At 36.7% G+C, this 918,077-nt stretch overlaps 2 protein-coding genes across 5 annotated transcripts; both read right to left on the minus strand.

Moving 5' to 3' along the window:
- Nucleotides 1-82,149: 82,149 nt before the first annotated feature.
- On the minus strand, nt 82,150-846,520 carry Grm8 (glutamate metabotropic receptor 8). 3 transcript variants are annotated; one of them, XM_058572136.1, is made up of 11 exons: nt 846,421-846,520; nt 836,383-837,205; nt 690,475-690,691; nt 487,628-487,763; nt 486,640-486,794; nt 485,360-485,497; nt 347,590-347,790; nt 217,832-217,962; nt 165,773-166,714; nt 88,590-88,836; nt 82,150-82,722 (listed from the first exon to the last, which is right to left on the minus strand). In XM_058572136.1, the coding sequence occupies exons 2-11, from the start codon at nt 836,890-836,892 to the stop codon at nt 82,673-82,675; spliced, it is 2,727 nt and encodes a 908-aa protein (XP_058428119.1). In that variant the 5' UTR covers nt 836,893-837,205; nt 846,421-846,520; the 3' UTR covers nt 82,150-82,672. The 3 variants fall into 3 exon arrangements, with proteins under 3 accessions (XP_058428119.1, XP_058428118.1, XP_058428120.1); XM_058572135.1 differs by having other exon boundaries at nt 88,535-88,836; XM_058572137.1 differs by lacking the exon at nt 846,421-846,520 and adding an exon at nt 845,749-846,026 and having other exon boundaries at nt 88,535-88,836.
- Nucleotides 642,347-643,904, minus strand: LOC124077949 (heterogeneous nuclear ribonucleoprotein A3). 2 transcript variants are annotated; one of them, XM_046422519.2, is made up of 2 exons: nt 643,856-643,904; nt 642,347-643,798 (listed from the first exon to the last, which is right to left on the minus strand). In XM_046422519.2, the coding sequence occupies exons 1-2, from the start codon at nt 643,859-643,861 to the stop codon at nt 642,734-642,736; spliced, it is 1,071 nt and encodes a 356-aa protein (XP_046278475.1). In that variant the 5' UTR covers nt 643,862-643,904; the 3' UTR covers nt 642,347-642,733. The 2 variants fall into 2 exon arrangements, with proteins under 2 accessions (XP_046278475.1, XP_046278473.1); XM_046422517.2 differs by having other exon boundaries at nt 642,347-643,861.
- Nucleotides 846,521-918,077: the final 71,557 nt, after the last annotated feature.

The raw sequence follows: 918,077 nt of genomic DNA on the forward strand, positions 1-918,077 counted from the left end.
TAGGATATTACTGATTCACTTTTTGATTACAGTACTGGCATCATATCATTTTTAAAATTATAACACAGTAATAATGCATAATGTATTACACAAATGCATAATGTTTTAAAACATGCATGCTGTGCACTACATTTTTATCATCACATTAAATATTTATTATTATTACTATTATAATAGATGAAAATTCACAAAGAAAAGTCCTTCTTCTCGGTCTTCCCCAGAAATATTCATATAATTTGAGGAAATACATATAATATTTTAAGATTAGCTGGGAATGGTGGCACACACCTGTAATCCCAGTGGCTTAGGAGGGTGAGGCAGTAATTGCAAGTTCAAAGCTAGCCTCAGCAATGGCGAGGTGCTGAGCAACTTAATGAAATCCTGACTCTAAATAAAATACAAAATAGAGCTGGGGATGTGGCTCAGTGGCTGAGTGCCGTGAATTCAATCCCCAATGTCAAAAAAAAAAAATCCAATTACCTATACTTATTAAAAAGTGAATATAATATAATGCAGCAAAATTTTATAGTTTTTCATAAAAATACTTGATAACTCTTTTTTAACTTTACTAAAACATTAAAATTTACTATGAATTGTTTTGCATCTATCAAAGACTAAGGACATGCTAATCTTTCTTTTTCATATTACATTTTTGTATATTTATTTCTACTGATTTCTATAATTCAATTTTACTATGCAAGAAAGTTCATTAAATTAATTGATTTTTAATTGTGTTGGAAAAAAAATCTGTTTTAAAGCATTTTGCCCTGAATTCAACTTTTTCATAAATTATGATCATCATGTATGCATTTGGCTTATAGTTTCCCGAATAATCTTTGTATACCCTTTAATTTCCATCTAACTATTCTAGGTGTCTTTCTTATGAGCAGTCAATATAGTTGGATATTTTTAAACACCAGCATACATTGAATTTTTATAGAGATTTCCATAACCTAAAAAATTCTATCTTCTATTTTTATTTATTGCTATTTTCTCTTTAATTTGTTTTTCTATTTTACTGTGGTTTGATTCCATAATGATTTGGAATTCATGCACTTGTAATCTTCAAATGTTCTCCCTTAAATTACTCAAAAAACATTACTCAGTGTGTAATTTTAAAATCAATAACAAGTCATCTTTTGCCTAATCTTCATACAAGTCTAAAAAATTAGAATCCTTTATTCTTATCCGTTACTTTCCATCTTCTACTTTTCTCCCTCTGTCAAACAAAATTAGTCTTTCATATGATAGAATAATCTATTTTACACAAATAATTACTATCAAATTATACTAAATTTTGTATTTCTTTTCAATTGTCCCATTTCGTAACCATAATTATGACAATTATTTCAATCTTATGTTGAATCAGTTATAATATCCTCCGTCTGCCATTTATCTCACAATGTTTCAATTCTTGTGCTTTTAATCTTAGTTCACGTTTGCATTGGCTGAAGTTAAGTTTTTCTAAGGTCACTGCAAGCATATATCTCTGAAACATTCATGCCCATGATTGTCTTCTCAATCTTACATGAAAACAATCGGCAAGGGTATAAAATTCCTTTTCATCTTGAATTTATACTGATCCATAGTTCTGAACATTTTTTTGGCTTTAAACATCTGAAAGAATTCAGTAAAAGCTGTGGGCCTCTACACGGAAAACAAGCATTTTTCCTTTCAAAATAATCACAAAGTTTTGTCTGGACTTTTATATTCAAGCACTGCCTAAAACCCACACATCAATCTTCAAGAATCTCTAGAAAGACATTTTCTAAGGGACATATAAAATTAATCTTCCAGTCCTTATAGGCCCTATACTTTATATCCTTACATATGTATTTGCCAGTTTTTTAAAAAATTTTCCTGCATCACAATAATTCAGACTTTTACCTTACTTATGAAGAGCTGAAGCTGCACTTTGTTTTGTATTTAACTTCTCCAGCCCAGAAGGCTGACCTAACTTACATGAACCATGTTAATAGCTCTCTTGTCCTCTGGCTTTATCTGTTTTCTATCTAATGAAGGAGACAGTAGAAGATTGGAAGACAAAGGGGACAAATGACTCCAGGAGTTCATTCCTCAGGCCTGGAAGCTGTGTTGCTAAAGGCTGGCTGCCTCTCCCACTCAGCACATGGCTCTGGGCAGGCCCCCTCCTCAGACAGCTCCTGCCTCTAGGTTCTGACAGTCACTACCTCCCTGCCCTTCAGGTCTGAAATGTCTACCCTAGTAACCAAAGGATTCCCCTGATTCTCTTCTCTATCTCATTATTTCTACTAGTTTGTATCTTTCTGACTTTTTATGCTTTCTGCTTAACATTTTCTTTGCCTATATTTAACTTCTACCTTTCCTTCTGCCTATTTCCTTCCTAAGCCTCATAAAGGTCAACTAGAACTGTCAGTCGATATCCAGCATGGAGTCACCTCCTGTACTCCAACAGCCTGTAAATGGCCAATGCTGGATACAGGCAGGGATCACTGACCTAATCTAAACACAACAGGTGAGTGGAGTCATATGATAGGGTAAAATGTTTAATAAGGAATGCCCTCACAGGTGACCTAAAAGGATGGAATAGCACCAAATAAGACTACAGGGTAGTATCACATAACTTTTTAATTTTCTAATGCATCACCTTGGATTGATCTAGAAGCTTCTGCACTGCAGTTCTGGGGGTGGCTGCTGATGTTACTTAATTCTGTTCTCTATACTTCCAATCACACAAATCATACTTTTACTTCATGGATGCACACACATACATAGGAGCCCACATATTACCTCCAAGGTGGAAAGACCTCCTCTCTTAATCTAATCCTGTGACCTAAGTTTCACAACTTTTATTTTCCTGTCCCAAGGAAAATAATCTTTGGGATCAGAGTCTGGGAATGATGGTGATATATGATTTTTTTTCTATTGATTTTGTACTAAAACCAAAGAAGAGACTTTTAAAAAAAATATATTTGAGTCATTTTGGTTTGATCCCTTTGTGATTTGCAATAAGACTGTTCTAATAACTTGATTATTGCTTTTATCTAAACCTTTGTCTCTTCCTCCAGAAAACATATTATTCTTAGTTTTATTCATATTATCTGTCCTTCAAAATAAAATTTTGTCCTTCTTATTATTTTCTTCTTTAATTCTTGATGAATTTCAATTTCTTTAATTTTCTCTTTGTGGTTGTTGCCGTTGCTGATTTTTTTTGCTTCATGTCTACTTTTCTTCAAAAGAGAAATTTATAATACTCAAAATTTACCAGCTGAGATGAAATGTGGATTGCCTGTGGTCCTGCTCTTTTTCCACTTGGGGTTGATGAAATCCTGTTCTTGTGTTCATAGCCATGCTAAACCAGTTCATCTCTTACACCTTTGCTGGACTTCAACAAAGTCTTTCTCAGAGATGTTTTTCTCCACCTTGTTACAGGAAACCAGAGAAACAAATTCAGGGATCTTTAACATCCAAGTCTTGAGAAGATATAGAAGTAGAAGAAGGGAACATGGAAATATATCCCACTTAATAGATGGATGACTAAACAGATTGCTCATTGATACAAATCTTTTCCTCTGAATTGCACTGGGAAGAAAGTAGAGAAGGCTAAGTTGTCTTTTCTATATTCCTCATAGATGGGTGGAGAATAGTCAGAACACAGATTATTTTGCTCAAGACATTCATCACTTAGGGTTAGTAAAATTCCTCTGAAATTGTAGGCATTTGGTTAGCTTCCATAGTTAGTTGATACTTAATTTTCTTTTCATTCATCTTGAAGTCCAAACAAAAATGAGAAGTTTTTAAAACTGAAGTTGAAGTTGTTAACTGGACATCATTGTAAAAAGGAATTTAACTGAAATTCTTTCATGAAAACAAAGTATTTGTTTAGAAGCAAATAAAAATGTATATCTGTTTCTTTCCCTTGTTGTCAGCCACTTTTATTTAAATTGTATTTGGCTCCAAAAATTGTTATTTATCATAGAAGAGTAGATTTTGAACCTGGTGTAGGATGTGCTATCTGGCTGGAAGAGCGAATGACTTTTAGAGTTCTATGCCATAGACAAAAATATAACCCAATGAAGTCATTGGTATATAGTAGTATGGTAATAGGTTTGATATGTAAATTTAATTTAAAAGATTATCATAAAAACTGCATGTAACTTATACTGAATAATCTGAAGATACATGTTTTTGTTCTGGTTTATCATATATAAATTTTTCAGTTTCCCCCACAGAAAAATAAAAATATCTCCTGAAATTATTTTCCAAAATTGTGATTACACACACACAAAGTAAAAAATAGTTGTTCAGTGGTACTTGTTAATGCTCATTATAGCAGACTTTATTCAGGGACATGACAATAGGTACAGGGACACTTTCTAAACACTGCATGAAAAGTAGGAATTTATAGCTAAAGAATAGCATGGGGTCAGTGGATGGGAAATTACTAAGAGGAAAGAGCCATCATGGATAAAGGTTATTCTGACTACACAGACCTAACAGGATTCTTGGGGTAGACAGGCTAGGTGATTGGGCATCACCTGGAGGATAGATGATGAAGGCCGAGGAACCTTGTTAGACATCAAGGATAATCAGATAAAGAGAATGGTGCACGGGGCAGGGGTTGGAGGGTGTTCTTGCCAAACTGGCTTAGCAGGATTCTTTGCTTAAAGTCATTTTAGAAAGGTCATGGGTAGACCTGTCAGAAGATTCAGAAGCCTAACTAAAATTTGGTCTAGCAATGACTCTTTCCTCAATAGTGTCTCAACAATCATTTATTGCAAGTATATCTAAGTGACATTATGTGCGTATATGTTGATTTATTTTGTAATGCTTATCTTTCCTGACTAAAATTTAAACTCTAAAGTCTCGGTCTTTTTGGGTATCCTAAGACCTAAGAATAGTTTGTGGACCATAGTGAGCGCTGAATATTTGTAGAAAGAATAAATAAAGCCCACAGGATACTGGGGATATAAACATGGTTTACAGTTCTTGACCTGTTGGGTCTCACATTAACACTAATTCTTGAATTGTAATTTAGGATATTTTATGTAAATGTATCCAAATTAAATTTCATAAAGACAGGGTAAAACATGCTAGGTAAGAACAAATTCAAATCCTAACAAGTAAGAGACCCAACGTGCAGGGAGCCATCCATGAACTGTGCATGAACTAAAGTGATGTTGAAGCCATTTGTCAGGAAAGCCTGGTATCTGGAACTCCCTGTAGCAATCCTGCTGTTTGAGAATGCCTGGTTCATGTAGCATCCTGCCTAACTCCATCTCAAGTTGAGCACAGCACCAGAGATGGTGTGATCTGCTGGAGCCACACAGCCTCTTGGAGATGGGTGTGGCTTTCCAAAAGCCAATGACCCAGTTTGCAGCAAGACCCCTGCCACACTGAGAAGCAAGCCCTGAACCAAGACTCTTCCCACTGAAACTTATCCCTGCCTTTGATGTACTTCCCCTTAAATAAAGAATGGGAGCCTTTTTTCAGTTGTTCATTCCAGCTTTTATCAGGACTGGAAGACCCAGCAGTCACTCCTTGTTGAATCTAATTTCTGGCTCTATCTTCTTTCGTTTTTTTCTTTTTTTCTTTTTATTTGTCTTAATTAGTTACACATGATTATTTCAGATTATTACTAATTATTTCAGACTTTTTATTTCCCAGGCAGCTCACACCTCCTGAGCACAAACCTACTCTGTCAAATGCCAGTCTCTCCCATATCAAGGTAGTTAAGCCAACTTTCTTTCTTTCTTTCTTTCTTTCTTTCTTTCTTCCTTCCTTCCTTCCTTTCTTTCTTTCTTGGAATAATTTTACTTTAATACAGCTTCTTGTCTAAAAGCCCATCCAACTACTTCTTATTTAATAGAAATACATTTGACTGGTTCTTATAAAATTTACTTAACATACTGATTTCTTAACACATATGATTCTTTCATGCTATAAATCAAAGAAAAGCTTAAAGATGAATACCATACTTTACTCTCACAATATTTCACTTTAAGCCCAGATTTAAAAGAATGTTTTGATCTGGATCTATTTCTCCTTAAATGCAAATAGCTTATTGTCGTTAATATTATGGGAAATTTAGGACAGTCCTTCTAATCCCATCAATTTGCCAACAGATTTGTATTTGTTACATATATAAAGGTTTAACAGTTTGATATGGAAAATTAATCAAATTTTATAAAAAGTCTGTATTGATTATACAAACATAATGTATCATTAGAATAAATATTGGAAACCAATGCTATCTTAGAGTCAAAATGCAGAGTTTTTAACCACTGAGCTTCCTTTCACACAGTTATTTATGGACTCTAAGCCTCAATTCCCTTATCTGCAATTGAAAAATAATGTTAATACTTACTTCAGAGTTTTACATGGCTCATATGAGAAAATACAGGTTAAGAATTATAGCTCACAGTAATTATATTTTGGAGTGCTTACTTCCTGCCAGGCCTTCTCTGTGTGTATATATCCATTTAATCCTCATGACCATATTCAGTAGATACTACTTCTATAATCCTCAATTTACACATGAAGAATTTGAAGCACAAAAGGTCATGGAGTTCGCCCAAGGTTAAATAGTAAGTATTAGAATGTGGACATCTTTAGACCTACTTATTCTGCCTATTGTATGTAGGATAAAATGCTAAGAATCTGATGACAGGTTAGATGAGGAAAGAGAAAATGGGAGTCATGGACAAGTTCTAGGTTTGTAGCTGATAGAAATAAGTGGGCTATTATACATGTCTAAAATGCTGTGCATCCAGCCATGAACAAAAGAATGTGGCATGTTGGACTAAGAAACTGCCTGTGAAGCCTGAAGAAGTCTTCACAAAAGAAACGGACATTTACTTAGGTCTCAAAATGTTACCCGAAGCTTCTAGGCAAAACGTGTAAAATAATGAATGTGGAACCCAGTGGATAATGCCAAGGACCACAATGCAAAGTACCAGTTCCCTCTGCAATTCTAATTTTCTGTTTAATCTGATTATTCGTGCGCTATGTTAAAATGGGGTTTAGCTGTCTTGAATTCAAATAGTGAGCTATTCTAGGGACACCAAGTCTAACATTTCACATTCCATATGCTCAATTTCACTACAAATGAGCAGCTTTACGACCTGACTCCCTTGAGAGTCTTCAAATAGAGATTTAATTAGAAAGCATTAGGAAAACCCATCCTGAAATAACAAAGGCAGTGGTAGCTGTAGGAAGACATTGCCCTGTTGAGAACTTGCAGGATTCACTGCAGGTAATATTAGGTAAATAGGCAAAGGAGAAAGATACCTCTGAGGGCAGTAATTTTGCAACATCACAAAAAGTATTGGAATGTGTAAACTTACCAGAAGATGATAAATATTTTTTTAAAGTAGTTTCATTCATTTAAACCTTTAATGATTTCTGCATTATCTATGGAAATACATCAGAAAGATTATAGTGGATATAGTAGAACAAAGGAGAGCTCTCTGAAAATGGAGACACCTCCTTCTATAATTATGGGTACTTTTTTATCATGAAGAATTTGCATTATATTAAATCATCAGTGTTTATAATAAATATTTATAAATGTAATCCAAGTTTTCTGATTGGTAAGTGGCTGATACTTCTATTGATAATTTGATCCTTACTTTAATACTATGATATAATTTTCTAAGTTTATGTGATCTCTTCAGAGCCAAGTATTCATTATGCAAAGAGTTCTAAAATACATATATGCATGAAGCTGTAATTATAATCTATTGCAGAATCATAGATAAGCTCTATTTTGGGAATAACTGATTTTTATTTAACAGGAGAGATGAGAGATAATTAATTGTTTAAATCACTCATCCTCACTTACATGGTAAAACTTATATTTGAGCTGCACCATTGTTCAGTCCTAGTGCTAAATAGTTCTTACCAAGAATTTTTAATTCCTAGGTATATTTATGTGAATCTCTAAGTCTTTCATTGCCCATATTTGAAGTGGAAGTTTCTCACTCCCGGGTTTAGCAATGACAGGAAATTGGTAGAGAAAGTGAATTAGGGTAAGAGTAAAAATTATGGATAATGAAAAGTTGTTTGTAGATTAAGAATCATAATGAATAAGAAAAAAAAGGAAGAGGAAGAGGGAAAGGAGTAGTGTTCGTGAACGAACACACACTCACATACACACACACAACCCACATACATACGGGGCCTCTTTATATTTAGAAGCTTTAAATGAGCTTCCATATGAGGTAAATGAGCACCTGCAGTTTTCCAGGCCCTGTAGACATCACAGTGAGCATATAATCCTGCTATAGTGTTTGCATTCTAGTGCCAGGAGAACAACGATAATGGGAAAAATAAAACAGGATAAGAACAAGAAGGAAGAATGGAGTAGCAATAGTCAGGGAAGCTCTCATTTCCAAACACACATGTAAACAAAGATGAAATAGCAAGGCCAACCCAGGAGGATATTTGAGGCAAAAAACCAGAACAGCTAATAGCAAGGTCCTGGGGAGCCTTCCCTGTTCCAGAAAGAGAAGGAAGTTACAGTGCTGAGAGTACATGTGCAGAATAATGGTGGAAAAAACATGAGGTCACAGAGTTCATGGGGACCCGATCATGTATGAACTTGCTGATTGTACCCTAAGCTTTATACCTGTGCTGAATGGGTACCATGCCCACTGGCCAAATGTAGCTATTGATCACTTGAAATGTGGCTAGAATGATTAAATTTTTATTTTAATTTAATTTAAATTGACTTGAATTTAAATTTTAAAATTGATACCTGATTTGGTTATTGGGGAACTTTTAGTATGTTTCAAGTGTCCTGGATATGTGACTAGACTTTTAAATTGTAACATTACCGATTTTAATCAAATCTAGACATGAATCAAGTTTTTTCAACAGTGGATATATATAAAATGCATACTGAATATAAATGAGTTAAATTTGATACTGGAGGTATAGCTCAGTGATAACATGCTTTCCTAGTAAGAACAATGTCCTTGGTTTGATAACAGAACTCTTAAAAAAGTTAATTTTCGTATTGATTACATTTTGAAATTATATGAAATCTGGTTATAAACTGACCTCATAGGCAAAAAAATATATTATTAAATATATGATAAATGAACACTTATGGTACCATATGTTGGGAGATTGGGAGTGTATATAGGAAAATTTTCTGGATGATATTCTTGGGAATATATATGAGTTTACTTAATCTGGATTGTCAAGTTGATTGGAGAACTCTAACACAGATTTTACAAAATAATAATTTTTTTGTATAAGTTATATAATGCAGAAATGAATATCACAAAAATATGAACATACATATTTCAACTTGTTTAAAATAGAATAAAAGTAAATATGCCCCAATAAAGAAATATTAAATTAATTATAGCATATTAATAAAACTAAATGCAAAGAAGTTGTTAAGACTTTAAATTTATGTGTATTAGTATGTGAAGGTATTCATCATTATTAAGTTGGAAAATAATTATCAAACAGTCTGCACATATAATATCATAAAATTTACTTGATACTTATAATTTCATAGAAATGTTTAGCTAAATATATCTATCTTTCTGAAGAATAGATGATAGAAATTAAGCTGAATAAGTGTATTTATCAAAATTTTAAAAGGGTTTCTAATGGATTATAGTAGTACAGGTAATTTTTATTTTCTACAGTTTGTTAGGCTCTTTTTACATACATCCTTGCAGTATGGAGATTTTTGAAACACAGTGATAATCAGTAATGTGAAAACCAAGTGTTTATTGTTGAAATTGCACTTTAAATGTACAATTTGAAAGATAATGTATACTGCATATGTTTCAAAATCATAGATCATTGTTAAAGTTTAATGGCCTCCTTTCAGTCTGGGAGATGAAATTTTAATAGGTGCCATCAATGGTAATGATCCCATTTTTTATAGTTGAATGAGTTTTAAAACACATTTTGTTAAATAACTTTTGGATCTATGTCAATGAAGTACTAAGGAAATACTTCTAAAATAATAATACATAAGCAATGATGTGGTTATATAGGTTTTATAAAAAAGAAATCAGAATAATAGGAAAAAATCACAGGTTTTAGTTCAGCAGAATGCAATGGTATCTTGCATTCAAACTTCAGTGAATATACCTATTGCTAGTCTTGAATAAACTGTTGTATTTATGGCCCATTATGTTAGCTATTGCTGGCTAGGCTAGCTCTGATTTTTAGATGAGTAAAATATCATTCAGATATTTTTAGTAGAAAATAAAAAGACAAGGTATGGAGAATACTGTTGAAGATTATAAGAGGCAAAAACGAGCCCAGAACAGGGAAAGAACATCAGTGAGTCCTGCCGGAAAATTTAGAGTGAGAGAGAGTGTATGGATGAAGCAAATCAGTAAGTGGAGACTCTTGAGGCCCAGCTCTAAGGAACCTAATTACAAGGACTCCAATAAGATCATCATACAAAAACTGTGAAGGATACAGGCCTGGGAAAGAGAAATGATGATCTCTTTGACAATCCTTGGGAGACTGACCATTACCAGAGGCATTTAAATTAATGAGCCTTAATGACCTCTTTAGACCTTGGATTTTACATTTCTTTATATATGAACATACATGTACATGCTCATTTCCTATCCAAGTTACAGATGCAGCAACTAGTAACACAATAATCTAGGAATTAATTTTTTTTAATTACAGTAAAGCCTTTCAATTGTGTTGGGGATATGAGTCAAGTAGCATAATAGTGATAGGTTTGCAATAAAGGAAATACATTACATATTTTGTATATATAAAACTGATACAGTGACATGCTGCTTAACCCGAGACAGTGGGACAGAGAGATTGCTTATATTGGGATGTAATTTTTCATTTTCCTTAAGTAAACACTAATGTCCATCTCCTAGGAAAAATCCTCAGAGATTTTACTTTAGCCCTCTTGATCTGCTTTGCTTTAGTGATCTTTTTTTTTTTTTTTTTTTACAAGAGAACATTGCCTTTTTAATAGTACATTATCCTCAACCTTAGTTTCCATTTCTAAAGTTACATAAGGACATTCATTTTGGAATTTATTTATTTTTTTTGTATTAATGGAATAAATTTATTATCTATTATGGTGTCAGCTAACATTTTTTTTAATTTTTTATTGTTGGTTGTTCAAAACATTACAAATTTCTTGACATATCATATTCCACACTTTGATTCAAGTGGGTTATGAACTCCCACCTTCACCCCATATACAGATTGCAGAATCACATCAGTTACACATCCATTGATTTACATATTGCCATACTAGTGTCTGTTGTGCTCCGCTGCCTTTCCCATCTTCCACCATCCCCCTCCCCACCTCTCCCCTCCCCTCCCCTCCTCTCTCTCTACCCCCTCCACTGTATAACACTGAGGGTCTCCTTCCATTACCATACAATTTCCCTTCTCTCTCCCTTTCCCTCCCACCTCTCATCCCTGTTAAATGTTAATCTTCTACTCCTGCTCTTCGTCCCTACTCTGATCTTAGTTACTCTCCTTATATCAAAGAAGACATTTGGCATTTGTTTTTTAGGGATTGGCTAGCTTCACTTAGCATAATCTGCTCTAATGCCATCCATTTCCCTGCAAATTCTATGACTTTGTCATTTTTTAATGCAGAGTAATACTCCATTGTGTATAAATGCCACATTTTTTTATCCATTCGTCTATTGAAGGGCATCTAGGTTGGTTCCACAGTCTTGCTATTGTGAATTGTGCTGCTATGAACATTGATGTAGCAGTGTCCCTGTAGCATGCTCTTTTTAGGTCTTTAGGGAATAGACCAAGAAGGGGAATAGCTGGGTCAAATGGTGGCTCCATTTCCCGCTTTCCAAGAAATCTCCATACTGCTTTCCAAATTGGCTGCACCATTCTGCAGTCCCACCAGCAATGTACAAGTGTACCCCTTTCCCCACATCCTCGCCAGCACTTGTTGTTGTTTGACTTCATAATGGCTGCCAATCTTACTGGAGTGAGATGGTATCTTAGGGTGGTTTTGATTTGCATTTCTCTGACAGCTAGAGATGGTGAGCATTTTTTCATGTACTTGTTGATTGACTGTATGTCCTCCTCTGAGAAGTGTCTGTTCAGGTCCTTGGCCCATTTGTTGATTGGGTTGTTTGTTCTCTTATTGTCTAATTTTTGGAGTTCTTTGTATACTCTGGATATTAGGGCTCTATCTGAAGTGTGAGGAGTAAAGATTTGTTCCCAGGGTGTAGGCTCCCTATTTACCTCTCTTATTGTTTCTTTTGCTGAGAAAAAACTTTTTAGTTTGAGTAAGTCCCATTTGTTGATTCTAGTTATTAACTTTTGTGCTATGGGTGTCCTATTGAGGAATTTGGAGCCCGACCCCACCGAATGTAGATCGTAGCCAACTTTTTCTTCTATCAGACAGCGTGTCTCTGATTTGATATCAAGCTTCTTGATCCATTTTGAATTCACTTTTGTGCATGGCGAGCGAAAGGGATTCAGTTTCATTTTGTAGCATATGGATTTCCAGTTTTCCCAGCACCATTTGTTGAAGATGCTATCCTTCCTCCATTGCATGCTTTTAGCCCCTTTATCAAATATAAGATAGTTGTAGTTTTGTGGATTGGTTTCTGTGTCCTCTATTCTGTACCATTGGTCCACCTGCCTGTTTTGGTACCAGTACCATGCTGTTTTTGTTACTATTGCTCTGTAGTATAGTTTGAAGTCTGGTATCACTATACCGCCTGATTCACACTTCCTGCTTAGCATTGTTTTTGCTATTCTGGGTCTTTTGTTTTTCCATATGAATTTCATGATTGCTTTCTCCATTTCTACAAGAAATGCCGTTGGGATTTTGATTGGCATTGCATTAAACCTATAGAGAACTTTTGGTAATATCACCATTTTGATGATGTTAGTTCTGCCTATCCATGAACAGGGTATATTTTTCCATCTTCTAAGATCTTCTTCTATTTCTCTCTTTAGGGTTCTGTAGTTTTCATTGTATAAGTCTTTCACCTCTTTTGTTAGGTTGATTCCCAAGTATTTTATTTTTTTTAAGATATTGTGAATGGAGTGGTTGTCCTCATTTCCATTTCAGAGGATTTGTCGCTGATATACAGAAATGCCTTTGATTTATGCGTGTTGATTTTATATCCTGCCACTTTGCTGAATTCATTTATTAGCTCTAATAGTTTCTTTGTAGAGCCTTTTGGGTCTGCTAGGTATAGAATCATATCATCTGCAAATAGTGATAATTTAAGTTCTTCTTTTCCTATTTTGATGCCTTTAATTTCTTTCGTCTGTCTCATTGCTCTGGCCAGTGTTTCGAGAACTATGTTGAAGAGAAGTGGAGAGAGAGGGCATCCCTGTCTTGTTCCAGATTTTAGAGGGAATGCCTTCAGTTTTTCTCCATTCAGAATGATGCTAGCCTGAGGCTTAGCATAGATTGCTTTTACAATATTGAGGTATGTTCCTGTTATCCCTAGTTTTTCTAGAGTTTTGAACATAAAGGGATGCTGTACTTTGTCGAATGCTTTTTCTGCATCTATCGAGATGATCATATGGTTCTTATTTTTAAGTCTATTGATGTGGTGAATAACATTTATTGATTTCCGTATATTGAACCAGCCTTGCATCCCAGGGATGAATCCTACTTGATCATGGTGCACAATTTTTTTGATATGTTTTTGTATCCGATTCGCCAGAATTTTATTGAGGATTTTTGCATCTAGGTTGATTAGAGATATTGGTCTGTAGTTTTCTTTCTTTGAAGTGTCTTTGTCTGGTTTAGGTATCAGGGTGATGTTGGCCTCATAGAATGAATTTGGAAGTTCTCCCTCTTTTTCTATTTCCTGAAGTAGCTTGAAAATATTGGTATTAGTTCTTCTTTAAAGGTTTTGTAAAATTCTGCTGTATACCCATCCGGTCCTGGGCTTTTCTTAGTTGGTAGTCTTTTGATGGTTTCTTCTATTTCCTCAATTGATATTGGTCTGTTTAGGTTGTCTATATTCTCCTGACTCAATCTGGGCAGATCATATGACTTAAGAAATTTATCTATGCCTTCACTATCTTCTAATTTATTGGAGTATAAGGATTCAAAATAGTTTTTGATTATCTTCTGTATTTCTGAAGTGTCTGTTGTGATATTGCCTTTTTCATCCCGTATGCTAGTAATTTGAGTTCTCTCTCTTCTTCTCTTTGCTAGCATGGCTAAGGGTCTGTCGATTTTGTTTATTTTTTCAAAGAACCAACTTTTAGTTTTGTCAATTTTTTCAATTGTTTCTTTTGTTTCGATTTCATTAATTTCAGCTCTGATTTTCATTATTTCTTGCCTTCTACTTCTTTTGCTGTTGTTTTGCTCTTCTTTTGCTAGGATTTTGATATGAAGTATGAGATCATTTATTTGTTGGTTTTTTCTTTTTTTAAGGAATGAACTCCAAGCAATGAATTTTCCTCTTAGAACTGCTTTCAATGTGTCCCATAGATTCCAATATGTTGTGTCTGTGTTTTCATTTATCTCTAAGAATTTTTTAATTTCCTCCTTGATGTCTTCTATAAACCATTGATCATTCAGTAACCTATTGTTCATTCTCCAAGTGATGTATGCTTTTTCCTTCCTTCTTTTATCGTTGATTTTCAGTTTCATTCCATTATGATCAGATAAGATGCATGGTATTATCTCTACTCCTTTATATTGTCTAAGAGTTGCCCTGTGACATAATATATGATCTATTTTTGAGAAGGATCCATGTGCTGCTGAGAAAAAAGTGTAAATGCTTGATGTTGGGTGGTATTCTCTATATATGTCAGTTAAGTCTAGGTTATTGTGTTATTGAGTTCTTTAGTTTCCTTATTCAACTTTTGTTTGGAAGATCTGTCCAGTGGCGAGAGAGGTGTGTTGAAGTCTCCCATGATTATGGTATGGTGGTCTATTAGACTCTTGAACTTGAGAAGAGTTTGTTTGACAAACATAGCTGCACCATTGTTTGGGGCATAAATATTTATGATTGTTATGTCTTGTTGGTGTATGGTTCCCTTAAGCAGTATGTAGTGTCCCTCTTTATCCCTTTTGATTAACTTTGGCTTGAAATCTATTTTATTTGATATGAGTATGGACACTCCTGCTTGTTTCCAAAGTCCATATGAGTGATATGATTTTTCCCAACCTTTCACCTTCAGCCTATGTATGTCTTTTCCTATCAAATGCATCTCCTGTAGGCAGCATATTGTTGGGTCTTGTTTTGTGATCCATTCTACTAGCCTGTGTCTCTTAATTGGTGAGTTTAAGCCATTAACATTTAGGGTTATTATTGAGATATGGGTTGTTCTTCCAGCCATATTTGTTTATTTCTGTTACTAAACATGGTTCGTTTTCCTCTTTGATTATTTCCCCCCGTTTACTGTCCTACCTCCCACTGTTGGTTTTCATTGTTATTTTCCATTTCCTCTTCCTGTAATGTTTTGGCGAGGATGTTTTGAAGAGATGGTTTTCTAGCTGCATATTCTTTTAACTTTTGTTTATCATGGAAGGTTTTAATTTCATCTTCCATCCTGAAGCTTAATTTCGCTGGATACACAATTCTTGGTTGGAACCCATTTTCTTTCAGTGTTTGAAATATGTTATTCCAGGATCTTCTAGCTTTCAGAGTCTGTGTTGAAAGATCAGCTGTTATCCTGATTGGCTTACCCCTAAATGTAATCTGCTTCCTTTCTCTTGTAGCTTTTAAAATTCTCTCCTTATTCTGTATGTTGGGCATCTTCATTATAATGTGTCTAGGTGTGGATCTCTTATGATTTTGCACATTCGGCGTCCTGTAGGCTTCTAGGATTTGGGATTCTGTCTCATTCTTCAAGTCTGGGAAGTTTTCTCGTATTATTTCATTGAATAGACTGTTCATTCCTTTGGTTTGGAGCTCTGTACCTTCCTGTATCCCAATGACTCTTAAGTTTGGTCTCTTAATGTTATCCCATATTTCTTGGATGTTCTGCTCATGGTTTCTTAACAGTCTTGCTGAGCTGTCTATGTTCTTTTCCAGTTGAAATACTTTGTCTTCATTGTCTGATGTTCTATCTTCTAAGTGTTCTACTCTGCTGGTAGTATTCTCCATTGAGTTTTTAAGTTGGTTTATTGCTTCCTGCATTTCTAGGATTTCTGTTTGTTTGTTTTTTTATAACCTCTATCTCCCTGTATAGTTGATCCTTTGCTTCCTGGATTTGTTTGCGTAATTCATTGTCGAAGTGATCTTTCATTGTCTGATTTTGCTGTCTAATGTCTTCCTTGATACTCCAGATCATCTGAAGCATGTATATCCTGAATTCTTTATCTGACATTCCATCTGCTGCAGCTGTTACCTCTTCTAAAGTTGCGTTGACCTGCATTGCTTGTGGTCCTTTCTTTCCTTGTCTTTTCATACTGCTTGCGTATCTTTCCTGCAGGCACGGGCGGCGGCTCTGCTCTCTCCTTATTCCAATTGGGGTGTCGTGGCTACCACGCCGGCAGGTCACTGGGCCTGTTCTGGGTGCTGGCGGCGGCTCTGTTCTGCCCCTACTCCAATTGGGGTGACGAGTGTACCACGCCGGCAGGCCACCGGGCCTGATCCGCCAGTCGGTTGTAGGTTTGCCTACCCTGCAGGCGCGGGCGGCGGCTCTACTCTGCCCCTACTCCAAATGGGGTGACGTGTCTGTCATACCGGCAGGCCACTGGGCCTGTCCCACTGGTCGGTCGCAGATCTGCCCACCTTTCGGGCACGGGTGGTGGCTCTGCTCTGCCCCTACTTCAATTGGGGTGTCGTGACTACCCCGCCTGCAGGTTGCTGGGCCTGTTCCTGGCGCGGGCGGCGACTCTGCTCTGCCCCTACTCCAATTAGGGTGGTGTGTGTACCATGCCGGCAGGCTCCTGGGCCTGATCTGCCGGTCTGTCGCAGGTCTGCCTACCTTGCAGGCGCAGGCGGCGGATCTGCCCTGCCCCTCCTACCATGCCTGCGGACCCCTGGGCCTGATTTGCAGGTTGGTCACAGGCCTGCTCACCCTACGGGCACGGGTGGCGGTTCCCCTCAGCCCCCACTCCAATTGGGGGTCACGTGACCACCACACCGGCAGGGCCTGATCCGGGCGCAGGCGAAGGATCTGCTCTGCCCCTACTCCAGTTGGGGTGACGTGTGTACCACACTGGCAGGCCACTGGGCCTGACCCGCCAGTCTGTCACAGGTCTGTTTACCTTGCAATCGCGGGCGGTGGCTCTGCCCTGCCCCTCCTACCACACCCATGTACCACTGGGTCGCGGGTCTGCCCACCTTGCGGGTGCGAGTGGCGGCTCCGCTCCGCCCCCTCTCCAATTGGGGTCACGCGGTCACCACGCTGGCGAGCCGCTGGGCCTGCTCCGGGCGCTGGCAGTGGCCCGGCTCCTCCCCTCTGGCTCGACAACAAATCGAGGAGACTCGGGTGTCTGTGCCTAACCCCCCCTACCAGGAGACCAACTGTATCTGTCGCCTCTGGTATTGATGAAGTTCTCTCCTCCGCCGCTTTCTGATGACATCAGATCTCTGCCATGTTGGTATCCTATGTGAATGGCAGCATTTCGTTCCCCTTGCCGGGCAACCAATGCAATGGGTGAGTCCTGACGGGCCCTCAGCAGGACCTGGACCGAGAAGCAGTTTCCGCGGGCTCCTAGCCCTGGGCCAGGGCAGTTCCGGGAGCTGGAACTCGGCCGCTCCGTGCTCGGTGTATGCTCTGATAGGAGCAGGGTCCAAGAAGTAGCCTCCGCAGGCTCCCCAGCCCTGGGCCAGGGCGGTTCCGGGAGCCGGAACTCGGCCGCCCCGCGCTCGGTGTTCGCTCCGATAAGATCATGTTCTAAGAAGCACCCAGGCACTGAACCCTAGCAATCTGTCTGCAAGCCGCAGGCGAATGGCAGCCTGAAATTACCTGTTCTATGGCTGAATGAGCTGCGGTCAGTCGAAAACAGGGATGGTGACGTCAGCTTTCCAACATGGTGGCCGCTGGCCTCCTCTGTGGTCTGACCGGTGTGGAGAACCGAGATGGACCGCTTCCTTCCCCCGTCTCGAACCCAGAATTCAGCCCTGAGTACGGTGCTTGCACGGCTGGCAGAAACTGCAGCGCTGTATCCCTGCGTCGCTATCTCCTCGTTTCCCAGCGCGCACTGCAGACTCTAGTCGCGGGGCGATTTGCTGAATGCTTTAGTGATCTTGTGGGGGGAAAAATCACTCTCTTTGAAGCATTCCTGGTGATTACATAAACCACATTTAAGTGTAGGACCAGTTACAGGATGTATGAATCACACTAAGCACACATCTTAATCTGTCAACCTACCTATTTATTTTTGAAGGTTAATAAATTTGATGGCACAGATTCCAGTCAAACAAATAAGAATGTTTAATCTCCCATATTCAAATTTGATCTTGTTCCATGATATTTTCTACACAACTGTACAAGACAGAGAAGGGAGAGAAAAAAAAATTAAATTTTAATCTGGAGCATGCTTATGTCATTTGTATGTAAAATGCAGAATAATATTGGGGTCTAAGACCCAAAAGAAACAGTATTTGCTGAAGTTTTGGTTATAACATAATGAAGCATTAAAATAAATGACTTTGTCTAAAACTGAGCCATAGCACAACCCTCACCAAAGAAAACAGGAAATTGCTCAAATGATCAAAAGACCCAAGCACCAAAGATCATTGAAAGACAAGTCAGAGTGGTCAGAAAGGCCAAGGAGATGCTTCCATTTTTAGCCTATAATATTAAAAATTATTCCTGTCCTTGCAAGCTCTAGAAGTCTGTGGATTCAATTCTGTGGCAGAACAACCTTGTTAGCTGCTTGAGAGAGTCAGGTCAGAATTCTCACCCAATCCACTATTAACTTTTGCCATCACCATGACAACTTAGTGCTGGTTAAAAGGGCTCAAAAGACCTATTGGCAGAAAATTAAGCTAATGAGTTCTTCATTTTCCATGTTGAAGTAGTTCCTAATCAGTTCTTTCAACTATGACCACTCAATCATAATATAGTTTTAAATAGATTGACTGTCTCACTTAGTAGCAAAATGGGAGTTCAAGTGAACTCTATTCCTGTTCAGACCATTAATAACAATAAATCCACTGCAATATCAGAGACTTGATATAAATCCTTCTTGTGGAGAAGCACAATGCAATTCACGTTCATTGAAAAACATATCAGCAAAGGATTTGCTCAGAAGTAGTTAAGAAGCCAACATCATTAACATTGTGGTACTCAGTATAATCATTTCATATATACATCCTCTCTAGCTATTGCCCTTCTCGTTTAGTACATAAGTTTTAATCAGGCCAAATATATTCTCTGTATCCATTTTACTCAATATTTTCCAACATGAGATTTTATTAAATTTTATTTGTCAATCCATGTCAATTGTTTTATCCTTCTTCCTCCCCTCCTGAGAATTTCTGATATATTCTCTTAGACAACTATTCTCTTATAAAAGAATCTCTCTTCTGTTCCTACTATCTCTTTACTTATAACTCAACTGTTTTAAATGGTCAAAGTCACTGATAATCTCCGTAAGCTAAATTTTTCCCTTTAATCTCTAACATTCCCTCAGCAGACTTTCCTCCTCTTAGATTTGGTAAAATTTCCCTTACCACACAAGTTTTGATCCTGAGCATAATTGGTTTCCCACCCAATTGCCATGAGTGGCTTCTATTCTGACATTATTCAACATTAGCTTCCACACCCCTTGCAAACTGAATTGTGACCTCCACAAATCCCCTTGTGGTGGGACCAGCACATAAACCCATCTAGAATATTCCATTTATTTTTAGGCTTTACACAATCTTCTGACTTTGAGCCAGGCATTAGTTTCTATGAACAGAGTTTCAGGAACAGATTTTCAAGGAAAAATTTAAAACACTCAAACCATTTCACTGGTTTACAGTGAATAATTCTAATTCTATCATTTTCAGGTAATTGACAGTCTAATGTGTTCTCCACATTTTAGGCAAACCATGTGCTCAGTTTGAAATATCAACTTCCAAATGCTTTCTCACATATTTATACTGAAATGTGATTCTACAAATTTACACATGACTATAAAACCCTTATTTGTTCTTTAACATACACAGAGAATACACAGTACTAAAGCTATCAAATATATTTAAAAGTAACCATGTGTTAAAACAATAACATAACTTTCAAAATGAACAAGATGCTTGTTTTTAAAATAATAATTAATGTTTACATCACATGCACTTGAATCACTATGACCAGTTATTCAGGCTTCTCTCTGAGGATCTTCCTTGATGACTAAAATCTTTCTCAAGTGTCTCTCTAGTATTCTTGATGGTTTCCTAACTTCCAACAATGTGCAATTTATCAAAAGGTCCATACAGACATGTGGATCATGTGTTGGGGAGGCAAGGGAAAGTCTCCAAAATACAGACGTTTTTCTGCAAAAGAACAGGAATATAAACGCTTTTGTTTGGTCTTGTATGTAGTTTAAGGTCCATGTATATATTTCTTGTTTATTAAGTTATAGGTGATCTTTCGGTGGTCTACTTAAAGATATTTGTCAACCCAAGTCAGGACAGCCCATAGTTATAACTCGTCCTTTAGTTGCACTGTGAGCAGAATTGAAGATGGCTTTTAGCATCACTGTGGTCACAGTCTGTTTGCTCCTTTCATGTGGTCCTACCATTACCTGCTCCTTCTCTTATGCCTTCCTCAAGAACATCTCATACATATTTTTCAATTCAAATCTATAATTGGAGAAGTTTTAAGTGCTCTTTGTCATGCTGATAATAATGTTTTACCTAATATAAAATATAGAACTTACAAAAATGACCAAGGACTTCACCTAGAATAAGGTCATTTTAAGAGAGAAATCTCAAGTTTTAAAGGATTCGAAGAGAGGGTATTAAACAGAGGAATATCTCCCATCTTTAGAATAAGGAATCCTACTACATATGTACCTAAAGTCAATCTTAATCCTAGAATCATTGAATCAAACACTGTTTTATGATAATACCTGAAGGAAATTATTTCACTCCAAACCTATTTTTAATCTCATGAAAAGATATTGCTCATTAAACCATGTCAAGGATTTCAAATATCTCAATTTCACATCATATGTTTTCATTTGTGAAATGATGATAAACATATATGTATGGTATATGTATTCTGGTTGAGGATGGCAGCATATTTCTGTAATCCCAGCAACTCAGGTGGCTGAGGTAGGAGGTTTGCAAGTTTGAGGCCAGTCCGGGCAATTTAAAGAGAACCTGTCTCAAAAAAGGGCACTGGGATATGGCTCAGTGGTACAACATCTCAGGTTCTATCCACAATGCTGAAAAAAAAGTATGTATTCTGTTGTTGTAAATATTTTATAAATAAATTTATGGTTCCATGATACATAAATGGCAACAAGGCATTATTTACCTGAATTAAACATCTTACTAGCATAGTAATTATTTGCTCAGCTATGAAAGTATTTGTATTTTTAAAAGTTTTCTTCCTTTTATTTGTCTTACTATAATTATCATCTCATCATATAGTTCCATGTTCTCTCTCTCTCTCTCTCTCTCTCTCTCTCTCTCTCTCTCTCTGTCTCTCTCTCTTGTGTGTGTGTGTGTGTGTCATTTCTCTCCACTTCACTCTTCTAAGGATGCAGGTCATTGATGTCTTGCTCTTTTAAGGATGCAGCACACCCATCTCAAGATTTTTAACCTCATGTACAAGTATCCTTTTTCTTTTTTAACATGTAAGGTTCTAGAGATTAGGATATGGATACCATTTGGGGGCAGAAGTGTATTTTTTTCAGTTCATCACCAAGATGTACATTGTCCCCCTATTTCATATGAAACTGTAAGTCTCAGGTTTCTGAAGTAAAATCTTAATTATTGCTCTCATTTCACTCTTCTTTCCTTAGTAGTTACTCCTATTTCCTGTAGGTTAAGAGGGAAAAGTAAGAAGTTCCACCTTACTCTTTTTTCTCCAGTAAGGAGAAACAGCACCACATACATGATGTGCAACCATCTCCATTCTTTGCTAAAGGGATCCCAGTTGGTTTCTAGATATGATGGACCTGGTCCCAGAAAACTGATCATGATTTGTCTAAGCCAAGTGAGGTACTGCCACCCTCCACCTTTCCCAGACCTCATGCAGCCACATTGACCACCAAAACGAGGCAGCCTGTGATGGTCACTTCAGAAAAGGGTAGCACTTTCCTAAGAGTAGCTTCCAGCTCTCACATGTGGAGAGGAAAGGTAAGAGGTAGGCAAAACAGGAGGATCTGAAGGGACATCTTCACTGGTTAACATTTTAAGTTTATGGTTCAGGGGCATATTATCAACTTACTGCCAATGAATTCATTTTGCTTTTTTTTTCTAAATTATCCCAGTTTTATTTGAATTAAGACACTATGACTTTAGTTTTACACCTCCTTTACATTTAGCTGGAAGAGTCTGCTTTGACTTTAAATAGATGTGTTTGCTACAGTTTATAGTGAGGGGGAAAAAAGCTGTGTATCTGTGATTTTAAACATTTACACATTTCCAAAAATCACCCAGTTTGGGGAATATAGTACAATAGTGCAATCTCTGCCTATAAGAACAATGTATATCTACATGAACACATGCAACTGTGATCAATAAAAGAAAAGGTAAGGAAATTTGACTTGGGTGCTCAAAGAACTTTTTAAAAATCAACTCTTACAAATCTTACAAGAATCTAAGATGATACTAAAAAAGTTAAATACTGCCTAAACAGAAAGATGAATTTCTAAAGAATGATACAAAGTTTGAATATTTACAAAGAAATGTGATCTTAATTGTCACTTTCAGAAATAAAATCAAGCAATCAAAAACTAAAAGCTGAACTCAAAGTTACAATGGGGCAGTCTAAGGAAAATCTAAAAAGCACATATATTTTTATATGCATGTGTATGTGTGTGTGTGTGTGTACACACGAGAAGTGAAGATAGAGATAGAGAGATAGATACATACATAGATAGATACAAAGATTTCTAACTGCTTTGCATTATCTGTCACAAGACAGTGAATTCCTTCCATTGATCTAAATTGTGGCTGTAGTTTGTATAACTGAAGAACTACATCTAATTGAACATGTTTGTTTTAGTTTCTGTTGCTTTTAAAACAATAAAAATCACCAGAATCACTGTCCCTAATGGGAAAAAAAAATCAGGTGCTGCTGACCAAGCAAGACTGAAAGGACTGGGGAAGTTCAGAAACTGCAAGTGAAATTCAGAAGGATTTGCATTTGCTGTGTAAGTTGGCTGATGTGGCAAATCACATTTAATGCTGACAACTGTTAAAAATAATGATAAATGGAGAGCAAAAATAAGCAGGTAAATGAAGCAAGCAAACCAGAGTCAGTAAGCTCCTAATAGATGACAAAAAGTTCTGACATGGGTTGAAGTCCTTTTGATAGAGAGAAATAGGGTGGGAGCAGGAAACATGGAGGGCATTAATTTACAAACTTCATGCATTCGAATCCTGAGTGTGCATATTGTTTCCACATTAATATTTTATCTATCTACTGCTGAATAAAGTTCTGGATGAAGTGAAATTACAATACAAACCATGTGGTTTTTTACATGAAGAATGTTTAAACTTAGAAACTAGTGGATAAAATCAGGTGTGAAAGAGAAATCGTTTACTCAGATTTTTTTTTTTTTTTTTTAGGGCAAAGTTTCCAAAATAATTGGCAAATTGTTAACGCTTTTCCCACTCCTTAAAACTGCTTAATGTTAGCCAAATACTGATTTTAGAAATCTTATCTTTCAGGTTCTGAGGTTAATAGAATTTTAATCCTGATTCATTGTGAACTGACCACTATACCAGGCCTGAACATTGTCTTACTTATACTGGGTGAAAAGAAAGATATTAAGGGAGGCAAATGGTTGGTTTTAAGACTTAATTCAATATTACAACGGAAATAAGCTGTAAGATTTTTCAATCAGTTCTAAATATTCTGTGTTGCCAGAATAATCTATCAATTGACTGTGTGTATATATATAAACTATACACAACTAATCACTATTTTAATCAGGTCTATTAAAAATAGCTACATTGGAGATGACTTCACATTTCTACTTGCTACATCAAAGGTCTACAAGTTTTCTAAATTTCAAGTTGGTTTAACAGTGTAAAGAGCATATGCCATGAATGAGTCTAGGCTGTTTTGCACTGGTCAGAAGCAGCCTTGTCCACTTACCCTAAGTTGCTAAACAAATATTATTGTTTTTTTTTAATACTCGTCATGATCTAAGAGTCAGAGAAACAATGAATAACTCAACATAAAATTGCAAGATGAGTCAACTGTCAACAGACAACAGACATCAAGTCCAAGATTTGGCAGAAAGTACAAGATGATCATTGTCCCTTCTAGGGATAAATGCAAATTTATTTTTGGATTTTGCTCTTATAATCACTAATCTAGCCAAAAATGCTAATTCTATTTTTAAGTTTTTAGTTGTAAATGAACACAATACCTTTATTTAATTTATTTATTTTTATGTGATGGTAAGAATCGAACCCTGCTTCACACATACCAGGCAAGCTCTGTACCACTGAGCCAACATCCCTAGCCTCCAAACATGATAATTCTGATAATGTTCTCTAACTGATCTTTTGTTGTCTATTAAAATAATTCAATCAAACATGATAATTACAGTTTGAAAGTTTTTTTGTTTCTTTAACTTAAGTTGCTGCTGTTTGCTAATGTTGCCAGTAAGATATGAAGTAGAAGTAGTGATAGTGGGCACTGTTAATTGTTCCTGATTGAATGAGAAAGATTTCAACAGTAAGCATATTTTTACTGTAGAATATTGTAGTTAATTCAACAATTAACGACATGACATTCTTGTCTTCCTAATTACTAACATTTTCATCATGAACAGGTGTTGAAATTTATCAAAAATTTATCTGCACCTTTTGAAGTATCAGAGTGTTTTTCTCTTATCTGTTATCTGTTATTATGATGGATAGAAATAATAGTATTTTTTTAAAATAATTGTCCTTATATTCCAAGAATTTACCTGGTCAAGTCAAGACACTTGATCTTGTTTTCTGTAAATTCCTGGATTAATTGTCTTCATGTTTTGCTAAGGAGTTGAAGACACAAACTAATGTGTTCTATTTTTTTAGTTTTTGTATCTCATCCTTGCCTATTTTCAAGTATGTGATTTGAATCACATACTGAGTACAGGAATGATTCTTCTGTTTTCCCTTCTCCAGAATAACCTATATAATACTCACCGCCTAGATTTCTTGCTTGCTTTATGGTCATGCACATTACCAATTTTTTTTGTATTTATTAAAAGCTCACGAGAATATGGGCTCTCTGTATACATGCAATGTTCTGCATAGGTCCACTGAGTCTTACTTACTGGTTTTCCTGTCCCATCATTCAGTTTTATTAATTTGTGCTACTAATTGAAAGGCAGTTCTTATTAGGATGATGACAATTGATTTAGCAATTTCTCTTTGGAGTTTCCTTAATTTTAGCTGTATATATTTTGCTTTTGTTAGCTGACTTCAAGTTTAGAATATATCTACTGAGTTGAATGTTTTATCATCATGTGAATTATATCTTCTTTGTACAAAGTTCATTGCACATTGGGCCACAAACTTGTGTGGATAGTTAACTCAGAGATCCAGATTCTATAATATGTTAGTGATGATTCTGAATATACAGCTTCACTGTCATTCCTTTAAAAGGTAGTAGAGAGGGATACAGAAGGCTCACTCTTATCAGCATGAAAGGAACTTATGCCATTTCTTCTCGTATTTCATTGCCAGAAAACATCAAGTGGACAATGAGGATCAATTAGAGTGCAGTTCCATGTCATTCTTACTAGACAAGGCAGAAAAAAAAATCTATCTCTAAACTTCTTTAGTTGAGAAGACCAAAAAATGGAAAGGGATGCCAATTTTATATTGACTAACAAAGTTTCTACCTGGGAATAATGTACATCATTTCTACTCACATTTTATTGGCCATGAAAGCCACCTGTCCATGCCAAATAGAAGGTAGCAGATACAATCTTGACATGCTTCTAGAATCACAAACTTCAAAATATTTAAGGCACATAACTATTAATGAGTATATTAGTTATGAAATGATTATAGGGACTGACATGGCAGAGATGGTCAAGGTGAATTTTAATATGTTTGCACATATATGCAACAGAATCTGCTGAGTGATTAGATAATGAGATAAGTGACTATTCCCTCATGACCAGCTGAGTGAGGGATAGTGTAATGTGGATGTGATTTCACTGTATGGATATTAACTGTCCCCCAAAGGTTGTGTATTGAAGGTGCTAGGTCACCAGCCTGTAGTGTTATTGGGAGGTGATAGAAATTTTAGGAGGTGGACCCTACTGGAAGGAAGTTAGGTCATAGGGGCATGCCTTCATAGGGGATATCGAGAGTCCTACTTCTCTCTGTGTTTCTTGGCTGCCCTGAGATGGACAGTTTTGATGTTCTGCATCACCCCAGACCAAAAGCAACAGGGCAAAGTGACCATGACTGAAACCTCTGAAACCCTGAGTCAAAATAAAGTTTGCCTTCCTTTAAATTGTTTATCTCAAGTAGTATTTTGTCACAGAAGTATAAATCTGACGAACCCAAGTCATGAGAAGCAAAATTCATTCTCAACATCAAGGCAAGGAAAAGATTCATCTCTAAATATAGCAAATAGAGTTCAAATAATGTGTGATATAATCCTGTATCTATTTTTTTATTCTTTTTTCCCCCATTGAGGTAAAGGGAGCATCAGATTCATTTTTAATTCTAGAAAGTAAAACTAAGATAATGGATTATGCAGCTACATACACATTTTAAGTTTATTATACCTGCATTCAGCAGTTTGGACACCTAATACTCTCTAAGAAGAAAAATCCTGATTTCTTAAATATATATATGGGAAAGAAGATGTGCAAAAAGGGGAAACTTCCCTCATTGAGCCCAGGTCCACACCATTGTCTCCTGGTTGCACTCCTAGTTCAAAGTCCACTCTTGCTATGACTTTTTAAAGAGGCTCTTGTCAGTTTAAATTTCTTAACTGTCAGGTACAATGGTGATGTGTTTCATCTGCCTGTGTCAAGCACATCACTTTATTTCTGTTCACAGTGAACAAAAAATGTCAGTCGGAAAGGCAAGCTTTGGGGGAAGACTTCAAACCAACTAAAAGCCAGACTTACCTTGTAAAAAGATTCAAATGAAGTTTGACATGAAGTATGGCATCCTGGACATTCAGATTGCAGCTAATCTTGACAATGTGCAATTAATTACACCTTTCATTATGATTATACAGAGACTATTTCACATATTATAATTTTCAGGATGTTAGCAATTCAAAATTTAGGTCTCTTTTATCTCCAACTGCAGAAGTGCATAATTTGACATTTGTCATAAAAAAATTGTTCCTCACATAAAAAAAATCATATATCCAAAATGCTTAGAGGATAAAGACCAAAACTTCAGTAAATTCACAATTATTAATTTTTTCAGCTCAAATGTTTCTCCCTAGCCTTATTTCCTCCCAAACCACCACAGAGACAGACCCTTACCCTTCTTAATTTCAACTAAACTTACTTAACTCATGGTAACATTGTAACCTATCATTCAGTAGGAAAACATCTCCTCCAAAAGGAAATAATCTTACATTAGACAAATATCCAAATAACATACTTAGTTTATTTTACTTAAACAAAATCACATGTTTATTTATTAACCATTTGCTGTGATTGTGACTGTGTTTGGCTATATCTAATTAGTCACTTTCAGGAACAGAGAATGGGGATGATTTGGGTCAATTTCACCATAAAGTCATGACTTGAATGGAGCCCAGGTTTCACAAAGGTGATTCGACTACAGGGACTACATATTAGTCATTTTTACATCTCACTAAGTGGTGTTCATAGATACTCAACAAAAATATGAAAGACAGAAGAATTGTGTGGTCCTTTACCTTTAATAGTATAGTAGCAGGTTTAAAATATAGGAGAAATAAAAAAGATAATAACCATTACCACTGAGATTATACTAATAAAACTGAGAACTTGTATTCAACAAATTTTTCTGTTTTGTTTTTCTGAATGCCACTTCCCTATTTTTTGGTGCAGGGCTTTGTGTGCAACTTTCTATTTCTTCATAATTTCCCTATTTTCACTAAAGCTTTCTTCCGGGTACATGGTGACTATTGGCTCATGAGGCGATTTGTATGAATTAGAAAATATTTCCATTCCACTAGGGTAATCCAGCCCCACTCTGAATATTTTCTAAGCTTCATGGATCAGGAACCACAGCACTCGCCAGATTTTAGCCTCACTACACCTCTTCCAGGCCCCTTGTACAACCAGCACTCCACACAGACATCATGTTTTAGAAAAGTAACTAGAGTACTTATTTCTGCCATGATATTTCCATTTTGGAAAACAAGGTGATACCAGATTAAAACCCATTATATATTTTATAATTACAGAAAAAAAGAAATAAAATGCTTTTATACCCAGATCTTGTAGGTAGAACTCTTAAGGATTCTATCAATACACTATTAGAAAGTATAAGCAATTTTATCATTTGCAAAGCATAAGGTTAATACACAAAAGTCAATTGCATCTTCATTTTTTTTGTTTCTTTTCTTAACAGCTTTACCCAGGTATATTTACTGCACATATTTAATGCACATAATTGAATGAGTCTGGACATATAAAACATCTATAAAAGTATCATACTAATCAAAATAATAGCCATATCCATCATACCCAGAATGTTTCTTGTATGCCTTTTTTTTTCTTTTTGTAGTAAGAACACTTATTATGAGATCCACTGTTTTAAAGATGTTTAAGTGCTTGACAATGTCTTGTTGAATGAAGCTCTGGAACTAATTTCTCTAGCATAAATGAAACTTTATATCAATTGAACAATGACTCACCATTTCTCAGATACTCTACACCCTGGCAACTACTCACTATTCTATTCTTTGTTAAGATGAATAGTTGTAACTTTATAAACGAGCAACAAATAATTGGAAAATTAAAGTATAAATATGTCATTTGAAGTTTCATCAAAATATTATGGATAAACAGAAATATACAAGGCCTCACCTCCAAAAATATTGTTGAAAGAAATGATAAAAACAAAAACCACATAAATGGTAAGTCAACTTGTTCTTAGATGGAGAAGATTTGATATGTTATGATGTTCTTTCTTCAAAATATAGTTCTATATTTTCTCTGTGGTCCCAGCAGACTGTATTTGACAAGGAGAAAACTGAAAAACTGATTATGAAGTTTCTAAATAAGTACAAAGGATCTAGAGCAGCTAAAACAACCCTGTAAAAGAGTGGAGTTTGAGAACTTATACCAAGTCATTTCCAGACCTGTTCTAATTGGTGAAGGTAGTGCAAAAATAGACAATATGATAGAAAAACCTAGAAATAACCATGCCTGTACTAGCAATTGATTCTCATCAAAGTAGCCCAATTAATAAAAGGGAAAGTAAAAGATTTTCAATAGAAGTTGTTACCAGTTAACCATATGAAAAAATTGACCTTTGGCCCCTATTTCGAACCATCTCAAATTGTAAATTCTCTATGGAAAATAGATCTAATCTTCAATGCTCAATTGTAAGCTTCTAGAATGATAAGGAGAAGAAATATTAGGCATTATCTTCACAACATTGGAGTAGCACTGGATTTCTGGGAGAGTTAAAAGAAAAATGCTAACTATAAAAAGAGTGAATATGCTGAACTTGATTGGATTTAAATTTCTAAAGACAGACAGGGCTATCTTGACTGTGTATGAATGGGGTTATCTCATAGCTACACAGGGCACTTCTATGCTTCTATCTAGTATGTCTAAAAGTATGGTAGTGACATGTGGTCAAGGTAAGGATGAGGTACTAGTGACTGAGTTATGATATGCTATTCAAACTTGGAAACACCTCTGGAGACACCAGGTACTAGCTTGTCTGTTGTTCACAGATATCTGGTGACATTCCCCTGGTTTAATCAGTGACCTCGCCTAGCTTTAGTTACTTGTCAGGTTAACTCTATCACTCTAAAAGAAGCTTAGGCCTGGACTTTCCTGACACTGAGCTACCTTATGCATATCTTGGTGGTTCACGACACAAAGAAACAAAGCACCTAAGGGGTTGCACCTGTGGGTTTTCAGATTTCTATGTGGTTGTCTATGCTTTCTCCCTATTGTGCTTTATTGGATAGTATGAAATAGTGCTAAGACGTTATTTCTTCCCACATGATTACCTAGCTATGACCCCATAGTTGGTTGAAATACTTTCTTTTCCCATCCTTTTATTACTGCATTCCATGAGGACAAACTATAATGTCTTGTGAGTCCTTTTTATTTGTTTGATTCTGAGTCAGGTACTCTGTCTTATTGAACAACTGAAGAATGCTGTGACTTAGGCCACAATTTCTAATTTTTAAATCTTCATTATTCCACAACTAGATGGGCATTTGAAAGTCAGTTATTAAAAACTATGAGCTTCATTTTCCTCATCAATTTAGTGAGAGCAATTATAATGTCAATCTCATGAGGTTGTCACAAGGACTAAATGAGTAATAAGATGTAAGGAACATATAGTTATAGTCAATAAGTCTTATTATTTATCACGACCATCATCACCAACCTAACTACCACTGTTACTGGTATTTCTATCAATACTATTATGACTATTATCATAACCATTATACTTAATAGAATACAGTAGAATTTGTAGAAGTTGATACATATGCTAATTCTCCACTCTGACACCAACTTGTATTTAAGAAATAATTTGCCACTCGCTCTAAATGCAAATAAAGTTCCATTTTAAGAAGAAATTACCGTAGCTAGTAAAATGTATCTCAGCTTTTATCTCCTTACAGTGACATATCAAAGTTTTTATTCAGTATACACACAATTTATTTTAGACTGTCCATATCTTTATTTCCACCATAGTTTAGAACACAGCTCCATTTATAGAAGGACAAGCTCTGGATACCTTAAAATGGAGAAGATTTCAATATGCACAAAACTAAACTTAAAAAGGAAAAGATAAAATATCTTAAACTGAATTTTAATTATTAATGGTTCAAAGGGCATTTTCCCCCATAGATGCTGATAGAAAATGCTTTTTTTATTTTGAAAATCTAGTAAGAACACTTTGTATTCCAAAATTAAAGGTTTGATTCAAAGTTCACTTTATTAAATAATAGTTTTTAATAACTGTCATAGGTGAAAAAGACATCTCATGATGATATTATGTCCAAACAAAAATACTGTCAACTATACTTATTAGATTCTGATGCTAATATTTCAGTCACATTAAAAAATTCCCTGAAAGATTTTATTGAAATGATCTGGCAAAATTCCACTTTTCTGAATGCCTATTACTTCTTTAAACTAATCAGATGATGCCGCTTTTTAATAGTTTTAACAAAGAGATTTAACTACCATGGAAATATCATTCATAAAGAAGATTAATAAATATGTTAGAAAGGTTGTTTCCTATTTTTGAAAATGTGAATTATTTTTAGGTGGAATGCATTTTTGTTTAGCCACCAAAATTATTGTAAAATAGTGAAACATTGCTGAGAAGTCATCAAAAATTTTCATTCAATAGTTCAAGTTTCTTTCAAAAACTCAGTAATTTCTCCAATTACTGTTAATGTGCTATTCTACTTTGAAGGGTCAGATTGTTTACCTCAACACTTGCCTGAAACCATATGAGAAAATTTTCTCATATTTAGATTTTTTTCTTCTAAAATAAAAAGTGTGTTGATCATATTTAAATCCAACTTTTAAGACTTTCACTGATAATTGGAGGCATAGTTCTAAATAATACATCCTCAAAGTCATATCTCTTTATTGTAATGCATTTTAAATATTATTTATAAAGATTTTAATTTTTAACTTATTTGTATCATAGAGTAAAGCATTTTGTGCACTGTTAGCTTAATTTGTCTTGCTATAATAGCTTTCCTAAAAATAATGCAAAAAGTGCAGCCCACATTTAATGTTATTTTCTGAAACTTATAAAATGGAGTATAAGTTTGAAAAAAATGGAATCAAGGTAATTCACTGTGGTTACATTTACATAATCTTTTAAAGCTTTGTTTTTTTTTTATTTAAAAGAATCCTGCTTTCATAATTGAATCCAGTGCCTCTTATTTTGAGTGGTTCATTGAGAATCAACTTGAGTATTTAATCATTTATCAAATTGCTTAAGGCAAAATTTTTTTAAATTATTTTCATCCAACAGTATTCACACTAAGTAAATTCATCTATTAGCTGGTATTTCAAATCTTCAGCAATATTTTCCATGTATACTTTGCTAATAGCAGTAATTTCTGATAAGAATAAATTTTGGCTTGTGGTAGTATTATTGTTTTTCCTCTATTACCTTAGCAAGTTTTACTGTGGAAGGATTAATAAGTATTTCTCCAATAATATCTGATTGTTGCCTTTTAAGACTAATATTCTCAAAAAAAATCCTTCTTAGTAATTGCCATTGTATTTGAATTAGGTGACATTTTATAATGTAATATACTGAGCATTATTCTCAAAAAAACTAAAAACACTGAAACTATTGTCATTTTTCTTCTTGTTTTGGATGATTATTTTAAAATGTATGTTGTAATAGTTAATATCTAAAGTTAAAATAGTTGCTCCAGGTGCTGGTTATTTTAAGAATTACAAATGCAAATCCATGTTACAAATGTTTTCAATATTTTCAAAAGTTCAGGAGAAATGTACTATCATATCAAACAAGTTTATGATTATTTTAGCCTGGTATTATGAATAATGAATGTACATATAAGAAGCAGAAATTCCAGGTCTGCCATTTTCATTTTTGCTTATTCTTATAATATTAATTTTAAAGGATATATTTTCTTTTTAGGGATCTTTTAGGTCACATTTCTATTTTTTGATAATGACTTTGTTAAAACTATATAATGCTATCTGCAAGTTTTATTGTGCACTGGAAATTAATACTGTCAACCTTTTCACAATCTCTTATTCTATTCTTTCACTCAAATCACTGTAATTCTTTCTTATTATATTCTTAAATCACCTTAAGAATTAATGAATTATCATCTATATTTCAACAAGATCCTCATGTGACTGTTATGCACATTAAAATGTGAGAAACAGATAAAAACTAACATTTCCTTTGTGGTTAAGGAAAATTTACATTCAATTTTTCTTGTAAGAGCTTCAAACCATGGTGTGTCTTTGTTCTCAATTCTTTTATTCTCAAAGATTTGTCAGAGAATGTATGGTTTGGATATGAAGTGCCTCTACCCCAAGCTCTTGTGCTAATGTAGGAATGTTCAGAAGTAAAACAATTGGATTGTGAGAGCTGTAGTGGAATCAATCATCCTACTTTGAATGAAGTAAGTGGTAACTACAAACAGGTGGGGCATGGCCACAGGTTGGTCACTGAAAGCATGCCTTGAAAAGATTAATCTTTCCTGTGGCCCTCTTCCCTTTCTCTATCTGTTCCTGGTCACTGTGAATGGAATACCACATCTTTCTGCCATGATGTTCTACCTCACCTTAGACCCAGAGCAATGGAGTGAGCTCACTTTGGACTGAACCTCTGAAACCATGAGCCAAAATAAGCTTTTCTTCCTATAAGTTGCCTCATCAGATATTTTGATCACAGCAATGAAAATCTGACTAACACATGGGGTATAGGAAGCAAGCTAAAGCTTTTTAATATTTAACATATATTTATACATAACTTCACTGAAGAGACCCTGGATTGCCACAGGGCAGAACAGAACAATAAAAGATTTCTAATAAAAAACAATCAAGAGTGAGATGAAATAAAATGAAAGAGTTAAGATTCTTCAGAAGTCTATCTCTTCATAAAATTAAACACTGGCAAATGTGGTCAGAAAGAACTTCTTCACAACTAAGGAAACTAACCAAAAGCTTGCAGCAACACGGGGAACATTCATTTAGGAAAAACAACTGAATCTCAGTAACAACAGCAAGTTTTGTGTTATTTCATTCCCCCACCTGCAGCACAGTGGCTGTCTTGAAAATAGTAGCCCTTATTCTTAGTTGTGTTACTACAGGAAGGTAAAAAGATCTTACTTAATAAAAATTGCAATGATTTGTTTTGATCTCTAGGGTGGTACTTAGAAGACCCACTAAAAAGGCTTGCTTTATCTTATGTAGCTCAGAATTCACCCAGAACTAACCCACTACCCAGGCAGCATTTGTTACAAACATTTACAGGCAAGTATTTTAGTACTGATACCTGAAGCAAAGGATAACAGCTGGGAAAACACTAGACTAACCAAAATCCTTACATGAAAGTTTGAGGAAGTGGATGGTTTGAAAATAAGGACTCTGAAAACCTTTGCCCTGCCCTGGGAATTTAGAAAGCAAATGCACTGAACTGTTTAGACGCTCAGGAAAGACATGAGATGATACTAAACTGGTTATTTTAAATTTCTGAAAGAAGCTAAGAAAGGTGATATTTAAAGAGTTAAATTATAGCACATTAATGATGTCTCACAATTAAGCAGAGTATTAATAAAGAGATAGAAATTATGAAAAAAAAAACAAATTTTAATTCTGGAGTTGAAACTAAAGGAAGAAAAGAAAAATATTTATTAGAAAGTGTCAATCACAAATATATCATGTGGAAAAAAATATACAACAACTTGAAGATAGGCCAATTTTTATGATCTAGTATGAAAAATAGAAAGTAAAAAGAATAAAATTGAACAGAACCTGAGAGATCTGTAGAACACCATCAAGCATAGACATAATGGAAGGAAAGGAAGTTCCAAAAGGAAGGAGGAACCAGAACCCATCAGAAATAATAATTGAAAAAAATGGCCAGATTTTATGAACATTCATCAATACGTATAACCAAGAAACTCAATGAATTTCAAGCAGGATAAACTTAAAGACATCTACACACATGACAATAAAATTGATGAAACTCAAAAACAATCTTGAAAAATACCAAGGGAGAAGTAGAGGGGATCCATGATAAAGAACAACAGTTGCTTTCTCATTAGAAACAACAAAGGACTGAAGGCAGTGGGTTGGCATAAATAAAATTGTCAATGGAGAATTCTATATCCAGCACAACTACCCTTTAAACATGCAAGAATTAGTCCTAGGTCCTTCACATGAGACTTGGATGTTTTCAGATAAAAACAATAAGAGAGTCAAAAAACAAACAAAAGAAATCCTGTAGGAATATTAGACATACCCTGCAGGGAATGCAAAAGGGACTTCTATAGAATAAAGTGAAAGGACACTAATCACTAAGGTAGATACACAAGCTACCTATAAACAGTTATTTACACTACTGAAATCAAGGTGAAACTGATCCAAATTTTTAAGGTTAAGGCAGTGACTATAATTTCCAAGGCAATCAATAAGAAATTAACTCAAAATATGCAATATTAAAGAAGAAATGGAGAATTTTAAATTGATAAATGACAAATATCTGTTTACCACAATAAGGCAGCAGCGGAGGGATGAAATGCAATAATGGATTTGATGGAGAACAAATATTAAAGTGACAAAAGTAAATTCAGCCTTATCAGTAATTACTTCAAATGTAAATGAATTAACATCTCAAATGAAAAGGCAGATTGTTCAAAAAGAAACAAACAGAAGTAAGTTAATCATCTTGTCATGTGTTGACTACAAGTGACTTACTCTAAATTTATAGATACAAGTAGATTGAAAGTAAAAGGAACAGAAAATTCTGTTCTATGTAAACAGTTGTCAAGAGGTGGGGTTCTACTCAAAAATCTTAACACCAAAAAAAAAAAAAAAAACACAAATAATTCAAGAAATAAATGGGCCAAGGAACTAAACAGACAATCCTCAGAAGATGATATACAATCAATCAACAAATATATGGAAAAAAATGTTCATTATCTCTAGCAATCAGAGAAATGCAAATCAAAAGTACTCTAAGATTTCCTCTCATTCCAGTCAGAATGGCAGCTATTAAGAATACAAACAACAATGAATGTTGGAGAGGATGTGGGGATAAGGGCACACTCTTACAATGCTGGTGGGACTGCAAATTAGTGCAACTAATCTGGAAAGCAGTGTGGAGATTCCTTGGAAAATTAGGAATAGAACCATCATTTGACCCAGGTATCCCACTCCTTGGTTTATACCCAATGGACTTAAAAACAGCAAACTACAGGGACACAGCCACACAATGTTTATAGCAGCATAATTTACAATAGCTAAATTGTGGATCCAACCTAGTGTAGATGAATGGATAAAAAAATGTGGTATATATACACAATGGAATATTACTCAGCATTAAAAGAGAATAAAATAATGGAATTTGCAGATAAATGGATGGAGTTGGAGAATATAATGTTAAGTGAAGTAAGCCAATCTCCCCCCCCCCCCAAAAAAAAAAAACAACTGCCAAATGTCTTCTCTGATATAAGGATGCTGATTCATAATGGGGATAGGGGAGCATGGGAGGAATGGAAGAACTTTAGATAGGGCAAAGTTGAGAGAGGGGAAGGGGGCAGGTATCGGGGTAGGAAAGATGTTAGAATGAGATGGACATCATTACTCTAAGTACATCTATGGAAACATGAATGGTGTACTCTACTTTGTGTTAAACCAGAAACATGAAAAATTCTGCTTTATTTGTGTAATATGAATTGAGCTGCATTCTGCTGTCATATATAACTAATTAGAATAAATAAAAATTTAAAAAAGAGTTGGGGTACTACACAATTATAAAATAATACAGGCTTCAGAACTAAAAAAAAATGTTACCAGCGACCAAAAAATTATATAATGATAAATGTATCAATTCATGAAGAATATACCAGAAGAAAATATGAAAAATTCACACTGATGTGCAATTTAAATAATAAAAAACAATAACTCAAAGATACCATGACATTTTTAAAAGTAACTTGAGATGAATGATAATAGAATATCCCAAAATTTTATGGAGTGCAGCAACAGTTATGCTCAAAGGAAAATTTATAGATTTAATTACCTATATTAGAAAAAAAGAAAGACTATATATCTACAATTTAATTTTTCACTTTTAGAAACCAAGCAAAGAATAGCAGATGTAACCCAAAGCAAGAAGAAAGATAGAAATAACAAAGATAACTGGAAAAATAAATGAAATAGAGAATAGAAAAAAAAGAATTTGAACAAATCAAAAGTTAGTCCTTGGAAAGATTTAAAACATTAGCAATTCTTTGGCTAAGGAAAGTAAAAATACTAAAGTTACTAAAATCAAAAATGAGGACATTATTATCAACCATAGTGAAATTGAAAGAATAATAAAATGATACAATGTACAACAGAATCCTAACAAATTATGTAATTTACAAAGGGAATGAATTCCTGAAACATAGAAATTACTGACACTCACTAAAAAGAAAAAAACAAAAGAAACCCTAAGCAAACCTATAGCAAATAAAGAAATTGAGTTAATAAGATTTTTGGGTTTTGTTTTTAAAAAGCAAATAATAACAAAAGCTATGCAGAATGAGAAGTATAGGTCTGGAGGGCTTCACTGGTGAATTTAAAATTGTAAAGTTTAAAGATAACTTAACACCAATCTTTCTCAAATAATTCCAAAATATAGAAGAGTATCAAACACTTCCAACAAAATACTAGAGAAGTTAATCTAGAATACTATTAACAGAGTTACCCTCTATGATGAAGTGGATTTTATACAAGGAATGAGAATGATTCAACAGATGAAAATCAATCAATGTATTGATAGAAAAAAGGGGAATACAGAATCTTCTCAATGGACTCAGAAATAACTTCCTGACAAAAATCCAACATGAATTCATGATGGAAAATAAATAAACAAAACTAAAAATAGATGAGAACTTCCTCAATGTAATGAAGGGCACTTAAGAAAAGTCCATAACTAATATCATACCTAATGTGAATGACTAAGATGTTCCTCTTAAGATGAGGAAAGTCAAATGTCTGTGGTCAGCACTTTTATTCAACATTGTATTGGAAGTCTAGCTAGAAAACATATACAAGGAAAATAAAATAAAGACATCCATATTGGAAAGTAATAACAAACAATTTCCAGAAGACATTGTTTTATGTAAAGAAAATTCTGAAGAATTCACTAAAAAAATGTATTGTTAATGGAAAAAAATTTATCAAAATTGGAGGATACAGGTTAATATAGAAAATGAGTTATATTTCCATATAGTAAAAGTAAATGGCCCCAAATCAAAATTAATAAAACTGTAGTATTTTTAATAGCATCAAAAAGAATTTAATAAATTCAACTAAGGAAGTGAAAGATTAATTAAATGGAAACTATAAAACATTATTGAAAAAAAACATGAAAGAACTAAATAAATAGAAAGATATCCCCATGTTTATGGATTGAGAAGCTTAAAATTGCCAAGAAGCCAGTGTTCTCTATATTGGTCTGTCTTTTTTATTCCTAATGGGGGAAGTTGGTTCTAAACTTCATATGGAAATATAAGGGAAGCAAAATACCTTAAATCATCTTGAAGTAGAACAAAGTTAGAAGACTCATATTTCAAACATAACACAATAGTAGTAAAAACATCAAAGTACTGACCTAAGCACAGACGTTTGGATCAATGGAATAGAATTAAAATATCAGAAATAACCCAGCTATACTCAATTGATTTTATACCTTGAAAAGCCACTTCAATGGAAAAAGAATAGTCATTTTTTAACAAATGAGTCAACTGTAAAATCAAAAAAATTATAGATTTGGACCCCTACCTCACACTACATATAAAAATTAACTCATAATGAATTAAAGACTTCAATATAAGATTCCAAGCTATTTGTTTAATCCTTTTCATTGCTGTGACCAAATGACTTGACAAGAATAATTTTAGAGGAGCAAAAGTTAATTTGGTTCTCATGGTTTCAGTCCATAGACAGCCAACTACATTGCTATGCCCTAGGCATGTTAGATTATTATGACACAAGAGTGTGGTAGAGGAAAGTGTCTCAAGACATGGCTTCAGGGAAATAAAGACAGCTCCATTTTCCAGGGACAAAATATATACCACAAAGGCATAGCCTCAATTACCTACTCTTCCAGTCATACCCTACGGGCCTACAGTTACCACCCAGTTAATCCCTACCAGGGGATAAATGCACTCATTAGATTAAAGCTCTCATAACTCAATCATTTCATCTCTAAACTTTCTTGCATTGTCTCACATGTGAGTTTTTGGCATACACCTAATATCTAAACCATAACGGCTATAAAACATTAGAAGGAAACATTAAATAGATCATCATAAATTTGGATCAGGCAACCATTTTTAAATATACCATCAAAAATTTGTTAAATTGATTAGTAAAATGTGGTATATCCATATAGTAAAATATTATTAATACATAAAAAAGGAGTGAAGGAAGAACTGATATACGTATGCTGTCAGGGATGAAACATGAAGAAACCTATTATAAACAAAAGATACTAGACACAAAAGACCACATATTATATGATTCCACTTATGTGAACTATACACAATAGATATATATGAACAGACAGAAAGTAGATTAGTCAACATCAGAAAAGGGGGTGAGAGATTGATTGGGAGGGTCAGTATTTTGGGGAATGTATCAGAAAGATTCTGAATTTAGATACCAGTGAGGATTTCACAATATTGCAAATTGAACACTTTAAAATGTTTGTGTTTTAAAGTCCTATCTACTCAATTAGAATCTCATCCCCTGAAATGCATTCTCATGGTCTTTGGAAGGTATACCTCTCTAAAAGAACACTATCAGCATGAAGGTTCCTGATGTATAATAAACAGTCTATTCAATTAGTCCATTGCAAATAGCAATTAGTCAATTGCCTAGAGTTAGACAGCCTATGACAGTTGCTATGAGGGTGCAGAAATGTAGACGTAGTTAGCTTCAGACATGTAATCAGTTAACCTCTGCACATAGAAACAAAATAATTCCAGGCACTGAGACAAAACCAAAGAGCTGCAGAAAGAAGGCTGTATACTAAAAGCAGCATTTAAATGGACCTTAACATTTAAGAGAACTTTGTATGCAAAGAGAAGAGAAGGATGATGAAAGTGGAACCAACAACATGAACAAACATGGAAGAATGACACAGTATGACAAAAGGGATCTGATACCAAGGGTATATACTAAGATGAAGCAGGAAGGGTATGGCTTCTCAGGATGGACAATGGGCATGAGAAAAGAACAAACTCATAATAAATTTATATTAAGCTATTATTTTTACTATCTTAAGTTTTATATTAAGCAAAGAATAGAGACTATCTTGACAGTAGCTCTATTTCCCTCCTGACATGTCACTTATTGTCTCTGAGGTGTGACGGGGGGGCGGGTGATATTCAACAGCTCACGAGCTCAAGATCTGTCCAAGAAAGCTAGTATCTTTTTGGATTGCAGAATTATTTTCTGTTGTATTCTAGGACTTTGATAATTAGGATTCTCATCAGTTTCAGGAGAAACGCATTCAATTATACTTTCAAGAGAAAAAATTGCAGACAGCTGGGCTTTCTTACCTCATGCTCAACCTAACATCAACAAGACCATATTCTTTTCTTTGGAAAAAGCAAATTCAGTGCTTGCCTTGCATCACTATTTTTTTTCATTTTCTACTACCCAGATGTCCAAACTTCCAGAAAACTATTTATCTTCAAAATCAGAATGAAGCCAAATGTCTGAACACCTTGAGTTGTTTTCCTTATAAAACAATATTCAAGGAGATTCCAGAAGATAGAAATTGTTATAATTCCGCATGTGATAAGAATAACTTAATGTTGTGATAACTAATTGGATGCTTCCGACTGTTTCTGTTCCTCAAGAGAACCTGGCTAATACTCTGTGGTTTGTTGTTTGGGAAATGATTTAGGAACATGGTTTTAAATTTAAGAAAATTCATTATAGACTCAATATTAAAGTCTATGATAGTAGATGAGAACTTTTAGGACAATAATCCAATAAAAAAAGTAAAAGAGTATATCATTCCTGATACTATTTCCAAACCAACTTTCTATAAGTGTTTCATAAACCTTTCAAACAATGAATGTGAGTCCCAGAACTATAGAAATATTTCAATCAAAAACCCTAAATGACTTCTTGATTGATTAGATCTTACTCTCATTTCTATCCTCTTTCCCTATAGATCTAGTCTAGATGTTCCAAACATAATCTACAAAGGTTTGGTGGAGGTTTACCTTACTGCATCAGCAGCATGGACTGCCTCCCTGATTTCCTTCAAGAATTTAGCTCCATCTTCCCCTAACAGCAGCTCCTTCTTCAGTGTAATATTTACACCTCATTTCTCTCCTTTATACTGTCATTCATTCCACACTGATTATTGTCTCTTGAAACCACACCGAGCAAGCTTTGCTTTTGTTTCCAACATTTAATCAAAACTATTCTTGTCAAGGTCACGAATGACTGCATATTGCCAAATTCAAAAGTGAATTATAAGTGTTCATCTTTTTTACCTTCTGAAGCACTTCATACCATTCACTGGCATACTTTCTTTGCCTGGCCTCTAGCATGGACTCTTTTATTGTTCTGTTGTTTTTATCCTCTATTAACCTCTGTTTTCAATAGCTTTTGCTATATTCTCCTTTTTCCAAACAGTATTTAGTTTAGATAACTCTTTTCTCTCTTCTTTATTTATCCTCAATCTCTGGTTATTCGCTCCAGACCTTAAAATATTTTTTATAAACTGAATACTCCCACAGTTACAATTACAGACCTGAATCTTCCCATAATGCAACACTTTTATTCAACATCCCATTTCATATCTCCACTTGTCATTCAAAACAACTCAAATGTATCTGAAACTAAGTTCTTTATTCTCCCCCACTCTATACACAAAGCCAATCCTGTTGCTAACTCACTTTTTATATGTAAGCAGATGTCACCCACATTTATCAAGTTGCTCAGGGCAAAGGCATTGAAATAACATTGTTGCCTCTTTTTCACATTCTTCATTTATTCCATTAAAGCATATTCTTAAATCTGATCTTCCTAACCACACCTGTTGCACCTGTCCTAGTCTAGGCCACCACAGTAACTAATATGGATTAGTGATATCATATTCTACCTGCTTTTCCAGCTTCTAGTCTTGCTACATTAACTGCACACACACACACAAACACACACACACAAACACACACAGAGACACATACACATACACACTCTTACATGCAGATGCACATAGCAGCCAATGACATTTCTCTAAATGTTTCTTATGAAAACCATAACTCTTCCTAGATTAAAAAAGCTTCCCATAGGTTTTCATGTAGAAATAAAAACTTACTATGGCCTCATGGTCTTTGATCCACTGATATGGATTAACTGGTGATAACTGTAGGAAGGTGGGGAGTGGCTGGCAGAAGTAGGTCACTAGGGGCATTCCTTTGGGTTTATATTTTGTCCTTGAAAACAGAACTGTCTCTGCTTCCTGTTGACATGTCCTGAGCTGCTTTCGTCCATCCAGCCCTTCCACCATGATGTTCTGCTTCATCTTGGACCCAGAGCTATGGAGTCTGCCAGTCATGGACTAAACCATTAAAACCATGAGCAAAATAAACTTTACCTCCTCTCAGTGGTTGCTGTCAGGGATTTTGGTCAGAAAGATGAAAAGCTAATGCAAACAGCCCTATAAAATCCAAATCTAATTTTCAACCGCTCTCTCAGACTTGTATAACTAGCTTCCCAAAATATACATTCCTATTACTATTGTTGGTACTGTTGCCTAAAAATATCTTCCTCCAAGTATTCATACTACTCAATTCCAAACAATTCATGTCCTTGATCAGAATAATCTAGAATCCTCCCCTCAGAATACCATCTGTAGCCTCTCCCTTTGTTTAGCATGATTTTTTCCCAGAGCACTTATTAATATCTGATATTTTATTATGAAGGGTTTTTTCCCCTTGTCTTCTTAGTCTTTAAGCATTCTGAGGGCTGATAATTTTTTTGTTTGGTCTATACTTTTTCAATCATGCCCAGAATCACATTTGTTACAGGAGGGCACTAAAAAATTTGTTGAAAAAATGAATTTAACAAGAGAAGATTATTAACAGTGTGAATTTGTTATCAGCAGAGAGTCCAGTTGAGATCCACATCTCTTGTAATCAAGTCTCTAGGACCCTCCCATATCACCAAAACTAAGTCATAACCCCCAATCACCTCAATAGCCAAACCATCTAGACCTTCACAAAGAAAACTTGATGGGGGCATTCAAAGTGTAATAAATTATTATGGTGTAGATGTGAGGAGTTCCCCAAAAGCTCATGTTTTAGGAGTCCCACAAAAGCTCATGTGTTAGGAGTCCCCCAAAAGCTCATGCAAGAAGGTTTAGAGGTGGGTAAAATGATTGGGTTATAAGAGCTCTAATCCAACCAGTGAATTAATACCCAGATAGGAATTAATCAGGGGGTAACTGAAGGCAGATATGGTGTGACTAGAGGATGTGTCCACTGGGGGCATGTCTTCAGGGTGTATATTTTGTATCTGGCAGATGGAGTCTGACTCTCTCTCTCTCTCTCTCTCTCTCCTTCCTCTTTCATGACCCAAGCTACTTTCTTCCACCACACCTTTCCAATATGCTGTCCTGACTAACCTCAGACCCGAGCTATGGAATCAGCCATCTATCGACTAAGAACTTCAAAACTATCATCCCCAAATAAACTGTTATTCCCCTAATTGTTCTTGTCATGTCTTTCAGTCACAGTCACAAAACAAAACAAAATAAAACAAAACTGACTAAAACATAAATCTACTAAGGGGGCAGGAAATCGAAGCAAAACTTGATAACAAACCCATTAAAGGAACCAGAAATTGAAACAAAAACAGAAAGGACTCAATTTCCTTAAAAAACTCCAACTCTGAACACTACCCCATTCTCTCTTAGAGATGATCCATGCAGCTCCTAGGATATGAATCAAAAGTCAGAAAGTCCCAGTCTACCTTCTGACTCGGGAATGGGATTCTGGAAGCTTCCCTAAGACTCCCAATAAAACTGGAGGCCAGTTGGGAGCACAGTCTCTCTCTCTGCTCTCTGACAGGACCCATTTTTCTCCCTTGAAAGTGTCCCCTTTCCCCATTTCCTACCCTTTCTAATAAATTCATGTCTGTAACTCTGAGACACATCTGAAATCTTTCTGACCTGATCCCAAGAATCTGGTTGGTGTTAGGGGCAGGGGAAGACTTCACACTGCCTTAGTTTCCCCAAAAAGCCCCTGTAACACATCTTTCTTCTCCTACACATGCACCTACCACTAATATTACCAAGAAAAATCTTTAGTGTTATAGTTGCATTGAGGTAAACAAATAGTGACTTAAAAATACTTTACCAAAGCATGTTTCAAGTGAAGTCCAAAGTACCTGGTGACTTTGTTTGAATTTTGCTTCTTGTAAAAACATTATCATGGTTAGTACTGACTTAGGGGATCTTTATTTCTCACTATCACCAACTGTTTTAATCTGGAACTATAAATGTAGGTATATCTAAGGCAACTTTGTCAGCTAAAAGACATTTTGAGTCTTCTTCCATGACAAGAGTATTGCTGTACTATTTTTGTATGTTAATCAGGAACTTCAGATCACAATATTAAGAGATCATGCTATAGCAAAAACTTGTCATTTGGGGACAGGGGAAGCAAATAACATTATAATTCAATGCAGCCTGACAGGTTTTAGATCAAAGACTGGTTCCTGGCAATTTTTGTAATTAAGAAAGTATCTATAAACATGAGGCTTGCAGTACTTCATTTGAATTCAACATGGACTACTTTCTCCTAGTGCATGTAGAAATGTGTCACTTACTCTTAAATGAATAAACATGACTTTGGCAACTTAGTTCTTGCATTAAAGAAAACATAGTGATTATTCTTCTAAAAGTTGTTTGTATTTCAATAAGTTCAGTTGGCTGGATGATGGTGTGCTTCAGAGTCAGGTACCAAATATGAACCAGTTCCTCCTTACTCTGTGGTCTCAGTAAACATGCCTAACTCCAGCTTTTTATTACAAATAATTATCACTGGTCCCAAAGAGAACCAGACAAAACTTTACATCCTTTAGTTTACTCTCACCTCCATGAAAGGGAGAAAGAATAAAAGTCTCCATGAAAAGCCAATTCATAACCCTAACCCAAATAAAGTTCTTATCTTGTCCCCTCTTGGTCTTCATTTTTGCTTTTCGTGTTTTATTGGAATGGAACTTTAATCGAGCTCAGCCATATGACTTGCTTTGACTAAGAAGAGAAAAGCAAATGGGACTCAAGCAGAGACTTAATGAATACCTGCCCATAGAGACTTGTCATATCTTGTTGCTCTTTGGAATGTTCTAACCACTCTGATGATATCTGGGCCAGTCTGCAGGAGATGATAGACCCCTGAGTCAGTCCTTGATATCACCCCAGTCAATGCACCAAGAGCCAGATGCATAAATGACACTCCCACTAGCCTCCTATGGGGTAATTTGAATTCTAATAAAGATAATGATAGCAAGAGATTGAAATCCATCAAGCATGTTTAAATCCATTTGTTCAGAATGCTGCAAAAAAGAAAAGAACTGATTGGTGACTCAGAAGATGACTGGGGACAAATTTATTATTGTGAGAAGTATAAAAGAATGAAATGTTTATATTACCTTGCCAATATTATTGGGTATCGAATTTCTATTTGGAGGAGTGCCATTTTTATAAAATTATTGTAGCCAATAAATGAAAAACAATTGACAGCAGTACAGAACCAGCATTTTAGAGCACCCTCTGAATCCATGGATCTTGTCACAGAGTCCACAGTGACCAATACCATGAAGAGAAGGACAACCAAGCAATACAAACCTACAAATACAATAACACAATACAATTTGCAGTGTTGCCAAAGGGGCTGCGATTGAGTCTCCTCAAATTTCTGCTTGAGCTGCCAAATTGTGGGAATCACAGAAGACAGAGAAATAATCAAAATTTCAGGTCAAATAAACCCACTTCTTCAATGAATAAATTATAATAAAAACTAACGGATGGAGAAATACACTGTAATAGTGACCTAAGAGACACATCCAAAATTCACCAAAAAATAAGAAATGTTTGAAAGCCACAAATGAGCAAAATTGAATATAAACTAGAATGCATTATTAATGACAACCCATGTCAGAGGTTAATTGAGTCACTGCTGTTTTCAAGACTCTATTCTAGCTAACTGGACTACTTATAAAGAAATGGGGAAAGGTGATTACTAAAAGAAAGTAGTTACTTATATAGAGAGAAGGAATACAAGATAGGCAGATGCCTGGTACAGTGATATACAATCCTAGGAATTTGACAGGCTGAGGCAGAAGGATCACAAGTTCAAGGACAGTCTCAGAAACTTAGTGAGACCCTGTCTCAAAATATAAAGGAAGGATCCAGGTGTGGTGGTGTATGCCTGTAATCCCAGCAGCTCAGGAGGCTGAGGCAGAGGATCAGGAGTTCAAAGCCAGCCTGAGCAATTTAGTGAGGCCCTAAGCAACTTTGTGAGACCCTGTCTCAAAAAAAAAAAAAAAAAAAAAAAAAAAAAAAAAAAGACTGGGAATGTGTGTGGCCCAGTGGTTGAACACACCTGGTTTCAATCCCTGGTACCAAAAAAGAAATAAAATTAAAAGTAGGGCCTGGGAGATGGGGATATAGCTCAGTGGTAGCATGTCCCTGGATTCAGTTCCCAGCACCACACACACACAAAGGAAATAAAAACAAATGGCATAAAATATGAAATATATACACTGATAAATATAAACTTTATTCCTTTAGTTGCCCACACTGAAACCTAGACTCAGAAAAAAATGATAAGAGATTTCAAATGAAGTATATGCACTCACTAGTAGCTTCTATCATATACAAAGTTTCAATTTCCCACTTTTTACAAATAATGAAACAAGGGCATAAATGAAAGTTATGAAAAAAAAAGTGAATGTCAAAAAACATCTTGTCTTAAAAGATTAGGGAAAAAAAGGGAACAACAAAACAAGAAGTTACAGGCAAGGTTTTTAAAATCACTAGAGCTGTTCAAAAAACAATTATGGTAGATGATATCCTGAGGGGAAGAAAGGATCTGAGGAGTAAAGAAAGTAAACCTCTAGAGTCTGAGTGATCCTCAGGAGTTAAGCTTTCTCTTATTCTTCCAAAGGTTCATTTGTATTTAGATATAGGCTACAGTGTTAGTCCACATATCAGGTACATAAATTTTACTCTCTACAGTGAAGAACACACAGCACAAGAAAATAATTAAAACATACATAAAAAGCCTTAAAGTGAGCTGGATGACTTATAGTTGCCCCAAAATAAAAATAAATATAAAAAAAGTCCTGCAAAAGCTGAGGATAAGACTGTGACCTTAAATAGTTGCTAGACTTTGATTTTAAGTGAATTTTTCTTGCAATAGTAATGTAAAAATGATAGACTCACAGATGGAACTGTGAAGAACCATTCACATTCCCCTAGATGACTGATCCATTTAGGAATTTTCAGCTGACTGTATCAGATTGTGCATCTTATGGGACAGAAAGCTGCTCCTCAACCTCCCCGGGTGCCTAACCTATGTTTCAAATCTATTAGAATCTCAATTTGGGGGCTTCAGTTTCAAACATATTAGAATCTCAATTTGGGGGCTTCAGTAAAAGCACTTGCCTAGTATGTGTGAGGCCCTGGGTTTGATTCTCAGCACCTCATATAAATAAATTAATAAAATAAAGGTCCGTCAAAATCTAAAAAAAAAAAAAAAACCTTAAAGAAAAAGAATCTCACTTTTTCTGATGTCTGATACCCATAAGTCTAGAGGCAAAGCATTCGAGGTGCAAGTGCATCCTCAGCGAGGATACTGTAACTTCTGATTGATGGCTTTTAGTGCATGACTCTTGTAATTTAGTAATGATGAGCAAGGTGGCATGACATATTGACCTCTCCTTGTTGATTTCTTCCTGGATTATTTGCTACTTATGAAATAATGTGACCAGAAATCTATTTTGAAAATTGTTAATGTGTTTTATTTACTATGTCCCTATTTGAGGGGACTTCCTTATGTTTCCCTAAGAATGCTTGAAGTAAGAAATGAAGTAATATTTTGCCCTGGACATTCAAAATAGGATTTTGCAGTGAGACAATGTACCTGAAGAAAGAACCATGCTCTGGGGATAAACTTGTGTTTAATATATTAAGGGTTAAGTCTGTTCACAGAATCCTCTAGTAATGAAGATGTGGGTTGGGACCATGAAGTCAGGTGGCCTGCTGATCAAATGGAAGAGGAGCCTAATGGGTATGTAAAAGGCAGGAAAATAAAAGATAAAACAGCCTATCATTTCCCTGGCCCTCAGACACAGTACAGAGGGGATTGAAGAGGAAGAGGGGAGAATATAGGCCTGTCACATGCATCTGGGCATCTGGCTTTGGCTTGGATAGGCAGATGTAATGATTAAGTAACTGGGGAAAGAAGAGGACACGTGACCTATTCCCGTATCTGGTACCTTAACAAGATGCAGTCTTCATCAGTTTAAGACCAGAGGGTCAGGTTTTGGTATAAGATAATGGTACATTCTATCTCAGTCTTCCTTGTCTTTCTCACTGAATCTCAAGTGAGGCAAACACCCTGCAACTTGTTGTACTATGAATCAATATCTTGGGGCAAATACTTGAATATATCAGTTTCTACTCTGGTAAAATAAGAGCATGGGTGAATCCTCATTAATATCTTCTGCAACTTTAAAGTCTGATAATGTCTTTACATTAAAAAATATTCTGAGTTGAGCAACTAATTTTGTTGGAGTCTCTCTTGATGCAAATGGAAAGAAATCAAGAGTCACTCAAGTTGCAGACAACCAAGCACCATGTCTCTTGCCCTAAGTTCAGGTGTAAGGAGTGAAGGATCCAGAGTTAAAGGAAGCTGTATCATAGTGAGAGAACCAACAGGTGGTTCCAAATGAGCCTCCAGTCCTGGAAAGATCTGAAATGGAGGGAATCCAAACAAAAAGAGAATCGAGTTCAGAAAGGAAGAAAGGTAGAGACAAGGCCTCAAGGAATTAAAAATCTATGATGGTCAACCCATCACTTCTGAGGTCCCTACTATTTGACATCTGTTGTTAACTGGAGGACAGTCATTCAATTCCTCTCTTCAAATGTCCTCCACTTGTTAATCTATTGACTGCATATCCTCATCTGTAAAATGGATTAGCATTTACTATTCCTCCTAACCCATAGAGTTGTAATAAGGAGCAAATAAAATCATGACTATGAAGTTGAAAAAAAATATTCTGTGGCCTTAGAATGCTATTCAAAGAAATATTTCTGCTACACCCATGTTTCTTTTTCTGCCGTCCCCTTGTACATACCTTTTAACAAACAATGGAAGTTAGCTGCATATACTGAACTGTAGTTTCATTTTGTAATAAAGGAAAGATTTATGAAACTTACAGAATCACATAGTAATAAAGCAAACAACATTTCTTCAAGAGTCTTATAAAGTATAAAAGTAGAGATGGGTCAACAAATCATATAGGTTGCAGAGAAATAAAATAGGATCTGAGCAAAAATTATATAGATTAAGAAAAATGTGCATGTCTAAACATGTTTATGTCTTACCATCAGTAATGGTTTTCCACTATAAACTACATCTTCTTTCCATTTGGGGGAAAATTTATTTCACAAGAGCTTTCTGACCATAGGAAAGAAATGGGTTTCTACCTTTTCTTAAAATTACTCTATTTCCATGAAAACAAGAGAAATCGGAAAATCAAATACTATTCAGTATTGGGTTGTTTTCCCCTAGTCTAATACATTTTCTTAGCTAGAGCAGCAACTCTCATTTTTCTTAAATTTCCACATGATTGGATTGCCATAAGTCTGCCTCCTCATCTATACAAAGTAAGTGACATATTTCACAAAATCTAAAGGATTCTTCTGCAAATATATGATTTTCATTTAATGTTATATAAATATTTGACTTAGCCACAACAAAGTATGGTTTCTTGATGGCCATTCAAATGAGAAACAACTCTAAATCTTGCCTCTACCAGGAAGCATGGTTTTCATTCTAATAATTCTATTTGTCCTTCTTTTGGTCCTTGGACTTTCAAGGAGAATAAAAAGACAAAAGCTTTCCCGGGGCCACAGTTATCTGACTCATACTTACTTAAAATAGCACTGTTATCCACCACTTGTCCTGGTCACAGCAAACATTGATAGAGATATATTTAATTGAAGAAACTGCAGGCTAATTAAGATAAATGTATTGACAAAGTAAATGAAAATTTTATGGACAAGATAAAGTGGGATTTAAACAGGAAAATCAAGGTCACAATCTATGTGTGGTGATCAAAATTATTTATACTAATAAGATGAAGAAAGTAAAAACATCAGATAATTGAAATGATAAATATTTTATGGGGGGAAAAATCACATCACAGGGACAATTTTTGGATGACCACAAACAAAGGCAGATCACATGATAAAAATTTTTCAGAAATGAAATCCTTAACTTATGGAGACAAATAAGTCAAGAAAATTGATTCACACAAGCAGAGTACAACAGTTAATTCAATTATTCGAATGATTAAAAATAATTACATACAAAAATATTTGCTATTGAGGAAAATTAAAATATTTCCCCCAGATTATCCAGGTTGACTGGTTACATTAATCTAATTCATTAGATTGATGAATCTCTTAGCTTTGTTTTTATCAGCATTGCTTTGATGTCCTAAAGCCTTAAGCCCTGTGGGGCATATTTTATTCTCATCCTTTTTAAACTGAATCTTTGAATCAATTAATCATACAATGCTTATTAATGTGCTCCATGTAGCTCTGTCTCACAGATAGTATCATTTGTGATCAAAATGCATTTTTTGCATAAATAAGTTTACTAAAACTTAAGATTATTATTTTTCAAAAATAGCTTGATACAAAATGACATGTTTATTAAGCACCTACTATATATTAGTTCTTGACCTTTTTCAGAAATTAATAGTTTAGTTCAATGTAAATAATTTGTCTGTTTAACCAGATATTCCTGAATAACCCATACTCAAGTTCTCTAGCCTTTAGGAATCATCTTTTCATATCCAAGTTGTCCGTCATATTTAGTCAGAGGGAGCCAAGTTTTGCTCTTTCCTATTTTTGAGAAGCCTCAATAATCTGTGATCATTACACCTGGTGACCACTTGGTCCCCTGCTCTCCTATAGCCCTCTCCTCAACTCTCAAGTCTAGTTTATCTACTGCCTCTTTCTCGTACTGCTACATCCTAAAAGCCAACACAAATCCTTCTCTTAGTTGTCCACAGATATTCTCAGACCTGGATATTACTTCTAGCAAAAAATCATCAAAAGCTTGTAGATAACAGAATTTTTTTAAAAAATGCAGATAGAACAGTAGATTAACAAGAAAAGAAAAATGAATCCTCCCAGTCATGTACTGCCACAGGATCTCCTTACTGGATAGCAGTGGCTACAACTCTTGCCTTCTAGCTCACCAACCACATAGGAGACACCCCCCTCCCATCAGATTGCCCTATCTAAAGGTCAGACCCTCACCCTTTCTGAAGTTTCTAGCAAAGAGTCAAAAGCTGTCTCCTACTGTTTTGTGTTCTACTATTGTTTATTGTCCTAAAAGTAAACCACCTCACAGATGCAACTAAAAGCAAGCAAACCTTTCATTATTATGTACCAATATTTGGCTTCTCATAACCTCCAAATGTTTCCTTTTGGACTAGGATATTGACCTTTACATTAGAAAATTAAAAACAAAATCCATTCTGCATCTCTCCAAAGTTAAGGTGCAATCTGCTCTCAAATTGATTTCAAATGTCATATTATAAAGGACATGGAAGAACAATCAACAACCCTAAAACTGTGTTTTCTCCCTTAATACTGATGATTTATGCTTCAATAACTTCTTGGATCTTGTCTAGCTAGTTACCTAGTTATTCCTAAACTTACTAATTGTGCAAATGAAATTAGCAGATAATTTCTAAACCAATTTATATGTGGAATGTAGTACTTATGAGCTTATTGATGTTTGAGAGTGCCCTTTCTTAGCTGCTACAATTTTGAAATCTGAAAAACACAGGTTACCTGAATTGGTTTTAGTTCAATGTTGCTGGACTCTATGGAGCTATGTCAAATTATCTATTATCTCACCTGTAAAATACCAGGTTGGAATTATGTAGAAGATCTTAATTATTTGAAAGAAGCAAAAACATCACTATACACACATGGTATTGTTTATTTAATCCATACTTTCCCCTAAAAAGGAAAAAGTCATCCATAATTCTTCATATAAGATAGAAGAGCACAATTCTTCTAAAACCTTGAATATTTTTGGAAAAAAAGCCCAATATATTGTCTTGTTTCCTGGAAATAACACCCATCCCATACAATTCAAAATTTCTAATTTGCATGAAAATGAAGTATGGGTTATTCATTGGGCAAAAACTACAATGTAATTAGGTTCTAATCCTAAATTTGGAAGTAATATTTGGTTCAAAATTCCTTTACAATTAGCAGATGATATGATGGTCAAGCCACTAAAACTATGAAAATACTCATGATTCCTAAGAGACCTAAATAGGTCTTGTGCAAAAATAATAGAACAGTTTATAAAGCACTTGTTCTCACCATCATTATTAAAAGGTATTTCTTATAAATCAGATTGGGAAATGAAGAGACTAAGATACTAATAACAAGAGAGAAATTGTACAAAGAGCAATTTATTTCAATAGTGAAGAGTTAAAAACTACTTTCTTATTTGCTAAATACAAACGGATTTTTTCTAAATATCTAGTAGTTTGTTTTAATTGATTCTCCCCCATAAATTAGTTTGTTTTTAGACATAGCCTAACTCCAACTTTTCTCCTTTAACTACCTGTGATAAACTGATGACAAATTTACAATGGATGACTAATTTACAATGGTTTTCTCTATGGAGAGTCCTTTTATCTCCTTAAATCCCAATTTCCCTGGAAAATAATTATCCAACCCTGCACCACAATAAAGGGTTTATTCTATTATAAAACACACTGTAATTGCAATATGCTTGGTAATAGAGAGGGAGTTTCTGTCTCTGCCATTCACTTTCATGATGTATACATTTATTTATTCAGTCAACAAAAGTTCAATGAATGGAAACAATAACACTGTTTAGCTTGTTTTCTGCACTCAGAAAATGAACATGAAAAGAACACACCCAAATCTACTAGATAGTGGTCATCATTTACTGAAGGATTATTATGGGCCTCAATTTTTAGATTATTATGTATTAATTAGACAGAGAATATTGAAAACCTATCATTAGAGGTCCTAACAATATAAAACCTTAAGTTAGGAGACATATCTATTTCTAATTAGAAGAGTGAAATGTTAAAATAGAGGTTGAGGTATAAGTCTTGTCATGAAATGATCAAAATCACAAATGAGGGATATTTGTCACAGATGAAAAAGATAGTGTGGGTCACTCTGATAAGGATGCTATGGGGAAGTTTTCCAGGGACCAGTAGCACTTGCTGATATTGGCCACCTTGTTTGAAAGACAGACACAGAGCAATTTATCCTAAATGCCATCATGGAGATATGATATTCTTTGGAATGAGGTCAGTTGTCTTAATTACATTCTACTAAAAAAATGATTGAGTACCTATTTTAAAATGATAAAATATTGCTGGTGCAGTTGCACATGCCTATAATTCTAGAGGCTCTGGAGGCTAGGGTAGGAGGATCACAAATTCAAAGCCAGCCTCAGCAAATTGGTGAGGTCCTAAGCAACTTTGTAAGACTCTGTCTCAAAATATAAAAATAAATAAATAAAATATTAAAAAGGACTGGGGATGTAGCTTGGTGGTTAAGTGCCCCTAGTTTAATTCCTGGTACCAAAAAAAAGTGAGAAAATGGTAAACTTATTAAATGTATGAAAGATGATGTTCTGGGTCTGGGTGCATTAACATATATGTCATAAAATATTGCCTTCTTCTAGAGCCAAGTAGTTACTCAGCCTCAAGTGGAGTTAGATTCACATAGGGTAAGAATCTATGAGGTCTTGGTCTTCGATGCCATAGAAGTTTCAGTGGTGGTGCTATATGTTCAGAAGAAAGGAAGACCAAAAGTGAAAACCCAAAGCAAATAAATATATAAAACCAAATCCTACGTATGGTTGTTTAATTCAGCATAGCCTTGACCATAAATGTTATTTATTTATTAATCTGTTAATAAAATTATATTTGATATAATATTACATATCACACATAATTGCATTTCATTTTTTTCTTACATATTAACAAACAATTAATATTTGTTATTTTTAGATTGGTTAAGATTAAGTTCAAAATAAATATGATACCAGCAAGATGTGTATGAAGAAGATCACTTGTACACACACAGGACCCCAGGGGCTACTATGATGGCCCCACAATTATCAGAGACACATGCTTTCTGTCTTGTCACTTCCTATGAAGGAAGCTTTCAACTTCTAGTCCAAGAAACCATGTCTAACTCTAGCATTACATCTGGATTTTGCCTGTTTTTTTCCTTTTGAAATGAATTTCTATTTTATTAATAATATCATCTGCATAATTGAAGACAGTAGCATCACAAGTACTTGTGTGATAAGGGAATTAATATAATTGTGTGTTTGACTATTTCCAATCCTTTTAATAAAAGTGTCTTACTTAAACTTTTTATTTTGAAATAAGTATAGACTCAGATTCAGAGAAGTTGCAAAAATAGTATCTAATGACTTTTAATGTCTTTAGAGCACTATCAAATTCAGGGAATGAATTGTAACAGCACAATTATGTAGACAGCAGATTATTAGTCAGAATTGGTTTTTTTTTGCATTCACTTGTTTTGCATAGGGTTTTGTGGTTGATTCTCTTGACAATTATCACATTCCAGAACCATCATTAAAAGCTGTTATAGATTTGTTCCATCATCACAAGGTTCTTCTTTCATGTTACACCAGTATATTTACACCCTGCTTCCTCTTCTGTAACTCGTGGTAACCACTAATATATTCTCTATATCTGGAGCTCTGCCATTTTAAGAATGCTAGATTAATGGAATCATACAGTATAGAATCTTTTGATTCTGGATATTTTTCTCAAAGCACAATACCCTTCAGATTAAACCAAGTCACCACATTTACCAATCATTTATTCCTTTCTATTACCCATAGTATTTCATTGTCTGGATGCAACACTGTTGGTTTACCCATTCATGTAGAAGGATGCTTGGGTCATTTCCAAATTTTTGCTGCATAAATAAAGCTTCTATGAATATTCATGTACAGATTTTTGTATAAACAAGAGTTTTTCTTTCTCTAGGACAAATGCCAGGATTCTTAAATGCTGGGTCATATAGGAAGTAAAAGTTCAGCGGTGGAAACTGCCAGACTCATTTCCTAAGTGGTCATATCATTTACATTTTCACCAGCAATATATGACAGGTACAGTTTTTGTTGTTGTTGTTGTTGTTTGCTTTTACAGTTTTCCCAGCACTAAACAGTATTGATTTTATTTTCATCCACTTTAATAGATAATAGTTGTATTTCTTATGGAGGTGTTAATTTGGATTTCCTAATAGCTAATATTGTTAAATATCCTTTCTATGTTTATTTATCAGTTGTATGTTTTCTTGGATGAAATTGCTAATTTTCTGATTGGATTGTCAGTTTGCTTACATTATAGTCTAGAGTTCTATATGTATTCTGCATATGAGTACATAATTTTGAATATGAATAAGATGTCTGATAATTGATTTCCAATAGTTCCATAAATGAATATCTTCTCATTTTTTAACATAGTCTTTCACAGAGGAAAGTATTTAATTCTGATGGAGGCCAATAATTGAATTTTTCTCATAAAATTCAACTTTGGTGTCTTATCTAAAAACCTGTTGCCTAAACCTAGGTAGTGAATGTTTTCTATTTTTTAAGTTTCATAGTTTTATTTTAAAATATATGTTTATTATCCATTTTGAGATATTTTGTGTAAAATTTGGTTTGTTTTTTGTGTTGGAAATTGATAGAAATTATTCCAGCACCGTTTTTAAAAAGACTCTCATTGAATTAGATTTGTTCCTTTTTCAGAAATCAGCTAGGCATTTATGTGTACTTTTGTGTATTAACCAGCATAAAAATGAAAAAAAGATAAATTTTATGTCATACCAGTCAAATGAAAAAGATAAAATTCTTTAAATTTGTTCTTAACCAATAGATAAAAGCATGAGTATTATACACATTAATGGGACACCTTGTAGTGATTATATACACTGTATAATACTTAAATCAGGTTAAACATTCCTATTTCTTCAAAAATGTATTATTTAATTTTGGCAAAAACTTTCGAACTCCTTGCTTTTAGCTTTTGGAAATGTATATTATTGTTATTTATGATCACCCAACTCAATACTTCACCAGAACTTCTTGCTCCTATCTGATTAATCTTACCCATATCTTCCTCCTCCTACTGCCTCAAGCTCTGACAGCCATCATTTTACTCTCAACTTCTACCAGATCAACTTTTCAGATTCCACTTATGAGTGAGATCATGGGTACCTGGCTTATTTCCCTTAACATAATGATCTCTAGTTCCTCCAAGTTGTTATGAATGATAGAATTTAATTAATTTTTCTGGCCAAGTCATACTCTGTAGTGTATATATGTGTATATATATGTGAATACAGACAATGTGATATATATCCATTCACAAGTTGATGGGCACTTTGGTCATCTCCACCTCTTGGCTGTTGTGACTAGTGCTGTGATAAACATATGAGTACAAATTTACAGATTCTTCTCCACATTCTGATTTCAAGGAAAAAAAATTGATTTTTGTTTGGTACTACAGATTGAACCCAGAGACACTTTACCACTGAGCTACATCCCCAGTTCTTTTTATCTTTTGAGACAGGATCTCACAAAGTTGCTGTGGGTCTCTGTAAATTGCTGAGGCCAGCCTTGGACTTTCTTTTCCTGCCTCAGTCTTTTGAGTGGCTAGGATTACAGGTGTTCACCACAGCATCTGACTTGGAAACAGGATCTTTATTACAGGTAAGCAAGCATTCAGCTAAACAACTGAATTTTCTATTACACATAAGAAGAGAATAATGAGTATCCAGGGACAATTGGAAGTCTTCACAAACAGCTAGCATTACAAAATCAAAAAGCATGAGTCAGCAGTTTGGCAAATTTTCCTTTCCATCAAAATCTGGCAGAGGAGTGCCATAGCTAATGTGTCTGTCTGGGTGCTGAAGGTCCCCAAGCCCTTTCTGCATGCTTTAATATTTAATGCCAACCCTTTGTCTGCCTCCCTCTTAATTAGATGCTTACTGCAATAGTCTACATTTGAGTTTGGTAAATCACCCTTGACTTCTTGTGGGTGCCTCTGCTGTGTGCATGGTTTGGGATCAATTTCTGACTCAACTCTGGTAAATTTCAGGTGATATATTAGCTATTGATTCAAATAAAATGCAATAAAGCTACTCAAGTGGAAGAGCACAGTCCCTTTCCCCAAACGTTGAAAGTTATGGAAGAGAAATGAATGACAGAATTGGAAAGTGGAGCTGGATTGAATTTTTGGGCAAGTACACGTTTGCACTAAAAAATCTCAGGCCAAAGTTATTAGGGCATTGGAGAGAAAGAGTAGGAAATTGCCTTATCTCATCTTTATTGGTACTGGTTGCGTATCGCTTGGTGCTTAAATAGTGCCCAAGGGATTGCTGACATTTTTCACTCAGACGAGGAACTAAACATTATCAGAAAATTTGCCCTGTTTAATCATATGCTGAGCTCTTTCTAGTTCCAGGGGAGGATTAGGCTGGTTGGCATCCAGTAGACTTGGCCTCAGGTTGCAGCTGGAATGGGAGCTTGGCTAGAAAAGGGAATGAATGTCATCAAAAGATGAAGCAGATTGCCTGAAACCCACTATGTGAGAAACTGTCATTCCCGTTACTTTACTATGTTTGTTTCTTCTAAAACTGTTGAATTTTGTAAGTATAAACAAGGCTTTCACTTGAGTGACAAATAGAAAGGTGGATCAACACTTAGAATTCTCAAGGCTGCCCTAGAAAGATGATTACACTTCTCTTTTTCAGAATTGCAAATATAATATTTAAGGTCCCAAATCTTTTTTAAAGTGAAGAAAACCGAGAAATTAGATCAACCAATAATAACCATATCAGCTTCAATGCTGGTTTGTATGAATGTCAGGAAACTTACACAGCTACCAGCAGCAGGAGTTAAGCCTAATCATTAATGGCAGATGATGGTGACACATTCATCATTGAGCTTTGACATATGTACAGAGAGGATTTTTAACAATCAAATGACTTACATTTAATTGTTCTGAAAAAGGAGTTTTAGGTAAACGGAAGTAACATAAACACTATGGGGTGGTTAATCGTTCAGAGAGTGACCTTTAAGTTAGAGGACTGTTCTAACCTTAGCAACATTATTTAATAGGAGGTTATCTCAGGTGAATTACTTAAACTCTCTGTGCCTCAGTTTCTTCACATCTAAATGAAGATGTTATAGGATTAGTATATAAATGGAGATAATCCATATAAATTGTTATGATAATTTTGAATGTTTTATTCCTGTCACATTCTCTATTATTCCTTAAGTATTTATTCACTTATTCACTCATATTTAAGTACATAATTACCTACCATGCATTTACTATTCTAATCCTTCATAATTTATCTGTGTCTAAAACGAATGAAAATCTTTGCCTTGAGAAAATATTTTTGTGCCTAAAATTATATTGCACATCCAAAATTGTTGCCTGATTATTGTAAAATGGTTCATTTTTATTGCATCTGAAACATTTGAACTTCAACTTCTGTGTTACTAATCATAATCACAGTTTTGGCTTTTTAGAGATAGTCCAGAGAAGTTAGTCTCAATTCTATTACTTATTTTATTTAGTAGAAGAACACCCATTTTACCAAAGAATGCTTATATATTATATAATTGAAAATTTCTAAGAAGATAGTTGTTCTAATCATAAAATTATGCATATGCCCAGTGAGGTGGCGCATGCCTGTAATCCCAGCAGCTCAGGAAAGCTGAGACACAAGGACCACAAGTTCAAAACAATTCAGTGAGATCCTGTCTCGAAATAAAATCCAAAATAGGGACGGGAATGTGGGTCAGTGGTTAATTTTCCCTGAGTTCAATCCCCAGTACAAAAAAAAAAAAGTGAGTATATGAAGTAATGTGTTTATTAATTAGCTTGACAGCCCCTTTATAATATATACATCTATTAAAACATTATGGTGTACACCATAAATATGTACATTTTAATTATGAATTAAAATAAATTTAAAAACCAATGTAAGAACTTCAAAGGCCTTCGGAATGCTGCTTTTCTCTGTGCATTTTGATAGACACAGGTAGTAATACTAAATCTCATTTCTTAGCCTTCAGCTCTGCAATAACTCTTTTCTTCTTTCAACAAGTTTTTAAAGAAAATAGGACAACATGTCTCTAGCTACATTCCCTGCTGCCATTTATCTCATGTTGGGTGGGAGTAAACAAACTTGCAACTTTTCTTTAAAAAATTAAGAACAAAAAGTTTTCTGTAGAATAAGAACTATTCAAATGCACAGTGTTTGCTACATCTAACTCTTTGTATTCAAGTGACTTTTTTCGACAAAATATTACATATATTGTTCCATTTTGATAAAAACAAGTTCTTCTAAGATTATTCTACTGACAAAATTTAGCAACTTTATACAGCACTGACATCTATAGTAATAGCTTTCTTTTCCTTTTAACATTGATAATTTTTTTCTTTCTTTTGTTTTTGTTTGTTTGTTTGTTTTCCTTTTATTTGCTGTGCTGGAGATTGAACCCAGGGTATCCCACATGATAGCAAGGACACACTTAGGTCTAGGTCACTTTTTAAATAAAGAGTAAAAAAAAAAAAAATCATTTAATCACCATAGCTCTAACAAACTTTAGAACACCTTTAAATCATTGTTACTTTTCATGAAGTTTCAATGTGTCATTGAAATAATCAAAATATTTGACAGGGCACCTTTCTTGATTGTTGTTTCTGAGCTGCACATGTATTTTAAGATAGGGTTAAAAAATGGAGAGTACTCCTTACTGTAAAGTTTTAATTTCTTCAGGTTGAATAAAATCATTCACAGGTGCCCCACACTTTGGCTTATCCTCTTGTCTGATCTATTTTTCTCATATCAATTGTTCTTTCTTTCCCTTTTCCTTGCCTTCCAGCTGGTTACCCTCCACATAGAATATAAAATAAAGAATCAGGTACGCTTAAAGGTTAATCAGAGGAGAAATTTTCCTTTTTCTTTTATCTAACTCCCCACAAAGCAGTCATGTCTGTGACTGCCTATCAATTTTAGAATTGCTTTGTAAACTATTCATTTATCTGTTTATATCTTAATGATATGCTACCCAATACAGGGACCACGTACTATCCAACATTCATTCATAATTAATTTGCACAGCAACCTCTTCTTTGCTGACGGCTTAAGGAATTATATTACTGTTCTGAAAAGCAATGTAAGGTTTTGCCTTTCACTAGCAAAGCAAAATGGAATCTATCAAATTCACAATAATTCAATTCATTAATTTATGTATCTTTGATCCAAGACTTGTTTTTGTTTTTTCCTGGGCCATCTAGATTGGCTGTATCCATAGCTTGGGAGTGGCTAAAAAATTGGACTGCTTTCTATTTTGACAGAGTAATATTGACAAATGTTAGTATTGCTGATAGTCTTAAGATGTTTTAATTTGGCAGGGGGCAAGAGGACTGGGAGATCAGTGGAGTCTGTAATTATATGCTCATTCAGATTGGCAAATCATTTTCTGTGAAATAAAGATTTAGTCTGAACTCAGCCACACCAATTTCCTTGGATGTCTTCCTCTAGCATAGACCAACAGGGAATAAAGTAACACAGGTGGTTGACCTTATTAGATCAGATTTTATGGGTTATGGAGACAGAGCTGGCTTCAACCTTCCAGGCTCCTTTCTTAATCTACAAACTCACTTAGGAAAAGGGTCAGATAACCCACTGCTACCTTTTTAACAGAAAAATGATTCAGCAAGTAGTGTTTTCATTTGCATTTGAAGATGTTCTGCTGTGAGAGCCAAAGAGGAATTTGGACAAAAATACTGGAGTCACTGTGACCATCTATTACCAAAACTGTCTCCTGTTGTCACTGTTCCATTCGACCTCAAGCCCGAGAAGCAGGTATCTTGTCTGGTGAGATCATAAGCAGAGCAGCCGGAACTCAACTTTGTTAGCATCTTCCACACAGTTCCACTTTGAAAAAATAAGTATTTAATATTGTCATGAACCTGCAGTTAGAAGTTGAAAAATAAATACATGTTGAATGTATTAGATTTACGTCATTGTGTTTAGATTTGTATTCCTTGAAAAACTGAAGCTAAAATGGGCTTTAGAAATTCTTTTTCCTCTTTGAAAACTAGGTATTATAGCTTTGAAAAGTATTATTGGCATTTGCTACTAATGTGAAGAGAAATATACAGTCAATTTTACTTGAATTTGTTTTGACCTTGCCGTGTGTTTTGTGGGGTTTCTCTCTCTCTCTCTCTCTCTCTCTCTCTCTCTCTCTCTCTCTCTCTCTCTCTCTCTCTCTCTTCCTTCTTCTTTGGCCTTCTGCCATTTTCAAGAAACAGTTAATTTTCTTAAATGAAGAAAGAGATTCAGAGAAGCAGTCATTCCAAACAATCTCCAAAACACAATTTCCAGCTTCTGGCCTAAAGTATTTGGCACTTTTAGGCAATAATTTATAATCCCTCCATCAGACCCTGCCATTTGAAATAATCACAGTTTTGTTATTTTATCTTGAAAATTGTGTTCTCTGGGACTGCCATTCAAAGAAAAATATACCCAAATATAGATAAAACCAATCATTCTGTCATCCCCTGTTCTGCATCTTAGTGGAGATGATGGTGACAGATGAAAATTCCTTGGAAGAAGGATTGCCTCTGTATATCAACCCAAACGTAACTTGTTTTGCATTGTCAGATAACAATGCTGACTGGAGCAATGGAAAAATAAACATGGACAGGAGCATCAGTGGAAAAGTCCATCACTCAATTTCCACCAATAATAAATAAATGGAGAAAAAATATATATTCATTACATGGTTGAAAGACTCGAAGCCCATAACATTTAGAAATGCAATTTCCAAACATCCTGTGAGCATTTTCAGAAGCCATAGCTGAATTTCAATAGGATATATTTGTTCATCCTCAAAGCCATGTTGTCATTTTTTTCTTCCCTGTGTTTCAATGTGGCAAGCTTCCTTTACTGATCCAGTTACACATACACCTTGACAAGGTCGAGGGTCAGACCTACTATAAAAAGGATAAGCGCATCAGAGAAGAGACACCCTAGTGAAACAAGTTATTGATCATGGGGGGACTCCCTGCACATAGTTGATACCATTTTCAAACTTTCCAAATAAAATAAGTTTTACATTTCTCAGCTGAAATTAAGTCGAGATTCCCAAAGTTTTTCAGTCATGATAATAGGATGCCCTCAAGTGTCCTAGAATGATGAATGTCAAATAAAGGGTCATAAAATCACTGAAAATAGTAGCTTGCATTTTGAGGATCATATCCTGGATCTAAAAATATAATTTAAGTGGATTTTTGACTAATCTGACAGGACTGACCAGCTGGTATTCAGTTACCCTTTGTGAATTGGATCCAGTTGTCTTCCAAATCTGGCAGGTAAGTGACACATGGTTGCAGAAAAATTAGCAGACAATGGATATGCTTTATATTTTTACCTAAAACGAATTTATTTACTCTTCTTCCTGTTTCTTTGTCCTCAAAAAAGCAATCACCTGACTTTTAGGATATACATGGGATAAATAACTCTTTCAATCTTAGTATTTAAAGTATCATTCTAAGAATATATTTAGGATTTTTGTTTGTTTTGTGATATGGAGCAAAAGAAAAAAATCTTAAGCATTCTTATTCTCTAGAGAAGTCAACTGGATTTAGGCAATAGCCAAGATGCTATATTTTGTTATATGATTTTGTGAGTTTTTTCTTTTTTATTGAGCACCACAAATATTCTATTTAATTTGGATGTAATTGTGTTTCCCTTAATTCATATGTTGAGCCCTAACCCCCTATGTGATGGTATTTGGAAATGGGAACTTTAGAAATAAATAAGTTTAGATGTGATTACAATGCCAGGGCTCTCATATTGGAATTAGTGTCTTTATGAGAAGAAACCAGATTACTGAAGTTTTCTTTCTCCCCCAGTGGTATGAGTGTACATCAAGAATAAAGACAGCATTCCCTAGGAGCCAAATCAGCCAACATCTTGATCTTGAAATTTCTAAATCCAGACCTAAGAAATAAACGCTGATTAAGCCCTGTTTTCTGGTACTGGTTATAGCATCCAGAGCCAACTAAGACAAACTCCCACTGATGCTGAAAAGCTCAACATTAGGACAGGTATGACAAGGGCCACCAAATTTGTCATTAGGTTTTCCCAGGAAATGTACATTTAGCATTCATCTCTCCAGTGGCCTGCTGAAAGATCCTTGGCTTCTGGTTTTGTTCTTGCCACACACTGTGTCTGGTCAATTAGCAATGAGAGCATCCCAGAGTATTTTTGTGTGCTATTTTCATGAAGTACACAATTGAAAGACCAAAATGAAAGCACTTTTCAGAGTAGATAAAAAAAAATCAGATTTCAGTCACTACAATGATAGGGAAAAAAAAAAAAGCTCAAGAATTTTGCAGACAAGTTTGCTGTCTTTGTCTTTGCAGACAAGTTTGAGTCTTTTTGTGTGCTATTTTCATGAAGTACACAATTGAAAGACCAAAATGAAAGCACTTTTCAGAGTAGATAAAAAAAAAATCAGATTTCAGTCACTACAATGATAGGGAAAAAAAAAAAAAAGCTCAAGAATTTTGCAGACAAGTTTGCTGTCTTTGGGGTCTAAAGCAAAAGCAGCTCAATTTAATAAAAAATAAATAAACTCCGATCCCGAAATTCCTTTGGATTAAAGTCATGTGTCATAGAGATTGTGAGTAAACTAAAACAGTAAATTGAACAACTGAAGGCAGACAAAGAAGGATGCTAAGATACAACAGGTTTTAAGGTTACTGGGGTCAGAGAGGTTTTTAAGCAGTCCCTGGAAGCTGGGACTCAACCATGTCTTTGTTCTCAAGGATCCAAATGGAAGTGATTCTCCAGACAAGAATGTTATTAATTCAGATTCCATTATGGCGACATGTGACATCATTTGGCCTGCTCTGTATGTAGTTCAGTGTTATATTCTCTCTCTAAAAGCAAACTATAAAGAATGGTATAGAAAATATGTGTAAGGTATTTGAAAGAAATGTGTTTAACTGCTTTATCACATTAATTAGTTTTATATAACTAGGTGCTGCTACTTAGAGACCTTGAAATCACAGGTCATGCTCTGGGAAGATTCTGAAAATTTATCTGATTTAGCTCCCTGACTCCTAACCAATGAAATTCTCCTCTATTCATTTTGCAATAAAATATGTTGATTTAAAAAGGTCAGCCAGTAGCTGGAAATATTTTGTGAGCAATTAGTTCTGCTGCCGTCATTGTTGTTTCTCTAGCTACAGCAAGATTGCCTTCTTACCATAACATATTCTAGAATTTGGATTTCCTCCCAGATTTGATTATCCCATCTCCCAATTAGTTAAATTTGGAGGTCTTTCTATATATGTACCTGCTTTTACTCAATTTTTGCATACACAATTAGACTTTAACTGGTATAATTCATCATTGCTATACTTTGTCTATTGCATTAAAAATTGCACAAATTTTGGCTTTATAAATGATCAAGGTATTTTAATTTTCATCTCATATATTCCTAGACCATGCAGTTAAAATACTTTATACTCCATATGAATGACAAGTAATATAATTCTGACAAGGAATATATCTGTTATTTATAAGATACAACTATTTTTAATAAGAATTGGGTGTGTAACTTGGGAACTCAGTTTTATGATTTTATAACCACCCTTGAAATGATTATACATTCACTTTTTCTCAAAGAAGTTAATATTTACAAGGAAAACCATCCTTCAATGTTTTCAAAAACAGAGTTTCTGACAAATAAATTCAGAAATATAGCACTGCATAATGCTTCACTACCATCCTATTCCAGAAGAAAATACTGTAAATTGAGCTGAATTTGTAGAACTCACAGAAGTCCATCAAGAGGTCCTGGCAGAGGGTAAAAACAAAGCACACAACTCCCCAGGGGAGCTAAGGACACTTTCCAAATACTATGTCACTTGCTATTTTACATATAAAATTGGTCCCATTACTCAGTCACTTCTCCTCTACTGTGCTCATTGGATAGTTAGAGAAAACAACCATCATCTATCCCTCAATCATAGAAAACACAAAGTCTAGTTATACATCAAAGGGGAATTCACTGTGATACAGTCATATGTATACATAGCATAATTTGGTCAATTTCATTCGTGTTCCCCCATTTTCCTGTCCTTTCCTCCCTCTCCCTCTATCCCATTTCTCTTCTCCTCCGATCACCCCTCCATTTTCACAGAATTTCCCCCCAGCCTTCCCCCTACTTCCTTTGGCCCAGCTTTCACATATGAGAGAAAACATTCAACCCTTGATTTTCTGAGTTTGACTTATGTCACTTAGCATGATGTTCTCTAGTGCTATCCTTTTATCAGAAAATGCCATAATTTTATTCTTCTTTATGACTACATAAAGCTCCATTGTGTGTGAATGCATATATATATATATATATATATATATATATATATATATATATATATATCACATATAGATCACATATAAATATCACATTTCTTTATTCATTCATCTGTTGACTTTAAAGTACCAATTAAAAAAAATAACTCTAAATTAATAGAAGGAAGGCCAGTAGAGTAGAAGAAGGAGAGTGTGGGCAGGGAAGAAAGAAAAGGAAAGAGGAAGCATCAGAGACTGAAGTGAAGCAAATTATATTCCATATAGGATGATATAAAAATAAAACCCCAATATTATGTGTAACTATATAATACACTAATAAGGACATTTAAAAAATACAATGACAAGTAGGAATTTAGAAATGCACATTTTTATGCTTATCCTCTTTTTATAATTTATTACCTTGAAACAATGGTTACCGAAAAAATGGCAATTGTTTTAGATGATAAACATTACTCTCACATAACAGTAGGAAGTAGGGTTGGGGGAGGACGCTGCTGCTGGCACCATTAGTCCTATTGTCCACTGTGATCTAATCACTCTGACCCCAAAGAGATTTGTGAAAGAAACTTGTAAGAAATGCTGTATAGTTTGGATCTAGAATATTCCCTACAGGTTTATGTGTTGAAGAGTTGGTCCCCAGTACAGCAGTGTTCAGAGATGGGGATTATGGAAGTGAATGGATCATGGGGCTCTGACTTCATCAACAGATTAATCCATCCATGCTTTATCGTACCATAGGCCCATAGGGATCTCTGAAACCATGAACCAAAATACACCTTTACTCCTTTATGTTTCTCAAGTATTTTGTCACAGTGATGAAAAGCTGACTAGCACACATGTCAATCAAGCACAAGGCTCTTGCTGTACAAAACAATTTGGAGTGATGTTTGGGAAAACAAAGAACACCATAAATACAACCAAGGTGGAGTAAATAGGGATTTCAGGCTGTTGCTTAGTTATATTGGTTTATTTGAGTTTGTAAAGAAGAGAATAACTACAGATAGTTGCATGAGGAGTAGGTTGGTGGGGAAAGAGAGTCAATGGTTCTCTTGTGTGATGATAGGACAGAACATGGGGAAAGACTTGGTCATAGAGAGACTATATACAAAGCTGGTGTCCAGCATACTCAATGGCCTAGTATGCGGTATAGTATTTCCTTCTAAGTGGCTTTCTCCTAAGAAGCACTTACTCTGTGTTCTGAGACATTAATTGGAATCCCTTTCAGTGTTGCTTTCCTAGTCTGTGACTTATTCTTGTTAATATTAAGTCACCACCACATCCTTATCTGTTTTAGTCAGTTTTTTTGTTTGTTTGTTTGTTTTTTCTTTTTGCTGCTAGGACTAAAAGGGCCTGATCAAAACAACCGTAGAGGAGGAAAAGTTTGTTTGAGGCTCACAGTTTCAGAAGTCTCAGTCCACAGAAGGCTGGCTTCATTCCTCAGAGCTGGAAGTGAGGCAGAACAACGTGGCAGAACGGTGTGGCAGAGGAAAGCAGCTCAAGTGGTGATCAGAGAAAGAAAGAAACTCCACTCTCCAGAAACAAAATATATACCCCATAGCCACGCCCACAAGAACCACTTCCTCCAGCCACACCACACCTGCCTCCATTACCTCCCAGTTAATCCCATTAGGGATTAATTCACTGATTGGTTTAAAGGTGTAACCCAATCATTTCTCCTCCAAACCTTCTTGCATTGTCTCACATGTGAAATTTTGGGGGACACCTCACATCCAAACCATAACATCAGATTTAGTAGGTCTAGGGTGGGGCAAGAGACTGAGTGTTTCTAACAAGTTTCCAGGTGATACTTAGGGTGCTGGTTTTATGACTATACATTGAGAATGAATATTTTATGTCTTGCTTTGGAATTTTGGCTCTGAATTATATCTGGCAATGATTATAATTCCTCCTTTGCAACTCATGTGTGTGTGTGTGTGTGTGTGTGTGTTTACACAGAATTCAGAGAAGCAGTGGCAGCTGAGGGCAAGATTCAGCACTTTGAATTCCCCTGAACAAATTTCAACTTTAAAATACTCTGAATGCTACCCAAAAGCTAGACCCAAATATTGCTTCTAGTTTCTGCTCTCTACTCCTTTCTGTGTTGCCATTTTTCATTCACCCCACTCTATCTTGGTGATCCTCTCATTTTTCCTTATTTGTATTTCAAAGTCAAGGATATTTTCCTAAATAGGAACTGGCTAACTAATGGCTTCCATCACTATTTTTTTTATGCCATTCTGTGCCCATGGGAAAGGCAGAGCATGAGATGGGGGTTGTTATGTCCACGATACGTCTTTACAACCATGCTTCCTTTTTTTGGCACGGAGGAGTTAAGTTTGAAGTGACGATATTAAGAGGTTTTAGAGAAAGGACGTGTGACTGTGTGGTACCATTTGATAAGCAGAATAATTTATGAAATATTCTGTGAGCTTCACTTGCTCTGATAGAGCTCTTCTACGAATGGACTTCTCATCAGAGTCCCCTATGGGGCTTTTTCAGCATATACCAGGGTCTGGTTCAGTGGATCTCATTTCATAAATGAAGGATCTGGGAAGATGTATTTGCTATCATTACATTCTACATAGTTGGGTTTGAAATTCAGTTGCCTGAAACAACCTGTGTTGGTTCCACTTCAAAGGTTTTGTTGATGATTCTCCCAATAAACAGAAAAATACTTCAACTTTTCACTTAAAAGTAGCAGCATGAATCTGAGTATGGTGGTGCACTCCTGTAATCCAAGCTACTCAGAAGACTGAGGCAGGACAGTAGAAAATTCATGGCCACACTGGGGAAATGAATAAGAAGATCCCATTGCAAAATAAAGAGTTTATGAGGGGGTGGGATATAGCTCAGAACCAGAATACACCTGGGTTCAATCCCAGTACCATACAGGCACAAAAATGCAAAGTAAAACAAAATAAAAACATGGCAACTTGTGGCTAAAACTGCAGGGAAAATGGAATTTTATCCCATGCTGCCCCTACCATAATGCTAAAAAGTTCAAAAACAGAAGGGTGTATTATGCTTACCTGTTCTCCGAGAAACAGTCTACTTCTCCAAATAGTCCACGTATCTTGGGGCACCAAAGACACACTTTATAAAAGTCCAGATGTTCACAGACACTCTGCAATCAATTTTAACCTTGGATGATTGCATTCTTCCTATCCAAGGGCAGTTTCAACAGGATATGATATTTTTTGTTTTTGGTTGCTGTAAGTACCAATAGCTCAAGAAGTGCTGTTATAATAATCCACTTTATCCTGGCTAGTAGCTGACCTCCAGGGAGCTCAAGACATTTTATTATTAGTTTCTTATTAGTTATCAAAATTGAGGTCTTCTGCAGGAAATAGAAAGTCTTATTACTTCCATTTTACAGATAAAGCAGTCAAGGCCCAAAGGCTAAATGATTGTTTTCTAGCCTCACAGACTCCAAAACGTTTGTTTCTGGGGTCAGGGACCTAAGATCCAGAAATAAAAACAAAAACAAAATCCTGCTGTGTGAAATATCTGCCTTGTCATCTCTTACCTAAAAGGGAGAAGAGTTCTCTTTCTGGTAAATTCTTCAAACTTACACTTTATTTATGAAGCAACAAAGGATTTTTTTTTCTTTCTCACCTCATATTTTTTGCTATTGAATTTTAGCAGTTTAGTCGTAATAATATTAAACATCAACTTTTTAAAAGTTTAACCAATATTTTTATTTTGCATAAATAATTATCAGTGTTCAGACAAATCTTTCTATATCTGGAGCTTTGTCAAAACAGAGACAGATCTTAGAAACTCCATACTACTCCATTTACTTCATCTTTATCCTGTAGTGTCTTTGTGGCCACTTGGTTTATATAAATACAGACAGTCCATAGGAGAGGAAGCAGCCACAGGTAGGTTTCCTCTAGAACTTCCCATGCTGACTTCTAGCGTTATGCTCATCAGATAATTCTGAAGTTAACTATTCACTTGTCTGAGTTTCTGGAAGGAGGAAATGTCTCTCTTTTATTTATTTAATTATTTTTTCTTTTTCAGAGCTGGGAATTGAACCCAACGTCTTATGCATGCTGGGCAAGCAATCTGTCACTGAGTTGCTTCCCCACAACGAAAAGTATCCTCTTTATCACTGTACTCCAAATACATAGAAGGCAGCCGTACATGTAATAAGTGTGTGTGCCTAATATATCCCATTTGCCTCTCTAGAAGTACTCCCTGTCTTTGTAAGGTATGCTCTGTGCCAAGTAGACTGACAAATGGAAGCCATCAAGGTGCTTCCTTGAGTTCAGCTAGGAGAAGGCATTCTAGGGGATTTGAGGGCAGAGGCAGATTACAATTGGGATAGGTGTTCCTCTAAGTATTTCCTTGGGTTTGCCATGGTTAGTGTTACCATGTATCAGAAATCTCATAACAGTGTTCAAAAGCATTTCATGAAATTGGGTACAGAAATGAAAACCATGAATTTAAGAAAAGGAAAAGAGAAGAAAACAAATAAATTTAAAAAATCATTTAAATGACATTTTCAGACAACTAAAATATTTATTAGGCTGAATATGAGAAAGCTATTTAAAGTGATTAATTGGTTTTGCTGTTAAAATAAAGATAGGTGAGACTATAGTTTTTAAAATAAATTCTAATATGCTCATGTTTTTATTTTCACAATGTTTATTTGTATTCATTGATAAATATTGATTATACAGATCCATACCTGAAAGACCTGTTTCATGTTGCTATGTGATTAGACATTCTTAGCAATTTTTAAAAAATTGTTCTTTAGAAACACCCTATAGTCAACCACATACACCCATTGTCACCTCTGTGTCATAATTTGTTAGAGTCACAGGGACTTCTCTACAATCTAAGATGATTTAGGTTTCATTCAGAAGATTTTGAATGTTAGTGCAACGTTAATAACTGCATGATGAATCTCAAAAGGCACACACAAATCAGATAGTCCTAGAGATGAAATATATCCCTACTTTGAAAGCCCAGAGCAGTTTTTAGATTTTCTTCTAATGTCTATCACAGTTGAAAACACAGATGGTGTCTTTGCTCCTCTGTGCTCCTTGCAGTCCACAGCAGGGTGATTGGCATATTGTAGGTACTCAGCACATAATTTCTGGAAAAAGACTAAGAGGTCATCTAGTCCTACCTTAGGTTTAAAGCAAGACACTTCTGCACATTTCTGAGAGATGCTCACATACTGTCCATTTGAAACCTTGCTACAATGCAAAGTAGTTTAATTCTGCCTTATAACTTGACCAAATGCAATCCTTCTTCTAAGTAGCCCATCTGTCCCCTATCTGGATTCAAAGACCCGGCCTTTGCTCTTAAGTCTTCTCTTCTATCTTAATACCCTTAGTGATTTTTCCCCATAAAACTTTAACACAGCCCATTCATTCTGATCTGGAATCAGTTATCATGATTTTGTTACTTGAGTTTTCTATTTTATTGCACTTAATTATTTTTTTCAATAAAACTTCCTACTGTATAATCATTGCAGTTTATGCTCATCTGATTATATTCCAATTTGTCATTGTCTCTCTTCAAATATGATGCCAAGTATAAAAAGCACAGATTTAGCTGGATTACTATAGAAGGTGACACATTATTGCTCTTGTGTCTATGCACTATACTTATTTTAATGCTGAACGAGTTCCATTATCTTCAAAGTGTATTATTCCATCATGCCATCCTAAATTAAAAGAGGGTTTATTGAGTCTCACTTCCCAACAGATATTATGTTGCCTCAATAACCTTCACTCCATGGCACAGAGAGGCAAAGTGCTGAAAAAAACATATCATGAATACATAAGTATTTTTTTATTTGTGCAAAAATGCATTCCATAGACTATTTTAAAAAGAAAAAAAAGAAGAAATAGAAAAAAATATTGGTAACAGGAGTAAAGAATATGGACCAATAAGAGACATGACATTAAACCTAGGTGTGCATGCAAGTCAACATTTGAAGAATTCTTGAAGAATAATGTGTATTTTTCATGAAGTAGACTTACTATATATTACTGTTATCACTGATAAAATTTCACAGATTTTGCATGCTAACCTTACTCCTGAGGAACCATGACATGGTAAATGATGTTTACTTCATTTTTGTCCCTTGTTTCAATGGCATGACCAACATATTGGTGGAGGATGATCCATGTTATTCATGTGTGCATATTTAAATCAAATTCTACTGATAGGGAGTGAGGGAAGGAAGGAGGACAGTAGCAATAGAGGAAGTCTTTACAAGTTTACCAAAATGTGGAGTAGTAATGTTCACCTTACAATTTATTAAATAAAGAAAGGCAAATTCTTAATACATAGTAAAGACTTTTCATTTAGATTAAGGGAAAAGCAACATAGAGTCTTCATATAGGAACTATAAATGGTGTTAGCCATTTAAAACTCTTTAATTTCAATCAGATAAAGTATTCACATACTTAAAAGTAATTATAATGAAGTACAAAGAACTGATGGAAGTAGGTCTAGAAAACAGCACAATTTGACACACAGAATGCTCAAATCATGAATACTGAGCATGGATACTCAATATCATGGGTGCTCAATTTCATGGAACATATTTTTAGGATCAAGTTTCTCCAACTCATTCTTCCAAAACAGCTGTTCTTAAATTTCTGGAGTACCAAAGACTCACACAGGAACTAACATAAAGAATGCAGATTCCCAAACCCTACACCATGAAATTCTAATTCATTAGGTCAAACTTAGTAGGACTTCATGATCTACACTTAAAACCTATATGCTCATTGTTCCTGATATTGTTCCTGATGTTCAGATGACTCTTGGACAAATACAGAATGAAAAACATCTTTAAAGTGTTCCATTTTATGTGGTTTATGACATATGTGTGTCCTATTTTATGCTCATGGCAACCTGTTGGGATCAGAGTGTACTAATCATACAAGACAAGAAGTAAATTTACAGATTGTTTTAAAGACTTTTTATTTTGAACTAATTTCAGACTTAACGGATTTATAAATTATTGAAATGGGCTAATTGTTGTGGTCCTTCTATGACAGTGAGCAAGGTGAAATGAAAACGTATTTGTGTATTGGAGAAGCAAGAGAACTAAGCTGCCTACTTTTTACCTGTCTTGTAAATTGACTTGCTCTCTTATATTTACGTTGGTTTCTCATACTTCAGATAATCATCACCACATATTGATATTTATTGACTGCGTATTTTATGGTTCAAAATATGGTGCTAGTCAGCTAAGTAGGTGAAGAGGCTATACCATACTTGTGGCAAAATTAAACCTTAAAAATTGGACAATTATAGAACATACCATGAATATTTGCTGCTAAGTGTTCCATTGAAAAGAAGTATCTGTAATCTCTGCAATTGTAAATGAATATTATCCACATATGAAAAGTTTTACAAAATTAGTATGTAGGGGTGCAAGTGACCTGTGCACAACCTTAAAACAAAATGCCTCCATTAAATATTCCAATTCCATGGTATGGCTGAACTTTTTCATTACTGCATGTTCAAAAGTGATTTTAAATATTTATTTAGCTTAATTCAGCATGAGTCATTTCATCCTTGATTTTAATGCTAACCTCAGAACATATAATGACTGAAAGAAGGAATCATTATTATGTATTAATGGGGAAAATTAAGTTAAAATATATTTTAACATACTTGCAAATTTCTAAAGCTGACAGCAATAAGGAATACACTAAGAGGACATTTTCTCTTTATTATTCATATTAAATATACTGCTTTTATGTTATGTATGCAGAATGAAACCCATAAATATGGTAATTGTATTTGAATGCTATGAAATAAATATATTTAGAAATTAAATACATTGAAGCAGCCAAATTCTTTGCTTATTGGTAAACTCCTCAATGGGAGACAGCTACTGCTGTTAGTTAAAAATCCCTACTGTGTAAATTAGTATTCAGGTATTTTCTGAAAAGTGGTTTTTGCTGCAATTGGTTATTATATCTTCTTCATAATTGTTAAGGCCTAACACATAAACCCTTCTGTGTTCTGGTTCACTAACCCAGTCCATAAAATTATTATGGACTATTATGATTGTCCGGTAGCCTCAGGGGCCCATTAAACATCTATTTCAGATTCACAATCTTTGCTGATGCATGTTCTAAAATCCCAACTATAAGATGTTAATGATTTATAACAAAATGAGAAACTGAGTCTAGTTTTTGCTCCTTAAAAATCTTGTGTGTGTGTGTGTGTGTGTGTATGTAGAGGGGAGATGACCGGATAGGACCCAGACTTACACAACTTTAAAGCATCTTGAAAATCTTTTCACCAGTTGATAGCTGGATCCAGTATAGTTGCAGTAAAGGTGAGTGTCAGTAGAGTATATCTAAACACCTTTCCCTCCCTTGTAGCCTTGAAGATTTTTAAGTGCCAGAAAAATGCCACAAGATCACTGCCAATTCTTCTTGTTTTTATTTTTACTCTCTTCCACGTGTTTACATTATGATATACTTCAGCAATGCAGACAGCTTTTATTAAGAACAATATTAAGGTTGTGAGTCCAACAAATATTCATTAGGGAATAACTGTTCAAGACTAAAGGGCAATGGATGAAGTCAATGTGATCTAGAAGAAGGGTATTAGCCTTGCCTGGTGGATTGTAGGTTCTATTCTTGGCCATATCTAATGGATGATTTGATATTGAGCTTAATAATCATTGGGCCTGATCTTTCTGTGTGGAAAACATAATAATAATGAGCTGTATCTCATGAAAGAGTTCATGCAAAAGTTGCATGCCAAAAAACTCTTGTGTAAAATAATCATAGCTTGCTATCCTATGGCATGGTAATAGCACATTTACAAATAAGTTGGTTGAACTTCTGAATAAAGTTACCCTAAATATAGCAAACAATATAACAAGCTTAACTTTTGTGTACTTAAGACTAAGTTGTAAATATGACCCTCAGGTCCTTCAAGTAGACTTGTCAGTTTTTCTGATTTCTTTCATTACTTGGAAAATTTCAAATGTGGTATAAAAACAGTTATGACCATAAGAGAAAAGGTCTGCATGTGATCTCATCTTGCGATGTGCTTGGCACCTCTTAAAACCTTCACATTAGGGACAATGGAATAAAAATTAAAATATTTCCCAAAGCTAAGAAAAGTTGAATTACTCTTCTAGAAACAGATTGTAATGTGTGGCACATGGGTATCAAAAATCAAATCAAAGAATTCCAGGAACTTCTTTCACATATTTGTGCATAATTTTCCTAGCTGAGTGTGATCCGGTTTTCATAACATTTTGTCCTGACTCTTGGTTGACACATTCTGTCTCATACTGCAGCTCTGCACCTATATGTTTTCTGAACTCCAATCAAGTTAGCTAATCAATCTTTGCCTCCATCTCATCATCTATGAAAAAGGTAAAGAATAGGACCTTCTCCACAAGGGTCCTGTAAGATTTACTCTACTATAGTACTTAACAAGGTGTCTGAATATAATAAGTATCTTATGATCTTAGCTATCATACTGGTCTATATCATTAATATGCAAATGTTATTATCAGGTGTCTTATCATCCTTCCCAGTTAGTAAGCTCTTTGTATCCTTATTCAAATGAAAGAATTAGTACATAATCTTTCACATTGCTCTTTTTGTAAGAAAGAAAAAGTGAATGATTAAATGAATGAAATATAGATTTTAAAAAAGTAAGCCCTTGAAATATAGAAAACTTTTATACAAGAAGACAACATAGTAACTAAAATAGTATATTCCTGTTGCCTCTGAATATTTGGGACCTCAGTCAATCTCCCCTTTACTTATTTATTCTATGTTACAAGCAGAGCTGCTCATTGAAAAACAGTTGACCTTTCCGGTAGATGATAAAGAAAGAATCTTGATTAGAATAAAAGATTGAGGATAAGGGATAATTTTCCCAGGGTAGATTCTGAGGAGCACCATTCACTTTTGAACAACTCAGAAGCTAAGAAAATAGAAATTTTGAAATTAAATTTGATCCAAAGACTCAGGCACTTCAGAAAAAACAATGGCACAATGATAATAACAACTACAACAGTAATAAAACAAGTATGTGGATAATCACAAAAGAATGGAGATAGGAATCAGGAGGTAGATAATGTTACCAATAGGAGTTAAGATGAAAGAAAAAAATCAGCTCAGAATTTAGCCTGGGAGAGAGTGAGGGTTGAGCATACTGGGAATGGTCTAGTCACATAGGAATATGATCCAAGATCCTGATAAAAATATCTCAGAGGGAACAAATGCTTGCCCTCGTGTTGTTTTGGGGTTTTTTTGTTTTTTTGGGTTTTTTGCCCCAAAATTGGTCCCAGGATTTCAGAATAAATTCAAATGAATAATTTATCTTAAAAAAATACAAATGAAAAGAGCATAAGTGGGAAAAGATATTAGACATTCATCCTTTAGTATGAATTCTATTGCCCTGAATTCATTCTGCTTATAGTCCACCCCGGTTACTCAGATCAAAAGTCCTGAAATCATCCTTCTCTCTCAGTGCATTTCTAATCCATCAGCAAATAAGTAGGATCTTTGGCCAAAATTTACACAGTTCAACCACTTCACTCATTGCCACTGGTTTACTTAGTTCAAGTCAGAATCATTTCCAACCTAGACCACTGAAGAGTTTTTGACTGGAAGCCTGTGCTTCTGCCATTGCCTCATAGAGGATAAACTCATCTTGTTGTAGAAATCAGAAAGAAAATTCAAGAATCATCACATCATTTCTTGGCTTAAATTCTTGTAACAGGTCTTCATCCCTAAGGGTAAAAGTTAAAGGTCTTTCAATGACCTAAGAGCCCCTACAAAATCTTATTATCCTCTCCCAATCCCCTTTCCCTGGTCTAGACAAGCTCTTGTCTCAGTACATGTCTCCTTTCTTTTCTCCCTGCCTGAAATTCTCTTCCTCTGGCATGACACAAATCAACCCTCATATTTTTAAAGCTTTACTCACATATCGTCTTCCCTGGCCATCTTGACCAAAATTTCAACTCTGCCCTTCATGTCACAATGTTTTTAACATATTTCCTATCCACTTTCCCTATTTTTTTCCTCAGCACTTTTTACCATCTACCACCTCTTATAGGTATATATTTATCTAATTTGCTTTTCTCTTCTACAGAAATATAAATACTACATTGCAGAGACTCTTTATTTGCCTATTGTTAAGTCTCAGCACCTATATAATGTCTGCAACAGAGCAGGAACTCAATGGTTTCTGAATAAAATGATGATGAAACTAGTTAAATTATTTGGTTTATCATTTAAAATCCAGCTGCAGCAGCTTCCCTAGGGGCCTTTGATATGCCTCTTCATGATATATGTGTATCTTGGGAAGAAAAAATGTTTGGCAGAGGAAAGTTATTTGTGGTTGAGTTATTGGAACAGAGGAAAGTACTAGTGAGTCAGAAGATGGAAGGTAGGAAAGGGGATCTCTGAGTACACTGAGAATATTGGTCACTTGGGTGACATAGGCAAGAGGTATGATGAAGTTGGAGAGCATCATGAGAAAAAAAACAGAAATAAGTTAAAAAACAAATTTTGTCTTCTTTATACTTTTGTCACATTAGGCTTCCTCTCATTCCTTCTTCCAGGACAATAGTAAAGATCCTCCAAGGGACCATTGAGCTCCAGAGTTGCTAGTGCTCCATTTAAAATATGGGTTCCATGTAAGAAGAGAGCACATAAGCCTACACTCAAAATTCCCCTGCTCTGCAGGGCCAAAGTTACCAGACAGAAGTGAGGGATATAAGGGCTTATTAAATTCCAGAATGTTTGTGGAAAAGCTGAGCCTTCTTACCATACCTGTTTCTCCTCCCACCTTTGCTTTGGAAGGCTTCCTTCATTCTCTCTTCCTCTGCCTGCAAGGTGCCAAGGGGCAAGATCCAAGAGAAGGCTTTGTGGGAAGGGGAGGGTTAACAGTAAATAGAAAGAACTCATGGGCACAGGATAAAACATCCAGTGTTCATCATCTTCAGGAACACTCTTGAAAAGCTGATTCCCCCTTTAGGGCAACAGACTACAAAAAGAGAGAGGAAAAATGCCCCTATAAATGATAGTACCCTGGGGACAAAAGAAAGAAGTCACATTTTCTTCCACAGATTATTTGTGAAACTGCCAAATAGGAATCTGTAATCTGAAGGCAACTATGCCTTTTGCTCTTCACATCATCTTACACAATTCTGCTTTTTACATGGAAATGGAGTTGAGTTGGAAAAGAATAATTAAAATAGTCACATCCCAGATCCCCTCCATTATTAACTTGGGATATCTTCATAGAATTTTCAGGTGTGTTTATGATCTTTATTTCAGATATTGCTAATTAATGCTTATAATTATTTTTAAATAATTTTATTTATTTTTATGTAGTGCTATGGATTGAGCCCAGGGCCTTCCACGTGCAAGGCAAGCACTCTACCGCTGAGCTACAACCCTAGCCCCTGAAATATCACTGTTATCAGAGAAATTAGCCAAAATGTGAAAACAGGCAAAATTACATCAATGGTGTTCTTTTAGGATATGGCTGAATATGAATTTCTGTCAGTGCAGCTACTGTGTAACTCAAAAAATATGGGTTAATTCATGGAGTTTTATCTACTAGATATTTGAATAAGGTCTGTCCAGTGGGATAACCTTAATGGTTATGATTTTTCATATTGCAAGACAGAAAAGCGATCTTGAATCTAATCCTATGATTTATCTCAATATTTATTTATATATAATGCATATAAATTACTACTTCTTGAATGTTCTTCAAACTAGTTCTAACATATTTTAGTTCCCTCTTTAGGTACTGAGTTGAGTGAAATCCTCAAATTGTTCATTTTACCTTTGTTATGAAAGTTATTTTTATCATTTTTGAAATTATACTTTAATACTCTAGTATTTTTCATTGACCCTCAAAACCATGCCATGGTCTGGTGAATTTACTTAATGGGACTTAATTCATTAGCTACTTACGCCTTCACAACCTGAATCCTTACACTGATCACTAGCTCTCCAGTTGTTGAAAATCACATCATCTCCACCTCCCTTCTGTGTCTTTTCATGCTTCATTCTTAGCTTTTCATAGGTCTCAGTTCACACTTGGCATATTATAACTTTGTAACAAGTTATTTCAAAGTTAGCTATATCAAATTCACTTAAATAGTAGGCAAATAGGGAAAAAAATTAATAGGCAAAATTTGTTTTTCTCCATCCTTTATCAGTTTGAATGCAGATACTCATGCCTAAATGTGATATGGGACTTTACACTGATAAACTGAGAAAAGGGCACTATGAAAATCCTGCGAAGGTTAGTTAAAGAGAAAATAATGGGCCTGAAAGTTACAATACCATTAGTGATTATGCTATGAAAACATTTTTAGAACACCATAGAAAATTAAATTATATACTATTTTTCTCATTACTCCTGAAATATGACACTGTCTAAGTAGCAGTCAGTAAGTTTCTGAGAATTCATTGACATAATAATTTCTCCTTAAGAAAAATCTTTTCTAAGAACTGTGGTCCATTTTTTCTTCATTAGTCTTATATTCATTAAATGAGAACCATAAAATCAAAAAGAAACATTTCTAGTGATTATGAGGTGTGCTTTTACAAAATTTGGTATTTTTTTCACTCTTTTCATGCAGTTGATCCTTTTGACTACTTCTTTTTAAAAGACGGATGAATATATTGATAATAAAAACAACAAAATGATACAAATTAGTGTGATTACATAATTGTAAAAGTACCATTTCTTCTACTTGCTGGCTGAATTAAATATCAATGCTGATTAATACAGTTTAGAAAATTAGCAATATTATTTCTAGATTGTTAAGAAGTATTGGTAAATAATGTAGAATATTGATTTAAAAGGGAAAGAAATAAATGACAATACTTTTGTTCCTAGATTCTTTTTAATATGATTATTTAAATTTTAAAAGTAAGATAATGTTTCAAATTCTCCATAAAAAATTCTGATAAGTACAAAAAATGATTTAATTAATCTTTCAGTTTCTATTCATATTCCAATGGTCATCCTCAAGTTTAAATTTATGAGTAGTTTTGCTTAAAAATTAAAAAAATAGTATTTTAAAGATCAACAATCATCAAGGTAGACAACTTTAAGTATTAACAATTATCAGCTAATTTTTTTTTAAACACTGAGATCCAATTTGGCCCAAGGTCACACTGATACATCTCTCATTGTCTACAAGTGACATTTGCTGAATATTACCTTAGGCTACATTTTTAGCATTCCCTCTGGCATGCTGAGATTAGATGTGACATTTCTTGTCCAGAATAAAACACAAGGTCAATTCTACAGAATATAATATTATATTTTTTGTGCAACTTTGCATTTGCTTATCTATACAACACAGGCAGTTCATTTTAAAGCACAGGACTTATGAACCACCACCCAGCATTTGCTAAAATCCTTCTCACAGGATGCCACCATTGTCCCAGCCTATCTGACTACCTCCCTGAGCCCTCAGCAAAATCCCTGAGAAAATAGCCACAGTGGAGGAGATAATTCTTCAGCTCCTGCTATAAAGAGGTTGAGGAAGATTCCTCCCACTTCCTGGGGAGGGTGATGGTTTCATCAGCAGAGTTTCCCTCTGAGACAATATTATAAAGGATGATTGACTTACGCAAATCCACAAGAGCTATCATTCAATTCTGTTATATGAGTTAAATAAGATTTTGCATAACACCAAACAAGTTGAATTATTTATAAAAAATATTTGGGAAAAACAACCCATTGGTAAGTTTGTAATAGGAAGAACAAGTTTGAAATGTCACAAATCATGCTTGGTATTTTATTCTTCTTCCTAAAATCTTAAATTTAAAAAAAATTAATAATAATAATAATAATAATAACCCACAATTGGCCTGAGAGCTAGCTTTGCTCTCATATTAACCCTGTCACACCTACTTACCCTGATTAGAGTCAATTAATACATAAAAATATACTTGAGTTTTGTTTTCAGAATGAAATGCAAGGCTTGTAAAATTCAAACAGTTTTATAACCTAAACACGTGGATACTTAAAATCAGGTCAAAATATTTTATAAACTACCAATAATCTCTAATAAGAAGAAAACTGTCAATTTAAAAGTTAAAATTATGATTTTAATTATTTCTTGGTATGGCTATTGGTACTGAACTACATGGTACAATAAATATGCAGTTTATTTTGCTTAGTCTAGGTCTTTTTTAGAAAGGCACACCTAGAGGTGGGTTTAGGATTCTGATTACAAGATTGTATTATCAGTATTGTATTATCAGTAATTCAGATTATCTGAGGATGTGAAAATGACACCTCTACTCTTTGACTTAAATATTATCTAAAAGAATAAATACTATTAGAAGAAACTCAATAAAAGGTCAATTAATACTCATTTCCTTCTACCTGTTGCAGTATGTCTTCCTAGGTATCTAGGACATGTGGTTATATTTGGAAGGAGCCTGTGCTATGCTATTTCAACCATCTCTATTAAATAAAGTGACTGTTAATATCTGGGTTGAAGCTACAAAGCACAGATAGCTCTTTATATCTATAAGAGGTGCAATGAGCCATCCAAGCTAACTCAGCAGAGAGAACATTTACTAACAAAATGATTGTAGAGACCCATTGATTTGATGGATGACTGGGATTGTATGGAATAGAGGAGCCCATGACAAAAATGGTAACAGATTTGAGAGCCATTAACAGGCTCCTTTTATCTATCCTGGCACGGTTTATTAGTATGAGACAGGCTCCCTGTTTTCTCTCTCTTTAATGATACTGTTCTATGAACCAATGAATGTTTTCATTTGGAAAATAAGAAAGCATTGACATGTTACTTGAACTGTGGTTTCTTTAGTGATGCCAAGGGAATAAATATGCTAATTCCGTGCTTCAGAAAATGCACTGGGTAAGGCCCATTACTTCACTGATTTCAGCAACTACCAAGCCCAGGTGAGAAAAGGTTAACACCACATACCAGGGAGCATTTCACTATGCAGAAGCTTTGAATTAGAAATGTAATGTAGAATTTCAGTGATGCTTTGATATTCTTCTACGTGGGAATTTTTCATATCAGATTCTATGAAGGAAAGTTTAACTCATCATTTGTTAATTATAATAACTTGAAGCAATTTACCTCAAGCTATTACTTGATTCTTCATAAAAGAAGGAGTTACTATGAAAAGCTATCACAGAAATGTGGAAATATTCACAAAATCTTACACAAACAATGTCTTTTCATCTAGAAATAAAAGACAATTTTCCCCATATATATGTACAAACATACAAAAACACATTCCTTCAGGAAATGGCAATTCCTTGGACACCAGGAAGGGGCTAAATACCAATAGAAGTGCCAACTGGAAAGAAGAGCTTGCCTTAGCTTTAAAACTGGAACGAAACAACTCTCAACATTTGCAAAACATTCCTTTATTATTAGAAATAAATTATTTGTATAAAAAATTGCATGCGTCAATCATTGCATTTATTTTTTAGCACAACCCAGGGCTTCAATCCGGTCAGCCATTACAAGAAACAGACTCATCTTATACAAGTTGAACAATGAGGGACAGGAACGGGAGTTCTCACAATCACAGAAAAATACTTACAAGAATAACATCAGACATGGTTTATTTCAACAGCATTTTTTTTTCACAAGCTAACATTAGTTTTCCTTTTGTGATTTTTTTTTTAACTTCTCATGAGGAAGCAATACTTTAGTTTGACACTCATTGGTTGTGTTTTATAAAGCAGGGTTCTTCATTCCCCGTTATTGATACTTTTGGCTCATGGCTAATTTTTGTTCCTTACGAGACTGAATATTGATTTGATTGGTTGTAGTCTATGGAGATCTCCAGGAGTTAGTTTTTGTGGTCTCATGTTCATTGTTTAAGATCACATACCATATTTCTTCAGATTGTCATTTCCCTGTTTCAGATTGAATGATTGCTGTAGCTGATATATGTTGTCTTGGTAGAGGAAGCTGTTGGGATAAATTAGGACAAATTAATAGCATACTAATAAATTATTTTATTGATATAATTTTAAAATGCAAATCTGTGATGATAGTTTTGTGATATCCAGTTCTTAAATCATATTATTCATTATTTTTAAACTACCTACTAGGAATTCAATTATCATCTAGATAAAAAGACAAAGAGAAATTTCAGTCTGTAAAAACTACTAGTTTCATTTCTCCTTTCCTGGAGAATTAGCAGAAAAGTAAAAATGTAAAATGGTAATTTTTAATAAGTTTAGGTAAAATTATATTTAACTATAAATTTTGACTAACAAAGATTCACATGTATGTAAAATAAAAGTACAGATAACTTATCTGTCCTACCAAATAAAAAAAAAAGTTTTTATAGTCTACACCAAAGACCTCAATTCCTTGGGTCTGATCTGATAACCAAGTAAAGGTTAAATAAAAATAACCCATTATGAAATTCCTAACATATCCTATTCCCCACTACTCATTCTTTTTTAATTTTAAAATACTTTTTTAGTTGTAGATGGACATAATAGCTTTATTTTATTTTTTATTTATTTTTATGTAGTACTGGGGATTGAAACCAATGCCTCACACAGGCTAGGCAAACATTCTAACACTGAGCTATAACCACAGCCCCACCAACAATTCACTCTTTTATTAAATAACAGAAGCTCATTCCTATTGAACACAAATATAGTACGATATGGAATATTAGAGGAAAAGCCTTTTTATCCTGCTTTTCTGCTTGGAATACACATTCGATCACAATTATTTGTAAACAACATCTTTCCTACATTTTTAATTTTAACAAATACAAATTTAGTTCCTTAAAACTTGAAAACAAACAAAAAAAGAGAAATCAGTTTGTGAAATTGTACCTCATTTCTGGAAAATACTTTATATCTGCCCATCTGTTCTACGGAAATACAATTTCTAGCAGTTCAAAGTTTAAGTTTTAATAGAGTATCAGATTATGTAAAATTAAATTTGTGAAGGATGTATAGAATCTCTAACACAGATCACAAATAAGCTGCTTTGTTGTAACACACACACACACACACAGAGATTAACTAACTGTGCCTTGATCATGAATATATCTTCCATTTAAAAATAAACAATAATTTTATACTCTAGAGGTGAATGTGATAAAATGACAAGTACATACAGTATTTGTAAACTTTGAAATAAGGATGTGCTTTGGCAGTACATATTTTTGGTTTGTTTTGGTTTTATCCAAAGTATACAAATGGAGATGTTTAGAAAATAAATAGACTCAAAGAAGGACATTAATATTTAATTGTTCTATTACTGACTTTCTCTGAAGTAAAACTCATTATTGTAAGACTATTAGATATTGATAACAAAATATCCTGTATCAAATTTGTACTCATGTTTAAATCACCAGTGAAAATAAATCTACATACATAAATTCTTTTGTATTTTTGAATGCTATAATGAAATGAAATCTGGATCCTAAAACTCAAACATGATGACCTATTATTTTTCACTGAAATTTAGGAATGAATAATTGTATAAAAAAGTAAAACATGTTTGTATTTCAATATATAAATCCAATCCAGGGGGAAACAGACTTTTAGAAAATAATTTAGTTCCTGAACAATGAAAATGATTAGAAATCACATAGCTAATCCTCTGAAATAATGGATAATCACTCCTCATTTCTTCACCAGTGATTGACCTGACAAGTTCTTATAGACATCAAGGTCCTACAATGTCCACAGTCACTGAAATTAACACAGAGAGCCCAAGGAGTGCAAATCGTAGACATTCTCACTGATTTTTGTCATTGAATATTGTGAGTTATACAACAAAAACAGCCATAATTATCTACATTGCTCATGCCTCAAGGTTGTTATTGCGATGCTATAGAAATGAAGTAGACATAAACCTGATTTTATGTTATCTTCTATTTTCTACAAAATGAATAATGCATTGGGTGTTTGTGAGTAGGCAGGAAAATGGTATCTAAAGGGGAACAGAAGTAGTTTAGAAGAACCAATGTGGAGTCCTATTTTTCAACTCACCCTGCCCAAAAGGTAGGATCTATTAGACTTGTTTGACATGAAGGGAAGCAAAATGATTTTTATATTTGTTGACTTTTTAATTTTTTTTTAATTTATATAATGCTCTCATGTGCTTCCAAATTTCCTTGAGCTCTGTTTTGAAGGACTTTCATATAACCTTTGTAGACAAAGTAGAAAATAATGATCATATATTAGAAAAAAAATCATTGAAAGTATTCTTCATCTTCTCTACTATTCAATATTATCAACAATATCTGAAAATGAAGAACACATAATTATACAATTTGTAGAAGACAGAAAGGAAATATCATGATTAATGCAGAGGAACAAGAACAAGAAAGACCTTGAAAAGGATGATATTTGAAGATGTCATTCAACCTATGATATTGTGGGTCACACCGTCTTTAAGGATAATTCTAATTTGGAAGTTCTGTAGCTAATCATTGATTCGTTCTTTATTTTTTGAACATCAAAGTAATTTTAAAAAGAAACATGGTATAATTCTATTGAGAATGAGATGATAATTCATAGGAAATTGGTGTTAATTTTTCCATTGGCTCTAAAAATTAAGTTCTGGAAAAATTTTTGTCAAATTTTTGTCAACATGAAAGCAATGACAAGGAACCAACTATGATTAGCAAATTCCTGCATGCATCTTTATTTCAGATGTTTTAAAAAACAAAATGGATTAAAGATGCACAGATGAATTAATAAGTAGACTTTTTACAGTGGCAACAAATACGCGTATGTGAAAATCAATTTCTCAGTACAGCAATGATAACTCTCCTTGTGTGTACCACACTGTGTTCAAATGCTAGAGAAAGCAAAATCTACCTCCAGTAGCAGCTGTTTTCATAACTTATTCATGAACACAGCTTAAGGAATACCACATAGAGCATTGGTTAATTGGGTAGAATTAGCAAAATTCATATTTACCAACTTGGTTTCTAACTCCCTTCACACCCTGTACTGAAACAACATGTCCTTTTTTTTTTTCTCCATAAAGTGTAGTAGATTGCAAATTCAGCAAATTGATTTTCTTTCCAGTTTCATATTACTTATGTTTATTCCATGAATTTTGAAAACTTAAATCTTGAACATGTGACCAGAATTTCGGACATGAACAAGTCACATTTAAGATGAGTTTTTGAAATTTGAGGACTCATATGGCTCTGTGACCATGAAAGAAAAGTATTTTTTATATGTCTAAAAACACAACTATTTGGTGAGAAAGAAAAAAAATCCCAACAATGGAATTGTAGCCATAATCATAAAAATCTTCCACATATTTACAAAAGAAAAAGGGCTGTCAAAAAATAGTTATTGAGTTCCAAGATACTCTTTCCTATTAAGTGCAGAACAATGTACAGTTTTAAGGCAGCAGTGATACCATTACATTTATCCTCTGGTTGCTTTATAGTTTACAAAACCATTTTTTGTGTGTTGTAATTTCATTGTAGTATTGATGACTTAACAGAAGTTTGGCAGCAGAAAGTGTGAGGACACGGCAACATGGATACGGTTCTGCGGATCGTTGAGAACAGACTCTACTTCTTTTGAGAGGAAGTATTCTAAATGTGAGGAGGTGAGGGGCTTGTTACCCATAATCCAATTTCTCATGTAGATTCCCATATACTGAATTACAAGCTTGGTTTTAAAACACACTAATCCACCCTTTTATCATAGGATGGTCATGTAAGTACACAAAGGCAGACCATGATGACCTGAGGTGGGACTATGGGAAGATGTGAAGGTTTCATACACTGTATCTCCTGAATGTTCAAATTATTATCACTTTAACCCAATTTACTTCAACCTAAACCACTCCCATAAAAAAAAGACCATGCTAAAGTCTCCAAAATACCATTTGCCTTTGTCCAGTAAGTCACTATGTCTTGATCTATCCTTTCCACTTTTTCTTACCATACAGCTCATTACAGGCTTACCCTCCAAACAGACCTCATGTTTGAAATCTTTCACATTTATTTTAGAGAAAGTAGAGAAATGATTGCAGGCTATATAATTTCCATTTCAACATAAAGAGAAAATAACACAAAGAAAACAGGAAATGTTGGAGATTTATTTTTCTTTTTAAGAATCTATTTATTCTTTTTTTCTTCACCATTTTCCATAGGTGAGTCTGGGATGATTGGTATTTATGTCACTGGAAGTTTGATGGTACCTATTTAAAACTATGTTGCATCAGTCTCTGGGTAGTTACTGAAATACAGGTACAATGGACTCTGAGAAGTCCCACTGAGAGGTGCCAGTGTTCTAGTGTGTCTTTGCCAACAGCAGTTTATTGGCATCCTGCAATAGGTTTTAACTTCCTATACTGTTGCTTTCCAGGTAGAAAAACAGATAAAATTCTGCCCTCAAATCACAAGCATTCTACTCTGATGCCTTTAATAGTAGTCATAATAGTAGTTATAATACATTTTTGCTAAGAGCCAAAAGAAGCCCATTATTAGCAAATTGCCTAGCTCTAATGAGAGATGATTATAACAATTTGTCACTAAAATCCATCCTCATTGCACCTTCTCTCCCAGTTTCTCAAGGTTGCATGTTGACAAGCGAGTACTGGGGGAGTATTTGTGGAATTCTTATAAGTTTCCTTTCTCTAAAAGTGACTGAATTTGGTATTAGTGATCCATAGGTAATCTTCCTAGAGCCAATCTGGCCAATAATTCCAGGTCAATGAGTTTAATTAAGCAATACTAATAATCTGATGCTAGTTTTATGTATGGGACATTGAAGTGAGCAATGCTCACCTGCAAATCTTAATACAAGGGGAGGAAACCATTGAAGATCATGAATTGCTAGAGTAATTAAGCCAAATAAAACCAACTCTTAGTCTTCTATATTCAGTGTCAACAGTACAGTGAGCAGGGGATACAGCCTGCTGAATGAAACTGAGAGGAACAGAGTATTTTTGCATATTAAATACTGATGTTGTATTCTCAAAAGACTGGAGGCCACTCTAATGTAAAGACCTCAGCTTTCCTTTTTTGATGGACATCTATAGAACCTAGTAATATAAAGTTTACAATTTTTAATTTACTTTTTGCAATACAGATCTTCAATCTATTTGCTACTCTCCCACAGATATGAAGATGGACTTTCATGGATGAGTTAAATCCTACTAGATCAGCCTGAAAATCAGTATATTGTCATCACGTGCTCCTTCTAGGGTGGTAGAAGGAAGGAGAAGCAGAAGGTAGGTGAGGAAAGGAGAACAGGGTGTGGTTGTAGCAAGGATTCATTTTTCATGGTCATTGACTTTCAGAGAAGAGCTCTAATTCTCAAAACCTATCCAAGAAAGGAAATTGAGGGATGCTAAAAGAAGAGGCAAGACAAGTACTAACTGTGATTTAATTAAACATATTGACTAACTAGTTTTCTCATATCCCTAAGGATCCAGATGACATCATTTATTTGTGGAAGGTCTGCTGGAGTATGTTCCTTTCAAAATGTAAAGAGCAGCCAATATTGAACCCCCCCAAAAAGAGTAAAATATTCCTAAATGTCAAAAGATCATTTAAAAATGGAAGATAGTTCCAAACATCAGGCTCTGTAACTCCTCAAAAGAAACATCTGAGTACCATGCTTTGCATTCTAGTGATAGCCAATCTGCTGGCAATCATTCGTTTCTCAAATGGTTCTGACCATTGTGGTGGTCTCATGGTGTGTGGCTACCTTCATGCCCCCAGAACCATGTAGCACAGTCCCCAAGACTAGTAAAAGAATATTCAACGTACATCTATCAAGGAGTGCTCCCGCTCTTGACCATCTGAAAGTCTACGGATGACTTACTGTTGGTTTCAAGACTCTCACAGAGTTCACTTTTCACCTCGCCATTTGGTCTGTCATTTCCTTTTTGGATCAGTTTGCTTTGCATGGTGGCAGCTGTCACCACGGCCTTGAAGCTCCTCTTGCGTTTTTGAACATTCTGCTCTGGATGAAAAATTATAATATAAACCTTGGGCATATAGAGCATCCCCAGAGACACAGAAGCACTTAAGCTCATGGAAACAGTAAGTGTTGTTGTCTGGATGTACATCTGAGGGGAGAAAAAGAAAAAGAGAGAGAGAGAATCACTGTAGTTAAGCTTGACTAATAGGAGATAAAGCCAATAGCATACCATTTTCTAAAAATTACTCCAGCTTCTTTGTTAAAAGTGCTTAGAAACTACTTATTGAAATTTCATATCTATATGCCATCCTGCAAGTGTGTGAGTAAGTATGTGTGTAAAGTTTATTAAAACAAATAGACCAACAACCAAGACCCTGGAGCTTTATTTCCTTTTGGGATCATAAATAAGCTACCTAAGGAAAGGGACAAAATCAGTCTGACATAACACTAGCACTTTATTTCACATGGTCTTACTCAGGAGATACCAGTGAGTCAAATCCTATTCTTGCAGCAGTACTTACCCCAAAGGGTAAATTGCATAGAATGAAAACAGAGACTGGGAGTAGAGAGTTCTAGAATATCATCACTGTACACCCTTGCTTAAAAAAACATTCGTGTTTCATTTTCACATCATTACTTAATTCCAACCAGCAAACCTGATAAATCACAGGTAAGCTGTTAGGACCTGACACTGTAACAGCCCCTCTAAAGAACACAGAACTTCAGAGGTTTCTCAATGATCACATCATATCAAAATAAATGCAGGTGTTTTTACAAAGTATATAAGACCGTCTTTCTCTAAGAAGATCTTAGAAGATGGAAAAATATACCCTGTTCATGGATAGGCAGAACTAACATCATCAAAATGGCGATATTACCAAAAGTTCTCTATAGGTTTAATGCAATGCCAATCAAAATCCCAAAGGCATTTCTTGTAGAAATAGAGAAAGCAATCATGAAATTCATATGGAAAAATAAAAGACCTAGAATAGCAAAAACAATGCTAAGCAGGAAGTGTGAATCAGGCGGTATAGCGATACCAGACTTCAAACTATACTACAGAGCAATAGTAACAAAATCAGCATGGTACTGGTACCAAAACAGGCGGGTGGACCAATGGTACAGAATAGAGGACACAGAAACCAATCCACAAAACTACAACTATCTTATATTTGATAAAGGGGCTAAAAGCATGCAATGGAGGAAGGATAGCATCTTCAACAAATGGTGCTGGGAAAACTGGAAATCCATATGCAACAAAATGAAACTGAATCCCTTTCTCTCGCCATGCACAAAAGTTAATTCAAAATGGATCAAGGAGCTTGATATCAAATCAGAGACACGCCGACTGATAGAAGAAAAAGTTGGCTACGATCTACATACTGTGGGGTCAGGCTCCAAATTCCTCAGTAGGACACCCATAGCACAAAAGTTAATAACTAGAATCAACAAATGGGACTTACTCAAACTAAAAAGTTTTTTCTCAGCTAAAGAAACAATAAGAGAGGTAAATAGAGAGCCTACATCCTGGGAACAAATCTTTACTCCTCACACTTCAGACAGAGCCCTAATATCCAGAGTATACAAAGAACTCCAAAAATTAGACAATAAGATAACTAACAACCCAATCAACAAATGGGCCAAGGACCTGAACAGACACTTTTCAGAGGAGGACATACAATCAATCAACAAGTACATGAAAAAATGTTCACCATCTCTAGCAGTCAGAGAAATGCAAATCAAAACCACCCTAAGATACCATCTCACTCCAGTAAGATTGGCAGCCATTAGGAAGTCAAACAACAACAAGTGCTGGCGAGGATGTGGGGAAAAGGGTACACTTGTACATTGCTGGTGGGACTGCAAATTGGTGCAGCCAATTTGGAAAGCAGTATGGAGATTTCTTGGAAAGCTGGGAATGGAGCCACCATTTGACCCAGCTATTCCCCTTCTTGGTCTATTCCCTAAAGACCTAAAAAGAGCATGCTACAGGGACACTGCTACATCGATGTTCATAGCAGCTCAATTCACAATAGCAAGACTTTGGAACCAACCCAGATGCCCTTCAATAGACGAATGGATTAAAAAAATGTGGCATTTATACACAATGGAGTATTACTCTGCATTAAAAAATGACAAAATCATACAATTTGCAGGGAAATGGATGGCACTAGAGCAGATTATGCTAAGTGAAGCTAGCCAATCCCTAAAAAACAAATGCCAAATGTCTTCTTTGATATAAGGAGAGTAACTAAGAACAGAGTAGGGACGAAGAGCAGGAGAAGAAGATTAACATTAAACAGAGATGAGAGGTGGGAGGGAAAGGGAGAGAAAAGGGAAATTGCATGGAAATGGAAGGAGACCCTCAGGGTTATACAAAAGTACATACAAGAGGAAGTGAGGGGAAAGGGAAAAATAATACAAGGGGGAGAAATGAAGGTCAGTAGAGGGGGTAGAGAGAGAAGAGGGGTGGGGAGGGGAGGGGAGGGGGGATAGTAGAGGATAGGAAAGGTAGCAGAACATGACAGTCACTAGTATGGCAATATGTAAATCAATGGATGTGTAATTGATGTGATTCTGCAATCTGTATATGGGCTAAAAATGGGAGTTCATAACCCACTTGAAGCAAAGTGTGAAAGATGATATATCAAGAACTATGTAATGTTTTGAACAACCAACAATAAAAAAAAAAGAAAAAAAAAAAAAGATTTGACATGTACTCTGGGGATAGGGTCCTGGTTACGGTGTTTGAAAATTCTCTCTCTGTGTTCATTCCCACTGAAATCACCTGCTCTCATGCCCACAAGAAGTCTCTGGAAATTTTTTCTTTGTATAGCCTGGAGGTTAAGAAGCTGAAACAAGCTTAAAATCACTGCTTTGGGTTTTTCTCTCTGGTGTGGAAAGAAACATGACAATATTTTAATCTTTAAAAACCAAAACAGAAAATCTTTATTCCGCATTCATTTTTCATGTCCTGAGCTCAAAATGTAAATTACCCCCCAAAACTTAGGACATTGAGTCAACAGAGAAACCAGGTCCTAAGTCAGTGAAAAAGACCTCCTTTTCTCATGTCTTCAATCCTCATTAATAGATTCACTCACTTGAATACCTTAAAAAATGAAAAGTAGCCAATTTTCATCTGGCCATCCTGAAAGCCAACCTAATTGTTTCCTTTTCAATAAAGTATTTTAAAAATTTACTCCTAAAGATAGCTATCTGAATCAATATTAGTGGTTCCTTTTTTCCTAGAGGTGATGGTTTCTCTTAACAGATGTGGCCTTGAGGTCAAAACTATCTAAAATATGAGGAAAAATTCCTGCAATAGTAAAAATACTATCCTTGTCTGTGAAATTATACTATGCATATCTTTGAGTTTGCTCATCAATTATCTACCAGCAATGCTCTCCTCTGTGAGGATGGGAATACCTTACCGTAAGGTGATTCTGATTGAACTGTTTCAAAATTCACCTACTCCAGGAAATACTCCAAGATAAGTTGTATCTCAATCATAATATTTCATTTTATTCCTAAGCACTAATGCATTAAAGTAAAAATAATGGAACACTTGCTAATTATAATTATATCTGTTTATATGAACTTCATTATTAATTTATATGAAATGTATAATCAAAATATAAAATTCTTTAATACAGGTAGCCTGTATTTCTTCCTTCTATATCCCCAAGAAACTATGCAAGATTCTAGAATAAGTAGTTGTTCAGAAATTTCTCACTAATTTTAGGTATATGAAAATCTTTAAGAGTCCCTTGATATACACAAATTATAGAAAATAGGCTTCCTATAATGTCCCTCTCTATCATATGGACATCAGTAATGGTTACCACAGAGAGTTGTGACATTTTGAGGAAGAAACAAAGTTATAAGGTGTAAATCCCAGACTCTATGGTAGGCTCACAGATACCAGCCCTAGTAGAGACCTAATTCAAATACATCCCTCACCAAGTAGAAAATTACTAGTTATGACATCCCATGCTACCTGCCAATAAGTGAAATCCCATATCAAATTCGTGTCAATTAAGAAGGTCAAATGGAATGCAGATGTGTTCCTTTAAAGCACATCAGTCTCCCTAAGGTTTGCTGTATACTATTAAGTAACCTATTAAAATGAGTATTCCTAAGCTTCTCGTGTGCTTGTTAATCTTTGAACTTCAAGGCAGCAGTGCTGTAAAAAACAATCTATGCAGAGGGAGGGCATGAAAATAAGGAAAGAGTGCTGAACCCACACACATAAATATCCCAAAGCCCCTTGAATGGGTAGACATCAGTTTTGTCCCATCAGACCCCGCCACATCAATTTAGCCTAAAAACAACAACAAACAAAATTTACAGGTGAAATGGTGATGAAATGATGGGAAAAGTCATACTGAATTTTTTATATCTTAATTGGTTAGTCTTCCTAAAAAATATGTAGTACTAGTGCAAATAGTGCATAAATATTTTCATATTTTTAAAATCTAATAAATTTTCCATATTCAGAATAATTTTGGGAATATATGGTAAACTTTAATCTTGCTAAGTATTAGGAATGAAAAAGATTCTAGAATGCTAGCTTCCTCATTAAATGCATTACTGCAGTCTACTTTTTTGGCAAGCCAACTCTGTGGAAAAAAAAAGCAATAAACATGACATGAGAATCAAGCAGTACTATACTAACTATACCAAGCTCTGCATTAAACACTATACTTATAAATTACACCAAAATGCTGATCTTAATTATGTGATTAAACTCTAAAACTTTTTAATGTAAGTTTAATACAAGGAAGTCATCTATGCAAAATCATACCTTAAACTCTAAAACATTATGGTGTCCTAGCCTTTGTCATAAGGCCTTGAACCATTAACAGAGTGAGTTTTTGAACTTCATCTTTAAATACTTAATGAAACGAAAAACTCACATATGTTGTAAACCCCAGTGAAAGCAACAACATCAAAACTAACAACACAATAAAAGTGCCTCCTATCACCATTCTAGACAGACTAAATCCTTCCTAGCATGAATGATAGGATTCTGATGGTCTTCCATATTAAACAATGGAGGAATTATATTAAAAAAATTGAAAATGAGCACTGACAAAAAAACTCCCAGAAAACTGTATACCTTTAAAAAAATTCTAATTACTTGAATCATGAAGTGAAATAGCATTTTACAACAGACTTGCCTAGGTTTAAATCCCAGCACCATCCCTTACAAAAATTTTAAAGAAGTTTACAGATATATTGTAAACTTGCAGGTGATAAAAGCCTAAGCTGACCAACCAAGCTATCATACAAACTCTAATAAAGCTTTCCAGGTAATTGGACAAATCTGTGATTTTATTTTTCTCTCTGGCGCTTAATTTAATATCTATACAATGGGGTAGGGTAATACTTTATTTTTAGAGGATTTACATGGTGGGATGACAGAATCTTTCTAAAATCTCTTGTAAGTACAAAATAGTAGCTCAACAAAGACTACTTACCCTTTAACTTTGAATCTGAAAACACAGTAACAAAACAGTCTTCCAGGTATGTAGGCAAAAAGAGGGACCAATTAGCCAATGATCCAAACCAGACAGGTTTGTTTAATGATAGCTAATTTCTAACTGATGTCTAGGAAAGGCCTTTTTAATCTCACTTCAAAGTAGACAGAATAAAATTTTGTCCAAGTGCCAACTCCATTTGCTTATGACAATGCCATAGTTAGTAGAGGCTATATTCCTAGAATTATACAACAGCTCTCTGTCTCAGAATAACAGGCCAGCAGGATGCAGAGGAGGGGATCATATCAACTCTTCTAACTCACATAAATTCATCAGGACACACTGAGGAAGGAATCTTCTCTCTTTTTTTAAATATATATTTTATTTTTTTATATATGACAGTGGAATGCATTACAATTCTTATTATACAGATAGAAAACAAGTTTTCATATCTCTGATTGTATACACAGTATATTCACACCAATTCATGTCTTTATACCTGTACTTTGGATAATAATTATCATCACATTCCACCCTCATTAATAACCCCATGCCACCTTCCTTCCCCTTCACCCGCTCTGCCCTATCTAGAGTTCCTCTATTCCATTCTTCTTTATGAGCCTCCTCCTGCCCTATAACTCCAAAACACTCATATGCAGAGAAAGAGGAATATCTGTTCTATCACATCCTTTGTGGCCTGTCATTTCTTCTGCCTTCATGCCCCATGGACATTTTGAAGCAGTCAAATGCACTGAAGCAGATTTAAGAAATCTTTAGATAAGACAGAGAGGAGTTGGCACAATGGAGCATACAAACCTGACATCTTTTCTGGGACCTATTACAGCTCCCTCTTCATTCCATAAACGGGTCATTTGCACACATCCAGGGTATACTGAATATGGGTCGTGACCTGAAATCATTAAAGGCTCCCAGAAGAGTAAGGAGTGAAGAGATGCTATTTCTCTAGGATAAAGGTCAGTCTTTACTTTCTCTGAGCCGCATGAACGCACAGACTCCATAGACTCTGATATTTTACCTGGTACAATGTCAACATGTCAGTAGCTATAGTAGCCTATTATGAATCCTGAGACACAAAGCAGCTTCGTGCCATGTGATAAACACATCCATTACTTATTCCAGAGCATTTCTGCCTTGTCCTAGACGGTTTAATCTCGCTTCTTTACTACAGTCAGCCAGGTTCTATTTGGCTGCTTTGCACACAGACTGAGCAGTTAGAAATCTACATTAACACAGCCTGACTTGCTCTGTCTCTGTTATCTATTTCCTCATCTGTTTACCAAAGTGACACTTGCCTAGAAAAATGGATTTTCTTCTACTTTTTAGCAAGACTTTGCCAGTGAACTTCAAAATCTCATTTATTATTAGAACTGACTCCAATGTTCATGCCAAATTTCCAGAAACACTCAAGTTATGCCTTGTGGGTGGTAAAGCCATATAGGAACCCATTGTGCCACAAGCCAGACTAACCAAACTGCTGTGGAAAATGAGAAGCAGCAAAAAGAGAGGTAAACACTCAAATTTTCTGGCTGAGCTGGACACCAAAGATCTGTCAACAAGCCCATATCAAATATTTTACCATTGTTTCTGATTTGTTTAGTTAAAATTCCTTCCTGGCTTCTTCCTTTCAGTCAATTCTAAGATATTCTTCTTGTATGTTTGAACATGTTCACCTCAAAGTCCCCAGATCTCAGTATTTGAACATTTGTCCAACCATTCTCCATCTCATCTATCCACCCATCCCCTCCATCCATCTACCTAACTCCATCTGCATTCACCATATTCATTCTCATCCCGCCCTCCACCCCAATCCCCTGATCCCAAGAATCAGCTTCTTGGGTGAGCACTATACACAGGGTCTCATACTCAAGAAAGGCCCTATTTCTGGACTTATGCTCTATTGTCCATGTTTTAAATTTTAAATAATTTCTGAATGGAAAGGCCTACATTTTCATTTTTCACTAGACCACACAAATTATATAGTTTGTCCTTTGGAAAAAAAATCATTCGTATGTCCACATGTTCCAGGCTTCTTTCAGGAAATTCCATTGCCCTGGATGTCCGACAGACTCTAACAATTAACAAGCTCTGATTCTCACCTTCCACCCTTAAACTCACTTTTTCAATGATCTCCCCCATATTGTTAATTCTACCTTTCTACTGCTTGGGACCAAAAAAATTGAAACTGTTCTCAACTCTACTTTCAAACCTCCACTCTGTGACCAAATTTGATTGATTCTGTTTTTAAAACTTTCCCAGACAGGTCATTGTCTGTTATTTCCATAAATTTTACATTGTTTGAGTCATGGTCATCTCTCATTGGATCATCAGTACTGCTGTTCTTGGGATTTCTTCTGCCTGTGCTCTCTTCCAGCGGTTCTAGCTGATTAAGAAGTTAGAATAATCCCATTATTCATAAATCAGGTTAGGTCACTCTTACTCTAAAACTCTGCAATGACTTCCCATTGATGGTGTCCTTGCAGTGACCACAGGAGCTCTGAACTCATCTGGCTTTTACTCTGTCCTTTACTTGTCCTCTTTCAGTCACATTGGCCTGTGGCTGGTTCTGGAACAGACCAATCATGCTTCTGCTTTCAGGCTTTTATATTTATTCATAATTGATGGCTTGCTCTTTCACTTCCTTCAGGTCTTTACTAGAATGTTCTTTCTCCAAGAGAGCTTTTCTGAATGTACCATAAAATTGCCACCATCGCCTCTCCACTAGCATTTCTTACCTTTATTTTACTTCTTAGCATTTAACATTTTTATCAAAAGTCTGTATATTTTTCTTATTTAATTTCTATATTATCTACTTTCCCTAACTGGAATAAAGTTTCCACACATACAAATATTTTTCCCTGTGCTTTTTAGTGCTCCAAACTCAGCACCTCAAACACTGTCTGGATCACATAAATTTTCTATTTTCTTTGAGCTGCTATGGGTTCTTGCTCTTAAGTTAGGCATTTAAAGGAAATAACCCATGCAGTTCCAAAAAGGAAACAATAAATCAGAGACAGACTAAAGCTAGAAAATTGGGGGCCCTATTTCCTCTCAAATCAATCTCTAGGCTAGCAAAGAAGAATAGAAAAACATGATGCTCTTTTATACTGTAAATTTGACAATGGACCATTCTGCTTCCAATGTAGCAAAGGTCAGTATTAATTAAAAGTCATTGGTCTCCACTTCGGGAAAATGAGAGCTTTGGGCGCTCCACTTTGGGAGATCCCTTCCCCACTTAACTTATAACTGAGGGTAATGCACTCAACACTGTTCTTAAGCTTCTGCAGCCCTAACTCAAAGCATGTAATGAGACAACCTACATAACACATTGTCACAGAACCTGGCCTATAGTGACCAATAAGCGGTGACTCTTATTGTCATTTAAACTTGATCCTGTTCTTTATTCATCTTCCTTCATTCTTCACGCCATAAATCCTGAACAGCGCTACCCTCTCAAAACCAGCTTCAACAGTTTAGCCTTATTCATAAGAATACACAGACAAAAATATGTATTTGTAAAGAAATAAACTTTATGTTTGTGGGAAACTCTAGGTTCATCACATTTATAAAATCATAGTTGCCTGGAAAGAATCACTAGCCTGAGTATTGTTTTTCTTCTATCAGGGAAATCGTAGTGTTGAAGACCCATCAACAGGTTAGAGAAAGTACATTGTGTTCTCATTAGTGACTATGGAAATCAGTTTGCTCTGATGTTTTTGCTGACTCTCATCACATCCCCTTTCACACTGACCACATGTTTGCAAAATAAATCAAAGATTACAACTGCAAAATTATGAATGAAGACTGTGTCTTCAGCACTGGGCTGGTTCACACATGAACTCTGAATCCTTGACCTCGGGTTATTGGTAATGGTGGTAACAGCTGCAGAGACATAGTAGCATCAAACAACAAGTAGAAAAGCAACTTTTCTAAGGATAAGAAAGAACATTTTTAAGGAAACCCAAGATCTTCTAGAGGAATAAAAACAGATTTTAGATTTACAATGGCAATTTATAATTAAATGTGATAGTTAATATTTGCATTACTAATTTATTTTTATTAAAGCCTGAAAGGAATGTTATAAACAAAGTGCTTTAAAGCATAGCATTATTAAATAAAATGTAGTATTTAACTTTCAATTATTCTATATGAGAATTTTTTATAGAAACATAATAAAAATAATTTATTGAACAATTGTGTTGCATTTTCTACTGGAGTATATGCAAATAATATGAAGCATCTAGTTTTCAAGTGTTTATTCATTTCTCCTTTACAGGTGTTTTTCTCCATGTTTCTCTCAATGGATTCATGCTTCCCTATCAACTTCTAGCCCTTTGTCATGTTGCAGCAGCATGGTGAGTACTGAGAATAAAAATAATGGAAATATTTATCATGTTTTGAACAGATATAAAAATATGAGAGAATATTCACAACAACAGAACAAATAAAAGTTTAATTTGCTTTAGCAATAAGCAAGGGAAAGAAAATTATCACAAGTAAAAAATTTATCTTGTAATTAAATTATATATAACATGTGTGTGTGTGTGTGTGTGTGTATAGAAATAGAAAGAGTGTATGTTCTGGCAACAAGGGAAAAAGAAAACATTTGGGGGATTTTATCATTGTTTAGAGATGGAAACTTTGCTGAAATTTAAGTTTTAAGAAAAATTTATTATTTAGATTTTATTATTTAAAGAAATGTAACATTTTGAAAATGGATTCAATGATAACTTTATAATAGGCTCTAAATCACTGTTCAAACAGATGCTACTTTCTAGAAGGCAAAAGAATTACATCAGTAACTTAGGGCAGGTACTTGTGTGGCGCTGAATTGTTCTATAAACTGTCAAACGTTATTGCATACCACATAGATAGAGATGTGAGACATCAGGATCAGCGTGATGTGAGGCATCCACAAAACAGAAGATCATCCTCTTTCAAGTAGAGTTGGGCCAACTGTCTTAAAAATAACACAGACTCAGATAAAACACTGAAACTTTAAGAATTTAGAGAGGTTTTGCTATTAATAATCAGCTCTTTTCTTCATTACAAACTTCCCTATAGGTCCCAGAGCAGTTCTAACTTTCTTTCTTTCAGTTGAACTTTGCAGGATAATCATGGTGAAAACACGGGCCCAAAGAGCTAAATAAGGTAAACTTTTGAGTGAAGGAGTTCATCACAAAGTTTACACAGGGTTGGGGCAGTAAAGTACCTGAGGGAACCACTGAAAGCAAAAAGACAAATACTGTCTACACTGGGAAGACAAATAGCCAGCAGCACATGGTTTCCGCATGGGCACCATTCCATCTCCTCAGATGCTAAAGACAAGAAGAGGCAGCATAGATAGCAGCTACACTGGGATTCACAAATACAGGTGAATGAACCACCAGGACTTAGCATCATGAAACCATTTCAAATACAATACAAAAAATAAAAATTAAAAAACCTGAGTAGATACAATACAGCTAATGGAAAAAAATCCTTACAGTAGATGATAGATAGATAGATAGATAGATAGATCAAACTATATATAAATATTCTGAAAGAATAATGCATTATAAAAAATAGCAAAAATTATCATGGAAACCATTATTTTTGTCATTAAATTTAAAATCTCAATAGATAAAGGACTTGCAATTCTGAGTCTGAAAGACTAGTCCTAAGCAAACCTTAAGAATAACCAAGAAAAACATAAAGCTGTTTTTCTAATTTTTTAAAAAAAATTATTTAAAGGAGACCATTTTAGAAGTCTCGGAGAAGAATAAGACAGCCAGGATTCAGGGGGGCCAAGATCCTAGGAAAGAAAATATATATGCATAGATATAAGCCAGGTATTCTCTACTGCTATAATTTCACAGGAATTGTGCTGATTCTGTATATGAAAATTAGAATGTAGAAATCTGTAGACAGAATGTTATTGATTGAATCTGGAACATCCCCCAAAAGGCTCCTATGTTGAAAGTGTGGTGCCCAATGAAGCAAGGTTCACAGGTGGTGCTTTCAGGCAATGACTAGATCATGAGGGCTCTGGCTTTAAAAGCAAATAATCCTCTTGGAATCTGAATGAACTACTGGGAAGTGAGTCCTAATTGGAGGAAGTAGGTCACTGGGACACACCATGGAAGGCTTTATCTTCTCCCTGCCTGGATACCAGTCATGGCTGAAGTATTCAGGGAAGTTAAAACTTCATCTGTAAACATGGTGAACTCTGTAAGTCATTGTACCTATCCATGGTGAAGCCATGCTGCTCCTATCAGACCAACAATCTGCTCCAGTATATATTTATCACACAAAGGTCACTAATATCCTTATGTTGGAGATCTAGTCATTATGGTAATTGCAACTTATTTTAAGAAAAGACAAAATTATTATGGGTCCAAACATCTGGAAAGACCCAGATATCTCAGCCTATAGAAGTTGTAGATCTCAAATAGCAACCAGTGAAAGGTACAGAATGCCTTGCCCAGTGCTCACACTTTTAGATCTCAGTTAAGAGTTCTCTTCTGACACATTCTTCTATAAACTCAATGACATGAAAGAGGGCCTGATTCCGCCATTAAATAAATCCTATTTAAATCTGAAGGGTTTCGTCCATCTTTCACAGGGGAATATACTCTGAACAGAGCACCTAGCAGGACTTGAAGATTGCTATGATGGGGCAACTGAAAGAGCCAACTACAAGAGAGGGAAAGAGAGGAGCCTTCTGTAAAATCTTCAATGAGAAGTTGGCCCAAAGTCCTTCCCACAAAAGTTCAAGTCAGTCATAAAAGTCATTTAATAACCTTCATATTATCCTACATGTCTTTCATATTATAAGACTTCTGAAATATGAGCTAGAACCAAGAAACTCATAAAGAATAATCTAGGACCATATTAATCAGAAATTACAAGCAACTAAATCTGGGAGAGTGAGCCCAGACTTCCCTCCTTTCAATGAGAATAGTACCATGATAGGCTTCACCAATATCCCAGTTGCCAATGATTCAGGCATCCACACACAGTGGCACCATGCTTAGGCCCTGAAGGTGTTACCCATTGGCTATTCAAGTAAGTCTTTCCTCACTGATGCTGTCATTCTGTTCAGAGCAAATGCAGAGGATTACTGCTGTGGTCATCAATGAACTCCCAAAATTACCCTGGTAGTCTGTTGAGCCATGGATCAGAGTTATCTGAATTTTCTTGAAACTCACCTGGCTCCTTACACTTCCCTCACCTATAAATCTTATTTTACAACAAACTCCTCCATATCCCCAGCCTATTCTCCCTGCCTCTGCCCTGTGATCTGAACTGAAACTCTGCTTTTCTCAAGAGTATTATTTCCCCTGCAGTCTTTCAAGTGATGGTTGTTTTTATTCTTTTAATCCATATCCTTCAGGGAAGATGATACAGTAGAGCATTTCTTATGATCTTTTGCTGTCTCTGGATCATTAACTCAGGGTTTTTCTTAAATATTTTGCCTTTTAAATTATCATATCATATACTGTATATCCCCTTTCAAGCTTCTTTCTGAACCTGCAATCATTTGTCCTCATTCATTTGAGATCCTGGCTCTGGCCCACAGTCTTGTTCTCTGTCCTTCATGATGTAGATGAACTTCACATCCATGTACATGGGAGTTCTAGCCGTCTGACCTCTCCATTCCTCAGCCTCCTCATTTCCAGTGATGTTGTCCTTTACCTCATGTCAGTCCTTACTCTCATGATCATGGTCTGTATTTTAACACATGTTCATTATCTAGTTATAAATTCTGTAAAATATGCCTTTTTTAACATATTATTTTTGTAAGAGATTATTTACATTATATTGTATTTTCCATAAGTCATTCTATTTTTCACTTCAAATAAATATAAAGAGTTATGTTCACAGACTTCAATGATCTGAGCACCATTGCCCAGGAATGATAAGTAGCTCATGCATAGGAGGGATGGGCACTCCTCATGTCTCATAATGCATATTCTATGTAGAAATGCCTTGTAGACAGTCTACTAGGGTACCAGAATTAATATATATGTTTATAGGGATCTTTTTTTCAATAAAACTTGTCCAGGTATTTGAAAATTGGGGCTGCTGGACCAAACTTTTTTATGATAGGATCAAATTTTTTTTAAAATGTGAAACTACAAGTATTAAATAGTATTACTTGTGTTTTTCCAGATAATAAAAAGTAAACTCAGCTATTATTGGATAATGTTCAGTTATCATAGCTGGTTTATACATAATAGCGTCAAATTTATTTAAATGTTTTATATTCAAAACCAGACTTTTCATCTCTAGGATTTTTATGGTGTAACCAACATCCCAACAGTGTTTATGAAGTTTTCATTGCAAAAGTCCCGTGTTTCAGTAAAAGTCATTAGTTAAATAGACTTTTACGGATGGCATAAAGACAGCCATCACATGCAATATATATATATAAAATAACACACAAATTCCACAAACCAATTCTATTTAAATAAATAGAATTTTGAAACATAAACTATTTTTAAGCTGGAGGACAAACTGGGCATTTCTGATGGTGTAATGCTAATAAAACTGTATTCCAAGGAGTTGGGATAAAGAATTATGTGGATAAGTTAATCCATTGGTAAATATGATAGACTGAGATACAACTACGTTCAAAGTACTGATGCTTCTTTCATTTGCATAATAACTGCAATCAAGTGAAATCTTTAATTGCTACACAGGGAATATTGAGTATTCTTTCTTTCAATATTATAGAAAAAAATGGTTTTATACTTTTCACCCTTTTATTACTTTTATTCAGAATTTTTAAAATGTAGCAGCTGATCAAGGAAAAAATTGTGAGATAAAGTCAGACATTCTTAGTAGGAAAAAGGAGTGTGGCACAGGAAGCTAGCAGTCCACCAAAATGTGTGTAGATTTAATTCTGGGGAGGACCTGATCAGTGGTGGAGTACTCTGATCACTTGTAACATGGTCTCATTGATAAATTTTAAACCAATATAAACAAAATGGAACAAAATGATAAATGTCACCAGTGTTTTATAGAATTCAAAGCAATATACCAAGAATGTGTGAACTTTCACTATATTCTTTGCTCTTTTTTCACTAACTCTATATTTAAGAAAATTAGGCATTAGAAGATACCAAAGCAAAGGGAGGAAGAAATGGTCCTGAATGCATATTAAATTGTTTTTCTACAAGTGGAAGAATGCATCAAATAAATGGTTAGTCAGCCCCTCTGACTAGTGTGAGATGAATGAGCAGGATAAAGAATTGTTTCTATGGCTGTGGTAGAAAAATGAAGTTCCAGTATTCTCAGATGCATTGTAATGATTGACCTTGTTCACATTATTACCATGTTCTAACAAAGTGTCCATTCTATCAAACATAATCCCAGGCCATTAAGTTTATTCCTAGGTTCAGTGACCTTAGTCTTTGGTTAGGGAAAGTACTGAGATATATTTCCTATTAAATTTTCAAGGAAGAATCACTTCAAATTTTTGAATAGCTAAGAAAAAAGAAAACTATTGCTTGATCTTCTCTTTGCATTAAACTTTTTCCAAACTCTGGAACTACTTATTTCCTTTCTTTGAATGTTAATACTTCCTTGGTATCGTGTGATGTTTTAGAAAATGAGCTGAGAGCAAATATAACTTACACAGCATGGGGCAGAATCTTTAAGTATCTCTGAATGACTGATTGGTCCTTGCTTTTTACTTTTGTCTAAAGAAGGTACAGTTTAGATGAGAACTGTCCTTTAGCAGTCAAACTGTAAGCCCTGACATGCAATGCAGATGACAAATGATACATTGTTCTTTTGCAAACTACTGATTATCAGGTTATTTATTAAACAGAACACACTAGCAAAAGCTGATTAATATATTCTAGAGACTCCATTTGGTGCCGTTGAAAGATCGTTCTACTGAGAGAACCAGAAACCAAAGTTACATGCTAAATTTTGCCATCCCTGAATATGGCAAACCCAGGCCAAAAAGTTAACTTCTGTGAGTCTTGTCCCTCATATGTAAAACAGGAAAAATTATTCCTGACCTGATAAATTCACAGGGTTAGGTGTGAATAATGAATAAAAATGTGTTTTGAATGTACTGAAATAACACACAACTGTTGGTGTTAATGTTATTCAGTATCAATATCTTCCCTTAAGCATTTCTGCCTTTAGCTTTTATGTCAAATATAAAGGATTCAGGAACTCCTTGATTTCACTCTATGTTGATAGGGGTAAGAAGGCTGTAACAGACACAACCAAGCTAGATAAAGGCAATAATCAGGTCATCTGGCTAAGTTCAGGATCCAGTTAGAAACTCAGAAAACCCTAATTAGGGTAGTAAAAATGAGACTTTTCTGCTTGATCCACTATAGCAAAACCCAAGATACAGAATATCAGAAAGGAGGACAACACTTAAAAACTAGGATAATAAGAAACTATATTTGCAACAATTTATTATATAACAGGCCCTTTATAAGCATTTTACATGCATTTCTACTTTATGCAAATTCACACAACTCTTTGAGGGATGTTCTCTGCTTATAACATTTTGAAGAAGAAATTGAGGCACAGAAATATTAGGCTGCTTGTTCAAGGTCATAAGGCAAGGAAGGAACAGAATTGGGCTTCCAGCCCAAATAATATGGCTAGAGTCTGTAGTCTTTTGACTGGAACAGTAAGTGCATGGCCCTACTGTTTATTGTAGCATTATTCACAGTAACCAAGGTATGGAATCAAGCTGAATGTTCCCAAATGGAAGAATAGGTCAAGAATATGTGGTAATATGCACAATAGAATTCTCTACGGCTGTAAAAATAGGGAAATCCCATCATTTGCAACAACATAGATGGAAATGAAAAACATTAAGTGAAATAAGCCAGGCATAGGAAGGCAAGTACTCCATGATCTCACTCATGTGTAGACTCTAAAACACTGATAATGTAATAGAAGCAAAAAGTAGAAAAGAGTTTATCATGGACACAGGTAGATAAATGTGGAAGGTAAGGAAGGTTTTGATCAAGGGGTACAAAATTTTAGTTAAATAGGAGGAATAAGTTCAGAGATCAGATGTACAACATGGTGACTACATTTAATAGCAACATATTGTATTCTTGATTAATGGGAAAAAAAATCACACATAAGCATTGTCCTGAGAGTAATTTGCAAAGATTTAATTTTTCATAATATAAATATTTAAATGCAATCAGCAGGAAATACCATTATTTGTAACTGCATGAATAAAACTAGAGGACATTATGTTAAGAGAAATGAGCCAGGGACAGAAAGACAAATGCTTTAGGAGCTCACTTGGTTGTGCAATCTAAAAAAGTTAACCTCATAGAAGCAGAGAATAGAATGGTGGTTACTAGGGTCTGGGATAGAATAGGGTAGGTTGGGGGGTTATTAATCAAGAATACAAAATTTCAATTCAAGAGATGTAATGTATTACACAGTGACTTATAGTTAAAAATGTATAGCATTCTTGAAAAATGCTAAGTAGATGTCAAATTATAAAACCTCTTGACTTCATAATAATAAAAGAAAATTGATAATAAATTAATGTAAAACTGTCTATTTCTTGTTAAGAAAACTTACTGGTGCACACCTGTAATCCTAGCGACTCAAGGTCAGCTTCAGCAATTTAGTGAGACCCTGTCTTAAAATAAAAAATAAAAATGGCTGGGGGTGTGGCTCAGTGACTCAGTGGCTCAAAGCACCCCCTTAGTTTCAATCCTAATACAAAAAAAAAAGAAAGGAAAAAAAACCTTTTTATTGACCCTCATAAAAGATGAAGGGAAATGGAAAATGTTAACCTGATAAATTATTGTTATTTGAGCCAGTAATTCCCTATTGGTAATTTATTCTACTTGAAATACATACAAATCAGATATGTAAGCAATATTTATGAATATGTTTACTAGAAATTGTTTGTAAAAAACTTAAAAATGGCAAAATCCACTTTCAAAAATTAAAAAAGCAGGTAAATAATGGCATATCAATGATTTGCATATGTGAAAAGATTTTAGCAACATGGGGAACAATACAATTTTTAAAAATAGACCAGAACTTAATGTACAGTATAATCCTAAAACAGGTATTTATTTCTAAAATCAATGTTGGAAGGAAATAAACTGAATTATTATCCCTGGCTGTTTATGTATGGTAGAATAATGGGCCATGTTTAATTGTTTTTGATCTAATTTTCTATAAGTACAAAAATAGTTGAATCTAAACGAAGAGATGTTTTATTTGTTTTTCAGATACACGTATATGTGCGCTTAAGTTTAAATATAGCAACAACAACTAGTTATAGAATATAAATGAGATCACCTTTTAATAGCTCCCTCTACCATGGATCAAGTCAACTAAGCAAGCCATAGTCATTCTTCAGCCCTCACTGGGCTAAGGGTGTTGCTTAGCATACAAGAGGCCCTGGGCTCAATTCTTCAAAAAAAAAAAAAAAGAAAGATTCTTCATCATTTTACAAAATCAAGAGGAATATTATTGTGGGCGGGTTGAGGTGATTCTTTAAACATTACTGAGATTAAAACTAACTGCCTATATTAGGAATTACTTCTGCTTTTAATATAGACATTATCCTACAAAGTTATAAAACAAAATTTAAAATAGTTGTGGGTTTCCACATAGGGATGCACTAATTGAATAACTCTTTGCAAATACATACCTATGGACATACATTTATTTGTTGTTAATTTTTCAATCCTTTTGAATACTAGTTTACCTCTGCTAATAGGTTTCCACAAGTTAATAGAATAATTCTTCATGAAAATGTATCTTATTTCAACAAAAGCAATACACATTACATTCATTCTGTCCATTAATATGTATGTGACCTATTTTTATGCTTATTTACATTTATTGCAAGACTGGGCAACATGAATTCAGAGTTTTATCGTGCTCACTCTTTGATGATTTTTTATGTGCCAAAAGATACAGAACATGTTGCCATATATTTTCTTTTTTTTTTGAAGAAATTATGATCCTTTCATGAGAAAAATTTTCTTTTGGGAACATTGGCTAACTATTTGCAAAATTTTTCAGTTGGTTTATTTTATATGATAAATGTTGTACGTTAACATGTTGTATTGGAAAGATCACATATTTTACATAATGAGGATAGTGTGAACATTAAGTATTTGATCATAGACTTTTAAAGGTAGATATTAGATGTCTTCCATGTTTATTAATCTACTTTTATAAATCTGAAAAAGTAAAATTTACTTCTGTGTTCTCTTATTAAAATTGCTTTTAGATTTTATATATAATATATTTAATTATTAAAAACAAAAATTATGCTTAAATTGAGGGTCAGATTAGTCTCCATAAATACATTATCACTAAAGGGTTTTGATAAACTTGATATATTTTCTGGACATTACAATCACAGAATTTTATAAAATAACCTAGTCAGTGAACTCAAAATCAAAACCAAAGAGAAGTTATTTTCAATATTTGCATAATTTCAATCCAATTAATAACATATATTAAAATAACATGCTGATATTATAATTTAGCTTTTTGTTTCTAATCTGAGGCCACATTATCTAAAATTACACCCTTCATTACTCTCCATTCTCCTTTTCTTCTTTACTTTTCTTATCACTCATAACTATCATATTTTTAAATTTCTATCTATTTTTTTATTATGAGGTTTGTAAAGACAAGTCTTTTTCTACTTTACTCACTGTTGTCTGTCTAGTGCCTATAATGATATCTTCATATACTATACACTCAACAATTCTCTCTGGTTATTAAAAAATGAGAGCAACACTGTATCATAATTAACACTTATTGAGTCCGTTAAATGCCAAGAACTGTTTAAACAACTTTTAAACAACTTATATTCATTACCTCATTTATTCTTCCCATCATCGCTACACGGTTGGAATCAGGCACAGGGTAAATAAATCTCACGTTAATACCCAAACTTTCATTCTCTCCTTCTTATATACCTTATACTTCCCTTCATAGTCCACGAATATCTTTTTCCCAGATTTTTTTTTAGCAAATATTTATTTACAACTATTCCCAGGAATGGATTTATTTGGCCAAAAATATTTATAAATTATATTAGATTCAACCAGAAATCAGAACCATTTCCTAGGTATATGCATATATCTTCATGTACCCTAATTTTATCTAATGACCTATTTGTCTGCATATCCTCTGCCTATAACTCTTTAATTTCTTACTCTGATTCTGAAATTGGTCATGTGACTTCTCCACTGAGATGGTAGCAAATTTTTATACAAGCAGAACCCCCATGTACATGTACACATCTCTATTTTCTCTTTATTCCATGTTAGTTTTAATTTGCAACCATTATAAATACCCTGTTTTTAATATCATTTGAGTCAAAAGTACACATCTTTATAAAAGACCACAAACTGAGCACACTTATATGACCAGCCCACAAATTAAGAAATATAATATTTCTGATACTTCAAAATACAACCTCATCCTCCTTTCTAGTTACTTATCCCAAAACAAACTAAACAGTTTTCCCTAGTTTGTACACAGAAACCGAATGATATGAACTTTTATTGTGTATGCTTCTTTTGTTCATCATTTTGTTTCTAAAATTCATCTCTATCATTGCATATAGTTGTAGTTTACTTGTTCTCACTTCTTTATCATTTTATTGAAAAAAAAAAAAAACAAACAAAACAATTTCTGTACCCATAGCACTACCATGAACATTACAGTACCTTTTTTTGGTGGGGGAGGGGGCAGAGGTTGACCCAATTGAAATTGCTGGAATACAGAGAATACTTATGCTTAACTTTAGTAGATATTCCCAAAGAGTTTTCTAAAGTAGTTAACTTACACTCCCTTCAGCAGACTAAGATAATTCTAAATACAGCACATCTTCACTAACAGATTCTCTAGACTTTTTCATTTTATCTCTTCTGATATATTTGTAGTGTTGTCTAGTTATAGTAGTAATTTGAAGTTTGTTATAATCAATGATGTTGAACACCTTTTCATATTTATTTACTGTTTGAGTATGAGTGTCCTCTTCTGTAAAGTTATAAATTTTTTTCCCATTTTCTTTGGAGTAGTTGGAGTCTTTCTTAATAACTTTTACTACTTCTTAACATATTCTGCATACAAGTTCCTTGCATGTGTGCTGTAAGTATCTACTACTGTGTGGCTTGCCTCATTGCTCCCTTATCAGTAATTTTTGAATTGCAATATGTTAGTCAGCTTTTCATTACTATGACCCAAATACCTGACAAGAACATTTTAGAGAAGGAAATGTTTATTTTGGCTCACAGTTCCAGAGGTTTTGTCCATGGTCAGGCAAGTCCATTGCTTTGGGACTAAGGTAAGACAGCATATCATGGCAGAAGGATGTGGTGAAGAAGGACAGCTCCATTCATGGGGTCAGGAAGCAGAGAGTTAGAGAAACCAGAAAGGCACCATAGGGAAGATGAACTCTTCTAGGACCTGCCTGTGGTCAGTCTCCTTCAGCTGTGCCCCATCTACTTACAGTTACCAACCAGTCAGTTCATCCAAACTAGGATAGACTTATTAGGTTACAGCTGTCATAATCAAATCACTTCACATCCAAACATTTCTGCATTAACATAGGATCTTTTGAGGGACACCTCATCAAAACCAGAACAATGAGAGATTCTCTGTTATAATTTTTTAATTGCTATAAGATTCATGTGTGTGCTTATGTGTGTATATGTTATGTTTAAGAAACTTATGCCTAACCCCTGCCTACAGAACTTTTTTATGGTTTCTTTTGAAAATATTTATTACTTTACATTTTATCTTAGATCTATGGTCAAAAATGAATGTTTTTTTTTCTATGTCATAAAAGGGATGAATCAATATTTATTTGCATATAAAATTGACTCCATATGATTTGTTTAAATAGTCTACAACTCACAGTTAATAACTTTTACTACTTAATAACTTTTACTTAACTTTAGTAGATATTCTCAAAGAGTTTCCAAAGTAGTTTACTGTCTCCTTTATCATGCATCAAATGTGTATAGGTCTGTTCTAGACTCTGTCGTGTTCCAATGGCCTATTTTTCCATCTTGTAATATAATTATACACACATACACACACACACACACACACACACACACACTGGACTGGGATGGAGCTCAGGGGTAAATCAATCCTATGTTCAATCACCAATACCCGCCCCCCCAAAAAAAGAATACATATTGAAAGTTTTTATGTTTTTTCCACCTAATCCATTGATAGTATCTTAACCCTTTTGTGATTAGATAAATTAATTTGGATTCTTGCATATGTATTACCTTCCCATTATTATAGGACTTCAATGTTGTGTTGAATTATTATTGTTCCCAATATTTTATTTACACTTTCATATTTATACTCTTAATTATGGTTTTCTAGCTCCCTATAAATATAGCGTATAATGTTAATGATATATTGTCTTGCAATAACTAAGGTATGTTCTGAATTATTATTTATGCTTTTTTGAAGTATTTAGTGCTTAAGGCAGAGTGTTTGATACTTAGGGAAGAATGCTTAATGCTGAAGGCAGAAAAATATTATGTATTCTGAAACCAATATAAAACATGTTTCAGAGGTGCCTAGCTAGCTCAGTTGATAGAACATAAATCTCTTAAAATGCATCTCAGAATTTTAAAATATTATATTTTCTTTATTTCTCTTGCATAAAAAATATTCAGCTAAAGATAAGGCTTTTATAAAAACTTCACAAATTAGGACAATAGATATGGATGTGATATTTTACAAATGTATTTTATTTACCATTCTCAAAATTCTATACATGTGGAATTTGTTCCCATGGAAGAATGCTATCATTTCTTAGTCATAGATTGGCAACTGATTTAATATGATCAAGCTTCAATTTCCTCATCTATAAACCTTTTATAACAATACTATCTCTAATTGTCTCACTAGATAACTATGAAAATGAAATAAGATAATGCATGTGAAATTGCTTCATAAACCACTAAGACCATAAAGTGCTGCAAGATGCTTTGGATATCTGGTATTGACCATAAAATTTCAATATATGCCTTTGTGATTTGCCTACAATCCAAGAGATGAAAAATGAAAGAGAAATAAAATGCTGTAATGTAGTGTTGACATATTATTGAAGGCTTAATGTCTGGATAAATATAGATCTCTTCCCTCCACTCTTCTTCCTGGTATCAACATCTACATTGATGAGCTATCTCTTAGACCTCTCAATTCATTGCATTTCTCACTTAAAATACTCATGTCATGAATCCCATTTATTTTAATAATAACTATACACGTTCCAAAGTCTCAGATTCAAGCATCCTAAACTCTTGACTAACACTCCACCTTTCAAATTTATTCCTTCTGGCACAACAACAATCCTTCAACTTTACAATGTCCTCTAACAAACCAAGACACAAACCTTTTCCTATTCATCCACTCCATTCTTCTTTGTCTTAGATTCCATTGCCTATCATTAAAAGCATTGCTCTGCAAATACATGGCACTTTATTGTCCCTATTTCCTGCTATTACCTTTGTTCAGAAAATAGAATTTCATCCCTATTTCAATCTCACTCACTACTGCTTCTATGGATGTACTTATCAGAAAGCTAAAATAGCTCATTGTAGTTAGTCCCATTTTCAATTGTTTAATGATAAACCTCACCTCAGCATGAAAGAGCCTCCTACATCCTTAGAGTGTCCTTGTCAATTTACTATCGTACTCTGCAAGAGTAAGACTAAAGCTAAGTACCCACTTTTCTTCTTACTTCTATTTAATAACTAATTTTTACTTCACTAAGTAAACAGAAAAGACAGGAACTTCTACTAACTTCTATACCATTGTTAGTAATGTACCAGCTTCCATAATCATTATTTCAGTCTTTGCTCTTGTTCCTATATAAGGCCAACCTACCATTTGTGCATAAAATCCTATCTCCTTTTCCTATGAAAGTACAATATTTGTGACATGTTCTTCTTTCACACTACATTTTAAGCTTTTCCATTTATACTGAATTATTCTAATCATAATAGGAACAACTTATCACATCCCATCTTATAAAAAAATTTCCATGACCTAATTTGCAAAATATTTTAAAAATTCATTTGCATTATTTTACAGTACAATTCAGTGAAATTTTGCCCATATTTTCTGAATCCACTTGCCTTGCTCCTATTCTCTTCTGAATCCACTCCCATTAGTCTTTTTCCTCCATCCCTCTTTTAAAATTTATATTGTCAAGTTATCCTTCATGTTACCAAAACAAAATGAGCACTTTTCAGTCTTTATTTTCACTTATCTTTTAGTACATTTGACACATTTAATCAACTCAATTAGTTTCAGTTTGTGTTCTAAGACAATTAGAAACATTTTATTTTCCACATTTCAAAGTAAAGCAACAAACTTTCAACTAAGAAGTTTTTGCAAAGGAGATGTTCAAAACATATATATATATATATATATATATATATATATATATATATATATATATATATATATATATATATGTTTTTTTCAATTCTTATGTGAGTGCCCATCTTCAACCTCAGAAGGATTTGTTTAAAAGGGGCTAAAGAGAGGCCCGATATTGAGTACAGAATTTTCTTGCACAAAACTCCTGCAGTACTACAGGTTTCTACAGCTTGGACCTTGTAGAGGAGGGTTTCCCTTCATGTGAGACTGGTACATAAGAATCCAATAGCCCATTAAAATAACCATGCAACATAACCAAGCAGTAATTATCCTCAATGCAAGGATAGTTCCACATCCACAAATCAGTGAATGTGATACACTGAATTAACAGAATGAAGGGTTAAAATACTATGAGCATCTCAGTGGATGCAGAAAAAAGTATCTGACAAAATTCAAAATCATGAATACCTAATTTGATATAATTATATACCTACTTTGATATTACTTATCAAAGTAGGTATATAAAGCTACTTAAATTAATAAAGGACATGTAAAAAGCCGATAGCATCATACTCAATGGTGAAAAGCTAAAAGTTCAGGAAAAAGACAGAATGTCAACTATAGATAGTTCTGTTCAACAGAGAATATTTTCATCTCCCTGTACCAATTAGCAATAAATCTCCATGACCCTTCCTTTAGCCCTGGGTGACCACTAATCTATTTGTTTCTGTGTATTTGCCTAATCTGGACATTTCATAAAACTACAGTCATGCAATATGCAATCTTTTGTGATTTCCTCTTTCATGTAGCATAATGTTTTCAAGATTTACTCATGTAATAGCATGCATCAGTACTTATTCCTTTTTTGTTGCCAAATAATACTTCATTGTATGGATAAGCTAAATTTGTTATCCATTTGTCAGATGATGTTCATTGGATTGCTTCTACTTTTTACCAATTATTAATAATGGCACCATGAACATTCATGTAAAAGTTTGTCTGAACTTAAATTTTATTTCGTATATAGATATAAAACATCTATCTATATGAATATATTTATATACATACATATCTGTGTGTGCATGAATATATATATCATTCCTGGGTTACATAGTAACTGTATGTTTAACATTTTGAGAAACTTCCTACAAAGTAAGAAGTTTCCTTTTTTTATCCTTGTCAAAATTTGTTTTGTGTCGTTTTCATGTCATTCATATTAGTAACAGTGGTACCCCAGTAGTAATGAACACACTTAGCATCCAGATTGTGATTTCTATACATTATTCTCCAAAAAAAAGGAAATGGTCTCCTTACAGAAGTTATTGATTCTGGGGTTCTAGCAGAAAAAGTATGAAATTAGCATAGAAAATCTTGGATTACAAAATTATAAGGGAATATTAAAAAAATAAAATATAAGTAATATCAAATCTGAACAGGATCCATCTTGAAAGAGCTCCCACTGGCCAAATGAGAAAATTTTGAGCAGCAAAATAAATGTTGATGAGGCTGGATTATAATCTAATTTTTTAAATATTCAAATTGTTACTATTATCCTGTGTCCAAACTGAATAAATATCTGAGTTTAAAAAAAGGAGGAGAAAAGATAACTCTACCTTGAAGAAAAATTCCAGTTAATGAAAGGAGAAGGAATGAGGAAAGTAGGAAATCACTACTAGAACAGCACAGTAATAATTATTTCAGACAATATTCTGTTATTGATGCTAAAATTAATGGATAAATGTTAAGAAGAAACTTCTATCTGCACACTGTCACAGTTTCTTTCTCTCAAAATTATTTATCAGTTTTATGTGCACAATTTCCAAGTATCTCTTGCTAAGTGAATATGGATCAGTTACAAAGGGAACAATCATAACTTTACAGTGGAGAAAACTAGAAGAAACCATATCAACCAAAGGAACAAGGTTAACTCACAAATACTAAGACATATTTCTGCATATCACTACATACATATAAGACACATATTCCTGGTATGGTGCAATGATACTAGCATATTATTGGGGGCATGATCTTTCCAAAATTGCGTAATTCAATTTATCAAGAGAAAAGTGAAGAATACTTCACAAAATAACTGACCATCACCATTCAAATCTTTAAAGTGGTAAAAGTTGAAGAAAGTGTGAGGAAATGTCTCAGATTAAAGAAACTATGGGGAACATGAGAACTAAAGGCAATGTGGGATCTGGAATTGACACTGGGGTGCAGAAAGGACACAAGAGGGAAAGCTGTGGAAGTCTGAAGGTCAGTTGTTAACTTGATGTTAATTTACTAGTTTTGATCATTTTACTCACAATGGTTATATAAGATATGAACATTAGAGGAAGATGGGGGAAGGCCTCTGGGAATTTTCTGTGCTATTTTTACAATGTTTCTGTATGTCTAAAATTATCTCAAATTAAAAACACATTAGAGGAAACAACAAAAGAACAAACAACTGCATTCAAAACTACCCAAGAATTGAAATAGTCATTTCTCCAAAGAAAATATGTGAATAGCTAATGAGCACATGAAAAATGACTGTTAGGAATACACAAATCCAAACTACAATGAGATACACCCTATACCCATCCACATGGGTACTCCTGCGGTTGGAATGTCTGCACCAACCTGGTCTTGAAATTCAATATCCATTATGAGATATTAAACGGTGGGACCAGGGAGGCCCATTAGAAGATGATTGGGTCATGGGGGGGGGGGGTTCTTATTTCCTGAATGAACTAACCCAATCTAGCACTAACAGATTAGCAGATCAATGGTTTTCTATCACAGGAGAGGCTTTGATGTCAAAGCAAGTTCTCTTTGGCTTGCCTGTGACATGTTAAGCCCCTCATGGCCCAGCAGTAGAGCCTCAACAGATGTCAAGCAGATGCTGGTTCCATGATCTTGGACTTCCAAAACTATGAGTTAAATAAACATATTTTCTTTATAAATCATATCACAAAAAGTGTTATTTTATAGCAACAGAAACCAAAGATAGCTACTATTTTAAAACAACAACAAAACAAAACAAAACAAAACAAAAAATCAGTGGGGCTGGAGATGAGGCTTAGTGGTAGAAAACTTGCCTAGCATGTATGAGCCCCAGAGCTCAATTCTCAGTGCCCCCACCCACAGCTCAAAAATGAAAAAATCAAAAACAAAAACAGAAAATAAGACATGTTGGCAAGGATGTGGAGAAACAGTGAACATTAGGCACACTATGGTTGGGAATGTAGAATAGTAAAGTTGCTGTGGAAAATAGGGTGGATTTAAAAAAATTAAAATAGAATTACTATATTATCCAGAAATTCCACTCATAGCTATGCACTCAAAACACTGAAAGATAGCTGGTCATGGTGTTGTACACCTGTAATCCCAGTGGCTTTAGGAGGCTAAGCAGGAGGAATGTAAGTTCAAAGCGAGCCTCAGCAAGTTAGCGAAGCCTTAAGCAACTTGGTGAAAACTTTTCTCAAAATAAAAAATGAAAAGAGCTATATATATATATGTGTGTGTGTGTGTGTGTGTGTGTGTGTATACACACACACCTATATATGTATATATACACTATATATATATATATATATACACACATAATACATATATATTCAATATATATAATATTTTCTCTATACACACACACATATATATACACACACACACACACACATATATATATATGTGTGTGTGTGTGTGTGTGTGTGTTCATCGGTAGATGAATGGATAAGCAAAATAAGGTAATAAATACCATGGGGTATTTTTCAGCCTTAACTAGAAGGGGAATTCTAGCATATGCAACACCATGAACAAACCTAGAGAACATTATGCTACGTGAAATAAGCAATCCACAAAAAGAATAAACATGATTTCACTTATCTGAGGTTCTTAGAGGAGACAAAATCATAGAGAAAGTGGAATAGTGGTTGACAGGGTGGGGAGCAGATGGAATGAGGAGAGAGATGTTTAATCGGCATTGAGGAGTTTCAGTTTTGCAGGAAGAAGAGCTCTGGAGATGGAAGATAGTGCAAATTGCACTACAATATGAATGTGCTTAGTACAACTGAAATGTATTGCTTAAAATTATTAAGATTAAAATTTTGATATTATGTGCATTTTAGCACTATAAAAGTAATTGGAAAAGAATGTTAAGGGAAAAATTATGAAGAAGGGTAGATATTTGTGAATGAGATTACAGGTGTATTTAGAAGTTTAAACTGTTAACTTCCATAAAATATTTATATAGTTGTGTGGTTAACTGGTTTCCAAACTTTCTGACAGAGGTTCTATAGTAGGAAAAACATTTATATTTGATCCAAGATGTACATGTATGTGTGTATGTGTGTGTATAACTAAAATTAAAATTTCATAAAACGAAACTTGTCCTTCTTACCCACTTTTTAAATTATCATTTTTGTTTCCTCTGTTCCCTCCCTGCTTTTCTCTTCCATGTGTCCTATTTCTCTTAATTTCTCCCATCCTCCCTTCCTCCTTTTCTTCCAATGCTATTAATGACCCAATGAAGAGATTTCATGATCTACTGAAGGGCTTCCTAAAACCACTAACGTATCTCTATCCAAAAATTGAAAGACAAAATTTGACTCATTCAGAGGGTCAACAACTACAACTTGTGACCTGTTTTATCAAATTTTCATTTCCTCAAAACCCTTCTATCCAGACTTGAACATCAGATACCACAATTTTTATTACAGGTACTTTAGAGTAGAGCTCTGCTTCAATAATAATTACCCCATCAGAAAGCTTCAATTTATAAAGCATTTAGTTACTTTTTTTTTTTTTTTTTTTTTTAATTTTTTATTGTGGGTTGTTCAAAACATTACAAATTTCTTGACATATCATATTCCACACTTTGATTCTAGTGGGTTATGAACTCCCACCTTCACCCCATACACGCATTTAGTTACTTAGTGCTCATGACGTAAATGTCACAGTTCAAGTACTTGATGGAGAAAAATATTAAATGAAGTGCACTTGTTTTGAAGATAATTTCATTTAACATCTCTAAAGTAGGGCATAATTAAGTTACTCTGTCATACAAAATGATGGAGGCTTTAAATAAGTAACAGCTGGTTACCCCAATGATGGAGCAACTGCAGGGAAGCCCTTGGCAAGGACAGCTGTGCAAACTCAGCCCATGCGGTATGCTAATAGACTTCCATTATGACTAAGGAAATAGCTGCAATGGAATGACATCTAAGGATGTAAACAATCAAACAAGTGCTTATAGCCCTTAGCATGAATTTCAACAAATTAATATGAACAAATATTAAAAATAAGTGCTTATTTTTCATTCCTGTGGTCAAATGCATTTCTTATGTCCAGATAAAGTTAGTATCACTATGGGGCAATGAGCACATTAGTAAGAAAGTGCCCTTACTCTTCAGTGTAGCTATTACTTATAGGCCAAACAAGAAATTAAGCTCAACTTATTCAATTTATTCAATCAACTTATTCATTCGGTTAACATAGTGATTTTTTAAAAAGTTAGGCGAAATAATTATTCCAAAAAAATGTGTTTTTTTTTCCTTAAAATCTCTTGCACAGATTTCATGACATCCAATTTGAAGGAATGACTTTAAGATGCTAAATTGAGCCTTTTTGAAACAAATATGCAGTAGAAAACATTAAATAATCTGTTCGTTTTGGGAAAACTAAGGCTGTGATTACATGGATCTATTGTTGAATGCTATTGTTGAAAATGTTATTGTGATTTGATCTTCATGTCAATAAAGAGAAAAAGTAAATTTGATTTATACAGAGCTTTGTTTGTCAAAAACTATTCTAAAGTTGTCTTGATGATCTTTTCAACTTGAAATCATTTTGAAGGTGGTTACCTAATTCTTCTAATTTGTATTTTTGTTACATTAGGTATTAAGAAAGCAAAATTAAATAAGCATTTTTTAAAGAGAGAGACAGAGAGAGAGAGAGAGAGAGAGAGAGAGAGAGAGGATTTTAATATTTATTTATTTTTATTTTAGTTTTCAGCGGACACAACATCTTTGTTTGTATGTGGTGCTGAGGATCGCCGGGCCGCAAACATGCCAGGTGAGCACGTTACCACTTGAGCCACATCCCCAGCCCAAATAAGCATTTTTAAATAACAACTGTATATTAGGTAAGTCTCTGTCCTCAGAAGGTATAATATCCACTAGCAGATATAGTTTCTGAGGCAGAAAATGTCATACTATACTAAATGCTAATTGGGGTACAGAAGTACAAAGAATTGAGCTATGACCAGAAGGGAGTTCAGCTAGTTTCCTAAGACAGAAAAACCCAAGCTAAGTCTCAATAGACAAGAAAGACAAAAACAAGTGGAAAAAGGCAGGAGGGCTTTCCAGATAAGTAAAACTGTGGAAGCCAAGGCATGATGACACGGAAGAGCATCGCCCAGGGTGTGCTCTGGACCTCCAAGAGTAACTCTGATATGTGAGAGGATGAGAGCTATCTGGGGAAGAAAGCCAGGGAAACTACATAGGGCTGTGTGTGAACTGTTGAAGAATGTTAAAGTGCTTTGTTTTCAAGGGAATTCAAGCAGAAATTAAAACCTAGCCGATAACAGTACAGAGTGGGTAAAAGGGATTTAACATTGAAGACTCAGAAATGCTCAGTGGTTATACCCTTGGCCAGATCTACAGTTACATTTTGGCCTCAAGAACACTTTGCCATCTGACAAATTTTTGTTCATGTGAGTGAGGTCTGCTGATACTTCTCATATTTGAAATTAAACCTGAAGAATTTAAATGAAACTTATTAATGAATTCATTTAAAATAATATTATTAAGAAGAGGTGTTTTTTTTTTACATTTTTGGAAATAGTTTTCCATTCCTGGTTTAATAGAAGATAACTGGATTAACTGGATTCTTTCTTCCAGATTCAATGTGCAATTCATTTTGGTTGAAGTATATAATGAAAACCAAGCTTCACATAATTAATATGGTTGGAATACGGGAGAGTATTTTAATAACCTTTTCAGATAATTGTATTCTTGATACTATCCCATTATTGTACGGTAATAGTCCTTAAAGATTAGATGCAATACTGAATTCAAAACAATATAAATGACCTTTCTATACACTGTTAGATTACAAGCCGTTTTGTAATTGGGACAGATATCATCTAGGCATCTATGTATTCATGATGATTTTGAAGCATCATGCATTTATCATCTGGTAAATACTGATTCACTGAGCTATATGTTTTTATTTTAACATATTTCATTATATAATACCAAAAATATTACATTTGTTAATATCTTCACTGATCTCATCAGATAAACCTTTAACAAATGAAAAGCTATCATGAGCAGGGTAGTGATGTAAGTTTTCCAAAAATCTACTTTTTACTTGAAAGCTCAAGTTTCATCATTGGCAACAAATGCCATCAGTTATTTTCCTGAAAGTGACTAGCTTACTCCATTCATTTCCAAGGAAATATCTGCCATATACTCAAGACAGATAAATAACCTTAATTTATCTGTCAGTCATTCCTAAAAATGTCATCCTGAAAAAAAGCAACTGTTTTACAGCTCACACTCAAGAGATTTCCCTTGAAACAACCATCACGTTTGGGTAAGTAGGAAAAGTGCTTCTTTTTCACGTAGAAATCTGGTAAATTAGACTTAGTAAAGTTAATAATTCTGACTGCTTTATCAATAGCACTCAAGTGAAACTGGATTGTTTAAAACACTCTAATTGCATGGTGGTGAAAAATACAATGACTAACAGCACAATTTTGGTGTTAAGTGTTTCGATTCATGTTAACATACCAGCAATTTTCCAAAACAACATTTATACCAATAGTGTAAACGTCAATTCAGTGGAAAAGACAAATGATATTTTAGTATAATTAGAAAAATATTTTTTACTTTACAGCTCCCTAAAATGTCTTTGAGTATCCCTAGATATCCAGTTTTATCACCATTCCACATCTCTGAAATTTTTTCTATATTATTGATTTAGGCAACTGATTATATACTATTTATGATTTTACTTTGGAAATTAGAATTGTTTCTAAAAACTAGATTATCAGGACTTCATGGAAAAGGATTGTCTTATAGTTCTTCTGGTCTTACTGTAATGTTTTTTAGAGTTTAGCATCTAATAATGATGATATTAATACTAACTTGAATTTTATAAATCTTAGTATTTTTAGAGTAGATTACATCATACAACATGCTTCTATGTATATAAATACCTTTATAGAGAAAACATTTTAATCTAACAGATCATTTTGTAATATTGATATTTATATAGAAATGGCTCACACAATTGTGAAGGCTGAGAATACCCACTATGTGCCATCTGAAAACTGGGGAATGCAGAAACCCATGGACATTGGAGGAACTCTCAGTCTGAGGCCAAAGACCTGAGAATTGGGTGCTGGGGTGAAACATATTGATGGGTGAGACTAGCATATACCAAAGTCCCTCGAGTCAGGAGAGGCCATGTGTGAGGGCAGGAGAAAAGGTTGTTCTAGATCAAGAAGAAACAAAGAGAGAATTTGCCCTTTGTTTGCCAAATTGGTGAGGGCAATGGACTTTATTCCATCTAAGGATTCAAATGTTGGCTGTTTTAGAGCACCTTCACAGAAACACTCAGAAGTCATGTTTTCCCAGCCATGTAGGCATCTCTTAGTCCAGTCAAGTTGACACATATTTAACTTTTAGAAAATGAAGGAGGCACTGTTTGAAGATAAAACTTTAAAAAGGAGAAAGAGAAGTCTTCAGATTTTTAGAGGACTTTCAGTGTGGTGCTCTTATAAATTCATAGCATCTCTGCAGAGTCATATTATTTGCTAGGTTTTCAGAGTCAGACTGCTAATTCTGGATCATAATGTCTCTTTGTGTAAAATGGTTACATATGAAATACATGCACAGGATATTTACCTATATGCAAGTCATTCTCTAAGTGGTGTGTTCTGGTTATTTGAATTGAATTCTCAAAGATGCCACAACAGTGTGTCTAAAGTCCCCCTAAGTGTTGTACTGCTGTTGTCATCTTAAAACTGATGTTGGTTTATAATTAGTGTGTAAAGTCTCAAGGCAATAGTTATACTAAAATACTGCATTTGAGCATTGTTTTTTGTAAAAGGCTGATTTTTAATTTTCTAAAAAAAAATTCTTATAAGATTCCTTATTTGAATATCACAGCAAGGGAGCATTTTGCTATTATAGGTAGGAAGACTCAGATTAGTTTTGTGGCTTGTTTAAATCCATTTGGTTCTCTAAGCACACACTATGTGGAGACTTGAATGTAGATTTTGTATCTCCTAGTTTTCCTTCCATTATACATAACTGTAGTTTGCATATGCTGAAAATTGTACATTGCTTTATAAATTGATATTCTTTATCAAATCTAAGCACATCTTTGATATGTACTGATATTCAAATAGATACATGTAGACATAGATATATTGATATTGATACAGATATGTCCTATTATATCTGTTTCTGTGGGAAGCTAATATATCACCCTTACCAATATGTGCATCCTTTTTAATTCCTCTTTCTCCCCCTGTTCAAGTTCCCTAACATGACCACCATCTTTACTTCAGCCAAATTCCTATGTAATGGCACTGTCCCACATGTTAACCATGATTTTCTTGAAAATAGTAGCAGGATTCTGTTGAATAAAGTCTGAGAGATCTTTGACAGTCAAAAATTACAACATCTTTACAAAAAAAGAAATAAATATATATTCCTTAAAATATATATATATATATATATATATATATATATATATATATATATATATATATATGTTCTTAAAAATAAATTAGAAGAAATAAATCTTTACAGAATACTAGATATGCTGTGGACAAATGCTCTAGCCTCCTGTTATTCAACATATGAATAATAGGGGAAGTAGTCTGTACATTTTCAGATGCCTTAGAAGAGTGAAGTCTCTGAGGACTATAGTCTACCCTTACATTCTTCCTGTCCTTACTCAGTTATGCTCCTCCCTCCTCCTTCTAGAATCCTCCCCCAAATACACAACTGGCACTCAAGTCTTCATCTCAGACTTCTAAATTTCAGAAAAACTCAAACTCAGACAATTACCACTTTTTATGGAGCACTCACTACATAATGTAGACTCTTTGAATAGATAATCTCTAACTCTAGAATAATCCTGCTGGATCTCCATTTTAAGAATGAGGGAAGGGTAATTTAGAGAAGTAACTAATATGTCCAAGACCACATACCTAGTTTAAGATGAGTCAATTTTGAACTACTCACCTCAAACATTATACTACGATAATGCCACAATAATTATTTATGCCACGATAATTATTTCAATAATTTCAAACAAGAATTGAATATCTCCTCTATGCTTTGTCTTTGGAAATAATATTTCAAATCATTTGAGGAGGTTCCTGAGAAACTTCTGAGGTTGAATTTTCTCACCAAACTGGCTTATCTTGAGATTTCAAAAGCAAGCATTATTCCACAAAAACTAGTATCATCTTAAGAATTTCACAAAGTTATACTATTTCACAGAAACACAATCTCCCTCTCATAGACCCTAGACAATTTACACAATGTGGCCCTAGACAATTTACTCAATGTAGCCCATCTTCTTTTATTATAATGAAATTTAGTCCAACATTGTTACAAATGTTCAAAAACTTAAACAGTGTGTTTCTATTATCTTCATTTTACTGGCATTTACAATGAAATGGATATTGTTGTTTGTCATTTACATTTTCATAAAAAGTTTATGTGCTTCTTCAAGTAACTTCAGTTTAAGAAAAGGATTACTCACAAATTTAGAGTGCTTTTCATTTTATAAGTATGTAAATATAAATGTACAGAACTTAACTTTGTCAAAGTTTCATCCTGTTAGAAGTCATGGTGCCTCGTATAATCAATGATGAACTAAAAAGAAAAGCATATGAATTTTCCTTTACTCCTTTCCTATAACTTCTATGAATCTTTAACCAAATTATGTTTCCTTAGCCACCTTAGCCAGGTTTCTTATTTGTAAAATAAGGTTAACAATGGAAAAGCTTTTGAAAGAATAAAATGAGATCATAGTTGGAAATAACTTTAACAATATAAGAAAATAATAAATTTGTAGGTGTGGACAGGATCTCACTATTTCCAGTCTAGCCTTCAATAAATTTCAGAAGACATTAATAATTCCTATAGATTTTATAGGTTTCTGCAAGATTTGTTCTTTATTAGTTTGTTTGTCTTTTAGTACCAATGTCTAAATTGGGAATTTGACTTCAGAGAAGAATAATGAAAGGAGCAAACATTCCTTTCATTGTATAGTATTAATTATACTGAGTTTCCACAAGTCTTAACAATCCCATAATTATATATTTAGCATTTATGAAGAATTTTTTTATGTACTAGGAACTGTGCTAAAAACCAAATATTCATTATCTTATTTTAATTTCATCCTAGACAATTGTGAGTTGGGTCTTATTATTCACATAATTTATTAGTGAAGAAATTTGAGATATAAAGGGGGTATCTAACTTGCTGAAGGCCAAAGTCACACAGCCAATGTTACAGCTGGTCCCTATCCTAGGATTTCTGCCCCCTGAAGCACTGTTCCTGATCCTCCATCTCATACCAGTTCTTTATTGATATGATTTGGTCACATCAACTATATTGTAACATAGAAATAAATAGATTTATTTTTATAAAATTAGACAACACATAATTATATTTTATTATGTTGCAAACACTGCCTTTATAGATAAAGGTATAGATAGCTTTATTTAAAAAGGTATTCTTTACACATAAAGTTCAAAATTAATCCTTTCCAGTGGACCTGTTTTTCTTGGTAAAGCTGATATACAATCAAAGAAGTAATATAAGCAGAGTTCACAAATGAATACATGATAAACCCATTTGAATATTTCCTGGAGAGCTTCTCCAAGTTCATTAAATTATTATTGCTAAGATAACTGTCAAACAGAGAATGGGCACCACCATGTGTGGAAAGAAAAATGGCATTGGGGTGGTGGGTTGTTTATTGAATTTCCTGGAAATGATTATTGAAGACATTTTGTTTGTTCAGTTTCATTTATCTTTCTTTTGGTAGGTGGGGTGAGGTGCTGGAGTAAAAGTCAGGCCTCCTTTATGCCATGCAAGCACTTGACCACCAAGCTATAACCCAGTCCCTGTTGTAGTTTTATTTTGAGACAGGGTCTTGCTAAGTTGCTCTGGGTGGCCTTGAACTTGCAAGCTTCTTGTTCCAGCCTGCTGAGTAGTGCATGTTTGTTTTTATTAGAGAGTAGAGTAGATAAAATATTCTCATAGTAAAACTGTTCTAGGAAATTTCCTTTCCCTCTTTTTGGGTTAATGATCTTAATTAATTTTAATATGCTACAGGAAGAAAATGGAGGTTAAAAAGGATCTAACCTTAACCCACCAGGAATGATGTTCAAAATGCAGATGCAGAGCTCACAGCAGGAGAGACAGAGAGAAATGTCCAGATAAAGAACAGAGAGTCCCACAGTGTGAGAGAAAACAGAACTAGAGGGGGGAAGCAGAGCTGAGGAAGGGGCAGGGTGGGGTAGGAGTGCAGGGATGGGAGGATCATGAGGCAAAGAATATCTGGGCTCAAAGAAATTGAGTAAAGTTTCTCCCAAAGAAAGTAGCACATACCAAAGGTTAGCAGGAATGTGCTAAGAGAGTAATTATCATCTTTCCCTAAAGAACAGACTTTAGCACAAGATGGGCCCTAGCTGTTGGAAACTCCTGTGGCAGACTCTCTGTGAGAAGTAAATGAGCAGATGTGCAGTTGCACAGGCTCACAGCCTGCTGCTGCCTTTGACTGAGGCAGCTTTACTGGGTAGGACATCTGAGGCTTTGCTCCATCAGTTACCAGACCTGCGACCTTGACTGACTCCCTAACCTCTACCAGGTTGCTTTTTCTTTTTCTAAGTTGGAAAAATGAATGGCTGCCTTAGAGTTTTCTACTACCAACTCTATACAGATGTTCACCTAATCTATTTCCTGCCCAGACATCTCTTATATGTTTGTTTCCCAATGGAAGAGGGAGTGATTTAGCTGATCACTAAAATGAGATGAAGACACAAAGGGAGTACCACTCAGCTCCTTCTAGGCTCTCTGTTTGGAACCAGCTGCTGTAGGAGACATGTTCTTCTCCCTGCTGCTGTTGTCATATGAAATGGCTTCTGATGGCATGACTGGCAGGGGAAGTTTCAGCTCTGCAGAGCTGTATCCCCTACCCCCTACTCATAATGAGTCTCAAGAACTAGACTCTGGTTATTAGGGAAGGGTGATGCATTGGGAAGCCAAAGTTTAGTTCTCAAATCCAAATTGGTTTTTCCAACACACATTTACTAGTAAAGAAGATGGTGATTTTCTTTTTTATTTATAACCCTATTAATTTTGTAATCAGTTTAGAATCTACAGGGAGAGAAGAGATTACTGTGATTCCCATGCACTAACAAATCTTTTGATATAAGTAGTATAAGATGTCATCATTTTTAAAGAGGCAGTCTCACCATTAGTTCAAATAGAAGGACACACTACTTGTAATTATGTAAACTAAGCCACATCTCAAACAATCTTAGGGAACATTTGCAAACCACATGCAGCTAGCTTAATAGTCAGTGTCAAACACTTGATTTCAATGACATTTTAGGCCAACATTAATAGCCTTGTCATTGATCACATCATAAAATCTCAAGTCTTTGCATTTGTGATTATATTTTTAAACAAATAAAATCAGTAAAATATAAACCCATGGTACAGGAAAGCAGCGTGGTAATTGCTGCCAGGGCTTACTTAGATGAACACTTGGAAAGCCAATGCATTCATGATACTCTACATTGTTTTCTTTTAATTTCAAAAAAAGTAAAAAAAAAAATACTCCAAGTCAGTCTACATAAAACTTTTCACATTTGAATGCCACTATCATTGATAATAATACAGAATTTTGAATCATGCTTTTATTGAAAACATATTGTTATTCTGCTGACTCAGGTTATTAAAATCATAAAACAAAATCTTTGAAGATATCCAAAATGCATTTCTTTTGAAGAAACTGAATATTGGGAAATATTATATATTTGGTTAAAGTAGATGACTGTTGATGAAAAATATGCCTAAGTTCACAGCATAAATAACTTTCTTATGAGCATTTACAGCTGGGCTTTTTATAATAAAAAACATTGAAAGTCAACTACATAAACAAGAAATGCAAACTTTATGTTATTAACTTTAATTTTTCAAGTGGATATGACTTGAAAAGTTAAAGTTCAAAATAAATATACTAATAAAATAAAATAAATAATATTAATAAAAACACTTGCAAATTTTGCTACAGCACTGCAGCAGAGGTTGTGGTCCAAGGCCAAGAAGTCAAGAGAGAAGTAAGAATATGACTATCCCATTGCAGGACTCTCAGCATGGTATCTGAAAACACAGGTGCTCCAAAACAGGCCAGGCCACGGAGGGCTCTAGAATACAAAGTTGGATTAGTGTCTGTTTAGCAAACCTGAGTCAGTTCTACCAGGCAAAGTCAAGGATTTGGGAGGAGGAACAAGGAAGACTCAGAACCTGTATATTCTATTTTATACTTGAGGTCTAATTAGAGATATTATTTTGAAAAGAAATTTTTTGTTACTAAAAAGAAAGGGAAAGGAAGGAAGGAAGGAACTAAAGGTGGAAGGAAGGAAGGAGGCAGAATACACAGATTTTACAGATTAGGCAAATGAGTTCTAGACATGTTAACTGGTATTTCATACTTTCCTAACACAGTCAGAACTAAATCTCAGGCTTCACAATTCTTTTGAGCAAGAACTATCCATAGTTACATCAGTACTTTTTAAAAGAAGAATTCTAGGGTTTTTGATCTGAAGATGTCAATGGTTCTCCAACTGTGAAACCAAAGTACTTCTGTTTTGTTCAATCAGAGATTGGCAGACTTTTGTGAATTAAGGAAGGTTTGGTGGGACTAATTATCTTGCAATGGCATTTTACTATATTATGTATGATTTTCCCACTTCTCCCTCTAAAATTAAAACCACCCAGAGGTCTGTTTTATTTATATCATGTGATTATCACTCACTGCCTCTGCAGCTGTGGAGGATTCACTCACCACTAACCTTTCTGTGGTATGCTTAGTAGGATAGTGGCAGGAGCAATTTGGGTACTGCAATTAAATAGACCAGAATTTATCAACTGCTTTTCCACACCCTGCCCCCTAAAAAGTCTTTTTAGGCATGTTTTCCTAATCTCCACTCCAATGAAATTTCAATACCATACATATTATGCAAATCTCCTTATATACTAAATGCACACCTATGCACCTATGCATTATTCATAGAGTGAGATTTTCCCAAACTGGCCCCATAATCAATTTCATCCCCCTAGAGGAAGTATACCTCCATTGAGAAGCATTAAATTGGGTCCTAATTAGTACTATATACATAGTAGAATTAAGAAGTATTGGGCACAGTGGTTGCAGGCCAATTTCAGTGTATGGAAAGAACAGGAACATCGATAGGATCCACATCCCTCCCAATATAAAATATATAGCAGCATATAGAAGGAAGGTAGAGGCCCATTTTGGGAGATGTGACTAATTATTACATAATTACATGCTATGTTTTTAACTTTACATCTGCTATTTTGTTTATTTTTCAAAGAACCTTAAAAAGATGAAATGAAGAAATTTGGGTGCTGCAAGTTTAAACAAGATGATTAAAGTAAAATAGTGCATATAGGAGTTGTCCTTCAAACCTGGGTATATCTGTCTCCCAAATCCAGGCTCCTTTCATTAGCATGCTGACATCTAACTTGGCATTTTAAGCTGTATCTGCCTGAATTTACTCATTTATAAACAGGGATTAAGCAGCTATTCTCACCAAATGACCAGCTGTGTGTGTATATATTAGACAGTCCCAGTAGGAATTGCCTAGCCTGGGCATTCTCTTTGGCCTGTTGATGCTATTGCCCCATTTTTATTATTTTAACAACTCAGGAGTTGGTTTGACCTTTTTATTTATTTGTTTTTTTCTGGGTGAAATGCTTTTTATTATCTCTGAATGGATCATAATCTTTCTATAATTGGTAGGTCTGAAACTGAAGGATTTCCTCCACAGTGTTAGGCTAAAGCCATATGCACTGACAGATCAATAGAAGCCTGAAATGATACACAACTTTAACCTATGAACCTGAGATTTTGCTGATGGAGGGAAGAAGGGACAATCAATGGAGCAGATATGAAAGTAAAGCATCCGGGGCATTCTTCAGTATAGTGTAGGTGAGGGCTTCCTTTTCCTGGGTAGAATGCAAAGGTCAAGTCAATGGTCACAGTGCAAAAGCAACAGATTTCCAGATAAGAACCAGGAAATCAAGGATAAGACAAGAAAATCCCTTGACCATGAAAGGTTTGCCAAAGAAGTCAGGAGATAGATTCCAGAAATTTAAGTAAGTCAGGCACAGGTCTCCAAGGGTTAGAGGAGTTCATGATGAGAATTGGGTTCTGAGGCCATAAAACTTCTCAGAATTTACCCCAGGAGAGAGCTGGGCTACTCGTCATTTGACCCCAGAGAACTGGTGGGGCCTCAGGAGATTTGACTTCCAGCAGGACTGCCTGGTGTCCAAGGCCCCATTCTCACTGACCTTGGTGTGGGGAGCCCCTTTCTGGCACAGAGGATAACTGAGAAGAGCTCTGCTGAAAACACTGATCCAACCCAACAGACATTGTGTCTCCAGAGAAGCCAGGGAAATGGCACTGCTGGCTGTCTCTGATGTTTTTGTCTGATTAATGAGCTGGAAATTGGTATTAAATATTTTATAGCATAATTTACTTCACTTTTTCACCTTCTTCTGTGCCCTGTTCTATACCAATGTGCAGGAGCTTTATTGGCACTACCTGTAAAAAAACCCAGCTTTTATGGACACAAGGTAGGCAAGGTGTCAAATTAGGTCTTTTGTTATATGATATCCGATTATGGATCATAAATTATGTATTTATCTTACATTAACTGATGAAAGTAACATGTTAATTAGAAAAAAATCAAAGTTATTGACCTAAAGTGAATCTCTTCACTGTTGACATAAAGTAGAATATCATGACATGAATACCAATGCATTTCTATCTTGTGACTAGACATACATCATCTTTTGAAAGTCCCTGGGAAAACAAATGTAGATCTTTCCTTCTTGGGAAAATTCATAAGAGATTTATTCAGAACTGAGACTTGTTATCTTTTCAGGTTATGAAGCTATTTTCTCTCAACCACCCTGTACAAATTTGGATCTCTTGAAATCCACCCTTCTATGTGCTCTGGTTTGTGATGATGGGGCAGGGTCCCTACAAGCAATGTTTCTTCTTTAAAATTTTTCTTTCATGTTTTATTTTTAATTGAATGGTGATAATTTTATACGTGTACTAGGTGATCTATACAAGTATGATCAAATCGGGCTAATTAGCATGTTTATCACCTCAAATCTATATTTTTTTCTGATGAGAACATTTAAAATCCACTCATCTATTTTGAAACATATAGTACCATATTATTAAGTATAGGCACCTTGTTCAATAGAACACCAGAACCTACTCCTCTCATCTGGCTGAAACCTTGTAGCCTTTGACCTATACCTTCCCTCTGTCTATCCACTCACTACTCCCATCTTTTCGTAATTGCCATTCTATTAATTCCACTACCAGTTCCACTTTTTCAGATTCTACAAATATAATTCTTGTTTAGCTGGATTTCTAATTTGTTCTATGAATAGAACCTACTACAGGGAGGTGGAGGACAAGAAGAGAAGAAAAGGGACACCCTTTCCTGAAAGTCGCCCAGCAATGACACTTACCCCAACCACAACACGTGGTTTTGGTCTCCCATTCCTGTTGTTACTTTTAGAGGAGCATCATGTAGCCCCTGATAAATACAAGATATCATTAGTCCTCTTCAGAGGACTGAGCTCTCAGTCCAGTACACCCTTCTCCAAGCTCCTCAAGTACCACCAGCAGCTAGATCCCCTAGCTCCTAATAGCCCTGAGTCCCAGTATTAACAAGAATCCCGCAGCACAGCAAAACCTTTCCACCCCTGCACATGGAGTCTCATCCTAAATCCTCAGGGCCTCTTCTCCCATCTTCAAGGTTCTGATAGGCCCAGTGTTTCTCCTTAATTTCCCCTGCCCCTGTGAATAGACTCTGCTTCATGAATTTACTACTGCATTTCTTCCCTTTTACTTTTTATTGTTGCAACACTTTCTTATCCCATTCTCATTTTAAAATTTTATCTAATATCTACTGCAAAAATTTAATATCTACAATTTTCCTGAATCAAACTGAACACAGTATGCATGCATAAAAAGCCCTTTGTATAATAATCTGACAAAACAATGGGACAAATTAACTTTGCCTTATTCCATATCTACGAGTATTTTTGGTTTGTTTCTTTAAATGGAATGGAACCTATCCCTGAAGTTGCTATCTTTAAAAACAGGCTTCTTTACATCTAGGAACTCTGGCATCTGAACTCCATGTCTTTCATTTCTCATTTTGAACTTTTTTTATTGAAGCAGAAAATAAATACCAAAATATGCATTAATCTTGGGTTTATAGCACATTCTTATATATGTACACATGCAAATCAAGATATAGCTCATTTTCATCACTAGAACCTTCATATTTTATAAGAATCCTCAACAGCAGATGGTTCTTTGGAGGCAAAGAAGAGAAGAAATTCATGTTAATGTCCATGAAAGAGCATCTGATATTTGGTGATGTCAATATAAGGTTAATATTTGCATCATTTTAAATTAAAATTAACAGACATCACTGATTTTCTATCCCCTCATTAAGTTAAACATTTTTTTCCTTTTTTTATAGCCCTAGCATTTAATTAGGTACACTAAAATGTATTATTAGGGGAAAGCATGAAATAACACACATTCATTTATTTAGGAAAGACATAAAATTCCTCTTTTGAGCCAAGTATCATGCTAAATATTAAGTATATCAAGATGAATCTAGCACAATCCTTGAACTGAATATGACTTCAGTGGAGTGGGAAATACATACACATAAAGGGCAGTGGAAATTATCTTTGATCAGGATAAGAAGAAGAAAAGGAACAAAGAATTTCTGGGGATACAGGTACAGTGTTTTCCAGGTAAAAATAATAGAGAATATGTCTTTCAGAGAAAGCACACTGAAAGCAGTAAAAGTTTAGGTTGTCTGAAGCCTAAGGAGGTTGTGTCTGAAGAGAAATGGTATGTTTTAAGAATTTGGGCTCTTCAGAAATCCATGAAGTTTTTTAATCTAAAAGATATCCTTTTCTTCTTCTCCTTCTTCCTTTCCTACTTTTTAAAATTTTTTTATTTATATATGGCAGGGGAATGTATTACAATTCTTATTACACGTATAGAGCACAATGTTTCATATCACTAGTTGTATACAAAGTATATTTACACCAATTCATGTCTTCATACATGTACTTTGGATAATAATGTTCATCACATTCCACTATTATTTATAACCCCATGTTCCCTCCCTTCCCCTGCAACCCCTCTAGCTCAGTTGGTAGAGTGCTTGCCTTGCATATATAAGGCCCTGAGTTCAATCCCCAGTACCACAGAAAAATTAAATTAAATTAAATGAAAAATTACCCTTCCTACTTTTATTCTATCTCTCTATCTATCTATCTACCTACCTACCTACCTACTTATCGCCTTCCCTTTTCTCTTTAGGAAGAATCACTGAATGGAAAGACTGACAGACTTTAGAGGCAGAGGTAGTTAGCAGTTAGGAGACTGATACAAAATTTTCGCCAATTTAAGTGAGAGAAAACGAACCCTTGAACTACTTGGAGGTGATTGCATTGAAGAAATAAGGGTAGATTGATGAGGATTCTGGAGAAATTTGGAACTCAGAGATTTTGGTGACAGAACACACATGGGAAATGAGAGGAATCAAAACCCCATTGGGGGCATGGTTATCAGGGACTAGAATCTGAAGGGAAAGCCATGGTTTCACTTCTGACTTGTTCTCCTTGAAATACCTTCCAGATAAAAGAGCTGAATGTTCAGTACCAACTAGAGCCTTGTGCTTAGATGAAAGGCCAAAGGCCAGCCTGGGCAACATAGTGAGACCCTCCCCATCTCAAAAAAAACAAGGAAGGAAGGAAATGAATAAATGATAGGTTTGAGAAACAACAGTAAGAAGAAATATAACTAATGAAAAACAGTTCAAATACTCAGCAAGTTAATGTGTAAAAGAATAGAATAGTTTTTGGCACAAAATAAGTGTAAATAAACATAACCAATTATTATAAGCATACACATAGCCTCTGCTGGTCATCTGACATCTTCCTTATATAGCTATTAATGCATTATAAATATGACTCATGAGATACTGTATCAACCCAAAAGGGATTCAACTTAATTTTATTTGCACTGCAGCAAATTACCATTGTATAAATGATGGCATATTTTGTAAACCATTCAGCTCTGTTTTGTCTGTTATGCTCTGCTAGTCTTTGTTGGTCAAATCATAATATTTAATTTTCCTGGCCCTTTAAAAATAAATCACATATGGGCTGGGGATATAGTTCAGTTGGTAGAGTGCTTGCCTCAAAAACACAGGGTCCTGGGTTCAATCCCCAGCACCACAAAAATGAATGAATGAATGAATGAATGAACGAATGAATAATAAATCATATAGTACCATACTTTATTCTTATAATTCATTTTTAAGTTCCTTCTATTGTGTTTATACCTAACTAGTAATAATACACTTTTTTGAATAACGATGAGACTTTGTACTTATATCACATACTTTATGAATGACTATCCAAAAGTTCTACATGGATCAATTATTTTTAAGTGAAGGGATAGTTACAAAACTAAATGCTAGCATTTCCCTTCTGCAGATTTTTTGAAAATGGGTTCTGTGAGTACAGACCAGAGATAGGACATATGTCTTGCATACTCCATACCCAGCAACACCAAAAACATTGAAAAGTAAAAAATAAATAAAAATGAGTATAGGGTTGGAAAATCATTTTTGAAAACTCATAGAAGAGCTGAAGGAGCATGGCTTCATTATTGAAGAGTGTTGAAATATTAGCTATCCAGGAATCTACTTTCCATAGCCATCATATTTCCAGAATGTTCAGACAATAGTTGGTGGAGGAAGTAAAAGTATTTGTCACATATCAGACTACCCATATGATCGCAGTGGAGAAGAACTGAAACTCCAAAAGTGACACTTGCTGCACTGGCATTTGTTAAACATGTGGAGCCTAATAAGTGTGGGAGAGTGGCAGTCAGGTGGTGGGGGGTGCAACGATAAGGAAAAGGGGGGAATGCTGACAAAGAAACAGCAGTGGTAGAGAAGACATTTGTTAGAAACAACAAGAAGTAAAGATTAAATAAAAGAGTAAGTGCTTGTCATCCGAGGACTTGGATAACTTTGGACCAGGTTAAATCAGGTTGGATAAGTTCAAAAGATCCAGTAAACTCATCAGGAGACCCAAATCCCAAGTCAGAGAGCAGGTTCAGGCAAGCTGCAGTTGGTGTATGAGAATATGACAATCAATGAAAGGAGAATGTGTGTCAGTGGTGTCCAGAAGAGCTGATAGCAGGCTTGAGCAGGCCAACTGTCAGAAGTATGGATTTTAATCAGCCAGGAGGACTTGGGTGCAGCAGCAGGGTGCCTGTTACAGGAAGGATCAATGCCTGGCAGATCCAGGTGCTCATAAAGTGTTTACTGGGGTTGATGACTAGATTTGATTTACTTTTAGAGCAAGACCAGCAGCCAGGCTGGATTGATTACAGTTACCATTTGACCTGTTGGGATTAATTATGAACTCTTTGTCTTAACGGGGAAGAACCTGCTATTAGAAGAGTGCCTGTACATATTTCGGCAGCAGGGGCTAGGACTGTTTCTTCCAAGAATGAAAAAATAAAATGTATTCATAATTTGATGATTACTTGGGAATGGGAGAAAATGAAAAACAGCTACCTGTCCTTATGCTATTGCAGTGAGAGGTATAGGCTATCCCTATAGCAACAAACCAAATAATGACCAAGTTCTGTTGCCTATGTGAAAGTCTTCCAAGGAAGTGCAATCAAATCCAGTGGAGTTTAGAAGCCTTCTTACAAGATCTGTTTGCAGAGGAGGAGGAGAGAGAAGTATCCAAAAGTATCTGCTGAAAGCATGAGAGATAGCCCAAATGTTTCTGTTTAATACGCAAATGAATATAATAGCATATGCAAAAAAATAGCAATTTTTAAAAGTAAATATTTGTTCTTGCCTTGAAAAGAAAATTTGGTGAAATACTGACGGAAGAAGAAAACATTGATTTGGGTACTAAGACCGCTTTAGTAAAACTCTTTGCAATTCCTTGTGTTTTAAAATGATGATAGTAATCCAAAATAGAGCTTTGGATTCTTATGCTTTATGAGTTACTCTTTGTAAAAGATTTGAGAGTGCTTTTATCTCCAGCTTACTGCTTAGTTAATACATTTTAAATATTAGAGACATAAAAATGCTGCTGACTGACTGCATATAAAAGATAATTTGGACTATCTAACATGGGCATAGAGTTAGAAGAGTAGGTGTAATTGCTAAACACAACACAGAGAACATATGGATGGGATCTCTCTATCTGTTGCTCTGGGAACAGTCTCTGGCCTCACATTCTGGATATTTCCAGTGGTGCTGTCAAGCAAAAACCGTTCCAATCATTAGACACAGCAATGATCTTAGATTCCATACCTTGCCTTCTTGTGTGTATGTTGTTCATTGATTTGGTACCAGGGGTTGAACTCAGGGCCAAAACCCTCTGAGCCACATCCCCAGCCCTATTTTTGTATTTTTATTAGAGACAGGGTCTCACTGAGTCGTTTAGTGTTTCACTAAGTTGCTAAGGGTTGCTTTGAACTCACGATCCTTCTGCCTCAGCTTCCCAAGCAGCTGGGATTACAGACATGAACCAATGTGCAAACCTTTCATAACTTGCATTCTTTTTTGTTTGTTTTTAGTTGTAAATGGAGTAGCTTCTGACTTTCGTTCTTCTGAGTTCCCTTTATTTATTTATTTATATGCAGTGCTGAGGATCCAACCCAGGGCCTCATGCATGCCAGGCAAGTGCTCTACCACTGAACCACAACTCCAGCCCCGTAACTTGCATTCTTATGGAAATTAGGATTGGTTAAAATTTAGGGAAGGAAACTGAAGTAGGATGAATCAGAGTAATTCCCAAAAAATGGAGGCATCATTTAATTTCTCTTTCTGCTGGGGTTGCTAAACTGAGTAATGACAAAGTTCTGTTGCCTATGTGAAAGTCTGCCAAGAAAGTGCAATCAAACCCAGTGGAGTTTCGAAGTGTGGGATTATAAACCTTCACCCTCCCCTTTCACAAAGAAGCACATCTGTATCTGAAGGAAGGTGAATGAGGATAAAGAAAGTCAGAATTCAAGAAAGAGAATGAATCAGAGCCCACAAGGGAAGATGAAAGTGTGCATCTCTGGAAAAGCCTGAATAGAAACTAAAATTTAAGAAAGCAAAGATAATTATGAATGCAATGCATTCCACTATTGTCATATATGCAATAAATTTAAAAAATAAATAAAGATATAAAATTTAAAAAAAGAAAGAAAGCAAAGATGTCAACCAAATTACATGTGTTTTACAAGTGGTAGTTTAGAATATGAACATGGGCATAGGGAACAGTTAACAAATCATGATATTTAGCATTTTGGGTTGGAGAAGAATTTTTTTAGCAAGTAGATATGGTGATAATTTGTCAATAAATATTCAAATTCTGGCATATTTTCACACTAGGGTTTAAAATATTTTACCTTAATGGGTATTTCAGAAATATGTAATATATACACTATTGGGAAAATTTTTAAAAGAGCATAAGTATTTAGAAACTGTTGTAAAGTTAACCATCATGGAAGAGTTCCACTCAACATACAGTGTGTGTGATAGGGCCACTATCCCCAGGCCCAATGTAGGAGGGAGACATGTGACCAGATCAGACAAGGGACATGTGCACATGAGTGGCATATGTCACCACTAGACTGAAGCATTCAGGAGCCAGTGCTTGATGCTCCAGCTCTAAGCTGTCATCTTCCAGGTGGAAACATTTTTGGTTGCTGTGTGACCACATAAATGACAGTGGCTCTGGAGGGCACCTAACTCACGGAAAGCTTTGCATGAATGGAAAATAATCATCTGGTCTCATGAGACACAAGAGATTAAAGGGTTATTTTGTCAACACAATATCACAGTCTCTGCCTTCACTAGTATTTATTTTTCTTTTCATTTTTTTTACAAAGTTTAGTTTGGTGACATTTGTGTAAGCAATTTTCAAAAAATAAAGTCCCTAAACTTTTCATATGAGTAACATTTTGGATATACAAATGTGATTTGTGAGAATTCTATTTTCAAGGAATCATATAGCTCCTTATAATTATCAAATGTTTCACAATTAATTAATCATCAAGCTATGAATATTATATTAATGAGATACAGCTTTATTAAATTTAAAATAAAACATTTTAACATTCTACGTTTCTGACTCTCACATTAATTTGGTAGTATAAATCAAGATTCTTCTTCCTTCACTTTTTAACTACTTATTTTTTCCTATTCACTACATTTGTAATGATGATATATATGTATAGTATCAGTGTACTGATGAATTTGCAGTTGACTGTCTTAGATTTTTATGTCTCAATAAACACACAAAACATTACATATGTAATCAATTTGTCAATTATTTTCCAATTATTATGTTGAAATCACATGTTAGTAATAAAAATAATCTATGGAGTCAATTGATTGTCCCTGATTTAATTTTATCCAAATATTTTATAATGTTATTCAAGAGAAATGGTTGTGTGATAGAAATTTCACAGACAAAAAAAGGGATGTCATGCAAATAGAAGGGATAGCAATGGAGTAGAGGATGGGGCTTGAGGGGGACAAGGAAGGATGCAACAGGAGAGAAGCTGCAGAAGGAAATTGACCAGATTATGCCACGTGTGTGTGAACATATCACAATGAACTTTATTTTTATGTGTAGGTATAAGGTACCCAATGACAAAAAAATAATAATAAAAGAAAAACCTATAAAATATAGGACATTATCAAGGAGAGGGAAGAGTGAGAGGAAGAGGAAGTACTGTGGGTTGAAATGGAGCAAATTATGTTATATGCATTTAAGAATATATGAAAATGAATTCCACTGTTAGGTGTGACTATAATACACTTATACAAATATCTTTTAAAAGGAATCTGGAAAAGTCTTCTTGCCCACTAATTTCTAAATAATCAAGTCTTTATTACAAACTATAGTGCAAAATAAATATCAAATTCACAAGCTACCAAGCAGTGATAACAGGTAGTGGAGTCAATTATAAGGTTCTTTCATACCAAGAAGAAAAAATGAAGGTCTTCAGTTGTGCAGGTGGAATCATTTTTCAGTTTCAGTGTCCACAATGGAGTAATGAACGGGAGAAGCAACTCGTCACCAATTAGGCTGTGGGTTGATGGATGCAAGCAAACCTGTTCCAGGACTGAAATGATGTGTTGTGTGAGCAGACTGCACAGATGTATGAACCCACGACCATTCTGCTCTCCTCCTATACTCACCAAATTTCCCTTAGTGTACTCCTTATTAATTGTGGAAGGTTAATAATTAATCTACATGTCAGTTAGCAAGAACATTGATAAGAGTGGTTCAAATTTAATACCTTCAGCATCTGCTTGAATACACAGTCAGACCTCAGGACTTTCATGGGAGTTGCACAGAATGTATAGATAGATAGTTTTTCCTAATCATACAACCCCCCAGCCTAAACATGTCCAGTTCAGACAGGTGATAGCCTGGAAACCCCACTGTATGTGGGAGAGGAAAAAGTGTTGCCCAAACTATTGAGCAGGAAAAAGCTAACTTCTATCTCTGCAAACTGATTGTATCCATACATAAATGAAATTGATAAAGTCAAACAAGGAAAAATTAAGAAAGCAAAGCTAAGACTTCATCTATGTGTCACCTGCTTCACTTCATTTTTTTCTTTAGATTTTAATCTGTCATGTTAAACAACTTACTGGTGTTTAGTTGACAAATAAAAATTTTACATATTTTATATGGGCAATTGATGCTTTGATATATACTGACATTATAAAATTATCACCATAATCAAGTTAATTAATAAATCCATCACCTCACACAGTTACTATTTTCATGGTGAAAACATTTACTATCTACACTTAGTACATTCTAAGATCAAGGTGCCAATATTTTATGAAGACCCTCTTGCAACATCACAGAAGGCAGAAGGCAGAAGAGGAGAGAAAACCATCTCCCAAATACTTTTGCATAATAATATTAACCCATTAATGAGAATGGAGACATCATGACCTCTACATCTTCCATTTGGCCCCACCTCTCAATACCATTATGTTGGCAATTAAATTTTGACATGAGTTTTCAAGGAGATAAACATTCAAATCATAGCAATTAAAAATGAATGAGATTAGTTTTACTGCAATTAAATTACTTTAATTACAGTTTTCAGTAATGTTTAGGCAGAAGTTTGTTTCAATGGATGCAATAAATGTGTTATTAATGATCCTTCTGAACAATTTAGACTCATGATTATCAAGTGCAGCCATTAACTAAGAGTTGACAGGTAAGTTGGTTAAGTCAAGTGGATTGCCTCTCAAACAAATGATCCAATATGTGTTCTGAAGAATGGGTGATGTATATAAAGAATAGCTTAAAAGATATTTACAACCCTAGAATGACATGAAATATATGAAGCTCTGTCCCTCTGCACAAATCTAGACAGTTGGCAAATACACATCAGACAATAATTGTATTGGCCAGAACCAACATGATAATATAAGGAGGGCATCAATGAAGGGGCCCTACACAGACCTGACCAAGTGTGGGATATCTCTCTGTAACACACCAGGATGTGATAGCTTAAACCTATTAAATGCTACTGAATTCCTAACTATTTTAGGGGACTAGGGGACAAATGAGGATCATAGATTACGGAAACATTCAGAACTCTTAAGACAGTGATGGGAAAATTCATATTTTGGAATAAAAGTTTTTCAGGATCTTTTGTTTGAATGTATGCTTAAATATTGGAATAGGTAATCCCTGTAAGGGAATAGTTGTATGCATAGATAATGTCATATAATGGCATTTTGATTTTGGCAATGTGGCTTATGATACCAGAAAGATGGACCCTTGAGGGGACAAAGTACATTATTCCGTGGGATTCAGAAAGTATATACTTATTCAAAGAATAGTTGATGTGCTTACATTAATTTAAACTGACATGGGAAGATGGAAAAAAAAACCCACATCAAGTTGTGAAATCAATTGCAAATTGCATATATTATGAAGATGAATTCAGTGTAGAAACTACAATATAACAAATTAATAATAAAATAAGTATTATTACCATTCATTGAATGCTGACTATTTCTCTGGCACTTGAAAGATGTGTGATTCCATGCTTCAATATCCCTTTGATGTAGGTAATTATTATGTCTATTACACAGATTTTAAAAAATGGGATTTCATTGATTTAAACCTTACTATAAATCTCAGGGCTAGCAACTAATAGAGATCTCATGTGAAATCAGGATCATATAACTACACAGTTCCCCATGGTCTCTAAAGATTTAAGGAGAAAACAGTGGGGGAAAAAAGGAGACATAAATTCTACATGACTTCAGACACTTCTATTCATAGGACACAGGTACTAAACATAATGAAATTGTGATGATGATACAGGTGAGAAATAGAACATCACAGGAACAAAAACGACTTGGAAAAATGGAACAATTATTCACACTTTTCCAGTAGGGTAATATTAGGACAGAAATCTTTAAAACAAATGCACAGGGTTGGAGATGTGACTCAGTGGCTCAGAAACTTGCCTAGCATGCATAGGGGCTTGGGTTCCATCACCAGGACTGTAATGAAAACAATCTCTCTCTCTCTCTCTCTCTCTCTCTCTCTCTCTCTCTCTCTCTCTCTCTCTCTCTCTCTCTCTCTCTCTCTCTCTCATGCACACACCCTGTCAGAAGAAAGAAAGGTGGAATCATCTCTATGTGACCATATGCACCTACAGCAATACTGAATTCTCCAGAGACAGAAGGACCCATACAAAGTGCTCATGGTACAATCTGAAGCTGGCACAGAAACACATATTTACTTATTTATTGTTGCATGTCTCATTCAGCAGAAGGCAGGTACTCTTCTTTCCTAAGCCCTGCAGCAGCCTTTGTAAGCTCCAATGGGGTATGCAAATGGCATTTTGTGACTCATAAAATAAATGCCTTAAAAAGATATGAGTTTTTGTTGAAAATACACTGAATATGATTCAAGAGTGGATTTGGCTTGCAAACAAAAGGTGATGTGATCTTAGTATTCATTAGCTATAGAATCTGATTCTTTCCTAGAACTGACCTCAGTTATTCCAATCCCTTGTGGGCACACTCTGCTCCTTCATTCTTACCCAAGACCTCAAAAGGGAAACACTGAACATTTAAGAATTGAATAAACAAAATATTTTAATGAATTATGAAAGAAATTAAAATATTTAAAAACAAAATTAAAAAGACCATGGTGGCTGTCCCCATGTATATAAAGGATTGAATGCTTGTAGGGTAGAAGGTTAGCCATGCCTGCCTCCCCATCCCTTTATAGTCCCATCAGTATAAGTTTTTTAATAAGATAAATATTAACTGTAGGAACAACTTAGACTTAATGCTGGCAACTATTCCATGGGTTAGCTTGAGAGACAAGAGCTCCTAATTACTGCAGGAGCTCAGGCATCATCTGGACATACAGGGTTTAGCATCAATTGTTGGGGTAACTGGAGGGTCCTTTAAGGTACAACTGAATGCTGAAACTGTGATCTGTACAGATTGCTTTATAGTCCCTCTTCTCACACTGGTACATAATTGTAAAATATTTTGACAAACAATAAGAAAACAGTCTTTAGTTATACCTCAAGGGTATGTCTTGAAGGTTTGCTTTAGAGTCTACATGGAGTTGTAACCTGTGATTCTGGGCTCTGTAGCACCACATCCTTTAAATCTGGCTTTTACAGAATCCTGATCAGGATGTTGGTAAAGAAGAAAAGAAATATGCTAACCCCAAACCAGGTAAGGTGAAGAGGGGAATAATACAAGTCGATTGGAACAGACAATGGGAAACAAAGGGAAGGAAGCAGGGAGGGGAATAGAAAAGATAGCAAAATTAATCAGAAATAACTTTCTTAGCCTTGTATTTGAATACACAACCACATCACGTGTAACCACAAGAGTGGGATCCTAAATAGAATCAGTTATACTCTATGTATGTATAATTTGCCAAAAATACATCTACTGTCGCGTATAACTAAAAAGAACAAATTTTTTAAAAAGCCATATGGAGATAGAATTCACACTCATTAATATATTGAGGAAACAGATTTTCCTTCCTAAGGAGATACCTACAAATGGGGTGCAGGGAGTAATGAGGTAAAAAAGCAGTAGAAGCTGCCTCATGGTCTCCATATACAAGGGAGTCTGAGGAAGCTCAGGGAAGTGCTGAGTACTTCAGGGCTGTGCTGTCTGCTCAATTCTGCTATGGCATGTTCCCCTGCCATTCCCCAGTTTATATATGTCACATTCTAATAGCTGAGGATGCCAACTGATGAATATCATAAACTTAGGCATGACTGAGGGAAAGTTAATTTTTATTCTGTCATCTCCACCAACACATGTCCTTAACAATCTTAGAGTGGAAACATCTTGGACAAAACTATGGACTACTAGGCAATTTTACATACCTCCTGTGTTTTTGAATCATTGACCCCCAAATGAGATTGTGATGAGAATGAAGCTATGAGTTCTGACTTATCCTATTGAGGGAACTTCTCACAAGGGCACCACAAAGATCATCAAGAAGATGTGCCTCAGAAAATGACTATGGTAACTGTGTGTTTATAGGATCAAATTCTGGGAAGAGTTGAAAATTTAAATGTGGGGAAAAGGACAAGGAATGCACTAATGTGAATTTAGAAAACTGTATGGAACATGGATATGATTAAAGCTAGAAAGAAATTTTCAGTCAATTTGTAGAACTCTAAGTGTTAATATTAGAATATAAGGCTAAGAAAGGTATTTCTGATATTCCAGTGGGATTATCCACTATAGCCCCTTGCTATACCCCATGAGCATGAGCAGATACTGTCAGATTTAAGTTCTACACAGTAGTGGGAATGATGAATACAAGCAATCACAGGAGACCACAGAGCCTGGAGTGGCCTGTGGTAAGGCCAGCTGTTAATATGGCCCAGATGGGCATGGGGACACTTTGTTAATCTTGCCCTCTTACATTGCTGTCATTTGAACCAACCTGTTAAGAGGATCCTATAGAGTCTGTACTAAGCCCATAGGGCCACCTGCAGTGGGATGTTCCAGTGGGAACATTCCAGGCTTTGGCTATGAGTTATAAAATACCTAAGAATGTCAGAAAGGCCAAGAAACAAAGGTAAAAGAATTCAGTGGCAAAATCATATTTAGGATGGGTGCAGCAGAAAGTTGAATGCACAGAAGAAAAACGGAGTTAAAATAAAAATTTAAGGTCTTAAGAAAGAAGAGAATTAGCCAACAGAAGAAGCCAAATCTTTAAAAAAAAATTCTTTATAATTCCACAGAAATTAGAAGTTAAGGAAGGGATTTTCTTTATATTGGTTGATAATGTGTATTGGAGGATGAGAAATGCAAAGGATTCACATCCATCTGTTCCTCTTCTTCCATAGCAGAGAGAAAAAGAATGGACTCATTTGATCTCTACAGCACTGTACTTCTCAGAGGAAGTTAGAGAGCAGGAATAAACAGATTGACACAGAAATCAAGTACTGCATGATCTCATTTATGTGTAGAGTATAAAACCTTGATCTCATGGAAATTGAGAGGAGAGATAGTAGTTACCAGAGCCTAGGAAAGCAGTGAGGGAAGGAGGGAAGGGGAAAGGTTGGTCAATGGCTACTAATTTGTAGGTAGGTAGGAATAAATTCTGTTCTGTTATTGCATAACAACATAACTAGAAATAGTGATGTTTGTACTATATATCTCAAAAAAAAAAAACAGAAGAAAAGATTTAGAATGTTTTTACAATAAAGAAGTGATAAATGTTCAATATGATCACACAGTGTGTGTATGTACTGAAACATCACATGGTACCCCACTGATATGTACAATTTTGTGGTTTTTGTATATCAGCTAAAAATAAATTTAATTCAAAAAATTTAAAGATAAATTCATACACAGCTGGCTCCCACTTAACTCAATTCTCATCTATTTGTGCCTGCTTTATGCAGGTGGCCCTATGGGCTTAGTACAGACTCTATAGTATCCTCTTAACAGGTTGATTCAAATGAGAACTCATAGCCACTGACAGCAACGTAAGAGGGCAAGATTAACAAAGTGTCCCCATGCCCATCTGGGCCATATTAACAGCTGGCCTTACCACAGGCCACTCCAGTCTCTGTGGTCTCCTATGATTGCTTGTATTCATCATTCCCACTACTGTGTAGAACTTAATCTGACAGTATCTGCTCATGCTCATGGGTTATAGCAGGGGCTATAGTAGATATTTAAAATGTTTTGACAATTGGAATATTAAAAAACTTTAGATTTCAAAGCCAAATTGGAGTTTAAATCCAATCTTCTGATGCCCACAGCTTGTAACACTGTGCTGACACCATAATCTACAGTTGAGATTCAGGTATAGGAGGTTTTGGGCAACTCCATGCTGTTTCAGCATTCCTTAGGAGCATAATAAAAGAATTTGAAAATGTGTATTCTGGTCAACCAAATTGTTTATTTGAACTTGACTGAAAATATTAGGGAATAATGCAGAAATGGCCAACTCTGAAGTGCTATACTCATTGGAGGCTCTTCCACTACAAGGTGTTTTATCAAACCAAGAAGGAAACTGCCCAGGATATAGGGACCATTGCAGCTGCCATCTCTTAAGCAGTAAAAAAAAAAAAAAAACCAAAAAAACAACAAAAAAAAAAACCAAACAAACAACAACAAAAAAAAAAACACCATTATTCCTATGCACAACAACTCCTCTAAACGTTACAAATGGAAGAGCTAATATGCCATTTTGTTTCAAAAGGTCAATTATAAAGAGCTTAGTGTTTTCCTATAGTTACCAGTTTTCTGTTTCTTATGTGTTTTAGACAATGAAATGATCTTTTCTCATTCTTTTTGGGCTTTTTAAAAGCTGGTATAATTTGATATAACCATGTCTAAGTTTTTCAATAAATAAGCTTTTCATTTAAAAAGGCAGCCTTAGGCTTCAAAACCCATGTTGGTCACTATAAGATCAAATTGTTTAGAATGTCAAACAATGGGTAAATTTCTATTTTAACAACCCCAGCACCAGTCTGTGCACCAGCTGATAAAACTCAGGGTAGCCAAACTCAATATCTCTAAGTTCTGTCACTGGTTCCACCGACTTAGAAGCTAGTATCAATATTACTTGATCCAGGGCTTCTTAGGGAAGTTCATTGGGGTACTAACAAACCGGAATCACATGAACCAGGAGTGGCTTGCTACCAGGCCACAGTCCCACCTGACCTAACACTGTCCACACATTGTGCTTTTTATTCTCCACCCCAAGTTCTTCTACTGACTGTTCCTGTCACCTTGTCACACCCTGATTTTTCCTTCACTGTAACCTTTCTTTTCCTCTCCTTACTTTTATCTTTAGATAAATGGAGCTGAATTCGGGTGAAGCTGATTTGAGGGGTTATAAAAGAAAGATAAAGGGTAGGAATGCTTAGAACATGGGTGTGAGAGAAGGGAGGGAGGGAGGGAGGGAGGATGAGATAGAGAGAGAGACCTGTTGGCTCTCCTTCACTCTCCGTCAACCTGAATAGATGAAGTATGGTTGCACTCAAAGGTGCATGATATAAAGCATTCAAATACTTTCATAAATTTAAACTGTCCTCATACAGTTTTTTCCAGATTTCTCTTTGAGTGTTGAAAGAACACAGTTTCAACCAAAAGGTTCTAAAGGGAAACAATGTGGGAGAGAAGAGTTGGCCTTTTTCCTACTCTCATGCATTGGTTCATTCCTGCAAAAACCCTTCTTGGATGCCCATTATATATGAAGTGCTGTGCTGGGTACAGTAAACAAAGCTGAAGAAAACAAGTATCCCAAGCCTCTGAAAGCTCAGCATCAGTGACTTAGTCCCAGCCAGCACAGCAGATGCTAGAGTTGTGGCCCATCTGTTTTCGTTTCTTCCAGTGACTTGCAATTGGGATACCAGCAAGCAATCTGATGTCAACCCACATGGATGAAAATGTGTTTCAATTCTATGTGATATTATATTAGCCCAGTTCAATAAAGCTATAGTGGATGTTTAAAATGCTTTGATGATTTGAATATTTAAAAAAAAAAAAAACTTTAGACTTCAAAGTCAAATTGGAGTTTAAATCCAAGTTTCAAACTTACAAAGTCCTATGAAACCAAGTTTGGCTGTAGGGAAAATGGGGTAACATTTATGAACTGACCTTTGCAGAACTGTGGTCAATTAAACTATGTAGGGCGCTGAGTCCTCAGCTCAGCGAAATAGGAACTCACTCAATAAATGTTAGCACAATTATTCTTCTCCATTCTAGGCTTCTACTCAAAACCTTTAAAATGGAAAATGCAAAGTTATATGAAACCAGGGCCCTGAAACAATGACATATGACAAAAAGAATGCTTTAGACCTGAGCAAAGATCAATTCCTATAAAATTAAATCTTAAAAAATAAAGACATGAATGAGATTTGTATTTAGATGATAAATTCTAAAGAAATTGGTATGTTTACCCATTGTATCTTATAATTTTCACTGAAATGGTAAAAATTCTACATATTATTTGGAAAGGATAATAATATTTCTGTTTCAACCAGGTTCTAAAAATTGGTTTAGTATGACATTAAATATTTGCTAGTGAATCCATTTTAAAATAGGTTTGGAAACAAGCAAGCAAACTCAATTTATACTGCATTGGTAAAATTAAATTATTATAACTACAATTACATTATAATTTTACTTGCCTTTTCTTAATTATTACATGGATGTCTCCCTTGATAATTCTCTAAATTCAATGCACACACATTCATTTTATTTGCATTTGAATTTGTTCTTTTGTTTTTATAAAACTCTGTCTTATTTCACCATATATCACAATTAAAATTTCCCCTCAATGTTCTGTAGTTTGATTTAATATGCACATATGATTAAAAGTGAATTAAGATGCTTAGTATATTGCATATTAGCTTAGTACATTGTTTGAAATCTGCATACATATTTTTTGAAAAAAAGTATTTTTAATGTTAAATATATTTACAAGGAACAAGATCTAAAAATGGTAGAAAATTATATAGGGAATCACCCAAAGCAATAATGTTATGATACTTATCTAATCTAAAAGATATCTATTCCATTTGACATCTCAACTCAGTATATATTACCAATATTTTTAAAACTTACTTTAAAAAAATACTAGGTGAAAGTTGTCTTTGCTGTTGTTAAAAAAAAAAAAAATCACCACAATCTCAGTCATTGAAAATAAAGCAAATGTGTTACCTTGTAATTCTAGAGGTCAAAAATTATAAATGGGTCTCACTAGGCAAAACTCAAGGTCCACGACAGAGCTGCATTCCTTTTGGAGGCTCAGGAACCACTCAGATCCTTATTTCAAGGTCAGGTGATTAGCAATCCTGATTCCACCCTGCTACCTTGATTCTCCTTTGCCAGGTAACATAACACATTCGCAGGTTTTAGTGACTAGAATATTCACATCTTTGGGAGGTCTTTAATCTGCTCACTACAACTACTAACCACTGAATTTTATGCCATCTAGTAATGAAATATTGATCTAGTTTACATTTTTCTAGTTTAAATTTTTCTTATAATATGAGCTTATTTATATTTGCACTGTTAATGTTTTTGTTCCCTAGACATATACATAAAGCATTATTAAATTCTTATAGCAAGTAATTTGAGGATTTACAACTTTTGTTATTAAATTCATCTCAGTTTTGTATCATCAATTTAGTATAGCATTGTATAATAAAATATAGGCACCCTGTTACAATTTCGTTTCAGATCAATAGCAAATATTTTTGGATGTGGTAAATAGTATACAGAACATACTTGCACAAAATAATTATCTGTAGTTTATCTGAAATTAAAATTTAATTGGCCATCTGTATTTTTATTCAATAAATAAGGCAACTTTCACCTAGTATTGTTTTAAAGTAAGTTTTTAAAATATTGATAATATATACTGAGTTGAGATGTCAAATGGAATAGATATCTTTTAATGGTACATAATACTGAACTAGAATATTTTATTATTATAAATATTTATAATTTTTCTTCTATGCATATTAACAATTTGCAATTTGCTTTAATATTTAAGGGCACTAAATATTAAATATTTGAAGATGCTATGAAGTCATTTCATTTTAAGATACAGCTATATACCTCATCTTTTGACCTTATGATGCATGTTGTATTACATTTCAATGAGATATAACTTGAAACAGACCAACTGTTCCTAAGTAGAGATACTGCAATTGAGGTATAAGACATTAAAAAAGGCATTTTAAGCAATTAAGAAAAATGAGGAATTAAGTTCCTTTGCTAATCTTCACTAAAACATGCACTAGTACAGAAAACTTTGAACATTGCTCCTTTGGAGAACTGGAAGAGAATTTGCAGGATCAGTTGGAGGGTTTCATGTTATTTGGGCATTGGAAATTGAAAGACCACCAGCTCACCATCATTGTCATCACCAACACTGGGATAAGAAGGGTCAGTAGTCTTACTCAATGCTCAAGCCAGTTCTGTGTGTTGAACAGGGCTTTCACCCCAATTTTATAGATGAAATCTGAGGCTGAGAGTCATCCCAGGCAGCATCACTGAGCACAGGATGAAAGCAGGGTTTCTACCAAGTATCCAGCCCCTTTATCCATTTCTGTAACTGCTGTACCATGCTGCCTCCATGCAATTAAACCGAATGCAATTTAATTGCTTGGGGTGTTATTTAAAATACTATAGTTTTAACTATTACACACTGTATTCAATTAGAATTGACTCTAAACTATTCTGTGTTAAAAATATGGCCATTATTTTTTTTAAATGAATGAAAATGCATATACAACTTCCCTAACATCTGCATAGAACATTTGTATAAGAAAAAACTTTTGAGGAATTACCATTTTGGAAAAAGCAACTGCTTTTGAAAGGTTTCAAGTCTAAGGGGGAAAAAAAAACTCTGTGTGTGTGTGTGTGTAGACGCAGACACATAATTTTGTATGTCTCTATATGTAGACATAAAATTATATATATGTGTGTATATATACACATAAACACACAAAAGTATATCCACACAAGACATGTACACTTGGATTAAACCTTAAATTACAATAATAGTTTTTCAAGAAAATAATAGCTTTCTTGTTCCCAGTTACAAAGAGACTTTCAAACATCAGCTTTTCCCAGTGTCTATAGGTTGAGTAACATCTGAAAGGAAAAAAAAATCAAATAAGAGAAAAATCAAAGGTGTACAAGAAACTTAACTGGTTCTTGTTACCAACACACTATAATTTGTCATGAGAGGATTGGTTAGTAGACATAATTCCCTCAGTCTTCCTTAGGCATTGTGGTGGAGCGATTTATGATACTGCATTAACTGGAAGTACAAGGAAAATGTGGTAGAAGAGGATAAGAAACTCACTAATGTGAAGTGAAATAAAAATCAATTTCTAGCAAGAGATTACTTTAGACATTAACTTCTCTGGGGTCACATCAAAGTCTTCTAGCCAGTGGTTCATGTATTCCTAGCAGAGAAAAAGTGATTTGAATGATAAACAAGGAAAATGATGAGTAAAATGTGTCAAAAGAAAGTTAGGTAATGTTAAACTAGCAAAATCTGATGAACTGGGGAATATCTGCTGTTAGCTATACCATTTTCTATCTTCCATCCTTCTTTCCTTCCTTTTTTAACTAGAAAGCGAGAAAGCTTATAAATTAATGTACTGAGTACCTTTTGCACTTTTCTGCCTAAGATAGCTCATAAAAGTGAAGGAAACATATGGTGTAAGGAGATACCCCATAGGACTCTTTGGAAAAGTAATTCAGACTCTGGATTCCATGTCTGCATCATGCTATGTTGATGTGAATGCCTTGATTAGGGTTTATGAGACTGATAATCTGCCTTAAGTACATTCATCTTCTAAAATGCTTTGTGCCCTCATTTGCATTCTTCACTGCATATGCACAGTAATCTCCAGGCACATTTGCTTAAAAATTAGGTCATGTCTGTGAGTGGTTGACCATTTCTTATGTAACTGGTAAATTTTCTTTATAATAAGAGCATTTGGAATTAGAGCCTTCGAGACTATAAGTCCTCATTTTACCTGAGGTGAGCAGACTAAGATTCAGGGAAGATAACTTGCTGATCAAAGCCACAGGGATGTTAATGAGACAAGAACCTCAATTTCTTGCCTCTCAGTTCAACTGTTTTCTCCACTTTTGTCTTTAACTTAATACATTGGCTCAATTGGCTTGAAAATGTTGACCACTTTCCTTTATATCCACTTCAACAACAATAACAATAAAATACTGTCACCTGAAACTATCTGCAAAGCACGTTGAGAGTCATTTTGTGACTAAGAAGTGAGAGTTCAGTTGGGAATAAATACAAAGGAATTATAATTATCATCTTTTCCTGAAGAGTTACTGAAACAAACCACACAGAAACAAATCTCAAAATGCAAAATAATAGACATCCACAGAAAGCATCTATCTGTTCTGAATTGGTAATATTCAATAAGTTAGAGAAGATGTCATGGATTAGTTCTTTTGGTAGGAAAGCTGATTTCATGAAAATGAAAGATGATCATGGAAAGACAGTTTGGAAAGTTTAGGTTTCGACTAATGCTAATAGAAAATAATTTTAGTTTTAAAAAAAGCCTTCATAGGACCACTGGTAGCACTTAGAACAATTTTTACTGATACCTGATTCTACAATTATCTACTGAAATCAGTCTCATCCTCTATTATAATTTAAGTTCCATGAAGACAAGCCATCTTTGGTTCAAACAATGCCATCAGTATTCAACAGAGCAAAGGTGTTAACTAAAAAGTGGTTCATTAAGTAGAACTATTTTAAAAAGTGCCAAAGTAGAAGTGCTGTAGAATAACTTTATAACAGAAATCTTGAAATCATTGTCAAACAGCAAGTCTAAGAAACTAGTTCTTGTATCCAAATAGTAGTAGCCTGGGTTATAAAAATTGGGAGTGGACTAGGGATTTGACCATGGATGTTGGGGGGTGGGGGAGTATGGATATAGAAAAAATTTGAAATGAACACTAAAATTTGTTGACAAAAGTTAAACAGGGGTACAAGGGAAAGAGAAGTTAATGCCAACATGCACATTTAGATCTTAGTAAAATAGAGATTTAACATAATGGAGAAATATGAAGTTGAAGTTAAAAGTCTGAGTCTGTGAACAACTGGAGTAAGTTAAACCTGAGGTCTATTAACAGTAGAAGGCAAAAATTCTCAACTTTCCAGCATCTGTAAATGTTTCTTCAGAGGCTTAATCTCTAAGGATTCATCTCTTAGAGATGGAAGAAGATGGTTTAAATATGAAGAATTTAGCTGTTTTTCAGTACATCTAATAAGAAACAACCATTTAAAATATGATTTTGTTTCTTAGGTAGCTTAATTTTGCAATCTGGGTTTTGGATTGCTTTCAGATTTCAGTTTTGGATTGTTACAGTCTACATCTTTGAGCATGTGAAAGGGCAGAGATTAAGAACACAGCTAGAAAAGCATGAATTGCAGCCTTTCTAGCAGAAACTGTGTGAATGATGAGCACTTCAAGGGAATGGCGTCTGGGAGAAATGCCAAAATCAGGGGCAACTTGAGCAGAAGGAAGATGAGATGAAAGAGACAAGAAACAAAAACAGATTCAAGGCAATGTGGTTTCCCAGAGCATAGAGGAAGGGACCATATAAAATGGAGGGCATCATTAGCAACCATAATGCATGCATGTACTGTATATAAAAACACTATAAATGATAAGCAAGGTGGAAAAAAGAAATTGAAGAGCCTTATTGGAAGACAAGTCCTTTATAATCCTGTAGAACTGACTGCCTCTGCTTATTGCTATTTTTGTTGCCACCTTCTATACATATGTGTTTGCATTCAGAATTTAATTATTTCATGCTTAACATTGTCAGTTCTTAGCCATAAGTATGCAGTATAACAAAGTGTGCAATAAATTGTGGTTTGATTGGACATTTCAGCATGGGGAAAGTGCTTTGTTGAAGAAAGGGCAGTGCTACAATGATAAGCTGCCTGCTGATAGAAACACTTGAAGGTTTTATGGCAGGTTTACAATCTACCAATAATATTTTCAGTTCAATTCAATTTGAGTAAAATAAGAATTTTAGAGGAAACAGCTGGCAGGAGAAATGCATGACATTTAATCTTGGCTAGGAACCTGAAATCTACAGAAGCTATATGCATAGATGTGTGATCAATGTGAGTGATTTTGCATACACTCACAAAGACTGCATAGGGATCTGTCCTCTATAGGGTTTGGACCAACAGACAGCAGAAAATATTACATTTATTGGTACTCTCCCAAAATACACTTAACTGAACAAATAACTCAGTGAATCCAAAATTCCAAGATGAAAATGTTAAATTAATTGAAATTTTTTTTGGGGGGTGTGGTACTGAACTCTACACCCTCAATCTTTATTTTTTTTTTAACAGGTCCTCACTAAATTGCACAGGCTGGCTCCCAATTTGCAATTCTCCTGCCTCAGCCTCCGAAGTCACTGGGATTTTCAATGTGTGCTACCACGTCCAGCCACAATTTTTTAATTAAACATTGTTTTTTCAAATTGGGATAATCTAACTCATCTTTAAACAAACAAAACTCAAAATTTACAATTAGTGTTAACATTATTGATTATTCACAGGATTCAGAACATGGCCAAAATGCAGAATCTTGTGGATTACCTTACGACTTTCAAACAGTGATCATAATGGGAAAGAATTTTTTGGTTTTATATGCAGGCACACAAAATTACACAAAAATGAGATAAAATGAAGAAAAAAACTGAGTAAATTTATCCCTACATAGCAATTAGAGAAAATTGAGATTATTCTAAACTTTGCCCAAATTCATTAGAGACTAAAATCCATTTAATTTTTAAATTTACACAGTAAAATGGTGATTATATAGTTAAATGTAATGCATCATTTAGAAGTTACTTTAATCTTATTTCTAAAGTGTTTGCTTTATTTCAACTATCAAAATGGATTTAAATATTATTCAGCAGATTTCTTTACTCAAAATCATAATCCACCAGGTATTCTTGGTTTCATCCACAGACACATTGACTTTTTTTTCCTACTGTGGGCCTGAGTATGCTTCTTCATTCTTGGCTAGTTTTAGTCATCAATTAAAAAGACTTGCTTCTCAGCAACACACACACACACACACACACACACACACGCTTAGAATGTAGCTCAGTGGTAGAGCACTTGCCCAGCATATGAGAGGCCCTGGGTTTTACCTCTACACAAAAAGAATTTATTTCTCTTCCTTAGCTCAGATCAGAGAGAAAAGTGGGGCTCTTGATGTTTTTATCCATACATTACAGTTATACATAATATGATTCATTTTGACATATTTATAGATGTAGATAACATAATTTGCTTCATTTCACTCACGAGTGCTTCCTCTTTCCCTTCCCTCCTCCCTTTCCCAGTTCTCTTTCTTCTACACTACTGGACTTCCTTCAATTATTTATTGCTTTTTAAATTGTGCCTTATAGTTACACATAAAAGTGGAATTCATTGCAATTATTTATACATAACAATAGCATAGTTTTGTCACTTTCCTTCTGTAGCTCCTCCCATTCACCATCCCTCCTCTCACCCCCTCAGTCCCCTCCTTATACTCCATTGTTCTCTTTTCTATTTTCATGAGATACCACCTTTTAAAAATTCCTTATTACTCTCTAGTTTCCATATATGAGAACAAAAAATTCAACCACTGACTTTCTGCATCTGGCTTATTTCACTTAAAATGATATTCTCTAGTTCCACCCATTCATCAGCAAATGACATAATTTTGTTCTTTTCATGGCTGAATAAAACTCCACTCTGCAAATAAATCATTTTTTTTGTATCCATTAACAGGCACCTAGACTGATTCCATTACTTGGCTATTGAGAGTTGTGCTGCCATAAACAAAATTTCTCAAAAGAAGAAATACAAATGGCCAACAAATATATGAAAAATATTCAACATCCTTAGTAATCATGGAAAAGCAAATCAAAACTACATCAAGATTTCATCTCACTCCAGTTAGAATGGCAGTCATCAAGAATACAAGCAATATCGGGAGGCTGAGACAAGAAGATCATGAGTTCAAAGCCAACCTCAGCAATGACAAGGTACTAAGCAACTCAGTGAGACCCTGTCTCTAAATAAAATACAAAATAGGGCTGGGGATGTGGTTCAGTGGTCAAGTGCCCCTGAGTTCAATCCCCAGTAACAAACAAATAAACAAACAAACAAAAAGAATACAAGCAATAATAACTGTTGGGGAAAATGTACACTCATACATTGCTGGTGGGACTGCAAGACAGACATTATTAGCTGATATACAAATATGATTACACTATTTATGTGACTTTGCACCATGTACAGCCAGAGGAATGAAAAGCTGTGCTCCATTTGTGTACAATGTGTCAAAATGTGTACTGCTGTCCTGTATAACTACTTAGAACAAATTAAAAAAAAATAGAAGGGACACCAGTAGACTAGAGGAAGGGGATCAGGAGGAAGGAAAGGGAGGTACTGGGGAATAAAATTAATCAAATTATACTGTTTTATTGCATGCATGTATAAACTTATCATAACTAATCCCACAGTGGTGTATAATTATAATGTACCAAGAAAAAAGAAAAAAAACCAAGAATACAAAAAACAACTGTGAAGATGTGGGGGAAAGATCACTAACACATTACTGGTAGGACTGCAAGTTGGTATAACCACTATGGACAGCAGTATGAAGATTTCTCAAAAGACTTGGATAGGAACCACTGTATTACCAAGCAATCCCACTCCTTGGTTTTTGGCCAAAAAACTATTGGTATTTATCCAAAGTCAGCAAACTATACTGATACATGCACAACAATTTTTATGGTGGACCTCTTTTTGAAGCTCAACTGAGTGGAACCCCCACAGCAAACAAAGAAAAATTTTGCCATCACAAGAAAAATTACAGAATATAAAATGCAATCACTTCACTTCCTGTTTTATCTTCTGCTCCCAATTCAATTTAAAATGAGTCCCCAATATTTCTTGCCTACATTTCTTAAATAAACTTGATTTTTTCCTTTTTGTTTTCGTTGTGCACAACAATTTGTCCAACTCACCACTGGCAAAGAAATCTCACAAAGAGTAATTTTATTGAGAACACATCCATGCTTAGAATGACTCAAATACACTCAAATTCCTAGCAAAAGAAGTACAAACTTGGCATCAGTCCCTCCATAGAATGCTTCCCAATTATCTGCCCAGCCATATTTTATGGGTAATAATGCAATTTACTGCCCACATTGGGAAACAGTTTTCACAGTAAAAAAAGGTCCTATTAGTAGAAGAAATAGGGATATATGATCACCCTACTCTCTATGGTTATCTTTAAGTTAAAACTGTTTTTAACTCACAGGTTTTTCAAATAATACCTGATCCCCCCTTTTCGGACTATTTAAACCCATTATTCCTATTTTTCAGAAGGCAAAATAGGAATATTTTCTATTCTGTCTTCTAGGCCTATTTTGATTTCTGCCTCCTTCAAGGAGACTTTCTTTATCCCCCCAAAAGACATGGTATTATTTTCCTTTCAGTAATCCCTTGCCCCAAGATTTCCACTATCTTACTCTGCCTTGTACTAGCCAATTTTATGCTAGGTATAGTCACTACTTAATGCTAATAAAAAAAAAATTCCTGATTAAAACTTCTTATTCACTTATGCATTTTAAAAAACACTCATCAAAGGTCTTTGTTTATAGAAAATATTTAATAAATATTTTTATGTAATGCCATTACCAGATATAAACTGATACTTAAATTATGGTCTCTGAAAAGTACTTATTTAAGCAATTGAATTAATCCTAAAGTTGAGGAAATTTATAGATCATTTGTAACCACCAAATATGTTGAGTCATTTTTACAAATTCAAAATCATTCATCCACTTTGCATCTGAAAGAATCTCTCAAAATATTATACACTAAAAGTCTATGAGATGTACATTCATATTGGAGATCTTCATTTAAATCCTTCAGTATGCAATTATTCACATTTGTATCATATAGATATATTTATTAAATAAAATTTAAGTATTTATTAGATAAAACTGTCCTTTATTTACCTATACATTCTCAATATTAATATTAATAATTAATAATTAATATTAATATTCTCAATATTAAGACTTTTGTTCTGTTTCATCTTTGCTGTTCAAATAATGTAATAGTATCTCTTGACTCAACAACTTTAGATCGTAACTGTTGTCTACTCACAGGAGAAGGTGAGTGATTTGGTGTTCTGGGACAACTCCCTTCTCCTGCATGTCCTCACAGACCTTCTTATTTTCTAAAGTTACATTAATGTTTTTAAAGTACAGGGTTAATAACATTTACATTCATGTTAGCAGATAAATTATTATTTCTGTGTTTTTTCCCCCAGGTTCTTTCTAAAAATGTAAAACGAATACAAAAAGCAATTTCTATGTATGGCTGGTAAATATTTAAGCAGCATAACTGGACTGGCATAGGAATAAGAATAATTATTAAAATTCTGGAGTTTTGTATGTATGTATGTATGGTTACCAGGGATTGAACTCTAGGGCATTTAACCACTGAAACATATCTCCAGCCCCCTTTTTATTTATTTATTTTTTTGAAACAAGTTCTCACTAGGTTGCTTACAGCCTCACTAGGTTGCTGAGGATGGCTTTGTACATGCAATCCTCCTGTCACAGCTTCCTGAGCTGCTTGGATTGCAAATATGCACCAATACACCTGTCACAATTCTGGATTTTAAAAAATAATTAGCCCTGATGATCTAATAGATCCGTTTGTAATTCCTTTTCCAATTTCCTTATTACTTTTAGATCATGTGCAGTTGTCACTGTTATCCATCTCATATCTGATAATGTCTCTTTTAATAGCTGAGTTACATCAAGAATAATCCATATATAAGATATGTAAGGCACAGACTTTCTAAGCCATTTATGTCTTTAGCCTCACATTGACTGATAGTTTGGCTGGCTATACAATTTTAAGCTTAAAATACTTTTTCCTCAAGAAAGTCTTTGCTCATTGCCATGCAGAATTCAGGGAGGAAGATGAGGTCTGATTTTCATTCCTTGTAGATAACTTTTTTCAACTCTGAAAGTTATTAAAATTTTTTTATCACTTAATGAAGTTTTAGTAAAGTAAAAAATTAAATCAAAAATTCTTTTTATTGTAAAGAATTAGCTTTCTTAAGCTTTTGGAAACTTTTCTTCTTTTTAAAGACTATTTCTTTACCTTCTTTGTCATTTCCTCTTCTTGGCTGTTTATTAGATACACCTTGGGATCTATCTCAGCATGTACCAACTTTTCTTCATATTATCCTTATTTTTTTAACATTTTTCTCTTTGCTTCTGCCTTTTATTTTACCCTCCACATCTCCATGCTGGTTCCCTGTTTCTATCTGTTCAGCTTTTTATTTTCACATTCATAATTTTAATTTCCAGTCATTTTCTTATTCCCTGGTTGATCTTTTCCATAGCAATAATAATTCACATTATGTATGTTTGTTCTCTTGGTTCTTAGAATGCTGATTTTTAAATTTTTTCATATTTTTTTAGGATTTTTTTCTTTGAGTCAGTTATTTTGTTTTGTTTTTTAGACTTTTAAATTTATATTCTCAGTTTTCTTCATCCTAGCATCTATGATTGCTAATGAAAATTATGATTGACAGACAAGGCTGACTGGTAAAGATTACTGGTTGAGCCCATTTTCTCTGTTTGACAGGACTGACTGTGGACTTGGAGTTAATGATCATTTAACCTGACTGGCCTCTCTTTAAAATATCTTCATATTGGCAAGTTATGGACCCACTCCAGAAGGAATAGAGTTGAGAAATTTATCTATCCTGAACAGAGTTGTATTTCCTATCCCCTCACCATCCATGTTTAAAATAAAATCACTTCAAATTCTTGTCCTTCTCTTTCAGTGGCACATATCCACATTAGAAGTCCTCCATCAGATTATTCTCATTCTTTAGACTTCATAATTTTAATATTCACTCTTCCTATGTGAAGTTGGGGCTAAAAGGGGAAGTGAGGGGTCTAACAGGCACAGCTATTCTCCAGTGTGATTCTTCAAGTATTTCCTTGATGCTCACAGCAATGTTTACTTAGGATTTTTGTTGAGCTTTCATTTGGGAATTATTTGGAAATTCCATAGTAAGACCCACTAGTGCCTCTTGGAGTGTGCTTCCATTCTTTTAATTTTTCCATAAATTAAACCCAATTGACTTATTTTTTCAATATTTTTTCCAAAATGTTTTTCATCTAATTTAGTGCTAACAATATTATGTCTCCCAACCACCTCTCTCTCTCTCTCTCTCTCTCTCTCTCTCTCTCTCTCTCTCTCTCTCTCTCTCTCTTCCCCCCGCCCCATCCCCACTGCCTCTCTTCCTCCTCTCTGCCTTATTTCTTTTCATTCCATTATTAGGGGGAGGAGATTTTTTTAATCAGCATTTATTTTGAGCCAGAAACAAGATTGTTTCCATTTTTATGGTATTTTAACATTCAAATACATCTGTTTTGCAGTTATTTTAGCTAGCCTGGTATTTATATAAATACTTAGTTAAATATTTTTTATACTTTAAGGTAGTTGGGACTAACCCATATGATACTACATTTAGATATATATATTTTTAATTTCCCAATATAAAAATGTATATATGGTTTCAGCCAAAAAAAAAAAAAAAAAAAAAAAACTATTTGCTTGCAATCTGCTCTTTCTGGCACCCTGTGTGCATAAGATATTAGAATCTAGCGAATCATGGAAAATGCAATTTGAAGTTACAATAGGTAAATTAGTCACTACATTCTATATTATCCAGCCTGGATGTCATTAAGATTTTGCCTGTATAGAAATAAGTCTATTTATATGACATCTCTCTAAACATTTTGAAATAAAACCATGGTCACTGTGGCTTTAAAAATAAATTTCAGTCTTAATGAAATCTAGTATCACAGCATTTTCAGTCATACAAAGTAAACAAAACTGTTTTCATGAGATGCACTAGCTTTAGAACCAAGTTCCCAGGTTGACTAACTAATGGTCTAGCTAATTAAATTAGTGTAATTTGGGCATAGGAAATTCAACTTTATGGAAATGCAATTTCAGTTTAAAAAACATGAGAAAATACTAGAATCTCACTAATAAATAAATGCTTACATTAAGTAGACCTAGTCCCCACTGTTCCCTCAGAGCCCACAAACATAGGATTTTGGAATCCAAATAAAGTTCATTGAGCAAATATTCTTTGTGCTGTCAAATCATAGGATCTTGGAATCTAAATAAAGTTCATTGAGCAAAAATTCTTTGTGCCTTGGTTTCACCTACCTCTTCAAATTAGCATTAAGTACTTAATATCAGATACAACATTTTTGGCTTGTTAGACCAGTAAGACATGTTTTTCCATTGGCCAAATGCAGCTGAAGAAGCAACTGTGAACAAACTAAACGCTGTGACATGAAGCATCTGATTTCCAAGTCTGAGTCAAATATCTAACTGGGCAAAAGGAATGACATCCATCATCCAAACAGGCTCACTTCCCCCAGCCCCCCAAATAAACAGTAGTTATAATAGCAAAGAATTTTTTTGTTGTTTTGGGGTTTTGTTTTTTTTTTTTGATTCTTTAGGGCCAACTGTGAAAGAGGTCAGCAATATATTAACAGCAGCAATGGACAAGGAAGAGCAAAATAGTGGATGAAAGAATCTTGCTGGACGTTTGTTTGTTCATATATATATATATATATATATATATATATATATATACATATATACATATATATATATATATATTTTTTGTTGTTGTTGTTGTTTGTTTGTTTGTTTGTTTGTTTGTTATTAGCCAGAAAACTGCAGCTGGCTTATTTGGAAATTTCAGGCACACGTCTCATCTCCTTAGATCCTTCACAGATTTAGAATTCAGTCTACCTGAGGGCTTTATAGCCAGGTAAGAAAGCTTTCTTTATCTAGCTTGGTGGCAGCCAAAACAGATTCCATGTCATTAAGGATGTCAGAACTCAGAGCTTCCTGAAGACTGGGCATCAACTCCTCTCCTTCTATGTTCATTCCATCTCCTTCCAGTGTTCCAAGGTCCACATTTGTCCCAGGAATGGCTTCAAGGTAGTCTGGGAAACGGTTCTGCTGTGAGGGCAGGGTGCTTTGGTTGATAGTATCACCTTCATCAACACTGTTCAGGAAGTCATCTGGGGTTCGAGGGACACTGTAGCTGCTCATGCTTAGTCCACTGTCTGTACTCTCATCTCGAGAGTGATAGGTGCCACTGTTAAGAAAGGGATCTGAGCTATTGGTCGTCATTGTTCTCAATTGCCGTCAAATCAGATGAGCATCCTCAAAAGAATTGCCTTTAATGTATAAAGATAAAAATTTTCTCTAGCAATAATACATAGCACAGTCAGAAAAACAAACAAACAAAAAAATATGGATAAGGCAGAATTCCCAAGGAAAGATACTTACCAGCCCTGCCTATGTGTGTTCCAGAATCTATCTCAACTTTCTCTTCTAAAAGTTTACAAGCACTTCATTTTAAAGTAACTATACAAATGAGATCATTCAGTTTCTTTTGTATTTTTATTGAATTTATTTTTCCCATTCCAGAGTGCATTGCAATATTCTGGTATAACTGGCACCTTTCAGAAACAGCATAACACAACCTGAAACATAATCTTCAACTTGGGACATCACTGAAGTCTTCAAAAGGATGTAAGATGATGAATGAAAATGCTTACAGTTCACCAACAAATGGCATGACACAGTCATAAGCATCGATGACAAACATGCAAAGTGGACACTGATCATTGCTGCTTCTTCCCTCCTTCCTAAGGAAAGGAGAAATATTGGAAAAAAGGTGTGGCTGGAGAATGACCTCTAGTCTGATCTATCCTGCAAATTTCTTCTGTGGTTTTCCATGTCATATGGACTTTTTAACCCCAGGTTTTTCTTGTCTCAACTGGGCTACACCTACAGCAGGAGTTTTATGACTAATCTCTAATCTCAGACCTACCTTTCCTAATTCGATAAGGCTACTCACTCACATTTCAAACTGTTACATCAAGATTTCAGCAACTGCTTTCTGAGGACACTTGCCGCTAAATATTTGAAGGCACTTACATATTGCCTCAAGAACACCTCTCTTTCTTCTGATCCTTCAGATGGCTATCTCCCTCACGGCCCTCTTTCACTGCTGTGATCTCATGATCTATACTCTCAGGCAAGCTTCCCAGAACACACTTCCAGTTGGGAAGCTGCACAGCCATGGAACAAATGGCTGGAGAAATTGAGACAATTACCTGAATAAATCAAATATCTGATCTCCCAATTCATTTAAATATATTCCAAGTCATTTAATCTCTTTTTAAGAACCTATTTCAGACCTGGTATTCTGCTAGGTGAGCAAAACCAATTAAGGTTCTCGTCCTCATGGCTAACAGCCTAACATTAAGTAATAATCCCCAACATTAATTCCTGCTTATTATGTGCTAAGCACCTTTCTTGACTCATAGGTTGTGTAAGTTTCTGCCAACTAGTATGAGGTATCTATTAGTATAAGAATCATATCATAATGATACAAAAGGAGTTTTTGCTTTTAACTCCACCATCTTCCTGCCTTTTTCCAGAATATGTAAACTTAAGTTTGCTCTAGATTGCAAAAAGGCCTGGGCACACGCAGCAGGTAACGTCTTTGCAGGGCTTGGGAGTCTAATTTGCATCCTCTGGGGGATCTTAACTTCTATCTGCCAAAGTATAGCCTCTTGCCTACGTGTTCTCAGCTAGCTTAGCAGATCCAGGAATCAAACCCAAGTCCTCATGCCACAGAGCTCAATGCTCTTCCTCACTGGACCCACTCCTTTTCCACACCTGCACTCTGCCTCTGCACAGAAAGAGACAGTGGAAGCAGCAGGGAGGGCAGGCAGGGGGAAAATATCAGTCACATCAATTCTCCTGTGCTTTGAGAATTGTAGATGCTTTCTTGTGCTTCTCCGTAAATGTTTAGTAGCCATATTTCAGAATCAGTGATAGTGTCAATGTTTTTTTAAGAACTGAATGTGGTGCATTGTGGAATGGGAAAAAATTTTCAAAAAAAAATATAGTTGTTGTAATGAGGATCATAGTAAGATATATATAGAAGATTCCTATTATGTCATATTCTCACCTAAATAAGCATTTATGCTATCACATTATGCCATTGTTGTGCAAGGCACTCCACTCATTCCATAGGCATTTATTGAAGCTGTAGTGTGTGAAGGGGTTTGTGTTGCAATGGATGCGTTCAGATATACATCAGATAGACAGAGATTTACACAGAAAACACTGAAAGGAGACAGGAGGAAATAATGGGGTGGGAATAAGAAAAGGGAGGAGTTGAAAATGAACCCCGGGTTTCTTACTTGAGCTACTAGATAGATGCTACACTGTAGAACCAGAGGGCAAAGAAAAATAAGCTGGTTCAGGATTTATTGTTTTCTTTCTTAAGCTTTAATTTTTCTCTTCCATTTTGAGGTTGTTTTTATTTGGTTTCCATTTGATACTCTGGTCAGAGCTCTGTGCTCCCTGGAGCTTGGCCGTGTCATAACCTTTCTCTGCTTATTTCCATTTTATGAGCCCAATTAGGGAGGATAAAATAGGTCTTTAAGAGATTGCTGCCATCCTAACAGCCCCTAACCATCCCTAAAGACTTTTTTCCTGACTATAAAGTTAATTACTTTTTAATTTTTTTGTCTTTTCCTGACAATCACATGCATTTCTATTCATCTATGGCTATGCCTCTATGTGTCCACCCTTCCTTTACACTACTTCTCTACAAAGAGAAAATACATTTGCACGCGATTTAGTAAAATCCAGCAGTAGACACATATGATGTGATGAAAATTTACTGGAAAAGAACATGATTGATCTTCATTTAAAAAATCTGAAAAAAAATTAAAATAAATTAAATGATGTTTCATTGATGAATGAAGGCACACTTCAGAGAACTGTCATTCTTCATGACTCTGTGACAAGTGTTATGATGTTATTCATGTTTTCCAAAATATCTGTCTAAATTATTCAACTAATTTTACTTTTTCTCACATTTCTTGTAATTTCAAAGCGACTGCGTAGATGAATTTTCTGCTACAGACATTACTCTGGTACAGCATAATCAAATACGTACAGGAAGAAATTTTGTTCTTCTGCTATTTCCCATGTTATAAATTCTGAATCACTAATGTAAAGTTGGAGGATGAACAGCTCTTTGCTTTCTCATCTCAGATCTGACCTCTCACCATCTTCCCCTGCCCTTGAGCCTGGCACCTCATAGGGCCTGGCAAACCTTAGGAAGGCATGGGCTGGGAGCCAGACTGAGCCTTACAGTGAAGGCTCAGGGAAGCAGACTGACATGGATTCAATAACTAGCACAATGCTGGACACAGTGCTCAATAAGAATCTGCTGACTTAATAGATGTGCGTGCTGCCTCGCTGTTGTAAAGGCTTCAGGTTGATAATGTGGGGCTAATTGGCTGAGCATTATAAATGAAAACGGAGGGCTGCCTAGCTCTTTGCTTCTCCAAAGTCAATACAACTGATTTAAAGACTTCTTCCAGAGATACAAAACTTTTATTTATTTTTAATATTCATGTCAGTAGTTTTGGCAATGTGGAAAAATAAATATACTCAAGCATTTTATGTATGGTTTCAAATATAAAATATATATTGACAGGAAGGAGCAGGAAGCAAATTTGAAGATAAGTTTTAGAATAACACATACTTCTATTATATAAAGTACCTTAGAAGCCAGATCTTAGTTATTTATAATATAATAGTTCTTCATGCAGAGCTGGTCTAAATTCAACAACTCCAAGGCTAAATAATTGGAGGACTCTACAATTAACTGAAAATTCCAAGAGTTAGTGTTCCCCACCAAATTCTTCTCTTGAATGCAAGTTTCATATTGAATAATAAATAAAATATGAAATGAATTCCAACAAACTTATATTATTATTTGTTTGTAAATTGCCTCTTAGACTTTCTTTATTCCACAAAGTTTAGATGGAAAAATAAATTTTGCTAACCACATTCTATCTCTAAAGGTGTGGATATTCCACACTCATAAATAAACAGAACGCACACGTTTTCAGGGGATGTGCATCTCTCAGGATAACAGCACAAAGCACCCTCCACCCTCTGGCATATTGGGGTGTCCTTTTCACCCCCAAATTTTTGTCTCCATCACTATTCTCAGCAGGCAGCTACAGCTCTGAAACATTAATGCTCTGAGAGAAAATAAGTAGTTATTCTTTTACTACCTTAAAAAAACTGCTAATAGGATTTATACTTGAACTACTATGATGATGTCCAACATCTTGTTGTAGGAGCATGTTTTTATTTAGTCTAAAAAAACTGAGACACTGAAAGAATTGTCTGAATAGAGAAAAACATCTTATTTGCATTGGTGTTTGCCCTGTTCCATCTGTGGATATCATTATATGAAAATAAGAATAGGTTATACTTCATAAAATATAAAGGAAGAGAAAATAGAAAAAAAGTGAGATGTCATCTCAGGAGATTTTGTTTAGTTCTAATATTTATTGTCCACCAGAAAGCAGAGTGAACTTATCATGGCCCTCTCCAGGTAAATCAATCTACAAAGAAACAGTTAAAATACAAATATAAGAACTGCTTAAGTTTTCTTTACTAATAATTCATACAGCTTAGACATTTCCAAATGCTGAAAAACATTATTTTTCTTTGACTAGTCCAATAAATCATATTAAAAAATAGACTTTGAGAGATTTGTTTCCACATTCTTTCATAATTTAGATTTACAAGTTTGATCCTAATAAATTCCCACTGACATATACCAAAATATGTGTTCTGACTCTTAGGCACTGGTCTTTGTTCAACAGATTGGTTTATTACTATCCCACTACCCAAATCTTATAATTTGGGGTTAACCTTACTTTTCTGTCTTACTGTATATAGAACTACATTCATCTAGTTCAACACATGTTCACTCTCATATGCAGATGTTCTTTATTAGCAATGTTTTATGTAGGAAAAGTTAATGGGAGATTAGTGACAAAGGAAATTACTTAAAGTTATAAACTGTTTTATATAATTTTCCATTGCTGTCTTCTTTATTCTTCACTATCATCTTTCACATATGGAAAGGTAATGAGAATAGGGGCTCAGAAATAATAAGAGGTTCAGATTGTACTTAACCATTTCAGTTTCTCTTTGTTTTAGTTGTTTTATTAAACTCTACTTCCATGACTAAAATCATCATAACGATGAAGGGATGGCTTCCCTCCCCTGAAACCCCCCAGAGTTACAGTAGAACAGGGAAGGAGGCATTTGTCATGCAGTAGGATATTCTGGGACAGCTCACTCCTGTGAGCCACATCTGCCCTTTTTTCCTCCCACTTTTAATTAACATTTGGAAAAAGAACTTCAATGTTAGTAGATAACAAAGCTGTTAAAAGAGACCAGGAAAGTGATGTGAGTTCTGTCAATCTTCTCCCTTGCCAAGGAGGATACAAGAGAGTGTTTTTCTTGGAAAATCAGCTCTAGTCAACACATACTCAAAGCAATGTGACCTTGAGCTATATATGTCTAAATAAGAATAGCACAGACTGAAGCATCTTGAGAGAATGTAAATGAACCAGGAAGAGGAAAAGCATCCTAAATGAAGAAGTTAAATCCAGAAAAAGGGTTGTCAAATGCATTTCCTGCCACTTACCTTTTCTGCTGACTGAGCTGTACCAAAAAAGATGGGAATAAAAGCTAACCAAATGATGCAGGTGGTATACATGGTAAATCCGATTGGTTTGGCTTCATTGAAAGTCTCTGGAACACCTCTCGTCTTAATGGCATAAACAGTACAAGTGACCATCAAGAGGATACTGTATCCAAGTGAACAAATGAGGGAGAGATCAGAAATGTCACACTTGAGCACTCCTCGGGCGTTTTCCGGATCCAGTGTCCGTTGTTCTCCATAGTCGATGATGGTGTGTGGTGGGTCCACAACAAACCAGACAAACACCCCAAGGAGCTGTATGGAGATGAGGCTGAAGGTGATCACCAGCTGGGATGCTGGACTAATAAACTTGGGTGCTGTGACAGATTTCTTCCCCTGCTCAAATATTCGGTGGATACGGTTTGTTTTGGTCAGAAGTGCTGCATAGCTGAAACACATACCAAGTCCCAAGAAGATCCGTCGGAAGGAGCATATAATTGTATCTGGTGCTGCAATCATTAAAAAGGTGATGGAATAACAGAGAAAAATCCCTGTTAGGAGCACATAACTAAGTTCCCGTCCTGAAGCCCTCACAATAGGTGTGTCATTATAGCGGACAAAGGTCACAATCACAAAGGTGGTGGCGATGATCCCCAGTATTGCAACAAACACAGGCACCACGGCCCAGGGAGAATGCCACTCCAGTTTGATGATGGGGATACGTTGGCAGCCTGTACGGTTGATGTTTGGTCTCTGATCCAAAGGGCAAAGTTCACAGGAGAGCTCATCTACCTGGTAGTTGTAACCTTCACAGCGCTCACAGTGCCAGCAGCAAGGGACCCCTTTCACGGTTTTCTTCCTTTCCCCAGGCTTGCAGGGCAGGCTGCAGACAGATGCTGGCTGAGTGTGTTCTCTATTAGCCCACTGCATGTCTTCCACCTGTGGGTATAAAAAATTAATGAGCCTTCCATTTTTCCCCATTTATAATATCCTAATCCTAGCCACAGGTTTGTAATAAATCACTGAATGCTGACAGTACAAATACAGTTTACCATAATAAGAGCCCAATCTCTTTCCCCGATATTGACTTTATGAAAGTGTTAAATGATTGGGTCCAATAAATCATTCACATCATCAACTTGATAAGTGTCATTAGTTTCCATTTACCTCTTCATTGCTGACCAATCTGACATTTGCAGAAAGATTTATTGGCCCAAACAGTTTTAACACGAAAAGAAAAAATAAATAAAAAGGTCCATAGGATATTTTAGAGCTAATCACAAGTATAAATGCCAAATTCTCTGAAACACTGGATTATGATGTAAACATATTTAAAAGATGATATATGTCTTTCTACTATACTGGGGGAAATTCAGTTCACACTGTAGCAATTTTGAAAGGAAATGGCAAAACAAGTTAACTTTAATCTTTGTCTCCTTATGTGTTCATGGAGATAAGAACACTTATGTGCTTTGTTCCTGTTTAGGTTTGAATCCACTTTTTCTTCTGGCGTGCATTTCCACATTATGCAAAAGACCATGCTGATTGAGATAGCTTAATGGTAATGTTTTCCACTGAACAAAAGTCATCCAACAGGTGATTTAAAACAGTGACATTAACTACAAATGAGGGAGTTTCCCTATACTGTGCAGAATATTTGCCTTACAGCTTTAAAGTTCTACCTTATAAATCACAGAATATTTTATTGAAATAAAAATATTTTTGAAGGGGACAGTGGCAATTGTAGTTCCAGTTCCTTACCTTGAATTTGTTCCTTATTAGATATACAATAATTTTAACAGAATGCTAGCAGTTAAAAACTCCTATAGATAAGAGGCCATTTGTTATGAAAACCAGCTGCTATGTAATAGGTCAGGGCTATGAAAGGAATGATCTGCTTACTGGTGTGAACCAACAGTGACTGACACACAATCTTGTCTTCAACAGATATTTGCTTAATTCTTGAGGAAGAAAGGGTAGAAAAGGTAGCACACAGAGACCTCAGGAATAAAGGCCAATTTGAGAGGCATGGAAAAGGGAAATGAAGGAATGTGTGAAAGGGAGAAACCCCTTATTTTCCCAAGACACAGCTTTATTAACAATCCTTAAGAATTATGATACTCTGTGCTGGTCACTTTCCAAGATTGGTCCCTGATAACCTCTCCTGAAATGCATCCACTCACCTGGTCCTCTCTCACTTTGAATAAGAGATGATCTACATAAACAAGAGTATATTCCAAAAATGATGGTATGTGATTTCTGAAGCTAGGTCATAAAAGACATTTTGGCCTATGCTTTGCTTTTTCTTGGATCTTTCACTCCAGGGGAAGCACCATAGTGTCAATTCCCTATGGAAAGGAAGAGAGGCCTGGGCCAATCACAATCACCAACTTGTGGTGCCTGTGATGGAGCCACCCACAAAAGCATCATCTGGTCCAAGTCAAACCTTTGAATGATGCATCTCTGATTGACATCTTGGCTACAAACTCAGGAGAGTCCTGAGGTGAAGCAGCCCAGCTAAGTTCTCCTGAATTTCTCATTTACAGAAAGCATGTGAAATTAGAAATGTTTGTTGTTTTAAAATGCTAAATTTTGGATTTTATTTTTATAGCAAAAGAAAATTAATGCAGCTTGGAAACTTACTCATTCTGGGTCCACTATCATTTTAATATTAGTAATGTATTGAGAAGCCACACCCAGGCACAGCTACAATACATCTTTAAAATATCAAGCGTGCAGTCTCAGAAATATTCCTTCATCACTTTTAAGGCTGCCCCCTCCCTTTGGCAACCAGGTGACTGAGATTGTTCTTATGCTTTTATTACTTAAAATGCTTTTCTTTCTTGAAAACTTCTTCGAATAGCTGAAGGCAGAGAATCATAATTCTTAAACTCAATTTTTGCAGAGGGCTATCTAACCCCCTCCAAGGTAGAGTAAAGAATTCATTTCAAACATCCTCCCTTGGGAAAGGACATGCTACTTCATATGTCATAAGTTCATACAAGACTATTAAATCTATTCTGTGAGCATAACACAAAGGTAAATTAATCTATCATAACTACTAATTCTCCATTAAGTTTTAATAACTTTAAGATTTTATTTACTTACACGATTATGATAAGAAAGAAAATAATGTTAAATCAGAAGCAGAGCTTTTCTAAAAAAAATTGAGAAAAAAATGAAATGTTCTACTGAGTAGCTGAAATATTGATTTTATACCATAATGGACTCATAAGATAATAAAATACTTTCTGAAGGTAAATTTTATGGTTCAAAACTAATTATTGTAAAACCAAAATTGCATTTTTTTCCTGGGACTTTTTTGGATTTATAATATTATAGTCCAAAAGAGTTAGCAAAAAAAAAAAAAAAAATCTCAGAAATGTTAAACATCAAACTTGATGGAAATTTAAATGATACTATTATGGTTTGAATATGAGGTGCCCCCACAGTGCCCCTGTGTTAATGCACAAATATTCAGAGATGAAATGATCAGATTATGAGAACCGTAACATAATCAGTCTATCCTAGTTTGAATGAACTAACTAGGTGGTAACTGTAGGTAGGTGGAGCTTGGCTGGAGGAAGTGGTTCATTGGGGGTGTGCCCTGGAAGAGTGCATTTCTCTATGGCCCCTCACCCTCCTTTTTCTGCTTCTTGGCTGCCATGAACAGAAAAGCAGTCTTCCACCATGCCCTTCTGCCATGTTCTGCCTTGTCTTGGGCCCAGAGAAATGGGCCCACCATGTGCTGAATCTCTAAAATCATGAGCCAAAATAATTTTTTCCTCCTCTAAGTTGTCAGGTATTTTTGTCACAAGGACAAAAAGCTGAGTAACACAGTTATCTCTGGTGACATGTCAGATGTTTTAAATCTCCACATGCCTTATTTTGTGAAAGGAAATATGATGCATTAACAAAGAAATATAACCATGTTGGATAAGTCTCAATACATAGGATGAATATGTGCCATTATAACCTAAATATGAAATTTTCCTTGATAAGTTTTCTGTGTATAGAATTAATGGATAAATCTTTTTTTGTAAATGTAAAATAAAGTTATGAAACTGTGGAAAATGCAACATTTCAATAGCTGTGAGGGTTTCTTTTAAATAAAAATATATTTAAATCATACATGCAATACTTTTTAATAAATGGAGATTAAGTTTGTTTTAGAAAACAAGCTTAGTATATGTGTCTCCATTTTCATCAAGAAATCTATTAATATATGACTATATTATGAATTGGTATTATACTTAAGGTCTGGAGACCAACTACTCACTATCCATCTCGAGGAAAGATAAATGACCTATGCTTGAATGAGGATCTTATAAATACATTGATATTTGAAACTAATGACATATTTTATATAGTTTCTAAATGATGATTTTAAACAATACTACTTGAATATAAATTAAACTGCCTCATTTCTATAACTTCCTTATTAAAAAATTAACAAGGATCATTGAATCAGTTTGATTGCTATATTAACAAATTATTCCATCTTTCATAATAAGTATGAAGAGAAGGCTTATCCAAGTATTTTTAAAATTGATCTCCCTACCATTGGTATTATTCAGATATTGCAATGTTTCTGTCTAAAACATGTAGCCTAACAAATGGATGATTGTTATATAGATAGACTTTCCACAGACAAAATGATAGCCCATTCCTATCTTGACATTATTTACCAACAATGATTCATTCAGTAGGTTTCAATCCAGTGCATTTCAGAACATGTAAGCCACCGGCTTGTTTCTGCTGCAAAATCCTGTTATTTCTACAGAAAACTACACCAGCAATCATACATTTAAAAAAATTTCTGGGTGACTATGCTTGCATTTTAAAATTTTTAATCTTTCCAGAACAGTCATATCAGAGTAATGTTACATATACTCTTTAAAGAGAACATCATTTTTAGAGAATAATTTTGTTCTGTAACAAAGAACTTCTGAAAAAAACATTACAAGAATGTTTCACAATTAAAAGCCCCATTGTAATTAATAATTTCTAGTATTTATTACAAATTTACTCAAAATTTACCTTTGTTAGAGATGATTCAAATATATTAAGTGTTATCTTCATTAATATGATTATCATAAAGTGAGTATATTTTAAACATACAATACAAAAGACTGATATCTAATCATAACACTGGTAACTTTTTTCACCCTTTGAAAATTGAATATGGTTGAGGTGATTACCAGATTGATGTCCTGGTTTTATGTGATGTTCCAAATCTATATAACCTTTTTTTTTTTTTTTTTTTTTTTTTAGAGAGAGAGAGAGAGAGAATCTTTTTTGTAGATGGACACAACACAATGACTTTATTTTTATGTGGTACTGAGGATCGAACCCACTACCCGTGCTAGGTGAGCGCTCTACTGCTGAGCCACAATCCCAGCCCAATATAACTTTTAAAAACACAAATTTCCTATTTTAAAGGACAATTTAAGATGAAATTGAGTAAAACAATTTCATTTATAATAGCATTGAAAAATAAGATATTTAAGAAAAAGCTTAGTAAAAGAAGTACAAGATTTAACTGGAAATTATGAAACATTATTGAGAAAAATAAAACAAGGCTCAAATAAATGAGAAGAAATCCCATGTTCACAGATCAGAAGAGGTACTATTGTTAAGATAGTAATATTCCCCAAACTTATCTACCGATTCAACACAATCCCTATCAAAATCAAGCTGGCTTCTTTATAAAAATTGACAAGGTCATCCTAAAATTTATTTGGAAAAATTAAGGGATCCAGAATTATACTACTGGCATAGAGATGAGTTAATAAAATAAAATTGAGAATGCCAAAACCTTTACATATGTGGCCATTGATTATTGACAAGTATAGCAAGAAAATTCAATGAGACTGAACAGTCTTCTTAAATGGTGCTAAGACAATTGGAGATTATATATATATATATATATATATATATATGAATGAAGTGAGATTCCTACTTCACATTCACATTACACAAAAATTAACTCAAAATTAATCAAAGACTTAATGTGAAAGCTGAAACCGAAAATAAAACAAAAAACTCTTAGAAGAAAACAAGGAAAACGAAATCACTGTGACCTGGAGTGCACTAATGGTTTGTCAGATATAACAACAAGAGTAGAAGCAACAAAAAGACAAACAAATAAATTGGACTATCAATGTTAAATACCTTTATGTTTCAACAGATAACATAAATGTGAAAAGATAGCCCCCAGAATGGGCAAAGAATTTTCAAATCATAGATCTGATAAGGTCTTTGTATCTAGAATATATACTTTAAAGAAAACTTCTAAAATTCAGCAGCTAAAACATAAATAATACAATTTAAAATAAGTTAACAAATTGAATAGCTTTTACTCCAGGAAGATACAGAAATTGCCAGTCGCACATGCAAACATATCCAACATCATTAACCATCAGAGAAATACAAATCTAAATACCAGCACCCACTAGGATGATTATAATAAAAATTAAGATAATTACAAATATCAAAGAGGATGTGGAGAAACTGGAACCCTTCACATGGCTGATGGCAATGTAAAATGATACTGTAGCTTTGTAAAATTATTTGAAAGTTCCTTGAAAACTCCGAGTTGCAGTATGATTTAGCAAATTGACTCCTAGGTGTATATCAGAAATAACTTAAAATATATATCAACAGAAAAATTCATGCATAAATGTTCATAGAATACTATTTATAATACAAAAAAAGAAACCCAGAAACAATCCAAATGTCCATTAACTGATAGATGGATAAACAAAATGTGGTATATACATACAATGAAACATTATTCAGCAATAAAAAAGGGACAAAGTACTGATGTATACAACAAAATGGTTGAACCTTAGAAACATTATACTAAGCCAAAGAAGTCTATCACAAAAGATTTTATGTTGTATGTTTTTATTTTATAAGCAATGTCCAGTGCAGGCAAATCCATAGAGACAGGAAGTAGCTTAGTGACTATTGGGTTAGGGAAAAAGAAAATAGAGAATGGTAGCTAAAAGAAATGGGCTTTCTTGGATAGTGATGAAAATGGCCTAAAGGCGGATATTAGTAAAAGATAAATAACACTGAATATATGAAAAACCACTGAATTGTGTACTTTACAAGGGAGAATTTCATGGTACAAATTGTCTTAAGTCTGTTATCTGTTGCTAAAACAAATAGTTGAAACTAGATAATGCATGAATAATAGAGGTTTGTTAATCCCACAATTCTAAGTCTGGGGAGCCCAAAACCATGGCTCTGGCATCCAGTGAGGGCCTTCTTTCTGCATCATAACATGGCAGAGGGCATTTTACAATGAAACAAAGCAAGTAGATTACCTTGGGTCTCTTCCTCTTCTTATAAAGTCACCCTTGCCATCACGGGGACTTAAACTTCATGACCTCATCTAAATCTAACTCCTAAAGGCCCACCTCCAAGTACCATTAACATGATTTTAAGATTAAATTTCTAATGCATAAATTGGGGCGGTACATATTCAAAGCATAGCATGATTTATCCCAATTAAACTGTTATCTTTAAAATACAGAGACTATTTGACATGATACATTCAGGCAGTTTTAACACTCAGTTCTTTATTATTATACAAAAAAATATATTCCATGCTCATTTTGCTATTTGGATCAAGCCACAAAGTTCAGTGTGAGCATTCAACAGTGATCAAGACATGGTTTCTACTCTCCAGATATGGTGTGAGTGAAGACAGAGATAAACAAAAGAGCCACAGCTTAGCTTTAGGCTCCTGGGTGAGTGTTAGAAAATGGTACTGGCCTGGGGGTGTCACTCAGTGGTGAAGCACTTGCCTGACATGTGCAAGGCCCTGGGTTTTACCCCAGTAATGTGAAAAGGAGAAGGAGAAGAACAGGAAGAAGAAGAAGGAAAAGGATGAGGAAGAGAGGGAGGAGGAAAAGAAGGAAGAGGAAGAGAAGCAGGAGGGAGGAAATAAATAGACAATATTGCTGCCAGAAGAGCATATGGCAGGACCACCTAGTCCAAGTTCAGGGTTCATGGATGTAGTTTGAAGAATGTGTAGAGAACATGAAAGAAGTCTCAAGAGCTCACCAAGCAAATACAAAGATATTGTCAGCAACAGCCATGAAAAACTGGAGAAACTAAAGGTAGTAAGTAAGAACATTAGGAGTGTGGTAGAAGGCAGTGGGTAGAGTGGCAAGAGAGGGTAGGGAAGAGTGTAGGCATTAGGTCATGAAGGGCCCTGGAAGACACAAAAAGGGATTAGGATATCACCTTGAAGTTAGGGTTCTAGCCAGAACAATTCTTGCTTTAGAAAGACTCTCTGGACTGCAGGGTAGAAGGAAAACAAGCCCAAGACTGGATAAAGATAAATATCAGATAATTTGAGGCTGATGCAGAATTCCAGCTGAGAGGTAATAACAATGGGAACCTGAAAAATGGCTGTGGCCATGGGGGTGGAGTAGTGAGGATTCTGCCAGCTGCTGCTTTAAGAGCCATCACCAGATTTGATAGATAGCAAGTTTCAGGCCCAAGGTTAGTTAGTAGGAAGGAATTCTTGAAGCCAAGAGGCACTTGGGATCAAGAAACTCCCACCACTAAATACCTCAGTGTGCTAAGAGGCTCTGTCCTGAGCTGAGTCTTGATGCCCCATATGTCTATCCTTCAATGCCACAGAATGCAACTATTTGTAGAAAGCATCTTTACAGATATCATTAATGTAAATGAAGTCACCAGGGTAGACCACTAGTCCAGTCACCCACTAGGATGACATAATAATGTTGTTGTTGTTTTTTTTTATATATATAAAAACAGGGAATTAGTATACAAATATGAATGGAGGGAAGACCATAAGAAGACACAGGGAGAAAACCACATCCATGAATGAAGGAAGGCCTCAGAAAAACAACTCCACCATCACCATGATCTTGAATTTCATGACTCCAGAACTGTGAGAAAATCCATTTCTGTTGTTTAAGTGGCTCAGTCTGTGGCACTTTCTTCTGGCAGCCCTACAAAACTAGCATAGACCCTAGGTGGGGCCTTCTCATGATGAGGCATGGTCATGAGGTCCCTCATCCATCAGCTTTATTAGCCCATCGATATATTACATGGCTTTGTACTTGGGATTCCACATGCAGAGAAGAATCAGATAGATTTTTTCACAGAGGGTAATGACTCTAAGCAACCTGGCATGATTGGAATGTGGTGTATACACACAGAGGGAAGAAGGACAGCCAGGGACCAAATGAGGAAAGGGTTCATAAGGAGTGTGAGGTTCTCAGGCATTATTCTCAAGGTTATGGGAAGGGATTGAAAGATTTTAAGCAAATATGTGACATGATAATGTTGTGTGTGTGTGTGTGTGTGTGTGTGTATTTTAAGGTTTTGGTGAGCTCACTGGGGTGACAGATCAGAGAAGACAGAGATACAGCAGCTAGAGTAAGAATTAGGGGAATGCTACCATGATACCAAGCAAGACAAGGGCCAGTGGGCATGTGAGAGGGGTGGTGACGAGGAAGATGAGATGAATTTAGATATAATAAAGATAACAGAAGTGAGGGCAGGAGAGGAACCAAAAGATGGCTTTGAGATTTCTGATCGGTCATTCATCCTTAGCATTCACTAACTTCCACTTCTCCTGATTCATCACTAACCTATCTGGTCATATATAATCTTATTCCTGTGTAATTCCCAGGTACTGGATGACATTTGTTTATTGAAACTCCTTAGTTCTTGTAGTGTACTTCCATGGCACTTTTATAATATGTACTTATGTATTTGTTTGCTTTTTTTAACTTAAAGAAATATTTGCTTAAAATTTTAGTTTATGTCTCTAAGAATCACTTATAGGGTTTACTTAAAATACATATTCCTGATTTTCTTAGAGCTTACAGCTCAGTAGGTTCTTGGAAGGAACACTAAGTTGAAATTTCAAAAAGAACTCCTCCTCCTTCTAGTGATTCTTACACAGTAATTCTGAGCCATATTTTAGTAAGCAATAATTTAGTTAGTTTATTTCTTCATAGTAGGGGCCAGATCTAATTTTCCACCATTGCATCAGACAGCCTAATAGTGACTAAGACCTAATAGGCATCAATAAATATTTGCTGAACAAATAGAGAAGGAATGAAAGCGAGTAAATAGAAAAGAATGACTGGTTTTAAAAAGCAGATCATGACTCGGTTCATGCCTCTGAGTCAGAATCGCCTGGAGGAAGATAATAAAAACACAGTTATACACAAGGCAGTTGAGGCCACAAATCTTCTTAAGGGAATATTCACTCATGGAAATGAAAGAAAGTACAAAGGGAAGATGCTACAAGTAGAACCTTGGACATTTAAGAATGTGAGAAGCAGATTTAGGAAGATCACTGAGGATGGATAATAAATAAATAAAGCCAGATGGAAAGTAGGGAAGAATCCAGATCAAAGTCCAAGAAATAATTGCACTGAAATAGTTAATTTCATAAATGAGGTAGTGGCTAGCAATGTCTAGAACAGCCACATTTCATGAGGAAAAGATGTGAACATCTAGAGTCCTGGTTACCTTTATGAAATAAAATGTACCTTTTTCTGTGAATTCCTCTCAGATCTACATTACTTCCCACAGGTAGATCTGTTCTTCCACAATGTTTCAACAGCCTCCAATACATACTTTTATTGTAGCTCTGGTATACTCTGATTATCTACTGATGTATTTATTTTCCCTTCAGATGGGGAATACATTCATCTCAGGGACATCTTATTTACTTTTACCCTCCATCACCTATATTAATAAAGAGGACTTGGCAGGAATTTCATATTTGACAAATATATAAATTGATTAGAAAATAGAATACACTGGAGACATGTCTACAATGATACATTTACTACTGCTCTCCTCTTGGTGTTTGAGGAGCCTGGCTTCAGGCAATAGGCAGATCTGAGTACTAAACTTGTTCTTTCTTAAATATCTAAGGTTTCTAGGTTATTTCATCCATAGCGTCAGAGAAACTGATTTTGAGGAGACAAAGCATCCCGACACATACCTTTGGGGGATGTTGGAAAGATCCAACACGTTAAGATCTTTGAAAGTGGTATGACAACAGAAAATGTAAATGACAGGCAGAAACTCTTCATATCTCTTGATTTGGGACTGACAGGCAGCACTAGAAAGAAGGTACTCATCTCTTCCTATAATTAAATACAGCTGGTCTATCTGAACATTGTCAGCAGCAACAAGTAAAAAGCCACTGTCTCTGGATTTCATCCAGATCTGCTTTTTTTTGCTTTTGTTTTCCCAGAATCTCAGCTCTTAATACTGGTTTTGGTAATTGCCACACCAGATGTGCCATCTTTCACTCTAGTTATATGCAGAGAAAGCCATGTAGCAATGTGCCCTTGCACCTTGACCAGAGTCAAGTTTGGGGATGGAGACATTAAAGTGTGAGTGGTGGAATGAGTGGCCTAAGGGAAGAGTGCAGAATGTCTGTCCTGTAGTATTTTTGATTCATGGGATACAATAATCCTAAAACAAAGTTTCCTCCCAACATAGCGGATATGCAAATGTGTGGTATTTATTGTGAGACTATTAACGCAGAATCATTACCTGACTTTATACATTTATTTATACATTTATGTATACGTTCTAATTTGAATACTATAGGATGATAATTTTAAATCATTAGCCATTGAGGTACGGTTGCATTACTATGTTCACGATTACTGTATTTTAGATGGCAAAAATTAGTTTCAAATAATCTTCTTCAATAAACTTTTCATGTAGGAATAATTCATCTAAATGTATTTGATGTAAACAACTACTTTAATTACTTAGTGTGTGACTGTTTTTTTCTGAATATTATTTAAACATTCACAATATTTATATTTTGAACTTAAAATTCAGCTAAATCTTAAAATATAACTTACATGTCATATATAAATAGCTATATTAAGTAAGTGATACCAACGCTTTATGGTAGCTAAATTTAATTAAATGGATTCTTCATTGCTAAAGGTAAGTAGAAGTTAATAGTATAAAAGTCATTTCAGGACTAAAATTCTCCAATGGCAATTGTGAAAACTTTCAGATTATTCCACTTAATTATTCATATTTCTTATTTTTCCTGCACTAATCTATTAATGCATGCAGAGACTGAGTTAGTTCATTATAAGATATTTTGAACAACATGATACATGTTTTGCTCAGTGAAAAACACTTCTCCATTTCAATCTTAGTCCATATGACTCAATGGACTTTATTCATAGAAGATTGCAGGAAGCAAATGCCTTCAGAGTGCTATAAGGGTTCTGGAAAGAATATTTTCAGATGCAAGTCACAAATATTGCTAAACAAACACTGTAAACATAACAACAACAATTATAAAAGCAACTAACATTTATTGATGGCATAATGTGTGTCAGAAAGTGTTCTAAAAACTTAACTTTAAATGCTATAGCAACCCAGTAAGTTAGGAATCTGTTCCCCCACTTCTCAGGGAATTTTATTTAAGGTGTCACAGGGAGTTAGGTAACATGCCTCACATCACACAGCTGTTTAATAGTTTAACACATACCAGTTCACATTTTATTGTGAGATCCACTTGCTCCCAGGGTAGTGCATGACACATAGTAGTTAAGTTGCTAACTATTTTTGAAAATTGTATAAGGAACATCCATAATAGGGAACAGGAAGATAGGAGGCAGTGCAGGAGGCATAAGGACTTAAAATAGTAGTCTAGGTGAAGGAAAAGTGGCCCCAGACAGGAGAAACTCTAGACAGTAACATACAGTAACAGACAAACTCTAGACAGTCATATCAGGAAGGTCAGTTCATTGGGAATGAAAAAGTAGGGTGAATCTAAAACAGATGAAGGGAGAAGAATCAATATGTTGATCATTTATTTTAAAAGTTCATTCACATGGGACATGCAATAGTTTGGATCTTGTGTATCACTCACACAAGGTTGGTCCCCTGCATGGCACTATTAGGAAGTGGTAGAAATTTTAAGAGGTGGAGTGGCAGGTCTCTAGATAATGGGAGGGTGTACCTTGGAAGGGGATTAGAAGGACCTGGGCCCTTCCTCTCTTTTACTTCCTGGCCATGAGGTGAGCAGATTTGCTCTGCCATGTCCTTTCCACCATTGCCATCTGGCACCCCCACCAGAGGTCTAAAACCAAAGAGTTCACCTGATCATGGGCTGGAACCTCTAAAAACCATGGGCCAAAATGAATCTTCTCCATTATAGGTTAATTATCTCAGGTATTTCACGTAACAGAACTGACTAACCTAAGACACTCACAATAAAATACAATTATGTTTTATGGTTTGAAAATATTGTATCCTTGTTATAATCCAGATCTGGAATGTTCTCATAAGCTCCTGTGTTGAAGTATTTGTCCCCAAAGCAGCAATGTCCAGGGGTAGTGCTTTTGGAAAGTGACTGGATCATGAGGACTTTAACCTTATCAGTGGATTAATCTATTTGAGGGGCTAAAATTTGAAAGGGCTACTGGCAGGAGGTGAAAACTAGTCAGGTGGGACATGGATAGAGTAAGTAGGTCACTGAAGGCATGCTCTGGGGGACCTTATCTTGTCTTTGTCCCCTTTATAACTCTCTATCTCTATCTCTATCTTTCTGTTTCCACACTGCCATGACTGAAACAGTTTTCCTTTACCCTTTGTCATATACTTCTGCCATGATGTTTCTGTCACGAAGCCAACTGACCATGAACTGAAACATGAGCCAAAATAAAACTTTCCTCCTCTAAGTTTTTTTATGTCAGATATTTTGGTCACACTGACAAAAAGCTCACTAATAGAACCCTTGTGATTCTACAACACTGTTTCTGGCTACGACAGTTCTAGCTATATCATTCCATGTAAGAGAATCATAAAGGTTACTGCATACATTTATCATGTCTTATTTAAAAATGCACTAAATGATACTCTTTCTGAAGGTAAACAATGGGTTTCTTGGATACAGAACAATAGGCACTCTTGGAATTGGAGTGTTGCACTGAAATTAGTTGTACCAAGTGAAAACAACATACTGTATTTTGAGTTTTTCAACCCCCTTATCCTGTTGGGTCATAGAATATTATCAGCTGGGTATTTGAAAATTCAACTTTGGAAATGCTTAGATTCAGCAACCTAAAAGACATTGGACATTAAATGATTTCTCAGGGAAGCTCACTGTCAAGAAACAAATCCATGTTTAGAGAATTTTAAATGAGTTAAAAAAATCTATCATTAAACATGAGTAGAAGTCAAGCATCTTTACTTGAAGAAATTTTCTACCATGAAAACAAATGTTAAATCATACAAATACAAACAATAAAAAAAAGCAATTTAGAGAAACAGAGGTGATGTGTGGCGAGGAAAGTATCTAAAAATTGTTCAAAACTTCAGAGATATTTTTAAATACAAAGCATGAATCAAGAAAAGTTGTAAAAAGAATACTCAGAGAGCATTAAAAGCTTGAAAGTTAATTATAATTGTAATTATTATTGTTAGTAATGTGTTTAGTTATATTATTAATAGTAATTATTAGTTATAATTCTAGATATCATAATTATAATTTTTGAACAGCATCTTCCTGATCATAATTATGTAATTTATGGTGTAACTCCATTGGGAATATGATAGGATAGGAAGTATAAATGGCCGTAGAGAATGGGTATAGGAAATAATTCCTGATATTTCATAGTATGAAGTCAATATAAACTGACATCACAGAAAAATAAGTAAAAAGAAAGTGTAAGCCAGTTATTTAGAAACAAGGATAAACACATAAAGAAATAAATAATTGAATGTAATTGCCTTGGACATTTGGAAAGAAAAACAGAAATTTGGAGGGCTCAGATTTTCCAGATAAGCCTTGTGGGACCAATGAATTTTAAATCATATTTACAAAAAGTTTAACATTTTTTTAAAAACAAGAATGAGTTGAAACAAAGGATAAAAAGCCAATGGGAAAACAAAACAAACAAAAAAACAGAAAAGTTCAGGGAGCTGGACATGAAATGTCAAATAAAAATCCACACAACAAATATTGTAGTACAGAATAGAATTTGCATAAAATCAAATTACTGATGTAGAGGACAACTATTTCATGAATCTCAAACAATGGAGGAAGAAAAGCATAGAGAGAAAAAAGTTAGAAAATATGAAAAAAAGTAAGACAGAGACTATTGAGAAAAATTTTAAAAAAGATAATTAACATTTCTCAAGGAGAAACCAACACAATTGTTAAGGAAAATAAGGTATGAAGAAAGAACACTTAAGCAATAGGAGACATTTGCAAAAACATAAGCTGTTTTGGGTAGGAGTTTATAAGTCAGAGAAGATCCTTATACAATTCAAACTTGACCAAAAATGGTTATCTAGGGGAAAACAATTAAATGATACCCTCAAAATCTCAACACAAATGCAGACTAAAGAGAAGCAAAACTATATTTTAGAAGAAACTCTTATGATCGCATAATTAACATGTCAAGCTACTTTACACATTTGAGGACAAGAAGAAAAACATATGCAATCACTAAGAAAACATAAGATATAAAAAAAACATTTTATTGTTAAAGTTTGCTTGAATATGTAATGCAGTCTGCCAAAAATTAAGGCAAACTTGAAAAATTCAGACACGAGCCATAATAAGACTGTGATCACTGAAGCATGTGAGAAATCTATGATACTGTGAGCAAACCTAATTACAAAACTGGACTCAACTATTCTTTTAGTCAGCTTTTTTGCTGCTGTGACCAAAAGACTTGACAAAAACAAGTTTAGAGGAGGAAAAGTTTACTTTGGGGCTCCTGGTTTCAGAAGTCTCAGTCCACAAATGGACAATTTCATTCCTTGGGTCTTTGAGGTAAGACAGAAAATTGTGGTGGAAGAATGTGGTGGAGGAAAGCAGCTCAAGGCATTATACCAGGAAGGAGAGACTCCACTGGCCAGACACAAGCAGGAGTCCCCACTGCTCATCTCCTCCTGCCATACCACTCAGTTACCACTCAGTTAATCCCAAGGAGGGTATTAATTCACTGATTGGGTTAAGACTCCCTTAGCCCAATCATTTCACATCTGAATGTTCTTGCATTGTCTCACACATAAGCTCTTGTGGGACACCTAATATCCAAACCATAAAAACTAACAAAAATAATTTTATAGGATCTATAAATCCAAAGGACAAAATTATAATGTGGATCCCAAACCTCAGACCTCAATTAAAATTTAATTTGCATGTCCTTTGGGGGTAATCAAACAAATAAGGAAAAAATGTCAGAAAAATAATAAATCAATAAATTCCAGAGCTCTGTGGAAATGTATCAAAAAGATGGATCATAAGGAAATGCTTTACAGTTTTTTTTTAAATAAATTGTTTAGGCCACATTTTCTGATGACAGCTTTTAGTAAAACTAGAAATAAATTAAGATCACATACATAAAACACAATGACTTGGAAATTAAACAGTTACTTTCTTCAATAAGTCAGTTCAAAACACAATTACAACCAATTAGAAATAAAATACAATGAGGAGACTACATACAAAACTTAAGTGATAAGGACAAATCTTACTTAAAAAATATTTGTGTCCTTCAATGTATTTAGAATGCAATATGAAGTGATGAAAACAAATTAATTTACTTTTCAATTCTAGAAGCAAGGCAAAAATAATGCATAAAGCTAATAAAAGTAGAAGAAAAATTAATAATATAAGACATAGAAGAGAGAATAATAATGAATTAGTAAGTAGTCATTAAAATTGCACATAGCTAGCAAATCTAATTGAGGAAAAAAGGGAAAAAAAAGAGACATGCACCCTCAGTTCTGAGATATTATAACCATAGATATAAAAAGGGGAAAATAGTAAGTATATATAAAAATAGTAATAAATAGTATATTTGCTATGTAACATAATAATATGAAATAATATTGCTATATTGCTCTTTAAATATATCCTAAATATATAAATATTTAAATATATCCTGAACTCCTAGACCTAAAAAATACTTTCTCCTCATTTTTACTTGACCTATCACTTGGAAACAATCATATATACCCTCTGCACCATCATGCCCATGCAAACTAGCTTTTGCTGTCTATTCATCTTCAACACTCAGGAGAAAGGCATCAGTATCCAAATGAAATGACCTATTCTCCATCCACCTCATTTTTGAAGTCCTACTTTTCTTGACATCTGAACACCATCACTACTGTTTCCTCTCCTCTTGTCATGGATGCTGCTTCTCACTTTTCTTTCTTGGTTCCATAGTTCTGCCCATGATTTTTCCCTTAATATTTTCTGACTTGTCTTTCTCTATCATAGATCCCAACAAGTCCCTGGCTTAAAACATCACTGCTGGACTTCAATCCTGATCTAGTAACTTACAAACTAGAACATTTCCAGTGGCCCTCTGACCAGGCACTGTGAAGCAGACATAATATGTGACATAAAGCTTAACGTTTGTGAATGATTCATCATCTGACCTATAGCATTTTCTTCTTGATTTTGTTAGTTTTTTTTTAAATCAATTTCATACTCTATATCAGCTACCACATATATATTTTCTTTTATCCATTCACAATTCTGCCCAGGCTTCCTAGAATCACTCATCATATTGCCATTCCTTGAATACCATAAAGAAATGGCACCAGCCATTCTTTCTCTTTCACTCCATCCTGCACATGTAAGTCAGAGTCAGATAAAAACAATACTCTAAGTTAGCATAATGCAGCCATCTTCATTTTCCCCACCTCCACTTGATGAATACTGTTCTTATTCCCAAGAAATAGAAACTAGCCCAAGATAAAACCTACTGGCCTGGAGATATGCCCATCTCTCCCTGTTCTCTCATTGAGAGATAGGAGACAATTTACTGGCCCCTGAGATGGAGATCTACTGGTTTCCTTGTTCACTCTTTGGGAAAATAAAGGGACATGCCAGTTTCCCTGTTCCCCCTTCTGAGAGATAGCAAAACTGCCTGTCTCAGTTCCCAAGAAACAAACTTGCCTTGCACAAGATCAGGGGATGCTTACTATGTCAGTCAAGACTAATCCCGCCCCTAGGGCATGACCATGATTCTAGCCTATAAAAGGTAAATTTCAAGGGGGAGTTGCTGCTGCTCTCCCTGCCTTCTGCTGCTGTCCCTCTTTTTGTGCAGAAAAGCCTTGTCAGGCTCCTGACAGTAAACCAACTTCCTATCCCAGGTGTGTGTGTGGTCAGTCCTGCCTCACTTTTCTTTTGCTCTACACAGCTCCTTTTGCTTCTATACTTCTGTGATAGAGAAGTACAATGACTTCTCACTGATTCTCACTTATTCTCAAAATAAAATTTAAAATTTATAACATGATTTCAAGCCCTCAGTTTGTCCCAATATATATCTTGAACATCATATAAAATGTCCCTACATGAATTATATGGTTCAAAAATGTTTGTATTAATATCTTCTTACAGAGATATCTGCTTTATTTCTATGGCTATTTAAACCTATTTCATCTCTGTCTTGAAAATCATTCTTTCATTCCCTTTCTCCCTCCATTTTTCCCTTCTTTCCTTCCTTCTTTCCTTTCTTGAATCAGAGGCACTCTGCCAGTAAGTTATACCTCTAGCCCTTTTTATTTTGAGATAGGGTCTCTCTAAATTACTGAGGTTGGCTTTGAACTTGCTAATCTATTGCCTCAGCTCTGGAGGTACTGGGATTATAGGCAAGCACCACCACATCCAGCTCTTCCAATCCTATCAAAACAATACTATTTCCTCAAGAGTTATTTCAAATGCTTCTTCCATTAATTGAGTCTGATTACTTAAACTATAAGTGGCCCATTTCTCCTCTAGCCTCATGCAATTTTGTTTGTAGCATTTATATGATAATTTCATTATGCTCCCACATTATAATTAACTATTTTATTAGCTTTTAATCTCTTTCAAGTCAGGGACGGTGTCTAATATGTGCCTTAAAAATGCCTTATACTTGAGATCTATATCAGGTTACTTAACCTAGTATTCCATAAAAAAAGGTGTTAATGATATTTTTAATGTACAATCTTGAGATAATCTAACTCACAATTTTATAGGCATTAGGAAATAATAGTAAAGTGTCCTCAAGTAAATATGCACTATCACCATTTGTGCATTTTTGAGAATTATATAATAAAAAATAATACTCCAAAATCCATTTCTGTACACTTTCTCTTCATTATACATGATTTCCAGGCTTGAATCTCCAGTTAACCTCACTCTAAAATATAAAACAAAATGTAAAATGACAGGATTTATGAGTTTTATTATGTCAGGTGTTATTCAAAGCATTTTGGCTGATTGCATATATTTAAAAATGGTTGTTTATGTTGTTAGTTTGGTTTATCTTTAAATATAAAAATCTGTTCAGTCTTTTGACATCATTTTAATTTTCTAGCTTCCAATAAAAAATCATACTTCATAACTTAAAAGTCATTTTAACTTAGGCATTTTGAAAATCTCTGTTTTCATCAGGATTTGATATCAGATCAGGATTTAAGTCTCTGTAATACAACTAACTATATGTGTTTCTCTGATAACAGCCCTGGTGCATCATTGGTATAGTTTCACTACTATGTGACTGACATTTCCTTTGTGTTGTATTCTTTTTTGTTATTTTAATTAGATATGTACAGTGATGCACCACTGAAATTATCTTTTTCACTTTAAAGATGGAAACAGAAAATTAAAATGTCAGTTTTGTTAACTTGAGTTCACTGAGACAATATTTTGTTTGACCAAGAGTTCTGAAAAGTAAATTTATCACATGGATAAATAAAATCATGAAATATGTTGCTTTCCATCGATTGTAATGTGTTTTTATCTCCAATGCATGACTTGAAGTCTAATACATCTGGTCCAACCTAGTAATCTGAACCCAGACTCAGACATTAAGCTCTTAGAGGTTATCCTAATTGTATTGATTGTTTATAAAATATGACTCCATTGTATTTAAGTATATGAGCTCTTTTTCCTATCTCCAGAGAATGTTTGTGAAAATTGCACACATGTAACTATGGATACAGCTGGAAAGCAAATCAATGACAGCTTATCAATCAAACTAAAAGAATACACGTACAATCAAGATGAAAGTTGAATGCATTTTGGATTTCCAGTGGCAGGACAGTTAGATTCATTACTCACCAAACCACAAATGATGTGAAATAATTTCTTCTCTCTCCCAGTGCGTGTGGTACTCTTTTGTGCTTGATTTTTTTCCCTTTAATTCCAAAGCTTATCTTCTGTATGATCACATATAATAACCTGACTATGCTTTATATCTGTGGAAATATTCTATATATTCAATCATTTCTCAAAGAAATAAGATTTAAATGATTTTAATTAGAGAACTCAAAAATGGTAAAAATTTATGGTTTCAGTTGGGAAAAAATGAAAAGTCACATAATTATAATCAATAAATGGGTGAATGCAGACATAACAATATAGGAAATTTTAGATAAAAATCAAAACATAAAGATAAGTTTGGACTAGTAAACAAGAAAATAAGTCAACCAAAGAGAGCTATGTGAAATGAAAGCACATTATAAAACAAACCCTAGAAATAGTTTTCTGTTTTTAAGGAGTCAGGATAGAAAGCACAGTTAAATACAATTATTTGTCTAAAAGTTTTTAGAAGTAGTTTTTAAATTCAGCCTTCCTTTTTATTGTTATTTTCTACAACTCTTAATTATAATAACTGATTTGAATACCTTAAAGAACATGACATGGCTAATGTTTATCATTGTTAAAGTCCTTATTTTCCATTTGGCAATTAATAGAATAGATACAAGATTGAATTTGAGCTTCCAATTGGTGGTACAGAGAATCCTTATTTTCAGAACATCATGGAAATGATTAATGTGTTCCCTACAATGCAAAATGAAGGGGGAAGAGCACTTAGAATAAATTATGATGTCAGAACCAAGGAAAACACTTTAACACAAAACAAATACAAAGAACACAAATTATATTATTTAGAACAGAAACACTAATAGAACAAAACAGATGCAATTTATCCTTTTGAAAGATTCATGGGAAGCTTAATCTGATCTATGTGAATACAGGAGAGTAAGGTACAAATTACAGCCTGATCCCATGACACAGTGCCAAACTAGGCTACAAAAAGCGCCCATAGCTGAATGTGAAGAGACAAGGTAGCAAAGGATGAAAGGAGCTTTCGATGAATCACTCAGGCTGAGGCATTATCTTCACATCCTCGGCTAAGAGCTAGGCAGACTCCAACAGGAGCTGGTGAAATTTATATGGCTCATCACTACCAGTCCAGATAAGGTTGGAAATAGCCATTAGCTAGAATCCCTACCTGGCCACACATAAATCAGGCTGTAGGCCCATCTATTAATTATCAGAAATGAACAATTACCACAAATACCTACTACATTCACTGTATTTGTTGTATTCTATATTCTTAGTTGCTCAAATTATAACAATAAATTCATTTATTGTTTGTAATTATAATTGCTTTTGATTTAAAACTATAATTAATTATTATGTCAATTTGAAGGCAAAATAATTTATTCAGAGGACTTCTGATATTTGTCCCCTGAATATTCAGTGATGGTCCTATGAGCATTTAGTGACTATTGTTCAGTTTTATAGTTTTTTGTGCATGGTATTAGAGATTGAACCTAGGACCTCATACAGGCTAGGCAAGTGCTCTACCACTGAGCTACATCCCTAGATCAGATGCTCAGTTTTTATATCTTTGTTTGGTTTTATATTTGGTGATTGTTTACTTGTATAGATGTAAATGCCCAGATATTTAGTTCTTCTTAGAATAAAGTAAGTATACAATGAATGCTCTTAGAATAAAGTAATTATACAATGAATGCTCTTAGAATAAATTCCACTTCAAACATTATATTTGAATCCTCTCTACTTAAAATTTGGTAATGCCCATGAAAAGCAATTGATTCACTGTGAAAAGACTATGCCAAGGAAAACTCATATCTCAGCATACAAAATGAAGTGCAGTATATATAAAGCACCAAAAACCTGGGTTGAAAAGTAAACATAGGAGTACAATGTCTCTGAAATGTCAAAAACCTAGCTTGAGTTCCTTCTTACTCTTACTTCTCCAAATAATTGTTTTGGAGTATGATACCTGCAGTTGGAGAGTTAGTCCTTTGTTTCTAGTTACTTGAATGAGAGACAAAATACTTTGCATTCATAAATGAAATGGCTCATGAGAGCAGATGCAGGTTTGAATAATTTTAAATTCAAAGCAAGGCAAGCAGTTAAGCCAATTATTGTTTTGTGTTTTTCAGATTGGCACCTATATGGGAAAGCCTCAAACCAGGCCAGGGTAATAGTGTAGCTAGAGTTAAAACGGAGAAGACTTCCTCTTTCGAAAATAAAAATTAAAAATGAACATGCTTTTACAAGTTAGAAACCTGTCTTCTTTTATAGAGGGAACCTCCAGCATTGCAAATGTCACCCCTTGTTGAGATTACTAAAAAAATAATAATGTAAACAAAAGAATATTTTATGTATTTCTGATAAAAAAACAGTATTTTTCCTCTAGAGAATGTTGTTCTCTTCCATTGTCCTCAGTTTCTTTCCCTAATCAAATACAGATGTTAAGGTTTCTTCACTGGTGTTTTTAGGTTTATTTAGGATCCATAAACTACTTGAAAAAAATATAGACATAGTAACAAGTATTGTTTTAACTGGGTGGAACAGAGGACAGAGGAAGAAACACAAAGGAAAACACAAGATGGAACTCTATTCTTACTCTGAAAAGTAAGCATCCTATCAGGGGATTTCTCCCCTAAAGAAGAGTTTGGGGGCCTTTTCCTAAGATGTTCATAGGGATACTGTCTCCCAACACTGCAGAACTCACTGGGAATCAAGAATTAAAATATGAAATGCTAGCTAGCACTAGTATAATGAGTTGATTTAAATAAAGTTCTAGGAGTTTTCTCAGTAAGAATCCCTGATTGACTCATTGCCATATCTGATGCATGCCTAAAATTATGGAAAAGTATATAAGCAGAAAATTCATAGGAAATGACAAAATGGCAAAGCTGAGTTTAAAGCCCAGTAGTTTAATCATAAAACTACCCTCTCACCTCTGAATGTTGTTTTCCAAGCAGCATCTTTCAAATAAGTGTTGTTGAAAGAACCTCAAGGATCTTAACACAGAGCAGCCAATCATTTTCAATATGGAAAAATGGTAAGAAATCAACAAAACAGAGAGAGATGCTATAAAGTTCACAGTGATGAACACAGAAACTAGGAGTAGTTTAGGAATAAGGAAGTCAAGAACTGAGGCAAGTAGAGAGAAAGCATCAACAATTTGTAAAGAGGGACAGATACTGAGGCAAGGCGCCTTTCCATGTATTTTGCCAGACAAGATCACAGCCAGTAAATGGTGCAAGTAATCTACACAAGGAAATAAGCTGCAGATAGCAGCAAAGTCACAACAAGTCCAGTACTGGTATTGAAGGAAGTGTCAGCTCTTGGTAATTTCAGCACCAGGTAAAGAGCTGCAGGAGCTCAGCAACTTGAACAAGGTTCAGACCCCATCTCAATTACTGTCACACTGGATAATTCTTGAACGGATCACATTATCTTGTGGTGCCCCAGTGCCTTCTAAAATGCCATTGAAATGGCTTAACAACTTACACTGAGACAAGAGTAGGGTAAAATGTGTTTAAAATCAGAAAGAAAAATTCTCAGTTGATTCAGTGAGTCTTCCAAACTGTATAGGAACATATGAGTATAAATTGCAACTTCCCAAACCCCACATGGTCTGAATGTAAACCATTATTTTAAATTGGAAGTGAAATTTTCAATCTTATTTTTCTGCTGTGTAGGCTCAGAGTAACAGTAGTGAGTTTACTGCCTGTGAAGGGACATGTGTCTCTCCTTGCAACTAGGTATATTATATTTTCTCTTTGAAATTCTCTTCAATCACTCTCCAGTCTTGAATAGCAGCATCTGTAATTGTGTCAACAGACATGATCAGTTTATGATCTCAGAAAGTTGAAGCAACAAATGCTTTGCCACTTGAAATCTAGCCCAAAGATAGAAAGTTGCATTGTTAGAGGGAAGGCTAATCTGTACTTACAAACCAGCAGCAATGAATGCTTCCATCCTGTGCTGACTTAGTTGCATCTTTAAAAGGCATGACTGAATTCCTACTTCAGCTGAAAGAACTTAAAAATGTAGAGCAGTAAGTTTTTTAAACCCACACAATTTTTAGTCTATATTAGTGATTATATGAAGTCATTGATTTTTTAACTGAAAGTTGAGTTAGTAGCAAGGCTTCTGAATGTAACTAATTATCAGTATTTCATCTTTTTTTTTTTAAAGAACAACATTGAACTATTTCATGGAAAGACAGAATGAGATAAAGAAAAATCCATAAAATTACTGTTTCCTGAATTCAGAAATTCTAGAAAAATATTTGTTTACCTTTTGAGATTTTAAACAGCCAGAGAAGTTAAGTCAGCTTTCTATTGTTACTTATAAATGAGTCTATAAATAAGTGGGAATCTCTGCATAGAGATGAAATGAGCCAGCAAAATACCAATGAGTACAATATAAAAAAGCAAAATAACACCATAGATAAGATTCATTGGTCAAAATATGTCTTTTTTGGATAAGAACACAGTGTGATAAGTTGTTAGGCCTGATACAATAAATAGATTACTTTCCATAATGGGTTTCTCCAAGACCCAAAATGCTATAAAGGAGCATGGCAAACATTCACAAGACACCATTATGGAATATTCACATTCCAGTTTCAAAATAGGATTAAGCAATTTTGCCATTGAAGAAATGGAATAGGGATAATATTGCTATTTAATAAAAATGAATCAAATGTATATTTACCAAGTTGGTTAACTAGGAATGCTAATAAAATACACATGTAACTAAAAGTCCTATAATTAATGTTATTATAGCAGCCTAAGAAACCATATGAGTTTTTTTCATATCTTCTTAATTTGATCCAATTGTAAGAAAATGGAAGTTCAATAGTAGGAATCAGCTCTTTTATGTAAGATTTTATTAGTTGACTCTTCCTCCCTGTGACAGACATGCTACATGATATATGACTCTCCTATGTCCATACACTGAAATATACATTCCTACCAATTCTTTAGTACCCTATACCTATCATAATTATTATTGGCACCTTCCATCTTGTACCTTTTTAGAAGGAAAAAAATCTACAAAAGTAAGAAAACAAAAGACAATTTAAGATGTTACATATAATGTTACCAAAATGATAATAGTCTGAACAATAGCAATGTCTATAGATGGATTCTTCCTCATCTATCCACGAATTATCTTTTACTTTATTCACTTCAAAATTCATTAACTCATTTCTTTAATTTTAAAATCGGTGTGTGATGTATAAAGAAGTTTCTTTTGAGCTTTATAAATAATATCTGATTGATTCAGCTTTACAAGTTTTGTATTTCCAAATCAGAGGGAAAATATAGAAAAGAGATAATAAAATAGCAAACTGTCAATCTGGATATATTGTTAAAAAGAGTGAACCAGCCAGGCATGGTAGCATACATTTTGTAATCCCTGTGACTCAGGCTGAGGCAGGAGGATCCTGAGTTCAAACCCAGCCTCAGCAAAGTCGAGGCACTAAGCAACTCAGTGAGACCCTGTCTCTAAATAAAATACAAAATAGGGCTGGGGATGTGGCTCAGTGGTCAAGTGCCCCTGAATTCAATCCCCAAGACCAAAAATAAATAAATAAAGTGTGGACCAACATTGAGAGGTAAATTATCTTGCTAAGATGATTTTCCTCTTTCTCAAGGAAAATTTGAGGAAAACTCTGGAAAAATAGAAGTGAGAATAGATTCCATTGGTGTGAAAGGCATCACCATGATTTTATAACTTCTTTGTGGTAAAAGGAATATGCACTCCAAATTTACCCCTAGCTTAACTGAGGAAGGAGTCCTGGTATTAGGAATGTTTATTATGTTAAATTTCATTCTTTCAGAGAAATACAATCTTAAGTATTTATTGTTGAAGAAATGCTCAGTTATTGTTGAAGAAATGCTCCGTTAATGTAAATTAAATAAGAATTTTTGATGTGGTATATAAACTTAAAAATTAAAATTAAGAAATAAAACTCAAGTGTAACATCTTAAAAATAAGCAAAAGCCTTAAATAAGTGATCTGTAAATATAAAAAAATGACTAAACAAAGAATTACTAAAATAATGTATGGTTAACTAAGTAGCTCATAAATGTTACTGAAGTGTTTCACTATTTCCTATTGCTCAGTATGTGGATATGATGTTTTAAAAGTGTAAACGCCATTATAATGGACATGGTCATTGTGTGGTCACCATGCCACTCAGGTGCACTTCTCTGTGTCATCTTGCATTCAGTGGGGCCTTTGGCCTTGTAGAATACATGGACATTGCATTCAACATTCAGTTAATAATTACAATGATTGTATTTTAAATACTTCTCTGTTCATAATATTTAACTTTTGCTTCCTCTGTGAAGTTAAAAGACGTGTACTTAACCAACAATGTTCGTTACATCTCATGCCACCAGTGAAAATACTAAGAAACCATTGTGTAACAGATTGTTTAGTGAGTATTTTCCTTTATCCAGAAGCCCAAGTAAGCCCTAAAGTGAAAGGTATGAGAAAAGCTGCCCAAAAGCTACCTTTAATTCCTTGCTAAAGAGGAGCCAAAGAACTATCCTGAAGCCACTCTCCTTCTCTGATTCCCCACTCTACCCTTCCTCTCACTTTACAGGGAGAGCATTGGTGGGGAAAGTGCTCAGAGGATAACAATCTAGGATTAGCCTCAAGGGAAGGGGTATTTCATGGCAGAGATAATTGTCTCCTTCCACAGGAGAGTTTTCCACCGAACCTCTTGTGGAGACTGCTAGTACCTGTATAAAATGAAGTTCTAGATAAATATTTTCTGAGCAATAGAATCCACAGGTATACCTGAGGCTACCACTACAGAGAAATTTGGTGAGAAAGCTTTTCAGAATCTCTTGAATTATGTCCATGTGAGAAAGCTTATTGCCAAGGAATCCTGGACATGGTGGAAATAAAATGTTATATTATAACAGAGTGTCTCATCCAATAAAAAGTAAAAAGTTAGAATAAAGGCTATCGCTATTTTTAGGTATAGCATATGGCTTCCAGGACTTTGGAGATGGGGAAGAAGACTAGCAGTTTGAGTACCTCTACCACCATGTGAAGCCAAACATAATTCAGATAACAGGTATCCCCAATAGGCTTTCTCAGCATCACTGAGATAAGAAATAAGACCTCTCTCCTAGTGAGAGATTTCACTGGTGACTTGTTCAATAGCATGGGCCAAGGAATTATATGGCTGCTGTTATCTGAAGGGATCCTCATCTAAGAAGACGTGGATTGAGACCAAATTTTATTCTAAGAAACCATACATACAACTGATTTAGAAACCATGTTAGCCCGAGGTCAGCAGCAGATGGAACCAGAATGAAGACAAAGAAATGTCTCCATTACAATTTATGCCACAAATAGGATCGTAAGAGAGCATTTATGAATGATTATAGATTAGTAAACTGGATAATCTAAAAGAAATGGAAAAATCATGAGAAACATATAACCTACAAAGATGGAATCAGGAAGAAATATAAGTTCTGAGCAGTCCCATAATTAGTAGGGAAGTGAACCAGTCATCAAAAATCTCCCAGAAAAGAAAAGCACAGTTCAAGATAGTTCCACTGGTGAATTCTACCAAAAAAAAAAAAAAAAAAAAAAAACTTTAAAAAGAATTAAAGCCAATCCTTCTCAAACTCTTCTAAATATTGAATAAGAGACGGTACTTCCAAACTCATTTTACAAGGCCAGTATTACTCTGCACTAAAGCCAAATAAATGTGACATAAGAAAAAAAGGAGGGGAAAAGTATTACCCAATCTCTCATAAACAAAGGAGGAACATTCCTAACAAAATACTAGCAAACCAAATATAACAGCACATTAAAAGGATCATACACTGTGACCATGTGGAATTTATCCTTTGAATGCAATGAGGGCTCAAGATATGACAATCAATTAATATACTGTATCTCATTAATAGAATTTAAAAAAAAAAACAGCTACAAAGCATCATACTGGATGGTAAAATGTTGAAAGACCAGGAGAAATAAGGGCACCCACTCCTGCCATTTCTATTCAACAGGTATCCTAGGCAGAACAATTAGTCAAGAGAAAAAAACTAAAATTTGTCCAGGAAAAGAAGTATAACTGTTTGTTAACAGACAACATGATTCCTACAGAATATCCTCAAGACTCCCTAGAAGAAATGTTAAATTAATATTAAAAATGAAATAAAGTTACAGGACACAGAGTCAACATACAAAAATCAATTGATATTTATTTCCAAGTCTAAAATAAATATTTCTACACATTCACAAAAAGGTAGCTGAAAAGTAAGAAAAGAAATTCCATTTACAATAGCACAAAAAAGAATTAAATACCTAGGAATAGACTTGACTAAGAAGGTAAAGGACATATATTGACAACTACAAAACATGTATGAAAGAAATAAGACACAAACAAATTGAAAAGACATCTGTGTCATTGAAAGGTGAACAGAAAAGAAAATATGGAACATAGATGCTATGAATACCATTTATCTTTTTAAATTTATTTTTTACATACATGACAATAGTGGAATGCATTACACTCATTATTACCCATTTACAGCACAAGTTTTCATAACTCTGTATATAAAGTATGTTCATGCCAAACTATGCCATTATACATGTACTCTCTCTTTTTTAATCTTTTTATAAAAAGACATTCTGTAATATGTAACAATATGCATGAACCTTGCTTCACATTATGCTAAAGGAAATAAGCCAGTCACAAAAAGATAAATATTATTATTCCACTTTTAGAAGTTATCTAAAAGAGTCAAAATTAGATAATCAATAGTAGAATGGTTGCTTTAGGGGCAGGGGGTGGGCAGGGAAATGGGAGATGCTTAATCAGTGGGCATAGAGCTTCAGTTAAACAAGACAAATAGACTCTAGACATCTACCACACAACTATAGTCAACAATATGCATTGACTGAGGGTAGATCTCATGTTAAAAGGATGCAATGAGTATTCTTACCACCAGAAGAAAAAAATACATTAAAAAAAAAAACTATGTAGATTTCTAAATGTCAATAAGTTAGCACTCTAGTAGGGAAAAAAAAAAGTGAGAGAGAAATATTTCCCCACTACAGGCAAGCCTCCACTTAGGTAAGAAGAACTGGGTCTCACAATGGCTCCTCCCTACCCCCTATCAGCTATTGAGAAGGGACTAAATGAGAACCCCACAGGGTGGACCTAGTACCATCCTTGCTCAAAAGCCTTCACTTGTACTTTCACAGATAATAGGTCTAGACTTTATTAGGGGATGTACAGGGTAAGTTTTAGATAAGAAATGAGATTGCATTCCTAAGTGTTGTGTATTATTTGTAATTGTCAAAAATTATCAGAAAACTGTAATCTGTACTCAGCTTTTCTTAAAGGCAGGAAAAAGGAAATAAACAATTTCTTGTAATATCCCAAAAGATCAAAATTGAGTAAACCAGTTACAGTAACAATAAAGGAAGAAATATAGTTGCTGTTTTATATCAATTTGAGGCTTTCAAAATTGGAATGAAGACTGGAGCAGGGGTGAATAAAATGGCAAAATAGGAGGGAAGCTTCAAAACTGCACATCTCCTCTTCACTTAGAACTTTCTGACATAAATCATTATTTTTAAGTATATTTTCAAAGCACAAATACATTTATTTTAACAGGAAAAAATATATTTCCAAAAATATAATGTTTCTAAATGACAAATTATTTTTATTTTAAATAGTTTTTTCTATTAACATTGGTAAATCAGTATTGATGTAAATCTTTAAATAACTTAAATTATCTGTTTAGCATACAAAACAACTATCTATGTATTTCCTAAGAAAACTGTTTATTGCTCAGTGCTCTCTCCCTCCTTCTCCTTCCCTTCTTTCCTCCCTCCCTCTCTAATCCTTTCTCCTCCCCTCTCTCACTCTCCTTGGGATACTATTATTTTAACTTTAATCTGTTGTCTGCTAAAAAAAAAAAAAGTACTATAAACATTTATGACACCTTCCTTCATTTTAGTTATAAATGGCTGTATTGAAGTTAAAAATGCCATCAGGTTAGAAAATAAATGGAACTCTTTGTCCATAAGATTTTTATAATATTAAAATTAAAGAAATTTGGTAGAACCTATTTGGCAGCTTCAGAATTGTGAGAATTGTTTGTAGCTCTCTGATGAGTTGGAAATCATTACAAAGGGATTTGAGATCCAGCTAGGAAGAAACATACTAAGCAAATGTAAAATCACCATTAAGGTTTACAGTATTCTAAGGGAGATCAAAGAGAAGAAAGACCAAATTGGGACATGTAATCCCTGAAAAATAAACCAGAGAAGAATAATGCCTTTGTAAATCAATTGCTAAATAGCAATGATTCAATCTAATATTCTGATGATTCTTCAAAATTCCCTTCTATTGTCCCTCTTAAAATTATTATTTTTAAAATATATGCCCTAAAGTTTAGTTGCTCCAAATGAACACACAAAAGATCCACAATTAACTAACAAGGAACATTTTATTTCTCTTCTCAAAACAGTGGGCCATCTAAAGACTGGGTAGTTTCTGAATCTGGCTTTGTTTTGTGTTTTACATAATGTAGCCACAAGCCAACATTTCTCTAATTTGCCTCATACAATGAAGTTGGCAAAAGTGCCAAGTAACTATTGTTCTCAAAAAGGTACTTTTCAACCTGGGTATTTAACAGTCACCATAGGCTCCATGTACTCGAATTTTTGTTCTCCAAAGAAATACTGAAATTTTTAAAAAAGAAACAAAAATGCTTGAAACTGAATTTTATTTTTAATTTAATTCTGACACAGGGAGACTACGACACTTTGTATTCAGATCAGAGCTGCCAGTCAAAGACTGACAGTCCGGTACTTTTCAGGCAGTGTTGGCATGCTGTCACTAAAATTGGAATGAAATTGCGTGGAGAACTCTCAGGGAAGTCTTCTGCAGCCACTGTCACCAGTTTTGCTGTGATGATGAATGGGGACAAGGGGCTTCTCCCAGTAATATGTGGTAATATTGTGGCTTCTCCCATATCATCTGACAACATAAATCATGCAAAATGCAGTCTCATCTGCTTAGGAATATCTACTCTATCATCAGCTGCAAGGTGTTAGCATACCAAGTTGAACACAGGAAGGCAAATTACAGGCACCTAAGTCCAACTTAGGTCTGCCAGTTTTTCAAATCAAAGAATATCAGTCTTAGAAATTCTCCTTTTAAAATCCTGGTCCTTAAAAATGCTTGGAGTTATCTATGAGGGCTTAAAGAACAATTTGCCCACGTAAGAAAAAAATTTGCCCTCAAAAGTCACCTGAAATAGGAATTCATTGTTTATTCACGTGTATTTCATAACCCCAGGACATTTTGATCTCCCTCTTAGCTCTTCTCTGGACTACATCACCTCATCCCAATCTCCTTGATTCCTAAGGCTAACTTGGTAGTTTCTGTTTGTGTCTACTGCATTTTCTTTTCCCTAGCTTTTTCTTTCTTATCTCATTTTTTCTCCATCAGTACTTTGCCACAAGCCTCTCTCAACATCACATATTCATATTTTTTGGCCCTCAGTTACTTTATATTTGATTTCAGTTCACCTGCACTCCCCCACTGGGAGACAGTATAGAATAGCATTGGATGAAAGATCTTTGCATCAGTGAGCATGAAGTACAATATGGGTCCTAGACATCTGTCAGGCAGGATATTTCTTAAATTATAATTTTAGAGTTCCAAGCATTAAGCCTCTCCAGCTGCAATGGCCAAAGCTATTGTATGAATATAATAAGAACTAGAAATTAGAAATTTGAAGTATCTCCTGTATTCCTTAGTAGAAGCTCTCCCACTCATAAGGGCTAGAAATATCTAAAGAAATTTTGAGAAGTGTAAAGATGAATTTAGTTTAACACTATTCCTATTATCCATTTATTGGAAAGTTGAAGAACTCTTGAAAAACACCTTTCTTTACCTGAATGCTGCTGACACTAAATTATAAAACTATTAATAAGTTCAGGAATATTCACTCATTCTCTTCAGTGCCCCCTCCCGTAAGTTACCATGACAACACCTCCTCTGACTACCCCATTCTAGGAAAGTTAGACATGGGGAAGAGGCAAGCCCATTCTAGAACTGTTTCTGGAAAGTAGATGTCCAGTTAATTTACATGTTCTTTCATAAATATCCCAACATTCTGGGATCTCCAGATCTTGGCTTTGAATAACATATTCAGATTTTCAATAGCATCAGTTGTGACCAGATTCAAATGTCATTTTTATGATGCTTGTCAATTTTTCCTAAATCTATCTGCAACAGGCAACCACCCTCTTCATAAGTGAAACACTTCATGAGATTGCTTTTAAATGCACATTCATATGGCCAGGCCAAAATTATACTCTGGCTCATGAATTTGCTATCCATTACCCCAAGACCCCTCCACAATAAAAGTTGTTAGGTGCAGGAGAGAATAAAGTGCTTACAGTCTATCGAATTACACAAAACATAGTGGAAATATTACCAACATAGAGTAGATTTTTAATAAATGCCCTGAATATGAGAAGTAGTTCTTAATTTGATAGATAAGAATAAGTAGAAAATCCACAATCTAAACTATAGTATAAGAAGGCTTCAAAAGAATGTGTTTTTCCCAAAGGAAACCCCATAGAGACAGAGCACATGGAGGCAGTAGTTAATTTGAATTTTATGAGATTAACAACTATACTGAAAACAGTCTACATACAGAACCATTGTAGTCTATTTCTAAGACCAGGATGGACACCCGTCTTTTTCAACTGGCATTCACCCCTAGATACGAAAGCACAGGACTTCTCTTAAAAGAATCCAAACAAAATTCTGGAAATATTAAGATTTCTAATATGTATACTATTCCTTCATATTAGGAAAAACTTCTCTTCTCCTGTCATCAGGTGTGTCCCACCCTCTCTTCACCTGCACAGCATTCCTGGCCTGGTTTCCCTTTCTGATCAGGAATCCAGTGAGAAAAATGTCCATTATCTTTCATAACAGCAGAGGCAAACTACTTCAACTCTCCAGAAATGTCTAAAACCAAGTAGGACCAATCAGCAGGAAAGAGAGACCATAAGAAAACAAACCAAAAACTCATGTCTTGGAGGAAACTGAGGTATTCCACAGAACAAAAATACTCCACTTTTTAAAAATGGTAAATACTATAGAGATTCAAGAGGAAAATACACCTACAGATATAAGATATTGTTAAAAGTCAACATGAGGGATTGGAGTGCTACTGAGTGAGATTAATGATATGGCTGGTGAAGTTGAAAAGATTGTAAAATAAAATTGGAATATGTAGAATGCATACAGCTAAAAGATGAATATGAGGAAAAAATGTAAGTAAGATAAAGAATCAGCCCACATAGCATAGCTGTTAATAGAATTTCAAAAAGATTAGAGAAGACTGAGGAGTGGCATAATATCTAATAAATAATACAAAGACATTTTCCAGGGCTAAAGAACATGAATCTTCACATTGACAGGGACCACTGGGTCCTCTGTATAAGGAACAACAAAATGATGATGAGTCACCCATGTGTAATTTCTTTCAAAGCTATTTGATTTCTTATCAAAAGCACTAGATATTAAAAACAACAAAGTAATTTCTTTTAAATTCTGCTAGAACATTTTCTATCAATGCTTCCATATCCAACCAAACTATCCATGCAATTGTAAGTCAGGTGAAAGGTATTTTTCAGATATTTTCTGAAATGGTTTTCCTCTCTTCTATCCTATCATAGGAACTTATTTGAGGATGCCTTCCAAACTGTAGTAAGGAAACTAGGATGGAGGAAAACATGAATCCATGAGATGAAATTCCATCCCAGCAGGATAGCAAAGGGAATTCAAGGGGCAGTTTTTGTGCAGCAAACTCAGAGAGCAATCAGCCAAGCTTGGAGCAGGGAGATAGAGAATCTCCATAGGGGAATGGAGTGGTTGTCCTCATTTCCATTTCAGAGGATTTGTCGCTGATATACAGGAATGCCTTTGATTTATGGGTGTTGATTTTATATCCTGCCACTTTGCTGAATTCATTTATTAGCTCTAATAGTTTCTTTGTAGAGCCTTTTGGGTCTGCTAGGTATAGAATCATATCATCTGCAAATAGTGATAATTTAAGTTCTTCTTTTCCTATTTTTATGCCTTTAATTTCTTTCGTCTGTCTAATTGCTGTGGCCAGTGTTTCGAGAACTATGTTGAACAGAAGTGGTGAGAAGTCGGGCTCCAAATTCCTCAATAGGACACCCATAGCACAAAAGTTAATAACTAGAATCAACAAATGGGACTTACTCAAACTAAAAAGTTTTTTCTCAGCTAAAGAAACAATAAGAGAGGTAAATAGAGAGCCTACATCCTGGGAACAAATCTTTACTCCTCACACTTCAGATACAGCCCTAATATCCAGAGTATACAAAGAACTCCAAAAATTAGACAATAAGATAACTAACAACCCAATCAACAAATGGGCCAAGGACCTGAACAGACACTTCTCAGAGGAGGACATACAATCAATCAACAAGTACATGAAAAAATGCTCACCATCTCTAGCAGTCAGAGAAATGCAAATCAAAACCACCCTAAGATACCATCTCACTCCAGTAAGATTGGCAGCCATTATGAAGTCAAACAACAACAAGTGCTGGCGAGGATGTGGGGAAAAGGGTACACTTGTACATTGCTGGTGGGACTGCAAATTGGTGCAGCCAATTTGGAAAGCAGTATGGAGATTTCTTGGAAAGCTGGGAATGGAGCCACCATTTGACCCAGCTATTCCCCTTCTTGGTCTATTCCCTAAAGACCTAAAAAGAGCATGCTACAGGGACACTGCTACATCGATGTTCATAGCAGCTCAATTCACAATAGCAAGACTTTGGAACCAACCCAGATGCCCTTCAATAGACGAATGGATTAAAAAAATGTGGCATTTATACACAATGGAGTATTACTCTGCATTAAAAAATGACAAAATCATAGAATTTGCAGGGAAATGGATGGCACTAGAGCAGATTATGCTAAGTGAAGCTAGCCAATCCCTAAAAAGCAAATGCCAAATGTCTCCTTTGATATAAGGAGAGTAACTAAGAACAGAGTAGGGACGAAGAGCATGAGAAGAAGATTAACATTAAACAGAGATGAGAGGTGGGAGGGAAAGGGAGAGAAAAGGGAAATTGCATGGAAATGGAAGGAGACCCTCAGGGTTATACAAAAGAACATACAAGAGGAAATGAGGGGAAAGGGAAAAATAATACAAGGGGGAGAAATGAAGGTCAATAGAGGGGGTAGAGAGAGAAGAGGGGTGGGGAGGGGAGGGGAGGGGGGATAGTAGAGGATAGGAAAGGTAGCAGAACATGACAGTCACTAGTATGGCAATATGTAAATCAATGGATGTGTAATTGATGTGATTCTGCAATCTGTATATGGGCTAAAAATGGGAGTTCATAACCCACTTGAAGCAAAGTGTGAAAGATGATATATCAAGAACTATGTAATGTTTTGAACAACCAACAATAAAAAAAAAAAAAAAAAAAAAGAATCTCCATAGGGAGTTGAAGGAAGACTCCTGAGGGCAATGAAGACAGAGGAGAGATGACAGGACACCACAGATATGCAAGGAAACACAAGCTGAACGATGACTGGAAACATCAGGATAAAATGGGTGGGGTGGGGGGCAGGTTTCATCTAAATATAAAGAAAGAAATAGGCACGGGAATGTTAACCAACAGACTGAGAATAAGAAAAAAGAATCCATCTGATCTTGATGCCAGCAATATTTTCCTCTGGGTGGCCCCAGGTTTGTGGCATCAGATCCTTTGGAGTAAAAAATGGAGTCAGCCCAGAAATTAATGTTTATATAATCAGAACAATGTAAATGTCTGTTTGCTTTCCATTTTGAGAGTCCACCAGGGACAAAGAAAGGAAAGGCTTGGTTGTCCTTCTAGGATACAATGTCAATGTTAACCTAACATTGTAGAAGTGAAAGTGTGGATCAAAAAGAAAAAGAAAATGGAGGTGTATGTACACCTGGGATGAAAGAACAAAGATAGTATGTTTTCATATATTTTTCTTAAAATATATAGTTGAGATATATATCATAGGGTATATGTTGAAAGGTTGGGATCAGAAATAAAGGTCTATTTTTCAGGGGGTCATAAAATTTACCTGAAGAAAACCCAGAATCCCAAAACAATCTCAAAGCAAGCACTGGGAAGAGATGAGAATGGGAAGGATAGCAAAAGCAAACGAATTCTTAGCTTTCGTCTCAAGTGAAAAATTTGAAATATAAAAATAATATCTGGAGTTAAAACAGAAATAATTATTTAAAAAATTAAAGGATGTTACTTCTCGGGAGTCTGGAAAGGAGATCAAAGAGTCTTGATTTCTATTTCAATTTTATTTTTTGATTTCTATTTCAATTTTATTTCTATTTCTATTTTATTTTCTAAAATAAAAAACTTTCTAAAATAAAAACTTCAAGAAAAATTAAAAGTGTTCAAGTGACATTGATAACATCATTAAGCACTGTAGGGACTCAATACCTTTTTCTAGACTCATCAAATGCCTTGTTCCGTGTGCCAGCTACTGGTATAATAAACTATTACCTTAAAAACATTACTATTGTTACTGGCAGAACACTGAACATAAACAAACCCACTAATTTTGGCAATGTGTTGATTTCTGGAATATATCAGCTCTTTAGCTTGATGGACAGAAGGCATGATACACAGTCAGGTCAGTCTTTGAATACAGACTGAAGGACAAATAAGAAAAAGATGTGAGGGACATGGAAAATCACCTATTCAGGAACACATTCCAAACCTGGATGTGAAAGTGTCTTTTTACAGAAGCCAGCGATTTTCCCCACGTATTACACTGTCAGAGGTGAGGCTCCTCTGACAGGACAGACCTTTGTTTGAAATCACAACTACCTGAATCTTTGGATGTGTTTTCCAGCTCTGTTTTCACTTTCCTTTTTTTTCTGCAAAGCTGTCTTTTAAGTGCTTCATGATCTAAAATCCCCCAAGGCAACCTGAGTTCCATTTCTTTCCTTTCTTTCTTTCTTTTTTAATTAGATACTCACAAAGTGCAGTGTCCTTTTCTTTTTCTTTTTTTAACACTCTATTTTTTTTTTTTTTACTTTTTGGGGGAGGGGAGACTGTTCTGCAAACTGACACAGAGACTACATCTATTGTCTGATGCTATTGATCGACCTGGATGTCAGGGTGTGGAACCAACACTTCCTGTGAAGAGGATCCCTGATGAATTCTGACTGTATTAGGCAAGGATAGCATAATATGACTCACAATCTTCTGTCAGCCCTATTGAATTCCAAGCTCTGTCACAAACCTGGCTGGCTAACCCCTTAAATTCTCAGGTGGTTCCTATTCCCCAGTTAACTTTGTTCTGATAAACCCTGTAAAGGTAGGTAACAGAGGCTTTAGGAAATGAGCTAAAAATCTGCTACTTGACCCATGAATTTTGTCTTCAAGCCTGAGGAAAGAAAGAAAATATTAAGCAAATCACCACAACTGAATAATCAGCTATCAATACAGGACTCAGGAAATTATACTTGTTTATAGACAACATATTTCTTGATAGTGTAAGCCTATGGTACTCACATTAATGAAGCACCAACTCCTTAAAACAACATTCTCTTTCCTAAGGGGCTACTATGTATCTTACTCAGGTAACTTAATTTCCAAGTGTGATTTTAAGGAATTTTTTTACACCTTTATTTTATTTATTTATTTTTTTTATGTGGTGCTGAGCATCAAACTCAGTGCAATACACATGGTAAGCAAGCACTCTACTACTGAACCACACCCCCAGCCCCAGATTTTAGGGGTTTTGCCCAAATATCTGTCATCACCCAACAAATGACCCTCTCTACTATCCTCCCAGCATAGTATATATTTAAGAAATATGACAGAAGCTGATAGGAGGCAGCCACTGTAGAATGCTACATGCTCTGAGCCTTTCCCAAGAACTGTAGCTGGAAACCCAGGGAGAACTACTTCTTTGTTATGAAGTAGTTCAGTCTCTTCATCTGTAATTATGCTTAACATTCGCAAAGCCAATATGTCATGTGGACCTGGCCCAAAATAGTGTAATATTTACAAAAAACAAATTTCTATGCAATGTCAATATTTTGTGACATGAATATTTCTTGACATTATTCACAAATACCAAAAAAGATTCAATTCATAGCATAAAGCAAAAATTATGAAAGTCATTCCCCCATCTTTTAATATTTCTGATACTTAAAACTATACCCAAGTCTCTTCCTTCCTTTAAAACTCTACAGAAATTTCTCCAAAATCATCCCAAATTCTCCTGTTACTTTTTCTGCCCCTCCCCGACCATATTTTTAAGAATTTCCTTTTTTATCCCTTCATAACTCAACAAGGATTCCAACCTTACATGCCCAGGGTGTGAATTCCCTCCAGTCTGAATGCAGAAGTGGATACTCCTTCCTTTATTATCAAAGACTAATTATAGATTAAACATAGACTCCCAGCCTCCCTCGATTCTGCTGTTTCCTTTCTAGATCAGGGTCTCTCCTTTCCAGGAGCACAGAATGAGCAGTCCTTGACTCCAGGAAAATATCCTAGAGCCAAACCCTGCGATCATTCACTCAACTGCTGAAAGTAAGGCCTCCACATCTTTGCACAGCTGTCCTCTTCCAGCAGATAACTCTATTCAAAACTCAGAACCCTGTGTCTTAGCCCTTCTCCATCAATTCCTTAACTTCCTGCAGCACTGGTTTCCCAGTTTAACATGTAGAAGTAGAATTTCAACTCAGAGCTCATCCAGCCACGGAAGTCATTCATCCCTCTCATTTCATAAGATACTTGATATCTTGGGAGGTAAAGTTAAAAAGCTATTTACTGATATGCAGTTACCAAGAGAATTTCCTATGCAGTCTGAATTACTGTGTTAAACTGAGTGTCAATTTTCTGAATTTTTAAAAGTAATCCAAATGAAGTAAAAGAAACCAAATAATAGATTAAGACATTATTCTAATCTCAGGGGAGAGGCAACGTTTCCCTCCAAATTTAGGATAGTATTCCAGGGACAATACTGATAACAATCTTCTAAATTTCTATGAAATTTCCAAACCATGAAATACTGTGAAATTCTACTCTATGTTCTAGATGATGATCTACTCCAAAAGACGCTAGATATGACATTTTACATTCTACTACTACAACAACAGAAAACTTCAGCTACCTCATGGAACTTAGTATATAAAGCCTATATAACAACAACAAAAAAAAAATTGTAAGAAACTTAAATATTCATCAAAATTTCTCAGCAATGTCAAAACATGAATCCTTGTGAAACCCATGTAAGCCAGTACAATTATCGAATCCTTTTCCCATCCCTTTTGAGCATGCTTACTCTCATGGAAGGTCTTTCAATTTCAAACACTGATTTTTCTCTCCCTTTCTTCTCCCTCTCTGTACATGTATCTTTTCCATTCTGTAGCTGCCCCAAAGCCTGTCTCTTATAACTCTCAAAGCCTCCCCCCAAACCCAACCCATGCTCCTTTCCCTATTTCCTGCTTTCTCTTGTCCTAGACACATTGCTTCTTGCTCTGCTCTTTTCACTGTAAATCAGTCAAAACAATTTCAATGATGCCTGATTTTTTTCTCATTCATCAACCTGATTCCCTTGAGAGTTTGATATTCAGATTTCTCCTATTACATATGAATAATAATACTCATCATAAAAGATTGGTTGTAAACTACAGGAAAAGATATATTTATGCATATCCTGGACACAGGTTTTTAAGAGTTTTTGCTTAAAGAAATAATAGTAGTGAGATGGGAAGCACAATACCATTAGGCAAGAATCCTGCACCCTTCTGGGTGCAACCTCTCAATCTCCCTATTGCATTCCCACTTAACACCTTGAAGTCAGAAGGGAGTAGGGGAAAGGAGAAGGCTAAGGATGACAGGAAAGAAATTAGCAGTTTGGGAGAGGAGTAAGGGTACAGAGAGGAACAGCGGGGCTTAGTGTGTCTGCTTGCTTCATGAGCTGAACTGTGTATTTGCCAGGTGGTGAGGAGGGCAGAGGCAGCCACTGAGCTCCAGAACAGCTGCTCCATTCTCTCCTTCCACTCAACATTTGAGAGTCTGGGCAGTTTGGGGGCAGCCACGAGGGAGCAGCAGCAGATGGCTGCCATGCTTTGGAGGTGTACTCTTGAATGGTGAGGGCTCCAGTTACAAAACGCAGCGATATTTATATGCCTTAAGTATAATCTATGAGAAGGCTGCAAAGAGACACATTCATGGAAAATTATCATTTTTAATTGGAATTTTTAATTTAGCTCTCTAATTTTAGTAGCAATTTTATATTATATATCAGCCATAGTACAGTTATTAATATTAAAGAAAAATAAAACTTTAAAAATATATTTTTGACTTCTCATCCAGGTCTTATGTATTTGAAGCAGGGGTAAATAATCAAGTGACAAAGTTTATGAGGGAATTTTTCAGATTCAATCCACAATGACTGTGAACTTGGACCATGTGCCAGTGAGAAGACCAGAATTTTCCATGGGCATTATCTTATGTGAAGCAGATGAAAGTCTTTTTTTCCAAGTAAGGGTGAAAGATCTCATTTAAAAAAAAAAAAAAAGACCCAGGAAACAAAACTCTAGACGTTCATTTCTGTTTAAATGGATGCCCATCCAATTCTGACCAAATTTTTACTCATTTCAAAATATGTCAGAAATTCTCCCAAAGAAAGGGACAGAATTGAGTTTTGGACTTTTTGTTTGTTTTTAATGTGGTTTTGTGTGGCTGGTATTTTCTATTCAAAATTATTACAGCCCTCACAAATAATAGCTTATAATTCCATGGCATTTTAAAGTTCACTAACTATTTTCACACACAAAACTCTTGACCTTTACATTTTTTTTTTATAAAATAAGAACCACTATATAATAGAAAACTTCAATTCATAGATGAGGAAAGATTTCAGAGCAGTAGTGTACTGGCTGGAGTTGGCTTCCATACTAGAGAAGCAACATGTTCATAATCCTACAGCTGGCAATAGACATTACAACTAGGCTTTGCTCTAATGCTGGCAGGACCACTGTCCAACTGTTTTATGGAAAGGGAAGAGTAGTCATTACTCCAGGAAAAAAAAAATTCCATTGCCTCTCTTACAGAGAGTACCCACCATCCATCAACCAAACTGAAGCTCAGCCTCTGTCTCCTGAATTCACCCACTAAATCATTCACTTATGAATTTTAAACTGTGGCATTGAAAGGATTAGTGAAGATTATTAACTTAAACAATGAGATAATTATTTGGTACTCTGCTATGAATCATTGTTACAGAACTAATTACTAAATAAAATTTTAATGTTGCTATCCCTGCCTCAAAGGTCCCTAAATTTCTTAAAATAAGATCAGCTCAATATTAAGTTCAAGAAAATACCACAACACAAATTAAGGTGTTTTATAAAATGAATACTAGCTTATTCCAAATAAAAAAAACTAAAGAAAAGACTATGGTTAGGATAAAAGATGAGGGTTTTTTGTTTATTTGTTTGTTTGTTTGTTTTCTTTTCTTTTTTTTCCAGTAAATAAGCTATAAGTTAAGGCATGCCTGCTCACTCATATTTTGAATGATCCAATAGTACTGGTAAATTGTGATTGTCTCTGAGGGTCATCTTTTCTAATAGACTGATACACTTAATCTTCTTAATGTGCAGTTGTCATTAGGTCATTTCTTTACAGTGACTGGGACCAGTTACAATGTAAAATCCACATTTAAAATTGAGATCAAATTCTAAAATTTGCTTCTTATAGAAACCTTCTAAGATTTTGGTTCCTGTGCTCTCTATTCCTCAGGGAAATTCTGACATTCCCTCCTTCTGCCTTGGTGCAATCTACTCCCTACCCCTGGTATGTCCTGCCTTCCTATACCTTATCCAGAACATTCTAGAGCCATCAAAACAAATCTGACTTCCTTGAACCTTTCCTTTCTTCTAAACCCCATTCCTCTTGTATTCTTACCTATTTGAAATTCATTGTGTTCACCATCTTCTACTGTCCAAACAGTCATGAACTTTTCCTTGATTCTAATTCTCTGATATTCCTAAAAGCATGCACACAGGAGTCATATACATATTTATATATATTCTTGAATTTCACCTGTGCTTCCGCCAGTCAAGTGAAACACAACAAGTAACTTATTGGTAATTTTAGTTTTCTATAAAATGGCCATTCTGAGAGTCCTTAACTCCCAGGGTTATGATTAGGATCAAATGGGTTAATAAGTTTATAAGTCAAGGTAGGTGGAAACTTCAACTTAAGCCAGCATTTCTCAAAGTAGATTTCAAGGAATATGAGTTCTGCAAAACATTGCTTGAATAAAAGGGAGTTTGAGGTTAATACATTAAATTGAATCCAGTACATCTAATGCACCCATCTCAGTCAGTTGCAATGTACATTAGCACTTTTCAGGCTCTAAACTGTCTCACAGGAAAACAAAGCAAAAAAAAAAAAATTGTCCTACCATCCCCTCACACAGCTTCTGTGTGCATATATAATAGCTATTTAAAAGCCAGCCGAATTGGTGTTCGAAAATGCTGACTTGGACAAGAACTATAGTTTTCATCTTGGAAAATATTTCAGACTCAGGTTTCTAACAGTTTTTTTTTTTTTTTTTTTTTGTTAAAGAGACCATCTCCAAATGTTCAGAGTCATCACAAACCCTGAAAATGAACCAAATTTTATCTCTTGGGTGGCTATGCTACAAGGTTAGCAGAATAGTACTGACTTTCCAAGGCTCATTATTTCTTAACAATAACTCAATAACTTTAAAGTTATGAAAATGTTATGTTTTTCATGTGATATTCAACAATTGCTTGTCCAGCCAGTAGCAGATGTAAAAAAAAAAACATCTCAGGAGACAAGTTCAACATAGAAATATGTGAAAATGTATAAAGAGTGGGTAGAAATTCTCAAGAGTCTCTAGAAATGGGTATGCATAGCTGGTAGTTCATGAAGGAGGCAGAACTGGGATGTGGTCACTAAACCTGTGTTCTACTACATCCATCTCCAAAAATCAAATTCTTTACTTCTTTACAGTATTCCAGGTAAAAGGGCAATAAACACTTGTGCACTGATTGTCTCAATGTCATAAGCTGAATGCAACCAAATCTGTGAGGGTACAGTGGGAATTCTGAATTCACTTTATTTTATTTTATTTTTTATGGGAACAAAAATAAGCTGAGCTCACCTTTATTGCCCATTCGTGGTTGGCTCTTCTCTAAGCTATCACATCCCCTAATTCCTCACAAATATAGACCTTAACTCTCCTTTTATTTTCATGGAATAGTGTTTTTCCAATAAATTAGTATTTCACAAATCACATTAGTCATTTCTACTTATCCTCATTTGAATTCAATATACCTAATAGGAAATCAAGCTTTCCTATGACAGAGCCCTATTTAAAAAAAAAAAATGTGTTACGAAATCATGCTTTTGTGAGAGCAAAAGTAATGTCAAAGTCCTTGCAACAATTTTTATATTTTTTTAAAAACAACTGTCAGCTAAATTATTAAGTCATTATTATTTTCTTCCATTTTAGTCTAGTTCTCTTAGGCTGGAAGTAGTCATATTTCTTTATAATAAATACCCCAAATTTTATCAACCATAAATGGAAGACCTCTGAATCCTTGAACACCATGAGGTGTAGCACCATCTACATAGATAAATGAGGTCATAAACATATTAGGATCCCTTTTAATTCTGAACAAAAAAATAAGCAGAGAATTACATTCTAACCTAAATCTTGATATCTAAAATATCCAATTAGGAAAAAAATAGATCTGGAAGAAATTTTAGTGAATAACTATAGCAAATTCCTGATTTTATAAACATGAAAATTGAAGCTCTAAATATTGAGTTACAGAGTATGAACCCATCTGAGGTTTAGTCTTCTAATTCTCAATTTTACCTTCCACATTTATCACAGAGCTCCCAAGGGTCTCTCTCTGAAGAGTGAGGTCTTGTTTCCAAACTGAACAAAGCTTTCAGAAGTGATGTTTAACCCTTATATTTAATGTAGAATATGTTTTAGAAAATAGAAAGGGTTGCAAATTTCTGCAACTTCACCTGGAGCCAAGGGATCTCGAACCTCAGTGAAATGGTATAGGGAACTGAAGAATTCCAACTTCTGGCTGTTTCCCTTCCCTCAGTCTTGAGGAAAGATGTCACATGTCACATTAGAGTTTTGGCTCAGTGGAGAGGTAGAGCAACTTTGTTTTGTGTAATTTCATGCTCTAACTAGTAGTAAAGGACTTCAACCTACAGCTGGGGGCTATATGCTTTATTCATATAATATTTCAGTTCTTAGTTATAATTCTTTTGTATTTTGTATATTTTATATAACACCGAAGAGCCCTCTGAGCTTTTAAAAGTACCCTAGGATATAGAGCTCACATATATTTTAGTAAATCTGCCATTTTAAAAAATTATTCTTTACCCACTATTTTTCCATTCTAGAGTATCATTTTATGTTTTTGACCTTATTTAAGCTACTTAGTCTACTCATCATGGCACAATTGTACTCACTTTGCTCCTCACAAGGTTAAAATTAGGATTAACATACCATTTATGCTTATTTTTATTCTTTATTATTCTCATAAAAGTCTAGAAGGACCATCTTCCTTTATCCTTCTTTGAAACTCATTTAAAGAGACATTTTCTAATTTATATTATTTTCTTCTTTAAGATACCTTATATTCTTTCATTTGTCTTTTCCAATTTGATCTCTATCATCTTTTTTTTTCAGATTTCTTTTTCTTTCTGAGTTATTTTTATTATTATTTATCCAATTAAGCTCTTTTCCCATTTTTGTACTACTAACAATTTTTAATATCCCATTTTTCCTTAATAAACCATCAAAGTCCCTCAATACTAGTAGATTACCCCAGGAAACTACCTCCATCTGGATCTAGATAACCAAATTTAGCTTCTCAATTACTAATTGGATTCAGATCTGATGTGACATAATTATGTATGTTTTTAAAATAGTGAAGCAATTATTTTACTTACTCTAATGAACAGTCTGGAAGAATCTATTGGTTATTATTCTTGATGAGAAAAATCAAATCTATTAACTGAAATTCACTAAATCTATTTCTTTTCCCCACTTTCTCACTTGTTTGTTCACTTTTTTTTCCTATTATGATAAATGTTCCATAGTAAATCCCTTTAAATAAGTTATGGAAGAAGTCTAGAACAAAGAAAATGACTAGATGAAGGAGAAGGAATCAGACAATTAGATAAAATAGAAATGAAGTTAATTCTTAATTACAGTCTAATTCTTAATTATAGCTAATTCTTAGTTACCAAATTCATGGATCCACTTTTTCTCCAGCCAATATTAACTATGCTGCCAGAAACATACTCCTAAAGTTTGAAGATAGGGCTATCTCTTGAAAAACTCATTGTATCTTAAAACATACTAAACATGTTTTCCTGGTTTTTGAGACCCTGTAAAATTTAACTTGGAGTCATTTCCCTTCATGTCCCACATGTTCTCTGATCAGATTATCCTCTGCTCTAGAGCATCTCAGGATCCCTTAGTTCACTAAAGAAATGGCATCTTTTTCACCTCCCTATGGAAAGCATAGACAACAGTGTTCAACCACATCATGGCACTTACATTTGCATTATGAAGTCCTTGAATAGGCAGGATAGTTCTGCCCATCCAATGGTACTGTTCCTCAATGATAAGAGGCTACTCAGAAACTCTAAGGCCCTCTGGAGAACAGAAAGTTCTGCAAATGGTGTGGACAGGAAGAAGAACCAGTGGTTACAGTACACCAACTCCTATAGAATTTTACCTGGCTCCATAGATCCATTCCCTTGCTCCCATGTATGATTTTGAACTTCCCTGAGTTTTTCATCTGGCTAGATTACATAGGCCTGGTCCTTGGATATCTTGATAATGTAACCATCATGTCACAGAGGACCTCCAATGGGTAGATCAATATTAAATCAAGTGGAAGCAGTATTTGAAAAGTTTGGTCTTTACTCTGATGTTCGGAACAGAGAATAGCTGTAAAAAGAGATGACTACACCAGGATAACTTTTCTGTGCCCATTCAGTAAACTCAAAATGTGTTTTTATATTTTAAAATGTTTGCTCTATGACTTATATGCTTTGGAAAAAAAACAGAAATTTAAGCAAATTTTCCAGCAGCATTTCACTTCATTAAATCAGTCTTTACCCCATACCTGTAATATAGTATCTACCACATGGAATTCTGATTACACGTTTGGCTTTTGCAGTAGAGGATCAATCAAATACATATATATTATATTGGGACTTCCTCGACTTGCTTGGAATGCAGAAAGAAATAATTCCCCAGGTTTCCCTTTTTTTTTTTTTTTTTTTAGGAATTTCTGTTCTGGATAAATGTCAACCGTTTTAAGCCAAAATCATTAGATTCACTAATTTAATAAAGGAACAGCTTTCATATGATGAAAGATAACAACATAGTCCTGAAGTAGTGATTGATTGAATGGAGTTGAAACTGTTTGAGGGAAGACCTGTTTACTTAGGAGTCATGCACTTTCTTTTTGCCTCTGTGTCCCTGTTTGCAGATTTGCTTGCATTTGAAAATACTTTCTTATATTATCTATCTATCTATCTATCTATCTATCTATCTATCTCTAAATCTATATTTATATCTATATCTATCTGTATATATATTTATCATCTATCTGTGTATAAAAGTCCACTGTGTGAAATAATAATTATAAAAATAACTCCCTTTCCTACAAGTATGAAAGTCGGTTCCCTGAGCTCTTTCTCTACATTCTGTTAGAACTTTAAATACTAAGTTAGCCTGCCTTTGTACTCTATCCTGAAAATCTTTTGTTTGCCTTCCTTTCCTGTAAGAAGACGATTAATCTTCAAAGCTGTGTTTTTGTTTATTAGATGCTAATTTATTCTTTTCAAAAAGTCATTTTGGTGTCATTATTTATATTTCTGTTTATGAGATAGCAGACATTTTGAATAAACATTAAGATGATTAAATTTTAACCACATTCTTGCCAAGTCCTAAGTAGACCCTTGGTAAGCACTAATTGAGCATATCGTGAATAATATCCTGATTCGAACCAAATTATGATTGTCATACTCATTTTACACTTAATATGTGTCAGGCTATGTTATAGGACATTTATAGATGCAATTGATTTATATCAAGAACATCATGAAGCAGATATGACAGTTTCTATGCAGATGAAGAATTTGAGACCAATAAAGGTAAAAACAACATGACTGGGGCCACACAACACAAGAAAGGAAGGTCAGAATTCATCTTTTGGACTTTGAGATCTTGTTCTTGGCTATTATATTATGATGCATTTAATATTTATAATAAGCCTATTATTTTACTTAGCAGATGGGAAAACTGAGGCTTAGCATTCTAGACTTCATCAAAAGTTACTTTTCTATGGAATGATCCAAGAAAAAGTTAAATCAAGTTCAAGGAAGCCCCTTTCCTACTTATCACTCTTCCAATTAACATTGTGCCAACTAATTGTGGTTGAGACACAATTGTGGAATTATTATTCTTCACTATTTTTATTTATCTCAAAATTATTTGCTAAAGAAAAAGAAAAAAATATAACTAATAACATTTAATGCGTGTCTCATTCCTACAATAATCCAGAAAAATTGGCTCTGGTTGAAAAGTATAAAAAGTGAGCCCTGAGTTATTTTCGGCCCATCCAGTAACCTCAATACACCTTCTCCCTGTGGACTCAGCAGCATATGGCTGTGCTTCTCATGGTTCAGACTCTGCTGTTTATTCTGAACCTCTAGGTTACAATATGTTTTGTAATCACTAATAAGGACCACCTGTCTCTTGAGAGATTACACCATATAAAAATAGAGACCTAATTGTTCAAATTCACTCTCAGGTAGACAATACGTACTTTGTGTGTGGACCAAGATTACTGAATAGAATACCTAAATGAAAATAAATTTTACTAACTGATTATAATTGCTAAATTAAAAATATATGTCCTTTATATAAAAAGAAAAAAGAGACAATAATATTTGGAACAATAAAGGCTATGCTTTGGAGGATATGAAATGCCTTAGACATTTTCTAGAGAAAAAGAATAATCTGCTGGTTTTAAAAATTTATTCAGTTTACTAAAATATATTCAGTCCAAATTTGCTGCATTCAAGTATGCTTAACCATATAGTCTCTTGTGTAAAATCATGTTTAAATTCAGCCTCACCCCCCCAAAAAAACAAACAAACAAACAACAACAACAACAAAAACCCTGGCTTTAAAAACAAGCAGAATTCAGTTCAGTAAATACAGCCATTTACTGAAATTAAATAATAATTTTAAATAATTTTATAATAAATATATTATACACAAAAAGTTTTATAATAAATAAATTAACACAAAATGTTAGCAAATGCTAACATTGAGAGTATAAAACCAATTGTAATTCTGGTTTAATAGAATAAGAAGAAATAATGTATATGGAGAATAAATTCTCCTTTCAGTACCTCGCTTTGCTCCCTACCACAATTCCCATCAGGCCACATAGGAACTTGTCCCTAGGCTGCCACTGCAAAACTATGTCCACACCTTCATCAGCACACCTTTCTTGCTACAGGAGAACTGTTGGTCTGAGGGTCTGTCTCCCCTTCTAATCTGGGACTGCCCTGTGAGCAGAGACCCACAGCCTCTAGTCTCAATCCCTAGCAACTTGTACAAGCACAGAATGAACTTAACAAGCCTGTTAAAAATAGCTGCCTGTGCCTCTTGTCTGCTTGAAACGTTATACTCTTTGATCACAGACTGGTGACTGCAATAAATAATGCTTCAGTGTGTACTTCAAAATTGCTGAAAGAGTAGATTTTAAGTGTTTTCACCACACACACACACAAAAATGACTAGTATGAGAGAGGATGGATTTGTTCATTAGCCTGCTTTAAAATCATTCCACATTGTAAACATACATCAAAATACCACATTGTACTATATATAATATTAGTCAAATAAAAATAAAATTGTAAATGTGTTTTAAGAAAGTATTGCATGGTTTAAACATAAAAACTTGAAAAATAACACACACACACACACATAACTGCCTAAGTGATAATTTCTATTCACAAAATACTATAGAAAAATAAACAATGTGTTTACATTATGTAAAGTTTACTTTTTAAGGTAAATATCAAATATCAAAGATAGGCAGAAACAACTAACTGTGGGGACAAAACATTAGCATTTAAATGGGAGATTCTTGGAACTTTATAAAGCAAACTCAAGTACTTCTTCTAAAAGGACCTTCACTTCCCTACTCAACACACTTATTGTCACATCTCTCACTGATCCCATAGAATCATGAGATACGGAGTAATTGTGTGCCAGGCCCTTATTGTGTGATTTGTTTTAATTCTTGTTATAACCATATAAGGTAGTTGCAATTACTATTTCCATTTTACTGATGATGCAACTCAGGTAAAGAAATTGGTGCCTCGCCTAAGATCTAAGCATGACTTTTAAAAACCAGTAGCTTTCCAGGCAGGTATCTGATCCATCTTCCAAGGATAGTTTGTTTGCAATGATAGTCCCCAAAATTCAATCCATGGTTTATAACTCTCTCCACAGCCTCATTCACTGTTCTCTTCTGAGAGTTGCATTTTCACAGTTTCATTGAAAGTAGCACTACGGTATAGTTACAAATGATCACAATCATGCACGAGAAATAATTCTTACAAACTGTTTTGATATATTTTATGAACGATAACATGATGGTAAACAAAACTTTCATGCATCATTAAATGTACATAAAAGAGCAGCTTGAGATTCAATATGAAGTTTTATAATAAATACATTATACCCATATAGATGTGTGTGTGGGCACTTTGTGAATAACTATTTTAGGTGTCTTATTACTATATACTAGTTCATGTATTTCTTAAACACTGAATTTTGTTATGGGAATCCTTAATCATAAGAATGTAATAGGCAATTTTGGCTTTGATAAAAGTCAGAGAAACGTAGCTTCCCTCTTTAAACCCTTGTCAAATTTCGTCATGTTGAATAATTTTACTTCACATAAATCTACTTCCAAATGAACATTTGACAAAAAGTTAATGATTTTCATGTAATTAACAACTTATGGAATTTTCTATGCATGTTTCAGTAAATCTGTTTGGATTCAGAACAATGTATGTTTCATGAAGCACTTACATGCAGTAAATTGTAGACACATTGTCTTACATACTCCAATAGTTGGAAACATGAGCTCTCTGCATGGCTGAATGCAGAGCTATGATAATTATCAAGAAGTCATTTCAAAGAAACTATAAATCATACTCTAGTTTTATTTTTTTCTCATTATCTACTTCTTTGCTGAGAATACCATGACAGATGCTGCCAAAATGTATTACTTCAGGAGACATATTTGGACCTACAGAAATAGAAATTTGTAAAATACTAACTGATGTCTTTTGAATGGGTTCAAACACTAGAAAGCCTATGCACCTCCCAACAGGATTACCATAGCTTAGAGAACCAAGAAGAGGAGACACATTTCATTAGAAGAAAGGGTGAATTATTTACACATTTGAACAACAGAACAATGGAAGATGTTCCTAGTTTAGTAGAAGCATTTTAAAAGCATCTTAATGTCTACAGAGGAAGCATTGCTGCTGTTGTAGTGATTCCTTGGCCACTTAAATGTCTGAAAACAGTCCTATGTTTCTGAGGAAGAGAGGCTATATGAATGAGTTCCCATTCTTAGCCAACACATCTGGGCACACTCTCTATACCCAAAGAAGCCACCTGCCCTGATATAGCAAGAGCTGTTAAAATGTGAAATAACTCTTAACCCATTGGTAAACAGATGCTGCTCCAATATTTCCCTCCACCTTAAACCCTCCCTACACTGCCATGCCCAATCCAGTGCTCTGCTCCCTGCGATTTCCGGAGCCTCCCTTATCCATCAAGTTCTTTATCCAGAGCACTTTAGAATTGGTTGGTACAAGTACCCGATGGTTCTCGCCCAAGTCCCTAAAGACAAATGCCCTCTAGGAGTACTTTTGGGCTGCCCACTAGACAGGCACACCTGCTGAAACTCCTCCCTGCTGCCATCCACTTGTGTCAACCACACTGGGTCCCTGCCAGACACCCACAGAAAGAGCTGGAGCCTCAGGAGGAGCATGGTTCTGTAGCACGCAAATGTCCAGCTACCTTTCACAACACCCAAAGGCCCTGGGATCCTGCTTAGGAAGCTTAGGCCAGGGTTCTCCAAGTTATCCTCGTATGGCTACTTACAGAGCTATAAAATTTGTGGTGCTTGGACTGAGATGTCTAAGGTACACAAAGGTACCAGGCAGCAGTAAGGGATGCATAATAATCTGAAGATCACCCTGTACACATCAATTTCCCCTAGTGTTGTAACTCAAAGAGGTAATACAAATATTGAGTATGATTTACTTCCATCCATCAGGTATAGCCATTAGGTGTCACCTTATGATGTGGCAAAGGTAATGAACACTTTTGTTAAAGTCCAGACTTGACAAATTCACTACACATTTTGCCACTCCCACCCTCTCTCTCTCTCTCTCTCTCTCTCTCTCTCTCTCTCTCTCTCTCTCTCTCTCACACACACACACACACACACACACAAACACAAACACACACACAAAGTGTGCAAAAGACATGAACTAGCAAGTTCAGAAAAGGGAAAATTTCTCTAAGCGTATAGCCAAAGAAAAGATTCACTAAATCTTTATAGATATTAGAAGATTTTTTTCTACAGAGGTTGAAGTTATGTATTTTAAAAGAAAGCATCCCTCTTTGAGAACCATATGTATTAATGCACGTTTACATTGATACTTGCTTTTAGATGAAGCTGATTGGTCCAGTGCCCGATGACTTTGTACTCTGTACTTTTGTTGGTTATTTGATACTGGAAGATATCATAACGTCCGGGAGCATCTCCGTTTTCATTAAAAGTGACAGGCGTACCAGCACTGCCTATAAACGTTTAGAAAACAGTGTTAATAAAGTTTGAATAATATAAACCATTGGGATTATATTTTCTCTAAAGAAGAATGGTAGATAAAATATATTATGTGTTTTAAGTGATACGAAGATTGTAATCCATACAAGGTCATTCTTGATAGCAATAATATCTTTTAAATGAAAATAAGCCAGATGTACGAATAGGAATCAGATGTGCTTTATTATGCACATTAGAAAGTAAATGATGAGCATCCAAGTTAGGCAATGTACAGAGAAGCTAAATAAATATAAGATGATAGACTGAATATTCATTGCTTGCTACACAGAACAGTAGTTAATAGAGAAAAATGTAAATGTCTTGAAGCGTGACAGCTATTGTACAATACGAACTTCAAACAGCAATTCCAAATTGGCAGGAGAAGATTCCAGCCAGAATCCTTGGAGTTTGATTTCATCTCAACTTCAAATCCACACTCAAGCTGTTGCCCTTTCTAATTCCTCTGCCTCTGCTACCTCTGCCCAAGAGAATATCAGCGTGGGCTGCTGCTGGGAACCTCTCAATGGGTGAGGCAGCAAGCCTTGGGAAATTCCATCTCTGTTCAGATCATAAAAGTCCCTTGATTCACAGGGATGAGTGTGACAGTATTAGAGCAGCATAGGATGCAAAAAATGCAGTCTTTCCTAAACTCCATTTCTCTCTGAAGCTTTCATCTTTCCTCTTAATAGCTTCGGCTCACTTTTACTTTCCATCTTATTGACTCTTCTATAATTACGGGTGTCTGAGTGGAAAGGGATCACCACCCCAGTGTTGTCTTGCTCCATCCAGCCTCACTCTACACAGACTTTCTGTTCCTTTAACAGCCTTTAGACCCCTTCATCTTCATGAATTATTCTTTCCTATCTCAACAAATTCACCTGACACCCATCCCTCTTCTTGCTGCCTATCTTCTCTCTACCGGCCCCTTCCCTGAATTTCTCCTTTGAAGATATTGGATTTAATTTCTCTTTTGTACTAGAAAGAAAGTTTCCTCTCCTTGTGATCTCTTTTTCATATTATATTCTCCAAAATCATATATTATTCTAAATACACCAACTTATATATTTCCATCTGATAATGAGTTTATTTTATATGTACAGTTGTTTACCTAATAATCAATAATTACAAAATTCTGAAACATTTATCAGGCTAAATAGGTAAAATTATCAAAAAAGATAGTAACTTTGCAAATAATTACCATCACAACAGCAATTAGAGTACTTAGCATTTAATGAAAATATTTAATATCTGTTTTCTTGATTTTTTCTAAAATTAGAAGATGAAGTCTCTAATGAAACCACAGATCCCTGATATTCTTAAATACTGCTGAGCCAACAAGAGGTAGCACAGCCTAGAGGAAAGGTCACTGATCTGAGGGCTAACTCCATTCCCCATTTACATTCACAATCTGTGTATGTCTCTTTTTTCATTTATAGTAGGAACTTAACAATGAATATAATATATTTTTGGAGTTGCTAGAGAACAGTACCCATGCACATCATCATTCTTTTTATTAATTCATGGAGGAATTGACTTTATGAATCAATGGAAGACTGAGGAATTAGGGGGGAAGCAGGAGCTCTCTAATCAACCAGTATCATCTTACCACTTCTAGATATTCAAGTGGAAACCCATTTGCTTTTCTTAACCAACACCTTTACCAACTTCTAATGTGACATTGAGGTGTTAACCTCTTAAATCCTCAGTTTCTTCATCTACAAAGTGGGAGTAATAGCACTTTTCTCATAGAAATGTTGGGAGAATTAAAAGAATCAATTCTTATGAAGTGTTTAAACCAATGAATGAGATAATTAAATATTTTTATTCAGTAAATATTTAGATTTAGATTCAGTAAACACCAGTGCGTGTGGATAAAAAGAACAGAGGCATCTTTAAGCGATGCCTCAACAAAAAATTATTGAAATTCCAATGGTGAAGATCTGACTAGAAAAACACACATTATGAATTTCACAGTATCATCAATTCCTGACATTTATATATCACTTTGAAATTTTTGAATGTCACATTCTCTACTGAATAAAATGATATTTAATTTTCTCTAAGCAGAATTCCCAATGTTGTCACCTCCTTGACCAAATGATTCCTCATCTCCTATAATAGCAGTTTCTGATTATTGTGCCACAATGATACTCAAGATGGAAGAAAGTTGCTTGTGTTATACACTCCCATGAATGTACTCTGGGTTCTACAAAATTTCTAGTGTGACAGCTGTTTCTATATCTCTTTTCTCCAATTCAAGAAAGGCTACTGGACAGCAAGTGAACAAAGACTACATTATCACAAAAATATAACTCCCAACTTTGATACTTTACATATCATTTGTAGCATCAAGTTACACTAAATTTGACATGGAATTTAGGGGAAATATAGGATTAGGAGTATGAGTTCTGGAATCATATTGTGGGGTACAAAGCCCCAGTTCTGCCACTTATTAGATGTTACTATTTTAAATTCTTAATTTCATTATATTGCACTTCAAAATGGGTTAATAGTAATTTCCACCTCAGAGGGATATGTAAGTATTAAATGAACCAATCTATGTAAAGAGTATTATATAAATATTTTATATAAATATTTATATAAATATTATATGAATATTATATAAATATAAATATTATGTAATTTTAACTGTATCTTTTCATTTTGTTGGTACATTATAATTATACATAATAGTAGAATTCACTGTTACATATTCAGACATGCAAATAATACACTTCGTTTAATTTCATTGCCTAGTACTACCCCTATAGTAAATAATTTTTTTTTCCCACACCAATGCTATTTGAACCCCCACACCCTTATTGATGTAAGAATACTTGAACTTCTCAGGGAGCAAATATGGTTTTCACGACATCTCTCTTACTAATCTTTATACTGTTTTAACAAAATGCCACATAACCTAAAATCCCATTCCCTGCATCACAATGCTCTACTTGCCATCCTGCCTTTGCATGTGCAGTTCTAAATCCCCTTCCTGCTTCTTCCTAATCATCTTGTTCATTCCATTCCTCTGAGATGTGGCTCAAGGGTCAAGCTCTTGTAGAGCATGATCTTCCAGACCTGAAGCCAAGACCCAAGTACCACTTCCATTCACTTTACTCTGCATATTTTTATTATTGATCACATACATAACTAACATCCATTCAACAGATATTTCTTGAGAGCCTACCTGGTGCTCAACACTGAGTTGATTCTGCCTTCCTCACAAAGCCATGGTCTCCTTAGTAAAGGTGGAATGTATCTGTTATCTTTGTAAGCACTGCACCAAAGACAGTGCTCAATATTGAGCAATCAATCAATAAATTACAGGCAAGCATAAAAGGGGCACTCCCTCATGCTCTCAATCAAAGCCATGCTCAACCTCTTCATGATATTATGAACTTCAAAATAATAAATATATAAATAGGGCTGGGGATATGGCTCAGTGCTTAAGTGTCCCTGCATTTAATCTTTGGTACCATAAATAAATAAATAATAGTGTGAGCTTCATTTGTATCACCTCTCTTCTTTTATATTCACAAATGAAGAGATCAAATCAGTCCTTTACTCATTGTTATCAATGTGACATTAGAAACCAAAGCAAAACTTTGGCATATCTCTAAATGAGCCCTGAATTAATTTCTGGTAGCTGAAGAAGTTTTCATTGCTTATTGCTTTAGCATCTTGTTTTTATAATATGTTTTTTGGTCATGGGCTAGACTTGCAGTTGAATTACATCAAGCCTCTCACATAGAGAACTGACTCTGTTGCATATTGATGTATCTCAAACTATTGCCCTGGTACTCTGGTCTATGTAACAAAGACATGCAAATAATATACTTTGTTCACCCTTGAATAGACATGAAGGACTCATTGATGGTTTACTACTTTATACATGTTTGTTGTCTTTTAAAAAGATGATCTTTTGTACTGAAATTAGTCACTCTGTGAAAAATAATTAAGGAAGATTTTGTCTAGGACAAAATCAAATGGTAAATGACTCTGAGTATATTTATTAATTTATCATAACTAAATTACATAAGTAAATATAAAAAATAAATTTGAACAGGGAATAATCATATAGATATAGTATATCATATATAGTTATATACATATAATATTATAAATCATGCTCCATCAAATTTTCTTGTTTTACTCCTTTCCATTCTATACTTTAAGAATCTCATTTTTAAGTGCATTAAATTTTTAAAATACTTTTTCATCCATGTATGCTAGTAAGAAATGGAAACAAACTCATGAAGTTGTGAAGTAATTTTTACTAGTCAGGTACTGCCCTCAGGGTTCACACATCTCCTGGAATATTTTCTGTACAATAAGAAATGTATGGGAAAATTATATTTTTATTACTAGGCATCTCAAGAACTTGTAATGTGGTTGTATAGGAAAAATTATACATCCAGTGAAGATTTTATTTGAAAATGCTGGGTCTTTTGAGTTTTATGTGGGGAGAGATTATGGGCTTGGGATTCAGGTACTAAAGTTTGATTTTTGGATCTGCCAATTACCTATGTGATCTTGGCAAGTTACCCTCATTAGGCCTCATTTTTCATCTGTCAAGTTTGCAAAATGACCCCAACCTCTCTGGGCTATTTCAAGGAATACATGAGATGACACATGTAAAGCATTTAATGTGGGCTTGCATGCAATAAGTCGCAATGAATGAAAACTATCATCATCGTTATCCTTTCCTTTGCCATTACATGTATGTTCCCTTGGTCTACATTTTCTTCCTTCCACAAAGCAAAAAGCAATACAAGAATAATTCATTCACCTCCCTGTGCAAAAATTACACTTTTATATATTTATAAGTGTAAGCTTCTCTATTTATTTTCAAATTTACTACTTTCCTCCCCCCCTTCTCTTTGCTACCCAAACTTCATCCATTAGCCCATCACCACCTCCAACATTAGACAAGCAGGAAAATGTAAGAAAATATAAGAAATGTGAGATCATTAATTTAGCATTTTTAGCAACCTTAGATAAAGAATGACTGTATGAAATTTAAGGCATTGACTAAAATGCAATGGAAAAGAGCAATTTTCAACAGAACCTCAGTTATTCATGTTCTTCTTTTCCTTATCTTCTCCATTTTGTCAAGTATTTATTACAACCAATAATCATTACTGTGTATTTGAAAAACACTTCCTAGTTTACTTATTTAGGAATCAGTCTGATTATTCTGACTCACATCCAGGACACAGCCCTATTCATTGAAGACTTGAGTTTCTGACTCACCGTATTCTTCATCCACATTCCTGCTATTCTTTCTGGAATTCTTACTACTCACCTGGGTGACTCAACATCCTGGCCTCTGCATTAACTGACTTCACTTAGAATTTTCTTTTCTTTTTTTTAATGTCTTATAATCTATGATCATGATCACTCTTAAAATTGCCCCATACAATAATGATGTCATTTACAAACTTTTCCTTCTGGACAACACTTTTTACCTCTACTACAAAAATTCTATGTGCCCCTAAACTTACCAATTCACAGATCACCCTTTTTGTCACTATACCTCACTACCTCACCCCCCATTATACTTTCTCTCCTCTTCTTTTACTACATGAGTTCCATGATCTTCCTTGTGTATACCTTTTGTTTTTATGTACTTCTCTCTATTCAATTTTGTTCTTCTATCAATCACAGTCATGGTTAAACTAAATTGTACTCAAGCAGCTGAATGTTGTTAAAGAAACAAAAACCCTACTGTCTGGAAGGACAAGACTCTGCTGAGGCAAGTGTTGTACCCAGGGCATGACAGAGGGTGTCTGTCTCCCTAAATTTTACATGCAGGTAACTGTATGCTTTAGCTAATGAGGAACCTACTATCTGATCTTACCTTAAATTTGCAACATCAGATTTCACATGTGCAATCAACATTGCTTTGTAGTCCTATCATACTTTGCCATTCAGACCCCTTCTTTCTGGATATTTGACTATTTAGCATCTTATTCTCACTCCTTACATGTTCAATACATTCCATTCCCTGTCATTTTAGCTTGTCTCACAAATTCTTACTGAGAAAAAACAGCAATAAGACAGAAATTCCCCTGTCACTCCACTAGAAAACCTGCATCCACACTGGTACCCTGTTTTCCCTGCTGTTGCAACACACCTTCCAGATCCAGTCAAAGGCACATTCCTTCCCTGGTGTCCGGCTTCATCTGCTTTCACCCTCTGCACCCTTAGGTCCATAGCTAGCTCTTTATTTTACATCAACAAATTTAGAATTTCTGTAGTATACCCTTAAATTTGGAAATGAGTTCTAATAGTTCTCCTCTTATTATGAATGCAAGCAAACAAATCCCATTACTCTAATCCCAGTCCCAGCTAGATACTGCCTTCATTTCCACCTCCTTCACAACAAAATGGTGCTTACTCTCCAGTTTCTTATTTCTAACTCTTCAACCCATTTTGATTCCAAATTTAACCTCCTACCTCCATTGATGAGTTTTGAATTGGAATGTCCATTTCTGAGTGCACTATTCCAACTATCTGCATTTCCACTGTGTTGTTTTATAATTATCTTAAACTTCACATTGCAATCTTCTTACTCAGATACCATACTTGATATTTACACATTCCCAAACATGAAGAGTCATGTAATCTGTCTCCTCTTAGTCAGCACCTATTGGCCATTCATTCAATCAAGTCAGAACATAAATCTATACCCCACGACTTATAGTACCACGTTTGGGGTGAAGTGTTGTGAACTCTGGACTTCAGTTTGTAACAATATATCCAAATTGGTTCTTTACCACACTCATGCAAAATGTTAACTGGAGAAACTATGTAAGAGGGTATACATTTACTGTATATTTTATCCACTCAGTTTTTCTATAAATTTAATTTCTCTTAAAATGTCTTAAAAAGTAAAAGAAAAAAGGAGAAATCAATTATTACAGTATATTTTTTATGAAAACCAATATATGCAAAATATCATGTCAAACTATAAATAATATATGAGTATTAATGAGGTAGCTTTCACCTTTTCTCCTAAGTCTCCAAAATCCTAAGCATATTTTATGCTTACAGCATATCACAATTTGAATGAGCCTCATTTCAAGTGCTCAGTTGCCACCCATGGCTACTGGTGACCATATTAAAACAGCACTTTAATACTGTCTACAGGGCAATTCAATTGGCCCCTACTCCAATTGTACTGAACCCTCTTCACTAGTTTTTCCCCTAAAAGTATATGGGTTCACCCAAGTCTGACCTAGGACTCAGAGGATGCAAGATCGCAGGAGTGAAAATTTTAAAAAGGCAAACAAACACATGCCATATCTGATATAAACAGATTCTGTCTCAAAAACATCCACAGTTTTCCCATTCCATTTCCTTTGCCACTAGCTCAGTCCAGACTACCATGCCATCTCTCCCTGCTCTAGCCAGTACCCTGCATTCATACTTATCAACAGCAAGGTAGTTACTCTCTACCCTGGAGCCCAAGTGATACTATGAAACAAATCAAATCATGTCACTCCTCTTCTTAAAAACCATTTGCCGATTGCCATTTCACTTATAATAAAATACAAAAGACTTATGATGGCCTTTAAGGCCCTCTCATTCTTTTATCTTTTGTATTGTATCCATCCCTGTTCTGCAAACATGTAAAGCTTGCTCTGTCTCAGGGAATTTGCATTTTCTGTTCTCTGTTCCAGTGTTCCTCCCCCTTGGATCACCTCACTGGCTTCTTCTCATGATTATATTCCAACTCAAATATCACAAAGAGAGGGCCTGTCAAATAATTATAAGTAATAAAGCCTGTCACTCACTATTACCCACATTATCTATTTCTTTCATAGTATTTGTGGGTATCCAAAATATATCATGGATTTAACTGATTATTAAGTATTGTTCAATTATATGCTTATGATTGTGGAGACATGTTGACCATCATATGTGTACCAAAGGCTATTGGATGAGCATCTCAATCTACAGTCTCTCCTGGGAACAGAGTTAGGCTATATGGCCACTCATTGTACTTAGATATAGCCAAATGATTAGTTATAGTCAATCAAATATGAGAGGTGATATGTACTACTTAGAAGGATCTTTAAAAGCCCCATAAGTGGTCCTCTGTGTTCATTTCTCCATCTGGGTGGCTAGAATAGAAATGGCATGCAGGATAACCTAGGGATCTGGTCTACCTGATAAAATGGCAGAGCTTGGCATTAGCCTGCATCCCAGTGTGTGTGCAGAAGGTCTGTGCTACTAGTTCATCCCCATTTACCCAGTGCTATTATGTGAGTTCAAAACAAACTTCTGATTGAGTCATTATAGGTCATGAATCTTCTTACAGCAGACAGCCATAACCTCTGAGTATCTAGTAAAGTAGAACCTCAATTAATAACTACTAAGTAAATCAATATAATTATACTAAGTCTGGAAATGAATGCTTCACTTATGGACACATTATAAAGTTTTAAGAACTCTGCAGAGTTTTATAACTGGCTAAAAAACACAGGAATGGATGAGTAATTAGCTTCCAATTCTTCTTAAGAGTTAAGACTGATTACTGCAATGTAGACACACACACACACACACAACAAGGTGGAATGAAGAATTTGCAGTCATATTCTACAATTGCAGGGAAAAAGTATCCATGTTTATTAACCATGGCTAAGGCACTCACACAATTGAATGTTTTCATAAAAACTACATATACAGATATTTAAAATATGTGTCAAATTTTAGTTTAAAATGACTTTATTTGACAATTTGGGTATGTAATGAAAGAAAAACAGAATGAGGTATATACTTGAATGGCATTTCTAATTCTCTGAGCTAACACTTCTTGATTTTTTTTCCATTCATAAATTGAGCTGAAAGCACTATTTCCTCTTGTGTAAGTCTCTTTTATGATTTGGGGATTAAAGGTGCTTTATGATTGCCAAGAGTCATCATCATTAATGAATAGCACCAGTTAGAAATAGAAATACAATCTATAATTGCATTTATAGTACTCACATAAGCTGATTGAACTTTCAAAATAAGAAAAAAAAATCCATTACATAGTGATACACATCTCAAGGAAGCAGATGAATTAAGAAGCTTAAATAAAATCTCTTGTAAGAATAGTGACCAAAGAGACTATTAAAATATCAAATGATTGAATAAAGAAAAGAATTGGGAAAGAACATATTGCAATTAGGCAAATTTTAGTAATACATTTTATCTTAAAAGGAATTGGGGAACAAACCAAAGTATCTTACAATTCCCTGAATTCAATATATCTTTATTTCCTAACAGAAATCCTTCCTTTATCTCGTGCAACTGAAGCCCTTTATTATTACTTTTGAGGGCATTAAACACTTTCTACATGAGAATTTTAATACATTACTTCCATTATAAGAAGGACTATGCTTCATGAATCACTGTATTTCTAATAGTGGTGAGTACATACATAAGAGGTGTGTGTGTGTATGTGTGTGTGTGCGCTCGTGCGTGAATGAGCATGCATGACCATACACAAATGCACATACACACATATATTCCAGCCTTTCAAATTTGCTATATTAGGAGGAGTGTCCACTGTGATGCTTGAAAACAGTTCACTGTTTTGCTAGCAAAAGATGTTCTTGCTATTTAAAAATATTCAAATTTATCAATTTTTACAATGAATGCTTTCAGGTGTGTGTAAGAATCTTTTTATTCAAATATCTAAAAATTGAAAGTTTATACTTTTTACTAAGAATTTTAAAATGTTTGCTTTTGATAAATGCATTTTTAGTTCACCTGCAGTTGATGTATGGTGCAATTCCACTTTTTTATAAACTGATAATCATTTTTCACTTTTTTATTAAATAATTTCCCTTTCAGTACTGACTGCATAGATGCTCTTGCTTTATACTTAAGATCTGTAGAGAAGTGAGACTACCTGTTTTTTCCTGTTCCAATAGCTCGTTTGTCCACCCTTGACCCAATGTCCTATTGTAGAAATTACTAAAATTCATAAGAAGACTGAAACTGGTATGACAAATCCCCTATTCTTTAACCTAAGTGTTCTGCCTTCTCTTTGGTTTATTCTTTCCTACATGAAATTTAGAGCCATTTTATTAAGTTCTGTCAACAATCTTGTTTGGATGATGATTGGAAAAATAATAAAGTCTTCAAACTAATTGGGAAAATTGTGTTATCTTCTTGTTATCTTCCTATCCAGTAGCACAGTTTGCTTCTCAGTGATTTAGATTTTCATTCAGAGGTCTTAAACTATTTTATTATTTTATTTTATTTTATTTCTTCTGTTTTTGCAGGGGAAGGAGAGAGTTCTTGTTGTTTGATGCTGGGGATTGGACCAGGGGACACACATATGCTAAGCACACTCATTCACTAAGCTACACTCCAGGCTCCAGTTTTAAAATCTTTTTTCCACAGCACTTCATCATTTTTTATGTGTATTTATTCCTAGGTTCTCAGTATTATCTTATTATTATTATCTGATTATCTGATATCATTATATATAGTTATAAGTACATAACTCTTAAGTATATATATATATATATATATATATATATGTGTGTGTGTGTGTGTGTGTGTGTGTGTGTGTGTATCTTAAATTGCACTATCTACTACTTTTCTGCTATTATTTAAAATGCACCTGACTCATTTCTGTGAGTCTTATATCTAACCCATTGGTTTTCTACTAGAGGTGATTCTTGTGCCCCAGAAGATATCTGGCAATACCTGGAGATATTTCTAATAGTTACAAGTGGTGAAGTGATGCTACTGGCAAATAGTGGAAGAGCCCAGGAGTGCTATTGAGCATCCTACAAAATACAGGACATCTCCCTACAACAAGAATTCATTCAGTACAAACATCAATAACTTCAAGATTGATAAACCCCTGAATAGCTGTCCTAATACACTTAGTAATTTATAATACTCAAAAGTAATAGGACTGGGCATGGTGGCACATGTCTGTAGTCCCAGCAACTTAGGAGGCTGAGGCAGGAGGATCGAGAGTTCAAAGCCAGCCTCAGCAGATTACTGAGGCATTTAGAAACTCAGCAAGTCTCTATCTCTAAATAAAATATTTAAAAGGGCTGGGGATGTGGTTCAGTGTTTAAGCATCCCTGGGTTCAATCCCTGGCACCAAAAAAAAAAAAAAGAGTATTATCGATCTATACTATTTTTTCTTATAATGGACTTTTTTAGGGTTATATTTACCTCAAATAATGATTTAGAAAATAGCTCCTCTTTTCTATTTTCTGCAGAATTCTACATAAAATTATGAAAACATATTCACTGAAAGTTTTATAGAATACATCTGGGATCCTATCAAATGCCCAGAGGAGAGTGAATAAATCAATTTTGGCATATGGCATATTCATACAATGAAGTATTACATTATAATCAAAATGAATGAACTGCTTTCCATAGTGTTTGCACCAATTTGCAGTTCCACCAGCAATGTATGGGTGTACCTTTTTCCCCATATCCTTACCAACAGTTATTATTACATGTAGTCATGATAATTGCCATTCTGACTGGAGTGTGATGAAATCTTAGAGTAGTCTTGCTTTAATTGCTAAAGATGATGAACATTTTTTCATGTTTATTGATTGTATTTTTTCTGTGACGTATCTGTTCAGTTTCGTAACCCACTTATTGATTGGGTTATTTTTTTTCTGGTGTTGAGCTTTATGAGTTCTTTATATATCCTGAAGATTAGTAATCTATCTGAGCTGTGTGGGGAAAAGATTCTCTCCCATTCTGTAGGCTCTCTCTTATTATTATTATTGTTTATTATTGTTTCCTTTGCTGAGAAGAAGCTTTTTAGTTTGCATCCATTTCATTTATTGATTCTTAAGTTTACTTCTTCTGCTTTAGGAGTCTTGTTAAGGAAGTTAGTTCCTAAAACAAGATGATGAATATGTGGGCCTACTTTTTCTTCTATTAGGCGTAGGATTTCTGGGACTGCAAATTGATGCAACCACTATGGAAAGCAGTATGGATAATCCTCAGAAAACTTGGAATGGAACCACCATTTGACCCATTTATCTCACTCTCTTTGGTTTATATCCAAAGGACTTAAAAATCAGCATACTACAATGATGTAGCCACATCAATGTTTATAGAAGTTCAATTCACAATAGCTAAACATGGAACTAGCCTAGATGTCCTTCCACGGATGAATGGGTAAAGAGAACATGGTACATATATACAATGGGATATTACTCAGTCCTAAAGAAGAATGAAATTATAGCATTTTCAGGTAAATGAATGGAGCTTGAGAAAATCATGCTAAGTGAAATAAGCCAAACTCAAAAAACCAAAGGATGAATGTTTTCTCTGATAAGTGGTTGTTGATCCATAATGAGGGGAATGGGGGCAGGGAGAATGAAAAAACTTTAGATTGTGCAGAGAGAAGTGAGGGGAGAGGAGGGGGTGTAGAGATGGGAAAGATGATGGAATGAGATGGACATTTTTACCCTATATACATGAATGACTATCCTACTGGTGTGACTCTGCACATGTACTGCCAGAGGAATGAGAAGTTGTGCTTCATCTGTGTACAATGTGTACACAAGATGCATTCTACTGTCATGTGTAACTAATTAGAACAAATTTTAAAAAATTTTTAAAATAATGAACCACAGAGATAGCCACAAATGTAGATGAACCTTAGCATTGCAGTATTGAGCAAGAAAATCTTAGCATTGCAGTACTGAGAAAAGGAAGTACACAAAATATAATTTACAAAAATATAAGCAAACATTTTTTATTTTATTCTTAGGGAAATATATACATATGAAACACAATGTGTTCTAAAAGGTGAAATAATGTTGTTGCTTGTTCAGCAGGAACAAGGATGGGCTGGTGATGGATATAGCTTTTCAAAATTCTAGATTTGGGGGCTGATATTGTGGCTGGGTGATAGAGTGCTTGCCTAGCATGTGTGAGGTACTTGGTTCAATCCTCAGGACAAACAAACAAACAAATAAAAAAATAAATAAATAAAGTTATAAAATATCTATATTTTGGCATTAGGAATATTTTCATTTTGTTCCTTAAAATAACCAAATAACTAAATAAAGTGAAGTTTGCATGGATGAATGATGAGTATGTATGATAAGCCAAGAAGGGGCAGGGGAGAGAGAGAAAGATAAAGTAGAAAATAAAGAAGGAGGAGGAGGAAGAGGCAGAGAAGGAGAAAAGAGGGAGGGTTTTAAAATGGGGGGGCGGGGAAAAGTGGAATAAGTTAGAGAAAGGGAATAAAGGTAGAAATAATGAATAAAAAAGAAATAAAAAAATTGAAAAGAGAGAAATCCACTATGGAAAAGAAAAGGGATATTAGAGACAGTGCTTTAACATTTGTATAATTCCATGAATTAACTGAATGCTAGCCTTATAGGCCTGTTATTATGGCATTGGAGAATGTGAATCCTCCCTGTAGGTCTATGAACCCAAACAAAATAGGTCACATACAGAATTTCCTTCACCCAGTTCTCCAAAGCAGCTATTTTATATATTTTTAGATTTTACATTTGTCAAACCTTTTGTCAGAATATCTAGTTTATGAACTATAACTGTCTGGGATTAAAATCACAATATAATTTTAAGCTACAAAGCCCATTTTTTTCATTATGAAGATTTTTAAATGAGTATAATAAGGCTAAAATTTACTTCTTCCCAGTTGATTCATTATTTCACTCCTGCTGAGTTTCAAATTGTTCTTTTATCACGGGTTAGGAATGACTCTGTAATAATTCATTGTTTGAAATATCACCAATGTACAGTCTTTTAGCATATTTCAGAATTAATATTTTGTTAATATTTGCAGAATTACTGTAAAGTTATCAAATACAAAGAATCTTAAGGAATAGATGCCAAAGTGTCTAAAGAAATGAATAAAATATCAAACTATCAGAGGATGACCCATCTCTGACAATAATTTATGGATTGAATTTTAAAAAGATATAAATCATTTTCTTATAATAGACTTGATTTTCTGTAATTATATGAACTGTCAATGCATATTAGGCCACTGTGATAAATGTAAATTATCTATGTTACTATGGTGATTTTAGATTCAACAGTAAATGCCTAATAATAAGGAGCATAATTAAAGGAAACAGAAAATATGAAGTTACTATACATTAAAAAATAAAAATATAGTGTGACTTTCACATATGCATTTCAGAATATGACCTGTCAAGTGACAATAATAATTATTGAATAACATTTTATTTTCAAATGTACATGAAGAATTTACCAATTATTTTTAATTTAATCATTTAATATGACTGTTTTCTGCCAAAAATAAAATGTTGGCCAACATCATAAATTAGACATCTAATTCATATTTTCCAAGCACTAGGACTCACAACTTGAAATTTTTAACAAAAACCTTAGAAATATTAAAAATTTTTATTTTAAAATGCTTAAAAAATCAACAATGTCTGAGAATTTTTTAAAAAATAAACATTTATTTAATTATTTAATCAAAGGGAAAATTTAAAACTACAATTATTATAGATTACTACTTAACAGTATATTTCAAAACATAAAGGATGGGGGGCTGGGGCTGAAGCTCAGTGGCAGAGTGCTTGCCTGGTTTGTGCAAGACTCTGGGTTCCATCCTTCACACCACATGAAAAAACTAAACAAATAAAATAAAGGCCAAAAACAAAAACAAAAAAAAAAACTAAAGTACTGGGCCAATGCTATTCTCAGAGAAAAATTTAAGGATATAAATGTGTTTTTTTTATGGTTAAACAAATGTGTATACACATACATGGACTCACAAAAAATATTGAAAAAAAAATGTTTTTAAAGCATGACACCAAATCAAAGATATGAGGGAAATAATAAGTGAATGACATAAATATGTAAAATTTCAGAATTTTATAAAATCAGTTGAAATAAGAATTGATTTCTAAAAAAATGCATCAAGGAATCAATATTCCTAACATACACAGAGCTCTTCTAAATCTTAAAAATTCAAACCTCCAACATATTTGGTGAACATGAAGAGAAAATTCTATGAAGATAATATAAGAATTTACAGTAAGTATACAGAAAATATTTACAATAAATAATAATATAACATCAATGAGTTGAGAATGTTCAAATTCAATCCAGGATTAAATGTTATAAGAGAAAGGGGGTAAAATGACACTTCCATTCTCCGCTGTTATAATTTAAATTCATACCACCATTCTTGAGGCAAATTTTCAATATGTATCAATGCTCATTTAAAAACATGCTTATTCTTTGATTTAATAATGAACATTTATGTTCTAAAAAATGGGCAGAGGACTATGACAGGTACAAAGATGTATACACAACCACTGTAATGAAAAAAAAATGGTTGAAAATCTATGTGGGATACAAACATAATCCCATTTTGCTGAAAATGAGAAAATAGAAAACAATATAAAAGTATCAATGGGTGCATGGATCGACTGTGAAATATCATACAATAGAATGCAATGGAGCCATTAAATTATGCTATAAATATATATTATTAATATGGAATACTTCATGGAACAGTTTTACTTTCCAAAGGATCATATACACCCACAAGGGTGGCTATATTTTAAACTTGGAGCCCATATACATTGCTAGTGAGAGTATAAAATTGTAGAGTCACTGTGGCAAAAGGTTTGCCTTTTCCACAAAACGTAAAATATAGCCATCTGTGCAGATGTTTTTGTGTGAACATGTGTTTTCAGTTCTCCTGGGCATATGCCTGGGATCTATGGTAAACAATACATATCATATCGATGGCTACTATACACAGATTTAGCAGATAGAAGAAGTAGCTCTTAAAGCTGCTAACTGCAGTATCAGCAGGGAGAGCCTACCTCCCTTACTCTGCTTCTGTAAAAAGAATTTCAATTCATCAGTGAGGTCTGTTCAGGCCAAACAGGTAGCTCATCTTTGATAAATCCTCCAAAAGCATGCCTGTATTTTTGTCTAAAAGATCCTAGCATCTAGAAAAGAGAGAAAGATGTGTGTTCAGTTATTGTTGCTAGCTAGTACTGATATTTCTGAAGATTGGTCTAGATATTATGCAATCTGAGTTTGTATCTACAAATATAAACTAATTGGAACATCTGGATGAGATAAACTTTTGATTAAATTAAAATAACTTTTGTAATAAAACAAGTGATTGAAATAGTTTTCATTTCAAAATATTCTTGTATAATTTAATATTATATTTTGAAGACCTTTAAATGGTTAAAAATGTATCAGTCTTTTGGAAAAGCATCAGTAATTTTTAAATCCATATTCAAAAATAAAAATTCTTTGTGTGTAAAAATGCCCTCTTCTTTTCAATAACTATATGGTATATAGAAGTGTTCATGCAACCAATTAGTTCAGTTTAACTTTTGTGTTATTTAAAACAGAACAAATATTTTGTCATATTTTCTAGTATGTTTATCACAGTATAGAAGAGAATGTGTATTTTATGTTAAACAGCTCTATTTTAAATCTACATTTATATGAGTTTTCAGACTTTTATTATTATTTACTTTGTAATACTATATAGAAATTAAATTCAATTAGAAATAAAGTTACTGGTTTCTTTTAGAAAGAGAAGGGGGTATTTTGCCTATGATTATTAAAGTAAATAACTTGTGATTTTAAAATTATGAAAACATCGAGTCTTAAAACCAAGAAATTGGGAGTAATGAGAAGTAGTTTTAAAGCAGTTTATAAATGTATCTGGAAAAAGAAATTTTTTTAAAAGCTCTATGCCTAAGCTATCATCAGGCATCCACTGTTGATTTTTCCTAGCATTCTCATATACCAGTCCACAGCACAACAAAGTCACAAGGAATATCTACCTCCCATGTGGAAATGTATGTAGGCCATGGCTAGTCAGTTCTTCTCATTCATCAACAGAATGGGTTTCTTGACTCCCCAGGTTGTGAATCCTGGTTTCTCATTTTCCTTGTTTCCTTTGCATTTCACAATTTACTTTTAGACTGTTTAATCTCAGTGTTGACTTAAACCCCTCTAGGGATCTACTTCTCCTATTTGCTACCGGCTGAAAACTCAAAATCAGTACTAGCATTGGCCTCTTGAACCCCTAGAATTAGCCCCTAGTCAGCCTTCTCCACCAGACTTTCTGTCTTAGAGTTGTACATTATCATCACCTCCATTAATACTATCACCAATATTACCAAACCATTATTGAGCCCCTGTTATTTGCTGAACATTGTGGATATACAGAGATATAAGTGCATCTTATACTTAAGATCATCCATGAGATGTTAGTGAATTTATCTTTAAGCAGTGATGTTAAAGCAAATGAATGTTAAAGGATGCCCTGAAGGTTATGACCAGACAACCCCCAGAAGGGTAAAGGGGTTAGCAGTAGAGAGAGCAGAGCCTTCAGAGTCAAACCTGCCATACGTGTGAGAGCTCTGAGAGGCTCCCATTGTGCCATTTCTCTCTTCTGATTGGGGAAAATAACCACCATATCATAAAGTGACTGATGGATTAAATAATAATAATTATAAAGTGGTATGCTGTCGATGGTTGTTATCGTCTTCATTCTTCTGTGCTATCTATGTCCATGAAAATAGAATAAATCAATAAATTTTAAATCCATAATTTTGTTCAGCTGAATAATTAACTCAAAAAACCAATTTTATCTTTTTTGTGTCCATTGATTTGATCAAGGGTGTAAAAAAATTCAACCAAGTTGATATTTCATTTTTGTCAACATGAATTCCCATTTGAAAAGCGTTAATGCCCTATAGCTATTTATGTTCATATTTGGTGATTAATGTCAACTACCAATATTCTCTCTTTAGCTAATTGAGAAATTGATCTGCTGAATTCAAACAAATTTCTGAAAACATAATAATCAAAAGCATTAAACCCTCATGACCCTCTACTTTGAGCTTCGTTGACTTCTGCTGGGGCCCAAGGTTAATGAAGTTTCAATGTAATTATTTGCTCCTGTGAATTAAACTAAAATTTGGGCATACCATGGAATATATTCTTTCAAATAGAAATAATTTTTAAAAACCAGATCCTCAGGGCTTTTTTTTTCTGTTAAGTGTCTCACAATTTTTAATCTACCTCTACCAAAGAACTCTGGCACTTTGTAGGCAAAGTAGCATAGCATGCATGAATGGCCTGCCTGTTTGTTATCCTATAGAGAGGAAATCTTGCCTCTTGTGTTGCTTAACAGCCACTAGGCTCACAGATTCCTGTTAGAGCCCTAGACAAATGTGATTCAGTTTAACCAGTTGATCACTCACTATAATAGTAAGATGGTAAAATAATGAATAATAATCACCTGAATACACACAAGCATTTACATGTCATAAATACACTAATGAAACCAGAAACCTTCCTCTTAGAAAGTTAACTCAGGTTAATGAAGACAGTTAACTCAGATTAATGAAGGTGATACTCCAAACACTTTTATTTTTTTTTAATTCAGAAGGTTATATCCTATATGTCCCAAAACAACTGTCTGAAAAGAATAACAAAATTATTCTTGGGAATGTTTATCAAGCTCTCTCTCCTTTTCTTCCTTTGAAATAGCTAAATGTTTTATGGTTTCTGATTTAAACGCCTTCTAAAATTGAGTTCTTGGAAGTTGACTGATGCTTTATTTTTATGACTAAAACACCCTTAGAATCTCATGTAAAAGATACTTTGTGTGTTTTTAAATCCTGATAATAGCCTAGGAGAAAGGTATATTTAAATAATTGCTAAAGAACAACATCCTGCATGGCCCTTTAACCAGAAGCCAAAACAAAATCAAAAGCCAAAATTGTGTGTTTATTTTACTTTCATATAAAGCTTATAGGAATTATATTTATTATATTATTAATTAATTTGTTCTAATACTTTAAATTCAAACACAAGATGGGAAATTAGAGAAAAATAACAGAAGTGCAATACTGAAAGCAACTTTAATAAGTGGGATGCCTTATGGCTTTTTGATCTTTTGGTTACATGATACTTTTATAACTATATTTCTGTTCATTCATTTTTCATTACCTTTAACTTTGATAGCACTAGTTTCTAAAGTTCATCATCTCAATAGTAATGATGTTATTGAAATAGTCATATCATATCTAAAGAGTAGGTTGCAATGTTACCTTGCAACAACCAATAATCAGATTATCTCATTAGGAAAGAAGGAAACATTAAAAGTCTTTCTCAATCCATCTAGTCCACTATGTATCAGGAGAAGAAAACTATATCCAAGGACATCCAATTAAGACATGTTCTATCTGTCTGTTGCCCTTTAAAGCCAAACTGATTTAATGCCCATCTTTATCATTGAAAATAGGAGGAAAGATAATATCATCAGATAATAGAAGAAAGGAGTTGAATTTTTTAGATTTAGAGCACAATGCTGTTCTTGTTTTAACTTAAAATATCATTAGAGATATTCATATTATAAAGTAAATTTAAATGTAGAGATAAGCAAAAGAATGTAGAATAAAAGGATAAAGAAAATACTTGTCTACCATCTTATTATTTTTTAATGCTTGAATCTTTTTATTTGTATTTGTTCATTATACATTTCAATGGCTATTTCTCCTATCATTGTTTAACGATAACCATTTTTATTGTTTGATCTACATTCTTTCTCATTGTATCTAGAGCTATGTAGTTTCTTTTACTTAGTCATGATTTTTTCCTTTATTTAAACAAATTATAATGTAGAAGTATATAAAAGTGTATAGTAGGTAAAATACACTTTTAGTCCTCCCCTCTAGTAACATCTTCCATATTCTCCAGAGGTATTCAGCTAACTATTTGGTGTGTACACTTTTGGACCAATTCACAAGCCTACAAATGACATATATTTACATACCTGTATAACTGAATAAATTTTCCTAATAAGTTCCTACCTGTTATCCATTAGAAACCTCCTTTCCCAAAAACTTACTCTGGTGTAGAGTAAATATAGTTTTTTAAAACAGGATCATATAGTTTATGCAATTTTAAATCCTTCCATTTTCAATTAACAGTGTAACTCTATATAGAAAACTCTATATGTCAATACATGAAGATTATTACTGTAACTTAATTGGCTACACATTATTTCTTGTATATATCATAATTTACTATACCAATCTCATAATGGTGGATACTTATGAGATTGCTAATTATTATATAAAAATAATGCCACAAAATCATCGCAATTTTTAAACACAATTTTTAATACTCCAAAAAATTAAGTGCTTTGATATATATCTAACAAAACATGTATAGATCTGTATATGTACATGTTTATATACAAAATACTGATGAAAAAAAATCAAGAAGGTCCAAGTAAATATTGGACATGTAATGTTCATTTCATGTCTATTCCTTTATCTAGTAGTCTGGTTTATTTTTATTTCTTCAGCTGGATTTGTTGACTGTGAGGGCAAATCCTGATGTAGATAATTTACTTTTGGGAATTCTATATCTAAATAGTAGCATCTATGTGAAAGTACAGATATTAAAATAATGTGAAAAAGATTTAAGAATTATTTCAGGATGTAAATTAAACACACAACACACACACACACACACACACACACACACTTTGCTTTATGGCCTATATGGGTATAGTTGATAACATGCATACAAATCATTGGGAACTTTTTTGTACATTTCAGAATAATAGTAAATTTGGAGTTTCTTTGATGTTTGTTCCCTATTGAATTGAGATTATGCATTTAAAAAAATTCAATCCACATTTTAATTTTTTATTGATGCATTATAAATACAGATAACACTGGGATTCATTGTGACACTCATACATGCACATGACATACTATGGTAAATTTCATTCTCCAGTACTTCCTATTCTACTATACTCCTTGCCCTTCCTCTTCCTCTTTCCTTACTCTAATAATCTTCCATCTATTTTCATTTTTTCCTTTCATATTTTTCTTTTTTGTAACCTCCACATATGAGAGAAAACACATGACCCATGACTTTCTGAGTCTGGCTTTTTTTGCCTAACACAATTCTCTTAAGTTCCATCCTTTTCCTATAAATGACATCAATTTTTTTCTTCTTTATGACTAAGTAAAACTCTCATTGTGGATCTTAAATTTTTTTTCTGTACTAGCCATTGAACCCAGGGTCACTCTACCACTGAGCTATATTCCAAGCCCTTCTTATTTTGAGACAGGGTCTCTTTAAGTTATGGAGGCTGACCTTGAACTTGTGGTCCTCCTACTGCAGCCTCCCAGGTAGCTAGGATTACAGACATGTGCCACTGTGTCTCACAAATCTGAAAATTTTTTAAAGGGCTAATTCTGTCTAGTGGGATCATCATGAAGCCCAAGTATGTGCATTTCTAATAAACTCCCAGGTGATGAAAATGTTGCTTATCTGCAGAGCATTATTTGAACAAGAACATACAAGTCTGAAATTATATCATTACAAGACCACTGAAAAAACTGATAGAGAACATACATTCTATTGACTCCTGGAGGATTCATAAATGAGTTTTATGAAATTTGTACACCACCTCTAACAGAAAACAGTGTACACATTGAGAACAGGATCTATAATCATGATAGGCAGACAGTCAGGACCTGGATTGCAACAATTCTATATACAAAGTGTCTGATGTGCCAGACCCCTCCTGGTCAATCATGGGAACAAACACATGAATAGCACATCATCAATATCCTGATGGGGGGAGTCATGATCACCCAATGTATCATTCTGATTGGATAAAGAAACTCTCTTCCCCCAAAGTCTTCAGCCAATAGCTTTAAAGGTCACTGCCAGCTACATCGGAGAAACACCTAGACAGTACTTTTAGGGGGCTCCTCCCTTTGTGGTATTTGCTCTTCCTCTCTAAGAAAAGAAATAAATTCTGTCACTTTACCCTCCATTGTCCGTGGGTCTCTTTTGGATTTGTGAGACAAAAATCTACACCTAAGTTGCTGTGCATCTTAATATGAGAACTTATTATTCTAGAGACCACAATTACTTTAATTCAAAACTCAAAGGGATCAAGATACTGAAAAGCTCATTGATTACTATTTTAATTTCCTCTGTGGAATGAATAGCAAAACTGACCAAGTTGAGCTCCATTTTCCCATCTACATTCTTCCCTCTCCTCCAAAAGTCTTTCCCAGAGAACACCTTCTCCCTTTATTCACTGCTGGAGATCTGGCTCACATAGGTAAGCATGTTACGTTTTCTCTAAGTGCATTTGTGTGGAAGGACACAGGTAATCTAAAGGGAGGTATTTATGTATTCGCCTAATAAAGGATTAAAATTGGAAGTCATGGTTTTACTTCTCCAGTAAGGAAGAATATCAATGATTTTAATGCAGCCCTACTGACACTGCTGGAAAGCAAGAGTTACTGGACTCAATGCTGTTAACTGGGAATTTCCTTGGGCATAAGAGACTCACAACTGAAGCAGCAGCCACTCAGTTCTGGAGAAGCCAGGAATTCCCCAACCCCTTTCATTTTTAAATTGGGATGCCATTCTGATTAGTGGAATGTGTGATTTATCTTCCTGAGAGAAAACACACTATAAATTGAAAACCTATTTTGGAAATAGTCATAAAATATGGGTGAGAGGAGAAGGTTGTGATAGTCACAAAAGGATAAAAATAAAATAAAAATAAAACCATGTTTCTTTGAGTATACAGAATCATATAAATAAGAGTGACTAGGAAACAAAAATAAGGACACTTGCTCTGGAGATGAGTGGTGTGGACGACCTTTAAAAATGATTAAAATGATACCTTTTGTAAGGTCTATTTTACCAAAATGTAAAAAGAAAGAAATAAATTCAGTACCAAAACAAATTCATATGTAAGCAAGGACTCCAGACATCTCCAGATAGCAAACAACTAAGGGGCAAATGCAAAAATGGTTTATAAACTGTTGCTGTGCTCAAAAATGCCTGTTTCTCCTTACACAGAAAATTACAATGTAGAACATTAATGTGTCCCCGAAACATGTGGCTAGAAAAGAAGCATTAGCCTGTTGTTTAGGCCAAATTTAATTTGGGTAATTATGTTCTAGCTGCCTGGAAGTCCCTGGAAGTCTCTGATAATCTGTGTCACTTCTAAACTTAATCTGTTTACAGCAGTCTATGCTCTTTCAAGTGGTCATTACCATCTGCCCCTGAGGTGGCTGCATTTCAGCAGGAGGGAACACAATTCCTGTACTGCACAAGTTTTCAACATGAACAATTTTACCCCTGAAGTTTGATGATGTGAATCTACCTGATAACATCAGTGGAAGGAACTGGAATCTTTATAAAAGCAGGTTATTGTTAGCAGTGATGACCTCCTGCTTCTTCTATCTCTTGAAGTTTGTTTTCATCGACAGTTTTTCAGGAAGGAAGTTGATTTTTTTTAAAGTAAAATAAATCAAAGCACTATATAACATACTTTCCTTTAACTTGAGAATATATCATATGACATTTTTTAAGAAAGCATGCATCTACATTCTGAAACTAAACTTTTGTCATGTATTAAAATATATTCCTTTTGTTTTGTAATCCTATGTTGCTTGAGTATCACTAACTGACCTTTAAAATATGTTCCTTTCCTGTTAGATCTCTAAAAAAAAAAAGAGAATTCCTTTCATAAACAGAAGGAAGGTACCTTGTATGACATAAAAGCCATCAGATATCTTCCTACTTCTCTGGATGAAGCAGAAGTCCCAGTATTCATGTGACCATTGGGATCAAGTGGGATTTTAGGAATAACGTGCAACAGAATTGCTCCTAGAGGTTTTCCTGGAACACACTAATATAGTAACATAGACAATCTTATCTGTTCATAAACTTAGCACAGAATTCCGGTGGTGTGGGGTAAATAGACAAATAGGTATTTTAGAAAGGAAGCTCAGAGTATTGGAAGAGAATCCTGGGTAGGCAGTTTTAAGACAGCCAGCATATAACAGAAAGAATGACAAGAGACACCATACCTGTTGTCAAGGTCAGAGAGCAATAGCCAAGTGCGGATGACTGCTGTGTGCCTAAGATAGCATTTTCCTGCCTCATCACTGAGCCCATTTTGCTTTTCTGCTGTATAGGTGCTAGAACACTGTAGAAAAAGTCAGCAGAATGCCAGTCTAGACCCCAGGATCACTCTTTTATATCAGATTCTTCACCATGTACAGCCTTCAACTTCTGAATGATTTCCCATAGAATATTTCCTTTATTCCATGACTTTAGTTCTTGTAACCTGATATAATATACAATCTTTGGAATCAAAATCTGTGGTCCTCCACCAACCCTAGTGATGGTTCTGAAGCACTCATGAAATTATATCGCTGAAAACCTCTGTTACCTCCCTGTGCCAATAGGGTAAAAGCCAGTCTTCTTCAGCTGGCATCCAGATATAGTCATCCCCTGTCCTATGCTGTACTCTGGCATCAATGTCTGTTTGCCTCACTTGCTACTGACTGTGCAGTCTCATTTAGCCACATATTCCACTTGAGCTACACACAAGATTCCCCAGGTCCACTAGCCAAAACTCCTAAAGCTCTTCAAACAACCCCAAAAGCATGTCCATCTTTTCTCCTGCGAACAAACTTTCAAATTCCTGTTCAGAGGCCAACTCTGGGGTTCATTTTCTTTTCCTGCCATTTGGAAATAACTTTAACACTTTGCTGTGTCTCTCTTACGGCGACATCTATCTCATTTTGCATGAAAGTGCATATACCAATCGTGTAGTCCATTATCTTTCACTATGAACTGCATGAGGTAATGTATTTTCCCATCATGTGGCACACTGCCTTAGCCAAAGCAGATGCTCAATGACCACTTATTGAATTTATTTCCAACATTAGAGACTCCAAAATTCCAGAGAGAAGTACCTTGAGTGTGTAAAAGGGGAAAAGAAGGGCCATAGAGATGATGTGTCTCAGGTATTCTGTAGATTTAGCTCTCACTTCTTTGTACCCCTCATGATAATTTTCTGAATATTCTCACTATATAAGTAAGGGGTTCAAAAAACTTCTAGAAGTCAGTATCCAGCAGAATCGAGTCATCCTGAAGTCATCCAAAGCAAGAGGGGCACAGTCAAGGAAAGATTCCTTTCCTTTCTAGCATAGAAAGTTGTTATGTGTTGTTCAAAAAGCAAAAGGTCAAATTAGGCTAAGCTAAAACAGTATGACAAGAGTACAGACAGGTCACACTACAGGGATTAATACCAATCATGATAAAATGAACTATGCAGCAATGTCTAAATTGTCATTAGCCGATTCCCATGGTAATAACTTTGTGTTCGGTAGCTCAGAAACTGGGGTGTGAATGAAGCCTTCCACCAGGAACTAAGCGCTCTCTGGGCTGGATGATGTGAAGGATCATTAACCACATCTTGCTGAAGAACATTACAGGTTATAAAAATGTCATCTAGACCATGCCGACAAGCCCATCTGTATTTAAGGCTGAATCCCTTTGAGATAAAAGCACTCCATGTGGCTCAAATGGGGCTGTTATTTCAGATGTCAGAAAACTATTAACACATAACCAGAGCACAGGAGCCATAATAGAGCAGTTGAAGAATGTGGGATATGAAATCTTTCCAACAGTCACACTTAGAGCCCAACTCATCAGAAGAACACATTTTACAGAGAGAGAGAGAGAGAGAGAGAGAGAGAGAGAGAGAGAGAGAGAGAGAGAGAGAAAAAACACTCTTTCATAACACATCAATACAATTAATAGGAATCTATGCAGGTATTTTGCAACTGATGGGTTTTACTTGGCAGAATGTTGGAGAGGCCAATATATTTTGATTGGCGTTGGATTCATTCTACCACATGTTGGGGTAGGAAGGCAATATTTTGTGAGGATAAATGAGAGTAACTGAAGAGAAAATATTATTTAAACTGGGAGGAAAAACAAGCTTGTTTGATTTTTAGAATACTATCAATGGAATAGACTGATGTTTGAGAGGAAACAACTTGAATAATCATACACACACACACACACAAATATATCCTAAGGTATATGTACATATATATTCTGCACTTTGGGAATCTAGAGGAATTCAGGAATTCTGACTTGATTTCTCACCAATAGGTGTCTCCTGGAACTGCTTCTATCCCTGTCATTTTCTGAAAGTGGAGAAACTGTTCTGGGCTACCCTTCTATACACTTTCCCCTTTCTCTTTCCTCCCCCCTCCCTCCTGTTCCCATCCTGCTGACTTCAGGTATACACAGGTGCGAACAGCTCATGAGAAAGGAGGCTCTGTTTGAATTATTATTTAGATCCTTCTTTCCACATGCTGTTGTTTTAATAGGGTTGTCCTCTCTAATTATGTGGGAATGTCATTGTCATTGTGTTGATGTTGGGTGGTGAGTCTTTTAAGAAGAGTTCATTGGATTTACATATTGCAAATCAATGAATGTGTAACTGATGTGATTCTGCAATCTGTATATGGGGTAAAAATGGGAGTTCATAACCCACTTGAATCAAAGTGTGAAATATGATATATCAAGAACTATGCAATGTTTTGAACAACCAACAATAAAAAATTAAAAAAAAAAGAAGAGTTCATTGGATGGTTAGAGGGATTAATGTCTTCCTCAAGGAAAGAGAGAGATCCTATTGCAAAAAAAAATTTTTTAAACAAAAATAGGGCTGGAGATGTTTCTCAGTGGTTAAGCCTCCTGGGTTCCTGGGTACCTGTGTGAATCCCAGGTACCAAAAAAATAAATGAATGAATAAATAAATAAGAAAGAAAGAAAGGTCTATAAACTGCTTCATTCTCTATATCATTGGTTTTGCCAAAAGACTATTATTAACTGGGTTAATTCGGTAGGTAGTTAGTGGGTTCTCTCTCACACAGGATTGGATTAGCCACTGCAAGAGCAGATTGTTATAAAGGAGGTCACTCCTCTGTTTGTTAGGTCTCCATCATGCTGGGTCTCAGGATGAGCCCCTGCCAGATGCAGCTGCTTGAGTTTGGACTTCCAGTCTCCTGAATCATGAGCAAAATACAGCTCTGTTATTCATAAATCACCTGGCCTCAGGTATATGGTAATATGGCAATTTCAAGTGTAATTACTTCTAACCAAGAGGGTTTTTCATTCTTTAGTGCAGATCAACATATTCTAATTCTGTTTTTTTTTTTTTTTTTTTTTTTTTTTTTTTTTTTTAGCAATTCTTATAGAACCAGTATGAATGTCCCTTAGAATGTCTATCAAGCCCAGTGTGGTAGCACATGCCTGTAATCCCAGTGGTTCAAGAGGCTAAGGCAGGAGGATCACAAGTTCAAAGCCAGCCTCAACAACTTAGCAAGGCCCTAAGCAACTTAGTGAGATCCTGTCACAAAATAACTTTTTTCTAAATGGGCTCAGTGGTTAAGCCCCCTGGGTCCCTGCATACCTGTGTGAATCCCAGGTACGGAAGGAAGGAAGGAAGGAAGGAAGGAAGGAAGGAAGGTCTATCAACTGCTTTTTTCTCTATATCTTTTGGTCTCTGCCAAAAGACTCTACTATCAATATCAACTTATATTTCATTTTTGCATCATACCCTTCAAGTATTCTGTTAGAATGGAAATACTTCACTTTTTTATATTTCATTTTGCAACATACCCTTCAAGTGTTCTGTTAGAATGGAAATACTTTACTTTTTCAGAGTTTCTCTAGCATAGACTATTTACTTGTTCTCTTTGTCTCTGGTGCAATGACCTGTAACTATTCAATAAAACCTTTTAAACTGACAGTCTACTGTTCTGAACCTAAAACAAAGAAAAAGTCTGCAAACCTGTGGAATTAATTCAGGTTGGCTTAAGCTGTAGACACATTTCTGGTCCAATTTTTATTATTAACTATTTTATTACTAACTACAAATACTAACTATGAGGAAGGTCAGTGGCCTCAAGGAGCTTTCCTTTCTTTGGTAAGAAAGATACAGATATTATTAATCAAAGAAAAAAATAGTATGTGATATGGGTAAGCATGGTACAGTTTCTCAGGGGAGGAAGGGCAAGACTATTTCTGCTGAGCATGTAACAAACCTCTTTGAGGAGCTACGCTTTTTTCCCAGTACCAGATAAGGCAACTTTCACATTCTTGTCCTTAACCCTCGTACCCCTAATAAGTAGGTAGTTTTGTTATTTTGCAGTGATAAAAATTAAGCTCAGCAAGATTCACTAATTTAACTAAAAAATAAAAAGTACCCAGGTCCATTAATCCACAGGCTGCTCTCTACTACTACATAAGATACTGCAGCCAGACTGGAAGGTGGCAGGGGGTGTGCAGAGGTGAACTGCATGGACTACAGAGCATTAGCTGAGCATAAGCTGAGGCTTAAAAGAAAGAGAATCCATGGCACCTTCAAGGAACTAGGATCTGTCCCTCTCATGGCAAAACTGACCTCCTTCCAGTTACACTTCATTGGCCAGAACTATAACAGAGAGGGCCATCTCTACCTGGAAGTTGAGTAACCACATTGCTACCCCAAACGTAGATGGGATTGATTGAAACTGAACATATTGGGTGTATATGAGTGGGCACTTGCACCATCTGTCATACTTCACTAGTCACATAGGAGACATTGAAAAAGGTAACTCTAAATATTCTGAATTATTGCTACTGCATATCATTGAGTCTTAGAAACACATTTTCACATACTAACATTTCTTCAATCAGTGTACACTTTAAAATGAAGGTTAGGGCAACCTTGCACAATTTGGCTTCCCAGTGAAGGTATTTGATGTTACATTGTGTCTCACCACAGTGTTGTCACTGGTAGTACCACACTTGCTTGGACTTTACATTTTTAATTCTACTTGTAATTGAAAACGGCATTTAAAAAGTTGGTGCAATGATGCAACTATCAAGCAAAGGATTGTATACAAAACAAAACAGAGAAAGGTAAAGGAAGCAAACATTTACTAAGAGGTAGTATTGCTAGTGGTCAAGAATACTGTTGGAATCAGAATGCTTCTTCTGGTTCTACCACTTAAGAGTTGTGTGACCATAGGGATGTCACTTTAACTCCTGTGGCTCATTTGTAAAATGAAGGTGACAATAGGGTCAGTGGGAGCTAATAGTAATAGTCATACGAATTCCTGAAACAGGAAGCATTTCATGTATGTTAGATATCATGATTATCAATCTTTATGAAACAATGTGTCACTATAAGAGAATAAATGCACTTCATAGTATCTTTTAAGGAAAAAAATCATCCAATTTTTAAGAAAGAATATGTGCATATGCAATTAAAATTCTATGTATGTTTATGTGTGTTTTTGGAATATCTATGTACATGTGTAGTTATTCAAATAATAAAATCACCTAAAACACATGTGAAAGGATCATTAAAGGCAATAGAAATTGTCAACTACCTTGGAATAGATTACAGGATTTTAAAAAGCAAAGAGAAGTTCCAGAGTTATATGAGACTAAAACTCAGTCACTGTCAAATAATTCTGGCCAATATTCAGGAGGAGTCTAATATCCAGCAAAAGATACTTCTATTGTGGAAAAATTGAAACTGAGAATTCAACCAAACAGCAAATGCAAACAAAACCTGGTGCTCTTTGATATGTTTCAAAAATTATTCTGTCAAACCTAAGGCAAGTGAAGAGGTCAAGATCATGAACACAGGCTTCGGGAGGTGGCACATTATTGTGCAGGCAAAGGCCAAAGGTGATATCAAATGTGCAGCCTGTGAAAACAATGAAGGCTCAGAACTTTTGATTGTGATCTACACAAGTCAAGTGAAATAAAATCATTGGAACAGATATACAGAAAGATGTGTTTGTTTGAAAAAAAAATGTAAATTCAATATATTGTCTCTTCTTTTCCAGAAATGTGTTTATTAATAGTGAATCTTACATTAGATGGTATCTTGGAACAATGTTACAATTCCAAAATTTTTCCATAAAAGCTAACTGCAAATGGACAAATTCAAACTTTACCTTTAGAATGAAATTCAATGTTAACATATTTTATGTGTGAATTGAAAGTTCTAATCCTAAGTCCCTCACATCAATAGCAGCTCATACTTGACCAATAAATGTTACCCCTCTTTTTAAAAAATGTTTGTTTAGTTGTAGATAGACACAATACCTTTATTTGTTTATTTTAATGTGGTGCTGAGGATCTAACCCAGTGCCTCACACATGTTAGGCAAGCGCTCTACCACTGAGCCACAACCCCAGCCCTAAATCTTCCCTTTATCATCATAATTTGGTTGGTTTTTGAAAGGAACATAGCCAGTGTGAGAATTTGCATCCTCCCATGGATTTTCTACTTTAAGATCTAATTTTCAAGGATTAAAAATGTCTGATATCATGGCCATATGGCAGTGTTTTCCACGGACAGAAACGATATCTCCCCAAGCACCTATGTCATGCTGCAAAAGATGTTTTTTTCACCCTTTTGAAAATTAGTCTATTCAATCAAAATCCCATGAAAACAGTGGTTAGTTTCCTCTGTGTAGCTCACACTTCAGTTGGAGCAAGCTATTACCTGAGTCTTCCCTATTCTAGGAGGCCAAACCTACCACCAAGTATTACATGCTATGACCAATATCAAAATGCCTTCTAACTCCTACAGCAGGGAAAGAACAATTGACAATCTAGTCTATGATTTCAGTTTAATATTCAGTCTCAGGACAAATAACTGGTTGTTAAAGGCAAACCTTCTAGATTGATACCAATCCTTAATAAATAAAAATTCACACCTATTGTCATTTTCATAGATACTTTATAGACAGTGAACAGTGATACTTCCTGACAGTGGACAGTTAAACCAGAATTTCTTGCTTAATTATCTCCACAAAAGGAAAAAATGTAACGTAATGGAAATATTTACTTATTTTTTTGCATTTTTTTCTCCTCTATCAGCAGTCACTCTTTATTTGCCATAATGTTTGCATTACATTGAGTTCTGTCTACTCAATCTATGTTTAAATACACCTGTATACACTCGACATAAATTAATTTCTCAAAGTGATGAAGAAATTAGATTGGTATACGGGTATATATTGGAAAATAGATAATGAGATAAACAAGGGGAGAATTTCAGAAAAAAAACAAAAAGCTCACTGGGCCTTTCTTAGCAAGACACACCTAGTTTATTGCATTATAAATGCCTCTGTATGTTTTTGTCTTTAGTTATCTCAGTGCCTAGGACATAAATTCTCTGGAATGTTAGCCATGACCAGTTTCCACATGATCACAGCCCTGTAGCCATTATCCCAAAGGGAAAGACCATTCTCAATGAGGATGCTAATGTCTCTCTGCTTTGAGCCTTATTCATTCTCCAATCTGTTCTCTATACTCCACCCAATATTAAGGTTTGAACATGTTTTTCTTGTGGAGAGAGAGAAGGAGAAATAAACCGCAGGACTTGCCCTGTTAGTATCACTTCTATTTCATGATCATTAACATCGGAAATACTTAAACACGGCTTGGAAATCTCACTATGTTTCTCAATAAGCTGGCTTTCTCTCATTCTGATCAACAAATATTGCCCAGCATCCTTCTACTAAATCTCCAGCTATCCCCACCTTCCTCTTGCCACAGCAGATATTCTTATCTCTATAATTCACTGGAAAAAAAATAGAAGTGATGAAGCATAGCCCCTAATGTATTCCTCAGCTGAATTTCAAAACCATTTGCTTATCCCTCCCTGCCTGTCTTCCCAGCTAAACAGAGAAAGTAGCCCTTGAAAAGTCAGCCTCCCCCATGCACCTTGGCCATCCCTCCATCCACATGCTCAGGGCCTCTCACATCACTCCATTCACCTCTTCTTCACCACTAATGCTTGGCTAGCTGTATTCAAATGTATGTTCAAATGTATACTAGCTTATTTTAGAACTAGCAGAAGAAAGAAATGAGTACAGAGAGGGAGAATGAGAGGAGCCAAGTGAAAACGTCCTTGTTACTTGATACTTCTTTAAGGACCACCTTATCTGTTGTGGCTTTTCTCAAAAAATCTTGAAAAAGTTACCTTAAAAAAGTCTCTCTCCACTCACCAACCTAGCTTCCTTTAGTCTGCAACTGCCCATAATCTCTGATCTCCCTCAGTGCTGAAGCTTACTTTGTGCTATAGTTTGGACCCTGAATGTCCCCCAAAGGCCCATGAGTTAAAGGCTTGGTGCAATTGGGAGGTGGTGGGATCTTTAAGAGGTGGAGCCTATGAAAAGGAAGTTAGGTGACTGGAGGCAAGCCCTTGAAGGTATTTAGGGAGGGGTTCCCTTTATCTATCTTTGCTTCCCTGTCTCTATAAGATTAACATCCTCCTCCACCACATGTTCTTGCCATCATGTACTGCTTCACCATAGGTCTAAAAGCATTGGCACCGACACACTATGTTCTGAAATTTCAAAAACCATGAGGAAAAAAAAAAATCAATCTTTTCCCGTTTTAAAGCGAATTAACCCAGGCATTTTGTCCCAGTGAATGCAAAGCTGATTTCCAAACTTGCAAAGATTGTAATTGTATCGATGTTGCCAAGTCAAGAGATACATCTCATTTTCATGGACCTTCAGCTGGATGATAACTACCCATATGCTTAAAAAAATGAATATTTGAACCTACAAGGCCCATAACATTTATTGATATCCTTTAATAAATCTCATTTTAGGGTGAATTAGCCATATTTGGCTTTTAATACTTGCAACTAAAATTCCTGAGAATGCATCCTAATAAATCAGTTTATATCTCTTCACATTTCAGATTCACATATTCAATTCTGCCCTTGACATCCCCATTCAGATATTTCGTAGCCATTCTAAACTTAACTCATATGGACACAAACTACAGATCTACTCCTTCCCCAATCCCAATCTGGTAACTCCGCCTACATTGCTTACATGAAGAAACTGGAACCATTACTGGATGCTCTCTTTAATATTTTCTAACTGACAGTTTTTGTCTTCACAATTTACCTTGAATTTGTCAACTCGTTTTATCTCCATTTATTACCACTAAACAAAATCACAATTATCTCACAAATGGAAGCAAAACAATTGCTTCTATAATTCCTCAATTTTTTTCCACTTTGATCCCTTCCAATGCTTTCCCATGGCAAAATAAACTTCTAGAAATAAAAATGTTATTATCACTCCACTCAAAATTTCTTAGTGGTGTCTTATTGCACACCGGAAAAATTTAAAAGCCTTACTATCATTTCCAGAAGAAAGAACAATTTGGATTCTGGCTACCTCTCCAGCTGCATCCCACGCTTATTTTCCCCTTGAGCTCACCAGTACCCTGCTTCGTTTCACCCCCTTAAAAGATGGGCTTTTCTGTTTCAGAACCTGCACACATGCTATCTCTCTGCAAGGAAGGCTCTGCCCAATATGACCTCAGTTTGAATTTCAAAGAGAGCTTTTCATCCTGCCAGTACAGTGTTCTTAAACTCTCTTGAGCCATGCTATCACACTTATCATAGTTGGAAATGACCTATTCTTGATGGGATTATTTATTAACTATCTTCCCTGATTGTGTGATTTTGATAAGGATGACAAGTGATGTCTTTTGTTTATTTCTGATATTCTATGCCTAATGTAGGGTCAGGCACTCTGAATCGCTGTTCAAAAATGTCTGCCCAGTGTTTGAATTAAACATTTTCCATGGTAACCCCCTTGATTGCTCTGCAGTCTGTGGTGATTGGTTTGGTTTGGTTCCTGTCTTAGTTCTAAATAGAAGAGTAGGAAAGCTAGCACTGTCCCACAGGAGAAGTTCCATAGCTGAACACCCCATACCAAAAGCCAAATCTGGCTGTTTTCTCATATGACTAGATGTAATTATGACTCTGGTTCAGGAATAAATATTTCTGTTTTTTACCAATAAGTTGGGAATGCAGAAATTCTATTACCTCAAACATACATATAATCTCAAACAGAAAACTGTAATATGATTAAAAGTCATCTTTAAGTTAACCAATGCTGAACAGTGACCCTGTTGTTTAAGATCTAACAGAAGCAGGCGATCCTCAGAAGGAGAGCATAGGGAGACACCATATACTCTCAAGAGTTAGAGAAGTGTTGTAGAGACACCATGATTGGTGGATTTCAATTGCAAATCACTGAGGAGAGGGCTGTGGGAAGACACCCTTGAGCTCAGAGACTCTGGATTATAGAAGTCATGTTAGCTCAGCACATTTCTTTCAAGTAAATCATATTGTGTTCATCTATGTCTAAAAATATGGATCCCAAATGTGAATATCCATATGTGATGGCAGAGAGGAAGGAGGAGACAAAGCTTAAGCAGGCTTACATTCTCTGTGTGCCACCTTTTCCCCAAGATCAAGAATCCCTGTAGCTTAGAAGGACAGTTTTCCTAAGTGATACATGCATCTCAGTTAATGACCAAGACCAGGAACACTGACCTGATTCTTACAGACTTCCTGAAGATGAAACTATTTCCAATTGTGTCAAAACATCTAGTTTTTCCTCAAATCATATTAAATAAGGGAAATCCAGCAGAAATAAGGAGACAATGACATTGATTCTACAGACAAGAGTGACAGCTTCTGAAAGCACATAAACCTCACCAATCAGAAACTGGTTCACTTTTCAGCTGCCTCTATGGCTTACAATTGAAAAAGCGATTACATCACATATGGAAATCTCAAAAGAAACAAAACACAAGTAAAAATGGTAGCCCAGAGAAAATCATTTGTAACAAGGATATTCATGAATATTCTATTTATTTTAATACCGTTCGATTCAAAAGCGTTGTTTTCTTTATAATTGAAGAGCATCTATTATTCTATTTATTTCCCTCAAAAGTAGCAAAAGATACAATTCTGATAATATATATTGTAGTAAGAAGAGGAAATAATTGGACCCAGGGCGAGCTCAGACAATGCAATCGTATCCTTTGATAATCAGTGATAGATCCTACCACACAGATTGTAAACAACTGCAGTTTAAAATTCAGAAAGGGTAGTCCTAGAGTTCATAACTGAGCATAAGAGGGTAGAACTTTCCCTCGAGCCAGGAGAAAATGTCATCCATTAGAATTAAAGTGAATTCTCTCCAGGATCATTTCTAGAAAGAACCAGAGCCCTCAGCAGGTGATAGCAGGTGATGTTTTTTGTTGTTGGTGTTTTTTTTTTTTTTTGTGTGTGTGTGTGTGTGTGTTTTATCCTTCCTGCACATCTCGACCTATGTTGGGGGGAGAATAATAAGACTGGTTTTCTAGATGATCTGGCAGGGTCACATGGCTTATGGTCAGAGTGAATACCTCTGGTGACCAGAGTGTGGACAGATCCCAAACCAGCCAGGTTTCTGGGTTTTCCTCAGGTTCTGCTGGTATCCAGCTCTGCAAACTTCACCTGTCTGGGCTTCAGTTCCTTTCTCTGTACACTGAATGGAAATAGGATACTTCATCTTTAAGATCAAATTTCATTTCCAAATTCTTAATCAGAAAAATTATGACAGGTTTAAGAAGATAATTAATGGTCTACAGAACTGAAATCAAAGAGACTTGCTGAAATAAGCAACAAAATGTGCAAAGAACAACGTAAGGTACATTTTCTTCTAGACTGGGTAAATTGTACTGAGTATTTATATGGACTTGAAAATCATACATGCTTTCAATAAATATAAAATGAAGGCATTTAAAATTATTAGCTGCTTATCAGCATGAAACACAAGGAACCCTGAAGTGTGGAAGTTTTGCAGCAAAATTCACCATTAACATCACGAACAACACCATCATTTCTTTTCCCCTATGTAATCACACCATCTCCAAGGCACAATTTTAGGTTTAGCGATCTTAAAACTGGGTAAGACTAGGGAAGCTGAGCAGGCAAATCAAATGATTAAGTTTAAAAAGTTTTACAGGTATTTAAGCCTTGGGAAAGCTTAATTAAAGTTAATGAAGAATTTAAAACAAGAGTGAAAATTAAAGCAGTAGGATATGTTAAAGAAAAAAAATAGTAAACCATTGAAAAAAATCCGGGGAAAGCCACAGGGAATGGATGCTAATTGTCATTGATTGGAGGCACTGGCTCTGGCAAATGCAGGGAGTGACCTGAAGAAACATTACTGAGGAAATGTAGCCAGAAACATAAAGGAGATAAATAAAATGGAAGGTGAAACACATATTTGATTTTTCACACAGATTAGTAACCCTATTAAATCTGCTTTTTGTAACTTTCGTATCACCTTAAAAATAATCATGATATCCTTAGCTCTTCATGTTCACTCACTATTCCACCCTTCAATCATTCATTCAACATCAGATTCAGAACTCAGTCTATCAGATCCTCTTAAGTTCTATATCACCATCTTCTCTATCTTCCTATCCTACGAGAATGAGAATAGGTCCCAATTGAATCATAATCTTATGAAGTAAAATAGAAAATTTAAAATATCTCCTTCTTCTTCATCACAAATACTGGTTATTCAACTTGAACCAGGCTCATCCCTGACTGAGAGAGACTACTACAAATGAACACAAGATGACATTTTCTTAGATATTTTATTGCAAACATATATTGGACATTTGATTTAGTGTTATGGTATCAATTTATCAGATAATGTCCCCATAATGTATAAATGATAGAAACCAAATAGTAATGTCCAGAATGTATAAATGATAGAAACCAAATAGCTGGTCCAAATCTAATGGTTATTTATCTTGCTTAATTACAAAAGGAATTATTCACCCATCCACATGTAATGTAACCAATTCCCAAGATAGATATGTTTCCAAGATAGATATGTGGGAAAAAATAAAGCATTAAAATAATTTTTCAGGGTAACAGTATTTATAGAAATAAATACACAGAAAAACTGTCTAACTTTGGCACTCTCTCCTACTGGGAAATAGGTAATGTGATTAGCCATTTCCTTGCAGTTGACAATGAAACATCAATAACAAAATCCATCTTAAAGAATCTACCAATTCTCAAATTCAAAGAACTTCCCACTGAACTTTTCGTATTGGCTTTTGGAAAATCATAAGAAATTATGCAAATTATAAAAAAAAAAATAATGGGGCATTAAATGCCAGAGCTTTGGGATTTGGAAAGAAGGATCAGTGAGTTACTAAGGGACTGTGGCACCATCCTGTCCTTTTCTGGTGATCAGACCAGTGACAATATGAAAGAGGAATGTTGCCTAAGGCCCTCTTAGATTGACTGACATGGGAACTGGTGAGAGCCCCTCCTCTTGTCATCATTTTGGAAGCAACACTTAAGAAGCAGAACACAACTGCAACTACTAGAAGGGGATTAGAGTTAACAGCTGGCACAGGGGTAGATAACTCTGTATTTTGGAGATGTTTGCTTTCACAAAAAAATCATGTTCATTATTAATAAAAAAAATTTAAATGTGCTGCCTCTCATTGGAAGGAGCATTGTCTTTGAAGGCTCTGAGTACCCAGGGAAACAAATTCATCTGCTTCTGTCATGGGTTTCAGAGTCTAACCTATGGCAACAAATTAATGCATTAACCAGGAACCCAAATGCAAAGTACTTAAGCACACAGCATGGTGGCTCTGATTTAGTAATGTTCACACAGAATTTATAGTTACTGAGTGCTACAATGGTTCCTATGATTTATTCTTGGAGGAAAATCCATGAGATATTACATCCATTTTATGGTTTTTTAGGTGAGAAAAGCAAGGCACAAGGGGTTAATACAGAGTCATAGAAATTGAGACAGGCTATAACATGCAAAAAAACACCTTTTGGAAAAGAAAACTGAGCCTAAGATGCTGCTTGACATTAAATAGAAAAGGGGCACTGAAATATTTTCTTAAAGTAAGTGTTTATACTCCTAAAAAATATTTCAATTCCAATTCATAAAGAAGATAAATTATATTGGTAGAAATTATAAATGTAAATGTGTGATATTTACTTAGGGCAATTAATGTGTTTGTGGATATAAACATTTGAATCAGAGAGTGGGCATGGATAATAGTTCCAGGTGTGTGTCACTCTCAGAATCTGTGAATTTCTTGGCCCATTTATTAATTTGGTTATTTGGGGTTTTTTGGTGTTAAAATTTTTGAGTTCTTTATATACCCTAGAGATTAGTGCTCTATCTGATGTGCATGTGGTAAAAATTTGCTATCAAAATGTAGGCTCTCTATTCACCTCACAGATTGTTTCTTTTGCTGAAAAGAAGTTTTTTAGTTTGAATCCATCCCATTTATTGATTCTTGATTTTAATTCTTGTACCACAGGAGTCTTATTAAGGAAGCTGGGGCCTAACCTGACACGATGGAGATTTAGGCCTACTTTTTCTTCTATTAGGCGCAGTGTCTCTGGTTTAATTCTTAAGTCCTTGATCCACTTTGAGTTAAAATTTGTGCATGGTAAGGGATAGGGGTTTAATTTCATTTTATTACATATGGATTTCCAGTTTTCTCAGCACCATTCGTTGAAGAGACTATCTTTTCTCCATGTTTTTGGCACTTTTGTCTATTATAAGATGACTGTAGTTATATGGGTTTGTCTCTGTGTCCTTTATTCTGAACCATTGATCTACAACTCTATTTGGGGGCCAATACCATTCTGTTTTTGTTACTATTGTTCTGTAACATAGTTTAAGATCTGGTATACTGATGCCACCTACTTCACTCTTCTTCCTAAGGATTGCTTTAGCTATTCTGGGTCTCTTATTTTTCCAGATGAATTTCATGAATTCTTTTTCTATTTCTATGAGGAATGTCATTGGGATTTTGATTGAAATTGCATTAAATCTGCCAAGAAACTGAACAAACACTTCTCAGAAGGTGATATACAATTAATCGACAAATATATGAACAAAATGTTCAACATCTCTAGCAATTAGAGAAATGCAAATCAAAACTACTCTAAGATTTCATCTCACTCCAGTCAGAATTGCAGCTTTCAAGAATACAAACAATAGTAAGTGTTGGTGAGGATGTGGGGAAAAAGGCACACTCATACATTGCTGGTGGGACTGCAAGTTGGTACAGTCAATATGGAAAGCAGTATGGAGATTCCTTGGAAAACTAGGAATGGAACCACCATTTGACCCAGCTATCCTACTCCTCAGTCCATACCCAAAGGACTTAAAAACAGCATACTACAGGGACACAGTCACATCAATGTTTATAGCAGCACAATTCACAATAGCTAAACTGTAGAACCAACCCAGATGCCCTTCAGTAGATGAATGGATAAAGAAAATGTGGCATATATACACAATGGAATATTACTCAGCAATAAAAGAGAATAAAAATAGCGCATTTGCAGGTAAATGGATAGAGTTAGAAAATATAATTCTACGTGAAGTGAGCCAATCAAAAAAAAAAAAACAGTGCCAAATGTTTTCTCTGATATAAGGATGCTGATTCATAAGCGGGTTGGGGCAGGGGAGCATGGTGGATTAGACGAACTGTAGATAGAGCAAAAAGGAAGGAAGGGGAATGGAGGGATCATGCAGGTAGGAAAGACGGTGGAGTGAGATGGACATTATTACCCTAAGTACTCGTATAAAGACATGAATGGTGTGTCTTTTGTTTGATCAGAGATATAAAAACTATTGTGCTCTGTTTGTGTAATATTAATTGTAATGCATTCTGCTGTCATACATAACAAATTAGAATTTAAAAAAAAGAATCTGTCCACAAACTGCTGGAAAACTAGCTATAGGGGAAACATTTACCTCAACTTAACAGTTAAAAAATACAAATGCAGTAAAATTGATCCGTGTTGCAAACATCATGTCACAGTGTGTGAGCTGGGAGTGCACCTGAATCCTTAAATTCAGTCCTTTATTCAGTGGATTGTCCAGTTGGGGTTGGGGGAACCTAGAGAACCATCAGAGGAGGTACCTTCACCAGTAATTTATAGGGTGCTTGTAGGGAAGGCTTGTAGCCTATGGGAAAGGAGTTCTTGGTCTTCATTATAGTTCTTTCACCTCTGAAGCCAGAAGCAAACTGAAATTAAGTGAAGAGATGCGAATGTTATATTATTTTTTAAAGAAAACCAATAGCTTGAAACAAATGACCTGGAGGCTAGAATAGTCTGCATTGTCTGAGAACAAATGTAAGGAAGTAAAGTTTTAAGAGATTTAGGAGCTCTAAGCAGAAACAGGAGAAAATTAAATAAGGAGAAGCACACAGAAAGAACAGGTGAGATTACACTGAGTGAGGCTTGTGGCATTATGTGTGCTGAGATCACAGAATCCCTGAGCCCAGTCCAAGAGCCATGGGCTGAGCTATGACTCAGGAGGTTACAGGAGGCAGGTCCCCACAGAAGCTAAACACGGTGAACTCAGATTCCAGAAAGGATAAGAGCAAGCTCCTTCAGGGACCTAAGAGAACATAAAGAAAGTGTCCTGTTTGTTAGACTGGAGGGAGGTAGTAAAATGAATTGCAAGGGACAGGAACTAGTGACTGGAACCAACGAGCAGGACCAAGTGAGCAGAGAACAAGACCAAAACTGTCAGACTTGGAAGGGACCTGAGAGAGTATCCAGTCCCAAAAGTAGAGGTGATCACTGGGACACTACCACCTGTTAGTCCTGCCCAGTCCACACCACACTGCAAACCTGGGCCAAGGCAAATAATGTGGCACTGGGTTGCTGAGCTTCTTTGTATGAAGGCTGAATTGCAGATTCCCTGGGGGGTTGATTGATGAGTTCCAGGGGGGACTATGGATGGCATGCTCTGTGGAACTGGAACAAAGGAACACCAGAATCCCCAAAATAGATTCTTTGGAAAAGACATCTCTAATATCCAAATTCGTGAAATATAAAATCAAGCTGTTTCATGTTTTTATATGTACCAGTTAAAATTAAATTGAAATTGAAAAAGGAAAATTAGTTTACAACAAGTGGCAGCAGAAACCTACCTGAGATTGTGATTCTGCTAAGAGGAAGTGTATAAGATTGAGCTTTGTAAACTAAAAATAACTAGAAAAGGTAAATAATACTCTGAAGTGGCTTTCATTTGGAGGCTTATTTTACCTACATACTTATATTTTTTTACTGATAACCTGGGCATTATAGAATATTTGGAAAAGAGGGAGGAAAGATTTAAAAAAATGAGAACTATCCAACCTTAAACTTTCCACTTAGAAATGATCATTGTCATGGTTTGGTATATTACACAACAGTTTTTATTCATCTGCACATCTATGTCTTGTTTATAAATCAAATTGGAACCCAGGTAGTTTCATTTTACTTGGTAATACATTGTATAATTTGCAATTTCATTATATTCTGAAAATGTCCTTTTAAAATCGATATTAAATTCTACTGCTCTTAATCTATTCCCTAAAGTTAAAAACTTAGGTCTCTAATTTCCACTATTTTAAATAAAATTGTGAATTATTTGTTTTCTTTTTGTTGTTGTTGTTTTGCACTTACTTGGTTACTAGTAAGACTGTCTTTTTGTTGTTGTTTTTGTTTTGTTTTGTAGTACTGGGATGGAACTCAGGGGCACTTGGTAACTGAGCTGCATCCCCAGTCCTTTTAATTTTTTATTTTTAAGAAAGGGCCTTGTTAAGTTGCTGAAGGAGGCCTGAAACCTGTGATCATCCTGCCTCAGCCTCCCAGGTCACTGAAATTACAGGTGTGCACCACAGCACCTGGCAAGACTGGTCATTTTTCATGTTTTGAGTCATCTATACTTTTTTTGTGAATAGCCCTCATTTCTGTCTACTTTTCTTCCAAGCTATTAAGCTTTTCTAATACCCTTCAATATGTTAAGTACATTAATCCATCCTCTGCCATACATATTTAAAATGACATTGATTTGTCTTATTTCCTTTATGACATTTTTCTTCAATCAAAAAAGCTTTAAATTTTTATATAGTTGAATATTTTCCTTCATACCTTTTTGCTTCATGACTTTTAACCTATTTGGTGCTTTAATTTCTTCATCGTAAAATGTGATTAATATTAGTATCTACCTTATGGGACAGTTAAAAAGTAATAAATGTAATAATCCATTGAAAGAATAGGGCATAATGTCTAGCACATAATAAATACTTGGTAAACATTAGTGATTATTTAACTCCTCACTACATAAAAATAATCTAAATTTAGACTTCTTCCAAATTCATTCTAATACTATATTTTAAATAATACTATTGTATCCCAGTAATTTAAAATGCCAGCTCCATTACATACTAAATGATTACAGGTGTTTGGATATGTTTCTAGACTTTTTATTGATCTGCCTGGCTAGTAGTGTAACACTGCTACAATATTAAAATCAGTATGGCTGAATAATGTTTTAATTACTTTTAGTGCAATTATCCTTCCATAATTATTCTTTTTTTTTTCAGAAAATACCCTTGACTAATCAGGCTGCCAAAACTACTGGTTAAAGTTCCAAGAGGGAATTAACAAAAGTATGTGAAAACATCACTCCTCTACAGAGCACTCCCAAATCTATTTTAGGGAAAGTCTAAGGTGAAATTTTCTGCCAGAATCCTGCCACACCCCTAATCCCTCCCTAAATTCTGTCCACTAGATTGTAAATGTACTATGTAGAGTATAATGTTGGCCCTTGCTATCAAAAAATCTTGAAAATCAGGTTTTAAAATGCATCCTTGTAAAGCAATTAAAGATCAAATTGGAGAATATATTGAACCTCCTAACCTGCTCCCTGAACCCAGAACTGAGAACTCTCAGGACCTTGACTTATCAGGATAGTGCTCAGGCTGAGCAGACTCGGAACAGACCCAGTTACCATAAGGAGGAAGAGACCAAACACCTACAAAGTCTGAGAATAGAGAGCCCAAGGTCTAACTCTTCCTGCAATGTCTCTGCCCCACAGAAATGGGCTGTGGGGCTTTTACCTCTCAGTCAGTGCTCCCTCCTTCTGTTGAGTAGGAAGATAAAATAGAAAGACAGAGGTACCATACGTGTACTGCTGTACTGCTCCTTCCAAGAGAGTAGATTTGAAATCCCCTCACAAAAATAAAAGAAAAAAGAAGCTCCTTAGCAACCTGTTTCAGATCAATATATGCCATTTTAATGAGAGATGGTTCCCATGTCTTCACAGTGGCCTGATTTCTGTCCTGTCTTATATTTAATGATTCTAAGACTCTGTGTGCAAAGCAGGCTTTGTTAGATTCCTGGAAAGGCATTGAAATTAACCGTTAAAATGCCATGCCCACATTCCTATACTGCTCAGTTCTTATTTCATAATAAATATCTTCAGATTTTCTGAATTGCTCTAAATTTCCACTTGGTAACAGGTTTTGGGGGGGTTTTATTTTTACTTTCTCCAGGGATTTGGAAGCTTAAAGGAAAATAAAACTGGAAAGGGACCTCTTAATAGAAACTTGTAAATTATGAAGACGATAATAGAGTAAGTAATGAGAAAAATGTCTGTTTTTCAAATTAATTCTAACCGTCAGGTACATTGGAAGTGAGAAAATTACAGAAACCACAGGAAAAAGTGTCTCTGACATCTCAAGCCTCTTGAGAGTTGGTGAGAGGAATGTTAAAGTTGCATCAGATGTGGGGAAGCCAGGAAGGGAAACTTCAAAAAGTCCCCATAAAGGGAAGAAAGAACCCACAGCTCAGATTCTGAAATGGAAGAAAGCTCTGGAGGGTTATTACAGTAGGCAGAAGGAAATTTCCATTTTTTTTTTCTCTGCAAATAATTCAGAAAACAAAGAAAAGGGTGGGAAGGCATATCTAAAGAGATCAATAGAAATCTCTGATGACCTCAAATATCATGAGGATTTGTGCAAATGATAGAAGGACAAATAGTAAAGAGGAGAATGTTAGTAAAATATAGTCAAGAAAGCTAAAGCCATAGTGAGCTAAGGCTTGAAAAAAATATACACAGAAGGAAAAACATTCCCCCTTGCCTACCCCTCCTATTTTTTAAAGTGCCACTCAATGCAAGAAGAACACAGAGGCAAGCATCTTCTGATTACCATGGAAGAGTCAATGAATCTGGGGATTGGTGAATGAATGTAGTGCTCATTTTCATTCTCTTCTGTCACAGAGGACAGCTATCAATTAAAGATGGCTGGGGACAATGCTGGCATAAAGCTGGCAGGTGAGGCAACTCTTCAATTCTGTTTTGTTTTGTTTTGGTACCAGGGATTGAACTCAGGGGCATTGGACCACTGAGTCACATCCCATCCCTATTTTGTATTAATTTAGAGACAGGGTCTCACTCTGTGGCTTAGCACCTCACTGTTGCTGAAGCTGGCTTTGAACTCTGGATCCAACTGCCTCAGCCTCCCAAGCTGCAGTGAGGCAATTCTAAAAGGGACTCTGAATGAATTGACGACTACAGGCCAGTTCATTTGTAGGTAACCATACGCCCTGGTTTGCCCAAGACAGTTCTGTTTTATGCCTGCCTTTTTAGTATAATTATTAACAGATCTCCTTTCCCTTTTAAAACTATCTTTATTTGGATAATAAAATATATGCTCATCTTTAACATTATATCTGCCTACTAAAATATAGCACATTATATTGTTTGCAACCATCTTTGAGACTACATAGAAAATAAAAGTGGTGCTGTAATAGGAAATGAATAGGACTTCTAATTTTCCTAAATGGAAAGAAGAACTATGTTGGTATATCTAGACTAAAAGATAAAGTCTTGATAATCTGAGGAACAGACAGTCATATGGGTTTCTGTGATGATTTTGAGATGAAGCAAGGACGAGAAGGAAACATGGGTTTATAAAACGAAATTAGGTGATCTCTATCTTAATTCCTTCTACAGTAGGGCTACTACAGTGCATGCCATCGGATTTCTATACATAATCAAAAGTGGATTTTAATAAGACCCCAGGCAAAGATACTCTGTATATTCTTATAGACAAAGATGGATACATGTGTTGGCATACACTTTGATGAATTTTAATAAATTGAATGACCATTTCAAATAGTGTTGACTAATGTTTGTCAATGGGCAATGTTATTTCTGCCCTTGGCACTGTCCTTTTCAATATTTTTCTCACCAAATTGGATTAAGATATGCTGATCAAAGTTACATCTGATGCATGGCAATAGTAAATAGATGACAGAGTCAGGATCCAAAATTATCTCATCAGATTGGAAAAATATGCCAAGCCTAAAAAATTAAATTTCATGGGGAAAAACAATTTCATAGGGACAAACTTATTTCCCTGAAAGAAGTAGCACAACAATAAAAGATATGATATTAAACATTAAGTAGTATATATGAAAAAGAAATAAAGATTTTGTTGATGGAAAAATCATAATGTGGTAAGGTGGCCACAAAATCATTAATATCAACAGTAAGAGGTTGACAGATAAATTCTACTGAACTCAGCACGTTATACGCAAAATAACATGTTTCATTCTGGGAATCTCAACATTAAGCAAGACAGTGGCAAACTGGAGCCATGTAGAGAATAATCAGAAGAGCAAATTGTTATGTCATTTTTTAAAAAGAAATAAACAATAATGCTGATTTGCCATCTTTTATGTGCAGTTCTGAAATTCAAAATGTTTGAATACCAGAAGATTTTTAATTCAATTGTTGCTGAATTCAGACCTAAACTAAGAGAAGAGAAGGTGTCCATAGTTTATCTATTCCAATTTATTCATAGGGCTGTTTGTAGAAATATTAAATTACTTGATTATGGAATTCTGCCCTGTGCATTAAAAAGACACTAAAAGGAATTTCAAAACAAATAGGATGTCAAGTGTTTAGAGGAAAGTATTGTTACCTAAATGTAATGGTAATAATAACAATAATGATAAAAATTAACACAAAAGCACTATGTGCCTATCACTAACCTTGGATATATGTATCACTATTATTATCCACACTTCAAAATGAAGTAGTCTGAAGCAGATATTTTTTTCCCAAAACCACATAGTAATAAGTGCAAATCTTCATCTTGGGAATATGAGATTGAATGGGAATATGACAGTTGATAGTTAATATTCAGGGTAAAAGATAATTAGTTAATCCCTATTAATTATTAATAGGGAAACCCACAAAGGTAGAGCTTGATTGGAATACCAGTATAGAATGTTCTTAAAATTTTTCCAGCTTTCAGAAATATATCTTGAAGTAGATATTTTTAACTTGAATGATCTCTCTTTGCAATTTTGGGCAAAAAGAAAAAAAAGGTGGCTGCCAATTGTTCAGGGAGAAGAAAAATTTATTATTATTTTCTGTTTTGATCAAACCACAACTTCTGACAGCTGCTATAATGCAAAACTGGAGCTTCAAGAGGAGAATGACAACTGACCTCCAGGAACCAAAGTAAAGAGATAATGGAAGGAAAGTACACCCTAATCCTAATTATAAAGGAAAGAGCTGGTATAAGCTGGTGACTCAGACAGGAATCTAAGGTCAAGGTTCTTAGGCACAGCTTCTGATTCATGCTAACAGGTATTCTGGATGAAAGACACTGTGGGGATATTTTGTGGCACAACAGAGGAACCTGTCTGAGGGAGGCTAGGGTCCACTGTGGTGTCACAGCATACTGGACCACCAAGGGCATCATTGTATCAGAGGATAGAAGAGGAGAGCAGTATGTGGCCATGAGAAGCAGCAAGAGTAGACTGTGAGACTTCAGCATCCTCTTCACCTGTTGTTGGAAGAAGAACCCACACTCTGTATATACCAGAGTACATCCCCAACATTCTTGGACAATTTATGTAAAAGACTTCAAGTAGGAGATTTATGGACTTATGGGATACACAGAGGTGTCCTACTAGGTGGGTCCCCCTAAAGGTAGCTATGTTATATACCAGGGTATGCAACAAATTCTATGGTATCACACAAGAAGTGGACTTCATTGGAGAAATGGGAAAGGTACAAAGACAGGTTCAGCAAGGAGACCATGCAGGTTGCCATTCTCCCACATCATCATAGAGAGATGAGTGGGGCCTGAAGAAGCTACTAGATACAGTGTGGGTTGCTATACATATTTTTTTTTCTTTTTAAGCAAGTTTGTGCTTATCAAATTTGTCATGATGGATGGTGAGTTTTAATAACCATTAATTTACTAGATATTATTTTGAGTATCATAATCCCTCTAATTATGCAGCTCCAAATTCTAACATTCAGAAGCATGTCTTCAACATAAAAGTTTAAGAAGACCTTACAGGAAAACGTAGACTGTATGACCTCTAAGAGACTTTCCAAATCAGAGGCTTTGGTTTATGAAACACTTTGGAAAAATATTAGATATTATTAATATTTCCCCTAATTTTAGTTGGCATTCTATTAGCCTTCTTCACTGATACTGCAAAGTGAATAGAGACCTTAAATGTATCAATATAGACCTTTGTCCTCAATTCTATTAACTGATTCAGAGCAATATAAACTGCATTCCAGTTGCACATCATTTCTACCTAACTCAAACACTACAATTCAATCTCTTCTGATTCTTATTCCATCTCTCAACCTGCTGGCCTCTTACCATTTATTTCCTTTTCTTCCTATGCAGCAGACCCAACAAAAATCCATACTCCAGCTCTTCTGCACTGTTTGCCAGAGATTTAATAATCCCCAAGTAGCAACAGAATAGATTTATAGCTGTCTGTATCATTCAACTAAGGAATATAAAAGGCATCGTGTTTTTCCCTAGTCATAATCTTTAATGCAGGTGACAACATTTTCTGTGATCTATTTAGGATTCTTTATCCCCTAAATAAGATGGCACATGTCTTCCTGAAGTGGGCACTCATATCCCCAAATCTGTATCTAAAGAAATGCTAAGTTTGTATCTATACTCTAGACACCTCCATAATGACAGGTTCATGTGAGTTGTTATGTTCAGTCAGACTGTTGAATGGATCAAACGTAAGGTTTCTAGGAAACTTACCATTTCCAATGAGCTATGAAAGATACTGGAGAAATAATCATATAAAATTCCTGACCTCCAAGAACTCAAAATGTGAAAATAAAGAATAGCTGTAATATAATGCCATAAGTATAATAAAGGAAAAAAAGTACAACTGGCTAATCCATAAGAACCATGTGGCCCTAGACAAGTGGGGAAAAAATTTGTGTAGAGTAAGTGACTATTGCAACAAGAAAGGCTGCTGCCCGTTTAGCCTGATACATAGGTGAAAGCCATCTAGCAATTGCCACTGGGTTTGTACAAAACAAAAACTAAGCACACAGTCCTAAGTATGGAAAAGTAATTGCAAATAAATAAGTAAATTAGAATTCTGGTCACATTTCTAGGTGGAGAGCTAAAGTACATACATATGTCATAAATGCAAGAATTAATATGGGCCAAGTTATTGATCCTTCAGTCTTTAGGGAGTGAAGTGAGACAAGGCCTGAAATAGTTTGTTATGTAATGAGTATTTGTGTTCTCCCCAAATTCATATGTTGGAATCTTAAGCCTGAATGAATGGTATGAGAAGGAAGGACCTTTGAAAAGTACATAAATCAAGATATTAGTGACTGTCTTTTGTTTGAAGCAACAGTATTAACGGAACCCAAACGTTAGCAACATCAGGATTTAATACTTTGGGACCAAAAACAATACGGTGATTTTATCATTATCTTTAGAAGCTGCTTCTAAGGATTAGGATTTATATAGATCTAAAAATAGATACTGATTTCTTTATGTTTTATTTTTGATTATTAAGGGTATGCATGTTATATGTTTAATATCTGATAAGTGGATACAGACTATTGTTCTGAGTTCAAGAGAAATAATCAAATAATGCCATGGAGCAATCTGATTCTGAAGTGTCTGGTTTATGTTGCAGCTGCTAAGTAGCTCAAGTTTTCTATCCATTAAGAGCCACAGAGTGTCATCTTTATATAAAGTTGGAAGGAAAAATGTGTTGGTTTTAAGTTTTAAGATTCTTTGGGCAAGAGGAGAAAAATGACAATAAAAGGGACACATTTTTATCTGAGCTACTTAAAGCATTTTCAAAGCATAAGCTCTCTCTGATAAACTAAAAGCACTCCTTAGAAGTCCTCCATCCAAAAAGAATAAGTTTATTGTGTAAAGGATCTTTCATTAAGAGGGACTTGGCTGTCTGGAGAACTTGATGCATCTGAGAGTGCTGCTGCCTCCCTTTTAATGAATGCCCAGGTCATAGAGATGGTTGCAGATCAAGAATGCATATCTCACTTTCAGGAAGAGACAGTTTTTCAAAATTGATTAAAACAGGGACCTGGGGAGGCGAGGGTCCAATCCAGCAGTAGCTTCTCTCCATTGTTTAAAGTTTACATTATAAAAAGCGCTATTCTAACTAGTCATTTGAAAACTGTTTTCAAATTCAGAAATATATTTATCTGAGACTCTGTAAATCATTAATAAGAAATCAAAACTTCCCATCTAAATACCTGTATCTATTCCTAGTTTTCCTTCAAATTCCTAAAGTGTCTGCTGGCAGAGCTTTCCTTGACAATGTTTCTTCCTGTTTTATTCATTTAATCTCTCTTATTAATTCAGTAAAGAGCATGTGCCATCTTCTGAGGTCTGGGGTAGAACTAGAATTAAAAACAAGAGTCAGCATGGTCTTTTTTTCCCATCAAGGGGCTTCTAGTCTATTAGCTCATTTTAAAATAAGTTCAATAGCTCATTTTTATACCACAAAAATTATTACATAAAATGTATATACTGCAGGAAATCTTTCCCAAATGGATATTTTACATTCTATTATTTTTTAGATGCATGAATGAACAATTTATGATTAAAAGCTAGAATTTCCTGTGACATGCAATTTTAAAAGAGGGATACATTAAAAGGAAATTAATACTGAATTTTAGGGAGGGAAGGACTCTGTAGAGATCTGTTAGCGGAATGTTCTCATCTTACTGATGGTAACTGACACCAAGAGAGTAAAATAACTTTTTTCATCAAAGATGATTGGAGCATCAACCATATCCCAGGCTGTAAGGTAGAAGCTGGAATCACAGTGATGAATGGGACCTATACTACTCTGCTGTAATTAACAAATAATTAAATTATAATTGTGGAATCTGGGGACATGAGAAGCATGGGTTGCTGAAAGAGTATAATAGACTGGTGAAACCCAATTCGTACATTCAAAAACAACTTCTCTCAGAGGGTCTCACATAAGGCCGACTTAATGAATAAGAGGCTTGTCCCAGACTGCATTAACTAGTGAGATGCACAACAGCAGTGAGCCAAGGTTTCTTTTTCTTTTATTTTAAATTGGTTTTTAGTTATACATGACAGTAGAATCCATTCTGATATGATATACAAGCATGGAATTTATCTTATTCTAGTTAAAACCCCATTCTTGTGGATGTATATTGCCAGGACCATCCATGAAATGTGCATGAACCCAATGGGCATGAAAGCCACTGGGTAGGAAAATAGGGTATCTAGGAACTCCCAGCCACACTCCTGCTGGTTTGAGACAGCCCAATACATGAGATATCCTACCTAGTTCTGCCAGGTTCAGCACTGCACTGGAGTTGGGGTGACCTGCTGGAGCCACCTAGCTGCACAACCTCTCAGAGATGCGTGTGGCTTGCCAAGATGCCAATCAACCTGTTGACTGCCAGACACCCTGAACCAAGACTCCACCCACTGAAACCCTATCCCTGCCTTTGATGTACTACTCTCCCTTAAATAAAGGACCTGAGCCATTTTCTAGTAGTTCTGTTCCAACTTCTATGTGAACTGGAGAAACTATTAGGCGCTCCTCTTTGAACCTAATTTCTGGCTCTAGCTCTTATTTCTTTACTAATTATCTCAGACTTTCATTTTCTCTGGTGGCTCACAACCTTCTAAGCAGAAAACTACCTTGGCCGGGTGCTGGCCGCCAAAGGATAGTGTACGACGGTATCAGATTCATTCCACTGTCTTTCCTTTTCTTATCCCCTCAATTCACAATAGTTAAGCTAAGGAGCCAACCAAGGAGCCAAGGTTTCTTAAAGCACGATGGGCATGCTCTCTGCTAGGGCAAGTTCCCAACTGGTGGTTATTTATGGTGCATCAGCAATGAGATTGTCAGTAGAAGACTGTCTACTTAGTTTATAAGCTCACCTCTTGTGCCGCCTGCCCAGTTTACTTGTCATTCAATAAAAGTGTTGACAATATATACAACTCATGTTTCTTTGATCAGGAACATGTATTATACTTGTTGAAGTTTCCAAATAACTAGGATTTGCTTTTTTAGCTTTCATATATCTTTAACGTATTTTAGGTCCAAGGCAAATTATTTTTAAAAATTTTTGTTTTATAATTGATGATATTAGAATTGAGAAAATGCAGTATATTAATATATATTAACTGTGTGTATGTGTTCTAATTATTTCTTTCTGATAGTTAAATTTTGCCCCTCAGTGCCATAGTATACATTCTACTTAATAATGCAAAGTAAGAAAGAAGAGTTTTAGATTTATAACTCTTGTAAGTAACCTATTTATCACTAATAGACACATTTTATCATTGTCTTTCTGCCATGGTATACTGTTGGCTAACATTATCAGCAGTTGCTTTGCTTAGGAGGATGTAAGGATAACTAACTCTGTACTGTTTTCCCAGAAATATTTGTTACTTCCAACTTTTTTGCAATATCCAGGTACCATCTGTGTTAATATGCAAATCCCTCAGTATTAATACCCCCCCCACACACACACACACGTGTGTGTGTGTGTGTGTGTGTGTGTGTTCATACTGGGTTACACTACAGATTTTCCTTCTTTCTTTCTACTGCATGGCTGCTTAAGATAAGGAAAAAAAACCATTTATTTTTAGAGTTTAATGAGAAGTTATTCTGGAACTTCAAATTTTTAGAAATATTGAGAAACAGAAAGTAGGTAGAGAAAATAAATGGCTTGGCAGTCAGTTCTTTGACTCCTTAATCCCAGTATTCATTATGTCTCATTTTCTATAGGGTCTTGTCTCTGTACGAATGTAGAACATCTAGGACCCCCTATTATTTTAGGATTCTCCACAAGTATCTCATTATTTAACAAAAGTTTCTATTGCTCTGTGTCAGCAGCATCTTCTCACCACCTCAGGTCCCCTTTAGAACGCAGTCCATCCCCTGCCCCCAACTCCCTCACAGCTGGTTCCCTCTGCCAGGCACTGGTGCTCATCAGAGAGCTGCACCTATTGAGGGTGCTGCTGGAGGACCTCCTCTGACAGCGATATGTTCACTGTTAATATAAGATGGCAAACCAGCCAGAAAGTGCTGCACATACCTTCACCCCAGTACCTATTCCTTATCAAGGAAAAGTTAAGGTGAAACTTAAGGTTTAGAGATGTGATGGGTTTCTCCAAACTGGGTCAATCGCCTGTGGCAGAGCAGGAAATTTGTATTGTTCTAGTTTTACAGACATCCAAGCATCACACTGATACATATTTACCTTCAATTGCTAGGTACCTATTTTTAAAGGCAGATATATGAAGGAGCCTGTGTCAGTCACATTTCTATTACTATAATAAATACCTGACATAATTAATTTATGAGGAGGAAAGGCTTATTTTGGCTCACAGTTTTACAGGCTTTGGTCCATGGTCAGTTGGCCCCATTGCTTTGGGCCTGAGGCAGCAGCACATCATGGTGGAGCTCAAGATGGAGCAAAACCACTCACCTCATAGCCAGGAAGCAAAAACGAGAGGTGGAGGAAAGGACCAGGGCCCCCAATTCCCTCCAATGGCAGCAGCCCCCAGTGACCCAAAGACCTCCTACTGGACCCCCTTCCCAGCAGCATTACACCAGGGACCAAGCCTTTACCATATGAACCTTTGGAGAAGGTTTAAGGCCCAAACTCTGGCAGTTCCTTCTTAGTGAGTATGTTCAAGGGTCTAGTAGCTTGAATGGTCTCCCCTTCTCCAAATCTATATTTTTAATTGAAAATGAATATGTATCAGATAAGTATTCAACACAGGAAAATTCATTTTTCTAACACTGGACATCATTTTTACCTTCCTAATTTATTCACTGTATTTATTATTTCTGACTAATGCTCATGGTAATCCTCTCCCCTTTTATGAATGTGTTTTACTTGTTTTTAAGAAGGACCCCAACCCAATATAATAAATTAACAACTGTTCTAAATATAAAGAGCATTATTCAAAGCCAGGAAACTTCAAAACCAAAATGGATATTTGTAAAGCACAATATCTTTCTTAGACTAACCCTTTTTCCCTATAAATGCTTATACATATGTTCATTTTTCACCTTCCTTCACTATGTTTTCCCTTAAATTAGGAGTAAATATTATACAGCATTTCATCTCCACCCTACCAAATGTCTGATGCACAATTAGCATTTATTAAATGTTGTTTGAATGAGTGAATGAATGAATGAATGGAAAATTAGAGATCAATGATAGCTGTACTTTATTAAAAACATAATTCATAACAGGGGCTATATAGGGCAATTTTCATGAATGATTTAATTTTCATGCTATTGTAAGGCAAGCATTATAATCCCAAATTTACAGATGAGAAAACAACTACTTAGAGAGGTTAAGTGGCTTGGAAAAGGTTATAAATCTTGTAAATGACAGCTTTAATCTAAACCCAGTGCTGTCCTCTTTAACACCTGCACTCTTATTCACTAAGACAAGAGTCAACAAAGTATGGTATGTACTGCTTTTGCCTGCCACTGTTTTAGCAAACAGTTTAATGGTAACACAAACTCACTTTGTGTTTACAGATTGTCTATGGCTGCTTCGGGGCTACAAAGAAAAGTTGAATAGATGCAACCAAGGTAATCTGTTCTACAAAGCTTAAAATATTTATTATATGGTGCTTTACAGAAAAAGCATGTGATCCTTGCCCTTGGATATACTGAAGGAGCAGAGGGGAGGGGAGCAATGAAGAAGCAGGAAATCTCCCCTGAGTACCTTGGGCTCCATGTTTCCTGAATCCAAAATTTTCTCATACATTGCACTCAAACAAGATGATGTTATTATGGGAAAAAACACCCAGGCAAGTCCCTAATTTAAAATCTGACCAGTCTTAGATTAACATTGGTCTTGTCTGTGCTGCCGCCTTATTTAATTTTTTCCCCTGTTTGGTGCCATGGCTAACTCATTCCTAGTGAGTCCTCTGATAGTTCAATCTGGGAGCAGCTAAAGAGATGAACCTCTTATTACATGATTAATTAGCCTTTCAAAGGGCAGACATAAGGTGATCACATTATTCTGCTCCCAGTATGACTAAAAAGCTAGTAAGTCTTTATCCTTTCCTGACTCCTCTTATTTCTTAGGTGTTTCTTCTCCCTTCCCTTCCTCCCCTCATATCTCCACCTAACTGCTCATATATAGACCTTATTGGATGTCAAGTATTGGTAGTATTAATTAAGTAGAATCCAATGCTCCCCTCAATCAAGTATTGAAATATGTCACATATGATACATGTTACCTAAACAAGATGTTTTTCCCAGACAGGTGCCTGGAGATAAGTTGCTTTTGTTGCAAAGGCATGGTCTCTATGATGGGCAGGACTTTCTAACCCACTGCTCTCTTCATCCATGAGGAATGAGTAAATATTAGATTAAAGGCCTCCTGGGAGAAAATAAATTTGGACTGCATTCCCTTTCTGTGAAATAGTTATTAAAACATTTCTGAGGTTCTTAGATAAGGCAAACTAAAGCCAGAAGACAGGAAATTATGACCTCCACCAGAAAAAAAAAAGAACAAGTCAAATTTTGTAATACTTCATTCTATATTGCCTAATGGTCCTGGTATGTACATATTATATTTGTGGACTAAAAAAGGTAATAAGAGGGAGGGAAGGTAGGAGAATGAGAGGAGAAAGAATAGGTGGATGGAAGGAAGATCAGAAAGGAAATTGTTTTAGTCAGCTTTTTTTTGCTGCTGTGACTCAACAACCCAACCAGAACAATTGTAGAAGAGGAAAAATTTATTTGAAGGCTCACAGTTTCAGGGGTCTTAGTCCACAGAAGGTTGGCTCCATTCTTTGGGGCTTGACATGAGGATGAATATCATGGCAACAGAATGTGGTAGAGTAAAGCAGTTCATGTCACGATCAGGAAACAGAGTGAAAAAGACTCCACTTGCCAGATACAAATATACACCCCAAAGCCACACCTCCAATGCCCCACCTCCTCTAGTCACACCCCACCTGCTTTCAGTTACCACTCAATTAATCCCATTTGGTGATTGATTCACTGATTGATTGGATTAAGGCTCTTGTAACCCAACCATTTCTTCTTTGAACCTTCTTGCATTGTCTCACATGAACTTTTGGGGGACACCTCAAATCCAAACCATAACAGAAACCAATAGGAGTTCTTTGGACACACTCACCATAATGGAGTGGGTGATACAGCTGACTTTCTGAACCAAGCACCTAGTTGTTGGCAGGGAAGGCTGAAGTTGAAATCCAAGAGCTCAGCTTGGGGAAATAGCCTCCTTGTGTATTATTATACTTGGTTCCTAGTGACTTTGGAGATAACTTGTTTCTTTCTGAAAATTTCATAAGAGAATATCCTTCTTTGTACCTTGATGGGCTAAGTGTTAGGGAGAGTATCAGAACTCTGCACTTGGTACATCAGTATCCAGAAGTGCCTGAAATTAGCAGCGGGGCAGGATGGGGGGAGAGGTTATTTGTCCACCATATTGTAGGCCTGCCAAACTCACACAGCAGTGGGACACCATCAGTGGCAGTAAGTGGCCTGCCTTAGGACAGTTTCTGTACAGTATAGCTTGAAGGGGTACATTGGGGCCTCTGCTTGACAGCACAGGGAAACAGATGTAGGGCAAGAGGGATAGGTTCATGGTTAAAGGTGACCAAGAAAATTACAGATTCTCAGGTTTATGTTGGTAAGGAAATCCCAGTAAAGCCTGGGTTTTCTACTATTCCAGGAATGAGAAGCCATGTACCTTCTTTTCAGTATATTTTGTTATCCATGTTTTTTTAGTTACAGATTATTAAAGACTGACAGTTTTGTACCCTTGGTTGTCTTTCCATACTGATTCATCTCAGAGGAAAATACTGTACCAACATCTGGATTACCATTTCCTTCCACTCAGAGATATGTTCAAAAACAGGCAGGGAATTATTGACCTATCTTATCCCTCTCAGGGTGCCTGTCACCTCCCAATTCTAGTACTCACTTCCACTTGTTTTTTTAATTGTTTTATATTTTTTAAAAAATGTGACATGAGATATACATAGAGAAAACTGAACAAAACTGAAGTATATACCTTAATGAATTACCATAAATTGACATCTGGGTAGATACCAAGCACAAAGATGACGCGCTGCTGGCACTTTCAGATGGCCCCTCTTGCCCATGTGCCTGCCCTGCTCTACCTGTCCCAATCATGGAGGCTGCCTCTTGTCTAAAGATGGCTACTCTGACTTTTAAGGTAATTGCTTTCTTGATTTAGTTTGGTTATCATTTTGGCCCAACTGTGCATCCCTCAGCTTTTAGTTTACTTTTACTAGTTTTTTTTTTAATTTACATAAAAGAAATCAAAATTTTTCTGCTTGAACACTATATAATAGAATATTATAGAATCTGTTCATCTGTATGGCTATTTTTGACTTTGCTTGTGAGAATTATCTTCATTGTTAGAGTTCTCTGTAATTCACTTATCTTCATTGCTGAATAGGATTCCATTGTACAGATATACTATAATTTATGCACCTATTTGTGCTGATGTACATATGGATTGCTTCTAGTGCTTACTATTATTTACATTAGTGTTATCAAAATTCTTTTATATATCCTTTTGTTCAGATTAATGTGTATTTCCATCAAATATATAACTAAGAATGTAATTAGTGGATCAGCTGGTACCCATCATCAAGTATTGCCAGTTGTACTCCTCCTAGCATGTTAGGGTCTGTAAACAAGTCAAGATGGCGCCTGGTATTTTGCCAGGGGGAGTGGTTTGTGAGCCATTAAGTGTGGAGATTCCTTATTGGTTGACTGCTGTACCTAGTTTATGTTAATTAAGATAAGCTGTGTGGAATGTATATATACACCCCTCCTGTCCTACAATAAACGGCTCCCACTCCTGCTGTATCAATGTACACAAGTTGTTCGTCACCCCCCAGTTATTTTGCTGTAGCCGGACTGTGGCACTAGCAGAGTCTAAAAATCCTCATAACTTCAGATCTTTATTGAGACCTGTTATTCTAGTTTTCTTTAAATTTAACTATTGTTTAAGTTAGATATTGCTTTCTTATTGTGGTTTAAAATTGCATTTCCTAGATATTAATGGGGTTTAGAACCATTTTAAATTTTCTTTTTTGTATTAGTGAAGTACATGTCCAAATCAATCAATACTCATATTTTCTTTTGGGTTGTCTTCCTCCTTCTCACCATTTTGTAGGTATGTCATTATCAGATAGGTTTTCCACAAACACTTCAATCTTATATATATTATAAATATCCTGTCCCATACTAGGGCTTCCCTTTCCACTCTCTGAACATTTCCATTTAAAAGAAGATGCATTTTAAACAGAATAATTGTGGCAAGTTCTCTGATAAACATATTTTCAAGGCATTGTAAAGTACACAAAAGGAATTTCCAATTAAACCCAAAAAGGATGGGAACTCAAAAAATGTCTTAGAAAGGTAAGCTGACTTGCAAACATATTCATATTTTCCAGGAAATTAAGGGAGCAGAATCTCAATGCAAAGAGCCTCTGACTCCTCTTGCCTTAGTCATGCAACTCAGTGGGAGAGCAGTACTCTTGGCTAGAGAAAGTTTCAAGGAACTTCAGTGATAAATAGAGCCCTAAGTATAAATAAGGAGAGATAAAAGATATCTCTAAGATTTAGAAGCATGGTTTTGCTTTAAATAAATATTCACAATGGTCTAAGAAAGTGAATGAACAGAAGGGAAGTGCAGTTGTCTTGGGGTGCAGAGCTGAGCTTGATGGCAGTGAGAGGGAGCATTGGGAGTTGCAGACAGAAGACAACAGTGAGGCAGGCATTGTAGGCGATAGATAATTTTATCAGCCTTGAAGTCCAGGAGATGTGGCTTTAACAACTCTTTCTGTACCCCCACAACCATGTGACTATAGTATATGAAGTAGAACCTTCTAAAAGTGACTGAAAACGCTTCCTTGTAGTTTGCTGGACAATAAATGAGCAGGCAGTAGGAGCTCTCGCTTTGCTAAGAGATGGTGCTACCATGTTCTCCTCACTCTTAGAACAAGAACATCATCCTCTCCCTGAGTTCCAAAGTCCCCAAATTCAGAGCAGCTGACTTCCTCAGAGAATAGGTACAGAATAGCTACTGGAAACCACTGAAAACTCTGCCTATCAACCAAATAACCTGCAGCGTTGTTACAGTGCACTGTCCCTTTAGTAGAACATAAACATGCTGTGTCTCCAGAAATAGCCTGGCCTGGCCCACCTCAGTGTGGGATGGAGAGAGGCATTCCTCCTTCATTGACCCTATCTTGGTAGTTTCACTAATAAATCATCTCCCTTAACCATGTGATCCTGTGGAATTCACCTTGAACCATGTTGCCAAATGGTGGCTTGGGCAGGTAACAACTATTCTTAGCCTTGGTATCCTCTTCCATAAGACAGGAATCACACCAACTACAAAAATGAGTTGTTGTGCAGGGTGATCCAGATTAATGTGTTTTAAGATACTCAACACTAGGTTAAAATAATTAAACCCAGGAAGTCTCAATTTCTCAAATGAATGATAATGTCACAGTGCTGACTTCAACAAAATGACTCTCTAGAGTATGAGGGGAGGTGCTGGGTAGAGCTAGAAAGGAGATCTGCAAAAAGTGAACTAGGTGGAAGTAGATGTACTGGGCAAATGTATCCCATTAACAATCAGAGATTGCATTTTCACTTACAATAATTATCCAGTGGCTATTTTGTTAGTGGAGATATATATATATATATATAATTTATGTATATACCAAATACATGTCCAAAAGTCTCTGCATGATGGTCAGTGGATTTGTGCTTATGTGACAAGACTCAGAGGGTTGTGAGTGTCTATAACAATTGTTGGATTAAATAAATACTCTTTGGATGGTCTGTTTTCCTTTGTTAGAACTATGAGGTAGTGCCGCAGTCTGGCTGGGCTCCTCCATGGTGTTGCTGGGTTCCTCCATTGCCCCGTGTATTTGTGGTCGTGGGTCCTGGAACATTGGGCCCCCCTGTCCGTTTTTTGGCAATGGAGCCCAATGCCTTTCTCCATGATATTGTGGAGACACCTGGTCCTTGTCCATTTTTTGATAACGGAGTATCCTCTATGGTGGTTTGAGAACGGCATTCATTAGCCCAATGTCTCCCTCTACGGCATCGTGGGCAAATACCCGGTATTCTACTCCTTTGATACCTAGTTTTGTTAAACCCTCCTTATATGAGGCAATTCCTTTTAAAATGTCCTGTTTGTTCACAATTGTAGCATGTTTTCGGCCCGGCATCCAAAGCCTGTTGTACTGCAGCTGCCAAGACTTGCCCTTGTTCATTAATGTCTCTACATAATTTAATATATGTGTTTAAATCTCCATGTTTCCATGGTCTAATGGCCTCTCTGCACCAACGATTTGCTTGCTCATAAGCCAGTTGTTTTATTAATGGCATTGCTTGTTCTGTATCCCCAAAAACTCTGGTAGCTGTTTGAATAAGCCTATCTATAAATTCAGCGTAAGGTTCATTAGTTCCTTGTATTATCTTAGATAATTGACCTTCTAAATCTCCATGTCCTTGTAAAGTCTTCCATGCCCTAACTGCATCTGCAGCAATTTGTGAATATATAGCAGGATCATATTCAATTTGTTGCCGTTGACCCTCATAACGTCCTTTTCCTAACAATATATCTAGATTTCTTTGAGGGTAACCGGCTGCTGCATTTTGCCCAGCTGTCTCCATGCAAAATTCCTCATTGGCAACCTTCCATAACAAATATTGCCCTCCATTTAGCACAGCTTTACACATGCTAGCCCAGTCTGCTGGCATCATGTCCAAGTTGGTAATGGATTTAACCATGCTTACAGTGAAGGGTGCTTGAGGACCGTAGGTTGTTACAGCCTCCTTTAACTGCTTCACTGTTTTGAAATCTAAAGCATGGTGAATTCGCTGCCCTCCTGCCTGCTCAAGTACAGGGCATGCTAATCTTTGAGGTCCTGTCTCAGGATCCCATCTATCAACTACGGGGGTTGAGGGCCACTCAGCTGTTTCCATAGGTGGAGCTGTTGGTTGAATTACACCCTCTGGTGATAGAACAGAGTTAGTAGCAGCCTCCTGTTGTAGCTTCCCCCCAATAGCTGTTTTTCCTCTAAGCTTTTTTCCTTTTAATTCTCTTCCTCTATCTGACTAGATCGAGAAGGTAGGAAGAGATTCTCTATAGAGCAGGTTTTAAAGAAGCTGGACAAATGAAAACATAAAAGATAAGCTCTAATTGTGCAAATAAAATAGTCAAAGAAATAGGAAATTCTAGTGCTAACCTTCTTGCATTGCAGCTGGGAATTGCTTCTGAATTTATTGCTACCACTTCTCAAGCTAGTCAGAGGACTAAAATTTGAGAAATGAGTTAAGACAATTTTGGAGTAATGAGACTCCACTTGGGACCACCCGAAGAGATAGGACTCAGGCTCAGGAAGGAGAGAAGTTAAACAGAAGTAAGAAAGTAAAAATGGACAGCTCAACATCTACATGAGCTTCCCGCCACTGAGACCAGTGCTGGCTGGATAGGAGGAAGAGGCTCTGACTCCTAAACGCACGGCAGATTTGATAGCTCAAGGAATTCAAATTTTATTCAATCCGAATTTACTTATGTAGAGGACTCAGATCTTTGGGTCCTTTTAAATGTAGGTAGAATCAAGAGTGATAGAAACCTTATAAATTAAGTGACTTTTAGGTCTGACTTTTAGGTTTTTTTTTTTCTCTCAATGGTAGTTATAGGATAGCATGATAGAGCTCTGGAACACTGAGGGGAAGAGCAACAGGCTATGAGGAAAGAGAATTAGAGAATTAGAAGTGAAAGACAGGCCTGGAAAAGACAAGGTTGTCTAATAGTGAGTTGGCTTTCCCTGTGACAAGGGCTTTGACTAAGGTAGAAGTGACAGAGCTGAGGAACACTGAACTACAATCTTGAAACTATGTCTTCCATAACAGAGGTCATCCTGGGAAGACCAGCAGCACTAACAGAAACATACCAGGGCTCTCAGAAATAAACTGAGAATATAGCAGGATCCCAGAGACTGCATCTGGCATCACCTCTCTTAATGGTAAAATATAGAATTTTATGCTCTTCTGAATGAAAAATAAATAATAAATAAAACCACCCCCCACCCCACCCCACACACTGCAATTTTCTCTTCCCTATTATAAATGAGTTCCTTGCTAACTTTGAATTCTAGAAAGGTTATTTTGACTTTAACTGAACTACTCCTTTAGGAGTTGATTCCTATCAAACTTAATTCCTGAAAAAGTTTTTTTTTAAACACCTTTCAAATATCTGTCTTGTGAAACAAATGCAAAATCAGAAAATTAGTAGGTCATACTTTATGGGAAAATTCTTTCAAAACCTAATGCTTTGTTTATTTAACTATCCATATTAAATCATCTCCTCACCAAGAATGGTGCCACCCCATCCCATTACCCAAACACTCAATAGGTAAGAGAGACATCATAATCACTGACAAAAATTAATTGGTGATGCCACTTCCCCTAAAGATTGCAGTCCTCATTTACTAGAATAACAAATGACAAGGCAGAAAACCAAACTGTCAACATGGGTAAAAGAAGCTACAAATTTACTGGAGGTTAGTGGATAATAGGCAGTGTTATATTAATATTATTCCCTTGTGAATCATTTCCAGTGGAATTCCTTTTATTAAAAATGTTTCCTTCCTGATTATGAAGTAACCAGTTCTCTTTTTGGAAAAGCAAGGAGACAGGGAAAAGTACAAGAAAACAATAATAATAATAAGACTGCCAACCACAGATATTCATTATAGTGGATTAGAATTCCTGTTAGTCTTGTGGTTATATGTAAGTAGCAGACATCATACCAAGTATGTGCTTTGAATTTGATATTTATATGTTTTAATTTTGTTAAATTGTGATAATCGTCAATCTTGATGCCCATATTATATTCAGTTTCATTAACATTTATGTATGTTTTTTCTAACATTAAAAATCTTTTAAAAATCCTTAAGCATAAATACTTTTTATTTTAAATATAACATTAGTTCTTAGAGTAAAATTCTTAGAAGTAATGTTTCTGAAGCAAAGGGCATTAAGAGAATGACTGCCAAATGATTTTATATTTTGCTTAATCTTTTGCTAAACACAGAGAAGAATACTCTGATTCTGTCCCTCTTATAAACCCAAAGTACATTTTCTGAAAATATTTTCTGATTCAGAAAGTGAAAAATGTGCCTCAAGTTATAGTGCTTCATTGATTACATTGTTGAAAATGTCTCACTCAAAAGTAGTTACTTTTGTGAATTGTTGGAATATGCTCTTGTAGATTGATATTTTAAGACTTAGGGAGATTAAAGAAAGTTGTTACAAATATATGTCATCATGGTGAATATTCAATATATGAAACATCTCTCTTATATTTGAAATAAATATTTCACCCTTCTACTTTTTTTCTGAATTCAATCATGATGTGTAAGCTTTTTACTTGGTTAAATCCATTTATAGTTCCCTGTGTAATTGTTTTTTAACTTTCCATAATTAAAAATAAATCCTCTCCTCCTACAGATTAGACCACTATCTTTAAAAAAATGCTCTTTAATTATTATTGTCAGAATTAAATGAAACTAAAACTTGTTAATGAAATTAGCTAACAAAATTTTCCACTGCTGACCAGATATTTAAAAAAACATGGAACCGTTCATGTTTAATGGTGTATAGATTTTCCCAAGCTGGATAACTGTGAAATAGAGTGTAACCAATGATTTGAATATAACTGTGATTAAACTTTCCAGTGTTGGAAGACACTTTTAATTGAAGCTATTATCTATATTTATAGCAGTTTCATTTTTTTACTTCAGCTGTTACTCAGTTTTTCCTAGGTTTTCTTTTTGTTGTTGTTTTTTTTTGCAATTGATTTGCAAAGTATTCCATTAATTGCCTCATAACTGTCATATCTGTGGAAAATTGTTAGCATGCCTTAGAGTAATCAGATAGCTTTTGAGCGTTGAAAGCTTATTTTAGATCTCGTTTCTCATCTGGGTTCTGCTTAGGCAAAACAAGTTAGATTTAATAATGCCTTTGTGTATTGCTTTTAAACTATAATAGTCTGGGTCAGTCACACCTTTGAAATATGTTTGTCCCTCTAGGCTCCTTGAAAAGTCTGGGCAGTTCTTGTCCAGCTCTATATTCTAACCAGAGGCATCTCATCTGGCCAACAATGGCTTCTTGCCTTGATAATACCATGTACTTGGTGGTCTGGGCTTAAGTTTGGAGAAACAGAATTTGTGTGGTCCTTTCCTTGCACCCTCCCTCTTGCCTCATGGGTCTCCTGCTAAAAATGCCGTGAGTTTTCAGAATCTTTGTTCTTACTAGGGTTACCAGAATGGGATGGGCTTTCCAATAAGGATGAACAAGAAGAGGAAAGATTGAGATGTGCATACTCAAGAATAACAGTCTTTAGGCAGATAAGTCATGACACATTTAAATACTAGGTTAGTAATATGTGAAGATGTTTTTAAAGGGAATACTGTTTTCTTTAGAAATAAAAGGAGAAAAAAAATGTTATCCAGACCAATGTCTTCTATAATTTGAGAAATACCTCTTTTCTGCCCAAAACTATCATGCACTAGCAACACAGGGCTAGAAGATACAATCCCTGCTCCCAAGTAACTCATAGCATGGTGAGCCGGCTGTCTAAGAAATAGTGTCAGAGCTATACAGAGGAAGTCCTAAATGCCAGGGAGCATATCTTATGGATGCTCATCTCAGATATTAACATCTGCAAGAATTGCTAAGGCATGTGCCCTCTAAACTGAGTTCTAAAGGAAGAAAATTTCAAGCAGCATGAATTTAAGATTAAAGGACCAAAGCTGCGAGGAAAATAGCCAATTTACTGTCCTGCAAGTATCTGAGCAAAAGTAATTGGTCAGGAGAAAGAAATGAAGATGAAAGGCTTACCAAGACCCAGTGGTTAAGGTTCTTACGTGGTGTGCTAAAGATTGTGGATTCTGTTCTAAGCCAATAAGTAGGTATTGAAGGATTTAACCAAGTCAGGGGGTATGATCAGATTTGCATTTTTGAAAGATTTCTGTGACTGCAACTGTGTGAATAAAAGTTTGGAGAAGGATGGGGGACACATTAGCATAAAACCTGAGTTAAGACATTCAGGAAAGAATTTATGAGGGATGTTAAGTAAAGACAGTGTTTCTGAAGAAAGTTATAAAAGAGGTAAAAGAAGTAAAATATGACAGTTGATTATTTGGTTGGGAAGATAGTGGGGTGTGTCTGAGATGCCCCAGACTTCTGGCTCAGCAACATGGTGAACCAGGAGCAACTTCAGGAGGAAAGATGGGATTGAAGGTAGACACAATTAGCTCCATTTACTATGAAAAGTACAAGAAGATATGCAGGGCCAGGAAAAAGATACAACTAGTTACATGAGTGTTGCATTTCACTGGGTACAAAATTTAAGGAATAAAAGAACCCAAAATGAACAACAGCTAAAATAAATAAGCAAAAAATCTCAGTAGCAAATACTACTGTAATGAACAAATTTTAATAGAGAGATGTATGTATGGAATCAAGACAAAACCTAAATAAACCCTTGTAGTTTCACCTGATTTTAGTTGACTTTAAAACTCACTAATTCTGGAGGTCATGCAAAGGAGCAACACATTATTAGTCTCTCATCAACTGTGCTGTAGATAATATCTCTGACACCATGGGTCATGATGATAATGGCCACCTAGGATATTTTTCAGGGACTTTAATTTGGCTTTTCTGAAAGCACTGATTCTTCACTTGGGCCTCCACATGTCTGATGAGTGAGTAAAAGAGGATGAAGGAGCCTGGCATTTGCACCTCTACCTTCACATCATATCTGTCTCCTTTGTAATCTTAACCCGTAGGTCAGATTTCTGCTCAACCCTGCATGTGGACATATTACTCATTTAAGAAATGACTAGTCTAGAACTATAATACAAGGTTGATTTGACCTAAACTTACCTCATCTCTTTCCTCCCCTTCCAAGGCTGAAGACAACAAGGTAATAGCAACAAAACAGGCCCCTGGAGCAGCACCTAGAAACTTCTAGTCATGGGTTTCCATGTTCATGGCCTCCCTGCTTCTCCACTCCCTTCCTACAAAAGCCCACTAACCCGAGTTCCCTAAGATGGCCTTTGTTGGCAACAGGCATCTCCCCAATCTAATTTGGTTTGCTGGCCTTCTGAATAAATCTTCCTCCTTGTCCAAAAACTTTGTCCTCAAGTCCCTGGCCTGTTCAAGCAACAGGCAGATGAACTTGGCTTAAGCAACATGTATGAAGTTGCAGTAATGTTAGAACAAGTCTAGAGATATACAGCGTGAGGAATTACGGTTAATAATATTGTATTATATGCTGGAAACTTGCTGAGAATAAAGTTAGGTGCCCTTGCCTCCCCCGCAAAAAGTCTGTGGATATGGAAATGTTAATTTGCTGGACTATAATAATCATTTAATTATATATATATGAAAAAGTGTAGTGTAACACCATTTTGCACAGTTGAAATACAGTGAAAGAGAAGGAAAGAAGTGTTATGGTTCGGATGGGAGGTGCCCCAAAAAAACTCACATGTGGAACGATACAAGAAGGTTCAGAGAAGAAATTATGGGGTTGTGAGAGTATTAACCAGTGAATTAATTCCCTGATAGGGATTAACTGAAATGGTAGGGTATGGCTGGAGGAGGTGGGAATTGGGAGTGTGGCTTTCGGGTATATATTTGTACCTGGCAAGTGGAGACCTCTCTTTGTGCTTCCTGATCATGATTTGAGCTGGTTTCCTCTGCCACACTCTTCCTCCATGATGTTCTGCCTCATCTTGAGCCCTGAGGAATGGAACCAGCCTTCTATGGACTGAGACCTCTGAAATGGAGCCCTCAAATAAACTTTTCTTCCCTAAAATTGTTCTGGTCAGATCTTTTAGTCATAGCAGCAAAAGAGCTGTCTAAAACAGGAAAGAAGAAAGGAAGAAAGGAAGGAAGGAGCAAAGAAATCAGAAGAGAAAAGGAAGAAAGTAAGGGAAGGGAAAGAAAATGAGCGCGCGAGAGAGAGAGAGAAGGGCAGGTAGAGAGAGAGAGGCCTTTGTTTTGTGAATAACATCAGCACAGTTCCCTCCTGTGGGTCATTTTTCTATTTCTTCTGAACTTTTTATAACATTTACTCACTTCTTTCCGCATTTCTCCCCATCCCCAAATTTAGAGGAATTAGTATGCAATGCTTATCTTCCTGCAATCCTCTCTTTTGAACATCAGTCAGCATTTACTAATGTGAAACTGTAACAAGGGAAGAACAAAGCAACATTAAAAACACTGTTTGCTGAAAATAAAAGAAGTGGTGCTTAAGTGATGCTCACATCATTTCAAAAATATTCTTATCCAACTGTCAGGTGGAAATTATACTCCAAGCCCGCCATAGCCGGATATCCAAGTTCACTCAAGTCTACACCTTGGAGCAATTTTTCCATAAAACACTTCTTTTCATTTCAGCAATAAAATACCTACCCAAATGGTGAGAAACAATGCAAACAAATGCAGTGAATGTTTGTTATTCATGGAAACCTGTTTTCCTTTTTGCTTTGCTATTGTTTGAGTGAAGTTGCAGAGGTCTATAATAATGGAATAGATTGCAGAACTGCCCTTGAGAACTACCTCTCAAACATGCTAAGTAACCAGCCTGTCAAATTAAAGGAGTCTCCGAGGCTGCCGCTTTTTTTGGTCATCTTTAATTAGGCAACCCTCTGGTGAAAACCTTACAATTAAAATAGGAGTTTCTTTTCTCCTAAAGTAAGTGGAAAGCGAATTTTTTAAAGTGTATGTAGTGGCTTGCTGTTTTGTTATACTTTATTTAGAGTGTTGTGGAAAGGCTGGAATATAACAAAACCAAATCATAAAATTGCAGCAAAAATAAGAATAATGGAAAGCCGAGAAAAAGAATGCTTTTCTTTGATAATGTAAGGTGTTTTACAAATATTAACTACATTAAAGTTGTTTCTGAGTCACACTTAGATCACAGAACAATCCAGGCACTTCAGTGTGTATGCTCTGTGCTAATCACTGCAATTCCTTGATTCCCTGGGATGTCCTGGGTAGGGAGAGTGTGTCATATTATATTCTATACCTACAAATACCCAGACTTCTGTGCCTGGTAACACTTCATTCATCTGATGCCACCTACACCATAAAAATGTTTCCAATCAAGCTACTTTTCTTTTCAAAAACTTAACAACCATTAGTGACTATCATAAATAAATGAATGAAACAATGAAAAACAACAATGTGGAAAGATTCTATGGGCTTCTTTGCAATCTCAAATAGAGCCTGCTAGAGGACCTGAACTATTATCAGGCCAAATAAATACTCACCAAACTATTAATTACACATGCCTTGCATAGTGGATTATATTTCCTCACGAAATTCTAAATTATGTTAGTTTCGAAGGAGAAAGAACATGGTCTAGCATCCGATATTTGAAAACTTCATACTTCCTCTGTAAAAGTATTCAAATTTCTTTTGAATGTGGAGGGAGGAATCAGTAGATAAATTTCTGAATGTCTGTTTGTATAATAAGGAGGGTTGCTGTCTAGGTTTAGCAATCACTAGAACCTGAGGGACTTTATCTAATCTTAATCCTGCACCTGACTGCCAAGCAGCGCTCATCACTTAACCTCTCAGGGAATTAATGGGTTCATCTGTAAAACAGGATTGCCATCAAAGGATTCGAAAGGAAAAGACTAATGACGGAATGAGGGTGGATTTAAAGATCTGACAAAGCTATCAGAATTCATGGCAAAGCCACTTCCCATTCTTTCCCTGGATTGTAACTGTACTGCTTTTATGAAGAGTGAATTCAATAAAAATAAGCTTCTAAGAGTTTTGTGGTGCTGGTTCGTACCTGCTGGGCTGATACTAAATGTAAAACCCACTTGCTTTAAAAATGTAGAATGGAAAGCACTTTGAAAATTCATGATGTTTTTATTTGATACCCAAGGAATTTTGACTCTGGTAGACAAAACACATACCCCATAATGTTGATTAGACAGATAAATAAAAAAGCAATTCATACATTTATTTTTATCACCTTCTTCCTTTTTTATTTTCACTTTCATTTTTCTGTTACACTTTGAATTTGACATTTATGTTTCTTTGCTTCCCCCCCCCCCATCCCTGAAGAAATCAAAAGATATTTTTCAGGCTCTGAGGTGCCATTTTCAGTCTCTGATGAGGTTTTCCCTTTGGTGTCTGTTGTTTCTGGGTTCCAGACAAAGACCCAGAGTGGTCCAGATATGCCTGAAGCCCACTAAGGGTTTGCTGGCCAGAGCCAGCTACATCTCTCTAGTTGCAATACATTTTTTCAGGACAACAATAAAAAGTGCATTTCTCTGTGATATAAGATCTAGGTTTCTATGGTTTGAATATGGTTTGAGTCTGTCCCACAAAGGTCCATATAGTAGGAGCTTAGTCCCTAGTGTGCTGGTGTTGGAACATTACAGAACATTTCAGAGATAGGGCCCAGTGGGAAGTAGCTAGGACACTAGGGAGTGGCACCCTAGAAGGGATTAATGTAGTTGTTATAAAAAATAATAAGCCTGGTCCCAGACTCTCTGTGGCTTTCTCTTTCACATGTGATCTCTTTCCACAAGTACACCCACCATTGTTATATCATATCATCTTCCATGAAGCCCTCAGCAGAGGCCAAACAGATGTGAAAGCCTCATCTTGGACTTTTAGTCTCCAGAATTGTGAGCTCAATAAGTTTCTTTCCTTTTTAAAGTATCTATCCTTATGGTATTTTGTTATAAGAACAGAAAGTGAACTAAGACACAGGTCTACTGATAGATAAACTTACATGTTTTTCTTTTTGCCAGGCACTACCATCTATTCAGGGCAAGGAGGTAAGCACTGCCTTCTGAGGGAATGAAGGATGTTAACTGAACTGCTATCGATGCCACAGTGTTACAGAAGAAATTCAGAACCAGAGCACATATTGTTCAGATCATTAATAGAGTTATCTTAATCATCCAGCTTTGCACAGTGATTGTATTAAGTAGGAGGTTGGCATAGCACAGATGGAACAACTGGAATTTCACAATTTCTAGACAACTAATGAACAGGAAAAGCTGTTTCATGTGCCATTATCTAACAGAGAGCATGCCGGACCTAAAGAAAACCAAGACATCAAGAATTTAGTATAATGAAAAAAAAAGGCTAAAGACTACCAGAATTGAATATAGCATGCCTCTGCATTCTATTAATAATTGATTTTTAAGAAACCCTCTTTCTGTAAGAATGTCAAATAATCTTTCTTTATATCTCAATTTTAATATTTCCAAGTACTTTCTCATTCATTAGTACACTTGATTCTCATAACAATGATTCACATTCATTAAGTCAGTTGATGCTCATATTCTAATAATGCTAAAATTTTAAAAAGTTACTATAATTTTCATATTAGAATTTAAAAAGTTGAAAGAAATGAAACATATAATTTAATAAGGGTGATGGAGGGGCCTCTCAAACTTCAGTCCTAATTTAGTTCATCCTGCTGAAAGTCTTTCTTACATCAACCTGTTATATCATCTAATGAAATGAAGTTGTCAATTACATTTATTTTTAATATTCAGTCAAAAATGCAATTACTCTAGCTTTCAGACACCTAAAATCCAGTCTAACAAAATTTCAAAATTTCATTTTTTAACTAGTCATACAAAACAAAGGAGGACATAATGTTGTCATTTCCCCAAGTGGAAACTCAGTTTTCTATGTTCTTAAATCAAAATTGCTTCCTAAGAATAGTTAATTCATTTTTCTGCTATTTTTCCTACAACATCTCATAGCTTGATTCCTCCTTCTCCTTCCCACTCCTTCCTTCCTTTCCTGTGTCTGTGTGTTTGTGTATCCTGGAATTACATTTCCAGCACAGGGGGCAGTGCTGGGCTCTCCATTGCAAATATTTCAAGATATAATAAGAGAACCCAGAAACAATAAAATGAGTCAGCTAGATTTGGAATCAAGTTTGTCACAACTGATCCCAGCCACAAGCCCAGAATGTTGGAGGTGGGCTGCCTTATATTGCAATTACACCCAATGCGGATGGTGGGAATACAGTGGCCTTATTGATTCATACTGCTGGCTCATTTGTAGCTATTATCTTACTTAATGTCAGTAATTATTATATGATAAGTTTATTTATTATTGTACCAAATATGGAAGGGATCTCAGAGCTGTCTAGTCTTATAGTTGTTAAATCTCAATTTTTATAAAGAAATGGATTCCTTAGTTCCCCCAACGAAATCAGTATATCCAAGAAGATTTTTTTATTTGTTTCTAGTATACTCTTCCAGTAATTTGTATAAAATGATATTGGAAGACCTTACAGTATAACCCTGATTTTTATTTTCATTATTATAAGATCTAGAATCAAGTCCAGAGAGTCCATATAAGGTTTTGTGAGATTTTATTGCAGTCAGAAATACTATAAGAGGTAGAAAATCGCTATCATTGTCCCTGTAACCAAAATCCCTGACCAATCACGGGAAGATAACTAAAAGAATATACCAGGTAGAGACAACTGGATCCCTCTGAGGCAACCTAAGAAGACCAGTCTGGCAGAGAACAGTGATAATAACAAGCAGGCTGACTGTCTCAATCTGTTTGGACAGTCCTATTCCATGCCTGATGTCTTATTATAATTATTAGTTGTGTTATCTGTTCCTCTCTTAAGTGTCCTTATTTGGGCAATTAGTTATATGGTCTTGCTCACCATACAGAAATCCTGTCAGAGACCAATGAGTATCCTCCAGTGAGCTTGGGGCAGAGCAATAACAGGTAGGCTCTATCTTCCACTCATTCATTCAATACAGCAATGTATTTGTGTCAGTTTTTACAGATGCCACGTCATGCATAAATAAAGAGAGCTTATTTCCGTATAGGGCTTATTAGGCTAGTAGTAGAATATTCATAATATTTAAATTAAAAATAAACAAAAAGATAGTTAGAGATTACAATAAAAATTTTTACAGGTAAAACCAGGGTGATATGTATGATACCATTTTATCAGAAGAACAGGTAAGATGGGGGATGACTTCTGGAAGACCATCATCTGCCTCAACCTCTTTTTATAAAACTTCTTGTACTCTATAGAAAACTAAAAGTTGTCTTTCTCACCCTCCTTAATAGAAAGGGTTCCATAATTAGCCCCTGCCAACCAGATATACCTGTGTAAGGCATCAATGAATTGAGGGAGGAAAAGGCATTGGCATATGAACATGTTCACTTTGCTTGTGTAGACACCTGGCCTCCTATCAGGTAGCACATAAGGTATTGCATTCCTGCAGCTAACAACCCTGACCCAACCTCCTAGTCTGCTGCCCATGGTTATGGTGGTACAACACTGAAGCCAGAAGATGGGATAGTGGTTTCCCAACTTCCCAATTTCTTGGTGAGGCAGATCTGGTGGATCAGTTCTGAGGTTGTTCTTGGAGTCAGTCTCAAAGCTCTGATCTGCAGCTATTCTCAAGCCCTTACCAATCATCATCATCATCATCATCATCACTAATTTGGTAAATATCTATACTAAAAATGGAGCACTTTCTGTTATCTGTCACAAAGTGATAAAGAGCTGAAAAAATGAAGAGGAAAAATGAGATAAATCGGGGAAAAGAATTCTAGGCAGATGCAAAGGTTCTTGAGATTGCAAAAGGTCTTGACATATTCAAGAAATAAAGGAAAGATATTTTTGCTGGAGCAGAGCTAAGATATGGGAATGGGAAGGAAGAGACATTGTAGGAGGCAGATCAAGGTCATGTCCATGACAGACAAATTCAAACTTTATCCTAAGTAAATTGGGAATTCAATTAGGCATGATATGGTTTTAAGAATGTTATTCTGGACACCTTGTGAACAAAGAATTGAGGAAAAAAGATTAGTTATACATTATGTTAGTAGCAATGATAGGGTAAAGGAAAAGAGGAATTCAAGATAAGTCCTCAGTTTTCAGCTGGATCAAAAGGTAGATGTGGTATAGTTCACAGAAATGGGATCAATTTTTTGTTTTGTTTTGTTATTTTATTTGTTGTTTTGTATAAATCTTATTTGAGATGCCAACTGGTCATCCAAAGAAATATGCCCAGGAGAAGGTAGTGACAAGAGTCTAAAAGAGAATAGATGAGGTTCTAGAGAACATCTTCTATACTAGATCAAGTTATTTTAGGATAAAAGTCAGAAAAAAAATTTTGACTAGGCACCCTGTATCCCAGTCACATTGACACCAAAATTGACCATCAAGTAGTTCAACATTCTTCTTTCAAGTTCAGGATCTTTTGTCTTTACTTAAACTTCATACCAAAGAAAAAAATGAATATGAATAGTAACAAACACAGAGAGAAGCTGAACCCTTTCAGGGCATGGCACTCAGTGATCCATCTCCTCCAGTCCTGCCCTACCTGCCTAAAGGTACCCTATAGTTACTACCCAGTCAGTCCATTCAAAGTAGGATGGACCAATTAGGCTATTGCTCTCAAAATCTAATCATTTCACCTTTAAATATTCCTGCATTAGCACAGGATCTTTTGGGAGATACCTCATATCCAAACCATAACTCCACATGATCTCTCTTTCTCATACACACTATTGTCATGATTCCATACACCACATGAGACATAGCCAGGGAAGCCCTTGCCAAAAATGGTGCCATACTGTTTTGACTTCCTAAACTCTAAAACTATGAGCCAAATAAACTTCTTTATCAGTTACTAAACCTGAAGCATTTTGTCATAGTAACATAACATGCATATCTTTTACACATTGAACATTTATTTGACAAATATTTTTATTTACTTATTTATTTTTAATTTTATTTATTTATTTTTTTGTTTTGGTGCTGCAGATTGAACCCAGGGCCTTATGCATGCAAGCCAAGCACTCTTCCAACTGAGCTACACCCCCAAGCCCTTGACAAATATTTTTAAATTAAATAAATAATGCCCAATCACTCACTTCATGGAGCTCAGAAACTAGCAGAAAGTAACTTAATGAGAGTATCTACTTACAGAGCACTTACTTTATGCTAGTTTTTGTGCTTAACATTTTTCATAGTTGTCATTTAATTTTGACAATCACCCTCCCAAGTAGTTTCTCTTATGGTCTCCAGTTTATGCATGAAAAAAACTAAACAATAGAATACTTGAATAATTTGTAACCAGGCTTTGCAAGCACACTCCGGCTCCAGAGCCTCTAACCATCAAATTCTACTATGAAATGTACTAAAGAAGCTTTGTCCAGAAGTGAATGAGGATCTAAATGAAGAGTGTTATAGGAATTAATATCATTAAAAGGTAACTCCCCTCTTTTTTATTTATCTGCTTGTCTCTATCCTTAATTCTCCAAGGCCAATATTCAAATACTGCAATAAGTAGACTAGGCTCCTATCCACGTTGCTATATCCTACATTTTTCTCTTCTAGGCTAAAATACCCTTCTCTCTCAAAATATTTTTCTATCCTTTCCAATGGCTTTTCTTTTCTACTTCCTTTTCAGATAATTCCTGCCAACACTGAACTTCTCTTTTTGAATCACAAGTAATTAACTAAGCATATATTTTCATAGTTGCTTAAAATCCAACTCTATTCTCTAATTTTTTCACATGCATAAATCCCTTCACCTGAAATACATTTTGTATTTGTCAGAAATACATTTGCATCCTCCAGAATATCTAGACTTATAGTAGATGTTTAATAATAAATTATTCCATAGGATTAAATTAAGGAACAGTTAAATTTAGGCATACAAATTGAATAATCACGTGAATTCTTTCTCTCTAAATGTCTAACCTGGATTCTTTTTCAAAATGGTATTTTTTCCTTCCTTACATACAGTTAGGGTTTAAGACTTCTGACTTTACAGTCTAATTGGCCTAATTTAAAAATCATGTTGGCAGCAACAATTTCTGTAACTATCAAGAGTTATGAAGCAGTTAGCCAGAGAAGTGTATTTGACACTGAATTATTTCTCTCCAGAAATGCACTGAAATTTGAAAAGGGCTCAGTTAGTCTTGTAATTTTTACTGTTTTTTTCTAATACCCTTTGCTCCCCATGGTATCTGCCTATATCATTCCCCTGGGATCCCAAACACAGACATTTCTATAAAGTACCTCATGATACATCATACCTAATATTTCAATAATCCTTTGTAAAATGTCTCTATGGAGTGCTGATTCTCACTTCCACCCTATTGTCTCACAGCCCCACTTTATTCAAAAATTTATATCACTGTCTAGTCCACCTGTGCCTGTGTCCAAATCTTCAAAAGCCAAGAACTTTCATCCTCCCTGAGGATGTTTGTAAGGATTACTCTGTTCTCATGCACACCAAGAATTATTTAGAATATTTGCAGAGTGAATTATCAGTGATAATGGAGAGATGCAGAAAATTAGAGTAATTGAAAAAGAGGAGCATGAGAGAGAAGAGGAAGGATCGTGGACATGAGTGGAAGGATCTTATAAAAGAAACCAGAGAATTCTTATGACATGAGTAAGAAGGGATAATTAAGGTATAAAAGAGAGCAGAAACAGGATAATGATTTCTTAAATTTTTTGAGGTGGAGAAAAGAAGCTACATTAAAAATGGCCATAGATAGCCTAACATTTTTCCTTAAAAGAAATTGGGAGTAAGATCACTTCCTTGGCGCGTTTGTCTAATATAAGATAACTGTTATAATGTGGGTTAGTCTCTGTGTCCTCTATTCTGTACCATTGGTCTAACTAGTCTATTTTGGTGCCAATACCATGCTGTTTTTGATAGTATTACTCTGTAGTACAGTTTAAGGCCTGTTATAGTGATGCCACCTGCTTCACTCTTCTTGCTAAGGATTGCTTTAGCTATTCTGGGTCTCTTATTTTTCCAGATGAATTTCATGACAGCTTTTTCTATTTCTATGAGGAATTTCATTGGGATTTTGATTACAATTGCATTAAATCTGTATAGTGTTTTGGTAATATGGTCATTTTGACAATATTAATTCTGCCTATCCAAGAACAAGGGAGATCTTTCCATCTTTAAAGGTCTTCTTTAATATTTTTCTTTAGTATTCTATATTGTTTGTTATAGAGGTCTTTCACCTCTTTTGTTAGGTTAATTCCCAAGTATTTTTTATGCTATTGTAAATGGGATAGTTTTCCTTGTTTCCCTTTCAGAGGATTTGTCCCTGAAATAGAGAAATGTCTTTGATTTACAGGTGTTGATTTTTGTGCCCTACTACTTTGTTGAATTCATTTACTAGTTCTAGAAGTTTTCTGATGGAAATTTTTGGGTCTTCTAGGTATAGAATCATATCATAAGCAAATAGTGCTAATTTGAGTTCTTCTTTTCCTATTTATATCCCTTTAATTTCTTTCGTCTAATTGTTCTGACCAGTGTTTCAAGAACTATTTTAAAAAGAAGTAGTGATCTTAGTTGCTCTCTTTATATCAAAGAAGACATTTGGCATTTGTTTTTTAAGGATTGGCTAGCTTCACTTAGCATAATCTGCTCTAATGCCATCCATTTCCCTGCAAAATCCATGATTTTGTCATTTTTAAGATCAGAACAGGGAAGAAGAGCATGAGGAAAAGATTAACATTAAACAGAGACGAGTGGGGGGAGAGAAAGGGAGAGAGAAGGGAAACTATGGAAATGGAAGGAGACCCTCATTGTTACACAAAATTACATATAAGAGTTTGTGAGGGGAAAGGGGAAAAAAAAAACAAGGGAGAGAATTAAACAACAGCAGATGGGGTAGAGAGGGAAGATGAGAGGGAAGGGGAGAGGGGATAGTAGGGGATAGGAAAGGCAGCAGAATACAACAGTCATTAATATGGTATTATGTAAAAATGTGGATGTGTAACCGATGTGATTCTGCAACTTGTATTTGGGGTAAAAAATGGGAGTTCATAACCCACTTGAATCAAATGTATGGAAGATGATATGTCATGAGCTTTGTAATGTTTTGAACAACAAATAAAAAAATAAAAAATAAATAAAATAAAATAAAATAAAATAAAAAAATAAAATACATATGGGATGGCCCATGTTAAAAAAAAAAAAAAAGAAGTAGTGAAAGAGGGCATCCCTGTCTTGTTCCAGTTTTTAGAGGAAATGCTTTCAATTTTTCTCCACTTAAAGGCATCAAAAACTATACATTGGAGAAAAGATAGCCTCTTCAACAAATGGTTCTGAGAAAACTGGAAATCCATATGCAACAAAATAAAATTAAACCCCTATCTCTCACCATGCGCAAAACTCAACTCAAAGTGGATGAAGGATGTAGGAATTAAACTAAGGATCTTTAGTTTAATAGAAGGAAAAGTAGGCTCAAATGTGGGATTAGGCCCCAACTTCCTTACTAAGACTTCTATAGCACAAAAATTAAAATCAAGAATCAATAAATGGGATGAATTCAAACTAAAAAGCTTCTTCTCAACAAAAGAAGTAATAAGTAATCAGTGAGTTGAATAGAGAGCCTATATCCTGGGAGCAAATTTTTACCACTCGCACATCAGAGCACTAATCTCTAGGGTATATAAAGAACTCAAAAAGCTAAACACCAAAAAAAAAAAAAAAAAAACCCGATCAATAAGTGGGGCAAGGAACTGAACAGACATTTCTCAGAAGATAATATACAACCTATACAACCAATCAACAAGTATATGAGAAAATGTTGAGCATCTCTAGCAATTAGAGAAATGCAAATCAAAACTACTCTTAAGATTTCATCTAATTCCAGATAGAATGGCAGCTATTAAGAATACCAACAATAATAAGTGTTGGTGAGGATGTGGAAAAAAAGGCACACTCATACATTGCTGGTGGGACTGCAAATTGGTGCAGCCAATATGGAAAGCAGTATTGAGATTCCTTAGAAAACTGGAAATGGAACCACTATTCTACCCAGCTATCCCACTCCTCAGTCTATACACAAAAAACTTAAAAACGGCATAATACAGGGCACAGCCATATCAGTGTTTATAGCAGCACAATTCACAAAAGCTAAACTGTAGAACCAACCTAGATGCCCTTCAGTAGATAAATGTATAAAGAAAATGAGGTATATATACTCAGTGGAATATTACTCAGCAATAAAAGAGAATAAAATCAGGGCATTTTCAGGTAAATGGATGGAGTTGAAGAATATAATGCTAAGTGAAGTTAGCCAATCCCAAAAAACCAAATGCCAAATGTTTTCTATGATATAAGGAGGCTGATTCATGGTGGGGTAGGAAGGGGAAACATGGGAGGATTAGATGAATTCTAGATAGGGCAGAGGGCTGGGAGAGGAAGGGGGGCATGGGGATAGAAAAGATGGTGGAGTGAGATGGACATCATTATCCTAAGTACATGTATGAAGATACGAATGATGTGAATATACTTTGTATACAACCAGAGATATGAAAAATTGTGCTCTATATTTGTATTATGAATTGTAATGCATTCTGTGGTCATATATAACAAATTAGAATAAAAAATGGCATCCCTGAAGTTTGATCGTTTCCAAGGCCAGTATCTACAATGGTTCTCCCACACCTGGAAGCTAATGAGTAATGAGCACTATTCAGGCTTATTTCAAATGTAAAAAACCTTGAGATAATGTACTAAATTGTTCAGAAGGTTGTTTTCTTAGCGCCTGCTGGAATACTACGGGATTTTCTTTAGCCATCCGGAGTTCCTGCCTTCGTCCCAGTGCCAGTGAAGACGAAGGTGGAAGAATTTCCAGTGTTGCTGAAAACCGGACGAGACTTCGGATCAAGCTAGCTGCCTGCAGAACTTACCTGGACTGTGATTTAAGCTAGCTGCCTGCAGAACTTACCTGGACTGTGCTTTACCTGGACTGTGAGTTAATCTATCGAGACACTGCTTTACCTGGACTTAGACAACAAACTGTAATCTACAACAAGTTGTAACTCGGTATCTTTGATAACGGTGTCATTGCTGGTATAATTTTTCCAAGGGCTTCTTGCATGGAGCCATCAATTGGCTTGGTATTGTGGCATTTTGTATCCTCCCCTTCTGCTTGTAGCAGATTATTTATGGTGTTTGTGTAAAAACCACTGGTGTGGTCGTTATTTAAATTAAACAAAAGGGGGAAATGTTAAGGTCTATAAACAAGTCAGGATGGCGCCTGGCAAATGTTAGAGTCTGTAAACAAGTCTGGATGGCGCCTGGCATTTTGCCAGAGGGAGTGGTTTATGAAGTAATGCCAGTGAGCCATTAAGTGTGGAGATTCCTTATTGGTTGACTGCTGTATCTAGTTTATGTTAATTAGATAAGCTGTGTGGAATGTATAAATACCTCTGTTGTCCTACAATAAATGGCTCCCACTCCTGCTGTATCAATCTACACGAGTTGTTCGTCACTCCCTGGTTATTTTGCTGCAGCCGGACTGCGGCAAGAGACAATTAGGAAAAACAGTGGAGGTCAATAACTATGCTTTCTACATACAGTTGAAAGAAGTTACATCTCTTAATATAATCTGTGTTTCTCCTTCAAACAACCGTGGGATCTAATATTTGAAAATATGTATTACTTGTGATTACATACTACTATTTTGTAAATAAAATTTACAAAATATTTAAATAAAATTTGCAAAATTATTTATTTAATCAAAATTACAACAGAACTTAAGTGACCAGCTCTTTTGGATAATATCTAAAGAATTTTATGGAAAAAACACAAAGAACATAAATTTAAGATCAAACTATTTACTTTTTCTGGATGTAACTCAAAAGAACATACTTAGGTGGGTTCTTTAGTTGGATCAATGATGCCTGTAATAACCTTAGTTTTTTGTGCTATTACTCAGTTTTCCACAGGGAAGGGTAAGCTTGTTCCATATTGTGAGGCTAAAAAAATGTATTCTTCAGAGACCAATTGTGTTTATACCTGATTATTTCAGGCTCAAGTTCTAGAACAGGGGAAAATACTTGATTCACAGAAGTTTAAGGTTTGATTCAACCTGGGATGAGTCAGAGTTATAGGATGTACTCATGGGCTTTGCCTCTATGCTGGTGACCTGCTTTTCTGATGTGTGGTAGAGGCCAGCACTTACCTCCACTGGCTACTTTGCAAGGGTGGTGGCCAAGGTAAGAGTCACAGCAGATGTAACCAGAAGTGAGCTTTAGATTCTCCAGTTACTTTCTATGTCCAACACTCCAGGATCATTTGCCTCTGGGGTCAGCTCTGTTACCTATGCTTTCTTTCTCTTTCTTTTTTCAGAATTCCCTGAAGGCCACAGAACTCCAGTGAGTTCATCATTACACATCTGTACAAGTGCATTTCCTTGGCCTCTCACCAAAATCACTAACTCCTTATGGATGCCCCACATATTTCTCATGAAGGTGACCCAAAGTCTTATATAATCTGCCAACCCTTCCAATCAAAAAGCCTCATCCCCTACTTCATTAAGGAAAAATCTTAGGCTCTCTATGGTCATCTTTCACGTACTTTTATCTACTTCAAAAAATCCTTAATGTGTAATCAATATTGTACATTGTGAGAGAATGGAAATGCTTGGGTTGTAAAGTCAATTAGATGTGAGTTCAACCTAAATTAGCTTCCTAAAAGGCAGGAGGATTTAAGAAAGTTATTTTACTTCTGTGAACCCCAAATCCGTGACCCAAAACATGGTAATTATAATAAGATATACTTAACAAAGCTAAGGACAGAATAGATTAATAAATAAGATAATTTATTAAAACATTTTGCAAAATTGTGGGAACATAATAAATTGTCACAATATATTAGTCATTTTTAAAACCTGATGAGTTCTTCAATATGGATATTTTTGAAAGCACTTGTTTTTAACATAAATGCAGATTTCATTTTCTAGCCTATATTAAATAATCAAAATGAAATATTTACTCAATAAAGCTCTGACTGGTATAAATATTTTAAACTCATAGGAATTCTACTATAATCTACTATAACCAGAAAATAAGAAGGAATGTTTCAGGAGTTGAATTAAAAGGAGTCATAAAAGAGGTTGTGGAGGATTTTTGTCAAGTTTTCATCCATTACCATGTATGCTATCATGGCCTGTGACAATCAACCTGTGTGACATGAGAAAATGGGCACTGGAATCACCCAGATACCTTATAGTTGTGTGGTATTAGGAAGCTGAGGCGCACTCAGGCTAAAACATGCTGTAGTTATTAGCTGGGCAATCTTTCTCTTGAAAAATGCCACACAATTCCCCAAGTCTCCAGGGAACTGGGAAATTACAAATAGACAGAGATTTGAGGAGTGGGCGGATTTTTTTTTTCTTCAAAGCAGCAGCTGTTAGGATAAAAGGCAATCTTGAGTCTTAAAGGAAAAAAAAAATCAAGAAATACAAGATGTTTACTGATTTCTATATCAAGTTCTATTTTTTCTCTTCCCTTCTAATCCCAATGTTGTTTTTTTAAAGCAACAGTCACAATTTTTACCCAGATCTTTGATTTATAATGCCCATAATAAAACTGAGTAGTTGTTATATCAATATATCATAAACATACCCCTTGTTACTTTCTCCTGTCTCTTCTTCTCTCCTGCCTCTTTCCTTCTCTCTCTCCTTTGTTTCCTTTTTTATAAATATTAACTCATGTGACCCTCAAAAGTGACCTTTTAAATGAATAGGCAGTTATTAAAAGAAGTAATCATTCTTATGACAAGTTATCTTCTTGATATGGGTACTGTATATAAATACAAAGCAAGCAAATATTGATGTTTACCCAGAACCATTCCTATACATTCACTTGAAGGAAATGACAGAAAGGATAAATAAATGATTTTTAGTATCCCCACCCCCAACGCACATACTGCCTTTAAAATTCCAATATTTCATAATTCTAATTCTAAGAAACATGCTGATAAAAATAAAAGCTTTAGCAGTTATAAATAAATTAGGAGAAGTACATTATGTATCTTTTATGCAAAACTTAATTTAATATAATGCAGCAAATATTCCTTGAACAAAGTTATTCCATTGTTGTTACAAATAAGAAAAAAACAAAGGACATTTTCCCTGGATGGTGTTGGGATTTTTATTAGCATCCCTGAGAGTCTGGGCAATAGCTTTATAGAAAGCTTTTTGTGTGTGTGTGAGTGTTTATTTTGCTGCCTTCCTTTGCTTTTTCCCTCTAGCAAACACAGGGATTAAAGATCAGTGTGTTGGTCATCCACTGTCATCACAACATAAAATGCTTTCTGCTCTCTTGAGCTGCTTCTCATCAGCACTAACAGTTTGACCCCATGCCCCAAACGGTATATAGCATATACCTGTCTTTAAAATGTGTGAACCGAATTTTATCTTCAGTGATTTTTCTTTTTATCCCTTGATCTGTCACTGTTTCCTCACAATGTCAAATGCCTCAGAGCTCGACTTGAATGATGATCAGACTCAAAGGCACACAATTTCGGGTTTGATCTAAATCTACCCAATCAAAAATCTTCTCAGTTCAGACTCAAACCCTGCACTTTGTCCTCAATAGTGAAGAGCAGCCATCACTAAAGCACATTCTCCTTTAAGCATTTTAGAAATGAACATAATGATGTCATAAAGAAAGGAAACAGATATATTTTGCCAGTACTATGATGTATGCATCCAAAGAAATGTTCATCTTTGACCCCTTTGCAGATCAAATACTTTCTTGATGGTATGGCTATAGTATAAAACATTTATGTTTTAATTCCTCTTTGGAAACGAATTCAAAAATAGTTTCCCAGGTTCATCAGAAAATCAACATCATTAATTTATTTTCCTAAGACATTCAATTTGCCTAATCTAGTCTCTTTCTCCCATGTTCTTTCTTCACCTCCCTCTAGTTAGACCTGAACCCTCCTGCACTCTACTGCTAGCTGATTCACTTTCATATAATATCATTCATTGAAAGCCAAGTTCTGTCTATGAACAGTGCTTCCCTGACCACGGAGCCTCTTTTTACCACATTTTGTAAATATCATTGCTATTATTTTGTGGTTGTTGTTGTTATTTGATTTTTGACATCAAGTTAGGACCAGACCTCCTGACCCTAGAATTTGAAGGGTGGAATTGTAGTTATGGGCATTTTAAGAGAAGGATATCAGGAGGTAGCTCACTGACACATGTGTATCTGATACAGTTATGACCCTGACTGGGTATTCTGACAATCAGAAGGCACTAGAGCATCAAATCTGTATTTAAACTATATTTACCTAACTCCTCTTCTAAACTTCATGCTTGTTTATCATATTTTCAACTGGACTTAAGCAGAATGGGGAATTCAACACAACATGTACAAAGCAAAATGCATTTTCTCTCCACTGATCTGCTACTCCTTTTATATTTATTTAATCAATAACCCTTCCATTGCCCAAAGAAAATGTGTTATCCTAAACTCCATTTTGTTTGTCCTTCCATCTAAGTAAGTGTTACCAAGTTGGTAAAGCCTGTCTCCTATATAGCCATGAAATCAGCACCAGCCTCTTCACCTGCCACCCATAATCATCGACACCCACTGGATGTTGGCCACAGCTTTTAGGACCTTTCTGCTTCCAAGATTATCTCATCATCATTCCCTCTTGGGGCTATGAGGATAATCATTCTCAAAGACTAACTGTTCACATCACTCTATTCCCTAAAAGTCTTTGCTCTCTCCTATAGTCTTCGAGATAATTTTCAAATACTTTAGTATTGCTGATCTTTTGATCCCAGCTAATCCTCCTACCTTTTCTCACTGAATCAATCAAGTTCAATCCAAAATGCATCTACAACAACATTTTACCTATTTTAGAAATTCTTTCAATTGATGGTTTCCTTTTGCTATTAAGTGGAGTCTTTGATTGAAAAGTTATTCCTGCAGACAGGAGAACACATATGGGAAACAGGGACCCCAAAACTTATCTAGGTTGAAGAGCAGTCAGCCAAACAATAAAGACTGCCATGATACTAGGAAATTGCATACCATGGAAAAGGAATGATGTCTCAGAAACTTGTGGTTACTAAGGCTTAGGGGTAAACTAAACCAGCCTCACTTTAGGCAAGAGGATAACAACAGACCCTAGAGATCAAGGGAAGCAGAGTTCATATCAATAGCAACACTTGGGACTTGGGGCAGCGTTGGACTCAGATATGTGCAAGTGAAAGTATAGTTATGCTGAAACCAACAGTCAGAGCACAGAGGTGCTCTGAATATGTGTAAGTGAGAAATAAAAATGTTAATGTCAAGGGATATTGCCATTTTGACATTTAGGCACTTTTTACAAATAACTATATCTTAATGTGAATTATCCATCTAAACAAATTAGTATTTTGCTTACCTCTACCTAAATTCATCCACTATGAGCAAAGAGTGAAAAAACAGAGCATTGAAGAATTTGGTGTCATGGTCAAAACAGAAATGATCAGAAATAACAAGAAGAAGAAGATAGAAAAAGGAAATGGTTCATTTTACTAAAGTCAGGGCCTATATATGAGATACCACCCCTAGCCTCCAGGGGCACATTTATATCAAAGGCATGCATGTTTAAACAGCAGCCTTAGGTCATTAAGAGAATATGTTCTCATGTTTTCTCTACATGGAGATACCTTCATTCACTAGAGACCTGTTCTCAAGGCTTAGAGGAGAGAGCTAACTCAACAACTCTGCAGTCAGAAGCTCTGAGGTCTCTGCAGTCAGAGGTATAAGATTAAACAATTGTTCACCAAAATATGTCACCAAAAGGGCAGGTAGGTCTTTCCCCAGCATCCCTTGCAGCTACGTGCAACCCTTACTGGGTTCTGGTCAATGAAATGGGATTGGAAGTGAGCATGACACTTCCACAGGCCTGGCTCTCAAAGACTTCCTGCTGTATCTCACCTGCCTTCACTCTTCCCTCATCAACTAGCCACATGCAAAGATCCAGAACCTTGAAGCTCTAGGATCCTGTGAAACAAACCTGAGTTCCCTAAAGGACTGCACTTACAGGAAAGTGCTCTCCCCTAGCCTTACCAACCTGCACTGGACTGTGATGTTTATAAAGAAATCAACCTTTCTCATGTTGATCCATTGAGACTCTAGCACTGCTTAGTACAACAATTGGTTATTCTGAACATAACACAGGTATCATAAAGATGGTTCATGGAGTTCCCTTTCTGTTGACTCCTTTTTGGTTGTGAAAATATATGATGTAAAGAATACTTCAAAAACTTGTCTGTCAAGAGACAGCTGAAATATTGTATATATGTATAATTAACTTCTATTTCATTAAAAAAATCTATTTGGGATTTTGATAATGTTAATACATGTCTCCTGTAATTCTCTTCAAACCTGATTTTAAGTAGCACTTTTAAAAAGAAATGAAAACATTGGTTTGGGGAAGAGAAAGGAGTGAAACAAAAGAGCTTTGCAAAGTTACTTAAATTGATGCACATTCTTGTGTGTAGAAATGGACGAGACCTCATGTCAGCTTTTACAGTATGTAGGTTCTTTCAGATGAGGTACATGCTGTGAAAGAGAATTGCAAAGTAAATGACAAGAACACATGTTTGCTCTAGATGACTGAAGATAAGTCTGAAAGCATCAAAACACCGAGTCTACAAGTTATCAACAGGCAGGTTGGCTACGCCAGCCTTCAGATCTGCATCTTCAGGCAAAGCTGGCCTCTCCAAGGGTAATCTTACTACACTCAATAATGAAGGAAAGTGATCTGTTTTCCATTACACCTTTAACTTAGATTCTTGAAGATCATCTGCATAAATACATATGATGCATGAGTATTTCAATCCATGACATTCCTCTTTATGGAACACAAAAATATATGCCCCACCTTGTGATGCTCAGACCTCAGACTGTGTGGCCCAAATTTCCACCAGCAGGAGTTCCTGTCTATCCCTTCTAAGTCTTATTCTACACTAGTCAAAGGTCATCAGTGCCTGTGTTGCTTAACAGAGAGACTGGAAGTGGGAAAAATACAGAAATAGCTAATCTGAACCCCTCCGAGCTTAATGCACTGTCTGCAATAGAAGGTCCACTAGTTTCTAATACAGACAGACATGACCTAGAGATGAGCTAATGAGGCACACTCAATCAATTTCCAGGTGGCACAATTAGGGGGACTCACTGTGCCTCATTTTATTCTTCTGTTAAATGGAAATAATAACACTTTCTCATAGCATTTTGTGAGAATATAATTAATACATGTTATACCCCTGTAGTAAACTTTGTAACAGCTATCATCATTATTAATTATAAATCATGGGGAAAATAGGGGAGGCCTGTCCCCTACTTCAGTGACAAGCACAGATACCTTGTTCTATGAGTCTTTGAGCGTAAGCAGGCTCCTGTTGCAGTTGCTTGCTATTGGACTGGCCAAGATATTCAGAGTCAACTTTGATACCCTAATCTAGACCATTTCATAGGCATATGGATCCAGACTCTGAAGGATATGTCACATCTCTGTGCCTATGGGGATGACTGGTTCCCCACTCTGACCTCTGATCTGAGCTACAGGGCTCCACTCAGGCAAGTTGCTCTCAATACTCCAAGTGCCTACCTATTCCTGTCACTCACGGTCCTGCCCCAGGACAAGGGCAAGTCCTAGTTCTATTGCCCTGACCTTCCTAAAACTCCTTTCAGGAGTTGATGACCTTGTCTTGCTACTGATTCTGAGTCCATTCTAATTTAGAACACAAAAGAGGAGCTGAAAAGTATTTGCCCCTACCTCCCAGAAAAATCTTCAGATTTTTATGTGAGTTTCACAGCAGAGCTCTACAAAAATAAAATAAATTGTTTAAAATATTTGTAAATACAAACCTAACAAAACTCTCATTCCAAGAAAATTCTGATAAAACTATGACAAACCATGTAAGATTTGTTCCAAGAGGTTTAGAAGTAACTAGTTTCTAATTAGCATGAGTAATGTGCCACCACTCATAAATATATTATCAAGCACTTAAAAATACAAATACATACACATGTATTCATTATTATTCTCCTCTTTAATAATATCCCAAGTATATCACAGTATTTGATTAGCTATATCACAATTACCATATAAAATAAACTCCTCATATAACTATATAAAGATATACATATGTACACTAATTAATCATATTTTTTTCAATTCAAAGAGTATCTAAATCTATGAAAATAAAATTATTAAATTCAGAATGATATATGTGGAATATATTTATATGTTAATTTTTAGCAATATATAAATTCAATAAGACAGGATTTAGAATATCCTATATACTTCTGTGGGGATGGTATGAGACATGTGAGTGCATTAATAAGAAATTACTTTAAAAAACTCTAATCATTGATATTCACAAATTAATGTATGAGATCTGTGTAAATGTAGAAAAAAATGATTTCAAGTTTTACTGCCTCAAAAAAATATAGATTTTTAAATACAATGTTGAAATTTGAAGCAATTTAAATTCATTATGCCACTGAACTGATACAATGAGTTCAAAACCCTCAATGAAATAAATCATCATTCAGGTGATGTCTTTTATATAGACTTTTCCAATTTCCCACTAACACAGCTATAAATACTAAGAAAAACAAAGAGAAAAGAAATATATCATCTAAAGCAAATACTAATAGTATTCCAGGATGAAAGAATTTTAAAATGACTTAAAGTGGATTTAAAAGCATACCCAGTGGTGCACCCAGCAGAAAGAACACCTGCTCACCTAAATGATGCAAAACAACAAAACCAAAACCAAAAACAAAACACCACAGGTTCTCCCATGCTGTTTGCCTCCCGACACTCCATCTCTGACCCCCACCCCACAACCTTTCAGACACAGATTTTTTGACAACAGGCAAAAAATGAGTAGCTGAGTACTGGGGCCAGCTGTGAGGTTTGCAGTATGTAGCTTCTTGGTAATGTGACTGCCATGTACACTTGAGCACAGTTATGTCTAAGATCCCATTTTAGGGCTTGCATTATGATACCATTTACTCATTGGAAAAGAAATGGATGGTATGCTACGTGGCTCTAGTACATCAGGAATTGCACAAACCCCTGTAGACGCAAAGCGCTGGGGTGGGGGAAGCAAGCACGGGAACATCCCTTTAAGAAATGCCAAAGAAGAAAATAGTCATGGAGAACCTATGTATTCCCCAACTGTTGCTCTTTGAGGCAGCACAAGTAATCTATGTCTGCCACTCCCTACCCTGCACTCCCGCCCCCACTGCCATCAGCGTGCCTCTTCACAGAGCCAGCCTGGCACTGCAGCATGTGACAGAAAATGAAGGAGGGGAGAAGTGTATGGCCAAAGGCCATTCTCACAGTGCTGTGCCCCTCCTGCCCCTGCCCTTAGCCTGAAGCACTGCTCAGGCTGCTGTCTGTGTATAACCACATTCCCCTCTGCTTCCTGAAGAAAGATGGACCCCAGCTGGCTGGCTGGCAGTGGGAGCAGGACAAAAGATCCCACTGAAGACCAGTGATACTGTGGGAAAGAAAAATCTCCTAGGTACTGGGAACCATGCTGTATGCATTCCCTGTTGCCTTCTCAATCTGTGAAAAGCCAAATAGAGAGAGAAAGAATCACAGAGAAGCAATACACCCACTGACTCAGGAGAGATTGCCCATTCTACACATATGCACAAAAACTATAACTACAGAGTGCCATTGGAAAACACCCCAAATCAAGGGGAAAGACTGGGTTTTGAAAAGTTATAGGAAGATATTTGGAAAAGTCTCAATTGGGGAGCTAGGTGAACACCTTAGAAAATCAATAAACTCAACAGGTGACAAGAGGAAACAGCATCAATAATTGAGGGACACAAGAAAGCTCACTGCTGGCTTCTGGACCTGTGTGATGTAGCCCCAGACACCTGTCCTTCCCATTCTTACCCCACTCTAGCTGTACCTTTAACACAGTGGGCACTTTCCTGAGACAATCCCTAGCCTTTCCTTCTTACTTCTTTGGGCCTCTCTTCATACATATCCTCTGCAGAAGGGCCTTTCCCTTTCCACCTGCTTACACAATAACTTCCTTCACTTTTCTTGCCTTAGTCTGCCATAAATCTTCGTAGTGCTTGAGTGCCATGGCTGTCTGTTACAGTGAGGGCCTGATTCTATCCCTCCTGGCTGTGCAACTTTGAGAAGATTATTTACCCACTCTGCTTCACTTTTCTCATTTGGCACCAGCTGTAGCCAACATAATTGATGCCTCCCCATCTCAGCACTCACTATGCCTGTGCCCTCCAATGGCTACACATCATAAGCACCTGCACTCTACAGCTATAAATGGTCCTCTGGCCCTGGGCACATGCTCAACCTCTGTGCAAGGCAGGCCAGAGTGCCAAGTTTACACTCTAGAGAACGGACGGTCTCCACACTCTGATGAGAGTTTGATGCTAAATATCTTCCTCACACCTCGATACAACAACTGAGGCCAATTCTACATCAGAGTCTGCAGCAGTCCCCAGTTGCTCAAAGATTATAAGCTTTATAGGAATGGTAATAATAACCAATGGACGGATAGGTTTAATATTAAAAAATAAGTTGGGGCCAAGTAGGCAGATCTACATTTCTAAGTATTTGTAAGAAAAAAAATGAGAAAACCTATTAAAGAGTTATTTCTATTTTCTTCAACCTCTTCAGAGCTCTCTAGAGAAAAGCCAACATCATCTGTGTGAACAGAGGACTTTTTCTGTCCATAATTTCCTCATGAGAAGAGAAGATTGTCTCCTGTGCCTTACAAGAAAGGAATCCCAGATTCTTATTTCCTACCTCCATGTAGTATGAGATTCACGGGGCTTGGCCCTCTGGGGCAGCTGCCAACACCTGTGTGGTGAGTGGGTAAACTCCAGCCTCCAGCACAAGGGCACAGTAAACAGGTAAGTTCACTAAGCCCCACGGCATAAGTTGTGTTTTTCAGGTTACAGTCCCACGTTCGGCCGATACGAAATGCCCAGACTATCCCTGAATAAAGTGGAACATCACTTTATTGTGCTGCACATAATCACCATGTTTCTTATATGATGTTTTTCTCTTCCAAGGTCTCACAGAGAAAACCTCAAGCCCTGAAATACCTTGAACCCCTAAAAACAGGCACTGAAAACATCCTGGCAATTATTTTGGATTTATAAAGATGAGAAATGAGAAAGTAAATATCTCTCAAGTTTAGAGGCAACGAAAAAAAAAAAAAAAAAGAAGCCCTTAGTTAAAGAGGATGTAGCTTTCAATGGAAGAGCATTTGCCTACCATATGTGAGGCCCTGGGTTCAATTCCCAGACCACCAAAAATAAATAAAACCCAAATTTTAAAAACCTAACTAATTAATTAAAAAGAGAAATCAAAGGTAAATTTGGAAAAATAAGTTTGAGGTGGACCATGGTGGACCATGGTAGGTGGACACCAGATTTCAATCCAGGAAATTTAGAATTTTGTGTGTTTGTGTGTGTGTGTGTGTGTGTGTGTGAATGAAACTGAATTGTCAAATATTTTTAACATAAAAGATGGAAGTAGCTAAGAGGTATTAATCTGTGCACTCATGAAAAAAAAGAGGCATAAATATATAAAAGATTTAAAAAGAGAAAGGGTAAAATGGAGAAAATAGTGTGACAGCAAAAATGAAAAATAGTTGGTAATTGCTTAAATGTGACACTCAACATGGAGAAAGACACTCTTCAGAAGGTTTCACTTTGATGAACTAGAATGAGCCCACACAGAGAAGCTGTTACTAAGTCTCATTCTTTGGCCACTCTCAGGAGATAGAAAAGAGTCACTAGATGTTCTGAGAATTATTGTATAACTAAGTTAAGTCAAGACCCAATTTCAACCTAAATACTTACCCTAGTGCTTAAATCATTTCAAAGTTTGAAGAATCATTTTATGGTTTTCTCATTTCCATTTCTACTTGCTCAGTTTATTTCTTTGACCCTTAGTTTTATAATTTTCCATAAGAAGAGATTAAAGAAATATTGACTGAATATTCCCAAAGATAGTAAAAAGAGGAGAAACAAGACCCCTTCAATAAACTGTTCATTCTTACTCATTCTCTGACATTTTGTTAATAATAAAGCCCAATTTTAGACATCCCAAATCTTGCACTCGTGACTCCATTGTATAACATATACTAATATTCCACTGCATCACTAGAAGCAAATGCTCAAATTCAGATTAGAATATTTTTAATAATATACTCACCATTATTGAAATAAATATTAATAAATGCACATATGTTTTCATATAAATTGTGTATATAAACATTCCCCAAAAGACAATGAGGAAATCTTATTTTATTATTTTCTAGAATGTCTATCTATAAGTAGAAAATAACAGATTAAAGTAATCAGGCATATGCTTGTATTATTAAAGTAATCAGGTATATGACTTGTATTATTAAAGAAATCAGGCATATTACTTGTATTTTTAAAAATAAAGTTTTCTTAGTGTAATGTTGTGAAAGCTTCTGCTAAATAAGAGATGTTACACATTTCATATTTGGGAGATCTAACCTCCTTTGATATTAAAACTGCCATAGGGCATAAAGCAGCTAGGAAAGACCATAATAACTAGTACTCAGTATGAAAGTACCACCAAAACCCTAATTAGTTAAATGTGCCAGCAGCTATTCCTTGTACACAGTCATTAACCAAATTTAGTCCATAGCCAGAACAAATATGATCATATGTTACTTTCCCATATTAGATGTTTAATATAATTTCAAATAAACTAATTTAAACTATGAAACTGAAAAACTGCAGACAGGTTATTAAGGATGATAAAAGACCAGTTATAAAAGAACATCTGTTGTAAAAACTAAAATGCACATTAGGAAATCTAAGAAATTATGTAATTAAGTCTTCTATATCCACTCATAGCAACAGCAAATGTCTCCAAATCATCTAAGAAAAATTCAAATTTTCCAATTAACAAATTCTTTTTATTCTTTTGAATTTTACATCTCATGTGAATGTCCTTTGAGAATTATTAGTAAAATCTATTGCTATCTTAATTTAATGGAAGACATTTTAGTGAAGTCATCCTATTTAGCAATGATCACCTACAGCATGAAAGAAAAAAGAAAATTTTTGTATGTTTCATAAAGAATATTAATATAGCATGCAGATAACTTCATAAAGCAGATTAAGAATTTCACTTATTTGACATTGAGAGACAGATGAAGGCCTGATAAAATATATTATAGCATATCTACTTAAGGAAAATAGGGATATAAGGAAATATTTTCCTTTTGCTTTATTGTTAATTTTTTATTTTTTTTATTTATTTTTTATTTTTTATTGTGGGTTGTTCAAAACATTACACAGTTCTTGACATATCATATTCCACACTTTGATTCAAGTGGGTTATGAACTCCCACCTTCACCCCATACACAGATTGCAGAATCACATCGGTTACACATCCATTGATTTACAAATTGCCATACTAGTGTCTGTTGTTAATTTTTTAAATGAGTAATACTTTCCATTGAATCACTGTATTCTGAATCAATAACTCATGGGATTAAAGATATGAATTTTTAAAGAATCATCCAGTTTATTTTGAAGGAATATTTAAGCAAAATCCATTATGTTTAGTTCATATAACTGACAATATTTTTCTTTTTCACTAATTCACTTTATAAAGGGCAATGTCCTTTCTAGTAAATGGAAACAAAATCATTAAGAAATATTAAAGGACATTTTTACATCAACTGGAAATTGCAATAAAAGAAAGATTAGCAAAATGTAATTTTTTTGCTTTTACTTCATTATATTTTTACTTTATATATAAAATTGATAACATAATAATGTGTTATGTCTTCTTCTAATTAAAAAAAATTACTTGCTAAGAAAAAGATTAAAAGAAAAAAGGCCTGTAACTAAGTCTCATTTATTAATATGAATGAAAAAATCCTTGATAAAATATTAAATATTAAGGATTATTAAATCTAGCATTATATTAAAAGAACAATATAACATATTAAAGAATCATTTAGTCCACAGATAGAAGAATGTTAAGATATTAAGAAAAGTTAGGACATTAAGAAATAAGTGTATTAATAAATTAAAGAAAAAATATGGCAATAGGTGAAAAAAGAGCAACTGACAAAATTCAGATTGAATCACTTTTTTAGAAGCACTCACAATTAGATGTAGTTTTTAGCATTGTCAACAGTAACTATTAGAAATCAACAACAGCATTATACAAAAATTTTGTCATTAATGTTACATCAAGGGTGTCTGGTATAATCATCATATTCCATGTCATTTGTGATGTCCCAACCAATGCAAATAAGACAAGTAAAAGAAATAAGAGATGAATATATGAAGGAACAGACAAGATTATCCTTTAAATATGACTGGTTACATAGGAAAAAAATAATTGAATCATCCAAAATTTCATTAGAAGTAGTTAGTAAATAAAAGTGCTATTGAAAATTCTTATTTTAAAATTATTGATAATTTTTCAGCATACCTACAATAATTAACTTAAAATATTATAGGAGAAATTCCATTAATAATAACATTAGCTTGGGCTGGGAATGTGGCTCAAGCAGTAGCGCGCTTGCCTGGCATGGGTGCGGCCTGGGTTGGATCCTCAGCACCACATACAAACAAAGATGTTGTGTCCGCCGAGAACTAAAAAATAAATAAATATTAAAATTCTCTCCCTCCCTCTCTCTCTCTCTCTCTCTCTCTCTCTCTCTTTAAAAAAATAATAATATTAGCTAATATAAAATGCTCATAAATAAACCTAAAGAAAATTTTTCAAAACTATATTAATAATTATAACATATTACTGAGCCATACATGTTGAATAAAGAACATACATATATCACTGTCCTGTATAGATGCAGTACTCTTTCCAAGTTGATCTGAAAATGGAGACTGTTTCTAAAAACAATAGTCCCAATTCATTGGGGAGGTGGGGGATTTTACAAAATGTTCCTAAATATGCAGGAAATTTTTGAAATACATTCTAAAGGTAGTGACTTATCTTGGTAGATATTAACATGCTGTAGAATTACAACATTTAAAAGAGTGCTCTACTAGCACTGTTCAGTAGAAGAGTAAATTCAAAAAACAGATCCAAAAAATATAATAAATAGTACATCATTAAAGTGGCATTTCGAATTAGTAACGAAAAATTAATGGCTTTTCAATAATAACAATAGATGCTGGCTATTTAGAAATTTAAAAGTTAGATATCAATTTCCAATCTTACAAAAAGGTGAAGAGTAATTGTAAAAAATTAAATCATGAAAAAACTACAAGAAAATATATATTTTTAATAATTCTGAAAGCGTATTATATCTGTTTTAGTTTAGTTTAAAACCAATTTCTATTTTAATGATCAAAATGTGAACAGGACATGATGAAGAACATAAATGCATTATATATGATTTTACAAAAGGATTTATTGATACCTGCATCCCTAGAAGCAGGGGTGGGAAATGAGAAGGGACTTCAGGAAATAGAAGCATATGTGGTTTTCAGTTCTCAAGGCAGAATTGTTGTATACCTGCTAGGGAGCGCTTGGGGACATGAAATGGGATGGTCTAGGACCAAAGCTGGGACGGACCACCTCACTTGATCAGAGGAGAAAGAGCATTCCGTCAGCTGAATCCAGATTATAGGAAACAATGCATTTTTGTGTGCTTGCATGCATGCCTGCCTGTGTCTCTGTCCAGAGACAAAAGCAGAGGACTGCTCCCCCATCTGCTAGAGTTAACATAGAGTGGCCACACTTCCTAAGAGGGATCATACATGCACAGTGTGACCCACAAAAGAACAAAGATGCACAAATCCCCTGAATGCATCACTGAAATCTAACTATATTCTTGGAATTCAAATGTAACATTAACCTTAATTGTACTAGAATAAATTGGAATCATTTGACTTTTAAATTCCAAATAATTAAGTGGTGAGTTTGGGGTATGAAAAAATAGTGCCTTATTCAAAGGTAATGTTTTTGGCAAATCCAGCCCCTCACAGGGGATTTTCCATGAAACTGTTAACTCATGTTTCTAGGCATAATACATTGACATAAAATACAAAGGAAAAGATGGATGGATGTGCCCTCCTCGTAATTTGTCTAAACTGATCTAGGACAAGTAACACCAAATATGAAAGAATGATTTACAGAAATAATGTGTATAATATTTGAGAGACAAAGGGTTGACATATTCAGTCTATAAGAGTTTCATACAAATCTATAGGCAACAGGAATACCCCACAAGAAAATGAGCAAAGTGATGAACAAGCTATTTACAATATAAAAAATACGGTTGCCTAATTAGTATTTAAATAATTTCAAGATCATTAGAAATAAATAATAATAAAATAAATTTTACTTTTGATATCAATAAAGGTAAAAATAATAAAGCCCAGTTTTGAGGAATGTATGGAAAAATAGGTAAACTTACCTACCACTACTATGTAACTATGATGGGCTTGATAATATCTCTCAAGAACTTAAAGACAGCAATTATCAACCCAAGAATCTTTACTAAAGAAAATAATTGAACAACTAAATGGATTGTTATCATCTCCTCCATATACAAAGGATACCATGTTATTACCGAGATTCTGATGAATTATTTATTTTTCCAGAATGAAAAGCTATTTCAGATTTTAAAGACCCTGTCCTCACAGTACATTAAAATCAAGTACACACAAAGATTTTTTAGATGGCACCCACAATTCAAAAGCTCTAATCACAAGAACAAAGAGAGGCACAAGAATAAAAGAGGCAGATGGAGACAATGTGAGTCCCATTTGTGCACCTGCGGGGAAGAAGTTTTCTGGAACATTAAAAAGCCGTAAGCAGAAACAGGGACACCTGGGCACTAACCATCTTTCTTTCCCTAGACGAGAATGAAGCCTTGATAATGCTACATTCGATTCAAGAACTAGAAGAGCCCAGTACTTATATACAATACCTTAAACAGAAGTGCACAGATTGTTAATGTTAAGTTCTTCCAGAAGCCTGGCATAAAATCTGGGTACAAAAGACTTGTGGCTCCGCACAAATTGAACATTTTCAAATATCAAGCACCTCTCTGCTTAGTATAGATAACATCAACAGCAACTCTGTGATGTATTTGGGAATGAGAGGCCAGGAAATCCTTCAACAAAATGTGCTGTGATAAATCAGAAACAGTCTAGCTTACAACTCGTGTTCATGTGTCAATCTCTTTTCACTAATTGGAAATGGGCAACACCTTTAACGACTATGAACCAATTGAAATTCTAGCCAATTTTCAATATCTTCAACTAAGTGTAAACATAACCCCCCCAAATAGGGATCAAAAATGTCCTAGAAGTTTTAAACATAACCTGCTGAACCAAGCAAAAACATTTCCATTTTTCATACTTGATACATTCAGGTTACCCTGTAATTTGGACAAGGTCATTCGTTAATTAGTTGTGTCAATATTATGAGTCTATAATTGCAATCTAGATTTTTTGTGTGCCTTTTACTATATTTATGGGGTGCTTTAAATATTTCTAACCTTTGCCACTATTTATCCTCTAAGGCTATATAGTGCCAGAATATCTTTAATAGAGATGGGAAAATGCCTTCAATCACTACTCAAAATAGCTATTCTATAAGAGGCCAAATATGCTTGTATTTCTGAATACCCAAAGATTTATCTTATTGTAAAAACTTTCAGTCAATGTTTTCAGCATTAAGGCAATGCTGTCAGGTTTCTTAAAGATTCAGAATTAGGTTTAATTTACTATCTTTTTAATATCATATAGACTTTCTCCTTTCCCCCTAAAAATAACCTCTCAGATGACATTAAATATAACACTAAACAAAAAATTCACAGCATATAATTTTTCCTGTCCATTCCTGACCAATGGCCAAACTTACAGAGTCATTTCAAAAGTCCACTAATTAATTTTTTTATTCAGAAAACATTTATTGAACACTACTTAGCTAAGTACTGCACAAAACCCTGAGAATATAATGTTATATAAGTCATGACTCCTGACCTCAAGAAAATTATAGTCTGGGTAGGAGTATACCAGTAAATTAGCAATTTAATTGCATTACAGTTAGCACTACTTACTGATGAAGGGCCATGCAGGTGGAGGGTGGAAATCAGATTAGCCCTAATGAGGATGATCTCATGTCAGAGAAGACTTTCTAGAGGGGACCCTTGAACTGAGATTTGAAAGATGAGGAAGAAAAGGTGGCATGTCAAAGACAGCAGGGAGAATTAGCCAGGAAAAGAAATAGAATGTGCATTATCAGAAAGGTCTGATGTAGCATGATCTATTTGCAGAATGACAAGTCCAGCATTGCCAGAGAATAAGGCACATGCAATAGAAAGACAGAAAATCAAAGCATTTTCAGGACAGGTGTGATTAAGCCAAGGAGTTGGGTCATGATGACGAAAGCCATAGAAGTAATTTCAGGACTTTAAGCAGAGGAAAATATGATGATACGAGCATTTTGAAAACAAGTCCTCTGATTGTTATTGAAGGGTACATTGAAAAGAAAAGAGCCAACTATAGAAAGGGAAATGGAATATCACTGCAATAATCCAAGCAAGAAATTGTATTAACTTCAGTTGAGATAGGAGCAATATATGGTACAGAACAGATTTGCAATATATTTCATTATTGATGACATACTGTAAATAGAAATAGTAGTCTAAACTGGTTTTTACTGCTGACTTGGAGGACCAGGTAGATGCTAATAATGAAGTAAGATAAGACATTCAAGTGAATGAATAGGTGTGGAGTTGGTAAGCTTAGTTTTGAACTTGTTGAGTTCAACATCCAAGTGGATCAGTACAGATTACAGTTGGTATGAGAAGTCTACTTCAGAAGTATGGGAATCATGTGCTATAGAAGTTGTAGCTGAAGTTATGACAGTGGTCAAGATTTCCAGGGTGGATAGAGAAGATGCAGAAAGAAGAATGGAGGAACCAGCATAGAACCCTATTAAACTCTGAACGGAGGGAGAAGAAGAGAGCTTATTGTCATTATCATTTACAGAAGTTAATGAAGAGCTCCAAGAAAGGTAAGAGTCTCAGATGCTACAGAGAAATCACTATGGATGAGCAAGACTGGTGTTCAGAGACTTTAACAATGAGAAAATCAGACCTGAAGGAAATAGTGGTAGAAGAAAGGGAAGGGGAAAGGACCAGATTCCAGAAGGCTAAGTAGGGTAACGGGGTGTGTGGATATAGTGTAGGTCAGTTTTCTTAATAACTTACCAAAGAAAAGGATAAAGATGTGCTCCTGATCAGCTACCAGTTTTACATGAACTATTATCACAACCAGTTTTTCCACAATACATAGTTTGGTAACATCCTTTTCAACTATAAATGAAGTCTTTTGGAAATAGTTTTAATGGAATAGAAAGTAATGTTTTCCTTTGAATTCTGATGCCAAAATCCCAATAAAATGGCAGCAATAGCAGGAGCAGCAGCTGGGAATTAGAATGAATCACCTTGAACTTTCTTCCAAAGGTACTCAAAATTGTGTTTGTATGCACATACATCGTAGCACAAAAACATAATTTATCCTATGAGTACAAATAAACCCATAATGTTCACTTCATTGCATATTATTTTTCTTTTAAGACCTCTCTGTTAATCACCTGATATTTAATGCCAGTGTTTTATATTGAAGGTGACATGCCACCTTTTCTTCCTGGAGATTTCTTCACCAGAGGTTGAAATCATTGCTTTCAATTTTCCTAATGCAGTATTCTCTATTATTTCATGGATTTTGGCAATCCTCCCTCTATCCCTCTGTATAGTTATTTTTATTTATTCCATGTCTTTGTATCTATATCTAATTGAACATCACCTTTAAATTATTAATAATTGTGATGATTTACATTTCTGCAGCATTGTTCAACCTGAGGGATCCCAAACACCTTCCCAATATCTACATTTATTACCTCAATAAATGCCATGCAGTGTTAAGAATGATGGAAACAACCAGGCCCACAATAAACATGTTGTTTACTTGGTTCCAAAAGATGCTTCACAAGACTCAAATCATCATCTATCACAGGAGATGCTCCACTGAAGAACACCTAATGAATTGATATCACCTCCCATTACTAATATGAGGCCATTTTTATTCTCTAGGATATAACTCCTATCAAGTCAAATTGAATCCATTTTTTCAAAAAGATCAATGGCCTTTAAAAAAGTCTTTAATAAACACAGGTACTTTATGAATACTTTTTACAAAAGCACAATTCTTTCTTCTACTAACTTTTACTGCTCAACAGGGAATTCTGAACTAATCATTGACATACACACACACACACACACACACACAAAATGGTTCCCAGGTCGCAAACTGAGACTCCAATAAGCACTCCTTCCCTGACCTTGAGCAAATCATTTACACTGCCTACTTTAGTTTCACAAGATTGGAAAGAAAATTCTATTATTTCTGACTTGAACTCTACAATTCTTGATTTGAAGGATCATGAAAGTATGTCAAAAGATTCCTCTAGCCACAGATGATTGTGTAGTGAAGTCCTGTTCTAAAGCCTCACATTATTTCAGGAATGTATGTCAAACAATCATAATAGTAACTTAGAATTTCAAAAAATATCAAAGGATAGGCATTCACCACCAGAGAAACCCTGGTTAATATCTTTCTTCAGGGATTGAGGATATAGTCAATAGTAGAGCATGTGTTTAGCATAGGTGGGGCCCTGTGTTCAATATTTAGAACTTAGATGTCAAATTAAAAAAATAGATAGATAAATAGATAGATAGATTTTATATATATTATATTCCATATATTTCTATATATATATATATATATATATATATGTATAAATGTCTACATATGTATGTGTGTATGCACATTTATATATATATATATATATATATATATATATATATATATTTCCTTCAATAAAACACATAGATGTTATTAACATAATTATCCAAACTTTATCCTCTTATTCAAAACTGATTTTATTGTGAAAATGACAAGTGGTAAAACTTAGGAATCAGCTATAAATAATATTAATAACAGTAACTGACTAATGCTTTACATAGTAAATGACAGCAAGTATAAAACCTATACTCTCTTATATGGTAAACCTTTGTTTATACAGATTAAATAAAGAAATAATAGCTATTAAGGACATCATATGCTAAATGTATTATTGTTTTTATCTCATGATCCTTATAACTATCAAGTGGCTACAGTAGAATCTTGCATTTGTTAGGAATATATATCCCCACTGCTAAATTTTCAAACATGGAAATTTTGGTGAATGTTTCTAGTCTTTAAAACCACATTCATGTTTAAATCAATTATGTCCCATATATCTATATCTATATGAAAGATATGTATCTATATCTATTCATATATATGATATGACATCTACATATATATGAATAGATATGTATCTATAACCATATAGAGATTATATATATCATATATATGATTTAGATATATACCTTTGGTGTAATCTACAGTTCAATTTGCATTAAAGCTTGATTTTCTTTGGGTTTTTGTTTGGGGGATATTTTGTTTCACTTGGTTTGGTTTTTTGCATTTACTGAAACAGTTTCAGGAATCACTTTCTCTAGTTTCTACACTTGGAACTTATGAAATAAGTACAAGTTATATCTTGGATCTGAACCAAGTGGAATTTGACATTCTAACTTTCATCCCAACTTCTATTTCCTAAGGACCATCACTTTTATTAGATAGCTACCATCCTTTTTTTTTCCCACCACCATCACCAACAGTTGCATTTCTTTTCAGTCATTATATATATATATATATATATATATATATATATATATATATATATATATATATACAGAGAGAGAGAGAGAGAGAGAGAGAGAGAGAGAGAGAGATTTTTAATCTTCAAGAGAAAATCTGCATAGTTGATTAAGCCTACTCATAGCCAAGGGAATCAATTACTCTGAAGCACTCACTTTGCTACATACCATGGAACTCTTAAAGTTGTTCTCAAATATACAAACATGTGAATACTAGACCCATGAATGCAAGGGTCAGTGTTATTCTATCTATATTCAAAGGAAAAGGAGACTGAAGCTTAGTAAAACTCAGCAGTCTACTCTAGTTACATATGCAGAGGAGGAGGAAGCCTGTCAACTGAGGTCTAAAGGCTTTAAATCCTGTGTTCTTACTTTTTCAACATAGCATCTCTCAGCCTATATATGGCACAGTAAGTGGTCAGAATTCAGTTTCTTTAATATAAATAATCTTTTCTATATCTTTGATCAAAACAAATAAAAATTAGATCAAATGCCCCTCAGGCAATTAGATTACAAAATTAATGTGCTTAACAAAGCACTAGTGCTATAAATAGTTTAAGAAGAAATGTTTGTTTAGTCCACATCTAAGTCATCCAGATTTCCATTTAATGAGGTCCAAACTAATGCTGTTTTGCTATAAAGTTTGAAAAACACATATTGTGGGAAACATATAAGTAGGACCCACAATTGAATTGTCCTAAATATACAGTTTTCTTTCCTTGCCCCTATGTACAAAAACGGTTCCTTGGATTCACAGGATTTTCTCACTTGTTCCTTAGACTTTCCTAAGTTATTGTTTACTCTAGTCCAGTAAGTCTCAAGTCAGAATGCATAAGATAGCCATAGTATATGTGGAATTCACAGGAAATTCACATACAGATTGATGATAAATTGATGCACAAAAAGGCTATTGAACTGACCAAGCTAAAATAGTTAAAAATAAAACCAATGAGCTCTGGCTTTATAGGCCATTTCACCATGGCAGCACTATGCTGCCTTAACCACAAAACTTTTAGGAAAGAGACTGCTGGGCATTACATCATCACCACCTGAGCTTTTAAATCAGAATACCAAGAATGTGTGTGTACACATAACAGTGTGTGTGTGTGTGTGTGTGTACACGCAGATTCAATGCTCCCATGTTGATCCTAATGAGGCTATTTCCAAAGGATGGAAATTATTAACCTAGACCACCTGCTAAAAATATAAATAAAAACTCTATTTACTACTCTAAGAAAGACATCATTTTATGATCCAAATATTTGGCCTTCTGTTGGGAAGATAACATGTAATTGCTTTGCTTAATTCAGAGATGCAGGTAATATGCCCATAAGGATGGCAGAGTTATGTAAGCATCACTTGCTCTCCTTTCTGCTTTCTCTTGGAACAGGACATGATTTTTTTTCTTGCAATTGATTGTGGGAGAAGAAATAAAATGTCCTCAGGAGGACCAGTGCAACATAAACTGACAGCATAGTGTAAAAAGAAGAACAAAAGTTTTGAGGGCCAAAGCAAATGAGGGTTAAAATCCTAGCTTGGCCTTTTTTGAAAAAGGGTAAGGATATAGGAAACTTATTTAATCTTCCTACATCTTAAGTTTCTTACATATAAAATGAAAGAATAGGAGCCACTTACACAAAGTTTAGGAGACAGTACAGCATGCTTCTCAGGAGTAGATTCAAATCAGAGCTCTATACCTACTTCTCAAAGATTAAGTTCTTCCTCCATAAAAAGGAGATTCCAAGAGTGCCCACCTCAGAAATTGATGAGGAGGATTAAGTGAGATAATATATGTGTTACTACTACTATTAGTAGTTATTAGTAGTAATGTGATGAAATTGGTCAATAAATTATTTTTAAATATATTTTTTCATATTTTTAACCTCATATCCAGGGGGAACAGCAGAAAAAAACATCCACACTAGATATGCTCCATGAGAGAGCATCAACCAGCAGAGAAAGTGAAAAATCAGGGAGGGAAAACAGTTCAAGGCCACGTTTTTGGATTGTAAAACTAAAACAGTGTCCTGCTTCTCTTGATTTGGGAGCATTTCAATGATTAACCCCTGCTTATGGTAATGGCCCCTTCCTAACCATACACGCCACTCCTCACAAGACGAGCCTTCTCAATCCACTGTATCCCACTGCCAACGACCATACTACCATGCTACCATACTGAGCATCTTGTCTTCAGTGCCTGGATCCCGACACTTCCTTCTGCCTAGAGTATAACCCACAGAGTACATCACCACCAGCAAAACCTATCTCACTCCTGTCAGACTGGCCAAATACTACTTCTTTTGTCTCTAAGTTTCTCAGTTGGAATGCACCATTCCTTTTACTGGCCTCCCATAAAACAATCAGATGTATAAACCTCCATTATTAATTCTAGTCAATAATTCATTCTGATAGATTTTAATAATTGCCTTTTATGGCACTGGATTTCCTCTAGATTTCAATTCTCCTGGGGAAAGACAGTCTATCTAACATACCTATATTTTTCCCCACAGAAGGTGGCCTGCTGCATTGAAGATAGCAAATATTCAACACAAATTTATTGAAATAATATTTGTGCACTGGAGGATGCCATGGCCACAAAAGGAGCCCAAGGAAAAACTCATCTTGACCATTTGGTACACATCATGATACCTTTAATTTGGTGTATGGTACATATTAAATCAAAGTGTACTCTGAAAAGTAAAGCATAAAGTCTTTAATATCTGAAAAATAGCCTAGTACATAACTGAACTTTGGACATGTGTTGTTAAGATTTCAGTGAAAGGGTGCAACTAATTGGTGGTTTAAAAAGTAATTCTCCCATATAAAGATATTATAGTTTAATGTACTGTGATGCAGATCCAATAAAACCTCCGTTTTTCATTTTTAGATATTTGAAGCCATGCATGCTAATGTCCTAGGACAGATTTTAAGTGTTTGTGCAATTAAAATTATGCACTTTTTATATCTCACCCTACACTAACCCACGTGACATTTTAAAAAATTATACTAAATTAGATTTCAATCAACTCATAAAAAAAGAAGAGAATATTCACCTCAAATGGAAATACAGTCATGGCTAATCATATGATTTTGTCTTCATATTCCTTAAAGAAATTATGCCAAATGAGGACACTGAAATTTTCAAATAATATTTAAGCAACTACTTCAACAATATAGTCTACCCACATGTTTTTATAATATAGTTTTATTTTCTTCCTCCTTCATACAAAAGTACTTTGGGAGAGATATTATCTAGAATAGTATTTCTCAATCTATTCCACAAGCCCCAAGAAGCCCCCCAAACCCTTTCAAGTAACCTGCAGGGTGAAAACCATTTTTATCGTAATATTAAAATTAGATTTGCCTCTTCCATTGTGTTGATATTAGCACATTTCACAACAAAGGCAGAGAGTGGTGCCAAACTATACTATTATTCTTTATATTTCTCACTATTACATACTTTCAGTGGAAAAAAAGCTAGTTTCACTTAAGAATGATTGTGATAAAACGGCAACATGTATTGATTTTAAAAATCCTTAAAATTAAAAACTTCTTAATATCCTGCATGATTAAATATCAGTACATATAAAACATTTCTGTTACAGACCAAAGGATGACAGTTGACTTGGAGGAATGGCAGGAGAATTCATGACTGAGTTAAAAGCTGAGCTAGCCACCCTGTTAATGGCACAATACTTTTATTGAAAAAAAAAATGACTGATAAACCATGATTACTAAGACTTGAGTGTTTGGAAGATTTTTCTAAAAAATGAACCAAGTGAACCTGTTAGCTCAAGAAAAACTTACAGCATTTTTTTTCTTTTAATCATGATAAAATCTGAACTCCAAGTGAAAGTAAATATTTTGGAAAATTCCTGTTTTCCTCAAGTCCAAGGCTTCTCTGGTCAGACTTTTCTGGTTACATTGGTTGGATATTAAAAAAAAAGAACTGCCTTGTTATTACTAGATAAAATATTCTGACATTTTAAAGAGATATATAACTCAATGAACCAATTATTTACAAACATTTCAAAAACATCTATGGTTAAAGGATCTATTCAAAGCACATCATAGATAAATGGAATCCAAGTTTATAGAAGAAACAGTCTCATTCTATCTTGGAACTTTATAAAACAATATTTGTAAGGTTTGGATATAGCATTACAGATTATCTGAAAAGGTGTTAAAATATTCTTTTATTTTACAACTGCATATATATTTGAGCCCAGATTTTCTCTGTATTCTTCAGGTAGACATTAATAGAACAAATTGCATATGTAGAATATATGAGAATAAGCTTTCTCCCACTAATCCAGACTTTAAAAAGATTGTAAAATATGTAATGCAATATCTTTCTTCTCACATTTTTTCTTTTGGAATATTTTTATTACAATGCTATTTGTCTTAACATATAATTGATTTAGAATTAGTATTTCAATCAACTAAATATTTTAAATTTTCCTCAACTTTAATTTGGAATGTAAATAATCAATATATAAAATGCACAAAAACAAAAGCTTTTTTGAGTCCTTAATAATTTTTAACTGTAAAAGTCTACTGGGATGAAAATGTTTGAGAACTGCTGACTTAGAAAATATGTTAGGATTTCCCACAATGTAATAGAAAAAAGTCATTCTCTGGCAATGCTATTTTTTATATTGTTGAGTTTGGTTCCTTATCTATACAGGTCCAATTATTTATATAACATTTACTCAACAACCATTTCTCAGTCCTATTTCTTCATAGGCCACAAACAGTGGAAGAAACCAAAAAATAAGATTTAGGTCCTGACAGAGTACTTACACTTCCCACTGTTAATCATATAAGGACATATTCATAAATGTATCCCCATCTCATCTTTCTTCTTCCTGGAAGTATGCCCACTGAGAGTTCTAATAGACCCAAAACAAACCACTGAATTGTACATGTGCTCACTTAATTGGAATTTCCCTCTCTGTGTTCTGAGGAGATCTTTCCTAATGTTAAGACTAGGCATAAAATATGAATACATTTTTCTTTTATAATAAGTCATAACTGTGAACTTCCTTCTTTTTTATTCAGTTCTACAATATGAACTCTGCTTATAAACTTATTCTCCCTAACTCATGATTATTCACTTTATTGTACACTGGATTTTCACAAGATTGTTTCTTTCATTCAGTGTTTCTTTCCTTCCAAATAGCATATGTGATCCTCACAATAAAAAGATTCAGAATCACATTGAGTATGTGTGTGCATTCCACTTAATGCTTCTCTCAGTTACTCAAAACTAACTCAGAAATAGATATATAAGAAATTTACATTTTTAAAATTCTCTTATTGATTAACATATATTAATTTGCCCCAAAGAAGGATAATGGAGTACTACTTATTAAAATGGAAAAGGGGATTTATCACAGAATACTACAATCAGATTGTAATGAGGTGATTTAAAACATATCATTTTAAAACTCAGTATGGAAAACACTAAAAGAATTGAGACACATTTATTTAAATACCAGACTCCATGTGAATCAGTAAAGAATGACAACAAAACTTGGAAGTATAGCCATAGTCAAGGAAATTCTTACATAATATACCATAATATTCATATTACTGAAATTATGTTAATAAATCATGAGAGTCATTGAATATTCTTCACTATTACAAATCTTTCATAATGAAAAGCTGGAGACTTAGGAGTAACAAGGAAAATTATTCACTGCTATCTAGAATATAAAAATAAAATTTTCTATATTAGACCTTATTATTGTTCTATTAAAACCACCTTCATATACTACCCTAAAATTTAAAAATATATAATTAGTTACAGAAAACTAAATTTAAACTTATGACATCTAAAGTTATTCAAGAAACCCTGGTAAATATCTTGGTCATCATCTTTCCTACAAGGTATCCATAATCTAAATCATCCTTAACTGGAAAAATGAGACACCAATGCCAATATTTATTGAGTCCTTCTAAATGTGTGAGGTCAATTTCTAAGCACAATTTGTACATTACCTTATTTAGTTTTCAAAATAACATAATGAGGTTGGGATAATTTTTATTCCTGTGTCTACAGATGAGGAAGCTGAAACACATACCTAGTTCACTTACCTGATTAAGTGATAGAGCCAGGATTTGAGGCCTTTAAGAATTACTTAGATTATAGCTGCAGTCCTAATTACTGTGGTGATTATGGTAATTACTACAATAATTAAGGTTTATCACCTCTAATGATAACACTATTGGAGAAGCAGGAGAAACTTGTAGTGAAAAACTATGCGTCTAAAAGAGAAAACAAAGAACCTTTATAATGTAGACAACACTGGGACTAATGGATTCAGATTAGTTCTCTTTAACTATGTAGCTCCTATGAAACAAAGTGGGAATGAGGCTGAGCACCAAAATCCCAGAATTGTTCTCAAGAGAGGGAAGGCAATGGAAAAAACAAATGTGGAGTCAAAGTAAATCCTTTCAAAGCTTATTACAGTCTTATAGGACCCTGAACACTAATATCCATGACCTTCTAAAGGCTGAGGAGGGGACATTAGGTTCCTTTCAGCTCAATCATTTTGTCTTAGTTTTATTAGGGTAAAATTATTGTGTGTGTGTGATTGTATACAGCAGTGGAATATACAGAGAATAAAATCCACCCATTTTAAGAAGAAAACTTGATGTGTTTTATACCAATATTATGGCCACCATCATAAGCATGACTTTGAACATTTTCTTTATTTTTAAAATTTGTTCTAATTAGTTATACATGACAGTAGAATGCATTTTGACACATCATGCATAAATGGAGAGAAGACATAAGTAAAATATTAAAGGAAGAGTAAAAGAGAGAATAATAGAGATTGGGTATTATCAGAAGAGAAAGAATCAAGGGAAAGAGGAGAAATAAGTATATATATATATAATGTAAAAATTTTTAGATAAAAATGAAAACAAAATTAAAATATACAAATCAAACATCCTAGTTCACAAAAAAAAACCTAATCCATGAAAAATAACTGGCTTCAAAAGTTCTAGAATTGAAAAAAAAAAGGGAAAATGTATAAATGTCCATGTACATTCAAAGTCACAATTCAACAGAGAATAATAATTTAAAAAGAAAAGAGAAGAAAAAAATCTTGATAAAAAGTTAAAGAATTCTTTCCTTTGGAGTTCAAATTATTCTCAGCTTCTCTTCTCAGCAACTTTAAGTGGGTTGTCAGGAGCATGATGCTCCACCCTCTAGATTGCTAGAATAAGAGAGGTAATCCCATAGACAACATTGGTAGAGATGGGGTTTAGGCTTAGGTAGGCTCCATGCTCTTCAATGAATGCCAACTGGTCTGGAGATTTTAAATCAGTGCACATCCAGCACCTAGTACTTGCTGGTCCATGCTGGAAGACTCTAACCCAAAGATCTCCCCAGGTTCCACTCATGTGGTATGGGAGCCAATTCTTAGTCCCCTACATCACCTGAGTACCCCATGTTTCCTGGTCTCAGGTTCAGTCTCCAAACAAACTTTCCCACTCTGGCCCTTCTGAGCTCCTGGCCAGATGCATCTCTCTGGTCCTGCAAGTAGCAGATTGGAGGAAGAGGATAGAGCTCGGGTGGGTTTCTGCAACCAATTGTCCCCTGTGTAAACCTCTCTCCACGTTTGATTTTTCTCCTGATCACTTAAGCAAACCTGTGTCCTGCAGTGTGTGTCTACTGGGCCTGTATTTCAGGCCAAATTCTGGTTTGCTGGGAATCAGCTTCCTCAGCTGCCAGTCCCCTCACCAAGGCTGCAAAACAGTTCCTTCCTTTGGCTCCCACATGCTGCCTGGAGAGATGAGAGCTTCTTTCCCCACACACACAGCACATCTTTCAGGTTTGTTGGGCAACGTCCTTGGTCTCTAAGTAGTCTGTATCTAGACACCTTGTTCCTTCCAACGTGGGTTCCTTAATTCTCTTATGCCTCTACGATGCTCACAGAGGGCACTTTCTTGCTGGTGCTTCTGGCCCAGATGTGGCAGTGGCTATGCCACTGATGATTTTTCCCTTATTTTATTATATCCAACCTCTTGTATCCCCAGTCTATTTGAATATCCAGTTTTAAATTCCAATAAAGTCCCCCCACACACCTTTTTGATCACCCAGCTTGCAGAGAAGCTGCCTGTCTGCTTTCTTGCTTTTATGCTATGGAGCAGCCAGGAACACAACCTCCTCTATTCCACCATCTTCCACCAGATCCCTTTCTTGGGAAACACTGAATTTGCCTTCTGTCCACAGATTTTCACTTAAAAAAAAAATTAATATGAATGAAAGCATACATTTTTTGTGTCTGGTTTGTTCTGTTTAGCACAAAATGCATCTGAAATTCATTTGTGTTGTTGGATCTATTAGTTCATTGCCCTTTTATGGTCATTAGTATATAAAAATTAAGCCGTTCACTAGTTGATGGACCTTTGGGTTGTTCTGTCTTTTTCCATTATGACTAAGGCATCTGTGAAGATTCAAGTACAATTCTTTGTAAAAACATGCTCTTGTTTTGCTTGGGTAAATACCTGGGAGTAGAATTTCTGGATTATATTGTAAAAATGTATTTAATCTTGTGAGACTCTCTCAAGTTATTTTCCAAAGTAGCTCTATCAGTTTGCATCCCTAACAGAAATATATAATAGTCTGAGTTACTTTACTCCTCTCCAAAATTCCCAGAGTACACAGTGATTTGTCATTGTGGCCTTAATTTGCATTTCTCTTATTGATAGTCCTTCTGCATATCTTTCTATATGCTTATTTGCCATTGCTATAGCTTCTTTGTCTCTTCAAATCAATCTCTTCAATCTCTTCATGATTGTATATAATATTTATTTTATACACAAATATGTAATAGTTCTTTTATATATATAGAACAAATAATTACTCTTTTCATAATTACATCTTTTGACAAATACTTTTAACTTTGATGAAGCCAATTCATCAACTTTTTCTTTTAGGAATCTTAATTTTTCTTATTTTTCTTGCATAGCTAACAAATATATGTCTAACCCAATAGTACAAGATTTTATCCAATGTTTTCTACTGAAAGTCTTACGGTTTCAGGTCTTACATTTAAATCTGTGGCCCCAAGAAACGTATTTTTTTTTTTATTATGGCATAAGGTGAGGGTTGAAGTTCATTTTTAAAATACAGATATCCAATTTTCGACCACCACTTTGTGGAAAGATTACCATTTCTCATTGGATTATTTTTATGTCATTTTATTGGGGAGAATTAGTTAAACACATGTCTATGAGTCTATTTCTGGAGTCACAGTCTTGCGCCAAAGATGTATATGTATATGCTATATTGTCTTTTTTACTATTGTGTTACATTAGGAATTCAAATTACCCAGGATTTTCTCTTTAAAAATTGCTTTGTTATTCTGACTTTTGGTCTAAATATCAATCTTAGAACTATTTAGTCAATTCATAAAAACAACAACAAAGAAAACAAAAACATAAGTATATATTTATATGTGTGTGTATGCATATATGTACACATGCATATATACATGTGTGTTTATGTATGAGTGATATCTATATATGTTTCAATTTGGAGTTAAGATACATTCATTTAAAACATGATAAGAATAGCAAAATAGCATGAAAACGTTAACATCTTAATAGTTGATTGTGTCCATAGTTTTTTAATATTCATTCAGTTACTACAAAATGTAGAAATGTAATTTTTAGTTCTGTATGACCTCTTCAATTTTTAATATTTTATATTATGTTATTGTTATATTCTTAAGTTTTTGGTAATGTCACAATAAAGAGAACAAGTAAACATTATGTCTTGGGAATAGACTTCTTATATCTGTTACAACTTTCTATATCCTGTATATGGGTTTCCATTGTATGTTTGTATATTTTACCTCAGTCTCACTTTATTTGGGGTACCTTTCGAGGATTTACATTCATTTGGGCCCCTATAGAAGACAGCATTATTGGACAGAAAAGCCAGAGACATCTGAGTCCAGTCTTGGGTTAGCCAATGCCCTTCTTATGGTGATCTCCAAGGAAACATACTTCTGGAGGTGGTGGAGAAAGGCATAATTGTACTTTAATCATCTGTGACTTTGGCTTCAAATTCCATGGTGGAAATTCATTAACTAGAGGAGACAATATGGAGGGCTAATTGTCCCTATGTTACATAGAAAAATGAACCAGTAAACACAAGCAAGGGCCTAATTCTGAGTTGAACCAGACAAACCTGTGTCATGGCTTCTCAGGCCAGGACAGCAATGTTTGGTCAGTGGCCAAACAGAAAAAAACACCTCCACGGGAAAAAAAAACTAGTATAGACCAGCCTGCTTCCAGACATTGCAATATTTGATTATTGCTTTTCCTTCTGGGAATCTTCTAATTAAGAGACGTGTTCTTGTGCTTTCAGCCAGAAGATGGTTCCACCAAGAAACAGAAGGGTCAAACCTTGAATGTGACCCAAGCAAACCACTCCCTTCCTCCTTTAGGAGGTGGAGGAGAGAAATCAATGAATAGGAGAGTTTACTTGCCCTAGAAGCCCGTGACAGCCATTAAACACGACTAACTATTACCTGATGTAGTTTGCTGTTCTATACTTACCACCAGCTATAATTATAATAGGGAAAGCATTTGCAAGACAAAACACTTCCTACACTTCCTCAGTCTTCAGTAGTATCATGTTCACAGTGTGAACTTCAACAAAAATGCTTACTTATTAAAATTAGTACTTCCCAAAACAGTAGGATGTAGCACAGGCTCACATGGAAGACATGCCTGGACGCTGACCACTATGACATCAGCTCACAGGTTTCTATGGGTTTCCACTGTGTTTACTAGATGATGTGCCATCTTGACCTTGAAAGAACAAAGTCATATACTGAGAATTTCAGGAAATAACATACATTTTAACAAAAAAGGAATCTGATTGCCTTGACAGAAGAATTTAGCATGATGTTTGAACAAATCTTTTCTATCTATAAAGGTTTTTTCCCGCCCCCACTCCACAATCATTTTGTTATTCCTAGGCTCTTATTGTTCTTGTGATTCAAGAAAAACTGATGGAATATTTTTTACCATTTTTAAAATTTGATCTTGCAAGTGAAAATCAATATTTTGGAAAACACATATGTTCCCCAAATCTAATTAGGCTTTTCTGTTCTAACTTTTCTAACTACATTGGTGTGGATAGTTGTAACAAAGCAACTGTAGTGTTATTATTTGATAAAATATTACAACATTTTAAAGAAAAACAGAACTCAATTAATTAATTCTAGTGACATTCATACTTACTCAGCCCTACTATCCTCTTCTCATAATCTTCTATATTTAATTATGGTAATACTTCTCATGCTGTTATTTGCTTTTTAACAAACTGCTGGCTTTATTCAACACCATTCTTCTGAGGGCAAGGTCTGTGTTATGCTCTACATCTGTAAGCCCATTCCCTTATGATATCAAATAGGATCACCTAAGCTTACATATGTCAATTAAACACAGGTTTCCTGGTTATCAAGAATGAAATATCTACAATATTTCATTGATAAAATATTACAACATTTTAAAGAAAAACAGGAGGATCGTGAGTTTCAGGCCACCCTGTCTCAAAATAAAAAACTTAAAAAGGCTGAGGGTGGGGGCTGGGGATGTGGCTCAAGCGGTAGCATGCTCGCCTGGCTTGCGTGTGGCCCGGGTTAGATCCTCAGCACCACATACAAAGAAAGATGTTGTGTCCACCGAAAGCTAAAAAATAAATATTAAAAAAATATTCTCTCTCTCTCTCTCTCTCTCTCTCTCTCTCTCTCAAAAAAAAAAAAAAAGGCTGAGGATGTAGTGTGGTGATAGAGTGTCCCTGGGTTCACTCCCCAGTACCACAAAAAATAAAAAGAAATAAAACCCTGCATACAGCACTATCATTTTAAAATAATGCATCCCATTGTCCTGCAATCATGTCACACCTATATTATGATTCTCTAAAAATGTACTATAGAAGGCGGATGTTGATTACAACCCTCCAAACATTCATGATTCCTGTTTTTGTTCAATTCTTTAGATTAAGAATGTAATAATATAGGTAGTGACTCTGGAAACATTTTCTGTAAATGCCAACCAAAAGTTAACAGAAGCTCAAATGTCATTTGGTTTATCAAATTGCTATTCAAAGATATGAAGCTTTAAAAATAGACAATATCTCTATAAAGTTAGAAAAATTTATCTTGACACTGTCTTTCTTTCTACATATTATTTTATTCCTCTATTTCTATATAGAGGTGTGTGGATATGTGTGTGTGTGTGTGTGTGTGTGTGTGTGTATCCATATTCACATTCCATTATATAAATATATAAAAGTTCTTATTATTAGAATTTCACTTTCTGCACAGACCTGTTTCAGAAGTTAAAGCTACTCTGCTGAAACCATCTTTGAGAGTGCTGTGTTATTTTATTTTCATAAACATTTTGTGTGTGGAGGCTGCTAGAAAATTTATGGACCAGTTATTTTCTGCCTCAGTACCAATGAAGCACATTGCTATCATGTTCAAAAACTAAAAGATGGTTTCAAGTAATGCTAAAAAGAAAAAAAATCCATCATGAAATGCTATTTGTTTATTCCTGTATTAGCACATCATTGTCCAAAGTACTGTCATTTAAATTTTGCTTCTGAAGCCCACTTTAAAGGCTCAGATGGTACAAAACTGATGAAGCACTCAACCTGTAAAAGTATATAAAGAGAGCATTATGCAAATATTGCAATAAAAATCTCATTACTTTTTTAACAATATCTGAAAGTTTGTGTCCATGTAGATAGACCATGTTTAAGAAGAAAAGAAAAACTTGCTCATCCAGATCTCCTAGTTCATTACAGGCTTTAGCAGTGAAGATACCTTTTGTGTCCCCCACCCTAAGGTAGTTCTATATATATATCACTTCTCTTTATGGTTTTGACTGAAGTTTAACAAAAAGATATGCCAAGCCAATTCTATTTAAATACTATCTTGAAAAAAATTCCTGAAGTGTCAATCTGACACTCTTTTACAGATGGAAAACAAATGTCATTTCTGGAGAAAACATGAAAACAGAAAAATGAAACCACACTTAATTTTTTAATGTACGTGGAAATGGGAGCAATTCACAATCAAGAACACCACAGTTTCCTCAAACACTTTTTTAGCACTCTAGAATTTATCGACTCCAGAATTGGTGACAATTCTGACATATTGTCATTAACAGCTAAGTTAAGGAAAGCAAATGTGTTTTCCTCCCTGGTAAAATGAAAATATTACAGACTAGAGAGAAAAAAAAAAGAAAAACTGTTGTCAAATCTTACACTGGTGTATTTGTTTGCAAATATCCTAGCAAATTAGCTGGAACAGTCTAATTTCCGTCTCTTCAATGCCTAGAACAAAGACTGATGGAACTAGGCAATCAAGAAGCATTTTTTTATGATGCTGATTAAAACTGAAATAGTCATGAAATGCTGTTTCCTACAAGGTGGAATGTATTTCAATAGTCACACTAAACGTCCATATGCATTAATCAGGTGCCCTTGTTATGGTTTGTGTATGTCCTATAAAGCAGTATTTTCACTGGACAGTTTTTAAGTTCAAATTTATTATTTTTTATCTTTTATCACTATTTATATAATATTGTATGCATGCCCCTTAAGTTCCAACAATCACAAAAACAACCACAATGATGACACACACACTCATATTCACACATGTAATGATATACTGGCTGCAAAGAATGAGTTCACTTCTAGTGACATATGAACAATTGAGTATGATTAAATATTTTAAGGAGCTATATGAAACTAATTTCTAGACACATTTTTCTCAGATTCATGAAAAATAAGACGAATATTATAGGACCTCAATTTTACTTATGCCAATTCTGAGAGAAAATCGCTAACTTTGTCAAGAAATGATGGGTGGCTGGGCAAGGTGGCACATGCCTAATAATCCCAGAAGTTGAGGCAGCTGAGACAGGAGGCTCACAAGTTCAAAGCCAGCCTTAGCAAAAGGAAGACACTAAGCAACTCAGTGAGACCCTGTCTCTAGATAAAATACAAAATAAGGCTGGGGCTGTGGCTCAGTGGTTGAGAGCCCCTGAGTTCAATCCCCAATACCCACCCACCCCAAAAAAGAAATGATGGGCAAATGATAAATTCACAAAGTGGTTGTTCTGGTTTGAATACGAGGTAACCCTGAAAGTTCGCACTTAGATAATGCAGGAATGTTCAAAGGTGGATTAATACAGTTGATAGAGTAATAATTTGAAATGACTATTGTGCTGCCTAATAACTGTGGTCAGGCAGGTATGGCTAAAGAAAGTAGGCTACCGGGGTGTGCCTTTGGGGTTTATATTTTATCCCTGGCTCCTTATGCATTACATTTCTCTCCCTCTCCCTCCCCCCTCTCTTTCTCTCCCTCCCCCCCCCTCTTTCCCCCATACGCCCTCCTTCACCACAGTCATAATCTGAGCAGCTTTCCTCAGCCTCACCCTTTGCCATGATGTTCCCACTGACCTAGGGCCCAGAGCAATGGAATCAGCCAACCATGGGTTGAGATCTCTGAAACTGTGAACTCCAAATAAACTTTTCCTCCTCTGAATTGCTCTTATCAGGTATTTTGGTCACAGCAGCAAAAAACTGACTAATATAGTGGTGGAACAAGTAAATATTCCCAAGCCAAAAAAAAAAAAAAGGAATGAATTTGGACATAAACTTTACACCCTTCATACAAATTAACTCTAAATGGAGGGTATGGAGGGTAGGCCTATTGGCTTTATCAATGAAATAACTATATTAAAAATGCTTATCAGATATCACTAGGGAACTACAAGTTAAATGAAAATGACATACTACTTATGAAATACCACACTGTAATGTACTTATTACAATGGCCAGAATCTGAAACACTGGCAACACCAAATCCCATCAAGCACGTAAAGCAACAGAACTCTAATTCATTACTGGAAGAAAGACAAAATGATAAGGCCCCTTTGGAAGACAGTTTGGCAATTTATTACAAAACTCAACATCCTTTTCCTGTATGATCCAGCAATTAAGCTCTTAGTACTTACCCAAAGAAGTTGAAAATTTGTCTCCACACAAAAAACTATCCCTGGATCTTTATAGAGGCTTTAGTCATAATAGCCAAAACTTAGAAGCAATCAAAGTGTCCTTTAGTAGGTTAACTGATGAACTGGAGCACATCCAGAAAACAGAATAATATTCTATGTTAAAAAAAAAGAACTACCATGCCATTTCAAGACTTGGAGAATGTCTAAATATACATTACTAAGTGAAAGAAGCCAATCTGAAAAGGCTACATATTGTATAATTTCAACTATATGACAAACTGGAAAAGTCAAACTATGGAGATAGTAAAAAGATCAGTGACTGTCAAAGGTTAATAGAGAGGAAGTGATGAACAAGGGGATAGAGGATTTTTAGGGCAGTGAAACTATTCCGTATTATAGTAGTGCATTTTGGCTTCATGTTATTTTACATTTGCCAAACCCCATAGAAAATACATCCATAATGAACTCTGATGTAAAGTATGGACACTCCTGTACTTTCCACTCGATTTTGCTGTTAACCTAAAATTTCTCTAAGAAACAAAGTTTATTATTTTAAAAGATGATGATAGCATGCCCAAGATGAGAAGGTTCTTGACAGTAATATTTTCTTTACTGATTTCACAGAAATTATAGGTATTACACTAAAAATTTAAGTCTGCATATATTCAAACCTCATTAATAGATACCAAATGTTATTATTTCATAAACTAATTTATTGGACTTTAAAACTTTAAATATTGAATATCCAACAGTCAATTTGAATAATTGAATCTAACATTAATAGATAGACATAATAATGGAAATGTGATTTACTTCCTCTATAGTAAAAATTGAAGTGAAATGAAGCCAGACATAAGAGCAATTTCATCTATGTAAGTATAAAAGCAGACAACCTCAGTCTGTGCTGTTCAAAGTCAGGAGAGTAACTTCCCAAAGAGGGATGTAATGATGGGAAGGGAACACAGAAGTCTGAAGTTTGGGAGTTTGGCTCAGTGTTCTGGATGCTGGTTGGGTGTGTTCTGAATTATGACCTGGAGGTTTTCAGTTTATTATGAAAATGCACTGAGCTGTAGACTCAACATGTGCATTTCTGTATGTAAGGTTTACTCCTTATAAAGTAAAAAAAAAAAAAGGTAGTAAGCATGATTTGTTGTTTTATTAAATGTTGATTAAAGCAAAGAGAAAATAGAGATAAAGGTATATAAAATTTCACACAATCCTCAGGTTTACATAAGAATAGACAGGAACATAAAGACACCAAGAGGGCTTCAAAAAAGTGAAAAGAAAACCCTTTTGAAATTATTTCCATGAAGGTCAGAATTTCTTGGCATTACTTATGAACTAATATAAACCACAGGGTCATCTGTATAACCACCACAGCCAGCAAAGAAAAACATAAGATCTGGGGAAAAGTGAGCTTCTTCAGTAGGATAAAGATTAAGTTAGAAATTAATGCCTTGTTGAAAGACTTGCACTACAACACCTTTACCTGCCTCTCTCTCTCTCTCTCTCTGTCTCTCTCTCTCTCTGTCTCTCTCTCTCTCTCTCTCTCTCTCTCTCTCTATATATATATATATATATATATATATATATATATATTCATTTCTATTTGAATGATTTTACAAAACAAACAGAGCTTATGACTTTTAACCAATCTTATCACGGGAGTTCAGTTTTCATTGCTCTGTGAGTATAGACACGATCATGCACTGGTGCAAGTTTTCTCTGTTGAAGTGGATGAGATCGAAGACCTCCAGTTACAGAGGTCATTCATTTCTGTTCAGTCCATGAATAGATGAGTTTACAAGGATATTCTGAACACGGGAAATGTGGTTCACTCTAGGACATTCCCTGAGCTCCACTTCAAGCAACAGTTTCTACCTCCTTACCTGCCCAGTTACTGAACTCTAGGAAAAATTGATTAGTATGAGTTTTATGCCTTCTTCTTCCCATATCTCACCTTAAGGTTCTAATAATAAATGAACAGTTCTGACAGCCACTGCAAGAGAAAAGGGAAAGGGAAAACTAAAATGCCTATGTAGTCTTGAGAACAAATGAATGAAACCTTGAGGAAATAATAAGTTAATATTAGACCACAATAATACTGATGAAGGAGATTTATCACATTCTGAAATCTATGTTGAAAAATTTATGCAAATGAGCACATATTTGGGAAGTGTTTATGTGTGTCTGTTTGAAATTCTGTAAATATATTCAGAGGTTTATGCCTCTCAGGGGCAGGAAAAAAAAGTAATCATTACTATTACCATTTATTGATTATTCACTACATACAGGCATTGGGCTAAGCCCTTAAGGAAGAATTAGCTCATTAAATGCTCACGTAACACTATACAGCAGTTATGATTATTATTGCTACCCAATGAAGGGAACACACAGGCTTGTAAAATCTAACTGACTGAACCAAAATGTCATGGCCTAAATGGAAGAGTCAGGATTTGCCCTCATGTCTATCTTTCCCAAGCTCATGGCCACTTGTCACCGTCTCGGTTACTGAAGGATCACAAAGCAAGTGGAGAAATATTGGGAATAAGGAAGAAAAGAGGGGAAAAAAGAAGGTTAAGATATAAAGGATAATAAAGAAAGTAAAAGAAGTGAGAAACAGAAAGGAATACAAAATACCAATGGCATAATTTAGATACATAATGAACACTGATAAATATTTGTTAAATGAACATGTTTGACATATTCATATAAATTCCATAAATATGCACTCATGATTTTTCTACAACAAAATTTGTTAATTGTTCACTTAGCTAGAGACAAAGGTAGTTCAAAAGCAAAGTTATTTTATAGTCATGGTTTTTAAACACATCCAAAAGACTAAGAAAGCAAAGTCCCCAAACTGTAATGATTTAACCATCAGCATTAACATGATTTTTTTCATTCATATCCCTCATTTTCAAACTAACTTTGTGATTAATCTTAATGCAATTATAAGAGTTAATAACCTTAAAGAGAAAAATAATCAAGGCTCCATTTTAATTTTCAGGTAGATTCTTTCTGAAGTGAAATATCACCAGAAAATAATTACCCCTAATAACATGGGAGCTATTCCATTAAATACCTTTCTTCATTTCAAAGAAAAGGTATGTACTTTTTGAAGAAAACAGAGGAAATAATGAAAGAATGAGCCTCATTTGGTCTACTCTAGACTCATCACATGCCCATCTCAATGGTAATGCATTTTCTCATTTGCTTTGAAAGTGGAAAAACATTCACACTCCTGTTCCTATATCCAAGAGGCTGGCACTGCTGGGAAAAAAAAAAAAAACTTGCTGATTGGAGCCATAGCAGAGGCATCCTTTCCAAAGTCTGTCCTGTTTTCACTTCCACTATTGGTCTTTCTATACGGTGCTTTTTAAGTCTGTATCTTTCTTAAGATGTTCAAGTCCTCAATCTCAGACTACCCATCTCATCAAACACTTACTTCATTGTAGGTCTATTGATGAAATATTCTCCATGTATTGTACAATTTGTCTATCTCTTTGTTAAGTATTAAGTATTAATCATCTTAAACTTATAGGAACCCTGAATATATATATATATATTCCTCCCCCAAGGTTACACACACACACACACACACACACACACAGTACATATACTATTATCACTATTATTTCCATCAGAGATGAGGAAATAAGATTTAGGGAGATTTGTTTCCTTGGCCAAGATCATAATATAGTAAGTAGTAAAACTGCATTCAAACTCTGAATATAAAGCCTGTGTTTCTGATCATTGTGAAAAGTACAAGCCATTACATGTGCACTCATTCAGAAATTTTTCCCATCACCTCAGATCCTCTCAGCTCCTTCATCTGTTTCCTCATCCTTTTTTTTTAGTATAGTTGATTTATTTTTTTTAAATACATGACAGCGAAATACATTGCAATTCTTATTTCACATATAGAGCACAGTTTTTCATATCTTTGTATATAAAATATGCTCATACCAATTCATGTCTTATACATGTACTTTTTTTGCAATTTTTATTACACATATGTACCACAATTTTTCATATCTCTGTTTGTATATAAAGTATGTTGACACCCAATTCGTGTCTTCATACATGTACTTTGTATAATGATGTCCATCATATTCCACCATTCTTGCTAAACCTCTGCCCCTTCCTTCCCCTCCCACCCCTCTGTCCTATCTAGAATTCATCTATTCTTCCCATGCTCCCCCTCCCTACCCCACTATGAGTCAGCCTCCTTATATTAGAGAAAACATTCCACATTTTTTTTTGGGTGGGGGGATTAGCTAACTTCACTTAGCATTATCTTCTCCAACACTATCCATTTATCTGCAAATGCCATGATTTTATTCTCTTTTATTACTTAGTAAAATTCCATTGTGATATATGCCACATTATTTTATCCATTCATTCATTGAAGTGTCCTCATCCTTCACTCAAGGCTCACCACAGCATCTCTATTTAGACCCATGGTTCAGCCCTCAGTTCTTAATACTGTGATCATGGCGTCCCATCTGTCTCTGGGATTTTCTTATCATTTATTCCTTTGTTTTTAGTATATTATGAAGATCATAAATAATAAGAATAAATGATGGGTAAAAGAAATCCAACCTAATGGGTGAAATTGAGCAATTCAAAAAAAACAACCAGAATATATCCATTGATTTGTTTCAAGCTTTTCTTCAAGGCTGGGAAAATCTTGGCATGTGTCTCTATTTTAAGGAAGGAAATGATAAAATAGTGAACTTCATCCTACATGACTATGAAAGATATTAGACATTAATTCCCCTATAGTCTATCACCCTACTCAGTTAGAAAACAGAAGCAGAAGTATAATTCCACTCCTAACTTTCATGATGACTTAATTTATAAGTTCAATACTTTATAACCAACTTGAAGTTCTTAATCAAAAACTAAAAAACTACTTAATTTCAAATCAGACTGCTTATTTATCTTTATGTATTCATTATTAATATATACTCTGTTAACTTTTCTTAAATGTATAAATATTTCCAGGAAATACATGTAAGCTCTTAGCTTTGAAAAATTAATCATATAAAATACCTTCAAATTATCGTTGACTTCCTCCATTTTATTTCAAATGAGGTGATTATCAAAAAAGATATTATTTTTAGGATCGTATAAATTTTAAGATTTTTTAAGTGATTCAATCGATACTTCAGCAAGTTTAACTTTGCTTTACCTATGTTTGTTAGATAAAAATTAATTATGAGAAAATTATGCATCATAAACTCAAGCAATGACATTTCATCAATTTTTCCACATACTGATCTAATTTTCTACTTACCAGAAGTAGATGAAACAAAGGCAGTGTCAATTTCATCAATGGTATATACACTAAAATAATGAATCAGTAATCACAGTTACAAAGAAAGATCACTTGAGGAAGTTAAGCTATTTCTCAACATCTCTTGGTTTCTGGCAAAGCACAGTGGTAGTACAGAGCCAGCTTTCAAACAGTTCTGAACCCCTTTCTCTGTAATTCACTTATCTCCATTTCATGTGTACTTTCATTTTCCCATTTCAGATGCTATTCTCTCACCAAGACTGTTGGAGCCCACTCTTAACTTACCATCTCCTGCCTTCAATCTCACTCCCTCCCATCTTTCAATTACTGCCATAGTTATTTTTCTAAAACACTTTCTTAGCACCTGCTTAGCACTTCATCATCCTGCTCAAAAAGCCTCCCTGGTTCCTTTTTGCTGGTTGTGTGGCATTCAAACAACAGGGCTTGGCAAGACTTCAAATGGGCCCAAGCTTACCTTCCTAGCTCATCTTCCAGCATGCACCCCTCTCCCCTCATCTCTGCAACCTATTATCATGCATTCTTCCACTATGGAAGCTTTACTTTCTTGCTCAGTGTGTGTTCTTCCCTGTCTTTCAATGATTATTAAACTGCTTTGTCTGCCAAGAATTTCTTATCCTCATCTCATCCACCTGATGAAATGTTACTTTCCATTTGTAACTCAAATCAGATATCATTTACTCTCTGTGTTGTATTCTTTATTCCTCTTTTATATTGTTTCCTAAATCTCAGCATTCTGTTGTTTGTGAAATCCATGTCTCTATCATATCACTGATCACTTGAATTATTGTTAGTGAAATGTTTCTGTACCTCTCTGTTAAGCTATGAAATTTGACAATTCACAGGTCCACATTTTATTAATCTTTGTGCTCTTGATGCTTAGCTCAGAGCTCTTTCATTAGGTTCCTTATAAGATTCCCAATAAAATGTATGTGGGATAAATGATTCATAAGAGATAAAAGTGAACATAAACAGGAAAGACAATAATAAAAAAATTGATAGACATATATGTTTTTAAAATATGCCTTCACCTTATAAAAATGATCTTTATCATAAAAAGGAATATGTAGACAATTTAGAGCTGGAAGAGAGCTCTAAGCTCAGATTCAATCATTTTATATAATGCTTCCTTTTAAAAGATGAGCTGAGAGACTGGGATGGGCTCACACCACAGGAAGAGGGTGGCAGAGCTAGGAAGTCCAGGATCCCAGTACCCAAAGTGCTGTGCCATAGTACAACATATCATTTGTAGGTTTTAATTAAACACAAAGCAAAAATATGTTTGGCTTCCTTGTTTCTTCAATAAGCATCTGAAAATACACTTATTTCAAATAATTTCCTTAGAATATATTCCTAGAATTAAGAAAATAAAGATTTAATATGCTATGATCAAATGATCATTGAAAAAAATCACACTAATGCTTACTCTTACCAAGCATATTTGGAATACCCAGGATAATCACCTTTTAATAATTACTATTTATTATTACTACTATTTTTATACTCAAGTCCCATTTGTTATAGTAAGATGCCATAACAAAGAGTTAGCACCACCATATGTATTAGAAACACTGTATTATACCTTGCACATGCCTGCTCACCCTTGGAAACTGGAATTCAACTGATAATTAGCATTAAATACCAGCTATCACCTGTTTTATCATTGATGATTGAATAAGACACCTATTGTTCTCTCTGTTAATTAATATCTAGTGATTAAATTTGAAGGCTGGGTGTCAGGCATCTGTGCTCTTGGCTAACTCCAGGGTAATGAACATGTTTCCCTGTTAGTTGACTTGTTTCTTAATCTTTTAAAAATGTTTTTATTAAAAGTGTATTATAGTTATACATAACAGTGTACAACATTTTGACAATAATTGTGCATTCATGGAATATAAATTGCTCCATTTCTATCCCCAGTACTTCCTCTTGCACTCCCCTCCTGCTTCCCCCTGCTCCCATTCCTCTCCTCTATTGACTGGCTTTTAAAATTATTGCTTTATAAGATATACATAAAGACAGAATGCCCTCTGCAATGAAAATTATTATTAAGTCTTTGCAAATTTGATATATGGAAAACTGTTTCTTTGTTGATTAATTGGTTTTTCTTTGATTATTCATGAGGCTTAACCTTTTCAAATATTTATTAACATTTATAAGTTTTGACAATTGGTACCTTGGAGATGTCATAATTTATATCAATCTATGCATCTGTTTTCTATTTGATATAGTAATTATTTGACATGCCTTCAATACATCATCCCTACTTTGTTTTAAAACTATGCTTATGATAATTTTTAATACTCATTTAGCACCTCGATATTTTACTATTTTAGGCTTACCCATTTAAATCAGATAAACTTTTCCACTTTTTTTTTTGTTTTTTAACTAAACCTAAAATAAACTCCATCTTATGTGAAGAAATTGTCTCCTTCAATTTCACTGAATTAAATAATAGAGAAAAAAATGTCCTTTCCCACTTTTTTCTTTTTTATTTATTGTTTTTAGATATACATGACATTAGGGTATATTTTTACATATTATACATATATGGGTGCAACCCATTACAATTTTGATCCATTCTTGTGGTTGAACAAATGTGAAGTTACACTGGTCATATATTCATATCAGAGCATGGGAAAGTTATGCCTGATTCCTTCTACTATCTTTCCTATTCCCCTCCCCTGTCCCTTCCCTTCATTCCCCTTTGTCTAATACAATGAACTTCTGTACTTCCCCTCCCTAGCTTTTCTCACTTATCTCTTTTATGGGGGGTCATGGAAACTTGACCATTAAACCATATCCCCAGCCCTATTCTGTATTTTATTTAGAGATAGGGTCTCACTGATTTGCTTAGTACCTCACTTTTGCTGGAGTTGGCTTTGTACTCATGATCCTCTTGTCTCAGCCTCCTGAGCCACTGGGAATACAGGAGTACACCACTAGGCCCAGCTTTTCCCACTTACTTCTAAAGCTATAACATGATAAATTCATATGTAGATGCATATGCATGTGTAAAATTATTTATTTAGTGTCATTATATACTTTGGGCTATTTCTTTCTGTTGTTGGGTGTTGTGTATGTCTGTGTGTGTGTGTGTGTGCGCGCACACACTGGGGATTGAACTCAGGGCCTCATGCATGCAAGGAAAGCATTCTACCAAATGAGCTATACCCCCAACCCTCTGGTTTCATTTTTATGTCTATTCTGGTACTAGTTAAATACTAGATTGATTGTTATAATTATTATAACTTAACATGTTGCTTAAATGTTAAATGTTTGGTAGGAATAGTGTTTTCTTCAAATTCATCTTTTTATGCACTTATTCTCATCATTAAAATTTAAAATAATATTTATCTAAAATTCCAGAACATACTCCTTTTTAATTTTTTTTAATTGCACTAAGCACAGATACAAATTTACTCAGAAAGGATTAACATTTTTTATATAATTAGCTCTGCATCCATCAACAAGGACTCTCTCTCCATTTTTCAAATGTGCTGCACATCTGTCAACAAAGCTGTCTTCATACAGGTCTTTCACATATTTCATTCAATTTGTTGCAAAATACTTTAAATATTTTCTGCAAAGGAAACAGAGCTCAATTACATATAAGTTAAGTCAATGACTTCTTACTGGTACATAAGAAAGTTCTTAATATTTTCATATTAATTTTAATATGGATTGGATTATCTTTCTAAAATAAGTAATTTTAATTTTTTTAAATTTATTATCCTTAGAGAAGATTATTTGAATATAATAATGATACTATTTTTCCTTTTTAGTGGTAATTTTTGTTATTTTTGTTTCATGCTTTATTATATTGGTTAAAATATATAGAATATTAATAATAGGGTTATAGTTATAATTCACCTATTTAATAGAAACAGCTATAAGTATATATTTATAGATGCAGATATACTTTATCATATTAAACCATTATTCCCTTCCTAGTTTGTTTTGTACTTATTACAGAAATGAGGGTTATATTTTAATCAAATGACTTTAAGTCATATTATGAAATGCTAATTATCTTATTTGACCCATTAGCATGGTTGTAGTACATTTCCCAATATGGAGCTATACTATTTCTTTAGATAGCTTAAGTGTATTTTATGCAAACATACTTCCTTGAGAATCAGACTAAAGTGTTCAGAGGACTCTCAAAATTGTATAACTCAACATTTTGAGCTAAGTTTTTAAAATCAAAAAGGTTTCTTAAGAAACAAAAAAAGCAAATGTTGATAAATGCCATCTTTGTACCAGTCCCTGGGGTCTAGAAGATTGAGCATTGAAATGATGGGACAGGATTTAGGGGCTACCTCACCTCACTTGGTGTCAGGAAGTTCAACGCATGTGAGGCTGACCTCACATACCCACAAAGATGATTGCTCTCTGGTGTTCTCACAGATATTCTGATTCTTAAAGGGGTTTTCATTAATCTTATGAAGCTCATAGGGCCTCTGACCCTCCTTGCTTCTGGTAGGTAGGTACCAGTCCTCTTAGTTTTCCACCTCTCTGCTCCATCTGTTATAACTTTCCCCATAAATTGCTTAGAGGAACTTCCAAAATAGCCTCTTCATCCTCAAGGCAGGACCCATGACAACCAAATTTGTACTACTTGCTCCTGGCCACTGATAATTTGGAGCAGAACTGATACCCAACCAAAGTTTATTAATGAGATTCAAGCTTCCACCTAGTTGGAATTGAGAGTTTGAAAAAAGTGCTTAGTGTCAGCAGGTGTCCTGAACCAAGAATGGCTAAATTCTAGCAGTGTAGGATGGCTCTGTGCGGCACCAGAGAGCTAAAAGTAGAGAGAATCAGTACAAAGAGAACCAGATGGTGCAGAGACACGTACAGAAAGATGTTTGAGTTTCTGTCAGGTTTACCTTTCCTAGAACCAGTTCTTTTCTTAGACCCTTTTATATTCTGCTATGGTTTTTCTTGACACATACTCATAAATTCTATCAGCATAATTAAGCAAGCTTAAATTGCTTTTTGTTACCTGCAATCAAACAAACCAAATTAATATGCCATTAGGCTTGACTCACTCCTGACATGAGCTCAACTATAGGTAAAAGGAATGGAGAGATATCTCAGGAATTCTGCCCAACACTTTTTATTTATGATAAATAAGGTTTTCGTAGCAACAGAAGAATCTTTGATTCCATACAAGATGTACAGTATTAATATTTTATTGCCTTGGAACAAGGAGTTGACATAGTTGCTTAAGTTCCTTAAAAAAAAAATCTGAACTCCTTTCTTTATGTTTTTCTTTTGATAGGTCTTAGGATTTAAAAAATTTATAGAAATAGCATTTTGTTCAAATAGTAGCAATAAAAGTAATCCTAAAAAGTCAAGTCGTTGTTTTCCTCTGGCTTCCCAAGTAGAGAAGAGAGGTTGAGAAAACTTGTAAGGAAAACGCGAGTGATTCTAAGCCTGTCATGATTCTGAATGTGCCTGCAATACAGATTCAGGAGATGGGAAAGTAAAATTTTCCAGCAATGATAAAAAAACAGTTTAAGTATTAAAAATCAATCAAACCTCCATTGTAGCTTATGTTTTTGTTGCCAAAAGTAACTTAATTTTTTGGTTTAGTAATCTGACTAAATATTTCACCTTTAGTAATTTCTGAGAGACAAATTTTGAACTGAAATACTAATGTTTTATCATTATAGTTCTCTTACGCTCTTCACATTGTCAAACAATACTCTGGAAGAAACATGATTTTTTAAACTGAGTGTCTTGAAACCACTGCTTAAGTAGGCATACCACATCCCTGCTAATAATCTCAGCAAGACTAAATTTTAAACATGATTCCCTTTTACACCAATGGCCTGTGTAGCATTCAGCAGCTTGTACTGCTTTATCTCCTGCTCTTATAAACTAGAAGTCTTCCTCGAAACATGACATAGTTTTACTATCTTGACTAGAAGGGACCACAAAAAAGCAATATATGTCCATATTAATGTCAAAAAGAAACAGTTTAAAGCCCTCATGTTAATGTGAAATAGTTTAACATCATCCACACAGAAATAGCACTTCAGCACAGTCACTATTCAATATTTAACTGGGCACTGCTAAATAATTTTATGCAATAGGTTAAGTTTTTTTGTTTTTGTCTTTTTCTTTTGAGAGAACATCATGTAGCTCACTGATCCTGAGAGGAACTGGAAGCCACATTGTACAACACTGGAAGTAGCCCTGGGAAGCCCATTGTTTGACAACTGATAACAGTATGCTAAGACCTTTCCAGTGTATAGTATATTTTTTGTATTATGTATGGTAAGCAGCGCTGGGTCTAGCTGAGCACCTCTGGGCTCTTCAGGAAATTAAAACTGGTCCTGAGGAATACGTGGTGTGGCCAAAAACCCCTGCATTTCCAATTTAGGAAATAAGCTGGCTGTCCCCCAGATGAGAACAATTGTTGTCACCAACACAACCAACTCCACAATGATCCAGTGAACATTGAAACATAGTTGTTTGCTAGATTTCCAAAAACAAATTACAAACATCTACTTACAGTACAATTCCTGCAAAGAGCAATGATATGTAAGTCTGCAGGACAGAAGTAAGTTCCTTATACAGCTACTGGGACCCTTCAAGGTAACACCAAGTCCAGCGAGTAAAACTGAGAAGTGTATTGGCCAGGGTTACACCAATCCCTTCAACCCAGCAGCTCTTACTTCAACTGATCAAAATGTCAGATTTATGAGTAGGAAGTTAAAATTGTTTTAAAAAGAGTATAAGGAAGATGTTCTTCATTTATTCTTCTCAGAGTATGGTTCATCCCACATCATCAGAGTGCAAAAGAGTTACAAATCTAGATCAAGAAAAGGTCTTCCTCCTCCTTGAAAACACCTTTAATGAAGTAGCTTTGGTTTTCCAAACATTACATTTCTCAGTTTTGATTATGGGTACAGGTGCAAAATAGCTGAAGAGAAGGTTTTGACTTTTGCTGTATGATTTTGTTAAATAGCATTGCTCACTTGACTGTCAAAACCCCATATGATACTTTTTCTTGTAGAAATAATTTCCAAGAAAATTTATTCTCTTTTGAAAAACAGATAGACTTGTTCTTATCACATAATTTTCATTGTAGGTCCCTTTGTGCTTTGACTGCGTAGGAAGCTCAGAACTAACACAGGCCCTTATTTGGGTTACAATATTCATTTCTTCCTCCTGTAATAGTTTTGATGATGGTATACTCCTATTCTCTTTCATTTTTAAATCATAAACAGGCAAAATATTAATGATGAATAAACATTAATAGATAAACCAATAATGAAATAAAATAATGATGAACATCCTGAAAATTGAGGAAAATCAAGAGAATTATATAGTCCATGATAATTTGCCTATGTTCAGGCCTCTCTCCCTTTATCATCAGCTATTGGAATACAGACAAGTCTAAAGCCTTGCAAAATAAATCTCTAAGAAGCTCAAAGAAATTCAAGTTCATACAGTAAAATTCAAGTATTTTCCATGACTCTTCTCCATAGTGTACTTAATATTGCATCAGACAGAGTACTGTTGTACTTCAGTAGGTTCCTATTATTTTTCAGATAAGAGCAAACATTAGGAATTGCCTAAAAGTCCTCACATAGTCTCATATCACTCTGTCTATGGCTCCACCTTAGACATGAAGCTCCTTAAGATTTCACCTGTTTATAACTCCCTAGATCAGAGAAATTTCCCTCACTATAAACACTAATTCCAGCACCTCTCCCTTTGCAGCATTCATTGTAGGTAATATAATTATAGTTTGGGGTTGTTTATTTGACTGGTTATCTAAGTTCACAAAAAAACTCTAAATCCCCTTGACTCACCAATAATATATGTTTAGCACCTATCATATTGCTGAGCAAAGTATATGTGCTCAATTAAACATCTTGACTGAACTAATGAAGTGTTATATTTGCTTCTCTGTCCATAGTGGATTGAAAAGAAAGCAGATTATGGAAGGAATCATGCCTAAAGGCAAGAACAGCAGCCAAATTCTGATAATCTAGCAGGGGAAATAAAACCTGTGCAAAGTGGACAGGAGAACTCAGAGATCATTGGTGTCTAGAGGCAAATTCTGTTAATAGCCATTAGACATGCAGACATTCTTTAATAGTCCATAATAGCACAATTATATTATAGTATGGTATAATAATTGGAGTCATCAAGGAAGGGTTAGGTTTTGATCTATGGTTAAGATAAAAGGGAAATTAGTAATTCACCTTTAGAATGTTTTCATCAGTGCTTCTTGAAAAGATTTCCCTTTCTGAAGGTGAGCCTCACTAATTGAGAAAATTTCCTCATTTTCATTCTACTTCCTACTTCCTAACACTAATGGATAAATGAAGTGTTCCCAACCTCACATTAGGGTAAATAACTTTACACTATAACAATCCTCCTGCTCAGTTTGATAACTGCATGAAAATTATTTTCAAACTTTTCCTTAGTGTTTATATTAACCAAAGAATTAATGCCATGTAATGATTCTCAAATATTTCTGCTAGAAAGGAGAATATTCTGTGTTGAATGGAAACCAAATTCTGCCTTATGTTGCTTGAGAAAAAGCAAAATAAGAAGTTTCCACTTGAATTCTAAATTGAAGATGACCTTGTGCTGTTTTGAGAAAGGCTGGCAGCTGAGGTCACTGGAGTGCATTGTGATAGACAGTGCCGCGCTGTGCGTGGCTCGGAGGCATGTCCATTGTGCGGATTACAGCCAAACTGAAAGAATTAGACAGCTCAGAGCATTCTATCATTTCATTTGAAAATAATGGTCAAAGTCATGGGCAGCAACCATTACAACTCTCATGAAAGAACAGCAGCATTCAATAATTCCATCACTTCAGACAGGGTAGTCTGGCTCTTCTCTACCTAATACTATGAAACCAGGACATTCTATAACAGCTTCTTGTGACAGTCGCAGAAGCAAGATTTCTTCTTCTACAGTAGAAAAATCCTATCTACACAGCATTGTATGCAGCTCTTTGCTTCCAACTGACTAAATCATTGAGAGAAACACAAGGAAAGAAAAGAAGTCACAGAAACTCAACACTCTTAAGAATATAAATATAGAGCCACTCCAGATCATCCTTTTTCTTCAAGTCAATTTACTGTTTAAAAACCTTAAAATGAGTTTCAAAACAAAACGTCTATAATCTTTTCTCTAATAATGGCACTAACAAAACATTTTCAAATAAATCTAATCTGTCCTCAATGGTTTTGAATGAGCCTTCTAAGTTGTTTCTGAAATAGCAATATTTAAGTAGAATATTTTGATTGATAGAGGCTTATTTTTAACTTTTGCTTCTTTCAGAAGCAGATTAATGGTAACATAAAAAAATATGTTGAGATTTAAAAGCAGGTGGAAAAACTCACACTTCTGATTAAAAAGGAGAACTGTTTCTAATCCTGTGCTTTCCACTCTGCCTGAGTATCTTCTATATATAGGGGGGACAAAAACATCCTGTCACTTCTAAAGCATTTAGAGACCACAAAAAAAAAAAAAAAAAAAAAAAGAGTTGCAACTTACCATTAAAATTTACAGCCCTAATATAACCAAGTAGCTCCTTCCCATCAATGGTGCTCATCCGTGGGCAAAGGCCAATGTATCCAGGACACAGATCTTTGTGCATATTGTGCAGGGCATAAGCCATGGAATACACCGCATCGATTACAAATTGGACTTTCCCTTCCTGTTCATAAGATGAATCCCGAGCAATTCGCTCTAGCCCTGCAAAATAAAAGGAAAACCATCACTTGACATTGACAGATTTCAATAAAAGATGGCATTAGCACAAACATTTCCATTGTCTGAGGTACTTAGTATATTTAACGAAATACAAACTATTAGATTTTACTTCTAATTAATTCCACATTATTGAGTTTTGTTTGTTTTGTTTTGTTTCAGTGCTGGGGATCAAATCCAGGGACCTGCACATGCTAAACAGCACTCTACCATGGAGTTGTATCCCCAGCCTCCCAGCCAGGTGGTTTGTTTTCTTTTATTGGTTTTGGTGCCAGGGATTGAACCCAATGGCCCTTAACCACTGAACCAAATCCCCAGTACTTTTTATTTTGAGAAAGGGTCTCCCTAAGTTGCTAAGGCTGACTTTGAACTTTGCAGTCCACCTGCCTCAGTCTCCTAACCCACTGGGATTATATATAGGTGGGCACCACTGCACCCAGCATCACATTCAGGTTTTTAAATTGGGTATTGAATTTGTTTCTTTAGAAAGAGCAGAAATTATTGCATTAGCAACAAAAAGATAAAATATAAGAGAAGTATAGTTTCACTATCTGTATTTCCACCTTATTAAATTCCATTATGTCATACATTGTAGTAATTATATAACATTTTGATAGTGACTAGATCTTTTAAGTAAAAGGTAGAGAATGTCATTCTTTTCATCTCTCTGAGCTCCAAGAGCATCATTTGATTAGCGGCTGAAACTAAGTTCTGGGGTTGTAGCTCAGCATTTGCTTCACGCATGTGAGGCACTGGGTTCAATCCTCAGCACCACATAAAAATAAGTAAACAAAATAAAAATGTTGTGTCCACCCATAACTAAATTTTTTTTTAAAAAGTAAGTTCTTCCCCCTTCAGATCTGTTCTTGTTTTGAATATGCTGTATTTGGGAGCTTTTTATAACTATTATATGACAATGTATTGTTAAGTGACTCCAGTTATCTTTAAAAGAATCATTCAATTTATTTTCTCTTTGAGCTCAATTTTCTATTTAAATTTTCTATTAAAAAGATGTAGATCTCTCAAAATGAATGTCAAAGTAATTGTGCCTACGTTTAGGCAAATTAAGGGCTGAGAATTGTCACTGGATAATACTTTTAGGCTGGTCTGGAAGCAGAGATTTTTTTTTTTTAAATGGAAAATAAATTAGAGCTCAACTATGGTTCAATGTTCTTATTTAGAAGATGAGGAAACTAAGACACATGGAGATTATACTTATAGTTCTATGGGTTACATAAAAATTCGTGAAACATCCCCAGGTATCAGACTGAAAACATAATATTCTCCCCTTCCCTAGGGGAAAACACATTAGTGGGTGAGAAGAATTGGGGGGCATTCAAGAAAGAATTACAATAAGACCTAAAGGGTTCTTTAAGAGAACAAAAACAGAGCTTCTTCCACATCCTTCCCAAAACTTATGCATCAGTAACATTTGGAGAAAGAAAAATCAACTTTCCCATGGATGTTAGTTCCTAATCTATAATAAATCCAACAAATATTTGTCATTTTAATAATGTAAAGATCTGCTAAATTTAGAGTTGAATTCAAATGGCTGTTTTATATTTGGTATTTATATTCTCATAAAACCAGTTACTTTCTTTAGTTATTCATTTTTATTCATCCAGCCAATCATTGGTATACCCCCCCACCACATCCATGATGCCCCATCTCAATCAATCACCTTTGACACTCTGTTCCTTTCAGTGCTGCTGACTGTGTTCTAGTCTCCACAGTCCATCATGATACTCTTCCCCTTTAACATGGATTTTCTGATTTTTCTCATGTCTCAACTACCCATTCTGCAAGGCTATTTCTAACCTTAGAATCTATTCATTTTCAACACTGTCAACTATTCCTATTTCTATGTCCTAGAAATATAAATTGGAATCCAAAATGTTGTTATGAGTCCAAAACAATAGAATCAATTTATGGTAATCAATTTAATTCATTTTGGAAATTAGTTCTTTGGAAGATTAGTTTTCTATGCCTTTCTTAGCACCTAATTGCCAGGCTCACATTTTCAATCACCTATCATATGTCTAGGTAGTCTGATTCTAAGTCACACTCAATGTCCAAACTCAGGCAATCATTGTAGGGAACTGCATTATTATTTCCCTGAAACTTCCTATTGAGACTTTTGTAAGTTTGGAGAAAAAGATGATCAGTTCACACAAAAAGCATCTTCAAAGTTTCAAAAGGCATGTTCTCTCCTTCAGTTTGCCCTAGTTGCATAATCTGAGCTCACATCTATGCAGAAATAGGAATGCTGTTCTGACCCTTTCACCCCTTTCAGCTCTTGCCTAAAATTTCTCTCTCACAATTTTAACCTTAAAATAGACTATTCGTAAGTAAATATTTAAGAATAGTTACAGACACTAAATAGATCCAGCTATTTTTAATAGACACTTATCTAGTTACCAACTGCTCTGGTAAATTTCAGGACTGAGCAGTTTCTCAGGACATGGCACTGAAACCTAAACAGACCTGAAAAAGCCAGGATGGTTACTTATAAAAAAAAAATTATAAGTACTTGTAAGGTGGATCCCTGAGTCTAGATGGATATCCCTGGGTGTCATTGACATTGCATCACTGAACCCAATGACTAAAAAGGAAGACAGTGAAGCCCAGAGCATTTGTTCCCATGCTCAGTCATCTACATACAGATTCCTGAGTACCACCACCCTAGATTGGCCACATCAGAACTTCCTGACTTGGGCATGAGGAGAATCTGTCATTTCAAACACTGCCCCAGACTAGTCTGAATCCCCAGATTCATCTAAAGATAAACTGGTATCACATATGAATCCATAGCTTTTGGAAACCACTGTCCTTCAATAGCCTATACTTTAAAATATCAATATAGATTTACTGTTTAGATATTACTTTTATGGTATTAGAGTATCAAGATGAAAATAATTCTTTCATGGTTGTGCAACTAGAAGAAAACCTCATCAAACCCCTCCCCACTTTTAGAAAAAGACCATGCAGCTGTCCCTCAGTTTCTCTGGGAAATTGGTTCCAGGACCCCAGCAGATACATTGTTCAGGGATGCCCAAGAACCTCTTATAAAATGGTGTAGTATTTATAAATACCCATCCTTTATATCATCTGTAGATTATTTGTGATATCTAATACAATATAAATGCTAAATGAACAGATATACTACAGTATTTAGGGGATAAAGACAAGAAAATCTAACCTGTATATTTTCTATATAGATGCATTTTAAAAAAATATTTTTGGGGATGGGGATGTGGCTCAAGCGGTAGTGTGCTTGCCTGGCATGTGCAGGGCGCTGGGTTTGATCCTCAGCACCACATAAATGTAAAATAAAAATGTTGTTTCCACCAAAAACTAAAAAATAAATATTAAAAAATTCTCTCTTTCTCTCTTTAAAAAAAATATATTTTTGATCCATGATTAATTCAATCTCCAGATGTAAAACATGTGGATAAGAAAGGTAATAGTATAATTCCCAGTATCTATATATTTCAAAACTTCTATCATGTCCTTAGACACACATGGAGGCCTGGAGCTGGTTTCAAATAGATGCTAGAAAGATATGAATGATCTATAAATTAAAAAAACTCTAAGGAAAGGAATAGAAAATGAAGAGATGGGTCGGTGGAGAACATAGGGAAAAGCTTAAGCACAAGGAGCAAAAAAAAAAAAAAAAAAAAAAAAACCCAAAAAACTGTGCAGGGACTTTTTTAAACAGAGATGTCTAACATTCCAGGTTAAAGCTAATTATATCACTGCTCTGTCAATCTCTCCACTATACACACACACACACTCTCTCTCCTCCTTTGTAAATATTGCTGTTTAATCTAATTTTTCTTTCTTCTGTTGGCTTTAAAGAAAAGGGAGGGTGAAGGATGTCTATGTTTCCATTTCTAAAGAGTGAAGTATGGACAACAAGCACAGAACTAGCAGAAAACACCTGAGTCAAACTGTTTCAAAGGAAGCAGTGACCGTGAGAACATGAAGGAATTTGGAAATTTCACAACATCCATGGGACACACATCAGAACTAGACAAATACAAATATTTTATATTTTTGAATTTTCTGTATCCCCAAAATGTCCTGGATTTAATATATTATAATTTTATTTTAATGCTATTATAATTTGTCCATCTATAAAGATATTCCTTATCATTTAATAATGAAGATAAATTTATATACAACACTTTCCTGATTAATTGTAATAAAGCAACCTCAACATAATAGACATAATGCTCTTCTTCAGCTCTTCTTTTTTAAAAAAAGGTTCAACTTCATATATAATGGATTTATATGCATTCTTAAATTCCACACCACTTTATTAAAGGAAATTATTTAATTTTCCCTATTCAAACCATTTATTTTCTTGGCTAGTTATAAAATCCAACTTGTTTGAGTGAAGATTTACTATTATATCCAAATTGTGCAGTTCCTAAAGTAAAAATTCAGAAGTCTGTCTAGTGACTGGTATCACATATGAATCCATAGACACCATGAATCATTTTATATAAGCCAATGTAAGCACATGGTCACAAATGGAAATGAGGTAGGACAGAAGACAGGACAGGTAGGAAGCAGGAATTCGGGGCAACACTAGAGTGGCCACAATTTAAATTCTAGATTTAAAGTCCACTTTTGTATGGACTTAAAGTCTCAATTTAAAAGTCACTTTCACATACCTTGACCAGAAAAAAAACACCATTAAATCATTTATTAGATCTTATCCACAGGTGCACTAATATATCAAAGAAGAAAAGAAACCACAGCCCAGTAATGGTCGACATGTCCAGTTACCTATGAAAGGAGAACTAAAAATACCCTTAGGTGATTTTACACATGTAAGTGTGGCTAACAGGCAGCTGATTCATTCCTCTCCAAAGCCTGTACTCCTCCTGCCTCTCAGATGTGTGCACTTCTTTCTTTCACTTAGTAAATTTAATCTGCACCTCACTTTGACCCATCCTTAAGTTCCTTTCTGCAAGGACATCAAGGACCCTCACTGAGTTGAGGTTCACCACCATTTTGGGAGAACTCCTCAGGTGTGATAAAGACTGAAAGAGACTTTTTAAATTAAAATAGAAATAGTATATTTCTCTTCAGATTCATCTAAAGATGAGGTATTTGTCTCTTCACTAAACATGAGTCTCATGAAAATACTTAAGATTTTACTGCAGCTAGAGGTGGATCTTCACTTCCTATATCTGATTCCCTTATTCATCCAAAAGAGGAGTTTAGGAAGCTGACAGGAACTTATCAACTTAATTTGCTGTAAACTTTCATTATGCCATAGTTTTTAAAGTTAGCATTAATGTATTGCTATAAAGTGCTAAATTTTGTCAAAGGCTGTAGGTCAGCCATCCATTGAAAACATCACTGATTGTAAAGTTGTGGTGTATTTTAGTGTATAGCTTAAAATTAACAACATATAGCAAAGCATTTGCACCATGGGAGATGGAGTCAGCCTCATAAATTTTACAGCAAGATTGCTTGATGCTTACATTAATGAAATCTCAAACTTCTCACTCTACCTCATGTTCCCAGAAAACATGGGAAATTCTTATTGGTCCAAGAAATACTACATGTACTTCAGTTTAGGTTTTCACATGCCACGGTGCATCTTCTTGGCTTTTGTTAGGTCTATATAAAATCAAACCAGCTCAAGATTGCAAAGCTTTGTATACAGTAAAATGTGAGTGCCTAAGAAGAGCTCAACAGGAATTTTAAACACTTTGATGCACACATTATTGTTGCAGAGCTCTGCTTTCTAAGAATTTCCCATTTCTTGGGCTGGTATTCAGTTTTCTAAACTGAAATGTCAGATGGCTGTTTTCATTTTCCTGAAATTAATCATACAAAATTTCCAATATTAATGTGGTAATGGTCTAATAAACAGCAGTCAATTCAGGGCTGCAAGAGGAGGAGGAGGAGGAGGAGGAGGAGGAGGAGGAGGAGGAGGAGGAGGAGGAGGAGGAGGAGGAGGAGAAACAGTCTTGTCAGTTGCTTAATTCACATGAAATCAAGCATCCAGTTGATTGCATTTTTTATTACTGACTCTGCTTGGGGTAGAAATAATCTCAGACTCTAAGTTACAATTGTAGGTTAGAAAATTTTTTTTCTTAACTTCTGACTTTTTCTTGAGTATGGAGCAATTGTTTTAAGCAATTACATCATTTTCTTGGAGTTGCTGTGGGGACAATGGTAAGTGGAAGAAGAGAATTTGTGAACTTTACGTGAATAAATACATTAATATGTAGGACTGGATTTAAAAGCCATTCTGAATTCTGCAAGAGTTCCATGACTAACTAGTGATAACCAAGAATAAGGCTTTCATGCTTCATCTGTGCTTTCCCAATACTGCACATACATGTTGTAATTGCACAGCACAGTGACACCTAAATCAGTGAGAGTCTTGCCAAAAAACTGTACTGTGAACTAAAGAGTAATTGCCATCAAGTAAGCAAACATAGCTCATTTTTTGCTGAATGCAATCTGATTTGAGTTCAAAGATATAATAAATGGAGCTTGGGGAAGGAACTTGAGCAGCATGCTCAATTACACAGGAATGTCTCCTGAGCACTAGGGTACCCACATAAATATGTACCCCACACACTGCAGGGGCATGAAATCATGGACCCTGGGATAAAGAAGAAAGATGAATTGATGGAAGCAGCTGGCCCTGACAGAGGACTGAACTGACAGTAGACCAGTTGGGGTCCAGTTGGGCCCCCACTGGACAACTTGAAACATATGTAGCACCAGACACATTCCTGAACCTCACTCTACCCGGTTTCACCTGGGAACATAGACTACTCAGGCCTCCATGATGGGGTTCTCCCTCTCTCAGCCTTTTCCACTGGTGCCAACCACCTATCTGTGCCACCATAAGGTTATTAACTATAGCATGAGGTCTCCAAACCACACGACCTCAATCAGCTGTCCACTCTGTCACTCTCCACACTAGTTCAGATGCTTCCTTCCCAGCTTCCAAGTCTCAAGTTACCAATTTTGTTTTTCAGTTTAACAACTTAGATTAGATCATGGAGTGTCTCTAAATGCTAGGCACAAATATTGAAATCACTTGAAACAAGAGCCATCGTCAACACCTAAGATTATTGCTGAGAATGAACTACACAGTGAATTGAAGTAAGCATAAGCTGAAGGTAGAGATGCAAATCAGGCAGACCACATAAACAATGGAAATAGGATGAGATAGCAGAAATTAAAAGTGCAGGAGTAAGAGAAAACATATTTCAGATATACATGTTTGTTAATATTTAAAGAGTGTACTAGCACAAGTAGCAAAAGTATAAAAGTATAAAAAATGTAAGCTTTTACAGAAATGCTAATAAAAATTAACAAATGACAATATTGGCTTGAAATGTACTGAAATACACTGCAAAAAAACTTTTGAGCAATTTTCCAAACTACAAAAAAAATTCATCTTGCTTGTGAATTTTGGCCATGCATTTGAGATAAAATCGGCATAAAAGGGCTGAAATTCACAAGCAAGATGATTGGGTATTTATGATGAAAGACAAAGATAATAAAGTTTATAAATTCATACTTACAAAATGATAATAGGGTATTTTAGCCTTGGAGGTATGTGTGTTTATGTCTCTATAGGATTTCTCTATGAAAATAACAAGTTCAAAGAAGAATTCCACACCTACAGTTTTGCTTTTTGGATTCTATGTAGGCTTTGTCAAGGACCTGTAGAGACAGGTGTTTTGGGCTAATGAATTCATTTGAGCCTCTGCCTTACCTATTTACAAAGGGCAGAGGAAATTGGAAGGTAAGGGTCCTTTGCTGAAAATCACCTGCCCTCTACCTTCTTCTGTAATTTAAATGCAGTAGCAAGAACTGAAGGCTCTCAACTGCTTGAGGACACATCAGGAAACACTTGTAAATCAACCACTGAAGAGCTCTAGATCAGCTCACAATAACTTCTCTCCTTTGTGCTGGCAGGAAGTGGAAAGTACTTTAGGCAGGTGCCAGGTGTCCCCTTCAGGTGTTAAAATATCCATGAAATGCCCTAGGGTTTCTAAAACACTGAGAAACCTAAAGTAAGTGGCAAATAAGATTAAGAGCTTATCTTCAGGCAAAACAACCAGTTTAAAAGAAATACTTTACAGGAGAGCAAGTTATTTCACAGATAGATCTCTAAGTCCCTAAAGAAAGAAAAGGCTGTTTGATTAAATCCTGTCATCTGCATTTTTCTACATAATCATCTTAGATCGTGCACATAAGAGACAAAGTATGATTCAAACAATGAATAAAACTATTGCTGATGGTGAAGTTTCTCTCTTTAAAGTATATTAAAGACATCCCTCTTGAGTTAGTCAGTTTTGAATCACTGTGACCAAAATACCTGACAAGGACAACTTAGAGGAGGGAAAGTTTATTTGGGGCTCAGGGTTTCAGTAGTCTCAGTCCATAAACAGCACATGCCATTGCTCGGGCCTAAGGTGAGGCAGCCCATCATGCCACAAGGGCATGGCAGAGGAAAGCTCAGGTGACGGAAAGAGAGCAGGAAGGGGCAACAGTAAAGATAAGCCCCCCAGGGCATGCCCTCAGTAACCCACCTCCTCAGGCCATGCTCCATCCGCCTACAGCTACCATCCAGTTAGTCCATTCAAACTAGGATGGACACATGAGATTTCAGCTCTCACAGTAATCATTTCACCTCTGAACATTCCTACATTAACACAGGAGCTTTTGAGGGTCAGCTCATATCTGTATCATAACACCCTTCTACAGATGAATTCAAATTTTCCTATTAGAATTTCCTGTCAGATGAGACTTGAAATGTTTCCCTATCCAATATGTTACAGTCACTATAGACCCTATGGTTTGGCTTAGGATTTGCCTTTCAAAAATAAATTTCTTTTTTTTTTTCCTAATTATAAAAGTAACACATGGTTTGACTAGAAAATAAACTTTTATAAAAAAGAAAGTAAAGAACATGCATTAGCTCCCATCTTAGCCACCATATGCACATCACTCTGGTGCCTTTCTACGTTTCTTTCTCTGCCTCTTTAAACATTGTGATATGCTCTTTTTTAAATGTTGTATTCACTTCGCTGATGGTAAGAACTTACCTATATTTTCCTGTAGGAAAACTATAATTTTTAATATTGTCTTTAATCTTTAAGATGCTCATATAACATTTAGTTATTTAATGGACTTAGATCTTTTCATTTAATTCTTTCTTGATTCTCAATGTGATATTTGGGGCAGGGAAGAGGTCCCAAATATTTTTCCAGATAATAAGCTAATTATCCCACTACTATTTGTTGAATGTATACTTTGTCCCATTAATGTATGTAAAGTCACTTTTAATACATATCAAATTCTTATAAATTCTGGGATATATATCTGGAGTCCCTGCTCTACCCATTTTTCTCTTGGTATGTCAATACTGTGATTTTATGATGTTAGATCACATCATTGGTTCATTGGTTCTATCATACTCTTATTTTAAAACATTTCTTGACTAGTCTTACTACTTCAAGAAATTGTATCTTTCATTAGGATTGTATCCATTTATAAAATTAATTGTAGGAGATTTGACAAACTTACAGTATTGAATTCCCATTTGAGAACATGAATTATCTGCTGAATATATTCAAATCTTGGAATCCTCAGTAACAATATATCACCCACATTATTTCTTTTTAAGTTATTGCCTTGATATTTCATATTTTGTAGCTCTACAAAAGAAGAATATTTGATTTGATTTGTAATTGGTTATTCTTGGCATAATTCATAAATTTTGATTCACTTTTAATTATCAAAACTTTATTCTCCTCTTCTTTAAATTCCATGCCTCCTGGAAGGCACAGATTAGGTCGTGTTTCTTCTATATGACAAAGGAAAAATGCAAAAGAGTAAGGGTTGCAGAATGAGACTGATCAAGATTTTAGACCCTGCTTCGGAATCTTATATTCTTCACTCATAAAATGAGAATTTCTACCATTTTTGTGTGTGATGGTTGTGAGAATTAAATGAGATAATATAGGATATCCAGGCCATTATGTAGTAAATAGTAACCATTATAAAGTGTTATATTTAACTTCTATAATGTGCAACATTTTTCAAACCACACAAATGTAAAAAATTGCAACAGAAAGTGAAACCAGGTATTCAGATTTGTATATTCTTCAATAAAGACGAAAAAAAGGTAATTTAGTTTAGTGGTTAGGAACACCCACACTGTATCCCATCTTCCTGGGTTCAGATCTTAGTTTCACCATTTACTAGTTATGGGACTCTGAGTAACTTGCTATGATTCAGTTTGCTTAACTGTAAAATGGGGATAATAGTGGTATCTCCTCCATAGGGTGGCTGTCATAATTAACTGAGTCAAAGTATATGACAGTCTAAAGAAGATGTGGAAAGCCACAGGCACTATATAAGAGGATGCCATTTTTCTTATAATCATCTTACTATCATCACTCATTAAGCTTTGTGATATACTAAGTACCGAGTGGGATACAATAGTAAACAAAAACTGACCTGTCCCTTGGGTCATAGAGTGACACCAGGGCTAAGATCTGGAGGATAAATGGGAGTGAATTAAGTAAGCAAGGTACATAGAAAGAGTACAAAAGCAGGTGACAGCAATGGCAAAAGCCCAGTAATGGGGACCAGAAAAGCACAAAGGGTCAAAACAAGGCCAAGGAGGCTGAGACTGAGGCAGCAGGCTCTCTCAGAGGAGGGCCAAGAGGAGGCCAGACAGAGCCCTGCCAGCTACACAGAGTCAATTTATCTTCTTCCTAAGAACAATGGAAGCCATAGAAAGGTGGCATAAGCTGATTCCCTATTCAGAAATAGCACTAGGTCTGGAGACCAGGTAAGAAGGAGGAAAGCATAGATGGGAAGGTCATTCGGGAGGTAATTTCATAGGTTGGACAGGAGTGTCCAGTGGCATGGGCTCAGGTGGTGATGAAGAAGGAGAAATATGAAAGCACTTGAGACTATTAGAAGATAAAATTAACAGGATTTGGATATAGGAGATGAAGCAAAGAGTGGTGCTAAAAGTGACTTCTAGGTTCCTGGTTTCTATATTTGCATCAGTCCTGATGCTGTTCAGTGAGCTGGGCAAAGCTGTCTACCCCAGAAACATGGTGTCCCAGTAAGAACTTCACACTGGCCTAATGGGCAATCAACACAGTGTGTCTCTTCCTATTGAGACAGGACAAAGAACTTCTACTAGCCTTCTCTTCCTAAAACTCTGGGTGCTCTCTTGACACTATGAGACTACTCTGTCTGACTTGCAGCATTTGTATGTTCAGATTTAAGGATCCAACATTGGGAGCCGCCCCCTCCCCCTGCGCCGGCAAAGTAGAGGGAACTGTGACCACGCACAGAGCAGGCCCAGCGGCCTGCTGAGGGGCAGAGCCGCCCCCCACCCCCCGCGCCTGCCAGGTAGGTGGAACTGTGACCACAGACAGAAAAGGCCCGGGGGCCCGCTGCGGGACAGAGCTTCCAATCACTCCTGCAAGGTAGGCAGGCCTGCGACCCACCGGCAGAAGAGGAGCAGCGACCTGCTGAGAGGCAGAGCCGCCCCCTCCCCCTGCACCGGCAAGGTAGAGGGAACTGTGACCACGCACAGAGCAGGCCCAGAGGCCTGCTGAGGGGCAGAGCCACCCCCCACCCCCTGCGCCTGCCAGGTGATCACCGACAGAAAAGGCCCAGTGGCCCGCGGTGGGACAGAGCTTCCAATCACTCCTGCAAGGTAGGCGGGCCTGGGACCCACCGGCAGAAGAGGAGCAGCGACCTGCTGAGAGGCAGAGCCGCCCCCTCCCCCTGCACCGGCAAGGTAGAGGGAACTGTGACCACGCACAGAGCAGGCCCAGCGGCCTGCTGAGGGGCAGAGCCACCCCCCACCCCCTGCGCCTGCCAGGTGACCACTGACAGAAAAGGCCCAGTGGCCCGCGGTGGGACAGAGCTTCCAATCACTCCTGCAAGGTAGGCGGGCCTGCGACCCACAGGCAGAATAGGAGCAGCGTCCTGCTGAGAGGCTGAGCCACCCCCTCCCCCTGCGCCGGCAAAGTAGAGGGAACTGTGACCACGCACAGAGCAGGCCCAGCGGCCTGCTGAGGGGCAGAGCTGCCCCCCACCACCCGCGCCTGCCAGGTAAGTGGAACTGTGACCACGGACAGAAAAGGCCCTGGGGCCCGCTGCGGGACACAGCTTCCAATCACTCCTGCAAGGTAGGCGGGCCTGCGACCCACCAGCAGAAGAGGAGCAGCGGCCTGCTGAGAGGCTGAGCCGCCCCCTCCCCTTGCGCCGGCAAGGTAGAGGGAACTGTGACCACGCACAGAGCAGGCCCAGCGGCCTGCTGAGGGGCAGAGCCGCCCCACACCCCCCGCGTCTGCCAGGTAGGGGAACTGTGACCACCGACAGAAAAGGCCCAGTGGCCCGCGGCGGGACAGAGCTTCCAATCACTCCTGCAAGGTAGGCGGGCCTGCAACCCACCGGCAGAAGAGGAGCAGCGACCTGCTGAGAGGCAGAGCCGCCCCCTCCCCCCAGCGCCTGCAAGGTAGACGGAACTGTGACCACCATCAGAGCAGGCCAGACCTGCAACCAAGAGACAGAACAGGCCCAGTGGCCTGAGGAAGGGTAGAGCGGCCCCCCCCCCCGCGCCTGCAAGGTAGGCGCACCTGCGACCCATTGGCAGTACAGCCCCAGAGGCCTGCAGAGGGGCAGTGCCGCTGCCTGCGCCTGCAGAGTAGACAGAACTGTGACCACCGACAGAACAAGCCTAGCGGCCCGCAGAGGGACAGAGCCGCCGCCCGCGCCTGCGAGGGAGACTTTGCAACTATACAAGACCAATATAAATATATAGGGGGAAAATTCAATAGCACAACAGTTTCACCAAGTAGAAAGGAACGCGAACAGTATGAAGAGACAAGGAAAGAAAGGACCACAAGCATTGCAGGTCAACTCAATGTTAGAAGAGGTAATAGCTGCAGCAGATGGAATGTCAGATAAAGAATTCAGGATATACATGCTTCAGATGATCTGGAGTCTCAAGGAAGACATCAGACAGCAAAATCAGACAATGAAAGATCACTTCAACAATGAATTACATAAACAAATCCAAGAAGCAAAAGATCAACTATACAGGGAAATAGAGGTTATAAAAAACAAACAAACAGAAATCCTAGAAATGCAGGAAGCAATAAGCCAACTTAAAAACTCAATTGAGAATACTACCAGCAGAGTAGAACACTTAGAAGACAGAACATCAGACAATGAAGATAAAGTATTTCATCTTGAAAAGAACATAGACAGCTCAGCAAGACTGTTAAGAAACCATGAGGAGAACATCCAAGAAATATGGGATAACATCAAGAGACCAAATTTAAGAGTCATTGGGATACAGTAAGGGACAGAGTTTCAAACCAAAGGAATGAGCAATCTATTCAATGAAATAATACGAGAAAACTTCCCAGACTTGAAGAATGAGACAGAACCCCAAATCCTAGAAGCCTACAGGACGCCGAATGTGCAAAATCATAAGAAATCCACATCTAGACACATTATAATGAAGATGCCCAACATACAGAATAAGGAGAGAATTTTAAAAGCTACAAGAGAAAGGAAGCAGATCACATTTAGGGGTAAGCCAATCAGGACAACAGCTGATCTTTCAACACAGACTCTGAAAGCTAGAAGATCCTGGAATAACATATTTCAAACACTGAAAGAAAATGGCTTCCAACCAAGAATTGTGTTTCCAGCGAAATTAAGCTTCAGGATGGAAGATGAAATTAAAACCTTCCATGATAAACAAAAGTTAAAAGAATTTGCAGCTAGAAAACCATCTCTTCAAAACATCCTTGGCAAAACATTACAGGAAGAGGAAATGGAAAATAACAATGAAAACCAACAGTGGGAGGTAGGACACTAAAGGGGGGAAAATAATCAAAGAGGAAAACAAACCATGTTTAGTAACATAAATAAACAAATATGGCTGGAAGAACAACCCATATCTCAATAATAACCCTAAATGTTAATGGCTTAAACTCATCAATCAAGAGACACAGGCTAGTAGAATGGATCACAAAACAAGACCCAACAATATGCTGCCTACAGGAGACGCATTTGATAGGAAAAGACATACATAGACTGAAGGTGAAAGGTTGGGAAAAATCATATCACTCATATGGACTTCGGAAACAAGCAGGAGTATCCATACTCATATCAAATAAAATAGATTTCAAGCCAAAGTTAATCAAAAGGGATAAAGAGGGACACTACATACTGCTCAAGGGAACCATACACCAACAAGACATAACAATCATAAATATATATGCCCCAAACAATGGTGCAGCTATGTTCATCAAACAAACTCTTCTCAAGTTCAAGAGTCTAATAGACCACCATACAATAATCATGGGAGACTTCAACACACCTCTATCACCACTGGACAGATCTTCCAAACAAAAGTTGAATAAGGAAACTATAGAACTCAATAACACAATTAATAACCTAGACTTAATTGACATATATAGAATATACCACCCAACATCAAGCAGTTACACTTTTTTCTCAGCAGCACATGGATCCTTCTCAAAAATAGATCATATATTATGTCACAGGGAATCTCTTAGACAATATAAAGGAGTAGAGATAATACCATGCATCCTATCTGATCATAATGGAATGGAACTGAAAATCAATGATAAAAGAAGGAAGGGAAAAGAATACATCACTTGGAGAATGAACAATAGGTTACTGAACGATCAATGGGTTATAGAAGACATCAAGGAAGAAATTAAAAAATTCTTAGAGATTAATGAAAACACAGACACAACATATCGGAATCTATGGGACACATTGAAAGCAGTTCTAAGAGGAAAATTCATTGCTTGGAGTTCATTCCTTAAAAAAAGAAAAAACCAACAAATAAATGATCTCATACTTCATCTCAAAATCCTAGCAAAAGAAGAGCAAAACAACAACAAGAAGTAGAAGGCAAGAAATAATGAAAATCAGAGCTGAAATTAATGAAATCGAAACAAAAGAAACAATTGAAAAAATTGACAAAACTAAAAGTTGGTTCTTTGAAAAAATAAACAAAATCGACAGACCCTTAGCCATGCTAGCGAAGAGAAGAAGAGAGAGAACTCAAATTACTAACATACGGGATGAAAGAGGCAATATCACAACAGACACTTCAGAAATACAGAAGATAATCAAAAATTATTTTGAATCCTTATACTCCAATAAATTAGAAGATAGTGAAGGCATAGATAAATTTCTTAAGTCATATGATCTGCCCAGATTGAGTCAGGAGGATATAGACAACCTAAACAGACCAATATCAATTGAGGAAATAGAAGAAACCATCAAAAGACTACCAACTAAGAAAAGCCCAGGACCGGATGGGTATACAGCAGAGTTTTACAAAACCTTTAAAGAGGAACTAATACCAATACTTTTCAAGCTACTTCGGGAAATAGAAAAAGAGGGAGAACTTCCAAATTCATTCTACGAGGCCAACATCACCCTGATACCTAAACCAGACAAAGACACTTCAAAGAAAGAAAACTACAGACCAATATCTCTAATGAACCTAGATGCAAAAATCCTCAATAAAATTCTGGCCACTCGGATACAAAAACTTATCAAAAAAATTGTGCACCATGATCAAGTAGGATTCATCCCTGGGATGCAAGGCTGGTTCAATATACGGAAATCAATAAATGTTATTCACCACATCAACAGACTTAAAAATAAGAATCATATGATCATCTCGATAGATGCGGAAAAAGCATTCGACAAAGTACAGCATCCCTTTATGTTCAAAACTCTAGAAAAACTAGGGATAACAGGAACATACCTCAATATTGTAAAAGCAATCTATGCTAAGCCTCAGGCTAGCATCATTCTGAATGGAGAAAAATTGAAGGCATTCCCTCTAAAATCTGGAACAAGACAGGGATGCCCTCTCTCACCACTTCTGTTCAACATAGTTCTCGAAACACTGGCCAGAGCAATTAGACAGACGAAAGAAATTAAAGGCATCAAAATAGGAAAAGAAGAACTTAAATTATCACTATTTGCAGATGACATGATTCTATACCTAGCAGACCCAAAAGGGTCTACAAAGAAACTATTAGAGCTAATAAATGAATTCAGCAAAGTGGCAGGATATAAAATCAACATGCATAAATCAAAGGCATTCCTGTATATCAGTGACAAATCCTCTGAAATGGAAATGAGGACAACCACTCCATTCACAATATCTTCAAAAAAAATAAAATACTTGGGAATCAACCTAACAAAAGAGGTGAAAGACTTATGCAATGAAAACTACAGAACCTTAAAGAGAGAAATAGAAGAAGATCTTAGAAGATGGAAAAATATACCCTGTTCATGGATAGGCAGAACTAACATCATCAAAATGGCGATATTACCAAAAGTTCTCTATAGGTTTAATGCAATGCCAATCAAAATCCCAACGGCATTTCTTGTAGAAATAGAGAAAGCAATCATGAAATTCATATGGAAAAACAAAAGACCCAGAATAGCAAAAACAATGCTAAGCAGGAAGTGTGAATCAGGCGGTATAGCGATACCAGACTTCAAACTATACTACAGAGCAATAGTAACAAAAACAGCATGGTACTGGTACCAAAACAGGCGGGTGGACCAATGGTACAGAATAGAGGACACAGAAACCAATCCACAAAACTACAACTACCTTATATTTGATAAAGGGGCTAAAAGCATGCAATGGAGGAAGGATAGCATCTTCAACAAATGGTGCTGGGAAAACTGGAAATCCATATGCAACAAAATGAAACTGAATCCCTTTCTCTCGCCATGCACAAAAGTTACTTCAAAATGGATCAAGGAGCTTGATATCAAATCAGAGACACGCCGTCTGATAGAAGAAAAAGTTGGCTACGATCTACATACTGTGGGGTCGGGCTCCAAATTCCTCAATAGGACACCCATAGCACAAAAGTTAATAACTAGAATCAACAAATGGGACTTACTCAAACTAAAAAGTTTTTTCTCAGCAAAAGATACAATAAGAGAGGTAAATAGAGAGCCTACATCCTGGGAACAAATCTTTACTCCTCACACTTCAGATAGAGCCCTAATATCCAGAGTATACAAAGAACTCAAAAAATTAGACAATAAGAGAACAAACAACCCAATCAACAAATGGGCCAAGGACCTGAACAGACACTTCTCAGAGGAGGACATACAATCAATCAACAAGTACATGAAAAAATGCTCACCATCTCTAGCAGTCAGAGAAATGCAAATCAAAACCACCCTAAGATACCATCTCACTCCAGTTAGATTGGCAGCCATTATGAAGTCAAACAACAACAAGTGCTGGCGAGGATGTGGGGAAAAGGGTACACTTGTACATTGCTGGTGGGACTGCAAATTGGTGCAGCCAATTTGGAAAGCAGTATGGACATTTCTTGGAAAGCTGGGAATGGAGCCACCATTTGACCCAGCTATTCCCCTTCTCGGTCTATTCCCTAAAGACCTAAAAAGAGCATGCTACAGGGACACTGCTACATCGATGTTCATAGCAGCACAATTCACAATAGCTAGACTGTGGAACCAACCTAGATGCCCTTCAATGGATGAATGGATAAAAAAAATGTGGCATTTATACACAATGGAGTATTACTCTGCATTAAAAAATGACAAAATCATAGAATTTACAGGGAAATGGATGGCATTAGAGCAGATTATGCTAAGTGAAGCTAGCCAATCCCTAAAAAACAAATGCCAAATGTCTTCTTTGATATAAGGAGAGTAACTAAGAACAGAGTAGGGTCGAAGAGCATGAGAAGAAGATTAACATTAAACAGGGATGAGAGGTGGGAGGGAAAGGGAGATAGAAGGGAAAATGCATGGAAATGGAAGGAGACCCTCAGAGTTATACAAAAGTACATACAAGAGGAAGTGAGGGGAAGGGGAAAAATAATATAAGGGGGACAAACGAATGTCAATAGAGGGAGCAGAGAGAGAAGAGGGGAGGGGAGGGGAGGGGAGGGAAGTGGGGATAGTAGAGGATAGGAAAGGCAGCAGAATACAACAGACACTAGTATGGCAATATGTAAATCAATGGATGTGTAACTGATGTGATTCTGCAATCTGTATATGGGGTAAAAATGGGAGCTCATAACCCACTTGAATCAAATTGTGAAATATGATATATCAAGAACTATGTAATGTTTTGAACAGCCAACAATAAAAAATTTAAAAAAAAAAAAAGGATCCAACATTGGGTTGTCCTTAGTCAATTATTAACAAACTTCTTGGATGTAGGGTATGGTGCAGGAACTGGGGAAGAAGGTGGCATAGGAGTTGTTTCCATGACAGACATGGTTCCATGGCTGACTTCAGGGTGGGGAGGCAGCTCAGTGATACAGCACTTGCCTACCATGCATGAGGCCCTGAGTCCAATCCCCAATGACACACACACACACACACACAGAAACAAAACTGACTTCAATCATCTCATTTTCACATTCCTAGTATCATTCTCTTACTAAATATGATAGTCTGCCTTTAATATAAATATAGGAAAATACAACTCTTCTCCTCTCCACTCTAATTCTACCTTCCGACTCCTCAACACTGTTGTTTGTTTTCAGATGTTGTCAACAATGAAGGAATATCAGTGCAGAAGACATGTTACCAGAACCTAGAACTGGTAATTCATAAAATAGGAATGCCTGTGAAAAATGACTTAGAAAACCATCCCCATCTGCTTTCTCTATACTTTGTGACATACTCTATGAGTGTTTCTTGAAATAATTGTATAATACATTTTCAAAATTAAGTGAAATCAAGCACATCACAAATAGTAACAGGAAGCAAGGTTTCTTAAAACCTTTATTTCAGTAATGAGATAGGTGTTCTGTGTTGTCATACACCATAAATTATTAACCTAGAAAGTAGTTTTAAAACATTTGAAACTCACTAACTTGTTTTAATTCTCTTATTTTACAAATGCTGAAACTTGGACCAAGAGACCAAGTGAGTTTCCCAGTTCCAGCAGATCATGGCAGAGCCAGGAAAGGACGCCCGAGTTACTTAATACCATGACTTTCCCTTTATGACATGGTGCTTCTTTTTGGCCACACTTTCTTTCGTGTTTTAATTACATTCCATCAATGATAAGCAAAATTCAAAGGAGTCTCTAAATGAGATTTCCCATGAGGAATTAAAAACCTTGAAGGAATAAGTGAATTATGGAGAGATGAATAACAGGAAGGTATAAGTTGTATGAAAATTGTCTCAATCCAATGGGAAACTGTATCAGGGAAAACCAACTGCAGAGAATCATGGTTTTTTTTTTTTTTTTTTTTTTGGTTGACATGGCAAAAATCAAAGAATTTTGTAATAAATACTTAAATTTTAAAAGAACACAGACTAAAAATAGATTAACTATAAGACGCATATACTTTAAATAAAAATTTGATAGTATCTATGTGTAGTACTGGAGCACTCAGATGAAACAGGAAAACAATTGTTGAATGTAGAGCACAGTCAAATCCTCTGGATGACTGACTAGGTCTTTCACTTTTCTTCCCAATTTTAGGGGTCACTGCACAGGCATAGGTATAATGCCAGCGCCTGATTAAAGCAGGTCGCAATCTGTCTGGGAGAGTTTCAGTGCCATCCTTCACAGGGACAGGGACCAGACAAGATGACCTCTCTTGTTGCCTTCCAATTAATTCAGGTGGCCTCTGCTTCTATCAGACATCTTCAGGGAGGATGCAAACTGAACCCTAACTCCAACTCCTCAACAGGGATCAGTCAACGCAGAGGCTGCAGACTATTTAGTGGATAAGCAGGATTCATCTTGCAGTTATAATTTTTTTTATTTATAGCTTGTTTCCAAGTATTAGTTCCCTAATAATCAAAACCCCATGGAGGACAGGGGCTGGATCTAACTCCTCTGAGCTCTTGCTGGTCCTGGTACAGCACCCTAATACATCTTAGACTAATGTCAATGTTTGTAAACTGACCTGAACTGAGTTTCTTGATAAAGAAGTATATATAAATAAGATAGCCCTAATTATCTTTCCATAGGCTCTTGTTCACTTCCAATATTCTATGAAGTACCATGCTAGGAAGCTATTATAAGACATATTAAAGTACAACTATAAAACATTGGTCAAATAAACTATATCTATACCTTCTATTTTTATTTTCATAAAAGGTAGTCAGAAGGAGTATTTATTTTTGTTTGTTCTTTTGCGGGGGGTGGGGGGGCAGGTGTTCCTCTTCAAATGGACTAGCAGGACAATTTCCATAATAGGGGAAATAGATCATCTGAGACTAACCGCCTTAGACAGTGTTGAAACAACAGATCCAAGATGAGGTGAGTGCTCACATGACAGCTCATTGCAAACGCTCATAAATCAGCAACCTGTGGTTGTATTTTAACACTTCCCAAATAATCAATAAAACATCAGTATTCATTAAGCAGAATACATACATAGCATTACCTATGATCAAAAAGTGAGGCTTTTGACTAAAAATTTAACTAACAATGGAAATGGAGTGAATTAATTTGATGAGTCTTTCCTAAAAGGAAACCTAACTAATATAAAATGTGATATTCTTCCACAGCACATATGAACTAAATTATAGCCCTTGGTTTACCTCTAGGTTCCATAAGGACCTAGAAAACATTCCAAAACAGAAGTAGAATTCTGGCCCAGGAAAAACTGAATGAACAACCCAGAATCTATTCTAACAACAAACTCTGTTTTCACCTTGAGAGATGGAACAAGACCTATGAGACTCTTTCATTATTACCCTTGTATGCAAATATGGAGAAAAAAATGAAAATATTTTCATCTTTAAACTTTTATACATGTAAATTCAAAAAAGAATTGAAAATATTTTCATCTTTTAACTTCCATCACATGCTTTGAAAATCAAAACATATTTTGTGAGAAAAAATTTTAAATAGAAATTTGATAAATTTAGAATTAATGTGAAAATCATAGCCCTAGATACACTTTAAATTTATTTCTAACAAATCTGTTTTCCTCAGTGATTTATTTTTGATACTGAAATTATGTTACTGGCACCAAGGACTAGATAGAAAATAGAGAAGGCTTGATAAAATTACATTTAGATATAAAGGCTCAAGTGTATAAATGTTCAGAAATAGCCTTCTTCTTAGAAGCTGAAAGAAGACCTATGATTTATAGGAATGTGTCATAAGCCAACCACCATACTAGACAAGTTGGAAATGTTGCTGCATAACTTGAAATAAGTCTGGGAGGCAAGATTTATTATTCCCATTTTTGTATAAGAAAACAGTCTCAGAAGAAAAAAAAAAACAACCTGCCCATTACCACAGACTTAGAAGACACACAGTCAAGTGTCCATATTGTATGTAGCTCTACTTCAATTGTTCTTCTTTTTCTTATTACAACTAATGTCTATATAAAGAATAAGCCTACAAATAATGTTCTGAATTTAGATGATGATATAACTGTGACCAGATCCTTGGATAGACACATCTCATTTAACACCAGTCCTTTAAGCATCTAGTAAACATTTGCCTTTAACATTCTATTACAGTCTTGTATATTCAGATTCCATATAAAGTGGTATTTTGTTTTTAATTTGTGAGTTTTCCAATAGTCAAATGCTTTTAGGAATGAGACAGCCTCAGGTATTGGAAACACCTGGTAAACCACTCACTGCTTCAGAGCCAGGCTTCTTAGAAGACAATTTGTGACCCTACTACATCATTGCAGTACACATTCTGACTCCTGCAACCTGACTTGAGCCCAATCACACAAACCGTGGCTACCTGGGTGGAGATCATTGGTTGTACCTTGATACCAATCCACCACTTCCTACAATGCATTGGGACACCATATAGCAGGTCTATAGCAGGTCTATAGCAGGACACAGTGCTGACCAGATCAAGGACTTCATTTTCCAGCTTCCTTTGCAGCTAATTTTAGCTGCCAATAGCTCATAGGCCAATGTATAATGTGGCAAATTTTGTGAACCTTTCTTGAAAGACACAGTTATATAGCCTTTGCCTCTTTATCCTTTTTCATCCTTTCCTCCATTCTGCCACCTAAAATCATGATGTGATCAATAGAAACTCACCTGATGTCTAGCACCAAGAGAAAAGCACTGGACCCTAGAGATGGCAAAGCAATGAACTAGAAGGAGCTGTGGTCCCTGAGGCCTGTTTAGGGCAGAACCACCTCAACATTCCTGGACGGCTTCCTCTGAATTGTACCAGGCAAAAAAATTAAGTTCTATCTTGTTGAAACAGGTGTCATTTCCACTCTGTTACCTATAGCTGGGCATAACCCTAAATGATGTAAAACCAAGCTCTTTCTTCATTTAAGCCCAAGGACAGTGACATGTTCATCCCCCCATTTTGACTTTTAATTCTGCTAGTCTCTTGAGGTTGCCTAGTACAGTAGGAAAAACTTTAAATTTATCATAAAAATTCCTCTGATATCTCTGTTATGTCTGACAAATAATGTAACCTCTCATAGTTTCAGTGTCATCTGTGAATGAGGGGATAAGGACCCCCTACTTCAAAATGCAAAAACTATGATTTCTACAGTATTCTTGACCTATTTTCATAAAAGTCACTTAAGACATTTAACTTTAAATGCCTTTTAACCTGAGTACCTCTATAATTTTGCCTCCTCACTGAATCAATGAACATTCTGAGTGCCTTCAAATAAACCAATTACTGTTCAACAGATGAATGGATAAAGAAAATGTGGTGCACATACACACTCGAATACTATTCAGCCTTAAAAAGAATAAGATAATGTCATTTGAGGCAACATGGATGGAACTGGAAATCATTACATTAAGCGAAATAAGCCAGGCACAGAAAGACAAGTACGACGTGATCTTACTTATATGTGGAATCTAAAAACATTAATCTCATAGAAGTTGAGAATCAAATGCTGGTTACCAGAATCCAGGGAGAGGAGGAGGAGGGAGGGAGAGATAGGAATTGTTGATTTATGGTACTGAGTTATAGTTAGATGGGAACCAGAAGCTTTGGGGTGCTATTGCACAGTAGAGTGTCTATAGATTACAAAAATGTACTACATATAGCAAGAAGCTAGAAGAAAGTGTTTTGAAATGTTTCATCATAAAGAAATGGTAAATGTTTGAGGACATAAATATGCTTAATTTGATTTAAACATTTCACAATGTTACTTGAATTGAAACATGATACCCCATTAAGATGTACTATCTTTATATTTTTGTATATGTTAATAAATAAATATATAAGGAAGAAAGAAAATAAAAACCTTTTGTTGAGAGCCACAGTTTAGTCAGAATGAGGCCTGGCATTTTTGCCAGAGGGAATGGTTGAAAGGTGACCCTGCTCAGGGATTAGGGCAGCTCCTGGATTAGGGCGGATCCTGCTGGGATTAGGGCAGATCCTGCTGCCTCAGGCGCCCGCTACTTTGGAGTTCCCAGTTGAGTTCTCGAGGGTTTCCCTGAGAATTGGCGCAAGGAGCCTGGTGGAGGGAGTGTGTTCCTGGAAAGTGTGTGTAGAGTGCCAGTGAGAATTCGGGAATAAAGAGTTGCTGTTTGAACCTACAAGGCTTTGTGGTGGCTCGGTTATTTGTGCCCAGCCAGACTGCGGCAACCTTTAAAGACACTCTCCCTTTTGTTTGTTTTTTTCAAAAGTTATCTTTGCATCCTATTTAATTCAAAGCAATGCCTTTAATGGTCCACAAGGACAGGGACTATGGTTATTTTAATTTGTTTCATCTCGAGTGCACACAGTAACATCTCACCAAATGTCAGTGCCCCCTCTCCAAACCTCCATGTTAGTCATTCCAGTGGCAAAGGGTCCTTCCCATTGCCACATAATGAAAAGCAACAGGTAGAGTTAGGTCTTACCTTTATAGGCCACCTCATAGCAACCTTTTGTCTTTTATTTTCCAACTATAATCCTAAAGCGACAAGTAGTTATTCTATTTCACACTCTTATAATCTCATAATAAATACAGTAAATAAATAAATAAGACTCAAAGTTCTCCAAAGTGGTTATAGTGGGCATGTATGGAATTTCAGTCTATTTGTTGGATGTGATACCCTAATTTAGAAGTAGATCAGTTGAGTTGACAAAGGTTTCTGAACTGTGTGACTATTTTCCACTCTTTTCTCAATTAACTTCATATGGTAATTTTCAGTGCCATATTTTTTTTTTCAATTTGTAAATGTTACTTTTTGACACAATATTGGCTCTTCCCTGACCCCATATTTAGTACATGTCTCACCCAGAGGAAACAAAGTTGGTCTTAGTGCCTCTTGCTTTTGTAATTCTAGCTCATTTTTCTCTTCTGAAGAATCATCATTCAGATACTCTCATTCTTGCCCAACAAGTGTCCCACACCAACAAGGCAGACTGCTTCACATAGAAGTTTGAATGATGGATGCTGCCCCAGGGTACCAACCAGAGAGTATTCTGTTAACACTTATTCACTTCTGGACTCTACACCATCAGGTCCAGAAGCTGTACATATTTAGGAAATAACAACCAAATATATATGGGCATGTAATTTAACTATGCTAAAGATGACTCTCTTCCCAGATTACTAGGAGTCAGCAGGAAGAGGAAAGAAAATGATTCTACAGTGTTCTCTTAATAATTGGATACCAGTCATTTTAAGTTAAGTGAGCACATTTAACTTTTAAGCAATTTGTTATGTTCTACTCTGCTAATGGAAAGTATCTTTCTTCAAAAATAAAATTTCACATGAAAAAAAAATATTATGAAATGAATTACTTTTCCCTCTCAAACTAAGAAAATGTCCCCCAAGATTCCTCTATTCACATTGCACTTATAAAATACTTACAAAATAATAGTTGCTATTCTGGCTGAGAAATTTATTAATTAAATTGGTATTTATTAAGGTTTTGCTCCATTTTAACTTCTTTATAAGCTTTCTTGTTTTGACTTACTGTAACATCGACTTGCATACCTCAATTTAATATTAACCTTTTATTTCTATTTTTGGATACTTGATAGTTTCATATATATATATATATATATATATATATATATATATATATATATATATATACCTCACTGTGTCTCAATTATACAACTTGTGCAACTAAGGAAAATTCCACTGGGATTCAATTTTTAGTTAATTTCATTAGTATTCAGAGAAATTTCTAAAATTTTTTGTTTCTGATCAGTTTTATTCTCTTAGACAAAAGATATCACCTGAAAAATTAAACATACCACAAATACCTAATGACAAGGGAAATCCCTCCACCTAATTCTTTCTATCTGAAAGTATCAGCCTTGAAAATGGACTTGCTTCTTAATTTCTGCCATGAAACTTCAGTCAAATCCAACAAAAACAGCAAGTTGCCTGAACATTATAACATTTAAAAATCTCCTTCAGCCAGGCACAGTGGCGTACACCTCAAATCCTAGTGGCTCCGGAGGATGAGGCAGGAGGATCGCAAATTCAAAACCAGCTTCAGCAAAAACTGAAGTGCTAAGCAACTCAGCGAAATCTTGTCTCTAAATAAATACAAAATAGGGCTAGGTATATGATCAGTGGTCGAGTGTCCCCGAGTTCAATTCCAAGTAACAACAACAACAAAGATAAAACTTCTTTCAAATATTCTTTGCATTTATTTTATTCATTCTCCACCATCTTCTTAGTATTTACATTATTTTAGTCTCATTTGATTAGCTCTTATGTCCTAGAATGTAGACAAAATTCATTCTCCCCCCTACCTATTACAATGATCAAAAAAGTACTATTACATTAAAAGACATAGAAAATCAATTATCTTTTACCCTACCAAGGGCTTTATCATAACTCTGCAGGTAAACATATAATTACTAGCATACCAAGAAAGCATTTGGACTAATTAGACATATACTGTAGTAGACGATTCACAGATTATGCCTTTGAGAAGGCAATCAGTTTGGTTAGGTCAATTTTTAAAGCATCAATTTAGAGAGAGAGAGAGAGAAAAAAAACACTCTGAAGCTTTGTTTTGTAAGCAACATAAATGCAGCCTTAGTGAAAGACAAGCTATTCTTCACACAGAAATAGATTTTTCCTATTGTCCAGAATATATGTGAAACCCGTAATATGTGGCATTCTAACTTTGAAACAGAGTTTTTCTGAGCTATCTACATATTATCAGGGAAGAGAGAAAAGTAGAACAAAGAGAAAACACATTCCGAATGACTACAGATGGAGAAACCAAACATTTTGTTTCAAGTATATGTGTCATGTCTCTACAATGATTTATAGCATGTAGTAGGATAATTGCTATAAACATCTTACATATATTACACTTATTTTGCATTTCTTCCTTGCCAGAAGCCATACTGAAATTTAAAATAGCCTAATAATATTTAAAAGACCAAAAAAAAAAAAAATCACAATGATCCACAAAAACAGAATAATTACTATTCAGAGGGGAGAACAACAGAGGGATTTTCTCCAGCTGTAATCAGTTTATAATTATGGCTCTGCAAACAAGGCAACATATAAAGAAACAGCAAGAAACTCCTAGTCAGCTTCAATGTTATAAATTTATGGCAGCTTCGAGCTTTTTATCTTCACGGCCCTGACAGATGATGGAAACTCTGCAGTTCTTAGGCGGCTGCTCTCTTCATCAGGACCAACATCCAGTTGTACAGGTTAATGTTCCACAGAAGTTAATTTATTTTTAAAAAATGTTGAAACCCCATAGAGTATGACAAATAACACAGGTTTAAAATATAAATAACTAAAACTGAGCATCAGGAGAAAGTAGTTCCTTATTTGTTGGTGACAAATAACAAGCTTGAAGAAATATGAAAAATGCTCTCCCTAAAATAGATGGATATTATCTGATATCATGACTTGTTAAAGTTATGCCATTCTAGTGGAACAGGAACTACAGGTCGCCTCTGCTATTCCAGCCAGTTACTTCTTCTACCCTGTGAGTGACTTTGGGGACCAAGTTTGCTATGTGAGTTACATCATATAGATCAGATCAATATCTCTGCAAAAGGAAGAAGATGAAGTGATTCAAAGACTTGAATCACTAAACTGCTTCCCAGCTGGCACTTTGTAATAGGAAATCCAAATATTTTATTTGTTTAATTCCAAAACTGGTCTGTATGAGAACATACACTGAAAGTCATTATAATGATAGACTACATTTTTTTAAAAAAGCAAACAAAAATGGATATTACTAGCATGGTAAGTATATATTAAGACCTCTTACTTAAGATATATTCTTAAGTGGATGTATTCTATTTCCTAAGGAGAAATTTATGTTTATGTCACTTCATAAGGATATGAAGTGACATAAACATAAATGATATGTTTATGATAGACAACACAGCCATTCACACCAAAAATTTAAATTATATGTTGGAAATAGTTTTGCATTAGTAATTATTCATATTGTTGTATTAGCCATTGTTTTAAACTATTACATTAGCATTTTATTTAAAAGTTTACTGTTTCCTTAAGGACTAAGTCCTAAAGGTAAATCAGCTACTTTCATATGACTGTGCTAAAAAAGTCAGAGAAGAGGTATTTGCCAAATCCAAGACCATCCTTGGACTCAGGACTGCACTAATGGTGGCAGGAACATATGGTGAGAACAGTCTAGATTCCAAACAGGTGAAGGTGAATGAGAAAGAGCAGCAGCAAGGTCCCATAAAGTGTGTATACAGACACAAATGCCTGGTGGCTCAGTTGGTGAGAATCTGGGGCTTGGAGTAGAATAACTTGCCATGTATGTCAGGGGGTGCCCGCTGCTTTGCTAGACTGCAATTGTATCAGATGCCTTTCCTGTGAGGGAGGAAATGTGAGATTCTCATTAACTCATTAACTCTGAGACCTCTAGGGTGCGATTTGATAAACAACAGTGCTGGACTTCTACATGGGATCTAAGCATCTGTTGAAATGAACATTCATGCTAAAGTGCTCATCTTACTAATATAGACTGTTACCCACCTGAACAATGTGAAACAATGACTTCTACATCTGATATATGCAGTTAGTGCACTAAATGGACAGAAAGCAAGAAAAAGACCTATTCAGATATGGCACATGGTTCTTCAGAAATATTACATGACTACATTTTTACTTTAAAAAAAAACAACAATAACCTTACATGGAGATGGCATGCTTAGATAATTAAATATCTTGGCTTGCCACCACCTTTCTTTGCCCACATGTACTTTATGACTTCTTTCAGAGTTACTATTATCTTTCTACCTTCTGCACTGTATTCAATCTTAAAATGCAAAGCGTTGTCTGTATTGTTTCACATGAGGCAGCTTTCCCAGATTGGGTTTTTTTTGAAGTCCTGGGAGGTTGCCAACTTGAGGTGGTGACTCACCCTTTGAGCTCTACATACATTCAGGCACAGAAGAATCAGAGCTCTCCTTTCTCCTTGCTCAGGAGTTCAGAGTGGTAATACAGTGTACAGGCCTAGGCTCAACAGCACAAGCCTTTAATGATATTCCCAAGTGTTTTGCCCATGATTATAATTTGTCTCCAACAAGTGAAAAATCGTCTTTTGGGCACAGCTTGTGGGTAAAAGAACGATAGGGTTGGTTAACTGAATTCCATGGAAATAAAAATGCAACTCTAAAACAGATAAGCATCTGTTTTAATCAGGCTATTAATCACTATCCTGAAATTAACATGTAATTGCAAATAAACAGGGTTCTTCTGGAAAGATGGAGAGATAGGAACAGAGGCTGAATAGGTACACCTGTGTATTCTCTGCTCCTTCTCATCGAGGGTGTAAGCTTGCTGATGCCGAGTTTGCCTCAGAAAACAGGAGTGTCTGGTATTTGTGAATATTCTTTCAATGAAAACCCATAGATTTTTTAAGTAAAAATTTCCAGAGGGGTGATTTAAAAGATTCATGGTACATGCAAAATGCTGTTCTTATTCCAGTATCTGGCAGACAGTACTCTACAGAGTAAAGTTCATAGCCTCAGGAACAAAGACTAAGTTCATGCCCCTAAGGAACAAAGACTATGGGAGGTCAGCAGGAGGATTATACTTTGTGCTGGTTCTGGGTCAGCATCTGTTTTCTTGATGGGAATTCAAAGAGCTTCAGAGTGAATGGTTGTGTTTCTTTTAACCAATATGCATTGCTCCTGGAAATCCAGTCATCAAAGCTATATTTAAACAGTAGTCAGCAATGTGTGGTCCTTGTACCAGAACAGCGGCAGCATCCTGACAGGGAACTTTAGGAAATTCTCAGGTCTTACACCAGCTCTACTAAATTAGAAGCTCTTGGCTAAAGTCCAGCAATCTGGATTTTTAGCAAAGTGATTCTGATGCACCCTTAAGTTTGAAGGCCAGTGGTTTCAAGGTAAACAATTAGGTGCAGTTATTCTAAATGACTCTCAGCTTTAATCATTGATTCATCTGAACCTGATTGTCTTCCCTGATGTTACTACCACAGCCCCTTTAATTCAAGTAGTTTCAGTCTGCAATACATCTACAGTTCTGGAAAACAGCCATTTTTCCAATTGAAACCAAAAAGTCTTCTACATAGGTTATCAGGTGCTTTTGTCTAAACTGTCTCAGTGGTCATGGGGAATCAAATGACCTGGACTTTCTACTGCTTTGGACAAGATTTGCGCCCCACCCATCAGCAGGAAGACAGGCTACAGTGAATGCCCATTCTGCACTGCCCTTCCACAATAAGAGATACAATATCCTTCCTAATCCTTCTCTCATCTTCCCTACTGAAGTCCATACTATAGAATTCACATCTTCTTCTAAAATATAATTTAAACCACCAAACACACTTTCACATCTGTGCCAATCCCTTTGTACCTTCTTTTACCTCCCAGAAACAGAAGTTGGAAGAATGTATTGAATATGATTGTGCTGCTATGTGACCTTTTTATCATGAGTTTTCCCATCAGCTTGCTTTCCAATCTTATTTTTTTTTCTGATTGACATAAAAAGTGTCTGCTTTTACTACTTTCTTTCTGATCAATACTTTTAAAAAATAAAGTAATAGTTTTCTCCGTAAGAGTAACCCACCCACTGTGCTTTTATATTATTTTGTCTGGTTTGGTCTGTTCTAATAAGAGCTGGTTAGGATGGTGTGAGAAGGGTGTGAGTCAGTGGGTTTGTAGTCAAGGGACAGTTCCAGTACTTACAAATTCATCAGCACATGCCACTTTGAACTCCTGAGCTAGAAAATGGGGTTGATAATTACCCCTGCCCTGCATACCCCATAACAACTCTTGAAATCAAACTTAAAAACTATGTAAAGCCACTGGTACTGCAGTAAAGATCTGCATAAACCTGACCTACTCATGTAGGTGAGAGAGTTTACTAGACTCAGAATTACACAAATAGAACTTAAGACCTGAAAGGGATCACAAGTTTTGTGATAGTAGCCATTTGGTGTACAGGTACAATGCCATAATTTAGACCAGTTGATCCAATTCACTAGCTAGTAAATGTTAGTAATAAAAGCAAATAGTAATTGTTCTGTTTTGCTAAAACAAAATTCTAAACAGAGATACTTAGAAAATATGGCCTAAATTATTTCCAGATTGAAGAAAAATTGAAACAAAAGGAGTGAATATGCCAAAGACCACACTACCAAAAAGAACCATGAAAGGGGTTCTTGGGGGATCAATGATCACGTATGAAAATGCTTACTCATAAAAAAAAAATGGGCTTTGGGGCTAATCAACAATGCCATGATAAATTATGAGAAATAGTTGTACCCACAAGGAATTACTTTGGATCATTAATAGCAGTATAGATTTCCATCAATTTAAATGACCCTTGAAAATAAAGCACAATATTTACTTCCCTGGCTTTTTTTTTAAGTCTTAGGAAAAATATCAATTTGGAACTCAGAAACCACCAAAACTAAAAGGCTAAAATAAGACAGAATGTCTTTGCTCTCTTTATTACCAAAACCACATAAGAAATGGGGGGGAAAAAAAAACAGCCCTCGGCACCAGCAGTGTTAATTATCTACATTCTTTTTCCTGGTATACAAACTTGAAAAAAAATCAGACTATTAACCTTGTAGAGTGTGTTTTCATAGACATTTTGCTCAGCATGAGTTCACAACCAGTCCCAAATTGTGTCAATTCCCCAGGCTCTGTGTCTTCAAAGGCCACTTCCTCCAGTTACTGAAGATTAGAGTCCTTAAAAAAGTGTAGCCTTTAAAGTTAACATTGTCACCACAAAGATCCCACTTTCCAATTCAGAAGATATACTCCTTTTATTCACTACATGAGAAATGATAGCAAACTACAGAACACAATCCATATTGATTTTTAATATTCTTCTGAAAAATATTTTACCAATCCATATCATTTGTTCTAGTATATGAAAATAAATGTTTATTCCTAACCAGTGTATTAGGCTATGTTCTGGGATTTTACTATTCTGTGATATTTTTTAAAATAATAACATAAAAGCAGCATAAGGCTAATGAGAGAGAGAGAGAGAGAGAGAGAGAGAGAGAGAGAGAGAGAGAGAGAGGTGCTTGCTAATTTGCCCTGAAACAGTGGTTGTCAAAGTGTGCTCCACAGACCTCCTGCAACCAGAATTAACTATGATGTTTGCCAAAGTTCTTCAACTTCATCCTAGTGAATTAGATGGGAGGGATGCTAGAAGCTGCACTTCACAGACTGCTGGGGACTTCTATGTACAGTGCACCATTGTATCAACCTAGCCTGGGGTTCCCAAATCCATCGTACTCACTTGGGGAATTTATGAAAACACCAGTGGCCAAACCACACGCTAGACCAATTACATCAGAAGCAAGATTACCAAAAAAACCACAGGTCATACTTTTTTTTTTTAACTTACTGACACTAAAATATTATTTGTCTGAAGTTTAAATTTAATCGGACATCTACATTTTTATTTATTAAATCTGCCAACCCAAGAACTGGGGCCCAGGCACAAGATTTTTATAAAGCTTCCATCTTTGCATCAACTGAGCATTTGGGATTGAGAATTATTGATTCTAAACCCAGGCTCTAAGGAGGTGGGAACATATCCCTCTTCAGAAACACTCAGGTAGTGCAGGTTGAGTTGAGATAATCTAGTTCAGAAGAAGGCAAAGGCAAATATAGTGAAGTTCCCACCCCTCCTTGATGATTTCATGATTTGTTTTCCAAAAAAAAAAAAAAAATCATAGGAGTGGACTGATTTTAAATTAAGTATATAATAACTGAGCAACATCAACATAAGACTTAAGCTTTATTTGTGGGATAATATATTTTTTTAAATTGAAACATAATACTTGTATGTATTTATGGAGGACAGTATGATAATTCATCTATGTGCTATGTAATGACCCAATCAGGGCAACCAGCATTTCTATCTCCTTATACATATATCATTGCTATATGTTTGGAACCTTTGTGCTCTTCTAGTCATTTTGAAATACATCATAAATTGTTTTAGGCTATTGTTACCCTATTATTGCACAGAAGGTTAATTAGAATAAACTTTTTAAAATAAAATATCCTCTTAGAAAACACTGAGAAAATGCTAACTGAAATGAGGACCTCCAAAAGATTTGTTCCATAATCAGCTAAATTTTTTTTCATAATTTATATATTGGCTTCTACATTCACAAACCCCTCTCTGAATTTCTGGGATTTCCAGCAGGAGAGGAGCAAAGTCAAAGCCTTCTCTCTCAGTGACATTCATTCTTTGCCTTTGAGAATTCATTATATTGGTGTTTTTATCTCAGTGGGTTCTTCAAAAGTGTCTCTGGGAATGATGATGGTTATTTGCTAATAATGAATATAGTATTCAGTGTGACAGTATTGTTCTCATGGAAGAGTGCTTTAACAGGAGAGTCGATGACTTGCATTCACAAAGGGTCTGTGCCCTCCTGGACCTGCAGGGAGAAATAGGAACACTGAACCTAAAGTAAGGTAGCCTCTTTTTACATAGTTTATTTTCTACTAATAGGAATTTGGGAATTGTCCAATGAATAGGGATTCAGGTAGAATAATCATGGACACACACAAAAAAAATCATTCACAGGTTTACACAACAAGGGACAAGATTCAGGTTACTAAATATATGTTGCTATAGCCACTGAGTTAGAACAGTAAGATTAACAAATAACAATCCAAACATTTCATATATATATATATATATATATATATATATATATATATTAGTTTTAGTTTTAGTTGGACATAATACCTTTATCTTATTTATTTATTTTTATGTGGTGCTGAGGATTGAACCTAGCACCTCACACGTGCTAAGTGAACACTCTACCATTGAGCCACAACCGCAGCCCCACCCTAAAATTTCTTGAAATGGTCAACTTCCCCCACTACTATATCACCCTATATTTACATATCAACCTAATCAATAGATGATAATAATTTACAAGAAAATAAAAATCAATATAGCCTTTAGGTAATATTTTCTTTAAAAGAATGTCAGCTTGCAAGAGTCCTCAACATGAATCCGTTAGGATTTTGAAGTCCAGAATTTAAACAAAGCTGAATTCTAAACAGATAACTGATTGAGAATTAAATTTTAATTAAAATTTAATTTAAATTTAAGTTTATTGCTAAATAAATTTTAGCAAGGTGTACTTTTGTAATGCAACTTTGTAAATGAAGAAAGAGCACAAATTGATCAGAATGGAAAGGCACAAACCCATTTGCAGCTTTCTTTCTCATAATTCATCTCTGTCTCCATGCTCTCACTATCCTATCAACACACTAGATCATATCAAACACATTGGGAAGCCATATTCCTGTTTCACAAAACAAAAATGGGATTTTAAAGTTATCCTGATATCTATTAGTATAGCTACAGATTTGGGGATAATTAACCCACTTCTTCAAGATATGGCATTTTCCTAAAGAGGGAAAGATAAATGATCAGTGAATGATTTAAATGATCTTCACTGAGTTGGGTCCATGATGATATTGATACAACTGGTAAGTAAGCTATCATAGTGACTCACACATCGCACAGGATTTGGTAGAACATAACAAGGCAATCCTAATGACCAATTATCATGGCCCCAATAAGTTATTTCCTGACTAGATGAAGCAACCTACTGATTTACTCTTTGTACCCCAAATTCCTATTACTTGAAAATAAACCATGTAAAAAGAGGCTACCTTACTTTAGGTTCAGTGTGCCCATTTCTCCCTGCAGGTCCAGGAGGGCACAGACCCTCTATGAATGCAAGTCATTGACTCTCCTGTTAAAGCACCCTTCCATGAGAACAACACTCTCAACAGGAATACTATATTTATTATTAGAAAATAAACACCATCATTCCCAGAGACACTTTTGAAGGACCCACCGGGGTTTACCTCTACTCTAGGCATTATAAAACCAAGTCTTATCTTCTTATCTCACCATCTTGTCTCTCTTCAGGTCAATTAAATCTGAATTGACAGATTTCACAAATAAAAATACAAGAATCCCAGTTACATTTAAATTTCAGGAACCATACAGAGGTGCTTCATTCTCTCCTAAACAGAAAAATCTAATTGGACATTTTTAAATTATAATTCATTGGCTGAAAATAAAGAGTTCTACTGTACTGTAGACTACATAAATGGTCATTAAAACTCTAGTTTCGTACCCCCACCCTGTGAGTTATTATCAGATTTGCAGTTCATTAATTCTCGAGATATCCACAGTTTATAATTCTCTTTTCTGTCAGTATAAAGATTTAATCACTTAGATCTCTTAATTTTTACAAATACTTCATCTGCATTTTGATTAGCATTAGTTTGAATAGCCTAACAACATCATTTGTGGTTTATCATCAATTATTTACATTGTTTATAGGTAATCTAGAACTAAAAGAATAATGTCACATATTCTTAATTTTAAGTTATTTTTAAAAAATATTTGACCACCAGTAACATTTCCAACTCTATTTAAATTTTTATAAAAATCACATTTGGATTCCTCTAAATATCAAGCCATGCTCCATGGTCCATGAATATATTCATCAGGACCACAGCCAGTGGTGTGCAAATTTATCAATAACTTGCAAGTAACAGAACTGAAAGATCGCCCCCATTTGAAGTCTACTGACAACTCTATGAAGCTAAAACCTTTCAGTCTATCAAGCATGGATTTATTCATGATTTTTGACCTTAAGAGATTTAGGGGAAAAACACTAAAAATTGAAAGGTCTAATTATTGGATAAAAACTACTCATAGAACTTAAATTATTCTTCTAAAATCCATAGCCAGCACTGATGGTATAAAACAATAAAGACATTGAAAAGTTGCTGTCCCCTTCCTTTTCCTTTAAATAGCAACATGGACTTTTTTCTGGCTAGACCTAATACTATCTAAAGGTACGTTTTTATGTCCCCACTAAAAGTAGGATTAAGGAGACCACAAATATTGGACAAGTCTATTATAGAAATATATCTAACCACCAAAGCACTTGGAAAAGATTCAAGATTATCTCCTTTGGGGATAAATTTATATCCCCAGAAACAGTACATGAAGAAAATGCCTCTGAGAAGTAGATGACATCATGGTACCCTAAATTCTTCATTAAACAAAATCTCAGATTTTTTTTCAGATTTATATAGAAACAAGTCCAGAGTTTTCAACTTGTCATACATTATATTGAGATTAATATTTTAGAACATTTTTCCCATTGTGCAGTGTGTTATCACCTTCATATCAGCAAAGAAAATGACCCAGGCAGATTCAAAACATATGACTAAGTATTAAGGGAAAGGGCTTTGGTGTTTCCATTTTACCAAGTATAACAAAGAAATCAAGGAAAGTCCTGATGGGGAAAATGTGGCTCCTGATAAGTTAGTCTGGAAATTTAAAGCAAAGGAAAGCTGGGTAAAACTATGAACATTTTCCTTTACTTCATGGTAAAAGAAAATACAGTTATTCCCACCTTCACATGTTCCCATGTCTACATCTAGGGTTTTATTCTGCATGATCAGTAAAAGTTAGAGATAACTACAGAGATGGACCAGACACCACATCCTATGAATAAACAGGGATAGTAAAGCAAACTCTGGCTTTTGAAATAGGGCCATGCAGTCTCCAAGTCAGCCTTGGCTCCTGCCTAATAGAAAATAAAAAAGACAAAAGAAGACAGCTTACTTCAACAAGACTAGTTTTACTTCACTGAACTTGTTACCCTGCATGGTGAAGTTGCAGGGTTTGCTGCCCCTGACATATTACCAAGGGCAGATGATTGGCATTCTTACAGGAAGCCAGAGAGGAGGGAGCTTTAGAAGGCTGGGGCTATGGGAAAAAGGCTCACCTAGGAGGTGACACAGGAATTGGAAGGACTACAGTGATGATAACTGGGAGCAAAAGTATGGAGGAAAGGCCTATGTGGCATTATAGAAGAACACTCCAGAAACTGAACTGCTTCAGAGATGTTATGTAGGGAGCTTAGCAGAGTCTATGGAAAGTTGAAAGAAGCCAGAAACACAGGACTAAAATGCCATAATAACTAGATTAGACACCCTAGACCCTTGCTACTTGAACTCTGATATATGGACCAGCAGCATCAACATCATCTGTATACCTGATTCAACAGACCTCTTGAATCAATTGTGCATTTTGACAAGAAAGCCATAGGAGTCTTACGTACACTTATATTGGAAAAGCACTGCCCTATTGCTTTACTTAGTTTTTTCTCTGCTGTGACTAAAAGACCCAACCAGAACACTATAGAAGAGGAAGTTTATTTGAGAGCTCATAGTTTCAGAGGTCTTAGTCCACAGAAGGCTGGCTCCATTCCTCAGGGCCTAAGGTGAGGCAGAACATTATGGCAGGAGATTGTGGCAGAGGGAACCAGCTCAGATGATGATCAGGAAGCAGAGAGACTCCACTCTCCAGATACAAAATATATACCCCATAGCCATGCACTTCCTCCAGCCACACCCCCCTGCATCCAGTTACAACTCAATTAATCCCATCAGGGATCAATTCACTGATTAAGTTAAGGCTACAACTCAATCATTTCTCCACCAAACCTTCTTTCATTTCATATATGTGAGCTTTGGGGAGACACCTCACATCCAAACCATAACACCCAGTATTTGGTTGAATCCCCAGGTACTAAAGCTGAAGGTAAGCTCTGAAATGTCTTTGAAAGAAACATCCCAAATTATACAAAAGAATGGAAAACACCAAGCAATAGTTAATAGACATTAACCTGAAGAAGATGAATAGGATGGATGTAAGAGAAAAGGAATGAACTTCAATCACTTGAAAGATAGTAACAATAAATGTAGACATGACTTTAAACAATCTCTTTGAATCCCAGTTTGATGCAAAGAAACAAAGGATGTATTAAGCATCAAGAATCTCTCCCTAAGGTTCTTCAAAAGACCAGGAATGGAACCACAATATGACCCCAGCTACACCACCCCTCAGCATTTATCCAGAAGAATTAAAATCAGCAAACTATAGAGATATAGGCATTCCCACGATTATAGCAGCACAATTCACAATAGCCAAATTATGGAACCAGCTGAGGTACATATCAGTAGATGAATGGATAAAGAAAAATACACACACACAAACACACACATATGCACACACACACACACACACACAATGGAGTTTTATTCAGCCCTAAGAACAGAATTATATCCTTTGCAGGAAAATATGTAGAACTTGAGAAGTAAGTGAAACAAGGCAAACTCAAAAAGTCAAAGGTCATATGTTTTCTCTCAGATATGGAAGTTTTAAAAAAGTTAGGAAAAAAGTGGGTACAGGAGTCTCATGAAAATACAAGGAAGACCTGTAGAGAAAGTGAACTGGTAAAGGAAGGAGTGAGGGGAATGGGGAGGTCCTGAGGAATGAAATTAACAAATTATGCTTGTGCATGTATGACTATATATATCAATGAATCCTAGTAATATGCATAATTTTAATGAACCAATAAAAAAATTTTAAAAATTAACCAGAAAGCTGGGCACAATGGCGCACATCTGTAATCCCAGCAACTCAGAAGGCTAAGGCAGGAGGATTGAGAGTTCAAAGCCAGCCTCAGCAAAAGCAAGGTACTGAGCAACTCAGTGAGACCCTGTCTCTAGATAAAATAAAAAATAGGGCTCGGGATGTGGTTCAGTGGTCGAGTATACCCCCAAGTTCAATCCCCAGTACAAAAAAAAAATCAACCAGAAAAAAAACAAACTCTCCTTGTGCAGTCACACACTGCATAATGACATTTTAGTCAACAGCTGACCACACATGGCAGTGATCTCATAAAATTATAATAAAGCTGAAAAAGTCCCTAGTGACATCATCATTAGCAGCAGAGCATCAAATCACATGCATTACTCATGGATTTGTGGAAATGTTGGTGTCAAACGTACTGCACGCAATGCCACTCACATAAAAGTACAGCACATATAACTATGTATAGTACATAAGACTTGATAATATTAATAAGTGACTATGTTAATAGTTTATGTGTCTAATATCACATTAAATCAATATACTAGAATGTATTCCCTATACTCAAAAAGGTACTTAACATAAAATAGCATGTTGCTTTATGCACCAGCCTCATATATCTTGTTTACGTCCTCTCTTGATTATATCAAGAGGCTACCGTGAGTGACTGACCTACGCTATCTGGGTTTATGAAAGGACACACAATAACAACATCACCTAACAATGCATTCCTCAAAACATGTTTATGCAAAGTAATGTGTGGCTGCACCTAGGAAATTCATTCCAAAAGTAGCTCCATCCCTTCTTCCTCCATCCCTGGACTACAGGAAGCAGAATCCCTGGCTGGGATATTTGGCCACTAGTAAATAGAGCTCTATATGAGGAATACTCCGAACCCTGGAAGATAGCAGGAATTCCACAAGTGTGGTTACTGTTGTTGTTATAATAAGAACAATTACTATTAAGAATTGTGACTGACTGTGCCTCTGACCTATCCAATCTGCTCCCTCCAGGCTGCGTTTTCTTAGCTCTTTGGGATCTTCAAGAACTTGAGTGAGACAGACCTGGACTTGAGGCAAACCAGCGGCAAACTGCAGAATCCAGCCATCTCCTTCCCCATCCAAGGAAAGTAAAGCCAGAGAAAGGAGCCAATGAGTCTTAATGTCTGTTTAAAAGATGTAGTTCAATCATCTCACTTTACAAAATTAGAAAATACAGGCATCCTCTTTGCTTAAGTTCAATAATACAATTATCATTAAACACAAAAACACATCTCTAACTTTCAAATAAATTGTCTTTTTTTTTAGAAGATGACAATGACGATAATGATGACTAATGCTGCTGAAAATATTCTACCCTGGCAAATTACTCTGTGGTACCTTAAAACCATAAGCTCTACAAATCTCATCCCATCCTAATGCATTGCTCTGTACAACCCAGGAAGGAGACGCGCCTTCATCATTCATCAGGCATCCTTTCTAATGCAGTCTGGGTTCCCTTTTCGAAGTCCCTCATCTGCACACTGGTCAGGCTGACTTCTCACATTTCTGCCCTTAGTAGATTTTTGCTACTGTTTTTCTCATTTAAATATTTATAAGCCTATGCAGTTATGTTCCAGTTCATCAATAGTAATTCTTCTTATATTTAATAGTGGAGAAATGTGAAACACTACATACTGAGCTAATGTTTCCATCTCTCTTGCTATGTACAAATTTCTTTCTTGTACCAGCCCCTGAGCCTGCAGCCCACATCATTCCCACTCTGACACTGAGTCAATATTTGGAAGGCATGAAGCTTCTTGGAATGCCCAGCTTCCTGTGATTTTCTATGTGATGTCCCAGCCAAAGGTTTGGGGGGAAAATGTGTTAAATCCTTTTCTCAAATCTACACGAAAATAAACTCTGATGAAGCAACAATTTACATTTTTACAAATAAAGTACTTAAAAGACGACAGAGTGCTGATATTATCCTGACTTTTTAAACCAATCAGAAACCTTAAAGACAATGAATATATAACTGAATAAAAATACAAAACCCATGAAATGAAAAATAGTAATATATTGTTAGTAATGTTAAATGGCAAATAAGTGGGGTAAAAACTTGTAACATGAACATTGAATGTGGATAAAGCTGTTTAAAATAAATAAAGGGTGCGGTAGCACACACCTGTAATCCCAGCAGCTTGGGAGGCTGAGACAGGAGAATCGCAAGTTCAAAACCAGCCTCAGCAACTGTGAGGCACTAAGCAACTCAGTGAGAACCTGTCTCTAGATAAAATACAAAATAGGGCTGGGGGTGTGGCTCAGTGGTTGAGTGCCCTGAGTTCAATCCCCAGTATTAAAAAAAAAAAAAAACACGGAGATACACTTGAAAAAACTTTTAAATGTTTAATGATAAAGATTATAAAAGGAATATTTGGGAAAATAAGGAATATAATCAATCGATATGCATATGAAAAGTATTTAATCTTCTTTGAATCAAACAAATACAAATCAAAGTCATGCTTATAGCACTGTATTTTTCACCAATTAACACCCATTTACTGATAGTAGTAGTATTGGTAGACCCACATTTTCTAAATAGCAATTTGCTGACATTTAAAACTGTGTTATGTTTCACTCAGAAATGCCACTTTTAGAAATATATCTTAATTAAATGCAAAGTTATTGGTTATTAAAGCAACCAACAATGGAGGGTATAGATAAAAAGGAATACAACTGCAGCCATGAAAATTAATGATTTAGCTCTGTAATTGTTAACTTAAAGGTTGTTCATGATATATTGCTATCTCAGGGGATGAAACAGGCTTCTACATGACAGCTTTTCTTATTTACTTTGTGTAAACTGAAATGATGATGTGCATCTGTTTGTGTAGGGAACAAAAATACAAAAGATTTTTTACTACATTTTATATAATTTTCTTATTGTAGAGTACTTATTCTACTATATGCTGATTATAATTAAAAATACATAAATATTTACAATTTGGAACTGAGGAAAGCAGGCGAGAGGCAGTACACAAAATATTCAGAAGAATGGGCTTCCTCTTAGTAAAAAAGTGAAATAGAGCCCCGTTCTTTCACAGTGGCTCATTATAGGGGGAAGAAAGATGAACTGCAGTACTGCTGTCTCCTTTGCTCTGAGGAGGATTCCATTGCTTGGTCCACTTTCTTAACTATTTGAGGAATTTTAAACATCAACATGGGTTATATTGGACTTCAAGCAAGCGAGAGTTTCCTAATGGTTTATTTAGCTAACATTGGCAATGTATGTCAATCTATTATTTATGAAAGATTTGAAAGAACTGTGCTAGTTCTATGTTTCTTTCATTATGTTAGAACTTTTTAATTGACAAATAAAAATTGTACCTATCTATGGTGTACAACATGACGCTGACGTTTTGACATGTATAGCTATTGTGGAATGGATAAATCAAGCTAACATATGCTTTCATTTCACACATGTTTTAAAGGTTAGAACACTTAAATCCAGTGGATTGGCAATTTTGAAGTATAAAAACAGATTTCTTAAATTTATTTCTCCTAATTTTACATCCTTGGACCAATGTCTCCCTGTTACCCCATCTTCTAGTAGTCACCACTTTGCTTTCTACTTCTCAGTGCAACTTTTGGGATTCCCCAGATGAGAAAGATCAGGCAGTATTCGTCTTTCTGTGCCTGGCTTATTTAACCAACCTAAAGGTGCATCAACAAATGAACAGATTAAAAAAAATGTGGTGTATGTACAATGGAATGCTATCAAGCCATAAAAAGGAAAAAAGACTCTGTCATTTGGAACCACAAGGAGCCTAGCAGACATTATATAAACAAAATAAGCTAAAAGAACTTTTGAGTGTGCCCCATACTGGTCATTTTTTCTGGCCAGCCTTTACATTGGCCTTTTCAGAATACCTATCCTAACCATGCCTATTTCGAGCTTAAGTATAATAACAGTATTACCAACATGTGCTACAAACCAGAAAAAATTGTAAAATTAAAATTTTAAGTTAGAAAATAAAAGCCTTCATCATTTGAAAATCAAAAAGATCAAAATGAGCAGAGACTATACTGAAGACCAGGACTACCTGCTTCAAGGAAGAAGGATGTTCATTTGCATAATTACAACAGCATCATGTGAATAAACTAATAGACTGTGGGCATAGACATGGACCTGCCATAAATTTTCAGGTAGCTTTTAGCAGGGTTTATTGGGGAGGAAGGAGAGTAAGAAGCAGTACACAAAATATTCTGACACTTTTTATAGAGGCATATCAAAGAGACAGGTTTCCAAAGGATCAATTAAATGAAAATCCTCTCTGAATGAATTGGTAGTTTTCTTGGTACTCAAGGGGCTCAATATTATTTTGGCTTTCATTTCAAATGTTTAGAGTGTCATGATTTCTTTGTCTTATTTATTTATTGGTTCTTTTTATTTACACATGACTTTAGAACTCATTTTTACATAAGTATACAAGCTTGGAATACATCTTATTCTAGTTGGGACCCCATTCTTGTGGATGTACATGTCGGTGGGATTCACTGTGATGTTTTCATATTTGTGCAAATGAAAATTATGTCAAATTCATTCAAATGTCTTTCCTTTTCTTATCCCCACTCCCTTCCCTCCATTCTCCATTGTTTAATTTACTGAACTTCTATTCTTCCCCTGGATCCTTATTGTGAGTGGGTTAGCTTCCACATATCAGAGAAAACATTCGGCCTTTGGCTTTTGAGGATTGGCTTATTTCACTTAGCATGGTAGTCTCTAGACCCATCCCTTTACTTGCAAATGTCACAAAGTCATTCTTATCTATGGCTGAGTAATACTCCATTGTGTATGTATACTACATTTTCTTCATTTATTCATCTGTTGAAGGGCACCTAGGTTGGTTCCATAGCTTAGCTATTATGATTTGAGCTGCTAAAAACATTGACATAGCTGTGTCACTGTAGCATGCTGATTTTGAATCCTTTGGAATATATACCAAGGAGTGGAATAACTGGGTGGTTTCATTCCTAGTTTTTTTGAAGAATCTCCATACTGCTTTGCAGTGTGGTTGCACCAGTTTGCAGTCCCAACAGCAATGTATGAGTGTGCTTTTTTGCCCACATCCTCACCGACATTTATTGTTACTTGTCTTCTCTATAATTGCCATTCTGACTGAGATTAAATCTCAGTGTAGTTTTGATTTGCATTTCTCTAATTGCTAGAGATGATGAACATTTTTTCATATATTCGTTGACCATTTGTAGTTCTGTGAAGTGTCTGTTCAGTTCCTTTGCCCAGTTTTTGACCAGAAATTCTGCACCTACTAGAAGAAAATGTAGGCCCAACTCTCCACATAATGGCTCAGGAAATGACTTCTTTACCAAGACTCCTAAAGCACAAGAAGTAAAATTAACACTCAATAAATGGCATCAAACTAAAAAGCTTCTTTATTCACAGCAAAGGAAATAATCAAGAGTGTGAAGAGAGAGACTACAGAATAGGAGAAAATCTTTGCCACCTGCATCTCAGATAGAGAATTAATTTCCAGGATATGTAAAGAACTCAAAAAACTTAACACCAAAACAAAACAAAAATTCCCAATTGATTCCTTTGCCTTTAAGTTTCCATCTCTAAGGTACAGGCCCTTAAATAGAAAGGACCCTGGAACCTTGTGCCTGCAGTTTAGAGAAGTAACCAGCAGATGGCAACATTGGCTTATTGAGTTATGTCACAGGACTCAGTCTCCATGCATGGGCTGTGACCAACCCCCTAGAGATTCTCCCTACTAACTTTTTCTTAAAAAAAAAAAAGAAAAAGAAAAAGAAAGAAAGAAAAGAAAAGAAAAAGAAGAAATTATGAAGACTCTGGAATTAGTGGAAATTAAGGACCCCTAATACCACTAAGTTTTTGTAAGTATTTTTAAAAGATTATAAGAAATGCATTTTCTTTTTCAAATTTTGAAATTTTGATCTATAGGTATTTTGAGTTTCATAGCTAATGTTACCAATTGATTTTTTTGTAAATTCTACAATAAGACTATATTTTTCTGCATCCTCACAGGTGGCTTTAGTTGCTTTCTTTGAGTCCTGCATATTCTAGTTATAGTGAGATTTCAGCATTGTTGTATGACCCTCACACTCAAGTAAACTGATATCTTTAATCATCTCTCAGCAAGGATGCTGACCACAGTGGTCAAGAGCTCTTGGTCCTGGTGTCAAAAGAGCTATGGGCTTAAATTGTTCACCCATTACTTGTTTTTTTTTTTTTTTTTTTTTTTTTTTTTTTTTTTTTTATTGTTGGTTGTTCAAAACATTACATAGTTCTTGATATATCATCTTTCACACTTTGCTTCAAGTGGGTTATGAACTCCCATTTTTAGCCCATATACAGATTGCAGAATCACATCAATTACACATCCATTGATTTACATATTGCCATACTTGTGACTGTCATGTTCTGCTACCTTTCCTATCGTCTACTATCCCCCCTCCCCTCCCCTCCCCACCCCTCTTCTCTCTCTACCCCCTCTATTGACCTTCATTTCTCCCCCTTGTATTATTTTTCCCTTTCCCCTCATTTCCTCTTGTATGTTCTTTTGTATAACCCTGAGGGTCTCCTTCCATTTCCATGCAATTTCCCTTTTCTCTCCCTTTCCCTCCCACCTCTCATCTCTGTTTAATGTTAATCTTCTTCTCATGCTCTTCGTCCCTACTCTGTTCTTAGTTACTCTCCTTATATCAAAGGAGACATTTGGCATTTGCTTTTTAGGGATTGGCTAGCTTCACTTAGCATAATCTGCTCTAGTGCCATCCATTTCCCTGCAAATTCTATGATTTTGTCATTTTTTAATGCAGAGTAATACTCCATTGTGTATAAATGCCACATTTTTTTAATCCATTCGTCTATTGAAGGGCATCTGGGTTGGTTCCAAAGTCTTGCTATTGTGAATTGAGCTGCTATGAACATCGATGTAGCAGTGTCCCTGTAGCATGCTCTTTTTAGGTCTTTAGGGAATAGACCAAGAAGGGGAACAGCTGGGTCAAATGGTGGCTCCATTCCCAGCTTTCCAAGAAATCTCCATACTGCTTTCCAAATTGGCTGCACCAATTTGCAGTCCCACCAGCAATGTACAAGTGTACCCTTTTCCCCACATCCTCGCCAGCACTTGTTGTTGTTTGACTTCATAATGGCTGCCAATCTTACTGGAGTGAGATGGTATCTTAGGGTGGTTTTGATTTGCATTTCTCTGACTGCTAGAGATGGTGAGCATTTTTTCATGTACTTGTTGATTGATTGTATGTCCTCCTCTGAGAAGTGTCTGTTCAGGTCCTTGGCCCATTTGTTGATTGGGTTGTTAGTTATCTTATTGTCTAATTTTTGGAGTTCTTTGTATACTCTGGATATTAGGGCTCTGTCTGAAGTGTGAGGAGTAAAGATTTGTTCCCAGGATGTAGGCTCTCTATTTACCTCTCTTATTGTTTCTTTAGCTGAGAAAAAACTTTTTAGTTTGAGTAAGTCCCATTTGTTGATTCTAGTTATTAACTTTTGTGCTATGGGTGTCCTATTGAGGAATTTGGAGCCCGACCCCACAGTATGTAGATCGTAGCCAACTTTTTCTTCTATCAGACGGCGTGTCTCTGATTTGATATCAAGCTCCTTGATCCATTTTGAATTAACTTTTGTGCATGGCGAGAGAAAGGGATTCAGTTTCATTTTGTTGCATATGGATTTCCAGTTTTCCCAGCACCATTTGTTGAAGATGCTATCCTTCCTCCATTGCATGCTTTTAGCCCCTTTATCAAATATAAGATAGTTGTAGTTTTGTGGATTGGTTTCTGTGTCCTCTATTCTGTACCATTGGTCCACCCGCCTCTTTTGGTACCAGTACCATGCTGTTTTTGTCACTATTGCTCTGTAGTATAGTTTGAAGTCTGGTATCCTATACCGCCTGATTCACACTTCCTGCTTAGCATTGTTTTTGCTATTCTAGGTCTTTTATTTTTCCATATGAATTTCATGATTGCTTTCTCTATTTCTACAAGAAATGCCTTTGGGATTTTGATTGGCATTGCATTAAACCTATAGAGAACTTTTGGTAATATCGCCATTTTGATGATGTTAGTTCTGCCTATCCATGAACAGGGTATATTTTTCCATCTTCTAAGATCTTCTTCTATTTCTCTCTTTAGGGTTCTGTAGTTTTCATTGTATAAGTCTTTCACCTCTTTTGTTAGGTTGATTCCCAAGTATTTTATTTTTTTTGAAGATATTGTGAATGGAGTTGTTGTCCTCATTTCCATTTCAGAGGATTTGTCGCTGATATACAGGAATGCCTTTGATTTATGCGTGTTGATTTTATATCCTGCCACTTTGCTGAATTCATTTATTAGCTCTAATAGTTTCTTTGTAGAGCCTTTTGGGTCTGCTAGGTATAGAATCATATCATCTGCAAATAGTGATAATTTAAGTTCTTCTTTTCCTATTTTTATGCCTTTAATTTCTTTCGTCTGTCTAATTGCTCTGGCCAGTGTTTCGAGAACTATGTTGAACAGAAGTGGTGAGAGAGGGCATCCCTGTCTTGTTCCAGATTTTAGAGGGAATGCCTTCAATTTTTCTCCATTCAGAATGATGCTAGCCTGAGGCTTAGCATAGATTGCTTTTACAATATTGAGGTATGTTCCTGTTATCCCTAGTTTTTCTAGAGTTTTGAACATAAAGGGATGCTGTACTTTGTCAAATGCTTTTTCCGCATCTATCGAGATGATCATATGGTTCTTATTTTTAAGTCTATTGATGTGGTGAATAACATTTATTGATTTCCGTATATTGAACCAGCCTTGCATCCCAGGGATGAATCCTACTTGATCATGGTGCACAATTTTTTTGATATGTTTTTGTATCCGATTCGCCAGAATTTTATTGAGGATTTTTGCATCTAGGTTCATTAGAGATATTGGTCTGAAGTTTTCTTTCTTTGAAGTGTCTTTGTCTGGTTTAGGTATCAGGGTGATGTTGGCCTCGTAGAATGAATTTGGAAGTTCTCCCTCTTTTTCTATTTCCTGAAGTAGCTTGAAAAGTATTGGTATTAGTTCCTCTTTAAAGGTTTTGTAAAATTCTGCTGTATACCCATCCGGTCCTGGGCTTTTCTTAGTTGGTAGTCTTTTGATGGTTTCTTCTATTTCCTCAATTGATATTGGTCTGTTTAGGTTGTCTATATCCTCCTGACTCAATCTGGGCAGATCATATGACTTCAGAAATTTATCGATGCCTTCACTATCTTCTAATTTATTGGAGTATAAGGATTCAAAATAATTTTTGATTATCTTCTGTATTTCTGAAGTGTCTGTTGTGATATTGCCTTTTTCATCCCGTATGCTAGTAATTTGAGTTCTCTCTCTTCTTCTCTTCGCTAGCATGGCTAAGGGTCTGTCGATTTTGTTTATTTTTTCAAAGAACCAACTTTTAGTTTTGTCAATTTTTTCAATTGTTTCTTTTGTTTCGATTTCATTAATTTCAGCTCTGATTTTAATTATTTCTTGCCTTCTACTTCTTTTGCTGTTGTTTTGCTCTTCTTTTTCTAGGATTTTGAGATGAAGCATGAGATCATTTATTTGTTGGTTTTTTCTTTTTTTAAGGAATGAACTCCAAGCAATGAATTTTCCTCTTAGAACTGCTTTCAATGTGTCCCATAGATTCCGATATGTTGTGTCTGTGTTTTCATTAATCTCTAAGAATTTTTTAATTTCCTCCTTGATGTCTTCTATAACCCATTGATCATTCAGTAACCTATTGTTCATTCTCCAAGTGATGTATGCTTTTTCCTTCCTTCTTTTATCGTTGATTTTCAGTTTCATTCCATTATGGTCAGATAGGATGCATGGTATTATCTCTACTCCTTTATATTGTCTAAGCGTTGCCCTGTGACATAATATATGATCTATTTTTGAGAAGGATCCATGTGCTGCTGAGAAAAAAGTGTAACTGCTTGATGTTGGGTGGTATATTCTATATATGTCAATTAAGTCTAGGTTATTAATTGTGTTATTGAGTTCTATAGTTTCCTTATTCAACTTTTGTTTGGAAGATCTGTCCAGTGGCGAGAGAGGTGTGTTGAAGTCTCCCATGATTATTGTATGGTGGTCTATTAGACTCTTGAACTTGAGAAGAGTTTGTTTGATGAACATAGCTGCACCATTGTTTGGGGCATATATATTTATGATTGTTATGTCTTGTTGGTGTATGGTTCCCTTAAGCAGTATGTAGTGTCCCTCTTTATCCCTTTTGATTAACTTTGGCTTGAAATCTATTTTATTTGATATGAGTATGGACACTCCTGCTTTTTTCCGAAGTCCATATGAGTGATATGATTTTTCCCAACCTTTCACCTTCAGCCTATGTATGTCTTTTCCTATCAAATGCGTCTCCTGTAGGCAGCATATTGTTGGGTCTTGTTTTGAGATCCATTCTACTAGCCTGTGTCTCTTAATTGGTGAGTTTAAGCCATTAACATTTAGGGTTGTTATTGAGATATGGGTTGTTGTTCCAGCCATATTTGTTTATTTATGTTACTAAACATGGTTTGTTTTCCTCTTTGATTATTCCGCCCCCCCTTTACTGTCCTACCTCCCACTGTTGGTTTTCATTGTTATTTTCCATTTCCTCTTCCTGTAATGTTTTGCTGAGGATGTTTTGAAGAGATGGTTTTCTAGCTGCATATTCTTTTAACTTTTGTTTGTCGTGGAAGGTTTTAATTTCATCTTCCATCCTGAAGTTTAATTTCGCTGGATACACAATTCTTGGTTGGAACCCATTTTCTTTCAGTGTTTGAAATATGTTATTCCAGGATCTTCTAGCTTTCAGAGTCTGTGTTGAAAGATCAGCTGTTATCCTGATTGGTTTGCCCCTAAATGTAATCTGTTTCCTTTCTCTTGTAGCTTTTAAAATTCTCTCCTTATTCTGTATGTTGGGCATCTTCATTATAATGTGTCTAGGTGTGGATCTCTTATAATGTTGCACATTCGGCGTCCTGTAGGCTTCTAGAATTTGGGATTCTGTCTCATTCTTCAAGTCTGGGAAGTTTTCTCGTATTATTTCATTGAATAAATTGCTCATTCCTTTGGTATGGAGTTCTATACCTTCCTGTATCCCAATGACTCTTAAGTTTGGTCTCTTAATGTTATCCCATATTTCTTGGATGTTCTGCTCATGGTTTCTTAACAGTCTTGCTGAGCTGTCTATGTTCTTTTCAAGTTGAAATACTTTGTCTTCATTGTCTGATGTTCTATCTTCTAAGTGTTCTACTCTGCTGGTAGTACTCTCAATTGAGTTTTTAAGTTGGTTTATTGCTTCCTGCATTTCTAGGATTTCTGTTTGTTTGTTTTTTATAACCTCTATCTCCCTGTATAGTTGATCCTTTGCTTCCTGGATTTGTTTGTGTAATTCCTTGTCGAAGTGATCTTTCATTGTCTGATTTTGCTGTCTAATTTCTTCCTTGATACTCCAGATCATCTGAAGCATATATATCCTGAATTCTTTATCTGACATTCCATCTGCCGCAGCTGTTACTTCTTCTAAAGTTGAGCTGACCTGCATTGCTTGTAGTCCTTTCTTTCCTTGTCTTTTCATACTGCTTGCGTTTCTTTCTTCTTGGTGAAACTGTTGTGTTTTTGAAATTTCCCCCCCCCCTATATATTTATGTTGCTCTTGTATAGTTGAAAATTCTCCCTTGCAGGTGCGGGCAGGGGCTCTGCTCTGCCCCTCCTCCAATTGGTGTGAGGTGTCTACCACGCCCGCGGACCCCTGGGCCTGATCCGCTGTTCTGTCGCAGGTCTGCCTACCTTGCAGGTGGGGGCGAAGGCTCTGCCCTGCCCCTCCTACCACGCCTGGGGACCGCTAGGCCTGATCTGCAGGTTGGTCGCAGGTCTGCCCACCTTGTGGGCAAGGGTGTCAGTTCCGCTCCGCCCCCACTCCAATTGGGGTCACTTGACCACCACACAGGCGAGCCGCTGGGCCTGATCTGGGCGCGGGCTAAGGCTCTGCTCTGCCCCTACTCCAGTTGGGGTGAAGTGTGTACCACGCTGGCAGGCTGCTGGGCCTGATCCACAGGTCTGTCGCAGGTCTGCTTACCTTGCCAGCGCGGGCGGTGGCTCTGCCCTGCCCCTCTTACCAAGCCTGCAGACCGCTGGGCCTGATCTGCAGGTTGGTCGCAGGTCTTCCTACCTTGCGGGCGCGGGCGGCGGCCCCTCTCCTCGCCTCTGGCTCGACGACAAAGCAAGAGAGACTCGGGTATCTGTGACTCACCCTCCCTACCAGGGGACCAACTGTTTCCGTCGCCGCTGGCACCGATGAAGTTTTCTCCTCGGCCGCTCTCCGATGACATCAGATCTCTGCCATGCTGGCATCCCCTGTTCTATGGCTGAATCCCATTTTCTTCTCTTCCAATAGGCGGAGCTGTGCCCTCTGAGCTGAGCTTCTGCCCTCTATGTGCTGACAGAAATCCCTGTACTGTGGCTCCTGGGAGTCTCTCAATCCTGTTAGTCCAGAGCCCTTTCACTTATCCGGCCCCTCCCCCTGTTCCTCCTCCCAGCCAGCCAGCCAGGTCCTGTTCACCAGAGGCGGTTCCCCAAGGATCTGATTACACTTGCAGCCCCACCGCGTGTCCTATATCCCGAACGATGAACACCCTCTCTGTCATTCAATTAAGCCCCAGTGCTGTGGTGGGGTGATCTGGGAACCAACAGTTAAATTTTTCAGGACCCCTTTGGTGGGCACGCCCCCAGAAACTGGCGGCTAAGATCTTGGGTGTCGCCGCTGGTGTTAAGGGGAGGTGGGGATCTGGAGTCCCCTCTGCTTCCCTACAGACACGCCCCCGGTGGTTTCCTGGCTGCTTGTATCTGGAGGGGGTGGGAGTCACACACCTGCTAATGTGGATTCCGCTGGGAAGGAATTCTGTTGGCGGAACTCTGGTGATGTCACCACTCTGCTATGGCAGGCCCCAGGCTCCTTGCCAGAGTGTCCGAAGGGAGGGGTGGGACTGGTCTGTCTCTGGTTGGTTTCAGCTCCCGGTTTGCTATTTCATGAAGGCTTGGCGAGAGACCTCTTCCTAGAGTCCCTGCACTGCTCCTGCTGCGCTGCGCCTCGGAGGCTATCCGCCCTGACGCGGGGGCCGCGTGCAGGCAGCCGACAGTCGCTGAGTCACGCGGGCAGCGGCTGGCGGGTCTGGACCTCTGCGCTGCGTGGCGGAGATTCACTCGTCTAGCGCAGACTGTCACCTCCAAAAATCCTTCCAATTCCTGGCCGGTCTCTCTTTAGTGGAATTTTGCTAGGAGTTTCTCAGCAGGTCATATCTAAGCGTATCCATGCGTCTCTCTGACCCCTTTGTTGAGGAGGTACTGAAAGCGCTGCCTCCCCTCTCGCCGCCATGTTGGATCCCCCCCATTACTTGTTAAACCTAAGTAAAATAGTGTTAATAATATACCTATCTCACAGAATTAAATAAGAGAACTTCTATTTAAAGTGCTAAATTTAAAGCACTGGGCCTGTCTCATTCATGCTATTAATCCTTATAACATGTCCTTGATTGGGCACTTTTTCCTCTGTTTATATGGTCAGATTAGGAAAAAATAAATAAAATGGAAGTAGCTAACTCACCATAGCTTCCTACCTTAATCACAAAAGAAGGACAAGGCCAACATATTGGCAGGGTGACTAGGTTTTCCTTTTATACCTGACTTCAATCTCCTCTCATGTCCTCTCAGGTTGCATCTTTGCAGAGAAAGAGCTCATCTGTGTTGTATCCCATAGTCCTACTTACCAGACCTGTAGCTTTTTCTATAGCTGTTTGGAAGGTTGGGTTTTGTTTGTTTGTTTTCTCTCTTTCCTCCATATCTACTATTTTAAAGAAATCTCTTACTTGGCAAGGTCACTTCTTTTAGTTTTCTTTACAAATATGTTCAGAACATGAGAAAGATTTACTAAAATGACGGGGCTTCATCATTTTATTTTCTACAAATTCCCTCCAACTCTACTACATTTCATTTTTCTCTTTCCTTACTTTATTCTCTTGTCATAACTGACCAAATTAGCAAGCGAGTTGCAGTAAACATTATGCCATTAACCTACTAACCTCAGAACATTCTGCATGATAAACCTAGGTGATGATCTCCCTGCCTCCTCCCTCTTATGCTCTCTCTTTCTCCCTCCCCAGCCTTTATCTCACAGTCACAGCTTACAGGGAACCTAGTTTAAAATTCCACTTCAAAATCCATTCAACAAAGACACCTGCATTTTGTTCTCACTGTGGATGAGTTGTTCAGTTTTATAAGCTGAAAACATTGCAGCATAACTAGGAAGAATGACCCTTTCTTTAGAGCCTCAGTTCAGCAATTCAGCTCTGGGAGCCAAATTGCCTCTATAAGGGAGATGAAATGACACTGCCTGCATCTAGTTTCCATTAAGGTCTACCCTATCTATGCTGAAGCTGGTTAATAATTTGCACATCTTTTAGAATCCTAACCAGTTCTATTCTATTCTGCTAGGAACCCTGACCCCTTACTTAACAAATAAGTAAATGGTACGAGGGAGTTCCTTGCCCACAAAGTGGTCCCTTCACCACTTGCTATCCAACAAAAACCCATTCCAATATTCAGCTTCCACTTAAGAGCCTGAGTTTCCAAGCAGTAATGGCCACACCATAAATGGCAGTAGAATTCTAGCTCACAATCCTCCCAGTAATCAGCCTAGGAATCCAAACCATAAACTTCTGCAAGAATCAGCAAAGAAAGTTCAGGACTTGACCAAGTCAATGACTGCCAGTTTCACTCTTTTTTTCTCCCTGCTCTCTTTCCAACTCAGGACCAAACAAAGAAAGCCAAATATGCTCCCCAAATGCCCCTCCTGTAATTAGCCTGCCTAGAGCTTCCTCAATGTCCAATCAGAGCATATCTGGATCTATTTATCTCTCTATAAAGTTTTCCCACTCTTCTGCCTTTCAGTCTCTGCAAGTGGTAGCTGCTGAGTGCCTTGCTGTGGTAAGCTCTAAACAAATACCTCTGCTTGATCTCACCTGCATAGTCTTTGTTACTTCCACAGTACTTCTGGAAGTTCCTGAGATAGGATTTGCATTATGTGTCTCCTCTGCTATTAGGTTTCAATCAGGTGCATTATCCATGCCTTGCTGCTTGTGACTTGTTGAGTCCACAAAAATGTGGTAAATCAGCAAATGTCTGAACTCTGCTCTCTTTTGAGTCCCCTGGCTATTTGTTCCTGGTTTGTTAAATAAATATTATTATAAGTTACCATTTGTTTGACCTTGTTGCCTGGCCATTCCTATCATTCCCTTTTGCTTTCTTTTGTGCTTCTGTTTGTATTACACTATTTAAAAGTGTTGTTTATCATGAAGAGGAGAATCACAGGAACACAGGCATGGGCGCTGTAATACTTCATGCCAGCCTCCCAGACTGCTGAGATTTGGGTTCTCACCAGACCAGTTTCCATTTGTACAAACTTTGCTGTGGGCCACTAATAAAACTGAATGACTTCTTGCTTCCAATTCAGTTTTTTGTGCTGAGAGTTTGGTTTTGATGCAGAGAGGGTTCTCTCTGCTTTTCTGCCTACCAAGGGGTACACATTGTCAACTCTGCATTTATAGGAAGCTGACTGTATGGGGACCTGAGACATGAATATCTATTTAAACATAACTTTTTTTTTTTTGGGGGGGGGTGGGCACTGAGGATTTAATCCAGGCCTTGTATAACATGCTAGGCAAACCCTCTGCCACTGAGAATTACATCCACGGCTTTTTTTTTTTTTTTTTGAGACAGGGTTTCACTAAATTGCTGAGGCTGGCCTCAAACTTGCCATCCTCCTGCCTCAGCTGGGATTATAGGCAGGCACCATCACAACCAGCCAAATGTCACTTTCCACCAATCATTGTCAGGCCTCATGGGTCATTAAGTCTGTCTTCTCCAAGAAAAACTCCTGATTCTTCTATGCACATTCACTAAAATCCCAATTCTTGAGCATATATTTTTAAATAGCACTAGCTGACCAAAATTGAATCTTCAAAGGTTACTCTGTGGAAGATTGGACTTGAGCAAAACTGTTCCGCTTGAGAGGGGCCTCTGGAAAAAAGGGAATGATTTCTCAGACCCAATGGGCAGTATTTTTTCTATTGATGTGCAGAGGGCTCCAAATGAAATTCTCATTAAAAAATTGCTTCACTAAAAGATCCTTTGGCCAAAACTAATGAAAAACTTGACAGACTTAAGCAAGTAAAGTTCATTTCCCTAGTAAATTCTCTCCTTCTTTATCCTTCAGTTCTCTTCATACATCCAGATTTTGCTATGTCCTTTCCTCACTCTCTCTTCTCTGTCTTATCCTCTCTCCTCTTGGCCTTGTCTAGACCTTTTCCAAATGACTCTCCTAAAACCCCAGAATGTTATTTGCCTCTAAGGACCCATTTTTCCCAGACTCAGGTATATAGGCAACATGAGAATTTAAACTTCTGATTTGAGCTGAATTATAAGCTACCATCAAAGATTTCCCTAAACCCAGAAAGGAACAGCAGGTACTCAGAAGAATTTATAATCATTTGAGTGAATACTTGACCTATGTTAACTTAGACACGTTGGTGGAATCTCAGATGCTAAATCCTTGATGGCAAATGCTGATTAGACCAACCAGAAAGAGAACTATAAGATTCCTCTTTTCACCATAAACCTAAGGATTGAAATAGGACTAAAAAGTAGTCCTGTACCTGAAACATTTCCAACAAAAATTGATTGGACTGTAATTCAATCATGCAAACAGGGAATAGATGAAACTGTACAATGTTTTCAGGAGAGAATAGAAAATTCCTTTTGGCAACATTTGAGAATTAAGAAGGTGTTGATGTAACACCAACCCTTCCATCTAATTTTGTCAATGAAGTTATACCTGAAAATGGAGACTCAATTTAGAGACAGAAATTAGAATGGGAAGTACCCCTTTACCTGAGTTACAGCATCCCAGAGAACAAAAGGGCTTTAGAACAAAAACAAGACAGAGCCCAAAATAAACTTATAGTTCTGCAGATCAAACAGCCAGGTATCTCTCTTTCTAACTGATCACAAACCGACAAGAACACTTGTGCACAGTAGCAGAAAAGACACTGAAAAAAAAAAACATAAAAAGATCTTACAAAAGAAATACCAATACAAAAAAATCCCTCAATGCATATTGGTGAGTGTGTTCTGAGGAAGAAGAATGCATCCAATATTCTGCCTTAAATCCTCAAGATGAATTCACTGCAGTATAGGTGGCCAACCTCCAGGCAGGTACAAAAGCTCTTCTCTCTTCACTGAACTCTGCCAACTTTGTATGGATTCTTCCTTGAAGTAATTATGTACATAAGTAGCAGGTCTTTCAAATAATGCTCAGATTTTCCCTCTCTCAGTAAAACTGTAACTCTTAGCCCTTGAATAAAGAAAGTCCCTACCCTAGGATGCCACCTTGCAAATTGACTAGAAAGAGACTTTGCAAATGAAATTGCAATATTAAATGCAAACCAGTTGGACTATTCTTGAGGTTCCAGAGAACTGCTTTAGTTGTATTTGTGTCCAACCAGGTATCTTTACTCCTTTACTGGGTCTCAAGCACATCCCAGAGAGAGACCTGGACATATGCATCAGTTCCCAAAGTGTCACAAATTTAGTGGCTTAAAACAATGCACATCTATTGCTTTACAGTTCTAGAGGTCATAGTGCAAAATGGGTCTTACTGGGATAAAATGCAGACTCAAAGGGAGAAGCCACTGGCTCTATTTTTCAGCTTTAGGGGCCATTTAAATTCCTTGGCTCATGGCCTCTTTTTTCCACCTTGAAATTGAACAGTGGGATATCTTGAAATCTCTAACTCTGACCTTCTTCTTATCCCCTTAAGGACCCCTGCGATTACACTGAGCACACCTGGACAATCTTGCATTATCTCCCCTTCTCTACGTTACCTGATAAGTAACTTTCATTCTACAGATAGACTTAACTCCCCTTCCTACAGAGCACAACACAGCCAGTTTCTGGAGAGTGAGATACAGGCTCTTGGGAAGAGAGATGGGGAACTATTGATTTTGTTTACCATAACATGATTCCTGACATTCTATGGACTAAAATTTTCGCTGACACAGGAAGTCACAGAGAAAGAACATAATAAAATTCAGATAGATTTATCTACCAAATACTTACCAAATTTATGTAATATCCCTTGAAGCCAGAAACAAAGGAAGAACTTGATCTTATGAGGAAAGCCTAATATCCAAAGCCCTCTCATATCCTGCACAAGTGTCTACCATATTCCTGACCTTCCAGTAAAGGAATCAAACAAGTAAGGATATTGATTTTTCAAGACTTCGGAGACATCAACAAGATTATTAAACTTCACTCCCCCACAGAACCCAGCCCAAATACTATTGACTCAATCCAAATTAAGCTGCTTGCTGAAATCTAGTGGATCTCTGCTCTGCCTTTTTCAGTGTATCTCTAGACCAGTGAAGTCAACACCTTTGCACCAGGTGAGACCTGGGGAGGACACCAGTACACCTGGACAGTCATGCCTTAGTCACGAAAGCCCTCCCGTTTTTCTGAAATGATCATATAAGGCTAAAAAGATGCTTTCCTTCTGATTCAGTTTTGTATACTATGTGAATAATCTGGAATATCTCATTCTGAATTGACTAAGGCTCAGGAAGTAATGCTCTCCTCTGAGACACCAATCATGAGCAGCCCTCCTGAACCCAAAGATGACTTCTCCTCCTTCCCCACCTCCACCCCCCAGAGCTGGGGATAACACTCAGGTCCTCTTGCATGCTAGGCAAGACAAGTACTCTATCATTGAGTCACATATCCAGTTCAAGAATGCTCTTTAAAAGCTTCCTTCTCCAGGCATCCTTGATTCTAAGAAGTCTTTTGCTGTGCCTAAGTGATCTGCACATGGTGAGGTTTGAACTCAACTTCAAGAGAAACATCAAAAATCTATTGCTTACTACAGCCTCACCCTTGGCATGGCCGCAAGGAGACATCAAAAGGTTTCTTAACTTACCATCCACTTTAATTGAAGTTTCAGTAGAGGTAAGAAACTCCTTTGGCTGAAGAGCTTTCCAAAGTCATTTACTACTCCAAAAGCAATCTAACATCTGTAATGTACATTTCATCTCTGGTTTTTAGCTAAACAGTAATCACCAGTGTCCTTGTCTCAGGACAGAAGCTACAGCTACAAAATTTATCAGTGTTTCAGAATTAGTTCTCAGCTTCCCACCTGATTTCATGGTTTCTCACACAATGATAGTACTATGGATTGAGAGCAAGCAACACTTTTTTAGTCAGTCAACCTCTTATGAGTCTGTTCCTCTCCTCATATTACTATCTTCCCTCAGTACCCTAAATCCTGCCACTCTCCCACTGCTACCTGAGAAAGGGAAACTTTATAAACATCTTACCTGAGTCAGGGAACCTTCTGTATTTCACTCAGGGTTACTGGAGATCCCCAGTGCAAACCTTATCTAATATTATTTACTATTAGATCAAATCTCAAGACAGAAAAAAGGAGGTTATCAAGCAGTGTGTCATCAACAATTAAAGTTATTCCTTTGAATGTTGTCTTCTAACTGAAGTAATATCAATTCAGGTGGCAGAATTTATTATACTTACTAGAGATTATAATTTAGCAAAAGACAAGAAGCTAAATGTACAGAGAGCATATTGCTTTGGGAGTAGTACATGATTTTGGAATACTCTGAAACCAGATTCTTTCCTTTACTGAAAGGTCCATCAAAATTGACAATAAGTTAAACTTTTCAATGACTCCTAAAGAGCTGGATATTATAAAGATTGAGTCCTGCCCACTCTATGAAAAAAAAAATTGAGATAATATAGAACCTATAAGAAATGCCATAGCAGTTAATTCTGCTAAATAAGTAGCCTTCACCAGGGTTATGATCATAATTAAATCTCAAAGGGTTTGACTCTCTAAGGGGATTCAAAAAAGGCCATTGAGAAATGCCAATATTAAGTCCCTGAAAAGGAATAATTGGAAAAAAAATTACTCATTCCATTTCTCTCAGATAGTCTCTGGCATTCTCAATAAGAATGCATGAAGGCACAAAATTGTTTTCAAATGTTTATTAGCTAAACTTTTTTATGAAGTTACTCCCCATGATATGGACAAATTGGTTACAACCCCAAGTCTACCTGGTTGTTGGGAAAATTCTACAGAAAGCTGAGGTTATTTTCAGGTCATGTGTCATCCAACCTGAAATGACATAATCAATAACATAATCCTGGAAAAAAAAATAAAGATGGGACATGGCCAGGAACCTCAAGAACCTTCTAAACATCTTCAGATGGATTTTATCCAGCTTCTGATCTCCATGAGATTTTAATTCATTTTAGTTATTGTAGGTGTTTATAGGGTGGGTTGAAACTGCCCCTTGCTATAGCTTTCATAGTCACTAAAAAAACTCCTTGTTATTATTATGTGTTTCTAACATGGTGCATATGGCTTTACCCACAAGTAATCAAAGCATGTACTTAATGGGAAACAGTATAAAATAAATTCTAGATGTAAGGCATGCTGTACTCAAAAATTATACTTTAATGCCTACAACCTTAGTTATTGCTTAATTTAAAGTGAAACATAAAAACATAAAAATTGCACATATTAAGGGGTTAATATGTAATGTTTTGATACATATATACATTGCATAATGCATAAGTGAGGTTATCCATATCTATCTTCTCAAACATTTAGTATTTAACTATGGTAAAAACTTTCAAAATCCTTTCTTCTAGATTTTTGAAATGTTTAGTACATTATTGTCATCTATATTCACCCTCCTGTATAATAGTATACCATAAGGGCTTGTTCCTATATAACTACAACTTAATACCCATTAATCAACTTTCTCCTCCTTCCCTCCCTCCCTCCCTTCCTCCTATTCTGCCTATTCTCTGTAACTACCATTTTTTACTCTCAAATTCTATGAGATCAACGTTTTTAGATTCCACATATGAGTGAGAACATGTATTAGTATCTGCGCCTGGCTTATTTTACTTCACATAATGATCTACAGTTTCATCCACATTGTCAGAAATGATAGGATGTCTTTTGCATGGCTGAATAGAATTCCATTGTGTATATGTTTCACCTTTTCTCTATCCTTTCATCAATCAATGGAAAATTAGTTGTTTCTACTTCTTGGCTATTGTGAATAGTCCAGCAATAAACATGGGAGTACAGTTTTCTCTTGAACATACTGATGTAATTGATTTTGTATACAGAACCAGGAGTGACCACCCACCATCACATTAAAAGTCTGGAAGAACCAATGGCATCCTTGAATTAAAATTAGCAAACATTTCAGAAGTCTATGAAAAGTAAGATCAAAATTATTTCCACTAGCCATTTTGACCACATTGTCCCTCCCTCAATGACAGAGCAGTTATCTACCTACGATATGGTAATTGGAAGGCCCATTCATTCAGGGTCTCCCCTCCAATACTAGGCTCTTTCCTGATGCACAAAGATGACAAAATATCACCAGGATTCATGCAATGTATCCAGTCTCATCACGAACAAGACTGAATTTTAACTTGTTCAATGCATCTTCCTCAACTGCCTCTTTGTATGTTCAAACCAAGAGATTCCAACTATTAGGGGGTGAAATCAGAATAAAATTAAAAGCAATTCGGAACCCTCATTGAAAGGAGTTACAATAAAACAGACACAAAACTCCAGGAAGTCAATCCTTGGGTCTGTGTTGAACAACTGAAAAAATCAATTTATTGTTCCACACAATTAGAAGACAGCTCCAACAGGGATCTCACACTGAGGATTCTCAGAGATACTAGAAAAGCTGTCACCAGTCTTCAAAACCAGATATCGGATATGAAACCTTCAGAAAAAGGAGAAATCTTAGATAGTAAACATCTTCTGCTCTATGCTTCTGACCAAAACCCCTGTCTAATTCCTATTCTCATGTCTTCATAGAGATGTTTGTCATCAACTCATGTCTTCTCTTTATTATAACTAAGTCAGAACCTACTCATTCTCTTGCCATACTAAAATTCTCTAAAATAGGAGCTATTGCCCTCAATTTTATCGACTTCTCTATATGTCATCAATAATCATGCCCTCAATCTTATCGACTGCTCTATATGCCATCAATAATCATGCCCTGATAAAAACTTCTGAGCAATCCTGATCTCATCAAATGATACCATAGAGAATTATAGCTGATGGCATTTCCACTTGCAACTCCATGGATGAGAGACCTTACACAAATCATCCTGTGACTTTTCTACTGCCCCTCCAACCCAGGAGGAGAACCAATTATTATCATCCATTCATTAGATAATTCTAAACTTGAATTCTAAAGTCATCGCTGGATGATGAGTAGATTACTTGCTACTTGGGAGACAGAAATAAAGTTTCAAATATTAAACCCAGCTAATATAAGACAATGGTTCCAACCTCGTGCCATAAAGATCCTTTGCTCATTTTCATGACTCTCCATATGCCCTTTTATTGTCTGATCTGGAATCACCCCCAAAGACTCATAAGTTTAGGATTTGTCCCAGCACCACAGTCAGAGGTAGGGCTCTTGGGAAGTGCTGGATCATGAGGGTTCTAACTTCATTAGTAAACTAATCCATTGATGGATTAATAATTTGGTGGCATTATTGGAAGGTGTATCTTGTCCCTGGCCCATTCCTTCCCCCATCTGCTTCTGCTGCCATGAGGTAAGCAACTCTCCTCCACCATGCCCTTATGTCATGATGTTCTGCTCACCTCGGGCCCAAAGTCATGGAGGCAACCAACCATGGACTGAAACCTCTGAAATCATGAGCCAAAATAATTTCTTCTTTTTTTTTTTTTTTCTCTCAGGTATTTGTCACTGTGATGAAAAGCAGACAAACACATGCTCCATTGGTTACTACTTCCTCTGTGACCAGGATGCCTGGTCCCCTTTGCCTCAGACTAATACCTCATGTATGTTAGGAGTAATATTTCAAGACTTTTCTATACAAAGAGACCTTGACTCTGTCCATCAGCAAGGCTGGAAATTCTAACTCAAACGCAGTGCAAAATGAGGCAGCCCTTGATTATTCAGATATTCTAACTGGGAGAACTACTGATTCATTGTTTATGTGAACAGTGTTCCCAACAATAGGAATCATCAATATAGAAACAACTGTAAGAAATTTACCACTAATTCTAATAGAAGTTATTAACAGTATCTGACCTAGATGTATACACATCAGTATCAATTCACTGGCAGTAGTAATGAAAATTCTACATTACTCTAAGCTTCTTGTTGGCTAGCTATGGTGGCATCTGTGCTGTTGCTAATACTGCTTGTTGTACATGGATCAATGAAGCAGGCAATGCACACCAGGTAATATTCTGCCTTAAGAGAAGACTACCTAGTTTCCTGTGGTGATCCTTATGCTCTGTGGAATTTGTTCTCGTGACCTGAGGTAGATCATTGTTGTTCCTGGCTGAGGTTCCTGGTCACAAAGCATCTTACAGGGACTATTATTCTTGTTTCTGTAATCCTGATCAAGATGCTAATCTGTTGCACTCTATCTTACAGGGACTATTAATTATTCTTGTTTCTGTAATCCTGATCAAGATGCTAATCTGTTGCACTCTATCTAGAGTCCTGAATGCTTCTGTGCAGTCATTTGCTCACAATATGATAGCCATGGTAATATAATAATAAAAAGGTCAGGAATACAGACACTATGCCAGCAACTGAACAACCTTTACCTGAAAGGTAAAGGTCTGGATCTCTAGCCATCTGTGAATTTGCTAACTTCTCACAATGAGAGAAAGACTTAAAGGTTGAACTGAGAGTCTGAATCTACAAATAGACAGTGGCCAGAGTTAATGACAACAGAGCACTGACTCACTGATGCTGTATTAAGCTACAGCCAGATTCCCTATTCTTCTTCCCACTTCCAACTCAGGACAAATCAGAAAAAGCCAAATAGGCTCCCTAGACCAATCACATAAGGCTCACCCCTTCTAGTTAGCCTACCTTCAGCTTCCCCATGCCTATGATGTCCAATCATAGCATCTTCAGTCTTTCCTTTTTTTTTCTTCAGTCTAATATTTTCTCACTCTTTTGTTTGTCTTTGAGTCTCAGACAGATATACATGATTATGGCTGGAGCTGTAACAAGTTCTGAATAAATGGTTTCTTCTCATTTTGTAGAACTTCATTTATTTTCACACATTCATACACTGCCTACAGGCAAAACTGCACACTGACCTCTACTGAGTATACTGACAGTGTAGAAAAGGCAATATGAACTTAGTTAATACTAGTTCTGCCATTCAGTGTATGTCTAATCTTGGAATAGTTAATATCTCTAAGTCTCTTTCTTCTTCTGACAAATCAGGATAATAATGTCATTTAGGGTACAAAGATTAAATGTGATTTAATGATTAATTATGATAAAATATGGAACATACTTATCCTATTGTCTGGAACATAGGTGGTAAATAAGCAATAACAATGACAATCATGATGATAATGGTGGTAGTAGTGATGATAATTTCTCACAGTTGCTTTGTTCTATAATCTGAATGGCAATTGTATCACTATTTGCTATCTCACAGTGATACTGACAAGTTGCACCTATGATCTACAGAGTGTGTGTGTGTGTATGTGTTTCATACATCTATAAAATTCATGCATAGACAGAGGTACATAGTATTATGAACCTTGATATATTCATCACACAGTTTCACCAATTATCAATTCAGACAATATTTTTTATCCGTAATTCCCCAATTCTCTCTTCTACTTCATTTTACTTGAAGAAAATTCCAAGCATCATTCTCATTTCATTAGTGATATTTCATTTTATATACATTTTTAAAGTAAGAACTCTTTTGTAAAATATAACCATAATATCATTATAACTCCTTAAAATTCCTTAATATTATCTACCCAATTGCTTGTGCTATGAATCTAATATATGGTAAGAAGTTCAATGCTGATTTTTGCATATTTCTATTGTTTCCACACATTTATGGCTCTTTTTTCATTTTTACTTTTCTTTTAAATGGTTTTCATAAAAATGAATGGTTACTAATTGAATCACTTATATATTTTTGTTAAGAAGAAGGATTTGAAATAGAACTGAATTTTGTCTCTATAAATATCTATCTTTACTACCTCTTGTGAGTTTCCTTTACAATTTCTTGTTATTTTAATTACAACCAACCTAGACTGGTCTATGTAATATTTGCTATTTAATTCACTTTAGTACAGTAAAGAGAATTACAGTGAAATGATAACATGGAGACTTTGCATGAGGCTTCACTTCATGCCATAAATATCTTTTCAAATATTTTCAAAATATTTGCCAGTACCCTCAGAAATAATTTACTTACGGGATGATAAGTTTTTGCTTGTCTGATTCACTTGTAAGGTTCGGTTTATTTACTGAGGATTATTGACGCACAGTTACCAGTAAATTTAGAAAATATCCTGTGGGTTGCATATTTACGAAAAGTCCTTCCCTTTCATTCATCATCTGTAAATATATCCTGACCACTTTTGCCATCATCAGTTTTGAGCAATTGATTTTCAGAAGCAGACATTTGAGGGGAAAAGATAAGGGGGAGGTCATTCGAAATGTTTCTGTTTTTATGCATCCATAACTCACTTCAATAAAAAGATTTAATTTTACTGAGGGTAGCAAACTATCCCTTTAAAAGGATAAATAGAAAATACCTTAGATTCATTCTAAATAATTTATCATTTAATTTCTTTTCTTTCCTCATGACACACTTATTTTCCCAAACTCTAATATGTACTATAGCAAACCTTCTCTGTTTTGCAGTACTGAACAAACACTACCACTGAGCTACTTTCGGTCTTTTTAAATTTTATTTTGAGACAGGGCTCCACTAAATTGCCAGCTCTGGCCTCAATCCTGTTGCTTCAGCCTCCCAAGTAGCTGGGGTGACAAGTGTGCACCCCTGCATCCACGCCAACCAAAATTTTCTTAAGTTTTATGGAAAAACAACACTTAGAACCAAAGGTAATTCAACTAGTGAATTACTGCACAAAAGTCTTAAACTTCATATTCTTTATGTCTTTCCAGAGAATAGAAACAACAGCTAAATAAAATAAGAAATCCTTAAGAGGCATCTTTTTCCAGATGAAAAAATTAAGGATGGTAAAGGGAAAATAATTATCTAAGTGTATCATCTTTACATCTTAATAGAAAATGAATTGGTCAGATGCCACAGTAACAGGAATGTCTAATTTTCACCTGTCAAATAATAAAATTGACATGAATGAGATGTTTGCCTTTTATGAATATTAAATATAACTCGAAGTGATTAGTGGGAGCATGCTCTAAAACCAGTGAAATCTAAATCTAATTTCTGTGGATTGGCTTAGGGCTTGATTATGTTCTTTAAGTGAATAGCATCAACTGCTCTGTTAAATACTTTTCCAAGAAGAAAAAACAGACCACATAATTGCAGGACACAAAGATAATCTCTTCTTGCTTACTGTCATTAAACTAACATTCAGATTCCTAGTGCCATTGGAAAATATCAAATGTCAAATCTCTCAACTGTAATAATTCAATTCTTGGCTGATTCAGTCTGCCTCAAATAATTTCTTTAAAATGCTCTGTCATACCCTCAATAATTTTTAAAATTTGTAACCACAACGTTCTTTTATATTTGAGAATATTTTCAAATACATACACTGTAAATTATTTCTTTTTAAGTACAGAAAAAGTCGAAGCTCTTGTAACTCAGTCCAGATACAATCACAATCAAAATAAGATCTATCTGTTTCCAGAAACCAACACATTATAAGAACAGGACATTTTCTATGGACGGTCCTATGGAATCCTTTGTTCAATTAAAGTGTGGTGGCCATCTTTCTTTCTACTACATCATCTTACCAGAATTCGTCTTGGCACTCTGGTAAGTACATATTTCCTCAGTATTAAGATACTCTTCTAAGCTAAATTTCAACTTTATCCAAACCTAGAAAATCAAACCTAGTTATTTAGAACTCTGACAAGCAAATGGTATTAATATGGTAAGGGCATATTGCCACATGTCAGTGGTCCTGGGCATTCTTGGCCACACCTGGGACATACATCAGTGCACAAGTATACCTTGGCATATCAATCAGAAATTCCCCCCAAATCCAGTAATGACCAACTCCTGTCAGTTCTACCTTCCAAGAGTCTCCCTAATTCACCCCACTGCTGATGCCTCAGTTCATTCAGGTCCTCTTCAGCTCTCAGCTGAATGTAACGGGAGTGGCCATCTGAGAGCCCGCCCTGATTCCACATCTACCCACTCAGTAACTGATGCTTAACTGAACAGACAGGAGATCTATATTCTCAGAGGATGGATTTTAGAATGGATCACAAGCCAGAGTGTCACTCACAAAATGTTGCACAATTTAACTCCACCACACTTGACCATGTTTTCTCCCCTCACTGTTCTCCTCTCCCCACAACTGACTGGACACACACACACACAAACACACACATGCACACACTGCATGAACCCTAATCTCTCCACAACTTCCAAAACACAGAGCCCATTTTAACAACCTTAAAAACCACACCAGACTTTGTCAGCCTCATATGAATATATTCGCACAGTATTATAAATATCTGTTCTATCTATTTCCTTCCTGCTAAACAACAAATTTCATGCGAGAGTAAATCATATCTTAGTTTTTTAAAATTAATCTCTTTGATAAATATTCATCAAAGCAAAATTAATTCTAACAGACAAACCAATGTAATATAATGAATATCCAATAAATAAACTATGAATATTTAAATACTCATTACATGTCATATCAACTTCATTTAACTTTTGGGGGATTTGTAATAAAAAATTTGAAAAAAGAACAAGACCTTAGCTCATTTAATCAGATATAGTACCAATGAATCTATAGGTAAATAACTTTTTTAAAATAACTATAGAAATATTAGAATTTTTAAAAATTATATCATGTTAGAAGACGGAAAAGACCTTTCCGAGCATAAATACAAAGGCAAATGTCAATAAGGAAAGTAGCACTGACTTTTCTAATTTTGAAAAATATTCTATAGCTTTGCTTTCTAATATAACTTTTATCCATGATCAATATATTTCATAGTTATACTACCTCACACAGTATCTACTAACTACACATAGCTACTGGGAACTTGAAACTTAATTAATGAAACTACAGAATTGTATTTTTACTTCTATTTAATATCAATCAATTTATAATTCAAATTATACTTAAACTTTATAGCCACTTGTAGTTAATGACTGATGTTTTAAACAGATAGTTCTATAAGTTCTAGAGACCCAAGTAAAATCTTCCATAAGAGGGGGCTGGGGTTGTGTCTCAGGGGTAGAGCACTTGCCTACCATGAGTGAGGCACTGGGTTCGATTCTCAGCAGCACATACAAATAAACAAAATAAAGGTCCATTGACAACTAAAACATTTTAAAAAATCTTCTGTAAGAAAGTAAAAATAAAACATTGAGAATAAAACATTTGAAATAAAACTGTTGATAAATTCATCATATTCTTAAAATGAAATTGCTCTATTTCTTACAAATTAGTAATGCTCTCTTTTGAGAAAAAAAATCACAGATGATATAATCTAGCTACATTTACTCCACCCCCATGTTGGGTTTCACCCTGGATTTTCTAGCCTCTCTCCCTTGTATTTTCTATTTCTCCTCATTTAAGAGCACCCATCCATCCAACATTTAAATATGCCTAATTCTTTCCCATTTTGAAAGAAAATGTAATAGTGACTTAAAAAGTCAGCTTCAAAACACTAGTTCTGTATTTACTATTATGCGATCGTGTTTAGCTTGGTACATGACTCCCTTACATGTAAAGTGGAACTGGCAACAAGAAAATGTTTCCTCCAGAGTATGGTCATGAACACAGAATGAAAAACTTCCACAAAGTACTGAACATTTTAACTAACATAATAACCAGAAATATTGTCAGTCATTTTATTGCTACAGTTCATTTTAAATTTCCTACAGCTTTCTATTCTTTCCAACCATCCCCCATCTCACTCCTTCCCCTTTAATCAAAGTGTTTTGGGAACCAATTTTAGACTCACAGAAGTTTCAAAGTAGTTCAGAGTTCCCATATACTCCTTCCCAACTTCCCCTAAAGTTATCACATGACATAATCCTGGGACAACTATCAAAACCAGGAAACTTTTTCATATTTCACCAATTTTTTCCACTAATCCCATTTTCTACTCCAGAGTCCAGTACAGAATTCCACATTGTAATCAGTTGCTATTTTCTCTTAGTGATCTATAATAGTTCCTTTGCCTTTCCTAGGCATGATCAACACTTTTGAAGAGAATCATTTATTTTGTAGAATGTCCTTCAGTTTGGCTTTGTCTCATATTTTTTCATGATTGAAATTCGAAAAATTCTTGAGTTTTAGCAAGAATACCACAGAAATGATATTGTGTCCTTCATAGAGGATCATATCAAGAGATTCATGATATCAATATGTCAGGCAAAACTTTTTCTAAGAATTATCTCCTCTGACTGACTCCCCTTTATCTCTTCCCTCCTTTTTTTTAATCCACTGTTCACTGGCTTCCGTTCCTATCAGCCCATCAGAACTGCTCTTGTAAAGAACATCATGACCTCTCTGGTTATTCAACATAAAATAAGCATCTTGACTCTTCACTCCTGGGCCACATGGTAGCCTTGACACTGCTGAGAACTCTCATAATTCTTATACCTGGACTCAGCTGCCACAATGCCACACTTTCCTACTTATCGCTAACTTTCTTCTCTTCAGTCTCAGCCTTTCTCTGGCTCCTTTTGTGATACATTACCTCTAAATGTCAGAGTACTTATTTCTAACCACACAATATTTCTGAACAAAATCATCTACATCTCAGGTTTTACTTGCCATCCTTATAGGGAAAATTCCCACATTGATATCTCCAACACATTTTCCTTTGCTAATCCTTAACTCATACGTACAACTGTATTCCCAACATCTCTGTGGTGCACATTAGAGGAATCATAAACTGAACATACCCCTCAACCAACAATAAAACCCTGACGTTTAGCCCTGTGACCCTGATTACAAGTACGGAGTACCCCCTAACCCTACTAACCCAACCTATATGTGAACCCACCAAAGTAGGGTAGTTCAAAAAGTAGTTCACAATGTCATAGGTTCTTTGTAATAAATTTTATTAATATAGTCTCAGATTGCATTAGATTCTGTGGTGACCATGTCGTAATTAACACTTACTGAACTATGAAAGAATAATCTCTCAATTTTCAATCTATATTGCTCTAGCTGTTTTCACAATCCTATAATTGAACAGATAAAATTTAGTCCACACCTTCCACTCTGTTAAATTTGTACTCTGTTAAATCATTGCAGTCTGATACATTTTGAGACCCAAGTGCAGTAATTCAATTAGTCATTAAATCAAGATACACTGAGCAAGTACTGGGTATGCAGCTCTTTGTGAAGTTCTGGAGAGAGAGTAGTGGGGTAGACAGATGATTGTCCCCTCAATCCTTTCTTTTCTTCTTCCATAGAATCACAGTTTTATTTGGTTCCTGTTCACCAGAGAGATGCAACACTATCTGACAGAAATATAATAGGAGCCTCATATGAAACTAGTTTTTTGGTACCACGTTGAATAAATTTAAAAGAGTTGAAAATAATTTAGGTGCATTTCTTGTTTATCCCAATACATCCAAAATATTATCTTTTCAAAATGTAATTGAGATAAAAAAAATAATGAAATAATGGGCCTTTTCATATCATTCTAAGTCTTTGAAATAAATGCATATGTTACACTTAGAGCACATCTTCATACAGAACAGACAAGCTTCAAGGGCTCGATAGCATTATTTGTCCAGTGGTTACTGTAATGGATAGTTTAGAGGTACAGAGTTTGCATTTCCCAGTAAGTTGCTCTTGCCAGTGGAAACTGGAAGCTAGTTACACTTGCAACTTATACGTCATTTACCTATAAGAAAACTACTTACATTTTGGAGTCTCTGGTAGAGCAGTTTAAACCTTTACCTAAAAAAACTAAGAATTGAATAAGCAACCCCACTCAGGGCCTAAAGTCTGCATTCCCTTCCATCTGTATGTTGATAAGCATGTCTTCTTTACCTTCATCTAAAACAAAGGATCCAAATATAGTCAAGAAAGAAAGGGGAGAGGAGAGGAGAGGAGAGGAGAGGAAGAAAGAAAGAAAGAATGAGCTCTGCCATACAATGCTGGAAACATATATGTCTGTGTGGTGGTCCATTAGTCAGCAGCCCTCTACAATTTCTCAAGACTGTCTTAGTTACGAGTCTTCACTCTTTTTGCATATACCACATAGTTCTTCAAACTGCCCTATCATAAGGTTGAGAAGTAAGGAGACATTTGTTTGGCTTACAGTGTCTCCAGCTTGTCTCTTGACATTTCTGTGCATCTTGTCCCACTTATTAAGGAGTTCATTCACAGAACTCCTCAATGGTATTCCCTGTGTCATGCTGTACCATCCAATGGCTTGAGGACATGTGATAGTGACTAAGCTATTGGGTCACTATCATAACAGCAGTAGGAGGGATATCAACCAAGATTTTTCAGGTTTCTCATCATCAGTGAATGGTAGATTCCCATAGTATATCATGTGTGTATATGTGTGTGTGTGTGTGTAGCAGGAGGGGGAGATACATGGAGATATACAAAGGAATCCATCTTAAATCTACATGTATAAAAAGAACTTCATTTTTTTGTTTAGAATGTAAATATAGTACATTTGGAAATGCTCTTATTAAATATTTTATATAAAACTGAAGAAACTATTATTCATATTAAACTATCATCATCACTGGTACTGTTATTTTTGGATAGTCATTGTCCATCCCTCCTTTAATCTTTCTCCAGGTGCAGACAATCCAGGTGTGACAACAGTCAGAGTGTGTTGCTGAGTTTATGTCAATCTCTGCCTCGGATTATTTTATGTATGTCACAAGTGCTCACGAGAAAAGAAAGGAGTCAGAGTCAATGGTTAAGAACAAACCAATAAATTGCAAACAATCTACTCTGAAAATTTGTTGACCCATTTCCCAGGAATTCATGAGTGTCAAATGGGTGTTAGCTTTCCCTCCCATTGCCTCCTTCCTGTTGACTGGAGGAAAAAGGGTGTCTTGTGAGTGGAGGAGAGGACATGCCACATAAAGGACCCTATGCAGGAATGCATGTTATCCTTAGAAGGGGATATCTGGGCCACAGACTGTGGCTTAACCCCTGACAGTTTCCAAGATGTGGGGTCATTCACTCTTTCTATTTGTCAGGTCATAATTATGACCATTAATGGCACCTGTCCAAAATATATATGATTCTTCATGAAGGGAAATATATCAATGGGAGTATCTTTATAAGCAAAAATAAGAGTATATGATGTTTGATTATTTCCTTACCTTGTTGGTTAGCAACTAAGAAATATTTTGAAATCTCTCAACCTGTGTGAAGTCTTAACAGTTCCATTATATTACCTCCTTCCTCCCTAACCCATATGTAGCAAAATTTAAGAAGAAAAAGTTGGTCACATGAGCATTAAGAATAAAAAGCCATGAAAGCCTCCATGCTACAACACTCTCAGAAGGGATCCTCTTCCTCAGGAAAGTAGTTGAGAAACAGCAGAAATTGGAAAGATCACTTAGGGTAACCCTTCATGTCTGTTGTTACATCAGATTTGATAATGCAATTTCCCAAATATGAGATTCCTAAAACATACACAAATTCAATGATATTATTTATTAGTATTGCTATGTCTCACTAACAAGTTAGGAAACCTAAGGTTTTGAGGCATTAAATGACTCATCTATGGCAGAAATTAATAAGTGGCAATTACCCGGTTTAGGTTATGTTTTGAAAGTATGCTTCCAGACTTTTGTAACTCTTAAAACAATATGATCACACCAAGAACAAACTCTGAATTTGTAACTTAAATTAATGGAAACCTAAACATTGATCTAAAAACTTTGAAATTGTTACACACAAATGACATGTTCATAGGTAAAATAATTTCTTGAGTCTTAAACATTTAAGTTGAATTTCCTTTCTCTTTCATTTAAATTTACATCTCCAGGATTTCTTGGAAAACTGGGAATGGAACCACCATTTGACCCAGCTATCCTTCTCCTCAGTCTATACCCAAAGGACTTAAAAACAGCATACTACAGGGACACAGCCATTTCAATGTTTATAGCAGCACAATTCACAACAGATAAACTGTGGAACCAACCTAGATGCCCTTCAATAGATGAATGGATTAAAAAAAAGTGGCATATAAACACAATAGAATATTATCAGCAATAAAAGAGAATAAAATCAGGGCATTTGCAGGTAAATGGATGGAGTTGGAGAATATAATACTAAGTGAAGTTAGACAATCCCAAAAAACCAAATGCTGAAAGTTTGTTCTGATATAAGGAAGCTGATTCACAGTGGGCTAAATAGGGAGGGGGAGCATGGGAGGAATAGATGAACTCTAGATAGGGCAGAGGGGTGCAAGGGAGGAGGCATGGGGTTAGAAATAATGGTGGAATGTGATGGACATTATTATCCAAAGTACATGCATGAAGACATGAATTGGTGTGAATATACTTTGTATACAACCAGAGATACGAAAAAATGTGCTCTATATGTGTAATGTGAATTGTAATGCATTCTGCTATCATATATAAATTTTAAAAATTAACTAAAAAATAAATTTACATCTCCAGAAATGTGATAGAACATATTCTGTTTTCCTTTTCAAATGTGAAAGCCATCTCAATAATTAAGCACAGACTTAACTTTACAAATCTATGCCCAAACATTTTTTTTATACCTATCATGTGCCACAGCCCAGTGAACCCCAGTGAACCAGATCCCTGGTCCACTGTATTTCACTGTATTTAGGCATGTATTTCATCATGAAGCAATGACTGTTTTATGATATAGTTTCATAAAGCTGGGAATGTGCATCAAATACTTCCAATTATCTTAATAATGTAGTCAATCTCTTTTCATTGAATTCATGTAAGCCATATATAAATCTATTTGTATATTCAGTGCCTAAACTTTTCCATTCAGTTAAGGCAAAAAGAAACATATATATAATCAAAAACTAAAAAGTTGAGTTGGTACAGCGAGTTATTTTTTCTTCACTTATAATAATTCATTTACCTAAAATTTTCAATTTTTAAATCTAGACACTGATGTGTTAGGCCATCAAACCTGGCTATTATATAATCTCAATTTGAAAATTCTATTATAAGAAAGGATCAGACAGTAGCTTTTAAGACTTTCAATTTTCTAAACCATGTGACTATTCTTCCCAGCAAAATTAAGGAAGAAACAGGCAATTTGGGCACTTTTATATTATATAAAACACTTTTCTGTTAGTTCCTTTCCACAACCATTTTGGAGTGATTCTCTAGCTAATAGTAATAACCCAAAATTGAAAGCTACAGCATATGTTGAATAGCTGCAGCACCCCATAAATCATATTTACTGCCATTTGTTAACATGCTGTTTTAATTTAAGAAAATTCAATGACAGTTCATAAATTTTGCAGAACCTCAAAAGATGACATGATTTTATGTTGAAGACTAAAGGGATATTGTCTATATTAATGTGTGCTAGGAGGTCACATGCTATTCTCAAATTTAATGCTAAAGAAAATTCAGTTAACTCTGCAGAAACATAAGGAGTCTTGCACAATCAGTCTTTTGGCTAGCCAAGGATTAGTGATGAGGACTTAGAGTTTAAACATCTGAGCTGTGCTTTGAAAACTTTTTTATACCAAATACAGCTGGTGGAAGGAAAGCCTAAAAGGGCAAGAAACGAAGGTTTTAGAGATATATATATTAATAGTCAATAGTCAGCAAATTTAAAAAAAATTTAAGATGACTATGCACAAGAACTAATAATCTCTGAGTAATCTTTATTTGGTCTTCATTCTCAAACTAAAGGATAAAACTATTTCAATGTCCAAATAGAGGGAGATTCCCTTAGGATGCTGGTTGTCTTTGTCAGTTTAGGCAGCAATAACAAAATAACAAAGAATAGATGGCTTAAACAAGAGTCATTTATTTCTCATAGTTCTGGATGCTGGAAAGCCTAAGATCAGGGTGCCAGTATGGTCAGGTTCTGGTGAGGGTCTTCTTCCTGGCTGACAGCTGCCTTCCTGCTGTACCCCATGATGGAGAGAGGAAGGCTTGCTATTTCTTTCTCTTCTTATAAAGACAATAATCCTACCATGGAGCTGACACTGTCATAACCTAAACTAAATCTAATCACTTCCCAAAGGTCCTCACCTCCTAACATGGTTACATTGGCAATGATGACTTTAATGCATGAATTTGGGGGGACACAAGCCTTCAGTCCATAATTGGTTATTAGTCTTCAGTATACCTAGGAACATTTTGTGGAGGCATAGAAAACTACAGATCATCAACCCTGCACCCTTCTGTTTCTGATTCATTCCATCTAGGAGGTAGCAGAAAATACTTTCAAAACCAGTCTGGGGAATTCTGAGGTAAGAGTCCACTGACCTCATTGTTAGAGATCCTGTCCTGAGGTGAAATTAGCTTAGAGAAGAAGGGATTGCAAACAAGTATCTATACCAGGAGAAGTCAGAGAGACGAGTCTGGAAATCAGACTGTTCTATGAATGATATCCGTGAGAACCAGGAGGTGCCACCATAGGCACATGTATTTTAGGGTCAGTCATCTAGTGGTTGAGCTGAGTAACCTACATGCAAGCACCATCCTATTCCCACCCCAATTTCCACTACAAAGGACCTTGGAAATCTATCTTTGAATAGTGAGAAAAGAAAATCTGACGAGCATCCTCCTACTCAATCTCAAAATGAATTTTTTTAAGATTGATTTAGGAGGGATAGTAGATGAAAACTGGCTGTCCCTTGGTGGGATACAGCTCTAGCCTGGTGGGGTAGGTCTGGCCAAGGAGAGCTCCTCTTGAGCAATAAGTCATCTCTCTTTACAAAGAAAACTCTCTTGAGGAAGACAACAACAAACCTGTGAGGATTATGTCTAATTACACATAATATTTTTCAATGTATTGAGTCCATTTTGTCTTATGGGCTATGATCATGAATAGTTCAAATAAACAAAACAACAATAACAGAACATGTCACAAGAACTGATAATTGTCCTGAAAAATAAAGCAGTGTAGCCAGATTAAAACCCCTGAATAGGGAGGCTTTAATAGAATTAACCACTGGAGATAATTTTTCAAATCTGAAATCATAAGCTTTAAAAGTATTTTGCAGCTTCAAAGTATTTTGCAACACACATATAATGATGATTTTAAAAATTATTATTGTTTATATGCATAAAACAAAAGCAGCAAAAGAAAGAGAATTATGATTCTGAAAAACTGAGAATTACTTTTAGTGTATTATATAGTTCCCTATACAAGTTCAAGCTGTCCTTTAAATACAGATGCATGAGACCATTGCTGTTTCTAGCAAAGGAAAAATGAGTGCCCTCATAGTGCTATTTGTTATTAAATTATTTATATAGTGGATTTGCATAGGCTATGTGTTAATAAAGGAAAAAGCAAGTGAAAATGAAGTATAACTCCTACAGAGCAATTCTCTTTAAAGATAAGGGTCTCTGTGCACTAAGTGAAATTGCTCTATTGATGAATCTGGTGAAATGTTCCTGGATAAACATGAGCCTCAGGAAATATAAAAAATCTCTTAGCCAACTTCCAAGTGCCTAGGAACTTTTATCACTTGCATACTGTGGAGCAGCTAGATAAGCATAAAAAATGTTGCAGTGATAGAGGATTAACTAATGTTAAATTAAACTGAATACTTCTATCTTTAAAATCCATTTAATTTCTTTGAAAACATGAAGTTTTCTAAAGATTAAAGTTTATTAATTGATTTTGCTCTCAGATGATTGGTAAGTACTGGTCCCAAAATGTCATTTAGTATACTGATATCCCCAGGAAAACAGAAATTATGTGAATAATCCCATTTATATGTCCTAACTGCTTCTGAAAAATTCAGGACATTAATTCAAAGGACAGATGTAGGTTATTTCAAAGAAAACTTCAAAGTGAATATATTTCCCTGCTTTAAAACACATACATACGCTCACCTCTGAAAGGGATAGGTTATCTTCAAGGGCGGAATACTCATTCAACATCTAGATGTACGCTGCAAAGACTGATGGATGAGAGCAGGGCAAGGAAACAGTTGGCAGTCAAGGGCAGCATCCCCTATCTTCAAAAAAAATCCTACTTTGGTCATCTCATTTTATGTATACATAAAATTTTAAAATATTTTATGTTTGATCAAAAGCACCATGCAACCACTTGTTTAACATAATGAAGAAAGTACGTCAAAATCCAAATTGAACTTCATTTTGGTGAAGTTCATAGAGAATTAAACAGAATTTCCCTAGAACCTCATATTAATTTCCTGGCCAGAATTATAGCCTCCCAAAAGGTAGAAGAAAAAAAAATACAAAACTAAAAATCTTTGCAAAAGTCACAGTCAATTATAATAGCCAATAGATGAAACACCCATATACTCACTAAATATAAGACAAGTGGTATATTTAAACATAAGTAAATAAATAAAGGTATTAAAAGAAGAATTCCACAAGAATACAAACTGAAGAATGAAATATCCTGGCAACAGTCACTGAAGTAGGAAGAAGACCTGGTTTAAGTCAGGTCATGTAATACCCCACCTCCAATTTTATCACTGTATTTACATGAAATTTAAAGTCCATGACATGGCCCACTACACCCTACATGAGTTGTCTTATGCCTTTCTCTCCAGTTTCTTGTGTGGGCTCCTCCTCAGCCTCATCACCCATTGTTCCCTCCAAGATCACACTGGCCTCCTTTGAAGTCCTCAGGTACACCAAGCTTCATCCTACTGACCCCAGTCTACTTAAATTTAGTCCTCTCCTAACCTACCTGTTGAATTGAGTGCCCTATTTGCTTTCTCATGCTCTACTCTTCCCCTGAAACATTTATCAACTTGTACAATTATATACATGTAAAATTATTTATTTAAGTTCTCTTTCCCACACTTGACCATAAGATTTCGGAAAGCTTACGTGATAACTAGCATTTACTAAAAACTAAGTCAACAATGCTAAGTTCTGCATTTACTAATTTTGTTAGCAGAGATCCACTACACTGATCTGTGCACAACACTCACATCATTCTCTCTTCCAATGGCCAGGTGAGAGGATCTATGTCCACATCACTTTTTATCAGAGTGAAGGGAACCAACAAGTGCCAGATGGAACATGACCGTGGTCTCATCTCTTCTCACCTTAACCTACTGGCCTAACGGGCCCAGACAGCAGGAGATTTATAATACTAAAAGAATTTACTCCTGCCTGGATATTTTAGGGATTTGACTCCTGTCAGGTATTGCAACAAAGTCAAGTGATTTCAATTTACCAAGCAAGGACAAGAAATGGTTTCAGGAAAAACCAAGGTGATGAACTATTGAGCATTCAGTTCATTAGCTGTCATCCATCTTGACATCTTCATCTTTCAAGCAGTACTGCAGAAAATCAAAGACTTGTGGTGCTTCCCTTAAAAAATCTGTGAAGGAAGCCATATCCTCTTAAAGTTAAAGGGACCATGAAGGATATTTCAAATGGATTATGAAAGATGACCATTGCCTCAAAAGTCAAAATCTTGATATATAATTGTAAATACTACCTGTATATTTAAACACACTAAACTTAAAAATAACACCACTAAAATATATACTAGGATGACTGCTGGAGTATTTTTAGTTTATTCTAATTTGATGCAGTCTACATTGTAATATGCAGTAATAGTAATAAGACATATAACTGAGCTTTTAGAAAAATCATCTTAAGGGGGAAAAAATCTCAGGATAAAAAGGTATTTTCCTGAAAATCCAGCCAATAAAACCTGGGCAGTAAGATTTCAGTGACTAGCCAAGTATTGAAGATATCTCCTTTCTTCTTTTGTTTCTCCTCTGTGCTTGCTCAGCATTGAGGTACTGAAATTCCAGATTTTTTGCAATTATATGAAGAGTGTTCTAGAATTACAGAGTAATGTAAGCAACCAAAGACACTAAAGAATTGGTTTATAACCTTCTCCAGCTACTATCCATTACTAAGGGGAAAGAAACTATTCTACTTCAATTTCCTTATCTCCCCAGAGATAAAGTAAGATGAGCTACATGCTTTACTTCTGTCTTCCAGGTAATATTTTATTATTGCTAAGAGGCATTGTAAGTTCCTTTGAATTCTCCCCTTCTTGAACACTCCTTGAAGATTTCTCCAAATCTGTAGATACGAACAAGCAAAGTAAAACAAAACCAAGACTCTTTCCCATGTATCCCCTTCCTGAATTTACTTCTTAAAACATGTAAGTCAGGCTGTAAGAGAAAAATGGTAACTCACAGCTGGTACTTTGTGGCAACAGGTCCACAGACCCTAAGACACTACCATGGGCTCACAAAAGCCTCTGAATTCTTAAGTTACTGGAAGACAACTGAAGGACTATCCAGGTACATACTTTGCCCTTTGGAGAAAACCCAAGGTAGCTGGGCGGGCTGCATCTGAAGGATGGCATCTAGTAGCTCAGTAAACTCCAACATATAAAAATTATTTTAAGATCTTTGTCCACAAATTCTCCAACATATAATTAAGGCTCTTGTCGCCATGATACCACCACCATCATCTCCACTTCTACTATCCATCACTTGATTTTTACACTTGGCACTTAATGTAGGGCAATTCACATAACACCTGAAACAACACCTGTAACACCTGTGTGGGACAGGCATTATTATTTTCAATTGTCAGGTGAGAAAACAGAACCAGGTAACATGTTTTAGATTTTTGCTACACAAAGTATGGTTCATGGAATAGTAGCTATGCATCACCCGGGAACTTGTTAGAAACAGAAGCCCAGGGCCAACCTCCAGATGACTAAAGAATCATCTGCATTTTAATAGGCTATTCAGGTGACTTATATGTACATGAATATTGAGAAGTGCTGCTCCAAGTAAACAAAATAACTCAGATTCCAACTTGTATGTCTCTAGCTCAAAGATTCAGACATGAAAATAGCAAGAGCTCTTCTTGATGATGCAGTGACACCTAAAGAATGAAAAACACAGAGTACATTTACACTTAGGCACGATTTTTTCTTCAGCTGACAAAATCTGAGACTAAGAATTTTACATTTTAGGGAAGAAAAGAGTGGCCTGAGAGTCACAGAGGAAATGCATGTCTGGTTGGGAAGTAGGAGAGAACCCTTGAAGAGGAAATTGGACTGAAAACACTATTTGTCCATTTCAGTTTGGCTCAGGACTAAGGGCTGACAGTTCTAGCTCAGTAGAAGTGGTCTTGATATCAGATAATCTTACAGAGAAGCTCAAGAGTGTTTAATTGAATTATGGCAATTTCACCTCATAAATTAAGCATGCCTTATCCCTTGATTAAGGACCTGGGATATTCCTTTGCTGAATACACATACTTAATCTTCATGTCCTTATATCAGACAATCAGCTCAATATTGAGCTTTCCAGAAATCACAACTATTTCACTAAGTCTGATAAATAGAAATACCTCTTTGGGTGAAACTTTTTTAAAAATCAGAGTGTTTTCTACTACATATAGTAAATCAAACTATATTAACCAACCAAGTGTTCATTTGAGATCTGTACTGATGGTATTCAAGCCTGATCATTAAAATGTGTTATTTTAATGCAAATTAGTGCCTGATTTAAAAAAAATCCCTTAAGTTTGGTTAAATAATTTTTTGCTATAGTCTTAACACTATTATATTCCCCAGGTTAATCTTCTTGATCCCAGAATAGAAAGGGAAACTTCAGGTCATCTATTTATTATTCAAGTTGTCAAAATTAATTAGGTTAAGATTTTTGCCTTTTTGTTAAAAACTAGTTGGATACGACTATTTTCCCTTCATATTCTTTTTGAAAATTTTAGCAAATGACTTTTTACTCTACAAAATTTTTCAACACTTTAATGAGATATTATTTCCATCTTTTCTTGGAGGAAAAGTTAGCATTATTTTTAAAAATTTTGGTTTTTATTGTTTTATATAACCATGTAGCCCAAGTAGATAATTATATTATGTCAATATCTATGACTTTGAGTTCCAATTTTAAAATCAATCTTTGGTCATGTGTTTTTCACAGTGAAAACTTCCAAGTTCTAGGCCATAGAATGACTGGCCGATTAATTCATTTATACCAAGAAAATAAATGAGCTTTGTTCACATTTCTAACATAAATGAAAGAGAATAGAAAACCACTCACTTTTGAAAGAAAGATGACAATTTTCCCTCAAACTTTGACTTTAATAGAGGAAGGTATAAACTAATATTATTTCACAGATAGGATTAGAGTTTTAGATTTTTTAATCAATATTTGTTAGATTACTCTGGACCCTATCCAAGGAAGAACTGAAATTTTAATAAAGAAGATATATTTCATTTTGTGTAAGTAGTTATGCATGTGAAGATTAAAGGCTCTGGCAGTGTCTAAAAATGAAGTCTTTTATTTTTTGTGCTAGAATAATGCATGCATTAGCATTGTAACAGCTTTAAAATCTCATATAAGGAGCCTGACATGGATTACATGATTCACTTTCAGGCCCTGAAAGCTATGAGTAATATTCTGGTCATCTGTTGCTACTAACAAATTACCGTCAAGTTTTGTGGCTTATCACAACAAACATTTGATCATTTGACCCAGCTATTCCCCTTCTCGGTCTATTCCCTAAAGACCTAAAAATAGCATGCTACAGGGACGCTGCTACATTGATGTTCATAGCAGCACAATTCACAATAGCAAGACTGTGGAACCAACCTAGATGCCCTTCAATAGACGAATGGATAAAAAAAATGTGGCATTTATACACAGTGGAGTATTACTCTGCATTAAAAAATGACAAAATCATAGAATTTGCAGGGAAATGGATGGCATTAGAGCAGATTATGCTAAGTGAAGCTAGCCAATCCCTAAAAAACAAATGCCAAATGTCTTCTTTGATATAAGGAGAGTAACTAAGAACAGAGTAGGGACGAAGAGCATGAGAAGAAGATTAACATTAAACAGGGATGAGAGGTGGGAGGGAAAGGGAGAGAGAAGGGAAATTGCATGGAAATGGAAGGAGACCCTCAGGGTTATACAAAAGTACATACAAGAGGAAGTGAGGGGAAAGGGAAAAATAATACAAGGGGGAGAAATGAATGACAGTAGAGGGGGTAGAGAGAGAAGAGGGGAGGGGAGGGGAGGGGAGGGGGGATAGTAGAGGATAGAAAAGGCAGCAGACACTAGTATGGCAATATGTAAATCAATGGATGTGTAACTGATGTAATTCTGCAATCTGTATATGGGGTAAAAATGGGAGTTCATAACTCACTTGAATCAAAGTGTGAAATATGATATATCAAGAAATTTGTAATGTTTTGAACAACCAACAATACAAAATTTAAAAAAAAAAAGGAATCAAGAAGGCTGGACACTGTGGTGCATACCTGCAATCTCAGCATTTTGAGAGGCTGAGGCAAGAAGATCACAAACTTGAAGCCAGAGAAAAGAAAAAAAAAAAAAAACATTCAGGAAAGGAATAATTGAGCAACTTTTCCATGTCAGATGGCACTGACAGAAGTCACTTGGTGGTCTTCAGCAAGAGTTGGTGGCTGGGCTGCTCCAGAGAGCCAGCTTCATTTATGTTTCTGGAATCATGGTGGGAATGGTGAGAAGAGTGGGCTCAGCTGGAAGCAGACTGCAGTACCACCTGTGGCCTCTCCGATGCAGTGGTTTCAGAGGACTGGGTATTTGATTTGGCAGCTCAGTGCTCCCAAAGGAAATATTCCAAGAAACCCATACAGAAGGTTTCTTCTGCATTCGTTTCAGAAATCCCAAAATGTCACTTCTACTACATTTGTTAACTAAGTAGAATATGGATCCCAGGACATTAAGTAAAACCAAAGAAGGTTGAATTGAAATGTGGTTTTTAGTTTAAAAAAAAAAGAAAGAAAGAAAAGAATATACATTTCTTATTTCTGGGTAGAATAAATGAGATCATTAATATGAAATAAAGGGGAAGCTCACACACCTACCTATAAGGGTAAATGTAAAAATGTTAACGATGATCAACAAATTGTTTAACCATTTTGTTACTCACTGCTAAAAAGAAATGACACAATAATTTGGAGAACTTTAAAACAGTTTATCTGTCTATATTGAGAAGGAAGAGAAAAGAGAATACTCTGAAGAGAACAAAAGGCTCTAAATGGGAAGGAGACTATAGTGGGGCAGCCAGTAGCAGACCAGGGCAGCTGTGTGCAGAAGGAAACCAGAACAGAAAAAGAATCAGAGTCACTGAAAAGGTTTAAGAGGTTATAAGATACTGAAATCCAGGATAGCCTTATATTCTTTTTAACCACAAGCAGGTGTTTTCTAAGTCACAAGTTACTGGAAAAAAAGAAATACTGCCACCAAAAACAATGTAATAAGAAGTCTTTATAAATAAGGTTTATTTAGGCTTTGCAAGGTGATTGAGAGCAAGAGAGGGTGCAAGGGAGAATGCCATGTATTTGTGGTAGGCAGAATAATAGGCAGATAGATGTTCATGTTCTACTCCTGAAACCTATGGATATGTTACATGAAGGAATTAATGTTGCAGAACAAGTGAATTTTAAATCAGGAGATCATCTTAGATTGTCTGGGATAATCATAAGGATCCTTAAATGCAGAAGGAGGATGAGCCAGATCCAGAAAGATGACATAATGAAAGACTCAAGGGAATATTGCTGGTTGTGAAGATAAAAGGTGACATAAACCAAGGAACACAAGCAGTCTGAGAGAGAGAGAGAGAGAGAGAGAGAGAGAGAGAGAGAGAGAGATTCTGACTCTTCCCTAAAGTCTCCAGAAAGGACTGCAGCCGGCTAGCACCCTGATTTTAGTCCAATGAGACCCATTTCAAGCTTCTGATTTCCAGAATTATAAGATAATACATGTCCATTTTAAGGCACTATTTGTGATAATTCATGACAGCAGCAATAGAAATTGTGAAAAATGTATGGGGAACTTGAAGGGGAAAACCAAAAGCATTTAAACACATTTGCATTTGCAAACAGTTGTTCAAGGATGATGAAAATGAGGCTAATAAATGCATTATAAAAGAAGATAACTGCTTGAAAGAAGGAAAGTCTCCATAAAACACAATGCTGGACAATCCTGTTGGGTTCATAACAAATGTGCTCCATATATAGTGTTTGAAAAATCAGCTTCCTGTTTTGTTTAATATTGATTTGATGGTTATGGACATCAAGAACTAGCTCAAGAAGAAATGAATCCAGTATATAAGTAAGCTAAACATGGCTATGAAATAACAAACTCATTATCACATATGGCTTGTTAGATTAGGTACCTTAGCAAAGGAAAGAAGAGAGAAGGGAGCTAAAATTATTTGGAATAAAAAAAGATATCAAATTGGATCCAGGTAAAAATGCAAATGCATTTCTAGTGAGACATTTTTAACCATTGACAGAGCTTCCGAGTTTCAGCTGAGTCTTCATAACATCTTGCAAAAATGCATGGCAAAGATACAGCTGAACACCCACCAGCTGAAGCTGGGCTATGATTGTTCTGGCAAACACATAACCCAGAGTAAATACTGTCTTGCACGAAGATGTGAGGAGGTGGATTAGGCATTGTAATTACCATTTGCTGGGTATTTGGCATTCTTTTTAAAGATTTAATCATTTAGATGAGACTTAGTATCACTAAAAAAGAAGTCAATATTTCTGTGAGCCAGGGAGGGAACATCACGGATGTTTTCCTTCTGTTTAGCTGTGACATGTGCCTACAGAAAGACAATTTCACCTGTTAGTTACTTGTTCAAGATAGCAGAGATATGGAATCATGAGTAAAAACTTCCTTCAGACCATTTTTTTCCTAAACACACTATGTTCTCATATATTATTGATCAGAAACTGATAGTTTAAAAGTGTGGCACAGTAGTCTTGTTATATTATCTTAATTAATTTTACAACGGTACTCTCCCACTGTCATTTGTGGTACATCTAAAGTATTTACACACAAATTAACACTAGCTAAGGCAAACTCTGATAGCAGCTTTCAGAGAGAGACTTCTGTTAATCTTCTCCTTGTCAGTGGGCATCTACTGTTTTAATCTGAGTTGCTGATATTAAGCATTTATAAAACAACATTTTGAGACACTGATTAGTTTACTAATCCTTCAAGATAGTGTCCCTAAATTTTAGTGTACCAAAGATCATCTGAAATTTGTAAAAGTCAGCTTAGAGAAACCAATTCTTTAGGTCTATGTAGAGCATAAAAATCTGTATTTTCAACAAACACTCTGGGAGACTCTGATCATAGGGTCAGGGATATGTAACCAGAGTGGTTTTGCAGTCATGTATTATCCTGGACAATACTGTCCCTCAAACCCTTTTCTTCTTTTCTTTAAATCTGTAAGTCCTTATACACATGATCTAAACAGTCTTCACAATCACCTGGTGAGGCAGGTATCATTATTATCTCCATTTGACAGAGAGACAAAGGATTACATCACTTGCAAGTAACTCAGGCTGCCAAACCAAAATACCATAGACTAGAAGGCTTAAAAAAAGAGAGAGAGAGAGAGAGAGAGGGAGATATTTATTTCTTGTGGTTCTGGAGGCTGAGGAGGCTGAGATGAGGGAGCCAGTGTGGTCAGCTTCTGGGCCCTCTTCCTGACTTGCAGGTGACTGCCTCCCTGCTGTGTGCTGAAAGATATCCAGTCAGTGTGTGTGTGTGTGTGTGTGTGTGTGCACGCGTGTGTGTGTGAAAAGATCTTTCTCTTCTTCTCAGAAGGTTACCAATCCCATTGGATTATCATCCCACTCTTAGAATGTCATTTACTCTTAATCACCTCCTAAAAGCCCTACCTCCAAATACAGCCACATCGGGAATTAGGGCTTCAACACATTAATCTGAAGGAGGGGGAACACAGCTCAGTCTATAGCACTTGTCTATTACAGTGAGTAAGTGGTACCCAGGACTGCACCCAAATTAGTCTGATTTCAGAACTTAACCATTTCTGCCTTCCCTCACTCTTACCCTCTATTCTGGACCATTGGAAAGGAATAGTGATTGGTCACCCGATGACTGGGACATAGAGGTTGGCCAGGAAGAATCATCAGTCTCCCATTAACTAGGAATAGACTTTAATATAGTCCAAGTTTCTTCATTAAACTTTGAGGGCTATGACTACTTTATTCCTGCAACTTTATTACTAGTGAAGTATTTGTGTTCATGGAGAACCATGGTTCAAAAGATCTCAATACGGGGTTTTCAGCAGTCTAAGAGAGGATGTCAGAAAAGGTTGAGGTGGTTGTGTTTGCCTTTGCAAATATTTCACATCCATCTTCTCTTCCAGAGCCAGAAGCCTTAGCTTGAAATTAATATTCTGTCTTATACTTCTTCTTATCCCAAATTGGTGAAAACAAAGTAGAAAAAGTCAGCATTTTTCCAATTCACAATCTATATATAAATGAGTCATTCACATCTCAACTTCCTTCACACACCATAGCCTGGTGAGGAAACAAGTAAGAATTAAAGAAAAAAATATAAAAACACATTTTTACAGACTTATATCAACATCCAAGCAAGATAAATGAAACTGTATTTAAAGAATCATTTATTACAATTGCATGACTATTTGTATTTTGTTGGGAATTTGTATACCAAAAAATATTAAGCATGCATTATAAAGATTGTATTATTCACATATGATAATTAATAGAAGGGAATTTCATTAAAAGAAAGAATTCAGTTCTTCTGTTTCTGTGTTAATGTCTAGATGTCATTTAAGGGTAGGTATGTGTTGAAGAGGGGAAAGCCCTTAATTTACTGTTGGGAGGGAGAGGGGAAGGAAGTGCAGAGTATCATCACTGATTCCACTCTTCCCCTTATGGAAAAAATGAAAATTATTGTTATTAATTTAATCTTCTAATTTATTCCCCAAACTATAAAACTTCATATATAATATTATAAGAATGTAGGTATAAAAATAGATGTGGCATATTTTATATATAGTGTATGTGAGTATGTGTGCGTGTGTGTGTGTATCCATCATGAAAATCCTGAGTATTGTGTAGATAATTGGTAAGAAAGATCAGTTAAGCTGCCCAAGCCATATAAATGTTAAATGTGGAAGCAAGAATTACAAAAAAAAATCTGGAAAAGCAGGGTATGATATTCTATGTTTGGGAATTTTTCAAGGAAACTTTGGAAATGCGCTATTAAAATTCAAACTCAAAATGAAGTTCCTTCTTTCAAAAATTTAACTACATAAGCAGTAACTCAGAGGCAAGGACATTTATTAATAAAACCTAAGGTAGGAAAAGGTAAATTTCTTTTCCATTGTAAACTACCACTTGAAGTGACAAAATCATTTCTTCCCCTCAAATAATCACATAGTGTAAACTTCAATGTAAAGGCATTTTATCTTTTAAAAGTTGTGTCTAAGCAACATTGTAGAAGGGAAATTTTGATTCCTGAAAGAAACAGCATAATGGGCTACATTATTCCAAGGAAATAACAATGATTTTCCGTAATGAGTGTTCTAGTAAGCAAAATTCTTTATAATTCTGGAATTGAATAGTAGGGACCATTCTTACATAGTTGAGATTCAAAAATTCAATAAGAGATTCTGCTTGATAAAAAATATTAACAAAACATCCCAACCTTCATGGTTAAATGCAACTGCAAAATATATATTTTTAAGAGTCTACCACCTGGGTAGAAATGAGATAGTTCATCCCTTTTCCACTCAGCATTAGCTGGGACATTCAGGTGTGTGAACCAGAGGCATCTGAAGCCTCAAACCACCAAGGCTGAAACAGCTGGGATCCTTGGACATCTGTGTCTATACGGCTTTTCCAAATGATCTCTCCTGCATAGTAGTTTCAGGATAAAGAGACATTTTATATGTTAGCTCGGGACTCTCAAGACTCAAGATTTTGTGCTCAAAAGAGACAACCAGGTGGAAGCCATGTTGCTTTTTATGACCTGGCTAAGGGTTATGCAACACTGTTTCTGTTTTGGTTCAAGCCTTTCCAGATTCAAGGGGAGAGAACATGGAACTTACCTCTATGTGGAGAAGTTTCAACAGACACTGTATGAAGAGAGTATGTGAGAGACATATATTGTTGGGTCCATTTTTGAAACTATAATCTGCACAGATGTCCTTTCATCAAGTCTTAGCAGGGAACAGGTACAAAAGCATTAATTTCAGATGGGAACATCCCATTTTCTGTCAGCCAAGAAGCCCATGGAACAAGAAAGGAATTTTAGTGGCCATATTAAATTTGTTTCCCAGTTCCCTTCTCTGGGAACTTCCACACTCCACCCACAGTTCTCTCATCCTAATGTTCACACATCTTCATAATTGTAAACCTCCTGACAGCTGTTTGCCCAGTTGGCTGCAGCCTCAGTTAATGGTCAAGCCTGGGTACCTGACTCATTGGATCCAGGAAAAATCCATTCTGTTTTTCACAGTAATAGGGAAAGAGAGCATTTATAAAGAAGGGAAAGAAAAGAAGGCGATGGGAAAAGGCAGATAATGGAGAAGTCCAAGAATAAGTGAAAAGAAGGGAACAAAGTGAACAGGAGTGCCACCTACAGGTTTATAGGCTCTGGTTCCTGTCTGTCCCTGGGGCCTGCTCCATCCTTAGGTTCAATTTACCACTATATCCTTAATAAAGTCCCTCTATTATTGCTTAAGCAACTTATTACTCATCAAAGCATAATGAGTTCAAATTTACACATGTATATGCATATAACCTTACAAATCTACATATACACATAATCTTATATCAGAGATTAATTATATAGGATGAACCATGTATGGAAGGCATTGGTTATATTTTAAGTTTTTCTGGGTCCAGAAAAGATCCTAACAGATTGATAGATTTCCTGTGTCTAGAAGGGGCCTCTTCAAGCCTCACCCACCAATCTCACCTTTTTTTTTTCCCCCTATGACCTGGATACTCTTAAAGTAAGAGGAAATCATGCGGGCACATTTTAACACAGTAAAGTAAAGGGAACTAGGAGTAAGAAAATAACCCTTCCCTCATCTGTTATTACATATGATAGATTTACAAAAAAAACCCACCAGACACTGATGAAGAGAAAAGCTAATATCAAATCCAAAGTGGTCTGTCTCTAGTGATCTGATTCCTTCAGCCCCAGAAACAGAGGAGGTAAATAGTACTAGAATTCCTACATGTGGTACATCCTTTTTCAAAAAGGTCTAAATTTACAAAACATCCCATCCATCAGAAAAGTATGTTCTCTAATATCTCAACTTGGAAAAACACCATGCAGGTGCTAGTAAAGTCAATCAGTTTACTTCTAAACTAGAGGCAATATTAGGTCGAAGTTAAATTAAAAATTGTTGGTCAGACATTATTGCAGTCAACTCAAAAATGTGTTCAACAAAGTAGAACTTTAATCTTTCATAAATGCACATATTTTAAAATATGTAAGCACAAATATATTTAAGCATAATTATATAAAACACACATATAAAAAATTCAAAGATTAACAATACAGGGGGGACTATGTACTGGGTAATGCACGTGTTTCTAGATTTTGAAAAACTAGTACTTGAAAATTGTTTCAACTAAAATACTCTCAACACACTTCAAGATTTCTCAGAAGGTTTATTAAATGTTACAATTTAGTACAAAAGCAAGTTCTGTTGTTTCTAGTTCAGTTCTACAAAACAATTTACTGTAAGCTCTTTCTTTTTATTTTTACCCTTCATTAGGGAGAACTGGGATAATTTAATTGGGGATAAAAGATACAAGTAATGTTTACTCATTGCCACCCTGCCCTGGGCAACTGTGGCCCTGCAAGCTGCTGACAGAGCAACTGCTACTGTCTTAGTTTATTTTTTCAGTAATATACTCTGCCAACTCTCTAGCTAAACTTTGTGTAATTATATCTAAAATAGAAAAACAAAAAGCCATGCACTGATGTCTAGTCAAAAATTTAAAAAAAAAATGTTGTAGGTCAAGCTGAGCTGCCTAGCATGCTGCCTAGGATCTGGGATATGTGGAAACAAGACCATAAAGTGCCTGGAGCACAGAGGGGGTGATTCAGACAGATACAGCCTCACTGGCCTGCACATACACCAGAGCTAGACATCTCCGTCCACATATGAGGAGGACACCAGAAAGGGGGCATAGTGCCACCTGCACTCCACTCCTGAGTACTAGCATCAACCCCACTGGTCTCTGGAGACATGGACCAGCTAACTCTTCCAGTCTGCCACCTTCCTCTGACTCCTCAGTTGCCCCAGTACCCACTGTCTCTGGCATGACACTATGGTACTCAGAACAACTACTTCTTGAGCATTCTTCTTGCAGCAGTTAAACAATGAGGAGCCAAACATTAACTTAAAACCGGTAAGTGCAATATATAGTATATTAGAGAGTGAGAGGGCTAAAGAAAAAAGCATAAGGCAAGAAATGTGGAGAGGAAATGTCAGGTGTAGGAGATTATAATTTTAGAGAGAAAAGTTAGGGAGAAACACATAAGATGACATTGGAGTAAAAACCCAAGGAAAGTGAAGAAATAATACATGGAGATAATGAAGGAGAGAGCATTTTAGGCAGAGAAGACTATTATAAAGTCCCTGAACAAAAAGTTAGTGATTTTCTACATGTTCAAAGGACAGCAAGGAAGTCAGTATAGGAGAATAGGGTGGAGAAGAGTGGAGGTAGAAACAGATGAGGTCAGAAGAATATCCAGATCCAATACATCACACAAAAAAAAATATCTTGGCTTTTACTCTGATATGGGAATCTATTCACGGGAAGCCATGGAATTCCTTTCTGCTGATGAACGCTATGATCTGACTTATTTTCTGACAGAATAACTCTGGTTGCCAAGTTGAGAACTGTCTGAAATATAGAAAGGTCAGCAACAGGGAAAACAGTCAGGAGCTAGTCCATAATCCAGGAGGGGGACAATGGTGACCTGGAGCAGAGGTATAGCCCTGGAGAGGTGACAAGTGGTCAGATTCTGGGTATATTCTATAAGTGCAGCCAAAGAGATTTGCTAAATATAAGATATGAGGTAGAAAAGAAAGATAAGGTATATAAAAGCAAAGAAAGGAGTGTTTTTTACATATGAACAAATAGAAAGGATGGAGTTATCTAAATGAAGATGAGGAAGTATACCACAAGACACAGACTTGGAAGGGATTATTAGGATCCCAGATTCAGGTATGTTCAGTATGAAAAGACTTCCAGGGGAAGCCTTTTTGGTTGTCATGTCAATTCATGACTCTATGAACTATGGATATAAACTTGAGAATAGTCAGGATATTAATGAAATTTAAAGTCATGTGATTAGATGTGAGCAGAAACAAAGCAGTCCCTGACATCCCCACGCCAGCCTCCTCCTACTAGCTAGGCCTTCTTGTTCTGACAGGCTGACGTGGCTATCAGGTAGCCTCTGGTGTTCACCTGTTAACCATAAACAATTTCACAGAACACTGATATCAGAAAAGGCCACACTTTGCTATGGGGGATACAAAAAAAAAAAAAAAAACATTCCACAGAGAGCTCTGAACACAGACAAAGCATGAACATTGTTCAAATAAAAAGAGTAACTCTCCTATGGCATCTAGTGACTGTGCTTCTGTACCTGTTAGAGATTTAGCCTTGCCCTAGTGTGCCCTTCTCTGTAGATGAGATTTATTGGGATGCTCAATCATACGTGTCTGATAGTGCCCAATCCAGAGTGAGCTTTCACTTCCTTGGACCCTCCCCTGAATCACCCAAACAAATCCCAATGCTAAAGGCTGGACCCTGGAGCACAATAACAGGTCAGGATCAGGAAGGTAAAAAGGGGCAATCAAGGAAACTGAGAATAGCCCAAGAAGTGGAAGGTAAACCAGGAGTAATCCTTCCCTGGAAGCCAAGGGCGGACCATAATGGACAACTATGTCAAGTGCTTTTGAGCAATCAAATGAGGACCAAGAAATGATTTTGAAACTTAGAAGTTTTTAGTGGCCTTGAAAAGGACAGGTGAACATTACAAGTGATGTAGATTCAGAAGTGAATAAGGTAGAGAAATTGAAGGCAGCCTGTGTAGGCAACCCTTTCATGATATTTTGATGTGAAGGGAAGCAACCATGGGAGAGTGAAGTAGGATCAAGAGAAGGTTTCATTAAGATAAAAGAAGGAGCAATTTTTCTATACTGATTGGAACTATCCAGTCAAGAAGAGGAAATTCTTATACAGGAGAGAAAAATCTGCTGGAGCCCTGTCCTGTGTTGAATGGACCTTATGTACAAGTGGAAGGGAGGAAAGATGGATCTGTGGGCATGCGGGCCAAATGAGATGAGTGGGGACAGAGCTGGGAAAGAAACTCCTCTTCTGATTGCTTCTAGTTCTCAGTGAAAGGGGGAAGCTAGGTCAGCAGCTCATAGTTGCAAGGGAGGATGGTGGAGGAAAGACTGTAAGTTAGAGGTTTGAGGAGACAGAAGGAAATTGTCTAGGAGGATGAAAGCAAATGATTGAGGGAAATAAAGTATGATTGGTGAGCAGCATGAAAAGTCCACTTGAAGGAGCAGATGTCAACTCATCTATCATTTTCCATGTACTTATTCTTTCAGAAAGTATTCACAGAGTAGAACAAATCCTAACAGTAAAGATGACAGATGAAGCCAAGAGCACCTCTCCTCTCACATTCCTACTTCTAATTGTAAGCATTCCCTGAACTTCTCTCCTCAGCTCCTCCTCTTTTCCTCTACATTCTCTGCCTTTGAGATGCCATCCAAGCCCATGCTTTGAAGCACAGCATACAGGTAAAGTACCTATGTATGCTGTATGTTTTCTCCCCTATAGACCGACTGCATAACAGGATTATAATGGGACCAAGTATCTGCCACTTTTAATTTTCTAATAGACACATTAGAAAAATGTAAAAAGATACAAGGTAAAATTGATTTTAATAATACATCTTATTTAACCCAACATGTCTGAAATATTGTAATTTCAAGAAATAATGGGATTGAGATATTTTATGTTTTTGTGCTGCATCTTCAAAATTCAGTGAGCATTTTATATGTATAACACACCTCAGTTCAATCCAGCCACATTTTAAATGCTCAGCAGTCTGGACAGAGCAGCTCTAGATTCTCACTCTCAGCTGAACTGAGATAATGTCCTACAAGAACAATGGGAAATTTTGCTCCTCACACTGCACTCTGCTGCCAGAGGAATACTTCTTGAAATCACGCTTAATAGCATCACTCTCCTACTCAACAGCGCTCAATGGCCCCCCTCTGCCAATGCAATAAAGCCAAAATTCCTTAATCTAGTTTAAGCATAGCATGGAAATTCTCCAGGATTATACCTACTCAGCTTTTACCTCTCACTATTGCCTCTTTTATAACATAAAGTCTAGAAAAATTATCTTTCATCCCTGAAATGGCTTCCTTTCCCACCTCTTACTTTCACTTGAATAGTTTAAACCAGTGGTCCTCAGTTTTAGTGTGCATCAGAATCACCTGGAAGGCTTGTTACACCACACATCACTGGAGTCATCTCCAGCATTTCCTATTTTGGGAGGTCTGGGGTGGAACCCAAGATTTTACATTTCTAATAAACTCCAAGATGATGAGGAGGTTGCAGACGGTCCTGGAATCACGCTTGAAAAATCACTAGTTTAATTTCTCAAGAAGACTCCTCTACCCACCTACACTATGTAAATACTAACTTCACTTGATTCTTTTTTTATTGGTGCATTACCATCATATATAATAGTGGTATTCATTATGTCATATTCGTACATAATTTGATCAATTTTATTCCTCAGTACCTTCACTTTTCCTTCCCTCCTCTTTCCCCCTGATCTGCTTGTTCTATAGATCTCCCTTCTAATATTAGTATCATTACTATTTTAATTAGTGCAATATAAACAATAAGATAACAAATAACCCAATCAACAAATGGGCCAAGGACCTGAACAGACACTTCTCAGAGGAGGACACACAATCAATCAATAAGTACATGAAAAAATGCTCACCATCTCTAGCAGTCAGAGAAATGCAAATCAAAACCACCCTAAGATACCATCTCACTCCAGTAAGATTGGCAGCCATTATGAAGTCAAACAACAATAAGTGCTGGTGAGGATGTGGGGAAAAGGGTACACTTGTACATTGCTGGTGGGACTGCAAACTGGTGAGGCCAATTTGGAAAGCAGTATGGAGATTTCTGGGAAAGCTGGGAATGGAACCACCATTTGACCCAGCTATCACCCTTCTCGGACTATTCCCTGAGGATCTTAAAAGAGCATACTATAGGGATACTGCTACATCGATGTTCATAGCAGCACAATTCACAATAGCTAGACTGTGGAACCAACCTAGATGCCCTTCAATAGATGAATGGATAAAAAAAAAATGTGGCATTTTTACACAATGGAGTATTACTCTGCACTAAAAAATGACAAAATCATGGAATTTGCAGGGAAATGGATGGCACTAGAGCAGATTATGCTAAGTGAAGCTAGCCAATCCCTAAAAAACAAATGCCAAATGTCTTCTTTGATATAAGGAGAGCAACTAAGAACAGAATAGGGAGGAAGAACATGAGAAGAAGATCACCATTAAACAGAGTCGAGAGGGGGGAGGGAAAGAGAGAGAGAAGGGAAATTGCATGTTTAAGGAAGGAAACCCTCATTGTTATACAAAATTACATATAAGAGGAAGTGAGGGGAAAGGGGAAAAAATAACAAGAGAGAGAAATGAATTATAGTAGATGGGGTAGAGAGAGAAGATGTGAGGGGAGGGGGGATAGTAGAGGATAGGAAGGGCAGCAGAATACAACAGACACTAGCATGGCAGTATGTAAAAAAGTGGATGTGGAACCCATGTGAATCTGCAATATGTATACGGGGTAAAAATAGGAGTTCATAATCTGCTTGAATCAAATGTATGAAATATGATATGTCAAGAGCTTTGTAATGTTTTGAACAACTAATAATAAAAAAATAAAATAAAATAAAAAATATATATATAACTATAGATAAAACAAGGATTAATTGTAGAAATATGTTCATACATGGACAAAGCATAATTTGGTAGATCTTGCTCCAATTACTTCCCCCTACCCTCCCTTCCACCACACCTCTAGATCTCCTACCTCTATTATATTGATGTCCCTTCTATTTTCATGAAACCCACACACACTTTTTCAAATACTGTTTTATTCCAAATCTTACCTCGTTATTAAGTCAAAAATAATTTATCTTCCTTCTGCACTTCTGTAGCTATATGAATGTCTCTTGAACCACTACCTTCCTTGCATGAGACTAGATTTGTAAATGAATGTTCCTTACAAGTAAAGACAATGATTTACTTATCTTTGCACCATCCATAGTTTCAAAGATATTTAATTCAAATTTTAATTGAATTAAATATGTAGACTATGCCCTTGAAAAATTTGAAACCCTTGGAAAAAGAGAATGAAATGTCTTTCTTTAAAGGAAAAAAAAGGCCTCAATGATTAAAAAGCATGGACTTTCACAGCTTTTGTTAGTTTTTCACAAGTATTGCTAAAATCTACATTTTTTCCAAAAGAAAATTCTCTCTAAAGTTTTTTTTTTCCTAAATTCAAATAATTAATGAAAGATCAGACTTATATGCAGAATTTTAGAGCTATGGACCTTACTGGTTCGAGTAATTACTTTAAGAAATATCATATCTTAAAATATTTTCAGCCAGTGCATCCTTTTTATTAACACTCTATAAATTTCCTGTCACTGTAATATCTGCAGGGAATGCCTGTAAATTAAAAAATCAACGAAAATAACATTGCAACCATTTTTTTCCCCAGCAATCTATTCTGAAGGATCTGAGTAGATGCAATTGAAATATGGGCTTGGAACTTGGGTGATTAAAACTTATAGAAGAAATGGTACTATTTCTATTTACATTTCATTTGCATTTATTTGTTATTCTCCTGATTTTGTCTAGGGTAGCTTCAGGGATGAGTTCTGTTCCATGTTGATATCTTCCTCGAGTCAGCTCAGTTTAGAGATCAATCAGACCACTGAATAAATTAATAATATGATGCAGATGAACTTGGAAACATTTTATCTATCTCATTTAGGGGTGACTTCTTAATACAAGGGTTTGAAAATGAGAACAAAAATGTAACACTGCTAAGCTATTACCTACACCAAACAGTGAAACTTCAAAGACTTTATTCAGTTCCATACTGCTGTTTAATTATTGTTGTGAGAATAACCATCAAATGTGACATACTATCCACTATAAGATTCACTCATTCTTTCATTCTGCCCTTGTAGAAGGAAGTCTTCATGGCTGGGTCTATTACCATAACTGCCCTAAGGTATGTGGTTAATTAGCATGTGTTTCCTCCAGTCCTTTGAGAAAGTTCTCTGCTACTACATTCCTGATTCAAAGAACTTAATAATAAAGAAGTTCTTTGTAATTACACAGAACATTTACTGTATGGCAAAAGCAGAATAAACTTTCTTTCCAGGAGGAAGAAAATCTTTACTCAAAGGATCTTGAAAATTGACCTAATTACTCACCAAAAAGAAACTGTACCTATTCTAGAAGGGACAAGGGAGAAATAAAAATAATAAGGAAAATTCTGCATGTTATCACAACAACTGCATGAGACGGTATCTTTGTTTTTTATTGGTGCCTAGAGAAGTCTCTGTAAGCTTTGTAAAGCACTGAACGAAATGGTGCTATTGCCTGTGCTTCTGCAAGCAGAGGTGGTGGTTGCATTTATAAGCAACCATTTCCCACTGAATTACCCAGGTAAAGAAAAGTAGTTGAATATGGAACCCTCTGAAAGAGGAAATGCCTTAGCCCTCAACTCTCAAAATAGTGGTGAGCCATCTTCTTTTGGCATTATCAACTACTCCCTAAAACTGAATGATTTCTATCCATATGCAAATGTTTTCTGAAATAGTTCATCTTAAGAAAAAGGTAGAAGAGAAGAAAAAAAATAAGCCTCCCAGGTTTGTCTCAAAATTCACCTCTACCTACAAAATCATTTCTGTGTTTTCCTTTTGTTTTCATCAGCTTTTTTTTTTTTTTTTTTTTTTTTTTTTTTTTTGCTGTTGTAGTTAAAAGACCTGACAAGAAGAATTCTAGAGTAGAAAGAGTTTATTTGAAGCTCGGCTTTCAGAGGTGTCTATACATAGACAGTAGACCCCATTCCTCGGGGGCTCAAGGTGAGGCAAAATATCATAGTGGAAGAGTATGGCAGAGGGAAGCAGCTCACATGATGATCAGGAAGCAGAGAGAGACTCCATGCACCAGATATAAAACATATACCCCAAAGGCATAGCCCCAATGATCTACTTCCTCCAGATACACCCTACCTACCTTCAGTTACTACTCAGTTAATCCCATCAGGGATTAATTCACTAATTGGGTTAAGGCTATAACCTAATCATTTTTCCTCTAAACCTTCTTGCATTTGTCTCAAACATAAGCTTTTGGGGAACACCTGATATCTAAACCAAAACACCTTTAGAGCAAAACTTATCAAGTGAGATTGCTACCTATGCAAGTCCTCTCTGCTTCTCTTATCAGTCCCATGGTTTAAATATCATTTGTGTACATCTGATTCTCAATTTTCATCCAAGGTCACACATTTCCTCTGTACTTTTGAATCCTCCATGCAATTCTACAACTGGAAGACTTCTCAGCACTTACAATTTACTATGTTCAAAATAGAATTTCCCATTCTCTACCCAGTCAAATCTGGACCTTCCAAGTCTCCATCAAAGAAAATAATACCCCCATTCACCTAGTTAATCAAGTAAAAAACTTAGTAACTAACCCTTTCCTTCAATCCCCGTGGCCAGTGAAGAGGCTGGATATAATGCACATTTTTGGAATTGATAAAACTTATCTTGGTGGTTTGAAGGTAGGAATCCCCCTGCATCTATTATTGGCTCCTACAATCCTTTTTCCAAGAAGCACCAGGAATCAGTTTAAACACTTAAATCAGGTTACTCTCCATCTCAAAATTCTTTAATTTTATATACATTCCTCTGACGGCAAAACCTTAATTTCTAATCCTGACCTGCATGTATTTGCATGATTGGACTCTTGCCTGCCCCTCTCACCCACCTCCTTCTCAACCAGGATGCTCAAGCCATATTTGCTCTTTTCTGTCCTTTTCCATATACCCAAGGCCTCTTCCTTGGATGGTCTTCCCGGTTTTCTTCATGGCTCAGTCTAGTGTCCCCATATCACTAGTCAGAGAGCAGATTCCCAGACCACCCCATCATAACCTCCCTTACAGCAGTAGCTCAGTTGTTTTTCATGGGGCACACAAACTTCTCACAACACGCTTCTATCCCCTTCCCAGAGCCCTGCCACTGTGATTTAGACTCTCTTGGGTTTCATTTGCTTCCTTCTTTCTTTGGTTCACCACAGCAGCACCAGAGCTTGGCACAGATTTTGACATAACAGTGAAACAAAACTGTACCATGACCAAATACAACCACATGAGGCCAACTCTATGTGAGTTGTGCATTAGAAATGTTAGCTAAGTTTCAGACAGCATGCAATCCTTACGAACTACTAAGAACAAATAACAGAATAGCTGTCTAGTATGAAATGAGAAAGACATGTCTTCACCACCCGCTCAGACTCCCAGTTAATCAACTTATACTGAGATAATAAATAACCTAGAGAAATCACACCTCCCAGAATGGAAGGGGGAGAGGAACTAATTTTTGTTTGTATATGTGCAATTAACATGTTAGAATTGGAGCCAAAAGTGTTCACCCAAATGTGAAAAGGTATCCCAGATGACCCTCAGCAACATTGCTATATAAAGGGTATTCCGCTCACTGAAGAATCAAGACATTTTAGTATTTGGAGAAATCATGGGTACTTTTGCGTTAAGAACCCTCTGGGAACAAAGGGAAGGCCCAACTCTGTTGTTGCTCTATGGTATAGAATACCGGATCAGAATTTATGTTACCACATGGGGGGGGGGAAGGGCTAACATAACAGGGGGACTAACAGAGGGTATGCAAAGCAATGCCCCCCTGTGTTCAGGGCTCTCAGCCTTTAGATACTAATCTATGAGGCCAGTGCTGGCACAAATGCCAGTTCCTGCTGAAAGCCTTGGTATCTCGTTTCTCTGTGTGAGAATCCCATAATACTTTGAGAGTCTGATGCAAATCTGGACTGAAATATGAAATGAAGTGCACTGCACAAAAAATTTACATACAATTTGAGTGGTGCCTGGAACCTCTGAATCCTATTCACTATGGACTCTGAAGGCCGGAGCCTAAATAAATGACCCTTTCATTTTATTACGTGAGCAACAAGATACCACTTTCTCCCATGGTAAATCCTGGGTGCCTCGTTTTGCTAAAGCAATTTGAACTCACCTGTTGTCCTAATAGATTGAAGAGAAAGAATATGTGAATAGTGTCCAATAAACATTAGTGTCTGACACAACTTCATGGAATTGAACTTCATTTTCCTATTTATTCATTACAGAATTAAATTCTCACATTTAATTACCAAAAGAGTCTTCTGAGGTGCTGTCTTTTTTTCATACTGGAAAACTGAGGAAAAGTCGCATCAAATAAGTTACATATAAGAAGCCTATAATGAAACCAATGTTCTTACACAGAATATAAATCCATGTTCTCTATGTTGGACTGTATAGTTATATTTTAAAAGTGGGACATTCATTCTTCTTTTAATCAATGGGCACTCCCCCCTTTAACTCTCTGACTTTACCTTCAGTTACTCTCCCCTGTGTTTACCTCCTCTGAGCCACACCAGCTTCCTCACTAGTTTCTCATATAAAGATCCTTAAGGAAAAATCAGCTATGAAAGTGATTTGTAGACTCTTGGTAACACAACCACGAAACACAATTATTTATACATATGAGTATCTATGCCTTCTTAAGAAATTTATTTTGCTAATAATATTATCTAGATGATTATCTCTATCAAGATACTTGCAATATAGATAGACTTGTGAAATCAAAGAATATTACATTTATGGAGAAAGAATTACTAATTAAAGTGATAGAAGAACAAATTATTTTATAATAAAAGCATAAACAAAACCTCATTAAAAAGTGGCTAATGTTTTACCCAATTTGTAGATATCAGCCGCATCTCTTTTAAACAGCAGCAGATTGATTTGTGGATAATCTGAGAATACTAGGTTCAAATATCCTGCTTCATTCTACATAACACATCTGATGACCAAAATATATTTCTACATTGGGAATATTGGGAAAACACACACACACATACACTTTTCACAATATATAATTTATTTATAGCTATTCTTTCACTTTTCAGTAAATAAAATTATAATCATGTGAGAAGACATATAAATAATGATGAATCCACTTAATATGGTGAACTTAATATTAAGATTGTTCTATGGGCTGGGTATATGGCTCAAGCAGTAGTGTGCTCACCTGGCATGCGCAGGGCGCTGGGTTTGATCCTCAGCACCACATAAAAATAAATAAATAAATAAATAAAGATGTTGTGTCCACCGAAAAACTAAAAAATAAATATTAAAAAATTCTCTCTCTCTCTCTCTCTAAAAAAAGATTATTCTATGGTTTGTGACTGCCACAATTATTATAAACCCTTTACTGGTGATTTTCCTCTGTGCCCTTTAGCACGCTCAGACATGTCTTTCTCATTTCATACCAGACAGCTATTCTGTTATTTGTTCTTAGTAGTTCATACGGATTGCATGCTGTCTGAAACTTAGCTAACATTTCTAATGCACAAAAGTATAGAATGAAGGTTTTATGAAATACTCACCACCAAGAATTAAGAATCCTATTCCCCTTACTTCCTCCCAGACATAACACTGAAATCACTAGGCATCCTTTCCTACCCTTATTTTTATTTCCCTTCATCTGTATCCATTCATAAAGAAAGCAAATATCACACCATCCCTTTATTCTTTTCAACATCACTATTATGTCTTCAAAATTCTGCCAACGTTGATACATGCCAATCTAGTTCATTTATTTTAATTAATAGGTTATAATTTATTTACCAGGTTCTTTACAATTGGCCATTTGTGTTGTTTCCAAATTCTCCATATTAAATTCAAGGCAGCAATGAACATCTATGGCACATACAAGAGACTCTCCCTCTAGTGCATGCTTAACAGTGAAATGACTAGTATAGAATGTAAATTTTCAACATCACTGGATATTTCTAAATCACCCTCTCAGGTGGTTTTGACAATCTATTCTGCTACCTAAAGTATTTGAGTCTCTAGTTTCTTACAGCCTCCCCAATATTTGCTAATGTCAGATAATTAAATTTTTCCTTATCTAATAGATATAAAATTATACTACCTCGATTTTTTTCGAAATTTGTGATATCTTGATTCCTTGTGAGCTTGAACATTTTCATGTTTGTTGGTCATATTCTTTTTTTAGAATATAATATTTGTTTTAATATTTATTGGTCATATTCTTATCTACTTTCTCTATGATCTATTCTCATTCTTAGTTTTTAATTCTACACAGTGAGTTGGTTTTCATTTCTCACTAATTTGTCCAGGTTACTTATAGAGCCTGGAGCTTATCTTTATTTTTGGCTTTGTTTGTTGCATAAGAAGACCAAACCATACATAACAATCATTTCTTGACCTGCAGCTGGGTTTTAACTTCTTTTAAGAATCTACAGTTTGTAAGTAGTTTTGGTGTAATCAAATTGAGCGATCTTTATAGTTTTCATTTTGGTTTAGGCTTTTTTGTGTTTTTTATTAGTTCTTTTTAGTTATAAATAACATTAGGATTCATTTTGACATAATTATAAAAGCATAGGATATAATTTGCTCTAATTCAGTTCCCAATTTTTCCCCTTTTCTTCCCCTCTTCCAGTCCCACATTCCCTTCCCTCTACTGAACTTTCTACTATTTACTTTTAGAATTTTCTTATGCTCAGTGTTTGTATGTTTTTAAATAAGTAACTTGCTACATCAAGACAGAATATATTTGTATGTGTTCCCTCACATTCACTACAATTTTTTTTTTAAAAAAATGTTTTCCACGAATTTTTAAATTTGTCTAGATTTTATTTTGTTTTAAATTCATGCTATGAACTCAATTTTGTTTCCCATTTATATAACAAATCACTTCAATACCATCAATACTCTATCGTCTTCTCACTGATTTTTGAACCACCTCATTAACTTGACTGCCCATATGGTCAGTTTCCAAGAGCTTTATCCTTTTTTGTAATAAAGGTAAAATAAAAATTAACAACTAGGTGTCTTATGGGCATCTCATAGCCATAACCACTATTTTGATTTTTTTCAGTGTAATGATATTTGTTTCTGTATTATAATAAGATTCTTAAATAATTCTTATATAAAATAAAACTATTGCTTCTGAAATCTGTCAGTAGATGTGCCTGGATTTTTTTACATGTACATTTATCTTCAGCAAGCAATAATTTTGTTACTCTTTTGTGATCCCTCTATCCTCTTTTCACCTTACTGCATAGGTCTAGGACTAAAGCTACGATAAATACTAATTGTCAGCACTCCTCTTCGAGGAAGAAAAGCAGCAGCTTTACAATCAATGAATGTTTTTAATTATTGTATTTAAGTTTTTTTCTTGTGTTGATACTGGGAATTCATATTTAGAAAGTTGTCCATTTAATCTAATATTGCAAGTCATTTGGCATAACACATTCACCTTATTCTAAAAAATATTCACCAAGACCAGATCATTTTTTATTCCTTACATTGCCTATATATGTTCACACGTTTCTTTCATTCATTAATCTTGCCCTGGTCTTGTCCATTTTAACATCTTTTTGAAAAACACATCTTTTATATCTTGTTAGTAACATTTTCCATTCTTTTTGTTTGCTATTTTATTAATTTGTGCCCATTTTTGTAAATGTTCACTATTTCCACTTTCTTGGGAGATTCTCTGCTGTTTGTTTTTTAATTGCTTGCATTGTGCCTTCATTCATTTATTTTCTTTTCCTTTTTTTTTTTTTTTTTGGAGGGGGGTGGTACCAGGGATTGAACTCGTACCCTCAACCACTGAACCACATCCCCAAACCATTTTTTTTTTTATTTAGAGACAGGGTCTCACTGAGTTGCTTAATGCCTTACCGTTCCGAGGCTGGCTTTGAACTCACGATCCTCCTGCCTCAGCCTCCTGAGCTGCTGGATTACAGGCATGCATCACCGTGTGCAGCCATTCATTTATTTTCAAATGATTTCTTTTCTAATATGTGTCTTAGAAATGTATATTTACTAGTCATATAGACTATAAATGTATACACTTATAATTAGAAACTTCTATTTAAGTGATTCCTGCATCCCATGAGTTTTTGTAGGTTCGCTGACTCAATTATAAATATTATATGATATCTATTTTACTTTCTTCATTAAATCATGAATTATTTAGAAGTTGATTTTCAGTTTCAAGCTATGTGGAAGTGTCAGGTTACTTTTATAATAGGTGTTTAATTTTATTCAATTTTGTGCATGAAATTGTGTGATATTTCTTTTGCAGTCTTATATAACAATCATACCAACTCACATTTGTCAAGTATTTACCATGAGTTAGGCACTCTATGGTTCACATATTTTAACTTGTTAAAACTCACAAAAGCCCCATTTACTATTATTACCTGTAATTTAAAAATGAGCAATCTGAGCCACAGCAACTTAAAGTAACTTAACTAAGGAACACAGTCTACAGAGTGTGCAGTTGTTACCTCCACAACAGACCCCTTCTGAATTCTGTGTGCCTAAAGGGAACAGAAGAGCTCATCAGTGGGGTGTGCAGCTGTACATACAGCTGTCAGATCAACTTTGATAATCAAGTTGTTGAAGTCTTCCATATCTTTTCTAAGTATTTTTATTTGATTAATTTATTAATCTAAGTATTTTATCTGGTTATTAATCTCTGAGATGTGTATTAATATTTCCCATTTGAATTATTATTTTGTTAATTTCATATCATTGTTGTTACTATTTTGCTTTTCAAATTCATTTCAATTCACAATTATCCTATGGTTTGATGAATGATTTTTTAAACATTGTTCTTTATCTCTGGGAATGCCATATAAGAAATATCTATTCCTTCTCATATCAATTTTCTATACCATCTTTTAAAATCTTGGTTCAAATTTGCCTGCTATATTATTTTTCATTTTAAATTATATACACATGTATACATGGTAAACATTCAAGTATGTGTGTTATACCCTCCTTTTCTCTTGGATTTTATCCAATCTGAGAGAGTCTGCATTTTAACAGTTGAATCTTACTGAAACTAATGACATTTTGTACCTATTTTACAAATTTATTTTTATTATTTATTTGTCATCCATTTGGCTGCTTCTATTTTTCTTTCACCCATCAGAATGATCAGCTTTTCAATACAACCTATTTTTATTTCTTCTAGTGATTTCTAAGCTAGAGCTTATACTTTTATTAGTTTATCTTTATTCTGAACTATTAAGCAGCTTAGCAGGCTTTTAATTCCAGTCTTTCAGAACAGAATTCTTAAATGACATATATATATAGAACTATTGTTATTTTTCCTCAATATTTATAAACTATGTTTGTGGTACCTCCTAGCACCTATTAAGCTAATTAGAATTTTGTCATTCTTCTTATCGATGTATCCTTTTGGATAATATGACTTTCCTTTATGGTATCTTTAAGGAGTTCCTTTTGGCCATGTATTTCACACTTCCACTGTGATGGTTCTGAGTGGGCCTGGCTGTTCCTTCAGTCTGGGGATCCATTTCTTTCTATAGGTCTGGATTATCCTCTATCACTATCTATTTGACTATTGTCTCCCCTTCATTCTTCCTATTCTCTTATTCTGGAATTTCTGCTTTAGATTATCTGTTTTATCCTGCACAACTCTTTTGTTATTTTCCATATTTTTCTCCCCATATGTTCCAATAATAGGTTATTTCCTTTATCTTCAAATCCACTAATTTCCTTATTTGCTATGTCTAACATTGTCCATCCAATCTACTGATAATTTTCTATGTTAGTTCCTTTTCATTATTGCCTTTTAATTTTGGTTCCTTCATTTACACCTTTTAAGATTTTATATTTAATTTTTATTAGGTTCAGATATTCTATATTTCTAGACTCTTTTGCTGATTCTACCTTACAATCATTGTTCTTGATTTTTTTACTATGAGCTGTATTCATTTTTTGATATTTTGGCAGTTGTTTTACATGAAACCATCCCTATAAGAAATTACCCCTGTAAGATAGTGATTCCTTCTGTAGGGACCCTTACATATTCTGTCAGAGCCAATAATTGCAATATTTCCTCAGTTTGGGATTCCTATACTATAATAGTAGTGGGAATTCAACTCTAATCCAGTGTGTGACATAGATGCCATCTTTCCAACCCAAGTCCTGAACTAATAGCTGACTCTACTTTCTGCTTCCTAGAGTTTGTGGAGACTGCCAGTACAATGTTTATAAACTAAGCAGACTCCTGGCTCCAGGATTTGTTCAGAGAGCTTGATTTCAATCCAAGCCCAGCTTCTGCATCCAGTATTGATTTCCTATATCCAGTTTTGATACTCCCTGAGCTCTCTTCACTGTTTCTTCTTTATTTATGGAACTTGGAGACTTATCTTAGTTTGAAGCTTTTCTGGGATTATTTTTACTATACTTTTTCCAGTGTCTACATGATTTTAGTATGGAAGAGCCCTCTATGTTACCTAACTCCTTCATATATTCCCTGGTTGTTTCCAAAGATATTTCTTGATTCCTCTCCCTGTAGGGGTACCTCCTTAGGCTTATATTCCTCTCAAGAAAAAGCTTTCTCACCACAATGGAATTTTGTGTGTGTGTATGTATTTTTCTTTGGTAACAATTTCATTGAGATAAAATTCATATCACACAATCCACCCATTTAAAGCATACAATTTAATGGCTTTTAATTCATTCACAACATCAATCTATCAGCACAATCGATTTTGAAACACTTCTATTACCTGCAAAATAATCCCTACTGTCATTGTCCACTGGTCTCCAATTATCCTGCTCCTTTCCCTCAAATCCCCAGCCCTGGGCAACTACTAACCTACTTTCTGCCTCTGCAAATTTGCCTATTCTGGACATTACACAAAAATGGACTCATATGATATGTGATTCTCTGTGATTGGCTTCTGTCCCTAAGTATAATGGCTTCAAGCTTCACTGTTGTTATTTTCTCTATCAGTAATTCATTTCCTTTTATTGCCAAACAGTATTCCATGGATATGCCATACCGTATTTAACTATTCATTAGTTGATGGACATTTGAGTTGTTTTTAGCTACTATGAATAATGACACTACCATCAAGTTTTCTTGTTGGCAAATAGTTTCATTTTGCTTGGGGAAGTAGCTAGGAGTAGAAAGAAGTGTGGTAATTTTATTTAATTGCTTGACAAATTGCCAGATTGCTTTCCACAGTGGGTACACTATCTTATGTTCCCACCAGTAATGTATGGGAATTCCTATTTCCCCACATTCTTGTCAATACTTGTTGTCTTTTTATATTACAGTCATCCCATGTGGGTATAACTGGTATCTAATTATGGTCTTGATTTGAATTTCCTAATGACTAATAGTGTTGAACGTCTTTTCATATTCTTATGGGCCATATTATTATATCTTGCACAAAATGTCTATTCTGATCTTTTGTCCATTTTTTAATTGAGTTGTATTTTATTATTGTGTTATAAATTTATTTTTTATTGTGGCCACAAATCCCTAATCATATATGTGACTTGCAAATATTTTCCTCATTTTGTGGGTTGTTTTTTCACTTTCTATTTTTTTGTTGGGGGGCGGTACTAGGGAAAGAACTCAGGGGTACTTGACCACTGAGCCACATTCCCAGCCCAATTTTTGCATTTTATTTAGAGACAGGGTGTCACTGAGTTGCATAGTGCCTCACTTTTGCTGAAGCTGGCTTTGAGCTCCCAATCCTCCTGCGTCAGCCTCCCTAGCTGCTGGGATTCCAGGCATGTGCCACTGTACTCGGCTTGTTTTTTCACTTTCTTTATGGTATCCTTAGAAATAATATTAAAGTTTTTAATTTTGATGATGGCTTAATTATTACTTTTTCCTTTTTTTTATAATATGTTTTGGTGTCATATCTAAGAAATCATTGCCCAATCCATGGTCACAAAGATTTACTTCTATTTTTCTAAGGTTTTTTATAATTTTAGAGCTTTGATCCATTTTGATTTAATATATTATGTGATATGAGCACAGTGGTAATTTTTAAAGCAGTTACCACCTAGAAAGATCTATCTAAGTATTACATATCTGACAAGAAAATGACATGATTGTGGATATATTATACATAATTGCTATCACAACAACAGTAGAGGATATGAGACATCAGCCTTCTTGATACCTTTATCTCTCTTAAGAGAGTGGAATTGCAAAATCTTACTTCAGAGGCACTGGTTCTCTTACATATGTCCAGGTATGTGTGCTTTTCCGCGGTTAACAGAACTAGAAGCCATTATCATTGCAATCTTGATATAAAATAAGGAGGCAATACTTCAGTTCCAGGAACTAAACAGTTCAGGAGTTTCTAAATAGTATGTTAAGGCCTAAGTAAATAGAAAAATTAATTTACATAGGCTGATTACATATTGTATCCTGATATAGTCTTGTTCCAAACATTCACTGTTGTGGTTTACAAAAATGAAGGAAAATAATAAATTGGACACTTTCTTACCAAAACCACTGGAGGTTTATTTGAAATTTAGATGTATTGACTAGGGACCTATAAATTTCTCGAAATTGATGTCAATATTTTCAAGTAATGAATCATTGGCAAAGAAGAAAGTATAGAAATTCCTTATGATATGGCAAATCCCAGTAAAGAATGCTTGACTACATTTCTCTGTGTATTGCAATATCAGAAAAATGAGAGATTAAACAGGAAACTGAAAAATAGATCATATCAAAAGTGTCAGTAGGAACAAAGAATAATAAGAATGCTAACAGAGAACTGAAAGGAGTGAAAGGAAGAGAGGAGAGCCAGAGAACTGAGCAAGACAGGATTCTGTCATCCACCTGTGATGAAAAGTCTGCTATGCTGAACCAGGGCCAAAATCTTACAAGGAATTCAAGAAAAGTAATCAATCAACAATTAATGCAAGTATTTATAAAATATAACAATATTAGTAACCATTTACAGGAGAAAAAATCATATAATCAGGACCTAAGGGTACTTATCCATCATAAACCATTAATCAGAGGAAAAATAAAATAGGAAAATTAAGGAGTGAGGCTGACAGTGCACAGTAAGAAACAGAACATGGCCCATACCTCCAGCAGACAGGTGAACGGAAGGTCCCAGGATGACCAGGCCAGGGATAGGCCCAAGTGCCAGGGTATCTTCAATTCCTGTCCTGCCTGCAACTTCTTTGAACCTCTTTATCTATGCCCCAGCTCTTCAGGCTGCAAGTGAGCCCCTACAAGGCCCTGAGGATGTTGCACTGTTGAACTGAGAGCATGGTGGGCTAAGGAGAATGGTGACCTTCCACACACCAAGAACAACATCTGGATCCCAAAATGGTGGCCCATGTGGACAGGAGCTTGGCCACCTCAGCCTCAGGCCATGGAGCCCCATAGATCCTGGACTTGGGATAATGTCCCTAGTGAAGAAGGCCCCTGAGCCCAGAAAATGATGGGAGACCAGAAATCTTGATTGGAGTAGTCAATATCCTTCCTGAGGGCAGCCTTCCTTCTACTGTACCTTAATATAGTAGAGATAAATAATAGAACAATAGGCCACATTTGGCCAGCAGGAAGTGCCCACCACTTTAAGGAAAGATTTACTGGCCATTAACAGAAGGCCTATGTATATAATATGTAACAACTGCTCTCAAATTTTCTCCATCTCTTTAAAATAAAACTTATTTTGCTACATATGGGCCATTTAGATATGAAAACATTCTGCCATGCTAATAAATCCTTCATTTTATAAATGCACTTTTCAATGAAGAAATCACAGGAAAGGAAGTCTTCTGGTGGGGAATGGTGGTGCACACCTGTAATCCCAGCTGCTTGGGAGGTGAAGGCAGAAAGATCCTAAGTTCAAAGCCAGCCTCAGCAATGTAGCAAGAATAAAATAAAAAGGGTTGGTATTGTGACTCATTGGTACAATACTTCTGTGTTCATCCCCTAGTACTGAAAAAACTAAATAAATTAAAATTTAAAAAATATCTTCTAAAAATGTTTTGGAAATGAAATTGTTAGTCCATTTCCTAAACCAATGACAGGAGCTGCAAAAAGGAGGTCCCAGTTTGTTCATTGGGTTTTAGAGGATATGGAACAAAAGGACATAAAGAAGAATAGAATGGTTCCCTGTGCCTGACCAGAATGCTCATATTTAGAAGACATTTCATATTATACATATTATTCTGTACGTGCACTCTTCACAACTGCACAGATATTTTATGAAAGTATTTTGCCTCATTAACTATCTTTTCATTGTTGAGTGTGAATGAATAAATGAACCTAGATGCCCTTCAATGGATGAATGGATAAAAAAATGTGGCATTTATACACAATGGAATATTACTCAGCACTAAAATAATAACAAGATCATGGCATTTGCAGGGAAATGGATGGCATTAGAGCAGATTAAGTGAAGTTAGCCAATCCCTAAAAAAACAAATGCCAAATGTCTTCTCTGATAGAAGGGGGGGTAACTTAAAATTGGGTAGGGAGGAAGAGCATGAGAAAAAGATTACCACTAAATACGGAAGAGAGGTAGGAGGGAAAGGGAGGGAGAAGAGGAATTGCATGGAAGATGGAAGGAGACCCTCATCGTTATACAGAATACATGTATGATGAAGTGTGTCACATTAGATTGGGTAGAGAGAAGTGATGGGAGGGGAGGGGAGGGGAAGGGGGAATAGGAAGGGCAGCAGAATAATACAGACATTATTATTGCTGTATGTATATACGTGACTGCATGACCAATGTGATTCTGCAACCTGTACACTCAGAAAAATGAGAAATTATACCCCATCTGATTCAAATGTATGAATTGTCAAGACCATTGTACTGTCATGTGTAACTAATTAAAACAAATAAAAAAATAAATATCTTTTCAGATATTCTGTAACTATCCTTTTACTAAAATTCATATGGAATTTGATTTTTGGCCATGGAATGACTAAGCTACCTCTCTGAGCTGCACATACTGTGCATGTGTACTGGCTCCAGGAATGAAGGAGAAGAATGTGCAAAGGCTTCATGTCAGATGTTTTATACTAAAGTCCTGTATATTCCATGCACTTTACTTTGCTTCGTATATAAACATACATAATTGAATAGAATAGAAATGAGTTCTAATTTTACAATGTCAGTCTTTCTAGATGTCAAAGAGGATGTCAATGTATTACGAAAGTAGAGCTCAAAAATAATTTTGTACTTGGAGAAGCACAACTAAACCAGTCTCTAAGCATCACAGATACTTACGCACACAGAAAACACGAGAAGTGTTAAATAAGGAATTTTAAGTAGAAGAGATACTTTTGTGGCTGATCACAATAAACTAAAATATTTTTAGTAGATATGATCCATAAGATGTTCTATATTCATAGGTCCAGATAATCATTTATCCATTTTTATCCTTTGCATAAAGTGTATTCCAACATTGCCAGCTCACATCCAAGGATATGTGTAGAGTAAACTTGCATATGTGTGCTAGTGACCGGGGTGCCTGGTCTGGGGCTTGGCATAGAAATTTGCTTCTGTCCTTGGTCTTTGTGCCTGCACAGGATGGATGAATGGAAAGCTTTCTTCAGGGAACTTCAATTCTCCATCTTTGCTTTTGAGGATGAGCAAATTCTCTTAAGTGTTGTGCTGCCCTCTCTCTTCTTTCCTGATCTCTCCCATTTTCTCCTTTTCATTCTGAAATGCTAAGGAGGTTGGGACAAAAAGCCATTCCTACTCCTTTGCTTCTTCAGTCCAAACAGGCTTTGTCTTACATAGAGGCCAATTTCAGAGTGAAAAGTGCTAAGATGTTCTTCAGGGCACACTAACTAGAAGCAATCTAAACCAGGGGATACACGTACTTTAACCATTTAGTTCAGTGTTGTTAAAGTTGTATGGAAGAAAAAAGAAAAAGCCCTCACCTTTTGGGAGGATTGAGCTAACGTTTTTGAAACTCTGCATTATTCTTTTCAGGGGATAAAACATTTAAGGTCAAAACCGTACTAGAATATCCAGAATCCCTGCAGTTGGTTCTCTGCCACTGAAACCTCAAAACCAGATATTCTCAGCAGTGTACTGCATATATTACACGGGTGCATCAAAGATTTATCACTCTTCTTGGTCCACCTCTCGGGAGCATTTCATCATCGAAGGAAAAAAACTAGACTCATTTGAGCCCCTCTTTAATTTTTAAAATGAAAATCTATACCCATCAGCCATATGTCATAGCTTCAGAGGGGAAAACTAAGATAACTTTCGTGAATACCTTTTTTTCCCCTGCCTACACAATTACAAAGCACTCATTATAAATAACTGCAAATTCATTTTATATTAATATAAAGAATCTACCATGTAATTACCAAGTTCCCAGAATTATGGGAGATATTTAGACTTCCTCTTGCAGTTTAAAACACACACAAAAACACATACGCATGCACATGCAAGCACAGTTCTACTAGTGTATTTTCCCTCTTTTAGCATGTATCACTATTGCTTCATTTTTTATAACTTTCAATTGAGGAACACTTTCCAATCTCAATTGCGTCTGCACAGTGTACTCAATTTGGCTTTCTGATGAAACTGACAGGTCAATTCAAAAACAACCATACTCATTGCAATTTTTTTCTTGTGTACATGACCCAATTCACTAAGCATATTAGTTTCCTTTAAAATAGAGAACTATCTTTATTTTAGTTTCATAAAGACAAAGCTTATTTTAATAACTGAGGGAGAAATACAGCTGATCCTTAAAAACTACATATTAGGTTTGGGCCTGTTTCATATATATTATCTAATTTAACTCTTGCAAACTCTTACAAGATAGGTACAATTAATTAATTTCCTATCTAGGGAAACCAACATTCAGAGAGTAAAATAACTTTCTTAAAGATAGAGAGCTATGTAAGTTACCTTAACCTAGGAAACCTACCTCCAAACTCAAATTCTCAACCACTACACTATACAACTTCTCTAAGTAGGAATGCATCTATAGAAGGATCAGCAGAGAAATATCACTGGTTCAAGTTAACTGGTAATTAACTGAAGATAATATGCTAAAATCACGAATCTCTGTCCCTGGTCTCACCTTTTCCAGAGTTTTCTTTTGTGCTGAGCAACAGTCTGTGTTCAAGTTACAACGTGGACTCACTGTGACACATAAAATTTCATCCATGATCTCGGAAAATAATTGGTCTCACCTATTTCAAATATGTCAAACATTTTCCAACTATCATCACAACAATACATGAAAATTGGAATTGTTTCACAGGAGTATATTCCTCTAAGTCACTGTTTTGTGAAAATTTTGCAATTAATAGTCTTAACTGAGCATTGGTTTCTTAATGGGTTACCCCTGCTGGGATTACTGAAAAAAATTAAAATGTGAAATTTGCCTGTTATATGTTTTTGTTTGCTTGTTTTTAAGGAACTATCAGTCATTTTCATCTTTTACATATCACTTGTGTTTTCGAAGTCTTTTGTTTTCTAAGTTCTACCTCTTTTCTGAGTTTCATCTTTAGCTATCTGATAGAAGGGGTGTGTGTGTGTGTGTGTGTGTGTGTGTGTGTGTGTTACTGGAGATTGAAACCAAGGCCATTCATATGCTAGGCAAGTGCTCCACCACTGAACCACATCTCTCATCCCATCCTCCTTTTAAAATTTTTATGTTGAGACAGGTCTGGCTAGATTGCCCAGGCTGGCCTTGAACCTGCAATCCTCCGGCCTCTGCCTCCCAAGTATTAGAGATCACAAGTGTGTATCCTGATATAATTCTTCACTTGGATACCTATCCACCATGTTTCCAAAATCAGCATGCCACCATTTCTTTCTTTCTTTCTTTTTTTTTTTTTTGACTTTTAAATCTGTTTAGACTGAATACATTTCATTCTTAATGCTAAGAAGCTCATGCGTTTGGGATACAATAAAACTTTTTAAATGATAAATTTTCTGGCACAAATTCAGATTTGATTCATATGAGTCATTGACTGCTGATCCCAGTCATCAAATTTAGAATTCACCCAATCCTTCTGCTTCATTTTACTGATAAGGAGGCTCAAGCCCTGAGAGAAATGATGATGTTTTCAAAATCATCATGAATTTGTAGCCACGCTACAAATAGAATCTTGAATCTTTTTTGTAATTTCTATTATTTTTACCCTTGGTGTGCTATGAGTCAGCCATTATACTGAATGTTTGCTTTGCATCATCCCATTTAATCCTTGGCCCAACCTTAAAAGGTAAGTATTATCATCCCACATTATAACTGAGGAAAGCAAAGCGAACCCATTCATCCATGTTCATACCCTGAAAGAATCAGAATCACTCCAAACTCCTGGCTTTCATCAGCTACTCTAGGCCAATGTTCCTTCTGTATGTCCCACTTCTTTCCTATAAATGCAAGCCATATAAACATAGAACTCTTTTGACCATTTTTAACTTGTTAACACTTTATGCCATAGGTTGTTTCAGAATAGAATCAAGGTACTACTAGAATCAAGATACTAAAATATGTTAATGACCACATATTTTATACAAATGTTATGATTAACAACCACATATTTTATACATATTTATGAAACCACAGGTTTTTTCCAACTTATAAAATTTATCTGTGAATCACAAAACAGCCAAGCATATTATGATGCTTTGTATTCTATTATGAGGTTTTGTTCTATTTGGAGGTCAGGTAGTTTGATTCTCTTTAGCTTTATTGAAATGTCCAGTGCCTCTTTTCTTGCTTCACCAAAAATATTGTCCCTATAAATAAGCACCTTTCCAATTTAGTTTCATGTCAACTCAAGACATCTTAAATATTTTAGATAGTGCCAATAAATCTCAAATATAATTCCTTTAGAGCACTTATCTTTAGGAAATTACATTTCATATATATTATTAATTTGAATTGGTAATAGGTTAAGGAAAGGATATAAATAAGTTTTTAAATAGTTTTATAACTTTAAGTAATGAAAAAGGGATAAACAAAAAGTACAAATTATTAAAGGGCCAGAAGCTGTATACACTTCCACAACTACATAAACTCAAAGAGTTTGAGATATAAATGGAAGCAACTATGATAACTTCTAGACCATCTTCCACTTTGAGTCTCCCTGAATTAGCAGGATAATAGTGGAAACTTTGTCCAATGGCAACAGTGTCCTTAAGCAGTGACTACATTTATGAAAAAGCAAACACTTATATTTCTTGTCATGCCCCAAATGTGTGACGTGATCCATCTACACAATCAATTATTCAGAAATCTAATTCATCTCATTATGACCACCTTAATAAAAGAATCAAGGGAACTATCATCTGATTGTGTCATGCTTAATAAATCATCAACTATTTCTCAAAAATGTCCTTTCCATTCTACTTTTATAGCTATTGTTTAAGGTTTGACACTAACACTTCTCACCTCAATTATCATATTAGGCTTTTGATCATTCTCCCTCTCTCCAATCTCACCAACTCCACATTATCCTTTTATGACTTCACAGCACCTTGGGAATAACTAGAAACTTCTTTTCGTGCTCTGGCCAGTGCCCTCCTCTTTTGCCACATGAGCTACTCTTTTATGGAAAACTTGTTTGCCCAGTGGTGTTGAATTTAATACTATTCCCACACCAAACATAATTTCTTTCCTTTTGATGTGATGTTTTCCTTGAACAGAGGGCTTCTCTTTCCTCTCTCCTCTGGTTTACTATCCACGAACAATCAAGCTTCACCTTCCCCCAGGAAAGCCCTCCATGCCCTCCCCAAGGCTGAACTGTTCCTCCTCTGTAATCTCTTTGTAACATCAACAAACCATTTATTCCACAATGGCATGTACTGTTTTTCTCAACCAGAACAATTTCTTAAGGTCATAGACAATCTTAGTCATCTTTATTCCCCAGTATCTAGCTGGAACATGGAAAAGGCTCAATTGATGTTTGTTGAAAGGATGAATAAATAAAATAAACAAAAATTATCTAAAAAATTACTGCTAATTAAAAATGCATATCCCTACGACAACACCCTGAAGATTCTTATAGACTGGCATTATGGTTGAGATATGAAGTGTCCCCCAAAAATTCATGTATGAGACAATGCAAGAATGTTCAAAGGTAAGATGATTATGAGAGTTGCAATTAGTGGATTAATCCACTGATAAGGATTAACTGGGTGGTAACTATAAGCAGGCAGATTATAGCTGGAGGAAGCAGGTCACTAGGGATGGGCCTTTGGGTTTTATATTTTGTCCCTGGAGCAGAGTTTTTTCTCTGCTTCCAGTCACCATGTCCTGAGTTACTTTCCTCTACCATGCCTTTCTACCATGATGCTATGTGTTTCCACCGTGATGCTTTGCCTCACCTATGTCCAGAGCCATGGAGTCAGCCAACCATGGACTGAACCTTGGAAACAGGAGCTAAAATAAACTCTTCCTTCTCTATGTTTTGTTCTTGTCAGATATACTGATCACAGCAAAACAAAGCTGACTAAAACAATTGGCCATTTTGAATGTGGACAAAAGATTCTGTGTGTTTATTAAGTTTTTCAAGTGATTTTTATAATGAGGACAGAGAAATATTGAGGTCATTTAATCAGGAGAGCTAGGGAAATCTGTCTTTATACAAAATCTCTCTGTCCATGGGATAGCTCTCTTCGAGGTATCCATGGCAATGTCCCTCTTCCTTTATCTGGTATCTACCTGTGCTGTGCAAGGAAACATAGTCTTTTGCCACATAAAAATAAGGGAATGAGGAAAATCTATCCTTAGCTCAGAATATAAACTCAGCAAGGGGCTTGGTTATAATTTGAACATTGTTTGTATTCTTTTCAGCTAGTGTTTTCAATGTGGCCTAAAAATGTCATGACTCAGAGTAGTTATTTGTAGAACTGCTTCAAAATTTTATCTAAACCACTATAATTTCACACCTGGCATTGAAACTACCTAGTTTGCCTGCAAGAACTCCACTTACTCGGCGATTATACAGTACTTGCTGAAACTAACTTAGTGTGTAGTGTTTTATTGTATAACTCTAGGAATAGAAACTTGTTCATAAAGAAGACTGTGCTCCACGTTGCTCCTACTCAACATACCTCACTGCTTAATCTTTACGAATAATCTTTGTACCTCCACCATTGGAAGGAAACTAATTTTGCAGGTCTCTAATAATCTCTCAATAGCCAAATCCAACACATTTTTCTATACCCATTGTCCTCTGAACTAATAGCACAAGGAAAGTCTTTCATTAATGCTCATTCTTTGGCTTCCTATTTCTCTTGCTGCTGCTTTTTAGTCTCCTTACAAATTTCTTCATCTTCTTTTTTTTTCTTGTTCCTAAGTATGTTTGGCTCCATTTTTGTAATCTAAATGTATTAGTCTAACAATTAAGTTCTTCCCAATTTACCAGATGTTTAGCTCTTAATACAATGACCTCTTCTCTATGTATAGCCTATTGTGCAGATTACCATTCATCACATATGACTTTTAGAAGTTGCAGTAATTAAAATTAAATGAAATTCAGAATCCAAATGCCGAGTCACACTATCTACATCAAGTACTCAAGAGCCACATGGGATTGGTGGCTACCACATTTACAGAATGTTTGCATCATGGCAAAACGTTCTATTGGGCAGTGACAGTCTAAAAAGCTGGACCACTCAAGTTTCTCACCTCTAAACTTTAGCTCATTCCATTCCCTCTACCTGGAATGCTAACCACCATTTCTATTGAAATCTGATCCTTTTCCAAGATTCATCCTAAATATTTACATCTCTCCAGTCTTTACTCATCATTCTAGTCGAAAGGGTCATAGCTCTACTCTGAATTCTTAAGTTCTTTGTGACACTTTTATCCATATTGCTTTGTTCTGTCCCTCTTGGTGTGAGTGCTCCTCTCCTGAACAGAAAGTCTCTGAAGAGTTGATAGTTGTCAACTCTCATCAGTGCTTTCAATTTGCTAAGCTAAGTGCTTGGTGATAGTTCTCACATCCTCATACCCCACCCGCTATGAAACATACAGTATTTACATTAACATTAAAGAAACTGGATTTGAAATGATGAAGTGACTGATCAAATAAAAGTCTAAGACAGGAGGCAATCACCCAGGGTCACAGTGAGTTGTAAGTCCTGGATCATTCCTGGGGAGTCTAACTCCATAAGCCCATGCCCTTAACCACAGAGACCCAAAGGATCCAGATTTCATCCACCATAAACCCACCCTACCAGCCTCATAATACCAGGCACCATTCCCCTGATGAATGTGTGAATAGATGACTAATGCCTTATATGTGCCTGAAAATTTATGGTTTATAACACTTGTTGAAAGCTATAATTTATCTCCTAATTATTCCCCAGACGGTCTGAGGCAGCTCCACAGGAAATGCATTCTCCAGAGGCTGAGAAGTTCAGAGGCCCCCTAAAGTTTACACTGCTCTTTAGTGACAAGGTAGGACTTTAGCCCATGTCTTCTGCCCTCAAGTTCCATTAGCCTTTCTTTTAAGTCCACTGATTTTTGAAATTCATTGAAAATCAATAAAAGATCAAAGGGTTATATCTCAATATATTGTCTTCTACTTGCTTTCTCCATGTTTAAAATTCATGATAATGAGACTTAATTTTTTACACCTATTGGAGGGAGAAAAGAAAGTTCCTCAAGTTTTCAGTGCTGATTAAAAAGCCACATATTTAGATCTTTTGTTTTTCTAAATATGTGGCTTTACATATATATCATATTGTTTTTCTTCCTAATGCTATTAAGATAACCTGCTTATGTTAAACAAAATTCTGTGAATAGCAAATTATCTTTGAATATGCATGATTATTTTTGTCTACTAATAATATTCATGAATCTTATCTGTAATTGAATCTGAATGTTGTTCGTCTTCTTTTCTTCTCCCTCCCTCTCTCTCCTTTAGGAAAGCCATTTGAAACATGTTTGGAAAATATTTGAAAAAAAAAAATTCTATTACTCTCATTTTCCAGAATTTCCTTAAATATTTTATGACTATAATTACACTTTCCTTCTCAAGGCAAAACAATACATCACTACATACATAATCATATTTGTTGACAAAAAATGAGATTTAAGGAATTGATTTTATACCAATTAAATACAAGAAGAAAATGTCATACTGTGTTTTTAGCATATTAATTTTCTCATATCCTTAAACTGAGTTGTGTATTGTCTTATATCTGCAATTGCATTTAAGTATGATTATCAAAATTCCATATATTTTGCATTAAACTTGGAGTTTGCTGTATTTTTGCATGTACATAAGGTTAGTCAGGTAAGAGTAAGAACTAGATTCATCTCTTTTGAGTGTCTTTTTGGCCTAACCTCTAAGGGAGTCTGAAAAATAATCTGTTCAAGACAACTCCACAAGTAAGTGGCAAAGGTATGTTTCAAACCCAGGCCCACTTTGTTCTAAAACCTATGACCTTTTCACTATGAAGGAATAAAGGGTTGAATGGCTGAGTATTCAGTGAAATGCCTCTTGGGTAAAACATAAATGTGCCTGAAACCTTTTCACTAAAATGTTTATTAGATGAATAAATAAGTAAACAAATTGGTGGTTGCAACTCAATACACATTAGTTCATTTACCTCCCCCACCAAAAAGAAACATTTTCAAATAAACATTTGAGGAGGAATACCTGATTAGGAAAATGTTCTAGCAATGATGTGGCTTTCATAGGATTGTTCTTCCCAAGTTCAATAGTCTTAATGCACATGCAATTTTCTAGCAGTCTATAATGCCCTTGAATTTCAAACTGAGACATCTGATCATCTGGAAACAGAAAATTAAGGATCTGAAATATTGTTAAATAAATAGATTGAACTGAAATTAGCCTCTTAGGACTTTAAGAGCTGCCACATAAAGTCCAAGACATAGAAACAAGAATGATGCTTCTTACAACCAAATATTGCCTCATTTCCTAATTTAACTTCTGCCATTTGATCTAATGTTATATCAAGGCATATGGCCCTCCACATGTGAGAAGCTTATACCAATTTAAAGCAAATACATCGCATGAGCAAAATGAAAACTCCAGAAGTAGCAATTTTTTCCTACTTTCATTCCTTATTTTTCATACCTGCAGCCAGTTATGAGCCTATCCCCAATCCAACTGGCTTATTTTGAAAGCAGTCAGCTTGTCTTCTCCACTGTGAACCTTTCTTCCACTTCCACTCTTTCTACAAATGACTGCTAGAAAAATTTTCCCCCAAGACTGCTTTTATCACAAGCTCAAAACCTAGCACCGTTCTCTAATGCTTGGTGTGTAGCAGGCTCTTAAAGTCTTTTCCTGTCTTACTACCCTACTTGCTCCCTGAGGCAGATTCTGTATTAGTAAGAAACAATTTTCCACTAGGCCCTATATTTTCTTGTCTTATTTTTTATCAGAAGCTTTTGGCATGTTAGTGATCCTAATTTAGAGCTTTCAAACATGACTTACAAATTGTCTATGACATTCCTTCATATGGGTGTATTATTGGCCTCTTTATCAGTCAGGGTCCCAGAAGGAAAAGAGAATGTATCCCAGATGGTTCAAATAAATAAAGAGATAGCAAATGAGATGGTGAGGCACCCAAAGAACAGCAGTAGTGAGAAGATGACACCACCTCTGGGGATGAGAGTAACAGGAGTGTGTTCTTAATAGCCCAGTTTAAGTGAAGGTCTGAAGGAGGGCAGGCTAAAGGGAATCAAAGTCAGAAAAGGCACTGCCAAGGGCAGCACACAGGGCCAAAGGAAGAGCTAAAGAAGAAATATCCTCACCTCTTTCTCTACCCACCCTCCAAAATCAATCTAGAGCTCTAGACTGATCCAAACCAAGATGAAAACAAAAAGAGTCCTGGTCCTATAATTGACAAAGGTCAGCTGCCCAGGACCCAGGGAGGACACAGAATGGGAGAGAATGGATGGAGGATGGTTTAGTCCCAAGCTAAGCTGTAGCCTTCTGGAGGGTGGCAACTGATCATTGCCTGCATTTGGAGTAAGAGAACAGCTTGCAGACCTCCGTGTGTCACTTTGAGAAATTTGCTTAGATAAAGGCTCAGTTTCTTTATCTTTAATAAGAATAATACTGTTTACAGAATTGCTCTGAACATAAAATGAAAAAAAATGCATATAATTTGTCGAGCCAAATAAACTCTAAATGATAGTTACTGTTGTTACAGACTGAACAAAAATTATATACATATGTGCATATGTGTATATGTACATATGTGTGTATAAACACACAGACAGCCTCCTATAAAACATCTCATAATAAAAAAGAATGAATCGTTAAAGACTAGAATCAATGAGTGTTAGTGGTCACCTTTTTTGTTCGCCTCTACCCCCCATCCCCTGGCCTTAAAACACATGGCAGAACATCTTCAGGACTTGGTAGGCAGAGTATTTTATTTACACTAGTGACTTGGATGCCATTCCTTTTCCTTCCTCTCAGTAACAGAAGGTGTCCTGGACAGCAGTGACATCTGCAGCCCCAAGGGAGAAGGGCCAGCACAAATTTTAATTTTGCTTTTGGTTTGGGGCTTTAAGTACACAAACAGATTTTTTTTTCTCCCTGTCAGTTTGCATTTAGCTTCGCATCTGACATTTTTTAATGCTTTATGTATTTGGAGTGACCCAGAAATTTATAGCTTCAGGTTTTTGCTTATTTTGCTCTATGTTTCTAATTCAACCTCTTCGATTTAAAAGGAAACAGAACCAAAAAAAAAAAAAAAAAAAGCAAAAGAAACATTAAAAAAAATATTCTAGCGTAAGGAAGAGGTTTTCTGTTCCTTTTAAGCTTCCTCATACTAAGAGATGCTAACATTTGAATATTTTAAACAAGAAACAAAAATTCCAGGGATAACCTATAAAAATCTGTGGGCAATTTGATTCATCTAGAAAAAGGAACTCAAAGCTGATGAAGAGCATTTATAAAAATTGTTATGTTGCATTCACTGGCAAGGAATGAGATTCTACACTGATTTCTGCTATGAGAGTAAAAATAAATACGTGCTTACACACACATATACATCCACATGTAAGTAAAGCTTCATTCTTAGAAGGGTCAAGGCTTTGCACTGAAAACTGATTTATCCTCCAGAGTTCAGTGTCAGGGGAATTTCTAAAATAGAAGACTGCTGATGTTTGTTGTATTCACATTTGGGGCCATCAAAATTTCCTACTCAGGCATCCCACAGAGGAAAAGCACCTATCTCTAAGCATATAAAGTAGTATCCTCATTACTGAGACACTATCAACCTCAATAGTATTTGTAATTTCCCTGTGCCCTGGGGCAGTTTTAAAAGGTCAAAGAAAACACTAAAGGCTGTGTCTCTGAGATAATTTGATCAAAAGAGAACCAAAGGCTAAAGGCTGTTCTCAGGTAGCTATTTGTCATGTGAGTCAATCATTGGACAATGACAACCACAATTCATGCCCAAATGTTCCCCTTGGTCAAGGGGATACTGCCTAGATTGAGTCAGAAACTCCTGGGTCATCTCTGATTGGCCTCCGTCCAGACAGTAGCACAACAAAACTCAAAAAGTTCCACAGACACATAATTACAGAGCTAATTTAGGTGTTTGGATTAGGTTAAATCATTCAAAGTCCACTTCATCTGCTTAGGCCTGATTTTTCTAAATTAGATAAACATTTTGAATTTATAAGAGAATGTTGAGTATCACTTGAGCTATGTAATTGGTAGAAGAAGAAAGTAAAACAAATTGGGTCTTCTTTTATTTTGATGCCAGAAAGTCAAATAGAACAGCACACATAAATCATTCAGACTCATAGAACAAATTAGGAGCAAGTCACTGTAAGATAAGGAGATCCATGGGATTTCTGGTCCTGGTTCCTTTCTCTGGCCCTTAGAAAAGTTATTCCAAATGATTCCAGATTTCCAATATGTCAAAAAAGGGATACAGTATAAATAAATTCTACAATTTCTTCCAAACCACAAAATAGCCACACTTTACATATCAAGAAGGATCCAAATATAATTTTGTGAATTGCAGACCAATGTTCCCATGAGGCTGCATTTTGGGCGGATCTGAAGCAGTCAGAAATATATTCAAAAACTCTCTAACACCAGATTAAATAAGAATTCAGCCAGAATCATAGAAAATTGAAGAATCCAATTCACAGAGACAGACCAAAGCCTTTAACCAAGACTACTACATCCACAATTATGTTTTTAGTACATTCCATACCCATTTGTTGGATATGTATCAAAATACTGGGTTTAAGGATAGATAATAAATAATCAATAGAGGGATGAAGAGATAGCATGTTCCAAAATATCATACACATAAAAATATGTATGGTAAAAGAAAAATAAAAATTAGACTAGAGACAATGGTTTAACAAGAAAAAAAACTGAGTGAATAATGATAATAAAATATACGTCATAACATCTTACAAAGCACAAAAATGGGTTATGATTTTTTTTTCCTTTGAGCTCCCTATGATACTTCAAATCAGCATTCTCATAAGCACTGGTTAACAATATGGTGTAAATCATCTATTGATTCTATAAATTAAAAACAAAAGGTAAAGCAAAAAAAAAAAAAAAACTGTATTAGAAATGACCAAGTCACAGGAACACCTCCTTAACAGGGTCATAGGATTATTTTCATCAAGTTAAGAACTGAATGCCATTCACCTGTGGCAGAAATAAAGGTGATCCAAGGAGAAAATATGAGCAGCCAGATTAATTAAATAAGCCAGATAGAAATATTTATATGGAAGTTTCATGACCAACCAAACTGAGAACCCAAATACTTTCTCAATCAACTATATCAATAGCTTCAATAAATCTTTCATTTGTCCTTTGTCTTTTTCACCCTCATCCTGGCTTTATAAAAGAAAATGAAGCATATTATTTGTCGAAGAGTTTGTGCATGTACTGAGTCACAAATCAATTTCTCAACCTCAGAGTCAACTTAGCAACTAGAAATAACATAGGAGGGAAAAAATAGATATTAAGTTCTATTAGGGAGAACTGTCTTTCATTGTAGTGTATACTTAATAAATGTATTGTCCCACCTCAAAGTATTTTGGGGTCCAAAGTTATTCATTCAAAAATATTTATCCACTACCTTCTATGGGTTAGGCACAGAGGACACAAAGATGAGCCAAGACACACTCCTTGTCCCAATGAAGCTTAAAATTTAATAGAGGATAAATATCAATCAAAAAATCCTATAAATAAATGTACAACCATAATAAGAGCTAAATTGGGCACACGTGTTCTGTGGACATCAGTGCGTTCTAACAGGAGATCTGACATAATCAGAAAGATAAGATGAGTTGGAGACTTTAAATTTTATTGCTAGAGCCTTGTTCATCCATAAACAGGGGAGGGTTGTCTTGGTAAGAATACCTTGTCCTTTTGACAATGCTGAAATCTGTACCTTTCCATCAGAAGCAAAAGCAAACTCTGCTTTTCACTGGTCTTGCTGACAGCCCAGTACATCAGGGCTTTATAACCTTCTTCAAACCAGAGCAGCTCATCCTCCAGCTTATCCATGGTATGGCTAAAGCAAAATGGATGGGGGATCCAGGCAAGACCTCCCGGGTATTTCCACAGTGATGTACTATAAGTTTAGGGGTTCTCTAGGAGAAGACTGGATACACTCAGAACTTCCTATAGGTGAGAAGTACACATCCAACCATGAATCAAATCCTAACTTAAAAATAGAAGCTCCTAACAAGAAATGGCTATTGATATCAAAAAGAGGCACAATGCAAACCTAAAATTACCTGACAGGCTCATCCTTCTCTTCCCCATCATCTGGGCTCTTACAGTAGACAAGGGTGTGCCCTGCCCTAGCCATACCTGTGTAACTCCTATTTGAATGTTTTCTATTGGTTTGGGAAATAAAAAAGAGCCTTAATCTTTTAGCATCAGGAAAATCTATTGATCTTTTCTATGGAAGAAAAGATCATGGTATGGTGAAGCCTAAAAAACAAAACAAAAAACAACAGAGAATGAACTTAAAATAACTGAGAAATTAGGTTTAGATGATTTCAATATAGTAAACATGATTTTTTTTGGACCATGGATTGAACTCAGTGGTACATGACCACTGAACCAAATGCCAAGCCCTATTTCGTATTTTATTTAGTGACAGGGTCTGAGTTGCTTGGCACTTTGCTTTTGCTGAGGCTGGCCTTGAACTCTCGATCCTCCTGCGTCAGCCTCCCAAGCCACTGGGAATACAGGCATGCACCACCACTTGAATTCATTTTTAACTTTTGAATCATTGACTAAATCAAGAATGGTTTCAAAACATTAGAAGGTGGAAGGGAGGGATGTTCTACCCATCCTGTATCTTCAAGTACAACTTTCCTGACATAAAAGGAGAAAAGCCAAACTGTATACACCAAAAAAAAAAAAAAAAAGGTTCTTATCTGAATGCAAAGGCAAGCTCATTTTTAAGCCTAGAAACAGAGGCTCCTGAAGGGCAGGGGACTGCAATTTCATATTCTCTGTGGCTCTTGGCATGGTACCATTTCTGTGAAGATGCCTTATAAATAGCCTCAGGTTCTTACAGTGGTGTCATTTTAATCCATGCTGTATAACCAATAACTCCATGCAGGTACAATGATGTTTTGCTTTACTTAAGTGGTATTGTTGCAAACAAGGCTCTATTATGATGCTAAATCAGGTATTAGAGCATAGAGACCCCAATGACCAGGGCATTCCACACACTAATATGCACTGCAAAATGAAGTCTGAGTTTCCCCACAATTACATATACTCTTAGTGTCATCTTAACACACCTTGAGACCAACCATTTAAGTACATAAGCCCGCAGATGAAGAAATCAGGGCAGTAAAATTCCTGACACGTTTTATACCTCTCATTCTATTTAGATTGCAGTTTTTACAAAGAAAAGTTTGCCTACTTCTGCACATTTTCATTTTCTCCTGTGCATTTTCTGTTGAAATTTCAAAATAATTTGGCCAGAGACCCAGAAGTATTCAAGTCCCTAAGTGTGTAATAATCACCAAAAAAAAAAAAAAATACAACTTGCAAGGGATGCAGCTGTGGGATTCACAACATCTTTTGTGATGCCAAGAAGACAAGAGAAGGGGGAAGGACTAATGAGAAAATCCATGGGATAAACGGGCTTCATTAATTTCTGAGCAGGCTGCACAAATGCATTAATGCCCACAGATTAATGACATGGTCATGTAAATGAAAGTCACTGAATATGCATTTTTCTAGGGAAAAAAAAAAAAAAGCTGTAACTAATTCATCTTACACAGTCCAGATTTCATTATCTGAAATGTATGTGTATTGAGATTTCTCATGAGTAATACTCCTCATTCTTAAGTAGTATAGTTGTAAAAGCAACCTTTATAATAAAATATGTAAGGTATAAAATAGAACCTTAGATGTTTGTCTAGTATTTATCCTGGGTGGCTATGAATTCATATTTTAGATAAAAATAAAGAGACAAAAGAGAGGCTGCATTTTGAAAAGGCAGAGAAACACTGTTCTAGAAATAGTCCAGACAAGGTGTGGATGTTAATAGCCAGGTAGACTAAGGCAGGGTCCATCCAGCTGTCTCAGTAAGGAAGTTGTCAATATGGAATCCAAGAGGAGGATGGATATGTGTGCAAGACAAACCAGGAGAAACTGCTAATTGAGGAACTAGGGCAAGAGAGAAAGAATCAACTGATAATAGATACACAAGACACAGGCAGTCTTACTCAGACTGCCTGGGCAATCAGTAGCCAATTTAAGATTCTGTGAAGACAGATTAATGAAATTGTGTGCAATTTACGAATGCATGCAGTATTTTTCTGGGGATGTCGTTAAAGTAAATCTACTCTTAAATTACACTTGCCATGTTAAAGATAATACAGGACTGCCCTGAGAGAGTCAAGGGCAAAAGCTCAGTGGCCATAGGGTGTGGTCCTTGAGAAGCACTGTGACTCTTGTGTGGTTAGAAAGTGACCAGCAGCAGAATCTGCGGTGTGCATCTGAGTATGAGAGTAAAGGAGGGAGCTTGTGATGAGGAACTGTGTTGTGTTTGCCCCTCTTTTGGCAAGTCTCACTCTATATCAAAATTATCATCATGCTCACCATCACCTTCATCTCCAATGATTACCCAAGTCTCTTGTTCAACTCTGTCTACACATATCCCAAATACACACTGAAGTTATTAAGAACAGGAAGAACAAATTGTTTGCCCATCCTCATAATCATCTCTCCTGAAAGGTCATTTAAACATTTAATCAAACCCAAGGCCCTTGGGGGAGAATGTGCATCACGCAGTTCACACAGCATGCAGAAGCTGCGCTTTGTGTCCGGCTTAGGGAGGATGCAGACCCAGCCCAGGAAGAAATCAGGAACAGGGACACTTTCTGTCATTAGAGAAGAGAAAGCTAGACAGTGTCCTGCACTATGCTGAACTAAATCTTCACCCTAATTAATGAAACCCCAATGCAACACATCACACCAGAATTCCCAGGATGTTGGTCATGTATTGAAATGTAAACGAACACTCCTAAAAAAGAAGGGATTAGGTGGGCATCCTAAATCAATATGATTTATTTGTTTTTCTGCTACTTTGGATCTGCTACACTGCTGTTCCCTTTCACAGGTATAAATACACAAAAGAGGGCTTCTGTTTCATAAAAATGGCTCAGACAAACGACTCTCCTCAGGGTGTCCAACCTGACCCTGGCAGCCAGCCCTTTCTCTGCCCTCCAATCTGCGGGTACTTTTCACTTCCACAGCTATCAGCCAGTTTCAGACCTAAGCCTTCCCTCTGATGAGGGACAAAGAAAAGATCACAGTGGAAATCCTTCTGTGTGCTGCTAATAAGCCTATTTAGAGTCAATGAGAAAGCCTCATTTTGCACCAATAAAAGGCTTCAAGAATTCTACTGAATCAGTAAAACTGAAATGTTTCTGTATACTCCCTGTCCTCATTTTACATCAGCCTGAGAGGTGAGGCTCAGCAAAACATCAGGCACAATGACCTCTAAGTTTCCTTCCTTCTCTCATGTCCTCTGATTCTCTGTTGGCTGGTGGGATTTGAATTTTTATTTAAATTATCTCATATTCTGATGGGATCCTGAGCCCTTCTTTGGTTTTAGATAATCTCACTGTGGTCTGCTGAATCGGCATATTTGGAGTCTCAGATCTCTCTTGGCAAAGAATTGAATATTTCCAATAGTTTAGCTAACACTGACTATTTTCTTTCTGAAAGTAATCTGGGTAGATACACTCATAGAGCATACTCTCACCTCTCACAGAAAAGCTAGGGAAAGCTTCGGGGTTCCTGAACCTTGAGCAAAGGGGGAATTCAAACCAGTGTTAATGTACTTAATGAAAGATATCAATCATTTCCTCAAACAAAATTCTATAATTCTAACCATTTGACCACAGGGATGTAAGCAGATAAACCTACAACTACAAGGTTAGGTATGGGTCAATGTACTTAAGTGGAAAGTATACATAGGTAGAATAACATCACCAATTTGTAAGAATACTCTCTTTTCTCCCAACAAATAGCCACATGCCATGTCATCCACCTTGTGTACTAGAGAGATGCACAAAGAGGAAAGTACCATTTCTAAAAGAAATGTAAGTTATACAGTTATGCCCAATATTTTGCCCATAGAATTTCCTGGTAACTTATGGAGAAATAGAGCAATCTGAGTGGCTTTTATGAAAAATAAACACACTGAAAACCACTATTATTACTACTAAAAGCTAAAAATAGGGAAAAAATAGGATTTAGCAAGGATTCTTGGAGGTTAAGTTACCAGCACAAAACCACCCAGCTATAATACAGCTACCAACAGGGTTGAATTTTACTAGACACAGAAAATGCAATGGAAAACAACTATTCTGTCTTAGGTCTTATGATCTAGTTGATAAAATTGCCAGCACTTTAAACAGGTTTTCACTTATACTGCAAAGAAAAATGCTTAGCTGAATTACTGTCTAACTGGGTGGTGACACACTACCACAAGCTGTAAAATATTTTGGTAGGATAAAGGGCATGTTGTTTAAGGAAACTCAAGGGTCAATTATCTTGATAAATTAAGGAATATTCTCTAATACGTGTGTTTTATAATTCTACAACTTACATAGAAATGTGTCTCAATAAAACACTGCTGACAAGCTGTATATCTTTTTAATTTTAATAAATCAAACACATCTTATATTCACTGGGAGGACAAATTTGAGATATTGGAATTGAATCCATTTATATAGTTTGTATTGCAAATACTCACCTTTGGATTCATTTTTAGAAGCATGGTGTTTGTATAAAAATAAACAATTTTATTTATAATTTTTCTCATATCTTCTTAAAATGAGTCATGTTTATGTCATGTTAAATAAATCATTTCCACTTATTTTTAATAAATCATTTTAGTCAGGATGCTTTCAGCTGCAAATAATGGAAAAATACAATGCAAAATGGCTTTAAAATTGAGAGGATTTATTGTTCATCCTACATAATGGAAATAGGAGGACATCCCAGCAAGGGTGTTCCAAGGCTGGCTAATTCAGAGGTTCAAAGATGTCGGCAGTGACTGAGTCTCCTTCTACTTGTCCATTGTGTTGTGCTCAGCATGATTTCTCTACTGCAGGTTCAGTCATCAACTCCAGATGTAACAATGTCCATAAGAACAAAAATGCACCCCTTCCAAAGGGTCTGAAAGACTTTCCATCTACTTCATTGACTAGAACCGACTACTCTATCATCTAAACACTTGGAAGCAGGATCATACCACTACCATTGGACTAGAGCAATCATAATTAACTGAGTTATACTGGGTGTCACATTGGGTGGAACAAAATTGTTTGACAAGTCTGTGAGCCTAGACATGTGGCTATTTACATTTAACTGTGAGGTTCTTACAATTAAACAAAACTTAAAATTCAGTTTCTGTATTTGAACTAGCCATATTTCAAGTCATCAACAGCCACATGTAGCTAGTGGCTACTCAATTCAATAATGTAGACACACAGAATTTTCCTCATCACAGAAAGTTCTATTAGACACTCTAGAGGAAAGGGAAATTGCCATTGAATCAGTAAAGCAAGAGTATCTATGGCATTCCCCATGTAGCAGACAATAAGCTCCATGCATATTATCTCCTTCAATCTTCCCCAAAGCCCTGTGAGGCAAGTACTGTTATGTGTTAGTCTGGACTCCAGGTTGCTAGCTGAGGATAAGAAAATGTAATTAGAAGGATCTTGAACAATCTCACATTCCTCACATACCTACAAGGAAGGGTATAATTAAAGTCTTGATCACGTAGCCCTGTCTGTCTTCTCTATTCTGCCTGCATATCAACATTATTCTTCCAGGCCAGTTTTCTCCTCACATCTCATAATTTCGAACCACTAACTCCTCTTTCCCCAAGAAAGAGTAATCTCACTCCTCCCATTCCAGTTGTAAATATTCCTTATAGGGGCTCTGATGGTCCAGTGTTGGTCGAACATCCAACTTCAAACCAATCAGTCTGTAGGTGAAAGGAGGAGGAGATTGTTGTAGATTCTAGATAGGACTATAGCCAGTCTCTCCACGGATACTGATGAAAATTACCAAAGAAATCAGAATTCCAGGGTCTTCTCCTTCAATACATTCCCAAGACTGAGTCCACTGAGGCTCTCAGAGGCCCTTCAATTTGCTCTCTACAGACTTTCTGGGTCTCGCATATTCCCATATGTAGTCTAGTGATGACCAACTACAGAAAGATCTCTTTTTCTCAGCTTCATAACCAACTAACTGCTTCCCAGACATCCAAAACTGTGTTTCTCATAGACTCCTCATATTCAGTGTATCCCAAACAGAATTTTCTATCTTCCTTTCTCCACCCCTTCCCCAATCACCCATTATGTCGGGAATGCTCTCTCAGTGATCCAAATTCCCAGTCCATGAATCAAGGTGTCACTCCTCATTTGTCATCTCCTTAAACACCCGATTAATTGAAAAGTTCTAACATATCTCTTAAAATGTCTTTCATTCCATCTACTTCTGTCCATCCTGGAGCCATGAGACATCATCACCCAGGTCACTCTCCTCCAGTGTTATGTCTGACCAATATATTCTCCACACTACAGCCAGAATTATCTTTCTAAAATGAAAATCCGATTATGTCACTGATCTGCTTAAAACCTTTTAGTGCCTGTTCATTGCCTTTCAAAACAAATCTCAACTCCCTCATGAGGCATGCAAAATCTTGCATGTTCTATCCTTACTTATTATTCCCCTATCTACATTCAGTTACAGCCATATTGAACTTGTTCAGCTTTTTGGACTGCTATCCTCTCTCTTGTCTGCTGGTCTTTGTTCTTTTCTTTACTTGAAATAATAATCCTACTGATGACCTTTTTGTTTTTTTCTAAATTCTGTTCATGTTTTAATCTCAACTTATATGGCACCGCTCCTTTCCCTTCATCTACATTAGTTTTCCCTGCAATATGCTCCTATTCTTCCATAACACATTTCCTTGCAAAGTCTTGGCTCAATTATTCATCTTACCCATTAGACTATAAGCCCCATGAGGGTAAGAACCATTTATTTCTACTTTGTTCATCGACATGTCATTTACATCTAGTACAAAGTGCTTGACAAAAAAAGTAGTTAATAAATCGGATGAATTGAATTCATTCATTCATTTCACAAATATTTTAAGAAAACCTATTTATGCCAAATACCACCCAAGGCACTAGATAACAGTGAAGAAAAAAATAAATCTCTGCCTCATAAAACTTATGTTCTTGGGGACAGGAGCGATAACGAGATTTAAAAAAAAAATACATGCTTAAGTTGAATAAACAAACACATTCTTAACTGATGTTTACCAAAGTCATCCTTTCATTATTCTGTTACTTCATTAGAGATAGTGTGGAAATAAAGTGCTATCCTCTCAAATAAAATAAATGCAATTAAAAAAATACACACTACAAAGTCAGGGCATTTATAATCGTGAAACTGAACATTCCAATTAAAAATCTGACCTGAGAATACAAGTCTATATGAGTTTCTAAAACCATATTTCCATCTATAATATCAATGTGGTAAGGACTTTCCAGATAAACTACCATAAGGGTCCACTTTCTTCTTAAATTACAATAAAAGCTTTTTATAATAATTTGTATTGAGCTTTTATTTATTTTAAGAATGTGTCCTTCCAACAAATAAAATACTTACCAAATACCTGCCAAATTAGATTCCACACACCTGATCTACAAAACTGTAATGTAGATAGAGCAGCAGGACTATTTGGCCATCATTATTAACCAATTAATTTAAGACATAATGCTAAGCACATACAAGGTTCTGAAGAAACAGGCCCTGCCTACTAGAAATGTATGGACTAATTGCTTCATTTCTCTAAATGTTGCCTTCATAAAGCATACTCTCCTTGAGAGGAGATATTTAGTGCAATATAGAATTTAACAAATGTCATAAGTAACCAAAAATTAATCAAGACACTCTAGTAGGTTTTCTCAATTAGCCTTACTAAACTGAGATCATACTTTATTTTTGGTATCCTTGGACTTAATATATCTAATTCTTTGTTCAACTAGAGAGTTCTTTTGTTTAGATATGTTTCTAAGAGTTTGAAGTAATTCTTTTAGTTCATCATAGTATCTATGAGATTGCCTCATTTCACTGGGGTTTAAAAATACTAAAAATAAGTACTTCTTGTGTAGAATAAATGATTAGCACCTTGTATTTATCTGCTTTGTACTTCATGGGGGGGAGGGGAAGACACATCAAATTATCCTAATATTGAACAACTTTATATTCTCTTTTCATGTGTTTGCTTTGGCTTGGTTTTAATAAATCAATTCATAGTTGAACCACTGACAGAAAGAGAGTTTTTTTAATTTCTGTTCTTTTCTAATCCCTTCTGTAATCCTCACTGGTCTGAGCCTTACTATGTTGTTTTGTTTTGTTTTGTTTATTCAAATAACTGATTCTGAGAAATGCCTAACTGGCATGTGGTTGCCTATGTTCTCTTCCATTTCTGAGACCTTCAGTGTAATATTCCAGAGATCATCCAAGTACATTCAACTCCCACTCAACCATGCTAATGCCAGAGTCTGCTGTGGGCTTTGCAGAAAGGAATTTCAAGATTTCTAAATTCACTTTTTTATTCTGAAGGATGGGCATTTTTCTATTTTAAGTTATATCTGAGAAATGTGAGAGTTTGTGTAACCTTGATGCTTACTCTATTGCTTCCTCAATTGTAGCAAGACCAGTGTTCCTACACTAAGGGCATCAATATGACCCCCTTAGCAGTCAAGGAGATTCACAAGGAGGAAAAACAATCTTGGATGGCCATTAGGAGCCATTCGGGCCACTATGCCAGGTAAAGAGTGGAACAAGTTAGCACTCAGCCTCATGCTGGGGAGGGTCTTCCAAGCAAGAAAGAACAAGGAAAGACTCAAACATCAAATCAGATTTCAGTTCTACCATCACCTTCAGATGGCTGAAGGCTTTAGACAACTCACCTAGGCCAAATGGGACTCAATTTATTCTTCTGCAAAACGAAGAATTGAGCTAAATAATCTTTATAGGCCTCTAACTCATTTAATCTATGTGTATTTATGACTGAAAGTACAGTTTCTTAAGTTTTCAGAATATTTTTGGTTCTTGACCTGACAAACTTTGCAATCTACTTTGCAGATTTGGGAGATACAGGTGCATCTTTGTACATTTCTTTAAATTTAGTAACTAAGCTTCCCACTTCAAAATTTCCTAATGAGAAAACACATACACACACAATGCATATACACCAGCACAAATTACTATGTCTGCGCACTTTACTGATCTAAATACTTATTGAAAATAGTATATAAAACACAGGCTACTGATTGCAGAGTTTTACATTTGATGATTTATATTTAAAGTCTTATTTAGATGATCCTATGTAAGATACCTTGAATTTATTAGTAATCCTTAGCACAGGTGAATATTTATTCTGCTAATTAAGTTTCAGGTGTTATTGCTATCACTGTAAGCTAACTCTCAAATCCCTTTTTATTGAAAGTGTTGTCCAAAGTTCATTGATATTCATTGATATCCAGGTCACCTAGGAACTGGTCAGAAATATGGAATGCTTTACCCAGACCAACAAAATAAAAATCTGCATTTTGACAAGGTATTTGGGTGATTTGTGTGTTCACTGAAGTTTTAGAAATGTTGTTATACATTATAGATTTTGCCAAACTATATTTTAAAATAAGATGGGATTTTTTTTCTTTAAGGTATTGAATAAATGAGTGAACTAACTAAAATTTAGCAAAGTGAATCGCTGTAATTCAGTGCCACTAAGAGCTTAGAAGCTTAAAGTTGATAGCTTCTCTATTTTTTTCCTTAATGTAGTCCTACACCTACCCTTAAATGGATTAAAAATTAAAAGTTTATGCTGTTCCAAGCTCACTAGCAAAAAAACACATATATAATTGAAAATCAATATGAAGAACATTAAAATATTTACTATTTTCTGTAGGATTAGGTAACTACCAACCAATATGTTGTTTTTGTTTTGCTTTATAGCTGGTGCTTTTCAAATCTTGCAACACATTGTGTCCTATATAAAGCAGCATAAAGAGCAAATAAAAAATTACTTTTAAACTAGGTGACAAAAATTCCGAAATATGTAAATGATAAAAATAAATTGAGGATATAAATGTCAAGGATGAATTCAGATCAAAGAAACCAGGATTCTAGTTGCATCTCTGAGACTAATAGTGCCTTTTTTTTTTTCCCCAATAATTCACTTCTCTGGTTTCTAGTTTCTTCATCTAGAAGATTAGAGAATGATTTTGATTTTATGTCCCAGCTCTAAATCTAGTGTGCCTGAAATCAATGCCTGTTTTGTCATCTCAGATGCACCTATTGAAATTCAAATTGGAATCCCAGAAATGGCATAAATAAGTCATTCTGGGGTTTTTTTGCTATTTTATTTGCCAAGATCAGGAGCATGTGGGCCAATGACTACCTCATAGTGCTAATATAAAGACAATTCCCCCAACAGTTTTACTCTAGGCAAGGAGACAAATGGAATGCCAGAACATATTTTAATTTAGGGAAGATTATCTTGATTTCCTTTCTTTCTGAATCACCAAATCAAGTTGTGGAAATCTATCCACATTGTTCAATTCATTCAAGGGTTGCCATGAGTCTGGGTAAATGGGAGACAAGTTCTACCTTTCACAGCTTTCCAAAGCAAACAGAGGTCTGCTGAGAGATAGTTATACCTGAAAAGTTATCTAGTTACTCTGGCACTAGAAAATAAACTGACAGGCCTTTCTAGGAGCTAATTATTGAGCCTGCTATTTGGTTCACTGACAAAATCGCTTGTTTGAGGGAAGAAACATATTTGTGCATTGCTTTTTCCATTACCATTATTTCTATCATCATAAATAAGAATCAATAGGCCATTTCATGTAGCATATGCTCACCACCATTTAGTATCTGAGTGTCAGCTATATACAGGCTAAGCTGCAGTGCCCCGGCCTCCTGGCTGAGGATGAAAACCCAATGGATCAGGAAAACAATTCAATTTCAATAAGACAGTGTGTACATCTTTGTGAGCTCCTTGAGAGCAAAGGGGGCTTGTTGTTTGTCTCTATAGTTTCAGCACATTGCCTGGCACAGGGCAAGCTGTTTAAATGAATCAACAAGTGATTGGATGATGAATGAATGGAAGGTGGATAGGCAAAACAAATGGAGGTTCTAAGGTCATATATGGGACTGATTGGGTTTGGATAAGGGCAGAGCTTTTTACAATTCATGGTAGAGAAAGGAAGGTAGAGACCTGGTGTGAGCCCAGAGGGAGCTCACACTCAGATCACATACTCAGATCCCTGCAATGTTCACTAGCTGGTGCTATTAGAGAAGACAAGAAATGTGATTGACAATAAGAATCAAGTGACACCTCTGAAGAAAAACTCTCCACTGCCAACAAGAGTCTTGCTGGACAAAACAATGTCAGATAAGGGACCATGAGAAAAAAAAAAACAGGAAGGAGGAGGGAAAAATAAATTTTAAATAAAAGGAGGGGACAGCGCAAGAGGAGCTGAGGCAGAGGCCTGTGAGGGAAAGAGGTGTTTGAAAAATGTGTGAATGCAAGGCATCCTGGGGGTGTCAGTTCTGGGGAATGGAGAGGCATTAAAGCTGAGGGTAGAATGAGGGATGAGGAGGGAGGGATAGGTCAGATAAACATCTATGAAACAAAACCCCCACCACAGATAACAAGTACAAAAGAGCCCATTTTTCTCTTCTTGAGAAAGACAAAGAGAATTTTAAACAGGATTAAGTCCTGGTAGCTTTCAGAACTCAGCAGTTCTCAGAAGCAATAATAACTACATAAATAGCTAAGTGGATGGTAGGAATTACCTCACTTGGAATTTGGCCAGAATATCAAAAGTTAGCACTACAATCACATCTTTCTGAAAGCTTTCCTGAGATTCTAGGGGGGAAGTCATCTCAGAAAACTGTCTGAACGGAATTAATGTTAGGAAGAGGATGCTCCTCACTGCTTGAAGATGTTCTGTCTCCCGAACATTAATAAGACAGAAGCCCTACCCTGCTGGGAAGCACTCTCTTATCCATGTAAATATGCTGCCAGCATTGCCCCCAATGGAAGCAAATAAGTACAATCACAGATTACAATGACCTAATGTAAAATCCTACTCAACAAATAAAACTACAAATGATGCTCCAAATGCAGAGGAAAAGGGCCTTGTAGACATCTTGTTCCCAGAGAGCTCCTTTTCCTGAGTATAAGTGGTTAAGCATGGACTTTTCCAGTTAAATTAACAATTATACCAACCTCAGGACACCTCTTCTAATAAATAGCCTATTTTTTTCTCTTAAGTGTGTATGTTTAAACACCAACATGCTAGATCATTTTCCCTCCTTCCCCCAAACAGAGATGAAAGTTAAGTGTGTTTTTTTAAAAGAAGAAGAGGAGGAGGAGGAGGAGGAGGAGGAGGAGGAGGGGAAATTGTTAGAACTTCCCATTATTCCTTTGTTTTCCACCCAGAGACAAGTTATTTTGGGCTCTTCCACAATGGAATTTGCATGAAAATCTGTTTACTGACCCAGTTCCCTAAGGGTGCCTTTGCTTTAGCACTTGCTGCAAACACCATTTTCATTGCACTGGAAACAGTTCTAATTGGACAAATTGTTACAATTACAGCAGCACCCAAATAAATCAAAGGAATCTAACATGGACCTGCCACCAAGTCCGAATCCTACAACAACCAGTTCAATATTTACACCTTAAATAAATATACAGTCAATGCCATTTGTAGATGCTACTGGTATAGTTATATACCTCACTTTCATGGAAAATATTAGTTTGAAGAAACTGATTATTCTGCAAATAGTCTATTAAAAAGTTAGGTGATTGTTTATAGCTAACTTCCTACAGTTACATATACACATATATAAGTTCATTCATACATACATGGTAGTTCATCCACTTCATGATCTGATATGGTTTCATTACTACAGTGTAAACTGCAGCATTTGAACTTGTAGGGGCCAAACAATACTAGTCAGAACTCAGAAGCACCATGTAAAAATATGTCTCAATGAAAAATACATGTTCCTCTTTGGTAAACTCTCATCACAAATCATCTACAAACTCACCTCTCTTTATTTTCCATTATTCCCTATTCTTCATCCTCTTCTCCAATATCTGGACCTCTTTGGTGTTTGCACACCTCCATGCCTGTGACCTGCAGACACACTTTCTCCTTCAACTTGGATACATTTTCCCACATCCTTCTTGTTATCAAATACCTCTTCCACAAAGCTTTGGATTTTACCACTTGAATTTACAGTTATATGTTTTCTGAACTTCCTTAATACTCAAGTCCAAATTTAGCATTTGATCATGGAATCTTCCCTCTGGTTAGGTATATATTTGCATGTATCTTTTCCCTCACCAAATTCCATCCTTTATAGGTAATATCACCCTCCCCAGCCCCACTATTCTGTTTTGTTTAGTTTTGTTTTTTGTTTTTCCTGACTCCTTCCTTTGAGGCTTCTGCCATCATTCCCCGCCTTTTCTCAGTCTCCTATGAAAATGACATCTCTGTTTTCATCTCTAATCTCCAAACCTCTTGCTTATGACTCCCTAATTTGAATTTTTAGTGAACTCTCTGTAAGGTCCCAGACTTTCTGCTGCCACCTGCTGGGCAGTTCCACAGGGCTGTGTGAGAACTAAATTCAAGCCAGTTTCCAAACATCTACAATTCATTCAGCTGTTTTCTCTGCTAATTAATCACATCACCATTTTCCTAGACTTCCCTGATAGAAGTCTAATGTTCAGAACCACCAACACTTACCATTCCCACCCCAGGGCTGATCACCCATGATGTACCATAAAGATCACCTACTAGAGCATATATCCTGGGTGTCCTATCCCACACCCACTCTCCTGGGCAGAGATCACCCATTGCAGGACTCCTGGAAGAGTCCTTCCTGACCTGCTCCTTCCCACCCCCAAAATCTTCCTCACACTTCTGCCAGAAATAGCTTCTTAAAATTATTTTTGAAATATTTATATATTGCTCAGGTATCTGAGTAGTTCTCTGGATGAAAAGCCCCAAGTTATTCTTTCTTACAGGTAGGATAAAGCCCAAACACCTCCACTCTAGAACTTCTAGGGAAAACAAACAAAAAGCCTTCAAGACCATTCATGACCTATTTCTTTAGCTTCACCTGTCATTAATCTCCCTTTCAATCAGGACTCACTCCAGCTTTCAGAACTGTTTTATCACTTTTCTTTGAACATGAGACTCCTTCCGGCTCTGGATCCTGGAATGTGCTGCCCTCATGTCTTCACATGGTAACAACGACTCAACTGTCACCTCTTAGGCCACCTTTGGAGCGCAGAAAATGATACCACCCTCTCTCCCAGTTCTATCTAGTCCCTTTTCATGTTTATTTTATTAACCTAAGCACATCTCAGCATCTGGAAGTATAATGTTTACATATTTAGTGTCTGTCTCCTCACATTCAAACACAATCCCCATGAGCACAAAACTTGTTTCTCTTCACTCACCTCTACCCCTGAACAGAACCTGGGACACAGGAAGCCTGAAGTCAGATTCCTTCGCTGTGTGACACCAATTTTTACATCTTCATCTTCTCTCTGATTACATGTCTCCTGTAGCATTTAGCTATGACCTCTTCCATTTGAACAGCTATTTCTAAATGGTAACTCTGGGCAGGGAGGGTGGGGAGGAGATGGGTTCCTAGTGGCATGATATCTGTCAACTAAGATCTCTGAAACTGTGAGCCCCCAAAATAAAACTTCCTCCTTTAATTGTTCTTGTCAATCCTTTTCGTTATAACAGTGAAAAAGCAGATTGAAACACGCTTCTTTGTTACAATTTTCCCTTTAGTTTCATGCTTTTTTATCCTACTATAAATAATATTCGTTATCATTTTCAATGTGTTAAGTTCTAACACATATTATAGATGGATGTTTACATTAATCTCACATCTGAAACCTGGCTAAATTTACTTCTTAGTGCTAAGTAATTCTTAAAATCTCATAGTTGCTTCCATGTATACAATCATATTCTCTGCAAATAAATACAGTTTCATTGTAACATTAAAAATGGACAGTGTCACTATTATTTTTAAGCACCAGCAATAGAAAATTAAAGTATCAAAATTTCATAGCTGTTCTAGGATTGCTGCTATGCTTGGATAGAAAATAACAGCCTTACATCATAGGGGGTGTGGATAAAAACAGTGGAAACCACTGTCCTATAGCAACTTATGGTCCATCATCCTCACTACATTTTGAACTCCTAGAGAGCAATTCCACATCTTATTTATGTGTTTATGGCCCATCAAACCTAACAGAGTGCTTTCCCCAAAGTCAACACTTAATAATGCTACTCGAATAGAACTGAAATACCCCAGAGCTGCACATGTGGAGTATGTTCAGTAAACACTTGTTGATGACAGTGAGAACCAGTAAGAAAATCTGAGCTTGCTGAACTACCAGCTCACACTCTGCTTTGCTGGGAAACGATTATGAGAGGGCACAAGGGAGCAGAAGACACTCTCTTCGTCATTCATACTAGAAAAAAAATTTCATTCCCCAGGTAATGCTAAAACAAATGCACTGAGGAAAATATCGAAGAGGCTACCTGTGCATTTCTTTATATGACTGTTCCTTTTTCCGTGTGATCCTAACTTGCATCCAAAATTCTCCTCCCAAAATTCTGCAAACCACACATTTCTTCGATTATTGGCAAGAGTTCGGCTTCTAAAATATCGGTCAAATCCTGTTTGAAAGAAAAAAGGTATGTTTTTAATATTCTTTCCAAATCAAAACTAGATACTGTCAGGATGTTTAAATAAATGAGATTGGGATTGATGCATGAAAAATTTTTATCTGAATATAACACATAAGGGAGAGCTAGTAGCCCAGACATAAGGATTCCCTATGGCAAAGGCCAAGGAGGATCAGTGGGCAATATCTCCATCTCTACCCTTAGCACCTGGCTCCAAGGATATCAGTACAACAGGAAAGCCTTCTGCTGTTGTCATCCTTATCACCTCTCCCACTACTCTACATTTCCTGGGGCCACAGCCAGTGGCCTAGTGCAGGATCATGAATGTTCCAAACCCAACTCAGACTTTTAAAATTCTTTCTCCTCTCTCCCCACCCTCTCCTAGCATGGATCAATGTTCAAGAGTTTCCTATGTCTCTACCCATTTCAAAATATCTCTCTCCTACATGGCCCACGTTCAGTCAATTCAGTAAAGCAATCAGTGCTAATGGGATCTTATGGAGTCACAGGAAAGTGTGCTGAAGTGTTAGTTTGGTCAGGTGACCACCTCATGGAAGGTAGACCACCTGTAAATAATGCTACCCTCCCAAGGATCATGATGGAATCGAAATTTTAGTCACAGTCGTCAAGGCCATTTGGAAAGATATTTGGGAGACAGACTCTATTTCAAGGATGCTCAAAATCGTTCCTGTTGAATTTATTTATCCATAGGGTCTAACTAGCAACTTGTATCTTTTTTTTTCTTTTAATCAATCAAACACTTTCCCTCAACATACTATAACTCTCATATATTCCCATAAAAATATGCAAACTTAAAAGTGTAATCACTAGCATGGAATCATCTAAGGATAACTGGTTCTGCTTCTTAAAAAAAAAGAAGAGAAAAAAGAAAATATAATGGGTACTGTTTTGTTCGAAGAAAAATACCTAGTGGTTAATGTTATCCATTAGAAACCAATCTAACAGCTACAGTAACTGTGAAGCTACTGTATTGACAATTCTGCTCTAAGAGCTAAACATTCTACTCAGAGTCATCAATAATGGGCACATTTCACTGTATTCTAATGCTCTGGCTTTGTCTTTGTGTTTTGATTCAATTGGAATAAAAGGAATGCTCTGTGGTGCATCCTTACCATCAATTGATGCTCTTTTGGGCAAAATTGTCACAGCCCCTTCTGCGATCTCCTCCTGCTGATAAACAGGTGCTATTTTGGATCCCCAGCTATCTGAGCCAATCCACAGAAAATGTCCACTTTGGTTTAATTTTTTGGCCGCTTCCAATATCCTCCTGTAGGAATACAAGGAAACAAATATACCACTTTTATAAAAAAAAAAAAAAACTACAATTATGAAGATTACAAGACTAGTGTTATAGTTTGAATGTGACCCCCAAATTTCAGGTATTGGAAACTAATGATTTGGAGGTAGGGTTTGGGGGAGGTAATCAGGGTTGTATGAGGTCATGATGGTATGGCTCGCACGATGGCATTATGGGATTTATAAGAAAAGAAGAGAGAGTCAAGCAAGAAGCTTCTCTGTCTTGCTACATAATGGCCTCCCCCATGTTATGACCCAACAGGAAGGCCCACACCAGATTTCACACAGATGCTTGTGTCATTCTCTTAGACTTCCAGAACCAAGAGCTAAATAAACCTCTTTTCTTTATAAACTACCCAATCTGTGGTATTCAGAAATAGCAACAGAAAGTTAAGAAAACCAGTCTGATGAAGCTAAATACGCTCAGGAGGTCAATGTTAAACAATTAGTCAATCATTCTAATTGTGTGAGTCTTATCATCTCCTAAAGAAAATATAGCAGAGACTTTAACTCCAGCACATGTGTTAATTAGCCTTATCTTCAACCTCATTCTCACTGCGCTTATCATCCTTATTTATCTCATCTCATTCAGTTCCAGGCTTTACTCTATGGGCATTTAAGATGTAGAAACTAGAAGCTTGTTGTCTGTAGCAAAAGGCAGTCTGTAATTAAAAGAGAACTTGACAATTCCTTTGAAATCCCAGTTTTGACACTGAACATAAAATATGGCGTCCCCAAATCCAAATATGAAAAGAATATGGAGCAGAAATCTGATTCTTCATACAAAAGAAAAGTAACCAGCACCTGATGTCATCCTCATTGGCAAACATGATCACTGCTCGAGCATTAGGTGTTTCTAGCAGGCGTTTGATAATTTTTTCAAATTCTCCAGGTCTTGGTTCACGTGGAATTTTCTGTGACTGAGCAATGCAAACACCACCTAATGGGGAAAAAAAGAGGTAATTCAGAAAGAGTGTGTATTTAATTAAACCTTAATTATGCCAACTACTTTATAGAAGCAAATGATTCAGTATAAGATGCTGTTTCTCAAAACACAAGTCATTTACCTATTAAAAGTAATTATGCTTGTATTATAATATGTGCATCAAATAAGGAGTATTAATTACTTAATCATATATGAATTTGAGTTTTTTTCTCCAAATGTAAACATTATTTTTGTGGTTGTAAATAAGAAAACCAAGGTGTTTATGATGCATGATAAGAGTCAAGGAGTGGAAGGGAGAGGGTTGTTTACGTTTACTCAACAGAAAGTCAAAGGACAGGTGACTGAATTAATAAAAAGTCTGAGTATGTTTTATAGGTGAGACCCCTATTAAGTATCAAGGTCCTTTTGCTACTTTTCTTTATTAGTAGACCTCATTGAAAGTTAATTTCATTTTATTGCTAATAGTATTGCAGCAAGATTCTCATGCATCAGTGTTATGATGTGTTATGAGACAACTAGTCTCCAAGGCTCTCTGAGACACAGACAAGTGGCATCTTGTCTGACAACACCAGAGAATCAAAGTGGCGGAGATTCCATCCAAACTGAAAGAAAGGGAGGGAGGAAGGAAGAGAGAAAGAGAAAGAGAAAGAAGGAAGGGAAGAAAAAGAAGGAACTTTTCTTTGGGTCTTTTTTCTAAGGCAATGAGAAGCCAAAGAGAAAACTTTTGAAGACCTCTCTTCCTCTGGAGGGGAAGAGGTTTCTCCAACTACCATGGAACAGAGAGAAAGCATACTCTGATATTAGAAAAGAAAGCAATACTAGCATAGGTTTCTACTGCATTATGGTTTAAACAGGATTTTTTTTTTAGTCAGTCAAGAATTAAATCACCATTTATACCATTGTTTCAGTGGGCAAAGACATTTTTACTTCCAAACAATTGACAATATATTTAGTCACCCAACATTGCTGAATGCCATTACACAATGAATTGGACTTGACACCGGAACAGTCCAGTCCAGTCCAGGAGGTGCCATCCAGTCTGGGAGATAAGTGTTTCATAAGTACTCTTGGATATATGGTAAAGCATAGAATTAACAGAGTATGCGATGCAATGGGAACACCAGAAGGAATTACAAAAAAAAGTCTGAAAAAGGAAGATTTTAAAAAGGAAACACATATCCATATAAAAACAGGACACTCATGGTAGAGCCCAAGGTAGGCAAAAACCTAGCTTGATTACAGCCTGTAGTAGAAACTGGCTGGAGTTGAGGTTAGTAAGAATAACCAGCTACAGATTAAGAATGACTTTTTAGTCATGCCAGATGCTATAGACTGAATATTCATATGTTGAAACTTAATTTTCACTGTGACTGGGAGGGAATTGGGTCATAAGAGTAAAATCCTCATGAATGGGATTGGTTCCCTGATCAAAAAGAGCCCAGAAAGCTCCCTTGCAGTGGCTGGCATGTGAGGACACAGCAAAAAGGCAGCTCTCTATGAACAAGAAAACAAATCTCCATCAGAATCCAACCACGCTGGCACCTAATTATGGACTTCCAGCCTCCAGAATCAGGAGAGATAAATTCCTGTTGTTATATGCCACCCACACCATGATCATTTGTTACAGTATCCTGAATGAACTAAGACATTAAATAATTTAGGCTTTATTTTAAAAACAATAATAACCTATTAAGCCAGGCTTGGTGGTGCAAACCTGTAATCCCAGCGGCTAGGGAGGCTGAGGCAGGAGGATTGTGAGTTCAAAGCCAGCCTCAGCAAAAGCAAGGCTCTAAGCAACTCAGTGAGACCCTGTCTCTAAATAAAATACAAAAAATAGGGCTGGGATGTGGCTCAGCAGTAGAGTGTCCCTGAGTTCAATCTTTAGTACGAGAGAGAGAGAGAGAGAGAGAGAGAGAGAGAGAGAAGAAAGAAAGAAAGAAAGAAAGAAAGAAAGAAAGAAAGAAAGAAAGAAAGAAAGAAAGAAAGAAAGAAAGAAAGAAAGAAGCTATTAAAAGGTCATAAGCAAGAGAATAACATACTGGACTTCACGCTTTAGGGAGAAACTGAGTTGGCTATATACAAGAAGAGTCTGGCAGCTGACATTGGATCCCCAGTGTGCATGATCAGACTTAATGTATATGGCAGTAATATATGACTTGCAGTGCTACATTACTGAAAGCTTATTTCTTAAAATAAGTTTGAGAGCATTCAAAAGTATTCCTATAATGGAACTACTCTTACTTACAATATGCTCTTTAGGGATAGGAATTGCTCATAACCCACAGATTGAGCCATGCTGTAGTGAACTAGCATACCATTAATAGTTGGGATGATTAATTCATTCCTTCAGTAAGTATTTATTGAGTATCCAGTATCTGCCTGGGACTGCATGAGGGCTGTGCATGCAATGGTGAATTAAATGGACTTGGTGTCTACCTTCATAAAGTTTAGAAATATTGTGTAACTCAGGCTTACTGCAAACAAAACTGTAATAGTTATTACATGGTTATGAATTAAGAAAAGCCCAATAAGGAGAAGCAAGGAAACTTAATTTAGATTGAAGAATGTTCAGGAAAAGTTACCCGAAAGTGATATAATATAGCTGAGGCCGAAAGGATGGAAGAATGATAGAGAACAGAGTTGGAAAGGGCAGGAAAGAGTTAGAGCCAGAAGAATTAATGAGTGGAGAGGAGAGAAGTATAAGAAAAAGGTAAAAGGAAGACAGAGGCCAAAGTATGAGGGGCTCTGTGAGTCTCTGGAATCCTATGAGTGAAGTGTGTCACTTCCTCACTGAATGTTACGCTCTCTCAACCCTGGAGTGGCCCCTATAAGAACATCATTATGAACATTGTGTTTCATGGCAGAAAAACGGATGAAGCCTGCTGATGTAAATGGAAACCCAAAGTGAAAAGGGCAGGAGGCAATGAGGAGGTGATTAGATTAGGTAGAGGGCAATGGTGACAGGCAACCCTGGCTACTGGATCCGGAGAGAAGCAGATGGAGCTCAAGGACAATTCCTGACTTAGAATCAATGGGTTTTGAATTGCTTTGATGTAAGTAGTGAAGCAAGGAGAAACTACCAAGTATGACTCCAAGTATTTGGCCTTTGTGACCAGTTATGTGATGACATCATTAAACAAACAGGAAACTAAGAGGATGAATGGTACACAGAGGAGAAAAGCAGCACTTTGATTCAAGACAGGTCATACCTATGGAAGTACCTATGGAAGAGCAAACTGGAAAAATGGGAATGGAGCTAAGGGAAGAAAAGGGAAATCTGATACATCACGTGACTGTAAAAATCCACACACAAATAGGGTGAGTGGAAACAGTAAGTAACTGCAGAAATGCAACACCAAAACTTTAGTGCTCTCTAAAGAACAATAGCTGTTTCAAAATATGATTTCCCTTTTAATTAAATTGCCATATTTACTGAAGTGCCGCATTAAAGACATATGATATCCTGAGTATCATTCTATGGCTATTCTGACTCCAGAACCAGAAGAAATGAAAATTGGAAAAATTTTATTATGACTATTTTAGATGAGGCAAACAGGCAATCCAGACCTATAGTTTTGTCTGAAGTCACTGATTGATTTATTCACTAAGGACCTATTTATTGGTCATTTTTTGTTTGCAGAAATTAGTTAGATTGAATTTATACTTAGTCTAAATCCATTTCACTGTTTTCTATTCATTTTCTTCACCTTATATTTGTTAGACTGGTCGGTTTGTATTTTCCTGAAAAAGGACACTACACAATTAATTTATATCAGCTGAACAAATAATTACAGTGAACCTTTGGCACACAGCATGCTGCTGTTGGGTGCCTTATGGATATTTTATTGGGTTTAGACTGATTACTTCTCAAGCGATTGGAGTTCGTAGATTAGGGTACTTTCTTTATCCCTGCAACTCATTCACACTTTCTATCTTTATATCAGTCAAAAGCCAGGCAGTTAATCCATTCACAAGCACTCATGGTCTACTGTGTTTCAGAAGCTACAGGCATTCAAAAGATCACCAGTCCCAGGCAGATAGCTAAAGGACAATATATGCGCATAAGAAGGGTCAGGCCAGAGTGTTAAATTAGATAACAAAACAAAATAACAGGGTAAGATCCACAGAAATCCATTAATAAATGACAAACAAGATATCCCTCAAAATAGTCCCATGACTTAATACAAATAAGGAGTCATATTATATACTGTTAGAATTTGTTTTAAAAATACAATGAAATCCAGCCACACATTTAGTCCTAATCAAAGATACATTTTCTATCTAATAAAGAAACTCTATCATGATTTAACTTCCTGGGATGGGTAGGAGGAAGAGAAGTTGCCCTTCATCAAAGGGGCAATTTGTATATTGCATCCATATCTGCATATCTCACTCTGAAAAATTACTGACTGTGAATAATTCAAGAGACACTGACTTTCCTATTCTGAAGGTGTGGCCAGTTCTGGGGCGGAGGGTGAGGGGAGCTGTTTTTATAGCTTAGCACTTAGGAAAAAAAAAAAAATTTGTATGGAGGAATTTATAATTGGTCGTTTTCCAGAATTTGTTGCATGGTTTCCTTGGAGGCTTGGAGCCTGTGTAATTTTTCTCCTTTTGATTATTAACAATAATTAAAGATCATTTGTTGAACTGAATACTTTGTCTGCTCTACAACACAAATCCTGGCTTCTTTCCAGTCCCATCCACCCCTGTACCACTGCTGTGTCTAATGGCAGCAATGTAAAGTTTGGCATTGTTACCATCTTTCTCATGAGGAGAAAGATGGTCTCAACCACTGGTGGGAGCTATTGGATTCACAGTCTATTCTAAGTCAGAGCTATCTGATTCTAAGTCTAGACTTTTCCCATCATGTAGCCCATTCATATCTGATTGTACCCGTAGCTTACTGGTTAAGTGGCAGCAAATGATTGATGAATAATATAAAGCAAATTTAAAGACTCATTTGAAAAACCCAGTAGGTTGTCCCATATAAATCTAATTGACAGATACATAAATACAGTATTTCTATTAAGTATTAAGAACTTAATTAAAATGCTTATGACTCATGCAGATTATAGAACTGACAAATTCTCCAGCATACAACCAGTCTAACTTCAAAACTTTCTAATCATTTCTGTAAATGCATGTCCTCAGAAGACTTTACTGAGGCCCTTTGTCTTCGACTTCACTTTTATACCACAGCAAGCTCAATGAGTGTATTGTTCATTTTATTATCTTTTCCTTTTCTCTTCCTCGATTAGAACTCCAAAACTACTGAACCTTGTCTTTCACATTGACTATCATGCCCACCCCATACCTAATACCGTGCTTGGTACATAGATACTTTAACAAATATTTGTTGAATGAATAAATGCAAGACTTGAGACAGGCGCTACTGGGATAGAGAAGTAGAAACGAGAGACAGTCTGGCTTTCACAGAGCTCTCAGTTGAGAAACAATTGGTTGCATATGTGTTTAAAAATGAATGTAATTAAAAAGAAAATGTGGACCATAATGATTTAAAGGAAATTACCATAAAATGGACTCTGTCTCCCAAAATAGTTTTATCAGGATGCCATGAGTAAGAATCCTACCCAGGCCTTAGTTTATTCATCTGTGGGGTGGCATTATAATTTGTTGTTACTGATGATGCAAGGGCAAATTTGCAAACAATGCTAATTCAGAATTTTTACCTCTTTAGGAAGTTCAGGCTCATCGGTGAGTGGTCTGGTATCTCTGGCCTGGGAAATGGAAGTTTTGTACATACTGATCTGCTAGTGCAGGGACACAGTAGAGTGGGGAAGAAAGCAGATTTGTTGTTAAAGGAATCCAAGGTGGGTCCTCAGTTGACCTTGAATAAGTCTCTGCTTTCTCAGTTTTATCTCTATGAAAAAGTTCATAATTTTCCAGGGATGTTGTGAGGATCTCACTAAAAATGATAAAGTTTCTGTACAGATGTGGCACATTATTATCAATGTTAATAATAATAAATTTAGCCAGATAAGCATCATTGCCCACATTAATGTTCAGACCCAAAATATGGGATTTTAAAAAACCCCATCCTTGAACCCTTCACTATTCTTTGTGTAATACTATCAAATATCCTAAATTCTGAAAAGTGATACTTGCTCATTTTTCTACATCAATAAACAAAATGACTATATTTGAGCAGGGCAATTTCAAGGTGAGAGAATGGAAAAGTTACCGACATTTTCTTCCTGACCCCTCAATTCCTATTCCAAAAATCCATGTGTGTGTGTGTGTGTGTGTGTGTGTGTGTGTGTGTATATATATATATATATATATATATATATATATATATATATATGTATATGCATGTATACACACAACACACACACACACACACACACACATTTGATCCATTTCTCTGGAGAACCCTGATCAATACAGTCAGTCATTGGATGTAGGCTATCCTGGAGGAGGGGAAGGTAATGTGTGCAAGGCAGATCTACACAGCCAGGGCAATCCCTCAGGGGTTTGAGAGTTATAGGCTGTCTTCCCAAGAAGTAGGGAAATCAGGTAGCTCACCGGGGATCTTGAAGGGGGGAATCATCATACATACAAATTGAAATTTATACAGAAATGAAGATACTGTATCTCTGAGATGATAACATAAGCCTAATAAATAATAGAATTTTATTATTTAACATGAAAACACTTCTTCCAAGAAGACCTACTACACAAAGAAAGGCAATCTCCACAAACAGCACAAGACTGGAATTATATCCAGCAGAGAAGGGAATCAAGACCATAAAACTCCTTGGAACTTCATAGAGAAGTTTTGTTAAAACAGTCTAAAAGGATAAAGAACTGTGTTTCAGTTGTTGTTTATTTTTAAGACAAAAATCTCAGTTAATAATGTTGTAGGAGGAAAAATAAAATAAGGAACAATGCCACAGCACAAAATTCCAACTGTGATGGAAATCGAGGATTAACTTATTAGGAAGAAATCACTCACAAAACTATGTGTAGAATATCAAATACATTTTTAGAAAAATAACATGACAATTATCAGTATTTCAAGTTGCTTCATGATTTCTATCAAATTAAGTCTTACATAAATCTGATCAAGTCTTTGTGTAAGTCATTTGATCTACGTGACAGACTTTTTGGTTTTAGTACACAAACAAATATGCAAACAAAATTACCATTTTACCAATTGTTAAAAATAATAACTAGACTATTGGTTAAAAATGCTTAGATAAAATTTTAGGCTAGCCATAAGACATTGCCTATATAATTGCCCATTTTGATCTAATAAAAACTATTATTTAGTTTATTTTTATGAACATACCTTCAGATGACAGCAATGTGCAAAACAAAATAACCATGTTTAGGGTTTTTTTTAAAGATAATAGAAGCACTGAACTCTCCACCCTAAATACCCTTGACATCATTTCTTTTCATTTTTCTGGAAACATAAGTAAAATAGCAATTTGACCTAATGTAATTGGTCCTTTAGTGATAGTTGGGTGAAATTTATTCTACGGTTCAAATAAGTGTAATCACACTTCCTGTAACAATATTTTCACCTCCTCATGTGATGCACAACTGGGACTTAGCAGGAAAATGCACAGTATGATGAAACCGTGTGTTTGTCAGCTCAAAGTACACTTTGCGAAAGAGAAGATTTATCTTGCACATCACTGTAAAGAAAAAGTGTTATGTTTACCAACATGGATTAAAGGAGGAAAATCACACTTAGAATCTGTGTTCATTTTCTCTCTTCACTCTCCATCTCAAACATTTTATGGTTTTTCTTCTATCAAATGCCACATAGACCCTTAAAGGGACTCTGAGAAGAAGTGCAATGGGGGAATGAAACTCCTTCTGCAGAGAGGCTGCATCCCTGTAATCACCCACACCTTCTGCTAATAGGGACAATCCACCATGGAAAGCACTGGCACAGAAGGCCTCCATACTGCCTGCCTCTGGGCTACTCTCAGAGAGATGCTGGTGTTCTGAAGGCAGATTTTGGTGGTTCCAGCTCACAGGGGCAGGGTTCACCATGGGCTCTCTAAGAGCAGCAGCTCATCACAGAGCCAAAGTTCTGCTCAGAGGAACAGAGTGGTACATGGTTACAGCTCTCTTCTTTGGGGTCAAACTTCTTGGCTCCAAATCCTGACCCTTCTTTTACTAGCTCTGTGACACTGCATAAGTTATGTGACTTCCCTGTACCTCTGTAACTCATCTGAAAATTAATGGATGCTGCCCAAATGGGTTATTGCAAAGGAGTTTAAAAGCACTCAATGTTTTTTCCCCTCATAAAATACATTAATTGTAACTTATTTAAAATTAAAATTGAGCAACAGTAACTCCCTTTGACCAATTTTTATTCACCTACATCATTAAGTTAGGAATTTCATTCCCCAGATGTACATGGGATGAACTCTTGCTAGAATTTCTGGTCAGTGGGGATGTTGAGTTTGCTGCAGAAGGTCTACAGCCACAAGGGAAATGCATGTCCACAGGCTGAACCTGGATTTCTGAGGTGCTGCCTCTTCCCGCTCCTATGAACTAGAAATGTCTGGAGAGACATGGGCACAGGAGGTGGGAAAGATTCAGGGAAAGAAAGAAAGCAAGGAATATAGAAGAAGAAACCAAGAAAAGAGAGAATGAGATGATAAATGGCCTGTGGAAAGAATGAGATGAGAAAAGAGAACAAGAGTAGAAAGATAGGAGATAAGAGAGCAGACTACCCAACGCAGAAGTATCTAGAGAACTGGGCACCAAGTGGATTGTCTGTGAGATCAAAGCAACAAGAAGGGCTTCACTAGGTTTAAATAAATTTCATTAATGTGTTATACATTTACATTTATATCAATGACTTTTGAAGAGTGTTTTAGGATTCTTATTTTGTTTTCTCTGTTTTTGACATTTTGAAGTTGGTTCCCAGACACTCAGATCAACAATAGGACAGGAAGATCTCAAATGCCCTCTACATGCTCAAATGCCCAATAGGAACAGACTCTGAGAGAAAAGAAAATTCATACTTTCCAGTGCATTGCTTGGAAAAATTATTATGACAAAGACAGTGCTAGATCAAAGTGAGTGCTGTTTAAATTTCTCATCCATTTTGGACTTTAAAAAAAAGTATTGAACTTTAAATTAAACCCATCCCAGAATCAGTAATTCAGTATAGGATCCACCACAGAATTACATCAACACAGTCAGGGAGAAGGGAGGAGATTCATTCATCATATTTATCCTCCTCCAATTATTTGACATGGTTTTTTTGTGTGTGCAGTTATGACACAAAATAAACTTTTAGAAAAGGGGTGACATCAGTGAACAACTTACAAAAGGCTCCTGACTTCAGAGTTCACATCTCAGCTTATCTCTAGTGTCCAATGAAGCTTGACCTATGGGCATTCATTGGATATGTGATAAACAAGTAAATAAATGAGAAGCTCCTCCTTCGTGATATAGTGGAATGATATAATAAAGAGATAAGCATACCCAACCTTAATATCACCATCATTCAGGAAAAGGCAAAGCATCCTGCATCTATGTTATGTGTGTGTAGAACATAAAGTCATTTCTAATGCCTAATGCAGATAAGCCACTCTATTATCTCAACAGCAGTCATCACAGTTTGCAAACCCTGAGTACTAAGTAATACCATATTCAGCACCAAGTAATATTCTTATTCTACTATGGTTTAGGTACTGGCTTTCAATCCGTGGTCTTTGTTCAAAGTAGCATTTCAACAGATACTCAAAAGGAACTGGCAAGCCAGGTGCAGTGGCACATGACTGTAATCCCAGCAACTCAGTAGCCTGAGGCAGGAGGATTTCGAGTTCAAAGCAAGCCTCAGTAGATTAGCAAGGCACTTAGCAATTTAGCGAGACCCTGTCTCTATATAAAATATTAAAAAGGGCTGGGAATGTGGTTCAGTGGCTAAGCATCCCTAGGTTCAATCCCTGGTGCCAAAATAACAATACAAAACAAAACAAAAGGAACTGGTATTCTCAATCCCAAGAAAGAAGAAATAAGAGCAGAAAGATCATTATTATTTTAGCCCAATAATCTGTTAGAGCAAGGCTCACTCCATGACCAATCTAAGTACTGACCTGACTAAGAAGTGAATGCCAGAGGGGAAAAAAGGGCCCCCAAAACACTTTAAAATCTAGTCTTTCAAGCAATACAAGTACCTTGAAGTGTTTCTCTAGGTAACATCAAGACTATTTTTCACAGCAGAACTTGATCTATGTGTTTGTGATATAAACAGGTTAAAAAGTACAATTCTGTATCTAATTTCTTGAGTTCAAATACTACAAAAAGAGAAGAGTGAATAGTTCTTACATTTGCATTCTTTAAAGGAACCTTGCTAAAATAAAGTTTGGACAAGGTTTTATTCAAATTAGTGTACAATTAGTAGTATGAGTGCAAAACAACCCTCTCCAACACAAGTGAAATTAACTCTACTACTTTTTACTTAATAAATACCCAGTTTTAGAATAAGCAGAAAATAACAAAATATTTGGATAGAAAATGCTAGTTCACAATGTTTTTGTATCATATTTCAGTGTAATGCCCCAGTGCTAATGAACAAGTAGGACAGACATTATATATATATATATATATATATATATATATATATATATATCATTGAAGTATCTCCCCAAAATCACAGAGTTAGTAAGGAATCGAATACAGACCCTGTGGACTTAATTCTTATAGCCAACTATATTTCCTGTACTTTGTAATTATCTCTCAATAATTGTCTCCCTTGTCATTAAGTCTCTTCAAATCTTAAAAATCTTGATTTAAGGATACAATGATACATAATTAAATAGAGAATCAACAGGAAAGGTAGTAAAATCAAAATGTGAATTCCAGAATTTTATAGCATGAAGGCTAAATAGTTTAGAGAAAATGGTTTTAAGTCTGGTTCAGGTTGTGTAGAAATTTCATTCACTACTATCCTCCCAAAAGAGTGTCCTGCAGGCTGCTTTTCCCCATAAACCCAGTCATGACTGCCATTACTCACAGAGCATGTTCTTACTCCATGCCGAGTGCTCTGCTGGAATCTGAAGTTACAAAATGAATAAGAAGACACAGCCCCTATTCTTTAGGAGCTTTCAGTGAACAACTCAATATGCAGATAAGTACAGTATTACAATTTGATATTAAATACTATAATGCAGGGCAGGTGAGGGACCGGGAACCAAGAAAAAGGAACCTGGTAACTAAGGAAGATTCACTGCCTCCTGTCAGTGACCTTGGAAACACATGGTTAGAAAAGCATTTTAAAAGCAGCTGTATGGTTGATACACACCAGGATCAACAAGTCAGAAAACATTTCAGAATTGAGGTTATCATTGATTTAGCTACCCAGAAACTAGCAAAATTTATTTCTAAGGTACGCAGCTGGTTAACAGACACATACTGCCATTTCCCATGAAAATATGTTGTACTAAACACCCTACATTTATGTATGAAAAGGGATTTAATCTCACTTTTCTACAATAAGAAATAGCAGCTCACCTTGAAGTAGAAGAAACAGAGAAGAAGAAATTTAACATAAAAATTAAAATGGCCACTTGAATAAGAAACAGCAAAGCAAGAATCCTAAGAACCAAGGATTTCAGCTGGATTCAATAAATGTAAACCACAACCAATCCAACAGTAGCATTCTTAGAAAAGAACGTAAAGTTTTTAACAACCCCTACATTATCCAAGCACAAAAACAAAAACTGATCAGAACTACAAATAAAAGGACAACTTGTTACCTCATGAGGTTCTGTGATATGATTTCTACAGTTTTGTTTCATGTAGTGATTCCCAGACAAAACTCATTATTATGAGGGCATTATAGCTTAGCCACATATAGCATGAGAAAAATCTATTAATGAAAAGCAGTTCAGCTGTAGGAAATGCCCTGGAATATAAATGGTGTAACAGGTGCACAAGTTCTGCCACAGTAACAAATTCACCCATGACAGGACATCAGGATATTTCTTTCTCATCCCTACCCTGGAGTATGCCTGCACTCCCTTCACCTGAGCAAGACACATAACCTCTCTATCAGTTTCTTCTTTTGTGGGAGGTGCTTGACAGAATGCCCTCAAAAGTCCTTTGAATTTCAACATTTTGTGTTCTATGAATACAACACATGCTCTGCCTCCCATGAGTACTGTGAACTATATCAGTTCTAATATGGGAATAAAACACCATGAAAACTATACTATATCACTTTTCTAAAAGCCCATAAAAGAACAAGAGAAAACATATGAAAGCTTGTCCAACTCAAAATTATGAATCCTGGCTTCATGAGTCAGAGCATGACTAGGTAACTGAACAAATAATTTTCATAAGAATATTAGAAACTCAGTCAGGTGTAAGGGTCTGGTGACCATAGACCATTGTCAGTTCTATAAACATGAAATGAGGTGGTGAATAGGCTGAAGATGGTTGTCCATCGATGGCTGTCATTTTGTTATTCCACAGTCTTCTCCTTCTCCTATCTTTTCATTTCCCTCTCATGTTTCTTTATCCTACTCCACCTTCTTACCCCAACTTAAAAATGGACTAAGTCACCTGACATAGGACTTTTTCAATTACTTCTGTTCTGTTACCCTGTGACTCATTAATAGGACAGCAGTAACAGAAAAACAAACAAAAAAACACGCCCTGGCCTCTGGTTAAGTGTGTAAAAAAAAATATATTTGTTTATTTCCACCTTAAAGATTGAATGTTTATGTCCTATTAAGATACATATGTTGATAACACCAATATCAAAGTATTTGCAGGTAAGAACTTTAATAGATAACTAGGTTTAGATTAAGTCATAAAGATGGGACCTCCGGGATGGGATTAGTGTCCTTGTAAGAACAGATAAGATTTCTGTTTCTCTCCTATGTATGGACACAGTAAAAAGACAGCCATCTGCAAGCCAGAAAGAGTGCCGTCAGCAAGAACTTGACCTTGCTGGGGCCCTTATGATGGACTTCCCAGCCTCAAGAACTATGAGAAATAAATGTTTGTTGTTTATGCCAACCAGTTTATGATATTTTGTTTTAGCAGCCCAAGCTATCTGAGACACTCTACTTCCTCTAAATATCCAACTAAATGGTCAAGTACAAAGAAAAGGAGGAAAATAGGAGAGAAATGTCATCAAAATCTGAAACACCATTGAAATCTGAAAAGCAGATGGTGACCAAGTTGTAACTGACTTACTAGAGTAGGAAAAAAAAAATGACACAAGAGCCCAGAAGGAGTGTGATGCAGAGAACAGAAAAAAACAGTTATTCTACTTCACAGAGACTCTACTAGGTGGAGTTGAAAATATATTTGGTTGAAAACCTTTGTGTTCTCCTTCTCCTAACTCTAGTCCCTGGGCATGGATGATCAGAGGTTCATATCCTGAAGACAGACGCAAGTACACTACACATGCTGATGATTCAACAAGGTTCCATAAAGGGTATTCTACACATGGAAAGGGAAATCCCAGGTGCCCTTTCCCATTTAGCACCCAGATTGCAGTACCTTAAATTGCACCCACAACTTGTAATTGTCTTCTTTAGAAACTTACCCAAAGATAATGACACATTGATACCCCAGCAGATGTCTCCCAAGTACATGACCAGGTCTACCGGTTCCATGCTAAACTCAAGTCCACAGGCTGATTAATTTGTCCACTATTTAAGAGCCTTTGAGCAGTAGGTCAGCACCACACTCTTAACATCAAGGCCTCTACTTGAAAAGAGCCTCTACTGTGAAAATCCAAAAAACAAAACAAACAGAAGAGATGAATTCAGAGAACACAGAAACAAGATGTAAGTGAAGATAACTTCAAGAATATTAATGTCCTCAGAGAGAAGACACTGAGTCCATGCAACAAGAATATGAGAATGAAAACAAAACAAAAAGAGAACACTCAGACAATGAGAAAGAGCTCCCAGAAATTGCAAAGGATGAAAGATAGGAATATCTCAATAAATAAGATGTAAGAGAAAGTTGGGGAAATATTTCAGAAAGCTAAACAAATGAAAAATGATCCTAGAATTACATGATTCATTCAGGAGGTTCAACATTCAAATTCTGAAGTTCCAAAGGAGAAAATAAAGGGAGACCATTACCAAAGAAATCATATATAGATATATATTTCTGAGAACATAAATTTTTAGACTTGAATTGCTTTTTAAAATACTAGCAAAAATGGGCTGAGGTTGTGGCTCAGTGGTAGAGCACTTGCCTAGCATGTGTGAGACACTTGGTTCGATTCTCAGCACCACATAAAATAAATAAATAAAATAAAGGCATTCAGTCCATCTACAACTAAAAATATATATTTAAAAAATACTAGTGAAAAGAAAAGAGAGGAAGAAGAAGCAGAAAGACTCACATAAAGGAAATGAAGCATAACATTTCAAAACCTTGAGAGTGAAAGCCGATTACAGAAACAGAATTAGGGCTCAGTATGGTTCCAGGAGTCTCAACAGCAACACTGCTAGTCAGAAGAAAACGGAGCAATACTTTCAAAATTAAGAAGAAAGATGAGCTTTATTCTAGATGAACAGAAAGCCAGATAAACTATGAATCATGTGGTGTGTGGGTAGAATGAAGTCTATTTCAGACATGCAGAAATGGCAAAATAATATTGACTTCCCATGCACTCTTCTTAGGAAGCTTCTAAAGTTGTATGCCATACAAACAAGAAAGGAAATGAGAAATAGGAAGACTCAGAATCCAAGTTACAAGTAATCCAACACGGGAGAGGTTAAAAGGTCTCTCAACGTCAGGATGAGGAGAGTTTAGAGTTAACAACCATGCAACTAGTCTACAGGTCATTCAATCCATATCAGAGCAGGAAGATGGAAGCCTCTGGGAATGTCTCCAGGGAAAAAAGAAAGAGAATTAATGAGGGTTTTTTTTTTAATGTGTTTAGATGTTCTGATAGAATATGTACAGCTCTGTCAGAGTTGGAGGATGAATTAATAATAGATAGAAAACCAAGAATATGACAAAACAAGAAAAAATTATAAGAAATAAAAAATGTTGTGAAGAAATGTTATTTTAGTACACTATCTAGATCAACTGTAACATCACATGCATAATCATAAAAAAATAAACATTGAATATTAATTAAACCAAAATTGTGACACAATCTCACTGCAAGCACTGGAGAAGAATGAGTATATGTGTATTTGTATGCACATCTGTATTGCAGGGAGCTGAGTCATCAAAGTAAGAAAACAATAAGATAAAAGGTAAAACAATAAGATAAAAGGTAAAACAATTGCAGGGTAAGGTGACGCACATTTATAATCCCAACAACTCTGGAGGCTGAGGCAGGAGGATCATGAGTTCAAAGCCAGCCTCAGTAGCAGCAATGTGCTGAGCCACTCAGTGAGATCCTGTCTCTAAATAAAAAATAAAAATAGCCGCTGGGGATGTGACTCAGTAGTGGAGTGCCCCTGAGTTCAATCCCCAGTACCCAAAAACTAGGTTTAAAAATCAAGAAATAACAGTATAAAATACAACATAAGGAAATATGGAAACAAATAACAAAAGTAGGTAACAGGGTTGAAAACAACTATATTTGGGAATCAAAATCCTAAGGCAGTGTGGGGTGGGATTTTTCTTAAGCCTGGTTGCATCATATACAATATCACTTAGATTAAAAAACATATTTGGGGCTCTGCTTTTTAAATGATAAGAGTTTCAAGATGGCAAAAATGTTTTTAATCCTATGAGTTAGGCAAGCATCTTTTATGAGTCAGTTGTCTTTAAAACTTGTCTGCATCTTTACACCTGCACCGGTATTATCTTACACCAATTTGTTTCAGGGGTATAATAGATGCTTGCTTAATCTTCTTAGGAACACAGTCCAGGCAATAACATATTGAATAAAATAAGAACCACATGACAATCTCCATTGCCATGGTTTAAAGCATCAGCTTTTCATGTTAATCAGTGGTAACCTCTCCTGTTGTTTTGTACCCAAATTCCAAAGATTCTTTTCAAATGTATCAGTAGTTGACTTTAGCAACATAAAAGACCTATCAAACAAAACCACACTTACACATTATCTGTATCCTATTTGCAATATAATATTACATTTGTTGTTAGAATAGTGAAAATAAGAGTTCTCTCTCATCTTTTGTAAGCAATTCAAGGACCACAAAGGAATGAATCTCATTGGGCAGAATGACTTCAGAGTTTTGGGGAACACAGGAGGAACCAGATGGGTATCTTTAGCCATGTATACTAGCGGCAGTTACTTTGGGATTCTAGCTATGAGGTACACTGGGTCATAGTTTGATAGGTGTTCAGAGGTTATTTTAAGAGAGAAAGGAGTGGAGGGATATATACCAGTGGTTATAATCCAAACCTCTTAAGACAGAAACTGAAACCCTAGTATGGGTGCTTTAGGAAGAGATGAGAAGACTGAAAAGAGCTTTTTGGCAAAATTTTAGCTAACTCATTCAGATCAAAACTTCATGAGTCCCATGTGAAAAATAAACCACAGATTTAATGAATCTGATTTGAATATATCTACATATTATATATATATATATATATATATATATGTATATATATATACATATATATATATATATGTATATATATATATATATACATATATATATATGTATATATATATATATATGGTATATATTATATAAAATAAATGGTATACATTAAGGAAATGGAGATTACCTCACACATCTCAAGGAAAGATTTGCAGTGATTTCTTTTCCAACAGCAAATGAGCCACCTGCCTCTAGACTACAAGGCAAATGAAGAGGCCCGTGTCCTCCAACACTAACAAGGATATGGAAGTATCAGACACCAGCAATAGGAGGAGTGTTTCACACAGACCACTAACGGGCAGCAGGTTTTCAAGGCCAGATCCTGCTTTTCAAACAAGCTGGAATTCATGTGATTCATAAGGTGTCCCTTCATTTTATTTATTTATTTGTTTGTTTAGTTTTGTTTTATTAATTTTATTTTCTTTAAAATACACGACAGCAGAATACATTACAGTTCTTATTACATATATAGAGTACAATTTTTATATCTTTGTATATAAAGTATGTTCACGCCAATTCATGCCTTTATACATGTACTTTGTTGTGTGTGTTTTTTTGCATTGCAATTCTTATTACACATATATTTTTTATATCTGTTTATATATAAAATATGTTGACACCCAATCTGAGTCTTCAAACATGTACTTTGGATAATGATGTCCATCACAATCAACCACCCTTACTAATCCCTGTTTCCTCCCTTTCCCTCCCACCACTCTTCCCTATCTAGAATTCATCTAATCCTCCCATGTTCCCCCTCCCTACCCCACTATGAGTAAGCCTCCTTATATCAGAGAAAACATTCGGCATTTTGTTTTTTTTGGGGGTTGGCTAACTTCACTTAGCATTATCTTTTCCAACGCCATCCATTTACCTGCAAATGCCATGATTTTATTCTTTTTTAATGTTGAATAAAATTCCATTCAACTTTTTTTTTTATCCATTCATCCACTGAAGAGCATCTAGGTTGGCTCCACAGTTTAGCTATTGTGAATTGTGCTGCTATAGACACTGATGTGGCTGTGTCCCTATAGTATGCTGTTTTTAAGTCCTTTGGGTATAGTCCGAGGAGAGGGATAGCTGGGTCAAATGGTGGTCCCATTCCAAGATTTCCAAGGAATCTCCATACTGCTTTCTATATTGGCTGTACCAATTTACAGTCCCACCAGCAATGTATGAGTGTACCTATTTCCCCACATCCTCGCCAACATTTATTGTTGTTTGTCTTCATAATAGCTGCCATTCTGACTGGAGTAAGATGATATCTTAGAGTAGTTTTGATTTGCATTTCTCTGATTGCTAGAGATGATGAGCATTTTTTCATATATTTGTTGACTGATTGTATATCCTCTTCTGAGAAGTGTCTGTTCAGGTCCTTGGCCCATTTGTTGATTGGCTATTTTGTTTTTTTGGTGCTTAGCTTTTTAAGTTCTTTATATACCCTAGAGATTAGTACTCTATCTAATGTGTGAGGGGTAAAAATTTGCTCCCAGGATATAGGCTCTCTATTCACCTCACAAATTGTTTCTTTTACCGAGAAGAGACTTTTTAGTTTGATTCCATCCCATTTATTGATTCTTGGTTTGACAAAATACAGCACCCCTTTATGTTCAAAAAAATTGAAAAACTAGGAATAACAGAAACACATCTCAACATCGTAAAGGCTATCTACGCTAAGCCTCAGGCCAACATCATTCTAAATGGAGAAAAATTGAAGGCATTCCCTCTAAAAACTGGAACAAGACAGGGTGCCCTCTTTTACCACTTCTATTCAACATAGTTCTTAAAACACTAGACAGAGCAATTAGACAAACGAAAGAAATTAAGGGATGTGTATAGGAAAAGAAGAACTTAAATTAGCACTATTTGCTGACAATATGATTCTATATCTAGAAGACCCAAAAAACTCCACCAGAAAATTTCTAGAACTAGTAAATGAATTCAGCAAAGTAGCAGGATATAAAATCAACACCCAAAAATCAAAGGCATTTCTATATATCAATGACAAAGCCTCTGAAAAGGAAATGAGGAAAACTACCTCATTCACAATAACCTTAAAAAAAAAATAAGATACTTGGGAATAAACTTAACAAAAGAGGTAAAAGATCTATACAATGAAAACTACAGAACCCTAAAGAGAGAAATCAAAGACCTTAGAAGATGGAAAGATCTACCTTGCTCTTGGATAGGTATAATTAATATTATCAAAATGACCATACTACCAAAAGCACTATACAGATTTAGTGCAATTCCAATCAAAATCCCAATGGCATTCCTCATAGAAATAGAGAAAGCAATCATGAAATACATCTGGAAAAATAATAGATCCAGAATAGCTAAAGCAATCCTTAGCAGGAAGAGTGAAGCAGGTGGCATCACTATACCAGACCTTTAACTATACTACAGAGCAATAGTAACAAAAACAGACTGGTAGACCAATGGTACAGAATAGAGAACACAGAGACAAACCCACAAAATTACAATTATCTTATATTAGACAAAAGTGCCAAAAATATGCACTGGAGAAAAGATAGCATCTTCAACAAATGGTGCTGGGAAAACTGGAAATCCATATGCAACAAAATAAAATTAAACCCCTCTCTCTCACCACGCACAAAACTTAAAATGGATCAAGGACCTAGGAATTAGACCAGAGATTCTGCGTCTAATATAAGAAAAAGTAGGCCCTAATCTCCATCATGTGGGGCTAGGCCCCAACTTCCTTAATAAGACTCCTATAGTGTTCCTTCATTTTAATACCAAATAATAAATATTCATTTTAAATCTCAGGGATTTTGTCACACCACTTGGGCATAAAATTTAAAACAATCATGTAACTCAAAATACGTCAGGTTCTTTTCCTGCATTATGTCACTTTACAACAGGGATTAAACTGCATAATCCCCTGGGTCTCATGGGTATCCCAGAGATAGCAGTGACTTATTTGAAATCAGGTTATCACATTGTCTGCTAATAACTAGATTTTTTTTCACTCTCCATCAACTCATATCCACAATCTTCATAAGGATAATGCTGATTCTCTCCCTCCCTTACTTCTTTCTGTTTTAGAAACAAGATTACCAATCTTCTTGGATGTTGATGCTATCAATAAGAATCAGGTCCTAATTGGACATAGCAAGGTACAAAGGAAACAAATGGACTTGGGAACCTCTCGAGAGTTTAAGATGTTTAATGAGGAGAACGAGAGAGAAAGAGGTCCCGGCCTTTTATAAGGACCAAATCCATAGCCAAATAAATGCCACTTCACAGCACTCCAGCAAAATAAATCTCCAGTGAATGTGAAAGTCAGTCAGTCAAAGCAAAGGAGAAAAGGAGGCAAATAGGATAGAGAAAGAAAGGTAAGAGGCCTTGCATCTGGAGGGAAAGAAAACAGTCCTCAGTAGCTCCAGGAGGAATGCCCAAGGGGGCCAGACTTCAACAACAGGGGCTTTTCCTTCCTTTTTTCCTTTTATCAGTAAGCATAAAAAAACTATCCAAAATAACATCTGGATCATCCTTTTTAGAGCTCATAATATACATTTCTTCTATTTTTTCTGCAGGATGTTTAGGATTCAATTTATTTTTGCATGGGTGCCATAGCACAACATGGGCATAAAACTGTAAAAAATTAAATAGCTCAAAAAGTGTAGGTGGCTTCTCTGGAATTTGTGCTGAATTAATTTTTAGAATGCAGTACTAGAATTGCTGCACATGTGTTCTATTATTAAATATCTAACTCTTCTAAATTGGGAAGGATAATAACAAGCAATCTTGTGGAAAGCTGAAGACATAACAATACAATTCTAAAACTAAAATAAAACTGGTGTTATTTTTTTTTACATTTATAATTGTTAAAATATCATTGTGGCATCAGAGCATAGAATCTTAAAGAAAAACTTCTAAAGGAAAACAGAAATAAATATTGTTATTTAAGCATTAAAACATTATGATTAATTTTAGTCTTTATTCACATAAACCCACAATTAGCAGATATTATGGATATGTGTATACTTTTTCAAGTTTGGTTTGCTACTGAGCATGTTATCGATAGTATTCTTTCATAAAACTACAAGAGAAACCACAAAAATAATATTCACATTGGAGCAAGATGATAAAATTAAGTGTTAACACAAGATTGTTCCTTGTGTTGTTGGGAGTCACCATTTTCTTAGATACCCCCTCTTCGCTGGCTTGATATAACAAATGTTACTTATTCTTTTTATTCTTAGGCATATAGGTCATGACTAATATGTCACAGGTCTAAATACCACTGCAATGTACACTTCCTTTATATAACTCTTTTCTTATGTTCCTTTTTCTATATTTCTGAAAAATCTTCAGGACAAGATGAAAATACTTACAGCTTTTGTTAAACAGTACCAAATTATTTTTCAAAAGATTTAGGAAAGATTTAGGCCAGATTATACTCACAAATATAATCCCAGTGGCTCTGGAGGTGGAGGCAGGAGGATCAAGAATTCAAAGCCAGCCTTAGCAAAAAAAAGGCTAAGCAACTGAGTGAAACCTCGTTTCTAAATAAAGGGTACAAAATAGGGTTGGAGATGTGGCTCGGTAGTAGAGTGCCCCTGAGTTCAATTCCCGGGACAAAAAAAAATACACACACACATACACACATATATATATAGCAATTTATACCTTTAGAAGCAATCTATGATTATTAAGCAGCCTTGTCAATATCAAATGCTATATTTTTAATGTTTTCCTAATCTAATATCTAAAAAAAGATATCCCGCCACACTTTAACATATAGATGTTAAATTTTAGGTTTACTATATTTTTTAATAATTAGCAGAAGCTGTAAGGAGACCTGAAAGTTAATAAAATTTTAAATTATGACTCATAGACTTGTGAAAGGACTATAGATAATATTTAACCTAGTCTTTCACCCATGGAGAAATTTTTATAGCAATATCTTTGATGGACACCTGGCAATCACCCTAGACTGCTGCTGTGCTTAATTGCCTTTGTCCAATGCATTACTAAGTCCTGCTGTTTCAAGCCCCAAACCCCTCATGTTTTGCCCTACCCTTCTATGGCCCCTGCCATGGCCTTAGTTCAAGCCCCCATCATCCTTGCACTTGGATTATCATAATAAACTTTTCTCCAACACGTCTGCCTCTAGTTTAGTGTATGATACTGCACTGTACATGGTCTAAAACATCAATCTAATGGTGGATAATACTCCTCTCCTTAAATATTTCAATAGCAGGCCATTTTGTTTAGGATAAAATCTGAACTTCATGGCAGAGCAAATAAAGCACCTTGTAAAATACTTCAGCTTTTAGTCTCACTTTGCACCACTAACTAAACACCCACTGAACACCCACAAAAGGTATGCACGTTCAAGCCTTTATCTGGACATGTCCTGAGACTCATGTCAGGATGTACTCCTCCAGAGGACTTTCCTGACTCCATATCCTCCTGGGGTGGGCTGGTCATCTATGAGCCCATCAGCAGGGATGAGAACCCTCCCATGGAGCATTTACTCCACTGCATCGTGGCTGCTTATTTAACTTTTTATCTTCCTAACCAGCCTCTTGTCTCCTTAAGGTTAAAGATGTACCTCCAACTCTGGGTTTTCAAAGCCCTGCAAAGTATATGCTCTTAGTGTGGGTAAACACTTGCTTGTTAGATGAAGGAATGATTCAGCCTCTAGTAAATGCCTTCTGGTGCCAGTATCTCACCAAACCTTCCATCCTGATTTTTCTATCTTCAAAAACTAAAGAGCTGCTTTTAAACTTCTGCAACCTCTGACTGGGCACGCAATCTGCTGAAATGTGCAAGACACTGTTAAAAGTATTTGTTGGCCTGGAAGACACATGAAATTGGTCCTCTCGAGTGACTTACTAAATAGAATACTGGATACCATCTCACACATATGCATTAAAAGTGAGGTCTACTTTACTACGAAACAAATAACAAGAGTGGGGAGAATTGCAAAACCAAACGAGAAAGAGGGAGGGAGGAAGGGAGGGAAAAGAAAGGATAGAAGAGAAGAAGAGAAAAGAAAGTGTGGATATTTCTAAGCAAAAATCATACTCATACGTGATGCAGGACCTCAAGTCCAAATAGGTTGTCTCAGAAAACCCTCCCACCCCTCGGAAAAGGCCCTCTGAAAGAAGCAAGTCTGGAAGCAGGCTGCCCAGAGGCAAAGGTGTTGATGCATTTAATGGGCTCTGGCAGCTGCTTTCACATTTATGCAGAATGGAGGAATGAGTTGAAGCAAGAGAAAGGGAGAGGAAAAGGAGTAAGTGCATTTGTTTAAAGTAATGGAAATAATAAGTAAGCAGGAGGATTAGGGAAGATGTCATACATTTATTCTATAAGCATAAAAATATTTAAAAATAAAATAGTCCAAACACTTAAAAGAATGGAATCACTCTGTTGCCTCATTTGAAAGGGAATACAAGTTCTTATAATCTATCCAGTGCTGGCCAGTAGAACTTTTTGTGCTAATGGCCATGTTCTATGGCTTCACTGTCCATACTATGGCCACAAGCAACATATGACTACTGGACATATGAAATGTGGCTAGAGTGATTACAAAACTAAATTTTTATTTGATTTAAAATTCTACAAGATTTTTAAAATAGTGAAACAAACTAAAGGAATTGGATGACTTAAAGAACAAGTTTACCTGTTTGGGGAATAGGAAATTAGTTTCATGGTCTGCACATTTATAATGTACTTTCATGTATTTTATTTAACAAGAGGATAAAAACTAAAGAGGAATGTGGACTCTCCATCAACAGAGGCAATAACAAAGAAATGAGGGTCCCTTGTCTTCTCATCTAATTAGAATGCAATTCTGTGGAGCAAGGAGCTCACTGAGTCATACTGAAAAGTGAGGGAACAAGAGTGATGCAGACTCCACAGCCAGACTGCCTGTGCTCAGAATACATTTCTGATTTACTACCTGGATGTCCTTAGTCAAGTTACTTAGCTTCTCTGAGCCTCAGCTTCTTCCTCATTTCAATGGGAATAGTAGTAATGTTAAACTCATAGGGTTGATATGAATTAACACATGCAAAATAGTTAGAGAAGTACCTGGCAGACACTAAATCGCTCAACATGGTTGGTAACTAACCGCAAGAACAGCAGTCCTATAAATGCACAAAGCAGTCTCTTTTGGGAAGGTACACTTCTCTGGTCATGACAAATTCCCTTTCTACTGTGATATGTCTTAGGCCATGAATGTTAGATGAGGTCTCAGGCAAGGTCCCAGACAAGAGAAAACATAATATGGAACAAAAGATAAAAAAGGGTCTTGAAGCAAGTCTCCACTTCCTCTGATAATCCAATTCCATCATCCTACCAGACAAATTTCAATTCTACTGTGTCTGCGGGGTTACTTTTCCTTCCAACTTCTAATGGGTCAGAAACAAAAGATTATGAGCTGATGATTTCTATTGATTATTACATGCCTTCATGGAGCCCAGCAATGTGAATAGTAGTTATAGAATTCCTGAAGCCCTCCTCCTTCACAGTTTGCAACTGGGATGTTCTTTGTATTCATAATCCTTGCTGCGGGGGGGGGGGGGGGGGGGAGTTCCACCCTGGCCTGCTCCTGAACTCACTCTCTCTGCTTTTCCAGCCTCCACTGTGCCCTTCCATTTGGTCCTCATACGCCCCTCATCTCTCTTTCCTCCTCTCTAGCCAGCTCAACACTTGGTGTAGCTGGATAGAGCTTTGAAAGTTTTTAGGGAAAACTCTCAAGGGCAGTAAAATCATTTGTAAGCAGAGCTGATTCTGAATGCATTGGAATGGAGATGAAATCCAGACTACCCAAAAAGAAAAGCATTAGTTAAAATAGAGATGATAAAAAATCATTTTTATGAGTAATATGAAATAAATTTAAGATTTTTAAGCTGTTACAGAGCTAACAAGCCAGGGCACGTGGCAAGAGCTCCAATAATTGCTAGGAAAGAAAACGCATGAATATTTTTTTAACTTCCCTCAAAATACAAATTCAATGATGTGCTCTGAATCAGTAGAAGAAAACACTCAGTTTGTGAAGATGCTATGAAAAATGATAATCTCTAAGGCTTTATGAATTAATCCTTACCTGGGGCATGCTTTTGCATGCCAAATGTGAATTATTCTCCATAAAATAACACTGAGCATAATAGGAAATGTAGCTTGTAACTAGGATAACAAACAATAGATTAATAGCACTTCATGTCAGCCAGAAATAACTAAAAAGTCAAAAGCCCAAAAATATATTTATCAAGAATTCATAAAACATTTGCTTTAAATAGAAGGAGCCAAATTCTAGTCATTTATTTTTTAGAAAATACTGATGATTGTTCCAATAATATCAGAGGGAAGAAGTCTCACCAGGACACCTGAATGATGTCAATAGGTATTCACAATTTTTCATTTTCTAATTTTAAATTGAAAAAAGAAAAACCCCATAAGAAGAAAAACAGTCTAATGAGTTCATGGCTTCCTCAATCTCACACAGTATCTACGCAAATGCTTCAGCAGGTGCTGCTTAAGTGACATCAGCTCACATTACAATACTTTATTCTCTGACGTGTGCAATAAATTACAAATACTTAATAATTTATTATGGTTGTTTTAAGAGCATCACACAGCATTTTGCATCTAACTCAAGAGAAAATAATTACTGACCTCAACAAATCCTAAGGACCATTTTTATACTCACTTTGCTAATATTTCTTTTAAGAATCTATAATTTCTCCTCTAAATTTTAAAATAGCATCTTGTTTAGGAACTAATTTAGAGATGAACCCTCCCAACTACTTTATTTAGTTTGACTTTCTGTGAGTCTTCTTTAATGTTCTTTGTAGTATTTGAATATTTATTTCTTTATCTATTTATTTATTTATTTTTAAGATGGACTCTCACTATATTGCCCAGGCTGGTCTCAAAGTCCTGGGCTCAGGTAATCTTTCTGTCTCAGACTCCCAGGTGACTGAGACTACAGGCAATGTAAGTTCCTGCCCAACCTGGACAGTTCTTGAAATATAGTAGAAAGCCACAATACACAAGCTAACATTCTTGATGCCAAAAGAAAGAAAATAAGAAAAGTCCCATTCATGAACATAATGTTTATCCTTAGCTAATCATAATGTTTATCCTTAGCTAATCAAATAAAGAATATATTTTTAGTTGACAAACTACAATTGAGATTGGCACCACACAGAAAATTTTGCAAACAACTGAATAAAGAATAAACACAGTACTAGTTATTTATGAAAATTTTTGAGTATTCACAGGTGGTCCACATACAGAACTTTGTGGAAGAATCATAGAGAAAAGGCAAAGCTTGGATCTTTGAATAAGATTCTAGGACCTACCCAGAGGAAATAAACAGGCACACACATAAAGGTATATTATTGAGTTCAAAAGATATCTTGTCAATAACATAAAAACATGCCTAGATATTTGGAATACTGTCTAATGAACTGAATTCAGCAAAAAAGAAAAGACTTTCTTGAAGTGTAGGTTTTACAAATTAGAATATGTGAAAAAAGAATAATCACTTCTTATATCTAGGCAGGAGAGAACATTATTAGGTTACATGAAGTACAGGGATTCAAAAGGAATATCAGAAATGAATCCATACAATTCAGGTTGGGGAAGTAAGAAGGAGAGGCAGAGATAGAGTCCTGACAATGCTTGAATTAAGACCAGATTGGCTATGAAATGAAGTAGAGAAAGAGAGTTCGGTTGTGGAGTTATTCAGTATAAAGGAGGAATAAACTAAGAGGTCTGTCAGAGTCCTAGAAATCCCCAACCTTATCCAGGAAATGAGAAACCCAGGAAGGGGATGACTCTCATAGTAAAATCTCTAGATTGTTTCACTAAGAAGTTACATTGTGATCTCTTAGAAAAAACTTAGTCAGAAAAATGAGGATCTCAGAATCACACCTAAGCCTGGAGCACAGATGCAATATGGATTTGTCCTCAGCAGGACACAATGAATGAACACGTCCCTCCCTCCTCTCAAGATAGCAGCTTAAAAGAGATGGGCTCTAAAGTTCAATGAAAGAAAGCAGAGGACTCCATGAGAGACTAGGCTCAGCCCAGTTCCCACTTCACTGACTCCACTGTCCCTTCACCGAACCCACATCCCTTGCACACCCCATTGGTTTCTCATAGCATCCCATATTCTTCTTAGCCCTTAACAGTTTACAGGTTGGTACCACTGCATATATTGGTTGATTACATAACAGGACAGTATGGAAGTCAAGGCTCTGGGCTATGGAAAGAGATAACAGGATTCAAATCTTGGTTCCAACATTTCCTAGTTATAAATCAACATATTCCATACTACTTAATGTTATTGTAAAGATCAAGAGTTAATATAGGTGAATGTTATGGTTTGGATGTGAGGTATACCTCCAAAAGCTCATGTGTGAGTCAATGCAAGAAGGTTGAGAGACGAAATGATTGGGTTATGAGAGCCTTAACCCAATCAGCGAACTAATCACCTAATGAGACTGAAGGTGGGTAGGGTGTAATTGGAGGAGGTGGGTCATTGGGGACATAGCTTTGGGGTATATATTTATATCTGGTAAGTAGAGCGCTCTCTCTCTCTCTCTCTCTCTCTCTCTCTCTCTCTCTCTCTCTCTCTCTCTCTCCTGCCTGATCATCATGTGAGCTGCCTCCCTCCACCACACTCTTCCACCATGATGCTCAGCCTCATCTCAAGCCTTAAGGAATGGAGCCTGATGTCTATGGATTGAGATCTCTGAAACCATGAAAACCCCAAATAAACTTTTCTCCCTCTACAATTGTCTGGTCAGGTCTTTCATTCACAGTGGCAAAAAAAGCTGACTAAAACAGTGAAGAATGCAGAAAAATACCTGACCTGTGAAAGTGCACGATAAATAGGAGGTATACTTACTGGATCCATGACAGCAGGGACCCACTGTCCCTCAGGGACATAGCCCAGCACTGGGGAAGTAGGAGAGCTCAGAGAACATGTGGAGTAAGGAGTATGTCATTGCTCTGCACTTTGTTACCCAGAAAGCACTTAATACATGTGTGAAGACATGATCACTCTGTCCCCTTGCTCTCGGGAAACTAGGGGCAAGATACCACTCCTCCTTCATGCCCTGTACAACTGCTCATCATGATAATATTTAAACTTAACCAGACAGTTTTTCAATATCTTAAGGAGGCAAATTTAGAGAAATGTGGGTGGAGACAAAATCCTCCGAATCTTCAAATATGCTATCAAAATGCTTTTACATTATAAATTTTATTTTTAAAATATGTAATTCTAGCATATATTTTAAAAAGGCAGAGAGACAGTTTATTCCTCTAACTTTATCAACTCAGTCTTCTAGCCACAAAATGTAATTACTTAGCCCCACTCTAAATCATTCATAAAAACATTGGTGATGGCTCTCCACAGCATGCTTATGACTTTTTAAAAATTGATATCAATAATAGTACACAGAGGTTAAACCACAGAGTTAAAAATGAACATACCAGTAATTTCTAGGCCAGAAAAAGCAGCAATACAAAAAAATTGAAAGGCAAATGAATAAAATGTATCTTCAGATAAATGACTGGAGATGTCAAAGTCAAAAGACCACTAAGCAGCTTGTTACTCTTAGGACCCAGGATAGAATTCTCGAGTCCTTTGTGCCTGCAGTTAAGGTCAGGAGAGATGCAATATACACGTACGTGGGTCAAAAAGATGTGGGCAGAAACTAGATCTCCTTAAGCTATGAGGAATAATCTTCTCTATGATATCATTTTTAGGTTTTTGAGAGAAACTTGCCCTTCAAAAACAGTATCCTTTAGCACAAATCCCACAGTTAGAGCTCAATTTCTTTGGCTAAAAAAATACATGTTCTCAAACTGGATACTTTGATTCCCTGGAGGTTTAGAGTTATGTGCTAAAAGATTGTGCCAAGTCGTGAGATAAATATGGCTTATTTTCTTGCAAATTAAGTTTTCTGGAAGATTGGAAGGAGAGGGAGATGAGTATTTTAACTGGGAGTAATTTAAACCATTCATTTATTTAAACAATTGGGTCCTATAGGATTCTAGACTTGTATGTATTTTAAAAAATAAAACATGTTATTACAAAGAAATATCATGCTTGTGGTAGATGACTTTAAGTCACCCTGGGTTTAGGCTAAAGGAGACTTCAATGGTAGAGATTCATAAAGAAAAGGGAAATAAAGAGGAGGGCCTGAAGGCAGAGTTCACAATGTGGCAGAGACAGCCTTGCTCAGAAGCAAGGGATGCATCAGCAAAGGTGGTAAAGACTGGAGGGAAATCCAAACATACCAGAACCTGCAATCCCTAATGCCCAAGCAGTAAGGCAGCATTGAAAATTGACAAAGTGCATTACCAGAGCCAAAAGGATGCTCTAAGGCAATGGGGAGAAGAGTGACAATCTCAAGGTCAGGAGGGGGCAAGGGCCAGAGCATCAGAATTGCAGCTATGTGTGGACTCAGCAAATGGAGGAGGCAGAGAGGCACACACACCACTCACATAGCCTCAGAAATGAATTTCAACAACTGTGTGTTAGGGATGATAACAGAGTTTAAATACAATAAAGAGGAAATTGCTTATGAGTATCCAGATGAATTTATAACCACATTAAACAATACACAGGTAGAGGTTCCAAACTACATTTCCCAGCCCAATTCACTTCTCCAGGTGGGATTCCTCTTCTGTGCTACCTTCTTCCCTCACCTTAAATAGCCCTCACTTGCCACAATAAATTTGGAAAGCAGTTGTGTCCACAGTTTCACTGTTTGCAGGGGTAAACGAGGTTCAGATCCCACAATCTCTTTATTTTGACATCTTTGCTCACCAGTGTAACACGCTTGCTTTCACATTAGAACACATTAACTGTCCATAGTACACGTCACTACCAAGCCCAAATCACTCCATCTGGGGTGGCAACAATATCTGTGTTAAGGAAAGATGAAAACTGTCTAAATCATGTCATTTGGAGTTGTTATAAGCACACCTTTCTATACAAAAAATAAGTTTCTGTGATGGAATTACAATGTGGTTGGCTGAAAGGAACTAAAAAATGATGAATATTTGGATTTAACACAGTTGACCGCTTGTCCTATGATAGTTTTTCTGAAAACTCAATTCACATTGTATTTGTAAGAACACTGGGAAAGAGCTGAATAAGTAATAGGACTGAGGGGACATTTTTCTTCCCTATCGCTTTTCATGATGGATGGGCTCCTTATGAAGGAGAAAGTATTTAAAGCCTACCAGGAGTCCAATCATGTTTTAACCTCATTTTATAATCAGTCAACAGGATTGTGGTACAGACTATCTGATCCCCCAGTGTCTACTCTCCACTCTTTTTAGTTGTAGAATCCTCTGAATTTTTTAGGCATATAGCTATCCCACTACACCTCCCCATTCCCTGCAGCATACCTAGCACCCTGGTATGGGTAAAGGACTGTCTTTACAATGAGTATAATTAAGAAGGGTGTGTGCACCCTCCATTTCATATTTTCATAAAAATATTGTTTATGCACCCACTCTCCCAGCTCCTGCAGACTGAAAAATGGCACAGTGGTGTGACCCAGCTTCTGTGCTGCAGCTGAGAGCCACCCCAGGGGACCTAACACAGTAAGAAACAGAAGGAACCTGGTCTCTAGTAGGTATTATAAAGGAGAGGCACCAACCCAGGCTGATCTACCTGCCCATCTGGAGGCTATTAGGTAAGAGTAAACTTCTCTCCTGTCTAAGCTACTTAGGTCTCTTCCTTATAGCAGTTTACTCTGTATGCTAATGTAGACTTGCTGCCTAAATGTGGGGTCTTGCTGTAACAAAACTGAAAATATCTGGCACTGGCTGAGAAACTAGGTCACAGGTGGTAAGGACACAGCTCCTACAGGGTAGAAAAAGTGGTGACCCCAGCTAGAAAAGCCACTGCTCTGGTCCCCAAGTAAAGTTAGATTGTGGCTCAGACCCTGTTTCAAGAACTTCCCAGGTAGGCATTTTTGCCCAGGACCACATAACAGGAGCCAATTCAGGTACAGCTGCAGATATTCAGACAGGGCAGCCACAGCTTTTCCATTCAAAACTACTGCCTCCAATGTCCTTAAGGTAGAAGCCCTGAAACTGAGGGCAGGGTTAGGAATGGATATGTACTGAAGCTGATAAACAAAAGGGTAGACTTAAGAACTATAGCTGAAGGTTACTTTCATATGGAATAGACTGGAATTTTTTAAGAAATTACATTGCCAAAGAAAACAAAAACCTGGGTAACAAATCCAGTGACTGCTCAGTTACTGAGCCAAATCTCAGCTCCCTGCACCTGCACCAACAGAAAACAGGCTATCAAAGGGGGCAGTTCCCAAGGAGACCATATCCTCCAAACCACCACAGATGTGGCCACAAAGTACAAGGACTACCAAGAACAATGCACAAGGGAGTTACAGCCAGAGAGTAAGTCCAGAATGGACAAGAGGGCCTAATCAGGGCTGCCACGCAATTCCTGCCAACAAAATATGATAACTGCTCCTGACCAGCCTCTGCAGGGTGCTTCCCATTGTATTCCTTTTCAAATGTGCATTTTGCAGCAGACAACATTGTGTTTAGTGCACAGGTCATTGGGAACACATATGGCCTGAAAAAGAATTGAACATCTCACAGACATCCTGGACTCTCAGCTGGGTGCAACAAATGGAAGGACTTTGGTTTGTCTCTATTAGGAAGAAAATGAATATGCCCTGTGTGTGGGATGAGAATTGGGAATAGATGCTTGGATGCTCCATGGGTGAATTGTGACTGTAAATTAACCCCAGGGTCAATTTTCCTCTTGTATTTAAGGAACTCCTAGATAGCTTGATGCCCTCAGCCAAAGCCTCCATTTCCAGTATCTCTTGTAGCTGATTGAACATAGCCACATGACCAGATTTTGCCAAAAGAGTTGTGGCTATTGACCAATGGAGTATATATTTATAAAGGAAAATTGCTTGTCCTCAACCTTCTCTCTCTCTTCCCCCTTCCCATGGTCAAGAATAAAAATACAATAGTACCCACATGAGTTTGAAACCCATTGGTTGTAAGGTTCACATTTTCTGCTATTTTTCTCACCATGATGATGGACCCCACTGACCATCCAAGCAATTCTCTCCCACTCTTCATTAATACCAAAACACTATTTTTGAGTGCCTGTTGTCCAGGGTTGGGGACAGATTTTTACCCTCTGTGAGTCTAAATGGCTTCCATGAAACTGTCAATGGTGTTTTGTCTTATGAGTGCCATGTTCTATCCACTTGAGGCTTGGCTAAGTAGCAATTACAACAGTGTGTGTGGTCTAGCATCTTCCAAGACAATGATTTCACAAAACTAAAATTAAATTGGTATGAAGAAAACTGCCCTCTTAGCCTTTAGGGAGCTGATTGGGGCAATTAGTGTCAATTAGCTTTCTTATTCACCCAAAAAAATGGAGATGAACCTGAAACTAAACAACATGCTTAAAACTGAAGGGGGAAATGAGCCTTTTCTTTTCTGGATTAAAATGGAACCTTTCCTTCTCCACCTGTAATTCTAATTCCTCAGCCCATTTCTATCAGGGCAAAAGACGTTTAGTATTACTTCATTGTTTCATCTTTATTTTTCGAAACCATTGATTTTTCCCAGGCTAACATGTTTATATGGCTTCTCCTTGCAGGTTTCTGATTATAGTCACCAACCCAGTCTGACCCAATTTTCTAAGCTGATTTTTCTCAGCTGTGGAGCTGCCTGCTGGGTGGCATCACACTTTATCTGTTTCCACTCCCTAATGCCACAAGCGCTGGAACCATCTTGACTGCATCTGGTGGGCACTCTGGGCACTTCATGAAAAAAAGTGGCCTTTCTCATGGAGGCCTCAGGGGAGGAGTATGCAGACTCAGGTGACACTGCTCTGTGGTTGCAGAACCAAGACCGGATCAGTTATCTGTGTTGTCATCATACAGACAGGGTCCTTGATCCTCTATAAATCAAAAATGAAAGTGAAGAAGAACTGAAGTTTTCCACTGGGTTGCTCCAGGTATGCAGGGTCTTATTGCAGGACTCCTGGCTATGAATATTTATCCCCTTGTAGTGTTTTGGCTGTCTTCTATGATTGTCATTTTGAGTTTGTCTGGTTTGTTTTGTCCTTTCTCTTCCTTTGAAGATGTTTTCAACTTTGTCCATTTGGACTATTTACTGCATGGCTGGCTGTGACTGTCCCAGCTAAGAGCCCAGAGCCTATGGTATAATCATACAGATTACATTATGAAAAGGGTATTCTGCATACCATTATTTGCTTGCTTGGCCAATTTTCCATTTGTTTTGATCTACCTTGAGACAAAGAAAATGATAATGGGGCAAAAATTTTAACATTTTAGTTCATCTTCTCCACTGAAGGATTTTATATGGGACTGTGACCCATGTTCCCATTTTAACTCCCCATTCAAATGGAGCTCATTTGTTCCCTGTTCCTCTGAGACTTTCTCCAAACATCCACACCACTACTCTTTAACTCTCCTGTTACAGGATTTCCAATCACATATTATAATGGTTTATATCATGTTTTTTTTTCTTCTCTACTTGGCCATAAGCCCTTGGAGAACAATCTCCATGCCCACTTCATCCACAGAGATTTTCTGGGACCCCACAACACATTTGTCATATGCTTAGAGGAAACTGGCCAAAGGACACACATATCTAGCAGATCTCTTCAATCTGAATACAAACAAATTCCAATTCTTCACTTTCTTAAATGGAATCTTGCTGCAACCAAAGCAAGCAAATTAAAGTCTTTCCTAGAGACCTAAGAAATTAAATGTATTTGAATCTGTTCCATTAGCAAGACAAATTCATGTGATTTTTAAATGGTTCATTTTTACTTCCATTAAAATAGCAAACAACATTCAAGTGTGACAGTAGTTACAAAAGCTATAAATGCAAAAGTTTGATAGATTTACAAATAATCTACATTAAAAACAAAAATCAAGTTTATCTAAAAATATATTTTAAATCAAAATCTGTTAGCTAGTCCCCCCACTCATATCAAGTAAGGAATAAATAGCTTCTTCCAAATATATAGGACTAACAAAATCTTTCCCTTTCTTTAATAAATGAAATTTAGGGCTGGGGTGGAGCTCAGTGGTAGAGAGCCTGCTTCACATGCAGAAGGCCCTTGGTTCAACCCCAGCACCACAAAAATAAATAAATAAATAAATTTAAAGATGATTAAAATAATAGTGAAGGAATCCAACATGGCGGCAGGCGGGGAAGCAGCGCTTTCAGTACCTCCTCAATAACAAGGTCAGAGAGACGCATTGATACGCTTAGATTCTACCTGCTGAGAAACTTCTAGCAAAATTCCACTGAAGAGAGACCAGCTGGGAATTAGTAGGATTTTTGGAAGTGACAGTTTGCCCCAGACGAGTGAATCTCCGCCACGCGGTGCGGAGGTCCAGACCCGCCAGCCGCCAGCCACTGCCCACACGACCCGGCGACCAGCGGCCCGCGCGACCCATCGAACAGAGGCCGCCTGCCCACGCGGCAGGCCCGCCCGCGAGGCGGCCCCAGCCCGCAGGACTCGGTGACTAGCCTCCGAGGCACAACTCAGCAGGAGCGGAGCAGGGACTCTAGGAAGAGGTCTCTAGCCAAGCCTTCATGAAATAGCGAACCGAGAACTCAAGCCAACCGAGATTGGGTCAGACCAGAGACAGACCAGTCCCACCCCTCCCTTCGGACACTCCGGGAAGGAGCCTGGGGCCCGCCATAGCAGAGAGGTGACGTCACCGGAGTTCGGCCGACAGAATTCCTTCCCAGCGGAATCCACTTTAGCAGGTGTGTGACTCCCACCCCCACCAGATACAAGCAGCCGGGAAACCTCGGGAATCTCTCCAGGGTCGTGACTGTAGGGGCCAAGGGACTCCCAACCCCCAACTCCCCCTACCACCAGCGGCGTGGGCGGTACTGTAGGGGTGGAGGGAAGCAGAGGGTATCCCAAACCCCAACTCCTCCTACCGCCAGCAGAGTGGACATGAAAGTAGGAGCCGAGGGAAGCAGAGGGGATTCCCGATCCCCAACTCCCCTTACCACCAGCGGCGACACCCAAGGTCTTAGCCTCCAGTTTCCGTGGACGTGCCCACCAAAGGGGACTGGAAAAATTAAACTGTTGGTTCCCAGATCACCGCTCCACAGCACTGGGGCTTAGATGAATGACAGAGAGAGTGCTCAGTCGTTCGGGAAATAGGGCACGCGGTGGGGCTGCAAGTGTAACCAGATCCTTGGGGAACTGCCTTTGGTGAACAGGAAGTGGCTGGCTGGCAGGAGGAAGGGGGGGAGGAGCCGGAGAAGTGAAACGGCGCTGGACTAACAGGATTGAGAGACTCCCAGGAGCCGCCTTACAGGGATTGCTGTCGGCACATAGAGGGCAGAAGCTCGGCTCGCCTACTGAAAGAGAAGAAAATAGATCTCTAAGACTTCAATTTTTTTTCTCTCTTTTTTCTTTTCTCCCCTTTTCCTTCTTTCTTTCTTTCTCATTTCAAGTTTTATTGTTCTTTCCATTCTCCTCTAATCTATCTCTCTCTCCTTCTTTCTTTTTAAGAGCACCTTCCTTCCCCTACTCCCCAACTTTCATCCCAAGCATTACATCTTCCATTATGTGTAATTGTCTAAATGCAAATAGGTGAATGTTTCGAGGCTGTCTATGGGGCTCCTAAATACCTAGCTACTACCAAACACCCTGATCCAATCGCCTGTTAATATCCCCCTTCAGTAGAGCAATCTTCTAAAGTAGCCAAGACATACTAACCCTCATACCATCATAGCACGTAACCTAAACATAAAGTCCTAAGAACAAACAAAATTTCACTATATGCATACAGAATCCAGAAGCCTTTTATGAATTGAATGAATCAGCTTTAAAGTACAATAAAGCCCAACATTTCTAGGCATAGTCTCCCACCACAAAGGAGAGACACCAGAGATACACAAAACCAAAACAAATTTATAGGAGAAAACAGAAACACAGCAGTCAAACAGAGCTGGAAAATAACGTGAACAACATGAAAAAATAAGGGAAAAAGGATTACAAACAATGCAGGACAACTTAAATCTACAGGAGGACCTAGAGGCATCAGAAAAATGGACAGAGAAAGAACTCAAGGCATACCTGACTCCGATGGAATGGAATCTTAGAGAAGTCATGAGACAGCAAGTCGAAACAATTAAAGAATACTTTGAAAAAGAATTTCATAAGCAAATACAAATTGCAAAGAAGGAATTTTACCAGGAGATAGAGATCCTAAAAAAAATCAAACAGTAATCCTAGAAATGCAGGAAACCATAAACCAAATCAAAAACTCAAACAAGAATATTACAAATAGACTAGATCAAATAGAAGTCAGAACATCAGATAATGAAGACAAAGTTTATCAACTTGAAAAGAATATAGTCAACGCAGAAAAGATGTTAAAAAATCACTAGCAATCCATGCAAGAGATATGGGATGTCATAAAAAAAACAAACTTGAGAGTCATTGGGATAGAAGAAGGTATAGAGGTTCAAACCAAAGGAATGAACAATCTGTTGAATGAAATAATCTTAGAAAACTTCCCAGATATGAAAGATGGAATGGATTGCCAAATCCTGGAAGCCTACAGGACCCCAAACATACAAAACCTTAATAGACCAACTCCAAGACACATAATTATGAAGATATCCAACATACAGAACAAGGAGAGAATATTAAAAACTACAAGAGAAAGGAGGCAGATTACATTCAGGGGTAAACCAATTAGGTTAATGGCTGATTTTTCATCACACACTTTGAAAGCGAGAAGATCCTGGAACAACGTATTTCAAACGCTGAAAAATAATGGATTCCAACCAAGAATACTGTATCCAGCAAAATTAAGCTTCAGATTTGACAATGAAATTAAAATATTTCACGATAAACAAAAGTTAAAAGAATTCGCAGCCAGAAAACCAGCACTGCAAGGCATTTTGAGCAAAACACTACAAGAAGAGGAATTGAAAAATAGCACCCAAAACTAACAGTGGGAGGTATCTCAGTAAAGGGGGAGAGAAATAACCAAAGAGGAAAAACTAGCCAATCTAGAATAAATAAATAAATAAATAAATAAACAAACATGACTGGAAGTACAAACCATATTTCAATAGTAACCTTAAATGTTAATGGCTTAAATTCACCAATCAAGAGACATAGGCTAGTAACCTGGATTAAAAAAACAGATCCAACAATATGCTGCCTTCAGGAGACTTATATGATAGGAAAAGACATACACAGGCTAAAGGTGAAAGGTTGGGAAAAATTATACCACTCACATGGCCCTCAGAAGCAAGCAGGAGTGGCCATACTCATATCGAATAAAATAAACTTCAAACCTAAGTTAATCAAAAGGGATAAAGAAGGACACTATATACTGTTAAAAGAAACCATCCACCAACAAGTCATAACAATTATCAATATGTATGCAGCAAACAATGGTGCTGCAACATACATTAAACAAACTCTCCTCAAGTTCAAGAGTCAAATAGACCACAAAACAATAATTATGGGTGACTTCAACACATTGCTCTCTCCATTAGACAGATCCTCCAGACAAAAGCTGAATAAAGAAACTATAGAACTCAATAACACAATCAATAACCTAGACTTAACCGACATATATAGAATATATCAACCATCATAAAGTGGATACAGGTTCTTCTCAGCAGCACATGGATCTTACTCGAAGAGAGACCATACATTATGCCATAGGGCAACTCTTAGTAAATATAAAGGTGTGGAGATAATACCATGCACCTTATCTGATCATAATGGAATGAAACTGGAAATCAATGATAAAAGAAGGAAGGAAAAATCCTGCATCACCTGGAAAATGAACAATATGTTACTAAATGATCAATGGGTTATAGAGGACATAAAGGAGGAAATAAAAAAATTCTTAGAGATAAATGACAATACAGACACAACATACCGGAATCTATGGGACACAATCAAATCAGTTTTAAGAGGGAAATTCATTTCCTGGAGTTCATTCCCCAAAAAAAGAAAAAAACAACAAATAAATGAACTCACACTTCATCTCAAAACCCTAGAAAAGGAAGAGCAAAACAACAGCAAATGTAGTAGAAGACAAGAAATAATTCAAATCACAGCGGAAATCAACGAAACTGAAACAAAAAAAAAAAACCATTGAAAAAACTGATAAAAATAAAAGTTGGTTCTTCGAAAAATAAATAAGATCGACAGACCCTTAGCCATACTAACGAAGAGAAGAAGAGAGAGAATTCAAATTATTAACATACGGGATGAAAAAGGCAACATCACAACGGATACTACAGAAATACAGAAGATAATTAGAAAGTATTTTGAAACCCTATATTCCAATAAAATAGAAGATAGTGAAGATATCGATAAATTTCTTAAGTCATATGATCTGCCCAGATTGAGTCAGGAAGACACACACAATTTAAACAGACCAATAACAAAGGAAGAAATAGAAGAAGCCATCAAAAGACTACCAACCAAGAAAAGCCCTGGACCGGATGGGTATACAGTGGAGTTTTACAAAACCTTCAAAGAAGAATTAATACCAATACTTTTCAAGCTATTTCAAGAAATAGAAAAAGAAGGAGCTCTTCCAAATTCATTCTATGAGGCCAACATCACCCTGATCCCGAAACCTGACAAAGACACTTCAAAGAAAGAAAACTACAGACCAATATCTCTAATGAACCTAGATGCAAAAATCCTCAATAAAATCCTGGCGAATCGAATACAAAAGCATATCAAAAAAATTGTGTACCATGATCAAGTAGGATTCATCCCTGGGATGCAAGGATGGTTCAATATATGGAAATCAATAAATGTTATTCACCACATCAATAGACTTAAAAATAAGAACCATATGATCATCTCGATAGACGCAGAAAAAGCATTCGACAAAGTACAGCATCCCTTTGTGTTCAAAACACTAGAAAAACTTGGGATAACAGGAACTTACCTCAACATTGTAAAAGCTATACATGCTAAGCCTCAGACTAGCATCATTCTAAATGGAGAAAAACTGAAGGCATTCCTTCTAAAATCTGGAACAAGACAGGGATGCCCTCTCTCACCACTTCTATCCAATTTAGTTCTCAAAATACTAGCCAGAGCAATTAGATAGACAAAAGAAATTAAAGGCATAAAAATAGGGAAAGAAGAACTTAAATTATCACTATTTGCGGAAGACATGATTCTATACCTAGAAGACCCAAAAGGGTATACAAAAAAACTAGTAGAACTAATAAATGAATTCAGCAAAGTGGCAGGATATAAAATCAACATGCATAAATCAAAGGCATTCCTGTATATCAGCAACAAAACTTCTGAAATGGAAATGAGGAAAACCACCCCATTCATAATATCCTCAAAAAAAAAAAAATAAAATACTTGGGAATCAACCTAACAAAAGAGGTGAAACATTTATACAATGAAAACTACAGAACCCTAAAGAGAGAAATAGAAGAAGATCTTAGAAGATGGAAAAATATACCCTGTTCATGGATAGGCAGAACTAACATCATCAAAATGGCGATATTACCCAAAGTTCTCTACAGGTTTAATGTAATGCCAATCAAAATCTCAACAGCATTTCTTGTAGAAATAGATAAAGCAATTATGAAATTCATATGGAGAAACAAAAGACCCAGAATAGCAAAAGCAATTCTAAGCAGGAAGTGTGAATCAGGAGGTATAGCGATACCAGATTTCAAACTGTACTACAGAGCAATAGTAACAAAAGCAGCATGGTACTGGTACCATAACAGGCGGGTGGACCAATGGTACAGAATAGAGGGCACAGAAACCAATCCAAAAAACTACAACTTTCTTATATTTGATAAAGGGGCTAAAAGCATGCAATGGAGGAAGGATAGCATCTTCAACAAATGGTGCTGGGAAAACTGGAAATCCATATGCAACAAAATGAAGCTGAATCCCTTTCTCTCACCATGCACAAAAGTTAACTCAAAATGGATCAAAGAGCTTAATATCAAATCAGAGACTCTTCATCTGATAGAAGAAAAAGTTGGCTCTGGTCTACATATTGTGGGGTCGGGCTCCAAATTCCTTAATAGGACGCCCATAGCCCAAGAGTTAATAACAAGAATCAACAAATGGGACTTACTTAAACTAAAAAGTTTTTTCTCAGCAAGAGAAACAATAAGAGAGGTAAATAGGGAGCCTACATCCTGGGAACAAATTTTTACTCCTCACACTTCAGATAGAGCCCTAATATCCAGAATATACAAAGAAATCAAAAAATTAATAAGATAACAAATAACCCAATCAACAAATGGGCCAAGGAACTGAACAGACACTTCTCAGAGGAGGACATACAATCAATCAACAAGTACATGAAAAAATGCTCACTATCTCTAGCAGTGAGAGAAATGCAAATCAAAAACACCCTAAGATACCATCTCACTCCAGTAAGATTGGCAGCCATTATGAAGTCAAACAACAATAAGTGCTGGCAAGGATGTGGGGAAAAGGGTACACTTGTACATTGCTGGTGGGACTGCAAATTGGTGCAGTCAATTTGGAAAGCAGTATGGAGATTCCTGGGAAAGCTGGGAATGGAACCACCATTTGACCCAGCTATTGCCCTTCTCGGACTATTCCCTGAGGACCTTAAAAGAGTGTACTATAGGGATAGTGCCACATCAATGATCATAGCAACACAATTCACAATAGCTAGACTGTGGAACCCAGATGCCCTTCAATAGATGAATGGATAAAAAAATGTGGCATTTATACACAATGGAGTATTACGCAGCACTAAAAAATGACAAAATCATGGAATTTGCAGGGAAATGGATGGCATTAGAGCAGATTATGCTAAGTGAAGCTAGCCAATCCTTAAAAAACAAATGCCAAATGTCTTCTTTGATATAAGGAGAGCAACTAAGAACAGAGCAGGGAGGAAGAGCATGAGGAAAAGATTAACATTAAACAGAGACGAGTGGTGGGAGGGAAAGGGAGAGAGAATGGAAATTGTATGGAAATGGAAGGAGACCCTCATTGTTACACAAAATTACATATAATAGGTTGTGAGGGGAAAGGGGGGAAAACAAGGGAGAGAACTTAACAACAGAAGATGGGGTAGAGAGGGAAGATGGGAGGGGAGGGGAGGGGTATAGTAGGGGATAGGAAAGGTAGCAGAATACAACAGTCACTAATATGTCATTATGTAAAAATGTGGATGTGTAACCCATGTGATTCTCCAATCTGTATTTGGGGTAAAAATGGGAGTTCATAGCCCACTTGAATCAAATGTATGAAAGATGATATATCAGGAGCTTTGTAATGTTTTGAACAACCAATTAAAAAATAAATAAAATAAAATAATAGTGAAAATAAAGATGAAATTTACTTCATAATTAAAGACTACTTAAGCATCTTTCTGCAATACTTTTTCTCATATGAGCCAGAATAAAAATTTGAGGAAAATCAATAAAGCCTGTTAACACCATGAGCTGTACTCTGGATAATGAACTTAAGGAGATCATTTCTCTGGACATTTAAAAATTTCAAACTGGAAAACTACTTTCTGGATAGTTTGATTATATGTGCAAACAAACAGCCAAGCACCTCCACTTGCAAAAAAGAAATAGCATGGAAGCCCATCTGTACTGTACTATGAATGTATCTGTTTTTTAAATGCCAAAACTTCCGGACAATGAACTAGTTGCCATGTGGTCCAAAGAACCACCTTGCAGACCTACATACTATATTTTTTTCTATGCTGCATGTCTTTTGTTCTTCCTTCTTTATATCATTTGCCCAGTTTAGACTGCACAAGTTGCTTGAGGGCTAAGACCATATTGCCAATAATTCATTATAATTGGAAGCAGTGGGTGCTTAAATACTCATTTCCCAACAACAACCATTGCAATAACAAGCTCAGTTTGGAGGTCAGTGCTAATAAGGCCAAGGTCCTGAACAAGGCACGGATGGACATTTGCTCTGCTCCACAACAATAAGCCAGATACCTGGACTGTGTGGCAGCTCACCCAGGGTGCAGTGGGGAAATGCAGACTTTGAGCAGATGTGAATATTCTGGAGCAAGTCCACAACACAACCAGGAATGGGGAGCTACAAGCAAATGTTTATCCAAAAAAAAAAAAAATCAGACTGTGGTTCAGATCTGAAGCAGGCCCAGTGAACTCATTAGTTCTCACCTTTGTTTCTTTCTCTGACGCACCCAAGTGAGAGCCCTGGTTCTACTCTAACAGATTCATAGGTACTAGTCATCAGAGAATATGCTCTCCTTGGGCGGGTAAGGAAGGCTAACCTCGTATGTTATGATACACATTATTTGAAGAAAGAACCTATCTGATATTGATATCTAGGAATGAGTTGAAATTTATATATGAGTCACATGGGACCTTATTAAAATGCAGATTACAATTTGATAGGTCTTAGGTAGGATCTGAGATTATGCATTTCTAATAAACTCTCAAACCATGCCAAAGTTGCTGAGTCCTTGACCTCACTTTATTTTTTTTTTTTTTTTTTTTTTCTTTATTTAATTTTTTATTGTGGGTTGTTCAAAACATTACAAATTTCTTGACATATCATATTCCACACTTTGATTCTAGTGGGTTATGAACTCCCACCTTCACCCCATACACAGATTGCAGATTCACATCAGTTACACATCCATTGATTTACAAATTGCCATACTAGTGTCTGTTTTGACCTCACTTTAAACAGTAAGATTCTGGAGTTTCTCAGAGGGACATGTACATACAATCCTGGATGTCATGAGTCCAGATGATCAGAAAAGTTTGAAGAAACTGACAAGCACTGAGTCAGAAAACCAAGTTTTCAGGAATCCAGATATCAGATTGGTCTCAATCACTCAGGAGGACAGGCCAGAACTCAGTCTCAGCCATACTCTAGGCTTCCAAGTCAAGTAGACAGGGACTGTGGGATACAAGGCAAAGGCCTGATCCATGGGCATTATCACAGAGAAGTGGCTGCAGATGGCATCAAAGAGTCAGGTGTGGGCTCACAGAAAGGACACAAGAAAGAAAAAGGTACACAGATCTTAGATCCCTACTATAGGGGTAAGATCAAAACTGGCAAGATTTATACATCACTTACACAAAAGCTGGTAGATGATTGGGGCATTGTAGGCAGTCCTCTCTTTCTCAAATACCTTATGTCATCACCCAGTTGACTTTCACAGGGTGAAGAACTCTTGAGAAAATTCAAGATGAAACCTGATCCATTTTTTCCCCTCTCTCTGGTTGAGGCTGTGTATTAGGAGAGTGTATATTTAGGTGATTAGGCTGCATATATTTAAGGTAGTGAGGCAGCTAAAAACAGGCCCACAGAGTTATGTTCACTGAATGGATACTGCAGAAGGGTGTGGATCAGCAAGGAACTCAGTAAAGAGTGAACAGATGGACAAATTTACCTGCATATATGGATTTAAAATTTTATCAAATATTTGCCAAAAGAGCTTTTAACTTGTTTGTGGAAAGCAAAGCTGAACATTTCCCTTTCTAAAGGACTCATTTTACTCATGAGTTTGGTAAAAGTTCAAATGTGAAATGCCCGATCTGAAAATGTTTATCAATAATACTTTCTGTATAGCTCAACTGACCCCTAGGTTCTATCTATTAACATGCCAATGAATCTCAGGTCCTTAGATCAGTAACACATCCAAGAGACACTAACAGTCCTCACTGGAATCACCAATGTAGATGTTAAGCCTCCCCAGAGAAGTCTCAGCAATAGGAGAGGCTAGTTGACATTCCTCTGACCAACATTAGAAATTGGATTGAAGATAACCAAAATAAATATTTTAATGTACTCTGAACTTGAAAGAGAGAGAGGAGGTTCTCAGAAGCCATAAATAAATAGAGAAGTAAAACTCAAGGATGTGTTCTAGGACTGTGTATAGCATCCTAAAGATGTATTATTCAAGAATATGGGCCCTGGAGGTTGGGCCTAGAGCCCTGCCTTTGCTCAGTGGAGAACTAGAACTAGATATATAGTCCCTCAGAGTTGCCCAGTCCTTGAAGAGAAAATTGGAATAAAAACACTCCTCCTCAGGGGGGCTGAAGCAAAGCTTGGTTTTCACCCAAAATGCAAAAATTATTAAAGATGTTAAAAGTGTAATAAATAGAAATTTAGAAGTGAGATTTTCCCTGATTCCATCTTAGATTCAAACTGTTCCAGAAAATAGAAAAATAAAAAGAAAATTAGCCAGAGTTTTTATTATGACCTTGATACCCAAAATATAATATAAAATAAGCTAAAAGACAAACCACAGCTGGACTCAGTGGTACACACTTGTAATCCTAGTGTCTCAGGACACTGAGGTAAGAGAATCACAAGTTCAAAACCAGTCTCGGAAACTTAAGGATGTCCTAACCAACTTAGTGAGACCCTGCCTCAAAATAAAATATTTTTTTAAAAAAGACTAGGGATGTGGTCCAGGGGTTGAGTGCCCCTGGGTTCAATCCCTCTTAACAACAACAACAACAAAAAAAAAGCTAAAAGACAAATTACAGACTCATTAGAGAATAAACAAATATAGATAAGACACAAAGAATTAGCAACAAAATATGTAAATAACTTATAAGGATCAATAAGGAAAAGCCAAACAATCCAATAGGAAAAGAAGGAAAAGAATTGATAATTTATTGCATAATAGATTCTAAAGGAAAGGAATATAAGAAGTTAGTTTACTTCATCTATAATTACAGAAAAATTAAATGATTAACAGTGTGATATCACTTCACATATAACAAGTCGAATAAATAATAAAAAGTTTGATACAAATTGTCAGTTGTAAAATATGGGGAAACTTTTACACCATAGTAGTAGGATAGGAAGTTGAGAAGCAATCTTTTGGGGAGCAAATCAGCACTATCCTATAAAGGTTAAGATGCACAGGCCTTGAGTCCCAGAAATTATACATGTAGGTATCCATCTAGACAGTCACTGACCCATGTGTCCAGGGAGACACATGTTTGTACACATGTGTACAAGGATATACCCTGAAGAAATGTTTGTAATGTTAAAAAAATAGAAAACCCAATGCTCATAAGAAAGGAACAAATAATAAATGATAGCATATTCCATTTATAGAATTTCATTTCTTCATAAAGGGAAAATATCTGATCCAATTATGTTACAAATGTTCCTATTAATCTGGGTGATGGTTATATAAGTTTTCACTTTATTTTCTGTGTGTACTACATTTTAAAGTTCTTTATATTAACATTGAAGTAAAAATATACTATACCATCTATCCAGATCTATGCATATATATCCCTATTCCTATCTATATTTACATACACAAAGGCCTGAAAAAATACAGATAATTATTAATAGTGTGAATTTTGGAAGAAAGTAGAATGTAAGAAGATGAAGGGGAAATTTTTCCCTTTCTCTACCTAATTCTATACTGCTCACAAATTTATGAACATACATTTATATGTCATAGTGAATTGATTTCATCAACACCCCAATTAATGTCCTTTCTACATCTATACCCTTTGCTCTATAACTATGTAGTATAGTGCTGTAACTTGGTTTGGCCAACAGAATGCAAATGAAATGAGGGTGTGCCAATGACTAGGTTAGGTCACAAGAGGCTGGTATTCTTCTTGCCCCCTCTCTTGCAGACTTGAACTTAAACATTCATAGAAAAAAATATTTAAAAAGCTACGCTAGTCTGTTGGAGAATGGTAAACCATCTGGAGGAGATGTTAGCTTTCCCAGTAAAACCTATTGTATACAAACCTTACAGAGTTAACCCTATCAAGATCAGCAGAGCTATCCACCTGTCCCAGAGACTTCAGAGACTTCACTGGGACCAAAGGAAATGTCCAGCTGACCACAAGCTCATACACAACACTGAATGCTTATTGTGTTAAGCCACTGAGTTTTGAGATGGTTTCCTTATGCTTCAATAGTTAACCAATATATATACGCCTCATACATGAAGTTTTTAAGACTGGACAAATGATCCATCCATTGTAGCAAAGGTGACCTGCTGGTCCACAGCTACATATAACATTCCAAGCCTCCATGATCAATGTCATCATTAGTCTTTGGCATTAGAACTTGCTCTATTTTTTCTATATATTGTCTAGTTTCTTATCTAGAAGATGTTTATTTCATCTTCCATGAAGCTGGGACCCCACTAACAGAGGCTCAAATGGAATTTTTAGCAAGATTATGTCATGCTAAAAAAGTACCCTTTGTGATGTTTCATTTACCCTCAGTGAGACTTCTCTAACTGATGCTTAAAAAAAAAAAAGCAACGAACTTTCATTAGCCTATGTTGCATTTGGCAATAGAGCCCATGCCAAATGAATATAAAGGCAAACCAAAATAACACATCATTGTCTATTCCAAACTGAGTTGACAATGAAACAGTAGCTTAGAGAATAATATTAATACTTTGCCCCTCATATATCTTAGCAGACAATCCATTCAACATCTTAATTTAGTTACAGAGATCAAATGCTGGCTATGACAGAAAGGCACAAACTAAGAATTCCAAGGCTGCATTTTACTACAAACTAGTGCCATGACTTTGAGCAAGTTACTTAAGCTTTCCAGATGTTTGTCTGCCTATATCTATCTGTGTCTGTGTCTGTTTCTCTCTCTCTCTCTCCCTCTCTCTCTCTCTCTCCCCCTCCCCCTCCCTCCCTCCCTCCCTCTCCCCCCCAGCTTGAAATAAGGAGATTCAGTAACTTATCTCTTAGATTCCTTCCAATTTAAACATTCCAAGATCCTGCAACAGTTAAATAGCCCTGAGGTCTTCCCATTATAAAAACAACCTTTTCATTCCACTCAGTCTCCATAGATTTTAGTATTTTTTTTCTCTCAGTCCAAATCACTCATTTGAAAAACTTGGACTGAAATAAAGATTTTATCCAAAAAGCAAACTAAAAATACTGGCCATCAGAAGGTCCTTAATAACTCATTATTAAACTGTCTAAATGTCCTCCAAGGCAGAGACATTATCTTATCTGAGATCAAGATCATCTCATGGATGAGGAAACTAAGGCTTGAGAGATCCTGTAATTCACTGACCATCAGCAGCATCTTCTCAGGGTAAGGTTCCACTTTATGTTTGCTGATCCCTGGTGTGCCTGTTCATGCACTCAAGCAAGAATTATCAGTCATTCACCAGACACTATGCTAGGCACTAGGGATGCCAGGAATACTAAAACCAACTCTTTACCTTCAGGGAGCTCACAGTCTGGTACAAGCGAAGGATGAGGACACAGGTGTGAAACCCTGCCACACATGCTAAGGCATGTGATCTTCAAGACCCCAGAGGACTGAATATCTTGCTCTGTTCAAACAGATAGAGAAAGCTTCATAAAGGAGAAGATTTAGCTGTATTTAGAAAAATAAGAAGTTTGTAAGATATACAGAGCATAGGAGCAATTGGCAGAGAACACAGCATTTGCAAAGGCATTTAAATACACACACATGCTAGAGAGAGAAAGAGACAGAGGGAGGGAGGGAGAGAGAGAGAGAGAGAGAGAGAGAGAGAGAGAGAGAGAGAGAGAGAGAGAGAGACTGACTATAAACAGCTGGGTAATTTTAAACCTGGGATACAAGTTGAAAATCTCATAAGACATAAAGGAAGAAATAGGCAAAAATAGATCATGCCAAGGAAAAGAGTTTTGATTTTTGCCTAAGGAATTAGCTACTAAAAGACCATAAGCAGATAAGAGACATGATTATCCTTGCTTTCAACAAAGAACACTCTCTTAAAGAAGAGGAGACAAGAAAACTCAGTGATTTAGAAAAAAAAAATTGATTGGGAAAGGAATGGGAGCAGTGGGAGGCTGGTCCCTGACTACTGCTCTTTCATCTAGACTCTGCTGGATTTCATTCTCTCTAGCCTCACAGTTCCACTCACCATGACCCAGTCCTCAAAGAAAACACTGAAGATGCTTGGGAGTCCAGGACCTAGGACCACAGCCCACTGCTGTTCCCAGTGGCTCTCTGAGATATGTACCATTCCTAAAGAAGCATGGTCTCAGGAATCCCAGAGACCTGTAAGACTTAACCACAATCGACACTGAGATAATAAGAGTTAAACAGACCCGCAATGAATCTTAGCAGGTGGTTTCTAATATAATGAAAGTGTGAGGAAGTGTACTTCACTTTTCCAAGATCAGGATCCTCACCTCTAAAAATGGAGATAACAATAACACCTATTTCACATCATGAATATACTAAATGAAATGATGCATGTGAGACATTTGGCACAGATCCTGGCTTGTGGTAAACACTCCATAACCTGTAATTATGATTACTTACACTTAGCATCATACAATCAAACACCTTGCCTATTCCTGAAGAAGCCTAGAACCTGAGACATGGTCCTAGAAGCACCCTCCTCAATATTTCAACCCCTATTTGTCCCCTTTTAGAGACCTCAGAGACAAACAATGCATTTGAAGAGTCTCATCCTTTCTCTAGAGAAGCCTTTCTTACATTCTTATTTAAGCCAAGATAAATAAAGGATCGTATCTACTCTTGGAATAGCCTTGAGAAGGCCTGATTTTTAAAGGTGTAAAGAATATTAGGATCAAAATATGTGTTACAGGTTTAAGTTTCAAATGGAAAATACAGCAAGAATGCCTATAACTCTATTCCCCCAAACTCACAGTGGCTTTGTAAGCTAAAACTTGAGATTAAGAGTGCCCTTTCAGATGGGAAAACTTCACTAGATTTTTATCCACTCACTCACTACACTCACAAATGAAAAAAATGAGGATAAAGCTCAATCAACCACATGGGTGGAAATTTTCATGTCTCAGCACCACCTAAAATTTTGGCAATATTAAAAGACCAGCAGTTTTTACATGATAGAGCTGGAGAAATGAAGAAAGGTGGAAAGGAAGAAGGGAAAAGAGGAGACCTTTCCAGAGCTTTTGCCTAATTAAATCTTCTTTTCCTACTCTTCAGTGTATAGCCAGAGGACTTAAAATCAGCAAACCACAGTGATGCAGCCACATCAATGTTTATAGCCACTCAATTCACAATACCTAAACTATGAAACCAACCTAGGTGCCCTTCCATAGATAAGTGGATAAAGAAAATGTGAGATATATGTTCCAATGAAATATAACTCAGCTTTAAAGAAGAATGAGATTATGGCATTTGCTGGTAAATGGATGGAGTTGGAGAACATCATAAGCAAAATAAGTCAATCGCCAAAAAATCAAAGACCAAATGTTTTCTCAGATATGTGTTTGCTAGTTCACAATGTGGGGGATGCTAGGGAAGAATAAAGTTACTTTTTTATCAGGTAGAAGAGAGTGAAGGGAGGGGAAGGAATATGGGGATAAAGAAGGATAGTAGAATGAAACAGATGTTATTACCTTATGCACATATTTGACTACATGACCGATGTGATTCTACAACATGTACAATCAGAAAAATGAGAAATTATATCTCATTTATGTATGATATATCAAAGTGCATAATACATTATACTGTCATGTGAAACTAATTAAAACAAAAATTATTTAAAAAACTATAAAACTTGACTTACAATTTGTAAAGCCATAGTTGTGATGAAAATACCTCCTTTAGAACCACAGTCTTAGAAGAAGCCTGGAGGCCTCTGTTGAGAATTGTTTGATCAAAGACATGGGTTTCAAGTTGAGGTTAATTCCCTCACTTAACAATACCACCAAAATGAACATCACAAATCCAAGTTCCAATAGCAGAAGATAGATTCCTTGGATACAACTATATCTTTTCTAGGTAACTGCTAGAAAAATGCTACACTTATAAAAACAGCTGGTAGAGTTGATGACCCAGGTCATTCCATCACCCAAGTTTACTGTGCTTGTTCAAATTGTTTCACATTTGATTGATCATGCCTAAAACTGAAATAACCAAATGATCTGATCAGGCTTTTTGGCAGGAAGAATAATACTGTGGAATATTCACAATAAAATTTTAAATGAATGATGTGTACATATGGAATATGGTAATAGTTTGGTTAAATTATATGTCTCTTGTTAAAAACATACTTTGTACATAAGTATGTAAAATTATCTGGAAGGGTTTTACTAATAGACTAGCAGTGACTTTCTCTGGTTAGTAAATTAATGATAATTTTCATTTTGTTTTTATCCATTTCTTCTCTCTCAGCATTGATATAAAAGCAACAATATATATTTTAAAATGCCAAGTTTTATCAATTGTGTATACAAACCAAACCATCAAAATTTCAGTTTAGATTATAAATTAGTGTAACATTTAAGAGCAACTGGCAACACAATAACGAATTTCATAATCAATTTTTAGCTTACAAAGTTACATAAACTGTCCCTAATGTTTTCCATGCCTTATCTTTAAAGCTATAAGGTAGGTATTCTTATTATTCCTATTTTATATGTAAGAGAAACTGAGGCATGAGTGATATTAAATAACTTGCTGAAATGTACATTAGCAGCAAATTGTACAGATATTTCATTTTCTTTTTTTGGGGGGGGGGTGGGGGGTGGGAGTGTAGTACTAGTGATTGAACCTAGGGATGCTTTATCATGGAGTTACATCCCCAGTCCCTTTTATGCTTTATTTTGAGACAGGGCCTTGTTTAGGTACTGAGGTTGGGCTTGAACTTGGACTTCAACTTGAGATCCTCCTGCCTCAGCCTCCCTAGTCACTGGAATTATAGGGATATGCCACTGTGCCTGGAAAGTCCAGAATTTTTGATGATCCAAACCAACTAATGGCAGAAACTTCTCTTACCCATCACTCTAAGATATTTCAAAAAAAAAAAAAAAATCAGACATGGGCCAAGACTTATCCTCAAAAATATAAAGTACTGACTTTTGTTTTATTCCACCTAGATTGACACTAAATATAGCAGCTACATGTGCCAACCTTTGTCCTGTTTTAGTTATATTTTTAAAGTTTTCTACTCTCTCTTCTTGTAATAATATTAAACTTCCTTAGTCTGATAAATGGCATGACTTTCCCACCCTGGGAAAGTTGTACATTAAAAAGATATTGTCATACATGCATGCAATGGAATATTGTCATACATACATGCATGCAATGGAATGATTAAGGAAGAGCTCTATGAACCATCATGGAAGGACTTCCAGGACATGCATCAGCAAAGTGAAAAAGAATATCTAGCATGATATTCTTCATGTAAGAAATTATAAGAAAACACAACTGTAAGTATTCTTTTTAATAAAGGAAATGTGGGAAGAATTCATCAGAAACTAAAACGATTTTTTTAAAGAGAGAGAGAGAAAGAGAGAGAGAGAGAGAGAGAGAGAGAGAGAGAGAGAGAGAGAGAGAGAGAGAGAGAATTTTTTTTTTTAAGTTTTCGGTGGACACAACATCTTTATTTTATTTTTTTTATGTGGTACTGAGGATTGAACCCAGTGCCCTGTGCATGCCAGGCGAGCGTGCTACCACTTGAGCCACATCCCATCCCTAAAAAGATTTTTTTAACCACGGGCAGTGGAACAAAAGAAAAAATGGGTCTGAGGTACCAGGACGAGGATGGAATTAACACTTCTTTGTGACTCTTAGAACCAGTTACAGTTCATAATTTTCATATATATCTAAGGAATAAGCAAAACTAAAAATGATAAGGGCCCCAAGTACAATATAAAAATTTACAGATGATCTGCTTATTACAAAAAAAATCACAAAACCACACTGAAGGAATGGGAATAATAAACCAACCTAAATACCTGCAGAAAAGAGTATCTTACCTGGATACTCTAAGACCACATATAAAAATGTAACTACATAAATGCTGTAATTTAGTCAGTAAATGTTTCTCACTAGCTGATGGTTTAACAGTTCTGAAAGTACATACAATAGAATTAAACAAATAAGTAAATACACCATGAAAAATAAGACCCAGATTTCTATTTAAGAAACAAGTTACAGATATAGACAGGAGGAAGCAAAAAATGAACCCTGAGGTTTAAGGCATGGGGTTAAATATATATACAGACCAATAGTATGGAAATACAGATGTACACATGTGTCAATGGATAGAGGCACAGGCTGATATAAATGCATATACTTCCTGCCTCTGTCCACTGAGAGAACTTAGAGCAAAAACATCCCTTAGAGCAATAACAATCCTGGCACCAAGATCTAGGTTCCTAAACACTATTCTCCAATAAAATAAAACCTGGACAAGTGACTGATTTCAGGACTAGGGTGGAAAAAATACAAATGAGTCTGGAACATAGCGTGAAGCAAAAAATAAGGCCATTCTCAAAAAAAAAAAAAAAAAGAATTAGATAAGGGCTTAACAAGACAAGCAACAAACTGAAGCTGTTTCTAACAGCAAAGGCTAAAACAAGCTGAGCAACAAATTAAATAATGACTATACTGGATTATGACCCATAGAATCAAATAAATATCCATGAGTCCATAGTGATGGAGGTAAAGAATCAATTATGTAGATAAACAGGAGAGAAGGAAAGTTCTTCCTCACTGTGGAATTCCAAATTAATAAATGTTAAAAGAAAGAGGGAAATGAAGATTCACCATTAAGCCAACGACATAGTAATTGTTACTAAAACCAAGGCCCACTTATGTAGACAAAAATCAGTAGGCTCAAGTCTGAAAACAAACAAGAATTGCACAGTCTCAAAGTATTTACCCCAAGATATTCATTGGCAATTAGGGAAAAACATAGTAACTGTAAAGCACAGAAATTCAACAGAAACCACCTTAACCAAGTGATCACGGTCAATTCCACCATTAACAGAACATATTGACATCGTGACCCCTATTATATGATGCACACAGAAGGGCACAGCATCATTTCTGTGGGAATCTTGCCCAAAAGTACATCACCTCAATCCAATTATGAGAAAACACCAGACAAACCCACACTGAGGGATTTTTGGCAAAATAACTGTTCTATGCTCTTCCAATGTGTAAGGGTCATAAAGGTTCAGGAAAGTTGAGGAACTATGCCAGATTTCAGGATAAAAACAAAATGCAATGTGAAGTCCTGAATGGAACCCAGGCAAAACAACAAGCCATTGATTAAAAAAAAAAAAAAAAAAAAACAGTGAGATTTGAATAAGAGCTTTAGTTTGTTTAATTACTAGTATTGCACCAATGTTAATTTCTTAGATCTGGGAAGACCAGATTTTTTGGGGGGAAAAAACCCTAATGTAAAAATAATACAAGGGAAACAAAATTTGGTTAAAATTTTCCAGTTTTGACAATGCTAAGTTAAGAATCTTATCAACAAGTCTATCCCTTCTACTCATCTACTAATGAATTTCTATTCCTCAGCCATAATAAACCTTGATTTTCCAATTTATATGGAGAGCCATCTTTCTCTTTTCCAAAGACAAGATCCTTCTAAGAAGCTTTTGTGATCTCTTTGTTTGCAACCCCCAAGTGCACAAAGCATTTGCTTTGGGCCTGACAGAGCCCCGACTCTGTGATGGACAATCACCCTGATGGACAAACACCCTGATGGCAGGGTGTTTCACTTCAGTCGGTCCAGGTGCTGCATTTATTTGCTTCCTCACATCCTGAATACAGCCAGGTTTTGTCTTTTGTATTTTCTGCCCCTCCACCCCCTTCTCTCCTATTTAACAGTGTCTGTCAGATGGAGAGCTATCAAGAGGAAGCTCTGCAAGTTAATCAGCCAGGGCCCAAGCGCACAGGAACTGTTTGTTACAACAGCAAAGGGAATGAAGCATATATAATGAAGCCTCCAAGCAACAGACTAATTAATACCTCTCTTTTCTTTGAAGAAAATGACCCACTATTGAACTCTGTGGATTATACAACATTTTAATTTACTATCTGCTAAAAGGATGACTACTTTATAAAATGCATTCCTATTTATTCATTCTAACACTAGGAGTCATTCATATTGGACCCCCCAGCTAAGGTCTAAAAGAAACTTGACTGGGACAAGTGGATATTAAATATATGCCATTAAACTTGTGCCTCTTGTTCTACCAAAGTGAGATGCCACATGGAAAGAATATTTGGCATTGCTGGCACACAGGAACAGCCAGTAACTTCTAACTTGTGGTTTCCTCTTTCCCTACCTCTACTTTTCCTCACAGTATTATTGGTAAAGTATTTGCCAGGATTGTCTCTTCATGCAACAATTTTGAGAATACAGAGAAGATGAACACTCTTAGAAGACCACAGGGGAAAACTTCCTTGGTAGTCAAATGAAGAACTGCTGAGGGGTTAAGAGAGGAAGCACAGCAAGATCCTAGAACTGGCCGTGTTGCCTGTGATGGGAACATGAAAATCTAAGACTCCGGAGCCTTTCTTCTACTGTATTCTTAGACAGTGGGGTTAGATAGCCAGCCTCCAAAGAACTTTGGGTCAAATTTGATTCTGGAAATAATCAGTTATTCATAGGGTTGCCAGATCTAGCAAATAACAGTACAGGATTTCCTTCTCCCATGCAATATTTAGGATATATGTACACAAAATTTATTCATTGTTTGTCTAAAATTCTAAGTCAACTGGGTGCCTGTACTTATTTTATCTAGTAACGCCTCTTCCTCCTCTTAGAAATGGAAAAGCAACACTACAATTCAACTTGTCCAGATTTAGATTTTTGGTAGAGACCTGTTACTTCCTGTCTGTGCTGCTCAAGTGACTTAATGTCCATCACTCTCCATTTCCTTATCTGTCAAATGGGAGGATAATTAATAATAACTTCCACACAGGGCTGTGGTGAGGAACAAATCTAATAACCTATATAGTGCCAAGCACAATACCCAAAATGATGATGCATTCAACACATGCTTGCTTTTATTATTATTACTTTATTGTTACTGTTTGCATTGAATTAACATTTGTTGCAAGAACAAATAAGTTAATAAGCCAGTTTAGATTTTATCAGGAAGACATAAAGTGTCTTTGCTCTAAGGTAGAAGAGTCTGTGAATAAATTGAGAGTCCCTAAATTACGCTGTAAGATTTTCCTGTAATCCCTTAATAATAATTACTGTCAGGCTTCAGAATGAGGAAAGCTTACAGAATTTCCTTGCAATGTTTCATACATTTCATTTTTCATTTCAATTCAGAATAAAAGGCAAAAGAATTAGAGTGAAACAACCAAGATAAGTCCAAACAAAAATGAGGAAAAGGTATATATGTAAATTAAAAACATACTTATTACTGGCCCTTAAAAAATGAAAAAGAATTGACAGTGACCTCTAGTAAAATATTTCCATGGAGTGGCTGGTTGACAGTCCCTTCCAAGATTACCTGTGCCTGGATAACAGCCAGCACTTAAGCCCTTCTCTCAGAAGTGTCCTATCTACCTCCTCCACCTTCACTTCCTCAGAAGCCACCCAAGAACCCATCAGCATCAACACAAAGGCTGTAAAATAACATTTTCCTCTTGGCTGGATGCAAAACCCAGAACTGCAGAAAGGTTCTCAATGAAAATTGTTTGAATCACTATCAACTCATTCTTCCTGCTGACTTGAAGGGTAAAAAAATAAATAAATAAGGGGATTCAAGTCTTCAGTTACACGAGTACTGTCCAAAGGCCATTTCTTCTTTCCTAGGAATCAGATGTGCATAAAAGATTCATTTTTTTATAGCTGATATTCATAGGTATTTGAGGGTATTCCATAGACTCATATGAGCTCTTTTTCTTTATCAGATCTCAAGAGATTAATTATTCCTGTCAATCCAGGTCTGTCTTCTTCCTGTTAACAAACCCCAATGGACCTTTTCCCTTATACAAGCATATAAACTTCAGATTCCGACATTTTAATAAAATTTTTTTTTTGCATTATTGCTGGTTAACTGCACGGTGTGTAAAGAATAGGTGCATCTCTGTAGGACCTTCCATTTCTTTCTAATTTCTTTAGTGAGAGAAAAAATCTGCCAACCTTGTCAATTTCTTGAATACACACTGATGTTTTGCTGTGGGGAATTTCCCCAAAGATTATAGGAATTTCATCCTAAACATCACATTCACATTTAATTTAAAAAGAAAGAGAGAAAGAAAGAAAGGAGGGAGAGGACTTGGTTACTTGAGTGCTCACATGGAGAGCTGAGTTAAATTAAATGGAAGCCTTCTCTTGTGTCCATGTGACATGTTCATAAAAAGAGCCAAAATCAGGAATTTTATTTATTTATTTATCTACTTATTTATTTATTTATTGGTACTGGGGATTGAACCCAGGGTTTTGTTCTGTGTCAGCCCAGTGCCCTATCACTGCACTACATTCCCCGTTCTATTTTTAAATTGTATTTTGAGATAATTTTGCTAAGTCCCCCAGGATGGCCTCAAACTTGTAATGCTTATGCTACAGCTGGGGGTATAGGTCACCATGCCTGACAGTGAGCTTTGATATATTATCAACTACCTAAAAATAAATGGAACTTAAAAGCTTTGGGAACCAAAAAAATGTGAATATGAAAATATTCTATAAAATCTAACTTTGGCACTCTAAAATTAAGAAAAAGGAAAAGAAATATGCATATATTGTCAACTTTGAGGTTTGCAAATCTTCAAAGACAAATGAGAGAAAACCTGTATTATACAGCTAGAAGGATCTCCCTCCATTACTTATTATTTTTTTGTCTCTCTGACCCTCACCTCATCTGTAATCTACCTAAGAGATGGTTTGATTAAACGTAATGTTATATATAACTCTAAGAATACTGTCTGACAGTAGGTATTCAAAAAATGCTAATGCCAGTGTACTCTTCTTTAGCATTCCTATTTGAAATGAAAATATAATTGAAGAGGCCACAACTTGATTTCTTTTTACTTCCTGATACTTTCCTGATTAACCTGACAGGATAATGAACCATGGGGTGTCCTCTCTTAAAAAAGAATCTACAGGAAAAAAAGCATGAATTTTATATTAAAGGTTTTTCCTATAAGCCAATCCCCCCCAAAAAAAACCAAGGCTGAGTGTCTACTCTGATGTGTGAATGCTAATTCACAATAGGGGAGTGCTATGAAAGAATAGAGTTACTTTAGATTAGGTAGAGGGGAGTGAAGGGAGGGGAGGGGCTATGGGAGTAGGGAGGCTAGTAGAATGAATCAGACATTATTAATCTATGTACATATATAACTATAAACCAGTGGGATTCTACATTGTGTATAACCAGAAGAATGAGAAATTATATTCCATATATATGATCTATCAAAGTGCACCTTACTGTCATGTATAACTAATTAAAATGAATTTAAAAAAAGAAAGGTTTTTTTCCCTACTTTTCCCCACCTCAATCCTGTGTGCTAAAAAAAATACCAGATAATCAACATTTCACCCAGTTTAGTGAAATAAATAAGTAAGTCCATTCAGTAAAGTTGTCTAATGTCTAAAACTATGAGGCAGTAACCAGCATGGAGGACATACTTGGATTCAGAATTTATTTTGCTGACTCCCTAACAAGCTTTAGAAATAGGGTGAAATTTAATGTGGGCAGATGGAAAGGGAGAGCTGGAAGATAAAAGGAGATGAGGCCAGTGATCATGTAAGAGTCACTCTGGGAAAAAAACTTTGAAGCAGAGAGTGGAGGCTGTTAGCTCTAATTCATAGGGTCTTGTGAATCCATAGAGTTTTAAGGACTGGCTTGATGTAATCTTTAATTGAGAGAAAAACACCACAATGATAAGAGGCAGTAAAGACAGTCTATAGAGAGAGGAGGCAGATGCTGGAAGAAAAAAACTATAATCAACTGTACCAGAGATGGAAACTTACTAAGCCAAAGCCATGTCAGAGGCCTGGAAGAGAGGGCAAGACAGGGTCTAGAGGCAAAATTTAGAAAAAGTGGGCTTGAGGAATAAAAGAGATCATTTAGTGAAAGTCTGTTTTTGATTTATTATTGAAAGAAGATAACATTGTACTAGGAATGGAAGAAAGCCATAGAAAGCTGTATCTCCATTATATGTAGGTAGAACCATTGGTCAGGGGACCCAGATTTTGTAGAGAAAGCTTCTATTTTCCAGGATTGATAGAAGCAAAGATTTTAAGCCAAAGGATTACCCCTGAGGTGAAAACCTAAAGCCCGCCTGTAAAATGTGCTTACAATTATCATTTAATTCATGGTGTATGTGTCCTTTTTCCTCCAAGGGATTCCATGTGGGTCTTTCATTCTCCATGTCTAGTAAAATGGTTGGCTCCTATATTTTGAATGTAATTTGATCATAAACCATCTGGTCTGGATTCTGAAGTTTGATAAACCTTGGGTGAAATCAGCTTCGTCATTTATTAGTGGTGTGGCATTGAATAAAGTAATTATCCTCTCTAAACTCAGCTTCCTCACCTATAAGATACAGTTATTAAAAGAGATTAAAAGGGAAAATGTGCATGAAGTACTTCCCACAATACCTAGGAAACTGTAAGCATTAACAAATGGTAGTCTTTATTATTTGTAATATTGAGCTCTTTAGTTTTCCTTCTTACAAACATAGTCCATGATACCTGATGCTACACATTCATCAGCCAGTGAGAAACCCGGGCAGATCAATGAAAAAGAAAAGGACACCAATCAATCTTCCAATTTTTCTACTCTGACAAGATCCTGGCAATGAGTGGTGAGGAAAAAAAATCCGCTGCAAAGATGTATCATCTTTGTCATCAAAAAAATCAGGTGATATCACAATTATATTTGAGAGAAAACCACAATAAGTATTTATGAAGATAATTTTCTAATATAGTGCTATTGATTTAGTGAATCTTCTTCAAAGATCCAATAAAAACTTTAAAAAAAACAAAAATATTCCTTCTAAAAGCAATTCATATATCTTGCCTTTTGAATAAATGTAGAAAATGAAAAAGTAGCATTAGTTATCAAAAAATACCTAATGTTTTATTAGAACAAGAACAAAAAAATAAACATATTATGCCCAAAGGCTACACGATCCTTAGGATGCTGGTTGAGACTTAAAGAAGAAATTATTTTATAGTTTATAAAGTTGTATGCTTAAGGAGATGCTATCAGGAGAGAAATCACCTTAATTTGTTTTAGGTGGACCCAAGGAAACAATATTGGGTCTTAGATTGGGACCCAGGTTTGACTTTGTTGTAAACCTGGAAAAATTACTTTTGCATGCTATTTCCAAGATCCACATGAAAAAAAAAGGAATTGAATTCAAATGTGTAAATGACATTAGACTATATCATTTCCCAACAGATAAATTTTAAAATCCAGACTATTCCTATGTTGAAAGAGCGCCATTTAAATGTATTCTTTCCCTGCTAGTGCCACTTCTTATATGAATTGAGTGATATCCCAAATCCCCTTGCTAAATGGTTTAGCAACACTTGAAATTCAGCAAAGAACATTGCCACCTCCAGGAAATACTTTTCCTTCATCATTATAGATGACTGACATATAAACAAATGTGATGCCCAGAAACGGAATCTGGTCAGATTCTGCAAATATTCACACATCAAACAATTCTTTTTTCCTCATTTTCATAAAGACACTTCTGACCATATTATCATAGCTACAGGACAAAATATATCGCTCTCAAATTTAATTGATCTTAGTTATCAAAGTCTTACTTTAAATGAAGATAACAGAAATCCTTTCTGTATATAAAAAGGTTAAGCTTAGGAAAAAAAGTGAAAGATTTTCTGGTTCATTCTAAACAGGCTTTGGAGAACAAATCAGTAAGTGTGAAACTCCTCACCTCCTGCATTTCATTGATCAAAGTATTTTGTAAAACAAGCAAATGCAGAATTTTGAGAGGTATTTAAAGTGCTTGTCTTTTGGAAGTTAATACCCTTTGCTTAATTTATCATTGATTTCCATTCTCTTTTCTTCTCTTATACCATCACCATATGTAAGGGAATATAACAAGCTTTTTCTGGAACAAAGCTTGAATTGTTCATGCTGCTGATACTCATGGGGCTTGAAAACTGCAGGACATGGGGATTTGCTTGGATCCTATCAACATTAGGCATCCCTACTCTGTGCCACTTTCTGGTTAAACAGGCTGGGGCTGCTCTACCCTAGCCTCTGAACACCCCAGTGCAGGTGCTCTCTGACATGTTCCATACTAAGCAAAGCCTAGGAATGGAAGTTTTGTTCATGTTCTGTTCACACACTATCAGGCACATGAGTAGAATCCCAAGAACCTGAATGAAAGCATTTGTCCTCAGCACGAGGTTTAGGGGAGGGGAGAGAGTAGTGTTTCCTTCTGCAGGCCTTTTTGCTTAGACATCTGCTGGTCTGGCATGGCTGAGCCCTGTAACTCAGTCAGAGGCAGCTCACCCAGCTCTGCTACACCTCCTCACTCATCTGTTCTGGTTCTAAGTAATTCTCTGCATCCTCCAGAGAGGACATTCACCTCCCCAAGGACTCCCCAAGAAATGGGGCATCTTTCTTCACTGATGCCATGTGCCCTCTTTCTCTCTTCTCCAGCCTTTCTACCCTACACCTCTTCTCCCTTCCTTCCATATGCTGGGGACTAAAAGCAATAATAATACTCTTCATACATAAAATACTCATCTTAATTAGAACTTTTTACTGCACAAAAACTAACTTTCCTACTCAGAATGCTTTTCAACCTTGTAATAATAGAACAATATCTATGGACACTATGTGCCAAGCAGTGCCTTTCACATTTCTTACCCTGAACTGCCTTCCGAAGTAGGCAAGGGTCAAGAAAATTGAAGGTGAGGTACATTAAGTGACCTGGCCAAGGTTGAATATAGTGAGTGATAGAAACAATATTCAAACGAGGTCTGTTGAGATGCCAAAGCCCAGCTTTTCCCAATGCTCCAACTGTTTCATAAGATCAGAATATGAGAAGCAAAGCAAAAATAAGATTATAACACCAGGAATTTGTTGAATATAAACGTGTTTCACTTCCAGCTTATTAGAAAAGAAGTATTTCATTTATTTCAACAAAAGACAAACATTGTAGAATAAGTTCAAGTAGCCTAAACCTTTGATTTATACTACTGTGATAGAATATACAGTAGTTTATGTTTAAATAAATGTTGGTAATGGAATAGAATATAATGTACCTTAATTGATTTATGGATACTGTGTCTCTTAATACCTCACAGTTAGCAATTTCCAATTTTAACCAATCCCCTTCAATAAGAGCTTGCTCAAAACATTTAACATCGTTTTCTTCGAATACCTGTGGTTAGAGCAAATGTTGCCCACCATGATAACAAGATCAACTCAGCCTGCAGTAAATGTTTCACTACTACTGCCCACATATTTGCTCTGCCCAGAGGTTTACCTTATAGGTCAGACTATTTCTGGGCCCACTTCCCTAGAACTAAGTTTTATGTTCAGAATTAAAGATGCTTATGTTCTCAAGTCTTCTATATAGTTATATCTCCACTTGTGGAAATCTCAGACATCTTTGCCCTTACCTTCTCTTCTTTTTTTCACTTTCAAATCTGTGAGCATACATATATGTTTACATATGCTTATATGAATTAATCTGTTTCTTCTAACCAAATAACCCACTGGGGTTTTTACTTGTTTTGTTTTTTAGCAAGGATAGTCACTAATCTAGGAAGATGATTTGTACTTATCCTATAACGAAATAGGAATGACAAAATAACACTCTATATTCTCAATTTCCCTTCATTTTGGTCAGTTTCAGGTGACTTCATTTCCAATAACTCTTGCTACAAAATATCTGATACCATACAATGCCTGGGTTATTTCTATTTGTATCAGAAGCATTCTCTTAGAATAGTATTTTCCACAACTTACACAATCAACAAATATTAATTGGATCTATTGTTTTAAATATGGATAGCAAGGAAGAAGAATCATGTGTGCCAAGCATTGCACAAAACATAGACGCTCAATTAACTTGTCCCAAGGCATATATTAAGCATTTGTTTGGTTAATTGAACATCTCTGACCCTTCTATTTAGAAACTTATCTATATTAGTGCTCTTCAGTAAAAACATAATGTAAATCACATCTGTGATTCTAAATTTTTAATGGGCTCTTTCAGATTTTCTATTAATCACATTTTCAAAAGGTAAAAAGAAACAGATTGAGTTAAATTTTTAATTTTTATTCATTAAAACTTAATATATTCAAATTAATTTTATTTGACTCAATATATCTGAAATGCTATCATTTCAGTGAGTGATAAATATGAGTGACTTCTAAATATAGTTGTACAAAGTGCTTTCCACATCTTCCCAAAGATTTTCTTAAATTTATCTTTGATCCCTTTTTTTTCTCAAAAAATGAGTTTCAAATGCTCCTCTTCAATGAAGTCTTTCCTGACACCCCCAATACTCATACATACACTGATCATCATCACCTGGTACACTGAGGGGAAAATGTCCATTAAACTGAAGTACATAATCAAAGAAACAGATAACTGGTTGTATTTTTTTTTCTTGCAAAACTGTGAACAACCTGAAGGCAAGTTTGTTTCTTTTTATCTTTCTATCTCCAGTCCCCAACACAATGTGTGGCACACATTAAGTACTCAAAAATGTCATTCCGATTACATAAAAACAGAAAATTGTCCTTTGTAGAAGCAAAGGAAAAATCAAAATGTATGTCTACAAAATAAAAGAAGGATTTATGCACAAGTATTGATGCACAGAGATTTTTTAAAGTAATTTGTGATCATTTCACCTTATTAAAAAAAATAGCAGGTGTCAACTTGTGTACTGGAAATTTTCCTAAGAAATAATGATTACCCCCCCAGGAAAGAGTGAAACATATATACCATGATTTCTACACTTAGGGTTTAGGGAGTAAACATGTTTTGTTCTAATAGCAAAATAATTGGAGATACTGTTGTACTGGTCAGTGTGACCCAGCCAGAAAACTTTTGATTTACTAAACTTGTCCTCTTAATAAAACAAAGCAAGCTGGTCAATAAAAATAGTAATCTTCTTCCCCAAGTTCTCCCTAGATGTTTAGAAAAAGTCAGTGAAAACTAGAATTGCTTTGGAGGAGATGGACCAGTGTAATTCTAGTCTGATCTGATGGACAAGAGCAAGACAAGAGCATGGAGGCACAACAAGTCAGGGAAGGTGAGAAGCATCCATCATTCACATTCTACATTTGTTGTTGGACTCATTCATCCTAGAGACAGAATGCCTATACCACAGCATATCATTTACTGGGGCCATGAGTGACAGGTGGATTTCTGTTAGCTGTCAGTGTTGCCTTATTTATTCACAATGCTTTGATCCAATCTCTAAATTTTGATTTAACAGCTTACACACACACACACATTCACATACACATGAGTCATGAATCACTTAATGATGGGGATATTTTTGTTTGTCAGATAATTTCATCATTGTGCAAATATCATAGTGTGTATTTACACAAAACTAAGATGACTATGATGTCACTAAGCAATATACTCTTATAGGACTATCATCATATATGCAGTCCATTGTTGACCAAAATGCTGTTATATGGTTCATGGCTATATGTATACCATGTAAAGATTACTATTGGACTCAATCAAATATATAGTTAGGTCAGAAAAGATACAGATTGAAATTTGACCTATAAATTTGACTTAAAGCAATTCAGAATCCATCCAGGAGCAATGCATGTTGGAATTCTTCTTCTACTTTTTACTGTGTTCATTTCAATTCAGACATATCACTGAATTATTAAAGCTAACTCCTATGGCTCATATCATCAAAGAGAAAATAATATAGACATATCTATAAAGTTTAATGGAGAAGAGTAATCTATGCTGGGATAAGAACCCACAAGCTAAGATCCTCTGCAAGCCTCTTAATTCTATCCGCACTAGGAAGAAAATAATACAGCACTGTCAGATGTATCATAAGGACCTTGATTCTGCTTCTTCACTTTTGTCTTTCATTAGGAAATCATCCGTTCACTTGATCCCCCAAACACAATGGCTTCTTCAAATGTGTCTTAAAGTATTTAGTCACCTAAAACAGAAAGCAGTCTTCATGCTTAGAAACTTATAGTACTTCATATGCTATTTCCTTATCCAATTTGTCAAGTCTTATATAGGTCTGAAATTCATATATAGTCCTAATAAACCTTGAAAATAATAGGTCTCACTTCAAAGTGAGCAGGACTACTAATATACAACTGGTTATGTTTAAACTAATAAATCATAATCAGGCAAATGTGGGTCTTGAGGAAAGTGCCTTAAGCCCCCATGATTTTACAATTCTAAATTCAGCACTCATAATAAATCCCAATTCATGTGTATAACTATATAAATATTCATGCAGGTTAAATGTATACCTGAAAATGTACAGGATGCATATGTAGGCATGAATGTGTTTTACGACTTCAGCTTATGAAATGTCTTCTAGACACACATTAGTCTTAGAGAAGCAACCACTTTGATATCCATTAGATGTAATATATGAGTTTATCACTGTGTCATCATCATGGTATGATGCCATTGTCTAAGTTATCTATTAGACAATTCAGAAGTTTGTAAAGGATCCAAAAATGAAAAGAATATTGTGAAGCCATTTACTTGTGGTCAATAAAACATTCCTGTGTCAGAAATAATCTAATCCTCCAAAGCTTATCAAGTTTCAACTGCAATGACTCCTAAACTCATTTACCATTTTGGGGTCTTCTTCTGCATCCTTGTTATAAGAATGACAAATTACTTAGATACACTGATTGTTAGTGCAATACAAAGCAAAAGCCAACTTGAAATCAAATCCAAGGATTTTATCTGTAGAGTCACCCTAATTAACAAGCAGGCAAGTCTAAGAATTAAAGGGTTAAACTATAGTGTTCTTGAGGTCTGTCATTTACTCAACCCAAGAAGCCAGAACCAAGGAATTACAACATTTGTTGCATTTTCTTGTACAAACATTCTCATAGAATTCTCACAGAATTTTTGGGGAAAAAAATCCTAAAATGGTTTTCTTATTGCACAGATGAAGGAAGCCATTTGATTCCATGGTACAATGCTAATAGTCTTTAGTGAAAAAAAAAAAAAAACATAAACTTTCCTCAATAAATAATGTGATTCATGCTACATGTGTTTTGACCTTGTCAATGGCAGGTCTCAGAATAGCCAACCAATAGAGGTCATACTCAGAAACTAGTTTGTATATATAGGGACTGAGCAGTAACAATGCTAAAAGCAAACAAATAACCAAACAGAATAAAGAAAGACTCATTATAACAATGGGAAATGTGGCCAACACCTAATTTATGTGTAGGCTTCACTATGTACCTTAAACATATCATCCTGCTTTATTTGCATCAATATTGTATTTACTCACTGGATATAAAGCATATAAGGAAACTAAGGCACAGAGAGTTACTTTAGATCTCACAATTACTGAATTACCATCAGAGGACCTCAATTTCGGTCCAGTCTCAGTAAATGCACTTAACCAATTCATAACAATGCACCCCAACACACACAAACACTCTTTTCAATGAGACTATGAAAGGCTAACATATGTTTCCAAGACACTATACAAACTGGAAATTGTAGTCTGGATTCAAGACTTGGACAGGTGGTTTGGGTTCCCAGTTCTGAGATTCAAGTTGGGCAGGGGACATAGACAGCAATAGAAACAGGGTATATAGAACAGAGTTCAAAGATTCCTTCAAGGCAGAAAGATTCAGGACAAAATAGCACTCAGGTATAAGTCAGGTAACATTTTGAAGCTCAAGCCACATATTAGAGAAGAGTTTAAAACATGTATCAAAAAGGGAGCAATTTAATTCAGGATCTGCAACAAGGCCCCAATCCCTTTGCCCTATTTGTAAGATTTGTGAGACACCAATCTGCATTAATTAGTGTGTTTCCAAGCCCACAGAGGTGGAGACAGGGTCTATAGGGCACTGCAGCTGAATGCCAGGTCTCTAGGCTGAGAAGTGCTCAAGATTCTAAAATCTCCACTTCCAAGTTCCAAATGCTATGCTTTCCTCTTTTCCAATTATCACTATCTTCATTCCCATACATGTCTATTAGAAAAAAAAAACAACAATAAGACATCTACTTAGTTCAGTCATCTGGGAAATGCTGTAGATAATACAGTACTATGGGTCAAATAATGCATTTGAGAACAGTCAATTTAGTGGAAAAGGAAAAATCAAATTGCTTATTTTGCATCATGCAGAGCAAAAAAATTACTATTCGAATGCGGTACTTTTCAAATAGTTGTAGTGATGTTAGGTAGACATAATCATATTCACCAGGCTTCCTTACTCTATGTCGCTTTCGTATATTATTATTTTTTTATACTGCTTTTTCCTCTTGGAATCAAATTTATTTATCCTCTTGGGACACTTAATTCCTCAATGTCAATCAATTTTTATTCACTAAGTAAGCAGGTTCTGTGTTTTTTCAATTCAATTCTTTAATCAGCTTTTGTTCAGAATTGTTTATTTCTATCTGCATTACAAATGCTAGATTTAACTAATCTCAACCCAGGATAATACAAGGAGGGATCTTGTCAGTTCATCCTTTCCTTTTAGGAATAAAGATACCATATTTTGTACTTTTGAAGAAAGAAATAATAGGATTAGACCGAGATTGAGGACAAGAGGATGTCACACCAAAGAAAAGCATGTGGCCCTTCTAAAGCTTTCCCATCTAGTATGGGGAATTGTAATCCATTCATGCTAAATGCTTTGACTACGCTCATTATGCAAAAAACATTAGCGCCTAGTATATTTTGTTACCATAGTTCTGCCTACTGGGAACTATAATTAAAGCACATTTGAGCAAATGCAATTTTATTTGTTATTAAGCAACTAAAAGCTTAGTCAACCTTGCAAATATGGCATTATCTTAAAATTACAATATGAGCCAGTCAACTATCCAATAAACTTTATTAGGTCCTATCTTTATTAGCCATGCCTCCAATTTCTTATTGTAAGAGATTTGCATTCTATATGACAGTGGACCTCAAACTTTAGCAAGCTCCCAAATTACCTGGAAAGCTTGTTTACTGGGTTCCATTCCCAGAGTTTCTCATTCCCTAGGTCTAGGGTAGGGTCCTAAAATTTGCATTTCTAGTGTGTCCCAGGGGATGCTGATGCTGCTAGTCTGAGATCACATTTTAAGATTCATTATATGTCACGTGATAGTTAAAGCCCTGGAGTCAAACCCACCTCTATTTGTTTTCTGGCTCTTTCCTACTAAGTGGATGTTTTGGTGCAAGTTCCTTTACCACTGTAAGCCTCGGGTTTTTAATCTATATAGGGAACATAAAAAAAATACCCATCCAATAGGTATGTTGTGAGAATTAAGTGAGATTAAAGTTTGGAAAGGGCTTATAGTCATTCCTGGCAAGGGAAAACTCAGTTAAGGGAAGTGGTCAGTTTATTATCATTGTTAACTGAGACCATCCAGTTCAGTGTTTTAACAACCAATAGTATGCAACAGACTCACCTGAAGAGCTTTGGTAAAATTCACACAAATCCCCTCAGAGATTCTGATACGATCAGTATTTCATTGATTGACTGTAATATGCATCACAGTGTTACATATCAACAAGAAAGAAAATGCTACAATTAAACCATGATCATGCTAAGTGACATGAGCCAGACATGGAAAGAAAAGTACTACATAACCTTGCTTATATATGAAATATTTTTTTTAAAAAAGTGAAACATACAGAAATAAAGAATTACTAAAGGCAGATAGGGAGCAGAAAATAGAGAGATATAAGTCAAAGGCATAAAGAAAAGCTATGTAAGATGGATGTCTAGAGATCTCATTACAACATGAGGACTACAGTTAATAAAATGGCCTTAGAAATTTTTCTAAAGATTAAATAAATTTTAACTTCTCTTATCACAAAAAAAGTATGTTTGATGATATACATGTTAATTTCCTTCACTATACCCACTGTTTTACCACACACACACACACACCCCTCAGGTAAACCTCAAATACACCCAATTTATTTCTTAAATATCACAATAAAACTAAAATAAAACTATTATTTTATCACAATAAAAGAAAGCATATCCAGAATTAAGAAATGTGAAAAAAGTTACATCCTACAGTTTGTAAAATATAGTAAGTAAGGAAGTGAATTGGAGCTTGCTTCCCTTTTTATGAGATGTACAATTCTGATTCAAATCCACTAACCTCATCAATGTGGAAGCTGCCAAGGGGACTCAAATTTCAAATGCCTTAATGTCAAGAAAGTCCATAGCTGGAAGCCCCATTCTCAGAACTGAAAATAGCCCAATATCATAATCTACCATATAATTCCATAGACTGTTAATGAAACAAAAATATTCCCTCTTGGTATAAAAGCATCCAACCTCTAAACTTGGAAGAGGACTTCCCCACTGAGTAGCAGTTACCCACACAATGAGAACAAGTCAGTCCACTGATGTGGCTATCAGTGCAGTCAGCAAAAATGTGTCAAGGTGTTGGGCCATGATAGTTTGTGTGTGTGTTTTTCCCCCCACATGAACATGAATTCCAATCTTGAAGTTTGAGGATTGTTGGGGGGATATTTCAAGGGAGGCAAACATGACTTATATTCCATGGAGAAAGGAGGATGGTGAAGCTTAACCACATCTACCAGGATTTAGACCTGGAAGATTTTTATTTTCTATCTTGATATTTAAATTATATTTGTAAATTGCTGCAAAACAAAGAAAACTGATTTTGCATAATCGGATTGTTCCATCAAGTTTATAGGTACCACGATTTCCCTTCATTTTGGGATACTTGGATGAAGGCAGGGGAGGCAATTGGCCCAACCTTAATTTGATGTTACAGCCCCCATCCACAGGAAATACATTTGTTCTGTTATGCAACACAGAACAAGGCAATATATTCTGACACTTTTATTTGGAAGTTCAAAATTTCTAATAACTTTGACAAACAGTCTCTGGTTGTCTACATGCACATGAAATAATTATACCAAGAAAAAAATAATGTTCATTTTAACTTCTAAATTCTAAGTTGTAAACCTCTAATGAAATGTTGAACTTATTTCATAGCTACTCTCAATCTATCTCATTACTATCCAGTCTGTTATGATTTGAATCTGGAATATCCTCCCAAAAGACCATGTTTTGAAAGCATGATCCCCAATGCATCAAGTGGGGTTTTAGACAATGATTTGGGCTCTGCACCCATCAATAGATTAGTTCATTTTCTAGATTTGACCACAATGTATATATCTCCTGAAGTTTCATGACATTGATTTAGCTAATGATTTTAAATATTTACACTTATTTGGAAAATAAAATAAAACAATAAATAAGCATTAGCTGAAGTTCAGTGGTTTTGATTGTTTTAACTAAAATATCAATTATTTCAAGTCCTCTGCCAATGACAAATTAGTAGCTTTGCAGCAAATGGATTAATCCATTGATAACTGAATGAAATTCTGGTTGGTAACTGTAGGCAGGTGGAGGATGGCTAGAGGAAGTAGGTCACTATGAATATGGCCTTGGACTATATTAATCCCTGGCCCCTTCCTCATGCTCTTTGCTTCAAGGATGCCATGAGTCTTATAATATTCCTCTGCCATGCTCTTCCACCATGTTATGACTCACCTCAGGCCCAGAGGAATGGAGTCGTGAATCATGGAGTGAACCTCTGAAACTGTGAGCCCAACATAAACTTTTCTGACTCTATGTTGTTCTCAGATATTTTGGCTACAGGAATGAAAAGCTGAGTAACATTTTCTAATTGGTATTCAAACCAGATGAACAAAATAACCTGAGATGCTTAAGCCAGGGAGTACAAGGACAGTTCTGTAAGGTCCAGATAGTGACAAATCATACCAAACATAATTAAAGCTAAAAAATACATGAGCATGGATGATTTTCTTTTTTCTCACTGTATTGAAAACACATGTACTATATTAAGAAAATCTACATTTCCAAAAATATATTTTTGTACCTTGAAAATTCTCTTTGTTCCAATCATATTAAATATTAAATTACTTTAAATAACTATATATTAAAGATTTATTATAATACTATTTTTATAACTATGATGTTCTCAAATTTTCATGTTTATAATTATAGAATAGGAAATCCAAGATATCAGAAAACTTAACACAAAAAATGGACAAAGATTTTCAAAAAGAAAACAGAACATTGATTTTATAAAAATGTCTAATTTAAATGCTTGCACACATAGAAGATAGTTTAATATAAAACTTCATCACCTGAATAATGACAACTAAGAAGTAGTCACACTGGTTACAGAGAATATCTTTTAACTTGAAAGAGAAGGAAATAGCCATAGTTTTATAGAAAACTAGTTCTTATTTTATGATATTAGAAAACTACAGAACCCTAAAGAGAGAAATAGAAGAAGATCTTAGAAGATGGAAAAATATACCCTGTTCATGGATAGGCAGAACTAACATCATCAAAATGGCGATATTACCAAAAGTTCTCTACAGGTTTAATGCAATGCCAATCAAAATCCCAAAGGCATTTCTTGTAGAAATAGAGAAAGCAATCATGAAATTCATATGGAAAAATAAAAGACCCAGAATAGCAAAAACAATGCTAAGCAGGAAGTGTGAATCAGGCGGTATAGCGATACCAGACTTCAAACTATACTACAGAGCAATAGTAACAAAAACAGCATGGTACTGGTACCAAAACAGGCGGGTGGACCAATGGTACAGAATAGAGGACACAGAAACCAATCCACAAAACTACAACTATCTTATATTTGATAAAGGGGCTAAAAGCATGCAATGGAGGAAGGATAGCATCTTCAACAAATGGTGCTGGGAAAACTGGAAATCCATATGCAACAAAATGAAACTGAATCCCTTTCTCTCGCCATGCACAAAAGTGAATTCAAAATGGATCAAGGAACTTGATATCAAATCAGAGATGCGCCGTCTGATAGAAGAAAAAGTTGGCTACGATCTACATACTACGGGGTCGGGCTCCAAATTCCTCAATAGGACACCCATAGCACAAAAGTTAATAACTAGAATCAACAAATGGGACTTACTCAAGCTAAAAAGTTTTTTCTCAGCAAAAGAAACAATAAGAGAGGTAAATAGGGAGCCTACACCCTGGGAACAAATCTTTACTCCTCACACTTCAGATAGAGCCCTAATATCCAGAGTATACAAAGAACTCAAAAAATTAGACAATAAGAGAACAAACAACCCAATCAACAAATGGGCCAAGGACCTGAACAGACACTTCTCAGAGGAGGACATACAGTCAATCAACAAGTACATGAAAAAATGCTCACCATCTCTAGCTGTCAGAGAAATGCAAATCAAAACCACCCTAAGATACCATCTCACTCCAGTAAGATTGGCAGCCATTAGGAAGTCAAACAACAACAAGTGCTGGCGAGGATGTGGGGAAAAGGGTACACTTGTTCATTGCTGGTGGGACTGCAAATTGGTGCAGCCAATTTGGAAAGCAGTATGGAGATTTCTTGGAAAGCTGGGAATGGAGCCACCATTTGACCCAGCTATTCCCCTTCTTGGTCTATTCCCTAAAGACCTAAAAAGAGCATGCTACAGGGACACTGCTACATCGATGTTCATAGCAGCACAGTTCACAATAGCAAGACTGTGGAACCAACCTAGATGCCCTTCAATAGACGAATGGATAAAAAAAAATGTGGCATTTATACACAATGGAGTATTACTCTGCATTAAAAAATGACAAAATCATAGAATTTACAGGGAAATGGATGGCATTAGAGCAGATTATGCTAAGTGAAGCTAGCCAATCCCTAAAAAACAAATGCCAAATGTCTTCTTTGATATAAGGAGAGTAACTAAGATCAGAGTAAGGACGAAGAGCAGGAGAAGAAGATTAACATTTAACAGGGATGAGAGGTGGGAGGGAAAAGGAGAGAGAAGGGAAATTGCATGGTAATGGAAGGAGACCCTCAGGGTTATACAGTGGAGGGGGTAGAGAGAGAGGAGGGGAGGGGAGGGGAGAGGTGGGGAGGGGGGAGGATGGGAAAGGCAGCGGAGCACAACAGACACTAGTATGGCAATATGTAAATCAATGGATGCGTAACTGATGTGATTCTGCAATCTGTGTATGGGGTGAAGGTGGGAGTTCATAACCCACTTGAATCAAAGTGTGGAATATGATATGTCAAGAAATTTGTAATGTTTTGAACAACCCACAATAAAAAATTAAAAAAAAAAAAAAGAAAAGAAATGGCAAGTCTTTGGGGTTTTTTTGTGTGTGTTTTTACTGATTCTGTCTTACGAGAGTTAGTTGAAAAATGAATGCATCCCCACTTTCTGTATAAGAAGGCAAATTTTAGTCTAGAAATTCAATTCAGTTCATCACTTTTGTACCCAAATGACACATTACCATACATCCATAAGGCTTTTATCTTTACTAAGAGATTCTTTATGCACCTGTTGTATTTTGACCAAAATGTGTATAAATCCCCTGAAGTTTTATGACACTGATACAGTAATGGTTTTAAATATTTTCAGTTACTTGGAAAATAAAAGAAAACCCTTAATAAATAAGCATTAGCAGCAGTTCAGAGGTTCTGATTGTTTTAACCAAAACATCAATTATTTCAAATCCTCTGCTGATGAGAACGTAGTAGCTCTCACTTGATATATCAAAGTAATTTGTTTTTCTGTTTTATAATCCCATAAATGTCATCATTGTTTCCAATAATTACCTGATTGTTTGATTTGTTGTCAATATTCCTCTTTGAGTCCTATGTGTCTATTAGGGAATCAAGGGGTATTGTTTGCCTCCGAAGATATATACTAAAGATGACACAGTGTCTCCAGGAGGAAATAAAGTAGTCAAGTGTCCTTTCCTTCTCTGATATAATTCCTAAAATTATAGAAAGTGAAGATGATCCGGTACACATCACCCCCAACTTGACCATTAGTTCTTCCAGCGAATCCTCAGAGTGGCATAAATACGTAAGAACATTTTCAACAGCTACACCCAGAGGGTTCTAATTAATGGATCAACATCAACTCAGATCTAGAATCCAGCATCATAAGGACTCTACTCTGGGTTCTGTTTCAATATTTTATTCAATGTTGTGCACCAGAATATAGAGAGGATATAGAAAAATTTGTAAAAGGGAGAACAGATGTATTAGATGACTGAATCAAGTAGTTGAAAGCCAGAGCTATTTCTGATAAAAAGAAATTGAAATAAACTTAAAATGAGGTAAATAAGCCCAAAATAAGTCCAAAAGAACAGTTGTTTTGTACAGAATGGGAACAATGTAGCTTCAAAGCAATACAGAAAACTAAGGCTTAGGGATTTTAGTCTTCAGAAAGGTTAATTTGAATCAACAGTAAATGGAATAATTGTTGAATGACTGAATGAATAAATGTAGTGCAGTATCAATGGGAGGTGAGAGGGAAGGGTGGAAGGGAAGTAGGGGAATAGAAGGAACAAAGGAGAGGAAAAGACAGGGGAGGAAAGGAAGAAGAGAGGAAAATACACATAAGGAGATGCAAAAGCCCACTGTGTCTATGTTAGCCCAGACCACCCTTGAAGGATTGTAGCACAAGTCTGAATACACTGATCACATTCAGGAGGGACTCAAGAAGTACAAAGAATCAGATCAATAACATCCAAGAACTTCTCAAAGTTATTGAGCACATCTAACGTGGAGATCTGATCATCATGTTAAAATATCATAAGAACTTTAATAGGAAAAAGAATTGCAAGCATTGGGTTTGACCTCAGTGGTTACATGGTGGATAGACAAATGGAAGGCAGCAACACTTCCTTGTCAAAGTTCTCCAAGGACAAAATGGCCCAGCCTGGGAGCTCTGACAACACTTTCCAGATGCTGGAGTCCTGATTGGAAGATCCTTGGCAAGACTTTCACAAAACTAATTCAACCATAAAACAGGTGTTAGGACTAGATAATCTTTGAAAATTCCTCCAAACCTCAAGATTCAATATTCAAGCATTTTCCTGTGGTGAAAATTAGATTCTTGCAAAATATTTTTCTCTTATAAAGACGATGAAAACAAATAGCCTCAGGGAGGTGAAGCAAGTCTTCAGGAAACCCTAAGAGACTTCTTTTCTTTCTTGCTTGTTTGTTCTTTAGAGAACTAATCTCCTTCCAGGAATGTACTAATATCTCTTTGTTCTTTGCTAGGCTGACCAACTTTGGGAATTTGTGCACAGCTCACTTTATCTTGCTGAATAAAATAGTCTGTCCTGCATTCTTCCTTTCTGAGAAATCCCTATTCACTTTCATAAATTATATGAATAGATCTGAAGCATACTTTACTTTCAATAGAGACTATTCCCAAAAGCAGCCTGAAACATGCCAAACATCTGTTCCTGCACACAGTTCAATACATGATATTGATATGTATTATTGCTGGGTGAATTCTGAATACAAGGCCAATTTAGCACGCTACTAGACAACTCCCTCCTCCCCTAAGCCCAGCTACAGGAAACTTAAGGGGTTCAGAATATTTCTAATACTTGCCTAAGAAGCAGGAGAATTTGCTAAAATAGAAAATGCACTAGTATAGTAGTAGTAGTAGTAAACTTCCAGTTTAATATCAATTAGATATACAGACTAAAGTGTGATGTGTATATCTAATTTAATAATTTAAGTTATATATATAAATATTTTGAGTACCCAGTATACTTAAGTATTCAAAGATGTTGCTTTCTAAACTGTGAATTCATGGATATTTGGAGTTTTTGTTAAGAGAATATGTGATAGCCCATCTTTTAATCATTGGATGTAATTATTATTAATGTTGGTACAAAATGAAAGTGAGCATAATCCATGAATCTTGAATTACTTCCAGTCATCTACAAAGGCCTCTCCTGTACACTTGCAGATTCCTAACGGATATGTTCACAAAGACCCTCAGGGTAAATTCAACTTCATTGCTACCTAGGGCTTTGGGTCCAAATGCCCCTCTGGTCTCTTTCCCTGGTGACATGGCCTGGACCTCATGTGAGCCTGGCAACTGGTTCCTGCTCCTTGGGCTCAAGATTAATTTAAAAACAGGCTCAGTAGCAAGTTTTTTATTTCTTTTGCAAGCTCCACTCTGATTTTGGTCCTAACAGAGTCATTGCCCTGGCACAGTTAACATCTGCCCAGAGGAGGCAGGTTTTCCTAACCGATAAAGTTGTGCTATCTACCAGTTCCGTCTAATACAGTAGATACTAGTCACATGAGGCTATTTAATTAAAATAAAAATTAGTTTAATTAAAATTAAATAAAATTAAAAGTCCAGTTCCTCCATTGTGCTAGCTACATTTCAGTTGCTTGGTAGCCATGGTGTACACATTCCATGGGATAATACTACTCTAGGATTCCCTTTTGTTCTTTTTTTTTTTTTTCTTGTACCCAGGGGCACTTCATTATTCAGCCACATCCTCAGCCCTTTTTAATATTTTATTTAGAGGCAGGGACTTGCTGAGTTGCTTAGTTAGGACCTTGCTAAGTTGCTGAGGCTGGCCTTGAACTTGCCATCCTCCTGCCTTAGCCTCCCAAGATGCTGGGTTTACAGATGTACATCATTGCACCTGGCTCCCTTTTATTCTTGACCAGGCAAATTCTACCTTTAAGAGTTTGGCAGACTTCATTTCCCCTGAAGATCAGGGTGTGCTAATATTTAACAATGTAGTCATTTGTCAAACATGTATCAATTCCTTGTCTGGCTATTGAACATATAACCATGGGCAAAACAGATACAGTACCTCCTATCACCAAGCCTGCTTCTAGTGGGAAAACCAAGAATAAGTAGGTCAACAGCTGTTGGGAAAGATTATTTCAATTGTGAACTTTAATGCTAGTTTATCTCCCTTTTAGGCTTATTATGACAAGATGCTTTGTTTCATGCAGGCAAGGCCAAGCCCACAGCAGCCGGCCTATTTCTCTTCATATTCTGCAATGGAAGTCACTGAAGGCTTTAGGTTTTACTTGAGTTTAGTCTTTCTTCTGCCTTTGATTCTTTAGAACTTTTGCTCACAGTTTAATTCTTTCCTGCCCTTGATCCCCTCTTAAAAGTTTCTCTAGAATTTATGGTTTTGATTATCGCAGTTTTAAATGTGACTCTTAGCTATTTATATTCCCAAACACTACAACCAATCATTAAACATTCCCTTTGGAAAGATCCCACCCCACCAGCTCCTGAATCTTGCCATTAGATTTTCAGAATCTCTCTTGAACTTTTACGGTTCTTCCTTTCCCGTTAGGCCATACAATCTAAGCTGTCATTTCTCATACTTGAATTACTAAACAACCTCCTCAAAAGAATTAATATCTCAATTTCTCTCCCTTACAACTGATTATGCACTTGAATCATGATTAATCTTAAAATAGTTTCTCATTGCCCCTCTCTGCCTTCTCTGCAGGGGAGCAACTCTCCTGCCAGAGTCCTTTACTTCCTGAAAATAGTGCCAAGTTCATCTCTACCCCTCTCCCTTGTCAGAGGTAATTCTTGGGTGGCTAGCCAACCACTTTCTACATGGGTGCTGAAACCATGGGAGACACAACAGATGATAGCCTCGCAGCCCCATATCCTCTGACCTTACCTATCTGCAGTCACAGCTTCCAAACCAGCATCATATCAAGGAACATCAACACATAGCCAAGTTCATTGGAGCGAGGGCTGTCATGGTTGGAGTAGCCAACTCTGGGGCTGGTATTGGGACTGTTTTGGGGAACCCCACCATTGGTGATGCTAGGAAGTCTTCTCTGAAGCAATAGCTCTGCTTCTGTGCCATTCTGAGTTTGCTCTCTTAGAAGTCATGAGTTCCTCTGCCTGATGGTTGCCTTTCTCAACCTCTCCTAATGTGCAGTAGCCATGCCCACCTCCCACAGTTGGTATCCCTGTGTCTCATCTGCCCTCTATGTTCCCCTCCCTATACCATTGCAGGCAGCCTGGGGAAAGTAGTTGGCACAGAGGGAAGATAATGATTGTATTAATAAGAAAAAGTTCATGTTCTTAGCCCTATCCAGGAATCCATCATGCCTCCTTGTTATCTGTGGAATCAAGTTCCTTTCTCATGAACTTATACTTTTGTTATTAATATGACCATTTCATTTAGGAATAAAAATTAGAACCTCTTTGATCTCTGAAAATTACTTTAATTTCTCAGGAAAGGCTCAGGTAACATTATATACCTGCACATGTTTCCTCATTTTATCTTGTTAAAACTTTCCTAATCACTTTTTTCCCATGTTCTCCACTCAGTTTTACTCTTATAAATACACACAAAAATAAATAAAGAGGAAGAAAAGCTTTTAGAGATAATTTACTGAGTTCACTGACTCAAATGGGTGTTTTAAGAAGTACAAGCAAACTATTTTAGCATATTTTGGCCAATTTCACATACTGTTCCCATTTCTGTCTCACCCACAGGAAATCCATGTTACGACGTTCTCCATAGGTTCTGAAGCTCAACAGCCTGGATTAGTCACAGAATGGCTTCCAGCTGGCAGCTTCCAGACTGACATCCACAAACTAAAAGCAGCCCAACTTTTGGTCAAGGGAACTCAAGTAGTTTTAACACTGGCAAAAATGATAAAAAATTAAAAGAGAAAAACCATTATGTTATTGTGTTATAAAACTAGATTTATTTCTCCTGGTTTAAAGGTCCAAATTGTAAAACTCTAATTTGAATTTATTAATACTTAGGACAGAACTCTTACAATATTCTTTGTTACAATGCTCTAATCACCTTTTAAAAATCAACTAATTCCTTTCTCATGAGGGTTAAATATATAAAAGAAAATTCAAGGACCTTTTATTGTTATTATAACCGCTCTAGTAATCAAAGGAAAGGAGGTTTACTTCAGCTTTCTGACATATTTTATCACAGTTAAATTAATTCCTGTAGTCACAATATGCCCTAAATACAACTACAGAAGTTAACTGATGCTTAAAGTTACCAAAGTCCATACTGTTTTTACTTTTCCTCATAAAAACTGTTTCTATTATCTTGAATGTACTGGCCCTCTGAGAGGCTATGCAAAGTTTTATATTTGTTACTCAGATTCCTTTAAAAATGCTCAAAATTAGAAATATACACATATGTATAGAAAATATGCATATATTAATATACATGTATGTATATAAGATATGTATATACATAAGCAATTTCCCTCTTCTAGATAAGACTAGACCATAATCAACATTTAGCCCATTTCCCAGTGCCATTTTACTGAAACTTCAGGTCATCAGAATTATCTTGTTGACTTAAAAATGTACACAGGCATAAGTTACATCACAGGAAGCAGGAATGTATTTACTTGTGTTAAAATGATTCTGCGTTTGTATGACAATATTTATTTAACAAAGAGTAATATAGCACTTGCTATACTGGGTATTGTTCTAAGCATTTTATAAATATCAAATTCATTCAGTCCTCCAAACAATCCTTTGAGTTAGGCAGTATCATTATCCCCAGTTTATGAATGGGAATACTGCACATAGAGAGCTCTGGTGTCTTGCCCAAGTCCCTAGAACCAGTAAATGGCAAAGGCAGAGTTGAACTTGAGAGTTTGGTTTCAGAGTCTGAGCTCTTAAGCACTCTAGTAGGTCACCTATAATATTCAAAATTATTTTTGTATTTAGAATACAAAAATGAATCATAAGGGTGTTAGAGATTTTAATCATGTGAAAAATTATCCCTTTGAGGTTGGGTATGGAGCTCAGTGGTAGAGGTCTTGCCTGGCATGTGCAAAGCACTGGGTTCAATCACCACAACTAAGGGGGAAAAATACAACTTCGAGATCAGAGACCACTTTGTGGCTCCCTCACACAGACATCCAAGGTCTTCCGATCCTTGTCCCATTGACTCATGTAATCTCTGGCTGTGCATTCCCCTAACTCTGTGCTTTCTCCTATAGCAACACCTACTATGATTTTTGCACATTAAACATTAAGTTCTTTAGGGGCAGGGAACATATCTTTTCCATAGTTGTATCTCTAAAACCTGAACCTGAACAGATAAAACATGGTTATAAATTGCCCAGCAGCCAAAGAGTTAAATTGATTTCTTATTAATTTAAACACTTAATAGATTTTGCAGGGCGTAGTGGCACACATCTGTAATCCCTGCTACTTGGGAGGCTGAAGCAGGAGGATCATGAGTTCAAAGCCAACCTGAGCAACTTAGTGAGACCCTAAGCAACCCAGCAAGACCCTGTCTCTAAATGAAATATTTTTTTAAAAGAGAGAGAGAATTTTTTTTAATATTTATTTTTCAGTTTTAGGCGGACACAACATCTTTATTTTATTTTTATGTGGTGCTGAGGATTGAACCCAGCGCCCCACGCATGCCAGGCGAGTGCGTTACCGTTTGAGCCATATCCCCAGTCCCCTAAATGAAATATTTAAAAGGGCTGGAGATGTGGCTCAGTGGCTCAGAGCCCCTGGGATGAATCCCTGGGTACTCCAAAATAAAAATAAATAAATAGATATTTTTCTTCTTTTTACCCATAGGAATGGGCACTGGTTTCGATTTTAAAATTAGCCAGTGTCTATAAATAATTGTGTGACTTAAAGGCAATGATATTGCAGGAAAATACAATAATGACTAGCCTACCCCATGTTGGCATGGAGCTTTCAAACTTTGGGGGATTTTGAACTTAAGACATAAAAATCCCAAAAGTCCCTTATTTGAAGAAGTGCCCGCACAGGTGCACTGAACATTTCAAGTTGAAAATCAAGGAATATGTACCAAGCTACCACAGCAGAACACTTGCAGCCAAACCTCATAGCATCCTCTCACAGCCAACTAGCACACTGCTCTCCACAAGAAATTATGTCATGGCACTTTGTGAAAAGGATATCAAAACAACTTGTCAGTTTAACAGAGGATTTAGATACACCATGAAAAACCTTTCACACACCACTTTAAGCATTCCCAGCAAAACTGATCTAAAAGCCCTTAAGGAACAATAATTTAAACCTAACTAGACTTATTAGCCAACACAAACTATAACTTTTCTAAAATATATCCTGTTTTGATAAGTGGAAGACTTCCATTATAAATGTCCTACTAATTCCTGGAAAATAAAATTCTGCAGAGAAATCGTGATTTATTCGCTTTCATTCAGCAATATCCACTTGTCAAATTGTTAATTGCATGCCCATTTTGTGCAGGTATGCTAATGGGTATATTTATATGAATAATTTTTCTGCCAGCAAAGCCATATTTTTTAATTGGGTTAATAATTCCCAGATTTTTGTTAAATTCAATGGCAAAGACAGTGAGTGCTTAGCAGAATTTTAGTTGACATAAGTAATTATTTATTTCATCTGGGATGCCAGGAACATGCATAGGTATGTGTCAGGTTATACCTATGTAGTTTGTATTCTTAGTAACTGTTTTTTTTTTTTTCCTAATTTGGCTAGTCAATTCACTCAAATAGTTAAAATTGGCTTTGGCACTTAGAAGAGCCAGTAAGTTCATAACGAGAGAGATGAATTGTTGTTGGAAGACCAGTTCCCTCCTAAACCATAAGCTCCCATGGATAAGAACCTTGACTTTGGTAGCCCTGAGGCTTGATGTATTTCTGGGCAGATTGTGCATCAGTATGCAATTGTTTGAATAGATGGATGACACCACTTAACCTAGTTCCAACACATAAAACTACGTTCTATCTATAAAAATTTCCAGAAGTACCAGACATGAAGATGGTCACTTGGTCATTACTCTTACCATATTAATCCTTGCTAAATGCAGAGATCAAACGAAAACTCTTAAGGCACAATAATGACACAAGCTACAACTTTATCAATAACTATTAGTTTCAGTTACATTTCCTTAATTCTCCTCACCTTTAATCATGGTTTTTCCACTTTTTTTTTGTTATCTTTCAGATTATTCTGAGTATTAAGCTAGAGGTTAACAAGATAATAAATTAAAACTCTGCACAATTATTCAAACCTAGCTCCCTTTTTTTAACTTTGATAATAAGATGAAATCAATGCCTTCGAGGCCTTCTACTCTTTATGCTTGTCATATTTCCCAACTAAGCCCCCAGAGAGACCAGGGATGATGACGTTACTATCTTTCTGTCTTGCCATCCTTACGACCTGACAAGTTGCATACTACTGTGCCCACTCCAGGGACATGTTCAGTAAAGACAATAAACTTCTGCAAAAATGAGGGATAGGAGGGCAGAGAAGAGCATCCAAAGCCCTCTGCTGGAAATTTGAATTAAAGTGCCCGTGGGAAGTAAATTATTCTTCTTTCCTCTCCCCATCTCAATCACTGTCATTAAATTATGCATAAATTTCATGAGTGCCTACCTGATAAGATGGGCATTATGTAATATTCATGTGTCAGACACTTGTTTGCCAACCAAAGAGCCACTTGCTGGCCCAGCCACATTCCTCTATGGTTAGAACCATTAAATGCTGATCCCTTGCTTCTCTTGCAGTTGGGGATAGATCTGAAACCATCTGTGATATATATATATGCAAAATCCAGCAGAGGGTTTCTCAAAAAGATTTTGTTGTCTTGACTTCAAAAAAAGAAATATGACTGGCATTGCCATTCCCCTGCTTCTTTCTGTCCTGAATATGATACTCAGCCCTGCATCATGCATTTTATAGCCACAAAGCAACAAGAATTAAAATGAAATGCCAACTCAATGGGGACAGTGGAACCAAGGTTAAAATACAATGTTCAAGCAACTAAACCAGCATGAGCAATTCCAGTTCCTTGCCTGCAGAAAGTTTAATGTGAGAAATTTTAAAAGACATTTTGTTTATTTAAGTTATTGTTATAAGCTTCCAACTGAGATTCTGGCTCAGATGGTCATTTAGTAAACATTTAATATGGTATTGAATCCTGGTTCTGCCTTTTACTGTGTGACTAGTAAGTATGAAACTTCTCTAAGCTTTAGTTTCTCATCTTTAAAATGGGTGTAAGCATAATTACTACCATAGAATTATTATGAGAAATATAAATTGATGTATGTAAAGTACCTAGTATTGGATTTGACATACAGTATTATTCTCAACCATAATGACACACTCCTAGGGCTAGGAATGCAGCATACAGTAGAGAGCTTGCACAAGGCCCTGGGTTTGATCCCCAGAACCATACACAGGGAAAAAGACACTTTAATACAAAAATATTAAGAAATATTTTAAGGTAAATGTTACTTCTCCTCCCCCAAATAATTGCATATAAAAATTAAACATTTTGGGCCAGGTTGGCACACACCTGTAATTCTAGAAGGTTGGAGGCTGAGACAGAAGAATTGCAAGTTTGAGGCCATTCTCAGCAATTTAGTGAGGCCCTATGCAACTTAATGAGACCCTGTCTCAAAAAATAATAATAATAATAAAGGGCTGGGATGTGACTCAGTGGTTAAATACTCATAAATTCAATCGCTGGTACCAAAACAAACATAAAATTAAGTATTTAGTATGATATTGAATTAAATTCTTTATATAAAATAATTCCTGTTTTATATATGTGTATGTGACAGTGTGGATATACATGTTGTAGGTCCAAGCAATGTACAATTAGCATTAAAAAGTACAGATGTATTCATGTGATTAAATTAGGTGGTAAAATATTAACTAATAATTAGCTGCATGGTTTATCTTTTTACATGGTCTTAATTATGGTCACAGAATAAGAAGCATTTCTTCCAGCAACAGGATAGACTTAAATGTCTGGCAAGACCCCCAAAGTATCACCATCCCACCTCAAAACCCAAGACACTTAGAATCTTTAGTGTTTTAGCTATTAGGTTATTTTCAGGACATTCTACCACTCTCTTGGATCACTGGAGGAAACAGCAGATTTCTGTTTTTTGTTTTGTGTTGTTTTAGCCAGAAACATTTTAGCTTCACTTCAACAAGATTATTATTCCAAATGTTTCTCTTTGGAAGCTTATCCTACAAGGCCAGTAAAAGGCTGTGTTCCCAAGACTAAAGATTTTCCATTTATAGCTTTCCATTAAGCCTATTAAAGGTAGGTATTTATACCAATTAAATATTTAAAAGGGAGTCTCTTTTATGGAATATCTTTTTATTAATTCAAAAAGAGATTATAATTTATACTTCTAAATCCTATTTAAAAGGAATTGAGTTGAATTACAATAAGACATAAATAGATTAAGATTATTAAAATAAGTCAAAACATACAAAAGCACTGAAAAAGAGGATATAAATATAAAACTCATCATAGTTAAAATCATGCAAAAACTTAGCTCTGAGGTTCCACTAGACTACAGCAAAAATGGAAATACAATCGATTAAGCAATTCTTATTATTTTATAGAAAATGTCTATAACACTTTTATATACTAAGTATGGTCTTGATATTAAATTCTAAAAGGAATATCTCATGGTCCTTTCTTCAAGAAAAATTAAGTTTCATAATACAATGTTTTTGTCAGTGACATTCAGTGGCTGCTTTGAACTTCAGTAAGAATCAAGAGCATGACAACAGACCAGCAATTTAAAAATTATTTTTAGCTATGAAACCTGGAAAAAATCTTATGTAGTATCTCAAAATACAAAATAGATAAATAAGAAATTCTCTGATTAAAGCAGAGTTAAAAGGCCTGAAGCTACTATAACCACTGATTAGAGAAACTGGGTAAGGAAAATAACTGTGTACCCAATGAACTTATCATATGGTCTTATTTAGTTAAGAATATAAAGAATGCAAATAAAACACCCTCCAGCTCTTGTGCTCTCCTCATATGATTGGGGTGAGGCAAGGATGTCTTCTCCCATCACTTCTATTGAGCATTGTATTAGAGGTCCCAGTCAGTGCAATAAAGTAAGGAGAAAAAAGGTATGGCACACAGATATGAAAGGAGGAAGTAAAATTACATTTATTTGCAGACAACACAACTAAGCATGTAGAATATCTTAAGAATCTGAAAAAAAGGGGCTGGGGCTCAGTGGTAGAGCACTTGCCTTGCACATGTGAGACACTGGGTTCCATCCTCAGCACCACATAAAATAAATAAATTAGTAAAACAAAGGTAATGTGTTCATGTTCAATTAAACAAAAAGAATCTGAAAAAAATTCACTAGAACAAATAAGTTAACTGAGCAAAGCAGCAGGATATAAGACAGATATAAGATTAATGTGTACACATTACTTGTATTTCTATATATTAACAATAAGCAACTAGAAATAAAACAAACACATTCACAATTGCATCAAAAAGCCTGAAATACAAAGGAATGAATTTAACAAAATGTGTGTATAGACAAGTGCACCAACTCTATAAAATAACACTGAGAAAAACTTTCAGATTTATGTTCTTCTTTAATTCATGTAGTAAAACCCTAATGTCCAATGTGATGGTATTGGAGATGGGAACTTTGACAGTTAATTAGACTTAGGTGAGGCCATGAGAATGGAAGTCTCATGAGGGATGAGTGCTCTCACAGAAAGACACAAAAACTGGTACATGCTTGTGCATTCACTCACATGCTCTTTCTATCCAGATGTGCATAGAGGTCAGGTAAATATACAGTAAGATGGTAGCCATTACAAGGCAAGCCAATTAAAGGCTTCAGAATAAAACTTACCCTACCAGAATCTTGATCTTGGACTCCTCATGCACGAGAACTGTGAGAAAACAAACTTCTTGTTTAAATCACCTAGTCTATGGAAGCCTAGGATGATTAAGAGATACATCATATTCACAGATCAGAAGACTCAGCATTGTTAAGAGTTAGATATAAATTCAATCCAAACTGTTTTATGAATCCAGTTTAATCCCAACTAAAATCCCAGCAGTTCCATATGATGCAGGTACTTCACTCCTAGGTGTAGACCCTAAATCATTGAAAACAGGGGCTCAAAAGACATTGGATCAGCGAATCACAATAGCTTAAAGCTGTAAACAATCCAAGTGACCATAAGCAGATAGATGGATAAACAAATGCAGTATATAGATGCTAAAAAAGGAATATTATTTGGTAATAAGAGGGAATGAAGTTCTGATTCATACTACAGTATGGATGAATCTTGAAAACATTTTGCTAAGTGAAATAAGTCCAACAAAAAAGGAAAATACTGTACTATTTCACTTATTTAGAGTAGGCAAATCATAGAGACAAAGTAAATTAGAGATTACTAAAGGCCAAAGAAGAGAATTTATTGCTTAGTAAGGGCACAGAGATTTGTTTGGGGCAATGGAAAAATTTGGAAGTAGTGGTGATACTGAAAATGTAATTAAGGCAACCAATTTCTATACCAAAAGTGGTTAAAATGGTAAATACAATTATAATAATTTTTAAAACTGTATTTACAAAGCAAGATCCTAGGAGGCTTTTTTCATAGAAATCTACAAGTTTACCATAAATTATAAATGAAAGTATGAAGGACCTAGACTAATCCAAACCATTTTGGGGAAAAAAAAAATGAATGAATTTGAAGGGTTTACAATACCTGATCTGAAAACTTACTAAAATATTACAATAATCAAGATAGTACAGTACTTGTGTAAAAGTAGATATATAGATCAATAGAAGAGAAAAGAACATCGAGAAGTAGACACATATATGGTCAATTAGTTTTTGACAAAGTACCAAAGTGATTCAATAGGAAGAAGAGTCTTTTCAATGAATACTATGGAACAGCTGGATATGCACATGAATCAATGAACTCTGACCTTACCTCATATCATACACAATAGTAACTGAAAATGGAGCACAGACCTAAAAGTAGAAACTAGAACTAGAATCTACTAAAAGGAGAAGATCTTGCAAAGCCCAAGTTAGTGAATTGTATCACTATACCAATTGCGACATACATGAGACAAATAACTTGTATCCAGGGTTTAATGACCTTCAGCTTAATAACAAGACAAAAACACATTTTAAAAAATTGTCAAAAGATTTTAACAAACACTTCACCAAAGAAATACAAAGGTCCACTAAGTATATCAAAAAATGTACAATTACATGAGTCATCAGGAAAATGCGAATTTAAAGAACATTTAGATACCATTACAAACACATTAGAGTGGCTAAAAATAAAAAGTCTAGGACAGGTGGAAATCTCATAAAATGCTGGTAGAAAAAATAAAATGGCACAAAGACTTTGTAAAGGAGTTTGGTAGATTCTTACACAGTTAATCATACATGCCCTAACAATCCTAAGTGTAATGACATTATGTGCCTACCCCACAAGAATATCTGCAACAGATTTATTGATGATAGTCAAAAACACAGAAAAAACTATCCATCAACATGTGAACTAATAATCACACTGTGAAACATCCATTTAATGAAGTACTACTCAGCAATACAAAAGAATAGAGTATCATTACTCTTGTATTCTTGTACTCTTGAGATGAATTTCAAACACATTTTTTTCCTGAGCAAAGGAAGAAATAAACAATATATCATTCCATTTATATGAAATTCTAAAAACAGACAAAACTAATCGGCAGTAACAGAACACAGATCAGTCAGTGATTGCCTGGGGTTGTGGCTGATAGGTTTCTACAAAGTGACACACAAGCACATTTTTGGGTGATTGGAAATGTTCTATAACTTGATAGTGGTAATAGTTACAGAGATGTATGTACATATTTGTCAAAACTCATTAAACTCTATGACTTAGAACAGGCATATTTTAAGTGCATATCATGTCTCAATAAAGAAGGTTTTAAAAGTGGAAATAAAGGGGCTGGGGCTGTAGCTCAGTGATAGAGCCCTTGCCTAGCACGGGTGAGGCACTGGGTTCAATCCTCAGCATCACATAAAAAGTAAATAAATAAAGTTATAGAAAAACTTTTAAAAAAAAAAGTGGAAATAAATCTATGCACCCATTACTGAATCTATGTATTATGTACTCATTTGGGTTATGGCAAAATGAATCATCAAAGTAACACAACCCAGCTTATCCCCAGATAAACCAAAGTGGGGTGTGAATTGAGGATAAGCAGAATTCCCAGTAAAGGGCCACACTAAGGCGCATCTCTCCTTCATACCCAGCCAGGAAACATCCACATTCTTTTCTACTGGCAATATACATAACCCAGTCTAAACAGTCGAGAAAGACTATGCAACATCTTCCTCCTGAAAGAAATCAACCACTCTTGGCAAGAAGTTCCAGAGATAGGACTTAGAAAACTGCTGCTATATCTAGCTCTCCAGAAGCATATTCTCAGTAACCACTTTGTAAAACATCCATGCACTCTCATCACCTTTGGGGCCTCCTGAAGAAGGACAGCCCTCTAATTCTCAGGGCCCCACCTCCAAGGTGTTCCCTTAAGAATCTGTCAACATAACTAAAGTGGTGGTCTATGTATTCTTCTTTATTCCAATATAAATTCATCCTGCAGCTTTTCTATATTTCTTAATAAAATTCATTTTCTCTTGTGATCTTATAGGCAACTACTAACTAATACTGGTACTAATACCATGACTCTCAAGCATTGCATGTTCTTAAGTCAAATCAACATAATCTGTAAGGTGACTAGAATCAAGGTCTAAAATCTGTATTTTAACACCTCCTTTGTGATTCAGATGCACATAGAGGCCTTCAAACTTTGGACAAATGCTGTTCTGATGGCTCACTGTTTCATTGCTCTGCCAGAGACACTTAACATTTTAGTCATCCAATTTGGGTTGGAGTTATGTGACTGACAGGCTAGATCATACCAAATATATAATCAAAATCAAATGAGTCACCACACATTTTCTACAAATTGTCTCTCATGAAGACATAGCATAATTTTTGCATGGACCAATACATAACTGATGGCTGACCTTTGTTTTTGTTAAACAAGTGTTAAATGCAAGTGACACTGATTCTACAAATAGCAACATCCTAGGAAAACAAGAGTCTTTATACTCGACTTCTACAGAATGGTGACAAGGATTGCTTAAAAAAAAAACGTGAAATAGTTTGTCACTATAGATGAAATTTCTTCTGAGAATAAGTGTGAACTCTTACAGGTGGCATCCAGATGGAGAATTACTCCTTCTCCACCCACATGAAGAAAGTCTGTAAAACCTCTTCCACAACACCAGAAGAAAGGAAGGGCAATTTGAGCCAAGGAATTTTGCAATTTGTGCATTGGAAGAGTATGGCAACTTTTTGGAGCACTCCATATTATGTGTAAATGTGTAGTGTCAAATAGAAAAAAATAACTAAACTACAGAAATTGACTTGATGGAGAAGTAATCTGTCAAAGTCTATATTTCAAACAATGGTAGAAAGATTGACAATTTTCATCCTTATATCTGCTTTTGATCTTAAAAATGAGCAATCCAACCTGAGCCAGCATGAATCAGCCTGGGATACAGACAAAGACTGGTAAATGAAAGAGAACGAGGACCCCAACAGAGAGAGGATCCAACTGTGACCAGCCAGAGAAACACTAGTAGCCTCTTGTGGTCAAGGGTCTCAGTAATGTTTTGAAAGTTAATCCCAGAACAATATTCACATATGTCCATATCGATTTATTTATAGTCTTCTTTATATAGACCTAAGTTAATTAACAATTTAGTTCAAATAGAGCATTTATTTTACTAGGAGGGGCCAGTGGAGCTCATTTGCAATAAATCCTTTAAAGACTTTATAAGCACATGCATTATTTTTAAAAAGGTATTCACACTAGGTGAATTAATCAACAATTATAATTATGATCAGATATAAACACCTCTTTTTACTAGTGGTTCTTCAAAGGTTTTTAAAGAAATGCACTATGAATGCTTTATTCTAATAAATTATATGAATACCAATTTGATTAAACAAGGTCAGGATCAAGATGATTAAATAATAAAATTAAAAAGAAAGATTGCAAAAAGAAGGAAAGTGAGGGTCATAAGAGAGTGTCATAAGAATACCATCAATAAAATAAAAAAATAGTAAAATCAAAGAACAGAATAGACAAGGTTGAAGACAGAATTATTGGCAGAAAAAAAAAAAACCTGAGAAAACTTACAGCCAAAGCAGTTAAAAATACAGAGACAAGAATAATTGTTAAAATGTGAGATATATAGAGATATATCTATCTATCTATATCTATATATCTATCTATCTATCTATATATATATATATATATATACACAAAAAAAGACAAAAAGGATAAATAAATACAATATAAAAAGGATTAAAAGACATAGTACAATGTTTTTTTTTCTGATTTTTAAGGGAAAAATAAATGTATAGATGAAAGGGCACATGAAATTCCAGGAAAATTGATGAACAGTGATCACATGTAAGAAAGATCTTTGGCTAGGTTATTTTCCCCAACACTATGGTTTGGATAAGTGTCTTTCGCAGGTTCTTGAGTTGGAGGCTTGGTCACCAGGGTGGTGCTATTGGGGAGGCAGTGGAACCTTTAGGAAATGGGGCTGGTAGGAGGTCATGAGGTCATTGGAAGTGTGACCTTAGGGGACTGTGGGGCCATAGCTTCTTCCTTTCCTTCATTTGCTTCCTGGCCATGAAGTAAGCAACTTGCTCTGACACACACTTCCTGCCTTCCAGAACTCCTTGCCAAAGGACTAAAAAAGCAATGTATCCTCTCAGTCATAGACTGGAACTTCTGAGACCTTGAGCTCAAAATAAACCTTATCACTTCATAAGTTTATTGTCTCAGGAATTTTGTTCTAGTGACAAAAAAATTGACTAAAACACCCAATTCCAAGGATAAAGAAAAATGACTTAGCTATCAATTCCTGCTATCCATTCTTCTACCTATCCATATAAACAGAGTTCCAGAATAAGAACCATCAAATTTATAATGATTATTTCTGGGAGTAGAATTTGATGCCAGTTATTACCATTTTTGTACTTTCCTCTATTGCTTATATATTTGTAATGAATGTATATTACTCTTATTAAAGAGATAAAATAATTATTAATATTTTCCAAAAAAAAGAAATGAAGGAAAAAGACTACTAATTTGCTAAGATACTATTTTATCACTTTCCTAGTTACCAATCATTACAAAGGAAGAAGGAAGAAAAGGGAGGGGAGAAGAAGGAGAACAGAGAGGAGAAGATGTAAGGTCCATCACTCATTTTGTGTTGACTGCAAATCATATATGTGATTTCCCAGGAATTTCTGCTTATACCTGACATATTAGAAACTTACTGTCAGTAATTTGCCCTGATATTCATCTCTAATTTGAAGTATCTGAAAAAGAACTCTATATTTGTAGAGACCCAACTGTGCGACTGATTAAAAGAGGTCTGTATTCCATAAATATTTACATTCTGCTCTACAAGAGCAGAGAAACAACTTGAGGTGCCTGTTGCTTTCCCACTTGAACAGGCTCTACTCCAGAAAACAATTGTGCATCATTTTCTACATCTAATTAGCCTTTCCACCAAGTCTGGTAGAATGTTAACTCCCCAGAGACACAGGCGGTGCTTTCATTTTGTCCTGGATAATGTCTGACTTTATATGTGGAAGCACAAAAAATAAAGAACAAGATTTTCAGCCAAGTGATGGCTATGATGACATTGTTTAATCCCCCAAAGGCCAGGTTATAAGCTTTCTTAACCATGGATAATTTGCACTATGTTGCAGATCATAGTAACTCTGCCAAGCCCCACCTGCAACGAGTATCTATGATCTCATTTTACAAATACAGTTATCTGTGATCTTCCCAATCACTCCCTTGCATTTCATTTAGGGCTTAGTAACTGGTTCACTCTACTTCTCCACCCCTACTCCATGCACTATTTTTAGTAATTCCTATATTCCTTGTACTCTTTTTCTCTTCTGTGCTTATTTCCCAAATTCAAACTCAGTTAAAATTCAACTTTCTATCTATTCCCTAACTATACCCCTGTAGCTAAAAGTGTCTGAAGAAAAATAGTCACTTAAGTTTTCTAATCTTGTATAAACTTTTTAAAAACAATTTTTAATAAAATTCATTTTCTTAAAATAAATTTATGATCACTACTATGTTTGGATGAGTATACCCCAAAGTCCATGTGTTAAAGGATTGGTCCCAGGTGGTGCTATTGGGTGGTGGTAGAATCTTTGAGAGGAGAGGCATAGTGGAAGGTCCTTTGGTCATTGGAGACATAACCTGGAAGGGTACTGTGGGACCCCAGTCTCCTTCTGTCTCTTTGTTTCCTGGTTCATGGCATAAGCAGTTAGTTAGCTCTGTCAAATGCTCCTGCCATGATATGCTGCTTTCACCAGAGGATCAAAATGGAGACACTTGATCTTGGACTGAAACCTCCAGAACCATGAAATAAATCTCTCTTCCTGAGTTAATTGCCTCAGGTATTTCATTATCATAAGAAACTGATGAATCCAACCACACTCTTAAGAAAAACTTCACCACCAACAGCATCTTTCTGTGTTTCAATACAAACTCATTTTCTGTCTCTCCCAAAGTTAACTTTACAAATTTTTCTCTCATCTCAAATCCTTGATTTCCCCTCCTCCTTCTGCCCCTCTGGGCTGATGACCTTAACTTCAATTTCCCTAAAAATATAAAAGCAGAAGAAAATGTCCTCATCTTCCCATCACCAAATCCTCTAACCTAGTTTTTTATCTGACCCATCCACTCTCCATTTTCTACTGATATGATGGAAGCAATTTTCTTGGTCCATGGAAATCAACCCTTCACAGTGTACTCATCCCATCCCTTCTCATATATTTAGAACTCTGCTACTTAAATTCTTCTCCTTTTCTGATCCCTCTTGAGATTTCCCCTTTTGACTGAATTTGAAAAGCAAACACACTTCTTCTATCTCATTTGTCCCTCCAGGTTCTGCCCCATTTTCCTGCTTCTCTACTTCCTCAACACATTGTTTAGTCAACTCTAATCAAGCTTCTGTCACCACCAACCCAAGTAGCTGTTCAAACCAAGGTCATTAACAGCCTCCAATTTGCCACATCCATCTCTAAATCACTGAACTTCTCAAAAGTGTTAATTTAATAAACAATAACTTTGTTCTTGAATTACATGCTTCCTTGGCTTCCAGTGAAAGGCACTTTACTAGATAGTTCTCCTCCTAATTCTTTGGCTTTTTTCTTTTCATTTTCTGTTGCTGGCTCCTTCTCCTTTCAAGGTTAACTTTCTCCAGAGCTTGGTCCTTGGTTGTCTTTTCTGTTCATATTTATTCTTCCCTAGATAATCCCATAGAGTTCCAAAGTATTCTGTAATGGCCAATATGCTGATGGTTCCCTGGTCACACATATTCACTGTAGTCCATATTCTATTCACTGTAGTTCCATATTCTATTCTATATATTCTATTTCCAGACCCTGTACTTAAGCTTAAAACTCTTAATGTCCTACCACCCCTATCTAACATCTCCACTTGAATGTTAAAGGCATCTTAAGCTAATGGCCAAAGAAAAACTCAGTTCTATCTCAACATATTTGAACCTCCTTCAATGACTTCCATCACAGTTACCAGCACCATCAATCACTGTCTTGCAAACCAAACATCTAAGTGTAATCTTTTTTTTTTTTAAGAGAGAGAGAGAAATTTTTTTAATATTTATTTTTTAGTTCTCGGCAGACACAACATCTTTGTTTGTATGTGGTGCTGAGGATCAAACCCAGGCCGCATGCATGCCAGGTGAGCGCGCTACCGCTTGAGCCACATCCCCAGCCCTAAGTGTAATCTTTAGTAAATAATCTTTGATTATTCCTTTTCTCTCAACCCTGATCAACACCTACAATAAATCTTGTCAGTTTTGCCCTCAAAATATGCTAAACCCAACATATGTAATAATTTTCAATGCTGTCACCTTAGTCCAAACTGCATTGTCTCTCACTTAGACAGCTGCGATAGCCTAATTATGAGTCACTCATCTTCCATTCTTGTCTCCCTATAATCTATTCATTAAACAGTCAAGTTGAATGTTTAAAAACATAGATTAGGGTGGATCTGCTGAAAACTATAATAGGGACCCACTGACTGGATGAAACTTAACTCCCTCATGGCCCACAAGGCTCCACATGACAGGCTTTTACCTTCCCACTCAACCTCATCTCCTGCTCACTCCTTTCCAGATACACAGATCTTTTGGCTCCCTTAAAGAAACTGAATTTCCTCCACTCAGGACATTTCCACTTGCTTTTGCCTAGAGTGTTATCCCCTAGTATCTTTATACAAATGCCATTCTTGTGGCATTCAAAACATTCTCCAATATCACTGCTAACAAAGAAGAATTGTCTGATCAGATTAGGCAAAGCATCCCCGCCCTATCCTACTAATATTCTTCTGTACTTTATTCTGCTTTTTTTCCCTTCATGATACTTTATATTGTCAAAGTTTAGATATTTAGTCTTTCTTTGTTTACCTGATTATTGGTTACTTTTGCCAACATATGTAATCCTATGTTTTAACCCTTTGATTAGGGACTTTGCTGTATTTACTGTAAATGCCAAAACTGGTACCAGCCCCACAGAAAGTGTTCAAGAGATATTTCCTGAATGACTGAACAAATGAATGAATACTAAAGCAACCTATCTGTTGCCATGGAAAAACAGACTTTTTGACAGTATTTCATGATAATTAATCTGTTTTCTATATGGCACAGGATAAACCAAGTGATATTTCCATACAGGCAATGTTCATCTCGGTTATTTTGGTATTTTCTAGTGTCTCTTCTCTCTCACCGCAGGCATCAAGCATGTTCATGCTGTCCTATAGCTCTCCAGGTATGCATGACCATTCCCAAGGCCTGTGCCTCCTCTAGAGCATCTTCTCCATGAAAGTAAGTGCATCATAATGGCACGTTGGCACAGTGCATAGTTTCTGAAATGTGGCTGTTTCTATACCCTATCAATTCAGTCTGCCCAACTTCATATCCCCTTTACCCTTTGAAGGAGAGTTCCAACATCATATTGAGTGCTAAAAATCTTTATGATGGTTTTAAATAAATATGGAAGCATAGCAGTAATGTTAATTTTATGTCAATTTGACCAAGTAATGAGTTGCCCAGATACTTGGTTAAACATTATTCTGAGTATGTCCCTAAGGATGTTTCTGAATGAGTTTAACATTTGAATGAGCAGAATGAGTAAAGCAGATTTTCCTTCCCAATGTATGTGGGCCTCACCCAATCCACTGAGGTCTGAATGGAACAAAGGCAGAGCAAGAGAGAATTCTCTTTTTGTCTAAATGTCTTGAGATTGAACATCAGTCTTCTCCTGTATTCAAATTCAGGCTGGAAATTATACCATCAGTTTTCCTGCTTCTCTTGGGACTGCTTATCTATTGTAATTTGGATCTGAAATGTCCCCTAAAGGTTCATGAGTTGAAAGATTGATCCTCAGTGCAGTGGTAGGGCTTTGGGGAAGTGACTGGATCATGAGAGCTCTAGTCTCATTAATGGATTAATACATTGATGGGTACATAATTAAATGGACTGTTGGGAGATGGTGGAAACTGTAGGAGACGGGGCTAGTTGAAGGAAGTAAGTCCCTAGGGATGTGTCCTAAATGGGTATATCTTGTCTCCAGCCCCTATCCCACTCTCTACTTTCTGGTTGTTGTGAGGTGGATAGCTTCCTCCACCATGTCCTTCTACCATGATGTTTCTGCTTTACCACAGATCTAAAAGCAATGGAGTCAGCTGACCACAGACTGAAGCCTCTGAAGCCATGACCCAAAATAAACCTTTTGGCTTGAAGTTGATTTTATCAGGTATTTTGTCACAGCAACAGAAAACTTACATGCATTATACTCTTTAATCAAATAAACTAATCACCCCCCCACACACACACATAATTTGTGTATACCCTATTCATTCTGTTTCTCTAGGAAACCCTAATACAACAACCTTTCTTCTTTTCTTCCTAAGAAGATCTAGAATCAATTCTCTCAGTGTGGGATATACCTCACCAGTGTCAATTATTTCCTTTTTTTTAGTAAAAGACCTTCATTTTTTTGGCCCATATAAGTCTTATCAATTAGAGTAGGGGCAGAAACTGAGATCCTTTGTACAGATGCTCCCCAAATTCAATTGGGTTACATCCTGATAAACCCATTGTAAATTGAAGATATAGTAGGGTTTTTTGTTGTTGTTTTGTGTTTTTTTTCTTTTAATTAATTAATTAATTTGAAGATACAGTAAGTTGACAATACATTTAATACACTTGATCTCCTGAGCATCATAACTCTGCTACATAGTCCAGGCATCACTGCAAGGCTGAATGGAGCTACAGCTCACTGCCACTGCCCAGCATCATGAGAGAATGTGCTACCACATAGCATTAGCCCAGGAAAAGACCAAATTTCAAACTTTAAAACATGGTTTCTACTCCATGTGTATCACTTTCACTCCATCGTAAGTTGAACTGTTAAGTTGGGACCCATTCTTTATGCAGCAGACTCCTATTTTCTCTGAGATTATTTCCAGTTCCTCCTTCTAAGAAAGGAAACACTCTGCAAACCCTTCATCCCTTTCTTTTCAAGATCATTATTTTTCTCAGATGATTTGAGCAATATTTGTACATAAAATTAATAAAAAATAGTGGGTAAAATGGTGGAGATAGTAGGTGTTTTCACTTCTGGGAATGAGATGCCTGTTTTGTTTAATTATCGTTCATACCTGTTTTAAAATAGAGAATACATTGATTGTTTCTGACTATGGGACATTTTTTATCTTAATATGGGTAGTAAAAATATGAGAGTTTCTAGTGCCATTTTATGCTCTATTTCTTCAAAAATATTAATCTTCCCATAAGAAAACATTTTCTCCCTTAGGGAAGAATCATAGATTCTTCCCATCACTCTGCTTTACTTTACATTAATAACTTTTTTCATTAATTTTACTATTAACTTCTGACTTCTAGCAATGTTTTATCACTAGTGAATTCTTTCAAACTACTATAGAGTAATATGGCAAGGATTAACATCTTAATAAAGGAGAATAACTTTTTTGCATTCTTAGAAAGTTCAGGGCCAAGATAATTTTCTTATAATTAGAGTTAGGAAAAAGCATTTCTGTGGCTTTTATAAAGACAACAAATGAACCCCTATCTTAAAATATGGTATAAAGTACCTCTTTAACTTAAATCCATATACAGATTGATAAAAGGACCCCAAGAAGATTATAGAACTCGGATGTCAAAAGGTGTTCCAATCTAGATGTCATTGTAACAAGAGCTACTGTTAAAGACCCTAACTCACAGTAGCTTCTGTGGATTTAACAAAGAACACTGCCAAGTATCTACACTGCCATAACACATTGCATTTGAACTTAAAGGAGTCACTTTGCCTAGTTCTTTTCAAATTGTAATAGGCACCCAGTTCTTGGAAATCACCCACACTGCTTGTCAGGATTAATTATATCTTTGGCTTTGTTCTGAAAGTATAAAGACAATGAAGCAAAGGAAAGATAAGCAAGCAAAGAAAACAAACTAAGAGGTATAGAGTCCTTACCAGTCATTTTCATTATTATCTTTCCGGAGAGACTTTAAAGATGTGTTTTATTGTATGTTATAAAGAGTAAATGATTTTTGCTGGAATTTCTCATGTAGGTCTAAACATCTAACTAGGGTTAAATATAATCTTTTCAACATTAACATGATAGATAGAAAGACCTTTAACAATAACCCTCAAGATGCTCTACTTTGCATCTGACTGATTCAAGTAATTAGCTTCCTTTTAGAAGATCTTAGAAACTTTTGGACATAAGGACATGAAAGAGAAGAAAAACAGGCCCAAATCTCAACCATCTATATTTTAAAGCACATTCATGCTTATAAATACAGCACTATTAAAATTATACCTCATGCCTCAACACCTGGGTACTAAATTATTTGCAATGCATTTGTGAAAAGTATGTGCTGTTCTCTAAATAATTTGAAACTATTTACATTTTATGCTGCAATTTAATCTCTTAGTGTTTGTTCAGATAAACTATTAAAAGTAAAAACATTTACCTGAGCCTTGTTTTTTGTCTTGTAAAAGCACTTCTTCTTTATTTAATTTAAAGTTCTTATTTTTAAGCCAATTAGTACTACAAAAATATATACAAAAATTCTGTGAACATTTTAAAAACAGCCTCTGTTCCCAGTGATTATGAAGCATCAATCATTGGACATGAGGGCATTTCTTTCTATTTTCAGGCTGTCTCCTATATGGTGTGAGCAAAAATATATGCACTGTTCATTGAAGATTGCCTGCTTTGACTTTTTAGTCCTTTAAATATTTCTACCTGCATCAGTGCAATAAATCATTTATAAAACTCTCATTAGGAAGCATTATATAACACATGCCACTATCTCATCTAAAAATTCTAAATTATACCTTTCATTTGACTTCTTTCTTGTTTAAATTTACCAGGCTGAGTTTTGAGCCACATAGCTTTTCCTGAAATGACAGGGCAGACCAACGATGTAGAACTTATAGGTTTTCTTTCCCATCTCTGAACAAAATCAGTTTGACTTTGATTAAAGTGACTGACCACTGGGGGTTTGACTAAATTGACAGACTATTACCTTACTTGTTAAGAAACCAATTTTTTCAATCTACAGGGTCAAACTGATTGTGTTTCAGATATGACCTAAAATGATATTTTTTAATCTTGAGGTTATCAGTCCAAAGCTAAAGAGTAAAATACTTCAAAACTGATATACTAAATCTCATTATCTATGACTACATAAATTGAGAATTTTTGTCATTTAAACCCATTCTCTGCTGAATTAGTTTCATAAGACACTAAAGAATTAATAGGTTTCTATTCATATATATATATATATATATATATATATATATATATATATATATACACACACACACACACATACACAATGTCATGCAATGTCATGGGTGGGCACTACCTAGAATGACTTTCTCTACCAAGCATTGATGATACATAAAATATAAAACTGACTCTGTATTTGGTGCCAGCACAGAAAGACCTCAATATTGCTTAAATGACCCATTGTATGGGGCATAAAATAAAAATGGAAGCCTCATTATAAACTGTGTTCTTCATTTAGAGTGTGTTTTAAAAAAATTGAAATGAAAAAAAAATTTTACTTGACCAAAAATCATAGAGTACTGAAATTTTGAAATTTCAAGCCCTACTAATTTGGAATTGTGAAAAATATAGGGTTTTTTTTCTTTGTTGAAGTTTAGACTTGATTTAGTGTAGAGAGAAGTTATTATCTTTTTGGGTTTTTTTATTATTTGCTCAAGAAAATACAATGATCTTGACATATCATACATTTGATTCAAATAGGGCATGAATTCTCATTTTTCCATGTGCACAGATTGCAGGATCACATTGGTTATACATCCATGTGTATACATACAGCAATCCTAGTGTCAGTTGTATTCTGCTGCCCTCCCTATCCTGCCCTCCCCTCCCCTCCCATCACCTCTCTCTACCCATTCTACTGTGACACTTATCTTTCTCTTTTTTTTTCTTCCCTTCCCCCTCACACCATTGTATATGTATTTTGTGTAACCACGAGGGTCTTCTTCCATCTTCGGTGCAATTCCCCTTCTCCCTCCTTTTCCCTTCCACCTCTTTTCCTTGTTTCATGGTAATCTTCTTCTCATGCTCTTCCTCCCTACTCTGTTTTGAGTCACCTCCCTTATATCAGAGAAGACATTTGGCATTTGTTTTTTAGGGATGGCTAACTTCACTTAACATAATCTGCTCTAATGCTATCCATTTCCCTGAAAATGCCATGATTTTGTTATTTTTTATTTCTTTTTGAACCCTTATAACATGGGCAGACACAAAGCCCAGTTTAGCATCTTTTATATCTTTTATATTTTCTAATGTTTGCCAGATGCTCTTTTTTAAAAAAAATTATACCAGGATCAGTCTTCCTTCAAGAAAAACTACTAGGCCAAAATTTAATAATGTCATTTTCATCACATTATATTTATTTTTATAGTTTTCTTCTGTTTGTAGCAGAAGATAGTGGTTTCTATTTGCAGTACTAATACAAAGTTTTCTTTAAATAAATTTATATTACAAAGTAAATCAATTTAAAGAACATATTGAGTAATAACTGTAAAGGTGGCAAACATGTCAAAACACACAAAAGTAGTAAAAATGGCTCGATGTCAGGAAGTAACTACATATAAAACCAAGGTATTAAGCCAGGCATGGTGATGCATTCCTGTAATCTCAGCAGCTCAGGAGGCTGAAGCAGGAGGATCATGAGTTCAAAGCCAGCCTAAGCAATTTAGCAAGGCCCTAAGCAACTTAGCAACACCCCATCTCAAATAAAAAATAAAAAGAGCTGGGAGACGTTGCTCAGTAGTTAAGCACCCCTGGGTTCAATTCCTGGTACCCAAAACAGATAAACAAACAAATAAATAAATAAAGCCAATGCATAAAAACTCATATACAAAACTGTAAGAGGAAAACCATCTTCTTAGGTGACCAAATTAATCTATTTCTGGCAATTTATTTGTATATCATCATGGTTAATTATAAATGCATCCTTTTATGTATTAATATGGATCCATTTAAATCTTTATTCAACAATGTTTAGAACAAAAGTTTCTCATTCATTGCAATTCAAGCTCGAAAGTTATCAAATTGAACCTCTTAGAGGAAAAATACCTGTAATTCAGAAACTTCATTCAAAAAAAATGCTTATCAATCACTCAGTACACTCAACATAGTGGGCCTGGTTTGAGAAGGAATGAAAAGACTCATGTATTCACTCTTTAATTCAAAAGATATTTTATGAGTAGCCATGATATTCAAAGTCACTTGCTGTGCAGAATTTAATTAAAGGAAGATTGAGGAAAGGGATAAGGGAAAAGAGCAGAGAGGAAAAGGAAGGTAATTATTAAAAAAGGAAAATGAACTCACAGAGATTACCATCTAGTTCATTATTACTTATTATCGCCCTTGAATTTTATTTCATTTTCTTACATATTGTCTTTTCTAAGAATTCTCTGTATTATTCAATCAGAGGTAATATTTAAGAGGGATTTCCTTTGAATGTCAGATTCTATAAAACTCAATAACGAATTCATGTTATACAAAATAATACAACCTTAAATCCAAAGTAATGTTTATAGACTTTTATAGCCTTGGTCTTTCACACATTCTTTGTTAAAAGGGGTAATGCTATCCCAGAAAGAACTCAAAATTCAATAAAGTCCCAGAGTTAACTTAAACATATGCATATAATATGAAAATTCAGAGTACAGAATGATTTGAGATTTAATAACATATATTAAAATTGTTGGAAAGAAACTGCTATATTTTGCAAATATGATGCTTCCAATTTTTACTAAATTTATACATCTCGCTTAGGATGTGGAATTGTGATGCTGTAACATCATATTTATTAAACTACCTGTATTTACAGTCTGTCCTTTTGTTTTGTATCTGAAACCTAATGAGTACTTCTCCAGAAAAAGACAATTCATTGTGTTCTTTTCTCTGAATCCATTGTGTTCTAAGGATGGATTGATAGGTTTTTAAATATGAAAATGGATTTTGATGTTCAACACTTAAGAAAATTTTTCATTTGTGATTCAGTGAATACAGATGTCCAACAAGTTTTATACCATACACACTCACACATCACCATTTTTAAAAATAAAAATCTTAAAGAAGAATGACAAATCTTCTTTCATGTCCTAAGCTGTGCTACAGTGTTTTCTGACCTTCTTAGTGTTCAAGCTTTCCCTATGAATTTTAAGCTAGTGATGCAATTGGCATGACTGCTATTGCTGCCTTCTAATCCAGCCTCACATGTGGGTTCACTACCCACTTCCCACCCCTCCCCACAAAAAAGGGATTATAAACTAGTTAATGAGCTAGTAAACGTAAGTACCAGTAACCTGTGAATCAACTCTAATCACTTCACTACTTAATTTTAACCAACAGTATGAAAGGAAGTTAATATCAGATGTCAAAGAGATTGAACCAGAAAACTGGCCTTCCAAGGGTATAAGGGTGTAGTAATCCCAACCCTGTGGCTCTCTGCCCTTCACAGTCCTTTTGCGTAGCCTCTGGGACTAACCCTGTCTCCTCTGCAGCAAATGAGGGAAATACATCATCCAAACGCCAGCAACTCCACAACTCTGCCTGGAGCCAATCTCCCTGTGTTCCACAAACCTGGACCTGGGTCCCCTCCTGCCATGATGAATCTCCATCTGGTACCAGAGTTCTCTTTGCAAATCCTTAACTGTCTTTTCTTCTCATTCAGAATGCACTTGGTGTGCCAGGCACTGTGTTAGCAATGGAAACAGAGGAGAGCAAATCCTTCAGAGCAGTGGGGCTCACTCATTCCTATGATTTTGGATAGCCTCCTGTGGCAGCTTCATCTAATTTTGCTTCCCATAAAAGTAAAACTATTATTTTTTGCTTAATGTGAAAAATTTTTCAATACTCTATAATTGCAGCCATTTGGGCCTTCAATCCCACTTAAATAGCATTTTACTGCCTCCGATATTATAATGAAAGCTTTTGCTTGTTCTTCTCACAGTGTTTTATTTTTTTCTTTATACTATAGCTTCTATGACTGTCTTGGATTGTTGGATTCCTTAATTAATTTCTCATCACATAGAATCACTGGTGTTCCCTGATAATTGGAAATGAATAACTCAAAATTATTTTTACCATAAAGCTATCTTTAATACTATAAGATGTGTCATTTTCCTTTCACTTCATGTACTCTTTATTTAAGGAAAAAATAACATCATAACTTCAGGAAAGAGGCAAAAACGAGCTCTTTAACTTTTCTATCACAAATCCAGGATATTCTTCAGGGTTTGGGTAGTGTGTTTGTTTCCTTCATTTAGATCTATCACAGCCAGAAGGGGAAACACTAGTAAACTGAGGTGGCAGAGAAGGGTCAAGAAACAGCTTGGAGTCATCAAGGTCATTGCTAAGACAGTGAATCAACTCTGAACCTATTATTCCCAGACTTTATGTTCTGATTTTGACCACTCTTAATCAGAAATGCATTTATCTGCAACCCAAAATGTTGTGTTACAATCTCTGAGATCCGTTAATCAGTTTACAAGTTCTAACAAAGATGGGAATAAACACTCAGGATGGAGTAGGGAAGGAGGCAGGCTTCTGGTGATATTCCTCCTGGGCCTCCCAACCCAATTTGCTCTGAACAGTTTTCTGTAGTTTGGTTTTCTACAGTGAACATAAACTGCCATTCTCTGCTCAGAGCCTCAGGACAGATAAGACATGGAAACAAATAGAGTGACCTCACTTTCACCTTCTCCCCTAATGTGAACACTTGGGCCAAGGCCATTAGTTAATCCACAAAGGAGAAAGAAGGGCAGCTGTCTGTGGACCATAGGAAACATTGTAACCCAGAGTGTCCTGGTAAATTGGTTGTTGGGGGAGGCTGTGATAAAGAATAACCCTGAAATGTAGTCTTTGTCACTTACGATGGTATAAATAATTCCACCTTAGATATCAAGCTGCCAATAGATTACTCTCCTGCTAACCATATACATTCCTGAATATCTAACAATTGATTCTGGAAATCTAGTGCCATTTTCATATCACGAGAAGGAACTATACATTTCCTTGTTTTGCATATTAATTTCATAAATTTGGGATTTTTGTTTGGGCTTTGTTATTTTGGGAAAATACTGTCTATCGAGAAAACACTATTGAAGGAATGTCAAGCACCAAAAACCTAAAACAAGTTCCTGTCTTTGTGGAGTTTATAGTCTAGCTACAAGGGCAGCAACATGTAAGACAGAACCAAAAGTGACTTCTAAGGTGACATACTTAAAAGTACAAATTAACTCAGGGCAAATTGACATGTAATCACCTAAGACAAGAAAAATGAGCGAATCAGCCTATCTTGTAGAGTGGTGGAAAGGCCCAAATAAGATCAAAGATGGGAAAACTCTTGGTGAGTTACAGGCTACTATGAAAATGTAAAGGATCATTTCTCTTAGAGTGCATGAGGCTAATCAGACAAGGCAGCATCTGGGTTCCTAGAACATGGTAATTGACGGTGACAAGGTCAAAGATGGAAAGGCAGGATGCCTGGAGATATGGGGAAGACAGAACAGCAAACAGAGCCCACTGGCCTCAAAGGCAACAGAGTGAATTGCATCCACAGAGCCAAATGATTTCCTACCATCTCACCACTGCTTTATTCATCCCATTTATTACACAATCATGACAAAGATTTTAAAGTCATTAATGCTCAAAGGATCCACACTTCTGCAAAACTGCCCTCAAAGGGCTACTTAAAGGATATTCAGGATAAAGACCTACATGACCTTGAGAATAGCCCTTTCCAAATTCAAGGTCTGGTCATAGCTTACTGTATTAGGAGCATGGCCTTAAAGACTGAATTCTGACTCTACCACTTGCTAGCTATGTTATTCCTTATGCAAGTAACTTAAACTCTCTTTGCCCCAGTTTCCTCATCTATAAATGAAGAGTGGTAAAATTTGGCTCACTATACACATAGTTTTGCAGGTTAAGTAAACCAAGGAATGTAAATTATCTAGCACAATGCCCAGAATATATTAAAAACTCTATATTTGATAGATGCTATTATTTTTCATGCTAAAAGTATCACTTTCACAAAATTTGGCTTAAAACTTTAAAATACATGGTAAAGATACTGTAGGCAACTAAATTAGTTTTTTCCACTTGTTTTTTAAATAGGATGGTTCTAAATCATCTAGGATACTTTCTTTCTGCCACTTAGAGTGTCAATTTACCCCTAAGTCTTGTGAAATGAAAGTCTGTTGACAGGGAAGCCAGAAAACTGCAGAATAGTTTACATGCATCCAACATGGGAAGGAAGAAGGGACACAGATAGACAGACAGATACACATACACACACACACACACACACACACACGGATGAGAAAGAAAAATCCTTCCAAACTTCCAACACAGGTGTCCTCCTATTAGGTCACATGATCATCCTGAGACCAATTCATAAGTCTAGAAAGTTGAAATACACTAACTGAACATGGCTAGAGTGTTTAGAAAACTAGAGGACCAGGAAGAAACAGGAAAAGATGGGAGGATGGTTACTCAGCAGGTAACCCCCTATAGTTTCAGAGCCATTTCTGTACTATTGACCTTGAACCTTAAGGATTCAGGCAACTCAATAGCATGCTTGATTTGAACTTTCACTGTTTGCAATTCTGCTCACTGCCCCATTACATTTAAAACACAAGGATGGCTGCTATCCAATCTTACTTTGACTATATACCTATTTTTTTGACTCTATAAAAATCATAGACGAAAAGAAAATTTCTTATAAACAGAATAGTTTACAAATCCCAGCATTGGTTGTTATTGGTTTTGTGTATGTGTTGATTTTCCTTTTTCACTAGAATGACATATATTCATGGTACAGAAGGTTGGTTTTGTGTGTGTGTGTGTGTGTGTATGTGTAGGTATGTGAGAGACAGAGAGAGAGAGAATGTGTGTGTGTGTGTGTGTGTGTGTGTGTGTATAAAGCCCAACCAGTTGAAAAGGGAAGGACTTATTTTTAATAGTGAATAATGACAACCATCTCTAATGACTTTAGTTGAACTGACAATGTGAACTATAGTCACCTGTTCTGAGACATCCCTGAAGATAAGATCCAAAGAAAAAGACTAGGCACATATTTTTCGCATCTCCTGCACACCTTTCACTCACTGTTTTTGTCATACAAATAAGCTTAGGCCTTTTATTTAATTGCCCTAGTTCTTAAGCCTTAGCTTTCTCCTTATGACAGTGGCTTGCTATTATTATGATGGATGAACACCTAAATCATATTTATTTTATCTTATTGAAAAAATATGAAAATGTCCAGAGGAGAAGCAGCTCTAAAAATAATAAATGAAATACATGCACCAGTAAGGGGAATAGATTCTAGGTTCCTGTTCTCCTTTTTGAGGTACTAATCGTCCCAAGGGAGTCATGCTGTGGCAGAAACCTAAGCATGGCCTATATTCCAATGCTAGATACACTGAAAGGGCCAGAGTTAACTGAAGTAAATTTAAAAGGAAACAAACACTTCATGGATCTCATATACAACAGTTTCATCTGTATATAATCCCCATATCAAATGGATACTTGAATGACACAGCAAGGAAAAGGTATAAAATTAGGGAAATTACAAAGTGATGAAACCGTGTTATTGATACCAACTATGTTTCTTTTCCTCTGTGCTCCGTTTCTAAATATCCATCTATCCAAAAATCTGTCCCAAAGAACAAGATGATGACAGAGGTGAATTTTTATTTGACAAATGCAGTGAACTAAAAAATAAACTGTATCATAAACCATTGCTCACTCTCAATCTAAACAGAAAAAAAAAAAAAAACACTAAAGGAAATTTTGTTCTCTATGGGATGAAAGAGAATGTGGAAGGCGTTCCCTAAATTTCTGAACTACTACATGAGTTATGAATGTAAAGTCATACAAAGTTAGCCATTCACATTACGCTCTTTAAAGCTTCATTTTAAAATGTGGTTTCAGTGGCGCATGTTTATTTTTTTCAAACACTAAATAGTTGGTAGAATTTCTGACTACAAATGCTAACTAGGAAGTTTATTGAAATTTTTCACTTTCCAACCAATCATTTGGGCATCACAGAGACACTGCCTTATTCATTTATTCATCCAATCTATTCATGTGATTCACTACTTTTATCTAAAAGAAAAATGTACATCTTGATTAATGAGATAATCTGTGAAGCAATTGTGCTAACTTTTCTAAATTTAATACCTATTAATTTCAATAAATTTCCACTAATTTCTGTGTTATGAAGTTGATTGAGTGGGAACATCTAATCTGTCTTTAGAAAACCCTTTATTACTGCAACTATACTTCTGTAGTTTTTAATAACATTTTGTGATCTTTTCATCAATAGTGTAAAAGATGTCCAAACTTACCATCATAAAATGCCCCACCCATTTCAAGGAGCCAAATTCTCTTAAATTTTACTGCAGAGTAATCACAAGTTATCTGAATAGATGGTTCCATGAATCATGAGCATACAATGATGGTGTTTCAGTGAATCTACCAGAGGGGTGAACTGGCACAGCCTCTGCCCCCTGCTTGATGGGGAACACTGGAGTTGACTCCTGACACCTCTGATCCAGCCATCCACATGTACTAGCACCCACAAACCAATACACCAGGTACTAGGGTGAGCATGGAGAACAGCTAGAGATTTCACTAAGTTAAGAAAACAACAGTCAATGATATAAATAAATGATGACACAAATAGCACCAAGTTTTCAAATGTAAGTAACTAGAAGAAAGTGGCATCATTTTCAGGGACCAGAAAATTGAGATGGAGACCTGATAAGTGTCATTTGGAACTTGCTGAGTGTGGGGTGATAGAGAGGCATTGCAGGAAAAAAGCAGTAGGCAGTAGGACATGTGATTTGAAACCAGAGTAAGAGAACCGGAGTGGAAATTGTACAACTGTGAACCAAATAATAGTGACTGAGAAAGAGGAAAACAATTCAACGAGAGGCAAGAATAGAAAAAGAAATACAAATGAATGAGCAAATATGAACGAGAGTGCTTAAACGTCAAACATGGGAAGGGAGAAAGAGAACAAAAAGAAATATAGAAAAGGAAGAAGAGCAGATGAAAGTAAAGCCAACCAAAAAATTTTTAATTACTAATTCATTCAATAACCTAAGGATCTACTGTGTACTAGGTATTGTGTTCCACCCTGGGGTGGGCAGGGGTATCCAAAATAAACACAGCCTTCGATATCCTAGAATCTATAGTCTAAGAGAGAAGAGAGCAAGACCTTGTACAAATAATCCATGCACACAGACACCAATAAGTACAATGGTGATACATGCTCCATGGGGACCCATATAAAAGATACTGTCACCAACCCTAAATGACACTGCAAGGCTGAAAATGGAGCTGTTATCTTGTCATGTGAAGTTATAATCAGAATAAAAGTCACATACTAAGGAAGACACAACTGGAAAACCTAGGGATCTGGAATTCTGATGACATCCTGGAGTCCCTGCATCAGTTCCAGATTGTCTACCTGTGGGCTTCTTGTTAGTTGAGAAAAAGCAGGCTTCTATTTGGTTGAGCCAATGCAGACCCATTCCTGTTACCTGCAGTCAAATGCATCCCTAACTGACACCAGGTCATAGTGCTGTTGAAAGAGGAGTTATAGTGAAGGGGGCGATCAAAGTCATGATGACACAGACAGAAATAGGAGTAGAAAAGCATTCTGAGGCCTCCTTCCCAATAGAGACACTGCCACTCTACAAATACATGGAATGATAGAGCAATATAATAAAATGTGTTACCTTATTTAGGAAAATGCTTTGGAACTGTAAATGTCATCCTTCGGAAGCTGTTGAGCTTTCAAACCACAGAAAACTGGTGTATTTAAAAACATCTAGTCATTACATTCACAACATTTTCTCCATTACATTCCAAGAAACTTTCTCCATTGTTGTACATCCTCAACCCAGATCCTCTGAGGAAGGAATGGGAGGGTTCTTCTGAGAGCTCAGCTGTGTGCTGCAGCAGGTAGCTGGACATTTAAGTGGCATTATTTATCACAAGCACCCTGTAAAGGAGTGTCTTAGAGTCTCTGACTCTAAAAATATATGTCAATTTGGCAGGAGACCAGTACCTTTTCAGTTCTTAAAGCATGAATAGATTTCTAACATTTTCCTTTTTCTAATTATACACATTGATTTGTCATGTCATTGCCATTTTGCAGGGTATGTAAAATCAGCCCTGGCGAGCTTGGACATGCATTGTAAACACCGAGACTCATTACACTGTGCATTCTCTAACGCTGTCCATTGTAGCATGAATTTCACTGTAAGGTGTGTTCAGTCCAATACAGCTCGGAAGCCAAAAACCTTAGGATGTGAATCCTATCTCTATCAAATGCTAATTGTGTTACCTGAAGCAAGTTACCCAATCTGTCTAAGCTTTGGTTTCCTGAATACCTACATTTTCTGAGTATTAAATGAGATCCTTTATAAACAAACACAGTGAGCATAAAGGCCTACCTACACCACTGTAAGCTCTCTGCAAACATTATCTCCTTTCTCCTTTGCCCTTTCACTACACTGAACTGCATTTGAAGAATTTTCATTAAAGGAAGCAGAACTAAGAGCTGGTAAAAATCTGTTCATACAGGATGGATCTTAACCTAATTAAGTGCAAGATGAAAAGGGGTTTTCTGCTTAAATTCTGAGGCAAAGATTATGAACACCCAGAAACTGAGGTGGGGTAGTAAAAATCAATTGCACCCATTTTTGGAAAAATCATGCAGAACTCAAAAAGAGTATTTTAAGGATGGTTTCCATTTCCCAAAGGAAAACATGTCAGTATTAAGCAATCTCAGAAAAGAATTTTGAGGAACCCCTTACACCCCTTGTGTTATATCTATAACCCCTTGTGTTACAGGCAGGGGCAGGAGATATGCCTGGGTGCAGCCTAAGCAAAGAGGGGTTAAGGATGGAGTGATGCTTCTGAATGCATCTGCCCTGTTCTCCTCTTCCTCTTGTCTTCCTTACATCCACAGCTGTCTGCCCCACAGCTCTCTGCCCCTGTCACCTTGAAATTGCACAACAACCAAGCAAATGTCTCTCTTAGGAGCACAGGGGGCTGCCTTTCACCAAGCATCACCTCCCTCCTAAGTGTCTCTGACTATTCTCTCACTTCCTTTAGGGCAGTCTGGCAGGCAAGGGGTAGTGAGAACAAAACATTTGTAAGTAGGACCCTAGTGATTAAACAGTGGCAATATTTACGGATACCTAGAATCTGTATTTTTCCTGCAGGAACTATGAATGGTAATATTTTCTTGGCCAGTCTCAAAAAATGTCAGTCCATTTGTTAATACAAGTGTGTCGCCTTGGTGGCTCCCTCTTAGGAAGGTGGCTGAGTGGGAGAACCAACATTATCTAGCTTTGTAATTATTCAGGGAACGTTCCGTTTTATTTTATGTTAGAGTGGCCAAATTTGTATTATTCCTCTGTTGCCCTAATCATCATCATAAATCAGGAAACAAGAATCTCAATGTAAAATTACCATTCAGAATAGACACAGGAAGGAAATTAAAGCTCTCTAAGTGGAAGAAAGGGTGATTCCACTGAGCTTCCTAAGGGAATGTACCATGTGCTGAACAGTACATTACTGAAAAAGAGATAAGCGATCCTGTGATGTTGCCAACAATTTCTAGTCTTTCAACTTCAGTTCTAAATGCTTACAAGGAATAACATCTTCACATTTTTCAAAATGCTGCCACTTACACTCACATTTGCAGGTATTGCAAATACAGCCATTATTATTTAAATATGATAGAGAGAGAGAGAGAGAGAGAGAGAGAGAGAGAGAGAATATGAAGAGAAACAGAGAATCCAAAGTGCTGGCTTCCACACTGTATGGCACCAGGGCCAGGAATATTTTTCATTAAAACCTGCACTCTCCACTGGGCTCTGGGCCCTCCCTGTCCCCAGCTGCTTCCATGAAGGAACTCCAGTCCAAAAACTGCTCAGGGAGAGTGTTTTAAGGAAATGAACTTCAAAGAAATATAATAAGCACAAACCAAAGCTATTAAATTATCTTCTCTTTGATAGCTTTTATTCTTCTAATAATAAAGGTGGCAAATGAATGGTACTAATTTCCAGCAAGTTAACTATAGATTCCTGGTCAATTCAGTCCATATAGCTATGGAACTGTAGGTGGTATAGAAGAAAAAGTGAATCAATCCAGTTGTTTAGACAGTTCAATCAAGGAGTCAAAGTGGTAGTCCTTCTAAGTCTGTGAAATTATACTTTAAGATCCCTAAGTAGACCTTAGAAAAAAACATAAGCCTAATGTTGTCACTGGAAACTGTACTTGTTGGCATTTTAACAGTGACATTGGCTATTGACACAAAAACACTTTTAGAAAAAAGATTAGTCAATAATTGATAGCTGCCAATTATTAAGTTTGTTGGATCAAATTCAACCATATTTTAAGGCACCAAATACATTACAATATTAGAGTCAGATTAGAAAGGATACTATAAAATGCAATAGGAAGATGGGAGCAAATTTTACCTCTTAGACTTTGGGGGGATATTTAAATTATTGTTTACTTTCAACTTTATAATTGAATGCTGATAAAACAATGTATCATCCAAACCTAAGTCTTATGTTTGAGGTAATTAATTTTTGGCAACGATATTACAATTTTACTTACCAGTTCTAACTTTCCTGCCTAGGAATTAGCTGGCTTATGGCCCAACCATGATAGTAGGTCATGGATAATGCTGCATTTGAATTTTCTTACAATAATACTTCTTATTGTCTTCCTCTGCATTGATGGTTTTTTTTTTCATAACATAAATGTTAATGATGGCTGCATAGGTCACTGCATGATAAATATCTGAATTCTAAGTAATCTTGGAAGCAGCAGTCTTCAATCATACTTCCATTGTAGTCTTTAAGGCTCTTCTAGGTATTTGGAGGATTCATCCAAAACTTAATTTATTTAAACATGAAGAAATACACACACACACACACACACACACACACACACACACACACTTAGAGAGATGATTTTCTGCCATAAATATTAACTTCTAACGTAAAATATCTTTTCCAGCAAGTTAACTATATTTAAAATAAAAAGATATTTTAAATCTCATAATGACTCTAGCCAATCTAAAGGGCAGATTGCTGTCCCCACTCACTCTTGGCAGGGAGAGAACTATGAAGAGGCATGAGGTGGAGGAGAGGAAAGAGGGAAGAACAGACATTCGGTCACAGTCAAAGAGGCAAATAAGAATAGGTCATGTCCACATCTTCTAGGAAGAGCATGTAAACCAGGAAAGAAAGATATCAGTGACTGGCAGAGAACTTTTACTAATCAACAAAATCCCACTGATTTTAATGCAAGACTATTACATTTCTTCATACATTTTATTTCACCAAACACCTGAGTTTTATAGCTTTTTCCAAATCCTAAAGGATAATACTGTGCCCTGAGTTCAAAACCTAACATTCTCACTTATTTCTCTAAGCCTCAACTTACCCATGCATAAAATGGGAATGGTATCTATGTTTGGATGAGATATATTTTAAATGCCTAGAAAAATGCTCAATTTACAATCATAATATATTAGTTACAAAAATATTAGCTGATTTACTAGAAGCTTGCCTGGGTTTCTTATTTTTGCATGTGCCCACTCTGGTGTAGTATTCCTCTCTAATACTCAGGAAGAACACGGCTTCTGTTATCTTGCCTTTCCTTCTTGTTTTCTTCTTAATAGGTTTTCTCAGCTCTCCCGTATGAGATTTTTCGTTTTCTTTTTTAGAACAAAATTTAAATATTTACAAATTTTTGTTTATTCACCCATTGTGTATAGTTTCTGATTATGGCAAACCTGTCTTTGTTACCAGATGATGTCAACAACCTTCATGCTGTTCACAGAAACACACAGAATCTATGCAAAAGAGACAAACACTGAGACTATTTTCCACTTCTATAGAAAATAAGTAGTTTTCATTTCCAAATCTGAACATTTGTTTTTAAAGAGGAAATTTCTCTTTCCAAATATTCACAACAAGTCCTATTTAAAAAATCTAAAACCATGATAATTTCTCCTTTAAGTTTTGAACTATTAATTTTACATTTCAAAGGAATGTGAGCTTAGAAGCAAAAGGCTTTGATCATTTCATGAAGTAAAAACTGTAAAATTGAATTCATGGAGATAGACCAAAAAAATCTCCTTGGCTGACAAAATTTCCAATTTTAAGTCCATGGTCACCCTTCATTCCATGATGCAAAGCTCCATGGAATCTTGTTTGCTCCTTAAAGTGAAGCCCTCAATAAATAGTGTCTTCCAATGTGGGTTTTCTATGTTACATAAAATTTCAGAATATTAAAAACCATAACATGTGCAGGATATTTTAGAAAATGACTTGGTAATTTTTCTGGGATGTATTCCTGACAATGAGTGTGATTTCAAAATATCTCTGCTTCTCAAGAAGACTAGTTCAAGTATTCCTTTTGATATGAAAGTCTTTTCTCCCAAGGCTAGTCCTGTAAATAAAGTCGTTTTTTAAAAAAATGGAATTTAGTGAAATTTGGAATTGATTTTAAATCTCTGCACTGCTAATCATTTGCTTGACTAAATTGATAGCTTGTCAAGTCTTATATTTGGCTATTAACAGCTGCCACCTCTTCTTCAGCATTGCTGGTGCATATTCTTATGAGGATTAAATAAGGTAAGAGTCATTCACACACTTGGCACACAGTATGACACTTCATAAGCTCTCTGTACATGGTAGCTGCTAATATCTGAATAGTAATTATTTTGCAGCAGGCAGGGGGAGAGAAGTGACTTGCCCAGCATTTGCAATTGAGGATTGACTGTTTTCTGGAGTTCTTTGTATTCATCATTAATGATGACATCAACAATTGAGATATTAATGCATTAATCAGAAAACAGAGCTGATTGCTACAGAATTGGCCTCCATTCCCTCTCTTGCCTCCATCCTCATTATTCTGCACACAGAATTCAAAATCATTTAACACAGGGCTGGGATTGTAGCTCAATGGTAGAGCATGTAAGGTACTGAGTTCAATTCTTAGCACCACATATAAATAAATAAAGAAAATAAAGGTCCACCAACAACCAAAACATATATTTTAAAAAATCATTGAATATCTACATCAGACCACATCCTTCCCACTTCCCCAGAGAAACCCTCCAAAGACTTAACTTCACACTAAGAATAAAATCTAACCTTTGCTCTATGGCTTTTCAAGGCCTCCAGCAACTGATCTCTGACCTCATCTAGTACCATGTCTTCCTGCCTTTTGCTATCCCGGCCTTTTTTATATTCCTTGTTTTGGCCAAGGCTTTCCCACCTCAGGGTCTTTGCACTAGCTATTGCCTCTGTCTATAGACCTCGCTGCTCCCAGCTGCAGGAGCTGGAATCTTCTTTTCATGCAAATTTCAGCTCAAAGTTTGCTCCTCAGGATGACCGGCACTATACACTACCGAGAAAAACCTCTCTGCCCCTCCATGACTCTCTTCATCATGCTCTCTTACTCATGATTTTTTTGTCTGCTTATCTGTGTAACCCATTTATGGATAAAATTCTGCCTATTGGGAATATACACATGAAACCACTGCCCCTGGCTGTACCATGTCATTCTCTCCTTCTCCAGAAGAGGCAGATCCCTTATAGAATCCTGGCTAAATCCCATAGCTTTTTGGCCACTTGTGCCTGACAGCAGTCTTATTTGAATTTGAGACTTGGCCCTATATTAAGAATACCTGGCTTGAGGTCAATTCAAAGCAATTCTTTACCCTTCCTCAGCACAGGCCAATCCACAATTTCATTTGAGACAATTTTTCATTCTCTTTCTAAATTTCTTCATTCCTCTTCCCTTGGATCCAGAAGCCTCGGGGAACCTCAGCTCACCACACCCAGGAGAAGAGCTTCATGAAGGAAGAAACTCTTTTCAGTTTGCTCTTTTTTGGGGGGGGGGGGACTTTTAGGATACAACAGCATTTTCCCTCTATCCTCTTTTCTGTGGAGATGTAGAGTTTAGCTCTATGATGCACTCACTGGTTTCGGGATCAAGATCTTCTTTAGTCCATTAATTGATCCATTCACTCATTCATACAAACAAACGTGCTTTGGGTGTGGCAGGCACACCTGTCAACACTTCTGAGAATCTACCATATCTTCGAGTTTTAGTTGGGTTTTTTTTTTTTTTTTTTTTTTTTTTTTTTGCAATTTAGCAAAATCTTTATCATTCTGGAAAACAAAAGGGCTAACCTTGCTCTTGGTAGAAGTGGCTGGAGCTGCTTTCATTTAACAATTAAAATCATATCAATTCTAGATGATTCTGAGAGGTAGAGATGATCCTTATTAGTTAGATAAGCTAGCATTTTTAATAGACTTTTTTAGAGACATTTCAGATTCGCAGTAAAATTGAGTGAAAAGTACAGAGAGTTCTTATATAGCCTCTGCCCACCCCCACATACATGCATACAACCTCTCCCACTATAATATTAAAGAGACTCTGATTATGTGCCTGGTGATAAAAGGGGCTCAGTGTTTTATCCTGATTCAGAGTTTTCCTGCCAGAGGAATATGCTGAGGTGAAGACTGGATTTTCAGAGGACGGCAGCCCTTGCCTATCCTAGGGGAACAGCCATGACACCTTTGGCTTTCCCACGTTAAGAGCTCCAAAACTTGTTCTGCCTCTTGCACCTTGGCTACTCCCCAAATAACTGCAGCAGAGCCATGTTAACCACTGGGGTTCCCTTGTACAACCTTGAGAGCTACCAGTATTCTGGATGGGGTAAGACCTAAACCTTCTTCATACCAGTCAAACCACACACCTTGTCCTGGGCTCTGCCCCAGGATCTGCAGGGTCTGACTTTAGACATACTTTCCCTAATCTTCAAGAGCACAAGTCAAATACTCACTTTTCATTCTATTTATAGCAAAGCCTTGGAGAGAAAAGAATAGCATGCCTACTACTAGGCCCCAAGAATACTCTCCAAAACTCTTCTCCCAGTAGCCCCACAGATTCTGGTAGAGAATGCCAGGCCCATCCACCATTTTGACAACACCCCCAATATTGGCTCCCTCAGAGCCTTCCTCACTTGGCTCCAAGCAGAAGCAAGGACCTTCTCATTCATGGAAGGGAAGGAAATGGCCAGGCCCTGAATACACACTCCCCAAAAGGCCAACCCCTCTCATCTTCCTCCATTGACTGGTGAAGATAGGTTTAGTGGTGAGACTGGTTGTTACCAGTGTCTCCCAGTAGTTACTGCAGGAGGTCGTTCCACTCTCCAGCAGCATCTTAAACTTAGGGACACTTGGCTTCTCTGGTTCTCAACCTGTAGCTGAAACTCTAATTCCCAGACAAAAAGGGAAAATATCATTGCCACATATTGGTTTGCTCTCTGTCAATGTCAACTCATTTCTTTCTTAATTTCTACCACTCTGTCTGTCCTCAGCACCTAGAACAGTTTCACAAAATAGATGATCCTTAAAGATTCATTAAATGAATCCTGTTCTGAACACCTTTAAAACACAGAGTTATCTACATCAGAATGAAACCCATAATGTGTTGAATAGCCCTAGTGGTTCAAATATCAAAAGACTTATTTAGCTAAAATGTGCATCTATTTTAGCCTACTCCTGCTCGATACAGCAGAAAAACTTATTTTTCCCCCTACATGAGATTTCTTTTAAATCCTCATGTATATGGCCCTAGCTTCTCTTCTCCAGGTTCCTCATGTTGCATGGTTTCTGGACCCACTGACCATCTTAGCTGGCCCTCTTTGAAGCATTAATATTACTTTTAAGATGAGGTCTACCAGTGGAGAGCAGTCGAATTATCACTTCCTGAGAGCCAGGCACACCTTTTCTGTTAATGCAGCTTATACTTGCATTAGGTATAAGGAATATGTTATGTGGGGTTGATTTTGCTCAGCAGTGAAACCACACAGTTGGCTCACACCCAGCCCACTGTGCCATCAACACTCAGCCCAGGCTTTTCAGTGTATGGACTGTCAGACATCCCTCTTCTCTTAGTCCTAGCAACTTTTTCAAATACAAATGTTGAATCTTACATTTAGTTCCAATACAGTTCTTCCTTTTGTACTTTCCCTATTGGTCTAGTCTCTAGAAGCTGTTTGATATGACATTTGTCATTATCTACACATTTGACAACATATTTTTCTCTAAGCAAAAAAAAAAAAAGAAAAATCAGTACTGGGCATTGAATCCAGGGCCTCACATGTGTTAGGCAAGTACTCTACCACAGAGTCTCATCTCCAAACCTAAACAACTATTTTATATGTTTCCAATGATCTACAGATAATAGAGCCAAGTCAGAAACCTGGAATGTTCTAGAGATTTCCATCTGGATTGGCAATTTGGGGGTATGGCTGCTCACCCTACTGCAAATCTACATAAATAGTTCTAGTCATGTTCACACAGTCTACATTCCTTCTCTTTCTGTCTCCGTGTGTGTGTGTATGTGTGCGCACACACATACACACACACACACACATCTAGAACTTTGAAGAAAGACTTTGATGAAATGAAAATGATGGTACATCTACAACTAACTTATGATCTATCAAAAAAAAATCACCTGATCCTTGAAGGTATGTTTTAGTTTGAGATATATATATATATATATATATATATATATATATACACACACACACACATATATATAGTTAGTTAGTTAGTTTATTTTCCCCATTAAAAAACATATTAAATTATCTCCTAAAGCACCCCCAATGATCCTAACATCAATATTGTTCTGAACTTTTCCAGAAATCATTGCAAATTTGTTGAATTATCTGGTTATCTGTCCCTCTTCAGACACCATTAATAAAGCTCTGCAAAAGCCCACACAATCTTACCTTTCCCAGGGCCCAATCTTCACATTCCTTGGGTACCTGGACAGTTCCACTCCTGCACCTAGAACACGAGCTGTGGCTAGAGCTCCTACTATCTCCTCATTCATCTTAGAAATTAATGAGTTGGTCATGTTACTCATATGGCTTTTCCTGCACTTTCCTAATTTGAAGATGATTTATTCTGCTGGAAACTATAAAAAAGAAGATGACGACTTAGGTCTGAGTTGTGGTTCCTTTTCTCTATAATCTATCCTCACTGCACCATCAGCTCCAAGTGGTGAGCCTATTATTTCATTATTCCTTTTATTCCAAATGTAGACTCAAAGTGCACTTTATGATCTAGCATTTCTCAGAGTTCCAGTTTATTCTGTTTTGGGGGTCTTGCTGACACCATTATGCCCACCCAAGAACGCAGTCCTCACTGATGTCCCCCCACAGCTTTCCTGCTTTCTGCTTCATCACTTCCTCTGTATATGCAACGGTCTTTCCCTCAGGACTCCTGTCCCACCAACAGTGGCATTCGACTCACTTTCACTGGTGGCTGATTGGCCAGCTGCAGTATTTCAGAGTGCCCCACCCTGCCCATCCACCTGCTCAGGACTTGGGCTCTGGGTCACCCAGGCTGTGCAACCTTTCAGAGAAGAAAACTGCTCCTCCCTCTTTCTAGCAATTCTCCTTAAAGAAAATTGAAGCCCTGTACTTTGTAAAGGTTCATTTACTGCCTCAATTTGGGCTACTTAAAAAAATCAATATCAATCTTAATTCCCACCAGAGATAAATAGCCCAAATCTTTAACTATGCATGAACATAGGAAATTTAAGAAAATATAAAAGGACCATTTGGCCTTCAAATTATCCATTCCCTTCTCAGAACTCTACTCTTCCCAATCTGGATGGCTTCCAGATTTCAGTAGGAGAGGGGATGAGAGAAAGTTTGTGGCTTTTTTTTTTTCCCATAAGGTAAGGAAGATAAGGGTTTTCTATTTTTAAATTTTTATTTTTGCTTTAGGCTATTTTTTGTTGTTGTTGTTGTTGTTTTAGCTAAAGACTGAATTGGGAAAAAATCTTTTGCTATACAATTTGGAGAGAAGAGAGTTTTATCTAAAAGTTCTCTCAAAGGCCATACTAAATATCTTTAATCAGTAGGTCTCTAGAAATTATTTGAGGCCTTTCTTTCTTGTTTTACTTTATTTTGCAATATGGTATCTGATTTTAATTATAACTCTTTAATCCCTGTAAGTTAAGAATTTTTCACATGTGAATTCTTTTCATATTTTTATACTTTTATCAGTTGGATATTGATTTTTAACTAAATACAGACATAATTTACCTATATCTAGCAATCCTCTGTTTGGCATAAATGTCATGATTTTCATCTCCTGGTCTGTTGCTTATACTTTCACTTTATTTACAATATCTTCCCCACAAATAAAAATTATAAAACTATTCTTTTATGTCAACTTCTAATTTTTTTAATCTATAGAACTAAGTAACATCCTCAATTAAATTGAATAGTAATATTCTCTTTCTTCAGCTTCACTTATCTGGTGTAAAAGTTTCAAACTATTATTATTTTAGTTTTTTCAAATATTCTGTATTCTAAGCCTTATATCAGTCTTGAGAATGGTCCCTATATCATATTTGAACACCTATATTTCTAGAAATAATATTAATTAGGGATATTATAATACAAATATTTAAACATTTATTAAGCACCTATTATGTCCCATGGTCTATCAGTCTACCTACTTGTCCCATCTTATTTAAGCTTTATGAAACTTCCTTTTATAGGTGATGAAACTGATGATTCAGGGGGTTAAATGGTTTGCTTAAGGTTGTACAAGCCATAAAAGTTACAATCAAAATGCAAACCTGAGAGCTTGGGTTTTCTATCTTTACAATTCATTTATACATATCATTTTATTGATTATGAAAAAATACTATGCACATTCTCTTACAAAACTCTAGAGAGAGAGACTTTCCTAAACATTTAACCACAAACACCAAATTTTAGGAGGTATAGAGCTGATGACCCACAGAACAATCCACCCTCTTATAAATTCTGGACACATACATTAAAAAAAAAATAGACTCCATTAATAATGAAAGCTAAAATCACATGTGTAAACACATTGCTTTTAATCTATTCAATTATTTCCCCATAAGCACTAACAGTACATCACAAATTATGCTGTCTGGAAGACATACCACGAAACCTAGAGCTGGGAAGATTCATTGCCATGGTCTAATGGAATCGTTTTCTGAAAGAATGAAAATTCTGAATCTCCAAGATGGAAGGTCACTATCCACTGTTTCCTCCTCTCGTTAATCAACTTGGAGACAGACACAAAGGAAAACTACACAGGGACACCACCACATAATTAATTCACATCTCTCTTCTTCAGCTACATACAAACATATTTTCTTCTCATGCACTTTAATGCAGGAGTTTAATTCAAGAGTGGCAAATTGGTAATGTTCAGTGGCCAAATTCAGCCTGTGGAAAAGCCTTAACTGTCCCACACAAATGCATAAGCTTTCTCCAATTTTCTATTGCCAGTACTACTCCTTATTGCATCACAACTGGCCTGGCATGATACATTTATATGACCTTGTCTAATCTCTATAGGGATTTGAATTTATGACCCTTGAATAGGTTGTATGATTACCACTACACTGAGACAAAAGCCCATATTACAGACCTTACAATCTAAGCCTACTATAGGTACACTGGCTGAAAATAAATTTGAGAAAGCAGTTATTCCACTGAACAATCAACCGACAGTGTCTCTCTCAGCTATCCTAACCCTTATGCTCCCAGCTCCTTCCACTTTTCTTCCCACACTCAGTTCTCAATGGCAAGGTTTATAGCTGTGCTGTGACTGACTCACGCTCAGACCTGGATGCTCCAGAGTCAGAATACAAATTGGCCACACAACCTACGTCAGAGGTGTATCCCTGACCTTCACAAATCCAGTGTTTTTATTGGTACAAGTTCCTGGGGATCAAAGAAGAATTGTACTCACTCTATCCCTTGAATAACCTTGAGCGTTGCTGTACAGTGGACCACGGAGACAAAACTGTTTTGGGTTTTTATTTTTTTTAAGAAAACAAAATATCCTGTTTTCTTTCCTAAAAATAGCACTACTACAGGAAAGCCCATAAAACTGTGAACTTTCACTCATCATTTTAAAAGTTTTTGGTTAGGGTGAGCATGGAAAAATATATCTGCAGAGCTTTAAAAGCAGGTATTTTTAAAATCTAGGAAAGTGGTTATGGTCATAAACCAAGTCAGCTCAGTTTAGATCCGTTTGCTAGTGAACAGACAGGAAAAAATTAGCCTTCAAAAAGAGATTTTAAATATATATTTTTAATCATAGAAATAAGGTAAATATTGGAAATATATACAGAAATGTATTTGAGACAATGAATGATATCCCATTAAAAAATAACCCTCTTCCCATCATGTGGCAGAAAGTCAAAACACCCTGGTTAGCCCACAACAGTAGCAGGAAAGTTCCACAGAATCATTTCAAAGGCTGGGGACTAAGATGCTATTTGCCTTGCTAAGGCTGTGTCTATATGATGCCAGCGAATACCTGATTAGGTTGAGTCCCTTGACCAGTCAATGTAGTTAAACATTTACTCAAGCCAGTGCTGTGTGCCTAAATTAGCCAAGTGATGGGCTGGCTTATCCGATGGACTGGACAGTCAGTTGGCTCCTGACTGCTCTCCACCAAGTGCCCTTCAGCCACTGGGAGCTGTCATCCACAGCACTCACCGCCCATTTCTTCACTATGGAGGGTCATTACCTGTTACAAACCTATCTTCCTCACTAAACACTGAGCTCTTCCAAGGGCAGGGACGGCAGTGAAGCTTACTATCAGCACCTGGGACAGCATCAGCATCCTTGCACTCTGGGAAATCAGTCAATGGTAAGGCTATTGACAAGCTGCCTTTCTGCGTGACAGGAATTCTTCCTCACGTTTCTTAATCCCTACCTGTTATTTCTTCATGGCTTGAGGGCTCTATAAACACAGGTCAGCTACCTGCCTTCCCCCCAAAGGCACAGCACAGGTTCCCATCTCCGTACTGTTACCCCAATCCAATGGCTGTCTTCACTGCTCTCTCCACTTGAGCTTTACTCTCCAATTTCATTTGTCACACCTTCTACAAAAGCATTCTTCGACAAGCTGACAGATATTTCTTTCTTCTGACTTCCTCTACTGCTTTTCCCACTTGAGCATTTAATTACAAACTACTGGCTCACTCTGTAATCAGTACATATTTATAACCCACAACAGATTGTTAAGCTCTTTGAGATTTGAACCAGTACATCTGTTGAACTATGTCCACCTGGTTTTTTGTAATGAATTAAATAGTAAATGATAACTGTCAGTTGTTCAGTTGAAATAAGGGCAGTTCTAATGCCTGCATCTAATAAATGTATTAGAAAACGGAGGCACAGAGAAGTTAAGGAACCTGCCAATGACACAACTATCTCCCTTAAATTCCTTCTTAGTATAAGAGGAGTATCTGTTTGTTCAGACATATACCCTAACAAAGACTCCCCAGTTTTCTTAGATATCTCTTTCATTCCATCATTATTGTTAAGGCGTAAGAGTCCCAATGTTGAATCTATAATCTTTTTGAATAGTTATTGTATTTTGTATATCTTTATTTTATTTATTTATATGTGGTGCTGAGGATCGAACCCAGTGCCTCACACATGCTAGCCAAGCCTCTGCCACTGAGCCAACAGCAGCCCAATAATCTTAATGCATACTTAATACATACCCAATCTGTATTATTAACTAGGCAGAAGAAACCCTGACAGCCTGCCTAGAGCACATATACTCTTCATAGACACAAAATCCACTGTCTCCTGTGCAAAAAGAGCAGCAGACGACAGGTCACTTGGTCACCCATAGCAGTGATCTTTATAGAGTTGTATTAAATTGCTACTTGGAAAGTTGCAAGTGAGATTTGACCATGGATCCACAGTCAGAAAAATGAGTACACTGTAACATTGCAGAGAGTCCTCCTCATTGGGAGAGAATCCTGCCTGGTCTTAGCAACAAGGACAAAACTTTCCCAAAGCAAAAGTTCTGTCTTTTCTCATAGACCTTAAGGCATTTATAACTAACTACATTTCTCTTTTAGGTTACAGCCAAATGTGTGATCTACCCCAAGTAAACAGGTTTTATAGTCATCTTAATCTTGTTCCTGATTCTATTTAATGACTCACATTTCTTTTCCTTTTAGTTTGTCCCTGCTTTTAATTTAACGTAGACAAACAAAGGGATAAGCAAACAGTCAGAGGAGAGGGAATACCACTTATCCCTCACTTCTCCAGTTGCCTAGGTGTCTGAGCCCATAGTTCATCCCATGTCATCTGTTCAAACACTGGCCTTAAAATTGTTTCACATGATGCTAAAATGGTTTTTAACTGATTTTTTAAAGTCACATATTCTTTTGCTAATGGCACAGATCTTCTCACTATGATAAACATATACCCCTATCCATCCCTCAGCACATAGCCAGGAGCTCATAGATCTCTGAGGCTGGAACCCAGTCAATGGACTCCTAGCTTGAGGTGAATAAACAAGACTTCAGGAGTCCCCTCTCAGGACCTGCTGAAAGCCCAGCAAAGTAGAGATCAGAGAATTTTCCAAGCCACTGTCACTAAGGCAGATTCTAGACTTCCTTCCTATCTGGGTTTCTGCCTCCCCCACTTCTTCCTTCTCAGCCTGAAGACTGTGAAATGCTGGTCTCTCTTGCTGTAACCTTACCCCCACTTTATGACACAACCTTAGCTAACATCCTTAACTCCATCTGCCTCCTAACTCTCAAAGTATGACCATCCTGCTGGGTCCATCAGCCCAGGGCTATGGTACCACGTTTTGCTCTTTCACAACTTCAAAAGGGAACAGAAAGGAGCAAGGATCAGGGACTTCTTGAAAATGAGAAGACAGAGAGGTGTGAACTGAGGAGGCTGCAAAACCTAGGACCAAAGCAAAAGCTACCTCAGCCCTGAAAAACACAAGAATAACAAGGAAGCTTGGCTAGTCAGATGCTGAAATCCAGGTTTGTGCGTGTGTATTAAAGTAGCACTATATTTAGCACCAGCAAAAACCTGCCAACTCTGATGCTTTTAATATACACCTAAAAATTAATGAAGAAAAGAAAAACTAGAAACATGGTTTGACAATGTAAAAGAAATGCCAATCACAGTTACACATGAAACACATTTACCATTTATGACTAATAACCAGATGCAAAATAACTGGTATAGCAGTGTACATATATTATTAATTTTATCATAAATTGCATTTGATTTGCATGCTAAAAGTTGTTTTCTGTCAATTCAGCCTCAAGATTTGTTGCTCACAATTTCCAACGTTAAGGGAGACATTGACAGGAACAATATCTTATTCTCCTTTTGCTTTTCCCTTAGCATCTAAATAACACAGCAAGAGAGCCTAGAAATAGATAATCTAGCTGTGGGGACCAGAATTTGCATATATACCTGAAACCATTAAAGTAAAACAAAACAAAACAAAAAACAATAGGTTAAAAAAGTTATAGAACATATAATTCATAGAAAATTTACAGGAAAATGGGGGAATGGAAGGATTTTCAGTAATGGGACAAAGTAAGACACTTACATGAGGAAAAGTATGTTTTGAATAGCCTTAAAGAAAATCTAGGGGCTGGGGATGTGGCTCAAGCGGTAGCGTGCTCGCCTGGCATGTGTGCGGCCCGGGTTCGATCCTCAGCACCACATACAAACAAAGATGTTATGTCCGCAAAAACTGAAAAATAAATATTGAAAATCTCTCTCTCTCTCTCTCTCTCTCTCTCTCTCTCTCTCTCTCTCTTCTCTCTCTCTCTCTCTTAAAAAAAAAAGAAAATCTAGGATATGAATTTGTTGGAAGGGCATTCCAGTCCAGGCAGAAAAATTATTTTCTATGATATACAAGATATTCAAAATTTTAAAGAACTCTTTATTTCATCTTAATGTACCCATTACATGATAATGAAATAAGACTTTGAATGAAAGAACTTGAAAATATTAAATTTTAATTTATTTACCCACAGAAATACATATTCATATCTTGATTTGTCATCTAAAAAATTCCAGAAGCAGAAAGCTCCTATAAAAATTAAATAATAATATATCATACAAATGGAATAATAAAACACCAACAGTGTATGACACAACAAACTCTATACTCCCTGCTTCAATGAGATGGTAGGTTAAGGGGAGGTATTTTTCTTCATTTTCTTGGTTGGGCCTATTAAAATAATGATCCTGGATAGTATTTTGATACAATCATGAAAACCATAACAAAACTTAATGTTTCATAATGGTGAAAGGAAGGGAAATGTCTGAAAGTCTGAGTCACAGCTAAAGATTTTGAGAACCCATAAAAAAGCAGGAGGCCAAGGAGAGTTCTCCCTCCACTCACTGTGGTGTCCACAAGGGTTAGCAAACTCACTGCTAGAGGTCGAGGAGAGAGACCTCAGGAAAAGCAACACCGCCAACACCCAGATATCAGATTTGTAGTCTCCAGAACTGGGAGAAATATATTTCTGTTGTTTAAGCCACCACTGGGACCTGCAGTGGCAGTCCTAGCAGACTAACACACTAGGAAAAACTCCTTTGAGAGGAACTGAGAAGGGAATGTGTTTTGGTGGGGAGAACCTCAGTCCCCAATGTTGGTCTGCCCTGAGTGAAGGAGAAAAGGCAGGCAGGCAGACAGGTAGGGTGGTATGAACTACAGTGCAGGTCTAAGATGAATTTGGCAAGGCTATATCGGAGTCCTGTACCTCCCAGGAAGGGGTTGCCGATCTGCCTGCCATGTTCAGTCAATGGCTGAGAACAGCTCATGGGCAGTGCCAGTGACGGATTTCAGAACACAGCAGTTGGAGTTATCGAGTTTTTGTACTTTTTATATTCAGAAATCTGAGAGGCTCATTCTCATGGCTGACATACTAGAAGACCTCTATAGCTCTGGAGGTGACCAGGAAGAACTTTATTCAGACATCCCAAATGCCTATCCAGATCTCCACTGAATGAACTACTTTTTCCGTTTTGGTTATGGATGCTGTCAGGTAAACGTGAGCAGGGGAACAGGGAATTTAAAGTGTTAATTCTATAGACTGAGCCTGTGTGCTAATTCTCAGCATGTTTTTCTTTGAAGCAACCCACAAGGCCATTCTGACCTTGTTCTAATTTTAAAAGATTACAGTATGTTACAATCCTTGACTAACAAGGTTGTTATTTTCAGGGTTGCTCTTCCTTCTTAGGATTGAGGAATGCAATTCCAAAACTCCTCCACAGATGAAAAGAACACAAGTTACCCTGATCCAGGCCAGACCTCATGAAAGAAGGCCTTGGTGGGACCTTTACACAAACAAAATGAGAGTTTTTTTTTTTTTTTTTAAAGTAGAGTTGCCCTTAAGTAGAAACATGCACAGTAGGGCCTTAAAAATCTGATACAATCTTGCTGTCAGTCAAAAATTAAAAGGTAGTGCTTGGCGAGAGTCTCCAGAAAATTCCACTCCTACCCCAGTAGCTTACTAAGAAGAGAACTGTCATTCCTCTCTGAGAGGACCCACTCTCTCCCTTGTGAGTGTCTTCTTCCCCTTCTTTCCTTTCCAATAAACTTTGCTGTACTTGATAAGTCTCATGTCTGACTTGAAATCCTCTCATGTGAGAATACAATAGCCAACAACACAACACAATCTCTAGTAAGATCTTATCTCAGGTATCATCTCTGTTATCACTATGAAAGTACAGAATATTCTCATTTTCCCTCAAGCACTACTTCTCTGGATGAGTTAAAAACCAATGTAGTCAGTCCTCACTGACCAAAGACTTCTTGCCACACAGAAGATTCCTGTCCTGCAAATTACTTCTGCATCCTTGTGAAATGAGAGGCAGACTACCCAAATTAAAAATGTAAAGATAGTGATCACCCTACTGAGGAACTTCTAAATCAGGGAGCTATGGGTGGTAAAATCCAGTTTTCTGGCCCCCATCTTTGAAAAAAATCAAAGGTAGCGTTGGGCCGTTGGCCCCAAAGTCCCACATAAACTCACTCAGTCTCTTTCCTTTGAGTGTCCCTTCTTTGTTCTAGATGGGGAATCACAATGCTTGCTGTTTTAAAGATATGAGTAGAAGAGAATGTGAAAAACAAACAGAGTAGAGAATTTGCCAGATTCCAATCAAAATGAAAATCTAACTACATTAATCTGACAGGCAAACTAAATCTGTGCATCTCCATCTATTGCCTAGCTCAGTGATTAATAGGAGGTGTTCAATTCATATTTGAGGAATAAGTAATGGTACACATATTAAATCATTAAGTTTCATAGCTATTAATAATAAATGGAAGTAGTTCCTGTAAATGACTAATTAGCATGTCTGTGGTCAGGTATGCAGGAGGTAAACTGCCCACAGCAGAATGTGGCAATGGGACTCTACTAAAGTCCCCTGAATTTGGAGTCAACCATGAATGCAGGAGAGCAAACTAAGGTGCAGATAATGGGTTGGGATAGAGAAATTTTAGGGCAGGGTTGCATCTGTAGGAGAGAAGAGATTTTGTAGTTTTATTTTACTTCTCCTTATCATGCCAGTATACTGTAAAGCTTAGGAACAGATGAACTAAAATATATGACATACGGGCTTCCTCAAACCAGCATCACCACAGTTCAAATTTATCAGTGTTTTCCTCATACTGACAAATGCAAGTTTCTATTCACTCATTCAGTCATTCAATGACCCTGATCAAACTCAATCCTATATGCTATGGAAGCACAAGTTAATAAAATATATTTTCTATCATTGGTAAGAGGAAGATAAGTGGATCAACAGGCAATTATAGTACAATCCATAAGATGTGATAATAGAGGTTACATACAAAGAGCTTCCAGAGCAAAGACAGGACATCAAAGTGGCTGCAGGGTAAACAATGTGATGCTATCAGGTTGGCATTTGAACTGGGCCAAGTGGTGCACAGAGCAAAGGTATATGGGTTCCATCCATACAGAAGAACATAGAAATGGCAGGTACAAAGGCTCAGTTTTGACTGAGCTGAAACAAGGAAGTACAGCAGGCAATCAGATTGTGGAAAAGAAAGGAAAAAAGAAGTAGGTCCAAAGATAAAAGCCTTGCAGACAGGTGGGTAGGAAGTCACCTGAAGGAGAAGTTCAGTAGCAGGGACTAGGTAAGGCAAGGAACTTCTAGAACAACAGTGGCCAAGAGGTTGCAAGAGATGAGAGGCACAGGGGATCTTCAGGGGAGTTGAAGAATATCAAAGACACACTTGATTTTTTTCCTTTTTATTTTTTCCTTTCCACATGAACCACATAAAAGTTAATAGATAGAAAACAAACAAAAAAAAACTCTTCTTAGGACTTCACTTTCTTAAGCCCTGCCCAATCCTGGCTCAGAGGGGAAAGGCAAGCAACGGAAGGGACCCTCCTCTCCCAAGTACCACTGAGCTCACTCTCTGAGGCTGCGGGGTACCTGTGGGAAGGGGAAACATAACTCTCCAGACACCAACAGCAGATGCCTAGGAGCAGGTCTGAGAGGAAGCTGATGTTCAGGGAATCGTTAAATGAACTCTGAAATCACCCCCAGGAATGCCATGCTCTGGTTTGGGGACATGTATGCACATACACGCACGTGCATGTACAAACACACACACACACACACACACACCCCTCTCCAGCAGAAACGAGCTGAAGCACTGGAGATTCCCCATTCTGCACAGGGTTAGCTGCCTTTCTCAACTCCACCTGTCTGCGGGAATTGAAGGGAGATCAATCTAGATGGCTCCTGTATCTTGCCCTGGAGAAATCAAGCTTGGAAAGATGAATTACGTCTCCATGTGGGACTTCCAAATGCAGTCTATTTAAAAGTTCCAGCACAATTTAGATATTAAAAGTAATTAAAATAAATCTTTTACTAGCAATTTACCTAAATTATATATGAGGTATCTCTCAGTAGGTGCTCTTTAGAAATAGTTTCACTAAAAATCAGGCAATCTCCATGGTATTTAATTTAAGTAACAAAATTTGGATCAAAATCCCAAATCCTTCCCTGTCAAGTATGAGCAAGCAGGACTAATTTGGTGGGAAAGTCCACCCAGAGATGGAGTCAGGCAGGCTGAGGGCTTTGTAAGGATGCTGCAGGGAGTGCGGGGAGAGAGGGGAGAGAATTAAATAGAACAATTTTCACAGTAATGACAGCAGCAACAGCTGACCACTTCAGGGGGTTGAGGCAGGCCCTGCTAAGTGCTTTATGTTCAATTCTTACTCAATTTTGTCATCTCTTTTTTTTCTTTTAAGGACAAAAAAGTACAAAGGAAAATACTGTAACAACTATGTAACTGCCACCACCAAATTAATGAGTAATATTTGTTAATATTTACTTCAGATTCTTTTATTAAACTTAAAGTAATTTCTATCCCCCAATTATTATGGTTTGGATGTGAGGTGTCCCCCAAAAGCTCTCATGTGAGGCAATTCAAGAAGGTTCAGAGGAGAAATAATTGGGTTGTGAGAGTCTTAACCCAGTCAGTGAACTAATCCTTGGATAGGGATTAACCGGTAACTGAAGCGGTAGGGTGTGGCTGGGGGAGGTGAGAACTTGGGTGTGGCTTTGAGGTACATATTTGTATCTGGCAAGTGGAGACCTCTCTCTCTTCTGTGAGCTGCTTCCCTCCACCATACTCTTCTGCCATGTTGTTCTGCCTCACCTCGAATCCCAATGAATGGAGGCTGCTGTCCATGGACTGAGACTTCTGAAACCATGAGCGCCCAAATCAACTTTTCCTCCTCTACAATTGTGCTGGCCAGGTCTTTTGGTAATAGCAGTGAAAAGGCTGACTACAACACTAATCATATTTCCTCTTTCCTCAGAGACAGCCATTACACCATTAGTGTGGTGTATACATTCAGACAAAATTCTTGTTTTGTCTTATTTTACTTTTTATTTACACACAATAATCATACATATTTATGGAATGCAGAGTGGCTTTTCAATGCATGTCTGTAACACGAAATGAGCAAAGAAGGGCGACTAGCATATCCATCATCTCAATAATATTTACATTTATCTGATATTTCCTGTAAATATAGATTCCTTTAGAATTTTTACTTATTTTCTGGAATCATTTTTATTATAATTGTTAACACATGAATTGTACAAATTAATGGGATCCACTGTGACATTTCCATACATGTATGTATTATGCACTGATCATGTCTGCTCACCCTTCTTCCACCCCACCCCCATACACGATTCCCAGTACCTCATACTAATAGTCCCTCAGCTTTCAGGCCATCTTTTGTTTCTTTAGTTTCCACATACGCAAGAAAGCGTGATATTGTCTTTTCCATACCTGTCTTATTTCACTTAACATGTTCTCCAGTTCCATCCATTTTCCTGCAAATGACAGGATTCATTCTTCTTAAAAGCTAAATAATATTCCATTATGCATATACACCATATTTTCTTTATCCATTTATCTGTTGATGCACACCTAGGCTGATTCCATATCTTAGATATTGAGATAGCACCCCATATAAATGTGAGTATGCCAGTGTCTCTTTGACATACTGACTTCATTCATTTTGGATATAAACCCAGGAATGGTATGGTTGGACCATATTTTTGTTTTGGGTTTTTTTGTTTTGTTTTGTTTTGTTTGTTTTTTTTTTTGAGGAAACTCCATACTTCTTTCCATGGTGGCTGTACTATTTTACATTTCCACCCAGAGTATATGAGTCCTTTTTGCCCCATTCTCATCAGCATTTCTTATTTTTCTTTTTTATTTATTTGTTTGCTTTGTTTTCAATGATATTCATTCTGAGATGGAATCTCACTGTAGTTTTGATTCACATTTCCCTAATGGCTAAGTATATTTACTTAGTACTTTTTCATATATTTATTGGCCATTTTTCTTTCCTCTTTAATTTTTTTTTCTTCTTTAGTTGTACTTGGACACAATACTTTTATTTTATTTATTTATTTTTATGTGGTGCTGAGGTTCCAACCCAATGCCTCACAGGTTAGGCAAGTGCTCTACCGCAGAGCTACAACCCCAGCCCCTGTCTTTCTTCTTTTGAGAAGAGTATGTTTATATTATTTGTCCATTTGGGGCTAGATTATTTAGGAGTTTTGTTGTTTTTCAAATTTTTTATATTCTGGATATTAATCCCCTGTCAGTTGAGCAGTTGGCAAAGATGTCCTCCCATTCTGTAGGTTGTCTCTTTTGTTTGTTAATCATTTCCTTTTGTTGTACAGGTTTGAATTTGTTAATTCTTGTTTTTATGTTTTGGAGTCCTATCCAGGAAACTGTTGCCTGTACAACATACCTTGATATGTTCCCTCTGGTTTCCCCCAGTAGTTCCAGAGTTTCAGATCTCACATTAAGGTCTTTGACTATTTTTGAAATTTTTTTACAGGATGAAAGACAGAGGTCTAGTTTCAATCTCCTGTGTTGGATCTCCAGTTTTCCCAGCACCATTTCTTGATGAGGCAATGTATATTTTAGGCACCTTTATCAAGAACCATTTGGCTGCAGATGTGTGGATATATTTCTGGGTCCTCTATTTTCTTCCATTGGTCCATGTGTCTATTTTTATACCAATACCCTGTTGGTTTTATTAATATGGCTCTGCAAATATTTTGAAATCAGGTGTTGTGATGCATTGCTCATTTTGTTCAGGATTGCTTTGGCTATTCATGGCCTTTTGTGCTCCCATATGAATTTTTTTTTTGAGAGAGAGAGAGAGAGAGAGAGAGAGAGAGAGAGAGAGAGAATTTTAATATTTATTTTTTAGTTTTCGGCGGACACAACATCTTTGTTTGTATGTGGTGCTGAGGATCGAACCCGGGCCGCACGCATGCCAGGCAAGCGTGCTACTGCTTGAGCCACATCCCCAGCCCTCCCATATGAATTTTAGAAATTTTTTCTAGTTCTATGAACATTATGGTATCATAGTTTTCAAATACTGTGGTATCTGGATGGGGATTTAATTGAACGTGTAGACCCTTTCTGGTAGTATGGCCATTTAACAATATTAATTCTCCAATCCATAAACATGGGAGGTTATTTCCACCTTTTAGTTTCTTCTTTAATTTCTTTCTTCACTGTTTTGTAATTTTTATTATAAAGGTCTTTCACATTCTTTATTAGGTTACTCTTTCTTAGGTATTTAACTTTTTTTGGCTATTGTGACGGTTTTATTTCCCTGATTTCTTACTTAATGAGTTTATTATTAGTGAAGAGAAAAAGCTACTCATTTTTGTGTGCTGATTTTTGTATCCTGCTACTTTGCTGATTTTGTTTGTCAGTGTTAATAGTCTTTTAGTGGAGTCATTCGGTGTTTTTAATGTACAGAATCACATCATCTGAAAACAGAAACAATTTGACTTCCTTCTTTCCTAATTGTGTGTATTTTAGATTTTTGGTTTATTTTCTAAAATCTTCTTTAATCAACTCAAACACATGACTTCAAAATCTACCATGGTTGATAAATCTCTTCCATTGTACTTATCAGCATGAACAACTTTTAAGTTTATTACTGGTTGATTTTGTTTATTATATGTTGCCTTCCCCGCATTACAATATAAGAAAGAAATTTTTTCTGTCTTATTTAATAATGTATAATCAGTTCATAAAGAGTACCTATCATATAGTATATGCTTAGAAAATATTTGTTGGATGATCAATATACTTTTATTGAATTCATTTATCTTCTAAAATATTCTATTTCATGCATGGTTAAGAATTTACCCACTTCTGTACTAAAGTTTATTTGAATAATATAATAATTACACATTATAAGTAATTTTATAAGACATCTTTATATACATATGTAGAAGTCCCTTTGGAACATTTTTCTAGAGCAGAAACACTAGGTCATTGGAGGTATGCAAATTTTACTAGATATTATCAATTGCTTTCCAAGGAGGTTTACCACCTGTCACTCTCACCTGCTTTCTCACATGCTCATTGATATTTGGCATTATCAGAATATTTTTTTCCAATTAAGAGTAAAATGTATCTCAAGTTTTTCTATTAATTTACATTTTCCTGATTACTCACTAGTGAGATTAAGCATGATTTCATATCAGTTCCAGCACTCCGAGCATCCTCTTTATGTGTGGCCTGTTCATATATTTTATGCATTTTTATGTTTGGTTATTTACCCATTTCTTAATAAACTGTAGGAATCATTGGTCTTCTATATACACCAACTTTTTATATACTAACTGTATCTTTGTTTGGGGTTATTAGTCACTTATGACACTTCTAATTTCATGTAATCTATTCCATTAATTTTTCCTTATCTTGATGTCATAAAGATATACTTCTATGTCTACCTACCTACCTATCTACCCTATAACTGTATTTTCTACACGCAGTTACAAAGTTTGCATTTCCACATTTGGTCTCCAATTCAGTGCAATGTAGTGCCACTAACACCTGGAGATCAAATAATACACTTTCAATACAATTAATTTAATACAATTAAATTAATAAATAATACACTTTCAATGGATAGCAGGAAAAAAATCAGGGGAGAAATCTTAAAAATTCTTAGAAGTAAATGAGAATAGTGATAGAACATATCAAAATCTCTGGAATAGTATGAAGGCAGCTCTAAGAGGAAAGTTCATAGCATCAAGTATATACAATAGAAAGATAGCAAATAAATAAACAATACATCACAAGAAAAAGAAGACCAAACCAACACCAAAATTAGCAGAAGACAGGAAATAATTAAAATCAAAGCCAAAGTTAATGAAGTTGAAAATAAGAAAATACAAAAAAATCAACAAAACAAAGAGTTGGTTTTTTGAAAGTATAAACAAAATTGATAAAACTTACCCAAACTAACCAAAAGAAAGAGAAAAAAAATCAACAAAATTTGAGCTGAAAAAGGAAATATCACCACAGACACTACTGAAATCCATCAGAAAGTATTTTGAAAATTTACATTCTAACAAAAAGATTAATGAATGATCCATTCCTTTTGTTGTTGTTCTTTTTAGTTATACACGACAGTATAGTATATTTTGACATATTATTTATTCAAACATGGAGTATATCTTATTCTAATTAGGATCACAGGCTTGCAGTTGTACATGATGTGGAATTTCATTGCTTTGTGATGTATTGTTTCAGTTTGATACCATCACATTTATTGATTCCTGATTTTACTTCTTGTGCTTTAGGAGTCTTGTTGAGGAAGTCAGGTCCTCAGCTGACATGATGGAGTGTTGGGCTACATTTTCTTCTAGGAGATGTAGGGTTCCTGGTCTAATGCCTTGGTCATTCATCCACTTTGAGTCTTGTTTTGTGCAGGGTGAAAGATAGGGTTAAATTTCATTCTGTTACATATGGATTTCTGGTTTTCCCAGCACCATTTTTTGAAAAGGATATCTTTTTTCTGATGTATATTTATGATGACTTTGCCTAGTATGTGATAACTGTCTTTATGTGGGTTTGTCTTTGTGTCTTCCATTCTGTTCCATTTGGTCTTCATGTCTGTTTTGGTACTAATACCATGCTGTTATTGTTACTGTATCTCTGCAGTATAATTTAAGGCCTGGTATTATGATGCCTCCAGCATCACTTTCTCACTAAGGAGTACTTTGGCTATTCTGGACTTCTCATTTTTCCAAATAAATTTCATGACTGCTTTTTCTATTTCTGTGAAGAACATCATTGGAATTTTAATAGGAATTGCATTAAATCTATATGATGCTTTTGGTAGTATGGCCACCTTCATAATATTGATTCTGCCTATCCAAGAACATAGGAGATCTTTCCATCTTCTAAGGTCTTTTTCATTTTCTTTTTTAAGTGTTCTGTAGTTTTCATTGTAGAGTTCTTCTTTCTGCACTGGTTAGCAATCAAATCTCCATATTTCAAGGTCTCATATGTGTATGAGTAACCTTTCAAGCCACCTGCTTTATTTGATATATTTATTGATTCCTGTACTAACTTCAAACTGTGTTATGATACTGAAGCTTTCTGGTAAATCAATATGTAGGTAAATACTTGTTTTGTCCTTATTTTTTTGTTTATGTTTTAAAATTGCCTATTCTTATAGTTTTATGTTTCCATATAAATTTTAGAATCTGTCAAGTCTTTCACACACATTACAATCAGTTCGCATTAAAATTTCATTGAATTTATAAGCTATAGGACTATAGAACTCTTAATATAAAAATATATGAAGTTACATAAGTATAATATTATCTCACTAAGTATGCAGGACTTCTCTGTATTTCAATAATATTTCTATTTACTCTGTAATGGTTTTACATTTATTCCTAAGGACCATATAGTTTGAGTTTATGTTAAGGGAAGTATTTTTTTCTATTATTTTTTTTAAGAGAGAGAGAGAGAGAGAATTATTTTAATATTTATTTTTTAATTTTCGGTAGACACAACATCTTTGTTTGTATGTGGTGCTGAGGATCGAACCCCCGGGCCGCACGCATGCCAGGTGAGCACACTACCCCTTGAGCCACATCCCCAGCCCTCTACTATGTTTTTAATGAACTGCTTCTGATACATAAGAGGAAGAGAAGCATTAACCCTAATTTTGGAGTAAGTTCATGCTGATTTCCTTATTTACTAGCTGTGTCACTGTTGGACAAGCTCCTTAACCTCTCTGTGCCTCAGTTTTCTCAAATACAACAGTGCTACTTCACAAAGTTCTTAAGAGACAAACTAAGTTAACGTATGCAAAGTGCCTGGCACCGAATAATCAAATGTAAATGTTAGCTTTTATTAAAAGAATGTTATTAATTTACATAATTGTCTTGGTATCTAAGGGGTTTATAAACTCTATTGTTTGTTCAAATAATTTATGGATTATCTTGGATTTTCTTTTTAATAATGATGTAATCTACAAGAAGGAACAAATTTAATTTCTTCCTTCTTCTTCCTTCTACCTGTAACTAGTTTTCTTTCTTGTGCTATTAAAACATCCAAGACTAACAATACCATGATAAATGGAGCAGAGCAATATTCCGACTTAATCTTATTAAAAGAAGATATTCAAAATTTGCACCTTTCTTTATGTTTCCAGAGTCTTTTGGTCAATACCCTACATCAGGAAGGTCCACTGCATTCCTAATTTGGTGTAAGTTTTTGTCATGAATAGTCTTGGTGAATAGAGGAGATTTTCCTTAAGTTATCCTCTAGGCAGTAGTCTATACTGAACACCATTTAGCAAAAATGTACATTGGGCCAGGGGTCAGCAAGCTACAGTCTACACAGCCTGTTGTTTTTTTTAAAAAGGTTTATTGGAACCCAGCCATGCACAATTATATGAAAAAAAAATTCAACATCTTTAGCCATCAGAGAAATACAAATCAAAACTACATTGAGATTCCATCTCACTCCAGTCAGAATGGCTATCATCAACAATATAAAAAACAATAAATGCTGGTTAAATGTAGGAGATAAAGGAAATTTTATACACTGTTGGCAGGAAGTAAATTAGTTCAACCACTGTGGAAATCAGTATGGTCAAAAAACTAAAAATAGAAATATCATATAATCCAACTATACCACTGCTGGGTATATACCTTGAAGGAATTAGAATCAGCATACTATAGAAATATCTACATACCCAAGCTTATCACAGCACAATTCACAGTAGCCTAGTTATGCATTCAGTCTAGGTGCCCATTCACAAATGAATGGATAATGAAAATATGGTATATAAACATAATGGAGTTTTCAGTCATAAAGTTGAATAAAATTCTGTCATTTGCAGGGAATGGATAGAATTGGAGATCATAGTGTTAACTGAAATAAGTTAAGACTCAGAAAGACAAGTATCACATGTTTCCTCTCATATGTGAAATCAAGGAAAAATTTTTAAAAGATGAACAGAAAGTAACAGAGAGATCATTGGAAGAGGGAGAGAATCAGGAACAGTGGGAGAGGAGTGCCATGGGAAGATGGGTGTGATCAGAGTACATTATTCTCATGTATGAATATGCTACAATGAAATGTGTTCTGTACAATTGAGACACACTAATTTTAAAAAAATGAAGCTTTATTTAAAAAAAAGAGTTACTAGGTTACTGAACACAGCCATGCTATTCATTGCATAGTTTACATAGCTGCTTTTCAAGCAATCATATCAGAGCTGAGTAGTTGACACAGAGACCCGAGAGCCCACAACGCCTAAAAAGTATTCACCATCTGGCTCTTTACAGAAAGTTTGTCCACCCTGATCTACACACATTAAATCCCTCTTCTTACAACTTTCTCTCTACTTTGAAGGTAAGGCAAGTTGAGGAACAAGCCAGGAAGCAGTCAAGGAAGGTTTTTTTTTTTTCCTTTTTTAAAGTTTTAACTTGCCCTAGTGTTTTTTCCTTCTACCTTCTCTCTTGTTTGTAGTTTTCTACACTCTTTTAATACTTTCTGATTTCTTTTTTTTCTTATCATTCTGTATTTCTTTAAAAAACAAACAAAAAAAAAACAAAGCAAAATCTCTTCCTCTGATTATATAACTGGCCACGTTTTTTTTCAATGCATACTATATACAGGCTGCTCTACTAAATGACTTCATCCAAAGTTCATTTTCTCAACAAGCATATATTGAACACTGTTAGTTAGGTATTGTTCTAGGTACTTAAAATAATCAGTATATAAAACAATGATTCCTTCCCTCATGAAACTCATATAAGGGGAAACAAACAATTAAAAATGGAGAAATAGTGCTAGGTATGATGGTGCACACCTATAATCCCTGCAATGTGGCAGACGGAGGCAAGAGGATCTTGAGTTCAAGGCCAGCCTCCCCAATTTATTGAGATCCTGTTTCAAAATAAAAAAGGGCTGAGGGTGTTCCTCAGTGACAAAGTGTCCTGAGTTCAATCCCCAGTACCAAAAAAAGAAAAGCAACTGGTTGAAAGAAAAAGAAGATATAGAAGAGGGTACGGAGAGCAGAGGCGAGGGGTGGATGTGCAATTTTGTGAAGAATGCTCTCGGTCTTACTGAGAAGGTCTTTCTGAATGAAGACTTGAAGGAGGTAAGGTAATGAGCACCAGGACCCATGGGAGGAGTATACCTGGTGTATCCAGGGAGCAGCAAGGAGGCCGGGGATGCTAGATGATGAAGCAGAGAAAAGGAGGTGACATCAGGGAGGTACAGGGGTCAGATTATGATGATCCTGGTGGCTTTTATTCTTGACCAAAATGAAGAGGCACTGAAGAGTTTTGAGCAGAGGAATAAGGTGACCTGGCATATTTGTAAAGGACCTCTGTAAAGGACAGGCTGTAGAAGCTGCAAGGACAGTGAGGAAGCCATTGCCATCCTAAGGGACAGCTCATGTCCTTTAGTCTCCCAGCAGCTGGACAGATGCTGTTACTATGCTTTTATTCCAGATGAGGAAGCTAAGAAAGAATAAATAATTTGACAACATAAAGTACAGCTGGTTTCAAAGCCAGAGCCTGTCCAAGGTCAAAGAGTGGTATACGGAATGAGACCAATATGGATTTCACCTTGTGAAAGTGGCTTCACAAAATCTCTATTTAACACATGATATTATACATTAAAAAATTTCATAATTTCATCTTAATCATGTTTTATACTTTATAGACTTTTACACAAATCCTATATTTAAAATAAAAATGATTTGAATAGTATAGATCCAGACTTTCTGGGTTTCATTTCTGAATCACTTAAAAAAATAATTTTAAAACCCAGGTATTCAAATATGAGGTTTGTTTCAAATAAATCTACAAACCTGGGGATTTATTTAATCTAGCCCTTGAAATTAGGAGCTCAAAGTATATTCCTGCTCTCCTAGAATCTGAGACTGTATTCTTTAAAAGTTATTTTACCACTTGATTATTGAGTCTTTTTTAAAATCTGTGAACCAAAAGGTATATTTCCCAAGTTCTAGCCCATCTTGCATACTGGAAATACTGTCTTCCGTCAGAATTTTGCTTGTTCAAGATAAACAGTCTCCTTGCCCTTGCTCTTTCTCATAGAGTAATATTATTGTACTGGTAAGAAACACAGGATACCTATATATAGAAAAATTTGCTAATGAAATATTTCCACTTACCCAATAGTGATAATTGGGTGATTCCAGGTTAAACAGCATAAAAATAGGTCATTTTGATCTGTAAACTATTGGTGTTGGATTTTTAAACCAGGCACACTGACCCAGGCTTATGCAACAGCAGGAACAGTGTTTCAATCAGTTTTCTGTTGCTATAACAGAACATGTGATGCTGGTTACTGTGTAAAGAAAAGAGGTTCATTTAGCTCACAATTTGGAGGCTGGAAGTCCAAACTGCGGCAACCACATCTGGAGGCCTCTAGGGATGGTTGCAATGCTGAGTCACAGCACAGCAGACAGGAATAAGTTTGAGAGCGAGGTCACATAGGGACAGAAGAAAGAAGAGACAGGGGAGAAGCCAGGTTTGCTTTTTCACAACAACCTATTCTGACAAGAACTGATCCCACTACTGTAACATCCACCCCACTCCTTGGACCCAGAATTAACCACTTCTCAGGGTGGTGGCTCCATGATCTGATCACCTTTCACAGTCCAGCCTCTTTAAGACCCACCACCTTTCAAAACCATAACATTAGGGACCAGGCTCCAGCACAAAACATAGCAGACAGGGATGAGCATGGACCTCAACAGAAAGAGACTCAGCTGACTCCCAAAGAAGAGTGCATCACAGCACACTCTGATTACTTTACAACTTCGCTTAGGGTTATCAAGGCTTTAATTGTAACATCTCCCTTTTTCTTTTCCTTCCTTGGTGAGTGGGTGTTAGACCTATTGATTACTCCATAAAGATAACAGGGGAAGGAAGGGAGGACTGCTTTTCTCATTTAATTGTCTTTTTAAAATCCTCTTTCTGGTTTGCACATGAAATGGAATGCAGTATTTACTATTATGGGGAAGTTGTTTCTGAGTATGATTAAATGCTCTCCCTCTTTCTTTCACACAAAAGCTTTCAAATTCAAAGCTATTATAGAATCATACCATTTCCATTTTAAAATTATATTCTAGATGATGTGTAATACTCCTAATAAAATGCTTTGCAAAAACACAAATGCATGTGAATCATTAGTTGGAACTCACCGTTCAACTCCTAGATATATACTCTACTGGGTCTCAAAAGTGGTTCCCCTGACCAGGAACATTAACATCACTTGGAACTTTATTAGAATGCAAATACTTGGGCCCCAGTCTATATGTACAAATCATAAATTCTGGGGGTGGGGCTCAGTAATCTTTTTACCAAGCCCACCAGGTGATGCTGACGCATGCTAAAGTCTGAGAACCACTGTTTTAGAACAGTGTTTCCTAATCTTTTTACATCTTGGCAAAAAAGGAAAATGTCAAGTGTTTGTGCAATATTCCATGTTAAGCACTTGAAACTTTCAGAAGCCCGAAGCTAAAAGCCCAGAGGCTCCAGCCACCCTAGGTCCTGCTGACCTGAGCAGCTCCCTATAATCCTTTCCATAGCCCACCAGCGAGAAACTCACACCAGTCCAAATGGAAATGTACATGAATGTTCACTGTGACACTGTCTCTAATAATGAAAAATCACCTGAGTACCTATCAACAGAGAAGAACAGATAAATTGTGACATATTTGTGCATTGAAATATAACTTACAGTTAAATTGAATGAATTAGAATTACATGTATCAACACAGAGAAATCTCAGAAATATAATACTGAGCAAATGAAGCAGGCCATAGAAGAATATGTATAGATTGACAATTATGTTTGTGGCATGCCCACATGTAGTAAAATCATAAAGACCTGATAAGGATACTTAGTAGGTATTGTTAGATTTGGGAAAAGGGAAGGAAGGGGGACAAGCATGTGTATTACTGCGGCTTTATCAATTTTATTTATTTAAAAATCTAAATCTAAACCTCTGAATAGGTTGAGGTTTAGCCTGGGGAAGGCAGGGATGGACACAGAATTATTTCTTACATTGGTTTATTTTCTGTATAGCTGCATTATCTCATTAAAATTTTTAGTAAGGAAATAAATAGTTGAAATCTGCTATCAAATTACCTGAATTTGAAGCCCAAATCTGCTCTTAGCTCTTTGGTGGGGTGCAGACTATTTTCTCTCCCTGTGCCTCAGTTTCCTGATTTGCAAAATCGAGGAGGTTAAGTTCAGTGACTCTGATGTTCTCTGTCTCTTGAATCTCTACAATCTATTTTGGTACTCAGAAAGATCCCCAGTCCCTTCTCGTTTTCTTCTCCATGCATGGATTGCAGTCTCCTCTGAGGTTGCTCCTTGTCCAGCTGTCCGCCCTAATAGCCCCCTTGTTTACAATGGCTCCAGCAAATGGGACAGGGACTAATAACATATCACAAAGCAGGAAACAGAGACTTGTGCTCTAAGATATATTTTAAGACAAAAAGAACAAAAATACAACCAGAAAAATTTGGCACATAGACAAGCTATGTGGGATTTAGAAAATGACCTTGAATTTGTAAGTAATCTTTCCTTGAAGGAGAATCTTTTCCTTTAGCAGTGCATTTCACCAAGCGGAAGAGAATTTCAAATCAACTTTACAGCAGTATTCATTTCTTTATTCCTATTCTTTAGGCATCACCTCCACCTCCTTATCAGAAATGATTCTACCCAGCTAACCAGCTGATTTTTTTTCCATGAAAATAAAACTTGGCTTCTCGTTTTAGGACTTGGTTTGTTTGATCTTTCCTCAGTTATGCCTTACATCAGAAACTCCCATTCAAAATAGGCTGGTTTGTAGATTCTATCTCTGAATATCACTTGTTATTTCAACAACATAAACATCACTATGACTACAAATTTTGACTAATTTATTATTTATTATAAGATATTTCAAATGCACATAAAGTATACCCATCACTGAGATTTATCATATCCTTTTATGTTTGACTAATTTGCATACTTAAAATCAGCAAGTCAGGTTAGGGTAGTATTTTCCTCCTTATGGTTTTTGTAACACTGAGGGTTCAAGGCATCTTTATAGGCATTTGGTAAGTGTGATGTTGTAGGAAATATATCTGATATTGACTGGCTAGGAATATGAGTCGAAAAAAACAAGCAAATTTGCTTTTAGCTCTAAGATGTGCTAAGTGGTTTTATAAAACCATTCAACATCTCTTGGCTTCAGTTTCCTAATCTAGGATATGTGCAAAGTGGACTTTATTATTTATGAAGTTCCACCCATCTCTGAAATCTTTTGGTTCTATATAATAACCAAAGCCAACTGTTCTGGCCTTGTGTATACAGTCTCAGTCTAAAGTTTCAATACTTTCGATTGAAAAACAATAAATATATTAATGAGTCATGTAGCTCCAAGCTAGATTCAGGGAGATATGTGTTTATTTATATTAATTTTATGTGTCTGTGTTTGTGTGCCTTTTAATAAAAGAAAAAATTCACATTGTTTCTCAGTTATTATACCAAAAATTACTATTATCTGCCATAATAGCATACAGCTAATGCTTGCTTAATTAATTAACAGCATTAATTATTAAGCTCATATAATGTCATGGACTATGCTAGGTACTTATAACCACTTCTTATTTAATTCTCTTAGTCACCCTGAAAAGGAGGTATCCTGTCCCTACCTGGTACTGGATCACATCACTATAAAACTCCAGCCAGGATTCAAAGTCTGTATTGGCCCATTTCTGTGACAATACTAATACTCGAAGACAGACAAGTACTTTGAAAATGAACTTTTGGAGCACTTTACCTTGATACTATCACTCTACCAACTTCTGGTCTCTATTCAATACTTACCTTACAACATCATACTTCTTAGCCAAGTCTCCCTGGGACCTTTTTTGTTATGCACTGTTATGATGATGTGCTCCTCATCCAGACCTTCTTCCCATTTAGATAGATGCAGTGGTCTTACTACTGTGAATGACTGATCTTGTGAATTACTTGTTGTATCTTTTTATCTTCACCAAACTCCTTGTTATGTACATCGACTTCATCACTTACTTTAAAGGAGCTACTTGTCTGTTTTATCAGGAAATACAGTCAATAATGTATCTTGGATTCTACCAAAACATCGGTCAGGGACTTTCACATCCAAACAGAAAAAATGTAGGGTGGATTCTAGGACAACTAGTTACTAGTTGAGCAGCTCTACCCAAAGGCTAGTGATGAAGAAGTAAAGGATCTCATCTTGGACAAAGAACTGAACCACAGGACTCTGTCCTTGACTCTTTCCTGTTTCCAGACATTGTTCACAGCGTAGATAAATAGACAGCAAGGTCCTAAAATGTGAAGATGACAAAAAGTTGAGTGCAGTGATAAATATGTTATATAAACCAAAATAGATCTGACAGGGTGAATAGATGGGTCAATTTGAACAAATTGAAATGCAACAGAAATAAGTTTAGGATCCAAAAAGGAACCATCTCAAGTACAGAATATTAAAAAAAAAAAAAAAGCCAGGTTTGGCAGCTACTTTGAAGGAGATGCTGTAGCTTTGGTTAACAATAAATTATCAATTTGAATCCCAAAAGCTGGTACCCCCTTTAGGTGCAACAATAGAAATAAGAAAAGTATCTTGGAGAAATGAGGCCACAGGCCTGATCTTCTTGACAGTGGTAATTTAACTACACATTGCAAATGGGTTTGGTGCTGAACTTTAAAGATGTGAACGGGTGTTGAACCTTAAAGAAATAGACAAAGAGACATTTAATATCTCACACTAGAAGGGTAAGAAAATTCAGGCTTACTCTGTCAACTGAAAGGACATTTTTTAAAAAATGATGTGTTTAGTTTGGAGAAAGGAAAACTAAAGACAAATGGAACATCTATCTTTAAATATTTTTAAAGTGGCCTATAAAATGAAAACAGATCTACTCTAAAGGATAAAAAGAAGTCAAATAAGAATGAGTTGATATGATCAGTGAATGTACATTATGGGCATACGAGACCGAGTTTCCACATGTTGGGTAGGGAAAAACAGTCTAAACAACCCAATGGATAGTGGGATACCACAGAGGGGATTAAGGCATCAGTGGAAATTTTGTCTCAGTGAATTTTGAGCTCCTTTGGAAGCCTGAAATAAGACAAAACCATAACCAAGAAGTTGTCTAAAAGAAAGGTGATTTCAAAAGACTCATTCATGTTAATAATGGCCTCAGCAAAGTGTGGTTTTGAAGTTCAGACTGATATCTGACCACCCCAAATATGTACACACACACAAACACAAGTTCTTCTCTGGTAGAATAAACACCAACACCAAAGCCTCATTAGTTCAGATTCTACCATTTGAAATTTGTAACAATTCAGAGGGGAACAGGATCAAAGTTTGCAATATCCAAGAAAAAAAATGTTTACAAAGTGATTGTTAGTATCAACAAGATAATGGAAAGAAAGGCTGGTCTCATATCTAGACTCAAGAAAACATCATTAAAAATAATTAGATTATGATTTCTGTTCAAACTAAGCCTCTCAATTTCTTAGTGATCCACTCTTTATCTCAGGTCAGGTACTGGTTAGCAGCACTTATTCTGAATACTGTACAAATTGGGAAAAAAAAATTCTTTGGAGAAATTCAGCTTTCATCTGAACTAGGCATTCTTCAATTTTAAATTAAATCCCATTATTTCAAGTTATTTAAGAGATTTGCAGATAAAAAATAAAAGTATTATAAATAGAGCAAAATTTACCTTAATGAATCCAGCCAAAGCTAGAGATTTCAAAAACTGGTATTAAATTATAGGAACTATGAGACAACACATAGGATCCAGTATTGCCAGATGATGCCTGGCAGGGCCTCATGGGTGTGTAACCTCCACACCTGCACAGGGCACTATGACCAGAAGGGCTGTGTACTTAGTTTGATGTTCTGTTGTTAATGTTTAAAGATCTTAACAAGTTTTGAATACTGGGCCCTACAGAGGCACATGATGTGACTGAGATTTAAAAAGGCAAGCCAGTGAGATGCAGAGGCCTTGGGCAAAACCTAAAAATGGCTCCATTTATTAATAAGCAACAATATCCTGTAATCAAGGCACAGTCCTTTGGTTAAAGTTATAAAGAATTACTTTGCTTGTTTAATGTGTAAACCAAAGATAATTCACAAATTTGCTAATTGTTTTTCTCTGCTGCAGATGTGAGCTGCCAACCAGTGGAGCTTTGGTATTCAAAAGTAATCAGCCACCATTTCAAACTCCATCAAAAAGTCATGTGTCGCTTTCAGAAGGCACAAAATTTTGGTCCATTTTTACTGGAGTTACAGGAAGAGTAATGAGGCAAAATGTGAATTTTAAGACAACAAAGCAATCGCTTCACTTCACCATGGAAAATCAGTAAGAAAAGCCCTTATAGCACTTCAGCCTTTTTCAAAATTCTCTCGATTGTGAATTGCCTAAGCTACTTGTGATTAGGAAACTGTGAACTTTTGCTCAAACTATGTTGTCCCCAATATGAGTTGCAAAGTTCCTTTCACTAATTGAAAACATGCACCTTTATATCCACATCCATATCTCTCTCTCTCTCTCTCTCTCTCTCTCTCTCTCTCTCTCTCTCTCTCTCTCTCTCTCTCTTTCCTGATTGCCATGTCCTGACATGCTTTCCTCTACCATACCCTTCTGCCACCATTTTGGCCTCACCTTGAGCCCAAAACTGTGGAGTCTGCCACCTATGGACTGAGACCTCAGAAACCATGAGCCAAAAGAACTTTTCCTCCTCTAACTGTTCTGGTGGGGCCTCTTGGTCACAGTGACAATAAAACTGATTAAAACATTCCATCTGATGTTAAATTCATAAGTGATCTATGTACCTGAAGAAAGTACTTAATAATGCCCTAAAATTATATAACATTTTGTTTCAAAGAACACAAAGGAATTTATATACTTTGTCCATACAATATCCCTATCAAATCAGAAAAAATGCATTATATTCATTTTCAAGATAGTGAAACCGAGGCACAAAGACATAACACTTTCCTAGGATCAATCAATCTTTCTTTCTCTCTTTCCCCTTTTTTAACATTTTCATATCATTAGGATCTTAGTGTACAATTATTATGAAATGTATGCATACAAAAGATATTAGTAACAAGGTAATTTTAATTATAAATCACTTCACATGGAGCTCTATGGGGTGCTATTTTAACAAATATGCAAATTACGAATAGATTATATTTTCTAAACCTTGTGAAATTATATTTACATTTAGCACCAGTTCATAGTCCAAAGACAAAAAAGATGGACATAGGGACAACCTGTGATAGCAGTCAATTAAATAAATCATATTTTGGTTTCTAAACCTAGTTTTCAAGGAGAGAGGTTACATTTCCTAGAAGGGGCCATATACAAATAAAAGAGTTATAATTCACACAAAGAAGCATTTTCTAACCTGTAGCTTACAGTTCCGCTGTTACCCCCACTTTAGACCTCAAGCCTTAATTACAGTGCAGGTGTGTTGCTCAATTCTAAGTCCCTCTGGAGCCACGTCTTTGACTGGCGATGTGACGTCTTACGTCATGATGTTGCGTCACCACGTGATGACGCTGTGCCATCGCAACACATCATCGCATACTGACACAATGTCATGGCATAATATCATCAAATTAAACTCTGCAGCACTCCCTCAGCCTGACCCCAGGAAGAGCAAGAATCATTAAAAGTTTTTGCTTGCTCTTGGCAACGCTCCCCTGTGGTAGGAGAGAACAGGATCTGGAGAAATCGTTTGCTGGCCTCTTAAAACTTTCCAGTTCTCAAATTAGAAGGATTTGAAAGTTAACAGAGTTTCAGGGCTTGGTTATCATGGGCACACCTTTTCATAGATTGTTACTCACTTTGCCCCATAACACTTGAACTCCATTTTAAAGATAAATATTTACAGATGTTAGCTCCTCGCACCCACTCAGGGCTAAGATAGTATAGTGCTTAGGCTGGTGGGAAGAAAAAAAAAGTTAATTCTTCTGCACCTCCTTTTTTGCCCTCATTATCTACCTTCTGACAATTCTTTTCTTTGGGCATTCCTGTTCTATAAAATTCTGAAATAGCAAAAAAGGGAAGGCAAGAAGCAGAAGAAGTCAATATTTTGACTGGAGACATTTATACTAGTTGGGAGGGATTTTGAAATCTGTGAATGAGGAACTTTTGCCATCACAGTAAAAGGTGAAAAGCTGAGTCTCCATGTTTGTAACCACTATGATAAAACTGGGCATTTGGATGAGACATTTATCTGAAGGTTTTCTGAATTAGCTTTTGAATTCTTCCAAAAAGATGGAGTTACCAATTCATTAAACACATGGGGTGGATTGTGCATACCAACCCATGTGTATGTAACCTCTCATTCATCTAGTGGCTATTTGCCAGGAACTGTTCTAGGTAGAAAGGTTCAGAGCAAGCAGAAGAAGCAGGATCACTCTGAGGAACTCACTAAGCAATGAGGGAGACAGGTGAGCAACAGATTCCAAGACTATCTGCTTAGGGTTCTAATGATGAGAAGATGGAGTGTTCTGGGGACTCAGAAAAGGAAAGAATAATCCAAAAACATCTGACAGGAAAGATAATATTTTGTTTATTTCTTGAAGAATGAACAGAAGGGGGAAAAGATCTGGACATATAGGAGACCCAAAGAATTAGACTAAATTTAACCTTTTGTAGATGTTTTCTGAAGACATCTGTTCAATATAAATGCTGTTTGGAGGGTACTGACTCACACATGTATTACCATAATCCTCATCAAAATTACAAAGGGCTCTAGATGATTCATAATGCACTCTGTCTATAAAGTATGGTTATCTGTTAGGAGAGTTTTCTACCCTTGAAGCTAAATATGTCCCTTCTCTCTTCATAATCAAATACAATTGGAAATCAAAGCCACTTGTATTAACTTGAAAGCATCTGACTAGCCACAAAGATCTTGGTAACTTCCTTTCTGACATATATATAAAGATGGGTTAGAAAGATCCCTGATGATACCTTTTTAAGATTTTCATTGAAGAGTATTTTTTTAACATACAGTACAAGAAACACCTCAGCCCAGTCAACAGTAAGTGGTTATATTTTCTGACCATTTTTACCCCACATGAAAGCCACTGCTAGATATTTTCTTCTGCTACCATAATCCTAAAGAGGTGTTTAAAAACTAGACCTGACAAGAGAATAGGAACTCTAGGGGATTTCAGCCCCCAAAGACTTGCCTTCATCTTTCTGAGAATTGCAAGATGTTGAGAGGCAAATTTTCAAACGAGTTTCTAAAATGTCATTTCTAAGCCAGAAATACATATATCCTTTTGGATTTTAGGTGAGCAACTATTTAATTACAACTTGATGAAAATTTTATATGATTTTTAAGGTATGATTTTTAAGCTAGGCCAAATATATATCACACACACACACACACACACACTTTATAAAGTGATTAAAGAATAGTGTTAGCACCTAGACTCCCAAAGGTATGCAATAAATAAAAATTGGTTAGATAAAGAGAAATTTCAAAATACTCTCTCTTTCCCACATATAAAATATACCAAATTTTATCATGAATAGGATAGTAACAAAATAAGATGAATGGGAAATTTGCTTGAATAAGTGATATTTTAGAAAACAGAATATAGATGCACTTCAAGTCATGATAGGATTACATCCTTAAACCCATCCAAAATTGAAAATATTATAAGTTGAAAAATGCATCAGATACACCTCATATATTTAGCGTCTTAGCTTAGCAGCACAGTACACTGTAGAGTTTTAATTGTTTCCCCCTATGATCATGTAGCTGACTGGGAGTCTTCACTGCCCAGTGTCACCTGAGACTACCTTACCATATGGCTAGCCCAGATCAAGGACAGCCAAAGATCAACATTCAAAGTATGGTTTCTACTGCTGTCACTTTTGTGCTACCATCAGAAAGCTGAAGAATCATAAGTCAAAGCATTGAAAGTTGAGGACCATCTGTATAGGAAACAGAGAGTAAGATCCACAGAAATGGGAACCAAGTGCTATGCAACCATAGGCTGGGGAGTTAGCAAAGTTCTTAAGTTGCATTTCATTAAGAATTATATCTTTTTTTTAAAATCCCAAATCCTGAAGAAAATCAAGAATAGCAACACCAGAAATTCCTGGTTTTTGCAGATTTACCCAGCAATATATTAATGTTCTTTTCATCTAGATATAATTCAGCTCATGCAACAGATGCATGTTGAGGAACTTTTTTAAACTTAATTTGTATTTTGGAGAGCAAAGAATCTTTTGTGGTAGAATAATCACCAATAATTTGCCTATTTTGTAAGTTTGGAGTTCCACATGCTGCCCTTCTCAAATAGGGACTCATTTGTGTAAATATATCATTCTATAGTAATGATGGGGTGGATTTGTGAGTGAGGGCGTAAAGTGTTCACATGAAACCATGTCTGCTTCCATATTCCACACCTACCCTGTATACCTGAGTCAAGGGCAATGAACACCCAACCTTATTCTTTTACTTCTTTTTTCTTTAACTTATTGAGCACTTTTCAGAATCATATGAACTTGAGTTCATGTGCTCTAGACTTGGCCTTTCCCCTCCAGCTTCACTTCACAGAGAATCTTTAAATTTTATTTACTTATGAGAATATTTTTCTTTGAATTGCTGAGTTCAGGAAAAGGGAAGTATACTCCCATTTCTTAAGGACCTCCTAGCTCAAAAGAAATTGTGCTAGGTGCTTTCCATGTTATCACATTTGGTTCAGTTACATCTAATCATTTAATTGAAGAAGAACAGACTTTTAACCAATACAAACTACAAAGTTCAGCTGTTTGAATTAATCTGCTAACTCATCATTTTTAAAAATAAATACATTAACATTTTTGAGTGTGTCTTCGAGCTGAGCACTGTTGATTTGAAATTCATTCAACCTACCATTTTCCTGAAGTTTCTAGGTGAGGGGCAACAGATCAAATTACCAATGTGATGAATAATTTCTGGCTTTGGGGCCTGTCTAGTGGACTATTCAGCCCCAACTCCATCTTCTCCCCATATTCTTCCTCCTGCTGCTAATGCATGTGGATACCCACATTTTACTTTGTCTCACAGACCTCCTGAGAAAGCTTCCATTACTTCTCTGTCCATCCTGCTGACATGGGTTTTATTAATGCCACCCAAGCTTCTCTCTGCCCTCTCCCTAGAGACTCAGGGTTGCAGGCACTAAAGCTGAGGATGAAAATGGCTCACTGCATTCCCACAGGGTGTACTTGCTTTTTCACAAAAGAAAAAGGGAGGCCTGAGACTGAGAAAAACTAAACAAAGGGCCCACAATGGAGTTTTTGAAGCAAGCAAGTTTCAGTTTTTGAAGCAGCTTCTTGCCATACTTGATTCTTAACTTTCCTAAATTTCTCACAGGGAAAAGCCAAGTGTAGAGCACAGACAGTAAGAGCTGCTAGGGAAAGCAGGCAGGTTGTGGCAGGGGGACACAGGGGAAGTGAGAATTCAACAAGAGATATTTTCAGTGGAATAAAAGTCCAAACTTGTGAACATATTGTATAAAAAAATTGGATGCTAAAAAACAAATATGAATCCAGAATAAGTGAACATGAGAGATGGGAAGAATGGCAGAGATGGGGATGGTTAAAGTGGTAGATGTGGAGAGGGAGGAAACTATTTTAACTTTAGATGAGCAATTTGAGATAGCAACATGGCACCCAAGTGGAATTCTCATGTTGTTGTGACTGGCTGGTTCCAGAGCTCACTGGTGAAGTTACAGATAGAATTGAGGGGATTCCTATTTCCCAAAAAGAAGTTCAGCACAACCTTTTCAGCAATTACCTGGCTCAAAGAAACCAAACCCACTCATTCATTCATTCATTCATTCATTCAGCAACACCAATAAAAATTTATTGTGTCTTTTTCTGTGGCTAAGAAATGGGTTTTTCTCCTTCCAATCAAAAACTGATCTTTAGAAAATGTTTGAATTAGTTCACTACTCAAAATTTTTCTGAAAAGCTTTGATTTGTTAAAAGAACAATGACTTCAAAGAAGAGATGCTATCTTTAAAACTCCAGACAGGAACTCAATGACATTTTTATTTTCACAGTGAATCCATTAATTGGCTTTTCTTAATGTTTAATGGGAGCAAAGTCATCACATTGAAGAAAGCTTATGTCATTTATCAGCTTCCTCTCCAGAGTCCTGAGAACACCTGATGATTATTTCAATCAAACCAATCATTCACTGAACACATATCATGAATAATTTAGCAGAGCAATAGATCTATTACTTAATATAGTGCTAACATTTTATAATGCTGGTACCTGGGGAGAGGGCTAATATCTGTGTCACAGAATAACTTATATCAGGCCTTGGGTTTTGGAGGTAACATTGTGACTCATGGAATACCTAAACACATGCAATTATAAACCACATTATGGGAAAATAGTTAACCTTTGTGTAGCATTTAAGAGTATACAAAGTACTTTCTCAGACATTATCTCATCTCATGCTCAAATCAACCCTGTGAGAGAGGTTTTATTTCTCAGGTGAGAACAAGACTCAGAAAGGCTAAATGATTTGCCTAAAGATGCTTAGCTATAAAATGGTGAAACTGAGATTCTGCTCCAAAGGTCTGGGCTCTCTCCTGCACCAGGATCTCTATAGTGTGATAAAAACTGATGCCAACAGCTTTTTAAACAGGCTCTGTCCTTGCCCACAGCTCCAATAGCCCATCCGTGATGACCTCACTTCCCTTACTTTGTTGGCCACCTTCTTCTGCTGACCAAGATTTCTCATGACAGTCCCTCCCCAAAGAGGTGTCTTAAGATACCATTTCTAGAGCCAAACTGCTACTTTTCTTATAACTCTAACCTCCTGTGAGTATTTCTGCTATGCATACCCATCATCCTATGGCAAAGGAAGCCACACATCTGGTAGTAGCAGGTGCTGTATTCTTGTTTAAATGATTCCTGTCATGTGACAGTCCACACAGAATTCTACCCAATCAAGAATTACACTTTATTTAAAATTCTTAAAGGAGACTTTACTCCATGTAAGCTAATTTTGTGAAAGTTTGTTTTTCCCACTCAATATTTAGCTTGATTTGAGAAACTCTCTGGAATATTCTTTATTAGTGTGATCACTTGCTCTCTCCACTCTCCCTCACTCTCTCTTTCCCCACCCTCCTGTCCCCCACTCTGACTGCCTATAATGGGAAAAAGCAATGCTTTAGTTCTACAGTCTGCTCCTGGGAGTTGCTTATTATGCTTAAATGTCTCCCCTTTGTTTTAAAGGATATTATCCTGCATTAGATGCAAGCAATTAAAAGTGTCATTAGATAAAACTGACATTCATAGCAAAAAGTAACTCTATTCAATTTAGAATAGCATGCCAGGTCCAGTCTTCAAGAGTTAGATAAATCATTTTGTTACAATAATCTTTATTTTCATCTCAATTGTTAGTATTATTATTTGAATATTTTACTCACAACAGCACTCCAAGGACCACGTAAAACATGCTTTTAGACAAAGCTCCTCCAAGGGGATTTGTGATTTAGAGAGAACAACAAGAATATGTATGGTTTATAATTGTACTTGTTTAGGTAACTGACTATGACTGGTCCCTTCAGACCAGTGAAAGCAAATAACAGAGTAGAATGCTTTCCTGCTCAATAAAACATTTATCCTCTTATGGTCAACCTCAAGCTTTCACTACTCCTTCTTCCTCCTTATTTTAGCATCCCCAAATCTCTGGTACTAACAGAACTCTGGAATGAATTGAAATTCTGATCATTAGAATTCATGCTCAAAAGCGCAGTGGGTGACCTGATAATAAAAATTACATCATTTAGGGCAACTTGCAGCCAGCATCCAAAATTCAATTTATTAACATACTCAGCAATAACCAAAGAATTTTAGCAAGTCTGTCTGAGGATTCAAACAGCAAGAGACCATTAGAGCGTCAGACCTGGTGCAAAGGTGATTCTAGGCACATTATCATGATGGAGCTCATCGTCTGGTGACTGACCACTCTGGGACACATTGGAGGGCCCAGATTTTCTAGGACATAAGATTTTTAGGACTAAAATCAGGACCATGCTGGACAAATCAGGTTGGTATGTGGGATGTTCACAGTTACCTATGCCCATCCTGGACAAAACTGTACAAACTCTAGATTCAAGTTAAGAAAAAAAAAACCTCAACTGGAAACTTGGCAACATGGAGGAGGACCTGCTCCTGGGAACAGGAAAAGGCTGTGCAGCAGGAGCCCCCGAACACAAGGTGGGAACTGGACTGGAGGTACTGATGCTGTGTCACAGCAGTGTTCAATTAAAGCCTTCAACTGACACCAAACGAAGGCAAGATTGCCCCAGAGCAGGACAGGCTGAATTTGCAGGTGGGGTACAGAAAGATGACAAAGAGCAAGAGCAAGGTGGGGATGAGATCTGTGGAAGATCTCTTCCTCCTGGGTGGATTTCTCTTAGTGTTCACCTGTTAGTTGATGAGTCCATTGTTCTCTTGCTTTCAATTAAACCAGAACGCATTGCTTTAAACCTGAGCATGTGCAGGTAAGGCAGGGCTCCCACTTCAATACTGACGTTAGGAGATAAAGATGCCACCAGAATTACAGGGCTTCCCTGATTTTCCGAGAGAAAACCTTTATGTGCTATTAAAAATGTGATATATATGGAATTTGGTTTGAGCTTCTGCTAGACTGAAGTACTTTGGAAGGCAACCAAAGTTCCCTTTCACTTCTCACAGCCAGCCAATGTACATTGCTGCTTCTAATATAACTAATATGTAATTTTTTTAGAAGAGAGAAGTCTCCCCTTTCTGCTTAGAAAATTCTTTTTGTTGGTAAGATAGGAACCTATGAATGTGACTTACTGTCAAAGCAGTGGTCATACAGTTAGGGTAAGCCAAGAGAAAACAGAGCTGTCAACATTCACCTTTGCCTATCAGAAGATTTCTTCCTCAGAACTAGACATTAACGATGCTCAAAGCACTGGCTTTATTTTACTAATGGAGATGGCCTTACAAACGGAGCAGCAGTATGGCATTATAATTAAGACATTCCATGTATTTATCTGTTACATGTATAATCTTAGTTCTATAGCTTCTCAGAGATGAACCATCCTCCTTTTGAAAGTCTGAGAAGTGAAATTCACAATTTCCAGGGATTTTATGAGAACTTCATAAGATAACAAAAGTTGAATGCCATGTTTAACACTAACAGCTGTTCAGAAAATGTTAGATCTTTTCCTTTCCTTTCTCTCTGATAATATTCTGTCTGCAAATGAACAAATAGGTCACTCTCAAATTTGGGAAATCGTTCATTATCAACATTTATTACCAATCTCAGTACCAACCTAGTGAGAACTAATGCAGTTCACTTTCTTTGTCTTTTACATTTAACTGATCCTTCAAAATCTAAATAGTTTTTTAAAACGCCATTCATCAGAACAAGTGGGTATCTGGTAGAGAAAACCTGATATTTGTACTTGAAAAGTTCTAAAATGCACTTGAACAATCAATTCACCCATTTCCTTTGTGTGTGTCTATCTACAAGCGAGCTTGTTTCTAGATAGGGATCATTATATATAACAAGCCCCATTCTGGGACTTCATTGTATTTGATTGTGCTCTAAGTAAAATCATGATTTCCAGGTAGAGAGGTGAATACTACTCTTTACAAACCTCCAAGGTTGATTTTTACTTATATCACAAGCACAATCATCAAATGGAAGATGACAGAGTTCGCACAATCATCAAATGGAAGATGACAGAGTTCGCCACCATTTTTTAGTAGTAGTTAAATGTGAATTAAAAACAAAAAACAGTTCTTTCCGAAATAATGCAAAAAAGTCAATATAGCCAATAACTCTTCTGACACCTTGGGCATGGAAAGACCCTTCAAGTCACCCTGCACTATAAACCAGGAGAATAGTGAGCAAAACAGGGATTATTTTCCTCAATTTTGATTTTTATTACTGGTGAAAATTAAGAGCTATTACCAAATGCCAGGGATTGCCCCAAGCTTATTATATGAATTAGATAAATTGGTTTAATTCTCATAATAATTCTGTACTAAAGGGACTATGATTATCCGTGTTACAGATGATGAAACTAAGACTTGGAAAAGAGCCCTGTATCGTAGAACTGGTGACAGCAAAAGTAAGACTTGAACCTGTGCGTCTTTCTGATTTCAAAGCCTATTCTCTTTAGCCATTAAGCTGTATAAGAGAACAAAGGGAATTCTTCTTCTTTTCAGTAACATTATAATTCCACCTAAGAAAAGTTTCAGAACAGTTCATTTCATCTTATCTCTAACAGCATTAAATGAGGTACCTTGATTTTACCCTCCAATTGTTGAGCAAGTCCACGTACAGTGGCTGCAGACTACATTTTGTGAGTCTCAGGCTTAGATCACTCTTATTATCCTACAGAAAATAATGTCACTGCCATAGCAATTCTTTTTCCAGAGTAGCTTCTTAGAATTGATATAAGTAGTTTAAGCAAATGTCCTTTATTTATTTTTTTTTTCAAACACTAGCACGCCCCATTCCCCTTTTTATTGCTTGTTTTGCTTAGTACTTTTAAAACCAAGTAAAAATCTTGAATTCAATGTTCAACTACCAAAGAAAGAATAACAGCAGGGCACATACTTAGGGCTTGAATGAAATTTTAAGCACTAGCTGGCGCAAAACAGTAAACATTGGTTTTCGTATATATGACCTTGTTATCATCTATAAGTCTTCTCAATCATGGTCTTCCAAACAAATTGATAACTCACACCAACATAATTTAGGTTGAAATATACATAAAGAATAACAATGTGTTCTTTGGGAATTTAAGAAAAAACTCAGGCTATCTAAATTTGGAATTCAGGTCTTTGGGAAGTGAGAAGCTTGTACTAAGCAACTGTGCTACATTTCTGCTGCATTGAGTTATTTTCAACAATTATACCTAAACTATCCTTGGTTTTATTCAGCAAAATGTATAGGGCAAAATCAGGAAAGCATGCCAGCCAATTGAGGGTTCAGTAGCATGATTTTTATTCTCTTGCTATGAAAGCTTTATCAAGGGGGGAAAAGTTAAACCAAGGAAAATAAATCAAGATATATGGGCCTCATGTGCTTTAAAAAGAAAACAAAACATAAGCAGATACCCACTTATTTGCTCCAATGTAGCAGGCTTAGTGGACCTTATCTTAAAAAAGTTAACAATGTTTTTTTAAGCTGGGAGGGGGAGAACATCCACTACCCTTTTTCAGAATTTAAATAGAGGGCGGCAGACATCCTTTACACCCAAAAACTATGGCAGCAGTTTAAATGTGACCAAGGTAAATGTAGAACGGAGATGTTCTAAACACAGCTAGGACTCGGCAAATCTAACACACTAAAATCATGATTACATTGTGAAAGAAAATGCACAAAAACCAAATAGGAATTTTGAGATTTTTCATTTGAAGATAATCTTAGTGCTATTAAATTCACAAATACGCTAATTTAAATACCCAATCCTATTTATCTAAAACACACATTTCAAACATACAAATATCTATTCTCTCCACATGTCAGCGCCCATTCATATCATGGTTTGGAAATGGGGAGAATAGATTCCCCTTAAACTGCAAGTCAGCAGGTGTTTCTTTACAGTTAACTTTAGCAAAATTCATACAAAATAGTAATTAACAATGATCTTCTTTACTGTTAACTCACAAGGAAACACCTTCAAAACTGCATTTTGTTAAAGTTTCTGTACTAAAATGTAGAAAAACTGAACTACACAAATATTGAAAAGTTAAAAATTCCTTAATTTTTTATTCCTGGTACCACTACCACAATTTACAGGGCAATATACCTGATGTAATGAAAAGAAAAAGAAAAAAGACAAAGCTACAACAGATAAAAGACCTCAGGAATGTACATCTAATTGACACTACATTGCATTAATCAATAGCTGCACTTTTTGCAAACTGTGGCTATGACAGTCCTGAACAAGAAGGGTTTCCTGTTTAAGCTGCAGTAACTTTTCTGACTATGGATCATCGTTCCTTCTGTGGCAGATTTTTACAGTTCCTCTAATGCATTTGGGACGACTGTCTCAAAGTAACCTGCAGCTTTCCTGACAACTCCTCGCTCTCTCTCCTGCTAAGAACTGTAGCCCTTTTCTGCTGTTTTTAAAACCTTCTGCTACCATATCCACCACTTCCACCACCAGATCCATAACCACCACCATAGGGACTGCCAGAGCTTCTTCCACCAAAACTGCCCCCCTTCATGGGTCCATAATTTGATTGCTGTTGTCCACTGTAATTTCCAAAGTCATTATAGTTCCCACCACCACCATAGTTACCACCACCAAAATTTCCTTCTTCATTGTAACCATCATATCCTCCTCCACCACCATATCCACCACCTTGGTTTCCATATCCTGGTCCACCACCACCATAACCTCCTCTACTACTATAACCAGGACCACCACCATAGTTGCCACCATCACCTCCAAATCCATTATATCCACCATCACCTCCTCCATAACTACCTCTGCTGCCACCACCTCCACCACCATAGCCTCCTCTTCCACCAAAGTTTCCACCACGGCCAAAGTTACCTGCACCACCTCCAAAGTTTCCTCCACGACCCATAAAGTTGCCAGATCCACCTCCACGACCTCTTTGTGATCCAGCTGACTGCATCTCTTGTTTAGAAAGGGCCTTTTTCACTTCACAATTATGCCCATTAATAGTGTGGTATTTCTGAACAACAATTTTGTCAACTGTATCATGATCATCAAAAGTTACAAAAGCAAATCCTCTCTTTTTCCCACTCTGTCTGTCTTCCATAACTTCTATGGTTTCAATCTTGCCATACTTTTCAAAGTAATCTCTCAAATTATATTCTTCTGTATCTTCTTTAATACCACCAACAAAAATTTTCTTCACTGTTAGATGGGCACCAGGCTTTACAGAATCCTCTCTAGAAACAGCTCTCTTTGGTTCCACTACACGCCCATCAACCTTGTGTGGCCGAGCACACATTGCTGCATCCACCTCTTCAACACAAGAGTAAGTCACAAAACCAAAGCCCCTGGAACGTTTTGTTTGGGGGTCTCTCATTACCACACAATCTGTGAGTGTGCCCCATTTCTCAAAATGTTCTCTTAAACTATCATCTGTAGTTTCAAAGCTCAGACCACCAATAAACAGCTTCCTCAATTGCTCTGGTTCCTTTGGATCGTGGCCCTCCTCCCCCCGGCGGCGGCCGGAGTCGGGCTGGGGGCGACCGGGCAGCGGTTTTACCTCCATTTTGAGACCGGACTCGGCTCTTCCAACTCGAGTTCAATATGGGCAGCAAATGTCCTTTAATGTTCTCTTCATCATGGCTGGTGGGGTGGAGGGCCTAAAAAGCTCTACATTTCATTCACTTCAAAAACAGAATCTCAAACGACGTGAAAAAAAAAGTCCTAGTTTTTCAACTCAACTTTCAAAGGTTTCTAATGGTTAATTTGATATCCCACAGTATTCAACAGCAGCCCTTAATGAGCTTAAAACTGGACTTTTTTCCCTACACACTTGGTTTTCAGATAATGATTTAAGACCACCTCATCCTGCCTTTCTGTGTTGATGTCATTAGGCTCAAAGTCAAGCATGAAGGTAAACAGATATTAATTTAAAGCCATTTAGAGCTAGGTTCTCTGCATTACCTACAACAAGCCTCCTATATTAGCCTCTGACAGGGCCTTCATTAGTTGGGCCAGATCAAAAGCTAGGTGGAACTAACCCTGCCTGGCAACCCAGACGTTTTTCCTACTCCTCTTTGTATTTGTGGAGGTCAGTTCAGAGATAATGGGGAAACATTATAGCTTAAAAGAGGATATCTCTGAGAGTGTATCAAATAATAGATTAAAAATACGATGATGGTTGAGTTTCAGAGTTGACTTTATTTCTATGCTTTATTCTAGCTAGAAATAAATCAAAGCACACTCCTCTCTATCCAAGATATTTTAAACTGAATTTCAGATCCACAGTTTGAATTTACATCAGGTAAAATCAGAAATATTTATCTTTCTGGGTTTTCCCTCTCCATTCCCACATGCCCAGCTTTGCCATATTGCGAGTACTGCTGATGACTACCTCCTGAACCCACTGATTCTCTCTGCTCCCCTGGATGGCTCGATCCTTACTCAAGCTGTACTGGGCTGCTATTCTGCCCTCTGAGAAGCAGAAGGTTTGTGCTGTTGCCAGGGTCTTCACCTTGCTTTTGCCAGTCTGAGGTATCATGTCTCCCTGCCTACAGGTCACCTGCTCAATACCTGGTTTATGGAAACTTTACCCTATGCAATCTAGTCTACCCTAACCACCCTCTAGACTTACTTCAGCAATCTCTTCCCCTTCCTTCATTTTCATCACACTTGCATTTGAATGTCTAGAAAGTCTCTTGTGTGCCCTTCACAAGATAAATGGATAAAGAAATTGTGGTATGACTATATGACATTTGCCAGCAAATAGATAGATCTAGAGACTATCATTCTAAACAGAATAATATAATGCTCCCCAATCAAAGGTCAGGTGTTTTCTCTACTTTGTGGAAGCGAACCCACAATAGTGGGGGTGTGGGTAGGGATAGAAGTTTAGTGGATTAGTCAAAGGGGAGTGAAAGGAAGGGGCTGGGGGGTTTGGTGTCTAAGCCTGTAATCCCAGTGGCTCGGGAGGCTAAGGCAGGAGGATAGGAGGATAGCAAGTTCAAAGCCAGCCTCAGCAACATAGTGAGGCCCTCAGCAACTTGGTGAGACCCTGTCTCTAAATAAAATATAAAAATTGCTGGGTATGTGTCCCTGGATTCATTCCCTAGTACAAAAAAGAAAAGGAAGTTAGGGGCCAGGAAAAGGAAAGACAGTGAAATTACATGATTACATAGCAGTGAATCTCACCATTATGTACATCCATAAGAATGAGGTTAGAATTAGAATAAGATACATTCCATGCTTGTATAATTATATCAAAATAGGTTCTACTGTCATGTATAATTAAAAAAGATTAATAAAATCCATTTTAAGTATAAAAACTATAAATATTTTAAAAAAGAAAAAGAAAAGAAAGTTTCTCCTGCCCACTTCCTTCATAGCCACAAAGAGTCCTTGTGTACTCACCTTTGCAACAAGCCAAGAATAGTCAGTGTAGGTAATGAATGACTGGGTCAGGAAATGGGGCTGATTCAAAAGGAAATAAAATGCTAATACCTCCAGAACACCTCCTCCTCCTCTAACCTGTTGCCAAGGTTAGCTGCCTCCAGGGAACTGTTCCTCCCTGCAAGGAGTTATTAGTGAGTATCCCCTGGGCAGCCCCCTTCCTGCCTGTACCCTTGGAGAGCTCCTTTCCCACCCTTGGAAAACTTCACCTTTTGGGTCACATGGGCAGGATGGGAGGAGGGGCATAAAAACTGAGGAAATCTGAAATCTATAAAAGGGGCAGGACACCCCTACTCCCTCTAGCACCAGCTTTGAGTCCCCTCCTCTGTGAAGGAGTCTCTGTCTCTCTCTCTGTTCTATCCTTTAAATAAAACTTTTTTGCTCCTGCCTCAGCATTTCTCAGGTATTCAGTCTTCAACACCAGGGGAACAGGGACCCAGAATCTGCTTCTTGATACTGGTATCATCTCTGGTCTCAGATGTGGGCACAGCACCGAGGTAAGCTGCTTCACACACAACCCATATATTTCTGAGGTGCATCTCTCTGTTTTTCTTTCTTTCTGGAGGATAATAATGGACACCTGTCAGCTAATTAAATGCAGTTAGTGAGTTCAAGCCACCATTCTACAAGACTCAGGTGATGGGATTCATGGTCTAGATAGCTCCTAATCACCTGTCTTGTGGGTCAGGTAAGTTGGGTTCTGCCAAAGCCATTTCTCACTATCCTATCCAGGCTTGGAATGCATTTGTGCTGAGTATACAGTGTCTGTAATCCAAGTCTGCCTTTGGATGCATGGTGCCAGACAAAGAGTTGAAACATCTACAAGAGTCTGGCTGAGGCCAATCCCCAGTGAATCTTAAAGGTTTCTCCCCAAACTCCTCTCCCAACTGCCCTTATGGAGTATCCTGTGATGACTGTTGATCAAGCTGCACTGGTGAGAGCCTCAATAACATATGCACCTTTGAATGAGCCCTACTGCACTCTTCTGCACTCAGTCCTCCTGAGTATTTTCCTCCCCTCCCTGATCAGACTCTAGCTGTTCAGATTCTAGGTTTCAGAGAGGGACAAAAGTGGTTTGTAATAAAATGCCTGGGTTCCCTTTGTTCACAGCCTTTACAAGTTTGTAGGGCTTCCCATTGTTGTTTCTGTGCTCCTGTGTGCTCTGCAAGCTTCTTTGGCTGCAGAAAGGGAAATTTATACCCACAGCCCTGTGAAGATTCCTTTGGCCCACAGTGAGCGTAAGCTCTTTATTCCACCTTTACTCCTAGTGTTCTTCTGCTGTTAAACATCGTCTCAATACCAACTCTCCATCTGGTAGAGAACCATGGCCATCAGAGGGAAATATAAATTTTAATACCATTCTACAGCTTAGCCTGGCCCATGAAAAGGAAGGGAATAGTCCGAGGTTCCTATGTGCAAGCCTAAGGACTGCTCAGACCTTGTTTCAAAAAACCCAAATTGCACTAATAATTAGACTCAGCTATGATTCTCCATTCTAAGTGAGGCCCAATTCTCCCCACAAAAGCTCATTAATGGTAGGCTCAACTCAACACAAGACAGATCAAGATTCATTTCAAAAAAGGATCCCATGTTCTCCCAGGGATTACAAGTCACACAGGTTATAACCACACTGGTAAGGTAGTAGTTAAATCCAGAGGTCATGCATGAAAGGAAGGGAAGAAACTGCTGGCTGCTAGAGGCTCCAGGAACTAGAGGCTCCAGCATTTGGGAGATGTACTCTAGCCAAAGAGACAGTTCCTCGACACAAGAACCTATGGGTTCTTATCTCTTTCACTCATTTGTTTCATGTTGTTGTTCAGAGGGGAGCCTTGTCCTCAAAAATAATGAGAGATGACATCTCATAATTTTCTGCATCCAAACCTGGCCTGATTACTAACTGGGGAAATGAAAAAAAAAAAATGGTTAAAATGCCATATGCATTAAGTTTTGCTCAAAACAGCAGCTTCCCTTACTTCTTAGCTTCTGTCATATATCTCTATCTCTCCAAGGTTTGCATTTGAAATGCAAATTGTGGAAGCTTGCAGAGCTTGCAAGACGTACAAGGCTTGCAGAGAATCAACTTGAGACCAAAGGAAAAAAAAGTGTCATTTTTAAATTCAAGCTACTGTGAGACCTAAATAGCTGGCTATCTTATCTGCTCTAGTACTCAACCACTTTGCTTGCTTAATGAGTTCCTCCCTAAACACTACAGCACAGGAAGGGAAAATGGAATGATCTGATATATACAAGTCTTTTCTTTGACAATATTTACCTGAGAACTTCAAGACCCTCACATTCTTTAGATACCTGGACTAACTCTAGCCAAAAGTGCACAGTGATCTGATAATGTTCTGCATGCTCCTTTACCAGAGTAATTATAGCTGTGTCATTTTTAGAACTCTTATTTTTTAAAATTCTATATTTTGAGCTCATGGTTTTATGGTGAATTTGCATTTGATCCTGTGCACCAAAATTAATATATTTTTCTGATCAGTCTTATTTATCTAACTATAGAGGTTTATACACTGTTTTTGTTCAGAGGCTAATTTTCAAAGGTTATCTCTCAAATATATAGGGGACAAGTGGCCATCTGAACCTTTGATTTCAGTGTCCACCATGGCTATCAGACTTTATACCTAACATTTCCAGTTCTACAGACATGCCCTATGTTTAAGTCATAATGTAAATGTCAGGCCTTATTTTAATCTCTAACAGATTAGATCTAATAGAGGCTTTAATAAACATCTGTAGTGGTGCTCCAACCTGTGGATATCTACTTATGAAAAGCTACATGATCACTAGGCCCAGTTGTACACACCTGTAATCCCAGTAGCTTGGGATGTTGCAGCAGGAGGATCACAAGTTCAAAGCCAGCCTCAGCAACTTTGTGAGGCCCTGAGTAGTTTGGTGAGACCCTGTTTGAAAAATTTTTAAAATAATAAAACAAATTAAAAAGCTACAAGATCTCTGTTTCCTATCTATTTTATGTATGTGTGCACACTTATGAATTGTGTTGTTGTGTCTACTTATGTGCTGGTGTCCATATATCATGTATATAGTATCAAAATTGGCATACAGATAGATGAGCACTCATAAATTGAAATATAAATGAGAAATGGATCTAAATTCAATTTAAATTAGATAAACAGATGAGAGAGTAAAGATGTTTTTAAAAATACTAATTTACAAGTTTTTCTAGGTAGTCAGGCAATTAACAAAGTGTGGGTTTCTATAAAATGTCTAGAATGTAATATCCACTGCTTTTCAGAATTTTATTCAACAGTGAAGAGATGGCCAATACCATTAACTACACTTGTCTGATATCTTGGTTTTTACAGTTAAAAATGAATAAATTAGGTTTTAATCAATGGGGTTAATCATAAATGTTTTTGGTAAGGAGACATCTGATTAATTTACAAAGTTAAAGTGCTAAAATATCAACTACTAAATAGAAAATCAAGTACTTCTTAAATTCCATAACATATTTAAACATTGTGTGTTTTCATAAATGGGTAAATGACAAAAGATTGAGATTACTTTGTCTCTGTGTCTTCACTAAAAACAAGGTTACTAAGAGTTAAGATTCTATCAGGTATAGTTTATATGTACAGAATATAAGAGGTTTCTGTTGGGTTGTAATTAAAGTATTATAAAAATATAAAAGTGTTTTATCTTATTAAATTGGAGTAATTTGACTAAATTCTGAAATTTCATGATTGTTTCATAGTGTGAATTTTAAAAGGATCAACAGATAAGAAAGAAATATAAGAAGGTTACAGGCATGGAAATATATCTTAGTATGAAAAGTAGAAGAGAAGAAAAATGTTTCTGGAAGAGAAGGTCTTTTGTGTGGTAAAGTAAAAAGTTTCAAAATGTCTAAGTTACAGAAGGTTTGTGGAGGGTAAATTTTAAAAAGTTTGTGTAACTAAATTGATTATATTTAAGTAGCACATCAGTTAAGATTTTTCTCGTATGTCAAATATTAATGTACTGATGTAACCAAAGTTTAATTCTCTATGGGTTGAAGTAACAAAGATTTCTTAAAACATTAATCTTCTCTTATCTATCAAGATAATTTCTTTTGTTTGTTGAGTTTTATGTTTTAGAGGAATTAGTCTTAAAGGAATTAGGGTTTTTACAATCTGGTTAGACAACTATTGTTATTTTAGAGTATTAAACTACACTACAGATTCTGAATTTTTCTTTAAAAGCTAAACTTGGTTAATATAAGAAGTCAGTGTAATTGTGGTGCTGTTACTGGCTTCTTGGTATAATAGATGTATTCACATCTTCCAAGAATGCAAATCTTTTAAATATAAGGTTTAAAAGAACATTGTACCAAGCTGGTATTCTTCAAACTAAAGTTTGAAGTAAAATTTGGGATTATAAAAAATTATGTTCCTTGGTTCACAGCTATTATACAAACTCAATATGTTTTTACTCTTGTTAATTTCATTTTGTATTTTCCTTGTAAGCTCTATAATTGTTATCTGTTAGTGCCTTACAGAAGTATAACTTCTAATATAACAACCCAATTTGAGATAATAGGCCATCATCTCTAGGACAGACAGTTTATAAGATTAACTTTGGGTACTAATACTGACCCCAATTAAATGGAAGTGGTAAATAAGTGTAAAGTTATAGACATTAAATTTAAATCCCAGTACTCTTACTTTAAGACTGGTGAAACTGGATTGCTAGATTTTTAAGACCAAAACTTGGAGACTAAAGTTAAATAAATATAAAGACCAAGAAAGAAAATAGTCAGTATTTGGCTCTTGCCCTCTGAGATCAGCTTGAACCCAGAGAACAAGGGGACTTCTCTAAGGGCTTGGCAACTCTGGACCACATACCTCCAGATCAAGGGGATCAATGAGATCCTAGAGAACAGAAAGCCAACCAGTGCACATACTATAAAAAGGAGAGTCACTGGGGAGGGTGATGTCCCTGATGCTTCCAAGGGAAGCCATGTAGTCAACGAGACCCTGACCCATCCTGGCAGACAGCATTAAATGAGCTAAGAGGCTGTTCTCAAATGCCCACTAGTGACCCCTCAAGTGTCTACAAGTTACCCCCTGAGGGAACTCAGCTGACTCTTAACAATAGATAGGAACAAGGTCAATTTGACCAGCTTGGTCTTAAACACCTAGCAAAACAAGTTATAGCCAAAGTACAGACATACCTGGGCATTTAAAAGGAAGATCAATAGTTCTTTTTTAGTGTAAATTAAGATGTACACTTATAGCAGCCCCACCAAGAGTAAGTAAGCCAAGAGTCTACAAAAGAAAATTCTTAGGAGTGTCAGAAGTACCTGATAACTATCAAAAGAGACAATCAGAGTCAGATTTTTTTTAGTCAGTTTAAGGCCTACAAATCTTCCTACCCTCCTACACAGATAGGCTTGATTTGTGTTTGCTAGTATGATTATCTAGCCTTAAGTAACAGAGATAAAAGTATCTCTACCAAAGACAGAGGTTATACCAATAGAGAGATATTCTACAAAATCAGATGGCATTATATAAATTAACTACATCTTTTAAGGGCATCTATGTCATTATAAAAACGAAGTGTTATTTTTACATTCCTGATAACTTTGACAATGTAACTAATATCATTAAAGATTTACATTACTAAATGGAAGCCATGTCCTCACTGTCCTTGTTATGGGAACAACTTCTTAGCTCTTTCACTTCATGGTGAAAGATTATTGGTTTCTCTTGTCATCATGCTCATTGGCATGTTCACATGCTGCAGTATTAATTGTTCTATTAATCTTATTCCAGTACTCATATCTTCTTGTTTCTCTCATAGAAGCACCCACCTCCTAGAAGACTTTACAATGTGTTTCTTCCAAACCAGATTTTGGCCAACGACCCCTCAACTGACACAAAACATTCCTAAAACGGAAACTCAAACTGATTGTCCCACATTGCCCCCTTTTAGCACAAAGCAGCCAGAGTGGGTCATCATCCATTTCCCCCCACAGCAGTAAGGGTTTTGTTATCAGAAGGGGGATTGAGGGCAAGACAAAAGGACAATTAGTATAGGTAAGAATGATTGGGACAGGAAGATGGGGGCTGATTCAAAAGGATATAAAATGCTAATACCTCCAGAGCACTACCCCATCCATCAACCTGTTGCCAAGGTTACCTGCCTCCAGGAAATTGTTCTTACCTACAAGAAGTTGTACTGAGTATCTCCTGAGTGCTCCCTTCCTGCCTGTACCCCAGCTCAGCTCCTTTCCTGTCCTTGGATTACTCCATCTTTTGGGTCATGTAGACTGGATAGAGGAGGGGCATGAAAACAAAGGAAATCTGAAATCTGTAAAAGGAGCAGGACACCCCCACTCCCTTGGGCACCAGCTTTGGACCCTCTCCTCTGTGAAGAAGTCTCTGTCTCTATCTCTCTCACTATTCTATCCTTTAAATAAAACATTTTGCTCTTGCCTTGGCATTTCTCAGGTGTTCAATCTTCAACTCTAAGGGAACAGGGATACAGAATCTGATTCTCAACACCAGTATCATCTCTGGTCTCAAGAGGACCGACATATTTCCAAAGCCTCCCATTATCTACAGAATAAAGCACAATCTGGAAAGCTTGGCATTTAAGACTCTCCAAGGCCTCCCTATATAAGTGGATTTTTTTCCCCAATCACTACATATTATATTGATCTTCTCTGTAACCTTTTTTTACATTTATATTTGTATCAATCACTCTCAAACTGAATTATGCTTCCTTCTACTGTTACACAGGGCTTCATGTGTATTTTTTTTGTCCTATCAACAAGTGAATGCTGAACACTCATATTACAGAATTTGTAGCATCTAGTTCATCACCACACAAATCACAGATGCAAAAAAATGATTAGTAATTCAGCAGGAATAAATGAATGAACATAATGCTACCTTGAAATATAAATAAATGCAAGGAATGTTGAAGAAATCCTTTACAAAGGAAAGGGTCCACAGTTTTAAAGTGCAATTTAGAGAGAGAATTTTCTAGCCCACATGATAAATTTTCAACATTTTAGGTAGTCCTAAGGAAGGGTAAAATAAGGTCAGTTACTGTTGTCATTCCCCTCTTTTATTCTGGCAAGGGACCAGGGGAGGTGAAAATAGCCCACCCATTGTTTGCAAATAAGCCATCCTCTTTCCTTTTTCTTTTTGCTTCAAAAAGTAGTACTCTGCAGAGGCAACTCCTGGAGGAGGGCAGGGAAGGTGAAGGGGGAATAAGAAGGAGAGAGAGTCAGTCATTCATCACTGGCACAGCTGGAGGATGGCAGCCTTCCTCTGCCCAGAAGGCAGGAACAAATATCACTCCATTCCAAGCCACTGATCAGACCTTTGCAAGGGATAAAACTTCTATGGACTGGAGGGACCTATTAGGAGAAAAAAAATCATTTAACAGCTGAAGAGGGGTAGCCACACAAAAAGCCTCAAAGATGGCAGCCCAAATGCTTCTGGGTCAGTCTGACCATACAAACAGGAAGAGAGGGAAATCAACCGTGACTGCAAAGGGGGAAGATGGGTACAGAGAGACACAGTCCATGTCCTGTCAATAAATCCCCAAAGATGTTTTCTTCAGGATGTTTAAGATGGCTACGGGTTTTGAGAAGAGTTACACTTTCAGGGGTTCAGGGGTTGTCAACTTAGAAGCTTTCACTAAGAGAAGAAAAGAAAGTATGAGCCAGGGGACCTTATTTTATCTGATTCCATGGGATGGTTGGATGACTCGGTTTTCTTAGACTCTGTGAAACTAAGACTAACCCAGCAAAGGTTAGTTTTAGTAAAAACAGCATGAGAGCATTTTTAGTTCACACTTTATAAGTTACGCAGGCCTCGAGGAGTTATGAAGAGGAACCACCCACTAGATCAGAGATTTGAAGAAAGACCTAGCCCCTAAGGAATCTTTTGGGTGCCACTAGGCTTCCTAAGGCATTTTCTATGACTGTAATAAGACTGCAATCCTCTAACTTGACAGAAAATTTGTCCAGTGTGAGTCACTGTGTGTCTTAGTAATTTTGAAGTTTCTGTAAGAATTTTTTGTCCTTGAAAAGAATTTTTCTTCTCCAGACGGGACTGTAATATTAGTAAAATCTAATATAAGGAGTATGCTTTATTTTAACTTTTATTTTCCTTAGGATAGGGGTTTTAGTAATGCTGGGATGTTTCACATACAAATTGCTGTAATGTGTTTGGTTTAATAGGACTTGGAAATGGAAATAGTTGCTACTGATAAGCCCAGATGGCAATACAATAGTATGCTGAATTAATCTGATATTCCAAACAATATTGGACTTTTTAAATAATAGAAGGTAGTGATAAAATCATATTCTGATTAATTAATAATCTAGAGTGTGGGTTCCATTAGTGGGGTGGAGGAAGACTTTTGGGACTTTGATATAACATTCAGCCTTTTTGCCACTTATAAAAATTTAATTCTCCACAGTCCATTTTTTATATTTCTAATTTTTCATTCACACATCGCATCTGAGCATGAAATTGTGTAATATAGGCAAAGGACAAGGACAGCAGAGGGTCACAGATGTGTGTATTGGAAGGGAATGAGGCAGGGTGTTGTTCTTCCTCTGGAGACAGAGCTTCTGGGATGTCCCTACTTGCCCTACTCTGAGAGATGATCCTCAGCTTTGTACATGCAGCAAACTCAATTTTCTTAGACACCTGGGAACTGGCTCACACAAATCAGTCTTCACAATATTTCACCATCATTGGAAATAAGAAGTTGATTTTGAGATATGCCTCCAGAAATAACATAAAGCATCCTTCCCAATTATACAAGTTGCCTTGCCCATGGGGCCATAAGATTGCATTCAGTCAAGTGGCCTTTTCTCCTGACAGGTGGCTGTACGTGAACGGCATGCCTTCTGTATCTTCCCTTCCCCTTTAAATGTTATATATTCTATTGGCACATTCTTCTCTTAGATATGTTGGCACCTTATCTTTGCCACAGTTTTAATTCCATAGTCAAGTTCTGTCTAGGATTACACCCTGCTCTTTTGATTAGAGATGTTGGAACTTTAGGTACTAACTCCTCAGGCATTTGTCAGTGTCCCACTTACAAGCGCTCTCCAAGGTGGTAAGGTGCTCCATCAGAGGGCCTGTGCCATCCTTTGTATATTCTTCAAACATATTTCACTCTGAGTATTACAGGTATGTTTCCTCTGCCTGGCAGCCACACTTAACATAGGAGTCTCTACTCATGCCATATGAAGGCTTATTTTATTTCCCCCAAAGATTTCTGAGATAAGAAATCCTTCCCATAGTCAACTTTCTAGTAAAGACCTCAGTGGTAGAGGTGGGAGACGGGATGTTGGCAGCTAGCAATTTATAGTTTCGCCAGGCGAGGCATTCAGCAAAATCTACAGGTTACCCAGCTCATCACAGATGACAAACGGCACTTTCCACCATAAAATGTGTCATTATTTAGAATTAAGCCTTAAGTCCATTATAATTAGATATTCCCCCAAATTACTTATCTAATGGACCATACTCCAGAAGATGTGGCTGCACTGGTAGTTCAGTAAAATGAAATTGAAAATTGATTAAAATAAAATTGGTAGAAATATAGTAAATCTACCAGTATTTACTTGATAAATGTGTTAACAAACTGTCTTAGTTGGAATTTTAAACATTTTGAGGGGAGGAGGTAGTATGCAGGATAGACAGGAAAGAATACTAACAGAGAAATCAGAAATAAGTAAGGGCATTTGTCTCTATCCCTGAGATAACTCTACATTCTTTGGGTTTGGATTGGGCAGTGTGGAGGGTGTTGCGTGACTTGCCAAGAATTTGCTGATTCTAATCTGTGACTACAGTTCAGTCCTATTGTGAGCCAGTTACCAAGGAGACTCTTCCCATTATTCTGGAAGTAGGGAGGAGACACTAACAGCTACCACCAGCCAACCAGTTGGGCCAGTACATACTATGATCATGAAAGAGGGAACTGAAGATCATTAGTTTATTCAAAACAAGCCAGACACAGAAAGACAAGTCACACATTCTCATTTGTTTGTGGAAACCAATAAGTCAACCTTGTATTATTCCCACCAAATGGAAGAGTGATCACTGGGAACTGGGAAGGATAAGAAGGAGGAAAGACAGAAAGAAATTCAGTAAGAGGCACCAAAACACAGAATCCAAGAATCACTCCGAGTTCTTTATCTCAGCAGAGTAACTAATGGGCAAAATAACTCATGATATATTTTAAAATAACTAGAAAAGATAACAAAAATGATTAATGGTTGAAGAGATGGAAATACTTCTTATCCTGGTTTGTTTAATATACATTTTATATATACTGAATTATCTAGATGTACAAATATAATAATAATAATAATTTTTAAAATACACAATCCACTCACCCTACCTGCCTCCAAAGCTCCCACTGGAGTTTGAATTGAAAAGAACAGCATAGCCTTATTTATCTTTATACAACCCAGTGACACCTGGTCGAAGGCTTTACACAGAGAAAAGTGCTAAGATGTTTTTTGAATTGAATTGTATAGTGGATATACCATGCTTTGAAAGTGTTAAAAGACTGAAATGCTTAGTCTAGTCAAAAACATTGTGTTTAACAGACGGAAGCTTGGAAAACATGGTTGATAGAGAGCCAGTTTGCCTAATAGACATTTTGAGTGTCTGACAGCTGCATTAGAAGCAGAAGTCAGTAAACAACTTGCCATAGTATAGTAAAAGAGTCATTAAGGCAGCCCTGAGTCCCAAATAGGGATAGAACAGCAAAAGAAAAAGAAAAACAATAAAAGGAAGCAAATAGATTTTTAATGCTTTAATATGCAACAGGGAGGGAAGCCCTGTGTTTTTGCTTCGTGTTCAGATCCATCTAAAGAGCCCAACAAACAGAGAATACAGGTTCTGAAAAGATCCCCGGTTTTTGAGCTTTTGTTATTAACAATGAATGAACTACTAAAAGAGGTGAAGTTTGGAGCCCAGGAAAAAAAAAAAAAAAACAGAAAGAACAGAGGTAATCCACAAGTTGAGATGAGACAGGAAGCTCCCGGAACACCTGCCTAGGGTGCAGCACCTGCTGAAGAGGTAGCTTCCAAACTTCTGTTTTGCTCCTCCTGCTTACTCTAAAGACAACACCTAGGTCCACCATAATGCCCTTTAAGGCATCCCTGAAAAGCAAGATCTGGCAGGGTTCCCCCAGAGATCTGGTACTGACTACAGCCTCCATGCTTACCACCATATCCATTCCAAAAAAGGATTTGGCTTAACTCATGTTTTAGTCATTTTTTTTTAACCACTGTGATCAAAAGACCTGACCAGAATAATTTTAGAGGAGGAATAGTTTATTTGAGGCTCATAGATTCAGAGGTCTCCATAGGCAGCCGATTCTGTTGCTCTGGTCCTAAAGTGAGGCAGAACAACAAAGTGAAAGAGTGTGATGGAGGAAAGCAACTCAGGAGATGGCCACCAGGAAGCAGAGAAAGAAAGAGCGGTTGCCATACCTGCCTACAGTTACCGCCCAGTTAATCCATTCAAGTAGGTTAATGCACTGATTAGGTTAAAGCTCTCATAACCCAATCATTTCACCTCTGAACTTCCTTGAATTGTCTCACACATGATTTTTTTGGGGGGGATACCTCATATTTAAATCATAACTATTTAGCTAGTCTGGCTCAGGCCCTACAAGCCAGTGACCTTTTATAAGCAGGGCCTCCCAGAAGGGAGAACAGGAGCCAGGTCAGCTATACCTTGTTTCAGATGGAGTCACAGGATGTTAGAGCTGGAAAGGTCTGCGGTTAGCAGTGGACCAAAAGAAGCCTTTCATGAAGAAGAAATCAAAGTTCAAAGAAGTGAAATGACTTTGAGGTTCACACAGATGTTAGAGTGTGAGCCAAGAGAGAAGGCCTGTCTCCTGACTCCATGTCCAGTGCCCTGACCCCATCTGCACATCATGTGCACAAGCTTGTCTCCCTTTGGCTGTCCGTTGTTATTCTGTATTATTGCACTATTTTCTCTTCAGACCTTAAATGGAACATGTGTGGATGTGGCTGTGTAGATATATGTATTCCTGTGATTAGCAGAGAAACTATTCTATGGTAAGAGGTTAAAGATGTCTTAGGAGTGTCCTTGTGCTCACACTGGCCCTCTGATATTCCATTAGGCAAATGCCAGTGCTCTTAATAAGTAATACTCCTCTAACTGGTTCTGCTCTTTTCCCATTTAGTCCACATCTCAACCAATTTGGGACCCAAACTATGTTCACCCAAACCTCCATCTTACTCCCCTTCTCACTGATGGATTTACCCCATTTTTTCTGACCTTGTGGTTACCTGTGGCTCCAATTTATTTTCTAACACACATGGTTCCAGTTATGGCTTAACTACTAGAATACATGTGACATTGTTCATTCTATAATACATGTGGAACTCAAACCCCTTGCAAAGATCCCACCAAAATACAAAACCCCACACAAATGCCTGCTATCTGTATGAGAGGATGAGGTGAAAAGGGAGTTTACATTAAAACAATGCAAACCATTCAAATTGGCCAGAAGACATGCTGGAATTTTTTAAAAGTGCTTCCTCCAGGGATTATTTAACTGGCCAGGTCCCTCTCTTGGTAACCCAACTTTTCTTCATCTCTTTCTCTCCTTTTTACTCTTCTTTCCCATCTTCCTGTTCCTCTTCACCTCTCCTTTCAGGAAACCTTGGGATTCTGAATTCTCATTTTACTATTTAGAACAATGACTCCCAGGTGGAAGTGGGTTCCTCTCAGGGTACATTTAACATTATTGCCAGACATTTTTGATAGTCACAAACAAGGGGGGTACATCTTGTAAGCCAGGAATACAGCCAACCATCCTAAATGCAGAGAACAGACACCCACAACAATGAATTTCCTAACCCAAAATGTCATGGGATTGAAAAGATGGGAGTTTTGAGAAACTCTGATCTGGAGCAATTTAGCAGCAGTTAGTTCTAGACTTACACAAATTCTTTCCACCCTTCTTAGAAACTCACTTTTTTCAAATAGTGTTCTGTAATTTCAATTGTACCTCAAAAAATCCAGGTCAATGTCATCTCCCCCTGCAGCCTTCCATGGTCTTCTTTCCACTTCTCCATCTGGGCTTTCATGGCATTTTTTACACAAAACACCATTGGATCATTCATCCACCTTGTTAGGCCATAATTGCTTAGCAGCATAGATAATTCCCTTTCAGCTCCCTTGGCGAAGTCGCTGGCATAGAACTGGCATTTAATAACATTTGTGGAATTAATTGAATGTTCCTAGAGTAGCTTCCTCTATCTCAGCATTAAGATGCCTAGCAGAATAGTGGAGATGATGTCCAGTTGAGGACAATGGTAATTCCTATTAGACAGGGAAGCCATGCATTGTCAGGGGGATGACTACAAGATGATACAAGGTCCAGCCTTGTTGAGAGGACCATGCACTGGTCCTTTCAGGGAAGAGATCCAGAAATGACTGACACAGCTCTCAGAGGATCCCACTGTCAATAGAGGATATCAACCAGCCGAGATCGTTGTCATTCCAATTTTCAGTGATGGCATCACAGCTTGCAATTTGCATTGCAATCAGAACTATTTTAAAAGAAGAGGTGTAACAGCCTATCTAAATATTGCTAAAGCACACATAAATGCCCATTTTTCTTGACTGAGCAATGATAAGTGGTACAATTATTTTAGAATTAGCAGTAATTTTCCAAAGCATTGTAAGCAGTTCATGAAGTAATGGAATTTCAAATGGTAACTTCTGGATAAACAATCAGTTAGTGGGGGGGAAAATGATGCCCGTATATATGGAAAAGGTTGTATTAAAGAAATAGGAAATTTGGTTATAACATTTCTAACTAACCATGTGGTCTCATCTTCCAGATATTGTTGCATCAAGCCATCCAACCATGACATATATAAGCACAATTGAAGCATTAGGCAATGTCCCTGGCATATTTTCTTTAAAAAGTCAATGACAATCAAACTGTGATGCTTCTTAAAAATAGATACTTCATTGTTTTGTTCATTTAAAGATAAAATAAAAACAAATTAAAAATAACATAGGAAAGAGAAAACAGTGACAGAAACCATATGGGTTCTGTGTGACTTCACCTCTATAAAAATTCATGCCAACTGATTGTTCTTTCTTTTGCCTCAGCTTCAAACAACTCCCCTGGAGTGCATCATGCCTACTGTAGACCCAAAAGCTATTTCCCCTTCCTCCTTGTTAGTAGATTTCAGGTAGAGGTGTCTATTTGTTTTAAAGTACATTGGCCCCTCACGGATCGTACTGGTGAACATTGGTTTACTTAGTTTAGCAGTCATCCCATCCCTGGGATCCATGAGGTATTGGTTCCAACATCCCCATGGATACCAAAATCTCCAGCTGTTCAAGTCCCTTGTATAAACTGGTGCAGTATTTACATATAACATATGCACATCTCCCCCATGTACTTTAAATCATTTCTAGATTACTTATAAAACCTAAAGCAATGTAATTGTTATGTAAATAGTTATTATATTGCATTGTTTAGGGAATAATGACAAGAAAAAAAAGCCTGTTCATGTTCAGTATAGATGCATTTTTTAAAATTATTATTAGCAAACTACAGTTTACTGAATCTCTGGATGTGGAACCCAAGATGTGAAGGGTGGTCTATATTTCTCAACCATAAAGAACCCTCATGAAGCCTTTGTAGATATTATTTTCTTCAAGCACTCCCCAAACTTCCTCCCCACTCCTGTGAAATTTTAATTCCATATGACGTATTATCATTTGAAAGACCACAAATCACTGTAACATCTAAGATTTGTCTTGTCCTTCTGGTAGGCAGAATAACACCTTCCCATTCATGTTATCAGGCTTTTCATGTTGCCTCCAAGGCCTTTGAAAATGGTAGGTTACATGGCAATGAGGCATTAAGGTGAATGCAGCTGAAATTAAGGTTGCTCATCAGAGACTATCCTGGAGTATCCTGGTAGGGCCAATGTAACAACAGGGTCTTTACATGGGGAAGAGGGAGGCAGAAGCATGTGAAGCAGAGGTCATGATGGAAAAGACTAACTGGTCATTGCTGGCATTGACAGTGGAAAGGGGGCATGAGCCATGGAATGTAGGCAGCTTTAAGAAGCTGAAAAGTTACAGAATTGGATTCAGAAAGGAACACAGCTCTACCATATAATGGGTACACCTCAATTACAACCTTGTTAGAGGCCAGCGAGACCTATTTTGGGCTTCTGACATTCAGACTCTAAGATAATAAATTTGTTTTGTTTGAAGCCACCAAATTTGTGGGAATCTATAATAGCCACATAGGAAATTAACACATCCTCCATTTCCAAGAACCAAATCTTGTCCCCATTGTGGTGATTTTGCCACCATGGAGAATGCATTGTCTAACTCAAGTCACCAGAAGTCTACTCTCTTTTCCAAGTGCTGATTTAGAAACAGGCATGTGATAGAATTCTGGCCAGGGAGACATGATGGGGGTCTTCTGGAAGTTTCTGGGAAATGTTGTTTGTTTTGTTATTTTCTTTCTGCTTTAAAAAAAGAAAAAAAGAGGGGCTGGGATTGTGGCTCAGTGGTAGCACGATTGCCTGGCATGCATGAGGCACTGGGTTCGATTCTTAGCTCCACATACAAATAAATAAAATAAAGGTCCATCAACAACTTTAAAATATTTAAAAGAAAAAGAGAAAGGATGGAGAGATAAAGAGAAACTTCTCTTGCTTCTCCACAGATGGTACCATCTATATATGATCCCTGGACCTGCTTCAGTGAGACCATGAGGCAGACAGATGAAGAGAAAGCCACCTGCCAAGGACAGCAGGACAAAGGCATAGGAAGAAGTTGTATCTTTCCTGAGCATTGACATAACCACGCAGGAGCTGTCGTTCCTCCAGACTTCCAGATTTACAAGAAGAAAAATGCACTGATTTTAGCCAGATTAGCGATGGTCTTCTACAGCTCTCCATCAAAGGCAGCCTTTATCCCCTTTACCTGAAATGAACTCATTCTATAAACAAACCCCTCACCATGAGACATCCCCTCATTAGCTGAAATTTCGTAGGGTGAACAGGGACATTCAATCATTTTAGTCTGAGAAGCTATAAGAATGAGATTCTAATTAAAGATGGGAAGAAAGAATTAAAAGTCCCCAAAATAGCACTAAAGGCTCTTTCTGAGCTGGCCTTTGCCTACAGAACCTGTTCTCTTCTACTAATCTCATTCCCCCGCCACCCAGGCTCTATCCTGAATTCCATGTCCTATACCTGCCACAGTGAACAACTGCCATTGCAAGAACATTTCTTGCTTTCTCCATCTCTGAGCAAAGAAGCAGGATGTATGAGGAGCCTTTTTACTGGGTTAGCACCTCCCCATTCTTCACAGTGCAACTCAAACACTGGCTTCAAGGAGCCAAGGAAGGCATCCCTTTTCCTCAAAGAGAATTAATCGTTAATAACCTCACTTCTCCTGTGTTCTGACATAATCTTGGACACGTGGTCATCCTGCACATTTCAAATTGTTAGAATTGCTGTGATTGCAGGAGACATCATCAGTCTTCGCTTGCCGCAGTCACCACTAACCTGGTCCTCAAAGGTAGAAACTTCATGGATAACCTCCACACCTAGTTCTGTGCCTGGCCCCAGGAGAGGAGGATGGGGGAAAAGAAAGAAAGGAAGGACAAATATGACAGAACATGAGTTTGAAGCCTGGATGAAGCATAGGGACTGAAGATACCATTTGGAGAGCCATTCAGCAAACAGGAGAGTCACAACTGACTACCAGGAACGGCTCCTTCAAAAACATTCACCATCAGGGATGAGAGAAGGCATAGGTGTCCAGAGAGAGATACAGAGGAAGGAATTCTTCCTGCTGTTCAAGGAGATGGTTTTAGAAGGCTTTCAACGGTGCGGGAGGATGTTGAGTGATCAAGAAAGAAGCGGGCCAGGGAAAGGTTTTGAACTTGGCCTCTGAGAGGTGCCTTGGTCTTGGCCTCTGTGAGATTATCTCCAAGGAAGTAATTTTACTATAATGAGCAGAGAAGAGGGAAAATGGCAGGGGATAAAGAAGACAAGCAAGAGAGTCAGTGGACACACACTGAATACACCCTGCTCTTCAGGCCCTCACCCAAAAAGGAAAAGAACAAAGCACATGACTCTGCCTTCTTCCATTCCACACCGATATAGGCTGATATCTTGAAGACATTTTTAATTAATAAAAAATGCCCTTACATATTTTGATCTATTCAGGAATATGCCCTTTAAGGATTTTAACAAAGAGGATATATAATACAGCCCATTCTTCCAGGGCCGGTTTGGCAGACTGGAGACTGGCAGTGTGGCAGAGACTCAGGAGCAGCCCCTTTGTTCCAAGGGTAAATGTAGACCGAAGTCAAGAAATCCGAGTTTTAGCACTAGGCTTTCCAATAGCCCACTCCATGTACTAAATCATTCATCTCTCTGGACCTCAGTTTCTCCCTTTCTAACCTGCCGTGATTCTCTGATCCCACTCACTGATACCAGGAAACAATTTAACCATTCAATGAATATTTACCTAATAGTTCAATCTGCAAAGTATTAAGCTAAGAGGCTAATTCTTCTAACGGAAAACTCTGATCCCTATTATCACATAAACCTCTCCTGGGAAAGGTAACAATGTAAGCATTTATTAGTCATTAACATTAATGTGTGAATGTTTCCTTGGCTAAATAATAATGGCAAACATTTCTCACGAGCACACTAGACCCTAAACTTTGAACTTTACATGGGTTTTCTCTTTTAATTGTCACAAAAGACATGAGGTGAAGAACATTGTTTTGCTCAGTTTACAGATGGAGCTTGGAGAAGTCATTTGTCCAAAATCATCACTCAGTGGTACCATGGGGCAGGTTCCAGAGCATAATTATACACAGGAAGTAATGACCCAAAGCCCGTTAAACTATTCAGGGTTCTCGATGGGAACAAAACCAATATATCTTTTTTTTTGGTACTGGAAATTGACTTCAGGGACACTTAACCACCGAGCCACAACCCCAGCCCTTTTTTTCTATTTTATTGAGAGACAGGGTCTCACTGTGTTACTTAGGGCCTCACTAATTTGCTGAGGCTGGCTTTGAACTCAGAATCCTCCTGCCTCAGCCTCCTGAGCCGCCACACCACACCCAGCAAAACCAATATATTCTTGCTCAGAAGAAGTTAATCTTTTGTCTTATTCAGACCTGCAACAGGTTGTATGAGACCCACCGACATTACAGAAGGCAATCTGCATTATTCAAAGCTCAATGTTTTAAATGTCAATCTCATACAAAATATACTCACAGTAACATCCAGAATAATGTTCAACAATATACCTAGGCAACATGGCCTAGTTAAGCTGGAAAATAAAATGAGCCATCATACCTATACACTTAACAGAAATAGGTATTCAATAATAATTTAAAATACTCATTTCCAAATATTTCATTTTGGTTAATAACAAAATTATCCACATAGGTTCCCAAGCCAAAAGTTTGAGAATTATGACTCTTCCTTCTCCTTCACTCGGTACACCCAATTGCTTGCAAAGACCTATTGAATCTATTTCCTATGTGCCTATTTGTCACCTCACCTCCATCCCCACGACCACAGCTTTATTTAAGGTCTTGTCATTTGTTGCTGGGACTATCGCAATGACCTACTAACTCATCTACAGATGGATTGAGTCTCTCCATCCATCTTTCAACCTACCGTCAGAGGAACCTCCCGAAAACACAAATCTGGTCATGCTGCCATCCTGTGTTTTTAAATCCTTCAATACCCCTATCTCCTTAGTTTGGTGGAAAGATCCTGTATGATCCTGTCTTCATTCATTTTCCTTCCTCATCTCAAATCACCCCCCTATAAATCCTATATTCTTTGCACCCCCCACTTTACAAAAAATTCTGAACTCCCTTGAAATTGCCGTATCCTATCATGATTCCAAATTTTTGCAAATGCTGCTACTACTCTGCCTCAATACCAGCCTCATTTTTCCCCAATCAGCTGAAATGTCATTATTTTTTAAAAGTGCTTCCTGATATCTCTGGGCAAAATAAAATACTCTCATGCCTGTCCTGCTAGTGCCTCAACACAAAAATTTTCAACCACTAGAAACAACTCCTTCTTGAGACAGGAAATTCCTGGGAGACAGTGCTGTGTCCTGTTAATCTTGGAAGTCTGAACACCTAATAACATGGTACCTTGGATGTATGAGACCAGGTACTTTCTACTCATCCTGGAAAACTTAGCAGAGACAATCTTTTAGAAAATACATTTGTTATCAGGCACAGTGGTACACACCTGTAATCACATCGCAGGAGGCTAAGAAAGGAGGATCTCAAGTTCAAGGCCAGCCTCAACAACTTAAGGAGACCCTGTTTCAAAATAAAAAATAAAAAGGGCTAGAGACTCTGTGGATGTGGCTCAGTGTTAAGAGCTTCTGGATTCAATCCCTGGTACCAAAAAAAGAAAAAAGAAAAGAAAAGAAAAGAAAGCAAGGAGGGAGAGAAAGAAGGAAGGAAAGAAAATATATTTATACATTTGTTGGTTTTTCCCCTTACTCAGTGGAAAAAAAGAAAAAGAAAACCAGATTGTCGCCTCCCTACATGTTACTTTTCCTTAGTATCACACAATGTAATACAGGTCTTAAAAATCACTGGAGGTACCTGCAAATAAAAAGCTAATCTATTTTTCCTCAAGAAAGGTTATAACATATATATTTTTTTCTTTTAGAAGTTGAAATGATAAATTTTCCAACCTCCAAGGAAAGTTGGTGACCAGGGAAGAAAGAATTGGCAGAACATTGAGAAAAAAACAGAGCTAGACTAGGCTATCCCTTCAAGATACTTGTGAACACTAGAGTCTTCAGACACAAAACAGGTTAGAGGTTGAATTCCTAAGGAAAAGAGCTAAAATGCAGCTGAGCATCTGAGTACTTGAACTGTGAGACCTGCCCATGGGACTTTAGGTGCACACGGGACTACAACTGTTATGAAATGCATGAAATACAATGCATGAAACCCAGGGTCACCTTCATCATAAAGAAGATCAGCATTACAGTTCTCTGTAAACACAAGACCATTGATAATATGCAGACATGATGCCATAATAAGCCTTGGATTCTACAAGTCATTAAAATAAAGCCGTGGCATAATTGTTTCCCAGCTGCAGAAAGGAAGAAAGGGTATGATTAAGGAGAGAGGGTACCCAGGCCTCACCCACCCTGGCCACATGGGAGGACATTTAGCAGCATATCAGTCCTATTTTTAACTTTCCCACACCCTTCCTGGTCTCTGTTTAGGGGTTGCTGCTACCAAAGGCCCACAAAGGCCACAGTTCCAATGACAATGACATTCAGACCACTAGGTGCCTCAGGGTGAGAATAGAGTAAAACATCTCTATCACCATGAATAGGGAAAGGGTATGGAGTGAAGCGATGTTTACCAAGAATGTACCATAAATTCTGTTGATGCAGCAGGTCCTTCTGGATCATAAAATTGAAGGGAGGAAGAAAACAAAGGCATTTGTGTCAGAAGCAGCAAACTAATTTTTATTTTTATAATTGAGAAAGGTAAGCATCCGAATTCCACAGCAATCTTCAGTGTTCGTCAATGAACATCTTTAACTCAATGAAGCGCACATTGTTTTAAATGCTTTTATCTGCATGCCCAGGCTCCATCTATGTGTATCTGTTCTTTTTTTGGTACCTAGACCAATGCTTCCTCTCCATAAAGCCCTCTCACAATGTCCCTGGCTTAGACCAGTCACCTCATCCTCTGCACTTGCCCAGCTCAGGGCCTGTACCTCCGTCTAGCAATTACTTTCTCGTCTTGGTTCCAAGCTCATTAAGGATAACAGTCATATCATATCCATATCCATGTCCCTCTCCAGTGCCTATCACAGTGCCTTGCCCACAGCTGGTGTGCAATACATCTTACTGAGTGTGGCCAAGGGACATTGCCTGTTGTAACATAAATAAAAGAAACTAGGTTCAGCTCTTGTTCCACCTTCATTAATCAAGTCCTACCCCCAGCTTGTTGTTTACAAGCAAGGTAGAGAAAAGCTGAACTCACCACTTCATGCTGCTGAGACCAAGACCTGAAGCATATGTTGGCCCACATGGAAGGCCTGATGCCAACACCAGGGAGAAAACCAACGTTCCTCCAAGGAAAAAATAAATAGAGGTGGAGAGGAGAAAAGACTTCCATGAAAGGCAGGTACTATACCCACACCAGAAATGCCTCTGTCATCTGGTGCTTCCTTAGCTGGGACAGGCTACTAATACAGGACCAGTAGCTGGGGCAGGAAGAGAGAGAGCACAAAGGAGCAGAAGAAAAGAATCCAAACTCAGTATCCGTCCATTTTCCACCGCAGGATTCCATCCTTAACAAGCTGCAGGAGGGGAGAAATTTTCAGTGTGTCTGAATTGCAAAATTTTATGATATAGGAATGGACATTTTAATAACTGAAAGGAGTCTTCTTACATATTTAGAAGTAGTTAGAAGACTAAGTCTGAGACCAAGATATCTTCTAGGTGGAGATGAGAGGAACCTAAACCACCACATATGTAGACTCTTTAGGAAGAAGAAAATTACAGTTGCTGAAAACAAAGAAGTTGAACCTTGAGGACATTATGCTAAGTGAAATAAGCCAGTCACAGAAAGACAAAAACTGTTTTATGCCGCTTAAATGAGATGTTAAACAGAGTTAAGTCCTAGCATCACAATGTAGAATAGTAGTTACCAGGGACTTTGGGCAGGAGGAATCCAGGAGTTATTAATCCACAGGCATAAAGTTTCAGTCAAGCAAGGTAAATAAGCTCTGGAGATCTGCTGTAAAACACTGCACCTTTAGCCAGTAATGTACTGTGCACTTGAAAATCTATTGAGGGTAGATCTCCTGTTTAGAATTCTTACCACAAAACAAAAATTATGTAACATTAAAAAATAAAAGAAGAAGAAGAAGTTGCAGTAGAGAAACAGCCCAATGGAGTCACCCCTATTCAGTTACATTTAGATTTTTTTAAGTCAGGTCTCAATAATAGGACTTTCCACCAGGTCCAGTGGTAATCCCAGCAGCCTATAATCCCAGCAGCTTGGAAGGCTGAAGCAGGAGGATCACAAGTTCAAGGCCAGCCTCAGCAACTTAGCAAGACCCTGTCTCAAAATAATTTTTTTTAAAAGGTTGGGGATGGGGCTCAGTGGTTAAGTACCCCTGAGTTTAATCCTCAGTACCGCTACTACTAGTACTACTACTAATAATAATAATAAGAGGACTTCTCCAGAGTGCCTTTCCCTTCAAGACTCACATAATGTATAAGGTTTCCATGTTTCCTGACCAGTCACAAGGACAGCTCCATTTTAAATGGAAAAATTCAAACATCGTTGATATAGAAACGACAAAAGAACTAAAATTTTTTCTTTGAAAATAAACTATTCAGCCATGCTTACCACAACCAAATAAATACCTAGATTGTTTTGATCTGGGCTCCTCTGATTGCCACCCAATTAGCTAGTGGTCAGAACTGACCCATTACTGAAAAATCCTACAAGGGCAGCTCCTTGACTGCTATTTCCACTGATTGAACTCAATTAATTGGAAACAGTGGTGGGCAGAGTCTGCATCCTGCTACGGATAACAATGGGTAAGTAGGCAGAGCTCCAGTGGATGAGCATGAAGCCCTGGGTTCTTTCCTTTGGTTCCCAACATGCCTGGGCTGAGAATGCAGAGCCTTTCAAAGTAAGGGCCTGTGCCCCAACAGAAGCCTTTTCTTGTCCTTGAAGCTGCTTTGCTTATTGTCATTCAGATGGAGGCCAAAACTATTTTTGACAAATATTATGATTCATGGTTACATTTAGATCTTTTTTTTCAGGGAAATTTTGGTCTCTGGAATTTAACATATGTTGATAGAGCTTTTATCATGCCCTAGGCACTGATGAGTAAGACCAGGTTGCTGATATCCCTGAGAAGGTCACAGTCTAGGTGAAGGCAAAGATGTCAACAGACTGACACTGCAGTATGTGCAGCAGACGTCTGCGTGGTTCTCCTGCTAGGCAGCCTGTTCTCCCTGTTCTAGGAGAACACTACAATTCAGCTTTAAGGAATGACCGCTCCCTGTGGCTTTGACCATGTGTTTCAAGTGGAGTTTGCTCTACCCTCCCCTCCCCAGCCCCAGAAGTGGGCATATGGCCCAAGTGGGGCCAAGGTGAATAGTGCTTTCTGCAGGCCACAGTGAGTGCTTGAGTGACAAAGCATTACCTGGTGCACAGTGGGGGCCAGGCCCAGGACTTTTGCTGGAACAAATGAAAGGAAAACACAGCTTTTCCACTGAAGTTTCTCTAGAGAGTCAGTAGTCTCCCGACGTAAGATAGACACACCTGGAACCACAGGATGTAACTTAATTTGAAATAAGGGTGTCTGATGATGAAATTAAAGAAGGGAATTGAAAATCAGATCATCTTAGATTAGAGGGAGCCCTAAGTCCAATGACAAGTGTCTTTATGAGAAACAGAAAAGGAGAAGACACAGAAAGGTGTTGTAACAATGGAGACAGAGCAGAATCGGCAGCTGCCAGCCAAGGAATGCCAAGAATTGCTGGCAGCCACCAAAAGCCAGAGAGGCTCATAACAGATTCTCCTTCCGAGCCTCCAAAAGGAGCCAGCCCTGCCAACACCTTGATTTCAGACTTCCAGCTCTACAATTGTAGGAGAATGAATTTCTGTTGTTTTAAACCACCCAGCATGTGGTGATTTGTTAAGGCAGCTCTAGGAAACTAATACAGATGCTAGGCTGGCAGCATGCAGGCCTACAGCAGCCAGCAGCCGCCTCCCACCACGTGATCCAAACAGAATGGAGCCAGTGCACAAGGAAGCAGACCCAGAACTGCAACAAGACAGGTCCCTGTCAACTTCACTTAAAAATGTGGAGCTAAGCCTCTGGAAGTCAGATTGACATTTGCACTTTCTTCAGTTTCTGAAACCTAAATTTTCTCATTGGATTGAGTTTGAGTCCTGAGTGAAATAACTGCTTTCTTTCCTCAAGGCATGCACAAATTTGGGTTGAGCTCAACCCAAATTACTTAAGGAAATGCAGGGAGGCTTCACTGGGAAGCATCACTTCTGCAGGGTCCTCAGGAAGGAAGGCCTCTCCAGGTGGGTGCTGTGGATACAGCATTTGCAGCAGATGGAAGAGGGTCAGCACAGGCACACTAGAAAATGCTCAGGTCATATGGGCCAAGCCAAGATCACAAGGGGCAAGGAGAAAGGAAAAGAAAAGCAAGACATGAAGAGCATTGTCATTTTGTCCTCTCTGCAGCTTGAGAAGGGAAGGGTGGGAAACAGGACTGCAGAAACCAAAATGCTTAAATTCCAAAGTGAAATAGCAAGAGGAAGTGAAAGAGCGCACATTAGTGTCAAAGAGTGGATCACACCCTATTACTTCCTCACTAGTCGTCTTGGGCTGTTACATCCCTTTTTTTTTTTTTTGAGCCTTGGTTTCCCACCTGTAAAATATGAATAATATCTGTATATCTGTTTCATAGCATAGTAAAAACTTCAATGGTACATGTAAAGCAAAAATGTAAATAAATATTAGTTCTCTCTCCTTTCATTGAATTATGTAAGAAGGATGTTAGATTCAGGGACCATAGGACAGAGAAAGAGACCCAAAAGAGTTTCCCTCTTCCACAGAGGGTTTATTAGGCCTTTGGTAAGACAATAATTCACAATTAATAAAAATATGGTCCATGTTGGAATTTATAAATCAAAAGTAGAACAAATTACAATTTCATATCCTTTAAATGAAAGACGTACTAAACCTCATTGCTAGACACAAAAATGTCAAATCACCCATTCCTATGACCATTGACTACATGGACCCAGGCATGTTTCCAGAATAGCCACTGTTATGAGAATACAAAAATGTCCAGAAGACTACATAATGATTAATGAAACTCAAAATGAATCAGTAACATGAGAGGATAAAAAAAGCAACAAGAAATATGAGTTAAGGGGAAAATGTTTAAAATATTAAGAACACTCTAAATTCCATGTTCTCCTAACACCAACAAAAAATAGCAATAAAGATCTATAAATAGGGAGATCCAACATGGCAGCAGGTGCAGAGAGATCAAGTCTCTGACATCTTCAGCTGCGCGGGCATAGGGAGTCGTAAACCATCTAAATGCTCTTTGCTCAGGATCACTAGGCAATGCTGAGCTGACGTGGATCTGGGGCGAACAGTCTGGGCCTCTCAGAACACACATCGAGCCCGGATTGGCTGAATTCAAGCTCCCTTTTGCCTGCTTCTCACAAACTGCTGTGACTCAGCAAGAAACGATCCTGCTGAAACAACTGGTCGGCTCTTCTGAACCTACGGAGGTTAATGCCAACCGAGCCTTCATAGGCAGTGGCCACAGGATTGAAACGGGGCTTGGGAGAGCCAGTCAAGACCCACCCGTTGCATTGGTCACCCGGCAAAGGGAACGAACTGTCGCCATTTGCATGGGATACCACCATGGCAGAGAACTGACGTCACCAGAATGCAGAGGAGGAGATAACTCCATTGAAACCGGCGGCGACAGGTGTGTAACCCCCTAGCCTTCCCTCTCCACACAGCGGGGAAACCTTAAGGGCCCCTCCCAGCTCTCCCATAAGGGCCCCTCCCAGCTCTCCTGTGAGGGCGATAGCCAGACCGAGGGAATCAGGAGTGGCGCAGGACCCACAGGAACTCCTGGCTACCAGTCCCACCAGTGCTGACAACTGAGGTCTCTTGCTCCAGCTAGCAGGGGCGTGGCTACTGGAGGGCAAGCAAAATTCGCTGAGGGTTCTCAGCCCCAAGCTCTACAAACTTAGGGTCTGAGGGGATGGCAAACAGGAAGAGTGTGCCCAGTCGATCATGAAAATAGGGCACCCAAGAGCAGCAGACCCGGCGTGTAGCCAGTATTGTGGTGAGCGTCACCAGTGAGCGGGGCCTGGCTTGAGGAAAAGTGGGGAAGTGACTAGACACAAGAGAAGGCCCTAGGCACTCAGGATTGGAGACCCACCCAGTCTGGGAGGAGGAGCTGCTACACAGTGATTGGTTCCCGCGTATTGAGAGGAGAAGCTTTGCCCAGTGGGAACAGCTCCACCTACTGGAAGAGAAGTTAATCAAACTCGAAGACTGCATTTATTAATTTTTTAATTTTTTTTTTAATTTGGGTTTTTTTTTCATTTTCATTTTTTGTTTTTTTAATTTTTTAATTATTCTTTTAATTTTAATTTTTATTTTATTTATTTTTTAAATTTATTTTTCTTTTTTTATTTTCTATTTTTTTCTTTTGTCTTTTCATTTCTTTTCAATTTCCTTATTCCCCCTTCCTTGAATTCTACCTGCTTACTCTCATTCTCGTTAGTGACTTCTTCCCTTCTAATACCATTCCTCCCAAGCATCAAATAAATTTATAGGAGTAAACAGTAACTCAGCAGTCAAACAGAACAAGAAGTAACATGAGAAGCATGAAAAAGCAAGGAAGAAAAGGAGTACAAACAATGCAGGACAGCCTAAATATTCAGGAGGACCTAGAGGCATCAGAAAAATGGTCAAATAAAGAACTCAAGGATTACCTTAGACAGATGGAATGGAACCTAAAAGAGGATATGAGACAGCAAATTCAAACAGTGAAAGAACACATTAAAATGAATTACATAAACAGATAAAAGAAGAAATTAAGCATCAATATCAGGAGATAGAGATTATTAAAAAAAATCAAACAATAATTCTAGAAATGAAGGAAACTATAAACCAAATTAAAAACTCAAATGAGAGTATCACTAGCAGAGTGGAACAAGTAGAAGCCAGAATGTCAGATAATGAAGACAAAATATATCATCTTGAAAAGAGTCTAGCCAACTCAGAAAGGCTGGTAAAAAATCACGAGAAAAACATCCAAGAGATATGGGATAACATAAACAAACCAAACTTAAGAGTCATCGGGATAGAGGAAGGTATAGAGGTTCAAACCAAGGGAATGAGCAACCTGCTGAATGAAATAATTATAGAAAACTTTCCAGAAATAAAAAAGGAAATGGATATACAAATTGTAGATACATAAAGGATACCAAGCACACAAAATCACAGTAGACCAACGCCAAGACACATTGTTATGAAGATATCCAATATACAGAACAAAGAGAAAATATTAAAAGCTACAACAGAAAGGAGGCAGTTTACATTCAGGGGTAAACCAATAAGGTTAACAATGGATTATTCATCACAGACGCTGAAAGTGAGAAGATCCTGGAACAACGTATCTCAAACACTGAAAGACAATGGATGCCAACCAAGAATTTTGTATCCAGCAAAACTAAGCTTCAGGTACAACAATGAAATAAAAATATTTCATGATAAACAAAAGTTAAAAGAATTTGCAGCCAGAAAACCAGCATTGCAAAGCATCTTGAGCAAAACACTACACGAGGAAGAAATGAAAAACAATAACCAAAACCATCAGTGGGAAGTGCCTCAGTAAAGACAGAGGGTGGGGGGAAAGCTAATCATGGAGAAACAAACTAAATTTAAAAAAAAGATAAATAAACAAACATGGCTGGAAGTACAAACCATCTATCAATAGTAACTCTAAACGTTAATGGCCTAAACTCTCCAATAAAGTGACATAGGCCGGTAACATGGATTAAAAAAACAAATCCAACAATATGCTGCCTCCAGGAGACACATCTGATTGGAAAAGACATACACAGGCTGAAGGTGAAAGGTTGGGAAAAAATATACCACGCACACGGTCCTCGTAAGCAAGCAGGGGTGGCCATCCTCATATTGAATAAAATTGACTTCAAGACTAAGCTAATCAAAAGGGATAAGGAAGGACACTATATACTGTTAAAAGGAACCATTCACCAACAAAACATAACAATAATCAATATTTATGCACCAAATAATGGTGCTGCGATGTTCATAAAACAAATTCTCCTCAAGTTCCAAAATCAAATAGACCATAACACATTAATTATGGGTGACTTCGACACACCTCTCTCACCATTGGACAGATGCTCCAAACAAAAGTTGAATAAAGAAACTATAGAACTCAATATCACAATTAATAACCTAGACTTAACTGACATATATAGAATATATCAACCATCATCAAGTGGATATACTTTTTTCTTAGCAGCACATGGATCCTTCTCAAAAATAGACCATATATTATGCCATAGGGCAACCCTCAGTAAATATACAGGGGTGGAGATAATACCATGCATTTTATCTGATCATAATGGAATGAAACTGGAAATCAATGATAAAAGAAGGAAGGAAAAATCCTATATCACATGGAAAATGAACAATATGTTACTGAATGATCAATGGGTTACAGAAGACATAAAGGAGGAAACCAAAAAATTCTTAGAGATAAATGAAAATACAGACACAACATATCAGAATCTATGGGACACAATGAAAGCAGTTTTAAGAGGGAAATTCTTCGCCTGGAGGTCATTCCTCAAAAAAAGAAAAAACCAACAAATAAATGAGCTCACACTTCAGCTCAAAGCCCTAGAAAAGGAAGAGCAAAACAACAGCAAATGTAGCAGAAGGCAAGAAATAATTAAAATCAGAGCGGAAATCAATGAAATGGAAACAAAAGAAACTATTGAAAAAATTGACAAAACTAAAAGTTGGTTCTTCGAAAAAATAAATAAGATCGACACACCCTTAGCCATGCTAACGAAGAGAAGAAGAGAGAGAACTCAAATTACTAACATACGGGATAAAAAAGGCAATATCACAACAGATGCTACAGAAATACAGAAGACAATTAGAAATAATTTTGAAACCCTATATTCCAATAAAATAAAAGATAGTGGAGACATCAATAAATTTCTTAAGTCATATGATTTGCCCAGACTGAGTCAGGAGGATACACACAATTTGAACAGACCAATATCAATGGATGAAATAGAAGAAGCAATCAAAAGACTACAAACCAAGAAAAGCCCAGGACCGGATGGGTATACAGCAGAGTTTTACAAAACCTTTAAAGAAGAATTAATACCAATACTTTTCAAGTTATTTCAGGAAATAGAAAAATAGGGAGCTCTTCCAAATTCATTCTATGAGGCCAACATCACCCTGATTCCGAAACCAAAGACACCTCAAAGAAGAAAACTACAGACCAATATCTCTAATGAACCTAGATGCAAAAATCCTCAAAAAAATTCTGGCGAATCGGATACAAAAACACATCAAAAAAATTGTGCACCATGATCAAGTAGGATTCATCCCTGGGATGCAAAGATGGTTCAATATACGGAAATCAATACATGTTATTCACCACATCAATAGACTTAAAGATAAGAACCATATGATCATCTTGATAGATGCAGAAAAAGCATTCGACAAAGTACAGCATCCCTTTATGTTCAAAACTCTAGAAAAACTAGGGATAACAGGAACTTACCTCAACATTGTAAAAGCTATCTATGCTATGCCTCAGGCTAGCATCATTCTGAATGGAGAAAAATTGAAGGCATTCCCTCTAAAATCTGGAACAAGACAGGGATGCCCTCTATCACCACTTCTATTCAATATAGTTCTCGAAACACTGGCCAGAGCAATTAGACAGATGAAAGAAATTAAAGGCATAAAAATAGGAAAAGAAGAATTTAAATTATCACTATTTGCGGAAGACATGATTCTACACCTAGAAGACCCAAAAGGGTCTACAAAGAAAGTACTAGAACTAATAAATTAATTCAGCAAAATGGCAGGATATAAAATCAACACGCATAAATCAAAGGCATTTCTGTATATCAGCGACAAAACTTCTGAAACGAAAATGAGAAAAACACCCCATTCACAATATCCTCAAAAAAAATAAAATACTTGGGAATCAACCTAACAAAAGAGGTGAAACATTTATACAATGAAAACTACAGAACCCTAAAGAGAGAAATAGAAGAAGATCTTAGAAGATGGAAAAATATACCCTGTTCATGGATAGGCAGAACTAACATCATCAAAATGGCGATATTACCAAAAGTTCTCTATAGGTTTAATGCAATGCCAATCAAAATCCCAATGGCATTTCTTGTAGAAATAGATAAAGCACTCATGAAATTCATATGGAAAAATAAAAGACCCAGAATAGCAAAAGCAACTCTAAGCAGGAAGTGTGAATCAGGCGGTATAGCGATACCAGATTTCAAACTATATTACAGAGCAATAGTAACAAAAACAGCATGGTACTGGTACCAAAACAGGCGGGTGGACCAATGGTACAGAATAGAGGACACAGAGACCAATCCACAAAATTACAACTATCTTATATTTGATAAAGGGGCTAAAAGCATGCAATGGAGGAATGATAGCATCTTCAACAAATGGAGCTGGGAAAACTGGAAATCCATATGCAACAAAATGAAACTGAATCCCCTCCTCTCGCCATGCACAAAAGTTAACTCAAAATGGATCAAGGAGCTAGATATCAAATCAGAGACTCTGCGTCTGATAGAAGAAAAAGTTGGCTCCGATGTACATATTGTGGAGTAGGGCTCTAAATTCCTTAATAGGACACCCATAGCACAAGAGTTAAAAACAAGAATCAACAAATGGGACTTACTTAAACTAAAAAGTTTTTTCTCAGCAAGAGAAACAATAAGAGAGGTAAATAGGGAGCCTACATCCTGGGAACAAATTTTTACTCCTCACACTTCAGATAGAGCCCTAATATCCAGAGTATACAAAGAACTCAAAAAATTAGACAATAAGATAACAAATAACCCAATCAACAAATGGGCCAAGGACCTGAACAGATACTTCTCAGAGGAGGACATACAATCAATCAACAAGTACATGAAAAAATGCTCACCATCTCTAGCAGTCAGAGAAATGCAAATCAAAACCACCCTAAGATACCATCTCACTCCAGTAAGATTGGCAGCCATTAGGAAGTCAAACAACAACAAGTGCTGGCGAGGATGTGGGGAAAAGGGTACACTTGTACATTGCTGGTGGGGCTGCAAATCGGTGCGGCCAATTTGGAAAGCAGTATGGAGATTCCTTGGAAAGCTGAGAATGGAACCACCATTTGACCCAACTATTCCCCTTCTCGGTCTATTCCCTAAAGACCTAAAAAGAGCATGCTACAGGGACACTGCTACATCGATGTTCATAGCACCACAATTCACAATAGCTAGACTGTGGAACCAACCTAGATGCCCTTCAATAGATGAATGGATAAAAAAAATGTGGCATTTATACACAATGGAGTATTACGCAGCACTAAAAAATGACAAAATCATGGAATTTGCAGGGAAATGGATGGCACTAGAGCAGATTATGCTAAGTGAAGGTAGCCAATCCCTAAAAAACAAATGCCAAATGTCTTCTTTGATATAATGAGAGCAACTAAGAACAGAGCAGGGAGGAAGAGCAGGAGGAAAAGATTAACATTAAACAGAGACATGAGGTGGGAGGGGAAAGGGAGAGAAAAGGGAAATTGCATGGAAATGGAAGGAGACCCTCATTGTTATACAAAATTACATATAAGAGGTTGTGAGGGAAATGGGAAAAAAAACAAGGAGAGAAATGAATTACAGTAGATGGGGTAGAGAGAGAAGATGGGAGGGGAGGGGAGGGGGGGATAGTAGAGGATAGGAAAGGTAGCAGAATACAACAGTTACTAATATGGCATTAAGTAAAAATGTGGATGTGTAACCGATGTGATTCTGCAATCTGTATTTGGGGTAAAAATGGGAGTTCATAACCCACTTGAATCTAATGTATGAAATATGATATGTCAAGAGCTTTGTAATGTTTTGAACAACCAATAAAAAAATAAATTAAAAAAAAAGATCTATAAATAGATGTTATTAAAATAAAAGTAACAACAACTTGAGGGGCATTTACATTTTTAGCTCTTTTTCACTAAAGCATCAGAGTAATTTTGCCAGAAAATAGTTTATCTGATGTCCCAGCCCTGATTCATTCATTCAAAGAGCCACATAGTCATTCTGGACACACCCACCCTAATCTAAGAGCTCCAGCACATCCTCTGCTATTGGCCAAGATGGATTCAGGGAGTTTTATTTCCAGGGCATTGATCCTCATGGTATCAAGTGACCTCAGTCCTCCAGGCCCAAGTCCTTGTCTCTACTTGTGCCAATGCCAAATCACACACTCATACTTCCTTCCCCCAGGGTCGTGCTAATTCAGCCAACCCAGCCCTTGCCTGGAGAGCTGGGGTAAATGTCTAACTTATCTCCTGCTTTTATCTTGCCTCTGCAATCCAGTTTCTGTACATGATCTTCTTAAAGCCTCAATAACACCATGCCATTCTCCAAACCCCCTCAAAGGCTTCCTACTGCTGAGAATAAAGCCTACACTGCCAGTCATGGCTGTCCTTCAGTAGCCCTTGACTACTCATCTTCAGGCCTGCTACCCTTTCTGCATTCCACCCACAGTGGTTTCCCAGCTGTCTCTCAAAGAACCATAAGCATTCATTTGTTTTTTTTTTCTTAATAAGACACAATTTATAATTATCATCTTGTTTACTTTTTAACATCAATCTTCTCATGCATATATGAATATGTAACAACAAATCCCACTATTATGTACCAATGAAAAAAATAGGGTAAAAAAATAAATAGATCTTCTCACTCACTAGGCTCTAAAACCCTGGAGGCCAAGGACCAAATCTGTGAATTCCCAGCACCTAGCACAGTTCTTTGAACTTCACATAAGCACCAAGCACATATGGAATGCATGATGGATAAGCAAGCTCTAGGACCTGGAGTCATCCTACATAGCAGAAGTTCTGGACCTTTAGGATATCTTGCAGCCAGGAATCACATCACATGTTTATATACCTTGAAGACTCAAAGCCAGTTGAAATAGAAGTGATAGGTTTGACACATAAATCTACTTTCTGATTTTTGCATCTACCCCTTTGTCAGCTCTTTGTTTCTTAATCTGCCTTTTTTTCCCACCAGAACTATAGATCTATAGAACTTGCCTGAATTCTCAGAATCAAGTTTAGCAATCTGGCCACTGACCTTGCTGTCATCTACCTTAGATTTTCTTTCTGTATTATGGACTTAACCCTGGCCCTGAACTCTGGTTCCCTGGCTTTTTCTCCTTCCCATGTACCTTCTTGTTGCAGACCCAGCCATAGCCCCATAGCCCATTTCTCTCAAGTGCCACCAGGCAGGATGTGATGCTAAGCCCAGGACCAGGGTCCCATCTCGGCCACAGAATTCTTTTTTTTTTTAATTTTTTATTGTTGGTTGTTCAAAACATTCATGTGAATTCCTAGCCTGTCCCATATACCTTTCTCCAAGTCTCTGCTTCCTGATGTCATGTCTCCAGGTTACACCCCCCTGCCATGTACCCATTTATTCATTCATCCAACAAACATTTTGACAGAATCTCCTAGATCTTGCAACTACTTACTAAACAAAGAAAAAAGATACTCTCCACTTCTGAAGGAAGAGAGAGAAGTAATTAAAACAGTGATGTATCTGTATAGAACCATAGAGGAGTTCACAGTGACCTGCTTTTTACCCACTGTGTGGTCTGGACAGAATGATTCTCTCTTTCCTATGGGACTCTGAACTCTTCTTTCCCCCAAATCTGAGAAAGCACTAAAAATTGAAGCAGGTTCCCTTTGCTTCCCCTGAGAATCAGCTGAACACAGCACGAAACTATCCTTTCAGATCCCACTGGTCATGCCCCAACTTCCCTTTAATAGATTCTATTAAACTTTGCTTATCCCTCCCTCCCTACCCTATAAAAGAAAAGCTTTGTCTCTTTGATTTTCTGATGCTCCTAGATGTCTGAGATTGGGGCATTCTTTCTATTGCAATAGTCTTTTTTTCTGAATAAAGTTTTCTCTTATCTAAGTAGGGATTAGTTTTCATTTGACAGAACACAAATATCTTGACTTAGGGGAGGTGGGAATGAAAAAAAAAATGGAGGCTTCATGAAAATAACCAAGAAAGACAAGGAAATGTTAATCAGACCAACATGGAGGACAGGCAGACATTCAGGCTGAGAGATGGCAAGTGTGATTATCATGCCATGTGGCAGTAGGTTCAGGCCACGACCAGGTCCATAATCTCTGATCTATGCCCTTCATGCCATTCTTTACTCTCCCTGCAACTGGCATTGCCCCTAAGCAACTGCACCTGGTGAGCAAACACATATACATATGGATACCTCAGCTGAGCTTCAGCATCTTCTGAACACACAAAGGATCAAGCCATGGGTATGAGAGATGCAAGCCCTTTCTCAGCCTTTTCATGAACTCAGTTGGAGGCATCCTACTCTGTGGGCTTAATCTAAATTCCCATACCATGGAGAGATATGAGACTAAAAGGACACAAGACATAGAAAGACAGTAAGATAGAATGGGAACCCCATGAGGTCAGGAATCAGGTCTGTCTCATCAGCACCATATTCCTGCTACCTCAAACAAGGCCCTGGCACATAGTAGGGGCTCAAATATTTATTGAGAGCAATGTTGCACCAGCTATCAGAAATAGTTCTATTATAGCATAGGATTCCCTCTGGCAATGACATCTAGCAACATTTTGAAGGAGGCCATAGTGACTGCCCTCCATGATAGCAAATACAAAAGACTAGCAATGTACCCTGAACATCCCTCTTTCCCTTAACAGCCCATTATGTGCATGCCAGCTGTGATACATGATGCAAATGTGACTCCAGAGTCACATGGCTATGCGTACCACTGCCTTGGAAGTGTGTCTGAGCTGTTACAAGAAGCATTATTTTTTTTTCCTCACTGCTACAACTGCCAGAAGATATGTTTAAATCATTACTTGAAATTTCTTTCCTGACCAAACCTCTTCCCAGAGCTGTTAACAAGAAACAAATGTGCTGACTTGAGGTTCACTCTCTCTTTCCCCTCTCCACCCCTCCTGGGGCCACCACTGAATCATGAAATGGCTTTGGTCAGGTAGCAGTGAAAGCAGCAAAGGATGGAGCCCAGCATCTGTCACACACGCAGATGCTGGAGAACAGGGTCCACTCTGCACAGCTTTGCCAGGGGACATAACCCTTGAAATAATTGGCACCTATTTCAAACAACTATTCATCTTACAGCCTTCTGATTTTATTATTCTTGAGCCATTTATTTTTAAGGAAACTATAATTGTTGCTTAGTTGAGAAGTTATGAAGTAAACTGGGAAAACACACTCCTAATTCTCTGGCCAACTCCTTTAAGGCCTATAAAATAACATAAATGGATTCTGATGTTGCTTCATTTCTGCAGAAGGGTGTTTTTATATTATGTGCTTCTATCAACACAGTAAAGTACAGATTGCACCTTAAAGCTCTCATCTAGTGCTGGAGTTTCCAAACAGAATGCCTTTAACAAGGAAATGTCTTTGGAAAAGAAAATAAAAGAATGTGATTTCTTTGGGGATAAGACAGGGGGAAGTATAATTCTTATTGTGACTTGGGCATTAAGTTGTGAGATATTAAAGTGACCATCTGGCAGGAGTCAGGAGGAAAGTCGCTGGGTCCCTGGATTACAGAGAAGATCATTCAGAGGAAACAGGGAGGCCCAAAATTCATCTACAGGACCAGTACAAATGTGGGCTCACTTCAGACAGAATTCCATTAATCAGAGCTCAATCCAGAAGCCATGGTTGGTGTTATGGATTGAATTGTGACCCCCAAAATTGATATGTTGAAATCTTAACCCCTAGTAAGTTCTTCAGAATGTGACCTTATTTGGAAACAGGGTCTTTGCAGATTTAACTAACTAAATGAAAATGAAGTTATACAAAATCATACTGGAGTAAGATAGGCCCCTAATTCAACATGACTGGTGTCCTAATATGTCGAGAGAAATCTAGACACAGACACACAGAGAGACACACACAGACATGCACACAGAGAAAATCATGTGAAGATGAAGGCAGAGATCACAGTGATGCTTCCATACACCAAGGAATGGCAAAGATACTGGCAAAATACCGCTAGGAGAGATGAATGAAACAGATTCTTCCTTACAGTCCTCAGAAAAGAAACAACCCTGCTGACACCTTGATCTTAGACTTCAAACCTCCAGAACCGTATCCTGATATATTTATGTTGTTTAAGCTACCCAATTTGTGGTACTTTGTTACGGCAGCCCTAGGAAACTAATGCAGTTGGCAGTGGGAGTTAGGTAGCAGGAAAAAAATAACTTGAAAAGGAACTGCACTTTTGATGTGACAGATTCGAGCCCTTTCTAAGCATTTGTATAGGAATCTCTGAGAGAGAAACTACTCCCTGAGGCCGAATTCTTTTATTCTAGGAAATTCATATCTATTCATTCATAGTCTACTATCAAAATAATATTAAATGGACCTCAGAAGTGTAAGACAACAAGCTTGAGAGGGTTAGGACCCTAGCACAAGTAAGGGCCAGTACACAGCCAGCATTCTGCTCAAAGGCTCTATGCAAAGTCAGACCTTAGTGACCCTGAGAATGCAGGCAGCTGATGGATGCTTACACCAATCAGGTGGAAGTTGACAGGGAACAGGTGGGTGTCATGGTCCAATCCTAGGAGGTCAGAGTCCAGGCACAAATCCATTCCCAAGGATCTGGAGTGTAAGTCATGTGTAGAACAGCGCTGTAAGTTTGCAGTAATAGAGAGGGACTCCAGGACTCCTCCCTGATGACAGAGTCTATCAGGACAAAAATCCTTCCACACCCTGCCAACTTGTGGGCTGAGACTGGGTGCGAGTGGTTAGCTCTGGCTGAGACTCAGGAGCTGAGTTAAACCACAACTGCGGGCCAGGGCACAGGAGGTGGTAGATAGCAGTGATCTTGAAAAATAGTCTGATGTCAGGGCACATCTTGTGCTGATTGTAAGTAAAAACCTCTGAGTAATCATCAGTAAATTAATAAATAATCATGAAACACAATATATATTTTATACATGTTAAAACATTTTACAAATATAGGTGCCACCAAGTTGATATCATATTTTACATTTGATTTTTGTGCTTTTTTCTCAGGAAAAAAAAGATATGGTTTTGCTGAAGTTATTGAAATTAGTTTAATTCCCAACATATCATGTACTCCCTTTGACCTTGGGATCCAACCACCACCTTCCACTGCCTCACACCAGGCCTTTTTGTTACCTGAACTGAAGGATGCCCTCCCTTGAGCCTGATGTTTATGAGTAATGTTTCCAAATAATGGCTCCACTAAGGCAATGGCCACATTAATCTGTAATTGTTTGCATCCCGGCCTCCTCTGACACACAGTGACCTGCCAGAAAGCAGAGGCCGCGACTGATCTCTGTATCCTCAGCTTAAACTACTGTGGCTTGACACTTGGTGGGTGAACTATAAATGCTGGAAAAATCAATTAATATTTGGAAGATTCAGAAGGGAAGAAGAGCAGGTGGATTCAGTGAGCCCATGCTGACGGTACTTAATGCATGTGTTCAATGACACACCAGCGCTATCCAAGGGAACATATTAGTCCTGCTAGGAAATTAATAATAATAATAATAATAATAGGATTGTTTACTCCTAGGTGCACTTCCTTCCATTCCTTGGGAAAACTGTAAGATCCCCTTCTAGGCCACCTACTCATGAGAATGGACTCCTAACATAATATAAATCAACAATTATTGACCACTTATCAGAGCCACCCACTATTAGATATGATCTTACTCAATTCTTACACGATTGTTATCACCATTTGACGGATGAGGAAACTGGGAAAGTTATCATCCCACTGACAGATCTGGAACTCAAGCCTAGCCAGTAAGAAGTCTTGATGATGTTTGGCTAAAGAATTACAGTTGGGCTAAATCCTACTTTATAACTTTGGTATTTTCCAGAAACAAACAAACAAAAAAAATCAAGTTCTACTTGATAGAAGCCCCAGAAAATTCCCTTAGAGGTTACACATTAGCCAAGAAAATGCATAAGCCATTGTTGGAAACATCTCTGCTTTTCAGTTCCCAGAGTCTGAGCAAGTCTAACCTCTGGGATCATGTGACCGACACAACATTAATGTGGGGACAGTAACTATTCAGTAGGCATTCGTGAAGCACCTGCCTCAAACCAAGAACTCTGCTGGGCATTCCTGGGTCCTTTGTTCAAGTGGAAGAGATACCCAGTGAAATCAGCATTATGATCAGAGTGGTGAGTGGTACTATAGGGTTAAGCACATAACCCTCGGGACACAATACTAAGGATGAGGTGAGAGACCCCAACTTGTACTAACATCTCAGCCCTGTTACAATGGCAACTGAATGGTCAGACCCAAGCAGAGACAATGGTCAGGTGACATGATAAATAATATTCAAAAAAAAGACTGGGTAGAATACTTGCTGGGACCCCCACCACCTACTCCAGCCTCAGATGCTGTAGAGAACTAGTAAAGACAAAAGACATTGGAGTGAGGAGTACCTTAAAATACTCTCTGTCCTTTCAGGCAAAACTGCCAGTTTGGCTAAGTTTGAAGGGAATTAACAAAGCAAGCAGAGCTCTTTCTTCTAGTCCAGTACCTACCTGCCTATAATAATGTATACCATACCTACCTACCATCCCTATAATAATATACAGCTTTGTCACACCTTGGGGGAAAATCTGTATTACCCCCATTCTTTTCACAAGTAAAACCTGATATTAAACAGCACATTGGAGTTTATAAAAAACAAAAAAATCACAAATATTACATCACTTGAGGATCACTGAGTAGAAGCCTCCCATCTTACAGACAAGGAAATTAATCCTCAGAGAAGATCATTAATGAAGTCTCATAATTGAGGGGATTTAAGGAAGTTGTGACTCAAAGATGGGTTCCACTGTATCAAACTGCCATCGTTTACAAAAAACTTAACTACAGCATTTGAATCGTAGGTTTTAAAGCACTTATTTGAATGCTGCTTGCTAGTTCACATTAATACCTGCTGTTGCTGGTCGGAAGTTACTAAGCCCTAAATATCAGGAAGGGCCAGAGCAAAGAAAAGCTTTGAAATGACACTCTATTTGATCAGGTTCTGCGGTAATTGTTAAAATCACATACACTTTCTTTGGAACCCTCTAAAGCTTCTGCAGTATTGCTGCACCTGCAGTTCCAATTTGCAATTTCCTCAGCCCTCCTTTGAAGTTATTCTTGCCAATTACCTGGTGTTAATATTAATTAAATATGATTTGCAACTTGAAATGTGGTGTTATCAATGGAACTCAGCTGTAGGAATATAAAGTAAAATTTTCAATTGAATTAAAATGTTTCCTTTCATTCACAGTATTTTACAACATTAATACTTTTGTCAAATTGATTTTTGCCTGCTGGAAGTCATTTTTCCAAAGCAATGAACATCTGAGGGGAAAAGTTGCTCTTTATGCATTCTTTTCTGTCATTGAAAATATTTTGTTTTAATCTTAAAGTGAATCCATTTCAGTGAATAGAAATTTAGTTCTTGTTTATAACCCAAGGGGGGAAAATGCTTTCTTTTAAAACCATACAAAGTTAAAAGAACATGATCAGAGGGCACTTCTCAATGGAATAATATGTCCCTTACTTTATTGCTTGACCCTCACCAAATATAAATCACTATTAATTTTTGGCAAGCGTGAGTTATTTTATATACAAAAATGAATTAATCAAATTGTTTATTACGTTGACATCTGAAACAGACTCTGCCAATCCAATGACCTCTGTGGTACCTTCCAACACTGAGATTTTGAGATTCTGAGCACGTGTCAGACAATGTGCAGAAGCTTCCAGCATTTGCAAATTAGGAAAAAATGTCACATATAGATTTGACAGATTCAGGTCTATTCTGCCCCCCATAATGTATGCGATGACGACTTGAAGGCCTGTTGGCTTCCATAAGCGGATCACAAACACGATGACTGATTAAAGGAGGTATGTCGCCACACTGTGCAAATCCACACCGAAAAGACATCAGGCTTTCACAAATCCCTTTTATCTTCAAAGATAAAGCTTTAGCTTCCTGGCCCCTTAGAATGATAGTAGCAGCATTAACATTTATTATCCTGTCTTCTTTTAAAAGTAGTATAATAAGGTAAAACAAAGAAGTGAAAGAGCCCGTCTAAAGACCCAAGGAAGTCATTTATTGAGTCACAAGCTACCAGCCCCCGAGCTGATGATGGAAAAGCATAAGAGAATATCATCCACCCTTTTATTACAATATCAATGAAACATCACATGCAATAATTAAAACAAGACAAAGAGAAGACAATGGTCCTAGAACTGAGGGTGTGTAACATGGGTAATGTGTAAGACAGCCTGCAGCAACTAAACTATTCCCTTCCCTCAAGCCAAAAGAGGGAAAGAAAAATAAATCAAGACAGAAGGGATTCTCTGGATGTTCAGACCTTTCCAGATGTCATGGAAAATTACACACAAACCAAGGCCAGTTGAAGAGCAAGTACCCGTTCATATCAGCAGCACCCACAGCAATCCCACTGGGAGGGAGCTCTTCACTACCTTGAGGCCTGGGAAGCCAGACCCTGGGATCCCCACCACCTACTCCAGGAGAAGTAGTAGAATTCCATAACACTCCAAAGGAACTTCCACACTGGTTTCTCCATTAACCAAATTCTGTCTTCTCAGCGTCACCCTGCTGTCTTCCAGGACTGCCTCTTCTGTCCCTGGAAGCTCTCTCCCTGATTGCTTCACGATTATCGTGTTATGAGTTGAACTGTCTCCCCAAAAAGACATGTTGAAATCCTGACCTCAGTGCCTCAGAATGTATTTGGAAACAGGATTGCAAAGGTTAAAATGAGATGATAGAGGAGAAAGGAGGATCCTTCATTCATCCTGCACCCTTGTAAGAAGAGAAGACGTGGGGACAGACACAAGAAAGTAGATGATGACCATGTGATGACACCAGAAGCCTCTAGGGCAAGGAAGGATTCTCCTCTACAGTTTCAGAGGTAGCATGGTCTGCTGATACCTTGATTTCTTATTTCTAGCCTCCAGAACTGAAAGTTAAAAATCTACTGTTGTTTGAAGCCACCCAAAGTGTGCTACTTTGCTCTGGTAGCCTTAGGAATGAAAAACACCTCTCAAGAACACTACTTGGTTCTCTGTAATGATACAACATACTTTCAGCTATGCCCTCTGGCAAAAGTTCCTGTTCTCTTATGAAAGATTGCACAAAGTCCTTGAATTTTTCCTAAGGAACTCTTTCTACCACCTCCTGCAGTGGAAACCTTCCTAGGCAAAGAGACCCCTTGATGAACACAAAACCACCAAGAGAGGAGAACACTCTGCCCTATTTTTAGCTTCCCATTGCTGCATGTAGACCCTTACCCCACCCCTTATACCAGAGCTATGGCCCAGAATCCACCCTCAACCCTGTTTGCTTCTCCCTCTACATATTCTACCTCAGCGACCATGGCTCCCTCCCTTTCAATTCTGGGGAAACAAGCTTCAGAACTACATCTCAGCTCCTGCTTAGTTTCAGATCAGTGTTCCTTGCTGCCCTTCTCCACAAATATGTATATTGGTACCCAAAGCTTAGTATGTTCATAACCAAACTCATGCTTCCCAGACCTAACCAACTTCTACTTTATTCTTTCCTGTGGATGGCACTAGTTTTCTCCTACTCACTCAGATATGGAATTCTAAAGTCACCTTTAGTTTCTTTTTTTTTTTTGGCCTCAGCTCTAAGTAATTTCCATAGACTCCACCTCAGATGTGTCTGTTGCCTGTCTCCTCTTCTGTTTATCAGGCCAACACTGATATTGCATTGGTTCCTTAACTGGTCTCTCCATCTTCCACTTAAGTACACATGCTGATAGACTCCCTCAGACTTTAGCAGTTTCCTCATTGTCTATAAAATTAAGAATGAAATAAACAACCTATGATCCAAAACACCTTATGATTGAATAACTATGTGTCAATGTCAGGGGTACCAATTTTATATCCTATACCTCACCATACAAACTATGCTCCAGTCAAATTGTGCAATTTGTTGATCCCAAATATTTTTTGGCTTCTCCAGTAAAATCTTTTCGCCAAAAATGCCTTGGGCTGAGACTAAAACAGCTGGGATATCAAGGAGCTATTTGTCTTTATTTTATCAAGTATCTCCTATCACTCTCTCCTTCAGAAAGATATCATCTAGAGAGAGGCCATCACTGACATGCTCACAGCCACCATTTACTCATAAACTTCCTTTCCCCAGATTCACAAGAAAAACTTCCCTCGGTCTCAAATTTTGTTAAAATAAAAAACATTCTAATTAAACTGTACAAGCAATTTACTACTAAAATGATTTTAATTTTACTATCATCCTATTATGACATGTCTGAATAAATCAGATATAAGACATAGTATGCCTCAATTTAGACTGAAATTTCATAGCAGTTGATGTTGCTAAAGAGGATTTCAGAATCAAGTAGGGGAACTTTTATTTATAAGAATTGGGAAAATACATAATTTTATTAATAGACAGACACTCCAAAAGTGAATTTATACATTTCCTTCTTAGTCAAGATAGTAAGATTTTTTAAAAACACACTACTAACATCATGACAGAGATGTCATCAATGTTGTAGTTAAGAGCAGCAAATGTTACAGAACTAATGAATTTTCATTAGAATCATCAGATAATTACAGAATGGGTTAAGTTGCTACCATTTGCCATTCCCATTAATATCATTGTCATGTAAAAGGTTTAATTTTCAGCTATTTTTGTTCTAGATAAAATCTTTGTCATTAAAATGAGGGATGATTTTGATATTTAATATATTCTATGGCATACTCTAGTGTGGTACTAATTCGGCCTTTTCAGTATTCTGCATATTAATTGACAACCCATCCCTCCTCCATTCCCCAGATAAGTGAGAACTGAAATAGAATGGACAGCCAATCAAGTCAAAGAAAACTGAAAGGATCAACATAGAAAAAAATGTGTTGCTCTAATCAGAAGCATACACAAGGCACTAAAATTATTTTCTCCCATACTAATGACTAAGATAGAAACAGCAATAATGAATGGTACCATCTGAAACCGTTTATGTGACAGTATTACCAGAGTATAGCAATGCTCCTGAAAAAGTAAAAACTAAATATTTCTTATTTTAGTCAAAAGAATAAAATTGTACTGCCACTTAACTTTTGGAACAATGAATTTTATCAGATTCCACAACAATTGGCAAATTATGTCCTGTATTGAATTTTTCATAGTAATCTGTTTCAGGCACACAAAATGTTTCCTGGCATTGAGGAATGCCCAGGATCACTGCAGAAAACTTATTTCAATACATACTCTATTAGTTTCCATCTCGTGTTGAATTATCACTCTGGTAAGAATTGACATCAGCTGCTTAAATAATACATTAACCCTGCTTCCAGCAGCTATTGTTTTCATCTGAGTAGGCATTTCCTCTAAGGATAACTTGGGCTTTTTACCCAAGAAGATAATATAAAGTTCAATCGAATGTTTTGAATCATTTTTATGGCAATAGTGATATAATTTAAAATTCCAAAGAGCAAAGATTATGGCATCATGGACACTTACAGCAGGTGTGAACGGTTGTCCAATTAAATAAATTAACCTAATCTGTCCAACAAGACCAGACCTTTCTACAGTTTCTGCAACAGCACAGCCATTGAACAAATGTGAAATATACCAAATCCTGTGCATAATAAATTTCCAATTTATACTTCTTCTCAGTTGACAATGTAAGGCATCTTATACAGAAGAACAGACCTGAACATCTACAAATTTTTCAAATGAAAATCTTATTTTTAATAAATTTAGACTGTTTGTCCTTGGTAATTATTGTTAACTCTGAATCAAGCCCATGATCTTTTCCTTTCTCCAAGAAAGAATTTCTTCCTTTAAGTTCATAATTATTGAAAAACAGCCAAGGGAAACTGTAATCTTTCCATGAGATGTTGCTATTACCTACATAAAAAAATGCATTCATTCACAATAATAGTATTTAAGTAACAATAATATGTGTCCTTTTTACCACAAAGATACATTATAGACTAATCAGCATTCAGATTTATGAGCCAAGTTGTTGTTTTGTTCTGTTTTGTAATGGATTTACAACCTCATGGGTAAACACACACATTGGTGAAAGGTCTCCAGAGATTTGAATAAGCACTTTGAAGAAAGTCCAGGACAAAGCTTCTCAGCACTATGTTTCAACCAAGTTTTCACATTTTGCCTTTCACCCCAATGTAAGCTTCCAAGTTTTAGGTAAGAATAAAAAAAAAGTCAAATATGACAATAAGAGTATCTCTTAAATACAGTGTTGGGGGTTACTTTGGTATTGCTTTATGATGACTACTAGTTTTAATCCCTCTGGTGCTGGATGTTAAATTCCATTGTTGTTTTTTTTTAATTTAATGACTTGCTAATGTAAACTTCCATCTAGAACAATCAAATAGTATGTCATTTATTCAAATTTGCAGTGTCTCTACTGTGCCAGCAAACTCCCTCATCAAAACAGACACTTAAAAAAAAAAAAAAAGTTCACCTGAGTCAGGAGCTCTATTTCCTAAATTAGCACCAAAGTGTCACCTTGAATGACCTGTGAACAAATAAAATCATTTATAATACATCCAGCTTTCCTCTACAGTGGACAGCTGAGACCACACATCTGTAGGAGCTCTAATTATTTCATATACTTGGAGTTGTTCAGACTTCAACAACCTGTCACCTCCAAATACAATCATATGATAAATATATGCTCACCAATCTCCCTTGAGATCTGGGTGAAGGCCTCCACACCACTCTCTCCATAGTTCCCCTCAGAAGCCAGTGTCGACACATAATTCCATCCCAGAGCTGTCACAATGTCCACCATGGCTTGAGCTTGGTAGGAGTCAGGCGGGACCACCCGAGAGAAGAAGTCATACCTGGTGTTATCACTTAGCTCTGGGGCTGTGGATGCATAGCTAATTTGAGGTATCTGTAAAACAAATGACAGTTAATTTCAACCCATGAGGAATCTTGTAGAGTGATGGACTGTCCCAGGAGACCAAACGGTCAAAGCTATAACAAAAACCTAGACATATTAGCTCAAAGCCAAAATAAGGTTTCAGAATACCAATTTAATTATAAAATATTTTCTAATGATCCATGTTTGCTTTCTTTCAATGCACATACTTATAAACAGTGAGAAAGAATTTAGTCTTGCTTCAGTTTCCATTGTTTCATAAGCCAAAGGAAAACGTTTGTGCTTTTTTATTCTGTACATGATTGTTCTAGCATAAAAATGAGAAAGAAATGAAGGCATAGTACATATATACATCAGAAAAGGTCACCTCTGAAATTATCTTTGGCTTTAGGACACAAAGGCTATTAAAAAAATGACAAACAGGAAATTAAATATAAGATATTTTTGACACTTGATGATTTTTAAGTCTTAATATTGAATTTCAGTAAATAATTTTAAGTATATAGTTTTGAAAGCCTATTCATCACTTATTGGTGTAATCATGAATACCTTATAAAGGTTTGGGAATAACCAACCATGTATCCTCTAATAAAAACATCTTTCTAGTTCCCCCTAAAAGTCACAAGGAAAAGAAATCCAGACCATAACTTCTTTTTTTTTAAAATTTTTTATTGTTGGTTGTTCAAAACATTACCATAACTTCTTTTAACATATTATTTTCTGACATGAACAGGGCAAATTTTTAAAAGATTTTTCAAAAATAAGAATTCTATGTCATTTCTCAATAATTTTGGAGAGTGAGCTGTACAGCTAGGTGTCTTATCACTCTTTGGCTGGTATTCTGGGATGTGGGTGAAAGTTCAGAAGTCAAGCATGTCCTAACTTAGGTGGCTTGTTTGAAGATGAAGGCATGACTTAATACATAAAACAACTTTATTCTCCATCAGATATTGTAGCTAATGTCAGTGCTCAAAGACAATGTCAAAGAGGTTGTGGGTCTGTCTTCCCATGCCAATCTATACATCCTGGGATCCACTGGTTACCCACCACCCTCTAGCTTGATGACTTCCAATCCACATGGAGGTTTTGACTCCTCTCTTGACATCTTCGAAAAGCACTGAACACATGAACAGCCTTTCTAAGTCTAGATTAAGTAATCCTATTTCATATTGGTGGCCAGTGAAGTAACTCTGAACTTCCCAAGATATAAATAAATTTTTAAGTTGTCTGTTTTGATGAAGGAGTTTGTTTGCTGCACCTCACCCTGGTACAGAAGCAGAACCAGGTGCCTGGAGCTCACCAGGGTGCTGCAGGATTCTGTTTTAACGGGTATCAACCTATTTTCTCATACTAACTATAACAATGGCCACTCAGCCTATTTAACCCTAAATTCTTCCTGGTTTTGTCCTCTTGGTGAGAGCATATAAACTCACCATGACTGTGGGATCATGTAAAATATCTGACCTCCCTCTTCCTGCCATTTGCTTTCTCTGGCCTTGATGGACAGGTGGTTGACTTCACTAGGCTTTGTGCCTTTGAAATACATGACTACTCATAAAGGCATGCCTCTAGGTCTCCAACCACACACCAAACTTTTGTGGCTTTTCTTGATTCCTTCTAGAGAACCTGAGGAAGAAATCATGAATGACTTGGTGTCATCTGTCCCTTACTGGAAACATTTTTCCAAAGATCAAAACCATGTGTGTTTCTATGTTCTAATGAAAGAGATTCAGCAGTCTGACCTTCACATTGGGAAGCACAGTGAGTCTGCGTGTGTGTGTGCATGCATATTCACACACACACACACACACACACACACACACACACACGTTGGGAACAGTATTCTATACCATCTTCCTTAGCACTGTACCATTTCCTTGTCCTATTTGGAGACATAATCCTCCCACCTCTCCATCTACTCAATCCAGCAGTAAAATGCCTTATACAATCCCCACCCTGTCTATAATAATGAGCCACCCCTTTCTAAAAATGAGCACAAAGTGTGAAAATTGAGTGTTTGAAACCAAAACTAATTATCTCAAATTACTACCTTCAGTCAGTCACTTCCAGGGCTGTTTAATTAGCAGTCAGCATCATGTTTAGGATTAATTAAACAGGTGTAAAGAGTATATAAAACAAAAGTGTAGATAGAAGATGGTTGCTTTATTAATTCAGTAATGGACTTTCTCCCCAAAGTCTTGAAAAGTTTTCTCTTTACAGATCAATGTGTGAAAAAGTAATGTGCAAGTATGTGTTTGTATTTTCACTTAGTTTTTGCTGTTACAGTTTATTATAATATACATCATGGTATACGGTTAGTATTTAAGACAACTTTTCCAGTTATCATGTGGTCACATCTCATTTTTACTTTATTGCAGTAGACCACTAAGCATTGGCTCATTAAGCATTTTAATTTCGGTGCCAGCATCCCCAATATTTTCACTATCCTCAAGTTAAACCCCTACTGGCAACTGAAGTGAGAATTTATTAAAGTCATGGAATGCTTCTTTTTCTTTTCTCTACATCCAGTCCATCCTAACTACCCTCCAACCCTGGAGGATTCATCTACCAGAAGCAGCAATAATAAAAAGGTGGTGGGTGTAGGAGAGAGGTGGAAAGGGAAATGAGGTTTTAAAAAAAAAGTGGGGGGAAAGAAACAAGAAAAGAAGGTATTAGGGAAAGCAGATTTCAACTTTTCTCCTATCCTTTTAAAGTAAAATCCTTTATAAGCCTCTGTGAATCCCCACTTGCCAATTTTAAGAATAAAATGCAAACTGATCTCCAGTCTGCTTGGATTGATCGGCACACTGTGCCATCCTCTCTCCCTGCCTGGTGTCTTCTCTCCATACTCTGACCGCACCAGTAACCTTACCTACACTGTTCCAGATACAGGGAGACTCCACTCTCTACCTGGTGATCTTCTGCATACCTCCCTGGGAAGCCTCCCCCAGCTCTATCAGGTAGAATTGTCTTTTGCTATTCCTGCCCTCTGATATTAGAATCTTTACTGTCTGCTTATGGCCCTCTGTTAACTTATTTCGTATCCCCAATATCTGACAGCAAGTGCTCAATGGATGTTTGGAGGCAATTCGCCAATTAAACCATGGCAGGAAATATGATCCTGTTGCCTTCCCTGCATTCCATTAAAATATGGGTCATGGTCTTCTCCACTGGCCCCTCCACCCTGCTGCATGTCTTCGGGGGGTTGCTCCTTAACTACTGTACCACCAAGCTTTCTTGCTTCTGGCTTGCAGTTGAGTTTGGCCAATGGGAAACACCAACAGAACATGGCAGGGAAATAGAAGACAGAAGTTAGAAATGATTTCTCCAGCTTCCTCCCCCACTGGTGCGGTGTTTCTCTGTCTGAGCCTTCACCATGGTTAAAGCTCTTGCCAGGCTCTAGTGACCACCCTCTACCCTTGCACTGTTGCTGATTCCTGAGTACTTCAGCTTCCTGTGGTGGCTACTTTAACTGCACCCACACCTTATAAAATCCTTTTGTTAGCCTCTTTTCCATGATGCCTGAAGGTGCCAGCAGCCTGACCAATGCACCCCCCTATAACAGACCTTTGTGTCCTGCCCCAGCCAGCCCTACCCTAACCTCTTAGTCCTCCTCCATCCACTTTCCCTTCCAGCATTGTCTACCACTGTCCTTGCATGACTTTTCTTTTTTCTTCTCTTTCAGTTCCCAAAGACATCAAATTGCCTATTTGAAAACAACTGTCATTTTGCTTTTCTTTGATTCTCATTTTCTTTGTTCTGAGGTTTCATAAGAATACGATGTGTGCTTAAAATGAGGCCATATTTCCAATATCCAAATAAAGCATATTTGAGGCAATTAATTACAGAACTCAGGACACTCATCATGCCCTCCCTAAAATAATGCTTTTGCTTCCATTTTTCTGATAGTTATTTTTCCCATTACATTCTCACTTTTGTCCACAGAAGAAGAGGTTTCTGCCCCCAGCCCTATCCTTCTTGGGTTATTCCAGAACAAAATTTTCTAGCTAGCTTTCCCTACTTATTCTTCCTAACAGGGAGAAGAAACTAAACCCTAAACCAGAAGCCAGAGTTCTACATATATTAAGTGAGAGTATATACAAGCTTTCCCTTTATTCTCTGACCTGCCTACACACATCCCAGACTTCTTTTCCTTACATAGCCAGGACCCCTCTTCTTGAAGTAGAAGCCCACTATCCTTTGCTCCATGTTCCTGTAGCAACAAAGAACATGAGAGAGGACTGAATCCCAGGCTGCTGGTTGAATAAGAGGACTTCAAGTATTCTAGGCAGGCAGAAGAGGGTCCCAAGGTTGAGATGTGGTATAGCAGGAGGAGGTACTATTTTGTCCTCAGGTCCAAGCTGAATTCCCTCCAATCCAGTTCTTCACAGACAGCTGTGTATCTAGGGAGCTATTTGGTGCTTGCCTAGCTGTTATGAAGCTAATTACTGGATCTACACTTAACTAGCTATTCTGTGAATCTTGGACTTATAAACTCTAAGAAGGGATTCAAAAATTGGACTTAGAGATCAAGTTAAAGTTCTATTTCAAAAGAAATTTATCTATGCATATATGTATATACATATGCATACACATATAATTATACACATATAATTTTTTAATAGAAGTTAGCAGAGACTCTTATCCTCTGATGACTGTTCTCCACTTCTAGATAGAAGCTCTCACTTTTACCTAGGCGTTTGGCCACTCACCACTAGGCTACATTTCTCAGCACTTCCTTGCAGTGGTGAGCATAACTTCTAAAGGGTCCTTGAAGAAAGCATATGCCTTTCTCATGTGCCTCCCTCTTTCTTGATGACTAGAATTTGGACATAATGTCTACATTCCAGGAGCCATCTTTGCCAAGATGGAGTAGACAGCCACACTCTAGTCAAAGCCTTTGTGATAGCCAGGTTCCTACAACCACCTGATTGCCCATTTCCCATATTATTTATTAATCAAAGATCTACTTAGCTGCTAAAGCTTCTTATTAGTGAATCTGTGTTTGCTAAACCGAGGTGACAGAATTCCAACGTAAATCAACCAAGGGCCATTTCAGTTGTACAGACTCATCACAGGGAGCAGACCAATTGCCAGAAAGCTCTCTGGAATTCTAAAACTGGACATGAAAACTTCAGAACGACTTTGGCAAACACGTTGAAAGCCTGTGAATATCAATTTATCCTTGAAGAAGAATTAAAATTATATTCGAATCAAAGGTCAAAGTCATAGATTAATTAATGATTTGTGCCTTCTTGCTTATCTTTATCTGTAGACTGATTATTCTAGACAGGGAAAAGTACTAACATCTCCCTCAAACTGATTGTGTCTCTCCATATTGCCTTCCCTGAGTCTAACTGTACATAACCGAGGGGTGAGACTAGGGGTTATTAAGACTCAAAGGGGCTCCTTTGTGGTCCAAGAAGGTTACAATTCTGCTTAAGCTGCTTTTTTAAAAAAGGTTTCCCACTGTTTGCATATCAAAATATTGTGGTTCGCCTTGCCTGCTCAGAATGGCATGAGTTCTACAACTGTTCTCAACAATTTCTGATTTGCCAGAGATCCCAAGAAATCTAAGACACCCCTGACAAGCCTAGCAATAAGCCACCTGAAGCACAGCCCTTGGAATTGTAGTAAATTTGTCTTCTCACAAGAAACTTGCACATTTGAATACAGGTTTTCAGACAGAAGACCTGAGTCACATACATCTTCATGATCAGTTCCTACCAAAAAATGACTTTTGTTCTTTTTCTCTATAAACAACCTTGTTCATTCATTATTGAACTTGGTGGGGCAGATTGGCCAGGTGGGTTCTTTGTGCTGCCCATTGGTTTTCTCCAAGGAAAGATCAGCGTGAAACTATGCTCCTCCTTCCAGAGGCAGTCCTTGCCTGAGCCCTTCTCCAGTGATGATGGCCTTAGCAACAGCATCCATCACAATTGCATCCTGCCATCCAGGCTTGGGATGGATTTGTTATGGCTACAAAACACAGGACCAGAAAAGCATAATGATTATAGCCATTAACTTTGTCTCTTCAGACTTCACTGCTCTGTAGTATTAGAACTACTAGTTGCTTGTAGCAAAATATGAGAACATAAAAAAGAAATTAGATAAAAATGAGGACACAGGCTAGAAGTTAATACCCAGCACTGGCCCTTCTCTGCCAACATTGCCTACAGCTTTCAGGCTCTTCCCAACTTCATGAAAACAGAATAAAGAGAGGAAAAAGGAGACCAAAATATAGAGCTTAAGAGATAAATAATAAAGAAGAATATGCCTGCCCAACCTTTAAATCCTAACACATGAAGAAGTGTGATTCCCTTTCCTGCTCTAAACAACCCTGCCACACAGTGGAAAATTATTCAGCTTCCCATTGTACAAATTCATGCTAAATGTGACATATCCATCCCTGCTTTTCTCCTCAGTTGAGTCAGTTGACTCAGAAGAAGATTTGAGCCTTTGTTTTTTGGTTTTTGTTCTCTTGGTACTAAGGATTGAACCCAGGGGTGCTTAACCACTGAGTCACATCTCCAGCCCTTTTCATTTTTTATTTTGAGACAGGGTCTTCTTGCTAAGTTGCTTAGGACCCCACTAAGTTGCTGAGGCTGGCTTTGAACTTGTGATCCTCCTGCCTCGGCCTCTCAAGTCACTGGGATTACAGGCGTGAGCCACTGTGCCCAGCTAAGCCTTTGGTTTTTGATGCATGATGGATCTTAGGAGGGGATGACTACTGAAAAGGGAAACTGTGGAAGTTAAGAACAGCGAGAGAGATCTAGTCATTGTACTCTCTCAGACCCAGCAAAGCTTTATATACACACTCACACCGAACAGGCCTATGTTAGTTAACACAGCCAAGTATAACATGGTGTTAGCAGGTTTAAGGGCACCAGTTTGTTTCCATTATGAACCTGGATACAGACTATACCCCTCACCAGAACTTTAACCTCTTAAAATATGTACAGCATCACCAAGAAAGTCAACCAGAGAGGGCATAGACAAGTCCAATCCAGCCTCAATGAATAAATAATTCAAAGATGGTTTGCTATTGATGGTGAACCTGAAATGTTAGCAATGAACATGAAGATCAAGTCATAGGAGGCATGCTTTCTTTAAAACAGAGTGCATTCTTGCTTCTATGTGTGCCTGAAAATGTAAATATATATTACACATTCAATGGCATTTGTTGGTTTCTGATAATCCACTTAGATGGTCTGTTGAAATAGAGTCCTTACCTCTTTTTCTAGGGTACTGTCTGAGAGAAGTGAGGGAAATAAACTGTGCACTAGAATTAGAGTAACACGAGTCTAAATAAAGGCACTACTATTTTCAAGGCAGGGGCAGTGGAAAGCCACAGTCCATTAGGAGTGGGAGTACAGCAGGTGCTGCACGTGAGCCCTAAGGGTGGGAGGAAGCAGTTGGAGAGAACAGGAGTCTTGAACACAGGAGCCATGGTGACAGAAGCAGCAATCTTCCTGAAGGGACACAGCACGACCCACCAGGAAATTACATCCTGACCTCCCCACTTAAACCTCCTACCAGTCTTCAACAGAACCCGATGGAAGCCCAGGGGCAAGAGACAGTGAGCTGAAGGAAAGAGAGAATGAGGATATGGCAAGCAGGAGCCACTGGCCCAGGTACTGCTGGACGTCAGTCATTGTACACTTTAAATAAATGTATGAAGGCTGTGCAAATTTGTGGTTGTTAGGCTACATTGCTTTTTTATAACTTGATGCTTCCAAACACTTTTGGCAGAGAAGCTACACTAAGACATTTTAGTTTGGTTTTGAAAATCCCAAAATGAAACCAATGACATTGGAATTTCTTTTGGAAAATAAAATAGTGCCCTTTTTTTAAGTGTAATGATTTTAATCAAATTGGTATTGTCATTTGACAGCTAACCTGTTTACTTAATATGAAAGATGAGCAATCCATGAACGTATTTACATATAAACAACCACAATTATACCCTATAAGATTAATAAACCTTTTTTTTTTTTTTTACATCTGCTAATTACATTTTACAATGAGAAGCCACAACTGCTCCTAAGGGAAAGAGTTGCTATGATCTATCAAGCCACTATTAGTTTGAGTTTTAAGTCTACTACTCCATGTGTATATTCACCAAAAGTTTGAATAGCAAGTTAGATTAAAATCTTCACTTTTGAAAAGGACTTTACTATTCCAATTAATTTTAGAGCTTCTCTAGTTTAAAGCTTCTCCTGATCTTCAATTTTCCTTTAAAAAGAAATGAACACTGTGAGGTTTTTTTCCCCCTAATTTCTCTCCATTTCACTACTCTGTGATTTCTAGAAAATTATAACCATTGCATATGTAATATTACACACAATTTAAAAGGTTAATTCAATACACGCCCTTTTTCTGATCAGTGATTAAATTAAATTCAATGTCTTTTGAATGGTGACTTCAAATGTTTTAATAATTTATTCAACAAATTTGCTCACACTAGGTGCCAGCCACTGTGACAGGCCCTAGAAATAGGACAGTAAACAACACATGGTCCTCCCACCCCTACAGAGCCTGTGGTGAAATGGGAAAGACAGGTATTACATAAACAATGAGCCAAATAGACACTTAGCAGCATCTGTAATAAGTGCTATAAAAGTAGCGCACAGACTGCCAAGAGTTCGGGGTCACTCACCTGATCTGGGGGACGAGGCAGGCTTTCTGGATGAAGTGACATTAAGCTGACACATGAAAAATGAGGGGGGAAAAGAAAGGCACTCTAAACACCAGCCATAGATGACTTCTCACTTCAGACTTCTTTCATATATATAAACCACCCAGTTTGCAGAAGCGGAGAGGAGAGGCTGATGGCTGACAGGCACTTAATTTTAGAAAACTTGCCCCAGGCCAAATAATATTAAACCAAAGACCACCATGCTTCTTACAAATTTATTTTCTTTCTTTTAGGTTTATTTTATTTTTGACTGACATATAATAATGATACATATATGGGGTACGGCATGATGTTTTAGTACATGTGTAATGCATTTAGTACATTGTGTAAGGTTCCAATCTGAGTAATTAGCCTATCTATCACCTTGAACATGTATCATTTCTTTGCAGTGAGAGCATTTAAAATCTTCTCTTTTAGGTATTTGAAAATATACATCATTATTAACTATAATCACCCTGAAATATATATTTTCAAGTAGCATGCACTTCATTTGGGGTTTATACCAAAACTATAAAGAAAATAAGTATAAAATTATCACTAGGAACCAACTTGGATTTATGTAGATCTCTTGAGTTTTGAGGCTTGTATGGGTGAGAAATCAAGGAACAAATGGATAGAGAGATGGAATGTGAACAGAAGAAAGAATAGAGCAGAAACTAAGCCCATAAGTGAGAAACAACTTTAAGAGGAGAACACAGAGGGAAAATGTACATTTATGTTACTTAAAAGCTCTAATATTGAATTCCTTGGAAAGTAAAAAGAATTGGAAGGAAATGCTCTCTTCTTTTTGCTCAAAGGAAGACTTTGCGACAGGATTTCAAAATGCATGAGAATCAGGTTAGAACCAATCCTAGAAGATAATCTGCCATTCTTTTTTCTTTTTTTTTAAACAGGATAATACACATTTTCTCAGAAAAAGGAAAGAGAAATAAATGAATCTGTTCTCCTCTGAACACTTTGTTCAGAGAGGCAAAGAAAAGATCATTCCCTGGTTTCATTATTTCTAACTATTACTGCCAGGATTCTAGTGCATCCCAGAGTAAGAGACACTTCTTCAATAACTTCTTGACAAATTTGAAGAGTAGTTTGGAATTTCAAAATGAAATCTGTTTATGAATATTATTTTAAACCAAAGGTAGAGAATTTTTTTGTATGAGTTGCTTAGGGCAGAGAAAATTTTCTATAAAGTGGTTTTTGTACATGAGTCCCCCAAAATGATCAATTATAATTTGTTATAATAGAAAAACCAAAGTGATGTTGTGGCACTTTCTTAGCATCATTTGCTAAATCACTTAAAAATTTAACTCTTCCACCCACTCATTCCCATCACTGCTGACTTCAAACCATCACCTAGCATTTAATTTTCCTCTTCTGCTGATTTCCTTGCTGTGCAATCACTGCTGTGATTCAATTTTCCCCCCAAGCATGTCAGCACTAGAACATTTAAACATAAAAAGTTAGTCATTATAACCAACAAATAGGAGTCAATAAGCCTTAATCTGGCAAATATTCCATTTAGACTGGCATTATTGACGCTCAATAATACATGATTTGAATCCTGAAAATAAGGAAGAATGTTGATAAGGACATTTGTCTATGCAAATAAGTTTCCTGATTGACAATTTCTTGGATTTTCAGTGATTATTCACATTCACTGATATCCTGGTCTTCAAGTCATTATTTATCTTCCAGCTGGTATTCAGGTACTGTTCTTAACACCTTAATACCACTGGAAATTTTCATTTGCTTTATGTTACCCATGTTGGCCAAACTCTGTAATTAGAAGGAGGTCCATATGAGGTTGAAGGTCTTAATTAGAGCTCTACTTACACAGGGAAAACCTTCTCTATCTCCAAAGAATGAATAGTTGATTTAATAAAGGCCATCATGGAATGATGGGATAAGTAGATCAAAGAGTGGAAGATTCAGATTCCATTATTCTATGATGTACTGGAGAATGCTCCAAGGACATGTTCCTCTGACAAACATCAATAGTATCTAAAGGGCAGCATATTAAGTGTCCCCAAAATGAACTGATTCATCCTTTATGCACATCTACAATCTCTTTTTGAGAAGAATGTCTCACTCTTCTTCATAACCCACTTTTATGTATCACATTCCATCTGTATACCTAATCCATGAAATTGTGTATATGTACGTGTGGATACACATGCACACACAGACAGACACACATGCTGGTTTCACCAACATTTATTTAATATGTTTTATTGGCCAAGAATTGTGCTGAGTCTGCTACATCGATGTTCATAGCAGCACAGTTCACAATAGCAAGACTGTGGAACCAACCTAGATGCCCTTCAATAGACGAATGGATAAAAAAAATGTGGCATTTATACACAATGGAGTATTACTCTGCATTAAAAAATGACAAAATCATAGAATTTACAGGGAAATGGATGGCATTAGAGCAGATTATGCTAAGTGAAGCTAGCCAATCCCTAAAAAACAAATGCCAAATGTCTTCTTTGATATAAGGAAAGTAACTAAGAACAGAGTAGGGACGAAGAACAGGAGAAGAAGATTAACATTTAACAGGGATGAGAGGTGGGAGGGAAAGGGAGAGAGAAGGTAAATTGCACGGTAATAGAAGGAGACCCTCAGGGTTATACAGTGGAGGGGGTAGAGAGAGAGGAGGGGAGGGGAGGGGAGAGGTGGGGAGGGGGGAGGGTGGATGATGGGAAAGGCAGCGGAGCACAACAGACACTAGTATGGCAATTTGTAAATCAATGGATGTGTAACTGATGTGAATCTGCAATCTGTGTATGGGGTGAAGGTGGGAGTTCATAACCCGCTAGAATCAAAGTGTGGAATATGATATGTCAAGAAATTTGTAATGTTTTGAACAACCCACAATAAAAAATTAAAAAAAAAAAAAAATAAAATAAATGTAAATAAAAACTTAAAAAAAAAAAAAAAAAAAAAAAGAATTGTGCTGAGTGTTCTATCTTCATTTTATAGAGAAGAAAACTGAGATCTGGAAAAGTAATTTTTCTAAGAGTAAATAATATGCAATTGGCAAAGTGGCATTGAAACCTAGGCCTTCTGACTCTAGATTCAGCTCTTGAACAGCTTATCCTCCGATATCTCCACTCCATTTAAAAAAAAAAAATACTTATTTTTTAGTTGTAGTTGAACACAATACCTTTATTTTATTTATTTACTATTTATTTTTAAATTTTTTATATGGTGCTGAGGATCAAACCTAGGGCCTTGCACATGCTAGGCAAGTGCTCTACCGCTAAGCCACAACCCCAGCCCTCATTGCTCCATTTTAAAGTCTGCTGTTCCATTCCTCAGTAGCTTTGCTTTCCACGTATGCTCAGGTTCCTGAGGAAGTAACCACCATTCCCTGTTCCTAATTTTTCTGGTCACATACATGACTCCCTCAGTGCTACAGGTCATAGCTTAATGAGTTTGGACATTACCAACCCTCGACATATCTGGAATCACAGTGAAGAGGAGATACTAACATCTACCACACCCAGGTAGGACCTGCCTCCTTTGGTTTCTATCAACTGTAATAACTAGAGTTCTTCATTATCTGAAAGGAGGCTTCCTGGCCCAACTGGGTACCTGCAAAATGGCCAGAGATGAGCCTGGGCAAGATAGTGCACCAAAGCCAGTCTACAGAAAAAGCCTGCTGTAAAAAGGGATACCAAAGGTTCAAAGCCCAGAGAGCAAATATAAACACAAAGATGAGAGATAGAGGCAGAAATTAGGAAAAGGTGGGAAAAAAAACAGAAAGATATTATCCCAGTCAGAGGAGACAACATTTGATTGAAACACACATAAGAAAGAATGTGTATTGTTTAGTCAAGCAAACAACTCAGTGAGTTAGGCACAAGGTTATGAACCCAGTTCAGTCTGTTTTCTGTTTACTTGTTTTTGTTTTTCTTTTTATTTCACTTCTAGGAATCTATTTTGTTATAAATGCATTATTATAAAACATCAATCAAAACAAAAAATAAAGTTTAACAGAATTAAATCTAAAAAAAAAAAAAATACAACTGTATATAATCTACAGGTGACTCTAAAACTAAGGACACAAGTAAACTGAAAGCAAAAGTACATAAGAATGTTACATACAAAAGTCAGCAAAGAAACCTGGGATGGAAAAATTAAAATTTTAAATTACATTTTAAAACAAAAATGTTTCTGAATAGATAAAACAAAAAAGTTTCTGAATAGAAAAAAAAACACTTTGAAAAGAGGAAACAGAATATTATATAAAGATAAAAGAGACCTTTCCCTAGGATCCTGCAACAAGACTAGGTACACTTGCAACTCACATCATATTTCTAAAATATAAAAAGGTAAAATGGAGAAAATTGAATAAAGAAATAGAAAGCAGCACTTCCATTCTAAGAGACGCCAATCTCCACTTACTATAAAGAAAAATAAAGTCATACAAAATGGTAATCTCAAAACAGAAAACTTTGAAAAATACTTTAAACCAATTAGATATAAACTCAACAATCTAAATAGCAAAAGGAATATGATACTGGATATACCAACTCGTAGAGAATGAAAAAAAAATGTTAATAGATATGAAAATATTAAAATTATTTTATAACGAGAGGTGGGAGGGAAAGGGAGAGAGAAGGGAAATTGCATGGAAATAGAAGGAGACCCTCATGGTTATACAAAATTACATACAAGAGGAAGTGAGGGGAAAGGGAAAAAAAAAACAAGGGGGAGAAATGAATTACAGTAGAGGGGGTAGAGAGAGAAGATGGGAGGGGAGGGGAGGGGAGGGGGGATAGTAGAGGATAGGAAAGGCAGCAGAATACAACAGACACTAGTATGGCAATATGTAAAACAGTGAATGTGTAACCGATGCGATTCTGCAATCTGTATACGGGGTAAAAATGGGAGTTCATAACCCACTTGAATCAAAGTGTGAAATATGATATGTCAAGAACTATGTAATGTTTTGAGCAACCAACAATAAAAATTTTTTTTAAAAATTATTTTATAAACATCATAGAATAAAATTAGAAGTCAAAAGTGGAAGGGAAATTCAAAAATCCATAAGTATGTGGCAACTGATTGGACACTCTCGAAGATGGTCTGTTTCAAGAATTGAAAGATAAAATTAAATGATGTTTGGACTTTTTTCATTCAAATTCATTGATTCCAGCTCTGATTTTAATTATTTTATGTCTTCTGCTTTTGGTGTTGGTTTGTTCTTCTATTTTTAGGGCTTTGAGATGTAAAGTTTGGTTATTTCTTTGGTAACCTTCTATTCTTTTAATAAATGAGTTCAAAACAATGAACTTTCCTCTTAGAACTGCCTTCATGGTGTACCAGAGATTTTGATATGTTGTATCACTATTTTCATTTATTCCTAAGTATTTTTTTTTATTTCATCCAATTTCTCCTGCATCCTTTGATGCATTAGCATATTATTTAGTCTCCAGGTATTAGAGTGCCTTCTATTTTTTATTTTATCTTGATTTCTAATTTTATTTCATTATGATCTTATAGAATACAAAGTATTATCTCTAATTTTTTTGAATTTGCTAAGAGTCGCTTTGTGGTCAAAGATATGGTCTATTTGAGAGAAGGATAGGTGGGCTGCTGAGAAGAACGTGTATTCAATCATTAATGAATGAAATATTCTACATATATGTGTTAAGTCTAAATTATTAATTTTATCTTTATTTTTTAAATATTTATTTTTTTAGTTGTAGTTGGACACAATACTTTTATTTTATTTATTTATTTTTATGTGGTGCTGAGGATCAAACCAAGGACTTCGAATGTGCTAGGCAAATGCTCTACCACTGAGCCACAACCTCAGCCCATATTAATTTTATTTTTAAGTTCTATAGCTCTTTATTTAGTTTTGTTTGAGGGAATCAAACAAAATCAGTGGTGAGAGAATTGTGTTAAAGTCACCCAGTGTTATTGTGTGTCTACTTGATTCTTGAAATTGAGAAGGATTTGTTTGATGTATGTAGATGCTCCATTGTTTGTGCATAAATATTTATGATTGTTATGCCTCTTTTTTTGCAAGGGTACTGTGGATTGAATTTAGGGACACTCAACCACTGAGCCACATCACCAGCCCTATTTTGTATTTTTATTTAGAGATGGGATCTCATTGAGTTGCTTAGTACCTTGCTATTGGTGAGGCTGGCTTTGAAATCGTGATCCTCCTATCTCAGCCTCCGGAGCCTCTGGGATTACAGGTGCACGCCACCATGCCAGGCTGCTTATTATGTCTTGTTGATGTATAATTCCCTTAAGTAGTATAAAATGTCTTTCTTTATCCCTTCTGATTAACTTTGGCTTGAAATCTACTTTATCTGCTGGGTTATGAGATCCATGTGAATGATGCTTTTTCCTGTCCTTTTGCCTTCAGTCTGTGGATGTCTGTGCTTATGATGTCAGTCTCTTGGAGACAGCATATTGTTGGGTCTTAAATTTTAATCTGCAAGTTTACGTCTTTTGGTGGGTAAGTTTAGGCCATTTACATTCAATGTTATTATGAGAAATGATTTTTATTTCCTGACATTTTGATTTATGTCTGGTTTTTACTTTGAATTAGTTTCTCCTTTAACTGAATATTCTTCTAGTGTAATTCCTCCATTTGCTGGTTTTCACTTTCATTTTTCATTTCTTCTTCATAAAATATTTTATTATGTTTTGTGGTACAGGCTTTCTAGTAGTGACTTCCTTTAACTTTTGTTTATCAGAGAAGGTTTTTATTTCATCTTCAAATCTGAAGTTTAATTTTACTGGATATAGGATTCTTGGCTGACATCCATTTTCTTTTGGAGCTTTGTATATATAATTTTAAGACCTCCTAGCTGTGAGGGTCTGGGTTGAGAAATCCACTGAGATCCTGATTGATTTCCTTCTGAATGCAACCTTTTTGTTTTCTCTGGCAGCCTTTAAAATTCTATCCTTATTTTGTAAGTTAGGTATTTTCATAATAATGTGCCTTGAGGTGGGTCTGTTGTAATTTTGTATATTTGAGGTCCTGTAAGCTTCCTATATATGATTTTCCATTACATTCTTTAGATTTGGGAAATTTTCTGATATTATTTCATTGAAAGGATGGTGCATTGTTTTGATTTGTAATATTTGATCCTGCATCTTTTCAAGTTATCTCATATTTCTTGGAAGTTCTGTTAATGGTCTTTTAACATCCTTTTTCCATGGTCAACTTTATTTTTGAGATTATATATTTTATCTTCATTGCCTAAGCCTCTGTACTGCAAGTGGTCTAGTCTGTTAGTGATGCTTTCCATTGAATTTTTAATTTGGTTTATTGATTCCTTCATTTTGAGGATTTCAGTTTGACCTTGTTTTTCAGAATCTCTATATCCTTACTGAAGTGATCTTTCACTTCTTATATTTTTTCTCTGATTTCACTCCTTACATAATCTTTACCTTACAGATCAGTTTAACCATATATATTCTAAACTCTTTCGCTGACATTTCTTCCACTGTGGAGTCAATGGATTCTGTTATTAAAGTATCTTGGTTTGTCTGGAGCAAATTTTCCCTTGCTTTTTCACGTTGTTTGTGAGTCTACCCATATAATAATATGAATCTGAGGGAGTAGAATTTCTACCCTGTAGACAAACTAAAGTTTCCAGTACCTCACCATTTAGGGGAGACAAGTAACAACAACAACCAATGCAAAAAATATACAGAATTAAACCAAATAGTTCCTACTTTGATGTCTACAATGTTGTCACAATAAACAGAAATGATATGATCAGTTACTGCCTACAATAAGAACAGTGAGTTTGCAAAGGGATTTACAATTTCAAATGGTAAACAAGGAGAGAACAGAAGTTATGTAGGATGTGGTGATTATGAGGGAGGAGGAGACAAAAAATTAAAGGAAGAGTGAAAGAGAGAATAATAGAGATTGGCTGTTAGCAAAAGAAAGAGAATCAAGGGAAAGAGATAAGTGAAAGAAAAAATATATGTAAAGTAAAAATTTTAAAAATTAAAAATAAAATAATACCAAACAGGATTGAAACTTACTAGTTAATCATCTTAGCATCTTAGTCCTCAAAAAAAAATGATCCATGAAAAATAACTGGTTTCTAAAATACTAGAAATGAGAAAAAACAAATATGAACATACATTACTTAAATATGCATGAAATCATTAGGGTCACAATTAAGCAGAGTAAAGAGAAAAGATCTTGATGAAAAGTTGAATTATTTTCCATTGGTGTTCAAAAATTCCCAGCTTCCCTTTTCAGTAGTGTCAGGTGGGGTGGTCTGGAGGGTGATACTTGCTCCTCTCTCATGGTAGGGTTCCCAGAGTGAGAGAGGTAATTCCATAGAAGGAACTCCTAGAGGTGGGGTTTAGGTTAGGTAGGTTCCAGGCTCTTTGCTGAATGCCATTTGGTCTGGAGATTTCAAATCAGTGCATTCCCAGAGCCCAGCAATTGCCAGTCCATGCTGGAAGACTACATCCCAGGGATCTCCCCTGGGTTCCACTCATGTAGTGGAGCAGCCAATTCTTAGTCCAGTAGGTCACCACATTTCCTGGTCTTGGGTTTAGTCTCCAAACTCAATCTCTCCTGCCCCCACTCTTTTGAATTCCTGGCTAGGCTAGTCTCTCCCAGCCAGTCCTGCAAACTGCCAAATTGGAGGGGGACGGGGAGAGTTGGGTGGGTTTCCATGACCATTACTCCCCTGTGTAAACCTCTCTCCATGTTTGATTTTCTCCTTGTCACTTAGGCACACTAGATGTTGTGCAGGGTGAGTTTGCCAGGAATTGGATCCCGTGGCTGCCAACCCCCATGCTGCAACTGCAAAATGGTTTCTTCCTTTGTCTGCCACCAGGAAAGATGTGGTTTCTTTCCCACATAAGGATATTGTGCTGCACCCCCATTCAGTTTAGTCAGGCAGTTTCTTTGATCTCTAAACTCTCTGTACCCAGAGATACCTCAATCCTCTTAAAAATGTGGGTTCCTTTAATTCCCTTATCCCTACACATTGCTCACAGAGGGACACTTTGGCTGGTGTTTCCCACCACAGCAGCAGCTGTAGCACTACAGATTTTTTCCTTATTATGTTTAACCTTGTGAACCCCCTATCTGCTTTGAGTGTCCAGTATTAAATTCCAGTAAAGACACCCCCTTATTTTTGTTGTTGTTGTTGTCATTGTTGTTGTTGTTCACCTACCTTGCTGAGAAGCTGCCTGTTTTCTTGGTTTCATGCCATGGAGCAGCCAGAAAGTGACTTTCTCTATTCTGCCATCTTGAAACCAGTCCATCCTTCTTCTTGTTTTAAGTACTTACTGTATACCAACACTTCCTTACTTGGCTTCTATGATAACTCTCCAATTTCCTCTTAAGTCTCTGTCTCCTTTGTGGGCTATTCTTTCTTCGTTTCTTATTTAAATGCTAGTATCCTTTAACATTTCTCTTTTCACTTCATACTCATTCTATACATCCAGTCTACTTCTCTTTATTAAATTGCAGACCCATATCCTACTCATGTGACATCTCCTCTTGAGTGTTCACCAGGTAGCTCAAAACAGCATATCCAGCCCCTGCAGGAACTGGAGGTCAGCTGGTACATCCAGGCCCCAAGTAATAACTGCCAACCAGTCTGGTTCCAAATCAATATAAGGACCACATGCTCTAAAATACATGAATATTCCAACTATGCAGCTGTCCTGTGTTTTCCTCCTATATCATGCAAACCATGACTACAGTGTAGACCTCAGAAATAAAGATTTTTTAAAAATTAAATTTAGGTCCATGTTTCCTTAAGAGGAAAATATATACTAATGTTTGGGTATGAAAGGTGTATTACATTGCAAAGATCAACTTACCACATTAACTATGGTAGCTGTAGCACTGACTTCAGTTTTCTCTATAACTTTGCTGCTCAGAGCTATCAGCAAAACCACAGTATCAGCATCACCTGGGAGCTGGTTATAAATGCAGAATCTCAGGCCTCATCCCAGACCTACTGAATGAGAATCTGCATTCTAACAAGATTTCCAGGTGATTCATGTACACAATAATGTTGGAGAAGCATTGCTGTCGTATAAGGGGAAAAAAATGAATGCATACTCAAGAGCTCCATATCTTCTTTTGAAAATTTTCCCTATCATGCTAAAAGGGATTTAAATGCATTCATTGTGAGGATTATTTTGGTATCTCTGGATGGTATCATCATGAGGAGATATAAAAGCTCCCTCTGTTTCACTTTATGAGGGAACTGATGCCTTGAACATGATGTTTACTTCCCCTATGGTGAACAACACCTCCTGATAACTAGACATTTCTTTTTAGAAATATCCTGCTTCCAAAGTTATATTTTTAAGAGCATTATGTTTCAATTCTTGCATCGAATGCTGGCATGGAGTTTATTTTTAGTGTCATGGCAAATGTATAGACTAGTGAATATATCAAATGAAGTGTTGAGTCAGTAAGAGGTTTTAAAATATATTTCTTACTTATTTGAAACTAACAGATGAGTTTCTGAAAAAATAAAAATTTAACAAAGGCTGCATGATTCAATGTCACATACAAGATGCAATATAGTTTATCACCAATAACTTTTCCATAGCATTCACATGCAGCAGGATAATTTAGTGGCATTTACTTCTGTCTGGTTTTTGCTGCTTTAGGAGATGCATGAAAGACTTTTCCTTTGTACTGAGCACAAAAAAAGTCAAGCCTATAAGCCCTGGAGAATTAGCTGATTTTCAGAAATCATGGCCTATAGGTTGTAGAGCTAAATTACTAGAAGTATCTCCCAAAGATTGAGAAGAAAGAATTAGAAATAGAAGGGTAGAGAGGTGCTTCACCATGGACATGGGGGTGATGGAGATCCTCACTCATCAAAGCAGCCCATTTCCTGTGCCTGCCATGGAACAAATGGAATCACCCTCCATTCAATAACCCACTAAGGGTACAATGAGCATCTCCACAATGAACATCTTTGTAACTTTGAATACTGCTGCCTGGGTCCTCAAATATGGCGACAATTGAATTTCCTAACACCCAAGTGTACATGATTCAGTGCCAGAATTATTTCATAAAAAAAAAAGTCTCTTGTACTTGGGTTTTGAAGAACAAATTCAGCTCTTATTCCAACTCCCTTTAGCAAGTAGGCATGTGAGCAGAGGCGCTGGGATATATTGTATTCTTCCCTAGATTCTAGGAAAGTACCTCATACATAGTTGATAATACATGTGTTGGTGATTAACTGTCTACTAATGACAGTAAAACAACTCAGGATTCCTGATTTTTAGTTTTTACCATCCACAGAGTAAAACTGCTACTTAAAAGCTTCCCACATTTTGGGTGCTTAAGTGAAAATACACTTTTCTGCTTTTATGAGTAGCTGACTCATTTTTCACAGACCATAACTTAGATATATGAAGACATTTATTGTCTTTCCAATTCTCTCTAATTTTCTAAATAATCTAAATATGTAAATGTCTTCATAATGGTTTGCCAGAGACTGTATGTCAATATCATTGGATTCTCTATCCTTAAAAAAAAAAAAAAAAAAGCAAAAAAACTTTCAGGCATTTCTGTCTGGAAAAAATACTATTTTAATCTCAAACTTGAAGACGTGTGCATACTACATTTTAAATACCCTTTAATGCTTTTAATTTTAAGGAATAAAAATTTGAGAAAATGTAAAGCCACTTCAGATGGCATTCAAGAAATAATCTACCACAAATTAGGATTGAACTTAATTCAAGGTAACTAAAAAAATAAAGGAGGACAAACACATGAGAAGAGGAGGAAATGGAAATACTGAAAAATTTGGAAAAGATTTTCAATAGGTAGAGGTAGATAAATACACAGAATTAGAGAAATAAGTTTGGAGACTGAGTAGAGGAGAAGTGGAGAAAGCAGCACGGCTTGAGTCCAGATGGAACATCAGGAGCAGGGAAAGGAGACTCTAGAGAGAGGAAGGCTTTTAATTCCCATTTGCAGGAGTTGGAGAAGACGGAGAAACCACTGTTTCCTTTCTGTGTTCCATCCTTGCTAAGGGGCTGCCACTGTGCTAATCATCTGTCTGCCGTCTTGCTGGACTGCCATAGCCAACCAGATGTACTCAAACAGGTCTGTGCTCATGCAGCCCTAGTTGAACTATCTCCTCTATGGTTTCTTATAAACCATTATGTAATAGTCTTTAAAAATTCTTTGGTTCTATTTCAATATAGGTCAATTTTTTTTTGACATTTTGCAGAATGTATCTTTTTCTTCCCCAAAAGAACTAGAAGCCATCAGTTAATGATAGTTCTAAATTTCTCGCCAGGAAACCTAACTTCCTGGGCACTTTTATCTCTTCCTTCCATTGAAAAAAGAAATGCTGCTTTGCTATGGGTCAAGCCCCATTTGGTGCTCTAAATTTACATGTGTAGCAGCCTTTTTAGAGAAGACTCTATAGCTTATTCCCTCTCTCTCATAGATCGTTAACCTTCTACTCTTAATTGAGTCTTAATTTTGGTACTTCTATACATTCAAGTATCTCATATTTATAAAGAAAAATTATATTTTTATTTTTTGGCAGTATTGGGGAGACAGCTACCTGCCCCCAGCCATTTTCATCTTTTATTTTTGAGACAGGGTCTCTCTTAAGTTTCCCAAGTTGACCTTGAATTTGTCATCCTCCTTTCTCGGGCTCTAGAGTATCTGGGATTATAACTTGAGTCATGGCTCCCTGCAAGAAAATATTTTTAAGAACAATAAAAGAAACCATAACTGAAACCCTTATCAAGCCAGCTCTCAGGCTTACTTTTATCTTCCCCTTTACAACCAATTTTTTTTAAGTATCTAAATTTATCCTTCTGTTGTCTCAACTCCCACATACTCCTCGCACTATATCTGGTGTCTGTCCCAGTGGTCTACTTAAATTGCTCAGTGAAGTCACTAAAACTTCTCATGTCCCAAGATCCAGTGGGCCAATTTCTACTCCTCAATTCACTTGAGTCAGCAGAATTAAAATCCTAAAAATATCTGCTCTGACTTCTATACACATTCTCCTGTTTTGCTGCTAGCTTTCTAGATATTCCTTCTTTATCCCCTCCTTTAATTCTTCTTTCCATGTCTGGAATTTAAAATTAAAAAATTTAAGTTCCATCTTTACTACATGCACATCAGATAGAGCTCTAATCTCCAGGATATATAAAGAACTCAAAAAGCCAAAAAATAATACCAATAAATAAATAAATAAATAACCCAATCAATAAATGGGCTAAGGAACTGAACAGACACTTCTCAGAAGAAGATATACAATCAACAAATATATGAAAAAATATTCAACTTATCTAATAATTAGAAAAATGCAAATTGAAACTACTCTAAGATTTCATCTCACTCCAGTCAGAATGGCAATTATCAATAATACAAGCAATAATAAGTGTTGGCAAGGATATGGAGAAAAGACATTTCTTAAGGCACTGAAAATTGGGGCAACCACTGTGGAAAGCAGTATGGAGAGTTATCAAAAAACCTGTAATGGAACCACCATTTGACCCAGCTCTCCCACTTCTCAGTTTATATACAAAGGACTTAAAAATCAGCATACTATAGTGACACAGCCACATCAATGTTCACAGCAGCTCAATTCACAATAGCTAAACTGTGGAACTCTGGATGAATGGATAAAGAAACTGTGGTGTGTGTGTGTGTGTATATATATATATATATATATATATATATATATATATATATACACATACATACAATGGAATATTATTCAGCATTAAAAGAAAATAAAATTATTGCATTTGCAGGTAAGTGGATGGAGTCAGAGAATATCATGCTAAACAAAGTAAGCTAATCCCAAAAAACCAAAGGCCAAATGTTCTCTCTGATATGTAGATGCTGATCCATGATGGGGGGTGGGGCATGGGGAGAATGGAGGAACTTTGGGCAAAGGGGAGTGAGAGTAGTGGAGGGGGCCTGGGGACAGGAATGATGGCAGAATAAGATGAACATCATTACCCTAGGTATATATATGATTGCTCATGTGATACAACTCTACATCATATATAACCAGAGAAATGTAAAAGTTGTGCTCCATTTGTGTACAATGAATTGAAATACATTCTGCTATCATATATTACTAATTAGAACAAATTTTAAAAATTTAAGTTCCTTAAGGCCTGACCAATGGCTCGATTTTCTTGACATTCTTTCATTCTTGCAAGATAATAACATCCAATCATGCTAATGACTAAACCATTCATATAATTCCCAAATTTCTCTTTTTACCCTAAATTTCTTCCTAAAGTGAAAATCTGGATAATAAACCTTCACTTTGAAATTTCAATTTTTCTTTAAATTCAACATAACCAAATGAATGTTAAGACTTGTGCTTCTGGCTATAATGAAATAACTGGGATCAGGTATATCCATCCCTATTATATATGCAAATTAAATTTAGAAGTTTATAAAATGGATAATAAATAATGATAAACAGGGTTTATTGTAGAAATTCAATCTATTCACCATATTTAACAAGATTCATACAAAACCATATAATCATCTCAAATGATGTAAAGAAAGTAATTTTAAAAATTAAATATTTATTGATTAAATAAACAAATTCCCAGCAGATTAGGGCTGTGCGGGAACCTCCTTAATATAATGAAGTATTCTTAGAAAAATATATCTGCTATAGTTTAGATACGTGGTGCCCCCCAAAAGTTCACAGATGAGACAAGGCAATATAAAAATGTTCTGAGGTAAAATCACTGGATTATGAGTTGTAACCTAATCAGTTGTTTAATCAACTGATATGGATTGACTGGGTGGTAACTATAGATAGATAAGGTGTGACTGAGGAGGTGCATATGAGATTTATATTTTGTCCCTGGTGAGCAGAGCTCTCTCTGCTTCCTCTTCCATGTCCTGAGCTGCTTTCCTCTGCCACACCCTTCTGCCATGATGTTCTGCCTTACCTTGGGCCCAGAGCTGTGGAGTTAGCTGCTATGAAATAAGAACCTGAAACTACGAGCCCAAATAAACTTCCTCTACATTTTTCTTATCAGACACTGTGGTTACAGTGACAAATAATTGACTGAAACAGTATCTTAAATCAAACCTAGTACAGAAGGGATCAATGCTTTCCCTTGAGCAGGTACAAGTCAAGGATATATCTCACCATTTCTATTTGTTTATTTAACTAGACTGTTAAATAGACAGTCTAGTCAGTGCAATAGGGCAAGCAAAAAAATCAATAAATATACAGTTAGAGAGGTAGGTAGGTAGATAAATAGATTAACTGATCAGCTAATTAATCAATAAATGACACATATATTGGAAAGAAAGAAGTAAAACTTGCATTTACTTACAGATGACATAATCTTCTACAGAGAAGAATCTATAACAAAGCTACTAAAATAAGGCAGTAAGTTTACCAGTGTCACAGATATAAAGTCATTAGAAGAAAATTAATTATATTTATAAATGTTATCAACAAATGGTACTATTTAAATTATATTTTTTAAAATGTCACTTCTGGTAGCATTAAAAAATAACTGCTTAGGGATAGACTGAACAAAATACATACAAAAATGTACATTAAAAATACAAAATATTGCTCAGAAAATTTAAAGAAGATATAAATCAATAAAGAGATATGATATGTTCATTGATCGGGGAACTTAATATTGTGATATCAATTATTCCCAAATCAATACAAATTCAATGCAATCGCAATCAAAATTCCAGAAGATTAATTTTTTGTTGTTGTTTTTTGGGTTTTTTTTCAGGAATTGACAATCTGATTGTAAATTTTTTTTGGAAATTAAATGGATTTATAAAAGCTAAATAATTTTGAAAAATAAAAACAAAATTGGAAAATTTACAATCTGATATCAACTTATTATAAAACTTACAGTGGAGAGAAAAACAAAATATTGCATAAAACTAGACATACAGCTCAATGGAATAAAGAGTTCAGAAATAGGTGACTTTCCATAAAGGTGCATAAACAATTCACAAGGAAAGGATAACTGTCTCAACAAATGGAATAGGAACCATTGAATATACATATGGGTAAAACAATGAATAATGTTCTTAAAAGTTAACTCAAAGTGTATAGTTGGCCACAAGTAAATGATAAAACTTTAAGACTACCAGAAGAAAAGATAGAAAACATTCATAAAATTGGGATAAGCAAAGTTTTTAGCTAGGATACAAAAAGCACAGTTCTTAAAAAATTAAATAAATTGGACATCACCAAAATTATAAACCTCTACTCTTCAAAAAACTTCATTAATAAAATATGAGGCAAGCCACAGATAGAGGGGGTTGTTATTTACAACATATAACTGACAAAGGACATTTACCCTACTAAATTTTTAAAGAATTTTTAAAAAACTCTTACAACTCAATAACACTACAAATATTAAAATGGCATAAGATTTGAAAGGAAGTTCAGAAAAGATATACAAATGAATAAATGAAAAGATGCTCAAACACATTAATCTTCAGGGAAATAAACATTAAAAACCCAACCAATCAATCAAACCCACCAGAGTGGCCAAAGTTAGAAACTGACTATACCAAGTGTGGATGGTGATATAAAACAACTGAAGCTCTCATACGCTGCCGGCCAGAGTGTAAATTGGCACAATCACCTCTGATAATAATTTGACAGTTTTTATACACATACAAATGTATACTATACATAGGATGAGGGAAGAGAGAGAAAGAGAGAAAAAGGGAATTCATAAAAGTTCCACCACTAGGTATATTTACTCTAGAGATATAAAACTATAGGTCCAAAAGCTTATGCTCAAATGTTCACTGTAGATTATTTCTAATGGTCCCAAATTGAAACCAGCCTAAATATCATCAACAGGTAAATGGATAAATCAATTGTGGAATAGCAATAGAATGAAATATGACTTCACACAAAAAAGAAACAAATTACTGTTTTAGTCAGGTTTTTTTTGGCATATCAATAGAATGAAGTATGACCTCACACCAAAAAGAAACAAACTACTGTTCTAGTCAGGTTTTTCGCTGCTGTGACTAAAGGATCTGACCAGCACAATTATGGAGGGGAAAGAGTTTATTTGAAGGCTCATGGTTTCAGAGGTCTTAGTCCATAGAAGGCTGGCTCCATTTCTTAGGGCTTGAGATGAGGCAGAGGGAAACAGCTCACATCATGGTGATCAAGACCAGAGAGAGAGAGACTCCACTCTCCAGATACAAATATATATACACCAAAGCCACACCCTAATTCCCAGGCCTTCAGCCACACCCCACCACTTCAGTTACCACTCAGTTAATCCCTATCAGGGGATTAAATCACTGATTGGGTTAAGACTCTTACAATCTAATCATTTCTCCTCTGACCCTTCTTGCATTGTCTCACATGCTAGCTTTTGGGGGACCCCACAGCTAAATTATAACTATTACTTATACACACGATAATTTGAATGAATCTCAAAATTATTACACTGAGAAAAGGAGTCGATCCCCCAAAATCTACATAGAGTTTGATTCTATTTATTTACATTCCAGAAAAGGCAAATCTTATCTCTAATGAGATAACAAATCAGTGATTTTCTGGGACCAGGGCAGGATGCAGGGACAGCAAAGGGCACAAAGAAACTTTAGATGATGAGAAATGCTATACCCTGATTTTGCTGGGGATATACAGGTTTATACATTTGTCAGAACTCATCAACCTATATACTTATAATAGGTACTTATGATTATATGTAAGTTATTCTTCAACAAATTAATTTTTAAAATAACTGATGTCTCATCTCTCCTTCTACTCCAGCCTATACCCTCCAAAATCAAATCTTTCAAGTTATGTGAAGGCTTGGTATCATGCTTTTCCACATCCTTATCCCTCCACACTCATTCAAATAATCACTATGTTGTGCTCCCCTTCAAAATGTCTTGGTGTCTTCACTGTTGTCACCTCTCTCATCCTGCATCCCGTCATTTCTCACCCACATTTCCTGTGACATCTCACCAGGTACTCTTGTGCCCCTCCAATAAATTTCCCATGCTTCAAAAGAATGTATGCTTGGTTATGACAACCCTCTAAACACTGTGCAGTCTTTTGCATCATCTGGAAGGCTTGGTATGGCCTGGCCTCTGTATACCTCTCCAGTTCATCCCAGTCATCTTCTAGGTCTCCACACACCAGCCAGAGTGGTGTTTGTTCAGTACCTGAGGAGTCTATTCTTCCCTCTGTAAGTCCTTCTCACTTTCTGTGTTCTCTGCCCATATACCCACCTCACCTAAATCCTTGCTCATCCTTCAGATCTCTGAGTAAGACTTCATCAGGGAAACTTTCCCTATCCCATTACTCCCACAAGTCCGAGCCCCTCACACAGGCTCTCATAATACAACTCCATTATTTGTGTAATTTATTGTTTAATGTCTATATCTCCTATTGGATTTAAGCTTCATGAGAATCGTAGCCCTGTCTATCTTAGTCATCAGCAATATCCCCAGTATCTACTATTAAAAGGTTCAACAAACATGAATAAATGAATTAATGTAGCCTACGACAAAGAATGAAGTGATCTCACATGATCTCACAGTGACCATAAAATAGAGTGTCAACAGTGACCTTCTCTGAGAGTAAGTAGCTCCTTTAATCACTGACATTTTATTTCTAAAATGAGTCCAGAGGGACCTAGAACTCAAAGTTGAATAAACAAGCCTATAAAATGTGAATGTCATTTTATCTTTAAGGACTTATTCACTGTAATCTCTATGTTTCAAATCTAAAATAGATTCATTAGCTGCAATGGGATGATGCATATCTAAAAGAATAATAACTTCAATGAATATAAATATATAAAATATAAAATGATTTATTACTTCATAGCAATACTAAAAATTCATTGTTCACCACTGGAAATTGCTTAGGTGTCAATCTGTTACCCTGAGACTGATAATAAAGAGGGGAAAACTAAATATTTATCACACCTTTTCAGTGATTCAGAGAAATCAAATAGTAATGAAAAAAAGTTTTTTACAGAAGGAGTCCTCTAATAAATGCAGAATCATTTATATGATAGTAACACTGAAATTTGCTTACTACACTTAAGTCTAGTTTGATTTGGTCTTTCCACAAGACTTTTCAAACAACATATCCTCTATGTCCAACTTAGGGAAATATTTCTGACTTACAAAAATTTTCCATGTAAATGTATCAAAAGGCTAAAATGTGGTTGTATGAAGAGAGACTTAACCCAGTGGCAAGTCTGGGGATATTCTGTGGAGAATGCTGAAGGCCAGCATAAAGAGTTGGTGCTCAATTTGGTAGGTGGGGGAGAGCCACAGACTTTTTTTTTTCTTAGTGGTGGTGTTACATTACCAGAGCTATACTTTGTAAAAATAAATCTGGCAACATACACTAAAATAGACTGTGGATCAGAGGGACTGGAGGTGGGGAAAGAGTTGTGAAGTTATTGCAGTATTTAAGGAACTGTCATAATGGTCCAAAGTGAGGTGATAGCAGAGGGAATGGCAGCTTCAGAAGCCAAAGAGGAAGTATAATTAGACAAAGGATAACAGTACAAATTAAAGTGGAAATGCATAAATGTATGGAATGATATCCTTACTGTGATGATCAATAAATGATTTGTGATAATGGTAACAATGACTGCCAGGACTCAGTTCGCAAGCTCTAAGTAATTAAAAATTCACTTTCTGTTGGCAAAATTAAATGTTAAAGGATTACACAACACAACTGTATCAGGGCCTAACAAAGTATTAGATACCACTTGTATATTTAAAATAAAAAAAACTATAACATACCAGTGACCTTAGAGCTGCTAACTCAGATAACACAAAAATTAGCACAAAAAGAGACTACTACCATGCCTAAGCGGGGGAAGGGAGGGAGGTCATATAACTAGAGCCAGGGACAGTATCCTCTAGTGAAAGTTGAAACCATGACAAGCCAGTACATTTGGAAGCAAAGGTTTCAGAAGAGACACAGCTACTGCCACAGATTGTTTCCAAGACAGATGAAAAGAAATAAAGAATTTGAAATCTCTCTCCTTCCCATATTCCAATCTCTAATAGGATCCCCCATTGAGAAAGACCAACTGGAAGCCAGTTGATGGTAGAACCAAAAAAATACAAACTTCAAGGGTCATTCCCCCTGCAATACAGGACAAATCAAGGGATGAGAAGAAAACAAATATGAGAGCAATTAGTCCAATAGCCAGCATGACTATAAGAGTTAGGATGAAAGGCTTCAAATTTTCAGTATTAAGACTAAAGAGATACCAGAAGGTGTTTGCCTATAATCCCTGAGACTTGGGAGATTGAGACAGGAGTATTGCAAATTTTAGGCCAGCCTGGGCAACTTAGTGAGATCTATCTCAAACTAAAAAATAAAAAGTGTTGGCATGTAGCTTAGTAGAACGATCCTAGGTTCAAATCCCAGTACTCCCCAACCACCCCTCAAAAGAGAGAGAGATACAAGTATAAAATGAAGCAAGAAAAATTTTTCTAATCTTACATTTGAATTGTAAATCTCAAACTCACAATTTCTTTTACTCTTATATATGTATCTTCTAACTCTTCTGAAAAAGTTAAATGAGATTTACATGCAGAACCAATGAGCTCTCCTACAATTCAGATTATGGTCTCTAAATACCACTCCCCATACACAGAAATGAAGCAAGTCTCCTTCTGGGAACCTCTCCTAGATAGCAAACAAAATGAGCTGCAACATCTTATGTTGGAAAGCAAGGACACTATCAAAGACACTAAGTTGTGTCAAAGGACCTCAGAGCCAATATGAAGGAGTTTCTACTTAACTAAGATCGGACGATTTGTGTTGAAAAGAATATTCACAATTAATTGGAACACATTAGAAATATAATAATCTGAAAATGAAATAAACTTTGTATCTAAGTATGCCTCTACATCAAATTACCAGTTTACATAAAATATAAAAATAAAGCAACACATTAAATGACACCATGAGAAAGCAATCAATCAAATCCCAAATACAGACCACAAGATGGTGGACTCGAGGAAAGCTATATTATATTAAGTAACACTGCTTCTCTGCGAGATGGGTGGAAGAGAAATTTCATTAAAATCATTAGACAGCCAAAGTGCCTTGGAGACTCAAAAACTTACAATACATTAAAAAAAAGGGAAAAGGGACAATAGGCTGCTCCAGAAGCTGTACTGTACAATATACCAGAGCATGAAAGATGCCTCGTGTTTCCCAAAGTCCCCAGAGAGCTGGGGCAGGAGCCGTGCTGAGGTGAATGCACCACTTCAGCCAGTAGCTACAGGAACTGGGAACAGAATCCAGGAAATCTGAGCTGGGTCCAATACAGGGTCCTGGCAGACACCTGCCGCACGACCTAGACTGTGTGTAACAAATTGAGAGAAAAACAAGCACAGAGAGTATTTCTACCTAGGGGAATACAGGTCAGAGAGGCTGGGGAGAACCTGGCCCCTCACCCACTTTGAGTCTGGTGGATCCAAGGACCAGCTGGGGTAGGTTGGGTATTTAAATAGGCAGGTTTAGTCCCTGTTTTCAGGGACTAAGCTTGAGAAGCTGGGAAAGGCAGGGTCCTTGGGTAGCAGAAAGGGTGAAGAATTGGCTCCTCTGCCTCATGAGTGGAACATTGGGACGACTCCTGGGGTACAGTCTCCTGGTGCAGGTAGGCAACTGCCAGCCCCTAGATGTGCCACTCAACAAAGCACCTGAGGCCTGACTACACCTAAGTCCCGCCTTCAGGAATGCCACCTATGGGAATGCCTCTCACAGAACTCTGTAGCAACTCTACTATGGGTGCACATCAATCTGCTCTATGCAGACAAAACCCCAGCAGACAGTACTTTCCACCCCATCCTTCTGAGAAGAGAAGCTGAAAATTTTTGAACTCCAAATGGCAACTTGGGGTGCTATAGAAAAAAGAGGAAGGGCTTGACAGCCTGTGACCACTACTCTCATGCTTGGTACATACCTCAAGAAGAAAGTGAAAGAAAGACAGTTGGGCAGAGAGAGCAAACATATATTCTTATTGACAATTTTGATCACCATAATGGAAATGACCACTTAATTTTTCATCAGGAATCTATCTTTTTTCCCTGTGTGTGTGTGTGTGTGTGTGTGCATGCTGAATGGTTCACGGATATTTACACATATACATATTTGTTTCTTTTTTCAAATTTCTAACATTTTTAAATGTAGTTATTTTTCCTTGCTCTGTTGAGGATTAGGGTTTTGCATTAGTATATTTTGGTTTGATTTTGTATTGTTTTTCACTTGTCTGTATCACTTATTTCTCATTCTCTCTTTTCTTTTGCTAACAAATTTTATTGTTTTCTCTTTCACTCTACCTTTAATGTTGTACTTCTATTTTTCTCCTCATCCCTCATATCCATCATATCCTACATCTCTTCTGCATTCCCTGTTCACCTTTCAAAATTGCAAACCATTTTCTACCCCTATATCTATTGTTCTTTCCTCTTAATGAACTGCATTCTTGACATCTCTTAGCAGTGATTGACTTACATAACACCTTCCTCTAACACTAATGCTGTAGCAATTTTTAATGCTGTGGAAGTCCTAGATGACACCAGTTCTTTGATTTTATGTAAAAAATAATATATTACTTACTATTTTTACTGATGGCAATTGCTGATCTTACCATTTCTGTTTATTGTGCCAATTCACACTGTAGATTTCACAGTAGGAACTAAGTATTTAGTTTAATGCTGTATATTGTTTGCATCAGTTATTGTTATTATTTGTCTCCTTTTTCTGTGAGGAAATAGAAACCTATAAGGATACTATAAATTCATAGGGCAGAAACTTTCCTGCTGCAGATCCATACAGATAGGTGGATAAACAAACAATATGAAAAAGCAAGGGAACAATCCATCCCAAACAAACGAAAATACTTCAAAACAGAATCCATTGCCATCAAAGTGTAGGAAACATCACAAGGAATTTAGAAAGTCATAGTTAACCTGATCTATAAAGTAAAAGACTTCTAAGGAGAAAAACCAGAGAGAAAATACAAGTGAAAGATCACTTCAAGAAGGATATAGAGAGTCTAAAAAAGATTTCTGATTGCAGAAATCCTCAAAATAAAGGAATCAATAATCCTAGATAAAAATCCAATGGAAATCATCAACAATAGACTAGACCACTTGGAAGATAGAGTTTCAGGCAAAGAAGATGAAGTGTATAATCTGGACAATAAAGTTGACAATGCAGAAAAGATGTCAAGAGACCATGAACAGAATTTTCAAGAAATATGGGATAACATTAAAAGGACAAATTTAAGATTCATTGGGATACATGAAAGCTCTGAAATACAAACTAAAGGAATACACAATCTTTTTAATGACATAATATCAGAAAAATTTTCAAACCTTAATAATAAAATGGAAAATCAAATACAGGAGGCATATAGGATTCCAAATATAAAACACTGAAACAGACCCACTCCAAGGCACATTAATACCTAATATAAAGAATAAGGATAGAATTTTAAAAGCTGCTAAAGACAAGTGATTGGTCAAATTTGAGGTAAACCAATTAAAATCTCAGATGATTTCTCAACCCAGACCCTAAAAGGTAGAATGCCTTGGAATAATCTACACCAAACTCTGAAATAAAATGGAAGCCAACCAAGAATACTATACCCATCAAAATTAAGCTTCACATTTGAAAATGAAATAAAAATTTCCACAATAAACAAAAGTTTTAAAAAAATTCACAACTAGCAAGCCTGCACTACAAAACACTAAATAAAATATTCCATGAAGAAGAAATGAAAAATAAAAAGGAAAATCATCCAATAAGGGACTACACTAGAGGAATAGTCTATCAAAGCAGACTCTAATTCAACTTAAAAACAAGAAATAAATCAAAATGACAGAGTAAAAATCATCTTTCAATAATAACATTGAATGTAAATGGTCTAAACTCATCAATCAAAAGACACAGGCTGACAGGTTGGATTTAAAAACAAGACCCAAAATTATCCTGTCTCTAAGAGACTCACCTCATGGGCCAAGACATTCACAAACTGAAGGTAAAAGGATGAGCAAAAAATATATCATTCACATAGATCTCATAAACAAAGGGGTTACTATTCTCATACCAGATAAAGTGAACTTGAAGCCAAAGTTAATCAGAAGAGACAAGGTCATTTCATACTTCTTAAGGGATTCAAACAAGAAATGACAATTGTAAATGTTTATGCCCCCAAAAGTGGAGCACCTACATACATCAAACAAAACCTTCTCAATATCAAGAATCAGATAGATCACAACACAATAATACCAAGTGACTTTAACATGCTTATCACTGGATAGGGCTACAAAACAAAAACTACATCAAAAATCTCTGGAACTAGAAAGTACAATAAGAAATTCAGACTTAACAGACATACAGAAAATATTTCAATCATCAAGGACTGAGTACACTTTCTTCTCAGCAATACATGGATTCTTCTCTACAATAGATGAAATCTTAGGCCACAAGGAAACTCCTAGCAAATACAAAAAAAAAATAGAGATAATACCTTCAATTCTGTCAGATCATAATGGGATGAAATTAATAATTAATGATAAGATAAAAATAGGAGCTCCTCTAATACCTGGAGACTATATAATATACTGCTGAATAAGGAATGGATAGCAGAAGAAATCAGGGGTGAAATAAAAGAAAATAATTTGAGGCAAATAAGAATAGTGATATAACCTATCAAAATCTCTGGGACACTATGAAGGCAACTCTAAGAGAAAAGTTCATAACATTGAGCTCATACAATAAAAGAATAGAAAGATACCAAATAAATAATCTAACATTACATCTCAAGGTCCAGGGGCAGAAGGGAGAACACATTAACACCAAAAGCAGTAGAAGACAGGAAATAATTAAAATCAGGGCTGAAATGAATGAAACTGAGTTTTTAATATTTATTTTTTAGTTATAGGTGGACACAATATCTTTATTTTATGTTTATGTGTTGCTGAGGATCCAACCTGGTGCCTCACACATGCTAGGTGAGTGCTCTACTTCTGAGCCACAACCCCACCTTGAAACTGAGATTTAAAAACCAATTTGAAAAAAATCAACAAAACAAATACTGATTCTTTGAAAGAAGAAACAAAACTGATAAACCCTCAGCCAAGCTAACCAAAAGAAAGAGAAAAAAATTCAAGTTATTATTTTTTTATTGGTTGTTCAAAACATTACAAAGCTCTTGACATATCATATTTCATACATTTGATTCAAGTGGTTTATGAACTCCCATTTTTACCCCAAATACAGATTGGAGAATCACATCGGTTACACATCCACGTTTTAACATAATGCCATATTAGTGACTGTTGTATTCTGCTACCTTTCCTATCCTCTACTATCCCCCCTCCCCTCCCCTCCCATCTTCTCTCTCTACCCCATCTGCTGTAATTCAATTCTCTCCCTTGTCTTTTTTTCCCTTTCTCCTCACAACCTCATATATGTAATTTGTATAACAATGAGGGTCTCCTTCCATTTCCATACAATTTCCCTTCTCTCTCCCTTTCCCTCCCACCTCTCGTCCCTGTTTAATGTTAATCTTTTCCTCATGCTCTTCCTCCCTGCTCTGTTCTTAGTTGCTCTCCTTATATCAAAGAAAACATTTGGCATTTGTTTTTTAGGGATTGGCTACCTTCACTTAGCATAATCTGCTCTAATGCCATCCATTTCCCTGCAAATGCCATGATTTTGTCATTTTTTAGTGCTGCATAATACTCCATTGTGTATAAATGCCACATTTTTTATCCATTCATCTATTGAAGGACAACTAGGTTGGTTCCACAGTCTAGCTATTGTGAATTGTGCTGCTATGAACATCGATGTGGCAGTATCCCTATAGTACGCTCTTTTAAGGTCTTCAGGGAATAGTCTGAGAAGGGCAATAACTGGGTCAAATGGTGGTTCCATTCCCAGCTTTCCCAGGAATCTCCATACTGCTTTCCAAATTGGCCGCACCAATTTGCAGTCCCACCAGCAATGTACGAGTGTACCCTTTTCCTCACATCCTCGCCAGCACTTGTTGTTGTTTGATTTCATAATGGCTGCCAATCTTACTAGAGTGAGATGGTATCTTAGGGTGGTTTTGATTTGCATTTCTCTGATTGCTAGAGATGGTGAGCATTTTTTCATGTAATTGTTGATTGATTGTATGTCCTCCTCTGAGAAGTATCTGTTCAGGTCCTTGGCCCATTTGTTGATTGGGTTATTCATTATCTTATTGTTTAATTTTCTGAGTTCTTTGTATACTCTGGATATTCGGACTCTATCTGAAGTGTGAGGAGTAAAAATTTGTTTCCAGGATGTAGGCTCCCTATTTACCTCTCTTATTGTTTCTCTTGCTGAGAAAAAACTTTTTAGTTTGAGTAAGTCCCATTTGTTTATTCTTGTTATTAACTCTTGTGCTATGGGTGTCCTATTAAGGAATTTGGAGCCCGACCCCACAATATGTAGATCGGAGCCAACTTTTTCTTCTATCAGACGCAGAGTCTCTGATTTGATGTCAAGCTCCTTGATCCATTTTGAGTTAACTTTTGTGCATGGTGAGAGAAAGGGATTCAGTTTCATTTTGTTGCATATGAATTTCCAGTTTTCCCAGCACCATTTGTTGAAGATGCTATCCTTCCTCCATTGCATGCTTTTAGCCCCTTTATCAAATATAAGATAGTTGTAATTTTGTGGATTGGTCTCTGTGTCCTCTATTCTGTACCATTGGTCCACCCGCCTGTTTTGGTACCAGTACCATGTTTTTGTTACTATTGCTCTGTAGTACAGTTTGAAATCTGGTATCGCTATCCCTCCTGATTCACACTTCCTGCTTAGAATTGCTTTTGCTATTCTGGGTCTTTTATTTTTCCATATGAATTTCATGATTGCTTTATCGATTTCTACAAGAAATGCCGTTGGGATTGTGATTGGCATTGCATTGAACCTATAGAGAACTTTTGGTAATATCGCCATTTTGATAATGTTAGTTCTGCCTATCCATGAACAGGGTATATTTTTCCATCTTCTAAGATCTTCTTCTATTTCTCTCTTTAGATTTCTGTAGTTTTCATTGTATAAATATTTCACCTCTTTTGTTAGGTTGATTCCCAAGTATTTTATTTTTTATTTTTTTGAGGAGATTGTGAATGGGGTGGTTTTCCTCATTTCCATTTCAGAAGATTTGTCCCTGATATACAGGAATGCCTTTGATTTATGCATGTTGATTTTGTATCCTGCCACTTTGCTGAATTCATTTATTAGCTCTAGTAGTTTCTTTGTAGACCCTTTTGGGTCTGTTAGATATAGAATCATATCATCCGCAAATAGTGATAATTTAAGTTCTTCTTTCCCTATTTTTATGCTTTTAATTTCTTTTGTCTGTCTAATTGCTCTGGCTAGTATTTCGAGAACTAAATTGAATAGAAGTGGTGATAGAAGGCATCCCTGTCTTGTTCCAGGTTTTAAAGGGAATGCCTTCAGTTTTTCTCCATTTAGAATGAAGCTATCCTGAGGCTTAGCATAGATAGCTTTTACAATGTTGAGGTAAGTTCCTGTTATCCCTAGTTTTTCTAGTGTTTTGAACATAAAGGGATGCTGTACTTTGTCGAATGCTTTTTCTGCATCTATCGAGATGATCATGTGGTTCTTATCGTTAAGTCTGTTGATGTAGTGAATAACATTTTTTGATTTCCGTATATTGAACCAGCCTTGCATCCCAGGGATGAATCCTACTTGATCATGGTGCACAATTTTTTTTTATATGCTTTTGTATTTGATTCACCAGGATTTTATTGAGGATTTTTGCATCTAAGTTCATTAGAGATATTGGTCTGTAGTTTTCTTACTTTGAGGTGTCTTTGCCTGGTTTTGGGATCAGGGTGAAGTTCGCCTCATAGAATGAATTTGGAAGAGCTCCTTCTTTTTCTATTTCTTGAAACAACTTTAAAAGTATTGGTATTAATTCTTCTTTGAAGGTTTTGTAAAACTCCACTGTATACCCATCCGGTCCAGGGCTTTTCTTGGTTGGTAGTCTTTTGATGGCTTCTTCTATTTCCTCCTTTGTTATTGGTCTATTCAAATTGTGTGTATCTTCCTGACTCAATCTGGGCAAATCATATGACTTAAGAAATTTATTGATATCTTCACTATCTTCTATTTTATTGGAATATAGGGTTTCAAAATAATTTCTAATTATCTTCTGTATCTCTATAGTGTCCGTTGTGATATTACCTTTTTCATCCCGTATGTTAGTAATTTGAGTTCTCTCTCTTCTTCTCTTCATTAGCATGGCTAATAAAATTCAAGTTATTAAAATCCATGATAAAAAAGGAAATATCACCATAGATACTAGTGAATTAGAGAGGATTATCAGAAACTATTGTGAAAATTTATGCTCTAATAAGCTAGAAAATCTTGAAGACATTGAAAGATTCCTAGAGACATAGGACCTACCCAAATTGAACCAGGAGCATATAGAAAATTTAAGCATATCTATTTCAAATAATGAAATTAATGATGCCATCAAAAGCCTACCAAGAAAGAAAAGCTCAGGATTTGATGGATTCTCTGCTGAGTTCTACAAGACCTTTAAGGAACTGACACCAATCCTCCTCAAATTATCCAATGAAATAGAAAAGAAGGGAACCCTTCTAACTTCATTCTATGAAGCTAGTATCAACCTGATAACAAAACCAAAGACACATCAAGGAAACAAAACTTCAGACCAATATCCTTGATGAACATACATGCAAAAATTCTTAATAAAATACTGTCAAATTTCATACAAAAACACATTAAAAATTTAGTGCACCATGATCAAGTAGGTTTCATCTCAAGAATACAAGGTTGGTTCAACATACAGAAATCAATAAATGTAATTCAACACACAAATAGACTTAAATACCAGAATCGCATGATTATCTCAGTCAATGCAGAAAAGGCATTTGACAAAATACAGCCCCGATTCATGTTTAAAACACTAGAAAAACTAGGAATAGAAGGAAAATATCTCAACATTATAAAAGCTATATACGAAAACCCAAGGCCAACATCATTCTAAAAGGAGAAAAACTGAAAGCATTCCCTTTAAAAACAGGAAAATGACAGAAATTCCCACTTTCACCACTTGATTCAACATAGTCCTTAAAACTCTAGCTAGAGCAAGTGGGCAAATGAAAGAAATAAAGGAATACAAATAAGAAAAGAAGAGCTCAAACTATCTCTCTTTGCAGAGGACATGATCCCATATTTAGAATATCAAAGAAATCCACCAGAAAACTTTTAGAACTCATAAATGAATTCAGCAAAGTAGCAGGAAACAAAAATTAACATCCATAAATCAATTGTGTTCAGCTGAAAAAATTAAGAAAATTATTCCATTTACAGTAGCCTCAAAAGAAATTCTTGAGAGGCAATCTAACAAAAGAAATGAAGGACATCTACAATAAAAACTACAGAACACTAAAGAAACAAATTGAAAAAGATCTTAGAAAATGAAAAGATCTCTTATGTTCTTGAATAGGCAGAATTAATATTGCCTAAATGATCATACTACCAAAAGTGCTATACAGATTCAATGCAATTTCCATTAAAATTCCAATGACATTTTTCATAGAAATAGAAAAACCAGTTATGAAATTTATCTGGAAAAGTAAGAGGCCCAGAATAGCCAAAGCAATCCTTAGTAAGACAAACAAAGCAGGAAGCATCACAATACCTGACCTTAAATTATGCTACAGAGTTACAGTAACAAAAACAGCATGGCACTGGCACCAAAACAGGCAGGAAAACCAATGGAATAAAATAGAAGTCAGAGACAAACACACATAAATACAGTCATCTCAGCCTAGAGAAAGGCAACCATAAACATACACTGGAGAAAATATAGCTTCTTCAACAAATGGTGCTGGGAAAATTGAATATGTAGTTGAATAAAATTGAACCCCCATTTCTCACCCTGCACAAAACTCAACTCAAAGTAGTCAAAAACTTAGGAATTATACCAAAAACTGCACCTACTAGAAGAAAATGTCAGCCCAACATTCCAAATGTCAGCCCAGGAACTGACTTCCTTAACAAGACTCCTAAAGTGCAAGAAGTAAAATTAATAAATGGGATGGAATTAAAGTACAAACTTCTTCACAGCAAAGGAAACAATCAAGAAGTAAAGAGAGAGCCTTCAGAATGAGAGAAAATCTTTGCCATCTGCACCTCAAATAGGGTGTTAATATCCAGGATATACAAAGAACTCAAAAAGTTTATGTTATGGTTTGGATGGGAGGTATCCCCCAAAAGCTCATGTGTGAGACAATGCAAGATGGTTTAGAGCAGAAATGATTAGGTTATGAGAGCCTTATCTTAACACAATCAGTGGATTGATCCCCTGATAGGATTAACTGAGTAGTAACTGAAGGCGGTCAGAATGTGGCTGGAGGAGGTGAGTCTTTGGGGATGTACCTTTAGGGTATATGTATTGTATCTAGCACCACGTCCAGTCTCTGCTCTCTGATCATCATGTGAGCCGCTTCCCTCTGCCACACTCATCCACCATGAAGTTCTGCCTATCTTGAGCCCTAAGGAATTGAGCCAACCTTCTATGGACTGAGACCTCTGAATCCATGAGCCTATAAATAAACTTTTTCTCCCCTAAAATTGTCCTTATCATGTCTTTTAGTCACAGCAGCAAAAAGGCTGAATAAAACAGCTTAACACCAAAAGTAAATAACTTAGTCAATAAATGGGCAAAAAAAAAACCTGAACAGACATTTCTCAAAGAATACATAAAAAAATGGTCAACAAATACATAGAAAATGTTTACCATCTCTAGCAATTAGAGAAATCCAAATTAAAACTACACTGATATTTCATCTGACTACAGTCAGAATGGCAATTATCAAGAATACAAGTAAAATTAAAACTGGAAAAATACAAGTAAAGGGCTGGGGGTATAGTTCAGTTGGTAGAGTGCTTGCCTCACATGCACAAGGCCCTGGGTTCAATCCCCCGCACCACACACACACACACACAACAAAAAAGTAAAAATAAAACTGAAACTGGAGGAGGTGGGGCATTGGGGGCATGTCTTTAGGGCATATATTTGTATCTGGCCAGTGGAGTCTTTCTGCTTTCTGATCAGGTGAGCTGCTTCCCCTGCCACACTCTTCTGCCCTAATGTTCACAAGGATGTGGGAAGAGAGTACATTCATTCATTGTTGGTGGGACTGCAAATTTATGCAACCACTCTGGAAAGCAAGTATGGATATTCCTCAAAAAACTAGGAATGGAACCACCATTTGACCCAGTTATCCCACTCCTTGATCTATATCCAAAGGATTTAAAATCAGCATAGTACATTGACACAGCCACATCAATATTTATGGCTGCTCAATTCACAATAGCTAAGTAATGGAACCAACCTAGGTACCCTAGATGAATGGACAAAGAAAACATGATATATATACATAGTAAAGTATTACTCAGTCATAAAGAATGACTTTATGGTATTTGCCAGTAAATTGATGGAACTGGAGACTATCAAGCTAAGTTTAAAAAGCTAATTCCCCCCAAAACCGAAGGTTGAATGTTTTCTCTGATGTGTGGAAGTTAAAACAAAATAAGGGAGATTGGGGGAAGAACAGAAATTAAATGGATTAGACAAAGGGGAATGAAGGGAATGGAGAGGGAATGGGAAAAGGAAAGTCAGTGGAATAGATCTGACATAACTTTCCTATGTACATTTATGAATACACCACAGTGAATCTCACCATCATGTACATCCATAGACTGGTATTCTAATTCAAATATGATATATTCCATGCTTGCATAATTATATAAAAATGGACCCTACTGTCATGTATAACTAAAAGAACCAGTAAAGTGTTTTTTAAATCCAAAATTTACACTGTAGAATGTATCGGAACACTCTACAGTATAAATCCTACAGTATGGCTAACAAATCAACGATATTTATAAGAGAAAAAAGACTTAAAGTATATAGCAAATGTGATGTGTGGACCTCTTTTCAATATCAATATGAACAACTATAAATAGAAAATTTTGAGACTATTTAGGCAAAGTAAATATGAAGAATTGTTTTTTTAATTAAATGAAAACAATTTTATTTTTTTATTTTATTTTTTAGGAGAATGCATTTTGATTCATTGTACACAATTGCAGCACAACTTTTCATTTCTCTGGTTGTATTTGATGTAGTATCACACTGAAATAATACTAAGGATTATGTTAAATTTATTCAGAATATAAAAATATAATAATTACCCCCTTTCAAAAAATTATAAAACATCTTAAAATAACCTGTTAGTACTCACCCAGAGGTGCCTAAAGTTGGTGTGGAAGATTTGGGTTTGAATCTTAAGAAGTCATTCCCAGACCTGAGTGATTATCAGAATCACCTGGGCAGCCTTTACAATTTCATATACTTTAGTATAGCCATGGACCTGGAGATTTTAATCCAGTTTTGGGATGCAACCAAAGAGCTCCTCCACTATCCTGATAATCATCCAGGTCTGAGAATCACAGAAGTTGTCGAGGGCCAGTCCCACTTGGAAAGTTGTCGAGGGCCAGTCCCACTTGGAGCTGAATCTTTTTGTTGATATCACTGTACCTACACATGCTGGCAGCTATAACCAGGAAACCTGCCCACCAAACCTAAAGTAGAGCACTCACACTGACCAATCTGACCACCTGAATCTGAAAGCAACTTTCAATGTGGCTACAATGTAAGAGTTCTAATCTTTACTATTTATGGAAAACTTTCTAAGCACTTTCAGGCACATTACCTCTAACTTTTTTTCCAAAAATCTTGTAAAATATCTGCATCCTTCTCTAAGAAAACTGAAGCCCAGCAAACTCTTGATGAAGGGGTAAGGCTTAAATCAGAATCTGTCAGATTCTAGAGACCACCTTCTTCCTAAGATACCATATAACTTCCCTGGGAATAAGCAGGAAAAACTGTCCCCTGCCACACATTCAAAATCTGTGTGTTATCATTCCCCTTCTCCCTAGTAAACTAACTGAGTGGGAATAACTGAGTGGTAACTGGAGGAGGTGGGGCATTGGGGGTGTGGCTTTAGGGCATATATTTGTATCTGGCCAGTGGAGTCTGGCTCTCTGCTTCCTGATCATCAGGTGATCCGCTTCCCTCTGCCACATTCTTCTGTCCTGATGTTCAGCCTCACCTGGAGCACTAAGGTATGGTGCCAGACTTCTGTGGACTGAAACCTCTGAAAACCTGAGCCCTCAAATAAACTTTTTCTCCTCTACAATGGTGCTGGTCAGCTCCTTTAGTCATAGCAGCTAAAAAACTGATAAAACACCCCCCCACACACACACCCCCATCAGCTGTAGACAGCAACTATCACAGCAGAAAGCCAGCAAAGCATGGAACAATAGCTAATATCCAAGTATAACAAGAATGAAAATTAACCAAAAAAAAAAAAAAACATGAATTAAGGTCCTATAATAATTGTATTATCAATATTAATCCTGTGACTTCAAAAGAACTCCTTCTCTGATAAATTGGAATTATTTCTTATAAATAAATAATGTATTTGGATGTCTATAAGTATGTCAGGATTTTATACATTTCATAGAAAGAACCCAGTTAACATTTTCATATTCTGACATTTTTAATAAATCTATAGAATCAAAGGTATAAAGCAAAAAGTTATTATCCTTTCAGTCAAGGCATAAACAAGAATTAACACTTTTATTTACCGCTCCCTGAAGCAGCTATTAAGTAATAGCTTTCTTTTATGAAAAGATATTCATTTCCTTTGAAAGACTTTCCCCACAGCAAGGCAAAATTATTCAATATCTTTGAAAAACTAAAGTGCTGGGCACAAAACCAAGCTCCCTGTTCTTTAGTATAATTTTAACCTTCATTTCATTATACTCTGAAAAATATATATGCTCATGTAAATTAAATATTCAAAATAACCCAAACTCAAATTCCCAAATCCTTGTGCTAAAATGCTGAAAATGTCATTGCTCCTTCTCATCCAGACATGCCATAGAACAGCTTTCAAAAAGAAAGAAACAAACAAAATAAAACAACAACAAAAAACCAACCTCTCAATAAATCTAAATTGCACACAGTAGGGGATTTAATTCCCAGGCCACAGGAAACTAAACCAATGAGAGAAACAATCTGAAAGATCGCCCTCGGAGCCCACCCTATGAATGTAGTTATTTTTCCCATTGCCAGTCTTTTCTCCTCCTAGTTTAGCTTGCCCCAGCAAACTGATACATGTATCAAACAGTAATTTTCTAAATTTGAGCCTCTGTTGTAACCAATAAAGATAATTTGAGGAACCCATATCTCCCAGTCATTTCTCAGTAGGAAGATTTGTGGCAACACAAGAGGTTTTTGTTTGGAAGCAAGATGATAAGAATCCTTAATTGTCTGAGCATGTGTTAGCCAAGTTCTCTCAGTAAGGGGGTTGCATGGAAAAGCAAGTTGCCATAATTAAATATATTCACAAATCCCCTTGCCTCTGAAAAGTAGTCCATTCCCAACACTCAGTTTTGTTCCACTCAAAAACCTTGGTGGATACTGGTGGGATGTCACACACCTGTAATTCCAGCAGCTTGGGAGGAAGAGGCAAGAGGATTGCGAGTTCAAAGCCAGCTTCAGCAAAAGTGAGGTGCTAAGCAACTCAGAAAAATGCAAAATAGGACTGGAGATGTGGTTCAGTGAGTGCCTCTGAGTTCAATCCATAGTATCAAAAAAAAACCGAAAATCTTGGAAACTTGTAAAAGTCAGCATTGTATATAGTCATAAAATGTGTACTGGTGACCTGCCAGAATCACATGCAAAACCATGTATGTACACATGATCTTTGGAATGGTTAGATCAAGTTGCAACTATAGAAAACACAAAGCTTTTGGAAGAAAGTAGCTTCATAATTTTATTTTTATTTCTTAAGATAAATGGGTATTTCTTTAAAAAAAGGGCATTTTTTTTTTTACTATTTACCTTGAAAATGTTGTTCCCATTTTAAGTAAAGTGGAAGGGCTTCATTCTTATGCCAATTTCTCAGTGATTACCTGTCTCTAACTTTCAATGAGGACATTAGTCAAAGGTATCTCCTCACCACAAGTTCCTAATTTCTTTTAAATCATAACATCACATACATTTAGGGAAATGATTTTCCACAATTCTCATTTCTGTGTTTTCCCACCCCAGGTTTTAAAGACAGAATTGATTGATCCCATCCAATGTGGAGTCTGTGGTGAAAGGAGATTTGTTGCATGACTTGCCACATTACTGTGACAATTTAGCACTTCCTCCCTTTATCCTTTGTTTCCTGGCATCTGTTACTTATGTTTAATTATGTTTTCCTCCCTAAACCTAAGCAGCTCTGAACTCTTAAATGCAAAAGAGTAATCCGAACAGTGTGAACTTAATTTTTAACTCTAATAATAACATTTTTCAAAATAAAGAACATTACTTTAAAGCATGTCATTTATTTTGAATTCCGCTGTCTTGAAAAGAAAAATAGGGACAAACTAGAAGCCATTATACACCACCGACCAGTCTTCATTATCTCTGGCATGGTGCAATTGCCTTCTCTGGGACACAGCAAATCTGAGGCCTGGAGTTTGGATCAGGGTCTTGCCATATTCAAAGCAGTGACAAGGGACACAGTTGTTTCTCGGGGAATGAAATTGGGACACCTTTGTTCCATTTCAAAGTGGTTAGGCAGGTCTGGGATTCATGTGCTTGAGGAAAATGCCCTCCTCTGCCTCTTGCTGCTATTCATCCCATTAGCTCTGCTCAGGCTATAAATGCAAGCTTTTACTGCATTCTGTTCATTCCAACTATTTATTTTCCTTCTTAAAATTCTCCTATTCATTCTTTCTATCATTCACTCTTCAAGTGTGTGCTGAGAACCTGTTGCACGGCAGTACCTGAAACCCTGTGATTCAAGATGCTCAGAAACAAGTAGGGGTGGGGTACAGACAACAACCAACAATAGCTGGTGGGAGACTTATGCTAGAAATTAAGAGAGGAATCTGGCTATAGCTGCAGGGCTAGTGAGGGACTTTCTAGAGAGATGGTACTCCAGATGGGTTCTGAGGGACAGGAAGGAATCTTATTTTGTAAGTAGCAGACAAAGAGGGTTCTAAGCACCAGCAGGAGCCGAATCCTCCAGGACACTGCTATGACTGGGTGGATGGATGGAAAAGATGAGCTGCAGATGATCTGTCCTAAACTTGTCCCCAGCCCCACATTTCCTAAGGAAAGCCCTTGGTAGAGTAATAGCTGGGAATTTTTTTTTTAATGGAACTAAATCCATAAATTGCTATCAACTTTTTAAGAAGCAAATAACAAAATAAACTGGGATTGCGGTTTTATACTTCTTGTTTTATTCATCTGTACACTAATAAATAAATTGTCAAAAAGTAAGCATTACCTTCTAATACATTAAAAAATTCAAGCTATTTTGCGATCTATACTAGGGAACTTATTAGACATAGGGCTTGCTAAAAGTTCTAGCTAGCTAAGACACATAGTTTGATGGAGATGGATAACGTTCATTAGGTACATGGACTTTGGCATCCGGCAAATTTCTGCAACCTCCTTCCACCTTAGATTACCTGTGTGACTTGAATATTATCTCCATGCATCCTCACAGGATTACCCCCTAAATTTCCCCATCCAAAAGGTGTGCTGAAGTAGGAAGATTAAATGAAATTATACATGAAAAGAATTTAATAGAGAGCCTGGTACATAAAAGTGCTAATCAGGCATCAGCAACTACAGTTATTATTTTATTATCATATACTCTATTAATAATTAAACTTGTGAGAAAATCACTAACTCATTTCTGAGTACATTTGTGCTCAGAAAGTTTTCTTCCTTGAGGGAAAAAAAGATAGAGATTAGTGAAATAAAAAGGAGGGGTGAGAAATATCTACAAGGCCGCAATAAAGTTGTTCAACACTTCAAAGATCAATTTAAAACATAGTCACAACTTGCTACAGATCTCACCTCCTGAAAATATCACCTCAACTTGATAAACCACCATTACATAAATTCCAGTGGGGCTGATTTACTCTTAAAAACTGCTAGGATTCAATAAAGAAAGTGTGAGAACCAAATGGGGTTATTTCAAGCATGAACTAAAACATTTTTGCTATCAAAGGTAAATGTGACCAAGATGGAATTTGAATTATAGGAAAATCAAACTATTCTGAAGAGAAAAATTAAATTAAAATAATATTTTTCAGCCTGCTGCTACTATGATATTTTAAAATTTGTATCAATATCAAAGCAATGCTCGTGAAATTCCCGACCAGCTCACTAATAGGCATGTTCTTATATATGAAAATAAATTAAGCTCTTAACTATAAAATGTAGGCAAGACTTAAATCTTCTGAACATATAACATATTTCAGCTCGGTGAGGTATCCATCCAAATTTCAGCTGGCCTTCCTTTGAGCTGCTAAACATGGGTGTTATGGTGTAAACATGTGGTGTCTCCCAAAAGCCCATGTGTGAGACAATGCAAGAAATTTAGAGATGAAATGATTGGCTTATGAAAGGTTTAACCTCATCAGTGTACTAATCTCCATAGTGATTAACTGAGTGGTGACTATTGTGGGAGGGTGCAGCTGGAAGAGGTGGGTACTGGGGGCCTGCCTTTAGGGTATATATTTTGTCCTAGTTGACAGGAGCACTCCTCCTCCCCCTCCCCCACCCCTCCCCCCCTCTCTCCCCCCTCCCTCCTTCCTGTTGCCATCACTTGAGCTGCTTTCCTTCACCACAGTCTTCTGCCACTATGTCCTGCCTCATCTGGGACTCCAAAGAATGTAGTCAGGTATCTATGGAGTGAGATCTCTGAAACTGTGAGCTCCAAAATAAACTTTTCCTTCTCTAATTGTTCTTGTCAAGTCTTTTTATCACAGCAGCAAAAAAGCTGAGCCGGGTTTTGGCTCAGTGGTGGAGTTCTTGCCTAGCACATGCAAGGCCCTGGGTTCGATTCCCAGCACCACATAAAAATAAATAAATAAAGGTATTGTGTCCAACTACAAATAGAAAATAAATATTTTTTTAAAAAAATGGGTCTGGAACTTTCACAAAGATCTTTTACCAGGTTGACTTTTCTGTAAAATTCATCAATTTTAAAAAATATACCAAATATTTGGCTAACATTTAGCATAATGAAATTTAATACAAGAGAATTGTATATTTAACAGATCATTGTTCCTATCTGTTGTACTGAATTTTGTCACTGATTTGGACTTCATTAACTTGGAATTAGACATGTTGGGTTAAATCAGCATTTGTTTATGTATCATAAATTTTTAAAAGAAAGGAACAAAACAGACACTTCTCAAAAGAAGATATAAAAATGCTAAACAAATATATAAAAATGTTTACCATCTCTAGCAATTAAAGAAATGCAAATTAAAACTACACTGAGATTTCATCTTACTATAGTCAGAACGGCAATGATCAATAATACTAGTAAAAATAAATATTTGCAAGGATGTGGGGAAGAGAGTACACTCATACATTGTTGGTGAAACTGCAAATTGGAGCAACCACTCTGAAAAAGCAAGTAAGGTGTTTCCTCAAAAATCAAGGAATGGGACCCATTTGACCCAGTTATCCCACTGCTTGGTATATATCCAAAGGATTTAAAATCAGCATAGTACAGTGATACAGCCACATCAATGTTTAGAGCAGCTCAATTCATATTAGAGAAACCATGGACCCAACCTAGGCATCCTTCAACAGATGAATAGATAAAAGAAAATATGGCATAATACACAGTGGGGTATAAGCCATAAAAAAGAATGACTTAATGACATTTGCCTGTAAATGGATGGAACTAGAGACTATCATGCTAAGTGAAATAAGCCAATTCCCAACTCAAAAAGGTTGAATGTTCTCTCTGATATGTGCAAGCTAGCCCCCAACAAATGGGGTGGGGGAGATTAGAAGTTTAGTGGATTAGACAAAGGGGAATGAAGGGAAGAGAGGGAGAAGAAAAGAGAGTGGAATGAATCTGACATAATTTTCCTATGTACATATATGAATATATCACAGTGAATCTCACCATTGTGTACATCTACAAGAAATTTATTTTAAAAAATAATTATAGGTAATTTATAGAAATTTATTTTATAGAAATTTATAATAAATTAAAATAAATGTATATAAATAAAATAAATTTATAGAAATTTATTTTAAAAAATAATTATAGGTAAATGTCATGAAGATCAGTGGAGTAGAGGGAAGGGAACAGTGTGGGAGAAAAGGAGGGGAACTGAATTAGAAGAAGATATTTTCCATGCTTTTATAAGTATGTCAACATGGATTCTATTGTCATGTATAACTAAAAAGAACCAATCAAAAAAACAAAGTACAGTAGAAATAAATTGTTTAAAAAACCAAAAAAAAATATTAAAAATAAAACTTTACTCAGTAAATCAATAAAATGGAAACATTTTCAGAAAATTATATTTAACCCATTCAAGAGGGGAAAAAGATTTTTTGAGACATCTAAGAATACCCATTTTTCATATAAATAAAAGTGAACATTATATAAAACAAATTACAAATTATTTTTTAGCAATTTATTTAAGCACATCTATAAAATCCTCTAACCAAAAATATTCCATGTAATACCTTTTAGGCATTATTTGAGTTATTATAAAAGTTTGAAAATAATAAAGCTAAAATTTTAATTATTCATAATAAAAACAATTTTACTAATTCCAGTTGCTCTCTCCCTACCTTTTCCTCCATATGAACTTTGTTCTGCTATTCAGATGGGACTGGTCCAGGGGTACAGATGAGAAGAAATCATTTAGAGAGTCAGAGTTGAGAGATTAAAAACTAATGAGTAATTTTTTATGAGTAAATTTTTTTAAAGAGAGAGAGAGAGAATTTTGATATTTATTTTTTAGTTTTTGGCAGACACAATATCTTTGTTTGTATGTGGTGCTGAGGATCGAACCCGGGCTGCACACATGCCAGGCGAGCACGCTACCACTTGAGCCACATCCCCAGCCCCTTTTATGAGTAATTTTTATAATGAAACTATTAGAAGCAGTTGGGCAGAGAGACAACACTTACATTCATCTAGAATTATTGTTCTTAGTCTCAAGGAGAATTTAAATATGATAATATAGGTCATTTTCCCCATTTGGCTTCATCTAAAGAGGTTGTCCTTCTCTGGCAAATAATAGGGGAAATACCCAGCACAGAGATCTTGCCTGTTATTATTTCAATACACAGCAATTTCCCAGAAATTGAGGACTTCTTATTTTTCTTTTCAAACCAACTACCTCTTGTACAATGCTGCATTCATTGTAGGAGTTCTTCAAAATTTCATCAAATTCAATTGAAAGACTAAGACCATTCCTTAATCTTAGATTCTTCAATGTCAAATCATTAAGATAAAATCAAACAAGAACACTGAACTCTGAATTAATTCAATAAAAGTCATAAATTATGAAGTACTTCACTAATATACGAATAAGCATAGGTACCTAAGTTTTTTTTAAAAAAAATGGCTTAACTATTAAAGGACAATAACTAAAGAACAGAAATGCCACAGAATTTTCAAAGGAGTTTTATATTATATGTAACTTTCTAGAATTAGGGATATCAAATTTAATATGAATAGCTTTCATCAAATTTGGATTTAATGAATGCAGTTGTAAAACTGGCAAATCCAATATACTGCAAACAACCCAACTCTTAATTCATTCCATAGATATGATTTACCCCTAAAGCCAGAAGCATCATTTCTAACAGCTCATCTTATGGCAGAATGGATTATGTCATATTTATTCTCTGTTCAGGAAGGAAGCTAACATTCATAATAGTACCTTTCAACTTGTGTGTTATAAAGCACAAACCAGCAGAACTTCTATTACGTGAAATGTGAATGTATTTCAAACGTAAATTTAGTAGGCTGTGGTGTACCAGATATTTCTCTCTCCCCATCAAAGGGATATATTTTTTATTCAAAATCTTTCAAACTTTAGTACCCAAGTTCAGTTACAAAACTTACCCAGGACTAGAAAAATGTGTCAACCTCTACTGTGTACTTTGAGACTCAACTCACTATTTTCATGAATGTGGGTGTGCACAGGCAATGGACATCCCTACAAAGAGCAGATTTATTGTTCATTTCACATGGCAGACATGTCAGCATTTGAGAATGAATTGGACATCACACTTCATTCTACCAGAACAACATGCACCAAGCAGTAACACTCACATGGAGACTGCCTTGAGCTCTAGCTTTCTTTTTAACATTTGACTCCAGAGAAAATTCCCCATCTCATGTAAGCAATTTCTAAAATACTTCCAATTTAAAGAAATTTCCAGATCTTCCTGGAAAAAAAAATGAATACTGGCATAATTAGGTTGATGGAATATAGACAAGAACTAGATCATAGGGTAAAAGTTACAGCCCTGTAATGTAAAGAACATAGGTTTCAAGGTCATTCAGACTTCCAAGCTCAATCTCAGGTTTGATTAAAAAAAAAAAACAGCTGTGTGATTTTAGATAACAAGCTTTCTAAGTCTTGATTCTCTCATCTATAAAATGATGAGAAAAGTAGCTCTGTCATAAGAGTTAGTAGCTCTGTCATAAGACAAAGTTAAGTCTCTAGCACAATACCCCAGGTTAGGCATGCTATGAAATGTAGTTATAAAGGCTTAATAATATGTGGACCTCTCTATAGCCCCAATTCCCACCTCATATACATGTTATCTGCTCTGATTTCTCCTCCTTCTTATATGAGGGTCATTACAGGCAGGAGCTATGCCATACTCAATTCTTTAACACCAGGATCCAGCACAATGCCTGGGATATAGGACAAATGTATCAATTACAACTTACATTTGGTAAGAGCAGTTGGCAATGCCATATGTGAATGTATTTTATCAAGTAAATCAAAGAAAAAATGGAGAATATTTATTGTTCAACTGTTAGAGTCTGTAAACAAGTCAAGATGGCACCTGGTATTTTGCAGAGGGAGTGGTTTGTGAAGTAACGCCAGCGAGCCATTAAGTGTGGAGATTCCTTATTGGTTGACTGCTGTATCTAGTTTATGTTAATTAAGATAAGCTGTGTGGAATGTATATATACCCCTCCTGTCCTACAATAAACGGCTCCCTCTCCTGCTGTATCAATCTACACAAGTTGCTCGTCACCCCCCGGTTATTTTGCTGCAGCCGGACTGTGGCATTCGACTATTAAATTTTCCCCTGTTTAAACTTATGTAGGTGGAGACTTGTTTAGCTATGACAATCAGCTGTTGTTTTTCTACCTAAGGTTTGAAATTTAAAATTCCCCCAATGTTTTACTATCTTTGGGTTTGTCTGGGCATCTTTCCAAACTTTAATTTGATTTTGACTTTTTTTTTTTTAATGACAGAATTGTAGGCCCTAAAAATCAGGTGAGTTTATTTTCTGATTCAAAACACAATCATTTTCTGAGTAAAAATTCACATAACTGAGTTTTGCCTATAGGAAATCTTTCCCATTTCCAATTCTTGTTAAAAAAGTAAAGAAATGAAAATATTTGTGCCAGATTGTAAACCCGGAGGAAGGTTTACAATTTAATATTACTTCCTCATTTCCTTTTTAAAAAGGGGATCCAGATTTTTAATAATTTGCCAAATCAGGAACAGTGGTACATGCCTGTAATCCTAGCAGCTAAGGAGACTGAGGCAAGAGGATTGCAAGTTCAAGGCCAGCCTCAGCAATTTAGTGAAGCCCTAAGCAATTTAGGGATATCCTGTCTCAAAATAAAAAATTACAAGGGATGGGGATGTCAAGCCATGGTTAAGCATCTCTGGATTCAATCCCAAGTACCAAAAAAAAAAAAAAAAACAAGAATTTCTCCAAGGGTACAGCAACCTGTTTGACACAAGTCAGATTATTTCCAGTCCCTCTTCTTCCCTCCTCACCCCCAAACTGGTCCTCTAATCCCAATCAGAAGTACAGGTTGAGCATCTTTAGTCCAAAGACCTGAACTCTGAATTGCTCCAAAATACAAAATTCTTTGAGCACTCACGTGACACCACAATTGGAAAATTCAACACCTGATCTCATGTAATGGGTTGGAGTCAAAACACAGATGCACTAACTACTGCACAAAATTACTTTCAGGCTATGCAGATAAGGTAGATAGGAAACATAAATGAATTTCACATTTAGACTCAGGTCCCATCCCCGAGATATCTAGTTATGTCTATATGCAAATATTACAAAATCACCCAATATCTGAAGCTTTTTTTTTTGTACTGGAGATTGAACTCAGGGGCACTTCACCACCGAGCCACATCTCTAGCCCTTTTCAGTTTTTGAGACAGGACCTCACTAAGTTGCTGAAGCTGGCTTTGAACTTGTGATACTCCTGCCTCAGCCTCTGGAGCCTCTGGGATTATAGCTATGAGTCACCACACCCAGCATGAAACCCTTCTTTCCCAAGCAATCTGGATAATGGAGACAACCTATAAGCAGCACATTCAGAGCCTTTTCCATGAAGTGTGACAAAAACAGGTGGCGTGGATGAGACTGCACAACTATTAATTTTAACTTCCCCGATGTCTTCAGTGCAGAGCTACAAAGCCCTTTCTTCCATCTACCTTTTCCAAACAAATCATGTCATCTAATCTTCCTCTCCACCCATTTCATTCTTTCTGAAATATTCCCCCCCCCTTTTTTTTTACATTGAGTTTGTTTCAGTTATTATATAACTGGGTCCATATATTCAGAGACTTATATATCCTCCTCACAAATGTATTGGAGACTAATCAGTTGGCAACCTGTGGAACCTTTATATGCCCTGCACGGGGCCCAGACACCTGTGTCTTCCCAAGCATTCCACTGTTCCTGGTCTTCACTATGGAGCACAGATTTTCTTCAATGCTTCTTTTCAGTTTTATAAACATTCTAAAGGTTCCCAGTCGTCTGACTGGTCCTGGAACCCAAATTTAAATGACTTAATGTTTAAAGAGGGCACTGAAAGGAATCACCCATTTCCATTTCATAATAACTAATATTTGAGTGAATAAAGCATTTGCCTCTTGGAATTTGGCCTACATCACTATAAATTCTAAAATTTTATTTATAATGCATACACACCAAGGTAAAAATCTCTCCCTTTAGTAGGAAAAGCATGAAAGAGAGCCCAATCGCCCTACCTGCCTGAAATTCAACTTTTAGCTCACCCTCTGTATCTTTAACAAGAAGATAAGAACAGAGAATATAAATAGTTTGATGCAATTAACAAGAAGAGTGATGACAACAAAAATAATCAGCATTTATTTTGTCCTTAGTGACACCAGCACTTTGTCAAATGAGTCACGTATATCATCTAATCCTAGTGACAAAGGCTCTTCAATATAAGGAAACAGAGGCTCTAGGTTGCTAAGAAATATGCCTCAACTCTTACATAATACTAGGTGGTAGAGATGGGACTCCAATTTTGTTGTGTCTGATGTCCAAGCCCACAAATTCTAATTACTTTGCTGTGCTGACTTCCAGCTCATGAGCCCAGATTTCGTGATAAGTAGGGAAACTAAGTGTTCTCCTAATTTCTTGATTATATGTTATCTGGAAACTTCTCCCATGAATCAGTTTGGTACTAAGTCAGACAGTACCTTGAGCATCTCACACACCTATTAAGGCTGTCTATTTCTTCCTTCCACAATAGAAAGGTTACAAAAGTAACCTGAGCACATCAGGCCTTGAGGCAAACTTTAGGGGTCAATACTGTAGTCACATTAGTGTGGCACCATCTTGAATAATGGAACCACAAAAGCAAAACTATCATAAAGAAAAGGCAAACATAAGACTTCTGCACTAAAGTGCAATCATTTAAAGGTATGTCATACCTTGATGCTTACTCTGGTTTCAAGTGCTCTGCCTTTCTTATTCAGCTATTATGGTACTTCAAACACCCTGATGAACTGTGAGGTCTTCTATTCCAGGCTCTGACAGTTTCCATCTCTCCATCTTCCTTTTGAGCACCTTGGGCCCTTGAACTCAAATCAGCTTTATACTTCACCCTTGTCTTTGCTCAAGGGCTGATATTGATTTGGCAAGGGAGTACACTATTCCCATGCTGTGAAAGTCAATGTCAAATATCTTGCCATTTGTCATTAAACCATATCTTTGTGACCCTGTTTGAAAACCAGGTGTGTTCCATGAGTTGAAGACAACCTCAACTTATCACTCAGTGATAATTGATTTCTTATTCCTATACTTTAATAATGGGCCCCATGATATCATGGTCTTCTAGGGTTAGGACCCTAAATCATTCTACCAGTCCCAACTCAGAGTCTGCGATTGCCTCCATAGGAGTGGAATTATTAGTCAACGGTTACTTTTCTGCTTCATGGAACTTCAGATATCACCTGCTTCTGAGTTGGCCATCACTGAGCTCCACAACCTGTCAACATTTGTTCATTAGCACTTTTGCACCTGTGTGAAGCCAATGGCTATATTAGGCTGCTACCACCTGCCTCCTCCCCAGCCCTCAGGCTGCTATCATCAGCCAGCCAGGGTTATCATCTGTAACCCTGCCCCCTCCTGGAGAGCTCATCTCACCCGTGTAGTTAAGGGGTTTCCAGATACAAGTCTTTTTGCTCACAACATCATAGTTACCTGAGCTAGGCTATGGCCCGCTGACCTAGACTCAATGTTGGAATTAATATTCAATTAACCCTTCTAGATATTTCACACAAAACTTAAACCTAAGTATTGCTTTTTCTAGTTAGATGATCCAAACGGGTAAAGATTAGGAAACGAATAGAAATAGGACCTCCAGTTCTTCTTCACAAAAAAAATGTAATATTTGAATATGTTATTCTTTCTACTCCCACATATTTTCTTAGGAAATGAAAGACTAGCAGTTCTCACACCTATCAAAACACTTAATTGCATCAATTTCCCTACCTCATCTTCCTTCTTCCTACCTACAGTGAATATGCAATTTAAATACAAATAACTCAGAAGGAAATCAGAATCAAAAAAGTCTTTTAAGTTCTCAAAATCCATTTGTAATTAATTTTAAATTCATTATCTGAATGGACCAAAAGCAAATGTGTGAAGAACTTTAATAAGTCATGCTTTTCCAGTCCTTTGCCTTCATGGAAGACTGTACCCAAACTATTGTAGTCAGGCATAGATGCTCCTTAGACTAGGGTACTACCCAACAATTACCATTTGCTCTGGAACTTCACAAAAACAAGACTCACCCAAGTGCAGTTCGTGTTTTCAGAAGCCCCAGGATAAACTGACTTATTCTAACCATGCAGCATGGTTATGGTAGTTCCCGGGCAGCACATGGACTGAGACTACCCAGCCTACCCAGGCACTGAGGCAGCAAGAAAGATAAGTCCCAATGACACAAGACATTTTACACACAATGCCACTAGCTCCCAGTGAGAAGCAGTGCTTTTCAAATTGCAGATCATAATCCAGAGGATGGGGAGGAATGACATATTAAGCTTCTCTCCCCAATGAGTATACAGAAATTAATTTAGTAAGTCTGGACTGAGATTTTTCTTTCTTTTTATGGGATGAAATAGAAATTTTCCAGAATGCATTGCAAGCAAATGGTAAATTTAAGAACATGTGATGAGCCTGGCATCATGGTGCATGCCTATAATCCCAGCAACTTGGGAGGCTGAGGCAGGTGAATCATGAGTTCAAAGCCAGCCTCAGCAACAGCAAGGTGCTAAGCAACTCAGTGAGACCCTGTCTCTAAATAAAATACAAAATTGGGCTGGGGATATGGCTCAGTGGTGGAGTGCCCCTCAGTTCAATCCCTGGTACACCTCCCCCCAAAAAAAGAATGTGTGATGAAACTCTTATCCAAATATATACATACAGCTATTATTCAGATATATGCATACATACACACAGTTATTTACTGAACACCTATCAGTTGCCAGGTACTTTTCTAGATACTTGGACACATCAATGAATATATAGAAGTTCCTACACTCATAGTACTTAACAGACTAGACAGCTATCTAAAATGTATTTCTTAGCAAAAATCACATTTAAAAAAAAATGGTTAGAGCCGAGTGCTGTCGTGCTCTCCCCAAATCCCAGCAACTCAGGAGGCTGAGGCAAGGCAGTCACTCCTCAACAACTTAGTGAGAACCTATCTAAAAATAAAAGGTAAGAAAGTCTGGGAATGTGGTTCAGTGGTAAAACACCCCTGGGTTCAATCCCCAGTACCAAAATAATTAAATAAACAAATAAGCCAGTGTTTAGAGTAAAGAAACACCTACTCATTTACTCTACGACTCCATCAAGGAGAGAACTTGACCAATAATTGCCCGGCCACAGCAGAAAGCCCCAGACAGGGGTACAGTGAAAAGAACATTCCAAGTCATTCCCTTCTCTTCCACGTTCACCTTCAAGATTAAGCCTGGCTCATTAAAGCCTCCTGTCTGGCTTCTGTTTTAAGCTTCCCCTTTAATTTTGGCTCTTTGCCCCAGAACTAATAGACAGGCTGTTGGAATGGAAGAAAAAAAGCAAAATGAACCAGCTCTTGGTGAATACTTTCGAGTAGTGTAACAGATGGAGAAGTTCCATTGTTATTTATAATAAATATTCACTGTTAGTAATGGGCAAGCTTGAAATCACGATAGCCTATTCTTTGAGGCAAGTTAAGCTACATGTGCACATATATTGTCCCTAAATCTCTTCGGAGATATCCTAATAGGTATTAACTAATGTCTATTTTGATGCTTCTCAACATAATGATTTGCTTATTTAATTTGTAGCAGCTGTAGATCACATTTCATGGCCCTCTAGAATGAGCCCAACATTGTGCTTTGTGCTTTAATCTTCACAACGACCCTGTGAAGGAGGAATTATTATCTGCTTTTTGTAAAAAGAAGACGCCAGCACTTACAGAGGTTCAATAATTTGCTCATGATCACTCAGCTGGTAAGTGGCAGAGATGAAATTTTAACAAAGGCCATGTAGCTCCACAAAGTCACTGAATTGAAGCCCCATTAGGGGCAGAAGGTTTATTATTATTTATGAAAAAACATGATAAATTATTCTCAGAAAATTTGTTTTACAAGCCTATGCTTCCCCATTTGCTCTTAATCATTTTTAATATTTAAAAGGTCATTAAAAGTCCACAAATAGACAAATCATTGAGTTTAAAACTGAAACGATAACACAAGTACTTCCTCCTAGGTTTGCTGTAGAAGGCTTAGGTGTGCAGTCATTCCAAATAGCTCATACCTCTTGTAGGAATAGAGGGGAGATAAGAGGACAAACTCTGGGACCAGAATGTCTGATCTCAACTCCTAGACACATCGCAACTACATGGTCTTGGGAAGCTATACCTCAGTTTAACAGGAATAATAATAATAATTGGTGTTTACATGCAGGATTGTCTTGATGATAAAATGAGGTACTATAACAGTATGGGCACTAAATAAAACTATGTTTTTGTTATTCTCACGATTATTACTTTCTAAGCACCAGCTTATCTCTTCCTACTAGATTTTAAAGTCTTAGAGTTTATCATGAAGAAAAACAAAAGAGTAAGTTTGAGGTGGGGGAAGAGAAACCTTTAAACTTTGAAGCTTCATAAGCACATCTATTTCATCATCTGTCCCCCATTCCCCACTGCTTGGCTTGCTGATAGATTCTGCACTGTGGATGCTATTGCCTAACTGATGCTGGTTTTGGAAGGCATTACACTTCATAAATTATTTGAAAAGGAACCATTTTGTTTTTATGCTGATATATGAGGTATTTTGCTTTTCAAAACACATCCAGCATATGTTTGTTTACTGAACAGAGGTCAGTGTGAGTGGAGAAGAGAAATCATGACCATTGTTAAGAGAGAATTCAAACCAATTTTGCAGCACAGGTCTACGTGTTATTTGAAACAACTATTTCAAATGTTGGTCAAATGAAAAGGTCAAGTGTACATCAATATAAGAGAACATAAAGGTTCTCATTATCCTTTCGTGCATTCTGACTGCTAGTGAGGCAAGAGTATATTTAAAGAACATCTCCCTATAATCAATTTCTTTACTTACAAATCTTACAAATGTCATTCTAAATGGACATTTTACAGCTGATTAATTTTGTCCCTTTTCCTCATATGCAAATATAAGACAAAAATGCACGCTTGTGGTAGATTTCCTCTCTGCTGATTAAAGTGCTGATTTTCTACATATCTACTATCAACAGCTAGCAGAAAAATGATTTTTCAAGGTTTGCTCCAATGTTCCTCAAATATATTCATCTTTCCTTCAAAATATTTAAGTGAACAATTAAACATTTGAATATAGACGGTACAAAACACTGTCATTCCCTTTGTCAAAAAGTAAACACATTAAGTATGTTGCACACACAAATGTACTCAATTAACATTTTAATTAAGGGTAACAAACAGTAATTAAACAGATGACATTTTCATTAATTTTCTCAACTGTAAATAGCCTGATGCAAATTATTGCTAAATCTGATTCGAGTTAAATATTTCTCCTTGCAAAAGTAGTGACTCAAATTACCCATGATCAAAAATATTTTCCTTTTATTCAGTGTTAGTAATCTTATTCTCTTCATGTAGTATGCAAGAAATAGTGTAGTTGTGTAATACCTATGTTTCAAGGTGCTTGTATATACTTGTACAAAAACATAGTACTAAAATATTTAAAGGCCTAATTCTACAATTAGAGGCTCATGCTTGGTCATGAAATCCAAACAAGCAATTTGCCAAGATGAGCAACCCAATCCATGGCATCCAGTTTTTCATATTACCAGAGGTCAATAATTCCTGTCTGATTTTGCAAAACACCAAGAGCACTTAATTGTGTCAAGTGGCATTAACAATTTCTCAAAACAAAATTAGATAGAATTCATTTTATTTTTGAAATCAAATATTGGCCATTCAACACTTTGAAGCCAAAAGGTGTGAAAGAATGAAAAATGGTGCCTAATATATTACCAATCACTGAGTTGTCAAAGCAAACAAACAAAAAAAATAAAGACTACCAAAAGCCCTGTGCTGGGGTTATCAGATCTAGCAAAATAAACACACCCAAGAGATACCTGTGCTTAAAAAATTGTGGATTTTTTTTTCATATTGCACGGAACATACTTATACTAAAATACTACTCATTGTTTATCAGAAATTGAAATTTAACTAATACTCTATATTTTATCTTCGACCTTGAGAACATTTTCGAGGTCTCTGGTGCAGGGTGAGCTATGGCAGAAAGGAGGAATATGAAGGCCCTCAGTGCTCTAGGCCTTTCCAGGGCCCCCGGAGGGTGCTAGGATGGGTCTGTAGCCAGCAGCAGGAGAGCATGTTCAGAGGACAAACACTCTATTTAGTAAGTCATATCTGGAGTTTAAAATGTTATTGATCTGTTGTTTAATCTGCTCTGATTTAATTGTTTTTTAATTGTAATAGATAGGTCTCAGAGGACAGCGAGTCTCTCAGCAATGTTTTACCTTTCAGAATGAAACAGAACAGGCACGCAGGCCCTTGGGAAACCTAACAAGCAACAAGAGGGTGGCATCACATCACCCAGAGATGGTGCTGGAGAGATTTGTGGCTCTGTAGACAGAGAAGTCCTCAGAAACACAGCTTGAAAAGACAACGTTCTCCATGGCAAAGGCAGCCTCAGATGAAAGAGTGGGAGTCTCAGGGTTCAGGGAGGTAAAGAACCAGGAGACAAGAGGGATAAGGGATGGGAGAGGGAGGACAAATTCCAACTGTTGGAATTGGAAGTGTTTCTTCCTAGCTGAGAGTTCTGAGGGATGTGATAAGCAGGACATATGTTCTTCTTGAAATCTATCTTTTAATCTGTGGAATTAAAGCTGAAATTCTCATTCAATTATCCAGATAGTTCACCAAAGAGAAGCCTCTGCTCCAGTGGAACAGATCTAGAGCTACTGGTCCCCTCCCTTTCAAAAGCATCATTCTGTCCACCTTTAGTTTTACTCAAAACTCCCATTAAAATTTGTATGTCACTCATTTTATAGGAACTCCCCATGCCATTCCACTTCTACAGTCCTACATCTCTTCAGAGGACTTTCCATGGCCTAAAAAATGGTCCCTAGCTCCTGGATACTTCTTTGTTAACTAAAATGAGGTGTGTGGTTTTTTTCTGAGGGGGAGGTCTCTGCTTTAGACAAGTTCCCTCTGCCCCAATGCCCTCTCCCCCTTACAAGGGCGCTAACATCCTCCCATCTGCAAGGATTCAGATCACCTCTTTTGAGAAGTTCATATGTATTGACTAACGCAACACATTTTTACTGGTTTTTCCTTTTATCTGTAATACCTGAGTCCTCATATACTTATGTATCAAGACTTTGGCATTCAGTTTCATGTTATTTACTCTGAAAAAAAAAATCAGAGATTTACATATTATTGGTGCCCCAAATGTAGCTTTAATGAAAATTAGTGTAGAGGAACACAGAATATTCTATTGCTCAAAGGCATCATGCATCTATCATTGACCTTCATGGAACTCAATTACAACACCTCATTGAGGCCCATCCCCCTGCTATATGAAGTATGCTTTGTGGGCTAGCCTCATATGACACTTGTTGAAGATGCAAAGTCTTGGGACCCGTAACAGACCCACCAAATCAGTCTTCACTTTAACAAGATTCTCTAAGTGATCTGTATGCACAATAAAGTTTGCAAAACCAGACCTTTCCCCCAGGTATGAAATAATCTATAAGGCATATTTCTTCAATGGCTACAACACAAGAGTCAATTCAAGTATCCATAGTTCTGCACAATCAAACCTACCCATGAGAAAGAAACTTTCTCTATAAAGGAGTTTAAGAGATCAATTCATCACTATAAATATATATGCACCCAATGTTGGAGCACTTAAATACATAAGGTGAATGTTAATGGACATGAAGGGAGATAGCAATACAATAGCAGAGGAGACCTCACTCAAGAATGGATAGATCAACCAGACAGGAAATTAATAAGGAAATAGTCAATGATGTGGAGAAAAGGAAACCCTAGTGCACTGCTAGTGGGAATGTAGATTGATAGAGTCATTATGGAAAACAGCATGGAGGTTTCTAAAGAAATTAAAAATAGAACTACCATATGACCCAGCATTTACCCAAAGGAAATGAAATCACCACCTAGTAAGGGTTAATGCACTCTCGTGTTCATCACAGCATTATGAATAACAGCTAAGATAGGGAAACATCCTAAGTGTACATTAACAGATAAATGGATAATGAAAGTGTAGTACACATATACATTGAAATATTACTCAGCCCAAAAAAACCCGAGATTTTTCCATTTGCCACAACACAGAGATGAGCCTGGAGGACATCACACTAAGTGCACTATGCCAGACACAAAAAGACACATATTGCATGATCTCACTTATGTGAAACCTAAAAAATTCAAATATACAAATAGATAACAAAACAGAAATTATCAAGGGCACAGAAGGTGGACAGAGAGATGTAGGTCTAAGGACAAAAAGTAGCAGATATGTAGGATCAGCAAGTGTACAGACCTAAATACAGCAAGACAACTAGGGGTCAAAATTTGGTGCTGTGTATGGGATTCCTGCTAAATCAGTATATTTTAGGGGCTCTCACCTAGGTAACCATGTGAAATGTTGGATATGTTAATTTGCTTCATTATAGTAAATATTCTTTTTACTATCTACACATATACCTTAACATCATGCTGCATATCTTAAACCATAAATGCATTTAAAAATAAATACATTAAAATTAATAAAATTCACTTTTCATTCCCTCAGTAGAACATAAAGATGACAGACATAGTATGGAAGGCTCAGATGAGAGAAAATGGATCATCTTCCAGAAAGCATTTGCTAAAGAACTGGTACTTAACACTGGTATGTATATCAACCATCTCCAGCAAGTCTCCCACTTGCAAGTAAGAAGTAAGGAGCAGTTCTCTCTCTTCCCTAAGGATCTTCTTCACCTCTTCCAAAGATCCACTTGTGTCATAAAAGAAAAAATACCCCAAAAGCTAATTGTTGGAGGTTGTGAAAAGTCACATCAAACTCAGGGGATCATCAAAGACATTTTGAACAATAAACACATCAGGTGATCTTCTGAGAGGTGTTCAGTCACATTGCAAGTCTGCCCTTCGTTACTGTTATCATGTAGCCCTGAGTCCCTGAGTTTATGGCTCTCTATTGAGATTTTAATAAAGATGCACAGAGACTTGCCAAAAGTTGAGCATATATATTTATAGAGAACCTCTGAGCAAAATCTCTTCAGTGTGATACGAGGCCTAGGAAGCACATAGGGAAAAAAGCTGCTTCCATTTAGCTTACAGATTGCAAATCTAAAGAAGGGATATTATGCACCTGGAGAGGTCTTTAGAAAGCCGAATGCTATACTTTTCTTCTCTTGGCAGTATTAAATATAGATTATATTTCATATTATGAAACTTTACAGGTTTCTCTTTTGCATTCCAAGTCTTTTAAATTCTGGAGATCCAAAAACATTTTTTTAATGTTAGATGTTCCTAGGGCACTTTAAAATTACCCTTACTATTTCTCACTTACTAATTGTTGAATTTTCAAGTTTATTTTTGATCTTGAAAACAGGGGAGCTGCTATCTCTCCTCTACTTCCTGTCACCTGGAAAAGTGAACAGAATGTAAAAACTACAGGGACAGGATAGACTGGCAGGACATGCCGAGGGTGAAGAGAATTGATGTTCTGTCATTTAGGCCTAAGTTCCCATGAGGGTTTTACCACTTACTGAGTGGAAAATAAACTAATTGAAAAGTAATGCTCACCTTGTGGGGGCTGGTCGAAGGGTAAGTAAGAAACAACACAGGGAAAGCCCTTGCACAGTGGAAAAAATCCAAATATATAAAGTTGATGCTGGTGGCGGTGATGACAGGTGAAAGTAGAGACAGGGTAGAGAGGGTGAAGTCACAAAACGAGATAAAGCACTGGACAGAGTTTACCTTCAAATCCAAAATATGATCAGGACAAAGGAAACACTCTACCAAGCTAATTAATAACTCTATTCTGGTTGGAAAGGCACTTGAACTGGATTGTAAATTCCATGTGGATCCCCATTCTCACTCCAGTTTATCTCCACATTCAAACTCCACAGTAGTCAATACCTGCTCCCAGGGAAAAGTCAGCCTAAAGTGTCCTTAGGTGGCTTTTCCTTTGCAAATCTGCTTTGAGCTTTTTTTTTTTTTTAATAAATGAATGCAGGTATTACGAGCCAGAAATTATTTCTTTCAATTGGAAGCACATCAGATGACACTTGGAGAAAACAATTAAAAGATCCCCAAGGAAATTTACCCAAAAGGAAAATCATGAATAAAATTACTTTTCAGACATGTTTCACAGAACTAGAGTTCAACTGCTGCGTGCTACTTATGTTCTTGACAGTTTGGGACCATTTGTCAGTCAAAATTAAATTATAGGCATTGTATTTGTAGAATAACAAATTAGTCAATCTTATTTGCATGGATCACAAAATTCTCCTTAAACTCTTGGGTTTCTTAAGGCAGTTAACACCCTTCCATTTTCTCAATGTGAACGTCAGGCCACATTAATCACAAGACCATAACCCACTTACTTAAAGGGTATATTACATAAAAGGTCGTACAACCTGCTGTGAAATACTGTATCTTTAGCATTTGGATCACTTGGGATGTTGAGAGAAAGGATTCATTAATGAAGTGTGAGGCTCGTTTTATTTATAGTCCATGGGAAAGACATATTTCATGGCTATTAGAAGCACTTCCGCAGGCAAGAAGTTGCAGCTAATCCAAGGGCTATGCAAAGCTAGTGTGAGGCCAATCCTGATGTCCCTATAGTCAGAAATATTATAAAGAAGAGAGAAATTCTCTTTTTTTGAAAATTGATAGCATAGAGACTGGGAGAATAGGGGATAATATTACACCCTGACCACAGCTGCAGCCTTGATATGAGGAACACCTGATGAGTCTGGCTATAGGCTGGCTTAAAGTTGAGTAGAAATTGAGATGGTTGGGTCAGGTATCTTTTCTTTTTTTTGGGGGGGGGGGGTGAGTGGTGGGTATTATGGATTGAACTCAGGGCCTTGCACATGCTAGGTAAGCACTCTACCACTGAGCTACACCCCAGCTTTTTTTTTTTTTTGAGGTAGGATCTCACTATATTGCTATATTGTCCAGGCTGGCCTTGAACTTAAGATCCTCCTGCCTCAGCCTCCCTCCTGAGTTTCTAGGTTTACAAGTCTATGCATCTCAAGTTAGGTATCTTCCATTTTCTCTGGGACATAATAGATTTTTGAGAGAGAAAGAGGTGGGGAGTGGGGTGATTTGAAAGAGTCACTTTGCATGTGTTAGAGCAAGTTGGTTGGGAAACAGAGGACTCTTGGACAATTTGAAGTTGGTGACTATAAATTCAGAGAAGTATCAAACTTCTCAACCCAGTTCTGTTCATTTCTCCTGCAATACTGGACTCTTGAGGGGCCTAATTCATTTTGTGTCATTAATTCTTAGCACAAAGTAGATGCTCATAAATGTTATTTGAACTCAATTAGAAATGGCAATTATTTAAATTATCTGAACATATATAAATATTAATACTATACTATTTTAAGTTTGCAAAACACAATTGATTTGACAGTTAAGTCCAACATATGCACAAAGAAAACCTGAGGCCAGGACTGTGTATTTGAGGTGGGACAGTGGCAGAGGGGAGGACAGATGCAACTTCAGGGGACCTGGGGAGCACGGGTGATGAAGACCACAAAGCTGCTCATCTCCTCTGTTGTCAGCACCTTGAGGGCAGCAGAGATCAAGAAATAAGATAAAGGGAATCAGCAGCAGAAATAATGTCACTGTTTCTGTAAGGAAACTGTGCTTGGTAGCCTGGAATTTGGGGAAATGCTTTACAGGAACCCAGTTGCCTGCTGATCCCACTTTCCAGTTTTGCAAAAAGCACTGGAACTGAGGCAGAAAAACAATAGAGCATGCCTCCCTCTCCTTCTCAGGACCCAGCTCCCACCCCAACCCACAGCTCTCTCTAGCCCTTCTTGCTGCTTCCATCTCAGCACCTGGTGCTCCAGCTATTCCAATTACTTGCTGCCTTAAAGCACTATGTGGGGGATGGTCTTTCTCCCCCCATCCCATCCCTTACAAACTCCCCCTCCTCCTCCTCAGATTATCTCCTCATTTACAAAGTCTGGTCTGCCCCTTTCCTGAAGTCTTACACCCCACCCTTACTGTGTCCTTCAGTGAACCATTAGGCATGGAAGAAGCCACACTTAGTTCAACCTTTTGAAAAGTGATTAGCGCATCATAGATACTCACTACTTGTCTGTTGAATTGAATGTTACTGTTCCTCTACCTTGCAGACAAATACTATTTCTTAGGTATGAATTCATTTTGACATTTGCTTTTTCCAACTCATGGACTATTTTTTTTTTTTTAACTGATTTCAGAACTACATCCTATGGAGTTTGAGTAAAATTTCTGAGAGATGATTTAAATGAATGTGGATTGCTCTGTTCTATCGGTTTTTTTGACTGAAACAGTCTAGAAACATTAGGATTGATATTGATTTAAAGAGGTATAAAATATTGCAATAGACATGGGAGTTACAGAAATAAGACTGTGTTCCTCCAAATATGGGAATATTAGAATTAGAGGCACCCCTCGAAGCCTGAAGAAGGTGGCTTTGGAATAAATAAAAGGGAGTGCCACTTTACACAGCAGGAGGCAAACACGAAACTCTTTATTCTGAGAATTGATACAGACTTGAAAATATAAGTAGGTTCCCAGAAGGACTTAACTATAATCTAGGATGATAGTTCCAACATGTCATTGAGTAGAAATTAGAGCTATTTACCTTGTCAGCAGGGCGCATCCACCCCACACTTACCCACAAAGTGCCACTTACTTCTTTGTCATGGTTGTAGCACTGAACAGGAGATATCCAGTTTGGTCTGATCTAACTCAGCATGGCATTTCTGGAGCTTTTATAACCTGTAAAATCAGTTTTGTCGTTTGGGGAAATTTATTTTCTTGAAACAGGATGCAGTTCTTTTATCCTACCTGTCATTGATCATTTAAAATAAAATATCTTCCAAAGTACTTACTTCACTGAAAAAGTACATAAGGGAGGTCAAAGGGGAAGATACTCCAGTCATGAACTTAATGAATGTCCTTCTCAATCACCAATGTTTGGGAAGGAAAAAGCAGAGTTATCAATTGAACTGAAGTAGATTTATTATATGATGAGCCAACATTGAATCACAGAAAAGCATTAAGAAGTTATATGGAACCAAAAGTCAAGTTTGGCTCACAAAAGTTTTATTCACAAGTCTTGTCACAGAGAGAGCTCAAAATTCCACTCAGTAAATGTAATGTTTATGTGCATACCAAACAATCTGGAATCCCATTCCTTATCTAAGGAAGTCAAGAAAGACAATGAAACCAGGTACAGTGGTGCATGCCTGTAATCCCAGCAGCTCAGGAGGCTGAGGCAGAGGATTGTGAGTTCAAAACCAGCCTCAGCAACTTAGTGAGGCCCTAAGAAACTCAGTGAGACCCTCTCTCTAAATAAAATATAAAAAAGGACTAGGGATATGGCTCAGCAGTTAGGTGCCCCTGGGTTCAATCCCCATTACAAAAGAAAAAAGAAAGACAATGAAATTATTCTTACCCTCCTTATGTTCATTTTGATTTAATGTCTATAGGGATCTGTGCCCTTTGAAGACTATCGAGGCGTCTCCTAGCTTGATAACATAGGACACAATGAAAGCTGACCTACTGTCTGGTACAGAACAGGAGGATGGTAAAAAACTGGGGACTGAGACACTCCAGACAACTGGCTAATGTTTAATCCTGGTATCCATCATTTAAGATGGGATTAATTACTTATGTTTACAGTATTTTTCATGCCATATAAGGAATTTCTGAGAAAAAAAAAAGAACTGTTGATATGATCCTTTACCTCTCATTGACAAAATCATGGATTGGCACACTCTAGGAATTCTCTGAAATATTTGTTTATATATAATGATTATCACATCCAAAGATGAACCATGTTTCTTCCAGCATACAGAATTTATCAAAATCCTTCTTTAGCCCAACCACAGAGAAGCCATAAAGGAAAGGAAGAATAACATGAATTTGAAGGACTAATATAAAGACTGTGAAAAATCCCTGGGGAGAAAGAGATTGGCAGTAACCAAACGTAAAAGAAAATTGGAAGTCAGTGTAAAGCAGGAAGGGCAATATGTGAGTGTACAGGCTGGGGATGTGCAAGAGTTGTGTTCTTTTCACTCCATAGAAATCTATCTGTCCTCTTACCACTGGGACAGAATAAGCAGCACCAGACCACGCTGTAACAGTCACAAGGTAACTCTGGAGCAGAGAAACATGACCTGCGTTGGAGAAGATTAGCCTGTCCCTGAGTGGTCCCTGCAGCTCCTCATCCCCATCCACAGCCCAAGTTTGAGACTTAACAGCCAAGTAGAAAAGACAAAAATGAACAGGCTCAGAAGAGAGGCTTTGAGAGTCGCCCCCCACCCCACTGCCCAGGGGCAGAGATTCTTAGTAAAGAAGCATCAAATGCAAAGTGTTATTGTAGGTTTTGGTGCAGTGAACTCTATCAAGGGGCACCCCAACATCCTCCTCTCCTTCCAGCCTCAAGGATGACAAGGGCTAGGATCTAGTTTTGGCTCTTCCCTTTCACGACTGCTAGCAAAAGCATCAGAGGTGAGGTATGTAGGACACCAGACAGAAGTGAGCTGACAGTTGTAATGAAAGACAATTCACCGAATAACCTATACTCAATAAAACAGAGCTAAGGGACACCAGCCCAAATGTCCCTTAATAAATGACTAGATGGACAAAATGTGGACTACAACACAATGGAGTTTTACTCAGCCAGAAGAAGAATGAAATTATGATCGGTGCTGGTAAGTGCATGGAAATGAAGAACATCATGCTAAGTGAAATAAGCCAAGCTCAGAAAATCAAGGGTTAAATTTTTTCACTCATGTGTGGAAGCTAGAGAAAAATAAGGAGAAAAAAGGTGGAGTGATCCCATGAAAAAAAGAAGGAAGATCAGTGGAGTAGACGAAAGGGATAGAGGAGGAAGGAGGAGAAACAAGAAAAGAGAAAAACTGTGAATGAAATTGACAAAATTAGGGTATGTATATATATGAATATGCAACAGTGAATTCTGTGTGTGTGTGTGTGTGTATATATATATACATACACAGAGAGAGAGAGAAAAAATAAATAAATAGAAGAAGGAAGTCCAGAAAAGAAGTTGAAGGGGAACAGATAGAGAAGGGGCAATAAAGAGGAAGTACTGGGGACTGAAATGGAGCAAATTATATTCCATGCATTCAAGATTTTGCCAAAATTCATCCCAATATTATATATAACTATAATGCAGTGATAAAAACACTTTTGAATAGTAAAAAGGGGAGGAAAAAGTAAATACTAAAGAATGATATTGGCCAAATTATGTTTTTATATATTGTGTGTGTACAAATAGATAAAAACAAATCCCACCATTATATACAACTACAATGCACCAATTATGATTAAAAGTAAAAACAATCAGAATAAATATCATCAAGGAGAGGGTATTATAACATAAAGCAGGAGGAAAGAATTCTCAAAAAGATCTAAGTAGATATACCAGATATGAAAAACAAATCCACAAAATTGGAACAAATCCACAGATAGAATAAATAACAGAGTGGATATGGTCAAAGAACAATGGCGTGAACTAAAGAGCAAATCCAGCAATTCTCCCACAAGGTCATAAGGTGCTGGGAAAGGAAAAGGATATGAAGATAATATTTATGATATGTGGACTCTGCATGTGTCCACATATTTTTAAAAGGGTCTTAGAGAAACGGAAAATGGAAGGAAATAGTAGAAGAAATAATGACTGAAAATTTCCAAAGATCAAAGAAAAGTGAAAGGTCATAGATAAGGTCCTAAAGGAGGAGGGGACAAAGGAACAACAAAATGGAGGAAGTAAGGAAAGAAGGGCAAAGAAAATAAAAATAGGAGAGAAAGCAAAGAAAGAAAGAGAAGGAAGAAAGAAAGGGGAAAGAAGGGAAAGGCCTTGGAAAAAAGAGGCCAAACAGAAAATACTAAGGACAAATATTCTAGAATGGAGCCTCTTCACCTTTTGGTGCCAGGAACCATGTGGCAGTGGCTCCAGTAAATTCTATGGACTCATTCTAAAATACCGTTTTAAATGCATAAAACACAATCCATTAGAAAAAGAAAACCATTTATGTGAAAATATAGTTACCAAAATATATGAAAACAAATTTCTGATATAGTAATATATGCCCTTCTCCTTTATCAATGAATTACACCAAATCTAATGGAAGGTCTAATAACTCCTGTCATTTTGAGGAGCCATGGCCAACCCACAATAAGCACATAGCATGAGTGAGAAAACTGACGCAGCTGCTGATGTTGAAATGTGCAGCCTAACTGAGCATTTGTGACACATCCAACTTAGAGCTAAGGGATAAAAGTAGAGAACAGAGCAAGATTTATAATATAATACTACTAATGTTAAAGACACCTTCACATGCCAGAAAAATAGCCCCATACTTAACAAGGGTTTGCACATATTTAAAACAATACATCAAAGACATCAGAGTGAATGCTAAGGGAGAGAAGGGAATTTAGAACAGTGATCAGGCAAGATGAAAGAGAAATAAAATAAAACCAGGAGAGGGTTTTGCACCAATCAATGATGGCAGTGTTCTCTGAACTAAGAATGATTAACTCAACTCTTAGTACCTGAGATCTAATTAAAAGAAACAAACAACACCACTACAGACGATTGGAAGCTGAGTGTAAGAAGTTATTGGCATGTGTTAGGATAGAAAAAAAAAAAAGAATTATAAGATAGCAACTAAAGAATTTTCACAAATAAACACAAACTTGGTCACGTCTAATAGCCCCCAAATTGCTATTCACTCCATCTCAGCCGAGTCCACCATTGAGACCATGTCAGTGATAAGAGCCTGACAGCCTAGACAGAGCATGGGATAGCACCCAGAAATGTCCTGCTCTGAAAGGCTCTTCAGGAATGTTTTTCCTGGTTTAGACAAAGGACACTCTCACTGCTCACTCTCTTGTCAGTGAAAACCAGCACAAACTCAGTAATCCAATGGTCATCCAGACATTTAGATAGAGTCATGGCATCCCATCTGTCTTAGTTTGTTTCTGCTGTTATAACAAAAAATACCTTAGGTGTAATAATTTACGAACAACAAATTTATTTCCCAGAGTTCTGAAGCTCTGACTTTCAAGATCAAAATACCAATAGATTCATGATCTGTTAAGGACTCAGGCTCTGCTTCAAAGATGATGCCTTGATGCTGTGGCCTCACATAGTGGGAAAGGAGCAAGGGAGCTTGCTTAACCCATCTTTTTTGGGAGATACCTGGAATTGAACACAGGGTCACTCAACCACTGAGCCACATCCCCAGCCCTTTTTTGTGTTTTATTTAGAAACAGGAGATCCTCCTGCCTCAGCCTCTGGAGCTGCTAGGATTATAGGCATGAGCCACTACACCCGGCTTGACTTTCTTTTATAAGGGCACTACTCTCATTCATGAGCATGAAGCACTCATGACTTAATCATTTCCCAAGGGCCCCATTTATTAATATCATAATGTTGGGTATTAGACTCCAACATGTGGATTAGGGTGTGTGTGTGGTAGGGGGTGACTGCAAAATTCACCATAACCTCATCTGTACCAAAAAAAAAAAAATGGCTGAATATACTCTCCTGGTCTTTACACCACCTCCTAGCTATAGGTAGCAGCAATAAACAACTCATTGTTCCCTCTTCTGTCTCTCTGTGTCTGTTGTCTGAAGGACCCTAGCCAAAAATCTAGAGCAGCGGTATAAAAACTCTCCCAACAAGTTCTCCTGGTCCCCAAATATGCCATAAAACCTATTCCCCAGGAGAAAGGTCTGTATGGTGAAAGCTTTGCTTTCATCTATCCTGGATATTCTTCAAGTCATTTTTTGTGAACTAATAATAACAGATTTGATGTATATACAGGTCCTCTTGGCCAAAATAACTTACCTAAGTAAAGCCGTTTAGTCACTGTTTGATAATAAGATGCAAGCAAAAGTGTTTGTGAGCACAGCAAATTAACAGACAGGAAATACTGAGTGCATGCTGAGCTTAGCCACCAGCATCTATTTTTAAAGATGACCTAATTAATTGTTACAGAGAGGACGGGGAAAAAGAAACACCCGCAAAGGTTTTAGACAAACCCACTACTAACTTTAAACATAGGACACCATTGAAGCCATTCTGCAGAGGCTTAAGGCATGATCTGAGGACAGTTGTCAGATGTGTCAGAGTGAATGCATGAGGACGAAAACCCACTTAAATCCGTGGGAGAAGAAGAAGAAAGGATTTGAAAAGTGACCTTAGAAGATTTCTTAGTAATTTGTAAATCCTTAGCATACTTCTCATTTGGTAAATCAGCTTCGTATCCATTTTGTCACAGGCATTTTTTACCCCACTGTACTTGTGTACAGAGCTATGGAGCACTGTGCTGTTTTTCGTGAGGGTTGATGTTATTTAAATGGCAACTAGACCAAAGATAAAGAAGATTTGTCTTCTTATTAAGTTAGGCTATTCTAAAATATAAGCAAAATAATCCAAATGCTAGATTTCCCCCTAAAGATCTGATATAAAGTGCAAATAAAGCCTGCTCAAAAGCCAACTACTTTGTTATTTTCTCGAATAAAAGATGATTCTGAAAATTGACTGTACTTCCACAGTTTGGAAAGCAAAACTAACAAATAAGTACTCTAATGGAAAGTAAAAGAATGTATCTAATAGAGAGGTTTATAAAAAGCATTGCCTAAACATGAGAAAACTAGAAAATGGTATTTTGAAGATTATTAACATGCATCTCTTCCAAGGAAACACTAATCTAATAAGATACAGCAAAAGAGAGGTAGCATATATACACCTCCTTAGACAAAACCCCAGCCCACAGTCTACATTCTCAGGCACTGAGAGCTTCCATTGCAGGAAGATAGATGGGTGATCGGTGAGTTTTTCCAAATTCAACTATACTAGACCTGGAAACCTGCCAAGGGGACTTCCAGTCTTGGAGGATATAATAAACTGACTCCTGTCATGTCCCTTTACCCACATTTACTGAAACAAATGCTAGTTTTAAAAAAAAAGCAATTAAAAATTCACTAAAAAAAATGGGAAACAAAGAAAAATCCACAACCTAAATTCATTACTTCAGAAAATAGGGAAGAGAGAACATTCCAGAGTGTAGCAGAGTTGCGCTGTGTAAGGAGGTTTGGTCATCTGAAACACACACTCACACTCCCACAGGGCCCTCACAAGTCACATTGGGGAACTGCAAAATCCCAAGCCTTCACATCAAAATAAATCAGGCGAAAGGCAAATTTCGTGGCCTAGCCCTTTCCCCCTCCTCTGGGAGCTGTAGAAGGCTGGCAGGAGTGAAATAGTAGTTTTCTAGCCACCAGAGAAGCCTCTGGGCTACAGAATGAATTGAGGGAGGATGAGCAGCACTGAGGACCCCTCAGTGGATGCGGGCCATGCCCCACAGGTGGACACCCAGCATCACCTCACTCAGAGGTGAGTCCAAACTCACAACTGCGCCCACCTCAGCTGAGCCCTCCAGCTCCAGGTCATTTTCTCAGGAAGTAGGAAAGAGGATCAAACACAGAGAAACAGCCAGAGCTATCTTTTCTCGGTAAAAATAAGCAGGTCTCAGGTTTGAAGGGAAAGAAAGTTAAGACCAGGGGTTACTTCTAGAGGGGTTACTCCTGGATGTTAGGATTAAAGGTCATTGTTTTACTTTATCCCTATACTTTTCTGATTTGCTTAAATACTCTTTATCATAAACTTGAAATTTTGTTTTTACAAAACAAAAATATATATATATTTATTGGAAGAAATGTGATCACACAGATTTTTAAGAACCATGATCCAGAGTAAGGAGATAATGAACCAAATAAATGTTCCCATCCTCATCAAATAAATCCAATCTGCTTGACACTTGGACCTTGGAAAGGAGGAGGAAAAAGAAGAGGAAGAGGAGGAGGGGGAGAAGGAGGGAAAGAGGAAGAGAAAAGGAAAATATTGAAACTGAGTTAAAAAAAATAAGAAGTTCAAAGAAGGAGACCCACTTGTGAGACCTGGAGGTCTAGGAACACTGGAATAGTAGAGAAATGGACTCTGTCTTCTGGTCCTTCCCCCTATGCCTAACTCACACTCCAGCTCTTCCATTACCCAATTACCACCAAACTCTGACACCCAGTCTCAGCCAACTGCAGACACAGAGGCAACTAAAGAGGACTTAAGTGAAAATAGGTTACTATAATGCATGTGTTTCTAAATGCATGTGTGTGTTTTGTGTGTGTATGCAGTAGTAGTAGTAGTAGTAGTAGCAGTAGCAGTAGTGGAGCTACCTAAGTAGAACACACAGATTTATCCCAAACATGAACAGCTATATACAGTGGTACACACCTATAATCCCAGTGGCTCAGGAGGCTGAGACAGGAGGATTGCCAGTTGGAGGCCAGCCTTAGCAACTTAGCAAGACCCTCAGCCACTTAGTGAGACCCTGTCTCAAATTTAAAAAAAAATAATAAAAAGGGCTGGGGATGTAGCTCAGTGGTAAAGCACCCCTAGGTTAGATCCCCAGTACCAAACAACCAACCATGAACAGCAGCTATATGAAATAAAATACACATTTCTCTACTTGACTAAATTTTTTCTATCAAAAAAATCTATAAATAATCTCTAAGTCATGAATCAACAAAACAACTACAACAAATAGGATTTAAAGGGCACACCAGCAGAAGATGCACTATTCTATTCACCTATTTCAGTGGATCTAAAGATCACTAGTGATACAATGCACCATTATCTTTTGGATGGTAAATTTATTTTTTATTTATAATTAAAACATAATAATTATACATATCCAAGGTGTGCAAGAAGATATTTCAACATGTGTATACAATGTGCAATGATCAAATCAGTATAATTAGCATATCTATCATCTCAAACACCTATCATTCTTTGTGTTGGAAATATTCAAAATCTTCACTTCTAGTTATTTTGAAATATACAATAAATTACTGTTCTGCTATGCTATTGAACTCTAGACCTTAATCTCCCTGGCAAACATTATGCAATGTCCCATTTTCTGTGCTACCATGAAAGGAAAAGTAATGTAAGCTAAGTAAACTCTAGCTCAGTTATCTCCTTACCTCTACAATTGTAAGACACAGTCTGATCACAGGAATGTCAGAGTAGATGGAATACAACTGAGGTTCAGTATCCCTTATCTGAAATGCTTGGAACCAGAAGTGTTTTGGATTTCAGAACTTTTTGGATTTTGGAATGCATGCATAAGCAAAATGAGATCTTGAGGATGGAACCCAAGTCTAATGTGAAACTCATTTATGTTTCACATACACCTTATCCACATAGCCTGAAGGTAATTTTATAAAATGGTTAGTGGATCTGTGTTGTGACTTGTCTGTCACATGAGGCCAAGTGTGGAATTTTCAACTTGTGGCATCATGTTGATGTTCAAAAGGTTTAGGATTTTTGGAGCATTTTGATTTCAGATTTTCAGATCAGGGATACTCAAGCTGAATTACTCATCACTCTCACACCATTATTAGATGGGTTGTCCTTGGAAGGTCCCTCCATTCTCCTGGATATATAGTACTAGACTGCATATGATTTGTAAAATTCCTGTATGTTCTAAAAATTCTGTGGGTCCAGGTCTCCGGTTTTCCTCCACAACTAAGATATTCTGGAGCCTGAGGCAGTAGCTGCAGGTAGGTTCTGTTCTTTGGGGGGTCTTCAGGAATGCTGAGCCTTTTCTGCACCCCTACTTCAGCCCCAAGGAGAAGGTACCAGTGACCAGGCAGCCCTCCTCCTCCAGCGGTTACCCCTTTCTCTCCAACTTTGTCTTCCAGGGATTTTCCACACTTGTTTTCTCCTTTATTCCCATTTTTTTTCTTTTTGTCCCTTTTATCCTAGACCAGAAGAGAATGATGTGGAAAGGAAGACCGGAGGTCTTTTTCTTCCACCTAATCAAGCCTCTGGGATGGCTTTCCAGCAGTTGGGGGATGGTTGCCTAGGTAACCAAGGATAAACTGCAGGTAACTCCTATTCTCTCCTTTTGCTAGACTAACCATTCTTCTAGTTCCTCCTTCCTGTCTTACCAGAGAGTTAATAGTTGAAGGATTTATTTAACTAGACTCTGGATTTTATAACCCCTGCTGGCTTCTAACAGCAAATTCCAAACTGCCTCTTACTGGAGGCTTGTCTTAAATGAACCAGAACTACTTTTTCTCATCTAAATATTTTAAACCTAATTGGAACACGGCAAAGCAAAGCAAGTTTGAAAAGCAGTTAGAGTAGCTTCCTCGTGCCTTGATTTATCAATGTCAGATGCGAGTATATTGAAACATAGTTCTTATTTTGTAGCATCAAGATCAGCTGAAAATAGGAATGCCTTTGGAAGGGAAAAGGCTTTTGTAACCAAAATATCTAAATCCACTGGCTCATCACTGTTGACAAGAGTAGATTATTTTCTTTTGTTATGTGATGATGTTATGTGGACCCAAAGTGATAGATTAAGGATCTGAGGTACAGTGAGGTGAACAAGTGCTTCAAAATATATCCTAACAAAGAAAGCATCTGCATGATGCTAGGCGGGAATGAGTTACAGCTCCAAATTCATTCTCTACCTTATTCTCCGTCCTCTGTGTGCCCGAGGGGCTGACTTCTGTGAACCCCATCAGCCTGACCTTTCCTCTGGCTTCCTGTTGAACCTAGTCAATGCAAAGGACTTGCCAGGGAGAAGAAGGTAGAAGGACAGAACACTTCTGATACTTAAAGCACTCCCTCTCTCCCACTGGTTGGCAGCTGATGGGCACAGCTTCTGCCAGGCAGAGCTCTCTGACACTTGCAAGTCCCCATAGGTTGTGGCAACCTCTTCAAGCCTAGTTAAAAGTTGTGGTAGCTTCTCTCTTGTGGCTTACCCTTGGGAGCTTCACCATCCCTTGTTGAAGTCCCTCAACCCTTAGCCCTTTATAAATAAAACACTTCAATAACAACATTCTTCATTATTATTTTCCCAGGAGTGACAAGGATACTGTGGTCACTTTCTCAAGTGGTTCTTTTCTTTTAAAATACAGCCTAAAATATTTAGAGGTAAAATGATAATAGATGAAATATGTTTGGCCATGAGCTGATAATTATCCAAGCTAAGAGACCTGTTAATGGATACAGGGCAATCTTTATAATTTTCTGCTTTTGTACATGTTAAAAATCTTCCATTAAAAAGGTCTTATTTTTTAATTTTTATTTTTTTATGGAAAAACATTCCTTTTGGAGATGTTATCTGTTTCCCCTGGGAACCAGAATTGAAACAGGAATAGAGAAAAAAAATGAGTAGAGAACACCAACAAAATGAACATGGCCCACTCCATAATTTTGCCTGGAACTACCTCAAGAGGCAAGGGCTTCAGGGGTGCACTCAGATAAGAGGAATAGCTTCTAGTGTTCCATAGCACAGTAAGGTAACTATGGTTGAAAACACTTAATTGTATATTTTTAAAATAGCTAGTAGAGAGGATTTTGAATGTTTCCAGCACAAACATATGATAAATGTTTTAGGTGATAAGCATACCAATTTCCCTGCTCTGATGATTATACATTGTATACATGTATTGAAATAACACACTCTTATCTCGTAAAAATGTACCTTTTTTATATTATAGTTGTCAATGGACCTTTATTTTATTTATTTATGTGCAGTGCTGAGAATCAAACCCAGTGATTCACACATGCTAGGCAAGTACCCCACCACTGAGCCACAACCACAACCCCTGTGTACCATTCTTATGTATCAATTTAAAATATGTTTTTTAAAAGACAAAGGTGGCAAATAATGAATTTGTGGTCCTTTCTAAATTGGGACTAGAGAGTAAAACCTAATTCACCTTAATTAGAAGAACAATTTAATTTGTTTCAGGCAATATGTACATTACAAATGATATCTTAATTTTTGAACAATTTATTCACCTTCTAGCTCAGACTGGCCTTTGTGCACTCTCTAATCTTATCTTACACTACACCTTTTTGCAAACCTCTTTTTTATCCTTTTCTAAATCTTTATAAAAACTTCCTCTCTGACTTTCCTTCATCCTATTGTGGGATATCTAGCCTTCCCTCTCCATATCAAAATTCACTCAATCTGAAACTCAGCTTATTTACCTCGCAAATTGTTTCTTTGCCATATTGACCCAAAATGGCTCTCCTTAGGAATTGGTATCTCAGCTCCACCAATCCCTGAGTGACTTTGGGATGTTACTTAACCTCTCAGAGCCTTGATTTTATCATCTGTAAAATAAGGTTTAATAAAACTGTATGCATTTTTTTTTAGATTTATATGAATACCAAGTGAGTTTATCTGAGATTGGCTGACACTAAGCATTCGATAAATGCTAGCTACGACTATTTCTGTTTATGCAAAAAACATGAGCTGAGCTTCTACTACATGTCTAGATTGTTCTAAGTTCTGGGGATACAACAGTAACAAAGCCCTTGACCTCATTCAGGTTTCTTTCCAACAGGAGAGGCAGAGAGTAAGCACACAAACAGACATGTACACATAGACACATACATACACACATACAGATGGATGGGTTTCAAATACTGCGAAGTGTTATGAAGAACCTAAAACAAAGTAAAAACAGTGAAATATATTATTTTTGATAAAATGGCCTGGGATGGCTTAAGTAGGTAATATTTTGATGACAACATACATATTGAAATTAGTTTTTAAACCAATTATAGTGCCTATGAAAAACTCTTCGATATTAAAACTTTCAAATATTTGGGAATTATATGTTTTCCCCCAAAAAAGTAGCCCATGATAATGTAGAATCCTAACCAGGACTGGTGGACTTGGCCATGGATAAGGTCACATTTTAAGCCTTCAGTGTCCATGCTGAAGCTGTATTACACTGCCTGTCTAAATGTTCTGCCTTCCCCATATTGTCTAGTTCACACTGACCTAATTTTACAAACACTGCTTTGTCATCACAGCTCTTCACACTGTTGACAGGTTCTTCTACCATTTCACAGACTTGGCCTTTTGATTTCTTCTTCACCCTTAATTGTTTCCTCAGACATCGCCTGCCATCTGAATTACACCTCTAAACTGCTGTGTGCTCCTGCTCACCTGCTTTCCTTTTATATCAGAATCACCACTGAAGAATTCTTTCCTCCTCCTTCAGCTCTCATCTTCACTCCCGTTTATAGCCAAGGTGAGGGGAGACTCCAAAGGGAGCTGTCACCCCTGGGAGAGGTGAGCTTGGAGGGAGGGGGTGAGAAGCTGTATGGGTGGAGGGGAGGAGTGAGAAATTAGGCATGGGACAGAGGGAACATGATCCGACAGCCTTGCCATCAGTCTTCTGACCATTTCACAATCTGAGAATTAATAAAATAAGGATTTACCTTAGAAAGTGTCAGGAGATTCAGAAAGAAAGATAAAGTCTGTGCTTATTTCCACCATGGGGGAAAAAAATTCTAGTAATGAAAATTATTACCCAATGAGCCCTTGGGAAGTGAATTAATGGAATGTATTGAGAACACACACACACACACACACACACACACAATTTCTAGCAATATAAAATCATGGGATCATTTAATCCTGAGCCCCTGGACTTCTCCCCACATAAAGCAATAAACAATCAACTATCTTGGCCAGCTGAACATTCTGCTTGATCTTCTGCTCCCTCACTCTGAGGATTTTTTTTTTATCCTTCTTTTTTATACTCAGGGCCCAAAGTCACTCAAGATTAGAAAACTTAAAAGGCTTAGAAATAAAATCCTTAAGATCAACTTCTAAGAAACTCACTTAAGACCACATGAATTGAGAGCCCTTCTTGTCTAGGATCTCAACCAACTCAGATTCATGAGATTTCTTTCTGAAGTTGTGATATAACTGGTCAGGTCCTCATCTTGTTCCATGTCCCCAGTGAGAGCTGGGATGGAGACATCATCCAAAGACTGGCCCATGCATAGAGTGGTCCAGTTTCCAAGGACAAATAGAACTGCACAGGCGGCCCCTTGCTTTATGGTAACACCAAAGCTTTCAAATGTGAAAAGAGGAATTAACAGGAAGAAAACACCTTTCTTCTCAAAATAATAAAAATCCCATTTCATTATCTCACAAGTTAAAATATCAGAGAGAAGAAATACCTGAGAATTCTAGCCTCTCACTCTCACATCCTTTCACAGAGATACCTATCATAAAAACATCCTTCAATGTCCTAGTTTTAAATATTTTTAAAGGAATTTTTAAATTTTTATTCTTAAATAACATGTTTAAATTATCATTGGTTCACCTTCTTGTGGCCTCTGGTATGACTTATCTTAATCTTCTAGACAATTCTTTATTCTGATCAAAGGAAAGGGTTTTTATTCTCCTTTTGTATCTGGATTTAAAATTATGAGCTGCAAGCATGAGTTAAACAAAATTGAAAGTTTCTCTACTAAAGGAGGGAAATCACTAACTCTAAAACATCCTTTTAAAATCTGGGGACTGGCATTATATAACTCAAAATAGTCAGCAGAGAGAATTCTAAATGTAAAAAAGTGGCAAAAGTTTAAGATGAGTTGATCAATACCCAATGTATACATGAATCAAAATATCCCTGTATCTCATAAATCTGTACAAATATTGTATCCATCCAGATAGACAGATCAATTAATAGATCTGGGGAATGAAGGTCTACAAAGAGTAGTGTCTCCAGTGGCATGCCAAAGGCAGACAGGGGAGGACCATCTGACAGGAACACAGGCAAAACAGTGCGCTATCTGTAGAGAATTCAAAAATATCATTAGTGTTCTATATGAATAATAATAATGTTTTAAAAATAAAACCTTCTAAATATGAGACTACCTATTCTTATCACCATGTGTCAACGATTCTAAATCATGTGAGAAAATACTGCCTGATCCCCCCCCCCCAATTTTGTTGTTGTTGTTGTTGTGTAAGTTCTAATAATTGCTGGGTTACGGTAGATGTTAATAATGTACATGCAAACTTTAACACATTCTTATTGTGCATTCTTTAATATACACTGTTGTTTACAAGTAAATTAATTCAGACAGCTCCCAGGGACACAGTGGACTCCAGGGACATCCCATCACAGACACAGAGTTGTTCTATAAGTAAAGGGTGTGAACATTCAGGAGTCATTCCAGTCTACTTTGGAAACTCTTATGGGACTCCATATCCTCACATTTAGAGAGCAAATTCAATGCAATAGATTCAACTGAAGCCTGGTCAGCATATTTGGATTTGCCTGTATTTGCTAGTGTGTTTTTATTAAGAGATACTGTTTTTCTTCCATGTTAAAATTTTTCAGTTACCATATAATACAAACTTGCAGCTAAAGACATAAAACATTATAATCCATGTCATATTTGACTTTTTTGTTCTAGAAATTCTAAGGCTATTCTATACTACTATTATATGGAATACTTTAAAGTATATGATATTCTGATGGATTTGTGGGAAGGAATTTAAACATGAGCCTAAAATTGCAATTTAATTTTGTTTTAATCAAAATAAATATATAAAACAGTAGACTCGAACAATGATAGGATATTAATTGTAAGAAAGAAACTAATTTGAGTTAATTCATCATTTCATTATGACCACTGAAATTTTTATTTGTGTAAAAAAAATGTAAATAAGGAAATGGAGTGCAGAATGCAAGATGTAATATTTCTATGTAAGTACAAATTTTAATTTACACATAAATTATATTACTGAATCTCAATATTTTTAAATTGATATACATCTGTTATTTTTGTATAATTTTACTTAACTGACATTAAACTGTAATGTTATTCATTGCTGTCACTGGCCAATAAATAGTTTCTCCTTTTTAAAAAAATTTACGTTAGTATAATTTAAAAATATTAATCCAGTCCTATGGATAATGTGAACATAATGATTTAATTGAAAATTTATTAAACCCATATATTATATTAACTAAAAACATGAAAGTATAGGGGAAAACATAATAAGAGACGAAAGTCTTACATATCTTACATAGTGGGAGTATAAGGGACTGTAATTTTGTTGCTATTGTTATTGACATTTAGCGATCTGTAATTTAAAACTTTAGTGAAGTTAAGATATTCTTCAAATCTTACAAATTATCAGAGAATATAAAAGTATTTAAAGTTATAGATTTTTAAAAAGTAATAATCCATTACTTTTTTTTTTTTTTGTATGTAATACATTTTTTTTTTTTGCATTTTACTGGTATAATTAAGAATGACGCCCAATACAATTTTTTCCACAGTCTGCCTTTCTTTTATGGCCACTATTACCAGGCATTTTATTTCATATGAAATCATTTTGAAGATAACTGTCACCTAAAGGATAGGAGGGTTAAAAATGATCATGTTCTTTGAGTGCAAATGTTTTACACATCACTTGCCTTCTGGAGTTTTCTCAGGTTCCTTCTGATTTTAACCTCTTGCCTACCTCTCAGGTCTAACACAAGTTTGCACCAAGACTATGAATCGGTTTAGGGTGGTGGATTATAGGGAAGAAGGGGGAAAAAATTCCTAGAAAGAAAAGAAACAAATGGAAAGTAAGTAACACATACATTCCTTCGTTTGTTAGCTCACTCCTTTCATACATTCACTCCTTTATTCATTCAACAGATGACCAGTGACATCCAGCATTGTGCCAAGCCATGATGTAGGGACTAAGAATATGGCTAAGTTTCATGCCCTTTAATGTTTTCACTATAGTTAAAAAACAGACAATAAGTAATAAAATAATGAACAGGTAAATTATATAGTATGTCAGAAGATAATAAGTGTTACAGAGAAAATAATAAATCCAGTGTGGTAAATGAGTGCCAGGAGATGCATTTTTAAATAAGGTGGTTATGGGTCCTTGGGAAGATGACTTTTGATTACTTGAAGAAAGTGAGAATGACATGTATGATGTTGTGAGGAGGAAAAAAAAGAAGTGTGTCACATTAGATTGGGTAGAGAGAAGTGATGGGAGGCGAGGGAGGGGAGGGGGGATAGGAAGGGCAGCAGAATAAAACAGACATTATTATATTGCTGTATGTATATAGGTGACTGTATGACCAATGTGATTCTGCAACCTGTACAATCAGAAAAATGAGAAATTATACCCCACTTGATTCAAATGTATGATTGTCAAGATCATTGTCCTGTCATGTGTAGCTAATAAAAAAAAAAGTGGGAATGAGCCTTGTGGACATCTGAGAAAAGAGAGAACATGTCTGGACTGCTCCAGGAAGAGCAGGAGCACATGGAGCAGAGTCAGAGGGAAAGAGTAGGTGAGGCCAGAGAGGTCAGGAGGGTCAGATGGTACAGACTTTCATTAAGCCTTTAAAAGGACTGTGTTTTACTCAGGGTAAAACAGGACACCCTGGCAGGACTTTAAGCAGAGGATCAACATAATGCAAGTTATGATTTTGAAGAGTATCATTAGTGTAAGTGGAGAAACTCCCTTGGCTGCCCAGAGGAGTGTGGGGTGATGCAACTAAGACACCTGTGCCTGAGTTCACCATGAAGATAGACATCCCATTTGACTGGTCAGGAGGCCCAATTGCCCTCCTGCAGGTGCAACTTGACCGAGTCTCCTAGATTCAGGAGACACATTCTTCAGGTAGAGGTCAAGAAGTACTGCCAGATGCTAAAATTTCGTCCTCTGAGATTCATGATTTTGCACTGAATATCACCAAGAGCCGTCTATAAAACTAAAAATGGCACCTGGATGCTTAACCTATGAAAATGAACTTTTGATATAACTTATCCCTTGCTAAATCACAAGTAACCAGGTAACTGGAATTAGGCAAGAATAAAGTCAGAAACAAGCATAGTAACACACACACATACTCACACACACCCCCATCAATATTTAGATATTCATTATTCACACGTATTCTAAACCCATTTGAATAAATGCTAACAGGTCTAAACATAAGATGCTCGTAGTGCCCTGACATCTGACTTTTCTACTCGTGTTGCCCTTAGTATTTTAGTACTAAACAGGAATGACTGGTGGACAGGGTAAAAGGAAGGGCAATCCTAGAAGATGTACATGGCAGCCACACTATGAAATGGGAAATGCAGAGGCAAGCCTCCATAGGAAGGCTTGTCTACCTAAAGTTTGAACGAGGCCAGCCTATACCTCAGACCAACCCACTGTCTGAACAGAAAGGCTCTGCCCTGGGCCTCTGACCTTCATTCTGCAGGAGAGCTGACAAAGGCTGTTTCGTGGTAGCCCAGTTGGTCTTCTAAGTCCTCAAAATCTTTTTAAGACTAAATTAATTCATTCTATTTAAATTTTTTCAATGAAATTCTGAAAGTTTATTTGTCACAATGGAAAGCTTTTAACTTCAACTATTTTTTAAAATCTCTTCCAAGAGAAGCACTATCAAAAGCAAGATGAAATGCATCCAAGTGGACCAGTTTTTACCCACACTTCCCTCTAAAGGTTGAATGTGAAGCTAGAACTGAACAAATAAAGAATGACTATTTCCTAACAAGGTGGAAAAAGCTGTTTAAAGTTTTCTCTGATGTTTGCTAACACCAAGTACTTGCCAGTGCTCACAGCTCCGAGCTGGTAAATTTGTCAACCTATACTTCTGAAGCCCACATTTGAATACTTCTATTATTTTATACCTGCTTTCTTTCTCTTCAAACAGTAAGGTATGGGCACACAGGGCACTTTGTGGTGACTGTAGTAGATTTCCCTTTTTTCCATACATGACAGTTTGCACCCAATGAGTCTCATGAGAACATGGAAACTCCCTATTTGATATAACTTTACTTGCACTAGGAAGTTTGTCTTGACTCTATCATCTACAAAGATTACCCATTTAAACAATGATATTCTGACATCTTGAGAAGAGAACAAAGATAACAGATGACTCTTAGATAATTGCAAATATTCCAGAGAACAGAACTAATACATATTAAGGTATAAATGACCAGTGTCATATTTCCTCACTATATCAGGTTTCTGTGGACCAGAGTAGAAAGCACCCAGGAAATAGAGATTTCTGAAAGAGAGGAATGTCAGCAGGCAAGATCTCAAGCTCCTAGTGGCCTAAAGCCCACAAGGAAAGGTTAAACAGAGAGCAACCATCCTGAGGATACCTCCTGAGGGTGCCCTCTGTCACCACAACCAGCACTTAAATTCCAGAATACTCCCCTCCATCTCATCCCCTCCAAATTCTCAAAAGGATGGGACATTCCTAGAGCAACAACTATATTAAAAATTTCTCATTATTGCTCCCCCCAAAAAACCCCAAATCCGATTTCCATTTAGAAATCAGAAGTGCAATTGTTTAACAAAAAAACTTAAATGGTGAAAAAATTCACTGAGAAAGAACATAAGGCAATGGCTATTCAGTGCATATCAACCGTGGAGAACGGAAATGCAGGGTCCATAGCAATGGAAGAGACCCCTTCAGTTTTCCTCGTTGTCACTGGGCTATGTTCTCTGTCATTAGACCAATCCCAGATTTTTGAGTTTTCAATTACCCAAGATTCACATTTGTAAATGGTAAAAGAAGCAAAAGTAAAGCATACAGAGTCCTGAGCTTATTATACCAGGAGCCATATCTACTATGACCCCATCCTTAACTCCTGGTACTCTGTTGCTTTGCTCTGACACTTCTACTGCCTCCCCCCAGCCAAGTCCATTTGTGACTTTCAAACAGCATCATTTGAGGGAATTCTAGCCTCCTCCTTTCTTAATTCCAGACCTTCACTATAATACTTTACCTGAGATTGCCTAACCCTTACTTAACAGGTCAAAACTCTACCCAAGTTACAAAAAGACAACAATGCTTCCTGGTGCCTTTCCTGATCCACCCATCTCTAAATATCTAGGTATTCCTGCAACAGATACAAAAACCAGCCCAATTTCTAGGCATATTAACATTAAAACTTCATACTGAAGTGTGAAGTGTATTTACACATTTTCTATTTCTTGACACACTATGACTGGCTTTCAACAAAAACTACAAAAGCATATTATACTAACATTCAAGAAAAACTAGTCTAAATAGATAAAGGAAGTATTATGATCATACTCCAATATGGCACAGATTTTGGAACTTTTCGACAGCAAATTTGAATGTGTGATTAGTATATTAAGGGCTATAATGCAAAAATTTGATGACATGAAAGAGTGGATGGGTAATGTAAGCCATCTATGGAAACTGAGAAGTAATGAAAAGAAAGTGCTAGAAATCAAACACTGAGTCATCATAACAGTATATTGGGTGGTTGTAGCATAGGAGTAAGTGAAATGAACACAACAGTGATGTGAGAAGACAGAGGAAGGAAATAAGAATACTTCTAGAATAAGTCCCTGAGATGCACATGAAGTGGTACAGTGTCATTAGGGTGAAGTTAATTTCAAATATAAACTACAAACTCTAGGACACCATTAAAATATCTTAAAAGTATAATTGCTAAGAGAGGAAATACAATAAAAACCACATAAAAATGCAATTAAAATCAGAGAAGGCGGAAAATGTTAGAACAAAGGAAAAAGAACAAGTGCAGCTATTAGAAAATTGTTAGAAACATAGTACACATTTATACAACTATATCGATAATTACTTTAATGAGTGATTTTGATATGCAAAGTAAAAGACTAAGGTTGTCAGAGTGGATTTAAAAATGAGGCCCAATTACATGTTGCCTGGATTATTCTCCAAAACATAACATGTTCTTGACCAAAAACAAAAAAAACAAACAAACAAACAAAAAAAACACTTTAACAAAAGTAAAGGAATAGAAATCATGTAAGTATGATCACAATGGCATTGAATAGAGATCAGTAACAGAAAGAGATCTGGAAAATCTGACAAATATTTAGAGATTAAGTAACACATTTCTAAATAACATGTAGCTCAAAGTAAAAGTCTCAAGAGAAAATAAAAATATTTTTAACTAAATGGAAATAAAAATGCAACTTTCAAAATTTGTGGGATGAATAAAACAGTTCTACAGGGAAATTTACAGCATTAAATGAGTACATTAGAAAAGAAGAAAGCCAAAATCAATAGGCTAAGTTCCTACCACAAGAAACTACAGCAAAAGAACAATTTAAAGCCTGAAGCAAAAAAAGAAAAATAATAAAAATAAGAATAGAAACCAACGAATCAAAAACAGGAAAACAATATTTTTTAAAAAAAATCAATGAGCTGGGCATGGTGGCACATGCCTGTAATCCCAGTAGTAAGGAAGCTGAGACAGGAGGATTGCAAGTTCAAAGCCAATCTCAGTAACAGCAAGGTGCTAAGCAACTCAGTGAGACCCTGTCTCGAAATAAAATACAAAATAGGGTTGAGGATGTGGCTCAGTGGTCAAATGTTCCTGAATTCAATCCCTGGTACCCCCTCCCCACCCCCCCAAAAAAATCAATGAAATCAAAAGCTGATTCTTCCAAAAGATCAATTAAATTTATAAATCCCTGGCCAGACTAATCAAGAAAAATAGAAAATGCAAATTATCAATATCAGAAATGAAAGATTATCACTGTCAATCATAAGGAAACTAAAAGGATAATAAATACTACAAACAACTCTGCACACAAATTTGACAAATTATATGAAATTAACCAATTCTTTGAAGACCAAAAACTACCAAAACTCACAAAAATAAAAAGAGATAATTTGAGTAGGACTTTTATCTACTAATGAAATTGAATCAATAATTAATAGCCATCCAGAAAAGAAAGCAACATGACTTCATAGTTTCATTGGAATTCCACTAAACATTTAAGGAAGAAATGATACATTTCTTCACACTTTTTTTTCAGAAAATAGAAGCACAGGGAACAACTACCTAGTTTATTCTATAAGTGCATAATTACCTTAATAATTTGCCAAAAACGGATAAGAACATTATAAGATGGGAAAACTACAGATCAATATCTCCCATGAACATAAATCTAAAAATCTTCAACAACACATCAGCAAATCAAACACAACAATGTATAAAAATAATTATACAAAACAAAAACCAACACCTATACTTAACACAATGCTTAGTGGTGATAAACTGGTCACTTTCTCTAAGATCATGAACAAGACAATGATATCGCCTCTTTCCACTCCACATGCACATCATCCTAGTTGAAGAAATAAGACAACAAAGAATGTCTTAGTTTTATGCTTCTAAAACCAAATGCATGAACCTGGGTAATTTGTTAAAAAAAAAAAATTCTTTGATTAATGGTTCTGAAGATTGGGAATTCCACTATCAGGCAGCCACATCTGGCAATGTCCTCCTTGCTGGTGGGGACTCTGCAGAGTCCAAAGGCAGTGAAAGCCTCCACATGGTGAAAAGCATTAAGCATCCTAGCTCCATTTCCTATAAAGTCACAGTCCCATTGGATTAGAGACCCACTCTTATGGCCTCATTTGACCTTAGCTATCTCCCAGTGGTTGCAAATATATAGTTGGATTAAGTTCCTACTCTTTAAATACCTTGCAAAGGGAATTAAATTTCAATATAAATTTTGGTGGGGACATTCAAACCACAGTTTTGCCTAAGTGGGATTTATTATAGGCATGCAAGGCTGCTTTACAGTTTGATAATCAATGTGATACAACACATTGACAGGCTAAAGAAAAACTGCATGACTATATTAATTGGTGCAGAAAAGGTATTTGGCAAAATCCAACACCCACTCATATATTTTTTTAAAAAAAAGCTCCCAACAAACTAGGAATACAAGGAAACTTATCCAATTTAATAAAGAACATCTACCAAAACAAAAACAAAAACCTATACTTAACATAATGCTTAATGGTGATAAACTGGTCACTTTCTCTAAGATCATGAACAAGACAATGATATCGCCTCTTTCCATTCCATATGCACATCATCCTAATTGAAGAAATAAGACAACAAAGAAAATAAAAGGCATACAGAGTTGGAAGGAAAATATTAAATTTTTTTTGTTTACAGATGACATCATTGTCTATGTAGGAAATAAAAAAAATAGTGTGGGGGGGCAGGATTCTGGAATTAATAAATGAGTATAGCAAGACCATTATACAGATACAAGAATAATACACAGAAATGAATTGCTTTCCTACATACTAACAATCACCAAGTAGAACTTGAAATTATTTAAAAAATTGCAATAGCACCCCCAAAATAAAATAGCTAAGTATAAATGTAACAAAATACATACAATATGTATATGAAGAAAACTATATACTTGATTAAAGAAATCAGAGAAATAAATAAATGGAGAAAATTCCATGTTCCTGGACAAGAATCCTCGCTAGTGTTAAGATGCCAGTTCTCCCCATAGGTCTATAGATACAAAGCAAACCCAATCAAAATCCCAGCAAGCAATTTTGCAATATAAACTGATGTTAAAGCTTAAATGGAAAGGCAAAAGACCAGAATCAATGGCATAGAATAAAGAACTCAGAAATAGACCTACACAAATATAATTATCTGAGTTTTGCCAAAGGAGCAAAGATAATTCAATGCAGAAAGATAGTCTTTCCAAAAAAAAAAATGGCACTGGCATATTTAGACGCTATATGAAAAACAAAGGAAAAAACTAGGCATAGGTTTATCTTTAACAAAAATTAATTCCAAATGGACCACAGATCTAAATGCAAAATTATTAACTTTCTAGAATAAAACAGGAGCAAAATCTAAGCGGTCTTGGGCATGCCAATTAATTTTTAGGTACAATACTAAAATCTGTGAAAAAAAATGATGAATTAGCCTTAATCAAGTCCATCCTCCTATCATATTCCCTCACCCAAATGGCCACCCAATCACTGGGCTCATCCAAGTTCATCGATTCAGGTACCAAGTTGTTCAAGAGAACTTGCTGTATTTGCAGGACCAAGAAGGGGATCCAAGATCTCTGGCAATATATTATCTCAGGAGTAGATGATTCTAACAAATATCTATTATACAAAACGTGTATGGTCTTTCACACCTGCACATATAAATTGATCTTTCACACCTGCACACATAAAATTTTTCCCACTCTTAATCATCTTAATGAATTTCTGTATCTTATCTTTCTCATTATGTGTGCACTATTATGTACCCCTCTAGGGTATTTTAAGTCATAATTAAGAATGTTCACCAATTTGAGACCTTAAAAAAAAACCACCTCTGGACCAGACAGATAAAAGAGGAGATGTGAAAGATAGAGACACAGAAATTGCATAAACCATAGATAAAGAGATAACCAGGACAGATATCCAGGAGGCAAAAATCATCATCATCATCATCATCATCATCATCAATCATAAATCATTAAAATTTATGATTAAACTATGATTGTCTTGGAGGGAAGGGGGGAAATGACCCTGTGTCTTCATTATGCAGGACCAACTATGAAGGTTCAAACCAAGAATTGCAACAGATATAGTGCTAGATATTCTCCATTGCCTCTCCAGAGAACCCTTGGACCTTCTTCACCAGAGACCTCCAGGGGTCTGGTCCTTGTGGTCCTCATTAAGGGATTCCTTCACTTTAACTGCCCATGAAGGTCAAGTAGCAGGAGGTCAGAAGACAGGAGATGAGAGTATTTATTTTTCTAGCTCCCTGTTTGCTGTCCTGTGGGTAAACAATGGCTACATTCTTCTCTCAAAGCCAGAGCCCCTGGAAGAGAGCCACCTCTTAAAGCCCAGCCCCAGGTACCTTCAGCCATAAGGGTGATATCATCCTCTTGCACCAAACCTTGTTGCCTTCCCTTGCCTCCCTGCATTTTTTAAATTATCCCCCTTTTGTTTATTTCTTCCTATCTGTTCATAGAAAGAATATAAAATGTATTAATTTGATGACAAGAGTTTTCAATTTGAATGAAATGATCTTACACAAAAGTAGTATACAGTTCTCTATAGCTTCTTCTTTGTTCTCCTTGCTCTTTATAGATAGCATGTAAATATCATGAGGTTGATATGAAAGAATTTAGACAAAGGGATCCATTTGGGAAGAGTTTCATGAAGTGAGGGATCTGTAAAGTACAGGAAAGTAGAGGTCTGAAAGTTGGGGGTATATCAAATTGGGCAACTATGATTGGCTCTCAAGTTGTGCACAATCAAGAGATATCAAGTGCTGTGCAATTCTTCGAGGCCCTTTGTACCATAATAAATCTGTTTCCTCAAACAGTGAGATAAAGAGGGAAATTTTCATCATTTCTTTATTCTTAGATTACACAATAAACACATGTTGATCTTCCACTCCAGTGGAGAATACACCAATAAGAGCATAATCGGAGTTTATTAACAAACCCAGTACTGCCTTCCAAGTGTACTTCTTGACAAAAACAAGTACAAGCTGCTTAAAAGGATATTCTTTAATATCAAAACATCTGTTATAATCACCCCAACACTGTGTACCTGGAGATGTTAGAATCATATATGTATGCTTCTGCTTTCCCCATTGCCAACACCAAACCAATTTGAGAGGATTCTTTTTTTCTTTAAAGAATGTTCCAGTTGAAACAAGCAGAAACTTTTTTTTAACATCCAGTTTCAAAAAGGAACTGCATGTCCTTCTGTATAATCAAAGTAAGCCTCCAACTCCCATTAAATTGGGGGGCTTCCCTGCAAATGGGAAATGGCAGTGTACCCAAATGGCCTCCAAAGCCACCAGCTAATCATCCGAAACCGGCTCAGACTCCTTTGTCACGTATCGGCCTTTGGTGTTTTCATCATTTCTCCTCAGAAGCATGAACTCCTGGCCTTTCCTCTGTGTACTCCTTGGGCACAGCGAGTCTCCCTGTGATAAGCCTCAGAGCCCATGGCTCCTGCTCTCCCTTCCTTGACTCCTTTTATCTTTCCATCTAAGCACAACTGTTCTCCAATATAATATTTTCACATTATTCTCCCATCCACCCAGCTTCCACGGCTCAGGTTAACTTGAATGTACTCAGACCTGTTTTCTCATCTGTAAAAATGACAAGAGAATGGTACTCGGCAATATCAAAGATCTCTTTTAGCTCTGATTTTATCATTCCTCCACTGAGCTCTTCTGATCTCATGTAATAATCTCTGCAGAGTTGGCCCCTTGGCATTAGTCACTCTTCACACATCCACCTAGCAACACTGAGTGACTGCCCGGGGAAGAGCACTGTGCCTAGGTTCTAGGAGTACAAAGCATTGTCCTTATCCTTCATATGTAGTAACAGCTGTCATTTCTGAGCATGTCCACATGGGATATTTAGGCAGGGATCACTGCATTCTCACAAGAACTTTATGACACAGGCATTAATGTTGACTCTATTTCGTAAGTGAGAAAACAGAGACCCTGAGGCCACTAACTTGCCACATGTCATTCAACTAATAAGTGGCTGAGCCAAGAATCATTGGCTCAAAATGATAATGCCTCTTAATAACAGTGAAAACTTAAAGATATTAACAAAATGCTCAAAAGGCAGACCTTAGCTCTGCTAAGATTTCCAGGGTAAGGGGCTACCTGAGCTCCAAGATACTTTCCACCCGCTTCCAACATTGACATCCTGACCCCATCTGGAGCATCCGTCACAGCTTCAACCAAGTCATCTCAAGCATTGCACTAAGGATGAACACCTTGACAAAACCACCTTTAATGAATCAACTGCTATCTGTGCTTTATTATTTTGTACCTGTTACAATTGTTACTTTGTTTATATACTATATCTGACATCATTTTTTTTCTAACTTGTTCTCATGCCATGTTTAATCTTCCCAACCAATCTATCAAGGGCACCTCCAGCCAAGCTTGATAGAGTGTTTATCAAATAGCAAGCAAGGTTTGTTAATAAATCAAGTAATTCACTTTATCCAGAGAGTCAAATCTAAACTATCCAAATTGTCTGAGGACACTCACTCACCTTGAACAAGCAGAGCCTCCCCTGTCAATACACCAGGGCTGACTTGACAGCAATTCTCCAATCAGCTCTCCACACTCCTAACCTAGGGCTTTTATCTTGTGTTAAGTGCTAATATAAACACTGAGCCTCCAAAGTAGTGAAAGGAACTTTTACTGTCTCGTGATTTCCATCACCCAGGTTTTTATATTGCCATTGTAAATACAAAACTGCCATAAAAGTTAGACGCTTCAAAAATGCCTTTGTAGGAATTTGGATGTTAGTCAAACATCTACCCTGAGCTCTCTCTTTCCAGTGACATTTCTTCCCCTACTACCTAACAGGGGCACATGCAGTATGTTAGGAAGAGCTACAGACCTAAGTGGGTTTCATCTATTTTTCCTTCACTCATCGTTGCAAATGTGTTTGTGTTTTAACTGTGGGGTATTCTTAACCCCTGCTGCTGGTGATGCTCTCTGTAAACAACAGTAATTCTCAAGTGCCTTACCATGAATGCAATGATTCATCTCCAGTGCAGAGAAGCAGCTTTATTTAGAATTGGCCAGAGGGGGAGGGGCATTATTATATTCATTTTGAAAGAAGATCTGCAGAATTCCTTGTTTGCCCTAGTTTCTACCTTTTTCTTTTTCCTAAGGTAAGAATCGCACTCCTAAATATTCATCAAATACCCCAAACTGATGTTTACCTAAACAATTTCTTCTTAATTGGTTGAAATAAAGTGCATTCTGGTCTGCCTCATGTGGTCCCATACTGGCCATCTGACCCATAGGAAGGACTAAATAAACATTTAGTTAACATGTGCTGAACAATAAAGGAACAAGAAAAAAAAGAAGCAAGAAATCAAGGGAGGTAAATAGGTAATTGCAGGTGAAAAGAAGTCAAGATTAAAGACTGCATCTCTCTGGTTCATGACCCATGGAGCCTTTCAGGTTAAACACTATTCCATGACCCAACAGCCAATTAGCCCCCTCTTAAATTTATACTCTGAGGAGAACCTTTTGAAAGATGGCAACCAACTTACAGCAACTCATCCCCACAGCTAGAAAAATATAAATCAATGTGTTTTGACCTCTGAGGATACCCAGCAGGAGTAACGTACCAGAGAGTTACTTCCAGAACAGTACCACATAACAAACAGCCACACACACCTCATGGCATTCAGTAAGAGGCATTTGACTTTATGCTGGGTCAGGTGGGGATCAGTTCAATGCTCAGCTAACCTTAGCCAGATTCGCTCACATGTTCACCGTCAGATGGCCTTGCTGAGGACAACTGGGATGACTCAGCTCTGTTTCACAGGACTCTTACCCTCCAGCAGGCTATTCAGACCATTGTCATGTCAATTGAAGAGGAGCTGGACATCAGTGTACACACAGGCTCTTGAGGCCTCAGCACAGAGCTGACATACCCTCCCTCCCACCTCATTCTATTGGCCAGTGCAAGTCATGTGTCTGCACTCAGGGACAGGGAATTATCTCCAACCCTCAGTGGAAATGGACTGTAAAGTTAAATTGTAGAGAGCATGGCACAGGGACAGATGGAGAATTAAGACCAATGATGCATCGCATCCACTGTACATTTACAACAACAAAAAATCCACAATAGTTTGCATTACAGAGATAGAGCCCAGGCATAGTTGTAGGTATTAAACTAGGTAACTGAACATAAAAAAAGGTGGTTTTCCCCCCACCTCTAATAAATGTCTAGCTCAGACATTATTTTTTAAACTCCAGTCTTGAATTTACTATAATTAGTTAAATACGAGCTTGAAGTAAATAACATTTATACTGAGAATGAATTGATTTCTCTCTGAGTATCCTTTAGTCAACGGAAGTGGCTTGGTAAAACACTTGTATTCATTAATAAAAGTTTTAAACTTTTTTCTAAGTCTAGGACAAGAGTCAATTTTCTAATGTTTAAAAAGAAAAATTAAAATATCCTATCTGCTATAACAAAGATTCTAAACAGATTAAATTTTTGTTTCATGATTTCAAATTTAGTAATTGCTTTCATTGTAAGTTTTAACAAAATAAAAACAAAAAGGTAGTGCACTCTGATTTCTAGATTTTTATTTCTCATCTGATTCAGGTATATGTTTATATTTTGGAAACACCAACTCAAGTCACATCAGGGTCAAGGCCAAGTCACTGCAATATCAGAAGCAGCCTCAGATTGAAAGTATGTTGAAATGAAATTACATCTCTGCAGAAATCAGAATCTCTATTTCTGGGTTCAATGCATTTGACAGTTTAACTACCTGCATTATTTTTACTATATGAAGAAGCAGAGTATTTTAATTCCACATCCTTTAACCTTCCAGCAATGAGACAGTTATAGGGGAATATAATGAATATAAAAGGGGTTGGTGTTAAAATTATATTCACTTATAGTTAATTGGAAAGTTTCTTTTGTGGTTGAAGACCAGGACCTTGTCATCTGTCTATCAATCAGCTAGGGTTAGCATTATGATGTCTTAATCTTCAAGTGGACATTCCCTTCATTCAATACAATTATGATAGCCCATAAGTTAATGTAGTCCCAGAAGAGATATGTCATCATTACCCAGATTTACAGGCAGAGCCACATCCATAAAATTTAGATAATTGCTTGTGTACTACCATCCTATTTTATCTGTTAATATAAATAACATTCTCAACATTAGCTACCAAGAAGACAAATTTCTCATAAATGACTTTGTACTCAATTCTGTCAGATCATCTCCACTGCAATTTGATGAAGAATATACTGTGAACAATTTCTGACAGCCTTCGTTTTTCTAGTATATTTTGCTGAAGAGGACCAATCTGTTGTTTATTTGGGGTTCTTACTACATTAAATTGATTTAGGGACACCATTCTCCATTCTTCTGTCTTCCATGCTCTGTTAACTTATGTCACATTTATTAAAACTCATGGTTTTGCATGTATGTCTCAATTTGTGGCAGCAAACTGATGAAACACATTTTCCCCCCTCTTTTTGTAAAATGGTATTTAACAACTGTTGTTCCCGTTAACGTATCGTCACATCATAAGTAAACTCCACATGGAAATATCTGCCCAATATTCTGATCAGGAAATGGTACCTGGGGCACAGAATATATGTGAAGTACCTTTTCAAATAAAAACTTGGAGGAAGTAAATAGAACAAATGCATAAAAGTGGAACATATGTTTTATGCTACCAAATTATGCATCATTATTTTGAATAGCTAACCGAAGTGTGTCATAGATACTAAAGCTACATTTAAATTTTAATCCATTTGCAGTTTTTGATTTCAAATTCCCAAGGCCGTGATGGGGGTGGAGGAAGTAGCTTCTCTACGGAGCTGAACTCTCAAATCTGTTTCTGGGAGATACTGCAAACTGTGGTCTTAGATTCCAGACTGTTCCAAAGAAGTCTCTCTCAGCTCCTATACATTAATTTATGGCTTCTCTGCTTTCAACAGCTAGGTTTGCGCTTTATCACGAGTCTCAAGGAGCCCATCAGGGCTCACAAAGGAAAGGAAGTCTGAGAGACATAAAAAATACTTGTCTCCCAGCCAGGGAGCATTTTATATTGTATATAGTACAGGAACCCCTGGAACTGCTGAGAATGAAGGTCATGTTCTAAACAAGTACAGGGACTGAACTGCCATCTTCACATTCTTTGTGGTATTAAAATAAAATGTGTAATAATACTTGAAGCTTCCTAAAGCCTTGTGTTGAAAGGAGGTACCAAGCTGGACATGGCCAGTGCACATTTCCTGCTTTTGCTCCATCCCCCTAGGAATATTTGACACTCTGATCCCCACTGGGCCAAACTGACTTACATATCCCCTATACGCATCTCATGTTTCTCACCTTCAAGTTTCCCCATACCTATATTTTAAGATTTGACTCATTTCCCACCTTCTCACCTTGCTGAAGTATTTCAATACAAAGTCAGTGCTACCTCTATGCAGAAATTACAATTGTTAATTTTCTCTCCCATCTATATCTACCATATGCCTTACATAAGCATTCACTGTTTCCCTAGCGGGTTAAATTTTGTAAGGACAAAACCATGTTAAAAATGTTCAAGTATTTTCTGCTCTATTTCTTTCACCTCCTTAATATTTATCACTATTTAAGTGTGTGTGTGTGTGTGTGTATTCCATCATTGTCTTCCCTAATAAATTGTGTGTCCTACAGAAACAAAAATATTTAAGTATGCCCCTAAATGATGACCATTGAGCCACATTCAAAGTAAATACAAAACACAAATTTGTTTTTTATGCTTTTCATGTTTTTGAATTGCTATTTTAATGATTGTCTTAAAAAAACACATCATCATACAAACAGCCTTTGAGCATAAATGAGAATGTAAAATTCATAAATCCCACCAAGGTCCAATCAAAGTGCTAGTCAATGGAAGAAGACTCCACATTACTGACCCAGGCAGGTGTTTTGAGTTCTGGTTTTAAAGTTTCTATATCATTTATTAGAAGACTAAATTTAATCAAAACCTTCTTTTCCTTATCAGAGTGGATCCCTGAGTGGGTCAACTCCATAGTTGAACTTCAAAGTGAATTTGAGATGGATTGATTCCCAATTCCAATTTGAAGCAACCTCCTAGGGCATTTCAGGTGGCTCCAAGTCTTCCCAAGGCTTAAAGAATGAAAGATCAGCTTCTCCAGAGTGACTGTTAATACTATGGACAAAGAACAGTGATATGGATCATAGTCTTAGATCACCTTCTGAAATATTAGTCTTGCAACTTTCAGAGGAAAAATGGAAGGAAGAAATACTATCATAATTTAGGGAGCTGCCCCCATAAGTTTGGGAATCTCTAAAAGGTAGAACTCAACCCATCCAAGATCTTTCTGCAACATCTGTTTTCAGAAAAAGTTTCACTTGTTGTTCTAAGCATCAGAAAACAAAAGCAGAAAAAAATAATTCAATTTAAGATTCCAAGAGAATTAACATCCAATTCCTGTTATAACATGAATTATACCTGAAGCATGAGCAACTCATATGAGGCCCCAAAACTCAAAGACAAGCAGCCCCATGCTGGTGTCAGAGGGTATCTAGAGAAGGTCAAGACACACTCTTACCACCAGCTGAACCACGAGCTCCAGATTCTTCCAATGACTCTGAGTCCAAAGATGTAGCTTCTACCCCCACTCTGTAAATAATAAGTTTTAGGCTTTCAATAGCTTAATTAGATTTTCTTTGCCTCAGTTTCCTCATAATGTAGCAATAAAGGGCTTTGGAGATGGAGTTTTTTTCCTCATAATAGGCTTTAGAGTTGGAGTTCAACAAACCTAGATTAAACACCATGTCTGACCTTGACTTGGACAAGTTAATTAAGTTTGGTTTCTTCATTTGTAAAAGGAGAACACTCATGGTACTACCATGAAAATTAGGTGAGCTAATAAATGATAGGCAACACATAGTAGCCATTATCATCATTATCAGTATTGTTACTATAAAGAAGTTGAATTATGTTATCTTTTAAATATTCATCCTATATTTAAGGGTCTATGAAATAACAACAGAAGACTTGGAAGAAAATCTTCATTTGACCTTCAACATTCATTATTCTAGAGATTAATTTGCTCCTGCACCACTTGTGACTCTGGGATTTTCTGTTTAGGCATCAAATGCATTTTTTTAAAAATTAGGAACTTTACACTTGATTATGGCCCCATTTCAACAAAACTTGATGGTTAATCTGTCAGAAATGATATTAACTCCCTCATTTAACTAGCTTTTCTGATAGACTAACTATATAGGATATAGAAAATGTGAATACCAAGTAATGAGACTGATTTTGGCAAGACATCCAGAGAAATCAGCATAAATTACTCCTGAGTCACACTTACACAAGGAAAACCATTTAAAGAGTCTTTATATCAAAATGATTAATAAACACAAGCCAATCCATGTTTTGAAGGGACTTCCAGGTAGGATTGTGGTTTGTATGTTTCCCCTTCCGCACATAAGAACTCACTTGAAGCAACAGATAGAATATAAAAATGTAAAAATAATGCTTTACCTGGACTTCCATAATTTTAAGTTTTTCCATTTAATGGGATCCATAAGTGGTCTTCTTGTTTCAAGTTTTTTCTTTGGCACACAGACCCCATCAACCGTGGTCCTTACCTATATCTCTCTGCTCCCCTTCCCACAATGAGAGTTTTAATGTATGATCCACTCATTCGTGTTCATCACTTGTTTAGGCCCTGCCACAAGGCCTTTCCCTCCTAAAAGCTTGTTTGTCTTGCTGACTCTGCCCAACCAGCTCACTGCTTTACTGCTGCCCCCAGACACCCAATTTCCATTCACAATAGTGAAATTTTCCCTCACTGACTTTATGTAAGTTAAAAGACATCTGTCCTTTATCTTTCATTAGAATGTGAGTTTTTCCTCCAAATAGAACTGTGCCTTCTACAGGATAAAAAAATATGTTTCTTTGAAACCTCTACAATGCTTTGAACATTCCTTTGAGTTCTTCTTAAATAAAGCAAGCAATGTTAACTAATCCAATGAGAAGACTTTTTTCTTCTTTATAATGGACAATTACTATGATGTTATAATGACAACAATTCTCCCCCAAAATATCAATTTTGTAATTCACATTTTGTGAATTTTGCATGTCAAACCCCAAAACTATGACTATTCTCAGCATATAATACTAACAAAATAAAAAAAAAACATGAAATAACTAAAACAAACCAGGAAAATAATTGTCTCTGGGGAAAAAAAAGAATCAAAGGAAGCCCCTTAAGGCACTAACACCAGGGTTCAGGATCCATGTCTGTCTTGTACCACAACTGTGATCTACTGCAATACTAGCATATGTAGTTATTTTGAACAAAGGTGCATTCTGACCTGTAGTAGATCAGACTCCATTAATGAGTGTTTCCAGGAAAACTCAAGTATGATTGTCCACATGCTACATTGATTGACTCTCAAAAGTAGTCTACCATGTATCATACCCCAACGCTTCCCTTTCATCTTGACCACCCAGGCCTTCAGAGAGAGATCTGGGGCTCTGGGATGCAGTGGGTCCTAAAACCAACACCACAGACCATGTGGTACCCAAGGTGCCTGCACCAAGAAAGATGTACCCTTTAAAGGCAGATGCTATTTTAAGTTCTTGGTAACTACCCTCAAAATTGCAATGGTCAATGCATCGAGATAGATCTGAAAGCAAATAACTTCTAAGTAAGCAAACTCTCTTAAAGAAAAAGAAAGTCAAATTTTAAAAAGAAAAAAAAATTAGTCTTATTTAGGCCTGTAAATGAGTAAAAGGGATGACTAACTTTTTAATTTATATTTTATCTCATCCAAATTGGTAGTGTGTAATTTCTTCACTTAAAAACTAGAAAATTGGCTGGACGTTGTGGCACATGCTTATGCCTATAATCCCAATGGCTTGGGAGGCTGAGGCAAGAGAATCTCAAGTGCGAAGCCAGCCTCAGCAACTTAGCAAGGCCCTAAGCAACTTAAGTGAGACCCTGTCTCAAAACAAAAAATTTTAAAAAGGTGGGCTGGGGATGTAGCTCAATGGTTAAGAACCCTGGGTTCAATCCCTAGTACAAAACAAGAAAAATGAAAACAAAAACAAAATCTAACTAACTTTTTAAATTATATTTTATTAATAATAGTCCCTTAATAATGCACAGTTCAGATTTCTTCTTTATATGTAAGTTAAAAGACAAAATGGTAACTTTACAATTAATTCTTAAGGTATGAGAATAGAAACTTTTATTTACTTCATTGATAAAATTAACTGTAAATGGTGAAATACTTACAATGGTAATCAATGGGGTACCTCCCTTGAGCACAGAGGATTGAAAAAATATCTTTGTAATATCATTATACTTTTTCAGTATATGTATTGCCATAACAGATGATCACAAACTTAGTTTAAGAATAAAAAAAAAACTGTCTTACAGTTCTAGAAATCAGAAGTCAGAGAGGGTCTCAAGGGACTAAAATCAAGGTGCTCACAGGGCTGCATTTCTTTCTGGAGGCTATAAAGGAAAACCTATTTCCTTGCTTTGACACCTAGAGGCCAACCACATTCCTCAGCACCCAGCCCCCTTCCTCCATTTTTAAAGCCAACAACATTGCTTCCCTTCTTTTTCTGTCTTCAATCTCTTAACACAACTAAATAATAATAATAATAATAATAATAATAATAATAATAATAATAAAACTCTTTGTGTTTAAGGGCTTGAATGAGTAGGTTTGACCCACTAGATAATCCAAGATTACTTCCCCACCTCAAAATCACAATTTTAGCTCACATGTAAAATTATCTAATTTTTATCTACTTTTAAGAAGATATTTTCACAAAACCACAACAACCTATGCAGAAAGGTAATCATCAAAGAAATTAGAAGGAAACAAAACTTTGGAATTTACTTCAAACTTTTCGTCTCAAAGGAGTTGCTCATTAATCGTCTCTATGCCCAGGTAGCAAGATGGAGAAGGTTGATACAGAAGAAAGGATACTTTTTCCTTGTAGGCTTTGCAATTCAAAAGTCATTGATTTATATGTGTATTTTGTTCTGTTATGTTTTGATGTCATTAAACAAAAAGTCTCTCTCATTTTCAGTGAGAAAGGAAATCTATTAGAAATAGAGAAAAATAGAAAAGGAATAAAACATCCTCAGAGAAAAGAGGGAACAATAGAAAGGAAGACAATAAAACATGCCAGGAAATTCTCTGATATCGCCTGTTTATTCACGAGAACAAAATATTAAATGCAGAAAACTGAATTTATATTTGACAAAGGTAAATGGAAGAACATTATTCTTCCTTATTCTTATTTCAGGTGCTTCTATATTAAGATGAGATGTGGGGCTCAGAAAGTGGACAAAAAATTATATTCTACAAATCACTTCCTGTGGGCAATAATACACATAGGCCCTCCCTGTGTCATTTCTTTATCAAAATGCATTTGAAAATGAAACACCAAATCATGTGCACATATTGCATCTTTTGATTCTGTACATGGAAGCAACTAAAGAAGGTTTTGTTTTTCTTTTATATGGGCCTAATAAGGCTTTCCTTGATACTTGAATACCAAATAATTAACTTACTTAATAGTTATGCTATTTCAGGCATAGATCACAACATGATGTGTACAAACTAGACAAAAGTCTGGTGTAACTGTTAGGAAGGCCAAATGAGCTGATTCTTGTGAAACACCTGGGGCACCATGAGCCCACTATAAATACTAGTTGTTGTCATTTCTAGTTTCTCACTGAGATACCGTGTGGAGGGTTTTTTGCTTGTTTTCCTAGTCTAGGACTTGACCTCTAGCTTATATTGACTGGTTCATTTCATAGTACATGATGGATTTTCACCTCAACTCTGTTAAAGAACCTGTGAATGCCTATCAAGTAGAAATTATAATTGTTTTCAAGTAAAATGAGACCATATATCACAGACGAAGGTCCTATGGCAAATTTACAAATACAATGAGGTGCCTTTAAAGGACCATCACTGATTAGACAGTTCCTTCCTTTACAAATGCACAACTCTGCAACAAAGAAGCAAGGCCTTTGTGGGTTTTTGCAGAGATGGCAAGTGGTAAGTTGGGTTCTTCTGGTTTGGATGTGGATCACCCTCAGGATGACACCACACCTAGTTCCAGGCACTGGTTTTTGGTAAATCCTGAGATCAGGGCAGGTAAGGATAGGATTTCTTTTCATTTCATCTTTCAGCAGCCTTGTCTCTAACCGCACCACCTACTGTTACAAATGATGCTTATTTTTAACGGATTGAACCTCCATTTAGAAAAGCACAAGCCATTCCTGTTTTCCCCCAGTCCAAGCACTGCATAGGATCCTAATTAACCAGAGGAACACAATAACGATGGCAGTACCTATTTTAAGCTGAAAGATCTTTTAACGGGAAAAACAAAAACAAAAAAGGCTTCAGACAAAACACTATTCAGTTCTTTATACTTTTCATCTTTAGAATACTTAACTTCAGATTTGCTTTTTTATTGGTAGTGATTTTTTGGGGGATGGGGGTGCTGAGTGGGGATATGTCCAATGACCAGGAATACTGTACATTATATGTAGAAGTACTATCATTCATATGCTTTTCTTAGAGAAGAGAAATAAATTGCTTTTGTATACACTAACAATAAAGCAATGAGGCTGAGCGTGGGGAAAGATGGGAAGATGGAAACCTCACCCAACCCTGTGTATTTCTTTGCGCTTCTACAGCAAGCTAACATTCAGTAGTAATTGAGAAGCTGTGAATGTGCAGTTCTACTCCCACAGAAAGTATCAACTCAATTCAGTCGCCATTTCCTTTATTCAACCACATATTGATTCAACAGACGTCTACCATAAGCCTGAAGGAGGATCTACATTTATTTGATTTGGGGTGGTATCAAGAAGAAAATAACATCCCTCCCTGGAGGAACGAACCCAACCATAGGACAAACTAGACTGATTTCCTTGCCTTCTGCAGACTACATCATAAGCCCAAAATTGTTTAGGAGGTAGGTAAAATAGAACTTTTAGATCATATCTTGACCATAGTCAAGACATCCAACATGATTTTAATATTAAAAAGAGTTCCATCATAAAAATTCTATTAAATTTCATTCTTAGCACCCCTCCCCTCTCCCCCCCCCTCCCTCTCCCTCTCTCTCTCTCTCTCTCTCTCACACACACACACACACACCTTTTCTGGTCTAGATAATTTACCTGTTTTGAAAATAAATGGGACTAATTAGAAACTCAAAGTTTTCCCCCAGCTTTGATTTCATCCCACATTCTTTGGTGGATTTCTAAGAAAAACAAAACCAAAATGCCAATACTTTGGGAACTCTTGCATATGGATTATATCAAATTTGATTTCTACTTAGCAGGATTTCTTTGACCTCTTACTAATCTTTATTTTCAAGTTAAAATAACACTGTGACTTAATTTTAAACAATGAAAAATTCTAACTAATAAAAAGAGGGGAAATACAGATGCTTATTGACTCATGCTGCAGTTACACGCTCATAAATTGAAAATACCAGTCAAAAATGTAGTTAATAGCTGGGCGTGATGGTACATACCTATAATCCCAGTGGCTCTGGAGGCTTAGGCAGGAGGATCTAGAGTTTAAAGCCAGCCTCAGAAAATTCGAGGCACTAAACAACTCAGTGAGACCCTGTCTCTAAATAAAATACAAAATGAGGCTGAGGATGTAGCTCAGTGGTCGTGTACCCCTGAGTTCAATCCCCAGTACACTCCCCCCAAAAAATGCACTTAATACACCTTACTTCTCGAACATCAAAGCTTGGCCTAGCCTCCCTTGCCTGTGTTCAGAACACTTACATTAGCCTATAGTTGGGCAAAGTCATCTAACACAAAGCCTATTTTAAAATAAAGTGTCAAATATCTCATGCAATTAACTAAATACTGCAAAGTGAAAAGGGAACTGGTTGCATGGGTACATCATCAAACTAGAAAATCTTAAGTTGAATCATGGCAAGTCAGGGCCACCTAGAGGGTGTATTAGTTTCCTAAGGCTGCCCTAACAAAACACCACAAACTGAGTGGCTTACAGGAATAGAAATCTGTTCTATTTGTTCTGGAAGCTAAGTCTGAAATCAAGGTATCAGTCAGCAAGACCATGCTCTCTCTGAAGGCTCTAGGGAAGAATGCTTCCTTGCTTCTGCTGGCTTCTCGTGATTGCTGCCAATCCCTAGAATTCCTTGGTTCTTAGATGTATCACTCCAATCTCTCTTCAATCTTCACAAGGATTTCTCCCCTGCATGTGTCTTTCTGTGTCCTCCTTTTCTTACAAGTCATTCTTCTTCCATGAGTCATTGAACTAGGGTCCACCTTAAGCCAGTATGATTCCACCTTTACTTAATTAATATGTAAAGATGATATTTCCAAATGTAAGATTCCATGCTAAGATTACAGGTAGACATGAATTCGGGGAAACATGTTCATTCCAATATATATGGGGTGCAAAACTACTCATCTATTATCAAGGAATTTCTAGGGGAGTCAAAATTAATTTAGAATCTTTGCCAACTTCTCAACAGATGCACAGCTTTGTCATATCTGGGATCATAAAATCTGTCATTTTCATCACTTATGTGGATATTGTGCTCTATGTTTGCAGAGTGCTTTCATATTGTCTCATCTGACACTCTAAAACACATACCCACAAATAAAAATATCCTCAGATAGGTCTATAGGCCTGTCTAGGGAGGAGGATGAAAGACTGACATTTATCAAATACCTATTCTGTGCTATATACTGTCTTTAGTGCTTCTTGAGTTCTCATTTGATCCATATAAAAACCAAAAGGTAAGGGTAAGTTGCATAATTCCTCTTCTAAAGATGAATAAAGTAGCACTTACCAGGGTCACAGCTAATAAGCAGTAGATTTGGGATGATAACTCAAGTTCACCTGTTCCTGCTGTTTCCATTTTTCCTTCTCAATTAAGCATGCTTCCTAATAAGTCTGTAGCCTTATTTAGGTCAGGATTTGCTAAAATATGTTTAATAATTTGTCATATTCACTCTCACCCTTGACAGTCAAGGTAGAGACTCAGTGATCTGACAAAAGGATCTACCCAGAGGGATCCAGGGACACTCACCAAGACACATACAGGGGATGGTGATTTTATTACTTTTTGTAGTTTTCTTGGGGGTGGTACCAGGGATTAAACTCAGTGGCACTCAAACACTGAGCCACATCCTCAGTCCTATTTGGTATTGTATTCAGAGACAGGGTCTCACTGAGTTGCTTAGCACCTCGCTTTTGCTAAGTCTGGCTTTGAGCTCAAGATCCTCCTGCCTCAGCTTCCCGAACCGCTGGGATTACAGGCATGTTGTTGTTATTCTTGATATTGCAATAAAATGCATATACTTTCCTAACCCTGAAATTATAAAAAGCATGATGGCAGTAAGGACAGTCCAAAAGGTGCCCAAGAACTATTTGAATAGCCTCAAACACAGCCAACCCTATAGGACTTGCTTTCTTTCTTTTTTGTGAGGCCAAGGAAGTGAAGTCAGGAAATGGCTATCATTTTGTGCACAAAGAGTGACCAAGACTCATCTCTTTTTGTACCCCAAATCCTAAGGAAGAGAGAAAAATAAGTTGTCATATCATTAAGGAAATAAAACTAGGAAGAACCATTGTCCTGATCAACCAATCCTTGCTAAACCTTTCCGTGTTCCTGACAAGGCTCTGGAGAAAACCGACAATTCTGATCCTGCCTTTTAGGAGTTGCAGTTTCACTGAGAAGCTAAAATTCACAGCTGAAAGATGCCCTCTTGCATCTGATGTTTCAGGACAGGCTCTGGTTTAGAATGTATATGTATATGCACATTTGTGTGTGTGTTTTGTGTGTGAGTGTGTGTGGTGTGTACATATTTAACACCCTAAGTTCTTTTTTTTTTTCAGGTCCAAGTGGTATTTATTATAGGAATTAAAGGTGTTCAACACACAAAGATCAAGCAATGCAATTCCATATCAACAGGATAAAGAAAAAAATATATAAGTATCCCAATAGATACAGAAGAAATGTTTTGACAACACTGATGTCCCTTAGGATTGCATCTGGATTGTGCCCCCAAGTCTCCTGTGGGGAAGGCTGGGTTCCCAGTGCAGCATCACCACAAAACAGAACTTTCTTTCCAGATTCTCAAGGTATTCTACTTTGCTTATTTACAAATTAATATTGCTGATAATTACCATCTATAGAATGCCTCCTGGGTATCAGATAAAGAAGCACTTTCCATACATATTACTAATTTTTATAATAATCCTACAAGGTACTTATTACTAGTCCCCATTTTACCATACAGACTTCAAAACGTTTGCTTTATTTTTTAGACAGGCAAAAGAATACACGAAATTTATCGTGTGTGTAAGATACCAGAGTATCACATTCCTCTGAGAAGTCATTTAGGACCTAATAAATGGATATGCCAGAATTTGGACTCAAGTTTCTGTAACTATGAAGCCCCCCTCCACACAAGACAAATATTCACTCATTTATTTATAAGATCATAAACATCTTCAAATATGCCATTTATTTTTTAAGAGTTCTATTAAACTTTTTAATCAATCAGCCATTCTTGTCTTCTGAGATCCCTAGGGTTAGGGTTAGGGTTAGGGTTAGGGTTAGGGTTACAATGACCTAAAGGTATTTTATAGAGGTAAGAATCTTCATCTTCAGAATAAATTCATCTTTTTTAGCTCAATGAAGCAAGAGCCCTGCAGTCTCTACCATTCAGACAATTTCTTCATGTTTGGTGAGGAAACAGACCTAAGACCTTTCTTAGAATCCAAAGGCTATGTCAGGCAATCACCATAAATTATGTTTCAGAAGAACATGAGTTGATCCATATTATAATTAGACATCAAATATAGGATATAAATGGAATTATCATATTTATGCTATGGATAGGTAAATTTTAACAAGTAAATTTCACATTTTTGTATCTGACCACAAGTATTTTTTTAAAGGTGGTGATTAAATTTGAAGTTTTAAAGGCTGAACTTACATGAATTGTTTTAAGGAAGAAGAAAGGGGAAGTTGACAAGGCAGAGAAAGGAGAGAAAGAGAAGAAACCTTCTATAACTATAAAACAGTTTTCCTAATTTTACTACTTTTTATTAGTATATTATAGTTATACATAATAGTGTTTTTAAAATTTTATAAATATTTAATGTAATATTTATAAAATATAAAATTACAAATATATTTTAGATTCCAATAAAACTTGACTACTTTTTAAAGCAGTTTTAGGGTTAAAGAAAAATTATGCAGAAAGTACAGAGAGTTCCCATCTGTCCCCTCTTCTGTATCCCTTCTCCCAAATTATTAACAGCTTTCATTTGTTGGCACGTTGGAACCACTGTTGATACATTGTTATTAACTAAAGATCACTTTTTACATTAGGATTCACTCTTGGTGTTGTACACACCTCTGGTTTTGACAAATGCATAAGGTCATACATCCTCAATTGCAGTATCATACAGAATAGTTTCACTACCCTAATTTTTTTGTGCTCTCCCTACTCATCCTTCTTTCTTAACCCCTACAAACACTAATCTTTGTACTGTCTCCATAGTTTTGCCTTTTGCAGATAACATATATTTAAGATCATATAGAATGCTGCTTTTCAAACGAGTTTCTTTCACTTAGCAATATAAATTAAGGTTCCTCCGTGTTTTTTCATGCCTTGATAGATTTTTTTTAATTTGTTATTTCTACACATAACAGTAGAGTTTTGACATTTCCATAGATGCATATTAAAAAACATGTGTTTCACAATATTTCAATCCCCTGTTCATTCTCTTTTCCTCCCCTCTCTCCTCTTGATGCCCTTCCTCTACTCTTCTGGACTTCCTTCCATTTATTTTTTTGATTGGTGCATCATAGTTACACATAAAAGTAGAATGCATTGTGATTTCTTCATACACGCACATCCCATAATTTGGTCAATTTCATTCCACAGCTCTTTCCCTTTACCATCCCTCCCTCCTCCCTCTACCTTGGTCCCCTTCCTCTACTCCACTGTTCTCCCTTCTATTTTCATGGGATTCTCCCCCTTTAAAAAAATCTTTATTTCTCACTAGCCTCTGCATAAGAGAAAACATTCAACCCTTGTTTTTCTGAGTCTGGGTTATTTCACTTAGCAAGATGTTCTCCACTTCCATGGACTTACCAGCAAACTCCATAATTCATCCTTCCTTCTTTATGGCTAAGTAGAACTCCATTTTTTTTATGTATACCATGTTTTCTTTATCCATTCATCTGTTGATGGGTACCTACGCTGGTTCCATAGCTTGGCTACTGTGAATTGCAGAACTATATATAGTGGTGTGCATGTATCACTATAGTGTGTTAATTTCAGTTCTCTTGGATAAATATCAAAGAGTGGGATATCTGAGTCATATGGTGGTTCCAATCCTAGTATTTTAAGAAATCTCCATACTGCTTTCCAAAGTGGCTGTGTTAGTTTGCAATCCTGCCAACAATACATTAGTTACATTTTTCCCCATATCCTCACCAGCAATTATTGTTATTTGTATTCTTGATAATTGACATTTTAACTGGAATAAGATGAAAGCTCAGTTTGGTTTTGATTTGCACTTCCCATATTACTAAGGATATTGAATATTTTTTCATATATTTGTCATTTATTTGTGTTTCCTCTTTTGAGAAGTGCCTACTTGGATCAGTTACCTGTTTATTGATTATATTATTTGTTTCCTTGAGGTTAAGTTTTTTACATTCTTTAGATATCCCTGTATAAAAGTAGCTGACAAAGATTTTCTCCCATTCTGGAGGTCTTATCTTCACGCTCTGAATAGGTTTTCTATACTCCTATACTGAATCTGCTGAGAAAGAAATCAGAAAAACTATTTCATTCACAGTAGCTTAAACAAAATAAAACACATGAGAATAATTCTAACCAGGGAAAGACCTCCACAATGAAAACTATAGAAAACTGAAAAAAGAAATTGAAGACCTTAGAAGATGGAAAGACCTCCCATGTTCTTGGATAAGCAGAATTAATATTGTAAAAATGAATATATTACCAAAAGCAATTTATGGATTCAATGAAATTCCCATCCAAAAATCAAAGACATTCTTCACAAAACTATAAAAAAAATAGTCTTAAAATCATATGGAAGAATAAAAGATCCTAGAATAGCCAAAGCAACACTGAGCAATAAGAGTGATTCTAGGGATATCACAATACCCAAATTATACCACAGAACTTTAGTAACAAAAACAGTGTGGTATTAGTATAAAAACAGATATGGAGGGCTGGGGTTGTAGCTCAGTGGTAGAGTGCTTGCTTGCCTTGCATGTGGAAAGCACTGGGTTCTATCTTCAGCACCACATAAAAATAAAAATAAAGGCATTGTGACCATCTACAACCAAAAAATATATTTAAAAAATATATATACATGAAGACCAATGGAATAGAAGACATGGAGACAGATTCACATGGATAGTCATCTGATCCTCAACAACGGTGCCAAAAAACATACTTTAGAGAAAATAAAACTTTGTTAATAAACGGTGTAGGAAAACAGGATATCCATATGAAGAAAAATAAAAGTAGATCCCTCTGATGCTACATAGAAATCAACTCAAAGTGAATTAAAGACCTAAGAACTAGACCAGAAACACTACATCTGCTAGAAGAAAACAAAGGGTCAACACTGCAATAAACTGGAACAGACAATAACATCCTTGACTCCCAAAGCTCAAGAAATAAAAGAATAAACAAATGGGATGGCCTCAAATTAAAAGGCTTCTACACAATTTTTTAAAATTTTATAGCATGCTTAAATATATGTCATGTGAATAAAGAAAGATGGTGCTGAGGTATTTTTAAAATATAAAATAGGCTAAATATAAGAGCTGTGGTCAAATGCATTAGAGTTCTAGGTGGCTGTCGCGTTCATTAATTAATTTTCATTTTCATGCCATTAAAAAAGAAGTGGTAATATGATATGTCAAGAGCTTTATAATGTTTTGAACAACCAATAAAAAAAATTAAAAAAAAAAGAAGTGGTACCCCAGCCACACAGTTAATGTATGTAACAGTCACTGGATTGTTGACAGAAAGAGCCCCCAACACTTGAAAGCAGATTTTAATACTCCATAATGCTCTATATCAAGCTGTTTGTGCAAGACATTATGAAACATAGCACATGGCACAATACTCTCCATTGCATTATTATACATATTTGACTCTCTAATTTTTTTTTACTTCAGACACTCCTGGCAAAGCAGAATGGCTGTACAATTGGATTGCACCGAGCCATGTGGTCAGGAAAGTGGCTTCTCCGTTCTGCTGCAAGACACTGGAAGAGCTAAATATCAGAGAGTCAAGGGTTCCACTGAGGTTTCAAAAAGTGCAGCAATTGCCATTAGAAACATCCCAGCCCTCCGATGTACATTTTACCAAGTGCTCAGAGGGAGATAAACAGATCTTTTACTTGATTTGCCATCTGTGAATTTTAAAGCTGTTAAGGCACTTTTCCATCTTTATTTCTACAATACTCCTGATCACATTTGCTAGTTAGATGTGCTCACTAATATATTATTTTGTTCTACTGAGAAAACAATACCGAGGAGATCTCAATCTGACTCTAGTACAGGGTTGCTCTTTATTTTTTTTTAAACTATAACTTACCAGATGAAATAAACCAACTTGAAACTCTGGCCTTCTCTAGTGTTTTAAATAATTCCTTTCATTTCCTCATGAGCAATAGCTTACATTAGGAAGCTGTTATTACATTTTAGTAGAATCTGTGTTCTCAATTCAACACAGACTAGGAATGAAAAGGCATGGAGAAGAAACATGGCCTTCCTGGACAGCAGGAATCAATAAGTTGTAACTCTTTGCCAATTGTAGCTTCTGTACAAATGGCTTCCTTTCCATTCCCCTTCCCAGTGGGAGCTTAGATAACTACAGTTATGGGAGCCATGGGATTATACCGACAGCTGTCACCCACTTGTTTTCAATAAACTTCAGATTTTTCTTTTGTTGATTTTTCTGAATGACAAAATTGTGCTGATTCAGATTGTAGGAAAGTATGATTTGGATCTAAAAATATCCCCCCAAGAGCTCATGTGTTAAGCAATGTTCAGAGGTGAAGAGATTGGATTGTGAGAACTATAACCTCATCGGTGAATTAATCCATTTGATGGATTAATAATTTGAACGGACTAGTGGGTGGTAACTGTGGGCAGGTGGGGCATAGCTTGAGGAAGGAGGTCACTAATGCATGCCCTTGGGGACTATATCATGTCCCTGTCCCATTTCTTTCACTCTCTCTTCTTCCTAGCTTCTAAGAACCAAGGATCTTCTCTCCACCACACCCTTCCACCATGATGTTCTGCCTCACCTCAGGCCTAGAGCAATGTAGTTGGCTGATCATGGACCGAACCTCTGAAACCATTAGCCAAAATATACTGTTCTTCCTAAGTTGCTCTTCCTAGGTATTTTTATCCCAGCAACAAAAAGCTGACACATATGGGAATAAGCACAACAAAATTCAGGCATTCTCTTTTACCTGGTACCTTTGCCTTAGTTTCTTTCATCAGCTAGAGGAATACACCATAGCACAGCTAGTCCTATAATTCGTTTTTCTAGTAGTGTTGACATTTATTCATTCAATCAATTCAATACATATTTATGTAGCACCTACCAGGTGCCATATAAGCTTCTGTTCCAGAAGGCTTATCCAACAATAAACAAAACAAATTCCCTGGTCTTACAGAGCTTTCATTTGAGGTAGGGGGAAATGGGGGAAAATAGACCAAAACAACGATGTATGTGTAAACAAATAAATAAGATTGTAATACCGTCTTGGGGGGGGGGGAAGCTAAAGCAATGGATTAGAATGGAATTTCTCAATCTTGATGTTATTGACAAATTTGACCAGCTAATTTCTTGTGGTGGGGAGCTGTCCTGTAGGTTATAGGCTATTTAGCACCATTCCTGGCTTCTCTCTACTAGAATCCCACTTGTGACAATCAAAATGTCTCCAGATGTTACCAAATGTCCCTTGTGGGATAAAAGCACCCAAAGCTAAAGGTCACAGAGAGAGTGTTACCAGTCTGGGAAGGGGAGGGTGAGGAATGGCAGTCCTATGGGAAGTGACTCTTGCATGAAAGATGAGAAGGAGACAGTTATAGGATGATTTAGAGAAAGAGTGTCTGAGAGAGAGGAGAGGGCTCCTCTCAGGGCTCGACGGACATGAGCAGCATGTGAGCCTGTGTTCCCCTTTGCAGTGAAATCAACCTACAGGGAGGAGCTGACCAGATAATGACCAAAGACACAACTTATGCTGGAGCCTACTGATAGAACTAAAGCTTCAGAACTTTCTCTTTACATACGTACTATTACTTAGAGAACTACTGGCAGGTTTGATACATAACTACAGTAAATACGAAATTTTTTGAATTCTGACCTTATGTGAAACCAAGTTATACTTGATATCTTTTTATGAATTCTCTTAAACTTCACTTCTTCCTCCCTTTTGTCCTCAACTGGCCAAATTTAGGGCCCAAGAGATCTGGATGCAGTCCTAATTCTGTCACTAACATGCCCAATATCACAGAGCTTAGTCACTTCCCATCTTTTGCTCTCTGACTCTAATTGCTAAAACGTGGGGGTTGAAGTAGATGATTCCTAAAGTTCCTTCCTGGGCTAAAAATTCTGTGACTCACTTGTAAATTAGTGCTAAGTAGTTTTATGTCTCACCATGTGTGAATGCTAGTAAGTATAGCATAATCATAGCATTTTAGAATTAAGGCATGCATATACTTCCAAATATTCTAAGTTTCACTAGCCCATGAATATAAACGGAGTCACATTTCCATTAACGCCTGAATTACTAGGTCTCAGGCTTGCTCTGAAGCCTTCTCCAATCCATTTGAGAATGTCATCAGATGTCACATCCAATAAGCACAAAACCAGCCGGTCACATTCCTCCACTTTTCCCTTCTTGCTTGTTGTGGCTTCTAGAGTCAAGTACGAGACCTGGCATGCTGCCACGATGTCTCCAGGGCCACCATGAGGTCCCTAACTTGGGAGTTATCGTCCCCACTACTGTTCTGCAGCTCTCCACTGCACTCTGCTGGATCCACTAGGAGGGTCCAGTGTGTTGCACTTTGCCTGGGGTCTGTGGCAGGGTGGGGAGAGACAGCTGGAGGAGCACTCACTTGCTAGGATCACAGTTGATCCCTTGAGCCCTACAGTTCTGTGTATGCTCAAACTTTCACAGGGTCTTTTCACAAACACTACTTCTTTCCCTCTGACCTTCACCTATTTCTCCAACTGGACACCGTGTATTCCTCTTCATCCTCTTCTCTTCTCCACCCACCTCTCCGGGTTCCTAGGCACAACATAGGTCCCTCTTTTTCCTTCAGAAACAGGAATGCTTATAAGCCTCATTTCATGCAACTATATCACCACAGATTGACTAACCTCATGTTCCAAAAGCCCAATCCATTAAGAAGCCCAGGTGGAGATAGATGAGAACTTTGAGAACACCAGTCCCAGGACCAGTCTTTAAACCATTCAGTTTTATTTCCTGACAAATGTATTTCTCCACCCAACCACTGCAACTGAGCATTTTCCTCAACCTCTACCTACGAGTTAGAATAACTGGACCTTGTGGATGACAGGGAGTCACGCCACTCCACCAGCATGCTTTACGGTTCCTTGCTAAGTCAGATTCCCTAACCATTCTGGTAAGCCTGTCAATAAGGGTGCCCAAATGTGGTAAAGTCCTCTCTTAGAACTGATGATTTGAGTCTATTAATCCATTTAACTTGGGTTTTCCTAATCAATATAGAAACTTTCAGCATCTGAATCCTGAGTGTTTGATTCCTTAGTCCTATGAGACTTTTCTTCACTATCAGCTGTCCTACATATACATGCGGACTTTGCTAAGTAAATTTTGATTAAGTTGTGTGTGTGTGTGTGTGTGTGTGTAGTTTTCCTATCTTCTTATGTCAGATTTCTCAACAGATAAATCATGATCTTCCTTGCAACTAACATAGCTCCATGATAACAACAAACTTCAAGAACAATCTCAGGTTATGTGCACTTCAGATGCACAGCCAACTAGCTTCAGTAGCACTCTCCCCATGCATAATTCTGTAGGAGAGAAAGCAAGCACCTCCAACATTCTGCAAACCCATGGAAATCCAAGCCACTTAAATCATTCATAAGTTCTATGAGCATGAATACCAGAGAGCCTGCCAGCAGGAAGTTTAATCATTGGTTGCCTTAGACATTCCTAGAAGACTTTTCCTTAATTATCAGTCAGAGCACTATGACATTAATGTAGACAAGAGTTGACAGTAGCTGGACTAAGGCAATGGTGGTAAGGAAAGACACACAAGACAGACTCAGAAGCTAATCAGGTAATGAAATGAACAGGGCTTGAATGTCCACAAACTTATGAGTGCATATGGGGAAAATAGGAGACAGCAATGACACTAAGATTACTGACAGATTGTAGAGATAGCCATTTTATTAAAACTAATAGGAGCAGGGGCTGGGGATGTGGCTCAAGCGGTAGCGCGCTCGCCTGGCATGCGTGTGGCCCGGGTTCGATCCTCAGCACCATATACCAACGAAGATGTTGTGTCCGCCAAAAACTAAAAAATAAATATTAAAAAAAAAAAAAAAAAAAAAAAAAAACTAATAGGAGCAGACCTGGGGAGATATATGACTAATTGCACACTGGTTTATTACTTGCAAAATGATGAGACATATGGTAGGGAATATAGTCCTGATTTTTAGAAAAGTGCTTACTATATTCTTAAGAGAAAATATTTATCTTTGTATCTATATCTATGCATTTGGTCATTATTTTTAGAATCCTTTATTTCAAAGTTTCCTGTCTTATTGGTACACTGAATAATATCAACCATCAATGAAGATAAAATTTTTGTTAAACCGCTAATCAAATACACTCACTTATTGAACAAACATTTGTTGGACATTAACCACATACTAAGCCAAATACAGACCACAGAAGTAGAGAAAACAAACACAAAACCTAACATGTAAGGAGTACCAGCTTCCATGCTAAGAACATGATTTATCATTGACAGTCCCCACCACAAACCACAAGGAAATTGTCACTACAATGGCCACTTCATAGATGATGAAACTGATATAGCAATGTGTTGAGTCACTTGGCTAATGAGCAGGAAACCAAGATTTGTAACAGATCCAGAGACTCCAGAGCCAGTCTCTGCTATTCCATCTCAAGGAACTCAAGATTCCCTGGGGAGGTAGATCCATAAATGAATCATTATAAAGCTTTTATAGTTACAACCTAGCTTGCTCGTCTCAAATCTCACAGATCTGCCCCTTTCTCCGCTCCAACCACTTGCTTCAGTGCACCAGACACCTCTAGCATTAGCAGCTTCTACTCCGCCTCATTCTGCCTGTAATTGTAGCAGCTATTTGTTTTCAGTCATTTCATTAGAGTACAATATCAAGTTTCCTAGCATGTGAGCAGCCCAAATTTCTTTTTTTCCCGTTACTTGATTTTTTTTTTTTTTTTTTTGCCTTGAATGCTTGGCTTGTCCTTGGGGACACATTGTTTCCTGTTCCATTTCCCACAGAAGTTTTACTCTGGAATGTCTACTGTGTGTTTGTTTCAATGTCTTATATATAAATACCTAAAATGGAGATTCCGTTTGCTGCTGCTGTACTTCTGGGAGCCAGCAAGGGCTCGCCAGCTGTGAGCTGAGGGACTTACTTACCGTGTTTGCTTAAATATAGTTCAGTTTCTTCTTTCTGCCTCAACAAGGTTTAGCACCTAGAACAAGACACTACACCTTCAATTTGCACGTAGAGATTGCTGAGGAGGTAAATTCGCCTGGAAAACTCAGTCAATGAGGCACAGGGAGATACAGCAGCTGTTAGAAAGAAATTAGCCAAGTGCTAAGTTAGAAAAGAAACTGGTTAACACCCCACCACATTTTTCGAAGCCAAGAATACATCAGCCTGCCAAGATTTCAGCTGTTTGCTGTACAGAGAAAGAGAAATGCTGAGGTGAGTGAGGGGCTCTCACCCCACAAATCCTGGGACTCTAGTCTGCCAGGTCTGCTGCTCAGTGACTTAGCACACCCTTCCCTGCCCGAGCCCAAATCCCAAACCTTTAGGGCTAGGAGTGGAGTTTCCAGAGTAGCCAGAGGACTGTGAACCATGGGGATTCCCCACATCCTCCATAAAATTCCTTCCAGGGACAAAGCCTGGCAGGGTAAAGAGGGGAGGTACTTTAGATAGATTCAAATTCACCCAAGGGGAAATCATAGAGATCTATGTTCAAGTCCCCTGGGTACACACAGTCCCCTGGCACCACAGCTGGCCTGGACTAGCTCCATCTTGATTGAAGATCTTCTGGAAAGGATACATCATGTTGAAGAGGATATTTAGAGTTTCCTGAGTCAAGACAGTGCTGAGCATTAACAAGACAGTGTTGAATTTTCAGCAATTATTAGCTGAACGAATTAATAATATGAGTGAATATTCTCTATTGACAGGCAACAAATCAGGGGCAGCATGTAGTTCTAGAACTGCCTATGAACCAGTGGAAACCTCACGACTGTGATTCACCCACTACCCTGCACTAAAGAAAGCTAAAAGGCTCTAGTGTCTAGGAAAGTAAGCCCTTAGAAGTGAGAGAATTCCTAACCATGCAAAAATTTTCAATGTTAAAAACTGAGGGTAATTATGGATGAAACCAGCTTCTAAAACCATGAGTGTTCCTTTTTAGTCAAAACAGAATTCTTTCCCCTACTTTTAAGGCAGACACACAAAACTCTGGTTTATAAGTCCAAACCACAAAGATATTGATACTTTCAATTTGGGGAGTTGCTGAAGTTTTTGAAAAACAAGAATTCTGATATTTATAATTTAGGCTATGATCCATATACGTAGGTCCACATCAGTAAACTATACTGATATATACATTTTTTACTTTGTTTTAAAAAACATTTCATATTTATGATATTTTACCTGTTAAGTCCCTTATGAATTGGTTACTAGCTAAAAAAGTTCTGGTTTAATGCAAAGAAGAACATTCCAATGAAGAAGAAAAAGAAGGAGAAGGAGAAGAAGAAGAAGATTCTAACCCTGGGAATAATGATCAACAGAGTTAATGTATTGTAAAAGAGTGACTTTGGCCTATTCAAGCCAAAACAGAGTGATTATGTGCTGTAGATGCTTTAAGGAGTTCTAGCTCTTTGAGTTGAGATGAGAATAAATAATCCCTAAGATTTCTTCTAATCCTAGTGTAGATGATAAATCTTTCTTACATCAAAATCACCCAAACAGAAAGTGATCAATGACTTAGCCCAAGTCTCACAATCAGACACTACACATCTAGTCTAGTACTCCTTCCACTGAATGATCTTCCACACCACCAATAAGCTCAATCCCAAGACCCCAGGGAACACTGGCATTGGCTATATAAAGCTCCTTTTGGTTTCACAGATAATAGACCCAAATGAAAGGCTCAACATCAGACAGACTTGATTCCACATATTTTGTAAGATAACCAACTTTGTATTATCAGACTGAGACTGTTTCATTAAAATTTTGAAGAGCCAATATAAAAAGGATCTCAGATTTGGTATGGCAGAACCTTCTGGAATGCTTGCATGGTATGAATGTTTGGGTCCATCCAAAATTCATAGATTGGAACTTAATCCCCAGGGTGATAGTATTAAGAGGTGAGGACTTTAGGTGGGACTCATGCCCAATCATCTTTGGCTCCTCCCAACATGAGGATGCATCAACAAGGCCCCTTCAACATGTGAGGGTCCGACAGCAAGGTCTCACCAAACATGCTAATAATGCCTTGGTCTTGAATGTCCCAACCTCCAGAACTGTGAGAAATGAGTTTCTATTGTTTATCAATTATTCAACCCAAAGTATTCTGTTTTAGCAGTGGGATTAGACTAATACAATGCTATATCCAAGTACCAGGGATAATTGGGTTCAACTAATAATTTCATTATTAACTCCACAATCAGACACAAAATGGCAGCAATTATTTGGCTGAATCTGTTTCTTACTTAGGGTGTGAGAAAGATTTTTTTTTTCCATTCTAAAGATCACAACCTTACATAATGGTCTCCCTTGCATAATAGTCACACCCCTATTTTTGGACTGGCAGAGCCAGCATAAAACGCATTATTACACAAATAAACACAGATTTTAGAGGTGTTTTTAAGGACAAAAATACATTTTCAATTCTATTACTACTTTTCAAATAGCAGAGGCTAGACAGATTCCAAGTGCCTTGCTTCCCCGCTTTTGAAGTTGTTGCAAAAGTGAACCAACTGCCTACAGTCACGTATTTTACCCAAACATAGAATTTCCCAGGAAGCCTGGGGTTACTTGGGTCAAATTTATATGGTATTTGATCTAGATCCCAATAATAAAGCTTTTGTGTTGTGTGAGCACACTAGGACATGGTGCTATCTTTGAACTGAGACATAAAAACTAAAGTAACGACCTACTTGTACTCATTGTCAAGTTTTCGCATTATTAGAGCCAAAGAAATGAAAACCACTTCCAACCTGCCTGGTTCTATTAATACCCACAGTGAACTTTGATGTAAATGTCAGACATGTTCACTTTAGGCTTCTGGTCAAATTTGCATGGGGATAATTAAATTTTCAGTTTCCAAATCCCTTCTGTGAATTCAACAGATAGGACATATTTCTCTTCTTGTACTAGGCCATTGTTTACTATGGCTTGGAACTACTCAGCAGCTGTAATTCTACCATTCACTGGATGTTGAAGGATATAATAAATGTGTAAAAGGACACAAGAGTGTAGAAACTCAAAGCTCTGTGCTGCCACAGTGGCATTACACTAACCCACATTCCTCCTGCCCTCTACTTCAGCTGGTTCACTTCTCCTAATACCCAATGACCCGCAGTCAACTTCTCCACCTTCACATACCTTCCTTTGTTAGATCTGCGCTATCTAATATGGTGGCCTCTAGCCACATGTGGCTTTTGTGCTCTGGGAATGAGGCTGTTCTAAACCTCATTGTAAAATTGCTTGCTGGATTTTGAAGAGTTAATATGAAAAAAAAAAAGAATGTAAAAATACTTAAATAATTTTCATGTTCAAATATTTTGTATATATTAGGTTAAATAAAACATATTGGAAATTTTAAAATGACATGTGTGGTTCATATTGTATCTTGTTGGATAATACCTAGTTGATAATTTTAGGCTCTCTGACTCAGTTACACTGAGTCTTCTTCAATTAGAAATAAATTGGGTCTTCTAATTTTAACCTTTTTCTTAACCTAACTCTTCTGTTTCTGTTGTCTTTCTGTGCTGCATCCTGGGAATTTTCTCATATTTATCTTCCAAATCACTGATTCTTCACGGGGTCTAATCTATTGATAATCTATCCATTGTGTTAGGTTTTATATGTGAGTTTTGATACGTTAAGAATGGTTTAATTTCTTGAATTTCCACACAGATTTCATCTGGGTTATAAAAATTGTGGAAACTATTTAGACAAATTCTACTAATGCTGCACACATGCATATTCTGTGACCAGCAATTCCACTCCTAGAGATAAACCTATAACATGGTGCTATCTTTAAATGAGACTTGATATAGATAAATAATAGCCCCAAACTGGAAATGACCCAAATGTGCATCAATTGCAAGATGGAATAAATTGGGGTATACTTAGACAAAGGAATCCTACCTTAAAAAAAGAAGAAAACTATATCTATATTTTGAAAAAATGAATGAATTTCATACTTTTATCATTTTCTTAGTATATGCATAAAATAGCATATACTATATAAATTTATTTATATTTTATTAAAAAAACAGGTAAAAGTAATACAATAATAGGATTCAGGACAGTGGTTCCCCTCAGGGGGAGATGATCTGGAAGGGAACATGCAAGAGGCTTTTGAGATGCCAATTGTGTTCTATTTCTTGACCTGGATACTAGTTACATGCTACATTAATTTGTGGAAATCCATCATGGTACACTAATAATTTTACACTTTTCTGGGATTATGATTTTTTAGCCATATTGTACACTCAAACTCTTACCAATCAGTGATTTTGCAAAACAACATTTGGAGGTTAAAACCTTTTTTTCCTTCCCTTTTGAGCTTTTAATTTCCAACATAATACTCTATTTTTAGAATTTTGCTTTGGTTCTTTTTCAAATGCTGCCTCCTCCCTTTTAATTGCCTTTTGTTCCTTACTCATATTTTCAATTCCATTTTTTTTTTCAGTAAACATTTTAAGGACATAGCTTATATTCTGACTCTGATCATTCATTCTTCCATGGGAATTCTTGGGAAGTCTAGTTCTATCTTTTGTTGTTTCCACTTAGGGTTTGTTTACCCTGTGTAATTGGCAACTTTCCATTGTGAACTCCTAGGTAGCTGATTTTAACCTCTGAGAATCCTGAAGAGCCCCAGCTGTGGCTGCCTGCCTCTACAGAGGATTCTTTTCAGATTCTGCCCAGGCTTTCTGGTTCTCACACACAGCAATCAACTTAACTCCTCTACTTGCTGTTTCTGGAACTGTATACACAGGTCATGAAAAGTTGAGCCCCAAACTCTCATGAGGCCAGAATTCTCAGGAGAGACTCCTTTATTCCCATATCTCCTGGAACAATTTTTTCTTAACAACGTTCTCTGCTAGATGAATTTTCTAGTCCCTCTTTTCCCTGAGAGTTCACATCTTCAAGATCTCTGGCTTTTGCAGGTTCTTAATCAGTTCTGCCCACTTTGTAGAATCCAAGACTTTGTCTCCCAATCCACAAGGCTCCCCTGCTTGCCCCTGTTGTGTGGCAGTTAGAAACCAAGGCCCTGGGTTTCTGCAATCTGCAGACACCCCCAAAACAGCCCACTGCTTGGTGGCTTACTCACCACTCTGGTGTCAGCTCCCTCTTCATTTTTAGCCCTTGTGGATTTATTTTCTATTTTATGAGCTTAGATATGCATTTAAAAGGTTGATGTTTGTATGATACCTGACATTTCTGTGTGTGTGCACTACTGGGAGAATTTCTCATTATTCAGTCTACTATGATGCCAGAGGCAGACATCACCAGCTCTTCTCTAACTGCTGCTTAAAGGCTGGTGAGAATATTGCTGTAACTTCAGGGGCTTTGGAGAGACCCTACTCTGTTACCTTCCAGCTTACCTATACCCATATATTCTATTAAAAAAAAACTGACATGAACTGAGGTAAGCTGGGATGTCAACCAACCCATTCACAATATGCTATTACCTACCATTTAGGGGACTTACAAAAAAAATCCCAACAGAGACAACCTTACCTATTCTCTATTCCAAAGGACAAAATAGTCCAGAAATCATTCATTTATGCACCAAATATTCACCAAGAACCTGCTCTTTGCCAAATTCAAACTAATAAACATATAAAAGTGATTAAAATATGGATTTGGCCCTCAAAGAATATAGCAAGAATGCCTATAAATTTTTTTTTCCAAAAAAATACAAACTAACTGACAAGTAGAGTGTGCCTGGGGCATTTTGCTAAGAATCTGAGACAAGTCCAGGCTCAATAAATAAAAGTGATCTGTAAAAAATACCACTCCCCCACTTAAGCACCTACTATTACAAGTTTCCCATTACCCCTATACTGTAAGCTAGGGTCTACAGATGGGCCCGTGGAGATGAGGCCATCTTCCCCTACTATCTCAGCCTGTCCACAATGGCCTCCTAGTCATCCTCATCTCAGTTCTTTGGCACACGCTCTTCCTCCCATCTAGAATACTCTTCTCTCAGATATGTACATGAATCCCACATCTCATCCTCAGCCAAAAGGAGCTCCCCTGACCATATCATTTATCACACCATCTTGTTCTACTTTTTTCATTGTCCACATCAGTTTCTTAAATTATCTAATTATTTTCATATTTTCCCATTTATCATATCCATATTTTGCTTTTCTCCATTTTCTCTAAATGTACCCAGAGGTCTATTCATAGATATGTAAATAAATAAATAAATGGCAAATAATGTCTACAAGTGTCCAAAAAGAGAGGGTGGCTCTACTTATATCACCTAGTTCATCCCAGGAAAGAAGACAGCAACAAAAATTTCAAGGAAGTGCAATAAATGCCATCAGATTCCATAGTGGCCAAAGAAGAAGTAATGAACTCTATTGGGAGCAAGTGCAGGAGCCAGGGAAAGGACTTTTACAGAAAATGCAGCTAAAGGCCCTAAAGAATGGGCTGGACGTGGTAGAGAAAGGCATCCAGAAAAACAGCTCATGCAGCCACAAGCAGGTATGAGATTCCTCCTTCCTTATCACCATTGCCTGAATTTGGAGAACGCAGAATGTCCCAGAGTTCAAGTTTTGGCCTTTTGTTCAGGGGTGGCCAAGTGGTCAAACATAAACATTCGGTTGCAGACTTTGCCCCCACCTAATTGTGTGATTTTTTTTAAAAAAAGTAGATCCTTTCGCTCCCTGGCCCTCTGGCTCAACATCTGTAAAACCACAGTGTGAATGAAGGGTCTGTTAAGTCCCCTCGGGACCCTTGGATTTGCTCCATCACTTATTCTGAACCAGCTAGCACTGAAATTTATCAATTCTTTTCGGTGTTTGGGGTTTTTTTTCCCCTTCTGGATTTTTTTTTTTTAAGATTAAGAGAATCTGCAGAATATCTGTGTACCACTCTGTTGCTCAATTATGGCTAAATGCACAAGCCAATAATGAAATGCAATTCTGAATTCTGGTAAATTCTAAAACCTCATGCATGCCACCTGTGGCCAGTCAGTTTTGTAGGTTGGACTAGGGCAGGAGAGGCCAACTCAGAACTATGACTCCAATACATGAGGGCTTCTCAATGTGGTACCTGATGATTACTTCCTGTGCATCACATAAAGCTCTTGCTTAAAATGCAGGTTCCTGGATCTATTTAGCCACCACTCCCCCAGAGCCACTGAATTAAAATCTTTCTTCAGTGGGGCCCGGAAAACTGCATTGTTAAAACTATTAGCACTCAGATAGCTCTTTCTAACATACCCTCAAGAACTACCACTTCTTAGCTTCACTCCTGGGACAAAAATAGAATAATCAACAAAATCCTAACAACAATGGCCTCTCTGACTTCCTTTATTGCTCTTACAGTACTAAGAAACTTGCCCAAGTTCACACTGCAGTTAGCTGGGGGACTCAGGAGCCCCTATTTCTCTGACTCCAGAGTCCATGTTCTCAGCAGCCAACTAGACTGCTACAGGATGTAGGGCTTTAGAGCTTCAGATCTGCTGTCAGACTCAATGAGTTCAAATCCTGACTGCACCATTTAGATCTGCATGACCTCGGGCAAGTTCTTCGCCCTCTTCAGTGGGGATCTGTAGGTGGGGATAAGAAGCATTCATAACTCCTAGGGCAGGCTGGCAATGAAGAATAATCAAAGTGACTCAGTAAAGTGTCGAGAAGGGGACCCAACAAGCAATAGCCATCACACTCCATCTTCCTCTTCTCCAGGCTTCAGATTCCTCAGGGCCTGTCACTGGTCCCAAAAGAGATCCCTGGCAAGCATGAGAAGACGGATCTGAAGGAAATCCATCTCCTCTGCTGGAAAACAACCCACAGCACGCGCTCTACTGAGAGTGGGTCAGTAGTGTTGTCTTTGGAGATAAAGGACAGGACAGCACATTATTTGAACCTAAATGTTCAAAGGGCGTCAACTCCTTTATAGCCCAGAAGACTTCTGCCTTGCTGCTGCTTTTCCTTTCATGCCTCCTAATGGTTCCGTCTGTCATTATGAACCTTTCAGTTCTGCCGCAACAAAGCACAAAGGGATTCCATCCTTTAATCCTCAATACAGTTTGTCTTTATAGTTTGGCAGGTATGAGTTGGTTGTGGCAGTAATTCCTGAAACCTGCCTCTCATTATGCCAAGAACTGCAATGTGTTGCCGCATCAAAGCATGAGTGATAACAAATGCTTTCGGACGCTGAGAACTGCTCTTTACAGCCAGCTTCCAAGTGCCCTCTTGACATAGAAGAACTTTTTTGACTAACATCAATCATCATTAGCAGCAAATGGCGATATCTGTCCCGCTGACATCTCAGCCAAGGAAGGAAGCCACATCCTGAGAATGTCAGCTGCTACCTCAAGACTGAGATACAGAAATTCAGTAAAGAACTTTTTACTTTCATGACCAAAATTATTTCATCAGTCACACTACTAAATCTTTTTTTTTAATTTTTTTTATTTAATTTTATTTATTTATTTGTGTCTTCATACATGTACTTTGGATAATGATGACCATCACATTCCACCATCATTTCTAACCCCATGCCCCCTCCATTCCCCTCCCACCCCTCTGCCCTATCTAGAGTTCATCTATTCCTCCCATGCTCCCCTTTCCTACCCTACTATGAATCAGCCTCCTTATATCAGAGAAAACATTAGGCATTTGGTTTTTTGGGATTGGCTAACTTCACTGAGCATTATCTCCTCCAGCTCCATCCATTTACCTACAAATGCCATGATTTTATTCTCTTTTAATGCTGAGTAATATTCCATTGTGAATAAACGCCACATTTTTTTATCCGTTTATCTACTGAAGGGCATCTAGGTTGGTTCCACAATTTAACTATTGTGAATTGTGCTGCTATAAACATTGATGTGGCTGTGTCCCTATAGTATCCTGTTTTTAAGTCCTTTGGTTAAAGCCCAAGGAGAGGGATAGCTGGGTCAAATGGTGGTTCCATTCCCAATTTTCCAAGGAATCTCCATACTGCTTTCCATCACACTACTAAATCTTAAGGAGGTATTTAAAGTATTAAGTTCATCTTTCTAAATAAAACTATTGTTAGAGGTGTACATAATAGAATTTTAAGTAAGTCCCTATTTATGACCACAGATATTTCAAGAACCCAGGAAAAGGAGAGTCAGCAGGAAAAGTGACATTGCCACACTGGCCTCATTTAAATCCAGTAATGCAGACAAGCTTCTGCACCCTTCCTAAAAACTTCACCCAGCAGGGGATGAGCATCTGAGGGGTGTGAGCCCCTGCAGACCACTGATCTACTGACTAGTCAACAAACTGACTCTTCCCTTTGAAAGCTCAACACACTAAGCAGCACCCAAACTCAGCAAAACCCATGCAAACAAGCAGCTCACTCCTTGGCAAGACTGCCTCTTGCTCCAGCAAGCTGGAACCTTCTTTCCTTTCAAATGCCCTGAAGCCTTGATAGATACAGAGCCCTTTGGAAAATGGTCCCATAAGGATTCAATCTTTTTATTAATAAATTAATCAATCCTGAAAAGTTCTTTGAAACATCCCACTCCACACAATAAACGTTTGACTTTTGATGAAAGCCAACAGAAGCAACCATGCTCAAAGGAAAAGCCTACTCAGGATTTTTTTCATAATGTCTTATGAAGCCCATCGATTTGACCTAAGGTTCAACTTCTCAGGGCAGGGTTTCTGGCCTGGGATAATGCCCAGGAGGAGCTGAAGTTTGAGACGAGTAAGAGCTTTGTAATCCAAAGCCCTTCATGAAAGGAGAAGTCTCTCTGGGAGTCTATTTTGATGGATGTTGACCTATAATGTCCTGAAAAAACAAACAAGTCTCAGGAACTAGCAGTGAATCGATGCCATGATTTCAGTAAGAGTAACTGGGCAAAACATTAACCACTTGTGTTAGATGACAACAAAGTATTCTCAAGAGAAGCATCCATCCTCCAGAAGGCATTTGTCCTCAGAGAACCCCAGAACTGACATTGATAAGGTTTACTCCATCTGTACAACTTCACCTGCTCCCAATATTCCCTGGAGCTCTCTAGTCCCTGCACGCGGGCACATGCCAAAGTATGGAAATATCGCCTCTTCCCCTAATGGCACAAGCTGCAGTAACGAGCCAAAGAATTATTATAAAATACTGCTAATAATGCAATCAAATTAGAAAAGAGGGTTCTTATAAGATGGATAAAATGAATATAAAGAAAAACGTTGACAAAATAGAAGAAACTGAAGTTTAGATGTTAAACATCAAATCCAACTTTGAACCAGAACAGATTCCCACTCTAACCACTCAGACAAGGGACAAAGAGTTTTGGTTCTTCCCAGAATCTGCTTTCTGTACTCAGTTTTTGATGTGAACTTCCTTGTTGTCTCCTTGATCAGCAAGCTATCCAGTCCCTTCCACTCCTGGACCCCTGGTATAAGGAAGCCTCTTTACTTTCAGGGTCCATAAGGTACCTGCTTGGGCTCAGGTCATATGGTAGTAGCCTTTCACTTGCCGCATTTGGTCTTCTATGGTCCGTAGGCCAGGAAGCCCTGATCCTACTAAGTCCAATATTTTCAGTAAATTCAGTTCAATCAAACGGGCCTTAAAAGTCCATCTATTCTAATCTTTTTTTTTTCCCAACTATAAGGCAGAGAGGTTGAAGTACTGTTCAATGTCATACAGCAAATTAGAAGTATAAACCAAGACTTCCATTACCCAGACCAGTGGCTTTCACATGGTTCCACGGATAAAACCTGGAGCATTAAGCCCAATCCCTGCCTATTTTTCCAGGGATCCCTCTTGTAGCAACTCCTAGTGCTATTGTTAACCTCACACCTTCTCCAGAGAATGGTCCTGAATAGAGCCACCTTGTCCACAGGTGTCTGGGAAAGAGTTCTAACTTAGGATGAGGGTGTCTATAGCTCAGGACTGATTGTTGCAAAGATAACACTTCCTTGCCTCAATGCAAAACAGATTCTGATATAATTGATGCTCTGGAGCATCCCACAGGAACAGGCTAAGACTAGACTTCACCTGAAACTATTTCCTTTATCTTGAGGATGCTCTTCAACAACTCAGTTGCATAAGATTCCCCGTCTTCAGCTCTGCTTCTAGGAAACCTGACCTGACATTCTATGAGTGCTCCAAGATGATATGTTGGCTCAGCCCCCACAGTGACCAAATGAAATGGCCTCCACAACTTTCTCTATCAAGAGTCCCTCAACAATGAATGCAGTCACTGGATAAAAAATAGTCCCCTTCTCCCTTCCAGCTTATAAGTCTGCCCTTCCTCCTGGGAAAAGCACGAAGTACCTTTTTCTCACCCTCTCAGCTCTTACCTCTCACCTGGCTTACAGTTAGATGTTGAAAGATATTTTCTTAAGTCTGAATGATTATGCTGTTATTGGCAAAAGAATGTTCCCTAAAGTACTCATTCTTGCAATTCTCCTTAGAGAACAGAGAAATATTCCCAACATCCTTTAATTTGCTTCTTATAGTATGAAATCTTTTTATGGCAGTTCATCACAACATAGTATCACCAACAAGCTACCCTTCACTTCTGAAATCACTCCACCCACTTTCTAAGAGGAACCAATCCTTGCTGTGTATCCTAACCAATGTTCTTCTCCAGAGGCAGAATTTGGGAGAGGTGATTTGTCATTTCTGGGATTATTACTTAACAATAACTTGCTTACCTAAAATGATACCCTAGAATATGGGTTTAGACTGGTTTCTTTCCTGATAGAGGTCAGATTATTGACAAAATGTCTGGGGGTTTATAACTGGTACTGTAACAATAATGACTCTTCTTATACAGTATTTAATGTATGCCAGGTACCCGAAATATGTTACTCCTTGTCTTCATAACTGGTAGAGAAAATAAGACATGAAAAAAATTAAATAACTTGATCAAGATTAAGTAACACATACATAGTAGAAACAGGATTTGAACCCAGGTTTTTCCAACCACAAAGCATTTGACCAGTCCTGCTTATGGCTCCAGAGCTACACAGAGACTAGTTCTACACTGCAGCCATTCCTGTTTCAAGTCTCCTGCAAGAATTACTAGATGCTCTCAAAATTGTGCCTTGAAAGAGTGTAGCAATATAAAAGGCACTTGTAATGGATAAATATAAGGATCCAAAGGGGCTTTGGAAGAAGATGGAGCAAATGTGGGCTACTCTATCCCTCCTATAAGTGTAGCTAAAACTGTGGGTATCATATCCAAGACAAACACAAGAAGACTCAGGAAAAGAGATGAAATCAAGCAGGTTAAGCACCTCAGGATTCAAGGAATAACATGGTAGTAAATTCTTGGATTTTAGTTTTTCCCCATATAGTGCATTTATTTTTCTTGTCTATTATGGAGAAACCAGCAAGCTGGAAATGCCAATAGCTACCAAAAACAAGCAAAAAAAATTTCTTTAACCCAAGAACCAAGAAAGGGGCAGAGCCCCTTTAGGTAAAAAGAAAACATGTAGACAATAATTCCTCTACTCCAACCAAATGCCATCACCAAAAAAAAAAAAAAAAAGAAAAGAAAAAAACAAAACTACCCTGTGGTCAACCCCCTCCCACATAGGCCAAGGCCTAGTGGGGCTTCTATACAGACCCAACAATCAACACCCCAGCTTGATTTCAGAGGATTGAGTGAGGAGTCAGGCTTCCACCTCAGCTAGGTAGCAATGCCCACTCAGTTGGCATCAGGGAAGGTGAGTGCAGAGTCCGGGCTCTGCTACCACCACTGACAGTACAGGCCTGATCTCCAGTGGTGTCAGTGAGGTCACCTGGGAGCAGTAATGAGGCACTAGTACCCCTGCACTGAGTAGTATCAGCCCCAGGGGGCAAGAACAAACATTGCTGAAACAATAAAAAGCTACAGTTAGCAAAACAATGGGACATCAGGAAAAAAAAAATGAAGATAGAAAGTAGAATCAAGTAGAAATTTTTTAAATAAAATATAGCATAGCTAAAATTTTTTTAACAAAGGGAGAGACCTCAGTGGATGGATGGGCTTCATAGAACAGAAAGGACAGAGGATCAGTACACTTGACAAAAGAACAATAGAAATTACCCAAGCTAAATTAAAGATTAATTAGACTAAGGGGGAAAAAAAGAATACAACTCTGGAGACCCACAGGACTTATAGCAGCTGACTCTCAGAAGGAGTGGAGAAAAGGGATGAGAGAGAAAAACAAATTCTTAAAGAATAAAGGCTAAAACTTTCAAAAGATAGAATCAAGAATCTGAGTGAACACCGAACAGAAAAACCCAAAGAAGTCCATGCCAAGGTGCGTCATTGTCACACCAAAGACAAAGGGAAAAAAACCTCCAAAGTAGCCAGAGAAAAATAACACATTACGTACAAGAAGAAAAACAATCCCATGACAGAGAATTTCTCAAAAGAAATCAAGAAGGCTCAGAGGAAGTGGTATAACATTTTTCAACGGCTGGAAGAAAAGAACTGTTAATCAGAATTCTGTATACAGAAAAAATATTCTTCATGGATGGCATTCTCAGGAAGGAAGACTAAGAAACTAAAGAAGTTCTCTAAGCAGAAAGGAAAAGGTCAAAGAAAGAACCTTGGAACATTAGAAAGGAAGAAAGAACAACAGAGAGCAAAAAGTGGATAAAAAATACAATGGACTTTGCTTCTCCTCTTAAATTTTCTAAATTTTGTTGATGAATAAAGCAAAAAATCATAACACTATCTAATAGTTCTCAAGATGTGCATCGGAAATATCTAAGACAATCCTATGATTATGAGGAAAGGTAAAGGTAGGTAAGTTCTATACTTCCAGTGAAGTATAGATACCACCAGTAGAATGTAATAAATGATGTAGGTAAAAAGCTACATAAAGGGATAGTCTTTAAAACACTGCAGATAAATCAATGTGTAATTCTACAAAATATTCCAGTAACCCACAGGAAATCAGGAAAGGAGCAAAGGAGAAACTGAAGAGGGGGGAGGTGGGGTAGAAGCATCTCCACCTCTTAGGCAGAGTCCCTCTACAACTAACTAGAGCCTTTATATAGGGGAGCACAGTCCATCTGCTGCTCTGGGGGTACATTTGGAATAGAATGGCGGGGGGGGGGGGGAGATCCCACCAGGCTTTCCCACAGAGCTTTGCCTTGGACATTAGTGTGGTTGAGTGAACGTTTGTACTGGTAGCTACAGAAGGTTCTTCTCAATGGCAACAGACTGACCAGCCAGTGCACCCATAGGGGATCCTTGCCAGGCCTGGGTCTCAGCTAACCTTCCGCACGGTGGATGCAACCTCCTGGGAAGATGGGTACATTTACATTCTGATCATCTGCTCTGTGTGCAAGCTGCACTGCTGGATGGAGCTAAGATGACTTTGATAAAGGTCTGCTAGAGCTTGAGCAAGTTTAGAGAAGTGCCCCAACACTTCAAATCACGGGTTCAAAAATCCGTCAGTCTTAATACACTCTCCCTACCAGCTAGAAAGACCTATTTTAACAGGTATTTTCAGTCTGAGCAATATTAAGAAGAAATGAATACTGAGTACTGAAATGAATGAACCTTCCTTTAATTTTATTTAGGGATAGGAATACTAAATCTTTCCAGGCAGGCAGGGAGCCCCAGGTCTTATAGGAAATCACTTTATACAATGTGCTGGCCTTGTGTTTCTATCTCTTGAAAGAATACTTCTAAAAACTTTTCATTACAGTTTTTTTATGACTTTTATGTTTAAAAAAAAAGGGGGGGGGTCCTGAGGAGGGTACCTGTCAATTATATGTCATTCATTATTCCAAATAGAATTATAATCAGGTCACATAAAAAGCCTCTTAATATACTTAATAATGGCACTGGTAACTTAAAATATTAAAATCTATATTAGAGTGGAAAGGGTGACTTTGATTCATTGTCCCCTTCCAAATAAGTGAAAACCATGTGGCACACTCTTCCAGTCTTCCTGTCTAATCTCTCATCCTCTCTCCTTCTCTCTGCCTTTTCTCTTGCCTCTCACCCCACTACCCCGCCCCAATCCCATGATATAACAAACAGTAAGATTGTAGGGGGCAAAATCAGGGTTGATCAAAAAAGTTCTGATTATTCCTCCTTCCACATACACAGCACCTAAAGATTTTTACAAAAGTAGTTCTATTTTTCTAAGAAAATCTCTACTTATTATGTTTGTACTGCCTTTAGCCAACTCTCTTAATTAGATTTTTCTATTGAGTTCTGATCTGTACCCCAGATTCCTAAAAGGTGAATTTGCAGACAATGCCAGGTAGATTTCCCCAAGTTTTTTGAACAGCCTACTTTTCACGAAAAGGCAAATAACTGGAGGAAGCCTCTCTCTTCCCACATCTGACTCCCAAGTGCAGAACTGACACTTGCAAAAACACAGGAAGATTGTGGAAAAAACCAGGAATGGGGTTCCATGGCTTCTTATATATTGTTAAATTTGAAATCAATGCCTCAAGTTAGTTATTTCTTTCTGCCTTGAGCTGATTAGCAAACACTAAATTTCATGCTAATGTTCCCAAGTCATTTGCCTACAATGCGGGACTTACTTTCCAAATTCCACTAAATGTGGCTTAAAAAAAAATAGGTTCATATCCCTTCTTGACTCTGTTCTCAAGTGCTTTTATCAGCCCTAGACTCCTCGTACACGTAGATATTTACTGCATAATCCATAATCCTAACTTTACACTGGCACATGAAACTAGTGGTTTTCTAAAGCAGTCCCAGAATCCATTACCATGGAAACAAAAGGTATAAAAAGCTGGTTTTATCTAATTGGAAAACCTAGAGGAACTCTAAAAAGATCAAAAGTGTTTTCAAAGTAAAGGTCTAACCAAACACATTATAGCTTAAAGCAGCCTTGGAATGGAGGCCCAAGACACACTTAACAGAGGAAGAGCCCATTGGGTCACAGGGGAAAACAGTTCTCTGGTTGGAATGACACAGGGACAGTGGGCCACTGGCCAAGACCACCCCACAAAAGTGGCTGAAAGAATTCAGTTCTCTTCCTCTACCAAGATACAGGGCTAGGGCTCTGCCCTCTTCCCACAAATATGAAAATGAATGGTTTGCTTTTCTGATATTGATAAAACCATACAATCCCTGGTGCCAATATGTGCACCCAACCATTCTAAGCTAGACTCTAATGGAAATGAGAAGTAAATTTTTAAAACCTTAATATAAATAGGTTTATTTTATCTTCTCTCCATTTGATCTAGAACTTGATCCCACATGTTGAGGAAATGCTGTCATAAGTCACATTTTAGTTTGGGAAAGGAGTAGGCGCAAAACACATGCATTTATTTTGATGTTTTCAGTGTTTTCCTGAAGTCCAAGTAATTTCACCACATCCTGTCGTCAACTTCAAAAATGAATTCTGGATATATTAGTCCTTCCATGGAGAACTTCCTGATCTATAAACTGCTCTGACCATCTGTAATAATACAAACTCTTCCCATCAGATATCCTCCTCAGAAAACATCTGGAACAATAGGAAGCTCCTGTCAATGCTGCTAAAAATTTTGCAAGTTTCCTAACATTTCCTGGGAGCTGTGTGGCCACTCCAGTGGCAAGAAAGGCACATTGAATCATAGGCAGTCAGACCTCATCCTTGTAGTGAGGCTACTCCCCACCATGGATATGCTGAACAGCCATCTGCCATTCTGACCACCCACACACTGAGAAGATGAGGCTTACAGAGCTGAAGTCTTCCATGTGGAAGGCTTAACTTTTTTAAATCTTTCAGAATGGCAAAGAAAAAAATGGATTTAACTCCGAATGGTGTTAAACTAACAGCAGGAGTGTGTTCAAAGAAAGGAAACCATACAGAAAATCTGAAAGTGTACCATCTTAAAGGCAGCACAAAGCAATGGTTGAAAACAGACTTTTGAGTCCATCAGACCCTAGTTTTGAAAACACATTGGCTACTCACTTTATGGGTAACCTTAGAGAAGTATGGTTTTCAGCAGAGGAAATGAGCCTTATCTGACAATTGTGATGAAGATCAAATAAGATTAGGCAAGCTAAGTGTTTAGCATAGTGCATATAGGAGGCCTGCAAACATTAAGTCTGGTGTTACTACCAGGAGAAGCAGGTGGAGCAACAGGAATACTTAGCCTGGAAAACATAAGGCTTGGGGACAAGAAGGTTCTTCAGACATCTAAAGGACTACCCCATGACAAGAGATGCATTAGAGGAGAGGGAGTGGGTTGAGAAATAGGTTTAACACAGAGATCAAAGGATCCTATCTACCTATAACTCCTGCCAAGGGTCTTAATAGATTTGACTTTGGATGAGAGGCTATAAAAGAAGACCTCAAAAATCCTTTTCAACTCTAAGACCATGATTTCAAGGACTTGGAACCAGGGAAAACAATCACTTTGAAAAAAATAAAAATTATTTTGTGCCAAGATTCTTAAAACATCTTGAAAATGTCCAAATGCCCATGGATCATAATTGATTAAGATCCATCCCATTTAAAAACTGTGGAATTCTACTGAACTTAGTTCTGAGTTGCATAAGACAAAAATACAATGCAAAACCATGTACTTTTCCTTCATAAGAACCATTTTTAGATGGGCATAGATACTTTAGAGGTAATTCATCAAGTAGATATGATAAGCATAATTTATAGTTTTTTTATATTTTACATCTAAACTTGCAATATTTTACTAGATTGAAATACCAATGCTACTAGTTTAAACATTGTGAAAAATTTTAAAATAATGTGCCAAATATTTATTCATTAATCCTGTACCATGAAATTTGAGAGCACTGATTTAATAGCTAAAAAAAAAAAATTATCGCATACTATGCATAAAATTGATCAGAAGAAGCTGACATTTAACTATAATTGCAGTTCCAAAATAAAGGTTTTCATTTTAGTTCAGTATAATTCAGAGAAATATTTTTAAAAAAACATAAGACTAAATCTTAAATTCCTAATTCTCCCAGCATGTGCTAAACCCATCCTGCTTCACGTGGAGACCCTGGGTCCCAAAACTGCCAAGACAGTACAGATTCAGATCAGACTGGAGCTGACAGATGGGGCATTCAGTAAAGGAGTGATGCTGGGTTATTTCATTTTCGTTAGAGAAGGAAGCTGTGGGAAAAATATTCTCCACTTAATCTATTTTATCTTCAGCAAATTTTACCTGTAAATATTAATTTATACCCCAGCCAAATTCACTAGCTGCTTAAACTGCATGAATTACATGAATGCAAATGAAATAAAGGAATCCAGACTTTAAAAATAAGAGGAATTTCCAGTATCTTCTTTCCTCGGGCAGAGGGGAAGAAAAATCCATTCCCATGGTTTCAAAGACAAACACCTCCCATTGAGCTCCCATTCCAATTTATAGGGACAGGAGAGTAGAAATCAAGGCTAAAGCACTGCAGCATTAAGCAGAAAAATTATCATTTATGCCATTTTCAATACAAAATCTATTTCCCAATCACTCAAAACCCTTTCTGCTCAGATGATTGTCAATTCCTCCAAATGTGTATCTTGCTGAGATCTGTTTACTATCTTGTGAAACAGAAAGCAGAACAGGTAGATTGCTCTGCTTACTCAGGATCAGAAAGGCAGAAAGATGGAACTGTGAGCCCCTCAAAGACAGGTTTGTCCTATGGAAATGAGGCTATTAGAATCAATTCATTGAAAATGCATTTAATTTCTCATTTGGCAATTATATACCTATACTTAATGATAATAGCATAAACAGTCAAGATACCCATGGGACAAATGAGGGGAAAAAGCATAATTTTTGATCTTAGGTTATACAGATTTTCAAACAGAAAGAATGGAGTGGCCAGGATGGGGAGTGGAGGGGGTTTCTGGGCTCCTTCCTTAAATCTTACAGCAATGCACCCCTTTACCTATTCCTCCACTTCTGATCACAAAGGCACCCCTGATTCTGTCCTTTGAATACTCCGCACCCAGCGGCTTGGATTTTAACTGGAGGCCCCCAACTTTGTGTTCACGGGGATCTGGGGACATAGCTTTCCAACTTTCCTCATTTTGTGTCTTCCTAAGAGACTCCTAAAATAATCCTCGAAAAGTTTGTCATAGCAGACAGGTGCTGTGAGGAGAAAAAGAAGCTTCCACTTACTTCCACCCCAATCATAGCTGAGTGTGATCTGGTTTCAGGTCAAAAGTCCATGGAATTCCTGGGCTTAAAAGATTCTTTCTTTTCTCCAGACTCTAAGTTTATAAACCCCTACACAACCTCTAAGCCCAACCCAATTCCACATCACTGTACAAAGCCTTGTGCTGTGGACTGAATGTGTGTCCCTCCAGAAACGTAGGTTGAAATGTAATGGTGGTAGCACCTTTTGGAAGTGATTAACTCATGAGGGTGGCGTTTTCATGAATGAACTAGTACCTTCATAAGGCACTAATATGAACAGATCTTATAGGGGGAAAAAAAACAGGGAGAGCTTTTTCTCTCTCCCCCTTTCTTTCTCTCCCTTTCCCATGTTAGGATGCCATGAGACAATGAAAAGATCCATCCATACAGGAAGAAGGCCTTTACCAAGAACCTACCCATCCTGGTACCTGATCTCAGACTTCCAGCCTCCAGAACAATGAGAAACGTGTGCTGTTTAAGCCATCCAGTCTATGGTGCCTGTTCTAGCAGCCCAAGCTGACCAAGAGAGATTGGCTGGTAACTGCAGCTCACTCAGATGATGTCAGCCTTTGCTCTGAACCTGGAAGGCTGCCCAATGGTATAGCCCTTATGAGATCAACTCACGTGTTCACTGTTATTTTACATGTTAGTAATTTATCTTCAACTAGATTCCAAGCAACATGACAGCTTAGGATCTTATATTTCTTTCCTATTATCTGCTGCAGTGTCAAACATGGTACACATACCTACAGGGGTCTGAATAAATACCTATTGGTGAGTTGACTGCAAATTTCCCATTTATCTGTTTCACCATTAGGTTAAAGAAGGAGGAAAAAAATGGGTAAACTGCTAACACTATTCTGCTTCTCTTGAGGGGCGGGGGGAGTAAAGGAATTTAGCACTGAGTTTAAAGAGCTATTCCAAGCACTATTCAGCATTATTTCAGAGTCTACCATAAGGTTCTGTCTTATGTGGTCTGGTTAGGAAGGACCTGTATAAGTCTGCATTGTGTAAACATAATTTCTCTACCCCATGAAGTCCTTCTGCCTTTGAGTAAATTATCCATATTTTATTAAAATGAAAATTTACTAGGGCAGAATTGATATATTTGACTTAATAAAAGGTATGTGACTTCTAGAGCAATTACTTCTGACTAGTGCTTTCGTTGAAAACATTTGTATCAGGTGACAGAAATCGGTATTACATAGATGTCCCTGGGAGAAAAAGAAAAAAATCTTCCCTGTTCTAGTCAGCTTTTTTGCTGTTGTAACCAAAAGACCTGACAAGAGCAATTTTAGAGTAGAAAAAGTTCATTTGGGGCTCATGGTTTTAAAGGTCTCAGTCCACAGACAGCAAGCTCCAGTCCTCAGGGCTTGAGGTGAGGCAGAACAACAAGGCAGAAGAGTGTGGTGGAGTAAAGTGCCTCAGGATATGGGACCAGGAAGCAGAGAGAGGCTTCTCCTCTCACCAAGGACAAAATATCTACCACAAAAGCACACCCCCAATGACCCACCTCCTGTAGCCACATTCTAACTGCCTACAGTTATCACCCAATTAACCTTATCAGGAGATTAATGCACTGATTAGGCTTAGGCTCACATAACCCAATCATTTCACCTCCAAACTTTCTTGCATTGTCTCACACATGAGCTTTTAAGGACACCTCATATATAAACCATAACATCCCTAGAACAGAGGGTAGCAGTCTTAGTTGACTGTGAACGTGTTGTCTGTCCAACCCTGCCATCTACCCTGGGGTTAGTTAGCTGCCCACCTTCAACCACAATTCTACCATCAAAAACTGGGGTCCTGCAGAGTCAAGCCAGAATTGTTTTGTTTGGTTCTGTTTTGTTTGCATAACTAAATCCTAAGGGCACTTTTGTTCAGGTGCAGAAGAGATACTGAATTTTAGCAAAGCTTTTCTACCCAGTCTTTCCCTTAGTTTGTTGTTTTTTAAATAAAACTGACTCTCACTAATGAACACACACACTTGGACTACAATAGCTACCCTACTTTCCTACTTATTAGCTCACCTGGCTAGCACATGAGCTGATAAGGTCTCAGTCTCAAGTTTGGCCTTGAAGAACACTACAGCCTTGCTCTATACCAGAACCCATTTGGACCTATCATTTTGTTCTGGTTTCTTGACCAGTGACTACACCTTTAATGTTAATCTGTCATTATTCATAAAATAGGGTAAGTCAGTATGAATGGTTGAGAAATTGGAGAAGTACAACTCAAAATTCATGTCCAGCTGATGGGGAGACATAATACCTTCCTCTTCAGCAGCATCATAACCAATATGCATGGTGCTTACTCTGTACCAGGGATTTGCTTAGGACTCTATGCATTTCATTTTACCAGCCTACATTAGAAATCTTATAAAGGAGGGACAATTGTCTACATTTTTAGAGATAATAAAGCTATATTTAGAGAGAATAACTACCTTGCTTAAAGTCACACAGTTAATATATATTATATCAGAACTCAAACCCAGCAAGTCTGGCCATATAACCTGAGCTATGTCATATAATTCATATTCATCTCTTAAGAATATCAGCATAACTAGATAAGTACTTCATAATATTCTATAGTTTGAATACACAGCTTCTGATAAAAAAGATAATATCTACAAGACACAAATATCTAACAAATCTGCATGAATAGGATATGGCATTTGCTCTATAAGCAATATAAATACAAGCATTCTGAGAACCCAAATACATAGAATTAACATGACGTAGATACTTAAAGTATAAGAAATAGTCCACGAACTGAAGAAAGCTAGAGTTCACTCTCAATCCATGTGAAGGAAAGCAAGAGTAAGATGCTAGTACAGGATACGTTACCATCCGCATGTCCCAGGGCTTTGTGGGGCTGTGGGGGATACACAGAGGCTGAGCCATGACTTCTCTGAATTAACCAGCAGATCTAGGGTTAGATTATACTAAGGAAACCAGCCTCCCTCTGCTCAGGAGGTACCCGGAAGAATCTTGGAGGGAAACTAAAGACCAACACTGAGAACACATGTTGACGGGCTTGCTGGGCTTAATGAAGGAAAGCTGCAGAGATTGGCCTCATCCTGGAAATAGATAAAGGTGGCTGTGGATAAATACTATTCCTAAACTCCTCCACCTTACCATCCTGGTGTTCATTATATGTTTAAACTACATAAAAATCACACGTATGCTTCGATGTTGTTAAGAGAGATAGGAAGAGTCCTCAATTATAGCTAAAAGAGATGTCTCTGTCTTTTGCCAGAAAGTGTGTTATATCAATTAAATGGGTAAATAGGCCCTTTCCCCACCATGGGGAAGATGGGCCTCTTGTGACCCTCTATTGATTAAGATTGCTGTGGAATGTTATTTGCAATCTCATTGCATAATGGAAATCAGGAGGCAGCTGTCATGGTTTCTGAAGACAAATTGCTGGGAGCTGAGACAAATCATAGCCTCCCTCATCTCTTACTGTTTCAATTCCCAGTTAATGTGTATCTTGCAGTTTAAGTTTCTTACATCAGTTTGCTCTACTGTTTCTGTAGTCAAAATGAGTAAAAGTGGCAGGATCTGGGTGACCCTGCTTTAGGAATCGTGTCCCAGTGACCATTACACCGATCACGACTCCCGAGCGATGCATTATTTAATAAGGAACACAACTTCCAAAGGAGCGCACAATTAAAAATAGATGCATACAGCAGCTGCTGTGATTATGACCAACATGAACAGAAGTCTAACCAGGTAGGAGTCGAAAGAAAAAAGGCTGCTGTCAGACAGAATATTGTGAAATCTCGTTTTTGCTTTGCATCCTTTGACTTGCTAAGTCAGCCAGCAAGCAATTTGTATGGAGCGGTGGTTCTCAAAGCGTGGCCTGCAAAACAGCAACATCAGCATCACCTGGGAACTGTTAGAAATGCCAATTCTCAGAGCCCACCCTGGACCTACTGAATCAGAAACTCTGAAGGTGGGCTCAGCAATCTGTGTTTCAACAAGCCCCCTGGGTGATTCTGATGCATGCTAAGTTTGAGAGCCACTGAACTGGAGCCATAAGACATCCTTCAAATTTTGTCTTCTGAGGAAGTTATAACCTTTGGTTGGGGCGGGGGGCGGGGGGACCTGTGAAACAGACACCTGTACTAAAATCAAATAAAATCACTGTAATCTTTAGTTTTTCTGTAAACCCAAAACTGCTCTAAAAAAATAAGACCTATAAAATAAAATTTTAAATACTGTTATCTTTAGGGTCAATTAGTAGAAAGAACAGTACTTTCCTTATATAGATCTATTTATTTATTGACAGCTACATTGACTTGTCCTAGAAAGGTTTCTAGACAACTTAATATATATATATATATATATATATATATATATATATATATATGGCATCCAAACACAAGCAATTCTCATGAAAAGATTTCTTGCTACTTTTAAAACAAACTCATTGTTTCAGGTACCCAAAAGACAGGCATTTATCACTAAATAAGCTCTTAAAATGTCCTTTGTATTTGCTGTAGGATTTTTAGACCATTTGGGGCTACAGAAAAGAAAAAAGTAAGAAAGATTTAAATTCACCATGTTTAAATCTGTTCCACCCAGCCAGAGTCACAGAGCTTCTTTCACAGTCTGAGCACATCTCCACTACACCCATTCCAAGTTATGAAGGGCCACAGCCTGTGATGTATGCCTATGTCCCAGGAGTCTGCCCTATAGCAAGATGGTTGTGGTTATTTATTCATTAATTCAGCCCTTTCAATGGTCCAAGAAATGACCCTCTGATACCAAATTTCATTCGAGAGCTCACAGTGTTTGGATGAGGCTCTAACATTGTTAGGACTATTTTTCAAATGATAAAAGATCTTAAGAAATCAAAGGGAAGCTGGGCACAGTGGTGCACACCTATAATCCCAGTGATTTAGGAGGCTGAAGCAGGAAGTTTGCAAGTTCAAGGCCAGCCTCAGCAACTTAGCAAGGTCCTAAGCAACTGACCAAGACCTGTCTCAAAATTTAAAAATAAATAAATAAAAAGGGCTGGGGATGTAGCTCAGTGGTAACATGCCTCTGGGTTTAATCCTCAGGATGAAGAAGAAGAAGAAGAAGAAGAAGAAGAAGAAGAAGAAGAAGAAGAAGAAGGAGAAGGAGAAGGAGAAGGAGAAGGAGAAAGAAATCAAAGGGACATAACCTTTGATTGCTTCTCTATCAGGGATTTGTAAAATAAATTATGGTCTATTCATATAATTAAAAATCAAGCAGCCATTAATGTCTTATGATTCTCAATCCTGGACAAATATTAGAATCACCTGGTAATTATTTAAAATGTATAAAGGCAGGGCTCTACCCCAATTTCATTGATCTTGGACAGGGTTGAGCATCCATATTTTTTAATTTTTTTATTTGTTCTATTTGGTTATACATAATAGTAAGATGTATTTTGACAAATTATGCATACATGGAGTATAACTTCCCATTCTTGTGGTTGTACATGATGAGGAGTTTCACTGGTTGTGTGAAATATGTGAGCACAGAAAAGTTATGTCCAATTCATTCTACTGTTTTTCCTATTCCCATTCCCCCATTCCTTTCATTCCCTTTGTCTAATCCAAAGTACTTCTATTCTTCCCTCCCCACCCTACCCACTTATTGTGTGTTAGCATCCACGATATCAGAGAGAACATTCGGCTTTTGATTTTTTAAAAAGCTATCCAGGTAACACTAATGTGCTGCCAGGGTTAACAATCACTGAGCAGACCTATATTAGCCAACATGGAAATCTCTCCCACATTTATTATTAAGTAGAAAAGAAAGTTATAAGACACATAGCTATTAATAAAATCATGTGTGCATGTGTAATTTTATTAATAGATGTGTTGGGATATAGACCCCTTCTATTTTACACTATTAAATTATTTATTGCTCAAACCTTTCAAAATGAGAATGTACTTGTGTACTCTACTCATTTAAATTTTAACTTTAAAATCTATTTAGAGAGAATATGAATGCGAAGGAAAACGAGGAAGCATGTGAAAATAGAACTCCCAAAATACACCATGTTTCCTTTTTTCTCCACACTTCTTCCTCCTTCTGTTCCTTTTTCTAAAAAAAAAAAAAAGTATAAAAGAAGAATACACAAAATTCTATTTCTGTCCTATCTGCCCAAATATTATTTCCAATATTTGGGAGTAGGACAAGGGAGTGAGTGTAGGGATATGGTTGGTTCACTCATCCATTCAACATTTACTGATTTCCTGGACATGTATAAAGGAGATACACATGGATCCTGCCCAAAGTGCTTATGGTCTAATGGGGGATACACATGAGTACAGACAACTACAACAGTGAGCAGTGCATGTTAAAAAGAGGAAGTACAGGAGGCTTCTTTGTACAGGTAACAAGAAACTTAATCTAGTCGAAGAAAGTGAGAAAAGACTTCCTTGGCAAAGTTGAAGTGAACCTTTGTGGGATAAAGAGTTCAGAATGGTAATCATTAAAGAGTTTTAAGAGAGAGAGACTACCAAGTGCATGCTTTTGACAGATCTCTCTGGGCTCATTCTCATCCAATGTCACTGCTTTGGGTCACTGGAAGAGAGTATCTGATCTAAAGTAAATGAGCTCTTTTCATAGTTAAATTAGAGCTTGCTACAAAGCCAAAGGAATGACTGAAGGAGTCTATCTTTCAATTTTCTGTTATCTATTTGCCCTTAAATAAGTCTTACATGAAATGTTTACCTCCTGTTGAGTTTATTGATTGTGGTCATTTATCTGTCCATCTAACTAGATGAGCCTGGATATGGCAGATTTACCTCTTCAGAGTTTACAGTTAATAAAATCCATTGTATGGAATAAATAACTTGCAAAAACTTGGCTTTAGTGATTGCTACATTTGGTAGAGTCTCTTGAAAGAAAATATATCTTTGTTAACACAGCAAAGTAGGCAAAGACTTCCAGGGAAGTGGGATACTTCGCTGTATTTCATTTATTTCATATGAAGATCAATTTTAGCCATTTATAACCAGCGCAGTTCCACACAAGGAGAAATTATCTATCCCACCCACAAATGGATTGCTATTGAAAAGTCTCATTTGATTGCTTGGGAAGGAAAAATACATTACAGACTATCTAACCCCTATCCTTCAAGAGTAGAAAATTAACAATCCAGGTGAAGTTAACTAGAAAAACAGAAGAGGGAGAAATCTGACCCTGTCCTCTTACAACCCAATGCATCTTTGAGGACATCTTTCCTGCATTACCTGCAGCATCAATGTGCTCTTTTTAACTCAGAATGTTCATCCTTTGCCCAAAGTTAAGACATATGATTAGTGTTTTGAGGAATAGACCTGATGTAAAGGAAAGGGCTAGAAATGTCTAGAAAAAAATGGCAACAAAATGGACCTCTTTATTAAACATAAATAAATTTAATCTACGGGCTTCCCAGAAGACACCTCATTTTAAAAAAAAAAAAACTATTTTTCAAGCTACCCAAACTCTGGGAGCTAGACACCTCTTTCCTGGGCTTGCTACAATACAGGAGGCCCTGAGGGGTCACTGCCACCTTTGTATTGGGCGGAACTATTCTGCAAACTTGCTTCCACTCTCAGCACACCTGAGGGATATGGGACACTCCCACTCCTCTGAGAAAAGTAGCTCCCAGAGAGAGCAGGAAGGGGTCACAGATTCACTCACTGGGTCCTGCCATTGGAGAGGCAGATAGTTTTGATAACCTGACACACACCCTTTGATGGGGGAAGAGAGAGTGACATAAGCCTCCACCCCCCCACACCCCAACCCCCCCACCCCCACCCCAACAACCCCACCCCCACCCGCCAGGGTTAAGAACTATGGTTCTAATTGAGCATTCAGTATCCTGTAAACCTAAGCCACACAGTGTTTCTTGCTCCCAGGTAGTGTCTGATTCCCCTTGTGCATTCATCTCTGAAATTAAAGGGACCTTTTTTTTTTCTTTTTTTTTTTTTTCATTTGCTTCTGAGTTTTCTTTCTAAGAAGAAAAACAAAAAGGACAACACCAATTCCCTCTAGATCAAATGAGCCAGGCCCTCAATACTCCAGGCAGAGGTGGTGTCCATGTGGAGACTAAATGAACCTCCCCTGCTGAGGCTGGAATCTCCTTTACAAAGACGGATCATTTCATTCCATTTGATCCTGTGCAAATGAAATCCCTTCGGACTTAAACACAGATACACTAACATGCAGATGCCAGATAATACATGGATCTTTTGTAGGAGATTTGATTAGAAGAACATAGAGGGGCACAGGACAGGACAGGTTGTCACAGGAGAGACAAGACTGAAGAAAAGTAGAAGGGGATGCCTGGAGGATGCAGCCTCCTTCAGAATTCAGTTCAGACAAGTTCTGGGGTAGAGACAGACTTTTCCAAAATTGTCCAAAAAAAGAGAACTAAGACATTCAGAGGTAAGTTCTAGTTTGGGCCCAAATATTTTCTATAAAATTTTAAACAGGTTCCAGCCATGTTCTTCAAATCTAGTTCATGTTTATTGCTGAGCAGGAAAGTAAATTCACAAGAGCTCTTTTATCACCCCTGATCAAGAGGAAAACTTGATTGTTTGTATGTTCTCAGACTAAGAGACAGGAATAGTGGCAGCACATGGATTTCTGTGCATCTGTTTAGATTCTGTAAGTCTTGTGCTGCTGTTCTGCAGGGGTCATAAACTTTCCTAAAATTTCCTTTCATTCAAGTCATAGCATTTGGCTTAAAAAGATGATTATTTTTCAAAATGGAACGAATCCCAATCTCTAATGCTTTGTTAATCATTTCTTTGATAACTATACTAATATTTCATGTCAGTCCTAGCATGTGGGGTATAAACAGAAGTTATCCATATTGTAAAGTGGACCATTTTTTATCCCAAGAGCAACTATCATTATTTCATAATTAAAATCACTGTGGAATGCTAGCTGGAGGTCGTATATCAATCATCAAAGTGAATTAATGAGGCACACAATAAATTGGAATTATCTAATTCGCATTCATTTGGTTTCAGGTTCAACTGAAAGACTGGCTGAGCATCTACACCCTCTCACTGACTCACTTTTGAATGAGATCAATTTTTTGAATTCAGTAACTTGGTTAATAAACAGATTTATTTCCTGAGGGTTAAATGTGTGCACTCACCAGTGTACTGATGGTGTTAGTTATGACTTCTACCATTATCAGCGCCCCCTCCTGGCCAAATATAACCCACTCCCTATGGTCAGTCAAGAGTAGCCAGAGCAGCCTCCTGGAGTGCTGAGCAGTAGCTCAGGAGTTGGCCTAGAGCACTGACTCTGCCCAGAGGATCAATAGTAATCCTATCCCCTGGTCAGATGGAGTCCCTCCAGAATTATTCAAAACAGTAACAGAATCAGCCAGTGAGTAAGGAAAGAACAGAGCAGAAGGAAGCCAGGTCCAGCCTATGCAAAACAAAACTCCCCTCTCACCTTCAGATGGCCTGAAGTTTCCTTCAGCAGCCCAAGGAACCAAAGGTTCTGACAAAACCCTTCAACTGCATTTTCTCTTAATTAAATATACCTAACAACCTAACATGGTATTACTATTATTACAGTATTATTATCACCATCTTACAGACAAGCCGATACTGTGGTAAAAATTAATGTAAACAAGCTTTGAAAACCTCAGATAAGCTCATTATCTCTTCCACCCCACTCCTCAAATCCTTGCCTACTTTTGGCTGGACACTACAGGTAGGGGACAGATTCATAGGTATTAATGTGGGATTTGATGGCAATGGACATTAACATATAAGAAGAAGGTCAGAGAAAGGAGGAGATCGTTATTAGAGTTTTCCTCTAAGTATTTCTGAGTCATAGTCACTGAGTTAAGAACTGAAAAGGAATGCTTTGGAGCAGGCAAAGAGGAAGGTCAAATCAGCATGGGGGGAACAGTTGGGAAAATGGCTGAGCTAGACAAGACCCCACAGCAGAAAATGCCACACAGCACAGAATTGGAACCTCTGGGAAGGATCTGAGACTCTAGAGGGTGGGAGAACCCTGGAGAATCCTGGCTGGGCACCTTGCCTCCAGGAAAGGAGTCCATCAGCCCAAGAGAGATTATTGGCAAATGCTTAGCTTCCTTTGAGGGTTTCAGAAGACAGAGGATGAGGGCACCTTTGGCTGCCTATTTGATCCTGTGTCCTCTCACTACCAGGAGACTGAGCCTAATGTCCTCACTACCAGGAGACTGAGCCTAATGTCTTGCTCAAATGTCTGTGTGCTCCCTGGGGCCTGTGTGTGCCTCTCCAGTATGCCTCAGACACAGAGAGCTTCTACTCAATAGCCTCCTCATTTGAGGAAATTTCATCAAACTGAAATTGATGAAAGCTGCCTCTTAGCATTCTTTCCTCTAAACTAAGGGAATTCATATAGCGGCTGCGCAGCCTCTCAGGGGATGTTGGAGAGGATCCAGCATGAGACGTGGACCAAACTAGATGGGGCCCCCAAGATATCTTCCAAACCAGAAAGCCTTTGATTCAATCTCTTTCATCTTTTTTGTGAAGTTTTCTATCACTTTGTTCATTTTTGTCACTATGTCTGTCATCTATCCAACTTTAAATTTAATATTCATGGGAATCATTTCTCACAATAAAAAAATGAAGCCTCATTAATTCAGGTTAAGTTGGAAAAAATCAAGTCCCACTGAGTAAGAAATCAGAGTGAAAAGTATTTTCAATTTTTTAAAAATATGCCTGTTACAAAAGACTACAAAATGGATATTAATAAATAAGATGAGAAAGTTAATGAAAATGGTGAGTTACAATAACTATTTTTATAGCACTTTGTACTTTTCAAACTGTTTTTACATATAGTATTTCATATTGCCAATTTTAATCAACATATAAATTCAGTGTATAAGTAATAGATCATCAAACTTAAATCAAAGTGTCTTGATTTATCCTGTTAAATTTGAACTATTAACTCAATAAGAATTATATGTAATTATTCCAAGTCTGCATTGGAGCAGTTTGAATTAATGAGGTTCTGCTCTATTGTAGTTATAATAAGCCTGACAATTTTATGGCCATCTTATCTCCCAGAGTGTCACTCCCATCTACGCTTTAGTAATAAATACTGTTTCTTCACACAGGAACTTTTGTCACAACAGAGCATCTCACCTCAGAGAAGTCTCACCAAGTAAATTATCTCATACATACCTCAAACACCGATGAAACATGCTGTATGATCAATGTGCTAAGTATTCATTATTCTCTAAAAATGCTTGCTTTAATTAAAAATGAACCTTACTGAGGATATCATTCCAAGATAGTAAGGACCCAATATGTCACAGACCTTACCATTTTTCTCTTTATTTGGGAAAAACAGTTACGATTGATCCAATTGATTGTAAATAGTAGAATTAAAACACGTGTAGAAACCCAGACACAGAATGCCCCTTCTGAGGAACCTGGTGACACAGAAAGGGTCTACCTATAGGCATCCTCATCTTCACTTTCTTCTTTAATCTCCGCTTGGAGTCAACCATTTACAAGGATCAGAAAGACAATGCCTTTACCTACCTTAAAAAGTCTTAAAATGTTAGCAACCATGATGGACACGGAGCTTGCGGCAGCACCTATGACTCCAGAAATCTTGTCGGGCTTGGTGAAAATGGGTGGATCTCCATTAGCGCACTTCACATCAGAAGCGTCTTTTTCTATTAATGCCTGCACGAAGGTAAGTGACTGCTCCAAAGCATAGGTGTCCCTGGAGCATGTATCAAGGATCCGGACGCCCAGAGTGATATTGGAGAGGAGATCAGGGTCCTTGTTAATCTGGTCGATTGCATAAAGCATGGCCTCAAGTCTGTGGATCCCCTTTTCCTTCTTCAACTCCCCACAAGGCACCCCTCTCTCTCCCTTTGCATGTACAGGGAAGAGACCCCCCAAAATGATGTCCCCATCCACTCGTATGGAATGGGCATACTCCTGGCTATGAGTTCTTTGCATCATTGTGAGGATCCAGTAGAACTTGGCGGTCAAGAGGAAGAAACAAGGGCAAGAGGCTGATCGCTTTCCCTCGCATACCATTTTCTCCACAAGTGGTGTTGCAATCCAAGACCCAAAGTTTATTCTTGCCACAGAAGACGGGGGACCACCTGAGGCTGCACCTTCTGGAGGCTACCATCAGGTCCCATGGGGGAAAGGCTCTGTGGGTTTCAGCAAGTTGTCTTGATGTGAACGTCACAGTGAAATTCCATCAGACCCTTAAGGTTCAGTTTTACCCCATATAAAGTCAACTTGCCTGGAATGATGCAAAAATTAGAATAACATCTGAGGTTCTGATGTTGGCATGAGGTCAACGATTCACATCCTTGAAGTCAGCCCTGTAGCAGAATTATTCCTGAGGGTAGGGGGAGGGAAGAAAAGGCGTTCAGTTTAGTGGAGCTGATTTTTGTATATTTAAGCCCTGTTTAAACCAACCTCTTTTTTTTTTTTAATTTCCCCTATTCGGTAAGAAACTAATTCTTTTTGTCCCCCTGTGATTCTGAACACCTGGCCACACTGCATCTAAACAGGGAGATTGATGACGCTTTTAGAGCAAGAGAAACAGAAAAGTATCAGAAACTAGGTTGATTCTCTCAAGACAGAAAGTATTTTTATTTATCATTTTATTTCAATAAATCCTATTTCCACGCAGCTAAATACCCTGTGATGAATGGCATTATTTCTTTGCAATTTTATTTTTACTTTTTACAGCTATTTGAAGTCAGCATTTAAATTTTGTCCACAAAATCATAATGAAAGGTGGTATATTCAACAAGCCAGTCATCTTTTAATGACATTTTTTTTTAGTGTCCTAGATTTCCCAGTGGGTAAAAGTGATTATTCAATCACAAAAAAGAAAGAACCTATAAAGATATCAAAATATGTAAGTTTTATAGCTTGTGAAAATTTTAACATAGAATACCAGCTTTTTCCTGTAAGCCATCTTATCATTTTCTCATAACAAAACAAAGACTTGAAAATTAAACACAAAGGGAGGGTTATATGTGAAGATCTTCCTATTACCATTGTCAGAGTTCCCAATTAATTTGTCAGGGCATGCTTACAGTTCTGAAGTAAACACGCCTTGATCCTAGAATCACGAGGAGCACTTCAGAGCTGGAGATCAATTGAAAACCTTCTTAATTTTGTCTGACTCAGTAAGGGGAAACAGTTATTTCATCAAGACTAGAAATAACCTAGAGTGAAAAAGTCTACAGGCAAATCTATAGAAAAAGTTTATTCTAGGGCCTTTGTCCTTAAAGAATTCCAGGAAATTCTTTCAAAAGTCTTTTGAAGAGGTTTAACTGAAAATGAGAACTGACTTAACATAGGGAATGGGAGATTTGAAACGTACAGATAATTAAGGGAATAAACAGGATCAATTTATTTTGGCAGGATGGTTAATCTAATGCTCATTTCTAACCTATTTTATATATGAGTTTGAAACCTGAAATTTGGCCCATTTCCCTCTACCCTACCTAACCAACATCTGGTTGTATTTTCCATTCACTTGTTCAGGTTCCAGTTCATAAAATTTTCTTTCCATCCTCCTTGTCCCAAAAGGAAGGATGGTGCTTCCCCAGGGGACAACTGAACAGATGCCCAAATGCCTTCAGAGAAAGGCATTTTTTTTTTCATTTTCAGATTTGAAAGGGGTTCTTAGTAGGCCCGTTGAGCTGTATTTCTGAGTGTCTACCTGGAGCCTGGCCAACCAGGGCCCACTCTGCTAAGATAGTTCTATGCTGCCTGCCACAAGTATTGCTGTCTCCTGGCACATGGTAAGCTTTGGATGTCTCTACACTGCCCCCCAAAACTTAGTCCTCTTCTGATTTTTCTCACCACTCAGTTCTCCTAGCAGCCATTCTCCCTCTAAAAATCTGATTCCACAAGAACCTGGCCTCAAGTATTCCACCAAAGGAAACACTTGGAAAGTCTACTCAGCTTTCTGGATGAGACCATTTAAGGTATGGACCATATACAACCCATCAAGAGAAGTAAGACTGTGTTTTACAGTTTCACAGGGAAGATCAGTTTTATGATGGTAAAACCTCAGTAACTCTGACCACTAATTTAGAAAATGAAACCAAGTCCCCATGGCTGGAATGGTGTCCCATACATTCTTTTCTGATAGAATCAAGAATAAACAAATAAGGTGAAGGGGAACAGATAGAATCTGTTCTCCAAAGATCAGCTTTCCTTCCTTATGCCACCTCACCTCCCACCTACTCAAACACTTAAGAGAATAAGTGGTTTTCAATTATAGATGAACATATAAACAATCTATCTTCTAATCACAAAGAATCCTTACCTATGATGCAGTCCTGAAAGTAATAAATGAATTTCTTTAAAATGTATTGGTGTTTGTAATAATGTTTAGTCTCTTTAGTATCTCCTATGTCTGTTTGGAAGTTTAATTTAAGGAAAAGGTCGTGGAATGGAGAGCAATGAAGCAAGAATCTTTTGGTTTAGTGAGTGAATGCATTGAAATGAAAAACGAGAGGTTCTGTTTGGGTTATAAGTTTATTGGACAGCTCACTTGAGTTTCCTCCTCTGCAACATAGAATCAATTGCACGCAAGCTCTCTAGCACTTGATTTTCTTGCCCATAAAGGAGCATATGGTAAACACAGTTCCTGGACAGGGGACATGCTCAGTTAACTGCAGCTTTACCATTGCTAATCTGGTTTCTAATTCCTTTTCTACTAAAACTGAGCAACTTTTTGTGGTTTTGTCCAGTTGGTAAGGTTTTTGCTGAATTTTGCTTGTCATTTTAAAAATAAAATCAGAGCTACTTACAAAATGTTTGAATACTGCAGTTATTGCAGAGTCTGATACATTGCCATGAAAATCACAGACGGCTTGATAGCTAGAAGTTTTAGTTTCCCTTTTAAATTCTAAGGAAAAAAATATATATGAAAGTTCATGAAAAACCTTGTAACCGAGGTTTCACTGTACGATCTTACATTGCCCAATCTTGCTCTTATAGCACTCTTGTGAGCTTTAATCCAAACTCATCCCAGTTGGAATCAATGAATTTTAAAGAAATAATGACCTTTCTGCACTATAGACCCAAATAGCTCTGCTTCATGTTCCATGTTTGATTTTAAGTAACTGACCTTTTTCTGAGGCTGGAAGGAACTGGCCTATGCTGATGGACTTTATCAAGGGGGTTTGAAGACTGTCCTTCTGAAAATGACCTCGGAGAGGAAGGGATACTCAGCACTACCCCTGGGCCCCCAGGGAGGGGCTGTGCAACCCTGCAGGCAAGCTTACCCATGATCCCTCCTAGTCCTTCCCGTTCACCCCATTTCAATCCACTCCAAGTACACCATACATTATATATCACCAGCCCTTCCACTGATGTTCCTGTGGGCCTGGTCTCCTGGGGAGAAGACCCCCTATATGGAACTTGAGCCTGTGGCTCCCTAATGGTGTTCCAGCTGTTTCTTGAAAGACTAGTAAAGAGAGCTCAAGTGAGCCAAAGTCCTGAATTCTGCTTCTTTTTATTTTCTCTGTATCTTCTTTTCCAAAGTCTGAGATACTGACCTAAAATAGAATCCCAATGAATTTCCAAACATTGATCATTAATTCTTATATAAATGAGAAAAGAAGGCTCCAAAAGGTTTATTATAGCCCCAAGTCTAGAACTTGCAAGTTATAGCACCCTCAAAATCCTCAGGCCCCCAAGGTGGGTACTATCCTCTGAGAAATCCCCCAGTTCTGCAGAAACTGGCCATGGCAGTATGAGAAAGTGAGAGTCCTGCCCTTCTGCTGAAATATTTCAATACTGTATATATCTTCAGTGATCAGCTCTTTAAGAACAACAATGTGGGAGAATCTGGGGACATTCCAAGAGAGTGGTTTTTTAATCTCTCAAAGTGTTGAAAATAACCAGTTCTGTTTATCCAAATATCTGTACTTCAAATCTGGCTTCCTGGCCAGGTTGGTGCCAAGGGGAACAGGACCACAGCCACACACAGGGTCTATCAGGGTCAGCCTTTGTGTATTCCTCCAAGAACAATTAAGGTATGACATGGTAAAATCCTTGCTGAGAAATGTCATTAGCCAAGAATTATAATTTTTTTTCTTATAAAAAGGCCAAAGCAGTATTCCTACACTGCATGCCATTCGGCTCTTTAACAAAAAGGTTAAGCTAAATGTTGTCACCAACTCATCAAATTGCTAAACCAGAAGTTTCACTTGAAACTGCCCACACTTGCAGCTCTTTCTGGTTGTTGAAAAATGCATTACATTTCTGTACCATCTCTCAGGCTGCTACTGTGTGGATCCTTGGTGGGGACAGAGTAGGATAGGGCAGCGAGAGTTCTCCCCTGGCAACAAGGCCTGGAATTGAATCCTTGTCTGGCAGTCACTGGCTGGTGACACCGAACATGTCACTTCATTTCTGTGGTGCTTCCATTTCCTCATCTGTGAAATAAGTGAGATAAACCATACAATTTCTAAGGTGTCTTCCAGCTTCCCACTCTGAGATTCTCTTATTTAATGATAAGGGACAATGAGATTGTGCTCAAACATCAGAGCAAGGCTTATCCAAGTGAATACAATCACTGATTTTATTTGCAAGCTGAATGTCTTTTTTCCCATCAGTGAAAGGGGGCTGTGAAAGCTCCTCTAGACAAGCAGTCCCCATATTAAGAAAATCTGAGCTGCAAGAAGCTCAACTTACTAAACAGATAAATGAGAAGGTGATTATTTGCATTACAAAAGAATTCACCACAGGTTTTCTTTAAATAGCTAAATCCCATGTATTTGAAATGCATTCTGATGTAGTAGAATTCAATCTGCACCCTTATTTTTCCAATAACAACTATTGCATAAAAAGACCATATTTAAAGAAATGAGAAGCCACTTTTATAGTATACAACAGGTAAGAAGAGAGAAAGGAGTTGAGACTAATACTTATTGAATGCCTATGGTATGCCTGAAGCCTTACACATCATCTCATTTCCTTTCTAAAGTCTACCTGAGGTTGGTGTCTGAATATGAGGACCTGGAAACAGATTATATGTCTGTTTCTAAATTCTCAGGGCTGGATTCAAATGCAGTACTCACCTTTGCCTCTCTCCATGCCTGCTAGGTGCAGGAGACCCTAATGGTTATGGAGCTAACCCTACTTTGATCATTTGGGGTGTAAGTGGGATATTCGGGGTCCTAGAAGACCCTTATTCTAGTATCACTCCCCACAACTGTGTTGCATTGGGCAAGTCACTTATCCTGGTTTCTTTGTTTTAAAATGGGGAATAATTTCCGACCATCTTTCAGGCTGAGAAATCAAATGACATACTGTGTGTAAAAGTACTTTATAAAAGTGTTATAAGAATGTACAGGGATGCTATTAGTTTAGCCATCAGCCCTAGAAATAAAGTATTTTCTGGTGTATTATTACTTGAAAGATCTGAGAAGACCACTTTCCCATCACATGCATAGCCAGTCAGACATTAATGACAGTCATGTGTCAAGAATTAATCTTGGAGAGCCCATACTGAGAGCAGAGACCTCAAAGGAAAACTAGAGGAAAGGACATATAAGGAAGGTACATGGAAGTACAATATCTGATCTGGGGAAATGAAGGTCATGGGCACTTATGAGCATCCAAAGGACTATTCTTAAGGAATTAGTGATCAGGTAGCTTTTGAAGCGAAAATAGGACAATAGAAAACCTTTCTAAAGTGTAAGAAGAATGTAATGCTTCTACCACTGGGGTTTATTACACTAGAAGAGCCAGCCAATAAACCATTTCTATCTTTAGGCCTAATCCTGCCAGGAAAAGTAAGAAATCAGCCAACCCTATTCAACAACCTCCACACACTCCTCTGGGGCTTCTCCTACATCTTCCCACTTCCCCTCACCTGCTCTGCCTTTCTCAGAGCTGAATCTCTTCCCTCCCACAGTGCTGGCATGTCCCATGGTTCATGACCTCAAGACCTTGCTCTCCCATTACCTGCATACTCCCCAGGGAGTGAATTCATCAGCAGTTATCAAAACTTGAAGATGCATTCCTATTCCTCCCGATTGGAACATCTGCAGTTTTAAGATAATTCCTAGGAAAGCCATAATTCCTTTACCAATGATAGATAACCATTAACAGTAGTTATGGCAATGTAACAAACCAAAGCAAGGGAGCAATGAGTCAGGCACTTTCTCTCAGCAGTGCTCCTCAAATCACTCCAACAGCAGTACCCATAAGGTGGGTCCTGGAATGAGATAACACTATGTTCAAGTCATTGGGTGGGTTTGTCATAACTTGTCAAATCACCAAGAAGAAATTAAAATAAAACATCTTTGAGAAAAAAAATTAAAAAGAAAGGGAAAAAAAGAGAAAAATAAAGCCCAAATCTAAATTTCAAGCCAAGAGAAATCCTCTCTGGAGATGTAAACAATATTGTCCAGCTGGCTCTCTGCTCACAGCCTGTCCTGGAACAACATGGAGTAACCATTCCTACTGGGCAAATTACTTGTGTGAATCTGGTGATACCCAATCAGGTTCTATCAAGAAAACGGCAGCAGTTTTGCCAGCCAGCTTGTTCAACAGGCATGGCAGCCAGCTTTGGGCTGTGTGTGGGTTCCATCCATGCAGCATCTTCTTTTAAGACATTGAGACAGAGCAATGCTACTCCCAGACTAAAGCAAAGTTCTCCTCATGTTGGGCATTCTAACCACAGGCAGCAGGCAGCAGGAAAGAAACTTGGAAGGAAAAACATCATCACTGTCACGAGAGTGTGTGTACAGCATTCTGTGCATCATGCCCTAAAGACAATGGAACGTTCTTACACAAAGATTGGCACATGATGCTACCAATGTGAATGTCAGCTGGGTTATTTACTGCATAAATACCAATTAAATAAGCCCCAAAGCAGCTTCAACCTGCCCAGCCAAGTTTGAAAAGAGCACATCTCTCCAGACTTCTAACTTTCTTCTGCACTCATTGGAGCTTAGCTCTTTCTTTTTTCTACTCCTTTTGGATTTGGATGCTTTTAGAATTATTCAGGCAGCCATAACTTGCTAACGGGGGCATAATAGGGCAGAACTAGCTAGCACAAACCAAATAAAACAAATTGAGCCTACATAACAGTATTGAGTTGTGTTCTCAGCATTTTTTTCTTTATTCTGGGCAAACATCTCCTAGAGAGCCTCCCCTCATCGAATTGTTTCCACATCCCATATTTAAAGGTAAAAATTCTGTCTTTATCTTACAAATGGTACAACCTGTAGTTGACTCTGAAATAGGAAAATTGTATTAGAAATCATTTCCCTGATGAATAAAGCTTTTCTTTTCAAAATTATCAAACCATATATTTTCAAGAACCAGAGAATGAATATCACACAGTGATTCTGTTTCCTACAGAAATATTCCAAGATATTATTCACAAGCAAGTGACCAAGGTAAACTAAAGTGGTTTCTGTAGCCATTTGCAATTATTGACAAACAATTTTATGATGGAAAATGGAAATTATAGTCAAGTGTAATAAGCTGTTTATCCAAGATCTACCTGCTGGTGTCTCTTTTTCTCTTTTTGTTTTTCTTTCAAGCAAAATACAAGCTATCATCAGAATGCTTTTCTCCTGCTTGTAATTTTTCTTGTAAATACCACCACAAACCATATCTTCCAGTTGTGTCAATGGGCAAGATTTGTATTCAATCGTGGTAGTAGCCAAGACCCTAGTGTATTAATGGGCATTCACCAGACTCCCACACCATCAAGTCTGTGGGAAAGGATCACCCCCAATTGGCAAACAAGACATTCCCTCCCGGGGTGGGACTTCCTTGAGGAACTGAGGGTTTGGGGCTTTTGGAATCTGTGAGTGGATCTATTTTCATCACACTAGTCTGGGCGTGCAGCCACCCTCTGACCCCGGGTTGCCAGATTTGGGCCACTGGGGAAGCAATTCTTCAGGGGAACGCAGGGGTGCTGTCTTGCGCAATTGGGTGACTCGCACGCTCCTCTTTATTTCATTTGCACCAAGGAGCGTGCCAGACCAGGGGTGCGGAGGAGGGGGGACTTTGTTGATTTGTGTGTGTGTGTGTCTGTGTGTGTGTGTGTGTGTGTGTGTGATTCTATTATATTTTTCACTAACTGTATGAACCTCAAGGGATCTCTGAGCTGTTTGACAGAGCAAATGGACTTGCTCATCTGCAAAGCTGAGGGGTCTATCTCTTCTCTATTTCCGTCTCAGACAGCAGCCACTCACCCCGCCCTGGGTCCCCTCTTTCCCGCTGCATCTTCCTTTTTCTTCTCAATTCCTTGGTCCATAGAAGCCCGGTTTGGGTAGAATCTAGGGCCGAGGGGAAGTACCTGGTGTTTCTTGCCTTCCTGGTGCATCTCCGGGGCAGTCCTTGTCCCCCAGAGCGCCCGGGGACCCTGCCTCTCATAGCAACCCGGCCAGGAGCGCCTCCGCCCCCGCCCCCGCCCCCTCCACACCTGGCCGCCCCTAGCGCCCACACCCTGCGCTAGTCCATGCGAAACTCGGGCTGCTCTGGCTGTAGATCTGCCGAGGAGCTGTCGGGGCGCGTTTGCTTGTGAAACTCAAGATCCCAGAGACCTTTCCTCTTCCCCCACCCCCAACAGGGCACGGAACTCCAGTGTTTCCCCGAGAGCCATAAAACGGGGCGGGGAACTGGGGGAAACACGGAAATCCCAACCTCGCGTGGTAACTCAGAGAACGCAAACTCAAGGCAGAGCGTGCGCTGCACGGGGATGCGGGTCTCGAGGACCCCCACCGCCCAGCATCCCCAGCGACCCCCATCTTCCCTAGATCCTGGTTAGACATCCATCTAGCCCAAGCTCAGGAAGGCGGGGGGGGGGGGAGTTACCCCAACTCATCCCAGAAGCCGCCAACTTCGGAAATCCCTCGCTTTATATTGGCAAAATGAAGGTACCTCGTCATCTCGGCGGGGCAAGTCCGGATTCCGCCAGGGCAGGTCCAGGAGGTCACCCAGGGCAGACAATCTGAAGCAGAGCGATTTAAAATCCTGCCGCCGAACGCCCCATCAGAGAATCCCAGGCGCGCCTGCCCCTTTCCCGTCACCCTTCAATCTCCCATTCGCCGACTAAACTTTTGGGGGATCACATCTTCAAGCCCTAAGAGTTCCAAGCTAAGCCTCCCTCTATTCTGAACCTCTCCACTGGAATGTAATCATGGGAAGACAAGAGGGGTGGCTGCCTAGTTATTTGCAACGTAAAATCAACAGACACCCAATCAAGCTCCAATGCCCGGCCAGCCCCTCGCCCCCTGGTGCCCACTCTCCCTCTCTCCCCATTCTCGTTTCTTCGCCCACCAGTTCTCTCCCAGACTCCGGGTATGCAAGGCCATCTATTTGTGCTCAGGATGAGCAAATCACTAAAGTGATCTGAGAAGGAACGGTGCACCTGGCTGTCAGCTGAACGGTTTTGGGGAGAAAATTGTAAAGGGTAACAAAATGGGAGGGGGGGCTCCTTTTTCAGCAAGCTCCGCGTTTGAGGGAGTTGGGGGGCTGAGGGCTTTTTCTTCCTGTGGTTCTGCACTTGGCTTTCCTCTTTTCCTCTGTCTGCTGCTGGGCTTGGAGTCTTACCCTGCTCCCCGCAGAGGGCGCGGTGAGGAAGCCCGCGGGGGGCCCGCAGCTCCATGTCAGCGCCGCCGCCGCCGCCACCGCCGCGCGAGGCGAGCACCGCGGCCGCACTTGTGGCTGATCTCGGGGCTGAAGGGGCTGAGCTGGCCGAGCCGCCTCCAAGTCTCTTCCATGTGAATAACAAATACTCCCACCGGCGGCCGCGATTGGTCTGCGCCCGGCGCCTCCCGATCCTCCTCCCGCGGCCATTCACCCGGCGCGGTGCGGGGAGCCGCGGCCGGGATCGCGCCCGGGATCGCCAATCGCTTGGCGCCAACTAGTCACCTCGGGAAGCCGGAGGAGGAACCCCGAAGGGCGGGAGCCCTGGATTTCGATGTCACCGTGAAGCCCAGGCGCGGACAGAGGCAAAGATACTCGTGCATCAGTACCCCCCTCTGCGCCTCAGCCAGAAGCGACGCGGGGACTAGAAATATCAATAGTTCTTGATTTTCACAAAATCACCCCTACTTGCCCCGCCCCCATCAAAAAAGGGGGAGGGCCCAAAGATTGCGGGGAGAGGGGAGCGGGAGCCGGTAGGAGGAACGTGGCTGTGGAGGAGCGGAGCGCCTCCAACTGCCTGGCGAGCCCGGGGCCCCCACGGGAAGGAGCGGCACGACGCCGACGCGGAGCACCGCAGTCGGTCCAGCAGCGCAAAGGTCCGCCCGCCTAGCACGGCTCCGAGCAGGGTCACTTTGAAGAATACATCACAGATGACAAGTGTCCCGCCACACACTTTCTTTGTGGGGAAGCTCAAAGTAGATCCCGCAAGCTATGCGGTTTCCCGCCCCCGCAAAGTTTGCCCCCCACCGCGTTACCTTTCCGCCATTTATCCCCCCCCCGTGTCTCCCGCGACCATCTCCCCCACACCCCGTCCCCGAGTGTACCGGGACAGATTCTACTGAGCCCCTGAAGCTCGAGGTTGGACACGTATGGTCTCATTATGGGCACTGTTCAAGAAGGGGCACAGGCGGTCAAGGCGACTGTCATTTTATTGAGATGATTCTAGGAGCCACAGACGCGGCAGGAAAACTCCTGAAGAGCCCGCGCGGTGCGGGAAAACCTCGGGATTCCCTGCGCCAGTGGGAGCCCGCCGCGATTCCTGTGCACAGTCCAGCTCCCCTCCCCTCTAGTTATGGCTCAGCCACCCCCACCCGCACCCGCACGCGCGAAAGAGTGAGAGAGCCCCTTAGCTGCCCGGCGCCGGAGGACCTGCGGCCAGCCAAGCCTTGTGTTGGTGAGAAAGTTCCATCTAGAGGCGTCCGTGCGCAACTGCAGCTCCAGCCCGAGGCCTGGAGCCTGCGAAAGGGGGCAGCGAAGGGGGAAAGTGGCACAGCTGGGAGATGAGGGAGAGTGGAGACAGGCGGGAGAACAGAGCAGGACGATCCTCTTTCCCCATTGGGAATTCCTAAGCATAGTGAACTTCATAAATACCACGACAGTAACATTCATTAATTCCTGTATGTAGTTATATCCTGTTCAAACTTCTTTAATTTTCACATCAACTCTGTGAGATGATCAAAATTATTAATCCTACTCCACAGATGAAGAAGGAAAGCTAAGTTTATGGACGCGGCTAAAGAGTACTAGAGGCAGAAATCAGTTTCAAAATCCCATAGACACTTTCTCTGGCGCTGTTGCTTTTTCCAAGACCAGGATTAGCGTGTGAAGTTTCGGTTGAGAAGATAGTTGTGTTTTTCCTGGTTTCTTAAAGCTAAACCCTCACCCTGTGTCACTTAGAAAAATCTACAGGTTTCCAGCCCAGGGAAACTTCTCCCTTGGTTGGTTCCCTTTCCTACCTCCATAGGAGAAATTACCTGTGTGTAAAGTCATCTTTTATGGCCACAACCACCTGGAGGGAAGAGGGCAGGCTTAGAGAGATATATGCTCCCTGGCCCCCAAACCTTCCTGTATAAGGAATCTCAATTCTTTGGGGATATACAGTACAGTGCTGGGACAAGGAAGGTGAGAAGAGGAAAGAATCTCTAATTGTTGCAGAAATGGGGCTCAGTGGATCTGTTCATTGCGTGTTTACTAGGAAGCTTGGGGGGCTTTATTAGGGATTGGAAGAGCTTCCTCCTCCCTCAGAAGTACGGAAGTAAACTCAGCAGCCTGGTCTCCAGCCCAGGCATCCCATCCCACCCCACCCCAAACTCCATACTGTTGATCTCTGTCTGAGCAGAGTTATCCTAGGAAATAGGGATATTAATAAATCCTTTATTATGTTATGTTATTACGTTTAGTGGGGAAAGAGACATAAAAGAGGAGGCAGGTGGAGCAAGCCTAAAAGTACTGAGTACCCAGAGCCGTTTACCATACAATGGTCTTCAGCATCTTCTTGGGTAAGCTGTGGGCCCAGCAGACCGCTCTGGTTTGCCCATTTTATTTTCTTTTTTTTTTTTTACTGTTTAAAATTATGTTTTTATTAGTGCATTTTTTACTGTTTAAAATTATGTTTTTATTAGTGCATTATAATTATACATAATAGTGGGATTCATTATGACATTCATACATGCTCATAGCATAATTTGTGGTGGGCCCATTTTCATAATGAGGACAACACAGCCCATTGTGGCTTTGGAGCCCTGACAAGGCTGAGTGATTTGCTAAAGACAGAAATGCTTAACGAGCTGCTTTCCTCCTTTCCTATTGATCTTACCTGCAGAGAACAGGCACATCCCTGCCTTTTCTGTTGCCGCCCTTCTTATCTTCATCAAGATAAGAAGGCTTGATCTCTCTTAGAGAAAGTATAATTTTGATGCTTAGCTTTGTATCATCCTTAACTCTTGATAACTCAGAATGTAGCCATCAATCAAATCCCACATGAAATCTAGTTAACAGGGAATAGGGCTTTTCAACATAATCTTGAGTGTTTTCAATGATTTTACCTAGTAGTTCCTAAGCAAGCAACATAGGCTCATACACAGGTTATAAGACTGATAGCAACACTGGGACATAAGAAGAGAGATTGTTTCCAGGAGTGATGGGTCCCTGTCAGTAACATTCACATGAAAAGGATATCAGCTGCATAAGCCCTATTTATCAAGCCCAGACACCATAACTCTGCTTGCCCTTTCCTGCAGTCCAAGTCAGGGGAAAGTGACTAAAGCCCAGGCAGTTCAATCTGGGAAAGTAGGTGATTCCAGAGTCACCTGTCCTCTCCTTGGGCTCACACTTTCTACAGTGTGAAATACGTCTTTGCAAAGTGTCTGACCTCATCATCCATCTCAGTCCAAATATTTATGCAAACCAAATATATCTCCTGGAAGTTAATCCTCCAAGAAGATTTGCCTGTAATCTTCTCATTTTCGGTTGATTTAAAATGTGAGAAACTGCCCATGTGTTAGAAAATGCAAAAAAACAATGCCATATGTTTGGGGTCCATTTAACTCAAGCTGTGATATGTATTCTACACATGGAGATTTATGCCACAATTCCTGCTTTTGGATAACCATTAAAGCTTGGAATCTTTGCAGGACACTCACCCAGGAGGCATATTGGCCCAGCAGGAAGTTTCCACATGGAGCAAAACTGACAGGAAACAGTGGAGATGGGATTTGTTCTTTTGGAAACTAAGACGATATTTTCCTTGCTAGACCATCTGCAAGTTTCAGTGAGTATATCATGTGGGCTTTGCTCAGTTTATTAAGACACTGGCTGCTGGAAACAAGATTAGACATGTTAGACTAACAGTAATACAGAGCCAATGAGGTTCATAAGAGCAATGTGCTCCTCACTCCCGCTATCAGTTCCTATCTGCACACAGGAGTCATGGGAGAAATTCCTCTAGATGGTGAGGTAGTAGATTGTGTGTGCATCTGTACCAGCTTCATTTGGGGTTTCCCCAGAAGCATGACCTGAGACAAAGATTCAAGACAACTTAAGAGGCAAAGGAAACCACAGGAAACAGGAGAGGAAGTGAGCCAATAAAGAATGTGTTATCAAACTAGGTTCCACTGTGGGCACCCGAAATAAAATCCCAATGGGGAACTATGGAAGCCAGTATAGAAAACTCACACAGAGTTGCTCCAACTGAGGGTGAGGGAGGTGAAGTATCTATACACAGATACCTATGAGCTCTTGGTTATGAACTGCTCCCCAGTCATGTTAATTCTCCAGGAATTCCAACCTACCACATGGGTGGCAAAGCAGCCTACAGAGGCAGGTAAAGTCCTACTGGCAAAGAAGTTTAGGCACCAGCAATTAGTAGTCGGGTAGCATGTAACTGAGTGGTAAAGCAGAGAAAGAATGGTCAGGTCAATGTTAGCATCTACAACACCTGCTCCCAGGCAAACCTCACAAAACACACACTAATCAAGGCACTGTCCCGTGTGTGATTCAAGGACCACCTGCCTCAGAATTTCTGGGGTGCTTGTTATAAGCACAGATTCTTGGACCCTATCCCAGAGCAGTTTGAATAAGATTCACTGGAATAGGGCTTGGGAATCTGCATGTTTTGCAAACATTCCAGGTGATTCTGGTGATGTTCACTAAAATTTGAAAATTACTGCATTCAGGAAATCAGTCTCCTGCAGTCAGTTAGTGCATTTTTTAAAATTTTGCTTGCAAAGCCTAAGGAGGCAGACATTAGTTCAGTGATCGAGAGCTTGCCTAGTATATGTGAGGCCCTGAGTTTGATCCCCAGCACTACACTCACACAAAAAGAAATCAGGAGCCCTGGGAGCATATACCCATGCTATCCACACCTGCTCATGGCCACAAATGCTCCCTTTTCACTTATATTACTCTCTGTTTACATAGAGTAATACTCCATCTGGTGTTTTCTGAGGAGAAAAAGAGGTCAAGTTCCAGCTCTAACTTTGCCATTAACAACTCATAACATCTTTATATCATCATTTTTAATATTTCTGCATTGTAATTCCTTATCTATAAAGTTCATATGACAAAGACATCTCTCCAACCAAGACTCATGCTCCCCTTTCAATAGTGTGGAATTACTGGTAGAGAGAAGCTACTCCCACACACTCAGGGACTGCATTTCCTCTTCCTCCCTTGCATCTAGGTGGGGTCCGACATCTAATTCTTTCTTGTAGAATGAACAGAAATGATGCATGTCACTTTGGGTCCAAGGAAGTCTCAGAGTAGATGCCTTCTCATCCTTTCTTTCCCTTTCTGACAGCCAAAGGCAGATAACTTTGTGGTCCTAGGATTGGCAGATGCTATAGTTTTTGTATCTTAAGTATCTTTAGGTCCTTATGGAAAAGCCTTGGGAGGTGGTAGAAAGTTTAAGAGCTGGAGCCTAGTGAGAGGTCTTTGGGTCATTGGGGACATGGCTTCAAAGAGGATAATGGGAACCCAGCACCTTCTTCTTCCTCTCTTTGCTTTTCAGCCATGAGGTGAGCAGTTTTGCTTTTTCTCTAAAGAGATATGCTACTTCACCATATCCCCACAAGCAATGGCCCAACAGATCAAGGACTGATCATGGATGGGTAGGTAACCATGAGTTACCTATTAACCTTGGAATCAAATAGATACACCACTACCATCACCACCACCATCTCTCCCACAGCCAACACCACTATCATCACCTCACTCACACAATTCAGCTCCCTCCAAGGCTAAAAGGTGACAGTAGAGAAAGTTTAATACATACTACATTTTAAAATCACTTTGTGAAAATTGCTGGATGTAATTCAATCTCTCATGTGACTTTCATTCATGTATTTCAACTCTTTAGGTTTAAAAATTGTTTAGATTTTACATTATTTTTAAATTGTTCATTATATTTTAAATCTGAATCTCTGAATTCTGAGTCAAGAAAAGCACATGCAACAATGCTTGGCAAATAGAAAGAACATATATTGTAGCTGCTAGCTTACATTGTCCCCAAAAAAATCTACATTACACTTCATATGAGTTTAAGTTCAAATCAAAACTTCTTGTGATAATCTTGATGTCAGAAGTGATTATTAGTTTCCTGCGACTTCAGTGGCCAAATATTTTGACTTGTTTAATTATTTATCTTTCCATTGACCAGGTGTTAATAATAACCAAACAAAAGTATATAAATGAGCATGAACTTAATAGTGAGTCCAGATAAACTATTTGATTCTTTCCAAGATTAATAATCAAGTGACTCAAGATTGCCTATTTGGCTCACAGCCCCAAATGAAATCACAACCACTACACCATAAGACACTCCAATCCAGCCTGACAGATATGCAAAAATAGAGAGAAAATACAGGGAAGTAAACAACCTGTGGCTAAATCATATGGGCCAGATTAGGGTGCTCTGAGGGCTTGGAAAGTCTTTGGGAATATAAAATGAAGCTGGTCTAGGAAGGATGGGTAAGAAAAGGAACAAGTGTTCTAGGGCTTGTGAGAAAATTTCCCTTTTCTATGTAGTTCAGAAGATTCTTATTAAGTAATGCTTTCTAAATGCAAAATATGGCCTAAGGTAAACAAATTATGAACCTCATCTGAGGATATTGACATACAAAAAAGATTCTGTTAAAGAAGAGGCCACTTAAAACTGTCTACTGCCATATAAAAACTTGCCCCACAAACTAACAGCTTTTCACCATACACATTTTTTTTTTAAATCTTGTGGTTTCTGTTGGTTAGGAGTCCAGACATGGCTTACCCAGATCTTCTGCTCAAGTTATCTCCTAAGGCTAAAATCAAGGTGTTGCTGGCTTCTCAGTCATTTCAAAATAAGTCTCGAACGTAGGCTGGGACAGGCTCTGTGGTGTTGAGAAGGCTCTGGGTCTGGAAGCCTTAGATCCTTGCTGGCTGTTGGCCAGAGGTCACTTCTAGTTCTTTGCCACATAGGCCTCTCTATAAGGCAGATCACAACATTGTAACAGGCTTTATCAGAATGAGCAAGTGAGAAAGAAAACAAAAGAAGGCCAACAAGATGGAAATCATGGCCCTTTGTAACCTCACCTTGGAAGTGACATCCCATCACATTTACTATATTCAATTCATTAGAAGTGAATCTCTAGGTGCAGGACATACTCAAGGTAAAGGAAGAGATTACATGGGGCATGGATAACCAGGGATCAGGATATGTTAGCCAGCTTTTTATCACTGTGTCCAAAATATCTGACGGGAACAACTGAGAGGAGGAAAAGTTTATTTGGGGCTTAAAGTTTCAGAGGTTTAGTCTATGGTTGGATGACTCCATTGCCTGAGGTGAAGCAGGGCATCACGGCAGAAAGGCATGGTAGAGGAAGGCTGCTCAGCTCAGGATAGCCAGGAAGGGGGGTGGGGAGAGAAAGAGAAATATGGAGGGAGAACACACAACGTAGTGTGCCCAAAGGCATGCTCCCAATGACCTACTTCCTCCATACACATACACACATGCCACAGTTACCTCCCGATAGGCCCTTTAAATTATTGATCCACCAAATGGGTTAATCCACTGATGAGATGACAGTTCTTATAATCAATATTTTCACCTTTGAACATTGCTGTATTGCCTAACACAGGAGCTTTTCAGGTGACACCCCAAGATCCAAACCATAGTGTAGGGATTATGGGAACTCATTGTAGAAGTCTGATGCCAAAAGAGGGTCTATGGTTGGTGGGTGGAAGAGGGACTTGCAAAACTTTAAACATACCTGTCAACAGTTGGATCAAAGACTCAAATCCACTGTTTCACACAACACAGCACATACCATTTATAGAGAACTCCAGTTAACAAAGAGTTGACACATTATTGCGTTTGTCAGGGAAAAAGAAGTGAAAGATGGAGAAACAACAGTGGGCGGGGAATCCATTGCTTTAAACAACTTTAATTTTATTCTTTTATTAATGGGTAATCACAAAGCACACTAAAGGATCTTTCCTGTCTATAGCTGATACCCAGGCTTATTTTCCCTTTCTTCTCCTCTTCCTCTTTCCTTCTCAATTCTTCCAAATCCAGATATGTAGTGATAATTCGATTGGAAGGAAGAAGATTGAAAGAGATCATCATTTGGCAGACTGATGGTACTTCTGAATTTTTCTCCCATTTCAGTCAGAGACGAAGGAGGAAGAGAAGAGGTAAAGGAATCAAAGAGGGAGGTAGAGACAGAGGAGAGACAATGAAAGCTCTGGACAAGGCTGTAGCCATTTCTGGTTTTATTGCCATAAATTAGAAGTGAGGGAGGGATCCTCAGCTGTTTCCTCTGAACTAGAAAGTGGAACTCAGGAGAATTCTCAAGGGAAAGTTCTGGGTGCAGTTTTTGTTTTTATTTGTTTAATTTTTTCTAGTTGTAGGTGGACACAATACCTTTATTTTATTTATTTATTTTTTTATGTGGTGCTGAGGATTGAACCCAGTGCCTCACATGTGCTAGGTGAGCACTCTACCACTGAGGCACAACCCCAGCCCCTGGGTGCAGTTTTTGAATGAGAAAGTAGAGGTACAGGCAGGTGTACTGGCAGACGGGAGGGCTGGGGCTGTGGACAGGGAGAGCTGTCCCTATGGGGAAAGTGAAGCCACAGAGCAGTGAACTTTAAAGACAAGAAAGGGAACTGTGCTCAGCACTATAGCTGGAGAGGAAGTCCAGATCCAGGTAAGGGATTAGGAAAAACAAGAACTTGAAGGAGAGAGGGAGGAGTCATCTTTCTCCCAAACAGGTTACCAGATGATCAAAACTGGGAGGGGTTTCGACTGGCCCATGGAAAGTCCCCTTCCTATATCCCAGACCTTCTCACTTCTCTCTCTCCACTTCGGCAGCTTCTCTACCCTCTGTCTGTCCACCTCCCTTTCTTCCATCTTTCCTTCTCTACTTCTTTTCATCCTCCCTCCTTAAGTAACCTTATCAAAACAGAGAGTGTTTATTATGTTTCACTTTCAAAATAGAATTTCTTGTTCCCTGTTCTTGACAGAATAACCTTCACAGATGGTTACTTGCTATAAATTCTTATATTTTAATCCCATTAAGTTATTTTTAATTTGTGTGACCTGCACTAGATTTTTTTCCCCTCCTATGACCCTTGATAGGAAAAAAAAAAAACAGTTTTCCATATCCCTGCTATGAGCTAAATAGTGGGATTTAGTCTTTATATTTTGGGCTCTGCTGTCAGGATAAAAGAGCACCCCTGTTAGTAAATCCTTCCTTGGTGAAAGAATCATTTTTCCAAAAAAAGGTACAAAGTTTCCAAATGGAAACTAGAATGGCCTGTCAAATTTGAACTAAATTTAAAATCTCTGCAGATGACCTAAGGATTGAAGATTTCTCACAATATAAAGGCAGTAAAAAAGGAAACTTTTGGTGTTAACCCTATTTAAGTAGTATGTATTGCAAATATATTACTGTGTCCTGATGAGTGACAGTCAAGGACTTTATGGCCAGCAAGCAGGAAGAGAAAAGACCCTAAGTAACAGTTTGATGTCAAACTTGGTGGGAGATGAGAAGCCTCGTTCTTAAAAGTCTAAAATTAAACCTTTCACCTCAATTTTGATACTATTTTAGCAGCATGTGCAGAGTCTCCAGCTGCTATGCTTTGAGGTGTGATCCTGTCACTGTTGCAGCTTAGGGAGGACAGTGTCAGAGCAGTGCCTTGACTAGGAAAACTCCCAGAGACCCCTGGATGTCAGTGAAGGGTGCTCCCACCACCACAAGAAAAGAGGGGCCTCTCCTTCCCACCACCAAGCAAGTCCACAACATACCCCAGTCAATAAGCATTTCAGACAAACCCGGTGTCCTACCATAAAGACATGTAGATAATTCACTGTTCAAGTCCAAATCAGATGAGTTTTTGCAAACTCCTTAATAAACAGAAGACAATACTATCCTATCATGAGGGAGTACACTGAGCCCAAGTAGCAGAGCCCACAGGCAGCCGTCTTACCATCTGGCAAGACGAGCCATTTTGCCAGTGTGGCTTCCTCTGAGGAATTGTTTTCAGACAAATACATTCTCACACATTTGTCTCTGAAGCTGAAATTAGCATAGAAGGTCTGAGCTTTTCTTTTATAAGAAAAAATTGAAATTGTTGGGAGGTAGGAAATTTGAATCTTCCTTCTATCAATGAGGACTACATCTCCCACCTGCAGTTTAAAAAAAAGACAAAGGAGAAGAAAACAAAAAGGTAAGAGAAAAGAGAGACAAGGCAGGAAGGGGAGGCAAAAGTTTTCTCCAGAATGAAAGAACACAATTAAAGTAACCAGAAAACAGAACCATTATTTCTAAAATTTGGTCAGATCTAGAATCGCCAAGCTAGAAAAAACTTGAGATGATCTTATCAAAACCCTTCATATCGTGATGAGAAAAACTCTTGCCCAAGGCAAGGAAGTGTTGATGCCCATAGTCCCCCAGTGAGTTAAAGGAAGGGATGCAGGGTAGAAAACTGGCCCCTGATGCTGGGCCAGTTCTTTACATTCCACCACAGAACTCAGAGGTTGGGATGATTGAACTTGGAATTAACTATGACTGTGGTGGGAGTTCTGGCAAGGAGTCAAATCTTACACAAAGAAAAAAAAAACATATACACAGGTTAAGCATCCCTAATCTGAAAATCCAAAATCCCAAATGCTCCAAAATCTGAAATTTTTTAGGGCCAACATAATGCCACAAGTGGAAAATTTCACAGCATAAAACTTTGTTTCATGAGCAAAATTATTTAAAATATTGTATAAAATTACCTTGAAGCTCTATGCATCAGATGTATATAACAGATGAACAAATGTCATCTTTACATATGAGTCTTACCCCCAAATTATCTCTTCATATATATGCAAATATTCTAAAATCAGGGGGAAAAAATCCTAATATGAAGCACCCTGGTCACAAAGCAGTTCAGGTAAGGAATGCTCAACTATACACACACATACACACAGAGTTTAGGGTAACATTATTAGGGATATGAGATATATATATATGGTATGTATTGCTGAAATATTATAGATTTCTTTCCCAGTGTTCTTGGATTGTTCTGTGCAATTTACTTTTCAAATTAAGAAAATAATGTTACTATTAAGGAAATAATTCTACTAAATCATGCTTTAAAATCTAATGGGTTTCTAAATTCACCTGACCAAAGTCTTAACCATGAGTACAAATGAAGGCAACAGGAATGAATATTGCAATTTATTTATATTTTTCAAAAGCACATATTTAACATTACCTGCTCTTGAACACAACATTGTTCTAGCTAGAGCTTTCTATCTCCAATCTTATTATCAAGACATACAAATAAAAAGGATGGATCTTATAATAACCTATACTCCTGGAGAAAAGGATTAATTCCAGGCATTGCTGAGAAGCTGGCAAAGATTGATAAAACTCATCTTCCTAAACTAACCTGACCTTAGTCCCCTGCCTTCTTCTTGCCAGTCCCCCATTTCCTTCTCCACCAGGAACAAAAATATGAACATTTTAACCAGGAACAATAATGGAAACTTTTAATGCTTAGAATATGCCAACTATTTCTCCATTAATGAAGATGGTTCAAATAACTCAGCTGTGAAACCAAATAACATAATGCAAAAAGCAGCCATGTGCATATTAATTGGATGCAGAAGGAATATGATTTTCTTTATTTTTCCTTCATTTAGGGATGAGCTACCTGGTTTCTCAAGAATGGTTTCTAAGTCGCTTACTGTGCCTGTTTAGACCAGTTCCTGTCTAACAAGACAGGAAGCCCTCTGCATTTCTAGAGCTTCTTTTCCCCACCTGCCCTATTCCCACTTCCCAGTCACAGCCCTGGTAGTTGTGGCACACTGTGGTAGAATTTCTATAATATCCTCCTATGTCTTCTATTCCTTTCTCTCCCCAAGAAACAAATAACCAACCAATGTTCTCCTCTCCAAATAACAAAACAAAACTCTACAATAAACACATGCTTTAAATGACTGAAATTCCATTGCTAGGGTTTGGATCTTCAATGCCCAGAGGCCCATGTGTTAAAGGCTTGCTTGGCCCCCAAGGTGGCAATTTTGGGGGGTCTTATGGAGGTGGAGCTTAACGGGAAGTCTTGGTCTTTGGGAATGTGCCCTTGAAGAGGATTGTAGGAACTCATCCCCTTCTTTTTGTTTTCTGTCCATGGTATAAGTAGTTTTGCTCCACCACACACTCCCGCCATGATGGACTATAGCACCACAGACCCAAAAGCAACAGGGTCAACCAACATGGACTGAAAACTGAGACAAAATAAGCCTTCTATCTTTATAAATTATCTCAGGTATTTTTGTTATAGTGACAGAAAGCTGACTAACACATCAATTTTCCACATTCTGTTACTTTAAAGGAATTCTTCTTTTTACACATTGAATATTTAAATTCCCTCACATTCTCTATCCCAATTAAAACTTACTCTTGGGGCTGGAGTTGTACCTCAGTGGTAGAGCATTTGCCTAGGACATGTGAGGCATTGAGATCGATTCCCAGAATCACATATAAATAAGCAAATAAAATAAAGGTCCATCAATAACTAAAAAATATTTTTAAAAAACTTAATCTCAAAAGATGAACAAGCCTACCCAAAAATTGAAATGACTATTGACAGTTTAAAAAGATACACATCCTAAGGGAGAATGTGCCTTTTAGCAGAGTTCTGGAATGATGGACATCAAGTGTCCATCCAGTTCCCATAGCACAATATGCTCCCAATTTTTGCTGAATTGAATTGACATATGGTTTAGTTGGCAAATTAAGAATTTCCAAATCAAAACTGTCTTCATTTAGAGCACTTTCTTTCAGAGAGCACTTACCTGTAGTCAAATTTCAGTTCACATTTGCTGAATAAACGTGAGGATGAATGAATAAAACGGATAAGAAAATGGATCTGAGGGTGACAACTTGGTAGAAGGGCACTTGCCTAATCTGGGCAAGGCTCTGGGCTTGATCCTTAGAGCCCCCCAAAATATGGATTAAAAAGTGAATGAAAGAATGAATAGATGATTAGATAGATAAAAATAAAAGAGGAGGGTATCAGTGGACTTCAAAGGAAATTACAGATTAAATTACACAATTCAGTTTTACCCGAACAAAAGTAGAGTTTCAATCAAAAGGAAAAATGTATATTGGAAACAGAATGTGGGAAAAAAAAATGAAGAAAGAAATCAGTGCAAGAAGTAACCTGGACAAAGATACTGGTGTGGTAAGCAGGACTCGGCATGCCAGAGGGTCAGGAAATTATGTGAAACTTGGAAATATGCAAAAAGAACTCTTACCAGTATAGCTTTGAGCTGGACTTTTTATTGTCTGGGCCACTTTTAACTGTGCAGGAACAGAGGTTAACTTATAGATTTTCCTTTGGTAGAACAGATAACCTGTTGGATATTAATCACTTTTGTATTTAATCCCACAATCTTATTTCAACATTACCTATAAACGTATATAGGTAATATACATTACATTACATTGGTAATGCTCTTTGAACCAGTTTTAATATATTACTGGTTCCCTTATTGGTTGGTGAATTGAATGAAATTGTTGACAAATTGTAAAGAATAACAATGAGAGACAAAGAAGCAAGCAAGGTGCAGGGGCAAAGTAAATGGGACTGCTCATCTGAGCTGTCAGCTTTATTTAAATCCATAGGTTACATTAGGTCATTGACATCATTAGTGCATACTGCTCGTTGTATAAAGTTATTGTTATGTGAGCAGGTTTAGGCACAGTGACACATCAGTGTTGTCTAAGGGAGTTCCTTTATTCCCAGAAGTTAAATGTTTAAGAGATTAATTGGAGGCTGGTAAGACTCTAGCACAGAGCCTCCTCTTGAAGGGCATTACCATAGCAGCCAGGCATTGGGCATGTATTCCAGGGAGAAACTGTAGAATATTCCAAACAGGGCCCCTCTTACCCTCTAGGGGTTTGCTCACCAGAGGAACACTGCCTTGTACATATCCATAGCCTTACATATCCTTACAACAAATACTTATTTTTTGGCACAACTCAAGATTTTCTCTTTACAAAAAATCTCCTCAAGGATCTTCAGAATACATCATTATGGAAACATTGGGCGACTAGGGAACTACAACTTTCACCTACAGTTTTGTGGGTTCTCAGGTTCCACAATGCAAGTACCATTTGGCTAGTCTCTTGATGTCTCTTCATAAAAGTCCTATTAGCTTCATCCAGTGCTACCCAGAGAGTGATAAGCAATATAAATATAACTTCACACACTTCTTTTTAATAATCTAAGTAAATATCTTTCCATTCATTCACAATAGTTATTGAATATCTATATTATATATTTCTGTCCTAAGAAGTATGGGGAAATGTTATTTTTAAAAATTCAATTGTTCTGATATTGTAAGAACCTGAAGAGCCATTGCAGTTTTTTTTCTAACTAATCAGAAAAAAACAAACAAACAAACAAAAAACGTAAATTCAATAGTTCCCTTTCTGTTGGAAAGCAACACACTTTTAAAATTCTGTAATAACAATGAAAATATGGCTTCAAAGAGGCCAATGCTTTTTGAAAACTGAAAGGGAAAATGAGTTCAAAACCTAATTGGCAATATTTGAATATTTCAAGAAAATAGAGGCAATGAAAACACTTGCTAATTCTTAGAAAAATTTCTCAAGTTGTAGTAATTAGACTGAGGTCTACAGAAACCAAGTATTGATCCACCATACTTTCAGTAATAACAATGTACAGAACTGGTGATGTGGAATAACCTGTGTGGACTGCTTAGCTCAGTTACAATAGTGTATTAGAGCTAGGATTGATGGGTTTTCTTCTGAGGTGAGCTAGTTAGTTGTCAATTCTGCCAATGAACACTATTCCTATATTTCCAATTAGTCATAGGAATGTGGGGTACTGTGAATTAAAGGAAAGAGTCAATAGGTAGAAGTCAGAAGGACTGGATTTTAATCTGGATTCTACAAATAATAGACTAGATGGCCTTAGAAAAGTCACAAACCACTCTGATCCTCAGGATTATCCTCAAGATGAGGTCCCTAATAAAGGCATGTGTAGTCATAATTGATTTAATATTTTGCTGATAAAGTTACTTGATAAAATGTAACAATAAAATAAATTATTAAGTGTTGCTAAGAAGTGATGATACATTCAATCCCAGGTCTTGGCACACAAAACAATGGGGGGGGGGATGATATAAAATGTTTGGGGCCAGGAGTGATGGCACACACCAGTAGTCCTAGCTCCTGGAGGCTGAGGTGGGAAGTTTGCTTGAGTTTATGAGCTCAAGGCCAGCCTGGGAAATATTGTGTTAACCCACCTCAAGATAAATAAATAAAGATAAAACTTGGGGTAACTGATAGAGGAGTCAGACAGCAAGATCACCAAAATAAATACATGTAACTTCAGCTCAAAAGAAAGAAGTACTCAGAACTATTTGGACAAAAGCATCCCTAAACTAGAAAAAGCTAACAAAGCAAATAATATTAGCCTGAATGGAGTATCATGGGAGCAACACACTATTTCCTGTGTTCACCAAGCATCCTTCTCAGCAATGCTGCCATACGGTCAGGAATGAATTGCTCATTCAGCCAGCTAGCAGAGGGGTGCTTCCATTGAAACCAGCTAAACCTCGATGCCAATTTGTTAATAAAGCATCCTGTGAATTAATCTTGATTTAATCAAACCTACAATGAGTAAAGCTTCATGAAGTGACAAATTCAAGTTTCTGACTCTGAAAAATCAGGCTCTCACTGTGGATTAGAGAGATCATTCCAAAACTACCACCTATGAGGGTCTACCTTAAAAGGGCAGCCAGTCAAACCCTCACCAGCAGTGAGCATGTATGTGCAGGGCTTCTAGTTCCCTGCTTAGTTGTAAGCAGAGAAATAAAATTAGCAAACTCATTGATCAGGCTTCCCTTTAACTATGCCTTAGTTGAGGCACATTTCTCAAGTACATGGTGACAACAAAAAGATTTCAAAAAAAGGAAGTTTTGTACAGCAAAAAGCATTGCTTCAACATTCCCACCTCTGCAGGCTCCTTATAAATGGTGGCACTTGGGAGAGCAGCTTAGCAGTATAGATGCATAAGATGTTAGCATTTAAATTTAACTACAGTAGTGAGAAAATGCTATATTTCATTTTCAAGAGGGGTTGCAGAGCACTTGCATTTTAAGTCAAGGAATAGTTCCAGAAGGTGTGTTACTCCCAAGGACTGCATTCCAGTCACTCCTGCTGTCAGTGGATTCCAGTCACTAACCAGCCAAATGGCAAAGGCTTCTTAGAGAGAGCAGGTAAGCCAATCTCAATGTCTTTCCCTCCCGGCTTAGGTGTTAAAGCAAATATATTTGTTTTCAAATAAATGAATCATATCAGACTGTGAGTCAGGGGTTATCTCCTCCATCTGACTAGGTTATAATGGAGGATTGGACTGGAGATTTATCCTGGTCCAGGGGTTCCCTGAGACCAGATAGGAGCTGTTCAGCTGCAGGCAGGGAATATTCTCCTGCTGTGTCTTCTCATCTCCCCTCCCAGTGAGCCTCCTAGAGCAAAGGCTGTCTCTCCTCTTAGAGTGGAACTCCCAAAAGACAAAGAGGGTCTTTCCTTTCCTCAGTGTCCCCTGGAAAGCCAAACCCAGGGAACCATGTTGCCATTTCCCCAACACTGAGGCCCCTGTTTTCCTTCCTCTACTCCCCAAGAAAACCCTATTCTGAAGCAGCTGCTCCTGAAGCAGCTGCACCAGCAGAAGGTCTTGAACCACCTGTCCCCTAATCTGCTGCTGGCTGTGACTTGATGGAGGATGAGAACTACTGACGGTACTACTGCAGGCAGCGCTGGCTGGCGCTCCACGTGGCCAAGCAGGGCAGCAGTTGGAAACACTTGTTCTTCCAGAGGCATTTGGAGAATTTGCTGAAGCCCTTCATCCCAGGTACCACGGACCCCAGCATCATCCTCGACTTGCTGCCCCCTCTGTGGGAACTACGTGTGCAGGATCCCTGTAGATCAGTTCCTTCCACCCGGACAATTCCCAGCCTCCCCACAGACCCGGGAGCCATACCACTAGGGCAGCGAGGGGGAGTTGGAGGAGCCCACCATGGACGACTACCAGCTGGGCGATCTGGTGGCTGGCATGATCCACCTGGAGGAGCTGGACCTGGTGTATGGGGTCAAAGACTGTGGCATGAACTTCAAGTGGAACATTTCCTTTTCACCTTCGGAGACTGCCACTCCTTGGCGACCACCATCAAGGCATGCCACACCCTCAAGGTACCATCTGCCCCCTGCTTAGCCCCACCACCTCTCCTCAGCATCTTCCGGATTCCCTCCACTCCCTTCTCTAGTACCACCTTTTTAAAAATTATTATTATTCTAATTTGTTATGTATGACAGCAGAATGCATTACAATTCACATTACACATATAGAGCACAATTTTTCATATCTCTGGTTGTACACAAAATTAAGTCACACCATTCTGTCTTCATACTTGTTCTTAGGGTAATGATGTTCATCTCATTCCACTGTCTTTCCTACCCCCATGCCCCTTCCTTTCCTTCCCCTCCCCTTTGCTCTATCTAGAGTTCATCTCATCCTCCCATGCTCCCTACTCCAACCCCATTATGAATCAGCATCCTTATATCAGAGAAAACATTCAGCATTTGGTTTTTTGGGATTGGCTAACTTCACCTAGCATGATATTCTCCAACTCCATCCATTTACCTGAAAATGCCATGATTTTATTCTATTTTAATGCTGAACAGTATTCCATTGTGTAAATATACCACATTTTCATTATCCATTCATCAACTGAAGGGCATCTAGGTTGGTTCCACAGTTTAGCTATTGTAAATTGTGTTGCTCTAAACATTGATGTGGCTGCATCACTGCAGTATGCTGGTTTTAAGTCTTTGGGGTATAGACCAAGGAGTGGGATAAATGGGTCAAATGGTGGTTCCATTCCCAATTTTCCAAGAAATCTCCATACTGCTTTCCATATTGGCTACACCAATTTGCAGTCCCACCAGCAATGTATCAGTGTACCTTTTTCCCCACATCCTCGCCAACACTTACTATTGTTTGTGTTCTTAATAGCTTCCATTCTGACTGGAGTGAGATAAAATCTTAGTTTTCATTTGCATTTCTCTGATTGCTAGAAATTGAACTTTTTTCATATATTTGTTGGTGGTATATCATCTTTTGGAAAGTGTCTATTCAATTCCTTGGCCCATTCATTGATAGGGTTATGATTGGGGGGGGTGGATAAAATTTTTGAATTAGAGATTAGTGCTGTATCTGATGTGCATGTGGTAAAAAATTTTCTCCCAAAATGTAGGGTCTCTATTCACCTCACTGATTGTTTTTGCTGAGAAGAAGCTTTTTAGTTTGAAGCCATCCCATTTATTGATTCTTGATTTTAATTCTTGTGCTATAGGAGTCTTAGTAAGGAAGTCCGGGCCTAATGTGACATGATGGATATTTGGGCCTACTTTTTCTTATATTAGGCGCAGTCTCTGGTTTAATTACTAGGTCCTGGATCTACTTTGAGTTGAGTTTTCTGCATGGTGAGAGATAGGGGTTTAATTTCATTTTGTTGCATATGGATTTCCAGTTTTCCTAGCACTATTTGTTGAAGAGGCTCTCTTTTCTCCAATGTATGTTTTTGGCACCTTGTCTAATATAAGATAACTGGAGTTATGTGGGTTTGTCTCTGTGTCCTCTAATCTGTATGTTGGTCTACAAGTATATATGGGGGCCAATACCATGCTTTTTTTTTAATTGTAGATGGACACAATACCTTTATTTTGTTTATTTTTATGTAGTGCTGAGGATTGAACCCTGCCTGAGCCACATCCCCAGCCCACACACCTGCTGTTTTTGTTATTATTGCTCTGTAGTATAGTTTAAGGTCTGGTATAGTAATGCCACCTACTTTATTCTTCTTGCTAAGAATTGCTTTAGCTATTCTGGGTATCTTATTTTTCTAGATGAATTTAATGACTTCTTTTTCTATTTCTATGAGGAATGTCATTGGGATTTTTGTTTGGAATTGCATTAAATATGTATAGTGCTTTTGGTAGTATGGTCATTTTGACAATATTAATTCTGCCTATCCAAGAGCAAGGTAGATCTTTCCATCTTCTAAGGTCTTCTTTGACTTCTTTCTTTAGGGTTCTGTAATTTTCATTACATAGATCTTTCACCTCTTTCGTTGATTCCCAAGTTTTTGTTTCTTTGTTTGTTTGTCTTGAGGCTATTGTAAATGGGGTAGTTTTCCTCATTTCCATTTCTGAGGATTTATCACTGATATACAGAAATGCCTTTGATTTATGGGTGTTGATTTTATATCCTGATACTTTGCTGAATTTGTTTACTAGTTCTAGAAGTTTTCTGGTGGAAGTTTAAGAGTCTTCTATCATATCATCAGCAAATAATGCCAATTTGTGTTCTTCTTTTCCTATGTGTATCCCTTTAATTTCTTTTGTCTAAGTGCTCTGGCCAGTACTTCAAGAACTACGTTAAATAAAAGTGGTGAATGAGGGCAATCCTGTCTCATTCCAGTTTTTAGAGGGAATTTCTTCAATTTTTCTCCGTTTAGAATGATGTTGGCCTGGGGCTTAGCATAGATAGCCTTTCCAATGTTGAGATATATTCCTGTTATCCCTAGTTTTTTTAACATGAAGGGGTATTTTGTTGAATGCTTTTTCTGCGTCTATTGAGATGATCATATGAATATTATCTTAAGTCTACTGATGTGATGAATTACATTTATTGATTTCCATATGTTGAACCAACCTTGCATCCCTGGGATGAACTCCACTTGATCGTGGTGCACTATCTTTTTGATATGTTTTTATATTCAATTTGCTAGAATTTTATTGAGAATTTTTGCATCTATGTTCACTAGAGATATTGGTCTAAAGTTTTCTTTCTTTGATGTGTCTTTGCCTGGTTTTGGAATCAGGGTGATACTGGCCTCATTGAATGAGTTTGGAAGTGCTGCCTCTTTTTTTTTTTTTTTTTCCGCAAAGTAACTTGAGGAGTATTGGTATTGATCTTTGTTAAAGGTCTTGTAGAACTCAGCTGTGTATCCATCCTGTCCTGGGCTTTTCTTGGTTGGTAGGCTTCTGATGGCATCTTCTATGTCATCGCTTGAAATTGATCTGTTTAAATTGTGTATATCATCCTGATTCAATTTGAGCAAATCAAATGACTCTAGAAATTTTTCGATGCCTTTGATATTTTCTATTTTATTGGAGTACAGGTTTTCAAAATAATTTCTAATTATCTTCTGCATTTCTGTAGTGTCTGTTGTGATATTTCCTTTTTCATCACTTTCCTTCTCTTTGTTAGCATAGCTAAGGGTTTGTCAGGTTTTTTTTCAAAGAACCAACTTTTTGTTTTGTCAATTTTTTCAATTGTTTCAATTTCATTGATTTCAGCTCTGGTTTTAATTATTTCCTGTCTTCTACTAATTTTGTTGTTGGGTTGTTCTTCTTTTTCTAGGGCTTTAATTAGGTCATTAATTTGTTGACTTTTTCTTCTTTTAAGGAATGAACTCCATGCAATGAACTTTCCTCTTAGTACTGCCTTCATAGTGTCCCAGAGATTTCAATATGTTGTATCAATGTCTTCATTTACCTCTAAGAATTTTTTAATCTCCTCCTTGATGTCTTTTGCAACCCATTGTTCATTCAGTAGCATATTGCTTAGTCTCCAGGTGTTGAAGTAGCTTTTATTTTTTTTTTTATCTTATCATTGTTTTCTAGTTTCATTCCATTGTGATCTGATAGAATGCAGGGTAGTATCTCTACTTTTTTGTATTTGTTAAGAGCAGCTTTGTGGCATAATATATAGTCTATTTTAGAGAAGGATACATGTGCTGCTGAGAAGAATGTATATTCACTTGTTGAAGGATGAAATATTCTATATATGCCAATTAAGTCTAAGTTATTGATTGTATTATTGAGTTCTATGGTTTCTTTGTTCAGCTTTTGTTTGGAAGATCTATCCAGTGGTGAAAGAGGTGTGTTAAAGTCACCCAGGATAGAGGAGGATATATCTCATGGAGGAACCAGATTAATGAGATTGATGGGTCATTCAGAGTTAAAGGCAATGGCTGTTTACTAAGCAGCATTGAAGTAATTCAGTGATTTAATAAAGATTAAGGATATAGGGGCTGGGTTTGTAGCTCAGTGGTAGAGTGCTTGCCCCGGTAAGTGTGAGGCACTCGGTTTGATTCTCAGCACCACATATAAATAAATAAAAATAAAGTTCCAGTGACAACTAAAAAAGAAATATGTTTTAAAAAAGATTAAGGACATAAAAAATAAAAATAAATAAAAAATAAAGTCACCCAGAATTATTGTGTTGTGGTCTATTTGACTCTTGAACTTGAGACGAGTTTGTTTGATGGACATAGATGCTCCATTGCTTGGAGCATATATATACTTATAATTGTTATGTCTTGTTGGTGTACAGTTCCCTTGAGCAGTATGTAGTGTCCCTTTTGATTAACTTTAGCTTGAAGTCTACTTTATTTGATATGAGGATGGAAACCCCTGCAACTTTTCACCTTCAGTCAGTGGATGTCTTTTCCTATGAGATGTGTCTCTTGGAGGCAGCATATTTTTGGGTCTTTTTTATTGATCCAATCTGCTAGTCTATGTTTTTAATAGGTGAGTTTAGGCCATTAACATTCAGGGTTATTATTGAGACTTGATTTATATTCCTAGTTTATTTTTGGTATTTAACTTGACTTGGTTTCTCCTTTGATTAGTTTTTCCTTTATTGTAATACCTCCCTCTGCTGATTTTCATCACTGTTTTTCAATTCCTCTTCATGGAATATTTTGCCAAAGATGATCTGTAGTGCAGGCTTTCTAGTTGTACATTCTTTTAACTTTTGTTTATCATAGAAGGTTTTTATTTTATCATCAAATCTAAAGCTTAATTTTGCTGGATATAAGATTCTTGGTTGGCATCCATTTTCTTTCAGAGCTTAGTATATGTTGTTTCATGATCTCCAGGCTTTGAGGGTCTGGGTTGAAAAATCTGCTGAGATATGAATTGATCTCCCCTTGTATATGATCAGATTCCTCTCTCCTGTGGCCTTTAAGATTCTATCCTTATTCTGTATGCTAGGCATTTTCATTGTAATGTGCCTTGGTGTAGATCTGTTGTAATTTAGTACATTTGGTGTCCTATAAGCCTCTTGTATTCGATTTTCCAATTCATTTTTCATGCTTGGGAAATTTTCTGATATTATCTCATTGAAGAGATTGTACATTCCTTTGGTTTGAAACTCTGTGCCTTCCTCTATCCCAATAACTCTTATATTTGGTCTTTTGATGCTGTCCCATAACTCTTGAAAGTTCTTTATTGTGTGGTCAATTTTATTTTCCAGATTGTATACTTCATTATCTGACATTCTGTTTTCCAAGTGATCTAATCTGTTCATGATGCTTCCTATTGAGTTTTTTTGTTTGGTTTATTGTTTCCTTCAACGATTTCTGATTGTTTGTTGTTTTTTGTTTTTTTCAGAGTCTCTATCTCTTTCTTGAAGTAATCTTTTGCTACCTGTATTTGCTCTCGTATCTCTTTGTTGGAGTGGTCAACTTTGGCCTGCATTTGTTCATTTAGATCATTCTTTAATTCACAGATCATTTTAATTATGAACCTTCTGAACTCCTTCTCTGACATTTCATCCACTTTGCTGTCCATGGGTTGTGTTATTGTAGTATCCTGGTTTGTTTGGGGATACTTTCCTCCCTTGTTTTTTCATGTTGTCTATGTGTCTTCCTTTCTTGCAGTGTGGATCTGAGATATTATAGTTTCTACCCTAAAATCTTGTAGTATCCATGCAGATTGTCTGTACCTCACCTTGATGTTGGACTTCCAGACTCTGCAGGTGTCCCTCGAAGTATGCTACTGCAACTAAAGGTGGTGGTGGCAATAGCAGAGGTAACTGGAGATAGCAGGGGAGGTGCCCCAAGATGGATGCAACGTCTTTTCAGAGATGGGACTGAAAGGGTGGGCCTTACACTATCTTTGGGATGCCTACTCTGAGATGTAGCTGCTTCTAGGCCCTGTCTGTTGTCGAAAGGTAAGGTGATATCTGCAGGGTCCCCAGATGGAATTGGGTTAGGCCAGGCTCCCAAGGTGTGTGTGGAGGGGGTGGGGGGATTGGTGGACTCAGACCTACCCTGGGCCTGGGTCCTGTGCAGGTCAGCAGAGTCAGTCCTGTGCAGGAGCCAGAGCTCCAGCTAGTGTCTGCCGGTTGCAGGATGGACCCGGGCCTATGCTTGGTGCAGGTGAATCTGGGCCTGGCCTAAGCTCCAGCGAGGGTCTGCTAGTCAGAGGAGCTCAATGTCTTAATATGACACCATTTTATAAGAGAAAAGGATAAAAACTTAAATATTGAACACAGTAAAGGACTTGATACGTCACTTATTTTTCACCAGGTTTCTTGCTGACACCTCTGGACCAGCTGCTTCAAAAAAAAAAGAAAGAAAGAATAAAAAAAACAGTGTAGAGCTTATTGATAATGTACATTTCTTGGTCCATAGACTTATAAAATAGTAACTCTGGAGTGAAGCCTAAAATTCTGTATCTTTTATATGCCACTCGGGAAATTTCTGAACACATGAGAATTTGAGAGACACTATCTTAAGAGATGTTGGGTGAATAGAACCTAAAAATAAAAACCAGGCTGAATGTTATATTGCTTACTACAGATCCTTTTTGACCTACAACATCGATATAATCTTTCTCTCATTTCCGCTAGATTAGTTTCTTTTACATGCAAATTCAAGACTATGTAACTCAGTTCTCTGAAATCATCCCTTCTTATTTCCTTTAGGCTGTTAAAACAAAATGTCCTCAACTGTCTGGGTCACAAACAATATAAATTTATTTCTCAGAACTCTTGAGGCTAAGAAACCCAAGATGAAGGATGCCAGCAAATTTGGTATCTGGTGAGTGCTTTCTGGTTCATAGATGGTGTCTTCTAGCTGTGTCTTCACATCTGGTGGAAGGGTGAGTGAGCTCTTTTGGGGCTTCTTTAACAAGGACACTAATCCCATTCTTGAGGTTTCCAACCCCATGAGGGTTTGGAAAAGATTCTACCTCCTAATACTATCACCTTTCAGGGGGAGGGGAGTAGAATTTAAACGTGAATTTTAGGAGGACATAAACATTCAGACCATAGCATTCTCTTGCTGATCTTAAAGGCCTCATTCTAAAATTACAAAACTACATGAAAGGTCATAGTCAAGCCTAGACACTCTCTCTCTCTCTCTCTCTCTCTCTCTCTCTCTCTCTCTCTCTCTCTCTCTCTCTCATACACACACGAGTTTTACCTCAGTTTGTGTGGGTTTGCCTCCATCAAGTTATGACAAACCATAACTTTGTTTTCATCAACCACAATACTGTTTTCAAAGAATGGGAGACTGGCACCAAAGAAAGCACACATAAGATACTTAATTTATTTGAGCTCCAGTTTTTTTTTTTAACCTAGAAAATAAAAATAATAGTATTCTGGATTTTAAGAGGATTAAAGATAATTTCTATAATGTGCTAGTTCATGAATCAATCATAAATTTAAAAAAATCTTTACTGAGCACCACTGCATTCTCAGGGCTCGGGCTGGGCCCTCAGGACCCATAGGTGAGAGAAACAAAGGTTCCTGTCCTGGTGGAGCTTGCAATTTTAGAAAAAGAAGCTCAATAGTGAAAAAGAAATAAGTAAGGAAATTATACCACAGGTTAAAAGTGATGAATGCAATTAAAAAGAAAAAAAACATGAAAGGGTAGGCGAATTGGATCAGCACAGGAATAGTAGGAGACAGGTCAAGGTAAGTTCTTTTGAGAGAGTGAGATTAGGCTGACTGAAGCAGAGAGGCAGAGGAAGGGCATCCAGGCAGAGAACAGCTGCAAGGAAGGCCCTATGTGGGGAGAGCAGGACGGGTGCCTTAGAAGCCACTGTGAGGACCTGTGCTTCTCCTCTGGGTGACTGTATAGTAGTCATGGGGTTCTGGATATTAAAGATGATGCACTACAATTACACATTCTAAGGTTTTATCTTTAGTCCAAGAAAGTCTTTCATAGATGAGTACTTTACAAGAGCAATGGATTCTGCTTGGGCTTACAGTGATCATTCTTCCCAACAGGACTTTAAGACTCAATTTGCCAAGGGGTTATACGTGTTTGCATAACCATCTTTAAATATGACATCTCTGGAGAGTGCTCTGTGTGTGTGTGTCATTTGTGGGTTTATATGAATATGTCTAAGTATGTATGTGAATATATATGTATGGTATGTATCTAAATACATGTATAAAAGCATATATACATGGTATATGTGTGAATGTGTCTAAGTATGTGCGAATGCATCATGTGCTGTTTATGAGTATGAAGGTGTCTAGGTGTGTGAGTGACTGCTTATGTGATGTGTGTGAATGTCTGTGGTATGTGTGTGTCTAAGCGTATATGATGATAGATGTGCATGGTGTGTATGTGTATACATACTTGCTCACACATTCCCAAGTTAATACCTGAATGCTGCTGTAACCCTACGTGGATCTAATGCCAAGTACCACCCCCCTCTGATATTTAGGTGTAAATTCATGTTCCTGGGTGTGGAGCAGGGTCTGAGGAAGAAGCCATAATCCCTAAACATCTAGCTATGGGCTATTATACCTGCGCAAGAAATGAAAACTCAGCTTTAGAAACACACAGGTTACTTGTTATTCTGTAAAGGATTTATAAATTATGCATTTTATCCATTCTTCTTTGTTAAATGAAAGATGATATAATGTTAGATCTTGTACACGAAGGAAACAGGCAAGCATTTAGGAGGAAACACACCATCTTCAAAACATTGGGAAACAGCAAGCAAGGGTAAAAGGGTATTCTTCGCATATAATTTTTCCACAAAAGCCCTGTCATGAGTGCTATGTATTTCAAAGAAATTTTACTACCAGAACTTTGTGGGACATTTTAGAGAGCCTAACAGCAAAGCTATTAACTTCTCATATTTTACTTCATTCCTGATATCTTTATTGTAAATTAATTTTTCTTTACAGTCTATTGTACTTGCTAATATTCCCTGAATAAAATGTAATGGCGCAGTAAGATAAAATATGTCCAATGGAACAGATAAATGCAAGGCTACTGAATGGGGACCATGAGCTCCCCACCCTTTGTTTGCTACTACATGGTGCCTGTATGTGAGCACTGTTCTTTAACTATTAAAACTTCATATGCAGAAAGGAACAATTGCATTATATCAACATGTTTATCTAATAAAAGTCAAGTGCAGTAAAATATCACCCTATGCTAATTTTTATTCATCTGGAAAATTGAATTAAGCCAAGTCAAATCTTCTGATCAAGCATACAAGCTAATAAACTTTCTTCTCTATCTTCCTTCTAATGTCATGGGATCTGAATGCTGACACTGTTGTCAAATGATTCTCTAAGGGTGTTTAAATTATTTTCTAAGGGTGTTTACATCAATATTCAAAGTGAACTGATATCCTTTAAGATGGAAAATATGGAAGGTCAAATGTATTCCTTTGCCATTATGGGTGATAAGAGCATGGGCCCTGGAACCTACTGCCTGACTTGAAGCCTACCCCTGTCCCACAGGTTTAGGAGCCCAGGTAAGATAACTAACCTCTGTGACTCAGTGTCATTATCAGTGAAATGAAAATAACAATAGTGATGTTAAGAGGATAAAGTGAATTAATATAGGAAAGCACTTAGATTAGAACAAGATATGAGATATGTTGTTAAATAACTGAAAAAAAATAAAATAAAATTACTTCCTTTACAACCTACTATAAAGAAGAATTGGTGTGTGTGGAGGGAGGTGGAGATTAGAAAATTGCTACCTCAAGCATTATTTTGCCACCTACTTTCATAGCCCACATGGTCTCTTTTTTTTTTAGTTGCTCAAAACATTACAATGATCTTGACATATCATTCAAATGGGGGTATGAATTCTTATTTTTCCACGTGTACAGATTGCAGGATCACATTGGTTATACAGCCACGTTTATACATACTGCCATACTAGTGTCTGTTGTATTCTGCTGCCGTTCCTATCCCCACTCCCCTCCCCTCCCCTCCCCTCCCCTCCCATCACCTCTCTCTACCCCATCTTCTGTAACACATTTCTCTCTTTTTTTTCTTCCCCCTCACACCATCTTATATGTAATTTTGTATAACAATGAGGGTCTCCTTCCATCTTCCGTGCAATTCCCCTTCTCTCTCCCATTCCCTCCCACCTCTCGTCCCTGTTTAATGGTAATCTTCTTCTCATGCTCTTCCTCCCTGCTCTGTTTTGAGTCGCCCCCCCCCTTATATCAAAGAAGACATTTGGCATTTGTTTTTTAGGGATTAGCTAACTTCACTTAGCATAATCTGCTCTAATGTCATCCATTTCCCTGCAAATGCCATGATTTTTGTTATTTTTTAGTGCTGAGTAATATTCCATTGTATATAAATGCCACATTTTTTTATCCATTCATCTATTGAAGGGCATCTAGGTTGGTTCCACAGTCTAGCTATTGTGAATTGTGCTGCTATGAACATTGATGTAGCTGTATCCCTGTAGTATGCTCTTTTTAGGTCTTTTGGATATAGTCCGAGAAGGGGAATAGCTGGGTCAAATGGTGGGTCCATTCCCAGCTTTGCAAGGAATCTCCATACTGCTTTCCAAATTGGCTGCACTAATTTGCAGTCCCACCAGCAAGTGCAAGTGTACCCTTTTCCCCACATCCTTACCAGCACTTGTTATTGTTTGACTTCATAATGGCTGCCAATCTTACTGGAGTGAGATGGTATCTTAGAGTGGTTTTAATTTGCATTTCTCTGATTGCTAGAGATGATGAGCATTTTTTTTGTGTGTATTTGTTGATTGATTGTATATCCTCCTCTGAGAAGTGTCTATTCAGATCCTTGGCCCATTTGTTGATTGGGTTATTTGTTTTCTTGTTGTTTAATTTTTTGAGTTCTTTGTATACTCTGGAGATTAGGGCTCTATCTGAAGTGTGAGGAGTAAAAATTTGTTCCCAGGATGTAGGCTCCCTATTTACCACATAGTCTTATTAAATCTCTCTCAGATCCTCAAAAGTATGGGGCCTATGCCCTCCTCTTTGCAAAGATAGCATCCACACAGGTGATTGTGAACATGAGGCCAAATTTTCATTTCTTCTCTTCCTTTCTGAGCATTCTCTCTGATTATTGGGTAAGAATATCTAGGATTTGTCTCTGTGAAAGAAGATTTAATATGCTTGCCTGTGGTGTTATGGAAACTACCTAGGTGACAAACCCTGAAGACATGAAGAATAGAATCCCGACATGGTCTTATAGATCTACAGCTCTTTGGCACCCTGTAGAAATGCTGATCCTCCCTTTCCACAGGGGTGCGAATCAGTGTTGAAGTGAACTAGAGCCAGAGGGATATGTACAAATCAACATACACATACATCCATTCACATTCACACACAGTGACCACTCATTCAAAAATTGTTTGTCCTCCTGCCTATCTCCCTCCTGTGAGTTCTGCACTTGGTTCCTCTGCCTGGAATAGTTCATTCCAAATAATATATTCCCTCCTCTACAAAGGCCACCTGTGATCAATCTAGGGTCTGGAACAGTAATTGGCACATGAAAGACACCCAATGAAAGTTAGAGATAGCTAACATAATGATCTGTTTTCTCACAGAGCCAAACAGTATCTAGCCAAAAAGCCACAAGGCCAGAAAAACAAAGCAAACAAACAAACAAAACAATTGTATGGTGTTTATCACCTCCTTTTGAAGGAAGGGAAGAATTAACATGCATGAGGGTCAACCTTCAAGTAACACAAAGGATGTACAGTGAAAAATCTTATCCCATCCCCCACCCATTCTGTTCTCCTAAAATTAACTAATGTTATCACTGTCTTGCACATCCTCCAGAGATACTTTGCATTTGCCAATAAATATAGAGCTCTTGTATCTTTGCTTTGTGTTTTGCCCAGTTTCAAAACCTGATATAGTTGAACTTACAGAACTATCAAATCAAAGAATAATTACTTGAGTTATTTTCAATTGAGAGCTCCTCAAATGTTTAAATTTTTTTGTTTATAAAAGTTTTTATTTTGTGATTTGTTTTTCAGAAAACTATTTGTTGCATGAAGCAAATAATGTAAAATCTACACAGAAGTTCATGAGCAGATAACCTTTCTATGGTCTGGGATATATTAGAAAAAGGCTCAGGAACATATCTTGTGTTGACTTTTGTGGTATTTTTACATTTAACATCAGCATGAAAAATCATTTTTAAGCATAGACGGTTTCTTTTTTTTTTTTTTTTTTTTAATTTTTTATTGTGGGTTGTTCAAAACATTACAAATTTCTTGACATATCATATTCCACACTTTGATTCTAGTGGGTTATGAACTCCCACCTTCACCCCATACACAGATTGCAGATTCACATCAGTTACACATCCATTGATTTACAAATTGCCATACTAGTGTCTGTTGTGCTCCGCTGCCTTTCCCATCATCCACCCTCCCCCCTCCCCACCTCTCCCCTCCCCTCCCCTCCTCTCTCTCTACCCCCTCCACTGTATAACCCTGAGGGTCTCCTTCCATTACCGTGCAATTTACCTTCTCTCTCCCTTTCCCTCCCACCTCTCATCCCTGTTAAATGTTAATCTTCTTCTCCTGTTCTTCGTCCCTACTCTGTTCTTAGTTACTTTCCTTATATCAAAGAAGACATTTGGCATTTGTTTTTTAGGGATTGGCTAGCTTCACTTAGCATAATCTGCTCTAATGCCATCCATTTCCCTGTAAATTCTATGATTTTGTCATTTTTTAATGCAGAGTAATACTCCATTGTGTATAAATGCCACATTTTTTTTATCCATTCATCTATTGAAGGGCATCTAGGTTGGTTCCACAGTCTTGCTATTGTGAACTGTGCTGCTATGAACATCGATGTAGCAGTGTCCCTGTAGCATGCTCTTTTTAGGTCTTTAGGGAATAGACCAAGAAGGGGAATAGCTGGGTCAAATGGTGGCTCCATTCCCAGCTTTCCAAGAAATCTCCATACTGCTTTCCAAATTGGCTGCACCAATCTGCAGTCCCACCAGCAATGTACAAGTGTACCCTTTTCCCCACATCCTCGCCAGCACTTGTTGTTGTTTGACTTCCTAATGGCTGCCAATCTTACTGGAGTGAGATGGTATCTTAGGGTGGTTTTGATTTGCATTTCTCTGACAGCTAGAGATGTTGAGCATTTTTTCATGTACTTGTTGATTGACTGCATGTCCTCCTCTGAGAAGTGTCTGTTCAGGTCCTTGGCCCATTTGTTGATTGGGTTGTTTGTTCTCTTATTGTCTAATTTTTTGAGTTCTTTGTATACTCTGGATATTAGGGCTCTATCTGAAGTGTGAGGAGTAAAGATTTGTTCCCAGGATGTAGGCTCCCTATTTACCTCTCTTATTGTTTCTTTTGCTGAGAAAAAACTTCTTAGTTTGAGTAAGTCCCATTTGTTGATTCTAGTTATTAACTTTTGTGCTATGGGTGTCCTATTGAGGAATTTGGAGCCCGACCCCACCGACTGTAGATCGTAGCCAACTTTTTCTTCTATCAGACGGCGCGTCTCTGATTTGATATCAAGTTCCTTGATCCATTTTGAATTCACTTTTGTGCATGGCGAGAGAAAGGGATTCAGTTTCATTTTGTTGCATATGCATTTCCAGTTTTCCCAGCACCATTTGTTGAAGATGCTATCCTTCCTCCATTGCATGCTTTTAGCCCCTTTATCAAATATAAGATAGTTGTAGTTTTGTGGATTGGTTTCTGTGTCCTCTATTCTGTACCATTGGTCCACACGCCTGTTTTGGTACCAGTACCATGCTGTTTTTGTTACTATTGCTCTGTAGTATAGTTTGAAGTCTGGTATCGCTATACCGCCTTATTCACACTTCTTGCTTAGCATTGTTTTTGCTATTCTGGGTCTTTTATTTTTCCATATGAATTTCATGATTGCTTTCTCTATTTCTACAAGATATGCCATTGGGATTTTGATTGGCATTGCATTAAACCTATAGAGAACTTTTGGTAATATCGCCATTTTGATGATGTTAGTTCTGCCTATCCATGAACAGGGTATATTTTTCCATCTTCTAAGATCTTCTTCTATTTCTCTCTTTAGGGTTCTGTAGTTTTCATTGTATAAGTCTTTCACCTCTTTTGTTAGGTTGATTCCCAAGTATTTTATTTTTTTTGAAGATATTTTGAATGGAGTGGTTGTCCTCATTTCCATTTCAGAGGATTTGTCGCTGATATACAGGAATGCCTTTGATTTATGCGTGTTGATTTTAAATCCTGCCACTTTGCTGAATTCATTTATTAGCTCTAATAGTTTCTTTGTAGAGCCTTTTGGGTCTGCTAGATATAGAATCATATCATCTGCAAATAGTGATAATTTAATTTCTTCTTTTCCTATTTTTATGCCTTTAATTTCTTTCGTCTGTCTAATTGCTCTGGCCAGTGTTTCGAGAACTATGTTGAAGAGAAGTGGAGAGAGAGGGCATCCCTGTCTTGTTCCAGATTTTAGAGGGAATGCCTTCAGTTTTTCTCCATTCAGAATAATGCTAGCCTGAGGCTTAGCATAGATTGCTTTTACAATATTGAGGTATGTTCCTGTTATCCCTAGTTTTTCTAGAGTTTTGAACATAAAGGGATGCTGTACTTTGTCAAATGCTTTTTCCGCATCTATCGAGATGATCATATGGTTCTTATTTTTAAGTCTATTGATGTGGTGAATAACATTTATTGATTTCCGTATATTGAACCAGCCTTGCATCCCAGGGATGAATCCTACTTGATCATGGTGTACAATTTTTTTTATATGTTTTTGTATCCGATTCGCCAGAATTTTATTGAGGATTTTTGCATCTAGGTTCATTAGAGATATTGGTCTGTAGTTTTCTTTCTTTGAAGTGTCTTTGTCTGGTTTAGGTATCAGGGTGATGTTGGCCTCATAGAATGAATTTGGAAGTTCTCCCTCCTTTTCTATTTCCTGAAGTAGCTTGAAAAGTATTGGTATTAGTTCTTCTTTAAAGGTTTTGTAAAATTCTGCTGTATACCCATCGGGACCTGGGCTTTTCTTAGTTGGTAGTCTTTTGATGGTTTCTTCTATCTCCTCAATTGATATTGGTCTGTTTAGGTTTTCTATATCCTCCTGACTCAATCTGGGCAGATCATATGACTTAAGAAATTTATCTATGCCTTCACTATCTTCTAATTTATTGGAGTATAAGGATTCAAAATAGTTTTTGATTATCTTCTGTATTTCTGAAGTGTCTGTTGTGATATTGCCTTTTTCATCCCGTATGCTAGTAATTTGAGTTCTCTCTCTTCTTCTCTTCACTAGCATCGCTAAGGGTCTGTCGATTTTGTTTATTTTTTCAAAGAACCAACTTTTAGTTTTGTCAATTTTTTCAATTGTTTCTTTTGTTTCGATTTCATTAATTTCAGCTCTGATTTTAATTATTTCTTGCCTTCTACTTCTTTTGCTGTTGTTTTGCTCTTCTTTTTCAAGGATTTTGAGATGAAGTATGAGATCATTTATTTGTTGGTTTTTTCTTTTTTTAAGGAATGAACTCCAAGCAATGAATTTTCCTCTTAGAACTGCTTTCAATGTGTCCCATAGATTCCGATATGTTGTGTCTGTGTTTTCATTTATCTCTAAGAATTTTTTAATTTCCTCCTTGATGTCTTCTATAACCCATTGATCATTCAGTAACCTATTGTTCATTCTCCAATTGATGTATGCTTTTTCCTTCCTTCTTTTATCGTTGATTTTCAGTTTCATTCCATTATGATCAGATAAGATGCATGGTAATATCTCTACTCCTTTATATTGTCTAAGAGTTGCCCTGTGACATAATATATGATCTATTTTTGAGAAGGATCCATGTGCTGCTGAGAAAAAAGTGTAACTGCTTGATGTTGGGTGGTATACTCTATATATGTCAATTAGGTCTAGGTTATTAATAGTGTTATTGAGTTCTATAGTTTCCTTATTCAACTTTTGTTTGGAAGATCTGTCCAGTGGCGAGAGAGGTGTGTTGAAGTCTCCCATGATTATGGTGTGGTGGTCTATTAGACTCTTGAACTTGAGAAGAGTTTGTTTGACGAACATAGCTGCACCATTGTTTGGGGCATAAATATTTATGATTGTTATGTCTTGTTGGTGTATGGTTCCCTTAAGCAGTATGTAGTGTCCCTCTTTATCTCTTTTGATTAACTTTGGCTTGAAATCTATTTTATTTGATATGAGTATGGACACGCCTGCTTGTTTCCGAAGTCCATATGAGTGATATGATTTTTCCCAACCTTTCACCTTCAGCCTATGTATGTCTTTTCCTATCAAATGCGTCTCCTGTAGGCAGCATATTGTTGGGTCTTGTTTTGTGATCCATTCTACTAGCCTGTGTCTCTTAATTGGTGAGTTTAAGCCATTAACATTTAGGGTTATTATTGAGATATGGGTTGTTCTTCCAGCCATATTTGTTTATTTCTGTTACTAAACATTGTTTGTTTTCCTCTTTGATTGTTTCCCCCCCCCCTTTACTGTCCTACCTCCCACTGTTGGTTTTCATTGTTATTTTCCATTTCCTCTTCCTGTAATACTTTGGCTAGGATGTTTTGAAGAGATGGTTTTCTAGCTGCGAATTCTTTAAACTTTTGTTTATCGTGGAAGGTTTTAATTTCATTCTCCATCCTGAAGCTTAATTTCGCTGGATACACAATTCTTGGTTGGAACCCATTATCTTTCAGTGTTTGAAATATGTTATTCCAGGATCTTCTAGCTTTCAGAGTCTGTGTTGAAAGATCAGCTGTTATCCTGATTGGCTTGCCCCTAAATGTAATCTGCTTCCTTTCTCTTGTAGCTTTTAAAATTCTCTCCTTATTCTGTATGTTGGGCATCTTCATTATAATGTGTCTAGGTGTGGATCTCTTATGATTTTGCACATTCGGCGTCCTGTAGGCTTCTAGGATTTGGGATTCTGTCTCATTCTTCAAGTCTGGGAAGTTTTCTTGTATTATTTCATTGAATAGACTGCTCATTCCTTTGGTTTGGAGCTCTGTACCTTCCTGTATCCCAATGACTCTTAAGTTTGGTCTCTTAATGTTATCCCATATTTCTTGGATGTTCTGCTCATGGTTTCTTAACAGTCTTGCTGAGCTGTCTATGTTCTTTTCCAGTTGAAATACTTTGTCTTCATTGTCTGATGTTCTATCTTCTAAGTGTTCTACTCTGTTGGTAGTATTCTCCATTGAGTTTTTAAGTTGGTTTATTGCTTCCTGCATTTCTAGGATTTCTGATTGCTTGTTTTTTATAACCTCTATCTCCCTGTATAGTTGATCCTTTGCTTCCTGGATTTGTTTGCGTAATTCGTTGTCGAAGTGATCTTTCATTGTCTGATTTTGCTGTTTAATGTCTTCCTTGATACTCCAGATCATCTGAAGCATGTATATCCTGAATTCTTTATCTGACATTCCATCTGCTGCAGCTGTTACCTCTTCTAAAGTTGCGTTGACCTGCATTGCTTGTGGTCCTTTCTTTCCTTGTCTTTTCATACTGCTTGCGTATCTTTCCTGCAGGTGTGGGCGGCGGCTCTGCTCTCTCCTTATTCCAATTGGGGTGTCGTGGCTACCACGCCGGCAGGTCACTGGGCCTGTTCTGGGAGCTGGTGGCGGCTCTGTTCTGCCCCTACTCCAATTGGGGTGACGTGTCTGTCGTACCAGCAGGCCACTGGGCCTGTCCTGCTGGTCGGTCGCAGATCTGCCCACCTTTCGGGCACGAGTGGAGGCTCTGCTTTGCCCCTACTCCAATTGGGGTGTCGTGACTACCCCGCCTGCAGGATGCTGGGTCTGTTCCTGGCAAGGGAGGCGACTCTGCTCTGTCACTACTCCAATTAGGGTGGTGTTTGTACCCCGCCGGCAGGCTCCTGGGCCTGATCCGCCGGTCTGTTGTAGGTCTGCCTACCTTGAAGGCGCGGGCGGCGGATCTGCCCTGCCCCTCCTACCACGCCTGCGGACCCCTGGGCCTGATCTGCAGGTTGATCACTGGTCTGCTCACCCTGCGGGCACGGGTGGCGGTTCCGCTCCACCCCCACTCCAATTGGGGTCACGTGACCACCACACCGGCAGGGCCTGATCCGGGCGTGGGATAAGGATCTGCTCTGCCCCTACTCGAGTTGGGGTGACGTGTGTACCACACTGGCAGGCCACTGGGCCTGACCCGCCAGGCTGTCACAGGTCTGTTTACCTTGCAAGCGCGAAGGGCGGCTCTGCCCTGCCCCTCCTACCACGCCCATGTACTACTGGGTCGTGGGTCTGCCCACCTGGCGGGTGTGGGTGGCGGCTCCGCTCCGCCCCCTCTCCAATTGGGGTCACGCGGTCACCACGCTGGCGAGCCGCTGGGCCTGCTCCGGGGGCTGGCGGCGGCCCGGCTCCTTCCCTCTGGCTCGAGGACAAATTGAGGAGACTCGGGTGACTGAGCCTCACCCCCCTTACCAGGAGACCAACTGCTTATGTCACCGCTGGTATTGATGAAGATCTCTCCTCCACCGCTTTCTGCTGACATCAGATGTCTGCCATGTTGGTATCCTATGCGAATGGCAGCATTTCGTTCCCCTTGCCAGGCAACCCAAGCAATGGGTGAGTCCTGACCTGCCCTCAGCAGGACCCGGACCGAGACGCAGTTTCCGCGGGCTCCTAGCCCCGGTCCAGGGAAGTTCCGGGAGCCGGAACTCGGCCGCTCCGTGCTCGGTGTAAGCTCCTATAAGTGTAGGCTCCAAGAAGCAGCCCCCGCGGGCTCAGTTCCGGGAGCCGGAATTCGGCCGCTTAGTGTTTGGTGTATGCTCTGATAGTAGCAGGGTCCAAGAAGCAGCCTCCGCGGGCTCCGCAGCCCTGAGCCAGGGCGGTTCCGGGACGGTTCCGGGAGCCGGAACTCGGCCGCTCTGTGCTCGGTGTAAGCTCCTATAAGTGAAAGCTCCAAGAAGCAGTCCCCGCGGGCTCAGTTCCGGGAGCTGGAATTCGGCTTCTTGGTGTTTCGTGTTTGCTCTGATATTAGCAGGGTCCAAGAAGCAGCCTCCGCAGGCTCCGCAGCCCGGAGCCAGGGCGGTTCCGGGACGGTTCCGGGAGCCGGGACTCGGCCGCCCCGCGCTCCGTGTTCACTCCGATAAGATCAGATTTTAAGAAGCCCCCAGGCGCTGAACCCTAGCAATCTGTCTGCAAGCCGCAGGCGAATTGCAGCCTGAAATTACCTGTTCTATGGCTGAATGAGCTGCGGTCAGTCAAAAACAGGTGTGGTGACGTCAGTTTACCAACATGGTGGCTGCTGGCCTCCTCTGTGGTCTGACCGGTGTGGAGAACCGAGATGGACCGCTTCCTTCCCCGTCTCGAACCCAGAATTCAGCCCTGAGTGCGGTGCTTGCGCGTCTGGCAGAAACTGCAGCGCTGAAACCCTGCGTCTCTATCCCAGCGCGCCTTGCAGACTCTAGCCGCGGGGCGATTTGCTGAATAAGCAGTGTTACCCTCCGTGCGACAAACCTCTCGCGTTTGAGTCCCTGTAGCCGATCCTCATGCGATGGAAATCCTTCCTCCAGGTTCCGGCGCACCCCACTATTGCTGGAAATTCCTAACAAGATATCCTTTAGCCGTCCTGACTTGTCATACTCCCACACAGTGAAGCAGCACACGGGGGTAATGCACTCCCCTCGCCGCCATCTTCCCCCCAACTCGGAAAAAAAAATTTTAACAAAAATAATAGTGATAATAAAAAATGAAAATTAAAATTAAAAAAAAATAATAAAATAAAAAAAATTAAAAAAATAGAAACATTGAAAAAAAATTAAAGAACAACAACAAATAAAAATTGAAAATGAAAGAAAAAGAAGAAAGAAAAAAAAAAGAAAAAAAAATGATAATAATAATAATAATAAATGCAGTCCTAGAGTTCTATTAACTTCTCTTCCAGTAGGTGGAGCTGTGCCCACTGGGCCAAGCTTCTCCTCTCAATAGGTGGGAACCATTCACTGTGCAGCAGCTCTTTCTCCTAGACTGGGCGGGTCTCCAATCCTGAGTGTCTAGGGCCTTGTCTTGTGTTTCCTCAAGCCAGGCCGTGCTCACCTGTGGTGCTCACCACAATACTGTCTACACGCCAGGTCTGCTGCTCCTGGGAGCCCTGTTTTCATGAACACCTGGGCTCACTCTCCCTGTTTGCCTCCCTCAGACCCTAAGTTTGTAGAGCTTGGGGCTGAGATCCCCCAGCGAATTTGCTTGCCCTCCTGTAGCCACGCCCCCGGTAGCTGGTGCAAGAGACCTCAGTTGTCAGCACTGGTGGGAGCGGTAGCCGGGAGTTCCGCGCCGCGAGTCCCCCGCCACTCCTGATTCCCTCGGTCTGGTTATTGCATTCACAGGAGAGCTGTGAGTGGCCCTTAAGTTTTCCCTGCTGTGTGGAGAGAGATGACTAGGGGATTACACACCTGTCGCGCTGGTTTCACTGCAGTTATCTCCTCCGCCCATGACGCCATTTCTCTGCCATGGTGATATCCCATGCAAATGGTGACCGTTTGTTCCCTTTGCCGGATGACCAATGCAACGGGTGGGTCCTGACTGTCTCTCCCAATCCCCGTTTCAGTCCTGTGGCCACTGCCTATGAAGGCTCGGTTGGCTTTTACCTCTGTAAGTTCCTAAGGGCCGGCCAATTATTTCAGCGGGATCGTTAGTGCTGAGTCACACGAAGCAGGCGAACCGGAGCTTAATTGCCTCCGATTCGGGCTGTGTGTGTGTGTTCTGAGGGGCCCAGCCTGTACACCCCGGATCCACGTCAGCTCAGCATTGCCTAGTGATCCTGAGCAAACAGCATTTAGACAGTTTACGGCTCCCTATGCCCGCACAGTTGAAGATGTCAGAGACTTGATCTCTCTGCGCCTGCCACCATGTTACATCTCCTCAGTAATATTCATGTTGCCCTTACAGCTTCCTGGTATAAGCAAGTTCTTGGGATTATACAAACTGCTGCTTCTGTTTCCAGTCCAGATTTCTAGAAATGAAACTCTGGGCCGCGCTGACGAGCGTCCGCGCTTGTCTGCGACCGTAGCAGAGCCGCCCTGGCAAGCGTCCGCGCTTGTCTGCGCCCGTAGCAGAGCCGCCCTGGCCTCCGCAGCTCTTCAGCCCGGTGCCAGGCCCCAGGGGCCCAAGCGGCTGCCGCCGCGGCTCTCCGTCCCCCTCCTCCGGAGCACGGGTCCCCTGGCAGGGGGGTGCAGAACGACCCCAGAGCAGGCTCTGCCCGAAGGTGCAGCGGCGAACAGGCCACAGAGACGCTCGAGGCTGCAGTCCAGCCTTCGGAGGACAGGGCTCGGCACGCAGCCCAGCTGCAACCTCTAGGTGCGGTTGCCGGACAGTGTATACGGAGCCATCAAGACAGCAAGCAGAAAGCAAATGGCGGCTCCCGCGGAGTGGATTTTCGGCACAGAAACCACAGCCCCGCCAGCAATCCCAATCCACAAACTCTCCCTGTATAAAAAATATTCAAAAAAAAAAGAAAAAAAAAAAAAGGCGGGGCGCACTGAGCTTTCTTTGCCTCGGGTACTTACAATCCACTGCTGATTGCACTTTCAGCTTCTCCGCCCGGAGCGAAGCGAAAGAGCCATAGACGGTTTCTTATGCCAAATTATTTACTTTTGTCTTTCAATTGATTTTTGGAATGACTCACATGGGCTAAAAAACTCAGTGTTCTCTATGATTCATATATAATTATGATTTGGGGCCTCTAATGTTATTATTCCTTTATCTTCTACCCACTCAAGTGCATGAAGCGATGACTTCTCTTTTTCCTCCTTTCCAGAACACTTTATTTTCCTATATCTCTGCCCAGCAGTGATATACAAATTTCTACCCAACACAATGTCTACATATTTATTTTATTCCCATTTTCAGTTCTTACAAAATCTCATTGAGGCTTAATCATGCTTTAAAGTAATGAATCACAGAATTGCCTAGGGTCAATATTATGTCTCAGAAGTAGGAATCCTTTCTAAATTAATTGACTTGGTCAGTATTTTCCCACCATAAAGCCTATTATGGAAACAAATAAAATTGAAGAGTAATGAATTAAAGATAATTTTGCATTTTATATCATTTGTCATATTTGACTCACAAATTTTGCATTTAAGTGAAAGAATTTTGGGGTTGAAATAGAAAGCTGTTACACAGAAAAAAAGAAAAATATCTAGTAGAAATTAATTATCAATATTAAAAAAATATTTTTTAGTTGCTGATAGACCTTTATTTTTTTTAATACATGGTACTGAGAATCAAACCCAGTGCCTCACACATACCAGACACATGTGCTACCACTGAGCCACAGCCTCAGCCCCAATTATCAATATCTTTTAAAAGAAAAATTACCTTTGACAACAAGTATGCCAAAAAGTGACATATGACCACATTAAGTATGCATTTACATGTGAATGTGTATAGATACACAAAGTAAATTGCTATGACCTAATGAACTGAGTAATGTCCTTTTCATTTTATCTTCTACTGTAGATAGGCTATGACTTAGCCAAATTGTATAAAGGAATGAGAAAATATGGCTGTACAGTTTTTAAAATTTATTATATATTATGTTTTTATATTATTTAACCATATGTGTGTATATGTGTGTGTATGTGTAGTCAGAAATGTAAACATGTGTGTATATACACTCTACTTTTTTCATAGTAAAAACTACAGAAATAAACCTTTTCTTGGCTGGAAGAAACATGCAGAATATATAGTGATTCTCAAATAGAGTTTCATCCCTGGAATAGGGGTATTAAATCGTAAAACAAGGAGAAAGAAGATGTGAATTTTCTTAAATCAATTGTAGAAAAGAAATTCCAAGAGTTTCCAAACATTGGCATATGAAAGACAAAAAGATGGTGAGTGAATATCAAAGCTGTTTGATCTAATGAAGGGTCCACTCTCTGTCTGGGATCTGGCCCTGTGTTCACAATCGTAGTTGTATCAGCCAGGAATTGGAGTCATCACTTTGTGCCAGGGACTGGACTGGGCTTGCTCTCACCTTATCCTTCCCCACCTTTGTCATGTACATGCTATTAGTACTTCCTTTTTATGAATGAAGAAATAGCTGCTTCCAACATTCAAGTAACTTTCCCAAAGCCACACAGAGAGTAAACACAAAGTCAAGACTTGAAACAGGATATTCCTCCTCTTAACCATTTGATTTTACTGTACTAGAAAGAATAGACTTTTGCCTCTTATTAAAAGGTTTCCATTAGTATTTTTGGATACTTTAATTATAGTGTATACACTCTTCTCTTAAATCATTTCACTTATATTCCAAAATTATTTGAATATTCAGCAAAACTAGCAGTCATGTGTTAGGATTCAAATTGTCAAATTACTGGTTCCCTATAAATCTGTTCTGTGGTGAAAATGAAGGCACTTTTTTTTCTAACAGGGGTAATAATAATAACAGTCAACTATTATTGAGTTCTATGTGCTAGGTACTGATTTGACAGCTTCAAGCTTATTAATTGAAATTGATTTAATCTTCATAACAACCCCGTGAGGTGATTACTATTCTTATATCCAATATATAGATAAGAAAACTAAAAATGTGTTTCTTGAACACCTTAAAAAATATGATCTCTAAAATGATATGAAAAGCAAACTACAAAATCAAAATAAATGCTTAAAAAAAGTCTACCATATAAAATATTATATAGAATCTATTATTGAATCTAATATACTCAAAATCTTTATTACATCTGAAAACAGCTTGTAGGATAGATTTTTCTCACTTGCAAGAATTCCTGAGTATTGGCTATGCTTGCTAAAGCACCAGAGCCAACGTTTAACTGAAATGAGTGTTCACAGCCAAATAACTCAGAAACAAAATTGCAAAAATTTCTGAAAAAGTTCACAGGAAAAAAATTTTACATATGTATATATACATACTAAGAGTTCCTGTGAGTGAGGTGTTTAGGGGTTTCCCAGAGAAAGGAAAGAACTATGAAGATGCTTAACCATCTGCAGTCTGCGCATGCAATGGCTTATGGATCCTTGGAAGTGCTAAGTACTTTATATTCACCTTGGTCAAGTTCACTCTGAGATGCACTTAAGAACCATGAAATAAGATTTGAAAGCTGATGATCCTGCTCTGCTCCCTGCTGGCTGTATGACCCTGGGCAAAGCCCTCAGTGGCCCTGTTACTCTCTGTCTCGTAGGACTGTTGTAAAGATTAAACAAAACTGTATATTAGAAAGTGCCTTGCCAACATTATATTTCTATAGAGGTTGAGATGTAATTATTATTTCTAGCCATTCCAGTTTTCTCTTGCTGGAGGGAGGACAATTAAACTCTTAAGGTATTTTTAAAAGAAATTTGTTTTTTACCATTAAGTATATGCAATAATCCAATAAAATGTTGTCAAGTAGCTTTCTGTCCTTGCAAGATTTTTTTTCTATAAATAACTAAGAATAATTAGCCTATTGACTTTCTGTAAATGAGCATTTCTTAGATGCTGGAGAAGTTTATTTAAATAGCTACAACATGATCTCTGAAATATTATTTAGACTTACCAGATCTCGCTGATGTGCCTTGAACACCTTGCAGCCATGAACTCTGGATACACTATTGCCAGGGCCAGGAAAACAACTGTCCACTCTATTTTCTCAAAATCTGTATTTCTCAAAATCAAAATCTTTGCAGAAGCCTATTTAGCTATCCTGGACCATGTGAGTGAGGCCTCGGAAACCATACCCTCTCTCCAGGCCTGAGCAAGGCACGGTCAAATTATTAGTTCAAAATTGTGTGCTGTTCTGAGTAGCATGTTGAAATCTCATGCTGTACCATGAGACCTCTTCTCCCATCCAAGGAGGAGATGATCCAATCTGCCAGCCAGACTATCCCCTGGTTTCTCTGAGCTTCAAAAATGTAAGGGGACCCAAGCAAGAGGAGCCTGCATCTCATCATAGCACAGAGATCACCAGAAACAAAAATAAAGAGAATATGAGAAAGAAAAAAAAATGAGAGAATGATGGAATCCAGCACTTCTCACCAACTACCAGTTCTTTGCAACAGTATTCCTCCTGGCTGAGGGGTCCTCAAATCCTAAGTGCAGTCAAGCCTAAACTGCCTTTTCTCTTAGCTTACACTGTCTCTCAACCCCAGACCCTGTGTCCCTTCACTCACATGTATTATGTATAATATTTGTGTCTTCTACCTGGGAGAGACTGGGAAGTGGGGTGAGAGGAATAAGAAAAGAAGAAGAAACAAAGGGCAAGGTATATATTCCACCTCTCGCCCCTCATACCGCGCTGGCCTGGTATGAAGGAAGAAAGGCCAGAACCTGGTGATGAGTTCAAGAGAAACCTGGTGCACCTCCAGGCAAGCAGGACAATTTGGAGGCTCAGGGGAAAGAGCACAGGGTCATAGGGGCAATTCCCCAAGTCTTTGAAAGAAGGCAGGCACACCAAGCCATGGAAACATTGGAAACGCGTGAAGTCAGCCTGGACAGGTCCTGGAATTCTTGTGCTGGGCATGGCAGCAACAAGGGACACCAAGTGATGTTATCACCTGAGAGTTAGAGATGATCCAATGGGAGGTTCAGTGGTCATCATGGAAAGACATGAGTAAAACATCTCAAGGGCAACACAAATGGCTTTGAGAGGCCAGGTCAGAGAGGTGAGGAACCCAAGGCACCACAGCTTATCCCCAGTGGCAAATGTGACCTGGAACGTCTGGGTTACGTTGTCTACATTATTCCTTACTAATCCGTGTCTGTGTCTGACCTTCCTGACGCACACCAACAGCTCCTGTCCTCACATAGAAATGAAGGAAGGGCACCTTCAGCTCCTATCAGAGAGTTGCCATGAGCTCTACAAAACCTCTCTCATATGTGATACAAAAACCATATTTTTTATTCCTTATCAGAAGTTTTAACAGGGGAACAAGTAATTTTACTTCCTGCTTAATGAGACAAAAATGACCAAAATTAGGCACAAAAATTTGGAACAACTCATCTCAGCCTGTCATATATTATAGTTTTGTTTATTTCTCCAAAGAAAGTCAGCATTGTATACAAACACCATGAAGTCTCCTCACAGTAGCCCCTTTTTCTGCAATGTTGCTTTTCAGTTTAAGTTACCTGTGGTCAACTCTGGTTTGTAAATATTAAATGGAAACTTCCAGAAATCAGTAAATTATTAGTTCAAAACTGTGGGCTGTTCTGAGTAGCATGTTGAAATCTCATGCTGTACCATCCTGCTCTGTCCCACCTGGGACTTGAATCATCCCCTTGTCCAATGTATCTCTCTGTATAACTACTCACTCCTTAGTCACTCCAGAACCTTCCCAGTTATCAGATTGCCTGGAGAGGTAACAGGAACTTGTATTATAAGGAACTCCACCTCAACCACCTCAATCACCTCAATCACTCCAATCACCTCAATGATCTCAACACATAGGCATTGTATCATTTCACAGCATCAGGAAAAGAAGGATAGTACAAGACACTAAGTTACTTTAAGAGGAAAAAATCATATTCATGTGACTTTTATTACAGTATCTGGTTGTAATAGTTCTATGTTATTTTTAGTTATTGTTAATCTCTTACTGTGCCTAATTTATAAATTAAACTTTACTACAGGAATGGAAGCATGGAAAAACACATAGCATGTATAGGGTTTGGTACTGTCCTCAATTTCAGATATCAAATGGGGATTTTAGAACATATCCCTTGCAGATAAGAGGAGAATATAGCTGTTCTGATGGGATTCTCAAGCTTGAAGCATCAATTTCCATCTTCCCAGGACTGAAATTGTTATGAATCACTGTTTATACATATAAATGTTTGATGTCATGATTTTCAGACATAAATGTTGCCACATTTAGCTTCTCACAAACTTAAAAAAATGTGGATACATACCTAAAATTTATAGCTGTCTTAGATACAATTCCTTGCACAAAATCTCACACATCAAACTTCTTGTAAAAGGATACCTTTTCTCAGTTGGATGGCAGGAAGTAGGAGGAAATATCACTTAGTATTAAAATGTCAACTCTTCATGGAACAATATCTGAAAATGGAAAGACCATCACACAAGTAAGAAAAGATAATGTTGTTCATGGGCCACCTACGTGGATTTCACTGATTGCTTTTTTTTTTTAATGGAAAGAAATGGGGAAAAAAATAAGTGAACTTAGCAAGAAAAAACAGGTTTTATTCTAATTCCCAGGCTCCTATCCAACTCTGTTCTTGGTACAAACTGTTCTAGGAAATATTAGGAATAGGTGAAAGGGAGGAAAAAGTAGAGGATGAATAAAATTGTACTGAAAGTATCTTGGGAGACACTAAAAATGAAGGCAGATGATTCAGACCCTCATAATGACAGCAGAATAGGGTCCCACTTCTCTGCCTAACTCAAGAATTATTTCTCTCCTGATGATTATATTAGCATCAGTGTTATTCAATGGGCCTTTCCCTGTCATTTGGAATCTTTTTAACAGTGTTCTTCTTCCTGGTTTTATGTATTTTAATTGAGGCTTTTACTTCTATTCCCAAATCTACAGTAGTTTCCAAAAGGGCATTGCTTAAAAACCTCAAAATAATGGAAATAGTACTCTGATTGTAAACCTTGCACTTGGTCCATTTAGCTCAGTTACAGAGTTGCATCTAGTAGATCAAGTCCTGATGGGGTATTAAGTTTGGGTGGGGTATTAGGTTTAGGATATGTAAAGCAGCATGTAAGACATTGTCCAAGAGAAGTTGCTTCTGCCTTGTGTGCCTCAGGGAAATTAAAAATGTCAGAGCCCCATCCTGGGAACACTACTAGCTGCATAGACAGAGGATGTAGGGGCCAAAACCCCTCATCTAGTTGTTTTCATTCTTGTTGTTAAACCTCAGGAGCAGAGGACTGAGTAATTGTACTTGATAGTACACATTGCTTTCGTTGGCCCCAGAAAAGTATCTCTTTTATTTCATTTTGAAATTTTGTCCTCTGTCTCCTATTCCTTTTCCATCTCCCTCTCTCCCCACTGGCCACATTTCTAAAGTGCTGGATGCATTTTTCTTTTTTTGGAATACCCCTACTCTGTACCCAAGTTTCCCTTCCTTTCCAGAGCCTTCTCACTATCCTCACATAGGATCACAACCTGATAGTCACATTGGCACCCTGAGTCCAGAATGCCATGTGTGCTCCCAACTCTAAGAAACATAATGGAGAAACTATCACTGTTATAATACCACAAAGGAAAACGAGCCATGCTCTGCCAAACCAGCAGATTCATGCTACTTTGGAACAGGAGAGCCTGGTGCTGTTCTTCAGCTATGTTTGTAGCCCCTGCTGTAGGCTGAAGGAATTCTTATATGTCCAAAGAGACCTAGATACATACTGTTCTTTTGGTAGGATTTTCCATGGCAGACATGTTATAAAGGTGGCTTAATATAAAATAGACTGTTAATAACTATGTTCTTTATTTTTTTAAAAAAAGCTTTCAAAATATGCAATGCCATGGAAATTCTTTAAAACTCTTTGAAACTCTTTTTAAATCTTCAATGTGTCAGTGTCAAGCAGACAAAATGTGAAACAGCATATGTTTTTAAGTATCTCACAGCTGTCATCTTAAAAACTACAGACAGCTTTAGTTCAGCCAACATACTCATTTCCTGCAAATAAAGGGTTGAACAGACACCCATCTCTCTGCACTCAAAATGTATGCACTTGAGTGTTATTCTTCATTCACATACAGCATTTTCTATTTGCAAAGGGCCTCCCAATCACTCTGGTTGCTTGCTACATATGGCAATCCTGTGAATGACATTTTCTGGGTTGAGAGACTAGAAAACTAAGATGTTGAGATTATGTCACAGGCTGAGGACCTGTACCCTTGGGTCCTGCAGCTCCATGTGCTGGGATGAGATATTGTAAAATGTGAGATGCATTCAGAGACCTGTGAATTACCACTACCTGTTCCTGAGGAGATCTGTTATATGGTGAAATCTCTCCTTATGGGCAATGTGAAAGTAATGCTCGTCTCCATTTTACAATTTATTTCTCCTAAGCCACTTAAAGTACTTTTCAGGTAATAACTCACAAATTACCCTAACATCTTTGTGATATGTGTCTGTAGAAGATATTATCTCCATTTTAGCAATAAGGAAGAAATTGAAGCATAAAGTCAGAGAACAACTTGGAGCCTCCCCCGGCTCCCAGTTAGAACATTAACTTAGCAAAAGATCATGCATGTAAGCTCAATGAAGAGCATTTTGATGGAAAATACTTAACACATGCTTATTTACTAGCAACAAAACTAAGAAATAATGATTCAGTAAGTCCAAAACAGAGTCTCAATAATTATTAAATCACTAAACAACAATAAGAATCTGGTTGTTCTTTGCTTGGGAGCCTATCCCAGGCCCACTTTGGCCCTTTAAACTTCTTTTCAAGGCCAAAAACAACTCTTACTGAGGCATTTTGATCACCTGTATTCAGAAATAGAAGTTACTTTTGCATCAGAAAGTGTTTCCTTCCCCAAAATTTTGAAAACTTTATGAAAGAAACCAGAAAAAAGAAATGGAGCATGTCTAGTTCCTGAAATGTACAATTAACCAGGTACCTCTTTGCATGTGTGTGCTTATTCATTTGGTTTTCCAGCTCTCTCAAGAATCCAAAGGCAAAATAGAGCACTTGGAAACAACTCACAGATTTATAGGGCACCCTGGGGAATGCAAGATCTATAAAATGACACATTAGCCTTGTCCATAGATGGGGTGTAAAGCACTTTTACTGCTATAGCATGGACCACAGTGCTCCTAATCCAGAAAGAATTCCCTATTAGGAACAAATATAGCATCAGTACCACAATTTCGTTATTTCCCTTAAATGCTTACAACCCATGGAAAAGCAAATGCAATTGAGTAGAAATTGCTTTTCAAAGAGTTGTGTCTGCACTAGAAGTGTGAGGAGAGGGATCAAAACCTCATGTCGTCTTCCCAGGCTCAATACCAAGTGCTTGCTATTTGGAAACATAACAGAAAGTTCCTATGGTGGCTTCTTGTGTTGGACTTATATAGTTTCAGTAGAATTATATACTGAATACAGTTTTTACAAGCCAATAATAGGCGTATAAAAATACAACCTTGACTTTTTCTATAATTGAACTTCTATCTCAAGCTCTTACTCCTCTCTCTAGCAGGGAAGTTAATCTCTCCACTTTAAATTAATTCAAATTAGTCATTCTTCAGTCATTTCAAGGACAAAATTGAGCAAATTCAGTTTCATGCTATCTGCTTAATTCTCTTAGGATGGCAGCAGAGTTCTGTGGGTCTGAATGTGCCCTGGTGATGGCACCCATTGGCATCCAGTGAGATTGCCTCTGCTGGTGTATGATGATTTGCCTCTCCGCAGCTCCCCCTGCTGGTATGGTTTGGGTGTCTTCTCAGAATTCATGTGCAGATAGTATTTGAAGAGGTAATAGGATCAGGGGCCTTTCAGAGGTAATTAGGGTTAGATAAGGTCATCAGAGTGAGGCCTCCATTGAAAGGAAAGTGACCACAACACTTGGAGTGACCAAGAGATCTTTATTGCAGCAGTGCAACAAAGGAGAAAAGAGAGAAAGAGAAGGAGAGAGAGGGAGAGAGAGAGAGAGAGAGAGAGCACAAAAGAGATACAGAGAAAGCAAGAGAGCAAGAGAGAGAGACAGAGCAAGAGAGAGGCCCAGCAGGAGGGAGTTTTTATAGCCCAAATCTAATGGGGTTTCTGGGTCTGCAAGCTGCCTTGTTGGCACACAAGGGGGTAAAGTGTTCGGCCTTGAGCAGGGGGTTGAGTGTTCAGCCTTGAGCAGCGGGGGCAAAGTGTTCAGCCTTGAGTGGGGGCTTGGGCGTTTGGGCTTGAAGCAAACAGGTGATAAAGAACCAGACATAGGGTTTGAGTGGCCAGGTCATCCTGCAGCTAACTTTGTTTGGCACACCCTGCAGACAATTTATTCAGCCTGTCCTGCACCTAACACGGTGTTAGTGGTTTTATTAAAAAAGAAAAAAAGGAGATCCAAGGTCGCACATTGCTCTGTCTCACCATGTGATGTCCTCCACTATGTTATGATGCAATAAGAAGACTCTCACCGGATGCCAGCACCATGCTTTTAGACTTCCCAGCCTTCTGATCTATGAGCTAAATAAATCTCTACTCTTTATAAATGACCCAGTCTGTGATATTCAATTAAACAACAGAAAACAGGGTAAGACACTTGCCTATGTGTATGGATCACCTTGGCCTCTGGTTTTTCTATATTTTGCTAATAATGAACCCTTGTCACAAACTTTCTCAGACATGTCCACAATCCTCTCAGGGACACTAAAAATTCTTGTGGGCTCTCCTCTGAGCTGCAGGAAACTTTGAACCTCCAGATCCCTTCTCATCTGGCCTTGCCCAGCTGCTCTCTTTACTTTGCTACTGCTTTGATACAAGCATGAGGTTTGTTGTACTCTCTCTCAGGCTTCACACAGGAACCAAGCCAAGGTCTTCCCTGCTCTTAGAATCCTCCAAACCAATCTGAACTTTCATCCTCACTCAGACTTTATTTCCTACTCAACAAGGACTCTAGAGTCAGACTGCCTGAGCACACACACTGCCTTTGCCCCTTACAAGCTATGTGACTTTGAGCCAACCTGCTGACTCTTCTATGCCTCAGTTTCTCATCTGCAAAATGAGACCCATCTCAGAAGACTGCTAAAAAGAGCAAATGGAATATGAAACCCATTTAGATGAAGACCAGACATATAGTAAGTACAACCTGTGTTGGGTGTTCTTGCTTTTAGTCCATGGTGAAGGCTCAGAATGGGACACCCTCCACTTCATCTAGAACCAGATCAGCATTTACCTCCCAGTCTTTTAGTGGAAGAATTAGCTGTTGCCTCATGCTGTCTTTCCAATCTAGTATCTATTATATAAACATTATATTCTGAATTCTTCAGACTGTCTTTTGAAACTCAAAATACCTTTTCTCTTTTTAAAAAAACCTAAACTTCTCCTATTTAAATCCTTGACTCTGCTGTGAACATCAAGAAATGAACTAGTAAAAATTAAAAGTAAATCATCTGTCTTCATTTGTCTCTCCCCTAAGGTAATAAGCATTGAGCCCCATGATAGAATATACCTGTAAGTTTAAAAGTTAACATTTCTTCTTTTTTTCAATGCAAAAAAAAAAATAAATAAATGAAGTTTCTGTCCCTTTAGTTTTTCTTTTTTTCTTCTATTTTTTTTCAAAAATCAGAAACCTTCAGAAGAAAGAATAGTTTGGGAAGGAAGAACTGGTGCAGTTCACTGAGAACCCCACTTAGAAAATTGATAGTACCTGAGTCAGGGGGTAGAGAATATTATTGTGTGTTACTGACACCTTCTCTCTGCTTCTGCCTTCTTTTCTCTGCCTACGTTCTTCCTATGGCGAGCAGTGAAGAAGTTATTCAATATTAGGAAGGTGAATTCAATTAAAATACCCCAAGGTCTGATCCTGTCTTCTATGCAACAGCACCCCATTCAGCAAAGCAGGCTGATAGTTTCTCAGGACACATTTTCTCTTAACTGAACCGCTAGACTGATCATTTGTGGGCAGAAGAGCAGGCAGGTGGCTACACTAGCCATACCTGTCTCATGCTTCAAATATTTCCTGAAATCATCACAGCAGCTTAACACTAGCCAAAGCAATATCCCATTAAAGCAATGATTTGAGGCAACTCGTGGGGAAATGCAAAAATACCCTAAAATATGTGCGTCATGGCCATCTGCAACACAAAAACAACTCACACCATCAGGACTCAGCTGCATCACTGCTATTGAACAAAAATGCTAATGTTTTTACTGAAAAGTTAAAGTTAGTAGTAATTCTGCTCTTAAAAGAGTTTTGTTCTGTTCTGAGCATAATGCTTTGGGAACTAATAGGTAGTTGGAGAAGTTTATTTAAATCGTGGATTTCCCATAGGGATTTTCTTTTCAGGCTGAACCACATCCTCTGGCATGATACTCAGAGATATATTGCCTCTTCCAGGCCACTAGGGCAATATCTGATGAGTTATGACCCAGGATACAGGAGAACATTACTCACACCGTCCCTGAAAGCATGTTTTGCTCCACAAGCTTAAAAGTTCAGCTAAAAGTCTTCAAAAGCCTTTTTAAGAAACAGCTGAATGACACCACCAGGCATTTTAAATTGACCCACATTCATTTGAACTTGGAGTGGTCAAACTTTGTGTACGGAAAGGTGGCATCTTGTTCTCAAAGGTCCTGCTCTACCTCAGCATGACACTCATTCTCCTGCTGACCTGCTCCAAACGCGTGTTTTAAATGTCAGCTTTTCAAGCACTAATGAATCCACAGCTTCAGCTCAGTGGTTACAATGGAGTTAATTATGATATACGAGAGGCAGGACCCTTGAGAATGCCCCAGGCAGAGAGCTTTTAAAATCTCAAATGCATTTATGTATGTAAATGGAGCCAGTTCCATGTTTCTGTAAAACCACAAAACTATTGATCATTTTCATTGGCATCACTTTCATTTTAATAGTCTCGGACTGATATTAAATGTATAATTAAATCGCTGCCCAATTGTTTGGCCTCAGGTAGAGGCAATAGCTCACACTTAACCAAGGGTTTATTATGGTCTACTCACTGTGCTCAGCACACAAACATGGTCACTTTACACAAGCCTCAGGAAGGTTTGGAAAACATCTGAGAGGCGGTGCTGGGACTAAACTTAAGCATGTCTGGCTCCCAGCCTCAACTCTTGACCCCCCATACCATATCACTACCTCTACCACCTAATTAAACAAAACAGTAAGACACTGCATTCTCTTCTACTTTTCAGCCCCAAATTCAGAACCAAATATGGTTTTGACCCTCAATAGATATTATATCTTCCACCTTGAGACATCTTTCCTTCTTTCCTTTCTTAGCATGTCTCTTTTCCTTTCAGCTTAGGATATCTCTGATCCCTTTCAAATGCCTGGAGCCTCAAGCTCTGGGGATGTAGCCCAGTGGCAGAGTACTTGCCTAATATGTGTAGTACCCTATTTCCCTGGGTTTAATTCCAGCACTGGGAAAAAATAGTTAAGGCAAGACCTTACAAAATAGGAGCATTCTTAAGTTAAATTTATTATTTTAAACTAATACACATCAAAATTTTTAAATAGAAGTTGCAATCCTTGCTTCTCGATTCTTAAAAATCATTTTTAGAAAGTGGAGCCCTATTACATAAAGCAATTAGAAATTTAAAAAAGCAATTAAATTGAACAAATCATTTTGTTATAAAAACTGGTAAATTCGCACTTGATGTTTGCCTCTTAGTAGCTCCCTCTGAAAATAATCTCATGTTAAGTAACTTGAAGACTTAACTTGGATTGGGCAATTTTTATTATACATTATACTTAGACTAGTTATTGACTGACTTTCTCCTTCATGTCATTTTAGAAGCATTTCATTTTTATGCCACAAAAATGTACAAATACTTTAAATCAGTATAGAATGTTACATAAAATATTGATAAAATTTACTGTTTAAGTGTATGTATTAGTCTGATAAGGTACTTACAATGATTAATTTCATCATGTAGTAAAGTTTAATAGTTTTTAAAATCATTACATTAATATCATCTAAGTGATAGGGTTGTATTTAGTGATCTGATGTGAAAACAGGAGATGGATACCATTTACGTGCAAAGTAAGATTTTTAGGAGAATCTTACAAGCAAAGGAACAGCAGAGGTTATGTACTCTGTCTTCTTACTGTCCTGCAGCGAGGCAACCTGGGGTCCTGAATGGCCAGAGTTCTGGAGGAAGGCCCTGGAGCCTGTGCCACTTTACACAGAGGCATTGGAATACATGTGAGACAGTGGGTCTTCAAGAGACATGAGATGTCTTAGAGAGGGAGCCTCTGCTGTGTTCAGCCTCTTGGGTAGCCTGCTCCTAGGTGGAATCAGGTTCTTTCTAAGTCTCTCTTTTAAGAGGGAAAGAAAGAGCCTCCAGAAATCTCTGGATTTTTATCTTCTCAGGTTCTGAGCCAATAATTTTACTATGTCCTTGTTTCAAATAGGAACTACTTTAAAAATGCATCAAAAGGACACAGAAGCCAAATGGGGGGGGGTCCCAATATTCATATCAGAGACAATTTAAGTAACAAGAATAAAATGATAGTAATGGATTATAACCCATGGACTAAAATAAGAATCCAAAGTCCATAATTGTGGTGAGCCGTGTTTGTAGACCGTTGCCGCCATTAGAAGATGGCGCCGGTCTCCGTTGTAGATCTTGGTAAACAACTCCTTATTAGGAAAAGTTGGCGCGCTGTCCCTCAACACCCTATGAGAAAACCCCGCGTGGCAGCTTTGGATTGGACTTGAGTAAGCTTTATTAGGCTGTGTGTGGGGGCGTGGAAAGAAAGCGCGCTTGAGAGAAGACTAGAGTTAAGGCCTGAATAAACCGCTGAAAGAAGAATCCTGTGTCGTGTCTTCCTTGCTGGCGAGGGGGTCGCGACACATAATGATTGAGTAAGTAAATAAAATTTCCTTTCAGTAGATTTCCAACTAATAAATGTTGCATGAAGGAATGGTGAAACTAGAAAATCAATCTGGCAAACATCACAGACATCGTGGTTTAAGACAAAAAAAATCACTGATAACAATGCTTAAATTTGTGGGTGGAAGTTTGATGAGAGACAAGACAGTTTCAGAGTTTCAAATAATCACTCATAAGACTTGTCTGCAATACAAGAGAGATAAGAGTAACTTTTTAGAGGAGGCCTAGCAGACATCTCCTTAACAAAATATCAGTAGTAATGAGCTAAATTGATAGCATGTGCTTCTCAAAGTGACCCACTGAATGTCACTTTTGTGGTATTCTTGCCAAAATATAGCTCATAACTTAAATAGAATCATGAGGAAAGACCAGAGTGCCTACTGAAAAGACATTCTTCAAAATAACTGGTCAACACTCTCCAAACACGTCAAAACCATTGAAAGACAAATAAAACAAAAGACCTGTAGGAAACATAATAAATAAATCCAACATATAATTCTGAATTAGACCTTGGACCAGAAAGGATGTTAGTGGAACAGTTGATGAAATTTGATATATATTAAATAATAATACTAAATTAATGTTAACTTCCTGATTTTAATATTTTTACCTCTACAGAGTAAGGTATATACTGTTGAGAATTGGGATGAAGGGCTTGCAGAAATACTTTGTTCTGTCTTAAAACTTATTTATGTGAAGTTATTTCCAAATGAAAAGTTAAAAAATGAGCAATTATTTTCAAATCCCAAGAAACTCAGAAGAAAATACCTTTAATAATTCAAGATCCCTTTTTCTAACTGTATGTAAGAAAAATATGCATTTTTCTAATTGTATATTTACCTCCATAATAATGTTAAGTTTACTGTCAAAACAATTCTAAATTTAAACTTATTTTGTGTACATTTTTAAAATAAAGGGAAAAATTGACCCATTTGTGGTCAATTCAATGTCCCTTTATCTTTAAATTCTCATGATAGCACTTGCTCTTCAATTTCCTAACTTCTCACTCCTTAAGCCATGAAATATGGCTTATACTCCCATCCCTTTGACTCCTTACTAGTCTATGCAACTCCTTTTGTAAAGATGGCCAGGGACTCCCTAGCAACTCAACCCAAGAGCTCTTTCTTAGCTTTCACTCTCATTGTGTGCTTCAGCATATAACAATATGGGCATCTGCTTTTTCTTAAAAACTGTGTCAATATTTATTAACTCGTGGACCATCTTGTTCATCTAATCACATTTTCACTAGAATGTTTTCACAGCAACCCCAGACAAAGCACCATTTCATTCATAACTATTTCCTTATATATCTCTAAAGATAACCACAATTACCACTATCACTTTGAAAGCAAAGTTATATCAGTATTCAATTAAATCAAATATTCAATTCCTCACTTACTTAAATTTTATATAGTTGACATGTCTGATATAAGTGACTTCATAGATTACATTTGGTTGATAGTAGCTCTTAAGAGTCAACTACCAAAATCTCAACCCAAGTTAAACAGTTATCCACTTCCAGGAATGGAGCTTCAGAAAACCATACAACAGCCCTCATGTTACATGTGTGATAGTTGTAGAGGAGACCTGTTCTTCACAGCTTCATGTGCCCGTGCTGAGGAAGCTCCCCAGAGTAATATTGCTGGCCTTTCTTTCCACCTCTTTACTCATTCCTGTAATTTACACGATATGATCAATTCCTACAGTGGGTGAATGGGGAGATTAACGGTGGTGTGGTGCTCAGGGACACTGGTGGCCATGTAGTACATCTCTTAATTCTGGGGTATGATATTAGTAAGGCCAAGAATTGCATTCCCCTACAGCCTTATCAGTTAGGAAGCTGACATTTGCTGTCAGTCTGATTTCTGGACTACTACCCAAAAGGTATGAACCTGGACAGAGATGTGATAATAATATTTACTAGCAGGTAGGTGACCATATACTTTATTGCCCAAACTGAGATACTTTTAAGAAATAAAGGGAGCACTATTAATAATTACTTCAGGACCACAGCAAATTGGGGGGACTTGTCTTTGGCAAACTAGTGTGTATAGCCACCCTACTTATTAGCCCCAGCTCATATATAAGCTGAGAACTTGAAAAATAAAAAATAGAATTTGAGGATAAAGATAACACTTTGAGGTTGAGGCTCTCAGTGAAGCTGATTTTAGAAAGCAAGGGCTGAATATAATTTCTTTTGCCTCTTTATTGTAAGATAAAACAGAAAACCACATGTATAGTTCAGTAAATATTATAAAGCAAACACTCATGTAACCAACCATCACCCAACACCTAAGACAGTGACCAGTACAGCATAGGTGCTCAGCAAATGTCTGCTCTTTCCACATACAGCCAAGCACATTATCAGTTAATACAACTGACTTATATAAGGTATAAGGAGAACCAGGTCTGAAAAATCAAGACCAAAAAATAGACAATAAAGAGTGTCTCTCTCTCTCTCTCTCTCTCTCTTTCTCCCTGTCTCCCTCTCTCCCGCCCCTCTCATACACACACACGCACACACACACACACATACAAAAAAATCAACCCCAATTTCTCTCTTTTCTCAGTGGATGTCCTCTCTGAGTGAAGGGAGATATATGTGGGCTGCAGTTGCAGCACAATTTACCTTAGTTGCTGTCTCTGCTAGCTAGACCTTTTTTCAGACCTGGTTCTCCTTATACCTTATATAAGTCAGGAGTGGTATATAGCTTTAGGGTCAAATCATCATCTCATCAAGAAGCAATTCTTTTGTGTCTCACTATGCTAGGAAATTAATTGTAAAACCGAGTAACACCTCTTGATCATATAAAGGATTTGAACTAGATGACTTCCAAATATTCTTTTTTTTTCAATTTATTTTTTTATTTTTTTATTGGTTGTTCAAAACATTACAAAGCTCATGACATATCATCTTTCATACATTTGACTCAAGTGGGTTATGAACTCCCATTTTTACCCCAAATACAAATTGCAGAATCACATCGGTATATTCTTATAGTTTTATAATTTTGACAAGATAACATTTTGGATTAATAAGAAATATTTTGAAACATTTGTTTTTACAGTAAATCCCATGTAATCTTTGTATTATAATATTTGCCTCTATGGCATTTATCAAAACTTTCTTTATATTAGAATTATTTTACAGTTTTACACCTCTCTTGCCTACCAGATCATGTACCCCTGGAAGGCAAGGGTATAGCCTGTTCATCTTTCATTGCCTCAGGCTATAACATACTATAGATATTAGATAAATGCTTATTGGATTAAACTGAACTATAAGACTTCAGGAGTTCAGGGATGGGGACATGGCTCAGTGATCGAGCAGCTGTCTGGCATGTGGGAGGCCCTGGGTTCCATCTCTGCATCTTTAGCACCACCACAAAAAAGTGTGTGTGTGTGTGTGTGTGTGTGTGTGTATGATTAGTATAATGATTAAAAGAAAAGACTTCAGGAATTTACAATCTTAAAAGATGGTATTATTGGATGAACATTCTTTATAATACAGTTTGGGACTGTATTATACAATCTGTGACATAACCACTTAGCTTACCTATTAATATAGAGGTGAGAACTGGACACAATATCCCATTTCAACATAAATATTAAAATAAATTAACAAGTGCCTTAGGAGTTCTCAGCTCTATTCTGTATTCAGAGAGGCTTCCAGAAAAATTTAAGCATACCCCCTAACTTCCATATTTTTTAAGAGATAGACAGCGGATAAGGGGATAGAAGAACAAGTTTCTGCCCAGAACAATGCAAATTCAGGATCTATGGATTGCATGATGTACTGCCATGCAGATTGAGAGGAAAACCAAGGACAAAAGCTTCCTTTTAGGTGCTTGTTTCTTGCTGGGTGGGGGGGAGCTAAAGAGGCAACCCCCATGCTCTGGGACTTTCAGAGTCAGACCGAGGAGTAGGGTGGGGAAGGAAGGTGGAGACCAGCATGTGTGGAGCTCTGCTCTGCTCTTGGGCTTCACATTTATGATACTTCAGAGCAGAAGCTATTTTCTTCTGTTACAATAAAGGAAAAAGCATGAATAATAATGTTAAAATTAGTTACTATCGATGTGTTCAAGACTGGCTATAGCCATATGTTGGTTGTTTAAGCAAGAAACAATGTAAGCGTTTAGCATTTTTTTAATGAGATGATTTGTTATGGATCTCCTAGAGTTCTGTGCTGTGAAAAGCTGAGCTGGCCTTCTTACCAGAAAACAGAACTTTTCACTCCCAGCAACATGGTTTCAGAAATGTGTTAATCAGTTTAATGCATTAAACATATAATAATCTTCTGTTTCTAAGATAATTTTTAGAAGACTTCTGCTTCCAGAATATAGAGTAGACACACTTTTCCCCCATCCCCCATGAAGTAATATAAAAACCTAGACAACATATATAAAATAAACACAAGAAGACACTGAAAGGTGAAGAGATGAAATGTGCTTCTTCAGAGGATGTTAGGCCAACATAGTCTCAAGGTTAAACCTTACAGTACCTCGTTCTTAGTTTTATAATGTTGTTCAGTTTTGCCCAAATAATTTCATTATGGGAATGTTCCCTTGTCAGAGAGCTCAGTCCAGGGCTTTACTGGTTTTCATCATGGGCAAATCCACCACTTTTTGCATCTGCCTCTGATAATCTTAAATGAAAAAGGAAAACAAACTTTAAAAGCACACGATTAGTTGTGGAGTCATTCCCCCAGGAAGGAACGAGCCTCTTGAGTGGTCTTGTTTTAGTCAATTTTTCATTGCTGTGACCAATATTCCCAATGAGAACAACTTAAAGGAGGAAAAGTTAATTTGGGCTCAGGTTTTAGAGGTTCAGTCCATGGTCAGTCAATTCTATATCTCTGGTCCTCAAGAGCTGCTCAGTTCATGGCAGCAAGAAAGCAAAGACAGCTGAACTCATCAGGGACAAAATATAAACCCCAAAGACCCCAGTGACCGACTTCCTCTGGCCACACCCTATCTGCCTACAGCAACCACACAGTTAATCCATTCAAGTGGATTAATCCACTATATTACAGCTTTTATAATCTAATCATGACACCTCTAAACATTCTTGCATTGTCTCACACATGCTTTGGTGGGACACCTCATATCCAAACCACAACAAACCTGATTGCTGATCTATTATGGAATGAAAAATTGCAATGAAGTTCCAGAGTAATGAATTTTCCCTTTGGTTCTGAACAATAATTACATTTTCTGAGCATCAACTATGAGCCAAGCATTCATCTAAATGCTTTAAATAGATTAACTCATTTAACAACCACCCCTTTAATTAGTTTCACCCTTTCTTCTTTGGGAAACCAAAGCAAAAATGGTTACATAATTGGTGAAAGTCATAAAGAATGCAGGAGAGCTGGGCATGGTGCTGCACACCTATAATCCCAGTGGCTTGGGAGGTTGAGGCAGGAGGATCACAAGTTCAAAGCTAGCCTCAGCAATGGTGAGGTACTAAACAACTCAGTGAGATACTGTCTCTAAATAAAACACAAAATAGGGCTGGGGATGTGGCTCAGTATTTGAATACTCCTGAATTCAATCCCTGGTACAAAAAAAAAAAAAAAAAAAAAAAAGAATGCAGGAGAACCAGCACCTAGACCTCAGAATCCAACTCCTCGTCTTCTCCAACTCTGGAGAATAAATGCATAAGATAGTGTATTCCACAGTTGGTCCAATGTTTGATTCAGTATCATGAGGCAGAGGGAGCACTTGGAACGAAACTGATTCCTAGATCCCACCCCAGCATGACCACATCTGAATTCTGTAGATAGGGTCTAGGAATCCATAGGTTCAAAGAGCACCCAGGTGATTATTTTGTCCATCACAGCTGGGAACTTACTAACTTAGACCATACTCTAGCTCCTACAAGTAAAACCCACTGATTTCTGAAAGGAACTGATAAAACATAGGCTCTCTAGATAGCTAAATAGGTTCCTTATGTTTCCAATTCTAAAAATGGAAATCAGAGTTGGCAGATGAGTATGGCCACTCTGAAGTATGGCCACTCTGCTGGCAACATTCCATTCCTGGCAGATGAACCCACCACAGAATGGTTAAAGCCCTTGATAGAAAAGTCCTAACAGTCTGCTCACTTAAGTAAAGCTTCTACTATATTTCTGACCAGTATTCCAGCCTAGAATTGTCTTCAGAAAACAAAATAAATAACTGACTAAATAAAAGAATGAATAAACAAATAAACAAACCTTTAAAATGTGCATCAAAATAGGATTAACAATTTGCCATTCATGTTAACAAATAGAATTTACCATTCACGTTAACAAATATCTTTAGAGGTACTGCATTTATGAGTGGTATTATTCATGTTAAAATAAAAAATGTTATCAAAGTTCATTTACCTAGATAGCATTTGTCTCATGAGTAATATATGTATATATGCCTTTTATGATGTACTGTTTCAAAGCCAATCATTTTCTCATGATAAGAATTGATAGGACTGAGAAGAATAGTGGGGGAATCATTATAAATGTTGGACTAGAGGAACTAAATATGTCTTAGCCAAGTGTGGTGGAGCATGCCTGTAATCCCAACACCTTGGGAGGTTGAGGCAGGAGGATAGCAAGTTCAAGGCCAGCTTCAGGAAATTAGCAAGACCCTGTCTCAAAATAAAGAATAAAAAGGACTGGGGATGTAGCTCAGTGGTAAAGTGCCCCTGGATTCAATCCCTAGTTCCAAAATCCCTAGTTCCCCACCTATAAAATGGGCATATTAATGTATGCTTTATAAAATTGCATATAAAAGGAATGAGATAACAAATGTGAAGCATGTAGCACTGCATTGTGAGACACCTATTTATTCTCTTCTCTCTTTCCCACACAAGCAACGACAGTTGCCAGAATTAAAAAGATAAGGCCAAATGAGGGCATCTCCTCAATAAGAGACTCACTAACCTGAACTTAGAGGATGGCAGTATATGAAAATTTGTCCTTGCAAACATTCATTACACATTCAACATTCAAATAAAGTGCAAGAAAAGGTTAATTTTGATCTTCTAGCTACTCCTAAAAATTATTCCCTTAAAGTCTAATGATTAGTTGTTTGTTTCCATTATTATAAGAAATAAAATTTCAGCAACAATAGTTAAAACAGTATAAGCTTTGTGTTCCTTTTTAAATCTTTATCTTCTTAGAAATACTTCTTTGTAAGCTTAAACTTCTTAGCAAAGCTTAGCTGTATCACAACAGGATTCTTTTTGTATTTCTTTGGAAGTACAGGTAATAATGGAACTCTGAAACCTCACTTCCCTTCCAGGCTGGGTGGAGGTGGTATGGCCAGCTTAGCTCTTAGTGGTAAGGTAGGAGGGGATGAACAAAGCAGAGGAAAAAAAAAAGATGAAGAAAGCAGGACCAGAACCATGCTTTTAAACAAACCTAGGCTGCAAGCCAAGTAGCAATGGAGTTTGGGTGCTTCTGCAGAGGTACTGAAGGGAGGTGATTATACTATGTCATCCTCCTCTTTAAGAAACAAACACCTGGGCTGGGGATGTGGCTCAAGCGGTAACGGTAACGTGCTCCCCTGGAATGCGCGGGGTGCTGGGCTCGATCCTCAGCACCACATAAAATAAGATGTTGTGTCCACCGAAAACTGAAAAATAAATATTAAAAATTCTCTCTCTCTCCTCTCTCTCGCTCTCTCTTTAAAACAAACAAACAAACACCTGGCAATGTGGTTTCCCAACAGGTAAGAAGGAGATCAAAGGTCACAAGTAGCCTTCTGCCTGTGCTATATTGTTGGCACATTCAGTGTGTGCCTTAGTGAGCCTTGGGAGCTGTAACAAGCCCAATCTATTTCTATTTATGGCTTTTCCATGAATCTCATACCTAAGTGCAAAAACAGCCTGATTCTCATAGCCAAATTCCACCTACAGAGCTGTTTCCCAAAGCAAAAGGTCATGTCTCAAGGCCTGATAGAATATGTTGTGATATTGTTGTGACTTTAACTGCAATGGAATCATTGTACTGTGTCTCACATCTTGGTCCTAGTCTATCACATTCTCAATGTGCTCTGGTGAGGCAGAGCACATGGGACCCCCTTCCACCAGCCCACCAGCCCACCAGCCAGTGGCACCTTGCCTTTGTCACTGGGCAATGTCTTTCCTTGCTCTGGCAGCTCAACAGTTGCAGAGAATCATGATGGTTTCTTTATCTGTCCTAAGGAAAGTGTGGCTTATGGTCTTTTCATCACCCAGTCTCTTTTGTCCATGCTGAAACATCATGTCCAGCATGATCAACAACAGTCAAATTCCCAGCTTTGACTTCCAAGTTAGAGCCTTGAAATCTAGCTTTTTGTTGTTTTTTTTTTAATATATATATGACAGCAGGATACATTACAATTCTGACTCCACATATAGAGCATAATTTTTCATATCTTTGGATGTATACAAAGTATATTCACACCAATTCATGTCTTTATACACGTACTTTGGATAATAATGTTCCAGCACCATTTTAACCCCATACCCCCTTCCTTCCCCTCCCACCCCTCCGCCCTATCTAGAGTTATTCCTCCCATGCTCCCCTCCCTACCCCACCATGAATCAGCCTCCTTATATCATAAAAAAAAAAATTCGGCATTTGGTTTTTTGAGGTTGGCTGACTTCACTTAGCATTATCTTCTCTGGATACATCCATTTACCTGCAAATACCATGATTTTATTCTCTTTTATTGCTGAGTAATATTCCATTGTGTATATATGCCACATTTTTTTATCCATTCATCTATTGAAGGGCATCTAGGTTGCTTCCGCAGTTTAGCTATTGTGAATTGTGCTGTTATAAACATTGATGTGGCTGTGTCCCTGTAGTAGGCTGTTTTGAAGACCTTTGGGTATAGACTGAGGAGAGGGATAGCTGGGTCAAATGGTGTTTCCATTCCCAATTTTCCAAGTAATCTCCATACAGCTTTCCATACTGGCTACACCAATTTGCAGCCCCACCAGCAGTGTATGAGTGTACTTTTCCCCCCCACATCCTCGCCAACACTTATTGTTCTTTGTTTGCATAATAGCTGCCATTCTGACTGGAGTGAAATGAAATCTTAGAGTAGTTTTGATTTACATTTCTCTAATTGCTAGCTGTGATGAACATTTTTTCATATATTTGTTGATTGATTATATATCATCTTCAGAGAAGTGTCTGTGGCTCTTCGTTTTAAGAACCTGGTATTTTTGAATAAGATATTTAGGGGATAGGGAAACCAAGGGGTTGGATTTCAAGACTTCGGTTTCAATGCCAAGATAAAGGCTCAGAGTTCCCTTGAAGGCATTTAAACAATAAGTCAGAATGGGGGGGAGCATACATTCGGATATAACACACCAGACAATTTTCTACTGCACAAGAGCAGATTCTGGACTGGAGAGTGGAGGAGGAGGATTTCCACACTGACCAGGACACCTGAGCTACCATTTGCATGGGTATTTGTATAAATTTTTAAAAAGTACTTCCTCCTCAAGACATAACAGCTTCTATTTCCAGACAATCATCAAAATAAATGTGTAAATCTGTGATGTCTATGATGTGAATCAGGATCACTTGGATGTGATATTGTTGTGCAGTACATAAACATTGGGACTAGCAGACACATTCTTCCCTGCCTGCACCCTGTGGGTAAAAGCCAGAGGGAAATGAGTTAAAATTCTTCAATAGGTTGGAGATCAAAGACAAGAAGGGACTGTGCTCTGCTTGCCATCCCAGATCTCTGATGAATATTGCCTCAGCATATTCCCAGTCAGCATGGAACTGTAGTAGAATAGAAGCTGGCAGCTGATAAGTCAGTGGTCCCAACTCAAGATCTCCAAGAAATCCAGGGAAGCATTGAATGTAGCAGAGAATTGAAAGTCAGCAAAGCTACTGTGGTTCCAGGCAAGCTGACTCCTATCTGAGGCATCAGATGGACCATAGGAACCAGGAGGATGTTGTTCACTTTCAGAATAGCATGTCCCAACAAGACCATGGTTGGAGCCAAAAATGGAGAGAGAGATGCTGAGCTTCCAGAGAAGTTCATTTTGTGAGCCCTGTTTTAAAAGAGAACAGATGATGAACCATTTGGATGCAGATGCCCATCGAGGAGCAAGGCAGCCCACGTGCCCTTGCAGAGGCCAGGGTGATGGACAAGTCCCTCAGGGACTTAGATTACATCAGGGAGAAGAGGAAATGAAGAAGGAGGACTGCATTTGACAATGGTTGAGTTACTTTGCATTGGCAGGAATAACTTTCCCCATACTTATTTTGTTCTAGATTATTTTGGCCACTTGAATCTTATAAGTATGTTACTATCATGTCTTGCGACAAACAAAACATTCATTTTATATTTCTCAGGTATCTTCTCTCACATCTCACCTCTCTTTGTGCTGCAGACCAGAAATTCAGACTTCATAGTCAACCCCAAGAGGAACATAAACTTGGTAAAACTGCAGCCTTTTACTTTTAACTGCGAACTTTCCCCATTTCTTTCAACTTGTCTATTCTCTTAGAATCACTTGAGGTAAAAATTTTTTTAGAAACAACATGGTTGTTTAGAAAACTGGAATTAGAGAGATTGGAAACCAAGTTGTACTCCTGCCCTTTAGCAGAGACTCTTCTCCCAGCCACACATGGTCTACATGGCAGCGAGGGAGTGGCAGGCATGTGATGGAGGACATCTGTATCTTAAAACAGTTCATGTGCTTTTGTGCCTTGAAAGCCTGGGGACCTTAATTATGGAAAGACAAAATTTTCCACTGAATGTCCTTCTCCAAGTGAGAGTGATTCACATTAAGTATGCAGTCTTCTGTTCGTACTTGAGGAATAAAGGATAAATGTTTTGTTTTACAGATTTATACTCAACAAATTCAAACTTTATATTCTTTATGAAAATGAGTAGTTTTAACTCCTTGCTCTACCCAAGCTGTTACTTGAGTACAATTCACATCACCTTTGTTCTTTTATATAATCTAGCACTGACATCATAATGCTCTGTGGGATTTTCATGATAATAATGATTGCTAATATCTATTGTTATATGTATCCCAAGTCACATTTACAATGTCAGGAACTAGTCTAATGACAGAATAAGTGATTATTGACTTGACTTGGCCTATAGAAATAATGTGGGAATAATATAGGAATTCTGTCATCTCCAGTCTTTTTGTAATCTAACAAACCTTCTCATTTTATAAATGGTTTGGCAAGTGAATCTTACTATTCTGTTCATATTATTCTGGTTCCTGATGGACTATGTGTCTAGGAAAATTGGTCTACATACCATATACGTGGTGAGAACCAAAGCTTTGATTTGACCTCTCTGAAACATCTAGTAATACATCTGACATACTGGGAGGGGTTCCCCCCCTCAAAATCAAGATCTTAACTCTACTTTCAAAATGGACATATCTTTTTAAAAAATTTATTGGTGAATTATAGTTATACATAACATTATGATTCATTTTGACATACACTCATGGAATATGATTTGCTCCACTTCAGTCCACGCTTCCCCTTTCTCTCCACTCCTCCCTCCCCTACTCCTGTTCCTCCACTCTACTGGTCTTATTTTATTCATTATTAACTTGTTTAAATTGATGCTTTATATATATATATATATATATATATATATATATATATATATATGAAATTCACTGTGGTATATTCATTTATGTACATAGCATAATTTTCTTGCCATTTCTGACATACATTTATTCCTGAAAAATCATGTAATAAACCAACTCAAACTTCAACTGCATTTGGGAAGTTTATTTCTTAAAGGTACTCTATACTGAAATTTTATAAAAGAAAAAAACCTATTACTTGCAAATCTATGTAATTGCACCTGTGTCAGTCTCCTCAGAAAAGATAATGATGTTCCCAATATTAGACTCCCAATGAGTCCCTAGCCAAAGAAGAACTTTGGCCCAGACTGTCAGGGATGTTCTACAGTTTCTTCTATGAGGTTTTCTTGGGATATCTTTTGGAATATAGCCACTATCACTCTCAAGTTCCTGGGTGAGCCATGGAAATGAAAAAGAACAAAGAGATGGTTGGAATGGATTTGCCCTGATTCATTTTCTCTCTTGCCCCTTCTGCCAACTGACAGACTGGTGGTCTTCACCTGTAAGCTCAGGAATTACCTGCAAGTGTGTTCATAGCAGCACTAGCAGTAACCTTCTCACCCACTGGGTTATGAAGGGAAGTCTCATTCAGGACCCAGTCATAACCATTGCGCTCTTGACTACCATCTTGTCTCTACCCCATCCCCATATTTCCATTATGTCTAGTGCACTGGGGTCTGGGTATTTCTCAAGTTGAAATATAACCTTCCTCCCAGCCAATAAACTTTGTACTAGCAGAAAAAGACCAAGGAAAGGACCCCAGGAGCTTCTCTGAATAGACCTTTCCTTGCTATTGGTGGTGGAACCTGAGACTTAGAAATGAGCTTAAGAAAAAGAATATTCTTTTTAGCCTGCCTTGGCACAAGCTTCGTAGCTGCTTCTTGTGACAGTCAAAGGAATTCTCCTCTCTGAGGCTTTACTTCAGGATTTCAGCCATTGTTAACAAGAGATTCTAACTCTGTGCCTATATTTCCTTCAAGTCTCTTGAAGAGATGGCAAGTTGCTTCAAGAAAAATGTGATATGTATTAGGAACTTCTGATCAAATACTGCTACTTTCACATATGATTCTAGATTCCTAGCACACTGGGATAATTTATTATTATTTCTTATAAATATAATTCAACTTTTGGGGTAAAAGTTGTATTCTCTGGCTTCCAAAAGTTCTATTTAAATGCTACTAATTAGAATATAATATTGTACAGTTGAAAACACCCATATCTTAGGCTAAAATTATTTTTTAAACACACTGCCTTTATCTAACTAGATTAATATTTCTAGTTGTTGTGTGTAGGTTATTTGTTGTTGCTGTTTGTTTGTCTTGAATGAAAAGTAAAAGGCTGAGCTCTGAGGGCTGAGGCTGATGAGTATTTGCCTATATTTTCCACAGGTTGATTCTGATGGGGACAAACATTCATCATCCACAGCCTGAGGTGATGTTTTACTTTTTAGTAAGGAACTAACAACATCTCCGATGGTTCCATTGATCTTCCGCTCACACCATCCTCAGACTATTCTTTACTTCTTAATAACAGTTCTTTTCTCCTTTCTCAGGAAGAATTGATTTTTCAGTTTAGACTTTATGATTCACAGAAGAAAGAATATGAAGATTTTTGCCTTCAGAAGATGAAAGATCATGAAAAGAATGTGGAATTAAAATGGATCCTTATTTTAATATGATATCCTTTCTGAAAAATCAATATGGATTTTTTTAATCACACCCCTTAAAGTTACTGCAAATACATGTGGCAATTCTAAATCAGGGCAAATACATTTAAGTTAACTTTATTTCAATTGAAAAAGAATAACAATGAAGATCTTTCCAAGAAAGAGAAAGAAACATGAAGGTCTTAGAGAACTTTTGCAGTGAAATATATTTGTGATAGCTTTCCAGTTTATCCTAATAGAAGAGAAGTTGCAGTAGCTGTAGTAGCAGTAGTGGTGGCAGCTAACATCGGGGTGCTTGCTTACCACTTGCCAGGCTATGTGCTGAGGTACTGATTTCCTTTAATCATCAGGGAAACACTAAGAGATAAATACAGATGTTCCTCCACTTATGATGGGGTTACAGCCCAAAAGGTATTGAATATACCCAACCTACACAACATCATAGTTTAGCAGAAGAGATCACTGGGGAGGAACAGTTGTTCACCCTGGTGGCTAACTGGGAGCAGCAGCTTACTGTCACTGCCCAGCATCAGGAGGGAGCACAGTGCCACCTATCTCTAGGCCAGAGAAAGATCAAAATTCAAAGACTGCTTTTACACCATTCATTTTAGTCAACTTTGTGTCACTGTGACCCAAATATATGACAATAACAACTTAGAGGAGGTGGACAATTTCAGAGGTTCAGTTCATGGTCAGCTGATTTTATTGCTCTGGGCCTGAAGTGTGGCAGGACATCATGGTGGAAGAGTGTGGTGGAGGAAAGGGGTTCAGACTCTGACAGTTGCAAAGTAGAGAGAGAGAAGAAGCAAAGAGTGAGGACTAAATATAATCCCCAAAGACACACCCCCAGTGCACTCCTTTCTCCAGCCATGCCCCACCTGCCTATAGTTACCACTAGTAGTCCATCAAATCATTAATCCACCAAATGGATTAATCTACTGATGGGCATACTGCCTCCATGATCTAACATTACCTAAAAGTGCCATCTCTGAACCTTGCCATATTGGAAATCATGCTTTTAAAACATAAGCTTTCCAAAGGACATTCAAGGTACAAATCATAACATAATTGTAAAATTGAAAAATCTCAATTTAAACAATGGAAAATTGGGGACCTTCTATAGAGTCATCCTTCAGTATACTCACTTGATTGGTTTCAGGACCTCCTTAAATAATAAAATCTGCAGGTGTTCAAGTCTTACATAAATTGTCTAATATTTGTGTGTTAGCTCTCTGTCACTATAACAAATACCTGAAATAAATCAGTTATAAAGATAAAAGATTTATTTTGGCTCACAGATTCAGAGGTTTCAGTCTATGGTCTCAAAGGCACACCCCCAATGACATAATTTCCTTATGGGCTGGGGACCAAACCTTCAACACATGGGCCTTCAAGGAATTTCAAGATTCAAAATATAGCAATTTGTATATAGCCTTTGCACATCTTCCAAAACACTTTAAATCATCCTATCTTACTTATAATACCCAATACGATGTAAAAGCTAAATAAGTAGTTGTATGGCATATTGTTTAGGAAATGACAGAAAAAAATATCTGTACCTGTTCAGAACATACACAATTTTTTCCTAATATTTTAAATCCAGAGTTGTTTAAATCCATGGATGCAAATCCTGCAGACACAGAAGGCCAACTGTACTATGAATATTATTATTATTATTACCATTTTGAGATAAGAAAACTGTCTTCAAAAATTTAAATAATTTGCCTGAGACCCGTATAATTAAAAAAGTGGTAAAGTGGGTCCCAATATAAACACCTGGCCTTGTAATTTTAGGACTGAAACAGCCTTTATATCATCTCTAATCCAAACTCTTAGAGTGCAAATGATTCAATCCAGGGATGTATAGCTAGAATTAGTGGAAGAGCAGGGCAAGAAGTCAAGTCTCTTGACTTCTAGATTAGTATACTTGATACTATCCTTATCCTTGGTGGAATAAATCTCATATTCTAATTCCTAGAGTGAAAAAAAAATACCACCATGAGGCACATCATCAAGCACACATAAATATATCCATTAAGAAGTCACATTGGAGGGACCAAGCCACCAGGTGAGCCCTGGTTCTTCCCTCTACCTGCTATCTTAGGTGGCATCTGGGTGTTGTGGAAGAAGACCCATCCCATACAGGGAGCCCTGGCAGAATTCTAGAGACTCAAGTTTATAGGGTTAATGTCTACTAAGAACAGGAATTTGCATGGCCCAAAGAATTGCCATCCGTAACAACTTTTCAGTACTTAGCAATCATAAATAAAAATATATAAACATACTAGAAAATCTTTGGGTAGACATATGCCTATTTTCCTTAGGTAAAGAGTAAAATTTCTGCATCATCAGGTAGAATTCTGTTGAATTTTATAAGAAACTGCTAGAAGTGTTCCAAAGTGATTATACCACTTTGCACCCCCATCTACAACAAATGTAGTTCTGATTTCTCCATATAATCACCAACACTTGGTGCTGCCAGCTTTTATAATTCTGGTGATTAAAACTCACTCATATAATTTCCCATTCATTTTCCTCTGATAATTTTGAGGAGCAAAACAATGATTTTTATCTGTCTTTAACACTAACGATATCATTCACTGGGCACTTACATGTCAGCTTCTGTGTTAAACACACAACCCCATTGTATGGGAACTCCTGTATTATTATCATTCTACAGGTGACACTATTGAGACACAGACAGTAACTTCATCAAGACCACATGTCAAGTCAGTGGTACCACCCATGCTTGCCTAACTGCTCCAAAGTCCCTGGTCTTAATCTCTTTTCTGTGCCACATCTTGAGGCTGCTTCTAGAACAGAAAAGGGTTTAACATTTGGAGCTAATGCCTCTCTTTTCTTCTGCATAACTATGTGTGGAATAACTGGAGCAAATTCAAAGCTTAATAACAATAGAGCTGCAGATAACCCACCTGAATGCCTAACTGTGAACTTCAGCTTTTTTTCAGGCTTTAACCATAACACAGTAGTTGGACTTCCTATGCCTCTTTTTGTCTTAAGAGAGTTTCACTTTAATTAGCTTGTGTTTTCTAGGAAAACTGAGTTAAGTTGAGCTCCATGGATTCTACTTTATTCATAAATAAGAAAATGGCAGCAAAAATAATATTGGTGTCTATGGCCAAAAATTTAGATCACGATCCATGAGCCCAAATTTGGCTTATCCTATTAAACCATACTCTCTTTCCACTTGTGCTTTAGTTCTCTTCATTTTTATTTACTTGTTCAATCAAAATGAACTGATTTTTTTTTTAATGGGAGCTGCAGAAAAGTGACTCCAAGCAAACCATTTCTCTTCTTTTAGTTCCTTTATCATTTTTTCAACTTACGTGGGAACTCAGAGGTCCAAAAGAAAAAACAAATAATGAAAGTGTAACACTTTTTTTAAAAGTTTCATTATTCTAAAGCACTTGCTTCAGCCAAAAAAAAAAAAAAATCAGTCCTTTCATAATAGGTTTTCTCAGGTTACTCAGCTCTAGTTCTTAATTTGGACTCTTTGATTTTATGCCTATGATATAGTGCTGATGTGAGCAACTACTGGAAATAGTTATATTCAAAAGAATGATCCTCCAATTATTTCAAGATATTTCCTGAGCAATTAATCAAGAGAAATAATTTCTGACATTCTATTGAATTTAATGTGTTGTCATACATACTAAATCATCAACAAATATCTACACTATGAAGTGTCAATGGAAATACTTCTGAGCACAGTGAACTTTAAGTCTTGCCCTCACTGCTCTTTCTTTCGGAACCTCTGCCTTTCTCTATTAAATACAGAATTTCTACTGACTTAAAAAAATGGAATCAAATAATAGTTGAAGTACTTTCAGAAGATTAGTGGTAGACTACTGTGTTTGATTTATTATGCACAATGATACAAATAATATATCATGGAGTAGTGGGAGGTAAGTAAAACAATACCAAACTGTGTTTCCTTTTAAGCATTGTTTTAACCTAAGAAATGTGTGTTTGCATATATCATTTTCAGATTGCTCCTAGTGCTACAAACAAAAACTTACATGGGGGATTGATGATATTATTTGCATGAAATCTGATTTTTATACAGCACTTCACAATATTTGGATAAAAGTGTCAGAGAAAATTATTAAAGGAATCGAATAAATGAAATTGCCAATTGCATCTCCTTTTTTAGTTGAAAACAATTAGGATAGTAAAGAAAAACGTGGAATCAAATTCAAGGTTTGCAATTTTGAGAATTTTTTCAATTCAGCTCAAAATTGGTAAACTGATCATTAAGCACTGGCAATTGAAGTTTTAATTTTGTGGGTTTTTTTTTTTCTTTTCTCACAAACAAGAAATGAAGCTGCTTAAAAGGGAATTATGCCAATGAGCCAAGCACCATGCTGTTTAAAAATGAAACTAAAATCTGGTTTATAACAAGTTGGAGAAGAACTTTGAAAAAATTACCTATATTAATTATGATGTGTCTCTTAGTTTCCCACTGCTGCTATAATTAACTACCACAAACTTAGTGACTCAAAATAAGACAAATTCATCATCTAGAGGAGAATCACTCCTTTGATTTTCCCGGCTTCTGGAGCTGCCAGCATTCCTTGAAATATTCACTTGAGTCTCTGCTTCCATCACCACATTACCTACTCTTTCACTTTTATGGATCCTTATAATTACATTGGGTCCACTGAGAATTCAAGATACTCCCCATTGAGGATCCTTAACTTAATCAAATCCCTTTTACACAGTTCCTTTTTCTATGTAAAGTAACATGTTTACAGGTTCCAGAGATTAGGCGTGAATATCTTTACAGATGGGGAGCAATTATTCTGCCAACCATGCCTGAGGAGCATCTGCTGGCTAGCTGCAGGGGAGGTGTCCCACTGGGCAATCTGCACTCCAAGGCCATATCAGGGCAAGGGATGCCTCAGTGTCTTACAGCAGAGAGACAGACATTCAGCATGAGGGGAAAGACAGGCCTCAGAGTAGAGATACCAAATGTGACTATCACCCAGGCACTAGGGAAGAAGGGAGTCAACAGCCAGATCCAAGCTCTTCATGTGGGGGCCTGAGGGCTGCTGCTGATCTATGATTGAAAAAGTACAGAAATGAAAAGTAAGCTTTTAGAAAATTTTATAGCAGTTTGACAGATTAATTTTATGTCAATTGAATATTATCATTTAAATGTGGGTCTCTGTTTTGGAAACCTTTATTTCATTTCATCTTCCCAGTAATTATTTTTTACTGTGTCTTTCAAAAGTGTTAATCCGTGGCATATTGAAAATTAAAACAAAACAAAGCAAAAACAAAAACCTGTGGTTCATCACCTGGCTGATTTTTTTTAGGAAGCCCTATGTTACTCACAAAAGGGGTAAAAGATCCCCTGAGAGTATCCAAGAAGACAGAATAAGCTCTAAACATCTGCTAGGCTCACAGAGGCCCCACCAACTCATTACATACACCCTTAGTCCATTAAGGAACCCACCCCCTCAGCTTTAGAAAGGAGAGGATACTGCAGTTCCTTCTCCCCTAGGGCAGCCTTCCCCAAGGAGGGGTGAGCAGCTCACTTTTAAATCAGGTTTGGAGTTTTCATTATTATAAGACTATAAAATACTAGACATTTTAATTATTGAATCAGGAATATGCTATGTGGTTTAAAATGAACATAGGGCTTTTGCATTGCATAGCACAATAAGTGAGGTCTTCCTAAGTTTTCATGCAAGAATAAGTCCCACAGAACCATTTTAAAGGAACATTTGAAGATCAGAATGGAAATTATTTTATAGCTTCATTCCTCAAGTTGTGATTGTTCTTACTGATAATTACATAACTCTTAGAGACAGGTCATACTTTCTTAAGCAGCCACATGCAATGC

The sequence above is a fragment of the Marmota monax genome, unplaced genomic scaffold (assembly GCF_021218885.2).
Source record: "Marmota monax isolate L192 unplaced genomic scaffold, Marmota_monax_Labrador192_F-V1.1 WCK01_AAM20220418_F8-fsc00027, whole genome shotgun sequence".
NCBI lineage: Eukaryota > Metazoa > Chordata > Mammalia > Rodentia > Sciuridae > Marmota > Marmota monax.

Bases quoted from the DNA above. Each gene is read 5' to 3' on its own strand.
- LOC124077949 (XM_046422517.2), bottom strand. From the start codon at position 643,861: ATGGAGGTAAAACCGCTGCCCGGTCGCCCCCAGCCCGACTCCGGCCGC.
- Grm8 (XM_058572136.1), bottom strand. From the start codon at position 836,892: ATGGTATGCGAGGGAAAGCGATCAGCCTCTTGCCCTTGTTTCTTCCTC. The intron at 690,692-836,382 runs GTAGGTAAAGGC...TTTGTTTTACAG, and splicing joins ACATTTTAAGACTTTTTAAG to ATACCTCAAATTAGCTATGC. The intron at 487,764-690,474 runs GTGAGCATATAT...TTTCCCCATTAG, and splicing joins CCAGATCTCAAGGGAGATTG to GTGGTGTTTGCATTGCTCAG.